Here is a 1,153,009-nt window from a genome sequence, read left to right on the forward strand (position 1 = left end):
TTTGTTGAAAGATAGCCACTCTTAGGTCTGTAATGAGTGACCAGAGAGATTGAAGTGTTCTCCAACTGGTTTTTGAATGTTATAATTCTTGACGTCTGATTTGTGTCCATTCATTCTTTTACGTAGAGACTGTCCAGTTTGACCAATGTACATGGCAGAGGGGCATTGCTGGCACATGATGGCATATATCACATTGATAGATGCGCAGGTGAACGAGCCTCTGATAGTGTGGCTGATGTGACTAGGCCCTATGATGGTGTCCCCTGAATAGATATGTGGACACAGTTGGCAACGGGCTTTGTTGCAAGGATAGGTTCCTGGGTTAGTGGTTCTGTTGTGTGGTGTGTGGTTGCTGGTGAGTATTTGCTTCAGGTTGGGGGTCTGTCTGTAAGCAAGGACTGGCCTGTCTCCCAAGATCTGTGAGAATGATGGGTCGTCCTTCAGGATAGGTTGTAGATCCTTGATGATGTGTTGGAGAGGTTTTAGTTGGGGGCTGAAGGTGATGGCTAGTGGCGTTCTGTTATTTTCTTTGTTGGGCCTGTCCTGTAATAGGTGACTTCTGGGTACTCTTCTGGCTCTGTCAATCTGTTTCTTCACTTCAGCAGGTGGGTATTGTAGTTGTAGGAATACATGATAGAGATCTTGTAGGTGTTTGTCTCTGTCTGAGCGGTTGGAGCAAATGCGGTTATATTGTAGAGCTTGGCTGTAGACAATGGATCGTGTGGTATGATCTGGATGAAAGCTAGAGGCATGTAGGTAGGAATAGCGGTCAGTAGGTTTCCGATATAGGGTGGTGTTTATGTGACCATCGCTTATTAGCACCGTAGTGTCCAGGAAGTGGATCTCTTGTGTGGACTGGTCCAGGCTGAGGTTGATGGTGGGATGGAAATTGTTGAAATCATGGTGGAATTCCTCAAGGGCTTCTTTTCCATGGGTCCAGATGATGAAGATGTCATCAATGTAGCGCAAGTATAGTAGGGGCATTAGGAGACGAGAGCTGAGGAAGCGTTGTTCTAAGTCAGCCATAAAAATGTTGGCATACTGTGGGGCCATGCAGGTACCCATCGCAGTGCCGCTGATTTGAAGGTATTTGCAGGCTCGTTCACCTGCGCATCTACCAATGTGATATATGCCATCATGTGTCAGCAATGCCCCTCTGCCATGTACAGTGGTCAAACTGGACAGTCTCTACGTAAAAGAATGAATGGACACAAATCAGACGTCAAGAATTATAACATTCAAAAACCAGTTGGAGAACACTTCAATCTCTCTGGTCACCCGATTACAGACCTAAGAGTGGCTATCCTTCAACAAAAAAGCTTCAGAAACAGACTCCAACGAGAGACTGCTGAATTGGAATTAATTTGCAAACTGGATACAATTAACTTAGGCTTGAATAGAGACTGGGAATGGATGAGTCATTACACAAAGTAAAACTATTTCCCCATGTTATTTCTCCCCCCCACCCCACCCCCTACTGTTCCTCAGATATTCTTGTTAACTGCTGGAAATAGCCTACCTTGCTTGTCACCATGAAAGGTTTTCCTCCTCCTCCCCCCCCCCGCTGCTGGTGATGGCTTATCTTAAGTGATCACTCTCCTTACATTGTGTATGATAAAACCCATTGTTTCATGTTCTCTGTGTGTGTGTATATCAATCTCCCCTCTGTATTTTCCACTAAATGCATCCGATGAAGTGAGCTGTAGCTCACGAAAGCTTATGCTCTAATAAATTTGTTAGTCCCTAAGGTGCCACAAGTACTCCTTTTCTTTTTGCGAATACAGACTAACACAGCTGCTACTCTGAAACCTGTCATTATGCAAGACTCTTAATATAGTGGATCATTCCATCCAACTCTGGACACTGATGAGAGAGAGAGATAGGGTGATGCAGCACAGGAGATGTACACTAGAATAGGTACAGGGAGTAGAAGGGATGTTATTAAAATATTTAACCAAATAGTCAAGAATGGTGTACATTTTATATGTACTAACACATTTATGATGTAGTAGGTACATGATTAACTGAGGTGGTTAAATTGTGGTGAACAAAACAGTAGCATAATATCTCGCGACTGTGGAGAAGAAATCACATTTCCAAGGAAATGTGGTCACGGTTAATAACCTAAAGGTGGGCCCGAGCTGCAAAGCTGTGAAGTTACAAAGCTATACATTCTGGATTTACAGATGTGCACACAAAGGTTCAGACCTGGGCAGAGGTTGGTTTGGTTTATAGACTATGACTGAAAAATTTGGATCCACCTCTAGTTTCAAGATTACACTCCAAAGTTAGGAGTGTTCAAAACTAAGTTTGGTTCCGGACCGTCCATGCTACTGTCATCCCCCAGTAGTAAGGCCAGCTTTATTGGTCACTTCTTGATTTTTAGAGTCAGTAATAACCAAAGTTCAAAGTTAACAATACCAATTAAGCAATAACAAACAGGTAACGTATCCTGTGTAGTTATGGAGCAGATGAAGTGGTTTTATAGCGCATAATACCTAGAATGCTTCACTTACTTCAAATACTTTGATTTGAAGATCTCATAGTGCTTACAAAGTTGGAGAAGCATTGCTGTCTCCATTTTACAAATGGGGAGGTGTAAATACTGTGAGGTTATGGTTCACAGAGGTTATTCTCAAAAAAGTGTCCATTAATTCTGGTTGTCTCTATTTTTGGGTGCCCAACTTAAAAAAAAAAAAGTAGATGTCTTAGGCTGGGTTTCCAAAAACAGGAGCACATATGTGTTAGGATATAGATATTCAGGCCTGTCTGTAAAGGCCTATACTCTAAGAATGTAGGTGTATTCTTATCACTTAGCTAGTTAAAGAGGTATAAAAGAAAGAATCAAAATCACTGTCTGCCGGTGTAAGGGCCTTCTCTTACTGTGACAGTCTGAGGCCCTGTTCTTAAGCTAAGGCCTTGGGCTAAGCAGCAGAGGCAGCCATAAGCTGGGAAGCAAACGGTCACCTCCTCACATCCCGAACTAGTCACACTGAAAGAAGGTGCTATTGTGCTGTTAGGAATACAGTCCTGTCCTTATAATGCCTATCACCTCCAGAGAAAGGGAAGTGCCTAGAAGATGTAAAAGGAAACTTAGGTTTATAGCATCCTGTCTGGCAAGAACTCACTTATCGATAGCTGGGATGTGAAATCCTCATGTCTGTGTTGTTCTATCATTGGAGTCCCCATTCCGTGTTGTTTGTCTGTGTAATCTCTGTCTGGTTCTGCGATTGTTTCTATCTGCTATATAATTAATTTTGCTGGGTGTAAACTAATTAAGGTGATGGGATATAATTGGTTTAATCATCGTGTTACAATATGTTAGGATTGATTAGCTAAATTTCAGTAAAATGATAGGTTAAGGTATAGCTAAGGAGAACTCAAGTTTTACTATATAGTCTGCAGTGAATCAGAAAGTGAGGGGAGGAAATGGGAGTGGGGGAAATTGGAATCATGTTTTGCTAAGGGGGCGGAATGGGAACAGGGACACAGGTAAGGCTTTGTGGTGTCAGAGCTGGGAAGGGGGACACTACGGAAGGAAACTGGAATCATGCTGGAAGTTCACCGCAACAAACATCGAATTGTTTGGCCTTTTGGACTTCGGATATTGTTGCTCTCTGTTCATGCGAGAAGGACCAGGGAAGTAAGCGGGTGAAGGAATAGGCCCCTAACAATATGGATAGACATTTTTGAAAATGTGGCTCTAAGTGACTTGCCCAAATAACCACAACAAGCTAGTGGCAGAGGTGGGCATAAAAACCAGATATCCCAACACCATATACTGTGCTCTATTGTAGATGTCACTTCCCCTAAAGCCAAATTATTTAAAATTACCTAATAATTGAAATAATCTTTTAGCATACAACATTTAGGGCTCACCCTATGCATTTCTTCCATGGCATATTGGAACAGCAAGAAATGAAGGACTGGATCTTAAGAATAGTCAGCTATTAAGATTTCTGGACAGCTTCAACATTCTAAATCAAGTTTTAATATAAATTGTGTTGTTCTGTGTAACTTAATTGCTGAAATTGGAACTAGAACTATTTATTTAATTCAACCAGGAGTACTTTTGGAACATGATACATATGTAATGGAATGGATCCCCTGAATTGTCTAGAATTGCTATAAAACAGAATTTCATGCATATGTAATGCGAAAACAGACTGATTCATGCATTTACTAGGCGTTATTGACATGGGTAAAAATAACATCATTAGCAACCAGTTAGAAAGCCTGTTTGTGTCCAGATTTCTCAAGAAGTTTGTAATTTATCTACTTATAAATATATTAATTTCATACAATGCCCTGTGGCTGCTTAAAAAAAAATGCTGATATTTTCTGAACTCTAGTAAAATAATGTGTGCTCAGTGACTGAGAATTAATGGGAAGAGAATTATAACAGGCAGGTGATTAGTGGCAGCAGCACTGGATCGAAAGTCAAAATTCCCATTAATTTCCAAGGGAGCAGGTTTGGACCCAAACGTCTGTTTTCCTTCTTCTAACAGTGACAGAAGAGGGTGTGCCCGCATGATACACAATATGTTTTTAAATTGTTAATTCGGTGGTCAGCATGTCTCCTGAGGCTCATTCGGTGTTTGGGGAAAAAAATTGATTCAATGAACAAGTTTGTTCCTTTCTGAATTATTCATGAGAGAATCTTCCACTGGTAAATGAGTAAAGCATGTTCGACATACATGACCTGACCAAATACCCGCTTGAGTGATTACACTTGGCCAGATCACTGAAAAACCTGCAGGTGGGGGCCAAAGCATGAACAAAAACTCAGCAAAGTTCTCTAGTACAGTGACTGGAACTGAAGAAAGGGGGTCAGGAAGGACCAAGGTTGCAGGCTTGGCGTGACACCAGGAATTCTGCAGACACACAGGCATCTTAGCATGTAACATGTTTACCCCGCCAATCTGTCAGGCAATTGTTCCCTTTAGCGGGAAGGACTTGGACTACACGAAGCAGGCAAGGGAGAAGAAAAACATCCCATTTATCAGAGGATGGAGCTGTCCTGCATTGTCACCTGCATCTCCTTACAACAGTGCCTGCTGGGAAACAGAGGGAGGCTGGTGCCCAGATACCCACCCCAGAGTGGCTGAACCACATGAGGTGCAGGGAAGCCAGGCCTGTCACTTAAGGGATATGCTTGAGAGGGGATGAAGGGGTCCAAAGTGTAGTTTGAAAATCACATGATCACTCTGACATACAAAGTACACCTTAATAAAACACTAAAAATAACAACTCAAATGGTTGTATCCTAGTGTCATGTATGTATGTATCCATGTATGCTGGACGTGCACAAGTCCATGGGGCCGGACGAATTGCATCCGAGAGTGCTGAGGGAATTGGCGGCTGTGATTGCAGAGCCCTTGGCCATTATCTTTGAAAACTCGTGGCGAACGGGGGAAGTCCCGGATGACTGGAAAAAGGCTAATGTAGTGCCCATCTTTAAAAAAGGGAAGAAGGAGGATCCTGGGAACTACAGGCCGGTCAGCCTCACCTCAGTCCCTGGAAAAATCATGGAGCAGGTCCTCAAAGAATCAATCCTGAAGCACTTAGAGGAGAGGAAAGTGATCAGGAACAGTCAGCATGGATTCACCAAGGGAAGGTCATGCCTGACTAATCTAATCGCCTTTTATGATGAGATTACTGGTTCTGTGGATGAAGGGAAAGCAGTGGATGTATTGTTTCTTGACTTTAGCAAAGCTTTTGACACGGTCTCCCACAGCATTCTTGTCAGCAAGTTAAGGAAGTATGGGCTGGATGAATGCACTATAAGGTGGGTAGAAAGCTGGCTAGATTGTCGGGCTCAACGGGTAGTGATCAATGGCTCCATGTCTAGTTGGCAGCCGGTGTCAAGTGGAGTGCCCCAGGGGTCGGTCCTGGGGCCCGTTTTGTTCAATATCTTCATAAATGATCTGGAGGATGGTGTGGATTGCACTCTCAGCAAATTTGCGGATGATACTAAACTGGGAGGAGTGGTAGATACGCTGGAGGGGAGGGATAGGATACAGAAGGACCTAGACAAATTGGAAGATTGGGCCAAAAGAAATCTAATGAGGTTCAATAAGGATAAGTGCAGGGTCCTGCACTTAGGATGGAAGAATCCAATGCACCGCTACAGACTAGGGACCGAATGGCTCGGCAGCAGTTCTGCGGAAAAGGACCTAGGGGTGACAGTGGACGAGAAGCTGGATATGAGTCAGCAGTGTGCCCTTGTTGCCAAGAAGGCCAATGGCATTTTGGGATGTATAAGTAGGGGCATAGCGAGCAGATCGAGGGACGTGATCGTTCCCCTCTATTCGACACTGGTGAGGCCTCATCTGGAGTACTGTGTCCAGTTTTGGGCCCCACACTACAAGAAGGATGTGGATAAATTGGAAAGAGTACAGCGAAGGGCAACAAAAATGATTAGGGGTCTAGAGCACATGACTTATGAGGAGAGGCTGAGGGAGCTGGGATTGTTTAGTCTGCAGAAGAGAAGAATGAGGGGGGATTTGATAGCTGCTTTCAACTACCTGAAAGGGGGTTTCAAAGAGGATGGCTCTAGACTGTTCTCAATGGTAGCAGATGACAGAACGAGGAGTAATGGTCTCAAGTTGCAATGGGGGAGGTTTAGATTGGATATTAGGAAAAACTTTTTCACTAAGAGGGTGGTGAAACACTGGAATGCGTTACCTAGGGAGGTGGTAGAATCTCCTTCCTTAGAGGTTTTTAAGGTCAGGCTTGACAAAGCCCTGGCTGGGATGATTTAACTGGGACTTGGTCCTGCTTTGAGCAGGGGGTTGGACTAGATGACCTTCTGGGGTCCCTTCCAACCCTGATATTCTATGATTCTATGATTCTATGTACTGGCATCCACTCTCATACACATTCATTTGGGGGAAACTTTAAAATATCTTCCATTATATACATTTGAGAGTATTTACTGTTATATTTCTACTTTACTTCTATTCTCTTTTGTGTGTTGAGTTCAATTGCAGTATTGCACCATATTTACCTTGAGGATGGCAAACAAACTGTTTTTTTTTCTGTAATCTGCAGTGATGGAAAGCTGTGGTTTAACTTTCCAGCATTAGGGGCTGCATACATAATAAGAAGTGCAGCCATGAAGTTCCTGAAGAAACTGAACTTATTTCCTTTGTACTCAGTGCTTATTTACAAATATCTCAATTGGTCTGTAATAAATATAGGTATGTTTTACTTAGGACTGCTATTATGTTCAGCTAAACTTTAGCTGAACAAAGGTGACTGTCCTCCTCCTGCTGTGACTGGCTACTCATGCTAGGTCTTATTCAAATATTTATTTGGTTTCCAGGGATTTAAAAAAAAAAAGAAAATAAAAGAAATGACAGAATGTGTACAACATTAATGTGAAAAGTTTAAGGTCTCTTAATTGGTATCTCTGGTTTCACAAGTAATATATATATGCATAATTAAATATCAGTTTGGTTATGCAAGTCAATATATATTTTAAAGGACAGCACATAGGTCTATATTGGTATTAAAAAGGTAGAGATTATATTACAGCAGTAATAACACTTGATGAGGTACTTAGCCAATCACTAAGAGTGTCGGTTAGTGGCCCATGAGTTGTACTTGGTCAGTCAGGGAATAAAAATTAGCGGAGTTGTACTTTTAATAATAAAAAGAAAAAACGTTTTCTGAGAGAGAAAGGAAATGAAAATCTTTATGTTCCCCTTCGGTCTTAAAAGCCATAGAAAGGAATGAATTAATCAGAAAGCCATCCCTTGGATCTATCCTCCTCCTCCTTCTCTTCCTTACCCCATGGGAACTCTGGCAGTTTGTGTTTGGGGGAGGGAGGTGGGGCATGAAGGACCATTATCTCCCAAGTGTGCAAAGGCTCAGAATATGCAGAAAGTACGGTCCATAACCACATGGCTCTTCAGTCCACCAGCTCTGCAGGAATGTCGCAGAGGGGACAGTAATGGCTACAGAGCACATCTTGCATAGGTACCTTTCTGCATACTCTATCCCCAACCATCTCCTCCCCTGTAGGATTAGGGTGCTCGGCACCATGCCACAAAGGGAATGTGTGGTGATCTGATCCTGTATATTTATTCAAAGAGTAATTCTTTAGTCTCATTTTCTCCACTGGCGTCACACTCCAATTAGTCACTGAGGGGGTTTCAGGTTGTTTCCATTCAACTGTTATGGATAATTGACTTCCAGCTGGATCTATGAGAATTGGACTGAGCCTGTAGGGATGATCCTGCTCCCATTGAAGTCAATGATAAAACTCCCATTAACTTCAGTCGTACTTAATTGGGCCTGAAAAGTATGTACATACTTTACAAGGTAAATTCATTGGCTAAACTCTTGGCTACAGAGAGTTTGCTTGGCATTAATTACAACACAACCAATGTCTGTACTCTTCTCATACTTTACAGTATGGATGCAATAGCGATTTTTAAAAGGTATACTTTTCCCCACAAGGTGCTCCATTTATTTTTCTGGTAATGATTTTTTCTCAACTGAGCATTTAATTAGAATCTGAAATCATTCGACAGTGGGCAGAGGATGATATTTAAATCCTTTGGTTTCCTGCAGTCATATACTATAATATATACAGCCTAGTATATTATATTCTACTCAGACAGCAGAGTGGAGTACAGGACGTCGTTGTTGAGAGCAGGCATAGTAAAGTGTGATGGGCCGGGCATATAGTGAGGCTCATTGACAATTGATGGACTGCAGCTGTCACTGAGAGGTACCCAACGGAACTGAAACGACCACTCAGACCACTCCAAAGAGATGGGAAGATTTTATTGTGAAAAGACATGGCCACACATGGAGAAGGAAGGAGAGGATATGAAAAGAATGGAAGATGTGTTGTGATTGGCACAATCTATACGAGGGCTGAAGGACCGATCATCGATCAAGGTGATACTATATTTGGCATGTAGCACATTCGAGCCATATCTAACTTTTTTTCTTGTTCGTTATTTAAAGATGAAGGAATATTGCTGGTTCGTAGCCTAAACATCCTAACTTAGAAGAATATGGATGGTAATTAGGCTGCAAGTAAAGACACCAGCAAGTGCACTGATCATACTCAGAGCCTCTCCTGACAAACAGCATCTCCCCTGGATGATGGGCAGTCAATCAAAAAGGAAAAATATTTAAAGGTGCTGCATGGCCTAGAGCAAATCTCCCTGAATGACAGTTCTGAAATTGAACTCTGCCAGATAGAGGAATTGGGGTTTATTTAGCCAGAGGGTTTGATGTAATGCTTGCAATGGTAACTGGGAGGTTGGGAAGACGGGGGGAAAAAGGATGGTAAGAGATCCCCTGAGTCCCTCTATAACAGCAATGGAGGTATGGGGACCACATCACTGACCCATGACAGAAACTCCATCTATTTCCCCCCCAGCCAATAATATCTCAGTCTGAAGGACACTTACCCACCTTTCCACCAACCCCACCTTTTATGTGCTGAATAGAACCCAACCTTCATAAGCAAAGACATTGTTGTCTGCAAGCAATTCTGTGCATATAGTTTTAAAGATAATAAATTTGACTTTCTGTGCAAGTAGGGTCTATGACCATCCTTTGTCAGATGTTTTGTCTGAAGCTCCAGCTGATAAAGGCCCAAATGCTCTTTGCCATGAGAAACAAGGAGAGGAGAGGGAAAAAAAGCAGATCTGGCTTGGGGAAGAGTGAAAGGGGTGTATATTGACTGCACGGCCTTCTTCCCCTTTTTGTCCAACCTAGTATGCCCCCACCAGTGGAACCTCTAGGGTTTGGATTCCCTGGAACCAGAGAATGCACTGTAAGGATATAAATCTAGAGCCACTGTGGAGCATATGATTCTGCCCTTTGGAAACACAGAGGTTTATGCAGCCATCTATGGTCAAAATTGGCATAAGCGATCACTTCTGAATGGAAGAATCCCCTTCAAATAGGAATCAGCCTCCATAATTACATAGCTCAGGAGACTTTGAGATCCTCTGTAGATTAGAGGAGGGATAGACAGCAGTTATGGCAGAAATTTCTGGTCAGTGGCAATACAGGACTTATGTCAATATACAAACAGAAATCTTGTTCAAAATATATTAAAGAAGAATTTAACTTAATTCAGTAAACTAATTCTTTCTACAGAGCAATGATAAATTGCACACACTTCTAAAACGTCAGGGGAAAACTATCTTTTGCACAGCTTGATTTTTGTTTAAAAATATATGCTGCTATCTAAACATTTGGGGCTTGATTGCACAGCCTTTTAACATGTTTAACACCCACTGAAGTAGAGTGCAGTTAAAGAGCAAGAGCAAGTTACTAAGATTTAGATATGATTAAGAAAAGCTGAATCTCTAACATTTACTATACCAAACTGTGGCACTGAATAGAATAGCTTCATAGTCCAAAATGATGACCACACTGTAAATTGCAAAGGATAGGAAACCAAAGCAGAGGAGCTTAAACTTTAACATTTTCAGATTTCCACTGTCTGTGTCACTTTGATATTTAAACAGAAAATAAAATGAAGCCACAAAGCAGAGGTTTGACATTTAAGCATACAATAGCAATATATTGTATTGCAGCTGTCATCAGAGATACATGAAAACAAAAAACACAGTGTTTCATCCACCCACACAAACTATAATCAATAGGATGCATCAAAGGGTTACATGAAAAAGGCTTTTTAAAATGGTTATGCATGATACAAAATGTAGAATTTTTCAGAATCACTGCTCTATAAGCTACAATGTATTAACAACAAGAAGCAGGAAGACTGCTATATGTACTTTGCACTCTGTAGTCTGACTTCCTTTATACACAATTGGCCAGATGCTCAGCTGGCGTAAATTTTTGTAGCTCTTAGTGACATCAATTGAGTTAAGATGGATTTACATAAATTGAGGATCCAGTCCCATATCATTTATATTTTTAGCATAACTTATCTGACAAACTGGCACTGCACTAAGAATAGACAAAAGAAATTCCAACCTGAACCTCTATCAGAACAATAATCCTGAATCTTTCTAAGTACTCAAATAAATACTTAATAAAAATCACTTGTGCTCCCAACTGGCCCTCCTGCCTTAATCAATAAGCCACAAAACCTCACCACTGGTTTCCTGCAGGCTCAGCGGTGTCTTTTGGATTGGTCCACTCTTTCATCTATTTTCCTGGCATCAGGGAGACACCATACATTCTGGGGTGCTTCTAGGTGTGCCTCAGAACAGATAAACTTTGAAGAAGTGTCCATTCCATCAGGTGTTGCCAGACCTGCTAAGACCCTGTGGAGGAACTAGTGGGATCTAAGAATACGTGTGTCAGGATCAAGAGGAATTGATTTAAATCAAAGTAATATAACTCACTGATTGAAAGCAGCAAGCAGGAAAGCTTGATTGTAATTGTGCGTTGCATTTGTGTCGTTTAGTTATTTTCCTAAAGAAATGTTGATTCTCATTGGATGGTAACCATTAAAACATGTTGATTTCCAACTAAATAATAGTCTTTACACTAAATGTGGTGCTTTCATTTATGTCTATACACATTTAAACAAATACAGAGTTTAACAGATAAAATGTAAGAAAGAATCTGAACAAATGTATTTATTATTCCAGGAAATGGTGAATGATACATTTTTTTATTGGTGTCAAGCTCCATTTGAATGGAAATTCAAATTCAGTTAAACTGTACAAAAATAGCATTTTTTTCATTTAATAATAACTACTTTATGTGCTGGAAATATAAGAAAAGTTTATTAAAAATGATCATAACATATTTTGCATTTAAAACCAACTGATTAATTAAACAAATTAAGTATTATCTGTAGCTAGTGAACTGAACTGATTATTTCTGGTCACTCTGACTTTCAGGATTTTAGAATCATAGTACTAGAAGGGACTTTGAGAGATCATCTCATCCAGTCTCCTGCACTCATTGCAGGACCAAGTATTATCCAGACCATCCCTGACAGATGTTTTTCTAACCTGTTTTTAAAAGTCTCCAACAATGGAGATTCCACAACCTCTCTAGGCAATTTATTCCAGTGCTTAACCACTCCGACAGTTAGGAAGCTTTTCCTAATGTCCAACCTAAACTGCCCTTGCTGCAATTTAAGCCCATTGCTTCTTGTCCTATCCTCAGAGGTTAGGAAGAACAATTTTTCTCCCTCCTCCTTGTAACAACCTTTTATGTACTTGAACACTGTTATCAGTCCCCTCTCAGTCTTCTCTTTTCCAGACTAAACAAACCCAATTTTTTCCAATCTTCCCTTCCCAGATCATGTTTTCTATACCTTTAATAATTTTTGTTGCTCTTCGCTGAACTTTCCCCAATTTCTCCACATCTTTCCTGAAATGTGGCACCTAGAACAGGACACAATACTCCAGTTGAAGCCTCATCAGCGTGGAGTAGACAGGAAGAATTACTTCTCATGTCTTGCTTACAAAACTCCTGCTAATACATCCAGAATGATGTTTGCTTTTATTTAATTTATTTATTTATTTATTGCAACAGTGTTACGCTGTTGATTCATATTTAGCTTGTAGTCCACTATGACCCCCAGATCCCTTTCCACAGTACTTCTTCCTAGGCAGTCATTTCCCATTTTGTAGAAAGTCCAGAGATGAGCAACAAATCCATGCTGACTGTTACTTATCATTTTAGAACTAGTAGCTCTCATCCTCTCACACCTAGTTTTGTAAGAGGAAAACAAACTATTATCAATAGCTTTTTAATTATCCTTAAACATCAATTATCCTGCTTTTTCAATCCCCAGTTGATTTTTAACTATGAATGAGATAGTCATTGAACTCAACTAATTGAATAAATTGAAATGAAGAAAATATTCTCTGCACCTACAGAGAAGGCTCCTGCCGTCAAAAGCAGTTTTAGCACTTCAGTCGACTCTGGTCCCAGGTATTTAGCCAGTGACTTCCATCAGTTCCGTGGTTTGACTTTCTTTAAACACTGGCAACAACTATGTTCTACTTGTATTTAAATTCAAAGAGTGTAGTAGATTATAATAAGTGTAGGCCTTAACATTGACAACCTATTTTAAAGTTAAAAAAATAAACCTGTGTTTAATTGAAACAGATTTTTTTTTAAAAAACATGGATTTTTTTTTAAATCCATCCTAGTCAGGTTGGAAAGTATGGGGGAAAAGTGTTCATTCCAGTCAAGGTGATCAGCAAGCAAAACAGGATGTGGGTTGGGAGAGGGGAAAAAAAAAAGAAGAGAGGATCTAGATGGGATATGGATTATGGAGAGAGAAGGAGTGGGTGCAGAGAGAAGTTAACTTCAAATGGTTTAGCTAAGCAGCCACTTTTTTTTTTTTTTTGGCCTTTGCATCTATAGTTATATGCCTCTTAAAATTGCCGAGAATGGGGAACACAGGGATTGGGCTGTAAATATCTAAAAAGTGGCAGAAAAACAGGAAACCAGTCCAAATTATTCTAGAATGCGGTGGTCAGTGTGTGGATGGGAGTTCCAAAGTGAAGGTAGGTTTCAGAGTAGCAGCCCTGTTATTCACAAAAAGAAAAGGAGTACTTGTGGCACCTTATGAAGTGAGCTGTAGCTCACGAAAGCTTATGCTCTAACAAAAGTGAAGGTACTTCATCCGGCTGGTAGATGCATGGAGGCGTTAATGTGAGGTAAATAAGAACTAACCCACATTTCTGTTAACTGTCTTTTCCCTCTGTGTCATCTGAAAGAATCTTAATTCTTGTGTTTGTGTGTTATTTAAGCAGCAATAAGGATATATATTAAAATGCAGCATTGCCCCTTCTTTGTGTTTTTTAGCATTATGAAAGTGTGGTTTACCTTTTTGTAACCTGTGAACATATTTATAAATAAATATTTTCTTTCACTTCTAATAAGAGTGTTGGTTTAGCTATTTTTTCTTTAGTAGGTTTCTCATGACACTATGATCTGTCTTAAAGAAATTTAATAGCATAAGGAGGAAAAACAAAGATGTAGGAGACTAGCCTCTAATCAGAAACAATCTCTACTGGTTGCTAGCTCTGTAAAATATAATGATGTTTACAAAACTAGTTTTGTACAGGGCATGGGTCTCTGACACTTGTGTAAGCAAAAGTGACTCTAAGTCAAAACTCTTCTCTCTCCCACCCTCATTAATTCTTGCCTACCATGTAAAGCTTCCCACAGTTTGGCATGAGGAGATACGGACTACATCATCTGTCTAATTCCCCTTGAATTTGCAACAGCAGAAGATGTGGAGGCTGCAGGTTTTGGAGCATCAGAAATAGCAGCAACGGCATAGATAAAAGAGAGATATGACCATGTCAGAGTCTATCATGCATCAGAATAGCATTTGTGTGCCACCTACAACTGGAAAACAACTCATTCTTGTAGAAGGCCAAAAAGTTCAACACTGTGGAGTCACACCATAACTAATCCATTCTACGGTTATGATTGAAATATTTTGAATTCTCATGCCCAGATTTAAAATGTGTACACATATGGGGCCAAATCTCTCTCACAGTCCAATGTATAGACACACAGCATGGATGTCCTTGAACAGAATATTGGTTATTAGGTGCACCTGTCCTTGTCACTGGAAAGATTTACATTCATATACACACATTCAGTGCTTTCTAGTCAAAAGAGCCAAGATAAAAACCTTCATTAAAATAAAATGAAATAATAATAATAAAAAAAACCCACCCACACATGGGTCTGGCACTAACTGACTTAATTATGGCTGGTGTTCAAGGCACCCTGTTAATGCATTCAGTAAAATGCTGTCTACAGAAATAAAAATTGGCAGGTGTACTGATTCATGTGGAAACAAGGGTTTTTTTTTTGTAAGATTCAGTCGGGAACCCTATCTTCATTTCAAGAAGAGATTTTACATACATAACACAGTCATAAGGGCAACAGCCATAAAAAGGTATGAAAATGGAATTAAGACCAAATGTTTTATGCTCTACTGAGGGTAAAGAAAAGACAACATGGGTTATGTTTAATAATCTGTGCTGGAATCTTCATGTGGCAAATCACTAAGTAACCAGATAAAGGGAGCAAGTAAAGTACATTGATTGCATCTCCATCAGTATTGTTGTTGCATCAGTTCTGGAAATGATTAATGAATTGCTCATATTTCTGTATTTTATATTATATTTTTGTCAAAATGAAATTATTGCTCAGGTTTGTGATTTGTATTAATTATCCAGCTAGACAAATGATCACTCTAACTCTTTTTTCTGTATTTGCATTGGTTGAATGTTCCCTCCCTCCTTGCATAACTGGATAGAAAGTGTATTGGAAGCTGCTATTCTTATTAGGTGCAGAAATGGAACTACTCAGGCTTCCCAAATCATGCCAAAAATATTACTTTTCATGAACAAAAGTTGTATTGTTTGCAATATTCACATATGTAAGGAAAAAAACTGATGACTTCATTAGATGCCTTGTTTAGCTGTCTTAAAAGTTTTGTATCCTCTGTGATGTTCCAAAATATGAAGGACCAAATTCATCCAGGGTGGACAGGTATCACACTCTGTCTGTGGATTATACTTACATGATGATGTAATATTTGTACACCGCTCACTTTTGATTTCTCCCTGTAGAGAATTGTTTTTCCATATCATCTCTATGCATAAGTACCATGAGCTAGACAGTAAAGCTCTTCATCTTGTAAAGCTCTTAATGCTTCAGAATCTGGATCTTGCACGTTCTCTTGATATGCTTCAGTGAATAACTGTTAACCAAATTCAACATGCTATCCTGTTGTCGTACAAGCAGGTGCCCGATGGTGATGCACAGAAAATACAATTGGTGTCAGTTGCTTGATCTAAGATAGCTGCCAACTCATCCTCACTTCCAGTCATGGTTCTACACTCCAGCCACGGCTATGTAGATGATAGCTCTTCCAGACCCATGATGCTCTCTGTATACTGTACCATCCATGCTTTTGTGCTTGTTCAAAAAGAAAGCAGTGTGACTTTCTGAATGTGTCCCGATGTTTAGGAAACATGTTTTTAAGTTAATGAGGCAGAGAATGCTATATTGGCTGCATGTCTGTTGCAATGGAACGCACAGGATGTGCCTTCTAGGAATTTACCCGAGGTGGAGTGACAGTCTATGAAAGTAGTATGGGTGGATGCTTTGGACTTGTTTCTGTACCCAGGGAAATCAATGTTAAGATTCTCATTGATTTCATTGGAAATGGGATTGGGCCCTTTTCTGAGAGTGGAAGCAAAGTCCCATGTTCCTCTGGTGAGCATACTGAACGGCTGTAGTATTTAGTTTCCCCTCCCAGAGGGCAAATACTATGTCAGGCTGTTTAACTGACTGCTGAAGCTATGTTTCAGAGTAGCAACTGTGTTAGTCTGTATTCGAAAAAGAAAAGGAGTACTTGTGGCACCTTAGAGACTAACAAATTTATTAGAGCATAAGCTTTCATGAGCTACAGCTCACTTCATCCGATGAAGTGAGCTGTAGCTCATGAAAGCTTATGCTCTAATAAATTTGTTAGTCTCTAAGGTGCCACAAGTACTCCTTTTCTTTTTGCTGAAGCTATGAAGCTTCCATTTCTCAAGAGTGCTAACAGGATAGAGCAACAACATGTGTGATTTTACTCAGGGACAAAGTAATCACTGATAATTCAGCTATAACGGTTATGCTGTTGTAAACCAGGGTGAATTGGTCTCCTAATTTATTCTAAATTCCATCATTAATGTTTGGAATTCAGTATTGCAATAATCAAATGTAGTATGTGCATGGGGAGTTCTCAGATTGGTACAGAAAAGGCATGATGGTTTGTGATGTGTGTTGATGAAAGATTATTGTGATATCAAGTCATTCATGTAACAGGAGTTCGATGTCCTAATCAGCTCACATCACAAAACTGCCAAGCAAAGTCTCCTAGCTATTTCCAAACAAAGATTAACACCGGTTGCTAGCAACATAAGAATGGCCATACTGGGTCAAACCAAAGGTCCATCTAGTCCAGTATCCTGTCTTACGACAGTGGCCAATGCCAGGTGCCCCAGAGGGAACAAATAGGTAATCATCATGTGATCCATTCCCTGACCCTCATCCCCAGCTTCTGGCAAACAGAGGCTAGGGACACCATCCCTGCCCATCGTGGCTAATAGCCACTGATGGACCTATCCTCCATTAATGTATTTAGTTCCTTTTTTGAACCCTGTTGTCGTCTTAGCCTTCACAACATCCTCAGGCAAAGAGTTCCACAGGTTGACTGTGTGTTGTGTGAAGAAATACTTCCTTGTGTTTGTTTTAAGCCTGCTGCCTATTAATTTCATGGTGACCCCTAGTTCTTGTGTTATGAGAGAGTAAATAACACTTCCCTATTTACTTTCTCCACACCAGTCATGATTTTATAGACCTCAATCATATCCCCCCTTAGTCATCTCTTTTCCAAACTGAAAAGTCCCAGACTTATTAATCTCTCCTCATATGGAAGCTGTTCCATACCCCAATCATTTTCGTTGCCCTTTTCTGAACCTTTTTCAATTCCAATACATCTTTTTTGACATGGGGCAACCACATCTGCATGCAGTATTCAAGGTGTGGGCATACCATGGATTTATATAGAGGCAATATGTTAAAGAATAACAAACAGACAGACACTGAACAAACTTTAAAATAAATATTGAATTTTTTTTTAAATTAACCTTTAGAATATCAGTTAATCTGCATACAGTGGGCCTGATTATCCTCTCAATTATCTTTTTTTCTAAATAGATTGCAAGTCCTGAGGGGACCACTGTGATCTAGTCTGACCTCTTGCAGAGAAGAGATCACAAGACTTTCCTGAACTAATTCCTGTTTGAACTAAAGTATATATTTTAGAAGAGCATTTTGTGACAAATATTGCAATGTGATGTATTATTTTGGGGGGCCATTACATTAAATTTTGAATGGTTTATGTTGGACTATGTCCTACTCCATAGGAGAGAGTCACCACAGCTTCTACAGGAACTAAAAACAGCAGGGGTGATTACCCCTGAGATTGTAAATTACTCCAGAAGTTCCACCTCCGGGGGGGGGGTGATAAATGAAGAGGGGAGCTCCGTTTTATGGACCCAGCCAGCCAGTTAGCTATGAAGTCCCTCTTGGTAGCTGCTTGCTTTACCTGTAAAGAGTTAAAAATTCCCCCAGGTTTTTTTTTAAAAAAAAGAGTGGACACCTAACCAAAAGAGCCAATGGGAGGGCTAGAACTTTTTAAAATGGGGGAAAACTTCTCTGTCATGTTCTCCGGGAAAGCCAGATATGATCAAAAAAATCATCAGATCATACTTAGAATAACTTATTTGGAACTCAGAAATGTGTAAATAGATTAGGAATGTTTAGAAAGACTCAATTAGGTGTATTTCTGTTTATTTCTTGGTTTGTGGACTCTTCTGTGTTAACCCATATGCTCAGGGTTTAGCTGATCGCCATATTTGGGGTCGGGAAGGAATTTTCCTCCAGGGCAGATTGAAGAGGCCCTGGAGGTTTTTCGCCTTCCTCTGTAGCATGGGGCATGGGTGACTTGAGGGAGGCTTCTCTGCTCCTTGAAGTCTTTAAACCATGATTTGAGGACTTCAATAGTTCAGACATAGGTGAGGTTTTTCGTAGGAGAGGGTGGGTGAGATTCTGTGGCCTGCGCTGTGCAGGAGGTCGGACTAGATGATCAGAATGGTCCCTTCTTGGTATCTATGAATCTATAAACCCCAGATGCTTTTGTTTGCTTGTAACCTTTAAGCTGAACCCCCAAGAAAGCTATTTTGGGTGCTTAATTTTTGGAATTGCTCCTCTAAAAATCTAGCAAAAGCCTAAATTCCAGATTATTTTCTTCCCTTTTGTTTTTAAATAAAATTTACCTTAAGAACAGAATTGGATTTTTGGTGTCCTAAGAGGTTTGTGCATATGTTGTTTAATTAGCTGGTGGCAACAGCTAATTTCCTTTGTTTCTTTCTCAGCTCTTCTCTGGAGGGGGCTGAAAGGGCTTGAGGGTACCCCACAGGGAGGAATTCCCAAGTGTTCCTTCCTGGGCTCTAGGGGGGTTTTAAAGCTGTAAACTTGGGAGTGTAATACAAGCCTGGAGTGGCAAGTATTAATTTTTAAAATCCTGGCAGCCCCCCAGCCCAACTTCTGTATTTGAAGTGCCAGAGTGGGGATTCAGCCTTGACAGGGTGGTTTGCATATATTGGGTTAGGCTGGGTTTTCCAGAGACTAAAAAACAAAGAAAGGGCTGTTGGTATAAAAAGATGAACTTGAACATACTCATGGTCTTCATTATGATCCATCAAACAGATGTGACCTTCTGTCCAAAGTGAGCCCCCACCTTGGGGCAGGGTTGGAAAGACTTTGGTCCATTAGGGCCCCATAAGACTGATGTGTGACTCCTGGTAAGTTTAGTGTTTATATCCATTTATTGTTTTTATAGGTTTTCCTCTGTAATGCTTTTAACTTAAGAATAAATGTGGTTGCTTAGAAAGCTGTACGGTAACTTGTAACTGCTTGTAACACACTATTCATTGTCCTTGGAGAGAAACCAAAACAAAGATGCTGGCCTTTAGACTGACTTGCTGGGAATATCACACTGTAAAGCAGGGAGCAGTGGAGCCTCAGAACCCTAGTCAGGAGGGAGGAGGGCAAGAGACAGGTGTCAAGAGGAGACCTGACATCTAATTGGGAACTCCTGGAGTAGACCACAGAGGGAAGGGGACACAGATGCAGCTACCCTGAAACTGTGACACATCCAATCTTGATTTAAAAAAAAAAAGGTTTCCATTGATGGAGTAAAAAGAAAAGGAGTACTTGTGGCACCTTAGAGACTAACAAATTTATTAGAGCATAAGCTTTCGTGAGCTACAGCTCACTTCATCGGATGCATTGATGGAGTATCCACCAAAACTCTTAGTGAGTTGTCTTGACTGTTTAAAATAAATAAAATAATAAAAAAAAACCCTGCACCTTTTTTCTTGTCTGAATTTGTCCAGCTTTAACTTCCAGCCCTTGGATCTTGTTTTACCTTTGTTTGCTAGATTGAAGAGTCCTTTATTTATCAAATGTCTGATCCCAATGTAGGTACTTATGAACTCTGATCAAATTCCTCCTTAACCTTCTCTTTGTTAAGCTAAACAAAGTGGGCTATTCAAGATTTTCACTATAAGGCATGAAAGAAAAGGAATACTTGTGGCACCTTAGAGACTAACAAATTTATTTGAGCATAAGCTTTCGTGAGCTACAGCTCACTTCATCGGATGCACTCGGTGGAAAATACAGTGGGGAGATTTATATACAAACACAGAGAACATGAAACAATGGGTTTTATCATACACAATGTAAGGAGAGTGATCACTTAAGATGAGCTATTCATGTTTTCTAATACTTTACTCACTCTTGTGGCTTTTCTCTGAACTCTCCAATTTTTCAACTTCCTTCTTGAATTATGGACACCAAAACTGCATCCAGTAGTGATCATGTCATGACAAATAAAAAGGTAAAATAAGCTCTCTACTCCCACTTATGATTCTGCTCTTTGTACCTTCAAGGATCACATTAACCCTTGACCACAGTGTCATGCTGGGAACTGAGTTAATTATCCACCATGACTCCGAGGTCTTTTTCAGAATCACTGCTTCCCAGGATGAAGTCCACCATCTTGTAAGCATGGTCTGCATTCTTTGTTTGTAGATTGATGACCTTACATCTGGCTGTATTAAAATGCATATTGTTTGCTCGCATCTAGCTTACCAAGTGATCCAGATCGCTCTGTATTAATGACTGGTCCTGTTCATTATATATCACTTCCCCAATCTTTGGTCAGCTTTTTCAAAACATTTGAATACAAGTTATCTGCACCTGCTGATTTTAAAAAGGTCTAACTTTTGTATCTACTGTTTAACATTCTCCGTTACTATTGTCATGCAAGGTACTTAGTCAAATGCATCACAATCCTTTTTTCCTAAATATGGAACAAATATTTTTCAAACTTTTGCCTTCTCTGTGTTATTATGGAGAATTCTACCATTTCCATCTCGTAACGAACCAATATCATTGTTAGCATTCCATTTGTTACTAGTATACTAAAAACCTCCTTCTGATTATTCTTAATTCTGTTGATCATAAATTTGTCCTTGTGTCATTTTGCTTCCCTTATCAATTTTCTACAATTCATAGCTTCTAATATATATTAATTGCTGTCAACTTTCCCCTTTACCCATTTTATACAGTTTTCTTATTTTATAGCTGCCTTCATTTCCCCTCTAAGCCAGGTTGTTTGTTTAACCAGTGTAGCCTTCTTTCTTGATTGTGGCTTTCGGGGCATCTAGTAACGTGTTCTTAATTATCATAAAGATTTTCTATTTAAATTGTTTGTTCCAGGTGATTTGGCTTTGTGAAACTAGCTCTTAGACCACCACATATATTACTGGATTGGATTTTTCTGTTTGCACACACAATGTGATGTCGTCGTGATCATTTTCAGTGCTGAGAACAGAAGGTCTGGATACTTCTAGCACTGTGAAATTCCTCCTGGTTCTCAATTTACCCATCTTCTTCTGTGTCCAGGGATGTAAAATGCCAGCTAGCTACACAAGTACAACTCCACTGGCTGCAGTGGAGTTACTCCTGATGCATACTAGTGGAAGTGAGAAGGGACTCGGGCACCATTTCTTCAATACTTTGGGGACTGGAAAGTTTCCGGGGGGGGTTGGAAATGGCCACTGTTGGAATGAGTTTTGCTGTGATTTTCAGGTGAGCGGCTGTTACAGTTAACAGGCTAACTGTACCTCTGACCCCTCCTGGTTTCTTCGAGTGCACTTGTTCAGGTCTGGGCCATCCCCTCTCCGTAGGCATGGAGTCACACAATTCTCCCACTGTCATACTCTTGGGGTCAACTGTGATCACTTCAGCAGGCCTGATTTATCTTCAGGGCCTGTGGTTTTGTTCCCTGGGGGAGCAATGACCGTGGTAACCGGTGATCAGACAGCCTTCTTAAAACACTTGTTTAGAACGACAGCATTTAAGGGAAAATAGATCTTTAAATAAAACACTAGTATATATGCATGTTTGTCTCTCCCTAAGGCTACCATACTCTAGATACTGGAGAAAACACAGCTTCTTTAAACTCTCTTCCCAGAGTTCCCTGGACAGGCTCAGGCACGCAGACACATCCTACCTACTTATCTCTTCCTGTCCTAAGAGGGTTCCCAGCCTGGCTGTCTCACTTTGGCTTGGAGCCGAGAAGTAGGCTATTGTCCTGTCAGTGCCCCTTCACATGGTTTCTTGGGAGGTTTGCTTGTGTACAGCTATTGTGTTTCTTTCTTGCTGGTCTTTCCCACAAACCCCTATTAGGCTAGATCAGTGGTTCTCAAATTTATTTGATCAGGCCTCCCTTCTTTGCATCTGTAGTCATTTACATCCTCCTCCTCACCCACCAAGTATATATACCACCACCAGGGCGGAGAGCAGTGGCTGCTGGCCAGCCGGCTCTGAAGGCAGCCCCTCACCAGCACAGAAGTGAGGGTGACAATATGAAAAGTGATCATCAATATCACTTTTCACAGCAGACCTAGCTCCCAATTACCACCCTTACTTCATCGCTGCTGCCGCCATTTTGGGACTGACAGCCAGAGCCCGGCCAACTCCAGGTGAGGGATTAGGAGTGGGGGAAAGGAGAGCCCGAGCAGCGGGGCTGCAGCTGTCTCCTTTATCCCTGCCTCACAGGTGTGCATGGACCTTCTGCATGAGCCCCAGCCACTCAGGGCTGACAGCCAGAGCTCTTGAAAAAACAAACAAACAAAAACAAAACACATCCACACACAGCTCGTGCCTCCCTCGACACATTCCCACGTGTCAGACTTGGGAGGCCCACCCCATAGTTTGAGAGCCCTGAGCTAGATCAGTATGTTCTACAGGAAAGTTTTATAATCCAATATACAGTAGTAAATTCACCTCCCTGACCAGATCACATACAGTGTTCAGAAGAGTATTAAATCTAAAAATACTGAGATGATCACAAAGCTGCTCCACCTCTGTCAGACATATTCTAGCTATTGGCTAAAGAACAGGTTAGAACTCCTGGGAGGTCAATCTTAACCCACTTGGATTCTCTCCTACCATAATCTACCTCCTACACAGTTTCCTCCTCAAAATGACAGTCTCTTCCAGATGGCTGTCAATTCCTGACCCAACCCCTAAAATAAGAATGAGTAGAGGGAGATTACACTGGTGACCGTGTAGGAGAGAGCCTGGAGTAGAACCTAATGCCCTGGGGAGGAAGACAGGATCAACTGTGAAGGGGATGAAGGTAGGCAGAAAGCAAGAAGCTTTCCTCTCATATGCAGTGGAATTCTTCTGATGCTCACTGGGGAGAGTGGGTCTTATGAGAGGCGAGGGTGGTGAAAGTGGAGGAGAGGGAATTGGCAGGAATGAGGAGGTAGATGGAGCTCCAGCTAGAGTGGAAGAGCGAGAGAAGGATATGGATGGGAACTGGATTTGTTCAACGTCAGTTTATCAGTAAAAGATCACTAAGAATTAGTAAACTAGTCTTCAGTATTCTAAGCATTGAAAGCACTACAGCAGCAGCACATAAAGAGACCTTCTGGGACCAAAAAAAAAAGCAATATTAATTTATGTGAGCAAAAGTAGCTGCATCTCTATGACCTTTAAAAATGTGCATATTTACTCACTGTTGCCAGCTGTCAGGATTTATAGTATACAGTGTTGTCCCAGAATATTAGAGACATGGTGGGTGAGGGAATATCTTTTACTGAACCAACTTTTCTTGGTGAGAGAGACAAGCTTACACAGAGCTTGGTCCAATAAAGGATATTACCTCACCCACCGGGTCTATGATTTATAGTGTTTTTTTGAATGTCCCAATTGCTGGAATCAAGAATTTCTAGGAGAATTGCAGCTTTCATTTAAAAAAAAAAAGTTGTTAACCCTCCTGGTCATGAAGAAAAGCTAGAAAGCAAGTACACCCTAAAAACCTCGGAAACCAAAAGGCAAATAAAAAGAACCTCACATTTATTACTTAAAAAATATCTTAAGCCAATCATGATTTTGGGGGTTCTGGCTCATGATTTTTGAATTCTTCCATTTGGCAACACTGTGTACCTTTTATTCCTTCAGGTGCTGCTTCACTCCACCAGCCCAGGATTGCATCCTCATCCATATTCTAGGCAGATCATTTCCTCTTCAAGGAAGAAATAAAAAAAATTTTTTCCTGCTGCAACACAAGAAGAAAGCAACAACACAGTCTGAATTCACACACTTCACACCCTGCAATTTCCAACCCTTACTTATAGAGAAGTCTTCTTAACCAAGAGGCCATGACACAGAGAATTAGTAAGGCATTACAAACACACTCTCACTACAGGTTTCAGAGTAGCAGCCGTGTTAGTCTGTATTCGCAAAAAGAAAAGGAGTACTTGTGGCACCTTAGAGACTAACAAATTTATTTGAGCATAAGCTTTCGTGAGCTACAGCTCACTTCATCAGATGAAGTGAGCTGTAGCTCACGAAAGCTTATGCTCAATAAATTTGTTAGTCTCTAAGGTGCCACAAGTACTCCTTTTCTTTTTACTCTCACTACAGTTAAAGAAAATATAGCACCATAACACACACTTCCACTACACAGAACGTCATGCGTCTCACACTTCCTGTCAAATCTCTCAACTGCTGTCTCACTACAATTTGGAGACACTGGCACTGCAAATCTGATCAGTTTCCTCAAACTTCTGCCTCTACAAATGAAAAGGACAGCCAACCACTGTGAGCATTCTGCTTGCAGCATCTTATGGCTCCCATGCAATATGTCCTCACTCTGATTAGATCCTGCATTTGCAGGACTGGATTTGATGATCTAATGCGTGTTTTCCATCTCTAACTCGTGTGAGCCTCTCTTTGTACGCTTAACTGCCTGAGATACTCTCACATCTGGCCAGCACAATCAGTACATCTCCTTTGAGTCTGACTGCTGGCAGGTCTCCTTCCTGAATCCTTTCAAAGAAAAATTAAGAATTTATTTTCCAGTTGTTGTGCACAAATGCAAATAACCTTTCTTGTTCAACCAGCCCTGAGCTCCCTATTGTGAGAATATGAGAATTTAGGGCCCATATGGGCTATTCCAAAACCCACCGAGGTCAATGGAAAGTCTTCCACTGATTCCAAAGAACCTGAGCTAAGGCATCTTAAGAGCATTAATATATAATATGCTATAACCTTAAGAATGTAGTACATAATATACTATGACCTCAAAATCTTTGCCCATATTTTTAATTAAACTACAGAGAAAAAGCATACCACAGAAACATAATTTGAACAACTAATTCCTTCAAGGATATGCCATGGTGCAACATCAGCTCCAGGACATCTGTTTCTGCTTCAAAAAGATCTTACATTCTCTAAAGGGATAATTAACACCAGTCTAAAAGGCTTACACATGGATAGTTTACTTTCCTTTCTACTCATTTTATTCTTTCACACACATCGTCATATTACCTGCATAGAAAGGCCATCAAAAATATCTCAAGTTAGTATAAAACATATTTAGAATTCAGAGCAACTCATGGGCCCTATTTTTGGGTCTGTCAGTGACTCACTGTGAGACCTTATACAAGTTACATAACTTGCCAAAAGTTACACAGAAAGTCTGTGGCAACGTGGCTCAGTTTACTTAAAATGGGTATAATACTGTACCTATCACAAAGTAACAATTATTGCACATCTATAAAGTCCTTGAGATGAAAAGTGCTATAAAAATTCAAAATATTATTTATTGCACATAATCTTACCATGAACTATTTGAGTAGTGACAACCACAAGCATTCAAAAACCATGAGTCAACTAGGGTGACCAGACAGCAAGTGTGAAAAATTGGGACAGAGGGTAGTGGGTAATAGGCACCTATGTAAGAAAAAGCCCCAAATATCTGGACTGTCCCTATAAAATCAGGACATCTGGTCACCCTAGAGTCAACACTAAAAATCTTAGGTTCACTTAAAAATCATGGGTTTCAGAGTAGCAGCCATGTTAGTCTGTATCCGCAAAAAGAAAAGGAGTATTTGTGGCACCTTAGAGACTAACAAATTTATTTCAGCATAAGCTTTTGTGAGCTAGTAAATTAGCTAGTCTCTAAGGTGCCACAAGTACTCCTTTTCTTTTTAAAAATGTTCTGTTTTTTTTTTTTAAATACATTCAGGGTTCTTTTTGCCTTCTGGTTCTTGAGCCATTAGGATACATATTATCAGACTTTGCTCTGAAACCATCAGGACTAAAAAACTAGTTTTTAAAATGAAAGCGGAGAGTCTCATGTAATCACATCACTTCACTGAGCTGGGATTTTAAGAAAAAAAATCTAGATTTTAGATGAGTTAGCAACATTGTATTTCCTCTTGACTAAAAATATAAATGATAAACAAAAGAAACAGTTTTCAGAGTAGCAGCCGTGTTAGTCTGTATTCGCAAAAAGAAAAGGAGTACTTGTGGCACCTTAGAGACTAACAAATTTATTAGAGCATAAGCTTTCGTGAGCTACAGCTCACTTCATCGGATGCATTTCAAACAGTGTTTTTCAATTCACCTCATACAAGTACCGTAGTGCAATCTCTGTATGGTGAAAGTGCAACTTACCAATGTAGGTTTTTTTATTACATAACTTCACTCAAAAACAAACCAACGTAAAACTTTAGAGCCGACAAGTCCACTCACTCCTACTTCTTGTTCAGCCAATTGCTCAGACAAACAAAATTTGTTTACATGTGCAGGAGACAGTGCTGCCTGCTTCTTGTTTACCATGTCATCTGAATGCGAGAACAGGTGTTCGCAGGGCCCTGTTGTAGCTGGCATTGCAAGATATTTATGTGCCAGACAAGATTCATTCATAAGTTCAACTTTCACGATGCAGAGGCTGCCCAACAGCACGTGTATTAAGTGAACTGAAAAATACTGTTTCTTTTGTTCTTACCGTGCAAATATTTAGAATAAAAAATACAAAAGTGAGCACGGTGCCTTTTGTATTCTGTGTTGAAATGGAACTCAGTATGTTCGAAAATATGGTAAACATCCCCACATATTGAAACAAACGGTCGTCCATTATTGTTTAACAGCGCGATTCATTAGTTTAATCGCTCGACAGCCCCAGTAGATAGACATCTGGGTGGTTAGCAGAGAAGGGGACAGCAGATGGTGCTCGACAGCGTGCACCGTGGCTCCTGGCGTTTCCAGGGCAGGCCAGCGGGCAGGCTGCAAGTGGCTTAGCGCTGCTCTCCCCAGCAGCTCGGGTCCCAGGGCAAGCCCGGTGCCCTGCGGGGCTGGGGGTCCTGCCTTATGCCCCGCCCCCAGAGAGGGGGACTTGAGGGCCGCATCTGTGCCGCAGGCCCAGCCCCGCGTGGGGGGGGGGGGGCTCACGGGAGGGGCCGTTCCGCCGCTTCTCCCTGCCGCCATATCGGAGCCGCCTTCTCTGTCCCGTGGGGGGGAAGCCTGGGCCAGAAGGCGGGACTTTGCCCCCGCTTTACACCGATTGGCCAGTTAGTCCCTCGGTACCGCCCTACTGAAGCGCCATTGGACCTTCCCCTTTCCGTCCCCGAGAAGGGGCGATTGCTATGGCGACCGGGACGCCTTCCCCCCCCCCCCCCCCCCGCGCGCTCCCCCGTGAAGCCCGGATAGAGCCAGGCGGAGAGAAGGGGCGAGCTGCTCTCGCGAGAGGTTCTCCGCGGGACCCTAGCAACGGCGAGAGCGGAGTGTAAACAACCGACCCGGAGAGGCGGCGATGGAGGGGGAGGCGGCGGGGGCCGGAGCCGAGGGGCCCTTCTGCCTGCAGCGTATCCTCTCCCCCCTGGCTGAGCAGCGCCGGGGATGGGGGGGGGGGACGCTCAGGGGGTGATTTGCTGAGGGTTCATTCCGGGGGCTCCTCCTTCGGGGGGGGGGCGAGAGGGGGGAGATTCTGCGGGTTCACCCCGGGAGGGGGAGCCGGGGATCTTCCCTCTGGGGGGCTTCACCCAGGGCAGGGGGGTTTCTGGGGGTTCACCCCGGGAGGGGGAGCCGGGGATCTTCCCTCTGGGGGGCTTCACCCAGGGCAGGGGGGTTTCTGGGGGTTCACCCCGGGAGGGGGAGCTGGGGATCTTCCCTCTCGGGGGCTTCTGGGGGTTCACCCTGGGAGGGGGAGCCAGGGATCTTCCCTCTCGGGGGCTTCTGGGGGTTCACCCTGGGAAGGGGAGCCGGGGATCTTCCCTCTGGGGGGCTTCACCCAGGGCAGAGGGGTTTCTGGGGGTTCACCCCAGGATGGGGAGCTGGGGATCTTCCCTCTGGGGGGCTTCTGTGGGTTCACCCCGGGAAGGGGAGCTGGGGATCTTCCCTCTGGGGGGCTTCACCCAGGGCAGGGGGGTTTCTGGGGGTTCACCCCGGGAGGGGGAGCCGGGGATCTTCCCTCTGGGGGGCTTCACCCAGGGCAGGGGGGTTTCTGGGGGTTCACCCCGGGAGGGGGAGCTGGGGATCTTCCCTCTCGGGGGCTTCTGGGGGTTCACCCTGGGAGGGGGAGCCAGGGATCTTCCCTCTCGGGGGCTTCTGGGGGTTCACCCTGGGAAGGGGAGCCGGGGATCTTCCCTCTGGGGGGCTTCACCCAGGGCAGAGGGGTTTCTGGGGGTTCACCCCAGGATGGGGAGCTGGGGATCTTCCCTCTGGGGGGCTTCTGTGGGTTCACCCCGGGAAGGGGAGCTGGGGATCTTCCCTCTGGGGGGCATCTGGGGGTTCACCCTGGGAGGGGGAGCCGGGGATCTTCCCTCTGGGGGGCTTCACGCAAGGGTTTCAGCTGGGGGGAGGTGTCTCACTCTGCGGGGAGGGCTGTTGGGCTCTAGCCTCTGCGGGTTTTTTTCAGCATTTGACTCAACTGAGAACAAGTCTCCATGAATACCAGGTATCCCCCACCCTGGTTTTGAGTCACGGGCAAGTTCAAGCAATGGGGAGGGGTGGGGAGTACTGGGGTCTCCTAGTTCTCTGCATGGGTCAGTGCCACTCCCTGCCACTGCTGTCACCTGAGCTCTGTCCAGGATTGAGGAAGGACCTTCGCTCTGGTTCATTCAGCCAGGCTGCTCAGTGGCACTTGCAATAAAGGCTTCATTTGATGCCCGTATAGTTGTATTTGCCAGGTACAGACCTGCCCAGTGGGAGCCAGGCCAAAAATCACGTAATTATGGTGGGGAAAAGTTGAGATTACCAATTTATTTTACCAACACTCTCCTACTTGCAGCTGGTTAATAGCAAACTTCCCTGGGAACCACGGCGGAATAAACGATAGGTTAGTGCAGAATTTAATTTTTTTATTTGAACGAAGACAGCTAAGTCTCCAGGCCTCATGATTAAGAAGAATACCTTCTCAGTGTGAACTGAGTGTAGCTTGATGCAGTGCCATCTTGCTGCATCTACAACCAGATGACTCCAGTGCCTCTGGTAAGAAAACAGAAAAGTGAAATTGTCCTGATTCTTGTTAGTTTCACCTAGGGGTTCTGAATAGTAACAGTGGGACTGTCCAGAGTCTTGTTCATTTCAGTGTGCTGTCAAGATCCACTGTTGTTGTTTAGAATCCCTGGATGAAACTAACAATTTCACTTTTCTGTTGCTACTTGGGAAAGCTGTGAGCAACAACTGAAGTCCTAGAGCTGTTGCCTCTTACTCCTTTTTGTACATGTCTCTCTCTAGAAAGCGTCTGGTAAGTTTTTCCAAGCCTTTTCCTTAAGGCGCTAAATACGTATCAGAAGGTAATCCACATTTCCTTGTTCCTCCACTTAGCAATATTTGAACCACTGACCTAGAGTGAAAGGCTCTAATTCTGTCATCAAGTGCCTGAATTATCCAATCATTCCCTAAAAATCTCTTTTTAAATTGAATAGTTTATACAAGTAAAATAGGAATTTTAGATTGCAGTGCAGCAATTTAGAAGGTTTATTTCTGAGTTATGACATTTAGAAACAATCTGTTTGAATCCTTTTCAGTTTTAAAAAGAGCAAAGACAAACTATAAATTAGTGGTTGCAGGTTTTTTGTTTTTCTGTAGTGTATATTTATTTAGAGGCTGGCAGTCAGGAGGTCTGAATTCTGTTCTCAACCTTGGTATTGACTGACTCGCTTTGTGACCCTATGTAAGCCACTTCTCTGTGATTCAGTTTCTGTTTCCTTAAAACAAAAATTCTTCAGGGCTCTGTGGCTGATAAGACAGTACAGAATAGTGTCTATATTATAAAAGACATTGAAAATAAAATGCATAGACAATGTTTGAATGAATGAGGAATTTTGTCTTTAAAAAAGATTGTGCATCTGAAATATGATTTTTCAAAAATCATTTCAAGATTTTTAACATGAGGTTTTATTCCACATGCATAGCACCTGCAACAACACACTAGTCTAGACCATAATGGCACATAAGGCCCATTGAGTCAGTAAAACACTTTAAAAAACAAACAGCAAACTTACCTTCTTGGAAGCACCTAAATCATCAAGATCATTTGCATTAGTTTGGAATGACTGGTGGATAGGACATTGTGACATTTCTATCCACATTGTAAAATATTCTACAACTGTAGAATAGAACAGTCAATATGGAGAAAAAAGGAATGAAGTGTTGCACATATGTAAAACAGTTTGACAAAATCTGTCTCTCTCATACAATTAAGCTTCCAGTGAGAGAAATGTTTTTAGGCAAATTGCTGGATACACAATATTGTATTTAAATTTTACCATATAAACATTCAAACCTCTATTTATTACTACAATATGACAGTATGAAAAGGCTGCTTAATTAATTGCAGTGACATTATCCTGCCTTTTATTATTAGATATTATATAAAATGGTACTTAGTACATTTTTCAGCTTCTGAATGCTTTGCAAACTTTAAATAAAGTACCATTCAGTTATGGTGCTAATTAATTAATGATTTCATAATCATAATTGTTATATACTCAACAAGGTAGGTAATTTATCATCCCCATTCAATGGATAAGGGACTTTAAGGGACATACATTTAATCTGATTTGCGCAAGGCCCCACAACACGATAATAGCAGGGCCAGGACTAGAACTCAAACATTTGTAAGTCCCAGTCCAGATGACTAGATCATACATGCCTCGAATGTTACTTTTATTATACCTTTTGCTATAATTAAACAGTTGCATTGTGATTTGTATTATAAACTTTTATTCATGCACCTGTGTAGCTTTCTGAAGAGTCCTTTGTGGCTGAAACTAGTCTCAGCTCTGTTGTTTATTTGTTTGTTTTAAAACTGGAACAAAATCCCTTCATGATCTTGAGTTACTGGAGAGAGGGGAGAAAAGTGTTCTCAGCATATTAAGACTTTTTTGACTTACCAATAGCTCAAAAGCATTTGTGGGGCAAGCCCTCTAAACCTCACATGTAAATTACTACATACTTTGCGGTGTATATAAGTGAGACAAATTTAAAAATTAATGCTATAAGAAATTTAAAATAACCCCTCTTCTTAAATGCTCATTTTAAATCAGCAAAAGATTTTTGTAGCTTCAGCTAATGACGCCTTGTCCTTTGGCAATAACACAGTTAACTTTTTCCTCTTTGCTTGCCTCTCTCTAAATATATAGACACATATATGGATAAAATTTAATATAGCCAAGGATTATTTTCCAAATAAACCATGGACTTTAGGAGGCACTATCAGATATACAAATACCTGATTCAAGCACATAATCACAGAGTAAGTACAAATACAGAAGTAGAACACATACGTTGGCCCCTCCTTTATAAAAAGTTGGGTCTTAGTATCCATGCTGTGCAAATAGTACCTCACTTTTTAAAGTCTCATTCACAAGATATCTGCCCCAGACATAAAGTATCATCATGGTCACTTTAGGTTCAATGAAAGGATGAAGAGTGAATTGATCATAGAGTGTCTAGCTTTAAAAAAAATGATTCTTAGACTACTTACCAAACTCAATCAACCAAAACTCCTGACCTCTAAAATCAATTCTTCTACTACCAGACTTCTCCTGCTTTTACTGCTCCCTACCAATCCCCAGAGCCATTTAAAAAAAAATCCAGTGGTTTCCCTGTTGTACATTTTGCTCCCAGTCCTTGCTCAATAGGTTAGCAGTAACTCTTCTCCCTCCCTGTCTCATCTTGTGAATACTAGAGCAGCTGCAGCCACTTAGCTCTTTCTGCCCCTCTAGCAAACAGTCAGTGGTCCCTGGACCACTTTGCTGTCCACTTCTCCCCTGCCCCCCTCCAGTTAAAGGATCAGAGAATCCAGGCACCACTAGTAGTTTCTTAAGAGCATGAAAAGAGCAAAGGTAGCTGATGATGTAAGGCCTCCAGCATTTGCCTTTGGGAGTGGGGAGCTGAGACTCAGGAGCCAGACAGCTGCTAAAGTCTTGGAAGGGTGGTCAGGGCTTCAGTTCTTCAGGACAGCTCTTCAAAGTCCTCTGCAAAGTGCAACTGTTCTCAGCTATGTTCTCCCTGTCCAACTCAATGGGCACATGGGCTGTTACTGGAACACTTTGCCAGAAGGAGATTGTAAAGCATTCATTGAAACACACACCTCTCAATCCTCCCATTAAAATCAGTTAATCCATTTTTTCCCTAATGTAACTAAAGGAGATGTAGTACTGTTAAACCAACATAACAGAAGCTTCAATGCTCAATTTACTGTTATTTTCCCCCAAAGCGTGGCTCCACAGATGTGCATTTGCCACATCGGATCTCTAAACCTGATAAAAAATGGTTAGTTTTCTAAAAGGATGAAATTCACCCAGAGGCATAATGACAGTGAAAGTCCCCTGGTGTAATATAGCCACTGTAACTGTGTACCTGAGAGTAGAGTTTGGCTTATTGTTTATATTAAGCACAGCAACTGGTGTCTAGCTATAGCAGAGCAAATAGGTGGTATTTTAATGTTGTGCAGTCCTGCAATGAAAAGTTTGAGTACTAAATTCTGTTCTTTAATGCAGAGACATGCCTTTCGCTGGGCATCCAAGAGCCAAAATTAGCCCTAAATATATGAAATTTGGCCTTACATAGATGAGGGGAGAGGCTGATAAGGACTGATTTATGAATAACTGTTTTTTTTCATGATCATATACAATTGTTTTAATTCTCATTGGAAAGCACCACATATGTCAGCTGTTTTAGACTTGACAAAACATACAGAAGTTACCATTACAGAAGACTCAGAAGATGATTATCAATATGAAGAGGTAATTTACTTAATAATATTGCCAATAATATTAAGAATACCTTTTTCTTTTATAGTGCCTTTCAAAAGTAGATCTCAAAACTTAGGAGATAGTCTTAAGAAAGATCTGTATTGTAGTAACCATCTCTTCTTTTATTTAAATGCACCAGTCACTATATCTTAGCACCAAAGAAGTAAATCCTATTTTATGAATCATACTTTAAAATATGCATGATATTAAGCATATATTTTCATTTAATAAAAAGAACTAGTAACATTTGATTTATGTCTTATTTCCATTTAAATAATTTTTAAAAGGTAACAGTAACTCAGTTTAGCTGATTTCAGTTTATTCATAGTGAACTAATTTCAGCTTATTCATTATTTAAATATGTTTATATTATTATATAATATAATATATATCTTTGCTTTCTTGGATATTGTTTTCAGTATATTAATGTCTTTGTCTTTGATATAAACAAAATCCTCTAACTAGAGCCTGTGCTCAATCTCTTTCTGAATAGCAGTTGTGTGAAGGACTGTAAACCCCACACTGGTGAACAAAGTGTTAGTAGGAGCTGGAGAGCTCAATTGGCCCATCTTCCTGGAGGGTGTGTCAGGGTTGATTTGTTATCAGACACAGCTGAGCAGGAGCTGTGTCTTCCCATAAAGCAGGGAAGTGAAAACTACAAGAGGGGGTGCATGTGCGAGGGTTAAAGTTTGCTTTATCTGGTAAAGGAATCATAGGGTAGCTATAGGAGAAGAACTATTTTTGTGCTTAGGATAGGAAAAGTAGGGTTGGTGTTCTATACCAGGATGCTGGGGAGAATCTAGTGGAATTAAAAGATCAAATCTGGAGGAACAGAAGCTGCTTTATTTAGGTTTGGTTTCTCTGGGATTTTCTGTGCTTTGTTGGTGAAGGCTGAGGGAAACCTGGGAATTCCTTTCTCTGAGGGAAGTGGGACTGTAAAGGAATCTAATTTGAGCAGAAAATGCTATGGTGGTAATTAAAATGTGTGGGATGTTGTTTATGTGAGACAGTGATACTTCTGAAAGGGTGAGACTTCTAAGGGACCTGCCTGGAGGATCAAGTTGTAAGGAGATGACACTACTGTAGGACTGAAGCAGTGGTTAGCAGAAGGTGCTAATGAGGAGAGACTCTTACCCTGGGCTGTGCCAGCAGTGAGTCTACTTTTTCCCCCAAAAATCTACCCTGTCAGACAGCAGGCTCTCACCCTAAGCCTGGTGAAATCCATGAAAATTTTTCCACTGAGCCTTGAATCAAGTGCCAAGAGAGAGACTTTCAACCCTGATCCCCAAAGAAATCAATGGGAGTTTTGTCACTGATTTAAATAGGGCAAGGATACCACTGAGTGTGTGGTGTCTTTTTTTTATTTTTATTTTTATTAAATTGTATGCTTCAGCACCAAGTAGAACAATAATCAGTTGTGTAATTATAACACCAAACTCCTAATAGGGCTACTAGCATAAGACTTATTATTTTTAACTGTGTGCTGTTAGGACTTAATTATCTTCTGGAAGAAAGTATAATACATTTAAAATAGACATTGATCTGACCCCATTTATATTTGGGTTTAGGTTCCAGCAGATGATGATGATTTTAGTCTCCTAGAAGGTGATGAAGATCTGGTAAAGGCTCTGCAGACAATACAGGAGCAGGCTGAAGATGCACAAATTATAGTAAGAGTTTTCAAAATACTGTTAAGAATCCATCAGTAATAAAAACTGATTTCTATTGGCTTAAAGTTTAGACATTGAACACTCTTAATTATTGAATACAAGTATAGATAGAGCATTTTATATTTCTCATGGCATAAATCTCTAGAACATTTTATATATGATGTCACTGTGAGAACAATGCTTAAATGAATTCATTTCCATCCACCCTGATATTCCTCTATTTAGTGTTTACTTGTCTTGTTATATATTTCATGCATTTCTCAATATTTTAAGGAAAATAGTAGACTTACACCACATTTTAATGAATTAAGGATCCTTTTCTCTAAATGGAATGAGTTAAAGAAAATATTTATGCCCTGATTAAACCAAGCCATTTACCCATATCTTTAAGTTCTACTGAAGCATGTGCTTTAATCACTATGTAACATGCACTTAAATGGTTTGCTAAATAGGAATAGACTTACTCACATGCTTTTTATTAAAAAACAAAAGTATATACCTAGCTGCTTGGTCAAATGAGAGCTGTGGTCAAATTATCACTCATTTAACAACTAGTATTTTAGACACTTTTACCTTTTTAGAATTTGATTTTTAAAACCGCAATAGACTACCATGTAGTGGTGTGGTGGGATTGTAAGTGTTATGTTCACAGCATACACCCACAAATTAATTTTAAAAACATAAATACTCTTGTTGGAAGGCTAGAATGTGACACTACTTTTTTCTTAGAATTCAGAATAACACCAAGAACCCCAAAATGCTGAGACACAAAGCAGGGGGCTCACTTAAAAGAGAAGCCCACCTCATCCCTCTCTATTGTAGGCTGGCTCTTAGCAAAACTTATCCTGCTGCTAGGACCAGTTCATGTTTCCCTACAAAACCAGCCAGCTATCCACCTTTAGGCGGGACTAGGAAAATCTTACTAGTCTAATCTTTTGACAGAGTACAACTGCCTGATCTTTCAGCTGTTATAAGTCTTTATTGAATTGTAAGACTGCTACACAGGAACACTTGATATATGATACACTTGAGGGTGTGTGCGAGCTGAAGCTTCCTGCAGCATTGATAGCAAAACGCTCATAGTTAGTCTCAAGTTCAATATGATTTCTTGTATTCTAGCTAAAAGGCTTCTCTTTGCTTCTGGACTTGGTATTGAGATATTTAATAGTTTTTTGGCAACAGTATGTCAATCATTTTCATTAGATGGTAGGGTCTGTAGGGTAAAGCAAACGTACTTTTAATCACACTTGTTTGCCTTAATGATTTCATAATGATTGCTGCATATTTTATGAGGAGTATCTGCTAGGTTGTTCAGTGCTCATTTACTGATAATCCAGGTGTTGAAGCAAGTGGTTTTGATTACTCAGCAAGTACTAGTCTTCTCTGATTGCCTACTGAATCAATATCCCCACACTGTGCTAAAAACCACATCTTCATGTGAAGCAAAACTGAGGCAATGAATATTGGTAGCCATGAGATTCCCTGGCACATTTTGCAAGTGGTAGTTCCTCTGTCTTGGCTGAATTCCACCATAAACTAATGTCCTGGCACACCTACACTTCCCCTGTAGCTTCAGTTCAATTGTTGTATATTTTACACCCAGTTCCATAATAAAAGAATTTCATCCACTATTTAAATGCAGACTTTAAGGAAATGCAGTATTTATGCAATTGTGGTGCATAGATCAAGTAGGTATTCAAAAGTACAGTAAGCATTATACAGCCCACACCCTGAATTTTGAAATCATGGTTATTTAGAGTTAGTGTCCATGGCTTTCATTTTCTCTGAGAACGTGGGCTGTAAAACTCAAGAAGAGAAGAAATTGTCTTTAATTTGAATAACTAGCACTTTCAGTAAACCAAGAGTACTATGTGCCAAACAGCTAGTATGTGTTAGCATCCACCATCTTGGGGGAAGGAAAATACTAGGGATGTGATTAAAGGTATGTTCCTGCTAGAGATAATGGGGCAGATTCTCCTCTTTTTGAGATTTCTGCTTGAGTACAGGGGAAATAGGGGCCAATTAGGGAGCTAGGTGTGGATCCTAACCTGCACAGTCCCAGTGCATGCTTGAGCTGCTCCATGTAGCTCAACTTATACCACTGGTGTAAGCTCTCAGGACCTGATGCCAATAGAAGATAGGGCATAGTGGAGCTCTGCTCTATCATGCTGCTTCACCTCTATTTTGGGAGTGGTTTGGTGGTTTGCATGCAGAGCTCCCCTGCCCAAGGGGGATTCCTTAGCTGCCATCCTTGTTTCAGTCCTAATTTGTCCTGTTCGTTACACTTTATTACGTTTGCTGTTGTCCTTGCCTTGAACAGTGTCTTAGACAGTATAAAGTAATGTGGTGGCTGATCCCAGAATATAATGGCTGTCAAAAGTAACTGAGGCTTTTTCCATATGGAAAAAGGGATCTTCAGCACTTCCCTGTTTTTCTTCCTTCCTTGCTTCCAGCTGAATAAATTTAGAAGGAATCTCTTCTAATGCATTATCTTGACAGTCTCTGTTCTACCACCTCCCATCTTGTTTGGAGTCTCTCTTAGCATTCCTTGGACAGAAAATTCCTGAGTACCAGCAGATGGTACCGTGACGGACCCTAGGTGTGAAGAAGTCCGAATGGTTTTTATTGGGCAGGGCTTTCTGTAAATCAATTCAACTCTCCATCGCTGTAGTGGATAGGATCAAGGGTCACCCGGTGTCCTCACTTTCACAAGGAGGGTGGTGAAGCACTGGAATGGGTTACCTAGCAAGATGGTATCTCCTTCCTTAGAACTTTTTAAGGTCAGGCTTGACAAAGCCCTGGCTGGGATGATTTAGTTGGGGATTGGCCCTGCTTTGAGCAGGAGGTTGGACTAAATGACCTCCTGAAGTCCCTTCCAACCCTGATATTTTGATCACCTCATGCATAACGACCTGTTACAACCTGGTGTGGGTTCTGCCAATTTTCAGAGGCCACTTGACAAGAGTGCAGGCATCTTCAGCGGCCTTCCTGGCGCACATCCCTACCCAGGACATCTGTAGAGCCTCAAGGTGGTCCTCTATGCACATGTTTACCTCTCATTATGCCATCACTCAGCAGGCCAGGGACTACACTGGGTTAGGCGGAGCTGTGTTGCAGTCCACATGTCCTTGAACTCCTAACCCCTTCCACAGGTACTGGAGTCACCTAATATGGAATGGACATGAGCAAGTAATCAAAGAAGAAAAGACAGTTACCCTTTTCTGTAACTGGTGTTCGTCCATGTGTTGCTCATGTCCATTCCATGACCTGCCCTCCTTCCCCATGGTCGCAGGTTCTGGCAAGAAGGAACTGAGGGTTGGGGGGAGCTGGCAGTGCCCCTTATGCAGTGCCATGAGGGCACCACTCCAGAGGGCGCCAGAGCTGGTCCGCTACAGATACTGCAGAGGGGAAAAACTTGCGGCATGGGTGCATGTGGTGAGCACACACTCCTAATATGGAATGGACGTGTGCAACACATCTCAAAGAACTCCCGTTACGGGAAAAGGTAATGGTCTTTTCACAGTGAACCCCCACTCACTAGTCTGAGATGAATGCTAATGAAAGATTGTGGAATCTTTGAAGATGACAACTTCAGGCATTAGCTTGTTAATGAACTTTTGAAACTATATTTGGGTACTGATGACCCTCTAAGTATTCTGTCAGTTTGTATGGAAAAACTGCCAGTGGGCTTGATCCTGTGAGAAGGGGTCTCCATGAAAGTGGGTGAAAATGCTGGGGGAAGAACTTGGAGTAAGCTTTCTTGTAAGAGATGAGAAAATGTCTTATTTTAGTCTCTCAAAACAAAATATGCCACTGCACATGTGCCCAATTTGTCCCCTGTAGATTTCTTTGTCTCCCTGCAGAAAAATGACTTTCTGACAGGGAAGCCCCAAGAGCAGTCATAAAGCCCTCCCCCACAGTATGTTTTGGGGCTCCAGGGCAGCTAGTGAAGAGGTAAATCACTGTGGGGTAGGAGGTGGGCCTGGGGAAGACCCGGCAGGTGCCTCGTACCCTGTACTAGGCTCAGCTGCTAGTCCCAGCTGGGTGGGCAAGGACAAGACTTCCTTTTCCCCTGCACAGTATCTGGGGCAGGCCAGGCCCAACCCACCCCAGTTTTCTCCCCCTGCAAACTCCATTTCCCCTCTGTTTCCTGCAATGATGGCTCCTCCACTGCAGCGTGAGGGATCCCTGTATAGGGAGCTGCTCCTCCACTCCCGGTGCATCCAGACCCCCTCATACCCAGACCCTCCTTCTGAGCCACAGTACCCTTTTTCTCCTTCTCCCAATGAGCCCCACTCCCCTTGCATCTGGACCACCCTCATGATCCACCCACTCCTGGATCCCCATCCTACTGAGCCTCCACCAGCTGCATCTGGACCCCCTGCTGAGCTCCATCTCCCCTACACCCACTCCTTCACTGCTGAACCCCAACTACCTTCACCTGGCCCCTCTTGCAGAGTCCTATTACTGTTGTACCCAACCCCCCAACAAGCCCCTGTGCATCCAGATTTCCTCCCACACTGAGCTGCCCAACCCAGATTGCCTCACACTGAACCCTCTCAACCCACACCTGGATCCCCCCACACTAAGCCCCTCCACACTTGGATCTTGCTTTCCTGAGCCGTCCTGACCACACCTGGTGCACCTGGCACATAGGGGCATGGCTTTGGGGTGTTTTTGGGGCACACCCAGTCCTTGTGCTGTTTCAGGGTTAGGTGCAGCCTCTCTGCTGAGTCCATGTCCTGGGAGGAGCTGCACAGTGATCTCCCACCTCTATGCAGCCCGTGTTCTGTGCTCCCCAATGCCATTCTGGAGCCTCCACATTTATTTGACAAACTTTGCAGCATTTTAAAATATTGTGCACAGAATTTGTCTTTTTGGTGCAGAATGCCCTCTGGAATAATAAATTATTCTTACTCTCTATCACTTGAATCTCTCTTCTTTGATGCATATATATATATATATATATATTTTTTAATCTACACATGCATACCTTAGAACACAGCTCTACCTTGTAAGCTGTCATGTAATTAAGCCTGCTGATGGGTGGGGGCAATTGTCCAGGGCTCTGAGTGATTTAAAAGGGCACAGAAGCCAATTTAAGTCACCCATGTAGGCCACAGGGTTCCTAGGCGCACATGGGAATGGTAAGAGTGGTGGTGAAGGAGTGCTCATGGACTGCTCTGCCCTGGAAGAGCACTCATTGACTATTCTGCCCTGGGGCCCGGAATTGCTGTTGGCGGGCCTGGGTACTGTTTGTGAACAGCAGGCTTGGTAATTATGTGAGTGTTCAGCGGAACAGGGGTTGGACATGACAGGGAATGCATGCAAGACTTGGGGATTGGTATGTGCTTGTTGCTAACCTATACAGAGAGTAAGGACTGGAAGGTAGTGTTTGTGTTGCTGGAGACTAATGGTTCCAGGGAGCTGATCCACAGTGAAGAATCATAGAAGATTAGGGTTGGAAGAGACCTCAGGAGGTCATCTAATTCAACCCCTTGCTCAAAGCAGGACCAAACCCAACTAAATCATCCCAGCCAGGGCTTTGTCAAGCCTGATCTTGATCATCTTCCTCTCCTCCAAGTGCTTCAAAATGGATTTGTTGAAGACCTGCTCCATGATTTTTCCAAGGACTGCTGTGAGGCTGATTGGTCTGTAGTTTCTCAGATTCTCCTTTTTCCGTTTTTTTAAAGATGGGCACTATATTTGCCTATTTCTAGTCGCCTGGGACCTCCCCCACTTGCCATAAGTTTTCAGAGATAAAGGCCAATGGCTCTGCAATCATATCAGCCAACTCCCTCAGCATTCTTGGATGCATTAGACATGGCCCCATGGACTTGTGCATGTCCAGCTTTTCTAAGTAGTCCTTAACCTGTTCTTTCACAACTGAGGGCTGCTCACCGCCTCCCTATGCTAGGCTGCCCAGTGCAGCAGTCTGGGAGCTGACCTTGTCTGTGAAGACCAAGGCAAAAAAAGCATTGAGTACTTCAGCTTTTTCCACATAATCTAGGTTGCCTTTCTCATTCATTAAAGGTCCCACACATTCCCTAACCTTCTTCTTGTTGCTAACATACCTGTAGAAACCTTTCTTGTTATCCTTCACATCCCTTGCTAGCTGCAACTCCAGTTGTGCTTTGGCATTCCTGATTATGCCCCTGCATGCTCAAGCAGTATTTTTATACTCCTCCTTAGTCATCTGTTCGAGTTTCCACTTATTGTAAGCTTTCTTTTTGTGTTTAAGCTCACCGTAGATTTCTATGTTAAGCCAAGCTGGTCGCTTGCCATATTTACTATTCTTTCTGCACATTTGGATGACTTGCTCCTGTGCCCTCAATAAGGCTTCTTTAAAATACAGCCAGCTCTCCTGGACTCCTTTCCCCCTTCATATTAGCCTCCCAGGTGATCCTGTCTAGCAGTCCTCTGAGGGAGTCAGTCTGCTTTTCTGTAGTCCAGGGTCTGTATTCTGCTGCTCTCCTTTCTTCCTCTTTTCAGGATCCTGAACTCTACCATCTCATGGTCACTGCTGCTCAGGTTGCCACCCACTTTTACTTCCCCTACCAATTCTTCCCTGTTTGTGAGCAGCAGGTCAAGAGGAGCTCAGCTCCTAGTTGGTTCCTCCAGCACTTGCACCAGGAAATTGTCCCCAACACTCTCCAAAAACTTCCTGGATTTACTGTGCACTGCTTTATTGCTCTCCCAGCAGATGTCAGGGTGATTGAAGTTCCCCATCAAAACCAGAGTCTGTGAACTGGAAATTTCTGTTAGTTGTCTGAAGAAAGCCTTGTCTACCTCTTCCCCCTGGTCTGGTGGTCTATAGCAGACACCCACCACGACATCACCCTTGTTGTTCTTACCTCTAAACTTAACCCAAAGACTCTCAACAGGCTTTTCTCCAGTTTCATACTGCAGCTCTGAGCAATCATACTGTTCTCTTGCATTCAGTGCAACTCCTCCACCTTTTCTCCCCTGCCTGTCCTTTCTTAACAGCTTATACCCATCAATGACAGTGCTCCAGTCATGTGAGTTACCCCTCTGTTGTTCCAATCACATCATAGTTTCTGGACTGTGCCAGGCCTTCCAATCTTGCCTGTTTGTTTCCCAGGCTTCTTGCGTTCATGTACAGGCACCTGAGATAACTAGCTGATTGCCCTACTTTCTCAGTATGAATCAGGAGGCCACCCCTGTTGCACTCTCCTCCTTGTTTCCTCCCGGTATCCCACTTACCTCCGGGCTTAGGTTTGCCGGCAGCTGGTGACCTAGTTTAAAGCCCTCCTCACTAGGTTAGTAAGCTTGCCTGTGAAGATGCTCTTCTCTCTCTTTGTTAGGTGGATTCCATATCTTCCTAGAAATCCTTCTTCCTGCAACAGCCCATGGTTGAAGAATCCATAGCCCTCTGACACTATCTGTGCAACCATGCATTTACCTCCACAATTCGATGGTCCCTACCTGGGCCTTTTCCTTCAATAGGGAGGATGGATGAAAACACGACTTGCGCCTCAAACTTCTTTATCCTTCCTCCCAGAGCCACGTACTCTGCAAAGACCCACTCAAGGTAATTCTTGGCAGTATCATTGATCTCCACATGGAGAAGTAGGAAGGGGGAGCAGTCCGAGGGCTTGATCAGTCTTCAGACACTGTTGCATCCTGAATTCTAGCTCCAGGCAAGCAGCACACTTCTTGAGCTTCCTGGCAGATGGATGACTCTGTTCCCCTTAGGAGGGAGTCTCCGACCATCATCACCCATTTCCTCCTCTTGGGAGTGGTGGTCATGGAATCGCCATCCTTAGGACAATGCATCCCATACCTCCTGATCAATGGGGTCTCCTGATCCCTTCCCTCCAATAACTCTTCCAAACCATTCTCTGCTGTAGTATCTGTGTAGAGAGCCTGAAAATGGTTTCTTACCTCTATCTGCATTGGGGGTACGTGGGTTCTCCTCTTCCTTCTGTCGGTCACATGCTGCCAATTTTCTTCCCCGTTCTGCACTCTTTGGTTCTTCAGCATGCTCTGCCTGCACAGCTAAGAGCAGGTGGTGGTGAGGTGCCTCGCCCTCCTAAGTAGCCTTTGGATGTGTCACAGTTGGGCATTTGCTTGAACTGAGCCAAAAGAACGGCAGGAGCATAGAAAGGAGACCATTATATGACAGCAGACTTATTCTATAAAGCCATGGCATTCTCACAACTAGAGTGATCTGTTTGGGATACATCTCTAGTAAGTCAAAATACTACTATTCTGGAGTGTGTGTGTGTGTGTGTTGACCCTAAGCATATACTTAATTTAAATGGGTAGTATTAATTGAATATAAAGATGCAGTTTGTATCATATGAGATTTAGGGGAGGTTGTATGGGGATTTTCCTCCTATTTCTATCCAGGCTGTGGACCAGTGGTGGGCAATTTGCAGCCCGTCAGGGTAATCTGCTAGTGGGCCGCGAGACAGTTCGTTTACGTTGACCGTCTGCAGGCACAGCCACCTGCAGCTCCTAGTTGCTGCGGTTCACCGTTCACGGCCAATGAGAGCTGCAGGAAGCAGCACGTGCTGGCTGCAGCTCCCATTGTCCAGGAATGCTGAACCGCAACCACTGGGAGCTGTGGGCGGCCATGCCTGTGGATGGTCAATATAAACTGTTTCCTGGCTCACTAGCGCATTACCCTAACTGGCTGCAGGTTGCTCACCACTACTTTAGACTATTAATTGCAGTACTAATTGATAAAAGATTGGGAGGGACAGGTACAGGTATGAGTATTACTTTACGGTACCTGTGGAATAGAGCAATCTCAGTTTAAAATCCTGCCTGTTTCAAACTTCTCTCTGTTTCTGAAAATAGCCCAAATGGGCAGCTGTACTGCAATTTTGTTGTAAAACTCATAAAATATTCTACGGGATCCTTTGCATCACAATTATAATCTTGTGGGGTTACTTTATTTAAAAAAAGATCTACACCTTCTAAGGCTAAAATTTTCACTCCAAAGTGCAAATGGCAAAGCTAAGTCTCTAGTTACTTGCCATGTACATATTTCTTTGTTTGTATCCAGAAAAGAGGCCATTTTGACATTCTACTTCATATCTATATGAATAACCTCTGCCCCAAACAACAATGAAACTGCTTTTTAGTAGTACCCTTCTGTGACTGGGTTCTTGGAATGGGCCACACTGAGAGTGCCGCACTGCACTCTCCGTGTGCACTGCACTGCAAGAAATAGAGAAGGCAGTCACCAAAAACTGGTGGTTTATTCTATAACTAGATTCATCAAGCCAGTAACAAAAGAGCTTCTGCAGTACCCCACTGATTAACTAGAAGCCAAATAGTTCCCTGTAGGCATTCCCCTTAGACCTGTTTATCTGGATGGGAGCAAATGTGGTGAGGTGTTAATGAAAACCTAATTCACCATATGTGAGATTCTTACTAATCCTTGAGAATCAGACACATGCCTTCAGGTCAATATATATATTTCAGATCTTATCCAAATATCACAATCCAGGCAATCCATAGTAAACTACTAAAGATTTATTAATAAATGAAGAGTTATAAATGGTTAATAGAGCATATACATACAAATGATTGCAAAGTCCCTATAAGGTTTGTAGAAGTGATGGAATAGATTGTTGGCTTGTAAAGTCTCTCTGGTAATTTCCAAAAGATTAGAAGGCCTTCAGTCTATAGTTCAGGATGCTCCTTTTAGTTGTAAATCCCCAGACTCGAGATTTTGAGCAGGAAAGAGGCAAAATAAAGATCTCTTGGGGGTCTTCTATATCCTCTGCCATGTGCCTGGAAACTTACTGGGTGACTGGGCAACAAAATGGCAGATGAAATTCAATGTTGATAAATGTAAAGTAATGCACATTGGAAAACAATCCCAACTATACATATAAAATGATGGGATCTAAATTTGCTGTTACCACTCAAGAAAGAGAGCTTGGAGTCATTGTGGATAGTTCTCTGAAACCATCTGCTCAATGTGCAGTAGCAGTCAAAAAAGCTAACAATGTTGGGAATAATTAGGAAAGGGGTAGATAATAAGACAAAAAATATTGCCTCTATATAAATCCATGGTATGCCTACATCTTGAATACTGTGTGCAGATGTGGTCACCCCATCTCAAAGAAGATATATTGGAATTGGAAAAGGTTCAGAAAAGGGCAACAAAAATGATTAAGGGTATGGAACTACTTCCCTGTGAGGAGCAATTAATAATATGGGGAATATTCAGCTTGGAAAAAGAGGTGACGAAGGGGGGATATGATAGAGGTCTATAAAATCATGACTGGTGTGGAGAAAGTAAAAAATGTTGTTTGCTACTTCTCATAACACACAAACTAGGGGTCACCAAATGAAATTAATAGGCAGCAGGTTTAAAACAAACAAAGTATTTCTTCACACAATGCTCAGTCAACCTGTGGAACTCTTTGCCAGAAGCTGTTGTGAAGGCCAAGACTATAACGGGTCAAAAAATAACTAGATAAATTCATGAGGGATAAGCCCATCAATGGCTGTTAGCCAGGATGGGGAGGTATGGTGTCCCTAGCCTTGTTTGCCAGAAGCTGGGAATGGATGACAGGGGATGGATCACTTGATGAGTACCTGTTCTGTTCGTTCCCTCTAAAGTATCTCGCATTGGCCACTGTCGGAGGACAGGATATGGGGCTAGATGGACCTTTGGTCTGACCCAGTGTGGTGGTGGTGGTGGTGATACTATCCCAAACAAAGCCCAGCCCATAGTCCCTGCATGTGGAAAATTACTGGCCCAAGATGGAGTCCAGGGTCACCTGAGCATATCACATGTTCTTACATGGTTTGCTGAATCACAGGGGTAGGTCATTGGTATCGTGCTGTCTGAGGCCTCTATAGGAAGAGCTACTAGTGATGAGTTTCTTCAATGGCTTCTTGTGAGAGCTGAGTGTCTTTGATGGGCCATCAATACATAGCTTTCTAGCCTTGATGTAAATCCTTCTGGTGGATATCAATCATTAAGAATACAACACAACTAACATTCATAACTTCAAATACAAACATGATATGTGGATTTAATCAGGATAATTATACTTGATTGTAAGTTTTCCATTGATGCCTTACATGATGCACAATTTCCATAAATCTTATATAAAGTGTAACAGTGATATAAATGGTCACCTTTCTTATACACAGCATCACACTTTCACGCAAATAGTTGAGATGTCTTGCATTGTTTTATTCCAATGACTATTGCATGGAGGGGTGGCCCTGGGATTGGATTATAGGCTAGGACTATGGTTCCCAAACTTGTTCTGCCGCTTGTGCAGGGAAAGCCTTGGGCGGGGCAGGCCGGGCCGGGCCAGTTTGTTTACCTGCCACGTCCACAGGTTCAGCTGATCGCTGCTCCCAGTGGCCACAGTTCGCTGCTCCAGGCCAATGGGAGCCGCTGGAAGCGGCATGGGCCGAGGGACGTACTGGTCACTGCTTCCAGCAGCTCCCATTGGCCTGGAGCAGCGAACCGCAGCCACTGGGAGCCACGATCGGCCGAACCTGTGGATGCGGCAGGTAAACAAACAAGCCTTGCCCGGCAGGGGCTTTCCCTACACAAGTGGCAGAACAAGTTTGGGACCCACTGGGCTAGGAAGTAATGGGTTCTTGTATCTTTTTCAGGGATTGTACATATTTACAATAACAAATACTAAATCTTTTTTAATTTCAGGCTCAGCGATCTGCTCTGACTTCTAAGCATTCAGTGTCTGAAACACCTGAAGTTGTGGATGACTTTCTTTGCAATTTCCTGGTCAGAATGGGGATGGCTAGAACCCTTGACTGCTTCCAAACTGAATGGTAAAACTTTTTTAAAATGTCCATCTAACTGTGAGGACTCTGGAATAAATGTAGACAATCCAGCCTCTTTGTGCTTCAAAAGTCAAATTTTACTTGAAGAAACCTACTTAGGATGAGAATGGAAACAATCATTTTAGGGCCAGATTTTTCAAGAGCTGACCCCCAGCAGCTCCCTTAGACATCTAAATGAAGTGACCACAAGTTCTCAGAACCCATAAGCTTCCATTGTTCTCACTTTTCAAAATCTGGGCACTTCTGAAAACCTAGCATATAGCAAGCATGAGAGGGGTAGCTTTGTTAGTCTGAATCTGTAAAAGCAGCATGCATGCATCCGACTAAGTGGGTATTCACCCACGAAAGCTTATGCTCCAATACGCCTGTTAGTCTATAAGGTGCCACAGGACTCCTAGCATATAGCAGTTTCCTTGTTTAAATATTTGGAGCATGTTCTATTGAATAGCTACTTCATTTCTTGAGGCAGAATGATCACAACTTTTATCATTTTAACTGGTTAGAAAATTGTGATGGCTACCCTTGTATGTTTTGTCTTTTTAGTTTAAGTCAAATAATGCTCAGAAGAGTGACCTTGTGATTACTTATCTCTGGTTTCTTTGTATTTTTAAGTGTCTCATAGAGGTTTTTTTTTTTTTTTGTTCCACAATTTGCAAGCAGAGGAATTGTATAGGAGTTCCAGAAGAGGATCAGATCCTAGTTTATGGGCTTGATCTTTCAAACCTTTGCTCACATGAATAGTTCTTCCTCACATGGACAAGACCTTTAACTTCATTGATACTACTTGTATAAGTAAGGATTTTCAGGTTCAAGTCCTAGGGAATTAAGACACTTCCTTTGTAATACATTTTTATGATACTAGCAAGTGGTTTTTAAACTGGTTTTAAATTGCTGATTTACACTGTTAATGAGGTGAGAGCAGATTAATGTTATCAAGTTCTTCTTTGAACTGGTACCTACCTCTTGCTAATGTACAGCTGATCCATGCTGTGATCAAGTCCTAATGGGATTTAAAATGAGAAAATAATGAGTTGAGAACTTCTCCCATTTACACCAAAAGAGCTTGACTAATTTATCAAATGATCCACTTAAATGTAATTGTCTGCCTAAGATCTAATGCTGTATTAAACTAGACAAAATTATTAGTGTTTATATTGCAACTTGAGACAATAGAGTACTTTTAAAATATCTTTCTGTCTAAATATATAAAAATGTTGTGTTCATATTGATTTATTTTAAAATGATAAATAAGTACTATTTTTCTTCATTGTAATGAATGGTGCTATATCGTATTGTACGTTATTTGTGCGAATCTCCATGTACACCGTAACATGTCTAATCTAACGATACTCCTGGGAATTTAAAACCATGGTTGAAAATACTTACGGAATATTGAAAAATATCCTAAACTTCTTGTGTGTTCTGTATTCTTCTGACTCCCCAAACTTTTTGTAATGCCTTTTTTACTTACTGATGGTATTGGATTGACTGGTCTGGAGAATGAAGCACAAGGACAGATCTTTGCATCCATTGATATGGGCTGCACAGTCCCAAAGAGTTTATTGCCAGCTACTGATCAGTTCTCATCTAGCTTTGACTACCTGTGGTCAGAAAACTCATAACTGGCAATCATTGATTTTTATTTGTTTGTTTGTTTGTTTTTTATTTTAAAGCACTCCTCAGTTTACAAAGACTCTGTTGTGTTTCAGCCTTTGGGTGAAAGATGGGCTGTCTCCAAGTACTTTGTGGGACAGGTAAATAATTGGCCAATCGTCTTTACTTAGTATGGACAAAAGCAAAGACTGGTTTGTGTGGCCATGCCAGACTGTAGGGGAGGGGGCCTGCAGAGCATGCCCTCTTTTGCGTAGGCTACAGGTATTATGGAGTAGCAGTGTGAGTGGAAAGCGGACTCGGTAGGGTTGTAATATCCTCTTTTGTGCAATGGTACCAGCACACTGGGGGAAAATTCGCTACACTGAGTATCGAACTAGTGCAGCATCATTCCTTCCTAGAGCAGCAGAGAACCCTGGAGGCAGATTACGACTGAGTCACAATCCCCCACCCCGGCTATTCAAGGGGCAGTGCAACCATGTGTTGCCCTTTATGCTGGCCAGACTATACATTAAAAATCTAGCCCTCTTGAAGGACAACAAAGGACAAAGATTTGCTTGCTTCATTGCGGGGCATTCAGAGGGGAACCCATTCTAGTCTTTAAGGCTATGTATTTTATCTAAATATCTGTGTTTGTAACCCTATGCATTTGTAGAGCACCTATAACTTTAATGTCAGAGTGCACTTTACATATATTAAATCAGAAGTAAACAATCTTTCCCTAGTAGTGAGTATATAGTAGTCAGTACATATTACATTTTCACTGTATTGTAAATATAAACTCATGCTACTGAGTGTTTAATGTAAGGCTGCTAAGGTGCGCTGCAGTTAATGGATATATGTCTTATCCAGTTGTACTGAAGCTCTGTGTGTAAGAGACAGGCACAGCATGGCACTGCAAGTCTCCACTAATTTGCCTTAGTGATAGGTTGGAGTGGCTTCTCTGAGGATAAAGAGGTAATTGAACTTCTATGCTCCGTTCTTTCTTGGCCTTGCTGCTGAAATTTCCAATAAGAATGGTAGTGACACAGCATGTCATCTTAAATATTCAAAGTGTTGAACATTTTGTCTGATATCCAAAGAAAACGTATCATGCTAATCAATCAATCCCCACATCCATTAGCTAACAACTGCAGAATCATCACACCACCCAATTCCTTCAAAACATTTGTGGGGACCTGAATCTGTTTATGGCTTGTATTGCAAGCTTATTGAATTTCATGATTTCAGGGTAGACACCAGTGGGCTTTAAATCATAACCTCACAGTTGGTGGTCTCTCTTCTTGAGAATCTCATGTCATAAGTAGTTGGGTTATTTTGAGTTAAACTATGGTGAAGAGCTTGAATAATGCCCTCCTGTACTATGTATGCTTGGTTCTAACCACACTTTAATTTGTTTCACAATTCCTTTCCAAATTTTAAAAGAAAAGAGCGAGAACGATCTAGCTATAAATACTCTGAATTTTCACCAGCCAAATTTAACAAGTGGCTAACCACACTTTCTGCTCTGGCAGCATGCTTTTCCCCCCTTTTCACTGAAAAAGTAATGAGATATGGGTTTTTAATGGTTGTCTTGGGGAAGAGCATGTTAATTTTAATGAAATACAATTAATTCTGAAAAATCTCTTTCAGGGTTCTTAGCTCTGCTAGAAGCTAACTTCAGCAATTATCCATGTCCTATGTATCTTCATATAGAAAGTTGATGGCTTTCATGCTAGGGCATTCTGTTGAAAAAATTTGTCTGACAAAAGGAATGAAAATAAGTGTGTGTGTGTGTGTGTGTGTGTGTGTGTGTGTGTGTGTGTGTGTGTATATATATATATATATATATATATATATATATATATATATATATATATATATATATATATATATAATTTAATCTCCAACTGGTGGTATTGATGGTTTTACCCCATGACATTCATAGGTTTCTAGCTGTGTAGCCAGCAGTTATGCAATGATCTGAGATATATAGGATTTCTTTTATCAAGTCTATCCCTAACACACAGCCTTGCAGAGCAGTACAGAAGGGTAAAGATTCTCCTCCTGTGTCTGGTGGTGGTGGTGCTGAACAGATTGCAGTTCTAGGTTCAGAGGGGGAAGGGCACCTAATACTTTCCCATCATGATCAAGAGGGCAGAAAAGGGAGAGGCCATGGCTGTACTACTCGCACCGTGTACCTGCCGGAAAATCTAACTGGGCATCAAAGGGTAGCATGGTGCACCTTGACTTTGACTTGGGGGCAACTCATGTGAAGGGCTTACCACACTGGGCCCAGATTTAATAATGACTGTTCATAGTGTGCCCTACTCGTACATTTAACTTTACCAGCTATTAGATTAAACAAGGTCTGTACTTTGGTGGTATGCAGCTTAGTTTCATTTGAGATTTTGAGTGAGTTTGTTTGAATATGAAACATGAAGTTGTGAAACACAAAGAATGGACTTGTGTCTAAGGTGCTGGACTGTGGCTCAGGAGATCTGGTATTTAATTCATGGTTTTGCCAGACACTTCCTTTGTGACTTAGATCTACAATTTCAAAAGCTACTATTAACTTTGGGTGCCCATCCTGAGACATCGAGGGCCTGAATTTTTTAGATGCACTGATGAGCCATGACTCCAGTAGCAGCACCTCTTGAAAATGAGGCCATTAGACCATAATCTCTGTATACATCACTCTTTCCTTGTTTAAAATGGACATAATGTTCCTTGAAATCCAATGAGAGTTGTGATTAAAAATGAAAGTACAGTATGGTCCTGATTGATTTTGGGTGGGAATTTTCAATAGCGTGTAAATGTCTTAAGAACACAAGTTCTATTAAATCACTTAGATACATTTGAAAATATCACTCTTGTTAGAGAATGTTGAGAAAATATACACGTCATAGATAATTTAGATGCAACCAAGATAATGAGACCAATTTTAATTGTTCTCTTCCTCTACCTCTACTCAAACTGAAAAAGGGAGCTCTGAGATTCATTTTTACCTTACCAAAAAGCAGGGAAAAATTAACCCAACTAATTTGGGTTTCTTAGAATGATTTCTAAATATTTCAACTCTTCCTCGGGCCATGAGAATGAAAAGTTAATACAACTAGATAGAAAGTGCATTGAGGAAAAAGACCAGTGTGTGGAGTAATCTGATATTACACTGCTTATTAACTGAAGGAAGAGAGAGGTTCATATTAAACATTCTTTCCTTTGGTACTCTGACTCCCTCCCCCACTGGATTAGAAAGTTACTCTGTGTGGTTATTGCCAAGATTTCTAGTGCTAAATGAAAAAATAATGAGGAAAAGGAAGCATTGCCTTGTGCTGCATGGCAAACTTAAGACCAGGACAAAATGGAGGTTTGAGAGCTAAAAGAAGCTGTTTAGTGCCATCTTAAAGTTCTTCCTGAAACATGGTTTTCACAACATAAAATGCAAGTATTACCAAACTAGAGTATCCAATGTTTTATTAGCATCAAATGACAAAGCCATACATGGTCTGAGATTGCTTTTGGCAAAAAGAGCCCTTGATTTTAATGAGCTTTACTTAAAAAACAATAAGAAAAGGATTACTTGTGGCACCTTAGAGACTAACAAATTTATTAGAGCATAAGCTTTCGTGAGCTACAGCTCACTTCATCGGATGCATCCGATGAAGTGAGCTGTAGCTCACGAAAGCTTATGCTCTAATAAATTTGTTAGTCTCTAAGGTGCCACAAGTAATCCTTTTCTTTTTGCGAATACAGACTAACACGGCTGCTACTCTGAAACCTGTTAAAAAACAATGACATGATATGGTCATAGTTCCTTTGTAGGATAACTTGGGTAGTGTGGTGAGCCTACCTGATATCAAAAGCTTATTTTGGATATGAAACCTAAAAGTGATGCTAGTGTTAATTTAGCTTTGGTTAAATACTATAACACAAATCCCATCGCTCTTCTGATGGTAAAAAGATGCACGAGTGACCGTCTCATTCCTAGCTATGCATGGCAGTGCCTACTCCCCTGAGGAACCATGGGTAACCCAGAAGTCACGGGTAAGCAATTGACCTTGGCAGAGCACATACACATGGAAACAATTTCTAATATTCACCTTCATCCTTTGAAACTTTCCAATGGGAGTAAACATACATATTTTTTACAATTGCTGAGATAGCTGATCTAGATGGTTTACGCCCCTTGTAGGATGGTCTGCAGAACTTCTAGCTTTCTCAAATGTGTTTTATTGATCTGAAAACCATAGCAATGTTGCAATTATTCATTTGAAAACTGCTGTTTGGGTCCAGTTCAGGTACTAGTGTACAGTGTATCCTACCTAGTTTTAATTTCTGCTGCTGTTGCCAGGCATAGTAATTGCATAAAACAGATTCATAAAAAGTATATTTGCCTTTTTCGTGAGGCAAAACATGCTGATATGATTTCCACTAGCAAGTTCAGCCCCAACACATCTTTGTATGGCAATCAGGTTTGGTGGACCCGAGGATTCTAGGATAGATCCTCAACTTGTGTAAATTGATACAGCTCCATTGAGCTGATGCTGAGCTGTTGTAATTTGGCACAGCTCCTTGGAGCATAGTTTCACTGACCTCAAAAGAACTATGGCAACTTACACCAGCTGAGGATCTGCTCCGCTGTCCCTGAGAATGGTGCCAGATTACCCAGTCATAACCAAGAAAGCAATGTACCATACTTCTATGCACTAGGGAGGAGTCTCTGGCTGTGGAACCTGAGAAACTTCTTTACAACCTCTACTGGTACAGAGACACCTTGGGTTAACTGGGGCCCATAGGATCTTGAGTTTGTGTATGGAGGTGTTGTTTTTTAAACGTCTTGGCAAATCTTGAAGTTCATACTCACTTGTAGCTCAAGTAGAACTCTGACAGAAGCAGACACGTATGAGATACTGTTCTCATGGATAGCATCATCTATCTTTTCATAGTGTCAGCAAGCCAAAGTGGAACTTGCCCTTCTGCTGAGTGATTCTATATTTCCGGTAACAACATACCCATGGGCTGAAATGCTAGAAAGAGTTTGAGGCTTAGGTTGGGTAAAGTTACAGACACTGTTGCAAGAATGACTGAGAGGCTGCATGAGTACTATGCAAATGTACGTGGCTATCTAAGAAGCACTGTTCACTGCCCAAGGTATTGCTTGGTCTGCAATTGTGGAGCACAGAACAGGCTATAGAGTTCTACATCACATAAGCTCGTAGGCTCAAGATTTGGCCTGCTAATAACAAAAATGTATAAATATTACATTGAGCAATGGGAAATATGTTTGTGATTAGCTGATTCCAAAATAATGAAGGAGAATAATGTAATACTGATATGAAAGAGTGCTATTAGTAAAATGAAGGACAAGATGTTATGGGAACATTTTTCCAGGTAAACTGAGTTCCATGCTTGGGACAATTGATAGGGTCATTCATCCACATGTTCCATAGCTTTGTTTGAGTCATAGAGGCCTTCAGAAAAACAAGCGTGTGTTAGAGACTACATGAACTAAAAAGACTGTGTGTATCTTTGGAAACTGCTACTTTTAAAGTGGTACAATTTGAGGTGAATATTTTTTCTTTAAGTTTTCTTTTGAAAGCATAGACCAGAAGAAAGGAAGGAAAAGAACAACTGTTGAGGTTAAGGCAGTATGCCACAAGTAAGATGTGTTTTAAATGTTATGGAAAAAATGCTAAAATGAAGGGGGCCAAAATAGGGCATAACATAATGAGTGGTAATATCACTATGTCTGAGTATAAATGAGAATTTTTTAACAAGGCTGCTTTGTGTGTTAGTGATTATAGTTAATGTAAACATGAACATGGGAAAGAAAACAGACGGGGGGGGGATAAAGGAACTTAAAGTAAAATGTCTACCCATTTATATTATTCTAGGTATGAACTGATGCAGAAAGGTGCAATTGAACGTAAAGATATTGGATTTGTCCCAGATGTGTACACCTACAATCAGCATTTGGAGATGGAGAACCGAAGATTAAAGAAGGAGTTGGAAAACTATAAACTGGCTGCCAGGTATGTTAGTTTTAATGGCATGCTGCCCCTTCTTTTTTAAACAGCAAATGCTTCAGATAAAATAAAATCAAACTCTTAATGGAATTAATACATTTCTATTTTCTCTGTGCCTCTGCACATTCTCACTTATGGATGAGGCACTGAAGGAAATTGCCAAATATCTCTCAGCTCTGTCTAGAGAGCTGAGTCTAAATTTCTTTTGTGTCAGTTTGTTTGGCTTTAGTTGATATTTAAAATCCAATAGTCTCAACAAAATACTCCACAGGATTATGAAAATGTAATATGTAGGGATAGATGAAAAATTACCATATAATGCTATGCATCAAAATACTACAAATTGTCATATTGCAACAAGTTGGCATGTAAAGGAGAAGAATAATTTCTTATTAAACGCCTGATCCTGTAGTCCTTTCAAATGTAAAACTTCTATTGTTTTTAGGGTTTTGTTTAGTAGGTATGTGTGTAAATATATGTTTACATTTTATTGACTGTATCTGTGCATATGGATCCACAGTAGTTGATTTTACAAGATACTCGTAATTTACATTCAGACTGTGTAATGGAGAGATGCAGCAGTGAACTACATTGCGGCCTTTTTTTGATAACTCTTTCCTGCATTTGTGTTCAATGTTGATTTGCACTGACCTCTAATGGGCTTTATTGGGAGATGAACTGTGAGTAAAACCATCCCTTTATTCTTCTGTGCAGACTCCCTGAACCTTGTGTGTGTGTGGGGGGGGGAGGGAACCAGGCAACCAGCTACTCCAATTTAAGTAGGTAGGAGAGGAATGACAAGCTGCAGTCAAAGAAAGAAAAGCAAAAACTTAGCCCTCTGAAATTTTTGTCTGTTTGATGGTATCTTCTAAAGATTTTTCTCTGTAGAAGAGAGCATGCTCCTCATTTGCACAGTATAATAATGAACTTCTGACTCATCAGGGTAGATCTTCAGCTGGTATAAATTGTCAGGTCCATTGACTTCAATGGATTACTGACACTGTACACCAGTTGAGGATCTATCCCTTACATCCCAAGTCCCAGTGCTGGGTGAAATATACTATACCATATATTTCACTTGGAAGATTTCTATGATCAGCCTTTTTTCCCATTGGTGATACAAAGCTTTATTTTTCAATGCTTCCAGCTGAGCATACTCGGTGAGTGCTGATTAGACGATAATACTCATTATACTCAGTGCATCAGACAGAAAGTTTTCATGGTGAGATGCATCGCTGTGAAATAGCTTCTAATTAAATTAGTTGCTTCTGAGCTTGCTGCTGTTGACAATCATCTTGCTGAAAAGGGACATTATTTGTGACACCACCAGTATGGGGGCCTAGTGTAAGAGACTGCAAACCAATTTTCTCCTGCTTTAATGTTGTTTAACTATCATAGGAAGACTGTTAGTGTCTAAAACTAAATGTAATTTTGTTGTTTTAATACAGTATGAAAATGATTGTACGGCAACTGTAGACACACTTATTAGATTCCTACCTGTTACTCAGACACATTTCACCATGGATTTTCAACATTTAAAAAGAAATTCTTGATCAGTTTCAATTCCTGTGCACAATAAATGATACATTTTTAATAGGCTGTCCAGTGTCTGAAAGCCTTTATCTGCCTACTGAAATAACTAGGAAAAACATTAAAAGAAATGCAGCACGTGTGCAGAAATGCCCCTTCCACTCCAACAATACCTCCGCAAACATTAATTAACATGCAAAAACTTTGTTAAATTGAAATTTAGGCTTATTAATAATTTTAGGGATTTTTTTTTAAATGAAGTGTTCTAGTTCTAAAATGTAAATATTTGAGTCATGGAAATCAAACTTAAAATTGCGTTTATTTTGAAGACTGTAGAAACGTAGAGATAAAAAAACCCAAACTATCTTCATTCTCCTCTTCTATCCCTTGTATTTTCCAGATACAATCCTAGGCTTGTATAAATGAGTATAGTTCCATTGAAGTCAAGTTCTGATTGGTTGGCAAGGCAGTTGCTTTGTCTTCTGCTGTAACACTTCTTTTGCTATAGCAAGGATATAGTCTCTAGCTGTATAGTGGACAAATAAGGAAATGTTGAAAACATGAAGTCTGTAACAATGTATTTGAATACATTGAGATTTATTTGTTGATTAAAATCCATCTATTTAACTAACACATACATGGAGGGTTTGATCTCAGCTAGGGTAAAGCAGCATAATTCCGTTGTTTTCAATGTTGATTTATCCTTGCTGAAGGTATTACCTTCTTTGTATATTAGTTACTATTCAATCAAGTCGTATATCATGGTTTCGAAGCCAGTTGGAATATTAAATCTTGGTTATCCTGGTGATCTCAGGTGCCTCAAATCAATTTAGGCTTTGGCCTTTGATTTCAGAGGTACCTTCCAGTCTTATAATCCTGTGTTTACCTGCAGCTGTAGATATTTTAAACCATTTGCCCTACTGTTTAAACAGAGGCTATGGACTGTGTGTGCATATCTCTAACAGTAATCACAATTAATGTGCCCTTCACCACAGAAAACCCCAACCACTATATGTATTGCAAAGAGTTATAAAATTTCTAGCACCTCATGTGGTGGGAATGCATTCAGTAGCTGTGATTGCTGGATGTGTAGATCTTTGATCTGTATATGCATTGTAGTAATAATAATAGTAATACTTACCAGTGAATACCAGAGCTTTAAGTCTGATTGTTTACATGGTTTACAAAAGTCAGTTAAACCAGCCTTATGGTGTCCATGTGAGGAAATCTATTATTCTTCTTTGACAGATCGGAATCTAATCTACTTGTGGCACAAGAGATTAGGGTCCTGACTTTCAAAACTGCATACAATTATATACCCTGTTTGCAGCTGAAGTCAGACTGTCAAAGTGTAAAACCTTCCTCAGAATTGATGATGATCATTTTAAAAAGAGAACCCTTGCTTGACTTCCTTCCCACTGCACCAAAAGCCCATACACATTTGCTTGCCTTTGCCAGAGAGAAAAACACCTTTTTTAATTTTTGTTTTATGTGCAGCACTTCATACAATGATGCGTGCTGCATACAGTGTGTAGGTAAAGGCAAGATGTTGGTGTAAGTGAGAATGCATGGTTTATGAAAGGTTCCTCTTTATATTACAAATGACTCAGAGTTTAGGGCTGGGATTTAGTTAGGTGCTAAATTCGATTGTAATTCAGTGGGAACTGGGTGACTAACTCGATTAGGCTCCTTTTTTTTCTCTAATTTTGTTTAGCTAACTGCTTGTGAAGGGAGCAAGACTAACAGCCCTTACACTAAAATCTCTGACATACTTGCCCACCAAAAGGGATAGAATTGGCAATGCCCCAGAGAGCGTGGGATCTAAACCACCTATGTACTTTGACCTGGAAGGACCATTTTCACAAAAATGGTCTTTGACAGCTAAGTCTTCAGTCTCTCATCTGAATAGCATTGTGATGGTGTTCTTTTTTGAGCAGACACAGGTCAGGAGAAAGTAGACTGAGGCCACCAACTTTTTCTCCTCATTTCAGTCACTAGCAGTTTGGGATGAATCAGTGATTTAGGGCTTGTCTACACTGCCCTGTGATTAGGACTACGGGGATGTAAATAGCAGTGGGTACTGAAGTGCTGCACTGTAACCACACCTGCAGGATCCACAAGGGGAAACTAAAAGGTTTCTACTTAACATATTCCTCTTCAAACAGGACTACACTAATGTGAATGAGGAACCTCATAGTTTGCACCTGCAGCATCCACATGGAGGAGTTGCAATGTAGCACACACTGCTATTCACACAACTGTAGTCTCAACTACTGGACAATGTAGACATAGACTCAGAGTTAAAAATTCTGTATCCCATTATCCATCTATCTCTTAGATCAGTCTCCCAAGTTCCTGTCTTCAAGAGATTGAATTACAAGTTTCACATTTCAGAATAGCAGCGGTGTTAGTCTGTATCCGCAAAAAGAACAGGAGTACTTGTGGCACCTTAGACTAACAAATTGATTTGAGCATAAGCTTTCATGGGCTAAAACCCACTTAATTGGATGCATGCAGTGGAAAATACAGTAGGAAGATATATGTACACAGAGAACATGAAACAATGGGTGTTATCATATACACTATAATGAGAGTGATCAGTTAAGGTGAACTATTACCAACCCTAATTTAATGGTGTCCAGTTTGCAAATTAATTCCAATTCAGCAGTCTCTCGTTGGAGTCCGTTTTGAAGTTTTTTTCATTGTAATGTTGCCATTTTTAGGTCTATAATAGTTTCACATTGTGGTTTCACGCAGCAAAGCTAAGGAGGCTCTGCAAAAAATACAGAAAGAACGTGATTTCCATCGAATGCATCATAAGCGAGTGGCCCAGGAAAAAAACAGGCTTATTAGTGATATTAAAAGGTAAGCAAACTGATCTGTTTTATTGTCATTTAACAGAAAGCTAAGTGACTTTGAGTTGTTACTTGGCAATGTTATGTCATGGCTGAATTTTAAATTGTTAGACCAAAGCAGTTCTGGTAATTGGTAGTTCTGCCCAGCCTTGAAAGCAGAGAAATGATAACCTAGGCCTCTAAAATTCAAATGTCTCCAGCGTTTCAGAAATTGGAGGGAACTTCCTGGGATGCAGAGAAAGGAGACATACATACCTACATAGACTATTTTTGGTACATAAAGCATGTAACGTTCCTTGACGGTCAATTCCTTTTTTTCATGGTGATTGAACAAGCTCATGTATTTGTTTCAACTTGAGCTAGATGCAACTAAATCGATCTCTTCTTTTTTTTTTTTAAATGTCATTAGTTCTTGTTCTTGACAGTTGTTGAGCTAATCTGTAGAATGTCATAATTTACTTCTTTGTTTCTTTTGGGCATTTTTGCTATACTAATGTATACAAAAAACTGCATAGTTGTAACTTTTATCATCTCTGCTTTCCATGTTGCCTTCCTTACTTTGAAAGAAAGGACTTCATTTTGACTAGCATGTGTTTTTTTTTTTTTTTTTTTTTTAAGCTGCATTTGTATTTTAGAGCAGGATCAGTAGGCCCTCTTGATAGGTAGAATGAAGGAGAAGGATTGGAAATATATAAAAGCAAATAACACTTTGCACCTAAACAGCATCATTAATGTGAACAGCTCAAAATGTTTCCCTAAGGCAGGTGATATTTATGATAGTCTGGACTGCAATCGTGATCAGTGAGGGGCTGGGTCACCTCTGAAAATGTAGGTGCCTCACTGTGCTTTGCTGTTGTGGCTTCCAACTTGGTCCAGCAACTCTTAGCTTGTCAGCAGCACGCCAGCCACCCTTTGGCTTCCAGCAGCCTTGGCTGCTACTTGCAGGATGACCCCCAACACACGCTCCTAGTCCGGAATTTCCCCCCAGAACATGTGTTCTGTGCTGTCCAGCTCTCTCCAGGACAATTCAAATATTTTAATCCATTGCCTCTGAAAGGGAACAATATATAACAATTTGCTACTTTAATTGGAGTTACCCAAATAATTCACAACACTGGATTGGTTTTGATTAAAGAATAAAACAAATTTATGTAACTACAAAGAGAGGTATTTAAATGAGTACAATTACAAGGCATTAAAGTCGGAATTGGTGACAAGCAATTAAGAGAAAATGCTTTCTTATTAACTAAATTTAATAAACCAGACTTGGTTCAAGGTAAAATTCTTACTACATACTCTCAGCAACAGGGCTGACCAAATTGCAGGGCAGGATCTCTTCCAAAGTCAAATGGCTGCTTCCTTCATCTTAGGTGAAAAAGAGATAGGTAGGGAGAGAAGCTTTAGGGTGTTCTTGCCCCTCACTTTTTATAGTCAATTCCCCCTATGAAATGCATTTTCCTGTGGGTTACCCCTAGATAAAATTCCTTCCTGCTGTGAGGATGGAGACTAGGAGTCTCATGGTGAAAAAGGATCCATGCTGTTTAAGTGTAGATCGATGTGTTACTGATCCCTTTCTTTGCCAAAAAATGTCCACTTAGCAGGTGATTGCCCATCAACTTGGACATCTGACTAGGGGCACCAGCTTGGTGGGTTTTTTTTTGCTCCCCTTTAAGAAACAGGTTTATCCACTCCCCAGATTTGTCTGGTAACCACATTTCAGTCATAATTTCAGATGATGTTAATAACTTTACATATAATGTTGCTACAAACATTTCACCATGATATTATTGACCAGTGAGTTATTAGTTTTCAAATGATACCTCACAAGGCATATTTTCTGCAAGTATCATTGCAGTAGTGTGAAGGGAGTGAATACAGGGTAGTATTTTGGTCACAATATTATCCCCATTTTACATATGGAGAAGCTGAGGCACAGAATGGGTTGAGTGAGTAATTCAAGACCAAACAATGTGTCAGTGGCAGATTTGGAAATTTCACACTGGTCTTGTGGCTCATAGCCCTGTGCTCTAACCGATAGACAACAAAATATCTGATAAAGCAGAAAGATGTTTTTAAAAGTAGTTTTAAGATATGAGTGGGAAACACATACTTTGGTGGAGCTTCAATATTGTCAAAGAATTTGTTGAAGAGATCTGTGAGCATCACATTGCATACCTTCTTGCAGGTGCTGTATTACAGCTGACTAAGTTTGTCCCATTGAGTTCCGTGTGAAGTGCCTTGGAGTGATCTATGATATCTTACCACTGTGTGAATAAAGTTCATGGGTTGAAGTCTTGGCCCTAGATTTTTTTAAATTTATTTTATCATTATTACCATATATGAACTTTCCATAGAAGTATTTAATCCTATTCATTATCTGTATTTGTTACCTTCAAAAGACCCATTAGTGTTTGGTCAATCTCTTATCGTTTTCTGTGTGTTAATTCTGTTCAAAGTCTAAACGAATGGTAACTATATATATATATATATATATATATATATATATATATATATATATATATATATATATATAATATATATATATATAAAAAAAAAAAAAATTATAAAATCTACTTGATGTTGATGTAAGGCTGTCTGTCACTGTATCCATTCAAAAGATTTCTAATACTTTACTTCTCCATGCCTCTAATCCTGGGGATCCATTATTTTCCAAAAATGAGCATCTGGCTGCTAGTGATAATTGTGGTGTTAATGTGTCCTTTTCAGAAGCAATAACCTCCTTTGGGCTGTGACCTAATAGAATAGGTTCTCTGGGTGGTCTAAATTTTAGTTACCTTGTAAATTCTATGTACCATTTTCCTCGCAGACACTATCTTTTTAAGGTATGTTTGCACTTACGGTAGTCTGTAGCATACTGATGCTGCATGCCCAGCTAGCATGGGTATAAATAGCAATATAGATGGTGAGACACTGCTTAGGTGATAGTGCCCTACCCACCTGAACCCTAGGGTATATCCCCTACATGGCTGTCTACTTGCCCAAACAGTGCCTGCCATGTCTCCACTGCTGTCTTTAGCAATGTCGTGTCCTGCTGCCTCCCACTTGCTGGAGCCTTTCTCTGCTGTAGTGAAAGACTCCAGCAGCAGGGAAAGGTTCTGGTCATGCCCCACTACTGGAGCCTTTCCATGCTTCCTCCCCCTCTGGAGCCTTTCCCAGTTGCATGTAGCTACACACTGCAGTGAGTATGGATGCTGCCTGCCTTTGATTGCAGTATGTAGCTATGTGAACCCTATGCACCACCCGAAGTGTAAACAGAGAAAGGTCCCTAATTCCTCCACATCATCTTCTGCAGGATTTATGATTTCCTTCTTTGTATATTTTCCTTATTTTAAATGGAGTGAAGTATTATTGGTAAGTATTTTGAAGTAATTTTCCTTAATGGTTAAACAAACAGATGAGCTCTATTGGCTTTCCTCTGGATATTTTCCCATTGTTATAAAGTGATATCTGGTTTTTTAGATCAGTTTTTCTACCAAGGTAGTCTTATCTTCTAGATCAGTCTATAACAAGTTGTTGTACCTTGGGAATCAGGCCCTTTGAGGTGGTCTTTTCATTAGTCTTTTTCTATCCTTGTTAAGTCTCCTGAAACTTCAGCTTTCTACTTGGGATTTGAATTGCTTTAGGTGCAAATAAACCCAAACTGTTATATGAATATTCCCTAGGAGTTCTTTAATATTAATTTCTATAATTTCATCATTACATAATAGCTGCTGCTCCCTGGAAATTTTGTGCTCCTCTGCCTTTGCTAGTATTACCTGCTATTCTTTGCTGTCCAAGGTTAGGTTACTGACCAATGCATCTATACCGCAAAACCAAAAAAAAGCAAAAAACGTGCCAGCAAATCTCAGAGCCCAGGTCCACTGACTCAGGCTTGTTGGGCTCACGTTATGGGACTAAATATTTCAGTGTAAATGTTGCCCCTTGGGCTGGAGCCTGGACTCTGAGACTCCTCCACCTTTGGATGGGTTTCAGAGTCCAGGGGAAGCCCAAATGGAAATGTCTACACTGCTATTTTTAGGCTTGTAGTGTGAGTCCCAGGAGCCCAAGTCAGTTAATCAGGGCTCTGAGATCCGCTGCTGCAGGGATCTGGGGTTTTTTGTTTGGGTTTTTTTTTTTTTTTTTTGCGTTGTAGATGTATCAATCAACAGTGATAATTCTTTAGAATCTCTTCCTTGAGTGGATCAATTTTAAAACAAGCTTTGGGCCAAATCCTGGGAATTGCAGATGTTAGTTAAGTACCTCTCAATACCCTTCATGGTTTTGGCTGGCTCACATTATATGCATTTTAACTTTATAGTCTATCTTACTGTAAGAAAAATCCCGGTTTTGTCTCTTTTTGCCAGCATTCTGGCAAAACACAATATACTTGAAGTTAATTGTTGTGTATTGAGCTGAACAATTTCTCCTGAAAAATAAAGCATTCTCATACTTTGATTCATGAGTTGATATGGGTGACTTAGCTTCTTGCTAATTTGATGAAGGGATCCAAGTATAGTTTCTACCGTAATTAATGCTACAAAATTTTATATTGTAGCTGATTTCTCTAAATTAGTAGCCTACTTGGTTGTCAAATCCTATCTGCATTTTTCTGTTCCTAATGAAATAACACCCATCTACAAGAAGGAAGCAAAGATTAAATTCGTTACATACATTAACCTTTATTAATGTATTTTGAAGATTAGGGGAGTTGCTGAAAACAGAAAACAAAACTGGATAGATTACTTCAAAAGGCTTTGGTGGCAGGATATACAGATCCTATTACTGAAAAACTGATACATACATATTTTTTTTCCTTGGCAGTCCAACGGGGTGGTTGCATGCTAAGTAACATTAGCTGTGTCTTGTGTTTTGACCTTTCTACATTTTATTCTTCTCTATAATACATGGGGGAAAAGCTGTTTAGATGGAAATTGCTGATTTAACTCAGTCATCCTTTAAAATACATTTTGGCTTTTATTGTTCATAGGCTGAAGGCACATTATGCATCATATGAGCCAATGCTGAAGCAGTTGACTGAAAAATACCAGACTATACTGAGACAGAAAATGCTAACCAGCTTGGAGAGAGACAGAGCAGTTGGTCAGGTAAAAACATGGTCAACTACACTAGGAGAAACATGGGCAGCTGATTCATATCTTTTTGTTTAAATAAGAGTAGGCTAGATTATTTCTGAGTTTCATGTGACTTACTTACAAATACTTTGTTCTTTTGAAGTTTTTATAGGAATCTTGATGCTTTAGTTTAACGTACCCAGACAGAATATTAAAGTTATATCTGCCTTCAAGTGCCCTGCTGATGTTGTGTAGCTGAAGAGACAACATTTCATAAGTGGTTTAAACTGGAAGTACTTACAATCAGCTCAGTATCAGTGAGACAAAATCACTAATATAGACTGGAATTTGTCCTCTCTATTAGGCCAACCTTAAGTTGAACAGGGCCTTTACTTGGGCGAAGGACGGTGTTAAACAAATTATCAACAGGAATGGGCGTACTGGAATCTTCTTTTTAATCATTCTTTCAGCTTTCATATCTGTGAATGAAACATCAGAGGAACTATGACCTAGTCAGATGACTTGCACTGAAACTTTATCAAAGTACTATAATTTTGATGATATATTAATCCTTAGAGCCCTGCAAATCTGTGGATATCTGCTTTATATCTGCAGACATCTGTGGATCATGCTTGTGGATTGTGGATCAGATATGGATACAAGTATTGTATCCACGCAGGGCTCTCGTAATCCTTATGGATACTGCACAGGAAACCATCCTTAAAGGTTATTAGCTGCCCCAATAGTTTTAATTAAATATTGTTAGTCAAAATATTGTCAGTCCTTAAAGACTTTTCAGTTTATCTCCAATAATTTCAGGTACTTCAAAACATACCTGTAGACATACAGTATCCATAAGCTTCTAAGATCTAAGCCTTCTAAGATCATTGCGAACCTCCAAATAATTTAGCTCAGACCCTAGAGAATTACACAGTGCATTTTTCTACTTGGGAATGATCTTAAAACTCCTGCTTTTTTGAAGTAGTAGGTACAAGAGACAGATATCTTTGTCTTCCAAATGGAGAGAAAAAGCTTGTGTTTTGCCCATCCCTGGCCCTTTTAGTTTCATCTGATCTATAGATTGGTGTAGATGATATCTTGCCCCTTTAGCACAGGGATGGGTTGAGGACAAATGTCTACATGAAGGAAAATATCCTAGAGGAAAAGAAGGGTTTCGGCCAGTACATTGACACCCAGAGGAAGGGATCAATCGTTTAAATGCATAATAAAAGATTTATCTTGCAAAATCATCCTCTGGTGCAATGAAAATGAAAGATCTTATACATGACCGATCAGTTTACCACCTACTAGGCTACTAGAATGACAGGCATTGCTGTGATTGTGATCAATTTTATTGTGACAATACTATGGGCCATATTGTCATCAGGTTAACTAACTTTTAATTCAATGAGAAATTATGATTACAAGTTGATGTCACAGTATGGCCCGTAACATTGTCTATATTTGTTTTAATAAATATGCAAAATTCCCATTGAAATTCTGGATAGATTATTTTATATATTTAATATTATGGATTAAATATTTTAAAAAGAGTTATATTCAAGCTATTTCTTGAAAAGGAATGGAGTGAGATGAGTAATTTAACATCTTTATATAGTTAAAACAGAGATCGCAAGTTAGATAAATCAGTAATTGCACATGGTATTTACTGCTTATTTATGCATGTGTGTTCTGTCTTCTGTACTGGTAGTTGTAAGGCACAAAAGCAATGTCCTCATAACTGTTCTTTATTTTTACTCTTTAGGTTACAGGTTTACAAGCTACATTACAAAATTTAGAATCTGGGCGTGCTGTTGAGATCCCTGTGACTAGAGGTAAAACGTTCTGTTAAATGTGCACATGCTCTATGAGGAAGGCATCTAGTGTAATTCAGAACCTTATATAATACAAAGTTTGTAATACAGTGGAACCTTGATTTTTACAAACACCTATCTTGTGAACAACAAGTTATACAAACCATTTGTCCAGGTGGGGAAAAAGATAATCACATAATAAAAGGATGTCATTGAAGAACAAGTCAACATCCCTTCACATTCCAGTGCTTTCAAGGCATTGAAAATTGCCTTGCAGTGATTTGAAGGACAAGAAGAAAGTGATGCAATGCATCATATTGCAACTTACTCATGATACCAACTGTAATTTTAAGAAGCTCAGTTTAGTTTTATGAACTCCTCAATCCCCAATTAGTTCATAAAATAGTGGTTCTACTGTACTTGCATTTAAAATGTGTTACTAGTTTTAGTGACAGCTACAAACTAAGGATTCAGTTTGATAGTTTTATCATGAATACTTATTCTCACATTTAGTTCTATTGAGGACTATGAAATTACACATCAGTAAGGATTACTTTGCATGAGTAAGCGTGGTGGGATCATGACCTAGAAACCTAATTTAGATCTGATTCTGCTTTCTGGTTCGTTATGTAGCACATAACCAGGAGAGCAGTCTCCTCTAACTCAGTGTAAGGTTGGCAGAATTTGATTTTTTGAGAGCTTTTAAAAATTCTGGTATTGTAGAGCTCAACTCATTTTAGCATATTGATCTTTGGCGGATGTCTTTAATAACATAGGGTATATAATACCTATATCTGTATCTAAAAGAAGTACTTATCCTGACATTTTGAAAAAGAAGAAATTAGTGTAAATATTCAGTGATTTTTTTTTTGTAGCATCCTGTGTGAAAAATGTCCTTTTATGTGCTTTATATCCCATGCTGTGCTTTTTTTAAATTACTTCAGGGGAAACAAGGTCTGGAAACTAATAGCCAAATCTTCAACTTTTTGGTTTTTTGAATTCCTGTATTTGAGTGAAGGGGACAGCAAGTATTTCCCTAAACTATTGAGATGACTTATTTAACTCTTAATGCAGATATTACAGCAGTCATCTTCTTCACTGCCCTAAATCCCTTCTCTTTTGGTCATGGTTTGGTTTGTGACTCTTGATTTAAAGGATGCATATTTTCACATTTCAGTTTGTCGCTGTGACACTGAACACCCCTGTATCCACACCCTACACACCATTGTAATAATCTTTGTAAAAATATGCTGTGTGAGGTATCATTAGAAAATAATAACTTACTGGTTAATATTGTGGTGAAATGTATGTAGCAATATTATAAGTGAAGTTATGAATTTCCCTGCAAGATACTAGCACACACTCAAAACCACACAGCCCTTCCGAGGTAAAAGTTTTTAAACAGGTCTATTATAAACATAGGGGGGTGCATTTACCTCAATTTACATGCAAGTAGTAAACAGGATACTAAAGGCAGTGGGGGAAGAGATAGCAGGAAGAGAACAATTTTTGGATTTCAGCAAACACAAAGGTGGGGGAGAAAAGCTCCTGGAGCTTTCTTCACCATTAGACTCCATGTTGCAACCTTTACTGCTTGAATGAGCTTTACCTTGAAGGGTAACCCTCAGAAGAATCCACTTCAAAGGTACACTGGACTATTAAAGAAAGGGGCAAAGAACCCCATGTTCTCTCTTTCACCTAAGACGACAAACATACCAACATTTTTAGACCTCTTGGAGAGATCCTGACCAAGGTCATTCACTGTCTTGCTAGAAGACTGTGGGTGAGAGAGGCCATCTTGAACAAAGCCTTGAACCAGAATTTGTTACATTACATTTTAGACTTTTAGATGCATGTTTTCACTTGCATTTGCTTGTAACCATTTCTAACTTATACTTGAATTTATTTAAAATCCTGTCTTTTTTGTTTTGTTATCTTTAATCTAAACCAATCCAGTATTGTGTTTTAAATGGAACTGTTTGGTAACACCGGTTAAAGTTGCAAACTGTTGACTCCTTACAGGGGGCAACAGATCTTAATATCTGAACTGTCCCCTAGAGGCCTGGACAGTGCAGAACACATGTTTTGGGAAAATCTGGGACTGGGAGTGTGTTGGAGTCACCTTGCAAGTCATAACAAAGGTTGGTGGAAGCCAGAGTGTGACTGGTGCTTTTTCTGACGGGCTGCTTGGGTCAGAGCTGCTGGGCAAGGGCTGCAGCTCTACACAGACACTCGGGGTGTGACCTGCATGCTGGTAGTCTGTGAGTGGTCCAGGTTAGGACCTAAACCAGCAAAGCATGTGAGGCATCCAGGGCTACAGGGGAGACGGTGACAACCAGTCACTGCTCAGGATTGCACCCCAGAATGACAGTTGCTTTCATCACATACGTTCATTTAGTGGTGGCGGGATGCCATTGCCTATAAGAGGTGCTGCTATTTGGCCTCTCAACACCACCCAGTGTTTCTACAAAATGCCTCTTTGTGGTAGTGGCTCATCTGAGAAGGCAAGGTATTTTTGTTTAGATGATTGGCTAATGAAGGTTGCTGTGCCTGAATACCTGTTAAGCCATATTGCAGTTACAATCCATCTATTCTTGGACCTCGGTCTTCTCAACAATCAAATCAATCAAGCAAAATCAAATCAATGCTTAACTCACAGAATTGTGTTCATAGGTTCCACACTGGGACTCAGTGGAAGAAAGAGCCTTTCTGCTGGAGGACAGATTTCTGATGTTGAGGCAGCTTATTCTCAATGCTGAGGAGTGTCTGACTTGAATAGTAATCTTTTTTTTTTTTTCCTTGCTCTCATGGTGGCCACTACCTATGTAACTCCTTTAGCCCAGTGAGACCTCTGCAGCACTGGATGTCTCAGGTTTGCTGTCCAAATCCAGAACAATTTGCACTTATGGGTCACCATACCTCCAAACATCTTTCTTTCACTGGAGTGGTAATTAATGAGAAAAAATGTCTTCAGAGGTGTCCAGTTTGATGCTCCGGCAGCATTGGTGATAACTTCAGATGCACCAAACAGTGGTTTGGGGGATGCACATCTGAATCATCGGGCACTTCGAGGACATTGGTTTCATCAGGAAAAGATTCTGCACATCAGTGTGTTGCAGTTGAGAGCCATTTGTTTAGTCCTCAATCGTTCTCTCCTCACATGCATGGAAGGATGGTGTAAGTAGTAATGGACAATACTACTTCAATGTACTATCATCAAGCAGGGTGTATTCACTTTCCTCCTCTTTATGCAGAAGCATAAGGTTATGGGATTGGTGCATCCTCCACTATGTGTTTTCAATGACCCTCTTTGCTGGGGGAGAGCAGTGTGACTGCAGACTGTCTCAGCAGAGACATGTCTCAGAAACATGAGTGGTCCTTGAAGGATTAATTGGTTTACCACATACTTGCCAGAAGGAGTCGACCAGACTTGGACCTGTTGGCAATAATGTGCAACAAGAAGTGTTGCCTCGTCTACTCCAGAGCCAGCAGGGACAGCAAGTCTTTGTCAGATGCTTTTCTACTGCAGTGGGGAAGGAGCCTGCAGTATGACTTTTATCCCCTTTCCATTGATCCAGAAAGTGGCAAGGACGGTACGTAAGGACATGGTGAGGATGATTATCATTGTCCCAGTCTGGTCACGCCAACGATGGTATACTGTGTCCTCTGACAGTCTGGCAGAGTCTCTGTGTGTCTTCCTCTGTCACTAGATCTGTTGTCTGAACAGGAAGAGAGGTTTCTTCATCCCAACCTAGACCTCCCACACTGCATCTGATGGCTTGGGTGATTTACTGTATCTAATCTGAATCAGTCTACCAGACAACATTACAAATCAAAATGGACCAGATTTGTGACTTGGATGACTGGGAAGGGCATCTTTTCTGCTTCAGCATCCACGCCTTATGCTCTAGAGAATATTCAATCTTTTTAAAATATGAAGTGGTTAAGGATTCATCTGGGAACCATTTCTGCTTATCATACCTTAATTTCTGGTATCATTGTGCTTAATACAATTAAGAGGTTTATGAAGGGCTTATTTAATATGTATAGTCATTTGAGTGATCCTGTCCCTCTTGGGATCTCAGTTTGGCTCTAGCCATGCTGATGAAACTACCCTTTGAATCTTTTGCTGAGTGTTCCTTGCGTTATTTATCTATTAAAATGGCTTTTATTGATATGCCATCTACCAGAAAGGTAAGTGTGCTAAATGCTCTTGTGACTGATCCACCATTCATCATTTTTCATAAACTTAAGTGGTTCTTTAGCCTGACCTCAGGTTTTTGCCAAAGGTGGGCTGCTGATTTTCATGTCAATCAGTTCATTGATTTGGTGGGTTTTGTTTTTCAAAACCACATTCTAATAAGGAAAGGAGTACTTGTGGCACCTTAGAGACTAACAAATTTATTAGAGCATAAGCTTTCGTGAGCTACAGCTCACTTGCTCACGAAAGCTTATGCTCAAATAAATTTGTTAGTCTTTAAGGTGCCACAAGTACTCCTTTTCTTTTTGCGAATACAGACTAACACCGCTGCTACTCTGAAACCATTCTAATAAGAGTGATTCAGCTTTGCTTTACTTTGGATGAAAGAAGAATCCTTGCTTGTTGTTGCACAGAACTGAAGGGTTTTATAAATCATCCAGATTGTTTTTGTTTTTATGCTAAAAATTGCAGGGAATATATGGTTTCTTCCCAGACCATTTCTAGGTGCACTAAATAATGTATTGTTGAATGTTTTATTCTTTGGCAGAGACTCCTCTTCCAGGGACAATATGTCCACATTTCATTAAAGCTGCGGCAACCTCTCTTGCTTGACTTAAGTCCCTGCTGTCGATATTGGAAGAGCTGTTACCTGGAATTCTGTTCACATTTTCAGTAAGCATTGTGCTTTGGACTTGGCCTCTAGGGCAGATGCTGCTTTTGGTAGAGTGGCACCTCAGTCTTTCTATTGAGTTAGGACTCTGTCCCCACCTCCAAGTTATTTTCAACACTGTCTGAGTCTTCAAGTGGCTCTACATATTCCCACTTAGGGTGAACAGGAAAAGGTTACTTGTAACTCAAGTTCTTCAAAATGGCTTTGCATAGTCCTACTCCCCACTCACCATCCTGTCTTTGTCAGAGTCTAATTGCTTTTTGTTCCCCGAGATTGCAATGGACGGAACTGAGGTGGTAAAAGGCACTCCACTCCTTATATAGCCTCGTTCTCAGGACATTCAGAAATCCTGAAGGGGATGGGGCTGGTGGTGAGAGAGTGCTCTAATGAATACTGCTGGGAAAAGGTTTTACCATAAGGCATCACAAGACAGCACACTACACAAGTGTGACTATGCAGAACCATTTTGAAGAACTCTGGTTACAAATAAGTAACCATTCTTTATTTTTAATTGTGTGAAATATTTTCTTAGGGCTAGATTCTGATACCTTTACTCACATGCAATAGTACCTTATTCCTCTTTAAGTCCACTTTAAAGCTTAAAGAACAAGGAGTACTTGTGGAGATCTTAAGTTACAAATAACAAGGAGATCTTAAGTTAGAAATAAATGTGTCAACCTTTCTGCCAGTGGCGGGGTTCTTGTTCATCTTTGTCACATTTCAGGCTAGGAAATGGAGTATAGGCTTGTTGTATGCCAGTTTGGGGGGGGTAGGTGCTGTTGCCTGAAGGCCTGGAGCATGGGTTCCTCTTCTGTGCTACGCTTTATATTATGAGTGCTCCATCTGTCTCTTTCATATTATACAAAGCTTTCATTTGTTAGGTGATTCAAAGAACCACTGTCCTGCTATTCACATCGCACTTATTTATTGCCCCAAAATCTTGAGCATTTGATAATACCAAAAAAGTGACAAGCAGGGGAGTACTTATAAATAAATTAAATCACTTTACATATCCAGTACAAATTATTAAACTCATCAGTCATCCACACGCCCGCACAAGCTCTGATTTACCTCATCCAACTGCTTCACATTGCAAATGCTACTTCATTTCACTCCCTTCTAGCGCCATTGGCTCTCATGCTTTTTATTGCTGTGTTGGTCTCACTCATGTCTCAATGGGCAGTGTGTTTTTATTCAGTCAGTCTGCACTGCATACTGAAAGATGGTAGCATACCCTGCAGCATGTCATCAAAAGCTTTTTCTGGCCATGATGTATTTGAAACCTTGAGAGGTGGACCTATGCACAGATGTAAACAGGACAAATGTTGGTGGCAGTTTTTTTCTGAATTAGATGATCGCTTATAGGGAGCCAGCATACTGAGTGGAGGACATATGTGTGATGTGCTCAGAGTAGCCTGTGGAGCTGAGGATGTCAATTGCTGCACTTTGTACTAGCTGTAGTTACTCCAGGGCTGATAGCTTCATGCCTCTATAAACTGAACTGGTATAGTACAAAAAGAAAAGGAGTACTTGTGGCACCTTAGACTAACAAATTTATTAGAGCATAAGCTTTCGTGAGCTACAGCTCACTTCATCGGATGCATAGTACAGTTTCCCATCACTTTCCTCTGTGTGTGCCCGTACAGTTAGATCTCAAACCTCTTTTTTTGTACATTTCCCTGGACTGCTGCTGCATCTCTTAGCAAGGACAGTAGTATCTCATGATCAACTGTGTGGTATGTTGCAGAAAGGCTCAAGAGAGAGAATGGTTCTCGGCCCTCTAGCCATTGATAGAAGGAAATTGTCCTTCAGTGCCACTAATGCGGTTTCCATTCCATATCCTGACCTGACCAGATTGGCTTTGGCTAGATGAACTAGAAAGTGGCTTTACTAGCTTCTCTATGACATACTGGATGTAGGTAGCTCAGTGCAAGGGGTTCTTCATTGTTGGTCAGACTACTGCATACCTCCTCTGTCTTCTTCAAATATGGAACACGCATAGTAGATTACAGAACTATTTTCTGAATTTGGCAGCGAGATCTGATGCCCAATTCAGGAAAATTGTCTGAGACTTACTATTTATCTATTTATTGGCAGTAACTCCCACTATGTTTTAAGTGCTTTCCAAATACTTTAAAAGGATGATTCCTGCTCTAAGGAACTAGTTCCTCACAGACCTACCTCCTGTCGTGGTTGTTACTGTTTAATCTCTTGCAAGTGTGTCTGCATTCATGTATGGTCCCAACAATCTGTGCTCTTCTATAGTGTTCTGACTTGGCGCTTATGGGGCCTAATCTAATGCCTATTGAAGCAAATAGAAGTCTTCCCACTGATTTCAATGGACACTGGATCAGGCCCAAGGTATCTGCATATTTCCCCAAGGTTGAATCTATACAGAAAATCATCCTACACCCCAATTACTGGTAAGTAACACTTCTTTGTTTGGGCCTTCCTTTTCTGTCCTCTTCTATTTTGCTTAAGGGTCGTACAAATGGTCATTTTCTCTACAAATCTGTGCTATCTTCAGGGCATGCTACAAAGCCCATGGTTTTTACCTTGATTTCTGCAGATGAATGGCCATTATAAGGATTGGTACTTGTGCAAGGTAAAATTTAGTCGCTCAAATGCTTTACAGGGTTGGGTTGAGGTTGATTTAATCTTTGGTCTATTTTCTCTACTTTGGGGTGAGAAACATCTGCTGATCAGTCTCCTATGTGATTGTTTTTAGTTGATGCCAAAGGTACTTAGAGCCATTTTTGTGAATTTTAAATCTAAATAACTATATGGGTTTGTATTGTAATACTTTGTACAATTGTCTTTGGCTGCATGACCTAGCATCTCAACCTTGCACATTATTTTCTGGTTGTAACTGAACAACATAAAATAAATATAGTGAAGAGAACTTAAATGTAAAATTGTGTGTGACTAACCTTAGCAACCATGTGCTTCAACTGAACTTTCTAAATGTGGGGGAAGAGCTGTTTGCCCTTTGCCTGTTTCACACTTGATATGTAAATGTCATTCTCTCCATTTATGGGCATGCAAGAGTTGATAGAATATAGCATGTAAGCAATTTTTTACACATTTTGAGGGAGTGATAGTTATATTCTACCATCTGCATCCAAACTCCTAAAATACTTATACATTTTGAAATTGTCATTCTCTGACATATCAAGTCAATTATATATTTAAATTTTGAGTTGCATGGATTTAAAATGAGTATCATAAATTAGAGACCAGATTGTGCCAATATGGGGTGGCTCCACATTGTTGGCAGTGCTGAGCTTCATCATCCCTGGGAAACTTGGGTGGTGTGCCTCGGGATGGGGAGGCATAATCTCTCAGGTCTCTAGTGAGCAGGAGGAGTGCACATCCCTTTGAATGGTGCAGCCTGCCCCAACCTCATGTGTGCTTAGCCAATTCCAGGTGAAAGTGGGATGGACGGAGCAAGACCCCTTCCTGCCTTACAGGGGCACACAGATAGAACATGTCCTGCATGCCCTGAGCACAGAGCTGCTATTTTGTCTGGTGGGGGGAATAATAGGGTGAAGTCTGCTTTCGATCTCATTCTTTCAACAACCACTTGAAGTCCAGATACAGTAGATGTAGTGATGTTTAGTTACTGCATCAAGTCTATTTTACCCAGTGTCCATTGCAAATCAATATCGCGCTCACACATCCTACTTAATGCTGTCGGACATGTACTCCATGATCAGCAAGATGTTATAAAGGAGTTGTAGATATACCCCTTTGCACATCATGATAAAAATGTGTTCCCCAGACTTCCATCAAAAATCTGAGTGATCAGTGATCTCTCTGATTATTTAGTTCAGTCATATTCATTTTGCTGAGTTACTTGCCTTTCAATTTTTTTAAAGCGATAGTGTATGTACAGTTGCTCTTTTGGGGAGTCAAGCGCTGGGAAACAAAATGTTGCTTGTGTGAGACTCTCTGAAACACAGCAGAGGTTGGAAACAGCATTCTCAACCTCCACACATCTTTCTAACTCAGAACATACATGCAGATTTGCTATGTGCGGCTACTGGGTTTTGGGAAGTAGCCAACAAGGTCGGTCCTTCACTCCTATACTAATTTTGCATATTGTGGATTTGTGTTATGCATGCTCCAAACATATACACATTTTCCCCTTCTCTGATGCCATGTGGAGCACTCATCTACAGTATGGAATGGACATACAGCATTTCTCTGTATGAACTCCCTATTGTTTTGGCCACCGGTGCAGCAAGAATGCTGAGGTTCTCTTAGCTTTGGCCCTAACATGCAACATAAGAAAGTTCAGAATTTGGCCTTTCTCTTTCAGAACTAGCTCCACAGATCATCCAACCTGATCTATATCTAAAAACTTGGGTCAATCTATTCACATCATTCAGGAGTGTGAAAAACTATAGACACTGCTAGGCCAGCTACTGCCTCTTGAGAGGGTGGATTTGCTACATTAACAGAAAAACACCTTCTCTTGCTATAGCAAGTGTCTGTGTTACAGTGCTATAGCAGTGTAGCTGAAGCTGTGCTGCTGTAGTGTTTGTAGCATAGAAATAGCTTCAGTGTTGTCCGCATCTGTCTGTAACTGGAGGGGACAGAATCAGAGCTGATGGATAGCTGCTGAGGGACTAGTCCCCACCTTCCAGAGAGTCCTCTGTGTTCTGTGTCCTCTAGCTACTGGCAGGGCAGTGGAATCCAGCACCTACTGCAAGAGAGAATTAAAATAAAACTGCAGAACTGATTTGTGTTCTGTCTGGAATTACCACAGCACCCACGCAAGTAACAGACTAGAAGGATGGTGGAGAAAGGTCCAACGTGGATACCAAGACAGCGTCCCTCGGTTGCCCTGGAATTTGCAGCTGTTAGTTATTTAACACTCTGCCTGTAACTCCATCAGATGTTTGCTCTTTTTTTTAACTATTAGGTATAACTATGATTCCCTCCTCCGGTTTCCTAAATAAATAAGTACAAGTTAGTAACTGGAAATCCTCTTAAAGGGCCAGTTGAGCAAAGCACTTTAGCACTCAACTAACTTCAAGTGTGTGCATGCCAACTGGAGTCCCTACTCACATGCTTCCTTTTAAGACTCCTCATATGCTAGAGTTTGGCTGTACTGGGACCAGGGCCCAAAAGGATACAATATTAGAGCCAGTTAAAAAAAAAAAAATTGAGAAGAGGGATGGCTATTTTGTGAACATTTTAATTAAAAATGTTCCTATGCTCAATATGAACTTTTTTAACCTGCCCTGTCCAAAATTTGAACTAGGAGCCTACGCAGAGAAGGGCTATTTGTTCACTGAATTATTTGCTTGTATTGCTGTAGTCATGGACGAGGATCCCATTGTGGTAGGTGTTGTACACAGAACAAAAAGACAGTTCCTGACCCCAAAGTTCTAAGTAATCATTACGTATATATTTGAACCCAGCACTGCTATTAGAATTGGTTCAGAAAACCATGCAATGAAATTGTTACCAGCTCAGTATATTTCTTTTATTTTCTGGAATCTGCAGCTGTTTATTACCCAATTATGAAGTCTAACTCAATGACTTTCTTCGTGGTTGAATTAACTCCCTTCTAAGCCTATTACCATGTTTCCTCCTTCCTTGATCTGATGTAACTGCTCTCGGGATGTCATGGAAAAGGAAATTTCAAAGGCACTAGTTATAATACTTATACCTTTTCCAAGCACAAGGCAGTCAGAATGGGAAACATGAGCTGTTACCATTTTATAGAGTGTAATCACAATCCTTTAGATTTTGGTCATTCTTTCAAGCAGTTACTGACTTTTTAAGCTCTTTAACTTTCATGGTTCTGTGGTGGTTTATAATATGTATATTTCACAAGCGCAAACAAACCCAATGTCCCATGAGCATCACAATTGCGAGTGGGTGATAGTTATTGAGTGAGGGGGAAATATTCCACATGAATGAAACAATTCTGCATTATATAGTACTTCAGGAAATGTTATTCATAGCATTTATTGCAGTAGTCTTCACTTTTAAAGAATTAATAGTGCTAGTCTGTTTTGTAAGACAGTTCTTTTCACCTTTTTGTAGCTTTTATTGGAGTTGATCATACAGAATGATCCTCATTTAATCAGATTTATGCATCCTGGGTTTTTTTTAGTTAGAATTTCACGACTGAATTGAACTTTACTTACAAAGAGCAGATTTTATTAATGTGTGTGTTTAATTTTGTTTCAGCCTAGTTATTTTATGTGTTTAGTGCCGTACAAATAAAATGTTTTGGTTCACAAGCAGTCCTGGGGGCGGGAAAAATAGGGTTGAACAAAACATTTTTTTAGATCCCAAATGAAATGTTTCGTATTGATTTTGAGCCTTTTAATCTTTTACATTGACAAAAAATGAAGGAAATTTTGAAATGGAATTTCTGAATGTTTTTTGTTTTGACATTTTAACTTTTGTGGGTTTTGTTTTTCACAAAGAATTTGGCAAAACATTTCAGTGTCATATCTGCCATTTTTTTTGCTCTCCTCTTCCTCCCCACCCCCCCAAAAAAATTCAGCTAAAAAATGTTGCCCAGTTCTACATGTGATGTTTTAAGGTTGGGATTTTCAAAAGAGACTTAAGAGCCCAAATCCCATGGAAATTCAGTGTTCGATTCTTACTCCTTCAGGGGTGCAGGATCCATCCCAATGCAATACCAACATGCACAGTATCCCATATGATTGCAATGCAAACTTTCTAAATATGAAGCGGATGTAAACCAATGTAATCCTATCTGCCTTAGTCTGTGGACAACCTGAAAGACTATGAACTTTCCCATTCATCTCAGTGAAGCAGTAACTGTGAAATCTGATAATTTAAATGTCAACATTAACTATTTTACTGCTGATTATTTTAGCAAAACATCAAGCAAATGTGTTTGTGTGTCAGGTTTGGGGAGCAATGGCAGACACTGGGATGGAATACAATGGGGACGCTTGTGCTGGAGTGAAAATTCAAACGCCCGCTCTATACGTTTTAAGTTACCTCTACATTTGGGGGAAAGGAAAGAGGAGGTGCATTCCTTCCTCCTCAGCTATTTCCTGGGTTCCAAAATAATTCCCCCACCTTCTTGGATGCCAAAAATTACAATTCTCCCCTATCTAGTTACCAAAACCCTGCAGCTTTTCTTTGACTACTAGTGTTGTTTTTCATATCTTCAATACCAGAATCTGCAGCACACTGAAATTCTGGGGCATTGTAATAAAAGTTAAGTGGATTCACACACAGAACTTGTATTAAAGGGGCTGAACGGAGTGGAAGAGTCATATGCATAATTTTAGAGTTATTGATGCGTGCAACCTTAGTTACTTGGATATCACTTTATTTCAAAGACCTATTTTGCATGAATTTCAGCTTTCAGTTCTGATTAGTTTTTCAGATTGAGATTACTGCTAGGTGAATGCAACTTTCTTTTTTTAAGAACAAGAGAAATAAATTCTAAGAGGATGAAATAGTGTGTTTTTGTGTTTGGTTTTTTTTATAGCCGGTCATAGGTGTGAAAGGGAGGATGGAAGACAGGGTCCTACCCAGAAAGCTGTTCAAGAAAACAGGGAGCAAAAATATCTGTATGCTGGTGTTGCTCCATATGATCCTGCCAAAGATCCAACAAAGCAGAAGGCCAAGAAGTATTCAAAGGTATGAAATGCTCATTGAATCTAAACTAATCTTCTGTGTTTTACTAAGTTAGTGGAAAGATAGTAAGTCAATGTAACTGAGAGCAGAGTCTGGCTCTCTATATTGTTCAGATAATGTATGTTGGGTAAACATCATCTAACCATTAAAGAGCTCTTGAGTTTGTATCTTTCTAGCTTGATTATCTGAACAGAATAGTTCAGATAATTGAATGGAGTTGTAAGAATATACAGGACTAGTGAGGTTGGATCAGAAGTCCTGCTTCGGGAGCCCAATCACTGGGTGGGTGACGGTGAGTGAGTGCACTAGGATGGGGAGTGCACAGAAGCTGCACTGGAAACTATACTGCAGTTCAAAACTCTAAGCAGAAGTTCTGACTGCAGTCTTACTTCTGTGTATCACATGCTCTTAGTAGGGATCTTGGCCCATGCTGTAGGGCTTATAAACTTTGCAAGAGTTTCAGCTCTGTTCATTTTGTGCCTTCAGGGGTCAGAAACACCAGAGTTGTTCCAGGTATCGACCTACAGAGAGGGGACAGGACCGGGTGGGGAGTGGAAAAATCTGATTGCTTGTTTCTGGTCAGCTAAGATGTCCAAGTTGGTGTCCAACAAGATATGCAGTTGCCCGAGTTTGCAGGCTGTGGTCTCCTCCCAAATAATTTAAAACAAAATTTTGTTGCTTATTTTGCTATGCTTGTCTAAGAGGATTTCTTCAGGTTTTCCTCGTTTTGCTTGGATTATTGTGCTGGGGTTTGTCATTTTTAGTCTCTTGATTTTTAATGTGTTTTAATTTTATGTGGAGAGTTTTTTGTCCTCACTTTAATATTAACTAAAATACTATGGTCACCACCAGTCTGAGACTGAGTCATAGCTGGGGGACCATATAATGATTTCCCCAAATTAAAGTAAAAATTCCAATACCTAAAACTATGTAAGGCTCTAAAATTGCTACAGCAGCCTACTCTTGCTTGGCTGGCAGCAACTGTTGGAACCTTTTTGGGAGAGAGAAGCTTTTGACTACCTGAATGTAGCTGGAAAGTCCAGCCCCAGTCTTGCCCCTCCCTATCTCCGCAGACTTCTGATTAAGCTTGCATAGCAGTGAATTCCTTACATGGTTCCATCTTAGTCTGCATAGACGTTGCTTCTGTGGTTGACATCAGCGAGGTCCCTCCACTCTGACTAGTGCTTAGTTTAATTTTCCGTTCCTTCCCTCCTCTTTCTACCCTTTCCTCTGGGTAACAGCCCAGTTCTATCAATCTATTCAATCCTTTTCCTCACTGTATATCTGAGGCAGGTCAGTTCTGGCCTGTTTCCCTTCCTGTTATCTGAATACTGCTGTGCCTCATGCCACACTCAGCCCAGGCCCCGTCTCCTTTGATGAACCTTTCCAGTGGTCAGGAAATGTAATCCTTTGACTTACAGGAAAGCACTTGTATTTATCTCTGGCTGCTGGGCAACTCTATTTTTCTCAGCCTGGCAGGTCAGAGATGCATGAACTCCACAGAGCACTGGGGTAAAGATTTAAATCCTGGCCCTACTTAAGTGAAAGGGACTTTTACTATTGACTTCAGTGGGGCCAACATTTCACCCTTGGAAATTTATAAGGTCTCTTCTTCTATTACATTACAATGCTAATTGACTGGATCTGTTAGGCTTCTCTGTTGCAATGGATTTTATAAGGTGAGTCCTATCCAGGTACCCTGAAGTCTTTTTTGGCTCCTGGAGCTAGTTTAGAAAACTAGAGAATAAGTCCAAAAATAGCCTACTAAATATTCTAGGAATAGTCAAGTGTACTACTCCTTGTTGAAGTGACAAAATAAGCCAAATTTGGCATTTTAGGAAAGAAAGTTAGATATTTTTTCCCAAGAGTGAAAAATCTGATTTTTAAAAAATCTCATCTTATGAATATATTGTTCCAAAACGTTTCCTTTGGTGGAAAAGCATGCATGAGAAACTATAAGTGCATTGGTTTATTTTTGGCCAAGTTGGAGATGGTGGGGGAAAGCCAAAATCTGCTTTAAAACAAAAAGGTGGTGATATCGGAGAGCCATTTATATCAGACTACCGTCTCTCCATAATAATTTGTCCTGTAATTCTCCTCCCCCATATCTACTGAAGTACAGCTCTACTTTGAGAAGTGATTCTAATAATTATACTTTTACTAAATTCCTTAGATGCCTCCTCCAAGTGGGAAAGATTAGACTATGATTGACTGCTTTATCCCTGTTAGATCGCCACTATAATAAGGATCAGACCAGTGGAGGTTGTCTCAGTTGCATTGTTTGCAGCAGAATAGCCTGGTAAAACATGCCAGATCTTAAACAGATTGGTCCCTCACTTCGTCATGGTCTGTTTGTGACATTGCAATTTATGCTGAAGATAATGTCACAGACAATGTGATGGGTCTGATACTTATTTACATTAAGACCCCTTTAAGTGCTCTGGTGGTATATAGGGAATTTAAGTGGAGGTAAATTAAAGTTACACTCACTGTAAAGCCCCTTTACTACTCTGGATGTGTAAAGGGGTCTTAGTGTAAATACAAATCAGGTTTCATAAATTCAAGAGAGGAGTAAGCAACAGGGATCAATACAAATTAATAATCCTGTCCTTTATAATGAAATAGGGAAAGACATAAAAGAAACCATGTGAAATATAAATAGAATTGACTGTAAAAAGAATGTTTTCCAGAGCTTTTCAGGAGGGCTCAGTGTTTAAAGCTTAGCAGATGTCAGAGACAGTGAACTGTTCATTTACAATTAGTAAGACATCTTATACTTTCAAGGATAGCCACCTGGATTACATTATTACCAGTTAAAAATGGAAAAAAACACCACTCAGGAAGTGTCTTTGGTACAAAAATTAGAAAATATTGTATTAAATTTACTGTTCAAACATGAATGAGCTCTCACAATTAAAGTGTGTTTAAATCTTTTGAGAACATTGCAGTCCAACCATCTGCTAAACAGTGATCTCTTGGTTTGATTTGCTCAGTGTCAACTAGCTGCAAATATGGCCAGTAGCTGAGTTATCAAGTTTTCTCCAAGGACAGTCAAACACTTCAGTATCCCAATGTCTTATAAAAACTGATGTTTAATTTAAAACCCAAGGTGTCTTTGTTATGAAACCTACAATAACAGTGAAAATGCAGCAAAGGATTTCTGTGCAGGGAATGGATTTTCCTGGTTCCAAAAGCTTTGTTTAAGACTTAATTGGGTCATAAAATAACAGGTGAGGAAACAATATCAAAATCTCTACTCTGTAGTTTTCCTATATCAATTGCATCAATACCTCATAGGTTAAGTATTTGAATCTAATTCTCCATAAGACATTTACTTTAATGAAAAAACTCTTACAGCTCAGACAACCTTTGAGAGTATGATTGTCTATATATATTTGGAGTAGATTTTATTTATTGATTTTTCTTTTTTTCTTATTTGTCTGATTTCAGATAGTGCACTTCATAGTTGAAGATTTTTTGTGTTTTTTTTTATTAGCCAAGCAGTTTCAGCTTGTATTCTTGTATGTATTCTGACAGTAATTTATCGTAAGATGTAATTTCATTTTCTAAAGTTTTTATTAGGTGCAAAACTTTATTGAAAGATGCATTGTAAAGATCTGGGGCTGAGATTTTCTACCACTGTGGAATAGAAGTTGAAAATGATGGCAAATGACATTTAAAAAATGCAATACTGATAGTAATAACAGCTTTTGTAATTATTAGGTATATGTCTCTTGATAAGATCATATGTGCGTGAATGTATGTAAGAAGTCTGAGTTGCTCCTTAGAACTGAAAAGCTCTTTGGAAAAGGTACAAAAAATAGAGTGGGGGAAAAAAAGAAGACCCTGATCCTGCAAACATTTATGTAAATAAATAACTCTCTAGGCCTAGATCTTTAGCTGATGTAAATTAGTACAGCTCCACTGACTTCAGTGGAGTTATGCCAGTTTCAACCAGCTTAGGATCTGGCCCCTTGGGTTCAATTCACATGCCTGTAGTTACCAATATGCATGTGTATTTGCAGGAGTGGGACATCAGACTTTTAAAACTGTTTGTGACTCATGTAGGTATTGCTACATAGTAACCTTATAATTCTTACCTTTACTGAAATATTTAAGGCATAATAAATCAGTGGAGCAAGAAAAAACCTTTCTTTATTGCAAAATAAAAAGTTTTTCCAAAGGAATTTACACAGCACCTGTGGTGTTCTTGTATACAAGAATTGTATTTCAACTATATCATGTTCCCCTTCGTCTCTGCTCTGAGATACCATTTAGTGGGCTTAAGAAGAATTCGTATCTCCCTTCTTACTCCTGCTTCCCACCAGGGGATGTTCATGCCACTCGCATCTCTCTCCTCAATAATGTCAAGCTGCTATTGCGTTTCTGCAAATGTAGGCATCGAGAGCCTGTTCTACCACCCACTGAAGTCAATAGATGTCTTTCCATTGATTTTAATGGGCTTTGAAGCTGGACTCAAGAGTCTGTCACCATCTTGGGGTTAGGAGGAGGAGATCCTTTGTGAGGTAAACCCTCTCTTTTACAACTCCAATTATAGTGATTTGGAGGGGTAGGGGAGAAACTTACCTTGTAGGAGGTTCCCCTGCATTTTCCTTGGAATGAATGCATGCAATATTCTGTTTGTAGTGGCTGCTGGTGGCCTCATTCTTAGGATATACAGTGGGCCTTTTCCATGTGAGAAATTAAAAACAAAAATATAAATAAGATTATTCTTTGAGTAGTGTCCCTCTGGGTGCTCCACTGTAGGTGTATGTGCGCCCGAGTGCCTCTAATCGGAGATTTTTGGTAGCAGTGTCTGAGCCCACACGTGTGTTCTCCCTCCCTCATGATTGGCTTCGAGGCTATCTAGCACTGCGCAAGTGGACCCCCCACCCCGTTCTTTCTCAATTGCCTTTGGCCTTGAGAGCGAGCAGTTGTCCCTTCCTTTTCTGTGTCATTTAGCATAAGTGGTGGTAGTTCTTGTTTCTTTTGTTCTCCTTAATAGTTATCATTTCCTTTTTACTCCATTGGGATTAAAGAAAAGGAAAAGAGAACTTCAATTTACATTACCTGCCGTGTGTGTGTGTGTGTGGGGGGGGGGGGGGGGAGGGGGAGGGGGATTCCCCCTCCCCCCCCAGGCATCTAGAAGACTTTGTTTTTTAACTTAAAAAACTTAAAGGAAAAGAGGAGGAGGAAGAGGAAAGAAGACATTGCTTCTGCATTCCTCACTGCTAGAGGATATTAGCCCCCTGCCCAGGGGCATGCCTGGCTCCAGGAGGTGCCTCTCCTGCAAGTAGTCGATTCCTGTAATGGCCAGACACTCTCCCTGTGTCTGGTGCCTGGGAGAGTCCCACAGAAGTGTTCCCCTGCCACAGCTAAAACTGCAGTCTCGCAGGAACTGGGAGCTCCTTTTGGAGAAGGCACTTCAGTCTGCAGGGGACTCTGGTGCTGACCACGGAGCCTTTAACTTCAAAGGGGATAGAGTTGTGGAAAAACGAGCAGACTCTCCCTGTAAAGGCTGGTAAAAAGGGCTCCAAATCATTGGCCAGCCAGGAGCGTTCCCCAGTATTGCCACCTCGGCACCAAAAAACATGGGCTTCAAGTCATTGGCCAGCCAGAGGGGCTCCCCAGTGCGGCCACCTTGGTACTGACAGCTCTGAAGCACTGTACCCAGAAGCGGGCCTCTGCTATGAGCTCTGCCACAGCGCCTGGAGAAGCCAGGGACTCGGGCTCTAAGGCAATGATACCACCCCCTAAGGAGAGAGACAATTACCGTACCGTCTCTAAAAGAGTAGCGCATACAACTTTTGGTAACAGGTGCAAGAAAACTCCCATCTAGGGAGTGCTCTGCACTTCCTCAACCGTTGGTACCAATGTAGCTCCTCTACAGTACCAAATGAGCCCACTGTATGAGCTCTGTGGAGACCTGATAGTTGGGGAACTGCAATACACATTACTTGGCACTGGGGCCCCAGTACCAAGCACATCCCAGCACCTAGAATCACTCTCGGCTCCGGGCCATGTACCACCAATACCCAGTCCGCACCACCCTACTCAGTGATGAGTCTGACGGGGGCCAGGAGAAGGTCATTTCCCCTGGCTGCTCATCGTGATCACAAATCAAGGGTCCTGATCAGGGTACAGGCCCCCCGAGGAAACCCCACCACCCATGCCACCCCCAATGGCTGTATTACAATCCTTGGGTGATGTACACATCCCACACATTGCAACCGTCCAGTGTCTCTCAGAGAGTCCACCAGGTGGTCTCCTTCAGCCTGGCAGTCGAGAGCCCTGAGCCAGGGGAGAAGGAAGCTTTTTCAGAACAGGAAGAAGGGCTCGAAGAGGAAGCTACCCCTCCAGCAAACTTCTCATCTCCACCAGATGATGAGACTGTAATGCCTCCCCTTCCCTCATCACTACGTGATGATTTTAAGAACTTTCTGGATCTTACCAAGAGGTTGTCAGATGAGCTGCAGGTTCTCCTACAGGAGGTGGCAGATACACATTCCAAGTTGGTGGATATTCTGCACACCATCTCCTCACCCAGAATTGCCCTTCCAATTAATGAGGCGATTCTAGATCCTACCAAAGTCATCTGGAAGATACAAGCCTTCATTGCACCAACCAGCAAGAGAGCAAAAAAACCCCCAAAACATTTCTTCCAAAGAGGCAGACTTCCTGTTTCAACATCCACAACCCAACTCCATCATAGTGGATGCAGTTAATGCAAGAAGCAAGCAACATAATGTCAAGTCGACCCCATACGATCGGGCTTGGCAGGATGGCATATTTGTTGGCAACATTACAGTTTAGAGTAGCAAATTATCAAGCTGTCATGGCCAAATATGATTTTATTAATTATGGGAAACTCAATGCGTTTCTGGAACATTTACTGGAAGCACAAAAGGAGCAGTTTCAAGCCATTCTCAGAGAGTCAGTTAGTAGCTAGACTGGTGCTAGAGACAGCACTGGACATAGCCAATACAGTGGTCTGCCCGGTCTCCATGACCGTGGTAATGTGGTGGGCTTCTTGGCTACACCTTTCTGGGTTGCCCGAAGAGCTGCAGAAGACTTCCAGTTTGAAGGGCCCAAACTCTTCATGGAGAAGATAGATTCTTCTCTCCACACCCTGAAGGATTCCCAGGCCACATTACACTCCCTAGAAATCGACACTGCGGGACAGAAGAGAAGATGTAGCCCTCTCTGTTACAGCACAGGTCACAGCCTCCTCAATATCCACCATCTCAGTGCTGTTACAAGTCGCAGAGTAAGAGGACCAGCGCTCAGAAATGGAAGCAGTCCACACCTTAATCCATGACCTCTGACCACCTCTTCTAAGCACATTTGACAGGTTGGTTGAGGGCCCGAACAGTTATACCTTGCAACATCAGCTGCCATCTAGACACCTGCCATGCCCCATCAGAAGTCGCCTGGCCCTCTTTCACAGCAGTTGGGAGAATATCACCTCTGATGGATGGGTCCTGGAGATTATTTAAAAGGGTTATGCCATTCAATTCATGACCCTCCCCCATTCCAACCCTCCTTCCCCATCCCCCTTCAGGGACCCTTCTCATGAGAACCTATTTCATCAGGAAATATATCACTTGTTATGCCTCGGGGCCATAGAAGCAGTCCCGGTGCATCTCAGGAGCAAGGGATTTTACTCATTTCCTGATCCCCAAGGCGAAGGGAGGTTGGAGGTCCATTCTAGATCTAAGGGCATTAAACAAATAAGCAAAGGTGTAGACATCCAAGATGATCACATTAGCGGCCATTATTCCAGCTCTAGCAAGGAGATTTAATTTCCGGCCTATAAAATGTCTACTTCCATATCTCGACAGAATCATCGTACAGGAGATTCCTATGGTTTGGGCAGGACCATTATCACTACAGAATGCTCCATCCAGGGTATTCTACAAGGTTCTCTCCATTGTAGTGGCGCACTAACCTCCAGTTCCTGGAGTTTGAGCCCCAACCTCAATGCAGTACAAGCAAGAGCGTTCCTCCCTCTACACAGACTCACTGCCCTGGGACAGATGCCTCCCTAATAGGCTGGAGAGCTCATCTACATAACCACAAGGTTCAGGGCAAGTGGTCTTCCACAGAAGTGACTCTCCATATCACTCTTTTGGAGCCAAGGGCTGTCAGGAATGCCTGTGCACGCTTTCTGCCTTTCATCAAGAAACCCACACGAAGGTCACGATGGACAAAATGCTCTGTATGTTTTACATAAATTACCAAGGGGGTGCCGTATCTCCCTCCCTCTGCACAGAAACTCTCAAACTTTTGAATTGGTGCATTATCACAATGTGCTCATCTCAGCTGTCTCTCTACCAGGGATACAGAATGTGACAGCTGACCATCTAAGTCGTCATTTTTCTCATGACCACGAATGGAAACTCAGTCAGAGGTGCTTTGAGAGAGATTCGCTCTTTGGGGGACCTTGACTACAGATCTCTCTGCTGCTTATCGGAACAAGAAATGTCCTTGTTGTTGCTCCAGGGCTGGTCTTGGGAAACATTCACTGGGAGATGTCCTCGTCCTCCCATGGGACAGCGACGACTTGTATGCCTTTTTTCTAGTTTCCTCTTTTTTCCAAGGTCCCGTTGAAAATTCAACAAGACAAAGCGAGAGTTATTCTGATTGTCCTTTCTGGCCAAGACAAGTCTAGTTCCCTTATCTGACACAGATGGCAATATGTCATCCGGTTCCTCTTCAGCCAATTTCCCTGCTCTCTCAAAACGGGCTGATCCTTCACCCCAACCTGTGGGTCCTCCACCTTCAGGCTTGGCTCCTTCTTAGTTCCAAGGCTTAGAGGCAGAATACTCTGAGCTGAAAGACGTGTTGGCCCACAGTCAGAAGTTGATCACTCGACACAATTACCTACAAAATGGAAATGATTCCAAGTTTGTTGTCATTCTAAACACATAACCCAACCTCATCTTCCCTCCTTCTGACTTTATATTACATTTTAGACCTCAAGAGGTCAAAACTCTCTCAGCTCCCTTAGGGTACATATCGTGGACAAAACGGCTTTCCACCGCCAGGTAGAGAGAGACTGTGTTTGCTCACCTGTGGATGCATAGATTTCTTGAGGGCATTGGGAATCTCTCTTCCCATGTTTGAGACCACCTGTTTCAGCCTGGGATCTTAACCTAATTCTCAGGGCTTTGACTAGACCTCCATTTGAGTCCATGGCAACTTGCTCTCTCACACCTGTCCATGACGACAGCATTTCTAATTGCCATTAGCTGAGCTAGCTGTATCGGAGAAATAGCAATCCTGATGGCACACCCACCAAGTACGGTCTTTTTTTAAAGACAAAGTAACTGAGGACGCATCCAAGTTTCTCCCTAAAGTTGCCTCTGCTTTACATATGCATTAACAGATCTATCTTCCTGTTTCCTCCCCCCCACACACACCCAAAACGACATTGTGATATCAGTGAGGCAATTTTCCATAAGCTAGATGTTAGAAGAGCACTAGCATTCTACTTGGACAGGACTAAGGACTTAAGGAAGTCCCCTAAACTCTTCCAAACAGCAGGTTGTGTCCTTAATAACAGTGATTAATGCAAGAGAGATCCCTTTGGATAGTGTTTGAGCTGATATTGCACAGCGTTGAGATCCAAACGCTGTGCAATATCAGCTCAAACACTATCCAAAGGGATCTCTCTTGCATTAATCACTGTTATTAAGGACACAACCTGCTGCCTCCATCCAGAGTCTATACGCACTCCATGAGGTCAATTTCTACTTAGGGACATATTTAAGGAATGTGACTGATGTCAGAAATCTACAGAGCAGCAACTTGGGCCTCTGCCTACACTTGCGCAGAACATTATGCGATCGCTGAGCAGCTCTACTTGTCTACTCTCTGCCACAGCAAGAACACTTCTGTCTCAAAAAGATAAAAGGTGGCCACTGGTGCCCTCTCTGTCAAACCAGGGGAGACTCCCTTGCACAGGGAAAAGCAGGAATCCTTCTGTTGTGGGTGAGCCACATGGAAAGGGTAAGTCCTTTGCTTTGGCACCTATAGCACTCTGCTTCATTCAATGTACACCCTAACGATAAACAACTAATTAGGCAAAGGCCTATGATTTAGTAGCCTATTGTCTAAGAAATAATATATGCTAAGGGAATGAGAAGCTGTATTGGAATGCACATATGAGGATGGCAGAGCTCGAATTGCATAACTATAATTCATTTCAGCATTGCCTGTCTTTTGAGGACTTAAATGTGCTGTCTTAATTTGTTTTTAATTGAAGTGGCTAATGCCTTTTTAAAAAATCCCTACAAAATCATTTGTATCATGCATATTGTTACTGGGCTCTGTGATGGAGTGTGGATCCCATACAGGCCCTGAAAGGGTTAATGAGGGCCTGAGAGGCCAATTTCATTATGTGGTGGGGTGGGGAAGGAGGAGGAGAAGAGTGCTAATCTTAATTAGAGAGGAAGCCCCTCAGGGGAGGAGCTGAATAGTGATGAAAGTTGAGTAGAAAAAGGGAGCTGCAGGTAGAAAGTAAAGAACTCTGCAGTCACTGTCTGGGACTAGGTTGTGAGGAGAGAACCCATGGAGAATTTGTCCTGAGATCCTCTCCCAAGGTTAGGGAGAGAGAGTGTGGCAAAAGTCCCGGGGAGTCTGGCAAGAGGCCGAGAGAGAGAGAGAGACCGCAGCCACTGGGTGTGGAGCGGGCTCTATTGGCAAGCCTCCAGAAAAGGGCTGGATTTGAACTTGCGAGGTGAGAGCTCTGAGAGGTGCTCAGTGGAGGAATAGAGCAGCAGAAGGGATAGGAGGTTTAAGTTTTTGTATACCTTTAGTTTAGGTTTTTTGTTAGAGGATTCAGAGGACAGCTTGAAGGGTATGTCTAGGAGTGAGCCTCCCAGACTGGGTAGACACACTTGCTCTAGCTTTACACATGCGAGCATGTTAAAAATAGCAGTGTGGACATTGTGGCTCTGGTGGAGACTCAGGCTAGCCAGCTGAGTTAAGGCCCACGGGGCTGGGTGGACTTGAGATCCTGAGCTGTCCACACTGTTGTTTTTCGTGCATTAGCTCAAGCAGAACTAGTGCAAATCTGTCTATTTGGGCTGGGAGGCTTGCTCCCAGTTAGTGTAGACGACTTGAGAATCCTGGTCCTTGGGAAGGGGGCGAAGGCACTGAGAAAAGGGTGTGAGGACCATGAGTCCCAGAGATGGGGCCGAAGACCATTTTCTAAGGACATTACCGTTTTATGTTGGACTTCGTTATCCCAGAAGGTGTGGATTAAATTGTGCCCTGGTCTGAAGGCCAAGTCATGTGAAGAGGCAGGCCACTTGATCATGTGAAGGGTAGTCATTGGCTGGGGGCACCAGATGAGGAGAGCGCTACTACATATGTCTAACCACAAGTAGGTGCTCAAGTGGTGAGTCCAACCCCCTTCATGGGGTCCAGTTATATACAGGCGTGCGCTCTCTCTTTCGCTCTGTCATTCACATACAGCCTCATAAGCAGGCTTGGCAGAATTCTATGTTTTAAAATAATTAGCTAAATAAACTTTCTACTGATAATATTTACATACTAACATGAAAAAGCAGCAAAGGAGATAATGTCAGCACAAATTTTTTCCAGTTTGAATGTTCTTTTAACACAGTTTCCTGAGATTTTTCTAAGGTTTTTGTTTCTTCATATTTATAATTTTTTATTAATTTTGCCAAATACAACAAATATATCAAAATACCAGATTCATCATGGTACACAAAGTAAATAAAGAGGATTAGGATAAATGGAGGGGAGGGAAAGTGACATATCTATCTTTATGGTTAACTACTTTAAGCTTGGACCTCTAAAAAGTCAGCAAAAATTGCTTTGAATTTTTTGGACATTCTCCTTCTGTGGAATGCCAGTCATTCGCTAGTTGCAAGGTCAACATTGAGCCAGGCATCAATATTTGGTGGAGATCGACTTTTCTATTTTTTCAGGATCAATTTTTTTAGTAACCAAAGCTGCACATTGGAACCATGCTGCCTTGTTACCGGGTAACTTCCATGTATCATGAATATAGTCAAGAATGAAGTTTAAGGGGGAGGGCTCCAATGTGTAGCCAGTTCTTGTCATCTTTAAAGGAAAGCAAAAAGACTAAAAATTGCAGGAATGTACTATTTAGTGCACCACGCAAGGTTTGGAGGAGAGAGCCCCCTTCCTGGGACCCTTAGGAGCCACAAAAAAAAAATCTGACAAAGGTTTGCCTCATTCACTTTGTGGCACAATATATGCACTGATGTTTGTATGCATGTCTTGATCTTTGATTATATATTTGAGGTTGGTGTAAGTCAATGATGAAAAATTATATGGCAGAGGAAAATTTTCCAAATCTATTCACTGCTCATTTCCAGACCTGTTAATGGCTGCATTATTTTGAAAGGTATAGAATTTTGGAAAGAAAATTAATTTTCAGAGGCGTTACATGAATTCCAATGAAACATAATGTCAACCTTAAGTTCTTTTCTTATTTAAGATTTTTGCAGAATAAATTTTAATCTACAGTGATGAATTTCATCACAATTCAGGTGTGTTATATAAACAGTTGGATAGCACAATGGGTCCTGATCTTGGCTGGTGTATCTAAGTGCCACTATAATACAAATAATGCCTGACTTTGGGATTCATACACAATTATATCGAAATGTTGAAAAGGAAAAATGTATTTGAATAGGAAGAATAATCACCATGATATATTTTTAAAATAATATTCTTCCAAAATGAACATTCTTAATACCTTTGTGTCAACTGTCAGAAATGGGCCATCTTGATTATCACTTGAAAATTTTTTTTTCCCCTGCTGATATTAGCTCCTCTTAATTAATTAGCCTCTTACAGTTGGTATGGGTACTTCCACCTTTTTATGTTCTCTGTAAGTATAAATATCTTCTTACTATATGTTCTATTCTATGCATGCGATGAAGTGGGCTGTAGCCCACGAAAGCTTATGCTCAAATAAATTTTAGTCTCTAAGGTGCCACAAGTACTCCTGTTCTTTTTGCTGATGCAGACTAACACGGCTGCTACTCTGAAACCATTCTTAATACAGATTCTGTAGCTGTTCTACATTAGTGTTCAGGGATATGGTTAAAAGGAAAGGATGCATGTTACAGTACTGTATACTTACCAAAATGAAAAATTAATGTAAATTGAATGAGACCATAGTTAGCAATACTAATTGTTTTTCTATTTTTCCATTTTAATGTAGTTCAGTTTTAATTATTCATGCATAATACTGGATCCCTTTCAATTTACAGAAATGTGATTGAAATATAAAATAAGCACTCAAAAGCCTAAAGTCTGGAGGAAGGGGCTCAGGTGCTCATTTAGTATAGTATTTATATTTGAAATTAGCAATTCTGTGTTGAATCATAGATTTTTTCACTCTTAAATCTTTTCCCTCAATATTTAAACAAAGCTTTTGCATATGCAAACATCTTCTTAAGAAAAAAGAAATTCATTTTTCATGAAGCCTAAATGTAAATGTTGAATCTCTCTAATATATCACAAGCATCCTGGACGTAAACATGGTATTAGCTCTGCTATTCATCCTATTCTGTCTTGTTTACACTGTATACTTGACTTCTGGGAGTAAAAAGTAAAGTCTTAATTGTTTTGGATAGAATATACTGGAGGTGTTAAATGAAAAAATGTTAAGGTTACACTCCAAATAGCTTATGAATTAATAACCAGATTATTCCCCTAACCATTGCAGCTATGATCCATTGAGATGTTGGCTATATCTTTTAAAAACAAGTAGTTTTTGCTTAAGCAGTTTTAAGTGTCTGTATAAATGTATACACACACTATTGGATATGGTTGTGATTGTATATAATCCCCATTTTTATCTGGAAGCAGTTAACTTGCAGTCAGAGTCTCAATTAGCCCTTCTCAAGGTGCATCTGTATTGACTGTTAGGGCTGGGTGTAGGATTTGAAAAAAGGAGGAAGCTTAGTGATTGGGAGGAGGAAGGGGAAAAGAACAGACCAGCTTCTCTAGGGGTGAGCTGGAAGCCCAACTAAAATAAACTGCAGTTTGCCTGAACCCCTGAATAAGGGGAGGAGTGTGCCAATCTCTGTACCATGGGGTTGATTTAGGCACAGAAGCTTGTTTACACTTCCATTTTGAGACCTTTCAGTTAGCCAGTTTTTAATCCATTCAATGTGTGCCATGTTGATTCTGTATTCTAGTTCCTTAATCAAAATGTCATGTGATACCTAGTCAGTGCCTTACAGAAGTCTAAATGTATTACATGAACACTACTATCTTTATCAGCCAAACATGACATCCGCCCCCAAAAAATCAGTTAGGTTGACATACCCGTGTTGTTTAGCATTCTATATTAATTGAGCCTGTATCAGCTGTTCCATTATTTGAATGGCAGGACTATACTGACTTGGGGTGTCCTCTTGATCCTTTTAAAATATTGGCACAACATTAACCTTCTTCCTATTCTCTGGAATTCCACCAGTGTTCGAAAACTTATTGAAAATCAATATTAATAATTTAGAGAGCTCCTTGGCTCAGCCAGTTTTTTAAAAATACTTGGATGCAAGTTGTCTTGATGTACTGATTTTAAAATGTCTATTTTTATTAGTTTTTTTAACATCCTTCTTAGTCACTGTGGGAGTAGAAAATATCATTGTATGATACCAATGCATCATCTGGCTTTTTCCCAAATACAGAACCAAAATAATTGATGGTGTCTCGGAAGAGGTTTGCTCCCCCAGACACTGCCTAGTAGTTGGGCGAGGGCATGACAGGTGGTCTTCTATCTTGGCGCCTCCAGTTGATAGCCCCTCAGGCCCTATAGCAGTCTGTGCCCTTCTGTGGCTTAGCCCTCCAGCTGGGCTACAAGTTGTGTCCACCCCTTCAGGGGTACGTAGAGGGTCCAGCGAAAGTTTAGTTCTGCTGTCCAGCAAGGGGCTTTAGGACTTTGGCCAGATGAAGCCTGGACTTGGGACTCTCTAGGATATGGGGTCTCTAGTCCTGAATATTTGGTATCAGAGAGAGTCATTTTGCCCCCAGCCACTATGCAGGGGAGCCTGGGCCAACCTTCTCTACTGGAGTCCAATCCAGGGCACAAAAGGTAGGTCTATGAGTCTTCAGCCCTGGAGTGCTATGCAGCTGCTTCTGTGGATCACTTCCTACTGGTCTCCCTATGCAAGAGAGAAGAGCAAAGGCTTGTAAACAAAAAAAAAATCAAAAAAGAAATCTTCAACCTTGCAAATGTCCAGAATGCTTTTCATTCAGAAGGTCAGGAAGACCACCAGTAGTTAGGGGCTCCAGCAGCAGGACCTCCCCCATGCTCCTTTTTTCAGAGCTTCAGCAAGTAGCCACTTTGCTCCCCTTTAAGCCCCTCCTCCAGTCTGTGCATGCATGGGAGGTATGGTGGCCCAAAGCAGATCCTTAACCCCTTCCTCTATAGTTTGAGGTTTATAAACCCCATCACTGTCTTTAAATCACCTGCAAAATGCATCACCTACTCCATCAGCAGATGATCTTATTTACACGGGGCCAGATGGTGGTAGCTTTACTCCAGTGAAATCATTGTATGTCACAAGTAGTCCCAGTGAAGTTAATGGGATTTTTTTTAAGCAGAAAGTGCCATGGGATTTTTAATACTCACTAGTGTTTTCATATCTCATCTAAAAAAAATCCTCCTGCTGCTGCTTTAGCAATTTTCCTCTTTCATTCAGTTTTATGCCCGTCTTGCATGCTCTAGCTTTTTATTCCCCCCTTCTTCCATAAAACAGTAAGGCCTTTCTACTCGTGCATTGCATTAAAAAAGAACCTCAAGCTTTGAAAGTCTCTTGGTATAGCATTTTGTTTATAAAAAATGCTAGCTAAAAATATAATGCTGCTTCAGGAAGGGGTGATATTTCATGTACGACAGATTCAATTTAAAATGTTTTTTTGTGTATAGTTTGTCATTTCTTTGTTTTTAAAATTTTCCTTTTTATCATGTAATACCAATGTCTGTGCAGTGCAGATAATGTACTGCATATTGTAAGTCATCTAAAGGAGATAAGCCAATCAAAATTGTGATTTATTGTGCATACAAGGATCTTGTATTTTTGAAGGAATGCCTCACTCAAACAATAGAAGGCAAACAAGCATTACAAATCCCACAAAATGTTTCTGCAGGACTCTTATACAAATCTTACTCTTGAAGTAATAGGGCAAAAATTGAGACTGTCTGTCTGCTGTGATTTAAAATCAGTTGTAAGGAATTTTCACAGGTTAACAAGCAAAAGAACAAATAAACAAAAAAAAAGGTGGGGGGGGAATCCCAGACCTACTGGATTTTTAAAAATATTGTCAGAGCACCATTCCTTACTTGTTTTCTCTCTTCATGTGTGTGACACCCTTCATAATAGGACTAAATCCATCCCACTTACATACTGGGAGACGTAAATAGCATGTACTGATACTAAGTAATGTAACTATCAGTTAGCAATAAAGCACATAGCTGCAACACCTCTTTATGTGTCAGCTATTTAAGGTGTGTCCTTGCATGCCCTTAGCATAAGAGAGGGGCTTAGCTTTTCTTCGTAGTTCTCGTGCTATAAGAATACACAGCAGAGTGATCTTACATAAGAGATTTCCAGGCTTGATTCTTGATGGTTCTCATTTTAAAAAAAAAGTAATGTTGTATAATATGGATACACCAGCTTGGAGACCGCACATAAACACATTTATAAAGGACTCAGTGGAGACTTAAAATGGTATATCTGTGTTGTGTTAAAATTCAAACGACAATTATGGAACAGTAGCCAAACTGTTTTTTTTTCCTTTTCTTTTCCAGTTGCAAATACAGTTAACACAGGGATGGGCAAGCATGGTTGCATGGCATGGAACTGTGATACCTGTTCTTGGCATGTGGGGTTTTGGGGGAGAGATTGAGGGAATAGATGGCTGGGGGAAGAAACTGCTAAGGAGCAGAGACACATAAAGGAGGTGCAGGGGACTGGGTGTGGTAAATGTTAATTAGTGTTATCTTTTAATTCACGGTAATGTAGTACCTAGTAACTCTCATCAAAGATCAGGGCCCCATTGTCCTAGGCACTTTGCAGACGTTATGTCTATCGAAGGACACAGTAAGACAAACTCTCCCTCATTTTAAACGTTGGCAAAAGAGAATGCACTTCAGATTCATAGCCAGTGGTACATAGGAGAATGATGTGGCAGCATTACATCCAGCTGTCTTTGAGCATCCTAATCTAATGGCTCATGTACCCATTTTGCAGCTGGGTGAACTGGTGGTGGCTTTTCAGTGTAAGAGTGTGCGAGACTCAAAGTCATGATCTTAAGCTTGTTAACCATATAAGCCAGATGAACTGGCTATGTTGATAGGAGAAGGGTTCAAAGTTTTCACTGTGGATTTACCTTCTCCCTTTCCATTCCCTTCCACTGTTCACAATCCTCATCTCACACCAGGTGTATATCTCCTGACTTCCTATCTGTTCCTATAGACTTGCTAATGGATGTTAGAGGGGAGCCCTGCTCTTATAGACCTCAGAAGAGAGATTGTGGACTTTATACAGAAACAGTTTTTAAACTGTTTTTAATTCAAAACCTTGAATTGACATTCAAAAATGTCATTAACAAGACTGGTTTCAGAGTAGCAGCCGTGTTAGTCTGTATTCGCAAAAAGAAAAGGAGTACTCGTGGCACCTTAGAGACTAACAAATTTATTTGAGCATAAGCTTTCGTGAGCTACAGCTCACTTCATCAGATGCATTTGGTGGATGATTTGGTGATGAAGTGAGCTGTAGCTCACAAAAGCTTATGCTCAAATAAATTTGTTAGTCTCTAAGGTGCCACAAGTACTCCTTGTTAACAAGACTGAAGATTAAACATGTTTCAGTGGAGTCCAACTGTTATCCATTCAATATTGCTTTTCAAATGTGCATCTTTAACACTTCTTCCCCCTTGCTTCCCCTCCCTCCCCCCCCTAAATTAACATGTCTGGCAATAAATAGTTAGCAATTTTCATCAGGAAGTCTTTTATGTAGGAGCTAGTTATATGGCAATGAAGACATCTCATATAGCAATTGCTCTTATATAGCAGTTTTCATCAGAAAATCTCTTTGTGGTGCCTAGGAGCCTGGACATGAGTACAAAAAATAAATATATTTTGCCAACTCCAAGCTTTTTTTCCTTAGTCTCTGTCCTCTAAACTAACTCCTGGAGGAATTCTGTGCCAAAAAATTAAATTCTTAGCACAATACTTGAAAATTCTGCAAATTTTATTTGTCAGAATAACAAGATATAATCATGCCAGTTTAAATTATTTTGGTAATTTATTTTAAAATTCCTGTCAACAAGTATGTCAGTCTATAACAATACAGACAAAAAGAAAAGATTTAGGAAATGTTTGTTTGACTCCTTACTAGGCATATTAATACAGAAAGTTGAGTAATTCATTTAAACTACAATACAGAAACTTATTTCCTGCACTTCTCAGACGCAGTGCAAAGGCTTGGGGGTAACAGAGGAGCTGAGGGAGAGAGAAGGAGCTTGGGAGTGAACCTGGAGGCTTGTTGGGTGTGGGTGTGAGAAGTATGGAATGGGTTTTTTGCAGGGGGAGGGAGTGTTAGGGAGTTGGTGAGCATCCCCTATGCCAGATCACGGCTGGCCCTTGGCTCTCCCATTCAGTCAGGCACAACTGCCCCCATCCCTGTGTGTCCCTGAACCCCATCCCCATGTGGCCCTACAACCCCTCTCCTATTTAGCCCCTGGCTCAATGCTGTCACCCCAGTAGCTCCTGAGCCCATGCCCCAGTTTGTCCCCCCACACTAGTCCTTCTGAACCACAGTCTGTAACCCCCCAGCAGCCCTGCATGCCCCACACTGTCTCTCTAGTGCTACCTCACCTGGCCCTGCTATGAGGAACACAGCCTCTCTGAATGATTGCCCTCTCTTCTGGTGCCACAGCAGCCTCTGTAGGGCAAAAGGTATAATTTCAGTGTTTCTCCAACAGAATCTATATGCTGCAGAGAAAAAAAACTCTGCAGGGGAATATGAATTCTGTGCATGCGCAGTGGTTCAGAATTCCCCCAGGAGGAACTAACTGTGTTGCTGTGTAGATCACTGTATTTTACTTTTTTTCCATTAGGGAGTATTCTTGCTTGAATCAAAGCTATGAAAAGTGCACTCGGATCTTACAAAGAAGGATACCATATAAACATTTGTAATGAAACTTTTGCGCCTCTCACTCAAGTTCTTCTGTCCATTAAGTCCATGCAGCTCCCTTTAGCCCTCTTTCTAGGTCTGACCATTTGATGTCCCTAATATAGTCCCTAATATAATTTCTAGGGATGTTACTCTCATTATGAAAACTGGTTTGCAACCACTTTTTACCATTTTGATAGTTCAGATTTTCCTTCTTAAAACACACCCAGATGTTTATATCCTGTTTTTCCCTGTCCTTCATAATACAAATGTTCTAACTAAATACCTTGTAGACCCATCTAGAATGTTTACGCTGCAGCTCCCAGCCCATGAAGACAGACTGGTGCTAACTCACAGTGAGGACACTGCAGCACTGGCAATGGCATGGGGTAGCCACCTGAGTCCAAGCACACCTGATCCCCTTGGTCCAACCTCAAGGAGCTCTAGCCTAAGCTGGTACCTGTGCCACCATTTTGAAGCAGTTGGAGAGGAAGGTGATCAGGAACAGTCAACATGGATTCACCAACGGCAAGTCATGCCTGACCAACCTGATTTGCCTCCTATGACAAGATAACTGGCTCTGTGGATATGGGGAAAGTGGTGGATGTGATATATCTTGACTTTAGCAAAGCTTTTGATATGGTCTCCCACAGTATTCTTGCCAGCAAGTTTAAAAAAGTACGGATTGGATGAATGGACTATAAAGTGAATAGAAAGCTGGCTAGATTATTGGGTTCAACAGGTAGCGATCAATGGTTTGATGTCTAGTTGGAAGCCGGTATCAAGCGGAGTGCCCCGGGGGTCTGTCCTGGAGATGGTTTTGTTCAACATTTTCATTAATAATCTGGATGATGGGATGGATTGCGCCCTCAGCAAGTTTGCAGATGACACTGAGCTGGGTGGAAGGTAGATACACTGGAGGATAGGGATAGGGTCCAGAGTGACCGAGACAAATTGGAGGATTGGGCTAAAAAAAAAAAATCTGATGAGGTTGAACAAGGACAAGTGCAGAGTCTTGCACTTAGGATGGAAGAATCCCACACTGCTACTGGTTGTGGACAGATTGGCTTAGCAGCAGTTCTGCAGAAAAGAACCTGGGATTACAGTGGAAAAGAAGCTGGATATGAGTCAACAGTGTACCTTTGTTGCCAAGAAGGTAAACGTCATCTTGGGCTGCATTAGTAGGAGTATTGCCAGCAGACTGAGGGAAGTGATTATTCCCCTCTATTTGGCACTGGTGAGGCCCCATCTGGAGTATTGTGTCCAGTTTTGGGTCCTACACTACAAGAAGGATGTGGAAAAATTGGAAAGAGTCCAGCGGAGGGCAACAAAAATGATTAGGGGGCTGGGGCACATGACTTAGGAGGAGAGGCTGAGGGAACTGGGCTTACTTAGTCTGCAGAAGAGAAGAGTGAGGGGGGGTTTGATAGAAGCCTTTAACTACCTGAATCGGGGAGTTCCAAAGAGGATAGAGCTAAGCTGTTCTCAGTGGTGGCAGATGACAGAATGAGGAGCAATGTTCTCAAGTTGCAGTGGGGGAGGTCTGGGTTGAATATTAGGAAAAACTATTTCAGTAGGAGGGTGGTGAAGCACTGGAATGGGTTACCTAGGGAGGTGGTGGTGGACTCTCCATCCTTAGATGTTTTTAAGGCCAGGCTTGACAAAGCCCTGGCTGGGATGATTTAGTTGGGGTTGGTTCTGCTTTGAGTAGGGAGTTGGACTAGATGACCTCCTGAGATCTCTTCTAACATCTAATCTTCTATGATCCACGCTATTTTTTTTATCATGCCAGCTCAAGCAGAGATAGCATGTCTGTGTACCTGTGCTGGGAAGCTCGCTCCTAGCTCCTGTGTGAATATACTGTAAGTCAGTGATTCTGTGTGTGGGGGCTCCATTTTAATGGAGTTGCCAGGGCTGGCGTGAGACCTGCTGAAGGCCAAGCCCCACCACCTGGGGCCAAAGCTCAAGCCCCGCTGCCTGGGGCTCAGGCTTCAGTCCTGGGTAGAGGGGCTCAGGCTACAGGGCCCCCAACTTGCCTGATGCTGAACCCTTTGGGCTTGGGCTTTGCATCCCCCCACCCCGCCTCCTGGGGTTGTTTAGTAATTTTTGTTGTCAGAAGGGGGTCATGGTGCAATGAAGTTTGAGAACCCCTGCTCTAAGTTAAACAATAAAAATTAAATCCTTAAAAAAAAAAAAATCTAAATCTATTGAGACTTCCTATATAGAAGGAGAATTATCCTTGTCTCTCTCATTTTCGTTCTCAGATCCTATTTCAGAGGATAAAAGGAGGGAGATCTCTTCATACAAAAAACATTAAAGTGGTGGCAAGATCACAAGCACATAGCATTATGTGAGTGCATATTACCGGTCAAGAATGTTAGATTTGAAAAAAATCCAAAATACTAATGGTAGAAATCTAGGAACTACAGAGTTAAGATAATACATTTCAAATGAGACACTCAAACTATGCACTGGCAGAACGCACATCTTCCCTTTGCATGCAGAATATTGAAATTGTGTGGTACATAACAATGTTTCATATATACATGTTTCCATTGCTAAGTTTGTATGCTAAACCTTGGAGGATGGTATTGGTTATACCCTTCCTTACTGCTTGTTACATTGATTGCCATTAAAAAGTCTACCTCTTAGCAATGGTTTAACATAGCTGTACATTTATTTTGAATAAGAAAAAAGGGTTATTTCCAGTTCCACTGTGTAGTAAATACTCATTTTTAATGTAATCTCCCTATATTTGAGATTTCTACAGATTAATGGAAGTAACCATTGAAAATGGGAAGTTGTATCCAACTTGTAAACTGGTCTGTTTAACATGAGTGCATTTACCATTCAGGAGACTCCATCACTCATTCTTTCTCCCCACTCTTTTCTTATTTATATGTATGAGTGTTCCCCAGCCAAGATGCACACACTCTTTGGAGGGAGTCTCCTAGGTATTTTATGATTCTGGCATGCCACCTACCCAGAATAGAATATATCCCCTCAAAAATCCAACTGAGCATCCACAATAATACATACTGTATAGGTACCATTGCATTATAATATAGTTTAATCAGCTGAAATAATGGTTCCATAGCCATAGAAAAAGAAACGAGAGAAAATCTAAATCTGGGCTAATGATTTTCTCTTGATTGAAACTCATCAGCACTATAAAACTCCTGTCAGACTTTTTCAGCAGTAGGAAAAGGACAAACATGCATTTGATTGTGAATATTGTGGGGGGAAAACGCACATGGTTTAACAGCAATTCTGGAAATATTCTTCTCCCCAGTGCAGGGAAGATTGATTCCTAATGCTTCTAAACAAAATATCATGGGTACTTCAGGCTCTCCACAGCAAAATGTAAAACACCTTTGATAGTAATAGTAAAATGAAGAATAGGCAAGCACATTTGTGGCACCCACACAATTAATTAGAATGAGAAATCCTGACACGAAAGAAGACAAAAACTCATAAATACAACCAATATGAAATAGGATGATATGCAAATGGTCTTAATACAAAAATGCAATGCAGCTTTTCTTGGTTTAATGTATTACACAATTAGTTATAGAGTAATAATGAAAGGAGAAAGAAAGTGAGAGGAAACGATAGGAAGAAAGAATTTCAGTTGAGATTTGATTATAAAATGGAGTGTGTGAAAAGCTGGAGAGTAGGATGACTTCTGTTCTGCATGGCAGGAGGTGCAAAGTATTGCATCTGTCATGATATGTGGTTGTAAAGCGACTGAGAAGAGGCCAGTGCTAGATGAATGAAAGGGAAAAAGAGGAGGGTAAAAACCGGGGAGGTCTGCAAGTGAGAGGAGAAAGCCTTTAGGAAGTTCTAAATAAATGGAGGGCAATTGATAACTTGATTTAGAAAGGAATGGGGAGCCAGTCTGAGAATAGGGGGGGTTGTGGATTTTATTTTGTGTGAATAAAAGTGAGCAATTACAAGTTCTACACCTGCTGGAGTAAGGAGAGCTGGGACTTTGAGTGGCCCTAGATAAAGGAACTGAAATAATCAAAGTCAGAAGAAATGAAATCATGATGCTCATTTCAGCAAATCGGTAGGGGTGGGTCCAGAAGGTAACTTCCTGACGGTGCCCAAGGTTAGCGGATAGTGGGAGGAAAAAGGAGACCTGGGCCAAGAAGAAGAGGTGAGCTGTGTTTGAGGGTTGCGCAAGAGCTGCTGCATTGGAGATATTTAGTTGAGGGAGAAGACGCATCAAGCTTTCTGCCTTAAGACAGAGGAGTCATTAAATCTGACTATCCATGTCATTTCTTAGATCCTGCCCATAACTGCGGTATCTGTGTGCCTCAAAAATATTGAAAGACACATACAGCTGTGTCCTCTGTGTAAATGTGTTAGCTAAGGTTAGAGGTAGTTTAAAGATCAGAATAAAGAATAGCAGAGAACGCAAGAACTTGCCAGCACTCGGTCCTGTTTGACTCCTTTGATTAGAGGTGTTGGAGTGGAGGAGAAACCATAGGCATAGATCCAACCACCAAATCCAAAAGGGATTTCCCAGAGGTGCCATTTCTCAAGCAGAAGAGTGACTCTCCATGGTCCTCCCTTCAGCTGTTTGATTCACTTGCTGGGACCAATGGGGCAGGGAAAAGCACCAGGAGCTGTAACAGGGTTGAGTAGAAGATCCACAGGAAGGAGGGGAAAGGTCCAAAACCACTCCCACCATCACTCCAGGAAGCTCCCTTTGTTGTTGGGGATGGAACAAATAATGCTAGCAGGCCCTTTGAAGGTGCCTACCGATTGATCTCCCTGCTTGCTGTTCCCACTATGTTCAACCCTGGAATAATCATACATGGGAAGCAACATCTACACAGAAACAGGGCAGTAGCAAATGACAGTGGTGATCTTTTCCCAGTCACTGGCAGATGTGCTATAGGTGGGTGAGAACACAAAGGGAGGAAGAGAGGGGCAGAGACTACAGGGATTATGAGTGATGAAGTAAAGTGTGACAGAACCATTAGGAACTTGCAGTTGGAGGGAGGGAGGAAGGCAGCATGTATTGTGTATGGGAAAGTGTAAGGAGAGAGTGTTATGATTTTAGAATTGGCTTTTTGAATGACAAAAGGAGCAGACCACCACCATCCCCCAAAATCAACATTGACTTTGCGCTTGGAGATGCATGAGGGTATTATTGCAACCTGGAATCACCACCAGAGGTAGAACAGTTAGGTAAGTACAGAAACATGACAGAACTAAAAATGTCTACATCCTGTATAGCTAGGTGTGTGACAAGGCAAGATACCATAGAGTGGTTCACAGCATTAAAGCCTCTACTAAAGTCAAGGAGGGGGTGCTATCAGGAGTAGAGAGTAGGTGGTCATTGCTTACAAAAAGAAAAACGTTTTCCATAATAAAGGGGTAGAGAAACCCCAATTTTAAATTGGTCATGGATATTGCTGTGTGGGTCGTTATGGAAGATAAGAGAGAAAGATACCTTCCCAAGTACTGCTGAAAGACGGTTAGAAATAGATTTGTGGCTAGAGTGTCCTAGTTAAAGGAGGATTCTGGAGAAGAGGATGAACCATGACAGATTTTAAAGAGATGGGAAAGCTATTGGAGAAAGTTATTGCCATGCATGAAAATGGAGGAAGCAAGAACAAGGGTACAACAACGAATGACAGCAGAAGTAAAGAAATCAAGAGAGGAGGGGTTATTTTCTTAAGACCTTGGATAATGTTGGCAGGATGTGAGGAGTTGCAAATGAATGGGAGAAAAAACTGATTGGGGAAGAGAGGAAGTTTATAAACTATAAATAGCGATTGGTGTGAGGTGTTGCAGAGTGGGTGATGTGCTTATGAATTAAGAGTTCTACAGTAGATAGCAATAAGGAAGCACAACCCTTTTCAGCTGGCTGGAGAAAGGCTGAGCTGGGAGGTAGAGAAGAATGTTAATGGATGGGAGCAGGAACAAGGATTATCAGGTCCTTTGTGGACATAGAAAGATATATTTGTTCAGAATCTGATGAGATTTCCAGGTCTGGCTGGGGACACACAGCATTGTTTTTTCAGGCACCAGCTTATGCACTCGAGGGGCTGTAGCTGGTTTGAAATTTAAATACTAAGAAGAACCTGAGATACAGAACACACAGTAGATTGGCTAAAAGTACACGTTATGTGAGCAGTTTTGTTTAGCCTGCGAGAAGTAAGAGCTACATTATTGGTTTGAAATATCCTGGAATTCTGTTATGTCACAGTTGGGGGACTTGAATATTCTAGAATTGGCCAAGTCTGGGAATTTGTTCATTTCCCTGGTTTTCTAGATAGACTTTGGTATGTGCAGAACAAAATTTAAAAGCCCAGGAAAGATCAAATATCTGACCCAGCTTCTGCCAAATCCTGACTGGAGAAAATGTGTACTTAGTTGTTTCTAAACAATATTAATAATTTTCTCATTTCTTTTTCTTATGCCACTTCTATTAGTTTCTTTCTTCTTTCATAATACCAAGTTTCAAGTACAGCTTTGTGTTGCATAGGTTGAAGGAACAAAAAGAGACTTTCTCTGGATACCTTTCTCCAGCCTCACTTTTGCATCTGGTTGGCTAAGCTCTCTATTTTCAACAGTAGTCACTCTGCAGCTCTCTAGCCTGCAACAAACTTCCAGGTTTTAACGGGTGATAGTTGGAGGCCCAGTTCTCACCAGAGAGGACCAGGTGGAAGCACTTCTATCCATTCATGGCTTGCAGCAGAAAGCATAGGAGTTTCCCACATACTCCTCAGGAGCTTTTAAGTACTTCATTGGAGCTAGAACACTGACAGTTAAAATATGCTTAGTCCACTGAATTTGCAGGGTTATTTCTGCTAGTGTTGGTGTCCATGTTCACATGCTACTTTAAATATCCGATCTGAAAGAAAAAAAACATTCCTTGCAGCAAAAGGGATTAATATTGGTCAGATTATTTGCGTTAGCAGAGTTCTCATTACTTTCCGGTGAAATTCTGTTTGGTTATGGTAACCAATCTAGGATGATTTTCCCGCTATTAAATGACAAAGATTTTCAGTTTACTTCTGTGAAATGTCTCAAGTTTTACAGACTGAATTTGGAAAGTTACATTGTTTCCACCAGTGCATGCATGCTTCATTTCTCATAGGGTATGTGCAAAGAATTCTGAGTGCAGAATTAAAGTGGGTATCTGCAGGGAACAGTGACTTGGCAGTCTCAGCGGATGAAGAATGAACGAGGTGACTGAACTTGCATTCTTTGTATGTGCAATTTTATTCCCCTGATGGAACTGTGCTGTTTTAGGATTGTAATCAAATAAGCACAGACTTTCAAGTTTTTTTCTAATAGCTGATTTTCCCAGTGCATTCATTTTACAAATGGGGCATCTAAGTGTATCTTTGAATTTCTCTTCTCAGCAAAATTTTCTTGATAAGTCATTGGAACATGATGTCCTGACTGTTAAGTACAAAATATACTGTGCTTTCATATTTATTGTGTTTTTATGGATTGTTTCAGTTTCTATTATTGGTAGCAATATTATGATAATACATAGCACCCCAAACCAAGATCAGGGCACATGTGCAAGGTACTGTAGATATATTTTAAGAGAGTCCCTTAATAACTTAAACTATAAATAGACAAGACAGACAAAGGGTGGGAGAAAAGCAGTAATATCCCCATTTTACAGATGGGGAACTGAGACGCAGGGAGGCTGAATTACTTGCCCAGGGACACAGAGTTGATTGGAAAATCTGGAATTTAATCCAACTCCCCTGAGTTCCAGAGCAATGCCTTAAGCTCAAGATCATCTTTCCTTCTTGATGTATATTTAGCACTGCCTATCTGTATACATGTTTGCTAGAAAAAACAGGAGGCTCTGTGAATTCAGTATGTTTTTTATCATTTTTAGTGCTATGTCTTTAAAACAGACAGTCAAGGAGTTAGAATAGCATTTCTTTTTGTGATAAGGATATGAAAATTGATTGGCATATATACACGCTGAAGAAGACTCAATCCATTTAAAGGAAGTTACCTCCAATATTATATTTTGAATGATCAGATTTTAAGATGGTGACCTGGACTCTCAAATTAGCATATTTTAATTGAACATTAAGAAGCAGTTCATAGTTGTTACCACCAGATGATTGGTCCTCTTCTTTCCCATCAAGGCACCTAGTCTATCTGATGCTATAGAACCACTGTGGCTCAGGGGTTCCCCATGCTCTTTGATGGTGCCCATGGGGTCAAGGAGGATCCCAGTTGAACAGTGGAAAGGTCTTTACATCAGAAAGTCTGAAGTTCAATTAGGCAAAAGAGGTTAGGGTGTCAGCAGGGTCCTGGGCCTGAAGATGCCACTGGTAGTCCTGTTGCCTCCCACGGATCGAACTCTTCCCTAGGAAAGTGGTGATCTTCCACCAGCCCATGTAGATCAGAGTTGCACTTAGCTACAGAAGATGAATATTGGGCTTATAAATCACTGGGATCATTTTGATCTATGAAAATTCCTGCAGCTTCTGATACCTCCTCCTTTTGTAAACTGTGAAGCTTTTGTCTGACCCTTTGACCCTCTTTTTAAAAAAAAAAAAAAATCCCCGTCTCACAAACATAAATGTGCTTTACCTATGTACTCTTTGGAGAAGGGACCTTTTTAGATACCATCTGGCATTTTTGGGGCACTATTGCAACATACAAATAACTGTAAGACACACAAATCTACATTCATTCAGTGTCTTAAAATAAATTATTATCCTATTAGTCAAAATACAACTGTTCTTTTAAAAAATGGATAAAAATAACATAAATAGAATACCTTGTAACTAGACTGCCAATAAATAGCCACACTCCTTTAGTGCTGAAAAGCCCAATAATGTGATAGATTTATACTCAGCTTTTCCCCTCTTCTTTTTTTTTTCTGATGGCATATATTTTAGGGCCTGATGCAAAGTCCAATGTGAGTCTTTGAACCAACTTCAGTGGCTTTAGATCAGTCGTGTAGTGTTTTGTGCTGCTTGCATGTCTTTTGGCAAGACGCACCATAGAGTTACAGAGATGACCACTCATTTTGCTGGGTGGTAGCATGCAGTGTGGTCCTCAACTAAGTGCTGCAGCTGCTGTCAGCCTCTTGAATGTCAGATCAGATTTCAGGCTCTACAGTGCAGATCTGATGATGGCACTGTGCAGCCCTGAGTGCATAGGTTTAGAAGCAGAATTTCTGAACTATTTTAAATGTTTGCCATGCATCAGAAATTAGAACTCAGCCCCAGGAGTGCCTTTATCTCCTCTTTGCAGTATGTTCATCTTCTGTAAGTCCAACAAGCAAGTTTCTCTCCTTCTCAAAATCAGTTTCATGTGCCTGGACAGATTCCCATGGTATATTAATGATAAATAATGTAAAACTCAATTAACCTACTCAGAGGATGTCATTGGATCATATATACAGATAAATGCTTTTTAATGTCTCTTGAGACATTTGTTCTAAACTTGTAATTGCTTGTTGATAAAAGCTGCCTCAGAATCAAGTGCTGCCATATCTGTGTGTTTATGTATCCCACAAATTGGTTGACATCTTGGTCCTGTTAAAGTCAATGGGAGTTTTGACATTGACTTCAACGGGGCCAGGATTCAACCCATTATGTCTATGAAACTTCATACGTAGTAGTTGTTCCCAGTGTGCATTGTATTTTGGCCCCCCTTTCATTCACTCCCATGAGCGCCTTTTACAAGCCACCAGTCTGTGCCTGTCCTTCTCTCCAGGCAGAACTTCCAGTGTAGCCCATTTTTAGACTGGTTCACCAGGTTACAGCACTTCTATTCCCAGAAGCATATTACCTCTTCAGGCCCAACTGAATTTGGACCCTGCTGCAGAATTCTGTCTGGGAGCTTATGATGAGTATGGAATTGCAGTGACTTAGGACCGCTTTCCAAAACAAGTATGATTGATTTATTGATTGACAAGGGTTAAAATAACAAAACCTGAAACACGTACTATCTTACCTAAACTATGATTTTTCTGGGAAAATTTTAGATAGTCACAGCATTGGGATGGGCGAGATAAAGGCTGCAGGAGTGCACTCTATCAGTCAGTGTCTCTCTCCCCTTAAAGTCACAGATTGTCTTGTGAATCATAGAATCATAGAATCATAGAATATCAGGGTTGGAAGGGACCCCAGAAGGTCATCTAGTCCAACCCCCTGCTCAAAGCAGGACCAAGTCCCAGTTAAATCATCCCAGCCAGGGCTTTGTCAAGCCTGACCTTAAAAACCTCTAAGGAAGGAGATTCTACCACCTCCCTAGGTAACGCATTCCAGTGTTTCACCACCCTCTTAGTGAAAAAGTTTTTCCTAATATCCAATCTAAACCTCCCCCATTGCAACTTGAGACCATTACTCCTCGTTCTGTCATCTGCTACCATTGAGAACAGTCTAGAGCCATCCTCTTTGAAACCCCCTTTCAGGTAGTTGAAAGCAGCTATCAAATCCCCCCTCATTCTTCTCTTCTGCAGACTAAACAATCCCAGCTCCCTCAGCCTCTCCTCATAAGTCATGTGCTCTAGACCCCTAATCATTTTCGTTGCCCTTCGTTGTACTCTTTCCAATTTATCCACATCCTTCCTGTAGTGTGGGGCCCAAAACTGGACACAGTACTCCAGATGAGGCCTCACCAGTGTCGAATAGAGGGGAACGATCACGTCCCTCGATCTGCTCGCTATGCCCCTACTTATACATCCCAAAATGCCATTGGCCTTCTTGGCAACAAGGGCACACTGCTGACTCATATCCACCTTCTCGTCCACTGTCACCCCTAGGTCCTTTTCCGCAGAACTGCTGCCGAGCCATTCGGTCCCTAGTCTGTAGCGGTGCATTGGATTCTTCCATCCTAAGTGCAGGACCCTGCACTTATCCTTATTGAACCTCATTAGATTTCTTTTGGCCCAATCCTCCAATTTGTCTAGGTCCTTCTGTATCCTATCCCTCCCCTCCAGCGTATCTACCACTCCTCCCAGTTTAGTATCCGCAAATTTGCTGAGAGTGCAATCCACACCATCCTCCAGATCATTTATGAAGATATTGAACAAAACGGGCCCCAGGACCGACCCCTGGGGCACTCCACTTGACACCGGCTGCCAACTAGACATGGAGCCATTGATCACTACCCGTTGAGCCCGACAATCTAGCCAGCGTTCTACCCACCTTATAGTGCATTCATCCAGCCCATACTTCCTTAACTTGCTGACAAGAATGCTGTGGGAGACCGTGTCAAAAGCTTTGCTAAAGTCAAGAAACAATACATCCACTGCTTTCCCTTCATCCACAGAACCAGTAATCTCATCATAAAAGGCGATTAGATTAGTCAGGCATGACCTTCCCTTGGTGAATCCATGCTGACTGTTCCTGATCACTTTCCTCTCCTCTAAGTGCTTCAGGATTGATTCTTTGAGGACCTGCTCCATGATTTTTCCAGGGACTGAGGTGAGGCTGACCGGCCTGTAGTTCCCAGGATCCTCCTTCTTCCCTTTTTTAAAGATGGGCACTACATTAGCCTTTTTCCAGTCATCCGGGACTTCCCCCGTTCGCCACGAGTTTTCAAAGATAATGGCCAAGGGCTCTGCAATCACAGCCGCCAATTCCTTCAGCACTCTCGGATGCAATTCGTCCGGCCCCATGGACTTGTGCACGTCCAGCTTTTCTAAATAGTCCCTAACCACCTCTATCTCTACAGAGGGCTGGCCATCTCTTCCCCATTTTGTGATGCCCAGCACAGCAGTCTGGGAGCTGACCTTGTTAGTGAAAACAGAAGCAAAAAAAGCATTGAGTACATTAGCTTTTTCCACATCCTCTGTCACTAGCTTGCCTCCCTCATTCAGTAAGGGGCCCACACTTTCCTTGGCTTTCTTCTTGTTGCCAACATACCTGAAGAAACCCTTCTTGTTACTCTTGACATCTCTTGCTAGCTGCAGCTCCAGGTGCGATTTGGCCCTCCTGATATCTTTCCTACATGCCCGAGCAATATTTTTATACTCTTCCCTGGTCATATGTCCAACCTTCCACTTCTTGTAAGCTTCTTTTTTATGTTTAAGATCCGCTAGGATTTCACCATTAAGCCAAGCTGGTCGCCTGCCATATTTACTATTCTTTCGACTCATCGGGATGGTTTGTCCCTGTAACCTCAACAGGGATTCCTTGAAATACAGCCAGCACTCCTGGACTCCCTTCCCTTTCATGTTAGTCCCCCAGGGGATCCTGGCCATCTGTTCCCTGAGGGAGTCAGTCTGCTTTCCTGAAGTCCAGGGTCCGTATCCTGCTGCTTACCTTTCTTCCCTGCGTCAGGATCCTGAACTCAACCAACTCATGGTCACTGCCTCCCAGATTCCCATCCACTTTTGCTTCCCCCACTAATTCTACCCGGTTTGTGAGCAGCAGGTCAAGAAAAGCGCTCCCCCTAGTTGGCTCCCCTAGCACTTGCACCAGGAAATTGTCCCCTACGCTTTCCAAAAACTTCCTGGATTGTCTATGCACCGCTGTATTGCTCTCCCAGCAGATATCAGGAAAATTAAAGTCACCCATGAGAATCAGGGCATGCGATCTAGTAGCTTCCGTGAGTTGCCGGAAGAAAGCCTCATCCACCTCATCCCCCTGGTCCGGTGGTCTATAGCAGACTCCCACCATGACATCACTCTTGTTGCACACACTTCTAAACTTAATCCAGAGACACTCAGGTTTTTCCACAGTTTCGTACCGGAGCTCTGAGCAGTCATACTGCTCCCTTACATACAGTGCTACTCCCCCACCTTTTCTGCCCTGCCTGTCCTTCCTGAACAGTTTATAACCATCCATGACTGTACTCCAGTCATGTGAGTTATCCCAAGTCTCTGTTATTCCAATCACGTCATAATTCCTTGACATCACCAGGACCTCCAGTTCTCCCTGCTTGTTTCCAAGGCTTTGTGCATTTGTATATAAGCACTTGAGATAACCTGTTGATCGCCCCTCATTCCCAGTATGAGGCAGGAGCCCTCCCCTCTCAGACATTCCTGCCTGTGCTTCCTCCCGGTATCCCGCTTTCCCACTTAACTCAGGGCTTTGGTCTCCTTCCCCCGGACTTCATTCTAAAGTCATTTTATTCAGACTTCTGTCTGAAGATCTCCTGGGATTTGGAGCAGAGCATCTGAACCTGAACAAACAAGTTCATATGTTTCTCCAGAGGTATTGGAGTTATTCTTCCCACATAGATTGTCGGTATTGTCCCTTTGAGCTCCAGGAAATTTAATTTTGCCTACAACCAGAGTTCGTGGGTTTCTGAGGATTTTAATATTGACTACCTTTTAGCCAGTCATACAATAACCACACAAACCCAGAGAGATATCTATACATATAGATTACACCCACAAAAATTAATAGAGATAATTCCCACATTCGTCAGTGTTCATATTGTATGGCTGCTATCAGATGATAGGTGACAATCATTTCAATGGAGGGGCCAAAATCTAACCCTTTTAAAAATAATGGGAAAGTGTTTTTTCAGTCTCCATTTCAAAATGGCAGAATAGTTTTTGCTCAAACTTTACAAAACAGATAAGACCTGAAAGATTAAATGTTTTATATGTAATATATACTCTGAGTGTGTATGTGTAACATTTGATCTATGCATGGCATAAATTTAAATAGCACTAGCTATTTAACTAGACAAACTTTAAATTAGGCAGGTTAATAGTCCCATAATGAAGAAAAGTTCCTTTGACAACGCCAGGGAAAACTTCTTTTGATTTGACTGACTATGGGGTTGTGAAAACTGTACTTTGAACATGCACAGGGGAAAAAAGAGAGGAGGTGTTGCCTTGTATCCAACATGTATACACTTGGATTGAGGTTGAGATGGAAATAGGAGACAGACATGTTGAAAGTCTCTGGGTAAGGATAAAGGGGTTAAACAAGAGTGATGTCATGGTAGGTGTGATGGTGCACCCCATAAAGCTCTATGGAAATATGCTTATGAATGTATATAGATTCATAGATACGAAGGTCAGAAGGGACCACTCTGATCATCTAGTCCGACCTCCTGCACAGCGCAGGCCACAGAATGTCACCCACCACTCATATGAAAAACCTCACCCATGTCTGAGCTATTGAAGTCCTCAAATCATGGTTCAAAACTTCAAGGAGCAGAGAAGCCTCCCTCCAGTCAACCATGCCCCATGCTACAGAGGAAGGCAAAAAAACCTCCAGGGCCTCTCCAATCTGCCCTGGAGGAAAACTCCCTCCCGACCCCAAATATGGCAATCAGCCAAACCCTGAGCACATGGGCAAGATTCACCAGCCAGATACCCAGGAAAGAATTTTCTATAGTAACTCAGATCCCATCCATCTAATATCCCATCTCAGGGGATTTGGCCTATTTACCCTGAATATTTAAAGATCAATTACTTACCAAAATCCCATTATCCCATCATACCATCTCCTCCATAAACTTATCAAGTAGAATCTTAAAACCAGATAGATCTTTTGCCCCCACTGCTTCCCTTGGAAGGTTATTCCAAAACTTCACTCCTCTGATGGTTAAAAACCTTCGTCTGATTTCAAGTCTAAACTTCCTGGTGGCCAGTTTATACCCATTTGTTCTTGTGTCCACATTGGTGCTGAGCTGAAATAATTCCTCTCCCTCTCCTGTATTATCCCTCTGATATATTTATAGAGAGCAATCATATCTTCCCTCAGCCTTCTTTTAGTTAGGCTAAACAAGCCAAGCTCCTTAAGTCTCCTTTCATAAGACAAGTTTTCCATTCCTCGGATCATCCTAGTAGCCCTTCTCTGTACCTGCTCCAGTTTGAATTCATCCTTTTTAAACATGGGAGACCAGAACTGCACACAGTATTCCAGGTGAGGTCTCACCAGTGCCTTGTATAACGGTACTAAAACCTCCTTATCCCTACTGGAAATGCCTCTCCTGATGCATCCCAAAACCGCATTAGCTTTTTTCACAGCCATATCACATTGGCAGCTCATAGTCATCCTATGATCAACCAATACTCCAAGGTCCTTCTCCTCTTCCGTTACTTCTAACTGATGCGTCCCCAACTTATAACTAAAATTCTTGTTATTAATCCCTAAATGCATAACCTTACACTTCTCACTATTAAATTTCATCCTATTACTATTACTCCAGTTTACAAGGTCATCCAGATCCTCCTGTATAATATCCCGATCCTTCTCCGAATTGGCAATACCTCCCAGCTTTGTATCATCTGCAAACTTTATTAGCACACTCCCACTTTTTGTGCCAAGGTCAGTAATAAAAAGATTGAATAAGATTGGTCCCAAAACCGATCCCTGAGGAACTCCACTGGTAACCTCCCTCCAACCTGACAGTTCGCCTTTCAGTAGGACCCGTTGCAGTCTCCCCTTTAACCAATTCCTTATCCACCTTTTGATGTTCATATTGATCCCCATCTTCTCCAATTTAACTAATAATTCCCCATGTGGCACGGTATCAAATGCCTTACTGAAATCTAGGTAAATTAGATCCACTGCATTTCCTTTATCTAAAAAATCTGTTACTTTTTCAAAAAAGGAGATTAGGTTGGTTTGGCACGATCTACCTTTTGTAAAACCATGTTGTATTTTGTCCCATTTACCATTGACTTCAATGCCCTTAACTAATTTCTCCTTCAAAATTTTTTCCAGGACCTTGCATACTACAGATGTCAAACTAACTGGTCTGTAGTTACCTGGATCACTTTTTTTTCCTTTCTTATATATGTGACATAACTGGAATATGACAGGTTTCAGAGTAGCAGCCGTGTTAGTCTGTATTCGCAAAAAGAAAAGGAGTACTTGTGGCACCTTAGAGACAAACACATTTATTAGAGCATAAGCTTTCGTGAGCTACAGCTCACTTCATCGGATGCATTTGGTGGAAAAAGCAGAGGAGAGATTTATATATATACATACACATACACACACACACACACACACACAGAGAGAACATGAAACAATGGGTTTATCATACACACTGTAAAGGAGAGTGATCACTTAAGATAAGCCATCAGCAGTGGGGGGGGGAAAGGAGGAAAACCTTTCATGGTGACAAGCAAGGTAGGCTAATTCCAGCAGTTAACAAGAATATCAGAGGAACAGTGGGGGGTGGGGTGGGAGGGAGAAATATCATGGGGAAATAGTTTTACTTTGTGTAATGACTCATCCATTCCCAGTCTCTATTCAAGCCTAAGTTAATTGTATCCAGTTTGCAAATTAATTCCAATTCAGCAGTCTCTCGTTGGAGTCTGTTTTTGAAGCTTTTTTGTTGAAGTATAGCCACTCTTAGGTCTGTGATCGAGTGACCAGAGAGATTGAAGTGTTCTCCAACTGGTTTTTGAATGTTATAATTCTTGACGTCTGATTTGTGTCCATTCATTCTTTTACGTAGAGACTGTCCAGTTTGGCCAATGTACATGGCAGAGGGGCATTGCTGGCACATGATGGCATATATCACATTGGTAGATGCACAGGTGAACGAGCCTCTGATGGTGTGGCTGATGTGATTAGGCCCTATGATGGTATCCCCTGAATAGATATGTGGACAGAGTTGGCAACGGGCTTTGTTGCAAGGATAGGTTCCTGGGTTAGTGGTTCTGTTGTGTGGTGTGTGGTTGCTGGTGAGTATTTGCTTCAGATTGGGGGGCTGTCTGTAAGCAAGGACTGGTCTGTTTCCCAAGATCTGTGAGAGGGATGGGTCGTCCTTCAGGATAGGTTGTAGATCCTTGATGATGTGTTGGAGAGGTTTTAGTTGGGGGCTGAAGGTGATGGCTAGTGGCGTTCTGTTGTTTTCTTTGTTGGGCCTGTCCTGTAGTAGGTGACTTCTGGGTACTCTTCTGGCTCAGTCAATCTGTTTCTTCACTTCAGCAGGTGGGTATTGTAGTTGTAGGAATGCATGATAGAGATCTTGTAGGTGTTTGTCTCTGTCTGAGGGGTTGGAGCAAATGCGGTTATATCGTAGCGCTTGGCTGTAGACAATGGATCGAGTGGTATGATCTGGATGAAAGCTAGAGGCATGTAGGTAGGAATAGCGGTCAGTAGGTTTCCGATATAGGGTGGTGTTTGTGACCATCACTTACTAGCACCGTAGTGTCCAGGAAGTGGATCTCTTGTGTGGACTGGTCCAGGCTGAGGTTGATGGTGGGATGGAAATTGTTGAAATCATGGTGGAATTCCTCAAGAGCTTCTTTTCCATGGGTCCAGATGATGAAGATGTCATCAATGTAGCGCAAATAGAGTAGGGGCATTACGGGACGAGAGCTGAGGAAGCGTTGTTCTAAGTCAGCCATAAAAATGTTGGCATACTGTGGGGCCATGCGGGTACCCATCGCAGTGCCGCTGATTTGAAGGTATACATTGTCCCCAAATGTGAAATAGTTATGGGTCAGGACAAAGTCACAAAGTTCAGCCACCAGGTTAGCCGTGACAGTATCGGGGATACTGTTCCTGACGGCTTGTAGTCCATCTTTGTGTGGAATGTTGGTGTAGAGGGCTTCTACATCCATAGTGGCTAGGATGGTGTTTTTAGGAAGATCACCAATGGACTGTCGTTTCCTCAGGAAGTCAGTGGTGTCTCGAAGATAGCTGGGAGTGCTGGTAACGAAGGGCCTGAGGAGGGAGTCTACATAGCCAGACAATCCTGCTGTCAGGGTGCCAATGCCTGAGATGATGGGGCGTCCAGGATTTCCAGGTTTATGGATCTTGGGTAGCAGATAGAATACCCCAGGTCGGGGCTCCAGGGGTGTGTCTGTGGGGATTTGTTCTTGTGCTTTTTCAGGGAGTTTCTTGAGCAAATGCTGTAGTTTCTTTTGGTAACTCTCAGTGGCATCAGAGGGTAATGGCTTGTAGAAAGTGGTGTTGGAGAGCTGCCTAGTAGCCTCTTCTTCATACTCCGACCTATTCATGATGACGACAGCACCTCCTTTGTCAGCCTTTTTGATTATGATGTCAGAGTTGTTTCTGAGGCTGTGGATGTCACTGTGTTCTACATGGCTGAGGTTATGGGGTAAGCGATGCTGCTTTTCCACTATTTCAGATCCTGCACGTCGGCGGAAGCAGTCTATGTAGAAATCCAGGCTGCTGTTTCCACCCTCAGGAGGAGTCCACCCAGAATCCTTCTTTTTGTAGTGTTGGCAGGAAGGTCTCTGTGGGTTAATATGTTGGTCAGAGGTGTGTTGGAAATATTCCTTGAGTCTGAGACGTCGCAAATAGGATTCTAGGTCACCACAGAACTGTATCATGTTCGTGGGGGTGGAGGGGCAAAAGGAGAGGCCCCGAGATAGGACAGATTCTTCTGCTGGGCTAAGAGTATAGTTGGATAGATTAACAATATTGCTGGGTGGGTTACGGGAACCATTGTTGTGGCTAAAATCCTATTTTCGACGTCTCAGACACACCCCTGGAGCCCCGACCTGGGGTATTCTATCTGCTACCCAAGATCCATAAACCTGGAAATCCTGGACGCCCCATCATCTCAGGCATTGGCACCCTGACAGCAGGATTGTCTGGCTATGTAGACTCCCTCCTCAGGCCCTTCGTTACCAGCATCCCAGCTATCTTCGAGACATCACTGACTTCCTGAGGAAACGACAGTCCATTGGTGATCTTCCTAAAAACACCATCCTAGCCACTATGGATGTAGAAGCCCTATACACCAACATTCCACACAAAGATGGACTACAAGCCGTCAGGAACAGTATCCACGATACTGTCACGGCTAACCTGGTGGCTGAACTTTGTGACTTTGTCCTGACCCATAACTATTTCACATTTGGGGACAATGTATACCTTCAAATCAGCGGCACTGCGATGGGTACCCGCATGGCCCCACAGTATGCCAACATTTTTATGGCTGACTTAGAACAACGCTTCCTCAGCTCTCGTCCCCTAATGCCCCTACTCTACTTGCGCTACATTGATGACATCTTCATCATCTGGACCCATGGAAAAGAAGCTCTTGAGAAATTCCACCATGATTTCAACAATTTCCATCCCACCATCAACCTCAGCCTGGACCAGTCCACACAAGAGATCCACTTTCTGGACACTACGGTGCTAATAAGCGATGGTCACATAAACACCACCCTATATCGGAAACCTACTGACCGCTATTCCTACCTACATGCCTCTAGCTTTCATCCAGATCACACCACACGATCCATTGTCTACAGCCAAGCGCTACGATATAACCGCATTTGCTCCAACCCCTCAGACAGAGACAAACACCTACAAGATCTCTATCATGCATTCCTACAACTACAATACCCACCTGCTGAAGTGAAGAAACAGATTGACAGAGCCAGAAGAGTACCCAGAAGTCACCTACTACAGGATAGGCCCAATAAAGAAAATAACAGAATGCCACTAGCCATCACCTTCAGCCCCCAACTAAAACCTCTCCAACGCATCATCAAGGATCTACAACCTATCCTGAAGGACGACCCATCACTCTCACAGATCTTGGGAGACAGGCCAGTCCTTGCTTACAGACAGCCCCCCAATCTGAAGCAAATACTCACCAGCAACCACACACCACACAACAGAACCACTAACCCAGGAACCTATCCTTGCAACAAAGCCCGTTGCCAACTCTGTCCACATATCTATTCAGGGGATATCATCATAGGGCCTAATCACATCAGCCACACTATCAGAGGCTCGTTCACCTGCGCATCTACCAATGTGATATATGCCATCATGTGCCAGCAATGCCCCTCTGCCATGTACATTGGCCAAACTGGACAGTCTCTACGTAAAAGAATGAATGGACACAAATCAGACGTCAAGAATTATAACATTCAAAAACCAGTTGGAGAACACTTCAATCTCTCTGGTCACTCGATCACAGACCTAAGAGTGGCTATACTTCAACAAAAAAGCTTCAAAAACAGACTCCAACGAGAGACTGCTGAATTGGAATTAATTTGCAAACAGGATACAATTAACTTAGGCTTGAATAGAGACTGGGAATGGATGAGTCATTACACAAAGTAAAACTATTTCCCCATGGTATTTCTCCCTCCCACCCCACCCCCCACTGTTCCTCTGATATTCTTGTTAACTGCTGGAATTAGCCTACTTTGCTTGTCACCATGAAAGGTTTTCCTCCTTTCCCCCCCCTGCTGCTGCTGATGGCTTATCTTAAGTGATCACTCTCCTTTAGTGTGTATGATAAACCCATTGTTTTATGTTCTGTGTGTGTGTGTGTGTGTGTGTGTGTGTGTGTGTGTAAATCTCTCCTCTGCTTTTTCCACCAAATGCATCCGATGAAGTGAGCTGTAGCTCACGAAAGCTTATGCTCTAATGAACTGGAATATGTTTTACGCTACATATGCCATGTAACATATCTCTGTAAAGGTTATAATCTACTGAATCTGTTCCTCCTATTTGTATGCTTGTATCATTTTTGTAGTTGAAGTTATGAATATTGGCTGTATATTTGCTTGATTTCTAGATAGCCTTAGTAAGAAGCATTTGGTCAGCTTCTTGAGCAAGGAATGTCCAAGTTAAGTGCCCAATCAAGAAGCACTTAACAGACGATAGAACTTGAAGACCCCAATCCACATCTGAGTTGTCCCAGGAATGTGGCTTGACTAGTAAAGAACTCAGTCTTGCAGGAACATGTGACTTGCCTATGTGACTCCGAAACTCCATTTTGTAGCTGGACTTTGCATAGGAGAGAGGAGCGGGTCTCCACCCGCAAGAGAGAGTCTATTTAGACCCCTCCATTTTGTCTTCAGCTGGCTAAGGAGATAGCCTCTCCACCCCCCAAGGATACCTAAAAGAAACTGGAACAAAAGACAGTAACTACAGGGGGTGTGAGTGATTGCTGGACCTGAACTAAAAGGAGATTAGTCTGTAAAAGGAACGTTACTGGAACTGGTGAGGTTTTGTCTGTATTCAGTTTTATTAGACATAGACTTGTGGGTTTTATTTTATTTTGCTTGGTAATTCACTTTGTTCTGTCTGTTACTATTTGAAACCACTCAAATCCTACTTTCTGTATTTAATAAAATCACTTTTAACTTATTAATTAACCCAGAGTATGTATTAATACTTTGGAGGGGGGGAGGAACAGCTGTGCATATCTCTCTATCAGTGTTATAGAGGGTGAACAATTTGAGTTTACCCGGTATAAACTTTATATAGGGTAAAATGGATTTATTTGGGGTTTGGGCCCCATTGGGAGTTGGACATCTGAGTGTCAAGGACAGGAACACTTCTGTAAGCTGCTTTCAGTTAAGCCTACAGCTGTTAGGGGACGTGGTTCAGACCTGGGTCTGGGTTTGCAGCAGGCTAGTGGGTCTTGCTCAAACAAGGCAGGGCACTGAAGTCCTAAGCTGACTGGGCAAGAAAGTGGGAGCAGAAGTAGTCTTGGCACATCAGGTAGCAGCTCCCAGCGGGTTTCTGTGATACAACCTTGTAGGTGTCTACTACAGATCACTTAACCAGGAAGAAGAGGTGGATGAAGCTATTTTTTAAACAACTAACAAAATCATCCAAAGCATAGGACTTGATGGTGATAAAAGACTTCAACTACTCAAACATCTTTTAGGAAAGATAACGCAGCAGGGCACAGATTAACCAACAATTTCCTGGGATGTATTAGTGACAATTTTTTTGTTTCAGAAGGTGGAGAAAGCTACTAGGGGAGAGGTTCTAGATTTGATTTTTACAAATAGGGAGCAACTGATTGAGAATTTGAAAGTGAAAGGCAGCTTGGATAAAAGTGATCATGAAATGGTAGAGTTTATGATGCTAAGAAATCGTAGGAGGGAAAACAGCACAATAAAGATAATGGATTTCAAGAAGACAGACTTTTGCAAACTCGGGGAGTTGGTAGGTAAGATCCCATGAGAAGCAAGTGTAAGGGGAAAAACCGTTCAAGAGAGTTGGCAATTTTTCAAAGAGACATTATTAAGAGCACAAGAGCAAACTATTTCACTGCATAGGAAAGACAAAGTATGGCAAGAGACCACCCTCGCTTAACCAGGAAATCTTCAATGATCTGAAACTCAAACGAGTCCTACAAAAAATTGGAAACTAGGTCAAATTAGAAAGGATGAATGTAAACAAGTATGGAGGGAAAAATTAGGCCAAGACACAAAATGAGATTAAACTAGCTAGAGAGATAAAGGGTAGCAAGAAAACATTTTGCAAATACATTAGAAGCAAGAAGAAGACCAAGAACAGTATAGGCCTCTTACTCAATGAGGGGGGGAAAGCAATAAAAAAAATGTGGAAATGGCAGAAGTGCTAAATGACTTTTTTGTTTCAATTTTCATCAGAAAGATTAGCAGTGTCTCAATGTCTAACATAGTAAATGCCAGTGAATATGAGGGAGGATCAGAGGCTAAAATAGAGACAGAACAAGTTAAAAATTGATTAGCCAAGTTAGATGTCTTGAAGTCACCAGGACCTGATGAAATACATCCTAGTACTCAAGGAGTTGACAGAGCAGATTATCTTCCAAAAGTCACGGAAAACTGAAAAGAATCCAGAGGACTGGAAAAGGGCAAATGTAGTGCCAATCAATAAAAAGGGAAATGAGGACAATCCGGGGAATTACAGACAAGTCAGTTTAACTTCAGTACCCGAAAGATAATGGAGCAAATATTTAAGCAATCAATTTGCAAACACCTATAAGATTATAAAGTGATAAGTAACAGTCAGTGTGGATTTTTTGAGAACAAATTATGTCAAATTTGACATAACATTCTTTGACAGGGTAACAAGTCTTGTGGATGGGGGAAAGCGGTAATGTGCTATATTTTGACTTTAAGACTTTTGATACTGTCTGATATGACCTTCTTGTAAACAAACTAGGGAAATACAGTCTAAACAGGGCTACTATTAGGTGGGTGTATTACTGGTTGGAAAACTGTTCCCAGAGAGTAGTTATCAGTGATTCACGGTCAAGCTGGAAGGGCATATCAAGTACGGTGCTGCAGAGGTCAGTTCTGGGTCTAGTTCTGTTCAATATCTTCATCAGTTATTTAGATAATGGGATAGAGAGTATACTTATAAAGTTTGTGGATGATACCAAGCTTGGAGGGGTTGCAAATGCTTTGGAAGATAGGATTAAAATGATCCAGATAAACTGGAAAAATGGTCTGAAGTAAATAGGATGAAATTCAATGAGGACAAATGCAAAGTACTCCTCTTAGGAAGGAACAATCAATTGCGCACACACAATATGGGAAATGACTGCCTAAGAAGGAGTACTGCAGAAAGGGATCTGGGGGTCATAGTGGATTACAAGCCAAATATGAGTCTACAGTGTAACACTGTTGCAAAAAAACCAAACAATTCTGGGATGAATTAGCAGAAGTATTGTCAGCAAGACACAAGACGCATTCTTCTGCTCTATTCCGCACCGAGTAGGCCTCAACCAGAGTATTGTCTAGTTCTGGTTACCACATTTCAGGAAAGATGTGATTTGAATTGGAGAGAGTCCAGATTAGAGCAAAAAATGATTAATCTAGAAAACACAACCTATGAGGGAAGATTGGAAAAAAAATTGGTTTGTTTAGTCTGGAGAAGAGAAGACTGAGAGGGGACATAGCAGTTTTCAAATACTTAGAGGTGTTAGGAGGAGGGAGAAAAATTGTTCTTGTTAATCTCTGAGGATAGGACAATGGGCTTAAATTGCAGCAAGAACAGTTTAGGTTGGACATTAAGAAAAACTTCATAATCAGGGTAATTAAGCACTGGAATAAGTTGCATGGGGAGGTTGTAGAATCTCTGACACTGGAGATTTTTAAGAGCAGGTTAGACAACCACGTGTCAGAAATGATTTAGATAATACTTAGTCCTGCCTTGAGTGCAGGGGACTGGACTAGAAGACCTCTCGAGGTCCCTTCTAGTCCTACAAGCCTATGATTCCATGATTTTGGGAATGGTTTGGTTTTACATTTTTCATCAATGGTTTAAGAAAAGGTTGTTTACATAGCTACTTTGGCTTCACACTGAACATGTGCATCTGCTTAGGTGCACAATGAAAAGGGTAGGGCTTCTCTTTGTGTTTCGTTATAATTTAATAACATAGTCCTATGATTCAGTCGCTGCTGATTTTTTTACACATTATGTCTGAATTCCCTTCAAACCTATATCTTGTATGAGGGTGAAATGTTTTGTGTTATGCAGGAGGTCAGGTTAGATCATCATCATGGTCTTTTCTGGTCTTAAAATCTAGAGCAAGCTATCTTCTTTTAAACATAAAGAGCAGCCAAATGCTGTAATGGAACAAACTTTTTAAAAGGTGTGGTACCTAGCTCTGAGATGGTCAGAGGTGGGGTGGTTTACACCTGTCCAACCCTTGTGATGTCAGGGCTTGTTCAGCCCTAGGCGCTGATTAGAGCGGTTTTGAGGGCTGCCTTAACTTGTACTCCAGCTGCTATTGCATCTAAGGAACTGGTGGGTATGTCTACACACTGCACACTAAGTCTAGGTTCTGATTCATGTTTGAGCCCAAGCCTGCTTCCGCCCACACACAAATCAGTCTAACTTCGTCAGCAAGCACTCAGGACCCAGGTCCTAGGACCCTGTTTTGGGGGGGTCAGTTAGAGCACGACTCCCTCTATGACTTGGGTCCAAGCCCTGTCATTTTGCAGTGTGGACGCAGGTGAAGCTGCAGATCTGAGTCAGAATGTCTGCACAGTGCAGTATGAACATGTTAGCATGTCTGTGGGACATGGGTCCAGGAGTTGTAAACCAAGGTTTACGATGCAGTGAGGACATTTAAGTGCAGGCTTGGAAACACTAAGTCCATATGCCTGGGTCCCACGGACTTAGGCTTAATGTGCAGTATAGACATACCCTATATGGCCCAGGGAATAGCTGGGGCACAAGGGGTGTCCTGGCTGCATTCCTTACACCCCTAACATAATCATGCTTGACACACCAATCAAATACTGCACCAGCTAGTTCTGCTGCCAGACAGGCACCCCTTTGTAACCTATGAGCTGAGCACCTAGGCATTCACCAGTGTTTAGGGTCACCATGAAACTACTGTATATTTGTAGTGAAAGTGTGAGGTTTGTGCCAATTTGTGTGTTTTATATATGGATGAACAGCCATGGCAGATTAGGTTCGGGTAACCCTTGTGATTTAGTTAGGATTTGAAAAATAAAAATCGGCAGAGGAAAAAGCTAGTGTGTATTAAAGAGTAGTTCTACTTTAAAAAGTGACTGTAGAAGATCAACTAGAATCGAGCTTCCTCTCAGAACTATGTTGGTTTTGAAGGGTGAAGAGTCATACAAAGCCATAAAAACTTTAACCCATTTCAGGAGGCATGATTCTGAATACACACAAACAGATCTATTGAGTTAAGTCAGTGCCACTTTTCAGAGTAAAACTTATATTAACTCACCATGCCATCTGTTCTAACCCCCATAAATAAATTATCTTCCTGTCTAGAGATCTTAGAATGGGATCAGAAATTGAATAATAACTTGCAGTTAGGATATCTTACAAAAACACATGGTATTGCAATTGTTTTAATTTTTGCCAGCTTGCTCCTAAATAATTCCATTCTTCAGCATTGTATACTTGAAGTTGACCGACTGCAAGTGGGACTGAAAGTTGAATTTTACACGTAAGCACCTAAGGAAATGAGCCAGGAATTGATTGATAAAGGATCAGAGATGGGCAATATAATTAATGCCAATCAACATGAGTTTATTGGAAATAGATTTTACTAAACTAACTTTATACATTTTGAATGAGATTACAAATTTGGATGATAAAGGTAATAGTATTAATGTAATGTACTTAGACCTGTGTAAGGCATTTGACTTGGTGCCGCACAATATTTTGATTAAGAAACTAAAATGATACAAAATCAACACGGCACACATGAAGGGATGAAAAGCTGGCAAACTGATTGGGTTCAAAATGGAACTACAAATGTGGACTCATCATTGAGTTCATTTCAACATGGAGTGGGCCCTGCAGAGATTGGTTATCAGCTCTGCTCTATTTAAAATGTTTATCAATGACTTGGAAGACCAACAGAAAATCATTCCTGACAAAATTTGCAGATGACACAAAGATTGTGGATCATAGGGCCTAATCACATCAGCCACACTATCAGAGGCTTGTTCACCTGCGCATCTACCAATGTGATATATGCCATCATGTGCCAGCAATGCCCCTCTGCCATGTACATTGGCCAAACTGGACAGTCTCTACGTAAAAGAATGAATGGACACAAATCAGACATCAAGAATTATAACATTCAAAAACCAGTTGGAGAACACTTCAGTCTCTCTGGTCACTCGATCACAGACCTAAGAGTGGCTATCCTTCAACAAAAAAGCTTCAAAAACAGACTCCAACGAGAGACTGCTGAATTGGAATTAATTTGCAAACTGGATACAATTAACTTAGGCTTGAATAGAGACTGGGAATGGATGAGTCATTACACAAAGTAAAACTATTTCCCCATGGTATTTCTCCCTCCCACCCCACCCCCCACTGTTCCTCTGATATTCTTGTTAACTGCTGGAATTAGCCTACCTTGCTTGTCACCATGAAAGGTTTTCCTCCTTTTCCCCCCCTGCTGCTGGTGATGGCTTATTTTAAGTGATCACTCTCCTTACAGTGTGTATGATAAACCCATTGTTTCATGTTCTCTGTGTGTGTATATAAATCTCTCCTCTGTTTTTTCCACCAAATGCATCCGATGAAGTGAGCTGTAGCTCACGAAAGCTTATGCTCTAATAAATTTGTTAGTCTCTAAGGTGCCACAAGTACTCCTTTTCTTTTTGCGAATACAGACTAACACGGCTGCTACTCTGAAACCAAAGATTGTGGAGAGGCAAATGATGAAGAGAACAGCTCACTGATACAGAGCTATCTGGATCGCATAGTAAACTGGGGGCAAGCAAACAGTATGCATTTTAATACAGGCACATGTAAAGTGATACATAGAATCAAATAATCATAGAAATGCAGTATTGGAAGGTACCTTAATAGGACATCTAGTCCACTTCCCTGCACTGAGGCAGGACTAAATATTATCTAAACCACCCTGGCAGCTGTTTGTCGAATCTGTTGTTAAAAACCTCCATTGACAGAGATTCCACAACCCCTTCCTAGGTAGTTTGTTCCAGTGTTAACTGCCCTTACAGTTAGGAAATTTTTCCTAATGTCTAACTGTCTCTTGCTTCTTGTCCTTTCCTCAGTGATAGCAGAACAATTTATCATCCTTCTCTTTATAATAACCTTTTAGATACTTGAAGCCTGTTATAATGTCCCCGCTCAATCTTCTCTTCTCTGGACGAAACAAACCTAGTTTTTGCAATCTTTTCTCATAGGTCGTTTTCTAGACCTTTAATCTTCTCCCCCTTTCCCCCTTGGACTTTCTCCAATTTGTCTACATCTTGCCTAAAATGTGGCACCCAGAACTGGAGACAGTTGAGACCTCATTAGTGCTCAGTAGAGTAGAAGAATTGCTTTTTGTGTCTTGCTTACAACATTCCTGGTAATGCATCCCAGAATGAGGTTTTGCTTTTATTTTTAATTTTATTTTATTTATTTATTTATTTATTTATTTTGCAACAGTGTTACACTGTTGACTCCATATTTAGCTTGTGATCCACTAGGACCCTCAGATCCATTTCTTCATGACTCCTTCCTAGGCAATCATTTCCGATTTTATATTTGTGCAATTGATTATTCCTTCCTAAGTGTAGTATTCTGCCGGGAACTCTGACCCTCCTCACTCTGCAAGTTGAGCCTCAGCTCCTCCCTCCCCCGGCTGAGGCCCTGAGCCCCAGGGCTAATGCCCTGAGGCAGTAAAGTATTTGCGCTGTGTGTGTGTGTGTGTGTGTGTGTCCGCTGCTGCCTGATTACTTCCATTTCCACAGGGTGTCCAGTTGACCAATAAGTCCATAACTTTGGTGTTTGTATCTTTGAGGTTCTACTGTGTGGTAAGTACAGTGGTAGACTTTGACAATTACATACCTTTGTGGGAAAACGGCAACAAAACACAGTACACCAGAATGGGAGACAAAAGTGAACTTGTCAAACACTTGAATGCAATGTAGTTTTAGTTATTACAGTCTTTGTGGGTCAAATTTTAAAAGGTAACCTCTTTTATTCACACGCACCCTTGTTCACAGAATCATAGCAATGTAGGGCTGGAAAGGAGCTTGAGAGGGCTTCTAGCCCAGGGGCGGATTAGCCACTGTCCCGACAGGGCCTGTGCCCAAGAGCCCCAGCCAACTGGGGGGCCCTGGGAAAAACTCTGCTGCTGGGTGGCGGAAGCCCAGAGCCCCAGCTGCCGACCGGGCGGGAGAAGTCCCCTTGCAGAAGCTGCAGGATGGGGGAAGCCCCCCGTCTTCATCAGAAGCTGAGGGATACGGGAAGGCCCCCCACCTTCTCTGCACCCATCCCCAGCAGAAGTCTGCACCCCCCCGCCCCCGTCCCTGGCAGAAGCTGTGGCCCAGGGCCCCAGGAAACCTTAATCCATCTCTGATCTAGCCCAGCCCACTCATGCTGAGGTAGGGCCAAGTATAGCTAGACAGAGGTTTGTCTAACTGGATCTTAAAGTTCCAGTGATGGGGATTCAACAATCTCCCTTGGAAGCCTAGTCCAGTACTTACCTTTTTTTTTGAAGCTGCCACAAAATGGGATCAGAGAACAATCTCTGGTCCTCCCTATTCAGCCAGATTCCTCCATCTCAAGCGGTTGAGTCTGTACTTCTATCTTCTCTTGAGGAATGTAGGATCCCATCCCAGCTGCTCTCTCTGCCTCCTGCGGGGTATAAGGCTCCTCACTCAGCTGCTTCAGTCTTCTTTTGTGAACTTTAAATTTGAAATGTTCCTTCATGCTATTCAAATCTACAAAGTATCGCGCGCAGTAGGGCTGCGCACTCCCAGGCATGTCGGGGTCCGGCTCCTGGTGCAGCAGCCTGGCCGTGTTGTCCGGCTGTAGGTCCCCGTGGATCTGGTCCAGGTCCCAGCACCGCCACTTCGCTTTCCACTGGCGGGCCAGGGAGCACGCCTTGTGCGAGCCCGTGGGACGGGAGCTCCGCGGCGCCATGGCGAGGACAGGGCGGGGAGACTATTCTTAGGCAGAAAGTTTTTTCTGATATCTAACCTAAATCTCCCTTGCTGCAGATTAAGCCCATTGCGTGGATATGGAGAGCAATTGATCAGCCTTTTAACAACAGCCCTTAATGTATTTGAAGATTATCAGGTCCCCCCCTTAGTGTTCTTTTCTCAAGACAAAACGTTCAGTTTTTTTTAACTTTCCCTCACAGGGCTGGTTTTCTAAACCTTTTATCATTTTTGTTGCTCTCTTCTGAACTCTCTCCAGTTTATCCACATCTTTTCTAGAGTATGGCATCCAGAATTGGACACAGTACTCCAGCATTGAGTAGAGTGGGACAACTACCTCCCATGTCTTACATACAGCTCTCTTGTTAATCTATCCCAGAATGATATTCGCTTTTTTTACAACTGCATCACATTGGTGACTCATATTCAGTTTGTGATCCATTCTAACCCCCAGATCCTTTTCAGCAGTACTACCACCTAGCCAGTTATTCCCCTTTTTCATATTTGTCTTTTCCTTCCTAAGTGTTATATTTTGTACTTGTCTTTATTTAATTTCATCCTTTTGATTTCAGACCAATTCAATTGTTTCCCAAGCTTACAAATGTGACGAGCTAGTTGTCTTTATATCTCACTACTTGGTATTTCAGCTGAGAGAATCAACAAGGGTGCTAATTAGTGCCAGCTGTGGTGTCTGCATGGACTCAGACCCTCTACTTCAGGGGAAAAATTAAAGCTTGTAGCTGCAGGAGCATACAGGAGTTTCTAATGCTGCTGAAGGCGCACAAATCTATTGAGTGATAGGCACCCTGCTTTTTAAGGATTGAAATAGCCAGTGAATCAATGGAAATAAAGTTCCTATGTCCACCTTAGGGATCTAGGACCCTCATTTTAGGTACCCAGGTTTGAAAATGTGGGCCTAAATTGCCTAGTCAGTTGACATATGTGGCTATCCCAAGGAAATGAAGTAAATAGGGCTAATAAGTTGTTCAAGGATACAGAGTTGTATATTCAAAGAATTAGACCCTTGCAACTCAACAAGAACCTGATGGAACATAACTGCAAGGGTTGGGGTCAGGTTGGATCTGGTCTGAAAACAACCCAACCCAAAGCCCTGGTTGGGATGATTTAGTTGGGGTTGGTCCTGCTTTGAGTAGGGGATTGGACTAGATGACCTCCTTAGGTCTCTTTCAACCCTAATCTTCTATGATTCTATGATTCTTGGGCTCGGTTTGGGTAGTACCTGTTCACCTCCTCCTAGCAGTCGGGTTGGCGCAGTGGCTGCATGACCCACTCCTGCCAGCTGCGACTGCCTCGTACTGCATATGCTGCAGAGTGAGAGTCTCTGTGACTTGTCAGCATACTCAATCTGCAGCATATACAGGGCAGCAAGGTGGTGGTGGCTGGCAGGAGTGGGGCACCAACCCCTCAAGCAGGAAGCAGCCAGAGATGGATTGTGGGCATGGGGACCAGAAATCCCCAACCAGGCTGAGCCCCAAGAATGAGGTGGTAGTGATGCTGACAAAGATTTGGGCTGGGTCTGAAAATGTCTTGACACATTCAGGATTGGGTCAGGTTTGGGTTGTTATGGTGTAGTCAGTTCAGGTTTGGCTTTAAAATTAGGTCTAAGCAGATGTCTGCACAGTAAAGAAAATTCATAATAATCTCTCATTTAATATATGTTAAAAATGATGAAATGTCTGGCTCATAACTGTAACATTTATAAAGTGCTCTACAAAGCTGAACTAGAAGTCTATTGTATAATCAAAATTGCCTATTTTAATATGCCTAATTGAATTGTATGGGCTATGCACCGTGTGTTGCAGTCATTTAAACTATCACTGAAGTCTGGTAGAACCCTAAGCAAAATTTAAATCTACAAAATTAAATTATTTTGCACAAGTTTGCATATTTTTACACCAATGTTTATTTTATAATCAATCATAAATATAGTCGCTTTCTCAAATGTAGGCCTTTTTTGAGGATGAGACAGGTAATGTCCTCAGGAGTAACATACCTTTCATTGAGACGTGCCAAAATTGTCTTGAAAATTTAGAAGTCAAAGTATAAAATGTACTTGCATCTGTTTTACCAAAATGACTGGTGATAGTATTTTTATTAATACTATTTACTTGCCTTTGGAAGTGGAATTTCGGAAGTCGGATTTAATTTGCAACCATATTCTCAGAATGTCTTTTCTGAGAAATCATTGACGTTTCCGCAACTGTGTAGCTCTAGTGTATATTTACATAGTGGGGGGAAAATGGATACAGTTTTGCATCTCAAAAGGGAGTGATTTGCTATATTCAGGGTAATTATATATTTGACGAATATGCTGGAGCATATTCTACCATAATAACAGTGATGTCATGGCAACAAGAATCAGTATCAACACACTGAAGATTACAAGTTATAAAATATTAGAGTGTTTATTTTCCCATCTCTGGTGGGGATTTATATACCTAACTCCTATTAATGTTAATGGAAGCTAGGTGTATAAAATCCAAAATCGAAGGGCATCAGTAGAAAAATAGGTTTCAGAGTAGCAGCCATGTTAGTCTGTATTCACAAAAAGAAAAGGAGTACTTGTGGCACCTTAGAGACTAACAAATTTATTAGAGCATAAGCTTTCGTGAGCTACAGCTCACTTCATCGGATGCATTTGGTGGAAAAATGCATCCGATGAAGTGAGCTGTAGCTCACGAAAGCTTATGCTCTAATAAATTTTAGTCTCTAAGGTGCCACAAGTACTCCTTTTCTTTTTAGTAGAAGAATAGACTCTGTGCACCCTATATTTATAATATGGAATGAAACAATTTTGCTATTCAAGGGATGAGAATTAAATGTGCATATTTACTTATCTGTCATGGCCAGGTTATGGGCAGCCAGACCCCATAGTCAGAGCCAGAGTCTCCAGTCATGAGACAGGAGTCGAGTCTGCTGGGCTAGGATAGTGGGAGGACAGAAGCAGGAGATAAACTGGAGATCAGGACCATGAGTTGGGAACCAGAGTCAGGCTGGGTCAGGATACCAGAAGAGCCCACTGAAGGTCAGGAATCACGGATCAGATGCCAGGAGACAAGCCAGGTCTGAATGCCAGGAAATCAGGCCAGGGGGCAATAGGCACACAATCTGGAGCAGGACGGAGCCCAGTTGTTCAGACAGCTTCTTGTTCCTGCTGTTGGCTTTTAAATAGGGCCAGCAGGACAAACAGCTAGGACTCCTTCATGCTGGGCCTGGTCTTTGCTGGTCCCAGGTAAGCAGTTGTCAATAGGCTGCCAGGGGGAGGGTTGGAGCATGGCTGCTTCCATGAACCCTGTGGGCCCACATTTGAGATCCAAGAGTCACAACAATATCCTTATTTCTAATACCAAGGAGTAATAAAACAATTGGGTAATCATTATGCAGTGTGGAGATTGTACCTGAATATAGTGAACTGAATTATTGACAAAAAGAAAAGGAGTACTTGTGGCACCTTAGAGACTAACAAATTTATTAGAGCATAAGCTTTCGTGAGCTACAGCTCACTGTAGCTCACAAAAGCTTATGCTCTAATAAATTTGTTAGTCTCTAAGGTGCCACAAGTACTCCTTTTTTTTGTGAATACAGACTAACACGGCTGCTACTCTGAAACCTGAATTATTGACAGCATCCTGTCTCTGACAGCATCCTGTCTCTGAGCTCACAGCTACTCAATGTATTGACCTAGAGGAGATTGCGAGATGTGCTATATTGCACAATGATATGGCATGATTTTCACAAAGATGGGGAAAAAGGTATGGGCAAAAAATACCTTTGATCGGGCAAGGTGTTTCTCATCCAAACCGATCTAACTCTTCCTAAAGAATTATTGAACATTTGGACTGAGGTTCAGGAAAGTACTTGACTTTTACTGACTCGTTCACAACTTTGATACTGTAGAAATTAAAAAGCAAGTCCTGCTGGCCTAACTTAGGTGAGTAGTCCCGTTGATTTCAGTAGAACTACGTGTGCAAGTGGGATGACAGTTAGCTCCAAAAGAGCTGTGAATATGTCCACTATGTAGGCTATTCCAGGAATAATTTTCTCTGCTGCATTACTGTCCTTCACACCTGAACAAAGACTACACAGAACGTGAAGTCTGAGAACCAAATTTTTCCTTACTCTAGTGCATGAATGGAAGAGGATGCAGGAGTCCCCCCCCCCACCTTGTACATCCCACAGAAGGAACAGGGAGAAGGACAGATAGCAGACCCTACGCTGAGCATAGTGTGAAGGGTATTCCGTCTGGGTGAAAACCATACCACTTGTGTGAATGCAGAGCAGTTGGGGAAATTAAATCCATTTCTCAAGTAAGGATTTGGGTTCATGGCTTCTGTGCTGGTCCCAGCCCTCACCGTCCAAGCACCTATACCAACCAATGAGCTGCAGTAGTGGTTACCGTCCCTCCATACATGTGGAGTGTGGGGTTTTGAGCTATTGTACTTGCATGTGTAACACCCACACCTCCTGGATGTGGTGGTCTGTCCCATCTAGTGGCACGGAGACCACTTAGAGAGAGAGATTAATGAGTTTGCTCTACAGCCTTAGCTGTATAGCTTTTAGCTCATGCAGGAGAGGCTCATGCATTTAGCTTCAGAGGTCCCAGGTTCGATCCTGATGACAGGGGTCTGTCAGCATTGCACATAGATGTGTGTCTGTGACCACTCCCATTGTGGTATTCTGCAAATGCCTATGTGGCTCCAGTTTGGGCAGCACATACACAGGCACCCTGGTGTAGCTGTTCTCCCAGTGGAAGCCCCACTTGGTTCTTTTATAGGGCTTACATAATGGATATTTTGGATAAATTTGTCTGTGTGCCTGCAGTGAGTCGTGGCATATAAATGAATTCAGAGTGGCACAAATGATGGATGATGCAGCCTGTACATTCGTGTGGTGCCAGGGAGATTGGGGAAGCATAATCTGTCTCAGAGCTCCACCTGGTTGGGTGCCACTTTCCATTACCCTTAATGCCGAGCCCCTTGGTGACTAACAGAATCTGTCCTTGAGTCATTATAAACATGTTACCTTGATGGTATATGATTTTGCGTTAGATCCTTTACATATATAGTTCATTTGTTTTGAATGTGCATAATTAATTGAGATGTGATTGACACAGATATTGGCCAGCATGTTTGCAGAGTTTAACAGCTGCATGAACTGTGCAAGAGTTGCCTCTGTTTCTGTAGGATTGTACAGTATGAATCATATCAAATATGCTCAAACATTCCTTAGTTTGATATTTACTTTGTCTGTATTAAGGGCACTAAAGGGTAGTCAAATAATGGTAATGATCTGAAAAAAGAGTACTAAACACCATTATGCACATTGTTGAATTGTTCACTTATTAGTATCAGAAATGTAATCTTTTTGATATATATGATGGTATCCAATTTTGTTCTTATTCCCTAAGTCCACTGATATACTAAACAATGCTAAATATAATTTTAACTACTGTAATAAAATAAATACACTACTAGTTAAAACCAGCAGCATTTCTTCTCAAACCTTATGCTCCTTTCTTTATAGTGAACAGTAAGTTCATTTTCCAGCCAGGAAAGTATCATTAAGCACCTGAGAAACAGCTGTAAACACAATACCTGTCTTCTTCACTGCATAGGCAACTGCTGTAAGAAGTTGCCTTGGCAGAACCTTAAAACTAACCTTGTAAGGAGCAATTTCAGATTTAAATTTACTCTTGGCACCAGTACTTAAATTGTGTCTGAACAGTTTGATGAACACAGTAGTCCTGTAGATGAAGTAAGAGCAGTTTTACAATGGCTTTTTAAATTAATCTAACTTTTACTATCTATTGCATATTATCTTTGGGGTTTTTTTAAAAAAAAAAAGAAAAATCAGGGTTATAAAGCGGAATAAGGGAGATTTATGTAGCCACAACCGTTGCGGGTGATTTTTATGAGTTTTATTAACAAGCTAAGCAAGATGTAGTGTGCAATAAAACTGAGCTCTCCTGGTATTGCTTTCAACTTTTTTCCTGATATTTCAGATATTTATAAAATAATTGTACTTATGATTAAAATAAACTTGTAACGTGTCGTACTATAATATACCGATGAACCCAGTGACATTTTGAAAAGCAAGTTTCTTGAATATTAGGGATCATACAAGATTACTACAGATTGGGAATGTATTAATGACATTCCATTTATTTTACATATATATATTTCTGAATTGCTCAGATTGTAGTTTCTTGCACACATGGCTAACAGAGAAGAATGGAAAATTGGTCTGGGTGGAAAGGACAAATAACAAAATGGAACAGTAGTGGGTTGTCATATTTTACACTCATATAATGTAGTGCTTGCAATATAATGCTTAGACATACAATAATTCAATGGTTTCCTGCTTAATAGTTGGTACATTTAGAATCAAACCATCTCCTCAGCACCAAAGCTAAGCCACCTGACTTTGTGTGGGTCAAGAGGGTGGGGACAGAATTTGAAGGACGTGGGGATAATATGAACTGACCTGAACCTTTCTTCAAATCTCAAGCCAATTTAAATCTATCTTAGTTAGTTAGTCAGTGTTTCATTATTTATGTGCTTCAGAACCTGCACCTTCTGGTTTTTGTGAAGACAAGAAGTGGAGGTGCAGGAGTAATAAGAGAGAGGTTGGAAATCTCTTGAGAGAGCTTGTTCCTTTCATTATTTATTTATTTATTTATTTATTTATTTATTTTGCCCACTTATGAAGTATCAGTAACTTTATAAAAAGCTTTCAAATGTTGAGGTACTGAACTGACTTGAGATCACCCATCATAAACAGAGATGTAATTAAGATGATTTTCACCCTTTCTTTGATGCACACATTTGGATTTTCAAAGAATTTCTTTATGTATATCCCCACTATTGGACTGAGTGGGTTCTTAGTGAGCTTAGAATAATCTTGAAAGCAGTTGGGGCTTAGATGCAATACTGACCTCTACAACATAGTTCTGCTGAGACACTAAGGCCCTAATCTAGCAAAACCCTTATGCTTAAAGTTAAGCATGCTTGTGAGTAGTCCCACTGACTTCAGAGGGACAGCTCTCCTCCTTAAAAATAAGCATGTGTGTAAGAGCTTTGATGGACTTGGGGTCTGTATTTGTGCTACTTTTATCTTGCCCACTAATTTTTCTCTTTTAAATGTATGCATGTATTTATATAACATTTTTTTTTCTTAGTTACTTTGTCTTTTATCTAGCTTTATATCATTGACTTCTTTGCTTCCTTTATTTTGGGGCGAATTTGCAAAAAGACAGGATATTTTGCTATTTTGTATGCCTTCCATGCACGTTTTAACATATCATGTAAAATGAGGCTGGGATCAGATGCTCTGCATCCTTTTATATTCTCCTTTTCATAGGTATCATCACAGATTGTATTCCACATTCTTTTATGTATTAAGGCCCCAATGAGCTCTATGCAGGTGGGTTTATGTGTCCACGCAGAGTCCCACTGAAAAGAATGGAGCTCCGCATATATACAGGGGTTGATCTGTCTGGAGCTGTTTGCACAGTTGGGGGCCTAAAAATGAAATTTTAATTCAATTTTTTTATTTGTTTATGTATAACTTGAGTAGACTGCTGTGAGATCACCTACTCAATGGACATAGCAAATCCATTTATAATCATGCAAATGTGACGTATATGGACTGTAGTGGCAGATTATTAATCTTAGAACAAAATTCAGGGCATACCCACAATGTATGTTTTTTTTAAAAATCATTGTCTCTCAACATAAAGAAAATCTGTTTCTACGGGACCATTGGAAGGCATATATATGCAAAGTAAGGGCCAACTTTGAATTTGAAAGAAATTGTAAGTTTCTTCTTCCAGTTGACATGCAGCAACTATTTTTTTTTAAGTAACTATTTTTTATAATGACAAATGTGGGTTTTTTCGCTCTTCTCAGTCTCAGAAACAATTGAGTTATTTTTGAGAATGAGGCCATTTTGAAACATTAAAAAGAATGTTTTCAAGCAGAGTTAAAATTTGTCAAATTTCAGCCTGGCAGGTGTTATAAACACCCGAAAATAACCATCTGTTTTGAATAAATATTAGGGCTGTTAATTGCAGTTAACTCATGTGATTAACTCAAAAAAAAAATTAATCATGATTAATCACACTTATATCACTAGAATACCATTTGAAATGTATTAAATATTTTTGGATATTTTTTTTACATTTTCAATATTGATTTCAACTACAACACAACACAAAGTGCACAGTGCTCACTTCATATTATTTTTTATTACAAATATATGCATTATAAAAATAAGAAAGAAATAGTATTTTTTAATTCATCTCATACAAGTACTGATCTGAAATCTCTTTATTGTGAAAGTGTAACTTACAAATGCAGATTTTTTTTGGTTACATAACTGCACTCAAAAACAAAACAGTGTAAAACTTTAGAGCCTACAAGTCCTCTCAGTCCTATTTCTTTTTCTGCCAATCGCTAAGACAAACAAGTTTGTTTACATTGACGGGAGATACTGCTGCATGCTGCTTATTTACAACGTCACCTGAAAATGAGAACAGGTTTTCGCCTGGCACTTTTGTAGCCGGCATTGCAAGGTATTTACATGCCAGATATGCCAACCATTTGTATGCCCTTTCATGGTTCGGCCACCATTCCAGAGGACATGCTTCCATGCTGATGATGCTCATTAAAAAAATGTGTCAATTAAATTTGTGACTGTACTCTTTTGGGGGAGACTTGTATGTCTTCTGCTCTGTTTTACCCACATTCTGCATATATTTCATGTTATAGCCATCTCAGATGATGACCCAGCACATGTTGGTTTTAAGAACACTTTCACAGCAGATTTGACAAAACTCAAAGAAGGTACCGATGTCAGATTTCTAAAAATAACTACAGCACTTGACCCAAGGTTTAAGAATCTGAAGTACCGTCCAAAAAAAAAAAAGTAAAGTCCAGCGATGAGGTGTAGAGCATGCTTTTAGAAGTCTTAAAGGAACAACACTCTGATGCAAAACTACGGAACCCAAACCACCAAAAAAAAAATCATCCTTCTGCTGGTGTCATCTGACTCAGATGATGAAAATGAACATGCATCAGTCCGCACTGCTTTGGATTTTTATCAAGCAGAACTAATCATCAGCATGGAAACATGGATATTGAAGCATGAAGAGATATATGAATCTTTAGCATATTTGGCATGTATATATCTTGCAACACCAGCTACAACAGTGACATGCGAACACATGTTCTCATTTTCAGGTGACATTGTAAACAAGAAGCAGATAGTATTATCTCTTCCTGCAAATTGTAACCAGCCTTGTTTGTCTGAGTGATTGGCTGACCAAGAAGTAGGACTGAATGGACTTGTAGGCTCTAAAGTTTTACCTTGTTTTATTTTTTTAATGCAGGTTTTTTACATAATTCTACATTTGTAAGTTCAACTTTCATGATAAAGAGATTGCACTACAGTACTTGTATGAGGTGAATTGAAAAATACAATTTTTTTACAGTGCAAATATTTGTAATAAAATAAAGTGAGCACTGTACACTTCATATTCTGTGTTGTAATTTAAATGAATAATTTGAAAATGTAGTAAATATCCAAAAATATTTAAAATAAATGACTATTATTGTTTAACAGCATCATTAATTGTGCAATTAATTGCGATTAATTTTTTTAATCACTTGGCAGCCCTAATAAACATACATAAGTAACTGTGTGCTTCATAAAAGGGACTCACCAGTCCCTTTTGAAAACATAAGTAATCATTTTTATATTTGTAGCGTTATTGTAGCCATATTGGTCCCAGGATATGAGAGAGGCAAGTAATCAATGTGTCACAGTTAGGGTTAAGATTTTATTTTGGTTATTTTTAGTAAAAGTCACAGACAGGTTGCAGGCAATAAACACGGAAGCCTGATTCCTGCTACTGGCGGGGGGACAGGACTGACAGCCCAAGCCTTAAAGTCCTGGAGGTCATGGAAAATCACAAAATCTGTGACCTTTGTGGCCCTAATCTAGCAATCTGGCCCGAATCTGTGACAGATTTGTAGGTTTAGTCACAGCCAAATACAAGGTGGGACAGATTGTTAAACATAAAGGGTTGATTAATGTTTCAGGAGACCACTTAAAATGAAGTGGGCAATTAACACCTCTGCGGTTGTAGGACAAAGGAGGGTTAGTAGGTTACGAATTGTGAAAAGTGGGAAAGGGAATAACCTCTGTTCTCATCCTCAAAAGAAACCTGCACCACACCTTCAAAAGCCAAGCCTGGGAACTTAAATTCATAACTCTGCTAAAAATCTAGACACTAAAAATCATGGACTCAGAGATGCTGGTTTTATGGCTCATTACAACAATTTGTAACCTACTAACCCTCCTTTGTCCTATGACTGCAGAATTGTTAAAATGAAGTGGGCAATTAAGTGGTCTCCTGTGACATTGTTAAACATAAGAGGTTAACACATCTGTCCCAGCTTGTATTTAGCTGTGGCACTGAATACTTTTTCCACAGCTGAAGAACAGCTTTGTGAAGCTTGAAATTTCTCTTCCACCAATAAAAGTTGGTCCAATAAAATATTACCTCGTCTACCTTGTCTCTGTCATTTTTATGTGGCATTTAGAAATAGAAAATGAAATATTACAATTCCCGTAATAGAAAATGAAATATAATTCCATGAATAGAAAATACATTTTTAACATGTTGCATCAAATTGACACTGCTAAAGATTACATATTTACTTCACTAAATTCATACTAGAGAAGGGCTGCACTGGTTTGTAAAGATCTAGGAATCTCCAAACTCCACTCGTGTGAGTGGATCAAATACAGGGACTATCTAACCTACTTTCCAAATTGCTAGAAGCTCCTGTCTTCAGTGAGGCGTCTTTGCTGCAAAAACAGTTTTTCTGGTGAAGATGTCACAATGTTACCGTAGTCAGTACTGATACTTTCAACTAGGGTTGCTTGTATATAGATAACTTTTATTTTAAAGGAAATTGTGTTCTCCAAAATATAAATGCACTTACAAAACATATAAACACCTTCCTAAAACAGTGATATGAAGAACGCTTTTTAAAAGAAGATGCACTTGTGTGTGTGTCTCTCTCTCTCTCTCTCTCTCTCTCTCTTTTTCCTGCAAGAAGTAAAAACTGATTTTAATGGAATGAATGTAAGGTTAAAATAGCTGATCTAAATGGTGCTTTTCCAATTGGAAAAATACATAGTGATTTTTCATTTTGGGTGACAGCCAAGAGAAGAATATTTTGTACAGTGAAAACAGGCAGCCAGACAAGTAAGCACTTTGTGAGGGTATTTGGACATATATGGTAGATAAATAATAAGAACTAAGCTTCACAATTCTCCCTTTCTTCCCCCCCATTCATTTGTTAACGTGTCTCATTATTTCCTTTTAAAATGAATAAACTGATGCATACAGAGGAGCAATCATTGCCTTTCACATGATATGCCTCTTGGGTTTTTTTTTTTTTGCTTCAGTTTTGACTAAAAAGATTAATGGTGATTAGATATTTAACACAATTAATATTAAGAACAAAGAGGAAGAAACGCAAGCCAAAATAGGGAAAGAACACATTTAAGAATATTTAGATAAGTTAAATGTATTCAAGTCAGCGGGGCTTGATGAAATTCATCTTGGGGTACTTAAAAAACTAGCTGAAGCAATCTTGGAACTGTTAGCAATTATCTTCCAGAACTCATGGTGGACAGGTGAGGTTCTAGAGGACTGGAGAAGGGCAAACATAGTACCTATTTTTAAAAAGGGAAACAAAGAGGACCTGGGGAATTATAGCCTAACTTTGATACCTAGAAATATACTTGAACAAATTATTAAACAGTTTGTAATCACCTAGAGGACAATAGGGTTATAAGGAACATTAATTTGTCAAAAACAAATCATGCCAAACTAACCTAATTTCTCCCTTTGACAGGGTTACTGGCTTGTGAATAGGGAGGAAGAAGTAGATGTGGTATATCTAGATGTTAGGAAGGTTTTTGACACAGTCCCATATGATATTCTCATAAAATAACCAGGGAAATTTGGTCTAGATGAAATTACTATAAGGTAGGTGCACAACTGGATGAAAGATCTTGCTCAAAGAGTAGGTATCAATGGCTTTCTATCAAACTGGGAGGGTGTATTTAATGGAGTTGCACGGGGATCAGTCCTGGGTTCAGTAATAGTCAATATTTTCATTAATAACTTGAATAATGGAATGGAGAATATGCTTATAAAATATGTAGCTGGCATCAAACTGGGAAGGGTTGCAAGCACTTTGGAGGACATCATTCTATTTCAGAATGACCTGGAAAAATTAGAGAATTGGTCTGAAATCAATAAGATGAAATTCAGTAAAGATAAGTGCAAAATACTATCCTTAGTAAGGCGAAATCAAAAGCATGACTACAAAATGGGGAATAACTGACTAGGTGGTAGAACTGCAGAAAAGGATCTGGGGGTCAGAGTGGATCACAAATTGAATATGAGTCAATAATGTGTTCCAGTTATGAAAAATATATCATTCATATATTAACAGGAGAATTGTACATAAGACATGGGAGGTAGTTGTCCCTCTCTGCTCAGCACTGGTGAGGCCTCAGCGGGAGTATTGTGTCCAATTCTGGGTGCCACAGTTTAAGAAAGAAGTGGATAAATTAGAGAGAGTTCAGAGGAGAGCAACAAAAATGACAAAAGGTTCAGAAAACCGGAAGCATGAGGAAGGTTAAAAAAAACTGGGCAGGTTTAGTCATCAGAAAAGAAGACTGAGGGGAGGACCTGATAACAGTCTTCAGCTATGTTAAGGATGGTTATGAAAAGGATGGTGATCAATTGTTCTCCATGTCCTCTGAAGGTAGGACAAGAAGTAATGGGCTTAATCTGCAGCAAGAGAGATTTAGGCTAGTTATTAGGAAAAGCTTTCTAACTAAGGCCTGGTCTACACTTGGGGCGGGGGGGGGGAGAATCGATCTAAGATACGCAACTTCAGCTACAAGAATAGCGTAGCTGAAGTTGACGAATCTTAGATTGACTTAGAATCACTTGTCCTCGCGGCCCGTGATCAACGGCTGCCGCTCCTCTGTCGACTCTGCTTCTGCCTCTTGCCCTGGTGGAGTTCCGGAGTCGACTGCAGAATGATCGATTTGTCACGTCTACACTAGACATGATAAATCGATCCCCCGATAGATCGATCACTACCTGCCGATCCGGTGGGTAGTGTAGACGTGGCCTAAGGATAGTTAAGTACTGAAATAGGCTTCCAAGGGGGGTTGTGGAATCCCCATCAGTGGAGATTTTTAAGCATAGGTTGGACAAATCCTTGTCATAGATGGTCTATTTCTTGGTCCTGCCTCAGCGCAGGGAGCTGGCCTTAGTGATCTCCCGAGGTCCCTTCCAGCCCTATGTTTCTATGATTCAATGACTGATCCGTGTTTAAAAGTTTGGAATTGGCAAGTCAGTGACTAACATCATTGCAGATGTAGAAAGATGTAATTTTCAAAGCAGAGCTACAAACTGATGTTGCAGAGCTGTCAAAATGATTTTTTGAAATAGAAATAGATTCCTGCTCCTCACCACAGGGATCTTTGTGTCACTGAGTTACTTTCTGGCTATCTCCCTCTTAATAATGCTCTCACGTTTTGCAAGCAAGGTAACAAGTTTGACTGCTGACATTTGCGTAGTGAAGTTGACTGCCTAGACTTCCATCTAAATTAGTTGGCAAAGCAGAATCCTAGCATTTTAGCCTCATAGATATAGACAAGGCTGAGATTAGACATGAATGCACTGATTTAGATGCACAATACTTTCTAATACTTCACATAGCTCTTACATCATGTCAAACCTTTCTTGAATGTTGGGACTGATTTAGATAAATTCCGCTCACACACCATTTATCTTCTGTAAGTTTTGGCAGTGGTGTTTGCCAGCCTATCTGCTCTCCCCTATTTCCACTGTGTACTCTGGTGTTCCCCACATAGTAGATCCCCAGAGTACACAGTGTATTTTGAAATCCCTGTGCTTATGTGCTTTGGAACTTCTGAGTCATATTGTGCACTCTGGGTTATTACTGATCTTAAGTGGAAGCCCTAGAACAAGTGTCAAGGTTCCTTCCCCACTCTGAACTCTAGGGTACAGATGTGGGGACCTGCGTGAAAGACCCCCTAAGCTTATTTTTACCAGCTTAGGTTAAAAACTTCCCCAAGGTACAAACTTTGGCTTGTCCTTGAACTGTATGCTGCCACCTCCAAGCGTGTTAAACAAAGACCGGGAAAGAGCCCATCTGGAGACATCTTTCCCCAAAATATCCCCCCAAGCCCTACACCCCCTTTCCTGGGGAAGGCTTGATAAAAATCCTCACCAATTTGTACAGGTGAACACAGACCCAAACCCTTGCATCTTAAGAACAATGAAAAAGCAATCAGGTTCTTAAAAGAAGAATTTTAATTAAAGAAAAGGTAAAAGAATCAGCTCTGTAAAATCAGGATGGTAAATACCTTACAGGGTAATCAGATTCAAACATAGAGAATCCCTCTAGGCAAAACCTTAAGTTATAAAAAGACACAAAAACCGGAATATACATTCCATCCAGCACAGCTTATTTTACCAGCCATTAAACAAAAGGAAATCTAACGCATTTCTAGCTAGATTACTTACTAACTAACAGAAGTTCTGAGACTGCATTCCTGATCATTTCCAGCAAAAGCATCACACAGACAGACGAACCCTTTGTCCCCCCCATCTCGATTTGAAAGTATCTTGTCTCCTCACTGGTCATTTTTGTCAGGTGTCAGCGAGGTTCTTTTAGCTTCTTAACCCTTTACAGGTGAAAGGGTTTTGCCTCTGGCCAGGAGGGATTTCATAGCACTGTAGACGGAAAGGTGGTTACCCTTCCCTTTATATTTATGATAAGTATTAATTCAAACCAGGCAGCAGCAAGACACAGCAGAAAAATTGGTGGACTTTGCATTCAGGCAGCTGCAGCTAATCTTACTGGGATGGTACTCAAACTTCCTATCTAAAATTACTCTGGAGTCTCACTCCTGAAAATTCTGTTAGTGTAAGGGAGGGCCCCATAATTTTTTTCTCAGAAAAATCCTGACTGAGGACCACAAAGTTGTCCTGAAGAGTGCTGCTGTTGGAGGTGGGAATGTCTCCCCACAGTAAAGATGCAGGACAGAGAAGGAAGAACCCCTTTAGGTACCTCAGCAGATTTGTAAATTGGGTTAATAAGCAGATAAGTATCTTAATATCTTGGTAGGAAGGATGGTCCTATGGGTAAGGCACTGTACTAGGACTCAGGAGATGTGAGTCCAATTTTTAGCTCTGCTATACCTTTCCTGGGTGACCTTGGGCAAATTACTTAGCCTCTTATGCCTCAGTTTCCCATTTGTAAAATTAGATGGGAAACTGAAAATATTTTTTCTGCCACTCTTTGTTTTGTCTATTAGACTGAAAGATCTTTGGGGCTGGGATTTTCTCTTTCCGTGTGTACGGTGCCTACCACAATAGGTTCCCAATCACAGTTGGGGTTTCTAAGTGCTTATGTAATACAAATAAATAATAATCAATATTGAACAGTGGGTAGAGCACTGAACTGGAAGTTGGGTGACCTGGATTATATTCCGGCACTCTCATAGACCTGCTGAGACACCTTGGACATTTTACTTCACTTCCTCATGCCTCAATTTCCCTATCTGTCAAATGGAGATAATGATACTTACTCCCCTTTGTAAGACGTTTAGAGATCTATGGTACCACTATATAAGAGCTTAGTACTAGTAATATCTGACATCATCCTGGTATTGCGATTGGCTGACACAATCCATTTCACTGTGTAATTTTAAATAACAAAGATACTGTGATTTGTAAATGACACTTTGGGCATATAGATGGGTCATTTGTTTTCAGTATCAGCAGAGACTAAGGCCATTGTGCTCAGAATGGCCAAGGTCATGGAGATTCTCTCATGGTCACTATTTGGAAGTCAGTGTTCTTCGCCTTTGATGATAAAGTAATAGGATGTTTACAGGCAGGAAATGCATTATTCTGTCTTGTAGATAGTGTGGAGAGAGAAGCATAAGGCCTTTAATGTGCAATGTAATACAAATGTCTAGCACACTGGATGCTAGAGCAAACAAAAATAATACATAATAATAAGTACACATTGCTTTGGAATCTTAACATTTCCATTTCTTTGACTTTTGTGAATATAAATTCTTATCGTTGATGTTGAAATAGTGTACATTTTTGCACTTAATGTTTGCATTTGCAAGAAATCCTGTGTGCTACATCTCAGCTGTGCTGCATTGAGGATTTCTTCCTGCTCTGAGAGTTAGTGTTTGAACACAGAATGAGGATTAGACAATGAAGAGCTCCTGTCTCTGCCAAAACTTGTTGGCAAGCACCTTCCAATCAGGGAGCACAGTTCAACTGTCACATTTTTGTTGAATGATACTCTCCGTATAAGGATTGTGTATTTATTTCACAATGTTAAATAACTATAATGACCTTGGGGTACAATCCTGATCTCAGTTGACTCCTATGACTTCAAAGGGAGCAAGTTTGGGTTCTTTTGCAGAACCAGGACTCAGAAGCTCCACACTGAGCTAGCCCATCATGTGAACTGAAGAGGAGAAGAAACATGAGGAAGGATGGATCAGTGGTTAGGGCACTAGCCTAGGACTGGGGAGACCTGGGTTCAATTTCCTTCTTTGCCATGGACTTCCGATGTCACCTTCAGCAATTCTTTATAGCCTTTCTGTCCCTCAGTACCCCATCTATAAAACGGGAGTAATCATACTTCCCTACCGCACAGAGATGTTGTGAGGATAAATATGTTAAAGATTATGAAGTGCTTTGATATCTACTGATGTTGGACCCTATTTAAGAGCTAAGTATTATTCTGTGTAAGTTAATAAACAAAACAAAAAGCTCAGTACTAAATGTTTACTGCACTAGGCAGAACCCAAAACTGGTTCCAGTTCTGAACTCCATGCAAAGTAATCACCTCAGTAGTAAATCTGATTGATTATATTAGAGGGCCAGATTTTCAGCTGATGTAAATTGGGGTAGCCCCACTGAAATTGTATTTCAATTGGACATCAGTGAGCTACAACTATTTACACCACCTGAGCCTTGGGGTGCGATGGGATCTTCATAGTTAAGGATGAATCTCATGTTCCAGAATAACGCAGGATTCACACTCTTAAGAAGTGAAGCATTTAAAGAGTTAAATTAATCACAGTAATGTACTCTGACTGAAGAGTTTGTGCCAGTTGATGCTGGCCTAAGCCATAGCAGAATCTCAGGACGGAAACAGTGCAGTGATGCTTAACTGCAATGGCAGCTACAATATCTCTTATGAGATAAGAAAGGGGACAGTGAAGGCCAATAAGCGAACAGAGCTTGCATAGAAGGGGACAAATTCTCACTCTTTAAAGAAACAGTTTAAAAATGTATTAAAGAGAGTAAAATACAATACTCTGTGAAAGTAGTATCTAAAGTTTCTTTAAAAAGTCTGAAGATATGTCACATGAAAAACTGTATAACAGACTTTGGACTTGTCTATGGGTGTGGACTGTGGGGCTGTGAATTGTAAAGTGCCCCAAAGAGTTGCACTATAAGTGCCCCATATGGATGTTGCTGGTGCAAACTGGTACCTAGTTGCTGTTAACACAGTCCCCTTTCAGACAGGACTATGCTAATGTGAGCTAGGTACCATATACACATGGGGTAGTTAGAAAGGAACTCTGATGTGCTCTGCAGTTCACACCTCCATAGTCTGCACTGTGGGACCATATAGACATCGCCTGAATCAAAGAGGAAATCCTGAAAATAAACTATGTTGTTAAAGTTTTGTCCATGTATTTCTCTGGAAAAACAGCTTAAGAGATACTGATAAATGACTGTTCTTCTTCAAGTGTTTGCTCACGTCGATTCCAATCAGGTGTGCATGCGCCACGTGCACGGTCATTGGAAGCTTTTTTCCCTTGGCACCACCTGTCGGGTCAGCTGGGGAACCCCCTGGAGTGGCGCCTTCATGGCGCACAATATATAACCCTGCCAACCCGACCCCTCTTCAGTTCCTTCTTACCGTCCGTGGCAGCCATTAGAACAGTGACTCGCTTGCTTTGCAAGTGTTCCCCTAGTGTAGTTACCTAGTCTAATTCTTCTTCTTCTTTTCTTGTTTTGTAGTTGTTAGTAGTTAGTATGGTTATGGTTATAGTTGTTAGTATAGGTGTTTCTGAGCGAGATATTTCCATGTCCCCTCACCCCTTCTTGGGCTCCGGGGCATGCCATGAGCCCAAGGCTTTAAGTCTTGCAGCACATGCCACAAGCCCATGCCAAATAGTGACCCCCACGACTCTTGCCTGAGGTGTCTTGGGGAGGAGCATGAGACCAAGCGCTGCAAAATCTGCAGGGCTTTTGAAGCTAGGACAAAAAAGTGGTGGGATTTCCCTTTGAAGCAGTTGCTCATGGAACCCGCATTTTGTCCAGCGGCTTCAGACCGCCAAGGCTCGGGCTGAGCGCGTCGGTGTGGCGTGCTCTGACATCGGTTTGCGACTCAGGACTGAGGAAGGATTCTGGGACGAGAGACCCTCGGCACCGGCGTTCCCCAGCACTGAACAGGGAGCAGCAGCTCAGCACCACTCTAATTCCCCGGTGCCTCACAGGTGACATAAAAAGTCTGAGAGAGGGCACTCTCCTCAGAGAGCTGCAGGACTGCCAGGGGACGCTTCACTGTACCCGAGGAAGGACCCAGCTCCCAGACAGCAAGAGTCGGTGCCGTCAACTCCGGCGCCGCAGAAGGCACAGTCAAGTCCGGCACACAGCGACTCTCCAGCAGGAAAGTGCCAGGTGGAGGTGTTGGAGCCACCCTCTGCCCCGGACCCTTTTGAAGCCTTAAGAGATCTCATAGAGATGACTGCGGCTCAGCCCCCAGTTATCAGGGACAAGCCTCTGGTATCATCGAGACCGGTGCCATCCAGAAGCAAACCTGCCATGATGCAGTGCTTCCAGTCACCGGACCGGCACCGTGTCCGGCACCATTCCGATCCCTATCGCTCTGACATCATCCCCTGGCACCGAGTCCAGCGGGAACATGCCTGGCACCAGGGACATGACGATCTATCTCTCCGGCACTGAGGATGGATTGGCACTGGTCCACAACACCCTTGCAAGACTGTCACTGACAAGCAGCACGGGAGCCCAGCAGCTGATCACTAGCACCGGACCCACAGCACCAGTTCCTGTCACCAGATTGCCGGCACCAATCCTTGGTGAATTTGTTGCAACACTGGTCCCCTGCCTCTCCCACACGACACTGGTGGCCGGCACATGGGGCTTTGGCACCGCTGTGGTCATTGCTCTCTGGCGCTTCAGAGTCTGATGTCGACTTGTATTATTTGAGGTGCAGTCAGCGCAGGTCGGGCAGGCGCCAAAGTGATGCGTGTGTGGCCTGGCAGCCACAATGGCAACCCCCTGTGCAAGGGCCCTTTTAGACCCCCTGGGCTTACCATCAGGCCCAGGGTACCCCTTCCAGGGACTCTAGATCTGTGACCTCACGATGCCACCGCTCCCAGTCACCTAGAGATAGACCTACCCCTTGGGGAACTGAAGCTGCCCTCTCCAGGCCTCCCTCTCAGACTGAAGAGGTGGGGCCAGAAGCAGCTCAGGACCTGTCACTAGTACACGAGACAGCCACCCCTGCTGAGCCAGTGGCGGAGCCTGGTACAGTCCAGGAGCAACCCAGGCAGCTTGAGAGCTAGGAGGACCCTGTACTACCACTGGCCACCTCATCTTCCTCACCCAATGAGGTGGTAGCAGGGGTGTCAGCTTCAGGGCCCCCACCTATTGACCACAGGGCACACCAAGACCTGCTCCATTGCATTGCCTGCAACATGGGCCTGTAGGCGGAGGAAGTGGTCGAGGCAGAAGATCCTATGGTAGACATTTTTGCCCCAGAAGGTCCTTCCCGGGTGGTGCAACTGCTAATAAAGACCATTCAAAACACCAATAAGACCCTGTGGCAGACTCCAGACTCCATTCTGCCCACTACCTGGGGTGTAGAGAGGAAGTACTTTGTTCCTTCAAAGGGCTACGAGTATCTCTTCTTGCACCCACACCCTTGCTCCCTGGTGGTCTCAGCAGTAAATAAAAATGAGCGTCGGGCAACAGGCACCAGCCCCCAAGTCTAAGGCGGCTAAATGCACGGACCTCTTCGTCAGGAAGGTCTATGCCACAGAGGGCCTCCAGCTGAGGATAGCCAACCAGCAGGCTATCCTCAGCAGGTACAACTTTAGTTCTTGGACTCCTATGTATAAGTAAAAAAGAAAAGGAGTACTTGTGGCACCTTAGAGACTAACAAATTTATTAGAGCATAAGCTTTCGTGAGCTACAGCTCACTTCATCGGATGCATTTGGTGGAAAATACCCAATGCATCCGATGAAGTGAGCTGTAGCTCACGAAAGCTTATGCTCAAATAAATGTGTTAGTCTCTAAGGTGCCACAAGTACTACTTTTCTTTTTTGTGAATACAGACTAACACAGATGCTACTCTGAAATATGTCTAAGTATAAAGAGTTGCTTCCGGCAGAGTCAAGGGCAGAATTTTCCGCCATAGTCGAGGAGGGGAAGGCAGTATCGGGACTTCCTTACAGGCCTCTCTTGACTTGTCTGATTCAGCTGGCTGTACCCTCTCCTTGGGGGTGGTGATGAGATGAATTTCCTGGCTCCAAGCATCCGGGTTACCTCCGGAAGTTCAACACACCTTGCAGGACTTTCCGTTTGAGGGTGCAGGGCTGTTCTTGGACCAGATTGACTCAAAGATGCACAGCCTGAAAGACTGTAGGTCAACAATGAAATCATTGGGGATGCACTCGCCAGCTACCGAGTGCAAGCATTTCAAGCCACAGCTGCAGCAGTAGCGGTGGCAGTTTCAGCCCCACCCAAGGCAGGACTTCTGCCACGATAGGGGCAGAAATAACAGGCGCAAGCCTTCAAACCCACCTTCAGGGCAGGGACAGGGCCTGACCAAGCCATCATTGGGCTCCAAACAAGGCTTCTGAAGGGCCCGAGGATGGTGTATCTGCTGTGATTCTGGATCCTTCCCAATGCTTCATGAATAGTCTGTCCCACTTCTACCATGCTTGGTCGCAAATAACGTCAGACCGCTGGGTGTTCTGCACAATAGAAAAGGGATATTCTCTCGAGTTCTGCTCCTCCTCTCTCTCCCACCCTACCTTCCCCGTCCCTTTTCACAGACCCTTCTCATGAGCAACTACTTATCCAGGAGGTTCAATCGCTCCTTGCCGTAAGGGCAGTGGAGGAGGTTCCTCAGGAGCTAAGAGGCAAGGGATTCTACTCCTGATACTTCCTTATCCCCAAGGCAAAGGGAGGTCTCAGACCCATTCTAGATCTGCGAGGACTCAACCAGTTCATGGTAGAGTTGAAATTCTGCATGGTCTCCCTGAGCAAGATCATACCTTCCCTGGATCCGGGAGACTGGTACGCCACCCTCGACAGGAAAGATGTGTGCTTTCAGATAGCCATTAGTCCAGCTCACAGACATTTCCTGAAGTTTGTGGTTGACCACAAACATGGTGCTCCCATTCCATCTATTGACGGCCTCCTGAGTGTTCACCAAGGGCATGTCTGTGGTTGCAGCCTTTCTCTGCAAGAGGCAGGTACAGGTGTATCCCTACCTTAACAAATGTCTGCTGTGGGGGCACTCCAGGGAGCTGGTGGAGTCTCAAGTCTGGTTCGTCAAGGCTACCTTTGAGAAACTAGGACTTTTTCTCAACATGAACAAGTTGATGCTGTCACTGACGCAAAGAATAGAATTCATCGGGGTGGTCCTGGACTTGGTACAGGTGAGAGCAATTCTGCTGGAGTCCCGATTCCAAGCAATGATAGATATCATCCAGACTCTCAGGCGATACCCCACCACAACTTCAAGGGGATGCCTGAGTCTCCTCGGCCACATGGCAGCCTGTACCTATGTGGTCAGGCATGCCTGACTGAGGTTCAGACCACTCCAAGCATGGCTCGTGTCAACCTGTCACCCAGGATGAGACAGCTTGGACTCGGTAGTGATAGTGCCAGAGCACAGAGTTCTAGAATCCCTCCGTTGGTGGCTAGACCCTTGCACGGTGTGCGAAGGAGTCTCGTTCAACACCCCTCAACACTCCATGACCCTAATAGTGGACGTGTCAGCTCTGGGTTGGGGGGCCCACCTAGGAGATCTGCAGACACAGGGTCTGTGGTTGCAGACTGAGCTCTCACTCCACATCAATATCAAGGAGCTCAGAACTGTGCAACTAGCCTGTCAGATCTTGCAGTCCAGAATGCAGGGCCAATGCGTAGCGGTGATGACCAACAATACCACCGCCCATGTTTTACATAAACAAGCAGGGAAGAGCCCACTCCTCCCCTCTTTGTTGGGAAGCCCTCCGACTTTGGGATTTTTTTATAGATCACCTCCAGGTGAATGGAGTGGGCTATCTCCCAGGAGTACAGCACAAGCTTGCAGACCACCTCAGCAGGTCGTTTCACAACCACGAGTGGTCCATCCATCCGGATATCATACATTCCATCTTCCTACGGTCTGGGTTTCCCCAGATAGATCTATTTGCCACCAGGAGCAACAGGAAGTGTCCAACATTCTGCTCTTTCCAAAAACAGTCCGGACTCCATCTTGGATGCGTTCATGCTAACCTGGGGAGACCACCTCATGTATGCCTTCCCACCGGTCCCACTTGTCCACAAGGTACTGCTCAAGCTCTGCAGAGGCAATTCTGCTGGCCCCAGTGTAGCCACACCAACATTGGTACACCACACTTCTGGAGCTGTCAGTGGACACCCCGATCGCACTGCCTCTCTACCCCAATCTGATCACACAGGACCATGGTCACCTCCTTCTACCAGACCTCCAGTCCTTCCATCTCATGGCTTGGAAGCTTCATGATTAGACCCAATGGAGCTCCAATGCTCGGAATCGGTGAGGGAGGTGCTGTTTGGTAGCAGGAAACCTTCCACCAGGGCCACTTACCTAACTAAGTGGAAAAAGTTCTCATGCTAGTGTGAGCAGCGTAACGCTCCTCCATTTCAGGCATCTATACCGCTCATCCTGGAGTATCTGCTGCATTTAAAGCAGCAGGGATTGGTAGGATCATCCATCAGGGTACACCTTGCTGCCATCTCAGCACTCCACCCAGGAGAGTTTGGGCACTCTGTATTCGCCAACCCCATGGTAGGGTGTTTCCTGAAGGGCTTGGAAAGACTATATCCACATTCATGACCACCTGTACCTGCTTGGCATTTCAATCTGGTCCTCTCCATACTAATGAGACCCCCATTCGAACCACTGGCAACATCCAATGAAGTGAGCTGTAGCTCATGAAAGCTTATGCTCAAATAAATTTGTTAGTGTCTAAGGTGCCACAAGTACTCCTTTTCTTTATGCTCCCTTCTGTATCTCTCGTGAAAGGTGGCATTCCTGGTTGCCATCACATCAGCCAGGAGGGTGTCCGAATTAAAGGCGCTAATCTCCAACTCCCCTTACATGGTCTTCCATATTCTTTCTGCCAGTCTTCTATCCTAAGCCTAATGCTAGTGCACAGGAGCAGAGGTTTCACACACTGGATGTCCGATGCATGCTAACATTCTATATAGAGCGCATGAAGCCTTTCAGGAAATCGAACCAACTGTTTGTGGTGGTGGCAGACTGGATGAAAGGGCTTCTGCTCTCTTCACAATGCATTTCTTCCTGGGTCAAGGACGCATCCGTACCGGGTACGAGGTGGCCAAGTTCCCAGCCTCAGCTATTACGGCCCACTTGACAAGAGCACAAACCTCGTCAGCTGCCTTCCTGGCCCAGGTGTCTATCCAGAAGATCTGCAGAGCAGCAACCTCATCTTCCATGCACACGTTTACTACTCACTATGCCATCACCCAGCATGCCAGAGAGGATGTAGCTTTCAGCAGAGTGGTTCTCCAATCAGTGATTCCTTAATTCCGACCCCACCTCTGGGGGAGAGCTTGGGAGTCACCTGATTGGAATCAATGTGAACAAGCATTTGAAGAAAAAACAGTTACTCACTTCTCGTAGTTACTTCTTGTAACTGTTGTTCTTCGAGATGTGTTGTTCACGTCCATTCCAATACCCACCCTCCTTCCCCTCTGTTGGAGTAGCTGGCAAGAAGGAATTGAAGGGGAGTCAGGTCAGCAGGGTCATATATTGAGCACCATGAAGGTGCCACTCCAGGGGGCTTGCGAGCTGACCCAATAGGAGCTGCTAAGGGGAAAAGTTTCCAACGACCATGCACGCAGTGCACACACACCTGATTGGAATGGACGTGAACAATACATCTCAAAGAACAACAGTTATGAGAAGGTGAGTAATTGTTTTTTCAGAAGTGCATCTGCAAAAGAAAAATAAAACTATTGAAATGTGTAGTACATGGATGCTGAGAAATTTTATAAAAACACAGACTGTAGAAGGAAGAGAATTTATAAATGTTTAAGGGCAAAATTGTAAGAGATTCTGACGATCTGCACCTTTCATTGGTCCCAGTCCTGCCTTGATTACAGTCAAGGGCAAAACTTTAAGGGTGAGGTTTTGCTCTTGTCTCAGTGAGCTGTGTGCTGCCAATCCCATTCCCCACCCCTAAATCTCTGCTTGGCCCAATAACATCTCCTGGCCATGTCTAGCCGGGAGAGCAGTCACAGCTTTTGTTATTAAAGCATTAGTAATAAAATCAATTACATATAATATTTCAGATAGTGATTAAGGTGTTATACTGTCTCTGGTGGTATTAAATGGACTTCTGTTGTTTAGGAGCTTCCTGCAAGGTATGAGTTGATAGACACTTTAGATCAATTTGTAGAGCTTGTCAAGTGCCTCTCTTGTGAGTTGAAAATGTCCTCCTCTTTGTGCATATTCAGTTCCTGAAGCAGCTTGGTCACTGTACTTTCCCCACAGTCAGTTGCATCCCTTTGTAAGATCTGTTTTATAAATAATTATCAGAGCTAGCTATTATTATTATGAACTTTTGAGCTGTAGATCTCAAAGCACTTTACAAAGGAGGTCATTTTATCAGTAGGAAAACTGAGGCACACAGAGGTGAAATTATTTGCCCCAAATCACCCAGCAGGCTAAGCCAACCCATATTACAGGATGAGCCGCACCTGTGAGGACTATAAATAGCCAAGTTTAAGTGGTGATGGGGTCCAGGTGGGGGAAAGAGCTGGAAGGAATAGTCATCAGGGCCCTGATTCAGTAGAGGTCAGCCGGAGCAGAAAAAGGAAGCGAAGAGCAGGGAGGCCTGGGAGATATGTTGACTAAAACAGGAGAAAAAGTCAAAATCTCTCCAAGCAGAGAGGCCTAGGAGAGATGCTGACTAACCAGGAAAGAGACTGGGAGACTCAAGAGGGAGTAAAGAGGTAGGAAGTGGCCCAGGGAAAACTGCATTGTCAGTAAAGTATCCAATCTAATTCAGGACCCTGGGCTGGAAACAAGAGTCAAGGGTGGGATTGTGTTCCCCTACCAGCCCCAAAGAGGAGTGGACAAGCCCTTCACAAGGGTAGTTGAACCCAGCAAAGGGGCAGCAGATTGAACTGAAGATGGGTTGAAGAAGAGCCCCAGAGATGGTAGAAGGCTTTTTGTTTCTGTTAAAGACAGTTTTGGATTTTGGTGTGGAAAATGGGGACCCTGAAAGGGGTGGACTAAAGGCTGTGATCTGGCTAGTTGGCTGGCTCAGTACATTACCATGTAGAGCAGGGATCTCAAACTCAAATCACCACAAGGGCCACATGAGGACTAGTACATTGGCCCGAGGGCCATATCACTGACACCTTTTCATATAAAGATACAAAAGCCCCCCTCCTCTGCCCCCAGCCCCGCCCCACTCCACCCCTTCCATGAGGCCCCACTCCTGCCCCGCCTCTTCCCACCCCTTCCCCGCCCCCATTCCAATCTCTTCCCCAAAGTCCCCACCCCAACTATGCCCCCTCCCTGCCCCTATTCCAACCCCTTCCCCAAATCCCCGCCCCTGCCCTGCCTCTTCTCTGCCTCCTCCCCTGAGCGCGTGGCTCCCCACTCATCCCCACTCCCTCCTGGAAAGCTCTAAGCACTGCCAAACAGCTGTTTGGTGGCAGGAAGCACCTGGAGGTAGGCAGAGGAGTGGGGATGCAGCGCACTGTGGGGGAGGGAGAGCGGCAGGTGAGGGGAGCTTGGCGGCCACTGGAAATAACTCGCGGGGGGGGAGCGGGGAGCTTGGCAGGCCGCAGCAAATAACTTGTGGCCCGCGGGCCATGTGTTTGAGACCCCGATGTAGAGAACCTGCCACAGCATCTGAGTGACTGTCAACAGTGGGCACAAGTACAGTGAGGAGCAGCTATGTCATTCTTGACCATGAGGGGATAGCAAGTGATGAGAGAACTTGTAACAAGAAACATGAATTATAAAAAGGTTTTAAAATGTGAATTAAAATGATGCCCTCTTAATATTCTGCAGTTTTGGAATTTAATTGCCCGATGCTTATTCCTTCGATTTAATCCTGACTGAGTTCAAGAACTAGTGCAAACACTAAAAAGAATGTCCATATCCCTGCTATAGGTGCATACTCAGATAATAACCTGTGGATCCTATTCCATTCTTAATCTTATTGGGTGATGGGAATTTTAAAGAACACTATACATTATTCTTCTGTATGATGCTTCTTTTCACCAGTGTATTTTGGGAATGTTCAGGGCCCCCGTGGCCTAATGTATAAGGCATTGGCTTCCTAAACCAGAGATTGTGAGTTCAAGTCCTGGGTGAAAAACTACTTTCTTTGGGGAGGGATAGCTCAGTGGTTTGAGCATTGGCCTGCTAAACCTAGGGTTGTGAGTTCAATCTCGGAGGGGGCCATTTAGGGATCTGGGGCAAAAATTGGGGATTGATCCTGCTTTGAATAGGGGGTTGGACCAGATGACCTCCTGAGGTCCCTTCCAACCCTGATATTCTATGATTCTATGAACGTTGCAAACATGTACGGTCAGCTAAATCTTTAGAATTCCTTTAAGGATACAAGGACCTTTTTTTAAGTCCTTAATGTATATTGAATAAGATTAGTACTCTCCTGAACTTCTTAATTGACAATCTGTTTTTAATAAAGCCCATGTAGCCAGGCTAATTAGAACAGGTAATGAATCTTCTAGCTGGTTGATTAATCTTTAGAAAACATTTAAGAGTCTACATTGATCAGATAAGTGAGGTTGTAAAACCATATGGATATAGAGACATATCAACTGTTTAGTAGGATTGTCCTGGATAAAGAAAAAAATACGCTTTTCTGAAGAGTAAATAGTAATCCTTTTTTATTTTTCTGGTAGTTGTTTAAAAAAACAAATTTATTACTAAAGATGGGCTTAGAGAAAATCCCTGGCTCAACACATCCTAACCCTTGGAATGTTTGAAATCTGTGTCAGGTTAAAATTTTGCTACTGGTCCCATCCTTATGATGATCAGACCTAAATCCTTAATCTCAACACTGTGGAACATTTGGGCATTTGAAATCCAGTCCTGGTTTTGCATTTGAGCCCATCTCTATACTACAATTCTGTACTGGTTGTCTAATACAATGCAGACTAGTCTAATCTAAGTTTTTATCATCCCTGTGGTATCTTTGCTTTATAACAAATTGCACATACAATCTAAAAGTCTGCCAAAAAGTTCGGTCTTGGATGCTGAAAGATAGGTATATATAACACTATATTTAAGGATCTGATTGAAAGCCCATTAAAATCGATGTTGGATTCTTTCCATTGATTTCAATGGGCTTTAGATCAGGACCTTAGGGCCAGATTTTTTAAAGTTATTTAGGTGCCTAAAGAAGCAGATAGGTGCCTAGTGGGAATTATAGAAGTGCCTGAGTAGATTAGGTGTCTGGAATTCCATTGATTTCAGTGGATTTAGGCACCTAACCCACTTAGACTCCTTGTGGGATTTTCAAAAGAAGCTATCTGCATCTTTAGGCACCAACAGATCTTTGTAAATCTGGCTCTTGGTGCCTAAAAAATAAATGACCTAATTTTCCCCAAAAATAAATGAACAGGAGTAAGTAAAAAGTGAACAGCATAAGTAGGACTGCTTTAGCCAGCATGCAAATTATAGTGCATATGCAGCTCTAAATTACACTGGAGACGATATTGGTTGAAGATTGGGGAAGGTGTAAAGGTGGTTTAAAGCCACATTGGTCTGAAAATGAGTTTGCTACAGAGCAGGACTGAATTAGGGTTGCCAGGTGTCCGGTTTTTGAAAAGGGACCCTGGGGGCTCCAGCTGACATTGCTGACTGGGCCATTAAAAGTCCAGTTGACAGTGCAGTGGGGCCTGGGGCTAAAGCAGGTTCCCTGCCTGCCCTGGCTCCATGCAGCTCCCGGAAGCAGCCGCGAGGTCCCTGTGGACCCATGGCACATGGGCAGTCAAGGAGGCTCTGCGTGATGCCCCCACACTGAGTGCCGGCTCTGCAGCTCCCATTGGCTGGGAACCGCGACCAATGGGAGCTGCAGAGATGGTGCCTGCGAGAGTGGGGGCCCTGCACAGAGTCTCCCTGGCCACCCATGAGCTTAGGGGCCGCAGAGACCTCACGGCCACTTCCTGGGAGCTACAGTAAGCACCACTGAGACCCCGCACCTCAACCCCTGCCCCAGCCCGGAGTCCCCTCCCATGCACAAACTCCCTTCCAGAGCTTGTACCTCACAGGCCTCCAACACTCCAGCCCTGAGCCCCTGCCTGCACCTCAAGCCCCTCATCCCCAGCCCCACCCCAGAGCTCACATCCCCAGCTTGGAGCCCCCTCTTGCACCCCAAACCCCTCATCCCCCTCCTGAGTCCACACCCCCAGCCCAAAGCCCTCACTCCCCTCCCGCATCCCAACCCCCTGCCCCAGCCCGGTGAAAGTGAGTGAGGATGGGGTAGAGCAAGCGAAGGAGGGAGGATGGATGGAGCGAGTGGGGGGTGGGCCCTCGGAGAAGGGACAGGGCCGGGGGGGGTGAGGCGAGGTGTATGGTTTTATGCGATTAGAAAGTTGGCAACCCTAGACTGAATCCAGGGTTTTTAAATTAGCAATGTCCTTAAACTTCTTCCTCTAGTGCTGGCCAAACAATCTAAAAAGATTTCTACTGGTTAAATAATAACATGTTGCATAACAAGTTGTACGCTGAAGTTCACCCTGTGCTTTATGAAACTATTATTTGTGGCATATAGAATTTTGGTTAAATTTTCTATTGTGTTGCTGTACTGCTGGCTTAACAAATTTCACTTTTCAGCAACATATATGCTGCCCCCAGCAGGTTCATAAATGGCAATTCGAATTAAAGCATGAGACCCATTTCTTTCTTTTATTTACATCCATACACCTGCATAAACTTCAGTAATGTTGGATGGGTATAAATGACAGCAGAAATCAGTCATCATTTTCCATTATATTTCACAGTATTTACAGTGTACGTTTGCATCGTACTTTGAAAATGTACTGCTGTGTTGAGCAGCGTAGATGCAGGCTTCAGATTTAGAGAAGGGTGGGGTTTGGGCTCCTTTTAACAACTAACATTGCTTCAGAAACATACTCCGTGGAACACGCGTTTAAAGAAACAAATAATTAGATCTTTGAGTATACTCAGGGTAATCATTTATAGACACCAATGCTGTAAACATACTTGTGCATAGCTTTAAGTACATGCATTAGTGTTTGCAGGATTGGAGGCTGACTGCAGTTTACGAGAAGCAATGGTGAAGAACCAATAATAAGCAATGGAAAAAACAGACAAAACTGTATACATGCAAAATTAAATTGATAAATAATTTGTTACACAAACTTGTGCCGTAATCCCAAGAATTAATACTTTTCTTTTTTCCTAGGATTCAGAATTTCCCATAGATACTCAAGTGAACCCTTATCTTTCTCGTGCCAAGGAATGCACCCGCCCATTGAAATCTGGAATATACAAGCTGAGCAGCACTTTAAAAGTCCATGATCTAGCAGTCAGCTGGTAGGAACCTTAACAATTTTTTCAGTTTATCATTGTATATCATTGAGTTTTATCTTTCAAAAGGTCATAGAGAACAATTTGCTGAAAGTGGTGAAGGAACTGTTCTTGTTAAGCTTCTGAAACAATTGTCAAAAGCACTGTGCAGGCCAAGTGGACTATGCAGAGTCCTTGCTAAGAGACCTACCCTCGTCTATAAAATGTACAGAACAGTTGCTCTGAGATTCCCATGTAATATATTTACTGCCATACTCTGATCTCTATTACTCTGGTGTAAATCTAGAATAAATTTGTTGAATCCAATGAGTTTCTCCAGATAGACGCTTTTAGTAATTGATGTAACTGAGAACAGAATCCGGCCATTAGAAAATATTAAATTCTGGTGTCTGTGTCCTATCCCCCTCTATAGTCCATTTTGTCATAGTGGATTTTCAAACCAGCTGAAAAGCATATGTGATGGGCCAACATTCTCAATATATCCATTAAAGATAGCTGGAAGTTTGGCAAACAGAATCTGTATGGTAGTTGAGTCTAACAGTATGTACCTCTAACGTTAACAGCCATTCTTTATAGACATTTAAAAAGTGTGTAAATTGGTCTTCATGAGAAATAAAACTAACAGAACTGGATTGCCAAGGAATAATAGATCAGTATGGTGATAATGTTCATCTGAGTTTGCATCATCTTTTTTTGCTCCATTCTTCATCTACTCTTGAGGAAAGACCTGTAATTTGGATCAAATTTGTAGTGATTTTGTGAGTTTTGTGTAAATGAGCAAGGATAAATGTGCTAAAATTCATGTCCACTTGTGAGCTAAGCTATGTTTTTAACCTAAGAGCCAGGTCCTCAGCTGGTGTAAGTTGACAAATTTGGTAGCACTGTTCTGCAAAAAGCACTCTGGCTGGGGTGTTGTGGGTGGACTCCTAAAGTCACATCCTTTTACCACCATAACAGGACTTTAAAGGAAGTGTTGGGGGAAGCTAAACGTTCTCCATTGTGGACAAAAATGGTTTCCTTTTGGTTGGCAGGTTTGTATTTAATAATATTTTGTAATGACAATCTTTTATGTGGAGATGATTGTAAACTCAGGTTCTAGTAGGCTGAATGATAAAAAATGAATGTTTTTGCAGTTGTTTGCAGCCCATTTCCTTGGGTCAAAATATCAAGTTTTAAATTTGCACACTTAAAGTGCTTGCTAGCTATTGGGCTGAGGAAGAGTAAACATGAAAGTCATCTTTGAAAATAGGTTACAGCTAGTAGCAAAGTTCAGAAATTTCTGACAAATTATCTAGGTGTGTTTCTTTGAAAATACATGGTTGAAACCCACCCAGATGCATTTCTTTTGCTATTTATAGATCTTTTGGAACAGTTTTGTACTGTGCACATTGCAGCCAGATTACAGGTTCGAGGCTACTAAAGTTATCAGCCTAAAGACACATTGTCTTTCCTCATTTAATTTCACAAAGTTCTTGTTAACTCCATGGAGTTTTCTCCAAAGTACATTTTTTCTTAGGTCTTGTATTTTGAGTAATGTGGATTCTCAAATGTCAGTTGAAGGCCTTCCCAAAAATCAGTGTTTGAAAAATTGGGGAAACACCCAATATAGTTTTACGAAGATCTGTCATATATGCAATACACAACAAGTAGAGCTGGTTTCAATGTTGGTAACAAAAGGAGGTTTGTGTTGGTCAAAATTGTTATCTGCGGTTCTTTCAACCCAAAACTCTTGTTAACTTTACGCTGTGCATGGTGGTGTCAGGAAATAAATCAAGGGAGACATGGCCGTCTGACCAATAGATGGTTGGCACAAACAGGGCAACACAAAAATGCTCTCACTTAAAGCTATACTTTACTTAGTCACAAGCACTTACACATGTCCACAACAGGTTAGTAAAACATCCCCAACCCTCAATAATTACCAAAGTTGGGTGTGCCTCTCGAGTGGCACAGCGGCAGTCTTCCAATGGCCAATCTTCCATCTGCCAGTGGGCACCACAAGATGTGTCCACAGGGAGAGTCCCCGAAGAGTCCAACTACCCCAAACTTTCTTCCCTTATTTATTCATTAGTATTACAATAACATGTCACTCAAAGAAAACTTGTTAAGCAAGCAATTTCAAAGGTCAAGCAAGAGGTTTCCTTCTGATCATCAATGAGCCAGATGTGTTTTTTCAGAGTTTGCATGCCTTGAGGCCCTGACAGACATATCCCTGAGGACATATATAGACAAGCTTCCTGTTTTCCTAAAATGCATATCTCAGCAATTTCAACAGAGATCTCATCAGGAAGGACACGGGGGTCAAGCTGCCCTTTCTGTGGCACACAAACCCCCTCCTCTCCTGACTCGGTCATGCTAAGGCTGCTACGTAGGCCCACTTATAGCCTGCTAGCTTGCCTACTTTTAGGAATAAGCAGTTGTGTTTCAGGCACTTTACTGGTCTGCCAAGATCTCCCTGTACGAAAATGTTCTTGTTTGTGAAACTGGAAACAGTTTTTCAAAAATCTGAATATGTTTCATGAATATCCATGAAAATCTTATTTGCTTTTAGTAGAAAGACTGCTAAACCATTTTGACAAATTTTCACAGTAGTTCTTTAAATTTCTGCCTGGCTTTTGATGGGCTTGGTTTAGTCATATGAATGATTTGCTGAATCTACCCCATAGGGTAGGTCATCAATCACTTGATGATTACCTGTTCTGTTAATTCCCTTTGAAGCACCTGGCATTGGCCACTGTCGGAAGATGGGATACTGGGTTAGATGGACCTTTGGTCTGACCCAATATGACTGTTCTTATGTTCTTATATTCTTAAGTTCTAATGTCAACATTTTGACTCATTTTCTCTGGTACAGCTGCATACTGCATGGGGTCTCTGTTCCAGTGAGGGAAAATAGCTGGGCATGACTGTGTGTCACTTCTTTCTGCAGTCTGCATAGGAGAGTTACTAATATTCCTTGCCCAGAAGTGTACAGCCAGGATTTTAGGAGGACATTGATCCTACCTCATGCCCCTCTGTGAATAGTGGAAGGGAAAGTGATCCATTTGCAAAAGTATTTAGAAGGTGTATTGCCCAATATTATGTAAAACATACATTTGTTTGTTGTAGCAGGCTAGTCTTCCCCTCAAAGGCCAGCCAGTTCTGTTCAGAAGCAGAGCCACTTCACAAATTGGTGTTTGGACCTTCTAGAGGGGATTATCAGATCCTGCTAGAAAGGAATGAGGTGACTGACTGATGAGCATTTGTTTCCTATGGAGGCTGGAAGGGTGGGTAGTGGGATTTACAGGAAACTGGTTGACTCCTGTGGTAGGCCATGGGGCAGGGAGGCTCTGAGAAGGGAGCCTTTGAGTCAGGGGGAAAGTAGCTGTTGGGCTTATGTTGAACTGTTTTATTTTGGGGGTTACTAAAGGTGGTCAGTGCAACCAATAAATGGTACCCTGAAGAAAGGGCCTGAACAGACTCTGGGCTTAGCATTAATACCACCTGGGTTGGGGAGACAACCGATCACCCTAACTATAGCTACATACACTCTTTAAAAACATATATTCCTGTTTACATGTAAGTGGGTGCTCCTACATCCTTTTAGCCCTACATTATACTCTGTAGTGTAAATAATAGGTTTAAACAGCTATGCCTACCACTGTTGCCATATGACTTTAGAGATAATAAAGGAAAGCAAATATAAAGGATTTAGTGAGATTATCAAGGTTTTCCTGATGGGATCAGTCAAAGATATTTTTTCCTCCAAGGATTAGCTCATCATTATATTTAATTATACTAGGTTTCCCCATTTATTATGAGTGGCTTCCAGAGATGATATTTTTAAAATCTCCTTGAAAATGCAGACAGTATTATAACATCCCCTCGTTCTAAAATTACACCTTAAGGCTCCAATCCTGCATTGAGATCTGCAAAGGGTCAGTGGTCTGCTGTGCTTTATACTTGTCTTCAGCTCTAGTTTTGAAGAATTAAAAGGTCAATGCTATAGTCTGGTCATCATCCAATTTACATGTGGTTTTCTTATTTTAAATGGAATCTACTTCAGACTCCTTGAGTGTTTAGGATGTGAAGACAGTGTTGCTCATTGTCAGTTGTAAGCCTCTTCCTTTAAGAGCCAAGCATTTTAGCTTCTAGGTAACAGTAAATGCTGTTTACAAAACCTCTGTGGAGCAGTGAGGACACCTTCTGGGTATATAGGGAAACCCAGACTTCTAACATGGATTTTTCAGGGTCTTTATCACCTAACATGCTATTCCTGTTTACAGAGTTCAAAACTGAGTAAATGGTATTTGAGCAACTACAAATTAGATAATCCAATCAGTATAATACGCAAGTTCCACACTTAAATAAGTACCTTAGAAGTACCTAAGGGTCTTCCATTTGCTGTAAACTTAAAATGGTATTGAACTTAAACTTTCCCTTCAGACATTCTTTCAGGGCTTCTACTGAAGGCCTTTGACATTGTTCTCATGAATGAGAGAGAATAATTTAGCTAACACTTTGCAGAATTGTACATTCCATGGCACCAGACAACCATTTGATATATGAGCCATCTACCCAATAGTCAGTCTCTTTAATATACAGAAACTCATTTTTAAAGTTCCCAAATCTTGTGAGTTTATACAGCTGTTTGAGAAATGAGTTAAGATTCTGTCAGATGATTAAGGACTGTCACCTAAGTAGAAATAGTGTGTGTACATTATATTCATAAAGTATTATCTAATCAGCAAAACCCCTCTAGTCCCCAGAAAATTTCTTTGATGCAATATGACTTGTTGAATCTTTACTGAAAAATATGTGTAAGAACTACAAAAGGGCCCAATGGTCTTTAGCGTGGGAACAACTGGCTTAGGGGAATGAAAACTTTGTGAATGCTCATTTACTTACTTTCCTTCTAATTCTCCTTTTGGGGGAATGCAGTTTTCTTCCAGCTCCAGTGGAAGTGGCAGTGGGTCCAGTCACAGAATCTGTGAGTCACCGCTCTTATCCAGTCTTCCTGGATAATCCACCTTCCTGGTGGAGGATGTGTGGGGTCTTTCCCTTGCATGAAGCAAAGGGAAGTGCTGTCCCTCAGGTCACATCTAGAGCTGACTGGGAATTTTTTGGCATGGGTTGTGGGGCTTTTTGATTGGAAAATAAGGATATGTCAAAACTGAAAATGTTAATGGAAATTCATTGGTTTTGACAAAACTTTCATTGGAATATTTCTCTGGTCCAGGATGGAATTTCTTCTCAAAACTAGAGTGATCCCAGAATAACCAAAAGCCCAGTAATTAGGGCACTCATCTGGGATGCGGGAGACCTGGTTTCTCTCTGCTCTGCCTGATTTTGGAGCAAGAACTTGAATATGGGTCTCCCATATCCAAGCTGAGTGTTGTAACTACCAGGCTGTGGAGTCACTCTCTCACACTCTGGCTGACTGAATATTTAATTATTTATATAAAGTGGAACAGCTCCAACAGGAGAGATTAACTTTATAACCTGGTGGTTCGGGCACTTGCCTGTTATGTGAGAGACCAGTTTTGAGTCCCTGCTCTGCCTGAATCAGAAGCTCCTTTTCCCATATGCCCGGCGAGGGCCTGCCCTAACCACTGGACAGCTGTAGGGTGGGTCTGTGGGTCTCTGTTTTTCCACCAAAAAACAAACAAAAAATAAAAAACCCAGAAAAGTCTCATTTTCATTTCACATCAGAACACAAACAAACTTCAATATCTCAATATTTTTGAAAATCGAATACAGGTTTTCCAGCTAGCCTTAGTCTGACCAAAGAAAGAGACTGTTTTGACCCTAATGTTCTCTCCTTACAATATGTCAGGGGCATATAATGCCTGCAGTGTGAGAATTTTAAAGCTTACTTTATTTCCTTTTCAAACAAATATTAAGTGAAGTGAAAGAGAAATATTTTTGCTTTGCATAACAAGCCAGCTCCACATAACATTACACTGATGATGCAATTTTCTGTAGTCTACTTCTGAAGAGTCTTGGTAAGGTTTAATACACTTTCATGCCTGTGCCATTTGCATTGTATTTCTTGCCTTTGGAGACTCAGAAACACTTTTTTTTTTTGGCCTAGGATTTAACATCTTGATACAGAGATGGCTGGATTATATACAAATATTAGCTCATATATGCCTTCGCACTCACATGTGCACACACATGTTCAAATTTAGCAAGAGTTTTTTGATACTTGACTGTCTATTCAGCGTTGTTCTATTTTATCTTCACTACTACCTTCAGACTCTTAAGTGCCTTTGTGGTGAGATCAGAGTGAGAAAAACCTATTTCAAAAAGTAGTACATGTTTTTCCACAATGAGTAAATGTCAAAGTTGGATGCTGTAGAAAGTAATTGTCGTATCCTGGGGTCCAAGACAACAATATGAGATATATATTTTTTTAACCTGTTTACAGATTAGACAGTCCTCCAACTCACTAAGTCTTTCTGCATCTAGCAGCATGAAAGGGATTTAAAAATTTCATTGTGAGATTTAGACTCAAGCCTGATCCTTATAATTGTATGAATAGATCAATATTTTAGTTTCAGGAGACATTTCAAATGTGTGTACCTGCCTGCAGCGATTTAGGAACATAGAATCTTATTGTACTCTCCTGTGGTAAAAGCTAGGAGATGAAGGGCTCAAGACGCAGTTCGCCTCATGGAATTTCCTTCCCACGCTCCCTTCAGAGGAGAGAAGTTTGGGGGAAATGGAAGAGTCAGAGATGGTGGCCTCCCAGCCTTACACATCTGCAGGAAATAATTTGCAGCTGCACAGATGTCTATTTGGCTCTCCAGGTTCTCTCTCTCATCAGTAGCACAAGTATTTTTTAGGAGTCATGCCACCATATGCTGACGGTGCCTTTACCCTACTCCCTCTGTGAGCAGACTGCATGGAGAAAAGGTTAACACTAGCAGCACTAACTGCGGCTGAATTTTAAGGTGGAAATGCTACTCTTTAAAGTAAGTACTCCCATTCTCTACCCCTCATATCCTGGCCAGCATCTCCTAACCTCCTAAAGTCCCACCACCTTCTGCTTATTTGAGGTGTCTTCTAGTGCAGGAGAAGTTTGCTGCACTGACTCAGCTTCCCCACATTGATGGGTTCAGGGGCTCCCCCACCTTTAATCCTTTTTACAGTTTACTCTTGTAATGGCTGAAATAGAGTCCCCTTATGGACCTTCTTGGCTGTACCTTAGAGCCCCCTTGAGGACCTTGACATGGCTGCAGATCTCCATGGGAAGAGAGGGGTGCAAGAAAGTCTCTGTCCCCTATGTCCACTGGGACTCTCCTATAGTCTTAATCCCTTCAGGGGTCAGGAGGGACTTAGCTCCAAAATGTTCTCCAGCAAAAAGTAATGTCAATTCACTATGGGGTCATCCCAACTCTCCTAAACTGTTTTAGTTGAGCATTGTTCTCTCTTTGCATTTTCAATCTTTTTTCATACAAAGTTTTGTGCTTGGTATTCAATGGTGCATGCAGAGGCTCACCCCCATCGTTCAGAAATAACTTTTTTAATATGGTGATCACTTTAATGTCAGCTGAACAAAAATAGACTGTTTAAATTGAGGATTGATTCCCCGCCCCCCGAAATGAATCTCAAATGCCATCTTTACAAATATGAAAGAAAAGTCTAATACAACTCGTGAGGCAAGTTTTGGAGAAAATACTGTTTCCAGATTTGAAAGGTAGAGCATAATAAAATCTGTTATATAGTATCTTCTTGAGCTACAGTTCTGTATTTTGAATAGTTTCTTCTATTCCAAAAACAAAACTTGATTCAAATGGGAAAATAGAGAAGAAATATTTAAATTCTGCCTTGATCTTACCCTTTTCACAGTCACTCTATTTTAAATCATCTGTGAAACCATTTTGAGGAGTTAATGCCGGGAAAGGCTGATTAGTCATTGTGCTTTCAGCAAGTTTTCTTTGTTTATTCACCCTATTAATTTTGTGCTCTTATCTGTCCTGTTCAGTTACTTTTTTAATGGTTAAAATAATTTAAAGTGTCAGTTTTTGCAATTTAAGAAATACAATGACCATGCCTTTATAAATGCTGTTTATTCCCCATCTGGGCTGTCATTTTTTTTTTCTGCCCTTGATGAAGAACTGTCAAATGTGATTTTCTTTAAAGAAGTGGAATTTTCATTCTCCTACCACCACCATTTTAAACAACTCAGAAATCCCAAACATAATAGAAGATTGATTTATCCCTTATATCTTTCTGAAGAAGGTCACTGGGCCAGAAGGAGATGGTGAGAATGACTCTCTAGCCTGGTAGTTAGGGAGCTTGTCTGGGAAGTGGGAGATACAAGTTCATGTTTCTGCTCCAGTTACTATTTAATTATTTATACACAGTGGAACAACTTCCACAGGAGAGACTGAGAGAGACCCAGTATAACGTCTGGGGTGAGACTAGGGCACTGTCCTGCAATGTGGGAGACTCAGTCCCTTCTCTATATCAGGCTGAGGGGGGACTGAACCAGTCTTCCCCATGTGGCAGATGACTGCCCTAACCATTGGACTAAAGCTTAAAAGGGAGACAGCAGCGCCATCACCTCCTCCAGCTGTTTTGTGAATGGTGCCTCACTCCTGAAAGGATTTCCTTCCCACCCCCCAAAATCCCCACATTTTTATGTGGGCTTTCTCTTTGCCAAAAAAATAATCACCCAGCTCTACCTGTGACAACTGCTTACATGGAAAAGTAGTATTAGGAAAGTGCCAAATATATGTTAGCTGTCATTTTAATAAGGACAAGAGCCAGCAATCCATGCATCATCAACAAGTGCTATGTGGAACACAATTTGTGAACCTCTGCTCTAGAAGATTTCTGGTTATCATAGGCCTGTAAGTCTTGGAATACCTTCTCTTCATGCCTGTGTAGACAACTTCTGACACTAGTGATTTCCCTCTAAGTGACATAATGAAGACCTCTAAGTTGACTGTTTGAATCAAGGTCAGTAGTGATTGCAAGTCACTTCTTTCATTATGTATATCAAATGAGGGGTAGGTCTCGTTGTTGTTGTTGTTCTGGTGTGCTTGCTTTCAAAAGCACCTTCTTGTGCTCTGCCCTGTTATGTGGTATGGCACAACCAATGTCATCAAATCTGCATCTGAACGTCTACCCAGCGAAGTCCCAGATTGAACAACAATGGAATAGTTTCACTGTATCTATTTAACGCTATCCATTTCATTAGACATGCACAAAGTGGAATTTATATCCAAGAGGATTTGCTTTGATTTCAGTTGCCATCACTTAAGTTGTCTGCTACTTGGCAGCAAATTTCTGGATGTTGAGATTCATAAGAAAATGAGATATTTCTTCGGAAAGGGCAAAGAGAGAACAGTGATGATTAAATGTGTATCTGAATCAGCATACATACAGCTTGCCAATAATGTAGGAAGGTTGTTCTTTGGGGAAGTCTAAAGTATTCTTGAATGAAATTTCATCAGAACCCAAAAATTTTCTAGATATGATATAGTAAAACTAGAGAAAATGGGAAACTAAAGAGGACACTAAATTAAAATAAATAAATCATACTTAAGATAAATAAGTGACTTACATAATAGACAGGTTTCAGAGTAGCAGCCGTGTTAGTCTGTATCTGCAAAAAGAACAGGAGTACTTGTGGCACCTTAGAGACTAACAAATTTATTAGAGCATAAGCTTTCATGAGCTACAGCTCACTTCATCGGATGCACAGAATGGAACATATAGTAAGATATATATATACATACAGATAAGTTGGAAGTTACCAGACAAACTGTGAGAGGCTAATTAGTTAAGATGAGCTATTATCAGCAGGAGAAAAAAACTTTTGTAGTGATAATCAGGATGGCCCATTTAGACAGCTGACATGAAGAAATGGGGAAATAGATTCAATATGTGTAATGAGCCAGCAACTCCCAGTCTCTATTCAAACCCAAGTTAATGGTATCTAGTTTGCATATTAATTCAAGCTCAGCAGTTTCTCCTTGGAGTCTGTTTTTGAAGCTTTTCTGTTGCAAAATTGCCACCCGTAGATCTTTTACTGAGTGGCCAGAGAGGTTGAAGTGTTCTCCTCCCGGTTTTTGAATGTTATGATTCCTGATGTCAGATTTGTGTCCATTTATTCTTTTGCGTAGAGACTGTCCGGTTTGGCCAATGTACATGGCAGAGGGGCATTGCTGGCACGTGATGGCATATATCACATTGGTAGATGTGCAGGTGAACGAGCCCCTGATGGCGTGGCTAATGTGATTAGGTCCTGTGATGGTGTCACTTGAATAAATATGTGGACAGAGTTGGCATCGGGCTTTGTTGCAAGGATAGGTTCCTGGGTTAGTGTTTTTGTTGTGTGGTGTGTGGTTGCTGGAGAATATTTGCTTCAGGTTGGGGGGCTGTCTGTAAGCAAGGACTGGTCTGTCTCCCAAGATCTGTGAGAGTGCGGGATCATTTTTCAGGATAGGTTGTAAATCTTTGATGATGTGCTGGAGAGGTTTTAGTTGGGGGCTGAAGGTGATGGCTAGTGGCGTTCTGTTATTTTCTTTGTTGGGCCTGTCCTGCAGTAGGTGACTTCTGGGTACTCTTCTGGCTCTGTCAATCTGTTTCTTCACTTCAGCAGATGGGTATTGTAGTTTTAAGAATGCTTGATAGAGATCTTGTAGGTGTTTGTCTCTGTCTGAGGGCTTGGAGCAAATGCGGTTGTATCTTAGAGCTTGGCTTCAAAAACAGACTCCAAGGACAAACTGCTGTGCTTGAATTAATATGCAAACTAGATACCATTAACTTGGGTTTGAACAGAGACTGGGAGTGGCTGCGTCATTACACATATTGAATCTATTTCCTTAAGTTAAGTATCCTCACACCTTCTTTTCAACTGTTTAAACGGGCCATCTTGATTATCACTACAAAAGTTTTTTTTTCTCCTGTTGATAATAGCTCATCTTAACTAATTAGCCTCTCACAGTTTATATGGTAACTTCCAACTTATCTCTATCTCTCTATCTCTCTATCTATCTATCTATCTATCTATGGATGTAGAAGCCCTCTACACCAACATTCCACACAAAGATGGACTACAAGCCGTCAGGAACAGTATCCCCAATAATGTCACGGCTAACCTGGTGGCTGAACTTTGTGACTTTGTCCTCACCCATAACTATTTCACATTTGGGGACAATGTATACCTTCAAATCAGCAGCACTGCGATGGGTACCCGCATGGCCCCACAGTATGCCAACATTTTATGGCTGACTTAGAACAACGCTTCCTCAGCTCTCGTCTCCTAATGCCCCTACTCCTCTTGCCCTACATTGATGATATCTTCATCATCTAGACCCATGGAAAAGAAGCCCTTGAGGTATTCCACCATGATTTCAACAATTTCCATCTCACCATCAACCTCAGCCTGGACCAGTCCACCCAAGAGATCCACTTCCTGGACACTACAGTGTTAATAAGCGATGGTCACATAAACACCACCCTATACCAGAAACTTACTGACTGCTATTCCTACCTACATGCCTCTAGCTTTCATCCAGATCACACCACACAATCCATTGTCTACAGCCAAGCTCTACAATATAACCGCATTTCCTCCAACCCCTCAGACAGAGACAAACACCTACAAGACCACTATCATGCATTCTTATAACTACAATACCCACCTGCTGAAGTGAATAAAAAGATTGACAGAGCCAGAAGAGTACCCAGAAGTCACCTACTACAGGACAGGCCCAACAAAGAAAACAACAGAACGCCACTAGCCATCACCTTCAGCCCCCAACTAAAACCTCTCCAATGCATCATCAAGGATCTACAACCTATCCTGAAGGACGACCCATCACTCTCACAGATGCTGGGAGACAGACCAGTCCTTGCTTACAGACAGCCCCCCAACCTGAAGCAAATACTCTAAGTAAATTCCTTGGAGTTTGACTTGGAATGTTGAAACTGCTATAATGCTGAAATAGTCCAACAGGTGAAATTCACTGTTGGACTATTCCCAGCACAATTCTCTGCCAGTTTCTCTGTCAGTGAATTGCCTTCTTAGTCTTTCGAAAAATATATCTCTCTGGAGATCTTCTAGCATTATAGTTTTAACTGTCCAAATACACCCATCAGGAAAGTAAGTGAAACAGAACACTCTAGATTTTTCTTCAGCATGGTTTATCATAGATTCATAGATTCATAGATACTAAGGTCAGAAGGGACCATTCTGATCATCTAGTCCGACTTCCTGTACAGCGCAGGCCACAGAATCTCACCCACCCACTCCTATGAAAAACCTCACCCATGTCTGAGCTATTGAAGTCCTTAAATCATGGTTCAAAGACTTCAAGGAGCAGAGAAGCGTCCCTCAAGTCAACCATGCCCCATGCTACAGAGGAAGGCGAAAAACCTCCAGGGCCTCTCCAATCTGCCCTGGAGGAAAATTCCTTCCCGACCCCAAATATGGCAATCAGCTAAACCCTGAGCATATGGGCAAGATTCACCAGCCAGATACCCAGGAAAGAATTTTCTATAGTAACTCAGATCCCATCCATCTAATATCCCATCTCAGGGGATTTGGCCTATTTACCCTGAATATTTAAAGATCAATTACTTACCAAAATCCCATTATCCCATCATACCATCTCCTCCATAAACGTATCAAGTAGAATCTTAAAACCAGATAGATCTTTTGCCCCCACTGCTTCCCTTGGAAGGTTATTCCAAAACTTCACTCCTCTGATGGTTAAAAACCTTCGTCTGATTTCAAGTCTAAACTTCCTGGTGGCCAGTTTGTACCCATTTGTTCTTGTGTCCACATTGGTGCTGAGGTTAAATAATTCCTCTCCCTCTCCTGTATTTATCCCTCTGATATATTTAGAGAGAGCAATCATATCTCCCCTCAACCTTCTTTTAGTTAGGCTAAACAAGCCAAGCTCCTTAAGTCTCCTTTCATAAGACAAGTTTTCCATTCCTCGGATCATCCTAGTAGCCCTTCTCTGTACCTGCTCCAGTTTGAATTCATCCTTTTTAAACATGGGAGACCAGAACTGCACACAGTATTCTAGGTGAGGTCTCACCAGTGCCTTGTATAACGGTACTAAAACCTCCTTATCCCTACTGGAAATGCCTCTCCTGATGCATCCCAAAACCGCATTAGCTTTTTTCACAGCCATATCACATTGGCAGTTCATAGTCATCCTATGATCAACCAATACTCCAAGGTCCTTCTCCTCTTCCGTTACTTCTAATTGATGCGTCCCCAATTTATAACTAAAATTCTTGTTATTAATCCCTAAATGCATAACCTTACACTTCTCACTATTAAATTTCATCCTATTACTATTACTCCAGTTTACAAGGTCATCCAGATCCTCCTGTATAATAGCCCGATCCTTTTCCAAATTGGCAATACCTCCCAGCTTTGTATCATCTGCAAACTTTATTAGCACACTCCCACTTTTTGTGCCAAGGTCAGTAATAAAAAGATTGAATAAGATTGGTCCCAAAACCGATCCCTGAGGAACTCCACTGGTAACCTCCCTCCAACCTGACAGTTCGCCTTTCAGTAGGACCCGTTGCAGTCTCCCCTTTAACCAATTCCTTATCCACCTTTTGATGTTCATATTGATCCCCATCTTCTCCAATTTAACTAATAATTCCCCATGTGGCACGGTATCAAATGCCTTACTGAAATCTAGGTAAATTAGATCCACTGCATTTCCTTTATCTAAAAGATCTGTTACTTTTTCAAAAAAGGAGATTAGGTTGGTTTGGCACGATCTACCTTTTGTAAAACCATGTTGTATTTTGTCCCATTTACCATTGACTTCAATGTCCTTAACTAATTTCTCCTTCAAAATTTTTTCCAGGACCTTGCATACTACAGATGTCAAACTAACTGGCCTGTAGTTACCCGGATCACTTTTTTTCCCTTTCTTAAAAATAGGAACTATATTAGCAATTCTCCAATCATTCGGTACTATTCCTGAGTTTACAGATTCATTAAAAATTCTTGCTAACGGGCTTGCAATTTCAGGTGCCAATTCCTTTAATATTCTTGGATGAAGATTATCTGGGCCCCCCGATTTAGTCCCATTAAGCTGTTTCAGTTTTGCTTCTACCTCCGATATGGTAATATCTACCTCTATATCTTCCTTCCCATTTGTCATGCTACCATTATCCCCAAGATCCTCTTTAGCCTTATTAAAGACTGAGGCAAAGTATTTGTTTAGATATTGGGCCATGCCTAGATTATCTTTAACTTCCACTCCATCCTCAGTGTTAAGCGGCCCCACTTCTTCCTTCTTAGTTTTCTTCTTATTTATATGGCTATAGAACCTTTTCCTATTGGTTTTAATTCCCTTTGCAAGGTCCAACTCTACTCGACTTTTTAGCCTGTCTCACTTTATCCCTACATGTTCTGACCTCAATTAGGTAGCTTTCCTTGCTGATCCCTCCCATCTTCCACTCCCTGTATGCTTTCTGCTTCTTCTTAATCACCTCTCTAAGATGCTTGCTCATCCAGCTTGGTCTACAACTCCTTCCTATGAATTTTTTCCCCTTTCTTGGGATACAGGCTTCTGATAGCTTCTGCAGTTTTGATTTAAAGTAATCCCAGGCCGCCTCTACCTTTAGATCCATAAGTTCTTCAGTCCAATCCACTTCCCTAACTAATTTCCTTAATTTTTGAAAGTCAGCCCTTTTGAAATCAAAAACCCTAGTTGCAGATTTATTTTTGTTAATCCTTCCATTTAGTTTGAACTGAATTAGCTCATGATCACTTGAGCCAAGATTGTCCCCTACAACCATTTCTTCTATGAGGTCCTCGCTACTCACCAAAATTAAATCTAAAATGGCATCCCCTCTAGTCGGTTCAGCAACTACTTGATGAAGGAATCCATCAGCTATCGCATCTATATAATATTATAGATATATTTAGCCTAGTTCATTAACTGAGGGATATGGATGTCCTTTTTAGCAATCCTATTTGTAGGAATGAATCATCGCACATACAGTTAAAAGCAGCAGAAGACATGGCACGATCAAAAGCAGAAGAAAGCACTGATGTCAACAGTAATATGAAGTCTCTGTTTGCGGCTGTTATTCTTTTTAATGAAAAAGTAATTTTGTCCTGCAGTACAGATGAGTTTCAGGGAACCATAGCTGATGCCAAACTGGGGGAAAAAAAATTGGCATGACTTGTACTTCTTTAAATGGTGAATTGTGTTTGCAGTATACCAGCAAGTATACCAGTACCAGCAAAAAGAAAAGGAGTACTTGTGGCACCTTAGAGACTAACAAATTTATTTGAGCATAAGCTTTTGTGAGCTACAGCTCACTTCATCGGATACATTCAGTCACATCTGATGAAGTGAGCTGTAGGTCACGAAAGCTTATGCTCAAATAAATGTGTTTGTGTCTAAGGTGCCACAAGTACTCCTTTTCTTTTTGCGAATACAGACTAACATGGCTGCTACTCTGAAACCTGGTCAATGACAGATCAAAAATGGATGACCCCTTAATTGTTTCCTCAACTTTTTGAATCAGAAAGTTGTCCCCTACACATGCCAGGAACTTGTAGGACATATGTTTTGTGGTAATTGTCTTCCAATAGATATCAGGGAAGTTAAAATCCCCCATTAATACTAGTTCATATATACTAGCTAATCTCGTTACCTGCTTGTAGAATGCCTCATTCACTTCCTCTTGATTTGGTGGTCTATAATAGACCCCCACCATCACATTGCTACTATTCTTTTACATTTTTATCTTCACCCAGAGACTTTTAGTATGTCGACTGCTCACTTCCTGTTGGACCTCGGAGCAAGTGTATATGTTCTTGACATACAGTACAACACCTCCTCCTTTTCCCCCTATATATCCTTCCAGAACAAGTTATTTCCCTCAGTTCTGGTACTCCACTCATGGGAGTTGCCATCTTATCATGAAGCCTCATGTATGAGAGCTGAAATGAAAAGATTTACAAAGTCTGCTACTTTTACCCTCTTGTAAATATTGTATAACAGGTTTTTGCAGCAAGGTAATGACTGCTTGCATTCAGACAGAATTTTAACAGGTCTTCAATCAGTTGCATCCCTATTTTGGAAATCCAAATTTATCTTGTACTGTTTGCCTCTTGTAGACACTTCCTGTTCACTAAAGCAAAAACAGTGCCCTTTTTCACTAAGATCCTGTTGAATGATGTTCAGGTTCAAGACTACCTTCATATTTCATCTATGGAATACCTGATGAGAAATATAACTACTACTACATGAATATTGTTTTAAAACTAATAAATTATACATATTTACCAGTATGTAGCTTATTTGTGTGTTCCCTTTATGCATTGCCTGTGCTGACAACGAAAACACGTGTGACAGCATAGCGCTCAATGCAGTGCTGAAAGCTCTTGTGGAACAGGGCATCAACACAAATTATATCAAACTACTAAAGGAAGTAAACTCTGACTGCACTGTGGATATAACTCTGTTATACACTCCCCTTCTTATTCCAGTCAAAAAAGGTGTGAAGCAAGGAGACATGGTTTCACCGAAACTCGTCACAGTCTGCCTTGAAATGGTAATGAGGCAGATGAATTGGAAGGGTGGAATCAGTGTCAATGGAGAGCAGTTAAACCGCCTCAAATTCACGGATGATATCACATTGATTGCCGAAAACACTATCAAACTACAGAAAATGCTGTGAGAATTCAACAAAAAAGCAGCCAAGATGGACTGAAAGTGAACTGCTCTAAAATGAAATGTATGCTGTCTTATGCCTTGCCAAAAGCCCAAATAATAGTCAAGGGAGAGCAAATAGAAGAAGTTGAGCAAATATGTCTATTTGTGCCAAGAAATTAATGTGCGCCACGATCAGGATGGCAAAGCCTCGCAAAGAAAGAAAGCTGGCTGGCGCACATTCAGTTCTATCAGGGATGTTCTCCAAGGAAAAATCAACAAGGCAACACGTGCCAACTTCTTCAACTCAACAGTACTGCCGGCAATGTTGTATGGCATTGAAACATGGGTGTTGACGAAGATAGAGGAGCAACAACTGTCTGTCACGGAGAGGGCGATGGAAAGAAGAATTCTGGGGATTTCAATCCGCGACCGACTCCCCAGTGAAATGATCAGACAGCAGAGTGGAGTGCAGGACATTATTGAAAGCGGGTATAGTAAAATGCGATGGGCTGGGCATATAGCTAGACTCACTGACAATCAGTGGACTACAGCTGTCACCGAGTGGTACCCATGGGAACTGAAACAACCATTCTACTGACCTCCAAAGAGATGGGAAGATTTTATTGTGAAAATGCATGGCCGCACATGGAGGAGGAAGGCCAGGATAAGAGAAGAATGGAAGACGTGTTGTGATCAGCACAACCAAATGAGGGCTGAAGATTTGATTGATCAAAGCGATGTAGCTTATGTGACAGGTATCTAAATCAATACTCAACCCCCTTACACTGTAACCAAAAGTAAGCTTTAGGTTAAGTTAGTAGTTAGGGCTAATAGAGGAGAAATTATGGAAATGCATAGTATGATGTAGTTTATTAGAGAAAAAGGTGGGTGATGTATTCTTTTATTGGACCAACTTCTGTTGGTGAAAGAAGCAATCTTTCAAGCAACACAGAGCTCTTCATGAGGTCTGGGAAAGGTACTCAAGAGTGTCACTGCTAAATTCAAGGTAGAATAGATTGCTTAGCATGAGTAGTTAACACACATTCTAAGGGACCATTCAAAGTGAAGTGGTCCATTAACACCACTGCAGTCAGAAGACAGAAAAGGTGGGGGGAGGGGTTAGATAGTTGTAATAAGCCATAAATCCAGTGTCTTTATTAAGACCATGATTTTTAGTATCTAGCAAAGTTATGATTTTAAGCTCCCTGGCTCATCTTTTGAAGGTGTTGTGCAGGTTTCCTTTGAAGATGAGGTTACATATGGAGTGATTGTTTTGTGAGAAGTGTTCGTCCACAGTCAATATGGCATTATTACTTTTTTTGCATGAGGTCATTCGAGAGCTGTAGTGACTGTCAGGTTCCACCCACCTAGTTGTTACTGGGGCACATAGAGTTCTGGATTAGGTACACCACATGTTGTGATAGGCATGTGTAGGATCCATAGATCTTGAAATATGCATTGCGGGGTACTGATCATTGTAGCAATGGTGATGTGTCTATGGATTTTGCATCTGTTATGGCAGGTTTTGATGCTGCTTTGAGTTGATGGGTCCTGGTCTGTGGGGAGCTTGCTTCTGATGAGGAATTTGGTGAGGCTGGGGGATTGTTTGAAGGCCAGAAGAGGGGGGGTTGGGAAAGATTTCTTTCAGGATATAGTCCCCATCGAGTACGGGTTATAATTGTTTAATGATACCTGTTATGTTGTGTATGAGACTTTGTATAATGTACAGCAGTGCATTTAATGCTTTCATATATCCAAAATACCTGAAAAGTGGTTAGTTTACTTAATCTTAAATTGTCCTTACTGCAAAAGCAACAAAAATTAAAGTTTCAGAGTAGCAGCCGTGTAAGTCTGTATCCGCAAAAAGAAAAGGAGTACTTGTGGAACCTTAGGGACTAACAAATTTATTGGAGCATAAGCTTTCGTGAGCTATGGCTCTCTTCAAAGTGAATATCATCACTTGACCAGAGGAAGCAGAGTACAATCTTCAACTGAGATCTCTCCCTATATTTTCTGATAGCACAGTATTCCAAATTAGAAATGGATTCCATATTTAGTCCCTCTCCATTACTTTCTATTTATTTTTTTAAGTTACAAATGGTAGCCATTTTCTTTTGTTTTTACTTACCTTAAAGTTCAAAACTTAGCTTGATAAGCATCATTTTCAGATTCAGCACATTCAAATTAATTGAATAATTTTTATAATTGAATAATAAATAAAAGAAAATAATTTTAGTAACTTTTTCCCAGAAATGTTTTGTTTCTTAGTATTTACTGATCTGGGAATTTGGCCTACACTATTACGACAAAGGCTCAGGGAGCAGAAAGCAAATAAAAAAACCTCCCTAAATATATTACTTATTTTTAAGCCAATCTTGCAATATTTGGGGCCTTGACTCATCATTTTTGAACACTTGAGTATAGCAGCACTATGACAGGCCCACCTCATAAGGCAACTTTTTTTGTTGTTTTTTGTTTTTTAAAGATTCATGTGGAATGTGCCCCTTTAAAGATTGATAGCAGAATAAATGGGTGTTGTATGAGAGTTGCAAAATCAAGTTGGAGCTCCCTTCCATTACTTTTCTTTTACATTGTTTCCTTAGTTGTTGTTATCTCAAATGTAAAAGGGAAGTCTATTCAATGCCATTTGACTCATATTATTATATTTATTCTTTTTATAAAATATCAGATTGCCAGGGACTAATTTTGTCTTAAAGGGAGTATCAGAATTTTTTGAAACTGTTCCTACAAGCAGCCTTATTATGAAGCACATATTGTACGCAGTGGTTACAATGTGGTTGACAATTTGATAAACCTTTGAAAATGCTGTTAAATGACACATGGCACTATTTGATCCAGATTACATCTCTGATTTATATATTCTAAAATTATAGAGGGACCAGTTTAAGTTTTCAGAAAGCAGCATGTATTTCATAATAGAGCACGTGGTTGTGTGACTAGTTTATTTTTATTTTTCCCAATAAGTAAGCTGGGGAGGGGATAAAAAACAAAACAAAACAAAAAGTGAAGGAGTAGGAAGGAAAGGAAGGAAGAAGGACAGGTGGGGGAAAGGAGAGTGACATCTCTTTCCATCCACTAGGAATTAATTAACGATTTCTAAAAAATCAGACCAAATCTTTTCAAATGTGTCTGTGGTTAACCTCTTGTCTGATTTGTCACCCACTCTGTAGCTGCCAGGGCAGCCAAGTTGCTGTGCCAGGTTTCTATCCCTGGAGGCAGCCTGCCCTTGCTGATAAGCTGTATGTCTCATTTCACTATAATCACTGCTCCAGGGAACCTAACTATCTGAATTATAGGGTTTCCAAGATGATGTGTTATTTCCCAAAACACAGTTCTGGGAAGTAATTTTTAAGGAGGTGTATGCATTATATTAATCTTCCTGCCTACTTCTAGCCAAAAGGATTGCATCCCGGGACAGTCCCAACACATATGAGCCAGTGTTTCTCTGGGAGATCAGCATCTCCATCAATAGTCAGTTTTTTCAAGGCCTATGCATTGTAACCTATGCTGGGACCAGTGTGCCAGAAATATAATTTTCTGCTGAATCAGCCTTAATCATAGGTCAACAGTAGAGGTCTTTTTAATGTTTTGCAAGGTGTGCCTCCTCTTGCCTTTGCTGTTTGACCTACTCCTAGCTATGGTTTAGCTATTGTTATCTGTACAAATCAATATATGCATCACATCGGGATAGGCCAAATGGAGCACATGGTCATGCTCTTATACTGACAACCCTCTTGTTCTTGTATCTATTCCTGAAGATTCTGTTCCTAACTTATTAAATCTAACTAATTTGGATATCTCACAGGATATTTAATCAATTGCTAAAAGTTTTACATTTTGGTTTGTGATTGTTTTATTAGGATTTTTGAAACAAATTATTTTGAAATATTTTAAAAACACATTGGCAATCATGCTCTTGTTTTCTATATTTCCATTCTGTGGCCTACATTAGGAAATTAACTGGCTTGGGAAGAAAATGTGTATCTTGGGAAGAAAATGAAATAGCCATGTGGTAGACATAATCTTATCTTATAAGAAATGTTTTCATCTGTTTGATTCCTTTTACAAAGAGTGAGATTTTTCAAAAATGCCTAAGACAGGTATCCAACTTGCATTGTTTTTCATTCATATCCAAGGTTAATATTAGGGTCGGATTTTCAAAACAGCTCCCATTTAGGCAGCCAAATAATGTCCACATTTTCAAAAGAGCTCAGTTCCCATGTAGGCACTTAAATAAAATGGCCAGAGTTTTAAAAAATGTTCAATACCCAACAAAACAATGGGAGCTACTGGACGCTGAGCACTTTTGAAAATCTTTCCATTTCACTTAGGTGCTTTATTGAGAGCCCAGCTCTTCTGACAATCTGCCCCCAGTTGAGAATGCTGAGTACTCTTGATCTTTTTTATTAGCTTTATATTTGAAACTAATGACATAGTTTAGGTTTTTTAAAAATCAACAATGAAGAATGAAGCAATTTACCAAGATGAACAAGTAACAAACTGATCCTGTCAAACCAGATAAAAGATCATCTTCATTTGCATTTTAAGCTAATTGATACTAACCAAAGACTACAGTAGTATTTGCAAAATTATCATCTCTGTTTTTGTTTGTTTCAAAACAAATGAGATCTATAAATTAAACTTTTAATCAAATCAAAATAGATGCACGCTCTTGTCCTAATCTGTCCCATTTATACATGTGTCGGCACTTGAGTTTGCAAAAGGAAAAAGTCACTCTGACCAGAGCCTGTGCAAAGTTACGATCATGGGTGGGTTGGCTGGTTGTAAGCATTCATACTCATGAAAGTTAATAGACTGCAATACTGAAAATTAAAGTTTTCTATGTATCTGTCACATGGTGGGGTGCAATTTAAACCAGTGAGGTGTTGTCACCACCTGCTCTGTAACCTGGGGTGTATCACAATGCTTTGCTGCTGTAGATCCCAATGTGGGTGTCTTACAAACAGCATGCACATCATAGTTTGAGTGTCTGTATATAGCTGCAGCCTGATACCAATACTGACCCCACCAGCCTGGGTTACTACCTGCAGAGAGACCCCAACATGCTCTCAGTCCTGAATCGTCCCCCAAAATGTGTGTTCTGCACAATTCAGCCCTCTCCTGGACAGTTCGGGTATTATGAGTCTGTTGCCCTGGTAAAGGGTCAGTATACAACAGTTTGCTGCTCTAAGTGGAGTTACCCAACATTTCAGTTTAAACATAACACTGGATTAGTTTGATTATAATACAAGTTTATTTAACTACAAAGAGAGATTTTAAGTGAGTACAAGTAAAGGGCATTGAAGTCAGAAATAGTTACCAGAGAAATAAAGATAAAATATTTTCTTGTACTAAAACTTAACAAACTTGACTTAGGTCAAGGTAAAAGCCTTACCACAGGCTCCCACCAACAGGGCTGACCAAATTTCAGATAAGGATCTCTCCCAAAGTCAAAATGGCTGGTTCCCTTGTCTTAGGTGAAAGAGAGAGAATACATGGGTGTTTTGCCCCTCACTTTTATAGTCCAATTACCCTATGAAGTTGATTTTTCTGAGGATTACCCCTAAAGCAAAGTTTACGCAAATGGTAAAGAAGGCAACATAGTCTGGGGGTGAAGGTCCACCCATGCTCTTTCTTCTCCCCTGTGTATGCTGAAATGCAGATTTGCCTTGTCTTTCTCATTGTGTCAAGGACCTTTATTTTTTAATATTTATATGTAAATTGAAGTAAACACACATTCCTTTGTTTAAGATAGACCTTTATAACAACTCTTGCCTAATCAGAGCTCTGTGGGTTTAAACATGTGCTACTAACATCAGTCATGGGTAATTCATAATTTATGTATAATGTTGCTACATACATTTCACCCTGATATTATTGATCAGTGAGTTATCAGTTTTCAAATGATACCTCACAAAGCATATTTTGTACTAAGATTATAGTAGTGTGTAGGATGCAAATACAGAGATGCATTTGGTCACAGCATCTCCAACCTATTTACAGTCTGAGCTGCTTCAGTGATGAAGTTTTGTGAATTCAGAACTATATATAAGGCATCAGGCTTTATTTAGGTATCAATAATTTTTTTGTTTGTTTGTTTGTTTTGTTTGCCCCTGTATAAAATGACATGTTTGAGCCAGGGACTAACCGAACATATTTCCCTTATGCAAGTTTATGACTCATAGTTAGCCAAACATCTGCAGCCAGCTTGCTCTGTCCTACTTTCACTATTTTGCTTTGTTGTTTTAAAACTGAATCTAAACATAGGGACAGTAAAATCCTTTCCACTTATTTGTGGTACTTAAAAGAGAAAACCTGTGATTTGGCACATTTACGAAAACATTTTGGATCCTTTCTGATGGTTTAGAAATAATTAAGTCAGTCCTTTCAGTCTTGTGTTGGAGGAATTAGATGTCAGGTTAGAGGTCCCGTCTAGTCTAAATGAGTCTGGGCTTCCATAACAAGAGGTAATCAAAAGGGGGATATTCTAGATCTGGAGAAAAGCATCTGATAACAAGGTGAGCTAGACGACTGAATAACGTTGCATGGTAGGGTGTGAGGGACAACATCACTACCAATGTTCAAGAGTAGATAGTGTACAGTACAATAATGAATGAGGGTGGATTAAATGGTCTAGTGGATCTGTTCCAGCCTTATCTTTTTATGGTTTCACATAGCTCTCAGTGAAAGCAGCTATAGAAATTATTTATTTTCAAAAGGGAAAATTTACAAAGCACAGATGAGCATCAGCTTTAAGGATAGTATACATAACAAATAATGCTAACGACCCATTAAGGGTGTAGTGTAGTGAGTTATGAAGAAAACTAATTAATACTGTTTCAGGGGAACACAGATAAGAGTTATTTAGTCAGATGCTTTTCAGCTCATTTAAATTAGTTAATGTTTCAGCACAGTATCCCCGGTAGGGACTCATTGCATTGACTCATTTGAATTGAATTGTAAATCTCATTTATATGGTTTTCGTTTTTCACCCTGCATTTCTTTTTAATTAAAAATTTTGCTGCTTGCAATCAATGGCTATGCTCACTGTTACATTTTTTGAAATATTTTTTGATAATATCACATTCACAAATTATGGTGGGAAAGTAACAGAAAAACAAACATCATAATACAAGCTGTCTAAACATCTGTAAATTAACCCATCACTACAATTTTAAGGTTGTCAGTAAAATTTTACAAGAATTAATGAGTGCTAACCATTTAAGGTCTTTCCTAAACGCTGCCATTGGCACATCTTTTTCTTTCTGACGACATTTGATGTTGTAATATATTCATAAGCATTTCTACAAAAGTGTCTGCAGACAGTAAACCTGCATGGAACTCAGACCTTTGTTCTCTGAGTTAAACTAAGTACTGTGGTTTCAGATAGTACAGGTATTTCAAATCTGAACTTAGATTTGCTCAAAAATGATACTGTGGTCAGCAAGGTAAGAGGAAAAGAACCAGGACAGGGTAGAATTATGGAATCTAGGTAAGAGAGGAGACTAACAAAGACAGAGTAATCAGCCTTTTGGAAACAAAACAAAAAAAAACAGCTCAAAAACATTGAGCAGTATGTGCTCGACAGTGTCAATTTAGTGATCTGATCAACTGTTGTAAGGGAAACAAAAACTCTGCACTGAAATCTTTGTATGTAAAGAACAAGAAATGATTAATCAACTTAAAATGTACATAAGATTTTAAAGCTATACATAAAGGCAAAACTGCAAACTAGTCCAAAACAAAGGAAAGATAGGAAGAATAATAAAAGGCCATTATAGCTCCATCTGGAGAAAATCAGAAAGTAATCATACAATTATACACAAAGTGGAAACTTGGACAAATTGCTAGGGAGAAATACAAAAGAACAGCACAAGCATGTAGGGACAAAATGAGTTATAGCTAGCCAGGGACATAAAAGACAATAAGAAGAGATTCTTTAAATGTGTTAAGAGCAAGGAAAAAACAAAATAAAGTGTAGGTCCTTTACTTAGTGAAGAAGGAGAGCTGATAACATCAAGACAGCTGCGGTGTTTAATGCCTATTTTGCTTCAGTCTTCACTAAAAAGGTTAATGGTGACCCGTTACTGAACACAATTAATATTAACAAGAGTGAAGGAATGCAGGCCAAAACAAGAAAAGATAAAAGGTTCAAGAATATTTCAATAAGTTAGATGTATTCAAGTCAGCAGGACCTAATGAAATTCATTCTAGGGTACTTAAGGGACTAGGTGAAGCATTGTCAGAAGAGCTAGCGATTTTCTTTGAGAACTCATGGAGGAGGGGTGAGGTTCCTGTTGAGTAGAAAAGGGCAGACAGTACATATCTTTAAAAAGTGGAACAAAGAGAAGCTGGAGAATTATAAACCAGTCAGCCTAACTTCAATACCTGGAAAGATACAGGCACAAATTTTAAACAATCAATTTGTAAGCACCTATAGGATAATAGGGTTAAAAGGAACAGCCAGCACAGAATTGTCAAGAACAAATCATACCAAACCAACCTAATTTCCTTCTTTGACAGGGTTACTGGCTTAGTCAGTAGGAGGGAACCAGTAGACGCAATATAGCTGATTTTAGTAATGGTTTTTATATAGTTCCACGTGAAATTCTCATGAGCAAATTAGGGAAATGTGGTCTAGATGAAATTATGTTAAGGTCGGTGTACAACTGAGAGTATTGAACTCAGACTAGTCATCAATGGTTCATTGTCAAACTGGGAGGGTGTCTCAAGTGGGGTCCTTCAGGTGCCAGGGACTGTTCAATATTTTCATTGATGTGGATAATGGAGTAGAGTATACTTATAAAATTTGCAGATGACACCATGCTGGGAGAGGTTGCAAGCACTTTGGAGGACAGGATTAGAATTCAAATCAACCCTTGATGGTCTGAAATTGACAAGATGAAATTCAATAAAGACTAGTGCAAAGTACTACACTTAGGAAGGAAGACTCAAAAGCACAAATACAAAATGAGAAATAACTGGGTATGTGGTAGTACTGCTGAAAAGGATATGGGGGTTAGAGTAGATCACGAATAGACTATGAGTCAACAGGGGGATACAGTTGTGAAAAAAGGCTAGTATCATTCTGGGGTGTATTAGCAGGAGTGATATGTAATACATGGGGAGGTAATTATCCCACTCTATTCCATACCCATGAGGCCTCAGCTTGAATACTGTGTCCAGTTCTGGATGCCATACTTTATGAAAGATATGGGCAAATCACTGGAAGTTTTTCAAAACAGAGTACACAAACACCTGGCAGGGATTAAGCTGGTCCTGCCTCAGTTCAGGGGGCTGGACTAGATGACCTCTCAAGGTCTCTTCCAGCCCTCCATTTCTATGACTCTATATAGTTTGTAACTTTGGTGATATTAAACTTTTTAAGAAATTATCTCAATTCATGTTTAAAGGAAAATATGGCACTGATTCGCAGAATCTCTGAAGTATTATTAGGAATTATGGATTACTGTCTGAAATGCTGCAAATGTCAACATATTTCAAACTCACCATATAGCTAAATTACTGAATACAAATTTATTGAGTTTATAGCATTGTCAAAATTGTAAATATTATACATCTGTGTTTTTATTTTAAATCTCTGGTGAAATTTACAACAAATGCAAGGGCACTTGCTTAATAACAGAATGTGATTGATATTTTTGTCTTTACTTTCTGTCTATACCTTGACAATTTGAGAAATCCACCCTATCATGTTTTGAGGGAACGGTAATCTGACATTTTGTAATTCTAAGTGTTTAGGGCTAAATTCGATGCTTTCTTGCACTGATGCTACCCCATCATACACAGTGATATGCAAGGCCACTGCCAAATATGGAGCATCTGGAGCAAATGACCTGGCTTTGGGGAGCAAATGGGATTGGTTGCCCTTCAAACAGAGTGGGACTGTGCTGCTCTGTGTCTGTGAAGAACTGCACAGTCTCTCACGGTACATCCCTTGTTGCAGCAGCTGTGGCAGGTGCTGCTGTAGCCTGCCCAAGGAAGTTACTGGGAGCAGAGCTGCTAGACCTGCAGTGTAACAACATCATCAGTAGTCGATGGGGCTCCTTGTGTAGTAAGATGCTGCCCGGGAGGAGTAAAGGGATCAAAATCTTGTCACTTGTTATTGAAACAAAAGTACTGCTTTGACTTTATATCCCTCCAAGAGATACAGCAGTGAATTCATGAGGTCCCTTATCCTGTTAAACAGAGAAAAAAAATCATAACCTGTGTCCAGACAAGTTAAATAGTGGCACTCCCACAACAGTGAGTGAAAGTAACATTGCATTATAGCCTTGTATTATAACAGATAGGCCATTGAATATTCTATATGCTATCTGAGGACCATGCGTTTTAAATATTACATTTGTGTGTTTATTGCATAATGATATTTCATGCATGTTTTTCATAGCTTTCCTCCATTCACCATTTATATATCTATATATTGATATAATTAACCATTTACATATCTATATAAAATATTTATATATGTATATAATCTTTACTCTGTGTTCCCCTGGAAAAATAATTTTTACAGATAGCCTTTATAATCATAGATCATAGAATTTAGGTATAAAGTATTTGGGAGCTTGATGGAATTGAACAGCATCTCAAGAGGATACATTAGTAGTGAATTAGAAATGGCTTTTACAATAAAGTCCCTCAGGGTTGCAAATACACAATTCATTGTGTATTTGCAAATGTGGTATCAGAATTTTTATATGGTAAGTGTACTGTTTTTGTATGAAAGAGATCAGTACTCTTTATTGTAAAGTAACAATATTATTTGTTTCACTTTTCAAACTGCCCAATCTGAAAATAATTTGCTTACGTACCCAGGGATAAATGATTGACATGATGATGAAAAGTTGTCTTCTGTGCGAGGATTTTCCGTGTTGCTAATATCAGAGCAACTGAATTAGTGCTAGCAATGGCAGGGATATTTTTGTAGACCTTACCTAATGTAGACAAGGCTTATGACATAGTTGTTGACGAAGTCCCAGCATGCTGCTTCATTTCAAATAGAGCTGGGTAGGAAATATTTTTTCTATCCACTGAGAATTTTTGAGATTTAAAAATAATAAATTCCCATTCCAAAGGAATGGGAAGCAAACGGGGTGCTAGTAAAATTCATGCAGCACTGATGCAAGGTGCAAGGCCACTGCCAAGCCTGGGGCATCAGGGGTGCATGTCCCGGTTTTTAGTTGGTGCTGGGATTGGTTGCCCTGCTAACAGAGGGGTTGGGCTGCTCTGTATTTGTGAAAAACAGCAGTCTCTCTGAATGTACATGCCCAACAGCAGCCCTGGAAGGTGCTTCTGCAACTGCCCAAGTCTGAAAGGTATTCTAAAAGATATGCTCTAGTTAAAGCACAGCTAATAGACTTGAAGGGGGAATTATTACATTTAAGTCCTATGGCCTGGCAGGTAAGATTAGACAATGACAATAATTCCTTTGGCCTTACAATCTATGAATCATGCTGCCCATGTGGGTTCCATGACCTGCCTTATTTTCCCACTACTACAGAGTCCTATGCCATCTGGATTCTGTATGGGCAAAGGAAATGAGCGACAGTTTGGCCTGTTCTGTCCTTAATGGGGTGGGGGAGGGGGCATACGGGGCATCCAGGATGCAGACTTGACCCCAGTGTACATTGCTGGCCAAAAGAATCTGAACGCATGCACGCTAGAAGTGGAATCCATGTACACAACACCTCTTGATGAACCACACTTAATGTAGGGTAAATAGCCATTGTTTGTTATACATTTTGCCATTTATTTTAGAAGTACAAGCTAAGGCTCAGAAGACACTGCTCTGATGATAAATTACCATACATTTTTTGTGTTAGTACCTTAGCAATATTTGTATAATCTTTCTTAGAAGTCCTATAGGAATTCTTGAAAGTTGAATCGTTTTTTGTTAATGAGGTGAGTGTACTTACAAAATGGTATGAGCAGTGTTTTAGTTTTTGTAAATTACTTGAATCTATTAATTAACATAGCCCTTTGAGAGCTCCTTGTGTGAATATTACTTGTGTTCCTCAAAGATAAACAGCCAAAAATGTTGCAAGTTTTCAACCCTTTTGAGACTAATGTTCTTCTAATTTATCCCAAATTTTACTAAACTAAACATTATCAGTTGATGGAGGAAAGATAAAAACTCACAGGAGATGTAGTAAAGATAATGCACATGCACCCATATTAATTCCTGTGTTCCCCATCTAGATAAAATATATTTTAAATCAAAGAATGTTTTGGTAACACAAAGATTTAGGAACAACAAAATGAAAGAGAAACAATTCAAAGTAAAACTTTAAGGGGAAAATTCACCCAAATGCAAAGGGAGAACATCTGCACACTATGTGTAGTGGTGGGGGGATGCCACATTGACATCAGATTGGCTGACAGAATGGGTGGCATTGGAGGCCAGCCTAAGAGGGGGCTTCTAGATGCCCAAGTATTTTCATAAACCTTTTCTTCCTGCCTTCACCAGCAGCAGTTTGTGAGGTCTTCATTGGCCTGGCCTCTTCGGAGCCCAGAACAGACCAAAATCTTTGCAAGGAAACTCTGGTTCTCATCCATTCAATAAGCTAGTTTTGCTGTTTTCTGCCACAAGTTCAGAAGTCTTAGGCTATGTCTACACTTAAAACACCACAGCACTTCATTGTAATCAGGGGTCTCAAACTCAATTTACCTTAGGGCCAGTGCCAGTCCTCAAATCCTCCCAGTGGGCCAATAATGTCACTGAAAATGGTGTTCAGAAAAGAAAATGTTTATATTGTATTGTTTATTTCGAATTTCTTAGAAATAATAAAACTGTCATAGAACATTATACAATTCTTCGCCTGCCAGAGAGTTTTTAGTGTTTGCCAGACACCTGGCAATGCTTCAGTTATGTTAATTTGTTGATGTTTAGCCTCAGTGACTGAGCAATTGAAACCTTCAGGATTGCAGCAAGGTGGGCAACAGATAGCTGTGTTCGGTATTTTGACTTGTTTATAGTCATTGTGGAAAAAAGTGACGCTGCCTCCATAGCTGACTCTGCCTGGCGACTAGTGATGGTATCTCTGTCCCTCTCCCCCAGACAATGGGAGCTGCAGGAGGAGGAGGGGAGGCAGTGCCTGCTGCAGACAGAGCTGGCGGCGTGGCTACATTCGTCTCTCCTCCGCAGCCGCAGTGAGGAGGTTCTCGGGCTACCGCTGGCCCATGGGCCGGGACTTTGAGACCCCTGGTATAGACACTCACTATATCGACTGGAGGAGTTCTCCCATCGCTGTACTTAATTCACCTCCCCAACAGGCAGTAGTTAAGTCAACAGAATAATTCTTCCTTTGACCAAGAGCTGTCTATGTGGGGGTTAGGTTGGCATAACTACATCTCAGGAGCATGGATTTTCCATGCCTCTGAGAGACGTAGCTATGCTGATATAAATTTTCAGTGTAAACCGGACCTCTGGATATGTCTATACTTAAAATGCTTTAGTGGCACAGCTGCAGCTGCACTGCGGTAGTGCTTCAGTGTAAACACTGCAATGGCAGGGGCTCTCCCAGCGCTATAGGTATCCACCTCCCCGAGAGGCAGTAGCTACGTTGATGGAAGAATTATTCTGTCAACCTAGCGCTATCTAAACTGGGGGTTAGGTCAGCATAGCAATGTCTCTGAGAGGTGTGGTTTTTTCACGTACGTTTTCAATGTAGAAATCTTCTTAATTTACTGCTGAATCCACTACTGAGCTACAGTTATAACATTTGGTAACTACTCCTCAGTAGGGTGTGGTGACAATGCTGAAACTTCATTCTCAGCATGCCCATAATCAAACATTAGCAGCTCCGTCTCCATGTGTATTGTGCAAATTAACCAAGGAACGTTGTTTCTTCTGTGGTTATTTTTCGCTGTTATCACTTTTAGGGTGAAATACTGACAAGCTCCGTAACTGTGATTGTTGTGGAAAACTCCTCTTTCTCTGATTCTTTTTGCTGCTCTCTTTCACTGTACATTACCTATACAGTGTCATTTTTTCTGACATGTATAGAATTCAGCTTCTCAGGCTGGGCACATTTACAAGGAGTGTTGGTTTCAGAGTAGCAGCCGTGTTAGTCTGTATTTGCAAAAAGAAAAGGAGGACTTGTAGCACCTTAGAGACTAACAAATTTATTTGAGCATAAGCTTTCGTGAGCTACAGCTCACTTCATCGGATCATTTTCACTACTTTCTTATTTATCCCCATAATCTTCTTTCTCAGTTTCCCACAGCCTCTGCTTTGTGCCTCATTTTGAGCTTTTTGGCAGAATCTCATTGCATTGAAATTTGCATCCTCATTTGCATCTCTTTGTTATTCAGTGAGGATAGCTCAAGTTTCCCAATGGAGTGTATGTCACAGTTTCATACACACTCTTCTGATCTTGAGTTAAGTCCAATGTCAACAGCAGATCATCTGCATCATCTCCCAATCATGCAGATGAAAACATTAATTTGTTCAGTACCCTCATGAACAAGTCCTGGTGTAGAATATCACTATTCCAATGGCCTATTCATTATGACAGTGCTGATTTAACAGCAAAATGAAGATCTCTGGAGAAACTATAGGACACATTAGCTCCATTACTCCCGAAAAAGAACTTACATTCCATTACAAACTCTTTATAAGATTTTTCCTAAAGATCATGTGCCTTTAAGAGAGCTCTTACTGCTCCTTTCAAGAAGGCCTCCTCCCTAACTGCTGCTGTGGGAATGGGCCCTTTTGCTGCAGGTGATCTGTTTGTGGCCTGCAGCCAGTTTGTAGATCCTCCTCTTAATAGACTTTACTTTCTCTGTGCCATCTGATTTTTCTGTTTGCCTTTCTGCTGTCTCTCCTCTTTCTCTTTCAGTGCCCTGTTGTGGGGGGATGATCCAGTGCTTGGGGAAAAGCAAAAAAAGTTCATTGCAGAGAAGTTTCACTTACTTGCCCTTCCTTCATCCCTATTCCTTTTCCTCACTGTTGGTGGGTTCAGGCTAGTTCTGACATCATGTCATGCTATGCTGAAGACAGGAGCAAGCAACGTAGATGTGCATGGTAGCAAGAGGCAAAGTGTTCTATTAGTGACTGTGATAGCCACCTGAGTTGTGGTTTTGTTAATGCTGCAGTACTCACTTTTTAGAGGGAGATTTTCAAAGACCACAAAGGGCATTTTAGAAGCCCCACTTCCATTGAAAGTCACCATTGGGTGCCTAAATGCTGGCGGAGAATTTTTTGATTAAATGTTTTGTTAGAAAAGGCTGGTTTGCATGAGTTTTGGCTAACTTTCCTTGGGTCCAGGATGGAATTCTGGGGAGAGAACCCTCACCTCAGAATAGCCAGTAGCCTGGAGGTAAGTTGGGAAGGGGGAGAGACCTCAATTCAGGTCCCTGCTCTGCTTGATTCAAAGAAAGGACTTGACCCTGGCTTTCCCACATGCCACTCGAGTACCTTATCCACTGGGCTATTGGCTATTCTGACTGGATTGGTTCCCCCTCTGGTGTGTGTTTTCATTAAAAATTTCGAAAGGTCTCATTTTTGTCCCACACCAGCATGAAACATTTCTAAACCTCAGATTTTTTTTTTTCTAAACCAAACTCTTGTTTTCTGGCCAGCCCTACTAACTGTCCATTGTGATATTGAAAATATCTCTGTTCTATGGCTTTCAGCGCATCTTGACGGATGATCTTTATTAAGCTGGGCATGCTATCTGAGTTGGAACAATGTTGATCTTGAGTTTGAATGCTGTCACAAAGGGTCTCCAAAGACACAAAGGGCATTTTAGAAGGCCCACTTCCATTGAAAGTCACCATTGGGTGCCTAAATGCTGGTGGGGAATTTTTTGATTAAATGTTTGGCATTTTGGTTTGCATGAGTTTTGGCTAACTTTCCTTGGGTCCAGTATGGAATTCTGGGGAGAGAACCCTCACCCATTTCACTTCACCTTAATCTTTATCATTGAATCTAGAATTGATTGATTGTCTGCTAAACCACACATATTACTTGACCTTTGAGCTAGATAAACATATAGTGCCAACAGGAAAACTCCAGATAGATTACTCTCCTCTTTGTCTTAAAGCAACAACATCCTGCTGACTCGAGCTGGTGTAACTTTGGATTTCTGTTCTGCGGGAAGTTCTGATATTTTGAAATTGGGACAAAAACAAAAATGATTTCCAAAAGAGAGGTTTTGAAAACAATTAATTTCAGTGCAATCAAAATGTTCTGATTTTGCCTTTTTATTTGATATAATAATTTACAATTGAAAATAAATTTCAAAATGAAAAATTGAAACATTCTGTCCCAATCTAAACGTTTTGTTTCAATTTTTTTCTCACCAAAATTTCACTGACATTTCCCATGGGAAAATTTGATTTTTGACTAGCTCTGCTGCTGGCTCCATCTCTCTTAATTCAGGGTTAGGGTTACGTCAGAGAAATGGAGATATATTAGCTCATTATTTGCCCAAATCAGTTTGTATATTCCTGATGTTCATGGAATCAGTTTCCGATGCCTTTACTCAGATTTTATTTCCTCCTCATTGACTTCAATGTGAATTTCCCTGCGTAAAAATAGGGTCACATAGTCTCTTTATCTGAATGCAGGTGAATCTGTGCCCCCATTAGGGAAAGAAATGCATGCTTGTGCCACACCCCATCCTCTGACCTAATGGAAGTCCCACTTTGGTGTTCCAGCTGTGTGGAGTTGTTGGAAGTTGATGCAGGAGCTGTCTGGGCTACTATGGATTCTTTCCTTTTCAGGCCCAGGAGAGAGAGAGATGCTGGATCATATTTTAAGTTGAGCTTTTGTCCCCTCTCTGTTTTATTGGGACATCTGAGGATAACCATGAAGGAATGTCTTCTTCTATGATCAACAGGAGCCAGTGGGAACAGCAGGCACAGCCAGAGGTCAGAAACATCTGCACAGAAGTTTCTTGTCTACTTTGGTTTTTAAAGAACCAGAAAGACCATGGATTAAGGGGGTGCAATCTGAACTCCATGCAGGTTGGAAACCACGCTTCCCATGCCCCATAGTAATATGAGCAAGAAATTCTGTGAATTTAAAACATTCCACTGCACTTATTATACCTGAATAAGGGAAAAAGAAGCTTTGATGAAGGATCTCAGGATTTGGCCAGGGACAGTAATAGTAATAAAATAAAATACTTAGTGTTTACATAGTGACTTGCATTTTGAAACAGACCATACAAACAGGAACTAATCCTCAAAACACTCCACTCAGATAGGTACTGGTATGTACTGGTCAGGAAGATCTGGCCTTGCTAAGAGAATGTAGGTTGGTTCTGTTCATGTAACTGAAGAGGAAAGCCAATCTAATGTAGCTTGGAGTGATGCATACAATTAAATGAGACTAAATGTGTGTGTAGGGTGCTTTTTGTTTTAGAATCCTTTTCTCTAATGCTTTTTTTCAGCTACTAAATAAAAAATACTTTGTTTTAAGAGGGCTATCGGTCAATCTCACTAGTCACAGGCTCCCAAAGGGAAGAAACACAGGCTTCTGAAATCAAGTCACACCTATAGGATGAAAAGTAGTTGGTTCACAAGAGATCCTGGGATAAGAATGAAATAATTATGAGATTATACTCTGAGACAGGTAAGGGGAAGAGGCCAAACACCTGAGTTGGATGCACTCGGAGAGACCAGAAGGGGAACAAAGGTGCAGCTAATCCCAGAACTATGGCAGGGATGAGATTCTCTTCCCCACCTATTTCTGACTATTTCCTCTGTATAACTAAGGTTTACTCTGTTTACTAGGATTTTGTGTGGGTGGGGATAGGGCAGAGAAGGGAATCACTGAAAAATACTTGTTTTAAAACAAGATGAGTTTAGATTGTTTGTGGGCATGAGAGATTTTTCATTATTATATTACAGTTTATGCAAAAAAACAAAAGCAAGAATGATGGAGAACTGCTGGTGTATTAGATTGCAGTGGATTAAAAAAAAGTCACTATAGAACATGTGTCTCCCTAGTAAGAGAGGAAATTTTTGTGATGGTCATAAAAGTTCTTTCATATGCATTTTTTCCAAAAAAACATGGTCTGTTACAAAGATTGGTGTCAGCGTGAAATATATTTTGCCTTATTTTCAATTTAAACATGCCTTTGTAGCACTTCAATAGTTTCTTCAAAGATGCATAATAATGGGTTCCCACTTCCTGGGTCCTTGTTCCTAGTGTGTTATTTTCAGGAATTCCCAGAGCTAAACTTCTGAAGTTGACTGTGTAGTCCCCTTAGTGACTCTTACAGTCAGTTCCGTCTTTGTTGTCCTCCACCAGTTTATATGCATTACTCATATTCCTTCCTGCGAGCAGATTGAGACTAAATATTTGAGGGTTTTGATTATGCCACTCTGGAACACCCGGTCGAAAAGGGACCTGGCAGCTCCAGTCGGCATCGCTGACTGAGCCACTAAAAGTCCAGCTGGCAATGCAGCAGGGCTAAGGCAGGCTCCCTGCCTGCCCTGGCTCTGTGTGGCTCCTGGAAATGGCCAGCATGTCTGGCTCCTAGGCGCATGGGCAGCCACGGGGGTTCCACGCGCTGCCCCCAGCCTGAGTGCTGGCTCTGCTGCTCCCATTGGCCAGGAACGGTGGCCAATGGGAGCTGGGAGGCACCTGTGGGCATGGGTAGCATGCAGCCAGGCTGGAGCCCACACCCCAACTCCCTGCCCCAGGTTGGAATCCCCGCCTGCACCCTAACTCCCTCCCAGAGCCCGCACCCAACCCCCTGCCCCAGCCCTGAGCCCCTCCCATACCCAAACTCCCTACCGAAACCCACACCCCCTCCTACACCCCAACAGCCTGCTCCAACTCTGAGCCCCCTACTGCACTCCAAACCCCTCATCCCTGGCCCTACCCCAGAGCCCTCACCCCATCCCTTATGCCCCAACCCCCACCCCATCCCTTAGGCCCTCCCGCACTCTGAACCCCTTGGTACAAGCGTGGAGCCCCGTCCTGCATCCCAAACCCCTCATTCCTGGCCCCACCCCCAAACCCACACCCCCTCCCACACCCTAATCCCCAGCATCAGCCCGGTGAAACTGAGTGAGGGTGGGGGAGAGGGAGGGGAGATGGAGTGAGTGAGTGGGGCAGGTTCTTGGAGAAGGGTTGGGGCCTCAGGGATGGGGTGGGGCAAGGGTGTTCAGTTTTGTATGGTTAGAAAGTTGTCAAACCTATGTTTATGGCCCAGTGTGTCTAAACAGCCTCCAGAACCATGAAGTGTTAGCTCAACCAGACAACGGTGGAATTCTCCTGAACAGGCTACTTTTGCCTCAGTTTTGTTGTGGTTGTGAGTCCTGAAGAGCCAGCATAGCAGGACAGGATAGAAGTGTTTGGTCCATTTCAGGTCATCAGGATTAGGGATACCTTTACATGTAGCTACAATTGCAGAGGGATACAGCAGTGGAGACCACTGGGAAAGCGGTTGAGTCATGCCCTGCAATGACTGCTATAGAGGGAAAGCCCATTGGGGGACATTCCCATTCCAAGGTGAAATTCCGTGGCCGTTACTCCTGAAAAGGAACTTAACCTAAAATAAGTGAAGTGGCATTGGGCCTAGTCTAAAAAATATTGAGTGTTGATGAAGATGTGAATTGGTTCTTGTGTTAGAACAATGCCCAATGCCCTTTGCACATCTCTGTATGTTCATGGACCATAGTAGCAGCTCTATTATCCAAAAAAGCAAACGGATATTCAACAACTGAAACCCCAAAAGATTTCTTAGATTAAATATATAACTACATATTTATTCAGTGCCTACTGCGGCGACATCTAACACAAATTGCTTGATTATTGTGATGTTTTGGGGTTCAACTCAGACCATGAGGGATTGTGTCACTCCCCTGCCCTGCAACTCTGGGTGCCTTAAATGCTATGCAGCTGTTATTTACAGCTCTGACACCAGGAAGCAGCCTTACAAGTATGCAAGTCACACCCTGGCCTCCACCGCCCAGTTACTTTTGCAGAGTCCCAGTCCTGAGTTTGTGTTGCCCTGTCTCAGCCTCAGCAAGTGAGAGATTTGCTATGGCTAAGCTGTGTGACAATTCCCTGACACACCAACTTGTTTGTGTTGCTAGCAAACTCTTGAGAAGTCTGCTAGTCTAAACAGTTAACCCCAACTCCTAAGCTCCCCAGAGACTGCTCCAGGCAGTGTCCAGCTTTCTCCTGGAACACTCACAGAAGTTGAGTTCGCTGCTCCTTTAAAGAGATAGTAACAGCAGCTTAACTGGGGTTTTGACAAACACTCTTATTTCAATTGCAGCATTAAATTAATGTAAAACAAGTTTATTTAACAAAAGGCCATAAGATTAAGTGATCCCAAATATAAAGAATACAGATAGAAAGGGTTACAAGCAAACAAAAGTAAAAATGTGCTTCTAAGACTAATATTTAATTTCAACAAATTACAATCTTTGCCTAATCAGGTTTCTTACCTAAACTCAGTTCGCAAAAGACATCAACCGCCTTGGCTGAAGGATCTGGTGTTCTGTGATTTCAGGAGCTCTGGGCCCTTTAATCCCACAAGTGATGGATACCAAAATGTTTATATCTCCCAAAGTTCATTGACTTGGTTACAAGAGGCAGGAAGCTTTCCTGCTGTTTTTCCCTCCTTGTTGACTTCCCATCACCCTGATGTTTATCTGTAAATGGGGATTCCATTGTTTTGATTCCACAATGCTTAATTTACAGGGAAGATGGGTAGATAGCTGCCTTCCCTCCAGTCTGGAAGAAAACTGTTTCTCCCTGTGTTGGTCACAGATTTTAAATCACATTATCAGTGAGTAGCCATAATTCCTCATGCAGTATTAATAACTCCTCACATAGTATTAATGCATACCTTTCACAATGATATTAATCACCAGAGTATCACAGGCTTTCATAAAATACTTTTTTGATACACTTCTATAATAAAATAATAGTGTATACAATCAGTTGATTCAATTCCTTATCACTTGAAGTTCAGACGGCCTGTCTTTACAGATCAGTAAACCTTGGAAATGTATTCTCTGATAAATTTTCTCTCTCCTTCAGGGATGTAGACACCATGCTTCCCCCCACCCCTGCTTGTTAGCGTGATAGCTTTGTATGCCATATTTGGAAATGTACCTTCATTGTCTCTGACAACCAGGCTGGTCAGACAATCAAATTTCTTTGTCTAAGGCAGATTGAGTTTACACATTGCTTGCCAAACACGTTTCAAGAACATAATTCTATCACATGCTTATAACTCTTTGGACACACCTGGTACATATACCATGCAAGAATATTAATGATGAGTGAATTATTAGTTTTCCAGTGATATATTAAATGCCACTCTTTGGTTATAGTATTATGACAACAGCATGTTAGGTGTACTGAGTATGTTAGGTCTGATAAGTTGCTGACAGAGCGGTGAGCCACTAATGGCCTTTTGAGTAACAATGATATTTAGTTGGAAATTTTAATCACTGTTGCAAACCTAGATCTAAGAATATGATATAAAGCAAATTAAAGGGGTTTTTATGAGTTATCAAATGGTAATCTATTTGGAGATAATTTAAGATGGTATCCTACTTATGAATTATTTGGCATTTTTTTGATTATCAGTATAACAGCATGAGTAGATTGGCATTGTGCCTTTTGAAAGATTACGGTTATACTTCCCCAGCTGATGGAAGACAGATTTGTAGTAGAAGAATTGGTGGTATGCTGTTTGCCATACTATACTTACACTGTTTGCCATAATTGCACAGTTGATCTATTACATAGTTTGCTTCTTCAGCTCTCTGCAATTTATAATTATGTCACAATCATAGCTTTTCAAATGGTTTAGAGTAATAGGATATCAGAGCTCAAAAATTTGAGGGCTAATTACCTTCATGGCTCCTCTGTGTACCTGTTAATGTTTTTATGGGGCTTTGAGGGAGAGTTTAGAAATTGGGGAAATAAAGAGCTAAATACTATAAATAGGGGAAAGCTGGATTCAGCTTGGAATTCAAAAACTGGATGACTGGTATAATGATTTACAATGAAGGGTAATTATGCCCTATCAGTCTGGTGACTGATGGGTAGAAGAAGTCAAGTGTGGGAAAACCTGCATGGCCACCAAGCTCTCTCATCGCTCTTTCTTATTTTTGAAACTAAATAAACAAAAGGGCAGATCAAATTTGTTGGTTTGGGGAAAGTTTACTTCAAACCAACACAGATTTTTAGACATAAGAAAAAATAATTAAGCAAAACACTTATTTAATTTCAAATAGCGTGAAGGGTTAGAATTGCACCCATAGAAGCAGAAACAACATTCCCCCCACCCCCCTGCCAACATATGATCACCACAATCCTGCAAGCCCATTCCACAAGAGCAGACTCCTGCACTCACTTGGAGGCCGTGTTAATGGAGCTGCTAGCAGATGCAGGGATTCACCTGAGCAGAACAGCAGGATCAGGGCCTATGGCTGGCAAATTACAGTGACATTCTTGATTCATAGCTGGCTGATGGTCATCTCTGCAGTGGGGCAAGCCATTTTAGCTGGGATGCTGCAGGGAGTTAGTGCTGTGACAGCTCCACTTCTTTATCCCCTATAGAGCCCCGAAGGGGCTGTCATCAATTCCCCTGGCAAGCTTTATGGGGAAAGGAGGACTTTGAAGCTCAAGAAACAAAGGAGAGCACAATCTATTTTTATCAAATCACAGATGAGTCATACATTTCACACTGTCTTCCTTCCTGATCTAAAAATAAACCAATAAACAAACATATTACTTAGTCAAATAACATCAGATGAGTCTATCAGTAAAATATCTTAATCCATCTGAGATCAAAACCATTGTTTTGTATTTGAGTCTGATTGTGTTGAACGGTGATCTGTGTACTGTGTATAGTTCTGTGTTAGAATGGATAGTGAATTGTTGTGTTGCTGAGGATCATGTCTGAGGAGTCTCTGAGTTGGAGCTGATTTGGCTGTTAGATTACAGGCTCTTTGGGACAGGGACTGTCTTTTGTTCTGTGTTTGTACAGAGCAGAGGTGGGCAAACTACGACCCGTGGGCCACATCCAGCTTGCGGGACCATCCGGCCCAGCCCTTTAGCTCCTGGTCCTGGAGGCTAGCCCCCGACTCCTCCCCTGCTGTTCCCCCTCCCCAGCACCCTCAGCTCACTGCGCTGCCGGCTCTGTGCTGCATGGTGGCGTGGCTGGCTCCAGCCAGGCGTACAGCTGCCTGTCCGGGTGCTCTGGGCGGCACGGCTGTAGCGCCACCAGCTGCCGGTGCTCCAGGCAGCGCGGGAAGGGGACAGGAAGCCGGGGGGTTGGATAGAGGGCAGGGGAGTTCAGGGTGGTGGTCAGGAGGTGGGAGTGTGGATAGGGGTCAAAGAAGTCAGAGGGTGGGGAACAGGGGGGTTGAATGGGGGCAGGGGTCCCTGGGGGGCATCAGGACTGAAAGGAGGGGTTGGATGGGGCGGTGGGGGGCAGTCAGGGGTGGATGGGGCAGGAGTCCCAGGGATGCCGTCAGGGGATGGGGTGGGGATCGGATAGGGGGCTGGGGCAGGGCCACGCTTGGCTGTTTGCAGAGACACAGTCTCCCCTAACTGGCCCTCCATACAATTCTGGAAACCCGATGTGGTCCTCAGGCCAAAAAGTTTGCCCGCCCCGGTACAGAGCCTTGTATCATGAGTAGGGCTCCTTGACATTACATTAGTACAAATAAATAATACTTCTGATGTTGGCTGAGCTGGGAAAATCCTTGTTTTAGTGATTATGTAGTCACGTTAAACTTTTACTCCCAATCGGGGAGATTGCAGATTATGTATTCCTTATGCCACCCGCTCCTAAACTGAATTTTGCACCCCTTGATAATCTTTACCTTATTCCCTGATAACCAGAAACTTCTATGCCTAAACTCTGTACCGTTTTCTTTTTACTTCAACATTATCTTAATAAAATTATTAAATCTGTTAAAAAAAAAAAGTAAAGCTGTTGAGCAGCCTTACCTCTAAAAGTTAGATTTACATTTTGTTTTCATACATGCTTCTCAACCTTCTCGAGGCGCCTGCAACTCTTCTCAACATTCTCAGGTCCTGAGCTATGGATTCTCTTACTGACTAGACTGACCGACGCTTTCAGCCTACAAGATAGACACACTTATCTACCAGCAATCAGTGAGGGCTTTTCCTGGGTCGAGAGTATCAGCTGTAATACTGTTCTTATTCCACTCTATTATGAACCCCATCAAGTATTTTACTCATTTTTATTGCATTTGCAAGTAATAGAGTAGTGTTATTGGAGCTCATTGGCTGAGAAATGAAAGCTCTTTTGTTATTTAGAACTGTGTATTCAAGGCATTTGAGATCTTTTTTGAATTAAATGGCACAAAAGGTGTTAAGAGTGGAGAAACCATCAGTTTCCAATCCTGAAAAAAGAAAAAGAAGAGAGAACTTGTGTGATAAATTTAACAAGTTAGATGAGTTAAACACGTTTCTTACTTTTACCCTTCACTATTTGTATGTAAAAAAGAAAAGGAGTACTCGTGGCACCTTAGAGACTAACAAATTTATTTGAGCATAAGCTTTCGTGAGCTACAGCTCACTTCATCAGATGCATTTGGTGGAAAATACAGTGGGGAGATTTATATACACACACAGAGAACATGAAACAATGGGTTTTATCATATTTTCCACCGAATGCATCCGATGAAGTGAGCTGTAGCTCACGAAAGCTAATGCTCAAATAAATTTGTTAGTCTCTAAGGTGCCACAAGTACTCCTTTTCTTGTTTGCGCATACAGACTAAAACGGCTGCTACTCTGAAACCTGTTATTTGTATGTAAATACTCTCTCAGGGGAAGGCTTCACAATAGGGTCTGTTCTCCTGCTTGTTATTAGAGATTGAATTGCTACAGGGAAGAATTGCAGCTAGCAAGGGATGTGAAGGGCAACAAGAAGGGTTTCTACAGGTATGTTAGCAACAAGAAGGTGATCAGGGAAAGTGTGGGAGCCTTACTGAATGGGGGAGGCAACCTAGTGACAGATGATGTGGAAAAAGCTGAAGTACTCAATGCTTTTTTTGCCTTGGTCTTAACAGACATGGTCAACTTTCAGATTGCTGCACTGGGCAGCACAGTATGGGGAGGAGGTGAGCAGTCCTCAGTGGTGAAAGAACAGGTTAAGGACTATTTAGAAAAGCTGGACATGCACAAGTCCATGGGGCCATGTCTAATGCATCCAAGAGTGCTGATGGAGTTGGCTGATGTGATTGCAGAGCTATTGGCCATTATCTTTGAAAACTCATGGTGATCGGGGGGAGGTTCTGGATGATTGGAAAAAGGCAAATATAGTGCCCATTTTTAAAAAAGGGAAGAAGGAGAATCCAGGGAACTACCTCACCTTAGTCCCTGGAAAAATCATGGAGCAGGTCCTCAAGGAATCCATTTTGAAGCACTTGGAGGAGAGGAAGGTGATCAGGGACAGTCAACATGGATTCACCAAGGGCAAATCATTCCAACCTGATTGCCTTCTATGATGAGATAAGTGACTCTGTGCATAGGGGGAAAGTCGTGGATGTAATATATCCTGACTTTAGCAAAGCTTTTGATATGATCTCCCACAGTATTCTTGCCAGCAAGTTTAAAAAAGTATGGATTGGATTAATGGACTATAAGGTGGATAGAAAGCTGGCTAGATCATCGGGCTCAACGGGAAGTGATGAATGGCTCCATGTTTAGTTGGCAGCCCGTATCAAGCGGAGTGCCCCAGGGGTCAGTCCTGGGGCCGGTTTTGTTCAACATCTTCATTAATGATCTGGATGATGGGATGGATTGCACCCTCAGCAAGTTCATAGATGACACTAAGCTGGGGGGAGAGGTAGATAAGCTGGAGGGTAGGGATAGGGTCCAGAGTGACCTAGACAAATTGGAGGATTGGGCCAAAAGAATCTGATGAGGTTGAACAAGGACAAGTGCAGAGTCTTGCACTTAGGATGGAAGAACCCCATGTACCGCTACAGGCTGGGGACTGACTGGCTAAGTGGCACTTCTTGCAGAAAAGGACTTGGGGATTACAGTGTATGAGAAGCTGGATATGAGTCAACAGTGTGTCCTTATTGCCAAGAAGATTAATGGCATATTGGGCTGCATTGGTAGGAGCATTGCCAGCAGATCCGAGAGAAGTGATTATTCCCCTTTATTCGGTACTGGTGAGGCCACATCTGGAATAATGCATCCAGTTTTGGGCCCCCGACTACAGAAAGGATGTGGACAAATTGGATAGTGGAGGGCAATGAAATTGATTAGGGGGCTGGGGCACATGACTTATGAGAAGAGGCTAAGGGACTTGGGCTTATATAGTCTGCAGAAGAGAAGAGTGAGAAGGGATTTGATAGCATACTTCAACTACCTGAAGGGAGGTTCCAAAGAGGATGGAGCTAGGCTGTTCTCAGTGGTGGCAGATGGCAGAACAAGGAGCAATGGTCTCAAGTTGCAGTGGGTGAGGTCTAGGTTGGATTTTAGGAAAAACTATTTCACTAGGAGGGTGGTGAAGCACTGGAATGGGTTACCTAGGGATGTGGTGGACTCTCCATCCTTAGATGTTTTTAAGGCCCAACTTGACAAAGCCCTGGTTGGGATGATTTAGTTGGGGTTGGTCCTGCTTTGAGTAGGGGGTTGGACTAGATGACCTCCCTAGTTCTCTTCTAACCCTAATCTTCTATGATTCTATGATTGAAGTACCCATAACAGAAAACTCTATGTAGCGTTTGATTTGGTCAAAAAATGGAGGCCCTTTTGGGCCTCTCGCTAAGGATTTCTCTAGATTGTGTGTGTGTGAATGCAGTATATATTGGCAGGACTGAACCATCTTTAATTTAGTTAGCGCAGGTACCAAAACACATAGCAGCATGGGTTTCATCACTGGCAGTACAAACCCACTTGGGGACCTTGGGGACTTGAGTGGCAGTTCACTCAGCTTCACTACCTGAGGTGGTTAGGAAAACCTTCCTCACAGATGGGTACACATGCTGGAATCACACCTCTGATTGCTGCGTAACATACTCTCAATCTCTAGGGCCCTCCTCATTATTTTGGGTGACTGGAATGCTCTACAAGAGCAGGATGCTTTTTAGGGACTGTAAAAGGCCCCTCAGAGGCAGTATAGCCGGTTTCTTTGGTACCAAAAATACAGCTAGGACATGCAGCACCAGCAATATCAGATTAAGTATGTTCCTTTATTTAAAAAAAACTTAAAACTTCCTTACCACTAGAGGGAAATACTGCTGAGTAACTGTGGCTATCAATTAGAGCTGAGTGAATAGCTGAATTTTTGTTTTGGGTTAGTGTTTTTGTTGTGTGGTGTGTTGTTGCTGGAGAGTATTTGCTTCAGGTTGGGGGGCTGTCTGTAAGCAAGGACTGGTCTGTCTCCCAAGATCTGTGAGAGACTAACTCAGGAACCTGTTCTTGCAACAAAGCTCGATGCCAACTCTGTCCACATATTTATTCAAGTGACACCATCATAGGACCTAATCACATTAGCCACGCCATCAGGGGCTCGTTCACCTGCACATCTACCAATGTGATATATACCATCATGTGCCAGCAATGCCCCTCACACAGTCTCAATGCAAAGGAATAAAGGGACATAAAACTGACATCAGGAATCATAACATTCAAAAACCAGAAGGAGAACACTTCAACCTCTCTGGCCACACAGTAAAAGATTTAAGGGTGGCAATTTTGCAACAGAAAAGCTTCAAAAACAGACCCCAATGAGAAACTGCTGAGTTTGAATTAATATGGAAACTAGATACCATTAACTTGGGTTTGAATAGAGACTGGGAGTGGCTGGGTCATTACACATATTGAATCTATTTTCCCATGTTAAGTATCCTCACACCTTCTTGTCAACTGTCTAAATGAGCCATCTTGATTATCACTACAAAAGTTTTTTTCTCCTGCTGATAATAGCTCATCTTAATTAATTAGTCTCTTACAGTTTGTGTGGCAACTTCCACCTTCTCTATATGTATATATATCTAGAGAGAGAGAGAGATCTCTTTTTACTATATGTTCCATTCTATGCATCCAATGAAGTGGGCTGTAGCCCACGAAAGCTTATGCTCTAATAAATTTGTTAGTCTCTAAGATGCCACAAGTACTCCTGTTCTTTATACATCTGGGGTTTCAATGAATAGTTCTAGGTATGATCTGATGGTTTCCATACCTGGCTCAAAGCTCTTACAGCATAGTCCCAGCTCTGTCGCTGCTGTGTCTCCTCTCCCCGGAAAACAACAGACAGACAAAGGGAAAGTTTTTTTCACAATTTTAAAAAGTTCTAGCCCTCCCATTGGCTCTTTTGATCAGATGCCCACTCCCTTCCTTTTACCTATGGGCTTTTTAAACCCTTTACAGGTAAAGCAAGTAGAGAACAGCTACTAACAGGGATTTTATAACTACTGGTTGGCTGGGTGTCCATAAAATGGAATTATTCCCCCCCCCCCCACACACACACACTTCATTTATGACATGGCTGAACCAAAAAAGCGCCCAAAAATTGTTTTGGGTTTACCCCAAATGGAATTTTGTGGCTTTCATTGCTGAAATGAGAAACCAATTTTCTTTTGCTTCTGATTCAGGGGGTATTTTACCCCATTTTAAAAATAAATCTAGCTAGATTTTGGAACAAAACATTTTGAAGGCAAATGTCAAAATGTTTTATTTAGAAAATGTCAACTCAAGATGTTATGACTTTTTCATTTTTTTTTTTTGGTTGGCTAAAATAATTTGCCATATTCCACCTGCATTCACAAATAGTTTGTCAACCTAAATTGCTTTTTTCAGTGAATAAACTATTTATCTGAAAGTTTTTGGCCAGCTGTCTTAAAAATGTTACCTTCCAAGTGTTGCCATCACTTGGGATTTTATGAGAAATCTCATGATATTTGCTGTCTTTCTTAAAACCCCAGCTCTTTGACTTATATGAATCAAAACTCTAAGTTTCTAGCCCTTGGGGTTGCAGAGAAAGGCTCCATGACGAGAAGGCAAATAAAAAGAACTCAATGTATTGGTTTTTTTAAAAAAATCATGATTTTTGAATGCTTGAAATTGCCCATATTGTTGACCAACTGTTTCTTTCTCCTGATTGACGGCTCTCCACTAGATTCAGAATTCAACTTGACTAAATTTAGTAATCTCTCACATTTCAGTGACATTTCTCAGCTTTTATTTTTCTGAACTATTGATTCCTTCACAAGTTTTGCCTTTCATCTTTTCCCATGAGTAAATCTGCCCTTTGGTGCTTCTTGGAAACTTTCTGTATAACTACATTTTTATATATATATTTTTATTTCAATTTTTGTTAGCCATTTTAGTTGCATTTTGTTTTGGAGATTGCAGGATTTGGTCCATATATCGATGTGTCCCTTAAAGGCCACTGTATTGAAACCTGAGGGCCATAGCACTACTAGAGATTAGTCTAGTTGTAGTTTAGAGTAACGGCTGGAACTGTACTTTTCTGAGTGCCTTGATTTATTGCCAAAAGACAATCCAGTGATTACAAGACACAAATGTCAGTCAGGGTTTTCCCTGGCTTAAATGGGAGTTTTACCTGAGAAAGGACTGCATATCATGCTATTTAGGCAAGTGTAGCCAAATGGATTTATTGGATACATGAAAGCTTCTAATTTTTAACTTTCATGTTTCCCATTTATTTTCTTACTGAAAGGCTTGCCAAAACAATTGACTAGTAAATAGTAAAATGATATAACCTATTTTTAGATGCCTATGAAAAGCCATTTAATTTTTCATCTATCCCATAAATGTTTCACTAACCTCATGCATCCAATTTAAAAAAAAATTATAATGAGCATATCAAACAGTTGTTGCTGGATATGGCACATTAAAATATAGAAAGTTGGCTGGATGCCTATCATAGTTAAGTACATTAAAAGGGAATTGGAATAAAATATTAATGTAAAAGTCATCAAATCCTTGTTGAAAATAAATGAAGATAAGATTTCAAAAGTGTCATACTTCTGACTAACCATTTAATTTAATTTAATTCACCCTAAAAGCAAACATTCTAAGAAGAATTATGGAATTGTCATTCTCTTCTTATTTTTCCCCTCCCATTATCTGCCTTTTATTTTTACACTCTGACATTTCTTGCATGTCATGTTTACCTTAGACAGCAGCAAATACACACAGTAAATTATTACAGCTTTCCCATTATCACAGTACAGGTCAATACACTATGAACTGTATGAAATAAGAATAATTAATGGAATTGCAAGCCTAAACCCCAGAGCAATCGTGATTTAGGGATATTTTTTTTTAAAAAAGGGGCATGAAAATAATGTTGCAGTTCTCTAAATTGGCAATGTCCTTGTTATTTTGATGTACAAGGCTACCAATACTTTATTTCTGTTGTTCCTAGGCAATGGGATCTATATGGAACTTGAGTAGGAGGTCTCACAGCACTTGGCAATGTGGCATTACCTTGGATTAGTTCTTTATAATTGTAATACTGTAGGCTAGTTGGTATATTTTAATACAAAAAACTGCACTGAGGGTAAAATCCTAGTGTTATGCTTTGCAGCAGAGGAGTGAAGTGATACTGGCCACACACTGAGCCATCTTACCAAAGCAGTACAGAAGGGCATGGGAAAAAAGCACATTAAGATACAACTTACTGCTGCTCCTGAAAGAGGCACAAAGGGCCCTATGCTGGGGGTTCTGCCTCCTACAGTACAGACATGCTGAAAATGGGGGCTGACTATGTTCTCAAAATGACAGACCGCATATTTGTGGGGCTCTGGAGAATGTACGGCTATGCTAGCTTGGGCTCTTCCCTCCCACCCCAAGTGCTTAAGAGTACACGATGGTATCACATCTTGTTGCTGTATGGGTGCACTTGATGACAGCATCCTTCTCTGTTCTGCATCACACCCATGCAACATGAGGCATTTAGCCCTACATTATTTTATTTAATCTTCAACTGAGAAAATCAACGAGCTTTGTGGTTCAGAATCTGGGCTGGATTTCTTTCCTTAACTCACAGCAGCGTTAAAAAGCAAAATGAAAGGGTATGTATTAAGGATGGTGTGTTTCTGTGGAGAATTTATAGTTATCCATACTCCTAATTCATAGAATTCATTTTACTTACCACATGTATTCCAGAATTAATATACTTTGTTTTTCACCAAAATTTTTAAAGTAAAACAAAAATTCTTTTTGTCAGATTCAGAAAGTATAGGACACTAACAAGCACCAATAACAATTCCTTACCTGTGCTCATTAACTCCATACTTTTTTTTTTTTTTTTTTTTTACCAGAAAAGTATGTCACTATGGCTGTTGTGCCATTAGATTTGTGATGAGACCCGTAAGAAGCCAGGTCGACTTGTATTCAGAAATTTCTTGAACATTTGCCTGATTGTGTTTTGCTTCCTGTGTTATATATGTACTAAAACTCTGTTCTACTGTCAAAAACTGATTATTGGCAATGCCTTCACAAACATTGGAAACAATTTGCCAGTTTAAGGGTTCACTCCAGTACCTTGTATGGGGAAACTAGAATTACCAAAAGGGACTGAAGCTGGGTTCTATAATACAGTGATCTACTGCATTTTTGGGGTGTATTTATTGAGCCCTAGCATGACTGAAACAATAACTTGGACACGTTGCACCCAAGTAGGGAGGCACTAACGTTAACATGTTCAGTAATGCAATATTCTACACATGTTCAAAAGGGTTGAACTTCAAGTTGCTGCAGGAATCATAACTTTGAATTTAAAATCTCAACAATTACTTGCATAAGGATAGGGGGGTTTTTGTGTGTGTGTGACTATCTGACTTCCTTACTACATGTGTCATATAATAATCCCCAAAACTAGCAGGAGCAATCTACAGAGTACAAATATTCATAATGAAAAATGTGGCATCATTTTGTCTACATTATGTAAATCTGGTATGAAACAAAACAAGATACACTACGTATTACAACATTTCACTTAGTAATCCTGCATGTAATTCTCTCAGAATATTTTCTGTTCTAGTATTTGGTCAGTGCAATATTCTTTTTTTCACCTGAGTTAGGTAGCTCAAATTCTTTCTTGACGATAGTTTTAATAAATGTAGTGCACCATAGCTAACTCATTCTTCAAGCTGCCAACCTTTGACAGTCTGCTGGTAGCAATGAGCCAGGGAAGAGAGATTTGTTCACTGTAAATGAGGCAAAGTGAAGAGCTGTGCTTAGTGAACACGTACTAAAAGTTTGCCTGTCATATCATGCAGCCTTCCTCCTTTTCACAACTACTAATGATTTTAGCAATGGCTTGATGAATGTTAAACTGAAGAGAAAAGGTGCATTGTGGACACAGTAGGCCCATTCCTTCCATGAAATGTCTCTTATATGTTCATTGGTAGAGATGGGAATACATAAAAGCCATAAAAATTGGCCTTTTGTGGGTCAAAATTAGCTGACCAAAACTTTGGCTAACGCAAAAGGTGAATGATGAAAGTGATCCAATCTGTCCTATACATTCGAAAGCTTCAGGGAGTAATAACCAAGCTCCATCTGCTAAGGTCACATAGAGGATGAAATTTGGTTTTTGAACATTTTACGTTATAAAAAATGCACTGACTGTAATTATATACAGTAAATGATAAAGCCATATACAGTAATTTGAAAGTCCTAGGGAATAAATGTTCTGACTAAAAAGGTTGTAATTAAGGAATAAAGAAGAGCACATGCTTCTAGAATGAAACATGCTTCTGAAATAGGCATATTAATCACTAATAACTCTGTAAAGGTCGTTACTGTGAGAGAAGGAACTATGTCACTAGTAAAGTGTCTCAAGATCGCTGAGCAAGAGCAAGGTCAACTGCACACTATGATTACTACTAGGAATAATATTGTTATGAACAGAATGTTAACAAAATCGTTTCTGGTTTGTTAAGATTGGTTTTGTTCATGTGACGTTAGGTTAGAGTTTGATATTGGGGGCAATAAAAAAGCACCCAATTTTTATCTCATGCTGTAGGTCTGGAAGAAATTTCAAGTGTTTGTCCAACCTGTTCTTAAAAACCTCCCAGGAAAGACATTCCACAATCTCCCTTGATAACCTGTTCCAGTGCTTAACTATCCTTATAGTTAGAAAGTTTTCCCTAATGCCCAACTTAAATCTTCCTTGCTACAAACTAAGCCAATTACTTCTTGTCCTACCCTCAGTGGACATGGAGAACAATTGATCACCATCTTCTTTATAATAACCTTTTACATGTTCAAAGACTGTTATCATGTCCCCCCAAGCCTCCTCTTCTCTCAACTAAACACGCCCAATTCTTCTAACCTTTCCTCATAGGTCATGTTTTTTTCTAAACCCCTTATCATTTTTGTTTCTCTCCACTGGACTACCTCCAAGATGTTCATATCTTTCTTAAAGTGTGGTTCTTCAAACTGGGCATACTACTCCAGCTGAGCCATCACATATGTTGAATAGATGAGAACAATTACCGCCTGTGATTTACATGTAATACTCCTTTTAATACATCCCAAATTACATTGCCTTTTTTTGCCACAGCATTCCACTATTGATTTATATTCAATATGTGATCCACTATAATCCCTGATCTTTCTCTGCAATACTGCTGCCTAGCCAGTTACTTCCCATTTCATATTTGAGATTTGATTTTTCCTTCCTAAGTTTAGTACTTTGAACTTGTCTTTTTTGAATTTCATCATATTGATTTCAGACCAACTCTGCAATTTGTCCAGATAATTCTGAATTCTAATCCTGTCCTCCAAAGTGCTTTGCAGCCCCTTTGGGTGCCATCTGCAAATTTTATAAGCCTTCTTTCCATTCCCTCATCCAAGTCATTAATGAAAATATTCAGTAGTACTGGACCCAGGACAGATCCCTGTGGGATTCCAGTTTGACAGCAAACCACTGGGGGTTTGTTTTATCAACCAGCTCTGTATTCACCTAATAGTAATTTCATCTAGACCTCATTTCTCTAGTTTGCTTCCGAGAATGTCATGTGAGACTGTGTCAAAAGCCTTACTAAAATCAAGGTATATAATATCTACTGCTCCCCCCTGCCCGATTTACGAGGCCAATAATCCTGTCAAAGAAGGAAATTAGATTGGTTTTTACATGAAACGTTCCTGTTTTAATCACCACACATGATTCTGTGTTTATCTGTATTGTACTGTACCTGATGATGAACAGAGACTGTAAATTTATTTTCTAGGCAGGAACCCTTTATTTATTTGTAATATTTATAAATATTTATTTGCAAATCAGCTTTTGTGCAGTGTGATGTAAGCTTACATTTTTATAAATGGTAATATCTGAATATTACTGTATAAATTTTATTAAATAATCACTTGGTGTTATAATGCTTGTATAATAAATTATCTGCTAATGTGGCACACCCTAGTTTATATTGCTCAATTGTATGTCCACCACACATGTGAATTAAAACTTTCACTGGAAAAACATACTGTATATCATCATAAAATTTTTGTGCAGTTGTAAAGAGTGAAATGACTTTTGGTTAAAATGTTCAGAAGCCATTTACTCCTCAGCTTCCTAAGCAGTGTGGGAAGGGTTTTATCATAGAAGCAATCATAGAATATGAGGATTAGAAGGGACCTCAGGAGGTCATCTAGTCCAACCCCCTGCTCAAAGCAGGAGCAATCCCCAATTTTTGCTCCAGATCCCTAAATGGCCCCCTCAAGGATTGAACACACAACCCTGGGTTTAGCAGGCCAATGCTCAAACCATTGAATTATCCCTCCCCTTATCTGTATGATCCCATAGACTTTAGTGGAAGTTGCCTGCCTATTGCCCAATGCACCATTTAAAAATGAAGACACTGTTTTTGTAGGGAGTTCTGTTTTCTTTGTGTGTCTTGTTGAAAGTCAAATCAGATTTGGCACGTATCATTTCTGCAACTTTTATTGCTTTCAAATGGCAGATGCGGGTGCTCAGCATCTCTCAGGATTTGGTCCTTAGTTTGTGTCATTGAATACATGAACCTACTGAAAACACTGAGTTACATGGTTGCTGTGCTGACATTTATCTGGGAGCTGAATTAGAAGTGTTATTCCTCTATATCCCATGAACTGTTACAATTAGCTTCTGATTTAGAACCTTCTGGATGTTTTGAAGTTTACCTTTCATGTTTAGCATTTTTAATGAAACGAGAATAATTTTCATGGATATAAACAGTGGATTTTTTTTCCAAAACATTTTTTATCAAACTCTGAACTTCTGTGTTTTTTCTCATTTTGTGAAGATAATAGAAGCAGCATAAAAGTGCAAGGAAAAACACCTTCATTTAGAATGGAAGTTGTTTAAGTTGGGCTTTATACATTGATGGAGCAGACATTCATTGACCCCATACAGGGGGCCCACACCGACACTAATGCACCATTTTAGCATTACACTAAGGTCCCAGTGACATCAGTGAGACTGCTCATTGCTTAATGTACTCTGCTAGGTCAGGGCCTAAAATCCTAATTCACTGTGCCTCTGTGGGTCACAACTGAGAATACCAAATTCAGGACAAGCTGCTTAGAAAAAGGGAAGACACACCCCAAAACTGGTGGTTTTTCTTTCACGAGATGTACCAAACCAGCAACAAAAGTAAACTTCCTCAAAAGTATCTCATCGTCCATTTACATTTTTTATAAAGTCTACCTTTATTCTCATCCAAGTTTTCTTATGAAAGTGGTCTTCTGTTTTCATGTGAACCAAGCAATATTCTTACTGACTTTCTTCCCAAAGCCTCACAGTAATAAGGGAGAGGAGTCACTGCACGCTCCAGATGTTAAGAGTGCTAGCATTTTATCTGGAATGGACTAAACCTTCCAGGTCTTCATCGCAATTGTTTGTTGCATTTGTGGACAGAATGAAGGGCACCTCGTTTTCCATGCAAAGGATTTCATCATGAATATCTGATTGTATTTGCCTTTGTTACTAGTTGGCTAACGTGAAGATGCTGAATAAAGTATTGGGTCATTTGACTGTATCCCAAGTGGCCTTTGCATCATTTCTGGCTCATGTGCCCATGTTAGACATTTGCAAAGTGGAAACCTGGTTATCATGTCACAAATTTTCCTCCTACTAAGCAATTTCCTAGCAATCTAGAGAAAATGCTAAATTTAGACGAGAGGTTCCTCCTGTCCCTGTTCATACAGTCTTCAAACCTACCTGCAGATGGGATGGCTTATGAGTTACCTACAATGAAACGGACATGTGCAATCACTGGAAGAAGAAAAAATAGTTGTTCTTCAAGATGAGTTGCATATGCCCATTCCACAACTGACCCTCCTTTCCCTCTCTATCGGAATCATCATTCTAGGAAGGTACTGAGTGGGTCTGATGCAGCTTCGCCCTTTATATCTGTGCAGTGTGCACATAACAGCAAAGTACACACAGATCAACCCAATGGGTACTGCTAAGGGTAAAAAGTCTCCAACAACTGTGCACTGGACTGCACACAGTCCTACAGTGGAATGGACATGTGCAACCCATCTTGAAGCACAACAGTTACAGAAAGGTTAGCATTTTATTCAGAATTTCACTATTATTTGTACTAGATGCTGAGGAAGTTTTGAATGGGGAGAAGATGGGCTGCTGAGGTGGAACGGAAAGCTAGATATGGAAAATACTAGCAACAATTCAGGGCAGAATTACCTAAGGAGTAACACATCCCAATTTCAGATTGTTAGTTTGTTCATAGAGGACAGCTTTACAAAGTAATACTAAAATTATGCTTCCTGTATGGCTAGATTAAAAGGACAGGAGCTCATCCATTTAGGTTTTGGTGGCGGTATCTAACCTCTTGTCTAGGCTACAGCCGGACTGATGCTTCATCAATCGATGCCCCGGGGATTGATTTAGTGGTCTAGTGAAGACCAGCTAAATCAGTGGTCGACCCCAGTACTCCACCAGAAATGAGAAGGGTAAGGTAATGAGAGAGTGTCTCCTGTAGACCCAGCACAGTGCAGACACTGCAGTAAATCAACCTAAGCTACGTCAACTCTAGCTACGTTATTCATGTAGCTGGAGTTGCGTATCTTAGGTCGACTTACTGTGGTAGTGTAGACATAGCATTAGTAATGGAAAATGCTTAAACCTTTATTCTTTTTGTGACTGAAATTTGAAAATATTATAGCGGTATATTGTGGAATGTGATTTAAAACACAAAATTTTTTTTCAATCTTTTTTATAACTCAATCTGTTTGAAGGGATTTTCTTCAGGTTTTCCAAACAATTCATATCTGAAATGAGCCAAATCGTAGAATGTTTGAGACAGAAGGGAAACTTTTTGTAAAGTGGTAAACACAGGAAAATTAGGATTATAATGTAATTCTGAATGTAAATTTAAGGTTATCATAGTTTGCACTTTTATAGTACACAAAGAAGATGCAAAAGATCTGAACTATCCCTATGAGCATTCTCTGATAGCAGTTTCAGATAGAAACATTTTTTCTTCGAGATATTTATTGAACAATCCAAGGGATAATAAATTGTTTACTTTGCAGAGCCAGATGCTCTTCCAAATGTCCCTCAAATGTATTAAGCCTTAGGTTAAAATGCAACCACTATTTATTCATACTTGAAAGACTTCTGTAGAGCAGTATTACCTTCTATTGGTATTGAATTTGCTTTTTTTCTGTGATATTTGTGTTCTTATACTTCTGCTATCAATATGTGCATCTCTTTCTTTCTGACATTCATAGTCTTACCCTTTTCCATTGCTTTCAGTGTTATGGTGACTAATTTATTGAAAGCATACACTAAATATAATAGCTATTAACCTGAAATATACATTGAAAACTGTAAAAACAAACAAAAACCCACCTATTGGCTATTTTCCCTCATGGTACATTATTTTACCTTATTCATATTAGGAAGAATTATTGACAATTTAATGTTTTCACCAAGAGGTGGCACTAGCATTTTCTCCAATTTTTTAGATAGGTAACTGAGTTTTTAGACTCTAAACAAGCATTGAATTGTTCTGATGATATCTTATTGTTATCAAGTTGAATGTATTTCCTTATCCTGGTTTCTTGCTTTGTATTTTTATGATGGATTACACAAGGAAAAGTGACAACATTTTTGAAGAAAGAGTTTTATTGTGGGGTTAATGTAGGATTTTGTAAAATGTATGAATCAAAATCTAAATATTGCCTCAGAAAAGGATACAATTACTTTGGGTTACTTAGCTTTAACAAAATATGTGGTACTCTTTAGTCACAGAAATTTCTAAAGCAATTTATTTCTATTTCCAAAGCAATATAACAGCTTTGGGACTGCAGGGATCACTTTTGAATTATAATCTACAAGTTTATTTCTATTTCTATTTCTCAAGCAATATAACAGCTTTGGGACTGCAGGGATCACTTCTGAATTATAATCTACAAGTTTTCCAAGTGAAATTTTCCAAGCACAGATTCATCTCATCTCCATTTGTAAGGTCAGCAAGTGAATGAACTCCTAGTACTGTAATGGTAACATAATTTAATGCGGATTCTCTCGACCAGAAACAGAATTATTGTTGAGTACATCAGCATGCTTAGTGGAAATGTGTTCTATTATTGTTTCCATGGTAGAGAAAACGGTAAGAGAAACATGAAGAATGGAAGGCAAGAAGTCAGCAGAATGTATTGCAACCCTCTAGAAAAATATATTATCCAGTTAGGAACTATTAATCTGTATCTATATCTGTCTAATGTAAACCCTAAGGATGAATTGAGAGGTGTGTCCTGACAAGTGACTTATGTACCAGTTACATCAAATATCAAAAATTTACATTATTTCCAGACTGGGTTTTAGGTTATCTTCTTCCTTATAAACGCTACATCAGAAAATACTTAGAAAATCAGTTCAATTAAGTATTGCATTAATGTCAGGTTTTTATTTATAATTTTCATAGTTAACTTTTGGGTGCTTGAATTTTGTGTTCTGGTGTAGGCAGGAGCAAGGAGGCCGATGCAGTTATGGTACAGGAAAGTGCTTTATTAGTAATAACCCAGAAATGCCACAATAGTCACCACTACTACTTGTATAGCGTTACAGGATAGTCTTTAAGACCATCCCAGCACAAATCTCATCTCAGTACATACATTCCAAATGAAATCAGGAAAACTATGTGAATACAATACACAATGAATTCTATTCCTAAGTGAGTGTGAACCATTTTGAAAGCCTTAGTTTGTCTAATTTTTCTGTCTATGATTACTATGCAAGAGGGGAAACTTCATGGATAATACAAAAGTTTTTTTTTAAAGCCTGTTAAGAGAGCCTTTTATTTTCACACACAGTCTCAATTATCGTTAGTATTATTATTAATTATTTTGCAAGTAACAGAAAATGTTTAGATTTCCTGCATTCTTGCTTTTAGATCATACTCTTTAAGGAACTCGGATATAAATAAAACATTATCCCACAATTATTATATGCAGACTTAAAAATTGCAAATATATCTAAAGTTTAAAAGTAGATTCGAAAATCAGAGTCACTTCTATGGCCCAATCACACAGTCCATATTCAAGCAAAACTATTGAAGTTACTAGGAGTTTTGCCTAAGTCTGTGTCGTAGTGCTCTTGTTTACTTGCCAGTACAGTTCAGAATAGTGGCTACTGCAGGGGACTGGGAGAAAGGACTTTACTAGTGATTACATGTTTGACCTTCTGCGAGTCAAGTAAACTCTCTCTGCCTCAGTTTATCATTACCTAAAGTGAGTATGAGGAATGGCTTGTAAAATGCCCTAATGTCATCAGCTGAAAGCTATTATATAAGTGCAAAGTTTTGGGACAGTTACATAGACGTCTTTGGAAATTTGGTTCTAAAGTGTTACTTATCAGTTTCACTGAATAGAGTGAATAAAGAGTAATTTCATTGGTTGACTGTGCTTTCTGACATCACTGAAATAGATATGATGCAATGATATAGGTTTTCAAAATGTGTGTGCAAATTGATAATGAACATATTTAAATGACTGCCATTAATATTGTCGTGAGGAGATTAAAGGCAGGATTGGGCTGGAGTCATCCATAGAATAATTAGCATAGCTTGTGGAAATGCTGAATATTCTGTGCCTGGTTGGCCCACTGCAGTCCATTTGCATCCTAGATACCCTGCCTTGTGCTGTCTGTAGTGTACGCTGGTAATAATGTGGGAGGCACAGAACACAGTATAGCAATGTAGCTTCACCAGTGACACATGAGCCACCTTTTCACTGTAACCGTGAGGTACAGAATCTGCCAGTGATGAATTGTGCATAACTCAGAGCAACTGCCCTGTCCTTCATGACGTTGCTGCTGCTGCACAATGCCAAGGTCCGTCTGTGTTACTTTGTTTATAAAGTTGTGCCTGTTAATGGTTAGAGAGGAGAGATGTGTGCTTTACTTCCTGCATTCTGGAATGAAAGTGCACATGAGCTAAGTTCGTGATTGTTGTACGAAAGTGCTGGCCCACTCTATTTGTTCATATGTGGTTTTTATGCATAGGTATGCCATTTTTACATTCTGTCTAGTGTGTGTATTTTGCCTTACAAAGCTTCATTTACTACATTTCACCACACAATAATAAGTTTGCTACATCCAGTAGCATTCCTTGTGCACACTTGGATGCCACTTGGATGTTTCTGAAAATCCCAAGGCCTGTGTTCTCCTCTGGACAGAGGGAAAATAATTTGTAGCAAAGGGGCAGTGTTATGGCTAAATTTCAGAGCTGTCTTCCAAAAATTAATATTGTATTGTACTTACCGTGGCCCAAAGAGACCACCTTTCTCTGCACTAAGAAAAGGAGGACTTGTGGCACCTTAAAGACTAACAAATATATTTGAGCATAAGCTTTCATGAGCATAATGCATCCAATAAAGTGAGCTGTAACTCACGAAAGCTTATGCTCAAATAAATTTGTTAGTCTCTAAGGTGCCACAAGTCCTCCTTTTCTTTTTGCGGATACAGACTAACACGGCTGCAACTCTGAAACCTTTCTCTGCACTGCGTGCCAATCTCACCACCTTTAAAATTCCCTTCCAAGGAACTGATTGACTTCAGTGGGGTTTGGATCAGTCCCCAAGTGTCTTTTTCTGAAGTCAGACTAGATTGTAAGGTTAGAATCCATTTATCCTGACTCCCAGTTAAGTGTCTGTTAGCCTACAGTTGCTCCCTACTGGGAGAGTGTTGTAATGCCTATTTTTCACAAAATCCAATAATTCACAATGCTTTACCCAATAATTGTTGAAATCTGGCAAGGCTCCATTGGAATTTTGTTTCAAAACAAAACAAAAAAACAAAACAAGCCCAGCAGCTTCTAGTCAGAAGTCTTCTTCCACAGGTACCTTTGTATAATATTCTGGTCCGTGGTTTTATTTCTTAGTTTTGCTATACTTTATCCTTATTTGCTGGTATAGCACTATACCAATAACAGTTTCAATCATTGTAAATAACTCCCATGCTGTTCTTTTCTATACACTGAGATACCACCCTGTGGGTCAAATTCTGATCTCAGCTGCCTAAGTGTAAATCAGGATTTTCAGAATCCGATTCTGCTTTGGCATGAGCAGGTATCATCATAATCAGTATTGCCAAAACCAGGCAGGGACACCAACATTATTTCTATTTAGTTTTATAAAATAGATAGCTGGAGATCTTGACTGAAATGAATTGCTCTTATTTCTACTTTTATTAAGTTGATTGCAGTTCATGTTACCAATTTTAAGCAGGAGCAGGCATGTCTGATTAGAGGAGAGGGCTTGTTGAGTGAATAGAAATTGTACAAAAAGTATTCAACCATGTGCTAAGCAGGCCATGCACTAAATTAAATTTCATAGCTTTTTTATTATAATTATGAGCAAATTACCATTCTTAGTAATTTTTGACAAAAGGATAATGACCTCAACTCAGTACAGAACATCTGGTCTAGCCTCTGTTGACTGAAAATCAATTAGAATCTTTAATTATTTTTGTGCAACATCTGAATAATGATCTGTGGAACAAAATTAAATGGTCTTTCATCCAGTAGAGTACAATGATACCTTCATAGCAATGACAAACATGTTATTAGAGTTGGATGGATTTATGTGTATGAATGTTGGAAAAGCTTGCTCCATGTTTGAAAAATATCCTAAGGGGTGCAATGCAACTGTGAAACCACTACATTCATATCCTTAAAGAACTCCTATCTAGGGAAATCCTTAGGTGACACGGAATGGCTGTAGCAACTCTGATATACCTGTCCTACTGGCTTCTAGTGTAGGTGATGTGGCTAGGGGATGGGTACCTGTCACAGGGTCTGCTCAGGTTTCCACTCTCTCGTGCCTATGCCCCGTGTTGGCTGGTTAAATAAAGAGACCCCACGCCTTCTTCGGTGCTTCACCCTTGTATCTTTATTTACAGTGCAACAGTGTTATCCCCCTTACAGCTATCCCCAGCCAGACCCTTCCCAGGGTCTGCTGGCCCATGAGGCTCCTTTCCTTGGGTGAGGAAACAGAGATGTAACCCTCCTATCCCCTCGCAGGCTAGCCTCTCGACTGAGCTTTCCCCAGGGCTTTTATAGCCCTCTCCTCTTCAGCCCAGCTGTCGCTACTTAACTCAACTCATAGCAGTGAGCCAGCTGGGCTTGCAGCTGGGCTCTCTGCTGACCGCCTGTGCCCCCCCACACCAGCCTCCCTACAAGAAATTAGGGCTTAGCCAGCATTTTAGCAGGGCATTCAAGGGGTTTACCCCTGCCCTGCCACAGTACCCCACAGTGATCTCTGGTATGACCCTCTGGGTTCTAACTTTTACCAGGGACTGGTCCTAGTTTCTGCCTGAAAGGGAGATAGATAGTCATTGGGAATATAGCAATCGAAGTCTGTTACAACTCTATATACACCCTATTATTCTGTCTTGTTAATATTAAACTAGCGTATAAAAATCACATTTTATATATCTTTCAAAATGAAATGAACTTTTACTGGTTCCCTGTACTTGAGAGATTCCCTATACTTAAACACAGGTTTCAGAGTAGCAGCCGTGTTAGTCTGTATTCGCAAAAAGAAAAGGAGTACTTGTGGCACCTTAGAGACTAACAAATTTATTAGAGCATAAGCTTTCGTGAGCTACAGAAATGCATCCGATGAAGTGAGCTGTAGCTCACGAAAGCTTATGCTCTAATAAATTTGTTAGTCTCTAAGGTGCCACAAGTACTCCTTTTCTTTTTGCCTATACTTAAAGTAGGTAATAGCACTGGAATCAGTACTATCATTAAAAGCAAGTAAATATTTGTTAAAAATTATTCAGGAAAATCCATCCAGAAATACTTTTCTGAAGTATTTATTTGGGCACTGTCCTTTATGTACAAATATAAGTGTTCCACAAATTGTCATCAAATTGTCACTCAATCTTCAAACCTACCAACATGTGACACCACTAATCAAAGGGTATGTCTGCACTGCAAATAAAAACACCCATGACTAGTCCATGTCAGCTGACTTGGTCTTGGTCTATAGGGCTGTTTAACTGTGGGATAGACATTAACGGCTGGGTTGGAGCCTGGGCTTTAGGGCCCTGAGCCCAAACATATCCACCTCAATTTAACACCCCTGTAGTTTGAGCCAGCAACTACACGTCAGCTGACATGGGGCAGCTGCAGGTATTTAATTGCAGTGTAGACATACCCAAAATGGCTGACAAATAAGTGTAGAAAGCCTATATTTGATTACGTTTCACTAAGGTTCCCAGATAGCAAGTATGAAAAATCGGGACAGAGCGTGGGGACATAATTGATAGATTACAATTTAAAAAAAACCTATTTAAAGGATGTCATCTCATTGTCTGAATGAAATAAACTAGATTTTAAAAACAAAACTGGAAAAACAATTTCGGTCTCATAGAATCATAGAATATCAGGGTTGGACGGGACCTCAGGAGGTCATCTAGTCCCACCCCCTGTTCAAAGCAGGACCAATCCCCAACTAAATAATCCCATCCAGGGCTTTGTCAAGCCTGACCTTAAAAACTTCTAAGGAAGGAGATTCCACCACTCCCTAGGTCTCATCCATACATGGACATCCTTCTTACCTTGATGGCAGGACTCGAACCTCGGACCTTCAGCACACAACCCAATCACTTCAGCTACAAGAAGTATTGTTAGTACACTAGAAGGGGATTTGACACGCAGTTTGCCCATGGGTTACACAACTAATTGAGAGTCTGTAGTGGAATATTGGAAATTTGGAATTCTGGGTCATATCCTTGGCTCCTTGTGGTGGGAGTATAGTGTGGTACTTATATATAGAATAACCAAAGTGCATCGATCTGGCTTATTTATTCTTCTGCATGGGGTTGCAGACATATATTCAAGTGTGTTAGCACCCAGTGCACCGACATCAGAGATTTTGCCCTTAGCAGTACCCATTGGAGAAGTGCACATGTTTTATGCCTCCTTATGACCCTCGCAACAGCACTATAAGGGTGGTACTTCCCTGCCCCCCCCGTTCCAATTTACTGCCAGACAATTTAGTTCAAGCTCGCCTTGTGTGAGACTTCTCCTTACAGTTTTTTCCTCTCTGAGTCATGCTGGTTTTGCTAAGTTTTTCTCTTTGTAAATAATTTTAATAGTTGCTAGTAGTAGTCTCCCTAGTCAAGTTTAGTTTTTAGTGTAGTTTTAATAATTAGTCTTGTAATGTTATGCCCGGCACTGGGGGTTATGGAGTGTTCTCCAGGCTTCAAACATTGTGTGCCGTGTGGGTTTCCATCCAAAGCAGTGACTCACAGAATCACTGCTTTCTCTGCTTAGGAAAGGGTCGCATTAAAGAAAGGTGTAGCATCTGCTGTTTTTTTAAAAAGAGAAAACAGATCACAAGAGAACTGTGTCTAAAGCAGCACTTTCTGGAGCAAGCTATGAGGCCCATGTCTGCACTGGGACTCTCCACAGCCTTCAGACAGATCGACTGATGGGGCATGGGGGCAAAAGGGGCAATTGCCCAGGGGCCCGGATGATTTAAAAGGACCCAGTGGCCCCCGGCCCTTTTAAATCACCCAGGCGGGCTGCATGGCTCCTAGACGCGTGCGGGGTGGTACTGGTGGTGGCGAAGGCAGCTGGGCAGGCATGTGGAAACCCTGGCCATGCCGGAAGAGCAGGCCCAGCAGCGCAGCTGGCAGCTCACTGGGCACCAGCAGCGCAGTCGGCAGCAGCTCACTGGGTACCAACCAGCACATGCACAGCACCACCCAAATGTCAGATGGGTCACGTCCGTGGCTTATGCATGCATGCATCAGCTGCCAGCTCCGCGCACATGTGGCAACGCCATGCTAGTCCAGCAGCAGCGTGGGGCCCAGCTCCAGCCCGCCCTGCATGGGCTTTCTAGGGGGCCCATTGACTGTTCTGCCCTGGGGCCCAGAATTGCTGTTGGTGGGCCTGCCTTTGGGTCTGATCACACTGTCCTCTTCCAACTCTGAAGTGGCGGTAGCGGCAAAGGGATTGCTCTACATCTCAGGAACTGCCTCGAAAGAAGACCCACAAGATGGACTGGTACCAAGGTTAGAGTCAGGCAGTCAATCCATGTCTCCTCAGTACTGGGGAGGGAGATGTCTGGTACCATACTGTTGACTTCGGATCTGTCTGAGGACAACTGTCAAATCTGGTATCTATGGCCATAGTTGCTTCACCAATGCTTTTGGTCCCTTCGACCCCACAGGCCTGTGTGCTAGCAACAGAGTAGCTCTGTTTATCCATGTCAACCTTGTCACTACCTCAGGAGTCAGTGAGACTATCAATAACGCCTGCTATTCCAGGTCCTTCAGCTTCTTCAGAAACAGGGCTGAGGTTAATGCCATCAACATCCTTGGTACCGGTGATAAAATGGGCACCATCTTTAAAGCACTGTCTGTGGATTCGGCATCAGTGCACTCTTCCTCTGTGGCACTGTCTATATTTTTCACCTTGGTGCCGAGGATCTCAGTACCCAGACTCCTCTCTGAGCCTGCACTGATTCCTTATCCTGCCAGGAAGCAAAAAAATACAATTTGGGCCTCTTGGCAACATGGCTAGTACCGACAATGCTCCTGTTTTTGGGACTAACTTTTCCCTTTTCTTCCTGGGCTATGGATAAGGCCAGGTGCACTTAGCCCCATCTATGTTGGCTCCACCATAACCACAGAGGATTCATCAGATTTTGACATGGAATTTTCTAGCGCTTCTCCATCATGGTGGAAGATATGTCACAGATTCTCTAAGTGCCCTGTGAGGAAACAACATCAGTATCAAGAGTTTTCACACTGTTAAAGTAAGGACAGTCTATCTTGGCCTCCGATATACTGGCCTCCTGTGTCATTCCTTTTTTCACAGTGGCCCTCCTGGGATTTCCCATTCATGTAGAGCTAGGACTCCACCCCAGCCCGGAAGCATATCTCCCTGCTGTCAGAGAGCCCCTGCTCAAAAATGTCCATCCTCCAGAACCCCAGCCCAAGCAGCAACCTCTCACTAGGGAGATAACCTTGGCTATGCTATCTCTCTTCCTGCCACCTCTGGAAGATCCAGGAGTCCCAGATTCCTCATCTCCCCTCCCAGAGGATTTTAAATTTTACAAGGACCTTTTTTGAAGGATTGCTTCAGCTCTGGGTATACAATCTGAACAAGTCCAGGAAAATACCCATAACTTACTGGACATTCTACCCTTACTTATTGGACCCTTACTCTGAGAAGGGTTGTCCTCCCAATAAATTTTGTATTATGAACTGCAAAGGCTTTATGGTTAATCCCTCTTTCACTTACCCTGACAGCTAAATGTATTGATAAGCATTATGTACCTGCTCAGGGGTTTGAACGTTTTTATTCACATCCCCTGCCTAACTCTTTAATAGTCAGAGCTGTCAATGAGAGGTCTCAGCAGCGGAGGTCCAAGCAACTCAGAAAGAAAGGGCTGAAAAGGCTGGATTTGTTGAGAAAGAAAATGTATTTGACTGCCTTGCTCCAGATGAGGACAGTGAACCAGCAAGCATTGTTAGCAAAATATGATTTCTATAGTTGATTATAGACGATGGTTAAGTTCTCTGCCAAGCTCCTGGAGGATGCAAGGGGCAAGTTCACATTTGTCACATTTGCTGAAAACTTCACTCCAGTCGGCACTTGATGTTGCAAATGCCTCTTGTAGGGCTGAGGCCTTTGCAATTATAATGAGAATGGCATTGTGGTTATGCAATTCTGGAATAGCTCTGGACATTCAACCATTGCTGCTTACCCTAGGGACTTTTAAGGAGGTTCCCACACAGTTTTGAAGTTGTTTTTTTATTTCTGCTTTATGATCCCCAAAACCAAAGGGGACCTGAGACACATTCTCGACCTCAATGCTCTCAAAATGTTTATCTAACAAGTGAGATTCTGTGTGGTTACTGAACAGGCTGATCTACACTTGTAGAAAGGTCATCAATTTGTAGATGTTATGCTATGTTTATTGTGTGCAGAGATCATAAAAATTTTCAATTCAAGTACTATTTAATTTCTAAAGGCAGCATATGGAGGAGCATATAGTCTACAAAGGAAACTGATCTCAAACTTTTACTGCATGTTCTTCATAGTTCACAACGCTGATGCAAAAAATAAAATAAATTATTTTGGCTACTTACTATTGTGTTTACAATGTCATACTCTTGGTGTCTATTTGCCTAGTTCAGCAGTTCTCAAACTGTGGGTCAGGACTCCAAAGTCGGCCGTGACCCCGTTTTAATGGGGTTGCCAGGGCTGGTGTTAGATTTGCTGGGGCTGGGGCAGGGCTCAGGCTTCAGCTTCAGCCTTGGGCAGTGGGGCTCAGGTTACAACTCCTCCTTCCCCCGCCCAGACCTGGGCTGAAGCCTCAAGCTTCAGCTTTGGTCCCCTTCCTGGCTTTGTCCACCTCCCCTTCCCCCCCCCCCCCGACCCCAGGCAGCGGGACCCAGGCTTCAATCCCCCTTCCCAGGGGCACATAGTAATTTTTGTTGTCAGAAGGGAGTTGTGATGCAATGAAGTTTGAGAAACCTTGGCCGAGTTAATGACAAGTTTTACTCAATCAATTGGTGAAAGGGGCCTTCAAAATACCGATATAGATGCAGTAAATGGTTAATTACTAGAGTTCTCATTATGGTGTAATTTCTTTAGCTATATAAAGCTTTCAGTCACTTTTGTAAATTTTAAAGATATTCCTAAATTATTCCTCCTTTGTTCTTTAATTACTTCCTATTTGATCAGTATTAATCATAATAAAAATAGAAGTCATTCAGTCTGACTCAGATAAAGTATCCTCCACATTTGCCATTAGTAAAACAAGCCTCCATAGTGATTATTTTTTCAGAAAACAGCTTAAGTATTCACTAAGTGACAAGTTGCTTTTCAGAACATTATTAGATGTATAAAATACTTAGAGAACATTTCCCATTAATTTGTATAATCAATTCCTAAGTCTACTTAATGCCTCCGACATTCATTGTTTTACAGGATGCGTCACTGTCTGTCATTCCTATTTTACTTTTAACAGCTAAATCTGAATGAAAACTATTAGAAAAATGCAGACAGGGCAATGATTTGATCCTTCATCACATAATGGTCACAAGAAGCTGAATTTGAAAATTCTTATTAAATCATTTAATTATTTCTCAGATTTTTGAGGATGGCTCCTGGCTTCTACCTAGAATAAGGAAATGGCCTGAGGTGATGGTTGAACAATATCCATATGTCTTCAGGTAGAAGAGAAATGCCAAATTTCAAGCATTTCCCACTGAGAACTTGGATAAGTCAGGCAAACCGGATTTGGCTTAGTGTTGAATCAAATTCTCCCCTCAGTCACATCCATGAAACTCCACTTACAGCAGTGGAGATGCATAGATGTAACTGGGGTCAAAAATTTGCATTTGTCTCCATATGTTTTGTCTCACTTCATAGTGTAATATTGTAATGTTAGAAGAGAAGTGATGATCACTTGTTCTATTATAAATGATTAAAAACAACATGTCCAATCACTTTTCTCTTCGCATGTGGAACTCCTGCTAGAATTGTATTTCTGAATACTAGCATGTCAGTTGAAGGAGGGTAACAGTCGGATTCCCATGTGCTCAGTAGTAAGCTAAAACTGCAGTTAAGGCCTCTAATTATGAAAATAAGTAATACAGTCTGTACAATAGCCCCTGTGTTGTTTATTTTGCTCTTAAATTCAATTGCACTGTTCCTAAATTTTCAGTTCATTATAATTCTTATACTGACTACAACTATACAGTTGGGTTTTCTGGGACCTAGTTCCACTGGCACAACACAGATGAGTAGCTCCTTCTCGAATGCAGATTAGGCAGGATAGCTATGAAAGAGAAGTTCTCCTTTAGGAAGACTTCATCTTGCCTAGATGTGCTCCCTTTCTGTGCTCTCTCACTGGGAAGAGGCAGCATAGTGCAGTTTGTCTCCTTTTAGGACTGTGCAACTTGCTTTTTCCTTCCAAGAAGCTTCAAATGTAAGGTTTTTCCATGGCTCTTATAATTTTACTTCACCTTGCTCTGAACCCCCTCTATTTCTATTATGCAGTGTTTGAGATGAGATAACCAGCAATGAGTACACTACTCCTTAGACTGGTGTACCAATGAAATATAAAATGACATTATAATATTTTCATTATTATTTCCCATCCTATTTCTTATGGTTCCAAATATTTTGTTTGCTTTTTTTCTCAATGCCATTGCATATTGAGAAGAAAACATTAAAAAATGGAAACTTTGATTCTGAAGTACAGTTCCACAATAAGGATTATATTCCACAGCAAATTCTACAGCTGAAGAATTGCAGAATACACGGGGCCCTGCATATAGTGAAGCTTGCTAAGTCAATACAGAATTGTTTGCTCTTCTGTTGTAGATGCCAATATATTGATAGGTTCGTGTGTGTGTGTGTGTATTTTTACACCCACACCCACACTTGAACCGATAGATAGATAGATAGATAGATAGATATTGAAAGTAAATCCAAAGCCCTGATGTAGGAGGGCTGTAGCACTAGGGAAAAATCAACTGATCAAAGAAGACAGACTCAGTTTTTGCTTGCTTTGGAGAATCTTTGGAAGTTGCTTTTATTTCCAGAACTGGATCTCATTGTCATGCTGTCACCATTATCCAGCATTACTCTGTTCAGTATCTATTTTCCCAGTTTTAAAAGGAGTAATTGTGATGTTGCAGGTAGAAATTGAATACAGTTACAGCAACACCAGACCTTGGTAACTTGTTTGAATATTTATTGTTTTTCCTTTCCCTTAGCACCACGGAACAGCAGTCTCTGTTGCTTGCTCTTGTATAAGTTTCATAAGCAGAGAATAAAAAAGTTCCTGTGAAGTCAGAGGAATACTGATATTGCTGAATAACAAGTTTTTAGAATGAGTGTGGCTTATAGGTTTATTTCATGCTATATAGATTAGCATGAAAAATGTCTTCTGTATCAGTACTGAGAAATAGTATAATAACCTTTTCTATTTTTTTTAAATCATTGAATGTCTGTCATGGTTTTATTAATCATATAATTAATCTCTGGTGTGTTTGGTTCACTACATATCAATATATGATCATATTCTCTTAACATAATTTCAAAGGTATAATGAAAGCTTCTGGTAGGCTTTATGTACAGGGCTTGTCATATTATTCTCACCTAGCATGGTCTTCCCAATGAAATAGAACACCTCATTCTTTCCTTTCAATTAAAGTAATATCTTCAGAGTTTTAGATTTAAAAAAAAGTCTCTTGGAACATCTGATGCATGCACTTTGCTTTTATGTACATACAGTAATTAATTACCATATAAAATTAATTACTGTATCTTTACTTTATTTCTGGGGCATCTTATCATGATACAGCAACAAGGGGCTTGTAATGAAATGATAGTGAATGTTCATGAATGATATTTTAATGTTATGAGAGTGAGCATGGCTTAAATAGTTAAAACATAGAACTGGGAATTGGGAATTCTGTTTCTAACGTTGGCGCTGATTTGCTGTGTGACCTTGGACACATCACTTAACCTTTCTGTGACTCAGCTTAACTCCTACGTCAGAGGAATCAATGCTCTTTTTTTACACTTTATTAACTCAAATATTCCCTTTCAAACAGACTTTTCACAAAAGGAAAGATAGTTATGCAAAGTTTGCAGCAAAGTCTAGCAGCATAAATGAGAAATACAAAATTTGAAAAATATTTTTTATTCATGAACTTTTTGGGTTCCAAAAAAACTGAAACAGAACCCTGTAGCTGAGCTAAACAAATGTAGGAGTAAAATACAGAAAATGCTAACTTTATGCGTATACAATGGAAGTGTGCCATCCTTCAAAAATACTAGAAAAATGTACAACCACCAGTGAATTGCTGGAATAGAATAAAAAATCTTGAAGACATTTCTGCTTCTACTTACAAAGAGAAATCTCTGCACACTTGTTTTTTTTTCTTGTGTCATACAAGAAAGGAAATCAGAAAGAGCCCTGACTGTACATGAATGGATTTCAGAAGTTTCACAGTGTGCCACCTATGAAGAACTGGTTTCTACAGTAGACTAAAAAACACCACAGCAGCTCTTTTTAAAAATGGAAACATTGGCTAGATGCAATGAGATAAGTAGACTATTCCTTTCATTAAATTATTTCATTAATTTATGACCCACCATCAGGATCCACTACTATAATCCCTGCATCTGTGTGGAGTCCCTCTGAAATAATTTCTGTAGTAACAAGATTTCTCTGGACTCTTTTAATGAGGAGCCATCTGCAGATTTATCATTACAGATGCTATAGCTTTGTTGGGCTAGTAGACTATGCAATATATTCATTCAACTTGGAATAGGAAAGCTACAGTTCTAAGAGAGTTAAAAATATGTTCTCCGGCCATTCAATAAATTAATTTGTAAGCATACTTATTTGCATAAGTTTGGCTTCCACAAATCATCTTCTGAAGTTCCAGAGCTGTCAGAGCAGAGTTGAGTTGTTGGTGTCGTCCATGACAATGAAACAGCGTCTAGCAAGATTAAAGGGGACAGCTTTTGGCAAATGTATGCCTGCATGTTTGTGCAAGTATAAGCAGTTTAGCTAATCACCTCCACAGCATATTATGGTATTTTATGAATGATTAATTTACTGAAATCTACGGTTCAGTTATGTTATATTATTTTAGAGATCACTTAGAGAATAGGTGCATTTTACTCATGTATCCCACTGCTCTGAGTCCATAGGCTCACTTAGCCAAATTACTTCAGAGATTCTTTTTAAAGAAAAGGGTAATTAATATTTAAATATTTAAATCCACCCTGGGAGTTACATTCCAAATGATTCAACAGCTAAGCTAGTCAATCACTGGCTTACTTGAATTTCCAAAGCTGTTCATCTTCTCTTGAGTCTTCTAACTCAAACCTATGCAGTAATATAATAGATTACACACTGGTCACCCTAAAAACCTTCTCATCTTTGTTTTGGCAACTAGTAATGTTGTTGTGGTATTTCCTGTATGCCCTAGCATTTGTATAAAGAATACTGCATTTATTTAGTTAGTTACAAAGGAAACTGAAAACTTTTTATGGGTGACCTCTGTAACAGACAACTTGCATGAAAAATACTCGTAGTAGTAGAGCCAACCTAGGGACCTACAAACTTGCAGCTGGAGAATTCTGATAGTGGGGACAGAGGTAAGTGAAAGAGTCAGGAATGAAAAGGGGAAAGAGTTCAGCAAATGATTACTATGATTTATGTATTGCAGTAGTGCCTAGCAGTCCTAGTCATGGACCAGAACCCTGTTGTACTAGGCACTGTACAAACACAGAACAAAGCGTCTGTCCCTGCCCCAAAGAGCTTATGGTGCCAGTCCTGTAACCTTAGAGGCCTTCAAAGGCACAAGAGGTCAACCACATGAATCTGATTGCAGCATGAAGGCCTAAACTTACATCACTGTAATTACTTCCACTGAGATATGTTTTTCGAATTGCGAAGATAAGGAATAGTCAGTATTTAAGTAGCAACTGAAATTCTGTGTATTCCGTGGCTGATATAAAAGGGGGAACTTCTGAGTGACTTGGGATAAATGTTATGTTTTAAGCTCCATCACTAACTTACAATGCAGTCTTCAGCTGTAATTTCTTCTCGCTGTGTTTCAGTCACACATCTGTAAAAAGGGAATAATAACAGTTACCTGCCTTAATAGATGTTGTGAACCTTTATTATTTCTCTGTAAAGTGCTTTGAGATCAGATGAGAGCACTTCACCAGTCCAAATTGGTGATTGTATTATTATTAATTATTATTATTCTGTTTATTATTAATTATTATTATTATGTATTACAGTTGTTTATTACTAAGTTCTGTTGGGCCTCATCCAACTTTAGGGTGACCAGGTGTATAGTTTTTGACCGGAACACCCGGTCGAAAAGGGACCCTGGTCGCTCCGGTCAGCACTGCTGACTGGGCCGTCAAAAGTCAACGGTGTTGTGGAGCTAAGGGAGGCTAGTCCCTACTTCTCCTGGGACACTGCGCTGAGCCCCGGAAATGGTCAGCAGGTCCAGTTCCTAGATGGGGGGTCCACGGGGCTCTGCGTGCCATGGAGCCTTCTGCCTCCCCCCGCCTAGGAGCCGGACCTGCTGGTCTCTTCCGGGGTGCAGCACAGTGCCCTAGGACAGGCAGGTGGGCTGCCTTAGCTCCACAGCACTGCTGACTGGGAGCCGCCCGAGGTAAGTCTGCACTCCAACCCCGAGCCCCAACTCCTAGCCCTGAGCCTTTCCAAACCCAGAGCCCCCTCCTGCACCCCAATCCCCTCATCCCTGGCCCCACCTCAGAACTCACACTCCCAGCCCAGAGCCTGTACCCCCTCATGCACCCCAACCCCCAGTGCTGAGCCCCCCAAACCCAGAGTCCCCTACTGCACCCCAAAGCCTGCACCCCCAGCCCAAAGTCCTCACCCCCACTGTGCTCCTGCCCAGAGCCCCCCACACACACCCTGAACCACTCATTCCTGGCCCCACACCAGAGCCCTCACCCCTCCCACACCCCAAACCCATTGCCTCAACCCACAGCCCTCTCCCACATTCCGAATCTCTCGGTCCCAGCCTGGCACCCCCTCATATACCCCCAGCCCCACCCCAGAGCCAGCACCCCCATCCCAGAGCCCTCACCCCTCCCACACCCAACCCCCCTGCTTCAACCCGCAGCCCCCTTCCACATTCCCTAAAACCCTTGGCCCCACCTCCCAGCCTGGAGCCCTTCCTACACTCCAAACCTCTCATCCCCAGCCCCACCCCAGAGCCCGCACCCCCAACCAGAGCCCTCACTCTCTCCCACACCCCAACTCCCTGTCCCAGCCTGGAGCCCCCTCCTACACCCTGAACCCTCATTTCTGGCCTCACCCTGGAGCCCACACCCCCATCTAAAGCCCTCACCCCTTTGTGCACTCCAACTCCTTGCCTCAGTGAAAATGAGTGAAGGTGGGGGAGACAAGCCACCGAGGGAGGGGGAATGTAATGAGTGGGGGGCAGGTCCTCAGGGAAGGGGTGGGGCTAGAGTGTTCAGTTTTGTGCAATTTGAAAGTTGGCAACCCTATCCGTCTTATATTTTTAACCCCTTCACTCTCCTACCCCTTGTGCTTAAAAAAGTTGAGCAATATGTATGTAGGATTTGTGAGTATGAATATTAGAGATTTTTCTAGCAAAGTCAGTTATTTAACCTAAAGGATACATAAAGGTGACAAGTTTTAGCTAACACTTTCCTTTTATGATGTTTCAAGTTTGCTGCATTTAATCATAAAAAAGATCATAAAGATAAAGAAACAAAATAGTTTCCTTGGACATTTGTTTTAAATAGCAAACTGTGTGCACTTTATGAAATAAAGTGTTTTGAAGTAAGTACCGCATTGAAATCATGAAAATGGCACACAAATGATTTAAAAGACCTTCATTTATTTCATTTCCCTTTTTATATTTTAATAGAGCTTTGATGTATCTTCCATTACTTATTATCAAAAAGATGACCTCCTCATAGAAATATAATGCTTTTTTAACAGGAAATTGAATATAGCCCATCAAAATGAAGACCTATGCTAACATTTATTAACTGTGCTATTTGGACAGTTGGAAAGCTTTTAGTGTTATTTTTGCAGCGCTGTGCTGCCCTCATCCAACATTCATGAAAATGCTGTACAATAAAATTCACAATTGTGAAAAGATGGCATTGTGGTAATGCTTAACATCCATTTCCCCTGTATTTCATTTGAATGGCTAAGAATACAGATTCACTGGTCACCAAATCTCTGTCAAAAATACTTTTATTATGGAAGAAAAAGTGAGTATAAAATGTAAGTTATATGACTGAATAGTAGATGTATAAGAGAACACCACCACTCATTCACACTTGACTGAGAAAACCCAATACATTCAAATGACTGAATTTGGAGAATTGACAAGGATGTGAATGAGCACAACAATAAAGCAAAATGCATGTTCTTCATTTAGAGCCAGATTATGACCCAGCTAATGCAGGAGCACAAGAATGTAATGGGGCACAAGGGGCCCCTGTATGCCTCTGGACTGGCTACACACATAACAGGTAGAAAGGCAGGCCTTCCCAAGTGAAAGCAACCTCTGAAGAACTGATAATTCCTCCTCCACGCCATGCAAGTGGATGGAAGGATGTGTACAAATAGGATGGGGAAAAGGCAGAGCCTTGGCTTCACATCCTCAATGCACTGGGCAACATAGTCATGGCAGAGCATCAGACAAATGACTGCACTGGATGTGGATCCAGCCCAGTTTACTCCCTCTCTGGAGCTGGGGCACCTGAACAGGATGGGCCATGTCCCCATCACTTTTTACCTGCCTTAAGGACAAGTGATGGGGGAGGGGCAGAGAGGAGCGAGCGGGGGAGGCACGACCCTTCGGGGAAGAGGTGGAGTAGGGAGTGGGGTCATGGTTTGCACATTGGTCCCCCCACCACACTTTTAAGGAGCTTCCGGCGCTCCTGCTCTGGAACAAAGGGGGAACCAGAAAGGAGATTCTGACATTCTCCTGAGATGCTCCAGGAACAGCATAACAATGAGCTGCACCTTATTCATACTCTAGCCTTTATTTAGATAGATATTTTAGTTTACATTATTTATAGTAGTTCATAATGTATTATTCTGAAAACCTGGTGATGCTTTAGACCTGTAATATGACCTCTTACTAGGCCATCCTGTTTATTCCAGCTTTGTTGAGAAGACAAGGAGGGTTTATATATTTTTTTTATTTATTTATTTGAGTGTGAATTATCCAGTGTGAAAATTAGTAAAAGTGTGTCTTAATGAGAGTCTGTAGTTCTTGATCACAAGAATGAAATACTTTATTTTGAGATACCCATAATGTTCTATCTCATTAGCTAGATTGACTATTTCAAGAAAATCCAGCAAATATGATGAAAAACAGAACAAAATGTACATCTAGTCAAATAACTTCTACCTGTGTGAGAAGGAAAGAAATTTTCATAATGTGCCATTTAGTCTAGTTGATATAGTAAATACATGTATTGCTATCAGTCAGCCTTTGCCTAAGCCAGGATGATGTCATCCTTGTTTCCAAACTAAATATAAGTGGATTTAAATAAAAATGGATTCTTGCACCCAAAATTTCAGTCAGTGTGATGGGATAGAAAACCACACCTTCTGTGGATTAACTGAAGGTATACATTAGACTGATTATTCTTTAGAGAGAGAGAGAGAGAGAGAGAGAGAGATTGTAATGCCCAGCACTTGCTTCAGGAAGGCTCAGTGTGCACCTGTTTGCCAGCTGCACTCTTGTACTAAATACCTTCTCCTGTGAAATCCAGCAGTTGACCTACAAATGGACCTGGGTCCCATGCATGTATGCTGCTGGAGGTTGAAGGGAGGGGATATGCTGATGCCCCAGCTAATCCAAACTACAACATCATATTTATTGAGCAGCACAGGTCAATGGGAGCAGATAATATCAGTGCTTCACTCCCTGCACGGTCTCCCAAGTCATGTACCAGATCCACTTCATGGTTCTGGTCTTAATGTTCAAAACCAGCAATAGGCTGGGCCTTTACTGTCTCAGGGACAGAATCTCCATTGGCCTCCCTGACAGTGAAGCCCACAGGAGAGTTCACAGGGGCTTGAGGCCCACAGTTGTAGTTTTCCCTTCCTCCAGAAATCAAGATATCCTTAGACCTTGCCATGTTCAAAATGAATTATATAACTCCTCTCTTTGCTACATCCTCCCTATAACAGCCACCATTACTGTATGCAGAAACTCCCTCACATGCCTTAACAGTGCAATACAAGTAAGGCTCGGTTAGCACAGTCTGACTGGATGTGGCTGCATTTAATTTTGCTGGTGCCCAGATATTAAGGTGTTAGATGGAACTGACCAGAAACTAGGATTCCTATTCTGAGAAATTCCAAAATGTCAAAAATGTTTTCATTCTTGAAAGGGGGAACAGGAATTCCAAATTTCATTTAGAAAAAGTCAAAATGACATCTCATTGTCATCTTTCCTACAAGTTTCTGAGGTTCCCTGTTGCCTGGAGCCCTGGAAGCAAGGGAGTCTGAGGCTCACAGGGCCTCCAGGCTGCTGAGAAGCCAGGAATTGGAAGTCCGGGGAGTCCCAGCTCTGGAACAGCCTGCCTGGCAGATCATCCCAGAGCTGGGAAGCCTGGAAACTCTGGGACCTCCAGCTCTGAGGCAGCCTGCTTGGTAGGCTGTCCCAGAACCAAGGACCCTGGGCACCCAGGCTGCTGAAGATCCAGGAGCCTGTGTGGGAGTCTGGTAAGGACATGGGTGGGCAAGCTGGCTGAAAATCAGACAGGTTTTGAAACCTGTCTGGGAGACAGGATCTATTGGAATGGAACCTCAACAGTGGAACACCTTCCCAGGAGAGATCTGAACAAGCCCACGCCTCATCATTTTCAGATCTAAACGCCAGACTCCTGCATCCTTTTGCCTAGGGCCTCACAAAGCAACAACATTTCCTTTTTGTACCAGCCTACAGTGAGAAAGTTGTGTGAAAATGTGGACAGACAGAAGAATTACCGATGAGGAGAAGGAAATAAACAAATAAAAAAACTTAAAAGGAAACACTAATAAAAACACCTCACACTGGGGAGCAATGAGAATATTGCCCTTTGAAGCACACTCATTGCTGCCTGTAAATGTTGTTTAGTGGTTGGGATCCACAATAGGTGCCTTAGAAATAGTGAATGAATGAATGAATAATAATGGCAAGATCCATATCTGACCAGAAATGCTTTTGGCCACCTTTTGGTTGGTCAAGAAATTGCATCCTTTCCTTTCAGATGTAGACCTTGCCACCATCAGCCATATCTCTGTTACCTCAGGACTGTTCTGATACATTCTACCTTAAGGCTGCCCTTAAAGGCCACTAAGAGGTCATTTTATTATGATCTCTCCAGTTGCAGCTTCACAGTTAAGGTTTTGTTAAGTTTTGCATTCAAAATAGTTATTATGACGCTTCAGCTAGTACAAAATGCACGTAAATGTCTTCGGAATAGGGCTGACCCAAGAGATCATGTTGTACTTCTGCTCCATACACTGACTGCCGAGTCATTTCTGGCTGAAAGTGAAGGTATGGTTATGTACAGAGCCCCCATAGGTGTCTAGGTCCTACTTATCTCAGGGGTCACCTCTCGCCCTGTCCCTGCCACATCAGCAATGGCTTTGTCAAGAACATTTTGGCTGGCTGTCCCACAGGTGAAGATTTCAGGAGCCCGGAGAAGTGGTTCTTAGTGATAAGACTTCTGCTTTTGAAATTTGCTCCTGCTGGACTTACCTTAGAGTCTGAGCCTGGGCAGCTTTATAGCATATTATAAGATTCAGCTTCTAGTTCAGGCGTCCCATTAAATGCAGTTCTGTCTTATAGCCCTCCTATGATGTTTCCCCATTCCCGATGTCATTGAAGAAGTTAGTTTGGTGCTGTGGAGTAGAGTCTTGGGTAAAAACCCTGGACCCATAGAAGTCAATGGCAAGACTTTCATTGACTTCAATATGGCCAGTGTTTCACCCATGATGGGTATGATCCTGAGTTTGGGGAAATGATTGGTGTACTTAAGACTTGACCTGTGTAAAGAGCCCCAGATACTATGGCGATGAGTGCACTTTAAATGTGTGTAATAATATAAGCGTATATAGTACATTTTACCATAGTTCTTAACTATACTAAGCCTATTCTGCATCAATCCTTTATTTCCACAAGTGGGTCACAAACTTCATTGTGCACATTGAACCCCACATTTGTTCTACTACTTGATGAAAAAGACTAATTAACATAATAGCATAGTTTAAAAAGTATATACTAATTGATGTAATTTAGCTTTTCCCATATTTTAAATTGATCTAACTTCAAAGAATTCATGTTAAGACCAATAACAAAATTAGAAATAAAAAGTGCTGGAGTAATAAAGGCAGGGTTTTCAGATGTGTATGCCATATTACAAAGAACTGTTTATATGGTACATGAAGCTCAGTGCAAAACTGTAATTAACTTTAGTAGGAGTTCAGGATGTCAAAGAATACAGAATCAGGTTCCACATTAACAAATGGGAACTTCATAGCACAGTTATAACAAACTAATCTGACAAATACTGTCTAAGCAATGCCTCCAAGCGGAGGGTTGTGCACATGCGATGTCATCATTCCATTTTACAGATTTTTGAGACCTGGTGTCCCAAACCGTGCAAAAACTCCTGTGGCTTTCATTAACTTACATACGTCCATCCCTGTGCTAGGAGTAAATAATGAACCCAATAAGAAAAAATAGATCATCATGTTAAAATCCTCCAAATTGTAGTTCATTAATGCATCCCAGCTGGCCAGCATAGTGCTTATATATCCGCTTTACACTGGTTCAAAGGACAAGTGGGACACCACTGTAATAGAGAAATTCCCATGCCTGAAAGAAAGACGGAAAAAGGTATGAAGTACTGGGCAAATGGGTATCATTTTATAAAGATTATAGACTCTGATGTATAGTAGTTTCCTCAAAATCAATCCTGCTAGCCTCTTTTACTCTTCATTTTATCTCGGTATTTCTGTAGTTCTCATCTGTGTGGCATCACACTAACATAACTGAATGTATTCATATTACACCCCTGTGAGATAGGAACATATATTGTATCGATTTTACAGATGGATACTGAGGCACAGAGATTTAAGTGACTTGCTCAAATTCACATGGGAATTCTGTGACCCACACTGTAAAATAGAACCGAGATCTCCTAAGTCCCAGTCCAGTGCCTTTGTCATAAGACCATCCTTCCTCTCATTATTAAATGGTGCTGTGTTATACTGAGTCTTTGCAAGATCTTATAAACTTTTCACCTTATTTTTATATGTCCCATTCATATTTTCCTATGTCATGTCTACATTCTCAGTGCAGGGGCCTGCCTGTGTTCTCTGTGAGGGACCTACCTACCTGATGCCGAGGCATGAATGGTAACAGGTTTTCTTCTGCGCATGTATTGATATAACGCAATGTATACTCCATGTAGCAATAAGTAGCTCCTGGAAAACTTACTTGATGATTAATGCAGAAGCCATAAGATCATTTATTTGTTGTTCCTATGGTTCTTTCTAAGAGTTTCTGAAATGAAAAATCAAGTAAGAAAAGTGCTAGTTGTGAAGTATGCATAGAGATTGTTTGGGAAAATTACATATTCAAAGGAAGACGTGTGATACACTGGCAAGGTGATTCAGGGATCTCCTCATGGAAGGGCGCTTGATGAATCAATTGCAGAACAAGTCTAATATCGCCATTTCTAAAGCTAATTTTCCAAACTGAGGGATGGTCAGAGGGGCTTGACCCACCTGTGAAGATGCTACATATTTTCCTTTTGCTTTTCTGGCACTTTGCCAGATGATACTCTCAATTATCACTTCAAAGTCCCTGTACCCAGGAATAGATGACTTTATGAATTGGTCCTTTTGCAGATGGGAGAGAAAAGGGTTTTATTAAATATTCACTGAGTATTTTCAGAAGAAAATCCATTATTTATACCCCTATGTTTCAACCCTGGCAAAAATAGAATCCAGGAAAAAGCACAAATTTCTCTTATTGGCAAATCTGGTCCCTATATTACAGAGTTGCAAAGGGTGAGGTAGTCCTAGACTGTGGTGTTAACAGGCCTTGCAGCAGGTCAATCAATCCTGAGAATGGGAGGGCATGGGTTCCAAGGGGTTTCACTCATCTTTGTAGCTGCAGGATCTGGAAATATGGGAACACAATTCTTTCATTGGTTCATCTCAAGATATTTGAGTCCAGACTCGTGCTGCTTGTGGGAAAGAAAATTGTTTATTAATAATTCATGAAGCTCTTTTTGCATAGAAAGTCCCTGATTTGTAGAGCTTCCTATACTGTTTGGGGAATAGAATCTGTATGCTAGGGAGATATTTTCCATGAAAGGGGAGAGTAGTTGAGTCCCTGTCAGAGATTGAGGCCTTACAGAAAACAGGGGAAGAGGCAAAATTAAGAAGTGTTGGACACAGAAGGATAAAGGAAGTAGTGGAAAAACTCTAGAATGAGCATCTTTTGTCAGTCAGAGACATAAGGTGCTGCATCTAGAGGAGCATCAGGAAAAGGAGTGGAATGAGTGAGTCCTGATTAATGGCTCAATTGTGGCCAGCTTTTGTTTGGCTGGAGTTGGGGGCTGAGAGGAGGAGAACCAGGGGGCTTCTCACATTTTCCTTTTCCTGTTTAAAGGCTGGCCAGAATGGCCTTCTCTGCACTAGGGGACTGCAAGTTTTGCTACCGAGACACGGACCATCAGAAGCACGCAGCCCAGGTGGAAGAGAGAAGGGACAGAGGAGGGTTGAAAGGAGGCCCACTATACACCTTATATATGTATTTTGTTAGACTGCACCTGGAATATTAAGTTCACTTTTGGGCAATTCATTACCAGAAAAGTATTGACAAATTGGGGAATGTTCAGAGAAGTGCAACAAAAATGATCAGGGAGCTTAGTTAATGATGTCTGTTGTAGATTTAGGAATCGTAATCCATGTATTGGTCACATCTAGACTGAATGATCCAAAGCTGACACTTTTGTTAGGCCTGTCAGGCTTTGTCATTTAAAAATGTCATCTCTTGAGTGGGTATAGCTGCTACAGGCACATTACACAAGGTCTCTGCCCTCTCCACTATCCTATTCTATTTCCAGCTCCCTGTACTAATCTTCAAGGGCCTTGGTGGTTTGGCACGAGACTATCTGACTGTCTCTCTATCCACAGTCTATCAAAACAATTTTGGTTCATTGGGGATAGAGCAGCTTTCACTTGCAAAGGTTAAACATTATGCACCAGGAGGTAGGCTCTTGATAGTTTATTGTGGAACTCTCTTGTCAGAAAAGATAATAGCCAAACCTGATCCAATAATTGTCACAGCCTAATGCAAATCCCACTTTGTCACAGAAGCCCACTGTTATGGTTCAGGTTCAGCTTTACTTTTGACCTCTCTTGGTGGGCATCTCTTTCATTTGCCTACATTTGCATTTCTCGTGTAGTATAATCCCATAATTCACTCCACTTTTAGAGTGGATCACCACCCCTGTTTACCAAAAATATTACCCTTTGGTCCCTGCTATTAATTTCTCCCTAGAAGCTGTGATCAGTTGAAAATGTGGTGATAGAGAGCAGCTTGTCACAACAAAGTATTATTTATTCATCCATAGGAATATGATAAGCAGAGAGAAAAGGGTTAAAACAACAAAAGCATATTGTCTTATCTAAACTCAGCATTTACTTCATGCAAGTAGGTAGGCCTGAATTAACCTTCGTACCTTCCTGTTCTGTAGTGTTCCTGACGTAGAATGTGCTTTTCTGCAGATCTTCTGTATCTCCTGCATGTTCAGAGGGTCAGCTTTTTAGCTGCTTTCAAGATCTTTATTTCAGAGTTCCTGCCTAAAAGCCCTTCAAGCTGGAATCTCTCCTCTTCCCTTCCTGTAGGACCAGGCAGATCCTAATTCCACATAAATTTCAAAGGAATTATCATCTTTATTGTTTTAGTACCAGCCACTGGGGCTGTCCATGGCCATTGATTTTTGGTTCCTGCAATGTTAACTAAGACTGATTTAACTTTTAGTTATCCCATAGCTAGCAATACAATAACCACTAAGCCCACAGAGTTGTATAATAACTTGAATAAAAGTAACACAGAAAACTCTCACATTCTTCATACCTACCCACAATAACAGGGGGAGGAAGAATGAAGGTGAAGAAGAGAAAAGAAAGGGAGGAGTATTGGGGAATCCAAGTTAAATAAACAGGTGAACCATAGGATGAAAAGAGCAGAGTCAATTTTGAGAATTCTATTTCAAGCGCCTGGAAATGGAAAGGACACAGATAAAATCAAAAGTCTAATAAAGGGCTACACAAATAAATGTTCTGTAGGAGAGACTGAAGCAACTGGATAAGTGCTAGTTAAAAGAGACATAAAAAGACATATAGAGGGACATAAAGCAATATAGTTAGACTGTAAGCCCTTGGGGGATTCTTTGATATTTGTTCAGGTTTATGAACATTGAGAGTACTCAATCAATAGTAATAATGATGCAAAAATCTTGAAGTAATGACAAAAAGGAGAAGTATCTGGTGGGGTCTAAGGCAGCAAGATAAGGAGTGAAATCCTGAATACAGAGAAAGGAAAATTCAAGTGAAGTTTTAGGAACTAGAAAGCCTACAAATGAAGTTAATTGGGCAATGAAATAATGTGCTAAGAAAAGTCATTGAAGTAGCATTGTTTTATTTTAATTAAGGGAAAATTTGATTTAATGTTAGTAGGATAGAGTAACTCATGTGCTTGTTTGCAAGGATAGGCTAGATGACCCAGAAAATAATTTCCAATCCCACTCTAACGCAGAACAGTGACTATATGAATCTGCTGTTGTGCTCAGCAAACCTGTAATACATGCATGCATCATTGTTTGTTAGCCCCATTCAGATTGTTTTTCTTTAAAATTAGGTTTGTTAATTAAACACCACATTACCAAAGCCAGGATGTGGCCATTCATCGCAACAAGGTATGTCTAAATGATCCGCATATGTAAATGTGTATGCTAGCGTATATGTTATTCAGAAGAGTGGAAAATATATGGGTAATTTACAGATAACTCTTCAGAAACATAATTTAGTTAAAATTTCAAGGCAGGAAAATGATGGATACGATATCCTACTGAAAGTGAGAGGTAAAAAAATCCATCAGTGCTGTCTCTAATAACCCTTCTTCCCATCTGCAGCCTTCTTAGGCACAACAACCCTGCAATTAATTGAAGCTCACTAGGAGATTGTAATGAAAAATCTAACATCATGTAGCTGCTTTCATTAATAATATCATTGTCTTTTGTCAAGTTTAATAGCAATTGGGTTTATCCAGCTGGAAAAAGTTAGACAAAGACAGATAGACAGGCAAGTCTGTTTACTGTCAATTAACTTAAGAAGAAATGCAGCCTTGCTTTTTAGATACATCAAACTTGACACTTTCTGCACTTTTTAGGTTTACTTAAGAAACTTTGGGGTGGAGGGGACTGTCAACAATTTGATTAATAGTAAGAAAAAAAGTAGTTGTAGAGGACAATAGTTGGAAGAGCTAAGAGCAGGGAGCCACTGCTTATTTCTTGTTATAAAGATAAATATCTTTATAGCAACCCAATAAAGTTATAAATAGCTGAAAAACAGACATCTGTATTAATCTTCAGTGAGAGATTTAGAAAAAATTAGAAAGTTTTCTTCTTTTTGATCTATCAATTTTGTGCAAAATACAGCCATGACAAAGCTTGGAAATAAATAATGCTAACTTTAGAAGATTTTTAATTTCACACCTTTGTAATATTATATAATCCAGAAATTCACCCTCAATATCCTAATCATGTATCCTTTGCTGATGCAAAATTCTCCATGAGGCTTCTGAATGAGTTATTGGTGGACTAGGAATGCAGGATAAAGCCCTAAATCACTAAACAGAAACAATTATTCATTATTATGCAGCAAGTAGGCATTTTGTTATTGAAAGGTTCTGGCTATCCTTATTTCCCTATGCTGAAATTGCACTTCAAGTTATCCTAGCATTAATTATTCAGTAATATGATACTGAAATGTGCTCTGTAATCACCCTTGTGTATTTCATCAATGTGCTTTCGTGCTTCATTAATTAGTAATTGGCTGGAAGTAAATGATCATCAGGTGTCAATCTTCACAAGATACATTGGTTTGCCATTCCCTGCCAGATTACAAAATGACTGTAAACTATTCCCATCATTTCTTTATTCTTCCATTCTGATTATAGCAAACTGATTAAGTCACATGATACCCGTGTGAAAAATGTGTATTGTAATCTCATAAGTAGCAATCACTTTATTGACAGCTACAGTGTGCTGGCTAATATAGTTGTGTTCATGGAAAGCAGGAGGAATCATTGCTCTTTTACTTCTGCTTAAAGTTGCAGATCTATCCTGCATAAATTAATTTGATTTATATTTAGATTTCTATAGCGTTTCTCTGTACATCTTGTGGCCCATGTAAACAATCTAAAAATGAACCAATACCTATTAGCCTATTTTAAAGGCAAAGGAAGAAAGGGCATTCTCCAGATAAATCATTCCCTCTCTTTCACACCATATTATTTTTCAGCTTTGAAGAAAACAAAAAGGTGGCCCTTACACGATGCCCTGAAGGGCCTCAAACTAAATTCCTCAACAAGAGAGGGAGCGAATCCAAGATTGGAATGGGGGCTCCCCATTGAGCACTGTTAGAAGCCCAGGCAGTGCTACTGCATGAACCAAAGGGAAAATATTTTGTTGGGAAGGGACACCCATACACAGGAAAGGAGCTGAGAAAGAAGACATGATAGCTAAGCATATATTTCTTCATATTAATAACTGTGGGTCAAATTCTGCTCTCTGCTAAAGTGATGTAAACCTAGAGTGACTCCACTGAAGTCAATGGATTGCTTTGGATTTACATTGTTTTAAGTGAAAGCACAATTTGGTTCCTTCTCTACAAAAATGGTCCAAATTCTTCATTTACATTCAAGTCCTAGCCTCCATATTGTCCCTTTGATGTTGATTTAGTGTCACAAAGGAGTAGCAAAGACTGCCCTAATCAGCCAGCAGGAGTCCCCAGCTGGCATACAAGTGGTGTAGCTGGCTCTAATCAACTCCTTCTCCCAACCCTAGTAGGGATATGTTGGGTGTATGTTAAGGAGAGATGCAGGATAGATATAGTATGCTGCACTCAGGAAATCCTTGGGGAATATTACAAACTGGCATAAATGAGAGCAGTCCTGAGGCTACTCTCATTTACACAACAAACTGGCTAGCACTTGGGATAGGGGTGTGCAAAGATAGCTTAAAAAGATACCTTTACCTTCCCTTTCTTCCTCTCTACTGAGCAGACCTCTGGTACTCCTGAGGAAAAGGGATTCTCTATCTAAATTTAATATTGCCAGTACACCTGGATAGAATTAATACCTTACTTAGGTACAGTAGGCAAGAAAATGCATGAAATCAGTATAACTAATCCACATATAAAGTTTTATACAGATAGCGAATGCCAATTGCACTCATTCCAAATTTTATTTTTATTTTTATTAGCATTTCTCTTGTCTAATAATTTATCTGCTTTCAAAAGCAGTGTCTGGACTAAGCAAAAAGTAGAATAACTAAAAAACACAGATCCTTGTCTCAGTGCAACTTTGACAACTGTTACTATATTATCTCTGAACAGAAGGATATTCTTAACTCAGAATTATGCAAATTATCTTAATCAAATATCACTGCAAAAGGGCAGAGTAGCAAACACAATAACAATATTTTATTCTTACAACTGAATAGTTTTCAAATATGTTGAAGTAACAGAATTAATCTTCATTAATGAACATGTCAAGTTGGATGGGACTGGGTAGGATGCAAAAGAGACTGCCACATGCCAGCTTCACTGGAGTATAAAATGCCGACTGCTCTGTATTGATACTTACTAGGAAGAATGCCAAACAAATGAGAATTTGAACCCTGTAGAGGTGTACAACTAAGATCAGGTGTCGAACAACTCACCAGTGTTATGAACTGCCCTTCCTCCAGAGCAATTCAGTCAAGTTTGAGAGAGATCGGGTTTTAACAATTTATTGAAAACTACAATAGGACCTAAATATATAACCCTATGCTATAATTACAGCAAGTAAAATCTCACTCCCTGCTGGGTGGTCTGGCGAGGCATACTGGCTGCAGTAGGATGAATCTGTTTCTCTGGCTGGAGTCTGTCACCACCCCTGCACCACCATCACACAGCACCATAAAAGCCACAGACCTTTAAACTGTTTTTCAATTCTATTTTTAGACACATGACATCATTCTACATCGTTCTGCTGTCAATTCTATTTTTAGACTTGCGATTGTTATTTATTTCACAGTGTTATGATCGGCTGAATCGTTGTTTACCATCTTTTCCCACCAATTCTATATTTTGCACTATGTGACCTGCAGCTTCCATCTAATGGTGGAGTGGCTCTTGCTTATTCAAAATGGAGGTCAGGGATACAAGATGGAGTCACTCAGGATCTCTCAAATCACCAGACTATAGTCATACTTGACAAAGATGTTTCTTATAAATTTCCTTTACTTATGTTTATTTATGCAATTATAGCGACTGCAGAATTTTTCAATTCCAACAGAACAATGTAGGAAGCTTTTGCTTTTGTTTGGGCATGGATTAATTTTTTAATATATAGAATGTTGCACTCAGTACATACAAGTTGAAGCACATTTTGAATTTATCATTTCAACATTAACCAATTTTTGTAAAATAATAAGGCCATATTCTGGTTTCTTATTAGATATGGAATATATCCCTAAATTATTGACTACTTAACACGGTACCCTTTGATTGTGATTTTTTTTTATTTTAAAAGCTAAATCTTTAAAATGAATGTCATCTGAATAGTGCTAATTTGGAGTAGTGAAGATGAAAATGTTGCAATGCCAGTTTGCTGTTTCATTTCTTCAGTGTTTACAATCAATTTCCTTGGGATGATTTAAGAAAAAAAATGTCAGAAAAAATAACAAATATATTGTTGCTGTTGTGCATAACCCACTCAGACTGCAGCTTTGCTGTTTGATACTGTAACATCATGCTGTGCATTTAGAAAGCCTTGCGATTGCAGAGGAATCAATATTACTAGAGGGATTTCATCATCTATGCCTATCCTGTGTATTTTAGTCTACTTTTTAGGTATCATATGTTTGGGCCAAGTTATACCTGAGTCTTGTGCAGTGGGGGAAGACCCTACTAAAGCTAGGACCATGAGATCTCAGGGAAGGATTTTTCATCTTGGGACTGTGTCTAAAAGGAATAATCTAGTCTTTAAATATTTGTGTCCTTTTGTACCCTATTGGCTTTCCTTCTGTATGACCCTTGCTGTTGGGAAAATCTTTGGAAATTTTTTTTCGTCTTTAGGCTAGATCTAATATACCCCACCATACACAAACACATGGGAATTTTTATGCTGCTTTCTCAAATTCAAGACCATATTCTCGGAAAGAAGCACACTTATCAAATTGTAAGCCAAGTCAAGAAAAAATCTGTTTCTTTGCTACAGAAGTGATTCTTTCCTGCTACCAACACTATTCAATCAGTTCTATTTCGAAGCAGAAAATGAGCTCCGTGGCAGTGTGAAATAATTGTTTTCATGAGTAATGGTGTACTATGGACAGCAAAAATTGGGTGCCACAAAACCAAATATTGAGAGTTGGTAACATTGCTAATTTCTGCTGCATCAGTGGTTTTAATTATGACTTGGAGGGAACTCTCTCTTTTGGGAAAAGTAATATGATTTCACTGCCAATTCAATTCTCTGTCTTTCCCTTATACTCTAACAGTGCTGTCATACCATGTCCCTTTTGTGATATTTAACTTCTGTTTTCTGTGAAAAAGACCTAATAGAAAATTCACATAACATAAGGTCTTGATTAAGACTAAAAGTCCCAGATGAAGCACGATTGTTTAATAGTTACACCAGCGAGACTTAAAAAGTTACTATGAAAATATGTGTTCATAAATCCTTTGGCCCAAATGTTCTTTCACAAACCCATAGACCAGGAAATGGTCCATTCAAAAGTCCACCATTTGCACAACCTGATATAGCATCCTCACTGTGGGAAAGCTTAGTGGCACCATACAAGGGCCTTAGTCTCTTAATCATGTAGCATGAAAGGAACCATGAGGCATCCATTGGATAACTATATTGAGCACCAGCTCCCTGTGCATTCTTCACAGGATACACTTTGCCTGACTTCACAGCTTTTTGAGTGGCCATATGCCCATTGTATCTCTCTCACACTCTCATGCGCACATGGATTGCATTGAGATGTGGAGGCTGAAGATTAGACACTAAAGATGAAAAAAGGAATGTTAATATCTGAAGTGGATTGAGGTATGTAATATGTCAGCTTGCTAGAGGAGTATTCTACCTACAGGGTTTGCTCATGGGTTTGTGGAGACCCCAGCTGTGCATTGTTTGCACAGTGGGCTTTCAACTGTCTCAGGAACGTTTTTGGGTGGGGTTGAGGGATTGTGGAGGGTGTTTGTCCACATCTTCCCTCCTTTTACACAATTAGAAGACATTAATATCCCTAGAAAGTGAGAAGCAGGAGCATTTGGCCCTTTGTTTTCTTTAAGTGCTAATCTCTTCATCTTCCAGATGTATTTTCAAAGTACTAAAGATCTGTAACAGCCCCACTGATGTGTTGGAAATTTCTGTCTATTATTGCAATTACCTTGATTCAGCCTATGGGATGTTGCCATTCACTGTTCATTCTTGACCAGGCAAAATAGCTGATATTTTGTTTCGCTGTTCATTTTCTTTACTCTTTCTCTTCTGATCTTCTTTCCGTTACCATCATACCTTCTATTTGCTCCATACTTCTGCATTTGGGATGAAACACACCCACATGGCTTCCACAGTGCAGGCAAAGTGGCTGCCTAGCAGAGGTGTGGAAGTCATGCAGTGGTATCTTTGCAATTCCTGCATACTGGCAAGCTGTGCTTTCTGCCAGCACCAAAAGGACAGGTGAAGCATCGAGGGTGGCCACTGACTGATAATCCCCACAAATGATAGCTGTGGGTTGGAGGCTGGGGCATGGGTTAGTGCTCTGCAGTCATGCAGCCTGCCTCAGGTCTAGCAGTGAGTTTCCTTTTCCCTCCAAGTCCTCTGCAGGAAGCTCTGATAAATCCCAATTATTCAGCTTTTATGTAAAAAGAAAAGGAGGACTTGTGGCACCTTAGAGACTAACAAATTTATTTGAGCATAAGCTTTCGTGAGCTACAGCTCACTTCATCCGATGCATTCAGTGGAAAATACAGTGGGGAGATTTATATACACAGAGAACATGAAACAATGGGTGTTACCATACACACTGTAAGGAGAGTGATCAGGTATGGTGAGCTATTACCAGCAGGAGAGCGGGGGGGGGAACCTTTTGTAGCAATAATCAAGGTGGGCCATTTCCAGCAGTTGGTAAGAATGTCTGAGGAACAGCGCGGGGGGGGGGGGGGGGGGGGGGGGATAAACATGGGGAAATCGTTTTACTTTCTGTAATGACCCATCCACTCCCAGTCTTTATTCAAGCCTAAGTTAATTGTATCCAGTTTGCAAATTAATTCCAATTAAGCAGTCTCTCGTTGGAGTCTGTTTTCTGTGGGCTTCCTGAATGTCATCTTTAAAGAACGGTTTGGTTTTCGAGTGAATACAGTCACTGGCTCTGCCACTCCCCACTGCTTCCACTCTGCTCTTCTGTTCCCAAGCAGTGCTGAATCAACACTGTTGGAGACTAGCCTCCCTGTCAGGGATTGGCATGAGATGCTGCTGCCTTCAGTGTTAGTTCCCTGCTGTGGAGCCGTCAAATTAATAGTAACAGTGGCAATAAGAAGAAAAGCCAGTAGGTCTTTCAAATTGGCACTGTAAGCAATTATGGTACAAAACAGTAGACCAGTGCTTAAATCAGTAGGGTTGGATATTATGGCTTTAGGAGAGACAGGACAGATCAAGCGTTCACTTTCCTGTTGTTAAACTCATGTATAAAATTACAGGTTGCTTCTTCACATCTGGTCTTTAAGCCAAATGCAACAAACACAAGCAAGACTGATATCTGGAAATTTAGCACTACCCATTAAATTCTGACCCCACCAATGTGCCATGTCTTGAATTAGTAATTTGGGTGTTGTAGGCCTTATTGACCCACTGCCATTCCATTAAACGTTTACACTCCATCTCTTTAAATTTAAATATAACAATGAATAGAGTGTGTGATTTTAAACTTTAATTATAAGTGGGGCTGGTAGCACCACATATTATTAAGGTTGCCAGACTTTTCCCATGGTAAGACCCAGTTTTCAGTTGCTTATAACTTTGCCCAGCTTTAATCATTTGGGCTGAAATTTTCCAGACTGGGTGTTTGCCACTGGCTGATATTTTTTTGTGGGAGAGGGAATTTCAGCCACAACAGTTTAGTGTATTGTTTTGCCTATGTTAAAAAAAATCTTGAGATCTTCACTTTGAAATGTTCTAGTGCCTGCATGCTTTGTTGGTGGGACTTGAAATTTGGCAGAGATTTTACAGAAGAGAAAAGAGCATCTTATGGGTAAGGCAGTTGAATGTTGTCCTGGAGAACTGGATTCCATCCCTGCCTCTGCAACAGAGCTATGTGATGCTGGGCAAGTCACTTAAACCAAATTTTTCACAGGTAGTCGCTAATTGTGTGTTCCTCATTTCTGGGCACCTGAACTGAGGCTCTGAGGTCCAATTTGTAGAAGACCAGAGCTCTCACAGCTGCAGCTGATGTCAATCAGACTTGTGGTTAAATATATAGAATCATAGAATATTAAGGTTGGAAGAGACCTCAGGAGGTCATCTACTCCAATCCCCTGCTCAAAGCAGGACCAAGTCCCACTAAATCATCCTAGCAAGGGCTTTGTCAAGGAAGGCCTTAAAAACCTTTAAGGATGGAGATTCCCTAGGTAACCCATTCCAGTGCTTCACCACCCTCCTAGTGAAATAGTGTTTCCTAATATACAACCTAGACCTCCCCCACTGCAACTTGAGACCATTGCTTCTTGTTTGATCATCTGCAACCACTGAGAACAGCTGAGCTCCATCCCCTTTGGAACCCCCCTTCAGGTAGTTGAAGGCTGCTATCAAATCTCCCCTCACTCTTCTCTTCTGTAGACTAAATAACCACAGTTCCCCCAGCCTCCTGATCATTTTGTTGCCCTCCGCTGGACTCGCTCCAATTTGTCCACATCCCTTCTGTAGTGGGGGACCAAAACTAAACGCAATACTCCAGGTGTGGCCTCACCAGTACTGAGTAGAGGGAAATAATCACTTCCCTCAATCTGCTATATAATGTAGGTACTCTTAGAACTCGGGTCCTAGACATCTCAGATTAGGCACCCAAAATAAATGGATCCTTCTAACCTTAAACTGACTGTGCTTCTGCTCCCCCCTGTAAGATGGAGGTACTACCCTCCTCTTCTCATTGGGGGTGGAGGGGGTGTTCTTAAAGATAGATTAATTTAATGTCTGTGAAGCGCTCAGATACTATAGTGATGAATGCCATAGAAAAACCCATGAGGAGGTTAATAATCCTCTCTTCAGAGCAGTGTAGTGTGCAACGAATAAGGCCTGGAGCCACACTGAACCATAAGGATAAAACAAAACATTGAAAAGCTGCTCACTTGTGAGCACAGTCCATCTTGGGCACTGAATGAGGCAGGGTCCTCCAGAATAAATAGTGATCATGTAATTACTTGATCATAATGCATGCACACAAGGGGGCCAAACTGATATTGGACAGGCAACAACATTTCTGTCATTTACTAATTTTGATTCCTGGATTTTGCAACCTTAATATTGTTTTTTGAAGGTAGTTATTCTATGTGTAATAGATAATAAAGTTGCCTTTTTATTTTAAAAAAAGCTTTAGCCTTCTAGATTAATAATCTCATTCTGACTTCAAATTTCATAGCACAGTGACTATGGTATTAGATCAAAGCAAAAAGCAGCATTGACTTAGTTTATTTTTTGACAAATGTTATCTTAATATCTTTTTATTTGAAATGTAAATATATGTAGGTAACATGATTCTCTACTATGGATTGTTCTTTTAATTTTTATTTTACTTTAATGTATTTTCTCCTGTGTTTGACAATTCATTTTAACATCAAGTACATATGCATCTGCTATTGACAAGCTGTTACAGCTGTTGGGGATGTTTAGATTCCTTGTAAGCTAACCAGTTGACAATTCCATTTTCTGCAATGTGTATAATATGAAAATATATTAGTGTCATCACTCAGATTGCTATAGCTAAGCCTTGTTGGTATGTCTATTACCTCATTTCAGAAATGTATAGCTTGCACAGTTAAATTTATTGTGCTGAAATTTGGCATGAAGGATCTGAGTCTGGGAGTAAATATTTTTTGTAACATCTGAATTAGCATTTGGCCTTTTTTTTGAGTTGATTAAAAAAAGAGACTTTTGAGTGCACTCTTTTGCTTGGATAACTTAAAGTACATTTTACAGACACTGTGGCATAGAATTTTGGGAAAAAATATAACTTTATTATCTTCAAGGAGTGAGATTCTCTTAAGCAGGGACCAAGATGTAGTGATAACCTATAGGCAGCATGTTTGCTGCTGGTGGGGACTAAGCATATTTTGTCACTTTTTAAATAATTGTTTATTAAGGGAATGAAACAGTACTAATGAATTTTGGCGGTAGGAGAAACATCCAGAGTCTTCCCTTAGAAAAGAAGGCTGTAGAAGGAGGAGAGGAAATTGACTCATTGGAATCCTTCAATTGAAGGAAAATTACATTAATCCATTAACACATTTTGGGAATGAAGGGGTCTCAACAAAAGTGGGCACAGGCCTGTCTGTACAGTACAAGTACAGGATTATTTATAAGTAGGATCAGATAGAGCTAGGTATATTATTTACCTCAATCTAGATGATGATTTTAAATTACAGTCTGTGAAAAAGTGCTTTCCCCAAATGCTGACTGTTAGGACATCTAACAAAGGGTTTGGAAGAAAGCCAATATGCTTTTTCTCTGCTGCATTAATTATTAGAAATACCCTATTTCTTCTCTTGTAATAAAATGGACTTATTGCATATGGCTCTCTGCCCCATCCTATTGGGGAGGCAGACAGGAACAGTTGGTATTATTGCTCTGCCTAGCAAGACACAAGGAAGCAAAGGAGTTGAGTGTCAGAATTCCCTTTGTAGGCTTCAGTCTGCCCCCTCCGTTTGTCTTTGTGTCCTCCATCTTGGGACCATGGGGATTTTTCTCTTTCTTCCTCATCCACTCGTTTTGTTTCTAGGGAAAAAACAGAAATAAAATCCCCCATCCAACTGGTGGGCTGCGAAACAGAAGGGAGAACATGGAAGGTGTGGTACTTTATTTCCTTTAGTGAGATCACCTTGCTGTCAACAAAAACTTTGAGAGCCATTTCCAGCCTTGCTCTCAGTGAAGATACTGAAGAGTCTATCTTTCATCCTTCCCTGAGGCCTACTTCTATAACAAAACATGGCATATTATGTCCGTCTATGGGAAGACGCACTGTTTGAATCAGGCAGAACAGGGACTTGAATATGGCTCTTCTACATCTGAGAAGAGTACCCTAACCACCTATCTACAGAGTACCTCTTTGTGACCAAAGAGCCCTGGACCCCGCAAAAGCTTCCCGATTCAAAATACTCAGGTTTCAGTGTAAAAATGGACATTTTGGCAAAATCATTCAAATGGTTGCATTTTCATTCCAATAAAAAAAACAAATTTTGAAACCTTGAAACTTGCCACAAAATAGAATTCTTGTATTCTGGACACATCTACTCACAACCTCACTGGATTCATTTTCTGTTTGGAGTTGCTTTTTGCCATCCATTATGAACAGATTCTTGTTTTGCAGGTCACAAGAACTATATATTGCTCCCAAGTACCTCAGTGATTAATAAAAATAGTGAGCCATAATGATAGCCTCTTTAAAATACAGCATACTACAATACAGTATACTACCAGAAGGAAATGTGATTTGTGTATGCATCAGTGGAAGAAATAGTATTTGATCAAGTACTTAGGAAAATGATAGATAATGCTTATGCATAAAAGAATACATAGAAGTTGCATGGGTCTGTCATTTCCCAACTTGGCAATGCTTGACTTAGCAACCTTAATAATCTTCTTTTAAGATCGGTGGTGTTAATGTAATTTTGTATTTCTTTTTAAAGGGAATAAACCCAAGTTTTTTTTATCATACACAACTATAACAATCCTCCCCCTCAACCTCAAATCAGCAGGGTTTGAACCATGGACTTTCAGAACAGTCCTCTATCACTTGAGCTAATGGAATAACTATTCTTTGGGTCAGGGTTTTTTGTTCTGTTTGTCCAGCACCATGCACAATGCAGTCCTAGTCCATGACTAGGGCTCCCAGGTGCTAATTTATTGCAAATAAGAATGATAATGCATTAGCCAGTGCAAGAATAGGCTGTTTTCTTTGGACCAGCTACTAGAGGATGATGTATACATGTATAACACACTGAAGCAGGGAGTTGTATATGCAGGAGTTGCCCCCTTTTACAGACAATACAGTCAAGCGCACAGATTTAGCTTTTGGTGGCTCTCTTTTCCTCCCTTTTCTTTCTAGTGGTGACCTCTCCCTGTGCAAAAGATGATGAAGTGTTAGATGGAGCATTACTTCTAAACTAGTCACCAGAGCTGCCTCGATGCAGAGGGCAGCACAAGAAGCACCTGCAAAAGGGTAGCAGAGCTGTTGTACTTCACATTCCCCAAAACACCCAAAGAATTCCAGTGTGGTCAGCCACAGTTCCTTGGAGGATGTTTACTGTCATGTGGCTCTCTTCACTCTCCATCTTATGCTGAGCTGATAGGTACAATCTAGCCCTATATTTTACTAATGAATTTCATTTACTATACTGCAACAGAGTATAGCATTAGCTCTTCAGATTTATTAAGATTAGTGAGACTTCTATAAAAAAACCAGTACAAAAATTAAGACTGCATTGTTTAGAAAGACTTTTCTGCTGCCAAAAACTATGGCAAGAATAGCTGTTTGGGATCTAAAGCTTGGCCCTAAAGTAAATGTAAGCAGAAGTAAACATTTACAACAGTGGAAACTTTAAAAAAAAAAACCCTTAAACTCTCTATATGCAATATTTAATCTAATTCAACAACATGATTCCTTATTGCAGAGATCTTACTCTGCCTGCAGGAAAAGTTGTGAATTGTTTCATCTGCAGCTTCAGATACAGAGAGAGGCAAACTTTGCCTCCTGTTACTTACTCTCAGACTGGTGTCTGGAGGTGGGGGAATCTCTAAACAGCAATTTTCTCCAAGACCCATCACATAATCTATAGTTCAGGATGGCCAAGTGTGATGAATTAGGATTGTACCAGTACAGCTTCACCCCTGCCCATACTGTTATGGCAAATCAGTATTTAAAGCATCTGAGTATGTCCCTAAAAATCCTTGATACAAATATACAGCTTAAGGGCAATGCTCTTACTCTGTGCTGTAGAATTATATTGTGCACTATATTCCTTTCACTCTGTGACAGGGTTAGGACTTAGCACTGCTGGCATCTCCCACTGGTTGCTCCAGGAATTAGCTCTGTCCAGTCATGGAGCATCTATTTCACATGGTGCCTTACCCCTCATCTGCTCTGCTGCTTTGGGGACCCTCATTGCTTCCCACTCAGCAGCATCCTCTTCAGGACACTGCCCTCCAGCATTGCCCACTGCTCTAATCTCACCCTCTTCCGGGGGTTTAGTGTGATCAGCAGTCCATAGTCTGCACCTGTTATAGTGGCCAGCTGCAGCCTCTAAGTCTATCCCCTTATCACAGGGCCCAGCCACAGCCCAGATCAGGCCATGCTCCTTTTCAGCCCAGTGTAGCTGAAGGGGAAGGGGGGAACCCAGGCCTACCCACTACTCTGGGTCCCAACCCAGGGATCCTCTAGCAGCAACCTCGCCACCCTCCTTCTCTCCCCTTGCCCTGCTATTCTCCCTGGACCACTTCCCCTTCGGCCCTATACACCTGCCTGGCCTAGGCCAGCAGCCTGGGGTTTTCCTTGGCCAGATCTCCCCAGCTCCTTCTTACCTTCCCCAGCACTGCTCTGTCCAAGGTGCTACCTTCCAGCTGAGGCACCAGTCCTCCTCCCCTGACTACTAGGGAGAGACTGCCTGCTCCCTTCCTGGGCAGCTTTTATATATGGCTGAGTCTGGCTCTGATTGGCTGTCTCTAATGCAGCCTCTGATTGGCCACCATCTGTACCACCTCCCTGGCCTGCTAAAGCCCCATCTAGGATAGGAGTGGGGCAGCCACCCCACTACACACTCACAGAGCTTCTATTGATGTCAATTTGATTTGGCATACTGTGGATGTTTGATTCCAGTGGTAATTGAAATTCCAAGGGTAAGTAGAATAATCAATGGGAAAGTTTCAGTAGTGGTGTGGCTAGTAGCTTTCCCTTGTATGCTAAAAGCACCATATTTGCAAAGTGGAATATCCAGATGGCACTGTTGCTGCAGGACAAGTGGTGTATGTGTCTGTCTGTATATTTACAGTAACGTTTTTGAGAAAAAGCTTTTAAGCAAAATTGTCTATTCCTGGTTTGTGTGACTAAACTGAATTAGTTCAGAGTTCCTACATAACTAGTTTTTGAAGTTATTGAAGGATGTGGTGGGTGGTTCAGATGTGTGCTGAACTATTTGAGCAATTGCTATAATTGTAGCTGGTGATCCAGGGTAATAACAGATACATGGATACTATTGATTATATATGCTTTGCTGAACTTCTCTTCACCTCAGTAAATCTGTATGATACATCCACCATCTGAATTCATTTCTGCATACTAAAAATTGTAATTTTCTGTGACTGACAGAAACCCTTGATTAAATCTTTTTTTTTTTTTGGCAAAGGAAAAACGAGAAAGCTTATATTGTTTTTGTTTCTCTGAAGACAGGGTACTTTATCAGTTTTTTTTTCATTCCTGCATTTTCTAACTGTATTTTATTGTACCCCAAGCAGCTATTAAATGAAAACATGTTACCACTAGGTTATATGTTAACAACATTACCAAATGCTTTACTGCACAGTTATCAGTACTGTGTACTCCCAACCCAGAGTTTTATAAATGTTTTTATGGGAATATTAGCTATCCTACCCTTCAGGATCCTAATAATTATATATATTCCCCACTCTTGTTTCCGCTACCATAATTTACCTCTTGGTTTATCTCTCTAATCTTTCCCCAACTTCCTTGTCTCAGTCTTTAGGAAGGTGAAGATTCCTAAATCTTTTTTCCTGAAAAATGCCCTTTGAGTGGATGAACACCTCTGTGTGAGTATACATAGAACTATCTGTGTGTGTGAAATATAGAGAACTGTCTAAAAGAAGACAATGCTGAGAACATGGTGGCAGATACTATCATGAGACATTAAAGCACATGGAATTTTCAATTAAGTAACATATAAACACCTTTAATCCTACACTTCCCAAGTTCTCAAGGGAAATAAATCACAAACTCTTCTCAGACCCCATTTGGAACACACAGAGAAAATAATGTATTCCAACTGAAAGTGAGTGGATGGTAGAAAATATGACTTAACATGCAAGTCTAGACTCATCTGTACCAATGGAGTTACAGCGGATACTTCCTATATAAGCAATTCTTGGGGGCTCATCTTATACATCTTTCTCATTGGTTTGTATCTCCACATGGAAATCTGACTTGGTTTTCATTGGAAGATAAAATCTGTTAGTGTTTCTGTGGTTTAAGTGACTTTTTGCATGATTTAATGTTTGGTACCAATTTCAAGTAGCTAAAAATGTTTTCAGCGCTACTATTAAAGAATTTGGATTACCCGCATTTAAACAATCTGACCTACATAATATTTTTCTTTTTCTTACTAACATAACTACTGTTGGTTTTTTTTTTTATTATTCCTAACAAGCAGGTCTTCTTCTGGTTAATCTTTAGTTATCTAAATCCTCCATCTCTAACTCTACATCTCCAACTCTACATCTGTCAGTGACATTTCTTATTTTAAGCCTTTTCTTCTCTCTTTTTTTCTACCCTTTTTTTCTTGAGTTCCACCACCTGCTACCATTATTTCACCAGCTCTTACTCCATTCCTGTCACTGAAGAATATTCTTGAATGTTTTCATATAAGTAAACATTGTTTGGCTCCCCCCTTTTAGGAGTCTTTTACTGTATACGATTGATTCTGAAAGTAGAATGTGAGTTTCAATACAAATCCTCACCTCTAATGATTTTATGCCCTTCAAGGCCCTGATGTAATCTCACCCAACTCTTTCCCTTTTTTAATGTTCATTTTTTTTTAGTTTGTTTTTTGGGTCTCATTAAAACTGAAGCTTGTGGACTTGGAATAAAAGTTCAGGTTAGTCCCTAACAGTTTCCAGAATCATGTCTTTTTAGAGGTAATTGTGAAACTGCGCAACTGACTTTGTCTCTTACCAGCCTTGCATTGAGGGAATGGAACATTAATCAAGGGTTGCTCATAATGAATTAGGTTTCCTCTTGTTCCATCTTGCAGGTACATCTTGATTCTGATGTTGTTTCTACTAACTGTTTTCCATATTGTCAATTGCTGCAGCTATGTCATGCCCTCTGTGGTCTCTCCTACTCTAGCTTCCAGCACAATGTCTCTGTCCTCCAAGATCAGCAACTTCTGTCATCACAGACAGAATCTTGGGACATAGGTACTTGACACTAATGTACTGAAACCAGGTTTTGTAGACAATTGACTTTCATCTTTGGCCTTGTCAGCTTTGTTTGTTTTGGGTACCATGTCATCATTGGCAGACAGAGGTCCTCTCCTGCTGCAATCCTGATACACTCCTCTTGATAAAATATGTTTTAATTTAGTAATTTTCTTGGGGTATACAATGGGGTCGTAATTCAGGACTAGAGCTTCTAGGTACTATAGTAATACAAATAAATAATAATTATAATATTAGCAACTTGCGCTCTGTTTTTTGGTGTATTGTGGTGTTAAGTGATTTTTAAGGAGTCAATGGAGATGGATTCTTATACTATTTCATGAGAGCTCAGGTTGCAGACAGCTATTTTACATCTAACTTCCCGCTGGTCCTGCACTGCTGATTTTTCTGTGCAAAATGAAGGAAAGGTCCAGTAGCCCACTGTTTATGACATGGGCTTTGGGTTCAGTACAGCTCTTGATCTCTGACCATTATTAAGCACCACAATTAATGTCCAGAAGTTCCTCCATGATTGTGATCTGGCCACATTGAGGAAACTTGCTCACGTTAATGAGTGAAGATATTTAATTGCTCTGTGGGCAGCTTCTGACTTCTCATAATTCTGTTAATCAATTCATGTCCATTGTTGATCTTTGGAATTCACATATGATTCAGAGAATCAGCTTCTTTTCCTGTGATATCCATCTCACATTTGTATTTTCATTATTCCTAGATTTGATTCACTCCGCCAGCACAAAATGGCCTCTTGGATGATACACATGTCCTGGTCACATTCTGTTCAGGCATATGTAAATCAGCAATAGTACTGGAAAAGCTTTATGGAGTATGACTAGCTGATAGTTGTTCCTGTATTGCATTCATCTCTGGAAAAGGAGGCAGAATTTTATCTCTCTGAAGATAGTAGATACCAAAAGTTTATTCAGCAAGAAAATCTGGTCAGTTATCTTCCATAATCTTCATAGCTGCCCTTAACACTGTAGTATCTGAGCACCTTCCAACAGTGTGTTAAACAATGTGACTAACATCTGTCATTTGTTTTTTCTCTCATCCTCTCCATAAGAGAAGTGTGTGTACAGTGGAGTGTTTTGGTTTGATTTTGAGGATTTTTTAAAAACATACAGGGTGCTATGTGTTTATACTGGAGAAAGCAAGGTCGAAGAGGTGTGCATTTCTCTTTGACCAGAAGGTGATGAGGTTTGTCGTGATCTTTAATTATTAGAGCAAGAAAGCTCTGTCTCCTGCTCACATGAGCATTATTTTTATGGTAGAAAATTCCATTTTGCCAGAGGAGTGGAATGGTTGACATATGTTTGTGTGTTGTTGGGTGATGTTTTGCCTTTTCTTCCACTGTTGTAAACCAATTTTTAAACTCAGACAGTAACTCCTCTTCTCTAGGATGTACATTAGCAGAGGGCTGCACACCAGCCCCTGAAGCGCCGTCATTTCCTCAGTGTTTATGTATTTGTAACTGGTTAAGAGAGGACTATATTATGTGTAACACTTTTTCCTGTATCTCAGCCTGCCGTGGTGCTGAAGCACAGGCCAAAGCTCAGTCTTGTCAGAAGGGTAAAGAAAAATTTTACACAGAACTAAACTGCTGAAAGTGCCATACAGTTTATATGCAATGAGCATTTGGACTACTCATTACACCTTTTCTTAAACAGCTAGTATGCAATGACTCCATTGATGTTTTCCCACACAAATTTCCCAACTTTATTGCTGTTACATATGTTTATCTGTGAAAAGGTGTACCTTAGCAGGAGCACACTCCCACATGTCCCTCTGATCGTCTCGCCCCTCTTTAGACTAAAGAAAATCAATAGCTGTAGTGCAAGCATGTGGATTACATACATGTGGGCTTCGCACAATAAGTTTTGACCTTGGCTCTTTTCAGCATTTGGTAGGACTAGGCATGATAAATGAGTATATTTTGACAAAGTCCGTTATTTTCAAAGGGTAGGAAAGTTGCATGCATCTACATTGCTGTGCTTATATTTTTATATTTTGGGTTTCTTCCTTTGTCTTTCCTGGGAAATTAAAAAGGCTTTAGTATTTGTGATATATTATATCTGCCTGACCTTCCTAGGCAGGCAAAATAACTTCTTTCCACTCTAGAAAGACATCTTTTCCTCTTTGCAAAAGACACTTTCTTTTTTGAACTTCAGCAGACACCCTTTTAGAAGAAAATAAAATGCTAAAGAAAAAACATGGCTAGAATAACTTTTGAACATGTTAGGAAAATAACTCAAGTAAAATAGAGACTGTGGTCTCTTTGTTAAAGCAAGAGACTGATAATCAGGGATATGCGCCTTGATTCTTGATTTTGAGGGTCTGTCTGCACCCTTGTAAGTAAAAAAAAAAAAAAAGTGGGTAAATGTGTGTGATGGGGTGCTCACCCTGCATCAGTCCTGAAGGGGTTAAGATGGCTCAGAGGGGGCAGTAATGGGTTGGGTCACAGAAACTCTCTCAAGACTGTCACTAGATGTGCTAGAATACCACTGAATAGCCCCCCCCCCCCGCCAGAGAAGGCTTCCCTCCACTCAGGTCTTGCGGAGCTAGACACTCCAGTCAGCTACAGCACAGACCAAGAGGTTGGGCCACGCCCCGCTGCAGTTCACAGAAACTAAGATCCATTCAGCTCAGGGGCTTCTCAGTTAACAGGGACTTTCCCAGCACCCAGTATTCAGTCTTTCTGGGAGCCTAAACCCCAGATACATAAATTTTACTCTGTATAAAGCTTATACAGGGTAAACTCATAAATTGTCCACCCTCTATAACATTGGTAGAGAGATATGCACAGCTGTTTGCTTCCCCAGGTATTACTTACTTACTCTGGGTTAATTAATAAGCAAAAGAGATTTTATGAAGTATAAAAAGTAGAATTTAAGTGGTTCCAAGTAATAACAGACAGACCAAAGTAAGTTACCAAGCAAAATAAAACAAAACATGCAAGTCTAAGCCTAATACATTAAAAAACTGATTACAGATAAAATCTCACCCTCAGAGATGTTCCAATAAGCTTCTTTCACAGATTGGACTCCTTCCTAGTCTGGGCCCAATCCTTTCCCCGGTACAGTTCTTGTTAGCTCCAGCCCAGTGGTAACTAGGGGATTTCTCATGACTGGAATCTCTTTTGTTCTGCACCACCTCCTTATATAGCTTTGGCACAAGGAGGGAATCTTTTGTCTCTCTGGGTCCCCACCACTCCTTCTAAATGGAAAAGCACCAGGTTTAAGATGGATTCCAGTACCAGGTGAAATGGTCACATGTCCTGTGAGACCCCAAGCCTTCATCCTTCCTGGCCTGACTCACAGGAAGGTTTGCAAGTAAACAGAGCCATTTATAACCAATTGTCCTAGTTGATGGGAGCCATCAAGGTTCCAAACCACCATTAATGGCCCAGACTTTGCATAATTACAATAGACCTCAGAGTTATATTTCATATTTCTAGTTTCAAATACAAGGATAATACATTTATACAAATAGGATGACCACACTCAGTAGAGTATAAGCTTTGTAATGATACCTTACAAGAGACTTTTTGCATGAAGCATATTCCAGTTACATTATATTCACACTCATTAGCATATTTCCATAAAATCATATGGAGTTCAACGTCCCAGGGGCCAATTAATCTTATAGGTTGCACTGTTATACCAATAAAATAAAAACCAGCAGGATCTTATTAAATGTAAAAAGGCAAAATACCACATTTATTGTGAATACAGAAAGAATCATAGTAAGCAGTTAGTTATAGCTATAACATTCCATTCAATCTCATATTTATTCATACATTCATTCACACACACACACATACACACGTACCTACGTACGTTCTGCAAGGTTGTTATCATAGTTACCAGCCTTAGAGTTGCTCATGCCAAGCCACTGGCCAGGTGGCCTGAACATGAGGAGGTAGCAGGGCCTCGTCAGATGCACATCTGATGCTCCTGGAAGTTGGTTTGCAGAATCAGACCCCAAAGTTCTCACTTTCTAGAGTCCATTTTTATAGGAATTTCTTCCTATGCCAGTCTATGGGAATTGCTTCATCGTGCTGTTGCTGAATCAATCAGCAGATGGCACATTCCTGATGGCTCCATGCTGCCAGATGTTATCTTATTCTTTGGTTTTCCCATTCTTGAGGCTGTTGGGTGGATTCCAGTCTGCCCTCCGGGGGTCCTCTGGTTATTTCCACTTGACGCCTTCTTCAGCCGATGGACACTGGATTCTTAGGCCAGCCCCTTCTTGATCATTCAGTTATTATGCACACCAAGCATCCATCCACATACATCCTCTATCTCTATTTTAATCACAATTGTTAACAAAGCGAGATGAATACAATAAAAAGGCGGGGAGTCTCTGGGTGCTGTTTCTATTGTTACAGAGTATTGCTTTGAATCCCTCTCTGTGTGAGTAGTTGTTGTTTCAAAGAATTGCTTTGAGAACAGACTCAGTCTTAGAATGTACTAACACAATTAGTAGCTTGCAAGTTTCACACAGAGAGGGAGAGAAACAATACCAAAAACCAAGAGACCTCTTAATTAGTAATACCCTGGAATTTAAACAATGGGGAATCAAACTCATCTGTGATTTTAATACAGAACTTCTTTAATAAGATCCTGCTGGTTTTTATTTTATTGGTATAACAACAGCACGTGGAGAAGAGTCAGGCGTGGTTCATAAGCACTAACTGAAGATGAAGCCCAGCTGGGCAGCAGCAGGCTGGGCTTGTATAAAGCCAGTAGTTTAGAAGACCAGTGGGGCTGCAGGGAGAAAGTCTGCAGTTGATCTCTGCGCAAGGAGCCGGAGCCGGAGCCGGAGCCGGAGCCGGAGCCGGAGCCGGAGCCGGAGCCGGAGCCGGAGCCGGAGCATGGGGGGCAGCAAAAGCCCTGGGCTCCTGTTGCTGACAGAAGGGGTGTACCCAGAGGAGTTGCAGGGAAGAAAGCCTGTGTAAGAAAAAATAGGAAGAAGTTCAGAGAAAGAACAGCAAGGGCTGAGACTGTGTAGACCTTGGCTGCTGCTGATAGGGTCACTAGGCTGGAACCTGAAGTAATTTGTGGGCCTGGGTTCCCCTACCAGCCCCTGGGGAAGTGACACCAGACTGGGAACTGTTACAGAGGACTATCAAGGTCAGTATATGGACAACTGGTCTAGAGGGACTTTTATACCTCAGAAGGGGAAGATTATGTAGTGACCTAGCTGGAGGTCTGAGTCATGAAGTGAGAGCACCCGGAGTCTGGGAGAGCAACAGATATTGTGGGGCAAGTGATGGAGGAAGGTGGGCTAGCCTGGATGAGAACTGATCCCCAGACCTAGCCACGAGGTACGCTCCCAGTGGTGAGAGAACCTTGTTACAAGAGTCATTTGGATCTCTGAGTCTGCCACATTTTTTCCCCCAGTGCAGTCTGAAGTGTAGCTGGACAGGGGGCATTGTCCAAGTAACGAGTCTGGAAGCCACACCCTGGATTCTCCAGTCCCCTGAAAAGTGAAGAGGCCTTAAATTATCCTGAGATAGCTGCTGGAGAATTTCTCCTGCACAGGTGAACTCTCTAATGGAGAAAAACTAGTGGAGGAGACTGTGCCAACCTCCCCACTCCCTGCCTACAAGAAAGGAAGGAACATATCTGGGATATTCTGGGCATATGGGTGGAAAGAGGAGATGGAATGGCAGAGAAGAGCTCTGCTATGCCCAATTCTCCAGAGCGATAAATTAGGGCTACACAGGAGGCAGCTTTATCTTGTGTCAGGGCTGGGTCAATGTGAATCAGGGAGTAACCAGCAGTGGTCCCCCTCTCCCTACCTCCAGCTTCCACTATGCTGTGCCTGTTTTCAGCAGTGAGACCGGATGAACCATCACAAACACTGACATGTTAACCCATATAGGAGAAATCCACATGTCTAATGTATCTCTATACTATATGCAAATTATTTTTATTGTACTTCTCCTCCAAAGATGCAAGTCCTTCTACCACCTCTGCTTGTTTTGTGCCCTTTTACATCAGGTTATCAAAGCCTCCTGGTTTGTTGATAGAAGCATTTTCTCTGATCTCAATACAATATCTGAAAAGACTCCAACCTCTTATGAAAATTATTAGAGTAGTTTCACTTTCCATTCCCTGTAATTTTTCTTTCACCTTTTTCTCAAAGTCAATGAATTCAAAGAAGTAATCAAAGGGGAAAAAAAATAACAGTTAGCTAAGACAAATTAAAACATGGAAGAGTGACCTCTAACTTGTTGAGAAACACTTAACTTAGTCCTAGGGGGTCATTAGTAGGTTACTAACATAAAAAACAATAGAACTCTCTCTTGCTTATTGTTAAGGTTACCTACCCCTTCCTCTCCAACATTTTATCCTTCAACTTACATAGCTATTGGGTTTTTGATTTCTTTTGAACCATCACGTCCCTGTTCCCTTGCCCACGTATCTGACATAATTCACAATTTTTGGTGACATGGTTAGTAGCATCCCAGGTTTTGCTGTTCTCTTATTTCCCCCTTTGTGTGTGTTCATTTTGTTTTGCCTTTTTAAAATCAAAAATGGACTTTCGCAATGCCAGCAACAGCTCTAGCCCATCTCTACTAACTTCTTCTCTCTCCCCCTTCAAAAACAGTTAACCTCTAAAAGACTGTCAAACAGGTTTTTTTTTCCTTCTAAAAACTCTCTCCAGCTATTACTTATTTGATACTTTACAATTCAAATGCCTTAACTATTTTCTTTTCTTTTCTGTATCTTTAATAACATCTTTTTTTAAAAAAAAAAAGATGGTGTTTTTGCCATGGTACTAAGAAATCTAACCCCAAACCTTGTTTAAAACTATTTTATGTTAAACAACTGGATTATGTTAATACCTTTGGACCATATATCCCACCAAAATTAATACAACCGGGACAAAGTATATTTATCTTTGTGTTTGCCATTAGGGATTATGGTATATCTGGTGCATTTGTACTTTGTGACGTGTAAATAAGAACGAAGAACAAAAGTTTCATGCTCTTCTTTTTGAAGACAATCATATACATTAAGTTGTTAAATGGAGTATTACCAAACTAGCGATGCCTTAAAACAATAGCAAAATGAAATTGTGAGTCTTTGAAAGAATGTAGAGGTTTAGACTGGTGTCCTGTGATATAGTTTAGCTGCACATAAAAGACAATGTTTGTTCTTTCACTACTCTTTCTTGTTCCTTCCAACTGAAGAGAACTGTGGATTAAAGATAGATCCTGGTAAAAAGTATGCTTGTCATTTTGTGCACTTCACTTACCCCATTAACTGTCACATTTTGTAAGCAAGGAAGGCTTCATAAATCAAGGGTAAATTTCCTTGTGGAAATAACTTTTTTCATAGGGGAACCTTTGTCTTTTGTCATTTAAGCACATCATAATATTACATTGTTTAATAAAAGTAGCAACATATGCAAGTACTGTAAATGAAGAGATGCAGTCTTGTTCTTTGGCAAGTTAAAGTGGTAACATTTATTTTCAGGTTACAGGGTGGTTATTTCTTCATAATAAGGTACACAGGTGTGAGAACACAATATAGTAATATAAAATGTGTAAATTTTTGTGCACAACTAGCAACTTCATAAAATTTTCAGCCATGCGTGCCCAGAATGACAATTTTCCCACACTCAAAAATCAAAACCAGGTTTTTTTTTATCATAGTTAGGGAAAAAGCCCTCACTCCTCACTGAGGACTCTGTGTGTATGCTGAAATTCAGAGTTTAGCTGTTTTTTGTAGTTTCATTTTTTTTTAAGAGTGGATGTATTTATAGTGGGGAAGTTTCTTCTTCTTCTTCTTCTTCTTCTTCTTCTTTTTTTTCATTCTCTAGTAAACCAAATAGCTTTTTCTCAGCCCTGTAAAAAATAAACTTAGAGCAGAGATCAAGGATGCAGATGCTCAACCCAAAAATTTATTTTTTGGGAAAATTATGATCAGCTGAAATAAAGAGGAATAATTGTAATGGTTTCTGCAAATTTAAACTATAGTGGTCACCACATTAAGAAACTGTTACCCAGGGATTTTCATACAGGAGCAAACCTAAAAAAGAACATTTACACACAAAAAAGTACTTAGCATATTTATCTTTCCCCTTTCTGCTATTTATTGAAGTTAATGTTTCCTTATTAAAATCTTTCTCCCTCCTAATTCATCTTTTCCTTTTGGTTGTTCCTGCAGTGAAGTCATTATCGTATATACTTAGTTCCCTTTGTAAATCGCTTTGAGATCTACTGGTATAAAGCACTGTATAAGGACTAGGTATTATTATTATTATTATAGTTAGGCACCATTGTCTGTGTCCGTGGAAATTTTTATAATGTCACTAATTTATCATTTATAATTTAAAGCCTCAAACCTGCAGTGAGAACTGCATTAAATTAACAAGCTTACAAAGTAAAGTAGTTAAATTAGCCCTGGCCTATACTACAGAGTTAGGTTGCCTTAAGAACATAAGGCAGCTTACATCAACCTAACTCTGTAAGCGTCTACACTAAAATGTAGCTCCCACCAATGTAAGTTGCCCACTACACTGATTTAATAACTCCACCTCTGTGAGAGGCGTAGTGCTTAGGTCAGTTTAGTTAGGTTGACGTAGTGTCAGTATAGACACTGTGTAGCTTACGTTGACTGTTGCTATTTTTCAGAAGCCTTCCCACAATGCCCCACACTGATAGGTAAATCCATGCAAGCACTCCTGGTGAGGATGCGCACCGCTGACACAAGGAGCAAAGTTCAGATATGCAAAATTACTGCAGTGGCTTTACATCGACTAAACTAGGTTGACTTAATTTTGTAGTGTAGATAAGCCCTTAGTGCTTGTGAAAGTTTCTGAGCTAGCTGCCCTGGGACCTGAAGTTCTCTTACCACAGACAAAGGGAGGACAGGCACTGGCAGTGCAAGCTTCCCCAGAGTGCCCCTCCAATGGCTTCAATACTGTTCTGGAAAGACTACCTTTTAAGATACAAATGTTCAGTCTTGATGTCCGCTAGTTTATAGCCTGGTTGTTGAGACTGGTAGTCTCAGCCTAGCTATTGACATTTCATGTTACATACAGTGGACTATAAACGAGACCACAGTTGGTAAGGATGTTCAGTCGCTTTCAGTCCTAGTTGGGTCTGAAACCTTGATCTAGAGGTGAAAGGCTCCATATCCCATTACCAATCCTGTGTGTTCTACTGTTAACATCTTTGATCCTGTCAGTGAAATATCAACTAACACAAAAGGCAGTGACTAACGCAATGTGACAACTATTATATTTGTGCTGAGCTAGTATTTAAATGACAAGCTGAATACTATTCTTGTCACTTTGAGGTATATTTTGTCTCATTCAAAATACCTGAGACCAAACTGAACTTTCCCCGTCCTAACTGTGGTATTTAAATTACTTCACAATGAAATGCCGTTACTTGCCGCATTTATGACTATAAGATGCTTAACATTTATGAATTTCTAAATTTATTTAGTAATTCAGTCATAGTTTTGCTGAATACAATTTACTAAATAGATGGTCTTTATATAGGAATTACTACTTTAGTAACTAGAAACTATTTACAATAATTTAAAACTTAAATTGCATAAGAGACTTTCAATGTTATAATTGGAACATTCTAAAATGAGGAATTCTCAGCATTCACATTTTCAGCATGGTAATATTTAGCTGTACAACAGCCATTTGCTAGGTTCAAGTTTTCTGAAATCCACTCCTAGTTTCGGTTGAACCTATAAACCCATTGACAAATGGACAGCATTTGAATACCTTTGAACACTACGCTGCATTTTATAATATTGAAGACATTTTAAAAATGTTTGTCATCATGTTGCAATAAATGACATGAACAATTAAAAAAAATCAGTCATTAGCATTAGTTATTAGATTGCCTAATATAGGGATTTTATTCTCTCTTTCTTTTTTTATTTAAAGTTTCATGTAACAGAAATTATCAGCTCAGACATCACAAGAGCAGCTGCAGCTTTAAAGCAAAGAAATAGCAGCACAGCTCTGAGAGAGAGATATATAAGAGATATAGGTCTACACAGTACAGATTTGTGTTATTTTGTTCTTTGATGCAGTATGTGAATGTCAAATCTGACCATAGGATAGTCAAGCACATGGGCTGTTGCACTACAGTTACAAGATGCTTGTTTTTTCCACAGAAGAACTTTCTGTGAATTGAAGAACCACATAGCACTTTCTTAGACCTTTTTGCAACCAAATGCTTTACTTTTCTTTAAGCATAGAAAGAAAATTCCAAGACATTTAAAGCAGGGCTGCTGCTCCCTGAAAAGCTATTGGAGCAGACCAGGAGTGAGAACATGTTTCCCCTGTTGATGTATACATCAGAACATCAACAGGATTATTGTCATTCCCCTCATCCAACTTTGTCTCGTAGATTTTAAGGCCAGAGGGAATTGTTAAGGTTAGCCGGTCTGACCTCCTGCATGATACAGACCATAATCTGTGGATGATCTCAAGCGTGTTTTATAGAAAGACGTGCTCTTGATTTAAAGACTTCAGGTGGCAGAGGAGTCACTTTTTTTATACTATGTTTCCCCCACTCCATTGTTGTGCCTAAGCAGAGAGATTTAAATAGCCTGTCTCATCAGCTTCCTTAAACTGCTTTAACAACTCCCTGATCATCTCTGTAGTTTTGTATCCAGACAAGTGCACGTTAGAACATATGTCGTATATTAATTCCCTGCCCAAATAAACAAGTTGTACTGAGAAAAGAAAGAAAGAGACACATTTCTTTTTGTTTTTACAGTTAAGCCTCTTAGGCAGTGTGCTGTTTATTTCAGTAACTCTCTACTGGGAATTGTCACTAACAGAGTCCATATTCTCTCTAGAAGACGGTGTAACATGAGGATTAGGTTGCAAATCCTCTAGGCAAGGTGAAATTATTTCTTCATGACTTGTAGTCAACAACAATGTTTTCAAGGTCTTAGTTATTGTCACACACTTAAAATGGTTCTACTAGTCAGAATGTTTTTACTCGTTTGAGAAATATTTCCTTTGTGTTTAATAGAGAACGCTAGTATAATCAATAAAAACTTTCTAACCAATAAAAACACAGTACTGATTTGTTTCTTAATCACTTATGCTGTAAGATTTAGTTTCATTTTTATTATATCCTTTATATACCTTTCTTTTTTTCCTCTTCCTTGTATAAGACTGAATGCTCAATCTGAATTTACTCTTTTTCTTTCATATTTTATTATTTTTCTATTTGCATTTTACTTCCTTTTTCCTTTGCCACTTATATTCTATGGGAAGAAAATCTGGTTCCAGGACAGTGTTCAAAAATAATTAGCAGAAATTTTCTGTAGTGTTCCTTGAGGAATGACACTTTAATATAAAATATTTGCTACAAAATGACTTAATGATATACCTATATGTTTAACTCTTTTTTTTTTTTTACGTTTCAAAAAAAAGCTCTCTTCTAACCTGTTTGTTTCAGGGTAGTGAATAACAGTGCTAGTATGCTTTGTAATATTTAAGAATGTCTGAAATTCCTGAATTCTCAGTTGAGAGCTATTGTTTAATAAGTCTTATTTTGGAATCTGTTTTCAGCAAACCATTTTCCTCAGCTTCAGTGGTTTTGCTAAAAGTGGTACCATTTCAAGCTACCGCTAGACACCTTGCATAGGCATCAGCAGTTAGGAGAGAGGTTAGATGTCTTTTTCTGCAAGTCAAAATGAATCTGTTGCCAGTCTTTGATCCCATTGACTTGGATGGGACGATACAGTGACAGGAACATTAACAGGGACCTTTGATCCCCCATATTGTACTATGCATTCAACAACATTGTGTCATGAGCCAAACTAGGCTACCAAAAATAGATTTTGCTAGGAGATAATCTGTTCCAGGGTGGTTTGCAGGCATTGTGGTAACATCATATGGAAACCTCACAGTATACAATTATTCAGCTATCACCTTGTCTTTTCAGGTTGCATATGAGTGGTGAGATGAAGTGTAGGCAGCATGTAAGGGAGAAGTTATAAACCCCATCAGCCTGAATCAGCAAAGTATAATACAGAAGGCCCTGGCCCAAGCAGTATAAATTAGGTGGCACAAAACAGAAAGATAAGGAATATGCAACACTTAGACATAAATAAACCCCATTTCCAAAATTTATGGAAAGCTAACTGTCCTGGGGTTTTATGTAGAAAAAAATTAAGATTTGTGTAATTTTCAAATTTCAAATAGGCCCAGTCCTTTTTAACATATTCATAAATTATCTTGAAAAAGGGGTAAACAGTAAGTTGGCAAAATTTGCAGATGATACAAAAATACTCAAGATAGTTAAGTCCCAAGCAGACTGCAAAGAGCTACAAAAGAATCTCTCAGAAGTGGGTGACTGGGCAACAAAATGGCAGATGAAATTCAATGTTGATAAATGCAAAGTAATGCACATTGGAAAATATCGTCCCAACTATACATATAAAATGATGGGGTCTAAATTAGCTGTTGCCACTTAAGAAAGAGAGCTTGGAGTCACTGTGGATAGTTCTCTGAAAACATCCACTCAGTGTGCAGTGCCAGTCAAATAGTGAACAGAATGTTGGGAATCATTAAGAAAAGGATAGATAACAAAACAGAAAATATCATATTGCCTCTATATAATTTTTGAATACTGTGTGCAGATGTGGTCACCCCATCTCAAAAAAAATACATTGGACTTGGAAAAGGTTCAGAAAAGGACAACAAAAATTATTAGGGGTATGTAACGGCTGCCGTATGAAGAGAGATGAATATGTCTGGGACCTTTCAGCTTGGAAAAGAGATGGCTAAGGGGAGATATGATTGAGGTTTATAAAATCATGACTGGTGTGGAGAAAGTAAATAAGGAAGTGTTATTTACTCCTTCTCATAACACAAGAACTAGGGGCCACCAGATGAAATTAATAGGCAACAGGTTTAAAACAAACAAAAGGAAGTATTTTTTCACACAGTGCACAGTCAGCCTGTGGAACTCCTTGCCAAAGGATGTTGTGAAGGCCAAGACTATAACAGGGTGAAAAAAAGAACTGGAGAAATTCATGGAGGATAGGTCCATCAATGGCTATTAGCCAGGATGAGCAGGGATTGTGTCCCTAACCTCTGTTTGCCAGAAGCTGGCAATGAGCGGCAGGGAATGGGTCACTTGATGATGACCTGTTCTGTTCATTCCCTCTGGGGCACCTGGCATTGGCTACTGTCCGAAGACAGGATACTGGGCTAGATGGACCTTTGGTCTGACCCAGTATGGCTGTTCTTGTATTCTTATGTTACAGAAATCAGGAGGAGATTCCAGATAAGGCAATTCTCTAGTAACTGGATACAACTGATTTCCTATGGGTACATGACTGCCCTGTTGCTCAAGTGAAAAGTCAGTTTGTCCATAAAATGCTCCTATTGTTAGGTTGTTCTGTCAAATGCAACATTAAGAGAACCAAAAGATTTCCAACTGCATCAACATTGCTTACACAATCACTAATCTTGATCTCAGTCTTAGATAATTTGAAATGCTTTACAACTTGCCATCTGAAAATGGCCTTCCTCTGTGATCAAAACTATATTATCACTCATGTAACAAAAGACTTCTATGAGAGGATTTCACTCATTAAAGATGATTCCTAAGTTCAGTGGCTTTCAACCTTTCCAGATGACTGTCCCCCTTTCAGGTGTCTGATTTGTCTTGTGTACCCCCGAGTTTCACTTTAATTAAAAACTACTTACTGACAAAATCAGACATAAAATACAGAAGTGTCACAGCACACTATGACTGAAAAACTGCTGACTTTCTTATGGTTATCATATGATTATAAAATAAATCAATTGGAATATAAATATTGTATTTACATGTCCGTGTATAACATGTGGACCAGTATAAACATTGTATGAAATTTTAGTTTGTACTAACTTCGCTAGTGCTTTTCATGGAGCCTGTTGTAAAGTTAGGTAAATAACTAGATGAGTTGATGTACCCCCGGAAGACCTCTGGGTACCCCCCAGGTGTACACATACCCCTGTTTGAGAACCACTGCCTAAGTTGTTTCTTTTACCTCTAAGAAATGGTCTCTAACCCATTTAGTTAGGGGAGGGGCAGGATAATTCTGTATTCACTGAACAGCCACTTTATTAGATGATATTCCAGCCGGAACCCCTCTCCCGCAAGAGTAACCCTAATAAATGAGCATACCCCAAAGTAACAGGCAAAGCTGGTAACACTGTAATAACATCAATGACACCATATGCACATGGGTATGTCAGAGAAGAGACTAGAAGGCCCCTGTACTGCACAAATCTGATGCATAAGAGAGCTGTCTACAGACTTATAAGAGACATACCAATAAGTCCTATAGTCAGGTTTCTGAATTCACTTCTAAGACACTTCTCTTCTCCCCCCAGCCATGCTTCCCATGATCCAGGTTTACAATCTTTCTGTAACAGTCATCCTCAGAGGGGATGTGGTTACCTTACTGCTTCCTCACTTTGCCGCTGTGGCAGCAAATTAAGAACAGCAACTAATGAACTGACATTAATGAACGAATAGACAGGACATGTGACCAGGCTAAACGTTATTTTCAATGTATTAGACAGAGAAGGTGGGTGAGGTAATATCTTTTATTGGACCAACTTCTGCTGGTGAGAGGCAAGTTTTCAAGCTTACAAAGAGCTCTTCTTCTTGTGACCTGAAGATGAAATTTGCGAAGCTTGTCTCTTTCACTAACAGAAGTTGGTCCAATGAGAGATATTACCTCACCCATCTTCTCTCTCTAATATCCTGAGATTAACACTGCTACAACACTGCAGTTTTCAATATAAACATTAATAGGTACTGTGGCAAAATGTACAAACCATGCACCAGGCAAAAAGAGGTTAGAGAACAGCTTTGGGCTCAGGCAGCCAGTCCTGAAGGCAAGACGAGCCCTAAAAGGGGGAAGCCCTGTTCAGTAGGGTCTAGCCTCTGCCCATTAACTCCCAGAAAGAAACACTGCAGACAATGGGTATAAACAATAGGAGATCTAGCTTTTTGTGGATGGTTCTCTCTTCTCTTTCTCCTCTTCTGGTACCAAGACAGCAACCTGTGCCTTGCAGCTCGTGGTAGCAATTCATATTTAAGGTTCCACTAAATCTCATTTCTAGTCATGTATAGTATAATGATGTGGTATTTATCATCAGTTACTCCATTACAACAAATCTTCCTTTCCCCTTCATTGCTGACTTCTGTAGCAACTTGTGCATGGGAATAAATGCACAGCACAGAAGTTTCTAAGCTTCATTAATATGATTTAAGCTTTTATTCAAAAATACTATATTCACTCTTTATCTTAATTTTTTTTATCCAAGTCATAAAAATTTATTTCTCTAAATATTTTCTTCAGTAAATTCTTTTTACTTCAGCCTTCACAGGAATTAACACAAACTAATAATAAGTACCACATATAATGTTCAGAAGTTACTGGCTGGTTTAGTTTCTCTAGTTAATGTTTAACTCCCTAGCTTAAGTAAGAAATAATTTACTATTTACTCACCAGGAAAAAAAATCAGGTTAACATAATTTATATATCTTTGAGTTCAATGTTTTTTTTTATTTCTTCCAACCCCCCTCAGCTTAGGAGTAGTAGTAAGCATTTGCATTACAATGGATCTGACTGATGAGATTATATTTTTCTTTTTCATTAAGTAGAATTTAATCTATTCTAACTCTGTCTGACTGATAATGTTAGAGCTCAAACGGTGGCTCCTGGAGTTGTTCTGAAAGACTAGCAGCATCCTGGTTAATATTCCCTGCTCTATAATTGATCTGAAAGTGTAAATTTGATAAGACAGCTAGCTGCATCTAGTTTTGCAGTGATAGGCACATACAGGAAAAACAGTAAATTGGCTATCAGACCAATAGTCTTGAAACTATTACAAAAGAGTCCATTTAAAAGCTAAGAGAATTCCATTTTATGGGCAGGGTAATTTCTTTCATCTTTTGAAAATCTTTTGCTTGCATATTATGTGTAGTTTCTCATCTTGGTCTTGATAGACAGTATTCCCAAGCCACGTCTTCTGGAGTCCACTTGGAGGATATCAGGGAATTTTGGATTAGCATCTCCCAAGACAGAGACGCTAACCACAGCACCTATGAAAATATCTTTGAATAACCCTTCACAAAATTGATTATAAAAGTCAGGTTTAGAAAACTATAACTGATCACAGAAGTAAGGGTTAGAAGGCTATACAGACAGAGAGAGAGAGCTGCGTTCTCACCACTTCATGAAGCTTGAATTGATTGGGGGTCCCAGGTGGTGGTGGTAGCTGAGGGTCCGAAGTGCTGGAGACAGGCAGAGCTCCCAGCATGATCAGTCAGGAGAAGATGAAATCCCAATGGAACTGATGCAGATTTTGGATCCAGACACCAGAACACTTACTTGAGCATAGGTAGGTTTTTTGTAGAGAAACAACAATGGTTCATGGGAGAACACTAGATTTGTTTATGTGTAAACAATGGAGTATACCAAAGTTGTTTTGTTCAGGCTAGACCATAGAAGCTAATCTTTCCTGGCTGTGGTCGGTGTTCTTTTGGGGGAGCTCACAATGCAATTAGGGAGCTTCACTATTTTGGATACCAATAAAGGATTTATTACTAGAATTGGTCGGATAACTAGTGAGCTGGGTGTATGCAGGCATGAGTTCATTAACATCTGGAGCAGAGATCTACCATCATGCAGTGCTTCCCTGCTTTTCTGGTCCCAGAGTTCTGTGCAATTCTTGCCTTGGAATCTCTGTTCTCCATTCTATATGCTAATTCTATATGCCTCCTGTCATAAATATAAAGGGAAGGGTAACTACCTTCCTATATACAGTACTATAAAATCCCTCCTGGCCAGAGGCACAAAATCCTTTACCTGTAAAGGGTTAAGAAGCTCAGGTAACCTGGCTGGCACCTGACCAAAAGGACCAATAAGGGGACAAGATACTTTCAAATCTAGAGGTGTCTGGGGGAAAGGTTTTGGTCTGTCTGTTCTGTGTGCTTTCCAGACACAGATCAAGGAAGCAAGCAATCCAACTCCATTAGAATTAGTAAGTACTAGCAAGGGAATTTGTTAGCTTATTTTTGTTTTGGCTTGTGACTTTCTCTATGCTGAGAGGAAGGTATATTCCTGGTTTTTCTTTTTGTAACTTTAAAGTTTGGCCCAGAGGGAAATCCTCTGTTTTTTTGAATCTGATTGCCCTGTAAGATTATCTTCCATTCTAATTTTACAGAGGTGCTTCTTTTACCTTTTTTCTTTCTAATAAAGTTCTGTTTTTTTAGACTCTAATTGGGGTTTTTTTTAGTGTCCTAAAAAAACTCCAAGGTTGGTCTTTGCTCATCTTGTTTATTCTCAAGCCTCCCCAGGAAAGGGGGTGTGGGGGCTTGGGAGGATATTAGGGGGGGAGTAGGAACTCCAAGTGGTCCTTTCCCTGAGTTTATCTAAAACACTTGGTGATGGCAGCATTACCTAATCCAAGGTACAAGGGATAATTTGTGCCTTGGGGAGTTTTTAATCTAAGCTGGTAGAAATAAGTTTAGGGGGTCTGTCATGTGGGTCCCCACATCTGTATCATAGAGTTCAGAGTGAGGAGGGAACCCTGACACCTCCTTGTTCCATCTTCGATGCAAATGAAGCTAGGGGCGTTTCCTTAATCCTGTCATTCTTATCCCAGGGGTTTAGGTGTCTCCCATTGCCTTTTCATTGCCTTTTGCAAGTCTTTCTTCTGATCAGTTTTGGCTCAAGAAGAGGCTTGGGAGGAAGGTCTTTTGTGAGTTAGACAAGCTGGGTACTACGCCCCGGTTCCCCAAGAACACAGAGCTACTAGGTAACAACAGTTAGGAGTAGTTGTTGGTATTAAGACAAAAGAGCTCAAATCAAAACTGGCCTGAATTTGGATATGACATCAGTGAAGGGAGGTGATTCAAATAGTGTACAGGACAACTTTAGAGGAATTACAGTCTCGGGCATGCTGTTCTGCATCTCAAATATATATGTTCAGTGGCCAGTTGTATTTAATCGCTATCCGTAAATTTCCATTTACAAGTGCAAAGTTCATTCAAATTCTAGAAATATTACCAGCTCTAGTGGTGGTCTCCATTTGAAATGTAGTTATATTACTGGAAATGGTAAATCTTTATACAGGCATAAAAGGGAAAGGGAAGTGCCCTATGTCAGTGGTTGCTCCTAAAACTATGACTTTCAATCAAGATGCTTCCCCCCTTATGGAATATATTGCTTTTGGTGGGAATTATGTTCTTATTGTCCTCTTGCACTGTACGGGCAGAACATTAGTTTTTTCACAATGAACTTCATTAAAGTAAGCCCACACACATATATGCCACAAAGCATAATCCAAAACTTGATGCAAATTACAACTGAATGGCCCAAGTGTAAATGCTTTCAGCTTTGTTAGCTGCTTCTCTTTGGGCTTGACAGAGATCAAGAACAAATATATTCATGGACACAGTCAAAGTGGGCACTCAATAACAAAGGCAGAGAGGGGTAGCGGAGGACTATATAAACCTTCTTTTATATGATCAGATGTAGATTTGAGACCAAACAGACATTATCCTTAATATTATTTAATTATTTGAATTTTATAGTTATTACAATTCTCAATTCTGATGGACAGTCACAAGCTAGTGCTGGCTGTAGTAGCATTGAAATTAATGTTAAGGGTACATATACACTTGAATTTTTCAGCATGGTTTAACATGGCTTAATTAACATGATTGTAAATTTCATTACAGAAATAATACCAATGCTTGTGTCCCAGTTGCAGCCTAGGGTTAAACATCACTATCAACAAACATTTGTGTCTTGTCAACACTAAAATTAAACATAATAGAATAAATGAGCATCAGACACACTCAAAGGAAAAAGAAAAGAGAGAACCTGCATAAGAGTCGTAAGCTAAACAATCAGAACACAGAGAAACACTTTCACAGCAGCCACAGCATTTCCTTTTAATTTAATGAAAAGAGTATGATCACAGGTAGAAAAGTGGCACAACCATGTTTCCTTGTCAGATGACCATGTTTGAAGTCCTGGGTACCCATGGACAAGCGAGCAGGATCCCCCACCCCCAGCTTATCCCATCTATTGTCATTAAATTGAAAACTGAAATTTTGTGGGCCTGCCTGAATCCCAGGTTTCTCTCTTCATGCCAGTCCAAAGACAGAAAAGACAGACAGAAAACCATATAAACTGAGTCTGAAAAACAATCCTGTCACTATACATCTGTGTCTTGGTATATGGTTGAAGCAATCAGCAGTCTGGTTAGAATTCAAACTAACGTGCTGTGAGAAGAAGAATGTTACACTTACATAGCTCCAATCATTCAAGGATTTCAGAATAGTTTACAATACATGAAGGTTGCAGTGCTCCTGTGAGGTATATTAGGTATTATTGTACCCACTTAGAGAAAGATAAATTGAGGCGCACAGCTCACACAGTGGAACAGAGGACTGTGCTCTTTACATTTGAGGGAAGTAACAGCTTCAGATCACTGCATCTCCTGTTGATGGTATTGCATCCGCTGTAATGTGAGGAGATGAATAAGATGGACCAGGGCCTAGGCACCACTCCTTATTCAGCTGAACAACTGGAGCCTGAGTTTAGGGGAAATGGTTTCTGATCTCATCTCCCCAGAACATAACATATTCTATTGCCCCCCAAGGGAAGGAGAGGAGTCCAGCTGGCTGAATAAAGCTGTTCAGCCATTCAGACCAGCATTTCCCACACTCTCTGAGGGTAATAAGGTTGACATCCACATTTCCACAGTTGCCGTGGCAGCAGGTGAAGCTTGGGTTGGGAAAAATGGAAAGAATACAGAGTCAGGAAGCCAGGAATAAACCAGGTTTCAGAGTAGCAGCCGTGTTAGTCTGTATTCGCAAAAAGAAAAGGAGTACTTGTGGCACCTTAGAGACTAACAAATTTATTTGAGCAGAAGCTTCCGTGAGCTACAGCTCACTTCATCGGAATAAACCAGAATGCAGGAGGCAACAAAAACCATAGGGAGATCATGACTAAATAATTTCAGGAAAGCGGGGGAGAGAGTGAGTGAACAAACAGTCAATTGTGTAAATTAAGGTAGGAATGGTTGTATTTGATGCAAATTAGATTGGTGGCTGAAAGAAAGTCAGATGTATAAATTAGACACTTCTCTCTAGAGAGTTCTGTTAGAGTTATGTGCAATAATGGCTAGAGATTATCTGAATAAATAAGACTGTGTATGCAGCTTAGTTATGATCTCGTGGGTGTTTCAATATCAGAAACTTTTAGAAAATATTCCACAAGGTCCATAGTAGCCTCTGTGACATTTCTGAGAAATGTCTATTGCAGAGAAAGTCCAGCCTGCTACCTTGATTTCCATTTGTAACTGTATAAAGCCTTGTGCCATTGTCGTACCAAATAGGTCTGATACCCATTTCAGAACAGCAATTTTACTGGGTAATTTCTTCTCAGACCCAACTCTTTTAGTAGGTGGTTGTTGTTTAATTCCCCTAAATGGGAATCTAATCTGTACTGCCAAATACTCAAGGGAGAAAGAAAGGCTTTATAACTGGTTGTTTAACTAGATTATTAGTGTAGATCCATGCCCCCCAGCTTCCATTCCCACTTGTTCAGAATCTTTTGGCCTGATTCTCCTTTCACAATTGTCTAAAGTGCGGATTCAGCAAAGCATTTAAGCACATGAATAATCCCATCTTTATTCATTGACACACTTAGCAATTGCTTAACTTTAAGCAGGACTGCTTACATCTTTGTGAATGTGCTTAAGTGCTTTGCTGAATCAGAGCCTTGGTCAGAATTAACTCTTTAGTAGAATTCTTTAGTAGAATTAAAGAAAATTAATTCAGATTCAGGCCCACTATTTCACATTTTGTTTTAATGGGGCAAACATTGTGTGGGGTTCATGCTGTGACTCATTCTACTTTTTGCTGAATATTTGGCTCCACCAGGAAGCATATACATGGCCCAACAGCTACTGATTTCCTGTGGGTTGAGAGCACTCAGAATTCATGCATGGTTACATTATGGATCTATATGAAAAATCAACCTGAATAACTATAGTTACTAGATATTAACTTTTCTCTATCGTGCTATTATGACATCATGCTGCCTGCATTGATTGAAGACTGTTAAAAAACAGGGCACAAACCCAGATTGGTTGAGAGTTCTATACCTAAGTTTCACAACCAATTATCAAGTGTAAACTCCTCAGGCACTGTAAGAGCCTTAATGTGGAGTTACAGACAGTCCCCTTGTGTAGTCTGATCTGTCTGGTCACCCAAGGGAGCCTACCTTTGTGATAGATAGGCCTTTACACCAAGAATCACAGCAGTATTCAGGATACTCTCAGTCCCAAAAGACCAGCCCATTACCCCAGGTCAATTGCACCTTACATCTCACACCAAGGACAACACTTGTAGACAATCCTATATTAATTAATCATATACAGATTTATTAAATAGGAAAAGGAAATAAGAGTTGTTTACAAGGTCAAGGCAGGTAAACATAGATACACAAATCTAAAGTTTCAAAAAGATAATAGAAGCTTCTATAATAAACAAGCTCCATATGTCCTTTTGAGCTAACTCAAGCTAAGCAGCTGGGGAGCCCTTGCTTCTGCCTGGAAACTTTGCCCTCCAGAGTCCATATGGCACAGACATACTGTTTCATAGAATCTTGGGGTTGGAAGGGACCTTAGGAGATCATCTAATCCAACCCCTGCAGGAAGCAGCGGCCAGTATGTCCCTTGGCCCGCGCCACTTCCCGCATCCCCCATTGGCCAGGCACAGTGAACCGCGGCCAGTGGGAGCCGCGATGGGCCGAACCTGCGGACGCAGCAGGTAAACAAACCGGCCCGGCCTGCCAGGGGCTTTCCCTGTACAGGCGGCGTACTATGTTTGGGAAATACTGCTATACATGGATGTGAAGAGGTTTTAAATATGATAAGAGAGGTGGAAGAACTTTGTTAGACCCACTGATGAGGGTTTTAATTAAGGGTTTTGTTTAAAATTTGAAGTATTTTCATACAGATTCTTTTTTAAATCACAAGAATTTTAGCTTATTTTACTGGAATGCTCATTTTATTGCCCAAAGCCTAGGAGACCATAAACATAGAAAAGATGATGGTGACAAGTTTACATGAACATATCGAAATGCGTCTTCTAATTGATTGAATTACATATTAATTTTCCCCATTAAATATGGAATATTCATCTTTAAGCCTAATTTGAGCTATTCATCATCCTTATAAAAGTAAAAGAACAATATACCCTCTTGCAAAGATCCATCAATCTTGTGTACTATGTATGGGCCACACACAAAGTGCCTGTTACAAAACATTTTCTCAAAAAGAAAAGGAATACTTGTGGCACCTTAGAGACTAACAAATTTATTAGAGCATAAGCTTTCGTGAGCTACAGCTCACTTCATCGAGCACCGTTCGAGCAGCTCCCTCCATTTAAACAGGGATGGGAGTGTGGTGAAATCACATGCCATAGCAGAGCAAATGCATCCGATGAAGTGAGCTGTAGCTCACGAAAGCTTATGCTCTAATAAATTTGTTAGTCTCTAAGGTGCCACAAGTACTCCTTTTCTTTTTGCGAATACAGACTAACACGGCTGCTACTCTGAAAACATTTTCTGTATGTTTGCCACAGGTTGTCTAGCACCCACAGCCGGCAGTCAAAACAAACAGTCATGTTAAAAAATGTAATCTAGTAAAGAAGTGGTGCAATTAACTAGTTGACTTCTAGAGAGCTCTTTCCTAAGCCTTTATTCACACAAAAGGCAATGAATTTGGTGCTTTCCTATATCCCTTTGCTATATAATATAAACATGCCATAAACAATCATTTCAGAGGTAGCTCAGAGGATCAGTTTGTTCTCATCTTCAGTGTATTGCCTGAGGGCAGACGTTAGGAGCTTTGGGAGGGGGATGTTTACAGAGTTAATCTCTACCAAACTGCAGCTGTTCTAGCTGTGTTTTGGTTACTGAGTTCAGTGCTGTGAATTTAATACACTTAACACTTGATTTAAAGGGGTAACTTTTTCTGGCCATATACTCATACTGTAATCCTTGGTAATAATGGACATCCAGTGAAGAACAGAGCTCTTTAACTTTCCCCAGCAACGGTCATTCTAGAAAGCTGATTCAAAATCCAGTAAAAAGAAAGAGTACTTGTGGCACCTTAGAGACTAACAAATTTATTTGAGCATAAGCTTTCGTGAGCTACAGCTCACTTCCTCGGATGCATTCAGTCACATCTGATGAAGTGAGCTGTAGGTCACGAAAGCTTATGCTCAAATAAATGTGTTAGTGTCTAAGGTGCCACAAGTACTCCTTTTCTTTTTGCGAATACAGACTAACATGGCTGCTACTCTGAAACCTGTCAAAATCCAGTGTGGTCCTTTGTAGGAAAAGATTGTGTGTCAATGTATTAAATTCACAATAATATAGAAAAGGTGGAAAATACATTTAGGAGTATATTCTTCTCTTGTGTGGGGCATCAGCTTGCTCAGCACCCACCACTAGTTACTGGAGTTGCATGACTACGGTGAGAATATACCAATTCAGTGGTTTTTATATTATTTATCCAGGTTCTTATGCTCCGCCTTTTTCTCTTTCCTACCCATTAAAGTCAGATTCTAAGTCACAACAGAATTTATTGCCATATTGATTAACCGCAAATTATTTGTGAGTTTGACACTAATTTGCTGAATAGTTTTATCTAAAATACGTATTTTGGGGATTTGGTGTCATGCTGCACACCACTAAAGAGAGTGTATAACACAGTGTTTAGACTATTATAACACAGTGTTTAGAGCACTCACTGGCAAGATGGGAGACCCCGATTCAATTCCCTGCTCTGCTTGATGTGGAGAAGAAATTTCCACATTGCAGGAAAGTGCCCTTACCATTAGGGTATGGAGTATTTTAGTACCAGTCTCTCCTTTTTGTAAATAATTAAATAGTCATTGGAGCCAGGATTTGGGTTTCCCACAGCCTAGGTAAGTGCCCTAGCTACTAAGTTAGAGGGTCATTCTGAAATCTCTTTCCCTAGCTCAATTACAATTCATTGTCATTATGAGTGACTATGAATTGCCACTAGGAATGTGGGAGACCCAAATTCAAATCCCTTCTGCTCATCAGGCAGAGGGGGGAATTGAACCAAAGTTTCCCACACTCCCTGTCATTGCTCTAACCACTGGGTTCAAGCTTATAAGGGAAGCCTCCACCATTGTCACCCAAATCTATCCCTTTACAAATGCCACAAATTGATTTTTTTTTATTTGCTGAATTTTTTTGCAGTTTTCAGATTAGGTTGGACCCAATTTTTTTTAAAAAAATTCAGAACTGCCATCAAACCAAACCATCAGTTATTTGCCCAGGTCTACAATAAGCTGTTCAGACATAAAAAAACAGAGACAAAGAAAATATTCTTTTGTTCACAGCCTGTCTTCATCCAGTTTCTTGTCACATTCAAACATCAGTACATACAATACCATAGGGACATAACTTTGAAAACATAAAAGAATCAAGTAGCTAGAAGATTCTCTCAGCAGCTCTTTTACCATATTGAGCAATATTTGTGAGCAGTAGAAGAACAGCTCCTCTACAAGACAAGGTCAGGTTTCAGAGTAGCAGCCATGTTAGTCTGTATTCACAAAAAGAAAAGGAGTACTTGTGGCACCTTAGAGACTAACAAATTTATTTGAGCATAAGCTTTCGTGAGCTACAGCTCACTTCATCGGATGCATTTCGATGCATCCAATGAAGTGAGCTGTAGCTCACGAAAGCTTATGCTCAAATAAATTTGTTAGTCTCTAAGGTAAGACAAGATCAGTTGCACATACTGACTGAAATGAAAATGCACAAGGACATTTCTAATCAGTAAAGGTTTAGAAGATCATGACTTAAATTTTCAAAAGTAACTAATGATTCTGGTGCCTAATTTAGGACTTCTAAAAGGCTGGGGGCAGTAAAACCATGCTGGAAGAGCTGCTGGTGCGGGCACCACATTCTGCTCCTTTTGCCACTGCGGTTCCTGGGAGAGCCCTGTGGTTCCATGGATATTGATTTCTATCCACGGATATCCGCATCCGTGGGTATAAATTTGTATCCACTCAGGGCTCTAGTCACAGAACATTTTTTGTGAGGAGGCGGAATTGGGGGGTCGATACCTTACCAGTAAGAGTTAAAATCTACTTGCATCACTGTTTTAAAGTCATAGATTTTAAAGCCAGAAGGGACCTACAGCCATCTAGTCTCACCTCCTGTATGACACAGGCCACAAACACCGACACAATACCCAGTTACGGAAATTAGACCGAAGTATTACAGTCCACAGGAGAATAGACTGTTATGTGCCACAGGCACAAATTAGGAGGAACCCAGATGCAACAATGCCCAAGGACCCCACAATGGCAGGGAAATGATTAAGTGAGACATACCCAGATAATTCTGGGAAGTGGCCCGCACCTACATTCTGCACAGGAAGGCAAAAAACTCCAAGGTCACTGGCAGTCAAACCTGGAGGAAAACTTCTTTCCAACCCCACATATGGCAATTAGTTGGACTGTGAGCATGTGAGCAAGAACTAGCCAGCCAAGCCCTGAGAGAGAGAATGCTCGGTGCCACTTCAGAGCCATGGCCCTCTTGGTCCAATATCCCATCTCCAGACATAGTCATCCTGGTAATAGCTCACCTTAACTGATCACTCTCGTTATAGTGTGTATGGTAACACCCATTGTTTCATGTTCTCTGTTTATATAAAATCTTCCTACTGTATTTTCCACTACATGCATCCGATGAAGTGTGTTTAGCCCACTAAAGCTTATGCTCAAATAAATTTGTTAGTCTCTAAGGTGTCACAAGTACTCCTGTTCTTTTTAATGGCTAGTGTATACCCAGTTGTTCTTGTGCCAACATTGCTCTTTAGCTTAAATAGCTCTTTACTCTCCCTGGTATTTTCCCTAAATGTATTTATAGAAAGCAATCATATGTCAGCATTCTTTTTGCTAGACTAAACAAGCCAAGCTCAACCAGTTTCCTCTCATAAGATAGACTCTCTATTTTCCTGATCATTTTAGTAGCTCTTCTCTGCACCTGTTCCAGTTTAAATTCATCTTTCTTGAATGTGGGTGACCAGAACTGTACACAGGATTCCATATTAAGTTGTAACAGTGCCCTGTACAATTGCATTAATATTTATCTATCTCTACTGGGAAATGCCTTAGAATCATAGAAGATTAGGATTGGAAGAGACCTCAGGAAGTCATCTAGTCCAACCCTCTGCTCAAAGCAGGACCAACCCCAACTAAATCATTTCAGGCAGGGCTTTGTCAAGCCAGGCCTTAAAAACCTGTAAGGATGGAGATTCCTTATACATCTTATGATCGCATTTGCCTTTTTCACAGCTGCATCACACAGGTGGCTCATAATCATCCTGTGATCAACCTACATACCCAATTCTCTCTTCTCCCTGTCACTTCCAACTAATGATCCTTGTAGCAGAAATTTTTTTTTATTTGATCCTAAGTACGTGACTTTACACTTTGTATTATTGAATTTCATCCTATTTCTGATTTCAGAGTAGCAGCCGTGTTAGTCTGTATTCGCAAAAAGAAAAGGAATACTTGTGGCACCTTAGAGACTAACAAATTTATTAGAGCATAAGCTTTCGTGAGCTACAGCTAATCAGATGCATCCGATGAAGTGAGCTGTAGCTCACGAAAGCTTATGCTCTAATAAATTTGTTAGTCTCTAAGGTGCCACAAGTACTCCTTTTCTTTTTGCATCCTATTTCTGTCATTCCATTCTTCAAGATCCTCCAGATCTTTCTATAAAATGTTCTGATTCTCCTCTGTATTGACAATGCCTCCCAACTCTGTATCTTCAGCAAATTTCATTAACATATACCTTCTTTTTTTGCCAAGGTTTTTAATAGAAATATTGAATAAGATTTGTTCCAAGACTGATCCTTGAGGAGTTCCACTGGTAACATCCCTCCACTTTGTTAACTGACCTTTCAGCACAAATCATTGCGTTGTCCCACTTAGCCAGTTCCTTATCCATCTTACAATTTGTGTACTGATCTCCATCTTCCCTAGTGTAACTAATAATTTCCTATGTGCTACCATGTTAAATGCTTTACTGAAGTTCAAATATATTAGATCTACTGTACTTCTCTTACTCAGTTATTTTCTCAAAGAAGGAAAACAGGTTAGTCTGGCATGATCTACCTTTAGTAAACCCATATTGCATTACATCTCCTTTTATGATTTACCTTCTTTTTTCCCCTTTCTTAAATATAGGTATGACGTTAGCTATAAAGTCATACCTTTATTTTCTCCAGTCATATGGTACTACCCTCAAATAGATGTGTTAAAATCCTTGCTACCAGACTAGTAATCTTATGTGCCATTTCTTTCAGTGTTCTGGAATGGAAGTTATCTGATTCCCCCAATTTAAGTGAATTAAGCTCTTTAAGTTTTTCTTCCATCTCAGGGGTAGTAGTTTCTATTTCTAGACATTCACTTCCATCAACCTTAATGACTTCATGCACATTTTTCATATTATCATCATCATTGAAAGCCAAGGGAAAGTATTAATTTAGTTTTTCCGCTATAGCTAGATTAACTTTAATCTCCTTCCCATCCACACTGCATACCGACCCAAACTCATCCTTTCTTAGTCTCTTTTTATTTGTATAACTAAAAAAACCTCTTGTAGTTTGTTTTAATATCCTTGGCAAGAACTAATGCAACTTGATTTGTAGCAATTCTCACTGTATTCCTACATTTTCTGACCTCCACAATGTCACTTTTTTTATCAACCCCTTTTTCTCTTCCTGATGGGCTTTCTGCTTGCTCTTAATAATCTTTTTGAGATGCTTATTCATCCAGCTGAGTCTGAAGCCTCTCCCTGCAAGTTATTTCCCTCTTGCTTGGGATGCAAATTTCGGATAGTAGTTTTATAGTTGATTTTTGTTATGATGAGGCAGCAAGCAGCCACATCTTCTTCCTGAAAATCATATGCAGATGGGAAATTATCAGGAATGGAATTAATTTGTGATTCTGTAATGGTTCCAGAATCCAGTTTAGCATGTAAAAAAGCAGATGAGGCAGTTTAGCACAGGGTTGGGAATTAGAGGATTGGTTCTAATTCCAGCTCTGCCATTCTCTCAGCTGTGCTGCCATAGCCTCCATAGGTAGACATGCCCTGAGTCATGTTTGGAACTTTACTACTATCCATAATCTCCCTATGGAAATCACAGCCCAGCCCACAGTTTCCATAAATCATTTTTAATATGTCATAACTAATGAGTGACTTTTTGATACAAGTAGGTTTTGCCTCCAATGCAAAGCTGTTGTCAGGTGCTGATTCAACAATCAATTTAAAATCACCATTTAAAATTCCGGTATCATCAGAGCTCTTCCACAGCTTGCTGTTTCTGGTAATTACTGTACAGCAGACTGACAATAGAAGGGGCAAGGAGGACTCATGACTTATGAGGAGAGGCTGAGGGAGCTGGGATTGTTTAGTCTGCAGAAGAGAAGAATGAGGGGGGATTTGATAGCTGCTTTCAACTACCTGAAAGGGGGTTTCAAAGAGGATGGCTCTAGACTGTTCTCAATGGTAGCAGATGACAGAACGAGGAGTAATGGTCTCAAGTTGCAATGGGGGAGGTTTAGATTGGATATTAGGAAAAACTTTTTCACTAAGAGGGTGGTGAAACACTGGAATGCGTTACCTAGGGAGGTGGTAGAATCTCCTTCCTTAGAGGTTTTTAAGGTCAGGCTTGACAAAGCCCTAGCTGGGATGATTTAACTGGGACTTGGTCCTGCTTTGAGCAAGGGGTTGGACTAGATGACCTTCTGGGGTCCCTTCCAACCCTGATATTCTATGATTCTATGACTCCTGTAACATTTATTCTTTCCTTGTGTGATGTGGGACTTTCCTCCCCCAAGTTTCAAACACTTTACCTAAGTTTACAAAGAGTTTATTTTGTGATTCCTTGTTGGCTAATTCTACCAGTGGACCAAGATGACAATAGTGCAAGGAGAGGAAGTCTTTTAATTATGAGGGGTCTGGTAAATAGATGTTGTACAAGTGCCTTTAAAGTATTAGTGAGAGGCAATATTGATTGAGGGGTGAAGAAACACAGTGTATAACAGAAGATCTTCACTGAGGACTGCAAGGAAAATAACCTGGGGTGGGAAGCACAAAGTAGCCACATTCACCAGTCCCCTGACTCGGAGCCTGGACACTTGTAGGAATAGCTGGAAATAAGAAGGAGGAGTCAGTATCATGCAATCCACCATCTCCAGACTCCAGGCACACCAACAATTGCTTTGCAATCAGCCAGTGGACACCACTCCTGTATACCGTTAATCTGAAACCAAAACCAGGTATGGATTTGGTTTTTCATTTGAAAAATATAACCAGGGTTTTTGAAAACCCAAATTACCCCCAGCTGTCCCATTTCTAAGAGAAAGATCCAAATGTTTCATAATAGATTATGTCAAAATATTCATGTATTTTGCAAGACACCATGGCCTTCATGTACAGAGGGTGTGGCTTTATTTGGATCCAAAAAGAAGCAAAGCTTAATGAACCTATGGTTTTCTGCACATAATACAAAGTATTATTCAAAAGGATTGGAATGGTTTGTGGTTTTAGTGTTGCATAAATATCAGGAGAAAATATATTTCAGAAATTTTATGAGAGGCGTTCATAACATGCAGACACTATGTAGTTTTTGAAGCTGCTATCACTATAGGGTGGTAAATCCTTTTGTAAACCAAGCCTTGGCATTTCAGCAATGGAGATTACTTTTTCATAAATTCAGAGTAATTTTATTTTCTAATTCATAGCAATGACTCACATTTTCCCCACCTGAAGGAACAGTTAATAACCCTCTCATTGTTCCAAGATACCCAGCAATGGAAATGATCACTTGTTTGTGCTTTATGTTTTTAGGAAACATTACATAGAGGAGACCTTATCAAATGGACATGACTACACGAACAATTGCACTCCAAAACAAGGCTTAGAAAATAGACCTTAATGAATCTGTCAGATTTTATGCTATTACCAATAATTCTTTTCAAATTGAATTTTATGTATTACTTAGTTTTCTTTAAGGATCATTGTTTTATTAGACTGTTAACATTAACAGTTAATACTAAATGTGGCCACAATGACATTTTGATGGTTTTTTCCAAGGAAAACAGGTTGAGATATATATATTAGCAGAGTTTTGTGGCTGATAATATGTAATCTTCTTCAAGGTGGCTCTTACATGGCTCCTGTATATTCCCATGTGTGAGATGTGCATCTTGGAACAGATGAGCATCAAGAGTCTTCTAGAAAAGCAGAGCTTATAGTAACTGCGTGAGAACCTCTTGTGGCACCAAACATTCTGAAATGAGTGAGGTGAAGATAAAAGGTCATGCACTGCCCAGCTGCTTCAGTGCCTTCTTTTCCATGACAAGCTGCAGATGAAGGCACCTTCACTCTGTGCCCAGAGAGCTTTCTCTTGGCTTGGACCAAACATTGATTTGTAGATTAGATATCTTTAGATTATCTAGGTGATGTGATAGAGTGTTAGAGTTCATGATTCTAAGGAATGGAAGGAAGGAGGGGAAACAGCACAATAAAGATAATGGATTTCAAGAAGGCAGATTTTGGCAAACTCAAGGAGGTGGTAAGTAAGATTCTGTGGGAAGCAAGTCCAAGGGGAAAAACAATTAAAGACAGTTGGCAGTTTTTCAATGAGACATTATTAAGGGCACAAGAGCAAACTATCCCACTGTGTAGGAAAGATAGGAGGCATGGCGAGAGACCACCTGGCTTAACCAGGAGGTCTTCAATGATCTGAAACTCCAAAAAGAGTCCTACAAAAAGTGGAAAATAGGATGAATATAAAAAAAAAACACAAGTATGTAGGGACAAAATTAAAAGCCCCTGGCAGAAAACAAGATTAAATTAGCTAGAGCCATAAAGTGTACTCAAGGAGCTGACTGAGGAGATATCGGAGCCATTAGTGATTATCTTTTAAAAGACATGGAAGATATTCCAGAGGACTGGAAAAGGGCAAATATAGTGCCAAACTTTGAAAAAGGGAATAAAGACAACCTGGGGAATTACAAATCAATCAGTTTACCTTCAGTACCTGGAAATATAATGGGGCAAATAATTAAGCAATCAATTTGCAAACACCTAGAAGATAATAAGGTGAGAAGTAACAGTGAGCATGGATTTGTCAAGAACAAATCGTGTCAAACCAACCCTATAGCATTTCTTGACAGGGTAACAAGTCTTGTGGATAGGAAGGAAGCAGTAGGTGTGGTATATTTTGACTTTTAATATGACTTTTGATACTTTCTTGTATGACCATCTCATAAACAAACTAGGGAAATACAGACTAGATGGAGCTTCTATAAGGGGTGCATAACTAGTTGGAAAACCATTCTCAGAGAGGAGTTATCAGTGGAAGGGCATATCATGTGGGGTCCTGCAGGGATCAGTTCTGGGTCCAGTTCTGTTTCTTGTCTTCCTCAGTGATTTAGATAATGGCGTAGAGAGTACACCTATAAAGTTTGTGTATGATACTGAGGTGGGAGGGGTTGCAAGTGCTTTGGAAGATAGGATTAAAATTCAAAATGATCTGGACAAACTGGAGAAATAATCTTAAGTAAACAGGATGAAATTCAATAAGGAGAAATGGAAAGTACTCTCTTAGAAACAAACAATCAGTTGTACCCATGCAAAATGGGAAATGACTGCCTAGGAAGGAGTACTGAAGAAAGGGATCTGAGGGTCATAGCAGATCACAAGCTAAACATGAGTCAACAGTGTAACACTGTTACAAAAAAAAAAAAAGGAAACATAATTCTGGGATGAATTAGCAGGAGGGTTGTAAGCAAGACACAAGAAGTAATTATTCCACTCTACTCCATGCTGATTAGGCCTCAACTGGAGTATTGTGTCTAGTTCTAGGCACCACATTTTGGGAAAAATGTGGATTAATTGGAGAGAGTTCAGAGAACAGCAACAAAAATGATTAAAGGTCTAGAAAACATGATCTGTAAGGGAAGATTGAAAAAATTGGGTTTGTTTAGTCTGGAGAAGAGAGGGGACGTGATAACAGTTTTCAAGTACAGAAAAAATTGTTACAAGGAGGAGGGAGAAAATGTGTTCTTATTAACTTTTGTTGATAGGACAAGAGGCAATCGGCTTAAATTGCAGCAAGGGCTGTTTAGGTTTGACATTAGGAAAAACTTCCTAATGGTCAGGGTAGTTAACCACAGACATAAATTGCTTAGGGAGGTTGTGGAATCTCCATCACTTGAGATTTTTTAAGAGCAGGTTAGACAAACACCTGTCAGGGGTAGTTTATATGTACAGCTGGTCAAAAAATTTTCAAGGGAACAATTTTCCATGATGCCCTGCATCATTAAGCATATAGGTAAAATGGGAGAAGGTCTTCACTACAGAGGAACTGGTGCCATCAGAGAAGTGTTAGAAGATCAGGGTGGCAGACTATATTTGGACAGATGGGAGTGTTGGTTGTGGCTCACTTCAGTCATTTATGGTGGTTGCACTTAGTTCATTCTCATTTTCAGAATGCTGCCAGTTCCCATAATATTCCCCATTTTAAGTAGCAGAATCTTTAAAAACTATTAATTCTTCATTCCTTAGTCAAACTCCCATTAGGGTCAGTGCATATTCAACATGAATTTTGCTTTAGAAAGGACTGCTGTATATGACACTAAATTGTGGAAGGGCTAATTCATGCTGAGAACTTCAGAATGCTGAAGATTTGAAACTGATTAGTGGCTCTTCACCTGACATCAGTGCTCCATTCATGACAAAACCCATTTTTAAACAAAAGAAAATGCACAGTAATCTCTATGTATGTTGCCATAAAGATCTTTTTAACAGAACATGGTGAAAAGATACAGCCTTCCAATGTGCTAATTTAATAATTTCAGTGCAAAAAATATATACTTACCATGTTTTGATTGGCCATCAAGTATGCAGAAACATCATTTATATGTTTAGATATTTCAACATCCATTTCTATGACTTCATGAGAGAAACTAGCAGTATTATCAGGGATCTCTATTAATCCCTAACATGTCTTTGAAATATAGTGAACTTTTTCTATTTTGAAAGCAAGATTTAGCTTTTCTTTCAGACATCTAACTTGTTCTTTTAGATTAATAATTTTTTAAAAAAGGGAAAAAAGATGTCATTTTAGTGCAGGTTAGATAAAGGTAAGTTGTTGCTATTTAGATGATGAGTATATCTGATTTGTGAATGTATGGCTTTCTGTTTAAATCACACACATTGCACCCTAAGAAACTGACCTGACGGGCAATTAACATGGAACTATCTGTAATTGTTACACTTTTCTATACAATACCTCTCCTTCAAAGTAGGAATTCCAGCTCCTCAACTGCATTTTTTTTAAACAAAAGGAGGTAGTTTTAGAAATATGGAATTAAGTAACAATTAGAGTAGTGAAGTTCTGGAACCACCTGCCAAGGGGAGCAGTGGGAGCAAAAAACCTAACTGGCTTCAAGACTGAGCTTGATAAGTTTATAGAGGGGATAATATGATGAGATTATCTACAATGGCATGTGGCCCATCTGTGCCTGCTGGAGAGGGGACACTAGATGGGGAGGGCTCTGCATTACTACAGTTAATTCTTTCCGAGGTGTCTGGCTGGTGGATTTTGCTGACATGCTCAGGGTCTAACAGATTGCCATACTTGGGGTTGGGAAGGAATTTGCTGCCAGGTTAGATTGGCAGAGACCCTGGGGGGTTTTACCTTTCTCTGCAGCATGGGGCCTGGATCACTTGCTGGTTTAAACTAGAGTAAATGCTGGATTCTCTGTAACTTTCTTTAAATAATGATTTGAGGACTTCAGTAAATCAGCCAGAGGTTATGGGTCTGTTACAGGAGTGGGTGCATGGTTTTCTGTTTGCGTCTGTGGCCTGCAACATGCTGGAATTCGTGCTAGAGGATCACAATGATCCCTTCTAGCCTTAAAGTCTATTAGTCTGAATTTATAAGTATATTAAGAATCATGTTCCTTACTTTTAATGCTTTTGTGGTATTCAGACACAGGAGTGCCTGTGTGCTGTAATAATAATGATTACCACCTACGAAAAGCCTTGTTAATTTAAAATTCATTTAATAAAGCAGCATCATTTTGGTAGTTAGAAGCATCACTGGCAAGAATTAGTCTATAATCAATCAATCTTTTCAACTAGTAAATTGAAGTTCTTTTAAATTCAAAAGTTTTATGCTAATCAAAGCATTGAGGGAGATGCAGAGTTCCAAGAATAGTTCTGGTTTCAAAGAACTCTTTTTGCATTTTTCGAAACTGTTAGATTGCTTTTAGAATCAGACAGGCTGAATAATTTTATACTATCCAGTACAAAAAAATCTCACTTGTAAGTACCTGATTATCTTGGATCAAGATTAAGGGTATGTCTACATAGCAAAAGCTCTGCACAGGTTAGCCTACCTGAGCTCACTTGAATCCAGCTAGCATGGATCTCAGTAACAGTGAAGACAGAACAGCACAGGCTTCAGCGTGGAAAATAGAAGCCCAGCAAGGGCTCTGCATATATGCACTCTGCTCGCTAGCCTGCTCTGTCTTCATTGCTGTTGTCGCTTCTGCCACAACTGCTATGCCTGTTTCTATTTTCTACGCTGTTGTAGGATGTACAATGCTTTCACTACTGACCTGCTAGCCAAGGGCATGGGTTACTGAGTGCCAGGTCATGTTCCACACACTGGTAGGCCTGTTCATTACGCATCTGAGGTCCTGTACTGCTCTGAGATCCCTGGCAGAATTTGACTAGGTGTGCAAGGAACTTGTTACTGCTTGGTACTACTCAGGAGTCTTGCCCGTGGAGATACTGTGTACCAGGAGGGAGGACTTAATAGTGGACACATGGAATGATTTCACATCGACAACCATAGACTGCCCCTCACCCCTATCAGTCATCTTGTGAATGCATGCCATTGGAGCACAGGCAAATGGGTGAGAGAATATGTGAATGGTGTGATGCAAGCCATCACCACTAAAAACAATTCATGAGTATACTGAATGATGGAAGAAAGTCTTGCAGTGCTAGGCAAGTGGCAAAGCGACAGGCATGGTGACCCTGATGGTCGTTGCAGCGCTGCATGTAGGCGACTCTCAACACCAATTAGCATAGCTTAGTGGAATGGTAGGACTTTATGTGACAACCCTGCCAGCAACTGACCTGAGAGAGGCACAGCACTTGTTGCAAGAGAACTGGTCAGGTATAGGGTTGACACTGCTGCACTCAGTGAAACCAGGGCCATGCTGATGAAGGGCAACTTGCAGAGGTCGGGAGGAGGTACATGTTGTTCTGGTGAGGTTACCCATCCACAGAGCCATGAAAATCAGGTGTTGGCTTTGCTTTTAGTGAATCCATTAGCTTCCTAGCTCAAAAGTCTACCTACAGGCATAAGTGATCGTTTTATGATTCTGTGGTTGCCACTGAAACATAAGTGGTATGTTACCATCATCAGTGCTTATGCTCCTACCATGACAAATACCAACAATAGTAAAGAAAAGTTCAGTAATGACTTAGACAAACTCATGGTGTCTACATCAGCATCAGATAAACTGCTTATCTTGGGGGACTTTAATGCAAGGGTTGGAAGTAATGCAGTAATCTGGCTGCATGCCATTGCACAATATGAGACCAGGAAAAAGCAGTGGAACTCTGCTACTTAGAGACTGTGTCCAGGGGCAATTCATGATCACAAATATCTTTTTCCATCTACCAAACAAAAAGAAAATGTCATGGATGCATCCAAGATCCAAATTGTGACATTTTATCCACTGCATCATTGTCTGGTGGGGAGATAGACAGGATGTACAGATCACTTCAGCCATGTATGGGGCAGACTGCTGGTCAGACCATCACATGATCCATTTCAAGCTAATTTTATTAATTTGACCAGTACATCACAACTCAAAATCTAAACCCAGTCAGACGGCTCAACATAAAGCGATTTACAAGATAAAGCTACACAAGCGCAGCTCTGTAATAACATTGCAGCAGCTTTGTCTGACCCTGCTGGCTTGATTACTAGTGCTAACGTAAAGAGTGGGTCAGTGACTTTTCACAACATTGTATACTGAGCTGCTCATGCCACCATGGGTACAGCAAATGATGTTATCAAGATGGGTTTTATGAAAATGATCCAGAAATTCAACAGGTACTCACTAAAAATCATGAGATGCATCATCTAATTCTTGTATCTCATGTCCTTGTACGCACAGTTATAACATACTGGCATCTGTCATGACATGCAATCTAAGCTTAGAGATATGTGGGATCAGTGGTGGGATGTAAAGGTAAATTAAATCCAGTGCTAGGCCAACTGTCAGGAGACCAAAGACCTATACAACTTTCAAAGCAGTTTATAGTCCTTCACATACCACTATAGTGCCTTTGAAGAGTGTGGATGCCCTAGCACTGATTATTGACAAAGGAGAAATCCTTCAGAGCTGATGACAGATTTTAGTGATCTTTTGAACACACTGTCCAACATTACAGACAAGGCACTAATAAGAGTAGCGGATCAGTCAACATGTAATGGCAACCTGGACACAGCCCCTTTACTTGACAAAGTCAGCATGGCAATCAGTACAATGAAGAACTACAAGGTTCGTCGATCTCATGGCATTCCTGGAGAAATATTCAAGTATGGAGGCAAGATCCTGGTAGGATGACTTCATGGACTATTTCTCTATATATGGAGTACTGAAGACGTCACAAGACTTCAGAGACACCACCATTGTCACCTTGTACAAGAGGAAAGGTGAAAAGTCTTCAGTATCTCATTACTCTCCATTGTTGGAATGGTACTGGCCAAGAGTACTCTTTGATCATCTGCTATACAACATCACTACTTATTGCCAAAGGGGTTGCAATGTGGTTTTAGGCCAACGTGAGAAATGGGAGACATGATATTTGTAGCCTGTCAGATGAAAGAGAAATGCAGAGAACAGCAACAGAACCTCTATATGGTCTTTATTTACCTGGATAAAGCATTTGATACCATAAGTAGATCTGGACTGTGGCAATTATCATGTAAGTTTGGTTGTTCTGTAAATTCACCAACATTCAGAGGCTATTGCATGACAGAATGCTCTGATGAGTCCGTGTAGATGGTGTTCTGTCTGATCCATTTCCTATCACTAATGATATTAAGCAGGGCTGTGTAATTGGTTCATTCTTGTTTAATCTCTTCTATGCAGCAATGCTCAATGCTGCTACAACAGATACGTTTCCGATTCTCTGGAAAATTATTTAACCTGAACAGGCTGTGATCTTCTACAGAGGTCTTCAAAGCAATTGTTCATTAGCTGCTGTGTGCCAATGACTGTGCTCTAGGGGCACTTACTCTAAAAGAGATAGAATTGATTATGGACAGATTTGCAGAGACTGCAGAAAGGCACAGGCTGACAATCAATCTGAAAAAGACAGAGGTCATGTCTAAACCTGCACCAGGAAAACCATACACAGAGTCACTAACAGCAACACATAGCTGAATGCTATTACAAACTTCTGCTATCTTGGGTAATATATTGTAAACTGATGTTTCATCAGATTTGTTTCAGTTGACTTGGTTTGATAAGTCACAATCGGGGCCAAATAAGACCTACACGCTATAGGGTCATATCTATAGGCCCCTCTTGTGATTTCCTCAAAGGACTGATTCCTACTTTGCTAGCTGTTTATGGGCCACCACCTTCTTGGGAGTACAGCTTAGCTCTTATCAGTCTTATGGAGACCCTCTTGAAGGTGTGTCATAGAGATCTAAATATAAAAGATAACCTCCTTTATTCCTAGAGTGTTGCATAAAGGTAATGTGGCTTTGTGCCCGCAGCCACCATTTTATACTAAAGCAATTACTCATTTTCAGGTGAACTACTCCATCAACTTGCCTTTATTTTTCTCTAAATGGCATACTTTATGTTGGGAGTACAGGCTATATAATTTAGATGAATAAAAAGGGCCTTTGGCTATGATTTAAATAAAAGTAACGCCATTTGCAAATTGTGTAGATTATTTGTACCATATGGAGGTAAATCCAAGGGAGCAGATAATTTCTGCTCTGATTGTCTAAGATGAGCAAGCTTTGCAAGTTGTTATGACTTTGCATTTGTTATAGTTCCAGGGTCTGAGAACACATTCCACAAGGCCAAAGCAGCCCTCCCCACTGTGTCGGTGGGGCCTTACTATCACTGTTGATAAGTAAAACTGCTACCTGAGTAGCAGTCAAAACTTTATGCATTTTAAATTTAGCAGCTAAATAGGATGCCCAGTTTGGAGAGCAGTGCTCAATTTTTATTTAGCTACATGCATCTCACATCCACATCCTTTGACAGTTAATGCTGCCATTTAATCACTCAGAAGTGAGGCTCATGCTCAGAGGAGAAAGAAAGATTATTTATCAGAAATACTGCTGTTCTTCAAGTAGATTGTATGCATCCATGCTCCTACCCTCCATCTCTAATTAATTGGAGCCTTTATTAGGGATTTTGATGAAAGGGGAGGAAGTTTGGGGCCCCAGCTTCTTATAAAGGGTCAATTTTATTAGCCCTTGCAGTGGGGTGGGTGGAGGTAAGGCAGAAGAGGGAAGGGATAGCTCAGAGGTTTGAGCATTAGCCTGCTAAACCCAGAGTTGTGAACTCAATCCTTGAGGCCATTTAGGGATCTGGGGCAAAAATTGGGGGTTGGTCCTTCTTTGAGCAGGGGGTTGGACTAGATGACTTCCTGAGGTCCCTTCCAACCCTATATTCTATGATTCTATTCTATGAGAAGAAACCCACCTCTCTGTATAGACTTTACAAGGGCCAGTCACCCTATCCATCCCTGTGTGAGCACAATCTAGCTCATAACCTTTCCCAGAATATTTGGTTTCATGAGAGAGCATCTGTGCATCCCACCCAAATCACTGCTTTTTAGAGGGTCTCAACCTGGATTCTGAGAATACATGCACAAACTGGAGATGCACCCAGTGAAGTGAGCTGTAGCTCCCGAAAGCTTATGCTCAAATAAATTTGTTAGTCTCTAAGGTGCCACAAGTACTCCTTTTCTTTTTTTGCAAATACAGACTAACACGGCTGCTACTCTGAAAACTGGAGATGTGTATCTATTCACAAAGGGCCCAGTTGTGCAATCCTTATGTTACCAAGCACTTATGTGAGTAGTCCCATTGACTTCAGTAGACCTGTTCATGTAAGTGCTCAAGTAGAAATAATGCTTGCAGTTGGACCCACAATCTACATAAAGAAACTCAGTTATTGGTAAGTAGCTGTTCTCTCATTCTTCTAGCTTTTAGGAGTTTTATAATTCAGATGCTGTTTATAATACCACTCAAAAATCTGCCGAATCTCAACATTTCTTCATTGAGTTTTTTGGTAATTTTTGTGCATATGATATTAGGGAACGATTAATTTTATGGTCTGGACCAGGTGTATTGTTTGAGCTTCCTGATTACACAGTGTATTACAGAAAGGGCAGAAAAGATTCCTAATGAAACTCTGCCAAAACACCTTAATCCTGACAAGCAGCTTCCCTATTACCCTTCCCAAGGGCCACTGCTATATACAGATTTCTAGTCACAAAGTATTGTCATGTTTTTTGTGTGGAGAATAAATGTCTGCGTAATGGATTAGGAAGAGATCACTGAACTCACTTTCATTTCTAACCCTACTGGAAGCTATGTAAAAGGCTAATGCACAAATAGCATCTCATTGCCCCATCTTCAGTTTAAGGAGGGATATATAAAAAGGACATATTTTGACAATTATATACATTATATATTTAATTTCCAATGGGCAGTCAAAATTAGAGCTAGCACTAGAGTGTTTATAGGAGTAATCTCTATCTGCACTGAGAGAAGTGTAAACAACATTTGCAAAGCAGAATAAAGAGCTTTCAGAAATGGTCATTATCTATATCAGTGTTGCTATTGAAATTGTTCACTCTATTTTTAAGATATCTGTGTTTTTGTCCATTTTTTCAATATGAACTTGTTTTCTTCATCGTTGCTGTCATTTTGTTTGTTTGTTTCCTAATGCTGCAGCAATATGTTATGCAAGTAGCATGGTAATAATTTATTTATTCTCAATGTCAGATACACCAGGCAGAGAAAAATCTATAGAAACTGCAAATTTGTGCTTTCTTTATTTTAAAAAAATAGTTCCTCTTCTCCAATCTTGGAGGCTAAAAATTGTACGCTCTCCCCTGGTCACCTACTCTTTTGTGGTGGGAGGGTATAGTTGTATATATAAGACAAAGCCTCTAATACTGGGACAGTTACGATAATATTGGGACACCTGGTCACCCTATACAGATATCAAATACATGACCTTAACTAACATCAATTAGATGAAGCCACATTGTCTGAACACGTTTATTATAGTTGTTATAATGAGTTGTTTGTTCCTGAAAGAATATGAGGTTGGAGATAAGGTCTTGTGTGTTTGAGTGTAGTGAAAAATAAGAGTTCTGGCAAAAACCCAACCAACCAACCATAAAACCAGCTATTTATATTTTGAATAGTTTATATTAAAAATTATCTAATGTTAAGCTTTTCTCTAATATGAAGCCCCGTGGTTAAATTTCAAGTATGTGAGGTTTTAGATTGTCGGTAGTCCTAATTTTGACATATTTTTACAGTAATTCTGTCTTCAACCTCATGATGGTGCTTGCATTCTCAAATGAACTTATATACTATACCATTGCCCTCTATTGTTCAGATTGGAAAGTTCCAATTCTTACGAATGCCAGAATCATCTGTAATCTTTCATACTTTGGTCAGTCTCAGCCTCACTGTAGATGAAACTCCTATTAAACTAATTCTATAAGCAGGCTTTGTGAGAGATCCTATCAAATTGCACTTTCAAAGAAAATAAATATTATTTAAATTCAGATATATTTAAATTTTGTTTTCAGAATTGGACAATATAGGGCATCACTTGGCAATCTTAAGAGAGATGCCCCCAGTTGACTGATTATGGCCACTCAGTATGTTGTAACACCATGTTGCCATGGACAGTTCTATCATTAATCTAAAATGCATGGACAATAAAACTCAAGAACTGAACAGAACTAATGCATAGGCAAACTTCATTGTGGCATTTACAGACTTTTCAGTTCTTGACTAAATAAAACTTTATTTTAATGTAGGTTCTTTTTAGCATAATTGACATAATGTAATTACATGTGTGTGCTTGCACCTATTTAGAAAGCAGCTGTTTCTCTGTACGTACCTCATGCTCTTGACAGTCTTTTTGCTTTCCACTGCCTGGTAGATGGTACTTAAATATTTGTGTGGAATCTTGTTTTGTAGAACGGGCGAAGGGGTAGGAGCCTACCAAACACAGTTGTCTTCAAACATATTTCTCATACTCTCTCTTCAGGCCAGCTTCACTGGAGGGCAAGTACATGCGCTAGTATGAATCCATGCAGTAGAAGGCAGTGGCCTATGTAAAATCAGTACATCACAGTGTTAGGAAACATGAACTAATAGTGTTTATGCTGTATATACCATGCACTAATTAAGGACTTCAGTTTCCAGTATTATCAGTTGTATTTTTGAACACTTAGTGCTAAATTCTTTATGAAAATAGGAATGAGATGAGCCACAGATTGCTCCACTGCAGTGGCGGATTTAGAGTTAGTGGGGCCCTGTGCGCAGCTTCTTTTTCGGGGGCCCCCTTCAGGACCCAGCCACGAAAAAGAACATTCTCTCTTATCTCCTCTCCCACCCCCGTTTTTCATTCATTCTTTTTTTCTTCATCCTCCTCCTATATTATAAATAATGGGAGGTAAATGAAAATAAAGTGATGTAGTGAGGAACCTTGATTGGGGCAGGGAGTTGGAGTGCAGGATGGGGTGCAGGGGGCAGGCTTTGGGAGGGAGTTTGTGTGCTGTGTGGGCTCTGGGCTGGGGCAGGGGTGTGGAAGGGGATGAGGGGTGTGGGTTCTGGGAGGAAGTTTGTGTGTGGGGTGCAGACTCTGGGCTGGGGCGCGGTGCATGCCTCGGGTGGCACAGCTCCCAAAGCCCAGGGGCTCCTAAGCGATGGGGCAGGGGGGGTCTCTGCATGCCACTGTCCGTAGGTACCACCTGCACAGCTCCCATGGGCTGCAGTTCCTGGCCAATGGGAGCTGTGGAGTCAGTGCTCAGGGCGGGATCAGCACACACAGAGAAACACCCCCCACCCTGGGATTGCTGGGATATGCTGGCAACTTCTGGGAGTGAAGCAGAGTGGCAGGAGGGAGGCAGAGCAGGCAGGGAGCGGCCTTAGCCCTGCTGCTGACATGTCTATGTGCACTCTTTGGGGGGAAGGGTGCTGCGGGTCTCTAGGTGCTTCCTGGGGGGCAGCATGTGGAGCTTCCTTCCAGGGGCGCGCAGAGACGTGCCAGAAGCCGGACACTTCCGGGAGTGGTGTGGGGCTACCGGCCATGGAATTCAGGCAGCTTGCCTGCCTGAGCCCGGCAGCGCTGCCAGCTGGGACTCTGGGGCAGGCTGTCAGATATTTGTCCTGCATTTTGGGGCCCCCCCGTCGTTGGGGGCCCCATGCCACCGCAGAGTTTGTTTCATGGTAAATCCGCTCCTCGCAAACATTTGTAACAACATAAGCTATCATGAGTGAGATAGTGCTATGTTAGCTTTTACAATTTTTTCATTAACTACCATAGAATATACTTCAACTGTAGCATGAATTGACAAGCAACTGTCCTCAAGTATGCCTTTAGAACTCCCTCTTTGGAAAACATTACATGGGTGAATGATATTCCGAGACATTTGGAACCAATGGAGACTTGAGGCTATCTTCACACAGGAAGCATCTTCAGAGTAGAATTTAGGCACTGCTATAACCAATCAAATGGAAAAGGCTGCAGCATGCCTATGGCAGCAGTATTCTTGACAAGATTTGAGAAAGGGGCTCTAACTTTTGCTTTGCTAATGTTCTCGGTTTAGATTTCATGCAGAAGATGTTCACGTCTCCACCTTTTTTCCGCTGATAGAAAACATTGTTTTTATTCATATGCTATTGCCTTTGGGGACACCAGCGCAAATGCTAAATTCTATTAAAAGTAATTCAAGGGTTCACCCATACGTTCAGTAATTATGATTGTGAGCATCCAAGGAAAACTAGTGTATAATGTCTTAATTAAAGCAAAGTAATATAATTTTAGTTACAGATTGGGTTATATTAAGTCTTTAGAATAGTGAGTTTTCCGTTTACTTTCAGGTAATTAATATTAGTATAGCTGTTTTGATAGTACATTGCATTATTAATATTTTGCCAGGAAGAGTAAGAAAATTCCAAGAAATTATTTTGTGTAAGTCTAATCAATTATGGTACTTTAAGATTGAAAAATTCCTGTTGTTTACTTTTGTAGACTATAGATACATACTTGCAAGTTACTTTCTTAATTACTTGTTCAAGAAAATGTGCTTGCATCAGTAAAACTGGAGGAAATTGTTTCTATATGTAACCCTTCTGCCAGGCCGAGTTGACAGCAGCAAGGGTTCAGAACATAGGGGTTCCCTTTCAACAATACAATGCAAAACTGGCTCAAGCCCCCACCCAGTGACTTGGGAAAATTACACACCCACCCCCAGGTGCCTCAAAGAGGCAATACTTCCCCTCTTACAAGCACAGAGTCTCGGTATAGCAAAAATCTTTAATAACTTCTTTAACTACCATTAAATTGGGAAAACACCACAACTAGGGTTCATAAACACAAACCAGAAGACCCACCTCCAAGCAGATAGGGCTGTGTCCTTTCCCTTTGGTTCTTGAGTCCAGCAACCCAAAAGTCACCACTCCCACAGTTTCTCTCCCGGGTTAGTGTGGGCCCTCCAGAGTTCAAAAGTTCATCGGCAGAGTTTACCTCCCAGCCTGGGTGGAGGGGGAGGTATGGGGCACCTTACATGCTCCGCTGCTCATGTCAACAACCAATTGCCATGCCTTTCCATAGAGTTCAGCTGCAGTCTTCACCACAAGCTGCTCCTCTCCACCAGCCCCCACACTTAGCTCTCAGGGATTTCAGCTCTTAGTAGGGGAGCCTCAGTGCTGGTGCACCACTAGCCCAGAGTCGGCCTAATGCTTAGACCTAGGAAACAGTAATTTCAGCTCTGCAACTTGTAACAAGACCCCAGAGGGAGTCAAAATTAGCTCTGTTATTACACCATGGAGAAAGGAGGATTGAGTGTGAAATACTACCAAGTAAAGTAAAGTACCTAAGTACCTACCTACCTAAATTCACTGGGTTTTTGATCCTGTTCCCTTGCCTACTTAGTTGAGAGTGAGTCCCTCTGTCACAAAATGCCAAGTACAGTTCTACTGTCCTTGATCCATATAACTAGGATAAAAACACTTTATTACTCCTGACCCAATAACAAAGAGACTGGGGATCCCACAGCAGCCAAAATGACTATTTGGGCAAGCAGTCCCATCATGCTAGGCAGGGTGGGTGTGCCCATGCAAACAAGATCAGCCCTGAAGTCCTCGTCCCCAGCGCACCACCAGATGTCAGGGTAGAGCCCATTCTGACTCTGCTTACATATAATATACTGTGTAACCCAGGTTTCATCTTTCCCTTAACTTCTGAAGTGGGTACACTACATTTTTACTAAAAAGAAAAGGAGTACTTGTGGCACCTTAGAGACTAACAAATTTATTTGAGCATAAGCTTTCATGAGCTGTTCATGAGCTCACTTCATCGGATGCATTCTGATGCATTTTTTGCGAATACAGACTAACACAGCTGCTACTCTGAAACATTTTTACTGTCATGTTTGTCTGAATCTTTATTTTTTTTTTTATCTACAGCAAGTTGCAGTTTACACACATAGTAGTGTGATGTCGGGTTCTGCTGTAGGACTGAGTCATTAAGCTTCATTTCATGGTACCACCGATGAGTTACTTACAAAGGATGAAATCCTGGTTCTATGGAAGTAAATGGGAATTTTGCCATTGACTTCAATGGGGGGGTGGATTTCACCCAAAGTATCTTCTAATTCAGTGGGATGCAACCTTACCAATAGACAATTTATAACAACAACATCTTAACTCATTATACAGCTATTTACTAATAGCAGACTAGTGACTAATATTTATATGTATAAGAGACAAGGAGGGTGAGGTAATACCTTTCATTGGACCAACTTCTGTTAGTGAGAGAAACAAGCTTTCGAGCCACACAGAGCTCTTATGTGGCTCAAAAGCTTCTCTCTTTCACCAACATAAGTTGGTCCAATAAATACTATCATCTCACCCACATTGTCTCTCTAATATCCTCTGTCCAATCCAGCTACAAAAACACTACACATACAGTTTGTATAGGCTTTCCCCTTTCCTTGTATGAAATAAAGATGACAAGATTTCCCAGCTTGTAATATTAAGAATGTGAGCACTATCAAGATGACCTAATCAGCATAGCAAAAACATTCATTTCTAATCCATTGGATGAATCCCTGAAATGCTGCTGCTATTCTCCTGAATATCAAGATTTAGGGTCAATTGTGAATTTAAGGCACAACCCTGAGTAAAAGCTAATGAACATTTTTACCATTTTACAGGGCCTCCAGATGAGATTTCTTTTAATCTAGATATTTGTCTGCTTAGATGTTTATAGGGTTCCAGTCACAGTAATATCTGAAAAGGAAAAATGCATCCGATGAAGTGAGCTGTAGCTCACGAAAGCTTATGCTCAAATAAATTTGTTAGTCTCTAAGGTGCCACAAGTACTCCTTTTCTTTTTGCGAATACAGACTAACACAGCTGCTACTCTGAAACCAGTAATATCTGAGTTATTTTGATTTTTAATTTTGGTCCCAACAATATTCTTCCCACTTGTTTTTAAAAATTAAATAAATATGAAGATCTTACAGATAAATGCACAGAACAGCAGGGGTAATGACAACAAAGCTTGGGAAAAAATGCTGTTACATTGTATCTGAAGGACACAGTTATGTACTTTTTGCTTTGTGGCGCAAGTAGCCTGTTCACAAATATCTACAAATAACATGATGGAATTGACATTGCATCTTTTTGTTGGTGATGCTATGACTTAAAAAGCAGAAACTGATTTATCACAGAAGTGCTGGGAATGATAGTTATCAGTAAGTGAATTACTGTGCAACATTTCTTGAAGTATCTTGCTACATTGCTAATTTGATTTGAAGCTCCATTTGTAGAGAGCACCTTAGATTTTCTGTTTTCTTACACTAGTTGACCCAATTTTATACTTTCTATTTGGCACATATATGCCATTCCTTTTTTTCATCTGACTATTTCATATTTCTTAAGCACCAAAAATGTTCATGATGCTGTACAAGAAACAGGATTAAGGCCCCAATTTGGCAGTCCTATTCAGCAAAGTACTTAAGCATGTGTTCAATTTTAAGCACATGCTTAAGTCTAATTGAAATCAAGTTAAGCATGTGCTTAAGCATTTTGCTGAATAGGAATAGACATAACCACATGCTCAAATTCTTGGCTGACTAGGGGTCCATGACTGTACTGCTCTCATTAATCTATATTGGGTTTGATTGTCATTCCACCTGAGTAAGGGACAGCCTGTGGCTGCACTGCCCCAGAAGCTGGACAGAGTCCAAATGCTGCCAGAGAGAGTCACAATTTTGGCCCTGATTCCCTTTGCTCCATGTGGAAGCAAGTTGTGCCAGCCCTTTTCACATCCTGTGCTCGTGTACCAGGATCAGAGATTGTGACAGAGCAGCTTCCTTTTAATAGCTAACTGACACGCCACATTCTGATTGGATAGCTGTTATATCAAAACATGGAAGGTCTTGCATAAAAAATGGCTGTTGGATTTTGGTTCTTTTATTTTAATTTCTTTAATTTCTAAGAAGGGTGGATTATTTCTAAGAAATAAATAGTTTCCTCCCAAGGCAAAAGTCATATTAAATGCTCTTTTTATCAGAACTGGCTAACAAGCTAGGAATTGAAAACCCTCTCCAGAGCCACAGCTATGTGACCTAAGGCAGACGTTACAGTGTCCCAGCTTTCTATGCTCAGCTTATTCTCTTCCTCCAAGAAGCAAGGATATGGCTAGACAGCTCTCTAATGGCTTAGCCATTAGAGACACTTGTATCCCTCTTTCTCGATTAACTTGCTTTCTGTCCAGTCTCTTACATGAAAAATGATACCTCTTGCATAACTCTTTCTCCTTTAGTTGAAGGAATTGTGAATTGCATTTCTCTGTATTTAGAACATCTTATTGTGGTTTTACTTATTACTTCTTATTTGTTTTATGGGTTTTCATTATTTCCTGGTTCTTCAGATTCAATCTCACTCCGTATGAAAAATTCTTTGTTAGAACCCAAGATTGCTGGTGCGTGGCCATACCCCTCACATAACAATGTGTGTGTTCTCTTTGATTCCTCTGACCTAATTCTTTTCAGGATGAAAGGTTAGCCAGTCAAGGGATTTTGCCCTGTCAGAACTCTGCATTTCAGAGATCCATTGATAGTCAGGAGAGGCAATTTCCCTACAACAGAGATTTTGCAGTGGAGGTCACTGAGGGAAGTCATCACATTATGCCCTGTTGCATATGAATGCTTCAAACTCTGATGGCCAGCAGTTGGAACACAGTGATTGGGATTGAGCTGTGCCCCTAGATAATGGCACCACCAATTCTTCAGGCTGACCTCTCTGCCTCATGGTATATGACCTGCTTGTGAGTTCTCTGTTCACAAGGAATTAAGTGCAGTAGTGTGCACTTGAGTGGCAGCTTGAATCAGACCCAGACACTGAGGCATTCTATCTGTTCAGTGCATTAGAGTCTCAGGTGCCTGGAGAGATCAGTGTGTGGTGTTTTGAATGAGCAAACACCACCACCATAATAAAAAAACAAATCAAAAAACCACTAACCTAGTCAGAAGACTACATTCACTTCTGCAAGCTCAGAGAGGTGCAAACTGTCCCTCCCAGAACTAGCTGGGGAATCTACCCTCCAGGGAAAGCAGCTTGTATTTCCAATGACACACTTCACTGAGGGAGGGTATCTTTCGATTCCTCCAATGTCTGCCTAGGTGCTCTGCTGGTGAAGGGTGAAGTGGTGATGTACTGAACCAGTGCAATCCTCTGAAATCTTCACTTTGCCTCCTTCCCTGCCAGCATAGCATCCCCACTTTAGGGCTATGCAGGCTGCCTACAGTTACTCTGGTGGAGGGGAGGTTGGAGTCATTGTCTTTTCCTGCACCTTCTGCTCAGCAGTCTCTCTGCCATCAGATACTTGTCCTCAGAAAAAGGCTGGAAAGCCAGTGTAATGAGCCAGCTGGGAAAACCTTGGCTCTGTGCCACTCCTTCCTTACCCTACCGAGGAGGGGGCATGGCAAAAGAATGGCTAGTGTGTTGTAGTTGGGCAAACCCCAGCTATATAACAGACTCCAGATGCTGCTATCAATGGCATACCTTAGGGCAGGTAGACAAAATCATATGGCTTCACATTCTGATCCCTCTCCTCCCTTTCTCTGTCATTAATGTATGAGCTAGAGATTTATTTATGCATTCATTTTAATGAAAACTCAAATTTTGCAGAAAATGGGGAATCAACAGCAGGATGCAAGAAGCAGCAGCAGCAGCTGCAACCTGGCAGGCTAGAGGGTTCTGCACTATAGAGTGAAATCCTGACTCCATAGAAGTCAATTGCAAAATCCCCCTTGGCTTCAATGGGGTCAGGATTTTCAGTCTTTAGATTTAGTTCTAAAAAAGATAATGCTTTTTATCTCTTCAGTTTGTGTATATAAATAAAATGAGAGAGGGGGTTGAAGAGTAGGTACAAATGCTTTCCTGCCATGAAAGGATTATGTGACATCAAAATTCCTAACCTTCCCTATCTTCCAAGAAAAATAAAATATTAACCAGAAGAAATGTATCAATAACTTGTTAAGCATATAGGCTAATACAATGCTTTAAATCAGTTAAACTTTTTTTAAAGATCATTAGTGCCATTTGTCATGATGGATTATGCATACTGTACCTGCTTTGTATAGTCCTTTCTCATTTTTGATTTTGTAAATTTGGTAGACCCTTAGTTTTCTTTTTTCATTGGAAATACGATGTCAGAATATTTTAAGTCTTAGGTGTGTGTGTGTGTGGTCTTACTTTTTACAAAATCCCTATTTCCTTAGCAAATGAATTCATACCAAAGGGAAAAAAATACATCTCACAGATTATGGTATTTTCTACCTAGAATATTAACAAGAAATTCATTGCTCTGCAAGAGCAGGGTTCAACCATATGCAGAACTCACTTATTTTTAGTAGGCTCCAAGATTCAGGACATGTGTATGGTAGGCTACCTTTTTCCCCCAGCTGGTACATAGAGAAGCAAGTGTGTGTAGGTGGGTGAAAATTCCTTCCTGAACCAGCAGAGGCAGTTGTACCTTAGACCGAATCCAACTGAGGATTGGGCTGATAATGTTTGCATGAGCATGTCTTCTGACTAATCCCATCACTTTCTTGTCTTCAGGCCCCACAATAGAGTGAATAGGGCTTTTAAGTGCCTTGCACTGATGTAACCTTGCCCGAAGGCAGATTTTCCTATATCCATGGAATACAATGGTGGACGCCATAGTAAACAGGGAGTAAATGTGCCTGACTGTAGATACATTTTCTTTGTAAACTGTAATAAAATGCTTTAACTGAAATTAACATTTAGGCCCTGACTCAGTGTTTTAGCACGTGCTTATATGGTTTGCTGAATCAGGGTCTTAATCATGGGAAAGAGTACAGGATTCTAGCTGACAATCACAATTAGGGTGACCAGATAGCAAGTGTGAAAAATCAGAACGGGGGAAGGGGGAGGGGCAATAGTCACTATGTAAGAAAGCCCCACATATCTAGACTGTCCCTATAAAATCAGGGCATCTGGTCACCCTAATCACAATATCTATTTCTATGACATTTGTGCTACAGTCATGCAGACACTATGCCTTATCTCCACAAGTGATTAATCGATTTCCTCACTTCATTTAACACATTCATGTGATGGTTACAAGAGCTCTAGGTATACAAAAAGCTATTAATCAGAATAATTAATAAGTTTCTGTATTAGATTTGCTGAGTTAAGGTCATCTTTAATTGATCATAGATGATGCACTACAGGTTATGGTGCTACAACTAAAATTCAGCTGTATAGTCTAGATGTATTTTAGAATACTTCATTGTTTCAGTGATTTATGAACTTGCCTTTTTAGTGTGTATGAGGAATTGGTTAAGGTGACCTTGAATGGCAAGGGCATTTTCATTTTTGTTGTTGGCTTTAATGCATGAGCAAAACAACCAAAAGTTTTTATTCCAAATCTGATTATAGTATAATGAAAAACTATAGCTATGTTATTAAATATCAGCATTGTATACAAGATTTAGACAGATATATTCTGCTTAGAGAGATTTAATTTTTTGAAATCCATTGAATGCTAATATCAAAAGCTTTGAGTCTGTTCCCAAATTTACATAACTAGTAAGACATAGTTTAGCCACCTGCATACACACAAGTTATGTGTGTGTGTATGCACATGCACATTCTCCAGCTGTGGTGTTTAAGCATACCCTGTTAGGTGTGGAAACCATTTTTTAAAAATCCTGCATATAGTTATATATAGGGTTAGAAAGATTAGATTGTGATCAGTAAATGGTAGTAAATGTTGATTTCACCATACACACACGAAAACATATTTCCATCTATAATCAAAATTTAGAGATAGGCAAAGCAAGAGAACTGATACTTGAGAAGCTATTATAGTTTAAGGATATTTAAATTATGTATTGATGTGATGTTGACAATTTTTATTTTAACAGTTGCAAAGTTTTCGCTTTTTGAATCTCAACATCTATTGTCATTAAGTAAATAGTGTCTTATCCCCCAAATTTCCAGCAATTGTGAAAATGTAAATTGATTAAAAAATTTAGAAAGGCTTAAAATTCATAATTTTTCACATGTGAACATTTAAATTGATGATTTTTTTAAGTTTTAAAATAAGCATCAATATTATCCATCAAAATAATCAATACATAAAAACTGAATTATTTCAAGCCTAGTTACATACCATGCACTCAGATCTACACTGCGTATCTAACCTGTGGTCTTGTAGCAAGGTGATGAGTCACCAGTGCAGCACTTCCTGCTGGTTGTCTCAGGAATTAGCTCTTTCCAACCTTCAGAGCATCCTCTGCAGGCCAGTGTCTTGCCTGCCACTGGCATCCATGTCCTCCCAGACCCCTGTGCCCTTTACCCTAGACTTCTGCCGAGCAGTACCCCCACACTCTGGGTCTCTTCTCCCTGCAGAACCCCCAGCCCTCTAAACCCACCTTGCCTCAGTTGCTACTGCCAGTCATCATCTAACCCCCGCTCCCTAGGGCAGACTGCAGTGTAATGACCACTCATCATCAGCAAGGGGGTTGGACCAGCTGCCTCTGCCTATCCCCAGGCTGCCCCTCTGCAGCCCCAGTACCTTTCTGGGCCTTTACCAAGGCCTGCAGGTTTACCAGGTTGGAGCTGCCTCACTCCTAGGCAGCTAGTCCTTCCCACTCCAGGGCTAGAGTGAGACTCCTCTAGCTTCTGGCCCACAGCCCTCTTATAAGGGCCAGCTGGGGCCTGATTGAGGTGGCCACAGCTGTGGCTTCTACACCAATCAGCCTAGCTTGGCTGTTTTAACTCCTTTTCCCCAGCTGCACCCCTCTCCAGGGCTGCTTTAACCCCTTTCAGGGCCGGAGCAGGGTGACCACCCTGCTACACACATATATCTAGAAAAGGTGGATAGGTGCATGAAGAGGGGTCATTTCTGGGATCACCATCTATTTATGCCACATCTCGCAACACAGTACTGGCTCCACATGTGGCATCTGTCGAAATTTCAATTGCCACTGTTCCCATGGATGCTTTACAACCACTTTCTGCATACATGTGCATGACTGCTGTCATATATGTGCAGTAAGCCTGCTATTTATTAATATACACCTGTTCATATTGCCACCTTTGTTGCAGACTGTAGTCTTAAGACTGAAAATGCTCTTTAAAATACCATTTCTAAAAAACAAAAGAAAAAACAAAAAAGCACCTAACAAAAGATATCCATATACACATTTAACTTTATTTTATTATATGTTTTCTTAGTCCAGTATTCAGTAGATTACTTCCTATTTCTCTTGAAACCCTTCTGAAAATAAGATGTTGAGGTTTCACAGGGGAAATAATGTATTGAAAAAATGGTTGAACATTGATTTAGTTTACTGTATTATCCCTCCATGCAAACAATGTTTTCTGTTTTTTTTGTTTTCATTCCTTTATACTTATGTTTTATTTTTGGCATTATATCTTCTTGGATTAATGTTTTCACTACTTTTTCTCTAAATATATTTTTAAATGCCCTTTTTAATCCACAGTAGCCAATAAATATTTTTATTATCCTACATTCCTGCTGGCTCGTCACTACCTGAACTGCATTTTATGAGTAAAATCCTTGGCCAGGGCTAAGTACCCTTTGAACCATTCCTAAAGGGGCAGCTGGGGATTCCTTTGATGTAGATGACTATCTGGTGGTATAAAGCCAGCTTTAAGTCACCCATTTCCCCTGCAACCAACCCATGTAGGGGGCATTCTGGCATGGGCTGTGAGAAGGGAGCATAGCTGCACTCAGGCAATCCTGGCACATTGGAATGGTCCTTGGCAGACTGTCCTAGCTTGGATAAATTAGAGCTTGCCTGTGACCGGGCTAACTTTGAGCATTGGGGGGGAAAGTACAAAAGTAGCTTAGCCACCTTTGTGTCTCTTGCCCCTTGGCTGTACCAAGCATGGGCTCAGTGCCGCTGGGTATGGGGCTGTGAGAAGCACCAGCAATGTTAACTTTCAGCTAATGGTAGCTTTTAGCTAATGTGAATGTAGCTTAGGAAAAGAATATTAGTTTCAATCAGATTTCCCTTTACAATCTGGGCAAATAACCAGGTGCACTCTCATTTTACTTGTTCCCATTTATACATTACTGATAGCTATCTATTGGAAAAATGTCAGGGGAATGGTAGCTTCAGACCCAGGTAGAGGAAATGTGAATGTCTAACTAAAACCTGTCTCTGCAGAAGTTTGAGTTTGTAATCTAATGACTAACAGGGAATTCCCTGGGTGTCAGACTGCTAATCTTTGACTGGCAGCTGAAAATAGAGTTCTGTCAGTGTTGCCTGTCAAAGTGTCAACTACCAAACCACAAGACACAGACTTTGAGAAGCTTTATTTGCCCTATCAATAAATACATTTTAGCAGCTGTTAATTAAATCTGATTCTGCCATGCTCATTAATCTGCCTCCTAGAGCGATCAATATATTCCTCTAGTCACTGTATCTAAGCATTTGTCCATGCCTAGAAATGAAGTGTATATTATTATTAATGCTGTGTCCAAAATGTGTTGTGTGCTTTACAAATCAAGTACAAGGCATACACCCTGCCCAAAGGAGTTTACAATGTCATTTTAGTCATGATACAATGAATCGGAGAAGCAAACAGTGGGAGCGGGGACAGGAAAAGGGAGGATGAGGGATACAATAATAGGACTACATGATTACTTAGTCGTTAAGTACATGACTTGTTAGTTCTGCTAGAATATATTTTTAACCATGATTTGGGGAAAGGGGATCCCGAGTCTCTACTGGAGCCAATGTATAGCAGAGAAATTCCAGCTTTAGGAAACGTAACTCTCCTGACTTCCTGCAAAAATCCAAAGTTGTTCTTTTCCTTTTGGAACCACAAGATCGACGTGCCTTACCAGTTAAATGAGGAAAAGCAACACACATCCTGAGGTGGCTGACTCCTTCAAGTCCCAGACTCCTAGCCCCCAGCACCATCTTGTTGTATAGAAAATGCAGGGAGAGGGGAAGGGAACTCCTTAAAATGAAAGATTCTGAATGTAAGGTTAAACTTAATGTTTTATATCCAGTCTCTGTATTCTGTGCAAGTAAAGGTCTCAGAAATGTTCACTGGTTTGGACTCAAGTTACTGGCTCAACAGTGAGCCATATAGAGGCTGAGATTAAGGCTTTAAAAGACTTTGTGGAAGAAACGCCTACATTTGTGAATCTACCCCCTTCAAAAATAATAAGAAAAAAAGACAAAACTTGAGAAAACTAAATGAGGGTTAAAATGTTTGAATTCTAGATTTTCTGGGTAATTTTGATGCTGTACATTATAGAAGAGTTTCTCTCTGATCTACTAAACTTAATATACTAGAGGAGATGTTTGAGGTTCCAATGCATGTACCTTGAGAAAGGCTCAATATAAGAAGCATCAGTATAGCCTGTCTATCTGATGTTTGTGACAAGTAGAGAATCCTGAAGGCAGCTTTAGCAATGGGAGATATCACTTACAAAGGCAAAAACATTGTATTGTTTTGTGACCGAAAACAGCACAAAGTTTGGCACAAAGTTTACATTCCTCAAAATAAGAAAAGGAGTACTTGTGGCACCTTAGAGACTAACAAATTTATTTAAGCATAAGCTTTCGTGAGCTGTAGCTTATGCTCACGAAAGCTTATGCTCAAATAAATTTGTTAGTCTCTAAGGTGCCACAAGTACTCCTTTTCTTTTTGCGAATACAGACTAACACGGCTGCTACTCTGAAACCTGTCACTCCTCAAAATGGCGTTTGAAAAAAACAGGAGGGAAACCATTATATTATTTTCTGCTAAACTCTGTGTTATTCATGGAGGGAAAGGTTGAATCTTTCAAGCTACTAATTCTGTTAACCCCCTATCGGAAAAAAATACTTAAAGCTAATAGAACAGATTGAAGTCAGTGAAACTACATTGATTGATAGCAACTGAGAATAAGTCTGATTTCTCCTTTGAGTGATTATCCTTATGCATATTCCACTTGTGCATGTGCACAAGTTGAAAATCTTTTGGCTAGAAGTGTTCTTTGTAGTCGCACAGGCCATAAATGGGCAGAGGAGGCCAACCGTCACTCACTTCCTCTCCCCATTTCATGCTCGCTGTCTATTCAACAAATTGCTGGCTCTTTTTCAACTTTGTGAAAATGGTATAGTTAGTTATTGTCTGTGGGTATTTTGTTTTCTGTTCCTGGTAAAAAAAGAAAAAATAAATTTATTCCTAAGAAAAACGATATCTTTCTAGTATTAGAATGGCTTCTTCTAAGTTGGCTGCATTTAAGTATTGTTCCTCATGGCTATGCCCATTAATGATGACATGTAAAATATTTACTTGGTTTTGGAGAATCACACATCTCCAAAAATTGTGCTGTTTGCAAGTTCTACTTCGCATTACCCACAAATCTAGAGAAGTTCGGCTCAGAGTTCAGTAATTCCCTCTCTGAATCCTGGGGTCTGGTTCACATCTCTCAACCTCCAAGATGCATATTGCACAGGAAGTACCAAAGTTTCATGTAGGCCACAAATATTTTCAGTATCAAGTTCTACCTTTGGCCTGTTGATTGAGGGATTTTACCAAGGTGCTAGTGGTCATTGCCCTTACCTGGATGAGTGGCTAGTTTGGGAAAGGACTCCTCATCAAGTGTCAGCTGCCATTTTTTACATTCTTTAACTGTTCCAAGACTTCATTCTCAAAGCAGCTTACAAAAATCTATACTGACTCCCATTCAGAGGCTCACGTTTATAGGGGCTGCCCTGAGCTCCACCAAGCTCATGGTTTATCTACCTCTGACAGGTTTGAGAACACGTCTGTCTTAATAGCCAAACTAGAGTCAAATCCAAGTACCACAGTGAGGATGTGTCTTGCTCTGCTTGTGCATGTGTCTTCATGCAACTTCATAATACTGCATGCTAGACTAGACCTTTGATGCAAGCAGGGCTGGTTAAGGTTGGTGTATTTCCCCACTAGACATCAATAGGACATGCTTCTCTGTGTACATCAACTAGTACTCTCCTTCCTAACATGGCAGAAAGAAAATGGTCTGCAAAGGAGAGTGCCCTTTGTACGTTCTCTCCTGTCCTAAACTATAGTGATGGACTCTTGATGGTCTGCAGACTCTGGGCCTGTGGACTACATGAGAAGCATGGTTGCACATCTGTCTGCTAGAACGTAGGGCCACGCTCAGAGTTTGCAAGTCCCATCTCACATCCAAGGTCAACCTGTCTGTTAATGATCCACACTCACCCTTAGCACATCCCTTGTATTAGTGCATAACATCGCTGATATTCTCAGCTTTAGCACTTCCTGCAGCCCGTCTGCCTCTCACCAGGTCTTCTGTGGCTCAGCTCTCTGGCCAAGTCACATAAAGTTCAGCCCCCTTCTGGGACACTCCAAATCAAAGCTGACAGACAGAAGGTCCTTCACCCTTCCTGGGCTCAACTTATCACTCTCACACTTACCAGAGTGCTGACTCCTCTAGGCTTTTTCTCTACTAGAAGTCCAAATACAATATAAAAGCATGCTCCACCCCTGCTGGGCTTTTCTTCTGTTCCCTGTTTCTTGTAGTCCGTATTTCAGGGCTCCCCCACAGGAGCCACTTTGGGTTTCTTCTATTCCATTTCCCTTTTGAAACACTGGCCCCAGGACTGCCTCTCTGGACACCTTGCCCCTAGCTCTACTCCTGTGGCTCAGCTGTCCAGCAGCAGCCTGTCCCAAACTGCTGGGAGTCTCCAAAAGCACCCACCAGCTCTCTTCCCTGAGCTAACAATCAGATGTCCCCTACTGCCTCCCTTCCCCAGGGATCTGACTGTCTTCCCTGGGAGCTCTCTCAGTTACCTTTAAGCCCTAGCTCAGGGCTCCTCCCCTACAGGAGCCTGCACTGCTTCCTGTGGAATCCCCCAAAGTGTAGTCACAGGTCTTCCCCAGGGACTGTAATCTCTTCCTTCCTCTCACCTGGGATCTCCCTTCCTATCTGAGCAGCCTCCTACTTACACTGTTCAGGCAGTCCTCTTATAGAACCCCACTGCTTCCATGCTAATTGTCTGATGAACCACCACCGGGAGCACCAACCTGCTCTCAGGTGTAGTTTATGGGGTCATCAGAGGCCATTTAGTCCCTGATTCTCCCTGAAGGGCCACTGGCCCCATGAGACATCCTTGCATCCTAGGAGAACAGGGCTCCCTCTGATCCAGGTTTGACAGACCAGCTATCCACATCAGGGGGCCAAATCCTAATTCCCCTGAAATCAACTACAAAACTATTGGCTTCAAAGGAAGCAAGATTTTGCTCCAAGCCTAGGCCTTTCTGATGTAAACATACAATTTAATAAGGAAATGTTACCTCAGCCCTGTGGTCAGCATAACAGGCAGCCTGCAAGGGATTGCAAATGAGTATAAATTTCAAGTGTTGACAAGTTGTAGGGGGTAGCATAAGAGACAGGAATTGCAACACTGTGACTATGTATTGCCAATAGAACAGACCTTGGGAAAATGCTGTCTGCATGAACCCTTTATTCTTTCAGTTTTGAGATGACATGAAACAGCGATAAGGAAAGAATACCAATTTCAGTTCTACTTGAGATTTAATGAGTGAAACAAATATTAAAGGGTTCTGTTCGCTACTGGAATGCTTCTGTTTCTAATAATATGAACATGTTTAATATGGGAACTGGCATCCCTTTATATTACATTTTTGTTAACTGCATTCCCAAATAATGCAATACAGACAATCCCAAGCTTTCTTCTGTTAAGCAGGTTTAATGCTAAAGAGTTACTTTCCTTTTTCTGAATAGTGAAGCATGTTCAATCTGCAAAATGAAATAAAAATGAAAAGTAGGAACACCATTCAATCTGCTTATCGCACTGTGCCCATTTTCTCCTGAATAACTACAAGGTGTCCATACTCAGATCCAACTGCATTCTGTAAAAGAGAGCTGTCACTCTATCTCCTTAAATGCTATTTTACCTTGAAAAGCTGTCCTTTGGTTCTCATATAAGTGAGTAAATCATACAAAGGAGGGAAACAATTGCTTTTTTTAAAGTAAAATATTTAAGAAGATAAATGGTCTTGTTTCCATTATGTGTTTTTGAATAAAGAAGACAGAAGTGAAAGCAAATCTTTCAAATCTTGATAACTTCATTAGGAAATACTCAGTAACTCATTTTTAAAATTTACAGTATTAGCTTTTAAGTTATTTATTTTCTTTGAAATGACATGTTTGTTTCCTCCTAAGTCACATACGTCACTCTTTGTAATTCATAGACTCATAGGACTGGAAGGGACCTCAAGAGGTCTTCTAGTCCAGTCCCCTGCACTCAAGGCAGGAATAAGTATTATGTAGACCATCCCTGACAGGTGTTTGTCTAACCTGCTCTTACAAATCTCCAATGACAGAGATTTCACAACCTCCCTAGGCAATTTATTCCAGTGCTTAACTACTCTGAGAGTTAGGAAGTTTTTCCTAATGTCCAACCTAAACCTCCATTGCTGCAATTTAAGCCCATTGCTTCTTGTCCTATCCTCAGAGATTAAATATAACAATTTTTCCTCCTTCTTGTAACAACCTTTTATGTACTGTTATTTTGTCCCCCATCAGTCTTCTCCAGACTAAACAAACCCAATTTTTTCAATCTTCCCTCATAGGTCATGCTTTCTAGACATTTAATCATTTTTGTTGTTCTTCTCTGGACTTTCTCCAATTTGTCCACATCTCTCCTGAAATGTGGTACCCAAAATTGGACACAATACTCCAGTTGAGGCCTAATCAGCATGGAGTAGAGTGGAGGAATTACTTCTTGTGTCTTGCTTACAACACTTCTGCTAATTCATCCCAGAGTGTTGTTTGCTTTTATTGCAACAGAGGTACACTATTGAATCATATTTAGCTTTGTGATCCACTATGACCCCCCAGATCCCTTTCTGCAATACTCCTTCCTAAGCAGTCATTTCCCATTTTGTATGTATGCAACTGATTGTTCTTTCCTAAGTGGAATACTTTCCATTTCTCCTTATTGAATTTCATCCTATTTACTTGAGATTATTTCTCCAGTATGTCCAGATCATTTTGAATTTAACCTTTTTATAGAGGGCACTATAGTTGCCCTTTTCCAATCTTTTGGAATCTCTCTCGTCTTCCATGACTTTTAAAAGATAATCACTAATGGCTCAGATATCTCCTCTTTATGGAGGAATGTGTTATTTTTCAAGAGACTGTAAGTGAGAAAAAAGAGTTTCTGTAAAACTTCTTTCAGGAATATCACCCCAAGGATCTTCCAATAGCTATCAGATTTTGAGCATCAGGATGTTCGTACATTTCATTTAAGATCATCCATTGCTTACCCCTCGATTTTGGGTGTTGTCACTTGCCATTTATTCTTCAAAATTCCTTCCTTTTCTTTTCATCTGCTGTATTACTCCTTACCTCACTACCAAAACCACCCTCTCTCTATTCACCACATTCTTCCTACCTCGTCATGGGTAAATTATCAATAGATGCTAAGGGATGGGTTTTATATAACCATAGAATTGATCATGGTGATTCTAATAATGACAGTGAAAAATAGAGGTGCACAAATGGACAGCATAGCTGGTTATTCCATGGTTGAAGTTCCCAGTTGCCTGGCCACACATTCCTATATGCCATATTATTATATACCATCTTCCATTGGTTCATTTTCTGCATCACTAGCTGCTAAGGAGTAAAACCACACAAGATTTGAGTGAAAGCCTCGAAGAGAACAGAACAAATCACTGAGAGCCAGATTTTCATAAGCACTCAGCTCCTAACTTTATTAATGGGAGTTGCTGGTGGCTGAGCTCTTTGGAAATCTGGCACATAAAGTTCTCCTGGAGAACGAGTGGTGGCTCGTGACCTTTTTGACAGGTGAGACGCATATCACGAAGTGTCACAAATTCCAATATACGTCATCCTCTTTCCAGTCTTGGTTGGGAGTCTCTGCTGTGCCTCTCCAGTGTCACAGCCTCCCTTCTTCACTCTGCTCCTGCCAAGATTCAGTGTCACTGGCCCTGTGGCTGTTCAGGGAGCCCTCTGCAGCTCTGCTGCCATAACCCTGCTGCCTCACTCACCACCCAGGAGTGTCAGAGCAGTGCCCGGGCATTTAAGAAGTGGGATGGCCTCCTTTGCAGCTGGGGGCTTGTCCTCCTCCTTGCAGTCTTGGCCAGTGGTCTCTGCTCCACCAGGCCAGAATGATTGAAAACTCCCCTCCATCTTGTGCTCTGGTGTCTTGGCCCTTTGCAGGTGGCCCCCTGCAGCCCCACTCTCAGAACCACCCTTAACTGCTGCAGTCCTGCTTTGGTCTCACCAAGCCCTGGGTGCCACAACAACACCCTCTTAAAATGACTCCTGGGGTGATAACTTACCATGGAAACAAGGCAGCTTCGTAAGGCACTCTTACCTACACCAAGATTTGAGCCTCACCCACATCACTACATTTTCTGGCATTGCCTTTCACTACAGAGACAGAGTGAGAAATGTGACAGACTTTAACCAAACCACAAGCACTTCTGGTGGACTTACATTACTTATTTCAAAAATCCATGGATCATAGAATACCAGGGTGGGAAGGTTTCAGAGTAGCAGCCGTGTTAGTCTGTATTCGCAAAAAGAAAAGGAGTACCCGTGGCACCTTAGAGACTAACAAATTTATTAGAGCATAAGCTTTCGTGAGCTACAGCTCACTTCATCGGATGCATTTGGTGGAAAAAGCAGAGGAGAGATTTATATACACACACACAGAGAACATGAAACAATGGGTTTATCATACACACTGTAAGGAGAGTGATCACTTAAGATAAGCCATCACCAGCAGCGGGGGGGGAAAGGAGGAAAACCTTCCATGGTGACAAGCAGGTAGGCTAATTCCAGCAGTTAACAAGAATATCAGAGGAACAGTGGGGGGTGGGGTGGGGGGGAGAAATACCATGGGGAAATAGTTTTACTTTGTGTAATGACTCATCCATTCCCAGTCTCTATTCAAGCCTAAGTTAATTGTATCCAGTTTGCAAATTAATTCCAATTCAGCAGTCTCTCGTTGGAGTCTGTTTTTGAAGCTTTTTTGTTGAAGTATAGCCACTCTTAGGTCTGTGATCGAGTGACCAGAGAGATTGAAGTGTTCTCCAACTGGTTTTTGAATGTTATAATTCTTGACGTCTGATTTGTGTCCATTCATTCTTTTACGTAGAGACTGTCCAGTTTGGCCAATGTACATGGCAGAGGGGCATTGCTGGCACATGATGGCATATATCACATTGGTAGATGCGCAGGTGAACGAGCCTCTGATAGTGTGGCTGATGTGATTAGGCCCTATGATGGTATCCCCTGAATAGATATGTGGACAGAGTTGGCAACGGGCTTTGTTGCAAGGATAGGTTCCTGGGTTAGTGGTTCTGTTGTGTGGTGTGTGGTTGCTGGTGAGTATTTGCTTCAGATTGGGGGGCTGTCTGTAAGCAAGGACTGGTCTGTCTCCCAAGATCTGTGAGAGTGATGGGTCGTCCTTCAGGATAGGTTGTAGATCCTTGATGATGCGTTGGAGAGGTTTTAGTTGGGGGCTGAAGGTGATGGCTAGTGGCGTTCTGTTGTTTTCTTTGTTGGGCCTGTCCTGTAGTAGGTGACTTCTGGGTACTCTTCTGGCTCTGTCAATCTGTTTCTTCACTTCAGCAGGTGGGTATTGTAGTTGTAGGAATGCATGATAGAGATCTTGTAGGTGTTTGTCTCTGTCTGAGGGGTTGGAGCAAATGCGGTTATATCGTAGCGCTTGGCTGTAGACAATGGATCGAGTGGTATGATCTGGATGAAAGCTAGAGGCATGTAGGTAGGAATAGCGGTCAGTAGGTTTCCGATATAGGGTGGTGTTTATGTGACCATCGCTTATTAGCACCATAGTGTCCAGGAAGTGGATCTCTTGTGTGGACTGGTCCAGGCTGAGGTTGATGGTGGGATGGAAATTGTTGAAATCATGGTGGAATTCCTCAAGAGCTTCTTTTCCATGGGTCCAGATGATGAAGATGTCATCAATGTAGCGCAAATAGAGTAGGGGCATTAGGGGACGAGAGCTGAGGAAGCGTTGTTCTAAGTCAGCCATAAAAATGTTGGCATACTGTGGGGCCATGCGGGTACCCATCGCAGTGCCGCTGATTTGAAGGTATACATTGTCACCAAATGTGAAATAGTTATGGGTCAGGACAAAGTCACAAAGTTCAGCCACCAGGTTAGCCGTGACAGTATCGGGGATACTGTTCCTAACGGCTTGTAGTCCATCTTTGTGTGGAATGTTGGTGTAGAGGCTTCTACATCCATAGTGGCTAGGATGGTGTTTTTAGGAAGATCACCAATGGACTGTAGTTTCCTCAGGAAGTCAGTGGTGTCTCGAAGATAGCTGGGAGTGCTGGTAACGAAGGGCCTGAGGAGGGAGTCTACATAGCCAGACAATCCTGCTGTCAGGGTGCCAATGCCTGAGATGATGGGGCGTCCAGGATTTCCAGGTTTATGGATCTTGGGTAGCAGATAGAATACCCCAGGTCGGGGCTCCAGGGGTGTGTCTCTGCGGATTTGTTCTTGTGCTTTTTCAGGGAGTTTCTTGAGCAAATGCTGTAGTTTCTTTTGGTAACTCTCAGTGGGATCAGAGGGTAATGGCTTGTAGAAAGTCGTGTTGGAGAGCTGCCTAGTAGCCTCTTGTTCATACTCTGACCTATTCATGATGACGACAGCACCTCCTTTGTCAGCCTTTTTGATTATGATGTCAGAGTTGTTTCTGAGGGTGGGAAGGGAGCTCAGGAGGTCATCTCGTCCAACCCCCTGCTCAAAGCAGGACCAATCCCCAATTTTTGCCCCAGATCCCTAAATGGCCCCCTCAAGGATTAAATGTACACGCTTAACAGTTCTTAAAAATCTGTATATATACAAAAAATGTAGCTTTTAGAAATTAGCTTCTCAATTCTTTGGTTGGGCTGTGCCTCATTTGCCTAGGCTGATGAGACACCACTGTGGAGAACTCAAAAAAAAAAAAAAAAAGAAAAAGAGAGAGAGAGAGAGAGAGAGAGAGAGAGAGAGAAATATGGGACTAAATGGTCGCTGTCTGAGACTAAGTAAAAGCAAATCAGTGCTTTTACAAGCAAAGTAAAGTAAAAGCAAATACACCATTTGTATAGGAGCATAAGCGCATGATAAGAATATCCACTCTACACACATAGCGCTGCCTCATCAACACAAGCTTATTATTTCCATCTAATCACTTTTCCTCTTTGGTTCCTTAGCAAGGTGTGGATTTTCCAGGGGGCATGTCAGATGCTTTTCTTTGGTGTTTCTGAGAGTCCTCATATTGAGAGGTGAATCTCTTGACATTTCAGTGTGCTGATGTGAGGAGCATAAATACATATTTTTCTGTGGTTTAACATAAGCCAGTTGGGATGTGGACTGTAACTCTGACAAGTTGCCAACCTGAATCTATGGGGTGATGGGAGATATATCCTCCAGGGAACGTCCATTTGAAGTTCTTCATTGCTAATGCCCGCTTTGTGACCTTTCTATGAGCAGATGTGTGTGGCTATAAATATGCATCTATCCCTCCATCTCCCACATGGCTCCACCTCTGCAGTAAATGTGTCACAACTGTTATTCATTTTCAGAGGTGGAATGCACTATGACTAGATATGGGGTGGAAGAATTCAGAACTAAGGTGGGTTGAGAGCAAAATTTTTCCATTTGGCGAAGCCACAACCTGGCATTTTTCAGAAGCCTATGCCTCATGTGAGTGAGTTGTATAGTATGCAGAAATTACTATTAAAGCATAGAACAGTGGTTTTCAACCTTTTCCATACTGAGACCTCCACCCATTTAGTAATATAAGAGAGGCAGGTTTGTTGGAACCCTCTGGCATCTCGTTGCAACCCCCAGTGATTTAGAACAATACAAAGATCCTCAAAAAGAGATATAAAGCAATTTCTGCCATGGATTAGCCAGGATAACTTTGCTTTTACAAAGCAAGAACGTAGGATTAGCCACACCAAATCAGACCAGTGGTCCAGCAAGCTCAGTGCCTGCCTCCAGCATTAGCTTCATTTATTTGCATAAGCACACAAAAGCTCAATCTCCATAATGCACTTCATCATGTAGAATTCTCTGCATTACGATGGAGTTAGCCCCAAGGAGGTCAGTTGATTCCCAAAGTGTTAGATTACATTGGCTGTAGCTCACATTATATAACTAACAAATATTAATGGTCATAAAATTATCCAACACTTTTAGAAAGCAGACACAAATACATTATTGCAGCTAACAACATAATTAGATAGCGACAGGAGGACTCCATCATGGGAAGCACTATTTTCTGTAATTGATTTTATCTTTATCAACTATCACTTTCATTGTCTTTCCTTGTTCTCATATTTTTGGGGAGAGGTAGAAAAGAGAGGGCTGTCCATTTATCCCAGGTGTTTTTAAGGGTATCAGTAAACTTGGTATCTAACATAATGTGTGTCATCAGAACCGCACTGAAGAGAGATCTAGCAGCCGATGAAGTGAGCTGTAGCTCACGAAAGCTTATGCTCTAATAAATTTGTTAGTCTCTAAGGTGCCACAAGTACTCCTTTTCTTTTAGCAGTACAAGTGTAACACTTGTGTTTCCTACCTGTAGTCAGGAGGAGGTAATCTTTTAGTACTAGGTCTGCCTATGTGCTGTATCCTGATCTGAAACCCCCTCAGATCAGGACATAGCACATCAGAGAGCAACTGAAACCATCAGAAATCTATGATTTTTTTAATGATTGATATGTTATTCAGATGATAGGTAGTTTACCAGTTGCATACCTGTGCATCGGTAATTTAATTTAGTTTGATTTAGCTGTTCTGTTCAGATTGGTTTATTTTCCAGGGAGATGTAGACTGGGCCAGGAGATGAGCCAGGGAGCCATGGGAGAATAAGGCACCTGAAATACAATTCCTATGCAGCACCAGGATGGCATTTCCAAATAAAATTTTTTGGTTTCAGATAAAATTTTCATCCTACAAGTGTTTGATTCTTGGCTGAAAATATTATTTTTCCACCAAAAAAATTACCATTGATTTTAGACCACAATTTTAAGCTGAGGACTGCAAGCCAGAAACTGCTGAGTTTTGATCCCAGCTCTGCTACTCAATGTATGGCCTTTGGCAAGTTTTCCTATTTAGATTAGAAACTCCTGGGGGCAGAGACCATTTTCTGCTTTGTGTTATTCTCAGGCTCAAATAAATGATGAGAATTTAACAAATAATTAAAACAACAATAATAATCTCTGTTTTAGTTCCTTATCTCTAAGATGAAGATAATACTTCCTTTCCTTAACAGAGGCATTGAAAAGATTAATGTTCATACAGCGCTTTGAAGATGTAAAGCACTAAGTGAGTGCCAAATATTATTGCTTCTTAGATTCTCATGAAAAAAAGAGGACATATTCATCAACTCCTCTTGCTACATGGTGATGAGACACCAGGCTCGATATCTTGCACATTGTCATTTATATCCTTGAAGTAACTATGACGGCTCAGAGCAGGTGAATAACTTGAGGTCCCACTCCTCCCCCACCCCCCGCCAAACTTCAAGGCCATTCAGCCTCCTGTTTGACAAGCATATTCATGCTTGATCTGAGCTGTAAACTGTCAGTTAGACAGGAGACCCTGTTTCCTGGGGTAATATTTTAATTGCTAAAAATTAAGCATAAGCACCTTCCAGTAAAGACAGAGTTCTTCACTGTAAGCCTGCATAGTTTCTCTAGTTAGCACACTAGTTCTGGGATCTGTGTTTGTACACCTTGCCGATTTTCATCAGGAGCATACAACTCTTACATGTGCATATGGGGTTAAAGGAAAGGGTCCATTTGTGATGAGAATAGGTCCCTATTTCCTGTTGCTTGTTTAATAGCTTTGTCCTTAGTTATGCAGGTCTGAACTACACTTACCTTAGAGTTTATTAGACAGCTTTATTGTTCTCCATAATGCTTTGGATGGCAGGCTGTTCTTCCTTCTTCCATGGATGATGCATTTTTCTTTTCAAGAAGTCCTCCTAGTAATTCCCCTTGGCAGGATGGCAAGGGAGCTTCAAATATTTTACCTGATCCTTTTCTTCCTTGTTTCAAGGATATTTTCCATGCATGGAATAGTACAGAAAATGTCACTATGATTAGCGGCATCTTGAAATAGACATAGTTACTGAAAGAAACTTCAACTCTGAATTTTGACAGGTGGATTTATAGGAAAGCTTCTTTACAAGCAATGCTTTTTTAAGGGATGTATCTTTGTATTGAGTGTTTTGTTTCATTATCAATAGCTGCACATTAACGTACACATGCACTTAGCCTACCACAGCTGTCTTAATACATTTTCCCCAGCCTTGTGGGTAGGATCCATACAACAACTTCTTTGTAATTTTATGTTGACTTCCAATGGTTTGGGAGGTTAACTTTAAAAATGGTTGGGTAGGGCACTGCTTCAGTCTCTTCTCCTTTTTAGGAAGACTCCCCAACTCCCCAACTCCTGGGGCTTTCCTGCTTGCTGTTTCCAAGAGTGCGAATGTGTAGTGACAAAAAAACTGGGTTACTTCCCTTAATTGGAGTTCTCTAATCATATTTGCCTCCACAGATCCACACTCTTCTACACTTGTCTGTGGATCACTTTGTGGCAGATTAATTAGTAAGTTTGGGAACCCACTAGTGGCTTGTTTTGACGTACTGGACCCCTAAAGTCTATGCTTTAAAGGTCCTTATGAGACAACACAAGCTCCAGGAGTGGAGGCAATATATTCAGAGAACAGTATTACACAGCAATAACCTAATTTACTCATTTCTAATGGTACAGAATGCATATAGTAAAGTGATTCTATATTGGATTTAGACATCCTTGATTTCTTGTGGTTTCTTCCCTGCCCCCCCTCTCCTGGAGGTGATTGAATTTATTATTCTGAGTGCTCTTATTTTTCCAGATACAAAAGAGGAAGTTTGTAAGAAGCAGCTTTAGTATGTCCAATAAAATAACATTAGCTTGTGTAAAATAATAAATACAAAGTTTAAGAAGAAATATACAGTGTTTACTTTTTTCAGAGTAGCAGTCGTGTTAGTCTGTATTCGCAAAAAGAAAAGGAGTACTTGTGGCACCTTAGAGACTAACAAATTTATTAGAGCATAAGCTTTCGTGAGCTACAGCTCACTTCATCGGATGCATTCCGATGAAGTGAGCTGTAGCTCACGAAAGCTTATGCTCTAATAAATTTGTTAGTCTCTAAGGTGCCACAAGTACTCCTTTTCTTTTTACAGTGTTTACTGTATGATGAAGCTTTCAAAAACAAGAAAGCTGTGTTAGTTCCAGGATATTAGAAAGACAAAGTGGGTGAGGTAATAGCTTTTATTGGACCTCAAAAGCTTGTCTCTCCTACCAAGAGAAGGTAGTCTCAATAATATGTATTACCTCACCTACCTCACCCATATACAATTTAAAAAATGAAATAATATTGTTACAGTTAATGTCACCCAATGAACATTTAAATTTGGACACAGCTTTACTGAATTACTGAGTAGAGTGGATCCCTTGTACAGAGCTCTGATATAGTAAAAATCAGTTCATAGTGAATCAGGTGGAAATCTTGTTTCAGTGTAGTGTGGTATTCAAACTTAATTCTTGGTTAGAGTGAACTTCCCATTTAGATCAGATCTTGCCACTTCCTCTGCAGGTGAGGCAAGCACCGCATGTTGTGGTACCAGTGTGGTTCTTCTGCAGAGGGGCAGGATTTGGGAAGGATATGCAAGGTCTGTGCACATGTATGTGATGCAGAGCCCAGCTCTGTTGGAGCTCCTCAAATGCTGCCAGTCCAGGGAAAAAGCATGGAATGGAAATTCCACCTCCTGGGGCCAGGGAGCGGGAGTCCTTCCTTTCCCACACACTCTCCCTGTAGAGATCACCAGTCATTCATGCTGAACTTTCTTAACAAAGTTTGTCCCCTCAAAAAGGTATCCTTTGAAGCACATTACTTCAATTAGAATATACTTCCATTCTAGTAAAATACAGGGCTTTCCCCATGACAATAAGAGCGTATCAAAATATTTTCCTTTGTAAAAAAAAAAAAAATTCTCAGTTTCCTCTTGTATAGTATCTTGTTGCCATAGACCAAAGGCAGAATGAGATAATCAAGCATGTGAGGTTTAGGCATGAGTTTGAGGAGGTTAAAGTAACAACCCTTGAAATAATAATCTGGTAACCAATTAAATTAAATAAACTCAAAAATTATGTGGGGGGAAAATGTCACAGAGCTAATGTTTAGAAAGATTTAAGTAGACATTAAAATATTAACAAATGTCAATAGAGATGATTACTGCAAATATCATAACTGTTTGTACTTTAGGGTCCAGGACCCTTGGTTTGGCTTTGCTGCACTTGGAATAGCCTCTGAGGTGCATGTTTCCACTCCCCTGATCTTGGGGCCAATTGGGGGCCAGGGTTCAGATCTTGCTGTAATTTAGAATACAGGGAGGGCTCTATATTATGTTGGCAATAACAGTCTGTCAGGCAGGCCCCACCTGGGAGGACAGAAGAAGAAGGTGTAGAGCTGATTTTACATCACCAGAAAATCACCCTATGCTAGGGATGTAGCTGACTCATTATGGCATCTTTCCAGCAGCCTGATCAGCGTAAAGCACATGGACTGGTGGGGAGGGAAGGTGCAAAGAACTGGTCCAACATTTACACATGTGTAAGCATAAATCAGGATAATCAATTTATTAAATGTGATTTGTAGACATATTGCATTTTTAAGACACAGTATTTAAAATCTGTCATTCTTTTTTTTTTTTGCAGGCTTGTATTTTAATTTTACCTTGGTACCCAGTACATCCATGTTGTGTAAATTAACTTAAATATGTATAAAATACAGAGATCTTTCATCATTACTCATTGTTACTCATTCCTTAGGCAAAACTCCTGTTAAAGTCAATGTGAATAAACTTGGGTCAGGTGTGAGAAAAACTAAGGTCCTCAGGATTTAGCCTGTCAGTATTTTTATTGTTTGTTAAGCAGAAAAACAAGACAGGGTGTAGATCACCTTATATTTATCTTTGCCTGTTGTGTTATTTGACATAAGGCCACAAAACAAAGTGCTGTCAAGACAAATAGGTGTAAATTAATGGGGCAGTTCTCACACCAGTCCTACTGTATTAATAAAAAGTTTAAATCTCGTTAGCATAAATTCCGAACTGTGAGTTTAACATTCAGAATTCCACATTCTGAGCAGTCAATTGTGGTGATTACTGTCATGTTTGGGATTATTGGCCAATCAGCTCACTCTATTTCAGTTGCTTATTTAATAATAAAGTATCAACACAGACAGAGACATTACTTAATATATTAAAGGCCTTGTCTACACTGGCAAGTTACTGTGCAGTAAAGCAGCTTTCCTAAGGTATACATGCTGCTAAGCCACTTAGTGCGCAGAAACTCCTCAATCTCAGGGTTGCAAAAAAACCACCTCGACAAGAATCGTAACCCTTAAAGCGCAGAAACTCCAACACTATGTTGGCAGTGTAAACACATTACAGCGCAGAAAGCAATCAATTGGCCTCCACAAGTGTCCCATAATCCCTCAAGTGCCCACTCTGCTCATTGTTTTGAACTCGGCTGCAACCCTCCCCTTTCAAAGCTCTGTTTCTGACAGCCCTTGGGTGCTGTGCTGATCTGCTCCGGGACACAAAGCAAACCATTAATGCGGAATGCTCATGCGGTTGAACACAGAGGCAGGTGTGTGTGTGTGTGTGTATGTGTGTGAGAGAGAGAGAGCTGGGGAGGGAGATAGGGGCTGATGTCGGGGTTTCTCTCTCTCCTGCCTCTCGACTGGCTGCTTCCTGCCGCTGTCTGAATTTACAAGACAGCATGCTGACACACTCCCTGTCCCACAAAAGAACACTGTCTCTACCCCCCACAATACACACACACACACTCCCTGTCACACACTCTTCCCCCTCCCCCCCCCCCGAGTTGAAAAGCAGCTGGCAACGTAATAGGATGTCCATGGAATGGAACAATGGGATTGGGAAACCTGCATCATGTGACACTGTGCGTGCCCCATGAGGCATTGCAAACCCAAAGCACCCTGCTGCCACTTGCACAGTGGGATAGCTACCACAATGGGTTCAACATCAGTAAAGTTAAGATAATGGTTATGTACCTTACAGAGGTGTTGAAAGAGTCCCTGAACTATGTTTTAAAGCACTTTGTGATCCTCAGTTTTTTGAGGTGCAAAGTAGAAACTAGGTTATCAGAGACCATGTCATTAATTTTTGCAGATTGATCCATTGAATCTTACCAGTGCTGCTCATATCTCATAACTAATGATAGAAGTTGTGCAAGACACTGCATTACTTCAAATTAATTTTGTCTCCTGTACATGTTTTTATAGTGTACCACTATGTAAACATATATAACAACATTTTGTTCATGGTTTGAAAAGTTCCAGAATACAATATCAACATTTTGTACAAATTACATACATCAAGTGGAGTAAATTTCACAATCAAGTTTTGCACAATAAGATTATGGATCAATTGTCTACCTGGCAAACATACTTGACAAAATTCTGCATTGACTTACTCTTTATGCAACCTAATTGACTTCAGTGAGGCTGCACAAGGTATAAATCCCACCAGAATTTGGTTAATTATTTCCAAAATATTTAAAATATCTGTGCAAAGACAGTATAGCCTAGGAGATTAGTAATGGATTTCAGAGATTTTCACTTATCATTGGTTGTAAGGTGACCCCACTCAGTATTGACCTGAAGTCGTTACCTTCTAATATCCTTTCAGTGCCCTATGCGGGGAAAAAATGTATCTTATCTAGAGCCTAGTAGGCAAGTCTTGAAATCACAAATAACATCAAACTCCTTTGGACCAAAATAGCCCAAATCTGCTGACTAGCAAGGCAAATCTTTTTTGGAGATCTGCTAAAAAAGTGGTTCTATAGGAGTTTTACATAAAGAGAGTGTGGAATTTAGTTTTTTTTTGTGCTGCCTTATTATATATTATGGGGTTGATGTTTTTATAGACTATATTTTTAATTATTTGTCAAAGGCACTCAGAGTGTTCAGATAGGTGCCTCTTGTTTAATAAATCAACTACAGTTGGCACGCTTCTTGATAATCTCTATAATATCAAGTTTGCAATTGGTTTATAGTGTCCCAAAATTTAGTAACTTGTTTTTATGAAATGAAAGCACGGGAGATGGTAGAAGAGGGACAATTCTTACAAATGAACTCCCTCGTCATTGGCACTGAATTATTTTCTCTTGAAGCATCAGACCCTTTCATTGTATGTTCACGTTGTCCCAGTTCCTTTTCTTCAAACAATTCTACCAGCTGTTTTTTTCTGGTAATGTCTAATGCCTATTCTGTGCACACAATATCTTCAAGTGACATGGTGAAATATATTTTAGAACACATTATTGGGTTCAGTTATGCCTAGACTTGGCTGAATTCAATTTTTTTTTTATAATTTTGATGGATACTATTGATGTTTATTTTAAAGCATTTTCCCATTATTATCAATTTATATTTTCACAGTTGTGCAAAATTATGAGTTTAAGCATTTTTATTTTTTATCAGTTTACATTTTCACAGTTTGGGGAAATGCTGGGGCAAATCAGACATTATTTAATGAGTAGACATTGAGATATAAAAGTTGCAATGCTTTATAAATGTTAAAGCACAAATTGTCAACACCACATGCCAAAATATACAAAAGAAATATTCTTAAATTAAACTCCAATAAGTTCTTAAACAGCATTTTACTTACTTTGCCTTTCTGTAAATATAGATTATTACCAATGAAAATATTTTTCCATTGGTGTGTGCACGTGACAGTGAAATCAACATTTACAAATACAAATCTAGTCCTTCCTAGTAATATTGGTTTTGTGCAGTGTTGGGAGGGGGCAGAATTATACCACTCCAATGGGAGTTTCAGGAGACAATGTGCAATATATACTCCTTTCCTGGCCAAGCCCTGTGCCTTCCCAGTCAGTGGTGACTACAAAATGTATAGATATTATATTTTTTATTAAGAGCTTGTTAGTCAAATTATTTTCATTTGTGCCTCAAGTACAAGAGAGAAATCTTCTGCAGTGGTATAAATCTTATTTTTTATAAACCTCATTATCAATAGTTACAGCCAATTATTTTGCAATGTGACATATACTGCAGATTGTGTCTCATGATATATACCTCAGTCAAGACCTTTTTGATGTGTGGGTAAGTTATGAAGAATATTTTGTGATTTATTAATTATTATATTGCTTGTGTAGTAACTGTTCTAGCAGAAGCATTTTGTTGTGTGGAATAGAGCTACTGGGGTTTAATGGGCTTCAGAATAGCTGTCGGTGTAGTGTGTGAGTATGCCGCAGCAAGTATTTTTTGAGGGGGAAAACACAGTGTAGGGAGCAAACTGAGTACAAGATAGGACAGTTTTTATTACATGAGGAATAATTATTACATGTGGAACTCTTTGTCAGAGGATGTTCTGAAAGCCAAGACTATAACAAAGTTCAAAAAAGAACTAGGTAAGTTCATGAAGGATAGATCCATCAATGGCTATTAGCCAGGATGGGCAGGGATGCAAAACTATGCTCTGAAGTATCCTAGCCTCTGTTTGCCAGAAGCTGGCGACACTGCATGAATCACTTGATGATTACCTGTTCTGTTAATTCCTCTGAAGCACCTGGTATTGGCCATACTGGGCTAGATGGACCATTTGTCTGACTCAGTATGATCATTCTTATGTTCTTATGATCCTCATATGTGGGGTCAGAAAGGAATTCTCCACAAGTCAGATTGATCTTGGGTTTTTTTTCACCTTTCTCTGCAGTATGGTGTTTGGGTCACTTGCTGGGATTATCTGAGTAGCTCACTTAATCAATTCCCTGCCCTTGTAGAGGCCCCGGGCATTGGTGCAACTAGATCCTTCCTGTTCTCTGCCATTGGCACAGAATAGTTTACTCTCCCATGGGTTGTAATACTTCAGTCTAATTTTGATTGTTGGGTTTGGTATGTGAGTGCTGGGTGGTATATTATAGATGCGGTCAGTTTAGAAGATCTGGTGATCCATTCTGGCTTTAAATTAAACTTTCTATGACTCTGATTCTAGGACGGGACAGTAGCCTGGCAAGCAGGCTTCTGAGGATCCAGATAGGAAAGCTCTAGAAAACCAAGCAAATTGCTGACCAAAATCTGCCTGGCATTGAAATTTCCACAGAACGTTTCACCTAACATCCCCACAGAACATTGTGATTTCAATAAATCAGCTAATTCTGTCCTTGCCCCGAAAAGCTCCATCAGAACTTCTCTACCGAGCTCTAATATTTGTATTCTTTTTAAACAATTCATTTTTTTCTTCTTCTTTTTAAACTGTGTAACACTTCATGGGCACAAGTGCATTCCAAGCAAACAATGACCATTCAGATCGCAAGCTGAGCCCACTGCTTATTATGCATAGCATAGCCATTTTACTCTTATCTCTTCCTTTTGTCTGTTATTCTATCTGTTATGTCCTGTCACAATTCTAGGCTGTAAGCTCTCTGGTGCAGGGTTTTCTTATTTACACGTTAACATAATGCCTAGGACAATGTAATGCCTAGAAAACTGACTGGGGTCTCAAAGGAGCTACCACAGTACAAGTAATAAATAATAAAGCAAATGTAGCAACTTGAATATTTTGCCTTCCAGTATGAGCAGAAATAAATGAAAGTTGCATTATTTGTCTGAGTAGCAGAATTTGGCTTTTACTTTTTACTCTTTGTTCTCTGTCTGTTAAGGAAATTATAGGCAACAGGAAACTTAGATTGAGTGTTATGTTGTCATTTCAAAATGTCATCTCATATCAAATCACAGAAGACTCTAAGTTAGTCTACAACTTGAGTAATCTAAAATTTATTTATTTCCATTATAACACTGAGCTTATTGACAGATAGACAGGTCCGATAACTCCACAAATAATGGTTTATAATGTGATTTTGTTTGTCAATACCTGCACCAGCACAAAAAATACACTAGTTTTAGCTTATGGAACCAATGGTGCTGGAAACTTCTGACACTTTAAATATTATTTACAGGTTAAAAACTCGAGTCAATATTTTAATATGTTGTTTATTGCTCTTTTGAGATTTTCTGAGTATGCCAAGACCAGAGGCGGCTGAAAGCCTGCATGAATCTATTTAGAAGTGATTTTTGGCTTGGAAATATGAAAGGACACTACTGACATTGTTTCCTACTCTTTAGTCTTTTTATGGCACCGAGCATTTTCTCCAAATGCCTTGCTGTTGCTAGGAATATGGAGGAATTGCAGAGGAGTTAATGCAGCCCCAGGGTACACTAATTTTCCATTGGGATTTCTGATGGGCATGGGGGGAGGAATATTGTGCATGTCCTAGCTCCACCCCATCCTCCCCCCTTCTGCATAAAGCTGCCTCCCGAGTAACAGATTCTTGCTAGATTCTTGCATTGAGACGACTCAATGGGAGCAGGACAATACTGTAGATGTGGCTGTTCCCCTTCTCTTCCTGCACAGAATGAACCCTCTACACTCCTCTTGGTGACTAATTGATCCAGTCCCTGGTATTTAGTGCAAATCACAAGATTCTCCAGAAGATGTAAACGCTTCTCCAACCTTGTGTTTATTAAGTAAATGTTCCAAATACGGACGTATCTCAAAATCACAACAATTTGTTATGATGAGTAGCATTAATAAGAGCAAGACAAATGATGTTGTGACAGTGTTTTGTTTCTTCTCCAGCAGAGGCAGAATGGATTGCTTTGCTTAAGCAAACTGCAAGTAATGAGAGAGTGATATTCAGCATATAAGATAGGATTGATACGTGTAATCATATATTAAAATGTTCTATTGATTACATGGAAAAAAAGTGAAATATAATTGAAATCACTTATACTCATTTATATGACAACGTGAAAAACACCTTTGTGGGAATTTTTTTCTATCTTTGTTTCAACCTTTCATTATTATTCAATACATTATATTTTGCATCTATATGCTCTTTAGTCTTAGTACACACTGAGTTTGAACATGCAAAGCAATGTGCCATCTGTATATTGCTGGCATTTGGGCCCATGATGGCTCTCAGCTTCCTCCAATGGCTTCATGAAGAAGTTAAAGATAGGCAAGAGAACCAAACTTTGTGAAATTCCCTCACTCTGGGTCTTTGTTGCACAATGAGGCCTTAGTAGGTTGATTGGTGGTGGGTACACACTGCTCCTTTTTGAAATGGCAATAAGGTGAAGATCACATCATGTTTCCTCTGCCTCTCTCTGCCATGCATCATCTTGACATGAACCCTGTGCAAAGCCAGAACCATCAATTCCTTCTGTAATGTGGTTCCTAGGTGTAAGGGCAGGATTTTCATGATACAGTAAATAAACGAGTAATGGCAATTAAACTATCAAAGTATATAGTGCCGAAAGTTTTATATTGGAAATTCTGGGGAATAGTCATGCAAATAAATTTTAAAAAAGCTTTTATGCATAACCTTAAATATCAGAAAAAAATGTCTTACTCTTTAATCTGTGATGGAATGACAGATCTCTGCCCTAGAAAGAGCAGGAAGGAGTTAATAGTCTGTCCTAGAGGCAGGGACTAAGGCTATCCTCACTATATGACTCCCATCTGCAATAACAAGCTTAGAGAGAGGAAACAGGCTTCAGAGCTGGCTTGCTCAGGAAAAGCAAGATTTTAGTTATGTAGCAGAGATGACATAGAGGGTGGGTTGAGAAGCAAAGCCTGGAGGTAAGGCTTTGATCATTCTTTATGGTCTTGTTCATTTGATAATAAAGTCAAAATAAAGGCATGAATTTTGAGCTTACACAGGATCTGTGTTTTAATATGGCTGGGCAAGTCACATGTTCACAGTCTGTATACAGCAGGGATGGGCAAACGTTTTGGCCTGAGGGCCACATCTGGGTATGGAAATTGTATGGTGGGCCATGAATGCTCACTAAATTAACAATTCAGAGATATTCAAATAAAGTCTATTTAATAAAGATATGTATTAGTGGAAATAAACATAAAACCTTACTTATTATTATAAATATACCATCATAACAACACATTACAATAATTAAACCAAACTTACCCCTTTTCCACGCCCTCTTTGATTAATGTGAACAATGCAGCTGGTCACTCTTCTTTACAATGGCATCAAAGTCCGGTGTCATTCTCATTGTGGAAATCCATGTTCATTCAAAGTTTGTATATAGTAAGGGATGTTACCAATGTGGGGCGGGAGGACTCCTGGGTGTGGTGCGTGGGGGTGGAAGGCTCTACAGGGGTGGTACCAGGAACTCCTAGGGGCCCTGCTGGCAGTGACACCAATGCGGCCATACCAGGCACCACCGCAGGTGGAGGCACCCTAGCTGAGACGGGTGTGGCCCCTGGGCAGTTTTGAGAGTCTCGAGGGGGGGCCATAGAAGACTGGAAGGGTCTGGGCCGTAGTGATTGGCTGATGAGGAATGAAGCGAATCTCTCGGAGGAGCAGTGCCTCAGCAATTTGTCGATGAAGGAGCTCGCGGTTCCTAATTGGACTCGATTAGGGGCGGTATCCTGCAATGCTGCTGGCCTTGATCATTGGTTAGTTTGGGCAGAGGCTGGCACAAGGAGGCTGGCGCTTCGGGGATTGGGCTCGTGCTGCTACGTAGGGGCAGGGCTCCGATCCCAGAAACAGTGCGGTGAAGTCTGGGTAAGTGGTGCCATTCGCCCCTACACAGTGTGGCTCTGCATGCGGGAAGATGATGCTCATCAAGGAATTGTTAGTCGGGGGCTGGGGAGCACCAGGTGGGCGAAGTGGGGCAAGCCCCAAACTCCACTCCCCAGCAGGAGCTCAAGGGATGGATTAAAAGGTCTGACGGGCCAGATGCGGCCCGTGGGCCATAGTTTGCCCACCCCTAGTATACAGTATATTCCAGAGCAATAGCTTCCAAAGTACACATTCCATATCACTCATGAATGACAAAGTTTTCTGCAACTTTGTGGTGAAAAAAAAAATCTCCCCTTTATTTAGCAAACTTTCCTGCAGATTTGTGTTGGTCCTCTAGTCATTTAGCAAACTTGAAGCAAAAATGAATATAGTTTACTAGAAAATCAATTGCATTGTATGGGAAGCACTAACATAGGGTTCTGCAGAAATAGGAAAAATTCCCATTGTCTTTCAACAATTTTTACATCGTCTCTGGTTTGGGGGTCGGGGGGTAGGGTAGGGGAGGAAGGTATTTTTGCACTGTCTCAAAAAATTCACATAATATTTCATGCAAAACAATATACATATTTTTCATAATGAAAGTCATATCAAAAAGGCTCTCCATCACCCTGTTTTTGTGGTGGAAAGTAGCTAAATATGTAGGAGAAATGAAATGGTGCCCTGAACAAGACTAGCATTTTGTCTGTTTCATCTATGTTCATGATTCAATCAACTGAAACTATACAGATTTATGCTAGCAAGATGTTTCATCTGTACACCTTCTCATATCTGATGATGAGGTTTAAATATTCGCTGTCAAAACACCCTGCTGATCTCTCTGCAGGTTCAGTTAATGGGGAAAAATATACAGATATATTGTACAAAAGCATTTTAGCTAGTGCAGTTCCATTTAGTCTTTAATTTGATGCATCTATGCATCATGAACACAACCGTTACAAAAAATACATAAATAGAAAGTCCAGAATTAATCTTCAGCTCCACTGAGCCTCACAATGGACTTTGTCTCCATGGAGCATTGAGGGTGGATTCAGACCTTGCGTATCACTTGCTGAGCTCTGCCCCTTTCCCCCCAACACCCGAAGAGCCACACAGTTTGGTCTGCCTCAACAGCAGCTGAAGAAGGCTCTGTACCTCCTCTGCAGAGCAGTTGTTTTCTCAACTTCTCTCTTCAAACATACTCTCATACTGGAAATTTAAGCTATCTGTTTTCCGTGGGTCACAAATACAATCATTTATCTGGTTGTAACTGATCCTCTCTGAACTTCTGGGTTCTTCTATCCTGTGTCCAACTCTGCTTCCTCTTAGTGAGCCCAGCAACGCACGCACCACCACAGAGGGAAGAGATCTAATACAAGTCTGAGGAACCCTCCTCAACTCAAGAAGGTATCCAGCCCCCCTCTCAACAGAAAATTTGAAACAAATCTAACAATCTACCCTTAGGCTAACTCAGGGTAACTCATTATCCAGGTTGTCCATTTCCCTCAGTCACTCAGACCAGGTTTCCCACAAAATCAAGAACAAAAGAAAATCTCTGTTAGATCTGTCTGTTCCAAAAATAAATTGCATGATTAGCCCCAGTTTTCAGGCTTCTCTCTCAAAAGTAAGTGTTCCTCCTCTGAGATGCCTCATCCTAATCCATTTTGCTTCCACCTCAGAGGAAGATATGTAGGGAGCCAATTTGCAATAATTTGTCCCTACACTCCCTTGAATTCTAGCCGTGGGAGATAGGTTTTCTCCCAGGTGAAGCTCATGAGCTCCAAAGAAAATAGTTCCTGAGCTCGGTGTGTGGGACAAAGTTAGGAGCAGTGCTATACAGCCAGAGGGAGTGAGTTGAGCTAGCCCCCTACAGAACTACTTCCTCTTAGTCACATTGTTACCCTAGGTTTTCAGAATCAAGGCAGTGGTAACCTGTTTCTCTCCCGGTGCTGTCAGGAATAAATCAATGGGGAAACAGCTCCTCCATCTGATAAATGATTGGTAAAAATAAGAGTGTTTTTATGTAAAACTACTTTTTGTTAGCTCTTAAGCACACACACACACACACACACTGTCTCAGTAGGTTCAGAGTGTAACGCTGACAGACCCGGGTTGTCAGTGGGTGGGATTGAACCTGGGGCCTCTGGAGCTTAGTGCATAAGCCTCTATTGCATGAGCTAAAAGCCCTATGGCTGTTAGCTAAGGCTGTAGAGCAGACTCATTAATCTATCTTTCTGAGTGGTCTCGGTGCCAATAGATAGCACACAGCATTAATCATTAATCTCTCTATATGTGGTCTCAGTCTCACTAGATGGGACAGAGCACTTCACACAGGAGGTGTGTGGGTTACAAGAGCATCCCAAACATTTATATTTATCCAAAGTCTGAGATGGTTTAGAGGAATCAGCAACCAGCCAACCTCAAGTCATGAAGAAGAAACATAGGAGGAATTTACACTGAGTGAAGAAATCTATAGCATTTAGGTGCCAGGCTACAGCCCAGCACCCAACTTCAATACCTGGGCTGGGTGCTGGGCAGATGTGTGGTGGGGAAAGGAATCCTCTCTTCCAAGCCATGAAGTGACTACAAAGCCACTCTGCAGAGTTTATTCCTGCTCAGTGACTATGGTAGCTTCTGCGGGGCTTTGCATGGCAGAGAGGTTTGCTAGATAGACTGGTTTGCTGCGATAGATTCTGCAGGGCTTTGCATAGGGAGAGGTTAGCTGGATCCCTGTAGAATTGTATCCTCAAGCCCAGCTCCTCCTTTGTCCTGCCCATGCACCACCCCCACTATGCTGCTATGCAGGAAGCTATTGCAGAGATATGCACCTTCTAATCCCACCCTTCACCTTGTGCAGCAGAACCACTCTAGTTCTGCTTGGGTTGTAGGAGATCCTCCATGGTCACAAAGGCAGATGCAGGATTTCTCCCTTACTGTAGATTGCATTAAAATTTTCTAACCCAGGCACAACATTTACTCACCTACACTTTCTGGGTGGGAACAGGGAAACAACTTGCTTGCCGAGATGAGTGCGTGAATGTAAATTATATAATACCTTGGAAAAAAAATAAACACACAACCATTAAGCTTTGCAAAATTCCAATGAGCTGATTTTATTTTGACAGTTTAATGTTACTTCTGTAGATCTACAGTGACATGCCTCCATTTTGACTTCATGCTGTCAGCTCTGTAGATTTATCCTGACACTATTGTATTTCATCTTGATACCATAAGCTTGATTTGACATTGCAATGCCACCTCCATAAATTCATATTGTCATTCTTAGCCCATTGTCTTGATATTTATCATAGTGAAAGACAGGAGCTACCGTGTTGATTGGGATCAATGCAAAGGAAAATTTTTGTGGGGTATCTAAGAGGTGTGCACAAGCAGGTGCTGGCAACTGATGAGGGAAAGGGGTTGTGCTATGTGACTGATAATCACTGGTAGATGTTTTAGGGACAGAATGACAACAGTGACACCCTAGTAAGAGGTGGTCCTTAAGAAGCATGTGCACTTAAGAGGTGGTCCTTAAGAAGACAGTCTGTTTTCAATTTCATTTTCACTTTCTCAGTCTCTAGCCAGAGCCTCCCTTGTGGGTAGGTGGTGGTGGTGGTGATGGTGGGTGTTCTAAAAAGTGAAATTAAATAGCTCGGACGTGTTCTGAAAACAGACATTCCCAATATTAAGGAACAAATGGTAACATACTGTATCCTTTGGGTTGTGGAACTCAGAGATGATCTGTTTTATTTCCCTTTGATATCATTGTCTTCATGGGCTCATATCAACAACTGAATTTCATTTTGACCTTGTAATACCTTTACAGAGAGACAAAGACACTATTTCCCCTTGTTTTGATATCTGAACAGATCTGCATTAACATTGTTCAGATAAGACCTTGAGCGACAAAGTCCTGTCTGCTCTGCATGCACATAAATATCTCATGGCACTATTTGTAGGAGTTTTTACTATAGCCCCTGGGTTAAAAAGTTCCTTTCCCCCCCTCTCGTTGCCAGAGTGCTGGTTGCTGCCCTCCGCTCCAGAGATAGCTGCTATTGAAAACTTCTCAGTGCAGCATAGCTGTTCTTCTGGTGAATTTGTATGTCCAATGCACTGCTAGTCCCAGAAAAGATTATATGGTGCTTGTTCATTTTCCCCATGGCTGTGGGAACTGTGCTGTGTTTCATAGACATAGGGCTGTCAAGTGATTAAAAAAATTAATCGCATGATTAAAAAAAGTAATTGCGATTAATCGTGCTGTTAAACAATAATAGAATACAATTTATTTAAATATTTTTGGATGTTTTCTACATTTTCAAATATATTTATTTCAATTACAACACAGAATATAAAGTGTACAATGCTCACTTTATTTTGTATTGCAAATATTTGCATTAAAAAAAAAGAAATAGTATTTTTCAATTCACCTAATACAAGTACTGTAGTGCAATCTCTTTATCATGAAAGTTGAACTTACAAATGTAGAATTATATACAAAAATCCTCCTGCATTCAAAAATAAAACAATGTAAAACTTTAGAGCCTACAAGTCCAATCAGTCCTACTTCTCGTTCAGCCAATCTCTCAGACAAACAAGTTTGTTTACATTTGCAGAAGATAATGCTGCCAGCTTCTTGTTTACAATGTCACCTGAAAGTGAGAACAGGAGTTTGTATGACACTGTTGTAGCCGACGTCGCAAAATATTTACATGTCAGATGCACTAAAGATTCATATTTCACTTCATGCTTCCACCACCATTCCAGGGGACATGCGTTCATGCTGATGATTGGTTCTGCTTGATAATCATCCAAAGCAGTATAGACTGACACATGTTAATTTTCATCATCACGAGTCAGATGCCACCAGCAGAAAGTTGATTTTCTTTTTTGGTGGTTTGGGTTCTATAATTTCTGAGTCAGAGTGTTGCTCTTTTAAGACTTCTGAAAGCATGCTCCACACCTCATCCCTCTCAGATTTTGGAAAGCGCTTCAGATTCTTAAACCTTGGATTGCGTGCTGTAGCTATCTTTAGAAATTTCACATTGGTATCTTCTTTGCATTTTGTCAGATTTGCAGTGAAAGTGTTCTTAAAATGAACATGTGCTGGATTGTCCTCTGAGACTGCCATAACATGAAATATATGGCAGAATGCGGGTAAAACAGAGCAGGAGACATACAATTCTTTCCCAAGGAGTTCGATCACAAATTTAATTAACACATTATTTTTGTAACAAGTGTGATCAGCATGGAAGCATGTCCTCTGGAATGATGGCTGAAGCATGACGAGGCATATGAATCGTTAGCACATCTGGCACATAAATATTTTGTGATGCCAGTGTGACGATGCACCCCATAAGGTTTTATGGAAATATGCTTATGAATGTGTATATATATATATATATATATATATATATATATATATATATATATATATATATATAACATAACCTTTACATAAGCCTTATGGGGTGCAACAGTACCATGTGAATGCCTGTTCTCACTTTCAGGTGACATTGTAATTAAGAAGTGAGCAGCATTATCTCCCATAAATGTAAACAAACTTATTTCTTTTAGCAATTGGCTGAACAAGAAGTAGGAGTGAGTGGACTTGTAGGCTTTAAAGTTTTACATTGGTTTGTTTTTGAGTGCAGTTATGTAAAAAACCCCCTACTTTGTAAATTGCACTTTCTTGATAAAGAGAGTGCACTGCAGTACTTGTATGAGGTGAATTGAAAAATACTATTTCTTTTGTTTATCATTTTTACAGTGCAAATATGTGTAATAAAAATAATATAAAGCGAGCACTGTACACTTTGTATTCCGTGTTGTAATTGAAATCAATATATTTGAAAATGTAAAAAACATCCAAAATATTTAATAAATTTCAGTTGGTATATTATTGTTTAACAGTGTGATTAATCATGATTCATTGTTTTGAGTTAATAGCGTGAGTTAACTGTGATTAATCGACAGCCCTACATAGAACTATTACTTGCTGCCAGAACTTTTTCGTATATAGTGGTCAGCATTACATGGTCAGCTTTCTCAACAATTTACCATAACTGTACTTGGCCTTTATACTTAAAGCAGATATCGTAGTAACTGGTTGTTAATGGTTAGAAAATGTTAACAACTTCTACTGTATCAAACAGATAACACTGGAGGGAAACAAAAAATTGTGGGAAGAAAAGGAGTGGTGGCTCTACTAATTTGAGGACCCATCCCAGAGTACATCCTCAAGAATTTGAGTCCTACTTAGGGATTCATCACCGCCCTACATTTTAGTAATGCAGCTAGCCATGTGAAGAAATAGGCAATTTAGTAATCAATAGGATTCTGATAGCTCAGTGAATGATTTACAATGGAGAAGGAAGAGATAAGAATAGAAATGCATGCTGTAATTAAGATGTACCAGCTGTAAATAATGGAAATTTACCATAAAATTCATGCACATGAGAAAAGTTAGAACTCTCTGTCATAAAGGATCAGTAGTCCCTGACCCCCCATTTGGATCCATGCAGGCAGATCCCCCTTCCCTTTTAAGTCATTGGGGCTCCAGAGAGGCACAGATCTATTTGCAATTATCCCTGTGTCAGGGCCACATCATGCCATCAATTTTTAAGCAGAACTCTCCATTAAAATCAATAATGGAGTCTGCTTAAAAATCACTGGCAGAATATGAGCTGTGGTTCCTAAATGTTTTAGTAACTTATTGTTAAATGGAGCTTTGATTTTTTTAACAAAACTATTCCCAAATCATTGAAATTAATAGAATTGAAAAGGACTTTTTATAAAAGAAGTGATCATTTTAAACTAGTATAATTTTAGTAAAGTATTAGATTTTATTACTTTTGTTGTCTCCTTGTGATTCCATCAGATGTGTTTGCTATGCCATAATGTTTGTGGGAAGAGGATGGATCTGTTGCTTATAAAATCAAATTCCATAATCTTTCCCTAAAGGAGGAAAATAAGTTGATTCAATATAGCTTTTTAATTGCTACAGAGAATTAAAAAACAACAGAAATGAAGTGACAGAATTATCCCTTCTCATAGTTACTTTACAGATTCTCCACCAATGTCTAATACAAAACAGATGCCAAAGGGCAATGTGATAGAATGATAAAACCGGCTGATTTTCCTCTCTGTGGAATGAGTTAAGCTACAGCATTTAATATTGTTATCTGGCTGTTGTAAAGAAGTCACAGTCACTTTTGAAAGAGGTAGTAATTGTCCTAAAGGAAAATAAAATAGAATTTCATGCCTGGCCATAGGGAGATCTCTTTCAGTCTGTGCCCGTGTTTGTGGTTAATAGATATTTGCTTTTCACCTTGCACATCATGATCAAAGGTGGGGAATCCTGCCATCCCTTGTATGAGCATGCAGGCTCAAACTGCACTGGAGATAACACAGTTCTATCACACTGGTTGCAGGTCACGAAGGGGCTGTGCAGAGACACTGTGCACCCCCTTCTATGCTGTGGAGAAACTTGTGATGTTAAAATTCATCTCTGGCACTAAAAAGGAGGGATTTGTGGGTGGGATGGGGACAGGGAGAGTGAGTCTTGCAAACGTAATTGACCAAAAACCCAGCTGGGGATGAGGAGACCATAGAGACTAGAGTTGCCAGGTGTCCGGTTTTCAACTGGAATGCCTGGTTGTAAAGGGACCCTGGCGGCTCCGGTCAGCACTGCTGACCGGGCCATTAAAAGTCTGGTCGGTGGCACAGCAGAGCTAAGGCAGGCTCCCTGCCTGCTGTGGCTCCATGTGGCTCCTGGAAGCAACGGCATGTCCCCCCTCCAGCTCCTAGGCTTAGGGGCAGCTAGGGGGCTCCGCACTGCCCCTGCCCCAAGTGCCATCTCTGCAGCTTCCATTGGCCGGGAACTGTGGCCAATGGGAGCTGTGGGGGTGGCACCTGTGGACAGAGCAACATGCAAAGCTACCTGGCCACACCTCTGCATAGGAGCCAGAGGAGGGACATGCTGCTGATTCCAGGAGCTGCCTGAGGTAAGTGCCTCTTGGAGCCTGCATCCCTGCCCCCCTCCTGTTCCCCAACCCCCGCCCCAGCCCTGATCCCTCTCCCACCCTCCAAACCCCTCAATCCCAGCACCGAAGCACTCTCCTGCAACCAAACCCCCTCATCCCTAACCCCACTCCAAAGCCTGCCCCCCTGCCAGAGCCCTGATCCCCTCCTCAAGCCCCAGCCTCCTGCCCCAGCCCTGATCCCCCTCCCGCCTTTGAACCCCTCGGTCCCAGCCTGGAGCCCCCTCCTATACCCCAAACCCCTCATCCCCAGCCCCACACCAGAGCCTGCACCCCCACATTGAGTCCTTACCCCCTCCACACCCCAACCCCTGAGCCAGCCCTGTGAAAATAAGCGAGTGAGTGAGGGTGGGGAGAGTGAGCGACGGGGGGGGATGGAGTGAGTGGGGGGACAGGGCTTCAGAGAAGGGGTGGGACCTCGGAGGAGGGGCAGGGCAAGGGTGTTTGGTTTTGTGCAAGTAGAAAGTTGGCAACCCTAATAGAGACTACAGACTGGACACTGAAGGGTTTGAGTTGGTGGGTTTCCCCTTCATCCTGTCTTCAGTGAATTCATCTTTGCACAGCTTGTTTACAAAGGATTTGAGCAACTGATGAGGGTTTTACCCATACACTTTGATCCCACAAAGGGCTCTGTCCTTGCTTCCGCACACAGTTCCACTTGAGATCTGTGACTCTGCCGGTAGGGGTTGGTGCTGACAGAACCATTGTGGGATTTGGTCGTCAGTAAGGAACTAGAAATTTAACAGCTCTTAAAGTACCATTAGTAAACAACATCTGTATATATTGGCAAAACGCCTTTTATATAGAACGTCTCCTCAAATTAACTTCACTTTTCTGGCCTAAATACAAACATCATAAAGCCTCCTTTGGGAGCATGGGAAAGTGAAGGGGGTGGGGCAAGGATGGAGGGAACAAAGGACTATTAGTGACCAAAAATGGAAAACTTGTTAAATATGTCTGCTGTGTCGATTCTCTGAGTTCCGGAACTGATATTTTTTGCATATCCACAGCCAAAGCCAGGATTTATTAACCTTCTAGACATGCCACAAAGACCATAGTTTTTTGGGGGCATTTTGGGAGGAGGCGGACTGTGAGAAGATAGAACTGTGGGACATTTTACAACGTTATTATTGATTGGTGTTTGTGAAAGCTGTGGGGGCAGTGACTTATGTTGCAGTTGCTACTTGGGTTTTTTGTTTTATTTTTGTTTTTTTTTAAGAATTAGGAGTTAACTTTTATGAAAGCTCTCAGATGGGCAGGTAGAGTGACTCCAAATTGAAATGAAGAAATAGTAAATGATTAAATGACTTCATCATAGAATCGTAGGGCTGGAAGGACCTGGAGAGGTCTTTTAGTCCAGTCCCCTGCACTCAAGGCAGGGCTAAGTATTAACTAGACCATTCCTGAGGGGTGTTTTTCTAAACTGCTCTTAAAAAAATCTCCAATGACAGCCTCCCTAAGCAATTTATTCCAGTGCTTAACCATCCTGACAATATGTTTTTCTTAATGTCTAAACTAAAGTGCCGTTAAGCCCATTGCTTTGTCCCATCCTCAGAGGTTAATGAGAACAATTTTTCTCCTTCCTCATTGTAACAACCTTCTATGTACTTGAAAACTGCTATCATGCCTCCCATCAGTCTTCTCTTCTCCAGACTAAACAAACCCTTTTTTTTCAATCTTCCCTCATAGGTCATTTAATCATTTTTGTTGCTCTTCTCTAGACTTTCTCCAATTTGTCCACATCTTTCCTAAAATGTGGCACCCATAACAGGACATAATACTTCCACTGAGGCCTAGTCAGCATGGAATAGAGCAGAAGAATTACTTCTTGTGTCTTGCTTACAACACTCCAGCTAATACATCCTTGAATGATGTTTGCTTTCTTTGCAACAGTGTTACACTATTGATTCATATTCATGACCCGCCGGATCCCTTTCTGCAGTACTTCTTTTTAGGCGGTCATGAGATGGTCATGCGAGACAGAATCTAAAGCCTTATTAAAGTCAAAATAACTACATCTACCGCTTCCCCCCACCCACAAGACTTGTTACCCAGTCAAAGAAAGCTATTAGTTTTTTTTTACATGATTTGTTCTTGATAAATCCATGCTGACTGTTACCTATCACCTTATTTTGTCTAGGTGTTTGCAAATTGAGTGCTTAATTATTTGCTCCATTATCTTCCTGGGTACTGAAGTTAAATTGACTGGTCTGTAATTCTCTGGGTTGTCCTTATTCCCTTTTTATAGATTGTCACTATATTTACCCTTTTCCAGTCCTCTGTAATCTCTCTTGTCTTCCATGACTTTTCGAAGATAATCGCTAATGGCTCAGATATCTCCTCTGTCAGCTCTTTGAGTATTCTAGGATATATTTCATCAGGCCCTGTTGAATTGAAGACATCTTACTTGTCTATGTAATTTTTAACTTGTTCTTTCCCTATTGTAGCCTCTGATCCTACCTCATTTTCACTGGCGTTCATTATGTTAGATGTCCAATTGTTGCTAAACCTTTTGAAGTAAACTGAAACAAAAAGTCATTTAGCACTTCTGCCATTTCCATATTTTTTGTTATTATTTTTACCTCTCATTGAGACAGGTCTACCGTGTCTTTGGTCTTCCTCTTGCTTCTAATGTATTTTTAGATTGTTTTCTTATTATCCTTAACGTCTCTAGCTAATTTAATTTTGTTTTGAACCTGGGCCTTTCCAAATTTGTCTCTACATACTTGTTATTTTTTTATATTCATCTTTTGTAATTTGACCTAGTTCCACTTTTATTAGGTCTCTTTTTTTGAGTTTCAGATGATTGAAGATCTCCTGGTTAAGCCAGGGTGGTCTCTTGCCATGCCTCCTATCTTTCCTATACAGTGGGATAGTTTGCTCTTGTGCCCTTAATAATGTCTCTTTGAAAAACTGCCAACTGTTTTTAATTGTTTTTCCCTTTAGACTTGCTTCCCATGGGATCTTACCTACTAACTCCATGAGTTTGCTCAATTCTGCCTCCTTGAAATCCATTATCTTTATTGTGCTGTTTTCCCTCCCACGATTCCTTAGAATCATGAACTCTATCATTTCATGATCACTTTCACTCAAGCTGCCTTCCACTTTCAAATTCTCAACCAGTTCCTCCCTATTTGACAAAAACAAATCTAGAACAATCTCTCTCCTAGTAGCTTTCTCCACCTTCTGAAATAAAACATTGTCTCCAATACATTCCAAGAATTTATTGGATGATCTGTGCCCTGCTGTGTTATTTTCCCAACAGATGTCTGAGTAGTTGAATTCCCATCACCACCAAATCCTGTGCTTTGGATTATGTTGTTAGTTGTTTTAAAAAAGCCCCATCCACCTCTTCTTCCTGGTTAGGTCTGTAGTTGTTCCCTAGCATGATATCGCCCTTGTTTTTTATCCCTTTTATCCTTATCCAGAGATTTTCAACAAGTCTGTCTCCTATTTCCATCTCAACCTCAGTTCAAGTGTATACTTTTTGATAAATAAGGCAACACCTCCTTGCCTGTGAGTAGTCCCATTTAGAGATGAGCACATAACAGATTTTGGTTTACTGGCCATTCCAAAAAATAAAAATAAAATATTGTTTCAAGTTGAACTGAAAACAAAGTTTTTCAACATCTCTGGTGAATCGAAAAGTTGAAAAAAATTGTTTTGACAAAATTGAAATGTTAAATTTTTATTTTGATGATTTTAAAATATTTTTGATTTTTTAAAAGTAAAATTAAAAGATATTTTGATCCAAAATCACTTCAGACCAAAAAAAACAAAAAACCAATTTTGTTTTCAGAATTATGGGGGAGGGATTTTTTTTAAACAAAATAATTCGACAAAGCCAATTCAAATTTTCAAAATATTTTTGACTCACTGAATCTGCATTTTTTTTTTCCAAAAAAACCTTTAGTCTGAAATCTTTTAGCTAGAGGTAGTCCAGTTGAAGTTAATAGGACTAATCAAACTGTGAAAAGTTTAAGAGAGTCATGGACCTTGATCCCACAAAGACTTAAGTGAGTTCGAAGTATTCAGATTCAGAAACAGGTTCTAGTTTTCTGAAGTCTTATGCAAAATGGGGTAAAAATCTGTTTTTTAAAAGTATCTCTGTACTTGCATGAGCCAGCCCTAAAAAGATAGTGTAGGAAGATCTCATAGTTATTGAGTGGCTAGTTGTTGGTCATCGCAAATTTTTTTTTCTTTCATGTTAAGAAAGTTGACTGTTTTAAAAAATGATGATGAAACTAATTATGAACTATACAGCAGTGAGTTTAATAATAACTGTGAGGCAAATCTTAGCAGTGTACTAAAGATAGGACACCTGCAAAAGCAATTTAATTAAAGCAAGACAGCTGGGATACGTGCAGGGCAGGTTGTGCTTAGCTAACTTGCTGGAATTCTTTGAAGACATTACTTCCATAATAGATGAAGGAAAAGGAGTTGATGTAGTACAGTTTTTTTTCAACAGCTTTTTGATTGAGATAGAGTCCTGTGAAAAGTGATAGTGGATAGAAAACTGGGTTATGAATATGAAGTGAATGATAGCTGTGAAAGGACACTTTTCAAGAAAAAGGAATACAAGGGAGGTACACCACATGTTGGCCTTAGTATACTTGTTAGAACAGACCCTTGCTAACTGTCCCACTTTATAACTATAACACAGTAAAAGTAATTCTCTCTTATTCTTGCTCAACAAAAAATTAACAGCAGGGTGCTGTACTGCGGTCTCAGAGTCCTGTTGATTTCATCATTATCTTCCTATACTATACTACATTTACTAGAGGATTATCCAGTATCAGCACTTTTGTAAAGCAAATGACAATTGTTAAATGAACAAGGCGGGCCAGATCCACCACTGTGCTCCAGTTGCTTTGTGTTGCTCCAGCAATGCAAACAACTGCAAACCCAGTTTAAATGGCCAGTGGGAGTTAAGTTTTATGGCTGCTTTGTGTCATGGGAGTAGAGCAAAGCAGCCAGGGCATATGGGTGGCCCAGTAGATTTTGTGATGAATTATCCTTGCTGTATTAGATGTGTATTTCATTCATTCATTCATTCATTCATTCATTCAAAAAACTCAATTATTCTCCTACTCTTTTCTGCCAATTAGCAAGATTCTACTGCATAACAAAATGATTTGGACAAAGCTATAGAAAACAAATGGCCAGATTCAGCTATACCAGTGTAAATGCAGAGTAGCTCCACAGAAGCCAGAGTTACTCTAAACTTACAACAGTAGAACAGAGATCAGAATCTGGCCCTAGACCTCCAAGGGTCAGACAGTCCAGACGTGCATGAGTGTACAAGAGAGGATGAGGGTGCAGGTAACCCCTAACCACAGGCTAGCTCTGCGGTTGCTGATTGAAAGCCACTGCTCTATATTAGTGACTGTGGTGGCACTAGCCTGCCTAATGAGGGCATGGAAAGGTGGAGGGGAAGGGCCAGCAGAGAAGAACAGAGCTGGATGGGTGCAATGGGGAGCATGTGCTTTACAATTATAAAGGAGGAGTGAGCTGTCTGTGGATTGAAATGTTAAAGGATAACAATGGCTATCTAAATCCACCCTCTCCAACAGCCAAACTGTTATACTTGTCATTCATTGATATGGTCTGTCAAAGAGTGAAAGCTTTAGCCCTTGTATCCCTAAGTAGTAAGATGCTGAGGGGACATGTGCTTTGCCTGATTTCTCACAGTCTCTGCCTCTGCAATAGCCCCATTCCCCTCCTCACTCTTCCTTCCTCTCTTGTATCCTTCCCAGCTCCTGAAAGAGCTTTACCTCTCTGCAACGTCTCCTTCCCCTCCCTCCCACTATTCAAGATGCACTAAAAATGCTCCCCAGAAGTGAGTGAAGCACCCCATGTTGTTTATTTCTGTCTCACTTAGGTCGGGGCTCCTTTAGAATGAAACTGGGTTGTGCTCCACTCCAGGCTGGTTTTGCCCTGGTTCAGGTTGCTGATGCTGCTCTCAGCTGACCACCTCTGCCTGCTTTCTATAGGGCAAGACCGAACACCAGAGGGACAATGTGGAGTTCCCACACAGGAGAAAGTGGAATGAGGCTGGAGCAGTCCTTACTCAACTGCTTCTATCCCCAGACACGGGCCTTTCCTTTTCCCTGCCACATTGTCCTGCCCCTACTTCCCCCTACTGGCCTGACCTGGTCATTTACAATAGCTCGGGACTCGCTGGGGTCCATAGTGTTACTAGTACTGAGACTTGTGGGCCTAAGTTAGAATGAATATACTGTGGAACATCATTGTCCCCATTTAGTCACAGGGAAACATAGACTAATCCAACACACAGCTCAGCAGCTCCGAGCACCTCAGGTATAAAACTCTGCCAAATGAAATCAGTGCCATGCTCTTGAATTGCTGAGGTTTAGTTACTGAAAGAAAGGGATTCAAATTAAACTACAGTCAGTCAGAAACCAACTTATCCAGAAAAGTGCCTTTAAAAAAATCCAGCAGTATTTCTGAGCAAGCTCTGAACTACTATGTTTACTAAAAACTAACAGAATACAGTAAGCATCAATATGATCAAGTTAATATGCCGGTAAGCAGACAATGCAATCTGATTGACTCAAGTGCATAAGTGATTTATAAATATTGTTGTAGAAGCTTGCTTGTGATAGCTGACATGCAAGCTATCAGTTTCATGTCTTATTCAAAAGACAATGACAGGAGTCAAAATGCCACCCAGCAAGCAGGGATAGTGGCACAGTTTTATCTCTTCAAGTATTAGTATGAATCTTTTTCTTTTGATAAGCAGAAATACAACTTTTTCATTGAACTGCCCCTAAGTGGACACAGTGATCTGTATATTTTTCTATTGTATACTCATGAGTGATCAGTCATCTGAAAATCAACTTTCTTTCTTTCTTTCTTTCTTTCTTTCTTTCTTTCTTTCTTTCTTTCTTTCTTTCTTTCTTTCTTTCTTTCTTCTCTATATTAATGCATTTATGAAAGGACTGAGCTGCCTAGTAATGGGCCAGATTATGATAACCCCTAGTCACATTGAGTAATACCTTATTCTACAAGTAGACCTGTAAATTTTTATAGGACTACTCATGGAGTAAAGGCACTGCTCAACTTGAATCGGGGTGGCACAGTCTGGCCTAATGTGATGAAAGGGTTTTTGAATAAGATTTTTACAAAAGTTATCCAAGTGAATGTGTTAAAGGACTGTAAGATTGGGGCTTTTATGTTTGCAGTATTACATTCCTTTTAAAAAGTTCATTAGATGAGCTACCACAATAAATCTTGTTTAAACAACAAGAAAACAGACTCCAGGATGTGGAAAGCCACTGTGTATGGAACAAAGGAACTTTGTCTCTTGAAGAATACTTTTGTAACTAACAGTGGGCCTGATAGCAGGGAAGGAAGGATGATTTTCTGCTCTGGATGTGGAAAGATGGTTAGAGCACAGGAAAGGAAGTCAGGAGATACAGAAACCGATTCCTGCCTATTGTAAATTGGTATCACTCCATTGATAAAAGGGTGGGAGCTGGATGAAAGTGTGCCGTGTTTAAGGAAACAAAGTTGTGGTTAGATAAAGAGAACTCTGTTTCCTTAAACACGGCACACTTTCACCCAGCTCCCACCCTTTTATCTAGCTTCTCCATAACATCTAACCCACCAGCCTCCTTCTGTGCCGTTCCCTCCTACCATCCCTTTCCACTCTTACCACCATTGATTCTGCAGATAACAACATCAACTCCATCATTGATGTATCTCTCTAATGCACCATCCATCCCACTAAACCCCATGTAACTGTGCACCCACCTCCTGAACTCTTGTTCTCATGCCACTGCACATCTCTGGTGAAAATTAAAGAACTGCATAGCTTTCCTTCACTGCTAATTTATTCTTTCCTTCCACACCGCTGCCTTCTTCCTTGCAAACCAGCTCTATCTGTCAAGTCAAACACCTACAAGTCCTCTCCCCTCTTTTTTCTCTCCTGCCCACCGCTTAGGACCTCACTGACTTCTTCAAAGAGATTTCCTCCTGGCCCTTCCTAACACCATGTCCTTCTTTTTTCTTGTTATTAACTGAGGTATCTTATCTATACTCCACCTACATGCCCTCCATATGTCCCTTTCACTGCCTCCCTTCCCGGATACTGACTACTCTTGGTCCCCACCTTAAACCACTCCACCTCTCCGGACTCCTTCCCCTCTAAGTACAATAACCCACTTCCTGAAAAACACTGACCCTCAAACTCAGCTGTCTCTCCAATTATTCTCTCATCTCCAAATTAATTTTTGCAGTTTAAAACCATTGCTTTGGCTTCCTCTCCTTGAATTCACTCCTGGGTGCACTCTAGTCTGGCTTCTGCCCTCTCCTAGCTAGTTAAACTGCTCCCACTATCCTTCAGTGACCTTTTCTTTGTCAAAGGTGAGGGCCTTCACTTCTCATTCATTTTCCTGGACCTCTCTGCTGCTTTTAATAGCACTGCTCATTCAGTTCTCCTTGATGTCCTTTAATCCTTGGCACAGGCCTCTTATTCTTCTACTGCCACCTCTCCCGCCATTCTTTCAGCATCTCTTTTGAAGGTTTATCATACAATCATAGAATATTAGGGTTGGAAGGGACCTCGTCTAGTCCAACTCTCTGCTCAAAGCAGGACCAATCCCCAATTTTTGCCCCAGATCCCTAAATGGCCCCCTCAAGGATTGAACTCACAACCCTGGGTTTAGGAGGCCAATGCTCAAACCACTGAGCTATCCCTCCCCCTCTTATCTTTGGCTGTTTATGGCAGCCCCTGAGGTCTCCTTGGCCTTACCTTTTCCTCCCTCTACATCTCATCGCTGGGTGACCTCATCTTCTCATACACATTCAAGTGTTATCTCCATGCTGATGTCCAAAAACCTATCAAATCATGACCTGCTTACCTCTGTCCAGAAATGCATTTCAGCCGGTCTCTGCAACATTTCTGCCTCAATGGCTTCCTGACAACTTAACATAGAGAAAGCAGAGGTCCTTATCTGTCCCCTTAAACCCTCTACACTTCCCCTCATCAATATTTTCTGCAGTCAGTTAATATTTGTGCTGTCTAAAAGTATACAACCATAAATCCCCTTTTCTCTGGCTTTGTTGACACCACCACCACCCTTCCGGTCACCTACATTTGCAACCCTGATTTCATCTTTGACTCTTTCATTTTTATCTCCACTGAGGCGCTCTCAAATTTTTACTGTTTTCTACAATATTTCTAAAATCCATCCATATTGCCACAATGCTAGCTCGCTCATGCTCTCATAATTTACCTTTTTCATTATTTCAATCTTCTCCCCTCCAAATTTCCCTTGCTTGTTCTCATTCCCTTTGCACTAATCCATCCTAAATGCTGCTGCCAAGATCATATTTATTTTGCACACACAGTTCATGTCACCTTCCTTCATGAATCTCTGCATTTGTTTCCCACCTGCTTCAATGAACGATGTAAGCATATCTTCATTTGCAAAGCTGTGCAGGAAGTGTTCTCTGCCTCCATTTCCTCCTAAGTGTCATCCAAAGGTCTCCTGACTGTTTCCTTTGTCTGCTTTTCTTACTCCATGCTCCCTTCAAGTTGCCCTGGGCCCTGGCACATTCCGTTGATGTGTATCAATCACTCTCCATCTACTCCTTCAAATTTCACTTCTTAATTCTCACCTATTCCATGAGGCTTACTTGCAGTTGCTTCCATGCATAGCCCTTTGTTTTGTTACCTGTGCTGTACTTGTTTTTTTTTTGTATGCTCATTGTCCAGCAGCTTAATTTTCACTTGCTATTTTTCACCTGTCGTGAAGCTCTGTATACCATTAATGCATTACTGATATATCAGTAATAATCCTCTCATTAGTAGCATTCTAAGGCAAAATGGTTGTTTTCTCCCCCAAAATATGCTTTGCTGGGTTTTCGGCATAGTTATGAGGATACAAAAACTATTGCTTCAAACTGTCTAGAATTAAACAACCAATTAAAATAGCTGTGATCTGTGTATAGAAAGCAATATGTTATTTAGCAACAGGAAATATCTCCCATTGAAGAGAATCCAGGTATCATTTCTTTTGTAAACTCTTTTAAGACTGCCAGCCAAGAGGAAGTTAGCCTCCAGGTGACTCCAGCAAATATAATATAAAACATACAAGAACACGTTGTTCTATATTCACACATTTAGGGATTATGAGCAATGGCATTTTAGGTTAATTCCAAAATTTTAGAGTAAACTGGGTTATCATCAATAATTGGTTTCATTTTAACATCTTAACATTGTATTCCTTGGACACTCTTCGGAGCATGGCGAGGATATTTACTTTTGCATACAGAAGCCACGATAGTGAATACGTAGAAGATAGATTTTACTTTCAACTATCAGACCAGAATGGCAGCATCACCTTTCACAATAACAATCATCCGCTATAATTTGTAAAGCAACAATAATCAGCTAGCTATTTTTGTTATCAATCCATTATAGGCTGTTGTGCTTTTTAACATTTCTGTTAAATCACAAGACCATATTAAGGAAATTAATTTTGATCCTCGTGAACCCTTTCTGTCAGACAGAATATTCATATCATGGTAAATGATCTCAGTCCCTTTGTAACAACGAACTTATGCTCAAGATTCATCATTTTTGTGGAATTATTTTCAGAATCCACTGTCTGTAGGATGTCAGGTTTCAGAGTAGCAGCCGGATTAGTCTGTATTCGCAAAAAGAAAATGCATCCGATGAAGTGAGCTGTAGCTCACGAAAGCTTATGCTCAAATAAATTTTTTAGTCTCTAAGGTGCCACAAGTACTCCTTGTCTATAGGATGTGTATTTGATGTATTACGAAAGGCCATTTTTGGTCTTCTAGCTAGGTGTTTCTTTCAGATGATGCATTTCACGTTTGTAAGGAGAAAGAAAGAGTTCAGAATTTGGCAAAGCATCACACTTACAATTACATTTGAAAACAAAGCAGATTTGAATGACAGTACTAGTAGCTATAGTCACTTTTAACAGAACAAGTAAAAGTACATTTGTATTAACTATAACAGACTTGAGTTAGCAGTGCTACTACTTTAAATTCAGAGGAACAAAGGAAAACAGAAATTCAAATTCTAGTTCTGGGACCAGATTCTCAGGGGGGAATAAATTGTCATAGATCTATTGAAGTCAATGGAGCTACACCAATTTACAGTTGCTGATATTCTGGTCCCTGGACTTTTTCCACATTTGAGTAGTGATTTAAGTCCCAGATTCTGATACATTTATTCATGTTGGGCAGCACATATTCCATAAGATTTCAATGGTCTAGGTCTTTATTGGTTACTGTATATTGAGCCAAGTGTGCTTTGCCTTGTTCATGGGAGCAGTCCCATTGATTTCCCTGGGAATAAAGGAGTCACTGATCTCTATTAACTTCAACGGAGCTATGACAATATATAGCAACTGAGGATGTCCCCCAAACGAGCAAAATTTTAACTCTTTAAGTCATGCTTTAGAGACTCTTTCATCACTCCAAAGATGGGCCTGGGAAAATAAATTACTAATCCATCATAGTTTCCACCTTAAAGTTTTAACAAGTCCCATTAATTTGATCCTGTTAGAGGAAATAAGAGTCTGCCAAGCCTTTTAAAGATTATTAGGACACTTAAAAAATTAGAATTGTATAAAGTTTCACATTACAAAGTTAATTGGACTCCACCAATTCCAAAGAAAATGTTGCCATTTAAAAGAAAATTGGCCAGGGTTAATAGGATTAATTTCCCTATTGGACAGAAAGTTTGGTTATCCTGAAAGTGGGGAAATTAGTCTATGATTCCCATTTAAACTTTTACATACTTCAGACTTTAGAGCAAGTTTTTGGCTTCATTCAGCAATAAGAAGGCTTTCTCCTGATCCATTCTTTCCATATCAGCAGATACCAGTGAGGAAATTAATATGCAGTATTAGAGCTGTGAGTGCTTGCAAAAATCTACTTGGCAGACAAGGTCTCTTTTTCTTGAAGGAACAAAGAAACTCTAAGCTCTCTATGATTGAAAGTTTCCCTTGCTCATCTCCTACATTAATTTTTCTGCTAGTGTTAGCAGATACAATATTCATCTTCTGGAGGATGTACCCATACTAGAATGACTTTATTTCATATATTCCTTTTAGGGCCAGATGCTCATGTTAGTAGTCAAGGGAAATATTTGTGTGAATAGAGTTTTGTGGAACTGGGCCCTCAATTATCTTCCCTAATGGCCAAAGTGTTAATCTGTAGGATATAATAGCGATGAGAAAACCTCAAAAGATTCAGAGGTTTGGTTCAAATATAGGGGTCCTATAAAGGAAGCCAGCCAGTCAGGCAGTGGCACAGACAGAGGCAGTGGCACAGGAGCTAGAAAACAGAGTTGCAAACAGGGGAGTTTGAGTGGGAGTTCTGTTGGAGGAGTTTGTATTGTGGTGCTTGTTTGGGGTTTGTTTTTGCTGTGGGGGGTGGTCTTTTGGTGTGGTTTGTGTTTCCCAGATTAACAGGATTTAGGTGGGAAGGTGATGACAGATACGGAGGCAGCTGTGGGAGTGACTCCTGTAGTGGAAGACACAATGAGGATGACTGGATGTGGAAGCTGTGGTATGTATATGATCCTGGAGGGGGGAACCGGTAAGAGTTTTTTCTGCATGAAATGTCGTCTGATAGCGCTGATGGAGGAAAAGATCCGAGGTCTGGAGATGCAGGTGGAAAGTCTGGTTGAGTTTAGGAAGGGGTTTGAGCAGATGATGGAGCAAAGACATGAGGTATCTGAAGGGAAAAGCTCAGACTTAGAGATGGAAGCAGGGCTGGGGAATTTTGAGGGGAGACTGGGTGAGGAAAGTGGTCAGTGGAAGCATGTGACTAAAAGAACCAGGCAGAGGAAAAGACGGGCTAGTGAAGGAGAAATAGAGCTTAGGAACGGGTTTGCAGAGTTGGAAAATGAAGGGGCTCAGCAGGTAGTCACTGAAGGTGGAAGGGCAAGGAAGAAGAGAAGAGAGGCTAGTCCTATAGGAAAAGGGGAAGAGTCAAGAGAGACTACACCAAATATGAGCCCTAGGAGGATATAGGATGGGTTGAAAAAGATTATAAGGGAAAATAGGAATGGAAAGAACTTGCAGCCAGAGGGAACAGGGGAGAGACTGGAGAATAGCACCGTCACCAGGAAAAGGCAGGTCTATGTGATCAGGGACTCTTTATTGAGAAGAATAGACAGGCCTGTAACTAGAGCTGATCCAGAGAATAGAAGGGTGTGCTGTCTTCCAGGTGCTAAGATACGGGATGTAGATCTGAGGTTGAAAAGGATCCTAAAGGGAGCGGGAAAGAATCCCCTAATTATCCTTCATGTGGAAACAAATGATACGGCTAGATTCTCGCTGGAAAGTATTAAGGGAGACTGCTAGGCTGGGGAAGACGCTTAAGGAAATCAAGGCTCAGGTGATCTTTAGTGGGATTCTGCCTGTTCCTAGAGAAGAGCAACAAAGGTGTGAGAAGATTATGACTGTCAACAGATGGCTTAGGCAGTGGTGCTATAAGGAGGGCTTTGGGATGTATGGCCACTGGGAGGCATTCATGGACAGAGGACAGTTTTCTCGGGATGGACTTCATCTGAGTAGGGAAGGAAATAGTCTTCTAGGATCGAGGCTGGCACAACTGATAAAGAGAGCTTTTAAACTAGGAATTTGGGGGAAATGGTTGGGAGATGTCCAGATAATCTCCACGCCAGATTTTAGCACTGAGAGGGAAGAAGATGAAGTAAGAAAGGATACAGCCGTGGGTAGGAGAATGTATATAAGGAGCGAGGGCAGTGTGGATACCAGTCTAATAGGTTATACTGGCTGTAGAATGACTGTGCCTATAGGGTACAAAATGTGAATGAGGCTAAACAACAAAAATGAAGATGTTTGTACACCAATGCGAGGAGCCTAGGTAACAAAATGGAGGAATTAGAGCTACTGGAAGTGAAACCAGATGTTATAGGGATAACAGAAACATGGTGGAATAGTAGTCATGACTGGACTATAGGTATTGAAGGGTATGTGCTGTTTAGGAAAGACAGAAGTAAAGGTGGTGGAGTTGCATTGTATATCAATGAGGTAGAATGTAAAGAAATAAGAAGCGATGCAATGGATAAGACAGAGTCCGTCTGGGCAAAAATTACATTGGGGAAGATAACTAGTAGAGCCTCTCCTACGATAGTGCTTGGGGTGTGCTATAGACCTCCGGGATCTAATTTGGATATGGATAGAGCCCTTTTTAATGTCTTTAATAAAGTAAATACTAATGGAAACTGCGTGATCATGGGAGTCTTTAACTTCCCAGATATAGACTGGAGGACCAATGCTAGTAATAATAATAGGGCTCAGATTTTCCTAGATGCGATAGCTGATGGATTCTTTCATCAAGTAGTTGCTGAACCGACTAGAGGGAATGCCACTTTAGATTTGGTTTTGGTGAGCAGCGAGGACTTCATAGAAGAAATGGTTGCAGGGGATAATCTTGGTTCAAGTGATCATGAGCTAATTCAGTTCAAACTGAATGGAAGGATTAACAAAAATAAATCTGCAGCTAGGGTTTTTGATTTCAAAAGGACTGACTTTCAAAAATTAAGAAAATTAGTTAGGGAAGTGGATTGGACTGAAGAACTTATGGATCTAAAGGTAGAGGAGGCCTGGGATTACTTTAAATCAAAGCTGCAGAAGCTATTGGAAGCCTGTATCCCAAGAAAGGGGAAAAAATTCATAGGCAGGAGTTGTAGACCGAGCTGGATGAGCAAGCCTCTTAGAGAGATGATTAAGAAGAAGCAGAAAGCATACAGGGAGTGGAAGATGGGAGGGATCAGCAAGGAAAGCTACCTTATTGAGGTCAGAACATGTAGGGATAAAGTGAGACAGGTTAAAAGTCGAGTAGAGTTGGACCTTGCAAAGGGAATTAAAACCAATAGTAAAAGGTTCTATAGCCATATAAATAAGAAGAAAATTAAGAAAGAAGAAGTAGGGCCGCTAAACACTGAGGATGGAGTGGAGTTTAAAGATAATCTAGGCATGGCCCAATATCTAAACAAATACTTTGCCTCAGTCTTTTTTTTTAGTCTCTAAGGTGCCACAAGTACTCCTTGTCTATAGGATGTGTATTTGATGTATTACGAAAGGCCATTTTTGGTCTTCTAGCTAGGTGTTTCTTTCAGATGATGCATTTCACGTTGGTAAGGAGAAAGAAAGAGTTCAGAATTTGGCAAAGCATCACACTTACAATTACATTTGAAAACAAAGCAGATTTGAAGGCCAGTTAGTTTGACATCTGTAGTATGCAAGGTCCTGGAAAAAATTTTGAAGGAGAAATTAGTTCAGGACATTTAAGTCAATGGTAAATGGGACAAAATACAACATGGTTTAACAAAAGGTAGATTGTACCAAACCAACCTGATTTCCTTCTTTGAGAAAGTAACAGATTTTTTAGACAAAGGAAACGCAGTGGATCTAATTTACCTAGATTTCAGTAAGGCATTTGATACCGTGCCACATGGGGAATTATTAGTTAAATTGGAAAAGATGGGGATCAATATGAACATCAAAAGGTGGATAAGGAATTGGTTAACGGGGAGACTACAACGGGTCCTATTGAAAGGCGAACTGTCAGGCTGGAGGGAGGTCACCAGTGGAGTTCCTCAGGGATCAGTTTTGGGATCAATCTTATTTGATCTTTTTATTACTGACCTTGGCACAAAAAGTGGAAGTGTGCTAATAAAGTTTGCAGATGATACAAAGCTGGGAGGTATTGCCAATTCAGAGAAGGATCGGGATATTATACAGGAGGATCTGGATGACCTTGTAACCTGGAGTAATAGTAATAGGATGAAGTTTAATAGTGAGAAGTGTAAGGTTATGCATTTAGGGATTAATAACAAGAATTTTAGTTATAAGTTGGGGACGCATCAATTAGAAGTAACGGAAGAGGAGAAGGACCTTGGAGTATTCGTTGATCATAGGATGACTATGAACTGCCAATGTGATATGGCTGTGAAAAAAGCTAATGCGGTTTTGGGATGCATCAGGAGAGGTATTTCCAGTAGGGATAAGGAGGTTTTAGTACCATTATACAAGGCACTAGTGAGACCTCACCTGGAATACTGTGTGCAGTTCTGGTCTCCCATGTTTAAAAAGGATGAATTCAAACTGGAGCAGGTACAGAGAAGGGCTACTAGGATGATCCGAGGAATGGAAAACTTGTCTTATGAAAAGAGACTTAAGGAGCTTGGCTTGTTTAGCCTAACTAAAAGAAGGTTGAGGGGAGATATGATTGCTCTCTCTAAATATATCAGAGAGATAAATGCAGGAGAGGGAGAGGAATTATTTAAGCTCAGCACCAATGTGGACACAAGAACAAATGGGTATAAACTGGCCACCAGGAAGTTTAGACTTGAAATTAGACGAAGGTTTCTAACCATCAGAGGAGTGAAGTTTTGGAATAGCCTTCCAAGGGAAGGGGGCAAAAGATCTATCTGGCTTTAAGATTCTACTCGATAAGTTTATGGAGGAGATGGTATGATAATGTGATTTTTGGTAATTAATTGATCTTTAAATATTCATGGTAAATAGGCCTAATCCCCTGAGATGGGATATTAGATGGATGGGATCTGAGTTACCCAGGAAAGAATTTTCTGTAGTATCTGGCTGGTGAATCTTGCCCATATGCTCAGGGTTTAGCTGATCGCCATATTTGGGGTCGGGAAGGAATTTTCCTCCAGGGTAGATTGGAAGAGGTCCTGGAGGTTTTTTGCCTTCCTCTGTAGCATGGGGCATGGGTCACTTGAGGGAGGATTCTCTGCTCCTTGAAGTCTTTAAACCACAATTTGAGGACTTCAATAGCTCAGACATAGGTGAGGTTTTTTGTAGGAGTGGGTGGGTGAGATTCTGTGGTCTGCATTGTGCAGGAGGTCTGACTAGATGATCAGAATGGTCCCTTCTGACCTTAGTATCTATGAAAATATTAGCAGCTTAACCAAAGTGTCCAAACTTATCATGACCACTCTTGGTAGGTCAAGATTTCCACTAATTCCTGTTTGTTATGCTTCAGATAATACAAGAAAAAAGTATTTGCATAATATTTCAGTAGCCTCACATACAGGTAAAACTAAGAAGTTACAGAAAGAAGTGTAAATAAAGTTTTATGTTTGGGGGGGAATGAAGCTCAGAAAATGCTCAGGGTGGATTTGGTTTGGTTCCTACTATATCCAAAACTGCTTGCCTATCCCATGTATTTACAAGGAATTTTTATCAGCCTTCACTCTTGATTTCTCTCTGCTCCAAGGCTGCCATATATCTGAGTTTTTAAAAATGTGATTTTCCCTCATTCTCTGCTTCAACAATATATGCTGTGGGGTCCAATTATCCATTCCAGTGGACCACTTTAGGCTGCTCTAGTGGTGTAAAGGGGCTGACAGAACTTACCTCTGAAATTCCCCTGGCATAAAAGGGTTCTGCACTTGGTGCTGAAGTAGTGGAGTGCCTCTCTCCTTTCTGACCTTGAAATGGAGGTGTGCTAGGGAGGGGAGGACACATGCCTGGGATTCACTTGGATTGTTGGAGTGCAGCATGATCTGCCCATGTTCTGTCCATTCCCTCCCCAACCATAGGATGCCCAGACCAGGGAGGATAGCAGTATATTCTACAGTGTCAGAGAATATGCAAAATGGATATGTTTTGGGAGGAAAGATCAAGATTAGGTGACACCATTAGAAAAACCTTTGTGTCAAGCCTACTCCTGCACTTTCACTTTTGCTAGAAGCAGTGCAGTGCTACCTATTGGGGTAAGAAATTTACTAATGAAATCAGCCTAAGAATGGCTGCAGGTAAAGAATTAGACAAAAATGTGAATAACACATCACAGTCTGTAAGAAAAATGTAATATTTGTTTAAAGTAGTAACATCTCTTCTAGAAAATAAAGTGAGATTTAAAAAGGTAGAAGAAGAGAGATACCAAAAACTCGTTTGCAACAACAATAACTACCTCTTCTGTGTTTTCACCTTCTACTAGGGCTAATAAGACTGTCAAATTGATGTAAAGCTCTTCCTACTTGCTAAATTATAGAACCTACTTCTACATTAGCATAATATGTGCTGAAAATGAAATAGTATCCGATTTCAGAGCCTCTGGATTTCTTTTATTACTTACAGGTGATTTTCTTGTACAACTTAGTTATAATTTTCATTCTTTACTTTTTTAAGAAAAACTATATCCAGTTAGTTATATATCCAGTAAAACTGAATGAGGTTTTAGAGAAAGAAATGGAGGACAATTTTTTTTTTCCTGATGTCTGTTGAAGCCTAAGGAAATCACTTCCAGATGAAAGGATGTCACTGTGAAGTTTGAGGTATAATCTGGTTTTGAAGGAAGGGTGAAAAGTACAAGAGCCCTGCAAAATGGAAACAATCCCCTCTTCAAAAGTCCTGTTCCTGCAAACCATTATTGATGCAAGTAGGTCCATTGACTTCCTGTGAAAAAGGGTTTGAGACACTGAATGCATCCGATGAAGTGAGCTGTAGCTCATGAAAGCTTATGCTCAAATAAATTTGTTAGTCTCTAAGGTGCCACAAGTACTCCTTTGCTTTTTGCGAATACAGACTAACACGGCTACTACTCTGAAACCTTAATAAATAATGTAAACATTTTTTCCAGTTGAGTAAAGAGATACAGAATCTCTTTTTTCTTTATCTGGCCTTAAAAAGAGAAGGTATTTTGTAGATAACCTTAAGAAGCACTTTGTTATTTTTTATATTTTTTATATAGTTTTGTTATTTATTACCTGAAATACTCTGGCAGACTAGAAGCATAGGCTAAATAACCCAGAGAGTATGTCATCTGTGTTTGAACTCAATATTCTTTTAATAAAACTTCTCATGTAACTATTACTGTAACATTTATCTCATTTCACTTTTGGAGGATCAAGATTTGATGGGCATGGTTTTCTTTTAATTAATTCAGGTGAAAATTGTAGCATAGTTGGGAGCTTTGACTAGCTCTTGCATTGGTAACGTTAATTAGATTAAAACTTAAAGTAAGGATGTATATTAAAATCCTTACTGTATTCAGCACTGAAATGCCACTTTGCATAATTCAAACTAAATGACTGCTGAGTCTGACCATATACATTTTAATCTGAATTAATCATTTCAATACTCATGTTCTGGTGATGAAACAGATCATTTTTTAAGGAAGAGACACAATGTGATGAACTTTGGCTGACTAAATATTGTGTTTAAAACAAATATAAGGAAGTACTTCTCTACACAGTGCATAGTCAACCTGTGGAACTTCTTGCTAGGAGACGTTGAAAAGGCCAAAAGTATAACTGGGTTGAAAAAAAAAAGAATTAGATAAATTCATGGAGGATAGGTCCATCGACGGTTATTAGCTAAGATTGTCATGGACGCAATCCCATGTTCTGCATTTTAGTAACCTCCGACTGCCAGAAACTGGAACTGGACAACTGGGGATGGATCACTCAATAATTGCCCTGTTCTGTTCATTCCTTCTGAAGCATCTGGCCTTGGCCGCTACTGAAAAACAGGATACTGGGCTAGTTACACCATGAATCTGACCCAGTATGGCCATTCTTATGAATCCATAAATAATGCTATACAGTATTGCCAATGGCACTCCATCTGGAAGGAGGCTATGTCCCTTTGGGATTGACCTTGATGATGATGAGTATTGCCAGTGCTAAGCATTCAAAAATTATGTCAGTACTCCAAAAAAACCTTGGGTTCATTTTATTTGTCTTCTGTTTTTTGAGTCTTTTAGAGTCATGTTTTCAAGCTTTTCTCTATACCAGGATGAGGGCTACGAATTTGTGTTTTAAAAAAGAGGCTATAAGCTGGTGCTGTAACTAATGATGATTGATGGCTTTGACTCCTGATAAAATCATGAGAGTCGGCAACAGTGGATATGGGCCACAATCACCAGTACATTCGGGGTTCTGGTTGCATCACACAGTTGTGGCAAAGCAGCATAAGCACAGCTCCACCAGCTGACAGATGTATTGTATCATTAGAGCAGCACAAAGCACTTAGAGTATAGAAGTGAATCTGTCCCCAAAATATGGTGCTTGTGTATATCTGTAGGTGTATATCAAGGACTTTCATTTTTATGTACAAAATGCCGGGGTTTTTTTATAACTTCATTCCTGCTCTCATTTTCCCCCAGTGTTTCTTCTCACTTAGGCTTGATCAGATTACTGTTGCTAAAACCGTACTATTTGTTTGGTTTGCCGGGAATGAAAATAGATTTTCTTTTTTTATTTGAAGCCATTTCCCATAAATTTCATAAATGAACAGTGTGCTTGAACATGTGGCCAGTGGCTTTGTTCCTTGAAGAATGAATTTCTCACCAGTGTAACATGCTCATTCTTATAGGATTTTGTTGCGGAAATTTAGATTTGATAGTGTGGAAAAATCTGCACCAAATAACAGTTTGCTAGGATAAATTTTATACAGGTTTTTGAAAGAATCCTATTTGGTTAGTGAAGTGAATTCAAATCACACACTGTATTGAAATACTTTGGCTATTTTCATACATAGGAAATAATAAATTAGAAAGAAATTACTATGAAAAGTTGATATTCTAAAACCAGGAGAACGGTGCTTAAGGGTCTTTGTCATAGCGGTAAACCCTAAAATTGCATGTACTTTATTATCACAGAATCATAGAAATGTAGGGCTGTCAGGGACTTCAAGAGGTCATCAAGTCCAGCTCCATGCACTGAGGAAGGACCATCCCTGGCAGGTGTTTGTCCAACCTGTTCTTAAAAACCTCCAGTGATGAGGATTCCACAACTCAACTATCCTTATAGTTAGAAAGATTTTCCTTATCTAACCTAAATCATCCTTGCTGCAGATTAGCCCATTACTTCTTGTCCTACCTTCACTGGGCATGGAGAACAATTGATCACTGTCCTCTTTATAACAGCCCTTAACATATTTGAACACTGTTGTCACGTCCCCCCCTCAGTCGTCTTTTCTCAAGACTAAACATGCCCAGTGTTTTTAACCATTCCTCATAGGTCAGGTTTTCTAAACCTTTTATCATTTTTCTTGCTCTTCTCTGGACTCTTGCCAATTTCTCTGCATCTTTCCTAAAGTGTGGTGCCCAGAACTGGACATAGTACTGTAGCTGAGGCCTCCCCAGTGCCAAGTACAGCGGGCCATTACCTCCTGTGATTGACATACTACATTCCTATTAATACACCCCACAATGATATTAGCCATTTTCACAACTGCATCACATTGTTGATTCATAATTCTATTTGTGATCCACTATAATCCCCAGATCCTTTCCAGGCCTAATGCCACCTAGCCCATTATTCACAATTTTGTAGTTGTGCATTTGATTTTTCCTTCCTAAGAGAAGCACTTTGCAGCTAACTTTATTGAATTTCATCTTATTTATTTCAGGCCAAGATACATAGAGGACCTGATTCTCATTTACACTAAGGCCCCTGGTAATATAAAAGAGATCTTAAAATCAGTGTAAATGTAACATGTCCACTCTAAAAGCCCCTTTACACTGCCAGAGGTGTAAAGGGTTCTTGGTGTAAATGAGAATCATATCCAGAGCATTTAAGGAGCAACACAGTAACTAATGAAAAGTATTATCTGGGTAGATGAAGCTAAAGATCATCAAGTTACACAAATGGCCTCTAAAAAATGCCAATTGCCTTAGAAACTAAATAACATTACCTCTGTATGTGCAGGTTTCAGAGTAGCAGCGGTGTTAGTCTGTATCCGCAAAAAGAAAAGGAGTACTTGTGGCACCTTCGAGACTAACAAATTTATTTGAGCATAAGCTTTTGCGAGCTACAGCTCACTTCATTGGATGCATTGCAGTATTCCCTAGGCTCATCCTACAGTAATCCTAAAGAACACTACGATTACCATTACCTATCTTTATATTGGACGAGATTTTAAAAAGAGCTCTACTCACGCTGTGAATGTCACATTTGTAGTGCTGACCACTTCTGAAAGTCTGGTGCTTATTAAAGTAAATAAAAGGGGGCTGAACTCTTAAAATCTGGCCCAGTTTGTAGGTGCTGAGTACTTGAAAAATTGTCCCTGTGCTCTTGTATATATTTGGTCCTTACGGACAAATTGGCAAGATTGTAAAGGCAACCACTGCACTGTGTACATAGTAAACTGTGGGCAGATTAGGAAAAAAAATAATAGTCTATTCAGATAGACAACACTTGAGAGAGCAGTATTCAGTGTTATAGGGTAGCTTGCACAGTCTGCATGCTCTTCCTGCAGCAGATTTACCCAAAGGAGTCAATGCTTTTTTACAAACACAGATAGCATAAAGAGTTTTCTGCCCAGTAGCCTAAAACTGCTAGGAATCACTTTCTGGTTCAGAGCATAGTTTAAGGTTCCTTAGTGGAACAGGGTATCTTTGAACAACCTATCTTGTTAATTTCTCATTTAATTCGTCAAAGCAAAGAAAGGATGTCTTTATTTCTCTTCATAAATCAAATACAAATTATGGCTTGTGATTGCATGAAATTGTGCTTCAGAGAGTTCCAGGTGTCCCATCTGTTTTTGATGGTGACTACATTGTCACTGGTAGTATAGAAATAGCTTTCAGTTTGTAGCACCTGTACTGTGTTTCAGGGATCTCACTCATGAAAATTGGATAAAGAAATTTTGAGAAGAGAGATGGGGGGGAGCTTAAAGATTTTTCCATGTTAACATCACATCAAGATCCTGAAATACTGCAGCCATGTTAACATTCACCATTAATTTTATCATAGTGTGTCCATTAGCTATTTTTATATATTCAAAGGGTAAATCGCTATTTGAATATAGAGATACAGTAAATTGGAAACTCCTAATTTAAGTGATATTTGATACACTCCTTTCTTCCAGCAATTGGATCAGAATTATTCTGGCCTTCACAGAATTGGTAAAATATACATAGATTACCTTCCAATCCTAATCTATTTTAACAGTACTTCTATCATATTAGGAAGCCCATTGAGTAGCAACTACAAACCACAGTATGTGTTTTTGCTGCTGGTCATTATTGCATGGACTCAGTAAGTACTATTGTACCATGTGATGACTTGTCTCTCCCCTTAAAGCACACTACAGATTGCTGTCACAACCTCGATAGTACACTGCCTGAAGTACAGTTCTTTTTCGATTCTTTCTAAAGCACAGTGTTACCTGTCTCCAACTGGTGGGTGACTTGGAGGGGGCAAGCAGAGCTAGAAGACTGAAATGCTGGCCGAAGTGCTGTTAGACTGTTAGACCAATGCTCCATTCACAGAATATGGATGTTTGCATAACAGCATGGTAAACCTTTTTTTGTATGTGTGCTTTAAAATGATGATCCCCCAGAGTTCTGTTCTTTACCAAATGACAACATTCCTCAATGAATCTCTCTGTCCAAGGAACTGGAAAAATTATGGGAATCCTTGATCTGGTGGACAGAGAAGTTTTGGCAAGTGGACAACTGTCCTGACTTCAGATGCTATCCTTTGAGGATGTGGCATAGTGAAGGGGAGACATCATCCACAGAAATTGCTCAGAGGAACAGAAAGAAAACAGTATACATTTGCTGGAGCTGAGCACACCAAGAAAAGCAGAAATTGGAAGAAGCAACAGGCAATAGTAGTGACAGACAATATAACCTGTCTCCCAACTGAACTGGCAACAAGGAACAAAGGGACCAAAGCTTCAGTGGAAGCCTCTCCACACAGTTAACAGAAAAAATGAACATTGTGTCCGTCAAGTGCATCGATATAAAAAGAACATCAACCTAATGGCAGACTGGCTAGGCAGAAGGACCTTGCAGCCCTGGGAATATCTCTGACCCAGAAAGCATTTGAATGGGTTGCAAGATCACTTGGCACTCTAGGCCTCCATAAAAAATTTCAAAGGCCTGTTGTACTTTTCAGGGAGCCCAATAAATGAACTCTGCAGTCAACGTTCTTCTGCTGCAACTATGGTCACAACGTCCTGTATATGTTTTCATCCAGTATCCCTTCAGCCCAGAGAAGTACATAATAGAAGGTCAGAATGAGTCAAATTCCATACTTATTACACCATACTGGACACAGAGACTATGGAGGTTTTTTTGAAACCCATACTGATGTTAACATATTGACGCCTCCAGATGAAACCAGAGTATCTCAGCCATAGTCCAGCACCACCAGCACCCACAGCCATTGAATATGGATGCCTGATTGCTTAAAAGGAAGTTAAGACAAAGGGAGAACTGTCAGAAACTTTAGTCAACAATTTTATTTTTTTCAAACAGCCATCCATGTATAAATCATAATCCAGATCACTGAACTAATTCAGGCACTAGTTTATATGGACCCAGACATCTTCCTAATACCTTAAGATATCAGAGATTCTTGAATGTATGAAAGGTGGTCTTAGGGAAGACCCGCAGGAAAGCCCAAAAATTGGGAGGCACAAAGGTGTCTTAAAGTCAGCTTTGCTTCCTGAGTCCACCATTTAGGCTGCACCTCCTGAGAAGCGCAGTTCAGAATCAAGGCCACTGATCCAACCCATCTTTATCGAAGCATCTATATTCCTGTAAATGGCTGGAGTATTTTGTTTCAAAGTTATTACTCATATCCCTAAGGCAGAATTTTAATTATGTTAATATTCTATTGCTGAATGTTGAAATGGTTTTGCTTGGAAGTTAACTTGAACTAATACACATCTTAGCACCTGCTGTGGGAAGTATAAATTCTGGAGAAGCAGTTGATTGGTAGCTCCCTTCAACATTTTGCTCTAGCTGTGAGTAAAGAGAACCTTATCAATTTGTAAAGAATCCAGAATCCTAAAGAAAAAAAATCAGGCAGCTAAGAAATCCATTTTTTCTGTCTTCTTTTCTTTGTGTTACTGATTGACTACTCTGCAATGAGTGTAGCTGGAGGTGTGATCAGTCTTTGAAAACTAGTGCCCATGGATGAGGAACAAAAACGATCCTACAATGACAACATAAGTTAATTTTGAAGTTACTGCAAGATCTCCTATTGATATTTTTTTTGTTCAGATCTCGTGACATGTTGCTGTGCCTAACTGCTTTGTTTAGGAAAATATGACTCACTAATAAAGCATCATAGCATTTTCTCTTGAATTCAGTCTTAATGGTTTTCACCCAGATACTGTGATGGAAATTCAGCTAACTGGCCGTATTTATTTCTCTTTTATATTAAGAACATGTACTGATAATGGGATAGAACCTCTGCAGGAAGTTGTAAAGTATGTATGAAATTACAAAATCTCTGCCCTGTCCGCTGAATATGAGTGTTTGTGGTCTCTTATGTACTGTGCAGCTTATTGCACTATTGATTTGGGACATCATTAACGCAAAGACCAAAAATCAGAGAAGAAAAGAAATCTCAACTTTTTCTTTCTGTCCCTCTTCTCCCACCCCCACCCCGGCTTGGCTTTTTCCTGCACATATATCTAGCTGTCTATTTAGTGCATTCAAGAGTCTTCCCACCAGTTAAATTACTTAAAAATAAACCCTATTTTATCATATTATATTTTAAATTCTCTAAGCAGTTTTCAAAATTATACATTTCCTCCATGCGGTGCTATAAGTAGTATGTTAGCTGTCTCCAAAGTCTAAAACAAACTGAAGTGGCTTCTGACAATGCCAGAGAAAGAACATATTGCAGAGAAAGTTATAAAGGCAAAGTATGAGACCCTTACACAAGCTCCCCCAATATTACTCTGGTTTAGACAGGTGGAACAAGCTACCTAATTGATGATTACCACCAGGTAAATTGTGTCCAATTACTAAATACCAGCTCTTTCTCTATGTAGTTACATAGTGCAACGTTCAGACACTTAAATTTGCACATGGGCTAATTCCTTTTCTGTCTTGCTGCATTTTCATTGTCTTTTCAGAAGTACAGACTTATTCAACCATGAATTTACTTCTGCACAATCAAAGCTCTCAGAAATAATCATGGGGGGGGGGGGATTGGGAAGCCACCTCCCAGAATAACCTAGTGTGCATGAAAAAACCCTCTTGTGTTTTTAAGTATTCATGACTTAGGTTTGTGAGAATTCGCAGAACAGAAGAGAAAGAAAGAAAACATTTCCTTTATGAATACATGTAATAAAAGACTTTGCAAATCAGCAAAAATATACCCATATCAATGTACTTTGCCACCATCTGCCTGGGAATTTAAGTTGGAAAATACCAATAGTCTAACTTGTGTCATTTGAATATTTCACTAGGTGCCTGAGAAGAAGTCTGCTTTTTTTATTAGTTCTGAATGGATCCTCTTATACTGCACTTGCTGGTCATTAAAGCTCTGATTCTCTTGACCCAAGGGAGTACAGCTGTTTGAGCTTTTGCTCAAATTCTTCAGATGCGAGTAGTGTGTTACCACTCCTGGATTGCTGCTCCCAGCCTGTAACTCTGATAGCACCCCCATAGATCAAATTCCTGATCTCACTTCCTTGTGATCTCACTTATAGTATAATATACCAACCCAACAGCCATGAGTTCATGTTCTGTGCTGCCATTTGAGGGGCTGTAGTTACGGCTTTTTGCTATTCTTGTCTCTGTATTTCTGAACCTTGTATTTGGCTGATCAGCTAAGTTTTTGCTTTTATCTGTGTTGCCTTTCCTTTGGCAACATTCAAGCTTTATTCTTTCAAAAACATTGAATAACCTTTTAAAAAAAATTTTTCAGGAGCAGGGGAGGAACATGAGAGAAATTCTCAGTTTCTTGTACCTGTTTAGTGTCAAGGTTTATTTTTTCACAAATATCACAAAGGATCCCATTGGTTTTCAGTAGTGTCTGAAGTATGTCCAAGAGATGGCATTCGTCTTTTGTGCACAATCACATTCAGTGTTTGTGCTGTCTTGAAGTGAACCAAGTTGCATGTGACTGCAGTAGTCACTCAGGGATGCCTTATTTGAACTTTCAGCTCCTGGGGAAAGCATAACAGGCTTTGACTTGATTCTCTCAGAGCAGAATAGAAACTTTGAGGAAGAAACTTTGGGCACCATGCCCACTGGGAGTCCAATTCAGCTCTTTTTTGTCTTAATAAATCCATTATCACAGTCTTCTGAAATTGTCAAGAAAATGTACGTGCAGAAGGAAAAATCTACTGGGTCACTCTCAGTAAAACGCAAGCCATAAACTTCTCCATCCATGTGCATGCATTTGTGCACACATGCATTTGGACTCTGACTCAACACACACCATCTCTTGGACTCATTCTCAAAGAGTGGAGGATCATGCAAGGCTACCTTCCTGGCATTTCAACATCATCAAATCAATTTCCTAGCTCCCATGTGATGTGTTAGAGTGTAGGGGCTGTGCTATAATGAGATGTCTTCCCACAAGGCTTTTTTAGGGCTCAGCTCCGAAGGTCAAATTGAAGCCTCCCTGAAGCACACGTCAATTGCCATGTAATGAGTTAAGCATACCATGCCTCATTATGCTTTCTCATCTGTCTTGTACTCTGAGTCTCTCACTCATTCCAAGCTCCTCAGTCCCAATCATTTTAGGAGAAACCCTAGTCTGCTAGGCAATAGCTGACTTCTGTACAGCCTGATAAATGACTTCCCCCTTAGGCCGACAGCCACATGTCTGCTTTAGGCACCAAATGCCAGCCACCACTGCCTGCTTCTTTGTGTTTTCTCCCATGTTGCCCTACACACTTGGGAGGTGCTCCCTGTGCACATGCGCAAAGCTACCTTCAAATCCTTTCTCAAAACTCTCCCTTGCCATGATGCCTACACAAAAGTTGATATTGGTAAGGCTGATAGTGTGCAGAAACTATAGCGTGTCATGCTGACCAGTATTGTTTTATTGTTTACTTGTACTTCTCCATCTGTCTATATCCATCTGTTATTTATTGTCTTATACTTACATTGTAAGCTGTTTGGGGCATGGAGGACCATCTTTTTGTTCTGTGTTTGTTCAGTAGGGTCTTGGTCCCATAACTCAAACTCTTTGGTAATACAAATAATAATAATACTCTCTCTGTCCTTTCTCTCTCTGCCCATCTGCACTTTACTTATTCTTGATTAATTATGTTAGATGATTAGCCATCCCATTCTGTATTTTAAAATGAGCACCTAGAGTTGTAATAAATATATTCTTAGATATAAGACAGCAATGCCTGTGAGTTATAACAGACTGTCAACCTGTTTCTCAATCAACCCTAAGTCATAAGGCTGAAAATGTAACAAGGTGAAATCATCTCCTTAGTAAATTACATAACAGGGACTCTCCCATAAAACACATTTTCAAAGGAATGAGTTGCTTACAATAAAAGGGAACCACAAGAAAACACTTCTTATATTTTTCCATCTCTATCTTCTTTTCCTATTTTCTTTTTCCCCTCTGATGTTCTCTTCTGTCTGTCTCTCCTATTTGTGCTAATGTTCTTTTTCCAGCTCTATAGAACCAAATCTTTAAATATAGCTTTGTGATTTGTAAAACCATACTATGGTTGCTAGAATTAGTACTAGAAGAGAGAAAACAAATCCCCAAAGGTAGAATAAAGTAAGTGCATTTTTGTACTGAAATGGAAGATTCTGTCTAAGATGGGATTTGAAGCTGATAATAATCTGATGCCTAATGATTTGCCAATTGCATCACATACTTGACACTATATAAAATTCTAGAAGCAAGGATAGGCTGATGCAACTAACAACAAGATTAAAGAAGTTAGCAGACCTGAAATAGTTCAGAAAATGGTAACCTAAAATAACAGCCTGCAAAAGAGAGAAATTTGAATGGTAATTTAGAGGAGCAAATTTCAAAGAAATTCTGTGATGTGAAAGAGATGAGAAGGGCTATTTAACACTTAATCAAAAAGGTTGTTGACCCAGAAAAGAAACCATAGCTGCTGCTCCAATTTGAGATTTTAAAAGAATATCAGTGGAGGTCAGCACATAAAAGGTTTTCTTTAGACTCTCTAAAGAGCTTTGTCACAGATTTTTTTTTGTCTCACTGAGAGTGTGTGATGGTCTACATTAATGTTCTAATACTAAAGAAAGAACTAGAGCAGTAACAGTCCATTTCCTGAAACGGACTGAAAAAGCCAGAATGCCATACATAACTACTAGGCAATGTTGTTGTAGCCATGTTGGTCCCAGGATATTAGAGAGACAAGGTGGGGGTAATATCTTTTATTAGACTAATGTCTGTTGGTGAGAGAGACAAGCTTTCAAACTTACCACAGAGCTCGTCTTCAGGTCCTGTAAGCTTGAAAGCTTGTCTCACTCACCAACAGACATTGGTCCAATAAAAAATATTATCTCACCCACGTTGTCTCAACAAATAAGGAAATTTACATGCAAAGATTTTCTATCCCAAAAGCGTCTTTGCACTAAAGAAGCTGGCAGAAACTGAGCCTCATTATGGAAAGCCTGAAATGATTAGGGCTCTGAGTATTAATATTGTACCATGCAGCACACCAGGAGACTGACTAGCTCTTCAGTGCTAAAAGAGGTCAAATGGATACTTTCCCTGGCTCATTCCAATTAGTGCCATTCTGATCTATCAGGGGAAATTCCTAACTAGGTAACGTGGAGATGTCTTTATGTTGAGAGAAATTCAATGATATTCTGGCACAAAAAATTGGGGCGGGGGGAAATGGAGTAAAACATAAATTCTCTCCTTTTAATAACTGTTTGCAAGAAAGATACACAGAAATGTTGAAAAAAGTGAGGAAGGGTATGAGTGTCTGTAACACGCAAGGTTCATAGGCATATGCTGTGTACATGCACACAATTGTTAGGACAAACTTCACATAGATCTTTATTGGTTTGATAAACTAAATGTCAGAAATAATGGCTTGTAAAGGCTCCCATAAGAGCTACATTCTCCATCCTCTTCTAAAAAGTTTTATTTCTTTCATTAAAAGGATTTGAGCAAGTTCATTTTGCTGAAATGTGGGGCTATTTCTATGCCCTGCAGTATTGGAGAAGACATTCCTTAAACAAAAGGAAAGCTGTGAAAACACCTTTTAATGGCATAAAATAGTATTGGGCTTTTATAATCCAACCAAAAGAGACTCAATTTTTGCATGTGCCTTCAATGTGAAAACCAAGGACTGATCTCAGAGCACAGTATTGCTCCAAGTGGAGTAATTTTATTCCCTATGTACTGTGATAGTGTAAGATTCAGGTGAGCACTGACAACTGCAGCATGTAGGCATATTATTACTTGGCTTAATGTTGATGAATGTTGCCAGAGTCCGGTAGTGCTTGTTGACTTCCCTGGTTCCGTATCAGAAGGGCAGGAAATGGAGACTTCTACTCTCCTGTCTCAAAACTGCTTTCCTAATTTTGGGAGCCAACTCCGAATCTTCTTTCTTACATGGAGAAATTGGTGGTAGCATGTAGAACAGCACACTTCATTGCAAATAATCATCTGCTAATGGCGATGGTTGCCCTCTAAAGCTCAGTACGTACTCCTCCACTGGCTAATAGCACTTAGTTTTGAAAAATTGAAGATAACAGGGAGCAGGGTTGCAGATAAGAGACAAATTGGAAATCGGGAATGTTTAATTTAGCTTTCGATCAATGCAAAGTCAATGAGAGTGGAGTCTAGTGTAGGGTCTGCTGTTTGATGATTATCATGTCATTACCAGAATGGATTGCCTAAGCTTTCTGCTTTTTATATGAGAAGGGCAGGTTAGGGCAAAGAGGCAAAGTTAGTTTTCACATTAATTTCCATATACATTGCAGTACAGACAGAACCAGAGTCTGACCTTCAATACTAAGTTATTGCTATTGGTATTATTTAACATTTATATTGCAGTGGTGTGTAGAGGCCTCAGTCAGGTCAGGGCTGTGTTGTTAGTTACTGTGCAACTATAAAGTCAATTAATAATCTCTGCCCCAAAATGTTTATTAAAATGGTAACGGAATTTGGCTAATTTAAATTTCTCAACCACAAACTTTTCAAAATCTGAACTGTCTTCCTTTTTTTTTAAAAAAAAAATGTACATTGACATGCATGTGGAAAGCTGATACTTCCCTAGGAGATTTAAAACACAACAACAGCAAAACAAGCATGTTTTGGAATCCAGACATTTTGATTCTACCTGGAAAATGGTGAGAGTTCAGCAGAATGCTAATTATGAAGCTCTCTGAACAGTCTCACCATTTTTTGTGAGAACGCATGCTCTGATTCTTTGGGGATGGGTTATATTCTCTGTAGCAGAGCAGAATAACTTGCATTTGCAATCTTGCTTTTGCTCATTTGCTTAGTTTACATTGTTCTTAATTTCCATTTTCTTGTTTATGGGCTTCCTCTAGTCAAGTACTGCTAAAATATTGGTTGAAAACCAGACTAAGGTAAACAGGTAACATTGTTGTAGATTAGGATTAGGATTGAAAGCATTATTCTAATTTCCACAGAGAAATATGTATTTCTTTACATGTGATGGCCTTTAAAAGACAAATGATCTTCCCTCATCCCAAATCTTTACCTTAAACCAGATGACTTTTTCTTCTTATTCAGTTCTTTATGCTTGCTGTATATTCAGCCCACACTGTCCCATTGTTCATTTGACCTACCAGCCCCTACCCCTGAAAGCATAGACACAGACAGCAGTTGATTCAGACAAAAAAGCCTTGTTCCACTGCAGGGTGGAGCCAACAATGATGGGCTGATCAGAGGTGTAGATAGGCCGATGTACTTCACAAGTCATCTCTTAAAGGTACAGCTGTGCCCAAAATTGTATGCATGCATTGACTGCAATAGGACAGCTCTAAAATAAATGTAGCCATTATTTTAATATGTCAGAAGATAATGGTCAGGAAGGGTGGGCCCCACCTCTAAACACGCCTGGTCAGAAGGCATGAGGGAAACCTCTAGAAAGGGGTGTATGTGTAAGTAACACGTCTGGAAAGGTGTGTGTTTGTGAATTTTAATCTTGATTGGCTAATGGGCACAATGCCAGTGCCCCATTCAAACTATTCTGATAAGGACTTTGTATGTGGAGGACCTGACTATTCCACTACTTTGTCAACTATAGATAGATAGATAGATAGTTGTTATAGTAAACATTCATTTTCTTTTTTGTATGTAATTATATTTGTTTTTTAATGTACATTAATAGACTGTGCAATCTGTACATAGACACTAGGGAAAAAGAAAAAATCTCTAGTAGTTAAATATGGGTTGTGTTTTCCTGCATTCCTGCTGAGTATTTTTCTAATTTTTATCATTTCAAAAATGTTCTCTCTAGGCCTGAGAATGACTTAGATAAATAAATATGAGGAATTAAAAATAGGAACATCTATGACAATGTTAATAAGGTCAATAATATCATTGATTATGGCATGACCTAGGGAGTAACTTTGTATTATGCTGCCATACACTGAAATCTCATTGGACAGTGGGGAGATTGGATCTGATTTTTTAGGTAGTTGACAAAATAGGCTTCCCTGTGTGGTTCAGTTTATTTTAAAGATAGAAATTCTTCACCCTCTTGTATTGTTTAGTAAGCACTCTGGAGTCAGGAGAGAAGATATTAACTGTACAAGCACTCAGGTTATTTGGACTACTGTGGCTTCTGGAAACATTCTTGTCACATTAGGCAGGTTCAGAGGCTTGCTACAGATATCATAGAATATCAGGGTTAGAGGGGACCTCAGGAGGTCATCTAGTCCAACCCCCTGATACTTGATACTACCTTTATATGCATACTTAGAGCTTCCTTGAAGGGTGCATGGATATTAAGGAGCATACGGCAGAGCTGTTCGTTGTCCTTTCTGCTGTTTGTTCTGTACGATTAATAATTAAACAAAAATTGACAGCTCTTCAGGACAACCTCATGATTTGTTGATTTGGGCCCAAATTTTTAATAGCAATGAGCAATTTTGGTGGCTGAAAAGAAGACACCTTCCAGGGGCCTGATTTTCAGAGGATGGGTGATCCTCACCCTCTGAAAATCAGGCCCCTTCAAGATGGGTGCCTAAAAATGGAGGCAACTAAAATACTAATAAGCTTTGAAAATATACGCCTAGGGAAGTACATGTTGCTCAAAGCGCCTGACAGATAAATAACTCTTATATAAAAGGCAGTAATCCTGGTTTATAATAGGCTGAAGATAGTCTTCAGATGAGTACAGATTATTTTCAATATTGTTCTTCTCTGAAGAGAGATTAGGAGCAATATTAAGCAATGATTTTGCATATGTAAATGAGTGCTACCTGCTTGCCTGCTTCTGAGTTCAGTGAAAACTGTTACTTGTTACCAGCCAATTAAATAGTTTATTAACCTCTTGGCATCCCAATTAATTTAGCAGAAGTAAATAAGTTTTTTTTCCCCCTGGCCTTCTATATAAATATCTGCTTATTGTTAATATGTGTATTAGTGTTTGTATTAAAATACTGGCTTATTCTATTTAATTAAACCAAGACAGTTCAGGTGTAAAATTTAAAATTAATTCCTCGGTCTCCCAATATGCAGATTACATTTGTCTGTTGTCTTGTAATATTCAACACATCCTAATTCTATTACTGAACACTTATGTGTTAGGATCAGCTATTTGATAACTAAATTAGCTTTAAGTAAAACTGAAATGCTGCCTGTATTGTGGAGGAAAGAGATTACATTAAAAAAAATCCTTTTTGAATGGGCAGACAACACTATAAATACTTGAGTCGCCAGGCTCTATTGTTCCTGGTGTACCTCCATTGTTACACTAGGATGAATTGGGACTTTGATTTCTCCATCTTTTCATTTTTTGTGTGCTTGTAGCTACTCCTGTCTCCAGAAAGAGCTTCCTCAAATGTCTTCAATTTCTCTTCTCCTCTCATTAGCAGTCAGAATATGTAAAATCTAAATAAATCTCCTTCCAAGGCTTCACTTTGACATTCTCTCTTTCACCCTGTGGACGTACAAGGAAGGGTTGTCTGATACATTGTTTACTTGCAAAATTAATTTGGAACAACAAGATCTCAACAATTAGTTTAATCTAGCTAGTATGGCTAGATTTCAAAAATATTTCTGGACAGCAAGGTTGAGAAATACAGTCATCTTAACTTCCTCTCTCTCCAAAGAGGGGAAAAATGGTCATCTCGTCCTGAACCGTTCATGCTGGGGAGATACATAACACCTTTCACCCCAAGAACCTGAAAGAGTTTTACAATAGTGGTAGAGTGGTGTTCTCCCCATTTTAGAGATGGAGAAACTGGAACACACAGGACATGATTCACAGTCCAACTGTAGCAGCCACATTGGCCTCCTAGAGAATTCACCAGGTGCAAGAAGCACTATGCGGGAGCAAGGATGAGTTTGGTCCCCAGACTTTAAGTGAGTTGCTCAAGGTTGCACAGAGTCTGAAGTGACAGAAATAGCAATCACAACCATGGGCCAAATTCTGCTCTGAATGTAATATCAGAATAACTTCATTAGCTTAGTCCAGAATAATTGACAGCAGAATTTGGCCATATACATCTTGATGCCCCACCCCCTGCTGTAACCACTACAACTATATTTCAGAAGCATTTTGTCTTTCTGCTACTTTTTACATTGCATCTCCATTGCTGGAAGTTTGGAACTCTGGTATCCCACTCTGTATGATTGTCAGGGTTCCTTCCCCACTCTGAACTCTAGGATACAGGTGGGAGACCTGCAGGAAAGACCCCCTAAGCTTATTCTTACGAGCTTAGGTTAAAAACTTCCCCAAGGTACAAACTTCACCTTGTCCTTGAACAGTATGCTGCCACCACCAAGCGTTTTAAACAAACAGGTAAAGAGCCTACTTGAAGATGTCTTCCCCCAAAATATCCCCCCCCCAAGCCCTACACACCCCTTTCCTGGGAAGGCTTGAGAATAATATCCTAACCAATTGGTTACAAAATCATCAAAAGACCCAAACCCCTGGATCTTGGAACAATGGAAAAAATCAGTCAGGTTCTTAAAAGAAGGATTTTATTAACAAAAAAAAAAAAAGGTAAAAATCACCTCTGTAAAATCAGGATGGAAAATACTTTACAGGGTATTCAGATTCAAAACACAGAGGATCCCCCTCTGGGCAAAACCTTAAAGTTACAGAAAACAGGAATAAACCTCCCTCTTAATACAGGGAAAATTCACATAAAACAAAAGAAACTAATCCACCTTGCCTGGCTTACCTATATTGGTTGCAATATTGGAGACTTGGATTAGGATGGGTTGGAGAAGATGGATTTCTGTCTGGCCTCTCTCAGTCCCAAGAAAGAACAACCACATAAACAAAGAGCACAAACAAAAGCCTTTTCCCACCCCGCCCCCCAAGATTTGAAAGTATCTTGTCCCCTTATTGGTCCTTTGGGTCAGGTGCCAGCCTGAGCTGAGCTTCTCAACCCTTTACAGGTAACAGGATTTTGCTTCTGACCAGGAGGGATTTTATAGCACTGTATACAGAAAGGTGGTTACCCTTCCCTTTATATTTAAGACAACAATCGTCCGTTAATCTCTGTGGATTAACAGTCCTTTTGATCCACCCAGGATACGACATCACCCACACCAGATGTTTTTCTGCCATCATCTTTCAGAATTCTTCTAAAACTCCATAATTTGAAGGGTTGTAATTTCTTTATTATCGATTGTTTGAATATCCATGTTTCATAGCTATAATTTAACACTGACTAAATGTTACACAGTAATGCATGCTCTTTTCCTAGCCAGTCTCGCAGACACAAGTCACAAAAACCTGAACATCAAAAGTTCTGTTTTGTCTTTTCATGTTTAACACATGATGTTCCTGATTTAACATTTCCTAAACAGGTATTCCTTCTACACAGAAAGCTGATTCAAAATGACAGATGCCTAAGTGCTTCTATGCTAATTCAGCACCAGAACTACTGACACAAGTCTTTATTAGCAGTCAGAGTAGAAAATATTACTTCAAAACTAAGTAGCATTTTACCCAAGAGGTCATCTTTCCAGGTTATTGATGAAGAATTATGGAAAGTTTGTCCCGCCACTTCCTCTCCCATATTTCTTTTGTGGATATAATACAAGATAGTAATTTACTCCCAAGTCATTGAGGCACCTTCAATGAACATACCATTTTAATGGAATCTCTCTCTGCCTCAGTTTCCTGCCTGTGAAATGGAACACAGCATACATACTTACCTCCATTTTAATTCTTTGAATATTCAATATAATAAATGTACTTTAATCAGATAATTGCTTTGAATTGAGGCCTCTAATCACAGAACAGTTGCAGTGAAGGCAGTGAAAGTGAAAGCTTCCTCCTGCCATTCTACCCGTTAGCCTTCAACCCTGTTCTGGAGGGATTATCTCTGAGATGACAAAGCAGTTCACTGTGCTGAAACTGCCAGTACCATTGCCCATTACTATGATAGCTTTTATGATGACACTAAGAGCTACAGTCCAGCCATCAACTTATTTCATATATGTCAGTAGTCATTATACGATAGTGTTTCAGTTAAGGAACGCACACGTAATTTATTGACCACAGAAAGAGCAGAATTTAGCCTTTGACGTGGGGTCTGAACTGATGATCCAGAGTGGAATGGTGGATTCAGCAGCCTTGCCTCTGCTTTGAGATCGTTCCATGTAGTGGTCTGGAACAGGTCGAGCACTCACCGCTGCGGCACCTCCTGTTGGTCATCCAGGAACTAGCTCAATTCCAGCACTTGGAGCATCTTCTGCTCGCTGGTTTCTTTCCTGCCTCAGGCCCCCATGTTCCTCCCAGACCCCGGTGCCTCTTTCCTTGGGGTGCTGCTCCACAGCAGTACCCTCCTCACTCTGGGTCTCTCCTCACAGGGGAACCCCATCCCCCATCCTCACCTTGCCTCAGTGGCTACTGCCAGTTGTCATCTAGCCCCATTCTCTGGGGCAGGCTGCAGTTTGTAATGACCACTCATCACTGACAAGGGGATAGGACCATCTGCCTCTGCCTATCCCTAGGCTACACCTCTTCAGCCCCGGTACCTCTTTAGGCCTTAAACAAGGCCTCAGCCTGGGGAGTTGCCAGGGTGGAGCTCCCCAGCTCCTCTTGCCTTTCCCCTGCCCTGTCCCAGGTACCCTGTGCTTCCCCTGCAGCTAAGTCCTTCCCACTCCAAGGCTGGAGAGAGACTCTGACCCAGCTCCTCCCTTAGCCCTTCTTATCAGGCCTGCATGTGGCCTGATTACGTGTGGCCCCAGCTGTGGCCGCTTCCCCAATCAGCCTACCTTTTCTCCCAGGAGAGGGGTAACTGCCGCACTACATGCTCCTTGAGATAAAATTATTTCACTTGTTGTTCTATTTGAGTAGTTTTTAAAGATCACATTTTCTCATCTATTTAAACCACTGTTATTAACCAGCTGATAATTATATCTAACAAGATGTTTAAAAGTCAAAGGGGGAAAAAAGATCTAATTTTAACTTGACTGACTCTACCAATATTAAAATTCACTAAAAATTCTTTATCTCTTTGTTGCCTGTAAAATATGTTGGACTGAGAATTAAATATTCCAATAGAATAAATAGATCACCAGTTTTGTAGCATTTAGCTGTCTTTGACATCACCACCCTTTTCAATTAGCAGGTGTGTGTGTTGAGCTACAATATAGGTCCCAATATTTGTCTTGTTAATCAGATATTCAGGAATCATTTGGAACCTTTCCCTTTTTTGTAATCATTCAGATTCCTGAATCTTATGGGGTTGTCTGCAGTAACAGGAGACCAGACTTGAAGACCCAAGAGGTCCCTGCCAGTCCATTGTCATATTTCCTATGTTCTTAAGACCCACAGATTGTTGAAAAGAGGATGGTCAATAGCTTTAAAAAATCTTTATTTCTCATCTGGGTTTCTTGGTATAAGCTGTCTTCTTTCCATCTTCCTTTTGAGACTCCAAGCTCCTTGCGTCAAAAGCCGTTTTTATTTTATGTCTTGTGCAGCGCAGAGCACATAGTCAGCACTTAATAAATAGTGAAGTAGAAATAGACAATATTAGACAAAACAAAAATTAGAGATGGAAGTTAGTCCATGGCTCCTGCTAATGTTGGATTTCTCTCTGGGGAACATTTTCTAGTTCCTTGTCTAATTTAGTTTTCAGGGACCCAAATGATGGGCCTTTCTCTACTGAAAGGCTATTCCACAGTCATTAAGACATTTTTCCTGATGTTCAACCTAAATTTGTCTTTGCTTATATCTTACTTCACACCTCACTTGCATAATTCCTCTCCCACCTTGATAGCTCTCTTTCTTGGTATCTTGTACATGATTATCACCTTTCGTCTTAGATGTTCTTTGCCAAAGTGGCCAATGCACCTTCACAGGTGCAGGTATCTCCAACACTCTAATTTACACCAGCACAACCACTTTCTTTCCGGCTTCCCTATTTATCATCCATATCTACCCTACTTCTAGTATAATCAAAATGCTTCTAACAAAATTATCCTCCTCTTCTTTGAGTAGTGTCCCCATGGGTGGTGCACTTCAGGTGCCCATGCGCCTCTTGATCCTTTGATCAGAGATTTTTTGTTAGCAGCATCCAGTCAACCCAGGCACGTGACCTATGCATACCTATGTCACACAACAAGCCTATGTAGGGCTGTGTGGGTGAACTGCCCTCAGTTCCTTTTCAAATGTCTCAACCAGAGATAGAGTCTTAGTGTGTCCACCTTGAGGCTGACTCATCTAATCTCTTATAGAGGTAACTAGAGGGTTTTGTTTAGAACTAGTTAATTTTGTTAGTAGATATAGGTAGTGAGAGATTAACTTATTTCCTCTCCCTTTCCTACCTCAGTGCATGCCTGGCTCGCAAGGGTTTCAATGCTGCCTCTTTTGTCAGAAGTCTACACCTGTTAGAGAGAGCTCCTCCAAGTTTGTCTGTTGCTTGTGGGAGTCCCATATCTGCCAGAAGTGCAACTTATGCCTGGTCCTCAAATCCAGGGAAAGGAAGAACAGGGAGATTAAACTGAGGGTGCTGATGATGGTGCACTTCCTTCAATCCATGTCTGAATCAGGTCAGAAGACATCCCCCTGTACCTTTGTTTCCAGACAGATCCAGTGCCCCTTCAACCTCAGTGCAGGTTCCCCTAAGACAGAGAAGGCTGTAGAAAGCCTTGTAGAAGAGGAGCTCAGACTCTCATCATAAGGAGCCAGCTCCTAAAAGGCCCTGGTCCCTTGCTAGCTCCATGGTCTCAGAAGCCTAGAAGTCTCGGCTTGGACTGTACAAGCAAAAACTCCTCTGGTACTGGCAGAGCCAGAAGGTCCTTGCTCTCTAAAGAGAAACATGGCTCCAACAGCTACAGTTCTGTCTACGAGAGACAAAGAGGGCAAGGATAAGCTATCCAAACTGCTATTACCTGGCACAGCTGCACCATCGCTACCTACCAACTCAGCACTTTCAGTATGGGGCAAACCACAGCACCAAACACTATCGGCACTTGCGTCAGGGTACAGTCCAAAGGCACTGTCTTCTTCAGCTACCATGTCAGTACCAATCCCCTACTCAATGGCAGATTCTACAGAGAAGTACTATCTTCCACTGGCCCCTGCTCTTTTCCAAGTATTGGGACTCTAGCTGAACATAATAACATCCACATTAACTCCTGTACAGAAAATGCAGTTCATAGGGGCATACTTGGATTTGCTGATAGCCAGTGCCTATCTTCACACAACAGATTAATAACTTTGTCAGGTCTGGTCAGGGAAATTCAGGGGTGCCCTCAACCTACAATAAGGAACTGTCTATCTCACCTGGGACAGATGGCCGCTTGCAACTTTGTGACCAATCATGCAGGGCTACACTACCTCTGCTTCCAGGTAAACAACCTAATCCCTGGGCAGAGATACTTTGGACAAGCAGGTCATGCTTCCCCTCCAGGTGAGGAGCTCTCTAGACTGGTGGAAGAATCATCTCAACATCTGTGCAGGCATTCCTTTCATTGTCCCGTTCCAACAGTAACCATGACAACAGATACATCACTGTTGGCATGGGAGCTTACCTAAATGCCCTCACAACTCAGGATTGATGGAAACCTCAGAAAACCAGTCTCTACACCAACCTGTTAGAACTCAGGGCAGTCAGGAATGCCTTCCTCCATTTACTAAACCTCATCAGGGACAAATCACTCAGGATCATGACAGACAATGTGACCTTCATGCTCGAAATCAACAAACAAGGAGAAGCAAGATCCCTCTCAATATGTGCGCCAAAGCTATGACCTTTTAAATAGCTATCACATTGGCCCATAGCAGTGGTTTTCAAACTGGGGTATGTAAGCTCTCATCGGGGGTACACGAGAAAAAATCCTGTAATAGCGGACAATATGTTTTATTTAGTAAGATTTGGCAATCTAATCATAGGTATATTACGACAGGGTATGTGTTTGACTACATTATTTGGAAAGGGATATACAGCCTAAAAAATTTGAAAACCACTGGCCAATAGGGGTGGGGAAATTGGGGCCTTGATGGCAGATCTCCCTTTTATGGTGTTTTAAAAGGACAGAGAGTCTTTATGCCCAAACCTCAAATTCTTACCTAAGGTACTATCAGAATTTCATCTTAATCAGTACATTTATCTACCAGTATTATTTCCAAAACCACATAGCTCTCTGCAGGAGACCTGTTTTAATACCTTAGATGTTAGAAAGATATTGCCCTTCTACCTAGATAAAGTCACCTAGACTGTTTGTTTCTATCACAGATAGTTCTAAACGGTCCACGATGTCTGCTTGGAGACTGTGTCAAGGTAGATATTTGGGTGTATTGTCACTTGCTATGATACAGTTGGAGTCCATTTTCCACCCCCCCCCCAACCCCGGGTGGTAGCACATTCTACCAGATAGCAAACAACATCCACAATATGACTCAAAAATGTTCCAGTATCTGAGATATGTAGGGCTACAGTATATACACTTTCTAAGCTCTATGCCTCGATCCATGCCAACAGATCATGTGCTGCACTTGATAATGTGATGTTGTTATCAGTTCTGGATTCAGTTACAAAGTTCCCTCCTCTTCTGGGAATACTGCTTGGGAGTCACCTGAACCTCAGCACCCACAGGGACACTACTTGAAAAAGAAGAAGAAGATGAAGAGGTTCACCTTGTGCGGTAACTGTGGTTCTTCGAGATGTGTGTCGCTATGAGTGCTCCATTACTTACTCTCCATTCCTTTTGCTTCGCGCTGTTTTCTGTGGGACATTCAGATGGAGAAGGAACTAGGGCAGTTTATAGCCATGGTGTACGGCATGAGGATGCATAAACGCATGCCTTGGCTATATGGACACTATAAACAAAAAAATCTCCAATCAATAACTTGAGAAGCGCATGCACGCCTGAAGTGGATTACTCATAGGGACACGCATCTTAAAGAACTGCAGGTACTGAAAAAGCTGAGTAACGTGTTCTTCTGCCACTTCTGTGGCCATATCACCCTCCCTGAATTTCTTCACAGGCTTCTATTCACCTTCTGTTTAAGCATCTTGGGCTCACCTTGAAAACTCTTTCCACTCTACTGTTTCTTTCTCCCTAGATGCTCATTGTTTCCTTTTCCCAACCCTATGCTCTGTCTTTTCATATCTTTAGTCTATATTTGTAACAGCCTCCCACTTCCTCTCCGTTACTAGTATGAAAGTAGCATAACGTTAGTGTATTCAGTGAATTATTCCTTGGGAGGAATCACGTGACTAGAGTTATTTATATGGGTAAATATGTGCAGAATCAGATTCTTAAATAATTAGGTTTTATCTCAAAAGTCAAAAATAAAAGAACAGAAATCCCTGATCTCCAAAGGAAAGAGAATCCAGGTGAAATCCTGACTCCAGTGAAGTCAAAGTGAGTTTTGCCATTGACTTCCATGGGGGCAATATTTACCCTCTGTTTTTATTACTAATGATTTGGTAAGGCTGTTACAGACTTCTGACCAAAGATTATTTTCGAAGTTGGGCATGGGGATTCTATAATACTATAAAAACTGATTGCTGAAAGTCATGGGATATTACCTGTTGTTAAACCAAAGCTCCAGGTTACATAGTTTAGTAGATTCCAGTTAGTACACAACAGTCCTAATATATTATAAATATCGCTGACACATTTCCATACTATTTTCTATATATCTTCTGGTAGAATTTGTATTTTGTAATATAATTTCTATTTTTTCTTTTATCTCTATAATGAATATGTATGACAGGACCTTCTAACATTTTTCTGAGCTGCAATTTTGACATATCCAGAAAAAACTCATAGCATTCAGATGTGTGTTAGTGAAAATAAAAAACAGTTTAGCATTCATGATCTGTAATTTTATTTCAGAAAGACACAATAGCAATTTTACACACATTTATTAAACACAAGACTTCAGAATATGCATTTTCCTTTTCAAAGATACAAAAGCTACATAGAATACAAAGCAGTTTTCCACATTAAGGTCACAGAATCGGGTACCTTGCTATTTTAAAACTGAAAAAAAATATAACATCACTTTATACAATAGTATAAAAGGCAGAAACCTAACACAAAGAAAGTGAATGTAACTGTAAGTAGGTCAGTGGTTTTATTCTTATTGAATTATCACAATTTGTTTAAAATGTGGATGCTGACTGGTCTCTCAATAGTTTAGTTGTGGTTTGTATCTGATACTCATTCTCTTTATCTTAAAATGCTTGGATTAACTATGTATTAACCATATTTCCCACACACACTAAAGAAACGAGAATTCAAGTAATTTTGTTTTTAAGGTAGCAAGATAATTTCCTGTTTTTTAAAAGCAATAAAGCCATTGGCTTTTGCTTTGGAATTTGAACTGGTCAATTAGTAACTGTTTTGTACAAAATTGTCTCTGATCCTTACAGTAGATCTTGACTCTGTTATCCTGCCGTTGGCATATGTTTGCCAGTTGGAAAAACAGAATGTTGGAATTCAGATCTCCCATGCAGATCTAAATTTTGCCCTTTGATATTATTACTGTACAGTACAAAGGATTGATCCTATTATCATGTACTCACATGAGTAATTTTACTCACATGATGGTCCATTGACTCACCACTGTGACTTAAAAGCAAGACTCCAGCAGACTTCCAAGAGAGAATTCTACAAGTGAGGACCTTGGGACCAATAAAGCTCGATCTTAGTCAAATGATAGGAGGTGCTGGGACATAACTGATTCCCTTGCTCCTGTCCAAAGAGGCAAACAGCCAGTTCTGTTCTGTAAATCCAATTAGGAGTGTATTACAGTAGTCTTGCTGCTGGGAGTAAGGCAGGACTACGCAAGATGAATTTAGAGAAACAGGCTGGTTTTTCAGATGAGATGGAGATACCACTTTGATGCATGATGGACGGGCATACTGACAGAGCACACAGGAGTCAAGTCCATATTTCACACCTGTGTCATTAGTGAAGCTCTGAATAATACGAATATACACAAGCCTCCAGTTGAGAGTGAAATGTTGTAATTTAAGCATCCTGCTCTCAGTGCTGCTGTGAGTCAGAAGTTTTAGCCACTGAGAGTACGCTTACTCTGACGTGACTCATTCAGGAAAACACAATTTTACTTGCAGAAAACCTCTCTGATCAACATAACTGCATGCCCTTGGAGGAAATCAATAAACGTTTGTGTTTCTGATATGTAATGGTCTTATGAAATCCTGAGGCTGTGATTCCAATCTCGCAGGCACTCATTTTATACCAAACTAACTCTGTTTAGTTCAATGGAGTTATTTTTGGCCTACAGGGAGATGAGAATCAGGTCCTTGGTAGTGGTTCATTTCAAGACTGGTGGGATACTTATAACTAAGAGCTTCTATATTACAGCTGTACATCAGTGCTATTTTTCACTAGAACAATAATGTTCCCCTTTTTCATTTATCTTGCCTGAATGACAATAGGCATATTTTTAGTTTGAAATTGCAACTTCCTTTACTGCTGCTTTGCAAGAGTGCTAAATGCATAGAGGGTGAGAGCCCCACGTCCACTGGCTTGTTTACACCACATAAAAGTGCTGAAGTGGAATAACAAGCTCCTGAAAGTCTCAGTTCCATTGGAGGGAAGGTCTCCCTCCTTCAGATATTGTGCTACACAGTACGGTTGCCTCCCGAGGACCTCCTCAGAAGTCCTGGAATAGGGGAAGTGCTAGGGATCAGAGTGGCATGTTAGTCAGTGTGCTGTGAAGAGTTTGGGCAGTGCCAGGGCTTCTTAGAGGCATGGTAAAGAATCTCACCGTGAATCTACGAAACACTTTGGAATCAATCAGAATGAAAGGGACAATATCTATGTAAAATATTGGGCAGGGTTGTAGCTTGGTGGAACCATACTGCCACGTAGAGATCTCTGGGAGGAATTCTGCCTACCAGATCTCCAGAGAGCAGAGAGGACAAGCATACACTATGGCTTCATTTTAAAACTTCCTTATGTTTTCCCAAGAGTCTACTGGTTTGTGGGAGATTCCCTGAACATGCAATGGGAAATACTACTGGAATCAGTAATTAAAAACAACAAAACAAAACAAAACAAAAAACCTGCTGTAAGTGTGAGTATTATACTTTGGGCCAGCAAAACTGTGTCTGCAATTTTCCACACAGAGAAAGAACTGGAAGCACAATTCGAAGAAATTCCTCTAAGTTAGTCACTTGTATTAAAAAAATAAAGTAAAAAGATTTGAAAAAGAACAACAACAAAAAATACAGTATAGTCTTAGAATACCTGTGTTCCATTATTTTATTTTAACCAACTAGCAGGAACTATTCCTATAGAAGGGGAAGATGTCAAAATAGAAAAAAAAGTTAAATATAAATGTTAAATGTACAAAAATACATAACCATATCATATCACAATAGGCAAGTCATTTAAAAATATGATTCATTCATCCATTAATGCATACCTTGGGTGGCTGAAAATATAAAACTATACCAGGGATGTGTTAATGCACCACTAAATCATATCCTATCATGGTTAATTATGGCATTAAAATACATTTGGGCTTTCTCATTTGCTGTCAGTGATAGTCTGACCTATGTCTTGTTAGTTACCATTTCTCTCCTCGCTGTGCCATTGACGACTCCCTCAAAGTCCTATTTCTATCCTCTTCCTGATCCTGTCTCTGGGTCTTCTATTATTGTTCCCATTCTGGGTGGACTTTCCTATCCCAGTGTACCAAGCCCTGTACCCATTTCTTCCACAACACTAATTTATGTCAGTCAAATATTTTCACTACCCCAACATTTCTTTAGAAGGATGAAAAGTGAGGAAGAAACAAATTAAAAGCTAGCCCCTTCTTTTGGGCCTTTCCACACATCTCTGATTGGTGTCTTTCAAATTGGAAGCTGCTCTGGACAGGAACTGTCTTCATTTGTGACTTGTACAGGACCAAGCCCAGCTCAACACTTAATTTATTAATAACTAACAATGTCTAAGGCATAGTAAGTGATCAGTTCCAATTGTGTTCCTTATTTTTGTATGTTTCTTTTATGAGTGCCAAAGACAGAACAGGCAATTTAGCAAGCTTATGGCATTGCTCATATGGGTAAATTCATTTGGTTTGTCCTTGTGCCTTACTTCTACCTAATAATTACTATACTAGCACAGGAACATGCTATTTGTCATGTCTTATTGCTTAAATATTTTTCAGATATCTTTTTGTTTACAGGTAATACTAAGAGACAAATTATAGGGAATTTCCATTAACATACTCTGAAATTAACTTGTTTGCTACTGACCTAGAGGAAGAAATTAATGACAATTGAACATATTAAGCTCTGAAATATGCTTTCATTAAATAGAGTGTTTCAGTTATTTATTTATTTATTCAATGTATGGGGCACCTATCCACGACTCCTGGCAGCGTAGAACAGTTACAGAATACAAATTGCTGTAAGTTAAACATCCTATGGCCTATTTATATCTCTGAAAAATTCTAGTTTTCAAATTAACAGGTAACTGATAGTGCTGTCTAACTGGTCTCCCTCTCTAGAGATATCTGTATTCAGTCCGACAACAGAATTCCCTGAACACTGGCCAGAAGACACCTGTTCTAATTTGTGTGAAATATGAGGATGCTCTGTATTCAGACCTCTCTAGGATACCAGATTTAGTGTGACATACCAGTTTTCTTGCCCTCTAGGACTCCTCTGCCACTGTTCTGCATGGCTACGGTGTCTTTTGCATTTCACAAGAGTCAGGCAGCCATCTTCCTCATCTTCAGCCTTCATCCCTGCAAGTCCTACACAGACATATCGATTCCATCTAACCAGTATAGGAAGCTTGTGCATCAGGATCTCCTTGCAGCACCTCCTGTCAAGCATTGCTATATCAAGAGAGAGCCCGAATGCTCCTTTTTATGGGCCAGATGAATCTTGCAGAAATATCACTCCTTGAGTGGAAAATCACCACTTGCATCTCTCATAATGGGCTGAAGAGATGGGGCCTATGTGTTGGGGAAGAGATATGAAGATACCATAATGACTGGCTGATCATAAGTGTAGAAGATATAAAATGAACTGGTGAGGGGAAATGGTTTAAGAGAGAGGGGAGGAGGAAAGAACTGGATGGTTGGAAGAAAAATAAACTGTGTGTGTGTGAGAGAGAAAGAGATGATAGTAGTGGTAAATTTTTCCAAAGCATTCTTTCAACTCCTTTCTTCCATCCAGGAAAGGATATGTCTCTTTCTATATCTTATCCATCCTATTTGCATTGGCCAGAGAGAAACACAAAATGCACTCCTCCCTTTTAATTTTTATATCACTAAGGTGTTGGTCTTGTTTGGCTCTAGCTATTCCCCAAAAAGCAAAGTTTCTATGCAGAGTGACTTCCAGACTTGCATACTCAGAGAGTGTAAAGGTGTGGGTAAAGTTATCAAATGATGAAAAATGAATTAGTATCCCACATAAATATCCACATAGTCCTAAATTCTGTTTTTTCTATTTTTTGCTGGATTTTGAACAATTATGCCAATACACACACATTTCAAAATTAGTAGTATCTCTTGGTTCAAAATTGTGGGGCTCTGATGACACACAGAGTCACCTACAAAGTTAATCTTTCCACCCTTAGGCATCTATAAACAGGGGTGGGGCTAATAGAAGAGGTGGATTTGAGCTTTTGGGTTGCCTTATCTGCTGGTGGCATATTGAGCTGTACTGCAGCACTTTAGTTATGGTTGGATTTTGATTTTCTTGTATATTTAAATTGCATCAAGAGTGCTTAGAGGTTCGGTATTTTTAATATGCATATAAATTTAAATATATCAATAACAATGCTTTATTGGCATGACCAGCTGTACAAGTATTGCCCAAGTGTAGAAGAGATTGAACTTTGAGGTATCTGTCAGAGGCCAATACAATTTGGGATGGGGTGTGCACTGTGTGAAGTTTTTATTCTTTTGTCCTACTGTGTGTGTCTATTTCTGATCAGGTTATTCTGCAGTGTGAAGCTCAGTCTTAAGAACCAGTTTTTTCCTCATTTCTTTCTGATGAAATATCTTTGGCCATTTCTGACTACTTGAAAAAATGTCCTTGTTGTGCTCCTGTCTATTTCAGATTTTGGACTAGAAAGTGTTTCTCTCTTAGTCTCTTCTGTTAGATTAGTTGTACATATACTTCTCTCTGGTTTTGAAATGTGCTTTGTTTCTCTATCTGTAGTATAGAGTTACTTCTTCTGTAGCATGTGTGAGTGGCGGGGGAGAGGAAATGAGTGTTCGATACCGTAGAACCTCAGAGTTATGAACACCTCGGGGATGGAGGTTGTTTGTTACTCGGAAATGTTCATAACTCAGAACAAAACATTATGGTTGTTCTCTCAAAAGTTTACAACTGAACATTGACTTAACATAGCTTTGAAACTTTACTATGCAGAAGAAAAATGCTGCTTTTAACCATCTTAATTTAAATGAATCAAGCCCAGAAACAGTTTCCTTACCTTGTCACATCTTTTTTTAAACTTTCCCTTGTTTTTTTTAGCAGTTTATTTTTAACTGTAATTATTATATTACATTTGCTTTTTTTGTTTGTTCTGGTTTTTGCTGCTGCCTGCTTGCATACTTCCGGTTCAAATTAGGTATGTGGTTGACAGGTCAGTTGATAACTCTGGTATTCATAACTCTGAGATTCTACTGTACTTTGTTCATTTGTCATCCTTTTTTGCATGGTAGTCACTCTCATGTATTTGTATACTTGGAGGTTGAAAGGTTGTCTGCATGTGTTTTCAGTATTTATTCCGTGCTCAACGAGTAAGGATGGGAAAACTTGGAAAAGATGGACAGCCTGTAAAATACAATGACAGGTGAAAATGACAGCATCTGTTTATTCTGATAAATAGATTTCTTTGTGCTGAACCTCTTCACACAAAAAGGGATATAAAAAAGCTAAGATTATCCCTCGGTAATCTGAAAACAGACAACATCAGAGGCTTAAGTGGCAAAAATGGATTAGTGGTGCTTTTGTTATCTCTTGGAATCGAGCCATAGAAGTAGGAACCCAAGATATTTTACTTCTAATTTCTTCCTTTGCATGTCTGAGAGGCAAGCAAAATGAGTTTGGAACTCAGTGGGAGTTATAGCTTTCTCTCTCTCCTTGGAGACAGATTCAGGAATCCTGCAGGGGGGAAAAACATGAAAGTCAGTGGAGAAGAGTTACTGAACTATAGACATTAAGGACTATATTTTAACAGGAATGCATGGAATTGTATGTATGTAAAATTGAATATCAATGCTGCATCTTTAATTAGTTCCTTTTTAACCTTTCTTCTTCTCCTGGCCAAGATATAGTGTTACAGAGGCAGCAGCTGTGAACTGCAGTGGTAAGCAAAACGTGTAGTCATCTGGCTCCCTTCCTGATTTTTGATAGATATTTGGGATTCTTTTCAGGTCTTCTTTTTAAGGACCGAATTTTTCTGTCCAGTGATCTAAACTCGTATAAATGTGGAGAAACTTCATTGATGGAATTTGGCCCTGTGTATGCATTGGAGTGATGCCTTCACAAGACCTCTTCAGGTCCCAACATTCTTTTCCCTGATAATATCTTCCTTACACCTTGCATTGTGGGAAGTGATTTGATCTTGACTGGAGATCACTGACACAGCAGAACCACTTAATCCTTTCCCAGTCGGATCAACACTTGCTAATAGAGTGAGATTTTTCAGACAAACATTGCCCTCTAATTAAAAACCACTTCCTTGTTGTACACCCAACATGTATTTGGAGTGTCTGTACACTGCAGCACATGGATATTGGTGAATTTGCAGCTCAAAATGAGTAGTGCTTTGGCTCCAAAGGGCAAGGATCCTATTTACCTACCACACTGAGAGGTTTGTTTAACTGCTGCTTCTGCTTCTCCTGCCTGTGTTCATTACATCCCTTATGTATCTTTATCCTCCCTTTGTGGCTGTCTCTGTGCAGTGCAGATTGTAAGAATCAGTGATGTTGATGGAACCCTGGTACAGATCAGGCTGGTTTATCTGCTGCTTCTGAAGATTTACTTTCCCTTGGGGAGGATTTAAGGGGGAAAAGCTAAGCAAATTCCAAACACCACCCTTCCAATCTGCTGTGCAAACAAATGTTTGCAGGTGCAAGCCTTTGATCTGATATCAGTCTATGGGAGAAACTCCAACTTAGCCTAAGCATCAAACAAAACGGCCAAAATGTTCACTATTTTCTCATGCTAACTGCACCAGACCTGATATTTACAGTCCCATTATAAAGCATACTCCGTTATATACAAACCACTGAAATGCAGCCATGTCTGAGGTGCTGGGCAGCAGATAATTTAGGAAAGGGAAGTTTTAGGTAAGGTCTCCTGGACAGCTCTCTGTGCTTACAAGTAGTGCCACAGAATCTACTATCTGTGTGAGGGAGAGAATTCCTTGGATTTCTCAGATCTCTTAACCAATCTTCCCCCCCGGGGACGGGCTCGTCCATATAGGAGAACTAGGTGGTCGCCTAGGGTGCCAAGTTAAATGGGCGCCAAATTCAAGGGAAAAAAAATCAAATTAAAAAAAAAGATGAAAAAAATATAAATAAAATAACAAAGATGTCATTATTTCATTTCCCATGTGCGTACGGAGGGAATGTGAATTATTATTCATTTTTCTACATTTCTGAGAATGTATTCATATGTCAAATATTTTATTTACTGCAAAAACAAATAATATTTTAGCAAAAAAAATTTTCAATTTGCGACATAGGGTCAAGATGACCCACTCCGCAATTTTGATATGCAATAACTCAGACACAATGAAACACATCCACCAGCAGCAAGAGCTGCAATGCTAGTGACACCTAACTCGAATATACATCAAGGTTGCATAGCCGGAAATTCATATAGAGTGGAGATACCGCGAGTTGATACATGTCAAACGGTCATTTTAACACGTCACAGGTAGAATAGAGTGAATACTGTGAAAAATTGTGTTTCTTGGTGCCAAAAAATAAGGTCTTTCAGCATTATAAATCCAAAATGTGAGTATCTTTAAGCATTATTAAACCTTAGCATTATTCTCAGGCTGTATAATTATAAACTTTTCTTTGTTATAACTGGTTTCCATGTAATAAACAAGGTCCATAAAAGAAAAGTAACAGAATTAACAGTTAATAGACTATGAAAGTGATGATGGCACACTCCAAGTGGGTAACCGTGAGGAAGGGGATTACTTTCCAAACAACCGGTGTCGGGTTATAACTTTGAAAAAAGTTGTTAAAGCAGGATAGCGTAATAGATGATTTGGGATTTGTAACTATCAAAATTATAATGAACATTTTAATGCAATTTTATTTGAAATCGGACTGAAATATCATCTAGCTGTCACATACAAATCTATTTTGAAAATTTTGTGTCTCTATTTTATCTGATCTCAGAAACCATTGATTGGACAGACGGACGGACGTACAAACCAAATACTTAAGCCTCTGTTTAAAAAAAAACCACTTAAAAAACATTAAAAGGAAAAAAGAGACAAAATGTTTCCCAGTTTACCAAAAACCTCAGCCTAGATCTGCCCTTGAGGTTTGGGGGTGCGGGACACCGATTGCATGGTTCGCCAAGGGCAACAGGTACTGGCAGCTAGTCTAGGCTATCCCTGCTCCTTCTTAATATTAAACTTGATGTAGTCTCCTTATCAATTTTGAAAGGACAATTGGCTGAATCATCCTTGCTGGGATTTCATCTGGTTCCAGGGGCCTTGTTATTCTAGATCAGGGGTCTCAACCATGCGGTTCTTTTGTGTGGCCCACCCCGGCCCCTCTGCCTACCTCCAGGCCAGGGATGGGCAAACTACAGCCCGCGAACCCCATGCCGCTCCCTGAAGTGGCCAGAACCATGTTCCTACGGCCCCTGGGGCGAGGAGGGGAAGGTAGATGGCTCCATGTGTTGCTCTTGCTTCCAGGCATTGCCCCCCCCACAGCTCCCATTGGCTGGGAACAGGGAACCGCAGCCAATGGGAGCTTCGGGGGTGGTACCTGGAGGAGTGGCAAGAGCAGCACACAGAGCCCTGTGCCCCACCTCCCGGGCAGCTTCCTGGAGTGGAGCAGAGTGGAGCGGGGCCAGGGCAGGTGGCAGCCTGCCCTGGCCCTGGTGTGCGCTGCTGCCACCCCGGAGCCGCTCTAGGTAAGCAGCACCGGTCCAGAACCTGCACCCCAAGCTCCTCCTGCATCCTGCACCCCAACTCCCTCCCCTGAGCCCCCTGCTGAACACTGCACCCCGACCCCCTGCCGCACCCCTCACCCCTCCTGCACTCCACACCCCAACTCCCTGCCTGGGGGCAGGGAGGGGACAGAGTTGGTGTGGGGACTTCGGGGAAGGGGTTGTAATGGGGGCAGGGAAGAGGTGCAAAGAGGCGGGGCAGGGGCAGGGGCGGAGCCTCATGGAAGGGGTGGAGTGGGGGCGGGGGCAGCGACAGGGTGTGTGTCAGTGATGTGGCCCTCGGGCCAATGCACTAATCCTCATGTGGCCCTTGTGGTCATTTGAGTGTGAGACCCCTGTTCTACGTGTAATAATTCTATCACTACTTTCATTCTAAACTAAAGTCCTAGATCTCTGCTGAGCAAAGATGCCCCTTCACATCTGATTGTATACTTCTGGGGCCTTTCTCATTCCAGCCATTCTGCAGGTACATTGACTTCAATGAGAGTTGTGCATAAAAAACTATCAGGATGATTGGACCATTTTATTTTTGAAATAAACACAAACTATGTTCAGAATGGGCCCAACAATCCCATCTTTGTCATTAGCCAAATTAGTGATTAAACACATTTGCATTAGCTCAGAATAGCCCATCCCAACATCCTATGCTGTTTTTTGTTTGTCTGAATGATTGTTTTTGAACGAAAATGATTCTTGCTTTACCTAGTATCTGGAAAACTGCTGATTTTTCAATTAGCAATGACTAATAAGGTGCTGGTTTTGCATGCTGCTGATTCAAAAGAGAAGGAGAGAACTGTCTATCTCTAAAGGCAAATGTAGATGTAAACTTTTGCAAATTCTAAAAACTATAACAAGCCACTAAACAGAAGGGACCAAAGTAAGATTTTTTTTTTTAGTCAAAATTTGTTTTAAAAGAAAAAAGAAGATATATTAAAAATGTGGAGTAAAACATTTTCCTTGCCCAGCAGTTGTTTTAAGAATATGGTATGTGACATGCAACCCACAATGTCACATACCAAAGAAATTTCAATGGATGATTATACTCTAATCCTATGGGGGAAATTGCATTTTTTCTTATGCGCTAGCTTTTCAAAACATCTCTGTTGAAATTCTTTTTTTGATTTGCTGCTAACAGCTGTAGAAAGAAAGAACAGGCTCTTCCCTGCAAACAAAAGTAAGAAAATGAAATTTAAAATTGTACTGTCCCTAAGGGGAAAGGTATCTGTGCAGTGGGATATGTCTTAGCGTGGTATGCAGTTTTACAATAATATAATAACTCCCTTCAGGTTCTCAGGAGCTTCCAAACTAAATCACTACTTCGATGGGGAAAAAAGTCTAGTCTTCAGCTGTCTCTGATTATAGACTTGGGGAAAATATAGATAATAGTATGTGTATGTATAAGAGAAAGATTCATTCTCAGGTAGGCTATTGTGGCAAAAGGGACACAAGTTATCCTGGAGGATGCCTATCAAAATTATACTTATGGCCAACAACATGAGAATCAATTATATGAATAAAATGAAATTTGGGATTTAAAAGCTGGGCAATGGGGGGCAGTTTAAGAAGTACTGTTGTCCTGATTTAAACCGCTCTGTTGCGCAGATGATGCAGGCACACGTACAGGTTTTGGATCAGCTGTACAATAATATTTATTCTTAAGTATTCATGGACTAAGTGTTCACTGTTTAAGGCACAGAGCACTCAAGCCGCAATCCATCAAAGCACATAAGCACATGCGTGTTCCCAGTGACATCAAAATAGGTTATCTTGGTTTGCTAGTGACCTGGTCTTCAGAGGACTACTCATTTTTAATATGAAGCACATGCTTAAGTGCTTTGCCTTGTAGGATCAAACCCTAACTGAACATTTCATATGGACTCTGTCAGTCCTCCATTCTCATTTCCCATTTATTCATCCCTGTCATTCAAAAGTTGCCCTCATATTGATGCTCTTTGAAATGGTACATTCAGTCCAAGTTCTCTGAGTATATCCAGTAGTAGGTATTACTTAAAATAGATTTTCTATAAATCATAATGTTGCAACTATAAGTGCAGATATTTCACAGGCTCATGCAACCGTTGCGGTTTCCCATTGCAATATTGCCTATCATGCACCTCTGAGCAGCATCATTTGTAGGGAGAGAAAATAAATACAGTGTGTGTGCATATAGAGCCAAATCCTGAAGTACTGATTCAGGCCAAATTCCCATGAACTTTAATGGCAATTTATTTTCCTAAATAAGAGTCTCCACAAAGCCCATTGAAATACATGAAAATATTCTTATTAATTTCATTAGGCTATGGATCAGGCTGTAAGGACTTAAGGGCAAACACATGGAAGAGGATATATATACACTAGATGCACTGTAAAATAACATTTTAGTATGTAGATGTAAGCAGAGTCAAAATGAGCTCTACCCTGACATCTGGTGGTGAGCTGTGGAAAAAGACTTCGGGGCGGATCTCGTTTGCATGGGCACACCCACTTTGCCTAGGATGATGGACTGCTTGCCCAAATAGTCACTTTGGCTGCTGTGGGATCCCCAGTCTCTTTGGTATTGGGGCAGGAGTAATAAAGTGTTGTTATCCTGGTGATATGAATCAAGGACAGTAGAACTATACTTGGCATTTTATGACGGAGGGACTCGCCCTCAACTTAGTAGCACTCTCTAGGCAAGGGACATGGGTTCCAAAGCCCAGTAAACTGAAGAGGGTTGGGGATAGGTATGTGTATTTGGCTTTCTGAGGGCTTTAAACACCACTTTGACCCTGCCTCTCTCCACTGTATAAAAACAGAGCTAATTTTGAGTCAGTCAGGAGTCTTGTTAGGTGCTGCAGAGCTGAAATAACTGATTTCTAGGTCTAAGTGTTAGACCTACTTTGGGCTAGTGGTTCTGAGTGTGCCCTGCTAACAGCTGAAATCTCTGAGAGCTGTGTAAAGGGGTGGGGGCTGAAGAGAAGTTGGTGAGTGGCTAGCAGGATGGCTAGTGGAGAGGCTTGGATAGCGGAGAAGAGTGGATAGCAGGATGGCTGGTGGAGGGGTGCAGCTGGTGGTGAAGACTGTGGCATAACCCCATGGAGAGGCATGGCAATTGGTCGTCAATCTGACCAGTGGAGCATGTAAAGATACCCCCCCCATACCTTCCCCAACTTCCACCCAGGCTGGGAGGTAAACTCTGCAGATGAACTTCTGAACTCTGGGGGCTGCACTGACCAAGAACAGAAACTGTGGAAGGGGTGACTTTTGGGTTGCTGGACTTAAGACCCTGAGGGGGAAAGGACAAACTTACTTGGGGGGTGGATCTTTTGCTCATGGTTTGTGTTATGAATCCTGTTTGTGGTGTTTCCCCAACCTAATGCCGCATTGTTTCCCTACTTTATTAAAAGGCTTTTGCTACACTCAGACTCTGTGCTTGTGAGAGGGGAAGTATTGCCTCTTAGAGGCACCCGGGGGGTGGTATGTAATTGTCCCAGGTCACTGGGTTGGGGCTTGAGCCGGTTTTGCATTGTGTTATTGAAACAGAACCCCTAAATACTGAACCCAGCCCTTGTTGCTGCCAACTCTGATGGGCAGAAGGGTCACATAAAGAATTTGTCAATTCGAATGACTTAGGAGCCATGCACAAAAAGTTGATGCTGGGATTCCTACTTATATTAATGAGGTCCCTGCATCTAAAGCCCCATGCACCAGTTTTGAAATTGTACCCCTCACTGTCCACTTATGTACTGCAATGAGACTGAGTATAAATGAATTTATTGGAACTATTCTGGAAAAAAATGGGAATGGCTGCTGCATATTAAGGAGACTGAGGGTAGCAGATGTCTCATTTCTATACAGGCGTAGTTTGGTGCTCTGTGGTATTGAATGTTAACACACTGACTTATTTTCTCAAGTCAAACAATAATGTTGCAAAACTCCACTCCACTGTCAGTAATTCTTTACTGCAATACTTTTGTTTCTGCCTTGCTGGCTACATGGTTTTGGAGGAGCCTGCAAACATTGTTTGCACATTATTTGTTACATCCTGATATATTTAATAAACTAACATCATGTACATAATACTGAACTAAACGGCTATAGGAAAGAAAAGTATTGTGTGTCACTTTCACACAATAGGCTGAGCCTTGACATCTGTGCAGCTCATTCACTAACTGTAACTCCACTTTACAGCTCTGAGCCTCTACTGTAGGTGATTTCATATGCACGGTTGCTATTTAAAGAGAGAGGGGGGTTAATTCTCATCTCAGATTTTCATATCCCTATTGCTTCCTGCAATGTAGAGGAAGCTGTTCTTGGACAGTTGCCCTTTATAAGACTGGGAACAGAGCTACATAGTCTATTTGTCATAGAAAAAAGATATCATTAACATGGTAATTGTAGAAATGTGCAATGCAGAGTTTAAAGACTAATGTTGGCAAAATTTTTACTCCACATGGTGGGAAGACTAATGGGGCACATCTTATATTAGTTTAGTTTTACAAATAGAGGCACCAGTAGTAAAATTCATTTTAGACCCTTATTCTACTTAATTGCTAGTCCATTTATTTGTCTGGTGGATGTTCCTGTTCCTTTATTTTTCTTGGAAGAGATCTCTTCCTTAATTACATGAAAGAAACAATAATTGTATTTAAATTTAAGTAAAGGGAGCCTGAAAATTCTTCCAACTGAAAGAGATTAATGTAATATTAATATTTTACATGTCATTAACTAACCTTTGTACATTCCTGGATATCTAATGACAAATTAAATTCTTATATTCCTGTGTTTATGACATAATGGTGTGTATATTTTAAGGCATTCATAAATTAATATAATTTCTATTGTTTACTGATGGGAACCAGCATTTTTTCTCTTAGTCCATTGGGTACCCATTCAATGAAGATGATATTACACAGATATTAATTGTATAAAAAAGTATTGGTCAGAAAATGCATACATACTGTAATTACAATCCAGGCTCATATTTTAGCATACTTAGGCGAGAACTGTTTTTACATAAATGTACATGGGTCATTAGTAGTGCTAAAAAATATTTCTGTATGTTGGATTTAGAGTAGCCTGGGATCATCCTGCATACTGTATGATTGCTCCATCTGGAAAATATCAAACTCTGGCACTACAGTACATTCTGCTGCAGAGTCCACAGGCTAGTCACTGGTTATATTCTAACGCCTTGCCATTACATCACCCAAGCATTCTCTAGAATATATGAGCATCTTATTGCAACAGTTATCATCCTGTCTGACCTCCTGTATAACACAGGCCATAGAACTCCCCAAAAATAATTCCTAAAGCAGATCTTTTAGGGAAAAATCCAATCTTGATTTAAAAATTATCAGTCTTAGAGAATCCACCAAGACCTTTGGTGAATTGTTCCAATGGTGAATTACTCTCACTGTTTCCAGTGTTAATTTGCCTAGCTTCAACTTCTAGCCATTGGATCATGTTATACTGAAGAGACCAATATTAAAAATTTGTTCCACATGTAGGTTCTTACAGACCGTAATCAAGTCACCTCTTAACCTTCTCTTTGTTTAGCTAAATAGATTGAGCTCCTTAAGTGTATCACCATAAGGTATATGGTGTATCACCGTTTTCTAATGCTTTAGTCATTCTCATGGCTCTTCTCTGAACTTTCTCCAATTTATCAACATCCTTCATGAATTGTGAGCAACAGAAGTGAACACAATATTCCAGCAATTGTCACATCATTGCCAGATACAAAGAGAAAATAACCGCTTATTATTGCTTCTTGAGATTTCCATTTTTAGGCATCCAAGGATCACATTCACCCTTTTAGCCATAGAATTGCACTGGGAGCTCATGTTCAGACCCCCAAATCTTTTTCAGAGTCACTGATTCCCATGATAGAGTCCCCCACCATTTAACATTCTTTGTCCCTAGATGTATACATAGAATCATAGAAGATTAGGGTTGGAAGAGACCTCAGGAGGTCATCTAGTCCATCCCCCTGCTCAAAGCAGGACTAACCCCAACTAAATCGTCCCAGCCAGGGCTTTGTCAAGCCGGACCTTAAAAACCTCTAAGGATGGAGAGTCCACTACCTCCCTAGGTAACCCATTCCAGTGCTTCACCACCCTTCTAGTGAAATATTTTTTCCCTAATATCCAACCTAGACGTCCCCCACTGCAACTTGAGAAGATTGCTTCTTGTTCTGTCATCTGCCACCACTGAGAAAAGCCTAACTCCATCCTCTTTGGAACCCCCCTTCAGGTAGTTGAAGGCTGCTACCAAGTTCCCCCCTCACTGTTCTCTTCTGCAGACTAAATAAGCCCAGTTCCCTCAGCCTCTCCTTGTAAGTCATGTGCCCCAGCCCCGTAATCATTTCTGTTGCCCTCTGTTGGACTCTTTTCAATTTTTCCACAACCTTTTTGTACTGGGGGAGCCAAAACTGGATGCAGTACTCCAGATGTGGCCTCACCAGTGCCGAATAGAGGGGAATAATCACTTCCCTTGATCTGCTGGAAATGCTTCTACTAATGCAGCTCAATATGCCATTAGCCTTCTTGGCAACAAGGGCACATTGTTGACTCATATCCAGCTTCTCTTCCACTGTAATCCCCAGGTCCTTTTCTGCAGAAATACCGCTTAGCCAGTCGGTCCCCAGCCTGTAGCAGTGCATGGGGTTCTTCTGTCCTAAGTGCAGGACTCTGCACTTGTCCTTGTTGAACCTCATCAGGTTCTTTTAACCCAATCTTCCAATTTGTCTAGGTCACTCTGGACCCTATCCCTACCTTCCAGCATATCTACCTCTCCACTCAGCGTAGTGTCATCTGCAAACTTGCTGAGGGTGCAGTCCATCCCATCATCCAGATCATTAATGAAGATGTTGAACAAAACTGTCCCCAGGACAGACTCATAGGGCACTCCGCTTGATACCTGCTGCCAACTAGATATTGAACCGTTGATCCCTACCCGTTGAGCCTGATGATCTAGCCAGCTTTCTATCCATCTTATAGTCCATTCATCCAATCCATACTTTTTTTAACTTGCTAGCAAGAATACTGTGGAATCTACCGTTAGCTGTATTAAAATGCATATTGTTTGCCTGTCTCCAGCTTACTAAGTGATCCAGATCACCTGTATCAGTGACCTGTCCTCTTCATTATTTACCATTATCCCAATTTTTGTGTCATCTGCAAACTTTATCAGTGATAATTTTATGTTTTCTTCCAGGTCATTAATAAAAATGTTAAACAGTGTAGGGCCAAGAACCAATCCCTGCAGAACACCACTAGAAACACACCAATTTAATGATGGTTCCCCTTTTCCATTACATTTTGAGACCTATCAGTTAGCCAGTTTTTAATCCATTTAATGTGTGCCAGATTAATTTCATATTTTTCTAGGTTTTTAATCAAAATGTCATTCAATACCAAGTCAAATGCCTTACAGAAGTTTAAGTATATTACATCAACACTATTTCCTTTATCAATCAAATTTATAATCTTATCAAAAAATCAAGTTAGTGTGACAGGATCTATTTTCCATAAATAGACATTGATTGGAATTAATTATATTACTCTCCTTTAATTCTTTATTTTATTGCCTACGATCGATGTCAAACTGACAGACCTATAGTTGTCTGCGTTATCCCATTTACCCTTTTTAAATGTTGGCATAACATTAGCATTCTTCCAGTCTTCTGGAACGTCCCAGGTGTTCTAAGACTTATTGAAAATCAACACTAATGTTCTAGCAGGCTCCTCTGCCAGTTCTTTTAACACCCTAGGATGCAAGTTTATCTGGACCTGCTGATTTAAAAAAGTCTAACTTTAGTAGCTGCTGTTTAACATCCTCTTGAGGTGGAAAAGAAAGTGTGTTATCATATGATATGACTACATCATCTGTTTTCCCAAAGGCAGAACAGAAATATTTACTGAACACTTCTGCCTTTTCTGCATTATTATTGGTAATTCTACTATTTCCATCTAGTAATGGACAAATACTGTTGTTAGGATTCTTTTTGTTTCCATTATACTTTAAACTCCCTTTTGTCCTTAATTCTGCTCGTCATAGATTTCTCCTTGTGTCCCATTGCTTTCCTTATCAATTTTCTATAATTACTAGCTTCAGATTTATATTAATTACTATCAACTTCCTCTTTCTTTCATTTGTTTATATAGGTGCCCTCACATCCCATCAAACCAGTTTTTTTTAACCAATACAGCTTTTTTCCTAGTTTGTGGGAGTGTGGCTTTTTGGACATCTAAGAAAGTGTTCTTAATCAATTCCTAATTATTGTTCACATTTTTCTGATTACATACTTTCTCCCACCTAATCTGGCCCATAATTGTTTTCAGCTTTGTGAAATTAAAGTACCAAGTGTGTATCTATGCATGTGTGTATGTCTATCTAATCTATCTATATCTATATATCTATCTATAGATATATCCATTGGTCTGGACTTTATTTTGTTTGCATATTATAAATGTAATCAAGTCATGATCTCTTGTACCTAGGTTATCATTAACTTTTATTTCTTTGATCAGTTCCTCTTTATTTGTCAACACAAGGTCTAGTATAGTATTCCCCCCACGTTGCATGCAACACTTTTTGAGTTAGGAAATAGTCATTTACAATATTTATAAATTCCAAGCATATTTTACTACTAGCAGTATGAGGTCTCCAAAATATGTTGCTCAAATTGAAATCCCCCACAATCATGCAGCTTTTTTTGGTACACATTATAATGTGGCAAGGCACCTTCTTGGTCTCACCAGCCTCAGCTGTTTTTAGCCTTGGCAAGATGGGCTAGGATAAAACAGTCCCTCTTGGCTGCACAGAGCAGTCCGTTCCTTCTCTCCGCCAGTCTTTTGGGCTTGTTTTTTCTCCCTTATGGGGGGGAATGCTGCCTCCCCTCCAGGTGAGGCTCACTGTCTTGCTGCTCCTAACCTACTGGCAATATGACTGACTGACTCACTCTTTCTTTCTTTCTTTCTTTCTCAATAGGGGAGGGTTTAAAAAGGTCTCAGGTTGCCCTTAGTTGGAATCTGCTGATCCTAATTGACCTCAGGTAATTCCCTCCCAGCTGATCCTAATTGATCTCTCGTAACCCTCTTCTCAGGTGAACCTGATTGACCTGTAGTCACCCCTCCTCAGTTAATAGGGAGGAGGGCCATTTAACCTTCTGGGACTGTTTTCTACCCATTCCTTGCAGCTGTATGTCCTGAGTTTATCACAATAGATAGATGCGTAAGGAGCTGGTCATCTTGTTCCCTAGAGTGATTTGGTGGCTAGAGCAGACAACAACTAATAGCCCATTTAGTGCTTTATCTGTTAGGACATTGATTCATAAGCATTCAAGACCATTTTCTTTTCACTTATCAGTGACTCAAACTGGTAATGCCATTTTTGACATAGACTGCCACTCCCCCTTCCCTTTTGCTTACTCAGTCTTTCCTAAATAGGTTATAAGCATTGATTTTAACATCCCACTAGGTTTCAGCAATACCAATTGGATCAAATGTGTGCTAATGAATGAGCAATTACAATTCCTCCTCTTTGTTAACCAGGCTCCTAGCATTGATGTATAGGATTGATGTCTTTCTAAAATCTCTCCAAAGCATCATCAAGGATCTACAACCTATCCTGAAGGTGACCCATCACTCTCACAGATCTTGGGAGACAGGCCAGTCCTTGCTTACAGACAGCCCCCCAACCTGAAGCAGATACTCACCAGCAACCACACACCACACAACAGAACCACTAACCCAGGAACCTATCCTTGCAACAAAGCCCGTTGCCAACTCTGTCCACATATCTATTCAGGGGATACCATCATAGGGCCTAATCACATCAGCCACACTATCAGAGACTCGTTCACCTGTGCATCTACCAATGTGATATATGCCATCATGTGCCAGCAATGTCCCTCTGCCATGTACATTGGTCAAACTGGACAATCTTTACGTAAAAGAATAAATGGACACAAATCAGACGTCAAGAATTATAACATTCAAAAACCAGTCGGAGAACACTTCAATCTCTCCGGTCACATGATTACAGACCTCAGAGTGGCTATCCTTCAACAAAAAAACTTCAAAAACAGACTCCAGTGAGCGACTGCTGAATTGGAATTAATTTGCAAATTGGATACAATTAATTTAGGCTTGAATAGAGACTGGGAATAGATGAGTCATTACATAAAGTAAAACTATTTCCCCATGTTATTTCTCCCCCCACTCCACCCCCCACTGTTCCTCAGACGTTCTTGTTAATCTCTGGAAATAGCCCACCTTGATTATCACCACAAAAGGTTTTCCTCCTTCCCCCGACCCCTCCCTGCTCCTGCTGGTAATAGCTCATCTTAAGTGATCACTCTCCTTACAGTGTGTATGATAAAACCCATTGTTTCATGTTCTCTGTGTGTGTATATAAATCTCCCCACTGTATTTTCCACCGAATGCATCCAATGAAGTGAGCTGTAGCTCACGAAAGCTTATGCTCAAATAAATTTGTTAGTCTCTAAGGTGCCACAAGTACTCCTTTTCTTTTTTAGACAGTTAAAGAATTTCTTCTCTTCATGTCCTTTTTTCCTTGATTAATTTTCTTCTCAACATCTCAATTTTGTACTGAGTGCTCATATCTTCTCTCCCTTTACTCTCCCCTCTTTTTATTATTTTAGTGCCTACCTGACTACTCTAGCCAGCCTGTTCCCATGAAGATTGGTCCCCCTTATACTGATGTGGAGGCCATCTAAACTATATAGCTCCCTCTTCCCAAAGAAGGTGGACCAATGTTCCACAAAATCAAAACCCTGAACCACTTACCTAGCCACCAGTTCACTTCCAGAATCTTCTGCCTTCTGTCTTCCTTTGCTCTTGGGTCAGGAAGGATCTCAGAGAACATCACTTGGATATTCTTCTTCAGCACTCTTCCAAGTTCCCTGAAGTCATCTGCTATCTGTGAGATATCCCCCAACACAGTGTCATTACTGCCTATATGAATCATCACCAATGGATCCTTTCCTGTTGACTTCAAATGCCGATCTAATCTTAGTGACATCTCATATCTTGGCTCTGGAAAAGCAGTACACCATCCTTTTGTCTGCCTGTCCCTTGCAGAATGTTCTTTTGATCCTTCGGAGTATCGAATCCCCAACAAGGATCATCTGTCTTTTCTTGGACAGCTGGAGAACTCTTTGTAGACTAACTTGATTTTCTTATGGTTGGGCCAAGCTACCATCCACAGGCATGACCCATACATCTCTCCATACCCTTGGACCAGCTTGATCTTGAGACGATCTTGATCTTGATCCTTAGTTTCCACCTGAGGACCAGATATCAACTGGAACATTCTGCCCATCCTCATCTATTTCCAGCCTTGTAGGATGCTGCCAGGACCCTCTCTCTGATGGTTATGAACAGCCAGGCCTCCTCTCTGATGTCCTCTCCCTGAGTAATTGGTGGCCAGTTACGTTCTTTCTTGAACCTGGGTACTGATCTTAGGATCATGCAGACAACCTCTCCCCTCATTCATAATCCTATAGCATCTCTGTGACTTCGACAGCAGTTGCTTGTATAGCAAAAGTAAAATACATTCGGAAAGTATTTAGTGTATTCTTAGCTGTCTTTTAATGCAGTTTAGCACCTTGGAACAAGATGAGAGCCAGTGTGATGGGCCTCATCCAGTGCCCATTGAACTAAACAGGAGTCTTTTGGCTGACTTCAGTTGCCATTGGATCATGCCACTTTTGGCCCTCTAGCTCTCCACAGACCACCAGTGATCTACAGAGCAAAATTTAGGAAGCTGTTTTTGAATCTGTCCTTACTAGTTTAGTTATGGCATTTGTGTGGAATTTCAGACAGAAAGTGGTGAAGCTGAGGTAAAATTTGAGACTTTTCTATTACTTTTTAAAGAATTGAATATACAATAACAAACACATATATCAAACCATAGGCCTTCCTCAGACAAGGTATAAACTGATTTTGAGATTATTTTAATCACCATGGTGACCTAGAGTCTTATAACAGTATGAAAGACAACTTATTTTTCCTTCTTTTCTGCTCAAGAAAGAGGCTTCTCTGTTGCTAAAATATATTGTAAAAGTTCATATTCCTAACATGTTCATTAATGGGCACTGAGGAAAGCAGCGGTGGCCTTTCAGGCTGATGCTTATCCTTCATTATAGCTCAGTTTGAAGTGAATAGAAAGCAGTTTGGAAGCAAGATAGACGTTAGCCCTTCAGGTAAATATTGTATAACATTGCAGTTGTTGAAAATAAGTAATCTCTTTAGTCATGTGTAGGATTTTACCCTTCCAGCACAGTATACAGAAACACTGTCTGGCAGGAATGTTACTTTCAGATGTTTACCGCAGTATCAAGTAGAATGGTTCCCAAAGGCTTAGGAAATCTTGTTGAAATTGTGTGGTATTTTGAAACCAAGTTAGTTAATAGGCTGAGGTACAGGTGAAAACTTGTGATTCAGTGGTTAGTACTGTTGTGAGATTTTTAATCACAGTAAACATCAGGAAGCCTTTGATCTAAGAGGAGACATCTTTGATGGAGCTATGCCAGTGTGACCAGTAAAATGTCAGGGTTTTTTTATTTTCCCCTCAAATCTTAAGTGAAAAAGTGACATGTTCTTTTATCTCAAAAAAGAGCATGTTAATTACAAAAACTAGCTTACCATCAAGTTTTTAGGGTATGGAATTTGAACTCAAAGAAAATGTGTATATAATCAAGCACCTTTAAATTACATCAGGCGCCAGGATCATACACTGTACTTAGGGTTGCCAACTTTCTAATTGCATGAAACCGAACACCCCTGCCCCTCCCCTGAGGCCACACCCTTGCCCCTCTCCTCCGAGGTCCTGCCCCCCACTGATGCTTTCCGCCCTCCCTCCATTGCTTGTTCTCTTGAACCCTCATTCACTTTTACAAGGCTGGGGCAAGAGGTTGGGGTGTGGGATGGGGTGAGGACTCCAGCTAGGGTTATGGGCTGCAGGGTGGGGCCAGAAATGAGGCATTCAGGAGGAAGGAGGGGGCTCCAGGCTGGGATAGGGGGGTAGGATGCAAGAGGAAGTGTGGTTTGGGCTCTGGGAGGGGGCTCAGAGCAGGGGCAGGGGGTTAGGGTGTGGGAGGGGGTGTGAGGTGCAGGCTCCGGGATGGAGTTTGGGTGCAGGAAGGGATTTTGACATGAGACAGGGGGTTGGGGTGTGGGAGGGGGTTTGTGGTATGGGCTCCAGCCAGGCAGCGCTTATCTCAGGTGGCTCCCACTTGGTGGCGCAGCGGGGCTAAGGGAGGCTCCCTCCCTGCCCCAGCTCTGTGCGGATTCCAGGAGCGGCCGACATATCTGACTCTTAGGCACAGGGGCCAGGTGGTATGGTGCACTGCCAGTGCTTGCAGGCACTACCTACGCAGCTCCCATTTGCCCCCAGCTCCCAGCCAATGGGAGCTGCAGAGCTGGCACTAGGGGTGGGGCCAATGCACAGAGCCTTCCTGGCTGGCTGCCCTTGTGCCCAGGAACTGGACATGCCAGCCATTTCTAGGAGCAATATGGAGCCAGGGCAGGCAGGGAGCCCATCTTAGACCCGCTGTGCTGCCAGCCAGACTTTTAACAGTCAGCAGTGCTGACAGGAGTGGCCAGGGTCCCTTTTTGACCAGGTGTTCTGGTCAAAAACCAGATGCCTGGCAACTCTAACTGTACTGAGTTTTAGCTACAGTTGAAATTCAACTTCCATTCTAATTCCCTATTCTTTTCAGTTGCTCAGAACTTACTCAGACAAAGTCCTTTTAGGCTGATGTTTTCCATATTCGGTCATAGCCTGATGGTGAATATTTGACTGAAAGCTGTTCAGCTGTTTTAAAATTATTGGAGTGTAAAAATAAATCACTACTTTCCCCATATGTTCTGATTAGAAATTTTGTAATAGCTGAATTAGAAACTTCAGACTCAGTTTGTTGGAATCTGTAGATTTTAATGACCCTTTAAAAAAAGTATTAAGAAAATTGTTTCAGTAGTTTTAAAATTAGAGGCTAAAATTCTGGCCCCCGTGAAGTCCATAGTAAAACTCCCATGCATTATAAGGATTTGTAGACTCCATAGACAAAAGGAATTTCTCTAAGGATTTTATAAAGTCAGTTAAGGCTACTGTTAGAGATGCTGAGTCCAGGAGCATGTAGAGATTATGAGCCCAGCAAGAGATATAGCCATTGATCTGGGAAGCCTTTAGTGTAAGGCTAGGATGAAGGAACTAACAAGCTCTCTTGGCAATGTCAGAAGGGTTGATAGTAAACTCTACAAACAGAGTGCTGGAGGTTTGGGGATTTTTGCATTTAATTTCCCTGTAAAAAAACAAAACCAAAACAAATAAAGAAAACACCCTCAAATCAATCCCCAAACAAAAATGCAAAGAACTAAACCAATAAACAAAATTACCTATTGAAACATTAAAGTTGAAATGTCACGCATATGAAAGTCAGGAAATTCAGACATTAAAGTTTATCCATATAGTGTCCATATTGCATGTGTGGAGTATTTTCAGTTCCTGATGTTCCTGTCAAAAGTAAATGTTAAGATATAATTGTTTACTGTTAATACATACCTCAAAAAATAGGATATGAAAGTTGACTGAGTTAAAGTAGTGGAAGCAGCTTTAACTTCTGTAATTTACAAACTTTTGACTGTTTGATATTTAATCCTTAAGATTGCATTTATGCTATTTTAATTTTTTTATATTTAAAAATATATATTCATCTTGAAGGAGTGTCCCTGTGGGTGCTCCACTTTAGGTGAATCTGGGTTCCTGCACCTGTGATCGGAGAATTTAAGTAGTAGTGCTTGGTTGGGTTGCACATGCACTGTCCCTATCTCATGCCCCCTTTGGCATTTACATAGCGCTATGTGACCCAACGGCTTCCCCACCCCTTGTTACTTTACCACCGTTGGCTTGAGACAAAGCAATCGGCAGCACTTCTGAGTTTTATCTTTAGTCTATCTTTAGAGTACTGGTTTTAGAACCCAGCTATTTAGTTAGTTAATATTTAACTACCCTATCTCTTCCCCATTTAAAAAAATAAAATAACATTTTTGTCCCTTCCATTAGGAATTTAACAATCAGTTATAAGTATACCCTTTAGTGTAGTATAGTTACCATCCCTCATGGGAGAAATCCTATTCAAAGAGGCATGCCTGGCTCCCTGGGTTTTAAATGTTGCCTTACTAGTTATCAATCCCAGTTTCTGACAGACATTCGCATTGTGTCCAATGCCTCAGCGAGACACACATCCCATTAAAGAGCTCACACTGCCATAATCTGAAGGCCCACTCCAGGAAAGTGAGGGACCTACAGCTAAAACTCCTCATGATGAAGTCTCTGCATCTGGCATCTGATCCGGGGTGACAGACCCCTCCTGAGCACTGGTCTCCAATTGTGGCATCTGACAGAGGTTCCCCTCCACCCTCTCAGAGGAAGGAGCACTCTTCCACAAAGGCAGCAAAAAACAGGCTCCAAACTCCTCTCCTCAGGAACTGTCAAGAAGACGTGTTCCCCGACCCATCAGATCCCATCAGTACAGATGCCACAGAGACCATCTACCTCTGAGGCAGTGGAATCATCCGGTACTGTGGGTACCATGCAAGCCAAAAACCCTAAGCAGGCAGGCTCAGACAAAGGCATAAAATGGAAACCCTGCCTTGATACCACCAGAATTACTCAAACATGCAGCACCAAGCAACTTGGCAGCACTACAGTCTGTGGCACCACCTCCTGCCTCCACGGTGCAAAGCGCACAACCCTTGATACCAACAACTGCAGTAAAGCCATCAGTACCACTGACAACATCCATCTCTGTACCAATGCTCCCAGTAGCACAGCAATTTCACCGGTATAAAGACCTTCTAGTCTCATCAGCACCTTGGTACTGTTACTCCTGCATGCTCAGTACCACGTCAACTTGCAACACCACCCAGATCAGCTCCTCCTTTATCCAGCACGGAGGATAATGATGATGAAGGGGAAATCTATTCCTCCTGTCATTCCTCACCTATCCAGACAACCACTATACCAGGTCCACTAGACCAACATGAGTCCCGCCCCAGACCTGAAACTCATGGATGGTACAGAAACTATTGATGCCACCACCAATGCCATTCCCACCACAGTTGCCCTACTGGGACCATGGAGAGTGTACTGTCAACACTACCCTAAGCCTCCCAGTCCACATAGAGAGAGGTCGAGGCATTCTCCATCACCTTCAGTACCTGAACCCTCTGAGCCCCAGGAAGAGGCAATTGAGGAACTGGAAGAGACTTCAGACCAGGAAGTCACCCAAGCTGCCAATTTTTCATCCTGCTGTCCAGATGAAGCCATCATTTCACCACCAGCCATGACGGGATGACTTTAAACAATTCCAAAAAACATTTAAAAGGATTGCAGATTCATCGAAGATGCTGCTGGATGAAGTTGTGGTATGCCAAAATAAGTTTTTGGATATCCTCCAGACTTCGATCCCTTCCAAGATTTCCCTCCCAGTAACTGAGGCTGTCATGGACTCAGCCAAGACCATCTGGCAGACCCCGGCAACAATTCCATCCTACTGCAAAAGAGCGGATAAAAAATACTACGTGCCTTCCAAGGGAACAGAATTTTATTCTCACATCCTACACAAAACTCTCTGGTGGCAGAGGCCATGAAGAGCGGGTCATATAACAGCACTACAGATCCACCCCATTAATGATATGGAGGATGGCATGGATTGCACCCTCAGCAAGTTTGCAGATGACACTAAAGTGGAAGGAGTGGTAGATACACTGGAGGGTAGGGATAGGATACAGAGGGACCTAGACAAATTAGAGGCTTGGGCCAAAAGAAATCTGATGAGGTTCAACAAAGACAAATGCAGAGTCCTGCACTTAGGACGGAAGAATTCCATGCACTGCTACAGACTAGGGACCGAGTGGCTAGGCAGCAGTTCTGCAGAAAAGGACCTAGGAGTTACAGTGGACGAGAAGCTGGATATGAGTCAACAGTGTGCCCTTGTTGCCAAGAAGGTGAATGGCATTTTGGTCTGTATAAGTAGAAGCATTGCCAGCAGATTGAGGGACGTGATCATTCCCATCTATTCATCATTGCTGAGGCCTCATCTGGAGTACTGTGTCCAGTTTTGGGCCCCACACTACAAAAAGGATGTGGAAAATTTGGAAGGAGTCCAGCGGAGGGCAACAAAAATGATTAGGGGGCTGGAGCACATAACTTATGAGGAGAGGCTGAGGGAAATGGGCTTATTTAGTCTGCAGAAAAGAAGAATGAGGGGGGATTTGATAGCTGCTTTCAACTACCTGAAAGGGGATTCCAAAGAAGATGGATCTAGACTGTTCTCATTGGTACCAGATGACAGAACAAGGAGTAATGGTCTCAAGTTGCAGTGGGGGAGGTTTAGGTTGGATATTAGGAAAAACTATTTCAGTAGGAGGGTGGTGAAGCACTGGAATGGGTTACCTAAGGAGGTGGTGGAATCTCCTTCTTTAGAGGTTTTTAAGGTCCAGCTTGAGAAAGCCCTGGCTGGGATGATTTAGTTGGGGATTGGTCCTGCTTTGAGCAGGGGGTTGGACTAGATGACCTCCTGAGGTCCCTTCCCACCCTGATATTCTATGATTCTATGATTCTATATGAAAGGGACTGGAAGAGATTGAATCTTTTTGGACATAAAGCTTACTCCTCAGCAACCCTTCAGTTCAGGATCCCAAACTATGAAGCGTTAAGGCCAAATGCAATCACTCCTATTACTCAAAAATCTGAGGACAAAAAGGAACATTTTAAAGTAATTATATCCAAGGGCTAACTCCTAGCTTTCACAGCTTTACAAGCCTCACTGGACTTTGCAGACATGCTGGTATGTTCCATTGCCATGGCCACAATCATGCATTGAGCTTCCTGGCTCCACCTCTTGGGGTTTCCCAAAAATGTACAATTTAGTATCAAGGATCTCCCATTTGAAGGCCCCAAGCTGTTCACAAACAAAACCAGTCCATTCACAGGTTGAAAGACTCCAAGGTGACTCTGAGATCCTTAGGCATATACACGCTGTGATGGGTTCAGTCACAGAGACGCCCTTGGGACTGTTACCTGACGTGCTGAAACTACCTCTGAGCCTGCTTTCCCTGTCAGCTTTGGACCACAGAACCCTGCCTTATTGAGCTAGACAGGTTAGCCTGCTGCAAACACAGACCCAGGTATGAACCACGTCCCCCAAAGCTGCAGACTTTAACTGAACACCACTCAGCAAGTGCTCCTGTTTCCAGCATCCAGACACCCAGCTCCCAATGGGATTTCAAAACTGTCACTAGATGTGCTGGGATACCACTGAGAACCAACTCCCCTGCTAGACACTCCAGCCGGCTACAGCACAGACCAAGAGGTTGGGCCATGCCCCCCTGCAGTTCACAAAAACTAAGATTCACTTAGCCTAGGGGTTTTTCAGTTTACAGGGACTTTCCCAGTGCCCAGTATTCAGTCTTTCTGGGAGCCTAAACCCCAAATACGTAAGTTTTACTCTGTATAAAGCTTATACAGGGTAAACTCATAAATTGTACACCCTCTATAACACTGATCAAGAGATATGCACAGCTGTTTGCTCTCCCAGGTATTAATTACTTACTCTGGGTTAATTAATAAACACAAGTGATTTTATTAACTATAACAAGTAAGAATTAAGTGGTTCCAAGTAATAACAGACAGACCAAAGTAAGTTACCAAGCAAAATAAAACAAAACATGCAAATCTAAGCCTAATACATTAAGAAACTGTTTACAGCTAAAATCTCACCCTCAGAGATGTTCCAATAAGCTTATTTCACAGACTAGACTCCATCCTAGTTTGGGCCCAATCCTTTCCCCGGTACAGTTCTTGTTAGCTCCAGCTCAGGTGGTAACTAGGGGATTTCTCATGACTGGAACCTCCTTTGTTCTTTTCCACCCCTTTATAGCTTTGACACAAGGCGGGAATCTTTTGGCTCTCTGGGTCCCTACCCCTCCTTCTAAATGAAAAAGCACCAGTTTAAGATGGATTCCAGTACCAGGTGACTTGGTCACATGTCCTGTGAGAGTCCAAGCTTTCATTCTTCCAAGCCTGACTCACAGGAAGGCTTGAAAGTAAACAGAGCCATCTACAGTCAATTGTCATAGTTGATGGGAGCCATCAAGATTCTAAACCACCATTAATGGTCCACACTTTGCATAAGTATGATAGGACCTCAGAGTTATATTTTATATTCCTAGTTTCCGATACAAGAATGATACATTCATACAAATAGGATGAACACACTCAGTAGATTATAAACATTGTAATGATACCTTACAAAAGACCTTGTATATTCCATATTCCAGTTACATTATATTCACATGCATTAGCATATTTTCATAACATCATATGGAGTGCAACGTCACACATGCCTACACACAAAAAAAGCCAGGGGAAGTATTACTTGATGTGAAGAGCAAGATCCGCACTCTACAGCCAACCTCGGAGGCTTTGGACTTATGGTTTTATCATCTGCCATGGCTGCAACTGGAAAGCCCCTCCTTTCCACTGAGTAGATGACTATAGAGCAGTACCCAAGTGGAGCACCCACAGGGACAACCATCTTGAAGAACCTCAGTTACTGCACTGGTTGAGTAACCTTCGCATTTGCAGTTTAAAATATAAATCCATCAATAGTTGTGAGGAACTTGGTTCATTGCATGAGGATCCTGTGAATGCTCAGACATAGGTGAGGTTTTTCATAGGAGTGGGTGGGTGAGATTCTGTGGCCTGCGTTGTGCAGGAGGTCGGACTAGATGATCAGAATGGTCCCTTCTGACCTTAGTATCTATGAATCTATGAATGCACGGACCCACACACCTACATATCCAAGACATTATGGGACCTGTGCACTGAATGAGGTAGGAGTCCTGTGGAAAAAAGTGGTATGTGGTCAAGGAATTAAAGACTTTATCATAACAGGTAGGCACATGGGGGTCATGGACTGTCTGTATAGACCCTGCTGGTGAACTGTTAATGCTCATTAGCAGGGGCCATACTGACAGTTAGTGCATGGCAGAGTAGTGTGGGGCAGATTTACACCCCAGGTTGCCACAACTACATGTTAGTGTAGACAAGACCTATGTTACAGTAGTTTAGATTTTCTGAAGCTCACAACTGAATTTGGCCCTGAAAATCCAATTGACCATATGTAAAGTGAGACATGAACAGGAGAACATGGAACCTCATAACATTATAATAAATCATTAAAATATGAAATAACAGAAATATATATGGTTATTGTGGTTAAGATATAGTTATTTTCCATTTTGGTATAACTTTAAGATATATCCTGTAGTTGTAGGTAATTCAACAGCACAGATCACCTTCCTCTAAGACTTTGAGTGATCAGCCAGAAACCAAAGAATGATTTACAATCTCAACTGTAAAATGCTCAGAGATCTTCAGACAAGGAGACTGATGGATATATTCTGAACAGAATAGCATGCGTCTGGCATGAGTAGCTTAGGTAACATTGGTCTATTCCATTGTGACTGTGTGGAAATGGGGGATATTTGAAGAAGGATATATACAGATGGTTTCTGACATTTTTGTGTTGAATTATCTTTTTTTTCAAATTGTATTCCAGGAGTGATTTATAGTAAGTATATAGACATAATAGTACATAGCACAGTTCTTAACTTGGCAAAATCCTTATGTGGGACAAAACGTCCAATAAAATGGAAGAGGAATCTTGAATTAAAGTGTAATTAACTCTGATAAATAAAATTTCCTACATCCTTAAAATATCAGATTTGGAAGGGACCTCAGGAGGTCATGTAATCTAACCCCCTGCTCAAAGCAGGACCAATCTCCAAATTTTTTTTGGCCCCAGATCCCTAAATGGCCCCCTCAAGGATTGAACTCACAACCCTGGGTTTAAGCAGGCCAATGCTCAAACCATTGAGCTATCCCTTCCACAATGACTTAGCATTTTTCATGCAACCAACAACGAATAGAAGGGAGATAAATTGATGTTGAAAAGAAAGGTGCAATCCTTTGTAAGGCAATATAGTTGTGAAGAATGCTCCTTGGATTAATTCTGAATTAGAGATACCCTTACTAACAATTCAGGTATCAGAGCAGAATGGCTCAACTTTACTCTTTTTTTTTATAGTCTGATATTTCAATTATTCATGGGGACCCTCTCATACAACTAGAACAAGATATATTTTACATTAAAGGATTTAGGAATAGTCAGTGAACTTAGTGACCCTGAATGTCCCATAGTGGTTTACCATGCTTGATAAATGGCAGGGCTTTTGTGGATAGATGAGTTTTTGTTTATTTGTTTTGGGGAGGACGATTATCCTTTATTATCAATATTCACAAAATCCATCTCTCATATTTATGGAAATACTAGTGGTATTTAATATTTCATTATTCCCAGCTTCAGTTATGGCCCCAAATAGAGAAATCTCTTATTTATTCATATTCCTTTGTCCTCTCTTGCTGTGTATGTTACAGAATAAAAGGCATCCTGAGGGCCATTTCTGATTTCCCTAAACAACTGTAAATCTGGGTTTTTGAGTATTCTGGGTGTTTTCGAGTACTTTGAAGGCTTTTTGTTTCTTTTCTCTTTCTCCCTTTGTGATGCCTACAACCAGCAAAAATAAATATCTAATGTTAAAAACTCACTTTCCAAATACTGTAAAACAAATGCAATAAAATCACAAGGCCTGAAGGAGTTTCCCCAAATAATGGCCAATCACGTAGTCCTTCATGTGATTGTCCAAAAGAATTCCACTCTTGGTGTGCATGCACTCCATATATGAGAGATTGGTTTCCTTTGGCCAGCAGTGTCTGTTGGGGCTGCACCTGTGTCCTCGATGTCCTCCTGCCCCCTACCCAAGGGCATAAAGGATGGAGGGAGCCCAGTCGTCCCTCAGTTTCTTCCTACTGCATGTGGCTGTCAGATGGTACTCCGGCAGTATCTGCCTTCTTCTCTGTGACCCTATTGCAGTTAGTGGTAATGATTAGTAATCATAGTTGTTAACTTTTTATTTTGCCCATTGGCTTTAAAAAGAAAGAAAATTTAGTCATAGAAAGTTGGAGCTCCACAGCACCCCAGGGTTTGAATTGTCTGCATGAAAGTTAAATCTCCAGGTTTTAAGATATGCCTCTTCTGTGATATTTCTAAGCCACTCAATGATAGCACTCAATGATTTTATTTAGGTGAAGGGTTCTTTTTATTTAGGTGAAGGGCAAGCCATGATTCCACCCCAAACTCTGGGGTTGAGACATCTAAGACTCTAGTGGTCAAATTTGATCCAATATTGACTTTTTCAAGAAGGGTTAGGAAGGAGCATCACTCCACAGGTGACACAAGACATAGATCTCCTTCTCTGAGAACCTCTGAACGAAGACTTGAGTCAATATGTGTTAGACTCATCTCAAGCCCCTCAGCTGAAAGGCAACCAATGGCCTAAGGTGGGTCACTTTGGTGCCTCAGTTTGGGCTACAAAGAGTATTTGCAGTAAGTCTTTGTGGCACCTTAGAGACTAACAAATTTATTAGAGCATAAGCTTTCGTGAGCTACAGCATCCGATGAAGTGAGCTGTAGCTCACGAAAGCTTATGCTCTAATAAATTTGTTAGTCTCTAAGGTGCCACAAGTACTCCTTTTCTTTTTGCGAATACAGACTAACACGGCTGCTACTCTGAAACCTGCAGTAAGTCTGCAGACCACAGATTCCTCTAACACAGACACTTTAGCACTGTTATTGGTACCCAGCACCTCAGTACCATCCATTTCAGTGCTTGTGGTATATTCAGCACTGAATGACCTGTCTGTGGGCTTGGTGCCATAGTCCTAGTTCCTGGTTCATGCAATATCAGCAGTGCTAACAAGGCTTTCAGTCACCAGAATCACAAAGCTGTTGAGACATTGGTACTTTCTACTTCCCCAGCCGAGGGAGAAGGGGGTAGGAGTATTCTAGCTCACCAGAAAGAGTAGCCTGAGCACTCGAGGTGTATTCCTCTCTATTTTCTCCATTGGAAAATAGTAGAGAAGGGGAAGGCATGGGTCTCACAGGAACAGGGACTCTGGTATCCTGCTTTGTGGCAACCAGTCCAATATCTGTATGCTTATCAGTCATGGCCCTATTGGGCATCCTGGAGTATACAGCTGTATGCCAACAAGACAACTTTCTGTCCCCTTTTTGGGGTTAGAACCCCTTCCCTGAAGAGTAAGGTGGATCAACAGTTATTAGGTTTGATGCAGAAGAAAGATGATCCCTGCCTCAAAGAGCTTTCAGTGTAAGTGATGATCTTACAATAAGTAGGTAGCATCAGTAAATCCTTAGAGAGTCATAGGGACATCCATGCAATTCGCATATGGTCAGATTGTACCAAGGACAAGAATATTCACTGTTCCTGTGCTAAATGAAGTGTAGGGACTACTACTTCTAAGGGCCCCCCATGGTGTACATTGCCCCAAAATGGTGGAGAGGAGATAGGTCCATTGCTCCACTCTCCCCTGCATATTGGTGCATGGGGCACTGAGGAAAACAGGCTGTACCTTTGCAAGGTCTGGGGATTGATGCAGTCTGCTCACCTGCCTACATCACTTCTGCACCAGAGAATTCTGATCCTGTGAGGCAATCTCTACCCAAGTTTCCCTAGGGAAGATGCAGCTGCACTTTGTCCTCTGCTCAGGGCTGTGTCTAATGGGCACAATCTAACCCTCACCTGGGAGCCCTCCAAAGGGTGCAAAGCAGCTTCTTTACTTTCTGTGAAGGTCCCATGTCTCCTGCACTGTCAGTTTAGTCCAAGGTGGTGGAGATACAAAGGAAATTTTGACTGTTGTTACTCAGATAACTATCAGTAGAACTAAGGGGCTACAGGAAAATCATGTGCCAGATGTTAAGATTACAATCATAGCTTATTTACATGGGGAATATAAATTACATGTTGGTAAATCCATGTGAGCAGGTATAGCCTTCACACCAAGGGCAAAGGGTAAGGTGTCTCAGAAAGTAGAAGTAACAAGAGGGTATAAGTTGTACCTCTGGCTTTAACTTGTACCTTCCTGTTTGTTCCTTCTGCCCTGCTCTCCTTTGGACGTACAAATCAGCCCTGCTTACAGCACACCGATCTGCTGATATGTAATTTACATCATCATTAATGTCACCTGTGAATTTATCTCATAGCCTTATGAAGAGGAACAGTTTTCAATAGTGACTCCGCCTACTCTCTGTTCTCTACGAGGGCTATCAGGAATATATATATATATATATATATATATATATATATATATGATCCTTGAGTTATACCAAAATACTTGCCTTGCACTTACTCTCACACAGACTTTTCTGGGCTTGTTCGAATAACTGCTAGCCTAAATTTGGATTAAATTTGGTATAGTTTAAAAATATATATCTGTTTAAATAATAGCAGTCACAGCTTTGTCACAGTCTAAACTATGAAGGTTAAATAAAAACGTAAGTGTCCACAGGTGCTGCAAGCACAAAGGAAATATAATGGTTTTCTCTAAAGTAAACTGGTAGTCTGTCAACTTCCTGACATCTCAACTGAAGGCAGGTCTAAGAAAGAAAAAAAACTCTGCTGAGCATACTTACACAGCTACATTGGAACATGCATAATATCTGAATTAAAAGCAAAGAAAAATTTGGCAATCAGTAATAAGCAAAAGCTATATAAGCAAAAGCGAAGAATGTTTCAGTGAAGACTTTCTAAAAAGTGTAAAATAATGCTTAAAATAATGACACATTTATTATTTATAAGTATTTAGACAAAAGAGTTATGTTGCTGAGGTTCACAATAGATTGGAATGCAACAATGGAAATAATTTGCATATTACCTGTGGGATCTGTGGGGAGACTTCCTGCTCCCACCAAATCAAGCAAGAATCCAGTCCTGCAAAGACTTACGCAGTCACTTAACTTTCTGCACTGTGGAGTCAATGGAACTACTCTCAGTGCATAAAGTTAACCATGTGCATAAATCTTTGTAGAATCAGGGCCTACAGCATATTTAACATAAGCATCATACCTTTGAATAGGGCATTTTCTCAGATTTGATTATATATTGGACCAGCTTTTGCTATTAAGAAGAAAAATATTTAAAGAAATCTAGATTTCTGTTCATAATCAAATCAAATACAGTAAAACCTAGCTACTTCACATTAGTACTTGGGGGGTCCATTGCAATTTACTGAATTTTGCTAATTTTCAGGTACGTGAACAAACAAAAAACCTATAAAAGTTTTGTTCATATAATTTTAGCTTATTTTCAATTAATGATAATATTTCATAATGTACTCTAATGTATAGAATATTTTGTATAACCATGTAGTGTTGATAACAAAACTGCATTGCAATGTAGCACTCCGCTATTCCATTTTGTCGAGTGTGGTGCCATATTTGCATGAGTTATAATGTAGATGGATTAACAAAATGCAGATTAGTGAAGTGCAGCTTCATGAGTGTGCATACAAATTGTGAATCCATGAGTAGTATGCAGCTGAGACTAAAGATTTTGCATGCAGGATATAGGTGAGGGCTGGGTTGGATATCTCCATAGGCTAATTGCTCAGCCTTTCATCTCTGCAGAAGTGGATTGAAAGCCTTTGGAAGATTAGGATAGTTGATGAATTGTGGTCTACAAAGGATTGCTGGATGGTCTGCGGAGAGGGCTGTAGGTATGTTGGTGCCCTACAGAGAACCATCTTTTTGCACCTTTTCTTCTTCCCCATTTCTAACTCACAAGGATAAAAAAAAGGGCCAACAGTATCAATAGAATATATATTTTTTGAAAACCTCATAATTGAGATCCACCCTGAAACATAGGCCAGCATATAGGAATATGAAATAATCTGATTTGTTTATCTGAACGTTGTGGGCTTTACCTATGCCCTAGTCTATTGTTTATTTTCTGGTTGATGGGTTTTGCTTTACTTTTTGTTTTATTTTTATTTTGCTTTCACTCCATATTTTTCCCCTCCTCCCCCCCCCCCCCCGCCCATTTCTAACAAGAGGGCAGACTTTGAGGCCCTGAGTAGGAATGCAGGGATTTTGGGGCTAAATAATCCTAGGCTCAGGTTCTAAACCCCTGCGTTAGAAGTCAGGGTAATAATTACTGCTGAGGTAAGCTGGCAGGTAGAACCAATTAGCTCCAACCAAGACATAACGGAGGTGGAATGAGCTGCCTGTAGTAGAGAGAAGTAGTTTAAGAGAGGAACATCAGTTTAAGGGGCTGTTAAGGGGGTGGTTTTTCTGATGGTTTGTTTTTGAATGATCAATAAGGCTAAATCTCAGAGGGGGGTGAATGTGGACAATAACTTCTCCTCTGTAGCAGTTGGGGGGTAAGGACTTTCTCTTTTGCTTCTCGTCCATCTCAATTGCTGAAGAAGCAAGCAGGGGGATTTTCATTGTCACATGGGCTCCTCTTTCACCTTTACCTCACCCAGCCTTGTGTGCTTCCGGGAGGAAGTAAAAGGAGCTCACGGCCCAACCTTTGCATTTTCAGCAGCCTCAGACTGTTATGTGTCATGGTTCTTCTCAATAGCTTTTCCAATGAAAGCACATCAGTCTGCTCCCTCTGCTTGTTTCCGCTTCTGACTGTCCCTGTTTGTACTTTGAGTAGTAAATGCACATACAGGAGTTCCTGGGGGTGATCTTATATATATGGGCATCTGCCTAGTTAGACTATGTCTAATTTTGCAACTGGGGTGCAAAAAGCTACTTCCATCAGAGAAGGGAGACATGCAATCCAAACAAAGCTATTCTATCTACTAGAAACTATAGTAATTGGTTAGATTTGTTAGAGCTCACTGCTTGTTAGTAATGACCTCAGAGACTTGGGAATAGACCAAAACTTCCTCTCTGCAACACTAAAATCATGGTTTTTAAGATGCAGCACAGCAAAGTTCTTACACACACGCACAAGTGAATAGTTCCACTGACTTTAACAGGACTGCCAGTGTTCCTAGTACTTAAGAATGCACTGTACTTAATCTTTTTGCTGGTTTTGGCCCTTACTGACTTTGTCTTCTGGCCATCCCTAGAAATTCCTAGCAAGCATAAGATGTAGCCATAAAGGCCCCCAACAAGTTCCCCGGGTTTAATCAGATAATTTCAAAGAGGGCTTAGTTACCATCTTGTGAATAAACAAGGTGATTTGTTTTGCTGAGTGAGCTGTTTAGAAGGGCTTATAATTAAAGGACTTACTATAGTTTGACCAATATGTGGCAAATATTTTTCAGGCAGATATGCTAACTATATTTCTTTGTTTGGTAGCACAAACTTTCCAGAATCCAGTTGCCAAACTGAAGTACTATTTTCCTAGTATAATCTTATTATCATAGGTGGAGCTGTTAGGTGAAGCTAATGTTGCCTAACAATTTTCATTATAAGACCCTGATTTCAGCTGTTCATGATTTCACCAGGATGTAACTGTTCAGGCTGAAATTAACATTTCTGTGGTGGGAAGAACACCTCAACAGCCCACCACTGTTTAATTTCAGAAAGGGGAGCTATGCAAAAACGAGTAGGTTAGTTAAACTGAAATTAAAAGGTACAGTGACTAAAGTGAAATCCCTGCAAACTGCATGGACACTTTTCAAAGACACCATAATAGAGGCCCAACTTAAATGTATACCCCAAATTTAAAAACACAGTAAAAGAACTAAAAAAGAGCCACTGTGGCTTAACAACCATGTATAAGAAGCAGTGAGAGATAAAAAGGCATCTTTTAAAAAATGGAAGTCAAATCCTAGTGAGGTAAATAGAAAGCAGCATAAACACTGCCAAATTAAGTGTAAAAATGTAATGATAAAAGCCAGAAAGAACAGCTAGCCAAAAACTCAAAAGGTAATAACAAAATGTTTTTTAAGTACATCAGAAGCAGGAAGCCTGCTAAACAACCAGTAGGGCCCCAGGACGATGGAGATACAAAAGGAGCACTTACAGACAATAAAGTCATCACAGAGAAACTAAATGAATTCTTTGCTTCAGTCTTCACGGTTGAGGATGTTAGGGAGACCTGAGCCATCTTTTGTAGGTGACAAATCTGAGGAATTGTCACAGATTGAAGTGTCACTAAGGAGGTTTTGGGATTAATTGAGAAACTTAACAGTAACAAGTCACTGGGATCAGATGGCATTCTCCCAAGAGTTCTGAAAGAACTCAAATGTAAAATTGCGGAACTATTAACTATGGTTTGTAACCTATCCTTTAAACCAGCTTCTGTACCCAATGACTGGAAGATAGCTAATGTAATGCCAATATTTAAAAAGGGCTCTAGAGGTAATCCTGGCAATTACAGACTGACGTCAGTACCGGGAAATTAGTTCAAACAATAGTAAAGAATAAAATTGTCAGACACATAGAAGAATATAAATTGTTGGGCAAAAGTCAACATGGTTTCTGTAAAGGGAAATCATGTCTTACTAATCTATTACAGTTATTTGAAGGGGTCAACAAACATGTGGACAAGGGGACCCAGTGGACACCAAATGCATCCGATGAAGTGAGCTGTAGCTCACGAAAGCTTATGCTCTAATAAATTTGTTAGTCTCTAAGGTGCCACAAGTACTCCTTTTCTTTTTGCGAATACAGACTAACACGGCTGCTACTCTGAAACCAGTGGACATAGTGTACTTAGATTTCCAGAAAGCCTTTGACAAAGTCCCTCACCAAAGGCCCTTATGTAAATTAAGTTGTCATGGGATAAGAGGGAAGATCCTTTCATGGATTGAGGACTGGTTAAAAGACAGGGAACAAAGGGTAGGAATAAATGGTAAATTTTCAGAATGGAGAGGGGTGTTCCCCAAGGGTCAATCCTCGGACCAATCCTATTCAGCTTATTCATAAATGATCTGGAGAAAGGGATAAACAGTGAGGTGGCAAAGTTTGCAGATGATACTAAACTGTTCAAGATAGTTAAGACCAAAGCAGACTGTGAAGAACTTCAAAAAGATCTCACAAAACTAAGCAATTGGGCAACAAAATGGCAAATGAAATTTCATGTGGATAAATGTAAAGTAATGTATATTGGAAAAAATAACCCCAACTATAAATACAATATGATGAGGGCTAATTTAGTTACAACTAATCAGGAAAGAGATCTTGGAGTCATCATGGATAGTTCTCTGAAGACATCCACACAGTGTGCAGCGGTAGTGAAAAAAGCAAACAGGATGTAAGGAATCATTAAAAAAGGGATAGAGAATAAGACGGAGAATATCTTATTGCCCTTATATAAATCCATGGTATGCCCACATCTTGAATACTGCGTACAGATTTGGTCTCATCTCAAAAAAGATATACTGGCATTAGTAAAGGTTCAGAGAAGGGCAACTAAAATGATTAGGGATTTGGAATGGGTCCCATATGAGGAGAGATTAAAGAGACTGGACTTTTCAGCTTGGAAAAGAGGAGACTAAGGGGGGATATGATAGAGGTCTATAAAATCATGAATGGTGTGGAGAAAGTGAATAAGGAAAAGTTATTTACTTGTTCCCATAATATAAGAAAGAGGGACCACCAAATGAAATTAATGGGTAGCAGGTTTAAAACAAATAAAAGGAAGTTGTTCTTCACACAGCGAACAGTCAACCTGTGGAACTCCTTGCCTGTGGAGGCTGTGAAGGCTAGGACTATAAGAGGATTTAAAAGAGAACTGGATAAATTCATGGAGGTTAAGTCCATTAATGGCTATTAACCAGGATGGGTAAGGAATGATGTCCCTATCCTCTGTTTGTCAGAGGGTGGAGATGGATGGCAGAAGAGAGATCACTTGATCATTACCTGTTAGGTTCACTCCCTCTGGGGCAGCTGGCATTGGCCACTGTCAGCAGACGGGATACTGGGCTGGATGGACGTTCTAATGTTCTTATGTCCAGTTATCTAACTCAGGCTGATTTTTTTTAAGTTTCTGAGAATGAGATTATGGGAAAATATACTGTTTTTACTCATGTTAAATTCTTTCAGTTGTTTCATTGAGAAACTCTAGTGTCTCCATGCTTTGGACCAGGGACTTAAAATTTGTCAGAAGGGTTGCCCTGGTGTCAAGGATCCTGTCCTTGTGAAAATCCATTCATATTCAGGTAAATCATGAACTTCTGAAAATTACAGTTTGCACATGCTCAGTAGAGGGTTATTAGAGTTCGGCAGCTAAATTCCATCTGCAACAATCATGCTCCCTCCTCATACAGCTCCTGTTTATCAATTGGTCTGCACATGTGCTATCCCCACGGAATGACTGAGCATGCACCATCCTGGGGGCATCAGAGGCTGAGCAGCACTTTCCCTGCAATTTCTCCTCCCAGATGCCAGGGTCCACTGAGATATAAGGCATCAGAGCTGAGTAGAGAAACTTTCTCCCATACTGGCACATAGGTGGAGCTAGAGCAAAAGCCTGTCTCAAATGTAGAGGGGTGGAGGAGAAGAGAGGGGTTACAGGAGGAAGAACTGTGATGGGGGCGTTGAGAGGAACATAGAAACTAGGAGTGATGGGGATAGGGATAGAAGAGTTTATAACCACTAGAGAATAATTCCTTCCAGAACCTGGATCCAGGATTCCTGAATCTTAATATTTCTTTGTGGTCAGCAAATAGCTGTGACACCTCACTGGCAAAAGATGTATTCCCTATCCATCTAGTGAGTGTTCTACAGAGAATGACTACTCACCACTTCTCTCAGTGACTCCATTACTCAAATGATAGAGGACTGGGCTGTGGATCTAAAAGTCCCTGTCCTACTGATGTCCCATATGGGAACACAATGTGGCCCCACATGATGGACTTTCTGACTTCAGTTTATTTGTAAAAACTTAGGAAATAGCATCCCAAGAAACCTATATTAAAAATGTTGATGTAGCCAAGCACTCAAATGTTAGGAAATGCCTGTATTAAGCTTGCCTATGCCACCTTAATTCAGCTCCTTTGTTTGTATGCACTGTAATACCGTCTTCAATTACATGATCACCTACTATTTTCTCTCAGAAGCCCTGCCTCTTTCAGTAAACAGGCTGGACTGGATCTGGGGATGAATCAGTTTTATCATTTGTCATAAATGAGGCTGTTCTCTGTAGGGATTCCTGCCTCATTTGTGGCAGAAATTGGCAGTACATAGTGAGAGAGGCAGGGGATTTCAGGAAGACAGAGGATGGTCTCATGGCTAATGCAGTTGAATGTCATCCTGGAGAATTGGATTTTATCCCTAACTCTGCAACAGGGTTCTCATGTGGTGCTGGGCAAGTTACTTAAACCAAACTTTTCATAATTGGCCACTATTTTGTATTGCTTGTTTTCTGAGTGCCCAACTTGAGGCACCGTGGCCCAGATCTGAAGAAGTGTCGAACACTCTCTGCTCCTGTTGAAGTCAGTGAGAGCTGTGCTTTGAACATATCAAGTGCTATAAAAATGTAAGTTCACTGAAAAATCAGGCCGTAGGTGTCTCATAAAGCCACCAAAAATTAATAAGCAACTTTTGTCTTTAATCCTTCTGTGTCTCAGTTTCCTCTGTTTGTGCAATGGGGACAAAATATACTTTGGAGAGGTATAGTGAAGATAAATTCATTAATATTTTTACAACATTAACTATCTCTTCACTGACTTCCATCCATCCTGGGCACTGAATGAGGCCAGGGTTCTGTGAATATAATAGTTTGTGATCAGAATATGCACAAAGGGGGCCAAATTAAGGTTGCTCAGGCAACCTTAATTCTGGCATTTCCTAACTGTTGAGTGCTTGACATCACAACCTTAAAAATGTTATTTTAATGTAGCTTTTTATGTAGTATATATTTTACATTGAAATTGCCTTCTGCCTACACCTTAAGATACTGTATGTTTGTTTGCTGTTTAGTCAAGGTACATTAATACAATACATGAATGTTTTTAAAGCAAATTACTGCAAGCACTACATATCTGCCACTGCAAGTGATGAAGATATTTAAATGATTTCTGTTGTTGAAATGGGTATATAAATATACCTGTTTCGACAACTTGACAGCAGCAAATGTCTGAGAGTTCTCCTATTGCTAGCTATGTCCCTTCCTCCCACCACATGCACACATAAACACAAAAAGAGGAGGAGAAAATGAATGTTCATATAACACACGTCCTGTTATTAATTTTCACCCCAATCCACCCAGAGTCTTCTGTGCTGGAAATAATTAGACGGTGTGTACAAAGATGAACCAAGATCCAATTCAATGCCAGGTTGCCAAAAATGAAGACAAGGGCACTCATTGGTGTATGGCACTCTTTTTTTGGATGAATGTGCTTCCCATTTTGAGAAGCAGCTCAGTGGTGGTGATGTCACCTAGCCTCCTGTTAATTAAATGGTGTTAGCTTTATGCCTGTACAATTCCATTGTGGTGGACACTGCCATGTCGTCTTCCGAGGGTGAGAAGGCCCTCGTGGACCCCTCTATCTTTGATCTCCATGGACTCCCCTTTATGACTGGTGTTATTCTGAACCCTCCTTTGTAGTCCTGGGCCTCCTTCCTGGTTGCCTCACCCCCATTTTTGCAATAATACTACTTTCCTTGCAAGGCCTCAGACACAGTCATGTTATCACAGATTTTCCTGTGTTCTGGGAGACTCCTATATCAGTGAGAATTCTGGGTTGAGGCAGGTTGACCCATACCAATTACGCCTCTCCTTTGCCTTGTAATAGGCTGGAGATCTTTCTTTTCTTGTGACATTTCCTTCTACTCCCTCCACAGCTGCAGACCAAATTCTGACCGATCTAATTTATGTAATTATTCTATATTCATCACTGTAGAATGTGAATAATATCATTTCCTCTCTCTCCTCCCCCAGTAAATGGGAGGGCAAAATCCTCCTCTTTGTCCAAGAGCGCCAAGATCTCCTCCTCCTTTGATTCAGAATCCTTGTCCAAATAAGTGTCTAATTGTTAAATCCCTGGAAACTGAAGATATTTCTGTACTATGAGTTAGTGCTTTGAGATAGGAGAGCATATGTGGGTATTTCTTGATGGAAAGCTAACTGGAAAAAGTGAGTTTTTATGATAGATTTGAAGAAGTGTTACATTCTTAGCCTACTAGAGGAGAGAATGCTGGTCTGTGAAACTGTGGAATAATTATTAATAGATTATTTATGTGTAGAAGAAAGAGGCTATCGGAACAAGAGATTTTTCTGGTGTAACATTTATGTACTTCTTATGAGTCAAACTCTCTTCTATTTGGCTACTAGGTATCCATTCTCTCCATTCTGATCCCACCTTAAAACACTTCTTCTGTGCAACCTACCATTAGATCAACTCTAATGTTGAGATATTTATGTTATCTCTCTCATCTCTCTAAAAAAAATAGTTTCTCATCCCTCATTGCATTTTGATTTTGAACTATATTGTTGGTCTATTTAAGCCATTTGTTCCGTGAGTCTATGTCCTTCTTGGACATAGGACCAAGCACAGTGTTGATGTTCAGTAAGTAATAAATCACTATACTGATTTAAGTCAAACAGTTAAGCCAAAATAAAAAGAATTTGGTAATCTTCATTGTCACAGGTTCACATTTTCTTTTGTAGGTGCACAATGTCCAAACCAAAAATAAACTGTGTTGGAAGGAATTTTCAGTTAAGAGTTATAATAGATGCATAATGTCTTAGCCATTTTGTTCTCATTACTTCATTACACAAAAGGAAAACCTGTAGAACAACCAGAGAGTAGAACTGAAATGAATTTACTTAACTTAGTCTAGTAGTCGTTGAAGTATTAACAATAAACCAGAGCTACTGTTGTGTAATTCAAATTTCAGTAATGTGCTGAGGAGATCTTAAGCTCATGGACATAGTACACTCGCACAGAGTCTGATCTCCTGTAACCCATCTCTCTTGAGAAGGCCCTACAGGCTAATGTGTCAGGAGGGTATTATTTCTGGAATAGTGTTAGTGACTCACATAGCTTTTGTTGGTTCATAATGTATATTTTTAAATTATGTATTGCACTCATTTAGGGGATCAATTCAGGAAAGCACTTAAGCACGTGTTTATTGAATAGGGGCCTTAAGAGTTTGAACCTGGTATTGATTCCACTGAAATCAATTGGAGTTTTGCTATTTACTTGAATAGAAGCAGGATCAGGCCTGTAGTAGATAAAGGATTTGTGTATCTTATAACTTTTGGGAGCATAAATATTGCACACACCATCCAAAATCATAGTAATGTAGACCTTGTTATTGCTAAAGTCAAATCATGTTGCTTTAGATTTCATATAATAAGATTAAATTGAATCAAATTCTTGTATGTCTTTCTTTTCTTCTGTAGTTTGGCTTTGCATCCTCGAAAAGACATTGTGGTAACTGCAAGTGATGACCACCTCTGGAAGATGTGGGCCTTTCCTAATGGGAACATCATTATGACAGGCGAAGGCCACACTGATTGGCTTTCTGGCTGCTGCTTCCATCCAAGGTTAGTACAAACAGTACCCTCAACCAGCGCTAATCCCTTCTGGGGAACCGCTTGTTTGCCTTTTCGTCCCTCGGTGGCTTGCTTTGATGACTTTCTATTCTCCATGTAACCCTGTGCTCTCTGCTGAATTTCCAAACATGTAAATAAACGTTCCTTTGGCTTTCACTGTGTTGACTTAAGATTGATTGCTCTGGATATTTTGTACGCCCCAAACTTGGTGCACATGCCGGTGCATCGAACAAATAGTACTGAGCTTTTTAAGTCTAGCTGTGTTCATTCTCTATGTGTCTCTGCACCATGACAAACATTACGTGTTCTTTAGTTGTATAGGACAGTTGACTTCCTTGTATTAATAATTTTTGTGGATCTTTTTTAAAATATTTAAATTTCCCAAAGGAATAGGTGTGTGGGCTTCCCCCAACCCCTTTATAGAAAGTCAAATGATTTTGCAGACAAAGTAATGTTCAGAACAGGAAACAGTCATAAACTACTGAATAGTCCAAAAATATTTAGAGTTAATGGTTATTCTGTAGAAAAATGTAATTTAATTGTACTCTGGAAAACTTAGCTTTTCATCTCCTGAGATTGGAGATGAATGCAGTAAAATGATTTCGCAAAATGATTTATGTTGTAAACCATGGCTTGCAGTTGTAGTTAGAGCTCTTTGTATTTTACATAGTGAATATCTGTTTGACTCCGCAGCCCAAATTTTAACTTAAAGCCTTATTAAGCCTCCAATCTGCATTTTTTTTTCATTGCGAGGCACTATCTTTGCTGTTCTTCAGAAGTAATTTAAAAAAATCTTTTTAATTTCAAAGCTTCTGTTGGCTTCTCATATGTTAATTGAATCTTAAAAAAAATGTAGCAGGAATGCATCCCAATTTGTGAGAGAACTTAAGTATGTGCTTAATTTTCAGCTTGTACCATTTTTTTCAGTGGGACTTGCATATGTGCTTGTGTGCTTTCCTGAAATGGGATATTATTGAGTAAGATGGAAAGTTGCAGACTTGATCCTGCATTTCCTTATGTACCCAAAATTTCCCTTTCCTTAACTGGGAGTTTCAGGTGCACAAGTATTGTAGGTTCGGACCCTAAATATGGTGCCTTTGTTTCAGAATACCCTCCTAATACTTAGAGGCAGTACGGTGTATCAAAGGGGCATCGCTCTGATATTTGAATGAATTAAAAATGTATGTGGGGGAGGCAAGGGAATGGAGGAAGAATGGGAAGTTGGGTCTTCCATTTCCCTAAATACTACAGAAGACTTTTTTTTTTCTTCAATGAATGGCAGCTCAGGTTGCATTGAACATAGGAACCTGCAGTACATTCCATATCAAACTTATAGATAAACAGAACACTGCCATCCTCTCACCTCTTATGAACATAAAACTTCTCCCTGAGAACAGAAAATACAATTAGAAGAGCATGCTATCACTTATAAGGCTGCTGGGCATACTAATCAGATTTTGATAATGAGTTGTTACCATGACACCGATGACTCAGATTCAAAAAAGAAAAAAAAATCTCATTAGTCTTTGACCAGCAGACATTCCTTTCAATAGGCCTCCGAGTTTCTCATTCAATTATTGAAATTTAAAATGAGCGAGGTACATCATTATTCACTTGCAATATGAATTTAGTCTGGTTGAATGCTATATAAAGAGTAAAAGAAATGCTGCTGTTAATGGATGAAATAAATATAATGGGACAGAATACATTTAATCAGTCTTTTTTTTCAGTTTAGGGCTTCTACACATCAGATGTGTTAGATGTGAATTAACAAGATGTAAGTGGAAAGTTCTTGTACATGGTGTCACGATTAAAATGTAGAGATTCATTAGTTTAATTTTTATTTGCATGAATAAATGGTTTATTCACAGAGGGGGTTGAGAGGAAGGGTATTCCTGTAGGTAGGCTACTCAGTGGGGATTCAAAGACCAGGGTTCAATTCCCTATTCATCCACTAACTTCCTGTGTGACTTTAGGCATGTAATTTAATTGCTCTTTGCTTTGGTTCCCCACCTGTAACATGGGGATAATACCTACTTTCTCCACCCTTGTCTGTCTTGTCTATTAAGATTTTAAAGTCTTCAGTAAAGGCACTGTCTCTTATAATAATATTAGACAATGCCTAGCACAATGGGGCCTAACCTGGCTGGTTCTATAATACAAATGAATAATAATCTATCTTTATAAGAGATTAAAAACAAAGCTCTTTTACATTTTTAAAGGCTCAATTCTGTTAAAACTTAGGTTTCCTTTTCATAAGAGGGATTCATAACTAGGATTTCACACTTCATAGTACTTCTTTCCTGACTGTGGATGTTTACAGTCTTAGCAAACATTTTTATAGTTACAGAGAAAACACTTAAAAACCTTATAACATGGGACATAGATGTTATAAGTAAGATTAATACATGCAGCATCCTATAAGTATTTCATAAAGACAAACCACATTCTTATAACTCTAAAATTGATCCACCAAATGCCCAGGAAAGACATACATTCCAGAGAAACAGGGCTGTTCAGCCGCTTCCATAATCACCTAGTCATCTTCAAAGCAGCAGTTTTGATGGGTCAAGGGTTTGAATCCTCCCGCAGAGCTGGTTTTACAGCGGCGTCCATTTGCTCACATCCTCTACCTTTGGAAACTACCTTTCCCATTTCCAACAAGCTTGGAGGCAGATTGTTACAGACGAGTGGGTCATAAAGGCTGTAGCATTGGGCTATAACATCCATTTTATGTCCCTCTCTCCCGTCCACCCCTTTTCCCCGTCTTTCTTCAGAGACCCCTCTCTTGAGCTTTTATTGAGACTAAAAGTGAATTCTCTCCTTTGACTAGGAGCAATAAAGTCAGACCCATCTCTTTACAAGGGCAAAGGGTTTTACTCACAGTATTTGTTTGTCTGAGGAATGGTGGAGGATGAAGACTGATTTTGGAGCTAAGACTTGTAAACAAGTATGTAAAGTCTCAAAAGTTCTGGATGGTGACTCTGTCAGCTATAATTCCTTCACTGGAGAAAGGACATTGATTTTTGTCCCTTTACCTACCAGATGCCTATTTTTCATATAATGGTACACCCAATGCATAGGCAATACCTACGATTCATTATAGGCCAGGATCATTTCCAACAGGCAGTTCTTCCCTTCAGCCTTTTTTTGGCCCCCAACAGAGTTCTTAAAAGTCTTGATGGTGGTGGCTGCTTACCTGCAATGAGAAGTGGTCCTAATCTTCCCATACATCGATGACTGGCTACTCAAGAGCCATTTCTATGAAGCAGTGATATCTTCCATCCAGATGGCTCTGGCTCTGTTCCAGGAGTTGGGTCTGCAGCTGAATGTAGAAAAATCCACATTAACCCTGGTACAGCAAATACAGTTTTTGGGTCATCTTTGCAGTCATTGGCAGCCAGGGCCTACCTTCCCTTAGACAGATTCATACATTGTAATTCTTCTTTGGGCAATTGAGCGGAGACCTTGAACCACAATAAGGAACTGTCTTCAGCTCCTGGGACACATGGAAGCTTGCACCTTCATGACTGATCAGGCCTTCTCTTCTTCCAGGGTTGCCTCAGGACGACTTATTCTCTAGCCAGACCCACCTTGGACAGACAGATGACTTTTCCTTTACAAGTGACAAACTCCATAGACAGGTAGAAAGATCAATTCAACATCTGTGAAGATGTCCCTTTCTGTTGCCCAGCTCCACCATTAACTTTATCAACAGATGCATCACTTTGGGGATGGGAATCTCACCTCAATGCCCTCACAACTCAGGAAGATGGACAACTCAAGAAACCAGTCTCCACATCAATCTGTTGAACTCAGGGCTGTCAGGAATTCCTGCCTCCATTACCTACCCCTCATTGGGGCAAATCAATCAGGATCATGCCATACAAACTATTCTGCATGTTCTATGTCAACAAGCAGTGGGGAGCAAGATTCCCCACCCTGTGCACCGAAGCCATGAAACTATGGAACTGATGCATAGCTCATCAGATTGAAATTTCAGCATTCTACCTCCCAGTTATTCAGAACATCACAACCAATTTTCTCAGCAGATGCATTTCCCAGAACTAGGAACGGAAGCTAAACTCACAAATTCTCCACAGTATATTTTAAAGGTGGGGACTCCCAGAGGTGGATCTCTTTGCCACCACCAGGAACAAATAGTGTCCTCTGTTCTACTCAGGAGGAAATCTAGGCCACCACTCTTTGGGAGATGCCTTTCTCCTACCTTGGATGAAGGGTCCACTCTATGCTTTCCTCCAACACTGCTAATACTAAGGGTGATGAACAAGATTGGACAGGACAGAGTTATCCCTAATAGTACCAATCTGGTGGAGACACTTGCATGCTCCACCTTTGTGTCCAACAGCCATTCAAGCTTCTGACTTTTCCTCATCCTCCCGCTCAGGTCAGGTGCTTCACCCCAATCTAGGGGTTCTCCTTGGGGCCTGGATCCTCAGTGTTCTCAGAGTTAAAATCTTCCTGCTCTATGGAAGTGCAGTTGCTGTTACTGAACAGTAAGAAATGAGTCAACACAAATTACTTACCTGCAGAAATAGAAGAGATTCTTCCTTTGGTGAGATTGCCACTGTCTGGTGCCTGCATCTGTGTCACTCTCAGTCATCCCACATTACCTGTTAGATCAAAATAAATCAGGGTTATCAGTTAGTTCGATTAAGACCCACTTGTCTACAGTATCACCCTTTCATCCTCCAGCAGAAGGGTTCTCCATATTTCCTCACCCTGTGTCATCAAGATTCATTAATGATTTGCGGTATCTCTGCTTCCAGATTAGGGACCCACTCCCACTTGGGACCTCAATTAGTACTTAAATACCTCATGAGACCTCCATTCATACCAATGGAAACCTGCTCTCAGCTCCACTTATCTGTGAAGACTGCCTTTTTAGTAGTTATCGTATTGGCCCACGGGGTTTGGGAAATTGATGGCAGATCTCCCCTTTATTGTGTTCTGCAAGAATAAGGTTTCCTTATGGTGACACCTCAAATTCTTACTTACGATACTATCAGAATTTCATCTTAACCAATCCATTCACCTACTATTCTTCCCCAAACTGCATAGCTCTCTGCAGGAGACCTGTTTCCATGCCTTAGACATTAGAAGGGCATTGGTCAAACAGGTAGAACCAAACAGAATTTCAGAAGTCACCAAGACTGTTTATTTCCATCACAGGTATATCCAAGAAGTCTCTTCTCAGAGACTGTTGAGGTGGATATCTGGGTGTATTATCACTTGTTATTATGCAGCAGTCATTCTTCCCTCCTCTCCCCGAAAGGGTGATAGCATGTTCTACCAGATCATAACCACATCCACAGCATTACTTAAGAACTCACCAGTGTCTGAGATATGTAGGGCCATCACATAGGCTTCAGTATATATATTTTCTAAACATTATGTTTTGATCCATGCTACCAGATCTGATGCAGCACTTGATTCTGCAGTACTATCTTCAGTTCTAGACTCAGCTCTGAAGCTCCCTCATCCCTCTGGGGATTCTGCTTGGAAGTCACCTGAAGACTTCCCAATGGGGATGCTACCTGAAGAAAAAGAGGTTACTCACCTTGTGTAGTAACTGCAGTTCTTAGAGATGTGTCCGCCTACAGGTGCTCCACTACCCACTCTCCTTCCCCTCTGCTTTAGACTGTTTTCTATGGGATGTTCAGGTGGAGAAGAAACTAAGGGTGGTTTGCCCATGCATCCCTATATAACCTTGGTTTCCAGCACAAGGAGGCATAGGGAGCCATGTGCAGGCCAAAAGGACACTGCTAATGGAAAATCTCCAATCAAGGCACATGCATACCTGAAGGGGAACACTCATAGGAATATGAATCTTAAAGAACCACAGTTATTGCACAAGGTGAGTAACCTTTTCCTCTAGATCTTTACACAGTTGTACTAGGAAAACTACAAACATTTTTTTAAAAGCCTTTGGTCTATTGCTATTGTATTATTTCTGTATGTCAACATGTCATTGGCTTGCTTAATTCTTTTCTGAAATTTGTATTTTTTCTATGAAATTTCATTTTAGGGCTGAGCATAAGGATTTTTCTACTAACCACAATTTATAGTTGGCCATTAGTTGCCTGGGACAGTAATGGCGAGATTGTCTTTCACAAAAGCCCTTCAAAACAAAGCCAAAAAATCCACTATGAAATTTAAGAGTCGTAGAGAATTTGCCCCAAGGGCCAGATTCAATAAAAGCTTCATCTGGTGTCTCAGCAACGCCATGCAAGCTCTAAACTGTAATTGAAATTAATAGAACACTTTCCTTTGTATTCACCTAAAATCCCATTCAGCATCAGAATACTATGGGAAAAATTATGGGGCTTAAAAATATTTACTAACCATATTGCTGAGTTCCTATGGCAATTTTATATTTTATGGCAGACACTGAGAATGCTTGCTTAGTATTATTCCCTACAGAAATCTTGGAAATTGCTGCCTTTCAACTTACAGCTAATGTAACCTTGAACAGAATCTGTTCTGACCTTTAAATTGTCTTTCATAAAGCAAAGTTGCACAGTCCTCTGGTACAGATTTTCACCCGTCTTAAATATCTGGAAAGGGAAAGAAATGGAACAGTCTCTACACAAGTGAAAAAACAGAACATAGCTTATTGATAGAGCAGTGTGGGGAAAAAATAATCATTCCGAGTTGACCAGAAACAACAAAAAAATCATTTTTTTCACTGACCCAACCAAAAAAAAAAAGAAGAAAAATTTGTTTTGGATTGAATAAAATGTTTCAATTTTTTCATCATTTTTTTCAACTGGCAAAATTCGGCAAATTTGGAAAATATTTTCGTTGACCTGCATCTTCAGGTTTTGGTGAAAAAAATTTATGACCAAAAATTTTCATCCAGCTCTACTTATTGACCAAAACTTGGATGCAAAATAGAATTGAATTTTCTTTCCAGTACTAATCTAAATCAAACTACTATTTGACTTTGAAGCCAGCTTGACTGAAGCTGTATTCTTATTAACTGGGTAATAATTTCACTGATAACAATCTCATATTTAAAATAATTTCCTTGGAAAATGAGATATAATGACAAACCTATTTTGATCACCACATCATTTCATGTGCACAATAAATATCCATATATGATAACAACCATACTGACTGACAAACTAGGGGCTTCCAGAACTAAAACCATGAATCACTGCAGCTTGAGCTAAATAGCCAGACTTCATAGGTGGGGAGCTGTAGCAGATTCAGATCCTCTGTGGATCATGACAAGGGTGATGTGTGTATTTGCAAGATAAACATTTGCATAGACCCAGCCTTTCCCTCCCCATACTGGGAAGTGCTCTTGAACACAGTTGCTAAGTGGGAGGGCACTGTGATTGGATCTCATACTACTACAGACTTAGTGCTCAGTTCTGCTCCTAGATCTGCTCCGAGGATCTTGATCCTGACTGTGATCTCACCATCTACATGGAACTCTCAGGACAATACATAGCGGGAGAACAGAGTGTCTGTGTTGTGATCCCCTGTGCAAATCTGAGAGTAGAGTTTGGCCTTGTGCTTTTTTTAAAAAAATGAAAGGAAAACTTCAGTCAGGTCAATCATCGGCAGAGCACTGCAGCTGGAGGGAAGGAAGAAAGAGATGCTTTGTTTTTGAAGTTCAGGTGACAAGTGGTCAAACTGCAAAGGGAATCACTCTGTCTTCTTCTGCTTCACTTTGAAGGTGAAAGAGCTTCTTTCAGGATTCGTTTTTTATTTAAATCACTTAAGGCTAAATGCTGGCTCATCCTGTGGTTGTATGCGAGGGGTGTTGAGAGAAGGGGCACTTCCTTCCACAGCCATCCACAGAGGTCTCATGCAGAACACCGACATTAGAAATCACATCTGATGTCTCTGGATGTCCCCACAGTTTGGGGTTGTAGGCAAGGTCCCATGTCCCTCCACCCCTGATAGCAGCCTCCAAAATGAGCTGATGGAACTCATGCTGCACCTTTGACCAGCACATGCAAGGAAGGCCATGTAGTCCCCTAGCACTCTCTGAAGCACTCTGCCTAAATCCTCCCCAGAACATCTCTCTTCAGCTCCACGCTCCTCACTGGAGCAGTGAGGAATGGGTACAACTGGGTTATAAGCTTGTGTGCATTCAGCTCTAGATTTAGCTGTTTAGAAACTGACCCAGATTCACCACAGGATCTAGTCTGGCAGAGACCCCTGATGATGGGGAAAAAAACTGCAGCTTCTTCTCTACCTGTGGGATCCTAGGGAGTCAGCACAGCTTCCGGAGAGTGACCCCAATCATGGTGACCAGAGAATGTGTGGATTCAGTCTATCACTTTAGCTTCAACAAGAGAGGCTCCTTAAAACTTAGAGCTGCTCTCCTTTTATCCCTGGTGTACACCAAAAGAGAGCGTGAGTCATTGCATCAGCGTCTGCTCTCCCTATGGGTGAAATTCTCCCTGTGGCACAGAAGTCCAGACTGGTGCAGGGAGACGTAATTTCCATCTACCTACAGCCCCTTTGGAGTATCTCATGTATGTCTACATTGCAGTTAGGAGTGTGATTGCCACTCATGTGGACACACTCAAGCTAGCTTTAATTGAGCTAGCTTGGGTAACAGATCAGTGAAGCTGCTGCAGCATGGGCTTCAGTGTGGCTCTGCAAGACTGCCTGGAACCCTGGGTAATTATTCGGGTGGCTAGCCCATGATGAAGCCTGTGCTGCCATAGCTTTGCTGCTCCAATACCCAAGCTAGCTAGATTAAAGCTAGCTCAGAGATGTCTACAGAAGCTGCAGTTACACCCCATGATTGCAATGCAGACATCACATCAGCCACTGTACTTAAAACTGAAAGTGGCTTTACAGTCGGCAGTGTTAATGAGCAGCGTGGGGTTCATGGTGGGGAAAAGGAGCTGTTTTAAAATTCTCCCCAGTGCCCTTCTACACTTTTAACAGCACTTTACAGTTCTAAAGCCAATTTGCTTTCTCACATTCTGTTGCAAGATATAAATGTTGTGTAGTAAAGCTCTATGAGGAGTCGGACTTGGCTTAACCTAGAGCACTGAACATCTCTCAACTGAGCTTTAGCAGTATGAAGTGAAAGGGGAAAGGGACTGATGGGCCACAAACTGCTCAGGAAGAGGCTCCAGTGTTCCCAAAACATGTAGACTAGGAGGAGGAGGAAGGACACCTTAAGGTTAGGCAAAAATCATTTACAAATAATTGTATTCAAAAATAGTGGAGGAATATTGTTGTACTAGTTTAACTTATCCTTTTGCTTTAAAAACTGTTTTAAAAAAGAGGTTTTTGTAAAATAATAAAATAACCGAAAGAACCATACTTCAGGGCATGTATATTTTATTGGTCTATTAATACTAGCCTTGGGTGGTTAAAACTGCAAACCACACAAGGTTCCCGAGGTGTATGTTAATGGACCAATAAAACTCACCATGGAGTGTCTTAATGCTATATTATTTACTCTCCACATATGCTAGCATAATGTTCAATGACATTAATATAGTATTGAATATTAATAAAGTACCTTCTTTTCGGAACATATTTTTTAGACTTTCTCATGTAAAACAGGGATTGAGCCTATGAAACAACATGAACTTCTTACTTCAGATCCTCTGAATCTGAGTAGTAATTTGGATTCATTCTCAAACCTTTGTGCTGCAAATCATGGGCTCATGAACTGGTAGTATTCTGTTGAACTGGGACAGAAGAATTGCCAATATCTTCTTATTATTTCTACTATCTCAGCATCACATTTATGAATTCTAAACAAATAATATCAATATTATTAATATTATATGATGAGCACTAACAATGTACTCGGCAGTATAGACAATAGCATTTGAAGAGAGACATTTTATATATGAAAATGCCCTATTTTCTCACTGAACTTGAGTAATCCACATATGTATTTGTCAAGCCATTTGGTGTTCATAAAAATGTACATCACTAACAATTATTGAGAAAAGTTAAAAATCAAAATGTCTATATCTGCACATTTATTATGGCAAGAACACACCACAAGTACTTCATAACCAAGTTCTTGGGTCTCCTTCCAGTATACCTTCCAGAGCGCTACCAGGTGAAAGGCTTTGTAAGCTTTTTGAATCAGGAACCGCCATTTTCTGTTTGTTTGTACAGCACCTAGAACAATAGGGCCTAACCTGGTAGACTCTAAGCTTTTTCGCATTATAATGTTTAAAAATATTTTTTTGAATCTTTTTCTTTTGAGCACCTCAGAACATCCAAGTTTCTCACTAACTATGGGCCAAATAGCCTGCTAGGTAAAGCGACTGTGTTTGAGTGTAAAAACTGAGCTTCCTACTGAGCCTGAAGTCTGAAGAAAATGGTAATTCATGGATGGCTAACAGATTAAAATAAAACAAAAAATCTCTATCTACTCGTGTGCAAAATCTTATTTTCTGGGAAGACAAACAATTTTATTTCAGTGTGAGTCATTTGGCAAGATTTATCACTAACTTTTTTCTGAAGCCACCTCCGAGTGCTTCAATTTGAGCATTCTCAAGAGAATTCTCCTTTTATTTTTTTATTTTTTTTGTAAGTGTTGGTGAAAAAAAATCATGGCTATCTTCCTGTCAAAGGAAGGGGCGATCATCTGTCTCCTGGGTAGTTCATGGAATTTATAGCTATAATGTCATCTCTGAGGAGCTGTATAGCCTTTCTCTAGCTAGTCTTATGGTCCAAAGTTCTATGTTCATGTGTAATCTGGTCTAAATGGTTCCCCCAAGATGAATTGGAGGCATTGATATATATCTTCAGAGAAGTGGCAAAAAAGCAAAAAGAAAAGGAGTACTTGTGGCACCTTAGAGACTAACAAATTTATTTGAGCATAAGCTTTCGTGAGCTACAGCTCACTTCATCGGATGCATTCAGTGGAAAATACAGTGGGGAGATTTATATACACAGAGAACATGAAACAATGGGTGTTACCATACACACTGTAAGGAGAGTGTTCACTTAAGATGAGCTATTACCAGCAGGAGAGCGGGGAGGAGGGGAAGAAAACCTTTTGTAGTGATAATCAAGGTGGGCCATTTCCAGCAGTTGACAAGAACGTCTGAGGAACAGTGGGGGGGAGGGAATAAACATGAGGAAATAGCTTTACTTTATGTAATGACCCATCCACTCCCAGTCTCTATTCAAGCCTAAGTTAATTTATCCAGTTTGCAAACTAATTCAAATTCAGCAGTCTCTCGTTGGAGTCTGTTTTTGAAGTTTTTTTGAATAGCCACTCTTAGGGCTGTAATCGAGTGACCAGAGAGATTAAAGTGTTCTCCGACTAGTTTTTAATGTTATAATTCTTGATGTCAGAAAGTTGGAAGAGGACATTTGGGAGAAATGCTCAACAGAAGAAGGCTAACAGGTTGTATGAAGGAGACAAAGAACTTTGCTGAGGCTGTGTAACCATGGTCAATCATGAGAATTAGCCAAGAGCAAAAAGGTTTAAAACAGAGCCTACTCTGATATGTGGAGTCACCCTCATTAATCTTAGAACCTGTGATTTAAATATATGATTTCCTCATGGTCTAAATCTACTAAATCTTAGCTAACTCTATTGCTAACTACACTGGGAATTTACAAGGAAAGCTGAAAGAGAGAAAGGGTTGTTAAGAAGAAATGAGTGGCTACAAATGTTAGGGAAGGTAAAAGTGACAAAAGAGTTGTTGGCCATTGTTGTGACGTCAGGATCAAGGATGAAAAGAAGTGATTAAATATAGTCAAAGTCGGTTTTTCTTAAAGCACAGGATATTAGAAACAAAGAAGAATGAGAGAAATAAAAAGAAAAGAGGAAGCATAAAATCAGTAGCAAAGAGTGGAGAACATGTGAAAGTAGACATTAATGTATTGCAATTTTATATTTAAAATAGTATGATCATTTCCCATAGTCAGCCACAGAAAAATTGAAAAGGAAACCTGAGTTGGTGGAAGAAGGACCAAGGATTATGAATACCATCTGTAAATTATTATTATTTATTATTTTTGTCAACATAGTGCCTCGCAGTCCTAATCATGGACCAGGAGCATATTGTGCTAGGTGCAGTACAAATAGAGAACAAAAAAGACAGTCCTGAACCAAAGAGTTTATGATCTAAATAAAAGGCAAGGGCAAACAGATGGATACAGACATATGGATGGGGATTACAAGGAAACAATTAAACAATATTGGTCAGCATGATAGGGTGTGGCTTAACCATTGTCAAATTTTTGAGGACAAGGATGCAGCTGATTTGATTATCAAGGCGCATTAAAAACAGAGATCAATGCTCACCCCTCCATTCCCCATGTCTCAAACTGTAGACTCCCTATAGATTGTACCAGCTAGCAGGGATCTAATACTGGTATATGCAGCCACATCAAACCATTATCAAGCGATAATGCCCTCATACATCAGTGTTTGGTGAGAAACGGCGACTGGGCGCACAGAGAGTCAAACACTCTATCAATCTGATTCCAAAATATTCAGGCTGTTTTCTATTTGGTTGCATATAACAACTATTTTTTCCGTAATAATAAGCATAACTAGTGAGTAGTGAAACAAAAACAAAGGAAAGTAATTTGATGAAAAATTGACAGTGACTAAGGTTCTTTAGTCAGGGTGTCAATATTATTGAAAAAGCTACACTGACAGCAAATATGTTCCTCCCTAACACTTCAATAATTTCTAATATCAGTCTTATATGGCGTGTTTCACTGGCGAATACAGCAAGCAACTGATGAATTATCCTGCTGTTGTATCTTTTCTCTTGTTTAATAGGTGGACTTAATCTTAGAATATTCAGTGTTGTTGAGGCTGTAGTCCCAGGATACTGGAGAGACCAGGTAGGGGAGGTAATATCTTTTGTTGGACCAATAAAATATTACCTCACTCACCTCATCTCTTTAAGCATAGAGTATCATTTGCACTGAGAGTATTCTCTGAAGCTAGAAAGGTTTGCAGGTCAAGCAGACACTCAAAATCCTGACTCCAGGATCTGCTACATGCCTTTATAAAGTAATGTTTCTTAGCTCGGGTTAAACAAAACAGCATTCATCTGTATTTGATGGTCTTGTTAATTTCAGCGGAGACCTTGGCATGCTGTTTTAGAGGTCTTGGAAAATTCTGTTGATATGGAGACAAGCAGAGGCGTTTATAAATCGTAGAGAATAAATAAATCTTAGAGAATATTATTGGGTTTTATCTAGACAATAGAACATGCTGCTTTGAAAGGCTCCACTTAGCATCGACCAGGTCAAAAATCATGCCTAAAGTAGTGCCATATTTTTTTTTAATGTCAACCTACTCAGGTCAAAAGTTTTGACTCATCAAAATGTTTATCCCTGTGGAGGATGGAAGAGGCTGAGAATTTAAGTAGCCCCGTGACCTAGTTTCAGTATCATCCACACTCTTGGGTTTTGCTATGGAAAAGCTTCTCTCTGCCAACCACTGCTGAAAGTGCAAAGTACTGCTAGGGACACCAGGGTCAGAGAGCAAGGGGCTGAAAGAAAAGGGAGAATTATGATAACAAGTAAGGGCCAGATTGTGTGTGGCCAATGCACATCTAGGTAGGGGTCAGCAAGAACCCTCCCCATTCCTCATTTCCTACTACCACAGGGGAGGGGGGTTCCTAATAGAAATTCCAGTGCCCTAGGGTGGTGTTGGCTCTGTTCCCTCCTCTCAGGCAAACAAGGCCAGCCTCAGGGGTGGGCCACCCAGGGGACCGCCCAGGGGCGCCATAGTCAAGGTGATGCTGCGCAGAGGTGTGTGCTGCCAGGGTAGAGTCAGAAACAGCTCCCAGCTAGCAGGGGAACACTGCATAGGGGGAGGAGAGGCACCCAGATTTCTCTCTGCTTCCTCCCAGCAGATAGGGTTGCCAACTTTATACTCACACAAAACCAAACACCCTTCCTCCGCCCCTCCTCCAAGGCCTTCTGACCTCCACCCTGGGCTGGCTCAGGGGGTTCGAGTGTGCAAGGGAGTGTGGGCTCTGGAGTGGGGCTAGGGATGAGGGGTTTGAGGTGTGGGAGGGGGCTCCGGGCTGGGGCAGGAGGGTGAGGTGCGGGTGGGGGGTGAGGGCTCTGGCTGGGGCTGCAGGCTCTGGGGTGGAGCTGGAGATGAGGGGTTTGGGATGTAGGAGGGTGTTTTGGGCTGAGACCAAGGGGTTTGGAGGGTGGGAGGGGGATCAGGGCTGGAGCAGGAGGTTAGGACATGGGGGATGGAGGGTTGCAGGCTCCGGGCGGCAATTACCTCAGGCAGCTCCCTGAAGGAGTGGCATGCCCCCCGCCCCCGGCTCCTACGTCTAGGCGTAGCCAGGCAGCTCTGCGTGCTGCCCCATCTGCAGGCATCTCCCCCACAGCTCCCATTGGCCAGGAACTGCAGAGCTGGCGCTTGGGGCGGAAGCAGTGTGTGGAACCCCCTGGCTGCCCCTACACATAGGAGCCAGATGGGGAACATATCACTGCTTCCATGAGCCATGCAGAGCCAAGGCAGGCAGGGAGGTTGCCTTATCCCCGCTGCACCGCCAATCAGACTTTTAATGGCCCTGTCAGTGGTGCTGACTGGAGCTGCCAGGCTCCCTTTTCAACCAGGCATTCCGGTCAAAAACTGGACACCTGGCAACCCTACCAGTGGAGGAACATTGGTGGTGGTGTGGGGGCAATGCACAGATAGGGAGGGAGTGCAGGGGTTAGGGGCAAAGGCGGGGAGCCTAGGGAGCCCATGCGGGCCAGGAGCAAATGGGGGGCATCCATGAGTGCCAGTGCCCACAGGAGCCAGGGGCACCAAAATACAAGTTCACCCAGGGCACCATTTTCCTAAAGTCGGCCCTGCTGACAATGGGAGGAGTGGCCAATCTCTGCAGTTGGAGTGCAGAGAGCTCAGGGACTGCTGCTGTAAATGGTCCCTACATAACCGCTCACAGTGTGGGGAGAAGAAAAGGAGACTAACAAATTTATTTGAGCATAAGCTTTCGTGAGCTACAGCTCACTTCATCGGAGAGTTTCTGGCTGGAGCGTCCATGCTAAGTAGTGCAGCTCCACACCCCTGCCCACACAGGGAAAAAGCTACAACCTCATTCTGAAGTATTAATGTAAGAGAGATGTATGGCTCATATTCACAGCAGGGTCTGTTAAATAGCAGCGGGATTGGATCATTCGGTTTTTTGGCTTTAGGTAAGATGGAGGCATTAAAACCTGATTCAGATTTCACTGCAGAAACACATACCTTATTTATCCCTGTTAAAAATATTATTGATATGGAAACACAATAGGTCTAATATATTCATTAGGACTCTTAAGTTTGTATTTTTACTGTAAAGCCAAATTGATTTCATTCATTTATGGAAGGCTTTGATAGACGCAGAACTCAACAAAGCCTTCTTTTATCAGACTAGATATTAAATATAACAGTAACTTGAACCTTTTTTGGGAGATGGCATGATTACTTTTGAGCCACATAACAGGCTTTGCAAAAACACATTAGACTTGGCAAACTAGATACATGTCAAGAGGCTTTTGAAAATGGTCATAGCACCGAACGTATCCTCCCAAAAAGCTATTTTTTCTCCAAGAAAAAATTGTTTTCAAAAGCCTTTCAGACTGAATGTTTTTTAGCTGCAGAGAGGTGTAACCTACGCACCCATTGACACTGCATTCTGGGTATAACAAAACCTGTATTTGGAATGTAACATTGTTTATTTTGTCCATTTTCAAAATTCAAGAATAAATAATTGGTAAATGCACAGTGCGCAGAAAATCTAACCAGTGCTTATTGTACAACAAGATATAGAAAGAAACAAACTTCATGTAACAGAATCTTTCTTCAGATCAAGAAACCCCACTCCTTTTACTTCACAAACCTGTCTTGAGTGGGTGGATGTTAAATTCCCTTTGGGATTCTCAATCTCATTAATTTTTATCAATAAAACGGCCTTTTCCTGGACAAAGGAATAAATCACATATAAATGAAATATGACAGATTACACCAGAAGCTGAGCTTTTACTTAGACTAATCCAATATCTTTGGCCAAATGTCTCAATGTCAAAAGCTTTATAAGTATTCTGCAGGATCAGCCTGGCAAAGAGAAATCAATAACTAGGTAATGGATTTGATTAAAAAGTTTATTTTTTTCCTCTTTCCAGCCATCCCCACAAGCCAAATGTTCCTACCCATACTAATCTGCTGCTGATATACATAGCTGTTGGTTAGCCACTCTGCTTTTCCTGTGTGTGTGTGTGCTCTTATACATATGTGTATTTCACATGCGTGTGTTCTTTGACACATCTCGGATATCAATTAAAGTATCTGGGTCCATTTTTGAAAATGGCATATGTACAGCTAAATGGCCTAATTTAATTTTTAAATTTAATTTAATTTAAAAATCTAATTTTTCTTTAGATTGATTCACCCTAAAATGCACCATTGCAGACTACAGTATGTCAGTGGTTGTTTTTACTATAACAGGCTATACGTAGGTTTCAGAGTAGCAGCCGTGTTAGTCTGTATTCGCAAAAAGAAAAGGAGGACTTGTGGCACCTTAGAGACTAACAAATTTATTTGAGCATAAGCTTTTGTGAGCTATAGCTTACTTCATCGGATATACATAGTGAATGACCTCAGAGTCAAAAAATCATGGAAATGTATGGCTGGAAGGGAACTTGACCTCTAGTTAGTACTGGCCTCTTAAAAAGTAGGTTAATATCTATATAATAAGTTTCCAGGATTGTCACTCTGAAGTCTAGAATGTCTGTTGAGTGAGTGTGAGGTGACTGAAACAGCTACAAGCGTGGGGGGCAGTTCTACTGTTTAGAATATCACAGGTTGAATCATCCCTGGATTTTGCAATCTGTTATTCAGTTTTGAGCCATTTTGACTTTACAAATTACTCCTGCTTGTGGTGTACAGCTACAATAAAAGCACATCTACACTACAGGCGTAGGCATAAAACTTCCTATGTCAATGAAAGGGGGTTTTCTATCTATGTAGGTAAAGGTGAGCAGCAGTAGCTAAGCTGAAGAAAGTTTTCTTCCATTGATCCAGCAGCATCTACATCAGGAGTTAGGTTCGCATAACTACGTTTCTCCGGGGTATGAATTTTTCACATCCCGAGCAACGTAGATAGGTCACTTTAAATTTTAAGCATAGACCAGGCTAAGGCATGTATGCATGACAAGTGTCCAACGCCATTTTAATATCAGGGACAACTCAATCAATCATCAACCTTACTCTAAACCTAATTTGCGTACAACAGTTTCATTGGTTGTATGAGGGAGACTGCACAGATGGTTGAGAGCTGGCCCAACAATTCTTCACAACTATCCACAAAACCACCATGCACAATAAACCTAAATATCACTCAGAAGCCTAGGATGTCTCTTGAGTCAGTGTGAACCAATGGAGCATTATTGAGAGCTCTTTTTGTTTAGAATATCCTCAGGTTCAATCATCATTGGGATATGCAGTCTGCTACCATTAAATGTTTAAGTTCTCAGCCATTTTTGGCTTGCTTTTTTTTTAAACAAGGTCTTTAGGAATTAGACTCTGATCCCCTGCCTGGGGCTGAAGCTCTGGAGCTTCAGCTTTGCCCCTCCTGCCCAGAGAGGTGAGGCTCAAGCTTTGCCCCCCTGCACATCCCTCACCTGGGGCTCAGACAGGCTCAGGCTTCGGTCCCCCTGCTGGGGTCGTGAAGTAATTTTTGTTGTCGGAACAGGGTCATGGTGCAATGAAGTTTGAGAACCCCTGCACTAGCTAGATCAAAGCTAGCTCGGGTATATCTACACATGCTGCAGTCAAACCTCCGATTGCGGTGTTCAAAAAGTCTGGTGTAAACAAGACAGCTCATACTTTAAAACATGCCCCATTTGTTTAGTTAACGCCTAGGGAGCAGCTTATTATCAATGGTCTGCTTTATCAAAAACAGATTCCTCTTAAACAATACTCACTGCCTTTGTTGGTGAACATGCCCTAAATCAGCGGTTCTGAAACTGTGGGCCGTGACCCCAAATGGGGTTGCACCATCAGCATATGGGGTCACGGCGATCCCTAGTGTTCGAAGGATGTTATTTAGCTCTGCATGGCCTGACCTCACATGTACGGTGCCTACAAAGTCACAATGCATGAAGGACACCATTCTGCTTTGCAAAATGCCATCCTGCACAGCATGACCTCACATGTGCAAGGTCATGGTGTGAGGAGGACACCATTTTGCTCTTCAAAATAGTGTTCTCCAGGCTGTCCAGGCATTTGGGAGGAAATATTTCATTAAAATGGGGTTGTGCCAACCAAAAATTTGGGACATCCTGTCCTAAGTATACACCCTAGCCTAGACCCATGAGTAACATGAGAAAGACAGACCTGGCGCTGAAAATAAAAAGCGCCATACAACTTTATTTTTATCTTTTAAACAAATCCCTTAGTTATAAAATTGTCCTTGGAAAACTGCTTAAAATAGAAATACTTTTCAGGACAAAATACAAATTGCAATAGATTTTTCTTAGATTAGGAAACTTAAAAGTCTATCATTATATTGATTTTCAAAGCAAACAATCAGCAGTTCCATACTATAATTACTGAATGGGCTTCACTTTTCATCAGGAAGGACAATTCTTTAATGCAAAAATGATCTTTGGTTTCTATGCCCCAGTTGGTGAAATTATTGACCACCCTAAATTAGAGTGATTCACTGATATGATCTTCACTGCAATAATTTAGCAAACTGCAAGAGAGATGAATGCTGATGACTGTTCAGGAAAGTCAAAGGCAGAAAACTAGCTGACCGGGAATAAGCAATCACTCTTTTGAACAATTCAAATGTACATGTCAAATATTTCCAAGAAGGAATTGTATTAAAATAAAATGCTGCCCTTTGAAACTTCTGTGAAGTTAGCTACTTGGGTGACTTTGCATATTTATTTTCAGAAAGTTGTAATTGAAACCTATTGAAATTTGTGTGTGGACACTAATACATTCTGGTACTTGGTAAGTGCCCTTTGCATATTAAAAAGATTGTACTGCCGTTTGTCTTTATCTGAAATGTGTCAGAAACAGTTTGTGGATTGGCTTGTTAAGTGTGTTGTGTTGGGCAACATACTCATGATTGAGATAAGAGGAAATTTTGGTTCATTTGGAGCTGGAAAAAAGAGTTATTTGGTATCTGGATATATTAATTTAAATAAGAAAAAATGGCTTCCAATAATGTTTAAGTTGAGGTAGAAACTGAAAAAAATCAATACATTTGGGTTTGAGGAGGAGAAGAATGTTATAAATTTGGGATGAGGTGTTGGTCTTAATTTGAATTTCCTACATTTTTGCTGCTTTTTTCTGTATTCTACTAAGCAACTGGAATTCTAATAACTGAAATATATGGTAGGTTTCTTTAGACATCAGTATATTTGCAGTTTGCTGAATGTGTTAGTTCCCTTTTGTGTGTCTGTGGGAGTTAACTGGAGATCCCATTAATTCCTGCAGAAAAGACATACACCCTGTGAAATTTAATTCACACATGCCAGAGAATGGTACACTAAGCACATTCCAATTGGCAATGAAACTCCCAAGATAGTTATTTTGATATTTACCTCACGGAGTGGAAGAGCTTTTCCTGCAGTCTGGATGTGATGGAAGTAAAGTCTAATCTAGAGGAGACTGTTTTATTTAATCTAAAAATTGTAATGTACAAAAAGAGGAGAGGATAGTGTCCAAGGGGGACTACTGTTATGTTCACAGCATCCCACAGAGAAGTTAGATAAAAAATCAGATGCACTTACTGGAAGTTTGCAACGTAACACTATTTTCATGCTTAGAATCCAAGATGATAACATAGTAACCAAAGCAGAAAAAAAAAAAGCTGGCTGTTCCCTAAGACATCACTCACTCGACCTTGTTCTAGGTTCTTTCCAGAGTGACTCTGTTGGACTCTTTTCCTTAAAACCCCTGAGCATGCAAACAGCACCAGAAAACCCCTTACAATTTAAAGTGACAGTTTATAGTTCCAACAGAGTTTTTAGATACACCACAACCACCTTCAAAATATCCTTCAGTCCTATGAGCTATCTAGAATTATGACTTAGCCCCTGGAAATGTATACATTTAAAAGGAGGGTAGTATGGTAGAATGAAACTCTAGTGTATTTTACTCACTAGCGGAAAATAGCTATCAAATTTTGTGACTAGCTGAGGATTACGGTTCACTTGCAAAGCACTGAACATTTACATTATCATCACTATGTATTTACCTATTTTTTAAGAAGTCTATTTCTGATTTGTCAGCATATCAACTTAATTCTATTCCATTTAGGAAATACACATTGGATAAAATGCCTTCTTTTTACCCAGTAGATTTTAAGTGACTGTATGATCGCTCGAGCAACACCTGTGTAAGTCTTATCAAATAAATTGCTTGGCATTTTTTTTCAAATTTTAATATTTCTGGCATTTTCTTCAGTTGAGGGAAAGTGAATAGATCACATGATGAAATAAATTGTTCCTTGGGAAAGTCCTAGAAGGTGCTGAAAAACTGTATGTAACATTAGTAGACGTGTTATATATGCTGTCATGTGCCAGCAATGCTCCTCTGCCATATATTGGCCAAACCGGACCGTCCCTACGTAAAAGAATAAATGGACATCAGGAATGGTAACATACAAAAGCCAGTAGGAGAACACTTCAATCTTCCTGGACATTCTATAACAGATTTGAAAGTAGCTATACTTGAACAAAAAACTTCAGAACCAGACTTCAAAGAGAAACTGCAGAACTAAAATTCATTTGCAAATTTAACACCATTAATTTGGGCTTGAATGGGGGCTGGGAGTGGCTGTCTCATTACAAAAGCAGCTTTGCTCTCCTGGAATTGACACCTCCTCATCTATTATTGGGAGTGGACTACATGCACACTGATTGAATTGGCCCTGTCAACACTGGTTCTCCACTTGAGAGGTAACTCCCTTCTCTTCATGTGTCAATATATTTATGTCTGCATCTGTAATTTTCACTCCATGCATCTGAAGAAGTGGGGTTTTTATCCACGAAAGCTTATGCTCAAATAAATCTGTTAGTCTTGAAGGGGCAACAAGCACTCTTTGTTGTTCCTCTGAAGGCATTTGTGGTCCATCTGAGATATGGGAGTGTGCTAGCCCTACCCAGTGCAGGATTGTGGTCTTAAATACTATTTTAAGCCTTTCTTTAAATGTAAATATATTCAGTTCCATTTGTTACTTTTCAAAATGAGAAATATTCTTAAAAGGTCATAACTTGTGTACCAAGTTCTGTCTGTGTGGATATGTGACCTAAAAATAGACTTTAGTCATATGGGACTGCCCCATCAAGTTTAACCATAGCGATGTGCAGACACTGTGATTACCTTCATATGCTCTAAGGAGTAGGTGTCAGGTTTAATATTGCCTATTAAAGTTTTTTAAGTTACTCAAATTCACTTGAGAAATATGATCTGAACTTTTAAACTCCTGGGAATTAAGAGTAGCGTATTTGATCAGATTTGTGAGATCCTGTGTAGAACCTGAACAGAATTTACTTAAGAAAATATCTAAAGGGGTAACAATCTATGTACAATAACAGTATGGTAGAAAAAAGCAGATGATACATTTCTGTATAATATGGAAAGCTTCAGAATTCTGAAGTCCATTCATCGAGCTAACAGACAAAAGATCTATATTTTCATATCTTCAAATAGGTTCATATTATTATTTATTTTCATACACGGTCTCAGGGCTTGTGTACACATACAGCAGTGCAGCTGTGCCACTGTAGTGCTTAGTGAAGATGCTGCCTACGCTCTCCCATTGACGTAGTTAACCCCCCTCCTCAAGAGGCGGTAGCTATGTCAACGAGATCTGCAGTGGTGTCTACACCAGCAGTTTGGTTGGTATAACTGTGTTGCTCAAAGGTGTGGATTTTCCACATCCCTGAAAGTCATAGTTGTACCAACAGGTTTCAGAGTAGCAGCCGTGTTTGTCTGTATTCGCAAAAAGAAAAGGAGTACTTGTGGCACCTTAGAGACTAACAAATTTATTAGAGCATAAGCTTTCGTGAGCTACAGCTCACTTCATCGGATGCATTTTACCAACATAAGTCTATCATGTAGACGAAGCCTCAATGTGCTGGATGCTTCTTAACCATGGCAGCGGTCTTCTCAAACTGTGGGTTGGGACCCCAAAGTGGGTCGCGGCCCTGTTTTAATGGGGTTGCCAGGGTTGGTATTAGACTTGCTGGGGCACAGGTCTGAAGCCAAAGTCTGAGCCCCACTGCCTGGGCTGAAGCCGAAGCCCAAGGACTTCAGCTCTGGGTGGCAGGGGTTTAATGCCCCCCTGCCCAGTGCTTAAGCTCTCAAACTTCATCTTTGCCCCTCCCAGGGTGGCTGGGCTTCAGCTTTGACCCTCCTGCCCAGGCGATGGGGCTTGGCCTTTGGTCCCCCTTCCTAGGTCGTGTAGTAATTTTTGTTGTCAGAAGGGAGTTGCGATGCACTAAAGTTTGAGAAATGCTGCCATAGAAGACAGCCCAGTCCCAAGTGAGTATGTCCTTTTACCAGAGATTAGCCAGAAACAGAACTTGAATTTGAACCCATTCAAATATCATAGGGAGTACAGATTAGAATTGCAGATCTGCATCCATCCCTGCAATCCTCCCCTTCTGGTCCCAATCTATTTTACCTTAGGGTTCTATTATTGGTGTGCATCACCATAGAATTTGGGTGCCTTCACTTAATATTAATAGCAGAAGAAGTGTTCATGCTATCTATCATTCTTGTAAATTTCATGTGAATTATAGTGTTGTATAATCTGGGGCATCCCCAGAAGTTTTACACATGGTACATCCCAGAGCTCCCCACTGCCCCTCTTTACTGCAATTCCCTGTACTTGTAGCAGGTCTTGAGGCTGTCGCTGAGCAAGTCCTGAGGACAGAGCAGAGGGGACATGGGCTGCTGGAAGTACGGTGAGGCTGGGCAGGCCCCTGTGGGGAGGGTTGGGGCAGGAGCTGGCTCCATGATAGCATCAAGAAGATGCAGTTATGGCCTCCCCACTGCCCACTCAGCTCTAGTGGCCCCTCCATTATGACAGCAGTACCAAAACTATGAGTGGCATTATGACCTGATGCATGGGGGTCTCAGCGCTGCTCAGATTTGACCCCACTGTCATGATCGAGGACCGCGGGGCCAAACCTGCATAGTCAGTGGGGCACCCAGCAGTGATCCTCCTCACTGCTGCCATAGGGTTAGTTCCTGCAGTGGGGCTCCCTTAGAGTGGGAGGCCCCCAATGATGATGACTTGGTGCCCGTGCCAGTGGTATGCATTGTGTGTAACGTGCGTACAGCATTGGGTGCTACTGTGTAAAATTATGACTGAAGATGATGGAAGTCTTGCAAAATCACCTGATCTCGGGAGACTTACATTTTCGTCTTGCGAGGGAATCAAACTTAAACTCTAATCATGATTTGTCTTCATACCCAAGCACTGAACAGACAATTTGATATCCTGTAACATCCCACACCCTAGAAGACGTTCTGCCTTGGGAACCATCTGGGGTTACTCTAACATGGTCTGACATAGCTCTTGGCTGAATCCATAAGGGAGAAGGGCCTCTAAAAGAGACCCTGTCTTAAATCCTTGCCTCCTTTGGTGCTTCTGTGATGGCTACTAACGTGCAGAGAATTGTCTTATTGGAATTTGTATGAGTGCTCTCTGTCAGGGTTATATTTGTTCCAGGAGGGGATTGTAGAAGTCTGCACCCTGCTCTTGGAGTCCTTGGGTGTTTGTGTTCTAAGTAACTTAATGTCATCTAATTCCTCAGTTTCCAGTGGTTGTATGACAGCTGCTGCGTGGGGCTCAATAAAATAAGTCAGATTTGCATATGTTACATCTGATTTGGAGATGAAATAAGGATGTTTCTCTTATTCAAAATAAAGGCTGCTGTTATTTTTGTCTGGGTTGATTATTATTTCATTCTACACTGGGTGGAAATTATGGAGAATGTTGAAAGGTTGCTGCTTCCTCATTTGGGTTGCTAACAGTGTATTTGCTCTGTTCCCATGTTATCATTTAATATGATGTTCAGTTCTGATCAATTTTTGTTCTCGAGATTTGAGCAGTTCTTTTAATTTAATCTTTTTGTGTGGTATTTCTGTTTGTGCAATTATCTTGAGGCATTACATTTTCTTTGTCCATTACTGTTTTCTTTTATGAATCAAAGGCAATTATTTTGTTCCTGAGGACAGCTTTTAGGGTTTCCTGTGGGGTCACTGGTGATGTATGCATGTTATGTGAAATGGTTGAAATATGCATATCCTAAAAGGGGGCTGTTAAGATGATATTATTTAGTATTACTGCTGACCAGAGGACAGCAACTTTTCAGGTTTTGAAATGGAACAAAACCAAAACCTTTCCAACATTTTCTGGAAAATGGAATTGCCAAAATGTCAAGTTTCAGGTGAAACTTTAGCTTTCAGCGAGGAGTATGTGTGGCCTGAGGTTAGGCCACTGCCCTGGGATGTGAGAGATTCAGTTTCAAGTACCTGCTCTGCCTGATCCAGAGTGATCTAGGATGAAAATCTCTGCTCTGAGTCAGGCAGAGTAGGGTCTTGAACTGTGGTCTTCCACATTCAAGGCTAGTTCCCTAATCATCAGGCTGTGGAGTGTGCATGCCTCTTATTAAATTACGCCAAAAGTGTTCTGACAAGTTCTATCTAGTATATGCTATAATGATTAGTGACGTATGGTCAATGTTTGGTGATGCTCTATAGTTAGCTGGAAGCATAAACTTTGGAGAAGAATAGTGTGAACCATAAGCACTTTTAGCAAAACCCTTGACACCACATCATTTAATGAAGCATCTCTAAAGCCCTATGAAGAGCTTCTGGATTAAAGAAAAATCACTTCCTGGAACAGGGTTCGTACATATGATTAGGATAACACTTTTACAGAGCACTTTCTTAATCTGCATCATTAACCAGGTGGGCTTCATATTAGGATAAAAGTGGATTTAAAGAAGCAATTCCAGACTGTACCGGAAGGATGAATTGCATACTCTACACAGGCAAAATATGGATACAAAACAGATACAAGAAAGTGAGAAATTTTCAAAGAACTTAGAACCAATTTTATATAAAAAGTAGAAACTAATTTTTAATGAAAGTTTATGCCAATTAGAAGTATTAAAACTGCCTTTAGAAAGAGTTGGGTATCTCTGAACATGGACACACTGTAGTGCAAACCGGACTGACAATTTCCTGCAATGTGCTGAATGAATTTTATTCAATTAAGTTAAGCCTTATGGAGTTAGTTTGAATATCGTTGGGGTCTACTGTATTAAAAATGCAATTGTATATGTGTTGTTGTGCACTTGTATGTATTATGTATATATGTCCTTCTCTAGGAGACTGACTAATCCATGTCTGGAAGGTATTAGGAACATCAAAGGGCTTTTTGGAACAATACATGTAAAGTGGATTTCCTAGGAATACCTGGGGATACAGGGAATGAGTGACCCACTTCAAATCTACTCTTTTGAAGCTACAGCCTGGGGAGGAAAACCCTTCTTTAAGATGCATTCCTCTCAGAAATGAATTAACCTTCTTCATAACAGGCCATGGCTTGTATATTATTCTGGACTTATTATTCATCTAATTACCTGCTTCTGGAAACTCCAGAAGACCTCTGAACTGTATAAAGGGCGAACTAAACATGTTATAAGTGTGCTTGTTCTGAGCTGAAGTTGTGATCAACTTGCGAATACGTGGATGGGGTTCTGAAAAGACTGCCTCCTGCTAGAGCCCATATTAAAGTTGAGATGATGTCTGGTAAACTTATTAGCATGCATGTCGTTTCTTATTATTTTGAATAGATTTTCTTTTTAGTGCTTTTACTTTAAGAATAAAATAGGCTTGCATAGAAAGTGCTGTGTGGTAATTTATAATCACTCTTATTCTCAAATAAATTTGGTAGTCTCTAATGTGCCACAAGTACTCCTTTTCTTTTTGCAAATACAGACTAACACAGCTGCTACTCTGAAATCTGTTATCTCTCTGAAAGCAAAGCAAACAGATCTGCTTGGCAGTCTGTCTCTGCTGGGAATATCACAGTGAAGTTAGGGTTCTGTGCAGTCTGAGAATACCCCAGGCAGAAGGGTCTGAGACAGCAGTTTCCACCCAAGAAAGGAAATGGCTAGAGAGCTGGAAGCTTGAGAGTGGGCCTTCTAGCTGGTCCACTGAGAGGCAATGCAGGTGTAGTTGCTCCGAACTGTGACAGATATTAAAATTGTATCCTTTATTAATGTATGTAATAGATTTATTAATCTGTCCACATATTTTATATTTGCATATCATACATTAATCTATTTTATACTTAACAAAATGCAACCAAAATCAATAATATGAAATGCATCCTGGTAAGAAAAATGCTGAGACAGTAGAACTACTACTATTTTCAAGAAACTGGAACATCTGATACTTTGCGTATCACAAAGAATGAACCAAAGTATTTTTGTGGTAAACTTAGTGTGTGAGATCTCACAATCAAGATCGAATTGTAAATATAATGGTGTAATGAAATCAATTACACTGTGTAAAATGGGTTTCTTTCCTTTTTTGATTATATATTTCTAGAACTGTTCCATTTTGGATTTAGAAATCATAGCATTGCCATCTGTAAAGAGCCAAAACCCCCAAAATAAATTTTGGGCCATTTTTTACTCTGTTACGGACCCTCTCCATGCTCCAAAGGGAGAAAGGGGCTGTAACCCCACAAAAAACAGCCCACCACTGAAGGGGAATCTCTGGACAGCGTGGAGCTGGGAGAATGGATCTCAGGGCTTGTTCCTGCAAGGAGTCAGTGGCGGATTAGCAAATGGGGCCCGGGCCCAGGGGCCTGGCCAATTGGGAGCCCCCGGAAAAACTTGCTCAGACCCGGAGGCCCCACAAAACCCTAATTCGCCCCTGCAAGGAGCTGAGCACTCTGATCCTAGCAAATCACTTAATCATGTACTTAATGTTAAGTACCTGAGTTTTCCTATTGACTTCAGTGGGACTATATACATGCTTAAAGTTAATCATGTGCTATTGTATTATGTTACAGGAAATAAATGGGCCAAAGGTGTTAACATAACCCGGTCACTGTCCAACACAGTGTTAAACAAGTTCTGGGGTTTGGTAAACAGAGACTGTGGCCTGTTTAGCACCATAGCACACACCATTTAAAAATCCTTTTAGTCCTTTATAAAAATACAGAAAAGAAGGAAACCAGTTAAAGCATTTGAAATGTAAAGTATTAAATAAGGCTTTCATTTTAACAACCTCCCTTCTTCCCTTTCCCTTTAACTAGTGAGAGTCTTAAGAGGACAAAAACCTTTTTTTGACAGTCTGTTAGCTAGTATTGGATGTGGCAATAATTGTTCTTTTGGGTAAAAGCAAAGATGTTAGTTGAGATGACCATGGGCTGGTTTTGTTACTGCTGTTGTCAAAGTCAGATCCTGTTTCGTTTCAGATGGTGGTTGGGATTCAGGTGGAGCTGGTAGGGGTGCCGATGTCATCTGGGTCCCTCTCTGTTTAGCTTGGTCTGGTCAGGACATCTCTCAGGATCAGGATGATGAAGGCCTGGGGTCACATGAAATGGTGGGGGTGGCGGCCATAATGGTAAAGCTTGCTCTTTGCTTCTCCCCACAATGTCTGTCTTTAAGTACCCACAAAGGGAATGTCGAGTGGAATAGCCCATCCCTTCATTATTTTGTTCACCAGTTAGGTCTAATATCCAGTTTTGGCTTATTAACTTCCAGTCCATCATCTTCTGTTTTTAACAAGCATGATTTCAAAATAGTCCTTGAATTATATCAACATGGCCTTTTTTTTTGGACTAATTTAATCTCTCTGTCTGGTTCTTTTGCTCCTGTTTATAACATTCTTTATTGAAAGCAACTCAGTCTTACTTTCTATTAGCATGTATTAATTATAGGCTCTTGTATATTTTATAAATGTTTATATCCTTTTTACAGTTGAGGTCACAGTTAGGATAAATTTCTCGCCCAATTGTCACAACAGTGCTTAATTTCTTGCTGATTGGACCAAGTACTCAGCACCTTGAAAGATTTAGCCCATAGAGTGGGGGAATTCTTAGAAGTGTACAGTGTTGAGCCAATTCTGCTTCACTAAGTGGGGATTTAGGCCAATTCTGAGTAGTTTTAGAAAATCCCAAATGGAAGGTGTGTGGGCTACACAAAATTTCAAACACTTGTTTACTAGGTCTTCTAGAGATGCCACCTCGCGCCATATGCACAACTAATGTGTGAAACCTCATGTTCTTTTACCATTAAAAAAAATGGTGATGAACCTCTAAAGGTCAGGATATAGTATTTTTTGTTTTTTGTTTTAGTCGTACTGATAGTTTGCTCGTTTCTTGGTTATTTTTGTTTAGCATTCTATGACTATTAAATGGCTGACTTCAGGTAGAACCATCATTCAAAGGACATTTTAGGCTTAAAAAGAAATGAATGAAGTCTTGGTGCTTCTCCATATGTCTTTTAAACAATATAAAGGTAAGGAAATAAAAAAGGAACAACCAACAGATTAATTTTAAAGCCGGCTGCCAATAGAAGCAAGTGAACAATCTTAATTTGCCATCTGCAGCTGTTTAGCCGTGAAAAGCAACATCTCTTTTCACCAGATTAAGATGTGGGATTGTTTAGTTCATCTGTGCAGGATTAGAAGATTTTTAGATTAAGTGATAACATAAAATGTAGTTTTCATTTAAAATTTTCTAAACATAAATGAGAACAAAAGGGAAGCTCTCTGTTGTGCCACTTTTTAATCATATGGGGATGGCTCCCATAATATTTTTTTCTTCTAATATATTTTAGGCTGAACCTATAGAATGGATCCTTTTGTCTTCAAACATATTTTTCCAGTCCTATATTTTGTTCCAATTCATCCTATAACTCCAGCATATGCTGGATTAGGAAGCCGTCCAGATATGTGGACTGAAAAACACCATTGTGTACAGAACAGATCCCTGATTCCACTTCTTTGTCGCATACATGTTTTCTAGATAAGCCATGTGGAAAATATACGCTAAGGCCCTGATCCTGCAGCTTGTTCCTCATGGACTCAGGGATCTACCCATGTGAATAGAGTTGCAGGATTCGGGCTTAAGTGATCACATTAAGTGCCTGCTATAATAAAGGTTTCTTTTCTGACCCCTTGCTTTCAAATGCTTATACATTTCAGAAATGTTCTCTTTTTAGGTTAAAATATTCCAAACTTAGCCTCTGCCTGAAAAGAAGATGCCTTTAATGAAAAGTTTGACCAAAGCCAGTGCAGTTATTTTTCAGCATGATGGGGATGGGTGGAAAAGTATACTCTAGAACACTTCTGGAATGAAAAGAGGTCTCACTGAGTAGAAGTCCCATTGAGTGTTCTGGTAAAAAGTAGTTTTGGCCGGACATATTGAAAATTATCCTCTGTACATATGCAGTACAGTTAATTTCTTATATAGGCTCCCAAACCATAACTTTATCCATTTGAGTAGTCTCATTGGTCCAGATCCTTAACCCTGATACTGCAAAGTGCCACAAACTTCCTTAACTGCATGGCTGAGGGGATCCCCTGTGGCAGAGAGCAGATATAGTCCCATAAATTACTTTCATAAACTAGTTTGTGTAGCATATATAGAATAGTATACACAGTACTAGAAAATTCTTCGTGTGTCTAGTTTATAGGTGAACGTGTATGACGTTGTCATGCCTTAAGTAATAGTATATAATAATGTAATTAAATACTGTATCCTAATGCCTATGCTAAAGGGGAAGAGTTAAAGTTATGTGCATTGGATCTTAATACTGCAGGACTGTGGATATCATGCTGCTGATGCACGACACAAGAGAAATGTTAGAAAGGGCAGAAAAATATGCCAAGAACTCTGTCATATTATTATATTATAAAGAAATTGGGGTGGGGGGGGGATGCTCACACCTTGTCAGGAGAATTAGCCCAGATAACAATAGGATCAGGGTTGTGTTCTCTACACAATGCAGTTTGTCAGTTCATATATCTGGACATCTTTCTTAACACTTTTTTTCTTCTAACCCTCAACAAAGTTTGAGATCATGGAGTCATTTAGAGGGTGGAAAAGAATACACACTAGAGGGGATTTATGTTGACATTAAAATTACTCAGCTGTTACGTAACACGTTTCATCAGTAGATCTTAAAGTTCTTTACAAAGGAGGTCAATATTACTATCCCTATTTAACTAACAGGGAATCTGAAGCACAGCGAGGTGAAGTGATTTGCCCAAGGACACCCAGCAGGCCAGCAGGAGAACTGAGAAGAGAACCTAGGTCTCTGCAGTCCTAGTCCAGTGCTGTGTTCCCTAGTCCCTTTAATGGCATTGTGTATGAACCCCACCATAACGCACTGTTTAAAGCAAACTGGATTATGAACCTTGATTGTTAGCATGCATGGCTTTATGTGATTAAATGTATTAATTTAAGTAGAAATACAATAGGGCATAGGAAGGAAGCAGTTTTTGATTGAAATTATTTGGAAAAACAGTATTGAAATGGAATAAAGTTTATTACTTCTGAATACAAGAGAACCAGTTCTGTCACTCTTACTCACAATGACTAGCTTAACAAAGAGATGGTTAAGGGATGACTTGATCACAGTATATAAGTACCTGCATGGGGAACAGAAATTTGATAATAGAGGGCTCTTCTATGTAGCAGACAAAGGTATAATAAGTTACAATGGCTGGAAGTTGAAGCTAGACAAAATTCAGACTGGAAATAAAGCATAATTTTTTAACAGTAAGGGTAATTAGCCATTGGAACAATTTACCAAGGGTTGTGGTAGGTTCTGTATCCCTGACAATTTTTAAATCAAGATTGGATGTTTTTCTAAAAGATCTGCTCTAATTCAAACAGGAATTAATTCAGGGAAGTTTTATGGCCTGTGTTATACAGGAGATTAGACTACATGATCACAGTGATCCCTTCTGTCTTTATAATCTATGAATTTATCTGATTACTCCCAATGAAATTAATGGGGGAGAACTTGCTTGAGTGTTACTCAACGTAAGAATGGAAGAATTGGGCTTGTGAGCACATACATAGTCGCTAAAGTGTTCTGTTCGAACAAAATAGCATTCATTACGTCTAACTGCATTTCCACATCATCACAATGTGTCCGATTAGAGAATTTCCAAATGTTATTCTCAATTTACTGCCCTTTGTGTTAAGAAACTTTAAGTCAAAACTGGTGTTTTGCATCATTTGTTGATTTACCTCAAATGTTTGTAATAGACACAGATAAACTAAACCATCCCAAAATGTAATCTGACATGAAGAGATATTTCTATTCCCAGCTACTCAGCTGCAGATGGCAAATGAAGATAGTTTACTTGCAACCACTATGGCAGGTTTTCAATTTTTTAATTTTTTTTTTTTGGCTTTTCCATTTTTATTCCCTACCCCAGATGCTTCCAAAACCTCTTAAAAGGCAAATTAGAGTGTATTAAGTACGCATTCCTCTACTGGGTACCTAAATTATTTAAAATTCTCATTTAATTATTCTTTAATTGCGTGAATTTGGAAGTAAGCTACTTATATTTCTAAGAGCACTAGGCTGGAAAGAACTATATCACTCAGGATATTTGTACTGGGACTCAGAGCTGCTCATTGCCAATGGACTTGTTTGAATCTAGCCCAGGCCACAGCCTACAGTCTTTCTTGACAGGTTTCAGAGTAGCAGCCGTGTTAGTCTATATTCGCAAAAAGAAAAGGAGTACTTGTGGCACCTTAGAGACTAACAAATTTATTAGAGCATAAGCTTTCGTGAGCTACAGCTCACTTCATCCAATGAAGTGAGCTGTAGCTCACGAAAGCTTATGCTCTAATAAATTTGTTAGTCTCTAAGGTGCCACAAGTACTCCTTTTCTTTTTACAGTCTTTCTGTCTCCCTTCTATTGTGGTCTCGGTGCATATCTGACACAACTCCCTGTACTTGGGGTTTCAGAACAAACAAGCCAAGAACATAAGAGATGTTCAGAACTGTTTGTCCTGGATCCCTTTGGTGAAGAAACCATTGGGCTCAGAGAAATGCTTATGAGAGAGATCAGAAAAGAGCAGTGCAAATGCTGGAGAGACCGGCTTGAACCAACAAACCTGTGCCATTTTTGTAATAGGGCCACCATTTGCAATCTGAACCCTGATGGACAACAGTGAAAAGTGGATACCTGCAATCTCTCCCAACCAAGTTGCACACCAGCTCATCCTGAATGATAAACCAGTCCACAAAGCAAAACATAGTATTAAACATAATAAACAGTAACTTTGCTCACTTCTCATAAACACCAAAGTCCACAATGAGCATTGAGGAGCTCACAATAGCCATGAAAACCCTGAATTGTGGAAAGGCAGCTGGTCTCAAATGTATATCTAATGATCTATTATTACACTTCGGAACAAGAGCACAGAAGTGGCTGCTTCTTTAATTCTCGCACAGAGACAATGCAGATACCCAAGGAGGTGGAAACAAGCTAAAGTGGTTGCAGTACTCAAACCCCCTAAACATCTTAACTTTGCAAAGAGTTACTGACCAATATCATTACTCTACTCAACCTGTAATCTATGTGAGTGGATAATAAGTAGAATAGCCCCAATAATGGAAGGGCAGGTGACTGATGATCAAACCAAATTCTGCCCAGGACAGTCATGCTGTGGTGAAGTTGCAAACCTAACTCAATACATAGAAGATAACTTTGAAACCTGCAAAATTACAGGGGCTATATTTGTTGATCTGTCAGCTGCTTACATCTCTGTGAACCATTGTGTACTTCTGGTGAAACTGGCAAGAATTTTTAGAAATAGCAAGATGGTCCAGGTCATCTCCTCCTCGCTCAAGAATCAATATTTGTTTGTCAAGATGGATGGTCAGAAAAGTTGATGGCATACTCAATGGACTAGATTGCTCCAAAGTTCCATGCTATCATCTTTGCTGTTTAATGTCTGCACAAATGACCAACCAGAATTCCCTGGCATGTGAAGATTAATTTATATAGATCTTTGCATTGCTACCCAGTTGGAGAGATTTGAGGACATTGAGCATTTTCTAATTGACTCCTTGAGTGTACGTGGAGAATACTACTGCACATAGTTCCTGAATGCCAACCCTAGACAACACAAGTGTGTGTCTTCCATCTGAAACACCACCAAGCAAAAACTCCAGATATCATGGAATGGTCCACTCCTTGAGCATTATGAATATCCAGTGTACTCAGATGTCATATTGGACATATCAAACATTCAAAGAGCACATCAAGAAGCTGAAAAACGAAAGTGAACTCCAGGAACTGTGTACTCCAGAAACAGGCCAACATAAAAGGGGTAGGATCAACAGAGACCTTGAAACAAACTTCCATGGTGTTGTTATACTTCCTCACTGGGATTCCACCACCATACTTTTCAGAGTAGCAGCCGTGTTAGTCTGTATTCTCAAAAAGAAAAGGAGTACTTGTGGCACCTTAGAGACTAACAAATTTATTAGAGCATAAGCTTTCGTGAGCTACAGCTCACTTCATCGGATGCATTTGGTGGAAAAAACAGAGTAGAGATTTATATACACACACACAGAGAACATGAAACAATGGGTTTATCATACACACTGTAAGGAGAGTGATCACTTAAGATAAGCCATCACCAACAGCAGGGGGGGGAAGGAGGAAAACCTTTCATGGTGACAAGCAGGTAGGCTAATTCCAGCAGTTAACAAGAATATCAGAGGAACAGTGGGGGGTGGGGTGGGAGGGAGAAATACCATGGGGAAATAGTTTTACTTTGTGTAATGACTCATCCATTCCCAGTCTCTATTCAAGCCTAAGTTAATTGTATCCAGTTTGCAAATTAATTCCAATTCAGCAGTCTCTCGTTGGAGTCTGTTTTTGAAGCTTTTTTGTTGAAGGATAGCCACTCTTAGGTCTGTGATCGAGTGACCAGAGAGATTGAAGTGTTCTCCAACTGGTTTTTGAATGTTATAATTCTTGACGTCTGATTTGTGTCCATTCATTCTTTTACGTAGAGACTGTCCAGTTTGGCCAATGTACATGGCAGAGGGGCATTGCTGGCACATGATGGCATATATCACATTGGTAGATGCGCAGGTGAACGAGCCTCTGATAGTGTGGCTGATGTGATTAGGCCCTATGATGGTATCCCCTGAATAGATATGTGGACAGAGTTGGCAACGGGCTTTGTTGCAAGGATAGGTTCCTGGGTTAGTGGTTCTGTTGTGTGGTGTGTGGTTGCTGGTGAGTATTTGCTTCAGATTGGGGGGCTGTCTGTAAGCAAGGACTGGTCTATCTCCCAAGATCTGAGAGAGCGATGGCTCGTCCTTCAGGATAGGTTGTAGATCCTTGATGATGCGTTGGAGGGGTTTTAGTTGGGGGCTGAAGGTGATGGCTAGTGGCGTTCTGTTGTTTTCTTTGTTGGGCCTGTCCTGTAGTAGGTGACTTCTGGGTACTCTTCTGGCTCTGTCAATCTGTTTCTTCACTTCAGCAGGTGGGTACTGTAGTTGTAGGAATGCATGATAGAGATCTTGTAGGTGTTTGTCTCTGTCTGAGGGGTTGGAGCAAATGCGGTTATATCGTAGCGCTTGGCTGTAGACAATGGATCGAGTGGTATGATCTGGATGAAAGCTAGAGGCATGTAGGTAGGAATAGCGGTCAGTAGGTTTCCGATATAGGGTGGTGTTTATGTGACCATCGCTTATTAGCACCGTAGTGTCCAGGAAGTGGATCTCTTGTGTGGACTGGTCCAGGCTGAGGTTGATGGTGGGATGGAAATTGTTGAAATCATGGTGGAATTCCTCAAGAGCTTCTTTTCCATGGGTCCAGATGATGAAGATGTCATCAATGTAGCGCAAGTAGAGTAGGGGCATTAGGGAACGAGAGCTGAGGAAGCGTTGTTCTAAGTCAGCCATAAAAATGTTGGCATACTGTGGGGCCATGCGGGTACCCATCGCAGTGCCGCTGATTTGAAGGTATACATTGTCACCAAATGTGGAGGCAGCTGGATGCCTTCACTAAAAAGGGGAGACAAAAACAGGTGCATGATCTGAGACACCCGGTGTATATGGATACATACTACTAACCAAGAGTCTAAAGTCCAGAAAGGGCTTTGCTTTTAAAAATCCATTACCCCAAAATACTACTGTGGAAGGCTACAGAGTAACAAAATGGCAGGAAAGGCCAATGATCTTGGAGAGCTTGGTTCCTTCAGAACAACTCCGTCCACACAGCAACCTTGAATGAAACACTGTGTAATCTAAATTGAGCGAGACCTGGGATAGCAAAGACTGGTGATAATATAACCAAGTAGAGGCTCAGGAATACCCCAAATGTGAATGTGGAGAGCCTAGCCAAACACTTGAACACTGACAACTGCAGTGCCCTCTGTCAACATCTTGTATGCCTGAGGCACTATTTGAGATAAGTGGTAACACAAGATCTTGGCTGCTGTTTTGGGAGCAATAAGTTGATGTTATGATGACCTACAGTATGTAAAATGCACTAGCACTTGCAGTCTAGTTCCTTATAGACATTAAAAAAACACGTGCAGAGACCAAAGACTGAATTTGTATGCAGACTGAACTGTCCTTACTCCTAAAGATATTGGGTGTGCCTTTGCATCATGACTGAATCAAACTGGTAGTGGCATTGCTGGGAAAGCTTGCTCTGTGAAGTTGAGGATTTCTTTCTTTAGTTTGATGAGCCAGCCTCTTCCACCAGTATTCTGATCACTTGAAAATGAAAACAAAAATATTTAAACATGTGGAGAACCAAATAAACATAGCACAGGTGAGATTTGGTCAATAAACTTATTTATAGCCCTCCCATCCTCCCAAAAGCTCATTTGTGCTATATTTTCAAATCTTACTGGCAGTAGGAACATGTTCTTTTTACATTATAGTGGCCATGTAACTATACCCAACTAGTCTTCATTTCTGAAACACCTTGAATCATGAGAGGGTCTGACTGAATGAGCAGACGCTATGTTGTTTTCAAGTACAACTGTCCTTTAATGTAGCCAAAGTCCTTTCACAGAGTGCTTGTCTCCCATAGAACTGGTGAGAGGTCGGTCCCAAAGAGAACATTCCCCTTCCATTGCCACAGCTTTCCTACGACACCACACCCACTTGTCAACCAGCTAGTGGAGGAGAGGAAACTAATTACAATGTCATTGAACAATAGACAAACACAAACATATTATGAAAGAATCTAACTACTATGAAGAATGGGATGAAAAATACCTATAATTTGGACTAGGCTTATTATGCATTACTAGTTTGGAAAGAATTTCTAAAGGCTTCCAGATGGCAGTTTTTGTGTCACCTCCTTGTTAAAAGAAGCAGTAATTGCTGACTTGGTTGAGCCAGAAATACAGTGAGAACAGTTTTTTAGTGGTATTTTGGTGCAAAGGCTATATTAACAAAAATAGATAACTGAACTCTTCCATCCTTCCTCCTTCCCTCAATAAACAAACAAAAAAGCGGATTTGTGTTTCATCTGAATGTGTTCATCATTCTTTTGGGCTTTTCAATACAACATGGGCAACTAAGTGTTTGGAAGTAACTGAGAAGCGACATCAACAGGTTAATGGAAGCAATGTCTGTCATGATCTTTTTAGCCAAACGCAGTGAACTCTGAAACTTCAGCTTTTTGAAAGACAGAAATTCATATTTTTCTTTTCTTTTTTTTCCTTTTTGTAACTGATTTTAAGGGTATTTAGCAAAGTCAGAGTGCACTCAGTAGGGGCCAAACCCTGCCAATCCCAGCATAGCATTGGAGAGCAGGAAAACAGACGAGTGTGCTTTGAGCACAGGGTTCCTGCTGGCTAGGACTGGATTCCTCAGGGCGGGCCAGAGCCCTGCACTTTGGAGTGATCTGTTGCTCCTGTGAGGAGAAGGAGTGTGCCTGCAATCGACCAGCAAGTGCTTGCTCCTGCGTTTGCTGGACCTGACATTTCTTAATTGGTTTATAAAATGCCAGTTTAGGATTGAGTTTGAACCCTTTTAATTTATTTCATTCTTGTCTCAGATTTGATGATAAATGAGGAAAAGAAAGACCTTTTCATATGTTTGTGATTTCTGACTCCTTCTGTGGTATCAGCTACCTGGATAAATGACACACCGTGTAGGTTAATAAAATGGGTTCTTTCCTAGGCTCCTGTTTTGTTTTTAAAGGAGTGTCGTTCTACAGTTATAGCATGAGAGATGTGTATTGTAGACTCATAGAATAAGTGAGGGAGAGGGAAGACTGAAAGAAATTGGGAGTGCATTGTATGCATCAAAATAGGGGATTTTAATTTTAAAAATCTATTATAAATAATCTGATTTACAAAGCAGCAATATTCAATAAATACACCACCACATTTCAGCCTCAGTCTTAAGTATAAAAGAATTTCTGCTAGAAACTAAGCCATACATGATATCTAAGTGGTATTGGTATCTAACCCTGGTAGCCAATCTGGGACTGATAGCAGGAAATATCTCCAATGGCTGGTGATGGGACATTAGATGGGGAGGGCTCTGAGTTACTACAGAGAATTCTTTCCCAGATGTCTGGCTGGTGGGTCTTACCCATGTGCTCAGCGGCTAACTGATAGCCATATCTGGGATCAGGAAGGAATTTTCCCTCAAGTCAGATTGGCAGAGACCGTGGTGGGGTTTTGCCTTCTTCTGCAGCATGGGGCACATGCAGGTTTAAGCTAGTGTAAATCGTGGATTCTCTGTAACTTGAAGTCTTTAAATGATTATTTTGTTTCAGTAACTCAGCCAGAGATTAGAGTTCTATTACAAGAGTGGGTGGGTGGTGTTCTGTGGCCTGCAATGTTCAGGAGGTCAGACTAGACCTTTCTGAATTTAAAGTCTATGAGTCTAATCTAGACTGAGTTCTTAGGAGCTGCAGAAAAGTTAAATAGGCCATTGACTCGGCCCCTTTTGTATTTCAACCAATCAGCCTCCTCCACCATTTTATGCTGTAGAATGTTTTTCCTTTAATTTAAAATGTTATTCCACCTTTTCCCCTCTAAGTAGGAGTAATAAGGGCCCATCAACAACAACATATGTAAAGAAGCACAACAAATCAAAATGAGAACCAAGAAACCGCTAAACTAAGGATTGGCCATCTTCAGTGGGAAGCTGCAGTGCCCACATTCTCGGCACCAGACGGTGCAGTATGAGGGGATAAACAGCAGCACCCACAAGCCGCATCACATGAGCTAAAACAGAGTCCATCAGCAAATACCAACTCTCCTGAGTTGTGTCCTGGTCTCTGTCTTTTGTAATGAGGTCTGAAAGAAGGAAGAAACCAGCTGTGCAGTATGCACCCTACTATTGTTTGTTTTTCTTCCCTACCTTTCCCCTGGGGCTTTCCATACAGTTTCAGTGAAGGATTTTAATGCATCTAAAATAGGGTTTTTGGTATTAACCTAAGGGGTAAAGTTATTAAATGTTTTTCTCCTACTCAGTGGTAGCCTGCTCTGTCACATGGAGTAGTACAGCAATTCTGTAAATCCAGATTTAGAATAGTTGCATGCTTGTAAAGTAATAATAATAAACAGAAATGTTATTTTTGTACTTTAGGATTGATTTTATTGCATGATTATTTGTGCTATTATTTCTCAAGTATGATAAAAATAGATAGTTTAAAATGTCTTAGACTGTATTTCAGAATGGTTTACGTTGGTGATTGTCTTTATTTTACAAAGTTAACTTAACTGAAATTTACCTCACTCTCTTCCTGGAAACTCCATGCCTCCAGCTGACATTCTACTGTTAAACTCTAGTCAGGTGCCGCCCCCCCCCCCATTGCTATTATCCCTCTTAGAGTTATGAAACAAAACTTTAAGGAAGAGTCACCCAAGCTCTTCCTTTGGTCCTGTCTCTCCTTGTTTGGAGACCCCATAATTATCACCCTGACCTATGAATCTGTGCTCATCTACTATATAGTAGACTGTAAGGTCCTCAGGGTAGGAACCTTGTCTTGTTTTATGTCTGCAGAGCACTATGAATGCCCATGGCACCTGCAAGTAGCATAGATGTCATTACGTTTATGTATGTCATAAAATCTGAAACTGAATATCTTAGAATGGGCACACCCCTTCATTAATATGGGGACAATCTGTGCTCTAGGATTTAGCTACTTCCTAAATTTTACTAGCATCTCCTCAGGAGTGAGAGCATCAACCAAATTGCTTTTATTCACCTTCCAACATCTCAGGGACACTATCATCTTGATATGATGAAAATGAGACTGAGCTAATGGCCATGCAAGCAAAATAGTCCTCTTCTCCCACAAAGGGGCCTTCAATGTTACGTGGAATAAGGAGTGGTGACAGGAATAAACCTTGCAGAACCCTACACAAGAACGTTTGGGACAGAAACTCAATTGCCCAATGTCACTGTGAGGGATCCCTCCCCTCAGCCCTTGCGTCATGACCAAGACCTCCTGGCCAATAGTATGAAAGGCTGTTCAGAGATCTACTGATACTGACCCTTTTCCATCCAGCAAGGAAACTGCTATGCATGGAGGCTGAAAGGGATCAGGGATGACATAATTCACTTCTCCCAAACTTTTTCAAAAACTTTACCTAAAAGGCAATTTAAGAGACAGGCCAACAACTGGCAGGATCACCAGCATCAAGAGGTGGATTCATAAGTAGAGGCCTAAAGGCAGCTGTTTTGAGAGAAACTGTGTGTATTCCCCACTTGTGAAGATGTCTGCTCTGGATATGTAGGGACAAGGCATTGGTTGCAGATCACATGGCTGGCTGTGGGCCAGTCAGCTGGCACAGGAATGGTGCTGGGACAAGCTAAAAAGGTAAATTTAAACTGAGTTAATGTTAAAAATGTAAAAGCAAAGACATGCAACAAATGGAAACCTTTTGAAAAAATATATCGTCAAAACATTTTAAACTATCAATTTTTACTATCACACTGGGGAAATAATTGTGTAAAAACCATTCTGTTCATTATTATTGTTATGTATAAATATATAATTATTCTAAATCAGGCTGAAATTCATTCTAACCTTGGAGCTAGAAGATCAGCCTAGGGAGTAGGCTGCGGGCATAGCCACAGGCAGGCTAAAAGAGTAGCCCAGGTCCCATGGAAGAAACCTTAACCAGCATATTGACACCTGGCTACACAACAGAGAACCTCACCACTCCATGCTCACACTGTACCCAAGAATCAACATCTTTGCAAGGAGCAGGAGGTGCCATCTTTGAGGAATGAGGGGCTGTTGGACTCTTGGTTGCGTAAAATATTATTACTAGTGTTTTGCAGCATGGGGACCTGCTACTGCTGCAGGTTTATGCATTACTTCCTCTCGAGGCCTTTGAATGGTCCTTTTCAATAATTATGTTGTTTCCCCATGAGTATAGCATTCATTTCTGAGGTTAATTCCTACTTCCTCAAAATTTGTGGAAGGAAGCCACGAATTTTAAGCCCAGTGGGTGGCAAGTGTGGTTCTCCACCGACAGACATGAGTGTTGGAATTGGGGGACATCTTAATGAATCAAAATGTCCCCAGTCCAGTTGTCACCCTACTCTACAATAAGGAGATGTTAATGACAGTGCTGTCAACTATTACAATTTTATTGCAGGTCTTCAGGGGTTTTCTTAAGGCCTCAGCTCCTGGAAACAAATGATTGCATTGAATCTCAGGTCTCTCTCTTTTTTTTTTTTTTTTAAAGTAAGCTTCTAGCCTCATTGTTACAGAGAAAAACTTGAAAATGTGACCCAAGTGCACCCTAATGATTCAGAAACCAGAATACAAAGAAAAATAACCATGTTATTTATTTTAAAGCCTCATAATTTTGGGAGGGGGGTAGACTGGTATTGATTCATGTTTTTTGATTGCTTGGGGTTGGCAATGCTATAACAATCTCAACCAACAGTGAACCCAATATGCTCCTGCTTGATTTGACCAGATATGAGGAGAGTGCACCTCAACATGCATTTTGTAAGAGCTCTCCCAGCAACTCCAGAACTTTGTTAAAGCTACGCTGTCTGAAACTCAACCAGAGGAGATTTGCTGTTGCTTTTCCCTGAAGAATAAATCGCCTCACAATGAGCATAGCATAGTGCCTCCTTCTGAACACTGCATGTACCTATCAGGAAATGCAGAGGCCCGAGGAAGTATGTTAAAGAGACATGAGGACATGCTCTGAGTTCAGGAATTCTCTTAGTAGGATGATTTGAATTCATTTTCATTCATTTTTTCAATGATGCAATAGCTAAATAAAATAATTTCACTGAAACCTGAGGCTGCTTCTTCACGAATATGTCATTTTGGCAATGAGACACTGTTTGGTGTACATAGTTGAGAAAGGTGGCATCTCCAATTTGCCACCACCCATACCTTTCCGTTTGAATGCATTGTATCTGTAAGCAGAATATAAAATGTCTATAAACTCCTTCTATGAGACTGCTGCATTTGATTGCACCTCTTAGTAAAGATAGCTACTGTTTTTAACTACATATACCACTCAGGACAAGTTCTGCTGACCAGAGCTTTCATACACTACAGCTGATGAAAATAAAGCTCTCTTTTAAGGTTTCAGATTGAGAATGAGGTTATAAAAAGAAGGAAAGAAATGTGCTTATTTGAGTTTTATACAAGTGTGAAACAAACAAATAAAGCATGTATTACCAACTCATTTATTTTGCACTTGTACAGCCCCAAATGATTAATAGAAACCCACAAAAATGCAGAGTGTACAATTCTAATGCATAATTGTTTCTTTCCGATATACTTCCCCTCCAGATCATTGCTGAGAGAATGAGATTGTGACATGCAAAATGGCCATCCCTTCTCCTTCCACTGCTGCCTAATGAATGGCTCATTATTGGGTGATGGATCATGATAGTATCTCCAGTGATATTATGACAGATTAGATAAATTATCCAATTGTCACTCTTCCCATGTTTCTTGTTTTCTTCTCCTCTCTGATGGGATGAAAGCAAAGGAGTACTTGTGGCACCTTAGAGACTAACAAATTTATTTTTTATACAAGTACTCCTTTTCTTTTTTGCAAATACAAACTAACACGGCTGCTACTCTGAAATCTGATGGGATGGTTACATCAGAGGTAAAGAAGTAAAGCATTCCCAACTCTTGCCCTTCTGCTGTTTTCTTTCGTCCTTTCCTCATCCTCTATCGATTCTATAGTCCTCCTGGTTTAAAATGCCACAGAATAATGTACATGTTCTGCTTTGATTTAAAACGGAGATGTTACATCCATCTTCAGAAAAAATTGGTGTCATGTTGCTCTCAGTGAAAAGGGTTTCTGCCCTTCTAAAAGGAAACATGAAGACTTCCATTTCATTTGAGAAACACCGATACTGAAATTTTCCGCACTGCAGCTGCACTATCCACCAAAAGGAACGTCACTAACCCCACCCCCCGTCAAAATGGGACTAAATGAGAAAAATAAATATTTATATATAAAAAGAGACTTGACTAGATTGTAAAAAGAAAAGGAGTACTTGTGGCACCTTAGAGACTAACACATTTATTTGAGCATAAGCTTTCATGAGCTACAGCTCACTTCATCGGATGCATTTGGTGGAAAATACAGTGGGGAGATTTATATACACACACAGAGAACATGAAACAATGGGTTTTATCATACACACTGTAAGGAGAGTGATCAGTTAAAATGAGCCATCACCAGCAGCAGGGGGGGGGAAAGGAGGAAAACCTTTCATGGTGACAAGCAAGGTAGGCTATTTCCAGCAGTTAACAAGAACATCTGAGGAACAGTGGGGGGGGTGGGGTGGGGGGGAGAAATAACATGGGCAAATAGTTTTACTTTGTGTAATGACTCATCCATTCCCAGTCTCTATTCAAGCCTAAATTAATTGTATCCAGTTTGCAAATTAATTCCAATTCAGCAGTCTCTCGTTGGTGTCTGTTTTTGAAGTTTTTTTGTTGAAGGATAGCCACCCTCAGGTCTGTAATCAAGTGACGGGAGAGATTGAAGTGTTCTCCAACTGGTTTTTGAATGTTATAATTCTTGACATCTGATTTGTGTCCATTTATTCTTTTATGTAGAGACTGTCCAGTTTGACCAATGTACATGGCAGAGGGGCATTGCTGCACATGATGGCATATATCACATTAGTAGATGCGCAGGTGAACGAGCCTCTGATAGTGTGGCTGATGTGATTAGGCCCTATGATGGTGTCCCCTGACTAGATAGGTGGACAGAGTTGGCAACGGGCTTTGTTGCAAGGATAGGTTCCTGGGTTAGTGGTTCTGTTGTGTGGTGTGTGGTTGCTGGTGAGTATTTGCTTCAGATTGGGGGGCTGTCTGTAAGCAAGGACTGACCTGTCTCCCAAGATCTGTGAGAGTGATGGGTCGTCCTTCAGGATAGGTTGTAGATCCTTGATGATGCGTTGGAGAGGTTTTAGTTGGGGGCTGAAGGTGATGGCTAGTGGCGTTCTGTTATTTTCTTTGTTGGGCCTGTCCTGTAGTAGGTGACTTCTGGGTACTCTTCTGGCTCTGTCAATCTGTTTCTTCACTTCAGCAGGTGGGTATTGTAGTTGTAAGAATGCATGATAGAGATCTTGTAGGTGTTTGTCTCTGTCTGAGGGGTTGGAGCAAACGCAGTTATATCGTAGAGCTTGGCTGTAGACAATGGATCGTGTGGTGTGATCTGGATGAAAGCTAGAGGCATGTAGGTAGGAATAGCGGTCAGTAGGTTTCCGATATAGGGTGGTGTTTGGTGGCTATCCTTCAACAAAAAAACTTCAAAAACAGACTCCAACGAGAGACTGCTGAATTGGAATTAATTTGCAAACTGGATACAATTAATTTAGGCTTGGATAGAGACTAGGAATGGATGAGTCATTACACAAAGTAAAACTATTTCCCCATGTTATTTCTCCCCCCCACCCCACCTCCCACTGTTCCTCAGATGTTCTTGTTAACTGCTGGAAATAGACTACCTTGCTTGTCACCATGAAAGGTTTTCCTCCTTTCCCCCCCCCCCCCGCTGCTGGTGATGGCTCATCTTAACTGATCACTCTCCTTACAGTGTGTATGATAAAACCCATTGTTTCATGTTCTCTGTGTGTGTATATAAATCTCCCTACTGTATTTTCCACCAAATGCATCCGATGAAGTGAGCTGTAGCTCACGAAAGCTTATGCTCAAATAAATTTGTTAGTCTCTAAGATGCCACGAGTACTCCTTTTCTTTTTGCGAATACAGACTAACACGGCTGCTACTCTGAAACCTGACTAGATTGCATAATTCTTATATCTATTTAAAACAGCTAAAGGTGGTGGTGAGAGAAATGCATAGGAAAAGCAGGCAGTTCATGTTAAATAAAATGTTGTAGCTTCAGCATCCTAATCTGTCTTGGTGTGGGATCTTGCCGCTGTAGCACTAATGGAAAAGTATAATGTTTAGATGGTTCCTAAGTGGGTTGAAGTCAATGGAGCTGCCCCAATTTACACCCATCTGGGGATCTGGTCTGTTATGTTACATTAGAAATATGAAACAGATTAAAGCCTATACTTTTTATTATTTTGATTTTACCTACATTTATTTAATGTTAGATTATTTGAGGTAATATATTAGAACGTGCTTTCTTGATATAAGAATGGTAAGGATAGTAATTTACTAATCTCTGGATTTACATATAATTTGATTTGGTTAAAGGAAGAATATTTCTTATCTGTAATAAATCATGCCTCTCTCATCTACTAGAGTTTTTGTTTGAAATTTGGAGATAAGAACATTATTCATATTAGTCTAGATTAGAGAATACTGTGAGAAAATTCACAAAGAGCTAACAAAGCTAGATGAATTGCCACTATAGTAGCTGATGAAATTCATGGTTGACAAAATTATCAGTGAATGTGTACTTCTGGGCAAACTGCAGTTAAAGCTGAAGTAACATCCCTAGATTTTATAACATCACTCTTACAGCTGATTAAAAATTCTGAAAGCATCTCTATTTAGAATTAGAAATGGATATTTTTTACAAAACTGAATATAAAAATCAATTATACAATCAGTACAGTGGCCCATATGGTTTTTTAAAACTTTGATTTTAAATTTCATTCATTTAATGTTATTGAGTTTTCACTGTGCCTCAGATTTTTATATGGAAAATATTTAACTGCATCATACAGGTTGACAGCTGAAGGTTTTGACATCTGGACAGGGACTTTTAATAGTTGGGGGAGTCATGATACGCAGTTTGAGATCTTGGGATAATCCTATTAAACTGTTGTTTCTGCTCAGAAATGATCAGCAGTGAAATACTGGCATTTATGTTGCCTTGTTTACAGTTGAGAGTTAATACCTCCTGGAGATGAATAGGCAGGTTTTTGTTTTTGTTTTTTTTTCTGAACCATTGTTGCAGGTTGACTGCAGACTCAGGAAACACACTCCCTCATTCTCTCTCTCTCTCTCTCTCCTGGCTGCAGAATCACAAGTGCCTATCATCCTAATTGTAGGGGTGTAAGAATCAGTCAGTGAGTATTAGTAGTGCTGTTTTCTAGGAAATATGATGGAGCTGAAGGGATAATGGATTTGTAATGTAGGGAGTGTGTTTTGTCTGTGGTGTGCATCTATAGAACTTTTTGGAATGCAGGAATGGGAGAAGCAGATGTTAGGGGTGAACCAGACTTGGGAATAGGTGGGAACAACAGAATGGTGGGGGAAAGGAATCAAGTGTGGAGACCAGCAGTCAAAGGTAAGTACATGCAGCTGGTAATGGCCAGGCAATCAATTCATAGGGTCTTGGGGGCACTATTTAGCTCATTCCACAAGGCAATAGTGGGGTCCCTGCTATGTGGAATGGGAATTCTGGTCTTTGATCACAAATCTGAAAGCATTTGTATCCTCTATCTTTTAATTTAGAGCAGAATGTGGGGTAAAGGTTTATGAAGATTTAGCAAGAGTTCATACTCTATTTCTATCTGCAGAGGCTGAAACTGATAATTCAAAAGCTCTCTGTGCTCTAATAACTTTTTTAAATGTAGTTTTAAAAAGGAAATGTAACCTTTGAAACAATGCAGGGAATTACAGCTTTAATGAAATCTGTATTGGAGATAAAATGTAAAGCACTACTCTTAATAAAGTGTATTTTATTCCTAATAAACCTTTGGTCCTTCTAAAATCCTGAACAGGAAAAAAAAAAACCCTTAGATCAGTGTAGGACTGTTATAGCTGAGAGTCATTCTGTTTCAGAGACTGAGAAAAAAATAAGGCTTAATTTGTAATAGTTGGCATGCAGAATTGTGCACGCACATTTCCATGTGTTTGGGCTAACAGCAAAATTTGGGATTGTGTCCTGTAGCTATACTGGCTATATATCCCTTATGTCTATGCATGGATGATAATTTATTAATACAGTTTACAGTACATGAATAAAAACACCTGGAAACATAGAATTAGACAATAAGACCACCAACATCTGCCTACCTATTTTGCAGTTGTGGGAAATTAGCCAGGTGGAACACACCTACCTTCACCTGAGTTAGTGCTTCCGGTGGAGATGAAAAACTCCAAGGCCTCTGACCAAATGCCCAGGTGAAGATTCTTTCTCATTCTCAAATCTGAGGATCAGTAAATCCCCGTGTTTATAGGGTCTTACACAAAGTGCATTGGCTTCAATGGAAGACTTTCCATTGACTTCAGAGTGCTTTGGGTCAGGCCCATAAGCACGAATCCTATATTAAGGATCTTACTTCATGTATAACCTAAATTACTTTTTTTATGTCCAAGTATATTTCTTCTTCAGGCTTAATAAGGTTCTGCTAGTAATCCATGAAATGTAAATATTGTTTACCCCATGAAAGGGGTAGAGGGAGAGAAAGCCCTCAATCTAATTAACCAAAACTCTTTTTCTCCTGTGAATAAATCTTACACTTGTAGAATCCCTAATGGGAATTACTGCTGATAATTGGGGCAGTGTTAGCTTAGCATTAATGTGGCATTTATAATATATTTTTTGCATTGAATAGTTACTATATATTCCAGTAAAAATATAAATAATACATCATAGGTTTATATGCCTGTGTGTATATTATAGACTGAAAAACATTTGCGATAGGTATAATATGATGTCAAGTTATTAAGATATTAAAATCAAGCAAGTATAAAGATAAATATTATATCAAACAAATGTAGAGTGGTCACACTTTTAAAAAGTTGTCATTAGCTCTAGCGAACAAAACGTTATCTCAGTATCTGTAAATGTAATGAATGCTGCACTTTGGTAAGACAAATTTGGAAAAATGTTAAGCCTGACAACCGCATGTATAATATGTTTGTAATCAGGACATTTTGATTTAGGAGCCTAACTTCAGGTTTTTAAAATTTGGTGCATGTATTTTCATGATCACTTATTTAAGTGCTGTCCAAGTTTGCCAGTGTCATGACTTCAAAATGTATTTTCAGTAAGAAAATGCTGTTGGGTGCAACAACAGACATTCCCAACAACACTGCACAGCATGTGTGTCAACTGTGGGCTTTAAGTATGCTGCCAGGTGTTTTGGGGATGGCATGAATAGGGGGCAAATCCTCAGTTGGTGTAACCCCATTGACTTTCATGCAGCTACACTTGATTTACACCAGGTGAGGATCTGACCCTTAATGTTGCAGGAGGTGTGGTATTGGGTACCTTTATTTTACACTGTCCTTGTACTTACTCATCACTACCAGAAGCTATCCTTCATGGGACTCTTCCTTTCACATGCAGTATTTTTGACTGATGCACTCTGCCTTCCTGCTTGTTATGGAAGAAAAACTAGACTCTATTTGACCTACCCCAGAATGCCAATGGGGATCCATTTAGACTACTTTCCTATGTATACCAGTTTTCTGGGCAGCTTACATCAGATGTCTAACTTATATCCCCAAGAGAGACAGAATTGGGCCAAAGAACTTGTGTTTCATGTTGCTTTTTCGGGACTGTGTATTTAAAAGTTTGTAAGTAAATTAAAGCCTCATTATGAATCACAATGACCATAAATGTGGCAATCATTCTGAATCAATCATATTTTCCATCATGTTCATTTTATGGCTGTTCCCAAATTTGTTTTAAAATTATTTTTGAATAAAAAAAACTTGAACGTTCTTAGCCCAAGAATATATATTTGTAGTAAATTCCCTCCCATCACCCAAAATGTGGTCTTTATAAATGAATAAAAGGAATAATAGCTCATTACTGTGTTGCTTTTATACGTCCCTTGAACTCAGAGTTAGCTTGAATTATTAAAATGGCAAATGATTCATTAATAATAACACATTTGCTTGTAGCAATTTGGCAAAATTAGGGTCTCATCCTGCAACCCTTACTCATACTAGATGCTTTTATTCTTGGAAATATTTGAGAACGGGTAGCAGAATTGGGCCCTATGGTTTTAAAACTGCAGGGAGATGCAACTTTGAAAAGTTTCTCCTTGACATGAGGTGTAATTGGTTTTACAGTGATTTTTGATAGAAATAGCAGGCTGAACCACGTCTGTTAAAAACGGCCTAAAACTATACTTAGGGTACATCTGCACAGCAAAAAGAGACCTGCAGTAATGAGTTTGAGTGCCTGAGTCTACTGATTTGGGCTTGCAGAGCTCACACTATGGAGATAAAAATAACAGTATAAACATTAGGGCTCAGGCTGGAGCCCAGGCTCTGAAATGTAGTGAGGGGTCAAATCTCAGAACCCTATCACCAGCCTTAGCCCGAACATCTACACTGTTATTTTTTAGCCCGTAGCATGAGCCTGAGTCAATTGACCTGGGCTCTGAGGCTCGCTTCTGTGTTTTGTTTTGTTTTTTGTTTGGTTGTTTGTTTTGCAGTGTGCCCTTTGGCAATATTTCATAATGCCAAACAAGCCTTAATATCTATCCAATAAATGAGACAAATGTTTCAAGCTGTCTCAGTACATACGTTTATACAACAATCTGTCAGACATCTATTGGAAAAGAAAAGGTGGGAGGAAGTAATAGATGTAAGAAAGACCATTCCGTTACAAGGCACAGAAGACTGAATATCTCAGTTTGTCTGAGTGATGTCCTGCTGTGATCCTTGAGGTCAGTACTGCAGCTGGTCACAGTCCTCACATTTTCATGTCAGAGGGGCTGATGGAAGGATGTTCTCAACAGAGAGTCCTCCACTCTGGACAACACATCCTCCACAAGTCTAACAAACCCAGTGTTTGCTGAATCTTTAAGACAAGATCCACCCACACAGTAGTTTAGTTTCCTGAGAGCTCTAAGACTTTGGTCTAATTCCAGTTGTTGGGGTTAGTGTGTGGGTGTGACTGGAAGTAAGTGATACACAGGAGGTCAACGTAGATGATCTGATGGTCCCTTCTGGCCTTAAACTCTGACTCTGTGTTTCCACAGCTGTTTTCTCAGTGGGTGAGATGTCAGAAATAGTAGTTCAGACATTTGAATTAAAGTCATTTGTGGTACTAGATTTTGTATGTGATCTCACGGCATTCTTTTCTTTGATGCATTTATAAATAAAATAGAAGGCCAGATCGTTGGTTGATGTAAATTGGGGAAGCTCTGTTACTTTCAGTAGACCTATGCCTATTTACATCAGCTCGAGATCTGACAAAAAATCTGACTGGAGTTCTATTTTCACACATTTATGTAATATATAATGAAGCTACTGTATGTTAGCTACTGTAATGCGACCTTACTGAGAGAGGTGAGAGAATTATAATGTTTAAATAATAATGTATTGGTTAAAAACTAGTATGGATTTTGAAAAACCTCTTTTACCCTTTTATGAAAGCAATTGTTTCAGTTTAAGTTATTTTATTGCTGATCACCTTAAAAATAAATTAGAAAAAGTAAGTGGTATTTTTGAAATCTATGTTTACTTTCCACTGAAATACAATTATTTTAAGTATTGTTTTCTTTTCTCTCAATTTGACTTCATTAATACACACTAAATTGCCAGTTTCATCTGCATCTGTATCAGAAAGCAGTGTAAAGACAGGACTTTGAGATTTTTTAGCACATTTTTTCTACACTTTATTCAAAATGTAACTCTAGGTACCCATCCTGTATTCCTATAGAGGAAAAAGACGGTTTGCAGAAGGCCTCAAAGTAATCTTCCCCTCCATCTTTTCTAATGACCCCTCTCTCTTCCTTTTTCTTGCTAACAGTGGCACCAAACTGGTCACTTCAAGTGGAGACACAACAGTACGGATATGGAACTTCACAAAGGGTGAATGTATTCTGACTTTAGAAGGACACAGCCGTGCAGTCTGGGACTGCTCGTGGCATTCCTGTGGAGATTTTGTGGCTTCTGCTTCCATGGACAACACCAGCAAAATATGGGACATTAACAGGTGTGTACTTATTGAAAATCATTGTGTAACTGATTGAGAACTATAATTAACAGCAAAATTTGGTATGTGTTAGGTCACCTGTAGAGATATATATTTAGGCCCCATTCCAGTAAAGCACATGGTTGGCTTTCAGCATGAGTAGTCCCACTGATAACAACATTACATTAAGAACGTATGTGCTTTGTTAGATCAGGGCTTTAATGAGCTGAGAGGTGGGAAGCAGGTAATTTAGAGTATTTCAGAACAGGATTGTTTTATTTTGCATCTGAATTTCCTTGGTGTTTTTTCAAGATCAGTGCTTTGTGAGCCAGAAACTTAAATGTGTGTTTTCTAGGCTTTGTTTCTGGTGCATGACTACACAACACTTTTTAAACTAAGAGTAGACCAGTTAAACAATATTTCACTTATTTTAGTTGTATTGTAAGTGTGATTTCTGACTGATTAAAGGATACATGCCAAACCCACAAAAAAAAGGAGAAATTGGGCTTGTTTTGGCTTAATTGGCTTGTGAGTTGCTTGTTGGCTAGTTTTTGGCTTGTAGCTTGTTCTTGTTTTGCTTCTTTTTTTCGATGGACTCCCAGCAAGCAGGTGTAAGGGGGGGAGAGAGTTGGGGTGCACAGTAGGCCCAACACAGTCCCAGACTGCAAGCCGGGGGGATCTAGTCATAGAGTGTTGGGGTTCTTTGGGATTGGCTTGTTTTGGCCTTGTTTTGAAATGGGATTAGCTTGATTTTTGGCTTATTGTGAAAGTTGGGATGCTTATTTACTGTGTGAAAACAACTGGCAACTGTGCCTATATCCTTAAATTCCTTCTTTGGTCAAATTAGAGCCCACTTTATAGAAGACACTTCTAGAAATACTTGTGTGTTTCTGCCTACAGTTCAGCTAATAATTCTTCCACTTTAATGAGATGGCATTATATATTTCTTAATTTGCATGTATGACTCCTTGTCCCAATCTAATCTCCCTCACCCCCCAGATCCAGCTTCTGTCCCTTCTGCATTTGAACCAGGCCATTTTCTCTTCCATGCTTCCTGGCTCCCGCCGGGGGTCATTGAGAGCACAGGAGAGACAGTCTTCTGCTTTATTTTCAGTTTCTAAACTAGACCTGGCCTGCTGCAGTCCAGAGCTACAATTGCAGGAAAAGTCCTACTTAGTCTTGGGCTGGAGCATGCTCAGTGCTGATGAAGTCTTCAGAGTTTTGTACCTTACCTGGAAAAGATCTAGCAAGTCTCTACAGAGCATCTGTGAACTGCAGTTTTTCAAAGCCTTAACTTTTGTCCAAATTTGGGCAGATTTTCACAGGACAGCAAAAAGCACATCCCTGGCACAACGGCACCTCTCCTGCAAAATTCAAGTCTCTGCGCCAAAGCATAGGGGCTCTAGATCACTTCAAAGAAAGTTTGCCAGAATTTATCATGAACAAAACACTGTATTTTTCACGAGCCTTGTCCTTGGGAATGGATGCACCATTATGACTGAAATAAATAAATAAATTTTGCAACACACACCCAGCTTGTGAAATTTAAGCCCAAACAATTAAAATTTAGCAAATTTATATGCAACTGAAAAACAGGTTTTTTACAATGGGAAGTGTCAGGCAACCTTAATAAGAGGCAGTTCTACCAGCCTAACTATAGCAGCAGTCTTTCTGACAAGAATTAGTGGTCGGCATTAGGTTGAAACTTCTCATGTCTTCATGTATTGATCACTTGTGTAGTTGCCTCTCTTCCTAACTTCTTGTAACTTGATTATCTTTCAGCATAATGTAAAACATGTTTGTGACCTCTAATGAATAGTGCTAAGAATAGCTTTAATTGTATGTCTGAATGGTTTTAAATTTGCTGAGGGGTGGTTATGCTTTAGACATCTTAAAATATCTCCACCAAGGAAGGTTTTGTTGTCACAGAAATTAACACAAAGCTTCGCCACCAACCCTAGCCTCCCACTCACACTAATTTGCAGCTAGCCTTTCTACCTTCTCTGTACAGTCTGATGTACATTTGGCATTTGGCAATGGGTGAGACTCAGTTACTCATACAACCACAAGTAAGCAGCACAGTGACAATGTGAAAGACTATCACGACATAATGGTTAAAATCTTAAGTAATGAGAAAGTGTAAATGCTTAGCTAGAGTAGGAGGTGGTACAAGAATGTGGCACAATATACCCGGTCAGACTTAGGAGACTCAATGGTTATTAAATTAGGAAGCTTACGTGGAAACGTGACTGGTTGATTTCTCTGTGTTATAACAGTAGCCGGCATTCTTGCATATTTACTTTAATTTGATCATATCGAGTCCAAAAGACACTAATAGAATCTGCCCAGCTACTCTACTGAAGTTAGATCTCTTTGCGCGATGTCCTGTGGAAAAGATTTTCTGTATATACAGTATGTACAAACTGGGTATAGAAGACATTTGGAAACACTGCTCCCCACAAATAGACAAGTATTTACTATTCCCTACTGAAGATATAAAAAGAGAATATTTTTTCTTGTCTCATAAAATGCCTCAAGCTGAAAGGCACTGAAAATTAGATTGTGTTTGAAAATGTTGACCTTAAAATTTTGCACACTGGTCCATGACACATGAGTCAGGATTCTCTGTGCATAATTTATCTATTCTGTCATAAAAGACAACAGGACTTGAATTCAGTGTACATTTTATCATATTAATAATAATGTTATTATGAATGTATTTGTATTGCAGAAGCAGTTATAGGCCCCAGTCAGCACTTGGACCCCTACTATGCTCGGCAGAGCACACAGATGTAATGAAAACACCCTCCCTTCCAAAAAGACCTGACAGATCACATGAAGTGCTTTTTAAAACGTGCATTGCTTCACCTGTGGCTGTAGGTACAAACAAGCTACTCCCTATGTAAACTTAATGGGCCCTTTGTACCATAGGGAGAAAACTGTCTTACTGGCAGCTGGAGATTCACCTTCTGTAGAGGCTGCTGTTGGGGATCAGCTAAACCCCTAGCTACAGTCAGGGGAAGGTAAAGGTGATACCACTTACCAAGATTCACCTATTGCCCCTACAACTCTGGCTGAGGTCAGTGTACTCCATATTCAAGTACCACATGAAAAAGAGGATCACAGTCTACTTCAAGTGCTGAGGGAGATGAGCTAGGGGTGAGACTCCAGATGGTATGAAAGGGAGGAGTGCATTCTCTGCCCCCTCTCTGACAGTGACACTCATCACATACCATCAGGAACAGCATAGGGAGCCCATAACACTGGTTTGCATGGCATTCCTATCTGTTCTATGGAACTCCACAGTGTGGATCTTGTCAGACAATGCATTACATAAACAAGCACCCCTCTGCCAGGAAGCCATCAAGCTGGTGCCATCACCACAGGATAATCCCACTGAACAGTTCTGGTTGAAATTTCCCTCCCAAAATAGAGCCTGAGGCAGACAGCTGCCATGAAAAAATTCATCCCAAGCGCATAAAGATACCAGCCCTGCCTATAGCAACAGAGACATAGTTGTTTGGCTGCTTGGGTTCTTTCCTCTTACATTTTCATACATTTCAATGCTTCGTGTTTGAAATAGAACAGATTTATCTGAACACAGATTCCAAATGAGTACTGCCGTAGAGTAAACATGTAAAGTAAAGTAGCCCCTTTCCTGTCTCCACTCTATGCTGGTATAGTCAGAGCTGAACCCAACCAATGGAAGGAATCCCATGGTGCTGATAGTTTAGTGTGGACCCTCTGACACCTTTCAGATTTTACTCTGTAAGTGGGTTTGGCTGTATTAGACAAACTTCAGTTGTAAGCCATCAAATGGCTCAAAATAAAACCTTTTCTGATGTGCACTCCCCAGTGAAAATTACCCAAGCACTGAGCCAGGTGATGCTGAGTTCAGTAAACATCAAAGAGAAGTCTGCTGTCTGTTCCTGAGTGCTGCTTCCCATTACCAGAGCCTCCTACTCACTAATCTGACAGTGTGGCCACTTTCCATTTTCCCTTTATTTTAAAAAAAATCTATATTGCATGCTGTTTACTGCTCCCAATTCAACCTTCCTAAAAGAAAGTACAGCTTGTGTTACTCCCAGCAACCAGCCACTTTCACTTCCCCACAACTGAGCTGCTGCTTCTTCAGCTGCTCCTTGTCAGCAGATTGATGTAAAGATTTTGTTTTACTATTGGACAGATCATAGAATCATAAAAAATTAGGGTTGGAAGGGACCTCAGGAGGTCATCTAGTCCAACCCCCTGCTCAAAGCAGGACCAGTCCCCAATTTTTGCCCCAGATCCCTAAATGGCCCCCTCAAGGATTGAACTCACAACCCTGGGTTTAGCAGGCCAATGCTCAAACATCCAGAGCACAGTATGCTCCACATGTACCCTTTTACAGAATGTGAAAAGTAGGCCAGTCCCCCCTGAGGAAAAGGGGATCTGATAACAGCAAGCCATGATGAGATCTAATATAGGAGATCCAACCTACGGCTCCAATCCTGTAAAACAATCAGATGGAGTTGACCCCAATTCCACATTGACTGCTCACAGGTGAAGGGTCATTCTCTACATAATGGTACTATATAAATCCATGATACTCCCACTCCTTGAATACTGCATGCAGTTCTGGTCATCCCATTTCAAAACAGACATATTAGAATTTGAAAGAGTATAGAGAAAGGCAACAAAAATGATTAGGGGTACGGAACAGCTTCTATATGAAGAGATTAAAAAGACAGCACTGTTCATCTTGGAGGAGATGCAACTGAGGGGGGTCTATGATAAACCTCTATAAAATCATGAATGCTGTGAAGAAAGTGAAATAAGGAAGTGTTATTTTTATCCCTTCACATAACATAAGAATCAGAAGTCACCCAATGAAATGAATAGGCAGCAGTTTTAAAACAAAGGAAGTACTTCTTTACAAAACACACAGTCAACCTCTGGAACTCACTGCTAGGGGATGTTGTGAAGGCCAAAAGTATAACTGGATTCAAAAATAATTAGATACGTTCATGGAGGATAGGTCCATCAAGGGCTATTAGCCAAGGTGGTCAGGGATGCAGCCCCCTAAGACTCTGCCAAAACCTGGGATGGGATAACAGGGGATGGATCATTTGATAATTGCCTTGTGTTCATTGCCTCCAAAGCATCTGGCACTGGCTACTGTCAGAAGACAGGGTACTAGGGTAGATGGACCATTGGTCTGACCTAGTATAGCCATTTTTATGTTCTTACAGATGGTGTTGTAAGCTAGGGGCCTAAAGGAAGGGAAAAAGAAAAGTTAGATATTAAACCATATTATCTTTTTTAAAAGTACAGTGATCACTGTATTTAAAAGCATCTGCTGTTGCTAAATTGATATGTATTTTCCTGTTTTCTTCATTATGAACCAATTTCCATAGCAAAAGTTATGTCTAAAAAGAGAATAAAATATAGTACAGTGCCTTTTTTGTAGAAATATAACAGCTATACTGTACTGCATGAATATGTAATAGTCAGTCTATTCTCTCAGAGGGAATTCAGCTGTCTTAGCCACAAGGCCATCCTTTCTCTACCTGCAGTCCCTTGCTTCATTCAATACCTTTCAACTTCTTGCAATAAACAAGTCAGAAGTCCTTCAGATAAAAGCTTCGTTCACTACACAACCCCGATTTATTCTCAAAGCGTTGTCTACTCTGTGCACTGAATGAGGTAGGGGACTTATGTGGGAAAATGTGAGCATATATTTAAAACTATAATTCAAAAGGACAAGTATGTGGGGTTTTTTTGTTGTTTTTTGTTTTGTTTTTAGAATGCTTGACTTTTCAATCTTGGCATTATTTTGACTTAGGTTTTTAAAACGTAATTTCCTATGTTTATTTTTTTAATTTAGGCAAATGCTACTCTCCTAGCTCTACTTCTCAATTTAAAGGGGGAACGGTTTTAAACATTTGCAAAACAATGCATTTCCCCCCAGCCTTATTCTCAGAAACAGTTGAACTATTTTTACTGAAATATGCCAGAAAAATTCAACCTGATGCTAACGCCCAGCATGGGAAATTTCAGCCTGAATTATTAACGTTTCGCAAAATTTTTTTTAAATGAAAAAGGGTCTCATAATGAACAGTTAGGCAACCCTAACTATAGACATTGTAAAGAGCTCTGCCTATAGTATTAGTATTGTGGTTATGCCTAAAGGTGCCAATCGGGGTCAGGAGCCCATTATGAATGGAATGAAAATCCAAAAGAATTTACAGTCTAGGAGTATGATGAGAAAACAGTGTATGCAACAAAAAGATCAGATGGGGGAGGGATTATTATGATTACTGTAGTAATCAATGGTAAATCATTCAATTTAATCCACTGCTAAATTATTGCTAGTATTAATAAACTCATATTTTTATCAATGAGTTTTTTTCACTGCCAACATACTTAGATGGGTGTCCTAGATAAATTATAACACTCTGGAAAAACATCACATTGAAAAATACTACAGGCGTAAGACAGAAATCAAGGTTGTTAACCAGAGGCGATGCGGGGAGGGAGTATGCGGGTCACATTCTCTTCCCACCATTTCTTGGGGTGCCTCTGGTGGTGAGGCCCAGTAGCAAGGAGGCTGCGCTCCTCTTGGCAGCAGCACTCTCCATATCCCTGCAGCGTGGGGAGGGAGGAAGCAGAAGGGTGGCTGGCTGTCAGCTTAGCTCCTCTCCCCACTACATGGGGCCACTTTGCCTTTCTGGTTGCTGGAGTCCATCCACCAAGGTGAGTTAGGGAATGAAGGCAGAGGTAACTTGTGGGACTCCAGCAGCAGGGAAGGTGAAGCAGCCCCATGTGGTGGGGGAGGAGCTCAGCTAGCAGCCATCCGCCCTGCTGCTTCCTCCCTCCCCGCACTGCATGGACACACTGAGAGTGCTGCTGCCAGGGGAGTGCTGCCTCCTCACTGCTGGGCATCCACGAGAAATTGAGGGGAGAGGAGGCACGTGACCCCTCAGAACCTCATTTGTGCCTCCCCCAGCCACAGCTACGTGTCACCTCTGCTGCGAACTGTCACCTTTCCAAAGAAGATACATTATAAATAAGCAACATGCAGAAAATCTCTCCTTGATGATGATTCTGCTTAGTACCTATATAGCATTTCCATCAGTAGATCTCAAAGCGCTTTACAAAGGATGTAAGCAGCATTATCCCCATTTTTACTGATAGGAAAACTGAGGCACAGTGAGGAGAAATAGCTTGCCCAAAGTCACCTGGCAGGCTAGTGGCACAGCAAGGCAGAGAACTCAGAGCTCCTGAGTTCCAGTCCAGTGCTTGATCTACTAGGCCACATTTTGTAGTAATGAAAGATAATCTTTGTTCCACTCTAGAAATAAACTCAGATTTCATAAAGCAATTCCCGGAACTCCTTCACAATAAATATATAATTTCTGCAAATGCCTAAGGCAATTTCTTTCCTGGGTAATAAATTTGGTATCAGGAGTCTTTTTTGCATCTTTTCTATCAGTTAACTCACAAACATTACTTCCGTAAGCATTTGAAATAAGATCAGTATTGGGCTCTCCATCACTGGTTGGAATTAACTCAGAATTTGCAACAAAGCAGTTCCAAAAATATAATGCATGTATGATAATACATTAAAACACACACAACTTAGGTAGAGTATTACGTAAAGAATTTTGCAAGAAGAGAAGATATAATAATTGTCAGTGATACCAAAGTTGGGAAACTGCTAAATGCTTGTTTTTCTATTATTACTGTTAGGATGGGAAACTGGTTCTGAAATGTCTGGTCTTTGCAATGGAAATTATTCACAAGCACTTTTCTTTTCTGTAGCTTGTAAGTGTCTGCCATATATCAAGCCATAAATGGCATTCCTACAATCAGGATACTGCAAGGTAGTTTTGTCGTCAACAATGTTCTTCTCTTTGAGTGCCTATTTGCCCTTGATTTAAAGATCTGTTTTGAGTAAAAAATGCAGCATCTTTCCCTCCCGCCAAGAGACATGCAAGTGCTATAAAAGAACTGCTATCGATATTACCCACCGTTGCCTGCCAGTATTAACTGTTCTGCAGAAATGTTGGTGGTGGTTTTGAAGAGCTTTGAGGTCTAGCTATGTACTGAAGGAAATGACAATAAGCTATGTAATGATTTAGTATCTATAGGTAAATAGAGATACCTAATCTTCCTGCTTGGATGGAAGTACTGATGTATTTAGATATACCCAACCTTCCCAGGCCATACTCCTCTCTGTAGTAAACATAGAAAGTAGTTTGTAGGGAGGAGGGGTAGAGGAGATGCTAATCATTATTTTGTATAACCCTCTTATTATTCACCAGTGTAACTAAGATTGAAAATATATAGCTGCCCATGTTAATAGCTCAGCAAACAATTCAGGATTGTTTTCCCTGACCATAAATCCAGGGCTGTCAAAGTCATTATGGCAAGATTAATTGTGGTTATCTGACTATAAATCTCTTCAGAGATTCAGGGCCTTATCTCTGAAATGCAAATCAAGTTTAGCTTAAAGTACCTACTGTAAACACAGACTGACAGTTATTTCGCGGAGCATGCATATGCTGTATACAGTATATAAAATGGAAAAACTATGTTATACCTTTAATTTGAGAAATTATTTGTTCTGACTAAGAACATTTAAAATAAAGGGGCCAAATTCTCTTCTAATTTTACACTGAAATTTAATTGAGCCAATTCTCCATTCTTGCTCGGGCACTTTTACACTATTCCAGTGCCATAAGGATAGTGGAACCCACCTTCAGAGAAGAACGGCTTTATAGTACCCCCTTGCAATCTTCCAAGGGAATAAAAGTATCAAAATCAGGACCATAGTTACTTGCTATTGACTATTCCCCAACCATTATTTGTCATTTTGTAATTCAATATCCCCCTGCTTTTATATACTAGGTATTTTTCCAATCCTTTGGACCTTCTCCAGTGTAATTAGATTTATTAAAAATCAATATTATTGGTTCAAAGTGCTCTTTGGCAATTCTTTTATTACTCTCGGGTGCAAGTTTTCCAGGCCTGCTAATTTGAAAACATTTAACTTTAATAATTGCTGTTTAGTCATTGATAGAAGATAAAGAATAGTCCTCTCTAATCATTGATAGAATATATAAAGTATCTCATTATCACTGTAATATAGGAATACAATTCATCTTTCTAAATACAGAGCAGAATATTTATTGAATGCCTTTTCTACATTATGACTGGCAATTTTACTATCCTTATTTAATATCGGAGCCATACCATTGCTAAGAATTTATTTGTTACTAATATATTTTCAGAATTCCTTCTTATTGACCTTAACTCTATTGGCAATCGATTTTTTCACTGATACCCTTAGCTTCTGTTATGTACTGTCTGCATTTCCTAACTGCTGAACTGCAATTGTAATTCTATTCAAAGGAAGTGTTATGAATTCAGGGGATTTGTATGTAAGAATAAATGTAAAAGAAATAAAAATATGTTAGGGTATGGAATTACACAGTTAGTGCTCCCTTAATCACCATAACATGCCCCTGTAATGACACCGGGTGATAGCTGTACAATTATGATTTACTCATCATAACAGTGTTTGCAGAGCCACGGGAGATTAAACTGTGATTTTAAAAGATACAGTACATTGTTTTGATAATTTTTCTATAGTGTCTCCATGGGACAGAGTTAAGGTTGTTTTGATTACCTAATTCACTAGTTAAACTGGGATTGCAGCCGCTTTGCATCACCAGAGCACCACAAAGCAACCAGTGTGCAATCTGCCTCCTTTACCTTCATGTTCTGCTCTACTGTCTTCCTTCTGTATTGCACTGGTTCTACTCACTTGCCCTCCTTGGTGAATAGAATGGATGTAGTGGGTAATTTTTAAATGAAATATTTAGGATTAATGTTATTTTTCTTAATTGAAAGTTTTTCTGTCATCAGAGGCTAATGGATAAAATCTTCTCCTTCAGAGAAACTCGTGAAGAATTGCCAACTTTCAAAGTGGCTGCCATCTCTAAGTGTTCTGAACAGGACGGTGGCTATAGTCAGCCCTGGGTTAACATGCCGTCTTTTAAAATGGCTGCCATTTTCCATTGTTCTCAGTGAGAATGAGGCCATAAAATATCCTGTTTTAAAATGCCCATCCCCTCTTCTTGTTCCCTGTAGGAGTGAGCCCTGCTGCCATCAGGAAGATGGTGGTCCCCTGTGTTGTCTGGAAGTAGAGACGAGCACTGTGAGGGGCTGGTGAAGGATGAATGGTGATGACCGTGGGGTTTTTTAAAGATAGTGTGTGGCCTCGGTCCCATTGAGAATATTAACAGATACCAGCCATTCTGAAAGAGGGCAATTCTTTGTGGAATTCAACTCATGTTTTTTATACTGGTACCAAGGGACAAACCAAGAATGGGATTCCATTGTGCTGTACAAACAAAGAGTGGACGACAGTCGCTGTCCCAAAAGGCTTACCATCTACATAGACAAGATAGACTCTTAAGCTGCCATTGAAGAAGAAAATTTCAGTTATAAAGAATAATGAGAGAAGCTATCATTAATCCTGGAAATAAATCTTTAAAAAAATCTTAAAATCTATATACAAGTTTCCAGAGGTTTAACTACATGGGAAGTTTGTAGAGTCTTTGTTGTTCGGTTATTGAAATAATTCAAGACAAAACGACAGGACACTCAATGTTAAATTTCTTAAAGAACCCATTTTAAAATTAATTTTAACTGATAAATGCAATTAATGGATTTATTTGTAAATTCAAAGGAAAAAGCATTCTTTGCCCAAAGAGTAAGTGTAGTAATTTTGGGGGAAGATATACATAACGAATAAGATGAAACTATACTTTTAACACGGCTGCTACTCTGAAACCTATACTTTAAGTGTAAAACTCAACTCATTCTTAACTACAGAGCTGTGAGCAACACCTCCATAGTTTTTACTTATTTATATGTAATTGGAGTAGGACAAAATATTTTTAAAAACAGAACTTAGTTACTAAGAAATATCTTAATAAAATAAAAATAGCATAATATTTCACATCTCTTTCAAAGCAACATACAAACGGCACTTCATGAATCCTCACAAGAACTTTGTAAGGTAGATGTATACTGTTTATTATTTATTATTATAGTACCTAGGAGCTCCAGTCACTTATGGGGAAACTGGGACATAGAAAGGTTAAGCGATTTGCCCAAGGTCACACAGTGAGTTAGCGGTAAAGCCATGGTTAGAAACACTATTTTTTCACCCTTTGGTAACATAAAAAATGTCCAAATGGATTCTCTTCAAATTTCTGAAAGAAAGAAAGAAAGAAAGAAAGAAAGACTGTTTGGGAAGGAATGAAGTTAGAATTACTACTGCAATAATAATAGTGATTTAAAAAAAACACTGGACACTGGATATTATTCTAACAGACATTAAGATAGTACAATGTAAAGAAATAGTTTTAAGCTAAACTTTTCTGTACTTTGGTCTAGCAATGATCAGACAGCAGTTACTTATAGGAATAAGAAGCATCAGAAGTTATATTAGCTACAATTAGAATTACAAGGGCTATCAATCCTTATGCTTCAGGGCATAAACTAATCACCAGCTGGGATCAAGAAGAAATGCCCCTCCATGGCACAGTATTACATTATAAAGCACATAATGAGAGTTTTACAACTTCCATTAAAACATCCATATTGGTCTCTGTCAAAGGCAAGTCTAGATGGTTCATTGTTCTCTCCTATTATGGAATGTATTCTCACTGGAGCTACCTGTGTGGGTGTAGCTTGTATTAGAGTGGCATATACTGATTTTTAGTGAAGAAAGAGGTGTGATTTGTTCATTTGCAGGAGTATTTTTGGAGTGTGTTCTTTTCAAACTGCTAAAAACTTTTAGAAAAATAAGGGTATATCACCCCGTTGGACTCTGGTAATAGGCTTGAAATGTACAGCCATTTTATTTTTTGGATTAATTAAGGAATATAATTATGATTTTGATCAAGTTTCTGCATAATTTAAAAATAAGATACTGCTAAATAGGAATAGTTTTCCTCAAGTCCTTAGTTTCCTTCTTTATAAATTTGGTTTTTATTCTGTTATCTGAACTGTACACTCAGCTAGGTACATATGATTTCCACTAAAATTAGAAACCAGCTGTCAGTGGTAATTTAACTTACCCTGGTATGTATATTTTTTGTTCACATTCTTTTGTTTCCTTTTAAACTTTTATTATTAGCATCTGATACCTTTGAAGATGGCTTTGTTAAATCATTTAGTGAGTCTGATTCATCAGTATGTTCCAGTTGCTCTGCATCAACCCCAAGGTGACTGCAAAAATACCCTAAACAAGGCTTAACTGGCTGCCAGGAGGATTTCAGCCTTGGATCACTGGCAGCCAACACTAAATAGAGCAATGTTCAGACTTAAAGCCACTTTTGACTGCCCCTCCTCCAACTTGTACCAAACACACTCTGTCTGGTCTGGAGAACCGAGCCCACTTTTTAGAATAGTTTTAAAACATCCGTGTTTATTATCTAAACACCACTGTTGCAAATAGAATATTTTGTCTCATTTACAATGTTTAGAAATTTTAACTCTGGGTCTTGTAAAATATTGTACATAGTTCCACAGAAAGCTTCCATAGCCCTATATAAAATATGCATAATGCCATAAACAGCACTTTGGACAGGCAGTTCATTTTAGCTGAAAGCACAGTCTTTCACCAAATGACTGGATTCCTTATCCAATCACATGTTTTGCATATCCAACTCCTTACTTGCGACCTTTTCTTTCTCCACCCCCATTTCGTGGAAACGTTGTCCCACAGCATCCCAAACAAAACAAGAATTAATTTTATTGTCGGAGATTCACACAGTAGTGAAAGCTGTCAGATAATTTTCAACTAATCACTAAAGACAACGAACAGTTCATTAAGATGAAGTATTTCAATCATCACCTCTATATTCTTTCAGTTCCAGTTAGTGCAAATTTTATATGCACCATATGTGGTACATCTTAAAGAGATGTGTTACCCAAAAGCACATACGTTGCATCAAAATTGCAAATAGCTTATAACTCTAGTCAGATGACAAGAACTGGCACATTCTTTATTATTCATAAGCAGTAGTACATGGAAAAGCAAAACCGCCTGAATCCTAAACTGCTGTTAACTGTTAATGTATTCTAGTTTGAAATTAGATGAGCTGGTCATTTGATAGGAAAGGGAAAGATTGTTGCAATGAATGCCTTTATACATATCAATTGCTCTCATTTGGATTCTAGTTCTTTTGGCTTCAGGCAGTCTTCAGCGATGTATTTTTTTAAAGAGTTCAGAAAGAGTAGGCTTTGCATAAAATCTTGTGTTGTCAAATGATTTTTCCACCCCGAATGGCAGAAGTCTTGTCTTTTACCATATGAGTATCCTATTAAAGCAGCCCATGTTCATCTTTGATAAGCATCACTGCAATGTGAACATGAGTCACATAGAAACCCTTAAACAATGACTTCTTCTGTATAAAAAAGTCTCCAGGGTGCTTTATTGAAGTTGGCAGACACTGAATTGTCTTTGTACCTTCATTAAATGTGAATAAATATAATTCAGTACAACAACTCTTTCTCTCCTCAAATGCAGTTTTCTGATACCTTTGGGTTGAATTCTGTACCAAAGTTTAAATGACCCCAAATGCGTACGCTCAAGTGCTGCTATTTCTGTGTCATTCCATTCTGACTGGCAGCAGCCCTTCTTCACAGATCTTTCCTTCTAGAGCTGTGAATGATCCACACAGAAGAAGAGTGGATGAAGAGACCACTGTCAGGTCAGAGGATGTATATGCTGAAGTATATACACCCATTGCCCCTTCCAGAGCCAACTCTTAGACCCGTCACGAGAACATCTTTCTCCATGAGGTTTTGGGGGTAGCTAGAATTGGGCAGACAGCTGCTTCTCTCTGCTTCCCCCTGTGGTGAGCAGGTTTTGTCATGGGTACTTAGGCACAATTTCATAAAAGAATTTGGCCCCAGGGCAACCAAATTTTTCTACCTGCTTGAAAGCATTTACCAATCTGAGGCCCATTTCAGATACATCCATTTATGAAACACCAGAGCAACAAAGCATTCGGACTGGTAGAAACCTTTAAGTGTCACCATTGTATATGTGTTGGAATGTCCAGATAATTCTGAAACATTGTACTTCCTTTGCCTTTCAATTTTTTTTCACTCATGTCTGTACCATCTAGACAGAGACTCTATTCTAGCTGTTAGCTTCTAGCGTAATGTCACTGACGGTCAGCTATTCAATGTGTGGTAAATAGTCATGGCCCTTTCTTGGCTGCAGAGGAGAGTAACTCCAGCCAGGGTGGGGAGAGCAGAGGCTACTTGCTCAGTACTTCCCACAGTCAACAAGTGACAGGGGAACCCTACACAGCAGCCAGAGTAGCTGGCCTAATGCGGGGAAGGAATTGATATGCAGTAGGGGTGTCTGTGAGGCACAAGTCCTCCTGGGGCTTCTCCTAGGGCACTGCTACTTATGGCTTAGTTTAAAGGAACAATCTAACCCTATATGTTCCGTGGCATGCAAAAATGGAGGCATAACACTTGACCACTTCTTTATTATTTTTGCTTTAGTGCTGAGTGTTTTATTAGAGTCTAGTTATCTGTGTCACAGACTGGAAATGGATGTGCTGAAAAATGAAGTTCAGAAGTGTCATCTTAGAATAGCAGATCTCTGTGCAGAAGAAATCAGACTGGGACCAGCATGAGAGAAAGAGATTTGCAGCTGCACCATCTGAAAGGGAAGAACGAGCTTTGTTTCCAAGTGGCACAAAACCCCTTTATCCATCTTCTCTGTACATTTTATTTAACATTGTATTAATTAATAATGAAACTCATTGTTATATTTTCAGTGTGAGGGGTGTCAAATATGTTACTGGTATAATTCTGTGGAAAATACTCAGTTGGTACAGTTTTAGTAGCAAGCTGATTCAAATACTGCAGAGTCTGCATGTAACTTGGCATGCAGTAAGAATCAATGGAGAACTGACAAAGTGGTTTGAAGTAAAACTTGAGTCTAACGGCAGTACATACTCTTACTTTATGCTCTGTTCCTCAAAAGCATCATATCCAATTCCCTTAGTAATATTGATGGAGGCTGCAAGATATTGGGGCAAATTATTAATTGCCTTGACTTTGCCAACAATTTCATAATGATAATGCCTATGGAGGAATACAACCAAGAAGCAGCAATTAACCTGTACACAACAGCCGGAGAATGAGGATTAAAACCGAGTGAATAAAAGACCAAATTAATGGTAACATCAAAAATCAAGAAACAGGCTAAACTAGTCATTAGCAGTGTAGACATCAAACATGTAGACGGTTTCTACTAGTACAGTTTCCATCACAACACATGACAACTGCTCTGAAGATGACATTGAGAACTGAATGGCTACTGCCAGCACAATGTTTGTGTGTCTGAATAAAAAAGTTTTGGAACCTTAAACCAGTGTCCATGACAGCTAAAACCAGATTATATACAACGTTCATTGTTCACTTTACAGTTGTGAAACACGGGTACTGACAAAGCTTCTGGAGCAAAAGCGGCAACCATTTGAAATGAGGTGTGACAAAGCTTGATTACACTAAGAAATGATGGCATCTGTGGAAGACTGAAAAGGCAATGTGTGATTATAATCATCAAAAGGCACCAACTACCGTGGTTTGGCCATGTTTCTAGAATGACCCTATATTGACTGCGTAATTTGCTTTCTGTGGAAGAGTACATGGTAAGAGAGGCCATGGATGTCCATGGTCTAACATGATATACATGATATATCCAGGCAACCCACCCAAAAGGCTCAAATGGTAGCTCACAACAGATGTGGTTGGAATTAGCTCATAATATCAGTTCTTCCCAGCCTTGGTGTTGGAAAAGGGAGATGATGATGAATTCAAACTTGGAATATCATGTATGTCTATGTATGGAAGTTATCAAGGTTCTGTGAGCAGCCATGGTATTTGCATTCACACATTGGACCTATGCATTACAGCTGATAGAGACTTTTTTGATTAATTTTTTTGGGCTGAAAAATGCCTATTTGTCAAAACTGAAACTATTTATAGGATAGGGTTGGTTTTGACAAATTTCCCAGGACAGGAATACCATTTCCTTCCCAGCTTTACCACACATTTTGAAAACTTAATTCGATATAATCAAAGAAGCCCAATTGCCATTCTGCCAACAGAGTTCAGGATGAGTGCACTCAGTGTATATCATACTCCCCTTCATGCCAGGATAACTGAAAATGGTGAAATGGAATTAAAATGATCTATTGCAAATCAACCCCAAACCCACCGCCCATCTGAGAAGTCTTGACATTTTCAACTCACAGGGTAACACCTTTGGAAAGATCTAAGCACCTGAAAATAAGGCCTAAAATAAAAGTACCTTCTCAGCCATAGCTATAGCGTAAGTAGTGGAACATAAAAGGGCCAGACTGTGAATCCCTTACGCATAGTCATGAGCAGTCACACGAGTCTGTATGGTTGCTCACCGCTAGGAATAAGCGCTTCACAATCTGGCCCATACTAATTAGAACTAAGCATTTAGGGTCAAATTCTAATGCTCTTTATCATGGTAGGTAGCACCTTATCCCATGAGTGGTCCCACTGGCTTCAGTAGGATTACTCACAGAGTAAGGTGCTACTTCGAGGGAGTGAGCGTATCAGAATGTAGCCCTGTTTCCTGATTTTAGGAGCTAAATATTATTAATTTGGATAGTATGGGTTATAGGTTTGCCAATTAATCTGATCAGAAGATAATTAGGTTCTTGTCCCAGAATCAGGCTACATAGAGTTTGCAAGGACCCTCAGGGATATGATAAGGATGCTCACACGGAGATAAATATAGCCTTAAAGACTTTTATTGAGATAAATGGATAGTACTCAAATAGTAATCAAATGGTAAAAATAATCAGTTAAAATGCAATAATATTGTTCTAGAGATGCATGTGATATTATATACTATAAAGCTTTTGATTAATATACTCACACCCTTCCTTGATAACCTGGTGGTAAGAGACAAAGGATCAGCCTTGCCTCTGGCATGCCAAGAGAGTTCAGGTCCAGGTTCCTCAGTTCTTGAGTGGGAGGTGCAGAGCTTAGGAGAAGCTAAAGAGCTAAGAGCTATCCAAGCTACTGTAGAGTTTTACTTAACTAACTGACTTAAAACTTACAATTAAGAACTAATAGACTAACAAACAAAGAAGCCTTGAAGCTTAGAAACCCTGAAGCTTAGAAACTTAGAAGCTTCAGAAATCAGAAACCTCCTTGGCATGGTGGGTCACCCCTCTTATAGAGCTTGGGTACTTGAGCCCTCCTTCTATGTCCAAACTTAGTTTACTCGCCCACAAAAAGTTAGGTTACACTTACTCCATGGGCTGGTATGTTTGTACGTATTGATGACATATACATACATATTAATGACATTAGATCATTCTCACATTTGTTATTTTTGCCCTACCCAGTTTTTTTGGTTCTTTCCTTGTGGTGTATCTGTTAAGTTTACAAAGGGTATGAAATTAGGAAGCCCTCTATTCCAACCTGCTTCTACATATCCTTTATCTATCTATGTTAAAGATATGGACCTTCTGCTTTAGCTCATCACCACTATCTAGGTGAAAGGTCCCAAACATACATGTGCTAACTCTGCCTTAGGTCAACATACAGGATGTGGCCTGTAGATCCCTTGCATTACAGCCAACATATACTCTAATATAAACCTATAAACCGATTATAACTTATTATAATAAAACAAATAATCAAAACCATCAGAAACTAGGAAACCTATAAGAAAAGATATATAGGCAAGCAAGCAGGCTAGCCCTGTAGGCTACAGCCTTTAGTTTTACTTTCACATTTGGAGCTAGATTGTGGCTCTGCCACAAACCTTGTCTATGGGGCACAGCACAAACCAGATTAGACATTAATGCAAGGGGAAAGCAATCTGTGAAAGCCCTATGCCTAGTTCCTTTCATTCCCTGTCCTTGCCCACCTCTTTACCCAAGAGGGAGAGTAACTGCTTTTTAAAGAATTCCCTGTGCCCTGCAATAGTGGTAGAGCATGCAGGGGGCAAGAACATGGTTTACATTCCCTTAGTCATTGGTGCATGTGTGTGTAATGGCTCACAATCAAGCCCCTATTGTCAGTCAGATCAGATACAGGGATCTGGGGCCATTAAACTGCAAAATATGAATATATTTGAAGTTGTACTGTACCTGACCTGTGAAGTTATACCTATCATCTGCATAATACAGTACTATATTTGATGTTAGCAGTTAAACTAATATGTTAGGTTTTTCTGCTTAGAGGATGGGTTTTAGAGATATAATTGTTTCTTTCATTTTTATGGTAATAGCATAGATATGAAGTAACAGCATTTTGAAAGTTTAGATGAAAATAATAGCTTGAGCATGTGGTGTATAAAATTAACAGCTAGTGCTCTGGGGTGACTGTGTGAACTTTTTGCAAAATTCTTATTAGGTTATCAATCACTTTTTGACATTACTTTGATTACATATTCAGCACCTACAATAATGATACAAACTAAGATTACATTCTGCAATTTAGGATTTACACAATCTATTGATGGAAATAGCTTACACTTATATTATACAAGATGACACTGGCTGGGATGATTTAGTTGGGGATTGGTCCTGCTTTGAGCAGGGAGTTGGACTAGATGACCTCCTGAGGTCCCTTCCAACCCTGATATTCTATGATTCTATGACATTTTACTGAGAGTATTATACAGTGACACATCTTCCAAATGTACAGTGCCAGCCCTTAAAATCTTAGCAGTCGCTGACCTGTTAACCTTATTATAATCTTAGATTTCATGTACTCCATGCTGGCTTTTGGGGCCAATAGTGAGGCTCTGATTGTAGAAACATTCATGTACATGCTTATAAATTTACAACTGAGAGTTTTCTCCATTAGAGCTGAGCAAGGGAATAATTGAGTTTTCAGTTTCTTGGAAGTAAAAAAAAAAATCAACCGAAACGGAAACCAAAAAAACCTCAATAAAAATATTGTTTCTGGTCAAAAAAATGTTTGGTTTGGTTTTCAGCCATTTTGAAAAATAAAGGCCAAACATAAATAAATAAAAGTGAAGGTCTAGAGTCACAAAATGGCTAGAGGAGAAAGAGGTAGTACTGGTAATGACACCTGCCGTATAACTTTGGCCCAGCAGGAAGGGCACATTCTCTTGCACTTTGGGAGACCTAAGTTCAAATCCCTTCTCCACATCAAGTAGAGGGGGCCACTGAACGCTGTCGCTCTCATCGCACAACTGTCACCTCATTCTCTGTCACTGCCTCCTCTTGTTGTTTTCTGAATGGCACCTAATTTGCAAAGAAACAAAAAATGTCTGAAACAATTTGGTGAATTCGTCAATAGTTTCAGGTTAACCAACACTGTATTTTTCAGTGAATAAACTATTCGTCTGAAAAATTTAACCAAACTCTAGTCCCAGTTAAGCCCCTGGAACCATTAATATGGTACAGTTAAGCACTTGTGTGTGCAGGATCGGGTCTAAAGTGTGCATACAACAATCAGTGCACAATAATCAGAGAGGCCAATTATTTGAGGTTTGCTCTCTACTCATGTTAAAGCCAATAGATGTTGCAAGTGCTCAGCTCTCTCAGGATCTGGTCATATGTCTATAAAGGTATTGACATTTACTGTACGGTAATGGCCAGCTGACTTTCAAACAGATTCAGATATGCTATTCTTAATCTGTTTTGATCGTCTGCCTATTGTGAAAATCTTTGGGCCTTGCTTATGTCATTAATATTCAAAGTCTAGGTAATTTTCTCATAGTATAATGAAATGTATTCTCTTTGTTTTAATGTACAGCCTCAGACACAATTGAAAGTACAGTTCCACTCTTAACAGTAACTGTAAAAAGAGCACTGTGGGGTTGTATATTTGTCTCAATTAATTCTGTATTAAATTTGCTCAGTTTACAAGTAAAAATGATTTTTCTAGCTGCCTGAACTGCAAATTCAACCTGCGATCTACAAGTCAAGCTCTGTTCTTTCATCTCATTGATTAGCACTTGTAACTAAGATTTTGCAGACCACATGCTGCCCTGAATAATATTTGTGCCACCCATTTTGTCTTCAAATTACTGCTTTAGTAACACCTATATAATCCCACTGAAAATGTTGTGGTTTGTCCAGGTGTAAAAAAAGGCACAATTTAGCCTGAAGAATTTTTCTGATCTGTAGTCATGTGTGAAAAGGAAATATTCCATGTTGACTTCAGATCTGTGGTTGAGTTTGTAGGGCTACTTGTTGAAAAGAACCTTATTTTGTAAAAAGAGCAAATTTTAAATGGGATTATTGAGACACAATGAACGTGGAACCTCACAATGCCATTTTTCAGAGAAGTACAGAGGTAAAATCCAGAATCCAGTTTAAGTTTCATTTAAATTTCATTCAAATTTCATTCAATGACACTGAAAACAAGGGTAACTCTGGACATTTGCTTGTAAAAAGTAAACCTTAGGACACTTAGAGACAATATATGGAAGAGGGCAGCTCTTAAAGATAAAAAGAAAGCATTGGTCATTGTCTGTGTTCATTATTAAACAGCATATACTTATTGGCAGCTATATTTAAGATTCCCATAGACAAGATTGCTCTGTTTTCTGTGGTTTATAATTCTGAAAATATAAACCATTCATGTCAATTGAAACCATTTCTTCAAGAGGAAGTTTTTTGGGAAAATTTCATCTAAAATAGTTCACAATTTCTGAGAATGTGGTTAGGGGAAATTATACGCTTAACTTTGTAAATAAAAATCTTATAGCTGTTTCACACATGCTCAGGAGAGACTTGTTAGAGTTTGGAACTAAATTATCTGAAAATTGTGTCTGCACTGGGCATACTCCATCCCCTCACAGCTCCCATGTCTGACCTGATTGTGAATGCACCATTCCCACCACATGACTGAACATGCTTCATCCAAGGGCTGCAGGGACAAAGCAGGACTTTCTCTACAATAGCTCTTTTTGAAGCCACCATGATGCCAGGCACAAGAACTGAGAGCAAGGAGACTTTCTCTTCTGTGTTCTCAGTGCTCCTCCTGATTATAAACAGGTAGCATAGAGGAGGAGCTGATTGACTGGAATGTAAAAGGATGAGGAATTGGGAATAGGGGGGAGGAAGAAACACAGGGCAGGGGCACAGGGAAAAGAGCTTGGGAATTAGGAGCAGGAAGTGGGGGCAAAGGCATGAGCAGAGGGGGCAGATGATGGCATATGGGTGACAGGAACAAGAGGAGAAAGATGGGCAGGAGCAGAGGGAAGGGGAGAGGACATGAGCCATGGATGTGGGAAGGATAGCAGCAGAGGTTCTGTGGGAGAAAAGTATGCGAGCACATAATTAAAGACTATACCATAAACATATGCACAAGGGAGGGAGGAAATTAAAATTGCACAGATAACCTTAATTTAAGCATCTCCTAACTTTCGAGTACTTGACTTAGGAACCTTACCTCACTTTTGGCACCTTAGAGACTAACAAATTTATTACAGCATAAGCTTTCGTGAGCTACAGCTTACTTCATCGGATGCATTTGGTGGAAAAGTTTTTTGGTTATGTACCTGAGTGCATAATAGCTAGGGCAACAATTACACAATCCCTTCCAGTTGGAAATTGCCTCTTTAAAATCAGGAGTATCCTTTGTTTAGTCACACCCTGGCACATCTGCCTTTTGAAAGGTTGATCCCTTCAAGAGCTAAATCACAGATTAGAATAAGAGATGACCTCTGGAATTTAACCTCTTATTTGCTGTGTTTTCAGTGGTTTCTCCCTATAAAACAAGACAGAGGCAATGCAGTAATTTGTTTCAATGGTTATGAAAAATAAATTGACTGAAAATGATATCACCCATAGATTAGACCAGGAGGCAAGGCTTTTTATTCCTCACTCTAGCAGCTGCTTATTAGAGAACCAGAATGATATTGTATTTGTTGTGGTGCTGTGTCTAAGTGCACAGCAAATCCATTATTCATATCTTCGCAAGCTCATAAAGCCATTGAAATAGTGCAGCATGCCTCCTTAAGACCGCCACCCACTCAAAATCCATTTCATTTGGACAAATAATGAAACTCCCGCTCTGAAGAAAACCAATTTGAAAACACACTGAAATTCATTTTACTCACTTTAATATTTATGTGCTTATATTTATTGTGTTTCAGCCATTTTGTACTGTTTTCAAAAGTATTTGCTAATTTCATAGATTGAAAGCAATGTCAGTCAATTTTAAAACGAGAAAGAAAATCAAGTCAAAAGAGGACCAGGGTACTAATGATGTGTATAACGGCTCTATACCAAGCAGATCAAACTGAACCATTAATAAGCTGTATAGCTATTGTTGGGGGAACCCCAACAATATACATATCTTCATGTTAACTTACAATAGCACAGCATTGGTTCCAAACTCTGTATGTTAGTACTGCATAATATTGACACAGATTGGAACTTAGCATTTTAGCCTATAACCTTCCCCTATAAGGATGAATAGACTCTGCCTTAGAGGTGCTATGGTGATATGAATGAAAAGGGCATCTCTTCCAAAGAAAGAAGAAGTGCCACTAACACTCAGCGGCAGCCGCATAGCTTGGATTTGACATGCTGCAGTATTTTTATCTGACTGTGCCTTTGATTCAGTCATTTTCTTGTATGTATCAATAGGAATAATTGAATGATCTCCAATGGAATTATGTTAATACCTTGTGCGTGGTTTTCGGTGGGTTGCGCATTTGGATGAGGAGTTCAGTGAATGCAAATTACTGTACAGTTTCTTAGGTGCATATTGAGAAATCTGAATTACTCAGATTGCACACTAATCTTCTTGTCTATGTGGGGGTGGGGTGATATGAAAATTTCCACGCCATCCTGTTGTATCAAGAATCTAGGAATCTGGGGGAATGAAATAGCAGATTAGGTCTGTCTTTCCCCCACACATAACCAATAACTTCCCTTCCTCACTATTGTGCAGGGCCAGCCTATGGATTGTTGGGAAGGTTAGTGAGCTGATTTTTCAGGAATACGTCCTTTTGTGTAAAAAAATCGTGTGTGGGGGGGGCGTGGGGGTTGTCTTTGTTCCTTTCCCTGGCGTTGGACTATATAACTGAAGTCCAGCTGCTTGTTCCTGTCCATAGGGATAAAACAGTTAACATTTCACAAGGGAGAAGGATAGAATCTTGCATTTAATACAAGTGAGTTGAGGCAGTACTTCATGGAGCCCAAGGTCAACTTTAACAGAGGCCTCAGGAGAGCTCCCTCCAACTCATCAGTGGGGAGAGCCTTTTCCTCTTCAACTATAAATTCTGCTAAATCATGCCAAATTCTTGTAAGAAAGATGTTGCAAATATATTTTTCAACTGGGCCAGACACCCACAATTTAATACAGACTAAGGGCTGGATTTTCAAAAGTTCCTAAGGGAGTTCTTGAAAGCCAATAGGAGTTAGGTACCTATGAACTATTGAAAATCCCGCTAGGTGTTTATCTGCATGTTTAGTATCCTAAATACTTTTTACAATCTGGCCCCTAACTAGAGCTCGTTGGGAGTTTTTCAACAAAACTTTTTAATTTTTAGACTGAAAACTTGCAATTTGTCAAAACTGAAAATATTTGCAAAACGCTGTTGGGTTCAAGACCCAACTTGAAAAACTTTTGTTGAAGAAGTACTGAAATTGCTAAAATGCCCTGTTTTGAGAGAAAAGGCAAATTCATGGAGAAACTGACCAACATGGACTTTGTCAGCCATTTAGCCAGAGGGGTGAAATTATAGGGAACTTGCTAAGATTTATTCTGGTTTGGGAATCTGTTTGGGCTGACAGATGTATGCTGTTTTACAGTTTTCTTCTTGGATCCAATAACTGATGGAAACATTTTGTAAATCTAAAAATAAATACCAGCTCATAGAAGAGAACAGGAGCTATAACAGAAGCATCCATTCAACCAGCTTTATAGTGATTCAGTCTGCTGGAAATAAAGTATAGGAAAGATTGAACATTAAATCTAGAAAGTGAACTTTCCTGGATATTTTATTTGAAAAACTAAAACACAAAACTGTGCCTGCAGCAGTGTGTCTGGACAAGGCAGGCCTAAAGTAAGCTTAAGGATACTAAAAAAAAAAAAAAAAAAAAAAAAAAAAAGTCACTTGGGAAGCCATCTGATCCCTCAAAGTACAAGTCAAGGAAGCTTTCCTCTTTATGCTGTTGCCTTGTAGCAACCAGCAACAATATCAACTTGGATGGATTAAGAGGAAAACCTGGGTTTAGTCATCCAAGACAAATCAGAAAAAAGCAAAAGTTTTACCTATATAAAGGGCGTGCTAGAGACCAGAACAAAAAGCAGCTTCAGTACAAGCCTCCTAAGAAATGCTTATCAAAATGTGACATCAATTCAGTGCTGATTTCAGCTGATACGTTATTTGAAGATAAGCCCACTGTCCTCAGGGAAAAAAGGAAAGGAGGACTTGTGGCACCTTAGAGACTAACAAATTTGAGCATAAGCTTTCGTGAGCTACAGCTCACTTCATCGGATGCAACTGTAGCTCACGTCAGCTTATGCTCAAATAAATTTGTTAGTCTCCAAGGTGCCACAAGTACTCCTTTTCTTTTTGCGAATACAGACTTACACGGCTGCTACTCTGAAACCTGTCCTCAGGGAGTGAGGCATATAATTTATTCTTTTGCTACAGAGCTGCTGGGCAGAAAACATGGTCGTACTAGTACTGCAGTGTTTCACGATGGTTTAATTACATGTTTTGCATCTATTTGTGGTTATTTTTAACTACTTAAGTGGCACCCCCAGTTTCCTTGATGGGGGGATAGGAGAGGGTTGCTTCATAAAATAAAGCCAAGATTTTCAAAAGTGGCTAGTTATTTCAGGTACCTCCGTCATTGAAGAGGTGTGATTTTCAGAAAGTGCTCAACCCCGACCCTCTGAAAATCAGACCCCTTTCAGGTATGGGCCCCCAAAATGACTAGTCATTGTGAAAATCTTTTGCCTATTATTAATAATATGTTTCCATTCATAATACACAATGACGCACAAATAAGGTATCCACTTTAGCAAACATTTTTGGCCTGGTTGTGAGAAGTGCTGAGTACTGGCAGATGCTGATGACTTAAGCTGGAGGTGGGAATGCTCAACTCCTCTGACAGTCAAGCTCTTTCTCTATGGATATTTTAAAGCAAGCTGAGCAAATACAGAGGCCAGCTTAGTCGATATTTTTAAAGAAAGTGAAATATCCATCTAAATCTGGTGTGAAAAATGTGTAGTATGTTCTAAGCCTTTTTATCTCATGGGGTATTGTCATTGAACAAGCTAAGGCATTTTTGAAGTATTTCTTCTCTCCTCCCCCACCAAAAATAAATGACAGTCCTGGAAACGTAAGTCCTATCATCTGTTCTACATCAGAATAGATACAAGTTGCTATACAACAGCCCAGGCTTTCCCAGTCTGCCTTGCCAATGTGCCTCAGGAATAGGTGTGAAAAACTAGCTGTCTCCCTTCATTATGATCATTCACTCTGTTGGCTTTCTGTTGACACTATCAATACAGGTGCTAATTACTGTGGTTGTTTTCCGTCTGGCTCCTATGAGGGGCTGTGCACTATGACCCAGATCCAACAAAGCACTTAAGCACATACTTAACTTTAAATCCTTGATTAGTCCCCCAATCCGCATGCATGAAGTTCAGCACCCCCATAAGGATCTTGTCTATAAGCAGATTTTGCACTGGTTCAGCTATATAGATTTAGAAATCAGCCTAGCTCACCAACATGGATGCAATTACAACAATACAAAGCTGCTTTTACTGCATTCAAACTAGGGATTCTGCCAATTTAGTTTCAGAGTAGCAGCCGTGTTAGTCTGTATTCACAAAAAGAAAAGAAGTACTTGTGGCACCTTAGAGACTAACAAATTTATTTGAGCATAAGCTTTCGTGAGCTACAGCTCACTTCATCGGATGCATTCAGTGGAAAATACAGTGGGGAGATTTATATATACACACAGAGAACATGAAATAATGGGTATTACCATACATACTGTAAGGAAAATGATCACTTAAGATGAGCTATTACCAGCAGGTAGGGAGGGTGGGGGGAAGGAAGAAAACCTTTTGTGGTGATAATCAAGGTGGGCCATTTCCAGCAGTTGACAAGAACGTCTGAGGAACAGTGGAGGTGGGGGTGGGGAATAACATGGGGAAATAGTTTTATGTTGTGTAATGACCCATCCACTCCCAGTCTCTATTCAAGCCTAAGTTAATTGTATCCAGTTTGCAAATTAATTCCAATTCAGCAGTCTTTCGTTGGAGTCTGGTTTTGAAGGTTTTTTTGTTGAAGGATAGCCACTCTCAGGTCTGTAATCGAGTGACCAGAGAGATTGAAGTGTTCTGCAACTGGTTTTTGAATGCTATAATTCCTGGACACTATGGTGCTAATAAGCGATGGTCACATAAACGCTACCCTATACTGGAAACCTACTGACCACTATTCCTACCTACAGGCCTCTAGCTTTCACCCAGATCACACCACATGATCCATTATCTACAGCCAAGCTCTACGATACCAGCAGGTAGGGAGGGTGGAGCAAATGCGGTTGTAATAGCTCATCTTAAGTGATCACTCTCCTTACAGTGTGTATGGTAATACCCACTGTTTCATGTTCTCTGTGTGTGTGTATATAAATCTCCCCACTGTATTTTCCACTGAATGCATCCGATGAAGTGAGCTGTAGCTCACAAAAGCTTATGCTCAAATAAATTTGTTAGTCTCTAAGGTGCCACAAGTACTCCTTTTCTTTTTGCCAATTTAGTTATATCAGAATAAAATCACACTCTGAATCGAAAGAATTAAATCAGTATCGAAACTATGTGTAGACTAGCCCTAAGTCTCTGCAAGACTGGAGCTTTAATTTTGTTCTTTTATTTTAACAGACCTTTTATCTTTTCTCCTTTTAAAACCAGAAAAGCCTTTATCTGAAACCAAAAATAATCTAAATAATAATACTTACCACTTTACATAGCGCTCTACATGTTCAAAGCAGTGTAAAATAATTATCTGACTAATCCTTCATTAGGATAATTAGCAAAAGCCTAATTATTAATTTTTCAAATCATTACAGAACAGGTGACAAAGATTATAATCATATACTGTTAGGCTTCTTTACACTCTCCTGTTAAAGCCTAATTAGAGTAATGCCAGGATATATACTTTAGTCACATGAAACAAGTCAAATAATAGTATCTATCAGAAATTATTTTCAGTATTTACCAAAATAAGTCCTGATTCTGAGGACTATTTAAAACACATCATATGGAAAATAAAGAATTTCACATTTTTTTCAATCTTCTTTTTCTAGGTGTCTCCAGTAGGTACTAGTAGAAGTCTTTTGTGTTAGAAAACACAACAGCCACTACCATAGTGCAGTCTAGACAGAAACAAGCTCAGCAATCAGAAGAGTGGAATGTAGGGGTCCTCATTGCATCTTAGGATAGCCAGAACCATCAGGGAGCCAAGTGCATGTGCAACACCATAGCAACCAGTGTTTTTTCACTGATGCCTCTTGGTAGATTGAGCAGTCTTCTTACTGGGTGTCCACCCAATGCTGGAAATTTCCACAAACCAAATCAGTTATATAGTTTCCACTAATATACATATAATGGCACCCCTCTAAAAGTCTGTTATTATATTTTTCTCCCCACAAAATTACTTGTGTACACTAAGAAATATTGACAGGTTTCAGAGTAGCAGCCGTGTTAGTCTGTATTCGCAAAGACACACCCCTGGAGGCCCGACCTGGGGTATTCTATCTGCTACCCAAGATCCATAAACCTGGAAATCCTGGACGCCCCATCATCTCAGGCATTGGCACCCTGACAGCAGGATTGTCTGGCTATCTAGACTCCCTCCTCAGACCCTTCGTTACCAGCACTCCCAGCTATCTTCGAGACACCACTGACTTCCTGAGGAAACTACAGTCCATTGGTGATCTTCCTAAAAACACCATCCTGGCCACTATGGATGTAGAAGCCTCTACACCAACATTCCACACAAAGATGGACTACAAGCCGTCAGGAACAGTATCCCCGATACTGTCACGGCTAACCTGGTGGCTGAACTTTGTGACTTTGTCCTCACCCATAACTATTTCACATTTGGGGACAATGTATACCTTCAAATCAGCGGCACTGCGATGGGTACCCGCATGGCCCCACAGTATGCCAACATTTTTATGGCTGACTTAGAACAACGCTTCCTCAGCTCTCGTCCCCTAATGCCCCTACTCTATTTGCACTACATTGATGACATCTTCATCATCTGGACCCATGGAAAAGAAGCTCTTGAGGAATTCCACCATGATTTCAACAATTTCCATCCCACCATCAACCTCAGCCTGGACCAGTCCACACAAGAGATCCACTTCCTGGACACTACGGTGCTAATAAGCAATGGTCACATAAACACCACCCTATATCGGAAACCTACTGACCGCTATTCCTACCTACATGCCTCTAGCTTTCATCCAGATCATACCACTCGATCCATTGTCTACAGCCAAGCGCTACGATATAACCGCATTTGCTCCAACCCCTCAGACAGAGACAAACACCTACAAGATCTCTATCATGCATTCCTACAACTACAATACCCACCTGCTGAAGTGAAGAAACAGATTAACAGAGCCAGAAGAGTACCCAGAAGTCACCTACTACAGGACAGGCCCAACAAAGAAAATAACAGAACGTCACTAGCCATCACCTTCAGCCCCCAACTAAAACCTCTCCAACGCATCATCAAGGATCTACAACCTATCCTGAAGGACGACCCATCACTCTCACAGATCTTGGGAGACAGGTCAGTCCTTGCTTACAGACAGCCCCCCAATCTGAAGCAAATACTCACCAGCAACCACACACCACACAACAGAACCACTAACCCAGGAACCTATTCTTGCAACAAAGCCCGTTGCCAACTCTGTCCACATATCTATTCAGGGGATACCATCATAGGGCCTAATCACATCAGCCACACTATCAGAGGCTCGTTCACCTGCGCATCTACCAATGCCATCATGTGCCAGCAATGCCCCTCTGCCATGTACATTGGCCAAACTGGACAGTCTCTACGTAAAAGAATGAATGGACACAAATCAGACGTCAAGAATTATAACATTCAAAAACCAGTTGGAGAACACTTCAATCTCTCTGGTCACTCGATCACAGACCTAAGAGTGGCTATACTTCAACAAAAAAGCTTCAAAAACAGATTCCAACGAGAGACTGCTGAATTGGAATTAATTTGCAAACTGGATACAATTAACTTAGGCTTGAATAGAGACTGGGAATGGATGAGTCATTACACAAAGTAAAACTATTTCCCCATGGTATTTCTCCCTCCCACCCCACCCCCCACTGTTCCTCTGATATTCTTGTTAACTGCTGGCATTAGCCTACCTTGCTTGTCACCATGAAAGGTTTTCCCCTTTCCCCCCTCCCCCCGCTGCTGGTGATGGTTTATCTTAAGTGATCACTCTCCTTACAGTGTGTATGATAAACCCATTGTTTCATGTTCTCTCTGTGTGTGTGTGTGTGTATATAAATCTCTCCTCTGCTTTTTCCACCAAATGCATCCGATGAAGTGAGCTGTAGCTCACGAAAGCTTATGCTCGAATAAATTTGTTAGTCTCTAAGGTGCCACGGGTACTCCTTTTCTTTTTACTAAGAAATATTGTGTGCCTTCTCTTTTAATTCTTGCAATAATATAATTCCTGTCTTAAAATTGTAATCAGCTGAGAAACAAGCTTTTCAGTCTTGGAGGTAAGGCATAGGCTTTTGGTGCTTCTATCCTCCATCACTTATAGAATCCTTGTTTCCAGAGCTGGGAGTATTTTTATGTTCTCCAGTCTCATCTCAGAATATTGTTCTGACTAGAGAGTTGCTTTCTCCCAATTAATTGTAAGTTTGAAATCTGCTGAAGACAGGGCATTTGGTGAACATATCTGCAGATATTTGTTTTCAATTTGAATCCTTCCTGAACCATCAGATATCACTAAGGGACACAAACAAGGCGCTACCATCCCTATCTATCCTGGGCCGCTCTTTGTGTGTTCTCTATGCCATTTAGTCCCATAAGTTTTCCCTCTCTGAGTAATGTTCAATGGAGGCATTTTTTCAAATTACAGAAATGCAACAAGATAACTTTTAGACCAGGAAAAACATACCAGGAACAAAGATCCCGGCAGGTCCAAGACTAACCTAAACCTAACTAAATTTCCAAGACTAACCTCCAGCATCACAATTAGATTATTTTCCTGTTCTTTTTGAATGTTTCTGTTGAGCAGTGCGTTAAACTCAAATTACAGGTTTCAGAGTAGCAGCCGTGTTAGTCTGTATCCGCAAAAAAGAAAAGGAGTACTTGTGGCACCTTAGAGACTAACACATTTATTTGAGCCTAAGCTTTCATGAGCTATGTCCGATGAAGTGAGCTGTAGCTCATGAAAGCTTATGCTCAAATAAATGTGTTAGTCTCTACGGTGCCACAAGTACTCCTTTTCTTTAAACTCAAATGTTGCTCATGGCCTGAGCTGCTCTCTACAGGTAGGTATGGGCCCCCATATGGAGAATGGGATACTATGTGGTCAGAAGGATTTGCCTGCATAGTGTTCATTGCAAGGGCAGAGCCAAAATAGCATTTTGCATTCCTTCTTCTAGTACTGTGATAGCTGTTAGCCAACAGCTAACATATTGCCAGAACTGCTATGACTCCATTGGTTATGTTGGCACCAGATTAAATTGTTGCATAAACAAATAGCTTGCTCTTGCTTCCATTCAAATCAATGGGAGTTTTGCCATTGACTTCACTGTGATCCAGGGTAGGGCCAATTATGTTTTTTGTCATGGCAAGACTCTTTATAACTTGGTGTCAATGAATAGCTGTCATGTTAAATTCAGCTCCATTCAAAATACAGGAAAAGTATGTTTGCCAAGTTTCTGAGAAGAAAACTGCCTATCAGCATAAATTAAAATGCTGCAGCAAGACCAAAATGTAAGCGGTTAAAATTGACTGTTATCTTTTTAACGAAAGGAGAAGCAGTTTGAACTTTGAGAATGGAGATGTCAGTTAAATTATGAGACTCATCAATTTTCATTTTTCTCAAGGAGGTATAACAGAAGAATATAATGATAGTTTATTGCTGACTTGTGAAGTTGCTGAGTCAGAGGAAGTGTGTTTATTTATATACCTAGAAAATATTAATAAAACACCATACCATCTTGTGGGTATTTTCCCCTTGTTGTTTCTAGCAGTTAAGCCTTGGCTTTGATATTAGCAGGCTAAAGAGGAAGGGATGTGGGGAAGAGTGGAGAATTTTTAACGTATCAGTCAAGTCTGTACTGCTTCAGGGGTCGGTTTCTTTTTACATGCACAGTTTGTTGTGTACTGGACTGAGGGTTTGGACTGCCAATCTCCTATGGTGATAAACTAAGGCCCAGTCCAGCTCCCCCTGAAAGCAATGTCAAAACTTGCATTACCTTCAGTGGGAGCAGGATTGGGTTGCTGCTCTGATGTAGCCAATCTCCAGCCACTGCTTGGCTTACTTCCATGAGTAGTCACACTGAGCTCAATGGGATTGCTGATGTGAATAATGGGAGATTTGGCACTTAATCTTAATTTTATCCACCAGTATGGTTTAAAAGTGTACAGTGAGAAAATTTAGCCTTTGAATCAGGCAACATAATTGCAGTTGTGAGGCTTAATGACTTTAGGCTAGACTCTGCAAATTGATCCGTGCAGGTAGACCCCCCTGAACCAGCACTGAAGTCAGGGGACTGCCCACACAGATCCATTTGCACAGTGCCACTGATGTTTGTCCAGGATTTTGTAGATGAAAATACTCTAAATTCCGAGTATTATTAATATCTGTTATTTATACAACCTGTATAAATAAACCCCTATCTGATCTTCATTCTATTTCTAAGTGCATGTAAATTTACATTAGGGAAGAGAATTTCTGTATGTTTACAAAAATAATAATAAGCACCTATGACTCCAGCACTTTTCTTCTTCAAAATACTGTACAAACATTAATTACACAGAGACTGTAAACTGAGTTTTCAGAATTAGAGGATAACTTCATTTTATTGAAGGGAGGTAATGAAAGAATATCTGGTATTGAGCTGAATGGCTCATATTGGCAGTATCATACACATCTGTACCTTGTCTAAGACAAATATGCTTTAGAGGGGATATGTCCCCACTCATCAATGTCTTATGAAACCCTGGTTATGTTAGTGAAATAATGGGTCAAGAAAAAAAATCATTGTTATAAGTGATGGTAGGCACTTTTTACTGAAATACTAGTAGTTTTATATTCTTGACATGAATAATCGGATGTGTCATATGTGAAGCTACCTAGAAATAAAATAGAGGTAATAAAATAGAAAGACGTGATAGGATGTATTTATAACATCATAAAACAAACTGGCATTTTAATGTCTCAAGCCAGCCCATTTGCTATACTTCTTTTTTGATCTTGGCCCAAAAGGTTCTGTGCCTGAGTTAAACATGTTTTGGAGATAAAGTCACATAGTGGGTAACTGATAGGGTATGTTTCTGTTGATAGTATTCTCCTTTTAACTGGTCCCATTCTATCAGCTTAACAGGGTTGAGATTGGTGTGTGATTTTACAAAACTTTCACAGAACTATTCTGTGTAGATTATTTGTTAATCACTTTATGGTGCAAATTTCCCACATGTTTTTAGTTGATAGCAAAGGCAGTTCAGATGGTAGGATGTTATATGATAGATATGAAGAAGGAGTTTAGTGTTATTTTCCATTTTATGATTTGAGAAAACAATTGATAAGAAAGATGCTGCTGTTTGAGGCATACTGTTTTAGCACGTTACTTAAGTGCCTTTTTTGAATCAAGGCCTAATATGCCATTGGAATAAGATAAGTTGCACTTTGTATTATTACATGATTAAAGTTGTGTTGGTGCTTCATTATCTTTTTTTTTCAATTGTTATCTTGAAAGGCCCCATTTTAAGATTAATTATTCCATTTTTTTATCATTTCTTTAATTTAAAAATCTGGTGCAGTTGATTCTGTTTTTAAAAGGGACACACCTTCAGTTGCCAGCCTGTGTGGATTAATTAGCGTGAGCATAACCATCAGCTGATCCCTTTACACCTAATACCCTACAGCTAGGGTTATTGCTATTTTCAAAAAGAGACCATGGGAACTTTCTGCTCTGAGCAGCAAATCCAGAATGGTGGCTGCACGTAGGTGTAGTGTAATTATCTGGCATGCACAGTCTATGGCTCAGTAGACTTTTAAACTGACAACCCTGAGTCTGTAAGGTGATAGCTGACAAAGTAGCAAGGTGTTGGAGATGGTTTGTCCTCTTTAGTTTAAGTGGACAAAGAGCTAATAAAGTACCTCCAGCTGCCTGCTTAGCAATTTTTACTAAGTGGAATTTGAACACTACCACAATTGCCAAGCCCAAATATTCAATAATCATGAGTCAGGACCTCCCAGCAAATCAACGTTTTTTAAAAAATTAATAAATTTGGGATTATTTCCTTTTGCTTTATGTTCTTTAAGGTACACTGGGGTCATATTTGCATTCTGTTCTCTGCTAACATGAGGGCTAAAAATGTACTTTAAAAAAATGAAAGCTGAGATACTCATGTATTCATATGACTCCAGTGGCTCGGGCTTTAAGGAAATTGTCAGGTTGGTACAAATACCTAACCTACTAGGAATAGGTGGTTTCCTCTATTTTCTGAGCTACTCAAAAATTTCTGAACCACCTAAGCCCACCTATAATGAGTGTTTGTTTTACAAAGAAAGGATTCTGTTCTTTGTTTCATCAGGCTGTCTCTGGAGTAACTCGTTTTAAAACACTGGAGTTTCTCTGGATTTACTCCCATGTCAAAAGTGTAGAATCTGGCCCATTGTGTACAAAATGTGCTAGAATCACTGGTGGTATATTGCTGGTATATTGCTTCTGACTAAGTTTTCCTTTGCCACAGTAAAACATCTAGATAAAAGTTTTCCCTTCCAACTAGAAGGGAGCTTGTATGCAAGAAATGCAGTCTCATTTAAATTATATCTCAGCTGGAAAGGAAGATGAGTTTTTTCTATATAGCAGTCAGAGATTCTCAGAAATATCAGTCAGTCAGTTACTAGAGTGGTAAATTAAATCTGGAGCATGAGAGAGAGAGCTCTCTCATCACTACACATTGGTATGGAGGTTGCAGAGAGAAAGAGAGAGAGCTGTATCAAGCCTAAGTGTTTATGTGCTTGATGGAAATGTACAACTCATTTCCTTCCCTTCCATTGCTGTTATTGTCCATCACTTTAGTCCATTTTCACCTTGTTCAGGGATTCTGAATGGGACCTTCCTGCTATGGCACCTAATTAATCTCTCACAAGTCTGTTCTTGCAGCCAGTCTGCCTGGGATGCCCCTATTTTAGGCCTTATGAACTCAAGGACAATACTCTTCCTCCCCCTCTCCACCTCTCTGTTATGCTGTCCCATTCCACTAACAGATAAGATGTAGTTTTCAGCTACTTTTTTGGGAAGAGTGTGATATAAATCCTCTTATTATTCTACTGTACAGAAGTATATCTCCCAAAGTGGTTTTGTGCACGCTCGCTCTCTCTCTCTCTCCTTTCTTCTTCTAATGGAACATAATGTTACATTAAGATATAAACTGGCCAAAATTTTCAAAAGTTCCAGATGGGCATTCAACATCACCAGTCAACACCTTACATGGCTCTAAGAGAAAGTGCTGAGTACCCATCATCTGAAAATCAGTTCCCCTTCAGGCATATCAGATTGGGCACCCGAAAATCACTAGTCACTTTTGAAAACGGAGATGTACATATGCCCACATGCATGTATGTATATCTGTCCTGATGGTTAAAGCAGTGTGACCATGGGGAATATAAAATATAATAATATATATCAAACAATCATGAACATCAGACAAACTGTGCAGTAATCTCTAAAAGCCAGGAAGCTACATGTATGATATAAACAGATTCTTTAACTTGGATCTTTGTTACAAAATAACACATACTATACTATAAATACTATAAAAATATATAGTATTATGTAATATCTATATTAGAATAATATGTACAATATATAGTGTATTTGAAATGAATTTCCTGGGTAAAATTTCCATTTTGGAAGCAGCTACACACACACACCTACACCCTTCTTCAAAGACAATATTGATCTTCAGATGTGAAGTAACATACATTTTAGTCTGGAAAATGGAAAGGAGTCTTAAGTAAGTCTGGGAACTCGCTTTTCTCTGGCAGATCAGTGCGAGACTCTGGCAAGCCTCTTTAAGCTCTAGTGGTCTGCATCTGATCTCCAATGTTTTTAGTACAAAAAAACCCTGCAACAGCTCTATGAGTCTTCTGGCATCATGCAGGAATGGGAAAAAAAACACAACATCTTTAATTCCCTCTGCTAACAGCCTCCTAAAGAGAAAACTGTAAGAAATTTGGTCTTTTCCAGTTGAGCCCCCACAGTAATCTAATTTGCCAGCCCAATGTATTCAGTGGCCAGCTCAGAACTGGTGTGTTTTTAGCTATCAGACCAAATATGCAATGAATAAAATACTGAACTAACACTGCAAATTACAATGGGCAGTGGTGGGTTGCTGCTTTCTGTTTGTTTGTTTATCTGCCCCTCTTTATTTGAGGCACTAGGAGGACATACAGGACAGAATTGATCTCATTACTAATTGTAAAATTCTGTGTGGGGTTTTGGCAGTGTAAGTTAATCCTTTTAAAATCTTACATAGTAACAAAAAGTTGGAAACTGGCTTGACAAGTAAGTAAGGATGCAACAACTCGATGTGGGCAAAAAGGAATTGTGCTTTGGGGTTTTCATAAGCTCATTATCCTCCCCATCCAAACTGTTCCAGAAGCAAGGGTGAATTCTGGAAACCCCAAAATTCCAGAGCAGAGAAGAGCTGGTTAAATGTTTTTGGTTTGGCCTCATCTATGCTTACAATTCTAATATCCCCTTCCCATGCCATTCTCCTGACCATCACCAATCCAAATGTCAATCATTGATAAAGCAAAGTAAATAAAAAAATAAAATAAAATCAGTATTTTGAACAGGCCTTGCACTTCTGAACTGAGACACTTATTTCACAGAATCATAGAAATTTAGGGCTGGAAGGGACCTCAAGAGATCATTGAGTCCTGTCCCCTGTGCTGAGGCAGGACTAAGTAAACCTAGACTATCACTGACAGGTGTTTGTCCAACCTGTTCTTAAAAACTTTCAGTGATGGAGATTCCACAACCTCCCTTGGAAGCCTGTTCCAGAGCCAGCTATCCTGATAGCCAGAAAGTTTTTCCTAATATCTAACCTAAAATCTCTTTTGCTGCAGATTAAGTTCATTACCAGTTGTCCTTCCTTTAGTGGACATGGAGAACAATTGATCATAGTCCTTGTGGCAAATTGCTGGCACTACTTTGATGGGTCTCACACTTTCTCTTCTTGGGGAGGGCTCAGGGCACTATTTCTCATCCCCGAACTGGGGTATTAACTGCCCCACTAGTGTCCTAGAGGAGGGGAGTGGAGAGAGGGACCTGGGCCTGCCCTCTACTCCAGGTCCCAGCCCAGGGGCCCTAGGGATAGCAGTAAACTGGGCTACTTCCCTCTCCTGCCCTTCAGCTTGTAGGGCTTCCTGCCCTCTTTCTGCACAAACCAGATGTTCCTTTACCTAGGGTCTTGCCCACCACAGCACTTCTCCAAACTCTCCTCTGCTTCCCTCCAAACTGCTCTCTGCTCCAACACCAACCCACTCTGCTTCAACTCCTTCCCTTGTCTGATTGAAGTGGGGGGGCGGGGGGGCATTAATCAGGTGACTGGCTTCAGGTGCTCTAATTGGCTTCAGCTGCTTTAATTAATCTATAGCAAACTTTCTTCCCTCTACAGCGAATAAGGCTCCCTTCTAACACTCTCCTGCTGCCCTCTGGCCATGCTGTATCACAATCCTCTTTACAACAGCCATTAACATATTTGATGATGGTTATCAGTTTCCCCTCAGTCTTCTTTTCTCAAGACTCAACATGTTTTTTAACATTTTGTCATTGTCTAGCCATAGTTTGTATAAATGCTCTCTGGAGTATTAGTAAGGTAGTAACTTATTTCACTGTCTTTTGATAGGTTTCAGAGTAGCAGCCGTGTTAGTCTGTATTACTTGTGGCACCTTAGAGACTAACAAATTTATTAGAGCATAAGCTTTCGTGAGCTACAGCTCACTTCATATGTCTTTTGATATTTATTCTTTCTCTCCTATGCAGTGGGTACTGCTCAATCTTTCAAAAGTTCAAATAACTCTACAGAAAGCATAGGGAACCTTTTGATGATGGTTGTTTTAGCCTGTGCAATAAACTTTCCCCTGTGTACTAACTTCTCTGAAAATAGTAACTGAGACAATTAACTCCATTTGAAATCTGATTCTCTTTTCCTGCCATTGTCTTCTAGACTGCTGATTCTCTTTAATGGCAAGAGTTATATTTCTGTCATTGTTTTCTTTTATAGTGAGAGATGCAGATACACACTGCGTGGACATAAGGATTCGGTCAATAGTATAGAGTTTCTTCCATTCTCCAACACCATTCTCACCAGCTCTGCAGACAAGACCCTATCTCTCTGGGATGCCAGAACAGTGAGTAATATGTGGTTTTGAACTCTTTCCGAATATATGGAAGTTAGTGGCACTGTGCAAATACAATGGTTGATTAATGAAAAGAAGAGTGAAAGCTGGTGCAGAAAATCAACAAGTGTGTTGTCAGGGGACTTGGTAGTAGTATACAGAGCCTTTCATCTTCAGATATTATATACTGACCAAAAAGTTATCACCATGTAACAGCTCTTTGAGGGACCTCTGAAATGTGTTTTTCATCTAAGTACATTTGCTGATACGCAGATATCAACATCACAGGAAAAATGGTCACTGTTAGCGTTAATTGTTGTCCTTATTGGCATTCTTAGTAGAAAGGCTGAGGGATGAATCCCAGCCTTATAACTGCCCCTGCAGAATGGAGTTGAGAACAATGGTAAGACTGTGTGTGGAAGACTGCCCTGCTACAGCGATGGTATATTTATTCTGCAAATAGAACAGTTGTCAGTGAGCTCTGTATGGTACCTTTCATAAGCATTAAAATTGACTTTAAATTATTTATAAAGAAAATGGCAGTGAAAAATGGTTGGGGGGTGAGGAGGAATAGGAGGACATAGGGGTAAGGCCAGTAGAGGTAAGGTCTAGTTTTCTTTTAGGAAGGAGCCTTCATAAATCCCAATGTGACCTCTTGGTTATGGCATTTCTCTCAAGAAAGGGAATATCTCCACTGGGGTACTGGCTGAAAATATACATCTCTCCATCATTGTCCCTGCCCACTTTTCCTAGGTGAATAAATGCCTGGAATGATAGGCATTCACACAGTAGTATACATTACAGAATGATGCATGATGCTTGGTACATACAACCTCTTGATCTCTGTTGCTTTCAATCAACACACAATTTAAATGTCTAATCTAATTGATAAAGAATGTAATAAAAAAGTTCACTTAGGATAAAATAAGAGGGACAGATCTCCATCTCCCATGGTAATACCGAAAGGATTAGACCAAAAAGCAGAGAGAACATTCATCACCATGGTATTCCTCCTACACTGTGGGAATTCTCAACTAGCCTGTTGAACTGGTGTCAAGGTTCTTTCCCCACTCTGAACTCTAGGATACAGATGTGAGGACCTGCATGAAAACCTCCTAAGCTTACTTTTACCAGCTTAGGTTAAAACTTCCCCAAGGTACAAACTGTTTTACCCTCTGCCCTTGGACTTCCACTGCCACCACCAAACGCCTGGGTTTATTTTTGAGAAAGCATTGTTTGGAAACGTCTTTCCCCCAAAATCCTCCTCAAAACCTTGCACGCCCCTGCCTGGGGAAGGCTTGATAAAAATCCTCACCAATTTCCATAGGTGACCACAGACCCAAACCCTTGGCTCTTAAGAACAATGAAAGAAAGCATTCAATTTCTTACAAGAAGAATTTTAATATAAGAAAAGGTAAAAAGAATCACCTCTGTAAAATCAGGATGGTAAATACCTTACAGGGTAATTAGATTCAAAACATAGACAATCCCTCTAGGCAAAACCTTAAGTTACAAGAAAGACACAAAGACAAGAATATTCATTCTATTCAGCATAGTCTAATTTCTCAGCCATTTAAAGAAATCGTAATCTAACGCATATCTAGCTAGATTACTTACTAAGTTCTAAGACTCCATTCCTGTTCTGTCCCCAGCAAAAGCATCACAGATAGACCCTTTGTTTCTCCCTCCCTCCAGCTTTGAAAGTATCTTGTCTCCTCATTGGTCATTGTGGTCAGGTGCCAGCGAGGTTATCTTAGCTTCTTAACCCTTTACAGGTGAAAGGATTTTTCCTCTGGCCAGGAGGGATTTTAAAGGTGTTTACCCTTCCCTTTATATTTATGACAACTGGTATTATGGCCCCTTTGCACTACTCTAGCAGCATAAAGCAACCAAAATATCAAATATACACAGAATATGGAAGATCATGTTGGTATGAAAAGTAATTATAAAAGTAATGTGGGGGAGAACTATGTGAAGGAGGGAGAAAAAGTCATTGCTGTAATAGTTATGCAAATGTTAGATGTGAGAGAGAAGTTCTCGTGAAGGGGACAGTGGAATACTCTGAAGTTAATTAGGCACTTTCTATTTATGGATCATAGAAACAGGATAGAAGTCATTTAATAAGAATCATGAACATTAAACACAACAAGTTAAAATGAAGTCAATCAAACTCATTGTTCTTAGATATGGAAATTAGTTTCTGAGGAAGTTTGGCAGAAGAATGAAGAATTCAAAAAGAGAGTGAATATTGAAATACAAAAATAAAGTTAAAACTTAACTTTAAAAAAAAAGAACTTTGTTTATATTAAAATATTTTTTTACCATAACTTAATGCCTAACACATTATCACCGAAATCTCACCAATATTGCTTTTTTCACTAACAAAATGAGAATCAGGACATTTATTTATTCATGAACAAAATGGAAATAAGGACAACCTAGGAAATTACAGACCACACAGCTTAACTTCAGTGCCCAGAAAGTTAATGGAGCAAATAATTAAGCAATCAATTTACAGACACCTAGAAGATAAGAAGGTGATAAGTAACAGTCAGCATGGATTTGTCAAGAACAAATCGTGTCAAACCAACCTAATGGCTTTCTTTGACAAGGTAACAAGCCTTGTGGGTGGGGGGAAGCAGTAGATGTGGTATATCTTGACTTTAGTAAGGCTTTTGATACTTTCCCACATGACTGTCTCATAAACAAACTAAGGAAATATTATCTAGATGGAGCTACTATAGGATGGGTGCATAACTGATTAGAAAACCATTCCCAGAGAGTAGTTATCAGTAGTTCAGAGTCAAGATGGAAGGGCATAACAAGTGCGGTCCCACAGGGATCAGTTCTGGATCCAGTTCTGTTCAATATCGTCAAGATTTAGCTAATAGCATAGAAAGTACACATATAAAGATTGCTGACAATATGTAGCTGGGAGGGATTGCAAGTGCTTGGGAGGATAGGACTGTAATTTAAAATGATCTGGACAAACTGGAGAAATGGTCTAAAGTAAATAGGATGAAATTCAATAAGGACAAATGCAAAGTACTCCATTTAGGAAGGAACAATCAGTTGCACACATACAAAATGGGAAATGACTGCCTAGGATGGAGTACTGCAGAAAGGGATCTGGGGGTCAGAGTGGATCACAAGCTAAATATGAGGCAAAAGTGTAACACTGTTGTAAAGAAAGCAAACATTCTTGGCTGCATTAGTAGGAGTGTTGTGAACAAGACACAAGAAGTAATTCTTCCATTCTACTCCGCACTGACTAGACCTCAACTGGAGTATTGTGTTCTGGGCACCACATTTTAGGAAAGATGGAGACAAACTGGAGAATGTCCAGAGAAGAGTAGCAAAAATTATTAAAGGTCTAGAAAACATGACCTATGACAGAAAATTGAAAAAAAACCTGGGTTTGTTTAGTCGGGAGAAGAGAAGACTGAGGGGGGACATGATAACAGTTTTCAAGTACATAAAAGGTTGTTATAAAGAAGAGGGAGGGAACTTGTTCTCATTTACCTGTGAGGACAGGACAAGAAGCAATGGGCTTAAATTGCAACAAGAGCAGTTTAGTTTGGACATTAGGAAAAACTTCCTAACTGTCAGGGTGCTTAAGCACTGGAATAAATTGCCCAGGGAGGTTGTGGAATCTCTGTCATTGGAGATTTTTAAGAGCAGGTTGGACAAACACCTGTCAGGAATGGTCTAGATAATACTTAGTCCTGCCTTCAGTGCAGAGGACTGGACTAAAAGACCTCTTGAGGTCTGTTCCAGTTCTATGAGTCTATAAAAATTAGTCAGTTTCTGATACAATGCTTACCATGGTTTGCCTTTTACTAAATTTGGAATTAAACCTTTTTCAGTATTCATTCACCTGCACTGGTTTTCAAGAATGGATAGCTTTCTACGGTAGAAAAGGTCTTTGTCCAAAACATAGTATCTCTTTAAAATTGTTTTCATGTTTATTCTACTTGGGATATCTTGCAAATCTCAGATAAATTGCTCATATTTGGATAGCACTTAAGTGACTCATTCATCATGAACACCTTGTTTCTTTCACAAATACTGAATGATCAGGTTATACTAATGGTCTCTTCCAGAAACACGAAAGTTTAGTCACATTAGTCAGACTGGAACAATGCATTTCCCCACCTCTCTGGGATCAATTAATATTAAGGCATACATCTAAAGATGTTCTTTAATGAAACATGAAAATTATACACTGGTTTATTTTCCTATTAGTTGGGTTTAAAGCTTCTATTCACATTATTAATCACATCCTGCTCTTAAATCATTAGCCTAAGTCAACTCTCTATTATTAAACATAATGGATGCAAAGAACAGCACATCAATTCTGTCTAAGTCAAATGGACACATCAGCTTTGAATTTTGGAGGAGAATGGAAAATAAATCTTTATAATCACAAAGCTGAACCTATAAAACATCTTGCAGAGTTTGGAAATGAATTAAATTTGCTTGTTTTTTTTTTTGATAGTATGCATGGTTTGTTTCAACAGATTGAAGAAATATCCATGATGCTTTCATTAAATAAGTAGTATGTTGTTTTCAGGGAAATAAGATTATGAAAGGGTAAATAAGATTTAGATGATCATGGAACTTTCCAAATGTTTTGGAAAGAAACACAACCTGTTGTTAAATTTGAATTGAAAGCATCCTAACACTGGGCCAGATTCCCACTAGATTACATGTGTGGGCACAATTCAGTGTTGGAATTTCTTGGCAGTGAAGCTGAAGATTTTCATGCCAAGCAAAGCTGCTGAAATTTTTTCTTTTTTTGCCAGTTTCATAGAAATACAAGCATTCTGGCTTTTCAGCAGAATATTTTTATGCTGTCACATCAGAGTAAACATCTTCTCTTAGTGGGAATTGCAATGTGTATCCAATGTTAAATGTACGGAACATGAGAGACTCACAATCCCATAAAGCACAGTTCAGCTGCATGGTTAATTCTGTCCAAGATAAGATGGCTGCCATTCATCTGTATTTCTCACATTCTGGTGAGTAATTTCCAGTGCTAGTCAAATTTGTTTGAAGAAAATTAAAACAAATCCAAATATTCAGTCATCTCAGCCTGCATGTACACTGAGTTTTCAAAAAATTGGATAAAAACAAAACAAACAAAAAATCAGAACATGTATTTGTCTATATGTGTGAAGTCATATTTGATTTAGTACTGTCTGAGGCAAAACAATTGTCATATTCTGTAGCTAGCAATTTCACATTCTGTAACAGGTATACTTGTTTCAGAGTAGCAGCCGTGTTAGTCTGTATTCGCAAAAAGAAAAGGAGTACCCGTTGCACCTTAGAGACTAACAAATTTATTAGAGCATAAGCTTTCGTGAGCTACAGCTCACTTCATCGGATGCATTTGGTGGAAAAAGCAGAGGAGAGATTTATATACACACACACAGAGAACATGAAACAATGGGTTTATCATACACACTGTAAGGAGAGTGATCACTTAAGATAAGCCATCACCAGCAGCAGGGGGGGAAAGGAGGAAAACCTTTCATGGTGACAAGCAAGGTAGGCTAATTCCAGCAGTTAACAAGAATATCAGAGGAACAGTGGGGGGGGGGAGGGAGAAATACCATGGGGAAATAGTTTTACTTTGTGTAATGACTCATCCATTCCCAGTCTCTATTCAAGCCTAAGTTAATTGTATCCAGTTTGCAAATTAATTCCAATTCAGCAGTCTATACTTGTGGCACCTTAGAGACTAACAAATTTATTAGAGCATAAGCTTTCGTGAGCTACAGCTCACTTCATCGGATGCATACCTGGCAGCCTCCAGCCTCTCTAGCAATTCATTAATCTACAGCATGGGATAGGTGTCGAACTAGAATATTGCATTCATTTTTTGAAAGTGTGTGCAGAACCCTGTTGTGCCATCCTGTTTGGGCGAGAGCTCTTGGACTTCACCACTCATTGTGTGACTCCTCAAAAACTCTCATGGCCAAAATGTTCTGTAGGTCTTGTCACACAGTTTTCTGGGTAATGGTTGTAGACTTTCTGGCCAGATTCAGTCTCTATACAGTGGAACACTTGGTGCATCTGGCCTGCTGTTGCCAAAAACACAGAGGGGGATGTATTGATGAGTTTGTGTGTCTGTTGTTCCTGGTCGGGTTATAAGCCTTCCTCAATTGATACGGTCCCTGACTGGGGAACCATCATGGCACAGGGGCTGAGTTTGGTCTCAGAGGATAATGGAGTGATGAAGACCTCCTCTCATTCTTTCCACACTTTCCCTAAGTTGACATGATATATTTGGGTGGCTCTCCTCTTCCCAGCTGGCAAACTTTGTAGTCTACAGTCCTGACTATTCTTGCTATTTCAAAGGGCCCTTGCCAAGGGCCAACAGCTTGGATTCAGAGTTAGGTAGCAGAAATAACAATCAGTTCCCTGGTTGGAACTCTAGGATACAGGCCCCCTTGGTATTCTTCTTCTCCTGTACATTGCACCTTCAGCAATTTCTCCAGATCTTCCCACCTGGAGTATGGGAGTGGGTGGTACAATATTGACAGGAGACACTGTGACTGTAGAAAGCAGTGATGTTGACTGAGAACTATATACTGACCTCCAAAATAGGACCCACCAGCTGACTCATGACCAGGAGAAGCACGAGAGGAATCTGGCTGCTCACCCCAAAGAGAGGCACTCCACCCCAAGGAGGAACTCCGTATGAGATTGTAGGGCTAAATCTCTTCCTCAGCATCCTGGCTCACAGAAAGAGGAAAGTGTGCAGGGACAACATGCTTCCCTCTCTTCCATGGGCATATCTCTTTCTCTACAGTGGTTAGAATGATTTATGCTGCTGATGGCACCATGCTATACATAATAGGGCAGGACAGCCCACAAGCATGTGCTGAAGGGCCATGTTTCATTCACTTTCAGAGACAAAGAAAAAGGAAGAAATCAGAAAGTGATGAGAACTAAAGGGGGGAGGGAAGAAGGGTGAACAGGGGTTGTCTAAAACCCTTCTTCTAATGTTTAAAAATTAGTAATAGGGTGGCCGTGGAGTCAGATCTTCTTACTCCTGTATTCTTTGTCTGTTCTGCAAGATCTGGCCTGCTGGCTTTTAGCTCCTGATGGCTGAAAGGACCCATCAATGAAAATAGAGGGAAGAAGATAAACACAAGAAACCCGCTCTGCCTGCTTTTGCCCAAACACCTCTTGGTTTATAGAAAAAAGACAGGGACAAAGCCCATTGATTTTATAAGAATAGTGTTTTCTCAGATTAAGGTGGATTGTCCCTTATAAATTTATGCTGTGTTTTTCCTATTCTTCCTCTAGTTAGGCAGTTGAAAAAAAGCAGAAACCCGCTCTGCCTGCTTTTGCCCAAACACCTCTTGGTTTATAGAAAAAAGACAGGGACAAAGCCCATTGAAAATATAGAAGTTAGCTGGTTATTGAATATTTGTTAATATCCAGCAGACATAAACCAACTCTGATAGTTTTAATTTTCAATTACAAAGATCTCCCAGACAAGTTCTGTGGTTGAACCAGTGTCTGAGAAAATCAGTATTTTGTCCTGCTGATAGAAGAACTCCAAATTTTATAATAAAGAAATACATTTTGAACATATGGACCCCAGGATCATAGTCCCTCAGTTTCCAGACCAGATGGGTTAGCAAGGATGTATGTTATTTAGCCATATTACTGAAAACTTGCCTTCATGTAGTTTCCTGTTACCTAATCCAGACAACAGCACTACTGTAAATTTCAAAGGGAGGCTGCTTCCTTGCTGTGAGGGGGCACTGAGAAGAGGACATCAACTTGGGGTACATTGACATATCTCTGCAGAATGGTTGGAATATCTTTAGACTGGACTTGGTACATTCCACAGTCTGTTGCATGTGCCAATTTATGCCCTTCCTTTCATCATATTTTCTCCTCTGAGAGAAAAGGCTTGCAGTGAGACTGAGATCCGGTGGGTCCCACCAGACCACTGCCATAATAGCAGGAGTGGGATAAAATGTACTTAGTTGTGGGTGGGATTGGATGGGCAAAAAAACCAGAGTGCAGTAATTTTCAGGAAAACTCTAACATCTCTTATCAGTTTGTCATAAATAGAATTTCAGCAATGTAAAACAAGTTTGTTTATTTTTAAATAAAGGTTTAAATACTTAAATCATGTGAGGAATAGAAAGAGATTTGATTTAACAGGAGTTAAAGTATTTTTACATAGTTTAAGCAAGATTTGTTTTATTCTTTTAGTGGTAAAAATGTCTGAATTCTGTTTATAATATATTAACCAGTCTTTTTTTGTTTTGTTTTTTAATAGCATGGAGGAATCTGTCTCATTTGTGGGATCTAAGGTTTTTGAGGTAGGGAGCAGGGTAAAAAATGCAAGAAACAATGTGAGAATCAGGGGGGATGGGTATTGTGGGATGGGACGGGAGCGGGATTAAAAAATAGAGCTCTAATTCAGGCATATAGAGGTTTTCAGGCATTTAGAGGTTTTCATTTGCTGAGCAAATTAAACAGCCTGCTTGAAAAACACAGTCTGCAAAATGCATATAGCAGTAAACTTGCAACAAGCAACATACAAGTTTTACACAGAGTCAAATTTAGATCAGAGTTGCTGGTGCATGAAAATCAAATATACCATATTGTTGGTTTTCTTAGTGCTACTTCCTAGTTTTTCCAGGTTACCACATTCAGTGAACAGGAACGACACACTGTTCTGGAGAAAATAAAACCACGTGCAGCAGAAAATACAGATACAAAAGGGCAAGGGTCGTACAAGGAAAGACCATGTAGAACAACAAAACAATTATAAATACATAGAATGCTGGGTGGTGTTATAACTTTATTTTTGGTATAATGTTAGTGCTTGGGAAAGGTGCTGGATTCATAGCCCTGGAGAGTGAATTAATTTGTATACAGAACATGTGCAGCATGGTTTGCAACAAAACAAGATCCCCCTGTACTGCCTCACTAATGTGCCACAAACATTATGGGATGTGTGTCTATGTGTATAAGCTTTTGAGCTGTCTGCTGAGATTGCTAATTAGTGCCAATTATGATGATGTAATGTTTTTATGGTATGGACATCTGTCCCGTCACACTGGAACTGGACTGATTCACCCTTGCATTTCACACAGCTACATAACAAGTGCTAGATGGTAATGTATTCAAGTCACTGGGGACCTACATTGGGTCCTAATCCTTCAATCCCCACAGCTCATTGACCTCAGTGTTTCTTCATATGGGCGAAGATGTCCAGCGATGTGGTTCTCAGTGCAAGATTGATTCATTGGATTGCAGCAGGTACCGATCATGAAAGCCTTGACAACACAACTCTGAAAATTATGGGAGATGTCTGCAACCCTGGGATAAACAGGGTTCTGGCTGAACAGAAGAGCCATATATTTTTGAAAAAGCTACAATCCATGTGTACTTTGGAACATAGTGAAGAAGGGTTGAAGGCTGGTCATTCAGCTATAAAAATCGTGAGAGGCACAAAAGAGTCTGAATTAACTGAGACTTTTAGTTGACTGAATCTTGGTTAAATTGGGTTGAAGCATGTATCCTAATTACTAATCCTACTTCTGGGGAAATTCTGCACCAAAAAAATAAAAATTCTGTGCACAATATTGCATATTTTATTTGTCAAAATAACACAATATAATCATGCCAGTTTCAATTATTTTGATAATTTATTTCGAAATACCTGTCAGCAAGTATGTCTGTAACAATACAGGCAACAAAAAAGATTCAGGAAATATTTTTAGATCAATAGATTCCTTACTAGGCATATTAATACAGAACTTTGAGTAATGATTAATTTAAAACTACAATACATGTAGAAAAATGTATTTCCCCCATCCCTCAGAATCAGTGCAAAGGCTTGGGGGAGTTGGGTAATGAAGGAGCTGAGGGAGAGGGAAAAACTGCTGGGAAGGAGCCTGGGTATGAACTTGGCGGGTTGTTTGGTGTGGGTATGAGAAGTATGGAACTGGAGGTTGTTTGGGGAGGGAAGGGATTGTTAGGGAACCTCCCTCATGCAGATCCTGTCAGACCCCTAGCCTCTCTTATTCATTCAGGCAAATCTGGCCCTGTCCCTACGTGTCCTTCCACCTGCACTCAGCCACACCTCTTCCACCATCCATCCCTGCACCTTCTGGCCTGCCCTCATGTGGCCCTGCACACCCTCCCCCCATTCCCATGTGGCCCTGCACCCCTACTCAGCCACTCCCTCCCACATGTGGCTCTGCATCCCTCCCCCCATCCCCAGGTGTCCCTGCACCCCCACTCCCATTCGTCCCCCACTAGTCCTTCTGAACTCCAGTCTGTGACCCCTCCAGCAGCCTCATGTGCCCCAGACTGTCTGTTCCCTGTATATCCTGTGCCTCTTGACCTTGCCCCACAGGCAGGGTGCTGTGAGGAACCCAGATTCTTCTCTTTCCTGTCCGCAGCTGATTGCTCCCACTCAGGAGCAGCTGCCCTCTGTTCTGGAGCCACAGCAGCCCCTGATGGGTGAAAGGCATAATTGCAGCACCTCTCTGGCATAATGTATTTTCTGCAGAGAAAAAAAAATCTGTGTGGGAGATGAATTCTACGCATGCATGGTGGCACAGAATTCCCCCAGGAGTATAATCCCTAAACCATCCACCCCCTTTCTCTTGTTGTCAATGGGACACAGAGATTATCTTTTAGACTCCTCATTTTGAAATACTGATTTTGATAAAACATTTTAAATAGTTGTAATACTAACTGAGAATCTCCTACTGGTCATGTTTACCTTTGTGTATTGGGAGCTTCAGGATACTATTTCCTGTGTGCTGGGATGCTGTCCTCTCTGCAAATTTATTACTACCCTCTACATTCATTTGACTTGTTGAAGTTGACGTTCATAGGCCAAATTCAGTAAAGCTGGCACATAGACCTTAAAGTACAGCTGCCTGAGCCAGCTAAACCTAGAGCAACCAAAAGGTGACTAACCATTAGAGAAGGCAAATCAAGTGGCACTGGTGGACCTGCATCTGTGTGAATTACATCATGAGATATGCCTGAGCCAGAAAATTAAGATGCAGATTAGGATCTAAATAATTCCTCCAAATATTGAGGATATTTGAAGTTGTCAGTTTGATTTTGGCCCATCTGACTCATGAGGATTGTACTCAAGATCTGAGTGGATGTACATTTTCTAAGAAAACAGGTTATTTTTAAAATCTGTGACAGTTTATGTACATTATTCAAGTCTGACCTCTCTAAAACCTGGTCAAAAATAGAAGTTTCAGTTTTGAAGACCAAGACTTCCATAAAAGGTTTATCCTCTTAATATCATTGAAGCTTTCTGCTAAAAATAGGGTCCAATTCATAGTATGAAGAGTTAACTAGTAACAAATATATTTTATTTTTTATTTTGTTCTTCCCTTGTAAATAATAGAGCTTGTGTTTTTAATCCCTGGCTTGGATGTACAAGGGAACTTCTGAGTCACAATGAAATACGGAATAAATAACAAGCTGCTGTGAATTATTAGGTTATAATTCTATGAAGAAGTTCTGGTAGTGTCATAAACCACAAAAGTGAAGCTTTATGTTTGTATAGTCATAAGAATGACTGGCCTGAGTCAGCTGACCCAGGCCAGCTGTAGGTTCTTTATCCTTGTGCAGATGTACCCAAGGAGGAGAGTGGATCGAGGGCTAGGGCAGAAGGCATGGTGGAAGAATGGATTTGGGCAGAGCTGAGGAAGGAGGAGAATGAGTTGTGGATTGTCTCTCACTAGTTATCAAGTCTGTTGATAAGGTATTTTCCAGGTTGCCTGCACCTGCTCCTCTGGTCCTGTATGTTACTTTATATTTGTGGATTTTAGTCTTGCATCATTGCCCTGCTCAGGATCTGACCTGTGCCTTCCAACATTTTCTCTCCTTTCTCCTTCAACTTTCCTAGGCTGCGACTTCCCATTTACCCCCATGCTTGCCCACATATTTCCTTGGGAGCATGACTACGTGTCTACCTATTTCCCATCTAGCAAGCCATTCACTGCTGACCCTCCCCTGCTTCAAGTGCCTATGGCTTTGCTGTTGCCTCCTCCATCTCAAGGTTCCTAGTGCAGCCTCCTTCTCACCTGTTCACCAGACAAAAGCTGTGTCTCCCTCCCTACTTTCCCTGCTACCTGTAAACTGGCGTGGCCGTCCTTCCACATCCACTCTAAGGAGGCCAGCCTCCTTGCAGTATGGTCTGCTAGAGTAGTCTCCAAGTGAAGAAAAATGGTGGGGGGAATTAGTGGTTCTCAGTTGGCCCTGGCCTTCAAGTGGGGCATGGCCATAAACAGTCTGGGCTCTGGCCTGCAACCAGGCAAAGCAGAAGAAGTTTATTTGCCCAGCATTTAAGCAGGGCAGGGTAGGAAACAGTCAAGGCTCGGGACTAAGAGTCAGGCAGAGTGATAGCACCAGCCCAGTTGAGGGGCTCTGGCAGGGCCAGAGCACCCAGCAGAGTCTATGGAGCTCCGGCAGGAGTGTCCAAGGAGCACAGCATCCTGGTCTAAGGAGGGGGAGTACTGCTACCTCAGTGGTGGGGTTGCAGCGGGGACTCGGGCCCACCCAACTCTACCTCGTCCCAGCCCAGGGCCCTAACAGTGGCGGAGTGGTCCGCCACTGGGTCAGTGGGGATCTGCCCGCAACACATTGATTTTGTATCAGGCCAGCTCTCAACCAGACTGTTATCTGGTTTCGCTGGGCTGCTTCCTATTCTCCCCCTCAGGCATACTTGCATCCAGGGGTCATCTTCAGTCTCCCAGGGTACGCCGCCAAGGTTAGCAGTAGCAGCTCCTTAGCGCTGGGAATGGCAGAACTCTCAGGAAGCTCACACAAGCCCTCGGGGCAGCTGCGGTTCTCCTTGGCTTCCTGCTCCAGCAGCAGAGAAGATGTGTCTGTCTCCTTTGGCAGCTCCTCCTTAACTGAATTGTTGGGCAGGCCTTTTATACTTCCTCTTCCTGCCCCTCTCCTCTGCTTCCAGCGTTCAGGGCATGGTCCTCCTAGCTTCGCCCATCAGGTAGCTTGTGGCATTCCCTCTGCGTCCACCTCTGAAGGAGGCCATTCCTCCTCACTACATACCACATTGACTGTTCCCTACCATTCTAGTGCCTCCTACTTCACTTCCTCTTTTTCATATATTACTAATAACAGAACAATTTTCCCTGCATCTCTGGTAGCTACTTTGGGGCCAGTCGTTTCAGCCATTGAGAGTGGCTGAATCTTGTAAATCTTGGCTGTGACAACTCACCTATAACTATGGAGGACGGTTGGTCATAGTTCAGGCATGAAGCACTGTAAATCACAGTTCGTATCTGTGTGTGAAGCCTCCCTTTGTTGTAGCACAGTTTGTATCTGTGTGTGAAGCCTCCCTTTGATGTTATGTTGTAGGGTTGCATGTGGAATAGAAGTCATAGAGGGAAATGTGGGAGAAAATGGATATGTTACCAAAAGAATCAGATCTTATCAATTAAAAAGCCATTGTATTAGTTTTACATTTACTGCAGGTCATCAGAAAATATTAAAGGTAATTACAGAGCTTTTTAAAAAGGTATAATTTAAGTGTGTTAAGCTACAGTCAGGAGACACGTCTGGTTGCAGAAGTCAGTACGTTTTTATGCTCTTGTGGCTTCTGACATGCAGTATCTCTGGTAAGTATTACTGGAATGTGTAATGTCAAGTTGTGCTGATATGTCACTGATTATTTGGAAATAGAATGAGAAAAGCAAGCAGTATTCCTGTCTGGGCAGCAAATGGATTGACCTGAAGTTGAACTTTTTACCTACTGGCAGTGTATATCTGTAATGTGTGTACATGATATATAGCAATCCCCATGAGATTAATTTTTATGTCACCAATGTCACTTTCAAGCAAAATGGGAGCAAAGTTCTTTCAAAGGCCTTGGAAAAGATCTGACTGAAAAATAACATTTTCATTGTCTTCTTGGCCCTGAAATTCTAATTAAATTATTGATTATGAAGTAGGCTGCTTTCTTAATAGTTTTTAATTTAGCAATTAAAGCAATGTTAAGTGATTAAAGATGGGAGGAATTGCAAATGCAATCTCTGAAAGGTTGTTTAATTTAATCACTTTATTGGAAGAAGCAAGGGAAAAAAAATTAATCATCAATTAGTAATTTCGTGTGTGTGTGTAAGTTTAAATATACCCATCACATTGCCACTAGGTGCAGGTATATCAGTTAATGAAAAAAGTACAACATTTATTATTTGTACTGTGGTAGTATCTAGAAGCCCTAATCAGGGATCAGGGTCCTATTCTGTTACGCACCATACACACACAGAACAAAAAGGCAGTCCCTGCTTTTGAACAGCTTACCTCTAATTATGAGACAAAAGGCAACAGGTAGACACAATGAACAGGCAGGGGAAGCCCAAGGTAATAATGAAATGATTATACATAGCTTAATAAGCAGACCTCTCAGCACTCTCACTGCCTAACTATTGGAGAGTTTATTTGTGGACAGTATTGCAAGATGAGTTTTTAGGAGAGATTTGAAGACGGATGATGAGGTATTTACATTTCAGATGTTTATACGGAGCTCCTCCCACATGAGGGGCCACATGGGAGAATGCATGAAGGTGCTTGCTGGAAAATTTTCCAAATGGGCAATCCAGGTTGGTATTACTTGCAGAGCGGAGGTGGGAGCTGACATATCACTGTTGTTTAAGAGATAGTAGGTAGAGCGGGGATAAACAGGCAAGACAAAAACTTCCCTGCATTCAGCAATAAAACATACATCCCTCCAAAAAGTAACAAATGTCTGATTAGAGGAGGCCTGTTTGTCATTTACATGAAGTCTCTTTGCACTGCTTTGGTAGTATAAAGGGGCCTTAGTGTAAATGAGAATCATGGGCACAGACTGTACTCCCTCCCCTGAAGTTCTTCACAGTCAGGTTCTGTTAGGCCAAGAAGGAAAATGAATTTGAGTCCAGGACACACTGTACCACAGGTTTTTTAAATCTAATGACTTCTAGTTTATGTACCTCAGCTCTTCTCAACTTTTGTAGTGATTCATGGCCCGCCTTTGGTAGTTGGGATTCAAACCATTTAGGCCATGTCTATGCTGCATCCGAGACCAAGCATCCCAGCCTGGGTCCACAGACTTGTGCTAACATGACTCATGCAAGTGCTCTAAAGATAGTTGTGTAGATGTTACTCTGATGTTGCGGCTTAGGCTAGACTCTCAAGTCCAGCCCCTCAAGCACACTCTACACACCCCACAGGTTTCAGAGCTGAAGTTCCAGCCTGAGCTGCTATGTCTACACAGCTATTGTAGTGTGAGCCCCACTAGTAGAAGTCTGTGGACCCAGGCTGGGAGACTTGCTCCCAGATGCAGTGTACACATGCCCTTATAGCTCAATAGCGACATCTTAATGGCACATGGAAACAAATAGGAAGCCAGTGAAATTTTTGGAACACTGGTGTAATGTTTCCTCAATCTGCGACAGTTTGGCAAGCAGGCTGCCGTATTCTGTATCAGATGTACCTCTGGGAGATCCTGAAGTGTATTCCAGTAGTCCAGTCTAGAGGTGACAAAAGCATGGATAAAGAAAAGGAATACTTGTGGAACCTTAGAGACTAACAAATTTAGTCTCTAAAAGCATGGATGACAATGCACATCAGGGAGAAATGGTTGCACTTGCTGGTTTTAGTTTATGTAAAAAGAGTCTTCTGGTATTCCAGGAGTAATTGAGGATCCAGACATAGCCCATCAGTATGATCTTTATGGACATATGGTGGTCAAACCCCTTCAGAATGGGTAGATACTATCCCCACTGTATTTAGTTGATGCTTTCCCTAGATAACGAGCATCACCCATTTCTTATCTGGATAACCTCAACTAGTTTGCTTGTATCCAAATCTCACTCTTGACAAGGCATTGAGAAAAGAGACACCTCACTGTTAAGGTATGAGGAAAGATATGTAGATCTACATATCTTCTGTGTGCTGATGGCTCTGCAACTCAGACCACCTCACTACCTTCCCCAGTGGCTTCATAGATCCATTGAACAAACAGGTCACCATGAAAGGTTTTCCTCCTTTCCCCCACCCTGCTGCTGGTGATGGCTCGTCTTAAGTGATCACTCTCCTTACAGTGTGTATGATAAAACCCATTGTTTCATGTTCTCTGTGTGTGTATATAAATCTCCCCTCTGTATTTTCCACCAAATGCATCCGATGAAGTGAGCTGTAGCTCACGAAAGCTTATGCTCAAATAAATTTGTTAGTCTCTGAGGTGCCACAAGTACTCCTTTTCTTTTTGCGAATACAGACGAACACGGCTGCTACTCTGAAACAGGTTACAGAAGGGAGCCATGCACGAAAGATTTTTGTGGTGGACTACCCTAGAGATGGTTCACTCCCTTGCACCGCATCTCCTTTGCCAAATAATGTGCAGGGAGAGGACTAAGAAATAGCCCTACTTCCTCCCCTTCCTTTTTGGAGTGATATGCTCCAAGGGAGCAATGCCTGTGCTCCACTGAGCACACATACTGCAATTGTACTTGCATGCTCCTCCAGTTTGGACCAATGACAGTCTCACCCATAGTGAATACAGCTATTAAGTTTTGTCTTTAGCACATCCAAAGTTTGTACTGTACCTCTAACTCAAAACCTGGACCATTATCTGACTAATCATATATTTTCCCCCATCCCAGCCAAACCTTTACCAAGCTCTTCAATTTTCAGTTTTTTAGTCATTAACTAGACCCCTGAACTTCATCAGGAAGTCTGAGGGAGATGATGGCTGTAGCATGACTGAATTCTCAGAGAACCATAAAAAAGGAACATTATAAATCATTTTCCTTTCTAATAACAATAATGTTGAAAAGTAAATAATCTATTCTCAGGGAACAGCTTTCAGGTTGGGTAAATGCTGAATCAAAATGTTGGTGTTTACCGAAACTGGAAACCATTTATTACATCATGTATAATATTACTCACTTCTAACCATTTTTGCTTAAGTAACAAATTATTTTCACTCCAATTTCTCATACCTTTAGTATGTGGCTTTTTAGACTTTTTGTTCACAGATCATTGACGGAATAGGAGTAGAAACACTGTGTTGTTGGAAGCAACTTGAACTGCAAAACAGGCAAATGTTTTCTATCTCAAGCCGTAATAGCTTCATAGAAGGAGTCACGCTAACTGGAGAGGTTCATAACTATGAGTGTCTACCTAAGAGTCAACACCCCAGACTGATAGTATGGTCTATAATTAGATTTCACTAACCCAGTAATAAATGTGAAATCCCAAAGTACTACAATCATCTTTTTACGGAGTCACAGACATTCCCCTGGTCACTCCAGTCTATCTTGCCCCCCAAGCAAGCTGGACTTGGTGAGAAGTGGTCACTTACACCAAAAAAAAATCACAAAATATTCAGATTGCTCCCAGTCCCAAGAGACCAGTTACTTACCCCAGATCAATTTGTACCTTTGATCTCACACTGAAAACAAAGCCTGTAGCCAAATCTGTAACAAACTAAAGGCTTATTCAGTAGGAAAAAGAAATGAGAGTTATTTACAGGTTAAAGCAAGCAAGCATAGATACATAAATACGTTTGTCTTTGATACAAAAGGTGACAGAGTTATAGTAGTCTGTCAATGCAAAGTGTCTTTTGAGACTAACCCATGTCAAGTAGCATGGGGATCTCTATGCTTAAGTTTAGGAAGCTTTGCATTTCAGAATCCAGACAGAATCGGAGAAAGTCAGTTTCTCCTTGTCAGACATTTATATCCCCTCCACTCCAGAGAATACACTGACGGGATGGCTTCAAGTGTCAGTTTCTCCTTCCTGGAGGGAGAAAACTCTCAATATTACTTTATGCCATGTGCTATAGAGTTATAAGTGAGATCAATATATGCAGCATCCTACAAGCATTTTATAGAGTCTAAACACATTCTTATCTACATAATGTCTAATATCTGTTTTGATAATGCTAACCCACAGATAAACAAGACTGGTTTCCAGGTATGCATATGTCTATGTTTATGTCACGGAGGTCCTGGAAGTCACAGAATCTGTGACTTCCAGAGATCTCCATGGTTTCAGAGTAGCAGCCGTGTTAGTCTGTATTCGCAAAAAGAAAAGGAGTACCGGTGGCACCTTAGAGACTAACAAATTTATTAGAGCATAAGCTTTCGTGAGCTACAAGTGAGCTGTAGCTCACGAAAGCTTATGCTCTAATAAATTTGTTAGTCTCTAAGGTGCCACCGGTACTCCTTTTCTTTTTAGAGATCTCCATGACATTCTCTGCTTCGCATCTGGGCCAGCAGGACCCTGGCAGGGTTTCAGCGACAGGTGGCCCCCTGAAAGGTTCCAGCGACAGGTGACAGACTCCTGAGGGGGCCCTCCTCAGGGTTCCAGCAAGGGGCAACAGCCTCGCATGGGGGGGGGAAGACGGAGGGGGACGCTTCAGGTGAATAGCTGGTGGTGTCCTGTTTTCTCTTTGGGAAATATGGTCACCCTGCAGCTGCCGTGGGCAGAAGGGGTCCCCCCTGCAGCTTTCAGCTGCCACGTGCAGAAGGGAAATGACGCAGCTCCCAGCCACCACAGTGGCGGGGGAAACCATGGAGCCACAGCTGCAAAAGTCAGAGACAGGTGACGGCTTCTGTGAATTTTTGTTTATTGTCCGTGACCTGTCCATGACTTTCACTAAAAATAACCATGACAAAATTTTAGCCTTAGCTGTGCATTTCTAAGTATCCAGGGAGGCTTGGGGATTTGGCATGAGCTGGCTGGCACCTGATCTACCAGCATCACACTAGAGCTGGCTGAGCATTTTCATTTTTTTTTTTGACACTTGAAACTTTCCATGGAAGACGCCCGTTTTCTGAGCAGCTCTGTCCCATTGCACTAATTATTAAGAACTTCTGAAAACATGAGTTTGAAAGAGGATTAGGTCACTATTATTTATTTCTTATTTGTACTACAGCAATGCCCACAGTGTTTGTTCACACTAGGCATTATCCACACAGATAGGAAAACAGTCTCTTCCCCAGCTTATAATTTAAGGCTCCATTCCTGCAATTTATTCCTTCTGTGCCGAGGAACCCTCTTGCCATCCCTGGGGCTCCACACAGGTGCATTGAGTCAATTGCAGGATCAGAGATTAAGAAGACAAGAAACATCTGAAGGGTGGGGCAGAGGATTAAATCTACAAGCAAAAATTACCCCTATTTCCCCTTGAACTAGTCAGTTTGTTGACTGGTTTTGTGTAGGTCTCATGAGACAAGCTAGACTTAAGGAGGGATTTGAAGGAGTGGGCTGTGGCCTCTTGGATCTTCTTCAGAGACAGTGTCCCATGCATGATTTTGGTGAATAGTGAGCAATTGCAGTGGCAATCCAAACTTATTGAGTTCTGGCCCTTGATCCAAACCAGCATTTTGCAAATGCAAATGTGGTACACACAGAATTGTCATTGTAGCAGAGACTCGGAGCCAGCACTGTGCTCTAACACACTCAAGCTCAGGGCATAGAGAAGAGTTCATCAAACTTTGTGGTTTAAACACAGATTTCTCCCACCCGTGGTTATTAGATAACCACAGATCCCATTTTAATCAGTATGATGCAACATTGTTAAATATAAACACTGTTTTCAGAAGCAGCCTGGCCTAATATATAGGTCACTGGATTGGGATTTGAGAGGCCTGGCTTCCATTCCTGGCTCTGCCACTGGCTTGTGTCTGGAGTAGGGTTGCCAACTTTCTGATTGTAGAAAACCGAACACCCTTGCCCTGCCTCTGCCTTGTCCCTTCCCTGAGGCCCCGCCCCTTCTCCAAGGCTATGCCCCCCACTCACTCCATCCCCCCTCCCTCCATCACTCGCTCTCCCCCACCCTTGCTCACTCGCTCATTTTCATCGGGCTGGAGCAGGGGGTTGGAGTGCAGGAGGGGGTGAGGGCTCCAGCTGGGGATGAGGGCTCTGGGGTGGGGCCTGGGATGAGGGGTTTGGAGTGTAGGAGAAGGCCCAGGCTGGGAGTGGGGCTGAGGGGTCTGGAGTGTGGGAGGGAACTCCAGGCTGGGGCAGGTGGTTGGGGTGTGAGAGGGGTTGCGGGCTCTGGGCAGCGCTTACCTCAGATGGCTCCCGGAAGCGGCGACATCTTCCTCTGGCTCCTAGGTGCAGGGGCAGGTGCTATGGGCAAGAGGCAGAGCAGGGGCTGGAGCAGCATGCAGCTGCATAGGGCACCAGGAAATTTGGTACCCCAAATTTCCTGGTGCCCTACGCAGCTGCATACTTTGCATATGGGTAAGGATGGCTCTGATGGCCTAATTAATACATGTAAACTTCTCTTTTAGAAGTCATACTTCTTCTCCACTCACTCTCTCTTCCATTCCTCCAGTATGAGGCCTGGAAAGTGTGAAATTGGTGCAAATGCCAAACTGGACTGGCTGGTAAGCATGGAATGGGCAGGACAAAGCATACAAGGTAGCATTACTCCTGCTTCATGCAGTGGCATGCTACCGGTTTCAGGAGAGGTGTGGGGAGTAACAGGGAGCAGTTGTTCTATACAACATTATCCTCTTTGAGGCCAGCAGATATTCCATTAGAAAACCCATTGGGAGTCCATAGTGCTCTGAGCAAATCTGACACCTGCTCCACAGCTTCCCTAGCAGAGGAGGTAGTGTGTAGTTGGGCCACCCATGGTAACTTGGTTTCTGAGCAGGTTACAAGGGGGAGAGCTGTCTGTGCAGATGCCTTGTATGTCCCAAGATCCTGGGGCAACTAACAGTGGCCACCGCAATTATATTCTGTAAGTACATGATGTGATTGAGAGAGCAACAGTATCTTTCCAAGTTTGACTTTCCAGCCACCAATAGGATTGTACTCTAAACAGTGATATTAACATGTTAACGTATACTGCATACATGTTCTGGGGCCCTCTAGTTAATTGCCTAGATAACTAACATCATCACTTGCTCCAGGACTCCTTCATTTGGCTGTAACCTTTCCTGAGGTGGGGGTGATGCATTAGAATCACTTGCAGAATTTTCTGTGTCTTTTATCCTGTTCTGGGAGGCAATGATAGGCTTCTTAGTTTTCATGGCACAATCAGACATCTCTCTCTCACACACACACATACACACACACACTCACCCTCCACCCCCAAGCCAATCTCTGTATCTTTCCTGAACATATCTTACTCCCAGACATGCATACACACACAATCCAATGTAGCACTCAATTGTGAGTGCACTAATCCCTTCATCATTGCTACCTGAAGCTGCATTGTCATCTCTCACTTCTGCATCAGTTTGAAACCTGGTGGTTTCAATTCAGCACAGCAATCTCAGAGCTCCACTTCATAGTGCCTAGTAGGTGATTGCAGATTTAGGATGGAAGAATAAGTTTTAACAGGAGAATTGCAGTATGGGGCTTGATCTCTCAAGTTCAGAACTCTGGCAGTAGCTTGCTGCAGCACTACTTAAAATTAATTGTTTCAGAACTTGAAGTGTAGTGGCACAAAACACAGAAGGAATGAGACATTGCCAGAAAGGTGCCACTGCTTAATCCACTGAGATCTGACGGTTCCTGAATTGTTTAGAGCAGCTTTCAGATACAAAAAGGATCTACTGGTAAACACTGGTTTCAGATTTATGGTTTATTCAGCATTTAATTTTCTCCAAAAATATATGGATATGTATCACATTTTTATTTCCCTCTCTTGTGGCCCGAGCCCAGGATTTCTGCTTGCAAGGGCATTTTAGGCTAGTGTTTTGCTAATGATAGTGCTTTACATGCCAATCTCTCACTCAGCTGATTGTTCTGTTTTGTTGTTTTGTTTTGCCCTGAAAATGTTTTGTAGAGAAGAAATAATCTTTCAAAGAGAACAGACATTTATCACACACAGATTAGAAACATTGGGACAAAACTGATATGCAAGGAGCACAATTTAACAATCTGACAAAGCCTGTGCACATGATCTTCCACTATTGGTGACTAGAATAAATATCTGGACCCTGATTTTCTGTTCTGGCCAAGCTACGTTCAGAACAGGAATGGGTGTTCAGGGTATGCATGCAGAGGTGATTTATAACACCTTTGGCCCTCCCTGTATTCTTAGCCTGGCTCAGGGCGTACTGCTCATGTAAGGTTACTTCAATTTAGGCTTAGCAGCAATGATTCCAAGATGCTGTTTTGGTAGCCATGAATATTTAGAGGGGGAAACAGTGTTCAGCACTGGAATAAGGGAATGTGTGTAGGCCTAGGCACACCCTTCTGCCCCCCACACCCACGTAATCCCACTACCAGTGCCATGGGCCTATCCATACACAGTTGGAGTGGCAGAGGAACCCCACATCTCTCCTAACAGGCAAGGACAGTACAATGGGGACTCTTGCCCCGCCCCCCAAAAATAGCAGCATTTCCTTCTGATAGGGTTGCCAGGTATACACCCAGTTAAAAAGGGACCCTGGCAGCTCTGGTCAGCATCACCGACTGGGTGATTAAAAGTGTGGTCGGCGATGCTGCAGGGCTAAGGCAGGCTGGTCCCTACCTGTCCTGGCCCTGCACTGCGCCCCGAAAGCGGCCAGCAGGTCTGGATCCTAGGTATGGGGGCCATGGGGCTCTGCGTGCTGTCCCCGCTCTGAGCACCAGCTCCACACTCCCATTGGCTAGGAACCTTGGCCCCATCCCTCAGCCTGGAGCTCCCTCGTCCAGCCCAAACCCCTCATCCCCAGAGCCTGCACCTCTAGCTGGAGCCCTTACCCCCTCCTACATCCCAACTCTCTGTCCCAACCCAGAGCCCCCTCCTGCACGCTGAACCCCTCATTTCTGGCCCCACCCTGGAGCCCACCACCCCAGTTATAGCCCTCACCCCTTCCCGCCCCAGCTCAGTGAAAGTGAGTGGGGATGGGGGAGAGTGAGTCACCGAGGGAGGGGGAATGTAGTGAGCAGGGGCAGGGCCATGGGGTAGGAGTGGGGTAGGGGGCAGGGCCTCAGGGAAGAGGTAGGACAAGGGTGTTCAGTTTTGTGCGATTAGAAAGTTGGCAACCCTACCTTCTCACTGGGGAGGCAGGGGTGCCAGCAGAGGAATCCCTAGCACTTACCTCAGCTGCTGACATGTATCAGAGTGCATGTGTGGGTGGCAGGGCCTATCACTTTCTTCTTTTCCTGCCATTCACTGAATCCTTTTCTGGGCTGGTGTTGATGGACTTCCTAGAGCAGTGGCTTTGGGCGTTAACTCCTCATGGAACTGCATGAGGCATTCACCCCCTCAGAGACAATATTTCAGGGTGACTGCAGATGCAGGCAGGTGTCCCAAGTGCAACCAATGCGGAGACATGTTTTTAAACTTTGCTTCATCATCCCGATGGCTACAGGTTTGTTTTTTAAATGAAAACTGAGAATCTGACATAATCACATGACTCCAGAAGTCAGGGTATTAGGCCCTGGCCTATAGTGTCTGTGTCTTAATCAGGCCCTGGCAGCATCAGAGAATCGAAGGCCAGAAGGACCGCCAGGTCATCTAGTTTAACCTCCTGCACATCACAGACCACTAAACCCCACTGAGCCTTGGTCTACACTAGGAGTTGAGGTTGAATTTAGAAGCACTAAATCGATTTATCCCTGCACCCGTCCACCCAATGAAGCCCTTTTTTTCAACTTAAAGGGCTCTTAAAATCGATTTCCTTAATCCACACCCCGACAAGGGGATTAGCACTAAAATCGGCTTTGCCGGGTCGAATTTGGGGTACTGTGGGGTATTGGCCTCTGGGAGCTATCCCAGAGTGCTCCATTGTGACCGCTCTGGACAGCACTCTCAACTCAGATGCACTGGCCAGGTAGACAGGAAAACGCCCGCAAACTTTTGAATTTCAATTTCCTGTTTGGCCAGCGTGGCAAGCTGCAGGTGACCATGCAGAGCTCATCAGCAGAGGTGACCATGATGGAGTCCCAGAATCTCAAAAGAGCTCCAGCATGGACCGAACGGGAGGAACGGGATCTGATCGCTGTATGGGGAGAGGAATCGGTGCTATCAGAACTCCATTCCAGTTTTTGAAATACCAAAACATTTGTGAAAATCTCCCAGGGCACGAAGGACAGAGACCATAACAGGGACCTGAAGCAGTGCCACGTGAAACTTAAGGAGCTGAGGCAAGCCTACCAGAAAACCAGAGAGCCAAACGGCCGCTCCGGGTCAGAGCCCAAAACATGCTGCTTCTATGATGAGCTGCATGCCATTTTAGGGGGTTCAGCCACCTCTACCCCAGCCGTGTTGTTTAACTCCTTCAATGGAGATGAAGGTTTTGGGGACAAGGAAGATGATGATGATGAGGTTGTAGATAGCTCACAGCAAGCAAGCAGAGAAACCGGTTTTCCCGACAGCCAGGAACTTTTTCTCACCCTGGACCTGGAGCCAGTACCACCCGAACCCACCCAAGGCTGCCTCCCGGACCCGCCAGGCAGAGAAGGGACCTCTGGTGAGTGTACCTTTTAAGATACTATATATAGTTTAAAAGCAAGCAAGTTTAATGATTAATTTGCCCTGGCATTCGCAGCTCTCCTGGATGTACTCCCAAAGCCTTTGCAAAAGGTTTTTGGGGAGGGCAGCCTTATTCTGTCCACCATGGTAGGACACTTTACCAGTGCTAGGCCAGTAGCATGTATTCAGGAATCACTGTAGAACAAAGCATTGCAGTGTATGTTTTCTGGCATTCAAACAACATCCGTTCTTTATCTCTCTCTGTTATCCTCAGGAGAGTGATATCATTCATGGTCACCTGGTTGAAATAGGGTGCCTTTCTTAAGGGGACATTCAGAGGTGCCCATTCCTGCTGGGCTGTTTGCCTGTAGCTGAACAGAAATGTTCCCTGCTGTTAGCCACGGGGAGCGGGGAGGGATGAGGGGCTAACCACGTGGTGGGGGGAGGCAAAATGCGACCTTGGAACGAAAGCACATGTGCTATGTATGTAATGTTAGCAGCAAGGTTTACCGTGAAAGAGTGTATCCATTGTTCTATAAAATGTGTCTTTTTAAATACCACTGTCCCTTTTTTTCTCTCCACCAGCTGCATGTGTTTCAAGGATCACAGGATCTTCTCCTTCCCAGAGGCTAGTGAAGATTAGAAGGTGAAAAAAACGCACTCGCGATGAAATGTTCTCTGAGCTCATGCTGTCCTCCCACACTGACAGAGCACAGACGAATGCGTGGAGGCAGACAATGTCAGAGTGCAGGAAAGCACAAAATGACTCAGAGGAGAGGTGGCACGCTGAAGAGAGTAAGTGGCGGGCTGAAGAGAGGGCTGAAGCTGAAAGATGGCAGCAGTGTGATGAGAGGAGGCAGGATTCAATGCTGAGGCTGCTGGAGGATCAAACTAATATGCTCCAGCATATGGTTGAGCTGCAGGAAAGGCAGCTGGAGCACAGACTGCCACTACAGCCCATGTAACCAACTGCCCTCCTTCCCAAGTTCCATAGCCTCCTCACCCAGACGCCCAAGAACGCGGAAGAGGGGCCTCCAGCCAACCAGCCACTCCACCCCAGAGGATTGCCCAAGCAACAGAAGGCTGGAATTCAATAAGTTTTAAAGTTTTAAACTTTTAAAGTGCTGTGTGGCCTTGTCCTTCCCTCCTCCACCAGCCCTCCTGGTGCTTCTCTCCTCCAACACCCCTCCTGGGCTACCTTGGTAGTTATCCCCCTATTGTGTGATGAATTAATAAAGAATGCATGAATGTGAAGCAACAATGACTTTATTGCCTCTGCAAGCGGTGATCAAAGGGAGGAGGGGAGGGTGGTTAGCTTACAGGGAAGTAGAGTGAACCAAGGGGTGGGGGGCTTCATCAAGGAGAAACAAACAGATCTTTCACACCGTAGCCTGGCCAGTCATGAAACTGGTTTTCAAAGCTTCTCTGATGCGCACCGTACCCTCCTGTGCTCTTCTAACCGCCCTGGTATCTGGCTGTGCATAACCAGCAGCCAGGCGATTTGCCTTAACCTCCCACCAGCCATAAACGTCTCCCCCTTACTGTCACAGATATTATGGAGCGCACAGCAAGCAGTAATAACAGTGGGAATATTGGTTTCGCTGAGCCAGCGCGCTTTTAAACGTCCAAATGCACATTCTACCACCATTCTGCACTTGCTCAGCCTGTAGTTGAACAGCTCCTGACTACTGTCCAGGCTGCCTGTGTATGGCTTCATGAGCCATGGCATTAAGGGGTAGGCTGGGTCCCCAAGGATAACTATAGACATTTCAACATCCTCAACGGTTATTTTCTGGTCTGGGAAGAAAGTCCCTTCCTGCAGCTTTTGAAACAGACCAGAGTTCCTGAAGATGCGAGCGTCATGTACCTTTCCCGGCCATCCCACGTTGATGTTGGTGAAATGTCCCTTGTGATCCACAAGTGCTTGCAGCACTATTGAAAAGTACCCCTTGCGGTTTATGTACTTGTCGGCTTGGTGCTCCGGTGCCAAGATAAGGATATGAATTCCGTCTATGGCCCCACCACAGTTAGGGAATCCCATTGCAGCAAAGCCATTCACTATGACCTGCACATTTCCCAGGGTCACTACCCTTGATATCAGCAGATCTTTGATTGCGTTGGCTACTTGCATCACAGCAGCCCCCACAGTAGATTTGCCCACTCCAAATTCCGACTGACCGGTAGCTGTCTGGCATTGCAAGCTTCCATAGGGCTATTGCCACTCGCTTCTCAACTGTGAAGGCTGCTCTCATCTTGGTATTCTTGCGCCTCAGGGCAGGGAAAAGCAAGTCACAAAGTTCCATGAAAGTGCCCTTACGCATGCGAAAGTGCCCAGCCTTTGCAGCCACTGGGAATCGTCCCAGACCTGGACCACTGTGTGCTTGTCTGTGCTTGTTTCCCGAGCCAAGAATCGGCATTCCACCACATGAACCTGCCTCATTAGCACCATGATGCCCACATTGCTAGGGCCCGTGCTTTGAGAGAAGTCTGTGTCCATGTTCTCATCACTCTCATCACCGCGCTGACGTCACCTACTTGCCCGGTTTCACTTTGCCAGGTTCTGGTGCTGCATATACTGCTGGATAATACGTGTGGTGTTTAATGTGCTCCTAGTTGCCAAAGTGATCTGAGCAGACTCCATGCTTGCTGTGGTATGGCGTCTGCACAGAAAAAAGGCACGGAACAATTGTCTGCCGTTGCTCTGATGGAGGGAGAGGCGACTGACGACATGGCTTATGGGGTTGGCTTACAGGGAATTAAAATCAACAAAGGGGATGGCTTTGCGAGAAACAGAATGGTCTCCTCAAGGATAGAGCTGAAAACCTCAAGGATAGAACTCAAAACTGGGTTTAGCAGGCCGTTGATTTCACACAGGGAGGGAGGAGAAAATGAATACAAAACAAATCTGGTCTGTTTCTTGTTTTGAGCCATTTCATCTATTTTTATACATCTTGCTGGCAGCAGACTGTGCAGTACGACCACTAGCCATTGTCATCTCCTGGGTGCTTGGCAGAAGATGGTGCAGTATGACTGCTGGCCATTGTCTTCTGCTGGCTGCAGATTAAAAAACAGTGCACTGCCGGTAGGACTGAATCGCCATGAAACAAAACTTAAAAGGGAAATGACTTGGCTGAATCACTCCCATGTTTGCCCAGGTGCCCCTGACCTCATCGAGGTCGGTTAAAAGAGCACCCTGGACTACGTCGATGATGGCTACCAATCATACTACACAATCATGCTGCCAAAAGGCAATAAACTGCTGCTGTATAGCAATGCAGTACTGCGTCTGCCAGCACCCAGGAGACATACGGCGATGGTTAGCTGAGCGGGCTCCATGCTTGCCGTGGTATGGCATCTGCACAGGTAACTCAAGAAAAAAGGTGCAAAATGATTGTCTGCCCTTGCTTTCATGGAGGGAGGGAAGGGGGGCCTGATGATATGTACCCAGAACCACCCACGACAATGTTATAGCCCCATCAGGCACTGGGATTTCTACCCAGAATTCAGATGGGCGGCGGAGACTGCAGGAACTGTGGGATAGCTACCCACAGTGCAACGCTCCGGAAGTCAATGGTTGCCTTGGTACAGTGACACACTCTGCCGACTACATGCACTTAGAGCATTTGTGTAGGGACACACACAACCGACTGTATAAAAAGCTTTCTACAAAACCGACTTCTATAAATTCGACCTAATTTTGTAGTGTAGACATACCCTTAGTTACTCTTGTATTGAGCCCAATGAACTGGATTAGAATAAAATATTACAGCTCTCAGGAGATTTAACAGACAAAGAACAGGAGGCACCAAGATGCTGCAACCATACCTCTCCCTAAGTGGTCATCACCCCAGTGTGACCCGCCTTTGAGGGGTGAGAGCAGGAGTAGCATAGAGCTGCCATAGTTGGCTCTGCTGAAACATCGGGGAAGCTCTAATTAGGCTTGTTCCCCAGTAAGCAGAACCACTGCCTCTACAGCTTCGTTACGCTGAATAGTGTAAGAGGCTATGGAGCAAGATAGAACTGGGCTGCTAGACTTAAGTAAATGACTAGATTTAGGGCCTGATGATCCAATTGTTTCCGTTAACACACTTATTGATTTCAGTAATGTAAATTGTAATCAAAGTTACTTGAAGTCAGGGTGAGTTTTGACTGTGTAGGGATGACAAGGATCAGACATTGTGAGAGAAAAACACCAGGCTGTTTTATACTGAAAAGGTAATAAAGAATAATTTTGTTTCTTTTCCAGATTTGATCCCTTCCTAGTATCCCTGTTCCTCTCCAGATTTGCTTTCCTTTGGATTTTGCAGTGTATTCCCTGCTCAGTTCCCTTTTAATCCTGATATTGACAATTAACATTTTGTCAGTTCCTCCCTGAAGAAAGCAGAGCCTCTAAACACAGGTTCCCCAACATGCCTACAGCCATAAATATGTCGCACACTGATGGAGTTCACAGATGGATTAAATTGGCCATACTCAGGAAGAACGCTGCCTTTCAGAGGCTGACTGAGGACCCTCTGCAGTTGATCAATCTTAATGGCACACATACATGCCTCTATCATGCAGGTGTTTTAAGACCTGATGTCTTATATACAAACAGCTTTAGATCTTGAGGATTATATCATGCAAGAACAATAGTCCTGCTTTATACAGTACAACATGAATATGCCTCGGAGACTGACTGTATTTCTATTCTTCGGGCTTTTCTTTTGAATCTGGAAATCATGGGGTCCGTTAGTCTAAAGGATAAAAAAAGCATATTCTTGTATACATTTTTTTTCTTCGGAATTTAGAATTTCCAGCAATGCAAGACTGTTTTTTGGTAGAAATGAGTAAGAATGGATAATGAAAATATTCTTATCAATTAAGGTATGCTTGTGCACACAGTTTTTCTGGGTATATTTTATTCTGCCTCTGGAACAAAATTCATTTGCAATAATATATTATTTTATCGTTAGTCCTATAGTGATAGAGACATTATCATTGGATGCTGGATAATGAGAAAAATTGAAAAGGGTAAGTAGCACTGATCCAAAATGGGTTGCTTTTGTGAATATAGCTCACCATTGTCTGCTATTTGATTTAGATGTACAACATTTAAAAAGATCAACTGTACAAAACAATCTAACCAAATGAACTGGTTTACATTACTCATTACCCCCATTTATCAGTACTAAACGGACGAATATTCCTAATTAGCTTGGTATTCCTCATCACACACAAGGAAATGGATAATAAGAGTTTTGTTTTTTTAAATTGCCTATTTTCACATTTTTATTCCATTTTTAACCTGCCAAAAAGAAACAAATGTCTTGGTGGGGCTCTGGGGAGGATAACAAAAGTAATTACTTTTCTCTTTCTTTATCTTCCTCTTAATTAGCTTTTAATCTATGTTGTTACGCAGGGAGCAGCCCTTAATACTAAATGTGTCTAAAATGGAGAAGATAGTGATTTAAATGATTTAGATAAACATCTGCCTAACATAGAGGCATAACATTTACAAAATTAGGAAAAGAATGGCTGGCTGCCAGCATTTACTGACAGCAAAATCAAGATTTTGCTTTCTTTTTCTAGGAGTCTTTATCCTTCTGTATATGAGATCATTCGGAATGAGCTAGGCCTCATATCCAGTAGTTTGGGTCACATGTTGGTTTTCATAAAGGAAGTTCTCTGTATGTCACAAAGCAGTTAGAGGTATTCTCAGGAATAAAGTTCAATATTTTGATCAGTTTTTGAGTAGAGATCTTTTTCTTAATCTGAGAAAAGAATGAGAAGATAGACAGTATTCTTTGAGCTTCTGCATACTGTACTGTATAATTTTAATCCATATTGGTTGTTAAAGAATTCTGTTTCGATAAATTGATCTGTTTTTAGCAATTTAGAACAATCTTATAAAGTAATGTGCTGTAAAAATGGTATTCAAACAATTGCCAGTCATTTATTTTCAGCAATTTTCAGCTGTAAAAAATGGCACAATGACAAAAAGTTTAAACTAAAACAAAACTTTTCTCTTAGATTTCTAATAGCCAGCTCAATCGATGCAATTGTGTTTGCATACATTTCCCCCTGTAAAATAAAGAATAGGAAAGTGGCTCTAGGCTGATACCCCTAAATTCAACTATCAATTAATATTATCACATATTGTAAACTAATGCATGTAGAGCAAGGATATGCAAGCATAGCTCTTGTATTGAGCATATGAATTAAGTGCATATAGGATTGTCTTCCACTACTTTGACCTCAGGATGCTGTTGTATAAGCAAGGATACCAACATGGAAGGGTTATTTAGAGGTGAAAAATCCCCCCAACCCCATCTTATTGAGTTTGGGAGAGGTTTTGGGAGGGAGGGGATAAAGTTACAGAACGTTCATTTCCTTAGCCAAATCTCAGCTTCGTCATGTGTAGCCCAGGCTCTGCATAGATTATACGGGGTTCACAGATCACAATACATAATTGTTTTCCCACCGAATATCTGCAGTATGCTGCTCCGTGACTCCCCTTGCTGTCACTGTGCTGGGATGAAGGCACTACTAAACTGCTCTGCTAACTGAGCTTAAATATAAGCACAGCAGGGGAGCTGAATTCAACTACCTGGTTCCTCATGCCACAAATAGTGGGGCTAATCAAAGGAACCATTGGAGATAGCAGTTTACTGAATGATCCATATTGAATTAAGCACGGTTAAAATGGTGAGTCTGGTGGTGGCCTGTGTGAGTTTGTTACAGTGACTTTGTATCTCAGAACAGGAGCAAAGTAACATCATTCATCTTGCAGGTGGAAGATACTGATTTTTGAAAGGGCATTTGAGCCCCTCGCACAGCCACTGATATCTAGAGTGGAGATGTGTGAACTGTTTGGTCTGTTCTTGACCAGAAGTGGAATTCCTGAAATAGCACAAAAAGAGACGACTCTCGTGCTATTTGTGACTTGGCCAAAATCAGGCAGAACTGTGAATCTCATGAGAAATCTTGCTGGATTCTAGTGAGATTTCCAAACTTTGGTTAAGCACCTGTATTCAGGGGTTTCTGAATAGAATATAACATCTGAATCATCTGAGATATCCTTGGCCTGGATACAGCAGGAACAGCCATGCTACAAATACAATAGATAGACTGGATTTGATAAAAGCAGATCACTAATACGATGTGTCTCCTTCCCCACAAAAGGGAGTGCTTGAAGGCTGCCTGCTAATGTATGTGTGGCAGGAATGGAGGATCATAAAGCAACGGATAAAAAAACCTGAATCTGGCCTACTCAAAATAGCACTGGTTTCTTTCATCTTGTTGAGATCATGTGAAGGATACTGCCATAAAACAGAAGGATGTAGTAGTATTAGTGCAGGATTTTTCATAAAACAAAACTAAGAAGTCTCATTCTGCTAACAGAGTGTATTAGGGCCAGATTTTTAAAGGCATTCAGACACCCAAAGATGCAGATAGGCGCCTAATGGAATTTTCAAACGGTGTTTAAATCTCACTAGGTACTTTTCTGCATCTTTAAGGAGCAGATTTTTAAAGATATTTAAATGCCTAGTCTATTAATTCTATATGGGTAGGCCTTCATTGACTCATAGGCCAATAGAGCCTGTGCTCTCACAGTAATCAGGAGTAACTCCATTGAAATCATTGAAATTTTTCTAGATTAGAGTTTGTGGTCTTATTTGATTGCCAGTTAACTCAAATTAACTAACAAGATTTTAATTGCTACTGTAGACACTACAGATGTTTGTTCCAGGACACAAAGGCTGAGAGTACAGGTGTTTGTCTTTCTCATGGACCTGCAAAAGAGGACACAGGAAGAAAAGGAAGTGGCCACCTTTAAAAGACCTGGGCCCTTGGTGCTGTATGCCCAGGCAGGTGAAGAGAGAGGAAACAGTACTAAGGCTGAGTATAAGCTGTGAAAAGGCCAACAGCAGTATAGTCCTCAGTAGCAGAGAGCGCCTGTGGAAATGCAGTGTAAGGGCAAGCCCTAGGCTAAACTCCACTGGAATGTTTTGGACTGTCTAGGCCGGCATTTACAGTTGTGTTAGTTATTTCAAGTTCATTGGCAATTCCATCGTTATCCTCTCTCATGATTTATATTGCAGTCTTGCACAATTTGGTGTTGTACTAAAAAGCTAAAAAAAACTTGCTAGCCCTCATGGTTGTGGAAAAAGCTTGGCAATGTGACCAGAGTGCACCCAAAAGACTTAAAAACTAGAAAGTAAATAAAAATGACCCCCAAATTATGTTTTAAAATATATCCGTTTTGGGGAGAGGGGGCACCATGGTTTTGGAACATGTGATGTTGACAATAGTCTAGACAAATCCCCATTGTGAAACTGGTGTAAGTGAAATCAGAATTGGGTATAGACTTTCAGCACTGCTGTGTCCTGGAAGCTCTGAAGTGAAACCCCACCGGTTCTTGCTGTACAGAGAATAGCATTGTAGGAAGAGGGAGTGAAGACACTGAAAGGAGGCAGCTGGATGGTCAAGAAGCTTCAAATGGACCTTATATACTATTCTATGTAGGTTTTTATACACACTCAGAAGCATAGTATCCGAGCACTGTTGTGCAGAGCATTAAGCAGCGTAACTGACATCTTCCTCTCCCTTAGTGTTATACTCCCAATTTTTAGAGGTCTGAGTGGGAGAGAGGGAAGGGAGAAGAAAAGAGATTGTGGAATGGAAAGACCTGATAGTTGTCCAAAATGTTTCACTTTAATCTCAGGTGAATATGGATGGTGGGGAGAACAGTGAATTAGCAGATTGAAGAGGTAAAAAAAAACTTGGTAAAGGGATAACATCAAGTATAAAAGAGAAATACAAATTCAAGAATGAAAGTAAAAATGGCAAAGTTAAGCAAAATAGCAGGTGAGTGAGGAAAAGGGGAAGTGAAAGAGGTGAAGGGAAAAAGAAGACAAAAATTGGAACATGATTTTTATTTTCTGTTTGCTACTAAGAAACCGAATAAAAGGCTCGGTAATAATGATTGATTCATAATCTCTAGGGTCATCACCCTAACCCCCAATGCCACTGGAGGCCATCTTCAGACAAACCGTTGAAAAGTCTGAGTGAAGCAAAGAAGTTTTGCCTGGCAGAAAGAGGAACTGGTAATCAATTTCCTTCCTGTCAGGCAAGGCTGCTTTGCTCCATTTACATTCACTCTTCAATATCCTATCCACAGAAAGCTTCCAGATAGTACCCAGGGAGGGAACGCACTGATACCTGGGATTACAAAGCAGTCACTTTGATTTGTCGCCAGAGCCTGAAGCTGAACCCTGATGACACACAGTGCAATTCTTTTGTTCAATAGTTTAGTTGTTTCTGAAGGCGTATGAAGAGCCCTACAATTATTCTTTCACGACGCATTGTTATCCTGTAGCCATTGGTGTGATGCATAGTGGGAGAGAATTCACACTGAGGGTGCTGAAAATAATAATTGTGCTCATGGCCCTCTTCCACTGCACAGGATTTTGTGGTTGTTCAGGAGCAGAGGATCAGTGAGATTCACTTCAGAAGGGCAGAGGGTCTCATTTGGGAGGCTGCACTCTCCCATGTACACTAGGACATAGACGTCACGTGTGTCTCCAAGGAGTGCAAGTCCTGTGCAGACAGAATGCTGAGAACAAAGGTGTGTGCCCTGGGCATGGAGGTACAAACAGAAAGCAGTGGGCGGAAATCCTTTGAAAAAAATCCCAGACCCTTGCTGCTGTGAGTCAAATAGAAGAGGGGGGGAGATACTAGGTGTGATGTATAAGCTGGGCAAAGGCCTAGCAGCAGCATAGTCCTCAGGGATAGGGGGAGTCTGTGAAAAAGCAGCATAAAGAGAAAAAGGAAAACAAATCTTAAAATACTGGGAGTATGGGAGAGTATGGGAGTATGGGAGAGAATTTGGTGTCTCCTCCCCCAGCTTGCTGGCACCTGTGAAAAAGGAAAAAGACCATCAAAGGTGAGTTTTCCCCTCTGGGTGGAAGCAGAGGACAGACAACAACTTGCTGCAGCTGGTGGAATATTTGGGGTGTTCATCAATACAGCTATTCAAATCTGCTCAGTTTGACTGGTAGCGTTTTAGGGGCATGAGGACCTGGGCAAATGACTGGTTGGATCCAAGGTCCTGTGTTAACTTAACCTAGCTATGGAGTCGATCACACCTTTTAACACGTTAATCAGAAATCGTGGCCCGGCACCAGAGTAGGCTGGAATGGGGAAAAGGAGGCCAGTGCTGTTAGCATATATATTTTTAACAGTCCTCAGCACAGGGCAAAGGCTATCTCAGAGCTTTTACTGGGATACAAAAGGGCTAAATAAAAATGGAAAAGAGAAATTATTAAAACTGTCCCTTGATAACTAAATGGTTGATCATAAATTGGAGTGTCTATGCAAATGAAGTAAATAATTAAAAACTCCAAGAACAGCATTGACTAGGTGGTTGATGGCTGGCAATTATAAAAGCTGAATTTTTAATATGCATACATCTAAGGAGGCAGTAAAAATTAGCTGCCAGACTAATGGACTTGCCTTTCTTTCAAGGCAGAATTTTAATGAGAGCATTATTTATAGCAGAGCCCAAGAACGAGTGTACTCTTGCTTAGTCTCTCTTTTTTGTGTGTGTTCCCTGACACCTTATTCATTAAACTATGATCTTCTTTAGAGAAGAAAAATACTTTACAAAGTGAGGAGCAAAGGTCACCTTGACCTCTGTAATTAGTCATGGTTAATATATTGTAAAGAGAGTCCCTTCTTTGAACAAATAATGTTTATAAAAGCCAGTTTGCAATATGTACTTATTTCATGCTGCTTCCCAGGTCATTGGCGTGCAAAGTTAGCTGAAGTGAAAATGAAGATAATAGGGTTCTTTATAGTACAATACTCCTTGTGCCACTGTGTCCTGTATAGTAGGTGGCATTACATCCTTGGGGACTATACTGCCATTTGATGCGTCAGGGGTGGTCTAAGCATGGCAGTAGGAGACACAAACTCCTGAATTCTAATTCCAGCTTAGATATTGGGCCTGATCCAACATTGCCCTTGTTCTGCTTTACACCAGGTAGCCCCACACAAAGATGCCACAGGGAAGGATTACCCTGGGGACCCCTATGCCCAGATGCAAAGCCACATCATCAGTTCTGCACCACCTTCACAGCAGCCTGTAGTGCAGGTGGCAGACACCAAGTGATTCAACCACCAGCAAAACTGCGTTGTTCATTAAAGCAGGGGCACAAGCCTAACAGAGCCTAACAAATGCATTTTCCCCATTTGAAGTTTTGCCTCATTCCCTGATTGAATGGTAAGAGAGGACCATTCTCATTTTTATTGGATGGTTTCAAATTTTTCTCAGAAGCTTAGTTCACTACCTGATTGATCCAGTCCAGCATCTCCAAGAAAAGGACCCAAGCTGGACTAACCAGCACAAATGAGAAAAAATGGTCCGTCTCCTTCAGCACATCACTTCCCAAGAACTGAGGATTCCCAGAAGATTGTGGTCCTGGACTGGTCACCTGGGAATGCTCCTGATGACATCAAGTACCTAGCTTAGATAGGCACATTTAACTGTCCCTTTGTATTTTCTAGCAATTTGGGTTGCCCACTAGTGCACTAGGAAAAGGCTAGTCATGTCCATCCTTCAATCCACCTGTGTTTGCGGTTTCAGCTCCTACTGATGGCTGAGCAAAGACCTGGTGATAAGTAACACTCAGACTTTCTTTTGAGTGATGACCCAAATCAGTCAGACTGACTACTTCTTGAAACAGGGTACCTAATTAGTAGGGAAATATATAAGTTTGTGTGTGCGCTGTAAAAATTGTCACACAGTTGCAGTGTGTGTCCTTGTCCTGTAACAAGTTGCAATCAAAATTTTTGTAAAGTAGATTTGACACTGAACAAGTCACCAAGGCTAACTAAGACTGTGAAACACTCTACATATGTCTACCATAGTTAATAGTTTCATACTGACCTTCAAATTGTAGGTGTGTACAGACATAAAACGAGATCAAGGGTGTGAGCCTCTTGAGCTGCACTCAGTCTGTATAGTTATTATAAATGTAGGAGTTACATTAGGTAGTTAGATCGTTAATCAGATCCCAGGATAATATAGTTGGCTGGGAAGTGGGTGTAAAGGGTTGGCTAGTGTAGATCCGTTGGGAAGGAGACCATGGTGAATTGGCATGTAAACAGTTGACCAAATTGTCTTATGCTTTAGTTTTGTATTTTTTCCTCTGTTGTGCTACCAACACCAGACTTGATAACCAGTTGGCACAAGTAAGGCCCTATTCTGAGGGTCTCTTAGTTAAAAATCTAAACGAAGTCACCTTTTCAGGATAGTGATTAAGTATAAGTGTTATTTTCTATTGTGGTTGTATTATTTATTCTGAAAACCTGGATGGCTACCATATTTATCAACTTTCTAGTTTGTTAGAAAAATCATAGTCCAGTACTATGTTTGCCTTCTTGTATCCTCTAGTCTCTGTTGCTGTTGTTAAGTATAATTCATAAAACTCTATAAAATTTAATTAAACTCTTGGGTCCTTTTTCTTTAGTTAAGCAATCAAAATACAAAGAACCCTAAGAAAGGTGGTACAGGTAATCAGCTAACTAGTTTTCTTGACTAAGGTCTGTCTTAGGCCATATCCTTCTTATAATGACAGGTTTCAGAGTGGTAAGCACGTTAGTCTGTATCAGCAAAAACAACGAGGAGTTCTTGTGGCACTTTAGAGATTAACAAATTTATTTGGGCATAAGCTTTGGTGGGCTAGAACCCCCTTGGATGGGTCATTACAAAAACTGATTTTACCATACTAATTTCCCCCTACTGTTACTCACACCTTCTTGTCAACTGTTTGAAATGGGCCACCCTCATTACCACTACAAAAGTGATTTTTCCTCCCTTGGTATTCTACTGTTAATTGAATTGGCTCATTAGATTGACCCCCCCTAACTTGGTAAGGCAATGCCCATCTTTTCATATACTATGTAGATATATATATTTGCTACTGTATTTTCCACTCCATGCATCTGATGAAGTGGGTTCTAGCCCATGAAAGCTTATGCCCAAATAAATGTGTTAGTCTCTAAGGTGCCACAGGGACTCCTCCTTATAATGTTAACATGTTCATGGTTTTGATTCATGGGCTCATTCTCCCTATTTGCACAATTGCACTCTGAGGACAATAAAGGACTTGGAGGCAGTTATTAACAGTATGTAACATTCCAAACAAAACCAAACACCCTTGCCAAGCCCCTTCTCCAAGGTCCCACCCCGCTCACTCCACCCCCTCTCCATCTCTCGCTCTCCCCCACCCACCATCACTAACTCATTTGCACCGGGCTGGGGAGGGTTCCTTTTTGACCGGGTGTTCTGGCTGAAAACCAGACACATGGCAACCCTACAGGAGATACAGGCTGGGTTTGAGATATTGAGTCCAAGAGCTAAGCAGGATTCAAAAAAGACCTGGTCAATAGTAAGGGGTTATAAAAAAAAATGGTGTGGAAGAGATATGAATTCTTGTGCTTCCAAGCATAAGTCAACCTGAAAGAATGGGGTCTAGGAAGAAACTTACTAAGGGCAAGTTATTCCAATCTGCTTGTTCTATAACTTGTAATTTCCTGTCTCTGATGATTCAGAGGGTACTATACTATCTGGGTGTGATCTGATATAGCAATTCCTGTGTTCTGGGAGATTTCCACTGGTCTCACAGGCGAGTGGTCTCAGAGTCCATGTTAAAACATGTCATTTGGGGATATAATAGTTCAGAAACCTGGTACTAGAATGTGGTGCCTTTCATGTCTACGTCAACGGTTCAAATCCGGGCAAGGTCATCAGTGACCAAAAGCTGTTACTATCTGATGTTTTGTGGCCTACATGAAATGCATTGCTGGTCTCATCCTCTTTTAGGAAAAATGTCCATATTACAAATACAGTCTCCATAACTGGCTTTTCCACAGAGTGGCTAAAGAGTGAATAATTTAAAAAAATACTCCTTTTTCCCCAGAGGTGGTCCCTACAAGTCAGGGTTGGACAGCATCTAGTAGCTGTAGCTGTGCTATGCCTCTCCAATGGATAGAAAGAAAACGTCTTCACTTAGAAAGTAGGTAGAGTTTACCTTCCAGCTTCTCCTATTGGCTGAGGAGCTTGGGTTTGCATTGATTATGTGAAAATGCACTCAGTTTGCTTTTTGTTTGACAGGGAATTTTACTGACATTCAGGGTCTACACTGCAGTTTGGGGCAGCATGTGTAGGCATGCCTGAGCTAGATTTTATGGAGCTAGCTCTCTAGCTTATTCCTTCACTCTCCCCCTTCCCTGGTCGTTCTCGCATGAACAGAGAACAACAATACCCAAAGTCCGAAGGTGCAAACAATTCAATGTTTATTGGGGTGAACTTCCAGCAAGCTTAAATCCAAGTTCCTTTTTCCTTATTTTTGAATCCCAACTTACTTCCTGTTTGACCCTAATTTATATAGTAATATGCTTAGCTATACCTTAACGAATCATTCTACTGAAATTTACCTAACCAATCCTAATATATTGTAACATGATTAGCTAACCAATTATATCCCACCACCTTAATTAGTTTACACCTAGCAAAATTAATTATACAGCAGACAGAAACAATCACAGAACCAGACAGAGACCATGCAAATAAACAATAGCAAAGTGGGAACTATAATGACAAAACAATACAGAAGTGAGGATTTCACAACTACCTCTATAAAGACATAAGGGTTTCCCAGCTGTGTCTATTGATAAGTGAGTTCTTACCAGACCGAAAACTATCAAAATAAATTTCCGTTTACATCTTCTAGGCTCTTCCCTTTCTCTGGAGGTGATAGATCGGATCACCTTGCTAACAGCCCCAGATTGACTAGGTTGGGATGTGAGGAGGTCGCTTCCCAGCTTATGGCTGCCCCTGCTGCTTAGCCAAAGGCATTGGCCTAAGAACAGGGCCTCAGACTGTCACAGTGAGAGAAGACCCTTACACAGATTCTTTCTTTTATACCTCTATAGCTGGCTAAATGATAAACATATACCTAAATTCTTAAAGTATAGGCCTTTTCAGGCAGGCCTGAATGTCTATATCCTAACAGCTCACTAAAAATAGTAGTGTAGCTGTGGCAGCATGGGCTAACTTGTATGTTAGAGTCCTGGGTGGGCATTGTACTTCAGAGGCTAGCCCATACCACCGCAGATACACTGCTATTTTTAGCAAGCTAGCTCAGGTAGGCTTACACATGCTTCACTGTTACCTCCCAGTTGTTGTGTAAAAATAACCTTAGTGGGATTTGGGCTTCCTAGGTCTCTAGGCACCTTTGAAAATCCCAGCCATATATTCTCATGCATAAAGGCCAGAAAGTGCCAAAGTCTCTAATTACAAACAATAACTTACAATAGAAAATGAAACTGTAATAGGAGCACCCATCCGGCACAAGGTTGTTCCAAATGCTTGCAACCTTTCAGGAGGCAGGAATTCCCTCAGGGATTGCTCCAACACAGGGAAATGTCCCGGTGCTCTCTTAGTATGTCCAGAATCCTGGTGTCATTGCAAAGAACAGCCAGTTGGAGACTGGCACAAATCCAAGATGCCTAAAAAGAATTCTCCCTCCATCAGTCGCAAAGAGGCTCCACAACCCCTCCAGCCATGGCTCATTAGTCCCAGATTAAAGCACTTTCTTCCCTTTGGGTAGGAACTGATCCTTAGATGTGATGCAGGCTCATGGGGACCATGCACTCATGCTGCTCTTTTGGCCTGTCCTCTAAAGGCAGATCTTAGATTCCATTTAGGCTTGATATGCCCCTATGTGCCCTCTCCAGCAGCCTTTAAAGTCCCTTCTCAAATGCCATCCTCATTATCCAGTTGGAAATAGCTGGCAGCTGGATTTCCTTCTAGCAGTCTAGCCAGTCTGTCTACCAGCTCTGTGGTAGGCAGAAAGGCCAGCTTCTTTTGTCTGCTCATTGCCTAGCCCCTCATGACTGTGGGGGCAGCACCAGCTTTCTCAGCACTGCTTCTGATCTGTGGAATGGGGCTGTACATGACTATTTGTCTGTGAAATCTTGTTTTTTTATGCTCTAATCTCTTTATCTCAAAAAGCAGGAATCTACAGTGGTTGCCTGTGTTTTTTCTATATGATTTTATTTTCTCAGAACATTTAAAAGTGTCTAGTATGGTATCACAGAAGAATCAAAGGTGGAAAATCTCCACTTTTGCCCTCTGAGCTATCCAAGGCCACCCATTTACAATACAAGAAAAGAAAATAGAGACATCGATTTTAGAATGGGGCAGGTGGCAAACAGAAGCATTTCACATTTTCCCCACAGCATAAAACCCCTATGCCCTCAAAACAAGTCAATACTGAACAATGGTGAATGTTTCTCTGGATTGTGAAGTCTTAAGAGTTCACTCTGGAGGCAGGAGGATAGTGGAGTGGGGAGGGGGAAAAAGGAAGATGATTTTTACAAGCACTCAGCTCTGGCTCTTCCTACCTTTTTCTCGGAACAAATTCAGGTGGGATTTTAGGCTTTAATTTTCATTCTTAAGGTATCAAAATACAGACATTTGTTTCCCACCTTGCTGCTTTTTATTCCCCACCAGCCTGTTCTCCCTTCATGTGGATGAAGACTGTTGTGTTCTTCATAGTCTTGTTTGCTTCATGTTTAATTTCTTAGGGCCTTGCCATAATGCCTTGGCTTCTCTAATTAATTCTCAACTTAGGGGGCTTCCATTTCCAGTGGGTGGAGGGGGCTGACCGTGCCCTGATATCAACTTCTAATTGATAATACGCTGTGTTAGAAACCAATCCGTTCAATCACTGTGCTGAAGAAGGGCAGGTTTTCATCAAAAGAAGCTCCCAGAGGGATCACATACTTTGAAGGAAATGTATTAATTAAAGCACTCCGAAAAATAGTGGGTGAAGAAGTGCTTAACATTTCAGCTAGCTTTTATGCTACATTGAGCATTTTTTTTACCTTTATCTCCAAATGGTAAACAGAAATGCAGTTTTGAAAGCTTTAGTACATACTGGTGGCACAACTTGATCATTTCCTCTGCTGTTCCCCTTCGAAAGAACAACAGAAATAGGATGCAGTTATCATACCCACAGCTGAAGCTGTTCAGAGCCCAGGCAGACTAACATTAATAAATGAGGATAATTAGCCTTGATTTGCATATTAAAATAGTCTTAATTAAACACAAATTCTGTAAACGTTTTAAAGGCTGTAATCGATCTTTTGCAGGCTTTCTTGGTTATTTATATGATCTAATAAAGACTAGAGGCTTTGTTAATGAGACCTCTATTTCCTAACTTGTATGTGTCAATGAGATTATTGCACTAACAATTATGGAGCTGGCTGCCTTTAATAACTTGCAAAACCCTAAGGCTGAAATTCTTTTGTCCGCAGACTACATAAAATGATAGATCTACTATAATGTGAGTTTGCTGTGTGTATTTTCTGTTTTCCATTACATACTGTAAGGAACTGTCCAGCAATCCTCACTCAGGCAGAACTCCCACTGAGTCCCTGGGAGCTTTGCCTGAATAAGGACTGCAGGATCAGGCCAATATTGTCATTTTGCAATATTAAAATAATGCAACTAATATTTTATACAGTGTACGACAGAAGCAGAATAGATTTGGTCAGAGACTCCCATCCAAATGTCCAAAAAAGTCAGATTTCAAAAATAAACTTTTCTTTCCATGTATATACAATGACATATGGTTGTTTCAAATTGCAGTACATCCATGCACAGTAGGAAATGTTTAGTGTGCGGCAACAGGGTCCACATGGATACTTAGTGTGCAGCATGCTGGAACGCTGTAGATATTCACCCCAGCTTGCAGCTTGGCAAGTGCTCATGCAGACATGCTCTCCAATTAACGTGAAGTCATGCTGCAATTTCACTACTGAACTGTGAAAATGCTTCAAGGAGTGTTACTCTTCTCAGTGTTTGTTTGCTATACTAGCATCTTGGGAACGCTGCTGTCGAATAGGTGGTGTTTGTGGGCCCATCAGTGCTTATTCTCTTCAGGTGCTAAATGGGTTTTGGAGAACTCATTTTTGTCTTGACAACTTTGTCTGTAACAGGCAAGAAATCTTTCAGGAGAAAGTGCTTCAGGTCAGCTTTTATTTTTTGACGTCTCATTTTATTAATGGCCTCTTATCCCGTTATTTGTTGAACGTTAATCAAAAGCAACTGGCATTGATATTTTCTTTGCCATGGGATGTGCCCATGTGACGGGGTAGACTAGGGCCAGTGACCCCTGCTGGAGGCCTCACGGTCCTGCCACACCCCCTCCCTGCTCAGAGAGGAGCAGAAGAGAAGTCCTCCAGGTAACCTAGAGTGGTTGTTTCAATGAAACAGCCAATGAGAGAGGTTGCAGGGAGTAGCCTGTCAGTGCCCAGCAGGGCCATATAAAAGGTGCTGCAGAATAGAGCAGCAGTTAGTTTCTGTCTGGAGCTGGAAGGGAGAGGGCTGGATTGCTGGCTGAAAGAGCAGCAGACCACAGAAACCTCAGTGTGAGCAGGGACCAGGGGAGCAAAGAGAGCTCCTGACTGGCTGCTGGGACTGGAGTTGCTGACAGGGAGTGGGTAGGGCTGATATGTATCCGGTTTTCAGCTCCTAGGCGGGGGGGCCACAGGGACTGCACACTGCCCCCACCCCAAGCACCAGCTCTGTATTCCCATTGGCCATGGGGAGGGGGGTCTGCGGGTGAGAGCAGCATGCGCCATGGAACCTCTTGCCCATCCCCCCTCCCCCCCCGCCTAGGATCCAGACTTGATGGCCACTTCTGGATCGCAGAGCAATGCCCCAGGACAGGCAGGCTGCCTGCCTTGGCTCCGCAGCACCGCCGACCGGGAGCCACCTGAGTAAGCCCACATCCCAACCCCCTGCCCAGCCCTGAGCCCCCTTGTGCACCCAAAATCCCTCATCCCAGCCCCACCCCAGCTGGAGTCCTCACCCTCTCCTGCACCCCAAGCCCCTGCTCCAGCCCAGTGAAAGTGAGTGAGCGTGGGGGAGAACGAGCCACTGAGGGAGGGGGAATGTAAGAGTGGGGGAGGAGCCTCAGGGAAGGGGGTGGGGCTAGGGTGTTCAGTTTTTGAAATAGAAAGTTGGCAACACTAGTGCTGTTCCATTACAGCCTGTGTAAGATTTTCTGGTTTTGAAGACTGCAGGGGTAATTACATAGTCTATACTCCTGTGAATTCAGTCATCAAACGCAATGCCTGGATACAAAAAATGAAACAGAAATTCCCTTTCCATTTACGTCAGAACTATTCTTTACAGGGAAATATGAACAAAGCTGAAGTCAATTACATATATTTTTAAGTAACCACAAAATATAAAAATTAGAAATTATTTTCCTGCAGTGTGATCAGAGAGCTATATGAGTTATATAATGTGGAAGGGACTCTCAAAATCACTCAGTGCTGGCCTAATTCTCTTCCCACTGACGTGAACTGTGGGCAATCTAATGAGAGCAGAGTTCGGCCAGCAGTGAGCCATATTGAAAATCCTAAGGCTGCAATTTAGCATGATACTTAAGCATGTGCTTTTATCTTTAAGCATGTGATTAGTCCAATTGATTTCATGTGCTTAAAAAGTTTAAAGCATGTGTTTAAGTACCTTCCTGGGTCTGAGCCTACATGATTTGGGATAGCTACTGCAATATGTAATACAACACTGAAATCCATGTGAGTTTTGTAAAAACAAGGATTGCAGGATGAGGTCCTATGATTAAAACTGATAGGAATTTTGCCTTTAACTTCAATGGGCCCAGGATCTGACTCATTCCATAATTCAGTATCTAAACCAAAAACATTTACTACACATATATTGCAATGTATGGTAATCATGATCATGAGGATGCTGCCTTTTTAAGTGATAACTGTATCCTGGGATGAACAAATTCAGAGGCCGTAGGCCTATGAATTTATTAACTGAGGATGTGGTTCTGACTAAATTTAATGGGAAGCACCATCCTGTCACTGTTATACTGACATTTAATAGAAATATTCAAATTTTAAATAAAAGCTAAGAAAAAATTTCCAGCCTCCCACAAAGAATCTGTCAAACCTGATCAAATGATTAGAGTGGGTTAAAATTGACTGAGTTTCAAAACATTGACAACATTTGAAATTCAGCATTTTGAAATTTGACAGACTTTAGGAATATTTGATGAACCTTTCACAACTCCTCAGACAGAAAGCCCTGGGTGAGCAAGTGGTTTACTTTCCATTCCCATTCAGTGCTGTGTTTCTCTACCGAGACTGCTAATTTGGGTGCCAATTGGGATTATGGCTATCTGCCCAGTAGGATAATGGACTGAGATCACACATTATTTGCTCATAAACTAAGGAACAGCAATTAGATGGTGAAGGAGCTGAACATATACATTTGAAAATCTATAGCACAATCAACCCACCTTGTAGATTAATGAAGACAATAAAGGATACAGAACAAACAAGGTGGGTAAGATCATATATTTTATTGGACCAACATTGCACAGAACAAACACTAAGACACAAGAGTATAAAATGCCAATCACAAATTATTACTGAAAGCTTTAATAAAAATTGCAGGGTTGTTTATAGTTGGAAATACTGCTTCTTGTTTGCTTCTTTTTTTAATCTTCCTTCTTTTGGTTTATTTCTCCATGATCTGCCATGTTAAACTTAGATGGGGTATGTTCCACATGTAACAGGTTTGACAATAGAATGCAGAGTGTAAATGCAGTATTGTTACTAATGAGTTTTTAAAAATAAAAATGGGATTTTAAAAAAGAAAATAGCTGTCAGATGGATAATAGCTTTGCTACCACTGACCTGATTTGGATTCTCACTGGCATTTTGAAAACGGAAGAGGCTCATTAACCATTCGCTATCCTTGAGCCATCCTTCGTTATCTGTTTATTTTTTTAATAAACACTCTTCCATAGGTTGCTTGCAATGTTTTCTAAGTTGTTTGTTCTAGTTAAACAACTTAGTTTTGTTTATTCAAGATAGACAAATAAGTACTGTTTTGGTGCGAATTAGATAACGGTTTGGCGTTTGGGTCTGAGTCTGAACCAAGGCTATGGTTCTTGTTTGAATGTGCCTAAATGTTGTGAGCGCTTTTCAAGATATTTTAACTGAAATAAAATGGAAAACTTAAAGAGATTTTGCAATATTCGTGCCAGACTGAGTTGTAGATTTTATGTATTTTATTTATTGAGAGTCCTAGGTAGAGAAGACATAGAGTGTACAGCTTTAAAAATACAATCACTGGACACAGGGAAGCAGTTTACAACCACAGAAGGTATGGAGAAATGGTGGACATCTTATGAGATCAGGTCTTTTTGTTAGATTTCCACAAACTTGGGCTGCATTTGAACCACATCCAAAAAAATAAGACTCTTTCTATATTTGGTTTCACACAGAATCAAGATTTTAAAGGCAGGTAACTTGAATATCAATCTCCTGCTCTTGAAATCTGGGGAGGAAAGAGAATTGGCAGATTTTCCAGTTTGGACTCATCTCTATTTCTTATATTTAATTCAAGTCCACTCATGTATTACTTGTATTGACATCCACCTTCATGTCATCTCATTTACAAGGCCAACATAAATTCTTTTGAATGTTCCTTTCTGCTTTCACTGTGATCACTACTTCCCTTATTAGGCACCATTAGCAAATTCAGTTAATCTGATCTTTTTTGTAGTGCTCCTTCCTAGGCTAAGATAATTGAGGGTCAGAAGACTGAACATGAGAGAGACCTATTATATCCTTATCACTTGAATATAACTCGAAAACTCTTGTATGCTTGTCAGAGTTTTGGAATCATGAGTTCATTTAATGTGACCTTTAGCTACAATACAAATAAACTACCCTGTTCTGTGAGAGAGAAGGGTCTCATCCCACTCATGCAGTGAGCAGAGCTGAGGGACACACTCGCCCTGATTAGCAGAGTGGTACTGGCCATCTTTATTGACCATTGTTCTCCAGAACCTCTGTAGGGTGGACCACTAAAATTACAGGGGGAGGAATGCAATCATCTAAATTGGGTGCTAGGATTAATGCAATGACAATCTGATATGTTCATGTAGATCTCAGAATCCATTTGAAGAAGGAATTGGTTCTATTTCTAGTGTTGTCTGCGGATATCATCCAGGTGAATAAATGCTTTGTATAATCCTTAGGTCCTTCCAGCTACAGCTCCTCATATATCCTTCCCAAGGACATTGATATTCCATAAATATCTTGGATGTCTTTTAAGAGGCGGTCCATCCAACCTTACACTCTCCCTCTCCCAAGCCACATGGCCATCTCTAGTCCCCCCTCCTCCTCCAGGGGGGAGGGGGAACCATGTGCTCACTTTCTTCATCTTGCAGCTTGCTAGGTACAGACTACCCTTCACTGGTATTCAGTAGGAGGAGGAGCAGGCAATGGCTGACTCCTCCCCCCGTAGGGTTCTGTAGTTGCTGGAGACATTTCAATTGCCAGTACTGCTAAAATGAGAGCACAGATGAAGGCATCCCATAATCCTGAGTGTTGTAGACAGAAAATTGTTCTGGTTCCTTAGCAACTGTGTACTATTTGGGACAACTAGTGGTTTCCAGCTTCTGCACTATGATTTAAAGAATGTCTATGACCCTTCACTAACTTTAACACCATTGGCTGCCGGCATGTGTCCCTGACCCTTCTTCCTTCTGGAGGTTTTCCTCTCCACAGAGACACTCATGTATTGTTTAAAGACACTAGCGCCGTTGAAACTACATGATAGTGGATGTGGTCACCTGGTGCACCCTGGATTAGGGGAACAACCTGGAATGAAAAGCAAGTTGGAGGCAGAGGAGATCAGTCCACCAGTCCCTTTGAGGACAACAAAAGCATAATGTTGGCAGAGGGCTGGCAGTCAGAGGTCCCCTAAAGAGCAATAGAAAACAGTGCTAGCCTCAGAGGCAGGATTATGTGGAATTTAGACCTGCATGGTTTGATTTATCAGCATCTCCATCCTGAAGAGCTAATTAACACACCTCGGTGTTTCATGGGATCTTTGTGATCACGAATGCTCAGAGCTTCAGTTTCATATCTTACCTTGAAGATGGCACCTCTGTTATTACACGGTCCTCTACCATTCAATGGGACTGATTCAGTGTAAACAAAAAAACACAAATTAAACTATAGCCCTTTTAGCTGCAAGGGTAAACTAACAAACATGAACCAAGTATAGACTAATACAAGTACTGCCTGAGGCTGAGTCTCCAGATATTCTTGAACAATAACTGTGAGAGGGATGCAAACTGTTCCTATTAATTAGAAAGGTGGTTAACTCTGAAGAATAATGTTGATTTAAAAGTCAATATTATCCACTATTTCTCTACTGATAAAGCCAAATAAGTAAGGGAAGGCTGATCTTAATATGAAAAGCTATTGTGAGAGGAGTCTCATGATGATCTCACCTTTTGGTATCTCGTGTAGGTGGTATATGGGAGAGTACCACTACTATTTTTTCCAGTTGGACCCTAATGGGCTGGTTGAAAAGGCGTGTCTAGAAAAAATGAGCCATAGGTTTAAAAAATGAATCCCACCCTACCCCCTCAAGATATTTGGAAATAGTTTATCCTCTGGTGTGGTCTTGATCAATTGAGTTCAACACTCATTGTAGCAAAGTTGACTGACCTATAGATATTGGATAAACAAGGTAAAAACTTCTATTCAACAAGTACTGAATTCCGTTGACTTGTCCTACACTGCCCGAGGGAAGGTTGTACAGTTCTTGACACTCTTTGTCAAAAAGTGGTAGACTTCCTACGGTGGAGAAGACCTCAGGGTCAAATTGTCAGCAGTCTGTTTTTCAATTACATCTATTTTTAAAACCTTCTCTGGGGAAGATAGTTGTTTAAACAATGCACCGAAACTCTGTAAATGTTTAGTAAATAGGTCACAAAACCATATTTTTCCATTCCTCTGGTTTGTTGAAACTTTTTTCTGTTGAGTTGGAAGCTGATGAATCCTTCAGGAGTTCATAGAAGAGGGTATCCTACATGGTCACGTCTATTCAAATACTGCCTCTGGTTAAGGGTTTTAGCAGACTGCAGTATTAGAAATCCAAGTGTGGGGAGAAGACAAAAAGATAATTCACTTTCATCTCAAGAACAAAGTCAAACAGAAAGGCTTTTTCAACTTTCTTAATTCATGAAACATTTATCATGGAGTCAGATTATATTACAGAGGCATGAATGGGGTCTGTCAGCATTTCTATTACCCTTGTTTTCAGGGTTTGCCAGGAGAGCCTCCAAGGTTCACTTTGAACTGACTTAGCATTCAAGGTCTTGGCCTGGAAGCACATTTTTCTTCCCAATTAAGAAAAATAAGTTTGAACATTTATATCTTGGAAGAATATTTAATCCAAAAGCTACATTAATGCTACGTTAAGGGGAAGTTCAAATGCACAAAGGTGAGGAAAGTCAGAAATAAGTACTCCCAAAGCAAGGTTACCTTCGTTCCTTCCATATTTGTACTGATCTGTTGCCAGTGGTGCTGTATATGTCGGTTCAAAGATGTGCCCAGAGGTGCTGGATCTGCGGATGCTGAGGATGCAGCAGCACCCCCAGCTTAAAGTGGTTTCCATCATATACAAGGTTTACATTTTGGTTCAATGGCTTTCAGCACCGTCATTATAAAAATTGCTCCAATGCCACTGGGTTTGCCATAATATTTATGTGCAATGTGACAGAATTAATATGATGGGAATCTTATTTTTGTTGTGCTTACGTTCCCAACCTTGGCGGTTCACTAACAGATTTTTTTTTCCTGTTGAAGGGAAGACTGGTCTTGTGTTTGAAACATGGGCGTGAAAGCTGAGAAATGTAGGTTGTGTTGGAGGGAGGGTGTAAAATGGGGAAACAGTCACAAGTCCACCCAATTTAGACTTACTCAATTCTCGCCTTTGTTTATACAATTTCAGACAGAATTAGTGGTACTTATAGTGTCTGAACATATATTTATGCCAGAAAATAATATCAGACAAAACAGAATAGGTGTAGGGCCCAGATTTCCTAATTCTGGGGCACTGGGAAAGTTAGCTTGTATTTCATGCTGGTTATTGCCTCCTCTGATCTCTTTGTCTGATCCTTCAGTCCTGTTCCTTCAGTTCCTGGTCCATTGTTTCTCTGATTTGGACCCTGTTCACTTCTTTTATACATTTTCACATTCCATATTTCTTTTCTCCAATCAGCTTCTATCACAGCCACCCTTTAATTCTTTATGTAACCTGGACATTTTAATTTACCCAACTCCTGCATTTTTCTGCTGTTTTTCTGCAGTTTTTATATCCTGGGTTTTCTCAGTAAAACATCTCTTCTTGTTACAGGTTTGTATGTTTCTTCCTCAAAACTTCCAGAACACCATTATCTTTGTTCCATCAGCAATAACATCATTTTAAGCAGATTGGCAATTCTGTGTAAAAGAAGAACTGGCAAAACTACACTTATGCCTGCAAAAACTGAGCCTAAGTGTTACCTCACTTAAACTCACCCACTATCCATTATTACAAATTATGAGTTTCAGAGTAGCAGCCGTGTTAGTCTGTATTCGCAAAAAGAAAAGGAGTACTTGTGGCACCTTAGAGACTAACAAATTTATTAGAGCATAAGCTTTCGTGAGCTACAGCTCACTTCATCGGATGCATTTCGAAATGCATCCGATGAAGTGAGCTGTAGCTCACGAAAGCTTATGCTCTAATAAATTTATTAGTCTCTAAGGTGCCACAAGTACTCCTTTTCTTTTTACAAATTATGAATATCAGTCTATCAAAACTTTTACCATTACCATTTAACAATTATTCATTTTGATATTTCAATATCATATTTGATATTATATATCATTATATCCCTTCTGTCTCTTTGTGGGGGAGGAGTTACAGAAAAAACAATAATTCTTTAGTGTCAACATTTCTTATCTTCTTTAAACATAGGTTTTCAAAGGATTTTTTCATTCAAAATCCAGTATTGTTTGTGAAACATTACAAAAAATAAAATCCCTTCATTTGAAATTTTCCAGTGAATGCATTTTGAGGGGTGTCTCAGTTTCAGGGCCTTGGTGTATAGTTGCTTGTGATGGTATTCCAATAGTTGTTTCCTGACACTGCCACAAACTTCCCATGTGACCTGAGACAGGTCACTTAATCACTCTGTACCTTAGTTACTCCAGCTGTACAATGGAGATAATACTACTATTTACCTACCTCACAGGGCATCATTTGTAAAGTCCATCCTCTGATGAACAGTGTTACGTAAGTGCAAGGCATTATTTATTTTAATTAATAAACATGTTTTGTTTTAGAGTAGAAAAGTTAGGACTTCCTATTTGGACGTGTAAGGCATATGGTTATTTGAAGAAAGGATGTGTTCATTGGCCCATGAGTATTTACTTTAAGGTGCACCCAGGGATCATAGCATTCTTTCCAAGTCACAAAGACCCGTGAAAATACCAATGAGTGTTTTGCTGTGTAAACACTTTTCTGAGTGCACTCACCAGTCCCTGTAGGTGCATTTCTTGAAGGCTCTAGAACTCCCAGGAAGGCCAAGAAGTCCTGCATATTTGAATCTCTGACCATGTAAACAGGTGTAGATATGCTCAGATGTGTATATCTAAAAGGATTAAATCAGTAAAGAAAAAGATGTACTGCACTTACATAGCACATTATATTGAATCAATTATAACATTTCTCAACCAAACTTTACAGCCTGTAAAGGATGTGCTCTTTGTGGAAGTCTATCACCCGTGGTATGACATTCTCAGTCCCAAAAGAGTTCAAATTATCAAGGCCTTCAAAATGGTTAAGCAGCACCGTAAAACATGCAGCACAATATTGTTTTCACACTCACATAAATCAAAAATGGCTCAATGGATTTTGTTAAACCAGCAATTAAATACATATCAGGGAAACCCAATTGCTGTGGTAAGCAGTTAATGGTCTAACTTAATTCCATAGATGAAAAGAAATGAAGAGCTGGGCTGAAATCTCTATCCTTAACCTGTCCTGTTTTGCCTTGATATGCATCACTCAATAGCAAGGAGAAATTAGAACAGAATTTCACCCATGGCACTGAATTCCCTGGCTTTTTGCATGGTGTAAATTAGACCTATGAAATTATTTGAACTCAGGTTCCTTTTTTCAGTGTTCCATGAGGATTGCTTCAAGGTTACCTATTTTAGCTTCTCTGCTCCAAGAAAATGGCAAATGCTTTCTGAAGCTACCTTTTCTTTTGTGCTATGCTGAGGTTTAAAAATAGAAGCATCATCAGGGTCTTTTAAGATCATTCAGATGACTCTAATCCCAGACAGGCAATTAACAGCTATGTTTAGTGAAAGCAAACAGTTTGATAAGCACCAAGGGATGTTTTTTCTGTGTTATTTATAAACACTGGTTCAAATATAAGTTTAAAGCTTTGAAATGAAAAAGAATATTTATATCCATTTTTATCAACAAATGCTTCACTTTTAATACTTGTTTTCTTTCAGTGAATGCTGCTGCTGTGGTGTTTTCTTTGATTGTTAGTTTCATGGCAAAGCTACAAAAAAAAGAATGTAGTGCACATAAAAGGAAGTGGCTAGCAGCTAGTAATTCAAAGAGAGTGGAGGAAAACCCAGTTTTACGAATTTAAATTTCAAAGATATCAAAAGACTGGTGACTCTGTTTAACAATGAATACGGTATTCTTCATAATTTAGTGCCCCATGAGGCTCCTGGGCTTTGAACCCAAGGATATTAATACATTCCTTAGAGGGGAACTGGATAAATTTGTGGCTCTTTTAAAACTATGGAATTCTATAATAAACAGTTTGCTCTTTTATTTTTCTCTCGCTGGAGAGACATAGTTTGATGGTCATTGGACTTGTGACAATAATGTCTCAGGAACTTCAGACCCAAATCAGAGAATCTTCCAAAATATTGATGTGGGGATAAGATCTTGTCTTTTTAACAGATCTGTTCTTTTTATGTGAGATCTGTCCTCATTATGTGAGGAAAGTAGTGTTCCAGAGTTTGCCTCTAACACTCTTGTAAATGGAGAGGCTTGGTCAAATATCAGGCACCCTCATTGCTTTCTTGGTGGCAAGACATACTGCCAGTAAGCCAGGCACAATGTTTGCATCTGCTCTGCCACCCCAGCCCTCAACTAGAGAAGATATGTAGGGTGGGATCCATGATAGTACTTAGGCACCTAAACCTCTAATATAGGCAGGCACCTCAGTCTCAGATTGAGGTGCCCAAATTCCAGTTTTGGTTCCATTGCAACTCACAAAGCTCTTGTCGAACCCTATAGGCACCTAAACTCACTTGATGTCTAAGTTTTCAGAGTAAAAGTTCCCTCAGTGCTTAAGTTTCTGCCTCTGGGCACTGCTGCCTCACTGTAAGCACCCAGACACTTATCTCCCATCTAGGCCCCAAAGCAATTCACAAACCATGGAAAGACTAGATATGTTCAGCAACCTAAGTTGTGTGCGGGGCCTGATCCGATAGGCAGACTTTGAGCATGCCTATTGTATCCAGTCCCATTTAAAGTATGACTAGAGGAGGCAGTGGTGGTGTTAGCCTTTTAGCCTCGTGGTTAGAGCACTCACCTGGGATGTGGATGATGCAGGTTCAATTCCTATTTCTGCCAGATGGGGAGAATGGATTTGAACAGGAGTCTCCCAGTGTCAGGAGAGTGCTGTAACCATGAGCTATGGGATATTCTTGGGCCTTTAATAATTACATCCCATACTGTATGGACCAGATTATGCTAATTGCAAAGGGACCCTGCCCTGAAGACACTTCAGAGCCACACTACCTTAGAGGGAGCTCCACAAAAGCCTGTTCTGCAGTACCTTTGCCTAATTCATTCCACTGGGCTCCTCCTCTTAACTCAGTGGGAAATTCACCCCAGGACATAGGGCATTCAAAATACTTCTTAATTGGGACTTACACCTCTTGTGCAGGCCATCTGCATGGGGTGAATTTCACACTGAATGAGACCAGGGTCCTGAGGATATACTAATATACAATCAAATAATTAAAGACCAAAGCAGAATGTGTATGCAAGGGGGAGGCAGTGTTAAGGTTGTGTGTGCATCATTAATTCACTTTTGGGTGCTCAATTTTGCAAACTTAACATTTTCTTACCATCTTTCTGATCCTGAAAATACTTATTACCTCTTGACCTCAATGGGGCTGCTCACTGTAGTAAGCACTATGTTCATTAGTAAGGGTTTTCAGGTGCAGTCATAGAGTTTTTATGTATGGAGTTAGAGTACAAATCTTACCACTACTGGGGGTGCTAAAGGGAACAATAAAATGTAAACTCTGAAATATTAGATTAAATATATTAGATTTATTTGCAATTATTATTAGCAATTAAATTTGATCTGCTGATACACTACATATTATGATGAATCTAGTGGCGTTGTTGTAATTACTTTTCAGGGACACTATTTAGAAACACCTTACAAGACTATTCGTTCATTGGTGATAAAGATTGGGATCTGTCTAGAAGGAAAGTCAAGAAGTGCTCATTTGGGGGGATTGTGTCCACATGTTTCTTGTCTTTTCCTGCTGAATTTCTGTGCTTGGGGAAAGATGGATTTTTAAAAAACAGAATGCAAGTCACTGCCCTTCATCCTACCAAACAACACATTAATTTAAAGGGGCCAAAGTATATTTTCCATGACTATACTGATGCAAAAAATGCTTTGACATGTAGCTTGACAGTGCCACTAGAGAACAAACTAGATTTTGTATTCTCGGAATTCTTCTTCGCCAGACTTTTCATGAATATTCGGTTACACTCTTCCCATCTCCTATTATGTTATTATCTTTATCAAATTTAATTTATCTCTCACTATCTACCCTGGGATTGTGTGTAATAATGTTTCTCTGCTAAGAGAGAATTCATAATTGGGTAATGAATATTTAAATTTTCTTTTTTATCAGGGTTTATGGGTGATGGTTTGATTATTTATAACCCTTTTAAATATATAGGGCCAAATTTTTTGTTGCTGTGTGTCCACTGAAGACAATGGAGTTATACAAGTAGAGCATTAGGCCCATTTTGTGAATCTTTTTCTTCCTATAACTGAAGTTTAGATAATGGAATTTTGTAATGGTTTGTTTTTCTTTTTATTATTGCTCTAGTTGTATTGCAAAATTTCCATGAGAATAGTACCTTGTTCCAGCAGAGTGCTTTCAACAGTAAATATCCAAACAGGCAAATATCATTATCCCCATTTTACAGGTAGGGAAACTGAGGCACAGAGCAGTGAAGTGATTTGCCCATGGTCACGCAGCAGAGCCTAGAATAGTACCTAGGTCTCTTGAGTCCCAAATGAAGTTCCAAGTCTACTGGGCAACTGCTGTATTATATGGGTTTTTGTGTGCGGTCCTTGTCACAGGGGGCTGGGCCCAATAAGGGGAGATTGGCCTCAGCCTCACCTGCAACATGCTTAGCTCACCTTCCCAGGTGGGGAGGATGAGTAATAATGAGGTCATGTGACTAACTCAGGCCAGGCCTAGGGACAAAAGGGAGAGGCAGAGGTTGAGTAGGAGCTTGTAACACTCCAGTTAGATAAAGCTAGGAGTGTCAGGCAGGATAGAAGTCTGTGAAGCTGCAGCTGGCCTGAAGAAGCAGCAGCAGCAGCAGCAGCAGCAGTAGTAGTAGTTGGTGAGTGCCATGTGGGGAAAAACCAGGCCCTGCAGGGGCTGTTGGGATTATAACCCAGCTCCAGGAAGGACTGAGGACTGGTTGAGTCATGGAACCAGTGACCAGCAGGGTTAAGATGGCATGAAGTACTGTGTTGTGTATATGTCTGCAGCAAGGGAGTAAGATAACTATAAACTTAATAGAAATTCCATATTATGCATAAAAGTACTTTTTTTCTTTGCAAATTAGCCTAGAGACTAGGCTAGAGACTAACCTTGCTGTGAAAGTTTGTCTTATGAATTTCAACAATTTTTGAGTTATCCATGCCCCAAAGAGTACATTAAAATCTTTCATCGGTGGAAAACCTGTAATTTTTCACTCTCTCATACATGAATGGTTAAACAGACTTTAAAATTTTCCCCAAATAACAGCATTGGATTGAGCATAATGATTGTAAATTTAGCGAAAATAAGAATTTCAGATAAAGTGAGCATAAAAATAGAGGGGGTATTACACTGTGTAACCTCAGTACCAGTTCTTGCTGTTGGTCACATTTACATAAACAAATATTGATTGGTTCCAATGCCAGTAGCTGTAAAATATTGCCCAAAGTGCAGAGTGGTTTCTTAGCATGTGATACGTTGCCCAAAGGCTTTGGCTATTTTTAATGGAAGACATTTTAATGTTATTTCCCCTTGGGTCAGTTTGTACTTATTTTTATTAAGATGGGGAATTCTTTTCTTCCCATGGCCCAGCTTACCAACAGGGAAGGCCCTTGACAAGAACATCCCTCCAAGGTAGGGGAGAGCTCTGGTAAATGCTGCCAGTATAGAAGAGCCAGGTTTCAGAGGAAGGGAGTAGTTTGTTGAGGTTTAGGTGCTTAAGTACTATCATGGATCCCACCTTACATACCTTCTCTTGTTGAGGGTGTGTGGAATTGGGGGCAGGTTAGATCTCTCTGGGAGGGATCAGGCTAGCATAGTGAAGGCAAACTTGGAGCCTTTTATGCCAGTCCTCCATCCCCTGAAGACCCAGGTCATCTGTTCCCAGGACAAGGCATTGCAGGTTGTTCACTGCTAACTTGTTTGCCAGTAGGCTGCTTCCCATATCTGGAGAGCATAGGTTGACTAGCTCCTTTCTCCCATCTTGGCCATCTCTTTCCCAGGCAGGAGATATTGTAGTTTGGATGCCTGCTGTCCACAGAGAGCACATCTCAGAAATCTGAGATGACATCTGACCTATACTATGGGCCTCCCTAGGTCAACTACAGCCTACTGGGGAGGGCAATAGAAGAAAATGAATTTTGATTTCACTGCTTTTGGGTTCTTAAGACAGACATTAAAGGTGTGTATGTAATTGCCACCGTGTCTCAGTGGATCACAGCTGAGAATACTAGATTCAGGACAAAATGCTGAGAAATCAGACCAATTTACCCCAAACTGGTAGTTATTCTATTATTAGATTATACCATACCAAGCCAGTAACAAAGGTAAACTTCTGTCTCAACACACTTGTTAACAGGAATTCAAAGATGTGGTCTCCTTGGGCATTCCAGCCCTTGTCTCACCACCCAGACACTGGACTCTATGAGGAGTGGTTATTGAAAACCCCAATTTCATCACATATAGAGTTCTTTAATCCCAAGAGCTCAGCCATGGAGCCAGATCCATATATAACTCAGATGTTACCCAATAATCATGCTGCTGCCAATCCTTTAGTAACTAAACTCTAAAGGTTTATTAATAAAAGAAAAGAAGAGTTAATGATTAATAAATCGTATACATACAAATAACTGCAAAGTCCTTATATCCGGTTTGTAGTAGTGACGGTATAGACTATTAGTTTGTAAAGTCTCGCTGGTAACTTCCAAAGATTGGAAGGTCCTCAATCCATAGTTTGAAATACTCCTTTTTGTTGTAAATCCACAGTCCAGAGAATCAGGGCAGGAAACAGGCAAAATGGAAATATCTCAGAGGTCTTTTTTACCCTTTGCCACATGCCTGGAATTTTACTGCTCAAAGCCCAGTTTGTGGAAGTTACTGGCACAAGATGGAGTCCAGGATCACATGAGCATATTGGATGTCCTTACATGGCTTGATGACTCCCAGGGGGTGGTCATTGGCCCCTTGGAGGCTGAGGCATCTGCAGGAAGAGCTATGAGTTTCTTCTATGGCCCATGTGAGAGCTAAGTGTCTTTGATGGACCATCAACACAAAGCTGTCTAGCCTTGATGTAAATCTTACCTGGTGGGTGTTACCCAGGAATAGTACATGTATAAAATATAAGTCCATAGCCAATATTCATAACTTTAGATACAGAGATGAAACATGGATTTAACTAGGATAATCATATTTGATTGTAACTTTTCCATTGATCACTTGGATGATGTACTTTGTACAAGATTTATTGCAATTGTATAACAGTGGCAATATACATGATATAAATGGTTTCAGAGTAGCAGCCGTGTTAGTCTGTATTCATCGGATGCATCCGATGAAGTGAGCTGTAGCTCATGAAAGCTTATGCTCAAATAAATTTGTTAGTCTCCAAGGTGCCACAAGTACTCCTTTTCTTTTTTTCATGATATAAATGGTCATATTTCAGTCATACAGCATCACAGTAATATATATAAAATGACTACATTTTATTAAATCATTATTGAAGCATTCATTGAAAGCTGGCACTCTGCTTTCCAAAGGACTATAATTGTATGTGTCTAGTTCATTAAAAGTCTTTTGTAAGAGAGCCATTAGCTGACAATATTTTAATGCATCTTTTCTACTAAGCACAATTCTAGATGCAGATGTGCATCATCACATATCTTTAAAAAATCTGCTCCTTGTCATGAATGCAGAAGTGGCTGATTTTTAGCACGTTGAGTGACATGCATCTTTGTATATGACAGTAAAATCAAGCTCGGTATTTATAAGGAAATACTGTAATTTACATAACTATAAATCATTTAATTGTTCTTTTTTTTTTTTTTGGTTGATTTCCTAGGGCCTCTGTGCTCAGACTTTCTATGGTCACCTGCATTCCTGTAATCATGCTACATTCAACATGAAGGTAAGTTCTGTGCACGAAGGATAGGTTTCTCATTGTCACCATGTTATAAAGCCAGAAGTTACCATTGTGATCTCTAATTTGCCCTCCTTTATAACACAGGCTATACACCTTCCCTGAAATAATTCCTGTTTGAATTAGAGAGTATCTTTTAGAAAACCATCCCATCTTGATCTTAAAATCTCCATATACCTCTTTTGTAAACAGTCTTCATGAACAGATATTTCTCCCTCATGAAATTGCTTATCTTGTAGGAATGTCTCACGATCCTGTGACAGTTTGTGAGGGCACACATACTGATTATAGTATGTAAAGTTCCCGCTATATGTACAATAATGCTTCATCCCTATGACAAAGCTTAGTTTATTTCGTGCTATCTCTGAGCCATTCCCCATCAATGTGACTCAAGTTTGTCACCATCATTTCACTTCATATCCCACCGCTTCTCTAGCAAGTTCCATGTTTCTTCTGAGATTCTTCCTTTCACTCTTTTTGGTCTTTCTTTCTTGGCTAATTTCATGCATTGCCTCAATTTATCAGTGAAGTTTTTATAATCCTCATCGCAGTTATCTAAAGACTCCAGTCTTCCTTGAAAATGTTCACTTTCAAATTGCCTCATGGAATATTTTTGGCCACTCTCTGATTTGCCATCTGTAGCGCTTTCTTCTCCACCATTTTGTTGAAGTTGAGCCGTGCTCTGAGCAAGCGAGGGTCACTACTGGCGTTAAATGATGGCACTACTGAGATGTTTTGTACAATGCACCACTTATCAATCAGAATATAGTCAATCTTGTTCTTGTTTTTCACATTGGGTGTGATCTATGTCCACCTCCTCTTGGCCTTTTTCTTAAACCAGGTGTTACCAATGAACATTTCTTTCATCTCCACCAGAGTTGCCAGTCATTCTCCTCATGGATTCCATTCGCTAATGCCATACCTTCCAATGAAACTTTCACTTTCTTTCCCTCTTCCAACTTTGGTGTTGAAATCTCCCATTGCGATCGTATATGTGGATTTTTGAGCAAGGGTTTCCTCGAGCTCCTGATAGAATTCTTCCACATCATCATCTTTGCTTGTGCTTATGGGAGAATAGATCTGAATAATCCTGAGGGTGCTCTTCTTATTCAGTTGGAGGTGTAGCACCCCGATGCATGATGACTTAAACTTTCAGGAGATGATTTTTGAAGAACATTCCATGTTGGTGATGAAGCCAATTCCTCCAATGGTTCCTGGGCTTTTTCTTTTTCCCAACATGAAGGTACTTTCATCTCTCCATTTCACTTCCATCTCCTTTCTTCATCATGTTTCACAGAGACCAAGGATGTTGCAGTCTGTTGCCTTCTCCTCCATTAGATGGTTTATCAAATTGTTTCTCATCAGTGTCCTTCAGTTATAGGTGCACACTGAGAGGGCAATCCTTTTTCTGGACCCTGAAATTCTTAACAGCCTCTTGTCAACTGAACTCCCCACCACTGTCGTAGAACAGATCGAGGAGCACACAAGGAGTTGGGGCCTGTTTATTTGTGGTGTTTTAGCCATTTCTTCATCCACCCGCTGGCTATGCTGTCAGTGGTGCATTTACCTCCTCAACTTAGCTAGCACCCAACCTCAAGAAGGACAACTGTCCTCTCCCTGGGTTGGTAGTCTGACACTTTAATAGCATAGTTGAACCTACTGAAGAATACACTCCATTATCCTCACTGTCAGAAAAGCCAGGGTCACTGCTGTGCCACTTTGAGGCATTGAGATAGGAGTTTGCAGCAGGCAACATGTGCCAGCTTCTTCAACTCAACAGTACTTCCAGCACTATTGTACAGGAGAGAAACATGGGTGCAGCTGTCTGTCATGGAGAGGGTGGTTGAAAGAAGAATCCTGGGAATTTCAATCCATGATTGAGTCCCCAATGAAGTGATCAGACAGCAGAGTGGAGTGCAGGACATTGTTGTTGAGAGCAGGCGTAGTAAAATGCGATGGGCTGGGCATATAGTGAGGCTTACTGACAATTGATGGACTGCAGCTGTCACTGAGTGGTACCCACGGGAACTGAAACGACCACTTGGCCGACCTCCAAAGAGATGGGAAGATTTTATTGTGAAAAGATATGGCCACACATGGAGAAGGAAGGCCAGGTGACGAGAAGAATGGAAGACGTGTTGTGATTGGCACAGTCTATACGAGAGCTGAAGGACCAATCAATCAAGGCGAATATTTTATTTGCTTTTCCATAACTACATCACAGCTAATTTATCATCTAAAATGTTCAAGATGGCTTTTTCTCATGCAGGGCTAGGCCCTTTCATTATTTACAAAAATATCTATGTAAATGAGGATATAGTTTTGCACATTTCTCTAGAGATTACAGTGCAGACTCAGACTCTCTTCAAAGGCTCTGAGTGAATGGCCCCAAAACACACAAGACTCACCAGAATAACAGCTTCCACATAGCTCAGTTAACTAGGGGTGCTGACGTGCCCCATCCAAGGGAGACCCAAGGGAAACTCAGATGAAGTGAGCTGTAGATCACGAACGCTTATGTCCAAGGGAAATTGCATTTGGAGGTAAAATCCCTTCTCTAGGTATTATTGGGGACAGACACTTTGCATAATGTAGCCTATGCACCCTTCCATGATTGGCTATATCCACTGGCGCAGAATACGGAGGCAGGTTCGTGGATGCAGCTTTTCCTTGTCAGTGCACGTAAAAGGCAAAATGGGACAGTTTTAAAGCACAATCACTTCGGTGTCTGTTCTGCAAAATAGTATTATTGTTCTGAGTTTTGAAAAATCAGACCCGATGTGTATATTTGTGTTCAGCAATTATAGGAAAACAGTACAATTGCAAAATGTAAATTTCACTCAGACAACTTGAGTTGGCATTGAACTTAAGTATCTTCTCTGTTTTTGTAATACACCTGCATCAAACTGTAAAAATTTGATAAACTGCGACATTTAAAACAAGTTCTCATACAGCACTTTCCAACTTGACAGGCATTTATGTTCTTTGTACCTCATTATCATACAGTAACTCTGTTTACCTCTGTGGAATTACTTCAGATTCACTGTAACTTAGAACAAAGTTTGAACCTTGGTGTGTGTGTGTATAGAAATGCTTGTGTATAAACAGAGGAATGAGTCACCATTCATTAGTGCTTGTTTATAACTGATATTCTTTGCACTAGATTAGGGGAAAAAATCACAGTAACTAAATTTCCTTAAAACAAATAGTATTTCTGAAATTATTAATGCCCAAAAGGCTTCATAAAACATACTTCAATAGCAGCACCCAGCTTTCCCTCCCCACACAGAAATGCAACCAGCATTTCTGGTCAGTCTTCCATTGATTTACTGAAGGACAAATAATGTCAGACAGTTCTTATATTAAAACGAAATTTCAATTTTGTTTACCTCTTCAGCAGTCCAGCTTGATGTCAGCTACCATTTAGCTAGGCCAATAATATTGATATTTGATGTCAGTTCTTATTCATTACTGCACCCAAATGATACAAAAGCCAAATCTTTTAGATGTTTCCATAGATGGCCAAATAAAGCCAGGGCTGTCAGACTACAGCTGACAGACGGAAACTAGAAAAGAACAGAATACAAAATCAAACGTGGATCTGCTGCTGCTGCTGTTTATGTATTCAGGGTGTTCAGTTCTTTGCATAAGCTCAAAGCCAGTCACTTATAAAGGTTACCTAGTAATATCAAATGTGTAATGTAACATGCAGAAGGGCTAATAGGCTCTTTTCCAAGTTTATTGCTGTCTTCATGCATAAGAAATATAATTACACAACTGGGTTACTTTCTAAATGCAGATATTAGTATTATTAGTTGAAAGTTATTAGAAGTAAAAAAAAAAATCAAACTGAGAAGTGTCCTTATCAAGGCAAAGGGAGAAAGAAATTGCTATTCTCTCACAGTGGGGCAGAAAGGAAAGTATGCACCAAAACAGAATTGTTCCTCATATAGTTTTTCATTCATTTTGCTGTAGGTAGAGAGATTCAATCAGATGCAGATGTAACTGTAGGAAGACCCTCCATCACAAGTAGGATTGATTCCAACTCCAGTGGCTAGGGAGCTCATCTGTGTCCCCATTCCTTTTAGGGGTTCTCTGGGATTCTGTCTCTGCCACACAGACTACTCACCACCCCTTTCCACATCTCATGCCATCAATACTCCGTATAGAATCCCACAGGTAGTTGTTGCCTATCTGAATCATCAAGGTGCAGTCAGAAAAGACGTTCTGAAGCCATCTTAGGAGGATCCTCGTATTCATGTCTGAAGCATATATCCAGATAAAACTAAATATTCATATAACTCAGAAATCAGATTCTCAAATTATGAGATTAGACTAGAAAAATTCTTTGCTGACTCTTCCAAATATCAGAAGCTCCTCAACTTATTCACCACAGTAACCATCACAATCGGCTCTCTTATTCCAGATACTGTAACACAATGTCTTGGAGAGGGATTCTGCCTTCTTTCTGTGGAGAAGTCCTAGATATATGCCTTTTGTCTTGTCCTGATGATACTCTGAATGTCAGGAAGCCCAAGTTCATCCCTGCAAATTCTTATTGTCTTGTATTAGCCTTGTAAACCATAATTCTCTTGCCTTCTAGAGAGGCAAGATGGTCTTAAAATAAAAGCACTTGAATGGGACTCAGGAGATGTGGGTCCCATCCTTAGCTATGCCACAACTTCCTATGTGACATTGAGTTCTCCACTCTGTGTTCTACTTCCTTGTCTCAGAGGTGTTGTGAAAATAAACTTAGCAATGCTTGTAATACAGTTATGGTTCAGCTCAATAGTAGGGTGTCTTAACTCCCCCTGACTGACCTCAGCCTCTGGCTACCCAGTAAATTGTTAATACCAACCTATGAGCAACCCCCAAATATGAGTTGGGATTTTCATCAGGGCCTAAGGAAATCTGGCACTAAGATCCATTGAGCTGCCCACTATGGTGATGTAGGCCATTGAAATACTTACATGGAAAGATCATCCCTCACTTTTTTATGACAGATTATGTTAATCCAGACACCTTCTTTGCTGAGCATTGATTTAGTACACAACCCCCCTTCAGCTCCGTCTTTTCCTGTAAAACAGAAAACTGTAGTTCTTCCAGTTGATAGTTAAGCTTATATTTTCATCAAAGAAATATGATCCTGGAAATTGAGTCTATTTTGGATGAAAATATAAGTATAACTATCAACTAGAAGAACTATATTTTTATTTCTTAATGTGGAAAGGCAGAGCTGAAGGCTTTGAATCTTTTCTCTTTATCCTTTGCACAAAGTTTTGGCATTTTTTTCTCAAGATTCAATCTACAGAAGTCAGTTCTCTCAAGTTACTTTAGGAATCTTGGATTTAACAAGACTTCCACTCTCCCACAAATTACTAGTTTATTGAAGGCTTTCACCAGACTTAGTCCTATCAAGACTGATATCTCTAAATGGAATCTTACAAAAATACCTATAGGTCAAGGCAACCTCGTCAATCTCACCCTCCTTTATTGTTTTAGCCATTAAATTCTCTTTTGCTATTACTTCAGCCAGTAGAGTAGGTGAACTGGAAGTTCCTTGAACTTAATCTCCCATTCTTCCAAGATAAGATCACATCCTCTATGCTTTTCCTTCATCCATCACCAAGCTAAAAACTTTCCATTTGAACCAAGAAATTTCTCTGTTCTTTTGTTGTCACATTACAGCAACTCTCACGGTGTTCACAGGAGCATCCGGTACCCTTGATAAACAATATTGTTTCTTTGCAAAATGTCTCTCTTTCTTCCCAATGGTAAACCCAGTAAAGATCTCCAAACTTGCTAGAAAGTCTTTGTCCCACTAAGAAATGGCAAAGAAGCTGACTGTACCATCCATCAGCCCTAAAAACCCTCCTCCTTCAGCTATCTCTACTCTCCCAGCTCTCTCTCTCTCTTTCTCACATGGAAGCCTCCAGGAAAGAAAGGAACATAGCTTCTCATAATGAGATTTGTAGAGCCACCTGTTGGGCTTCAATCCTCCCCTTCACTAAACATTGCAAGATTGATGCCTGCTTTTCTGCAGATATTGCCTTCTGGCATCAGGTCCTAAAAGCTGCTATGTTTTTCTAACCTGTTTAATACCTTAATTCTCTTCCTTGAATAATGAACTGTTTGATGTATCCCAGTAGTGTTCCATATTCTTGGATCAGCGAGTACACAACAAGTGAGAATGGAATAATCCCTTGTCTGTATATTGGTTATCTTGGAGTAAATGCACATATCATTGGGGGGGCTGTCTCCATCCTTGCTGTGAATTTTAACTTGTTTAATTTTAACTTTTCTCTGTGGTGTCCAGTGTTATGCATAGTTTCTTTGGATCCCCAGGGATCATATACCAGATGCATGCCTCCTAAACAGGTTAAATGGTGCCAACATAAAAATTCCTTAAAAGATGCCTTTTTGTCAAGGATTTATAGATGCTAGTAGTTTTCCATGTGCTGCTGGAATGGTGAATGCTCTTGCTCTGAGAAGAGTAATATAAATTTATTTACAGCTTGCACAGGAATGCCCCATGTTCATTATTTCAATTTCCAATATATTTAATAAAATATTGGCATCTTATTAAATGAAAAACAGAATTGATCAAACTTTTCATATAAATAAGTTTTGTTTAATAGAATTCTTGTTTTTGATGGAAAACAGGGTTTCTGCAAAATCAATTTTTTTCACAGAAATTCGAGAGACAAGGTGGGTGAGGTAATATAGTTTATTGGACCAACTTCTGTTAGTAATAAAGACAAGCTTTCAAGCTACAAAGAACTCTTCTTCAGGTCTGGGAAAAGTACTCAGGATGTCACACCTAAATACAAAGTGGAGCAGATTGTTTAGCAAAAACAATGAGGAGTCCTTGTGGCACCTTAGAGACTAACAAATGTATTTGGGTATAAGCTTTCATGGACTAAAACCTACTTCATCGGATGTATGGAGTGGAAAATACAGTAGGGAGGTATATGTACACACCATATGAAAAGTCTGGAGTTACCAAGTGAGGGGTTAACACACATGCTAAGAGACCATTCAAGGAGAAGTGGTCTGTTAACACTTCTGCAGTCATTGGACAAAAAAAGGGGAGTTAGTGGGTTACAGATTGTTGTAATAAGACATAAATCCAATGTCTTTATTAAGACAATAGTACTCTTACTGAAGGAATGTTAGGACTCATAGAAACCTTCCTCAAACCACTCGCCACACAAAGAGCCAGCTTCTTCCAGGACCTCCTCCAAAATAGGACAATAGCCATGGGTACTAGGATGGCTCCCCAGTATGCCAATCTCTTCATGGGCGACCTTTAGGAAGAATTTCTGGACAACGGCACCATGAACTCATGATAAATGAGTTCCCATGCACTGTAGAGATTATCCCTAAACTCATTCAGGATGGTTCTGAGTCTCCTTCACTGACAAATTGGTCCAACAAAAGTTATTATCTCACCCACCTTGTCTTTCTATTGTCCTGGGATTCACACAGCTATAACAACACAGTAAAATGTTGACTTCGCAGGATTTTTTAAAAAAAATATATTTCCATCTAGAAAATGCAAAAATTTAGGGGTCAGCATTATTCTTTGTCCATGTGGCATACCAGAGGTACAAGTCCAGACCAGTGAGTAGCTGTGTCACCCCTGCCCTCTCACCTGGGGTGTCCTTTCCAATGCCTTGCTGCTGTAGTGTCCAACCTTAACTGCTCACAAACAGCCTCCAGCATGTAGATCACTTCTAACTTTGGGTATGTGCTGCAGCCAGCCAGCCACACCTTGGCTTTTACCAAGCCTTAAAGATTATCACCGGGTTACCCCAACACACACCCAGACCCAGATTTCCCCCAGAAACATATGTTCTGTACTGTCCAGCCCTCTCCTGGATAGTACAAATATATGGAGTCTGTTATTCCTTTAAAGGAATAATATCCACACAACTTGTTACCCCAAAAGGAGTTACCCAAACTCTTCAACTAGAATACACTGCATTAAATAAAACACGTTTATTAACTACAAAGAGAGATTTTAAGTTACTACAAATAATGAGGCATCAAAATCAGAAATGACTGCAAGAAAAATAAAGCTAAAATGCTTACTGATGCCCAGCTTAACAAACTGTATCCGATTCAGAGCAAAATTCATCACATGCTTTCAGCAGTCTTACTGCCCAAAATCTTTAGGTCAGGACCCCTCATCCAGAGTCCAACATCTGCTTCCTTTGTCTCTTCAGCTGCAGCGACTATGATGGGCAGGGGAAGAGAGGGGGTGTTTTCCCCTTCTTTTTATAGTTCTTCCCCCCCCCCCACCCCTTTGAGAAGCATTTCCGTCTGGGAGCAAGGTAACAGGCAGTTTATATTGAAGGTAACACCATGCTGTTCCTTTGCTAAAATGTAGATTTTTTTTTTTTTTTTTTTTTTTTTTTTTTTTTTGCTCACACCTCCTTTTCTGCCAAAGAATGGTCACTTAGCAGGTAATAGTCCATCAGCCTTATTTGCTCCTGGCTGAGGTGTCAGTTTACCCTTTGTCTCTGAGGAACTGGTTTGGCCACTCCCCAGATTTACCTGCAAAACTGGTCATGATTTCAGCTTATATTTATAACTTCACATAGAACTTCACTTTCATTTTGTCATGATGTTATTGATCAGCAAATTATGAGTTTTTAAATGGTACATCACAAGGCATAGCTTGTACAAGCATCATTACAGTAGTGTATAGGGTGTGAACCCAGGAGTATATTCCATCACAGTGCACATAAACTACCATTATGTCTCATGGAAGCAGTTCTTTGAGTGCCTCATACCTCCATTCTACCCTAGGGGCCAGACCCCCATGGGTGAGCTGCATTGGTATGTTGCGGAGATGCAGTTTGCCAATGAGCGCCAGGGAAACTGGGGCATGAGGTACCAAAATACAACTCCCATGCAACACCACAGTGGCTCAGGCAGATGCAGATTAATGCCAAACCAATGCAAAACAGAACATTTCAAAACTGAAAAAACTCAGAACCTTTTATTCATGAAAAAAATATTTTTGACTTTGTTTTATTTTTTCCTGAAAAAAGTCAAAATAGAATTGCCTGCTGGATGGTGATTGTTTTTGAATCAGTTCCAATGTTTAATAAGACTGACTGTACATTTGATGCCTAATCTAGTGTAACTGCCCTTGACTTAATACAATTCTGTATGGCTAAGGAATTGCACATACCTTAGGCCAGTTTGAGCGTTTAAGAGATCCTGGGGAGAAACAGATAATCACATCATAAATCATACTTCTCATATATTTGAACTTCGTATTTGCAAAAAAATAAACAAACTGTCATACCAATTTATGCCTAAATATAATTACAAGGAAAAGAGATTCTCATTTAATGTGCTTTCGTTTGCTCAATTGTGTGTTCTTTAGTGAATGTGGCCCTTTGTATGTATAATCCAAGAAGCAAGTGCTGTTTAACATGCAAAACTCAAGCAGTGCAGAAGACTTTGCCCTTCCTTCTGAGAGGAGAATTAATTTGTATATCCCAAGCAGAAACTCTAGGAATAAGGATTTTTAAAAAACTACCGCTCCTGGCGAAACATGCTAGGATTTGCTGTGGCAGATTTACATAATAGGCCCCGGCCCAAACTAATTCATTTTTCATTTCAGTAGCTGGTTTTTAAACTCAGTGTCACTAAACACACTCCTCATAGATTCATAGATACTAAGGTCAGAAAGGACCATTCTGATCATCTAGTCCGACCTCCTGCACAGCGCAGGCCACAGAATCTCACCCACCCACTCCTATGAAAAACCTCACCCATGTCTGAGCTATTGAAGTCCTTAAATCATGGTTCAAAGACTTCAAGGAGCAGAGAAGCCTCCCTCAAGTCAACCATGCCCCATGCTACAGAGGAAGGTGAAAAACCTCCAGGGCCTCTCCAATCTGCCCTCGAGGAAAATTCCTTCCCGACCCCAAATATGGCAATCAGCTAAACCCTGAGCATATGGGCAAGATTCACCAGCCAGATACCCAGGAAAGAATTTTCTATAGTAACTCGGATCCCATCCATCTAATATCCCATCTCAGGGGATTTGGCCTATTTACCCTGAATATTTAAAGATCAATTACTTACCAAAATCCCATTATCCCATCATACCATCGCCTCCATAAACGTATCAAGTAGAATCTTAAAACCAGATAGATCTTTTGCCCCCACTGCTTCCCTTGGAAGGTTATTCCAAAACTTCACTCCTCTGATGGTTAAAAACCTTCGTCTGATTTCAAGTCTAAACTTCCTGGTGGCCAGTTTATACCCATTTCTTCTTGTATCCACATTGATGCTGAGGTTAAATAATTCCTCTCCCTCTCCTGTATTTATCCCTCTGATATATTTAGAGAGCAATCATATCTCCCCTCAACCTTCTTTTAGTTAGGCTAAACAAGCCAAGCTCCTTAAGTCTCCTTTCATAAGACAAGTTTTCCATTCCTCGGATCATCCTAGTAGCCCTTCTCTGTACCTGCTCCAGTTTGAATTCATCCTTTTTAAACATGGGAGACCAGAACTGCACACAGTATTCTAGGTGAGGTCTCACCAGTGCCTTGTATAATGGTACTAAAACCTCCTTATCCCTACTGGAAATGCCTCTCCTGATGCATCCCAAAACCGCATTAGCTTTTTTCACAGCCATATCACATTGGCAGCTCATAGTCATCCTATGATCAACCAATACTCCAAGGTCCTTCTCCTCTTCCGTTACTTCTAATTGATGCGTCCCCAATTTATAACTAAAATTCTTGTAATTAATCCCTAAATGCATAACCTTACACTTCTCACTATTAAATTTCATCCTATTACTATTACTCCAGTTTACAAGGTCATCCAGATCCTCCTGTATAATAGCCCGATCCTTCTCCAAATTGGCAATACCTCCCAGCTTTGTATCATCTGCAAACTTTATTAGCACACTCCCACTTTTTGTGCCAAGGTCAGTAATAAAAAGATTGAATAAGATTGGTCCCAAAACCGATCCCTGAGGAACTCCACTGGTAACCTCCCTCCAACCTGACAGTTCGCCTTTCAGTAGGACCCGTTGCAGTCTCCCCTTTAACCAATTCCTTATCCACCTTTTGATGTTCATATTGATCCCCATCTTCTCCAATTTAACTAATAATTCCACATGTGGCACGGTATCAAATGCCTTTCTGAAATCTAGGTAAATTAGATCCACTGCATTTCCTTTATCTAAAAGATCTGTTACTTTTTCAAAAAAGGAGATTAGGTTGGTTTGGCACGATCTACCTTTTGTAAAACCATGTTGTATTTTGTCCCATTTACCATTGACTTCAATGTCCTTAACTAATTTCTCCTTCAAAATTTTTTCCAGGACCTTGCATACTACAGATGTCAAACTAACTGGCCTGTAGTTACCCGGATCACTTTTTTTTCCCTTTCTTAAAAATAGGAACTATATTAGCAATTCTCCAATCATTCAGTACTATTCCTGAGTTTACAGATTCATTAAAAATTCTTGCTAACGGGCTTGCAATTTCAGGTGCCAATTCCTTTAATATTCTTGGATGAAGATTATCTGGGCCCCCCGATTTAGTCCCATTAAGCTGTTTCAGTTTTGCTTCTACCTCCGATATGGTAATATCTACCTCTACATCCTCCTTCCCATTTGTCATGCTACCATTATCCCCAAGATCCTCTTTAGCCTTATTAAAGACTGAGGCAAAGTATTTGTTTAGATATTGGGCCATGCCTAGATTATCTTTAACTTCCACTCCATCCTCAGTGTTAAGCGGCCCCACTTCTTCCTTCTTAGTTTTCTTCTTATTTATATGGCTATAGAACTTTTTACTATTGGTTTTAATTCCCTTTGCAAGGTCCAACTCTACTCGACTTTTAGCCTGTCTCACTTTATCCCTACATGTTCTGACCTCAATTAGGTAGCTTTCCTTGCTGATCCCTCCCATCTTCCACTCCCTGTATGCTTTCTGCTTCTTCATAATCACCTCTCTAAGATGCTTGCTCATCCAGCTTGGTCTACAACTCCTTCCTATGAATTTTTTCCCCTTTCTTGGGATACAGGCTTCTGATAGCTTCTGCAGTTTTGATTTAAAGTAATCCCAGGCCGCCTCTACCTTTAGATCCATAAGTTCTTCAGTCCAATCCACTTCCCTAACTAATTTCCTTAATTTTTGAAAGTCAGCCCTTTTGAAATCAAAAACCCTAGTTGCAGATTTATTTTTGTTAATCCTTCCATTTAGTTTGAACTGAATTAACTCATGATCACTTGAGCTAAGATTGTCCCCTACAACCATTTCTTCTATGAGGTCCTCGCTACTCACCAAAATTAAATCTAAAATGGCATCCCCTCTAGTCGGTTCAGCAACTACTTGATGAAGGAATCCATCAGCTATCGCATCTAGGAAAATCTGAGCCCTATTATTACTAGCACTGGTCCTCCAGTCTATATCTGGGAAGTTAAAGTCTCCCATGATCATGCAGTTTCCATTAGTATTTACTTTATTAAAGACATTAAAAAGGGCTCTATCCATATCCAAATTAGATCCCGGAGATCTATAGCACACCCCAAGCACTATCGTAGGAGAGGCTTTACTAGTTTTCTTCCCCAATGTAATTTTTGCCCAGACGGACTCTGTCTTATCCATTGCATCGCTTCTTATTTCTTTACATTCTACCTCATAGAATCATAGAATATCAGGGTTGGAAGGGACCCCAGAAGGTCATCTAGTCCAACCCCCTGCTCAAAGCAGGACCAAGTCCCAGTTAAATCATCCTAGCCAGGGCTTTGTCAAGCCTGACCTTAAAAACCTCTAAGGAAGGAGATTCTACCACCTCCCTAGGTAACGCATTCCAGTGTTTCACCACCCTCTTAGTGAAAAAGTTTTTCCTAATATCCAATCTAAACCTCCCCCATTGCAACTTGAAAATGTCTGTCATCATTGTATGTCATCATTGATATACAATGCTACTCCACCCCCTTTACCTTTGTTTCTGTCTTTCCTAAAGAGCACATACCCTTCAATACCTGTAGTCCAGTCATGACTACTATTCCACCATGTTTCTGTTATCCCTATAATATCGGGTTTCACTTCCTGCACCAGTAGCTCTAGTTCCTCCATTTTGTTACCTAGACTCCTCGCATTGGTGTACAAACATCTTAATTTTTGCTGTTTGGACTCGCTCACATTTTGTACCCTATTAGGCACAGTCATTCTACAGCCAGTATAACCTATTAGACTAGTATCCACACCGCCCTTGCTCCTTATATACATTCTCCTACCCACGGCTGTATCCTTTCTTACTTCTTCTTCTTCCCTCTCAATGCTAAAATCTGGCGTGGAGATTTTCTGGACATCTCCCATCCATCTTCCCCCAATTCCTAGTTTAAAGCTCTCTTTATCAGTTGTGCCAGCCTCGATCCTAGAAGTCTATTTCCTTCCCTACTCAGATGAAGACCATCCCGAGAGAACTGACCTCTGTCCTTGAATGCCTCCCAGTGGCCATACATCCCAAAGCCCTCCTTATAGCACCACTGCCTAAGCCATCTGTTGACAGTCATAATCTTGTCAGACCTTTGTTGCCCTTCTCTAGGAACAGGAAGGATCCCGCTAAAGATCACCTGAGCCTCAATTTCCTTAAATGTCTTCCCCAGCCTAGCAGTCTCCCTTAATACTTTCCAGCGAGAATCTAGCCGTATCATTTGTTCCCACATGAAGGATAATTAGGGGATTCTTTCCCGCTCCCTTTAGGATCCTTTTCAACCTCAGGTCTACATCCCGTATCTTAGCACCTGGAAGACAGCACACCCTTCTATTCTCAGGATCAGCTCTAGTTACAGGCCTGTCTATTCTTCTCAATAAAGAGTCCCCGATCACATAGACCTGCCTTTTCCTGGTGACAGTGCTATTCTCCAGTCTCTCCCTTGTTTCCTCTGGCTGCAAGTTGTTTCCATTCCTATTTTCCCTTACAATCTTCTTCAACCCATCCTGTACCTCCTGGGGCTCATATTTGGTGTAGTCTCCCTTGACTCTTCCCCTTTTTCTATAGGACTAGCCTCTCTTCTCTTCTTCCTTACCCTTCCACCTTCAACAAGTACCTGCTGAGCCCCTTCTTCATTTTCCAACTCTGCAAACCTGTTCCTAAGCTCTATTTCTCCTTCACTAGCCCGTCTTTTTCTCTGCCTGGTTCTTTGAGTCACATGTTTCCACTGACCACTTTCCTCACCCAGTCTCTCCTCAAAATTCCCCAGCCCTGCTTCCATCTGTGAGTCTGAGCTTTTCCCTTCAGATACCTCATATCTTTGTTCATCATCTGCTCAAACCCCTTCCTAAACTCAACCAGACTTTCCACCTGCATCTCCAAACCTCGGATCTTTTCCTCCATCAGCTCTATCAGACGACATTTCATGCAGAAAAAACTCTTACCAGGTCCCCCCTCCAGGATCATGTACATACCACAGCTTCCACATCCAGTCATCCTCAATGTGTCTTTCACTATAGGAGTCACAAAGGCAGCTGTGGGAGTATCTGTCATCTCCTTCCCACCTAAATCCTGTTAATCTAGGAAACACAAGCCACACCAAAAAGACCCCACACCCCCCAACAAAAGCAAACCCCAAACAAGCACCACAATACAAACTCCCCTTTCAAACTCCCACTCAAACTCCCCTGTTTAGAGCTCTGTTTGCTAGCTCCTGTGCCGCGGCAGCTGTCTGTAAAAACTTAATATAACAAGGAGTCCGGAGGCACTTTAAAGACTAACAGATTTATTTGGGCATAAGTTTCTGTGGGTAAAAAACCCACTTCTTCAGATGCATCGAGTGAAAATTACAGGTACAAGCATAAACATATATTGGCACATGAAAAGAAGGGAGTTACCGTACAAGTGGAGAACCAATGTTGAAGGCCAATTCAGTCAGGGTGAATGTGGTGTACTCCCAATAATTAAAGGATAAATGGACACAGATCAGACATCAGGAATGGCAACATACAAAAGCCAGCAGGAGAACACTTCAATCTCCCTGGACACTCAATAACAGATTTAAAAGTAGCAATTCTTCAACAAAAAATCTTCAAAAACAGACTTCAAAGAGAAACTGCAGATCTACAATTCATTTGCAAACTTAACATCAATTTGGGATTGAATAGGGACTGGGAGTGGCTGGCTCACTACAAAAGCAATTTTCCCTCTCTTGGTATTGACGCCTACTCATCAATTGTTGGGAGTGGACCACATCCACCCTGATTGAATTGGCCTGGTCAACACTGATTCTCTACTTGTAAGGTAACTCCCTTCTCTCATGTTCCAATATATATTTGTGTCTGTCATTTTTACTCCATGCATCTGAAGTGGGTTTTTCCCCATGAAAGCTTATGTCCAAATACATCTGTTAATCTTTAAGGTGCCACCGGACTCTTTGTTGGTTTTTTTGGATACAGACTAACACGGCTACCCCTCTGATACTTAAAACTTAATATATATACTAAGAGCCGTATATTTCATTGATACATCCATGAGACAGGTTCCTTACCACTGACATATGCAAATTTACATGCACTTATGCACCTGCATGGATGCTATATTGTTGTTCACTTACATTTTCTAAGGCTACGTCTACACTACAGTTTATGTTGGCATAACTTATGTTGTTCAGGAGTATGAATAAACCACCCCCCTGAGTGACATAAGTTACACTGACATAAGCACTCATGTGATTCTCCCACCAACATAGCTTCTGCCATTCATGGAGGTGGCTTTATGTCTCAGAGTAGTATGAGCTCAGGCTTCATCTTCAGCCCCGGATGGCAGGGCTTAGGGCCACACGCTTCAGTCCTATGCAGAGGGGCTTTGGCTTCTGCCCTGGGCCCCAGGGAGTCTAACCCTGGCCTTGCTTGGTGAAACCTGCTCGTGGCCCCCCAGGGGACCTCAGACCAGTGGTTGAGAACCACTGCCCCAGGGTACAATCTGGACGGCTGGACACTATGTTCCTTTAACTCTCCAGCTCAGGGTGCCTTTTACACAGCTTTACTATTGAAATGCAGCATCTCCATGCTCTGCTCAGACACCTCCATTAGCATGTAAAGTCACTCCCAGCTAAGTTACATGAATTTTCTCCCAGCCACTCATGAACTACATATACGGTGACACCTGCAAATTCTTGGTCCCAGCCTTGCACCCCAAAAATGTGCATCTTGTGCTGTACAGTGCACTACTGAACAATGCAAGCTCATTACTAGTCCTTCATTTCATCAAAGGAAATGATCATCCACCAGCATTTGTTAACCTGAGCAGAGATTCCCCAAACACTTCAACTGAAACACCCTGGTTTAGATAAAACAAAAAACAAAACAAAAAAGTTTTAACTAGAGAAGGATAGATTGTAAGTGATTATAAGTGATAAGGCATCTAATCAGAGTTGGTAAGAAAAGAAATAAAAAGATAAACACAGACGCTAATTCCTAAACTTTACCAAGCTAAATAAGATTTGAAAGCAAAAATGTTTCTCTTCCCCAAACACTTTCAGCAGTCCATACTAACTGGAAAATTTTCCAGCTAAGACCATTCCCCCCAGTTCAATGATGCTCCTGTTGTCTTTCAAGCAATCTTGCTGCTGTGAGTACAGATGGGGGAGGATTGGTGATCAGGAGTTCACTGACCCTCCTATTTCTACTCTGACCCTTTGTACTAGAAAAATCTTTGCTGGGTCATGGGATCAGGCAGTTTCATGGCGTATGTGAACTGCCAACTGTCCTTCAGGTGAATTATAAATTTCTTGTTTACAACTCCCCTGCTGATGAATATCCCATTAACCAGGTAATGGCCTTTTAGCACCTGGCTGATGTGCCAGTGTATCTCTGTTTTTGAGAAAATGATCTGAGGATGTTACCCAGAACTATAGCATATTTCAGTAACAAATATATGGCAAAATCTCATAATTTCACATGCAGTATTGATACACACATTTGAACAGGATAATATTCAGCAGATTATGAGTTTTCAAATGTTACCTCACAAGGCATAGTTTGTGCACAATATATCGTAATCAGGTTGCAGAGATGAACATGGTGTACAGGATGTCATATGGGGTACAGGGTATCAGTCATTTAGATTGTCTAAATACCATATTTTGCAGGTAAACATCTAAATATCACCTGGAAATAATTGTGTGTGCAATGAAGTACCTAAATTTAATAAAAAGAAAAGGAGTACTTGTGGCACCTTAGAGACTAACAAATTTATTAGAGCATAAGCTTTCGTGAGCTACAGCTCGGAATGAAGTGAGCTTTAGCTCACGAAAGCTTAAGCTCTAATAAATTTTTTAGTCTCTAAGGTGCCACAAGTACTCCTTTTCTTTTTGCGAATACAGACTAACACGGCTGCTACTCTGAAACCTAAATTTAATAGCAGGCACAAAAACAGAGGTACATTAAGGATCAATGAAGATTATGTCCTTAAAGGATTAGATTATCACTTATACCTTGTGAAGAAGTCCTTGAATTGATGGGATGAAGTTTCTTTAGTTTGATCATCCCCTGTATTCCAAAATATTTTGAAATTGGGAGGGTAAATTTTGTATTATTGTTATTACTACTACTGCTACAGTAAAAGCTGTGTTTTCTGGCACTTTATGAACCAGAAAACTCTAGAAACTGGTGTTTCAGGGTGCTAGATCAGGGCGGTGCTCATCTCGGCAGCTCCCCGCAAGTGGTGACTTGTCCCTGCTTCTCCTAGGCAGAGGTGCAGCCAGGTGGCTTTGCGCACTGCCTCTGCCTCCAGGCTCTGGCCATGCCTCCATCTAGGAGCAGCAGGGACACATTGCTGCTTGCAGGGAGCCGCCCAAGGTGAGCATCGCCCGGATCCGGAACCCCAAAACCCCTCCCGCTTCCCAATCCCCTGCCCCAAGCCCTCTCCCTCACTCAAACTCCCTTCCAAAGCCCATGCTCTGCACCTCCCCACCACACCCAGCCCTGAGTCTGGAATTTTTGCCGAACTGGCAACCCCCATTCCCACAACATGCTGGATAAACATGGCTTTTACTGAACCTAGAACTGATAGAGCAATTATTTTCCTGGTGAAGAATTCTGATGAAAATGAACATATTTTTAATTTTGTTGAAAATTTTCTTTGATTTTCTTTTTGTCAAACTGACCACCTGTAAATCGAAAATATTTGTTTTCAGCAACTGAAAAAGTTGTTTGATTTTTAAATGAAAATGCATATGTATATAAATATGGACAATGAATAATTTTCAAGCAAAATTCTATGCGTCAAAAAAAAATTGGTAGACAAATTTCAGCCAGCTTTATTTTATATTGTGTGACAGTATTATGTTTAAGTAAGTGCTGCTTGTTTGTTTTTAATGGAAAGCGTTTTCTGATTTATTAAAGCTAAGCATTAGTATAGATAACTGCTTATTTAAAATGAACATTTGCTATGTTACCACTATCTCTGAATTTGTGGAATCATATATTACAAACACATCAGTAACCAAAATAAAGTTATGGTGATGATGTTATTCCAGTGAATACAAAACTGATTCGCAATGACTGCCCACTTATTTTTAAGTATGTAATCCTTTACTTTAATGGTATGTAGAAGCTGAATTACAATAGAACTCTTGAGGAGAAACACATGACATCTATTGTAATACGCTGAGTTCATTATGATCAGAAGTGATCATAGAGGGAATACTTAATGTGGTAACATTGTCACCTAACTTTAGTTTAGGCATGGTATCTTTCAAAATATTCTGAAAAGCAAGTAATAGGAATTAGCATTCACCTCCTCCTGCTGCACAACTCCTGGAATTCAAAGACACTGCTTTGATGGATAAAAAGAAAAACAGAATTGATCATCTTAATCCCCTCTACAAAAAAGAAGAAGCAGCAGCTTTCTTTGCTGTACTGTTTCAATTGTAGTGTCAACTATGGCTAGCAGTAACTCTGCAGGGAGTTCACGGATCTTCAGTTTTTTATGTAAATTTATGCAAAGGACTTCTGCAAGCCTAGCGTATGCTGTTCTCAAACACCTCAAGGAACTTCTTAATACTTGATGTGGCAAAGGGAAGAGTGATTTCCTCTCTTTCACACAGCAAGAGGGGAGCCTGTGAAGTGCATGTAAACAAAGGAAGAGAACAATGATCCGTCATTATTTGAAAGTTAGAAGTACTTGAAAATCTGCTGAAACAAAAGCTCTTCCTTTTTCTTTGATTATTATTTACAGTGATCCCTATAACCCACGGTAATAAAAAGTGTTCGTTAGCTTCCACCCGCTCCCACATCGTAAAATTAGTAAGGCAGAAATAATACCGTCATGGCATTTTCATCATTCATATATCACATCTTTTTACTGAGTCCTACAATACTAAGGAAATAAAGCTAGTAGCAAGAAATATTGATCGAAATATGACTCAGCTTTTCAGTCCCTTTTCTTTGTATGATATAAACACACCCACCACTTTTCCTACCAACATGATGCCATCTCAACCCCATCAATATTTTATTCTGGTAGGCACATTGATTGCTAATACCAGAACACTCTTCTCACAATTGATCACTAGGTATAAACATTTCAATAGGATACTTTTTACCCTGCTGTAAGCAGATTGTGTGTCTACCCCTGCTCTAACCCCCTTTGTGGGTCTGTCTTTATTGCCTATCCAAAGAATAGTAATGAAATTTAAACCTTGGTCTAAGCTGCTCCCCAAGCTTGTCTGTTTCTTGGGTTTTCCTGCAGAATCTCTTCTGTCCAATTACTCAGTTCCTTTTGCCCCTCAGACACTCCAACCCCCCTTATATTAAATTGAAGCTAAGAAGATCCACCTCCCAACATGAGCCAGCAGTGATTACTTTGCATCTTGATAGCAAGTTCCAGCATCTAAATTTTGATGGAGGCACCCTGCATTTTTATGAATGGCCCTTCAAACCAGCACACCATTCAGTGTGGCTCTTTTCACACCCCCGTTGTGGGAGAATGTGAGAAAAAAAGAGCACATTGCTGTATAATCCTCCTAATGGGTTTGTAATAAAGTGCAGTTAATTTATCCATGGTCTTTATGGACCTCAGCTGCCAGGAGCTTGAAGGGAAATCAGCCAGCAAAATAACAGAGGTAGGAACAAGAATGATCTCCACTATTTACTAGCACAAAACATCAGCCAGCTCACTGGCAGAAGATCCTCTTTGAGCGGGGGATAAAGATGCTGATAACAGTAAGTGGGATCTTGGGATAGATTCCTGTCTGGATTTTGACATAGTTCTGTGTCTTGGATTCCACTGTGATTGTGAATAGTAATGACAAAGTGATGGGCACTCTATAAAGTATTTGTCAAACAGTGACAATGAGCATAATGCTGTAGAGAACATAGAATGAAAGCCATCCCTGTCCTAAAGAGCATCTACAGTGAGTGGGATTACTGCTATGAACCATACTCTCAATGAAGAGAGTAGAATAATTAACCACATTAGATATATCACAAATAACCAGGTAAGTGGCTTACACTGGACCCTGTCACTTGCCAAACTTTAGCTCTAATAGATAGCCAAGCAGGCCAAAAGTAGGGGTTGTGCACTGACAGACCTCTGCTGGCAATCCTAGAGAGTTCTTCTCCCAGAACTACCACAGTAATAGTCTCACGGATGATTTTGTCTGCCATGATGGGAAGAAAATTCCCTGGATGACATTACCTCTATGGGAAGAAGTATCCTCTCAGTAATTGCCTTAGTACATTCAGGTCTTTAAAGAGTGTCACGGACATGCCAAGAGACAGTGGTGGCATCCTTTTGCTGGAATCCTAGATTTTTGTAACAGTTAGTTGCCTGATAAGACAAATGGTATTACCCTACTGTGATCATCATTAAGAAGTTGAACTGTAAAAGGAAAAAGCTAGTTTAAAGGTGGATAGAAGAAAATTTGCAGTAAGTGGCTGTAAATAATCTTTAATCCACACTCCTGACTAAAATAATGTATTCAAAATAGAGCCACTTCTTTTTTGAAGTGGTAATCAATATAGCGCTGAATCCTTGCTACAGTAAATAATTCTCAGTCATTCCTAGAAAAAATTATTTTCATTGGAAGAAAGATGATTTAATCTTGATACCTGAAAAGTGGTCTGAGATCAATTAGCCATAATTCTAATAATGGATTATGGATGCATTTCTCTTCTTGCATATGATACTTTACAAGTTTAATGAGAAATTAAAAGCTCTGTCCCCTGCTTCTGCTGCAGCAGATCTTCTGGCCTCGCACCACCCCTGCTCACTGCTGTGCAGGAAGCCAGATTTCACACCACACAGAGAAAGTACCAGTATTATCTCCCTGCTCTATCTGTTATTTATTTGTTGTATTACAATAGTGTCTGCAGTTACTAACAATTATGAGGCCTTGACTGTGGTAGGTATACAAACACATAGTAGGAGACACTCCCTGCTTCAAAGAGCTTGCAATATAGACAGTACAGACAAAGCATTTAAGAATGAAGCATTATCTCCATTTTACAGATAGAAAACTGAGAGCCAGTGACTTGCAAAAAGTCACAACAAAAGTCTGTTAGAATTTACCAGGAATGTGTTAGTGGACAACTCCTACTTTTGGATCTTCTGCATCTCAATCAGGTGTCTGTATCATAAGACTGTCTTTCCTCCCCTGTTATGCAGCAGAACCTTACTGCTTCAAGTTCTAGAGTACATCTATGATGTCGTATGAGGGGGTTGGATCTGCTCCCTCATGCAGATGTGACCACTAAATTCTCTGAACATTGTAGTGACCAGACTCTCGGTTGTTTATTCTATAAACACTTTGTCATTCCAGGCATCAGTCAGATGCTCAGTAGTAGAAGATGGGATGGGGGAGACCTCAAAAAAAACTTCATACTCATGAGCGAGTCTTAGGGTTTGACCATGTTTCCATTGAAGTCAATGGAAGTCTTAACGATATAATCAAAATCATTCATTAATAATGAAATATTCTTTTCATGTACATAATTTTAATTTTTAAAACAAAAGACCGAATTCAGACCTGGTGTAAGATAGTGCAACACCAATGACTGGAAATGTGTTGTACTTGTTTTCCCCAGATCTGAATTCAATACAAAAGTCTAATTTTCTTACAAGATAAAAAACATAATGAAAAATACATTAGATGTTTTTTCATACTATATCCTTTAAAAAGATCTGCAGAATGTCACAAAGCAATTAATAAGTCTCCTTCAGAGTTAAGACTTTCAAGGGAAAGCTCCCCAAAGGAGTTTATTACAATCAGAATTAGATAAAGCCATTTGATTATGTTTTAGGCACTACTGATTTACTGTGCATATATTTAGAGGTTTGTTACTAATGGAAAGCCACATGTGTTCATATTTTTTGTCATTAATAAGATCTAATAACATACAAGACTTTATACAAGGTAGTCGGTAACATTAGTACCACTGTTACTAAGATTTTTCACAAATGTACTGTAGCAATAATTCTAAAAGGAAAAACATAATTAGCTCAAACTTAAAGTAACATAGATCAATTAATATTTGCAAATGGCTGGTGACAGTGGTAGACTCACTTTTGTTATTAAATTAACTATTTATATTCTGTAAGAGCCACCTGAGATTGGCAACCCATTGTGCTGAGGACTGTATGTTCTATGCATAGTAAGAGGTGTTCCCTACTCCAAAGACCTTAGTTTAAACAGGCAAGAAAGACAAAGAGTTGGGGAACAGAAGTGTTTTATTCCCATTTGTAAAATGGGGAACTCAAGTTCTAGGAGACTAAATGACTTGCAAAAGTCACACAGAGAATCTGTGGCAGCACCAAGAATTCAATCCTGATCTCCTGAGTTCTTGTTTAGTGCCTCAGAGTTGACCCTTAATCACAAGACCATCCGCCTTGTTTAATTACCATAGAACAAAAACCTAATTGAGATGTACAATAGTTTATGAAATATGAGAAGCAAGTTTCCAACATCTGTCTTATCAGCTTTGTGAATCATCCAGACATAATGGATCTGTTTGACCAGATGAAATAACAGAGTTGATGCCTCCTCAGTTGAAGTGCAAAATAAAGCACGACAAAGAGAATGGAGCACAATTTTTGCCTTGATGTACCGGAGTTCCAACTTTTCTCCTTAGATTGCATTTCATTCTTCCCCCGCATGCAAGAAAACCATGTTCCACTGCTTTGACACTCTGGCATGTTGTTGAGTTAAATATATCATAAAGAGACTTTTTAATGTGGCAAGAAAAAGAAAACCGAGCAAGGCAGAGGGTTCATCCATGAATAACTAAAATAATAACAATAATAGGGATGAAGATGCCAAAAGCTCACATGAGAATTAAACCAGATTCCTTTTTAAAGTTTTTGAAAAAGATTCATTGCCAGAGGCAGAATGCTTTAGTTTAACATGCCCTGCCAGTCACTTACTACTTTCTTCAAAATCCATCCTTAAAACACAACTCCATTCCTTTGCTAATATCTTATTCACTCTCATTGAAAAGTCCAACTCATTTGATTTAGGAAAGGGGTAAATAGAGATTACACTATGCTAATGAGTAGATAGAAAGGAATAGGTTTCAGAGTAGCAGCCATATTAGTCTGTATTCGCAAAAAGAAAAGGAGTACTTGTGGCACCTTGGAGACTAACAAATTTATTAGAGCATAAGCTTTCATGAGCTACAGCAAGGTACAAACTATTTTAGCTTTTGCCCCTGGACTTTATTGCTGCCACCAGAAGCATCTAACAAATATATAACAGGAAAAGAGCCCGCTTGGAAACGTCTTTCCCCCCCCAAATCCTCCCAAACCCTACAGCCCCTTTCCTGGGGAAGGCTTGATAAAAATCCTCACCAATTTTCATAGGTGAACACAGACTCAAACCCTTGGATCTTTAGAACAACGAAAAAGCAATATGTTTCTTAAAAGAATAATTTTAATTGAAGAAAAAGTAAAAGAATCACCTCTGCAAAATCAGGATGGTAAATACCTTACAGGGTAATCAGATTCAAAACATAGAGAATCCCTCTAGGCAAAACCTTAAGTTACAAAAAGACACAAAAACAGGAATATACATTCCATTCAGCACAACTTATTTTATCAGCCATATAAAGAAAACAGAATCTAACCCATATCTAACTAGATTGCTTACTAACCCTTTACAGGAGTTCTGACCTGCATTCCTGCTCTGGTCCCGGTAAAAGCAACACACAGACAGAGTGAACCCTTTGTTCCCCACTCCAGCTTTGAAAGTATCTTGTCTCCTCATTGGTCATTTTGGTCAGGTGTCAGCGAGGTTATCATAGCTTCTTAACCCTTTACAGGTGAAAGGGTTTTTTCTTCTGGCCAGGAGGGATTTAAAGGTGGTTAGCCTTCCCTTTATATTTCTGACATACCCCCCAAATCATAGATAGGGTGAAACACTGGCTGTGATTTCTTCCTGGAGCTCTAGGAGAAAACAGAGTTAATAAGACGCATGCACCTCTAAATATACTACCAAGTATATAAAGACTAACAATATTTTCCACATCTCAAGGACTATTGTAACCAGTTGATTCTGGGAAACTTTCACGGGAAAGTGCATCAGCCACTTTGTTAGAAGCTCCTGAGATGTGTTGTATGTCAAAATCAAAATCTTGGAGAGCTAAACTCCACAGATGAAGTGAGCTGTAGCTCACGAAAGCTTATGCTCAAATAAATTTGTTAGTCTCTAAGGTGCCACAAGTACTCCTGTTCTTTTTTAGAAAGAAATAGTAAGCTCATTACAGCTTTGTAGGTATTCATGAGAAGTTTGCCAAGAACATTTGATGCAATAGAAATTATTTGATCCTGATTCTTAGATTGTAGGGTCCTGGTACAGCATCTAGCACTGTGGGATTCTGGTTCATGACTAAGGCTCCTATCTGCTACTGCAATACGAACAGTAAATAATAACAATAGTAACGATCCTTATAGATAACACTTGAAGCTATCCATTTTGATATGGCCACAAATTACTTCATGGGTGAGAACTTAAGGCAGGAGTGATGCAGGTCATCTTCTAGATGTACTTGTATTAAGTGCAAGCTAAGGGCTTGCTGATGAGTTATTCCACTCTGCCATTGTGCTGGCCAGTGCAGCTAAACAAGCTTATGGGAGGAGTAAACTGCAGCAGGTATAAGCCATATTATTTTCCCCCAGAACAGTACAGCTGTACACTGTCCCTGCTCACAAATTACCACTAAGACTGTAAACACTTTGGGGCAGGGACTGTCGTTTACTATATGTGTGTACAGTGCCTAGCACAATGAGACACTAGCCTGGTTGAGCCCTCTTGATGCTATTGTAATACAGATGTTAAATTATAATAATAAAGAAAGGAGAAGTCTCATCGTACAGACCCATTGATGCACGCATTGATGATATCGAAAGGAAGGACTGGAGCTACAGAATGCCTTCCAAGATTATTTGGGTTTGGGTTAGATGGGTTCCTCTTAACTAGAAGGGGTGCTGATTGCTTTGTTCAAATCTGACAATACTTATTAGACAAGTTTTAAACTAGGTAGCAATTAATAAGCATTCATGTAATTCAGTGATTTGGAGTAGACTTCAAATATACAAAGCAAGGCTGAAGATGGAGCTGTTCTGAAACAAAAGATTAAGACCAATGTGTGTATTAAACCACTAAATCATCTGTACAGGAATGTCAGAAGCACAAGCAACATGCAAAAAGGTCTAGAAATCATATTAAATTATAGAGATTATGATATACTGGATATAATAGAAACTAATAATTCTCGTAAGTGGAATGACCATATTGATGGGTATAACCTACAGAAAAAGGGAAGAGGAATGGAGGTGTGGTGGTCTATTCCTAATGCCAATGTTTGAAGCAGCCTACATCCCAGGGGATCTATGCAGTACCGCTTCTCCTTGTAAGTGAGGTAGAGGAGGATCAATTTAAAGGAGAAGTCCCTTATAGCAATCCATGTCCCATCCCTTCTCACATTTTGGATGCTACCATGTGATAGTCTCATTTGGAGGTCTTACAACTCTCCAGTCAATAAAGTTGTGGATGTTCAGCACCTCTGAAAATCAGGTCTTGGGTGTCTCAAGTTGGACACCCAAAGTGAGTGTCCACTTTTGCAAACTTGGGCCAATGCCTTTATGAAAGTCTGTGGTGGCTGCCCTCAGAGCTAATTCCAGTCTCAATATTGTTTTTCCATTGAAAATTAGCTTCATTGAGACTTAATTCAGAATAAATCTGCAATTTGAGAATAGTCATTACTGCACCTGAGAAAAGTATTAGTAATATTTTTCATGACTGACTCACCTTTGCAATTTATATAAACTGAACTTTGTGAAAGGAACCATATGTAACTACAGAGAATTAGATGAGTACATATTGGACCAGATTTTTAACAGTACTCAGTACTCAGCATGGAAAGATTGTTTGTTTGTAAATCTGGCTAATAAACTCTTATGAAAGCCTGCCCTCAACTATTGGTACTGAGTAGAGCTGTACAGAGGACAATAGTTACAATTTGTGACAACTTTTGAGGTTTCAAAATTTGTTTTCATTTTGCATTTGAAAGAAGGTTCCAAATACAAGTCCCTGCTCTACTAGATTCTGAGCACAATTTTTCATCCCAGATCATGCCAAATCAGCTTGCACCTGGGTCTCCCATATCCCAGGCCAGTATCCCAATCATCCAGGTATCGACAGTCTTTACTGGAGACCCAAAAATATTCCCAGTTGAAGTTTCATGGAAACTGCTAAGTCTTTGCAAAATGTTGGCCCTTTGACAAAACAGCATATTTTGCTAAATGTTCCAACCTGCTGTAGCGCTGAGTAGTTTGGAAAATCTAACCTATGGTGATTGGAGTAATTTTTCAAAACCTCATAATCAGAAAATTGACGTGTTGTCCCTCATTGCTTTCTGAGAAATGTAGATGATGACTGACCATTGTTCGTTTTGCATTATTTTGTTTCCAATATTTCTTTGTAATATGCCAGAAATAAGTTTTGAAATATTACATCCCCTGCAAATGAACCTAAACATTTCATTGTAGTTATACCTTAATACTGGTTTGCAAGTCATTACCTTCTCTTTTGGAAGGAAATGGATGTCTTCAAATCTAAATGTCTCTATTTGCTTGATGACCCCATGCTTTTTCTTGCATGCATTATCGCCAGGAAAAAAAGGAAAATTAGGGTTATTAGCCTTAGACACAGAATCTGACCCTTTTTAAAGTTGTAATAATCTGGAGCCTGATCCTCGATTCCTGTAATCCCACTGAAGTCAACAAGCTGCATTCTGTTCTGCCAGACTAATATACATCAGAAGTAGCTACACTGACTTAGGTTGTATTACCTCAGATATACATCTGAACTGATTTCAGAATTTGGACTCCCTATATTCTAAAATTCCACAGAATCACAAAATCAAAGATATGTAGGGCTGGAAGGGACTTTAAGAGGTCATGTAGTCCAGCCTCCTGAACTGAGGCAGGACCAAATACACCTAGAAGACCATCCCTGACAGGTGTGTGTCTAACCTGTTCTTAAAAATCTCCAGTGAGGGGGATTCCACAACCTCCCTTGGAAGCCAATTCCAGAGCTTAACTATCCTTACAGCTAGAATGTTTTCCTAATATCTAACCTAAATCTTCCTTGCTGCAGATTAAGCCCATTATTTCTTTTCTACATTCAATGGCCATGCAGAATAGTTGATCAGCATCCTCTGAGTAATAGCCTTTAATATATTTGAAGACTGTTATCAGGTGTCCCCTTGTTCTTTTCTCAAGACTAAACATGTCCTGATTTTTTAATCCTTTCCTTATAGGTCAGGTTTTCTAAAACTTTTATCATTTTTTTTAGTGCTTCTCTTTCCTAAAGTGTGGACATAGTACTCCAGCTGAGGCCTCACCAGTACCAAGTAGAGCAGCACAATTACCTTCCATATCTTACATACAACACTCCTGTTATTATACCCCAGAAAAATATTAGCAGTTTCTTGCAACTGCATCACATAGTTGATTCATACTCAAATTATGATCCACTATAGCTCCCAGATCCTTTTTAGGAGCAGTACTACCTCCTGGCCAGTTATTCCCCATATTGTAGTTGTGCATTTTATTTTTTCTTCTTACATGAAGTACTTTGCACTTCTCTTTATTGAATTTCATCTTGTTGATTTCAGATCCATTCTCTAACTTGTCAAAGTTGTTTGGAATTCCAGTCCTGTCTTCCAAAGTGCTAGCAATCCCTCCCAGCTTGGTTTTATCCATAAATTTTAATAGCATACTCTCTACTCCATTATCCAAGTCCATTAATGAAAATATCACCCCACTAGATAAGTGTCCCCAGTTTGACAGTGAACCATTGATAACTACTCTTCGGGAAAGGTCTTTCAACAAGTTTTGCACTGAATTTATAGTAATTTAATCTAGAGCACATTTCCAAACTTTATGAGACTCTCATATGGGTTTGTGTCCAAAGGCCTACCAAAATGCAGATACATTACATCTTACATTTCCCTCCCACTCCATCCACTACACCAGTTATCCTGTCACACAAGGTAATTAGATTGGTCTGGCATGATTTTTTTTTTTTGACAAATCCATGTTGGTTACTGCTTTATAACCCTATTATCTTCTAGGTGTTTACAAACTGATTGTTTAATAATTTGTTCCAGGATCTCTCCAGGTATCAAAGTTAGGCTGACTGGTCTATAATTCCCCAGCTCCTCTTTGTTCCCCTTTTTAAAGATAGGTGCTATGTTTGTCCTTCTCCAGTGCTCTGGGACCTCACTTGTCCTCCATAATAAACATAATTGTTAATTATTCTGATATAAATTCAGGTAGTTCCTTAAGGTACCCTAGGATGAATTTCATCAAGCCCCACCAACTTGAATACGTCTAACTTATCTAAATATTCTTTAACCTGTTCTTTTTCTACTGTGGCTTCCATTCCTTCCTCCTTGTTGTTAATATTGATTGTGTTAAGAATCTAATCACGATTTATTTAGTGAAGACTGAAGCAAAATAGGAATTAAACAACTCAGCCTTCTTCATATTGTCTGTTACTACACTGGCTTCCCCAATAAGTAGAGACCCTACACTATCCTTCTTCTTTCTCTTGTTCCTAATATATTTATAGAATCTCTTTTTTGTCCCTTGCAAGGGACAAAACTCATTTTGTGCATTAGCCTTTCTGATTTTGTCCCTACATGCTCTCATCCTTAGCAATTTGTCTATGTTTCTGCTTTTTATTTTCATGTAATTAAAAAGCTCCTGACAGAGCTATATTAGCCTATTGCTATTCTTCCACTCTTCACTTTGCTTCAGGTTGGTTTGCTGTTGCTCCTTTAATATTGTCTCTTTGAGAAACTGCCAACTCTTCCGAATGCAGTGCACAACACTTTCCAAAGAAAAGCCTGGGAGCTTAAATTCATAACTTTGCTAGACACTTAAAATCACAGACCGAACAGAGAGCTTGGATTTATGGCTTACAGCAATCGGGAACCCACTAACCCTCCTTTTTGTTCTTTGACTATAGGGATGTTAACAGGCCACTTCACCTTGAATTGTCCCCTAGAATATGTGGTAACTACTTATGCTAAAATATCTGGTCCACTTCGCATTTAACTGTGACACTCAGTGTACATTTTTCAGAACCGAAGAGCTCTGTGCAGCTCGAAAGCTTGTCTCTGTCACCAAAAGAAATTGGTCCAATAAAAGATCTTACCTCACCCATCTTAGTTCTTAGATTTTCTTCCCATGGGATCTTACCATCCAGTTCTCTGAGTTTGTAAAAAGTCTGCTTTTTCAAAGTCCATTGTCTATATTCTTCTGTTCTCACTCCTTCCTTTCCTTTATCGAAAAATAAATCATTTTATGATCACTTTCACCCCCCTTCAGATTCCCAACCAATTGTGTCCCATTAGTCAGAATCAAGTCTAAAATGGCTGTTCCCCTAGATGATACTTCTACTTTCTGAAACAATACATTCTAAGAACTTACTGGACATTTTGTGTTTTGCAGTATTACTTTTCCAACAGATGTCTGAATAGTTAGTCTCCGATTCCTACCAGGTCTTGTGTTTTGGATTTTTCTGCTATTTGTCTAGAAATGCCTCGTCTACCTCATCCTCCTGATTTGGTGGCCTATAGTAGACTCCTATCATGACATCGTCCCCGTTTTTCCCCCCCATTTATCTTCACCCAGAGACTTCCAACTGGTCTGCCTCCCACCTCCTTCTGGACTTGAGAACAAGTGTGTGTCTTCTTGATGTATGCTGCAGCATCTCTTTGCTTTTTCCCCACCTGTCCTTCTGGAACAAACTGTACTCCTCTGTACCAGTATTCCAGTCATGATATTTATCCCACCAAGTCACTGTAATGCTAATTAAGTCATAATTTAACTTATGTAATAATACTTCCAGTACTACTTCATGCAGCCATATATTCCAGATAAGTGTGTGTGCCCAGCCTACTGAAGCCAGAGAACTTCACCTAGCAGGACCTATAGGGGTTGCGCTTGCACCCTATGCCCCAAGCCCCTCCCCTGGCTATCTAAGGGCAACACCACCCAACCTTCTCCCCTTTAGTGCCTTCTCACTGCCTACGGCTACATTCAGAGCTTTGTGTGTTGTTTTCACCTCTCATTTTCAATCTCAGTTTGTGGAGAGTTTTTCCTCTAGATAATAATTAGTAATACCTCAGGTTTAGTTTAGGGTTAGTATAGTGTTAGAGTAGTTGTCCGCCATGTGTGATGACCTCACCAGGGTTCAAGCATTGTCCATCATGTAGCAGGGGACAAAGGGGGAATCCCCAATCGTAATCCTTGCATAAGATGTTTGTTATGTCCCAGTGAGGGTCACATTATGGAATGGTGCTTTTTCTGTTCAAAGAGGGTCAGATGGAAAGAGATTTACTGCTGAAGCAGCACCTTCTGGAACAGGTTATGAGGCCTATTTTGGGATTAAGGCCCTCATCTTATAGGCAGTCATCTTCAGAACCAGCTAGTGATGCCACTCTATGTTTGAACTCTGGGGTTTTTCCCCAAGAGGAAGAGGACTCATACTCCCTCCTATGATATTGTGAGAAAGAGGTCCCATGAGACTAATTGGGACCACTTCAGGGTTCAGGGAGACTCTTCCTCATCATGTAAGAGATGTGCTGACAATCACCTTTTTCCAGCCACCCTGGGATGGAGCAGGTCCGTCAGCTCCTCGATACCAAACAGAGATCAGCGGGGGCCCATAGCGTTGACTCCAGTTCTGGCCATGCCGTGCTCTGTTAAATTCAGTACAGCTGATGTTGGCACCAGCACCGACTGTCTCCACACTGCTGGTGTATCATATAATACATCAGACCTGCTTTGCCTCTTAGTCCCTGACTCTCCACTAGTTCAGGAGTTTTCTGGTGCTGTAGCTGCTACTGCTTCATCCTCAGTTGTGCCTTTGGCCCCTTTTGGCTGTATCATAGAGCTGCTGGGTTTGTCAGTACTTCAGATTCCATACAGCAGCCAGAGTCCTCCCTGTAGAGAAGCCTTTTCTCCTTCCTCCGGTGTTGCTGTAGTCATCTGTAGTTGGCTAGCATTATGTAGTCTTTGACTGTATTGATAAGACATTTAAAGGACAAAACAGACATTTCTTTAGACTGTACAAAACCCATTTTTAATGCTTTCCTTTCTGGTGCTTTGGCAGCTGCTAGTTAACAGATTATACTAGGTAAGCCTTATCAATGGCATTCACTGATTTGGGAGGGGTTTTCTTTGCGCCCTCCCAGTTCTTTTGCCATTGTTTTTTGTGTGGATTTATTATTAATATTGAAGAGGATGAGAGGCCTGATCTTGCTACCCTCACTCACATGAATAGTCCATACATAGGCATGTTAATCAACCACTGAAGGTGAGATTGTCCTGACGTAGGACTGGTGCATAGCAGTGGAGAAGAAGGTTCCCTCTCCTGCAAACACTTATGCCCATGCTTAACTTTAAGTGGATTAGTAGTCCTATAGAAGTTACATGTTTGGAAGATCAGGGCCAAGGAGTTTCCCTTTGCACCCCCTTAAGGGATAATCACAACCACAGTTCCTGGTGTACAAGTTTTCCCATATGGGGTGGGAAATAAGCAGGATCTTTTTCCTCCCTGTCCCTCTGTGCTGGCTATGAATCTAGCCCATTGAGGAGAGAAGTCCAAGGATGATACAGCATTCACATTCTTCCTGAGGCACAGTACCTCACAGAACTCCCTCTGGGGCAATACAGCTCCATCTTGTTTCCTACCGTGGGATGCTAAATGCCACAACATAAACCAGAGTGTCAGTGGGACTAGTTGCATGGGTAAAGACTGGTTAAGAAGAGTCCAGGAGCCAGGGTTCCAGGATCAGGCCCAACACTGTAAAATGAAATTACTGTTTGATGAGGAGCTAACATGAGAAAAAGTTATACCCCCCCTCGGAGTTTTGACACTGATTAAATGCATTCCCCTTCTACATACTTCAAGTAACCTCCACTCCACCCCACCCCGGCCATGTTTCCAGAATTCTTCTGATATTCCTCTGAAAAACCCTTGCATAATGACAGGTTTCAGAGTAACAGCTATGTTAGTCTGTATTCACAAAAAGAAAAAGAGTACTTGTGGCACCTTAGAGACTAACAAATTTATTTGAACATAAGCTTTTGTGAGCTACAGCTCATTTCATCGGATGCATTCGGTGGAAAATACAGTGGGGAGATTTATATACACACACAGAGAACATGAAACAATGGGTTTTATCATACACACTGTAAGGAGAGTGATCACTTAAGATGAGCTATTACCAGCGGGGGGGTGGGGGGGATGCTAACATTTTTCTGGCTGACTTAGAACAACGCTTCCTGAGCTTTCGTCCCCTAATGCCCCTACTCTACTTGCACTACATTGATGACATCTTCATCATCTGGACCCATGGAAAAGAAGCCCTTGAGGAATTCTACCAGGATTTCAACAATTTCCATCCCACCATCAACCTCAGCCTGGACCAGTCCACACAAGAGATCCACTTCCTGAACACTACGGTGCTAATAAGCGATGGTCACATAAACACCACCCTATATTGGAAACCTACTGACCGCTATTCCTACCTACATGCCTCTAGCTTTCATCCAGATCATACCGTACGATCCATTGTCTACAGCCAAGCTCTACGATATAACCGCATTTGCTCCAACCCCTCAGACAGAGACAAACACCTACAAGATCTCTATCATGCATTCCTACAACTACAATACCCACCTGCTGAAGTGAAGAAACAAATTGACAGAGCCAGAAGAGTACCCAGAAGTCACCTACTACAGGACAGGCCCAACAAAGAAAATAACAGAACGCCACTAGCCATCACCTTCAGCCCCCAACTAAAACCTCTCCAACACATCATCAAGGATCTACAACCTATCCTGAAGGACGACCCATCACTCTCACAGATCTTGGGAGACAGGCCAGTCCTTCTTACAGACAGCTCCCCAACCTGAAGCAAATACTCAACAGCAACCACACACCATACAACAGAACCACTAACCCAGGAACCTATCCTTGCAACAAAGCCCGTTGCCAACTCTGTCCACATATCTATTCAGGGGACACCATCATAGGGCCTAATCACATCAGCCACACTATCAGAGGCTTGTTCACCTGCACATCTATCAATGTGATATATGCCATCTTGTGCCAGCAATGCCCCTCTGCCATGTACATTGGTCAAACTGGACAGTCTCTACGTAAAAGAATAAATGGACACAAATCAGACGTCAAGAATTATAACATTCAAAAACCAGTCGGAGAACACTTCAATCTCTCTGGTCAATCGATTACAGATCTGAGAGTGGCTATCCTTCTACAAAAAAACTTCAAAAACAGACTCCAATGAGAGACTGCTGAATTGGAATTTATTTGCAAACTGGATACAATTAACTTAGGCTTGAATAGAGACTGGGAGTGGATGGGTCATTACACAAAGTAAAACTATTTTCCCATGTTATTTCTTCCCCCCACCCCACCCCCCACTGTTCCTCAAACGTTCTTGTTAATTGCTGGAAATGGCCCACCTTGATTATTACCATAAAAGGTTTTCCTCCTTCCCCCCCCCCCCCCGGCTCCTGCTGGTAATAGCTCATCTTAAGTGATCACTCTCCTTACAGTGTGTATGATAAAACCCATTGTTTCATGTTCTCTGTGTGTGTATATAAATCTCCCCACTGTATTTTCCACCGAATGCATCCGATGAAGTGAGCTGTAGCTCACGAAAGCTTATGCTCAAATAAAATTCTAAGTCTCTAAGGTGCCACAAGTACTCCTTTTCTTTTTGAAAAACCCTATTCTGTATAGATGTGATAAAATGTGCGGACGCTCCCTTGCAAGAGGTACCTAGCCCTACCATATAACCCTTTAGCCCCCAGGCATTGCCTCATGAGCTGAATCAGTAAAACACATTGGGCCTCAGTGTACTGAAGAAAAAGGAGAAATGGATTATTTTTATAGCTGATGAAAAATCAGAGAATTCTATAGACATGCGTTGCCCCCTCTTGATACAGCTTTTATGTTGTTTCAAATTTATCTTAGTTGTACATTGTACTGGGTAAAATACCTGAAACGATATGATGGTCAAATCATGATTTCCCTCAGGAAGAGCTCTGGCCAGAGACTTTGGTGATGTGTGTTTTGTTGGTTGGTTCACAACCTTATTAAACTGGAAACCCTAATAGGGGGATTTTTATTTTCATGTATTTATTTATTTTCGTTAGGCCTTCTATGACCCAAAAACCCATTAATGCCAGCTAGCAAGAAGGTTATAAAATATCCTGATTCAGGTATGTACATTCTGGTTCACTAAAGAATGTCATGTGATGCCTTAAATGAAAGCCAGTTTACATTGCTCTGTGATATCATTGTGAAATGTATGTACAGATATTGTGAAACACTTATGTTCTGAAATATGTTTTTAGACTCAGTATCACGGTAGAGAATGAAACAGGCTTTTGTCAGATAAAAGATGTTTATTCACCTTTCTCTCTGTCACATGTAAATTAAGCATGTAAGCTAACACAGTGGATGACCATTTATATAGGAAGTTATCAAAGAGATGTAGTCAGCAGAAAAGAACACACAGAAAAACAAGTGAATGGTGAGTGGGCTATACTGTGAGTACAGATAATTAACTTTGGGGATATTCCCTCATGCTGAACCTAGGAAGTAAATGGGCAGTGCACTTACATTTATGAAAACAGGATTTCTACCTACCTTGACAGAAGAAGCTGCAAAAGGCTTTGGGTGAGATAAATTTCATTAGACAGGAGACTAATCTAATAGTTAAATTTAGTCTCTAAATTTAGCATGTTATTATTTTGTTTTACATGTAACCTTTTATTTCCAATGTCCTTCCCCACTATCCCTTGAATCTTCAATCGTTGGTAGTAAACTTCTGTTTGCCTTCACTATAAATATATCTAAGTGCTGTGATATTAAGCAAAGGGCTGATCCTCAGATGAATCATGCAATCTGGTGTGTACACTGTTTCCTTGGGGACAGCGGACGTGGTAATTCTGTGAGTAGCTAGTGTCAGGGGCTGGGTATCACCGTGAAATGCTTCAAAAGGAGTCATGGGCTGGGGTATATCTATTAACCTGCAAGGCAAAATACATAAGAACATAAGAATGGCCATACTAGGTCAGACCAAAGGTCCATCCAGCCCAGTATCCTGTCTGCCAACAGTGGCCAATGCCAGGTGCCCCAGAGGGAGTGAATATAACAGGTAACAATCAAGCGATCTCGCTCCTGCCATCCATCTCCACCCTCTGACAAGCAGAGGCTAGGGACACCATTTCTTACCCATCCTGGCTAATAGCCATTAATGGACTTAACCTCCATCAATTTATCTGTTTCTCTTGTAAACCATCTTATAGTCCTAGCCTTCACAACCTCCTCAGGCAAGGAGTTCCACAGGTTGACTGTGCGCTGTGGTAAGAAGAACTTCCTTTTATTTGTTTTAAACCTGCTGTCTATTAATTTCATTTGGTGGCCCCTAGTTCTTATGGGAACAAGTAAATAACTTTTCCTTATTCACTTTCTCCACACCACTCATGATTTTATAGACCTCTATCATATCCCCCCTTAGTATCCTCTTTTCCAAGCTAAAAAGTCCTAGCCTCTTTAATCTCTCATCATATGGGACCCGTTCCAAATCCCTAATCATTTTAGTTGCCCTTCTCTGAACCTTTTCTAATGCCAGTATATCTTTTTTGAGATGAGGAGACCAAATCTGTACACAGTATTCAAGATGTGGGAGTACCATAGATTTATATAAGGGCAAGAAAATATTCTCCATCTTATTCTCTATCCCTTTTAAAATGATTCTTAACATCCTGTTTGCTTTTTTGACTGCCGTTGCACACTGCGTGGATGTCTTCAGAGAAGTATCCACGATGACTCCAAGATCTCTTTCCTGATTAGTTGTAGCTAAATTAGCCTCCATCATATTGTATGTATAGTTGCGGTTATTTTGTCCAATGTGCATTATTTTACATTTATCCACATAAAATTTCATTTGCCATTTTGTTGCCCAATTGCTTAGTTTTGTGAGATCTTTTTGAAGTTCTTCACAGTCTGCTTTGGTCTTAACTAACTTGAGCAGTTTAGTATCATCTGCAAACTTTGCCACCTCACTGTTTACCCCTTTCTCCAGATCATTTATGAATAAATTGAATAGGATTGGTCCTAGGACTGGCCCGTGGGGAGCACCACTAGTTACCACTCTCCATTCTGAAAATTTACCATTTATTCCTACCCTTTGTTCCCTGTCTTTTAACCAGTTCTCAATCCATGAAAGGATCTTCCCTCTTATCCCATGACAACTTAATTTACATAAGAGCCTTTGGTGAGGGACCTTGACAAAGGCTTTCTGGAAATATAAGTACACTATGTCCACTGGATCCCCCTTGTCCATATGTTTGTTGACCCCTTCAAAGAACTCTAATAAATTAGTTAGACATGATTTCCCTTTATAGAAATCATGCAGACTTTTGTTCAACAATTTATGTTCTTCTATGCGTCTGACAATTTTATTCTCTACTATTGTTTCAACTAGTTTGCCTGGTACTGATTTTAGACTTACCGGTCTGTAATTGCCAGGATCACCTCTAGAGCCTTTTTAAAATATTGGGGTTACATTACCTATCTTCCGATCATTGAGTACAGAAGTTGATTTAAAGGACAGGTTATAAACCATAATTATTAATTCCGCAATTTCACATTTGATTTCTTTCAGAACTCTTGGGTGAATGCCATCTGGTCCCAGTGACTTGTTACTGTTAAGATTCTCAATTAATTCCAAAACCTCTTCTAATGACAGCTTGCAGGGATTTCACTCTAGTCACTGTACCTTTTAATTTCTGTTTAACTAACCTCCTCATTTTTGCATAGTTCCCCTTTCTGAAACTAAATGCCACAGTGTTGGGCTGCTGAAGTGTTCTTCCCACCACAGGAATGTTAAATGTTGTTATATTATGGTCCCTATTTTCAAGCGGTCCTGTTATAGTTACCTCTTGAACCAGATCCTGCACTCCACTCAGGACTAGATCGAGACTTGCCTCTCTCCTTGTGGGTTCCTGTACCAGCTGCTCGAAGAAGCAGTCATTTAAAGCATCGAGAAATTTTGTCTCTGCATTTCATCCTGAGGTGACATGTACCCAGTCAATATGGGGATAATTGAAATCCCCCACTATTATTGAGTTCTTTATTTTGATAGCCTCTCTAATCTCCCTTAGCATTTGATAGTCACTATCACTGGCCAGGTCAGGTGGTAGATAATAGATCCCTACTGTTATAGTCTTATTAGAGTATGGAATTACTATCCATAGAGATTCTATGGAACATGTGGATTCATTTAAGATTTTAACTGTTTCTGTGATGACAATTATATCGATATCCTCCTTTAACACAAGGCCCTGTAGTTTACCCATCTTATTATTTAGACTTCTAGCATTTGTGTACAAGCACTTTATAAACTTGTCACTGTTCATTTATCTGCCCTTTTCTGATATGTCAGATTCTTTTTTATGTGAATGTTTCTCATCTGATCTGGCCCATATGTTATCCTCATCCATCCTCTCCTCCTGACTAAAACCTAGAGAATCTCTATCAATAGACTCTCCTCTAAGAGAAGTCTCTGTCCGATCCATGTGCTCCTCTGCAGAAATCGACTTTCCCCCATCTTAGTTTAAAAACTGCTCTGCAACCTTTTTAATGTTAAGTGGGGGCTGGAATAGCCCAGAGGAGAGTGTTTGGATGGCTAACAGGCTGGTGTTTCCAGGGAGATGACACCCAGTTAAGTACAAGCATGTCTCCCTGATCCTGGCAGCAGGGGATAACAAGGTGACTCAGTCCCCAAGAACTGTCATACCTCCTATGAACTTTTTCTTCTGGTGTTTAAACCCTTTCACAATAGGGTTTTATTAAACCTGTACAGTTATTTAGAAATGGCTAATATAGGGATACAGTTCTGCTCACATGTGGCTCACACTGAAGAAAATGAGTTTTATTTGGTTAAGGTCTACAGAGTGAGAGATCTTAATAATATACCTTACAGAAAGGTTTCATGTTTTGTCCTAATGCCATCAAAAGGCTCTATATGGATGCTATCATACATGTGCCTTTTGAAACATCCTCTTTGCTCTTTGCTATTTCCGTCAGTGAATATTATAAGTGTGGCTATTCTGTGAACTATTTGTCACAGCAAAGCCACTGATTTTTTCCGAGCTCAGTAACCTCACGGACAAAAATAGCTCCTCTTTAAATTCCTCCAGTAGCACCATCTGCAATGGAGGTCTAGTGCAGTTATGATTATGATATATTGCATTGAAAGATTAAGTATTATATGGATTGAGTTTTAATGAGAATACTGTACTAATTATATTTATATTGTATGTGTATATATATTTATATTTTAATGACTAGTTTTATTAGCAGTCAGTAACCACATAAGCTTTCTCTGCATTGTAAAATTAACATAACCCTTAATAAAAATAACTAAAAAAATCAAAGTGTTAGGGCTGCTTAACTTCAAATGTAGCTAACATTTAAATATAATTTTGCATATAAAATTGATCTGCAATTAATATGAAGTCAACCTGACAATTTTATGAACTTTTTCCCCCCTTAGGTATGTTTTTTAGAGATTTTTTTTTAAAATGTCATTCACTTTCTCTGTTTTCCCAAAGGCAAAACAACATGCAAAATGAACGCATTTAAAGATACAATTTCAGTTACAAATTCACAGTTACCAGGCTAACTGCATCTTTCCTGGACTCTATAAGCTGCCCCCCATTTAGGTCTCAAGCCTCTAGCCGTCGCCTGTCTCTTAGGATGGAATCAGGCAGGTCATCCACTCTCAGACCAGGCCCTGAGTGGAAGTCCCCTGTGTATTGATCATGGTTACCTCAGCAGATCTGACTTTTGTCCAGGCCCTGAAATCCTGTTCCCGCCAGGGCAATGGCAATGGTCATCAGTGATCAAAGAGCCAGCTTTAAGTCAAGTATTATTTATTTAGAACAAAATCCTTTAAGAGAAAACAGATCTTAAAAACATGGAAACAGCATCTGGACATGTCTAGTTTATTAGGTGTTGAACCATTTTCCCCAGGGGAACTCCTGGACAAACTGCCATTAGGCTTCTCCACAGAGGCTTTCTGTCTGTCAGCTTGTTAGAGCCTCCCTGCCAGGGCTCATTGACAGCTCCATGGACAGCTCCTGGCAAATCACCCCGCTTCCCCCAAATCATGTCACCTTTTCACCATTTATAGCCCTTTGATCTGGTAACTGCCAGCTTTGGCAAGACAAGGTTTGCAATTGGTTGGAGACAGGATCCTTGAAACTAACAGCTTGCCCCACTGTCTTTCAAGTATGTGCTTGGGTGGTCTTATCTGAGAAGCCATTCTCTCATCTTCATGCACAGACCCCATTGAATCTGGGCATTATAGGTGCCTAATAAACATTTAACTATCTCAGTATTCTTAGCATTATTACACATCAGCTCCATGTCTGCCACAGTGCTCTCTTCCTCTCTGAAGCACAGATAATAATTTATTCATTTTTTTAATACTTGGCAGGGTGACACCATTGTTTCCTGTGACTCCTACGGTGTGATGAAGTTCTGGGATGTTCGGAGGGTAACACCAATGGTATCTATAGATGCGGGCCCCCATCCTGGCAATCAGGTGGTCTTTGACCCATCCGGTAGGATCCTTTCTTAAAATGACTATCAAAAGAAGTGTTTTGCTCTGAAAGCATTTTGTAATTGAGTTTAAAATTCTGAGGCCGGATCCCCAACCGGCGTAAATTGGCTTTAGTGATGCCTGTTTATGCCAACTAATGATGTGACACATACAATTTGACAAATAAGTATTAATGCTCAGTTGTTACGTAAAACCAAACATTTACAATGATGCAAAAAAATAATTACATAAAGGTAAGAAATGCTCACTGTCTGAGGAAAACAGAGGGGTTTATTTCTCCTCCTTTTCTACTGCTTCTTCATACGTTTATACAACAGTTGTGTTTCATAACCACCAATGATAAATCCTATTTTTCTTCCTGCAGAGCCCCATCATATTGAAATAAGTGATCTATTATGTACAGAGAATTGAAATGCATGTATAGTGCAACACTTTTTGCATCATCAGCCATATATTACAATATGTCACTAGCATTGTGACTGACTGCTCCTTTGAATTTTTAAGAGTGCCATTGTACAAAATGAACAAAAATAGCTTTGTTTTACCTAGGACATTAATCATCACTTTCAAGGGACAAATAATCAGTTGTATCACAGTACAAACTTAGATCCCAATTCTGGAAAACACTCCTGTTCAGAGCAACACTTAAACATGTACTCAACTTTAAGCATGCACTTAAGTGCTGTTGAGGCCAGACACAAGCATTTAAATCAAATATGAGAGACGTGAGAGAGTAGCACTTTACTAATAATAATACTACAGTCATAATGGTAAAAAAACTACAGAATATAGAATATTATTTGACTGAGTTGCTGTTACTAGAAAATGTTTCATGGAACACTGTAGCATTTTATAAGGAATTTTTCAGATCTCTATATTCAATTCCTAAAGAATGTATTGTCATTTTCAGAAACTATGTTGACATTATACACTTTCTACTACTTCCACAAGTCTGAATTCAGCTGTGTTCTATATAAGAATATAGAGTTTAGAAAAATAGCTCACATTCTGCATGATGTGGATTTGAAAGAGTTTTGCTTTTTCATATCTGGAATGTAATGTAGGGGCATTTGTAAAGGAGTCACATCCCTGAAAAATGCAATAGCAGTATTTTGAGCCAGATGGGAAGTTTCCAGTAGAAAGCATATCAGCTTCAGATAGTCTGAATGGGCAAAATTTCCCATCATTTGGATAAAATCCAAAATTTTCTCTGCAGGAGTAACCACAACAGAGATGCCAAGTTGGGAAGAATGACCACAATGAAGCATAATTTAAAAGAACGCAGTCATAAGCAATAATATCTGACTACAATAGAATATTACAGTATTTGTATCTCTGTTATTTGTATTCTGGTAGTGCTTAGATGTCCTAATTAGGATTACAGTCCCTTTTTATTAGGCATTGTACAGAATGAAAAGGCAGTCCCTGCCCCAAATTGCTTAAAATCTAATTATGTGTCTTGTTCCCATCACCGAGATAGCTGCATATAAAAATTTACATAAATAAAGTAATCCATTCCTTGTAAAACAACGTGATTATACTTAATGGAAGATTTTTGTTTGATTTTCTTTTGCTACCAGTTTAAGATTGTTACTGTGGGAAATCTATTGTAAAGATATTTTGGTCTGAAGATGGGAAGATCCTTTGTCAATATGACAGCTGCTGAAAGGGAGTTCTCCAGTGCAGGGCTGCTACCAAGAAAGCCTGGTTTCTTTGTAACATTGTTGGGAGATACCAGATGGTGCTGCTGAAGGTGCTCTTTACTAGTTCTATTTATCTGAATGTTACTGTTGGCAGAAGTGCTTATTGGCGCTGTGATGCAGTTCTTTTCAGAAGCTGAGAATATGACCAGTAAAGTGATATTCATTTTCTCTCTGAGCTTCATTCAAAGTCCAATTAAGTTAATGGAAAGACCCTACTTGCCTAAAGTGGGCTTTGGATAGACCCCACATCTGCCTAAGTCTTTCTCTGATTAAATATCAACAGTAAAGTCTATTCTCTCTCTGCCTGAGCTTTTCTCTCACTAGATCACTTTCTTAGGTGTAGATCTTGTCTTCAGTTTAAACCTATGCAAACAAAATGTTACACCCATCTGCTTGGAAGTCTCATTCTAAATATAGTTCCAGGAGTTTTTGTGTTTGTGCATGGGGAGGAGGGAAGTTAGAGAAACTACAAAGCTAGCTTATGGTATGGAAAATGACAGTCCTTGAGATAGCTAGGGCACAGCCCATTGTGAGACTTGATCATCAGGCTCAAGCTTAATGTCAGACCTACAAAGACGTGAGTACCCCATTGGCTCATAGTTAAGCATGTGAGTGACTCTCTGCAGTATCGTGGCCTAACATTTCTGTGACTTATCCTTTATTATTAAAAACAGATCTGTCCTTTAGTAAGTAAGTTTACCACCATCTCCAAGCGTTTATATCTGTTCTCCAGCACATATTGACTAGTACACCTAACATTCACAAACCATGCACATGTCAAATCCCCTCCTTTCCTCATCAGCAACCCACCAACCTTGCAGCATATGTTGCTCTTGGGTGTTTTTCACAGTTGCCATTCAGCAAATCCACCTGAAAAGATGATGAACAGCAACAGTTAGTGTAGGGAGTGAGAACTACAGATGCTGCAGGACATTCTCTTTGAACCCTAAAGTGCACACACTACTCTCGTGTTGTGTAAGGAAAGACATTTGGGATATGGCTGAGATGCAGAAACCAGCGACTAGTACCAGGAAAATGTAGCAGTTTACTATACCTGGCAGATACAGTGGGATGGGACAGTGTTTGTCCGTTTACACCCAGTTTGGGGAAAAGGAGCAAAATTCTTCTTTATGCAAAAGGAGTATGGTGGCTATATGATTTCTGCTGCAAGGTTTGCTGAGTTTTCTAAATATATGAGAAGACTCACTGTCTATCTGTATTACATACAAAAACACTGTTAAAAGAACATTAAGGTTGCCAAGGCAAGCACTCAATAGTTAGGAATGTTGGGAATCATTAGGAAAGGGATAGATAATAAGACAAAAAATATCATGTTGCCTCTATATAAATCCATGGGACACCCACACCTTGAATACTGCATGCAGATGTGGTCGCCCCATCTCAAAAAAGATATATTGGATTTGGAAAAGGTTCAGAAAAGGGCAACAAAAATGAGTAGGGGTATAGAACGGCTTCCGTATGAGGAGAGATTAATAAGATTGGGACTTTTCAGCTTGGAAAAGAGGTGACTAAGGGGGGATATGATAGAGGTCTATAGAATCATGAGTGGTATAGAGAAAGTAAATAAGGAAGTGTTATTTACTCCTTCTCATAATACAAGAACAAAGGGCCTCCAAATGAAATTAATAGGTAGCAGATTTAAAACAAACACAAGAAAGTATTTTTTCATGCAACACACTATCAACCTCTGGAACTCCTTGCCAGAGGGTGTTGTGCAGGCCAATACTATAACGGGGTTCAAAAGGGAGCTAGATAGATTCATGGAAGATAGGTCCATCAATGGCTATTAGCCAGGATGGGCAGGAATGGTGTCCCAAGCCTCCATTTGCCAGAAGCTGGGATTGGGTTACAGGGCATGGATCACTTGATGATAACCTGTCAGTTCATTCCCTTTGGGGCACCTGCCTTTGGCCACTGTCAGAGGACAGGATACTGGGCTTGATGAACCCTTTGGTCTGACCCAGTATGGCTGTTCTTAGGAAATGCCTGTATTAAGGTTGCCTGTCCAACATTAATTTGGGCCCTTTGTGCATAAGATGCAATCTTTAATTACATGGTCACATGCTATTTTTTTCACAGGATCCCTGCCCCATTTAGTGCCCAGGATGAACTCCTTGAGTGGGTTGCTATTCAATATTTCTTTTTATTCTCAGGATTCACTTTGTGGACCCAGGCATTATTTACCACACACCATCCAAACCTTTAATTAAATACAGAGTCATCCCTTATGGGCTTTTTTGTGCTGCTGTCATCATAGTATGTTAGATCTTTACAGGCATTCATGAAATTATCTTCACTCCACTTCTGTGAGGTGAGGTTGTATTATTATCCCCATTTTGCATGTGGGGGATAGAGGCACAGGAATTAAAGCCAATATTGTCAAAGCTGTCAACTGAGTTCAGGTGCCCACATTGAGATGCCTAGGAGGTGATTTTTCGGAGTACCTCACATTTCATAGCCATGTGTGTATTGGACTGCAGCTCCTATTGACCTCAGTTGCAGTTGTGAAAGCTCAGCATGGCTGCAAATGAGGTGAGAATCCAGAGGCAGTGAAAGGTTGATCCTGTGAGTGAGGAAATTGAGTGCTGTCTTAGAGAGCAGGGTTCTGTGCCTGCCTCTGCCAAAGTTCCTAGGTGAATGTGGTGCTGAGCAAGTTACATAAACCAACATTTTCATAGGTAACCACTGTATGTTCCTCATTTTCTGGGTATCCAACTTGAGACACGTAGGGTCTGATTGCAGAACACTCACAGTGGCAACTTCTTCCATCTGGTCCTGTCCTCTAGTTCCCAGCTCCTGTTCCTATTCTGCCCCCCTCCCTTTGCCTTTCCTTGCTCCTGCTCCCCTTATCCAGCATCTCCACCCCGCACCAGCCTCCTGTTACTCAGCCCTCTGCATTTCAGCCAGGAAGCTTCCTCCTCCATATTGTCAGGGTGCCATAGCAGCCCACAACCGCTGGGAGGAGTAATTATAAGGAAAGTCCTGCTCATCCCTGGGCTGAGCATGCCTAGTCACTCTGTGGAGATTGCACATTGGGCAGCACATAGAACTGTGAGGTGATGAAGCATGCTCTGTGCAGATGGACTCTTCAGAGAATTTAGCTGCCAAACCCTAAAAAGTCTGTTCTGAGCATGTACAGCTTGAGATTGTCCAGAGGTTATAACTTGGCCAAATTAAGACGAATTTTCATTAGGATAGCAAAAGACACATCTCTGGCATCAGGGTGACTCACCTGCCAAATCTCAAGTCCCTGCTCCAAAGCATAGAGGCCCTAGAGCTTCACAACAAATGGTTGTGAGAATTTTTTTTTCAAAATGGGCTAAACAACATCGTTTCCCCCAATCTAATCCTGAAAAACAGCTGAACCATTTCATCTGACATTTTCCCCCTAGAATCAGCCTTAGGCAGACTCTCAAAAGGGAAAATTTCAGCCTGAACCATGTCAAGTTGGAAAAGTTATAAGCAACTGAAACCAGGGTCTTATAATGGGAAGTGTTAGAAAACTTTAACTGCACAGGTCACTCTCTCTGCTGCTTAGAATATTGTATTAGCAGGTTTAAAGTAAATATTGTTATAATTCCAACCTTCTGGTCCTCATATACTGCATGAGCTCAAGTCAAACAACAAAAAGGATTTGTCTGGAGTCATTTTTAATTGAGTAAAAAGGTGCCCAAGCAAAATTGAATACATAGTCATTTTATGTAATCTGTAAGGTTGATTTCATAAATGGGATAATCCTTTAATAGAAGTTTCAGTTAATTTGGTCTGCATTTGATTTGCCAAAACACCCAGGGCAAACAGCACATTATTAGCAAAAGACTATAGGCTGCTCAGGTGCACTAGAAATAACGACTAGCCTTGTTTTATCTAAAACTGAATGTCAAACAAACATTTCAATGCAATTTATACACTTTGAGCTCAGAGGTTCCATCTCCCTTTTATTTTAGGTGGAAAATAAAAGCCTGTGTAGCTTGTTTTTATTTGACTGAACAATGTGCAAATTTAAGAAAAGGACCAAGTATTTTATTCTGGGAAAATCAGACTTACAGAGTATGGCTTTCTAGCACGTGCAGGGTGATGAAATAGCTATAATCTTCAGCTCTACAGTGTTCATTTTGGAGTCACTCTTTTCTTCACTCTTTTCCTACTGACCTTTTAGAGGGTGAGTACTAAGAGCTACTTTGGGATTTAGGCTGTATACCAGCATAAGGGAATAAGAACCCTCTTTACATTTTCTATAGACAGGCTAACCTGGCTTTGGGCTATTGACTCACTCATTCCCTCTAATAGATGGGAGGGTAGGGGTGAACCTTGGTTCTACACCAGACCCGTCACTGGCCAGAATAGATGAGCCATCTCCTGGTGGAGGAGTTAGTAATTAACTGCTCGTCTAGATCAGTGGTAAATTACAACCAGGAGCAAGGAGAAAGCAGTGGAGGAACTGTGATTAGAGCTGGGGGGACATTTTAGCCCAAAGAAAATGTAGAGTGAAAAATAGCCACCTTCTGAAAACAGACTTTTCGTAAAACATTTTTGACATCTGTTTTTTGTTTTTCATGAATGTTTCCACAACATTGTTGTTCATATTTTTCTGCTGAAATCATGTTTGAAATTGTGATGGAACACGATTTTGATCATTGCTGTTAAAACTTTGGAAAATGCACAGAAATGTTCACAACAAATGAAAAATGTGTCCACTTTGAAATTTGTGAAAAGGAAACAGTTCCACACTTTCATAAATTCCATACAAAATTTTTTTTCTTTATTTCAGCCACTGTAACTGTGACTCGGGGGTAGGAGGGGGTCTGTGAGGCACACTGCTTCTGGGGGCTATTCCTGGACTGGCACCGTCTATGCACTATCCATTACCTGAAGGCATAACCTAATCCACAGAAATCTGATAACTGGAGAAGGGTGTAACAGAAATAATCCTTTTGCTAAAAAGAGGAGAAATAGGTTAGTAGAATAAATTCAGATCTGGCTAAATTACTATGTACTGTGCTTTAAAAAAAAAAAGAAACCAAGCAAATAATTACTTCTACTTAATATTTTGTAGTGAAATGTATTTTAAGGTCTGATCCTGCAATGGGAAGCGCACCAAAATTATTTCATTTCCTCGATTTCAGCTGGCGTTTTGGGTCCAGATCTTTGCTAGCGATGGGTGCCAGTGGCAGTGATAACAGTGATATTCTAACACGGCTGCTACTCTGAAACCAGTGATATTCTTCTTCTTCTTGGTCACTTTGCACCTATCAGAAGGCATAAAATGGAATCTAGTCCTAACTGGCCAACTGAAGACTCTCCCAGCCAGGGAGAGCTCTCACTTGGTCTAATGCAGCTCTCCTGCATTAACTGCCTGGTCATGGGGGCGGGGCAGAATGCACCTCCACTCCACCAATGCTCAGCCTTTGAGGACCACCACCAGCTGGCATAAACTGGAGTAGTCTAGAATTCAGGTGCAGGAGAGAATCTGGGCCCCATTTTTCCTGGTGTTTTTACATTGCATTTTATTTAGTATCTCTTACTTATGGTTAAAGTAGAACTTGACAAAAAAGAGGTTCCCTCATGCAGCATTTACGAAGTTAGGCTTTGTCGCAGCAATGATATTCTGAATCTGTGGGGTTTTTTTCCCATGCCTTTAAATTCTGTATTGAAAGGCAGGTGATTTTTATACATATTTTAATTTATTTATTACAAACATCCTATTGGCCTGCATCTTTTTATCTAAAAGGCAGATTATATAACAACACTAATAAATCTATAGGGTACCTTTTCCCTCATCATTCAATGCCTAAGCTTCAAATTAATTTAGGGTAAAATAAGGAGAATATGGAAACATAGCTTGTTCTACCTGACTCATCCTTTGGAATTGCACTGGCATTTTTCTGAATTTGGTGTAAAAATTCAGACAAACCAAAAATCCCTACTTCTAGTTGTTGTTCACTCTCGGGTTTCTGTCTTACAGGCAGTGTTATAGCTCCACCTACCAGGAATAAAGGAGGGGAACCAACCATGTATATAACAGCTCATATATCCACTTCCCTCCAGTTCTTTTGCCTTCTTCAGCCTGGGATAATTGGAGTTTGTGTCACTAGTCCCTGTTTCAGCTCCTTTTCTCCATAATTCTGCTTCTGTTTTTCCTTCCAGGCCTGTTTAGCAAAGGAATAAGGAAAGAAGGCAAAACAAAAGATGGAATCTGAATCTGAGGAGGGATCCAAGATGAATCCAGCAGAGATAGGATCTCTGCCTCAGAGTCCTTGGATGCTCTCTCCAGTGGGGAGCAATCCAGACAGTCAGCTAGTTCAGTAGGTCTTTCAAAGGGTCTGAGTCATTTTGCAGCCTGTGCGGATGTGATTCCTGGCCCATCTTTGGCCACTTAAGTCCTTAACATTAGCCTAGTGGCAATCTATCCACTACCTCCAGGAATCTTTCTTCCCAGCTTAGTCTTCCTTTTGCCTAGTGGTTCCCCGAACTCCACTTTCAATTGGCCTCTCTTTCCTATCCCAAATCTTCTCATTACCAGCTGTACAGATGCCAGCGTTTTGAGTTGAAGTGTCTGTGTGGATCCATTCTTGGATCAAGGAGAACAGTCTTTCTTTGGCCAACAGAGACTGAGCATAAACCTCTTATAACCTCAGGCTATCTTCTTAGCCCTACAAACTTGAGACTCCTCAATGTTCCACAAGCATGTATGACAGTAGAGCAGCCAATAGTCAACAGTCACAGACATAAACAGAGTAGAGGAGACAAGGAGTGCTCTTTTCCTTTTGGGAGTATGTCATCTGCATGCCTGGTTGGTATCCTAACATGTATCTCTTCAGGAGATCACTCTATAGCTCAACCATTTATTGACTCAGACATCACTAATGAAGACAATGGAGGCTTAATATTTTTCAGACTCTATGTCTCCAGATGGCAACACCAATAATGGCCTGGTTCACCTCAACTCTATCATCCAAACTCCCTTGTGTTTGCACCGAATCTGTCATGATCAGATCCCTGCTCATAGGTGTTTTTGCAAAACATTGGGACAAACAGCTACTGCTGTCACAAGCCAGTGTTCTCAGGAAAATAACAAAGAATAATTCAGAGGTATTGTTGTTTGTCTCCTCATGCTCAGACAGCTTTGCTTTTTGGAACTGTGGAAGGTCTTGTGTCCTCTGCACTTGTTGGTCTAAGGCCCTAACCTCTTTCCTTGTCCTGACCGGGCTGTATGCCTGCATCTCAGGATGCCTCTCTTGGTCTTAGTCTTACAAGCAACACATTAATATAAACACTCCTCCTCCTCCTCGAGGCATTGCTGACCATATCTACTGGCTGTCCTTGACTGACTCAGTGGTTAGGATAGGAATACAGGAATGTAAAACAAGGCAAAATTGCTCAATGATCATTTCTTTTGTTGTAGTCCTCTTTTCTTCCATCAGGCATCCTTCTCCCGTGACACCTGCATTGTATCTGATTTCTCTCTCTCAGAATCTTCCTTTGCCTCTGAAATTCTCTAACTGGAAAGAAGTGGGTGGACCAGGGCCTTCATATATAGGATCTGATTGACAGGTATTTTGCCTCCTTGTGTCCTTGTAGGTGAAGCCATATAACACTGTCTATTCGTGACTGACTCTGCCTTCAAAAGGGAAGGAATTGCTAGTGAGTAATTTTCCTTTGTTTACCAAGGGGAGTTACACTGTACAATACTTATGCCATGACATGAACATTTTTCAATGTGACCAGAGTCCATGCTATTTAAAAGAATAGAAAGGAAGGAGAAGAGGTTTTTAATATGTATAACTACATTTTCACTATCTACACATGATTTAAAATGTATGAAATATTTGTATCTTGGAAAGGAGAGGGGGAATTGTTTGGAAATTCAGTGCTTTATATTTTTGCCTGAAATGCGGGATTGTATTTTGTATATTTGTGTCTGTTTTCTTTGCTGAGCTAATGGGGTGAGGACTGTGTACTACTGCAGGCAATTGCTTTGAGCTCTTAGCACTTTGAAGAGATTAGCCCCATTGATATTCTCTTCATCTTTGCTAGGGAGGAGTGCTTCCTTCCCCTGAGTGCAGGAAGAAGGACAGCTGTTTAATAGAGCCAGCTTTTGTCAGGTAGATACACTGTAGATTAAATTTTCTCTTCTCACATGCCTGCATATCTCCAACACTAAATCTAACTTCTGGATGCAAGTGTGGTACCTCATTAGAGCAATATACTGATTTGTTAGTTTTGTTGAGTACCCCAGGTTGAATGCGGAGGTAGCTGACTGGTTAAACATTATTCTTTAAGGAAGAGCAGGACTCTCGGCTGTACTGGCATTAAGCCCATAACTTGGTGATGGGTGAATCGTTTGTTCTGAGAGTGTGTGCCAGAAATGTCCACATGATTTTTGAAATCCCTGTGTTAAACTAACACAAGCTGAAAGTAATTGGAGGTTTGCACTTCCCAAGTGGAACATAACTGATCAAAATGTTGATTCTCCAGAAGCTAACGACAAACCAGATTATTTAATTTTTCAGTATTTTTTTTAAATCTCCCTTAAACTAGACACAAGTATTTTTAAATATAAATCTATTCAACATCTCAAATGTTTTCTTATAACACTGGCTGCTCTTGTGACTTTATTAAGTCCATGTGTTCTTGAATTTATATTAATTCTAGTTCACAAAGGTACAATTATTATATTTCCATTTTGAATGTGTTTTCAAGTATTTAATAAAAACTCCTTTCTTTTATTCTGGAAGCCTCACTGCACAGTTCCGTCTAAAGTCTGGCTTAGATACAAGACTTCATCTCCTGATTAGCTTATTCCTACAGACAATCAGACACTAAAGATCCCTTGAAGGTCATCCTATCCTTTCTTCCATGAAAGCTTCACTTAAAAGATCAACAGCTTAGTCAGTTCTTGTGCTTTGAGTAAGGCTTGCTCTATTATACTTTAATAAAGGGATAAATATTGCCTTTATTTATATAATATAATAAAAATCAGGGATTTATAAAATAAAGTATCAAATGAATCAGATTTTATATATATATATATATATATATATATATATATATATATATATATATGTGTGTGTATGTATGCACATGAGTATAATTTTTTTTAAATGTAGTGAAAATAATAGGACAGGTATAACAGGCATTCAGGGGCAAGAGGATGCCTCAGGAGATTAGTAATGGGGTATAGAGATTGTCACCTCTTGGTCAGTAGTTAAAATCTGGCTCAGTTCAATAGTGATGAAAAGTCTGACAGCTTTTTGATGACCAGTCCAAAAAGAGCTGGTAGGCTTCATGAAAAGTTATCCATACCTCATTTAGTAACCTAATAACTGGCACTAATTGACACCTCCATTGTTGATCTCAGTGGAAAGGGAGGGGTGGCATCTCTAGTTTGGGGATGAAGCATATTCAAAGGGTGGAGGGAAGAGAGAGCACAGCACAGCTGCCTATGTTAGTTCTGCTAGTTGTCATTCTCCAGTGCTTTGAGTCTGGCACCTTTCATAAGTATGTAATCTTCTTTAAAATGAAATACAATAAAAAGTGCAGTCATAAACTTATATTGACAAATTATCAAGGGAGTTAAAAGGCCTAATCAGGGACAAAAAGTGGTCCATGATGTTATGCAAAATAAATGGATTAATAATACAATCTCCATACATATGCTTTATGAGGGCTTGTTATATCTCACAGACCTATCTCTGTGTCTTCCATGCTCTTGAGGGCTTATCTTGGTTTCCCCAGAAAGAAGAGAGTGAATGGGCCTTCTGAATAGGAAACAATGCAGGGTTTAGGAGTGACTGACATCTCCCACCTCCCAGCCTAGGGATAGGACATGGGGTGGCCATACAGCCATTCCATCTCCACTAGTACTTACCACCGACTGTCATATTCTCCTCTGGATGGAAGCATCCTTGTTTGGTATAAAGGAACAAGGGCCAGAAGGACTGAAATGTGCTTCAATAAGAGCATCTGTCATAATGCATGTTTTCAGGCTTCCATGCCTGCAAAGCAGTCTATTCCAGCATCCCAAGACTTCTATATTTGAGTTCCCCTCAAGCCTAAACAGGAAGGTAGTGGCACAGAGACCCAAAATCTCTGATTCCTACAGACAGCAGCTTAGCATCATAACCCCCGTGGTCTGTGAAATGATCTTATTTCAGGATCCTCTCAAACTCCCAGACCGAAAGCACTTGAGGCACTTGGCCTGGAACCTGAAAGGACTTGCTTTCTAGAGAATGAATATTGAGGAGAGCTCATGGACTTCTTGCTCAGATATATTAATTGTCCACAAATCTTGGCATTTCAAGGGCTTCTGAGATCTTGGTGCTTTTCAAAGGACAAGAATCCCATTTTTTTTCTCAACCAGGAATATATTGCAGTTTCTTCTAGATGGACTCTGGCTGGGTTTGAGTCATTGCAGTTTCTTCTAGATGGACTCAGACTGGGTTTGAGTCCTAGCTTTCTAAAGGTCGCAGTCTCAGTGGTAAGAGCCTTGTAGCATGTTCCTTCCGTTCCTGGCCTGTTTTTGAAGCAACGTCACACATCCAAAAACTTTAAAGTTGTGTCTCTGCAGAGATGCCATTGGGAGACTAGTACAATGATTTGAAGTTTCAGGTAATCTCTAAATCTTCTTTTTTTTAATATATGGAGGTGTGTTCTGGATATTTCCCATTATTATTTTTCCTGTTAGCAATTACATTGGACTGGAGAGCTAGCAAGTTTGGGGGTTATATCCATCTGAAATCCTTATATGCATTTTTTCCCCAGATGAGGTGATTCTCGGGCCTGAACCAGAATTTTCTGTCTCTCAAAATTATTGTTTTCACTATTTGCTTTCCTTGAATTTTAAGACCTTCCATTACAAAGTGAATAAATTGGACACTTTACATAGGTTTGGGACATTCAAATTTGTTTTATATATAACTAGTGCTTGAAGAAAATTGGATTCAATTTTAGGATAAGATCATTGACCTAAGAAGGGGATGTGAAATGTTCATATCCACTATTTCCAGACTGATAAATTTAGAAGAACCGCACAGTGCTTCATGGAAGCAATTTTTTGCTATTTGGCTACCTGGCCTTCAGTGCATGCTTTTAACTATTACATTAAAACAGATGTGTTGTCTGAGTTTTGGACAAAGGGTTCCGCAGTTTTTTCCTTGATTTTCCTTTATTAAAATGCTTCATATAGTGAGGGAAGAAAAAATCAAAACTAAACAAAAAAACAACAAAAAGAATAGAAGCAACTCCCTCAAAATCCCTAAACCCTCAAATAGGAGCTGGTTTTCCCCATCTTAATTCAGTTTTCTTGATGTTATATATTTCTCTCCCATTTGTAGAAAATTGTTTTACTGCTGGCTGCTTCCCAGTTGTAACAGATCTTGGAGTACCAACAACCCTCTGGGAGAAAGATAAAGTGTACTTACCTACATGTATTTTTTCCTTCTCTGAAATGAGCACCTGGTTCTCCTTGAGACCCCACCCAAGGCATCATCTAACTTGCATTAAATTCCAGTTGAAGAGAAATATCTCAGTCAATCCTTTTTTCCCCTTATGGACTATTCCTGCAGAGAGATGGAGAAATGTTGGGATGCCCTCATAGATTCATAGATTCATAGATACTAAGGTCAGAAGGGACCATTCTGATCATCTAGTCCGACCTCCTGCACAGCGCAGGCCACAGCCACCCACTCAGCCACCCACTCCTATGAAAAACCTCACCCATGTCTGAGCTATTAAAGTCCTTAAATCATGGTTTAAAGACTTCAAGGAGCAGAGAAGCCCCCCTCAAGTCAACCATGCCCCATGCTACAGAGGAAGGCGAAAAACCTCCAGGGCCTCTCCAATCTGCCCTGGAGGAAAATTCTTTCCCGACCCCAAATATGGCAATCAGCTAAACCCTGAGCATATGGGCAAGATTCACCAGCCAGATACTACAGAAAATTCTTTCCTGGGTAACTCAGATCCCATCCATCTAATATCCCATCTCAGGGGATTTGGCCTATTTACCCTGAATATTTAAAGATCAATTACTTACCAAAATCCCATTATCCCATCATACCATCTCCTCCATAAACTTATCAAGTAGAATCTTAAAACCAGATAGATCTTTTGCCCCCACTGCTTCCCTTGGAAGGCTATTCCAAAACTTCACTCCTCTGATGGTTAAAAACCTTCATCTGATTTCAAGTCTAAACTTCCTGGTGGCCAGTTTATACCCATTTTTCTTGTGTCCACATTGGTGCTGAGCTTAAATAATTCCTCTCCTTCTCCTGTATTTATCCCTCTGATATATGTATAGAGAGCAATCATATCTCCCTTCAACCTTCTTTTAGTTAGGCTAAACAAGCCAAGCTCATGTTGATATCTTACTTACCCATAAGTCTCTTCATTTCCATTTAATGTATAATAGATGAATAAGTAGGTAAAAGATAAATTATCCTTCCTGAAGATGACTAATCTTTCCTAATGTTTATTAATTGGAATTTATAGTTTTTCTTCTCAGCTTGGGCAGTTGGGTGAGTTCCATAGCCAATCAGTTCTGTGAACAGCTCCACCTGCTGACATTGTGATATGACTAGAGAGGGATTTAAAAAAAAATAGAAGAGAGCCTCTGTGCTGGAAAATGAGGAGGTTATTGTGATTAAAATGGTAAATTTTCAAAATGGAGAGGGGTAACTAGTGGTGTTCCCCAAGGGTCAGTCCTAGGATCAATTCTATTCAACCTATTTATTACTGATCTGGAGAAAGGGGTAAATAGTAAGGTAGCAAAGTTTGCAGATGATATTAAACTGCTCAAGATAGTTAAGACCAAAGCAGACTGTGAAGAACTTCAAAAAGATCTCACAAAACTAAGCGATTGGACGACAAAATGGCAAATGAAATTTCATGTGGATAAATGTAAAGTAATGCACATTGGAAAAAATAACCCCAACTATACTATACATACAATATGATGGAGGCTAATTTAGCTACAACTAATTAGGAGAAAGATCTTGGAGTCATTGTGGATAGTTCTCTGAAGATGTCCACGCAGTGTGCAGCGGCAGTCAAAAAAGCAAATGGGATGTTAAGAATCATTAAAAAAGGGATAGAGAATAAGACAGAGAATATCTTATTGCTCTTATATAAATCCATGGTAAGCCCACATCTTGAATACTGCGTACAGATGTGGTCCCCTTATCTCAAAAAAAGATATACTGGCATTAGTAAAGGTTCAGAAAAGGGCAACTAAAATGATTAGGGATTTGGAACAGGTCCCATATGAGGAGAGATTAAAGAGCCTAGAACTTTTCAGCTTGGAAAAGAGGAGACTAAGGGGGGATATGATAGAGGTCTATAAAATCATGAGTGGTGTGGAGAAAGTGAATAAGGAAAAGTTATTTACTTGTTCCCATAATATAAGAACGAGGGACCACCAAATGAAATTAATGGGTAGCAGGTTTAAAACAAATAAAAGGAAGTTGTTCTTCGCACAGCGAACAGTCAACCTGTGGAACTCCTTGCCTGTGGAGGTTGTGAAGGCTAGGACTATAAGAGGGTTTAAAAGAGAACTGGATAAATTAATGGAGATTAAATCCATTAATGGCTATTAGCCTGGATGGGTAAGGAATGGTGTCCCTAGCCTCTGTTTGTCAGAGGGCGGAGATCGATGGCAGGAGAGAGATCACTAGATCGTTACCTGTTAGGTTCACTCCCTCTGGGGCACTTGGCATTGGCCACTGTCAGTAGACAAGTTACTGGGCTGGATGGACCTTTGGTCTGACCTAGTTTGGCCATTCTTATGTTCTTATTTCTTATTCAGGTGCCCACTTCAAAGTAGGAGAACTATGGGTGTCACGAGGGGACTGGCCCCATTAAGAGAGAGCAAGTCCAGTCCACCTGTGCCTCGTTAGTTGCCTTCTAGCAGTGGGAGAGAACACACCCGACCTACATAAAGGGTCACGCGGCAATGGGGAGGGAGGATGGGGCAGCTGGGAATGAACAGTAGAGGAGAGCTAGAATAAGCTCAAGGCCAGAAGAGCAGCGGAGTTAAGTTTGCTTGCTGACCTCTGCAAGCCAAGAGAGAAGAGGAGGTCCAGGGAAACAGTCCCTTTGGAGTGTATTTCAGACAAGGGACAGGGAGCTGGGACCAGCCCAGGAAGAACTAAGAGATGGGAAAGCTCAGGGCCAGGAGTCCAGTGGAGGGAAGTTTGCTCTCTGACCTCTTTGAGCCTTTGGAGAAGGAAGGTCCAAGGGAATAATTCAGCTCTAATAATTCCCCAAGGGGAAAACTAAGGAAGGACTCAGACCTGAAGCCCAGGCTGGGCAGACCTAGGTTACTTTGCATTTTTTTTTTGTGATCAGACCAGGCAGAAACTGTTTATTTTGTACTTTTTCATTTGGGCTTTGAGTTCAGTTTGGGGACACCAGAGAGATGCATGGGAACCTGACACTCTGAAGAAGGAAGTGGAGGAAGAGCCTGGCTTTCATGTTATAGTGGTGGACTATTTGACTCTGGGGGTTTATTTTGAAGAATTTATGTTAATAAATTTGCCTGCTGCCAGGGCACTATTGAATCTAAGACCAAGATGGAGTTTATGAGGAACCTTATAATAAGGAAACTGAGGTCAGGGCACCTGTGGGGCTACCTCTAGCCATGAAGGGCTGCTCCAGGAGGACCTGCCTTGATACAATGGGTAGGTAAGTAATTTTACTTTTGGTTTGCTGACTGCAGTATTATTTTTTACTAATGTATATACATGAGCTCAGAGGCAAGGAGATGGGAGTACTTTTAAATTCTAGAAATTTATGATTTAACTGTCCAAAGACTGGAAGTCCCCAAGTTCATAGACGCAAGAACCAAAGTCCAGATGGAAAGCCCTGACTGATTTGACTATGCCTTTGGGGGAGGCCATTCTGCTCTAACATAAATGCTGGCCCCTGCGTGATCTGAGGGTGAGCTGGCGCCTCAGACCCTAAGCAGTGACAGTTGAGTAGTTTAAGGGGACTAAGCACAGGACTCAGAATGAGAGACTCCTGCATTCGAAACATCACTGTGGCCCAGGCGGAGTTGCTCTGACCTTTTGTTTGCCTTAGATTCCCCCACAGTACAATGGAGATAGAGCTCAGAAAATAATTCTAAATATCTTCTTTTAATTTTCTCTGTTTTTCTACTTATTACCTGGCTCACCTCGAGGATCTTTTCTCTCCTTGGAAGGATCTTCCTTCTGGTGTCAAAGAACAAAAATCTAGTGCCAAACAACCATCCTCCCCTAGGCAATGTGGTTCTCATACGTAGCAAGAAGGTCATCCACACCAATGCTGCCAGGTATGAGGGCCTGCACAAGCCATCCCCCTCCCACTCAGTTTTTGCACTTGCTCCAAGGTCCATAGGCTGTGGAGCTGGGGGGACTATGGCCTGACCACTTTTAAAGAGTGGTTTCATCCTCAATCAGTGTAGCAGCTGCTGAGCCATCCAGAGCATTACTCCAACTGCATAATCACAGTGCCACTGAAATTTGACTTGGCTGTCTCTCCGTACGGACAAAGGGTGACCAGGCCAAATTTCAGTAAGTGGCATTATGGTCACATGACCAACACAATATGGCCCCTCTTACCCTCCATCCAGATAGAGGCGTGGCCAGGCCAAATGGTGCTGCAGCCTGGCACATGGAGAGTCTGTTCCTATATATAGGAAGTCCACTGAGGTAAGAGATAAGGGAGACTCCCTGACCGAAGGAGATCTGGTATACCTGTTGGGGGGGCACTAACTGGGACTGGAATGGAGTCCCTGCTGGGTGGGGGAGGGACTGGAATTTCCCTCCCCACCAAAATCTGAATTGGCACCACTGCACCACACCCACCTGCTCAGACCCCTCCCAGCATGTTGCTTTTGCACTTCCCGAAGTGTTGGCGCTGCTTGGGAAGTTGAGTGGCCCTCCATGCCTTGTGCTGTGGGGGCTCCCCAGGATGCAGTATGAAGAATGTGTCCAGAGGCCAATCTGTCCTGTGGTTCTATAGGACATCTGTCTTTGGGTGTTGACTCCCCTGCATGCCTGGCCACACTCCAGACGCATAACCAGACTTCCAGGTGCCCAATGTACTGTCATTACCTGATGCTTCTCCTTGCAGAGGAGGTACTTTCTGATGCCAGGGACCAACCAGCATAATCCAGAACTAATTCTGGCCCATTGTATTTGACCAGTCCTTTACTATTTCTTTTGTATGTGTCTGGCTAGAAATCATTCATTCACAGATTTTAAACCCTTCTAAAATAGAGAAAATTTCAAACTTTTGGAACAAGGGGCACTTAACCCTCACATGACTTCATCTTAAAGACCCAGCTGATAACTGACTAATTGGAAAATATGTCACTATTTCCCTCAACAGATTTATCTGTTCTTATATTGTAAGGTGATCTGATTTATTATTATTATTAGATGTGAGTCTGAGATGCAAAGTTTAGCTGTGAGTTAAGCTGCTCCCTATCCCTAAAATACAGCATTATTTGAATTCAGGGTTTGGTGCGGCCTATTGTACAGAGTCATCCTGCTGTGAAACTTAAATTCCAGTCTGGATTTTGACTTACCTTTCTTTCCCCCATCACCTTGACCAAGTGAGCAGTAGTTCATGCCCTAAGGTTTTGTTTCTGGCTCCTCTGTAGCTTTTGTTTCCTCAGGGTATTCCATGCTGGAGTTGTCAATTTCAAACACTCTGCCAGTAAATTAATATCTCAAAGATAGGTCTTAGTAAACAAAGGCACACAAAGGAAAACAAACCTGTGCATTGCCCTTTTAGAAAAAAAGGAAACAAAAAGTTTGTAACTGGAATTTTTGTCTGTGACTCCTACTATCTATATCCCCTTTCCTTCACCTGAATAAATCTGCCAGCCTCAGCCTATATCCTCCTTGAAATGTCCCAGGTAACACAGTAGGCTTTGTATAGTGGTGATTTATTTATTTTTATTATTATTTTAGCTGTAGCTACAAGCCTACCCTTTAAGTAGCTAGATAAAATCATTGAAGCCTTTACCGAAAACTTTCATGGTGCAGAATAGTAATGCTTTTTCACGCATAGTTATTTCACAAGGGATGCATTTACAGATCACTAAGATAACATATGAGAGGGGTATGTTAGGTCATAGTCCTTGATCCCACTTCCTTTTTAATGTTGTCACATCTCCTTGTCACAATTAGAGCTGTGGAGATAGGGAAATGTAAGTATCTCTAGACACTGCAGTACCTACTGGCTCGCGGTAGTCGGAAATCTGTTGATTTATTCTCCAAAGCCTAGCTTGTACCTGGTCCTTGCTAGGGTACAGGGGACTGGAAGCATCCAAGGATCCTTCCCTTGGCCTTGACTTCCCTGCATAAAATCCAAGCTACATCTTCGGTGACCAGGCTTGAAGGGACTCAGCAACTGCACATCAAAAAGGCAAGCTACCCAAGGGGAGGGGAAAGTGGTGTTCTGTCACATGAGTCAGTGTGCATATTATGGCATCTGGCCACAAGAACTCTGAATATAGATTACTGTCCAAAACTAGTCCCAGAAAATTACTTTTAAAGGGGTTTCAGTTAACTGCAGGTGTCTTTTTTTCTTTTCAGTAGTTGAAGAATGCATTTTAAGAAAAGCTTTCCCCCCCCCCCCGAGTTTTACCTGTGCAAAAATGGAGGAAACCTTTCATTTTTGCTGTTTCTGGTTTTAATTGTATATTGCACACACTGTACCTCTACATCTGAACAGGTATACCCAAAGGATATAAAAGATATACATGCTGCGTGGAAGAAAAATGGTTCTTATTAAGGTTTTGTCAAGGATAGCATCTAATTGCTTCAATGAGTGCACAAGTTTTAGCTCAGCTTCCCCATGCTGCGTTCATTTATTACTGCAAATATGTATTCTTAGGGCTTGATCCAAAGACCGCTGAAATCACTGGAAAGACTCCTATTGACCTCAACAGACTTTGGATCAGGCCCCAATAAAAATGATTTCTACTATGAAACCTCCATTATTATGAATAACTTTCTGAGCCACACTGAAAATCTCAGTGGCAGTACAAAATATGACCATTTGATCAGTCTATGTCTTCCTGAATTTTCTTTTTAAGTGTGCATTTTAATGTCACAATATATATTTCCAACTGCTTCTGATAATGATACATATCGTTTTGAGAATCACTTTCCAATTTTTTTAATTGGGACCATAACTAAACAGAACTGAGCATCACTAAGTCACCCTCACCAGAGTATTAAAATGTCTAAATTTGCCTAGACATTAATATAAAAGCTCTTTATATTAATTTTTTTCTTTAAAAAATTACTACCCTTTTGTACGTAAAGGGGGAGAACTCCTAATTCTTCCCTCTACAAGGGGTCAGTGGTCCACTTTAGACTTAATGGGCCCTGGGTTCTTTGTTCTTGGTGTCTACACCCAGATACATAAACTAACAGAAAACCCATATGACTTCTAGGACATTACAGTTCATAATTACAGGAAATCAAGGACCAACAGATTATCAGGCTGAACAAACATTTTATTCCTGGAAAGGATAAGGGTAAATTAAAAGAAGGGGAAAGAGAACAGGCAAAGGAAACAAGGATATCAAAAAAGCAACCAACCAATCCTTCAGAAATAAACTCTTCTTCCCTCAAAAGCTCACAATAAAGTAAAAATAAAGACGATGCCCCCTAAAGTCTCCCCACAGGCCTTAGCTAGTTGGCAGAGTTGGAGTTTGGAGAAAGGGAAGTGTTAGGTATTGGTTGACTTCTGGGGTAAGAGAGGCATACCAGATACACAGGTAGTCTGTTTCAGTTTAAATCACCTCAGCCTGTGCGCTGCTCTCTGAGCGCTCCTGGGAGCTGCTTTTCTTCAACCCTACCCCAGACTAGAAAAGGTGGCTACATTTGCTACACGTTTTATAATAGTTCATTTTTATTGTTAAGTTATACTTTAAAATACATTTCATTTCTTTTCCTATTAGAAAAATCCTTTTGTTCTAATAATTTTTGAAGGTCCCATTTGTGTTTTGTCTTCTCCTTTAAGAATTACAGGTTACAGTGACAGAGAGGTGAATCTCGCAGTAATGCTATGGAGGGCGGGGGGGGGTCATCAAAAATGGCAAAAGCAGGGGCATTTAATAAGTGAAGTCACAATAGTTGCATTTCTATAAAATAAAGAATAGATACTGTGCGTATGGTTGCACAGATAATAATATTGCCCTGGTACAGTGCACTTTTGCGATACAAGGAATTTCACTATGAAAACACGGTGTGGTGTGGGTTTTTTTGTTTTTTGTTTTGTTTTGTTTGATGCCCTGCCTAGGACTGGATAACAAGCTCTTTTCACAAGAAACTATCCAATTATGTGAGCAGAGCTGCTTGCTGAATACAGACACCGCAGAACGATCATTAAGGCTTCGCTTGTGCCATCATAAAAAGCAAGAACAGTGGGCCCTATCCTGCTCCCGCACCCACTGAAGTTAATAGCATGACTGTTGGCTTTCCTGGGGGCCCAGTGGGGCCCATTGCTTCTGCTGTCTGCACAGACAGGGTTTTCTATGCTAGCCTCTAATGGCTCTATATCTGTCTGATTCCTCATAATCATGGAGAAGACATGTGAACCTCACCTCTGCACCATCCCAACCATTCATCATGGAGAGAAAACAATGACGGAGAATGTCATTCTCTGGCTAACAGGAGGAATTCCTCCCAGGATTGCCCTTATAATGTATGCACCTTGTAACATAATGAAATGCAGTTTAAAGTTTTATGTTTTGACTCTTTGGGTCTAATATAACCTGGATACCTTTGCTTTCATAGATGTTACACAATTTTACAAAACAAACCACCCAGCACAGTCAATATTGGTTTTTGTAGGCAAAACAAATACTTTCCAAGGAACTGTTGTGAACAGATGGACTCACATTCATTAAACAGAGAGTTCCCTAAGAAAGTGGTTTGTTTTGCATAAACTGTATTGTTTTCATTGAGGGTTATGCGGCCATTTGGTCTCATTATTTTTCATATTTGGCCATCGTATTATGAATGTATGAAATGGGCAAAATGTCAGTAATGATTAAGCAGTGTGGTGCTGAAAGCTCTGGTGGATGTGAACTGTCATATATTAAAGAAACCAGTTACTTGTGGAACTGCTGTTTCTACTTGCACAAGCCCATCTGCTTACAACTATTTCTGTTCTCCACGGAGCAATATACACCTTATGTGAAAAATTCCCATGAGAGGTCATAAATCTCTTACCACACAAAAATGTTGTTCTCCTGCTTATTTTTCCCTCTTTCTTTTCTAAGAAACTATACAATTATTATTATCCATATACTGTTTCTTAGAGGATAAGCCACTTTAGCACATAAAGTTAAATGAGTTTTATATTTTGTCATGAATAATAGCCCCTGCAAAACATTGACATCTCTCTTTGACCACAGTAGCTTTTTTTCTCTCTCTTGTTCTCAGCATGAATCCTTTAGGCAACCATTTCTCAAACCTAGGATACTGATTCTTTCGTATCTAATTTAAACCATGTGGGAAGGTTGCACAGTATCTGATCAGCAACTGCATAAAAGCTTTACTTTGTTAAGGTTTATTTTAGAAAAAGGAATAAATGGGGTCAAAAACTTGTGGTAATCTTCAAGCCCCTGTCTTAGCATTTCTATGCATTTAGGGCTAGTATTTTGCCACTTATGAAGAACAGGCATGTATATACTCTGATTTAGAATACTCTGAGTATATCATCAGAAGTATCTCACAAGCAGAATTACCAGGAATAACATCAGACATACCCGTATGGGCTTTTTAGACCTCTTTATTGAATCTTGAGGGTCCAAGTGGATGTATATGCCCTCAAAGATAAGACAGGGAGGTCAGCTTTTAAGAATCACTTGTTTTTTTTTTCTTTTAAGTTGGTGGCAAATTTCTTTCTAACTCTATTGAACCTCTGTAGATTATATTAAAATTCTTAGAATACGGCATTCTGTAGGAGTTCCAACTTCTAATTTAATTATCTCAGTGTTAAGCTCTTGATGTAAACTTTAGAGACAGAGTTAGTGAAGAATAAGATAAGGGCAACTCAAAAAAGGAACAATTTCAATTAGTCCTTTCAAAGAAATGCTAACTTGATTTGGAGAATTGAATTGCAGATTTAGAATGTTTTGGTTTTTTCCCTGCCAAATTCACTGGAACTCCAAACCCCTTAATTTCTGATCAGTTGTAAAACTAAATTTCTGACCACCTAGAGAGACAAGATGGGTGAGATAATATCTTTTTTTGGACCAACTTCTGATTGGTGAGAGAGACACTTTCGAAATTAACAAAACTCTTTTTCAGGTCTGAATGTTCTTCAAGCCCAGACCTGCAGAAGAACTCTGTGTAGCTTGAAAGCTTGTCTCTTTCACCAACAGAAGTAGGTCCAGTAAAAGATATTATCTCACCTATCTTGTCTTTAGTATCATGGGACCAACAATCAGCTACAACAACACTGACATCTTGTAGTAATTAAAGATCTCACAACGCTTTGATATAGTAAATTTGCTAACCCTGATGTCCTGGTCATCTTCTAACTTGTGTAGTTACATTATGCCTGCATAAAATCCCCCTTGTAGGATACAGTTTTCTTCACAATGGCTTAGGACAGGAAGTGCAGTGTTGTTATGTTCTGTCTATATTTCACTCATCGGTGTTTCTATTTTAGCGACAAGTGACGTTACAGATCCCAATCCTGCATTACTAGCCAACCCTTATGCTTGCCAGAGACCCATTAATTTCAGTGGGGCTCCACGTGGGTGCAGGAGTCCACCCACACAGACACAGTTGTAGAATTGAGCCATATATAGCAGAATATTGAACTACCTGGTTAATTAATGCTTGTGCAGAATTTGAAACTTATAGGAACAACTCTATCAAAGTCCAATGGGAGTGTTTCCTGTGACTGCAATGGGAATGTAATCAAGCTCATAAAGCAAACCGTAATAAACACTTCGCTCTGAAGTGCTACATATTGCTATTATTTGTCTTAATAGTCTTTATTTACCATTCTGTGACATATTATTTACTGATTTTGTTTTGAAATTTGGTCCTCCCCCCATCCCCATGTTGCCTCCCTGCTGAGTGGCTGTTGCATCTCATCTGGCAGACACAGACAAGACGCCTGCCTTTTCCCTATTGACACAAGGGAAAGTTTGGGCTCTTTTATTAATTCCAGTGGGGCCACCTTTGAAAGCTGCTGCCCCTAATGTCTGAGATTTTCAGTGCCCTGTTTGACCTCCTGTTGACCAGGAAGACATATATAGGGCTTCTGTATGACTTCTGAAGAAAGACCCTTTATTTAATAGCTTATCTTTATTGTCAACAGTGGCTAGCTGGGATCTGTGACTAGCTGCTCCCATTTCTTCATTTATTAGCCATATTATAAGTTTTCTTTTGGTTGGACATATGATGGGAAGGGCTGAAGGGAAAAGGAGGGACCTGAGTGAGTAAATAGATCATTCTAGGGTTTCCCTGGTTAGGACTGGACTCAGCCTGCTGACAGAGGGGGTGAGCAGGAATGGTATCCCCCTTGACCATGGACATGTACTGTCTAAGGAGTCAGGTGCCAGAGGATGGGCTCAGAGTGAGGTCTGTTTTAAGCTGAGCTATGTTTTATGGATAAGAAAAGGGGACTGGGTGAGGGCCTTCTGCAGACATTCCTGTGGGTTTGGATTGGGGAACAGTTGCAGAATTCCTTCTGAAACTTGCCCTGTAATACATTATTTATGTTTCCAGTTGTAATGGCTGCAGTCCAACAAGGTCCATAGGGTTAACATGAAGTCTTAGAGGATGGAACCTGGCTGTTGGTGGCTAGGGCTCAGTGGACCAACATGATGACTGATTCCAAGATTGAGAAGTCTGGCTTTTTATCCACCATTTTCATAACAGCATGGGGGATCAGGCAGGAAGGGATCAGATGTTTAGGTGTAAGTCAGGTTGTAGATACTTGTCTCTTCTCTCTTGACATGCCTGGGATATCCTCTCTGAAGCAGAGACGGCAGTGGACAGTGAGTCCAAACTTCAGCTCATACTGATTAATGCAATGTTAGCTGCTACTAAAACCATCACCTGATGGTTTTATTGTGGATGAGGTGCCTGACTTTTTGTGCACGATGCAGCTGTCCCTTTGCTGTCACAGATTTCTTCATCTGTGTTCTTGATTCAACTTAAGGCTAGAAAGCTAGAACAGGGAATAGTGGTGCTTTGACATCTCAGATGTAAGTGGTGCACAATATTCACTTGAATGTCTTCAAATGATATCTGAGACCTGGGATAAAATGAATTTAGAAATCCTGATGGGGTACAGGCTACTTTATTGTTCTCTCAGTTTTCACCTAATCAGCGTTGCTATCCATATTGGTGCTAGAGTTGCCAAGATGCATTGTTATGTGAAGATGCTTAAGCTGCCTCTTAACTCATTCTGTCGAGTTCCGCTTCCATTGTTGCATTTGGGTATGTAGTGATACTTCTGGTAAGTAATTTCCCCCTATTTTTGTTTGCTCATGCCAATTATTTGTCTCTTAGGTACATTTTGTGCAGAGATATTTTGTCTTCCTAGAGATCTGGATATAATTTTCTTTACATGCTTAGGCATAGCAAAAGAAAGACTTTGCCCATCCCATCCAGTGAATCTAGCAGTCCAAGGCAAGGACTAATGAAGAGTTTTTAATTAGGAATAGATCACAGTTGAGGAAATTACCTGAATGTAATTGGATTCTCTGTAGAGAGAGTGCCTTGGGCACTTTTCAAGACTTTGTGGTAGCGGCTATGGGAGAAATATCATCTACAATTTCCAGTCAGCAGATAAAGGTTTCAGCCCTTCGAGCAATCCCAATCCCATGTTTAATCAATTTGGATGCAGAAGGGAAAAAACAAACACCTGTACAACTTTAGAATCACTAGCAACTAAGGCCCTAGTACAGATGGATCAGATGTTGGATTTGATTTATTCCTCTGTATCTGATCTAGAGACACAAGTAAAAGATCTTCAAAAGGTCACATCATGTCTATTTCAAAAAGAAAGCCAAGCAGCAAGTAAATTCACTTCTTTCTAGGCCCCGACCAATTATTTGATTTGCAATAATATTTCTTTGCCGAAGAATGGAGAGCATAGAAATATGTCATTCTGCATTTTGTAAACTTTTCTTCTGTGTTGCCTGGGGAAGTTAATAATGAAAGTGTTTCATATTAGGCTGTTTTACAGTATATTTACTACTGATATTATGCAGAAATGAGGACAGTTTTCTACCTATTGCTAAAGCATTTTTTATTCCTGTGCAAGAATGCTCGCAAGAATTCACTTCTCAGAAATACCAGGATGTCATAAATATAAAGGGAAGGGTAACCACCTTTCTGTATACAGTGCTATAAAATCCCTCCTGGCCAGAGGTAAAACCCTTTCACCTGTAAAGGGTTAAGAAGCTAAGATAACCTCGCTGGTACCTGACCAAAATGACCAATGAGGAGACAAGATACTTTCAAATCAGGAGTGGGGAAAAACAAAGGGTTCGTCTGTCTGTGTGATGCTTTTGCCGGGAACAGATCAGGAATGCAGCCTTACAACTGTTAGTTAGTAAGTAATCTAGCTAGAAATGCGTTAGATTTCCTTTTGTTTAATGGCTGGTAAAATAAGCTGTGCTGGGTGGAATGTATATTCCTGTTTTTGTGTCTTTTTGTAACTTAAGGTTTTACCTCGAGGGATTCTCTAAGTTTTGAATCTGATTATCCTGTAAGGTATTTACCATCCTGATTTTGCAGAGGTGATACTTTTACCTTTTCTTTAATTAAAATTCTTCTTTTAAGAACCTGATTGCTTTTTCATTGTTCTTAAGATGCAAGGGTTTGGGTCTGTGTTCACCTGTACAAATTGGTGAGGATTCTTGTCAAGCCTTTTCCAGGAAAGGAGGTGTAGGGCTTGGGGGGATATTTTGGGGGAAGACATCTCCAAATGGGCTCTTTCCCTGGTCTTTGTGTAAGATGCTTGGTGGTGGCAGCATACAGTTCAAGGACAAGGCAAAGTTTGTACCTTGGGGAAGTTTTTAACCTAAGTTGGTAAGAATAAGAATAAGAATAAGAATAAGGGGTCTTTCATGCAGGTCCCCACATCTGTACCCTAGAGTTCAGAGTGGGGAAGGAACCTTGACACAGGAGATGGAAGATCTTTACTGATTCTACTTCTGCTATAGGTAATAATATTTTATTGAGATACTTTTATTTTCTTGATATTGTGAATGTAGTATCCTTTGTATAGCCAGAGAGAAAAAACAGGTGTGTGTGATTGGGAGGGAGGAAGGGCAGATAGGGCGGCTTTGGGTGTGAAGCTTTAATCATTCTACATGTTACCTGTGCAGGTATTTATTATTAGTAGAAAATGTCTTTTTGCTTTTCAACAGCAGGTTGAAATAAGACATGATGAGATTGAATTCTTATATTCTAGATATTGACAAAATTAGAAAAGTGCACGTGTGTGCACACGGATATCTATATCTACCTCAGAGCTGTTTGGAATGTTGTTTGTTTATCCTGCAAAAAAATGATGAAAATATAAATGTTTTCATTTTGTCATTTTTTTTCTTCCACATTTTCAAGGGTTTTGTCAACCATAAACCAAAAAAGTTGGATTTAAAAATAAAATATTTTGATTTTCAGCAATTGGAGACTTGTGGGCCCTATTGGATTGCAGAACAAGGAATTTTAGAAAGAGTTGTACTGGATTAAATCCATATGTCATCTTGTCCAGTATCTTGTTTACAAAATTGATCATACCAGATATTTCAAAGGCAGGCATAAGAAACCCCATTATGAGCAATTAAGCAACAACTTGCCCATTAAGCAAGTTTCATCCTAACCACATCTGCTCATGGTTGGCTGAGGCACTGAAGCATGACAGTATTTATAATTGGTTTATATAAATTTAAAAAATTGGGTTTTTTGGTATATATCTTCTTGTGTTTTTTTTAATCTACCTGTTTTTAGGAAGAAATAAAGTATTGAATGTCATAATGTGAATAACCGCTAATTAAATGAATCTGAAGGTCTTTTCTGTATTTGAATAAAAGATATTATGACACTTGAACCATATACAGCATCTTCATATAAATGCATGCTCTATTCAGATATAATTAACATTTCACCAGTCTCCAGCAATCAGACAGCTTTAATTCACAAGCTTTCCTTACCCATATATTTACACATTTATGGTCCTGAATTCTAATTGTAATAGTCTTTCACCTTTACTTCTTTCAACTCTCATTATTCAAAGATGAAAGTCTATTAAACAGTGTGACTAAAACCCAAATTCTTAGGCAAAATACTGGCAATTATTAGCAAATTCAGAACAAGGGAAGAGTATTTATTATGGAAGTAACTATTATCAGGAAGCTACAGGAGAAACCCACTCAGCTTTAAATCAATATTTCTCATCCCTTTGAGCTAGAGTACATCAGATTATACCAGTGTGACTGGTGTTGGGAGAATTAACAATCTTCCATGCTTTCTAGTCTGCATCAGTGAAGAATTTAAGCATGAGTAACCCCATTGACTTCACTAAAACTACATACTTGCTTAAAGTTAAGCATGTGCTTTGTGGATCAAAGCTAAAGCGCTCTGCAACTTCTCAGATCAAGCCCTCTGGCAAAATTTTTGACTAGGAAAAAAACAAATATCTTTATGGTGAAGTGATTTATCTTAATAAATAAGACCATTTTCTTTATTATTAATATAAATGTTCTCATACAGAACTGAGAGCTTCCTCCAGATAACATCTAGCTTAGTGTTATATGCAGTACTTTACAAAATGATTCTCCTGATTCATTCAAGCTTTTGACTGTAGAATGACAGGCTCATGGCTTCTGTTCTTGTTAGATTAACATCAGAAGGCAGAATTTGCATCTGGACACTAGGCCTTTAGTCATCAAATCAGCAAATGGAGCTAATGTGAAATAATAATGGGAGATCTTTCTCCCAAGTACTGAGGACTAAAATACATTTTACATAGTATGCAGCTCACGAGAGAAAAATCACAAAAGCCATTAAAAACTGAATATATCTTATTCGTCATGTCAGTGGAGGTTATCATTATCTGTTCCATGGCATTTATGATTTTCAGGCTGTAAACATTCCTGTTGTCCATCGAACTAAGAATGTTTTGATACTGCTTTTAAATGCCAGTCATGGAAATAATGTTCCAATTTTTTTTCCTTTTTAGAAGGCCACGCTTCAAAATATTTGTAGTGTTCCATAGAGGTCCTTCTACTGTGAGAAAGTCTAAATGTATAAAGATGCAGCATATGAATAGCACAGCAAAGGTAGCTTAAAGAAAGCTGCTGTGATTTATTTATTTATTTTTGCTTTGATATAATTTTTTTATCTATTAGGCTTGCATACACTGTAGTCCATTCTTTCATTGGCTGGGTGATGTCTTTGCTTGATAGAACAGTGAGTAAAAGATGCAAACACTTTGAGAGTGAACTTAAAATGTTTTCACTTGTAAGTCTTAATGATAAATTGTGAATCTTCAAACAAAACATTTTAAGATCTGGAATCAGTAGCTGTATCTAGGTAACAGGTTTCAGAGTGGTAGCCGTGTTAGTCTGTATCAGCAAAAACAACAAGGAGTCCTTGTGGTACCTTAGAGACTAACTCAGTTATTTGGGTATAAACATTCATGGGCTAAATAAATGTGTTAGTCTCTAAGGTGCCACAAGGACTCCTCGTTGTGTTTGTATCTAGATAAATTTTAAGTTACAACTAAATACATTTTTGTTTGAAAATTAGTTTCTCCTGCACTTGCCTCCCAGGACATGAGTCCAGGATTCCATGCTGTCCCGCAACAACCCATGAAAACACAACTACTTAAAAACCAGAGGATCCCACCAGTTGATGTATGAATGCTTCACTGGACAACCTTAACTTTCCCATCTCTACTGATAGGAGTTTTTTTTAATGGACTGCTAAGTAATTTTGGAGCTGCTACACTGTGGAAAACTCAGAATCCTGTTTACCTTTAAGCTTTAGTCTGATTACAATCGGCTGATAAATGCTGAACAGAATATTGGGTAACAACAATAGTGTAGTGTATGGAGACAAGACACCATGACCATCATGAAAGATGATAATTTGGAGGGAATATATTAGGAAAATGAGCCAGCAACCTTCTTGCTGCATGTTAGATTAAATAATGCCTCCAAAATGTATACACACTGGATAAGAAGGTGATTAAAAATCTAAGGCAGAGCAGGAGTGTTTGATATTGGCTTTTAACCTAGCATGTGGATCTAAAAGCCAAAATGAGTAACAGTTATACACTGCTATGGCTGTGGGATACATTGGTAACAGAAGAATGGTGTAACTGTCAATACTGAGTTTTGGAGTATTATTCAAAGAGACTCAGAAACAATTAATCTGACTTCACTCAACAGGGTTTCTGGGAACAAATAAATGGTATTTAAAAATTCATACTCAGAGTTTCAGACTTGTTTTTGCTACTGTAAATGCATATTCATTGTTTGCTCATTTTTATATCTGTAAAAACATATATATAGGCAAATAAACTTTATAATTGGAAGATATTGAAAGTACAATCAGTCCTAAAAGTTCATTTTGAACTTATTCTCATAATTTTAGAGTTAAAATGATTCCATTGGCCTGTAGGGTTGCCAACCCTCCAGGATTGGCCTGGTGTCTCCTGGAATCGGCATCCATCTCCTGGTGACCATTGAAAGTAATCCAGGAGATTTTAATAGGATATTTTAAGAAAATGACAGTATGTCATGTTGGGGGGAAAATATCTCCCGGAATAGCTTCAGTCAGACTTGGCAACCCTATTAGCATGTTCAGGGGTTAAATTGTTACAGACTTGCTCTTTCAGTTCTTATGGCCAGCTTGAATTTGACTCTTTTGATAAAGTGCAAAACTTCTCATCATTCAAGGAGATAGAATCATAGACTATCAGGGTTGGAAGGGACCCCAGAAGGTCATCTAGTCCAACCCCCTGCTCAAAGCAGGACCAAGTCCCAGTTAAATCATCCTAGCCAGGGCTTTGTCAAGCCTGACCTTAAAAACCTCTAAGGAAGGAGATTCTACCACCTCCCTAGGTAACGCATTCCAGTGTTTCACCACCCTCTTAGTGAAAAAGTTTTTCCTAATATCCAATCTAAACCTCCCCCATTGCAACTTGAGACCATTACTCCTCGTTCTGTCATCTGCTACCATTGAGAACAGTCTAGAGCCATCCTCTTTGAAACCCCCTTTCAGGTAGTTGAAAGCAGCTATCAAATCCCCCCTCATTCTTCTCTTCTGCAGACTAAACAATCCCAGCTCCCTCAGCCTCTCCTCATAAGTCATGTGCTCTAGACCCCTAATCATTTTTGTTGCCCTTCGCTGTACTCTTTCCAATTTATCCACATCCTTCTTGTAGTGTGGGGCCCAAAACTGGACACAGTACTCCAGATGAGGCCTCACCAGTGTCGAATAGAGGGGAACGATCACGTCCCTCGATCTGCTCGCTATGCCCCTACTTATACATCCCAAAATGCCATTGGCCTTCTTGGCAACAAGGGCACACTGCTGACTCATATCCAGCTTCTCGTCCACTGTCACCCCTAGGTCCTTTTCCGCAGAACTGCTGCCGAGCCATTCGGTCCCTAGTCTGTAGCGGTGCATTGGATTCTTCCATCCTAAGTGCAGGACCCTGCACTTATCCTTATTGAACCTCATTAGATTTCTTTTGGCCCAATCTTCCAATTTGTCTAGGTCCTTCTGTATCCTATCCCTCCCCTCCAGCGTATCTACCACTCCTCCCAGTTTAGTATCATCCGCAAATTTGCTGAGAGTGCAATCCACACCATCCTCCAGATCATTTATGAAGATATTGAACAAAACGGGCCCCAGGACCGACCCCTGGGGCACTCCACTTGACACCGGCTGCCAACTAGACATGGAGCCATTGATCACTACCCGTTGAGCCCGACAATCTAGCCAGCTTTCTACCCACCTTATAGTGCATTCATCCAGCCCATACTTCCTTAACTTGCTGACAAGAATGCTGTGGGAGACCGTGTCAAAAGCTTTGCTAAAGTCAAGAAACAATACATCCACTGCTTTCCCTTCATCCACAGAACCATCTAACCATGTAAGATCTTTGCTTACAGTCAAGGATACCAACCATAGAGAATTAAATCTAACCAGAATAAATCATTGGGATGTTGGTTTAAGCAGCTCTAACATTTGAAGTGAACCTTAGAAACAATTTTTTGTCATGTCTAATCAAATTGACTGCTGTTCGTCATGATCCCATCTGTACTGTGGAGGGCTGGCATAAACATTATGGGGTTAATAAGGTGACCCTTTTGAAAGCATCCAGACTTAGCTAGCTCATTTTATTTAACAGTTGTTTGTGTGTCCATGCATGTGGTAGGGTTCATGGGTGGAGTGAATCTTCAGGTACAACCTGGCCTCTACTGTAAGACAAGTGGATCCCCACTGTTTGTGCATAGTTGTCAGCATTTAGAGTATTGCAAGGGGGAAATATCCAACTAAGCTGATGGTGTGGGGCATGCTAGGCCCTCAGCTACTAGAGGGGTTTATATGCATTCTGAGGATTCATAGCACATGTATAACACTTCACAAACATTAACCAAATAATCATGAAAATGGTTTCTGAGGAAGGCAAGTATTAGTCTCATTTTACAGATGGTGAAACTGAGGCAGAGTGGTTAATAACTTTACCAAGGCCATAGAGGGAGTCCATCAGGTGGCAAAGTAGGAGTCTGGAGTTTATCCCAATAGACCTCTTATGCCACTGAGCTGCACTTCATTGTGACCATAGCAAACCATAGTGGCTATGAAGGGGATATGTCTGCCCTAGCTTTTTCTCCCCCTGCCCCAGTGACAGGCCCTTAGCTCTGGCTGGGAATTCCAGCTGGTGTTCCCCCTACAGACTCCCCTTCGTGCTGCCTGTCAGGGGATGCTGCTTCCTTAATAAGGGGGGAAACAGGGCTCATCATCCCAAGCTCTTCTGTCCTTCTTGCAGGAGAGGAGGGGAGTCAATGGGGCAGAATGGCTGGAGCTGCTGCTCTTTTCACAGGATGGGTCTGGGAGCAAGGAGTAGAGGAGGTGGGAAGCTGAAATCCTAGGAGAAGTGTGAAACCAGCAAAATCTATATAGAAGCCTTGCAAATAAGGGGGAGGGGAGTGTAGAATGAATTGATTTTTGTGAAGGAGAATGATTTTGAGGCATCAAATTGATTGTTCTGAGACAGGAGAAATAATTGACAGTGGGAGATGAATTAATTGATTTTGGAGGAAAGATTTTGCATGCATACCTGTAGCACAAGAAAATAAAGCACTCGTCCACACACAGGTAGATGTTTATCCATTCTGTGTATGCAAATACATGCTTTCTGTATGCAATTGATCTGTGAGTTAAATTTTGCAAAAAAAAAAAGAATTCAGGCATCTACATCTGAAAAATTGACCCTATAGATACAAATCTGTATAAGCACCAATTCACTGAATCTTGTGCTCTAATCATAATTCTAATTCAGAACTATTATGATGGAGAACTATATATATTCCCAAACAGAAATTGTGTTAAAATGGAAATAAGGTTGAAAATATGTATCAGTAACTTTGGGGGAAAAAAATATTACTGGGATCTTGTAATTATGTCAAAAATAAACATTCCAAACACATGAAATTCAGAGCTATGTTTACATATAAAAGAACTATAAAAATATTAATGTATGGAAATGCAAACAACCTTAACTCCACCCTGTAGTTACATCATGCCATAGGTGTACAATTATGATTAATGAATTCCTGTGTTTATGGCCCCAGATCAGTTTAATAATTTTTTAAAAAAATATAATTTTCCTCAAATGATGCCACTCCAATGAAGCAAAACACCCTAAACCTGGGTGATTAAACGAGGTTTACAGCTGTTTTACTTCACTGGAGGGGCCCAAAAGAGCTGGAGCATGCCAGTGAAGCTGGCTTCTGACTTTTTTTGTATACATTATTTTGCTACCTCTAATCTGGGGACAGATCCTTCTTACCTTACTCAAGCCAGTTGGTCCAATTTAAGTGAATATGACTGTTTACATAAGTAAAGTGATCAGGAATTGTAGGGAATCTTAAATATAAAAGATTATTTATCACGCTTTAAATCTGGGAATAAGCAAAAGAAAATAAATGGGTATAAAGACTTAGGCCAATATTTTTTTAAAAAAATGGGAGCCTAAAGTTTGTTATGGGATTTTCAAACTCACCTGACTGTCTTATTTCAGAGTAGCAGCCGTGTTAGTCTGTATTCGCAAAAAGAAAAGGAGTACTTGTGGCACCTTAGAGACTAACAAATTTATTAGACCATAAGCTTTCGTGAGCTACAGCTCACTTCATCGGATGCATCCGATGAAGTGAGCTGTAGCTCACGAAAGCTTATGCTCTAATAAATTTGTTAGTCTCTAAGGTGCCACAAGTACTCCTTTTCTTTTTGCTGACTGTCTTAGGAGCACAACTCTCTTTCAACTTCAATGGGATGTTGCTGCTTAGTAAAGCTGGGCAGGCTTTTTTCAGTGATTAGTAAATCACATTACAGAAAAATACATTTGGGGGCACCAAAATCATTTCCAAAAATTTGGTGATTGTTTTTTGGGCAGGGGGAGAAAGGAAAAATGTCTTTTGGGAAATGTTGAAAGTTTTTGCTTTGATATTTTCTAAAAGAATCATTTTGACTGTTTATTTCAAAACATCATTTTTGAAACAAATTGTCAGTTCTGAACCAAAAAGATCAATTATTCACTCAGCTCTACTCCTTGTTCACTCAATGTACATCCACACTGCAAAAGAAAAACACACAGCACCGAGTCTCCAAGCCTGGGTCAATTGATTTGGGCTAGTGAGGCTCGGGTTGTGGGGCTAAAAATAATTGTGTAGACATTCCTGCACATGCTGGAGCCTGGGCCCCAAGACCCACCCCTTTGCTGGATTTCAGAGCCCGGCTCCAGCCTGAGTGGGAACATCTACATAGCTATTTTTAGCCCTGCAACCCCAAGTCAGTAGACTTGGGTTCTGAAATTCGACACTGCAGGTTTTTCTTTGCAGTGCTGACATACCTTTAGTGTCCAAAATCCATACTTAGACACCAAGTAAGTGACCTCATAGGCTGCTGGTTGTTCATCATTTTAGACAAAATTAGAAACCTAACTTTAGGTACCTAGCTTTGAAAATCTTGGCCTTAAATTCTTGGCCTTGGAATTTAATAAGTGTTCAATGTAGTAGAGAGAGAGAGCCTGGAGCACTGGGCCTGGTGCAAGGTCTGAGGCCTGAACCAGAGGCTGTGAACCAAAGTCAGGCCATTAAAGTCAGATATTAAAGCAGATGCTTACAGGTTCACTGTTCAGTATGTGAACTTGGCAGAATTGTTGATAGTATGCTAGGCACTAGATATTTATGTAAATATATTCCAACTAGTACAGCAACATTCCAATGTAATACAAGATAAGATGGTCTGACAAACTAATGAATAGGGATATTTTGTCCAAGATATCAGGAACAAGGGGAGGTAACAAACAGATGTCATTAAACACATAAGGAGGTACGTAAATTGTTTAATCCAGTTGTTTGTTTCAGTCTGTAAGTCTTGTCTTAACTCTTTGTGTGGCCTAGTGAACAGCAAAAACTTCCGCTGCTGACTGAGTAACTTCTTGCCACTGGGCACGTATGTTATTGTACCTGTAACTATGGAGCCAGGGCAGTAGGACTGTGCCTTGAGGGCAATAAACTTGTCCAAGTGACTTTGTCACTGAACTGTGCCAGTGGTCTTTTATGAGTAACATAAGGGTCTGCTGAATAAGCAGGCTGCATTATCTGCTGTTAGTACCAACACTGAAACTCCAAGCACTGAGCAGCCTAAACAGAGTTACTGAGGCAATGACATTCCAGCCTTCAACACTTAATAACACTCAGCATTGGCCTAACTTGATTTCAAAGTGGGTGAGTATCTTTTGAAAATCCCATCTTTGAGCAGCCTAGGTGTACCTAGTGTTCTGCTGACAACCAAGAAATGGTGAATTGTAGCACAAGAATTGTGGCCCTGGATCTGTATGGAATGGAAGATGATGAACTTCTAATCTCCAGAATTCAGTAATAAACATTGAATGGGATTTTCAAAGAAATTAGACACCAAACTCCCACTTAAATTTAAAAAAAATCCTGACGCCTAACTCCAGTAGGGTCTTTTGAAAATCCTAGGCTAAATAATTTAATTTATTTTATAATGACTACAAGAAGGCTAATGACGTATTATGAACTTCGCTTGAGTCTAAAATCTATTGGATGGAATTTGGGCCCATTGAAGTAAGTGGGAGTTTGGCCATCGACTTCTTTGGGACCAGGATTCCACCCTTTGTCTTTGTTAACACTGAAGAATGCCCCAGAACGGGAGATTTCCACATATTTTAATATGAAACTCAGCAAACTTTCCTGGCTGAAAACTGAATGAGAATGGAAGACTAACACTTCTGAAATCACAAGTGCAAGACATCAATTGATTTAATGGGCAATAAGAGGTAAAGCTTCGATTGTGGAACTTTAGAAATCCAATTATTTCTATTAATATGCTCACATTAAACAGTCATATTTTAGTTCTGTCCCATTCCTCACTTGTCTTGCTGTCTGTTATCAATATCAAGCCTTTAAAATCTCCTGTTTGCATTTTAATTGGCCCTGGGAATAAACAGGAAAAGAATAATGGAAATAAGTGGCAAAATTAATGTAATGCATTTGAGAAACTGGAGGCATATAACAGACTCTTCTAGCTACTCTGTGTCCCTGTTTCAGATACCTATTTGTCTGAGATGTCAGATTCCTCTCTACCCAATCATTGTTTTAAAAGCCACTTTAAGTCTAAATACATTTTGTGCATGTTTCTGGTGTTAATGTCGCAGACGGGGTTTACAGTTATATCTACTAAGCCTTTCTGTATTCCAAGCCATCTTGTTAAAGCTAGGAATTTAATTCTTGTAAACACCAAGGAACGGGACTTCAGAAGAGAGGAATCTGCAGGCTGAGTTCAGTACAAGCTGTGTTAAGCAGATTTCATTGGCTTGCAGGACACCACTCCTTTGTGCCTGAGAATTAAATCCTTCAGGGTCATTCCGTTCTGGCTTCCTTTGAAAAAAAGCAACAGTCCTAGTGCTACATTCTAATAGATGCGGAGAGGATTGGTTGTTTTTTTTAAATAATTTCAACCTCAATTCAGAGGGAATTTAACTGGTGATATATGGAGCATCTTTCTGGGGTGCTCTGAGGCAGTGAAATGTTTTCTTTCTTTCTTTTCCCTCTTTACTTTTCTCTTTCACCAGCTGTTTCTTTTTACCTACAGCTGGACAAAGACCCAATGCCTGACCAGAGCTAGAGCTCCATTACCAAACAAAACAAAAAAGTTTGAAAGACCAAGTTGAGCCTGGGGTCAGCAGGAGCAAATCCATTGAAGCAAGTGGTTGGCAAATACTTATGATGCTAAATTTGGCTCAGCTTTTTTAAATGCTTGTCTTCTCTCTTAGCATTAGCCATTGTGATGACTCACAGCTAGCATGAGTTTGGTTCTTATGTCAAAGACCTTAGACCAGTGGTTCCCAAACTTGTTCCGCTGCTTGTGCAGGGAAAGCCCCTGCCAGGCCGGCCGGTTTGTTTACCTGCCGCATCCGCAGGTTCGGCCGATCATGGCTCCCAGTGACCGCGGTTCGCTGCTCCAGGCCAATGGGAGCTGCTTGAAGCGGCGAGGGGCAAGGGACATGCTGGCCGCTGCTTCCAGCAGCTCCCATTGGCTTGGAACAGCGAACCATGGCCAGTGGGAGCTGCAAACGACTGAACCTGAGGACATGGCAGGTAAACAAACCAGCCTGGCCCAGCAGGGGCTTTCCCTGCACAAGCGGTGGAACAATTTTGGGAACCACTGCCATAGACCTTCATATAAAATCATAGATTAGAGGCTGAGCTGCTATCTCTATAAGCTGTTTTGATTAAATGCAGTATAACCAAGTAGCCAGAGTGGATAGTAATCTTAGGAGTTTCAGTTAACTATAAAAGCATTGGTAGATTGTTATTCAGGGATCCTGTAAATGAGGCTTTCTGTGCTTTTCTTTCCTGTAGACATAAAATCCAATGCAAATCAACAGAGCAAATAAAAAGAAAACACCTAAGCTTAGCTAGTACTGATAGATAAAGCTGCAGCCTGTTTTGATAAATTCCAGTTATTACAATTAGTTGAGATTACTTAGTTATTTTCCTGGCACTGCATCTCAGAAGTCCAACTACCTTCTGGCAACTTAAGTGCTGGTTTCTGTTTTATTCAGAAGATAACCCTAGTGTGGCCTACAGTATTACTAGACTAAACTATTAATTTCTGGAGATTCTAATGGAAAGAGTGGGAAGCTACAGGAGTCAAAGAACTCATTTGAAAACCAGAATGTTGTCAGTCTTCAATTTGGAATGAGCAAAGAATAAAAATCAGGGTTTTTTTTTTCCTGTCACCCTCGGTTCTTAAAGCAGTGATAGGGCTTTTTCCAGTTAGAGGTATAGGAATAGGTTATTTTATAATGCAGAAGGATGAGGAGTGTGTGTGTGTGTGTGTGTGTGTGTGTGTGTGTGTGTACATGTGTACATACATGTGTGTGAATATGAACCCTTTATATCAGTTCACATTGACAGTGCACTGAAAAGTGGGCATCCGTTCCATATGATTAGGGCCCTACCAAATTCACAGTCCATTTTGTTCAATTTCACAGTCATAGGATTTTAAAAACAATAAATATAATGATTTCAGCTATTTAAATCTGAAATTTCATGGTGTTGTAATTGTAGGGGTCCTGACACAAAAAGGAGTTGTGTGTGGGGGAGGTCGGAAGGTTATTATAGTGGGGGTTGCAGTACTGCTATTCTTACTTCTGCTCTGTTGCTGCTGGAGGCAGTGCTGCCTTCAGAGCTGAGCAGCTGGAGAGCGGTGGCTGCTGGCCAGGATCCCAGCTCTGAAGGCAGAGTCGCCGCCAGCAGCAGGGCAGAAGTAAGGACGGCATGGTATGGGATTGCCACCCTTACTTCTGCGCTGCTGGCTGCAGAGCTGGGCCCTCAGTCAGCAGCTGCCACTCTCTGGCTGCCCAGCTGTGAAGGCAGCAGCACAGAAGTAAGGTGGCAATACCATATCATGCCAACCTTACTTCTGTGCTGCTGCTGGCAGGGTGCTGCCTTCAGAGCTGGGCTCCTGGCCAACAGCCACCGCTCTCTGGCCACCCAGCTCTGAAGGCAGCATAGAAGTAAGGGTGGCAATACTGCAATCCCCCTAAATTAACCCTGTGACATCTCCCCCCAGCTCCCTTTTGGGTCAAGACCCCCAATTTGAGTAATGTGGTCTCCCCCATGAAATCTATATAGTATAGGATAAAAGCGCACAAAAGAACAGATTTCAAGGGGGGAGACCAGATTTCACAGTTTGTGATGTGTTTTTCATTGCCATGAATTTGGTAGGGCCTTACATATGATGTTCTCAAGATGCCTCAATTTTGAAAGCACCAGGAACAGAGCACAAACCTTCATTAAGCTCAGAAATAGCCAAGCCTGGTTTTATTCTAAGACTGTTTCATCAGGCAAGGGTAGGTCATATCAACTCACTGAACAGAGTGCGTAGGGAGTTATTAACTTATCCAACTTCTGTGGTGGTTGTTTCTGTTACAAGAGCCACTCATGGGACAGTTTTCAGTCTGGTTACATTGAGAAACCAAGAAAAGTGAATCTAAGCCTAGCAATGGTTGACAAGTGAATACAGGATTCTCATAAGGAGAAACATTTGTATTATATTAATGCAATGTCTTGTGGAAGGAAATCCAGGCACACACTAGCACAGAATTAATGCTCGTTCATTACCACAGTTCCAGCAACCTGCTGCATGCTCCATTAGAGACCTCCAGCTCTGCTGGGCTACTCCGATTAGAATACTAGAGTACCCTTAGAGGGACTAAGCAGTTACATTTGCAAAAGTTTAGGTACTTTTGAAATCACTTTTCTTGCAGCCCATAAAGGTTTTGATGTACAATGGGCCAAAGTCTACCTTCACACATACTAATGTTAGAGATGCAAGTGAGAGCAGAATGTACTCAAATGCCTTTATCTAGATACCAAAAGACACCATGTTTTATATGGCACTCCTTGAAACAGCAGTCCTGTAAACCAGGAGGTCTACTTGCATCCATTTTTAATTGCTTAGAGTTGTGAGGTCACTCTTGGAAACAACCATGATGATATGCTGTGGAGAGTAGCATTTTAGTGGTCATCAGTAAAATGTCAATGTTTAAGAAACTTTGCTAGCATAACTCCATTGAATTGAGTTGAGGCTAGTACAGAATTTGGCGTAATATTTGCAAACAGCTACCACACCTTAAAACTAAAATACCACAGTATTTCCATATTTTTAGGATACAAAACACTGTAATGTGTCACGGATCCATTAATTTTTTTTTAAGGCCAGAAGGAATCATTGTGATCGGCTAGTCTGACCTCCTGCATAACACAGGCCATAGGTCTTCGCTTAATTCCTTCTTCAAATCAAATAACCATGGTGGAGCTAGAGCACATCTTTTAGAAAAACATTGAATCGTCAATCACATTGTGTAATCTACTACTGGAAGGTGCTCAGTTACTACGGTGATGACTGATGTAAGAACCTGAATAGCACATAGAATGTCAGAGACTGTGGTGTCATAGCTATTGGGGAATGTGGACTTTTTAATGAGGATAATTTTGTATAATGAAAGGTTGATGTTTGCCTGGGTTTTTCCACAACACCTGAATTTATTACTTACATCTGTAATCTTGAAAATTCACTGTGGATATGGAGAATATGTCTATAACCTCAGTTTAGTTGGCAATCTGCAAAATTCCAGATTTCTAAAGGTTAAACCAGAATGTCCTTCCTTTCAACATGCCATGAATTTGAGAACCCACTTTAAGACTCTTTACATGGCCTAACTATTGTGAATATAAAAGCTATTCCTTGAGACAGATTGTTATTTACAGTGTTTTTTCTATTATACTGGATAAATTATTAACCGGAAAATAATTGAATATTGAATATGCCCTGGCAAGGAAATAATCTTTCACCAACTCTGTCAAATAAGATGCTTCAAGTGTGCATTCTAATTAGCAGTGTGGGTCTGCTAGATTAATGTAACAAGCAGTTTAGATTCATGATCTATACTTCACTTCTTTTCCAATCATTATCTGTTTGTGGCACATGTTTGGCTTTGGTTAGTAAACTTTCTCTGTCTTTTTTTTTTAAACTTTTTTTGACAGAGTGCAATATGAGTTTATGTCATATAAGTCATAAGTCAGTCTGAGTAGCAGAGTAAGAGAGTTTACTTGTTGGTATTAGAATGTATTCAGATTGGAGTTGGGCAAACCAAGCAACAATGTTTGCAGTCTTCCAAATAATTTACCATGTTTAGCATATTAATCTATGGTGCAATAAACTACCTATCTTAAATGGACATCAACATCACTAATCTATTTCAAGGGGAAAATCTGATTTTATATAAATTATGAAAAATAATCACATCAGAATATTAACAGATCATCAAATGGCTTAATATATACTGATGTATATTCATTCCATGATATATGGAATGTTATGAACACTGGAAATATATCTTTGATTTACTAGTTGTAAAGTATTTGTATTGTTGCAGTCCCTTCAGCTGAGTCAAATATATAAGTGCAATGAATTTCATTTGAAAATAAATTATATTATTCCTATCAAATGAAATTACGTTCTTTATTACTAAGGATTAACTTCAAGACATTGGACCTTTTTCTTTTAGGTCATCACTGTATTTCTGTTTCGATCCTTTCCCCCTCGTATTTAGTTCTGTTCAGTTACAGTGTGAATGGACAGCAAGACAAGTAGCGAAACAGACAAAAAAGACACCAGAAAAAAGGCATCAAAGAGATAAATAAAAAAAAGGCAAGAAACTCAGACTTATCAGTAGCTGAACAGTAACTGTAAAGAGAGTTCTTTCCAACTGTTTCTGTTATGTTGGCCCTAGTCTTTAATGTATGTCTGTGCCCAGCAGAGTTTAAATATTCTTTAAATTAGTCTAGCATCAGAGTCAACTCAGGGTCAGAACTCTGAGAACTCTTTAAAGCCTCAAAGTTATTTCTGTAGTCTATTAAAAGGTCCAGAATAAGCCTATTCTGAGCTGGTTAAATTGCTGTACTTTTTTACCCACAAAGATAAGATATAAGTTAGTTGGCTAAAAGTGGGAGGAAGTAGAGTATTAAAGATCTTAAACTGGCTCTATCTATCATGGCAGAGCCTGGTCCAGACATTTGGAACACCCTTGCATAAACTGTGATGTGCAATTCATTTGGCCTACTTGTTCCTCCCAATTCTCTGAAAAGCAAAATAAAAAGAATATCCAACCTTTTCTGAAAATACAGCCCATTCCCTGTCAGAGTTTTGAGCCACCAGCAATTGTCACGACTCATTATTGAGTGATTTGTCCTCGTACTGGGCTATTTGCTTACTTTCCAACAGTTATGAGAGGCTTGCAGATAAAAGGAAAGAAATAAGCATGCTGAAGCAAATGAAGAAGAAAGTGAAGAAAATATTGGCATTTTCTAAGATTTAGAGCATATTAACAGCAAATCTGAAGTTTTAATATAAACCTGGCTTTAAGTTAAGAAAAGCAACAGAAATCAATTTCTAAAAAATAATGTGTGACTTCCAATTTATGACTAAAGTACTAAATAGTCATAAAACACTGACACATCAGCAGATTTCCATCTCTTGGTCGTAAATACAGATGTGTTCCTTTAAACCTTCTGGTAACCCTTTTGCATTATTTAAGCCAAAGTGTATTTTAAAGCCCCAAACTATTCTTTCTAAACAATAATTGTATGAGCTTTCCTGCTTTTTACCTTAATAGAAAGGAAATCGTGTTAGATGCTGAAAAGCTGTTTCCATTCCATTCTCCTCTGTGATGGCGTCAATTGATAATTTTCCATTCACGTGTTGTCATGGGGATCCATTTATTAACACAGATAGATACTTTCTTTTTTCTTCAAGATAACCTTTGCACATTCCATCTTCTGGGATTCACTCCCTGGCACAACTGAGCTTCAGGAACCTGACAGAAAAGCCATACCCTTCACAGCAATGAATATTCATCTGCGAGGTTATGTGAAGCTATGGAGCCCCCAGCTGCCTAAGTCCTTTCTTTCCATGGCTAGCTCCTTGTGTTAAAGACCTTTTATCTGAGTCCACAGAGCCTTTTCTTGGCTTTACACTAAATTGTTTATTGTTTGTTAGAGTTGTCACAGTTTAGAGTTTTTTAAATATGTTTTTAAGCAATTTAAGGTAGTTTTTGTGCCTTTGTACAGGTTCCACATCCATCTCCAGCTCCATTCTGAGACATCAAATCTGATCCAGATCCTAAATACCCTGGGGAAAAGGCTGGGTTTAAGCACTGTATTTTCATGCACCCTCTGTCTTCCCAGACTTTTGATGCATATACCAACTGCCTGATGTGCCTTGGAAAAGGCTATTCCCCACATTGCTGTTCAGTGTGTTGATTCTTTATGCCTTGGTCCCAGAAAGATATGCACACTCAGTTCCAGGTCTTCTCTGTGCTAGAAGCCTTTGGGCCAAAACCTCAGATCTCCCCATGGGTCGAGACCCTGTTCTCATGTAGGGACAGAGTTAGCCTTTGTTGGTTTTGAATTCCCCTGAAATGGGGAAAAAAGGTTTCAATGCTGGGACTTTCTGCAATAAGAGGAACATTTGGAATCCAGTTCCAAGGCTGCTCTGGCAATGAGAGGACTGGCTCCATGATTTGATTCTGGAGCTACCAGGGATCATCTCTGATGCCAGGGACTCTAGCAGCATCTGTTTCTAGGAAGAAATGAGCTGTTGTAAGTTCCTCTATGCTGGAGTGGGACTCAGTTCTGGAAAGTCTCTCTCAAAGTGGAGTACTGTCAGTGTCAATTTTTCCTGGGATCTGACATCTCATTTGGGCCCAACATTTGTGAAAACCTAAGTTCTGCTCTTTTCTACCCTAAGGCATAAGTTTAAGAGGAATCAGAGCACAGAGTGTCTTCCCCTATTGGGATAAGTGATGCAGTTGCAAAGGAAGAAGAAACATCAAGACTGAAGATCTCTTTTCCTGCTTCCTTGGTTCTAAAGGAACCAGGGATACTTAAACCTAAGACTCAGTCTGGCTTTCTATTGTTTGAGGAAGGTGCAGGTTCATCAGTATGGGTACATCATCTTATGCGTGGTACTGGTTTCTCTCTAGGAGAATCCAGGAGAGATCCTTCTTCAAATTGGGAGAGGTACCAGGAACTCCTGATTTAGAGTCTGTGCTCTGGAAGCTGTCGGGTTTGGATTTGGCCTCACCCAGGAAGGGCTTGGAGGCTCAGTGGGACAGTTCTTGAGACAAGGGAGCTGAGCCTTTGGTGGGTTCATGTTTCCCCTTGGGCTCTACTAGAAAGGACCTCTCAGGCTCCCTGGGACACTTTGATGCAGACTTCTCTTCCTTGTCTTCCTTCTGTTAACCCCATGGCTGATATTTCTATATTGGCAGCGAGCACCCTCAACTTTTGGTGGTCAGGAGACCACCAAAGCTCAGAAGCCCAATCCTTTAATTCACTCTTCTGCCTCCTCTAAAAAAGCTGAAATAAAGTAGTCACCTCCCTCATTCTCACATCCAGTCATGGAATCTATTGACATCTATATCTGATATTCGCTTTGAGAGAGCAGTCCTGTAAACTTTGTTTAATCAGCCTGCCCCAGCTGTTGGGTGCTGCTGCTACCTAGACTTCCACAAAGGAGAATAAGCAGAAGCCACCTTGAAGAAGAAAGAGAGAGGTTTCTTACCAGTCACAGTAGTTCTTGCAGTGTTACCCCTGCATGTTCATGCTACTTGTCTACCTTCCCCTTTTCCTCAGAGTTCTGTTCTGTACAATGGGGTTTAACAGAAGGAAAGGGGGTCGGTAGCGAGCCACATGGCTTATAGGATCAATCCTGAATGTTGATTGCTATGAAGGGCTCTGCTTTTCTAGAGGGTCCCTGAAGTGCTGCAGTATAGAGGTGAGGGATACGAGGAATGGTGTGGTCCTCCCAAAGAACCACTAGTAAGTGGCCTTTCTTTCATCCACTCAGCTGTATTTCAAGTATACTATTGAAAATAAGCTTCTGCTCATAGTAGTACAGTTCCTTTTATATCCTACAGGGTTGTACTAATGTTTTCCTTGACATTCTGCATAATAATGAGCTGAGGGAAAACCCCTCACTAGCAATATGTAACTATGGATTACATATTCCCCTCAACAATAAACTAGAGCATAATGTGGTTGCTTTACCATCTAACAGAAGATATTCTGTTAGGCATTGAACATTTTTGCTGTGAGAATGTTCTGTTCACCATGAAGAGTTGGAATCTTTTTCATAAAGAATTTGAGAATCAAAAGCTGAATATAACTTGAACTAAAGAATGTGATCACTGATATTATTAAAACATCTTCTACAATAGGGCAGATGAAGATTAAGTATTTCAGTGATCATATTCTTTAGTTCAAATTATATTCAACTTTTGACTCTCAAATATTTTGTGAAATTCACGTATCAAAGCATCAACAGGCTTTCATAATGACAGGAGAAGTTAGGAAGAGCCTCCAGCAGCTAACTGGTAGAGGGATAGATATTTGCTATGATTTCCTGCTTCCTATATTTACTTCTCTTTTTAAAAAATGTTCAAATTTGTATTTTCAGACTACAAAACAATGTTTAAAGCTTCCATTTTAACCTGACATTCCTTATGGAAGCAACTACACAATAAAAATGTTGATTAAGGTACTTTTGATTTTATTACAAGTAATATGAAAATTAAATGCAGCCCACAACATTCAAATGGTCGATGGTAGCGAAATGATGATTTTTATGCCTATACAGTACATACTGTGCCAAGTATTATGTTGCAATATAGGGCCCAATCCTGCTCTTACTGGACATAATGATGGCTTTATCCTTGACTTTAATGGGGGCTAGAAAGATAATTTTTGTTCAAGCTATATTCCAGGCTTACTCTAAAATGTAGATTTATGCTTTTATTTTATTTTTATTTCATTTTATTTTGCATTTTTGTTCCAGGACTTCAGAGCACCATTTATCAATTAACTCTTTTTTATGTATTTATTGTTGGGATGGCGCAGGGGAGCCAATCCTTTAAAACTATGCATTTGTTTACTTTCTAAGAAGCAGTTTCCAAAGAAGATAAATGAAGATGTATTGGCTCCAATCCTGGGACTGCAGTCAAAGAGAGCACTGCACAGCACAGGGAGGGTAGGGTGTAAAGATGGTTTTAAGTTTTCTGTACCTTCAAGGCCACTATGCACCAGCAAGGCCCCTGATACAAGTTAGAGCAACCTTAAGACTGCTCTAGCTTCTGCAAGCTCCCAAGGGGCCACTGTGGCAACCAGGGATTGCTGTGGTATAAGAAAGCCCAAGCCAGGCACACTACACTGGTTGAAGGAAGGGAGTTGGTGTGGGAGGTTTCAAATTTCATATATATTCAAGATTTCCATTATATATGTTCTTTTGTTTGTTTTTAATTATAAATTACATTAGCAGATAAGAAACAAGGTATAATTACTACAGATACAAATATGAATGTTTATCACATGGATTCCCACAATATTTTCTATTCTGTTTTAGTATGTCCTTAACTTTTGTAAATTTACTTATCAGGATGTTGCTACTTCTCGATCCATGCTTGTATCTTGTGGGAATTGTTGTAGGATAGCTACACTAATGGCAAAACAGGTACTTATATCTGAATTTGTATTATAATTGGTATTCCAGCAGTGCATAGATATGAAATCCAAGCCCTGTATATACATATGCTATGAGATTTTTTCCTTCCCTGAAGAACTTACAATCAAAATAAGCAAGGCAGATAAAGGGTGGGATGGGAAACATAGGCACAGAGAGATAAGTGATTTGTCTAAAGTCCTACAACATGTCAAGGCATAGTCAGGACTAGAACCCAGATTCCTAAATGGGAGGCTAATGGCTGATCCCCTGGACCATACTGTCTAATAGTAATCTTAGAAGGTGGCAGCGTTTCTGGTTTCTTGTGGAAATTATCTGTTCAGACAAACTTAAAATAGAAAAAGGGAACTCTTAGGGCTGGATTTCCATCAATAACACTCTATTTTTCCATTTTTTTGTTCTCCATAGTGCCCTATTTTTAGAAATAGCACATAGTGGCTGCACACATTATAGCAGCTGGTCTTTTAGAATTCACACAGTATAACTTTTTATAGGTCGCTCAAACTCAGCAAGCAACAGCAGGGAGAGTGAAATGTTCTCCTGCATTATGTTTCCTGCAGCACCCTTTTACAACAATAAGACAGATTGTTGTCATGTAAATTCCTCCAATCTGCATCGTAACCTGCTGCATTACAGGAAGATGTTTCCAATGATCCTCACATTAGATAGTGCATTTACTTTATCAAATGAAGATTCTTCCTCAAACTGTATAACAAGTAAGATATCCAAGCCTGAAAGACTCTACTGAGATTGTGTAACTATCCAGGAAACTGGGAACTGCAACAGGAGTGTAAGCCAGATTGTGAGTGGTCCCTGTGCAAGAGAGGTGGACTCAAGACCAAGCCACCTCATGGGACAGGTCATAATTGCAATACCTTTGCTCTCCTGAGTGCAGGGACTATTCTCTGCTAAAACTCTTGAGGCACAACTCACCCCAAGCAGGAGTGATGTTTGGGAGACCTGCAGGGCAATGTGGGTAACTGAGGAATTGGGGCTCCCAGACCTCTTGTTATGGTGCCCCCTACTCAGGCTGTGCTGTAAACCACCGTAGAGCTGAACTGTAGCTAGTGTTGCATTATGGGAAGCAGAAGGTTCTGTGCTTGCACATCTTTTGCTGAGGAAAAGAAAGAAGAGCTAATATTTTTATGAAAAAAAGAAAAGGAGTACTTGTGGAACCTTAGAGACTAACAAATTTATCTGAGCATAAGCTTTCGTGAGCTACAGCTCACTTCATCAGATGCAAGATGCATCTGATGAAGTGAGCTGTAGCTCACGATAGCTTATGCTCAGATAAATTTGTTAGTCTCTAAAGTGCCACAAGTACTCCTTTTCTTTTTTGCGAATACAGACTAACACGGCTGCTACTCTGAAACCTAATATTTTTATGGTCAGCACTAAGAATCAGTATGTGCCTGGCTTTTGTGCGTATGGAAATGGGACAAAAGAGGGCAAGGAAACTCTCCTCTCTCTTTGCAAAGAGGTCGTGGAGCACAGTTGCACTAGTGAATGGTACTAGTTGCCTAACAGGGAGGTGATCCCATCGCCTCCACATTGGTCAGTATTTTCTGGCTGAGTGCATCCTACAACCCAGGAAGGGGTGAAGAAGAGAGCACATGCCCCTGATTATAATGCTTTCTAGAGCTCCTGCTTGATTGGTACAGCTAATAAGCACAGCCCTCCTGCCTTAAATTAGCAATAGGGAGGATTGCAGGAGCCATACAGCTGTCTGCAATGAGCGTGCTTTAGAAAGTGAGGCACAGAAATGAAAGGAGTAACTTCCAAAATGCAGCAAGAAACTAGTTGAGTTGATCTCAATAAGCAGATGAAATGGTTTTTTGTCCCACCCTTCTGTGCTAGGCAGTCTATTGAATGATTTCAGAAATACCACTGAAAGGATCATCTGAGTTTCTCACAATAACGACTAAATATGTTCATCAGGGTAACCCTAATGGGGCCAATCCTGATCGCACTGAAATCAATGTTAAGATGCCCACTGAGTTCTATGATGCAGCACTGGGCCCACTATACTGACTCTTTCTTCCCCCCACCCTCTAATGACAATAAAGAATTTCAACTTTGTTTCTTGATCGAAGGTTCTGTCACTGAAGAGAAATCATGACACACTTGTACGGTTCTACATGTTCTAATTCAAAGACTTATTGCACATGAATAATTTTGACATTTTACCCCATAAGACCACAACATGGTTTGGTATTTCATTATCCTAGGTCAGTGGCTCTCAGCCTTTCCAGACTTCTGTACTCCTTTCAGGAGTCTGATTTGTCTTGTGTACCTCATGTTTCACTGCACTAAAAAACTACTTGCTTAGTTCAGTACTCAAAATGAGACATAAAAACAAGGGTCCCAGCACACGATTACTGAAAAATTGTTCACTTTCTCATTTTTACCATAGAATTATAAAATAAATCAATTGGAATATAAATATTGACTTGCGTTTCAGTGTATAGTATATAGAGCAGTATAATCAAGTCATTGTCTGTGTGAAATTTTAGTTTGTACCGACTTCACTGGTGCTTTTTATGTAGCCTGTTGTACAACTAGGCAAATATCTAGATGAGTTGATGTATCCCCTGGAAGACCTTGGATCCCTCCAGAGGCATGTGTACCCGGGGTTGAGAACCACTGTCCTTGATATACTTTTCAATCTTTTCCTTTAATAGCTTTTATCCTTGTTAGCCAGCAGGCTGTGGAATAACACAGTGATTGTTTGAAAGTGCATTCCGTAATGGAGCTCTTCTCGCTGTGGGAGAGCTCTTGAGTCCTTTCCAGCCAAACTAAAATCTGGAGAATGTGCTAGTAGTTGGCCTGCCGGGTTTGTTATTCACAGACATAACTATTGTGCATGGCACAGAAAATGTGGTACCATAAGAAGCTGTTACTTTAACATTGTTAAATACCTGCTGAGTAAAGGCATTGCTCAGCCCTTTAAAGATTTACCTTCTTTGAATACTGCTTTGCTCTTTAAGGCTTCTGTTTTATTAAAGTAGGATTTAGAGTGTCTTAGTGTAATTCGGGGGATATCCTTTCATAAGCCAGAAAATCAACTAGGTCAGCACAATTTGTAATAATGCTTGTTCCCAAACAATCACTGGTAAGTGTTTACAAATCTGCTCTTTCCCCTAACTTGAGATCAAATAATTTCTATGTACAAGCTAAGAAAAAAATATCACACCAGACATGCTTCATTATAATTGCTATTATTGGGTGTCTTTGTATTTTGATTCTAGGCACCTTAGAAATACCAGTTGCTGGGGATATGTCTACACTGCAGTCACAGGGTGTGGTTGCAGCTCACGTCAATCTTTGTCAATCGAGCTATCTTTAATCTAGCTGCCCTGAGGACTGGAGCAGTGAAACTGTGGCAAGATGGGCTTCAGTGTACAAGTCCACCCAGAATCCTGTGTTATTACTTGGGTGGCTAGCCCTCCCTGAAGCCTGGGCTGTCACAGCCTCACTGTGCCTTAGGGGGAGATTTGTAACTTTTTCTGGTGACATAGTGCAACCTGGTCAGCGGATTAGAATGTGTAGTAGTGCCACTTCTACAGGAGGATATTGAAGAGAAGGACCAAGATCACAATCAGTCACTTCTGGAAATGTACACTTCGGGGTTTGGTTGTATTTTTTAAAATCATAAGAGTCCCTTCTTCAGATAAAATTGGGTCCCTGGGAGAGCTACCTCAAAACAAAACAAAAACCAAAAAAAACTCCCAGCAAAGATATTCAGAATTAAGTACGGAATTTGAGGGTAGATTCAGGTATTGCAGGAATCTCCAAAGAGAGGGTGATCCGTTATGTCATAAGTGACGCAATAGCAAACCACAGCAAGTTACATATGAGCTGGCTTAGATTTTTAACGCCGACTGTCCTGGCTTTTAATTAGCCTTATTGGTCTGTAGCTTCAAATCCAGGCCTGATGAAGCCAATGGAGTTGCACTTGCTTTACTTCTGGGCTGACTTTGGCCAATGATGCAGAACAATTAGTAGCATGGCATAAGGATGGGTCATTGGTTTTATTTTTCTACATAACGTCAAATGTACAAAAATAAAAGCTGCCATTTCTAAGGTCAATGTTTGCATTTTTAAATTAAAGAAAGGTTTGTTATTGATCCTACAGAGTTAGAGTTCAACCGGTTATTGCAGGTGTTATACTACTGTAGACCTTGTCTAAACTAGGATTCGGATGGGGTTAGCTAATACATATTAACAGTCCAGTATAGACAAGTCAGAGTGTCTTTGATATGTGTCAGGCTGGTCAGGTTAAAGCCTACCTAGGTTCAACTCAATTGACTTAACACATGTTAAAAGCACATTGCCTTTTCTATGCTAGGTGGTTTACTCATTAACTAACGTGAGTTAGCTAATATCTTCCAAATCTTAGTCAAGACTAGTCCTAAGGGTCACAGGCAACTCCTGAAAAGGAAAACCTGGAAGGAATTAGGATACCCAGTTTCAGCATTAAGCTACTTTGTAATCATCTCAATGGGAGAGGAACAGAGATTTCCGCTGTCCAGAATTGGCAGGAAGTTCCATCCCCCAAGTTCACAGGTGTTCCCAAATCCATGCAGCTCTTGAGACATTTACAAAGGATAAGGGCCTCTGGGTAGAAGAGCCTTCCATGAACTCACTAACTTCTTGACAGCAGAGATCCATGAGCTGTTGGATTTCCACCTAGTACCTGATGGAGGCTGCACCTAAAGCCTTTCTAGGGGATGGAGAGTTTTCACCCATGGAACAGCATTTTCTGCTTATTCCTCCAGATATAACTTCCAGGCAGGTTTCCAATTGGATATTTGCTTAGACCTGCTCGGAGCCATGGAGATCAGTTATTTCCTAGTATCATCTTCTCCTCGTCCTCTAGAGCTGTGGAGTCCATGTGCATAAAAATAGAAGAACCTGGGACAGAATGTTGTTGAACTGCTTTTGTAATCACTCTGTTGCTTTGAAACTCAATTTGCCGTATACTTTATTACTTTGCCTACAAGGCCTACATTTTGCACTAGCATGTTGCATCAGCGTAGTCTAATTCTTTTAAAGAGATAACATGGGATTTGTTTAAAAATTCAACTTACATGATTCTGCAGCAATGGGCAGAGAGGACCAAATTAAATGTCAAAATTGTATTTATCTAGTTCATCAGTTTAATATACTGTGATGGTCAAGGGACCTACGTTTTGCTGCTACTGTTTTTGCAATTCACTAAATCAAAGAATGGTATTTACAATAAAATCTTATTTTATTTATAGTTCCCTTGTCAGGAAAGTACTTAAAACTCTGTTTTTATTTTCTCTCTACAAGGAGAGCAGAGTGCAGTGTTATTGACCGACTGTAGTAGGTGGTTCCATATTCATGATTTAAAAAAAAATCATTTTAAATTCCAGAGATCTTCCCAGCATCCTTGTTTGTTTCTGACAGCATAAACTGCAGCATTGTTCTGCCTCATGTTACCTGCTATATATCACGTATCACTTTTTCTTTTTAAAAAACTAACTGTCAAAAGTAAACAAATGTTGCACTTCTACTGTAGGAACCCAAGTCATTTCACATTTTCTTTATCATGTTTTATCATATTGTTTTAAATGTATGTGCCAGTGACCTTGAAAGAAAACCACTTCTTTGCACACAGAATTGTTGATAAAGCTAGTATATTTCTTGTTATTTACATTTTCTCTTTAAAAGATAATGCCGAATCTGACCTTGAATAATTTAAAATATTTCTACAGTGGCTGATATCATGGTACAGATTTATATTTTATTTCTATAGTTTATACCTCAAGAAAACCTTGTAACAAAAGATTAGCATCCCCATCTTAAAAATATATTTTTTCTTTCATCTGCTCATTTATTTTCTGTCTAATTTTTTATTGACGTCCAAATCTTGCTTAAGTTCAGCAGCAATTTTGAATCAATAAGGCAAGCAGGATTTAGCCCAAATAGGACATTGAACTAAGTTGTACTGTATAAAAATGTCCTTACAGTTGTTGCATGGGTTAGAGAAGTCAAGGAACAGTATTAGCTACCCAAAAAGCATCCAGAATGAGTGCTCACCTGAACATAGGGGGCAGGCAAGTGCATTCAGGGAGCATTGCATTTACGCACAGCTGAAGCAGATGCAGACCCAAGAAAAGGTGGGCAGGGGCATGAGAAAAGTAGGCTTGATCCCAGGTGTCAGTTCATCCTCCTTCACCTAATTTTGCACCTGAGTCCCGATCAAAAGCCCATTGGAGTCTGCCATTGACTACAACAGGCATGGGATTAGACAAAACCAATAGAGCTGCATGATTAGGGGAAGCCTCAAATACAGCATGATGGATTTAGTGGGTTACGTGGACCCAGTTCCTCCCTTTCAACCCCAGCAAGTATCACATGTCTCCTGTACATTGGTGAGATGGTTCTCACTACAGGTGCCTACTCAAATGTTATTCCCAGTGCTAGCTTATTCTTTTGCTTTTCAAAATATACCATATCTCTGTTCTTTGGCAGAACCGTTTCAATGCCTTTAGAATAAGGGCCCCACAGAGCAGTTGCTGACAATCACAGCACTATTCATGTCCATGCTCTGCTGCTCCTATAAAATCCTCTTTAAAAACGTGGTTTTGTAATAGGATTGTGCACTGAGGCTCATATGATACTGTCAGACCCACATTGTGAAGCTGCAGAATTTGGCAGTCTTTATAGATCAGACAGCTGCCTTCACACCTACATGAAATCAGCTGTGTTACTTCCATCTTGTTAAAATGATAGCTGTTCATAGCCACATATTTGGCCCTGCTTGTCTGAAGAGACTCTGAAAGGGCCACGGTTTGTTTTTCCTGCATAAAAGCAGTTCCAGTGTCAGCATGCTGCATTTACTGCATGGGTTTAGGAGAATGCCCCTCCCACCCCTTAAAGAACCAAGGATAAAGATACCAAATACTCACCCGCACCAACAACCTCCCAAAAGTCCTTCTTCAGTAATACAGAACATTTCCCCGCCCTCCCAATTGCTGGTTTCCCCTGACCTCTTGTAGACTCCCAGGCACTGAGTTGTTGTATGGCCTCAGACAAGTCACATAACCTATGTGTCCTTCAATATCCCCCTCTGTGATGCTAATACACAGCTTTGTAAATCACTTTGAGATGCACAGAAGAAAAGTGCTAGATTATATTATTTGTTGTTTTAAACCTTTCATTTGGCTTTTAAGACTGGTGTCCCCTGGAATCAACCAGTGACTCCAGAAAAACAGTACAACAGCCATTATAAGGTCTTTATTAATAATGTAACAGTTAAAAAAATCATAGGTAAATAGTTCAGATATAGATTCACAGTCCTATAATCTCACATTTACACTCTTGTAATAGTCTTGTGGTTCTATATGGTCTACCTGCCTCATCCATTACCCATTTACAATCCATTGAGAACACAACAGCACATTTCATTTATTTCTTTGCCATATAACTCCTACATCAGGCCCTTATTCAAACACCTATTGTGGCTATCCATTATCCTGCAAAAAACAAACAAACCATCTTTATTATTTGTATTTAAGTTTCCTCATTCCTTGGCTCCATCGAATCTGTGTAAGATGATTAATGTTTATTTCCCTGTGCAAAGCCATATTTTCCAGGTCAGATAATTCCCTTGTTGTACCATGTATGCCCTCTGCAATTTCCTGGTATAGCATTTTCTCTCATTTAACTCCAAGTGTGTGAAGTCAGATTATACTCTCAAAATGCATAAGGTCAAATGTTAAAAATTCCTTCTGTCTCGTTACTTTAGATGAGACGTTCCAAGTATTTCTGTGCTCTGCTGTATATAATCTTGTACATCACCCTGTGAAGGCTACTTTTGATAAATTAGTAAATAATAACCGACTGTTGGCACAGCACACAGCAAATTGCAGAGTCAAGCAGTAGAGGTTCACTTATGGTTCACTTGTGATCTGCAGGAGCTGAGATGGACAACTCATACGTGATGCTCTCACTTTCCTGGGCAAAAGGTTGCCATGCATCAGCCCATCTTCTCACTCCTATCATTCCAGCCAGCTGTATTAAAAGGAGAACATCAGCCCTGTCAGATGTACTTACTCCGCATCTGTGAAATGACTAATTTGGAAAACTGGCAGTTTAGAAGGAGAGTCATGAAAACCTCATGTCCTTGGCTAGAATGGCAAAAGAGTAAATGCCATTGCCCATGAAGAAGTGAAAGTAACATGCAGTCTTTAAGTGTTAAAATGCCACCTGCTCTGGAGGAGTTTTCCTGCTAGGTGAACTCCATTGAAAAACATGGAGTTCCTGTAAAAAAAAATATTCACTTTGTGTTGGGCAGACAGCATTTTAAAGGGACACAGTCAACTTAAACATCACACTACTGAACGTTTCTCCCCTACTATGCTTAGAGGTAATTGCCAAGATAATTTAGAGAGAGTAAAGAAAAACCTTGTTTCCCTGTTTGCAGTGTGTTTACTTTGTGCATCGAACAATGCTGTGTGCATAGCCAGCTTCATTGTTTCCGCTGTGTAGCCCATCAGGTATTAATTTGGAGGGGGTGGTCATTTCAAAACAGTAAAATTGTAAAGCCACAAATTTGGGCTGGTGAGTACCTTCAACTACTTTGAATTCATGTTTGTTTATGTCTACTAGATTTAAAGTTAATAGTGTCCATTCAAGGCTCCATGACTGAATCATGAGTGATACCCAGTGTTAGAGGGATAAAAAAATATTCTAATGCCTTGGGCCTCACCAGTGCACTTTGAAAAACCCTGAAACTCGTTATTTACTAGCAGAGTCTCCATAGCATGACAACAGGCCTGCATTTCTCTGATTTTAAAAACCTTCGGATTACTAGAAGAAATTATCACTAACTCTGCCTCACCATCAGATTGCTAGACATAATACACAATCATTCTGGGTGAAATTCACTGCACCCTCACGGAATTTAGATGGGTGTTAGGTGGTGCGTAGATCCTGTGTGTTCACAAAGGTGAATTCCAAGCAGGCTATGATCCTACTCACCGTGAGTAAGGGTAGTAGAATCAGGACTTAACTTGGCGTTCAGACAAAACATATTGGTCCTTATTCTTCATTGTCCTGTAGTATGTATAGTCATTTACCCCGCTGCAAACTGAGTATAGCATACTCCCATTCTGCTTTGGGAGCCTATTACAACCACTTTACACTGATATAAATGACCCTCTGTTGCCCTTCATCAAGCATAATTAGATCCATTGAATTTTAATGAAAAACAAGCACAAGTCTATAGTTGTTGAATTTTCTATCATAGGCATGTATAGGTCATGTCCCCGGCACTCAAAGAACTAGAATGTTCAATAGACCAGGGAAAAACTGACTTCCCTGTCTCAAATATTGCAGAGAATGTATGGTGATAAATGTGTTTTAATTACTGTAAATATAGTAACAGGACCAGATAAAGCATTATTTTAAACTGACACCACAAAAAACTAATGACTTACGATTGCCATATTTCTCATGCCTCCCTGGCAGGCTGACTCAGTGAAATATACAAAAAAAGAATTTGGCCATCAAACAGCCACTTCAGGCATATTCTGTTTAAGAAAAGCTAGCAATTTAAGGTTCATGATCAGTTTCATGCATCAAACACCACAGTAACTTACACTGACTTCTAAAAAGAAAAGGAGTACTTGTGGCACCTAAGGTCTCTAAGGTGCCACAAGTACTCCTTTTCTTTTTGCGAATACAGACTAACACGGCTGCTACTCTGAAAACTGACTTCTAAATTACCACTAGCAACAAGTAGTTAATGTGACAAAAGAGGGTATTTGAGATATTCTGGATACAGATGTTCTAAAATTCCAGACTCTCTCAGTATTTGGGGAAAAAATCGCTCTAAAATAGGGTATAGCCCTATTTAAACCGTGATCCTGCATGGTGGTGCAGTGAGTGGACCCCTTGCCTGCAAGAGGCCCACTGATTTAATTCTGACTCTGTGTGGAGAAGGGGTCCCAGTATGATATAGATCTTTGGAGCTTCAATGGGCACAGTGGTCCACCATATTAAAGAACTAAAACTACTAGCTGTCACATCGCATAAGCCTGCAGGCAACAGCTAAAAAAACCAGCAACTTACTTCTATGCTAGGTTCAGTCTGTATATTTCACTACCATATAAAGGCATGTAGACCACCCAGAATTTTCAATAGAAAAGCACAAATGCCAAGCAAGCCAAAATTAAGGACAACAGTATCCTTTCTGAATCTCTATTGCATGTGGTACACTTGTTTCACATATAAAATATGCAATAGGTGTCATTAGGAATCACAGGCATAAAATGAGTGCAGGCTTTAAAACAGAGAGCCACACTATTGAATGTAGAGGGGGATTTTGTCCTAAATTAACATTTCTTAACTGCAGTTTTCAGCACAGATTGCTTAGAATTAGTAGTACAGCCACATTAGTGAAAACTGGGGACTGCTTTCACAGCTAACCTAAATTACTCTCCACACCAAAATGCTGAATAACGTAACATGATTTTATCTGAAATCTCTCATTCCTCCTATTAATTCCAGTTGAAATATGATTGAGCCCCTAGTTGGGATTTGTCATCAGTTATGTCAGAAATGAAATAGCGAGCAGTTTTCAATCTTCAGTCACATTTTATGGTCACTGGGCTAGTTTCTGCTGTCTTTGGCCATCCAACTCTATTGAAGTCAATGGCCTTACCTATAATGGCTCTGTGGGGTAAACTTGTAGTATTGACTTTAAATCCAATGAGGTTGCATAATAGAATGAACTCAAATTGAATTATTTTGGATTTACCCGGGTGTAACTGAGAGCAGTGTTGAGCACCCTGACACTTAACAAATAGCTGCATTGATTTTGCCCCCTGTCTTGACAAATTTACATGATTGAGTAAACAAACCAGGTAGCACTTCATTCAGCATTGTGTATGTACATACTACCTAAGGGCTGCTCTAACGTACACTAATAATATAAGGTCACTAAAAGACCTTTCACCACTGGACATCCAATGTAACAAAGCAGAGCTCCACTGATTCCACAGAAATGTTTTCCTTACTTCAGGGATGTACAGGATAGATGGCTCAGGGGCCAGATCAATCAGCTTTAGAGAGTTTCCCCTCACTGGGGGCATTCTCCATTGGCCTCTTCTGGCCAGAATTGAGTTACTTTATGGTGTCTGAATCATACAAAGTTGCCAGGATAGAACCAAGAATCTGGTCTATAAAATATTCACTGTCCTCAAGAATATATATAGGCAACTGGTTTCCTGAGAAATCTGATTAACTGTAAGTGGCAAATAAGATAAAAAGCTTTTGAAACAAAAATTTTGATCAATTAATTGTCATTTAAACACCTTATATAATTATAATCCTCTCCTTTTTATTTCACTTCACCATTTTTTTGGTATCACATTGCATATGTCATCCCAAATTGCTGTTGCCATATATTATAATGATTTTATTATTTGAATATATGCCCTCTCAAATATACCCCACTGGCTTCTAGGTTCTTCCTCGTCCTAGATTAATCTCATTTCAGTGTATTACCTTGTACCTTGAAATCCCATACCTATCAAAAAATTCTACTATGCCAAAAACATGAGCTCAAAGAGGTTTAGGAAGGGGGGAAATAAGAGCTTTAGTAGCTATTTTTAAATTCTTTATGGGTATAGTTTTAATGACTGTGCAGTCTATCCAAAACCAACTAACACATAAAAATCATTTACTGGAATGGGGAAAAAGAACACCTTCAAAATACTTGAAAAAAGAACATAAACAACCTTCTTCAATGTCACCAAGAAATGAGGCATAAAGAAAATTTTAGTAGCTTGTTTTCAGATGAAAATAAGTTGACAGAAAATTGTTCCCTCAATGCCCACCATCAGACACATTCAGTGTACTTAACAGCCCGGATCAGAAATCCATATGAAAATCAGAACTTTAATCTACTATTAATTAACTTCCAAACACAACTAAGTAGTTTGAATTGGCACTGTGGTTTCAAGTTTACTTACTAGAGCGTAACTAATGAATAGAATTGTCATGATCACCGGCACTGGGTGATTTCTGAAATGCTTAATTGTACACAAAAAATGCAGTGAAAGATGACCATGCATCTAATTTCTAGTTTATGCTCTCTGTTTATTGGCAAATATCATTAAGCTATTAAAATCCACACTATGGAAAACTTTTGTCCCAATGGAGGAAAGAGTAAATGAAGAAGTAATTTATCACAACTGTTGTAGTCCTGACTTGGAAAAGTAACTTCTGAGAAAATTTGCAATTTGTTTTTTAGGGGGAAAAAAGTTTATTTGAAAGTTAAAGAAGTTTGTTCCATCATATGGTAAATAGTTTGTACATTTAGTGTATAAAATATCACCAGGCAGCTGCTTAGGCTAGTATTCAGATTTTCACAGGCCATGTCTGACTTCTGGGAAACACCTACTCTTGCCATTAAAAGGACCTGGTCTTATATTACATATTGAACTTGAATGAACCCTGCAGTGCCTGGTCCATAAGGGTTAAAGGGTTGTTTAGCAGGCTTGGCAATAGGCCAGCCCCTGCAGTTTGCTTGTAAGTAGAAGTCCTACAGAACCCAAACCACTAAGAACCCGTGTCCCTGGAATCCTCCTAACCATTGCTGTCTGTTTGTGTGGATTGGGGTTGCCTGATCTGTTTGGCCCATTGTGACAGTTCTCAGGGTACCCAAGACTGTGTGTCACCTCGTTACCCACCTCAGCAAGAGGAAGACTCGCTTAACTGGGTGTCAATTGCCTGATACCATTAGCCCGTTAGCCACAGAAGCACTCTCCTCTGGGCTAGGCCAGCCCTTACTTTGCCTTTCAGGTTACCAGTAGGTGCACACCAATCCCTGAACCTCTTTGAATTGTTCCCCTGTAGAGTCCAGCCCCTTATCCACTGAATGCTCACAGAAATATTAGGCTTGCTGTCCCCAAGGGAACAGTGTACACACCAGCCTCTATGATTCAACTCAAGATCAGCTCCTTGCGTCACACCACAGCACTGATTTATATTGAAAGCAAGGTTTATTTTCAAAGATTCAAGATTCAAGAGAAAGTGAGTAAAGATAATACAAACAAAACGGTTACAGATAAAACAAAATCATAACATGATGTCTAGAGACTAAACTTAATTTAGCAGGCTAACCTCCTATGTAAAGAAGTTTATCTCATCCCAAGTATCCTTTGCAGTGTTTTAACCAAGCCATTTTCATGAATATAACATGCTGTCCATTTGCTGCCTAGCTGCAGGATAAAGGGGTGTATTTTTGCATTCTACTTGTATCCCCAACATTTATTGTCTGCCCTCAGGGACAGTAAAACCCTCCCTTTGCTTGTTCTTTCTGAGTCCTGCTTCTTCCCAGTTGATTTCAACATTGCCCTGTTGACTTTGTAGGTAAATGAGGCTTGCATTGTGTTGGCTTACAATGCTTAATTTATATGCTGAGCAAGAGAGAGGTAAATACACATGTTTTGTCTGGCACAAAACCTGTTTGTTGACTCTACCTTGATACAGACTTTAAGAACATTTTTTGGCATACATATGAAATTCTTTGCATAATATCTGTGCAAACATTTCACAATGATATTACTGACCAATGTGACCCTGGCTTTCATTTAAGACCTGACATGATACTCTTTGCTGAACCAGAATGTATAAACCAGGATCAGGATATTCGTATAATCCCCTTGCCAGCTGGCACCGAGGGGCTCATGGGTCACACCCCTACCCAGGTCTTACTCACAGACTCCTTTTTCTCTTTTTGGGGGGAGGGGTCAGGTAAGACAAGTGCCACATGCTCTTCGGGGGGCGGGAGCAACTTTTCCTCATCTTTTATAGATCATTAAAAGGGAAACATTGCTGCTGACCACTTCTTACCCTGATTAGCAAAGGGCAGTAGCACCCCGAATATCTACTCTGTATTGTGTGATCTGTGTCTTTCTGCTCTTTGGAGGTAGCAGATAGTAGAGAATGGGGAGTTTTCTCCTACTCCACTGCTGCCTGTTGGGTTGAGGAGGAGTCATGCCAGCTCGTGATCTCTCTGAAAATGAGGTGGATTGGAGAAGGCAGTGGTGCTAGCTGGTGATCCCAGGGGAAAACTGTGAAAACAGCCGCCCCATGGCTCTGAATGACTCAGGGAGGTCCAGTGCTTAAAGGCTTGTTCTAAAGCACAAAGAGGTCAATGGAAAGACTCCCAGCACCTTCAGGTCAGGTTTTTTGAGGGGCCAAGGGGACAGACAGCAACAGAGACTCGGGAGGGCCGGCCATGGGGCCTGAACATGGTGTCAAGGGAGAGGTGCTATGGGAGACTAGACCAAATCTGCCACAAATTCACAGACCCAGGGTTAATGTTTGTCAGTTTGGCTACAAACCAAACCCACCCTGATGTGGGGTGGGGTTTGGGTTTAGATTAAATGTTTGTACAGTCTTTCATGCCTGTTCATTATTTACAAATTCATAACCATCCCACAGAGCTAACCCCACTAACTTAATCCTTCTGTAAAGCATACATGTGATTGGAGACATGCCATATGTAATCAATCCATAGTGAAATCAATGTGACCCAATGTTATGCTACATATGAGAAGTGAAACATATGGTAAATTAGGACATTTCTTATGAGAATATGGGACCAGCATGCATTTCTTTGAAATTAATATCACCTTTATCATATACTAACAGGAAATGGAAAGGAACAGAATTGTAAGTACACACTGGTTTAAATAACAGATTAATACAGAAAGCTAATCCAAAATAAACTATGTTTTGGATTTCAGTTCAGGCACTCATGCCTGTATAATTTTATACAAGCTTGCTGATTCATCTCCTGTGAAATTATCATTGCATATAGTATCATTCCATTTCATTAATATAATGTGAAAGGTATGGTATTCAATTTATTTATTTAAAATTATATTTGGACTACTTGTTCTTCCGTTATAATTGAGTGAGGTTAGGTCCTTGGGTTGGAAAAGAGGAAACTGTAATAAGTTAGGATTCATAGATCTGTGAAATTGACAATGCTGGAGTTGTGCAATTTTTGATACATAAGTCATCTTCAGTATCTAATTTCCCAGATTTAGGACTGTTTTGAAGGACAATAATTTCAAATAGATATGAGCGATTCAAAATTGCTAAACAAAACTGCTGTCAATATTCTTCTGGACTTCAGTTAGAGAAACAACGCTCTGAGCTAAATTCCATCGGATTGTACAGGTTTGCTCACCAGAAAAAGCCCCATGAGCTACAGTGGAACAAATTGCAAAAGATGCTCATCCCAAATCAGTATGTTCAAGAGAGACATGAAAAGACTGCCACACGCCAGGCATCCATGACTAAGATGTTGGGGAGCATCAGGCCTTAGCCATAGATAACTGAACATAATTTGTTTGTATATACATACATACACGAGTGAACACCCAGACAAAGCAATGGTCCCTATGTATTGTCCCCCATGCAAATTATTCCAACTCTTAGTCGGAACAGAATATGAAAGAGATCTGTACATGGGACTGACCTCTGCTAGAATGCACACACATCGAGGACCCTTTGGAGCATATATACAATGGGTGCTCTAAAACTCTTGACATTTACTGCTTGCGATTTAAAATCGCTTTAGCATTTGCAATGTTCCCCATTCTAAGCATAAGGAATAGTTGTAAATGACATAGGTAAGGTAAATACTGTATTGTGGTAAATGTCAAGATTTTAATGGCACCTGCAGATGTACCCTTTGAGAAGGGAGCCACTTACATCAGTTCTACTGCATTAAAATCTATATATGGGGGAATCTCCAAATGTGGAGTTACTTCACTCATGTGGGTAACGTGGCTATAAACCCACCTAGCCACTTATGAAATGAAAAAAAAAATCAGGCTGAAGAAAAATGCCCTACATCCTTCAGCTGGTTTCACAGGATTTTTTTTAGAAGGGAGGGGAAACAAAACTATTCCTCTGAAGATTAGGATAGTAAAAATATGATTTCTTTTCACCAAAACAAATATCTTTTTGAGCTGTGCTTTCCTTAAATGGCCTCTCACACTTCATTATGTTGATAGGCCATATTGTGCTCCCGTGAAAAGACAGAAGTTAGGTTTTAAACTTTGCCATCTCAAAGGAAAGTTGCCTTGTTCTGAATGTATTTTTTTTATTTACTCATGGTTAGTGCTGGTATAAGAGACAGCTGCTTATATATTTGCATCATTTAGCCAGATCCAAAATCTTTTGAAGTCAGTGGAAAGACTCCCATTGACTTCAATGGGCTTTGGATCCAGACCAATTACAAAGTAACTTACTCTATAAGTAGTCATGGAATGGAATTATTCGTAGGTGTCAGAATAGCAGCTGTGTTAGTCTGTATTCGCAAAAAGAAAAGGAGTACGTCTCTAAGGTGCCACAAGTACTCCTTTTCTGTATTTGTAGGTGAAGACGCTACAGAGGGGAAGGATTGCCCAGTGGTTTGGACATTAGCCTAAGACTTGGGAGACCCTGGTTCAAATCCTTGCTCTGCTGCAGACTGAGTGACACTGGGTAAGTTAGGCCTGGTCTACACTGGGGGGCGGAATCTACGCAACGTCAGCTATGTGAATAGCGTAGCTGAAGTCAGCGTACTTAGATCTACTCACGGTGGTGTCTTCACTGTGGTGAGTCAACTGCTGCCGCTCCCCCGTCAACTCCATCTGCGCCTCTCACAGCGGTGGAGCAAGGAGTTGACGGGAGAGCGCTCGGGGAGGTTGATTTATTGCGTCTAGACTAAACGTGATAAATCGACCCCTACTGGATCTATCGCTGCCCGCCGATCCGGCGGGTGGTATAGATGTACCCTCAGTTAGCCCCTCTGTGTATCTTTGTAAAATGGGGATACTAGAACTTCCCTACCTTGTAAGGGCACATACATTAAAGACTGTGAGGTGCTCAGATATCCTAGTGATAGGGCGAGATAAATACCAGTATAGACTGGAGCCAGTGGAACTGTTTATAAATTAAGGATATCAGAATCTGGCCTATTGTGTTCAGTGGGACTATGCTTGCCATAAAGTGCTATTCATTACAGGTATTGGAATCTGTCCCCACATATATAAAACATATTTCAAAAGCCACATATCAGGAGCATTTCTGTTTTATTTATTTATTTTGTGCATGGCATTACTGGCCTTGACCACAAAGTGTGAATTTAAACATATGTGAAACAAAATAAACGGCCATTAAGCTAGGAATCATAATGTGACTGTTTGAAATATTATACCAAACATTGCATTTACTTTGTGAGTTAAGTAGAACTTTTGGACAGGCTGTGACTGATGAAAGACTCCTAATAGATCTATGGGGAAAGAGCACAATACAAAATGAATCTCAGCAATGACAAAACTAAACCAAACCAAACCATAAGAACAGATTAAATTTTAACAGGAGAAAATTCAGATTGGTTGTAGGGATTTTCCTATGCCCTGTTTTTCCAGAATGCAAAGAAAGCATTGTTTATGCTAATTTGTGAGCTTTAAAGGCATAGGAGAGAGACTATTGGAACAGTATTTGTCTAAATATGCCAAATATTGAGGCACCTATTGTTATTTATATTAGAGAAGCACTTAGGGGCTCCAACCAGCATTGGGAGCTATTATGATAGGCACTTTACACACACAAAAAGTCCCTGTCCCCAGAAGCTTACCATCAGAATAGAAAAGATAGACAAATAGTGTGTATGTGGGGACAGGGGGAAGGGAAACCAAATCCACCTCAATTTTTGGTGTCTTCAGGATTCTCGATCAGACATTCTTAACATAGCCTCTCAGTATATGTGAATGTATGCATTAATCACAACCAAATATGTAACCGTCCCATGGAGCTGCATACACTATAGTGTTCTTTGTGTAAAACATACATGGGATTTCCAGTGTGTCATATTTAATCTCAATATTCACTCCACAGTTATTTAGAGAGGCACCCCTAGATTCCCACATGAATAACCAGAATATACTCCCTACACAGGTTACATCTTGAGTAGGAAAATAGCTTGTGTTTAAAAACATGTTAGTTAAAATGTTTGAAACTCTGGTGCAGACTCTGCTAAAAGTATATTGACTGGTGGGGTTGATCGTGACCAGCTAATGTTTTAAAAGTTTCTTTACCTTGTCTATTCTACTGTTTAAAAACATGTTAGTTAAAAAGTGCTAACTAGTATATCTTTAAATACAAGCTATTTTCCAAGTCTAGACATGGCTATATATATGTGTGTGTGTGTATACATAATTATAAAACTTCACTTCTCAACTCCTTTTCCCATTTACATGAGATCAGAGCTGCCGATGATTCTTCACCACTCATTCCAGTCTATGACCCGGGTTCATAGGTCTTGGAGTTCCATTCCTTTTCTCTTCAAACTTCTCTTGACAGATTATTTCCATCATATCCTTGGTCTTCCATGTCCTCTCTTGCTGTCTTCTTCCTCCCATGCTTTTTTCCCCTGCTCATTCTTCTTCCATTTTTATCACTTATCCAGCCCACCTCAAATTTGCATTCTCTACAGTGTGTGTCACTGAGAGTGCCAAGTGCATCTTCCTCCTAATTCCTCCTAATTCCCTTTTCTCTGTGTGGGAGCAATCAGGCCAGGAAATGGGTACACTGCATAACGGTCCAACACCTGGAGTACTTAGACGTGTTCCTGCCAGCAGTGCTACTAGCTTCTTTCCTGATCTCTTCCACAATCTCATCTCAGTCCATTAAGTCATTGGGAGTTTTGCTGGTTAAACAAGAACCTTGAGGTTTGGTACAATAACTGATGTGCATGCAATTCTTGTTATGATTGGTTTATGAAGCAAAATTTTAATAACACTGTTCATTTACAGGATATAGCACTTTTCCAAGCATATTGCAATTATTAAATAAGCCTCAACATACATCTGTAAGGTAAGTATTGTCCTATCTGTTGTACAGACAAGGAAGTGGTGTCACAGAGAGGTTAAGTGACTTGCTAAAGGTCACATAATGGGTTGGTGGCAAAGCTGAACCTGACTTTCTGTCCTTTACTATAAGCAGTAGACAACTTTACACTCCCTTTATAATCATTAAGATCCCAGATTTTCATTATTCCCCTCGTTTCTCCAATACTACTTTTAAAATTCAGTTTAGCCTTTTTTCTTCTTTCAAAAATCTATTAAATAAGAGTTTCTGCAGGTGATAACCAGATTACAAAGGGCATTTGTTTCACAACACATTTCTTAATTTCAGATTCTGGTTCCAAATGTTACCAACTTGAAAGGTTTGGGTACATTGATGATCTGTCAAACCATGGCAGAATTCTGAAAGATGAGGCTAAAGTATGTGTAAGCAGGAGACAGGGAGTATGTATATGGAAAACCAAACAGAATAATATTGTGTGGGGGGAAAAGTAATTTGCGCAAGATCCTCAGCTGGTGTAAATCAGCATAGCTCCAATGCTCTTAATGAAGCTATGTCAGTTTACACCAGCTCAAGGTCTGGCTATTTGGAGTTTTTTGTTTCCTCCTAGGCTTCAAAATCCTCTACTGTCTGCCTCTCACACTGCCATCTCTCTGGCTTCATTTCTTTCTACATTTCCTCCAGAACTATTTTCTCTACCTTCTCTCTCCACAGTCTGCAACAGATCCTTCTCCCAAGCATCCCCTACCATCTGGATCAGCTGTTCCGTTTCTTTATTTCCTAATTGACTCCCTATCTCTTTACAATACAGCTCTCTCCTTTGGCCTGTAACTCCAAACCCTTCCCAGTAACCCAACCACTTCTGACTCTCTTATTTCAGTCCCTACTAGACCTATCTCTTTTGTTATGCTTTCCTCCCTTTCCTTCTAGCCATCCATTCTTTTCAATCTCAACTTGATCCCTGACCCCCAGTTGAATTCTATTTTCCTTCAAGTCTCTACTCTACTTTTCCTCTAGGAATTCTCCATTTTTTCCTCTCCCTCAGCTTTCTGGGTCTCCTAAACTGTTCTCTTTCCTTCTCCTTCAATCTCTCACCTTGATGTCTTCATCCTCTCTCAGCAAATTCTCATTCTCACCAAGCCTTTCAAATTTAAGAATTTTATTAAGATGATGTTAAAATTAAAAAAAGGGTACAGCATTTAAGTGTAGAAGTTTCTGGTTGTCAGGGAATAAGGTTACTAATTTTGATCATACCTCTTTTATCCCACACTCCCTAGCATATTCTCTTACTGCTGTTGATTGTGCTGCCTTCCTGGACCGACACCACTTCCTGAGGAGAAGGAGCTCTCCTGTAATGATTGGTTTTAGAGTAGCAGCCATGTTAGTCCGTATCCGCAAAAAGAACAGGAGTATTTGTGGCACCTTAGAGACTAACAAATTTATTATAACATAAGCTTTCGTGGGCTACAGCCCACTTCATCAGATGCATAGAATGGAACATATAGTAAGAAGATATATATATATATATACATACAGATAAATTGGAAGTTGCCATATGAACTGTGAGAGGCTAATTAGTTAAGATGAGCTATTATCAGCAGGAGAAAAAACTTTTGTAGTGATAATCAAAATAGCCCATTGTAGACAGTTGGCAAGAAGGTATGAAGATACTTAACTTAGGGAAATAGATTCAATGATTGGTGGCAGTGATGTGCCTTAGCTATCTTGTTGGAGCACAAAACTGTCACGGTTTTAGAGGAGCTACATCAATTGAGCATGGATTTGTTCAAAGGGCTCATTGAATGGATTTTTCCTATGGCTAGCTAGTAGCACAACTTGCTTCAGCTACAGACTGATTCAGAACAATAGTTAGCACGTTTCTAACAGCTGCCTCAGTTGAATGCCATGTCTCATTCGATCTGAAATTTGAAGGACCTGCATGAATCAACTAACAACGACTGAAGTGAACGTGAATAGTGTTGCATTATGACAAGTTAAACACGGGGATAGTGTAAAGGATGTAAACAAAACCTCTAGAGCGTGAGATATTTTACACAGCATTCATCCTGCTGAGTTTAATCAAATGGCAACCAAACAGAAGTGCATCTGCAAAACTTAACAGGAAATGTTGGGCCTGACTTATCCCTGTGCTGACACAGGTTCTGGTGTTAGGACAGGAAAGAGGGGCTGCAATGGCCACTAAGACTGCTGACTCAGGCAAAGGCTGCCTTAATTTGTGCCCTTTCTTCGCTGATCCCTAGGGGATGTTTCAGGGACAGAGGATTACCTCTTCCTACCTCTCAATCCACCCCTTTCCTCCTCCAGATTGCCCCTGCCCCACCCCAGCATGCTCCCTGAGCTGCTGTGCAGGTGGAACAGAGCCGGCTCTGTGCTTAAGTCTAGGGCTCCCCTGTGCTTTGCATGCCATTAAAGGGCCATACTCCTATTCTACAACCCTTTGCCACCCCATAGCTGACCCAAAGGGGCCCTAGGGAAACAACATATCAGGATCTTCTGAGTATACTGGCAAAGATCTACTTGAGTACATGCAGATGTTTGCTAAACCATAGGCAGAGTGGGAATTTGGATACCTGCCCCTCCAGGAAGCACCTCATTCAATCATAATCTCCAAAAGTTGAAGTAGTGCTTCTGCTAATGATAATTCAGTTATAGCCAGCCAGCCCTTTCTTAAAGAACTAGTGATTTCTTATGCTAACAGCCATAACATTTCAGTATAATGAGAAACCAGGACATGTGAGAAAACTCTTGAGGAGATACTGAGAGGAGGTCTTTGGAGACCAACCTTTAGCAAAGTGTCTTTGTCTTGCTGTTGGAAGTGCTATTGGAGGAGTTAATTGATTGTTAGCATGTTGTTCTAGCTCAATAAATACAGTCTCTTAATGTGGGTCTGCACCTCAGAGTTGCTGATCATACACACAATCCCCACTAAAGTCAATGGGAACTCTCGGGGCTCAGTACCTCTCAAAATTAAGCACCAAGATTGTTACTGCTCCATTGTGATCTGCATCCTCCTGGTTTGATTGTTGACTCATGCTTGCTGATTTAGTAGTTTTGTGAGGGCACAGGTATGGTTACCCTATACATTCAAGAATTATATATTTGCATTTCATCTCTCTAAATTAGCATAATTCCCCTAACTATCCTCTTCAGCAAATTTGTAATTGCTGACTATTTATGTCTTTACCTGCTTATTGCAGCTTGCAATGTTTGCAATAAATTTGGCTTATGGGGGGGGTAGTTACATCATTTTAGTTCTGAGTAATTTAAAGAAGCATATGTCTTAAAATCAGCAATGCGTTTACTGACTTCTTTTGCATAGATGGTGAAGTCTGGTTTATTTTACTGCATTACATTACTAAGTAACCTTGGGTTGTTATTCTTCAAGGTCTCAGTGTGTTGAGCTATTAACAGCTATGAATGTATCTAAACTTCATTAAGGCTGCATAACTACAAACTAAGGGGTAATCGAAGATCCTTCAGGCTTAACACAAGCATATGGACAACTACTAGTTTAGAAATCTTTTAATGTTAAATTTTTAGGCCAAGTTCCCCTAGAATATTATCCCTAGATGGTCTTCAATGTATACAAAGCTAATAGAAAAATCTGTGAGAATAAGTAACTAAAAGTTATAGTACTTTGCAAGGAAGAGGGATCACATGAATATTTAATCTAATTGTGTATATATAAAATGAGTGCAGTAGATAAAAAATATGGGTGATGTTTAATTCATAGTTCTATGCATTTTTTAAGAAAATGTAAGTAGATAAAATCTTGAGCTTAGTTAAAACAGGAAGAAAAACATTCAGAATAGTTTACTCTCTATTTAATATTGAAACACATATGACAACGCCTGAAAATTGCAATTCCCTAATGGGAAGGACTTAAGAATCTGTAAAAAGAAAAGGAGTACTTGTGGCACCTTAGAGACTAACAAATTTATTAGAGCATAAGCTTTCGTGAGCTACAGCTCACTTCATCGGATGCATCCGATGAAGTGAGCTGTAGCTCACGAAAGCTTATGCTCTAATAAATTTGTTAGTCTCTGAGGTGCCACAAGTACTCCTTTTCTTTTTGCGAATACAGACTAACACAGCTGCTACTCTGAAACCTGTCATTAAGAATCTGTGAAATCCAACAATGAAATCATAAGAGTTCTGAGTTACAGTGCACATAGCAAGCATTTCATGGAACCTGCAGAATTTCTGGGCATACAGTATACTGAATTTTTTAGTCGTGGCCACTATACATGCAATGAATTATTTGAGTAACCTTTTTATACTTTACTTGTAAGGTTGTGAAGACAAATAAAATTGAGAGTATCCGATGAAGTGAGCTGTAGCTCTCGAAAGCTTATGCTCAAATAAATTTGTTAGTCTCTAAGGTGCCACAAGTACTCCTTTTTTTTTGGTAGTGACTCAAAGACAAAAGAACATTTATGCATTTTGTCTCTCTCTCAGCATGTGCACAAACACACACATATTTATATCAGATAATGATTGAACTTAATGGGGATTCTGGGGTATTACCTTGATAATATAATACTAGGCATTCATTTTGGTTTTGTACAGATGTAAGCATTCTAACCTGAAGTATATAAAGATCATTTTAAGAAGTATTGTATGTATTGTAGTGTGTCATCCAACTCTAGGAAAATTATTTGTCTTCTCTGACCCACTGTGGAACAATTTTGGGAAAGAGCTACAAGTTATAACAAGTATCAGGACCCAGATTCTCAGCTCTACTCAGTGGAAGGGAAAAGCAGTAACAGCCAGCTGCAGTTACTCTAGAGTACACCAGCTAGTGGTAGCCCTCAAGGGATTTTCAGGCAGCTGGGAATGGCTGGAGTGCAACAACACTCTAAGTATGCCCATTCCTACTCCTGGCATGGCCTCTCTTGTAAGCCAGCTGTGTTGGCTATACATCAGTTGGAGAAGTCCCTATACCTGAGAAATCCTCAGCTAGAGAGAGCTGACAAGCTTCCTTCCCTTTGATGTTGCTGGAGCATGACAAAGAGGTCAAAAGATCTACCTTTTATTGTTTATATTTATGTTACAGTAGCACCCCAATGCCTCCAGTAAAAATGGGGGTTCCATTGTGCTAAATCATGCTCCTTCCCCCTCCCCAAGAGTTTACAGCTATGCTTAAGTGATTAATCTATTTCAATCCTTGCTGCTTTCAATTAGAAGCTTGCCTCTTGATGTCATTAAACAGAGAAGAAGCCGGATCTAGGGTCTATATGTGATGTACCGCATTTTATTCTCTGCATCTGTTCAATCGGTATTCTCTGTTTATCTCCAAACATGTATATTAGTACCCATTGTATAAGTGATTTTTGTGATGTAGAGGCTTGTTCACTTGGAATTGGATTGAGATCACCAACCGGTTTCACATATTTCACCAGTGTACTTCACTACTGACCTGAGCAAGATTTAAGCCACTGACTATCAGCTTGGTCCAAAAGCCACTGAAGTCAACAGAAGTCTATGCACTGCCTACAATGGGCTTTGGACTAGGTCCCTATAGAAGAAAGACTCTGTAATCAAGTACCAAGCCCCTTAACCATCCAGACCTCCCTTCACCCATCACATAAGTTGAACCGGTTATCTGTATGGGTTCATCTGTTGTTATAAAAATGCACATAATGTGATGATTGTATGTGAATTACATGCAGGGCTTCCTATTGCAATTACATAAATGTTCTCCTTGAAATAATCCCTGTCAGTTAGTGCCTATAACTTAGTAGTTTAGGAATGTTTTGAGGGTTGTTTTTCAAGTTTACCTATGGTGTGTTTTTTACATGCTACATATGGTTATGATTGTTCCTAAACATATATTTTATATGTATTAAGAAGTGATTTTAAACACTCCCCTTATAAAGGGATTTTATATTTTATATGCTAATGACTTTTATGGTATGGAGCATGTGACCAATAACTGAGAGGATGTAGGAATAAAATTAGATTTTTTTATGCTTCCCTGAAGAACTAGGGATGCAGGAAATGTCAGGTTGCTAGTAAACGTGTCTGTGCTTTGCATGAGGATTTTCATCAACCTTTTCATGTCAATTGCTATCACTCTTTTAGCCTCGTAAATGCGCACATCTGAAACGCATGCTTTTTGGCTAATGTGATTTGCCAACTACCCTGAGCATATACAGCTCTATATAGGGAGTTTTACCTGAAACCAATTTGTATAACTCTAGAAAATAAGAGTTTACGTGTGAAATATAGACAAACCTTTCAGAGTAGCAGCCGTGTTAGTCTGTATTTGCAAAAAGAAAAGGACAAGTACTCCTTTTCTTTAGACAAACCTTTGTCATTACAGTTTGGCTAGGAGTTGCAGTTGTAGCTGACCAGTAGTACTTCAGGTAAATCACTTAGCCGTATCACTCCACATTTCACGCATTATATTTCAGCTTTTCATTTTCGGCCTGATTTGGTTGTTCAAACTGACACACATTCGGAAAAAATTATGGTAGTGACAGGGTCAACCTTACATCTCACATAGAGCTGTACAGTTCATAATGTGCTAGACTGGAACTTTACTGTCTGTCCTTCATAAAGTAGTTGTACTGGCCCAGGAATAGATTGGAGGATGAATTGTGACTCAGAGTCCCCGTGGCTTCCCTTTTTCATGAGGGACAAGATGGATGAGGTAATGTCTTTTATTCAACCAAGTTCTGTTGGTGAAACATCCAAGGTTTCAAGATGCACAGAGTTCTTCTTTATGGAGCCGCTCACTTCTCCTACGCACTGGGCTGCTACTCTGGCTGGCAAGTAGGAGGGAATGAAGCTAGAGCTAGAATCACCATATGTGGTGCCCTTGCTCCCCGAATGGCTCAGTAAGGGATGTGACAATCTAGCCTAATGTTTGTACAGATGAGTGAACAATTTGCAATGAATACTTTATTTGACACATGTAGTTTCCTTTTCCACTCACAGGATGTCCATGAGCCAATCACAGTTTCCTCCAATTAATTATTCTGATTTTCATATCTTTTACTGCATGGATTCATGATGAATACTCTACAGTCAACATATCTTGCTTACCTCTGATCAGTCAGATGAGTCACATGCTATTGTTTCTGGTGCCTTAGTTGGCTGAGCAAGCACAAGCGCTTCTGGCGTGAATATTTGTTCCTGTGAACTTAAAACTTTGAAAGTCGCTTTCCTACAATACTTTGACTCATAAATCTGTGGTAGCTTGAACATTCATAGAAAGCAAACACAAACTTTCATATTAATTCACCTTGGTGAATTAGTTTAAAATTCATAGAGCATTCTCAGAAAACAGTTTGCATTATTCACCCAGCTGTAACAAAATCCTAGACCTTCACGTTTGCTAGGTATTACTCATATCGCATATGAGCTTGAGAATGTTTTTTCCTTTGTTGCACCAAAGGAGACATTTATATAACAACTTTAAGAACATCAGATATGGTTCCAGAGAATGTAAAGAACACATACCAATTGTTAAAATAGATCAAAGATTCCGACACCTGTTGGTTTGCTCTCTTTCATCTTGATAAATTATGGAATACATCAAGTGGCAGCATAACTGCTATTCTTAATCAAGAGAGCAAGCTTTACCTTGGACAGAAAGGTTAGCCAAAGGAAGACAAAAATGATCATAGAAGCTGGTAGATGAAAAATTGATAGAATATGTTGAGTTGAGCCTATTGCAGACTCAGTATGATGTGCATAGATATTAGCACTCAGTACTGTTATATTTTTGTGTATGGAGAAGCAGACGTGAACCATTCACAACAGAATAATATCTTACATGAATGGTAATGCGGCATTATTAATGATCCCATTACTCAACATTCTTCTGACTACAGATTGATCTGATTTTGAGGTTTCTTGAATTCATGTTATGCTTATTTTTCTTTATCTTATTAACTTACAGGATTATTATAATTATATTTTGCAATATTTCTCCTGCAAGCATAGCAGGTTTGTTTTGGGGGCTTTTTTAATGTTTTTTTAATTAGTCAAATAAACACTAGCCAATTAAGCTCAAATTGAAAAAAGCTTTATTCCAAACTAGTAATGCATTAGAACAACATTGGCAGTTTTTTATACTGCTCTAACATTTGCATTTAATGAGGAAAATGCTTTAAGTGCACACCTACCAATGTGGCACTGAGGATGAAAATATTTGAGTAAGCTCTGCTCACATTTGCGATCATTCCAATATTGGCCTTTTTGTATAAGCAGCCATTTAAATTACCATAAAAATAAAAATGTGATACCTAAAGTAGTTAGCAGAGTAGACACACACACACAAAGAACCAGTGGGAAGAAAAGAAATTCAGTAAAATAAAATTAATTGAAAGTGTGGCATGAACTTACTTCCCAAAGTTCCCAATGATGCAAAGTCATTAAAAACACTGGTTAATCTGAATGATTCCTGTTGATTTAAGAGCTTTGGAGCCCTCCAGTAAGCTATGCAGTTCATATGGTATTTTAAAATGAAGTGTCACACATGTTTTCATGCCTAATGTTAACGATTAAAGACATGTAGCTAAAGACAATTGCTGTGGGAGACATAGAAATATCAGTTTCATGCAAACTTGACTCTTCTGGGGGTGAAATGACTTATAAACAAATAGGGCCAGATTCTCAGTTGGTGTAAACTGGTAAATTGATCTCAGCTGAGCCATGCTGATTTTTACCAGCTGAGTATCTGGCCCTATTTGTTTAAATATCATCTTGTCCCTGGAAAGTCAAATGTATTTTACTTCAATGGAGCCACGCTGATTTATATTAGCTGAGGATCTAGTCTGTAATGTTTTGAGCATAATGAGGAAAAAAGGCTTTCATAAATGTGGGACATACAGCAGTCAGCAATGCAAACATCAGTGTAAAGCCCCATATCAGTTATTAGGCTTGACATAAGAAACAAATATATGATCTATATACACACACGGGGTAAATCAGCTAGTGTAGATCAGAGTAACTCTATTCGAGTCAATAGAGCAATGGTGATTTACGCCAGCTGAAGTTCATGCCCATACATTCTGGTCTTATTTATGAAAAATCAAAGCTGATAAGGAATGCTCAGACATACTAAATTTGCAGATCCTAGTAGAGCAACAGGAGCAGTGACTGATGGGGTCAAATCTTGAGCTGGTGCTCCTCTTGCACTTGGTTTCCCAATGGGGATGGGAGATTTCAGTTATCCCTATATTGACTGGGTACATGTCACCTCAGGACAAAATGCAGAGACAAAATTTCTCGATACTTTAAATGACTGCTTCTTGGAGCAGCTGGTACAGGAACCCACAAGGGGAGAGGCAACTCTCGATCTAGTCCTGAGTGAAGCGCAGGATCTGGTCCTAGAGGTAACTATAACAGGACTGCTTGGAAATAGTGACCTGTAGCGAGGCTGAGACTCATCGGTGTGGCGCCTCCTGCTGGTCGTCCAGGAAATTAGCTCTCCAGCTGGCCCCATGTCCCTTCCAGACCCCGCTGCCCTTTTCCTCAGGGTTCTGCCCCGCAGTACCCACACTCTGGGTCTCCCCTCCCAGGGGAATCCCCAACCCTCTAAACCCACCTTTCCTCAGTGGCTCCTGTCAGTCATCAGCTAGCCCCCACTCACTGGGGCAGACTGCAGTGTAACGACCACTCATCATTGGCAAGGGGTTAGGACCTGCTGCCTTTGCCTATCCCCAGGCTGCCCCTTTGCAGCCCCAGTACCTTTCTGGGCCTTTACCAAGGCCTGCAGCCTGGGGGTATACCAGGCTGGAGTTCCCCAGCTCCCTTTGCCCTTCCCCAGCTCTGCTCTGCTCTGCTCTGCTCTGCTTAAGGTACCTCACTCTCAGGCAGCTAGCCCTTCCCAATCCAGGGCTAGAGTGAGATTCCTTCAGCTCCTGGCCCCCAGCCCTCTTATAAGGGCCAGCTGGGCCCTGATTGAGCTGGCCACACCTATGGTCATCTACTCACTCAGCTTTTCCCAGTCGCAGCCCTCTCGGGCTGCTTTTAACCCCTTCAGGGCCGGAGCAGGGTGACCACCCTGCTAATGACCATAATATAATAACATTTAACATTTCTGTAGTGGGAAGAACACCTCAGCAGCCCAACACTGTAGCATTTAATTTCAGAAAGGGGAACTATGCAAAAATAAGGAGGTTAATTAAACAGAAATTAAAAGGTACAGTGACTAGAGTGAAATGCCTGCAAGCTGCATGGGCACTTTTCAAAGACACCATAATAAAGACCCAACTTAAAAGTACACCCCAAATTAAAAAACACAGTAAAAGAACTAAAACAGAGCCACCATGGCTTAACAAGCACGTAACAGAAGCAAGTTTCAGAGTAGCGGCCGTGTTAGCCTGTATCTGCAAAAAGAAAAGGAGTACTTGTGTCACCTTAGAGACGAACAAATTTATTTGAGCAAAAGCTTTCCAAAGCTTATGCTCAAATAAATTTGTTCGTCTCTAAGGTACCACAAATACTCCTTTTCTTTTTGTAAAGAAGCAGTGAGAGATAAAAAGGCATCTTTTAAAAAGTGGAAGTCAAATCCTAGTGAGGTAAATAGAAAGGAGCATAAACACTGCCAAATTAAGTGTAAAAACGTAATAAGAAAAGCCAAAAAGGAGTTTGAAGAACAGCTAGCCAAAAATTCAAAAGATAATAACCAAAGGTTTTTTAAGTACATCAGAAGCAGGAAGCCTGCTAAACAACCAGTGGGGGCCCGGGACGGTTGACATACAAAAGGAGCACATAAAGACGATAAAGTCATTGCAGAGAAACTAAATGAATTCTTTGCTTCAGTCTTCATGGCTGAGCATGTTAGGGAGATTCCCAAACCTGAGCCATCCTTTGTAGGTGACAAATCTGAGGAATTGTCACAGATTGAAGTGTCATTAGAGGAGGTTTTGGAATTAATTGATAAACTTAACAGTAATAAGTCACTGGGACCAGATAGCATTCACCCAAGAGTTCTGAAAGAACTCAAATGTGAAATTGCAGAACTATTAACTATGGTTTGTAACCTGTCCTTTAAATCAGCTTCTGTACCCAATGATCGGAAGTTAGCTAATGTAATGCCAATATTTAAAAAGGGATTTAGAGGTGATCCCAACAATTACAGACTGACATCAGTACCGGGAAATTAGTTGAAACAATAGTAAAGAATAAAATTGTCAGACACATAGAAGAATATAAATTGTTGGGCAAAAGTCAACATGGTTTCTGTAAAGGGAAATCATGTCTTACTAATCTATTACAGTTATTTGAAGGGGTCAACAAACATGTGGACAAGGGGGACCCAGTGGACATAGTGTACTTAGATTTCCAGAAAGCCTTTGTCAAGGTCCCTCACCAAAGGCTCTTATGTAAAATAAGTTGTCATGGGATAAGAGGGAAGATCCTTTCATGGATTGAGAACTGGTTAAAAGACAGGGAACAAAGGGTAGGAATAAATGGTAAATTTTCAGAATGGAGAGTGGTAACTAGTGGTGCTCCCCAAGGGTCAGTCCTAGGACCAATCCTATTCAATTTATTCATAAATGATCTGGAGAAAGGGGTAAACAGTGAGGTGGCAAAGTTTGCAGATGATACTAAACGGCTCAAGATAGTTAAGACGAAAGCAGACTGTGAAGAACTTCAAAAAGATCTCACAAAACTAAGTGATTGGGCAACAAAATGGCAAATGAAATTTAATGTGGATAAATGTAAAGTGAAAGGGAGTACTTGTGCCACCTTAGAGACTAACAAATTTATTTGAGCATAAGCTTTCATGAGCTACAGCTCACTTCATCGGATGTAAAGTAATGCGCATTGGAAAAAATAACCCCAACTAAACATGTAATGTGTTGGGAGCTAATTTAGTTACAACTAATCAGGAAAGAGATCTTGGAGTCATCGTGGATAGTTCTATGAAGACATCCACGCAGTGTGCAGCGGCAGTCAAAAAGGCAAACAGGATATTAGGAATCATCAAAAAAGGGATAGAGAATAAAACAGAAAATATCTTATTTCCCTTATATAAATCCATGGTTTGCCCACATCTTGAATACTGCGTACAGATGTGGTCTCCTTATGTCAAAAAACATACTGGCATTAGAAAAGGTTCAGAGAAGGGCAACTAAAATGATTAGGGGTTTGCAATGGGTCCCATATGAGGAGAGATTAAAGAGGCTAGGACTTTTCATCTTGGAAAAAAGGAGATTAAGGGGGGATATGATAGAGGTCTATAAAATCACGAGTGGTGTGGAGAAAGTAATAAGGAAAAGTTCTTCATACAGTGCACAGTCAACCTGTGGAACTCCTTGCCTGAGGAGGTTGTGAAGGCTAGGACAATAAGAGGGTTTAAAAGAGAACTAGATAAATTCATGGAGGTTAAGTCCATTAATGGCTATTAGCCAGGATGGGTAAAGAATGGTGTCCCTAGCCTCTATTTGTCAGAAGGTGGAGATAGATGGCAGGAGAGAGATCACTTGATCATTACCTGTTAGGTTCACTCCCTCTGAGCCACCTGGCATTGGGCACTGTCAGCAGGCAGGATACTGGCCTGGTTGGACCTTTGATCTGACCCAGTATGGCCATTCTTATGTTCTTATGACACCTGACATGGTGCTTTCCCAGGGTCAGGGATTGAAAGCAAGAGTAAAAGCTATGAGTAGCAAAATAATAACCCTGGGCCATGATTTTCAACTGCTGCAAATCAGCATCACGCTAATGAGATTGAGGAAGTGATGCCAATTTATATCAGTTGAGAATCTGTCCCTTTTTTATTATTTGTTGTCAGAAAATGGGTTGTTTTTAATAAGGAGTAGCCTATGTTCATGACTCCAATGATAAATTCCTGGCTGAAGCCATTTTTCACTAATCTTCTTTAGCTTCCTAAATATGCAATATTTTAATGATTAATATCTCTGGATTGTCTTCCTTTTGTAAAAGTGATTTTCGCTGGATTGATTAACAATCAGGAGGCAACAGTTTTTGAAGGCACATCTGTTCTTAATCACAAACTAATTTTTATGGATACAATATCTTCCTTTTCCAGGCAACCCTTCAAGAACATAGACTTGAAATTTACCCCTTCCTCTCTTGATTGTTATTCACTATCAGCACCTCTCTTCTGCAACTCATTCTTGCCAGCTGCAGAAAGCTAATTTCTGCCTGCATATGCACAAGAAGCTTCCGTGGTAGTATATGGGCTTCATGTGTGAATCCAAGGGCAGGATTTAGACCATGATATCTTTGAACTTTGTGTTTCTGAGCTTCTTCATTACAAGTATCCCTTGGTCTCGACATCAGAATAAAATAGACTCAGACCTCAATTGTGTCGAGTGAGTTGTAAAATTTCAAACCCAGAAAGTCTGATGGTCATTGAATTTCTCCAGATCTTTTCCCCCTTCATCCCTATTTATCTAGTTATTCTCTCCTTGAGAATATGTGTTATTTTAAGTCCAGATAGCTACAGTAAGTATACCTACTTCTCTCTTTCTCTCTCTCTCTCTCTGACTGATGATGGCTTCTCTGTCTCTGAGTCAAAAATCTGCAACCATTTCTTTCATTCTGTGTATCCTTTCTGATTCAATGAGGGAAAAATAGAAAATGGAACTGCAGGTAGAGAAGGGAGGTGGCTAGCAATTGCAGCCTCCACATTCAGAGACAAAGCATTTGAGTATTTCACGGTGGAAATGATTTTCACAATAATCAGGCTGAACAGTCAAGTAAAAAGGAAAAACTCAAGCTTTCTACGTTGGTCTTGTGAAATAAGGTATGATTCATATCAGGAGCTCTGGAAGGGAAATGAGCATGATTAATGAAGCAAATCATACATTTTAATGTGTATGATAAAACTGTTATTTCAAGTTGAAAATGATATCTTTAGCAATTCAAAATATTGTTAGGTGCATCTTTTAAATCTACTTTTTCTTTTCATTGCCCATAGACTCTGCCTTCCTGGCATCTGTTGCTAAGACATTAAAAAATCACCTCTTTTCCCCACTTTCCTCCATCCCTATGCATTTGTCTTTTAATCTTTTATGCATGTACCAGCCTAGAATTTCTATTCCCTGACACCCCAACAAAACTTGCAGAGTTTTATTTATTGATGCATTTATTTTTGTGTATCTTGAGGTTGGTTTCTATACAAAAATAACCACACAGTGAGCCAAATTCTGCTGTCAGCTACATCGTTGCAACTTCACTGAAGTCATGAGGGTTTATACTGGCGTAACCGAGGGTAAAATTTGGTCCAAGACATTAAAGCCAGCAATCCCTCAAAAAAAGTTTGGTGGCAAATGAATCTCGGTAAGTTTTTAGCAGCCTTCAGTGACTGAAAACAAGTTAAACAAATTAATATAGTGCTCTAAAATGGTAAACCTAGGCAAATTTAAAGGATATGTGTATAGGACATGTTCCAATGTCCACTGAAATCAATGGATGGAATCCCACTGACTTACTTCAACTTTGGAAGAGGCTTGTAAAGCTCATAGTGTATTCTGGTAAGGCAATAACTAATAGTCTTTCTATTCAATCTTCTATGTCCTCCAGAGGTCTATAAGCTATACCAAATGCCTATTCCACATTAAACTGCCTTAATGCAGCTGGATATGAGAGATTTCTTCCTGACTCCTGTTGAGGGTCAGTTTATGCTCCATAATATTGGGATTCATAACTTTTGTAGTGTTTTATCTAGTATAATGCAATTGCAGATGATTTTCCTCTGACATCTATATCCAATCCTTTTAAAAAGAAATCTCACTAAGCTGTTTGTTTCAATGATGTCCTGTGTCAGTGACAGGTTTCAGAGTAGCAGCCGTGTTAGTCTGTATTCTCAAAAAGAAAAGGAGTACTTGTGGCACCTTAGAGACTAACAAATTTATTAGAGCATAAGCTTTCGTGAGCTACAGCTCACTTCATCACACGGCTGCTACTCTGAAACCTGTCAAAGCAGGATTGAAAATATAGAAGGCAATCATTTACCCAGAGATGAATCGCTTACCCAGAAATGAATCTTGCATTCATTACTTTGTATACTTCCATCATATACATATATTCCAAATTATTGTTAATCATCTGGCATTTTAAATCTCTTTTGGGATAGGAGTTCCCATACCCCATGCCTAAAATCATTTTCATTGATCTTCTCTGGAGCATTTGTGTTCTACTGCGATCTTTTTCAGGTGAGTGACCAAACCTGAATGTAAAAAAGAAAAGGATTCAGAGTAGCAGCCGTGTTAGTCTGTATTCGCAAAAAAAAAAAAGGAGTACTTGTGGCACCTTAGAGACTAACAAATTTATTTGAGCATAAGCTTTCGTGGGCTACAGCTCACTTGATCAAATGCATTCGGTGGAAAATACAGTGGGGAGATTTATATACACACACAGAGAACATGAAACAATGGGTTTTATCATACACACTGTAAGGAGATTTCAGAGTAGCAGCCGTGTTAGTCTGTATTCGCAAAAAGAAAAGGAGTACTTGTGGCACCTTAGAGACTAACAAATTTATTAGAGCATAAGCTTTCGTGAGCTACAACTCACTTCAGCATCCGATGAAGTGAGTTGTAGCTCACGAAAGCTTATGCTCTAATAAATTTGTTAGTCTCTAAGGTGCCACAAGTACTCCTTTTCTTCTTACTGTAAGGAGAGTGATCACTTAAGGTGAGCTATTACCAGCAGGAAGGAGGGGGGGAAGGACGAAAACCTTTTGTGGTGATAATCAAGGTGGGCCATTTCCAGCAGTTAACAAGAACATCTGAGGAACAGTGGGGGGTGGAGGGGAGAAATAACATGGGGAAATAGTTTTACTTTGTGTAATGACTCATCCATTCCCAGTTTCGATTCAAGCCTAAGTTAATTGTATCCAGTTTGCAAATTAATTCCCATTCAGCAGTCTCTCATTGGAGTCTGTTTTTGAAGTTTTTTTGTTGAAGGATAGCCTCTCTCAGGTCTGTAATTGTGTGACTGGAGAGATTGAAGTGTTCTCCGACTGGTTTTTGAATGTTATAATTCTTGACGTCTGATTTGTGTCCATTTATTCTTTTACGTAGAGACCGTCCAGTTTGGCCAATGTACATGGCAGAGGGGCATTGCTGGCACATGAAGGCATATATCACATTGGTAGATGCGCAGGTGAATGAGCCTCTGATAGTGTGGCTGATGTGATTAGGCCCTATGATGGTGTCCCCTGAATAGATATGTGGACAGAGTTGGTAACGGGCTTTGTTGCAAGGATAGGTTCCTGGGTTAGTGGTTCTGTTGTGTGGTGTGTGGTTGCTGGTGAGTATTTGCTTCAGGTTGGGGGTCTGTCTGTAAGCAAGGACTGGCCTGTCTCCCAAGATCTGTGAGAGTGATGGGTCGTCCTTCAGGATAGGTTGTAGATCCTTGATGATGCGTTGGAGAGGTTTTAGTTGGGGGCTGAAGGTGATGGCTAGTGGTGTTCTGTTATTTTCTTTGTTGGGCCTGTCCTGTAGTAAGTGACTTCTGGGTACTCTTCTGACTCTGTCAATCTTTTTCTTCACTTCAGCAGGTGAGTATTGTAGTTGTAAGAATGCATGATAGAGATCTTGTAGGTGTTTGTCTCTGTCTGAGGGGTTGGAGCAAATGCGGTTATATCGTAGCGCTTGGCCGTAGACAATGGATCGAGTGGTATGATCTGGATGAAAGCTAGAGGCATGTAGGTAGGAATAGCGGTCAGTAGGTTTCCGATATAGGGTGGTGTTTATGTGACCATCGCTTATTAGCACCGTAGTGTCCAGGAAGTGGATCTCTTGCGTGGACTGGTCCAGGCTGAGGTTGATGGTGGGATGGAAATTGTTGAAATTATGGTGGAATTCCTCCAGGGCTTCTTTTCCATGGGTCCAGATGATGAAGATGTCATCAATGTAGTGCAAGTAGAGTTGGGGCATTAGGGGACGAGAGCTGAGGAAGCATTGTTCTAAGTCAGCCAAAATGTTGGCATACTGTGAGGCCATGCGGGTACCCATCTTGGTGCCGCTGATTTGAAGGTATACATTGTCCCCAAATGTGAAATAGTTATGGGTGAGGACAAAGTCACAAAGTTCAGCCACCAGGTTAGCCGTGACATTATTGGGGATACTGTTCCTGACGGCTTGTAGTCCATCTTTGTGTGGAATGTTGGTGTAGAGGGCTTCTGCATCCAGAGTGACAGGTTTCAGAGTAGCAGCCATGTTAGTCTGTATTCACAAAAAGAAAAGGAGTACTTGTGGCACCTTAGAGACTAACAAATTTATTTGAACATAAGCTTTCGTGAGTTACAGCTCACTTCATTGGATGCATTTGGTGGAAAATACAGAGGGGAGTTTGATATACACACACAGAGAACATGAAACAATGGGTTTATCATACATACTGTATAAGGAGAGTGATCACTTAAGATAAGCCATCACCAGCAGCGGGGGGGGGAGGAGGAAAACTTTTCATGGTGACAAGCAAGGTAGGCTATTTCCAGCAGTTAACAAGAATATCTGAGGAACAGTGGGGGGTGGGGTGGGAGGGGAGAAATAACATGGGGAAATAGTTTTACTTTGTGTAATGACTCATCCATTCACCACACAACAGAACCACTAACCCAGGAACCTATCCTTGCAACAAAGCCCGTTACCAACTCTGTCCACATATCTATTCAGGGGACACCATCATAGGGCCTAATTACATCAGCCACACTATCAGAGGCTCGTTCACCTGCGCATCTACCAATGTGATATATGCCATCATGTGCCAGCAATGCCCCTCTGCCATGTACATTGGTCAAACTGGACAGTCTCTCCGTAAAAGAATAAATGGACACAAATCAGACGTCAAGAATTATAACATTCAAAAACCAGTTGGAGAACACTTCAATCTCTCTGGTCACTCGATTACAGACGTGAGAGTGGCTATTCTTCAACAGAAAAACTTCAAAAACAGACTCCAATGAGAGACTGCTGAATTGGAATTAATTTGCAAACTTGATACAATTAACTTAGGCTTGAATAGAGACTGGGAATGGATGAGTCATTACACAAAGTAAAACTATTTCCCCATGTTATTTCTCCCCCCCCACCCCCCCACTATTCCTCAGATATTCTTGTTAACTGCTGGAAATGGCCTACCTTGCTTGTCACCATGAAAGGTTTTCCTCCTTCCCCCCCCCCCCGCTCTGGTGATGGCTTATCTTAAGTGATCACTCTCCTTACAGTGTGTATGATAAACCCATTGTTTCATGTTCTCTGTGTGTGTATATCAATCTCCCCTCTGTATTTTCCACCAAATGCATCCGATGAAGTGAGCTGTAGCTCACGAAAGCTTATGCTTAAATAAATTTGTTAGTCTCTAAGGTGCCACAAGTACTTCTCTTCTTTTTACATCCATAGTGGCTAGGATGGTATTTTTAGGAAGATCACCGATGGATTGTAGTTTTCTCAAGAAGTCAGTGGTGTCTCGAAGATAGCTGGGTGTGCTGGTAACATAGGGCCTGAGGAGGGAGTCTACATAGCCAGATAGGGTATCAGGGTGTCAATGCCTGGGATGATGGATATGCACATATATGTTCATGGCTCGTAAACTTGTATTTCTCTGTATCATGCAGTTTTGACTTCTGTGTGTTGAACCAAGGAATTTAGTGAGTTGTCTACAATGGCTCCTAGATCTTTCCCTGAGAGGTTGCAACTAATTTAAAACTCATTGGTTTGTGTGTGAGTAGTTTAGTTTAAATAAATCATCATTAAGTCTTGGTATTCAACAGCGCTGATGGGACTTTATGTTGACAGCCAGAGCAGATAAGCTTTTCATTTTTTTGAATTATTTTACTGGTAGTATGAGAGCCATATTCCACCTTGCAGCTGCATGAGGAACTCTTTTTGACACCAACTTCTGTTGTGAATGGTACTCAAAGCTAGGATGGCCAATGCTCACTGTTGCATAGATGCATGTATTAGGAAGAAATCTTTACCAGAGAAACATTTCATATCATGTTGTAAGTAACTTTCAGCCAAACTCTGATACCTTTATTCCATTAATAGTCTTATTGACTTCAGGAAGGTTATTTGTGGAGGAAAGTACTATTCAACATGAGTAAGGTAATTGGAACCTGAACCTTTGATATTAAATATATTTCTGTTTTGGATAATTTTAACTGGAATTGTTTTAAATTTAAATCCAATGTACATTTAGTTTAAATTATGTTTTATAAATGGAAGTTCCAATTCTCTTGATCAGAAATGTAGGATGAGCCAAAAATTCTTGCTTTCCCTGAGTTAATTCAGATTTGATTTGGAATCATAATTTATTTTCCTCTGATTTGTATGCTGATTTGAATTACATAGGATGTCTTCTGTTACTCTCTAACATTCCTACTGGGAATGATAGGTATCTACTCCAAGTAATGGGAAGCTCTATCTGTTATCAGATAGATAAACCTGTGCAACTTATCCAAATTCAAAATGTTGACTAAGACCCTTTTATCCATAAATGAATATTTCTGAATTATGTTGTTCTGATTCTTTGATTAAAGCTGCACTTCTTTGCATGTATTGTTGGGATGTCATCTTTACATTTATTTCCGTAAAATTGTGCTATACCAGATTTGGCTGTTACATTCATTCTGACCATTTTATGCATTGGTTTGGAGATCAGTCATTCAAAACTGAGTCTGTTACTGGTTATGAAATAAGTCTTTTCTGTGATTCCATATGGAGAGAAAGCACAGTACTGAAGCTGTATCATCATGTTTAGAGATGACTCCAATTTTACATCTATGACTGCATTTTGTAACTTCTGAACTACAGTGCTTCCTCAAAAATTACAAGATTAATGCCACTATATCAAAGTAAGAAAAAAAGTTTCCCCTCTGACTATATTTTTTATTTTCAAAGACTCTTTTTAAAAATTCAGTAATTAGTGCATACCAGCTACTTATATTCCAGCTGGGATATCAACCAATGCATCCCATGGTGTATCAGCATAGTTTGTGCAACCAGGACTATCTATAAAGCTCTGGATACTGAATGTACATAATATTGCAGCAATTTTCCTAGATCTTTAGAAGACTTAACGAATCACTTGAAATGTATGGCAAAGGTAAGGACTTCAGGCTCCTGGTGTTCTTTCTATTCTATCTTCTGTGTTTGGAAGACAGAAATGAAGATCTGTCATGGCACTCATATTGTATGCCTGAGTCCTGAACTTTTCTCTCTTATCCATCATTCTCTCAGTGGAAGAATGAGAGGAGACCGCAGGGATCAGGAGATACACTTGGCCACTTCCTGCACCACCTTTAACTTTGATCCCCTCACCTTCTTGTGGTCACGTGCAGGGGTTCTTTGAAAGCTACCATCCCTTCCAAGGCACTACACCCTGAAGCATCATTGAAAGCACCAATGCACCACTTCCTCTCCTGCCCAGTAGGAGGTTTCCACAGACTTCTCTCTTCCTCTTACTACAGCCACTAACCTGGTGTGGTGGAGAGGATGTAGAGAGATGGTGATTGGGAGAGGAGAGACACCATTTGGGGATGAGATCAGGTGAAGGGTGGCAGTGTGGACCAGTTGGGGCTACAAAGAGGGGATAAGGCAGGTAAAAGACTAGTTGAAGAGAAATAGGATGGGGGGGACAAGGAGAAGGGAGCTGTGCAGGGCAGGGAAGAGCAAGTGGAGAGGTGAGAGACCAGAGTGAAAGGAATGGAGCAAGAGAGGATATGGGCTGGGAGAATTAAACAACACATTCTGATCACTGCATCATTTTGTTATCTCAAACATATCTAGACTATTTGCAATGCTTTACTTATGGTGGGTTTCTTTTGTTACTCCCCTTTTAACATTTGTAATGTATCTGGGTGTAGTCAACCCATGTCATTCTGACTCCACAAGAACAGCGATATATTCTTACGTAGAATCTCATGTTAGGATTGGAAAAGACCTCTTGAGTTATCCAGTCCAACCCTATTCATAAAATAGCAACTTCCTCTACAGCAATCCCAATAGGATTTTAGCAGATGAAGACTTCTAATGGGGCTGAGTCAGCTTCTTCTCTAGGCAGTTAAGTTCTAGACCCTCCCTCCAGCACTGCTTTAAAATGTTTTTTTACTGTTGAATCCTGACACTAGGGCTAACTTGAGCAAACCTAGTTTTGATCATCATCTCCCAAACATTTTATCCAGTTCTGTGAACAGTGAACCTCCTACATTAGACACACACCCCCTCTCACCATCACCGTCTTTAGACAAAGCAGGCTTTGCCAGCACTTCAGTGCTTTAGCAGGTCAGTCAGGTTTTATAGCAGTCTCTAATTTGCACTCCCACAAACTGTGGTAATCTTTTCCTGAATCCAACCAGCATTCAGAAAGGTATGAAATATTTCCCTTCCCTTAAAAACATCAATGCAACTATTCTAGACTGAGTCTTAAAATCAATGTCTGCGTGCTTTAGTGTAGCCAAAGATCTGGGCCCAAATTCATGCTGATATTAGTAGGTGAGGGGTGAATATATCAGACCCAATAAAAAATGGCTTTAGAGTAGTATGATTTGATCTCTTTAGGTGAATGACCACTGTAAATATTATTAAATTTGAATTATACTGTATTTTCAAATTTCATTTTAAACGGGGGGGTTTGCCTCCTTTTTTGACCATTTTCCCTCATTTTAATGGTCTCGGAACACAGCAAAAATCAATGTGGTGTGTGTAAATGTATGTATTGTAAAATAAATCATTATCTGATTTGTTCAACAGTTTATTGGTAGAATGGCTGCAACCCTAAGCACAGATTAGCTTTAGGTGATGGTGGTGCTGCATTTAGAATTCTTTGTGTTTTAAAGTTAGGCCCATGCTCTAGGGCATTGTAGAATCTGGCCCTTACATCCCTGTCCCTCCTTGTGGCTGAGCAATACTTCTCACAATTGGAGTAGGGAGTGCAAAGGTATCTTTAAAGCTTTTGTGAAAAGACACGACCTAGAATCATCATTGCAGGGCAGTAGATTCCTGTGTTGAAAGTAGGGCTGTTGATTATTGGCAGTTAACTCACACGATTAACTCAAAAAAGTTAATTGCGATTAATCGCAGTTTTAATCACACTGTTAAACAACAGAATCCCAATTGCGATTTATTAAATATTTTGGATGCTTTTCTACATTTTCAAATATATTGCTTCAGTTACAACATAGAATACAAAGTGTACAGTGCTCACTTTATATTATTATTTTTATTACAAATATTTGCACTGTAAAAATGATCAACAAAAGAAATAGTATTTTTCAATTCACCTCATATAAGTATTGCAGTGTAATTTTTTTATCGTGAAAGTGCAACTTATAAATGCAGATTTCTTTTGTTTCATAACTGCACTCAAATCAAAACAGTGTAAAACTTTAGAACCTACACGTCCACTCAGTTCTACTTCTTGTTCAGCCAACCGCTGAAAAGTTTGTTTACATTTATGGGAGATAATGCTGCCCGTTTCATATTTACAATGTCTCCTGAAAATGAGAACAAGCATTCACATGGCACTTTTGTACCCAGTATTGCAAGGTATTTACATGCCAGATATGCTAAATATTCGTATTCCCTTTCATGCTTCAGCCACCATTCCAGTGGACATGCTTCCATACTGATGATGCTCATTCTGCCATATATTTCATATTATAGCAGTCTCAGATGATGACCCACCACATGTTGTTCATTTTAAGAACACTTTCACTGCAATTTGACAAAACGCAAAGGAGGTACCAATGTGAGATTTCTCAGGATATCTTATCACTCAACCCAAGGTTTAAGAATCTGAAGGGCCTTCCAAAATCTGAGAGGGACGAGATGTGGAGCATGCTTTCAGATGACTTAAAAGAGCAACACTCCGTTGCAGAAACTACAGAACCCAAACCACCAAAAAAGAAAATCAGTCTTCTGCTGGTGGCATCTGACTCAGATGATGGAAATGAACATGCATTGGTCTGCACTGTTTTGAATCGTTATCAAGCAGAACCCATCATCAGCATGGATGCATGTCCTCTGGAATGGTAGTTGAAGCATGAAGGGACATATGAATCTTTAGCGCATCTGACACGTAAATATCTTGTGACGCCGGCTATGACAGTGCCATGCGGATGTCTGTTCTCACTTTCAGGTGACATTGTAAACAAGAAGCAGGCAGCATTATCTCCTGCAAATGTAAACAAACTTGTTTGTCTTAGCAGTTGGCTGAACAAGAAGTAGGACTGACTGGACTTGTAAATTCTAAAGTTTTACATTGTTTTATTTTTGAATGCAGTTATTTTTTGTACATAATTCTATATTTGTAAGTTCAACTTTCATGATAAAGAGATTGCACTACAGTACTTGTATGAGGTGAATTGAAAAATACAATTTCTTTTGTTTTTTACAGTGCAAATATTTGTAATAAAAATAAATATAAAGAGAGCACTGTATATTTTGTATTCTGTGTTGTAATTGAAATCAACATATTTTAAAATGTTGAAAACATCCCAAAATAATTAAATAAGCGGTATATTCTATTATTGTTTAACAGCACAATTAATCGCATGATTAATCTTGATAAATTTTTTTAATCGCACGATTAATCACGATTAATTTTTTTAATCACTTCACAGCCCTAGTTAAAAGCCGTTGTTTTTGTTAAATTGACTTAATTCAAAATAATAAACGTTCTCAGATAAAATAAAGGACCTTTGAAAAATACCTTCCTTTTGAATTTGTGAATAACTAGAAGAAGAATACAGGTTTCAAGTAAAACAAACATGGCCTCATCCAACAAGCCCTTTGAAGTCAGTGGTAAGGTTTCCATTGACTACAATGGCATTTGGATCAGACAGGACCAGGAAGTGGGAAAGATAAAATCCAGAGCAATTAGAATTTCAAAAACACCTGTTACATCTTCCAGCATCTACTCCAGCATCCCCTTTCAAGGGCAAGATTTTTGCCTCTAGTATATACATCTATATACTGAATATATATTAAGGCAAATTCATGACACTGTATCTTTTAGCATCCAATTCCAGGATTTAGCTGTGTGCTATATTGTTTTTTATTAAAGCAGACAGTTTGGTGATATATCTAGCATTGTTTGGAATACAAGCAGTCCCCGGTAGTGTTCTTTCTCTGCACACCGTCGTTTTTTTAGGATATTTATTGAAATGGTTGGTGAGGTGCAGGAAGCCAGACAAAATATTCCCCTTGCCTTTTCTGAGTCTACATCGTAATGTAGAATTAATAAGGGATTCCTGAAGAATATTAATCATACTTTCCCCAAGCCAGGAGGGAACAATTTAAGAGTGGGAAAGTGAATATAAAGGTTCAATTCCTAGACCACGGTCAAAGGCTGAAGAAAAGGGCCTTTCTTAACAGAATCCCTTTCTCTCATGCTGTGGCACCCTAGTGCAACCCATGAACGGTGGTACAGGCCATTGAACTCCCTCCACACTCAATGGATCTTGTTGTGGTGGAACCCCTGGCCCTGCCCTCAAACCTCCTCCATGGGGATGTCTGCACAGCAGCCGCTGGGAGGTGTGATTTCCAGGTCAGATAGACACACACACACTAGCTCCTAGGGCTCTGTCTGAAGTCCTTGGTACAACTTGGGTGGCCAGCCTGAGCTGCTGCGCATGAGGCCATTGCCACACTGCTATTTTTAGCATGCTAGCTTGGGCACAGCTAGTGTGTGTATCCCTGCCTGAGGTGGGAATTTCCCTTCCCAACTGCAGTCTAGGACATATCCAAGGAGCACTGCTCTGCTGGACCAAGGAGGTGCAGAATAGGCTGGGTGGGAAGCAATTTCCCAATCCTGTGAAAATGTCTGCAATTTTGAAAATGGTTCTTATCCAAAATCAGGACAAAAGTTCAAAATCTGGAAAATTGTCATGAACCAACAAACTGCAAATGTTCTGGTCTGGGTCAATTGAAAGGCATGTGGTAAGAGTTGTCCCTAAAAAAGATGGTTAATGGAAAATTATAATGATCTGTCTGTCAACTATAGAAAAATTAATTTGTTCAAAGTCTTCTGAATTATTATGCAGCAGATAAATGCATTCATAGGACTCTTCTAATTGGACAGAATGTTAAAATGAAATAGAACATTATAAAGAAGAGTACAGGATTTTGTTGGCATCTTTTAATCAAGATAAACATATTGCATCAGGGAGAGCTATAAATTTGTGGCAAACTCACTTTTGAAGATCAATAGTAAATAAAGACTAAATCCTATCCTTACAGCCAAAAGCAGAAATGGCTGAATAATGGGGGAAAAAGTTATTCATAAGTAATTATTCAATGGAAAATTCCCCAAGTTTTACTCAATTTTGGGCCTTATGATCTCACTTACACATGTGTTAAGGTTCAGGAATAACTCCACTGAAGTAATGATGTACAATTGGTATAAAGTGAGATCTGAATCAGCCCCCTTATTTGTAGTGAATTTTTCAATCATCTCTACCCAAAGGATGTGCAATGTGGGTAGCAACACATAGCCAGCTACACATCTAGTATCACAGTGGACTGCTATTGCCTAGCAAGATGTTTTATGTTGAGTTGGCAAACCATGCTTGGGGCACTTACTAATTCTCTCAGGGAAGTAGTGTGCTTAATCAGCTGCTGATAGGGCGTGCTTGCTACTGAGGCAGTTTATGTGTCAGTGGGATTTTGAGTCAGCCATTTCTCCTTTCCAGCTATTCATGCCCCATTATCCCTCCTCTTAGTGCCCCATCAGAGTAGATACAGTAGATATCAGCCCAGTCTGTTGCACTTGGAAGCACGCCGTCTGCCCATTCACATGACTTTGCTTGCCCGCTGGATTGCAACTTAGTCCCTGAGTAGAGGCCCATGAAGAATTTCATCGATCCAGCCAGGAGAGGTGGCTTGTCAGGAGACATGACTACTCCAAAAGCTCCCGCACACAGAGCAATGAGTACACATGCTGCTCCATCCCTTCTGGTGGTGTGGTCTGCTCCTCTAACACACCAAGCAAGACCCATGGGCCAAGGCAGGGAGGAAGGGTCTGGCACTGCCCTCTCCCTTCCTGCCCTGATTTTCATCCCCAGCTATGCATGGAGGAGAAGAATGCCTACATTCCTCCAGATTTGGGCCTTACCATTGTTTCTGCCCTCTCTGTGGGGTGTACTTTGGTGTTGGGAAAGGCTCCTTGCACCCATCTATATCCTTTTCTAGGGTGGGGCAGGGTGGCCCTAAGTGTTCGAATACTGCTTCTGAACCTTGAGTGCTGGATATGTATTCTCTTATTTCAGATCTTGCCAGCCAATGGAAGAATGACTGGGCAAGATGATAGCACTCATAAAAATCTACAATATCTAAATGCAAGCTGTGATATAAATAGTGTAGAAAACAAAGGAATTCCTTGATTAAAACAGTGGTCTTTTGAACCCACTTGCGGGCTGCTCCTTATTGTATTAAATCAAGAATTTTTTTTTCCCACAGGAAGGTTAAGTAGCAGGTGTAGAACTTAATGAACAGCAGCAGCTTGGGTCTAGTGGTGTGGTAAATAGATTGCGATATTCATTTTCAATTAAAGTTCTTTTGCAACGATCAATGAAGCACATTCTCATAAATTGAATCACAGTAAACTAATAAACAAATTTCTCTCAGCCTGTTGATTGCAAATTATTATTTCCTTAACATGTTAGATCACATCATGGTATTAATTATATGATGCATGGGCAACAAAGGAGCAATTACTTATTTACCAGTATTTTTATTTTTATTTTTTTACCTTGAAGTTAATTTTACAGAAAGGGAAGGGAACATTAAGCATTAATAAAAGTGTTTTATGTAAACATTACTAATATTGAACTTTTGCCTGTGATCCATAAACTTTTTGACAAAGTTATTAAAGAATATCCAGCAGTAGTTGTCTTACTGATTAGAAGGTGGTGCAGTAACCTTTAAACTCAATTGGCATACAAGACACATTCACATCACTAGCAGCAGTGTTATGGCTAATAGTGGGGGAGACTTATTTATGCATCCTTAAACACACTGCTGTAGTTACTTTAGAAAATTATGTTAATTTAGCAATCTTAAATATCACCGGTATAGTCTCACTGTATGGTAATAGTGTGATGTTTTTATTGAAATCCCACTGTCATTATATATGTGTGCATTTCCCAGCAGAATGGGGCCTTGATCACTGATTTGGGGCCTCCAAGAGATAATACATTACAGATTATACTATTAAAAGTCATAAAAACAACGCTTGTTGTCCAGTAAGAGCATCATAGCATTTTGCTGGCATCCCATTATCATCCCATTATCATTATCTGTGTGTACGATGTAGGCATAACGGGACCCTGATCCCTGACTGGGACTTCTAGCTGCAATCATCATACAAATTATAATAGTAAAATAATAAAACTTCCACCATATTTTTTTGAAATTTTTTTCAGGGTCTTTTTATTTTATTTTATTCATTGAGGATCCAGTTAAGCAAAGCATTTAAGCATGTGTTTTAGTTCATCTCTAATCAACAAAACATTTAGGCCCACGCTTAAGTATTTTGCTGAATGGGGCTGGTCTGCTGAATCAAGGTCTTAATACTAAATGCATGAATTTTTTGTAGGTGACAGACTCCTAGCACTGATGTTTCACTGTTCTGTAACAGCATTTTTTCCTGTAAGGAGTTGAAAGAATACACTTAAAAATAGGTTGATGTTTTATTCAAGTTTGATATATTTTCCACTGTATTCTGAACTTGAACTGTATCTCTGGACCTAACTGTGTCTCTGGATCAGTTCATTGCTAGCACTGAAGCTCCTGTCAGGCAGGGACTGAAACGCTTCCCCAAAACTAAATCCTATCTGTTGTTCCAAAAGTTATCAAGTTGAAAGACACATGTTTCCGAAAAGACAGTCATATACACTAGCCCATTGTGGGATCCATCTCCAGTGGATGTTGTCATTTTATTTTTCACCCAAAATATGACTTGTAAATTTTCTAATCAGACAAAGCTTTTTCAGACTTGAAATATAGACACTGTAAACTTTTAGAGTAGCAGCCGTGTTAGTCTGTATTCGCAAAAAGAAAAGGAGTACTTGTGGCACCTTAGAGACTACCAAATTTATTAGAGCATAAGCTTTCATGAGCTACAGCCCGCTTCATCGGATGCATTTGGTGGAAAAAACAGAGGGGAGTGAAGAAACAGATTGACAGAGCCAGAAGAGTACCCAGAAGTCACCTACTACAGGATAGGCCCAATAAAGAAAATAACAGAATGCCACTAGCCATCACCTTCAGCCCCCAACTAAAACCTCTCCAACGCATCATCAAGGATCTACAACCTATCCTGAAGGACGACCCATCACTCTCACAGATCTTGGGAGACAGGCCAGTCCTTGCTTACAGACAGCCCCCCAATCTGAAGCAAATACTCACCAGCAACCACACACCACACAACAGAACCACTAACCCAGGAACCTATCCTTGCAACAAAGCCCGTTGCCAACTCTGTCCACATATCTATTCAGGGGATACCATCATAGGGCCTAATCACATCAGCCACACTATCAGAGGCTCGTTCACCTGCGCATCTACCAATGTGATATATGCCATCATGTGCCAGCAATGCCCCTCTGCCATGTACATTGGCCAAACTGGACAGTCTCTACGTAAAAGAATGAATGGACACAAATCAGACATCAAGAATTATAACATTCAAAAACCAGTTGGAGAACACTTCAATCTCTCTGGTCACTCGATTACAGACCTAAGAGTGGCTATTCTTCAACAAAAAAGCTTCAAAAACAGACTCCAACGAGAGACTGCTGAATTGGAATTAATTTGCAAACAGGATACAATTAACTTAGGCTTGAATAGAGACTGGGAATGGATGAGTCATTACACAAAGTAAAACTATTTCCCCATGGTATTTCTCCCTCCCACCCCACCCCCCACTGTTCCTCTGATATTCTTGTTAACTGCTGGAATTAGCCTACCTGCTTGTCACCATGAAAGGTTTTCCTCCTTCCCCCCCCCCGCCGCCGCTGCTGGTGATCACTCTCCTTACAGTGTGTATGATAAACCCATTGTTTCATGTTCTCTGTGTGTGTATATAAATCTCCCCTCTGTTTTTTCCACCAAATGCATCAGATGAAGTGAGCTGTAGCTCACGAAAGCTTATGCTCTAATAAATTTGTTAGTCTCTAAGGTGCCACAAGTACTCCTTTTCTTTTTGTAAACTTTTAGGCTATCTAAAATCCCGGCACCCAGGGAAAAGATTCAGCTCATATATAAATTAAAATGAAAGACTCACCTTTTGGAATTACTTTGGAAGTGACTGGTGACTTTATGCAGCTTAACTCATGTGTCTTTTCTGTACAGCTCTTATCCTTACATTCTCTGGGTTTGCGTAAATGGTGCTCCAAAATACACAGTGAAATACAATCAGTCATTTTCTTGTTCTTTGGCTCTCTGGCAGAAAAAGCTTGCATTCTCTGGTGATCACATGTTTTTCAGTTTCCCACAATGAACTTTGTTTGAAAGTTACTGTGAAACTTAATTGTCTGTCTCTAATATGGAATTAGGACTAAGGTCATGTCTACAGTTACAAGCTTATAGCAGCACCAATACAGCTGTGCCACTGTAAGGGCACTCGTGGAGCCATGTTATGCCAATGGGAGAGAGCTCTCCCGTCGACATAATAAAACCAGCTCAACAAGCAGCGGTAGCTCTGTGGGTGGGAGAGTGTCTCCCGCTGACATAGCACTATGCACATGAGTGCTTATGCTGGCAAAACTTATGTCACTCAGGAGTGTGTTTTTTTTCACATCCCTGCATGACAAAAGTTTTGCCAACATAAGTGCTAGTGTAGACATGTCCTAACACAGTGAGGAAAAGAATATAAATTATTTTACAACTAAATCTGAATTGGATTTGCAGACATCCATAGGAAGTGCTAGACAGGATCAGACCCGTAGTCCATCCAGTCCAGTACCCACAGCGGCCAGCACCAATTGTCTCAAAGGATGGCACCAGAAAATCTTTGTAGAGAGTAAAGCTTCTTCCTACCCCACATTAGTCAGAGGTTGGCTTATGCCCTGAATTAGGTGGCTGTATATCCCTTCCAGAACTCTTGGTTGTTTTTAATCTTTAAACTCTGGATATTTTTGTTATCTATGTAAACACCCAATCCTTTCAGTGATATCTTGTGGCAATGTGTTCCACATACATGTATGCTGGGTAGCAGCCATGTGATGTAATTTGGTGGAATTAACTTACATTGGTGCATACAGCATTTCTATAGATACCATTCACAGTGCTTTGTGTTCCTTCCAATGTCTTTCTACGGAGGTCACCTCCCTATGCTGTTCTTAGTTTGTTGTCCTTATATAGCTCCCATTACCACAGTATCTGAGCATCTCACAATCTTTAATGTATTGCTGCTCACAACATGCATATGAGTTAGAGAAATAGTTGTTATCCCCATTTTAAAGATGGGGAACTGAAGCATAGAGAAGCTAAGTGACTTGCCCAAAGTCACACAAGAAGCTTGTGGTGAAGCAGAGACTGAAATCACTAGGCACCCTAATCACTAGGCCATCCTTTCTTGAATATGTCCAGATTTCATGTCTTAGATTTGAAAGCTTTTTAAATTTTAGAGGCAGAATGGAAGAAAACTGCTGAAGGGACATAATCATCTCTAAAGGGAAAATAATTAAACTGAAACCCAACAGGTTTAAAAAATAAGTGATGGTCTGACTTAGTGTTCACAGAAGTGATGGCCTAGCCTGACTGTCTGGAACAACACACAGCACAGGCATGAGAGGTAAATGTTTCTACACAGCCCTGTCAGTGCAGCTGAGTGGTGACCTGAAATGCACTCAATATCGCAGTCCAGGGTGGAGAACTCCAATTGTCCCAGATTGTGTGGTGGTTTTGTGAGGTGAGCACATCTCATTTTGAACAGGAGGGAATTTGCGGGAACATAGTTATGTGACCACAAGTGAGCTTTTATATTGCATGTGACTGACTGGATTCTATATTCTTCTATTAATTAAAGTCAGACAGTAGGCCCACAGAGAGTGGGGTCAGACTGTTACTTTTTATGTGTGTGTGCAATATACATTTTCCTTGTGGTCATAATTTCCCCAACTGCACAAGCAAATAGGAGTTTCCTTGTGCAAATCAGAGGGCTGATCCAGTGCTGATAAAGCTCCCCTTGACATCAGTTGTACTTGATCAACCTCCAAAGATAAAATCCTGTCCCCATTGAAATCCATGACAAAATGCCCATGGATTTTAATAAGGCTCGGATTTCACCCCAAATATTAGGAAAGCAGCTACTTTTTTTTCTGCATATCCAAATTCCTATTTAACAATGTTAATATAGTAATTCTGCCGACACGCAAATAAGATTTGGTAGCATCTTGCATTTGATTTTTTTTAGTAACTGATTTTTTTAGTGCTGAAAATAAAAAACACAAATGCTTATTACTGATATTGTTGATTATTAATTGATAGTGATATTAATGCTATTTTATTTGTATTTGTTACATTTGTTATTTGTAACTATTGTAAGCCTTAAAGTGCGGCATTATTAATCCCGTATAAGCCAGCAGTCGCCATAGTAATGCAGACAGCAGGTATGTAGCTAAGAGATACATGGGATCTAGCTGAGAGTGGCACTATATTCTTCAGATGTCTTATTAAGATCTTTATCCATGGAGCAGCAATTTCCTTCATTTACTCCCTAGATCTCCCAAACCTCTTGCCTTACAGGTCTCTATTCTTAATCACATTCTCACATTCTTAATTTTTGCACCTTCTATCAGGGCCCAGAAATCAGAGTGGTGGCTGATCCACAGATGGCTAAAATGGTGAGAGAAAGAAGAGGAAGGGGAGGGGCCTTGCCCTATAATAGTAATAATTTCCAACTTTCAATTTGCCTTCCAATGGGAGCGGTTGAGGCAAAAAACCTAACTTGTTTCAAGATTGAGCTGGAAAAGTTTATGGCGGGGATGCTTTGATGAGACTGCCTACAAAGGCATGGGGCCCATCTGCGATTACTGGTAGCAAAAATCCCCAGCGGATGGTGATGCGAAACTAGATGGGGGACTGCCATATTTGCGATCAGGAAGGAATTTCCTGCCAGGTCAGATTGGCAGAGACTCTGGGGGGGTTTCAAATTCCTCCACAGCCTGTAGCATGGGTCAATTGTTGATTGAAAACTAGAGTAAATGATAGATTCTCTATAACTTTAAGTCTTTAAATCATGATTTCAGGACTTCAGTCACTCAGCTAGAGGTAATGGGTCTATTACAGAAGGGGGTTGGTGAGGTTCTGTGGCCTGCAATGTGCCATAGATGATCATTGTGACAGGTTCCCCCCGGGATGCCACCCAGAACTGGGGTACCACTGAGCCCGCCTGTCCCACCAGCCTGGGCTCCCTTTACACTGTACTGCTGTGACAAGCTCTTAAGCCCTTTCCAGCACACACACAGATAGGTTTCAGAGTAGCAGCCGTGTTAGTCTGTATTCACAAAAAGAAAAGGAGGACTTGTGGCATCTTAGAAACTAACAAATTTATTTGAGCATAAGCTTTCATGAGCTACAGCTCACTTCATTGGATGCATTTGGTGGAAAATACAGTGGGGAGATTTATATACACACACAGAGAACAGGGGGGATTTTATCATACACAGTGTAAGGAGAGTGATCACTTAAGATGAGCTATTACCAGCAGCGGGGGGGAGGGGAGAAGGAAAACCTTTCATGGTGACAAGCAAGGTAGTCTATTTCCAGCAGTTAACTAGAACATCTGAGGAACAGTGCGGGGTGGGGGGGGAGAAATAACATGGGGAAATAGTTTTACTTTGTGTAATGAGTCATCCATTCCCAGTCTCAGTTCAAGCCTAAATTAATTGTATCCAGTTTGCAAATTAATTCCAATTCAGCAGTCTCTCGTTGGATTCTGTTTTTGACATTTTTTTGTTGAAGGATAGCCACCCTCAGGTCTGTAATCGAGTGACCTGAGAGATTGAAGTGTTCTCCAATTGGTTTTTGAATGTTATAATTCTTGATGTCTGATTTGTGTCCATTTATTCTTTTATGTAGAGACTGTCCAGTTTGACCAATGTACACAGATAGGGACACACCCAGCTGCAGTTACATACAGACGCTGTGATCAGCTCTGCATGGGAAGGCTCCAGCTAAGGAACTGGAGTGTAAACCCAAAATTATACCGTCTTGTGCTGCACAGGGAATTGTACAGCATAAGCTCATGAAATTCGCCCCCTTCCTCAATGTGGTGAGGAAATATACAACAGCTTTCTGCCCCAAGTTATGACTGCCACACACACTGGTTTTAGACAAAGCAAAAATAAGTTTAATTACAATTAACTACAAAACATAGATTTTAAGTGATTATAAGGGATAACAAACAAATCACCTAGTAAATAAACAAAAACACAATCTAAGCTTAAAATACTAAAGAGATTGATATGAATAGCAGATCATCACTCTAAATGATGATGCAAGCAGGCTGCAGATTCTTAAGGGGAAAACTGCACTGGCTTTCAGGTTAGAAACCCCAGGTGTTCCATTCACAGGCTAAAAATCCCTTTAGCCTGGGTCCAGCACTTCCCCCAGTTCAGTCTTTTTTCTTCAGGTGTTTCCAGGAGTCTCTTTGGGTGGGGAATCAGTGAAGAGCCACAGTGAGGTCACTCCCCTGCCTTACATAGCTTTTGCATGTGGCGGGAACCCTTTGTCTCTAAGCTTAGTTCCCACACCAGCCAGTGGAAAATTACTGCTATCCCAAGATGGAGACCAGTACCAAGTGACCTGGTCACATGTCCCTAGAGTGTTACAGCAGACATAACTTGAAGGCTGTCTGTAGCATCCTCAGGAGGTAAGCTTCTTCTTAGGCCTATTGTTTTCTCCTAATGGCTCATTAACCTGAATGGGCCCTTCCCAGCCAGCCATCTTGACTGAGAGCCTTTTGTCTAGTGGGCTTCCCCAAGTGTAAACACATTTGTAATACAGATACATAGTCAATATTCCTAACTTCAGAAACAAAAATTATACAGACATACAAATAGGATAATCATATTCAGTAAATCATAACCTTTTCAATGATACCTCACATGACCTATCTTGCATAAAACACATAATAGTTATTCCATAATCATATCATAATAATATCTCTATGAAGAATATGGGGTGCAGTATCACCGTCACAATGGTCCTTTCTGGCATTAAAGTCTCCGAGTCTATGAGAATCTGCCAACTCCACCTCCCTTTCAGATCCTGCTTGAAATCCATTTCTTCCAGGAATCTTTCCTTCCTTCCATCCCTCTCTCCCTGAAGTGCAGTCTTTTCTAGGGTTAGCTTGTCTTGTGTGTTTTCAGACAAGGAGTGTGTCATTTTCTATTATTCCAAAGCCTAATGTAAAATTATGGCACAACAAAAATGTTTTTACTGTTGTTAATTTAAACTAAGATTTCTCAGTCTGCTTATATTAAACTGTGGGATATTGAAATTAGAATTGCTCCATCTGAGGCTTATCCAAATATTTAATCCTAGCTCCTCTCCTGGTGAACTTGAGTGATTCCAGTTTACAGTGAATTTGAAGACTTCTATCACTGGGTAATAATGTGGTAAAGAGGAGATCAAATTTCATGCCGGAAGCAATTACCTTCATTGATACAAATTTGAGAAAATTAGTTCAAGACATAATGATACTGACAAGAAAGTCATAACTGAGTCAGGAACCTCCTTGAACAGCTAAGTTTATGAGTTTAGAAGAAATAATCCAAAGACAATAACACCTCCCTCCCCAAAACAGAATCTGTTTTAGCAAAGCTAAAACAAGGAATAAAAATATTAGAATTGTGGTTTTGACAGAGAGTCTAGGATGAGAAGATCAGGAAAGATTCTTTTCAAAGTTATTTATTGCACCTGTGTTGTTCCTGCTCCTTTCTTGTGCCATTAAAAAAATTAAATAAAAGTGACTTTCAAAAGCCTTATGGCCTCAAAAATCATTCTGAACCTTTATCTTATAACTCTGTTAGGTGTTTCTCTGTCAAGAAAACTGGAGGTCATAAAACAAGGATATTTCTCCTGCTTACACGCTCATATCCTGGTATACACAATGGAATGCTTAGGGCCATCAGCAAAGCCAAAGGCATTTTTTTATTCATTAGTCCAGGATTGTGTCTTATTCTGACTATGTACTTGCATTACTAAAGAAAAGGCAAGAATGTCTGACATTAAAAGGAGATGGAAGTACATGACAAGGGGTCTGATTTATTATTGCTCCATACACAGCTGAGAGTCAGTTATGGGGAACACATGCTTTGCCATCTTCAGCTAATATGATGATTATTTTTGGTGCAACATGTGAAACGCAGATTAGCAGGAAAGCTATTACCTAAAACTTCTGATTTATAATCTAGTGTATGAATGTTTCTATGACTCTCCATGCCAAGGTGGAACTTTCTTTTTGTATTTTTTCACATTGGCCTGTCTGTACCATCCTTGTCTGTATTGGTATTCTCTCTATGTCCAATAGCTGCTGGGACAGAACAGCTTAGCATGGTTCTTTTTCAATTTTTTATTCCTTAAGCCTCGATAATGCCAACATATGGTGACCTCACAAAAGCACATACCTGCACTCTGCAAAGTATACTGTTGTAAAAGCCTGTTTATAAAGGAGGCAAGTTTGTTTTTTGGCAATGTGAGATGGAGCTCTGAAACATTATCGTCATAACCAAAAAGCATGTCACAGTTAAAACTCTTATAATTATAAAACAATTACAATGGCACTACATAAGCAAAATGTCTTCAGAAATACCTAGGTTTGCCATTGTCTTTTGTCCTCCAGATGCTTTTGAACCTCAGATGCTTTATCTGTTTCTAGCACTGGAACATAGTGAATCATCGCCTGTGCCAGTCTTTCTGAAACTTCCTGGTACAGACGTAATTTTCTTGGGCTGCAGGAGAAGTCCTGGAGGATGGTGGATTCCGATCACACATTTATTAGGACCTTGCTGTGCTCAGCTGACAAGGTGGCTGCTCTCTCAGCATGTTTCATGTTCGTGTATACTGGGTGAAAAGAGTGCAGTATTGTGAAATGGTCAGCATAGTTTGCTACCGTGAAGATTGTGGAACAGGAACCTTTATAGAATTGGGTAATGGTCAGAGCATTGTGAGCATAGGGCTGGGAGACTATTGGACACAGGACATGCCCCTTACCCCCATCCACACTACAAACTGGCATAGATAAGCCCATGCTACAGCCCAAGGTGTGTTCATACCAACAAACCTCAGGTGTGCTAGCATTCTTGCCCCATACTTGCCTAGAAACTCCAGTTTCTGAGGTTTAAATGTAAATGATAAGGAGGTACTGGCACAACCACGTGCTTGGACCTGTGTTCAGTCACCAGTGTAAACATAGTCTACATTAAGTGGCATACCTTGAAATGAGGTATAGCTGAGACAGGTATTACTCTCAACAAGGTTTACTGCTCTCCATATCTGAACAGATGTAGAAACTTTCTATGCTTCCTACCATGTGCTAAAACTTCTTATTTGTCTTTGTGATGGCCACATGGTTGTCCTCTTGTTTGGGTAATGGTTGAAGGGGCCTTTGTTCTCTCTTCACTTCTGTTTTGTGAGTGAATGTGTTTCCCCCTGCCCCATAACTATTATCAAATTGGTTTTAAAACCAATCAACTGTTTGCCTTCAGCTTCTTCTGCAATACCTAGTATTCTTAGGTTTGAACATCATAACTTGTTTTCCAAGTCTTTGGTTTTATTATCAAAACACATAGTCTTGTCTGAATAAACGGGAAAATCGTTACACTCGTCTGCAAAGGAGATTCTCTGCTCAGTCTCCGCGATGATCGCAGTAATTTTTCTAATTTCGAATCTAAGGACATCTGGCCTGGACAGTAGATTTCCAGCATGGATTCCTACAAGCAGCAGCTCAGGTCTGGCAAGTTCTCTGTTGTCCTCAGACCTACAGCAGTCCTTCCCATTGGTGAGTTAGCTGAAGTAACGGTCCTGGTTGCTTTGTAAGATTTGAGTAGAAAAGAGGAAGTTGGAACTGGAGCTCTGTTAAAGTGTGTCTTTCAGACCATGGGAGCCTTCTTGTTTTGTTCTTTTTGGAATGGCACAGTTTAAGGCATATTCAAACATCTAAAATACTAGCATTCTTACAATATAGACTGTTTAGGCTCTAGGACTTGGCTCTCAAAGCATTCATGTTTCCATGATAAGGACCATTAGCAGAAGTAATTAAGAGAGTCTTGTTAGGATCCCAAACTAATATTTTCTGCTTTCTGAAGAATGTGCAGTTAACCAAATTACCTATTCCTTTGCTTTGCCCTGAAGGGTAAATCTTGGGTCTCAGCTTTGTGTGAACCTCCTTTTGAGCAATTTTTCATTCTGTATCTGTACTTCATTTGTCGAGTGATGTCCTTGTGGGTGCTCCACCTGGGGTTTTTCCCTCCCCCTCCCCCATGCCTCTAGTCGCAGAATTTCGACAGCAGTACCCAGTGGGCCGCACATGCGCTCTCCCCATCTTCCTCTTATAGAGGCAGTTAACTAGCGCTGTGCGGCCACCCCTCCAGTTCCTTCTCAACCACTCTTGGTCCGAGTTGGAGCTCCAGCAGTGCTTCCACATGACTTACCTCAGAAATAGAATTAAGATTAGCTGTAGAATAGTAGTTAGAATAGTTAATTAAGACTTGTTTCCTTTCTTTCTATGCCTGTTTCTTTCTCCCTGTTTCAAAACAAATTATTGTATATTATTTTATCCCTCTCTGGGATAATTCCGCTCAAGAATGCCTGGATCTCCAAGCTTTAAACGTTGCCTTTCCTGCCAAGAGGAAATTCCAATTTCAGGTGGATATTCCCTGTGTGTCTGTTGCTTGGGGGAAACACAGGTGTGATGGGTTGGACACCCCTTTCGGGGTGCCACGAGATGTGCTGGGGTCCCACTGAGCCCGCCTATCCCACCAACCTGGGTTTCCCTTACTCTGTGCTGCTGTGACAGGCTCTCAAGCCCCTTTCCAGCACACACACGAGTAGGGACACAAACCGTACTGTAGAATCACACAGAGTCTGCAATCAGCTCTCTGTGGGAGGACTCAGCAAGGAGAATGGCCAGTACTCCTGTGTACACACCCTCTGGAGAGTAAACCCAGAATTATATTATCTTGCACTGTATAGAGATCTACATAGTATAAGCTCATAAAAATTGCCCCCTCCTTCAGTGTGGAAGAAGATATTCACAGCTCTTCTCCCCGCCCCTGCCCCCCCCCCACAGTTATGAATTGCACAAACTGGGTTTTGGAATAAACAAAAAATAAGTTTATTAACTACAAAAGGTAAATTTGAAGTGATTATAAGAGATAGCAAACAGAACAAAACAGATTACTGAGCAAATAAAATAAATGCATACTAAGCTTAATACACTAAAGAAACAGGTTACAAATAGTAATTTCTCACCCTAAATGTTGTCTTAGGCAGGCTGCAGAGTTTCTTCAGCTCAGAGTTCCAGTAATTTCTCTTCACAGGTTTGACCCCTGTCTCAGCCTGGACTCAGCCCTTGCCTTTCCCCAGCTTAGTTCCTTTGTTTCTTCAGGTATTTTCATCAATCTTCCTTCTTGAGAGGGTAGGCAGTGGAGAAGAGCCTTGATTAACTCCCTTCCCAGCCTTAAACAGGATTTACATAAGGCGGTAATCCTTTGTTTCCAGTGGAAAAATATCAGCAGTGTCCAAGGTGGTACGCCGTACCAGGTGACATTATCACCTGACCTTGCAGTGTTGAAGCAACCATGAGACAAGCTTTATATGTAACGTCCACAGGAAGGAACTCCAGGAAGATGAGAGATCAACATCTTCAAAGACCCATTGTCTTTCCTAATGGCCCATCCAGGCTGATTGTGTACTGTCTGGTGGGCGTTCCCCAAGTATACACACAGTTGTAATTGTTACATAGTCAATATTCATAACTTCAGATAAAGAGATGATACAGGAATACAAATTTTATAATTGCATTCAGTAAATCATAACCTTTCCAATGATACTGCACATGACCCATCTTGCATAAAACATATCTTAGTTATGCCATATTCATATTATAAGCATATTTCTATAAAGAATGTGGGGCATAACATCACAACAGGTACCCCAAAAGTGCACACACTGCCACAATCTTAAGGCCCGCACCAGGAAAGCCAGGGCACTTAAGCTGAAACTCATACTTATGGAAAAACAAAAGGAGTACTTGTGGCACCTAAGAGACTAACAAATTTATTTGAGCATAAGCTTTCGTGAGCTACAGCTCACTTCATTGGATACATCCGATGAAGTGAGCTGTGAGCTGTAGCTCACGAAAGCTTATGCTCAAATAAATTTGTTAGTCTCTAAGGTGCCACAAGTACTCTTTTTGTTTTTGCGAATACAGACTAACACAGCTGCTACTCTGAAACCTATACTTATGGAAAAATCTCTACACACAGCCTCGGACCCGGGACCACAAACTTCTCCTGGCCACCGATCGCCTAACTTGACTTCTGACAGACCTCCCTTGTCAAAGCCACATGGGAGGGACATGTCTCCTAAAAGGCAGCTCCTAAACATGTCAGCCCTAGATCAATACTGTGTTGAACATGAACTCTCTGGGAAAAGCCTTCTTCAATCTTGTGTGTTGGAAGAAAGTCATTGAATTTGTGTGATCCCTGTTCTTGTATCTCTGCAAAAAGAGGAAAGCTAATTAAATGAATGATAGACATGAAGTAATCAAACATCCTGGATTTTATCATCCAGCCACCTAACTTTATCTGATAGAGTCACAGGTGATGCAAGTTACACATCAGTCAGTGAGTATATCCGTAAAGGGTAAGGTGGTAGGAGGGAAAGTAACTGACAAGAGGGCATAAGAGAAAGCAGTTCACATCCCTCAGGTCCTGATCCAGCAAAACACATAAGCACGTGCTTAACTTTAAGCATGTGGGTAGTTTCACTGAAGTCAACAAGACTACTTATGCTCAAAATTAAACACGGGGCTTAAATGCTTTGCTGGATTGGGGCCACAGCCCTCTGCTTTATCTTACATCTTCTTACTGGAGCTGTGTGATTATAGTTGAAGGGTGATTGTTTTGTTTTGTTGGTGGAAGAAGTTATTTAGGCATTGCAGATGCAGAACTATGTTCCTGTGTATCACATCGCCCTCTGTGCAGCAGTGCATTTTAACCGTAACTATGTACGAGTCCACCTGTAAGCAACAGATGAGACAGGAATTTTATTTGTTACTTATTAAAAAAAGAGGAGAGTCTGCAATGTTGTAATGTGCACTTCAATGCTGAAAATGTGCTTGTCTATTTAAAATAGACATTAGGCTAATTAGCATAATCCCTCCCTCTTTCTGAAAGAAGCAAAAATATAGCACTTTGGTACTGTGGCAAACCTATCCCACACTTGTCAATATTACATTAGAAATTATGTTGTCCAGAGTGCTATAATCCTTAGAGCTAAAATAAAGTAGAAGAAATGAATCAGTTTGGCATAAGAGTTGCCTGTTCTTCTGCAAAACACAAGCAGCAAAGGGGAAAGAGAAATATCCTTCTGTATTCTCATATACTAAAGAATTATCAGTCATCTTCTGCACAGGTGTCCAGTGCTGGGAAATTCAAGCTGAGCCAAATTCCAGTAAGAAATCATTTCAGAAGTGGGCAGAGTTAGAGATTTTTAATATCCCAGGGGTTCCCTGTAAACATCACTCTCCATATTAAGTTTGGCCTCAAATCTGATTGGCTGTTTTTTATGGAAAAACAGAGTATAACAAACCTGTGTTTCCTTCACTGGTTTAACATTTAAAATCAGAATGTTACAAGCTTTGAGGAATTTCAAACAAAACTTCCCTTATAATGACAGCTTCAACTTGACTTTGCTTTACAAGAATTTACAATCAAAAGAGTTTTCAGGTTTTCTGAAATAATTCAGTCCCCTTTACAGGTTTAAATCCAAGAGAGAAATTTTTCATTGTTCTTGAAAGGACCTCTTTTGACACTGTCAATCTAGCTGATTTAATATTCATCCAGGGTTGGGGGTTTTTTTGTTTCGTTTTCTTTTTTTAACCAAGGCTTGGATACATTTATATTTTTAAACACATACCTTTTCTTTCTTTGTTTCTGTGAATAGTTGCAATCAAGGTTAACCTTATATCTTGTTACCACAGTCCACTATTGTAACTACAGCTGGTTGATAATTTGTTGACCAAACAATGTTCCGTCGAAAAATGCTCTTTCATCAAAATCAAAATATTTCGCAGGAACATGTCGATTTTGATAAAATTTTGGATGGAGAAAATTCAGAATGATTCAAATCAATATAAAGTGTTTTGCTTTGATCTTCTGGTTTGTCTCAACTATAATATAATATCTGATTGGAATTTCAGTTTGGGGGGTGGGACTGAAATTTTGTTCTGATTCAGAACCAACACAAATTTCAAAATGTCAGAATTTCCTGCAGGAGGGGCATTCCATTTTCTGGCTAGCTCTAATGTAGCTTCTAAAAGGGGATCCAAATAATTAATCTTGTGTATCCGGTAAGATGGATATGTAAGGAATATTTATTTCATTCCATTTTGATGCAGGCTACTGTTTAGTGTAGCTATACTGGGATTCTGCTTAAACTCATTTCTAAAGATATTTTTTATGTCTGAATCAGGCAGTGATGCTGTGTATAAAACAGAATGAGCTGAATAATAGTTTGGACAGGTACATATCCTCTGCTTTTTCCTTATTTATGCATGTAATATTCATCCTTTTGTAAGGTGAATCAGGAAGCCAAAATGAAACCTGAATTAAGCCTAGAAATATGTAGAAAACACAGGAATTGTCATAACAGATCAGACCAATGGTCCATCTAGTCCAGCATCCTGTCTCAGACAGTAGCCAGGACCAGATGCTTTAGAGAGAGGTGCAAAACCCCTATAATAGACAATTTAGCAATAACATGCCCATTGGGGAAGTTTCTGGCTAACCTCAAGCATGTAGTGACTGGCTTATGTCCTGAAAACTAAGGGCTGAGATCCCTTACAAATTTCCATCCCAGCTATCATAACAACTGGTAGAATTCTTTGAAATGCTACAGTTCTTCACACCAGTGAACATGTATATTTCCTGGTATCTTCCATTTCCACCTCTTTTCCCATTGTTTCTGACTTTCTTATCCTCCAGGTGCCTGTCCATCATTTGTTTCTTACTATCTCTCCATGTAGTGATTCTGTCACCATCCAAAAAGTGGATTTCTGTATTGGAGCTTCCTCCAGATGCTTTTGAAGGATTGACAAACCCCTCTAGTCCCAAAACAGAAAGGCATTCTCATCCATCCCTGGTGCTGTATATCCTGTCAGTATCTGCTGCCAAGATACTAGAGAACATAAATCTGTTGGTAATGACAGCCCTTTCACAGCCTCCACAGTCTGTGATTATCAGAAGCCCAGCTTTGGAAAGGAGCCTCTCCTTCATTAGAGACAAACAGGTTGCATTTTCCAACATTAAGCAGCCTAAAATAAATTTTAAAATAAGTGAGGGCATTGGAAATTACAAACTTTGTCTTTGAAAGAGAGTTGAGACCATGATTCTGTGTCCCCCCTAGATCTCAAGTGTATAGTGCCCATTAGCACAAGATGATTCTTTGCATAACTGTGGGTGAAAGTGCATATATAAGACCAAGCCAAATTCATGAAAGGTCTTGTCATTATTTCACACACAGAAGTTAATGGGAGCTTTGCATGTAAAATGTCTGTGAGATTGGAATACTAAGCAAACCTCCTTTTAAATGTTGCTTTTTTCTTCTTTTTTTTTTTTTAAGTATTATATGGAAGGCTTGTAAGCCAGGGAAAGGTTACTTGATATAAATGCATAAAAAAAGTGTGCTGATTTGCTTTGCTTACTTTCTGCTCTTCTCCTTTATTTCTGGTGCTTTTAAAGAATGCTTACAGGAAAAGGGTTTCATTTGCATCACAGTTCACGATCTTCCTCTACCGACACCAAATCTTCAGCTCTTTTTTCCATGGCTTTGAGGGGCCAGATGTCATCTTTCAGCACCCAGATGCGAAGGTGACATTGGGCCTGATTCTTCACTCTATTAGATGGGGTTTACATCATTGTGACTCTATTGCGGTCAATGCAGTTGCACTGATCTACAATCAGAGTAACAGTGGCGAATCAGCCCCATGAATTCTACCCCTGGACATAAGCACAGGATTGGCTAGCATCATGTACCTACCACTGATGTAGTTTCTCCCTTAAGAATGTCATGCTGGGTCTGGTAGTTCCAGGGTGGTCCATGCCAGGGAGGTGTGGAGGCCCAAAACGTGGCCCATGATTAATTACAGCACATGAGCATTTCAGCCGACACCATAACTTCCTTGACTATTTGTTCTTCATGTCTTATTTTTCCCATTTTTTTTTATTTCCAGCTTTGCACATTACCTGACACAGGCTCCAATCTTAGGATGCTTTTCTTTCTTCTGGTTAACTTTGCTGCTTAACCGTGATGGTTCTACCCTTCTCTCTTATTACTTTTTCTCCTTTTACTCAGAGGTAAAGAAACCAGGAGCATGTCTAATATTGTGTTCTTAAAAATCCTGCAGGCTGATTCTGTGGGGGATTTTTCCATTCTTTTGTTACTTTACTCTTTAGCCTGTGTTTAACCATTCTCCTCATATTAATATATCTCCTTTGAAAGCACATCGTTTCTGTGTTACCCTAGCAGAGTCACCTTCCATTATGGCATCAAATCTATATATGATATATATATATCTAAATATGACCTTTTGGTTCCTCTAAAATGGTATTTTAACTTAAAACATTCTAGGCCAGTGGGAGTTTTACATAAATAAAGGCAGCAATATTTGGCCCTTTTTAAAAATTCAGTATAAGATACTGGTATTGTAGGGTTGGATTTGCCTGTTTTGCCCTGTAATTTGCTCACTCATGACAAAATGAAACATCATTAATTGCTGGTGGAATTTCAACTGCCATTTGGATTGTGTTGCAGGCTTTTGTTCTTTTATTATCAGGATCCACGTTAAATCGTCTGGCATACAACTTTGTATTGCACCATGTCCTTTAAGGAAAGCATTAACAGGAATCCAGTTACACTTAATGTACTCTTCAAGTCCAGCAGCCACCCATAAGCTCCCCGCCCGGCTCCCAGCCCCTCCTGTCCACTGGCAGCCCCACTGATCAGCACCACCCCCTCCTTCCCCGCACCTCCCAATCAGCTGTTTCGTGGCATGCAGGAGGCTCCAGGGGTGAGGGGGAGGAGCGAGGGCATGGCAGGCTATGGGGAGGGGTCGGGAAGGGGTGGAGTGGGAGCAGGGCCTGTGGCAGAGCCAGGGGTTGAGCAGTGAGCACCCCCCAGCACATTGGAAAGTTGGTGCCTGTAGCTCCAGCCCTGGAGCCAGTGCCTATACAAGGAGCCGCATGTGGCTCCGGAGCCATAGGTTGGCCACCCCTGCTACAGACTTTTGTTCAAGCAGTGGCAGCTCATGATTTTAAATCTAGAGATCACAGGCACAGCCCCCACAGATGACCAGAGCAGGGGCATTGTTTATTAATATTGCCTTAAAATAGATTAAATACAAATATTGAGTTATTATGTTTCATCGTCATATTGATCCAAGATGACTGAAGCATAGACGATAGTTATTATATTATGTTATAGTAAGTCAGTATTAAAATGATGGGAAAGCAACCACCATCTTAAATCTTTTTTTATCAGTGGATATATGTTCTTAATGCCTTTTCTGTTCTGGTTCTTACCTCACCATTATTTCCTTTTATTTCTCAGTAATTATTCATGATTAAAATAATATGACATGCAAATTTACTAGTAGAGTTACATACAGGAATTGATTATGGTAACTGTTACAGCTATGATTATATGATTACCTCTCAGCCTCCGCATTGATTTTCTTTCCCCTTCCAGGGTCAAGTGCATCCTAATATAGACATTATTTTCAGCATCTTTTTTTTTAATTAATTGTAACTTCCCTAACTTTTCTTCAAATATAAACTAGCATAATGTGGTACAACAAAAGGTACATTTCCACTGCAGTCTACAATGGTTAACTGTATGACTCCTTGTAATATTAATAATTTATTCATAAGGTAAATTAAAAATTTACCGTATAGTGATTACTTGTCATTTTAGCATGTTTGTGGGTTTGTATTCAGAGTATCAACTTGAGAAAGGAGTTCTTGGCCAATTTCATCCCATCTTTAAAAGCTCTAACTTTTCTATAGAGGTAGGAGATTTGATATTCACCTCATTTTATTCCAAAAGAAGTATTTCCAATGCAAGTTTTAAGAATTACCCGAAGCAGATACAAATCCACTTATCATAAAATTCAATCATTCTGCGATGTAATGCCTATTCTACAAGAATTCTACAAGAGTCCAATTTTTAAGAATGAATAGAACCTCTTTAGTATAGACTAGTTTTCACAATGTAAGAGTTATCACTTTTTCCATACCATTTTGTACTTTTCAACAGCTCTCTATTGATCGATGAATTAAAACCATTCAGCTCTGAGATTTGCTTGTTTGTTATAAAAGCTTGCCACTGTCCGTATTGTTGGGAGACAGTAAATTACAGTATTGCAAAACTTGCCAGTTCAAAGCTAAACTAAAAGGAAAGGGGAAAGTTTCCTTACATTGCATATACTGGAGCTATAACTAACCTGTTAGTTCAGTCACCTTAGCTGACCTGTCAGTAAAAGCCAGTCTTTTGCATCCTTTTCTCTTCCATCTTCATTCTGCATGCAGAAATGCACAGCAGGGTTGCCAAACACTGTTTCAGCTTGGTTGATTTGTTTCAGAAAAGACAAGAAATTTAATGCTTAGTATTTTTAGTGATCATTTTCTTTCCAAATAATTTTTCAAGTTGGTTCCTTTTAAAAGATGTGGATGTGGAAATAAGCAACACAGGGACTGACCCCTTCCCTGATCAAACAACTTCTTCCTCCTGACAGAAAGAAGCACTTTCTGCATAACAAATATGCAGCACCATAATCTGCCTCAGATAACCCTTAGCCCTGCAAGATTTCTATCTTAGTTATAGAAAATTCTTCCCAACTAACAGGCCAAGGAGTAAAGAATAAGTGAGGTATTACACCTGCTCTCTCATTACTAATGTAGACACCCTAGCACCAATATACCCCCTCCTGCTCACACAGATCTCTATCTATGCTTTTCAATGGACCTCTGACAGAAAAAGCAAGAAGGAAGAAAACGTAAATGGTATTGATGAAGAGTGCGGTCTGATACAGTCAGACACGAGAATTCCTTGAAACTTATGCCACCACTGTGAAGGATGCCAAAAGATCCTTCTTCTCTGCTACACCAGCAGCAAGAGATTTACCGACTGTACATTTCTTCATAAACTAAGACTATATCCAGTCAACACCAGAAGCAGTGCCTCTCAGTGCAAGAAATTATCTTATTTTTTACACAGCACGTGACCCATATCAAGAACAGCCTCAAAAGAGCACCAAGAACTAGCGATTCCTTCCCCAGGCTACTTCCCTCTTCTGCCCTTCAGCTTGTGAGGCTTCCTGCCCTCCCTCTGCACAAACTAGGTGTCCCTTTACCTAGGGTCTTGGTCTTCTTAGCCCACCACAGCACTTCTCCAAACTCTCCTCTGCTTCCCTCCAAACTGCTCTCTGCTCCAACACCAACCCACTCTGCTTCAACTCCTCCAAACTGCTCTCTGCTCCAACACCAACCCACTCTGCTTCAACTCCTCCAAACTGCTCTCTGCTCCAACACCAATCCACTCTGCTTCAACTCCTCCAAACTGCTCTCTGCTCCAACACCAATCCATTCTGCTTCAACTCCTCCAAACTGCTCTCTGCTCCAACACCAATCCATTCTGCTTCAACTCCTCCAAACTGCTCTCTGCTCCAACACCAATCCATTCTGCTTCAACTCCTCCAAACTGCTCTCTGCTCCAACACCAATCCATTCTGCTTCAACTCCTCCTCTTGTCTGATTGAAGCAGGGGCAGTTTTATCATGTGACTGGCTTCAGGTGCTTTAATTGGCTTAGATGCTTTAATTAATTTATAGCAAACTTTCTTCCCGCCACAGGGAATAAAGCTCCCTTCTAACACTCTCCTGTTGCCCTCTGGCCATGGTGTATCACAACATATACACACATGTGCACGCACGCACGCGCACACACACACACAAACCAACCTAGCCAGAAGAGATATTAATAGTAATGTTTATCACTGCTGGTGCACAACTTATTGATCTGAATCTGAACCTACTGTAATTGCTCCATTTCCTTTTTTCTTGTTCCTTGTTCTTTTCCCAAGTTTACTTTAACTTTTCCTTCACTTAATTCACATTTCTTTGATCTTCCTTTCCCCCCATTCTTTCATGTATATCCCTTTCTTTCCTCTTGCTCTTCTATCTTTGTGTCTTTTTCCATACTCTTATAGTTTTGATCTTATTTATATCTCTTTGCTTTTCTCTGATTTTTGACTTTACAGTGATGGCAACCATTCTTTTCACAAAGATCAAACAATTAATATAATCACACCTCTGTTTGACCCTAAAGAGATGGCCCTCTCACGGTGTGGGGCTGTCTTTCTTGTTAAATGGTATGGGCAACTTTCATTTGGTGACAAAAAACAGCTAAACAGTAATGAAGTACAAACATTTCCTGACATCTTGCTAAAAGCCTACATCCAATACAGAAGCTGCCATTTTGATTGATTTGCTGTTAGCATCCAAATGGGAGGTAGGTAGCTGTCCAAGTGTTAAGAATCTTTACCAGAAGCACAGATGACAGAATTAAGACAAGCCCTGAGGAATATCTTTTTGAAATTTAATAACACTATTCCACATTTCAGTAGCAAATTTAATGCCACACACAGGCTGGTGTTTTGAAACCATGTATATTTTTTTTTTAAAAAAGGAACTAGTTTACCAAAATCTATTAAGAATGTGATTTGCACACTATTTCATTTTAGAAAATCACACTGATGTCTAATGCATGTTTTCCTGCTCTTCATATCTTTTGAAGTGTATTAATTTTCCCTGCTGGGGAAAATGTCGTTCAAAAAGATGGAGGGGGAAAAAAAGCTGACATCCTTATTATGCTGTCATATAAAGACTACTACTTCAGACACTTCAAGACCTGTGTCTCTGAAAGAATGACAGGCTAATATGTTCTATTCTTAAATTCTAAGTATCCTTTGATAGCATACCAAGCAATTTATCTTTAAAAATAAAAAAGCGAAAGAAGGTCTGCTGATGTGTAGATGTTGAAAGTCATTGGAAGAGAGCTGAGTCAAATGGAAATTTCTCACAACTTTTGAAAATATAAATGCAAAATTTTGGCACACTAGCATGTAAATGCATACATCTCCACAGTGTAAGAGTAGGTATAATAACCTGCATGCTATGAATTTAATTTCCATCACAAGAGTTTGATACAGGAATATCATATGGGATTGCAGTCTTTCCAGTAGAAATAATGACTTCCGGCACCATGACCCATTGTGGCATGAAATACGTTCATGTTAGTAGATGTTTCCCATTCCCACTGGATACAAGATTGAATCATGAAAAAAATAAATCAAGTACTGAACATATATTTATTCTCCATGAGGCCTCAGACACCGAGGAATTTTGAACTTCACTGTTTTACAATAGTGGAAGCAGACAGCAATCACATTCTGGATTCGACAATGCTGGCATTTTGCCTGTGATGTTATTATTTTAAAACCCAGCCATTAAAACCCAGTTTTCTAGATGTAAATATGAAATAAAAGATAGAGGGCATCCATCTGCAAAACAGTATAAAGAGCAAAAGCTTTGTATAGTGTTGAGGAATTTGCCTAAGCAATTCAGATGTCAGCAACCCACTTATCTATTACTACAAAATTAATAACTCCTATTTGACAACATTCAGACTGGGCCCAGGCTGAGCAAACAGTTTGGTTTAGTTTTCTATCATCTATGCACTTTATGATCCTCAGATCTGAGCAGTATTAATGAAAACTGGTCTTTCAAATTAAAGAAACTTAAGCGCAATTTGTTCAGCTTAATGCATTCATGATTTTTTTATTGTAGTTTTGATTTTTCCTGAATAAAAAGGCTAAGAAGAGAAGGGAGAGAATTTGCCTGTAGGATGGAGAAGTGGTAGTAAGATCCCATGGGCAGACTGAGCTATAGCTCATCCCAGGATACCAGCCCACTTGACTAGAAAGACATATTTCTAATCTTCATGTATTCTGTTCATATTTTTACCCCTTCTGCTTCTACCAGTGACTGACATCAACCAGACAAATGCAACTTTCCTTCAATTCCAGAGATCCTATTAAAGTCAATGGGAGTTAATTGTATCCTCTGGAGAAAAATAGGCCTCCAAGAATAGCAGTGATTGAATCTTATCTTGGACCTTTCTTCCTTCAGGGTAATTTATTCCAGCATCATATATGACTTCTACCAGTTCCTTCATGTTTTCTGCATCAATTTACCTGTCATCTCCAAACTTTTATATTAGACTGGCAATTGACTGTGGATGCTGGCAGAACTTACTGTCCACATAACACTGCAAGCTGCCTAACATTATCCCCTCAGATTGCTTCTTCCCTACCTCCAGCTGTAACCACCCTTATTAGATGCCAAAAGCCCATTATCCACATTTCCCTGAGCAGTTACTCCATGCCTCAAACCTATCTGAAATCTTATGCTCAAATAAATTTGTTAGTCTCTAAGGTGCCACAAGTACTCCTTTTCTTTTTGCGAATACAGACTAACATGGCTGCTACTCTGAAATCTCCCTCAGTTGTAATCCAGATGTAATTTTACTTACAACCACATCCCTTACTGTTACTTTGTCTCTCACCGTTCGATCCAGTGTGCTAAATGGCACACTTGCTATGTAACTCATTATAACCTGTGCTCCCCCTCTGTGCATTCTCCTACGAAATACACCACCAACCATCTATCATTAATGAGCTGTTCATATTTATCTTTCTCAGGAGACATTATTGACTCTACTCTTCAGCTGCATAGTCATTCTCCCCGAGCCCTAATTTCCAAACAATGTTACACACTCACTCTCTGATATCAACAGTCTAATAGCCAGAAATATAACACAGCACTCAATCATCAGCAATGCATTCACTTCTCTTCTCTCCACGTACATTATTTATCCTGTCCGGTCCCTTGTTTCCCTGCTGTCACTCAACACTTAGCCCATTTTAGCCCTGACTCTCTTCCCTTTAATTTCTTCTTTACTCTATTACTGCCTCTATTCTGTCCTCTCACAGCTTATGGTGACCTATTGCTAACTTGATTTATTTGTATTATCTCCTATGCCTTTGTCTGAGGACAATCACTCAGCTCTTGCCCTAAAACCAGTTTAAACCAGTCAGCACCTCTTAATTTACCCTTTATACCTGTTAATTATCAATCAGTTCAGAAAAAACCTGATCTGATAAATTTAAAACAGTTTCAAGTTCCTGTACCCACCTTCTTATTCAGAAGTCTCTACAATCTAGAGTTTAAAAAGCAACTCATTGATATTTACTCAACAAATTTCCACTCAGACCCGACTTCTTTTATGTATTGGTTCATTTAAAACTCAGACCAAGATTTTCAACAGTGTACAGTGATTTGGGTGATTTCTGAGGGCCCAGCTGAAACACTTTCTAAGGGGCTCCATTTTCAGAGGGCATGTGCACAGCACTCTTTAAAAATCAGGGCCTGTTAAAGTGTCTCTGGTTGGAGTCCATAACTTGAGGTACCCGAATCACTAGTCACATTTGAAACTCTTTACCTGACCAGTTCTGTACTTACATCCCACACTTGTAGCACCACAAGCAGAATATCACTTATAGTTAGAGGTCCTAGAAGCTGCCTCCACCAAAAACTATAGTAGAACCAGGCAACTTCTATCCCCCTTTAGGCAAGATAAGACAATCATATATGTTTGGTGTAGAAAACTAAAGTTTGAGAGAAGTTATAAAGTAAAACATGTATAGGAAAGAGAGTCATCAAGCCATTCAGGTCCATGACCTGCTTCTGGTCCTAAGTAACTAGCATACCTGTGATTGAAGATCCCAAAATGGCGACATGGTTGGAAAAGAAAGGGAAGACTATAGCCCTGTGTGTCAGTATTGCTGTTAATTTTCTGTTGTGAAGTTAGTGGATCAGAAGCACATTTTCTCACCATAATACAGTCCATGTACTTATTACTAGAGTAAATGTGATTTTATACATCTTCAGCTAACCTAGATCTAAATGCTAATTTCAGTGCTGAGGAACAAGTGGATTTGTAACACTGTCTGAAGGACTTTGGGTCCATAAAGCAATGAGTGGATTAGGCTCATCCATATGTAGGCTTTTAATCTCTGTCAGATATAATGTGGGTATTATCATTTCATAACTAATCCCAGCACAATTCAATGCACATTAATAACACAGTACATTAGAGATACTCTTCATGTTGTTTAACTATTTCCGGACTTCACATATGGGAGACAAAAGTGAATGGAAACTGCTGATGCAGAACATAGGAGGTGACTTGAGCAGTCTGTAAGGGGTGTATGTCTCCCAGAGCAGTGAAAGGCATGTCACACCCTGAGCTTTCTTCTGAGGCATTCTGCTGCCAAGGTGGAATGTCGCAGCTGAAAACTTGGCTTGTGATGTTGCATTCATATCACTAAACGTCGTGCTGGGAGAATTCCAAAAGGGCATTTACTGTCACAAGAGAGAGGTAGGGTTGAGCGTTTTGAGCACCAGACTGGGAATCAAGGTCTTCATGCTGAATCTGCCTTCAACTCTCTCTGTGGCTTTGCGCAAAACACTCAATTTCACTGCCCCATTGAATGTCTACATTTTTAAACTTTGGGGCTCCAAATCTTCCAGGGAGTAAGAGAAGATGCAGTTTTCTACAGAATGTAATCTTTAGCATCTAGACCCACAGCAACCCATCTACTTGGTCTCTCAGGTGGCTGGGGAGGGATAACTCAGTGATTTGAGCATTGGCCTGCTAAACCCAGGGTTGTGAGTTCAATCCTTGAGGGGGCCATTTAGGGATCTGGAGCAAAAATTGGGGATTGGTCCTGCTTTGAGCAGGGGGTTGGACTAGATGACCTCCTGAGGTCCCTTCCAACGCTGATATTCTATTATTCTAATTTAGAGAATTCTGTAACCTCAGACTTAAAGCTAACTCCTCTTAGAACTCATGAAAAGTGTCAGTGAATCTATAAGTGAGCTCCATAGACCATTGTGGGTCCACAGAGTATGTGGTGGCATTCTTCAAGAAGCTGGCTGGTCACATGGGGCTGGCTTCTCCTTTCTACTCGCCAGCTGCTAAATGGCATTTAAAGACAGCTAAAAATACATCACTTTCCTAATATTCCTATACTTGCCATATTTCTTAATCTGCTACTCCATATAACTAATTCCTATAGTGATATTTCATAATTGCAAATGGGAAGAGGGTTGTAGTTTGCATAACAGTGCATGCAGGGGTGGTGTCCACAAGACAGTTTGTTTGAACACAGCCCTCTATTAATCCTAACTTCTCCCTTGTGACTTTCATCATGACTGTATTTTGAAGTTCAATTAAATTGCATTAAATAATTAAATGGAATAACTGATTTTCCCCCCACTGTTCTCTGCCCCTTGCATGTGGAGGCATTGTCATAAATGCTGGATGTATTACGTCTCTGTGATAAGCAACTGATTCTTATATAATGCTGTTTTGTCATAATTGCTTTTTAAGAGTGGATGGGAGGCTCATTTTTAGGTTAAACTGTATTTATACCAGGAGCAGAAATCTGGTTAATTATATCCAAATCAGTAGACTGTGATGGTGAAATCATTTTCTTATACTGATTATTATTATTTAAGCACCAAAGATTTAATAAGCAGTTCTCCAAAAGTTTATTGTGCTGTGGGAAGTGAACAGCAGAGAACAAAACCTTTCACCACTCAAGGAACCAGACAACAGCACAGTGATTCTCACTCACTCAAATTGTACCCTTTTGCATTTCGTGGTCACAACCAGTGAGAATGCTGCTAAAATTCAGAAGCAGCAGCTTTGTTTCTGGACTCATGCAACTGATCCTTTATTAAAGTCCTGTTCTTCCATTGAGTGATTACTCAGACAAAATTTGCAGGGTTCGATTCTTCTCTATCTAAAAGGTGATGTGATGGTTTAGATGTGAGAAAAATGTGTTCACATGGGAGTGGAGGGGTTGTAAGACAGCACTCCCCCATCTCTTCAGTTTCCCCCTGCATTACTACTGCATTCTAGGCTCTCTATTCAGAATACCACCAGCTCAAGCATTCATACTTGCAGCAAGTTTCACTGGAAGCTTTGGTCTCTTAACAGCCATCAGAGAATCATTATGTAGTGTTAAAAATAAATTGCATCTGTATGACATGCTGGAGCAGAATGAACTCTGCTGAACAAAATCTTCCCTACAGTGGACGTTTCAGAGCATTAGTTTAAACTGATTGCATTGAAATCTCTTTGAGTTTTTGAAGAAGATGTAGACAAGTTGTCTATCGAGTCTTGGAACTTCTCAAAGTAGAACTCCAGAGAGCTAACAAAAAACATTCTTTTTCTTTCTGTCTTTCATCAGATATGTGGTGAAATATCTCAGCTCTCCCAAACTGTGCTGCCTTCTTTACTGCACGCTCTCCTCTCTTTGAGCTTTCATAGTGCTGCGTTCTTCTGGGTCTCCTCTTATCCATCTAACCATCCCCCGTTGTCTCTCAAAGTCTTCCCATTTCTGCTCTTCTTCAACACTCCGTCCTAGTTGTCTTTTCATGGGGCTGGCTACTCCTTTCTACTCGCCAGCTGCTCAATGGCATTTAAACACAGCTAAAATACATCACTTTCCTAATATTCCTATACTTGCCATATTTCTTAATCTGCTACTCCATATAACCAATTCCTATAGTGATATTTCATAATTGCAAATGGGAAGGGCGTTGTAGTTTGCATAACAGTGCATGCAGGGATGGTGTCCACAAGACAGTTTGTTTGACCACAGCCCTCTATTAATCCTAATTTCTCCCTTGTGACATTCATCATGACTGTATTTTGAAGTTCAATTAAATTGCATTAAATAATTAAATGGAGTAACTCCCCTAGGTGATCTCTTCCATTCTTAAGTGGAAGACTGAGTGGAGGAAGTTGTATGTGATGCAGACAAATGGGGTACTGAGAAACAGAAGGGGAAGAGGGTGATGTGGAAAGAGATGGGTGGATCAGTAATACAGAGCTATGCAGGGCTCTGGACAATGAGACGTTTGAATTGGATTTGGTGGGGGTGGGCAGTGGAGGAGAGTGACATGATAAGATCAGGCAAAGAAAAGTATCTTAGTAGCAGCATTTTGTACTGGGAAAAGGAGGATGGGAGGACTGTAGGTGTCTGGGAGGAAGAGGGGGTCTCAGTAATGAGAACAGGAAGTGATGAGCTAAAGATGTCATGAAGGGAGCCACAATAAGATTTAGACACAGCCTGGATGCATGCGGGGAAGGAGTGGAGAGAACCGAAGGTGGTGCTCAGACCCTGAGCTAGAAGGAAGATAGTGATGTGTTCATAAGTTATAAGAACGGGAAGTGGAGAGGGCTTGGGAGCAAAGGTAAACAGTACAGTTCAAGTGTAAGTTGACAAGAGGTCAAGGAGATATCAGAAAATATTGAATTGAATGGAGTTTGCATGGTGAGTTTTCATAACAAATATTTCATCTGACCTGTGCTTTAAATATTCTCTCCTTGAGTTTGCAAGCAGCAGTAAGAACAAAGAAACAAAATCTTCAGTGCAGGCCTTTTAGATGCACTCTCATGCACCTGCTACTGCATTCAGATCTGAGGATAGGCTCTTGACCTTAGTCTGTAAGCAGCAGAATTTGTGACCATTCTGGATACAGTTTCAGGTCCATGTGAAAGGCATTTTTTCAATTGCAGAGCAACAATTTGGAAGAAAGGTTCTCTTGTTGAAATTCCATTTCACATGTCCCTCTGTGGTTGCTTTAGCTTTGTTTAAAGTTGTTGTGACATCAAAACTAACTCCATAGACCTAACATTAACACCGTCTAAGGAAAATCAGACCTGGAACTATACCAAAGTTCTGGCTCCAAATACCTGTGAACTTTGGGAAAGTTTGAATCGGAACATTGAGCCTGGCTTCTTCTGTTATAATGGGCAAAACCAGAACACCAGATCTGAACACTCCAGAACTTTGGGTGAGTCCAGGTCTGGATTTGGACCCAAACTTTGTAGCTCTGGGCTCTCTTAAAAGAAAGAATTGAAGTTAATGAAGCTATGTGGATTTGCCTTACTGTGGACTTGGCCCTATGACAGTGGGACCCAAGGCTCATTTATAATGGGAAGAAAAGGAGACACAGCAAAAGTGTTGTTTGATGGAAATTTCATATTGTTTAATGTCTAATCTATTTCAAGATAATTCAGTGCTGAATTAAACGTTGAACATTAGTTGTTTTTAGGAACATCTTGTTGCCTGAGAAATGTTTTTCATATCATCTTATGAATAGAATTCACAGGGAAAAAATTAAATATATCAGAGCACAAGTCTCATCTGCTTTAAACCAGCAGCTTTTTCAATACGATGGTCACTGTGCGCACCACCTACTTGAATCGTTGTCTTCCTCTACGTGAAACATATGCTTCCCAGCAATTCTGTAATAACATCATTGCCTCTTGTTTGCCAGAGAAGAATTTATGAGGCCTTTTATGCAAAGAAGGGGAAAGCACACAGGATGTCTGTTTCTTTTGCTGGGCATGTGTAATAACCATGCTCTTCGCACACAGCCTTGGCTTTTCTTGGAATGACAGTGTGTATATTACCCATATCTGTGTGTGTTCTTCCTGTAACACAGCAGTGAGATAAAGAAGTGACTCAGGCTTTCATTTTAATGTTATGAAAATTGGAGAATGTAATTGCTCCAGTTCCAGAAAGCGGTGGCTCTGGCGGTGCTCACAATTAACAGACTATTTGTGGACTGATCCGTTGTTAGTTCAAAATAGTAGACAGGGCAGGGTTGTTTGTGGTGGTGGTGGTGTTTGTTTATATTTGGGTTGCTTTATTTTCTTTAAAAAGTTTAAAATTTGCATTGGATAGGGGGTTTATAAAATAGTCAGGACTAACTGCAAACTTTTCTGTTAGAAATGATTCCCACGTACCTAATTAGGATATGTTGGGCCTAATGTTCATAGGAATGTACCCCTGACCTGATATTTTTTGGGTAAAATATAATCTATCTGCTAAGCATGTGTATAGAAATCAAAATGGAAGCGATTGAAGCTATAACAGAAGAACCAAAATACATGTTTTACAAATAGGCCTGCTAAATGTCTTCATTAAGTGTTAAGGGTTTAAAGTGAGGCCCAGTAGAAGTTGGCAGTTGGTATAAGCTAGTAAGAGAATTATGTGTTTGACCTAATGTTATAAAACTTTGCAATGTGTCTCTTGTGATAGTTTAGCAATGCATTGTGTGATAAAGAGGTAACCCAAAAATGAACACACAATAGCCTCATAGATAGGGTGACCAGATAGAAACTGTGAAAAAAGGGACAGGGGGTGGGAGGTCATAGGCGCCTATATAAGAAAAAGTCCCAAAAAACGGGACTGTCCCTTTAAAAATGGGACATCTGGTCACCCTATTTATAGGGAACTTTTGCAATAAAGTAACTATGGAGCTAACTGCATTGACATATCAAAATTATTGGGACGTTAATTGACACAAATGAGGGTGATAATGGTCGGAAGTTTAACTATGGTTAGCCAGAATATCACACATGGGCAGGGTCCGAAACCTTATCAGATATGGTCCCAGACATGCATGGGTGGAATAAGAAAAGGTGAATAAAAGATGTGGTTATCCAACCTGTTAGGACATGGGGATGACATGGGACAGCCAGGTAGGAAGCCTAGGTCAGCACCTTCTTCTTGGGGTAATCTCCACTTATATTTTTTTCCATCTTTGTTTCTAAAGGTCTCCAGAAGGTTGTAAGTATGCACAATGTAAGATTGTAAGTTTGAACAGTGCAGGAAGCCACTTTACTGTACTTAACTTATTTTTATACTTATGTATATTGATTTTTCCAAGATTTCAGTTACATTTGTCTGTGTTATTGTAACAAGGAGCGCGCTGGGCCCCTCTGGTTTCTGCCCTTGTTGCCCTCTCCAATCAGTCAGGAATGCCTCAGCTTGATGCAACACAAGAGTTTCATAATAGATTCATAATACTAAGGTCAGAAGGGACCATTCTGATCATCTAGTCCGACCTCCTGCACAGCGCAGGCCACAGAATCTCACCCACCCACTCCTATGAAAAACCTCACCCATGTCTGAGCTATTGAAGTCCTTAAATCATGGTTCAAAGACTTCAAGGAGCAGAGAAGCCTCCCTCAAGTCAACCATGCCCCATGCTACAGAGGAAGGCGAAAAACCTCCAGGGCCTCTTCCAATCTGCCCTGGAGGAAAATTCCTTCCCGACCCCAAATATGGCAATCAGCTAAACCCTGAGCATATGGGCAAGATTCACCAGCCAGATACCCAGGAAAGAATTTTCTATAGTAACTCAGATCCCAACTCAGAGTTCTTTATTTACCGTTGTTTTCCTGCCACCACTTTCCATCTATGTACAGGTTTCGCAGCCAACTTTCCAAGTGCAGGCCTGGCCAGCAACAGACCGGAGGGCTCCCACCTCCCTCTGAGCCTGGCCTTTCTCTTCCCCCCTTCTTCCGGCTTCCTGTCAGCCTTTATAGCCCTGGCTAATGAGACTGGCAGGTGCTGCCCGTTACCAGGCAGACGCAGGGCTGTCCAACCAGCCCCAATCCATTCCCCTTTGATTGGGGCTGGAGTGGCAGAGGCTGAATAATTGCTTCTCACCCAGCACCCTGTCAGACACATCCCCCCTTAAGCAACCGCTAGGTTTGGCCTAGCCCGGCCTCTTCTCCCTGTACCAGGGGAGTTACTCCAGGGGAGTCCTTCTCCTCCCACTGGGTGATCTCTGGAAACATCGTTCATCCCCCACCCACACAATGTACACTGGGGAGAGGGATGGCCCCACAAATCCATTGCCACCCATAGATCTTCACACCAGTCACAGCCTTGGGTTTGTTCTCCCGGATGCTCCCCTTTTTTCCCTGGTGGGGGATCAGGTTTAGTCTGGCCTTCCTCCAGGACACCTAGGGCCTCAGGTTCTGCTACCCTGCCGAGTGGGGCCCTGGCCTCTATTCTGAGGCACTCCTTGGCCTCTGCTCCTTTTCCTTCCCTATTTGCGCTCTCTTGTGTAGGGTTTTTCCCTTGTTTTCCCTGGGGACCTTGGTCCTCCCCCTCACCGGTGTCCACTAGTGTAGGGGGTTCTCCTCCCTTCTGTGGGATCCCTCCCTTTTTCCTGCTGATGGATTTCCTCCCACTGTCTCCTTTCCCTTTTGGGAGGGGGGGGGCCCAGTCTGTCCCCAGTACTACTTGGTACAGTAACCCCCTCCACTACCCCAACCTGTTTCCAGGCAAATCTACCCTGTGCTTCCAGGGGCACCTGTGCCATGGGGCAGTGCTTCCAATCCCCGGGGATACACTCGAGCTTTATCCTTGCCCCGGGGATAAGCCAATGTGGCTTTACCAGCCCCCTCTAGATAAGCGAGCAGTTCAAGGCCGTGTCCACCAGGCCCCTCTGGGGCTTCCTTCCCACTCGCACCGGAATGGTGGCTAATCCTCGCCCATTCCCCTGCCCTCCAACATTAGTCCAGCCGCAAAACTCGGCTAGGCCACAGTCCATCTCCAGGCAGTTCCCCTTTTTATATCCTGGTACACGAGCTGTCCAGGGTGACTGGGGGCTCCTCTGGTCTCCTAGTTCGTCTCCGGAACCTTCCCAGGGGCAGTTTCTCAGGGGTTTTTTCCCCCACTCAGGTCCGACCCTCCTTTCGGGGGAAGTCCGCCTCCGTGCACTCCTCCATTAACTTAATGGCTGCCTCCACTGTGCCTGGCTGATGTCGCCTGACCCAGACTCGCATGCTCTCTGGGAGGCCCCGTAAAAACTGATCGAGGATCACCCGGTCCATGATTTCCCCCACTGTTTGGGTATCCAGCCGCAACCAATGCGTGGCCCAGTCTGTCAGCTTCCACCAGGCTGACCGAAATTTCTGCCAGTATTTCTCTGCCAACAGCCCTATGTGGGTTAGGACAGCTGCCTTCAGCGCTTTATAGTCCTTGGCCTGGTCCTTGGCCAGATGGAGAGCTTGAGCCTCGCTGGCCAGATGGAGAGCCAGTTGTAGGGCCCAGGTTGCCCTATCCCATCCGGTGACCATGGCTACCCATTCCAAGGTACAAAGGAAGGCATCTGGGTCATCGGCAGGCCCATCTTACATAGGCCTAACGCTGATGCGCGGGTGCCCTCACCTCCCGGGGGTCTTTGTAGGAGCTGCTGCTGCACATTGGCCTGCTCCTTTGTAAAGTCCCAGAGAATTTTCTGCTGCTCCACCTGCCAGGCAAGTAAGGCCTGCCTCTCAAGCTGGTGGGAGTGCTGGAAGGCTTGCAGTGTCTTCTGCATCTCCTCCTGTTGCTTTGCTAGCTACTGCAGGGTTCCCTCCATCTCCGGGCCACCAAACTCTTGTGCTGGCTTCAGATCCCGGTCAAGCCCCCACATATACTCTGTCTCACGCTGGACCCCTCTAGTTTCAGCCCCTGTTGCCCTCTCCAGTCAGTCAGGAACGCCTCAGCTTGATGCAATACCAGAGTTCTTTATTTACAGTTGTTTTCCCACCACCACTTTCCATCTATGTACAGGTTTCACAGCCAACTTTGCCAAATGCAGGCCTGGCCAGCAACAGACCAGAAGGCTCCCACCTTGCTCTGTGCCTGGCCTTTCTCTTCCCCCCCCCCCCCCCCCCCCCCCGTTCTTCCGGCTTCCTTCCAGCCTTTATAGCCGTGGCTAAGGAGGCTGGCAGGTGCTGCCCGTTACCAGGCAGACACAGGGCTGTCCAACCAGCCCCAATCCATTCTCCTTTGATTGGGGCTGGAGTGGCAGGGGCTGACTAAGTGCTTCTCACTCAGCACCCTATCACAGTTATCAAAAGCTTATAAAGTTTCTGTGTGTGATTTATCAATTTCATCTTCTTAATTAATTCAAAGCAACCACCTGAAAAAGAACTTGTGTGTTACAAGTTCATGTTGCACCCCAATAACTAATTTGAGAATTGTTATAATTGATCTGGCTATACCTTGATATTACTGCACTTCAGTAAGGAAAAATATTACTTCAGTATTTGTAATAATACTCATTCAGGTCTGAAACCTAAATATGCAGCATCTTGTAGAGCACACAAAAATACACAGTGCCTGCTTCAAAGCACTTAAATTCAACTCAGATACAATATATGGGGTAACAGTTCAGGTGTGGAAGGTTTCATGAAACATAAGAACATAAAAATGACCACAGTGGGTCAGATCATAGTGGCCCAGTATCCTGTCTTCCAACAGCAGCCAGATGCTTCAGAGAGAATGAACAGAACAGCGCAATTACTGAGTGATTCATCACCTGTTGTCCATCCTAGCATCTGGTAGTCACAGGCTTAGGGAAACCCAGAGAATGGAGTTGCATCTTGGCTAATAGCCACTGATGGACCTATCCTCCATGGAAGAAGTGGGTCCTACTTACTCCCCCTGGAACAGCTGGGTTAGAAATGGGTAGTGCTTTGAATGCATCCCTCCTCATTGACCAGAAGAGCTGAGCCTGCACAGGGGGTGTGGCTATGTGCTGTTGATTAGCATGGTGCAAGGAGGAACCAGGGAAGGAAATGTGGCTTAGAGAGGTTTCTCTGAGTCCAGTGCCTTCCAGGGCTACTCTTGGGTTGGTGCACTACCTGTGGCTCATGACTGTGCCTAATCTACCTTGGTTTAAGATAGAGAAGACTGTTACCCAACTGAGTTTCACCCGTGGGTATCATAAATTCAATAAAGAGTTACAAAAAACAACAGGGAAAGCAACAGATCACAGAAGAAAATTTTAGAAAAAATAATGTATAGTTCATAAAATACAAAGGATTCATTTTATAAATATAGTTCCATGGGCAAGTGAGCTAGCTAACCCATAAGATAGATTTATGCTAGTAGCATTTTACAGCATGGAATTCCAAGGGTATAAAAGTCAGAATTTCATAGTATAAGGCTAATGATTAAAGTATGTGTGATGGTAGTCACAGTAACAGCACTGAACAAGTAAGCACCTGTCTTTCTCTTAGGTGTTCTGACAGCCTGATATTAAAGAGCTGCAAGTGTCAGAAGATATAGGAAATCAACTGTACTCTTTGACAGATTTTACAGAGTAGTGTTTGCACTGTCAAGACAGTGAATATGACAAACCTGAAAAATGACAGTAGTAGGAATGTTTAGGTAAAAGAACAAGCCACATCTCCTTCCCTGGTTCCTCCTTGCGCCACTGTTGACAATAACATGCTTATGTTAAAGGCAGAGCCTCTGTTTTAAGTTTTTCACTAGAAAAGATTTTATTAAACCCAATTTCTAAATCTGTGTTCTTTCACTATCACGGTAAAACACATTTTAGTTGTTTACAGGGCAAAACATTTAGGTGCCAATCATTTCATAATAATCTACATGAAAGAAACCTCTTAAACCAATTATTATGATTTATTTATACTACAGTAGCACCTCAGGGTTTCAGTGCAGTTTGGGGCTCCATTGTGCTAGATACTGAACAAACAGAATAAGATACTGTTCCTGCCCTGAATAACTTTCAATCGAAAGGGACAAAACTTCTGAGAAAGGGAGCATTATTATCCCCATTTTACAGGTGAGGAATAAGTTATTTGCCAAGGGACACACAAGAAGTCTGTAGCAGAACCAGGCATTGAACCAAGGTCTTCTGTATTTCAATCCCATTCTTAAACACAAGATCAACCTGATGAATAACGATCTCCGTCTTTATTCATTTACTTCTGGTCTTGCAAACTAACTTAATAGCCAAAATGGAATTGTTTCATCAGCTAATTTGATGCAAATGGAAGATGAATACTAGAAGCATTAGAGCTCAAAACATGTGTTTATCAGCAGCTTCCTCTATAATCCAGCCCGAGGAGAACACAAGTGTTTTATTCTATGCGCATACTCCAGGGTAAAAATGTTTGGGAGCGAAGGTTGCAATTTGTGAGGTGAAGCAAAATGGTTATTTTTTCCAAACTCCTTTTCACCTGAGGTCATTTATATGCATCTGATTACAATGAGTTTAAATTCTTATAAGACTAAAATTGAGCTTGACATCCATGCCTGCAGAACAACTGACAACAACTCTCGACCACCTGATTCCATTTTAATCTCACTCATCCTTCATCATAAATGAAGGCCACATCTGAAATGTCATTAGGCTCAGTGCACTCTATAAGTCTGTTCTAGGAGCCAAGAGAATTGTATTAGAGAGGGTGGTGTTAATTACAACCAGTTAGAAGTACAGTAGAGACAAGAAGTGCATTACCTCAGTGTTAGAGCTACAGAACTCATGCAAAGGATGCAATCTGTTTCAGTATCAAATATATTTAAATCATGGACTGTTGCTATGGCTTCATGACTGCACCCTGCCATGAAGATCCAGGTTCAGTAGTGGACACTGGCTAATGGGGGCCAGATTTTTAAAGGTGTTTAGGCATCCAGTGGTATTTTCAAAAGTGCCCACGTCTCTAATTCCCATGATTTCAATGGAAATATGTTAGTTAGATGCCTAAGTCTTTTTGAAAATCCACTAGGCACCTGTCTGCATCTTAAAGTGCCTAAATCCCATTAAAAATCTGGCCCTTCATTCTTTAAGCTAATGATAAGGTTGAATAGATGACACATAAGGGGATCCATGGGGAAAATAAGTCATTACTTACATCCTGGTCTGATCTTGTACTCCTCTTGCATATCCATATTATCACTTGAGAAAGAAAGGAGGATCAAAGAGGCTTGTATTGAATGACTGCAGGCATCCAAAAAGAGAGAGAGGAGTAGAATATTAATAAAAAAGGGTTATTTTATATACTACCAGTGCTTCTGAAAATTGTGTTTCTATTAGACAGAGACAGGTTTTTGAATATCTTGCTGTCTTTCTGTTGTTTATAAAATGCAACAGAAATATTGCATTGTGAAATGACAGAAAATCTATGTCTATATATTGAGATATTTAACCCCTTTCTTAGGCCAGTAAAAAAAGATAGAATTCTTGCAACTGGAATAATATGAATGCCCTGATCTTTTAGCTGGACATCATACTGACCTCTAATAGTGTAGGCCATTTTGCATCCCAATTCTAAAGAAGTGCAGTGTAAATTCCAATTTGTAACATGCACTTTGCTATCACTTACATTATTCTAGGTTTCCCAGAACACTGAGAAAGGTAAGGTAAAATGTTGTAGTTAACATATTTCACATCAGGGTTTGTTTCTCCCAGACTGTTGTAGGAAAGTTTCTTGAACTATCAAAGAAGTAACTAACATATTTTGGAGAAGGTATTGCTCAATGTCCAGTATTTATTCATTTAAATTGAAATTTCATTCGTGCAATTTTAATAGAAGAATAAAAATTGTTATTAAAAGTGATGGTTTAACTTGAACCCTAACTGTAATTTGGATACTTTCCACTTGATCAGAAATGATTGTGGAAAATGTCCCTGCGAATGGAGTTTCATCTTAGGAGCTCATTTAGATAATTTTATGATGATTAATTCATTTGTGAAGATCAGCAGATTATACTGATCATTACTCATTTCTGCAGTTACCTTTCACTCTTGCAGAATTTTAACATTTGACATTTTCCTGTCATCTACTTGCCCTGCGGGCTATAGCAGCAATGTTATTAACATCACATTCTCTAAAGTTCCTCAGACCACAATTATTGATCGAGTCCTTACTCTGACATGTCTTCATACTGCTTCCCATTGACTCAGCATCATAATATCATTAATATTCTGACAAATGTGCTATCGTTACCAATGCATATTGGGCCAGTCCGATGTTTAGATTCACAGATTATAAAGCCAGAGGGGACCACTGTGATCATCTAGTCTGACCCATATAACACAGGCCAGAGAACTTCCCTGAATTGATTCCTGTTAGAACTAGAACATATTTTTTTAGAAAAACATCCAATCTTGATTTAAATATTTCCAGTGATGGAGAATTTACCAGTACCCTTGGTAAGTTGTTCCAATGGTTCATTAACTTCACTATTAAATTGGAGCCATTGGATCGTGTTATACCTTTATCTGCCAGACTGGCCCTTTATTATCAAATTTCTATTCCACTATGTAGGTACTTCCAGACTGTTCACGTCATCCCTTAGCCTTCTCTTTGTTAAGCTAAATAGATTGAGCTCCTTCAGTCTATCACTTTAAGGCATGTTTCCCAATCCTTAGTCATTCTCATGGCTCTTCAGTGATCCCTCTCCAATTTATCAACATCATTCTTGAATGATGGACACCAGAACTGGTCACAGTACTCCAGTGGCAATTGCCAAATATAGAGATAACACTACAGTGGCTACAACAGCCAATTTCAAATGTCTGGCTATCAGTCCTCCAGGTCTGCGCATGACAAACCTGCTGACCTTTCTGTCCAAGAAAAATATTTCACTCCAAGTGTGCAGAAATTGTATCAGTCATGCCTGTCAATATGCAAAGAAACTAGGATCTTCCTGAGTTGGCCAAAGCAAAAGCAGGCACTCTCCCACACTTCTTCTCTGTTGAGATTCCCATCACAAAAATAAAAAGCCTCCTTACTTCTCAGTGCACCCGAACCCAGCAACTTTATATATATACATACATCACCATAACATTTTGAGAAATCAAATGAACAGATTGAATTAGTTTATACCAGTGGACATTGTACAGGTGAAATACCACTTAGTTGACATACAATTCTAACTAATCACTACCAAAAAACTAAAAACTATTCATTTCTCTGATGATCCATTTCTTGTTCTATTTCAATGGCTTCTGTAGCTTACATCTCCAAATTCACCTTGTTAAAGTGCTTTGATAGGTTAGACACCTACCTGCTATTCAAAATCGATGGAAATTGGGTGCCCAACTCCCTTAGGTCCCTTTGAATATCCCAACCCTTGATCTGTTATTTTTTTCAGCTTAAGGATAACTCCTGTGTGTGATTACTACCAGAACAGCTGGGCCTAAGAGATAACATCGGAGACCGAGGCAGTGTGTAGTCATTAATGGATCCTATTCCACCCTATTTTCTCAATAGTGCACTTTTTATCTTTTCCATGAGAATACCCTCTTTGTACTACAGCAGTTGAAGAGTACCAGATATTCCACCCCAAACACTTACACAAACTAAACATAAATGGTTATAAATCCTCACCTATGTTTGCTCTTTTCAATTACCTGCTGTTAGGAAATTCTAAGCAGAGTTAATGAACTTTTCACTGTTTACCAGAATGCCATCTGCCGTGTACTTAATCTTATATTCTGGTAAACTCAGTTGCACAGGTGAACATACATGCACATATATAAATATATAAAATTGATATTTAGACAAAGCTATTCCTACTAGATGTAAATACAATTTGTTTTTCTTCCAGGTAGATAGAAAAGATAATGAAATACTGCCATTCGTAGATAAAAGATAGAACTGGTTGTTTGTAGAAAGTGAGCCATGAACTCATCCTTCTAGATCTAGTGCTGAATGGTGAATGTGTCTCCACAATTTCACTTGAAAAGTGACATCTAAAAACTGTCCTCCAACATATTCCACTTTTCTTTTCTTTTCTTTTCTTTTCTTAAGAAGCAGCCAATTTGAAAACAATAAATACCACCGAAAGGCCAAATAAAATCTAATTTAAACAAATTCATGTTCCGCTGAAAAATAACTGTACACTAATTGTCCAAAAAGAAAAGGAATACTTGTGGCACCTTAGAGACTAACAAATTTATTTGAGCATAAGCTTTCGTGAGCTACAGCTCACTTCTAATTGTCCAGGATCTTGTAAAATCTTTTATAAGTCTTTTTGGATAAAGGATTTTCTCCTATCAGATACCTGCTTTCTCTGCTTAGAGTAACCTTCCAGTGATATATTTTACCAAAAAGCAATTTGTCATGTTTTGAGAACTGTTCAAGTTTTGGAAAGAATGCCTCTCCATCTCAGTCAAGTTTTCTTTATAGAAGCATAATCAGAGCTAAACAGTGTGTTCCATTTAAATTTGCCAAATGCCAACCACATCCCTTACTCTCCAAAAACTAAATGCTTATGGATATATCCTATAGTAAGCCCATCTGTTGCTAGGGACAACCCTCCATGCAAAGGGACTGAACTATAACCAGCTGATGTGGAATCTATGTCCCCAATTCTGATGCAGCACCATCACTCTGTCCTGATGACCCATCACCGCGACAAGGTGGATCATTCAATGCTTCACTAAAAGCCCCCTACCCATTTCTAAATTTCTATTGAGGAATTTGCCTAAAAGTATTTTTTTCTCTGGCATTAATTCCTGTTACAGTTCTCTTCCTTGAATAGTTGAGTTTAGTAAATCTGGGTCCTGCCTTTATATACCCTCAGTCAACCATAAAAAGCTAAATTTCCCCTTACAAGGCTCCAACAGTTTCAGTCCTATTAAAGAACCAAATAAAAGTGGAGCTGTCCTTATTAAGAAGCCCCTACCTACCACAACTCATGTGCTTAAAGTTAGGCCTTAAGTACCTTCCTGATCCTGGACTCGGTGTATTTCTATTTTCTTTCTGTTGATTGTCTCCTTCTCCCTTTATGCGCTTTGCAGTTGGTTTATCTGAAAACAATAAAAAATACAGAAACACAATAAAATTTCTCTATTTGCAAAGTAAGGCCCTGATCCTGCAAACACTTACGCATGTGAGTAATCACTTTGAATTCAATGGGACATTTTGCATGAATAAGATGACTCAGCAGTTTAAGTGCTTGTAGATCATTGTAATTTTTCCTAATGCACATTCCCAGATCTCTAGCATCTTTGACTTAGCTATTTCTGAGAGAAAAATCAGTGATTTCTTAACAGGAACTAACTGTAAGTTCAGTAACAACTCATTAAAAACCATTCCCTGTGTCAGCAAATTATTGAAATCCTTTCTTTCTTTCCCAATTATCTTGGACTGGGTTACTCTAATAGTTTGTAAATTATTCCATATGAGTTAGCACCTTCTTGAGAACATTCTTCTTCATTCTCTCTTGTGAAAAACTTAACTAAAAGTTCTGTGTGGGTGAGGGGAAGGGGTATGTGCTATTACTAGCAAGAGAAGATTGTTTCAAAGGATTTATTCGTGTACCGCTAGAGTTTAGGAATTATAGCAATGTCAAAGAAGTGCATTCCTAAGCAAAACATAGTTTATGTCTGGAAGACAAGAAATAATTACTGTATTTGTTGAAAGCTGTTTATAGAACAAAAACGTATATAAAACATCTTTCGTATGGTGCAAATCAGTTGCTTGGTAAATAACATTCTGCGTGGTTTGACAGTAATGAACAATTTTATCTACAGCCACTACATTCACACTTTGCAACAGCTGTTAAACATTGTATCTAGTCTGACTGAGGCTAGCCCTTCATTTGCCTGTAAAGTCACAGGTGTGTTTGGATGCCTTCCCTACCATTAATTCCTACTCCCCAAAAGTTCCCAAAAATAAGTGCTTGTGCGATTTCACACTAAATTTAAACTTTGTGGGCCAGATCCTCAGCTGATGTAAGTTGGCTTCAATCAGCTCCTCAGATTCACAGCAGGTAGGGATCTGTAAATTTAGAGCCAAGTCCTTTTCTCCTACCATAATGCCTACAAGGCATTTGGCAATGGGTAGGCAGTCTGACCACAGATTATTATATTTACAGTTGTCCCATTTTACCTTGTACTCCCCGATCCATTGGCCACCTGTTGTTTCTAGTTTTTGAGTTGGGTTGCAAACTGCGTAAGGGACCATCTTTTTTTACAGTGCCTAGCACAATGGGGACCCAATCTGTGATTGCGTCCTATAGGCACTATTGTAATATAGGATATAATAATAATGATGTAAATTGTTGTAGCTCCATTGGCTTCAGTGAAATTTCAGCTATTTACACCAGCAAGGAATTTAGCCTCTCCCTTTTCTCCCCTTTTTTTACCAAATGCTTTTGACAAAAGGAATGCTTTACAAAGGGGACAGACTGTGAAAACATATTTGGCACAATGTGTACTTTAAAAGATAAGCTGCAAGTAAGGTTTCAAAGCAACTTCTCTTACAATACATTATATTGACTAACAATCATGTGCTAAAAATAAGCTAAATTATATTTCACCTCTCTTTGAATGGTGTTGCAAAGTCCTGAGTAATGACACTGCTTGAACCATTAATGTAAATCCTTAAAATATAAGTAATTTCTTGATACTTTTCACTTTGAGGCATCTTTCTGGAAAAACAACAGATGCCTCTCCACATACATAGAAGAAATCAATGGAGGTAATCAATAATTCCCTCCACAGGTAATAAATGCTGAGAAGCATTTCTGTCTATCTATATCGATCCCGGAGAATTGTTTTGAATTGGTTCTGATGTGTATAAAAATCATTTTCATATTGATCAAAGTTTTGCTTTCTTTCTATGACATGTTATTTCATCTATGCTACACACAATAGTTTCCTCCTTGTTGTAATAGTTTCAGGCTTCTTCCCTATGCAGCTATGATAAACAAAATAGCTAAAATTCATGCAAAACACATGTAATTTGAATGAAATATGAAATGACTGGGTTTGTTTCTTTGAAGAATTCTTTGCTTACAGTTTTAAGCAGAGCTGGTGGTGTTAAAATGGGAAACCTGTTGCTCTTGGTTTGTTTTCAGTGAGAAACATAATTATTTTTGTTACCTTCTTCTTTCATTAGAAGCAATGATCCAAGTCTGGTATTCTTCATTTTCATGAATAGTCAATATAAGTATTGACTACTTATATGAATAAAGGTTGAGGAAGAGTTTTACATGATTTTTTATGCATTTCTTGTTCCGTTCCACAAACAAGCCAAACAGTTAATACTGGGTCTACACAAATAATTGAATTAAAGACAGAATAATGGTATTTATATTCGGGTTTATCAGCACTAATGTCTCAATCTAATAGGAAACATTAAGTAGTTGGTTGGTTGATTGATTTATGTGTGGCATTTAGCATTCATGCTACCAAAATTCTGTAGAGGCACTAGGAAGCTTGGTCCTGCTAAAACAGAAATATTCACAGTATTCAATAATTAAATTAGATGTATAATTTCTACATTCATTTGCCTGAAGAAAAATCCAGTGCTTCAACATAAGTATTATCTTATGATTCCAATCAACCAGCCCTTCATTTGTCTTTGGTTTGACATGGACATTTAGCCATAATAGTCTAAGCCTATAGCAGGATTTAGTAGGGAAGTAGAAAGCAAATTAGGTTAGATCTGTTGGAGTGTTTTCTATGGTAGGCTCAGTTTCTGTTTGATACATTAACTGCAAAACAGCCTTTGGGATTGTGACTTGTTCCTTTAATAACAAAAAATCTAAGGCTTCGGTCAACATGATTTATCAAATGTCAAAGCCAAATATCAGTAAAACAGTCTGCTTTCTAGGCTATTCCATTGCAAAAAATGACATTGTTTATGGATACTTGGATACGTCGCATCGTAAAGCATGGCCTAATATTGTTTTGGCAGAGCTTTATGCTGAATTCATTTTACAAAGACAGCTGGTAATCATTGCTGTGATTTCTATTAGGATCTCCTGGAATATGAATTGTCAATTTTTTTGTCCTTTGACAAGTACAGGTCTTGTTCCCTCTACCCTAGGTAATTTGGCTTTATCAGCCCAGCAAATTAATCTTGTCTAGTTTTGTGTTCTGAAGAAATCTGTCATGCAGTAACAAATTAAATTAAACTGCTTCAACACTATTTTAGATGTAGCCAACAATTCATATCATGAGATAGATTTCATACTGTATTTACATAAAGTGGTTTCATTATTGTTATTATTATTTACTTAGCATCATTGGTGTTTATGGCTCTTTATAGTCAAGGAAATAAAAATACAGATCCCTGCTTCCATAGAACTTAAAATCATATTTAGTTAAACATATGATATCCTTGACTTTGGACTCATATTGGCTTTTTCCCAGTGCATAAACTTCACTGGAGTTAATCTTCATTTGTATCAGTGTACAAAAGATCAGAAGTTGGTCTCTTAGTATCACATGTGTATAAAATGTCTCTAGTTCCAAAATCTTGCACATATTCCTTAAGTTATAAGGCCAGATCCTCAGCTGGTATAAACCAGCATAATTCCATCAATGGCCATACACCAAATGAGGTCTGGCCCATAAAATAAAAAGTTATAACATTTTTTGAGGTACTAACTGATTGATATTGCACCTCTATTCTCAAGAGAGAACACCCAGGGGTATGTTTTGTATGTGCAGTCTTTCTAAAAGGGCAATGTTGATTAGAGGGTCAGGGGAGAATTGCAATGATCTTCAAGATTTTATCATGTTTCAGGTATATATCTAGCCAAAACGTCAGGATTATGCTTGTAATTAATCAGTGTCTAAAATAAAGATCTTGGCTAATCTGTAAATGGCAGCATGACAAGCTACCATGCAGGAGCTTAGAACTGGAATCCAATAACAGCTCTTTGCTTGTAGTACACTGGAATTTGGAAACAGTGTGGAGATAGCTAATTCAGCTGCTGAGGCCATATGCTCTGTTCCCTTATTCTGCATTTGGATGGAAAAGATCAGAAGGCCCTAATCACTCAGAAAAAGTCAAGGAAGAACAGAGAAGAAATGTGATCATACAGTCATAGCCTCCCACACATTATATATCTGCTGCAAGCCCTTATATGGCCTGTACAAGGGGAATTAAGCTCTATGCCGCTGGCCAGTAGTGAGGGAAGCAACAGATACAACAGATACCAAACACATATGCAACAGGGAATGTTATGAATATATCCCACCATTATGATCTCTGGTGGCTTCTGGCATTTTTTTCCACTGTAAAGTAAGGAGCAAGTATAACTAACATGGTCATAAGAACAGGCCCATCTCCTGTGGCCTTCTGTCTGCACAGTGAATTACATTGGTGCTAATACCAGTCAGCTAAACAACAAAAATTACCCCTATTCCAGTCACAGGCAGGAACAGTGTCGCTGCATTAGCAGTAACAGTGGAGTGAGTGCTAGAGTAGACGGCGTTCAGACCCCAGAGGTCTCAAAGTATTTTGCAGTGCCCCTTTTGGAGCCATATTACTCCTAGCACATCCCCAGTGCCAGTACTCTACTGTCATTGACTGTCTAGCTGCCCGTCCCTACCCTCCATCAGTTCATGAGTATTACTGCTGATGAAGGCAAAAATAAGTGTGCACGGTCCTGCTTTGAGCAATGACTGCAAAAACGTCAGCCTGAGTTTCCATGCTTATTGTGTCTGTGACTCCTGATCTAATGTGCTCAGTTGCTTTCTTCTTTGCTAGCCCTGCTTCCTGACATTGGGATCTCAAAATCAAGCGGGTCCTTTCCTTCTTATGCATCATCACCTGTAATAAGGATCCAGAGGAACAAATTATGACACTCCTGTGACCAATTATTGGCAACAGGGTTGCACAGCCTCAATTCTGTTGATGATGCATAAGCAGGAATAGAATCCAGCTCATTCTCTAAACTGTGTTGTCTCAGCAGGGCTAACAGGAGTAAAACAGTACAGTCTTATTTTTGTCATTAATGTCAGCAGAAATGATTCTGAGTATGCAGAGGTATCAGATCTGCTGAGTAGAAAGATACCATGTTTACATAGGCACTTCCAGAGTACTTTGTGATGCAAATTACCTTGTAGCTTACACTGCTCTGAGAGAGTAACATGCCACCTTGAGTGAGTTGGCATGTCTATATTAGAAACATTAGTTCCTGTATTCCAACAATGGTCAACAGCAATTTAGCTGCATCCGTGCTAAACTGACAGTGTAGATAGGGCCCCATGAAGACCTGCTTAGTCATTCCTCTTGCCTCACAGACTGAGAAGGAGGCAGGGGTTCAGGGCTGGTCATGGGACAGCCAGAGGCAGTGGTGCACCTTTGCTAGCTGTGTGCCCAGTGCTGTGCACGAGCCAGTAGCAGTGTGGCTCCAACAAAGGCCTTGCAAATGGTTTGAACTCACTTCCATGGCATTACGTGTTGATCTCAATCTTGATGCTTTACAGCTTTAACACAGTGGGCCGGATACTCAGCTGATGTGAATCAGTATAGTTCTATGGACTTCAGTACAGCTATGGGGATTTACACTAGCTGAGGATTTGGCCCATAGACTCTATAGAACTACATGGTATGGCATATTTTTTTCTTCCCATGAGTGCTGCATCAAAGTGTCTTTGTTAACATACAGATAAATGTGCTTCGTAAAAACACCAATAGTAAATAGATTTTAAAATGATAATCATGTAATAGTTTTTGTGTGGTTTGCTGATTGGAAAACATTTTGATCAGCAATAAAATGCAATTTGTTTTCTCTTCGAAACAACAAAATCTCATTTTGGCAGGAAGGAGGGAGTACATTTACTTTATAATCAGCAAATCGTAATGAGCAGGTAGATCAGTGTTGACATAAAGGGTAATGGAAATGAGACATTCCCATTATGTGCCCCTCTGTCCCCCATTTGCTGTTTCACTCACTCACACATTCACTCATACACCCTTCTGCTCCAGAGCAAATAAGTTGCTTTGTTCGTAGTCCACAATAGCAATGCCATAAATTGGCTAGCATTGAAGGTGGGTGAAAAGAACCATTCACCACCAACACTTACATACCCCCAAACATTTTTCCCAGAGAGTACTAGCTATCAGACACATACTTCTTTGATCACTACCGCACCATCTAGCTAATTGTTACTATATTTTACTATCATTTTCAGATATTCACATGCCCCAACCAAATAACATAAATATCTGTTTCTTTCAGGCATATGATTTAGCTGGCAAAGGTTATAAAGATGCACTGTTAGGGCATGTCCTACTCCCCTTGTACAGTAGTCAGCGAGAATTTTAACTTTAAATTTATTGTTTCAAATATCAATTTGGATGGATTTTACTTTCCGAACATTAACTGGGACTGTCCAAATCCTCTCTCTTTTGAATATATGCATTTGTTACTGTTTTAAAAAGATGAAACGTGACTGTAACTCCCTACCCAGCTGTTTCAACTTTAAGACTCTGAGCTAAAAGTCATTTGTTTGCCTCTTAGGGAAAACCTCCCAGTAATTGCCTATAGAGTCTGGTTGCAAGTGAAATCCATATGTAATGCTTCTGTCAGCAAAGACTTGCTAAAAGAGAGTTTATAATAAATATTCCCATCTGGTGCTTTGGACACCCTAATCCATCCTACAGATCTTTGCTGTGTCAGGCTTTGTTTTAGATGAAGAAGCCCGGTAGTTATAAAGGTTTGCAAATAAGGCATATTTATCATGGTTAGCTCTACTTCCATACTTCCACCTCTTGTACAAATAGCCATGACCACTCCAGGCATAACCTGTGATTATATGTTCTCAATGCATTTTTTGAGATTATTTTGCTGGAATGTTTCACTTGATAAATGGAGAAAATGGCATTTGTTTACCTCATACGCTGTCAAATGAAGCCATCCTATTGTGGTGAGCATAACAAGAGACATCATTGTCGTGAATTATTCTGAAAGAATAGACGATATACTTCCAGGATAAAATTTACATCAGATTCTGATACACAAAGCCTTGTGGCTTCATTATCATTAAAATTAGATTTTCTTTTGGGCCAGATTCTTCCCACACATTTGTGTTTGCTCCTAAGTCCTGATCAGCTATTCATGGAGTAAGTGTGGCAACATTTGGATCTGTTTTCCCTATTCTTCCTCAAAAACTTTTGCTTCAATACCGCATTGACTTTGTCAAGGTCACCATTAATTCAGTTTCTAAGGGTGATATGTCTTTGCTTTCAGGGGGAAAAAAAGTTGCGATACATAAAAAAGGGCCATAATCATTCAGAGGGTATATTGAACCTGCCACTAATAGCTAAAGGTGTTTGACCCAAATCATGACTTGAAATACAATGATGGCTTTGTTGAGCAGACCATATCTGCCTTGAAATGAATGTATTGATTTTGTTGTTGTTGGGTATTGTTAATGTTGTGTGTGTACTGACATATGTGAAGATCCTGATTATTGCAGTTAATTTCGAAGCAGAGAGTTTCTCTCATCTGATGGCTGACAAAACAAGGGGTGATTCAAATGTATCACTTACCAGCTGTTAGCCATGCTTTTCATTTCAACTGCAAAATAATAAACTTATAAATACATACTGGGCTTGTTTAGACTGATAAAATATAGAGGCTGCTTGTTTTAAAAATAAGTACAAGGAAGTTTGGACCCTTTAAGCCCCCCCTTCTTCCACCTGCCCCTCATTTAACTGCTGTATCCACTTCTATATTAACTGCTTAATTAGGCTGGGAGTTTTCACTGGAACCTAAGGGACTTATGTGCTCAACTCCTGCTAAAGTCCAATGGAATTTAGATGCCTAAACGCATCTAGGCACCTTTATTTATTATGCTGGGAATATCAACATTAATGTCTGCTGGATTCTGGTTCATTTGGGCGATATGGCACCTTAATCCAGGAGTGCTGACTGATTTGAGTGAAGCTACCTGTGCACTAAAGTGCTTCTCAGCGAGAGTATCAGAAGCTGGCCCTAAATCATTGAACCAAAATTAAAATAGAATAGCTGCCTTCCCAATGAGCAGTAAGTCCAGGTCCTCAGCTTCACTTAATCACTCTGAAATCTCCTCTGTTATTATTGAAGGATGTGCCTTTCCTCTAAAGGAGTGAGATGAGCCGGACAGGGTGGCCTGCTAGATGTGGGTGCATTTCAAGCGGGAGTCCACAGCATCAGACTTCACAGCTGGAGCCTTTGCTCCCCCAGGTCGCCTTCTGGAAGGCTGATGGCTTTGCTCTGAATTCCAGGTCACGTCGTGGCCCTGGCCAGCAACGACGGCACGGTGAAGACTCTGGAGCTCAAGTCGGGGCAGCTTTCCAGCTTGGTGGGCCACGAGGAAGAGGTGCAGAGTGTTGTCTTTGATCACAAGGCAGAGCACCTGCTTTCGGGGGGCTCGGATGGAACCGTTCGACTCTGGAGCTGAGTGAGCCCCCTCGGATGTCATCTCAGGTGGGGGGGGGGGGGGGAAGATGCTTGGACACCGTGCCAGCAGCGATCCACTAGCTGAATGCCTTCGCCCTCGTTGTTGGCTGAGCTGTAATTGCGTGAAATGAATCTAACTCTGCCTTTGATCCAAATAAAATCCCGAATGTCTCTCTGTGCCGAAGTGTGTCTTTCTGATCACAGGGAGCAACCTCTCCCCTGGGTGCTGCTGGAGAAGTAGCTTTACCATGACGCCTAATGCCCGCCCAGACGAATTGCAAGGAGGCCGGGTTTGACTGTAACGCAGCGAGAGCCACAAGAGCTCGGCTACACCCCCCCCCCCGCTGCCTACCTCCCCCACCGCCCCCCCCCCCATTCTAGCCTGCGATCCGCTCTGAAGTTTGAATAATGCAGCAACGTGGGGCTCCCCCCCCCTTTCCTGCAGCGACCGGGTTGATCGCCGGCAGGGCGAGGGGAGTTGGCGAGGGGCGCCTGGCCGCTCATCTCTGCCTCCTCCTCCGGTAGCGGCAGGGAGCTGAAATCTTAGCCCTGCGGGGTGCCCGGGGGAGCGCCCCCCGGCTCCGGATTGGGCAGATCGGGACCGGGGCGGGGAGCTGCCCCCCGGCCAGGCCGATCTCCTGCCGCGGGCGTGTGCTCTGGGCTCCGGCCCCCGCGGAAATGGGCCGTCCCGGGACGGGCTCTTAGTTTCCGCGCCCGGCTCAGGATGCGGAGCGCTGGCCGCGGTGCTGACCGGAGCCCGGCGGCGGCGGCGGGCAGCGGGCGCCCGGCCCCGCGGCTGCGGGGCTGAAGCCCGCCCGGGGGAAAGTTGCTCCCGTTGGCCCAGCGGGGGCCGCCGCCCGGAGAGCCGGTGGAAGCGGCGTCGGGGGATGGGGCCGGCTGCCTGCCAGCCGGGGCCGGCTCGGAGCTCCCCCCACCGGCGGCGCCTGCCGCGCCCGGGCTCCTGCGCCTAAGCCAGCCCCGCCGCGGAACGACGCCCGCCGGAGAGCCGCGGCGGCACGGGGCGAGCGGGACGCGATGCCGGAGACCGGCCGGCTGCGACGGAGCCTCGCCCCCGGCGCTGCCGCTTGCTTTGAGGGCTGAGCACCGGGGCCAAAGCTTCACTCCCCTGCCCTGGGGGCTGCCCGCCGCGGCGGCGAGATGGGAGCGGGAGGGAAAGGGATTGCCGGGGACCCGGCGCTGAAAATGTAATCCAGAGGAGCGGCTTTGACTAGGAGACTGCTGACCTCTTGGTCCTGTGGACCCCCCCGCGCCCCGCCCGGCAGCTGTGCCCCCCGAGCCTGCTAGGTGAGTAGACCCCAGCCTCTGCGGCAGGTCTGCGTTTGCTCCCCGGGTTAGCCGGTCACGAGAAAGGATGAAAAAGTTGAACGGGGAAAGTAATTCGCAGCTGAGCCGGGTTAGTTCACTTGGTGAAAGCCCTTCCCTAGAAGGGAGCTGCGGTCGGGTCCCCCCCCCCCCCGTGCGTTAGCCTGGGTCTAAAGATGAGCACAGGCTCCACCAAACCGGCGTTGATTTATATGTTTCAGAGGAGCCGCCGTGTTAGTCCGTATTCGCAAAAAGAAAAGGAGGACTTGGGGCACCTTAGAGACGAACACATTTATTAGAGCATCAGCTTTCGGGAGCTACAGCTCACTTCATCGGATGCATTTGGTGGAAAAATGTTTCATGTTCTCTGTGTGTGTGTATCAATCTCCCCTCTGTTTTTTCCACCAAATGCATCCGATGAAGTGAGCTGTAGCTCCCGAAAGCTTATGCTCTAATAAATGTGTTAGTCTCTAAGGTGCCACAAGTACTCATTGATTTATATGTAATCCTTTAGTGCCTGACCATCAAACGGGGACAGGTTTATTGGGTTGGTCGGATCCTTTCACATTACCTCAAATATCAATTACTTTCCTGATGGCTGTGTTGCTTCCCCCCCCCCTTAAATCTCCATTTCCCTGAGCTTAGAAAATTGATGCCTACCTGTGGCTTCTAGGTGGGCAAAACTCTTGACTCTCCAGGTCTATGATGCAGACTTATCTGTGTGCCTCACACTCCCCCCCCACACACCCCCCAACAGCATCTTATAACAGTTCTTGCTGAAGGTACTACAGGACCTTACCCTTGTGATAAAAACAGATCTAGAACTTCACTTAAGAGCATATCTTTTGATTTTGACAAAGCTTGTGTAATATCCGGTGTCTCCCTCTGTAGTAGCTTTAGAAAAATTGCCTTTCTTAAGCCGGATCCTTTAGCTTCTCTTGTGAGGTTCTAGCTTTCTCCGGATTCATTCTTTTTGACAGATTTTTGAAATATAGCCATTTAACATGAATACTCACCAAAAATTGGAGTATACAGGAAATGTTTCTTTTGAGGGAAGAGGAAATAGATATCCATATAAATATGTGTGCATTTCTATAGATGTGTGTGTGTGTGTGTAAATACACATACCTATATTCATGTATTTGTGTGTATGCTATTAGCAGAAATTGCAAGCCTCACTATTAATAAACATAAAGCTAATCTTTTTTCAGTTCATAAAAAGTTTCCTACAAATACTTTTGACTATAGGACAGCCATTCCCTGCCCAGTTATCTGAAAACAGGTGAGAGATTATTTTCCTGCTGCCGTTACATGGGCATGTGAATGGCATTTACAAAAGAGTTGAGACTGCCTGCATTGGTGACAGTGATGTGACACTCAACACGGACAATAATGTAACAGGAAAATATGTGCTGAGTCTTTCTTTTGTGCCTAATTCTTCCTGGGCCAGGGCCAGGCTTTCCTCCCTTTTCAGATCAGTCAGTCATCACCTTGGCCATTTAAGTCTTACTCTCCATTGTCAAATGGTATGGGTGTTGTATGTAGCTGTGATGGCATATTAAGTTTTAGAATGGAGGCTGTCACTAACCTAATGAGATAAATATATTACGATAATTCTGTGCGCTTGCCAGACATTTTTAAATACTGTTATATAAACTCCTAGCTGGAAATTAATACAAATCTGAATACTGCTTCCCAGAAAAAAGTCAGTGTCTAGAAATACTGAATAAGGACATTGGACTATAGCAAAAAAACCTCCAGACTTGACAGATGTTCTCAGCCCAATCTCTTTACCTTCCTCTGAAAAAATGCCACATTTAAAACACTGTTGCATTCCATCTCTCTAAGTCTAAATACAATACAGGAGTGTCTTTCATAATTGAAGCTCAAATCTGACCAGAACTCATACTATTATTGTTTTACCTTTTTTCTTTTTTTCTGCTAAGGCTTCTCCTGATTCTTTATTCTCTTGATTTAAGAAACTGAGCTCTGTATTGTAGCAGAGAAGAGGTAGTGGTTACAGCAAAAGGAAAGGAACAGTTCTGATCCTGCGTTCAGTCTCAGTGAATTACCCACTCACTGTGCGATTGTAGGCAATCATTCCACTTCCCGGTGTGTCAGATGACCCAATTGTACAACTAGGTAAAAGCAAACATTAGTCACCAGTGTAAATCAGCATTTGAGTGGAGATATCATATGGGCCCGTGTATGCATGGACATGTACGTGTGTATCTCTCTCTCTCTATATATATATATGCAATTAATAGCTTTAATGTACATATTTAGTATGCTTTGTTCTCCTTCAGAATAATTGAGGATAAGAGACTTGTTTCAAATGAAACAATGTTTAACATCTGTATGTTTTGAAAGCACTGTATATCCAGATACAGGTTGAAAGCACGGTCTTCATACATCTGGTTTTGTTAATATTTCAAGTTATTCTCATTTTAAATATTTGTTTTCAGACCACCCCTCTGGTGTCCCTATGGAAGCAGCTGTTTCTATCTGAGACTGGGACCATATGCAGAAGTTGAGGAGGGGGATGGCTTGTCCTATTCATGAAGCCTGCATACTTCTGTTGCTAATACTTGGGTTGGTCACCCCAGCTGCCATCAATCATGAAGACTACCCTGCTGATGAAGGCGACCAGACCTCAAGTAATGACAATCTGATCTTTGATGACTATCGAGGGAAAGGCTGTGTGGATGACAGTGGCTTTGTATACAAACTGGGAGAACGTTTTTTCCCAGGGCATTCCAACTGTCCTTGTGTCTGTACTGAGGATGGACCTATTTGTGATCAACCAGAATGCCCTAAAATCCACCCAAAGTGTACTAAAGTGGAACACAATGGATGCTGCCCAGAGTGCAAAGAAGTGAAAAACTTTTGTGAATATCATGGGAAAAATTACAAAATCTTGGAGGAATTTAAGGTATGAGCCATCTTAGTATTTATTCAATACTAGCATGTTATATGAACTTTAGTGGTCGGACTTTCAAAGGCACTCGGTATTGGCCTATCTCTGCTCCCACTGAAGTTAATGGTAAAACTCCCATTGATTCCAATGGGAGCAGAGTTAATCCAATGCTGAGCTCTTTTCAAAAATCCCACCCCAAATTTGTACAACAAAAAATGCCGGTTTAGTGCTCAGAGAATTAATATTCACAAGAACATCAAAGTATGTAACTGTCGTTAGCATTTGGACTTGCTATGTCTGGTTAAATAGTGATTATCAAGTTCACTAGTAGCTAAATTTCCATGCAGGTGACTTATAATGGGGACTTATAATAATGGGAAGTATATGGTCAATAATTGATCATAACTGTCAAGTTCCTATTGGGAGAATTGGGTTGAAAGTATTCAGTGGTACTTTTGAAAGAACCCTTAAATGTAAGACCAAAACATACTTTCAAAAAATCTTTACCATTAACACAACATATATTTGTGATTTTAATAAATTAGATTACAGGTTTTTCATTAAGCTAAGGAAAATTCCATATTTCTGTTGCAGTAGCATCTATACCCAACACATGAATTTATAGTCCTAGAACATGTGGCCTCCAGATTCATAGCTCAATAATGAAGACTTGCTTTGAAGCGCAACCTTTGACTCTTCATGGGTATAAGCCTTATACCTCTATATACTTGCCAGTTTCTTTTCTTCTCTGGCAATGAAAATACTTTCACCTCACTCTTTGTATTTTCCAGCATTTCAGTAACACAAGATAGAACTTCTTTATTTCCAGATAGCATCTTCTCTTGCTGTTGTTTCCTGTAGTAAATAGTATTTTGTTTAGTTTTACTTTCATGGGGGATTTCCCATCTACCCATAAATAGCATTAGTCAGAATTGGGCTTGTCTTCACTATTGGGTAAGTCAAACTAAGTTACACTACTCCGGCTACGTTCTCCGGTCGACTTCTCTTACTCGTCTCGGAGAGCTGGGCAACCAGGGAGTGCCCTGCCGTTCATTTAATGGGTCTTCATTAGACCTGTTAAATTGATCCCTGCTGCATTGATTGCAGCATCGTTGATCTCCCTGTAGTGAAGTCCAGCCCCTGGAAGTAGCCTAATAGCTTCATAAGGTGCCATAGTGCATTAGACACTGTGACAAAGCTCCTCCTCTACCTTGGTGGGTCTTGCACTTATTGGCAGATTTGCTCACCTCGGAGATTCACGGCAACCCTCAGTTTGGCCGTTTTTATGAATCTACAGTCCAGGTCAACTCCTCCTGTGTCTGATCAGGAGTTGGGAGGTTTGGGGGGAATCTGGGCCCACCCTCTACTCCGGGTTCCACCCCAGGGCCCTGTGGAATGCAGCTGTCTAGAGAGCCTCCCGGAACAGCTGTGCAACAGCTACTACTCCCTGGGCTACTTCCCCATGGCCTCCTCCCAACACCTTCTTTATCCTCCCCATAGGATCTTCCTCCTGGTATCTGATAATGCTTGTACTCCTCAGTGCTCCAACAGTCCGCATTCTCACTCTCAGCTCCTAGCACCTCTTGGTCCCAGCTCCTCACACACGCACCACAAACTGAAGTGAGCTCCTTTTTAAACCCAGGTACCCTGATTAGCCTGCCTTAATTGATTCTGGCAGCTTCTTGATTGGCTGCAGGTGTTCTAATCAGCCTGTCTGCCTTAATTGTTTCCAGAAAGTTCCCGATTGTTCTGGAATCTTCCCTGTTACCTTACTCAGGGAAAAGGGACCTACTTAACCTGGGGCTAATATATCTGCCTTCTATCACTCTCCTGTAGCCGTCTGGCCTGACCCTATCACAACAAGTATCCTTGAAAGACTCATGAACAGTGTGTCCTTTGCTTTGCAGAAGAATACGACATGAGACTGTTGATGGTGTGACCTGTAAAAACATATTGGAATGTTGATAGCCTAAGAAAAATTAGTCCAACTTACTATCACAGGCATCATTCTCTGACCCTTGAAAATGAGATGTTACCATCTTTGAGTGACGCCTTCAAAAATAAGTGGCCTAGTATAATTCCTGGGTCAGGGTTGAGTACACATGCTAAAATAATGTAAAACCTTTTTAGGAGAGATGCTAGAGCATAAGGGATGCCAAGTGGATCTTTATGTCACAAATCCTGTGCAAGAAAAAAAAAGTTGTCACAGAACTAATGGTCACATTTTACCTTTATACTCAGAGAAACAATCAATGAGTAGGTTTCAGAGTAGCAGCCGTGTTAGTCTGTATTCGCAAAAAGAAAAGGAGTACTTGTGGCACCTTGGAGACTAATAAATTTGTTAGTCTCTAAGGTGCCACAAGTACTCCTTTTCTTTTAATGAATGAGTACTTTACCACTGATAACACTAGGTGTACGTTTTCAATGTTATGCACTGAGATCGAGCCGCAAAACTTCAGTTAAAATGAATAAGATATATTTGATTCTCTGTTTATTGTGCTGAAACTTAACCCCCACCTGAACTTCATGCTAAATTTTTAGCTGGAGACTGATCAGTAGACAGAGGAGTTCCAAGATCATAATAACCACCCAACAACTAAGGAAATGCCTATCCGATTGTGGAATGCCCCGCATCAAACAACCCTCAATGCAGGACTTCAGTGGAGACACTCCTGATTCAATTTAGATCACAATCAAGCCTCCTCTTGCTCGTAGCTGGGTTCCTGTGTAGAGCGGAGTGATTTTTTTCCTGCAAATAGCAAATTCACAAAAAGATGCACTTTCAGGGGCACTGAAACTTCACAATGTCAGACACCGAACTGAAAAATCAATTATTCACTCATTTCTGCTCCTGAGAAAGTGAGAGGGGATATACTGTGGAGATAGAGTGGCCCTTACAAGAAGCTTGCTTATGGTGAAACTCCAACTATACTGAAATAGCAAAGTCCTGTTATTCCTCAAAGTATTTCTATGGAGTTAAACTCTGTTTACAGTGCAGTACAATTCCATAGATATGGGAAATCCAATTTTTTCACAACCTGTTGCTCTTAGTGAGTACAAAGGCATTTGACTAGTTTTGAAGGTAAAAGAGAGGTACCTGGTGCGAATTGCTTTGTTACTAAGACTCACATTTTCTAAAATCTGACTTCTGTGTTGTGGGCACAATTAGTGCCTATAATTTTTATGCACCCATAATAAACTATGCACAAATATGAACATGTGGACAGCCAGCCACCTCATTTGTACCAGCTAGTCACTAGCTGTCCAAATATTGATATTTGCATGCCTAAAAGAAAGGCTAAGCTGAAATTCAGATGCAAATCTAGCTTCAAAAGTAGTTTGTATACTTGTGCAGGGGAAAAGGGAAGCAGGACCAGGTCATGGCTTTTGGGAGGAGAAAGTCTTAACTCAGCTTACCTCACTACTGCAGGAACAAACCCTCCTCTCCCAGTCTGAGTTCCCAACATGGCCTTCCTTGGACTTCTGCATTAGTCCCAAAAGGCAGAGTTCCCCACCACTTCCAGTGGGATTCAGAGAAGAGGGCAGAGCTCTATCCCTTCTACCTTTCTCATTCCCTCATTTTTCATTCTCTTCTCATCTCCTTAGCCACTTCCTGACAGCTGCTGCCTCTAGAGCCTTCTTCCACTCTTTACCCTGCTCCCAAGGTCAAACGTTAGAATGACCAGCTGAGGTTGGTCTTTCCTTTCTCTCCCTCCATCCATGCAGTCAGAAGGTGGCAGTAGCAAAGGGTAGAGACATTCTTCATGTGATGAGATAATATAGGGTTCACCCTATTGTGTGATCATGTTCCCCCACACCCATGTGGTCAGATAACCTTCTTTCTTCCCCACACATCAGCCGTGGCTTCAGTTTCAATTACAAATATCCAAGATCTGTGCCATTCAGTGCCAACCTAGAAAACTCTTTTAACAGATCAAGAGCTCTCCCATTTCTCACTGGATGGGGTGCAGGGGGAAACCCAACTACAACAAGGAAATAGCCTCAGGTTGTCATAAATGCACTTAGTGCTTTAAATTAGCATTTCCACATACGCACTTTTGTAGATTTAATGAGACAATGTGTCAGATGACTCTTGGTGTTAATTAGGCAAATATGAAGGAGTCATGAGAAAATTAGACTGCAGCTTTTCTGTGTGCTTGGTGATTTTTTAATTCTAATACATAATTTACAGAATAAAAGGAGTCATAACTCCCCCCCATTTAAAATACTTTTTTATAGCATGACTATGATACATTTATAACCATAGGTAGGAGCATTCTTGAAATTATTAAGTTTTTACTTTGACGAATCCATTGTGTGTCCATAACAGCTTCTGTGCATCCCATGATTCTTTCACCACTCAGGATAGGAAGACACAGACTGATCATCAGAGTGCTCCTCTCTACGTGTATATATCAACACGTAAAAATACTGTTAAGGATCATTCAATGCTGGGGGATAAATGATCCATCCACTCTATACCATCAGCTAATATGGTGCAATAATCAGTTAGTACTAAGGCGAGGCAACCACGAGGAAGAGAAGTGAGTAGGTCTTGCTTCTTTCCTTCCACTTCCATATCAATGGAGGATCTGCTCCAGGGACACTGGGGCCCAGAGACCTACTGTCCTACTATGTGATCCCCCTCCTTCCCACACAGATATTACTCACACAGACTCCAATGGCAGGGCCTTCCCACCTTGTATTCATGTTTCCTATGGCACCAGCTCACCAACAATGCTCTGAACCTAGGAGCTCCTCAGAGGGTTGGCAAGCCTGCCTACCCAGCATAGTGGCTTGCTTCTCCAGACTCATATGGACTAGAACTCCAGGGGTTTGGGGCAGCTCTCCCCACTCCTCAGTACAGACACTCCTTGTGTGCTGCAGGGTGAGCTACCCCAGTCTCATGTTCCAACTCAGCCAGTCTCCATCAACCACAGGATCTCAGGCTCTACCAGCTATTGACTGACTCTTACATCTACCTGCTTTGTTTAACATGTTCTTACTGCTACCCTTTCCCTGCCTTGCCATACTATCTCCGCTCATCCTCCTGATCCTTATCTATCCATCTTCTTCTGATACCTGTCCCCAGCTCAGCATTTCTTATCTCCTTGTTCCTCTCCTATGTTCTCTGCCACTCCCATGTAACTTCACCCACTCTCATATCCCTCACCACTTCCTTTAGTCTCATTGTCTCAAACCCATCCCCCAAAAGAATCCCTAAGTAGCCAGTAAACATTCATAATTTGTACTGAGCCGAGAATCATAGGATTGTAGCACTGGAAGGGACCTCGAGAGGTCATCTAGTCCAATCCCTTGCACTCAAAGCAGGACTAAGTATTATCTAGACTAAGCATGACCAAGGGTGAAAAAAAGAGAGTGAAAATAATCCATTACCACTGTGAGATCTTCCATACCATCAGGATATGCACATGACTGAATTAACACAGGATGTGAAATCCTGGCATCACTGAAATTAATGGCCAAATTCCCACTAATGTTAATGGAACCAGGATTTCACACATGGTGTTTTACTGTCAACCTCATCCTCCCACCTCAACTTCCCCTATCTCTTCTTAAATTCACTTGTGTCATGTCTGAAATTTGGCCCTGATCCTCTAGTTGACCACCCATCCTCTATGCATGGATATACTGCTGTGTTCTGTTGGCTTGGGTTTAACACAGCAGGTCAGAGCTCCTGTCTTCTGGTGCAGTCCCTTGTCCAGTGGAGTCACAATCCTGATTGGGACCTTTTGGGTGGTAATCCAAATACTAAGTAGTAATAACTCTATTAAGTATGGCTTTGTAAAACATTAATTATTAATTTATTTGGGGAACATTTACTTGGGAATAGTAACATCTGTTCCATTGTTAATTCTTTTTAAAAATGTTTTGTTAATGCAAATGTACTCATAATATTTTGGAAGATAGGTAGTACCTTTTATCAAAGTGTGTCAGTGCACAGCATACATTATTCAGGTATCCTCATAACACCCCTGGGGACTTGACAAGTATTAATGTCTTTTTGTTCTGTGTTTGTACAGTGCCTAACACCATAGGGTCCTGGTCTATAATTATGTACTATGCACTCTGATGATGATGGTAATAGTAATAATAATTAATTATGTTCATTCTATCTTGGGGTAAGATGAGGCACAGAGAGTTAAGTGATTTTTTTCCTACAGTGTCTGCCAGAAACAGAATTCAAATGTAATGACACCAAGATCCCTTCTCTAACCATTAGCAAATACAATAAGTACAGCCTTATTAAATGTTAATTAAATGCACATTTTGGAACCTTAGCAGACTGTTACCAATTGTATGATATTGTTATACCAAGATGAATCCCAAAACTGATATACAAACTGCCTGTCACTAGTACTATAGTTTGTTTAATCAATATCTGCATTGTATTTAAAATTCTTAGGTCAGACTTCTCAGATCTGTTAACTGCCGTGGGGATTTCTATTGCACATTCCAAGATCCGTCACTGCACAAATTTCCCATTGATTTCAAAGGGATTTCTACACTCATTTCACGTGCAGGCTATGTGATAGAAATGTGCAGTGTGGATGAGAGAGGAAAATATTTGCGGCATGTTTAATTTGAAAAGCAATGATCATTCCTCCTCAAACTCAGCCTTTCCCAAGTAAATCTAATAGTCCAGTTGCCGCTTTGACGAGCATTCTATATTTTAAAGTGGCACAAGAGAACAGAAATATGACATCTTAAATCCAAGAAGCTTCATTAGTCTGGTAACGAATTTTCCATACAGAGTTTGCCTCCTCCTTTCATAGCATGAAGTGTCAGTTTCATGTTGAACCTTGGAAAGCACTCAAATCAAAGGAGGCTAATAATAGCAAGAGCAAACATTATTAAAACCTTTTGGCAGTGTGCTGACCAGTGATTCAAGTCACTAGTAATTTTCAGATACCTGTTTGTAAATTACAAGAAACTGATTACTAACAAGGTCAGCAAAGGGCCTCAATCTTAATAATTTTTTTCCTTCTTAGATGCATTCAGCAGTGATTTTGCATTACAACTTGAACAAATGAGACCTTTTTCTTATATGTTCAGCAATTTCACGTGCTGCTAGAAAATCATAGTACAAAAGACATTTCAATAATGTGCCTATCCTTTAATAAAAGGAGCCATGAACAATGCTAGCTTGCAAGATAGTACACAGCCACTGAAATCAGATAGAGGAAACAGAATGTCAGACAAATGGAAAGGTATGATTTATTGTCTCCCTCCTGGCAAAATTACAGTGACAGTGTCTATGCAAAGGCATCTGAAATTACTGACTTACTGTATTTCTGTCATAGTTTATACAAAAAATACATAATAAAGTAAAATGGCATGTCATATTCTGAACTATAATAATACCTACTTTAAAAGTGTGCTATGTTTTTAGGCACTGACGGTGTATAAATATAATGTATATTACATTATACACTAGTACAGTATTGTAATATAATTTGATGTTTCTGTTACCAAATCTAATAGTAAATGGGGTGTATGCTGTTCTCAGTTAGATGGGTGTAAATCTGGAATAATTCCAGTCACTTCATGTTGTTGTTATTTATTTGTATTACAGTAGCATCTAGAGGCCCCGGCTGAGTTCAGGCCCCTGTTGTGCCAGGCACCGTGTATACACATAGTAAAAGACAGCTCCTGCCCCAAAGAGTTCACCATATAAATAGATATGACTGAAAAAGGAAACATTATCATCCCTATTGACAAATGGGGAGCTGAGGTGCAGATACCCATGGAGGGAAGTTTTTAAAGGTGTAGATGGGACTTAGGTGGCCAAGTCCCATGGGTTTTAAATGGGAGTTGAGCCTACCTGGTCTATGTAAATTTCCCCAGCTGACTTGCCTAAGGTCACAGAGACAGTCTGTGGCAGCACTAGGAATCAAACCCATATCCCCTGAGTCCCAGTCCAGTGCCTTAACCAAAAGCCCATCCTTCCTCCTTGTGGCAGAACAGAGGAGGATTTGGTCTGTAACCTTATGCCCAGGTGTTTGGGTTTTTCCCCACTAAATAAGACCCAGGAATGAACATGTGGCCATCACTAGTATCACTAAAAGCTGCATTTTCAGAAGTGTTCATTCATTTTGTATGCCTCGACTAGTGGGTGCCCAACTCGAGACTCCGCTCCATTAAATAAGCCACTGGGTCTGCTTCCAAACCTGGGGGAGCCCTGGGGGACTGCTGGAAGACAAGGTATCTGCTCAGAGAAGACTTGTGCCACTATGTAACCCACACACCTTCTGGGTGTGGTGTTCTGTCCCATCTAGGGGCATTGAGACCACTTAGACCAGGGGTGGGCAAACTTTTTGGCCCAAGGGCCACATCGGGATTGCGCAACTGTATGGAGGGCTGGGTAGGGAAGGCTATGCCTCCCCAAACAGCCTGGCCCCCACCCCCTAGCCAACCCCTCCCGCTTCCCACCCCCCTCAGAACCCCCAACCCATCCAACCCCCCCAATCCTTGACCCCTGACAACCCCCCTCCCAGGACCCCCACCCCTAACCACCCCCCTGGGACCCCACCCCCATCCAACCCCCTCCTCCGCTCCCTATCCCCTGACTGACATGACCCCTATCCACACCCCACCCCTAACTGCCCCCAGGGACCCTACCCCCTATCCAACTCCCCCTGCTCCCTGTCCCCTAACAGCCCCCCCTGAACCTCTGCCCCATCCAATCGCCCCCTGCTCCCTGACCCCTGACTGCCCTGGGGACCCCTGCCCTTATCCCACCCCCCCACCCCTGCTCCCTGCCCCCTTGCCATGCCGGAGCCAGCCAGGCTACCATGCTGCCCGACAGGAGCAGCAGGCCGGAGCACTGTGGGGGAGGGGGGACAGCAGGGGAGGGGCCGGGAGCTACCCTCCCCAGCCGGGAGCTCAGGGGCTGAGCAGGATGGTCCCGTAGGCCATAGTTTGCCCACCTCTGATTTAGACAGATAAAATGAGTCTGCTCTACAGCCTTAACTAACAACCAGTTGGCTTTTAGCTCATGCGGTAGAGGCTCATGCACTAATCTCTAGAAGTCCCCGGTTCGATCCCGCCCGCTGATGACTGGGGTCTGTCGGCATTACACCTGCACTGGCTCTGGCCCTAGCAACACCCTCATCTCCACAGGAACCACACTGCTAGGGATATATCCAGGGAAGAACACCTAGCATGCAGCTGTTCCCAGGCGTTCCAGAGGAAAGGCTACATGGAAAAGCTAACCTAGCCATAGGCTGTATTATCATTCCTGATGAAGGGCAGGATCAGATGGGGTATCGTCCATGTGTCCCCTCAGCCCCACCCCAGAGCCCACACCCCCCGCCGGAGCCCTCACCCCCAACCCTCTCCCCCACTAAGTGCCTTCCATGAAGCCTAGCGGTGGGGGAGTCCATGGCACAAAGAGCTGATCCCCTCTCCAGGAGCGGAGGTTCCCCTTCGCTGCCTAGATCTGGCTCTTTATCTTTAATCATTTTTTTCATGAGTCTTATAAAAACATTTCAGTTCCTTTGACCATAAGGCTGAAATCTCATTATTCATGAAGAGAGTTGTAAATATACAGCTTTACATACTGTATGTCATCGGGACCGATCCTGCCATCAGTCTGTGAGTACAGCTCCTACTGAAGTAGATGGGGGGAGGGATAGCTCAATGGTTTGAGCACTAGCCTGCTAAACCCTGGGTTGTGAGTTCAATCCTTGAGGGGGCCATTTAGGGATCTCAGGAAAAAATTGGGGATTGGCCCTGCTTTGAGCAGGGGGTTGGACTAGATGATCTCCTAAGGTCCCTTCCACCTCTGATAATCTATGAAATGAAAATGTAGCACAAAAATTCATGGAAGGTTTTCGGTACTGTAATAGAGTGCTCTGAAAAGCATAGGCATGTGTGTTGATGGAGTGTTGATAGCTGCAAGTGCTTTACACAGAATTACATTAATTAAAAAGTAATGCCCGAGTAGATAATTAGCCTAGTGATTGTTTTTAAACCAAAAATTGAATAAATCATTCAATGACAGCTTTCAGTGCGGTTGGTTAAAATAGAGACCATGTCAAGCTTTGATTCTGATTTCATAAGTCAGGGATAACTCTGTTGGAGCCTAAGGAGTTACGTCAGTGTAAAACCCATGTGAGTGAGAGGAGAATTGGGCCCCAAAACAGCTGCATAGAATTATAATGAAGGCAAGAACCACACAGCCAGGATCTCTGTCCTCTATTTTAGCAGGGGAACCTTGCTAACCGTAATTTAATCCAGGGCTAATTCAGGGATGTTCGGTAAATACCAGTCCATTTCTTAAACACAGGCAAACAATTCCAAAATCCTTTCGGAGAAAAAGACCTTTCCTTACCTTCCAATCGTGATCAGAGGTAATATCATCCCCTGGGGGCAGAAAAGACTTTCTCTGACATCCTTATGTGACTCCCTAAGGGATTTCAAACAATAGCAGTTGGAATTAGATCCCTCCCTCCCCTCCCAACCTGTTATTAATTACTGTTATCGCTGAGCCAGATTGCCCCCAAGAACTTCATGTGGCTCTCCTACCATCATGGCACTGTGCCCCCTTCACCTCAGGTGTCTGCAGGGAGGCTGGGGAGACTCCAGCCTGCCCTCTGCATCCTCACAGTCAGAATGATCAGAGAGAAACTATCTAGAGGATCCTCATGGAGCTTTCCTCCCTGACAGCCCTTCGCAGAGCAGAAAGATGGTGCCTTACTAGGGTGATGAATGTTGTTTAGATTGTAAAATCTTTGGATATGGGCTGACTTTTAGTCTGGGTTGGTACAGTACCTACTGCAATGGGGCCCCGATCCTAAATTCACCATGACCCAAAAAGTGAGGCTCACTAACAAAGGGGGAAACCTCACATAATTATGTGGGGGCAGGGAGGTATATGCCCTCCTCCTCCATGGCTGCATTGCTTTTTCTCCACCCCCTCGCCTCGCTGCTCATAGGTGAGTTGGCTGGAGTGAGTTTTCAGGAGGGATTTGAATGAGCACAGGGAGTAGTTACCAGTGTTCCCTCTAATTTTTCCCACCCATGTGCGGAATGAATTTTGTTATGTGCACCTATATGGAGGTGAAAAGAAAAGGAGTACTTGTGGCATCTTAGAGACTAACAAATTTATTTGAGCATAAGCTTTCGTGAGCTATAGCTCACTTCATCGGATGCATTCACACGTCACCTCCTTATTGGTGCACATAACAAAATGCAGGTGGTGGGGGTGGGGCAGAGGGGTTTGGAGTGTGGGAGGGGACTCAGGACTGGGGTGGCGGGTTGGGGTGCAAGGGTATGAGGTCTTCAGCTGGGGGTGTGGGTTCTGGGGTGGGGCCAGGGATGAGAGGCTCAGGGTTGGGGCAGAGGGTTGGGGTTGGGGGGTGAGGGCTCCGGCAGGGGGATGAGGGGTTTGGGGTGCAGGCTGCTTAGGGACTATGGTGGGGAGAGAGGATTCCCCCGCCCCAGCTCTCTCTCCCCACACAGCAGCACTTGGGCTGGGTTTGTGGGGGAGAGGTGCCTCTCCCTGCAGCGACAAGTCCAGGGCTGGGTTGGGGCTGGGAGAAGGGCAACCTGGCCATGGTAGGTCCCAGCCATGGTAGGTCCAGGCTGGGTTGGGGCTGTGGAATAGGCATCCCTCCCCCTCCCCTTCCCCCGGACACAGTAGGTCTGGGCCGGGGCTGGGTTCGGGCCAGGGGAGGGGCACCCTTTCCCTGGCAGTTCGTGACCGGGTGAGTTCCCTGAATGCCTGCACAGAACTTCATAGGCTGCTGTGTGGCCATGCATCTTACAGGAAACATAGGCAGTTACCTATTCCTGAAATAATCTATGTTAAAATCAAGGAGACTTTCCCCATAAGAATTTTATTCCAGTATAAAATTGAGCCTCGCCACTCTCCGCTCTACCTTTTCCTAAATGTATTTGTTGGCATTTTATATAATGTGTACAAACACTAACTAACTGATCCTCTCTACCTCCCTCCCTGTCTTGTCAGCAGCATTAACCAGCATTTTAACAAAGGAGAAATTAAGACATAGAGGTTAAGTGACTTGCACAAGGCCACAGAGTCCATCAGTGTCAGGGCTTCTTGTCCTAGTCCTGAGCGCAAACCACTAATCCATTGCTTCCCTAACTTGAGTGTTTCTGCGTATTACAACACAAGGATGGATCCTGCAGCTCCTTTGAAATCTGTAACAGATGAGGGCACTGAGCACCTTGCAGAATTGGACCCATATTATTTTGGCCTAAAAGATACTCTGTACAGAGGGACCATTGACTTCTATGGTTTGGAATTAAATCCCCTACTTATTCATCCTAAAACTCTGTTTTGTTTTGTTTTTTGTTCTTTTTTTTTTTTGACAGCAACTAACACTGAGTGTCAGATTCTGATCTCAGTTACACTGCTGTAAATCGGGACGTCAATGGAGTTATTCTGGATTTACACTGGTGTAATAATCTGGTCCTGTGCCCTGAATTTCTGGTTATTACTCTTGCCCTGGGTCCTTTTCCTCCTGTGTTTCCTTGATTAAGGAAACATTCAGAATTTATATTTGCCATCTCAGTGGTTCTTCCTGGGTGCCTGATTTTACATAGTCTGACACCAAGTTCCATCACGCCAATCTTTTACCCATTGCCATGGGCTGTTTAAATACTCTTGAACAACATTGCCATCCTTTTTAGTGTCATCAGCTTCTCCTGCCTTCAAGTCATCTGCATCTCCTGCTATTTAGCCCTTCATCCAAACCAGTTACTAGCAAGTTAAATAGGAGAAATCTCAACTTGGAGCCTTGTGGGATCCTTCTCACTACGTCATTCCAAGAACACTTACTTCCATTTAAAAGACCCTAGGCCTGTTTTCTTCTCTCACTCTCACCTGTGTAAATAGGAATTAATTCCATTGTTGCCTGGGAGCCAGATTCTCTGCTGGTGTAAACTGGCGCATCTGCATTGATTTCAGTTAGCCCAATGAAGTTATGCTGGTTAAAATCTGGTGTTAAGTCCGAGCTGCCCCTATGGACACCACGTGATGCTGAGCTGGGACAGGGATTGCCTGAGGGAGTTCTCATGCATCCCACTCCCTCTGCTTCAAAATTCATCTACCAATCTGACAGAAAACCAACTCGAAGTCAAAGGAAAAACCTTTGGGAGTGAAACTGATAGAAGAAAGAGGAAAAACAGCCTTCCCAGGAACAGCAGCAGGAAAGGACACCTCAGCCCACCGCACCGGTGACCCAAACGACAGCATCTACCCCACTTCCACTGATGGAGCATCAGTAGACGGGAGAACCCAATTCACCCTCCCTCACCCCCTCTACCAGTAACATAGCAGCAGCAAGACTGAATGAAATCTTAGAAAACTAAGAAGGAAGAAGTGGGGCCGCTTAACACTGAGGATGGAGCGGAGGTTAAAGATAATCTAGGCATGGCCCAATATCTAAACAAATACTTTGCCTCAGTCTTTAATAAGGCTAAAGAGGATCTTGGGGATAATGGTAACATGACAAATGGGAAGGAGGATATAGAGGTAGATATTACCATATCGGAGGTAGAAGCGAAACTGAAACAGCTTAATGGGACTAAATCGGGGGGCCCAGATAATCTTCATCCAAGAATATTAAAGGAATTGGCACCTGAAATTGCAAGCCCATTAGCAAGAATTTTTAATGCATCTGTAAACTCAGGAATAGTACCGAATGATTGGAGAATTGCTAATATAGTTCCTATTTTTAAGAAAGGAAAAAAAAGTGATCCGGGTAACTACAGGCCAGTTAGTTTGACATTTGTAGTATGCAAGGTCCTGGAAAAAATTTTGAAGGAGAAATTAGTTAAGGACATTGAAGTCAATGGTAAATGGGACAAAATACAACATGGTTTTACAAAAGGTAGATCGTGCCAAACCAACCTAATCTCCTTTTTTGAAAAAGTAACAGATCTTTTAGATAAAGGAAATGCAGTGGATCTAATTTACCTAGATTTCAGTAAGGCGTTTGATACCGTGCCACATGGGGAATTATTGGTTAAATTGGAGAAGATGGGGATCAATATGAACATCAAAAGGTGGATAAGGAATTGGTTAAAGGGGAGACTGCAACGGGTCCTACTGAAAGGCGAACTGTCAGGTTGGAGGGAGGTTACCAGTGGAGTTCCTCAGGGATCGGTTTTGGGACCAATCGTATTTAATCTTTTTATTACTGACCTTGGCACAAGAAGTGGGAGTGTGCTAATAAAGTTTGCAGATGATACAAAGCTGGGAGGTATTGCCAATTCGGAGAAGGATTGGGATATTATACAGGAGGATCTGGATGACCTTGTAAACTGGAGTAATAGTAATAAGATGAAATTTAATAGTGAGAAGTGTAAGGTTATGCATTTAGGGATTAATAACAAGAATTTTAGTTATAAGTTGGGGACGCATCAATTAGAAGTAACGGAAGAGGAGAAGGACCTTGGAGTATTGGTTGATCATAGGATGACTATGAGCTGCCAATGTGATATGGCTGTGAAAAAAGCTAATGCGGTTTTGGGATGCATCAGGAGAGGCATTTCCTGTAGGGATAAGGAGGTTTTAGTACCGTTATACAAGGCACTGGTGAGACCTCACCTAGAATACTGTGTGCAGTTCTGGTCTCCCATGTTTAAAAAGGATGAATTCAAACTGGAGCAGGTACAGAGAAGGGCTACTAGGATGATCCGAGGAATGGAAAACTTGTCTTATGAAAGGAGACTTAAGGAGCTTGGCTTGTTTAGCCTAACTAAAAGAAGGTTGAGGGGAGATATGATTGCTCTCTATAAATATATCAGAGGGATAAATATAGGAGAGGGAGAGGAATTATTTAAGCTCAGCACCAATGTGGACACAAGAACAAATGGGTATAAACTGGCCACCAGGAAGTTTAGACTTGAAATCAGACGAAGGTTTTTAACCATCAGAGGAGTGAAGTTTTGGAATAACCTTCCAAGGGAAGCAGTGGGGGCAAAAGATCTATCTGGTTTTAAGATTCTACTCGATAAGTTTATGGAGGAGATGGTATGATGGGATAATGGGATTTTGGTAAGTAATTGATCTTTAAATATTCAGGGTAAATAGGCCAAATCCCCTGAGATGGGATATTAGATCTTATGGGATCTTAAGGGATGGGATCTTATTTACTATAGAAAATTCTTTCCTGGGTATCTGGCTGGTGAATCTTGCCCATGTGCTCAGGGTTTAGCTGATTGCCATATTTGGGGTCGGGAAGGAATTTTCCTCCAGGGCAGATTGGAGAGGCCCTGGAGGTTTTTTTGCCTTCCTCTGTAGCATGGGGCATGGTTGACTGGAGGGAGGCTTCTCTGCTCCTTGAAGTTTTGAACCATGATTTAAGGACTTCAATAGCTCAGACATGGGTGAGGTTTTTCATAGGAGTGGGTGGGTGACGTTCTGTGGCCTGCGCTGTGCAGGAAGTCGGAATAGATGATCAGAATGGTCCCTTCTGACCTTAGTATCTATGAATCTATGAATCTATGAGTGGGCTTTCCCGAGAGATGGAGGATCCAACCTGCCTCCCCCCTTTCACCAGGCTGGCAAGCACAGTAGTGGCATCAGGGCAGTTCAGCCATACCATGTGCCCCCGGCTGAGGGAGCAGGACATTGAGAGGAGGTAAGTAGGTCCATCTTCCCAGCCCGCTCTCTGCCATCAGCAGCAGGGGCTAGTTTTAATCCCTTTCTCGTTCTCTCTTGCTCTCTCCAGAAACACCCTTTCTGTTCACTTTGGTGGGCTTGGGATCAGGCCCTGAAAGGTGTGTGTGTGTGTAGAGCTGTAAACATGGATTCATCCCCCCCTACCAGCTGGTGCACTGTCAGCAGCACCAAGGAAAAGGCAAGTCAGCAGCTCCCAGCCTCAGCCCTGGCTCAGCCAGCATCCCTTTACTTTGGAGATAAAGGGGAGGAAACAGCCAAGCTAAGCCAGCACACACTGACCAGGATCAGCAATGAACTATTGCCACCAATGTATCCCATGATTCTTAATCACAGGGGAATCCTGAGTCGAATGTAAGTGAACAAGAGGACGGTATTCAGGAATAACGAGTCCCATCAACAACAAACTTATTTAAAGCCAATACACAAGGCAGTGAGGGCCACAGAGAAAGAATGGACAAAACTTCGTCTGCCCTAGGCTGAGCTGCTCTAAATTCGTCCCACTGGTAACAGTCCACAAGGGGCCATTATACCATGTGGGGAATCACTGGAATACACCAGCTGTCAGGGCTCATCTTTCTCACTCATATAAGCCAAAAGGGACCAGTGTGATGGCCTGGAGCTGGCTACATTCCAGCCAGGGACGCCCCCATAACACTGGAATCTTCAGCTGCCCAGATCCGGGAGCATCATGATCCCTTTGCGTAGTCAGAATGGCACAAAGGAGTCTCAGGTCCAAATTCCTAGAATTTCTGGCCCTAGAATTTCAGAGGAGAGGGACAAACCAGTCACAGATAAGACTGGACCAAACTTCTGGCAGGTGCCAAGAAAAAAACGAAACCAAGAGGTGGAGTTTTGTTTTGCCACTGTGACCCAGAAGACCCAGAGAGCCATTCACACCACAGGAATGTGTAAAAAGAAAAGGAGGACTTGTGGCACCTTAGAGACTAACAAATTTATTTCAGCATAAGCTTTCGTGAGCTACAGCTCACTTCATTAGATGCATGTAGTGAAAAATACAGTGGGGAGATTTTATATACACAGAGAACATGAAACAATGGGTGTTTCCATACAGACTGTAACAAGAGTAATCAGGAAAGGTGAGCTATTACCAGCAGGAGAGCTGGGGCGGGGGGGGGGGGGGGGAATTTGCATGTGGTTGGCCTTCCTCAAGAGGCAGCAGGGCTAAGTCTAAAAGAAGAGCGAAAAATCTGGTGGAGATGCTGTTCTCTGCACAATCTCAAAGCACCGCACCCACACCACAGTGAGCCCACAGAATTTCCACTGCCATCTCCGCCCCCACTGAGGAGCATCCCCTGGAATGTTATTTTCAAAGTGCTGAAAATACAGGGACAGGAGGCCTTGCAACAAGCTTGACTCCAAAAGCTTACTTCAACTCAGCTGAAGGGCTGCGTTCTGGACAGCTCCCATGGAAGGGCACACAGGAGGGAGCTTGAGGGAACAAGGATTCTCTCCCTTTTGTGGCCCTGCATAGGGATCAGCCATAAATTCAGATCCTCAGCTGTTGTAAATCAGCGGCTCTGATTGCAATGCAGTTACATTGATTTACAGTCACTGAGAATCTGACCCACAGTAAGTCTGGGGAAGTGCAGACCCTGAGGTCTCCTGGGCTTTTGACAGCAGATAGCTACCTTATGGGGGGGGGCTGAGGGTGGAATTGTGACCCTCTCTACCAACCAGCATATTGGTGTTATGCTACTGTCAAGTCCATGATATAGTCTCTTTAGCCTAGCAACATCGAGGGCCTGCTTCTGCCACTCTTACCCATAGTCAGTAGTGTTTTACTGCACAATTAGTCCCTAATCAGGGTAACGCAATGAGAGCAGCAGAATCAGACCCAGCGAAAACACAAGAAACAAGAATCAGAATTCCAAACAGGCATTGGATTCACCCAGACTTCCAAAGAAGGCTTCCCTGTAAGGATGCTTCACCAGAAGGACCACGTGCAACAATAGAGGGTATTGCAGAACGCAATGTGGATCGGAAAGCAGATACATGGGATAAATTACACATTTTCTTGGTGTCCTAAACTGACAGCAAGCCATATCCTGATCCCTGTGTTAGTCCCAGCGGTAACCTTTAGAAAGGAGACTTACTTCATGTGTGGTGGGCGTGTCCAAAACAAAAAAAGCTATCAGAATAGAAGCATACAAATTACAAACCAAAGTAATACAAACCGCTAGTCCCTCCAGCCATAGGGCTCTGTAAGTACAGCTGTTGTCAGGACTAAAATGATGTAGACACGTGTGTCTATATAAAGTTTTGCTCTTAGAAGAGAAGTGCGGAGTCATGTTGATAGGGGACGCTCCACCGCTTCTGTCAATGAAATAACAGACTCTGGATATGCAGGCTTTTGGGAGAGACCAAGGTTGGATCCTCTCACAAAATCCGCTAATTGAAGGATGACGACCCAGACCAAAAACCAGTTCCAGGAGCCTTAGGCTATGGCTACACTACAGAGCTTACAGTGGCGCAGCTGCAGCTATTACGCCGGAGCACTGCTAATGCAGATGTTCTAAGCTGGTAGGAGAGAGTTCTCCCGTCGACTTAATTACTCCAGCTCCTGCGAGCGGCGGCAGCTGTGGCAGCAGGAGAAGCTCTCCCACCGACAGCAGTGTCCACACTGGCTCTTAGGTCTGTGTAACTTACGTCACGGGCAGTGGCTTATTCACACCCTGGAGCAACATAACTTACACCGACGTAAGCTGTAGTGTGTACATATCCTTAGAAATAGGTCAGCTGGCCCAACACATGGAAAATACAGCAAACCTAGCAAAGCTAATCATTATATGACCCTCCTGTTACATCAAATATAGGACCTGGTTAGCTCTTATGGTACAACCCTTGTGTGCTGCTCCCCCAGCCATTAAGCCAGCTTTACCTGCTAGCCTGGAATTCTTGCAGCATATGGAGAATCCCCAGTTGTGGGGATGCAGTCCACTGTTTATAAGAGGGGCATAGTTAGGGGAAGGGAAGGTGTGTCCCCCATAGGGGCAATCCTTGGGTGGCAGGGAGCTGCCATAACAGCTCTATGTCTCTCCTTAACAATAGCACTCAGTGCCATGGGGGGGTGGCCAAAATGCTTCTATGTTATGGCTTTTCCTAGCTGCTAAAACAGCTCCTTGTGACTGCGGGCAGCTAGACATAAGTTAGAGCAGCCATTAGGCTGCTCTAACTTTTGTTTAGAGCTTCTGCATCTGGAAGCGACAAAGGTGGAATCAGGTTATCTTTGCTTCCTAGTCAGGTGCTGCACTGAGTACATCTCAACTGGATTTGAGTGTCAGGGTTATCATTTCTAGAGAGTGTTTTACTTATTTTAAATAACTTGTGTGTTTATTCCCTTGTTCTTTCGGTTGAATAAATAATTCTTCACTGGTTGCTACCTTTCAGTGGTTACCATGATAACCCTTGTATATATTGCCTGGTTTTCAGAGATGCTAAGCACCCTGTTGACTTGGACTTATGGGTGGTCAGTGTTTTTGAAATCTGTCTACTGTTTGCATCAGTCTCTAAAGTAGATTGAGTGCTTCTGAATATTGTGACGCATGACACTACAGAGGGTCAGTCAATATTTATTTAATTATTCATTGCAAATAAATTATCTAACCATTTTAGCACTATTTTCTATTGACAACTCATTTGGGAACCAGTCCTCTTTTCTGTGATTGTATTTACTATGTGTAAATTTTCACCAGCTACTTTATTTGAACACATTTCAGCCTATGGAGGAGGGTGTGAACCTTTGTGATTCCTGTTGTGTGAATGGCCATCTAAGTCACACAATATTGTAGCTGCTCTGATTGGATGTTTGAAACTTTTAAAATGAAAATAAACCAATGACAAATAATGAATAGTGACTAATGAATATTCACATGCAAATAGCCGTGTTTGTATGAAGAATAGCCATTCCCCAAACACTGAGGTGAACAAAAAAACCATTGGTTATGAATAACCAATAAAAAAGGGCACAAGCATGACCAAACTGAAGTTAGTCAGAATTCAAATGGATGTTTCCAATGAATGGGATAATTCTAATACCCTTATTCACACTGAATATCTTCTACTATTGAAGTCAATGGGGCTAATTATGTATTGTAATAAGTTGCGGCTCAGAATCTTGCAATATTAAGCCACTTCTAGTTATAAATAAATAACCTACTATTCCATCCTTTCTGATTGATTCTGCTATCTTGTGTAGGGTGGATGTCAAGCTAATCTGTCTATCCTCAATAGTTTAACACCTGCTAAGTTTCTTAGGAGAAGGCACTCCTTCAGCTTTCTTGCAATCCCCTGCTATTCTGCCTGAGATCAGAGGCAATTTAAATAGCAATGAAAATTATTCCAATTTCAGCTCCTGCAGTCGTCTCTGATGAATGCCATCCTGTGTCGATGGTCTCTTTTTATATTCATCTCTTCCCGTTTATATCCTACTATCTTAGCTGTAATGTGGAAGCTGTTGTGGCTCAGATCTTATTCATCTTCCTCCCTATAAATTCACCACCTGAAACTGTAGCTACAAAAATTATCTCCATCAGAACTGCCATTGTCCTTAGCATCATTAATATTTACATCTATGCTCCAGGTATCAGTGCACAATTTGACAGACTTCACCTTACCTTTTTCTGCACTTCCTTCTGCTACCTCTGCATAAAGCATGATTCCATCAGTAGATTCTGCACAGAGGAGATTTGACGGCAATTATCTATACGAGAGCTGTACCAGTGGCTCACAGACAATGAGAGAGCAGTGAAACGGAATTATTGGCAGCAATGAAAGCTTTGGTGACATGCCACATCTTGCCTCTGCTTCGTGGGAACCTCCTGGGTGGCAGCAGCATCCCTGATGGAGAGCAGGTCTTTTGAAACCAAGTCAAAATGAGTCCAAACCTAAGAACCACGTGCCCCCGAACCTTGGTAACATTGGGAACTGAGTCCAGAATTTACAGCTTGCATCCATTTTGAGATCTGACTCTCTCCCAAGCGGTCCATGGCATTTGAAACTGAAAAGGCTAGTAGAAACTGATATAATCACACAAACTATATGTTAGAGGAATTTCATAGAGTTACAGAGTCATAGATTTTGTGGCCAGAGGGAACCACCAGACCATCTAGTTTGACCTCCTATAAGGGGACTCGCTGGGGCTCATCCCTCTGCGGGGTGGTGGGGCATCACACCGCCTCGCTAAACCCTCTCTGCTGGGTTGGGGAATACCCAGTCTATGGCCCAGACCTTCAGGTAGGGCCCCACAAGCAATACAATATAAGCCTGGGCCCTGGGTCAGGGTGAAGCCAGCAAACAAACAGTCAGAAGCTCAGGCCCTCTGGCAGGGACTGAGCAAATCGTTCAATAGCAAACCTCAGGCGCCTGGCTTTGAGCGACCAGGGAGAGGGGAAGACGGCCACCCGCGAGTTGGGTGACAGGGGGAGACACAGGCCCTTCCGTTCCATTGCGTCCCAGCCCGGGGCCCTAACACGGCAGAAGACATCAGCTCTGGCAGTGCTGCAGCCAGACTAGGGTCGGCTGCCCCCAGGCTACTTCTGGACTCCCCCTCGTAGGGTATCTGGGTCAGGGTGGTGTCCTCGGAGGGTTCCAGCACCATGGGTTCCTCCGAGTAGCTGGCGAGGGGTAGGCTTGGCAGCTCCTCAGGGTAGCTGGCGAAGGGTAGGCTTGGCAGCTCCTCCATGCACCCGTCGGCATTAGGCATTGGCTGGCCCAGCCAGTCCTCGGGTCAGCCGCGGATTGCTAGGGTCTTCCAAGCCGAAGCCAGGCCACAGGCATCTAGCCTCTCTGATGGCTGCAGCCTGAGTGAGCTCTGGGTTTGGGCTTTTATACTTCCTGTCCTGCGCCTTGACCTCTGGGGGGCGGGTGCAGGTTCCACTGGCTCTGCCCACTTTGGTGTCTTGGGAGGTTCTTCCCTCTGCGGGGCGGTGGGGCACCACACCACCTCACTACACCTTCCGTATATCACAGACCACCAACAACACCCAGCACCACCACACTAAACCCAACAATGGAAATGAGACCCAAGCATGACATCCCACAGGAGACTAAATTATTGTGTGCCAAAGGCAGAGAACAGGAGGCACTGAGGTGCACCAGTGCCTGGGGCCACTGCAATGGCAGGGAATTGATTAAGTGAGATGTACCCTGTCTTAGGCGCTGACTTCCTCTCTACCGGGGGGGTGCTCAACCCCCACTCCATCCTTTCTCCAAACCCCCACCCCGCCCTGCCTTGTCCCACCCCGCACTCCATGCCCACCCCCTCCTCCAAGCATGCCCTATCCCCATTCCTACCAGTGCCTCCTGCATGCTGTAGAACAGCTGTTCCACGGCATGCAGGAGGCACTGGCAGGGAAGGGAAGGAGTTGATCAGCAGGGACGCTGGGAGTAGGAAGGGGAGCTGACTCCCGGTGGGTGCCCACAGAGTCAGCACCTAGGAATCCTGGTAAGAGTACTGCACTCAGTGCTGCAGAGGAAGGCAAAAGAAACCCAAGGTCACTGCCAATCTGACATGGGGGGAAAGCTCCACATATGGTGATCAGTTAGACCCTGAGTAAGTGAGCAAGAACCAGCCAACCAAGCACATGGGTGCTGGAACTAGGGGTACTGCCGCAGCGCCTGGATTGAAGTGGCTTCCATTGTATACAGGTTTCAGAGTAGCAGCCGTGTTAGTCTGTATCCACAAAAAGAAAAGGAGGACTTGTGGCACCTTAGAGACTAACAAATTTATTTAAGCATTGTATACAGGGTTTACAGTTTAGTTCAAAGGCTCTCAGCACCCTTACTGTAAAAATTGTTCCAGCACCTCTGGCCAAGCACATGACAGAAGGAATGCCCTGACCCATCCCATACAGTGCCCCATCTCCAGCCAGGGCCATCTTTGATGTTTCAGAAGAAGACAACCAACCTTTACAAAATACATTTTCCATTTTTCAATTAAGTTTTTAAAGGAAAAAATATAGCAACTCAATATCTGTCAATATTCAGATACATTATTGAGAATATGTTTATTTTTTCCAATCTAGACTTAAAACATACATATATTTCTGCATTCTCTTTGTGGATAAAGAAGGGCAGGGTAGGTAATTTGTCCTGACTAAAGTTGTTATCCTAAAAACAGTGGAATTTACTCTGAAGTTGTGAAAGGTGTGGATGTACTCTTGGCTTCAGTGGGAATTGTGGGTCTTCAAAATAGGCCCCTCTGTGTTCATTTCTCTATTTGTTCCAAACCATGTGGAATTTTCATCAACCAATCAGATTCCTCCTTTTATCCAGCCCTTTCCATGAACTTGCATGCATGTATTTCATTGTAAGATGCATCGTGGGCCTGATCTTAGATCCATTGGTGTCATTGCCTTCAACTGAGCTGGAATAAACCGTAGATGGTTTAACTACAAGACAACTCTAACTTGGATTAGATGATAAAAATAACCTGATATGCAACCTGATAACCTTCCTACCAGCCCCCTTGAAAATATTTGTGAACTATCTTTTGTAAAGTTTGCACTGCTCTACAATCGTTTACTACTAAGTATTTGTGGTGGACAAGGAACTGCTATGAAACAATCTGAGAATATTGAGATGTAATGCTTTTCTGAACACTGTATGTGACCTGGTCAGTGAGGGGAAGTTATTGTATATTGGGTTGTAAGACTTTCCCCCTATGAATGTTTTGATTTGATTGAATTTTGATTTTGATTGAATAGGGAGCTGTGGGAGAAACAAGCAAGGAAGCAAAACAATGAATCCAGATTAGCAATCTGTAAACAAACCCTTAGGGGACCATTACAGGACAATGGGAGAAGCCCTTAGTTTATTTTAAAAAAAAAGGAGTACTTGTGGCACCTTAGAGACTAACAAATTTATTTGAGCATAAGCTTTCGTGAGCTACAGCTCACTTCATCAGATGCATTCGGTGGAAAATACAGTGGGGAGATTTATATACACACACAGAGAACATGAAACAATGGGTTTTATCATACACGCATCCGATGAAGTGAGCTGTAGCTCACGAAAGCTTATGCTCTAATAAATTTGTTAGTCTCTAAGGTGCCACAAGTACTCCTTTTCTTTTTGCAAATACAGACTAACACGGCTGCTACTCTGAAAGCTGTAAGGAGAGTGATCACTTAAGATGAGCTATTACCAGCAGGAAGGAGGGGGGGAAGGAGGAAAACCTTTTGTGGTGATAATCAAGGTGAGCCATTTCCAGCAGTTAACAAGAACGTCTGAGGAACAGTGGGGGGTAAGGTGGGGGGAGAAATAACATGGGGAAATAGTTTACTTTATGTAATGACCCATCCACTCCCAGTCTCAATTCAAGCCTAAGTTAATTGTATCCAGTTTGCAAATTAATTCCAATTCAGCAGTCTCTCGTTGGAGTCTGTTTTTGAAGTTTTTTTGTTGAAGAATAGCCACTCTCAGGTCTGTAATCATGTGACCGGAGAGATTGGAGTGTTCTCCGACTGGTTTTTGAATGTTATAATTCTTGACATCTGATTTGTGTCCATTTATTCTTTTACGTAGAGACTGTTCAGTTTGACAGGTTCACTGGCAACCACACACCACACAACAGAACCACTAACCCAGGAACCTATCCTTGCAACAAAGCCCGTTGCCAACTGTGTCCACATATCTATTCAGGGGACACCATCATAGGACCTAATCACATCAGCCACACTATCAGAGGCTCGTTCACCTGCGCATCTACCAATGTGATATATGCCATCATGTGCCAGCAATTCCCCTCTGCCATGTACATTGGTCAAACTTTTTTGCGAATACAGACTAACACGGCTGCTGCTCTGAAACCTGCCCTTAGCTTTGAGGATCTTGTATCTTGTCTCCAATGAAGATGCAAGCCTTGTTTTGCCAGGGTGGGAGCCCAGAGATCAAAATAATGACAAACAATTAAAAAACCTTTCTCAGGAAAGGAGTGGCGGAGAGGGGTGGAGGTGAATAGTCAGGGATTTCTGAGGACCGGTTGACAAAGAGGAAGGCTCTGGAGAGGAGTCTGATTCTAAAAAAGCTGGTGTTTCTCCACGTCCAAGGGAATGTAAGCCTTAGGAAGAGGCAGGCCTGCATATAGACTGGTTTATTCTTTTCAAGATTTGTTGTCTCTGAAATGCTTTTGTGCTAAATCAATTATATGTGGCTTTAAGAGAGCTGTTGGGTTACCAGTTACCACTGTCATTGCCCTGCAGGGAAATGAACTGCAGGTACTGAACCCAGCTCAAGCCTGCTGTGGTAACCACAATTGATCTCAGGGGACTGCAGCCCACAGCCTGGTCTGAGACAGGGAGAATCAAATGATTCCATCATGACAGACGGGTCATGGCTAGAGGCCCAAGACTTGAGGGGCTGCTCTCAGAGAGACCAGGCAGAGCCAGAGCTGCAGTTAGCCTCCTAGTTAATTGTGACAGTATTAACGGGGGCGGGGAGAGATAGAGAAAATCTCTCTGAAGGACAGAACAAACAGGTAAAGAAAAAATATCATTCATCACCTTGAAAATTCTTCAGTGGTCTTAGATAACTGCCTATCTACCACTCTAACCATGGTTGCTTAGAAGTACCTAAAATTGATTGAGAAATAGACACAGAGCTCCTCATCTAAGGCAACTGAAGAACTTTTAAGGGAGGCCACTATATAATATTTATTTTACAGATATTTGCTCCATGCTTTAGTAAGAATTTTTAATACCTAATGATAGACAATTGAAGAGCAAACCTACATGGTAAAGACAAGTATTCAGCATAGTTTTGGGGAATAGACAGATAGCTTAGGCAGCTAGTCAGTGACCAAAGAGGTAAAGGTGATATCTAGATTAGATTCACTCTAGAATTCAGGGTCCAGGCCAGTCTAGGGCTAGAGTTTGGGTTCAGATTGAACAATGCCAAGCTCTTGCAAATGCTTCTGGTGAGGTTTAGACAAAAATGTCCAAAGTCTTTTGAGATCAGTTATTCTCACAGGTTTTGCAAAAAGAAAAGGAGGACTTGTGGCACCTTAGAGACTAACAAATTTATTTGAGCATAAGCTTTTGTGAGCTACAGCTCACTTCATCGGATGCAACACGAAACACGTGTAGCTCACGAAAGCTTATGCTCAAATAAATGTGTTAGTCTCTAAGGCGCCACAAGTACTCCTTTTCTTTTTGTGAATACAGACTAACACGGCTGCTACTCTGAAACCTCTCACAGGTTTGCCACCGTCTTTGGCTGCATCCAGACTAGATCTGGGAAACATGCCCAACCGATACCCAAATGTAAAGCGTTGAACTGGGATATTGGGATTTGAATCCCAACAGGTTTTCATATTCTCCTGCAAAATAAATAATTTATCATCATCATCATCATCATCTTGGGGAAGGATCATTATTTTTTCCTGTTGAATCCTTATGTCTCCTTTCTCTTTGTTGTCTTCTTGGTATGGTTTATAACATCTGTCAGATTTATCCTTATCTCCTCCCTTGAACATAAAATGCTTATTTCGCTGTGTGTATTCTCTATCCCCATTTTTAATTTTCTTCTCTAAAAAGTGGCTGTAGATGTCCCCCACTTGCCAAGACAAGAGACTGACATCTTCGAGCCCAACCACTGTGCTGGAGGGATCCACTTCTAGGAAGAAGATGGTAGTTGAACTATGATTTTTCGATGTATGGCCTCTTTGCTGAGACTGCCCACAGGGGAGCTAAAACATTGTCAGTACTGATGGTGAGAAAGGCACCGGCCTTGGATCCACCAACTTGGTTCTAAAGGCCTCTGAACAATAGTCAGATGATGGCCACATTTGCGCCATATCACCTTGGCTAGAGTTGGAATCAGTGCCCTAGAAAATGAAAGCACTACATTATTTCACCAGCTCCCCTGAGCTTTGATGGAAATGACAACATGAAAATCTATACCGACATCGCTCACCAGGGTTCTTATTTAGTATACCTGGATGTTAATAGGAGTTCCTGCAAAAGGGGCAGTGAATTTGACCCTGATCCATCATATTGTTCAGAATTTCTGTTGAAAAATATTATCAAAGTGATATTGCCATAAGCATGTGCATATGTATTATATACATATGGACATGAATCATGGTCCTCCTTTTGGTTGGATTGTTAATGAGATGAGTCCTAACACACACGCACATGGATTGGTTCTTGAAAAGTCTTGTTAAAAAAATGCTTTCCTAAAGACCTCTGATAAGACATTGTTCTTGTTCAGAAGGATAGTGTCAAGAATCTTGCCTAAAATCTTGTACCATACATAACCCTTTAATCATCTGAATTCATTGATCTCCTCAGAGTTTTTAGTAAAGTATCAGCTCTAAAAGATTCTGGTTAGTCTATTTTCTCTGTCTAAAAGTAAGAGTCATGACTGAACGCTCTTTTTGTATGTCAGGCATTAGCAAACATTCCCATCACTGGTTTTCAATAAGAACAGGAGAACATCCCCTTTGAATTTCACCGGTTGCAAATTTACAAACTGTTATCATGGTGCCATGCTCTGTGAGTGACACACCTTTAAATCCCAACCCTGATACTGCTGAAAACTGTCATGGCACACTATGGAGAGCGCTCACCAGGTATGATATTTGCATAGGAATAAAAAACAAACAAAGCAGCAGCATCTGGAAGAGAACTTCAGTAGGGTCAGTAGAAGAGTAGTTGATGCCTGGAGGAAAATAAGAACAGATGGGCTGGATAGAGAAGTCAGAAAAAGACCTGGAGGTGCCTCATATGAATCCCAATTCCTGCACTAATTCCCAGCTTCAGTTTCAGTGCCTTTCCTCCCAACACTTGACTCATCTCTCTGTACAGAAGAGCAGTTCATTCATGAGATAAATAACAGACTCCTCAGTCAGTTAGTTTCCTGTAGGCATCCCAGAAGAAGTGTGTCTCTAGGAGGAATTTAAGGCTCTGAGCCAAAGCCCATTCATGTCAGAAAAAAGAATCCTCTTGATTTCACTGTGCTTTGGATCAGATCCTACACAAGATGGGAGCAGCTTTGCAGATCAACTCCGGAAGGGTGTTCCCTGTATAAGGTGAGATGTTGAAGAAAGCATTAAGGCATTTGTAGTCAGCAAGCTTGGCATCATTGGTGAGGCGAGGGGATGTGTGGGTGCTGCAATAAGAGACTAGTGAGTATAAAGGGGCAAGGTTAAGCATGGGTGTGAAGGCAAGAACAAGTAGGTTGAACTTGATGTGGTGGGAAATAGGAAGCTGGTAGAGAAATTCAAAGAGGGGGTGACATACATCAAATATTCTCTTTTCTTCTGCAAAATGTTCATCCTCTGAAAAGCTGAAGAGTTCTTTCCATTTTATAACTGGGTAAAGGTCTCCCATCCCAACAGCTGCTTCCAGTGTCAAATAACATCACATTTTATTACAGTGTCATTTTCAGGTAACGCTAACAACACGGAAGCAAAAGATATACATGTCATGTCTCATTTACTCAGTGCAGAGTCATTTAGGGGCATCTCCTACATTTGCTGATACGCTTCAATCTGAGGCATATGCAGTTGAATAGCTTGCAGTGCTAGCAGCTCAGCATCATAGAAACCAATGTAACTTTGTGGCAGGGAGACATTCTCAAGGATGTGTAAATGAAGGTCTCAATATAGCAGAAGATCTAGCTGTACTATTCCATATAACTATTGGTTAAATTGGGGAAAAACAAGACAGCAATTTTCTTATTGATCCCTGGGCTAGTAGTTTGGGTTTCTTCTGTGTTGTTTTTATTGTTATTAAATAGACTTGAATAAGAAAAGCAGGTAAAAGGAATTGAGCTTCCTGGTACTGCAGATAGAAATCAAAGCAGAGTGGAATGAGGGCAGAGAATTAGATAGAGGATTTCCACCTCCACAGACTGCTTCCCTAACTCAGGATGTGCTGATTTTATCTAATTTGCCAGAGCCACTAGTAATGAGAGTTGATGGGGATTACAGGTTGCAGACGTTCAGACAAAGCGAGGGATGCTTTAATTAGTCCATTTTAGGGTGGAAATGAATTTCCTGGGCACAAATGATTTGATTCAAGACATATGGAGCCCCTTATAGGTGAACAGAAAAGCTTTTTACCTGCCAAGACCAGAACTCAGGGTGTTCTGTATGTCTTGTACAAATTGGTGAGAGAGACGTCACCATGATCTGAAACATTTCATCAGCATTCTGCTCTCATTTAATTTGGAGGAATTCTGTTGTATTCAATGGCATTATTGCAGCTTTCTCCTTATGTGATGGAAAGAAGAGTTTGCACCAGTACCCTCCACCCATTAGTTTAGCTGTTAATGAGGGGATCAGCTGTTTCAGAAGAGGCCCGAATTCAGTGTCTGACAGGTAATCGAATAAAATGATTTTCTAGTGATTTGGCTTTCACATGTGCTTAATTTAGTCATTTTTATTTGTCTTCCCCACCCCTAGTCCCACTCCCTCTCTCCAGTCTATCTAAGGGCATAGCTGGATGGAGCATTAATGTGTGACATGAGGGGGGGAGTAACATCAGCACTCTAGCGTGTAGCACACGAGCTGGTTGTGTGGCCCCTGCTCCCGCTCACTGGAAGTTCCCTAGTGTGCTATGCTGTTTCAAACTAGAGTAGATCAAAGTTCACGATGGATTTTCGAGTGTGCAGCAGCATGGCCCACACAAACACTTGGTGCACGGCATGCTCGATTGCTGGAGATTTCACACACCAGCCTGCCACGCACTAATTCTTCAGTTGCCCTCCTTTTCTGTATGTGTGTGTGTGTCTGTCTCACCTGCATGCACACACTTGTTGTTTTAGAGACCTGAAACAGTGACTTTTCTATTTTTTAAAATATTTCTTCAACTCCCCATTAAAAGGTAAGACAAGTGAGATGAAGACAACTCTCTACCATGTTCAAGGCACACCCTTTAGACTGGTTTCAGAGTAGCAGCCGTGTTAGACTGTATTCGCAAAAAGAAAAGGAGGACTTGTGGCACCTTAGAGACTAACAAATTTATTTGAGCATAAGCTTTCGTGAGCTTCAGCTCACTTTAGACTGGCAGTCCTAAAATGTAACCAGTTCAGTTGGTTCCCAAGTAACTCACTGACTTCAGTGGTATTACTCAGAGCTTCATCTTGGGCATATGCTTAAATACCTTCTTGAGGGTGGGGCTAGAAAATTAAATTATTATTATTATTTATTATTTATATTGTGGTGGTGCTTTGGGGGGCCCATTCAGGGCTCCCGTGTGCTAGGCTCTGTGCAAACACAGAACAAAAATACAATCCCTGCCCCACAAGAAAAGCAACAGAAATTCTTCTTGATTCCGAAAAACATATCCACTCTTCTAAACTGAGGCTGCAACACTGTGAAGTTTCCAGCTTTTGAGCCAGCTGATCTGGCAGCAACACACTCAGGGCATTAGCTGGTTTGAGACTGTGAGTTTACACATGACATGAATGTGCATTTGAACATCATGCAGTCCCTGCCCCCTTCCCGAGAGCAGCCATGGAGCTGAGGTTTACTAGATTCTGCTCTTAACACCAGACTTACTCACAAGAAGACAACAGATGAGCAATGGAACACGATCTGTGACATGCATTCATGTGCCTTCAAACAAAAGCCAAACTGGTGACTTGCTTTAGACCCACTGACCTGTTCTGGGTCCTTTTCATAATAGAGAGGTAAGTGTGACAATGGACAAAGTACAAGCATGGTCCTTAAAATATATAATTATGAGCATTCTCTTTAGCACTTTTTAAAAATATTTCAGACTTTACTATTTTGTCCTACAGGCTAATTTGTGTTGCACATGATGAATGAATGCAGTGAAGTTGTATTAAATGCAGATGTTTTGTCTTATGGCAACGTATAAATGTTACAAATGTTTGAGCTGCAGGAGGAAATGGGCTAATTTTAGATTTGTTCCTAGCCCTCTCCATGTGAATGGTGTCGTTGTGAGCCCAGCAATGAAGTTCACTGTGTTGTAGCAGACTGCGCAGTTCCTGAATGTGTCAACCCAGTCTATGAACCAGAACAGTGTTGTCCTGTCTGCAAAAATGGTAAGAATGCTCTGTATTAAAACTTTAAAGAAGAGATAACAGCAAAATTCTATAAAGGTTTTTTGATTACCTACACGCAGCCCAGAAACTACCTTGCCTGGCAAAGGTCGATGTTTGTTCCTTCTCATTGTGTGTGTGCTTTCGTTATCAACTTCCATCAATGCAACTCAAGGACACTCTTACTCACATGAGTCATCTCATTGAAGTCAATGGGATTGTTCACCCGAGCAAGGATGTGTCCTAAAACTAGTGAGGATCAGTCAAGGTGAGAATTTTAGCTCTCCAGGGGCTAATTCCTGCTTACCTTGCTCCCACACTTAGTCCCACTTGAAGTCAGTTGGACTATTTGCATGAGTAAGGGGAGCAGCATTTGGCTCTAGATTGAGATGACAGGGGTCAATATTTGTCTAAGGTCAATAGGCTGCTCTTGCTCTCATTGAAGTCAGTAGCAAAACTCCCATTGGTTTTGGTGAAAGCGGGGTTCAGCCCTCAATGATTTAAGTTATTATTTGCTACTGGTCAGCGTTTTTGGTGCAAGCATTTATTTTCCATTTACAGATACCCAGTTCACTACTTGTGCCATAATATCACCATAACAACAGCACAGAAAGCGGGGAGCCTGTGTCAGGATACAAAGCATCTTTAACCACTGCGGTAACATGACTGTCATTATGACTTCATTCAGTGAGTTATGCCTATGGGCATTTTTAGGGTGTCATTACACCATCTAGTCAGAATCAGCCACTCAGATCTTTGTTTTGTAAAGCCCACTTTGTAGCTGTATGCGTTCACTGGAGAATGGAAGGGAACAGAACCTTAACCGTAGGCTAAGGGTAATTCAGGTCCTTTCTATGGTATTATTTGTCTGCATTCATTTCTGCTGGTACTTACCTAAATAGCATCTACAGTGGCAATCAGTCTATCCTTGGCACATCTCACCCCTTGAGACATTCTCTTTAGTCATGCATTGGGATAAATCCAGAGGTGAGTCTAAGCAGGTGTAACTTACACTTTCTTCCAGCCCACTTCATATGTGAGTTATACCAGCTTATACTCAGTAAATCATAGGCTCAGTAATACTCTCAAACTCCGTGCTGTTCATGTCCATGTCTTCTTATCAATGTGTAACTTCCACTCCCTACACATCTCTAGAGTTGTCTGAAATGTTTTCATTGTGGCTTTTGGTCAAAAATGAAAATGTTTGCACAAAAACGTCGATGTCAATAAAATGTTCTAGTCTTTTGTCACATCTCCCCCTCTAACCAACCTCCCCTCCCCGCCAAAACTAAAAACAAAATATTTTCAGTAAAATGTTTTGGTAGATTTTTTTTCACCAAAAACTGAAAAATTTTACCAGAAATGGAATTTGGAAATGCAAAACTTTTTACCAAAACCCATTTTTTGACCTTGGGCAAATCACTTCATCTCCTTGTACTTCAGCTTCCCACTGTGTGGAATGGGGATAATGACCCTGACCTCCTTTGCAAAGTACGTTGAGATGTACTGATGAAAAGTGCTTTGTTAGAGCTAGGTATGATTATTATACTCACCCCCAAGCCATTTAAGATCAAGAGCCCAGGTCTGTTAAGGACGGTGGGTTTCTGAGGCAAGGGAGGATGGTGGGGAAGAAATATGGGAGATTAAGGCTCACCAGTTATCTGTCTGTCTATGTCACCTCTTCATTATTATAGGAAACATGATGAGCAGTCCTGTTTGGCATTATTGTTTCTATTGGGCATCTGGATAGTTGGCCTCTCATCTTGGGGGACTGTATCCTGGGACCCAGGGACTCTGAAAAGGTTTGGAGATTGGGATGGATAATCAGCTGAAAACGAGCTCCCCATGCAATGCTGTGGCCAAAAGGGCTAATGTAATCCTTGGATGCATAAACAGGGGAATCTCAAGTATAAGCAGAGAACTTATTTTACCCTGTGTTTGGCACTGGAGCGATGGCTGCTGAAATCCTGTGTCCAGTTCTGGTGCCCACCATTCAAGACAGAGGTTGATAAATTGGGGAGGGTTCCAAGAAAGGCCTTAAGAATGATTAAAGAATTAGAAAACATGCCTTACAGTGACTGACTCTAGGAGCTCAATCTATTTAGCTTAACAAAACGGTTCAAGGGTGACATGATTCCAGTCCATAACTACCTACATGCGGAATAAATATTTAATAGTGGGTTCTTCAGTTTAGCAGAGAAAGGTGTAATATGTAATTAACCATAGAAGCAGTTTACCAAGGGTCAAGGTGGATTCTCCATCGCTAACCATTTTTAAATCATGACTGGATGTTTTTTCTAAGAGATCTGCTCTAGGAATAATTTTGGGGAAGTTCTATGATCTGTGATCTACAGGAGGTCAGGTTAGATAATCACAATGGTCCCTTCTGACCTTGGAATCTATTACTCTATGAAATCCTCGGTACCTTGATTGCAGAAGTGTAGAAAGATATCGAATGTGTCACCTCACCCTCCGAAGCTCTCTGACAAATGCTAAAAGGAGGTTTTGCATCACTTTCCGGAAGAAGCCAGCTACCCATGTTCAGACCAAGCTTTTATTTCTGAAAAGTCCACTGCACACAGTCAATTAAAGATAAGTTTCACAAATGCGCTCATGGATATTTCTGTTTGACAATCTCACTTAACAGAGTGATACAATTTTTTTCCCCACCCAACAGCTTTTGTTTTCCATTAAAGAAAACTATTTCAGTGGAAAGATATGTTGTGATTAAAATATTTCAGCTCAGTCTTACTGCTTGTCTGGTTATTGTTCTATAAAGGCAAATGAAGGAGATTTGGGAATATGATTAAATCTGCAGAGCAGTGTGCAATGCACATTCTCATTTGAAAAGTTATTCCTTATGAATTTAGCTCGAAAGGCCATTATTGTTGGTTAAGATAGAGCCCCATGTCCTTTGCTGTGCTTTCTTTTGTAAGCAGTGTAGCTTGCTTGTATGGGTAACTGTTGCTGTCATTAACTAGAGAATAATTTCCTTTTGATACATTGAGAATGATTTTCATGCCTGTCTTAATTATGTGTTGCCAAGGGCAGAAGTGCTGTGCAGAAGTAAGGTTAATGCAGAAATGTGTTGACTCTACCATACCTGACCTGAAGATTCATAAGTAGCCAATATCAATTCCTTTCCCCTGCATTCTGAACAAGCGGGTCTGGAGATTTACTCCTAATTGTCAAAAGAAATAGAACTGTTATCCTGTGCTTTGAAAAATTCAGTGGAGTGACTGCAAAGCTTGTTGTATTAGGCAGCTTAATTGAGTTGCACATACAGTAGGTAGAGTTAATTGCAAGGCTAAAATTTGGGAGGAAACATTCCTTCTTTCATGTCCAAATTGTCACAGTACATTTTAAGGGTGATGGCTCCAGGTACTGTACAGGGTTTTTGACTAATGATGGAAGGTTACTGGATTCAAGTTCTCCAGGAGTGACAGAATACAAAATTATTGCCCCAAGTTGTTCTTTATGGTCATTTAGACTTTTCCAGATAAAAGTCTGTCAACTATTGTGAACTTTTGTCTCCAAATGATCTTAAACTTGCCTGTTATTATTTAAATCAAGCTTGTGACTGCCATGGTCTGTGATGTCCCTCCTGCCCCATGGGCTTTACTTTATCTCAACAAGAAAACTATCCACTCATTTCACACTAAAGCAAGAGCAGCAGCCTATATAAGCAAATTCCCACTAAGATGTCCCCTGAGCTTTTTTGCCTATGTCTTTCTGCACATGAGAGTGTGTTGTTATTTCTCATCTTGTATTTTGTCACGTGCTCTTGGACCCTTCCATCTCCAACATCCAGCATGAGACTCTACCCACCTTTTTCACCACTACTTGTTGCTAATTATGGGTCAGAATTGCAGCTAGTGTCATTCAGGAGACGAACCCTTGGGTACGACTGAGCATCTGGCCGATTGTCTCCCAATCAGCCAGTCATACTGTCAAATTGGTCTGTCCCCTTGTTTGCTTCTTGTCACCTAACACAACTTCCATTGTTACTCTCACCAAAGGCCTGTCTTGAAGTTGGCGAGTGGAGCTTGGATTTGTGAGTGAGGGACCCAGTCTCAGAGCCAGAGCTCATTATCAGTGGATGGACATACTTTAAAGCTCTTTCTTAAGGATAATTGGGAGGTTGCTCTTTATGATGCCTTGAATCCTCTTGAATACACTCTGGCACCAAGTGCATTCATTTTTTTCTTTTTTTAAGTTTATGATCTTCCAATTCTTTTAATCTGATTTAAGCTGCTGTCCAAGTTAAATGAGTTCTTATCGCCTTTGGATCATGGGGAAAAATGCACAAGATGAGAGAAACTTCCCCATGCACAGAATTGTTTGCCTAGGACCAAGTCCTTAGGACTTGAGGATTTGGCTCTTACGTTTTAACGTTAAACAAGGAGAACAGCTCAGCTATAGACCATAGTCCTCTGGGAAGACAAGATAGGTTGTTTTTTTCCTATGCTGTTTTGAGTTAGCTACAGTGTGATCTTTACCCACTGCTCTAAATTGGCTCTGCTTGATACAGTTCCATGTCAGGTTTGCATCCCATTCACTGCTCTGTGAAAGAAAAATCCAGATGCATTTTAAAATTAAAAGAATCTAGACTGGTTTGGGAAGTGTAGTTGTGAGTGAAAACAAGGAAAAGGCAAAATAAGATTATGCAGTAAATTCCCAGAGGTCTCTATTCTCATGAATTATGGGCACTATTTAAAAATTCTTTCCCAAAATAATGTTGACATTAGCAAGAATTCATCACTGGGGCTTTTGTGGCATGCCTATGTCACAGAAATTAATTTAAAAATCCAATAAATGCAGCCCTAGACTAGTTAACATTTTTCTTCACTAATGTGTAAAATTCTTTTCAGAGCAAAAACTTTCTCACCCACTTACATGCACATTAATGCGGTTGCTAAAATATTAGACTGTGCCCTGGCATTTTTATTTTCAGGAGAGATGAGCAAAATAAGCCTTATACATTTCTGATTTGGGCTCTGGCTTTCACTTTAATTTAATTTTTGTTGCCACTAACCCTCAAGAAGGTAATTAGTTACACACAACAAAACAGATGAAACCTAACACATCTACAATGAAATACTTTCTGGCAACTGTACTTATTCATTAGCTGCATAGACTACGGGTGAGATTCATGGTAAAATACTGGATAGGATAAAGATGTTTCATAGACAATCTGTCACCTGAGTCTGTAATTAAAGTTTTAAATTATCACAGTTCATACAGATTTTAAAATACAAAGTCTGATCCTTTCCTCTGTACGAGGAAGAGTCCCATTGATTTCAGCTGGAGTTTTACCTGGGCAAAGAGGCCAGGATCCGGCACAGTTATTATGTACATTTATTTTAATAGACTATAAATATTAAAAATTTCCTCATCTTTGAGGGCATGGGCACAAATTAATGTAAATAATTTATTTCCTTGCATAGAAATCCACATTTCACCTAAGCTTCTTTCTTAATTTACTTAGAATATAAACTCATTACTCATTATTTTGGAGTTTGTGTTAATTTATCATAGAACCATAGAAGATTAGGGTTGGAAGAGACCTCAGGAGGCCATCTAATCCAACACCCTGCTCAAAGCAGGACCAACCCCAACTAAATCATCCCAGCCAGGGCTTTGTCAAGCCTGAAAAGCCTCTAAGAAAGGAGATTCCACCACCTTCCTAGGTAACCCATCCCAGTGCTTCACCACCCTCCTAGTGAAATAGTTTTTCCTAATATCCAACCTAGACCTCCTGCACTGCAATTTGAGACCATTGCTCCTTATTCTGTCATCTGCTGTCACTGAGAACAGCCAAGCTCCATCCTCTTTGGAACCGCCCTTCAGGTAGTTGAAGGCTGCTATCAAATGCCCCCTCACTCTTCTCTTCTGCAGACTAAATAAGCCCAGTTCCCTCAGCCTCTCCTCATAAATCATGTGCCCCAGCCCCCTAATCATTTTTGTTGCCCTTTGCTGGACTCTCTCTAATTTGTCCACATCCTTTCTGTAGTGGGGGGCCCAAATCTGGACACACTACTCCAGATGAGACCTCACCAGTGCTGAATAGAGGAGAATAATCACTTCCCTCAATCTGCTGGCAATTCTCCTACCAATGCAACCCAATATGCAGTTAGACTTCTTGGCAACAAGGGCACACTGTTGATTCATATCCAGCTTCTCATCCACTGTAATCCACAGGTCCTTTTCTGCAGAACTGCCGCTTAACCAGTCGGCCCCCCAGCCTGTAGCAATGCATGGGATTCTTCCGTCCTAAGTGCAGGACTGTGCACTTATCCTTGTTGAACCTCATCAGATTTCTTTTGGCTCAATCCTCTAATTTGTTTAGGTTACTCTGCACCCTATCCCTACCCTCCATTGTATCTACCTCTCCCCCTAGCTTAGTGCCATCTTCAAACTTGCTGAGGGTGCAATCCATCCTATCAGCCAGACCATTAATGAAGATGTTGAACTAAACCAGGCCCAGGACCTCTAATTTTCCCTCTAATTTTTGACATCTATGTGCGGAATGTATTTTGTTATGTGCACCAATATGGAGGTGACATGTGACACATATCATTCATATTGGTGTACATAACAAAATGCATGTAGTGGGGTGGGGCCAAGGGGTTCGGAGTGTGGGAGAGGGCTCAGGGCTGGGGCAGAGGGTTGGGGTACGAGGCTGAAGGGTTTGGGATGCAGGCTGCCCAGGCTGCAGTGGGGAAAGAGGACTCCGCCCAGCCCTCTCTCACTGCAGCAGCTCAGGGCTGGGGGAGAGGTGCCTCTCCCCGGCAGCAGCAAGTCTGGGTCCTGTGCCTGTAACCACTAGTCTGTTGCTGCAGGGCTTGGAAGGTTGAAAAGATGTTATTTCCCATGGTAGAAGCCTGCACATGATTTCTTTTAATTTGGGGAAGATGGTGTGCCTACAGCAACTACAGGAACATGACAAGTTGGAGGTCTGGGGCCCAGTGGCAGGGAAAGTCCGAGACAACTGGAGATCTCCATTTGCTGCAGTCTTCCTCCACTTTCAGATGAAGATCCGAGGACTCTTTTTTGCCTGATCTAACATTGAGGACTTGGGGGATTGAACGGAGCTTTGCCTGGGACCTCCCCTCAGACCTGTTTGCCTTGGGAGACCCTACCAGGAACATGAAGCTCCTGACAACTTAGCTCTGAGGATCATTGGAACACGCTTGCCCCTTCATCACACCAAGGTGACAGCCCCCAAAGAGGTGAACTGAATTAATGTACATTAGGAATAGATACCTTTGGAAATTAGGTTGCTTTAGAGCTCAGCATACAATTTCTGGGGTAAAGGAAGCAAAATAGCATTCGGAGGCCTGGTGGAAGATCACACCTCTTACAGAACTATTAGTAGCCCTTTTTCTTCTTCTTAACCCCTTTCTTCTAGCATAAACATCTTGAAGACACTAAATATTTGGTCAGGTTATGGGCACACAGAAAGAGATGCCATTTAAAAGGCTAGGTAGTAGGTGGCAAATTAATTTTTCACTGGGGCTGTGGCAAGACTAAAGGGAACAGATAGAGAATGTCCTTTACTTATTGGTATCCCTTGACTCTTCTATGGTGTTTGAGTCCAAGGTGCTACCTGGGATGGTATAATCTTCAGTCACTCTGGAAGCCTATTTGCATACACTTAAAGCCATAGAAGAAAACAACCATTTATGTGTATGCCAGCCATAACTATTGTTAGCAATGAATGGGTAAAACCCAGAAGAAAGACTGGGCCAGATCTTCATCTGGTGTGAATTGCAGTCAATGGAGCCGCTTTAATTTACAACAGCTAAGGATTTGACCTATTGATCTGCTTTAACCAAAAATGTGTGGACTAGTTTGGTAGGAAAAGAACTGATCCAGAAAAGAGAGACTGAGTATTTGGGAAATCTGCAGTATATGCTAGGATTCCTTGCTGTGATAAGAAATACAGGTTGAGAAAAGCCCCTGGGACAACTTTGTTGAAACTTTGTGTAAAAGCTTGGGAATCACTGTTAATCCTTTACACTGAGAAGAGTCTTCAGATTCCACCATCTCCCTATCTCCAGGGCAGTGTTTCTGGACCGTGTACCTCAAGCTCAGGGCTTGGGAGCATAGGTACACTGACAGAACAGGAGCAGTTCAGAAGGTACTAAAATGAAAGCAGGCATGTCATTATTATTCCCAGGGCAATCAAATCATCACTGTAATTTAGAAGAGTATGAATGATGTTTGTATCCAATTATGCTACTGCAAACCATTTGGCTGCCTTAGAGACCTAGGACAGATCCTCAACTGGTGTAAATCAGTGCAGCCCCATTGAAGCTAATGATCCTACACTGATTTACACTAGCTAAGGATCTAACCATTGAATCTAATGTCTATGACTGAGAGGCAAACTATGAAAGATGTTCTATTGGTAAAGTTTTCTGAAAGAATTACAGAAGGGTTTACTTTGCTCCTCCACAGGGTTTGGATTATTAGTCATAGCTGTATGAAAAGAGCTGCCAAGGCTGGTTTCATGTATTTCTAATTTAATGAATATTTAATGCCTCTTATTGGTGCCTACTTATATGTAGAACAGAGAACGTGTAAAAGGGATTGACATGTCGAATAATTGATGTCTGAGGTGCTCCCTTTACATGAAATAGGGAGTTTCTAGCACAAAGAGAATAGAATAAAAATATGAATTAAAGATTAGAGCTAAGTGAGTTTGGGAGAAATTAGAATGAAAAACGCACTCAGAAGTTTTCTCTCCATGTTTCCCCTGCCCCCAACCTTCCATCCACTCTGATTCCCTGGTACAGTCACTAATTTCAGACCTGGGGCTTTTGTCTTGTTCTCACTCGTCCACCCACACACCATTTAGAATTAGATCATTCCAGTAATCTTGTTCTGGACATTATCATATGTTTAAGCAGCGTGCTTGGTTCTTAAGCTTGCAGAACCCCACTGGCTCGTTTAGTGGGCTTTGAAACATGTTTTTAAGGTGCGTCTTTCATCCCAAAGCCTGACATGCTCACCGAGGAAAAGCATAGTCTCCCAGGCAGAGCAGAAAGCTTGTGAACTTTGTGGAACTGGTTTGCCAGAGGGACCCGCAATTTCTAACAGCACTTCTTCCTGCCCTGAGAAAAGATTGGCAAGTAAGTTGTGGAGGTGATGCTCCTTTGCTGCAGGTGAATGAATGTGGTTAACTTTGTGCTAAATATATGTGCAAATATATGCAAGTGACAATTTTCCTCTTCATTTTTTTCTTTCCATCAGCTCTTAACATGCCAAGCGATTTGCACTTTTTGCTGCAGGAATTTAATTAAGTGAAAGAGACGCCTCCTCAGCATTCTGTTCCAAAACTGACACCTTGACACCGACCACTTATTGCAGCGCTGAGAGGCTGAAAACATGAAAATAAAGCACACAATGAAATTGGGGTGGGAAAGAGAGACAGTTCCAGCATGGCAACACGGGGAATTCCACACCATTGCTGCTCAAAGGCATGCCAGTTGCAATTCATCATCGTCATTGATTTCGCTCTAGAGCGTTGGCCCAACCCCTGGCCCTTTTGGTTAGCTCACATCATCCTCTGCTCCCTGTGGGTGTTTTCATCTTCTCCGTTCTCCAATAAGTGGTCGGTGTCAAGGTGTCATTTTTGGAACAGAATGCTGAGGTGCCTCTCTTTCACGTAATTGAGTTCCTGCAGCAAAAAGTGCAATCAGATGGGCACGCTAAGGGCTGATTTAAAAAAAAATCAGAGGAAAACCTTTTACAAGGTTGTAGTGAATTCCTCCACGCTTGTGCTAAGCAAAGCTGGGCAAGATTCAGATGCCTGGCCTTGGCCATCCTAATGTGCGTATAAAAACGTGGGGTAAAGAAGAGGGAAATGTTTTCATTTGGGCTTCCCATGGAGGAGTGTACAGGTCCCCAGGAGCCTGCAGACTCTTCCTGCAGGCTTCACCAAGTCCTTGCTTGGGAAAAGCTCTTACTGAAGTCATAGGGAATGGTAACTTTTATTATATGACCATGGTAGCCTGGTATATTGAGGACTGTGTTGGAATTGCAAGCTATCACTTTAAGAGTTGTGAGTGTGTGTGGTGGGGCAGGGGGGGATTGCTGGTCCCATTTGCAGGCGAGGGGGCTCTGTAGGAAAGCCAGCAATTTTAGGTCTCAGCAGTCAGTCAGCAGCTAGCCAACAGAGAGTAAGGCAAGGTGAGTTTTAACTCTGTTTTAGGATGCAGCCTGCTTTGGTTCTCTCTGGTTATAGCTACACTGCAGTTAGGAGTGTGCTTTTTATCTAACTAGCCCAATCCTGCGAGATGTAGGGCCTCCTCCTCTTCCATTACACCAGGTGGGAACTGAGGGTACTTGCAGGATTGGGCATCTGGCAGGATTGGATCCTCAGAATATATTTGGGAAAAGACTTTTTATTATGCGCCATGGCAACTGTGCTTTAATTACATCTTGCCCAATTAAAACACATGAAAAATGACAGGAGATGTAAGTTTCAGAATTCCTGTTTAATATCGCCTCTGTATTTCTGAATCTCATTAGCCAAAGTCACGGCATTTACCAGGTTTCTAGTTTCTCACTTGTGATGCAGAACAAAGCAATGACCCTCCTTCCCCCTCTCATCTCTTAGCATAAAAAAAAAAGACTCAGAAACTGGGAGCAAGCAATCCCCCTGATTGATTCCTCATTCTGTAGCCGAGCAGAGTGGAGCAAATCTATTGCAGTCAATTTGCAGTGTTTCAGTTCAGGAGGAACACAATGGATCTTTTAAATTAATGGGTTTGATTATACAGATCCTTACCCTGCAAGCCCTGGCTGCTAGTTCTCAGAGGGCCCAATCCTGCAAAATGAGACTCTCACAGGTAGCCGTTCTGCATTGGAGCACCTCTTTGAAGTCAATGGGACCCTCCCAGGAGTAAGGATTGTTGGCGGGAGTAAGGTCTGCAGGATCTGATGCCTCATTGTTAATCCCCAGTAAGTGAGAAATAGAATGCATGCTGACAGTGGGGCAAAATACCAATTTCAGTACAGCATAGTAATTGCAGATATACTCATTGGGTTACAGATCAGGTCATCAGATGCCAAAAATTAATGAAAGAATTTAGTTTGCCTTTATTTGACACATTGCCGTTGATTTGCATAGGGCTCTTGTGCCTGATAACACTGCAAACGAAGATTCGAGAGAGAATTTTTGGTTACTTTTCAAGCAGTGTCACACAAACAAGAAATGCATTACAGGAAATGATGAGCAGTAATTATAAAGGAGTAGGGAAACCTGTGATTAAAACCAGAAACCTATCGGTTATACTGTCAATTACCTTTATTCACTACATGCAGCACAGAAGCCACCTTTTACAACTGTGTTTTTTCTGAGCTGGTGTATACTAGCATAGCTCCATTCACTCCAGTGCAAATACACCAGTTTATACCACCTGAGGACCCAGCCCTGTGTCTGATTTTATAATAGCTTTGAAATTAAATAGTAAAAGCTGAATTTCCAGGGCCGGGTCCTCAGCTGGTGGAAATCAGCATAGTCAGCCAATTGATATCAGCTGCAGAGTGGGTCCCTAGTGGTTAGCTCCCCTACTATTCAGATAGGTGGGACCAAGGGGCTGCCTCTCCAGACCAGAGGAACGCTGTATTGATTAATACACTGAAAGGCTGCAAGACAGAATTTCAGCACGACACCCAAAGGCTTTTCCCTTTATGCTGTGCAGAAGCCAGATCCACTGCAGGGCTAAAAATAAGCTGTTCTTTTTTTCCTGCTGGAGCTGTCTGACATGTCCAGTCTTAATACTACCAGCGAATAGCAGGGGGAGGTGAAGCAGTAGCCCTGTGTGGTGGAGATAAGAAAGGATAAGACAGGTGGGAAAATGGGAATACCCTACCATTTCATGACCTACATAATGCAGCGCCCGATGGCATCAACAGAAATTGCATTTTAATGTCAAAAGCTCTTGGTTTTGCAACCCATTCTGGAGAGGGAATTCACAGGAGTCTGGAAATGCAACCTTATAACAGCAAAGCTCAATTTATTGATTTTGGTTTAAAGTGCGATGGCTATTTAGCAAAAAGAAAAGGAGTACTTGTGGCACCTTAGAGACTAACAAATTTATTAGAGCATAAGCTTTCGTGAGCTACAGCTCACTTCACTTTGATGTTCCACTCAGAACTTCACAGTGGCAGCAGGGATACAACTCAGAGCATCCTGTTTTGAAAGCCCAGGACCTTACTACCTGAGTGAAAGTGGATGCTGCTTAGGCCTGGTCTACACTAGCCGCGATAAATTGACCCCCGCTGGATCGATCGCTGCCCGCCGATCCGGCAGGTAGGATAGATGTACCCTTAGACTAATAAGACCAGTTGCAAACAGAGAAGCAGCTCTAATGCCATCCCATAGAGGGTAGTGGTACATCCACATAGGTACTTGCTGTAGGGCCTGGTTTCTCAACCTGCCGGTCCCAAACAGCTCCAGAGGGGTTGCAATCTAACCTCCCATTCTTTAAGGCTAGATGGGGGGGAGGGGGCACCTGAAATGGTGGGCAAGGAGTCCAGCAACATTTTCTGCTGTGACCTGGTATCACGCCGTGGAAAAGGTTGAGTTCCCACTGCTCTAGTGCAACAGCATCCTCACAACAGAGCAATGACCTTTTAAAACCAGGCAGCGCCTCTTTAGGAATCTGCACACTGAATATTAACTAAATCCCTGAAGTTCCCAATGACAGATGGTGCTGCCCAAACCCAGCCGTTCTCTGTTACGCACAGTAGCAGGTATCTGAATGCGTGTAGGTCCTGTTATTTGCACTTAGTGTGATCTCAGAAATGTTGCCTGCTCCTTTCCCTTCTACCCCAGTGCCAGGCTCACATTTGATCAAACAAAAGCTCCACTTCTAAATTCAGGTTAAATAAATCATCAGTGTGTTGTGAAGCCAAAAATGAGATTGGAGGAGACAGCTGGTAATTGGAAGCACTAACAATAACCAGGCTTGGCAAGTCCAAGTGTGATGCTATTCGACTTCCAGATATGCAACAGCAGACTGGATCAGACATTGCATTCAGCAAACAGGCAGTCGTCTCTCAACCTCCAAATTGCCTTATTTAAAACAATAGCACTTAAAGGCATTGCACCTTTTGCATGGAGGATGCTGAAGTTTAGAGTAATAGTGATGCACTGCAGCCTAAGTCTTATTTACATTTACATCTCTGGCAGCATAAAGGGGACTGAGCACAAATGAGAATCAGGCCCACTGTATATTTTCAAGGACAGCTCCTTAGGTTTGAGCCCTGGCTAAATGTATTCCTATATAACCATGGGCTAGATCCTCAGGTGGTGTAAATCAGTGTGTCTCCCCGGCACACTGGCTTCCACTGTTTAAGGCTATGTGGATTGTCCTGGGACATAGTTACTGAATGGCACAGTTACACAGGAGAGCTTACAGCAAACCGGCAGTATGTGTATGTGCTGATTTGACTGCAGCTTTGTATTTTAGCCAATAATTGTTTTAATTGGGGAAGGTGACACTGGGGAATACATGGCAAAGTTAGAATAGCACCGTGTTGATCTACTGCAGTGTTTCTCAGCTGATGGGTTTCAATCCGCAAAGGGGTCACAAAAGGCTATTAGGGAGGATTCGCAATATTCTAATATTCAAATTCTAAAGCAAAGAAAAGAAAGTATCCAGCATCTCTTTGGGGGTGGCCAAAGCCTTCAAAGTTTGTGAGGTCAACTTTATTAGTAACTGTACTAGTAGCTCCGCCCCTTTCATGGGCATGGAGGCAATTGTCTCTGACTAGCTTGCTCCATGACCCCCTGCGCACCTTTACCCATCAAGGTCAAGTATTCTGTGTCAACCTCTTGAAACACTTAGTGTACATCTACATTGCAATAAAAGACCTGTGGCAGGGCTATGGTTGTCCGGGTCAGCTGACTCAGGCTCGCCTGACTCGGGCTAGAGCCCCGGCGCTGAGATCCTACGAAGGAGGGTGTTCTCAGACTCCAGGCTCAAGCCTGAACCCAAAAGTCTACACTGCAATGTATAGCCCTGCAGCCAAAGCCCTGCAAGCCCAAGTCATCTGAGCTGGGCTCTGAGGCTCGGTGCCAAGGGATTTCTATCGCAGTGGTAGCATACCCACAGAGAGAGAAATTATACAGGCTTGTCATTGTCATAATGAATGTCAGGGGTTGGGGAGCCGTGAAATGTTCAACTTTGAATAAGGGGTCACCAACCAGCAAATGTTGGGAAACATTGATCTATTGGAGCTTGATGACACCTTAGGGCTAAAAAGATCTCCATGCCATTCCATTCCAATACAATGGTAGTGAACAGTTGACTAAACCCAAGAAGGTCTGTCTGCATTGAGTTCCATCCGGGGCCCCATTCACTCAGGGGCTGCACCTTGTCCAGTCATTTACACTGGCCATGGAGATTGTGCAGAGTGGGTGGAGAATGTTACCAAATCAGAAAGGTACCATTTTGCACATATATAAATGGATCCATAAGGGGTAAGGCTACAATATATCTGGCCCCTTATCCTTTGTAGGCAGCTTCTTGCAACATGAGCTACTTGGACTTGATGAATGACCCTAGGCTTCATGTTCCCAGGCCATATCAATCACTTGTCCAACATGTCATATTTTGCAGTTGTGCATTTCACCCAGAAGTCCCTGGTTTTCATACTTTCCCCAGATTAAAACTGCAAGAGCAATTGAGGATTTATGTCCCACATTCTGCTGGAGAGTTTTTTTGGGGCAGAAAAAAAAAACAAAACAAAAAATATCTGCAACATCAATAGGAGTGACTTTGTCATTGATACTTTAGCTTTTAAATGTAGCCAAGTGTGTCTTGTATTGTGGACCATGTTTTACTTCTTATTAGAGCTTCTGATAGAATCTCACTGGCATACAGCCCTCTGACAATGGCTCTATGCAACTCAAAAGATGCCATTGGACTCTTTGTTTGAGTGTATTTCTAGCTAAAAGATTAGCATTTAACTGCAGAGAAAGGATTTTATAAAGCGTAAGGTGTTTGCTCATCAGCATAGGTGACGGTTTCATGTCACAAGGAGGAAGATGGCAAAATGAGATTCTAGATTAGAAAGCTTGACATTGAAGCTAGTCCAGTATAGCCCCCATGATCATTAGAATGAATTGCACAGCCCGGCAGGGATAGACAACACTCCACAGAAGTATTTAGTCTCGCTGCCTGATTGCTCACTTGTGATACAGTGGTTAACAATCCCGTTCTGTAACATATGTAGCTGACACTTTGAGAACCTGCCATTTATTAAGAAGTTCAATCAGGCTGCCCAGCAGCAAAAGTCAGCTTCCAACCGGCTAGGCAAGAGTGGCCAATAGCAAATAAAAGCCCATGGCACAGTTTTATCACCCAGCTCTGGTCAGATCCTTTTAATTAAGGCAGAACAAAATAGAGTTCAAAAGGGCTTGTTACCAGCAGAAGAGTGACATGACCACAAAGAAGAATCACCCTTGATATAAATAAGAACTGAAAATAAATACAGTATATAGAGGCGGCTCTATGGTTTTGGTGTCCTAGTATGAAGAGACTTTGTTTAATTGTTATTCCCCCACCACGACCATCACCATCACCACGATGCTTCAATCAGCACGTTGGGTTCCAAAAATAAGTCTGCTTGCCAGCATGGCCAACTGCAAGATCTCAAGGAAGGCTTTCCTTAAAGTGATAGCATGACATGTCTTTCAAAAGAAATGTTTCACTGGTTCAGATGGCAGCAATCCTTCTTTAGACAGAGATGGTTTTGGTAACAACTCTGTGGATTCTGATCTTTGGTGCAATCACTGGCAAGGAATAAAGAGGAGAAGCAAAAAGAAAAGAAACCAAATAACCAGCGCAACTTCTGGGGCTGGCAAGTTTTCATCTTCCAAGGTCAATGCTGATTTCATTTGGAAAGTGTTCTGCTCTTTTTTGCAGTTTTGGCTAGAGCAGCCACCCTAACCATATGTACAATGGCCATCTGGAAACCTGTTCCTCACTTTAGTGAGCATTACATCAATTTGCCTTGAGACTGTGTTTACTCCCTGGCACTGCTGTTTCTTTTCAGCAGCTGCATGCACTGCTTCCTACTCTAGTTTACTCCAGATTCTACTAATATCCAAAACAAAAAGTGGTAACATCTATAATTCTCCATGGGGGAGGCAGCCACGTACTGAGGACAGAATAATATACAATAAATAATAAATAAATCAATACATTTGTTAGTCTCTAAGGTGCCACAAGTACTCCTTTTCTTTTTTGCGAATACAGACTAACATGGCTGCTACTCTGAAACCTGAGGACGGAATGCTTCCCCCAGTGTTTCTTGATAATGTGTACCCTTCTTTCTTTTTGCAGCCATGTAGTTGTTGAGTTCTGCTTTTGTTACATGCATTCAAGACTACAAGACCCTGTTTCTTTCTCCAGCTTAGGAAATGCTCAGAGGTATAATCAGGTCCTTCCACAGTATTTAATTAGCCATAATTAAAGGCATCTACACAAAGCACAGGCTTTTCAACGCCTATTCTTGTGTTCCACTGCTAATGAATTAAGTAATTAATTGGCATTGAAAAAATACAATAGGAAACATCAATCTTTTAAAGTGACACATTTTTTAACCATTTTGTTAAAGCACTAACTTGGTATCTAAGAAACACAAGATAATTTGTTATAAGGGGAGTGAAACTCCTCACAGCTTGAGTGGATATTGTTGTTTGCAATGGCATGGTCATTTCAGAATAGCGATGGAGTCAGTAGGGGCTTTACCACAAGCCCTGTGCAAGGGGTATCTTGATGTTGCAGGAGCAGCCAAAGATGTAGATTGTTCCCACCTCACACCCCAGGCCAGTACCTAGTGCAGTGTACATACTGATGCATCTGTACTGAATTGCACATCGGGGCGGTGGGGGGGGGGGGAAGCCAAGGCCATTTTTGGAGTCCTGTCCCCCCACCTATGCTGGGTGGGCAATGTAGTGGGCCCATGGAAGGCCCACTACACACTGACACCAGAACCATGGGGGCCACGAGGCCATGCCCCTCCCCACACATTTTTTTAACAAAAGAAACACAAGAGCAGAATTCATGTCCCACACAGATTTTTTCCCCTGCAAAATAATAGCTTCTTCTGCGGAGGTGCTGCAAATACACCTTTCACCCACCAGGGGCTTTTGCACCACTGCCCGTGGTTTGGGTAGGAAGTCCAAAGAAACAAGGGGACGTGTTCACCCCCTTACTTCCCTGCACAGCCACAATCTGGCTTCATGACACTTCTTTCCTCACCACTGACAAAGCATCAAAAGTTTGGCTAAATATCAAGCTGGTCCAGGGACTGGGGCGCTGTCCTTAGATTCAGAAGAATTGGTTTCAATTCCCTGCTCTGCAAAAGATTTCCTTAGGCAAGTCACATAGGCCCAGCTCCTCAAAGGTATTTAGACTTAGACATTGAGTTCAATGTACATTAGGTGCCTAAATAACTTTGAGGATCTGGGCCTTGGTCTCTCTGTGCCTCAGTTCCCCATCTGTACAATGGGGATAATAGTACTGCCCTGCCTCACAGGAGTGTGGGTGAGGATAAAGGTGCTCTAATACTGAGGTAATGGAGGCCGTACAAATGCCACAAAAATATTTGAATTGGTTAATGTGGTTGAGCCAAGAATAAGTTCTCAAGCAAGAAAAAGATCTTGAAGGATTCTAATAATAATCTGAAATCTATAAAAGAAACATCATAGGGGGAGCCTGATTCTCCACTGCATTGCAACTTGCGTAATCATTCATTACTATGCAAACCAGGTATAAAACTCCACCAGCTCAGAATGGGATCACTTGTCTCCCATTCTGCTCAAGTCCAGATGCCTACACATCGACGAATCAGCCCTTTTGCACTTCGTGGTGCCCAAAAGGACTGGCACACATCATTATGCCCAGTTCCCAGTTGGTGATTTAATTCAACGCAGCGACTCCCCCTAGAAAGTGGCATATGCTCAGTTTATTTGATCAGCAACCTGACTCGCTGCGCGGCATTCCAATCCAGCAATATACGAAGGTCATAAATCTCATTAATTGCATTTAAATGACAAGGCCTTGTGGTGGAAAAAATAAGTTGCATTCTTACCGAAGTCTGTTTGCTACATTCGCCAGCCTGAGGCAAAATAGACCCTGAACCTATTCACTTGGGGTACCTGACCATTTGCGTCCCATTGATGTCACTAGGCATCTTTCCACTGATCTCAAAGGGCTTTGGCTCAGGACCTTGGAGTAAAACCCACCACCAGCCTGACTAAAAGGACTTGGCACGGGGAGGGCAGGCAGGGGGGGAGTCCTGTTGTGGTTGTGGCGTGTGGGTTCTTCCACCTTCAGACCACAAAGTGCCACATCCAGGCCACTGTTGCAACCCTACTGTGTTAGTATCATCAGCCCATGTGCACCCTTCCATGACATGTTTGGCCTCTTGGATAGGGTAGCCAGGGTGTCATCATTCCTGGCCTGACCCTTCCGTCTCTCCAAATTGCACAAGAGGTGCAGACGTCTGCATTGGCTCACAGCATCCTGCCTCCCTCTCATTCCACAGTGGAAATGAGTCAATTCTAGAGTGGTCAGAGCTCAGGGAGCCAGCTGAATGACGGGTGATAGGCAGGCAGAGTAAAGAGTGGCACTCATTCATTTCAAGCTAGTGTGTGTTTCTCTGAAGTGGCCTGCACTCCAGAAGACATGTGTTAATCAGCACACATTGTGCTCTTTTGTATTCCCATGCAGTACATGTTATTTGTGATCCCCAAGCTCCTGCTATCTGTACTGACGAGAGAAGCGCCTCAGCTGCGAAATGTTGCAGATAGATTCAGATGCGGAGCAGAACTTTTCCAGAGTTTGGTAGATGTTTGGAACTGGAGTTCGTCATCTCTAAGAATTGCCCTAAAACTCTGGACTGTCTAACATTTTAACTAACATAGTGATGCGTATTCTGAAGCATGTAAATATTGAGGAAATCCATGTACTTCTCATAGTAGAAGGGTTATTATGTATTTATTTCCTTGAATTTGTTTTCCCTCCTAGGACATCACTGTCAGAAATTTAGAGTCCCAACATAAATTAAGAAAGTACATTTCTTTCGTTCTGTTTATTCACTTCCTTGCTACTTCTCCACAGTCAGTCATTTATAACGGGTCTCCTCAAACACACTTAGGCACCTAACTCCCATTTATTTTACTAAAATCAATGTGTGAGGCAGCTAAACATCTTTGAGGATCTGAGCCCCAGTCATTAGTGCAAATCAGTGAGAGTCTACTGTCCTGGGAGACCTGCAGAGGTAGGAGGGAACTTGCTTTATTTAGGCGCCATTCAAAGCCCTTCAGTGGGCACCTTTCCACTAACTTCAGTGGGCTTTGACTCAGACACTAAGGCCCCGATTCTGCGAAGTGATGTGTGTGAGCAGACCTCTGCACACGAGTTGCATTGGCGCCAACAGGGCTCTCTGGGGGAGCAGGGCTTCAAGTGCATGCATTGAAAGACCGTGGAGAAAAGAGTTAAATTGCAGTTGGCAGTTATATTTACATATCACTCATATCTTGCCCCGTCTAGATTTGTGGCCCGGCTTTCCTAAACTGTGGGTTTTGTGCACAGCAACACTTATCGTTAGAGCTATGTGGGAATTGCCACATTTCCGAAAAATGTGTTTTCATTCCAAACTGAAAAATGAAACCAGAGAATTTCTAAAATTTCCCATGAAACAAAAGTTTTGAAAAAATTGAGTTTGGGGTCAATTGAAACATTTTGTTTCAATTCCAACTTTTTAATGCTATATTATGGTGTAATTTATAATGTAAGCTAAAACACATTTTCAAATAAAAAGTCATTTTGAAAGGAAAAATTGAAATGCTGCCATAAGGCTTAAATGGTATGCTCCATTCAACTTATCCAAACGGTTAGTTAATTTTCACCCAGCTCTACTTATCACTCTTGTGTTTAGAGTTCCAAATGGAAAGGGGGCTCTTTCATTCCTTCACGTAAGTCTGCACACTTTATGGGCAATTACTTAATGTTCATGTTATACCGATAATCAATCACTGCTCTGACTTTTGTACCAGTGCTGTTTCATATAGCAATAGTATGTTAATTAGCTGTAGTTCCATTAACAAGTAAGGTTTGCAGGGGTTCCTTTCGTATACACTCTGGAATGCAGAGTTCGCTCACATAAATATGTTTGAATTCTGCTGGTGGCACTATTTTTTAAAATTAATTTTATTTATTTTTGGTGTTTTAGAAGAACTGTCTTGTTCCAAAATTGGCATAATCACAGTTTCCGCCTCATTTATAACCAATATAAAAAAAATTGCAAAACCCATCATACACAGCTGTAGCAGTGGAGTTAGATTCAATTTTGGCTTTCTGCTGACTTGACTTGCAGCCAATACTCTTACATACATCATCTATGATTGCATTTAAAGGAGGAAACAGAGCTTTAATTCTTCTACTGAATTTATAATTATTTTGTTAAAAGATATAAAAGTGTTAAAACAGACATTAAAATCATTAAATTTTCAACTAAGGCATTACTATGATGCTCAGGAGTTGGCTAAAACTGGAAAGAACCAGAAAATTCAGAGTTAGTGCTTTAACTCTGTTATTAACCTGCTCCTTTATGTGTAATATTGCTCTTGTGAGCAAAATCCCACCCCCTCTAGAAATCAGTGGGAATTTGCCATTGACTTCAATGGGTGAGGTTTTCACTTTGTATTTTTACAGACATGGAACTGCTATTGACTTCAGTCAGAGCTACATTTGTATAAGAATGGCAGGCCCTGCCTTGTAATAGCAGTGAATGGTTTCCAAGAGCCTTAGTGCTGCAATATTACGGTGAATTGATACCACAATAATGAGCATGGTATAAAAACCCCAGCAGACAACTAGGTGAATCAGCTATTATACATGTGAACTATTGTCTTTTTGGACTTCATTTAAAACAGCAATATTAGAAACCCAGGGACAGATCCTCAGCTGGTGGTGTTTTGACTTTGGTGTAATAAATGAGCCCAGAGTTCTCTGTTTAAGACATCTCTTTTTTAGCTTTCTCCTTAGCTGACAATTTATACAAGCTGAGGATCTGACCACAGCTGGGGATCTGGTATATAACCACCAATGGGACATCAACACTGATATGAGGCATTATAAAACAGGGCCAGATTTTGTTCCCTTTATTCATTCTGAGTAGTACCTTGCTGTCAGGGCCGGCTCCAGGCACCAGCGTTCCTAGCAGGTGCTTGGGGCAGCAGTTCCTCTGGCTGCGACGGCAATTTGGTGGCAACTCCTCTGTCCCTCTGGCCACAGTGGCAATTCAGCGACAGCGGAGGCAAATCGATGGCAGCTTCTCCCTTTTGCCGTCTGCAGCAGCAGGTTTTTTCGCTGCTTGGAGTGGCAAAAACTGTAGAGCCGGCCCTGCTTGCTGTGCAAGGAATGCCACTGAAAGCTAAATATGAGTCAACAGTGTAACACTGTTGCAAAAAAAGCAAACATAATTCTGGGATGGATTAGTAGGACTGTTGTAAGCATGTCACAAGTAGTAATTCCTCTACTCTACTCTGCACTGATAAGGCATCAACTGGAATATTGTGTCCACTTCTGGGTACCATATCTCAGGAAAGGTGTGGACAAATTGGAGAAAGTCCCCAGGAGAGCAAGAAAAATGATTAAAGGTCTGGAAAACATGACCTATGAGGGAAAATTGAAAAAAAAAAAAAGGGTTTGTTTAGTCTGGAGAAGAGACAACTGAGAGGGGACATGATAACAGTTTTCAAGTACATTAAAGGTTGTTACGAAGAAGAGGAGGAAAAATTATTCTCGTTAACCTCTGAGGCTAGGACAAGAAGCAATAGGCTTAAATTGCAGCAAGGGTGGTTTAGGTTGGACTTCAGGAAAAACTTCCTATCGGGGTACTTAAACACTTGAACAAATTGCCGATGAAGTGAGCTGTAGCTCACGAAAGCTTATGCTCAAATAAATTTGTTAGTCTCTAAGGTGCCACAAGTACTCCTGTTCTTTTTAGGGAGGTTGTGTAGCTTTTCACAAGCAGGTTAGATAAACACCTCTCAGGGATGGTCTAGATAATACTTAGTCTTGTCTTGAGTGCAGGGGACTGAACTAGAAGACCTCTCAAGGTTCCTTCCAGCCCTTCAGGTCTATGAGTCTATCCAGAATGACAAAGGGTAGCAGAATCTGGCCCATAATGAATAATAATAGATTGACACAGTGTTGTATATTAAGGATATATGGCCTTATCTGGCATAATATTACTCAGACAAGTAATCCTTACTCACATACAATTCCATTGACACTAATGGGAATACTAGCATAAATCAGGATTCCACACATGTATATGTGTTTGAAGGAGTAGAACCAAGAGTTTAATCTTTTTATTTATATTTCCTTTCTTTGGCTATAAATGTTACTCTTAATGTTGTTCATTTTGCCTCACTTTGTATTGTTACTATTAACTTTATTAGTTTATTTCTAATTATTTTGCTTTACGTGAAGTCAAAAAGAAAAAAAAATCTCTGCCATATTTGATCAGCACCGTCCATGCTATTAGAATTCATTTGGGGCTAGAGCTATTTAGACAAGTTTTTAAAGCATATTATTTACAATAATAATGTAATGTAAAGTTATAATGGCCCAGAAGTAGCTGTTATTGCCTGCAGTTAAAACCTATCAATAATTCTTAAAATGAATATTCTTCACCTAAAATGTCATGCCGTCTGCAAAGGGATCTTATTACATACTCTTACTTATGTGTCCAGGCACATTTTGAAATACACATGGTTTAACCAATAGACTGCTGTATGGTATGTGAGAGTGATAGTTTGCCTTGTAAATATATCTTTTTAAGTGTGCATAGTAACAATCTGATTTAAAAAGTAATGCTGCTACCCTACATGCAAATTAGCTGCTTTTCAAATGGAAGTATCTTGGCTACTTGTATATTTCTTAATAAAGATTAACATTTTAAAGCTGTCTAAGGTGCACCCTATTCCCATTAAAATGAATAGGAAGTTGGTATGCAAATCCCCTAGGGGACTTTGGAGATGTCAGCCTGCATTTTATATAAAAACAATAGATTGATTCATCTCCCATTTGGGCCCTGATCCTGAGAAGCGCTGGGCACTTGGGCCCAGATCTTCAAAGGTATTTAGGTGCCTTACTCCCATCGCCCAGATCGTCAAAGGTAATGAATTGTCTAAATCCCATTTTAACTAGTGGGAATTCAGTGCCTCTGTACCTTTGCACATCTGGGCCTTGATCTCCCACAGCTTTGATGTGAGTTGTTAGAGCTCAGCACTGTAATGCCATGATTAAGTGAAGTATATTGTTCAGCCACTAGAAGTATACAGCTTAAGTAAGGGAATATTAATATGTTATTATTTATTTGTATTGAAGTAATGCTTAGGAGCTGCAGATATGGACCAGGAGCCCTCTCTGCTTGGTGCTGTACAAACAGAAAAAAAAGACAGCCCCTGCCCCGAAGATTTTACAGTCTGTGTAGTGTTGCTATTCTATTAATACTGCTCCTTACTTATCTAGCACCTTTCAACTGAGGATCTGAGTGTGAAAACCCTGATTAACCCTCACGACCCTAGTGAGAGGTGAGAAAGCGTGAGAGGATGGTCTGGGGCTTTGTGGGATTATGTACAATGGGGAGGGTTCTTCCTCCTTTTCAGAGACGTCTCTGTAGTTCACAAGGGCCAGATCCCTGAAAGAAACTCAGGGCCGCAATGCAATGCCCCACATAGGTACCCTGCTGCCCCGTGGAATCCTCAGCCCCAAGGTAGGCCCCAGGCTCCCTTTACAAAGCCTGGAGAGAGCACAGTGACTTTGCAATAGCCAGCATGCAGAGCAGGGAGCTGCCTGAGCTAGCCAATAGAACATGCTGAGGAGAGGGGTGGGAATTAGCCCCCCCCCCAAAAGGGGCTAATTCTGGGCTGGAGGAAGGTGCCTGTCTACACTCAGAATTCATAGCTGGGAACTGACCTTTTGTTGAAAAAAACCAAGCAGGAGGAGAAGGCAGAGTGGTGATGCCTCCCTGATAGCTCAGTGATTAGAGCACTCACCTGGGCAGGGGGAGATTCCCAAATTCAAGCCCTGGTGCAAATCTCCTGCATCCCCCAGGTAAGTGTTCTAAGGCCTGAGCTGGAGGGGGGCTCCTCCTCAGGTATGTTTTTGGGCCCCAATCCAACAGGATGCTCTAAAGCAGCCTGTGAGACCCTACCAGATTAGACCCCACAGATGAGGTAGGTGTGTGAGGATCCTGTGAGGGTGTAGGCACTGAGCAGCTTCCCTATGTCAGGATTTTGGCAGCTTTGCATGTGGCCAGCGGCAGAAAGTTAGGCAGGTAGGAAGAAAGGAAGTTTACTGGAGGAAACTTGGGTACCTAGGGAATTTTGGCATCTACAGGGTTAGGCAGAAGCTGATCAGGAGTTTTGAGGATCTAATTTTTGGACTTAGGCACCTAAATCCCGTTGTGGATCTAGGCCCCAAATTCTTATGGTGCATGAGTACAGATGAGTGAATATGAAAGATTGTCCTATCTCCCCTGCCCCTTGGTTTTGTGTCTATTTTTTTCTTCACCATTTTTCTGCTCTAGCTCCTGGTCCTGCTTTCTTTTGGGAGTCAACTGAGTCCAGAGAGTGCCAGCACCTGGGAATCAGTTGGATTGCTGGAACAATTAGCCCAGAAAACACAGGGACTAATAGGCCAAGTGAGGCTTGTTAAGGAAGGCAGAATCTGGGGCCAATACAGACAGGAGAAGAACCAGATAAAAACAGCTCTCCTGGGTTTAAATGCTGGAAGCTGCAGGTAGTCTGAATCTGAATGCTGGGGCTGGTCACTGGAGGACTGCAGGCTGAAACCCCTGGCTGGCAAACCTGAATTTTGATTTTGGGGGCTAGATCCACAAAGGGGGCTTACTCAGTGGTGCAGTGCCTAGGATTTAGGTATGCTGCTGTTTAATGGAATCCACAGCCCAGAGTTAGGTGCTCAGGTTCAGATCCAATGAAAAGTTAGGCACCTAAAAATGGGATTCACAGAAGTCAGCAGCCTGAGCTGGAGTTTTCTAAACTAGCCATAGGAAAAGCTGAGGAGAGGGATGTGGCTTAAGGCCCCCTGCCCCTCAAAAGGACTTAGGTACCTAACTCTGAGATTGGGGGGGGGATGCTTCCCTCTGCTTGGGACTCCCAGCTGTGAAGGTTCTCCTGGAGTTAAATGCTTAAATCAGATCAGCTCTTTCTTGCCAAATGAACCTGTGATGGTGATTTTGTGGTCTTCCCCCTGCCACTATATCTCGGTGGCTCGAGCCTTCAGCCAGGGTGTGGAAAACCTGGGTTCAAATCCCCACTCTCCTCCTCAGCTGGGTTTTGTGTGAGGCAGCCAGTTTCTGGGAGTCTACCAGACTGGGTCCTGCAGGCAAATTAGGTGGAGGGGTGTCTTGTTTGTGGATCCCACCAGGTCTGAGGCATCAAACAGCATGGGGGTTTTGCGTATGCTCACTTTGCATATGTACTTGGGTGTCTAGGGAATTTAGGCAGCAGCAGAGAAGGGGTTTTGAGGATCTAAACTTTGGATTGGGTACCTAAAGTGACAGGTAGGCACCTAAATCCCATTGGGGATCTAGCTCCAAGTGTTTGTGTTTGGAATGTTTTGTGCACATCCTTTGCAAGCTTGGGGAAGGAGGAAGAAAGAAGGAGGAGCACCTGTGGTTATTGCTTTCGTAAAACCTCATGTTGTTCCTGTGACAGACGCTCTGCACCTTGGTTGTACACAGTGGGCAGATGTAGGGCAGCCATCACCTCTGCTTTACAAACTCATTGCAATCAGTTTGTTTGCAAATACTTTGCCTCATCCAAAACCCACTTAAGCGAGTGTAAATCTTTTCATTGCTTTCAATGGACTTTGGATCAGGCCCTAGAAGAAAAAGAAGCTAACGTCACTGAAAAATTCATTTAGTGCAAATATTCACTTCAGCTCTAAGTGCTCCCAAACTCTGGCAACATTGTTATTTCAGACTTGTGCTCTTAACCAGAGCGTGTGAAATGCACCGGTAGGGGTAGCTATGTCTTCTTTGATATGGCCAGATCAGTTTAATTGTATTGCATAATCTGCAGTGGTCTTTGACCATTAAAAAGATTCATTCCCAGTGTTTGGGTTTTTTCATAGTTTATGATCATTTCTCCTCTTCCTCCCCATAATGAGACGGCTGGAGTCTCCGGAGTGGAGTTATAACAAAGCAACAGCAACTCGGCAGAATCAGTTGGGTCCTGTGGGGTCCAGCATCACAGCCCTTCTGAACGTTCTGCTTCTGCAGTTTCTTCCAGCTCTAGCTGGAGAAGCAGGAGCAAATGTGAAAATGAGAATAATTGCAGACGCTTCTTAGAGAGGCTTTACTACACTGCAGTGTTTCCTGCTCTGAGGAGAGGAAACTCCAGAGATGCCAGGGTCAATTTTATTCCCATGGCACAGTAAATGTTGGGTTTTTTTTTCCCCAGTGAGGATTTTGGTGGTGCGTTTTGCCACCCATCCTACCATGAAATCATGATGCAGTATTGCTGACTCACCATCATTACCATGACAGCATGGTGTAATATTATCAATTCAATTGTATTGAAAACACCAAGGTGACCTCACTGTGGACTCACTCGATTAGGAACTGAATTGGGGAGAGGAAACCTCTTTTCCCCCCCCACCCCCCAGATAAAGTTTCCAGTGAATAACCATGAGCCTGATTGGCTCCCACAGAAGCGGATGAGAGTCTCTCCACTGGGAGCTGGGTAGGGTGACCAGACAGCAAGTATGAAAAATCGGGACAGGAGGTGGGTGGTAATAGGTACCTATATAACATAAAGCCCCAAAAATCGGGACTGTCCCGATAAAATCAAGATATCTGGTCATCCTAGAGCTGAGTCAGGCCCAAAGGGAATGCAGAAAACTATCGTCACAGAGTATTGCATTTGGGATAAATATATTTGTAGCATCAGGGATAATGAAGGAATGAGGTGGGACCACGCTGTATAAAAATCCAACCAACTTTAGCCCTAACACAGCCATGCCTGCCTCTTCTAGAGCTTGTGACAGGCTGCACTACCCAACCCAAGAACACTTTGGGTATCCGTACACTGCAGTGCTTCCCAGCCTGAGTAGAAGATGCACTAGGTCTGCTTGACTTAGCATGCTAAAAGTAGATGGGTAACATGGATGGTGGCTTGGGCTAGTAGCCTGGGGTCCGGGCGGGTTTGTACTCAACTAGCTTGCCCATGCTGTTGTGGCTGTACCGCTATTTTTAGTGCACTAGCTCAAGCAGTTCCAACACATATCTGGCTACCAGTACTGGGAAGCACGCTCTCAACTGCAGTGTAGACATATCCTTTGGGTCCATTTTTATTCTCCTAGCCTTCTCAAACCATGCACCTCTGCCATCTAGCTAATGAGGATGGGAGTCCCATTACTGTATTTTTTTCAGGTTTGCCTTGTCGTGAAAGGCTCTCTTTAAATTGACACCTTGAACCACTTGCTTGTTGAGATTTACAGGACCCGTTTGATTAAGAGGCCAACCTTGCCTGTACAATTCCCCTGGACATTGGTGGGCATCACATGAGCTTGAGCCTGACATGCCAAGCCATATCTAATACTAAAGGCCAAAACTGGTGTTGGATTCCCATTGGTAGCCCATGGGACGTCTGTGGTCAAGATGTGGTCTTGCTCCAATTAAACAAAAATCAGAACTTTTTTCTTGGTTTAAAGCTGAAAATTGTCTACCCTATAGTGGGACTTGTTGGAGCCAAGCAGGGTGGATGAGTCACACTGGGGTAAAGCAGGGATGTGTGCATTTACATCAATTAAATCTCAATAACCAGTCAAGAGGATAATATGAATGTGAGGCCTGATCCAACAAGGATCTGAGTATCTCCAAGAAGCTGAGTTGAGAGTATTCGGCTTCTTGTAGGATTGTCTCTTAGGATCCAGACATGAATTCCTGCTTCATGCTCAGAACAAAACAAAGGAAATCACACAACTCCAAGCTGGGCCTTAAACTCATCTGTGAGATCCAGCAAATCTAGTTCAGAGGGTCGTGCTGCTCCCATTAGCTCTCTGAGTCAAGCCCCATTACAGCTCATAACAGAGGAGGAATGCTGGTCGTGAAGGTGAGCAAAATATTTGCAGTGAAATTCAAAATGTGAGAATGAAACAGAACATAAATAAAGTCAGAATTGCTTGCACTTTCTTTAAAGATCAGCATCAGCTTTGAATGGGGTTGTTTCCACGGCCAAATATTGCAGTTTTGCGTGTTCTTGCGACTGAATTACCATTTCTGTGAAATTTTAGGAAAATGCACACATTTCGGGGCATGAACGTGGGCAAAATGAATTTGCAGGAGATTTCTCTTGCTTTTTTGTTGAGCTGTTTCTGCAAATTTGCACAGCCTTAGACCCCTAGTCAGGAAAGTATTCCTGTTCAAGATTGAACATAAGGACATGCTTTAAATTAAGCACGTGCTTAAATATTGTCTTGGACAGGGATGGATTTAAGCACATGATTTAGTGCTTTCCTGAATTGTGGCCCTAATTAATAGCGTGCATGTATAGGCAACTTTCTTCCTGCCTTTCTCTACAGCAGTGGTGGACAACGCCGTAACGCTTGCAAGCAAACAGTGGCAAATATGTCCCTCTTTGAGTTATATGTGGTGCTGCGGAGCCATGGAGAAGCTTGTGTAGGTGCCATTAGTTGGTAGGCAAAAGGTTCTGCTAGAGTGAAAGGCCACCCTGCAATGAAGAGGAAGGTTTCCAGAGTTCACACAACTCTAGTTTGCATAAGACTTCACCGTTTTTTTTTTAATGGAAACTCCAGTGCATGGTTACCAAGAAGAGTGTATTTACTACCAATCAGGAACATAATAAGGGACACTAATTAGAACTGAGCTATCTGGAGGCACAACTATGCTGGAAATGATCATACAGTAATTCACCTGTGGGAAACATCCGAATACATGAGCAGCTTCATTTGGACTTGAATGGATGGCATGCCTTTGCCATGTTACCTCAGACATGATACTCAGGAATTGCCTGGGGAAAGGAACTTGGAGATGCAATTTTCAGCTGATCTCTTTTAAATGCTAAAAGTAGCAGCCTTTATTTAACTTCCTTTTGGAGTAGTAATCTGCATTCTGTGTGCACATCTCAAATCAAAATTTCCATTGGTAGAAGCCGTCCTTCCTAAGCAGAGTGCTTTCAAATTGCATCTATAGATCTTCTTTGTACCAAAACATTTCTGGTTCAGTATCTAGTGGTGCCTGCATTTACGTCTCCTCATCAAATTAAGTAACTGTGCCATCAATAAAAAGGAGTAATGCAGTGTATTCCCTTAGGATGCCTTCCCGTCCCTGATTTGTTTGGGGACTATTGCGCTTGATTAAGAATGATAACAAGCTACTGGTAATCTAAGTTTGATGCAAAGCAGCTAAGATTAAATCAATCTGTGTCAGTGGAAGGCAGATCATCATTTAGGAAATGCAAGCTTATCCCCTATGTTTATTAGACTGAAATGCAGTGGACTCTTGAGGCTGCCTGGCAAATCACCGTTGACGTGCCTTGGTCTAGCGTCTGTTTCAGAAACTTCTCTTCATCAGAATATCTCTGTGAAAGCCACGTAGCAGAGGAATAACCAATGAAAACTGATGCCATTCAGAGCTAGGCTTCATACATGTATGTGTTAATAATTACAAAGATAGGGAAGATGGGATTTGAGATAATAACAGTGTTCTAGCAAAATAAAAGCAATACCCTTGCAGTTTGGTTAATAGACATCGGCTTCTGACTTTGGCTCATCACCCTCCATAGAATCTACAACCTCAGAACCTTCTAATTAATTTGCTGTTCTTATACTAGCCATACAGGCACCAGAACATTGGCTCCATTGTGGGTTGCTTTGGTGTAACTGAGAGCAGAATTTGGCTTATTGAGCCTGATTCTCATAAATATGGCCATACTGGGTCAGACCAATGGTCCATCTAGCCCAATATCCTGTCTTCTGACAGGCCAGTGCCAGATGCTTCAGAAGGAAAGAACAGAGCAGGGCATTTATCAAATGATCCATCCCGTCATCCAGTCCCAGCTTCTGGCAGCCATAGGTTTAGGGACATCTGAGGTCATGGGGTTGTGTCCTTGACAGTCTTGGCTAATAGCCATTGACTTATCCTCCATAAACTTACCTAATTCTTTTTTTGAACCCAGTTATACTTTTGGCCTTCACAACATCCCCTGGCAATGAGTTCCATAGGTTGACTGTGTGTTATGTGAAGAAGTACTTCCTTTTGTTTGTTTTAAACCTGTGGCCTATTAATTTCATTGCGTGACCTCTGGTTCTTGTATTATGTGAAGGGGTAAATCACACTTCCTGATTCACTTTCTCCTCACCATTCATGATTTTATAGACTTCTGTCATATCCTCCCCCACCCTTAGTCCTCTTTTTTCTGAGACCATGTCTACACTCCCACTTATGTTGCTCAGGAGTGTGAATATTCAGTGGTGCCACTGTAAGCTCTTTAGTGTAGACATAGGCCAAGATGAATAATCCTGGTATTTTTAACCTCCCCTCATGTGGAAACTGTTCCATGTCCCTAATCATTTTGTTGCCTTTCTCTGTACTTTCTCCAATTCTAATACACCTTTTTGAGATGGGACAGCCAGAGCTGCACCCAGTATTCAAGGTGTGGGAGTACCATGGATTTATATCGTGGCATTATGATATTTTCTAGCTTATCTACCCTTTACTAATGATTCCTAACATTCTGTTCCCTTTGTTTTTTTTTATGGCTGCTGCACATTGAGCAGATGTTTTCAGAGAACTATCCATGATGACTCCAAGATCTTTCAATGGTAACAGCTAATATAAAGCCAATCATTTCGTATATACAGTTGGGATTGCTTTTCAAAGTGCATTACTTTACCCATTTATCAACACTGCATTTCATCTGCCATTTTGTTGCCCAGTGACCCAATTTTGTGAGATCCCTTTGTGACTCTTCACAGTCAGTTTTGGACTTAATACAAATGTACAAACTTTGCCATCTCACTGTTTACCCACTTTTCCAGATCATTTATTGAACAGCACTTTTCCCAGTATAGATCCTTGGGGAACTCTCTGCTATTTACCCCTCCCCACTATGAAAGCTGACTATTTATTTCTACCCTTTGTTTCCTATCTTTTAACCAACTACTGATCCATGACAGAACCTTCCCTCTTATCCCATGATTTTAAAGCTCCTTTCACTGCCTGAGTAGTACAAAGAGGCCTTAGAGTACATGAGAATCAGGACCATTGCATTTGTTAACTGTCCTCAAATACAAGGTTGTGATGTTGCTTTGTTGGACCTGATCCAGTTCCCGATTAAGTCAATGGAAAGACTCCCTTAGATTTGAATGGGAACTGGATTGAGCTTCCTCTTAATGATTTACTCCTTAATTTGAGTAAACAACTTGGATTTCAAATAGATAAGGAAACTGCAAATAATTCTTTTACTTAGAGATAGTAATTTTTATGTAGCAGCTTCTTCAGTTGCCCTGCAAAATTAATGAGAGCTAGAAAACCTCACTGGAGAAGATGGAAAACAATTTAAGATTAGTTTGTGGAGATTTATTTAGTTCCACTTACGCCAATATCCTCAATTAGTTTCTTACCTGGAACACTGGGCCCGTTGAAGTCAAGGAAAAGTTCAAAGCCCTTTGAAGTCAAGGGAAAGATCTCTACTGATTTCAGTGAGCTTTAGATTAGGCCTATTTGGTTGTGTCCAGAAAGGAACATAACAAAGATAAAACTAAAGGCCTGATTGCCCACTCTTCTGCACCTGCTGGTCATGTACAGGGGCACAAAATGGATATAAAACAGTCAGACGTTTGACCCCGAACTTGCACTGATCACACAAAGTGTGGGGCAATGGTGTAGCAGGCCTTAAATCTTCATGATGGATTGGATGGGGCAGGAGATTGGTAATGGGATGCTAAGTCTTTCACCTCCTGGTCAGAAGGATGAATGTGATCCAAACTAGGAGTAGCTAAAATCCATTACTGTGTGATGGCCTATTCAACACCTGTTGGAAATCTCAGTTGTTAGGGAAGAGGGGGTCACATAATAAAAACCATCATCGTGTTTGTCTTTAGTTAGCATCTTTTATAAACACTTTCAGCAGAGAGGCCAAGGATCGAATGGGTATAGAAACTGAGCTTCTATGGGGCTTCCGGCAAGTCAGGAAATGTTGACTTGGCTTCCAAAACTTGTCTGTGCTCTTCCTGTTCCATGAATAAAGAGAGAATTGGGACTTGAGGTGGTTGGGAAATTATTCCTTCCCTTTCCTTCCTTCCTTCAAAAAAAAAATATAGTCCTCAAAATTGTTTGGGTTCTTGTCAAAACAGCAACAATTTCAGTTGCTTGAAACAGTCTTGGAGTTTGGGGATTCTTTTTTATTTTATTTTTTTTTTTGAGAAATCTTGACATTTCCACAGAAATGGAAAAATTTTTGCAACCATTTTAATTTTATCATTATTTTGTTATTTGCAGAAAAAATCTTTCAGTAAGAAACTTTCAACCAACTCTGTGCAAGCCTATAGGACTGTCAATCTCTCATCATTCAAGTTCTCCGAATTCCCAAAATTTAAAAAAAATCATTTTGGGCTCACCCAAAAACAAATTTATTCAAAATTTTGGCGAATAGTAAAAAAAAAAAGTACATTTTAGGTTGAATTAAGCATTTTGTTTGAACCAAAATGATTTTTTTAATATTTCAAGCTTCTTTTTCATTTAAAAATAAAATTAAAGGAACTTTGAAACAAAAAAAATCATTTTGAATTAAAAAATTGAAACATTTCAAAAATCACAAAATGAAATGTTTAAACGTTCAGGTTTTGTTTGTTTGTTTATGTTTTTAGGTTTTTTGGATTGAAACAATTTATTGAAATTGATGTGAATTGGTGAAATAGTTCAGTTCACCCATATCTGCATTTTTTTTGCTGAAAAAGAACTTTTGGTCTAAAAATCTCACCCAGCTCTATTCAAGAGCTCTGTTTTATCTTTTAAAAACCACTAATCATGGAACAAAGATTTAGATGGAGGCAATACCATTATTTCTAGCTGGATGAGGAACAACTGTGTCTCCTGATTGGTGACTTTCCCACAACAGTGGAAGGTTTTCATTCAGGAGGAAGTGTTTTTTGCCTCAATATTCTAATGCAAAGACTCTAGAGGAAAAAACTTGGAAGGATTTGTAATGATTTAATCCATGCTGTCAGAGAGATAGAAGTATCCTTTTTCTCACGGCGATGCTTGCCAAAAAGCCCAGCTTTGCTTCACTTCCCAGTTTTCACACCCATACCATTCTCAACACAAAAGGCTCTCACTTTCTTGGATCCCAGATGGCACGTCTGCATTCCTACCAGGGACTTCTATTGGTAGAAGCTAGACGTGAAGAGCAAGACTGCAATCAATCAGGTCTGCGTCTCGGGGTCTGTAACAGAGGATTTATTGTTTACACTAGCAAGCAGGATTCACCTGCCTACACTGAAAATATTTACATACAACACACACAGCTTACAAGCTGTGGTGTTTTGAGGACTAGCATTTGTGGTGGCAGATGGGTTGGCAAAGATTTTGCCTACCGTGTCAGAGATTTACACCAACCGCAACACCCTGCTCCCTGCTATAGGGGTTTGGGGGGTGGGGGGTTAATTGGAAGCATTAAGACTGATGCAGTTTAGTGGATTTTAAACTTGACTTTTAGTCGCTTTTTACAGCTCCGCCTCACCCTGAATAACTGCCGCATACAGACCGTTGATAAGAATGCTGCATATTTCGAATAGACGCTGCATATTTAGCCTCTGAGGAGCTGCCACAGTTCAGAGAGGGTTCTGCTGGCCTGGGGAAGCTATTCTGTGGTTGGCAGGGAGAGGAAGGGAATGGGCACCTGAGTGCCACTGGCCTGGAAGGCAGGAGGCCTGTGTTCTCTTCCAACCTCGGTCACTGAACTTGGGTAAGTCCCCGTTTTCCTTTCTATGTGTAGAGAAGGGACTGTCTCTTGTTCTGTGTACATACAGATTGGGGCCCTGATCTCGGTTAGTATCTCCTGGTATTACCCTTGTACGCATAATAATATAGGGATAATTGAAATCTCCCATTATTATTGGGGGGTTTTTCTTCTTGTTTCTCTCTGATCTCCCTAAACATTTTACTATCACAGTGATCATCCTATTGCTATACGCTTATCGTTCAAGCATGGAATTCTATCCATAGAGATTCAATTGTAGAGCTTGATTCATTTAAGAGTTTTATTTTATTTGACTCTAGGCTTCCTTTCACACAGAGTGCCACTCCCACACCAGCACAAGCTACTATGTCATTCCTGTCTATTTTGTACCCTGGTATTACTGTGTCCCATTGATTAGCATCAGAGAAACTTGGTGGAGTGATGCCTATTATAGGAACATCCTCAGTTAATACCAGGCACTGTAGTTCTCCAATGTTAGTATTTAGATATCTAGCATTTGTATACAAGCACTTAAAAGATCAGTCAGTATTTAGTTGTCTGCCTTCATGTGATGTAATTGAATCGGACTCTTTCATTTCACAGTTTCTCTTTTGTTCCTACCTGTACTTCATCAAGTTCTATTCTCTCCTGTTTACTAGGATCTAGAGTATCCCCTTTAATAAATCCTCCCCTACGGGATGCCTCTGTCTGAACCGTGTGTTCCTCTGAACCTGTCAGCTTTCCCCCAGCCCTTAGTTTACGACCTTTTTAATTTTATATGCCAGCAATCTGGGTATTTTGGTTTAGATAGAGCCCATCCTGCCTGTATAGGCACCTCCTTTCTCAAAAGGCTACCCAGTTCCTAATAAATCTAAATCCCTCCTCCAAACACCATCATCACATCCATGCATTGAGACCCAGCAGTTCTGCCTGTCCAACTGGCCCAGTGTGTGGCATTTGAAGCATTTCAGAGAATGCTACCACGGAGGGCCTGGACTTTAATCTCTAATCCAGCAGCCTAAATTTTCTCTCCAGAACCTCTCGCCTGCCTTTCCCTGTCATTGGTACCTACATATACCATGACCACCAGCTTCTCCCCAGCACTTCACATAAGCCAGTCTAGATGTCTCAAGAGATCCATAAACTTCACACCCTGCAGGCAATTCACCATGCAATTCTCCCAATCATTGCAAACCCAGCTGTCTATATTTCTAATTGAATTCCCCATTACTATTACCTGTCTCTTTCCAATAACTGGGCTCCTGTCTCTCAGAGGTGTCCTCAGTGTGAGAGGATAGCATGACATTTGGAAGGAGGTTCTCAACTATGAGATCATTTCTCTCCACTCTGCTTTGATGTTCTCCTTCCCTGAGACTTTGATCCTCCTCAACATCACAGAGGTTGTTGGACTTGGGGGTGGGACTGCCCTACTGTGTCTCCGAAAGTTTTGTTTATGTACCTTTCTGTCTCCCTTCGCTCCTCCAGTTCAGCCGCTCTGATCTCCAGAGCCCGTACTTGGCCTCTGTGAGCCATGAGCTCCTTGCACTGAATACACACACATGCCATCCACCCACAAAGCAGGGTGCATTCAGTGCAATACTCTGCATTTCCCCACTCTGCTGCTGGACTTCTGCAAGATTCAAAACAATGTAGGCAGGGTGTTTTTGTTTTTGTTTTGGGGCTGTGGGGTTTTTTTTGCGTGGGAGGGGGAGTAGGGGAAGTAGAAGTGGTTATTGGCTTAAATTTTGAGTGTGATCGTTAGGTGTCCCTGGCTCTCTCTCTCCCTCACAAAACTCATCTGTTCGCTAGCTCCTCTGGTCGCTTAGGAGCCGGCTTTTTAAACCCCTGTTCTCCCTCAGTTAGCCCCGCCCCCTTGCCACAGGATCCTAGAGGAATGAGGGATCAAAGGACGGCAGGTTAGAGCCTCAATAGGAAATTCTTAGCCTTGCCTAGCAGGCCGCTAGGCTCAGCTCACAGCCCGCCCCCGCCTCCCCCCAAAACAGACCACACTGTAACCTTCCATCAAGCAGGCATAGGGCAGGCATGCAAGCACTCAGGCTCACAGACAACAAACTCACCCCAAAGGTCACCTGGAGAAGTCCCTCCCAAAACTCCCCTATTTGCTGCTCCTGTTCGCTAGCTAATGATAAAGGGCCTCCCATTTCCAACAGCGGTCCGCCTTTATAAATCCCTTAGTGCTACATTAGCACTCATGTTTTGGAGTGCCCTTTACTGAGAATTTCTGGTATGAGATGGGTCAGTGGACCAGTTTGATACTGGATGCTCAATTAGAGCCATCCCCCTTAGGCTCCCTTCTTGGAGATATTCCAGATACCTGCAGGTTACCTGGTAACAAAGCAGCATAGGGCCAACGTGCAGCTTTGGTCACTAAAAAATTAATCCTGACAAAATGTAAAAGTCCATCCTTGCTAAATATTGATGCCTGGCTTGCAGTTAACAAACACCTGGCATTCTGCAGCAGGGGAATCCCTGAACAATTCAAATCAATTAGGGCTGACTTTTTAGAGGTCTTAGATTAATGTAGATCCTGAAGATAGATATGTTGCTTCCCCTCCTCTCCCTTTAACTTACCCCTCTTTACTTTGTGCATGATGATGAATCTGGTATTTTGGTATATTTGTTGTATTTGGAAAAAATAATAAACATGATAAATATAACACAGTATTGTTACTGGCCTAATAAAAGCAATACTCTAGTATTGTTACTATCCAATATATTACAGGAGTTGCTGCTGCGGGTTTTTTTGGACCAGCACAGTAGAATCCTGGAGCATTATTTTTAAATCTACCCCTGTAGACAGGCAAACCTCATCTTAATCAGCTGACTTTTGAATTCCTCATTTTGGCCCTGAAGAAGAGTTTAAGTTTTGGTATCTTGGGGGGAAGCCAAACCTCCCTCATTGTTTTGACAAGTTAATCAAGGACACAAGTTGAGATCTTTTCTTACAGTCTGAACTGGCTATAAATAGTTGTTTGGAGTGCTGTATAAATAGCGTTGAGAGAAAGGAATTAACATCTGAAAAGCTTGTGCAAGATCAGCGTATCTAAACGGCATTATCATACAGAAATGGGGTCCATTAGGAACCAGATTCAAAAAAGAACTTGATAAATTCATGGAGGATAGGTCCATCAATGGCTATTAGCTACGATGGGCAGGGATGGTGTCCCTAGCTTCTGTTTGCCAGAAGCTGGGAATGGGTGACGGGGGATGGATCACTTGATGATGACCTGTTCTGTTCGTTCCCTCTGGGGCACCTGGCATTGGCCACTGTTGGAAGACAGGATACTGGGCTAGATGGACCTTTGATCTGACCCAGTATGGCCGTTATTATGTTCTGATTCTGATATCCAGTCACACTGAGTAATAACTCACTCTGTGAGTAGTGCCGTTGGCATCCAGGGACCTGTTTGTGCCATAACATCCTATTCAGTGTGAGTCAAGGCATCAGAACCTGGCTCATGATACATCCAGGTGGGCAGAGCAGGGAATTTGAAATGTCTCTAGCCTGTAAGGTATGTGAAATATCTGATCCATGTGATTAGACAATTCCTCCTGAAACAACAAAAAACCTCAAACAGGCTGAACACATAGTTCCTGTCTTCTTTGACAATGGATGGCAGGGGGAAAGCTTTGGAGAAAATAGCTGTGGGTGAGGGTGTACGCCAAAAACAATGATAGCAATAGAAAAGAACAAAAAATGGAAATTCAGTGAGAATATACACCGACCCAATTGCTTTGCTCTTTATTTTATAGCATGCTTTGGCTGGATTCTGGTGCATTTAATAGCATTGATTGATTCGATAGCCAAGCTTTGTGATGCATGAGTATTGAGGTTGGACAGCAACAGAGTGAGCTGGGATATGTTGATTGGCACTTGTTATAGCACTTGCAATAACTTGCCACCTCGAGTTCAAGAATAGGCAGGGAAGCTCTGTTATAGCCTCCTTTCATTGAGAGACCTCAAAGGAGCTCCCACGCCATGTGACTTGTCCAGCTGTGCGGCATGGCTGGACAATTTTACCGAATCAGAATAGTGCAGTGATTTAGCACAAGTGTAAATATAAATGGCTAAGCCAAGTGCAAGGCCTTGGGAATCAGGCACAAGGTATTTAAAAATATCACAGCGTTGTGAGGCCTGGTTATAATCACTCCACAAGTGGATAAACTGAGGCATCCAGGATTTGGAATTTGTCCATTGTCTTGCAAGGTCCACTGGTTTTCTCAAGCATTTGGTTTAGGGGGATGGTTGAGTTGTGCGTTATGAAATGTTGACACAAGTGTTTGGAGTGGTAAATAAATAACCTCTTTTATACATTGCGAAAACAAAATAATACATACAAGACTATAGTGGCAGAATCCAGAATAGATTCGGGCTTAGTCCTACTTCCAGTTCTTCCCTCTACCCCCTGGATATGCTCCTACATGGGCCACAGTCATTACTTCAGGCACCCTCGTGAGAAATTAAGCAGACTTGCTGTGAATGCATAAATATTAATAGAGCTGGGGGAATAATTTGTAATGAATAATTTATTTTACAAATGTCACCTCTTTCTTGTTTTGTGGATTGGCTGCAAGCAGCTTGATTTCCCTCCCCCATTTATTTTTGTGTATAATTCTTGCTCTGTAGCTTGTGTGTGGTCAGTTCTTTGTGAATTATCAGTGTTGGGAATATGAGTTGTTTGGATTGGACATGCCGGCCAGATGCTATTGTTTTGGTTCCCCGATTGGATGGTCACAACTCGGAACCAAGGTTTTTGGTGTGAATATTCGTGGCTAGTAAATCAGCATTCGCTTTCTGAGAAGGTTCTGCCATACTTGCCAGAAACTCTTTCCATTTCAGCAAACATTTCTGCTAGAATATTCATGGACCGCAAACTCTGACAGCAAATTCATTAAGACATTTGAATGAACATTCATAGAAATGTTTGCAGTATTTACCCAGCTCTGAATATTATGGAGTCAAGGGGAAGATTATTACCTCTAGCAAAAAAATAAGCCAACACCCTCTCGTGGTTACACAATGTAACTTCCGCTCCTTGGTAATGTGCCACATTGTTTGGGAGACAGAGGAAATATGTCTAAATGTACTTACTGTATGTCAGGTAATTGGCAAGAATTAACCAACATGAGATAGATAAGAAAGTTTCTGTTCTCCTCTTCCTAAAACAATATATATCCCTTGGATTAACCAATTATCTGAATTATTTTGGAGATGTTAGCCATACTGGGGGGGCCCATCCAGCTGGGTGAAATTTAAGGCCATATTGTGATATCTTTACTTACCAGAAAAGTACTTTATTTACTGGAACCTTATTCCATGAGTAGTTCGACTGAAGCCAAGGGGACTTCTCATAGTGCAGGGTACTATTCAGTGTGTCACCATCTGCCCTACGTAATTCCTGCTCACTCATAGTGTTTAATCTTTTATTGCAGCATTCGTTCACAAGTACGTGGCTCAGCTCTGCATGGATGTAGGCCCTCCGGCAAAGCCATTGATTTCAATTGGCTTGCATGAGATGAAACGGAGAGCAGAATGTAGCCCCCAGTGCTTAGGAATCGCTGTGGCATTTGGCACTGAACTGCTAAAATGTACAAAACGTCGGCATGATGCCATATGCTCAGCGTCGGAAAGAAAATTAAACCACATGCTCCCTGCTACTTGTTTGCTTTAAGTCAATCCTTGCAGAATGCTATTGAATTCTAATGTTTTATTCCACATCTCAATAATGCCGTAGCAGGGAGTAGGACAAAGTCATAATTTACTCTAAAAGTGGCTCAACAGCAGTTGGGTTGGATGCTTCTCTGGCATTTGTTTTCAACACAGGTGCTCAGCCAGGATCATAAAGAGAAAGCATAAGGCTTGGATTATGGCACATTCAAAATGTTAGTTTAGCAATCAAACAAAAAATCATGTCTGTTTTTTAACTCATTTCAGTCGGTGTTAAACCAGGAGCATAAAACTCTGTCTGCCTGAGTGCCCCATGTCATTAGCATTTATTAATCTAAGTTATTGGTAATGGGGAAGATCCACAGCTGGTATAAACCTGGCAATTGACACCAGCTGAGGGTCTGACCCAATAAGTTTTGGGCCTCTGATTGCTCCCGCTTCCCCCCAAACCCCTTCTCTGTAGGTTTAAATGCCTCGCTAAGAGCTGGTTACAATGGGCCCTTATGCATGAGCACTGGGGGAGAAACCATCTGCCCGTCACATAGAACATAAGCACATAGGAATCGCCCAGCTGGGTCAGACCCAAGGTCCATCCAGTCCAGATTCCTGTCTCTGTCAGTGACCAGCGCTGGCTGCTTCCGAGCAAGGTTCAAGAAACAGACAGTAATGGAATAACTTGCTGTCCCCCCCCAAAGGTCTCATCCTAATTTCTAAAATTGGAGCAGTCGCTTGACTCCTCTGAGTGTGGAGTCTATCGGTGCACCCCCCCAGAAGGGGAACATATCACTCCCGAGAGAGCAGGGCAGGCAGAGAAGAGCCCAGCACCTTTGGTGCAAGCAGCCCACATTCCTGAAGCTCGGCACAGTGTTTGCAGCCCCATTGCCACCTGTAGGATCCAGGGAGGGTTCGTCCCTCCGAGTTCCCACTGCCTTGCCCATAGCGATGTAGGACCCGATCCTTGCTGCTGAGGGGAGTGATTAGTATTACGCCCGAATGGTAGCAAGGGGTTGCTGGCACCAGCCTGTAGGTTGTGACTCTTTGCGCCCTCGTCCAGCGTTCTGTTTCAGTTGCCTTCTGACGGAAGATCTTTAAGAAGTATTGTTGGGAAATGCTCTATTGTTGTTGCTTGTGCTTTTTATTGCTAGGTTTGCTATAGTTCAGTGTTTGTCTTAGAGCCTCAGCTTAACAGTGGTGGCCAGATCTGGTCCTCAGCGGTATACGTTCATGTGTAGTGGTAGCACTTATCGGAGCACTGGGGTGAGGATAAAGGGTGCACAACGTGAAAGTATTGGAGCTAGATTAGGTCTGCCACTGATCAAAATACTTTATTTTTGCCATGTAATCCGCTCATTGATTTGCAGGTTGACATTCCTCCTGGGACTATCACAAATCCACCTACTGCTCCCTAGTGTGAGATTCTGCCTTTGTATGGCTGGATTAGCTGTCAGATGTGTAAAAGCAAAGGTAGCTAGAAAGCTCCCCAGTGACTACCTGGCTTCCAGTTCTGGAGAAAGCCACTTATTGCAGGCAGGCTCTCGTTGGAACAGTGCGCTTTGCTGCTGATTGGACCCTCATTTGGACACATTACATCACATCGGAGGAGATCTGCCCCTTTTGAAGCATGGCAGTGTTCCTGTTAGATGCAGAGGCAGTTGTCAGGTCCTTAATGGATCAATAAGTCGCAGAGCTTGGTAGGATTATTACTATTTAATTCACATTTCTATTGCAGTAGTGTCTTGAGGTCTTACCCAGGTGGGACTGCTATTGTGTAAGGCTGGTCCAAGCACATCGTATGCCTGACATATGGCGCACCTGCCTTGTCTCTCCTTTCCAGTGGGTGAATTGTGTTCCCAGTTCCTTTCCCCCACCTGTCCTCTCCCCTCTCTCTCATTCAGAGTCTGACCACCTCGCACTGTCCTCCGATCTGTTTCCCTGCATGAGCTGCTACTCCCCTGCCATTCCCCATGGCTGCTGCAATCTCTATACAGAGGGACCAAGGGGTGGAATGGTCCAGCAGTTTGCTTGACGGTCTGGAAGCCAGCCAGCCCTCCTAGCCCAAGGGAGACGAGCACAACCCAGCTGTAGCCAACCCTGACTCACAGGCAGAATGAAACTAACCATTCGTCAATGTCACTGCAAAGTCCTGCTCTGTGGAGAGCACAGCGGGAGGGGAGCAGATGGGCAGGGAGAAGAGGGACCAAGGGGTGGGAGGAGAGGGAAGGGGCAGCAGAGGAGCATGGAAGCAACAGAAGGTATGTGGGGGAGTGGGAAAATAGACCAGACTAAAGGGAGAGGGGTAAGAGGCAACTGATCCAGGGGGCTCCCCTAGCTTGCGAGCAGCCTAGATGGTCTACACACACCCAGTCTGCTCCTCTCGGGTCGCTCCCCGCATCAGCTCTCCCTGCTTTGCTCCTGGAAATGTGGGACCCAGGCGGGAAGCCGAGCCAGGTGTTGCTGTGTGGAACCAGAGAGCCGTGCTCTGGCTCTGGCCCTGTATACCATCACCAGGGCCAGAGCTGGGCAGCTCTCTTCCACCAGCAGCAGGGTGGTGGGATGGGGAATGAGGCAGACAGGCAGGACGGTGTGGAAGGAGGAAGCAAAGCAGGAGACCTAATCCAGCCCTCCCTCTGGCCTTGCAGAATCCCCCTCCAGCACTGAATGCATCTCTCCTTCCAGCCTGGTTCTGCAGCTTGGCAGCTCTTTGACGGTGTCATGTGGCCCTGCTGCGTTAGTGCCACGGATGCAGCCAAAATCCATTGCAGGAAGGCCCAGAATTCCCAACCTGGGCTCCGTTAGAGACAGACAAGCAGGGTCAGCGGCTGCAGTTTGTGCTAGCGGCTGATGGGTAGAGGATTCCCTCAGCCTGTCAAACCCCTTGGCGCTGAAATATCCCAGCTCCCTCCCCTTCCCCGACACAGCTTGGCTGCATTCCTCCTCACGCATTCAGAAGAGTTAATTAGAGCCTGGTGCTATAAATCTTACATCCTTAAGTGCCAGGCAATCCCCCCATCTCTCATGTGTGTGGGAGTTGTGGCAGTATTGAATTTTCAAATAAAATGATTAACAGGCAGCATTAGGGCAGTAATCGAGAAAACGTTCTTCCCCCTTCTTTGCCATCCTCAGCTCCAGAGGAAGCTTTTTGCTTAAATTTTAATGAAAAGGGCTTTTCTCTGTGCTCCAGGGGGCAGATAACCCTTGCCCTGACCTGGTGACTGTTTTGGAATCTGTTTGTTGTCAGGAGTCTGGCAGGCAAACAGACGGTTGTTCTGAAGAGGTACAGGTGCTCAGTTCAGCTTTAAATGCAGCTAGCTGCAATTATTGGCATTTCAAGTGTGTTTGACCTGGGACTTTAAACAGAAGCGAATGAGTCTACCTGATGGAAAAGTCTGTTCTAGGTGTCATAACACAACAACATATCTCAGATTTCATGAAGCAGAGAATTAAAATCCATCGTGAACACCACAGAGAGCAGTTTGGTTCAGCCGTACGCGGAAGTCTGTAAGCCTACTGGGTGAAGAAACAATTACTTCAACAGGCTGGTGAAGAAATATAGACATTGGCTTTATAATCTGCCCTGTTTGTGTTGCGGCAAAACTCATTTGCTAGAGCTTTCAAAAAGGCCTAGTCCAAAAATGGTTCTCAGAATCTATCCTGCAGAGGTCCCATGTGAATGAAAAAGTGATCTTTTCATGAATACCAAACGTACTCATTTAGGATCAGATTTATTAGCATGTGAATCACTGGAGTTGAAATTGATAAAATACATTTCAAGCGGTGTTCTAAATAATGCTTTCAACATTCAGCGTTGGATGAGTGACATTCATGTACTAGGGAGGAGACGTTTTGGGAAGTAGTTTTTTGCCACAATCTTGCCATTGTACTTTTATGTACCGTGCTGTTGTTCATGATACGTGTTATTGTTACCTTGAGTGGCTTGCCAGAATTTGAGATCTTGTCGGTATTTCCAGTTGGGTGGAGAAAGTGCACCATACTCTGTCCTTAATCTTGTTTGGGTACAAAGTCTTGTTTCCCTGAACACAGGAGGAACCAAAAAGAAGAAATTGTTTCTTTGCTTACAGCCCCAACTTTCTTTTAGCCAGCTTCTCCACACTGCACATCTTCTGACCCTTCTCAGGCTGTCTCCCTGCTTCCCTCATGTACACAGTTCAGATTTCTGGGTGGGCTCCTCCTCTTCTCTCAGGTGGAAGCTGTCTCTTACAGCTGTTTTCAATAAGGGGTGGAGAGGACACTCCACAGTTTAAAAGAGGTTTAACCCAACCTACAGCAGTATGTTACATACAATGTCTGCTGATACGGAGTGAGTGAGTGATTGATTGATTGATTGATTTATTAAGCAAAATTGCAGACCAAAGTCTGTGCTCACAAGGGTGTAAATCAGAGGTGACACTGCTGGAGTCCATAATCTGTGTGAGTGAGAAGAGAGCCAGCTCTCTTGCAATTAAGACGCTGTGGGTGTGGGTGTAGGGGAGAGAGAGAGAGCGCGCAATTTGGTCTTGCTTCTGGAGAGCAAAGCCTTTATTTTATAAAGAATGAAAATGAAAGTCGTGAGAACAGCAGAATGCAAATTGCATTTAGCATTGTCTAGACAGCGCAGAGTCATTGTGGTCGTTAAAACGGAATCCAGATGTTGTCATTTTCTTTTGTTGAAGTCTTTTCTGGTTTAGCAGGAAGGAGGGGGAGAGAGAGACCTACCTACATCAATTATAACACTGCTCCAGGTCAGGTATGGAGATTAAACCCAGAACCTCTGGATCTTAAAAGCATGAGTGTCTGGAACTAAAGTTTTGTTAGATGCATGGCGGCAGCAGACTCATAAATGTTTTACATGTTCCAGCCACTAGATGGGGACAAAAAGCTATACGGCCTGAACACATGCACAGCCATAGAAATGCTGTGTGCTTCAGAGCGGAGTAGTGGAAATGCTCAATTAAGGCATCCAAACAATATTAACTCTTTTCTGTAGTGACACCATGAGTGGGGGACTCTAATGCATTTTAATGTTTGTAATCCAAGATTAATCATAATCCTATGGGTATGGCATGGCATCCCTAGGGAGCAGAGTTTAGCTTATTTGGGTGCCCTAACTGCATGTTACCGTCACATGTCTGGATTTCTTTTAAGTTTAACCTTGGCTCTGAATTTTCTGGGGTGGTCACACTTAGTTTGGGAATATTTTCAACATCTATGTACCATATTTTAGCGTAAATTGCTGATATGCACTCTCAGCCTTCACTCCGACTTATTAGGGCCTGATCCAAAGTCCTCTGAATTCAATGGAAAGATGACAAGTAATTCCAATGGTCTCTGATCATTAATATATCCCACAAGCACCAGTGTCCTCCAACCTGTGCTAGTATCTGCTGGGGTCCCACTGCCGCTGCCTCAATTTCAGCTTGCTCCCTTTTCTAGATGTTCATCTTGGCCGGAATCACACTGTGCATGGATTTGGCCCTGCCCACACCTTCTTGCAGCCGGGCCAGGCCTGCTCTTTTCAAACAGGCCTGAGATCACATGAAGCCCCTTCCTTGCTGTTGTGGGTCTTTCTGGAGGACTGGTTGTACCCTTTGGTCAACCAGGGCCCACGCAGCCGATGCTTGACTCCGCCTTATGGAGTTACTCCGAGGCAATATGTTTCTCACGCTTCTCTGCCTTGTTTCTTAAAGCTGCAGCACACAGAGTAGCAGTACAGGCAAAGCACTCCTTTAAAAGGACTAGTGAGGAGATCCTGGATGGCCATTTAAAGGTCAAAGTTGTTTGCTACAATGTTAGCACCACATGGTAACGACATGGTTATTTTTATTATCCATTATTTGTGTGTTTGCCCAGAGGGTCCAGCTAAGATTGGGAATGCAGTGAGCAGGACGCTGAACAAACACATAGTAAGAGACACCAAATACACAGGATAGGAATGATTATTCCCATTTTGCAGATGGGGACCTGAGGGAAATGGCTTGCCCAAAGTCAGTGACAGAGCCAAGAACTGAATGCAGATCTCCTGAATCCTAGCCCTGTGCCTTAGCCACAAGAGCTTCCTTCCTCTCCCAACATGGAGCATGGTACTTCTGAGCACCTTGGCTATACCTTAGCCCACCACAGTCTGCCAGCAGTTGGAGATCAGAGACAAATGCACTAACCTACATAGGCAAGACTCCATGGGTGCTCCAGGGCTGGAGCACCCATGGGGAAAAATTAGTGGGTACTCCTCACCCATTGGCAGCCAAGCTCCCCCAGCCCCACCTCGCCTCCTCCTTCCCCCTCCCCAGCATACTGTGTCCCCACTCCTCACCCTCCCTCCCAGCGCTTCCCACCGCCCCACTGCCTAACAGCTGTTTGGTGGCACTTAGGACTTTCTGGGAGGGAAGGGGAGAAGCAGGGACACGGTGTGCTCAGGGAGGTGGTGGAGAAGAGGTGGGGTGGGGCCAGGGGCGGCAGGGGGTCGAGAACCCACCGGGAAAACGGGAAGTCGGCACCTATGCTAACCTATAGATTACAAGGAAGTGGTTCCTATTAGTATGAAAGTGGATAGTAGCAGATACAGGGTGTATATAATAGCTCCAAATGCTAGCGTGAAAGTCATCAGAGGTGTCTCGCTCATATGCTTTTATTGTGACTCTATTAGCGTGGACAGTAGAAGCCGAGACAAAGCTGATCTAAATTTATAGCAGCACTTATTAAAGGGAGAGATGACTTAAATGTGAATAATAGCCAAGAAACACCAATTATTCTGCTTGACAACTATCTAAATTACTTCTGGGTAGTTAAGAGCAGCAATGTCAAACTTGTGGCCTGTGGTCTCTGAGAAGTTTACTGTAAAGTCATGGTACTAATAAAGTTAATGGTGGGGGGGGGAAGTTTTCTGATGCTGCAAAATGCAAACATCTTTGGTATGGCGCCAGACCACCCCATTTCCAGTCTTGCCTGTGATGGGCACGGACCAGTGAGTCCCACCAACCTACATACTGCATTTCACCTCCTTCCCATTAAATGGATTGACCCTCTGATTTAAACTCATCTATAACTTAGAGTGCCTAGATGTTTTGCTTTGCCAATAATAGCTCCAGTTTTCAGGCGAGACTTCTGGGCAAATGTTAAACTAAATGTGTGAAGTTCACCACCCTCCCTTTGTGTAATGGAATGCCACAAATGTTATCCCTGCAAATATTTTTTTTGGGGGGGTGGGGATGAAGAAAGTTTTGAATTGTATTTCTGCCTATGTAGTAAGGTTAAAGTACAGGGCCTAACTGGGAGTCACTTGGAAGGTTATTTTATTGAATTCATATGTATGGAGATATTTCTGTTGTCCATTGTCCATGGAATGGAGGTAACCTTTCAAGTAGATGACTACTGCAGTATATGCAGTGTTTATATGCTTAGGTTTCTTCCGTTTTGGGACAGATTACCAGTTCCAGCAATAGTTCCAATTTTTAAGTCTCGGGAATGTCATGCAAATGACTAATCTTTCAAAACGCAAGAAACTTGAAGATCATTTCCAGTGTGTGCTTGGGTCTGTCTGTGTACATGTATGCTTGAAAACTTCCTTTGGTTTCCAAAGGTTTGGCTGAGAAAGGCAGGTGGTCCAGTGGATGGGATACTGTTCGCGGAGTCAGGAAGCCTGGATGTTTGGACCTGACTCTGCCACCGATTTACTGTGTGACCTTGGACAAGTCATTTGCCCTCCCATCCATCATCTGGCTTGCACCCTTGTTTGGACAGGGCCTGTTTCTTACTAATGTGTGTGACTAGCACACAGCACAGTGGAGCCCCAATAAAGCGGCTAAGTGCTACTATACTACAAATAATGTCAATTTGGGAGTCATATTGAATGGGAAACAGCTACTGATGATGACAACTTGAGAACAATGACTATATTAACATTTCCACATGCACCGAGCCAATGGCATGAAATAAACTTTCAATGGACTCTTAACATTGGTACGGTAGGTAGAATTGAGTGCAGTTTTGAAATTCTGTCCCGTGAGAAATTCTGACACTTAAACATTTGATTTTTGTCCTGATACAAGAAATGTAGCTCTCGTGGGAGCCTGAACCACAGAGAATCAGTGCCAGAACTGTAACTCCTGTAAAGCAATGGACCGCAATAAGAAAATGCAGTTTAATATTTTGTTGAATTGATTCAAAAGAAAACATTTTGGGTCATTTCTGATAATGAAATATTCTAATTTGGATTGAAACAACCCAAAATAAAATATTTCACTTTAGTTTTCCCTGATGGAAAATCGATTTTTTGGGCAAAATCCGTATTTCAGATTAAAAATAATTATTATTTTGCAGAAACTACATTTTTGCATTAGAAAATCCCTCCATGGCCAGTGCCTAACCCGCTCCACCTGTTAGTTAATATGAAAAGAGCCTGGAATGCAAGTGAGCCTCCCCATTTCACAGTCACTTATATACACGTTTGCAGATATGCTTCTTTTTTTTTCTTGAAATGTAGATTTAAAATGCACTACTAGATAGATAGATAAAAACACATTGGAAAGAGCTGCTTTCCCTTAAAACAGTGCTAAGTCTAGTTTAGAGCTCTGGTCTACAACTAGCCTGTGATTCATGTTCCAATATTATTTCAAATTCGCTCCTGGTAGTAGGAAAACAGATGCAAAAAACTGGAACTAGAGCATAGTTGATGTTACACTTGGCCATAGTTTTGGGCAATACCAAGTACACGTGACAATCAGATTTCCCAGATCAGTTTGGTTTAGCTAATTTAACCTCTACAATCAGCTCTCCTGGTGATTGGGATAATGCAACCAACAGTCCTCAAAAAGGCTAAACCTCGCATCTCTGGCTTTTCAGAATTGATTTTATTGAGACCTGAAGCTCAGTATTACACTCACACATGCACGATGCTAGTGAGTATATGGGAAAGAAGCATTGCATGTACATAACCAGCTGGGCCATGTTTTATTTGTTGGGTCTTTATCAGCATGAGAAAACAAAAATTCTGCTGACTTCAGAAGCGACTTGGGTTTGAAATTGTCTAATAAATTTTTTTTTTAAAGTCAAGATCAGTAGATTAAAGGAATCTCCTTTATAAAATAAAATCTATAACCAACCTTGTTTGGGAGACAAATCAAGTATTGGTGCTGTGAATTATTCATTGTTATCAGGGAACCAGCTCAGGATCCCAGGGACTGAATTTAAGGAGCTGCAGGGAGTTATAGCAGCCACATGTGCAGCGGGTATAAATTGGCAGAGCTCCAGTCACTTCACTGGAGCACTACCAATTTACACCAGCGGAAGATTTAGTCCCAATGTTTTCCTGTGGTCTTGCAGCCGGGAAGGGGGCACTGCATTACCAATCAGCTGCTCAGGGGAAGCCTTTGACCATGACAAAGTATCCAATAACGGGAGGGGCATGAAGGAAGCTAAATGTTTGAAGCTTTGTTTTATGCTTGGAAACCAATTCAGCACTCTCCTGCCTTCTACTAAAACATTATTTAACTGCACAATGGGCAAAATGCTCGCCCCATTGAAGTGAATGAGGGTTTTGCCTATTGATTTCAAGGGGACCAGGATTTCCTGCCTGGTGCTAATGACTATGGTGATGTTGAGCTGCCTGGTGATTTGAAGGGGTGGGGAGGGGTTGTACTTTGGGATGACTTCATCAGACTTCCTGCTCGTAAACGATTCTCATGTGGTCTAACTCTCAAATCCACCATGTGTCCTACCCCTCTCTTCCCCCCCCCCCAGCTCATACACCCCCAGCCCCAATTTTAATTTATTTATTTATTTTGTATGTGTGTTTCCAGGTCCAAACTGCTTTGCAGGAACCACCATAATTCCGGCTGGCATTGAAGTGAAAGTGGATGAGTGTAACATCTGTCACTGTCACAACGGGGACTGGTGGAAGCCTGCTCAGTGTTCAAAACGCGAATGCCACGGCAAGCAGACTCTGTAGAGGCAAAATCCAGACCAATGACAAGTCTATTAAAAAAACAAACATAACGGCTTCTACACTGCACATGTTAAACCTCCTGCCAAATGCAATAGGGTCACCAGCAAAACCTTTTAGGGTTAACAAAAGTGAATATTTTGCTAACAGGAAAGTTCTCACACACCGTATACAGAATATAGATCCAGTAGCTAAATATCTAATCTGCTTTTGCTTGATGGGGACTCAATAGCTGAGGTTTTGGAAGGGAAAATACCTGCACAGGTTCCTCCGCTCATAATGCCTCCACCCTGCCAATTAACTTGTAGCTTTTCTATCACTTCCTACAATGTGAATTGCGTTTTTGCTGTTGTGATTTTTTTTTAAACATCTTCCTAAACTTTCTCACAGCCAGGGTCTTCTGGGTAATAAGATTATGGGTAAAACAAGAATGAACATTTTTCTAAATGTCTCATGATGCTAAAAATAGAGATGGGAGGTGGATGGCTGGATAGATGGAATAAATCAAACTGGACTGTAAACTGCAGAAAGGATCGGCCATGCACTAGGAACACTCTGTCTGTGTTATGCTTTCTCCACTGAGTGGGGTCAATCAAGTTGAAGAAATCTACACAATAATCACGACTGATACATTAAAGCTGTCAATCAAATCACTAAATGATGCCGGATAACAGCAGTAGGTGGACACAACTCCCTTGATAGCGATGAAGATGATGGGGAAAACACGAATCAAAATAATTTGGAAAATGACAAACACTAGATTTGCAGCCGAGGTTGAAACTGTGCCCCATTTGTTACCAGCATTGATCAAGCTCTTTGTTTTGGACTGTTTGTAATCACTTTGGATACACATACATTCCTGGTGTACTTGTGCTGCCTTACACCAGCAATTAGTTTGGCCCTTTGTGGATTCTGCTAGCATAAACTGTTGGGTCAATGTGCACAGACCCACTATGAATATGATCAGCATTGACCCTAGCCCTCTGATTTGATTTCAACATGCAGCTACGTCTGCATGTACCTTGTCACTGTGCCATCACCACTCTGCATCAAACCCTAGTCTCACTGAAGTCAGTGGCGAAATTTCAGTTGACCTCAGTGAGACCAAGATTTGGCCCACTGTTTCTTGTTCAAGTGCGGATCTGAATAAATCTCTGACCAGCCCCCAGTGAGATTTCTGCAGCTATTTGCTGGAGATTTTTTGTTATGAATTCAAATATTGGATGGGATTTAAAAAAAATTAAAATCACAAAACTGCCCTGGAGCACCAGCAGAAATAGTGACAATGGACAACTGGTTGTTCACAGAGCAAGCTAAACCTATGCCCTCACTAACATACATGGTATGAGCTGTTGCCTAGTGCGTTCTCCTGTCCTATGGACAGTGGACAAGATATTTTTCCTGAGAACACTCTTAGTGAGCCCCTCATTTTCTCACCATTCCCCAAGGCCTGTGCCCACATGGCCAAGGAACCCATCTGTAACATCCCCACTCCTAGGAGGTGAGCATGCTCCTTGCACCGCTGACACTCCTAGACCCTAGCAGCCCAAGAGCAAATGATCACGTTTAAAGGATCCCTACATGGAGCACATGCTGGGACTCTTCCCATTGACTCCAGTGGAAACTGGCCAAGGCTCAGACTGGTGTGATGTGCTATCAGTGAGCTAGGCCCGCAAAGGCATATTTCCCTGGATTTACAGCAGCACTTGTCATACAAAGCCAGATTATTAACCTCCTCTCCATGCTGAGTCATACTTTCCTCCTGGTGTAGCTCAATTGAAGCCAGTGGGCCCAATCACAAAGCAAGGTGCTACTCAGCATGAGACCAAGGATCAGAATGTCTCCTACAGACATTACATGTCTTCCCTCCTAAAAGCAGCTAGTTCTAGCAAGAGCCATTCCTCAAATGAACGTGGTGAGGGCCCTCCAACACCTTGAGTAAACTGGCTTCCTTGCAATACAAATAGCTTTGCCATCCTGCAGACCACCAACAGCCCTTTCTGCAGAGCACCAATCTGCACCAAGGTTGGAACTTTACTGTGGCAGCCATTCATAAATAATATTCGATCTTGAATCATTCATGAGCATCCCTGTGTGATTTATTCATGCCCACACAAAGTAGAGGCATTCCAGGCTTTCTATGCATGGAGAGACATGGTTTCCTTTGCACCAAGATAGCCTAGTGCCAGCTTTGACATTCACATTCGTGGGAATAAAAAATAAATGATGTGGCTGGGGTGAAAACATAAAGAAAACCTTTAGTAGAGCCATGATGTATCCATTATTAAGGAGCTACCACTTCCTTCTTAGGGGAATAGAATGAGAACATGCAACTGGGACACCAAGATGTAATAATTCTGCATCAAAGGATAAGCACACCAAGAGCTCTATCAAGGACTTACTAGGGCAAAGGGTGCATACACTGAGAAGCCATCTTCAAAAAGCAGCTGTCAACACTGCTGGAGGAGGGCAGCTCCGTGGTCTTTGTTAGCAGCCAGAGAGAGTCTTTTCCTCACTGCAAGCTAGTTACTTTCAGGCTTTGTAGCCCTGACACCTGTTTGTTTATCTTCCGGAAGATGTAACCCAATACTGTGACAGACCTGCTCAAAGCAGTGATACCACTTTACAGTTCTATTATAACCAGATCACGGCTTTTGAACCATTGTTTGCTTTTTTATTTATGAATTTTTTGTTAAGACTTTGGGCCCCAAAACTGCTCTTGTTAGAGTCAATGACAAACTCTTAGGGACAGCTCCTCGGCGGCTTTAAATTGGCACAGTTCCTCTGAAATCAATGGAACCATGTTGATGTAAACCAGCTGAGGATCTGGCCCACTTCGGCATCAATGGTAGGAGGCTCAGATCCTTTGTTTGCAACCAGCCTATTCTTATTTCCTCCCCATTTGAGTTTTAGTGGGGCCAGATTCGCAGCTGCCAGAATTCAGCATAGCGCTGTTGATGTCAGCTACGATTTACACCCGCTGAGAATGTGGCCCATGTACACTGCTACTGTTAAATAAGGGACCATCATATTTACTTGTAAGCGGCTAGCGGGCAATGACTTGCCAGTTTCAAAACGCTCTAAACAACAGGGTGCCTGGAAAACGAATGGGGCAAAAACGCCAAACTTGACTGTAAAAATATGGGGTTTGAGCAACAATATTTGATGTGTAAAAATATATTATTAAAAATTATTTTGTTAAATATAAAGTCTGTTAACCTGCAAAAAAAAATGTTTTTTGGTGTATTTTACTCAGCCACTCATCCTGCAAGTCAGCTCATCTCTCTCCTCCAGTTCCAAATGAAACAGGACAGCACGGGCTTTGGGATCTCCGGGGGGCGGGGGTTTGCTTGAGTAAAGACTGTGCAGAAGAGACTGCAGGAGCTCACCTAGTGGCTGTAAATAGCTGAGGAGTGCCTGGATTCTGGCAGAGTAGGTTAAACCACCAGATCCTCAGCTGGTGTAAACTGGCTTAGCTCCACTGATGTGACTGGAGTGACGTTGATTTATATCAGCTGCGGCACTTTCCTGCAGCCTTTTCTTGAACATTCGTTTATTTGTTGCAAGATGGCTCCTGAACTTGTATTAGCTTTCGTGCCTTTTCAACTCTAGCCTATACACTTATATCCCCAGGTACGACAAAGTTAGTTTCTGGATCAGTGAATTGAAAGCCCAGTAATTCAAACAATAGGATGGCGAGTTACACAAGACACTAGATTTACTCCACAGGTCTTGTACTGTGATAGGAAGTGTTTGACTAGTCCCAAAATGGTAATCGTCCTTTGCACTTCTTTAGCAATTACCAGCCAAGGATCTTGGAGCCCCTTAACAGACATGAATAAAATAGTCAGCTCTTAAAATGCTTTACAAAGGAGGTCAATAGCATGATCTTTGTTTTATTGATGGGAAACTGAGGCACAGAGGGGGTCACATGACTGCCCAAGGTCACACTGAAAGGTTATGGTAGTGCTGTGAACACCACTGTCCTGACGCCTGGTCCTTTCCTTTAACCCCACTGCTATCACTCCCCTCGTGGTACCACTTTAAACCTGATGCATCTAATCAGAGTAATAATTTGTTTTCAGTTCAGTTCAGTTCACAAAATCAATTTGGTACCTACAGAAGGAGATGCACCATTATTTACCCTAATTAGTAGTTACGCTAATTAATTACAGATGAATGAATGTAGTTAATGTTTGTACAGTGCTTGGAACATGTACAGCACTACACATGCAAAATATTATTAATTAAACTAAACATATCTATATCCCAGCCCATGCTGGTTAATTGTTTCCTAAAGGCCAGACTCTCACACTAGTACTTGCATTGAGTCATCCCTTCTTCTGTGAGTAGTGCTATTGATTTCAGTGGGACACCTCTCAGAGTTAAGGGCTGCTGGGTGTGAAAAAGGGCTGAAGGAACTGACCCTGTCTCTCTTCCCCAGCCAGTTTAGAAGTGGATTGATAAACAATACAGGGACTATTAACTTGGATTTTGGAAAATCATTTGGCAGAGAGACCAGGTATTAGGAAAAAATGGTGTCGCACTTTTAAAAGAGGAAATTAACAAGCTGCTTAACTTAGTAGTCAAGCCGTGCTCATAGGTTATGAAAAAATGGATATTGCTGCAGGGAGATACAGTGAAACCCGGCCATGCTTCTGATCACTTCCAAGAGGCAGTCACCCTCAGGACCTGCCAATGAGCTACTCTCCTGTATTAGGCTCCTGGCTGAGCTTCTCAAAGGTATGTACAAGGTTAAATACCTTTGAAGATATGGGCCCCTGTGAAAAGCAGGCCTGTGGGCAGCATATTGCTGCTAACACATAGCTCACTTCAGAGGCTGCAGATGTATCCTCTAGTGCCTGCTCAATAGCCACCCAAACCAAAAACTGCCCAGCTGCAGCATGGAAAGGCCATCAATGAACCAGCAAGGAGCTGAGAAAGGCACCGAGAAAGTGCCCAAGGGGAAGTTTTGGGTCTGGGAGGCAGAATAAAGTAATACAAGGCTGGTGAGAGAGGGAAATAGCGGGGGAGGTAACCTAGGACCAGGGACAGACAGGACATGTTAAGCAGCAGAGATAATTTGTGCCATGAGTGGGAGAGAGTGCTCAGAGAGAGAGTGCTCAGTGACTGAAGTCATTTCAAAAGAGATAAAATCGTGAGGTAAGCTAATTGAGAATATGCAGTTTGTATGCAAGACAGTTTTATTGTACTAGGATTTACCCAGCAACTGACTTTGAAGCAATGGACAAAGCCAACATCCACAGAGCTGTTCCGGTTTGGTAGCATGGAAACAAAGAGCTAGCTTAAAGCCCAGTGCAGCTGATAGTGTTATCACAGGTGGCACCAGTTGTTGGTGTTACAGCAAGTCTTCTGAGTTAGCATACTTAGTGTGAGAGGTTTCAGAGTGGTAGCCGTGTTAGTAGCAGCAAAAACAAGGAGGAGTCCTTGCGGCACCTTAGAGACTAACACATTTATTTGAGCATAAGCTTAGTGTGAGAGCAAGTTTTGCCTCTCGGGAAGGGGTGATGTCTTATTAGTTTGGGATTATGCAGGATTTGGGATACACAGGTAAGAGGAAGGTATGGGAGGAGCAAGAGAGTTTGCATTATACCTTTGTTCTGATTAGAATCAATATTTGCAACAGGGTTGCTCCATGGGATCCAGGCATTGTTGTTGGACTGAGATGCCTGGAAGGCGGGATTGCCTGCATGCTATTTGACCAACCCATTCCAGGACTGGTGGAGAGTATAAAGAAAGCAAGTTACACCTAGTGTGTACCCGGACCCCCACATCTCTGAGTTCTCCTCCTGAGGGAAGCTGACCTGCAAGGCCCTGGACATCTGTCACTGCTCAGCAGAGAGGTAACACTGGTTTCAGATTAGGATACTGGGATCAGAAAAACAGATGATAATATCCTGGGTGAAATTAGGGCTTTTGTTCCACAGAAGGGAATTTAAAGGATTACATATTGGACTGGCTAGGAAGAGCCTTTTACATAGGCTGGACTTGAGCAGCATTTACACTGAGGCCCGTTTCATTGTGTAAAGGACCACAAGCGTAAATAAGAACCAGCCCTTCACTTATTCATTTCTGAAGTGATTATATCCATGCTAGCTAGGCACTGACATAACAAAATAAGGCCTAATTCTGTCAGAAGGATGGAATTTGCCATCCATTCCTCATTTTATGTTGTTTGTGGGTAATTTTTCCCCTTGTTGGATTATTCCTGTTGTTCTACAGTGCCAGGGTGTTCTTCTGCCATTGTTATTGTGGGAAGGGCTGTGCCAAGAGCTTGTTCCTACATCTAAAGACTTTGGGCTTGTGCCCATCTGTAGTGACAGGAAGATCCATGGTCCACGGACTTTACATATATAAAAATACATGGTGCTCTGAGTTGTGGGTTATTTCTTCAGTTTAAAAACAAACAAAAGGCAAATGGTGCAGTCTAAGAAGTAGGTTCTTGGGCCCTCCCATCTCATTTGGGTCTAGCGTGTGTCTTGCATTACAGTCCGTCATAAGCTAGTATGACCTCCCTTTACACACTGGCACTGGAGTAAGCCTATGACATAGTGTCATTTACCCCACCCTGAGATGGAGTAAGGAGCAAGGTGTGGGTGGGCAGAACCTTGGCTCTGTCCTTCCAATGCACGGCCCAAAACAGCAGAGTCATCCTTGGGCTCTTGGAATTACTACTGGTCTGAGTCCAGGCGCAGGGGAGGAGTTGTACTGTAGCAGGGTATCTTTGAGTCCTATTGCAGCCTAAGGCAACATCTTTTGCTCAGGGCTGTGTCTAAAGGCACCATCTAGCCCTTTGTGTGCAGAGTTGTGAGTTATTCCTGTTATTCAATGGACGTGGGCATTTGCTGTAGCGATACAAATTCTTTGTGTCACACAATATGGAGTATGTATCACCACATAGACTAAAAATCCTTCTAATGTGTCTTGTGGTTCAGGCTCATCTCACTTAAAGGGCATGCCTAATAACATGGCTCAATGACTATTTAGTTGACACATACTTAGGCAGTCATCTGTTACATTCAGCCCTGCTCGCTGGCATTAACTGGCACCATGGACTACCACCACTTCACCTTGGCATTGCTTACGAGTTTCTATGAAAAGGGACTGTCACACAATTGGTTTCTTGCTTGGATCCTCCAAAGCCCAAATATCGCCAACGTTGAGTAAGAAAGATATTGACTTGCTGTTAGGACTCAACAGCTTTTACCTACCTCCCCTTTCAAACTGTCCCATGTTGGCAGATATGGGAGTCCAAAGACAGGGTCATGCTCAGTAAACGGGAGCCCTATCTATTATGAAATACAGGTGAACAGAATGACTGCTTGCATTCTCACACTGCAGGTCACAGCTGGTAGCTACGAGGAAGGTTTGCACCAATGTAGAACTCTGTCACATGTGAAGAACCTCACCACCACAATGAGACATTGGCCCAGACCCTCAAAAGGTATTTAGGTGCCTAACTCCCACTGACTTGTCAGCAAGGGTGATGCAGTCACTGGTAGCCTTTAAGGCTTGGATTCAAAGAGGACCTAAGGGAGTTACATGCTTAATTCCCATGGCAAGCCAGTGGGAATTGTGTGCTTAATTCCCTTACACTCATTTGAAAATCCCAGGCTAAGTGTCTGCTCCCATATGTAGCTGCATAGTGAGGTGGCCATGGGCCCGCCTCTTGCCCACCCCCTTTTGAGTGAACAGGGAGCAGTGCTTGAGCCAGCTCTTGCGTACACACTGGGGAGGATCTGGTCACAAGCTGTCCTTAGCTGACTAGCCACAAAACTCTTCATCACTAGTCGGTAGGTGTTTTGCATAGCATTGTAAAGTAGTCTATCTGCTGCTCTTTTCTCTGAGCAGTATCAATACGATAGAAGCACGTCACAAAAGGATACACCTGCAGTCATCTCAGCAAAGCAGAGCGGGACCAGCTCATGTTAACATCCCTGGCCAGCTAAACATTTGAACAGCCATGGAAAAGGAACGCATTCCAGTATCTTCAGAGTAGGCAGTGCAGCCTAATGGATAGGCTAGTCATAATGCCTGGGTTCTGGGCCCAACGCTGCTAATGAACTACTGAGACAAAGTGAGTGGACCAACTTCTGTTGGTGAGTGAGAGACAAGCTTTATTACCTCTTGCACCTTGTCACTCTAATATCCTGGGTCCTACCTGGCTACAACAACACTGCATAATGACCTACTGAGTCACCTTGGGCAAGTCACTGTGGCATGCCTCGGTGTTCCCACCCATCCATTGTCTGGCTCAGCTGCCTAGGCCCCAGTTCAGGAACACACTTGAGCACATGATTAAAATTAAGCACATGTTTACAGTACAGTCTTGAGTAGGGATGCTCTCCTGAATGGGGGCCCAAATTGCAAGCTCTTTAGGGCAGGGACTGTATCTCAGCACCTTGATCTGGGTCCTGATCTGGGTTAGATGCTAGCGTAATACAAATAGGGGGAGATTTTCAGAAGCACCTAAGGGATTTAGGAGCACAAGCCCCATTGACACCTCCCCCATAATAAATGCTAATAATAATGTAGTGCACAGTGAATTTTATTAACAATTTTCCAGGACAGGAAGTGTTAAACTGTGACTTTTACCTTCTAGTGAGCTGTCTAGTCTCTCCATTTGTATATTTCCAAAGATAAGCACACACATCTCAATGTATTTATTTATTTTAATATTTTGTGGTTCTCTTCCCCTTTTAATTAATCACAGCACTGGGCCAGGCAGACCCATTAACTACTCTTAGGCCTTTCAGAGATACAGTTGCAGATGCAATTTAATTTCTTGACCCATGATCGATAGCAATTAATAGCATCTCTTTAATCTTGTTGAAAGATTCGTGTGGGGCTTCCAGGATCTGCCATCTCAAGAGCAAGGTGTCTGATACATACGTTATTAGATCCAGGAGCACAGCCTGTACTATCAGCCTGTTCTTTCTCCTCCTCTAAAGCTGACACTCATGGCTCAATTTCGTAATGCCTGGTTTTCAGTGAGGGTTCTGCACCTGCAATTGTGCTCAGAGGATGCGAAGGTAAATCCTTGCTATGAGCTGTGTATGTCCATAAACCCAAGGAAGAGAGGTATCTCTAATGTGAATGCAGGGACGTTCCAGTGGGGAGGTCCAGGGAGCTGGACAGGTGTGCATTTAGGAGCTGGCATAGTCAGCAGATGCTGCTCAGATCAATCTAACAGCTATGGAGTGGCTGGATTGTAGCCCTGTGATCCAGCACTCCCGAGGGGCAATACAGGAACTCGAGTGTCACTCTCAGAATCGCAGTCTTGTCTCTGCTTCCCCCTTGCTCCAGAGGGGCAGCACTTGCCTGCCCTCTTATTGGCACAGATTACTGTCCTTTCTGAACGGGCTCCAGTGTGCAGGCTAATGGAGACAGAGCTCTGCCACCCCTCACCCACTTGTGCCAAGCCCTCCTCTCGGCCCTGTGGTTCCAGGGCTGTGACCAGCCCCAAGCAGTGGGGCCAGGGGGTTCAGACATCTCCCTCCTCTGCATGGCAGAGCACCTAGGCTCATGGATAAAAGATGGCAGCCAGCCAGGTTCAGAACAGGCAGCAGGGGATCAACTCCTCTTTGTGCCAGTTATAGCGTCGGTCTCATAACTGCCCTGAAGCAGTGCAGGAGTTGAGGGGAAACGCCAGGGGAACTGAGGGGATGGAGCAAGCGCTGAGGGGATGGAGGGGAAGCTTGGGGGCATTGAGGGAACACAGGGGGAGTGCAGAGGGGAGAGAGGTAGGAAGGAGCTGAGTGGATAGAGAAGGGAGCACAGGGTGAGCGGAGGGGATAGAGGGAAGTGGGGGGGAGTTGGTGGAGAGCATAGGACATTGCTTGGGAAAATGAAAAGAGAGACGAAGGTGATAAAAATGGAGCTGAAGACAGAGAAAGGAGAGATTAGCAAAGGGAGTTGGGGTGTGTGAGACAGAGAGAGAGACTGAGGCAGGGTGTGAGAGGGTATGTGGGAGACGAGTAGGATTTTTACAGAAAAAAATGATTTTTTCATAAGGTTGATAAGTAAAGAAAATGAGTCTGAGGGAAAACATGACCACCGTAAAATTGCAGCAAAATCACACAGGGACCTAGGTGACAGAAAGAGAGAAGGGGAAACTCCACAGGGAGCTGGTAAGTTATTGCTTTTTAAATTTAAATACTGTTTGCTTTATTAAAATTTTTCAAGCTGCAACGGGCTCTGGTTTCCTGTCCCCCGTACTGGTGTGTGCATACATCTTCTCTCGCCTCTTTAATGAGAGCACCTCACATCTCCTTCAGTCCCAGGAGCTTTGCCTCACAGTATTGTCTGTTTTCAGAACCTTATAAATATGTGGTTATCCCGAATAAGAGCTTATTTTCCCCACACTCCTGTGGAAATCGATCTCTGCTTTGTATCACCTGCAAAGCATGATGAGGCATATTTCATCCTCATGTAACAGCATTAGAGAGGCACTTATTGAAACAGACTAAGACTGGAACAAATTGGAGTTGCAACTCCCTCCCTCCGTCCCTCAGCCACCACCAACCGCTGTCAGCACCCAGACTGCTGATTATCAATGCCCCTGAGTCAGCAGCGTGTAATTGCTTCAGTGGCACATAATGACTTGAGTTCCATTTTACTTGACCTTCTTGAGGATCAAGCTGTCAGCCCAATCAGCAGGGAGGCCAGAGCCACTGCAGTGAAAGCTATTCAGCGATGCGTCTGAAAAACATCATAAAGCAACATGCATGCGCACAAAGAGCAAAGTCTCACTATGACTGTCCCGTCCATCCACCAGATAGCATGAAAGACTATCATTCTGTTTACTGCTTGTTAAAGGGAAAAGACAAAAATACATACAATCAAGGAGAGACCAGGTGGGGGGAGGTAATATCTTTTATTGGACCAGCTTCTGTTGGTGAGAGAGAGACAAGCTTTTGAGCTCACCAACAGAAGGTAGTCCAATCAAAAATATTACTTCACCCACCTTGTCTCTCTAATATCCTGAGACCGATGTGGCTACAACAATCCTACATACTACAGTCATAATCAGTTAAACCAGCCTGCCCTTGCAATGCACTGAAGGCTAGCTAACAGCCCTCCCCAATAAAAAAACAACCAAGGAGATACAGTATATTACCATTCTGATGTCATGATGCTAAGTGCCTATACTTTCTTGTTTAAAAGCTACAGCATATTCATCCATTTATTAGATTAGATAGATAGATGATAAAAATCCTAAAAGAGTCTAGTCTGGGCCTCAGAAAACCCTGAGGGTAGGTGTTCGGTGCTTGCCAAAAATCAGGCTCCTTTAAAGGCATCCAAAAATTGCGGCATCAATAAAAAAAATGTAGTTCATGCCCTGTCTGCCACCACTGCTTATCAGTATCTTATAGATAGCAGTGAGTGGCACAGTAGTTGCTGGAGTCAGCATATACTCACTCTTGCCATCTCTACTTACTCCCCAGTGGATTCCTGAAGTGTTAATAACACGAGGTGGCCCGCAGTTCATGAGAGACTCATTTTGGGGCTTCTCTTTCATAGGTCAGTTCATCCACAGCCTGCTGATCCCTGCCTATACACAGTCAGATGGGTTAGCAGACAAGACAGAACCAATATCAAACATGTCAATCAAGGGGAAAGTGTGGAGGTTCCCAAGTTGTGGTGCGCATGCCACTGGTCGGACATGAACCTTGTTGGAAGTGGGACACTAAAAACTCTTTATTAAAAAAAAAAAACCCACACTCCCTCCAGTTGTCACACACACACATTGCAGGACACTAGAAAAGGCCCACGAACCACAAGGCATTCTCCCAATGGCTTTCAGCCGTAACAGCTGCTGACCATGCTGGCAGAGCGGTTTTACTTAGTGGTGTGTTCTGCACAGTGGCTGTACAGACGGATGCTGTATGCTCTTCAGGCATGCAGCTGGGTGGCTTTCTGCTAGGCCCTGCCTTACTCAGTTCAAGCTACTGAGGTGAATGGGCCAAACACCCCCAGCTCTCCTCTCATCCAGAACAGGGGTGGTTCAGAGCACTTGTAAAACCTGCAGCCACATGGAGCCCTGAGTTCAGAGAGTCCCCACACAGGAAGCTTCTGCAGGGGATGCATGGGGAAGAATTCCCTCCCGTCGCTGCAAGAAAGTTGAGGGGTGGTGATGGTCGCTCAGGTGCATAAAAAGCTTGGGCTAAAGAGAGTGACTTAGAGCCTCCTCCTACCAGAGGGAGTGGTTCACCCAGCACTGCAGACAGCCCTGCTTGGAGGGAGCCCGAGCTTCTGAGGCGTAACATGCTGCCTGACACCCAGTCAAGTCTTTCCCACCTCCACCCTTCCCTAAGCCCCCCGCCCTGAAATACATGCACATCCCCTACCAGGTTTCAGAGTAGCAGCCGTGTTAGTCTGTATTCGCAAAAAGAAAAGGAGGACTTGTGGCACCTTAGAGACTAACAAATTTATTAGAGCATAAGCTTTCGTGAGCTACAGCTCACTTCATCCCTTACCAGAGACTCCTGCCTTTTACATACACACACCCACTCCACCAGAACCTCCCCTCGCCCTGTCATACACGTGTTCCTGTCTCATTAACTCCACATTTTGTTTTCCCCAAGAGCTATTCAAAACGCTTCATATTTTCCTTGATTGAAATTTGATAAAAGGGAAGCCAAGTGAACTGTGGCTCATCAGTGTTCAACAAAGAGCCAGTTCTGAATGAGCAGGAGCTGTGCACTTTCGTTAGACACGTTTAAAAGCGGCAGAATGTAGTTCATTGACACGCACCCAAATGTGTCAATGTCATTGTGTGACAACTGTTCCTGGTAATTTGTGTATCACGAAAGCCAAGTAATAGTAATGGCTGCTTCACTGTGTTTCTTTTTGATGCACTGTCTAAATACCTGAGCAGTTTTATGTTATAATGGAACATTTTAGCCTTCCTGAGGCATTTATTTACTATTTGTAGCTGAAAGCCTATGCTATCGCATGTGTCCGGCAGTTGGGCCAAGTGACCACCATCTGGGCACGCTCCCTCATACAATCAATTAAATTGTTGTATGCAAATTCCCTGTAGACTAAGGGTGCTGATTGGTTGAGTTCTTGCTGCTATCACAAGGGTCTGGCATCGATATATGCCTTGCTGTAGCTTTATGTGGCACAGGTGTAGTTTGTAAAGTCAAATGGCTGAGAACTTAAAAATTGGAAGATAACAGATTGTGAGTCCCAGTTATGATTGAACCCAGTGATAAACAAAAAGAGCTCTGAACCATATTTGTTGCTGTTTCCGTTGCTTCACGACGACTCAACAGATAGTTATGTTATCCTATGGAGGCCTAAAATAAATGTGCATAAAAGAAGAAATTTGTATATGTTATTTCTAACATCAATTCTTTAAAGAAAGTGGTATGTGAATCAATAAAATTTGGGACCCTCTATACAGTGATTAGAATATTGCCGCGCATCTCATGGTGCTTTATTAGGCTCACCAGGCTACAGACTTATGGGTCTTATAGAAAACAAAAATTAGTGTCATGCTCTAACAAGCGTCTGGACCCAAAGTCCTGAATTTCAAAAGCCTCTATAGAGTAGGAAAGTAGAACAGGAAAAATATTGACAGGTTTCAAAGTAGCAGCCGTGTTAGTCTGTATTCGCAAAAAGAAAAGGAGTACTTGTGGCACCTTAGAGACTAACAAATTTATTAGAGCATAAACTTTCGTGAGCTACAGTTCACTTCATGTAGCTCAAGAAAGCTTATGCTCTAATAAATTTGTTAGTCTCTAAGGTGCCAGGAAAAATATTGTGAGTGCCAAACTTATACCTTCAATGCACATATGAGAGACTTCGTTTTCAAGCAAAAAGGGATAGCAACATATATGGTTGTGATGATAGTAGCTATGCTGTCTGCACGGAGGTCATATGTAGGTTTGGAAAGATTAGATTTTTTATTGGCAAATGTCAGTAAACATCACTTTCCCCATACACACACAAACCGATGACAAAATATTTCCATTGCTAATGATCAAAATTCACAGCTAAGCAAAGTAAGAAAACTGCTTGAGAACTTATAAGAGTTTGATTTATGGCTATTTTCTTTGTATATTTTGGCATGTGATGGTGACAATTTCTGTTTTGACGGTTATAAAACTTTAACTTTTGGAATCGCAGTGTCTCCTGTCATTAAATAATTATTGTCTGATACCCCACAGCTGTGAACATTTAAATCACTACAGATTGACATAATGGCCATAATATTGCACAAATATGAACATTTAAATTGGTAAAAATAAAAAAGGCCTAAAAAAAAAAACTATTCTCCATAGAAAGTATTAAAAAAATTGAATTCTGCCCAATATAGTCATATGACATTATCACTCCTGAGGAACAGCAAACATCTAAACAAAACCAAAGAGGACATTGGCTGCCTGTTTCTTGAGGACATAAAGAATGCTGCTGACAATGTTTGTGGGCTGACTGAAGTAATGTGTGCCCAGCCAGTGACCGACAATGATAAACACCAAGGAACTGTAAATACAGGGTCCACATAATGGAACCACTTCAGACCAGGCTACTGCAGATGGGACTGGTTTACAAAAACTGATCTGCATGTGACCATGACGCTATCCAGGGTCAGCGATAGTTACTGACAAATGGTCAACAAAAAACAGGGAAAATCCTATCTGCCATGAAATTCATGTCATCTACCCTGACACCTCCCCACCCCCTCCCAACACACCCACCTCACATGATTCTATGTGGGTCATTTATTTTTGCACTAGTCATTTTTGGTGGTTGGTTTGTTGATTTTGTTTTAATTGCATGTGACTTTTCTTAAAAGAAAGGTGGTGGAAACAAGAGGACTTTAGCCACTGGATTCATGGCACATTTTCCTAACACAGTATAAACTCTGCTAACCCTGATGCTTGTAAGGTGATGAGGGCTGCATTCCTGTCCCATGTGTCACACCACGATTACAATGAGAAGCATGTGCTTAATTGCTTTTATAATACACCTTTGATCCTCTCCCCTTCACGCTGCTCACTGACCCTTCTCTGCTAGGGTCTCTGAGACGTTTCAAACAGCTTCCATTTAAATATCTCAACCTGCCATCAAACTGTCTCAGGGGTGGGGGGGCAGGGGTCTGGCCTTTAAATTTGTTTCAGTAATATAGCCCAGTATTGCAATAATAATAGCTCAATTATAACAAATGTTTAGTTAATTAAAAGCACTTCAGCTATGTGGAATCTGGTATTTAAAAGGCTACTATCAAGGGATTTTTCATAATTTTAAAAAATGTTACATCCTCCTTCTCTGCTTATGCCCACCCCCCATGAAAGCATGAATGGTATCTGATTGATATTGATGCCACCCATTCCTTAGTTGTGCTGACACATAGTATTATTTCAGGGTTGTCCAGGACTGGGCTTCCTGGCAGTGACTTATGTGTGCTTTGAAAAGCAGCCTTGTCACAGAATTATACAGAGTTAGCAAACGGGTGGGGGGAGGGGGGAACAATGTAGGTCAACTCTGGGGCTTGACAGTGTCCCTATAAAGAACATGTACAATATAACGCTTAAATAGTTTGAATAAAAAAGTTGCAATGGTTCACCTAAGAGATACTAGGCTATAGCATTAAAGCAGTATGATAGAACTGGATTATATTAATAATCACCAGTGTGAGGTTCCCATTAAGAACATAGGAAATTCCAAAGTGCATGTCCTATATAGTCATCACTAGCTGATTCAGAAGGTGCAAGACACATGGTAGTAGGTAGGTTCATGATACTTTGACCACTAGGAAGTTTTTTCCTAAGCCTTATTGATTAGAGCTTTATAGCCTTTCCAAAGCAAAATAATAATACTGTTTTTAAGAGTGGCCATTCATTAATTAATAATTAATGACTTGGTCTTAATAATGTGTTATTATTACTATGGAGATGGCTTGATGGATTCAAACACCATCTGCTCGCTTCATAATAACAATCCTGCTGGAGTCCCTGGATGTCAACTCTGTTCCTGTATTGCCACTGCATTATTTTTTACCACTGAAGCTTTTTGAGACAAAGAACTTCCCAGGAGAATTTCTCATCGGTTGCACACAAAAAAAAAAGATCTGAAATGGAGTCGGCACAGAGTCGTAGCAGGCTAATAGAATAGTTTCTGTCTTGTCTGCCAACAAAGATGGATACATGTATTTTGAAGGAGGGACCAATATAAATATGTGAGCAACAAATAATTTTCTCCCATATGTGGTGAGATGCTCGTTTTTCAGTCCATTAAGTTCAATTTAATGTATATAGCACATGTTCAGAATCAATGGGATTGTGACGGTTTCATTTTTAATTTTACTTAGATGAAATTCAACATGCTCCTTGCTAGTGCTGTTATTTATGTAGCAAAGACAACAGGCCCCACAGGAAGCATGAGGCCAAGGTTAGAGCACTTCTAAGTCAAGATGCTATAATACCCAAAGATCCAATTTTCCATTGTATTGCATCTTTGGTATTTTATTGGCATGAGAGGAATTTGAGAGCAAAAAGGGTGCACTGGGACCTATTTCAGTTGCAGATGTATAATTCTTGTCTTTAAATTTCCCCTAACTTCCACTGGATTCGAGATTACTGAGCTGGACTATTAAAGTCCTGTAGCCGTTTGCTAATTTTATAGCTAGCCAGATAACGCAGTGCATGATTGATTTCCTTCCCTCCCCTTTTCCTTTACAAACATTGAAAAGGAAGCACGTTTACTATCAGGGTGTGAAAACCCACAGAGTATCTCAGCCCCACCGCATCACTAATCCATCCTGAAACAAGCTATTTGTACTGGTAATGTTGACAACAATATATTGAAGGAGGGCTGGATGTCTTGATAAGAAGGTAACAACATTTACAAACGGGTTTTATATCCAGTGTTCGGCCAGCATCGTTCACAAGGAAAATGATAGTCTCTGATTCAGACAAAAATGGCATTAGTGTCGTGCCATCTTAGCTATAAACCAAGGTTTTGCAAAGTGGAAAGGGAAGGAGCTCAGCATCACCTTAATGGGACTGTAGGTGGAATGGCCATTCATGGATGATGGGGGGGGTTCATAGAGACCATTACAGAGGGCATAATGTGGGTCAACCAGGGACAAGTCAAGGTAACCAGGTTGATATGGAACCCAAACTTTCTACCCCACACAAGTCAGGCAGACAGCTGTGACCAGTGCTCCAACCTACAGGCTAGAGAAGAGGCTGTAGGCGGAGGGGTGGCAAAAAAGGGTGTATGCTCAGAACTTTCTGAACCTCAGGCCTCTCTATGGCGTCTTACATTGGACACCCCAAAATGGAGGTATCCAAAGTCCCTAGTTGCTTTTGAAAATCTTGGCTTTAATAGTTGGCTTGAGTTTTGATGGCTCTTCTTGCTAGAGCAACAGGAAATCTCTCATACTAGGTTCCCCCCGCAGACATAGGAAAGGGCTCAAACAAGTTGAGACAAGTGAACATTAAGGTGGCTTACTGGGAAATAGATACTGTCTGAGGTTAGTAGATGTAGTCTCCTAACATGAGCCACACTGAGCAAGCCAAATTGGGCCATTGTAAAATGGCTGAGCTGCGGAGCTGGCGAAGCATTAGGACAGGCACACGAACACTCGCCTGTGTCCCGTTGGGTTGCTCCTGAGGTGAGGCAGTACTTCGGGGCGACATGTTACACTTGAGTGAGTGTGGTGGCAATAGCACCTGCTGAGCGCTCACTGGCTGAACCTGCCAGAGTTGAGCAACTCTGGGAACCAGGCCCAGAGTGTCACAAACTGAGCTCCCAACCACTGAGCCATCCCATGGCAGTAGCCACAATTGAAAATGTGACCCTTTATGTCCCGGTGATGATCAGATGCATGTGCCCATTGCTGAGAGTCATCCAGATTATGTGCCCAGTGCTGATTATGTGCAGATTAGTTGCATCAAATTATGTGCCCAGTGCTGAGAGTCACCCAGCCTGTTCTAGGTTGTTTTGTAAATGTGCACTATGCCTGCATCCCATGGTGGGGTAGTATTTCCTTGCACAGCTATGGCAGGGCCAGAGCCTGAAAGCCAATGGGACTTAGGTTCCTAAGTGCCTATCACTTTTGAAAATGTCACTTACCCATCTAAGTCACTAGAACTCAAAGGAAACTAGGTGTCTAAATACCTTTAAAAAGCTAGGCCATACTGACTTCAACTCTGATCCTGCAAGCTCTGGGGCTGGTGCTGGGCATTCTGGCGCAATCCAGCAAAGCACCAAAGCACCCACTTAACTTTAAACGCATGAGTAATCCCATTTAAACTAATAGGGCTACTTGCACGCTTAAAGCTGGTCACAGACTTAAGTGCTTCACTGGAACAGGCCAGAACATTCAGCATTCAGGATCGAGCTCTTGCTTAATTTTATGCATTGCAATGGGATGATTGACACTCTAAAAGTTAAACAGATGCTTATTGTCAGCCTATTTAGTACACATTGGTTCCTTGCCCACTAGAACAAACAAATATGATTTGTTTAAATCTTCTTATGCAAGAGAAAATTATTGAATGCATTGCTGGAGGTATAGAGAACATATTCCTTTGTGAACTCAATTCTTTCACCTGGAATTAAATGTGTAAGAGTTTCACTGCATGTATAGTCTTGGCATCAATTATTACACAACAGGCATTTATCAGGGTCAGATTACCCATTTTCGTTATTTGATACATTTTCTGTTGTGTAACAGGATTTATCGGAATTGAAGTGTGCAGCAGGTTCATTTGTTACAGGTTTTATTACTCACCTGTTCATTTAAGCAGGTTTCACTGTATAACTGGGGCTCTTTAGTACTCTGTGTCACATTTTTCGAGCTGGAATAAAAACGGGCATTGGACTATAATACATCGGCACAACTTTTCCATCTCTATGAAGCCCAAGGACATCAGAAGGAGGAAATTACTTTCACTCTCGAGCCAATGCATTCAGTGGGATCAATGGTCAGCAATTCTGGGGCTCTGCTGTAGCAGAAGCTGGAGCTGTCACAGCCTTTCTCTTATCATTAAAAGCTGTTAAAGGCTCTGTTATGAAGAATCTAACGCTTGGGAGCTTGGTTCAGGGAGAGAAAAGAAATTGAGCATTTTAGAAAACAAGAAAGTATTAAAATGTTTTTTCATATGGCTACAGGGCTGGGGAACAGACATAATGGCATGAAAGTTAATGAGGCACACAGTTACCTCAGATGAAATCAGATTTTTAGTGCCAGATCTGGCATTGATTTCAATGGGGGCAAGCTTGGACTCTTAAACTCAATACAAGCAATGCTAAGAATCTTCACATGAAGATTCTTGTTTCTACAGGTCATATGTTAATATCCCATTGTCTACAATTGAATTACTTTCAAGCAGAAATGTTACAGTATCCCAATGCTTAATTTCTTATATACATTGGTGACAAATAACATATGTCAAGCAGAGACACAAACCTCAAAAAAAACATGTGTCCTGATCAAAATGCTAGGGTGCAGATGTAAACCTAGGGATTTTCTGTAGACTATTGTTATTCTGGTGCATCATGTATATCAAAATGATTAGGCCTGAAAATTCAATATTGGTATGATAGATCACGTCAAAATATGGACAGAGTTAGGTTATTATTAAATTAGTATGTGGCCTCTGAAAATTCCCAAAGAGCAGCAGCTGGTATAAAAAAAATCACATTTCTATTGATGCACCATATTATGCTTTGGATTATTATTATTTTTATTAACAGATTTTTCATCCTTCCTCTGCTATGGAAAGCCCATGAGATAAGGTGGATACATAATAGCAAAACAAAAGCCTTATTATCTGGGCTAATGCAAATCATTTACAAGAACACGAGGCATTAATAAAGTTTAAGGATTAGCTATTTGCAGGGAATTGTGTTTCATATAACTGATAGGAAACGCTCACTTTGGGGAGGAAAATGCAGTGTTACACAAAAGTGATTTGCAAGCAAAATGGTCCGGCCATATATTATAAAACTAATAAAAGTAACAAATATGCAATCATGTAATACAGGGTTTTTTTTTTTTTTTTTACAATCTTGGTCACAAATCACTTGTGCTTCATTTCTCATGGTTCATGGTGCATATATTATAAACCATCTCACAACAACATTATATCTTTATATTAGTTGTTTTTTTGTGGCAGGTAGTTTATTCAGATTGTTTATTTTCTACAAATAACAAGTCATATATTTTCCCTTCTCTGCAGTCTTTTTGATTAATAAATCACAGACACTTCACTTTTCAACTGCTAAATAGTAATTTTTTTTAGAATCTCCGGATCTCAAAGCATTTTACAAATGTGGACAACCGTTTTTATTCCATTTTATAGATGAGGATACTGAGGAACAAAACGCCGGCTTTTCAAGTGCTGAGCATGCACAATTTGGGGCCAGTGTTTCCAAAGAGCACAGTCTCCAACAACTCCCAGGGAGACATGACCAGATTTTCAAAAGAGCTGAACACCTTTTCTGAAAATCTGACTACTGATTTGGGCACCAAAATAGGAGCTGAGCTCTTTTGAAAATCTGGCTGAGCAAGGCTAACTGCCAAAGATCACAACAGCACACTTGTAGCAGAGCAGGGGTATAGCACATCTTCTGACTCATCATCTGGTGGAGCAGGATACGGTTGCTTCTTTTGTTCAAAGAGTATAAGCAACAAGGCGAACCACTCTGAGAGCAGTGCCTTTTAGGAACAATTCTCTTTGATACATCCTAGTCATCCTTGCTTTTCCTCCCCCCATCCCCAGGGAAAGAATGTGATTCAGTATGAGATCAGAGCAGCAGGAAACAGGACTCCTGGGTTCCATTCCAAGTTCTGATACTAACTGATACCGTGTGATCATGGGCAAGTTACAGTAACCTCCCTGCTGCTGTCAACTAGCCACCTTACCAAACTTACAGAGCTTAGTTAATGTTTGTAAGATCCTTGGCTGAGAAGAGGTCAGAGAAGTGTATAGTATTATGATTTCTATTGTGTGAACTCAGGTGAGCTATGGAATGTGCTGTGAAGGTTGGATTCAAACAGTTAAGAGACTCATTGTTTTGGGGTATTTGGGGGGAAGGGGAGAATAGGGTGTTGACATCTAAGATTCCCCCATTTCCTTGTTTACTTAACTTCATGGGCCATCAAAGGCCCCATTTCCCAGCAACCTTCAGTCGAGCCATTGGTCCTTCTCAGTCTGAACAAGGGATTCATGACTGCTGCTGTCTTCAGAGCACTTCTTGTTCCTGCTGACTTTTAGGGAGCAAAGGACTTGGCAAATGTCCTGCTCCCCACCCGCCGTTGCTACTACGAGACTCCTGAGCCAGAAGTAGGAGCGTGGCTTTGATTCACATCTTGTCCGGGATATCAATACTGTCTCTGTTCACAACCACCAGCAAATTGTACAAGGAAAGTTATCCTGATATTATTTCCAGTCACTTTGTGGGCAGCTCTAGAGCAGCCAAGGCTGGGGGCACAGAAAGGAAAAGATCAGGCTGGGCAACACTGTCCTCACCTGCAAACACGGTGGAGGAAAAGTTTCAGAAGACAAGAGGCCATCCCTTCCTCTCCTTCTCCTCATCACGAGATGGGGAGAGGAGTGAGCTGGAATAGCTCAGCCCTCTTCAGGGTGGGAGGGAAGGGTTGGACTGCGAGAAACCTCCATTTCTTCTCTCTGATACAGGATCTAACCCTGGTTGTCGGGGGTGAAGCCATCTTCCTTAGGAGAAGGCATCTTACTTGAGAGCAACACCTGTTTTGGGCTAGGAGGTATCATGGATAGGGAAAGCCCCCATGAAATGTCCCTGCTGTCTCCCCCAGAGAGAGGAGTAGATGGTAGGCAGAAGACATCTGCACACCATGTGAAAGCATACACTCTGTGTAAATACTCTTTTCCTCCTCCTTGGGTGAAAGTACATATACTAGGGTGAATATTCCAAGGGATATATTACTACTTCCTATTTATATAGCACTTTTCTGGCCCATCCTTGTACCCTGGTACCCACTGAAACCAACAGAAGCTTTGGGTGCTCAGCACGTCGGAAAATCAAGTGTAGCTGGACATCTAAAAAGGGAGACTCCCAAAACCAAAGGCCCTTTTGATAAAAACCTAAGTGACTTAGCCAAAGTCACACAGGAACTCTATGAAATAGCCAAGACCCACCCAGAGGCCCTCTGTCTAGTTCTGGTCTCTAACACATAGACTGTGCCACCTTCCGATATGCATGTATGAGAACAACAGAGAAAACATAGGAACACAAAGGAGATCTGCTTATTCAGGCCAGAAAGGGCTATAGCCACCTGCTCACAAAACATCCCCTCGAGCAAAGCCTGGCAGCCACATCCCACCCCAAGTGGGTCATTTTTTAAATGAAATGTCACTACAATAACAGACATTAAATGTCCCCTTAAGGCATTCTGTTCAACATTTATAATCACTTAATAAACACAAGAAAAATTGCACGGTACAGCCCTACATAATCTATGTGCAATGGTCCTCGGTGACAACGTGTAAGTGACCAAATCCCTTTTCAGATATAATGATATTTTGCGCTAGTAGGCTAGTGATATATTTCACATGGCAAAAAAAGAAAAAAAGCACTCATGCATAAAATTAATACAGTAAGCGCCAAAGACATAAAGCTTTCACACAGTGATTTATTTGGAAGGGAGAATGACTAACTCGTAATTCAAGTTCTCCCAGTGCCGTTAGCCTCTGTAGATTCTTGGGGCACCTATGTTTTCTGTGCCAGACTTGGGAGGTTTCTGAAGTGTATGAATATCAAGCAACTAGTTATGGAGCCCACTTGGGTCATGTCATTGAAGACAGAGAAGAAGCCAACAGTGGGGTCATTGTAAAGAGTCAAATTCTTCCATTTCAAGAGCTTCAATTTCAAGGTTTCAAGAGCTGCCTGAGAAAACTGCGACAAATAAGCTATTCAGGAAAGGTTGCCTTTATTATTCCATTTGAAAACAGGTCACCAAATTATCAAATGTATTCAGTCTTTGAAATTATTTGGGAATTTTTTCCTGGTGAAATTCAAGCAAAACAAGGACCATGCCCCACTTAAATACCACTTGCCCAAGCTTCTTAGGGGATTCATCTGGCAAAACTTCATTGAGAACGTCTGCAATGTGCCCAGAACTTTGCGCTGTGTTGCCTGGTTTTAATGTTTGTTATCTGATTGGATGACTCATGTAACTAACCAACACGGCGCAAAAGGCAAACTGTGATTGGTGGAACTGAAAAGCTGTTTGGGGCATGGACTGTCTTGTGTTCTATGTTTGAAAGGGGCCGAGAGCAGTGGGGTCCGGGCCCATTATTAAAGCTCCTTGGTGCTATGTTACTACAATTCATATAATTGATCGTCTTGCCTCTCTTCTCATGAAAGGTTTCATAGCTGAATCCTGTTGTGAAACTTCTTAGGATTAGGACGGCATAAAATATTGTTTGTCTTTTTTCTGATACTCTGCGGTATTACCATGAATCATTAACACTAAGCTGCAACAGTCAAAATAAAGGAACAGAATACATTGTGAGGTAGTCAGACCACGTAAAAAGAGACAATCCCTGCCCTAAGAAGAAAAGGAGTACTTGTGGCACCTTAGAGACTAACACATTTATTTGAGCATAAGCTTTCGTGAGCTACAGCTCACTTCGTCGGACGCATACAGTGGAAAATACAGTGGGGAGATTTTATATACACAGAGAACATGAAACAATGGGTGTTACCATACACACTGTAACAAGAGTGATCAGGAAAGCTGAGCTATTACCAGCAGGAGAGCGGACCGGGGGGGCGGAGAGGGAACCAACCTTTTGTAGTGATAATAGTTTTATTTTGTGTAATGACACATCCATTCCCAGTCTTTATTCAAGCCTAAATCCAGTTTGCAAATTAATTCTAATTCAGTAGTCTCTCATTGGAGCCTGTTTTTCAAGTTTTTTGGTTGAAGAATTACCACTTTTAGGTCTGTAATTGAGTGACCAAAGAGATTGAAGTGTTCTCCGACTGTTTTTTGAATGTTATAATTCTTGACGTCTGATTTGTGTCCATTTATTCTTTTAAATAGAGACTGTCCAGTTTGGCCAACGTACATGGCACAGGGGCATTGCTGACACATGATGGCATATATCACATTGGTAGATGTACAGGTGAATGAGCCTCTGATAGTGTGGCTGATGTGATTAAGCCCTATGATGGTGTCCCCTGAATAGATACGTGGACAGAGTTGGCAACGGGCTTTGTTGCAAGGATAGGTTCCTGGATTAGTGTTTTTGTTGTGTGTGTGTGGTTGGTTGCTGGTGAGTATTTGCTTCAGGACACAAATCAGATGTCAAGAATTATAACATTCAAAAACCAGTCGGAGAACACTTCAATCTCTTTGGTCACTCGATTACAGACCTAAAAGTGGTAATTCTTTAACAAAAAAACTTCAAAAACAGACTCCAATAAGAGACTACTGAATTGGAATTAATTTGTAAACTGGATACCATTAATTTAGGCTTGAATAAAGACTGGGAGTGGATGTGTCATTACACAAAGTAAAACTATTTCCCCCTGTTTATTCCCCCCCACCACCACCACCACTGTTCTTGTCAACTGCTGGAAATGGCCCACCTTGATTATCACTACAAAAGGTTCCCCTCCTCCCCGCTCTCCCGCTGGTAATAGCTCACCTTTCTTGATCACTCTTGTTACAGTCTGTATGGTAACACCCATTGTTTCATGTTCTCTGTATATATAAAATCTCCCCACTGTATTTTTCACTGTATGCATCCAATGAAGTGAGCTGTAGCTCACAAAAGATAATGCTCAAATACATTTGTAAGTCTCTAAGGTGCCACAAGTCCTCCTTTTCTTTTTGCGGATACAGACGAACATGGCTGCTACTCTGAATTCCTGCCCTGTAGCGTTTACTAACAGAGAAAGTCTAGCAGGAGAAACAGAGGCAAAGGGACATGCCCAAGGTCACACAAGAGGGCAACGAAAGAGTTGGGAATAGAACTCAAGGCACGTGACATGTCCTGCTCACTATATCCTAGCTAGTCACATCGGGCAAAATTTACCCCCCACTACAGAGGACCAGTGCTAGGGTTTTGCATCACGTAAGTCCCACTCAAGACATATTTTGAAGCCTTAAATGGGATTTAAGCAGTGCATACACTTTGTGCTGGCCTCTGCACTGTGAGAATTTTACTCATAGTCTGCTCCTGGTCCCACTGAAGTCATCAGTAAAATTTCCATTGACCTAATAGTGCAAGACCAGGGTGTTATTCACAAAAATCAGTCATTTGCAGGGTGTCTCCTAGTCATTAGTGAGGTTCACCCATAGGCTACATGACTGGGAGAGGACAAAAGAGAAATGTCTTTTGTTTCTTTCATGGAACGCACTACCAATATAATGCATGTGTCACACTACACTGTGAACACTATAATGAGAATGGGTACCTCTGGTTCCATGTCTCCATTTTCATAACAACATTTGTCATGAAGTTTGGCTTCATTTTATGCCATTTTCCATTCTTATTTACGATTATTTTTTTGGTCATAAGAATGGTGTGTTAGAATGCTAATATCTCCTACTGACAGGTTTCAGAGTAGCAGCCGTGTTAGTCCATATTCGCAAAAAGAAAAGGAGTACTTGTGGCACCTTAGAGACTAACAAAATTATTAGAGCATAAGCTTTCGTGAGCTACAGCTCACTTCATCGGATGCATTTGGTGGAAAATGCATCCGATGAAATGAGCTGTAGCTCACGAAAGCTTATGCTCTAATAAATTTGTTAGTCTCTAAGGTGCCACAAGTACTCCTTTTCTTTTTGCGAATGTCTCCTACTGTTACTGCACATTGGGTGTATTATGGAGGTATGTGGCCTTGACCTTTCCAATATTCTGTGGGCAGCTCTTAGGGATCAGAAATCAAAACCAAACATGACCTTCTTCTAAAGGAAAATGCAAGGTTACTCCTCTCTGCCCCATCCCTAATAGTGGGAAAGGCACTTTGAGGGTCAATCTGTAAAATTATCAAGCTGAAGGAAATATGAACAGGATGGGAGACAATCTGGAGGAGTAGATGAGAAGGATAAAAGACAAGGGAAGGATAAATATGACATACAAAAGAAGGAGCATTGGACAGGATAGGCGGAGAGTATAGAGTTCTCTTTCAATGTCTTGTAGCATATATGAATGACACTGGGGTTGTTTTTCAAACGTTTGATCTTACCCACCACATCTATCCTATGTTATATTAAATAATATACCCACAAAATGTGCAGGAACTAAATAAATGCCATATAAATTAACACAATCATTTCATGAGCAAACCATTCCAGATAGGTGGTGTTGCTCAAATCTGGGCATTGCCATCTGATGACATACAACTGGGAGCAATTTATTCCTCCATCACCAGCACATAGAAGAGGACACTAGATGAAACAGATGCTTCATACCCAACTGTGCAGCGGTACAAAGTGCTTCTATGCTTCTTCTCTGAAAGCTGCTGCTGTGGGGATGAAATACAAGAACATGCTGTGGGATTCACCAGGTCATAAGCCACGAGTCTTTCAAGCAGAAAATAATCATCGTTACAGTATAATAATGTCCAAAAGCTAAAAATCAAACTTTAGCTCTCCAGTCAGGAATACTGTCAGGTTATTGACTTTTGGATACCTAACATAAGGGAGGATGCCACAAGTACTCTAAAGTGCCACAAGGACTCCTCATTCTTTCTGCTGATACAGACTAACACAGCTACCACCCTGAATGTTATCAAAGGATTTTTGTTGGTAAACTGCTCCAAAGATCATTGTAAGATTACGCGCAATTGAAAAATATAGATTGAGGAATCATTAAGGTAGAATTAAAGTGCTAAGGAATTTTTGACTTGAACACGCAATCCCTAATATGGCAAGGCACTTAAGCATGTGTTTAGTGTTAAGCAACATTGGCAGCAGGGACATTGTATTCAACACCTTCCAGAATCAAGCCTTAAGCACTGATAAAGTTATATAGTGCTATTCTAGCTTAATTAGCCTGGAGATGCTAATATTCCTGACCTTTCACAGTTCTAGGAGTTGGATTAGGGCACATCTAAGATTTGGTGAATCATAAATACAAAGCCCCAGACAGAGCCACTGATGAGAGAAAACAACTTCTCATGAAATTTACTAAAACACCACATCAAATTACGCACAGTTCTGGTGCATTGTCTTGAAGGCTTGGTGGTTGTGGCCATTCGCTTAACAGGGTTTAAGTCCATTGTATCAGTGGTTCTCAGCCAGGGATATGCATACCCCCCCCGGGGGATACATCAGCTCGTCTAGATATTTGCCTAGTTTTACAACAGGCTACGTAAATAGCACTAGTGAAGTGAGTACAGACTAAAATTTCATGCAATTACTTGTTTATACTGCTCTGTATACTGAAATGTACAATATTAATATTCCAATTTATTTATTTTACAATTATATGGTAAAAATAAGAAAGTAAGCAATTTTTTGGTAATAGTGTGCTGTGACACTTTTATATTTGTATATCTGATTTTGTAAGCAAGTAGTTTTTAAACTAGGTGAAACTTGGGGGTATGCAAGACCAATCAGACTCCTGAAAGGGGTATAGTAGTCTGTGAGCCACAGTATAATATCATTTTGCCTGACCTTCCGTACAACATAGACCATAGAATGGGGCAGGACAAGCTATGTTATTTCTTCTTAGGTTGTCTTCTGTTCAACATACTGGGAATGTAACTGGGGTACACTTAAATGTGTGAAATCACAGCTTCTTATGTAATCCAGGACCTATGTGAGCTAGAAAGCCATTCCCAGTGGGATCTGTGCCAGGGAGACAAAATCTCAAAGATCTACACAACAGAATTTTTTATTGTTGAGACTAGTGTCTCAGAAAGCAGAGACCACATTACCTAAGGTGCAGTGAATGAATCAAGCTTCATCAACAATATTTAATCAGAGCAACATTAATAGCATAAATGCGTCTCAGATACAGGATTTCAAGTGCTTCATGCCCTTTTAAGTCCTTATGAATTTACAGAAATTGGTTGTCTTGTACTAACAAATAAAAAAAACAAATGGATGTACATTAACCTTTTGGTAGTAGATTTCCTGATACTAGCTACTAATGCAAAAATCCATTAGTCGGCATTGTCTGGAAATCAGGACATGCAGGATCATAATGTCGAGAATTAGCCTGCAAAAGTCTGATGCAGAAGTGGTGCCCCAAGGCAAGGTGTTTTGAAGAGAAAGTGGAATAAAGAAAATCTACACAGGTTTAGTTTAGCACAGCGTTACCGTATGGAAGCCCTTTAAAAGGCCCTCAGAACTGAGGATTTTGAAAAAGATTCTCTCTTATTAAGTACCCCACAAATAATATGACTGTCCAGCCCACATAAGTGGCCATATAGTTGCATTTTCTCTTGCATTTTCCTAAGTTTTTGAGTGCTTGACTTTTCAACTTTATTGTTCATTTAACTTAGGGTTTTTTAATATAATACTTTAACTTTGCAAAGGAGTCTTGCAGTGAACTAGTTAGACATGTATATTTTCCCCCCACTATTAGAAACTGTATAGGATTCCCTTCAGTGAAGAACAATCACTTCATGAAGGTCCTGCGTCAACTCTCTCTCATCACTTTCACATCAATCTATTTATAATTCAGTTTTTTAACATGCTAAGTTTAATATCAGCTAAGGTGTGTGCATGTGTGAGAGAAGCAGAGTGCCCATCATCGACTTTTAAGTTTGTAAATATGGATCACATCCTATGGGCTCATTATATATCCTGCTTTCCGTACAGTGCTCAGATGCATTTCACTTAAGAGATCAAATATTTAAAAAGATTTATCGCCCTGCAGGACTGAAAGGAAATTGGGATTTAGCCTCATAAGTAATGATAGTTTTAGGAAGATTGTTGGCAAACGAGGACAAAATATAGCTTAATTGGCCATCTGGAATCCATTTGGAATATCGCAGTATGAACTCTGTGAATCTAATTCTTCATAATACCACACACCAAGGGCGACAGTCTGAGCACAGGACTGGGGAAGAGGGGCCAAGGACTGAACAGGAGAAAAGATGGTGCAGTTAGGCTCTTGGCTTGGACTCAGGAGATCCAGGTTCAATTTCCAGCTCTGCCACAGCCTGCTGGTGTAACCTTGAGCATTTCACTGACTCTCTCTGTGCCTCAGAGCCTTGGCTGTAACATCAGAACAGTGCTGCCTGTGTCTTGTCTAGTCACACAGTGAAATCTTCAGGTCTTCTACCGTGGGCATGTACAACCCTTTGCACAGTTAGAGCTGGGCAGGAATTCCCCACAAGAATGTTTGAGATTTTGAAAATGTTTCCTCTTCTGACCTGGGATGCAATCTCTGCCTCTTTGTGAACTAAAAATATGCCCCCCCCCCCCGGCCCTGATTTTTTGGCTCATAATAATTTCAAACAGTTTCCATTTTTGACCTTTTTATTTTTTAAATATGTTTGTTATAAATTAATTTCATTGCGGAAGGAAAAAGTTGGTTGGAACTGAAAAACGGGAAAATGTCCAAAGACCCCCGTTTCAACACTCTGCACTTCCATTTTTCTCCCCCCCATAGAGGAACTTTGTCAAAACCAACCCTTTCCTGCAAACAGCTTTGGATTCCACAAATCTGCATTTTCCAACAGCAAAAAAAAGAGAGGTTTAGTCAAAAAATTCTCCAACAGTTCTAAATACAACAGACCCTTGCACTTTCTGGCTGCTGGGGCTGCAGCCAGACCACTAATAGGATTTAAGCCACCTTTGCAGCTTCTTTTGTGCAGTACCAGTCACGAGGGTACTGAGATGTTAGTAAACATGATAATAATCATTTGAAATGGACTCTCTGTCTGCTTCCTGAGGTTCAGCCACTTAAACATGGAGGCGCTCTCTTTCCTTCTCTCCTTCTTCTGCTCTCTCTTGCACCTCGCTCTTCTATTCACTCACCGCCACCAGCGAAGGTGCCCCTTGAGACTGAAAAGCTCATTGCTCCCCCAAGGTTACTGCTCCACTCCAAGCAGCAGATCCTGAAGCCTGTACTTAGTGCGAGTACGATGGGTATGTTACCTGAGTAAGCACTAGGGAAGACCTGCAAATCTTAGGGAATATGCCTTGTGAATGACATGTGGCATGACCTTCAATACCTGATAAGCTGGGAGTTGTTTGAAACTGACAATTTATTATATGCAGAGATTCTGGGCTATATTTATTTTCAGAACAGTTAATCCAGGCACAACCTGCTCCTGGGGCGGGATGACAGCACAACTCAGCAGCGGCTTTAGTTGCCCTGCCACAGGTGCGCATCAACAAATGGCTCCGTGAAGGGATGCAGGCTGATACTGTTATACGGAAAGCTTGCCATAACCATCTCTTTCAGAAAGGTGCTTTGAGAACCAAGTTGCTTCATGGTTCTAACATCAGCGGCACTAATGAGGCTCCGTGCTGACACAATTGGTGCCCTGAGCCAAACTGATGAGGAAATAAAAGCAAGAATAATGGGATTTTCATGGGCTCGCAAACACGTAATTTGGTGGATTACGACAATAATGGATACAATTTGCAAAATGCAAATAGCTTTCAGTCAAATACGGCTCCCTCTCCTCTCGTCACCTCCCACGAAGGCTGCTGAGGATGGGTTAGAGCTCTCAGCGTGAATCGAGTTCCATGTTTAACGCTTATGGGTCTTCTAGCTGAGGCCATAAAGTCGAGGCCCCTTCTGCTTGTGTGGGGGCATTAAAGCTTGGATCAGACGATATTTCAGAAGAGCAGGGGTTTGCACTAGTGTAATTGACCAGAATTTCTCTATCCCCCTTCCCACTGTGCACTGGATGGCTGCCACCCCAGATGCAGGTCAGTGGCATTATACAATCACTAAGGCCACTTCACACCCCTCTGGCAGTGAAAAGGGCCAGTTCAGACCCACGTTAAAAGCCCTTTTATTGCCACTGGAGTGTAAAGCAGCCTTAGTATAAATGAGAGCTCAAGCTAGACCTGCATATGTTCTATACAGTACATCTGACCTACTATCATGTTTGCTGATACACTCCGACTGCATAGCAAGGCAGCCATAAATCCATCTTAACTGGTTGGTCAGGCCAGCTACACATCGGGTTTGCCTTGCCAGTGTGGTGCAAAGCAGTCAGAACATGACCCATATGCCAGGAGGTCTGCTCAGATCCCCATTGACTTCACTGGTGCCCCACGAAAGTACAAGAGTGAAGCACAATGCAAGGCCAGGGCCACTGTTTGCAGCATATTTTGGGATCCTTCGGGATGAAAGAAGGTATGCAAATGAAAGCATATTATGGGACAAGGACTTAAGCATGTGGTGCCTCTTTCAATCCCCTCCCCATGGTAAGTGTGACACAATTGCACCATGGAAGCACTTGTGTCTCAGACACATGCTCTGGTAATGCTCCTGCCTCTGGCTGGATGCTCCCCAGTCTGTGGGGTTTGGAGCCCACCTCACAGGGCCCCATGTGCCTTTTAAGTCTCCTGAGTCAGAACGCAGTCCAGGCACTGTCCCCGCCTGGGATCTCTAGACACACTCTTGGGGTGTTGCTCCTCTGTCTAGCAGCCCTGCCTGAGAAGTGAAACCACAAGTCCAACTGTCTAGTCCCTAATGCGAACCGCTCAGGCTCCCTCATAACTGAAGTGCACCCTCTCTCAAAACTCCAGCCATGTGTGTGCTCCAGGTTACAGCATCACTCTTTAGGGCATGTGACAGGGAAAGTAACAGACATTTTGCATGGATCAGCTCCTTCCTTTTTAGTTCATACTTAAAACCACTGGCTCCACCTGCAAGACTTTCCTTTTCTTCTATTAAAGTTGTCTGCAACCAATTATTTACACAAAGAAATAAATCCTTTCCTAATAAATCATATACAATAATAGAAATAAACGGTAACTTACTATAACGGTGGGTCTTCAAGATGTGATGCAGATGGGTAATCCACGTAGGTGTGCATGCACCCAGTCCACCAGAGTTGGAGAATTTTTCCTAGTAATATCCGTAGAGGGGCCACGCTGATGCCTTATGGCCATAGCCCCTCCCCTGGCTACATGAGGCAGCTCCCCTGCACTGCCCTTCAGTTCTTTTTCACTGAATGCCCTGAGACTATACTCCAATGCAGAGGGGACAGAGGATGGGTTGCGCAACACGTCTGCATCAAGTAACCGTTTCTTCTTCTTCTAGTGGATGCAGCCATGTATAGCACTTAGGTGACTCACAAGCAGCGCCCACAGGAGGCAGGGCTCAGAGTCTGTCTATACAAGGATTGCAGGATTGCCCACCCAATGCTTGCATCCACTCTGGTTGATGTGGTAGTAGCATAATGGTTCATGAACGTATGCATCAATGACCATGTGGCAGTCCTCAGATGTCCCATATTGAGATGTCACTGAGGAACTATTGACATTGCTTGAGCTCGCACCCACTGAAGAGGTGCCGTCAAAGCTAGTTTGTGGGCAGTCTTGATACAAGATGATATCCACATAGAGATCATTGGTGAAGACCACTTGCCCTTTCATACAATCTGCATACGAGACAAACAGATGAGGAGAAGCACCAAATGGTTTAGTCCTGTCCAGCTAGAAGGCTAGACATCACTTGACGTCTAAAGTGTGGAGATGTTGCTCCTCTGGAGATGAACGCAGCTTAGGAAAGAACACAGGCAAATATACCACCTAGCTCAAATGAAACCATGAGACCACCTTAGACAAAAAGTTGGGTGCAGCTATAAAGTTACTTTTTCTTTAGAGAAGTGTGTGTAGGGAAGCCGTGCCATCAAAGCCTGCAGCTCACAGACCCGCCTTGCAGATGTTATTCCCACCAGGCATGCACGTTTCTCACACAAAAGCGGGAAGGGACAAGATACCAGAGGCTCGAACAGCGGTTCCATTAAGGCCGCCAGGACCACGTTAAGGTCTCACACTGGAATGGCTCTTGGATTGGTGGATGGAGGTGAAGAAGGTCTATGAGAAATCTTGCATTGGAAAAGACTGATCTTCCAAGAGTGAGGGTGAAATGCTGAAATTGCCACTAGATGCACTCTCAGTGAGCTGAGCGCAAGGCCTGCAGACTGAGGATGTAGCAAGTATTCCAAGATGTACTGGGTAGACACCATCATCAATTGAACTCTGCAGACGAACGACCACGCTGAAAACCACTTCCACTGAGCTGTACAGGTCATTCTGGGAGAGGGCTTTCTACTACTAAGTAGAACCTGTTGGACAGCTGTCAAGCAATGCCCTTCCTCCTCACTCAACCACAAAGCACCCACACTGGGAGATGCAAGGACCTGAGCACGGGATGCAAGGTATGACCGTGATTCTGTGAGAGTAGGTTAGGATGGAGAAGAAAGGGTATGAGAGGCTGAACTGACAGCATGAGAAGGTCAGAGAACTAACTCTGCCTTCACCATCCCTGGGGAATGAGGATGAGCTTGGCCGCATCCGTTTTCAGCTGGAGGCTGACCTGTGGAATGATCAGGCTTGGGGGGGAAATGTGCAGGAACTCCACGTGCCAGCGCAGATGGAAGGCATCAGAGAGGGAGCCTGAACTAAGGCCCTCTCAAGAGCAGAACAGATGGCATTTCCTGTTGTCCCTTGTAGCAAATGGGTCAATCGTCAGAATGCTCCAAGCTGTAAAGATAGCCCACAGGGCACTTCCCTAAGTGGGAATGGTTACAGGGACCTACTTTAATCTGTATGCCAGCATTAACACCACACCAATCCATATACTGTCCGGAGGAGGCAGAAGAGCCACGGAGTGGTCACAATTGGTCTTATACAACCACTTCCTCGATGGGGAATGGCTCCACTGTCTCTTTGGTGAGGTGCCAGGTCCAGAGTGCAAAACAGTAGCACTCTCAGAACCTGAGGGCGACCTCCGGTCTAATGTAGGCCTCTGTGCCGAAGCAGGACACATGGTCTGTAGGAGCAGGTGCTGCTCTAGGAGAAGGTCTCTAGCCACCTGAGTCTGTTTCATGACTGATATGCACATCGAACATTACTCTTTGACACGAGCCTTGCCCAAGCAGAGCAAGCGCCGCATGTGGGGAATGCTGGGAATCACTTCCCCCCCACAGACACAAAGGACAATGCTTAAACCCTGGTGAGGGCATCCCTAGGGAAATACACAACTAACTCTAAATCTAACACACACTAGGGCACTAACTATATACAACTAGAAAAAAATCACTGAGATGGAGGATTGTGAGATTAAATCACACAGAGCTCTGACTCCAGCCACAGGCAGTAAGAAGGAACTGAGTGGGGTCAGGGCAGCACTGCCTCATACAGCCAGGGGAGGGACGATAGCCATGAAGCATGAACACCACCCCTCTACGACTACTGCTATGCAAGATTATCCTTCTCCGGTGTGCTGGGCACGCACACACCTAAGTGGAATACATGGCTGCATCTACTAGAAGAAGAATCAGGGATTGCAATCCCCTTATTTTCATGTAAAACACAAAGTTTGACTTGGAAAACACCTTCGACACCTGAGTAATGTATTGGGGGTTGGGGGAAATGAAACAATCATCAGTTAAACATCAACATACCGGGTCTGTTCTCACGTGGTGCTCCCATCTATTTCAATGGGAGATGAGAATACTAAGGACCTTGAAATATCACTCCTAATATTTATGACCAAAAGAATCAAAATTCCAAAAGAACACCTTCAAAGGGGCAATCCAACACTCTTTGTTGTCAATCTAAGCCTGTTTGCTTCACTGAGCACTGGATTGCTCCCTAAGGGCTGATTTTTCAAGTGCTCAGTACCCATAACACTGGGGCAACTTTTCCAAAGAGTTTAAGGTCCCAATGAGGCACAAAAAAAAGTGGCCAGATCTTCCAAAGAGCCCAGAATATTGGGTGCTGATCTCTTTGGAAAATCTGGCCATAAATAGTGCAACAGGTGTTGCTGAGCACTTCTGAAAATCTGGCCCTTAATTAGGGGTCTAAATTGGTGCTAAACTCTTTGGAAAATTGGGTCTATGTCCAAGAGCCTGAATGGGGTTTATTTGGTCAGGAAGTTTCCTGTGTTTCTCACTGTGCTAGTTAAGATATCTTTCACCAATCAATTTCTCTAAAAATGCCATGTCTGGAAATGGTCTTCCATGGCAGGCCATCATTTGAAAACAATGGCTCGGTGTGATTTCATGCCTGAATGGTTTTACTGCTTTGTGTTTGACAAGTGTGTTAAAAGCAAAGAATTGGGAATCTGATGGCTTGGGGGTGGGGGGACCCTCCTAGCCTTTAATTGTAGCCTCCTCGCTACAGTTAAATTAAATTAACACTTGTGTTAATGACAGTTTCTCTATTAAACCTTCTGCCTATGGCCATAAAAGAATTGTTCAGGGTTGGTGGAGTTTAAAACACAATCTGGAAACTGTTCAATGGGAGCTCTGGATGGCTTAAACACAATATATCTTTGTTGCCCAATCAATGGTACTTGAATTGATTACCTTCCTCACTAACAGCAGCCAATAGTCACAGCTTCTGGAGCCAGACCCTGATCCAAAAGAATTCAATGGAAATACTCCCACTCATGTCAAGGGGCTTTGCCTTCAGGCCATGGGATGTGCCTCTAAAGGGGTGTGTCCCGTGGTGACAGGAGTCACAGCTGGAACTCCTGCTTTTGGTGCCTCACTCAGTGCGTGACCTTGGGCAAGTCTGTCTGGTTTACTGATCTGCAGCCCAGCACGATGCTGCTCTTAGCTGCCAAACCGTCCCTCCAACGGTGCCTGGCTCCCGGCTGCCAATCTCTCCACCTCCTCTGGCACCACTACAATGCAGTTAGGTGTTATCAGCAGCATGAAAAATTCACATTGCTGCCACAGCACAAAATAAATGAGGGAAAAATAACTCCAAACCAGAGGCCTTGGTATTGAATTGAATATTAATGTAGATAACACAATCTCCTATTATGCTATCCATATTAATATTTCATTCTGGAAAAGACCTTTGGATTTTATTTCACGCTGAAACAGAAATTAAAATTTTGCTACAGAATTTAATCCAGAGTGGCCCAACTTCAGTGTGGCACACTGATTTCTGGAAGAACTAAATGGAGTCAAAAACACTCTCTGAAAGCAAACACAATAGAATGGAAAGCGTTTAATTATGGGACAACTGTATAGTGGTCAGAGCACTGGGCTGGGAACCAGGAGACCTAGGTTGTGTTCCTGGCTCTGCTACATGACCTTTATGCTTCTCTTCCTATCTCTTTGTCTGTCTTGTCTATTTAGCTGTGTAGTGCGTTGGCGGTCATCCCTCCCCCTCCAGCTCAGCGGGAGGCCACTCCACCTCACTACAAGCTGGTTAATTCTTTGGGTCAGAGAGTGTTTATTCTTTGGGTCATAGCGTTTATTCAGTGTTTAGCACAAGGGGGCCCTGCTCTTGGTTGAGCACGTTAGAATACTACTATAATAAGTGATAACTATCCAACGTAAGAATTGAGGAAGCAGCATACATGTCGATGAAGTGATATCAGACGTGCACCTTTCAGCTGTGATCTGACATCTAGGCCAGGCTGAACTCCCTAAACTTGCACCTAACTAGCTTAGGAGGGTTAATTTACCACAGCTGCTAAGCATGCATGGGCCATGCTTCTGACTTCAATGGTTGCAAAACGTTATAATCCATATTGCATAACATTGCAATGCATAGCAGTCAAGCCCATTATCTATCACTGCTTTGGCAACTGACTTCAGTGAAGACATTGGTGTCTTGCTCTGTCTTTCATAGTAGGATCTGACATTTCACCGCTACTTCATCAGATTACACCTCCTGCTGAGAATTAGGTTGAGCTGCACCCAAAGGAATAACTAGAAGGTAGGAGATTTTTCAAAATTGTTATATACAGCACATTCTCCTGCTTTAAGGGTTATTTAACACTAGTTAAACAACTGTTAAATTAACCAAGTAGCTGCAGAAATGTAGAAGTTCCAGTACTACTGCTGTTAAAATCACTGAGACCCCAAAGATACATTGCCTATATCCGACCCAACATCACCTGGCTGTCAAGGAGTTGTCCAATTATAGTTTTTAAAGTGATATTTAAGACCTGAAACTTCCTGTCTCAGAAAATTCACTCCTCTTCCATGATTACATACAGGGATGCAAATCCCTTTTCTGTTCAGCTGCAATTTTTCTTTAAAGTCTGGTGAATGGTGAGAAGAGCGAGATGGGACAAATGGGACATGGGTGTTTTGCAGTTATTCTGCTTTAGTAAATTCCACGTGAGATTTTTTCCATTTCCAAGTCCAAACAAGACCTCCACTAGCACTGGTTGACAGCTTTTTGAAAATCAAGCTGTGTTGGTGCTTGCTTCATACATCATCCCCAACCATGAAGATTTGGGAATCAGAATTTAGCTGGCAATTTTGTTGATTCATCAGATATGATAGAATTCAGTTTGCTCTTCAACAGTGCTGGCAGTAATAAACTGATCTTTTTCCCCCTCAGGAAAGTAAGCCACTATGAATCAGAAGCACTGGAAGCAGAAACGTGCAGCAAGTAGTGAGATGACATTTTTACTCATATTTTCTTGTCAATAAACACACTCTAAGACTTAGTTTTACAATATCTGTGGCTTCATATAGACCTTTAGTCCTCTGCTCCAAGCAGGCTGTTTGCAGCAGTCTCACCAGAGCCTCTTTGGTTACCTTGCAGTGACACTTCTGATCAAAAAAGGCTTTGACCCTTTTCAGGGAAGGTTGGCTTTCTTGTTAAGACACTGGACTGGGATTGAGGAAATGTAGCTCCAATTCTTGGCTGTGACACAGACTTCCTTTAGTCACTTGGTCTCACAGTGCGTTAATTTTCCATCTGTAAAAGGGGGCTGCTACTCCTCCTCCCTTCATTACCACTGTCCATTTAGATCGCAAGACCAGGAACTGTTTCTTCCCTTGTGTTCGGATAGCACCTAGCACAGCTGGATTCCCATCTCAGCTGAGCCATGGTAATACAAACAGCAGGGAGTGCCAGGTTATTGTGCTCTAGTGCAAGTGTTAGCAGACTTGTGCTACCCAGGCACACATAGGAGCAAGCACTACTCACTGAGAAGTTGGCAGTCTCATGACGCTTCTGGGCCTGCCCCTTCTCTAGAGCATGTCCGGAAAAACGGGTAGCGAATGGGCATGCCTGGGGAGATACAGAGTTGTGTGATCTTCAGTCACCACATGAAGCCTTCAGCCGTGGGCCCCTCTTTAGGCCAGCTTTTGCTGATTAAGCACTTGTAAAGGCCTCATTACCATTACAGGAGTAACCAGTAGACATTAATGATTTTATCCTCAACAGCCCAGCGAGGCAGTATTCTCTCCATTTCGCAGATGGGGAAATTCATCTCAAACAGACTGAGTGACCTCCCCAAGGTCACACAGCAAGTCTGTGGCAGAGACAGGTGTTGAACTTCTCTCTCAGTCCAGTACCTTAATCACAAGACCAACCTTCCTTCTCCTCCTCATTTTGTTGTTTATAAATACAAACCCTCCTCACATCAGCTGTGCAGGCAAAAGCCCCAAATGATCATCCTTGGCATACCCCAAGACCAAAAACCCATGTCCAGCTGAGACGGCTACATAGTTTCCAACAGAAGTATTTGTTTACTGTGATCTGTAAGTAAAGTTAAACACTACCCCCATTACTACCTAGACTACCCAATGTCTGAGTCAAACAGGAAAATCTGGTCTAAAACCATCCCCATCAAACAGACAGGTAGATAAAATCCAGCAAGGCTTATTGCAATAAATACATCAGGCTTCCCAAAGTCTAGGGCATTATCTAGGCTATGTGTACACGAAGCTATCTGCTGCAGTGAGAAGCAGGCTGTGCCCATCCTGCAGTGTGTAGCTACATGTACCCAGGGAAAGCTATGGCGGGGAGAGACAGCAGGGAAAAGCTTCAGTAGCTCCCTGCTGCCAGCTCCTTTAATTGCAATGGGGAAAGGCTCGGCCTTTCCCAGCTGCCTCTTCCCACCCAAGCTTTCCCCCACTGGGAGATTCTTTTTCTGTGGCAGGGAAATGCTCCAGCAGCAGGGAAGCAGCAGGACACTACAATGCTGAAAATGGTGGTGTAGATTGGGAGCAGAGAGCTGTATAGGGCACGTACTTCCATACATACCCACACTGTTCAAGTGGGTCTTTAGCCGGGCCTCACAAGCTACACTGTTATTAGTAGCTGCGAGGGGAAGGTTGGGGCTGCACAGGTATGTACACTATACGCTGCCAAAAGTGGCGTGTAGTGTAGACACAGCCCAAGGACATTAATAGTTTCAGATAAATCAGAATGCCGACCAGCCAACGTAAAGTCTTAAACTTCCTCTCATTCACAGGCAGTAAGTCCCATAACATTTACATTACTAATCTACACATTTTAATAAGGGAATATTGTTGGGCAAAAATCCCACCCACTATCAAACCAGGAAAGTGGACTTTAACCTTAACACAAAGAATTTCTCTGCTACAATGTATATCAATGGCACACCTGTTTACAATGGATTAGTAAGAGTTGTGGATTGCAATCAAGATTCGGAACCAGGAAGCTCAAACTTTTAAAACTGGCCCCAAATGCTTCAAAAGGGGTTTTAGGCGTGCCCTTGTTTGGCCTTTTACAGAAGTAAAGCTAGAGAATCCTAACTTTTGTGAAATCTGAACATCTGCATCTTTGATTCTTTGTCTACATCAAATAAATAATTCCCTTTGTAGCAGTAACCTCACCAGGTCATCCTATGGAATCAAATAACCAAAGCACTTGGAAATCAAATGAAATTAATGTGAGGGTACAACTTTTTTGAAATAAGCAGCAAGTCAAAAAATTTAACAATGTAAATGTAAACTGTACTAAGTACTAGACTTGAAACACTCGAAGTGAATACTGCTATATTGGTTCTCTTAGCGGATTTTAAAAAATTCTTGTGTAGTGTCAAATATATTTATTTATTTTTTACAGAATTATTCCATCTTCTAGCCCTAAAACTGGCCCTGATCCTGCAATTATTCCTATAGGCAGATTCTGGTACCTACACAGAGCCCCCTTGAAATCAACAAGGGTCTGACTGCAGAGAAAATCTTGCAAGATCTGGGCCCAAGTTTATGACTTTTGTACGTTTTGCTGATAAGACTAGATAATACTCAGTCTGATGTTATATGGTTCTTGCAGCACTTCATAGAAACTCGTCTTGGAAATGTGATATAGTTCAGAAAAACACAAAAGTCCACTTGTGAGCAAACCAGATAAACTTAGGAGGATGTGGCTTTTTTTCTGTCCCCTGACATTGAGTTGTGGCAACTTTATAGTTTCTAATCTCACTTCTATTCAGTCCTTAATTCCCATGTGTGTGATTTAGAATTTGCAGCTCCCCTACCCCTCCCCAAATGGTGGATTCTCCACTTAAAATTCTGAGGAGAATGATTAGATTAGTAAATTCTTAAAGGGTTAAACTCCCTGTTGGTGTAAAGCTGTGCTCCATGACAGCAGCAATGAATGAGTCTTATTGTTATGAAGTATACCATAGTATATTACTTACATTTGATATTTCGCTGTTAACTACAGGTGTCAAAATAAACAAACGGATACATGTTCACCTCTGTAGTGTTTACTCACGTCATTTGCTTATTCACAGAAATCAGCAGTTTGCAACACTTATTCTGTTAATCAGTGAAATTTGTGCGCACGCTTGCACACACAAAGCCAAGTGCATGAGACCTGCTTTTAGTATATGGTGACAGTCCACAGGCTACCCAGGATAAATAAGAGATCTACATCCTGGGGACTTCAGCTCCTAAAGTCACTTTGGCGCTTTTGAAAATTTTACCCATTGTACTATCTATGAAGAAAGCAACGCTTCACGAAGAGTTCCATGGAGAATAATAGAAATGGCCTACAATCCCCAGTGACAATGGCTATAGAAAAGAAATCATTTGTCCTTCCCCCAGAAGAGAGCGAGTCTCTCACAGACAGAATCTTTGTTGCGCTCAGCTGCTGTGTCAGGAATTTATGCAAATAATTCTGAAATTCTTGTTATGTACAAGCTTCATATTTATTCTGCAGCTAAACTTACGTAATAAATTATTTTAAAGTCATTGGCACCGTAAGTTTTATTACAAGCAATACAAAATGCGAACACGAAGGCTTAATCCCATCACACAGCCATCATCATCACATAGCAATCATTACAATCACACGGCTCCAAGTCACGATATTATACCATATGCAACCTACAGGATGAAAGCCTCACAAGCCATTCGAATACATTGAAAAAAAGCAAGATTATAGACATTAACATAAACTCTGGTCAATTATGAAAGCAATAAAGGATTTAATAAAAATCAGTGATTAGAACGAAATATGTAAAATGTCAAATTTCACGCAAATGCAATCAGGATAAATTTTTAATAAAAACTCTATTTTCTAAAAGGCATGATTTTATGCTTGTGGGTGCCACAGTTTTCCCATTAAAGAGACTATGATAGCAGTGATATGTGTAATACAAATACCATTTGTAGGCATGGATAAAACAATTCTGACGATATCTGTAATCTGACTCTTTAAATCTGACTTTTTTTTAAAAAATCACATCTTAAATGAGATGCTATTTTGCTAGGATTTTTTTAAATTATATATTTACAGGTATGAAAGTGGAATGAGTTTTGATAATGACTCATATGCTGTTGCGAAACATTAAGAGTAGGTTAAGTCAAGATTTTTAAATATAGGGGTGGGATTTTTCAAAAGTGCCCAAGTGACTTAAGACCACAAATCCTATTGAATGTCTAATGGGACTTGTCCTAAGTAACTTAGGTGGTTTTGCAAATACCACTTAGGAGTCTGAAGTTAGACTCCTAAATCTGTATTCATTTTCAAAAGTGCTGAGCACACAGCTACCTCAGATCTCAGTGAAATTAGGCACATGCTGAAGTATGGTTTTAGGCATTTAACTTTAGGATCCTATTTTTTAATTCTTGGCTTTAAAGGGAAATCTGACTATGTGATACTTACAGTAGAAGGCTGTTAATTTACACATCACACAAGAAATGGTGATTTCATCCACTTTGAATGGAAGGTTTGAACAATGAAGGGTGTTATAAAGGTTTCATGTTACAAAGACTTCATTATAAATTACAAAATACTATATGGAACATATATTAGTATGCTGAAATATAACAATTGAAAATTAGCTGTGTCAAATTAACAAACTACATTTTTGATGCATTATCCTTATTTTTCATTGCTTGCTCATTTATTCACAAAATTCAGCAATGCATAGTGAGTCTCCCAGTCATTAATGGGTTCTACTGTGGTTTTAAGTGTGAATAATGAAGAGCAGTTTTAGCTTTTGATTCTAGACTGCCTAGCAGTGTGTTCCAACTGCTCAAGAGGCTCGGAGGTCATTTGAGAAACTTGTTCATGCTGCTGGGATATTCACTTTGTAACAGGTAACAGCTGAAATGACATCACACAGTCTATAAGCCAGCTGGAGGGGGCCATCCAGACTTTGCCTTGGCGAATTTTATCTGGGTTGTATTTAGAAGACACATCATAGATAACGTATTGTGTGCAGAAACTCTGGTCAGAACCAGGTTCGGCATGGTATGCCACTGTGTTGATGGTCTGTGTCACGTCACTATCTGGCTTTGGCTGCCTAATGAGGATTTGTCCTCCTGCTGCTTTAACCAGCTCTATGAGATCATTCTTCTGGTGGTGGTTGAAAGTTCCCCAAAAATAGAAGTAACAACCATCAAACAACTTAGGCAGCTAAGAAAAAAGAAAACAAGAAATAGAATAAGTGCAGGGATCCACAGCTCTGCATATGATGGGGAAGTCAAAGGAACAAGCATTAGCTCAATAGGTGCATCAGAAAATATAGGCTAAGTTGTGCAACAAGTTACCATTCCAGTTTCTAGAAACCTCAATATATATTTCCAACCAATCAAAGCTAGTCTCTGAAAGGCATTTACTAAGACTGTAAGCTCCTTGGGGCAAGAAACACCTTTGTGCTCTGTTAATACAGTGCCTACCACAATAGGGCCCTGGTCTTGGTTAGGGTTGCTAGGTGCTACAACAATACAAGTGATAAAATCACATCACGCTATCGGTCCTTTTAAATCAGGAGATGTTAGTTAAAAAAAAATAGGATGGACCTAGACTGAATGAAAAATAATTACAATATTTTTCCTTCCTTTTAGATGGGAGTGTTTCCAAGTAGCAACTGAAACTGGACTGGAGAATCCTAGTGGAAACTTCAGCCTTTGTTTTTCATGCAACTTCTTGCATAATGACACAGACTTCCCTATGAAGCTTTGGCAAGGTTTTTGGGAATACAAGTCAGATATCCATTAACAGTTTGTGACAATCATTAACAATAAATTCAATAACCACTCACAAAAACACCTGAGTAAGTGCACACTGAAGTATTAAATCTCTTATCCACACATGTGACAGAGGGCAGTGGTATAAAAGATCACTTAAAAAAAATAGCTACCAGCTGTTCTTGGTTGAGTCTGCCTCTTCGTGGGCCACCACAGATTTCATACTTCTCCTCTTGTTCATGAATTCTTCTTTGCAAACATGCCTTCACCCCTGGAATTAGGACACATGTCAAGGCAACAGAGCATAGCATTGTTATTGCAACTCACAGGAATACTTCATATATTCAGGCCGCATTTCAACAAAGAACTACATGTGTGCTTAATTTTACATACTGTGAATAGTTACATTGAAGTCAAAGGGATTATTCCTATCATATCAAGTTAAACATATGTGGGAATCCTTGCAACATCAAAGACTAAGAGATTCCACTTCAGCCAATTTCTAAGAATCTCTTTGAAGTGAATTTATAGAAGTGCTTCTGAAAGATGCTAGTTTGACGCCCCTGGAAAATGAAATCCTACTCCTAGATGGAATAGGTACTGCAGTAGTATACTGTAGGTGAGTGGCGTCAAACATTCCATCCACAGCATACACTGGGCCTGCTTGATATATTTAAGTGACTCTGCTGGACACTCATGCTGCAGAATCTAAGCTTTCATTTAAATTAGGGGGGGAAACCCCCCAATCATCATGCATAGTTCTCACGATTGCACAGATAACCTTCCAAATACAAATCAGACAGACAAAATTGCATCAGGTCTTCAAGCTGCCTGAAACAATGACAGACGAGTATGAACTCCATCTCCTACTACTTCCATTGGGCATGAACTCCGAAATGTCATTAACAGACATTTTAAAATGTCAGAACTAACTACTGCTTTGCTGATCATTTGGCCCCTTAAATAACCTTATTTTGGAAACCAACCAACAGCTATCAGATGATAGCAAGTGCCTGACCTGGGCTGGATATAAGCTAATAAGAAGCTGACTCTGTATTGCATTACTAATATAAGGAATCACATTTCATTCCCATTTTAATGAAAATGAACAGGAACAGGTCATTTGTAGTTGATGTTTGAAATCAAGAAACATCCAAATACCTTAACTTCGGCTTTTCCCTTTCAGATTCACCAATTTATTTGCTTTTGAGTAGAGTTTTAAAGGTGCACAAGTGTGAATGCTACGTGAATACACGTCTGTGAAGCTGCTTTTGAAAGAAGATCAATAAAACCTGTTAACAGCCATCAAAAGGTGCATTGGCTCAGTAGTACTCACAATATTGATACTCCACTATAGCCACCCATCCTAAAATCTGAAACCAATAAAACCAATACTCAACCAGGACAACAAAAAACCCAGCCCTACTTACAGTTTTTAGCCCCCAAAGGAAGAAGAGCCCGAGATTCCATGAAGTCTATGAAGGACAGTGCTATGGTGATGGGTGGCACTACTGAACCTTAAGAGAGAGAGATCTTCCAGCTCGTGCCAACCCCAGGGAGCCTGAAAGCCCAACTGTGCTCCAACAGGCCACTGATCAGTTTGATTTTAATTTCCATTCTGATTTTTGAATTTTAAAACAAGTTATAAATAAAAAAAAAACTCACCAAGCTATTTGCTTACATGAAAGCAAATGATAATTGGATGAGGCAAGTTGTGCTTATATATGTGATTGCAAATAGGGCCTCCCGTATATGGGGAGGTCAAAAATTCTACAGGCCTAGTCTAGATGCCACAACACTACGTTTTCTACATTTTTTTTCTCTCATCTATGCATGCCAGCCTGAATCTGTGCGTGTTCTGCTCAATTCCTTTGTGGGAAATTAACATGAACCTGTACAAAATTTAAAAAGGGTACCAAAAAGACACTTATTTTCTGGAAAAGGAAGAAATCACATATTTACTGGACATCCAGAGCAGCAAATATTGACAAAATATTTCAAAGGTTTTCATAACTCAAGCACTAACCATAGTTTTAAAACGACTTCCACAACCCTTACATTGATACCACTGCACATGGACAGAAGGAAATCCCAATAGGATTTCACCTTAAGGTTGGGTTTTTTCCCCCTCCTCTCAAGAATGCATGGATGTTAATGTGTATTACTTATAATTAAAAGGAGAAATGTACTACCTGATCTAGCTTTGAAAACAGGACTGGTCCCTGCATTATGTACAGATCACCACAAATGTACTTTTCTAGTAAAAAAAGTATATTAAAAGTTCCTATATTTAAAATGCATATTAAAATATATGCCTCAATTTTCAGAGGTGCTCCACACCCACAACTCCAATAAAGTAAATGAAAGTTGCATGTGCACAGCACCTCTGAAAAAACAGACTATTAATGTTTAAGTATCAGTTTATATTTTTCAAAAAGAGTGGCTTTGGTCAGGAAAACAGAATGACAACTGCACATTTTCTGTTTGGGTTACCAACAAATCTGGGCTATTTGCTAGCAGTGCAGAGCCAGTCTACCTTTTGGGAGAACAGGCTTTATGCTATTCTGCTTCATGCATCAGTCAATCTGCCAGCAAAGTTCAAATTCCAGGATCCTTGCTAAGGAAGGTGTGACTTTACAAGGCTAGATTAATCACAACTTGATTTTGAAATGACAACTTGAGCTTGTAGTACTGGCATTGGTAAACAAAGCAAATTTGATGAGAGAACAGAGGAAGCAGAATGAATATGGAACATTATGTTATCTTTTTACAGAGTTACTTCCCTGAGGATAACTGAACTTTAAATCGTGAAAGTGACTAACTCTGGTAAAAGGCATCTATTTTAGCAGAAAATGCAAAGTACATTAAATCTTCTCTGCATACATATGTCTCCCCATTTCAGGCAGGCAACTCCACTGATAAATCCTTTCAGTAAAATTTAATTGCAGTCATTGTAATGGTTTAATTTTTAACTGCCATGAGAACATTTAACCAAGATAGTGATGAGGATACTGATGTTAACTATCTCATTTTCACTAAGCTCTAACATTCAGTTAGAAACGTTACAGGAATTAGTGCTAAGTATTTTTTTTTAAAAGTAACACACACACACACACACACACACACACACACACCCCACTAATAAATGTTTGTCTGAAGACTTTTCATCTCATTCATTTTAACCTCCACTTTATCAGAATCACACAATGTAACTGTACACTTACAGATATGGAAAGAAGTCTTGGGCATAAGTTATTGGTGCACAGATGAAAATCTTTCAAATGCAGACATTTTAAGTGAGTTGACTTCACTAGGGTTATATACCACTTCTTGGAGTGATATTTGTGATAATATGACTGTAGGCTTCCACTACTTGAGAAAGTCTATCCTATAACGATGCTGAAGCAGAACTTGTTTTAAGTCATTGGTCTTGTAATATTCGACAACTCACGGCTAGACAGTTTTACAGAACCACGTGTGCTTAGATGCTTTTTGAACAGCTGTCATTAAGTCTCTTCTCTAATCCCCTGTACCTTGCTCCTGTCTGTGTATGGGAAGCAATGTGAAAATTACTAGAATCCTCAGCAATACGGGAATGTCAGTTGCTGCTTCAAACTTCTAAATCCTAGATGTTATTTTACTGTCAAATAACGTAATTAATAGGTGGTAAGGAAACAGTACAGCTTGGAAGAGAACAGACAATACACACAGGATAACAACAGAGACAAGAATGCATAAAGAAAAGGAGTACCCGTGGCACCTTAGAGACTAACAAATTTATTAGAGCATAAGCTTTCGTGAGCTACAGCTCACTTCATCGGATGCAACCGATGAAGTGAGCTGTAGCTCACGAAAGCTTATGCTCTAATAAATTTGTTAGTCTCTAAGGTGCCATGGGTACGCCTTTTCTTTTTGCGAATACAGACTAACACGGCTGCTACTCTGAAACCTGTCAAGAATGCATAAAGAAGTGAAGGAAATATTAAAGTTGCCATACTAGATCAGAGAAGTGGTTTATTTGTTTTAGTATCCTGTCTGGCAGTTGTAAGGACCAGATGCTACAGAGGAAAGTGCAAGAAATCCTAATACAAATAATTATGGAATAATTTGCCCATAGGGGAAGTTTCTTCCAAACCCTATGAGAATAAAAAAATTGTAAACCCTTTTGCTTTAGCATATAAGCCAAACACTAACTGTGGACATTCTCCTCCGTAAGTATCTCTAAAGCTACTTACTTCTTGACTAACAAATTTATTTGAGCATAAGCTTTCGTGAGCTACTGCTCACTTAATGCATCCGATGAAGTGAGCTGTAGCATTTATTTATGCTCAAATAAATCTGTTAGTCTCTAAGGTGCCACAAGTACTCCTTTTCTTTTTTGCGAATACAGACTAACACAGCTGCTACTCTGAAACTACTTCAATTGAATATCCTCAGATTCTAATATGAGAAAAGTTAACAAACCCCAAAATACTTTTCCATATTGTTAATTATGTTTACTTGTATCAGACCCCCTCTTATTGGAGTGTTCTGTAAGTCTCAATCTTTTTCTTCTCAGACAGAAGTCTTCCCATGTTTCTAGACCACTGTTTCGGCTATATCATTTTTTAACTAGGATGATTAGAACTGAACACATTACTCTAGGGAAGGCTGCACCTCTGAGAGCATTATAACAACAACTGTTTTGTGATAGCACCTAGAAGCACCAATTATAGAACAGAGCCCCACTGTGGTACACACAGTTCAAATTACATAGAAAGATGATTCCTACTCTTAAAGAACCTACCATTTCAGTACAGGAGACAGGGTACTTGGATTCTAAACTTTTTTGGGCAGGACTGTCTGTTTTATGTACAGTGCCTAGCATAGTGGCATCCTATATACCAGTAAAAAAAACAGGAGTACTTGTGGCACCTTAGAGACTAACATATTTATTTGAGCATAAGCTTTCACGGGCTACAGCCCACTGCTGTTCTTTTTGCGGATACAGACTAACACGGCTGCTACTCTGAAACCTATATACCAGTGGTTCTCAATCCAGGGTACACGTATCCCTGGGTGTATGCAGAGGTCTTCCAAGGGGTATGTCAACTCATCTAGGTATTTGCCTAGTTCTACAACAGGCTACATAAAAAACATTAGCGAAGTCAGTACAAATTAAAATTTCATACGACTTGTTTATATTGCTCTATATACTAAATTATATGGTAATGTAACATGCGTATATACACAGTATTAGACAGGTATTTTATGTCTTTACTGATGTGTACAAGCACGTTAATGAGGTTGAAGTTGTCATGGGGCGTATATGGTTGTGATGTCAAAATGGACAGTTTTAAAACGAGGAGCTGAAAGCGGCAACTGTGAAAACTGTAATTCACTGCCCTCCCAGCATGACAAAGCACACAAGTGAAACACAGGCTCAAATATCACACTGAAATGTAAGTGCAATATTTATATTCCAATTAAATTATTTTATAATTATATGGCAAAAATGAGAAAGTCAGCAATTTTTTAGTAATAGTGTGTTGTGACACTTATATTTTTGTGAACAAGTAGTTTAAGCGAAGTGATACTTGGGGTATGCAAGATAAATCAGACTCCTGAAAGGGGTACAGTAGTCTGGAAAGGTTGATAACCACTGCTATATACTACAGTAATACAAATAGACTGGAAAGCCAAGATGACAACGAGACAATACCATTATATAGCTGAACTTGCTGTCTGCTGTATGATAACCACTTTATTCAGCCAGTTATACAGAAATATGTACGAGTGCCAGAATAACATGGTAGTTTCCTTTTTAATAACCCCTCTACCAGATTCAGCCAGTCATCCTGATTAAGAGGAGACCAAATGAAATAAAATACTATACTGAATAAATAATTGAGTTATATTTATATACGTAGAGAAGGATTTTCAAAAGTTCTCAGTGGTGGCCCAACTCTGCTCCTATTGAAGTCGCGTGTAAAACTCCCTTTGAATCTAGTGGGAGCTAAGTTGGGCCAATGCAGAGTACTTTTGAAAATACCATATGATCTGTGATTTCACAATTTCCTTATTGAAAGACCAGAGCTGAGAATTTGATCCTGAGACACTGGCTGAATGAGTCATCACAAACCAGAATTTAGCTATAGTCCCAATTAAAAAGCAATCATCATCACAATCCATCATTAAAGTGCTACTTCACTTCCCTAGAACAGATCCTAATAAGATGTCCATCCCCGAATTGATAAGCCTGGGAAAACAAAGACAAATCCATAACAGACGACTGAATTTTAAAAGATGATCTCTCTTTCAAACTTTCATAAGGTGGTGGTGGTAGTAGGCAAGCATTAGGGGGATAGACTATATTCTCTCCTTGTGAAAACTATAGATTCTGCATGAGGCACACAACAGTGCCCTCTTTCATTTTGATTTTTCCTCCCCAAACTGGCTCTACTATATATAGGTTTTTTAATAAACCTAAACAGTTTTCATAATGTTTACATACCCCTATTAACTTCTAATATATACCTTCTGAACAGATTTAAAATAAGCCAATGCTTACAATGGACTGACCTGCTAGAGAGTAGAATTTGTTCACTCAATCAGCAGCAATCAGGATTCCTTTATACAAAATCTTGATCCGTTCTGCATTTCTACCATCAATGAAAGTTAAGGCCTTGCCAATTCTGGGGTGGGCATGTATATTCATTTAACAGGTTCTTTTCAATCTGTGCTGGGGAACATCCTGATGACTGTAACTGCTGTGACTAAAGTTTGTTGGATCAGCTACTCAAAAGAGTAAGAATACCTCCCACTTCAAAGGGATTGGAATCATACTCTAGGGGTACAGTAACCCACACCAGGGTGTCCATTCCTTAGTAAACCATGTTGAGTATCTGTCTGATGAAGGATCAAGTTGAAGCATGATTGCTCTTATAAAAAAAAGTTAATTGTTCATCTTAGAGATAACCAGGGTTTAAAGATATAAATCCATACCATTCAAAAAGTAATCCTTTTAAACCCTCCTTATTTCAACTTTAAGCTCTCTGTGGCACAGACTCTTTTGTTTGTGTGCACACAGCATCTAGCAAATGGGGCCCTGAGTAGGTGTCCAGGCACTACTGCATTATAAACATTAAATATTAGAAGTTGTAAGCTTGTGTGTTAATGTCCCCACATTTGGGAAAGGAGGGGACAGACTTCTTTCATACAGGTGCTGCTGCTCACACTGTTCCTCTTGTTTACCCTGAATCATTTCTGCCTCTAGTCTTCCCACAAATTCCCAATGCACCATCTGCCTGAATGCTCGCACTAATTTACCTTTATTACTACCTTTCATGTTCATGTAGCTCCCAGATCATGGAAATTAAGAAACTGCAATTTGTAAATTTTACAAGGTGAGGACACAATCCTCCAACCCTTACTCACATGAACAAGGCTATTGATTTTAGTGAAGCTATTTGCATTAGCCAGGGCTATTTACATGAGAATGGTTTTATTCATCCACTGTTACAGTGGCATAAGACCTAAATTACTGCACTGACCTTAATGGTGTTATGCAGGATTTACACTAGGTACAATTAAGCACAGATTTTGTTCCTAAATCTTTTAGGATACTACCATCCTAAAAAACTTTCTAAAAAGTTAAGTGATGTTTTATCTTTACTGCTGCTATTGCACAGCTAAATTAGTATCAAACAGCCCAGGGTCTAGTTGTGGCAGCAATGGCAAAATGTTCACTTACCTGTATATTGGGACACTGGAAATGGAAATATAGGGGTCTCCATGCAGATAGAGCAGAAACTGATTAGGTGAATTGATTGGGAAAAGAAAGTAGGAATTCTGGACCAAAAGCAGCCTTTGCAGTTAACAGAATCTGACAAAGCGGTTGGCCTATGCCTTAAGCATAGCAGTCTTACTAGTATCCAGAGCACCTTGGAAGAAACACGAGATCAGATTTCAAACTGAAAAACATAAAAAGGTTTCTGAAACCATTTTTCATAATTAAAAACTCCTTAAAATTACATATTTTTGTGAAGCAAGGTAGAGATTGGAGTGGTATAGTTAAAGCTACATATTCCTGATGTGTGCATTGACATGAAAGTGTTTCTTGAATGCATTTTTCTGACTTCATAGTAGCTATTATAACAAGAACATGCATCAGGATTGTCATCTATTTAAATGGGGAATGAAAAATAGTCAAGCTTTTTTTTTATTTATTTATTTTTAGGAAAAAGGGAGAAAAGAGTGAATCCAGAGATATTAAAGAATTTTGCTGTTTTTAATCAAATTCTGATTTCGGAAAAAACAGAGATGAAATTCAGTAATACTTGAAACTTAATCTCAACATACTTACTGGAGGATGAGGATATGCTACTTTCTGTCTCTATTAAGGTCCCAGAAATAATGAACGCAATAAAATAATGAAAGCAATGAAAGATTGGCTAAGGGCAAGGTGACAATGGTGTCTCAATTAATTTTTATGCTGCTCTGAAAATGGAGATATTGCCAATAGCGTGTTAAGTACATATAAAATGTATAGACAATAAGCAACTGGCAATAGGTACTATGAAATCTTTCCTCTCTGAAGATACTTCTTGCACAGTATTACCCCTCTTACATCATCAGCCTCCAGTCAGAGCCAAAAGGGAATTCAAATGGTTGTTGAGGTTTCTGGGCCATCTATAGTAGTAGCAGGCCTTGTCCCTAGTCCAAATAAGAGTAGTGCACTTTCACTAGAAAGTTCCAAATTCAGCTGGTTAGTAAGCAAATATATAGGGAGATTACACATAATTCTAAAATAAATATACAATCTCCAATACTGCATGATGATATAGAATGATTCAGGCAGCTGAGAAAGGAGATTGCTTTTATTACACAAAGATATGAAAAGCTGCTGTAATGGAGGCGTTCATACAGAAAAATATACATTTTTATTAAAATATTTTTCGCAAATAATAAAGCAGGTATCTTTTTTGTGACATGAACAAACTCTTCAGGCCATAATGTAAATTTCCTTTAAAGAACATACTTGGGAAACAATTTTAACATGTGCCACAATGGGAATATTTTCACAAGTGAAATACTGGATCTTTCTATTAACTCAGTGAGTTTTGAAGTGGACCCCAAGTTTGAAGTCCTGGCTTAAAAATTTAAGCAAAACAAACATTTCTTATGTCTAATTTATTTGTAATGGCTTTGATACAGATACAGTGTCAAGAGAAATACACCAGAGTAAGGACATACTTTTAAAAAGTTTATTTTTATGTCTCATCTAAGTGGATGTAACCAATTACTAAAACAGAAGCCCTGAAAGCAATGATAAATAAGGAGAAAGTATGAAAAGCAGAGCAAAGTAAAATCCTTTTTCCTAATAAATGTTTCATCAGAAGGCATCCAATTATTTGTTATAACAATCTTTAATTTGTAAATGACTCTGAAGAAGACCAACAACAAACTGGTGGGAGCGATGGAATGGTGTTGTTAATTATAGGCACTTAACTGCATCAGACCCCGTGAGTTATTACTAACATTTCCCGGTAGGGAGGAGAAGCACTTGCTTTTAAAAAGTATGTTGCTTACTAAGCTATAAGCATTAGCATCCAGAAGTATAATCATCAGTACTTTACCACCACATTAAATAAAACGCAACAGAAAACAAAGAAGTGTATTAAAATGTTTATGGAAAAAAGATTTCTGTACAGACTGCGTTTACTTTTTTTTGTTACGTTTCTAAAGTTAAAACACAACCAAGTTCTCTCACAAACGTTCAATCTCACCTCTGCAAGAAAAATCCAACTTCTCCCTAGAGCTCAATAGAAGGAAAAGATAATCCTGTACTGGTGACATCATTATGTATTAATTTCTATATTGTTTGACCAGAAAATGCTGAGATGGAGAAGAGGAGGATACTTAACCTGGAAAATTAACAAACCTCCTGAACGACCTGTATGTAGCTTTGATAAAGTCAAGATCTGCCACGGAAACGTTAGATTTAAATATTCTCAGTGAAACAGAATTCTAATTACTGAAGAAACTCCATATGAACTCTGCAAACCCAGGCCTGGCTCCTAACCCCTCAGAAATTTGTTACCTCCAGCCACATAGAGGTTTTATCTTCCTGCCCATGTGTAACCTCTAAGCAGCCAGACATCTACAGTACCATAATTGTCCCACAAATCCCCACTACTTTTCAGCAGCCAAACTATCTGAAGCTAGTCCTGGATACTCAAATCAACCTGTTGGTTTGGGCATATCAACATTTATCACGTCAGAGGGAGTCAATGAAAAACTATTCATACTTGTAACAGATTGCAGTATCAAGACTCCTTGAAGATTTTTCTTTTTGAATTAGCTATAGATACAGGGGATGAACATAATCTGTTTTAAATAAGTGATATCAAAAGTATCCAAGGGAACATTTAACCAATGTGCCATTTGAAAAGAACAGAGAAGAAATCAAGTGGATGTTAGGAAGTTACATGGACATTAGAAGCAGATGGCCCAAGTTTTCCAAAGTGACTAGTGATTTTGGCTGCCCAACTTGGGACACCTTAAAGGACATCATTTTAGAAAAAAATCAGTCCCCTTTAAGCTGGGCACCCAAACTCAGTAGTCCACTTGAAAAATTTAGGCTGCTAAGTTATTTGAAGAGTCCCTATTGAGTAAAGATGAGTTTTCATATCCAATGTTTGATCATCCAAGACACTCCTGAAACCACTTGAAGAAAGCTCTCTATGGATTCTCAATTGATAGACAAACCGCACACGAGTTAATTATAAAGGACTGGGGGGAGGGAAGGGAGGAGAAGAGGGGTTCCTTCCCCAGAGAAGTCAAGCAGAACAAGAAGGGTTTTCACAATATAAAAATTAGAAGGGGAATTAATAAAGTCAGATGTATACTATATAGGTATTTGTTCATCTGCCCTTTCATTGAAGTTACTATTTTGTTAGATGGACTATATAAGTCCTTGAATGCAGAGGTGTTTTGGATAGTATAACTACTGCTTTATATATTGCTAACAAGCACTGATCCCGTACCCCTAAAGCACCAAAATTTTCCATTGACTTCCGTGGGAGCTATGCAAAGCATAAGGAATACAAGGATGGGGCCATAAGCTTGACTGGTTTTTGCTGGTAACTAGTCATCCTGTCATTTCTCCTGATCAGGCAATCTTGTACTACTATAGCAAATCAGCCCTTCTCGACAGCCATTTAAAATGTTTAAACACATACATCGGATCATTTACCATGAGCATTCCAGCACTATTGCTAATATGCTGAGCAATAAACAAATTCATCCCCTCCTTACATTTGGGGGATGACTATTTCACTGGTATCTGATTAACAATGATGCATTACACATTTTCCGCAGATGGAGTAATTACATGTAATCACAATTAATTACATTAATTCTTGTCACTCAAAATTTAAAATGCCCCATAGTTTAGGTTAAGCCAATGTCCATATTTGAAACAAGTTTCTGAAACAGGAATGGAAAGTTCTCAGACAATATTAATCCTCAGGTCAAACTATACATTTGTTTGAAAAATAAACATTCCACCTATTCAAATACTTACACTCAAATTTCAGGACCCAACATCCAGCCAGAATGGCCAGCATGCCTTTGATAGTACTTCGCATTGGATCATCAGCGATAACGATGTGAGTCACTAGAATAAAAGTTACACATGTAAGAAAGCCGACAAACCTAAAATAACCAGATCTATAAGACTTGTTGCAAATCAGTCACCCACAATTTACGAACTCTTTCCTCACCATTTATGAGCAGCCATTCTTCCCCAAACTCAAAATCTGTTTTCATTCACTGCAATTAAACTCTTCTTTTTATAAACTTGTGCAAGTGGGTGTTATAACTGAAAACCCATAATATTTTTATCTGCTGTGAAAAGTCACCTTTTAGTTGTTGTAAGTGTAGCCTTGTAGTTTATAAGAGAAGAAAGCATTACTGATCTATAAACCTACTTCTCCTCCAAAGGTATAATTGCAATAGGATTCTCACTACTGGATGTTAGTACCTTAATGCAAAACTGGTGGAATTGCCTCAGCTCAAGATTTTCAGGTTCTACATGCAACAGTAGTTCGGTGGAGCATGAGCCAGGCCCCTTCTAAGCATTTCCATTACACATGATCAGCTTAGCCACAGCCTGAGAATCTTCCAGTCAGTTCTATACTGCTTAGGTAGAAAAGCTCTCAAGAGGAATAAGACAAATCGATAAAAGGGATCAAGAGAATGCTTCAAAAAAAGAAAAATCCAACAAATGTAACTATTCATCATCAACTTAGTAAAGATGAACTTGAAACTCTGAGGATAGATGGCAGGTAAAATAACTTGTCACAATACTATCTTCAGAGAAGAGTTACAGATCAGTAAGTTTCCTTTCTCTAAAGATACTACCTGTGTAGGATTCTCACTCCAAAAGTGTAATAAAGCTCAAGAGATGTCTCAAGTAAAGTAAAAGTGCAACAGATAGCAACTCTAGGGCCAGAACCAAAACTGTTATGAATGTTTTCTCTTCTTTTAAATGAGGAAGGAGAATAACATCAGCTGCCTGGAGTTAGAGACTTTAACAACAGCATGTTGAAATGCTGGCTTCTTCTTTAGCCCTTCTCACCTTCTGGAGAGGCCCTGCCTAAGATGAGCTAAAGCATTGCACCAGTGACTCCAAGCAGAGGAGCCCCAATTGCAGCCTCAGCTTTGAAGGTGGTGGTTTCAAGCACTTTGACGAGGCCATCCCACTAATGATGGGCTTAGGAGAGGGGAGCTGGGTTTGCACGAACGCAGGTAGCACCAAAGCAAACAAGACAAAAACGGAGTCCTAAGCCAGCAGGTTTACCAGGCTGGCTTCATGCAGATTGATAGGCGTTTCCGGGGTGTTGAGGCAGACCTGAAGTATTTTCCCATGTTTTCTTAGTACTCAGGGTGACATCTGGCAAAATGTGATATTGTGGTAAAGTCCAGGGAAGATAACCATATTTGCTACCTTATGTACTGTAGACATGGCCCTGCAATACTAACAAAGGTGAAGTACCTTTGCTATATCCCTTTCTTCCTCCATGTTAGATGTCATGTAACAGAAATGACGCAAAAACAAAAGAAAAAAAACAGAAGATGAAAAGATGCAGCAAAGTGCCAGAAACGCAAGGAGCTGAGGAATCAGAGCAAGAGCAGAGCTCTCCAGGGTCCAGCATGGGAGCACCAAGACAGGTGCTGAAGCATGGCAAAAATTAGAGCTGTAGCGTTGAGGCATCAGAACTACAGGAGCAATAACAGGGTGCTAAGCATCCATAACACCAGCACAAATGCAGAGGCTGGCACCGATGTGTTACCCAAAAATTGCTGCCAAAGTGCAAAGTAAGTGGCAAAACACCAGCCACACTGGTGCTGAAATGCAACAGAAAAACAAAAAACCCAAAGACAAAAAACTAGGCAACAAGCACCCAAGGCAAACAGCTTCACAAACAGAAATGTTGCTCATGGTTCTACCTAGAAGGGAAGGACCGTTATGGGAGAAGGATATCAGATGTATGAAGATATGGATGGAAACGGCCAAACTGGTGACTGGCAGACACACAGAGGTCCTACAGGCCTTCACCAGCTGTGGTCCAGAAGAACTGAGTGGAAGGTTCCAAGAGCAGTAGGTAAGCTAAGGAGGGCTATACTAACACCTCAATGGCATGGTACCCTGCTAGCAATGTAATTGGGGCAAAATATAAGCATTTAGTGAATTCTGCCTATCTTGCACTAGGAAGCTGGGAACTCAGAGTTAGTATCGTGATGGTTGGTTCCTTTTAAAGGATAAGTTTCTAGCCAACTCATTTTTGTTGCCAGCAAGCTCACATCTTCTCTTGTGCCAGAGGCTTCTCTCTCTTCAGAAAGAGTACCCATAGGCTGTGGGCTAATAGATGTGAAACTTTATATTGCTTCAGTCCTATTAGAAGCATAAATACTATATCATTCTTGGAACCTGAAGTTTTATTTCAATCTACAAAACATTATGCAGTTAACATCTTGATAGCTAAAATGTATAACTTGTACAAAGTGAGCATTAAAACATACCTAAGAGACATTCCAACGTGGGCTTACTTACCTGTGCTGTTAAACTCAACACATTTTCTAGCCTTCAGAACTGCTGCGAGTTTGCTCAGTGATTTTTGTTGCTCTGAATTGAGGCTGCTTCCCAGTAAAACAACAGGCCCTTCTCTAGGGTGGCCTGGGCTTGCTTGCTGTGTGATGACAAGAAGAAAAAAATGCTAAAGTCCTTCCTAAACTGAACTTAAAGAAAACAACTAATCTATTTGACAGACTATTAAATAAAGAATAAGTCTTTGAAATGAATAATTCATGGCATCTTACAGGACACATACATAAATCTATATGTAACAAACTAGCTCTAGAGGGAATGCTATGGCATTGTAGATACTTTCGTTAATTTATGTAACATACCAAAGCAATTTTCAATTAACTAAAAGTTCGGTCTTGGGGACCTTTTGAATCAGTAGCAGCTTTCAGCAAACGGGCTGTAGTACATGCCTAACTTCCATAGGTCAGAGTAATGTGACAAGAAACTCACCACATAGTCCCTACTAATAGCAATTACTGAGTATAAAGCTACGGAAGAAAAACAACACACTCAGAAATTTTAAATCAACATTTTAAATAAACTGGGGCATGAAAGGATAAAGATTTTAAAATTACCCTTAATGTATAGTGCCTAGCACAACATAGCTTTTTTTTTTTCCCCATTGGGTCCTCTGGGTGCTACCATAATATTTTTTTATATATACACACACAAGACATACAAACACGGACACACAAAACATATGAATAAATGTTTGTACATTAGCTTACAAATGGTATAAAAATTTTACTGTAATGAGGCACTAAGAGTTGAAACTGTTCTACAAAGACACAATATCAAAGACAGCCACAAAGTCAGTTTGTCCAAAGAGGCACCACCCTTCCCCCCAACCCCAAAGGTCTTGCAGGGCATTCTAAACAATGAAGAGTAAATATTTTTATTACATTTTATGGGTACATAGAGAAATACATATGTAAGGTCTAATTTTCATTTACCCTAAAGCCTCTATACATTCCTCTAGCAGGGAAAAAGGGCGTGTGTGTAAATAAGACCAGCACCCACACACAGTCCTACATTTGTGACTGTTAAGGCACACAGTGAGGCCAATTTGTTTTCTCCAGCTGTGAGAAACTGAGAGGCCTCTGGCAGAAGACAATAAAGATGTGTAATAACCCAGCAGTTGAAAACATCTTAATTATTGGGTGATGGGAGATACTGGAATAGCCTATTATACTTTTAAAGTGTGTAAAAGCATTTAGAGCAAAGAACAGGTGTGTCTTTTTGCTGGATGTGTGTATACAACAACAAACAACAGAGGAAGACAACACACGATGTGGAATAAAGGTTGTCAGTATTTGGGAACCAGATGACCCCACAGTCTTGCATATAAAATCTTCATACCCCATTCTCTATATATCATTTTTGTTACAGAAATCTTCTTGGGAATGTTGGAGAGTTTTACAAGTTTGACTGGGACTATTTTTCCCAGCCCATTTCTAACCTGTCTGTAAAGCCAGATGCCCTAGTTACCCTAGGTCCAAAGTGTTCAGGGCTCACAAGATGGATTTGATTTTTAGAAACACTTACTTCCCCGCATTGACTAAATGAATATGATTCATTCTTCATTGGTAGCATTAGCACAGACTTCATCTTTTCAGTTTCTGCGTAGGCCACAGGGCGCAGACCGAATATATTACTGGTAAAACAAGCACAGATGGTTTAAGTAAATAAAATGTGTGACGTGATTCTTAACTAACTGGATGCATTATCTGGATAGTTTTTCCATCTTCTTACTAATATGCAATTTCTGCTAAAACACACAGAAAAGATTCAAGAATTGCATCAAAGGCAGATGGATTCAGAATCACAAGCTGCTACATTCAACATGAAAAGTAAGAGAGTTTACAACCAAATGATAGGTTAAATAAACCACAGCCCTTGTTAAATGTTTTGCTGCTCACCCATTGATATCTATCACAACAGCCAGCATTTGGCTTTGTAACACTTAATTGCAATCACGTCACCAGGGAAGAAAAAGCATGTTGATTCCAAATAGAAAGTTCCAACAGATTATTACAAGTTAAATACAAACAAATATACAGGTAAAACAGGCATACAAGGTCTTCACTTGAATCCACCAACATCGTGTCATGCTGCTGATATAGAAAAAAATATGCTAGCAAGTATAAAAAAAATACACAGTTAGGTACAAAAATCCATATTAGCTACTACAGACTATAAAAGACATACTGAAAGTCTCTATATAGTAGGTTAGAGATACTAATCAAGCCCAGACCAAGGATTTATTGTAAATGCTATTTTCTCCTCATTCAATATTCCATTAGCAAATAATCCAGCTACCAGAATTCAAACAGAACAGTGTCATATTTTGATCTATATGATGTACTACAAGAGGCCTGTTAATGAGACCACAACTGTGACAGAAAACACCCATGTGCATAAGGCTCCCACAGCTAGCCAAGATTGCTTTCTATTATAGGCATCAACTCAAATTTTGGTCTCTCTCTTATTTGGTTTGCTATTGTATGTCACAGGTGACAAATCTGCCAACACAGAGAGAAATTAGCGTGATTACTCATGCTACGGGGCATGCAGGAAACCTCCTACTCCCCACATAATTCACCAGCTATAATTTGGATAGTTGTACCTGTAGTGAACCATGGGCATGTCTGAGCGTGGCCATGACATCTGTCTCCTCCCCACACCACCTTATAGCTGCAGGACAGTAGTTAGAGGAGAAAAAGCCTGCAGCTGCAGAACAGGTACAATAACTGGTGTTGGCAAGCCTGGTCTCACTAGCACTCCCCAGGGGCATTGTACCTGCTTTGTCCTTTGTAGGAACAATGTCTACTACAGCTGTTCCTCTTCCTTCCACCTTACATGGCCCTAGATCTTAAAAGGAAATGTAAGAGCTCACGATGGGAATGAAGTGACTCAGTTATGCCATGTTACAGAGTAAAGGGTAATAGAAAAAGCAGAGCTAAAGAGGTCCAAAAACTGCTGTGTCACTATAGCACTATCTTTTCAGGACAGCCATATGCTGCCATATAAAGCCTGTATCTAGGAGGAAATCTGATTTTAGTCCATATGTGGAAGTACCTCAGCATAGTTACATGATTTGGCATAAACAGAAAGATCCTTGTATTATTAATCTTAACCAAGAAAAAACAATGAAATCAAAGCTGTATGATCATTCTAACCTAAATGCACTACTACTTTTTTCATTGCTCTTTAGTATACGCAACTTAACAGAGAGAATCTCTGGTCAAAGATTCTGGACGGGTTTTTGCTAAGACACCCTAATTTCACAATATTGCCAGCCCCTAGCTCTCCTGTATTTCTAATGTGCTGGGAGTTGGCGTATTACAAATGCTACAGATTAAAAGATAACTGGTCACACCTCAGTCCAGTCCTGGAAATTGCAGCCCATTAAACACTACCATGCTGTTCCTGCTTTGTCATGCATCATCAGGGTAGGCTTTGGCCTCTCTTTAAATTAAGGCCATATTTAAATCAAGCTGCTGTAAGATGGTTCCTTCAAAAAGGTCCAAAAGAGAAATAAATATTAGCATATGCATTAAAATCATCATCTTTACACCAGATGGCTGAACCTAGCTTTTAAAAATGTTAAATTTCATATCACTTTGTATGCTTTTTTTATTTCATAGAGTGATAGTGATGTCATTAATTGTTGCAAAAGAATCCCAAGGGCTTCAACTCTTGACAACTAAGTGAAAGAACAACTATATGCCTTATTACACAGTGTGTTAATTTGCACTGTTTCAGTCTTCATATTGTATTTAATTGGGGTTTAATGACAATTAGGAATTTTTTGTCTCAAAGAGCATTTTAAGTTCGCCTTTTACCAGTGCATTCATTGCCTAAGCTTGATATTGCTAGATGACAAAAAATAAGGGATGTTCACGTACTGTTAAAGTCAAACAATTAAAGTACAATAATGTTAGAAAATGCAAGACCTCAGGTTTTCACAACTGGGCCATGTTACACATGCTGAATATTTTGTGATATATATTTTTATTTTAATTGTGCAACTGTAACATTGAATAAACATAGGGTATAGATTTTGCTAAATGTGCCAAAGCCTGTGGCCCCTGTAATGGCAGGAAATAATTGGGTGAGATATACCCAGATGATCGGAGCATGCAAACCACACCTTATCTACAGAAGGTGGTATGCCCCACCCCCAGCAAGGTCCCTGCCAATCATGTGAGCAAGACGTACCAGCTGGGCATCTAGAAAGGATTCTCTGTATTACCTCACAGGTGGTCCACCCAGCCTGGTGTCCCATCTCTAGTTTAGATCAATGTGATGCTTCAGAGGAAAGTATCGTGGGTTTTCTTTCCATAAGATCTTTATGCCCCAGGATTGCAATGAGAGCGCGCATTAAGTTGATTATCTATGATGAGCCCTAAATCCCACTAAGTCACTGCTTTCCAAGACAATCTCTCATCCTGTAGATCAATGGTTCTCAACCCTTCCACACTACTGTACCCCTTTCAAGAGTTTGATTTGTCTTGTGTACCCCCAAGTTTCAACTTGCTTAAAAACTAGTTGCTTACAATATTAGACATAAAAATACAAAACTGTCACTGAACACTATTACTGAAAAACTGCTTACACTTTCACTTTTACCATGTAATTATAAAATAAATCAATTGAAATATAAATATTCTACTTACATGTCAGTGTATAGTATATAAAGTAGTAAAACAAGTCATTGTATGAAATTTTACTTTGTACTGACTTCGCTAGCGCTTTCCATGTAGCTTGTTGTAAAACTAGGCAAATATCTAGATGAGTTGATGTATCCTTTGGAAGAACCACTACTGTAGATAACCTGTGTTCTTAATTCCCAGATCTATTACCTTGATTAGACTGATTAGAACACATTGGTGGGATTGTGATTATTTAGCCAAGTGATTCAGATTGCTCTACAACAGTAACCTGTCCCACCAATCTGTATTCCATCTACAAACTTCACCAGCAAACATTTTATATCATTGTCTAGATCACTAATAAAAATATTTAACAGAGTTGGACCAAGCATTGGATCGGACCAAGAGCTGATTCTAGGAGGACCCTGCTGGAAACAGCCCTGCTCAGTGACATCTCTCTAACTACATTTTGAGATCTGTCTGTGATCCAGGTTTTAATCCATCTAATGTGTGTTCTGTTAATTCTATATAATGCACTTTAAAAAAAATCAAATGTCATGTGGTCGTAAGTCAAAGCCCGGGAGAAATCCAAGTTTACTATATCAACACAGTTGTCTTTATCAACTAGACTTGTAAAACAAACCCGTTGTCTTTTTTTTAACAGGATTATAAGAGCTACCTTCTATTAAACCATTAATTATATTCATTGACAAAAAACAATTAACTGAGTTAATGTTGCCCAATGGCATCTTGTGCCAGTCCACTTTTCTCTCCACTAGGCCCAACATGGTTGTGTGAAATCATAAATACCCACCTCTATACACTTTGCTATAACAGAGTAGGGATAATGGTCATGCTTTGAAACTTTTGCATGTATAGTTGCTAACAGGGACAGCGAGAGAAATCAAGAACTTGACAGTTTCATTACATGGCAGATATAGTAACTAAGCACATGAGCAAAGACGCGTCTCTCCTTTTCCACTCCCCCCTCTCCCACAACATACAGGCTCCCCTACCACCATTCCCAGCTCACCCTTCCATTCCTGACCCATTAATCCATAGCACTTTAGAAGCTGTTAGAACATAACAAGTCTGGCACACCCGGCTGCTGCATACACATCAGGCAGATTAATGGAGGCTCGCCAGCCTCCTTGATTTTTGTAGCCTGAGTTGTACATGGAGCCCCGCACACCTCTTACTCTTCCCCAACCCAACAGACTCCCTATGCTCCTGCTTTGGCCGAGGCTCCTCTGCCACACTCTTGGCCCACTCAGTCCACCTTCCCTCCAGGCCACTCCAGCCCCCCCACTCCACACAGGGATGGTGTGTACCTTAACTTTGTATTTCCTGGTACTCAGGTTTAAATCTGTATTACCTTCAGGGCCTCCCAAGATCTTGGCCCACACATATGGGGAGCAAGAAGAGGATCTCAAACCAACCGCACAGGGGCAGAGCCCCCAGATCCTAGCACAGACAGAGGAAGGAATGGGATCTTGACAGGGCCCCACACCCCTAATACCCTCTACTCAACCTGCCACCAACTCCTAGTGTCCCATCCCTTGACATGTGCCCCACAACCCCTCTCCTATGCAATCCACTCTTCTCCCCTTCCCCGAGCAAGTATTTGCATGTGTAATTTATTTTCTTTTTGAATATACTTTGAATAATTTCTGAATTTTCTGCTATATTCAGATCACATTTCCCTGCCCACTTCCCCCCAAAACAAAAGCCGTTTTTGACAAAGGCAGATTGGAGCAACATGCATACATTTCATTTTCAGATTTCTGGGTGGGTTCTGAACATATAATACCCGGGTGTTGCTACGGTTCAATGGCTACAGCATGGCCCCTTGAGCCACCCAGGTCATGTGAAAATGGGCTGGGTAGCAACCTCTTGCATACTTTGCCTACATGTGTGCAGTGTAATCCGTTTGGTGCATAAACCTTAGGTTCAAACCTAACACTTTGTTGAACATTATCTTCAATGTTGCCTTCCCAAGAGGGCAATCGTTGTCATGCACTAACTGGGGCAAGTGTCGAGTGATTGAGACACCTTAGGCAAAATCAGAGCCATGGTTTGCCCCCCAGGTATGAACAGAAAAAAGTAAAAAGAAAAGGAGGACTTGTGGCACCTTAGAGACTAACAAATTTCTCTAAGGTGCCACAAGTCCTTCTTTTCTTTTGGCGGATACAGACTAACACGGCTGCTACTCTGAAAAAAGTGTAAGTAGAATCAACTTGAGAAAAACCTGAGAAAAGCTTTTGGGGGGGGACCTTTCGCTCAAATAACTCCAAATTTAGATCACCCTCACCAAGGCACACCACATTTCAAGATAATCCATGTAAGCATGCCAAGTTTAGAGTACATAGAAGAGTCTCCTTTTAAACAAAGGGCTCCTCAACCTTAACTTTAGCCTCTTATTCGTTGTTGATAGAATGCTGAAGTTAGTGGCTTCATCTTTTTTAGGTAAAATAGATGTACTACTCTTGCTAATCCAGAGTCCAGAAGTGCTCCAATAAATACCTCTTTTTGAATGAGGGTGAAATTAGACTTTTCAAGGTTAATTTAGGTCTACAAGAGCCAGATGTATCCTTTGAGGCAAAAAGGATATCCGCTATTTATCTAAGTACTGACGGATGGTGAACACACTTAAGGCTAAAGAGAGCCTAAATCTAATATTGGAAGGATCACTGTGCTGGAGAACAGAGACCCTCGAAGGCACCTCAAGCCTGATGCTTAAATCAATACGGAGAGTGATACTGCATATGATACTGCAGCTGACTCCCTCAGGACCTTCCGTGCTGGATTTTGTGGGACCACAAAGTCAAAGAGCTCCTCAACAGCAGCTGATGACCCTTAGCACTGGAGTTTGTTTGATGGGGCGACACTACTGAACTCCAGGGCATTGGGAGTCCACTGGCTACTGCCAGTCTAATGGGATCTTAATGTAAAATTCCAAGGATGTTTGTTACTGAGGGATAAGGGTTACATGGCCGACCACAACAGGTAGAGCTTGACATTGGCCTCAAGCTAAATAAGTGCACTTGGAAAAGTGCACTTGGTGCAGAGAGCAGTGTTCAGCCTCAGGGTAGGGCACAACAGGGATTGAGAATATTTTTCCGTCATGGAGTTGGAGGCTTAGAAGGATTCAATTTTTTTTAAAAATCGGTAAATGTTGATTTCACTGTACACAACAAACCAACAAAAAAAATTTCCATTGATAATAACTGAAGTTTACAGATAGGCAAATGAAGAAAAATGCTGCTTGAGAACTCCTTTGAGTTTGAGTTAAGCATATTTACTTCATATATTCTGACATGTGGTGCTGACAATGTATATTTTAAGAGCAATAAAGCTTTAACTTTCTGAATCTCAACATCTATTGTCATTAAATAATTATTTTGTCTGATCCCTATTATTTCCCACAACTGTGAAAACTTTAAACCAATAAAAACAGAAAAAAGTGCTTTAAAACAAACATTGATAATATCCACTGAAATTAAAAAAAAATATCCAAAACAAATTTTGCCAAGCCTACAGATACAGTTCCAGCATATGGGGTAACAGTAACAATAGAGCAAAGCATAAGTGAGGGGAAAGGACAACCTCCTAGTCAGGAAATAAGGAATCAGAGAGAAGGAAAGAATATATGATAAGGCAGATATGTATGCAGAATTAAGGAGAGCTTCAAAAGCATTGAGAAGGCTGATTTTTCATTTGTCGTCTCCAATTTAGGCAGTCAAATGCTAAATTTTTGTATCCACATGTGTATCCACCATAAATAATACATGTTCTAAATGCCTCATTTTAAACACCTCTAGCCATGATATTTTTATTCAGCAGGCCAATGTAAATCATTTTTTCCCCTGGTTTCCAAACCTTCTTGGAAAAAGAAAGATCAGCTCTCAGTGCTACATTTTTACCATCTACCCCATGTGGAAAATTCCTAATTATACAATCATAGAACATCAGGATTGGAAGGGACCTCAGGATGTCATCTAGTCCAATCCCCTGCTCAAAGCAGGACCAATCCCCAACTAAATCATCCCAGCCAGGGCTTTGTCAAGCCTGACCTTAAAAACTTGAAAGGAAGGAGATTCCACCACCTCCCTAGGTAACACATTCCAGTGCTTCACCACCCTCCTAGTGAAAAAGTTTTTCCTAATATCCAATCTAAACCTCCCCCACTGCAACTTGAGACCATTACTCCTCGTTCTGTCATTTACTACCATTGAGAACAGTCTAGATACATCCTCTTTGGAACCCACTTTCAGGTAGTTGAAAGCAGCTATCAAATCCCCCCTCATTCTTCTCTTCCGCAGACTAAACAATCCCAGTTCCCTCAGCCTCTCCTCATAAGTCATGTGTTTCAGTCCCCTAATCATTTTTGTTGCCCTCTGCTGGATGTTTTCCAATTTTTCCACATCCTTCTTGTAGTGTGGGGCCCAAAACTGGACACAGTACTCCAGATGAGGCCTCACCAATGTCGAATAGAGGGGAACGATCACATCCCTCGGTCTGCTGGCAATGTCCCTACTTATACAGCCCAAAATGCCATTGGCCTTCTTGGCAACAATGGCACACTGTTGACTCATATCCAGCTTCTCGTCCAATGTAACCCCTAGGTCCTTTTCTGCAGAACTGCTACCTAAATCATTCGGTCCCTAGTCTGTAGCGGTGCATGGGATTCTTCCGTCCTAAGTGGAGGACTCTGCACTTGTCCTTGTTGAATCTCATCAGATTTCTTTTGGCCCAATCCTCTAATTTGTCTAGGGCCCTCTGTATCCCTATCCCTACCCTCCAGCGTATCTACCACTCCTCCCAGTTTAGTGTCATCTGCAAACTTGCTGAGGGTGCAATCCACGCCATCCTCCAGATCGTTAATGAAGATATTGAACAAAACCGGCCCCAGGACCGACCCTTGGGGCACTCCACTTGATACCGGCTGCCAACTAGACATGGAGCCATTGATCACTACCCGTTGAGCCCGACAATCTAGCCAGCTTTCTATCCACCTTATAGTCCATTCATCCAGCCCATAGTACTTTAACTTGCTGGCAAGAATACTGTGGGACTGTGTCAAAAGCTTTGCTAAAGTCAAGGAACAACACATTCACTGCTTTCCCCTCATCCACAGAGCCAGTTATCTCATCATAGAAGCAATTAGATTAGTCAGGCATGACTTGCCCTTGGTGAATCCATGCAGATTGTTCCTGATCACTTTCCTCTCCTCTAAGTGCTTCAGAATTGATTCCTTGAGGACCTGCTCCATGATTTTTCCAGGGACTGAGGTGAGGCTGACTGGCCTATAGTTCCCAGGATCCTCCTCCTTCCCTTTTTTAAAGATGGGCACTACATTAGCCTTTTTCCAGTCATCCAGGACCTCCCCCGATCACCATGAGTTTTCAAAGATAAATGACCAATGACTCTGCAATCACATCCGCCAATTCCTTTAGCACTCTCTGATGCAGCGCATCCGGCCCCATGGACTTGTGCTCATCCAGCTTTTTTAAAATAGTCCCGAACTACTTCTTTCTCCACAGAGGGCTGGTCACATCCTCCCCATGCTGTGCTGCCCAGTGCAGTAGTCTGGGAGCTGACCTTGTTCGTAAAGACAGAGGCAAAAAAAGCACAGAGTACATTAGCTTTTTCCACATCCTCTGTCACTAGGTTGCCTCCCTCATTCAGTAAGGGGCCCACACTTTCCTTGACTTTCTTTTTATTGTTAACATACCTGAAGAAACCCTTCTTGTTACTCTTAACGTCTCTTGCTAGCTGCAACTCCAGGTGTGATTTGGCCTTCCTGATTTCACTTCTGCATGCCCGAGCAGTATGTTTATAGTCTTCCCTGGTCATTTGTCCAATCTTCCACTTCTTGTAAGCTTCTTTTTTGTGTTCAAGATCAGCAAGGATTTCACTGTTAAGCCAAGCTAGTCGCCTGCCATATTTACTATTCTTTCCACACATTGGAACGGTTTGTCCCTGTAACCTTAATAAGGATTCTTTAAAATACAGCCAGCTCTCCTGAACTCCTTTCCCCCTCATGTTATTCTCCCAGGGGATCCTGCTCATCAGTTCCCTGAGGAAGTCAAAGTCTGCTTTTCTGAAGTCCAGGGTCCGTATTCTGCTGCTCTCCTTTCTTCCTTTTGTCAGAATCCTGAATTTAACCATCTCATGGTCACTGCCTCCCAAGTTCCCATCCACTTTTGCTTCCCCTACTAATTCTTACCGGTTTGTGAGCAGCAGGTCAAGAAGAGCTCTGCCCCTAGTTGGTTCCTCCAGCACTTGCACCAGGAAATTGTCCCCTACACTTTCCAAAAACTTCCTGGATTGTCTGTGCACCGCTGTATTGCTCTCTCAGCAGATATCAGGGTGATGGAAGTCTCCCATGAGAACCAGGGCCTGTGATCTAGTAACTTCCATGAGTTGCCGGAAGAAAGTCTTGTCCACCTCGTCCCCCTGGTCCGGTGGTCTATAGCAGACTCCCACCATGACATCACCCTTGTTGTTCACACTTCTAAACTTAATCCAGATACTCTCAGGTTTTTCTGCAGTTTCATACCGGAGCTCTGAGCAGTCATACTGCTCTCTTACATACAATGCAACTCCCCCACCTTTTCTGCCCTGCCTGTCCTTCCTGAACAGTTTATATCCATCCATGACAGTACTCCAGTCATGTGAGTTATCCCACCAGGTCTCTGTTATTCCAATCACATCATAATTCCTTGACTGTGCCAGGACTTCCAATTCTCCCTGCTTGTTTCCCAGGCTTCTTGCATTTCTGTATAGACACTTGAGATAACTTGCTGTTTGTTCTGTTTTCTTAGTATGAGGCAGGAGCCCTCCCCTCTTGCACTTTCCTGCTCGTGCTTCCTCCCGGTATCCCACGTCCCCACTTACCTCAGGGCTTTGGTCTCCTTCCCCCTAGTTTAAAGCCCTCCTCACTAGGTTAACCAGCCTGCTTGCGAAGATGCTCTTCCCTCTCTTCGTTAAATGGAGCCCATCTCTGCCTAGCACTCCTACTTCTTGGAGCACCATCCCATGGTCAAAGAATCCAAAGCCTTCTCTCCAACACCACCTGCGTAGCCATTCGTTGACTTCCACGATTCGACCGTCTCTACCCAGGCCTTTTCCTTCCATGGGGAGGATGGACGAGAACACCACTTGCACCTCAAACTCCTTTATCCTTCTTCCCAGAGCCATGTAGTCTGCAATGATTCGCTCAAGGTCATTCTTGACAGTATCATTGGTGCCCACGTGGAGAAGCAGGAAGGGGGTAGCGATCCGAGGGCTTGATGAGTCTCGGCAGTCTCTCCGTCACATCATGAATCCTAGCTCCTGGCAAGCAGCAGACTTCTCGGTTTTCCCGGTCAGGGCGGCAGATAGATGACTCAGTCCCCCTGAGGAGAGTGTCCCCGATCACCACCAAACACCTTCACTTGTGAGTAACTCATTCACTATTCATACTTACGCTATATAGTGAACGGTAAGAACCCTCTTCTTACACTATGGCATTGGCTGTGTAGACTTTGAATCTGGGAGTTCACAAACAAACAGGTCTGTTTATTCCCCCTGGGAGTAGGTGGATGGGGAATGGGTAGAGCCTTGGCTCTGCTCCCCAATGCATCAGCCAGCACTAACTAAGCTGGGTTGGGACTGAGAAGAGTTATGATTTGCTGCTGGTACAGGGCAACAAGCAAATTAATACATACCTCCAGCAGCACTCAAGGAAGGGGAAAGCAAGGAAGGAATTGTGTCTGAGGAGCATCTGAGGCACAATATGATCCGGGATGCTCATGGGGTGGAGCAGTATATGCCCATGCCTTGCTCACATCTGCACCTAGAGGCACATCTACCTCTAAATAAAATATTCCCATTTACCTGGGATTGTTCAGACTCAAACTTGCACCCACTGGATGAAGGCTAAAACACACCTAAAAGAAATAAGGCAATGAGACAATTTTTACCAATGCTAAACTTATTGTGCATGAGGAACTGGCAAGATAGCCCATTTGAGTGAAAGCATTTATGAACAACTGTGAAATTGCAAATGCAATAGATCTAATTTTTCAAGTCACTTGGCTTGCTGTGAAGCAAGGAAAAAAAAGACAGAACTCAAGAGAACAAACACATGAAAACATAAATGTGTAGGAGATTAACTTAAAAAAATTAACTAGACCAGCCAGGCAATTAATAGGTCCACTGGTCCATATAATATTTTCCATTTGCAGTTCGTATCTTTCTTAGTCAGAAAAAAATTAAACAGCAAAGAAAATGCTCTAACTGCTTAATCTTGCAGATTTTCAAAACAGTATTGCCAAGGAAAATTGAAATCCTATGATTTGTCTTCTGGGAAATGAAAACAATTCTGATCTGTGTTCTCATCCTACAAAATATGTACACACACTCCCTTTTATAGTAAAGCTATTTCCTATACTTAAATCATAGAGATAAAAATCTGACAGTATTTTTGAGGTGAGATGTACTAGATGTGAAGTTTACTTATACGGTATATCAGATGTCTGTTTAAAGGTGTTTGAAAAGTAAAATTTTAAAAATTCACAAAAACTCATAGAGAGAGAGAGAGAGAGTAGTATATGGACAGCTGAAATATTAATTCTTGGCATGACCACAGACTTCCTGTGTGACTTTTGGCAAGTCTTTGCCTCAGTTCTCCATCTGTCAAATGGGGATAAAAGGACTTCCTTCCTCTTTTACAATCTAAACAGACAGGGCAGACAAAGCATAAGATTTCAGGTCTTACCATGTATATCTACAGAATTTAACCAATGGGTCTCATCTCAGTTGGGAACTCAAAGCACTAGCATAAATTAGATACTAAATACCTAAAAAGCAGTATTAAACTAGGTTACTATATTTTATAGTACACTTTTTACAAAGTTTCATATAAAACTATTTCAAAACTAGCATTCTAAGGTTATGTCTACACTTCGAGCAGGAGAAGATATACCTGCACTAGCTCTGTTCAAGCTAGTGAGCTAAACAGCGTTGTCATAGTATCGCAAGCAGTGGCAGGAGCTAGCCATCCCAAGTATGTGCCTGCCCAAGATGCCAGGTACAAATCACTTGTGCCCCAATGGCTACACTCTATTCTTACTGTGCTAGCTCGATCAAAGCTAGTGCAGGTATGTCTTCTCAAGCTCCAGCTCTCAAATGTAGAAATACCCTAAATTCAACTCAGGCATCACTTTTATTCTAACACACTAACACCCCAAATTACTAAAACACACTGTTAAAAAGGAAATATTGGGTTTACATAATTCTGCACTCAAAATAAAAGTGTTTGACTGCAAAAGCCACATTTTGCTTAATGATGAATATATTTATATGGGGGGCCTAAATACGGTTTGAACACATTTAACATGTGGACAAAATTTAGTGGGCTAAGAGATACAGGAAAACTGATGATTATTCAGGCTTTTATGTGGCTCTAAAAGGTTAATCAGCTAATTAAGAACCACTTATATCCCATGTCAAAGAGTGCTCTCTTTAATAGGAAGTTTTAAGCTTCTCAAGAGCCTGGGGAGATGGGAATGAACAAAAACTAGTAGAAAACTGGAATATTAGTCAGATGAACTGAGAGGAAGAAAACAGCCACGCAGTTTGAGTACAGGCTAAGACCACAAACTTCTTCCATTTAAAGTTGTGCATCCTTCTAGACTCTTAAGCAGCTAGTAAAACTTCAGATCTTGCTCAAAACTCAGTACTAAATCTCTACCCTTTCAAAAACCTGGCTTATAGTGACAGAAATCCCATGGCAGATGTGTACATAAATAGTGTGAAAGATAATGGGATTATCAACTCAGTGTTAAGAAACCATCCTGCCTTGATCAATAAGGAGCTTTGAACCTCTATATTACCAGCTTGGTCACAAATATTGCTACAAAGGCAATTAGAAAAGTCAGAATTTATGTGATGTCATGCTTTCACTGAAAATAAATTGAAGCAAGGGATGCCGGAAAGAAAACTGAAGAGCTGTGAGGCAGAGGGAACTGCAGGAGTCTCATTGTGGGGAGTAAGAGCAAGCGTTATAAGAGAAGTATCTCTACGACTTAGAAGTTTTGTTTGAACTTTAATGTCAGCTTTTCTCTGTGCCTCAGTTTCCACATCTGTAAAATAGCAATAACAATAATTGCCTCTTTGTAAAGTGTTTTGGGATTTACGGATGAAAAATACCTAGCTTACACTGTGCTATTACACTGAAGACTTACTCCTGACATCATAGAAGGGGTGGCATTCTTCTATACATTACAACATGGGAGTAACTTCATCTACTGGAGTAAGAGGACAAATTGCTTTTACCAAATGGGAAGAAAAGATCTTTGATGTAATTCTGAAACTACTACCGTTGTGTGTTACACAATAGCATCTCAGCAACAGATATAGAAGGACTATACAAGATCAGGAAAATTAAATCTTTTTTGTGGCACTTACCAAGTGGCATAACACTAAACACTTGCCATGGCACTTGCAGGTCCATTTGCAAGAGATGAAACACAAAGAATGCTAAATTTGTACCCAGAAGATTTTAATAAAGTTTGAATAAATCACAGTAGAAATTACCCCATGAGAATTATCTAGCATTATCATTATTCTTAGACATCACTCACTTTACAGAAGCCTTTGGTAAGGTACATTTAAAAATTCTTGCTAGGTACCTATCTGTAAAACCACTTAAACTATAAATGAATTTTGTATACCCTGGAAATTCTGAAGTCATAGTGCCTCCCCGTTATTAACATTGCCCATTTAAAAATTCAAACAAAGCCCTTTTCTGTACCACTAAGGGCAGTATGCTGATACAACCTGTAGCCAGTCTCATAAAAAATATTTGATTTTAGAGGGGATGTAGTCTTGGATACCCCATATCACACTGTTTCAGATATCGTTGTTGCTACAATAAATATTAGAATATTGATTATATCCACACTAGACTATGTCTTGTCAGTTCACATTTTGAATGGAACTGGACTTCAATCTATTTTTTTTATTTGAAATGAGTAGGAGACTTTTTGACCAAAGATGGTCATATATTTGTCAGTATGGCTAACTTTAAAAAAAAAAAAAAAAGAAAAGAAAGAAAGGAGAGAGGAGTACTTGTGGCACCTTAGAGACTAACAAATTTATTTGAGCATAAGCTTTGAGTCCACTGAATTAATCCGATGAAGTAAGCTGTAGCTCACGAAAGCTTATGCTCAAATAAATTTGTTAGTCTCTAAGGTGCCACAAGTACTTGCTTTTCTTTTTGCGAATACAGACTAACACGGCTGCTACTCTCAAACCTGTCAGACTGTATACAGTAGCTGCTGATACAAATAGCAATGCTACTGTCATTGTAGCATGACATGAACAACCCAGCATCTCATTCAACTGATGTGATGACAATGAGAAAGATAAATCCATGAATAAATATTGTGTGTTTGAGTCAGTATCAATCACTTTATAACTCCAGATGTTTGCTACATGCATATCAAAGCAAACTCATCAGAAATATACATAGCTAAAATGGAAGTACTTTTTTAAAATATCAGTAATAATTTCCATTATGCACTCAGATTTTTTTTAAATGCTAATTTTTTTTATTTATTTATTTTTTTAAAAAAAGCCCAAACTTTGTGATTTGTTCCAAACTTCATAAAGAAAAGTTTAGGACAATCCTGAATCATAAGCAAAAAAGATAACATCCAAGTTAGAAAGGGGCATTGTGTAATTAAACACAAAAAAAACCCTCCCATTGAATAAACCATATATATTGTATTAAGAGCTTTGGTTCAAATTTACTCAATGTTACATCCTGGACTTTCACCAGCAACATCAATTTGGAAATAAAGACGTCAATTACAAAACAACATTGCACAGCTACTCACACTGCATCCTGGGAGGCTCCATGTGAGAGCAACAGCTCAACAATGCTCATATGCCCATTCTTGGCAGCATCATGAAGCGGTGAGTCATTCTGATACCCAGTAGTGTTCACCAATGCCCGGTGCTGTAGCAATAGCTCCACCACCTTCTTGTGCCCGTGATTACAAGCCTCGTGCTAGCCGGTGATGTTGACAAGAAGCACACAGGAAAAAAAAAAAAAAAAAGACAAAATTCTAATGAAATTACAGAATGTTTTTTTAATAATGAATATTTGTCACCATGAGTTAATGCATTCACTTTCATAGCATCTCTCAGACTGGCAGCATGATATGGAGACACCATTCAATTTTGACAATGCAATGGCTATCATGAGTAATTATCTTTTCAAACATGGCATTGATAAAGAGCAGAGAGGAACTGAACATAGACCACCTGGTGTGCAAAGAAGACTATAACAGAATGCCTTCCAAGTTATCGACTAGGGTCAAACATGCTCTTTGGGAGAAAAAGACAGCAGATGAAAAGGGATTAGCACTGACTACCTATAATTTTTTAATGAAATTCAAGCATGCAATAATACAAAAATATACCCAAGATATACCTGTTGGTAACCAAAGTTCAAATTCCACTATTTAATGTGCACCCAAAATGGTGGGAACTACAGATCTAATGGCAATAAGAGTTTACAAGACGTACAAAAAACTCTGCTTGCACTCTAACCTGGAAAGAGATCATTTTGCACACTTAAGAAATCATAGGTGAATATGATGGTAAAAGTGATAGAGAACACTGACACTTAATGAGAGGTGGGATGATTCTAAAGGAAGAGCACTCTCACACTGCCATAAGGAAGACTATTTCTCATAATTGTTTTCTTTATGACAGGTTTCAGAGTGGTAGCCGTGTTAGTCTGTATCAGCAGAAAGAACAAGGAGTACTTGTGACAACTTAGAGACTAACAAGTTTATTTGAGCATAAGCTTTCACAGGCTAAAGCCCACTTCATCAGATGCATGCAGTGGAAAATACAGTTGGAAGATATAGAGACCGCGTGCGCGCGCACACACACACACACACACACACACACACACACACAGAGAGAGAGAACATGAAAAAATGAGGGTTGCCATACCAACTCTTAATGAGACCAATCGATTAAGGTGGGCTATTATCAGCAGGAGAAAAAAAAAAAAAACTTTTGTAGTGATAATCAGGATGGCCCAGTTGACGAGAAGGTGTGAGTAACAGTAAGGAGAAGATTAGCATGGGGAAATAGTTTTTTTAGTGTAATGACTCATCCACTCCAGGCTTTATTCAAGCATAATTTGATGGTGTCCAGTTTGCAGATTAATTCCAGTTCTGCTCTTTCTTGTTGGAGTCGGTTTCTGAAGTTTTTTTTGTTGAATAATTGCGACTTTTAGGTCTGTAATGCTCAAATAAATGTGTTAGTCTCTAAGGTGCCATAAGTACTCATTCTTTCGGTCTTCTTTATGTTTGGATACAATAAAGATAGGGGCGGGAAAGAACAAACTGTAAAAAATGGAAGTGTGGAGGAAAGGACAACAGACAGAAATGAAAATATCAGAAGAATGTTGATACTCACCAATGGCGTCCATCCAGCATGGTCTTTAACATTGGGGTCTGCTCCATTTTTCAGTAAGTGTTCAACGGCTGATACATCACCCTAAAAGGGGGGAAAATCATTGCTAAACATCTTAGGAAGGATAGATAGAACAAAGAGAAAAATAAATAGGAGAGAACAATAATAAGATGCATCATTTTGATTGCAATTAAATCAAGACTTTCATTTAGACAATGTCAACCTGACAAACTTTTACTCTTTGTTTTTGAAAATAACACAGTTTATTAGTATAGTGTAGTCAAACACCTAAAAGCTTTATTTAAGTCAGGAGCAGACTGAATAAGGCACATCTGACGCACTATAAATAATTCAGAATACATAACTGGACAAGTGTGTGCAGACTGCAATCTATTGGCTAAGACTGACTGCAAAGATTAAGACCAGGTACATGTCCTTCAAACCAAAAATTTTGTCAAACTAATCTAAATGACTAGCTAGAAATATGCACAAGTGAAACCAATTTGTGTGCCTGACTTAGAAACATCCAACTTGCATAACTAAAATACTGAAAGAAAAAGCAAAGAGAAAGTATTTCTATTTAATCTTTCAATTATTATGCATGTTAAAACTGCCAGCACCCTTATATCATTGGCAGTTATGCTACCATCATAATTTCATTTCCATTCTGGCAGAACTCGACAAGATATTCAAGCTTTGCTTAGGCACAGAGGTGGAAGCAATACAGGAAGGAAAGGGGAATGCCTGAGAAAGAAATTATGGGGAGTAGAAGGAGGAACCTCAAAAAACAACACCTACAATTGACCAGAATACACATAAAATTGGTTAAAGTTGGGTGACTTAACAGCTCCCAAACTCCCTCCTTATTAGAATTCTGAACCTGTGCTTAGAGCATTGCTTAGAGCATGAACAAGGCTCCTTCACCCCTGTCTATAATGCTGTTCATTGGAATGGCTACTTTGTTGTGCTTCTATCGCTTAATATTTTTATGAGAATACATTATTGCCCTATCACTCAACCCCAACTTGGGGGCCAGTTGATTGCGGTTCTTCTGGACCCTATCTTTTCACTTATCCAGCTTGATGGCCCTACCAGGAGTTAAAACTCCCACCAACATAGCTCTCGGTCACTGGAACACATAAGGCTTCCCACGTGTCAAGGTACAGTCCCCAGGGAAGTCTTCTTAAAACTGTCCTTGGCAAAATTTGTACTGCCAGCTACAAACCCTAAGATGGGAGGGAGGGAGGGAGGGAGGGAAGCAAGCAAGCAAGAAAGAAAGAAAGAACGAACGAAAGAAAGAACGAACGGGGGGTGGGGACCTATAGAAGAGAAACAAGGTAGGGAAAAACCATAAGAGAGAAGTAAGAACTCCATGTACCAAGAAACCTAAGGCTACACGGATGGCAAAGAAAGGAGAGAAAAATAATTGGAAGTGGAAGACAGAACTGCAAACTTAGAGAGAGACAATATGGAATAAAACAAAATCTCCTGCCCCATGGCGAAAGCTGAAAGAAGGAAGGGCTTCAAGTGCAGATCTATTGAAAACAGAGTAAGGGAACCCAAAAAGGTTAAAAACCAGCAGCTCTCTCTCTCTCTCTCTCTCTCTCTCTCAACAAAAAGCTGTGGAAGAAGTTAATACCTGAATCACAATGCAATAGCTGTAATTCTCATGCCATCAGGTATATTAACTAAAAGAGATCCTGAACATTATCCCACTACATAACTTAGAATTCACCTCTTTTTTTAGGAACAACGAATATGAGGCCCAAAATTGAGCACAGTAATAAACCAAATGAAAGAAAGCATCAAACCTGTTCTATGATATCAAGGATCATTTCCGAGACAATGTAGAATAGCATTAATCCTCATTCTTTACAACCAAAGAAAACTCTTTCAAGACAATGAACTCTGATCAGCAGAAAAATAACCAGCAACTGATAAAAGAAATATTAACTCAACATTCACATAAAATGCTGAAAAGCTCTGGCTTTATATCAGTCAACTGAATTTATATAACAAAGAGATATGTTCCATGCATTATAATCACAACCTCAGCAAAATGTTACATTTTAAGCAATTAAAGAATATACTATTTTAGTTAGAATATTTTTTGGTCGCAAGGAAAGAGACAAGTGGAAACCATGTACAAAGAGAAAATCTTAACAGGCACTGGACACAGCGATCAGTGCAACAGAGCTTTTCCCATGGATAAAAAGAATTACCTATGGTAAGTGATATCTGAGCTTCTCTTTTAAAATTATTAAGTTTTCAAACATGTATAACAGTGGTTGATATTTTTGCAGCGTTCCCTTAGACCCGTTACAAATAATTTGAATCTGCTTTGGGCATTAGGTACATTAACTGCTCAGAATATTAACATTCATATTACAAATCCATAAAATGCTAGTTTAATTTTTATTACAGTAAAATTTTTCTGCTGTGGACAACTAGAAGTACTGTCAACATATACAGAATGAAAAAGGGTTAGAGTAAAACTAGAAAACTATATTTCTCAGTTTACAATGGAGTTGAGTGGGATTTTTTTTTTCCTGGAAATGAGAAAAAAATCCATTTTTGTTACCAAGGCTGAACTTCTCTTTTTAACCACTTACAATTCACAATAAAAGTGGAGGGAATGGGAGAGGAGCTTTCATTTTGATTACACATATGCACAATGACTGAACAGCTACTGTCAATCAGGATTAGAAGTGATGCATTAAGGAAGCTGTTTATGGCCTACAGACTGACAGAGGAAATACAGCCAGAAATTAAAGAAATTAAATTTACATCCACAGGGCATGTTAGTAGACTCATGGAAGTTATGTCTTCTGCACCCTGAACTTTTAAGAGGTTCTGAAAATGCATTCAACTACTTCACAGTGAATACTCGTTGAAAAAAGAAACATGCAAGGAAAAAATAGGGGGGACAGATCTTCAACTGGCAATACTAGGGATTCAATCTTGATAGGTTCCAAGCTCCCAACAGTGCTCCAATAATACATTTAACAACATAATTAACTTTAAGCATTGACCTCAATGGATAATTCACGTTTAAAAGGTAAGCAAGTGCCTTAAGCATTTTGCTGGGTCGGGGCCAGAGTGCTCAACACCTGGCAGAATTGAGCTCCAATTGAGGATTTGATTCTATATATGGTCCATCTCCATTTGGAAGGAATCAGGAAGATGAGTAATAATTTAATATTCTTTGACAGTTTTCACCGGCTGTAAAGAAAACACAACAGGAGTCTCCATCTATATATATTTTTTGTTTCAAGAGTACCATCTAGTACTCATTTAACTAAAAAGCACAGAAAACTTGCTTTGGCTTTTATTTTAAAAGTAAGTTAAATTCCTCATGATCAGATACAAAATTATTTGCTTGATTCTACATGTTTCTGTGACACTACGATAAGTCATCAATCCATCTATCACACAATATTTGCACTGAGGTATGATACTACTAAAATATTTTGTGCCTGTTTGAGCTTACAGTAGCAAGGGCTTGTTATGTTAAGGTTAATGGAAAAAATGGGCCCAAAGAGTCAAAGTGTTAACATGACCCTGTCATTACATAACACTAAACATTGAAACATGATTTGGGGCTTCAAGTATAGCCATCTCAGCCTGTTTTGTCCCATAGCACTATCCTTAATAACCTTTTATTAAAGGTACAGAAAAAAGAAAGCATCTGAATTGTAAAGTACTAAGTAAGAATTTCATTTTAACAATATTTCTTATTCCTTTTAGTTATATACAGTTTTTTTAAGAAGGAAAACATTGTACGACACACTTTTAAATAGTATTAATTATGGTAATAACTGGGGATGGTTATCTGGGGAAGAGAGAAAAAAGTTAGTTGAGATGGGCTTTAGCTGATGTTGAAATCCGATCCTGCTTCCTTTCGACAAAAAAAAGGACAAATAGCCACAAAAGGGTATAGAAAAGAATCACAAAGATAGAAAATGGAGTTTCTGTGGTGTTCACACTTATCTGTAACCCTGGCTGTGGAGAAACATGTGCAGCACACAGTCTTACCAGCCATTCTGAGATCTGGCAAACTTGTATCAGCATCTCAACATCAGGCTGTTTAAGACATTACTTAGAGCTGCCTTTCTGGTTGCAGGCTCACAGCAGTGTTGTAAATCTCTTTCTTGGGTGGCTTAGCCAGAGTTATTAAACAAAAGGCAAAAGAGAGATCAGAAAAGAAAAAAAGATGGACAAGGAAGGAACATGGCATGCGGGGGCTGACAGCAGAAACCCAAATCTCATGTTCTGGGTGATGCTCAGGATTTTGCCACCTCCACAAGCTTTGGCTATGTCATCTGGGTCCATCTCTCTGGCCCTGCCTGGTCAGTTTAGGACATTTCTCAGGAGCAGGACAGTAGATGTCCAATGGTGTCATGATGGATTCTTGGGTCCCAACAGATGATGGGGTAACAGCAATGATGGTAAAGTTCACTTGTTACAGTCTACCCATTTCTCAGCATTAGATCCCCCAGAAGTCTTTCAAAAAGATCTGGGGGTTAACGGACAGAATAGCCCATCCCCTCTTTTGTCCACCAATTAGACTTTGTTTCCAACCCACCAATTTTGGGCCATTAATTTCTGACTCCATTCTCCTTTGTTTACTAGTTATGATCTTAATAATCTTTGGGTGACACAAGTAGACTTTTTAGTCTGTATTAATTCAGTCAGTCTCTCTCACTTTTGCTGACTTTGAGTAATTTTATGTAACTCACTGAGCTGGACTTCTCTGACCTTGGTCAATTTAGAATATAGGCCTCTGCCCAACAAATTTATTGGAAAGACTTGGGATTCTCCTACTTGGGAGGATACCGCCTGATGTTCATATGTTTGAGACGGGAAAAGAGGTTAGCTAGCTAAAGCTGATATTGTAAATTAATGAGGTGGGGGGGTTAGTGTTAAAGAGTGAATAGCACCCCAAAGAAATAACTAGCTTATGTGCAGGAAGAAAACCATCACAGGGTGTGCGGGCACCATTATCTGCCGGAGACAGACCAAGGGAAGGCCATTTTAAGCTGTTATCAAGATTGTGAATAGCAGCAATGAAAAATTACACGGCTCCGGTTAGCCTTCACTATGCTGCAGGTTGGAAAAGCTCCAAGCAGCACAGCAGCATGAAAGGCACTGGAGCCACCTATCTGAAAATCTAGAAGACAGCATTGCATTGGTTTACGAGGAGAAGAATATTTTCAAAGCCATCACCCCCAGCTCCCCTCCTCCCCTTTTTTAATGAAAACTTTAGATTCTGCAGATGCTGATGGCACTTCCCCAGAAAAGCTTCCCATTTGGCATGGGCAAGTGGATTTTTTCAAGTCCTAATATCAATTGTATCAAATGCTAGTGCTGACAGATGGTTAAGAAAAGCAGCCAGCATCCCTTTAACTATTTTATAAAATTTCCCCCCCTTTTCTACTTCTATTAAAAATATTTTGCAGCTTCCTTATAATAACCAGTGAGTTACAGTTAATGGCGATATTAAGTGCCAGGGTGGAAAAAATAAAGTACAATGAGAATTGGAGTATCATGTGAAGAAGACTGAAGCTGAGACCAGGGAATAAGTCCACAGAATTCTACTCCCTCTCTATTTTCTAAAGCTCCACGTGATTTTACTATATTGCAAGTCAAACAAAAGAACCCAATACCTTGATCTAATGACTGAACTACTTGATTGTTAAACAACCCAATTCCCCCCCCCCCCACCAGCTCTTATTGCTTTCCCACATCTTATTTATAACTTGTATTAAGTGGAGAAATAGGATGACAAGGAATTAGAGAACTTATAGTAATTGTGAATGCTCTGACTGAAACTTTAAAAAAAAATAATCACCTCTGATTTCCTTAAAATTAATTTCCTCACCAGCAGATCATTTAGTGAGAAATGAGCATGGTGGTTCAGCACATATATTTGTAATATAAAACATCAAAGAAGAGTTAAGCTCCCATCTCATAACTAAAACAAGTCACAGAGACTGAGCACTGTAAAAAGCAATATTTGTAGAACACTGGAAACAATTTTACATTCAGCACTAATATTTGGGAAAGATTGCTGTGATCATGGTCAATTCTTTTATTTCTAAATTCAATATTTTAAGTAGTTATGAGGCTTTTATATTTGTCTGAAATACATTTAAGCCATCAGGTGTGAATTTCATTTGAAAAAACCTGGAAATTATTGTCTACAATAGTCTGCTTAGTATTACTACAGCACTTAGATTTAAAAGGACATAATCAACTTTAAATCTTTACAGGATTCTCTAATTCCAGGCCAAATTTAAAACCCTGTGGTAATTATAAGCCAAGAGGTGCAAGTTCCCGTGTTTTAATCACCACATATGAAGGGCAGTAGTTCTCTGATCTAATGTTTGGTAATAAAAGAATTTAGATAATTAAGATGTGGGAGGATTGTGATGGAGTGGGGCTTTCCCCAACCGTTTAGATAATTTTAAAAGTATAAAAGACCACATTTTGCACTTTAACTACTTGGAAATTTTACCTTTAATGAGTATGGAGAGTAATAAAAAACATGATTTCAGTTCACTAGGCAAATAGCTACATTCATTCTAATTTATGAATGCAGTTCAGCATGAAGCTCATCCACTCTATAACCTTTTTTCAGAACCATTTTGCTTTTAGTATGTTTATTATTAGTAGAAGTAGTAAAATGGGAAACAGCCACACACTCTTCCAGCTTCGATTGATTTGGAATAGCAAAATACACTTAATTTTAATGCCTGATAATGTTGTTAATTATCTCTTTTAAAAGACAAAAAAAGAGAAACTCAATTAACTTTCATTAAGTGCAATGTATTAGGGCCTACACGCTAATGAAAATAACATGGATTTTATAATTAATGAAGTCCCAGAGAATTTAGTTTTAATTCTGATTTTTTTTTTTAATAAGACTCTTTCCATTACAGTGACAATTTGACAAACATGGGTGAATGAAGAAATCAGGAAAACAATGTTAGAAAGACTGAGAAAAACTCATTCTGCTTGTGGAACTAAAATCGCTGACTGGGCTACCTTACATGTATTATAGTCTAAAATTCTCTAATTTAGCCTAATTTACCTGAGAAGTCAATTCCCATTTTTGTTTGTGTTATGTTCACTGTACACACCCACACCCACAAAAAAAACACTTGCTGAAAGGTTGCAAGATAACACTACTTTACTTCTTTGAATCCAGAACCATAAAACACAAGAATCAAAACACACATATACGAAGCAGGCTGTGCCCTAAAACAGAGAAGCATAATTCAGCCCACCTGGCTCTTTACAGATCGACTGCTGAAGACCCAGATCACATGCTTCCCTATGTGCACTCTTGCCTTCAACCAAGACTCGAAAACCCCTTAAAACTTAAAGCATAGCTTGTAATTTTAAGAGTTTTAGATACACCACAGCTTGCATTACAGGGGTTCCTAGAGCACTGCATTAGCAGCAGTATGCACACTTAATACAGGATATTCCTGCCCTCAAGATTTTACAGTCTAAATACATGAGACAAGTGTGGAAGAAAAAGTATTATCTTAATTTTACAGAAGGGAAAGTGAAGCACAGAGAGATAAAAGGTATGTTTACATTACAATTAAAAACCAGGCTGGCCTGTGCCAGCTGAATTGGACTCGCAGGGCTCGGGCTATCTAACTGCAGTGTAGATCTCTGAGCACAGGAGGAAGTGTGGGCTTTAGGACCCCACGAGGTGGGGGAGTCCCAGTGCTCAAGGTCCAACCTGAATGTCTACATTGCAATTAATCAGTCCCTTAGCCAAAGCCCCCCCAAGCCCAATTCTGCTGGCATGGGACAGCCGTAGGTTTCCAATTGCAGTGCAGACATACTCTAAACTAGTCATTTTGGGTCACACAAGAAATCTGTGATAGACCTGGGAATTGAACCCAGATCTTCTCAGTTGAGTTGCATGTCTTCAGCACAAGATCATTCTCCCTTTTATCAGCTGTTGAACTTAAAGGCAGTCACATTCTATTTTAGGGCAACGGAGAAGCCCCATCTAATTAAACCAATAATTAGTAATACTGGGTGGTTTTTTTAATGCAAATAAAGAAAATTGAGAAAAATTGTACCAGTACTAATGAGGAACAGCAGCAGATTTCCATTTTTAGCTCACTGACTATAAACATCAAGAAAACTGTACCTTGATAATTGCACCTTATTGGCTTCTCTTAGTTTACTATGAATCTCACAATAAAGCTGCTCTTTTCCCATCTCAAAAATACATTGAACATACTGCAATCTTGAAGGAAAAGTGTGGGAAAGCTGTTAAGATAAAATGGTCCTAAAATTGGACCATCAATCCTGACAGCACCCCTTTAAAAAATCCTCCTGGAAATATACAGGGATAGTTTGAAAGCAGCATTTTAATAATAAAAGATGAGTATGCTGAATTTGTGAACTGAGGTAATAGCAGGACCATCCTTAGAGCTCTCAAGTCACTAACTACAGTATATAATTTTCTCTACCATGACTAATTAAGTATAAATGATTTCAAACAGAGGATTTGTACTCATAACCCATAGGTTCTACTTCCATTTAATCAAATGGAAGAATTGTTTCTAAGCAGCAGGTGAAAATTGCTATAATGCCTCCATGAAAGGAAGAAAACAGTTATTTATCAAGAAAATTCTTTGACTCTACAAATAAAAATGTTGTGTATCAATGTCAGGATGTTTACAGGTATATCAATTCTAGAGGTACAGGCATTTTATTGATGAGACTATTTCTTCTATGTAAGATTTAGTATAAAATATATTTAAAGTGCTAATGCACAAAGCACAAGTTCTTTGAAATGACCTCAGATAACATTACCAAATTTTCCATATCTGATACTTCTCTGTCTGATCCCCCTGAAAGAGAACTTGAGGAGCTGTACAACAGAAAACAAAAAACACCCTCTTAAGAGGACACGAACTTAAAAAGGTCATTTATGTCAAACTGTTTTAGCTGCTATTATAACACCTATGATTACTATAGCCAAAAAGAGAATGAAAAAAATATCCCTCCTCTTCTTGTTTATTTAGTGAATTTGACAACAATGACTACCCAGGGGGAAACATTTAACTAAGTACAGACAGTTTTTCCTGTTTGTGTTGGTCTTTCACACAGCAACAAGGGAGAGGAAAAATCCATTTAAAGAAATAGGAGCATGCCACTGTAACACCGCAGAAGCTGACAGAGGGACTCTATGACTGTAAAAAGTCAGGAAAATTGGCAGGTTTGATCACAGATGAATGAGCACTGTGTAACTGCAAAGCATCATTAAAAAAATGAAATTGCATCCAGGAATCCTAACTCTCAGTCTCCTGCTATAACCATCAGATCATCCCCATTCCTCCCAGAGACAGGAACACAGTACAAAAATCCTGATATGCAGCAATCTACCTCTGTCTATCAAACAGTTATGACTGAATTTTTGCTTTCAATTTTGTTTAAGAAAACCATAAAAAGTCCATCTAAAAAGTGATATTGGAAGATTATTATTAGTGCTGTAAAGTCAAGATCTCAAAACCTAGGCAATACCAGTATTCAGGTAGTCTCATGCAACATTAATTATAGTTAAATAATCTAGCTCCAGTGTTGATGTGCTCTTTGAACAGCCAACCAATTAATTGTTAAGGCCACCTAGCAGGGTAGACTTGAAATATCCAAAATAAACCCAATGACAACGTCAATCACACATTCAACTTTTTGGCCTATACAATATCTTTCCAACAAAGCCTAGACAAATATCACTTTCTGGAAGTCATTGCAGACCATTCTAGCAGATGTTGGAGTACACATTGAAATCTCCAAGGGTAATACCTACAAGAACCACACCTTTGACGTCAATTTGGAGAACCCACAGTATTTCTACACTGGAAAAAAAGGAGGGGGGGGGCAGGGGGGAGAACATACCGCAGAGAGTGTCAGAGCCAGGGCAAACTGAATTAGCCTTGCAGGACTTACGCTGTGGGCCTGAAAACAGCAGTGTAGATGTCTCCGCTTGGGCTGGAGCCCGGGCTCTGAAACCTGGCAAAGGGGATGGGTCTCAGGGTATGCCTACACTGCAATTAAACACCTGCAGCTGGCCCATGCCAGCTGACTCAAGCTACAGGGCTGTTTAACTATGCTGTAGACATTCAGGCTCGGGCTGGAGCCCGGGCTCTGGGACCTTGCAAGAGGGAACGGTTCCAGACCTTGGGCTCCAGCCTGAGCCTGAATGTCTATACTGCAATTAAACAGGCTCTTGCCCAAGCTGGATTGAGCTGACATGGGCCAGCCATGGGTGTTTAATTGCAGTGTAGACATACTCTTAGAGCCCGGGCTCCAACTTGTGTGGGAACATCTACACTGCTCTTTGTAGCTCCATACCACAAGGCTGAGTCAGTTGACCTCCAGCTCCAAGACTCACTGCCATAAGGCTTTTTTTTGGTTTGTTTTTGCAGTGTTGACATACCTTCATTACACTTGGTGATCTATACAACAGCAAAACCATAAAAATTGGCCCTGCCCCAGAAAAACATGAGATATGGAACTAATGTTTCAATTTTAAAGTGACAGTCTGAAAAACATTTGCACTTGTCTTAAAGTGACCATTGAATCATTGTCTCACACCAGAAGAATAAGAAAGTCCTACCTTGATTGAAGCAACATGGAGCAAGGTCTCTCCTCTGTGATTCCTTTTGGTAGTTCTGTTATTACTAGGAGACTTCTTCAAGAGGGAAGGACTGCGTGTGGTTTCCATTTGATTATGAGTATTTGAAATGAATGGGGTAGAGGGAGTTTTTGAAAGTGAAGGGCTATTTATTTCTTGAAAAATTGCAGAGCTTCTTGTCTTTGATACAGTGCCACCAGTAAGTTTAAATGCAGGAGAGGAGATATGAACTGGAGTTCCATGTTTAATAGTTGGAGAGATTTTAATAGTGCTCATGGCAGTTACCGCAGGATTGCAAACACCTTGGTTGACTGAGTGTGTATCAGCACTCTGGTCACTTCTTCTCAGTCTTTTAGAATGACATACAGTGGGGGATATGGATTGCTGCCTTCTGCGCTTTAAAGGAGTAATTTCATTTTCTGATGGCAGAGGTTTCTCTGTATTAAAACCATTCACTGTGTTAACTTGTGCAGAGCTATCTTTATCCTCTGTGGGTTTTACTCGTATGGCCATTTCCAAGTGGGACTCACTTCCATCCTTACGGTCGGTTTCCATTACAGACTCCTGTCCTATTGTCTCTTCCATATTATTTGGTTCGGGACTGCATAAAACTAATGGCTGGCTGCAAAAGGTCACAGACTTTTCTTTAAATTCATCTTGGGTCTCCCCTTCAGTTCCACTGCCCTTTTTCTGCTTTTCCTTCTCTATACCCCATACTTGGTTGATGTGTGCTAGACTCTTTTTCTTCAGCTTTTTCTTCGATCTGTGTGGTGGTGGTTCCTTGGTCATCTTGGAAGGCTTCTCTTGAGGAGGAGAAGGAAGGAAGTCAAAAGTAGAAGATGGGCCCTGGTGAATGCTACCACCATTAGTCACCAGCTGATTCTGCTTCTGAAGGGAACTATTGTTTAGCACACATCTGATCTTCCTACTGCGTGGGCTGAACCACATTTTTATCTGCCTCTTCTTATTTCTTGTTTCATGATCAGGACCTACTGATGCGAACAAGTCTTCTACAGAATCTGGTAGGAGACAGGGATTTTTAAAAATGAGCTTTAAGGCCAAGATCATCTGTTTACCATTCTGGAAATATAACTGTAAATCAAAATTCTGAATATTAAAAATGGAAACCTGTTATGAGATTGTAATAAACGTATTACTTCTATTTTACTGCATTAAATTTCCAGCCATAATTTTGTCTTCTCCACATCTTCTATTTTTAGAATTAGTAGCAGTACTCACGCTAACTCAAGCAGTAGTAAGTTTATGGATACCAGACAGGCATGCTACTTTCCTACTCTCCAACAGAAAGGAATTTGAGATAATTTCACTTTTAACAAAATTCACATGAAAAATTGCAAAGACAGATCTGACCTAAAACTCTGCAGTATAGTAGTAAAACACCAAAACAAGTATTTCCAATAATCTTCAAAAATGATATTTCAAGATAGAAGGCTTTCCTAACCTTAGCTAAATTACCCTACTTATCCCTCCAATTAAGTGTAGTTAAATATCTGGAGATTCAGTTTAAAAAAAAAAGAGAAACATACGGCATTAGGCTGAGATTTACTTCAAAAACAATACAACCTCAGGCTAGCTGATCATTTAAATATCCAGTAATAGCTACAGTATATAGGCAACTACAGCATTATAGATTCCCCACTTACTTTAAGGAATGGGTTTGATGGAAAGTTAAAATTGAGACAAATCCTGTAACTAGTTAGCCTTTATAAAGATCTCAGATCCAATTTTGTTTTAACAATTGTATATAAAAAAGGAATGGCTTGATTGCAAACAGATGCACAATATAAAATGCAGATATTTACTTTCATCTTGTCTTCACTGTTTACACAACTAGCAGAATCTACTCTAAAATATTTACCTTGATATAACTATCATTCATCTCTATGGACTAGAGTAGTGCTACTCAAAGTGGTGGTCTGCGGACCGATGCCGGTCCGCGAGCCATCGGCTGCCCATCTGCGCACACACTGGGAAAAAAAATTTCCAGTCCCCCACATCAGATAGCTTGAGAAGCACTGGACTAGAGAACAAGAGTTAAATAAATTTGCAAGAGTCCATGTGTGTAGAGATTTTGTACCAGCCCAGATTAGTTTTACACATATAGCACAATAAGACAAGTCCTAGAGATATCGTGATGACAGGCACTATCTTTCAGTAGTACAAATTCTAAAGCAATATTAATACAATTAAACATTTGCACAGCAAGTTATGCATCAGATGTACAACTTGTGTGGATTACAGAGATTCTCAAACTGATCTGTGGACTACTGACAGTAAACAGAGGGCTGGCTGGTCACATGGAAGTCGGACTCCTCAATTTTAGATTAGTTGCATTAAAAGAATGCTGAAAATACACTGAATACTTTCCTAGTATTTTTTTTTATAAGCAATTGCTTTAGTTGCTATATGGATGTTGCATGATTAATAGGAGGAGATACATTCAAAAGACTATTAAAAGTGGTCTATACTCTGAGAAAATTTGAGTACTCCCAGATTTCCAGACACCTACTAGCCACAGGCCAATATAAAAGATGAGCCATAGAAATGTAGCCACCTACCTAGCTTTTAGGAAGGGGATTACTAGACTCTTACAAGGTATTGTGCCTGGATCCTCTCCAGAAGCTTCATCTTTCAGAAAAACCATTGCTTAGTAGTATCAGCTACAGGTGAATCTTTCCACCTGGCTATTGGAAAAAAGCAACAACACTCACTCTCCTACCTATTTAGGGACTCTCACATGCCGGGAGAAGAGACAATTAGGACAAGTGCCAACTCTACTCCTTTTTAGGGGGCAAGAGATAGCTCAGTGGTTTGAGTATTGGCCTGCTAAACCCAGGGTTGTGAGCTCAATCCTTGAGGGGGTCATTTAGGGATCTGGGGCAAAAATTGGGGATTGTTCCTGCTTTGAGCAGGGGGTTGGACTAGATGACCTCCTGAGGTCCCTTCCAACCCTGATATTCTGTGATCCATCTACAGCTGCAGAGGATTTCAGAGTTCTGGGAGAAAGAGGAGACACACCTGAGACACTGAACCCTCAACTCCTCCTTTCTGTAACCCCATCCCAGATTAACATGTGTTCAGTAGGGGAGGAAGACAATGGATTTCCTTCTATTCTATCTGCAGAAGGACATTCACATGGATCTATGTTATAATTTAAGAGTTGTATATTAGCTACAAAAACGAAGTTCTCACAGTCATTTATACAGAAGCCATTACAATAAGTAAGAACACTCAATTAAGCCTCCGTCAGAAAAAGTTGCAAGTAGATTTTGATCCAAAGGAATCATATGCTGCTTCCAAGATAGAAACAAAAAGTTTACACAATTTGCACCTTAATGTAAAAGAAGAAAGTTAGTTGTATGTGTTTAAAAGTTAATTCTTAATTCCACTTATATAAATCTCACCCCAAAATTTAAAAATTATCTATTTAATAGGACAGATCAACACAGCAGAATTTGCTAATTCTGGATTACCTAAAGCATTTACAATGTAAAAAAAAAAAAAACAACAACACTGTACCTGTATTAAAACCAGCCTATAATAACTCCAGCAAATTTGGTCTTGATTACCTATATGCTAAACACAATATTCATATACAAGATAAATTAACAGAATCATCTCTATTCACAAAGTCTGGTTTATTTTCACATAATAAAACCAAGTTTCTTAATGCTGACATTTAACAGAAGTCAATTCTGTGGATTGTAAAATGATTCAGACCAGACAAAAATATTATGAGGTACAGAGAAACTTATCGCTAAATAACTCCATATTCAAGTTTTTTCTGTAATGCAATAATAAACTGTAGAGGAAAAAGAAGCAATTAGAAAATGTGTCTTAGCTATCATTAATCTACATCAAAGGAATATAATGATGCACATTGTGTGTCTTTCAAATTATTCTCTATTATGGGTTTCAGAACAGAAGTTGAGAAATCTCTTTGACAAACTAGTCCCTTATTAAAAATCAAAGGGAAGTGCTTTGGTACCATCTGTGCAACATTAGTGCCTTCACTGAAGAATGATTATTTTGAAAGTTAAGTATTCAGCACTGGGGGGGGGGGGGAGGAGAGAGAGAGAGAGAGAGAGAGAAATTCCAGCTATTCAAATACTCATCTTTAGCTATTATGAAAAATGTCACAGCACACACAAAATGCAATGTAATCTGTTACGGAAGGCATCCGATACGTTTACCACCACATCAAAATATCAGAAACTAAATTGTGATCTATAAAGGATAATCAAAGTTAATCTCTTTTGCTGCCCACCAGCATCAACGTGTGCTTAACAGGATCTGACCAACACCTGTAAAGTCTGGTTTTATATATAAAAGGGAAAGAATTTAAAAAAACCTCAATGTAACTATTAGTCTAAGGTATATTGTGTTTTGAAGAATAAGATAAAATTATCTATAAATGGTTGTCAAGAAAATTTATGACAATCTCTTCTCTTTAAAGTACATTGAACTGAAAAAATCTACTGAAGTATTTAGAAGCTAATTCTGAAAAGTATTACTGTAAATCAGGCTTCTTTATCTCTAGTATACCATACATTATGTCCATGATTCAACAAGTTCTTCCTAATTACCCACCTTAATTACACTAATTATATACTTTCTAGTAAATGCAGGTAATAAGGTTCACTTGAAAAGGGGATTGTCAAAAATGGTGAAACAAAAAAGTCTTGCATGGGGGATGACAGAGCTATTAATGATAATAATTCAGAGGAGCAGTTTATCTCCTCCTTCCCAGTGGAGAAGAGGACTTTTGTATTTTGGGAAAGGGAGAAGAGTATTGAAAGTCAAATAAAAGTCATTATTAGCAACTGCAGCGACATACACAATACTTCAGGTGAAGGGGTTAGTAGTGAAACATTTTTGTAGTTCTAGGAGACGTCTTCAAAAAATTCAATTCTTCATAATATACAGAGAGTACATGTACAAATCTAGAGAACATCAAGTCAAGAATGCAGTTAAGGTGCAGTTCTACTAGACATATGGCATGCTTTCATGCACAGATAGAAAAGATGGAAATTGGTAGGCAGGCACAGTAGTTGATTTTCTATTATATGTTACATTTTGTGCCCTATATGGGTATAATCAAGCCCTTACTATGTCGCAATTACTTGTATTCAAGATTTCATAAAATACTTTAATTGTTTAAGGAGCAGCATCATAGATTCAATGCTGGCTAAACAAGATAGATTCTTAAGGTATTCTAATTTTGAATTAAATTACATGTGAATTAAAAATTTAACTGTCCCATTAACACATTTAATAACTGTATTGCCACCTGCAGGCTATTTCTTATAACACAATTCCAATATTAACTAATTTTTCTTTTAAGATGTGTAGATTCAAGTCTAGACAATGTAGATCTTACTTTACAACTGCAGATTTGTTCTCCATATTTGTGGTATAAAAAAGGTGGTTAAAGAGAGGCACTTTTTTGAGAGAAAGAGAGAGCCGAGCACAAATCCAACAAATGAAAGTCCTCCATTTAGGTGTACATACTACCAGGCACTTATACTCAAGGGCAACAAAAGTCTGCAGAGATCTGATTACTTTGCTTTCTTGTATGTTGCTTAAGACTGGCTCCAAATGCAGGATCCCAAGTGTAAATATTAAAAGATGGTCTCCCTCCAACAGAAGTTGGTCCAAAAAAAAATTTATTTATATATATTTTTACCTCACCCACTTTGTCTCTCTAATATCCTGGGACTGACACAGCTACAGTTACACTGCATACAAAGGCTGGTCTTATCATTTAACACACTGGACTGGAAGTCAGTCATGGGTCCTACCCCTAGTTCTGCCTCAGATCTCAGGCCGCTTAATAACTAAAATGAGGGTTAAAAAAAAAAAAACCCCTTTCTCCCAATCCCCCCATCTTGTCTATTTAGACTGGAGACTCTTCAGAGCAAGGGTTATCAGACTAGGTGCCTTTATAGCAACAAGGACAATAGGGCCCTGATGACCCAGTTTTTCACTTGAGGCTCCCACAGCTGGAGTCCAGAACAGACACTTTTTTCTGTGTGTCCTGCAGGCTCTCTCAAAAACAGCTGGTCCCCCAACACACTTAAGTACTTTCCTGGATTGGCATCCATGTGCAATAGTTGAGTCTGATACGCCTTCCAGCATAACCACCTTCCTGCCCTCCACTCACAAAGACTGGCCCAAAACTCATCTTTGTCCATGCTGGTGTTACCAAATCTCTGCCTGCAAAGACAGCTTGCTCCTGATTTCCACCCATCCTCAATTACATGGAGAAGGCCCCTTCCAAAATTACTCCACATACACATGTGGAAGCAGAATGCTGACTTGCTCAATTTGCCTTGCTACATGCACAAAAAATGCAAAAGGCAAAACCACAAAAATAGAAATTTGTCCATTTCTTATTGCCACAGGACAAAAATGTGGCTGAAAGTAAGCCTCGGCATGAAGGGTTACTTTTTTTGTGGCTTTACTATAATTGTTATTTGTATTGTCTTTAGTAATCCATCTGGAACCATGCAAAAATACATTGATCTGTATTGTGCAAATTACCATCATAAACAGAAAGGTCTGATCCTGCAAAGACATACTTAACACTTGTGAGGTAGTTCCACTAGACGCACATCTACAGGCAGTGACTAATTTCCAAGCGTGAGCAGGAGTGGCAAAACAACTTAGATTACCACAATTTGTAAATCTTCAATTCCTGCAGCCTTCTATCATTCATCATTAGACGTAGCATAATAATGCTTTTAGTTTCATTTGATCAAGCCTAGTCACCTAGTTATGTCATCCATAGCATCTATGACAATACACTATCAACATCCCTCAAGAACTGTTTTTTCCTTAAGTCAGGAATGAGAGATTAATAAAAGGTCACTAATACTTAATAAGGGAGGAATCCTCCAAAAATGGAAAAATCAACCACCACATCATTTTAAATTTTAGCACTCTCCTGCTGCAGTAGTACTGAAAAATTGCTTGTAAAAATACTGTAGTGGTTTAAAAAAAAAAAAAAAGATTAGACACAATAAAGCTCAGGTTTCTCAAAGCTGAATACATTTACCTTTAAAATAATGTCAAGAAAATATTTCATCTGTTACTCTGGTTTCCACTGCACTGCATAATCCTTATTTTAAAATACATTTTATTCCATTCTTCTTGTAATTAAAGCCACCATATAGGGAAACTTCACTTCAGACCAAAAGAACCTCATGCATGGTTTTCTCCATTCACTTTGACATTTGGAGTACCATTAAAGTTCACTCGATAACCACAAAAGGTTGCTTCTCAGCTTTGACTATTATTCTTCAACACTATATAAAAGTGCCTTAAGCCAATCACTTCAAAAGTCCTCCTTTCCCATTATACTCTTAAAGTGTGTACTCTTATACCACACTTAAATATTTTCCCTAACCCTATTAAACTGTCATCCACATTTTCTATCTTATTCATAGCTTTTGATTACCCAGAGATTTCAGCAGCATAAGAAAAATCTTTATTACTGTTGGACATCCTTTAGCCTCGCTGCTTCAGTGATATCACAATCCAATGTTTGGATGTCAGAAAAGGACTACCATAGAAGTGATTGTGATGTGAACCTTTTGAGGGAATCTGGTTGATAAAGGAGAATCTTCTATTTAGATTAATATTGGAAATAAGCAATGAGGGGAAAAAGTACCTCATTTGTATTTGACAGCTAAATGAGTGTTTTCTAAAATGTGATAACTACTCAAGAGACTCACCTACAATCATTTTGCCTCAATCTTCCCTTCTTTGTCATTCAGCCAAAAGTTTGGTAAGGAAATAATGGAAGGGAAATCCCAGATCAGCAACTCTGCAGTTTTGTAGCAGTCACTACCACAATGGTCAGAAATGACAGATTTTCACAACAGAAAATAGGTACAGTTGTGTCACTCTGGTTCTGACAATCCAAGAGAATTGAGACTTGCCTGCCTCCCTCCCCATCATGAAGCAGAAAGCATAAGATTTCACATGTATAACAACCTAATCTGAAAACTACTGGACACATTACATATAGGACGGCAACAACATGAGGACGGTGAGTGAAAAGAACCCTGAACCCACAATGAGATCACCTTGTATAGGGCTCACTGAAGAATTAAGCCTTAGAACATTACATGCTCTCACAAATGTAGAGAATAGGATATGACAATGCTTGCCATTTTCCTACTTGTAATTCACTGCGTCATATGACTTGGGAATGTTACATATCTTTAACTCTAAATTTAGCACACAGATTCTAATGAATTGTGGACTAATGCAATTCTAGACTTTTTCCCTTTCTTTAATAAGGATCTATGTAGATTTGATGAAGGAGATAAACCCAGCAACTGTTCCATTCAAATGCAGATTTTCCAAATATGATTTGATACAACCCTTCAGAATCTTTAAAAAAAAAGACAATTTTCTTGTCCTTTAAAAGCATATGAAATTGACCCAAGTTTGAATAGGGAGCACAATGTGGGGAGACCAGATCTTGTCTCACCTGTGAAGTCCTTGCCCAGTAGATGACGCAGTTTGCTGCACAGCTGGATCATGTTGTCTAGCTGCCTATTTATTTGCACATCTTGTACCCAGGCTGGAGTGTGACACACTGGGCATTCTGTGCCAACACAGTCCCCCACACAAGCTCTGAAAGTCAAGCATGTATAAACACAAGTCATTCAACGCAAGTAAACTGGCATATTCTCTTCAGCATCCAGCTATGTTAATAGTTGATAGGCAAGTCTTTTTTTATTTTAATACCAAAAAGCTGACCATGCAAAAAGTACAAGAATTACTTACAATTCACTTACCACTGCAGAAAAGGAAATCAAATATTTGACCTGGCAAATTACGAGCCAGAATTAAGCAAGCCAAGTCCAAAAGTCTTATCATGAAGCTGTGTCATCAAAACTGTTTAATAATCTTTTGAATCTCACACTCACCCATGTTAATCAAAATTTAAAATATTCCAAAGCCTCACTTCCACACATTGTCTCTGTTAACAGGGCGTTACATTTCTGAATAGCTTAACTCTAGATTCATCTGTCCCCTCAACTAAACAGTGCTGTTTTTCAACAGCATTCCTTTTTACAAGTGTGATAGCAAATCCAATCTATAGTAAGCTATCACTTTCACCTGTCTTTTATTAAAACTATCTTGGTATTGTTAAGTTACACACCTCTCAACATTTCTAAGTAAGAAATCCCTTAGGAATCCATAGGTGTCAGAATTATTTTATAACTTTATTTTTTTCAGAGCATTTATTTCTGAACAGCTCAAGGAGAAACAAGTTTGCTTGGTAAAGGTCACTTAAACCCAAACTTGTAGCTTCCAAGTACTACTTTTCCATCCTCCTCCACAGAATTATATTCACTCATTTGATTACTATAGCAAAAAGACTTTTGGGTCCACCATACAAGTTATCAGGTGGGATTCTCAAAAGCACCTCTCTCATGTTTATGGGATTAGTGTTCTCTAGATTCGTACCCTGACTTGCCATGCACTAAGTCTCCATAGACCTGACCTATGGGAGCAATTAGGCCAACAGTGTGGGGTTTTTAAAGTCTCTCCAAAACCACCACACTAAAGTATACTTCTCTCTGTTAATTTTTTTTTAGTTTTTTTTCAAAGACACAAATGACAGTTAGGTGCCTGACATCTGTATCTTTGAAACTCTTCCCCCATGAACTTTACATTGTTGAGAGAACAAGTGATCTTGCAGTTAAAGCACTGGATTGAGACTAAGGAGATTTCAGTTCAACTTCTGGCTCAGATAAACTCCTTGTGTGACATTGGGCAAGTCACTTATGGGCATGTTTTCAGAAGAGCTTGGCACCCCGCTGATTTTGTTCTTAGTGGGAGCTGCCAGGTGCCGAGTATTTTGGAAGTTAAACTTATCTCTCTTTGCCTCAGAAACTATTATCCCATGTTACAGATGGGGATCTTTCTTCCACTCTGTATCTGACTTATGTATTTATTTAGGTTCTAAACTATTCAGGGCAGGAGCTGTCAACCTGTTAACTGTACATTCCCATATATATTCCATTATCTTGATGCAGGACATCCATTCACTGTAGTTAACCTACTGCATCCGATGAAGTGAGCTGTAGCTCACGAAAGCTTATGCTCTAATAAATTTGTTAGTCTCTAAGGTGCCACAAGTACTCCTTTTCTTTTTGAAATTACTTTGGATCAGATCATACTACAGAGATGGATTTCAAATAATAAATGTCACAGCCCATGGAAAAATCTCCAACATGTGACCCAATTACTGCAGGTCACTTGTATAAAGATAAATGTGTGAAAGCAACATTGTCACCTGTTTCCCCCCCACACACACCTTTTAATATATTAATAGTTTTCTCTAATGGGTTGTGGACCAGAATAACCTCATGTCAGACTTTGACCTGACCTCTTGCTGGTTTGTTTGGAAACAAACTACAGTTGAATAGCCTAAACCACCATATAAAAGTTCAATAAAACAAACAGCCACCATGCAGGAATAAGCCACCACAGGAAATGGATTAGAAATAATGATCAGAAGGTACAGATGAATAATAAACTAGTTCACCACTGAATAATAAAGGACCATGATACAGTTGTTTGTATTATACTGGTAATAAAAACTATTTGCTTTTTAGCAGCAAGACCTGAAGAGGAAAAAAGCAGCCCTTATCAAAAGCTACGGTGTCCGTTGGTTACTCCTCCTGACCCTCAACTCAGATTAGAGCATCTTTTGATGTTCTGAAAGCTTTTCAAAAAAAAAAAAAAAAAAAATCTTACTTCAATAATAATATCCAAATATCTTGGAAGATTTGTTCTCCAAATTAGAGTGGGGTTATCGAAAACTAAATTACTACGTTTTAGATGTCTGACAACCAGCCAATTAACTCAATGAAAGATTCCTAATACTATTTCCCAATGATCCATATTACCACCTCTCAAAACTGCTTTTATTAAAACAATGATATAGCCTACACATAGTAAAGTCTCTTGAAGATTATTTTGCAGAGCATCAAATACTGTGTGGTAAGATGGTTTAAATGGAACATGGCAAAGGGGTTCCAACAGAACCTGAGAGACAGTGATTTAAGAGGGATGTGAGATTCCACAGAAGTTGTAGACAATGTCTGGAAGAGAAACAGTGGCTGTGGTGGAAGTAGGTCACTTTGCGACCTTTTCAACAGATTTAAACGGAGAAAGATATTGCCAGAAGCTCCATGGAAAGTGTGCAATTGCTGCCCTTTAACTTACTAGCCCTGAAGAATCAGAAAATGCCTCGTTACCATTTCCCCATCAAGGCCCTTACGGCTTATGGCTACACTGCGATAAAAGACCGGCAGCACAGACACGGCTGGCCCAGGTCAGCGGGGCTATAAAATTGCAGAGTAGATGTTCAGGCCTCATGTGTATGCAGCTTTCTACTGCAGATCAAATGTCTGCTGGTAAGCAATTCAACTGTGCTCAAAATGGCTTGACATTAGCGTTTGAGGATCTGAGCGCTCTGAAACTTTATTCATTTCTTAAATGGCGTGATCAGTGAGGAGGTACTCTTGCAGTTCCAGCATTTGTCAAGGAAATGTTAGCTAACACTCAAAAGGTGTTTGAGTCTGAAGACACTGAGTCCTAACATAGGTTTCAGAGTAGCAGCCGTGTTAGTCTGTATTCGCAAAAAGAAAAGGAGTACTTGTGGCACCTTAGAGACTAACAAATTTATTAGAGCATAAGCTTTCGTGAGCTACAGCTCACTTCATCGGATGCATTTGGTGGAAAAAACAGAGGAGAGATTTATATACACACACACACACACACACACACAGAGAGAACATGAAACAATGGGTTTATCATACACACTGTAAGGAGAGTGATCACTTAAGATAAACCATCACCAGCAGCGGGGGGGGGGGAAAGGGGAAAACCTTTCATGGTGACAAGCAAGGTAGGCTAATTCCAGCAGTTAACAAGAATATCAGAGGAACAGTGGGGGGTGGGGTGGGAGGGAGAAATACCATGGGGAAATAGTTTTACTTTGTGTAATGACTCATCCATTCCCAGTCTCTATTCAAGCCTAAGTTAATTGTATCCAGTTTGCAAATTAATTCCAATTCAGCAGTCTCTCGTTGGAGTCTGTTTTTGAAGCTTTTTTGTTGAAGTATAGCCACTCTTAGGTCTGTAATCGAGTGACCAGAGAGATTGAAGTGTTCTCCAACTGGTTTTTGAATGTTATAATTCTTGACGTCTGATTTGTGTCCATTCATTCTTTTACGTAGAGACTGTCCAGTTTGGCCAATGTACATGGCAGAGGGGCATTGCTGGCACATGATGGCATATATCACATTGGTAGATGCGCAGGTGAACGAGCCTCTGATAGTGTGGCTGATGTGATTAGGCCCTATGACGGTATCCCCTGAATAGATATGTGGACAGAGTTGGCAACGGGCTTTGTTGCAAGGATAGGTTCCTGGGTTAGTGGTTCTGTTGTGTGGTGTGTGGTTGCTGGTGAGTATTTGCTTCAGGTGGGGGGCTGTCTGTAAGCAAGGACTGGCCTGTCTCCCAAGATCTGTGAGTGATGGGTCGTCCTTCAGGATAGGTTGTAGATCCTTGATGATGCATTGGAGAGGTTTTAGTTGGGGGCTGAAGGTGATGGCTAGTGGCGTTCTGTTGTTTTCTTTGTTGGGCCTGTCCTGTAGTAGGTGACTTCTGGGTACTCTTCTGGCTCTGTCAATCTGTTTCTTCACTTCAGCAGGTGGGTATTGTAGTTGTAGGAATGCATGATAGAGATCTTGTAGGTGTTTGTCTCTGTCTGAGGGGTTGGAGCAAATGCGGTTATATCGTAGCGCTTGGCTGTAGACAATGGATCGAGTGGTATGATCTGGATGAAAGCTAGAGGCATGTAGGTAGGAATAGCGGTCAGTAGGTTTCCGATATAGGGTGGTGTTTATGTGACCATCGCTTATTAGCACCGTAGTGTCCAGGAAGTGGATCTCTTGTGTGGACTGGTCCAGGCTGAGGTTGATGGTGGGATGGAAATTGTTGAAATCATGGTGGAATTCCTCAAGAGCTTCTTTTCCATGGGTCCAGATGATGAAGATGTCATCAATGTAGCGCAAGTAGAGTAGGGGCATTAGGGGACGAGAGCTGAGGAAGCGTTTTTCTAAGTCAGCCATAAAAATGTTGGCATACTGTGGGGCCATGCGGGTACCCATCGCAGTGCCGCTGATTTGAAGGTATACATTGTCACCAATTGTGAAATAGTTATGGGTCAGGACAAAATCACAAAGTTCAGCCACCAAGTTAGCCGTGACAGTATCGGGGATACTGTTCCTGACGGCTCGTAGTCCCTTACAGTGTGTATGATAAACCCATTGTTTCATGTTCTGTGTGTGTGTGTGTGTGTATATAAATCTCTCCTCTGTTTTTTCCACCAAATGCATCCGATGAAGTGAGCTGTAGCTCACGAAAGCTTATGCTCTAATAAATTTGTTAGTCTCTAAGGTGCCACAAGTACTCCTTTTCTTTTTGAGTCCTAACATATTATTAAAAAGAGACTCATACTGCTGTAACTCAGCATATGCTACAACTGATGTAGCAGTGCTGTATGACGAGAGCAAGAAAAAGAGACCCACAGAGACCTGAATTGCTTGCACCTCAAACCAGCCATCAAAAAGGACAAGTCATTGGCCAAACTCCTGTCATGTGATGACAGTTTTGATGAGCATGTCAAAGGGGCATCTTATCAAACAAAGATTTGGATGTCTATGCAACATAAGTACACCAGATATTGGATCACCATTGCAAGATGGATGGAAAAATGTGGATAATGAACTATTTCCTGTATTCTTCAAGGGCCCAGTGACATCTAAGCTTCTATAAGACCTTATTTATGTCTCTACCAGCATGCATCACTGCATAATCAACTGTGTCTGTAGTCAGAACAATCTTCTCTGAACAAAATTGTGTATGTGCCAAGGCAACGAAGACTGTGGCAACTCCCATGCTCTTGACCGAGACCATAATGATGAACAAAATGATAATGAAGTTGACCAGAAATATCATCAACACTATTACATTTCAATGATACCTGTGCACATTTATTATTAGATTTTGTTTTATCCTTTGAATCATTGTTGTGATGCTTTGAGGTCACAAAATCCAATACTGAGTCTTTAAACCAATGGAAGTGAATGTAAATATTTGAACCCGTTGATGGTGCCATTGTTTATACCAATTTCTATGGTAACAACACCGTGTGACAGCCTCACATCATACCTCATCTTAAAATAGACATAAGCTTTCAAATGATGTATAATGTGCCTGTGTGAAAAGAGGATACATTAAGTAGATCAAATTGGTGGTGTCTGCCACTCTCCTACCTACACTGAAACAGGGAGAGCCCCACATAAGGCAGAATATATTGACCATGTAACCTTTATGGGCACAGTGTCTACTGTATTAACAAGAGGTTACGGTGATATGCAAATTAACTGGCATCAAGTAAACTGTTAAGCTAAGGACTTACATATCTTCCCATTTCTAACCTGATCCTGCATGCTCCATGGGAATTTCTGAACAGTGAAAACAGAAAGCGTTCTCCTCCCTTTCCGGCTAGTTTGTATACATTAAATCCTCTGTGTTTGCTTTGGTATGCCAATAAAACCTATGAATACTTCTGCCTGTCCAATATGTACATTGTTCTCTCAGATGAGGGTACTACAGCATGGACAAACTATTGAATCTTTCCAGACTAAGTCCTGTAACTGAAAGGCTCCCCTTGGTATTCTCAGCATTACAATTCAAATATAAAGAAGATAATTTTAGCCTTACAGTTCAGAGAATTTGCCTCTTACAAATACAACTCAATGAGCTATGAACTAAAACCCTAAATATGTAGGCACTGATCCTGCTAAAACCTCCATGCAGACAGACCTCTGCACCCACCTGGACCCCTACTAAAGCCACAAGGGGCTCTGCACGGGCAGACCTTTGTGGGACTAAGGCCTTAATTCAAGATTTGAGATTTCTTGTGAAGACCCAATCAGGCAGAGCCTGATTTTTATTTTTTTTTTTTTAAAAAAACATTTACACATCTAATTTTCCCCGTTGTATTCCCCAGGCTCTTCCTTTCCCATAGAACAGACTATAAGAATAAGGACAGCATGAATTTCAAATATTACTCTCTTTTAAAACTGTTTAGCTTTTTCTTTTGACCTCACTGTTTCCAAACCAGGAAAACTTAAACACATGTAGAACAGTCCCACTGATGTCAACTGAACTACTCAGATATGTAAAGTTAAGGGTATTATACATAACTGTTTGCAGGACTAGGGTCCTTTTCTTTATAGCTGTTTCATTTTAAGTAAATATGGTACTTACAGACAGAAGACATGCTCACATTTTCCCAAGCACACAGGTTCCTTAAGGATGTTTATGCTATTCAAAGAGGAAGAAAAGCATTAACGATTAAAAAGAAGTCTTAGCTCCTAGAACACCAAAGAACCAATTAGTTTGAAGGCATCTGTATTTGTGCCTGCAGTTAAAACATCATTGCTAGCAGGACTCTAGCATGGTTTTTCTGATGAGTTTGAGATATTCTGTTTGAGGACAGTGTTATAATCACGCTACTGAATAAGTAGAAAGTAGCATACAGTATAGCTAGCATGGTTCTCTGATAAAATGTCTCCTTCCATAATAATCAGGGAAATCATTAAAGAACCCTACTAGCAACACGTTTTTAAGCCCACTGACAGCTAGCATGGTTCTGATTCCAATGTAGATGGATTTACTGCACAACCAGCTTCCTTAGGCTCTGTCCAGACAGCAGCACACCAAGCCGCCAACAGCAGTTTTCCGAAACAAGTAAACACAGTTCTGTTTCACTACATTAGCACTGCTCACTGTTAATCTCTCTAGAGTGTATAAACCCATTACCACAGTAGCCAAGTATTGGGAAAATCAAGGGCATGTTTACAGCAGTTTTCCAACACAATCATTATAGGGTATCAACTCCCACTGAGGTGGAGGTCCTTTTGGGAGCGGTCACACCACCTAAGGATGGCAATGCAATTACATCAAAATTACACAGAACCCTCCTCTAGAACAGGGTATCAGTTTCCGATGGTTTAATGTGTCTGGTCTGGAGGTCAAAAGTGCTCTTTAACAGGAAGCTCTAAGGGTGCCTGAGGAAGGGGGGTTATTCACTATATTTATTGTTAGTGTTCAAGAACAGAACAGTGTATAATTCCTGTCTCCCAAAGTTCCTACACATTAACAATACTAGGCCTCAGGCCTGCCATGGGACGGGCTAGCCGGACTCTCATGGCGCCCCAGTGGGACTCTGAAGGGAAGCCAGGAGTGTCAGGTAATGTGGGGTCACACCAGCATGAGCTCTTATCACCGGTATACTGGGGACAGAGTGGGCCCCGGGGAGAGGGGAATGGGCCCTCAGCTTCAGCCACGTCAGTGCCAGGATAATCAAGGAGGGAGCATGATAAAGGGTGATCTGGAGAATTCCTGGAAGACTGTTGGTGGGGAGGGGGGGGTAACTTCTATGGACTGATCCCCCCACCAGAGGACAGAAGGGGACACAGGGGTGGGTCAGTCTCTCCGCGGGGGAGGGGGGTGTTTCCAGGGGGCCCCAAGGGGGCGGGTCAGTCTCTCCGCGGAGGGGGGAGTGTTTCGGGGGGGTCCGGGGGGGGCGGGTCAGTCTCTCCGCGGAGGGGGGAGTGTTTTGGGGGAACCCCGGGGGGGCGGGTCAGTCTCTCCGCGGGGGGGTGTTTCGGGGGGACCCCGGGGGGGGCGGGTCAGTCTCTCCGCGGGGGGGGGTGTTTCCGGGGGGCCCCAAGGGGCGGGTCAGTCTCTCCGTGGAGGGGGGGTGTTTCGGGGGGCCCCCGGGGGGGCGGGTCAGTCTCTCCGCGGAGGGGGGAGTGTTTTGGGGGAACCCCGGGGGGGCGGGACAGTCTCTCCGCGGGGGGGTGTTTCGGGGGGACCCCGGGGGGGCGGGACAGTCTCTCCGCGGGGGGGGTGTTTCCGGGGGGCCCCAAGGGGCGGGTCAGTCTCTCCACGGAGGGGGGGGTGTTTCGGGGGGCCCCGGGGGGGCGGGTCAGTCTCTCCGCAGAGGGGGGAGTGTTTTGGGGGAACCCCGGGGGGGCGGGTCAGTCTCTCCGCGGAGGGGGGAGTGTTTCGGGGGAACCCCGGGGGGCGGGTCAGTCTCTCCGCGGAGGGGGGAGTGTTTCGGGGAGGTCCCGGGGGGGCGGGTCAGTCTCTCCGCGGAGGGGGGAGTGTTTTGGGGGAACCCCGGGGGGGCAGGTCAGTCTCTCCGCGGGGGGGTGTTTCCGGGAGGCCCCGGGGGGGCGGGTCAGTCTCTCCGCGGAGGGGGGAGTGTTTTGGGGGAACCCCGGGGGGGCGGGTCAGTCTCTCCGCGGAGGGGGGAGTGTTTCGGGGGGACCCCGGGGGGCGGGTCAGTCTCTCCGCGGAGGGGGGAGTGTTTCGGGGGGACCCCGGGGGGGCGGGTCAGTCTCTCCGCGGGGGGGGTGTTTCGGGGGGGCCCCAAGGGGCGGGTCAGTCTCTCCGCGGAGGGGGGGTGTTTCGGGGGGCCCCGGTGGGGCGGGTCAGTCTCTCCGCGGAGGGGGGAGTGTTTTGGGGGAACCCCGGGGGGGCGGGTCAGTCTCTCCGCGGGGGGGTGTTTCGGGGGGACCCCGGGGGGGCGGGTCAGTCTCTCCGCGGGGGGGTGTTTCCGGGGGGACCCCGGGGGGGCGGGTCAGTCTCTCCGCGGGGGGGGTGTTTCCGGGGGGCCCCAAGGGGCGGGTCAGTCTCTCCGCGGAGGGGGGAGTGTTTTGGGGGAACCCCGGGGGGGCGGGTCAGTCTCTCTGCGGGGGGGTGTTTCGGGGGGGACCCCGGGGGGGCGGGTCAGTCTCTCCGCGGGGGGGGTGTTTCCGGGGGGCCCCAAGGGGCGAGTCAGTCTCTCCGCGGAGGGAGGGTGTTTCGGGGGGGCCCGGGGGGGCGGGTCAGTCTCTCCGCGGGGGGAAGGGCGGGGTCCTGCCGGGGGCGGAATCTGTCCGCGGGGGAAGGGCGGGTCAGACTCTGCCAGGATCGCGGTGACTCCCGCGGGCCCCGGGGCAGGCGCGGTTACCAGCGGGAGCAGCGCAGCCGCCTCTCCAGCTGCCGCAGGGCGGCCCGGGTGCTGTCCCAGGAGCCGGCGGGCCGCTCCATGCCGCGCGGCGCGGCCGCGGCCCTCCCTGCCGGAGCCGGCTGGTTCCCGGAGCGAGCCCCCAGCGCAGCCCGCATCCTCCCGCCACCACGGCACCGGCCGCCGCTCAAACCAAGCGCCGGCTCCCGCCCGCAGCACGGCGCATGCGCGAGTCGGCCCGGGGGGCGGGGGGCCGACCGGGCGCGCGCGCGGACTGCGAGGAGCCCGAAGCCCCGCCCCAGAGCCGCTGCCGCGAGAACTGGGGACGGCGGGAGGGAGCAGCCGGGAGAGCGACTGCTTGGCTGGAGCCCTCTTCCTGGGGGCGGGGCCTAGACACAAGCCCCGCCCACTCCCATCCCGGGGGCGGGGCCGAGACACCCCACCCCACCCCCTCCATCCCCATCGCCCTGGGGGGGTCAGAGCCTAGACACCCCACCCCACCCCCTCCATCCCCATCGCCCTGGGGGGGTCAGAGCCTAGACACCCCACTCCACCCCCTCCGCTCCCATCGCCCTGGGGGGGGCAGAGCCTAGACACCCCACCCCACCCCCTCCATCCCCATCGCCCTGGGGGGGTCAGAGCCTAGACACCCCACCCCACCCCCTCCATCCCCATCGCCCGGGGGGGTCAGAGCCTAGACACCCCACCCCACCCCCTCCATCCCCATCGCCCTGGGGGGGTCAGGGCCGAGACACCCCACCCCACCCCCTCCGCTCCCATCGCCCTGGGGGGGTCAGAGCCTAGACACCCCACCCCCTCCGCTCCCATCGCCCTGGGGGGGTCAGAGCCTTGACACCCCACCCCACCCCCTCCGCTCCCATCGCCCTGGGGGGGTCAGAGCCTAGACACCCCACCCCACCCCCTCCATCCCCATCGCCCTGGGGGGGTCAGAGCCTAGACACCCCACCCCACCCCCTCCATCCCCATCGCCCGGGGGGGTCAGAGCCTAGACACCCCACCCCACCCCCTCCATCCCCATCGCCCTGGGGGGGTCAGGGCCGAGACACCCCACCCCACCCCCTCCGCTCCCATCGCCCTGGGGGGGTCAGAGCCTAGACACCCCACCCCCTCCGCTCCCATCGCCCTGGGGGGGTCAGAGCCTTGACACCCCACCCCACCCCCTCCGCTCCCATCGCCCTGGGGGGGTCAGAGCCTAGACACCCCACCCCACCCCCTCCATCCCCATCGCCCTGGGGGGGTCAGAGCCTAGACACCCCACCCCACCCCCTCCGCTCCCATCGCCCGGGGGGTCAGAGCCTAGACACCCCACCCCACCCCCTCCCATCGCCCGGGGGGGGCAGAGCCTAGACACCCCACCCCACCCCCTCCGCTCCCATCGCCCTGGGGGGGGCAGAGCCTAGACACCCCACCCACCCCCTCCCATCGCCCTGGGGGGGCAGAGCCTAGACACCCCACTCCATTCCCATCGCCCTGGGGGTGTCGGAGCCAAGACACCTCCCTCCCCTCCCATCACCCTGAGGGGGAAGGTCAGGGCCCAGACTCCCCCCTCCACTCCCATCACCTTAGGGGGCAGAGCTGAGACACCCCCATTCTCCCCCCTGCCCTGGGGGATGAGAGGTTTTCTCTCTGTTGTTGTGGCCATCAGCATTGCAGGGCCACACATAACAAAAGCCCTGGGGCTCAGTTGATGGGCAGGAGCAGCTGGGCCAAGGCTCTCCACCCAGCTCCATAGCCCTGGCAGCAGAGCTGACCACAGCTGCAGTGGGTCCATCATTATGGGTCATCCCTGCCCTGTGGGAACTCAGTGGGAAAAGTGACACGATCTCCTTTGTGATCTCTGCTGGGAAGGGGGCAACGTACAGCCCACAACTCCCTTGCCCCCCCCACCCCCCCGGCTGCACTGCTCCTCATCCAGGGCCCATCACTTGTGAAGATCTCCAGCCCCATCAACTCCACTAGGTTCAAAGAAAGGAGGGATGGTGCCAGCCTTTTCTGCATATGGGAGGTCTCTAACTGCAAATCTGAGAGCATGATCTCCCAGCAACATTAGTCCAACCAGTCCATTTGGCAAGCACTGCACATTTTAGTAAATGTTTGCAGGATTTGGCCATTTAAACCAACTGCAAGTGTCGCAGCAGCTGAAAAAAAAGTCACTGTCTACAGCTTCAAAACTACACAATTTACTCAGTTAAAGAATTGCAGCACAGGGTACAGAAATATACATGAGGCAGGGCTGGCATTTTCCATGCAAGAAAAAGCAATATTAATAGCGTACTCAAATGTACAGTGCAATGGTCTATGCATTCTCAGCTCAGTACTGCAAAGAGATACTACCTAGTTCTATTGATTTCAGTGCAGTTGAAATCAATGGGACTGGTTTCTCACGGCAGTGTTTGCAGGATCAGACACTTTATTTGTTTTTGCAGAGTTGCTGGAAAGTGATTCGCCACAGGAACAAGTCTGTATGTTTCCTGAAGAAAACAGAACTAGCTTTTTATGGATTTCCTTAGGCTATTTGTTCAATTTTTTATACATTAAAATATTAAGGCCTTCCCACGTCTCTGTATTTCTCATTCCCTTTCATCTCTTTAATTGTGTTCATTTAAAAAGTAAAATAAAACTAATTAATTTGAGGGAAAAAGTCATTGAAGCCTTTGTTTTGAAGAGAGCAAAAAACATACAAGGAAAGCCACAAAGAGGGTTCCATTACATTTCATCTAGACTGGCAATATTAACTGTTGCCCTGAGAGGACCAAGAATTACAGTCTCAAGGAACGACTATTGCTAATAAGCAGGGCTGGCTCCAGGCACCAGCTCCAAGCAGGTGCTTGGGGCGGCAGTTCGAAAGGGGCGGCAGTTCCTCCAGCCACGGCGGCAGGTTTTTTCCCTGCTTGGGGTGGCAAAAACTGTAGAGCCGGCTCTGCTAATAAGCATTGTTTCTAGTGGCAAGTTGTTGCTAAGCATTGTCTCTACTGGCAAGTTTTCTACTCCTTGTAAAGGGAACTGTTCTGATTCTGTTCCCCATCAAGTTCAGTTCTGGATAGATAGGCTTGGAAGGATTCGATATGGATTGGTGAATGTGGATTTCACCATACACACATAAACTGATGAAAAAAGTATTTCCATTGAAATTTATATATCAGCACAGTAAGAAAAATGCTGCTTGAGAACTTACTAGAGTTTAAGGGTATTTGTATATTTTGATGTGATCTTAATCTGTTTTAACAGTTAAAAAGCTTTAACTTTTTGAATCTCAGAACAACTTTTCTGAACCCCCTATTGCCTTACACTCACCTTAATTTCCTGCAACTGTGAACATTTAAATAGATAAAAACCATAAAACTTGTTGAAACCCATAAATCTGCAAAACTGTGGAAATTTAAATGCATGAAAAAAATTTAAAATGCATAAAAAATACATAGCAATAGTATCTGTTAGAATTATAAAATAATAATAATTGAATTCCACCAAGTTTATGTAAAGGGTATAATCAAGCCAGGTGACCTTAATGGAACTACTTACAGTAGCAAGCACAATGCTTGGTAGAAAGTTATTTTTGTATTGTTATTATTATTTTAGTAATTAAATATTTTATAGCATCACATGGTCTTTTCTAGCATATTAGAAGACAAAATGTTTGTCAAATGTGTAGCCTTTGGGAGTGTTCTTATAAAACCGTTCAAATTGTGAGCCTAAACCATTAGGCAATGTCTTTTTAAGCTGGAAAAACATTCATAATGAGATTTATCTACCTGTCAGTCAGATGGATCAAGGGCAATAGAACATGAGAAGCCACACTCAGCTGTCAAAAGAGAGAGAGAAAAGGAGTACACAGTTAATTTTCTGCCGGTTCGTCTCGATTGTGATTAACCTTGGTTGTATATTTCATTTGGCCCATTGATCACTTGCAGCCAAGTCCTCTGCTGGTTTATATTGGCACCACTCCATTGCAAGCAATGGAGCTACTTTTTATATCAGTTATGGATCTGGCCCAATGCATTCCTCCTCCTATTTGAAGTGTTGCAAATTTGTCCAATTCCATGCCAGAACCCCGTCAATCTGCAGGCGATGTAGCAGTTTTTAACTTCTTGTTCTCCGTTGGAATAGGCGGGAGGCGGGAGGAATTTTTAGGCTCGGCTAAGGGAAATAGAAAAGATTAATCCTTTGCTGAGTAATGCCATTTTGTAATTCACTTGCCTCTTGCTTTGATAAGGATACATACAACTGTCTGTGCAAACCTATTTCAAACCTCAATAATTCTCTCACTTAGAATACTCGGTGCTCTCTGTAGGCAAATGTTTAATCTGATAAATGGATCTGCATTGCCACATACTCCATTCTGTAGGACACTTTAATTAGATTTTACATGCATATTAGGGGATATTTCATTATACATGTCAATGTACAAATTCTTATGAAAAATTAAAACTGAGCTCTCTCTATTTATTTTCTTGACCCTGTCCTTCTAATTGAAGGCATCACAGCAACCTTTTCTTATTGGGATACTGAATCTGTTTTCAATGATCTGAAGGTGTATTGAGTATCAATAGGCAGCTGAATTTAGCCTCAACATTTCTCTCCTTTTGAACTGCATACTACAGCTACAATGATGTCAGGGAATAGCAATGAAAGCAAGTCCTATCATGGTATTGCCCCATTACTTCTGCATAGAGAATCAGCAAGCGCAGAACAAGAATTAGAAGAGGAAGCTCCATGAGGGCCCATTTCTTATGTTTTCTCCTTATGTAACAACCCCTAAAACTGGTTTTAAACTTGGACTTTCCATTATCAAAACACAGACTCTGCCATTTAAGCTAATGGGTGATCTCATTGGCTGGGAGCAGTAGTAGGCTGGTACCCTGTGTGTAGACTAGCCACTGCAGGGGAATGCAACGCACATATGATACACATATACAGAGAGTTATACGGACACTGAAAAGGAAATCAAAACAAGTTGGCAAATCAGAGAGATGAGTTTTAAATCTTCCTCAGTAGGATGACACCAAGATTTTGTGGGGCCCTAACAGCACAATCATGAAATTCCACCCTGTGAAACTGCACTTGCTTTGCCCACGCCAAAGGTTTGTTACCTAGCTATCTGAGGAAAGTTATAAAACGTTTAAAATGTGGAGTTCATAATGGAAATGCCAACACATTAAATACTGAAATGATGGCATGATTGGGCTCTGCTGTAATCATTAAACTGGTACCATTCTCCAGCCTGGAAGACTCTGCAGACGCAGTCAAAGCACGAAAGGTTGTGGAGAGAGATGGGGTGAAGGTAGCAAGCCGAGGCCAGTGGTCTTTGAGTTGCTGTGTATGTAAACAAGCAAAATGTGCATTGTCACGACACGGCAATATTAAGATCTTCACACAGTGGCCTTAAAGGTTTCTGTGTCTCTTCTATTTCCTGATCATTTATCAAATTCAGTCCGACACAGATATTTCACTGGTCATTGTTTTTTGTTCACTAACTCTTCAGAGTTCAACCCATTCCACTGCTTTTATTGCTTGCTATTTTTAAAGGATATCTCTGTAGAAGCCCCTTCCCTCCCTCTTTTCTGCACAGTGTAATTACTGAAGCACATAAAGCAGTTATAGCAGGAATTTATCACTTTCAGGTAGAAATACTCCCAGCCAAATCAAAGATAGAGTAGGAATGCCAGAAGCAATTTATAACAGGCTTACTGACATTTCATGTCGAGAAACTCTCCTAGTGAATACTCATCAGGTCATAAATCTCTGAGCAAATGTGATTAAAGCAAGCAAGTTATTCTTTGGGGGGGGGACTTCATAATAAAAGAATTCTGTGATGCAGAGCAGCAAAATTTGGTTGACAAAAATCATGGAAAACAGCTGTCAGTAAAATGTACAAACAGCTTGTTTTAAATTTCAGTGGTGTTTCAGCAGCTGCTTGGGCACGAATAAAATGTTCATTTGGCACACGGACCCTGGCACCCATTCCGTTTTCCTTTGTACTTTAAAATTTTTCAATCAGCTCCATCAGAACTCAGGCAGTAATTTCAATTCGTAGCAAGGGAGCAGTTGACGGCCCATGGCTGTGAAGACAAAGTTTGTGACTGTAGTGTTTCAGCACCCAAAATCTTTATGTTCTCATACACTACTTTATCATATGGCACTCCCCATAATGGCCACGACTCAAGGAAAGTATTTAAGCACTAACTTTAAGCACATGAGTAGTCCTTTACTAGCATATGCTTAAGTACCTTCCAGAATAGGGGCCATAAAATAACTATAAAATGGCGTTTATTGCCATAAACCCTTTATTTTACTGACAGTCTCTCCAGTGGTTGAGATATATTACAACACTTAATTGTTAGGGAACAAGTTTTTCTGGGACTTTTAACTGTTGCTTGATGGAGAATTTCTGTTGACTATTAAGTCTGGGTTTAACATTTATCTTAATGAGTTTGCTTGGGGTTTTTTTTCCCCATACCCTCAAAAGTAGCTTCTTCAATTTTCAGGTTTAATATGGAGAAATTAGGCTTTTGGTAGAAGGAGTGGCTAGCTTGTGGGACAACACAGGGAAAAACACAAGTATGATCCCTAAGAAGAGGGATATGGTCCTCTCTTCAATCGAATTCTCCCCTTTTATTCTCCACATAACATGAAAAGCTAGTTTTCAGGACAATTTTAGAGATATCCAAAATCTGTATATACTTGGGCTTAGGGCTAAGTAAGGGGTGAAATGCAAGGTATGCAATGTTACCAACCATAGTTAGAGATTGGATAACTGCACTGTGTCCCCTCAATCCAGCAAAACACTTAAGCACATGCTTAAAGTTAAGCATATGCTTAAGTGCTTTTCTTACCAAGGCCTGCATGTTGTGTCTTAGAGCTAATGGTGTGGCAAAAAAAATTCCTATTCAATTCAGATTCCTATACCTTGCCTATCATTTTGGTATCAGAGCACTTTCTCCAGTGTTGCCCTTGGGGCAGATCTTTCTGTGGTATTTAACAAAGATTTGTAGCAGAACCCTTTTTATTCACTCTCTCCCTTACTCAAGCAAAGATGAGTTTTGTTTCAGCAGCTAATTTAAGAAGGTGCAAGACTGAACACAGGCGCCAGCTGTGTATTCCTGCTAAATGACAAAAATGTGGACACCTGTAGATGTGGCTAAGGTGTTACGGGCAAAGAATCAAGCAGTAGCTCCTCAGTTTTGGGGGATATTTTGTGCTTTTGGGAGGGCCCTCCACAACCATTTGCATAAATAATCGTCTTCAAATCAACCAATTAGAGCACCATTTTCAGTGTGCTGCTCCACTTAGGGTAGGATTCTCAGCCTCACACAGGATCTGGAGTCTAGAAATCTCTTAGCATCATCAAAGTCTAAGAAAATGTCCTTATTGGCATCCAAAATAATTTGAAATTTGGTAGGGTAAAATATCACCCTCCATGAATTTCAACCTTAGAAAATTCAGGCTTCAATAAATAAAATTTATGCCTCCTAATCTAAGTTGCCCTAGATAAATAAGGGAGCATAACAATGCATCTTTCTGAAAAGGTAATCATTGTTTTTGTATTTGAGATAACACTTGTTCCTTATCCCCCCAGGGAGGAAAGAAACAATGAAGATGCATTGAGAATCTGATATAAAAACAGGTTTCAGAGTAGCAGCCGTGTTAGTCTGTATTCGCAAAAAGAAAAGCAGTACTAGTCTCTAAGGTGCCACAAGTACTGCTTTTCTTGATATAAAAACAATGACCCATCTTTTGCAAGTGTAATTGGCATCAGCAAAATCTGCATTGGCTATTAAAATGCAGGTGCAGCACACAGAGCTAAAGATGCAGATGCTCTGATTTGCACCTGCATCTCATTCTGCATGTGCAAAAATACAGGCCCCCCCTTTGTTGCCACTGGCAGTATGGTAGTCACATCTGTGAGCTAGGTTCCAGCTGTGAAAAGTGTGGTTAGATCTCTGTAATAGCCTATATTTCTGGGGCTTGGGAAACACGCCCCACTGTGTTAATAATATTGAGCAGTATCCCATTAGTAACTGCCTGTAATTACAAGTGGTGCAATTTAAATGGTGTGTTAACTTTGTGCTGGCCATCACCTCATGGCTGAATTTCACCCGCAGTGAATAAATGATCTAGTCATACCAAGAGTGGAAGCAAAAACAAAAGTGTGCACCTTGAAAGAAGAGATGTTTAGATCCCTTGCATAGTCAAGGCAACAGGCTGGCAACCAGCATAGTTTTCTCTCACAAGGCATTTCTGGCAGTGAGTGACTTCCCTGAACAGCTATACCACAACATCAATCTTATTTGCATGATTTGATTGGGAAAAGTTGGAAGCCAGGGATTAGGGAGCAGCTTCTTGAATACAGAGTATGTGATGAATGCTCTTGTTCTAGAGCAGATTACTATTATTATCTAGCTCTTCTGAAGCACTCGCCCAAGGTCACCCAGTGGCAGAGCCAGAAATAGACCGCCCCCGCCCCCCAAGCACTCTCCTGAGTCCCAGTCCAGTGCGCTACCCACTAGGCTATAAAGATGCAGAAGAGGACAGCATGTCTGGAAGGCAGGAGATTTTCTTCAGGGATGAGTCATGGCTGAGCTTCTTCTTCTGAGAGAGAAGATGATGAGGATGAGGCCAGTGATGCAAGAGGCCAGTTGCTGCAGAGAAGCAGGAAGGTCACGTCATGGAATGGCCTCGAGCAGGAGGCACTAGCGGGCAGGGAGGGGGAGCTCACTGCTATATGCGGCGGCCGCCATCTTACTGCAGGAAGAGTATCCCAAAAGAAGAAGCACATACAGGTGATGGAGAGGAGGTACTGCTAGTGGAATGAAAGAGGCCCCAGGGGCTAGTAAGGAAGAATGCTGCCCATTACTGGGATGCTGTCTGTACTGCTCCAAGCGGTGGCAAGATCAGCAAAAATTATAACACCCAGTATGCAGCAAAAAAGGACAAAAATCATGGATGTGTGAAGCCAGATTTCTCCCCTGCCTGGGGATATCTCATCAAGCAGTGACACAGTAATGAACAGACTCAGGGAAAAAACCAAAACACAAGTGAGGCCTCAGCATGGGCAGGGCAGGAGAAATACCGCCATCAGTGAGACAGAACAGCAGCAACACCCACGGAGGCCCCATTCTAGCCAGTGCAAGTTTGAGCAGCCCTCTGGGCTTGCCCTCAGGATCAAGGCAGTGGAAGAGTGGCAGCAAGTCCCCTATTTCCCCTGCCCAGGTGAATCTAGCAGAATGCAGGCACACTGGAGGAGCAAGCCATAACTCTAAGTGATATATAACCACAGGGCAAGGATCACTGGAGAGCAGCATGCTCTGGCTATACCTCACAGCTTGTCCTTCTGTCAAAACTAGCACTCACATGCCCTCAGATGGCCAAGATGCCAGTGGGGTCAGCATTGGAAGTTGAAGAACAGGCAATGAAATCTCTGTGCCATGTGGGGGTCCCCTATGCAAGGGCAATGCCTTGTTAGCGCAGCTCCCCATCCCTTTTCTCCCTGCTTCTCAAAGGGGATGGAGCCGGGGTAAGGATCTGCCTCCTTAAAACTCAAAAACCCACGTAAGAATCCGGAATTAAAGTACTGTTCTATTTGCTGACTCAGTCACTAAATATGAGCAGTCACCAAGCTGATCCCTTGCTTCATGCTCCTTTTTCTTATGATTTATGCACCACGTGCTCAATACACAAAAACTGGAGTCCAGCTGATCAGGTAATAAGGATTAGAACATTGCTAAAGGCCTTCCTGAGAGAATGAGCCTTTAACAAGTAATCCCAATTTGAAACATTAAGCACAGGCTACAAACAACATATGATCCATAGAGCTCTTTTGTGAACTTGGCATTTACATTAGAAAAATATGTGATGCCAATATATACTGTATAGAACAATAAAAGAGCTAAGTACCTCATCTTCCCTTCCACTAGTTGAAATATGCTCAGAGTCCTTCCCGATAAATCATTACATATGTACATAGCCCCCATTGTGCAGAAACATTATTTGCAGATTTACAAACATTTACAACTAAGATAGACGTAAGACAAACCACTGCCCCAGGCAGCTAAGCGCTAACAAATATTTTTATTCAGGAAATTTATAAAAGACGTGAGTGATACATTATCCCCAATTTTGTAAGGTTAAGGCATTGCAGACACTGAAAATATAAGAACCACCTGTCTCTACAGTGAATTATTGCAGACAGTTGGCGAGTCAGAAGCAAAATGCAGCAGACAACAGTGGAGTGAAAAATAAACAGATCACTAAATTTGGTTTATGCAGTATTTAAAATACAGGCAAAGGAATTCTGGCCTATATGAGGCCCACGTATTTTAAAATCAATTTGTTATGTGACAGAAAGCCAGTAAAATAGTTTCCGTAGTGGTGTGATATAGTGAGATAGTCAAGTTCCATACATGCATGAATCAAGTATTCCATATCCTGCCGAGACAACAATGCTCTTAGCCTTGCTAAATTGATAATGTGATTTCTTAACAATGTGGTTCATCAAACAAAAGCTCAGGGTGAAGTATGGTGGCAAGGTTCCCAGCTGACAGGGAAGGGAAAATCATATTCTACCTTGTGCTAAAACAGAGTGCTGCCCATGTGGTAATGCCCATTTTATGTAAATACACCAGTACTTGATATTTTATTCATTAAGCAAAGTTCTCCAGCTGATTTTCAGTATAGCTACAATTATTATTTTATTCATCATGTAACAGCACCGGGCACAGTAAAAATGACAGTGATAAATAAAGACAACTGCCCTTACGTTTGACAAGTCAGGTTGCTTTCCTCACACTGAAAGACTATGAACCAGTGAGAGTTTTTCCCTTTTAAATCAGATACCAAGCAGGTTTTTAAATAACTCCTCTTCCCTCTCAAAAACACCATGTCAAAGGTGGAACTGGGTCCTGCAGCAGTTCTAAAGATGCGCCACAGAAATGCTCAGAATGGTTGATATGGTGCATCTTTATAACCATTCCAGGGCCCATTTCCACCTCTGAAAAATCATGTAAAGATTCCCACTCGGCCCTATGTGATTGTATTAGATGAGCTACACAGATCATAGTTCCAGGGGAGAGTGCAAGTGCTGTGGGTTGAGGGAGTCAGTAGATGAAAGAGGGCAGGGAGCAGGTAAAGTTATGGCCCCATCTGCCCATGCACCAGAGAAGGGAAGCTGCACCCAAAGGCTGTTGTAACTACTCCTCACAAAGTGGAGCCCTAGGAGGATTGTGTATCAGAGGCACAATGCTTCCTGGTGACCTGCCTACTGACCAGTAAAGACCTTGGGACTATAAAGATAAAAGCTAGCTTTCAGGGTTTGTGTGAAAGCTCACGAGACCGCCAATGACAGGAAAGAGAAATCTGCTCCCGCTAAGTGACAGTGCTTCAGTTCTCCTTAAACGGTGTGGTAAAATTCTACTATAAGAACAATGCAATGGCTATGGCCTATCTCCCATTCATTAATGCTGATCAGTAATTGTGGGAGAGAACCCACAGAAGAGCTGGGTGTTGTGAAAGCTTTAGAACTTCCCTAAGAAATTAGTATTTAGATTTTCCTTGAAACTACATCTTGTAGTGTGTCAGTGTGCATGTCGGGGGCAGTTCATGTTATATTTTCTTTTGTTGTAGCTTTACATAGGAAATCTCTCCTCTTGCCCCTCCTATTTCCACAGAAAGAAGAAAAAACCAGCACTGAACCAAAAGATGAATCTCATAAATATCTCAAAGATCTTAAATTAGTTTGGGATTCTCTGATCTGTACAGAGTGGTTTCAATGAGTGATTGAACCCGTGGTTGCAGATGCAAATAATCTGTTATTTTAGTCACTTTTTAACTTGCTATTTTTCTATTTCGGTTTCAGAGAGTGCACGCGGACAAAATCCTTTGTAGATGTGCCCTTTGGATTTAGCGATTCATACAGTGAAAGCAGAACTGATGAACCACGAGCTTCTTTGCTGCTGACTTTAATTAAAAATGCCATGTCTAACTCCAGCAGATGTTCCTGTTGTTGAGAGTAGACTAATAATTTGATGCTGACTCTGCTGCTTAGACGAAGAGGGTAAGAGACTTTTTTTAATTTCCTTTTGGGATCAAATCCCTCAATATTCAAAATTTTCTGTTCTAGTGGGCCTGAACCAATTATGAGTCAAATCATCTTAAGTTTCTACACTAGCCTGAAAGGCATGACATTACTAAGATGCTTGTGAAAATACTAGCGTAATGTCTGGGAGCTCTTAGGGCTTTGGCTGTGGGTTGAAATTAGTCCACGCATAGGAGGCCTGGTGTACAAACTAAACCCATTAGAGGGCTATAATTCTGATGTTTAGGAGAAAGGGGAGTTCCATTCTGTTGTTTTACACTCATAGACCTTAAGGCCAGAAGGGAACATTATGGTCATCTAGTCTGACCTCCTGCACATTGCAGGTCACAGACCCTGCCTCTCCCCCTGTAACAGACTTCTGTTCTTCTGGCTGAGTTACTGAAGTCCTCAAATCATGATTTAAAGACTCCAAGTTACAGAGAATCCACCATTTATGCTAGTTTAAACCTATAAGTGATCCTATGCCTCATGCTGCAGAGGAAGGCAAAAAAACTCCCAAGGTCTCTGGCAATTTGGGAAAATATGGCAGTCAGTGGGACCCTGAGCATTTCAGCTGGACACCTGGGAAAGAATTCTCCGTAGTAATTCAGAGCCCTCCCTACCTAGTGTCCCATTACGAGCCATTAGGGATATTTGCTACTAGCAGTCGCAGATCAGCTACATGCCATAGTAGACAATCTTATCATATCATCCCCTTCATAAACTTATCAGGCTCACTCTTGAAGCCCGTTAGGTGCTCCCCTTGGAAGGCTGTTCCAGAACTTCACTCCTCTGTTGGTTAGAAACCTTTGTCTAAATTCAAGCCTAAACTTGCTGATGGCCAGTTTATATCCATTTGTTCTTGTGTCAATAGTGGTCCTTAACTTAAATAACTCCTCTCCCTCCCTTGTATTTATCCCTCTCACATATTTATAGAGAGCAATCATATCTGCCCTCAGCCTTCATTTGGTTGGTTTGGTTTTGGTTAGCCTCCCTAAACAAGCCAAGCTCTTTGAGTCACCTCTCATAAGGTAGGTTTTCCATTCCTCGAATCAACCTAGTCGCCCTTCTCTGTGTCTGTTCTGGTTTGAATTCATCTTTCTTAAACATAGGAGACCAGAATTGCACGCAGTATTCCAGATCAGGTCTCACCAGTGCCTTGTACAGCAATACTAATACTTCCCTATCTGTACTGGAAATATCTCCCCTGATGCATGCTAGGACCACATTAGCCTTTTTCCATGACTCTATCACATTGGTGGCTCATAGTCATTCTGTGATCAACCAATCAACCCAGTTCTTTCTCCTCCTCTGTCACTTCCAACTGATAAGTCCCCAGCTTGTAGCAAAAAATTCTTGTTGTTAGTCCTTAAATGAATGACCTTTCACTGTGCACTGTTAAATTTTCATCCCATGTCTATTACTCCAGTTTTCAAGGTTGTCCAGATCTACTTGTATGATAGACTGGTCCTTCTCCATATTGGCAATACTTCCCAACTTTGTGTCAGCTGCAAATTGTATTAGCACACTCCCAATTTTTGTGCCAAGGTCATTAATAAAAATGTTAAATAAGATTGGTCCCAAGATTGATCCCTAAGGAACTCCACTAGTAACCAGCTGGGATCTCCCCACACCCAAAGGTTCTACAAGAAGGTTTTCAACACGTTCTAGGCATCAATAATAAAGCTGGTAGGAACTTTCTGACAGAATGTTTTTTTAAAGGAAAATGGCTTTTAAATGGTCTGGAAATCTTCACCAGTAATTTTCTTTTTTCATGGACAATTTTTTTGGGGGAGGGGGTTCGAAAAACAAACAAAAAGTGTTTTTAGAATTTAGTTTTTCAATAAAAACCCCCAAAACATTTCAAGGGGAAAAAATTGTGAGGAAAAAAATAATTTGCTAACCAATTGTAGTCCACAAGAACACCACAAGTAATCTCAACAGAGTCTAGCCAAGGAGGGGCACATGGACCTATGAATCAGCCCCTGGAAAGGCAATGTGATATGGCACTGGAGTAGCATCTAGGAGGTATGTGCTCTGTTCCTGACTCTGCCACTGACCTATTATGTGACGTTGGCCAAGTCACTTCCCTTCTGTTTCCTCTCCCATCATTTGTCCTGTCCATTTAGATCATACTCTCCTTGGAGCAGGGATAGTCTCTTACTATATGTTTATACAGCACCCAGCACAATGGGAGCCTGCTCTTAGCACTATCATAATTCAAGTAATAAATAACTATAATAGTGTTTTGTCCTGTGTTTGTACAATGACTAGCACAATTGGGTCCCAATCTATGACTGGACTGCTCGGAGCTATGATAATTCAAATAAATAATAATCATGCTCTGCACATTGTAAGCTTTTTAAAAACTCTAAATACATTAAATTTCCTCTTAGACAGATAGGATGCCTTGGTGAAGGTTTAATTGCCTTTTTTCCAGTATGCCTTCTTTTGAACATGTACTGCAGTATGCCCCTTTCAAGATCCAGCCTTTTCAATTTGCCTTTTTGATTGCCATATGTGCTGTAAGCAGGTCAATGATCCTTATACTGTCAATCAGAGATCAGTACCTTCAGATTCATCAAGGTAAAACGATGGTGAGCACAGCTGCGGGGTTGATTCCAAAGATAAATGTGGCGTTACATGTTAATAAGAAACCTTCTCTCCTTTTTGTTGCTATAATTTGAACAACTTGGGCTACATTAACTGGAGCAGGGAAAATCTGTCCAGAAAGAATTAAAGAAATTAGGAATACAGGGGGATGCAAATTCTGATTGCCAACATGTGTTTGCTCTTAAGAAAAGCAAAAATCCTTTCGGGGTTGGATGAGGCCAGAAGTTCATCCAAAGGCTTCAATCCTAGGGCAGAGTTTCACTCTGTGGACCAAATCTTCAGTCAGCCCAGCTCTTTTGGATATTTTGGTCAGAATCTTTCTGAGCCGGGTCAAAAGGAAGAAACATAAAACAAGAGGGATGAAAGCGTGCATTCCTGAAGCATATAAAGCATGTGGGAATTAATGATCCTTTCGTTCATATTAGAATGACCCCCCTAAGGTTTGCGCTGCCTTTTTCAACAGATGAAAGAGGAAGTATTGCTGTTGGAAGTCTGTGCTTCAGTACCTTGGAGCAGCATTGACTCATCCACAAAGCACTGTCTTTTGGCAGTGCCATCTCACACAGATGCAGCCTTCAGGATAAGGTCACAAGCAATAGTATTGTAACCATTGAATTTTATTGCTTCCCAAAGGTCCTGATTAGTACAAAGGAATGTACTAGAAAGGAACATTTATTCTTGCTCGTAATTTCCCCATGCACTGAATTATCCTCCGCAAAAGCAGCATGGCCCTCCTTTCTGCACAGGTGCTTCTAAAATTCCTGTTTGCTACTTGAATTATGATAGGGAATGTATGGGACTTGAGAACCGATCCACAGACTTCAATGGGGACCAGCAGGCTCTGGCAACCCATTGATTAAAGGAGTCTCTCACCGCTACATAAACACCGAACACATGACTAATCCACAAATGTGGTATGTTAAGTAAATGAAATCCCTTTTATAATGGGCGATAAACATTTAGAAAGTGTCAGCCCCTGCCTTTGCTCCCAGGCCTGAAGCAATGACTATGACAGCTGAGGCAGCAAATTTAAAACTGATCAGAGAAAATGATTTTTCACACAACAGACAGTTAGGCTGTGGGACTCGTTGCCACGTGTGAGCTTAGCAGGATTTACAAGAAGGAGTAACCATTTGTATGGAAAATGAGAGCACCCAGAGTCTGGATTGAAAAGAAATCTTAGAAGGGATTTAAATCCTTCATGCTTCTGGACATAAGCCAGCCTCTAATGCACATGTGTTAGAAAGAAGTGTCCCTGAACGCAGGTTAACCCATAAGAACCTATTGCAGGGTTTCTTTGGCTGAAGCAGCTGGGGTTGGCCAGTCAGAGACAGGATACTGGACTGGATGGCCCACTAGTCTGATCCAGTTTGGCAATTCCTACGTTCTGATTGCAGACATTACAGAGCAGCATTGAGAGGGAGATAAATGAAGTCCTACTTATTAAAGTGGGTCTCTTCTTAGAGGTGAATCAGCCAGGGATGAAAGTAACTTAAAGGACATACCGGTACACCAGAGTCCTGAGTAGGGGGCATGGTCTCAACCGGAAGAGGCGGGGCCTCAACCAGAAACAGCAGGGCCTTTAAATACCCGGCCCTTTAAATCACCCCCGGAGCTACCAGCTGCAGAAGCAGCTGGAGCCCCGGGGCTCCCCGCAGTGGCTGGAGCCCTATGCCCTTTAAATCAATGCCAGCGCCCTGCTGCCACCACCCCAGGGCTCCAGCAGCAGGGCTCAGGAGGCAATTTAAAGGGCCTGGGGCTCCGGCTGCTGCACGGAGCCCTGGGCCCTTTAATCACCAGCCTGGGGAAGCCAGTCTGGTCTGGCATGGTGTACTGGCTCTTCCCAGTAAGCCGGACCGCACCAGACCGGCTTACTTTCACCTCTGGAATCAGCCCTTATGACACCGTCTCATCCACTGAGCCAATTTGGTGGGGCGCGATCCAGGGACTCATTGCTGCTGCTTGGGGTTGCCATGCCCCAGAGAAAGCGGAGGGAGTATTATAAGGCTGCTGGCAACCATTAGCTATTTCTAGGCTTGCTTCATGAGCTGCCCTGGGGAGAAGAAAAGCTAGGTAGAGGATGGGCTCAACATTTCAGAATTTGCTCTCAAAGTATGAATGTAATATTTAGCGTTTATCATACCCTCACTTTTTAAACCACATCTGTGTATCCATATGGCCCCCCTCCCCCGGTATCTGAGCACCTCAAACTTTAATAATTTAGACTCCTAGCACCCATTTGCAATAGGGATATATACTCCTGTACAACTGACATTTACTAATGGACTTACCTAAACTCACACAAAACACCAGTGGCACAGCCAGGCATTAAATCCAGCCCTTCCAGGTTAAGCCTTAACCCCAAGACCATCATTCCCTACGTCTGTGAGTAGGTCTGGAAAATTGTAATACCAACACTTTCATGTTGCTAAAACTTTTTTCCTGAGTCAGTTGCTAGCAAGAGAACACTAAGAAAAAAAAATCCCTACATATTTACGGGTAAGAATGGTTTTCTTTCCTACAGATTTACATACTAAATCCAAATTAATACCAAAGCAAATGCTCATGATTTATGTTGTTTCAGTAAATAACAGCAAACACAGACTGCTTTGCTTATTATTAATGATCCTTATCTACAGTATATTCAGTTCAGTTCTGCAGTTCTACCATTACAAATTTAAAAGGAAAGTCAAGCTTTCCTTTTTCCTGTATTTTTAGGCAACACTATAAATCCTTGGTGAGAAAGTCTCCGATGACTGAATTCTAATTTATACACTGACTTAGCTCTAATATAGCTAACAGAGGAATACAAATGTACCCAGCAATTTGGTTTTCATTTTGTTTGTCCCCTTTTGTCGGAGAATTCTAACTTTCTAATTGGAAGGCTCTGTTATGCCATTAAGGTCCAGGCTTGATAGTAACGTCTATGTTCATCACCCACCACAACATATGTAATGTAGGACAATGCCAATTATAGCACTATGAGACACCATGCCTCACAGAGGCATCGTCACTTCCAGTGCTCCCCTTTGGTTGCTCTGAATTACTTAATGAGCTGGTCTCTGACTGGTCCAGCATCAAGGGGGTGGGGGTGTAAAAAGTTTGCTTATAGCTACCTTTCCCCACAGCTCTCCTCTGCTACATTGAGTCCAAATTGGTGCAGCTGTCAGTCTTGTCCCAGAAGGCAAACAAGCTCCAGATGAGAGGAAAGATGATCCAGTTGTTAGGGTATTACTAGCTGAAGCTGGGTGGAGAAAGATGGAGGCTACGTGGAGCATTTCGGTTCCATTCTGATTAGTAACAAAAGTCTCCAATTTTGAAATTCTCTGTGAAAGGGAATGGAGTCCTGGCTCTGGAGTAGTCCACTAGGCAAGCTGCCCTGAGATCACAGACTCTGGAAGTCCTAGGGTTCCCAGCACCAGGGCAGTCTTCATGGTGGGGCTGCTCTGAAGCCATGGACTCTGGAAATCCTGGGGTTTGTGGCACTGGGGCAGTTCGTATGGCAGTCTGCCCCAGAGCTATGGACCCTGGAAGCCAGGGCTCCCCAGCAACCTGCCTGGGTTCCATCAGAATTTCAATGCAATCAAAACGTCTTCGCAAAACATGTCAATTTTGCTGAATCAGCAAATGCAGACAAAACAATGTTTTGTCTGAATTTTTCTGACCGGCTCTAATGCTAACCTAGGGCAATAGGAGATCTTGCCTAAATTTCCTGCTCTGACATAGGTTGCTTGTATGACCCTGGGCAAGTCCCCATGGGCTTGTCTACATGAACATGGAGGTCATGGCAAGCTGGGGTTTGAATCTACCCCTCACTAGCCAGCTGTGGACTAACTGTGTGGTCCCTGCCAATGCGCAGTAATAGTTTGTTAATGCACTTTGATCTAGCCCCATCTCAAAGAGGACTAGATCAAAGCACATTAACCTATTGTTAATAAGTGTCAGCAGGGCCCTCACAGACAGTTAGTGTACAGCAGGCTGAGGGGTGGAGGGAGATTCATACCCCAGCTTGCTGCAAACTAATTGTTCATGTAGACAAGACCTTACTCTTTGTGCCTTAGTTTCCCACATGTAAAATGGGGGTATAGTATTTCCGTACCTTACATGACTGAGAATAAATACATTAAAGTTTCTGAGGCTCAGATGCTGTGGTAATGGGGGCCACATAAGTATCTAAGATAGGTACTAGGCCTACATGAAAACCAAAATTTACCCATCATGACCTCCTTCCTTCCTCAGGTGCTACTCCAACATACCTGAGGCACTGGCCCAAACTATTGACTGGGTTAAAGGTGAAGGTAGGCACCCACCATCCTGCCACACCAGTGATTGAAATGTGCTGCCATTTTGTTCTTTTACTGCATGAGTCAGTATCTTGACTGTCAGAATAGAGCAAGTAGTGATAGCCAGTGCTACTGAAACATCATACAGGTTATACTTGAGGAGGAAAACAAACCTGCCCAAGTGTTGGAGTTGGACTCCATGCATCTGAAGAAGTGGGGTTTTTACCCATAAAAGCTTATGCCCAAATAAATCTGTTAGTCTTTAAGGTGCCACCGGACTCCTCGTTGTTTTCCTTATCAGAAGGACATTATTCATAACTCCAAAAAACCAAAGAGGAGTATGGTACAGCTGGCTAGGAGATAAATAAGACTGCCTGGAAAGGAAGAACGGTAAATACATAACCTATATTGCTGTCATAGGTGCCGACTTCTTCTGGCGCCGTTGGGTGCTTGACCCCCTCTTCCCCCGGCCCCACCTTGACTCCACCCCTATCCCTCCCCCTCCTACCCCCATTCCAACCCCTTCTCCAAAGTCCCCGCCCCAACTCCACCCCCTCCCTGCCCCCATTCCAACTCCTTCCCCAAATCCCCGCCCCAGCCCCGCTTCGTCCCCATCTCCTCCCCCGAGCATGCCACGTTCCTGCTCCTCCCTCCTCCCTCCCTATCACTACTTACTCTACTCTGACAGTCAAGATACAGTCCCTCCCGGAGCTTGCTACAGCTGTTTGGCGGCGACAAGCGCTGGGAGGTAGGCGGAGGAGCGGGGACGCGGCGTGCTCAGGAGAGGAGGTGGAGGCGGAGGTGAGGTGGGGCAGGGAGCTTGGCTGCCGGTGGGTGGAGAGCACCCAGTAATTTTCCCCCGTGGGTGCTCCAGCTCGGAGCACCCCCGGAGTCGGTGCCTATGATTGCAGTGGCATGGCATTGAAGTTAATGCTGTAACTATGATGCCTCAAAATTGAAATGAAATCCCTGGAGAAAGCAAATGTTCTGTGGAACACAAGCTATACATACAGGTTGCATTTTTTGTTTTCTTAATGATTCAGAAAGGTCACCTGCTAGTTCAAGAGCTTCCGGACTTCCACTTCACTGTTTCTTCCGTTGTGACTCAGCTGCTGCACTAAAGTGCATGAATTGGTAGGAAGGCACAAAAATTTAGCTTCCATTATTAGTCATGTTACCCTGGCAGAGGTAGGTCCCAAATATAACCGGAGCTCTGTTGTGCTAGGCACTGTGCAAACATACACAGTAAGAGACAGTCCCTGCTTCAAAGAGCTCAGAATCTAAGTAAACAAAGAGGTGAGGAGGAAGGGAATATCGTCACTCTGAGGAGCTGAGACATAGAGGGACCAGCCAAAAGTCACTAAGGAATTTTGGCCAAGTTGGGAATTGAACACACTCCTGCACCCGCTCTTTCACACTAGGCTATCCTGCCTCTCTTCAGATAGGTACTCGATCGCATTTTGGGCGAAAATCTGATATTCCGCTGCAGGCAAATAATTTTCCAGTGCCTTTTTGAAGCTGCATAGTTAGGAGGAGCCACAGCGCTCTGTCCATGGTACTTGCCGTGAAGGCAACTCAGCTCCCTTTTTCCCTCCTTAGTCTCCTGGCCTGTTCTGATGCTGACCTAGCTCAGGTCAAGAGAGGGTTTATGAATAGGTTACAGTCCTTTCCAGCTGGTCTGAATTAGTCAAATTCAACTTCCTCTGTGGCTTGTTTTTTAGTTTGTGCTCTGTGTAGGGATAGCAAGCCAAATAACACCACCAGCTACAAACATGTCTATTGCTTACTTCTTCAATAGCTTTAGTTAGTGACCAGTGGCTGAGATTTTCAGAGCTGACTAGCAGATTAGCCCCCACATGCCTGTTAATTTCCATAGGAACTGTGAGGCTAAGTCCCCATGTCAGCTCTGAAAATTTTAACTAATTGCCCCCTTTCACTGGCACATGCACTCACATGTGTTTCTTACAAGTCCTTCCAGTAAACCACATTAAGTTTTCCTCTGCAGGGCCAGCTCTAGGTTTTGTGTGTCATAGAATATCAGGGTTGGAAGGGACCACAGGAGATCATCTAGTCTAACCCCTTGCTGAAAGCAGGACCAATCCCCAATTTTTGCCCCAGATCCCTATATGGCCCCCTCAAGGATTGAACTCACAGGCCTGGGTTTAGCAGACCAATGCTCAAACACCTGAGCTATCCCTCCCCCGCAAACTAAATGCAAACTACATGTATCAGGCAGACTTCTGCAACTCCAGTAGCACCATCGCAAGGGAGAAAGTTAAGCAGCTGCAGGCAGAATTGGGTATGTTTCACCATGTCAGAAGAGTTTTGTCAGCTGTAGTGGGAGGATCAGGTTATCAGTCATCATTAAGGCTGCACCTACATTATAGAGCCTCTTCCAACATAGCCTCCTGTTTTAGATGCAGTGTACAAAGACAGAAAGAGGTTTTCTGCCAGTATAGTAAAACCACCTCCACCTAACGTCACTTAAAAGGTTAATGGTGACCAGATACTCAACACAATATTAACAACAAGGGGGACTGAACACAAGACAGAACAGGGAAAGAAGAGGTAAAAAAATATTTCTATAAGTTAGATGTATTCAAGTTGGCACAGCCTGGTGAAATTCATCCTAGGGTACTAGCTGAAGCAATCTCAGAACCTTTAGCAATTATCTTTAAGAACTCCTGGAGGATAGGGGAGGTCCCAGAGGACTGGGGAAGGATAAACATAGTATCTATCTTTAAAAAGGTGAACAAAGAGGACCTGAGGAATTACAGACCAGTCAGCCTAACTTTGATACCTGGACAAATATTGGAACACATTATTGAACAATCAATTTGAAAGCACTTAGAGGAGTTATAAGAAATAGCCAGCTTGGAATTGTCAAGAACAAATCATGCCAAACCAACTTAATTTCCTTTTCTGACAAGGTTACTGATCGGGTGGAAGGAGTAGACATGATGTATCTTCATTTTAGTAAGGCTTTTGACACAGTATCACATGACATTCTCATCAGGAAACTAGGGCAATGCAGTCTAGTGAAATTACTCTAAGGTGGATGCACAATTGGTTGAAAGACCATACTCAAAGAGTAGTTATCAATGGTTTGCTGTCAGACTGGGAGGGCTATCTCGTGGGATCCCACAGGGGTCAGTCCTGGATCTCGTATTATTCAATATTTTCATTAATGACTTGGATAATGGAGTGGAGAGTATGCTTATAAAATATACATATGCACCAAGCTGGAAGCAGTTGCAAGCATTTTGGAGGACAGAATTCCAATTCCAAACAACCTTGATAAACTGGAGAATTGATCTGAATTCAACAAGATGAAATTCAATAAAGTTAAGTGCAAAGTACTATACTTAGGAAAGAAAAATCAAATACACAACTGCAAAATGGGGAATAACTGGTCAGGTAGTAGTACTGCAGAAAAGAGCTGGGGGTTAGAGAGGATCACAAATTGAATATGAGTCAACAGTGAGATTCAGTTGCAAAAAAACCTAATATTCCGGTATGTATTAAGCGGAGTGTCACATGTAAAACACAGGAGATAATTGTGCTATTCTGCTTAGAACTGGTGAGGCCCCAGCTGGAGTAAAAGTGTCCAATTCTGGGACCCACACTTTAGGAAAGATGTGGACAAGTTGGAGAGAGTCCAGAGGAAAGCAACAAAAATGAGAAAAGGTTTAGAAAACCTGACCTGTGAGGAAAGGTTACATAAACTGGGCATGTTTAGTCTTGAGAAAATAAGACTGAATAATACATTAAGGGCTGTTATAGAGAGGACTGTGATCAATTGTTCTCCATGCCCACTGGTGGTAGCATAAGAATTAATGGGTTTAATCTTCAGCAAGGGAGATTTAGGTTAGACATTAGGAAAAGCTTTCTAACTATGAGGGCAGTTATGCTCTGGAATAGGCTTCCAAGGGAGGTTATGGAACCCCCCTCTTTGGAATTTTTTTAAGAACTGGTTGGACAAACACCTGTCAGGGACAGTCTAGGTTTATTTGGTCCTGTCTCCGCACAGCGGGGCTGGACTTGATGACCAGTCAAGGACCCTTCCAGCCCAACATTTCTATGATTCTGTGATGTTCACTATACTGACTTAAACATTCTTCTGTCAATATAGCTGCATCTACACTGGGGGTTTCATTGGAGTAGCTATGTGGGTTAGGGTGTGGTTATTTCACATCCCTGAGCCACATAGCTATGCCAATATACATTTTAATTGTAGCCCAAGCCACAGTGGTTGAATAGGATTTAGGCAGCTGGCACGGGACTTGGATGCTTGGAGGGGGATGCTTGGGAGCTGATGGCGTTGTCCAAGTTCATCTTTCAAGATGGAGGGGAAAGGCAAAAACTGGAGGCAAAAATAGGCATGGTCTGGGATGGGACCCAGCAAAGCAAAGGCCAAAAAGGTCTGGGTTATGTGTGGCTTTACGCTTGGGATGGGATTTGCAAAAGCATTCAGCATCGGTCTAACTTAGCTTCCATTGAAGGCAATGGGAGTTTCATCACAGCCAACACTGAACACCTCTGAAAATTTCATCTGTAGTATATGGCAAGAGTTTATCCTGATTCATCAATTTATAGCTCTTAGGGCTGGAAGGACACTCTGATCATCTAGCCTGACTTTGTGCATAACACAGACCATAACATTTCACCCAGGGGTTCCAGTATCAAGCCCATAACTTTTGACTGAGCTACTGCATGGCTTTTAGAATGACATCCAGTCTTGATTTGAAGACTCCAAGTGATGGAGAACCACTACAGCCCTATGCCGGGTTGTTTTTTTTTAATCCATCAGGCTGAAGGCTGGTCTAGAATTACCCCAGGTAGGGTGTAATATATTTTGTGTTAGAAAATTATCATCTCTAATTTTTAGACCCCTCCCCAAGAAGTTTTACTGTTTCTCTGCTCCTGTGAGTCACAGCTGAAGCCTTGTTAGTACTGCCCCAGTAATTAATCCTTTCTGTACACCATCAGGTACATGATGTTGGTTTGGCATTTGGGATTTCTGTAATTGTTTCAATATGGACACTGTTTCCTGCTAATGCTTCTAGGAAATGACTTATGACACAAACAGATGTATGTCCTAACCCTTTTTTCCCTTACACACCACCTGTCACTGGGTTTTCTGTGGATTGCCTGTATACCCAGCTGGGGTATAAATTGGCTGATAATTTGTTACATGTTAAAATGTGTGGAGGCTGGGATTTTTATCAGTAAATGTTGGTAAACATTGATTTCACAGTAAATACACATACTGACAAAAATATTCCCATCGATAATAATTGAAATTTACAGAGAGGCAAAGAAAGAAAAAATCTTGCTTGAGAACTTATTACAGATTGATTTAAGGATATTTACTTTTGTATATTTTGACAATCTGCATTTTACTGGTTATAAAGCTTTAACTTGTTGAATCTCAGTGTCTACTGTCATTAATAATTGTAGTCTGATTTCTCCTGGTATCTGACCCCCCCCCTCCCCAATTTCCCACAACTGCGAAAATGTAAATAGATAAAAATAGAATAAAATGCTTAAAAATAAACTTTGATATGTTCTGTTGAAATTACGAAAGCACTACAATTGAATTTTGCCAAGCCTAAATATATGGAGTAAAGTTTTCAAAAGTGCTCAAGTGACTTAGTCTCCTGTGTGCATAAGGTCCATCTCCTCAAAGATAGTTGGGCACCTAGCTCCCATAGGCACTAGCTGGGTTGAAATTTTTGGCATGCACTTTTTTTTTTAAATGAAGGAAATGGTGTTTTTCCCCAAAATGAAACTTTTAGCAAAAAAATTATCTACTTTATCAAAAATTTCCCTGTTGCATGAAATGTTCTGTCATTTTTAACTGAGAATTTCCAGGATTGTTTTTAAAATGTTTTTTGTACAATTCCCCCCCCCACCCCTTTTCTTAATGAAAATTGAGGGTTGGGTTAGCAAAAATTGTAAAAACATTTTTGGTAAAACATATGAGAAAATGTCAGCAAAAAATGGAAAATGGGTCCATTTGGAACCCTGCAAAACAGAAACAACTTTGATATTTTGAATAGTTTTGGGTCACCTTTCCCCCATTTTTCAGCTAGCTCCAATAGTCACATGCACTCAGTCTCACACACAGACAGTTCAATCCTGCTCCAGTCAATGGCAAAACTCCCACTGATTTCAATAGGGCAGGATTGGGCCTGAACAGTAAAAATGATACACAGACATGACTATAGAGCGGTTCAGTTATATTTCAGTTCTTTAGCTTAACACACAAGGCCCAATTTTCAGATGTGGATATCTGAATAGGGGCCAGATCCTCAGCTGGTGTAAACTAGTAGAACTCTGTTGAATTCAATAGTCCCAAAGAATGGCCCAATAAGTTCTGAAAATCCTAGTCAAAAACCCCATCCATGAAGAAGTAGACTGTCCCATTGAAAATGACAAAGAAAACTAGTGATTGATAACCAGCATGCAAACCTTTGCCACTGGTGCCATCCACTGAAGTGTAGCAACTCAAACTCTTCAACTTTCATAATGTACCTTACAGATACTGATTATGCTCTGGAAGACAGGAACTTCCTAGCCCCATTGATATCCTTGGAACTCTCATCCTTCAGAAACAGCTGTAACTTCCCATGGTAAATTTGCTTTCCAGCCAACACCTATTTTGGGAACATTCCTGCTGAAATAATATAAAATGTTGTCTTCCTGATGTGGGGTTATTGAGCTGGGTGTAGACACACTGAAAGAAAAACGCCTTTTTCACATGAATCTGAAAATTCAGTCACCATCTCGAGCTGAGCCAAATACTGTCTAGTAGACAGGACGTTGGGCTGGATATCCAGAGACCCCGGGTGCTGCTCTGGCTGGGCAGCCATGCATAAATCACTTCACCTCTCTGTTTCCCTTCCCATCTTTTGTTTGGTTTGCCTATTTGGATAGCATGTTCCTTGGGGCAGGGATTGTCTCTTATTGTCTATTTGTACAGTGCCAGGCACAATGTGAGTCAAGCCCTCAGGCATTATCATAATAATAATAGCAGCATTTGTTGAAAAGCAATTGTACCCCTGCTACTCACAAAAGAATGTAAGCTTTCAGGGATAACTGGGTGAATTTCTATGGCCTGTGTTATGCAGGCAGTCAGACTAGGTGCTTGACTAGTCCCTTCTGGCCTGCAAAGAGATGAATGCGTGAATTCTTTGCTGGTGAACACAAGAATGGGACTCTACAAATTGCTTACGACACTAAGGGCCAGACCCTATGCTGGTGCAAATGGAGTTACAGCTGTTATACTATGATGAGGATCTGGCCCATAATACTTAACAGGGGGTGGCCACTTTAAAAGGCAATTAGTCCAGCCCACTGGTGCCTCATTAACAGCCCTGTTGGGGCTTGACAGAGGGCAGCTGGTCTCTATAATGTGTCAAAGAGGAACAGGAATGACCGTGGCAGAGAGCTCGGGGGTCCAGGCAGGACAGACACCTGGGTGGAAGCAGCTGCAGGAATAAAGGGAGTGTTGGAGTGATCATCCAGCAACAGGAAGGAGAGCTGGGGGCTCCTGTGAAAAGGAAAGGGGAAAATCTGAACTGCAGACCAGCTTTGGGAAGGAGGGTTTCCCCAGCCTTAAAAGGCTGCATAAGCTTGAGATGCTGAAAATGGCCCAAGACCCCAAATAAATCAGCTCCTTCCTTTTTAACCTTCCAGTCTCCTCTGTCAAGTGACAACCTGGTCAGCTTCCCAAGGTGACCAGAAACCTATGTTAGGTGACTTGGTTGCCAGGACAACCTCGTCTCCCCTGACAAACCAATTCTCCTGGGTAGGAGCTATTTTATTGCCTATATTACATTGCGTTTCAAGTGGGCAAGCCCTTAAGTCAATGACCCGCTTTTGATCTTGTTTTGCCACCAGCCTGTTGGAATTTCACTCCAACATGGAGGCAAACAGACAATAGAGAAGGCAAGAGGCTGCACATTCAAAATGGGGGGTGCCGCTTGGTAAAGATACATACAGAGAGTTGATAAACTTGCACAGAATTCAGAGATGGAACGGACGGATTCCCCACTTCGCCACAGGTTGTTGGTTTTTACTTTCTTTTTGAAGGTTAACGGATAGGGAAAAAATCACTTGCAGACTCAAATCCCCAGCTCCTGTCATTCAGGTCACACACCCCCAGTCATAGAAGCCCACATCTGTCAGCGAAACTCTCCCTTCTCTCCCATGGCCTATCAGCTGTCCTGTCACTTTGATGCACATCATGCATTGCCGTGCTAGACAGGAAGTCATCTTTTGAGCTGCACTGTACATGGGCCGTTTTATTCCTCCCACCCAGTCCCTTTGAGAGAGTTTAATACTGCCTCACACAATGATCAAGATATTGATGGGATTTTACATTACCTTCTGACTGCATTTATGAGACATGAGCAAGTTCTCAGCCTACATCCAGCGGGTGAAGTAAGCCACAGCCAAGTGCCAGATTATCCATGCTTTACCCACGGGCAGCTCCCCCCCACGGACTACAAGCCATTAACATTTAGGTAGGTTTCAGAGTAGCAGCCATGTTAGTCTGTATTTGCAAAAGAAAAGAAGGACTTGTGGCACCTTAGAGACTAACACATTTATTTGAGCATAAGCTTTCGTGAGCTACAGCTCACTTCATCAGATGCATTGATTTAGGTAGACATTCCTAGCCCAGGCTGAAGTGTGGGTCTTTCAGGCTGGATGATCATTTCTCTCACTCTCCCCTCCCCACCCCTCCAGGGCATCTCTGCTTCCTCTCGCTTAATTGTCAGTTGAATCCTAGCATAGCTGCCTCAGACATTCACAGCCTCTCACCGTTTATTTACTGTACTCAGTTTGTCACAACTTGTAGTTACCAGTTCTAAGCATCATGGAGAGAGAGGCTGAGATTTTCAAAGGAGACTGTGTTAGGTACCCAAATCCCACTGAAATGTAACCAGATTTTGGTGCCCAACTCCCTAAGGGCTTATCAACCCAGGAGAAGTTAGTCTGGAATAAGGTAACTTTAAAGCACCATAGCTAGTCTAGAATAATTCCTTGTGGGATACTACTATTCCTTAATAACCATGTCCACACAAGGAGCTATTGAAGAATAGCTGATTGCACAGTAGCTATTTTGGATAATTTCCCCATGTAGACAAGCTCTTACTAGGCTTCTTTGAAAACTTCAGCCTAAAGCATCTGTGTCTTCATTAGAAATCATAAGGCACAGGAATGAAATGCAGCTGTTGCACCTTATAAAAACTTGCTGCATATTAAAGACCCAGGGGCTAGATTGTCCCCTCCATGTCTGTGAGCAAAGGGGACCCAGACCCAGTGATTCCAGGCTAAGGGTGCGAAAGGTGAAGGGGCTGCTGGCTCTGCAGCAACACCCTCCACTTCTGCAGTGGCAGTCCCTCTACCAGAGCAACATGATTGAGTGAATCAGAAGGAGGCAGGCCAGAGCTGGGGGTGGGTCAGATGCTATCTTGAGGGGGCGCAGTGAGGAAGTCACATGGATGACCCTGGCTTCTGGTGGGCTTCCCAAGATGCCTGCAGTTCTGAGGCAACTTCAGGTTTAAGAGGCCAGCCCACAGTGCATGTTACAGTTACAGGGATATTAAGGGGATGGAAAATCCCTGTGTGAAACATGCAGCATTTCCTGTTCATGCCCGCCCTCTCCATCCTCACTGGGTGGGTGATTCCCACTTAGGGAACGATCAGATTCTATATATTTCTGCAGATTTAGGAGAACAGGAATAAGGATGATATTCTCCACTGGTCAGGGGGACCAGCAGACAGCCTACACACCACACAATAGGGTGGGATCTATGCTGTATACTGCCCTATGGTTTAATCCGACTCCCTCTGACTTATGTCTTTCCATTGACTTGAGTGGGAGTGAGATCAGGCCCCCTATTGCTCAGGGGTACACCTTAAGTGCCTATCCCAAGCTCACTAAAACCAGTGGAAAGACTCCCGAAGGGTATATCTACACTGCAATTATACACCCGTAGCTGGCCTGTGCCAGCTGACTCAGGCTAAGGGTCTGTTTAATTGTGGTATAGATATTTAGGATTGGGCTGGAGCCCAGGCTCTAGGACCCTGCAAGGTGGGAAGGTCCCTGGAGCCTGAGCCTGAGCCTGAACATCTCCACCACAATTAAGCAGTCTTGCAGCCCAAGCCCTGCGAGCCAAGTCAGCTGACATGGGCCAAGCGTTCGTATCTAACTGCAGTTAAATGTCAGTGGCCTTGAGATGAATACCATTCATCCAGGATCATATTTAGAGTGTGTATTGTACTTTAGTAGTGGATAGGCTGATCCAGCCTCTCTCATTCATGAAGTTGTGTATGCAAACCTCATAAGTAGCAAAGACAACCGAAAGTTAAGGAACTCGCTCTTCCATACTAACATTGTTCTCACTGGTTCAGTGCCGTCTTCCCCATTGCCACATGCTCCTCAAACAAGTACATTAACTACAAGTTATATGCTCCTCAAACAAGTACATTAACTTGCTATTAAGCAATTCTTATTAAAAAACCATTGTAGGCTAATGATTCCAATGGATTTAGCGTTCTGTCCTTTCTCAGATCATCACCCCCTCTTTCTTTTAAATACTATGTTCGTGTTTTGTTACATGACAAGATCACAGCTATTGTCCAGTAAAAGCAAAAACAAAAAAAACCCCATCCTATGTTCAATTGCCTTCCAATGATCTTTTTTTTGTGTGCAGCCCATTTACAAAATCTATTGCGTCTATTAAGTGCAGACGTGTAAAGTTTTCTCTGTTCATAAAAAAATCCTAAAGTCAGCTCGTCAGCTGGTGTAAATCAGCATAATGATTTCAGTTGCACTACGCTGAATTACACCATCTGAGGACTTGTCCTGTAATTTTTTTAGCCTGCGTTAAGCAAAAATGTGACTCGAACAATTTTTACATTTCCTATCTAATCCACATTTTTATACGTTTTAATACTAAGAATCAGTTGAAGTCAACTTTTTTATTAATTTAATAAAAATGTTATTGCAAATTATTATGTAATTAAACCTCAAGCTGGGCCAAATCCTCTGATGGTGTAAATTGGTCTGGATTACTTGACTTTAGTGGAGCTGGGGATCTGGCAGCAGGCTAAACAACCTCTAGACTGAGACTTTTCAAAATGGGGGCATAAAATAAGGCTTCTAAATCCTTCTTTAGGTGCCTAAATAAATAAATCTGAAGCTCCTCTGAATTCAAAGGTTCAGAGGTTGCTCAGTACTTTGAAAAACCCAGCCACTTCTTTAGGGGCCTACATAGGGACATAAGTCATTTAACTTTAGGCACCCATTTTTGAAAATCTTGGTGACAGTATTATCTGCTAAGGCTCTGAGCTTGCAAACAGTTTATCCCAGGAAGAATCTTATTCACATAAGTAATCCCATTAATGCCAGTTGCATTATTCACATGAATAAAATTACACACCCATGTGTTTGCAGGCCTGGCGTCTGAGTTGGGAACTTGTTGCTACATGCTTGAGCCTGCCAATGAGTAATTTACACACATGAAGTCCCAATGACACATCAGTCCAACTACTCATGTGAGTAAAATTAGTCACATGCTGAAATGACACAAAAGCTAGTTTTCTTACGCAAGCAAATAAGCAAATAAACAACAACAAAAAACCCCACTAGAGTTTAATTTTATACTCTAACTAGAGGCAAGTCAGAGATGTTGATTGGATGGTTCCCTTTGGCTGATGTTTTCCTTGCTGGCATGAACTTCACTTTGCAAATTTTACCACCCAGATGCCATCTATTTCACCCATTGCTGAAATCAGCCTTACTCAGATAAAGGCCTTGCATTTGGATCCAGGAAGATGGAAGACTCAGTAGCAGAATCCAATGTCTCTGCTAAAAGCAGAAGCTTCGTCTGCAAAGTCTGAGCCTGGAGTTGTGTCACAAAATAAACAGCTCCCCAAAGTGTTTAATTTAACTGAGACGGGAAAGAGATTTGAGCAAGTGTCTCTAACTCCACATTGCCAATTATGAAATTGATTTGAATCAGTCTCACAACTCCACATAACTAATTATAAAATTCCTACTTGACTCCCTGGCCCCGGACTATTTTAGCCGTTACATAGTGTATGACTGTTTTTCACTTTCCTCGGTAATTTTCAGGAGCCTTCTCAAATTAAGCCCAGTTGAGGATCATGCAGTTCTAATTAGCATGTATAAGCCACATGCTCCATCCAACAGGGACTTGTCTTTACTCCCTGAAAAATCGGCTGGCATTATGAAGGCTGAAAAGATAATGTGTGAGTGAACAGAGGTCAAAGGCCTGCTCTCGGAGTTCATCTCACACCTGCAGAGAGCTGATGAGCCATGGTACTCAGGCAGCTCCTTCTCTCTCAGAGACAAAACAAAAGGGCATAACGGGGGCCAGCTTTTCAGAAGAGCTTAGCTTCCATTCAGGCACCAGAATCAGAGCTCGGCCTCTCGGATGAACATTGGGTGCTGAACGCTTCTGGAAATTTGGCCACAAGTGTCGCCCCAGGAGCTGCCGGCTGCCCTTATGTAGGTGCCTCAATGGGAGAGGGGCTTTTTTGAAAACCCGCCTATAATCATGGGTGCAAAGCAGGGAGTGCATAAGACAGAGCTGGGGCTTGAAGTCTGCCACATCAGATGAGTGCCTTAGCCACCAGGTTGTAGAGGCTTTCTCACACTCCTCTGTTGGAGCTGTTGCACTTTTCAGGTAGGGTACTCACCCAGACAGGGGGAGACACAGGCTCAAGTTCCTTCTCTGATTCTTAGCAGTGTCTTTAACCCAGTCTCCCACTGCCCAGGTAAGATCCCTAACCACTGGGCTGTTGGCTATTCTGGTTGCTCGCTCCTTTGGACCAGACAGTCCACCCTCGATCTGAGAAGACTTCCCAACAAAATTTTTTGTCAAGACCAATATATTTCTGCAAAAAGTTTCCATTTTGACAAGCTGCCATTTTCCAGTGAAAACACATTTCATCGAAACATTCCCAACCAGCTCAGGTGCTGAGTCCTTGACAATCTACCACCAGGCTCTTCTGAAAATCTAGCCCTCTCAAGAGGATATTTATAAAGGAAAAGTGGGAGCTAGGAGTTTAAATGGAGACAGAATGAGAGAAAATGTACCTGCAAATAAGCAGAGTGATTCCTCAGATCAAGTCACCTGTTATTTTCCAACACTGTCAGTGTTGACTGATCCACTCACCTCATCATAAACTAGCCACTAGTTTGCATGAAAATAGACTCATGCTGACCGATAAACGGTTGAAGTGTGTAGGATTCCATTGCAATGTAAGTCACACATTGATTGCTCACTGTCCCATTTTGATGAGTCCATTTGTGTCAATTAAAGAGAGGGTTTTATGCCCATAATTGGCAATGTAAAGATCATTTAAAGCACCAAAATATAATAGTCCATTTTATCCTGATATTGCCTGGGAAAAATTCAGGCTTGTCGGGTGATTTTAAAGTCAGAATTTTTATCAGTTGGCATCTCAGTTTCTCTCTTATTCCCAAACAAATGTGAGACCAGAGTATGCCCTCCCATCAGTGTAGAGAAAAGAAATCTCTATGGTGGATTTGAACAGATCCTCTGATGGAGTCTCCCATATCATTCCGTTGAGAGGAAGGTTGGAGTTTTCCTCCACCAGAGAAAGTCATGGGTAGATCCAGAGGGATCTGTGGGAGTCAAGGACAGCTGTGTTTGTAGCTTGGGGGCTCTGCAGGAAGCCGCAGAAAAACTAACACAGCTCTGGGCTGTATCTGTTACGTTCTGTATGATCTATTTGCCAAACAGTTCAAACCACCTCTCCACGGTTTACCAATAAACTACTTGAAGTGTGTAACTTTTGCTTGTTTGGACTGATACCTACAGACTTGACTGAGGTAACAGACATTTTACTTTTACCACCAAGTTCTAAGTATATATCATACCCCTGGCCCATCAGGTACAATGGCTAGAATTGGATAGAAACTCAAAGTGCTGCCTTTAAAAAAAACCCACTAAAACTTGCTGAAGTATTCTAAAGAATCATTTCCCTTTTTTTTGATCTGTACAATTTAAAGGAACACAAGTATCTCTGTATCGCAACCTCTCACAGTTAAATATAAAGTACATCTGGACACAGCATTGAAGATCCATCTTCCAGGGGCAGCACACAAAGCAACTGACATAGTAAAATAATACTCTGATTGGAATTCCAGATAGGATTTAAGACATGCTCTGAATCCTTTGCAGAGAAAGCAAGACCTCCATCAAAGACAAGCCTAATTTCATCCAGGATCTGTATAATACATGCCATGAAAACGAGAAAAGGCAGCGTTTTACAGGGCAGGAGCAACAGTAATAAATAAAAGTTACAGTGAATGCTTTGGCAGCATTTTCAGTTACTTCTAAGTTAAGGGTGTTAAGCGCATTCTGTAGAGAGGACTGAATTCCTGTTTTAATTATGATCAGTGGGTTGGGTTCTAAATTTAGGGCCAGCTGCTCCCATTGAAACACAGCAGAACTCCCAGTGATGTCAGCAGGAAGTTTGCACAAAGATCAAGGGTAGACAATGACCTTTCTGGAGCAACTAAACTACATGATGCTGAAGCCCACAATATGATCCTGAACACACTAGTTATTAACAATACCTGCCCCTGTGTGACTTTTGCAACAAGCCTCAAAATCAAACTTGAAGTAGGGAAACTCATTCCCTAAAGATCAAAGCAAAATATATCACAGGCCTCATCAAAAGTTTCCCTTGGCCCAAAATGAGTTTGAACACCCTGCCTGCCCCCCCCCATTTGAATTTTGTACGTGACCTTGAAACCAAGCGAGGTTCATGTCATTTCAGGTTTTGCAATAGAAGCTTCACACAGCTTTATTGGGGATCCCCTTTCTTACAACAGCACCAGTACTTCAGTTGAAAGCTCGTTGGGGGCAGGGACCACCTTTTGGCTCTGTGTTTGTATAGCACCTAGCAGAATGGGGTCTGGTCCATGGCTGGGGCTCCTCAATGCTATGGAAATACAAATAAATAATACAGGTAAAATATTTTCTGACCTCATTTGAACACCAACTACTCTTGGAAAATAGCAGTGAGATCCAATGCTGGGGTTTTTAACCTGTTGTTCTGCTGAAAGGTGCTAATGGCTGTCAATCCGCAGGATCTTAGATCCAATCACAAGCCTCATTAAAACCAATGACGTAACAGTAGCTGCAGACAACTGGGAGATAACCCAAAGTAATAGGTGGCATGGCAGAGCCAAACTAAGCTGTGGGAGGGAGGAGTTTCTCTGTTTGCAAATGCAGGGGGTAGGATATCATTAGCAGGCTGTGTGTGGTGAAGGCAAAAGCCAGAAGGATTTGTGGGCATGACCCCAAGAGGAAGCAGAGAGACAGGGCTGCTTGTGCACAGAGCTCGCTGGAGAGGCAGACTTGGGGATGTCTGAACAAGGAAACAGCCTGCTCCTGTTTGTTTCTACCATACTCAGATCAACAGGACTTTGTGTAAGGTTTTTTTGGGGGGAAGGGAAATAAATAAGACTATACCTGACTCAGCACTGATTTCTCACCCTCGCGGAAACAACCCTGCCAGGCCCCGAATACTGCTGAACGACCCAGGCCAAAGGGGAAGACAGAGCAATTGGCAGTGTGAAGTGCAGCACCCCAGCTGGGAAGCACTGTCCTCCAGGAGGTGTCGTCCCTGTGTGGTGAGGGATAAATCTGGAGGAGTTCTGCAGGGATTGGGTGATTGGTTGCTCTGGGAGAGGCCGGGTTAATGTGTTTCAGTTGGTGGCAGAGAGGTGGTGTTTAAACTGGACTGGGCAATATTGCTAGGTATAATGCTTCCTGTGGTCAGGCTGTTGGGTTTGCTGAGTTGTGGAGTATGGGTAGGGGAAAATTGCCGGGACCGGGAGATTTGTATTAGGGGTCATGTAGAGTTGGTGCAAACTACATAAACAAACAAAAACAACAGGAAGCGTGGATTTTAAATAACTGTATTAATACTGACATAATCCACACACAGAGAAAAGCTTTACATAGCTATCTAAGATGGACCCCATTGCTGGAGTATCACCACCTTTAATGTATCTAGACTCACAACACCTCTGGGGGGAGGGAAGTGTTGTGATGCCTGCCATTTGACTGAGATTTCAAGTGTCTTGCCCAAGGTCACAAGAAAGTCTGGGGCAAAGCAGGAAATTGAACCCCGGGTTTCCTGAGAGCCCAGCTAGCGTCCGAACAACTGTCCCGTCCTTCTTCTCACTTATGTCCCTGACTCCAGAGCAGCTGCTCTACTCTATCCCCCACTGTTCTTCTTGGTGACAGCCAATGGTGAAGAGCTTCCAGTGTATTTGAACAGCAAGTATCAGGAGATGTCACCAACTTCACAATATAGATATAAAATAAAACTAGAACAAGAACTGTAAGATTGGGGCAAGACTAATCTGATATGCCAGTTTTACATGTTTACCAGGTTGCTAATAACAAAATAAGTAAAAAACCCATTGTTTAGAAAAATATGATTTTTTTAACACCGCAATATCCCTTTAACAGATGGCGCTTATGTTGGTATCTTGGCTACTTGTATCCGAGCAATCTGAGCCTACATCTGTACTCGCATCTGCATTGTCAGCCCCAGTCTGATCTTTGGCAAAGTTGATGAAAACCTAAAAGTTTAAAGGAAAATATTGGTTATGTGACAAAACCTAAAAAAATAAGTCAAGAAATGGACAAAAAAGCCTTTTTTTCCTATGGACCATAGCCCTAGGAGGGAGGGATTCTGTGGTTGGGATGGGATTTCCAAACGGAGTCTGAGAAACCTAGGTCCCAAATGGGATTGGGGAACTTACATGTCTTGGGCTGCTTTGCAAAGCCCAGCTTTAATGCATATTTTATATATACACATGTATACCTATACACACATCTACCTATATATTTATATGATGTACACACGCAATCCTATACATATACATACACACACATATACATTATATACACACACCCTTCCATTATACACACACACCCTCTTACACACATCTACACACACAATTCACTCTCAGAATTGTATCTAGGATTGCAGGGTAATAGTTTTGCTTCCAGATCCATTCACTTTGCACTACTCTGCTGGCTCAAAGGGGCTGGACAGCTGCCCTATCGGATCAGTTCAGGATTCACCTGTCACAGGGGAATCGCCAGGTGGCATAAAAACTAGATAGCTCCACCACAACACACCACAGGGACTAAAAATGGGTCATCTTGGGGGCATGACTGCAGAGCCTAGTGCTCCAGCTATCCCCTGCCAATGGGATGGTCCTAGCAGGCATAACTCAAGGTAGCCCTTAAACTTGGGTTCCTCCTACAATATTGTATACTGGTGAAAAAAGTTTTGAAGTGGAAATAAAGGGAATGTAACTATGGCACCACATTAAAAATAATCATAAACAAAATGAGTATTACAACAGAATCTAGATGCCCCAACTGAGATTGGGGCCTCATTATATAACTATATAGAGGCAGATCCTCAGCTGGCATAGGTTGATGTAGCTTCACTGAAGTTCATGAAGCTATGGCAACCTACATCAGTTGAAGATCTAGGTCATACTAAGAAAAGAGCAGCCATAAAGAGCTGGCAGTCTAAATAGACAAGCAAAAGCTGGGAGAAAGGAATATTATCATTTTACTGATAGGGTATCAAGCACAGAGAGTGAATGAATAACTTCTGAAGTCAATGGCAGGGCCAGGTGCTGAAGCCACAGCTCCTGACTGCCCATCTGGGTCCCTAACCCCAAGACCACTCTTGACTTCTGAAAAATGTGGGTTAAAATTCTGCCTTCATTTACACTTATGTAGTCCCACTGAAATCAACAGTACTGAACCAGCATGACTGAGGGCAGACTAAGTCCTTTGTGCCACATTTTCATGTGTGTCACACACAACTTTGCTTGTGCATTTTACCAGCACTACCATATGCATCTGGAGACAGAAGTGCAAGAAAATGCACATACAGGTGTGTGCACTCAAAAAGCGAGCGGAATGAAACCCCTTTCAATATGTGGTCCAATGTGTCTGGTAATCAGTTCGTGTCTGAAACATATACTGAATTTCTTACCTCCTCTAGAGTGGTTTGACTCACTGAGAAGTGCCTGATTTTGAAGGCTATTTTGTTGGTTTCCAGAAGATCAAATATGTTTGCTACTCCTCCTGCGGAGATGGGCACGTGATATTCCACCATGTTGAGATGCCGGTCCTGTGGGATCAAGAGCAGTGTAACAAAGTCAAGGTGCTGCAACCTGTAAAAGGTCCCAGCAGGTCATACAGCTGCTTGGGTGCAGTATAAAAAGGTAGGGGAAGCTGACTCAAAACGGAATTAAGGGGGAGGATGTGTCTTCTCCCTTTCTGACTCACTCAAGTGAGAAAAGCCTATGGGCAATGACTGCCTAGTGCAGCAGTTCTCAAACTTCATTACACCGCAACTCCATTCTGACAAAAAAAAATTACTACATGAACCCCAGTGCCCTGGGTTACTCAGAATAGTTAGTATTTTAAATAAAAAATGCTTCAGCCCCCGACTGCTGCCTCTGAAGCTGGGGGCTAGGGTTTCAGTCCCACCACCAACCCCAGACTCCGGGCTGGGTCTTTCTGCCTTGGTGACCCAATCCAAATGGGGTCTCAACCCAGTTTGGGGTCATGACGCACACTTTGAGGACTGCTGGCCTCATGTGTTTCCAGTGAGTTGCTTTATGTTTGTGGTACTCTTTGGTGGCCAATAAACAAGCCCTGAGGAACAGGGGTCTGGAGCTTTATTTCCCTTTCCTGGCCAGTAAAGATACTCCCCAGCTAACGTGCTAGTTAGTCCATTCTGTAATGTCAGCTAGCTTCAGTGAAGACTGAGAAAACTGGAGAAGAAATTTCTTGCATGGGAAATATTGATGTGCAACAAATATCAGGTATTTTCTGGAATCTATGTGAGGATCCAACTAAAACTTCTGTTATCTTAGGCTTTTGGGGAAGACTAAAATGCATGACAGACTAGGGTCTTTAGGGAAGATGTGGTATTTCCAATTTGTGGTTTGGATGGATGACTTTGAAAGTTGGGGTTACATTAGAGGGTTGGCTGGTCCTGCTTCAACACTGTGTTACTCCACCTTGATGCCAATGTAATTCTATTACCAGAGGCACTGAGTAATCCCAGCTCCCACTGAAAACAAGTGGAGCTAGACAACTACAGCCTTCTGTAGCAGTGACATCAGTGGGATTACTCAAGTGATTAAGGAGTTACCAGATTAGACTCCTCTCTTGCATGCTCACTGTCACCATTTGGCTGTGTTTTTAAAGCCACCTAGGAAATCCGGATGCTCTAATTCCATTCAAATTAATTGGACCTTGGTGTCCAAACCCTTTTGGCAGCTCTGTAAATCTGAGCCTTGCCTCTGCTTTGGAAGAGGGAGTTGAGTGTACAATTCCCTTATGCTTTGAGAGCATAATGCTCTGGGCAGCTATTGCTGAGTCAAAGCTGTGGTCAGAAGAAGCTTACAAGATATCCACTGTGAATATAACAGGTTTGATATGGGATTCCATTCTCAGTTCCCCCAGCATCTGGTCTGATCTATCCTGCTTACCTTCAGGCATGTATCTGGAAAGTGGGACTGCATTAACTCCGTCAGAGCCTCCGTGCTGACCTCGCTGCTCATCAAGTGCATCTTCACGGTGAATCCTCTTCCAAACCTAGACAGAAAATCAGAATGCACGCTACACAGCAGGTACGGAACAGACACATGAGAGTCAAGTAGCCTTGCTCGAAGCTCTCGTGAAACAAATCCAGACCCCGAGTAACTCCAGGGAGGTCAACAGCATCATGCTAGGAATAAATCTGGATCAGCAATCCAGTCAGGTGATCATTAATAAGCTGTGAAGTTCATCACTATCATATGTTTTTAATTTCCATATTAAAGTCGACCAAGTTATTGTGTCATCTGTGTAGAGGAACATGTCTCTCAAACACTGAACAAAAGCTTCATGGAGGCAGAACATGCATTACTGAGAGAGCTGGTCAACAATTTCTTAACAAAATGTTTTTTTGTTGGCAAGTGTTGATTTGTAGAAAGCTCTCAGGTCCTGGGTGGGTGGGAGAGGGAGAGAGAACTCCCAACCAACCCCAGAAAAGCCAAATGGCTAGAGCACTCACTTGGGATAGGGTGACCCTGGATCAAGTCCCTGATCTGCCTGTTGTGGAATAGGCCCTTGAACTTGGTCCCCCTCACTACAGCTGAGTGTTGGCTAGGCTGGGGTGGGACTCTCTCACTCTCAGACATGATGAAAAGCCTCGGGTTTGTTCAGCTGCAGAATGAAACCCAATGCCAACACCCCAACATTCGTCACAAAACAGAACTCTTGTTTGCCAGCCAGCCCCCTGCCATTATTTATCACAGATTCTCAGAAACAAAAGACAGAAAGGCTTTCAGTGACGTCCATGGTTTGTTCACTACTTGCTAATGCCCCGAGTACACACAGCTAGATCCTCAGCTGACGTAAATCAGCATCCTTCAGTGGAGCTCCACTGCTTTTCATTAGCTGGGCATCTGGCTCTAAATGCAAAACAGTGAAAGGATAGTAGATACATTTTACTGACCTGGTCTTAATATGCTGCAAAGAGCCAAGGCACTGGAAACGTCCATTCACCATAATAGCCAGCCTGGTACAGAGAGCTTCACATTCTTCCATGCTGAAAAGCAAACAAAGAAACTCTGTTCCAGGAGTGGCCAAACTGTGACTTGTGAGCCTCATCTTTTATAGTTAAAGTGCGGCTCGCAGAGCACTCCCGCTTCCCCCTTTCTCAACCTACCACACGGGGGGGGGGGAGGGCGGGGGGAAGAGCTCAGGACCTCTGCCTTGCAACAGGGTGGTGGAGTAGGGGCTTCTGCCCTGTAGGGAAGGGGAGTCTCGGGGCTTCAGCCTGGCAGGGTGCACCTCCCATGGCTTGGGGCCTCAGCAGGAGTGGAGCTGAAGCCCCAAGCCCTGGCAGGTGCTTCCCACGGGGCAGAAGCCCCAATCCCCTGCAGGCATGCCTGGACTCTCAAACTTCTGAAGATTGTCGTATGTGGCTCAGAGGATCGGTAAGTTTGGCCACCCATGCTCTATACAGTCACTGAATGGGAATAAAAGAAACTCTAATGGCCAGAACGGTTTCCCATGAGCTACTCAGGAGATTAACCTGTAACTCATCATCTTAATCACCTCACCTCAAATCTCTATCTGACTTCTATTCCACTAGAATAGGAAGGACCCAGGACCTCAAAGATATTTAAGGGAGCTAAATGCCTAAATACCTTTGAGGATCTGGGCCAAGGATCCATTCAGTGCAAAGCAATCACACATTTCCAGGAAGTGTTCAGCACTTCCTGGACGATCTTCCTGGATTTTCTTATTACATGTTATTGCAGGTGGATGTTACTAAAGATGGGCTCAAGCAACATAATGCAGATCCAGATACATTTTTCTGCTGCTGTGATTCAGGATTAGGATTCAGTCCATTATACAGACTTGGAAAACTTGGAACTGGAAGTGTGTTTAAATTTCAGTGCCCCAAAGTTCCAAGTACCGAGGGAACTTTGGGGGCACTGAAATTTGGCGGGCCGAGGGACGTACTGGCCGCCGCTTCCAGAAGCTCCCATTGGCCTGGAGCAGCAAACTGCGGCCACTGGGAGCCGCGATCGGCCGAACCTGCGGATGTGGCAGGTAAACAAACCGGCCCGGCAGGGGCTTTCCCTGCGCAAGCGGTGAGTTTGGGAACCACTGGTCTAGGGTGTTCCAAAGTACAGTTTTACTTTGGGCTTAATAAAGCATAAAGGCAGACAGTAAACTCTACCTGTGGGAAGTGAGTATCACTGAACATTGGTTCTGAACTTCCTCAGTGATGATTTTCCAAAGGTATCGTTTAGCATTAGGATCCATTCCAGAGCTTGGTTCATCCTTTAAAAAACAACAACAAAAAACAGATTGTAAGTTTAAATAGTAAAGAAAATGTCATTTCTCTTCCTCTCCATATCTGCTCTTTGTTTAGAATTGTCATTACAGACACTACAACTACCAATACAACCGCTTAGCTCTTCTATGGAGCTTTTGGTCCGTATTATTTATATGTATGATGGTAGTGCCTAGGATGAGACCCCCTGGTGCTAGGCATTGTACAAACACATGCTAAGAGGAAGTCTCTTCTCCAAATAGCTTACAAACTAAATAGATACAGAGGGGAAGTGACTTGCCCAAGTTCACATAGCAGGTTTGTGGCAGAGCCCTCTACACAGCTAAGGACCTTATCTGAACATTAAACTAATTTAGAAACACTCTGGCTACCTAGAGGATTTGGAAACACATTTCCCATTAATTTCAAAATTTCAATTAATTTGAAAATCTCAGCCTTACTTTTCCTAGAGCAAAACTGACTCTGATAAACATCCCTCTGTGTAGATGTTCTATTTCACACTTCTATAAATAACAACTTATTAATAAATGTGATCCAAACATGAGGTAATACCAGGCTGGCACTTTGTCTCCACACCTATCTGTCTTTTGGGTAACATCTACTTCATTTACGGACAAAACAAGTTTTCTGTCTTCAGGATTCCATAGACAATAAGCTACAGATGAGTAACAGTATGTTGTGCCCCACCTCATTCATCATCAGCAAAATTACCAGCCAGCTTCCTATTGTAAGATTGTTATTGTTGGTGACAATGTATTATTCGAAGCAGAAAGAAAACAGCTTGTTATTCAAAAAGCAGCTTGTGCTTAGACAACCTTCTCTTCTCCCTTTTTATTGAGATTTTATATGTAAAAAGAGAAACTAAAGTTAGAAGGAATTATATAAATTTAGGGGTGGCGCTTCAATGGGTGTAAATCAGAGCTGTGCCCATCTGGCCCAATGTTTGGAAAACTTATCACTAAGCATTGCAGAATTTACAACGCAGCAGTGGCAGGTGGTCTGGTACTTTGTGGTGTTGGTTTCTGCAGTTTAAAAGACAGTTTAAAAGACACCTGTGGTGTGACTGAGTGAATGTGCTCTGAATGGCGTCCAAAAGATCATCTTCTCTTGGTTTCCCCCCCTTCTCTGTTATGTTTATTTATGCTGAAACATTTTTCTGATCCTCTCACACTTCCTTTTCTTTTCTCTGAGTCCAAAGAGTGCTGACATGTGGGAATAAGGCTGGTTGCTTTAACAACAATTAGGCAGAAAAGACTGGGGCTAATTGCCCTGATTTAATCCTGAAAGGCCAGGTGACGCTTGCTGAGGAAAGCAGAGAATGAGGCCAATAGGAGTAAGAGAAGGGCCAGAGAAAAGCAATTGCTTAGGTGGTATGGGGGGTAATTTAAACATTGGCCACTTCTGGATGCTGAGTGAACTAAATCTGGTGTGCTAGGGCTATGCCCTGGAGAACTGCAAGCTGAAAAGCCTGACTGGGAAATCTGAACTACGACTTTGGGTGTGCATGTATGGAATGTTTTGTGTGGGTCCTTTCCCGGCTGTCTTAAAACTTGTGGGTAACCCTCGAGAGAGAAACCCCTGAGACTCATACATCAAAGCCAGACCCACTGCTTGAGGCATCTCTTTGACACCAGCAAATGGCAGTTTGCACAAAGAGAACATTTGTAGTTATGATGCTACTTCAGAGCAAAACTCCAGTATAATGTAAGAAGAAAAGGTTAAGCTACATTTAGGTGAAACATTCTAATATCCTCCATGTGGCAAGAGATATATGCTTTCTAGATTGTATCTTAAAGGAACACTACTGTTCTGGTTCTGTTTTTCACCCCATGGCAGTTTGGGGCCACTGGTACAGACTATCTGCTCCTTTCATCCCCTTTTTGCTATTCCATGGAGGGCATGATCTCATCTTAAATCTGATATGGACATTGTAGATAGACAATAAGTATGGAATAGTGTGATGGCATTTTCAGTTCCTTTCCTTTTAAGAGCAATAGGTAGACACAATATAGTATCCGTGAAGGAGCACTCATGCAGAGCCTCTGGATTTCTCTCTACTGCTGCTCGTCTGAAGTAGGGGCATTTCAGACATGTACAGTCAGAAGGATAATGATCTCTGTATACAGCATTGGTTAGACCATGCTTGGCATACTTCATACAGTGTCCACATTTTGAAAAGGCTATTGGAAAATTGCAGAGGGGGTAGAGAAGAGCCATAAAATTTGAAGACAGGAACAAAGAATACCCTAGAGTGGGAGACTTAAAATGCTCCATCTGTTTAGCTTACCAAAAAGAAGATTGAGAGGTGACTTGATTAAAATATGTAAGTACCCTCCTGAGGAGACTATAGTGGGAACTAAAGTGCTGTTTAAACTAGCTGAGAAAGACATAGCAAGAACTAATGGCTGGAAGGTAAAAACCAGATAAATTCAAATGAAAAATAAGGCACAGATTTGTCAGTAAGGCTGATTAACCATTGGAACAAGCTACCAAGGGAAGCGGTGGATTTTTCATCTCTTGATGTCTTCAAATGAAGACTTGATGCCTTTCCGGAAGAAATGCTTAAATCAAATATAACTTATTAGGCTCAGTACAAGGGGAACGGGGTGAAATCCCATGACCTGTGTTATACATGTTGACCTGTGACTCCTGACCAGATCCTATAGAGGTTATAAGGCAAGCTTGATATATATGTATAAAATATTACATGTAATAAAATTGCTTTTATTAGTTATGAGTGACCTAGGGTTATAAGATTTAGCAACCAGTGCATTACAATACACAAATGCACAGCAAAGAACAAATTAAAGGAATGCTAATGAACTTCTAGGGGATTTTTAGTATGTGTAATCATGAGGTTAACTTCTTGAATATATTGGAAACATTAGGAAAAGTATTGATGCAAAAAGCCATGTCAACAATCATAACAGCAATTATGGTTTCCCAGACACCCATAAATGGGCCGAAGGCCAGAAAATGATCTAACCATGCTCATGGGACATGTGTGGGTGTTCAGGAGAAGAAGGTCTGAGATATAAAATAAGGTGTAAATCCAACCTTTAATTGGGATCATCAGAATGAGACAGTTAGCGACAGCCAAAACCGTCATCACCACTTATTTTTCTTTCCATCTTCATGTCTAATGGCCTCCATAAGGTTGCAAGTAAGCACAATGCATTAAACCACTTTGCTGTACTTATGCATATTGATTTTTCTATCATTTCAGTTATATATGTCTCTACTAACTAAAGTCCAAAGTTTGTGTGTGTGCTTCACCAATCTCCAACTCAGCAACATTTCTTACATGGCTGCTGAGTAAAAGAACCTGTGATGAGTGACTGATGCAATTTGCACTTTAAACTTATCCAAGGCTACAGAAGGGAGGTCAGAATAGATGATAAAATGGTTCCTTCTGGCCTTAAAAACTATGCATTTTTTTCATCACAAAATTTCTGATTTCTTACCAGCAGTAGAATTGATGGATTACCAATGAGGGCCAGAGCAGTTGATAACTTTCTATTAGTGCCATAGCTGCACATCGAGGTGACTCTGTCTTTGTACGGCATCAGATTAAGTCTATGAAGAAGCTGATGTACAATCTGTGGGTACAAATAATAATAATAATAATAAAAACTTGGTTTACATTGAGAATTAGTCCAACCATAGAATAACTGGAACAAATATGTATTTGCCAACAATTCAGGAACCAATCCTCAACAGGTGCAAATCAGTGTAGCTCTAATGTTCAACAGAGCTACACTGATTTACATCAGTAGGGATCTAGCCCTCAGTCTCTGGTGGTTCAGATACTATAATTAAATGTCCTTTGAAATAGCATATTGCTGCCAGGTTGGGTTTCACTCCACAAAGTCTTTTAAGTGTGGAGACTTGCTTTGAAATACCTGTTAAAATACATAGGAGTTCAACGATTTCACAAAGACCCCTTGGGATCAATACATCAGGACACAACCTTTACTAATCCCTTTTACAAATTCCGGCTTTACTTGTTCATTTAGGACTTGATCTAGTAAACACTTACTACTGAAGTCAATGGGAGTATTTGCACAAATGTCTATGTAGGGAGAGTTTTAACAGCACGGCCCAGTTCTAAGTCAATTCCATACCATGACCCTGTGTTACAAAACAGTCAAGTTCTGTGACCATCCCACAACCATCTAGCCACAAAGCAATGAAGTCCCAGGTTGGAAATTCATGATTGTCACCCTCATTGTTTATTATTACACATAATGGCTTTGATCAAGACCACTGAAGTCAATGCAAAGACTCTCACTGACTTGACGGGGTCCCATGGGAACTCTTCAGTCAAATGGGTCTACTCACTCCTTTAATCTGTTTCTCTGGGGTGCCGTGTAGCCGAGCATAGTAGTACATGTGCTCTTCCACTGTCAGCAAGTCATCCAAGGCATCTTCTTGAGGGCAGTAGCCGAAGAGCGACCAGTGGGTGTCATCAATGTCACTCAGGGATCTGGATCAGAAAAGGTGAAAGGTCATTTTATAAACACTTCATAAGTCTCCTGTATATTCTCTTAAACAGGAAGGAAACATATCCCTCACTGGGGCAGGAATGCTTTTAGTTCATGATAGCAAGGCCTGTGCAGATTTGACATTCTTAGCTCCTAAAAGGAAGGATTGTAGGGTGTCTCACACTGAGTGGTACCTCACACTGCTTGTATGTCCATTGGTTTTGATGAGCCAGTTTCCAGTGGCCTTACTCATGTTTAAAGCTAAGATTTAGACATGGGTATTTTTAGTAAAAGTCACGGACCGGTCACGGGCAATAAACAAAAATTCACCTGTCCGTGACTTTTACTATAAATACTCATGATGATTAAATCTCTGTGCTGTGGGGCCCCTGTTCCAGCAGTGGAGGCTGACTGCCCTACAGTGGCCTGCTGCTCCAAGGCCCCCAGACGCCGCTCTCCTGACAGCCTCCAGGGCCGCTGCTCTGGCCCTCCCCAGGACTGTTGCTTGGGTGATCCCCGGGGCCAACTGCTGTCCCGGGGACTGCCTGAGCAGGTAGTCCTGGGACCACTCCAGCAGCGTCCAGTGTGACTGGCCCCTGGGCAGCCCTGCAGCTGCGGAAGTTACGGGGGTCGTGGAAAGTCACAGAATCCGTGACTCCCATGACCTCTGTGACAGACTCACAACCTTACTCATGTCTAGTAGCACTTTACTCCATCATCAGACCCACTGATTTCAGTGGGACCAGTTGTAGAGCGTGATATTATTCAACAAGAGTAAGGGTGACAGAATCAGGCTCTTAATGACTGAGGGCCAGATTCTGATCTCACAGTGGTGTAAATCTGGAGAAACTCCATTGACACCAACAGAGTTGCACCAGCATAAAAATTTGTCAGTGAAATGAGACTCAAGACCCGAGGAAGTAAATATAATATTTTTAAATGGCTGAATTTTCTGCTCTTTATTAAGTCTAACTCTTTTTAATTTGCTTTGTTGATTCATCCGAACCAGGGCAAATGACAAATTGTTTTCCAGACAGCCTTGTTGATACATCACTTTCGGATAGCTAATCCTCCATACCCAGTTTGATCCCGTACTCTCAATCTTCCACTGGTAGCCCCGATGTCTCCTGTTAGCATTTTAAAGATAGTTGTCTTTCCGGCACCGTTCACACCAAGCAGCCCGAAGCACTGGTTTATGAGACAGAAAGAGAGACATTTAGCATGCTGCATTTAACGCTAACGTATTGCTATACAGCAAGTGCTCAATGCGACTTGACACTTCTCCTCCCCGGGCCCTTGAGCAAGATGAATTATGGAAAAGCCTCAGGCAGTCAAAGTGCATATAAATATTATAATGGTGGTTGTTTATTGGGCAGTGTATTGCAGTGTGTATTAGGCTCCTCTGTTTAATATAGTAGGAAATAAAAGATGCATCTATAATATTAGCATTCCTTTTATTGCAAAGTGCATTTTCATATGTAGGCCGTGTGAAGGATCAAATCCTGATAATTTTACCCTTGCAATCCCATGCTGCTGCAGCTTCACTGTTATTGGTACTTGCATTGGCCAGATTAAAGCTAGCTCAATATGTCCACATGTGCTTCAGATCATACCTCCTACAGCAGTGTAGACAGACCCTTAGTAAGACATAGTCACTGTACAGACACTTAGTACCATTCTTAGGCCCTGGTCCTGCAGACACAGACAGATGGGAGAGGAAGCAAAGTATAGAGGGAGAGAGAGTCAAATACACAAATGGCAGTTAGGAGTCTAATTCCCACTGACTTTCCATGGGATTTAGGGTGTATCTGCCATTTATGCCTTTGAAAATCTCCCCCACTGAGATCAGAGGCTAGATTTTTAAAAAGTGTCAGCTCCCATTTTCCCAGCATGCTAAGCCCTTCTGAAAATCTGGCTGTTGGTGTCAAACTGGGATCTCAGCAATTCTGAAAATCTGGCTTTGCCCAAGATCACCCAGCAAGCTAGTGGCAGAGACAGGAACGGAACCCAGGTCTCCTTGTCCCATATATTGGACCACACTGCCTCTCCAGCTGCCCATCCCACTTTCCAAGCCCAATGCAGTCTGAATAAAGAGTCATGACTACATTTCTAATGGTAACTGTAAATCCATGACAGACAAACAACCAATGATCAAGACCCCACTGTGCTAGACGCTGTATAAACACACAGTAAAAAGACAGTCCTGCTGGAGTTCATTCTCTACATTATCATAGTTTCCCTCCCACCTTTCCTTTGTCTTGTCTATTTAAACTTTCTGAGGCAAGGACCATCTCTTGCTTTATGTCCATGCTATACCTAGCACAAGGGGGTTCTGATTTCAGTTGGGTTCTCTGGGCTCTACTATAATACAAATAATCAATGATACTCAATAGATGGAGGTGACGAATACCAGAGGGAAGAAAGGAAGGATGAAGTACCAGTAAAACAAGTTACTGTCCAATAAGTAGTTGCTGTCAGATGGTCTCCCTGAGTCTTAAGCAGGGATTGGGAAGACAATGAGGAAGTGGCTTGGAGGACATTTTCTATAGGAGAGGCTGCTACTGCCATAGCCTGCTTGCTTACCTCTCCTGCTGGGATTCCAATGCTGACATTTTTGACTGCCATGATTCTTCTGAGAGGAAGATGGTAGATCTTGGTGAGGCTCTGGAGCTGTACCACGTCGATGTCTTCTCGGCCAGACTCAACCCGCTCCCTCTCAGCCTGAACATCTTTGTCTTCATCAGCTACCTCCAGCAGAAGCGGTGGCCTGCCATGCACTTTGTCGAACAGGAATCTGAAGGAGTAGGAGACAGGTGATTTTACATTCCAGATCTGCGTGTGCAGAGGACTTAGTGTCTTTTCAGTAAAATTGAAATGAGATCCTATTATATACTCTCACTATATTAATTTAAAACTCTCTGCTATTGTTATTCCATGTATGAAGCATAAAAACAAATATTATTTCTTTATGAAGCTTTTCCTTGTATTCAATAAATGCATTGCTTTTGGTGTCAGTCCTACATCATGGCAGCTTTCAGTTTTGGTGACAGTTTTTACCATTTGAATTTGGGGGGCAGATCATGCATGAACTGAATCCAAATCAGCTTGGGCTCAAGGTGCCACTGTATGAATTGAAGGGGCTCTGGATCTGCTGGCCCCAGAGCCACACTTCCTATCAACCCATCAGCATCCCATGGCACTGGAGACCTGAAATGGCAGCCCTTTGAGTTGCCTTTCCAATACAGAATGGATAGAGTCAGCCAGGGCTGTTCTTTGAAATTGAACTCACTGGCCTACGCAGGTATTACAACAACGAATACCTCTCCCCTCCCGGGTACTGGAATTGTCCAGCACATGCAGAAGTAGCGCAGGATAAGCAATTACTCCCAGTGCCCATAGAGAGGGAGGTGCAACAAAAAATTAAGATGCACACATTTCCATTAGTCATCACTATAACCACAGGTAGATATGGGAACTGCCAGCAGAGAGAGCTTATGCTGGGTTTGCAAAGCGTTGTGTAAGTTTATGGAGCTATGCAAAATAATTATAATTGATAATGATGACAGTGTCAACGACGAAAGCACTGAGCTCTGTTTTAATCTACATCCATTGTAGGAATACCGAGGTTACTTACTCTAATATACTAGACCAGACTTTCTGAATCATCCCATCATGCATTAAGAGCCGAATTGCAAAGAATATAGTGCCCTGGATAAACATGCCAAGCAGCTTGGAGCTTATTCTGTCCATCTCAAAGGTTCTGTCAGGGTAATCCACGCCATAGGCTTTTAAGAAGCCCATCAGCGCCTGGTGCTGAGACAATTCAATCAAGCTATATCCAAAGCAGAATTGTGGAGAGATCAGGAAAACGTGCCTCAAGATTTCAGAGAGATCATGCAAGCCCTGAAAGAAGAGAAACACCAATGATCATTGTGACTTTATTCTTGGGACGGCATTGGGACTGACGCCTGTTTGGGCTGATTTTTTTTTTAATTAAGGAATTGTCCTTGTAATAAACAAAAAAAAACCAAACCTTACATTTTAGCCAGGGCGAATTCTCTAAGACACACGAGAAGTAGATCTATTCAAGAGCAGTGCTCCACTTTAGGGAAATGTTAGTGCCTTCGAGGCACTTTTCCCTTTGCATGGACAGGAAATCATTGCAGAGAGCACTTGTTTCACAGTTAGTTGATAGAAAGTTCATCTGCTGAAGTAGCCCTTGGGGCACTGAGATTTAGTACTCAGCCTCAGTAATTTGCACTAGAGAAACTTAACTCCCAATATAACCATCTTTCTCAAAAAAGTGGGCCCGCATTCATTCCCTGATCTCTCCCACATGAATCTGGTTTCCCCTTCCCAGATGTCCACTCCCATCTGCCTCTCTCTCCACTCCTAGTTCCTAACCACTGGGGGGAGGGATTGGGATAAATTAAATGGAGAAGAAAGAGTCTCACTTGCCCCATGTTTGGACCTTAGGGAACCTCACCAGATCTCTAGAGTAATGTTCCCTACTTGACCTGCCTCAAAACCTTGAAAAACAATGGAAGTCCATGGGTATAATCCAAAACCCATTGAGATCAATGGAAAGACTCCCACTGACTTCAGTAGCCTTTGACTCAGGTCCCAACATGTGTTAGACTTGGAAACCAATCAGTTTTCTAAGAGTTAACACAGGGCTTCTCTACATGGTGCATTAGTAGTACTGTTTAAAACGGGTGCATACACTAGGAAATTTTCAGTGCATGCCAGCAGCAGGGTCCACCCAGGCCAGTTAATGCGCAACACACTAGTGTGCACTAGAATTTACACTACTTTAGTGAAGACTAATTCATCATGTAGACAAGCCCAAAGTGTTAGTGAGCTCTTACCTGATCAGTAGCCTTTTCTTGTGAAAGTAGAAACACAACTGAATGAGTAATGATGGTATTAATGCTAAAGGACAAGTTGATGCTGACATAAACTATGAAGGCCATTCCTGTTTCCTTGAAGATCCCAGCCAGCAAGTACATCCATGAAAACGTTGCATATCTGTAGATCACCGACAGCGGAGAGAATATAAAAGTAATTTAAAGAGTGGTGAAAACTGGCAACAAAATAATTCAGCCCAAGCACTTCTGCCTCACTTGCTATACACAGGTGGGTATAGTCATAATGATGCCTATTTCTCATATAGCGCCTTTCATCAGCAGATCTCTTCACCACCTTTTAACCTCACAACACTGCTCTGAGGCAGGGGAGAATTATTATCCCCATTTTACAGATGAGACACAGTGACTCACCCAAGGTCACAGAGGAAGTCTATGGTGGACCAGGAACTTGAATTGTGGCCTTCCATTGCCTTGGTCAGTGCCCTAACCACCAGACCATCCTTCCTTCCACATTTTGGCTGCACTTGCACTTTAGTGTCTCAGGAAGTTGAAAGAGAGAAAAAAACCCAAAGATTTCTGGTGGAATTTGGGGGAAACATTGATGAGACATATTCATGGCAAATGAAAACTGTGCAACCATACTAGCCGAGGTCAAGATCTTGAAGACCTTGTAGTCCTGACCCAGTTCAAATTAAAAATGAAAACTCTGAGGAAAGACTCATAGCCATTCAAGGTTCTTATCTTCCCAAGTCTGTCTGCTTAATTCTAACTCTGGCAGAGAAATACTTCCTGAGAACCAGACTGGTAGTCAGGAATGGCTGAGTTACATCGAGAGCTGGTTGAAGAAAGGTTTTTGTGAATTTTGTCCTGATATTTTTTTGGCTGAAATTAAAAAAATGTAAATAAGCTTGCTGAGAAAAAAATGGGGCAAAATTTATCTAAATTTCCCTGATTTTTTTTTAAATTTGGGAATGTCACTGATATTTTGACATTTGAATAGTTTCAATCAGCTATAGTTACAATCCAGGCTGTTTCTGTGACCTTGAGCATATCAGTTTTTGGAGTTAGTTGCGAACATTTAGAGCTGCTATTCAGGTAAAGTTTGTGTAAACAGGAAATAAGGACAACTATGCATCATCCACCACAACCATGGTGTCTTGGGTCTTTGTAATCTCTACAGTTTAAGCTGTCACCTTTGGTCCACCTCTGTCTAAAATGGGGATAACAATTCTTGCCACATCTCTCCCAAGCCTTCTGAAGGCTAACTAGTTAATGTTTATCAAATGCTATCTATATTACGGGGTCAGTTCAGCCACTCCTATTCTGCCAAGAGAAAGGATTCCCAGTAGCTGTGATGGGAGAGTCGCACAGCTTTGGTCAGGACTCCAAACCCTAAGCAAATCCCCCTCCACCCCACCATAGAGTCATATTCAAATAACTGAGCACTTACCCAAACATCATCATCAAAAGAAATACAGCCACTAGGTTATTATCATTGAAGAAAGCAGGTATTTGGAAAGCTGAAATAACTCCTATTGAGAGGGCAACCGGGACCATAAAAAGAACCTGTGAAATAATATTAAAGAGTGTATTGTAGTCAGAATAATTAATACTCTAATAGAGCTACATGCAGCTTGTACAGGGGAGGGAATGACACCAGGTGTCAATTTTGCTCTAGAGGTCCACTAAGCTGTCCATCAATGGGAGAGGAGACTAAATCCTGTTTGGCCCTCTGGAGCATCCCAGTTTTGAACCCTAGGAAGTGTGAGCATGAATGGCCTAGTTGTGCATGAGAAATGTCCCGTGCCTTTCCTATTATAGAGTCACATTCTGCTGTTTACAATACTTTGTCAAGCCAGGGATCCACACAGTAGATGCCTCAAGTGGTTCGTGGTTTCCCCGACTTTGGGATTTCAGAGAATTTGCTGGTAGGCGTTCACTGAGAAATATCCAGTTGCTGAGAGCTCTGGATTAGTTTCAGCCTGCTGAATAGTGATTGCAATTAGAACGCCGGGGCTATTTCGATCAGCTCATTTAAAAATGCAGCACCAACTTGAGAGCCCGGAGCATGAAAGCAGAGGTAGGCCAGAGTCACAGTCACAGGTGCACAAGAACAAATCCGCACAGACACACCCCTAGAACCTCGACCTGGGGTATTCTATCTGCTACCCAAGATCCATAAACCTAGAAATCCTGGACGCCCCATCATCTCAGGCATTGGCACCCTGACAGCAGGATTGTCTGGCTATGTAGACTCCCTCCTCAGGCCCTTCGTTACCAGCACTCCCAGCTATCTTTGAGACACCACTGACTTCCTGAGGAAACTACAATCCATTGGTGATCTTCCTAAAAACACCATCCTAGCCACTATGGATGTAGAAGCCTCTACACCAACATTCCACACAAAGATGGACTACAAGCCGTCAGGAACAGTATCCCCGATACTGTCACGGCTAACCTGGTGGCTGAACTTTGTGACTTTGTCCTCACCCATAACTATTTCACATTTGGGGACAATGTATACCTTCAAATCAGCGGCACTGCGATGGGTACCCGCATGGCCCCACAGTATGCCAACATTTTTATGGCTGACTTAGAACAACGCTTCCTCAGCTCTCGTCCCCTAATGCCCCTACTCTACTTGCGCTACATTGATGACATCTTCATCATCTGGACCCATGGAAAAGAAGCCCTTAAGGAATTCCACCATGATTTCAACAATTTCCATCCCACCATCAACCTCAGCCTGGACCAGTCCACACAAGAGATCCACTTCCTGGACATTACGGTGCTAATAAGCGATGGTCACATAAACACCACCCTATATCGGAAACCTACTGACCGCTATTCCTACCTACATGCCTCTAACTTTCATCCAGATCATACCACTCGATCCATTGTCTACAGCCAAGCTCTACAATATAACCGCATTTGCTCCAACCCCTCAGACAGAGACAAACACCTACAAGATCTCTATCATGAATTCCTACAACTGCAGTACCCACCTGCTGACGTGAAGAAACAGATTGACAGAGCCAGAAGAGTACCCAGAAGTCACCTACTACAGGACAGGCCCAACAAAGAAAATAACAGAACGCCACTAGCCATCACCTTCAGCCCCCAACTAAAACCTCTCCAACACATCATCAAGGATCTACAACTTATCCTGAAGAACGACCCATCACTCTCACAGATCTTGGGAGACAGGCCAGTCCTTGCTTACAGACAGCCCCCCAATCTGAAGCAAATACTCACCAGCAACCACACACCACACAACAGAACCACTAACCCAGGAACCTATCCTTGCAACAAAGCCCGTTGCCAACTCTGTCCACATATCTATTCAGGGGATACCGTCATAGGGCCTAATCACATCAGCCACACGATCAGAGGCTCGTTCACCTGCGCATCTACCAATGTGATATATGCCATCATGTGCCAGCAATGCCCCTCTGTCATGTACATTGGCCAAACTGGACAGTCTCTACGTAAAAGAATGAATGGACACAAATCAGACGTCAAGAATTATAACATTCAAAAACCAGTTGGAGAACACTTCAATCTCTCCGGTCACTCGATTACAGACCTAAGAGTGGCTATACTTCAACAAAAAAGCTTCAAAAACAGACTCCAACGAGAGACTGCTGAATTGGAATTAATTTGCAAACTGGATACAATTAACTTAGGCTTGAATAGAGACTGGGAATGGATGAGTCATTACACAAAGTAAAACTATTTCCCTATGTTATTTCTCCCCACCCACCCCACCCCCCACTGTTCCACAGATATTCTTGTTAACTGCTGGAATTAGCCTACCTTGTTGTCACCATGAAAGGTTTTCCTCCTTCCCCCCCCCCCCCCCCCCCGCTGCTGGTGATGGCTTATCTTAAGTGATCACTCTCCTTACAGTGTGTATGATAAACCCATTGTTTCATGTTCTCTGTGTGTGTATATAAATCTCCCCTCTGTTTTTTCCACCAAATGCGTCCGATGAAGTGAGCTGTAGCTCACAAAAGCTTATGCTCTAATAAATTTGTTAGTCTCTAAGGTGCCACAAGTACTCCTTTTCTTTTTGCGAATACAGACTAACACGGCTGCTACTCTGAAAGGTGTATGACCAGTGACTCAGCGCCAATTCTTCAAACCTGGCTGCATTTATGGTGTGTTCAAATCCCTCGTTTGCACTCACAACCAGGAGCTGCTTGTTCCATTGCCCAACTCCATGAGCAGGCTTAGGCAGGTAGTTCTGAACATTTGGCTCTAGAGGGCCTGTTGTTATTATTCCTATTCCAGTGGTGCCCAGCAGCCCTAGTCATGGGCCAGGACCCCCTTGTGCTAGGTGCTGTACAAACACAGAACCAAAAGGTTCTCCGCCCCCAGAGGATCATGTGGAGTTAATCAAATCTTAAAGCCTTGCCTCTCCTGGGATTTAGCCAGCAGTGTAGCTGCATTGCAGACTGCTAGTATAGGTACATTGACATCAGCACAGCGCAATTTGCACTGATGCAGCTTGCAAGCCAAGGTAAGCTGCCCCTGCACAATTCAAACTGCACTGCTGCAAAGAGTGTCTATGCTAAGAGCCAGGTCATAGGTGCTTCATATGCCCCCCCCCACCATGGTACCTGAGTGCCCCACAGTCATTAATGTACCCTTACCATACCCCTGTAAGGCAAGGCAGTGCTATTATTGCTGTTGTGCAGAGGGGAAACTGAGGCACAGAGTGTTTGACTACACAGCAGCTGGGTGGGAATCTCCCAGGCGAGGTAGACAGGGCTCAAGATAATGTGCTAAAAATGGCTGTGAGCAGGCACATTGCAGCTCCAGCAGACACTCAGGCTGGCCACCAAGCTCAAGCCCTCCCAGCCTTGAGCTTGGATGGTTAGCCTAAGCAGCAACATCCACACTACTATTTTTAGCACTCTAGCTCCATGCTGTCTGTCCAGTTGCCGTGTAGACATACCCAGATAGGCTAAACAACTTGCGCCAGGCCACACAATCTGTGGCAGAGAAGGGAGCTGAAGCCAGGTTTCCAAAGTCTCTAGCTAGCACCCTAACTACCAGGGTAACTATGCCAGTAGCTAAACAAAACCCAAAAAACCCCTCGCCCAGTGGCCCCTGGCCTAAAAACGCTGCTGCACAGTTTCTACCACAAGCTGTGTGAACCTGACTGAGGGACCTGTCCAAGTTAGTGTGTGTGGTGTGGGAGGGAGATGGGGCGGGGGGGAAAGCGGAAGCTGCACAAAAAGGGTAACATTTACAATGGATGCCAGAATTCTGACATCCTGATGACCAAAACAAGAATCAGTTAAATTGCAAGCCAAACAAACTTGTGGGGGAAAATCCTGAACAATATAAAAGAGAAAGCAAATTCATGCTGTCATATAAACATCAACTCAGATGAGCTGGGGGATCATCTACTGGGTGAAAAGGTTCTGGTTCATTGCCACTCCCCTGAGGTTATCTTCAGCACTGTCAGTCGTCTTGATTTTGTCGTGAGCCTTGCAATGCTTGCTGGTCTTCTTAAAACCCCAGCTTCTGGAATCAGGTGAGAATCTCACCTTTTTTTTTTTAAGTAAGTTCCTAGTTCCTTGTGGTTGAGGAGAAAACCTTGAAAATGTGACCTCTGAGCACTATAATGGCTCACAAACCATAAGACAAAGGGGACTATGGAATCCTAAAAGGGACTTTTTCAAAAGACGTAAAAAAGCGTGGGATCCTTTTGAGGCAAATAAGTCCAGATATATACAGCACATCACCCCTAACCTGACTAACAGTAACAGAAGGTAACTTTTCTTTGATGTCAGGAGTTTGAAAACCTTTATATATTATATTACTTAACCCACCAGTTGGCTTTTTCCGATCTCGCAAATCTCTGCCAAGAGATGTTTACAAATGTAGGATCTTGTATTCTGAAGGTTCCAAAAGTGTCTGCCATCTGCAGTAGAGTTCCGAAGATGGGTCATATCCTGCAGCCCTTCCTCATGGGAGTAGGAGCTGCAGGATCAGGTCCATGAGCCTTACCCAGATGTATAAATCCTGGATGACAACAAGAATTCCACCTCTGCAATCTAACTTCAAAGGCAATTTGGCATCTCCATGTGAAAAACTAACCCAAGTTTTGGTCTTTGCCATGTTGATCTCCTATAAATCTGCTGAGTTTTATACATACCCCAGTGTTATGGTTCACAATTAATAATCGGTGATGCTTTTGAGAACAAGACCTAGCTCTTTCGGTAGTGATGATATTAATAAGTCTAGGAAACGAACAGAAGTGGGGATTTTTCACTCTAGAATCCTGTTCTCTGTGCATAAAAGTTAAGTAATTTACCAGGTCGTAGATGAAGTTAGTCACCCAATAGCTTGTCACGCCGATGCCTGAAATATGCTGCAGTTGCTTAGCTTTGGTTTGATGTTCTTTCACCACATAAAGCACAAAGCTTGCTGTTGTGATGGAGTAGCCAATCAGGACAGACATTGAGACTAGGATATCAAGCAAGCTGCTGAGCCTGAGGAGAAAAGGGGAAGAAAGACAGAGTCAATGTTTGATCTCCCTGATTTAGAAGACAATATTCATAGCTTAAAAAAATCAAGGGCCTGATCCTGCCAACATTCCCTACTGGTTGTAGAGACCGCTCAGGGTAGCACACTCTATGGCTGGCAGAAAGGCTTTGCAGGGTGGGGGACTCTGACAGCAGATTGTTTGGAAAGGCAGAAAGAAAATATGTTATTGTCATTGCTGTGGCCGTGCTCCAAAACTGATGCTGTTTCTATAATGTCCCTACATTTATCAGGCCTTCTGGGAAGAAACTCAAAGGGAAATCAGTAGCGCTATAGATACGGGAGAGACAGTTTGCTTTTGTGAAAAGAGCAATTTGATCATTCAGAAAAAGTTATTGATCAGTTTAGATGTTTCATGATTTCCAGGCAGCTGTTTTGCTCCTATTGCCACTAAATGAATCAGAGCAGCAGGTATCAGCCAAATTAAACCGCTTACATGACTTGTTCTTTACTCTGTCCACCGGGATAGGGATGACTCACAATGGAAATACCTACAAAAAGAAGAGAAGCAGCTTGTAACATGTATGACGAAGTTCCTCATTAGGCCTGGAGGCTGGAAGTAATGCCAGCTACTGGTTATGGGAGGGCATCTGCCGGGGGGGGAGGGGGGAGTCGGGTTCTGCTCTCTGCCATTGATTCATGGTGTGATCTTGGGCAGAATTTTCACAATTGCCATCAACTATTTTGAGTGGCTCTTGCAGGTGCTAATTTGCAGGAGTGTTCAGTGCCTACAACTGCAGTCAATGGGAGCTGTGGATGCTCAGCAGCCCTGAAAAATCAAGTCCTGCCGTCTGAATTCAGCAAGGAAGCCAAGCATACGCCTTTAGCCAGATGACTCGTCCCTTTGACTTCAATAGGGCTACTCACCTACTTAAAGTTAGGCACGTACTTAAATACCTTGCTGAATTAGGGCCCATGAGCTTTAAGTTGGGTGGCCCAATGCTGAAGCACATAGAGGCCACATTTTAAAATCCTGGCCCTAATGTCTGTGTGCCTTGGTTTCCACATCTGTAGAAGGTGGATAGCACTCACCCACCTTTTATCCCTGGAAAGAACACCATCCTATGTTGGTACAAAGACTTATTTAATATGTCCGTTTCCAGTGACCCCATTCAGACTTGAGGTCCTCAGCTGAGAATTGCCTGACCCAGTGATTTCCAAGAGTGCTCAATCAAGCCTAGGGTCCTTTTTATCTGCAAAACCCTTGATACCATTAACTAAGCCTCAGTAACCTCTAGTGTGGTACTGTACACTGTAAGTCAGCATTATCCCCATTTCAAAGCATGGGAAGATAAGGGCAGAGAGATCGAGTGACACACCAAAGCCACCAGAGGAGTTGATATCAGAGTCAGGATTTTAACTCACCTGTTACAAGTCAGGTGCTCACTAGATCACTTGAACAGCCCTCTCCCTATTAGTACCACTATCACTAAGTATGTACTGAAGTGATAGGCAGCTCTTGTGATTCTAGGACATACTTTTGCTCATTTTTGATGAGCTGCCCCATATCTGATAAGTATTATCTTGGATAACCCAGTGTGGAATCATCTTTCACATTCTCCACTGGGTCTCCAGCCTTTCAGCAGACACGGGAATAAGCTTCAGATAACACTGTTTGCAGTTAGGAAGGCAATCAGTATATTTTCTGATGAGAAAGTTTAAACTGAACAGTTCTGTCACGTGAAGCGAAAAAAAAGCACCTGGACCAAAAGAAACAGCCATCCTACAGATATTGGCCTGACAATTGGTTTTAGCCCTGTGAGAAACGCAGGTCTTTCCCAATCAGATTCACAAAATCAGGTCTGTGACAATCAAATGGCAGTGGGTGGCAGGAATTCTCTTACCATTATATGGCATTCAGAGATCTGCCAAAATGTTTGGTTTACACACTTCCCTTCCAAAGCCAGCATCTAGCCCTCAGTATGGGTTATATCACATATGAATGGCTTTTTCTCTGTTTAGAAGCAATGAGAATCTATTTATCTACTGCACTGAGATAAAAAATATTCCAGCAGTGCAAGGACAATCATAAATGGATTAGAACCCACCACCTTACCAAAGTCTATGGCCATTATTCTCACTTATTCTAAGACTCCTTTTACACTAGCAGAGTGCTGTAAAGGTGCTTTGGGATCAATCAGAAAAGGCCCTGTATTACTGCAGACCTATATTCTCCATATAGAACAGCCTACAGGTTAATAGCCTGTTTTGAGAGAAGAATGTCCAGTTCCTCTGGGAGAAAAACATTTGTCACATGCTAAATTAGCCACTAGGGGGAGCCCCGTGAATAGATTAGAAACACTGATGCTGGGAATGAAAAGTTAATTGACATGTTTTAATAAGAGCTGTAGAGTTCGTGGAAAGGTTATTTCTTTGGCCAAATCATGCTCAGATTCATGCCAGAGGTAGTCACTTTTTTTTTTAATTTGTATGAAGGAGAAAAATTATAAAGAGTTCTCCTTTCTCTTTCTCCATAACATGTACATTTACTTGTTTTCATGATTACTGATTTTGAGTGAACATATTTGTCCAAAATCCACAAAAGAATCAGCTTGATGAAACACTTGTGATTGCCACAGTAATGTCTTCAGAGGCCTGATCCAGTCATAATAAGACACCAGGCCTGATTCTCCACTGCTTTGCACCCCGAGTTGTCATTTACACCTGTGCACAGTAAGAGCAAAGCTGATGCAAAACATTTCCATCCTATCTGGCAGCATTTAACACTCAAGTTGTAGTGGTGTCAATGGCCATGCAGGCGGGGAATTGGCAGGCCATTCTTTCCATGTTTCTTTCTTAGGCCGTGCAGTGGTGGAAGCTGCTCTTGGTTTCCAAGGAGAAGAGGACTCAACATAGCTGCAGAATGTCGCTTTATACATTCTACAGCCTCCCTGCTCTAGGATGGGAGCTGTGCCCTTGATGAGCCATCTGTAGCATCAGCCCCTGGCAAATACTATTTTGTGGGGATGGATTTTGATTGGTCTCGTTACAGCTTCTTTTCTATAGACTTCTGCAGCATAATACAATAAAAAGAGGGATGCCACTGAACCCCAGTGGATCAGTTCCAATTTCCAGTGAAGTTCTATGAAAGAGGGGACCAGCTTCCATGACTTTTTGGACCTGGAAGAGGCTAAGCTAATATTTTCAAACTTTAAATGCCTGAAATTATGCAACTAAATCCATATTTAGGCACTGAAGTGGCCTGATTCTCAGAGTGTGCTGGAAAAAACCCCACAGTTGCCGTTAAATTCAAAAGGAGCTGAGAGTACTCAATGCCCCTGAAAATCAGGCACCTTCCAATTCAGTGCCTAAATTTATAATGCTGTATAAAGATGTTGGCCTCCATTTTATGTGCTCTATTCAGTCTGTATCATTGAAACACATGGAATGGTGCAATTTGGTCTGTAGTTCATTTTAAGGAAAACAAAAGCGGTGTCATTCGAGAGCAATATTTTTCTTGAGGGATTCAATGTGAGTCTCCAGTTGCTAATAATGATGTACAAACAACTAGAATATGTTTTCCTTCTGTAAAAAAAAAAAGGTGATCCAGTCTGACTAATCTGTTAATGTAGCAGAATAAAGCCATTTTTCCTTCACTGCAGCTTAGGCTAGAAGTCAAAATTTCCATTTCAATACTTCTTTGGGGCGGGAGGGAGGGGTGTGGAGAAAAGGAAGCCCAGTATACATAAGTCGAAAGCTATTATGATTTGCTTGGTGACAGGGCAAAAAGCTCCTTTTATGTGTTTCTTTTTTTAAATATATGAAGTTTAAGTCAAACCTCAAAAGCAGGATTGGCACTTCTTTCAAGTTGCTGAAATGACTGTGCTTTTATCTGGCCACTTCAATGGTTCTTAAACTGTCATTTATTTGTCACAGCAACAAATGGCTTTCCGCCGCCAGTAAACTACTGCAGAGAAGGGTCTCTTCAGTTGTATTTCAGACCAGTTTATACAAGTCCTGTTAAGCTTTACTCATCAGTTCATTTATTTTTCCTGTACTGAGTACAGGTTCCTTAGAGGGACCTGGGAATTATCAATCTGGTCATTTGTTATCATTCATTTGTTTCCAAGGACACCCAGAACTTGCTAGATGCAGTGAAAACTTTAGAGCTGTTCAAAAATATTCCAACAGAACATATTTCCATCAAAAATGTCATTTTGTCAAACTTGAAACTTTCCATGGGAATGTGTCAACCTCGTTGAAATTTTGTTTCAGCGGGAAAAAAGTCTGAAACAAAGGTCAAATTTACCAGACGGGAAGGTTTCAATTTTTTTCATTTCAAAGCGACTTTTTGTTTGAAACTTTATTTCATATGATAAATTTTAACATAATTTAAAATAAAAAAGTCAAAATCAGAACAAAGTATTTCAATTGACCTGATATTAATTTTTTTTTCAAAAATTGTGTTGGAAAAGTTCATCTCACAGGAAATTTTTTTGTTTGTTTCATTATAATCCAGAATGAAATGTTAGAATTTCCCCGGAACGGGCATTCTGAGGTTTGACCTGCTCTAACAAACATAAAAGGCCATCTCCAGAAAGCTTGGGGACAGATTAGGAAAAAATGGCTCTCCGAGCAGAAGAGTGGTTTGAGAAATATGCTTCAACTGTCCTCCATTTTGAAGGACGTCACTCATTTTAGTCCCCAAGTTACCTGTTTTCCACATATATGCGGCATGCCCTTACTTTTAGTGTTGAAAATTATTTAAACCAGAAATAAAGCATGGTGACGCTGGGGTGGCAGATATTTGTTCATGTTAAAGGGAAAGATCCTGCAGCACTTTGGGTTTCCTTCTCAAATAAGTTTTGCATCCCTCATTTAGGGTCTCACCCCATGTCCCATGCTGGGGCCTTGGCATGTTGAAAGGTACGTTTGTGGGGGACCCTCTGACTGTGTTTGCCCATTCCCACTCATGGCACAGACCACTCTATTTTGGATAAGGCTTGATCAGAAGGCACTACTGGTGGAATACTCAGCTCAGTTTGAGTAGCTCACTGATGATTGGGTAGGGGAATCTTCCCCAGCATACCACCACACTCCTCTCCATGGCCAGGATTCACCCCTTGACAACTAAATTGGTCAGGGACATTCCTGCTGGGGAGATGGCCTGTGACTCTGTGCCATACTGCAGCAGCAGAGAGGAGCTGGAGCCCATCTGTATTTTAGAAAGAGGGCTGCCAGCTGGCCCCTTCCCACTTGGGGATTTGCTCCCACACTGAGTGTGAAATAGCTGGGCTCCGCTGACCCGAGAGGGCGGTGTTGCAGGTATGGTGGAGGTTGCTGTGGGGCCGGGGAGTTGGTTTTGCTTGGCGAGAAGATGAGTGCTAAGGGAGTTTGCCATGTGAACGCTGGCTAGTGATTAATATGTGGTGATGGGGAAAGAAACCTGTGCAGATGTTTTGCCTTTCTGTTTAGGATTATATTAGATTGTAAGCCCCTTGGGGACGAGGCCATCTTTTTGTGCTGCGTTTGTACAGCACCTAGTACAATGGAGCCCTAGTCTCTGGCTCCTATGCGCTGTGTTAACACACATAATACATTGTTATAATAGTAATCATGTTTTTAATTATTGTCAAGGAGGCCTAGAGCTTCAAACAGGCCTTCCTTCTCTGTTGGATTTACCTTTCAATTCATCCATAAATAAAGAGCTTTATGTTGACAAGCCAAATGACTTTCCGGCCAGTTTCCCCTGAGTGTGATCCTTTAGCAGGAACACAAGCTGTCTGACATGAGAGAGGCCAGGAGAGACTAGAATGTGGCAGAATGGCTGGTGTTTGCTGAAGCAAGTCACTTGATAGATGAGTTCTGAACTCTTGTCAGGCCCCATAATCGAATATAAGACTTTCTACTCTCTCACTCTATAGATGACCGGCAGTATTGACACTAGGCATATTTTACTGGAATAGCAATACGGTTATGCTTTATTGGCAAAGTGCTCCTACTGTGGATATAGCTATCTCAACAAATCAGCACTTTGACCAAAGTAGTAAAGCCCCACCCCATGAGTGGAACAAGCTATACACTGGTAAAAACACCTCTTTGTTAACAATGAGAGCAATACAGAGTATGCTAGTAAAAGTCTGTAGTGTAGACCTGGCCATAGGCAAACACACACACGCACAAACCAGTATGCCTGAATTACACATGTAATGAGGATGGAACAAATAGTGCAGTAGAGTATGAAGGTTTATCAGCATGAATTTGGGACACTGCATGGCATCAGTAAGGCAAAGCTAAGCAGGTCATTCCAAATGAACGCTGATAAACCTTTATGCTCCACTTCACCACCCTGCATTCGGTGTATACCACATGTTGCAGACAAATGACTTCAAGGGTGTGTGAGAATATGTTTGTATCCCTCCCCACAACGTATACACCTGTAAAATAAAATGCTTTAATTACCACAAGTCCAACAATGGACAGCTCAGAGGGAGAAAAACATTAAATCTAACACTCCACTGGAAGCAACCTAAAGTAGCCTTTCTTTGCATAGAAATGTCACATCTTTACAGTCAGCTATCTCGATGATGAGGTGGAAGTCAATACTAGGCAGAAGTCCTTGTTGCTTGTGGGAGAAGGAAAGCCTATTTTTAAGGTTTTACCTTGTCCCCTCTCCTGTTTCTAGAAACAGACATGTGAAATATTGACACTCTTTAAAGGAAAGTGAATTGAATCAACATTAGCAGACATGGCCCCATTGAAGTCAATGGACGTTTCACCACTGACTTTAGTCGGGCCAGGATTTCATCCAGGGGATAAATTTCCTTCTAGTTTAAATGGGCACAGCTCCATTTTACACCAGGAGTGAATCTGGCCCACCCACTATTGTCTTCTGTCTGCAGGTAGAGAACTGGGCCCCCCTCACATGGGGCAGCATGAGCTGTGTCAAGGATTGGTTAGCACCTACCATATTTGGAAGACTCGTTTTTTGGCATGTTCGCTCGAAGAATGAAGTTGTTGAGGCTGTTGAGGTAGGCTGGAAGGCTGTGATACCCCTCTGGATTATACCACACCTGTACCCCATTGGGAAACAAAAACAATAGGCAGAAAATCATTACCAAGAACATTGAATTATAACATTCAAAAACCAGTTGGAGAACACTTCAATCTCTCCGGTCACTCGATTACAGACCTGAGGGTGGCTATCCTTCAACAAAAAAAACTTCAAAAAAAGACTCCAACGAGAGACTGCTGAATTGGAATTAATTTGCAAATTGGATACAATTAACTTAGGCTTGAATAGAGACTGGGAATGGATGAGTCATTACACAAAGTAAAACTATTTCCCCATGTTATCTCTGCCCCCCACCCCACCCCCCACTGTTCCTCAGATGTTCTTGTTAACTGCTGGAATTAGCCTACCTTGCTTGTCACCATGAAAGGTTTTCCTCCTTCCCCCCCCCCCCCCCGCTACTGGTGATGGCTCATCTTAAGTGATCACTCTCCTTACAGTGTGTATGATAAAACCCATTGTTTCATGTTCTCTGTCTGTGTATATAAATCTCCCCACTGTATTTTCCACCAAATGCATCCGATGAACTGAGCTGTAGCTCATGAAAGCTTATGCTCAAATAAATTTGTTAGTCTCTAAGGTACCACAAGCACTCCTTTTCTTTTTGCGAATACAGACTTACACGGCTGCTACTCTGAAACCATTACCAAGAACATTGGTTTCTTCTATTTGGACAAATGAATGCATCCGTAACTCATACTTAAAAACAGTAGCAGTAAAAACATTTGCTGAAGCTGGGCCATCTACAAATTAAGGGTCAGTGACCCAAGCATGCAAGATTCTGAGTGCGTTAGCCCGGATCCTACAATGTGCCTAACCCTGTGACTAGCCCCTTCGACTTCTATAAGATCTAGTTCAGTTGCCTTCAGATAGATAAGAAAGATGCGTCCGCTGCTAATGGTTTGTGTTAATGGTGCCTGGGGCATTAAGTGTACTGACACTTTGCTTTTCCACAATAGGTGCTTTTGCTTTTCAGCAATGTCAGTGGCTGGTATTTTCAAAGAGGCCTATTTAAGTGAAGTGCCGACTGGGCACCTAATTGTTCCAGGGTAGAAAACACTGGGAAAATGGCACCTTGTTATTTAACAGCTATGCCCCCTGGGATAAATTCTGCTTTCACTTACACTGGCATAAATCCAGAGGAATTGAAGGGAGAACAGAATATGGAATACACACTTTGTGTATTACATGTTCTATCTGCTTATGTTAGCGACACATGTATGTTTTTTACTTCCATTAGCCCTGCAGAGCCAATGCTGCTATGGGAAAAGGGAGCTGGCTTGTGCACTATCACCAGAACTGTTAACAAGGGCCCAGATCCCGAAGTGAGCTCTGTACAGACCCACAACAACTTCAGGTGTTCATCTATGGAGGGCTCGGTGTAGGATGGCTGCCAACATTCCAACTGCAGAGTCTTTTACCTAGAGATGGTGCCCCTTTCTACTCCTAAAACCCTACAAAAAAACAGCCAAACATAAAAAACCCACCACCTTTACCCCTAGCAGAGTTTTCACCCTGAAAATGAGACATGCCAGAGACTCCATGAAGTCCACTAAGGACTTTGCTCTTGATTTTACATGGAAGGTGCCCAGACATCCTGGAGATGGGCAGTAAGATCAGTGCACATCTCAACTGCACTTGATCTACAGCTGAATTGGGGCTTTTGGGGTTGTTGAATGACCCAGCCTGGCTTGTCTCATCTTACATTTAGATTGTAAACTCTTTGGGAGTCTTTGCCCAGGCCAATGAGATTCCAATACCTGACTGGGGTCTTAAAGTGTTACCACAAGACGAATAACAACAAACAGCACTAACTCTCAGATTGCCAGCTCCGGCTGATTGACTGGCAGTTAAATAAAAGCACCTTTTTACCAGCAAGCAGAGCAGGTTTCCTCTGAAAGTTACTGAGACAATAAACAATGTAACCGCACAATTCCATTTTGTATGAAGCCACATCTCAAAGCAGAACTGTGCTTGAAGGAACACTGCCCTGGCTATGAGGATGTACATGATTTTACCAGATCTTGACAGTTCTCATACTGTGCCTCTTTTATTTCAGAGTCCAATATGGATTTTTTATGCCGATTTATACTTGTTACAATGTTTTTGCAGAGATGAGAAAGTGCAATGGGTAAATCCAAGTGCACTAAAGAAATAAACCGGCTGCAGTGAGGGTCCATCCCGTTCCCTCAAAGGGCAGATGGTGTTGTTAGCGTGGCTTTGCCACTCATCAGTAGGTAGGAAAGAATACAACTAGTAATACCCATAATGACTAAGAGAGGGAAGATGGAGAAAAGAGAAGACAGGGACAAGCAAAATAAGGGAAGGAAACAGATATTTTTTAGTTCGTTGGCCCAAGCAAGCTGCCGATTTCGGGATGGATTGACCACCTGCATACAAACCAGAAAAGATTACTGTATTTTCTGAAATAGCCCAATATTCAGTTGGTCTTCTCTATCTTGCTACATTGAAAAACAAGCATCCCTATGACTAAGTACAAATGACTCTGCACTGCCACCCAGATTGTGCCCCCTTTACTCACACTGGTGAGCAGTTACTCACCCAGTGAGGAGTCTATGGGCCTATTCACATGAGCTCCCTGATGGACTTAAGAGAGACACATCTGGCACTCTGTTAGGTAATATTCTAGGAGGCAGGGCATTTGTTATCTGTAGCAATACTTGAGTTAAAAGAACGAACACAGTTGCATTCGTAATGCCAGACCTCTAGCACAGTAGCTAGAGCAGTTCAAGTGAAGGCCAAACAAGGCTTTTTAATATGAGACGTGGAAAGATTGCATAGGAGTTTGATTGATGCCCAGGGTAGAGCTGAGGGGAGAAGTGTGTACACTGGGCAAAGCCCAGGGACTGCTTCTGTTACTGGAAGGAGAAACCCCAACTCGCCCTCATAACAGATGGTGGGTGAACAGTCTAGAACTGAATCCCTATGCCTGACCAGCACTGCTAGATGGCAAGATATAATGGCTTAGGCAGCACTGAAAGACCCTTCTAGAGGGCACTCTCGCTGTCATTCTGGATCCCCTTGGGTGCACCTTCTGTGCTGCTCCCCTGGCGGAGAGGATGCAGAGTGAGGGAAAGGGGTGGAGGTGGGAGGAGAGGACAGGAGTCCTGGCGAGGCCAGGCTAGGTGAGCCATTACTAGAGCAAAGCAGCAACGGCTGGGGAGAGTGAGAGCTTGTGAAAGTGAAGAGCTGGGCTCTGGGTGGTGCAGGTCCTGGATGCAGCAAGAGTAACAGAGTTAGGGGGAGCTCAGGGGTACAGTGTCCCTCACTTCACCAGTGGAGATGAATCCAGTATTTCAATTTCTTTTTCCCTCCTTAATTCTCTATGTATTTCCTTAGTGTTAATGGTAATCTAGAAGAGTTCTGTGCTTACTCAGTAATGCTCCTAAAACACACAAGGACATTAATCTTGCTTCACCTTCATTTAGCAATGGACGTTTCAGGTGCCTGTCCACTCGGCACTGCCTTTACAGCTGCATTGCAGCAGGAGTCATTCATTACCTTAGTTAGCGTTCTGTTTGCAGGCACTGGGCGTATATCAAACTTGAGGTCAGTAGTCAAAGGCAACCCAAAGCTCCAGCCGCCATATCTGCATGATAAACAATACAGCAAAATGCATTACTGTCATTGGAAAGAGGCCAGGCTAGATCCTCGGCCGGTGTGAAGCAGCATTAGTTCCGCGGAAGTCACTGGAGGTGCGACAATTTCTCATGGGGCCTCCAGGCACTACACAACGAATGATCATCACAGGGGCCACCCTGGATTCACACAGGTGCAGGTGAGAACAGGATTTGGGCTTGTGTTTGTAGTGTGGCCCAGTTAACATGGCTGCAGGAGTCTTTACTTTTGAAAAGCAAGTAAACAGATAACAATTCAGCTAAGTCCTGATCTGTGTCGACGGACACGATTCTGAAATGTATTTTGGTTCCTGCAGAGTCAAGCTATCTTTCTACCCTCTTTAGTGGTACAATTCCACATTTGTGGAAGATTTGCATGGAAGATGAACAGTTCCCTTTCAGTCAGTACGGAGAGTACTTTCCCTTGACTTATTTAACTGTACATTTATTTTTGCACCTTAGCATTTTACACACACAAACCCAGCTTGTGCTATACAGCACCAGCTAGCATAAGGCCTGGTTTTGCTGGTTTATGCATGTACTTAATCTTAACTTCAGTGGACTGAAGCACGCATTTTAAAGTGAAGCACCCACTTAGATACTGTGTGCACCCAAACTCTGATTCAACAATCTCTGTACAAGGCTTGCTTAACTGGGTATTCTGCCAGATTTCTTTCCTTAAGTTTCTAGATTGGATAAAGGCTTTTCTTCAAAATCTATCAGAGTAAAGGGGGGTGGGGGGTTGCCCATTACAGCTGCACCTTTCAGTAGTTTTGCATACGCTGTACGATATAACTTAGCAGAGTGCTCAGTGCAAACAACAGGGAGTCCCACCACACATTAAAGTAACCACCTTGTGCTTATCCCAATAAGCAACGTGAGAAATGAATATAAATACGCTGCTTTCCTAAAGGAGAATCAAACACGTAAGAAGCCACTGACCGGTGATACACAGGACAAAGAGAAAGAGAAGAAATAGTTGTATGCTCGACCTTTTCTGGAGGAAATCTTTGGCAGTTGCTAGAAGGTACGTTTCCACATCATGCCCAGTAAGATTATAAATCATCCGAGAGGAAAAAGTTCTTTTGTGAGGTGGGGAGAAGTCAATCTTTGGACAAGTCTGAAAACAAGTTTTAAAAATTGTTCCTTTAATTAAAAACATCACAAAGCAAAGTTTACATTTTCCCCTCCAAGGGTCAATTCTTCACAAAGACAGGAGTCCGGTGCTCTGTAGTGTTGGGACATACATTCTGATTAGTGCCCCAATTCAGCAAAACCCTTACACATGTGCCTTAGTTTAAGCACAGGCTTAAGTCCACCCCTATTCAGCTAAGCTCATGCTGAAGTGCCGTTGAAATCAATGAGATCTGGACATGTGCTTAAATCTAAGTATATTCTTACATGTTTTCCTGAATTGAGGCCTAGCACAGTTATCAGGACCTCAGAATTACTGTGGTTCAGACAAGTATCCACACCATTTGGGTGTTTATCTGTAGGGCCCCCATCTCCAAGCATCTCCCCCTGCAATGGGTTCTCCGTCCCTTGTTGTCACCCATATTCTGTAGATACCCATGCCATGCAAATAAACAAATAATAGGTAATAATAATGATAATGTATAAGACAAGGCCCAGTAAAAATGGCTGGATCCAAACTTCTGCACAAAGTTTACATTCTTGATGGCAAATGCCAATAATAGGGTACTTTCATCTAAGGAGAATATTCTAATGAATGCAATTATCTAACAAATGCAGATGACAATAAACTGGGAGGAGAGGTAGATACGCTGGAGGGTAGGGATAGGATACAGAGGGACCTAGACAAACTAGAGGATTGGGCCAAAAGAAATCTGATGACGTTCAACAAGGACAAGTGCAGAGTCCAGCACTTAGGACGGAAGAATCCCATGCACCGCTACAGACTAGGGACCAAATGGCTAGGCAGTAGCTCTGCAGAAAAGGACCTAGGGGTTACATTGGATGAGAAGCTGGATATGAGTCAACAGTGTGCCCTTGTTGCCAAGAAGGCCAATGGCATTTTGGGCTGTATAAGTAGGGGCATTGCCAGCAGACCGAGGGACGTGGTCGTTCCCCTCTATTCGACATTGGTGAGGCCTCATCTGGAGGCCTGTGTCCCGTTTTGGGCCCCACACTACAAGAAGGATGTGGAAAAATTGGAAAACTTCCAGCAGAGGGCAACAAAAATTATTAGGGGACTGAAACACATGACTTATGAGGAGAGGCTGAGGGAACTGGGATTGTTTAGTCTGCAGAAGAGAAGAATGAGGGGGGATTTGATAGCTGCTTTCAACTACCTGAAAGGGGGCTCCAAAGAGGATGGATCTAGACTGTTCTCAGTGGTACCAGACGACAGAACGAGGAGTAATGGTCTCAACTTGCAGTGGGGGAGGTTTAGGTTGGATATTAGGAAAAACTTTTTCACTAGGAGGGTGGTGAAACACTGGAATGCATTACCTAGGGAGGTGGTGGAATCTCCTTCCTTTGAGGTTTTTAAGGTCAGGCTTGACAAAGTCCTGGCTGGGATGATTTAGTTGGGTATTGGTCCTGCTTTGAGCAGGGGGTTGGACTAGATGACATCCTGAGGTCCCTTCCAAACCTGATATTCTATGATTCTATGATTCTATCCTCTTGAATACACGCTCACCTCTGTTAAATGGGTCCATCATGCAACACTGAAGAATATCTTTAAAACCTTTTCCACAGGAGGTAGGTAAATTCAGAAGCCAGCCCAAACAGTGTGTGACTGTCCTTCAGAGCATGGTATTTAATCCCCCTGCTCTGGCCAAAATTTTCTAAGTGAATTCAGTGCTTGTCAAGGGTGCTAAATTGACATCCCTGGAGAATGAAGTCTTCTGTTCACCTACAGATCAGATCCAAAACATGGAAGCAGCGATTCCTTCCCCATCATCACCACTCCTCAACAATGTGCCTCTACCCTGATCTAGAGCAATGTTTCTAGACCTCAGGTATCAGATCCTGAGTTAGTGTAAACTGACATAGCTACTCCAGTTGGCACTAATTGAGGATCTGGCCCAACAGGTTAGTTCACCCTCTGTGTCTAGTCAGCCCATGACTTCTCTGGTTAGACTAGCTACAAGGGTGCCATTTAATGCCAGCTATGATGGTAGTATCACGTGTCGGCAGCATGGTCCAGTGCCCAGGGCACTGTACTGAGACTCAGAAGGCCTGGGTTCCTTCACATCCCTGTGCCTCCGATTTGTGGAGTTTAAAGCCAGAAAGGATCATATCACCTCGTCAGACCTATTTCTCCTCCATCCTTTGTCCATTTAGGTCCCGTTCCTGCAAACACATTGAAATCATTGGGGCTACTTGCGGTAGGAGAGCTAAACACACGCATAAATGTTTGCCGGAGTGGGGCCTTGGGCAGAAAACTCACTGGGACAGCCTCTCACTACGTTTGTGCATCATGCCCAGCACAAGGAGACTCTCATCCCAGTTAGGGCCTCTAGGAGCTACTTACTGTAACACAAGCTAGGATGAATCTGAAGCAGTGACCTGGCGGTAATGAGTCCCCAGTCACAATGCCAGGCCTGTGAGCCATCCCACAAGATAGTTTCTCCAGCATACTAGGTACCTCTTAAGTGTTTTAAATTTACTCTCCCCATTAAGGTTTAACTTTACCTGGCTGCTGGCTGTGCAGTTGCATGCAGAATATCTAGTACTCTGGTTTCCATGGAATACCCACTGGCCAAGCATGCTGTCGTTCAAACACACCCTGAAAATGAGCACACATTACCCTGAGGTTTTCTGTATACCGGCAAGCCAGTGACATGTAATTGCATGATGGCAGAGTTCTAGTGAATGGAATGAAGATGACAGAGCACATGTAGCACATTGCAGAGACTGATTTTTTCATTGGGCCAGGGTGCTTCTCAGGAAGAGCTGAGCATCCTTCAGCTCCTGCTGACTTCACTGGGGGCTCAGGTTGCTCAGCTGTGCTGATGAGTTGGCCTTGTTCCTTCGTGGTTCTTGCTAGATCTGTTTCTAGTGATTGCGCTGTGAGACTTCTAAGAAAGAGCCTGGTGAGGCTGCTTCAAATCCCATAGAAAGCAGCCTAAGAAGCTAACATGAAGAGGACAAAATTATCTTACAAAAGAAACATAAACCCACTCTCAGGGGTGTTGCATTAATTGGATAGTCCTCTGATGGCTGACAAATTGTGTCTAGGCAGCCCAAATATTTCTCTGCACGGCACACAATGTACGAAGTCACTCAGGAATTCTCAGCAGTTACTGCACCGATCCTCTGAAGATTTAGCAGTAAAATCCCAGGTAACCTCACCCTCTGCCCACTCAGCCAAAAGATACGAGAACTTTCAAGCTTGGATGTTTACCCGGCTCCGGGGCTAGACTGTGATAGGCTCCCTCATGTTGAGTAGTACCCAAGATGTTCATTCTGGTCTATATTTACTACAGGGTAACCCTTACCACCTCTGATGAGAACTTACTCATGTGAGTAAATTCAGTGAAGTCAGTGGACTACTCATGTAAGCGCTCACCATAGTGCGTGTGGGCTGCACAATCTAGTCCTCCGAGTTTAGCACAGTTTGATTTTCTTTGTAAATTTAAGGAATTTTAAAATCAGATTGCTTCAAAAGGTGAGTGTATCTTTGGGAACTCTGGCAAGAGACGAAGCCTTTTTTATGTGACTCCAGGGTATGAAAACTTTGCAGCTGATCAAAGGATGTTATTAATACCCGACAGCTATTAATTTTATGTCATTTCCTTTTTGCAGATTAGGAATTTAAAAAGAAGGAGACAAAGAACTACTTACGAATTGCTTTCATTCAAGCATGTGTTATCTGTTCCAGGGAAAGAAAGCATCGAAGCAACTAAAGCATCTGTGGTCTCATTAAAGTTCCTAAGATTTAACAAAGAATAAGAGAAGTGTTCAAGATACTTTCAGTATGGACCCAGTAGTAAAAACCCATCCACTGCATGAAATAAGGATTGGAAATAAATTACTTTAGGCCCTGGTGCTGCAAAGTACTTAAGCACATGTGTAACTTTAAGGATAAGAGTAGTTCCACTGGCTTCCACAGGACTGCTCATATGCTTAAAGTTACATACATGCTTCAGCGTTTTGCTGAATTCAGGCCTGAGGGGGCTCGCTATGGCGTATACGATTATGGCAGTTCTGAATTTCGTTCCAAATGAGAGCCATCTACTGTGATTTCAGGTAATTAGAACAGTAGTTAGAACAGGTACATGTCAACATTCTCACCTCCATCAATTCCCCCCGTCTTCTGTGAAGCCAAAAAACTCTAGTCCACTCAAAAAAGAGCCTCCTTCCAAATCCATCCATTTGACAGTGTTTGCCTTAAACCACCCACTCTGTTAGCAGGAATAGGTCATGCTGGGAATGGAGGACGTGAGTTCTGCTGACTCACTGAGGCAGGTAGCTCTGCCTCCCCACCCCACCCAAATAGCAGTTGGCTAGAAGAAGAGGACATGAGTAGTGCTAAAGTAAGAACTCTAAGAGCAACAAAGCAGCAGGGAGAAGGCTTGAGCTGAATTTGATATTCCTAACTTAAGGACCAGGTCTACTGGAGACAGCCAGGAAACTTCATTATTGAATTAGAATGCTGCATATTACATTAATTTGGGTAATTGAGGTTTTGGAGAAGTCGAGGGCTAGTTTTAAGCATAATTAAGTCTTTATGCTTAGGAAGACCACCAGGCTTCAATAGGGAAGGGCTTACATACTGAAATCAAACCTCAGGGGTGGGGTGGGAGAGGAGACATGACTAACCTTTGGGTAACTGAAAGGTTTGGTTAAGTGAAGCCCAGATAATGGAGCCTCTGCTTTTTTATGAAGATGGGAAGAGAGAGGCAGATGGGCCCACAACATGAGTTGGGAGCTAGAATTCAGTCCCAGACCTATAATCTTGTAGCCTGGAGCTGAAGGCCCAAGGGTTAGGAATAGGTACACCCCCTCTTCTTATTACAAAAAGGAAGGGAAATATATCCCTTTGGGCAAGATGGCTGGGTTTAGCAAAACTGTTCTCCCAGGCAGACCGGCTAGGAATATGGTTTCATTATTACATGGTTTTCTGTAAAAAGAAAAGGAGTACTGGTGGCACCTTAGAGACTAACAAATTTATTAGAGCATAAGCTTTCGTGAGCTACAGCTCACTTCATCGGACGCATCCGATGAAGTGAGCTGTAGCTCACGAAAGCTTATGCTCTAATAAATTTGTTAGTCTCTAAGGTGCCACCAGTACTCCTTTTCTTTTTGCGAATACAGACTAACACGGCTGCTACTCTGAAACCTATGGTTTTCTGTGTAACACTTTTCCACTGGATTTGCTTAGTCACTCTCCTGACAGCACAATCAGCCATTTTATAAACAATCAGTAAAACTGGTTTAATAATAATAAAAAAAAGAGAGATTTACCCAAAGAAATCTGCTTGCCCTGAGGAACCATACAGGGAGGGAGAAAGGTGGAGTTCTGGGAATTCAGCCACCTCAGTTCTCAATGTGTTGAGGCCCATGGCTACTGTCACAAAGATCACAGGTAGGATGCCCTGAGTCAAAAAGCCTTTCAAGTTCCGTCTGGTGTGGTGGAACCTCTTAATGAAAATGGCTGTTGTCTTCTTGAGCAGCAGTGGCAAACCGGTCACCTTTTTTGATCTGACCAGGGCTTGGTCTGTGCATAATAAAGAGAACCCACTTAGCACTCGTCATTGTCAAAACACTTCACAGTTATGAATCAACCCCCCAACACCTCTGTGAGGTACGTAAATATTACTGTTCCCATTACAGATGGAGAGAATTGGAGCTGGGAGGCTAAATGATTTACCCAAGGCCAGAGCTGGGATTAGAACTCAGGCATTCCTAGATCGGGTCACTACATCACACCTCTCTCTCACAGACTCCTGCCTGTGTGCAAGAGGGAGTGAGCCTTTTACCTGTTTTAAATACTTATCTGCTGCCCCCTCTCTTTCTGTGCTATCTGCTCACCACACTATCTTTAATGTATTTATCCTCACAGCGCTCTTGTGAGGTAGGGAAGTGCTATTAGCCCCATTTTACAGTCAGAAAATTGGGGCACAGTGTGACTAAGGCCAAGGTCCTCAAAAGTATTTATGCACCTAACTTCTGTTCAAATGAGGATTTGGGCCGATGTAACTTGCCCAAGGTCACAGAGGAAGGCAATGCCACAGCACAGAACTGAACTCAGGTCTCCCAATTCACAGGGGAGTGCACTAACCACTGAATCATCCTTCCTCATTCCTTACCCCAGCGGCAAAACACAAATAGCTTACATGTATAACTGTAACTGGCATAGGAAACTTACAGCTGTTCATATTTGCAAGTTTGATGTTTTCATCATTTAATAAATAGCTTCTTAGACATACAAATCAATAATAAAACTTATCTGAAAATTGCAAATGAAGAAAAGGAAAAAGACATAGGAACTGCCATGTACACTAATGGATAATTGCACAGAATACATAAAAAATGGAGACAAATTCTTGTACCAGATATTCTTCTCTATTTGGTCCAGCAGAGTTTTCTTTGTCACGAATGAAATATTACCACGTATATAATACAGGACCAAGCAAATAATGTTCAGTGCTCTCCTCTGGAAGGGACATAAAATCATAGAAATGCAGGGCTGGAATAGAGTTTATACTTAATCCTAATCATCTAGTTCAGCCCTTTGCACTGCGGTAAGATTAAGGGCTTGTCTACACTTACATTTTATAGTGCTCTAACTTGCTGGCTCAGGAGTGTGAAAAAACACCCCCCTGAGCGCAGCAAGTCTGAGCGCTTTAAAGCGCTAGTGTAGACAGGCTGGGAGTGTAATCCCCTCATGGAGGTGGATTACGAGGAGCGCTGGGAGAGCTCTCTCCCAGCGCCTGCGCATGACCACACTTGCACTTCAAAGCGCAGCCACGGGAGCGTTCCTGCGGCAGCGCTTTGAAGTTTCCATTGTGTAGACATACCCTAAGTATACCTAAACCAGGTATTTGTCTAATCTCTTCTTAAAAACCTCCAGAATTCCACAGCCCCCTTACGTAACCTATTCCAGCGTATAACTATCCTTATAGTTAGAAAGCTTTTCCTAACAACTGGCATTCCGCAGAAGGGGCATAAGAATATAAGAACGGCCATACTGGGTCAGACCAATGGTTCATCTAGCTCAGTATCCTGTCTTCTGACAGTGGCCGATGCCAGGTGCCCCAGAGGCAATGAACAGAACAGGTACTCATCAAGTGATCTATCTCCTGTTACCCATTCCCAGCTTCTGGCATGGCCAAAATAATTTGGGCTGACTTTTTAGAGGTCTATGATGAATGTAGACCCTGAAGATAGATATGTTGCTTCCCCTCCCTTTAATCTACCCTCTTTACTTACTTTGTGTATTAGGATGAAGCTGGTATTTTGGTATATTTGTTGTATTTGGAAAAATTAATAAAAAATTATAAATCCAAAAAAAAAAAGTTTTTTCTAATACCTAGCCTGTATCTCCTCAATTACTTCTCTATCTTACAGGGTCCATTTACAAGCAAAAAGATAGGTTTCTAATCTGCCAGCATGGTTATGACAGAAAGAAACTGAAACCAGCTCACTCTCCCCTAGCTGCGTTCGTGCTACAAAAAATTAAAGGTCTTTCCAGGTAGTTTCTTTGAGGCTGGTCTAATTTTTATAAATAATCATCTGCATCTGTTATAGTGATTATACTCAGAGGCACATTTGCACCTTTACCAAGAGCTGTATTTGACTGGATTAAATAATAATAATAATACCCAGCTCTCATCTAGCACTTTTCATCAATGGAGCTCAAAGCATTTTTCAAAGGAGGTCAGTTTCATTGTTCCCATTTACATATGACATAGGGTGGTGATGTAACTTACCCACAGTCACCCAGCAGCCCAAGGACCAAACCAGGAACAGAACCTGGTTGTCTTGAGCCCCAATCCTGTGTTCTAAGGAGGGACTTATTTATCAGAAGGTGGGTAAAAAAATACATTGAGAACTTCTTTTGTGATTCAGACAATTAGAAACCAATATTATTATAAAACTATTATGTACTGTACTTGTATTGGACAGATGATGATTGGTTGGCTGAAGTTTGGTCTGTATTTAACCAAAGAAAGGAGACAGTGTGTTCACTGCTCAGCCTAGCTGCCGTTAATTACAGTTGGTATAAATTGGGAATAAAATCGCGTTAAATGAGTACCATCTCTTCCAGTGACGCTATCCGTGCTCAGAGACATCTCCTTGCTGTCCATTAGTCCACTGGCCTGTTGGGACAATCCAGGATCATGCTGTTTGTCTTTCTCCAGGTCTTTAGTCAGGTTAAGAAATACCTACAGGACAAGAAAACAAAAGAGAAGAATATTCCAAGTTACAATCATTCCCTAGCATAACAACAAAACAGAACAACCATTCAGCTTGTCTTCTTATCATCCAGTTGTGCCCCTGGCCTTCATGAGACATTGTGAGATTCAGAGACACCCCTCTGAATTAAAGTCCCCTCCCTGCTGTCCTCCTTGCTCTGGGTGAGGTGTAAATTTGCCCCTTTTGATGGAGTGGCTTCCTCTCCACTGTGCACCCCATCAGCTACTTTGGCTAGTGAGTGAGTCTCCACCCATCCGGGTTCCCTCTCTGCCTGTTCACTTGCAGTGGGGAGTACTGAGCAAGAAGCCTTTGCTCACCCCACTGAGAGGGCCTTCCTTCACTGCGGAGTTATCCCGAGTTATCTACACTCAAGTGACTTCTCTTGAGTAGCCTAGCTCGAGTGAGAGGCCATGCTGTGAAATAACACTCGAGTTGCTGTGTCTGCACTTGTGCTGCACTGACTTATGTGTGGCACTCCGACTTCTGGGGACACATCCCATGATTCTTAGTGCTGCTGTTACACTTTTTCCCAGTCAATTACAGAAGAACTTGTCTGGGCAGATCGGGGGAATTGTGGAAAGGCATTGGAAGACTAGCAGCACTCGAGTGGCAATAGGCTGTATCTGCATGGCAGAATGGTTGTGTTGTCAACTGAAAAGTTGCATTCACTCAGGTTTTACCCTATATCCGCTTCAGTCTTTACTAGGCAAAAATGGTGTGTTCTTGACTTGAGGTGAAATCGTAGTGAAGACTAGGCAATTTGTGACTTTCACACAAGTCAGCAAGTCGCATTAAGGATTACTGGGAAACCTAGTTTTTAACTTGACCTGCTAACCCATGTGAAAACCACAAATTGCTTTGTCCTTGCTAGGATTTTACCTCAAGTTAATTAACTTAAGAACACACTTTTTTGCCTACTGAAGACACAGCCTCTTGGTCCAGCCAAGTTAAAAGCACTCAAGTTAGGGGGTTTTGTGGGGATGGGCAACACCCATGTTAAGTCAAGTTAACTTTGCAGTGAAGACAAGTCCAGGAGATCTGTTCAAGGGGGTGATGGTGGTCTTTTGCACCCTTACTGCACTGCTAGGAAAGGGCTGTGATAACCTAACCCTTAATTTTTAAAATTTCTTTATGTTTAGCTGAATGCCTGTGTTTGCTGGGAGTTAATGATTCAGTCGTGGGAAATAAATCTTCTTCACAAGAAATATCAGCAGATTCTCAACACTAGCCTCACAGTGAATTTGGCTAAGATAGAGAAAACACACTTTCTGGGGATTAGAGTCCAACAGGTCAGACTGGGCACCTGGACCAATGCCTCTCCAGCAGCCCCCATCAGTTTCTGAAGAATTTACTCTTTCATCTGAAAACATTTATGTTAGTGAACTAAAGCTTCTGAATGGGAAATGATGCAGCACTGTTTCTGTGATTCTGCAGACAGACAGACGGAGACAGTTATTCTGAGTGGCCTATATGGTGTTCACCCTGAAGCATAATGGACAACATACAAAACGTAAATATTATGAACTCTCTCACTCCGATTGTTTCAGCCGAAACACCCTGATTCATTGGGATTGACAAAAGAAGTTAAGTAGCACAGCACCACTCCCGTTCCCCCACCCCCATCATCTCTTTTTCCTGGGAAGATACTGAAAAACACTGAGCAAGGTGGGAATTTTTGGTGAGCCAGAACATTCTCATTGTTGGACTTTAAAAAAAATAGAACTACAACAAAACACAAAACCCGGTGGGGGGAAAGGGGGACCTTTCTAACCTGCCAAAAACCAACAACACACCATTCCTACCCAGTCGTGTCACTGGTTGACCCCAAAGCAGAATTATAGACCTTTGTGAAAGTTAATCACTGACTCTCCATATCATTTAATTAAAACTAAAAGATTTTAAACTCATACCTCTTCCACGGTGCTGTCTGAAATGCCATAGCAGCCAATGTGGAGATCACTCAAGCCAGTATCTAGAGCCCTCAGGAGAGATTGATACGCTCCAGAGACTCTGGAGTTGAATGGTGGAAGCACATACACAAGCTCTCCACCAACATCTTCCTTGAGATAAGCTTCTGGGAGGTGTGACTGGATCAGGGAGGTCACTGTTGAGGTGTCGTACTCCTCTGCCAGGTTCTGGTTTGGACACTAGGAAAAGAAGATATTTCTTGATGATCAAATATCAGTCAGTGGTGCCAGCCTCCGAACCCATGACTTTGTCTGCAAGTGTTATGTGAACCATCTTCAAGACACGAGATTCCAATTTTATCAAAGACAGATGAAATGGTCTTACAACTGAAGCATTGGACTGGGTCGCAGGAGATCTGGGTTCAAGGCCTAGCTCTGCCATAGACTTGGGTGACCTTGGGTAAGTCACTTAGAGTATGTCTCCACTTCAGCTGAGAGTGAGCCGCCCAGCCTGGGTAGACAGACAAGCACGAGCATGCTGAAAATAGCTGTGTGTATGATAGGTTTCAGAGGGGTAGTCATGTTAGTCTGTAACAGCAAAAACAATGAGGAGTCCTTGTGGCACCTTAGAGACTAACTAATTTATCTGGGCATAAGCTTTTATGAGCTAGAACCCACTTCATCAGATGCATGGATTGAAAAAACGTAGGCAGGTATAAATATACAGCACATGAAAAGATGGGAGTTGCCTTACCAAATGGGGGGTCAGTGCTAACGAGGCCAATTCAATTAGGGTGGATGTGGTCCATTCTCAACAGTTGACAAGAAGGGGTGAATATCAACAGAGGGAAAATTACTTTTTGTAGATCTAATGAGGCCAATTCAATCATGGTGGATGTGGCCCATTCCCTTCTTGTCAACTGTTGGGAATGGGCCACATCCATCCTAATTGAATTGGCCTCATTAGCACTGAGCGCCAACTGGTAAGGCAACTCCCATCTTTTCATGTGCTATATATTTATACCTGCCAACATTTTTTCACTCCATGCATCTGATGAAGTGGGTTCTAGCCCACAAAAGCTTATCTTAGAATATCAGGGTTGGAAGGGACCTCAGGAGGTCATCTAGTCCAACTCCCTGCTCAAAGCAGGACCAAGCCACAATTTTTTTTGCCCCATATCCCTAAATGGCCCCCTCAAGGATTGAACTCACAACCCTAGCAGGCCAATGCTCAAACCACTGAGCTATCCCTCCCCTGAAATAAATTTGTTAGTCTCTAAGGTGCCACAAGGACTCCTTGTTGTTTTTGTGTGTACGAAGCAGCTCCAGCAGAGACTCAGGCTAGCCACCTGAGCTCTAACTCACCTGGCCCCTTGGGTCTCTGCCAAAGCTGCAATGTTCACACAGCTATTTTCAGCATGCTCATGCTAGTCTGTGTACCCAGGCTGGGTGGCTTGCTCCCAGCTGTAGTGTAGACATACCCTTAGACCCAGATCTTCAAAAGTAGGTAGGCACTTAATTCCATTGATTTAAATTGGAGTTCTGCACCTATATCCCTCTGAGGAGCTGAGCCTTAGGCCTTCTGTGTCTCATTTACCCACCTGTAAAATGGAGCTAATATTACTCACTTTGTCTCTCTTATTTATTTAGACTGTGAGCTCTGTGGGGCATGGAGTGGCTCTCACTAAGTGTTTGCAAAGTACCCTACCTGGCAGGGCTTCTGATGATACCATAATATCAAAAGCAGATTTCTTCCTCTGTGAAGTGGCATAACACTCAGCTCCAGGTAAGACATTTCCCATGGACTCTCCCAACTGCTGAATTTACATTCGACAGGCAGCTTTGCCTTTAACCTCCCATGATATCCTATTCCTCTTTTAGAATGGAGGACATCTGTGTTTCAGCTTTCAGGGGGGCAAAGAGGGTGGGTCAATGGCTTAGTTAGAGAACTCTCTGCTCTAAGGCAAACTCAAGGCTGCTGCCCCTTGTTAGTCTCTTCCTCCCTGAGCTGGCCCAGCATTCAGCCCCTGGGCCATGGGGGGTTTAGCTGGTCCAGTATCATTTATAAATAGCAGTAGGATGGCAGCCAGCTCTCTCTGTGGATGGTATGGCTTACTCTGATAAACCATCATAGACCTCAACACGGGGCAGAGTGTGGAGTGAGGAGGATGGAGACTGAAGGTTTCATTGTCAGAAGGAACACAGAAGCTCTATAAGACTTTACTCCTGGGGGAATTCTGTGCCACTGCACATGTGCAAAATTTATGTCCCGTACAGATTTCTTTGCTTCCCCACAGAAAAATGACTTTCTGACAGGGAAGCAAAGCAAAGCCACAAGAGCAGTCATGCAACCCTCCCCAGCAGTATGTTTTGGGGGCCTAGGGCAGCCAGCAGAGAGGTAAATCACTGTGGGGCTGGAGGAGGGACTGACGAAGACCTGGCTGGTGGCTCCTACCCTGCGGGCTCAGCTGCTAGTCCCGGCAGGACTGGGGAGGATGGGACTTCCTCTTCCCTTGCACAGCATGTGGGGCTGGGTCAGATCTACCACCAGATTTCTCCCCCAGCTGAAGGAAGCTCTGCAAACTCCCTCCTTCCCTCCCCCGCTTCTTGCACCCATCACTCCTCCACTGCAGGGGGAGAGATTCCTGTACAGGGAGCTGCTCCCACATTCGCCGAACCCCTATGCATCCAGACCCCCTCATACCCAGACCCGCCTGCCAAGCCTCACCCCCACACTCAAACCCCCCCCAATAAAGCCCACTCCCCCTGCACCTGGACCACCCAGACAAGCCACCTGCACACAGATCCCCACCCTACCGAGCCTGAACCAGCTGCACCTGGATCCCCCATTGAGCCCCCCACACCATACCCCCCCTGCTGAGCTCTATCCCACCCGCACCCAGACCCCCCTCCACTGAGCCCCAACCACCTTCACCTAGACACCCCTGCAGAGTCCCATTACCATTGCATCCAGAACCCCCACCAAGTCCCTGTGCATGCAGATCCCCCCTGCACCTGGATCCCCCACTGAGCCACCCATACCCAGATTGCCCCACACAGAACCGTCTCAACCCCCACCTGGATCCCCCCACACTAAGCCCCTCCACACTTGGATCCTGCCTTGCTGAGCTTGCCTGGTGCACCTGGCACAGAGGGGCAGGGCCCTGGGATATTTCTGGGGTAACCCCAGTCCTTGCGCTGTGTCAGGGTTGGGTACAGCCTTACCGCTGAGTTCATGTCCCGGGGGCATTGCACAGTGATCTCCCACCTCTGTGCATCCAGTGGCCTGTAATACCCAATGCCATGCTGGAGTCTCCACATTTATTTGACAAATAAAATTTGCAAAATTTTAAAATATTGTGTGCAGAATTTTTAATTTTTGGCACAGAATGCCCTCAGGAGTAATAAGAGCAGCTACTTGGTAATCAGAAGTGGAGATGCCATGGCCACGGAAATCCCCCACCCCCTGGGGAATTTCTCTATTTTCTGGTTACATCCCACTATTTTGTTTCTTGTCCCCTAGCACACCAGAGTAAAACCTTGTGCATAAAGGCTCCCTTTCAGAAAAGCACTTCAAGCACGTACCTAACTTTAAGCAAGTGCTTAAGCCCCATTGGCCTAGGCTGAGATTTTCAAAGGTATCGAGAAGGATCAGGCCCACAACTCCTATTGATTTTGAATGTGGGACCTTCATCTGCTTCATCTCCTTCAAGTTTACTTTATGGATAAGCATGAGTGCAAGCTAAGAAAGCTGAGAAATACTGGGCCAAGATTCCCAGAGGCTTTCCCTGCTTTAGACAGCAAGGAGGAGAGAAGATTCACCTTTCCCCTAAATTCCCCTTTGACTCAGCTTCCTGTTCCTTTTGTACCCCACCTGAGCAGCCATGTGACTGGAAGGCATCCATAAATAGGATGACCAGAGAGCAACTGTGGAAAAACGGAATGGGGGCGGGGGGGTAATAGGCGCCTATATAAGAAGGAGTCCCAAAAAACGGGACTGTCCCTTTAAAAACAGGTTTCAGAGTAGCAGCCATGTTAGTCTGTATTTGCAAAAAGAAAAGGAGTACTTGTGGCACCTTAGAGACTAACAAATTTATTTGAGCATAAGCTTTCGGGAGCTACAGCTCACTTCATCGGATGCAAAAACAGGACATCTGGTCACCCTACCCATAAACCCTTTATCTTTTCCCAGTGTGGTTAAGTGCTGAATCAGGACTCAAGGTTTCATTTTGATTCACTCCACCACTTATGGCATGTCTGGGGAAACTCAGACTGGCCACTAGAGCTATTCCAGAATAATTCCCCAAGTGGGAACTCTTCTGAAATAAAAGTGACTTTATTCTGGACTAATATCATTTTTAATCTGGAATAAAGGGTCCATACATGAGAATTATTCTGGAATAGCTATTCTGGTCAATTTCCACCATGTAGATAAGACCTTCTACCAACCTTTCTACAGTGTGCTTGATTTTTATGGGATGCCGTTATTTGCCTCTCTCTTCTCGATCCTGTTTACAATGGAACTCAGGCCCCTTGAAGGTATTTCAAATTGGGCAACCAAAACCACTAGTTATTTCCGAAAATTTCAGCCTAAACCTCTTCAGTTCCTAACACAGTAACAAACCTTCTTCTTAGTGAGAGTCAGGTGGTATCCATTACCGAACGTTTCTTTGAGGTAGAATGGAGACCCACAGCATTTGAGTCCTCCATGTTCCAGGAACGCAATTCGATCACTCAAAACTTCCGCTTCATCCAAGTGATGGGTAGAGAGAATAATTGTTCGGCCTGGAAAATGCACATGAAAACAAAGCAAAGACACACGATAGACTAAATGGAGATTTTGAAATATGTGGTACAGGCAAAAGACACAGTCAAATGAGGGCTACAGATAGTGCATCGAATATCATATGTACATGTCTAGAATGAATAGTGGAGTTGATTAAGAGGCAAAATTAGGAAGAAACTGAAAGCTCCCCCAAGCACTATGGCAGAGTTAATTTTTCAAAGTGAATTTAGCGGAAGATAACAGGAGCCCATCAAGGGTCTGAAAAGACCCTATTCCCCATAAAGCCCAGCTCTTTGTGGTCTCCATATCTCATAGTCCATGGAGGTTTTTGGAGAGGCAGAAAAAGGTGGTACCAAAGGATCTTCCACCAGCTATAGATCCAGAGGTGCTTGGGCTGTGGAGCTTCATCCATCCCTGTGGCTGGAGAAATGCCCCGGGAGAAGTCCTGCTGCTACTTTATAGGCCAGGGAGAAGGATTCTGTCCTGGTTGAACCATTCAGCCCTCAGACCAGTTACTTGGGTGCTAGTACAAGATCGGGCATGAATCATGTGGATTGTCAGTCAGGCCCCATTCATGAAGTTGTTAAATTAATTAAGACTTCGAGAAAACTGCTCCCTCATTGATGAATGTATTATAATTCTTCTGGAAATATTTTTCAAGGACTGGGGACTTGGTCCAAAACCCACTGAAGACTCTAATTCACTTAAATGAGCTTTGGATCAAAGCCTGGATGAGGGACACAATTGCTTGGCCAAGCCTGCCCGTACCCATTCTTGAACATCCAACCATTTTCCAACCAACCCTAATCCCGCCATTAGCATCAAGGGCAACTTTTATTTGCCAGTGCCCCCATTTCTAACTGTGGCTACTACTGCTGGATTTTCATGTGTAAGAATCTTGGGTAATGTTTTCAAAAGCAACAAAGGACCCTAAGTCCCATTTTCAAAAGTGATGTAGCCACTTAGGAGCTTAAATCAGTTGGGTGCATTTAAAAAATGCTACCCCGAGTATCTTTGCAGTACCTTTTTTATTTTTCGATATAATCTCCCAAATACTCCTCCGAGAGCATGGGTCCACACCAGTGGTTGGTTCATCCAAGATCACGACCCTTGATCCACCAAGGAGAGCTATCGATATAGACAGCTTTCTTTTCATCCCTCCCGACAGGGAGCCAGTTAGTTTGTGACGATGGTTGTACAAGCCAGTATCCTTCAGAGTCCTTCAAAACACAAAAAAGCCCCCAAAGGCTGCAGTTCAGTTATTTAGCAAAAGGAAGGGAATCTGAATGCATCCAGCAACATTAATGCAAATGAAAAACTGCTCAGGCATGGACTGCTATGCAGAATTGTCATAATGCAGCATGATAGTTCAACATGTAGCTCAGACACAGGGCTTTTTTTTTTAGGATGCTTCAAAAATTCCATCTGAAATGTCAAGGTTAAGGGCAGGATCCTGCGGCTAGAGAACACAAAGTGCCAGATTCACTGGTAGGTTCCTGGTCTTTGCACTGTTTCGTGACACAAAGCAGCTCTAATCCCATTTTAGCTGGCTCGTTGGAGCTCTGTCTCTGGAGTGGTGCAAAGTACCTGGAACCATACTGGGGAATCTCATCAAGAAGAATATCTACAGTTGATTGTAAGTTCCTTGGGACAGGGACCATGTTTTCCTAGCTCCAAAGATTTTAGGCCAAAAGGGATACTATAATAACCTAGCCTGACCTCCTGCTTAACACCGGCTGTAGAATTTTACCCAGTGATTCCTGCATTGAGTCCAACCGCTTGTGGTGACTCTTACAGCCACACTCTGCATTAACATGCGAGAACACTGTAGATGACACATGCTGAGGGAGTGTGACATCCCCATTATCAGACCTTTTCACTGCCTCATCCAGCTCCTGCTCACTCCAGTGCGGGACTTTGATGTAGCCATAGAGCAGCAAATGTTCCTTGGCAGTGAGGTAACTAAATAGCACGTTGTGCTGCATACAGACACCCATGTTCTTCCTGATGAGGTCCTGATCGGTCCTGATATCTTTGCCATAAACAAATATCGTGCCTGATGATGCAGGAAACAGCCCTGTCAAAATAGATCTGGGAGAAAAAAGAAAATGGTGTAAACAAATGCAGAGATTCTGTTCCCCAGGGGCTCGCTGAGCGCCTAGCAGAATTCCCCTAGCAGGACTCCTAATATAACTCTCCTTGATTTGGTGCAAGGCAGCCACATTCCAGCTGCCAAAGGGAAGTCCCAGACACCTCTGGGGGCCTACAGCATGAGGAAAGACTGGACTGACCTGACCTGTGCAGCCAGGTAAAGAGAAATAGGTATCCACACTTCACCTTTTTATCCCTCCTCCATTGCCATTCACAAAGACTCTACGTCATGGCAACTCTCCTTTCAGCCAATGAGGACAAGACAGCTCCCTTCGGAGCCTGTCAACTCTGTGTCTTTGTCACCGAGATTTCTGGGGAGCCCATAAAAGGGTTATTCTATACCAGCAACACACTCAGGGTCTGATGACCCAGAGTCAAGGGGCCAAAGCTCAGGTTCTGAACTCAGATCCTCTTTGTGGAAGCACATTGCTCTGCCATCAGGCCACTGGGCTTACCCCACACTTAGATAAATATGAACCCCGAGCTGATGTTTAGTTACTGAAAAACCATATTGTGAAGATTACTCTAAATTTTAGAGAGTTTTAGCTGCACTATCTAGTGACCTCCAAATTGCTGGTAACCACATTGGCTTTGAAAGTGAGAGTTCACTGCCATTCTTAGCAAGAAAAAGAGCAAATCGTAGACTTCCAGACAATATACCTACAGTGAGCACCTCATGTAGTTCAGGTCTCCATCCAGTACGTTAGTTCAGGCAAATAATTACCTACCCAGCAATACCCAATGGAACTGAGGCAAGTACTTTCTCCCCAGAATGACTACTTATACAATTCAGAGACTTCCTGTAGGGTTAAAAGGAGGAGCTATTTCTCAAGCTGCCCCTTGGTCTTCCCAGCTGCTGCTAAGCCTTGAGCAAGAGCTCTTCATTCCCTTGGGACTCCAAACCCTCCCTTAATTGCATTTAAAAAAGGAAAAGAAAGGAATCTGTGGCCCCCGCTCACCACCGTCAGAATTTGCCCCAGCTGTCAAGTTCCAGGAAGTCACTATGATTATTCTCACACCATCTCTCTCTGTGATCTCCTTGGCGGATACAGAATGAATTTGTAATCCAGAGTCATAAGGTGTGTCTGCCTTTGTGGGTTCAGTCCTCCTAGGGATATCTTTACTTATCAGCTTAATGTACTGTCCGAGTAATGCCTACATGTTCGTCATTCCTGGGCCTTTCAGTTGTTGCACGGTTTGTTATGCTGCGCCTATCACTCTAATGGTGGGCTGCTGTGGAAGGGAGGAAGGAGGGCCTTGGGTTAAGTCTGCAGCATAGGACTCCAGAGAGGTGGGCTTACAATGGAGAACTCTGGGTTTCATACTCTCTACCGAAGGCACCAGTGTGACTGATGGAGCTGCTCCTGGAACAGTCAGACTCCAGCCTAGTGCAGCACAGGGGGCATGTTTGGGGAGCTAGATGGATGTCAATTGTGGGGTGGAGTTCCATTGTGCTACATGGCTCTTGTTGTGATGTAGGGTTCCTTAGGCTGCTCTAACCCCTGCTGCTTTTACGCATGCCTGGATTCTGCACAGACCAGCTCACAGCGCCGGAGGTGTAAACAGCTCCTGGGGGGCACATGATCCCACCCTAGTGCTGAGCACAGCTTGGATGCAGGGGAAATCCAGTCCTACGGGTCTGTTTTAAGATTCATTATTTTAAAAATCCTAATAATGAAAACATGCAAACCTGGCAGAACTGAAAGGCCAAAATAGATTAACCCATTGCTCTTCCCAGCCCAGCAGACTCATTTGCTTTTCATTTAAATACACAGCCATTAAGCTTTTTCCCATACTGCTGCAGCCTGGGATATGAGCCAATCAACCGCTGCTTTTGGGAGCAAGTTGCCATGAGCACCAAAGTGCCATTGAACTTGCAGCCACCGCTGTGCTATATAATATTATAGGAATTCCATTAGATTAGGAAGCACCCAGTGACTATTATGGCTTTTAATTCTGTTTCCTCAATATCAGGAGAGATCACTTTCCCCTGTTAAAATGCTCTAAACCAGTACGGTCAGACTCCAAAGTAAAAGGACACCCATATCTATAACAGAGGGGATGGACAAAGGGCAAGGTACATCATGTAAGATAATTACAAAAAGACCAAATCAAAGAAGACATTTAATCCAGACCTTATAACAGTGAGAACTCCCATTTGCTCTTTCATTCATCCCCACTAGCAACATAGACCCATTTGATGCAGCATCTAATAACCACACTTCAAAAGAGACATACATTGTCGTTGTTTTTCCAGCTCCATTGTGCCCCAGCAAGGAGGTGATGTTTTCTTCATAGAAGTTCAGGCTGAGGTTCTCAACGGCAGCTTTGGAGCCATAGGTCTTTGTTATTCCATGAAGAGAGACTCCCACGGTGAGGTTGGGGGGTTCAGGCTCGAGGTTAGGAGGAAGGGCACTTTTGACATCTAAAAAAAGAGTCAGAAGAGATAACTTATGACTTTATATATGAGGCTATGGATCTTTTTATTGAGAAAAGGTATAGGGCTTTTTATAAAGAACAATAAAGAGAAGTATATTCTTGTCAGCTGAAAACTTGGGAACATTTCCTGGCATTTGCATCATTTTTTAACTTTCCAATATTTCTCCCTCTAACTTCCTACAGCTTAAAACTTCCATTATTGTATGTGGTGCTGTAGCTGTGTTGGTCCTATCACCCCACACTGGAACCCATACAGGGGGTATCATTGAACAATTACAACCCCTACTCGATGGGGACCACATCTTAAAAGACATCTTTCCTGAAGCCCCTCTTCTGGCCTTCAAACAACCTTCAACCTCTCCAGACTCATCATCAGAAGCAAGCTTCCCAGAGACCAGGACACAGCAACTCAAAGCAGCACCAGACCCTGCCAGAACAACAGATGCGAAACCTGCAGACATAGCTCCACTGCTATGATGATCAATACCCTCCTGCAACACACCTTTCAAGGTCCATGGGTCCTACACATGCCTATCACCACATATGATGTACCTCATCCAGTGCAATAAATGCTCCACTACCAACTATGTGGGTGAAACCAGACAATCACTGCACTCTCCAAGGAACTCTCACAGGAAAACGATAAAAGACAAAAACACCCTGTCACCTGGGCTGAACATTTCTCACAAAACGATCACTCCATATTGGACCTCTCAGTCCTCGTCCTCAAAGGAAACCTGCCCAGCACCTTCAAAGGACGAGCCTGGGAGCTTACATTCATTACTCTGCTAGACACTAAAAATCATGGGCTGAACAGAGACCCTAGTGGATTTATGGCTTATTACAGCAATCTACAATCCACACAATCTCCCCACCTCCCCACAAGCTGCATCACACCCTTCCCTTTCCTCCCTATGACTGGAGGGTTGTCAATGCGCCGTTTCACCTTGAGTGGCCCCTGGAAATGTGTGTTAACTACTTATGTTAAATAATCTGTTCCATCTTGTGTTTAGCTGTGACACTCGGAGTACATTTCCCAGACCCGAAGAAGAGCTCTATGAAGCTCGAAAGCTTGTCTCTCTCACCACCAGAAGGTGTTCCAATTAAAGATCTTACCTACCCCACCTTGTCTCTCTACAGCTTATAACAACACATACCAGTAAAAATTAATCAGTTTATAAGTGGCCCCATGCCCATGCCACCTAACACAAATAATGCTCAATAAATACACAATTGTTTGAGGAGGGAGGGTGTGTCAAGTGGCAGGGTACTTAACTGGGAGTCAAGACACCTGGGGCGGCACATTTGTATAATTTTTGGTGGTGCCCAGAATAGATCTAAGTACCCCGCCCACACACACACACACACACACCCCTGCCTTGTAAGCCTATATATATATTTTTTAATTATGTAAAAATGAGAGGGCTCTGGGTGGTGCTGGTGATGAGGGGTTTGGGATGTGGGAGGGATTCAGGCAGAGGGTTGGGGTGCAGCGTGCAAGGGTGAGGGCTCTGGCTGGGCCTGGGGATGAGGGGGTTGGGGTGTGGGAGGGGCTCAGGGCTGGGGCAGAGGGTTAGGGTGTGGCAGGATGAGGGCTCTGGTTGGGGGTGCGGGCTCTGGGGTGGGGCAAGGCAGGGGAAGAGGAGTTTGGGGTGCAGGCAGGCTGCCCCAGGGCTGGAGTCAGAGAGGAGGACTCCCCCAAGCGAGCTCCAGGGGAAGGACCCCCTCTCCCCTTCCCCGAGCAGCACACTCACCTCTCACCATTGTCACTGCACGTGCTCCTAGGGCCCTCTCAGGTCCAGGAAGCCTCCTTGCCTTCCCTGTGGTGGGTGCCAGGTGGGGGGGCTGCCATCACATGTGTGCCTCCTCCCCGGCTGCTGCCCCTTACTGTAGCCTCACTGGGGGTGAGGGGTGGGGCTGCCCCTTGCCCAGCGTTGGGCAGGAGCAGTGACTGCGGGCGGGGGGGGACGACCCCTGTGCTGGTGGAGGATCCCAATGGAAAAGGGAAGGGTCCGAGGTGGAAGGACAGGGTCGGGTCAGCCTGCCCTGGCACTAGCAGGGGGTCACTAGGACCCTGCGGCGGCAGTTGATGCCAGGAGCCAGCAGAGCAGAGCACAGGGTGGAGCTGCACGGGGCAATCACCAGCTTGAGACAGGGATGGTCCGGGGAGGCGCCCGGGGCAGCAAGTGGGGTCCAGGAGACACTTGGAGGAGATGCGTGGGGGCAGCAGGTGGGGCTGCGAGAGAGACCTGGCCCCAAACATTGGTGGAGCTGGGCCCCTGGGCCCTGAATATTGCTGGAGCCCGGGCACCATAGGCCCATATAACTCACTGCCCCTGCCAGGGCTCTATTCATGGTTTAATGACTGACCTGTGCATGACTTTGCTCAAGACACTTCCACTTGCTGTGTCTCTGCTTCTCTCCCCCCTCTCCACCCCCTTTGTCTGTCTTGTCAGTTTGAAGGGTGAGCTCCTTAGGACAAGGACTGTCTCTCATTAGGCTTTGCTGGAGGTGGGGGAGAAATCGTGGTTGGGGCCTCTAGGCACTTTTTTGTAAAAATTAATTATTATCATTAGTAGTAATAATGATGCTAATTTAACTGTCTGCATTGTACTCTCATTATGTTAGCTGCTGCTATTCCTGTTCATATTATAAAAAGCCATTATTTGAAATAATAAGCACTTTATGAACACGAGAAGCATTATATAAGAACGAAGCATTTAACCCATCTTCACTAATCAATCAGTTTGTTCAACACCCCTATCAGGAAGGTAAGGAAGGGTTACAGCGTTAACCACATTTTACAAACAAGGAAACTGAGACTCTCTCTAAACTAGCACTTTCATTGGTAAAACTTTTGTCGGTCAGGGGTGTGAAAAAAACACCCCTAGGCAACGTAATTTTCACCGACAGGAGCACCGGTGTGCACAGAGCTGTGTCGGTGGGAGACGCTTTCCCACCGATATAGCTACTGCCGCCCATTGGGGGTGATTTAATTCAATTACATATTAAATTAATGAAGCTCTCTCCCATTGGCATAGAGCGGCTACATGGGAAACCATACAGTGGCGCAGCTGCAGCGATAGAGCTGTGCTGTTGTAAGGTTTCCAGTGTAGACACAGCCTCACAAAGAGGTGAAGTGACTTGCCCTAGGCCCCAGAGGGAGTAAGAGCGAGGACTAAAACTCAGCAAATCCTGGCTCTGTGCTCAGATGCTTCTGAAGAAGACAAACTAAAGAAATTTATGTTACAAACTCATTAAAAAGAAACAGACATGGAATTATGTCCTGCCACCCTTAATCCCTTGTCACTTGTCTGAGATAACGCCTTAGGTCCTGATCCTGAAAACACTTGCTACAAAGCATAGTGAGAAGAGTCCTACTGGTTTTCATATGATTTCTCAAGGCAGTAAAGACTATGGCTTGATAGCAGTTGTGGGATTGGATCCATCACTCACTGAAGTCAATGTAAGGTTTTTTTTATTAGGCCTGTAGTTAACTAAATAATATTAGCACAGCTTTGCAGAAATGAAGGTATTCCCTAAAACAAGCATAGGGCATGGTAAAAATACCAAGCAAACCATGACAGGTTTCAGAGTAGCAGCCGTGTTAGTCTGTATTCGCAAAAAGAAAAGGAGTACTTGTGGCACTTTAGAGACTAACAAATTTATTTGAGCGTAAGCTTTCGTGAGCTGTAGCTGTAGCTCACGAAAGCTTACGCTCAAATAAATTTGTTAGTCTCTAAGGTGCCACAAGTACTCCTTTTCTTCAAGCAAACCATATTTATGTATCTTAGGTAAACCTAGCAAGCTTTTAAGTACACACATCCCTTTAGTCAAAGGCAAACCTCCATTTGCATAGGTAACTGCACGCCTCTAAGATTGCATGTGCCAGTGTCAAGTTTGCACATAGACATGGCAGAGCGGGTGTACTGAACCAGATCATTCTGGTTTTAGATAAGGAAAGGTTTCAGAGATATCCCTTACATTTAACAACTGGGCTACCACTGCAACCAGCAATCTCTCTAGTACAGGAATGGACTTGTTAAGTGTGTCCACTACACATGACATGGCGCCACCGTTGTAAACTTCGCTTCATATAGCTCTTGCCTGGATTACCGTCATTAACAATTTGAGTACGCACGTACACATCTTACTGGCGAATGCAGCCTTGTTTCTTAGAAAGAGTTTGGTGAAGAGGAGACTGCATCTTTTCTCATTCCATAATGGTCTGTCACCGTAGCTTTCGGCCCAGTAGGATGGAAGCAATGGGAAATACCATGGGGCAGCCATGCCATATTTTCCTGCAACCATAAACAAAGGGAAAAAGAAGGAAAGAAACAAATTAAAATATTTGCTCGTTGGCATCTTACAGAAAGTACTAGCTGCGACTGCGCACTGATGAATAGCACAGATAAAGTCTGAAGGAATTTATCCTCGCCTTGATGCCCACGTGTACGAGTGGTAACTCCTGTATAGGATTTTTCTCTGCTTGCATAGTAGGAAGTATTGTGTAATATATTATCCTGAGTAATTTCATAGTCAGATGGAAGGAGCACTTTACTTTTCTGCCCAGGCCCACTGTAGGTGTCTGTACACTGATAGACCATTTCACCAGCCAGAGAAGGGAAACAAACACCACACCCAAGTCCTTTAAAGCCCCTTGCCTCAGGGCATGAGTTATTGTGTGAAATGAAAGGAGAAGTAGGACACAAAATAAAACACTGACAAACATAAGTGCCGACTTCTGCTCCCACTGGTGGTTGCTTGATCCCCCTCTGCCCCCACCCCCACCCCCATTCCAACCCCTTCCCCAAAGTCCCTGCCCCAACTCTGCCCCCTCCCTGCCCCATTCCGACTCCTTCCCCAAATCCCTGCCCCGGCCCCACCTCTTCCCCGCCTCCTCCCCTGAGCGCACCATGTTCCCGCTCCTCCCCTCCCTCCCCACCCTCAGAGCAGCCAAACAGCTGTTTGGCAGCGGCCGGGGGAAGCGCTGGGAGGTAGGTCAAGGAGTGGGGACGTGGCATGCTCAAGGGAGGAGGAGGGGGGGAGGGGAACTTGGCTGCCAGTGGGTGCAGAGCACCCATTCATTTTTCCCCTCCCCCCCTCCTCCTCCCTTGAGCATGCCACGTCCCCGCTCCTTGACCTACCTCCTAGCACTTCCCCTGGCCGCTGCCAAACAGCTGTTTGGCTGCTCTGAGGGTGGGGAGGGAGGGGAGGAGCGGGAACATGGTGCGCTCAGGGGAAGAGGCGGGGAAGAGGTGGGGCCGGGGCAGGGATTTGGGGAAGGAGGGATTTGTCGGCTCCTATGCTGACAAATGCTGGCTACATCCCCAAAGGCTTTTCCCTGGCTTCCATCAGCCAGGGGAAAAGAATACGGAGCCTTTCCCAGCCCAGCTTCCTATATAGCCCACCTAGCCATGTGACCGGCAGGGACCCCCTAACCCTTTCTAGGCTGCTGCGTCACCCTGTCACAGTTTCATTACTCCTCTCAGATACCCAGTCACAACTGGAACCCAGGGACTCCCCCTCAGATATTACTGTGTGTCACATAGAATTAAAAAGCAAATCACCCCTCCTTGATCTACAAATGGAGGGCGCTGCCGAGTACAGGTCTACCCACTCCCATGAATTCTGCAATCTGCCAGGGCTGATTTATAATGTTCAAGGGAGACCCTGTGGCAGTCACCTGTAATACTTGGCATTCTTACCTGGGAAAACATTCCTAATGTACCAACCCAGAATGAAATAGATGAAAGAGTCTATCAGAATTAGCCAGCACATCCAGCCAAAAGAAGTATTGTCGCCAGACATGGGTGAGCTATACATATTGTCCCATTGCAGGCCTGAAGTAAAGATATAGAGAATATATTGTGAAATATGTTGATGAAGTATCACAGTCATGAAGGAGCAAAACTTAGTTTCATATGTCCCCTACTTACCTATGCCCTGTTCCTCATAACGAGCAATGTACTGACTTGCATAACTGAATGCAGTTGGGGACAATAGGCTCTGTGGGACAAATTGGAAAACAAAATTACTGAAGAATTCACAAAAAACCCTTCATTGGGTCTGATCCAGTGGCCAGAGATGTGGCTGCAAATCTTTCCCCTGACTTCCATGAGCACTGGATCAAACATGTTATTGGTACAATTTGCAATGGTGGTCTCTAAAAGTGCCCCTATAATTTTGCATACGCAGTTGCTTCTTTGTGCAAAAACATGCATTTGTACACAAAAATCAGATAGTTCGATATCTTACAGGTTTCAGAGTAGCAGCCGTGTTAGTCTGTATTCGCAAAAAGAAAAGTAGTACTTGTGGCACCTTAGAGACTAACACATTTATTTGAGCATAAGCTTTCGTGAGCTACAGCTCACTTCATCGGATGCATTGGGTATTTTCCACCAAATGCATCCGATGAAGTGAGCTGTAGCTCACGAAAGCTTATGCTCTAATAAATTTGTTAGTCTCTAAGGTGCCACAAGTACTCCTTTTCTTTTTTCGATATCTTACGCAAGCAGTATTCACAAATAGAGGATTTTGGCCGATACCAAATTTTGAAAAATTGCAACTTTGCAACTTAATCAGTCAATCAGAATTACTTGAAGCACAGGGCCAAATTAATCCACTGAATTCTGTGGACTTATGTTTGCTTATGCAAGCAATGAATTTGGCTTTTGGAACCTAAACATCTATGATTCCAGAGAAAATTTTGTCTCCAGTCAGAGGTTTTTACTTATGAGACTAATGCCTTGACTTTATACAGTCCAGGCAATGAGAAAGGTACTCCCGTATGCCAAAATGACACTAAGGCCCAGATCCTCAGAGGTATTTAGGCTCCCAATTTGGATTGAAATCAGTGGACATTAGGAGCCTAAATGCATTTGAAGATTTGTGTGTAACTGCTTTACATTGTGGGATCCCAACGGAGTGCAGGATCTTAGGTTTCCATTGCAGGACAGAGATGGGTTAGTCAGTGAAATGTTTTGCCCCTCCTGCTAAGTCCTTTTATTCCATATCTCAGTTCAGAAAGGAACTGATATGTGATCATCCTGTTTTTTTCTCTTTTGGAGCAAGCATTACATTATAATTCTTGAGTTCTGTTTTCATTGCTATGTAAAGGGGAATTTGAGGTTTGTGTAATTAAAGAATTGCCAGCGCCAGGTGTAATGAAGTCAGCAACTTTCCCTTAAAGCTCTTCCAGAACCCCTCATTTCTATCCATAACAGCCTTGCTATTCTAGCTGTGGGTAGCTCTTGATCAGAACCTGGAGAATTCTACCTTGCGTCACATTGTGCGATGGCTTGGTGATGACAATAAACAGAGTCTAGAATGAAGCCACTCAGCTCACATTCATTTGTGACCCTTGGGAGCACCAGAAGCAAATGTCTGCTGCCAAACACTCCCGCCCCTTTATTTTAATGAGAAAAAAAAACTTACCAGCAGACTCTTCACTGAAAAGCTCAAATGATTCTCAATTACCAGCAGCACAATGAAGGGAGAAAAGGTGAGGCTGTAAATAAGGCTGCCAACCAAGGCGGCGATGTTGGTGTTGTTGAAGAAGACACTGATGAGGTAACACATGGCTATGATGGAGAGGCTGTAGTCCATGAGGTACAGGAACAGAATCACCACATTGATTTTGGGCAGGATGTTGCCAACTTTCAGTATAATGATGAGAAACACGACTGTGATTAGAAGGAAGGTAGCACTTTCAATGAACCAGGCAATGAAATGGCTGCTGGAGTTGACACCCATCATCTTCATGTACTAGGGAAAAGAAGGCAGAAAAGGGACAGCTGTTTATTAAGAGATATTTCTGATTATATACTTGTCACTGAATACTTCTCTCTCTTCTCACACTCTGGATAGTGCATGAAATTAGAGCATGCCCTCTCTGATTTTGGCATATGCTCTACTTATAAACCAGTGTAGCCTAGCAAATTTGCATCTTCGGACTATCCTGTGTTTGCAGAACAGTCCAGTACAAGAGTGACATGTGCCAGAAGGTATACATGGCCCCCAAAATCCAACGCAAATACTAACATTAGCCTCTCGTATAAGCCTATAGTATTCATTGCTTTTCTAAAACATTTTGAGTATATTTTAAAAGACTATTGAGTGGTTTTACTGCAAAGGCTCTTTTAAAATCTCAACCAATGAGCTCATTGTAAAAGAAAAAGTCAATTTCCTTATTTCCCTCTTACCTAACACTAGAAATCCAGAGCCTCCTGGTGTAAACAGACAATGCTGCAACAAAGGCTCACTCATTTACATCAGCTGTGAATTTGGCCCTCTCGGCTTTAGTAGCCTAAAGCTGCAAGAGAAACCACATTCACAGCTCTTTTCTATAACTGATGCGATTGGTTACATTTCTAACAAGCCTGCCGCTACTCTGGTTCCTGTGGAAAATGGCATGAAGCTGCGATCAATTAGATCAATCAATTAATTGGTTTGGGGTTGTTTTAAGAAAAAACCTCATTAAATTTCCTTCAATTTTTGTAAGTGTCCATTAGTTTAAGACATTTTTTGGTTATCCAGCAGCTGTTTCCATGGGAATGGTAACAGGAACAGATCTGTCTGAGTTCTTAGGTTTGCAAAAGCCCTTTGGCTCTCAGGGCTGTAGTATATGTTCACTTTGAAAATCCAATTAAATTATGGCAGGGAAAAGAACTTCACTTTGCTTTCAGTGTTATTATTTTCCCTCTGGTAGGCGCAATGAGCGAAGAGCTCTCTTTCGCTGGAGATGACGTAAAATACAACTCCTGGGGCGTTGTACTGGCTGGGGGCCTGCCCCAATTTCAGCCTCTCCTTTAGATACCCAGGGAACATTATGTCTACTGAGTTTGCAAAGCCCTCCTGATCACATGGGGTATGGGTCCAATCAGGGACACAAGAGACAAGCCATGAGACTTATGTGATTAGATTGTTCTGAGCGACCTTTCGGGAAAAGTCAAGATAACAAAAGCTTTGCAAGACAGTTTACACAAACAGAGCAATATTTCCAACACACCTCGGAACAACATACTAACCTACAGAGACCTTCCGACCAACACTACAAAAAGAAGGATTCTGGGTGGACTCCTCCTGAAGGTTGAAACAACAGACTGGACTTCTACATAGAGTGCTTCCGCCGACGTGCACGGGCTGAAATTGTGGAAAAGCAGCAGCACTTGCCCCATAACCTCAGCTGTGCAGAACACGATGCCATCCACAGCTTCAAAAACAACTCTGACATCATAATCAAAAAGACTGACAAAGGAGGTGCTGTCGTCATCATGAATAGGTTGGAATATGAACAAGAGGCTACTAGGCAGCTCTCCAACACCACTTTACCAAAAAGAGTTACCAAAAGAAACTACAGCATTTGTTAAGAAACTCCCTGAAAAAGCACAAGAACAAATCTGCACAGACACACCCCTGGAACCCCGACCTGGGGTATTCTATCTGCTACCCAAGATCCATAAACCTGGAAATCCTGGACGCCCCATCATCTCAGGCATTGGCACCCTGACAGCAGGATTTTCTGGCTATGTAGACTCCCTCCTCAGGCCCTACGCTACCAGCACTCCCAGCTGTCTTCGAGACACCACTGACTTCCTGAGGAAACTACAGTCCATCAGTGATCTTCCTGAAAACACCATCCTGGCCACTATGGATGTAGAAGCCCTCTACACCAACATCCACACAAAGATGGACTACAAGCGGTCAGGAACAGTATCCCTGATAATGTCATGGCTAACCTGATGGCTGAACTTTGTGACTTTGTCCTCACCCATAACTATTTCACATTTGGGGACAATGTAAAACCTTCAAATCAGTGGCACTGCTATGAGTACCTGCATGGCCCCACAGTATGCCAACGTCTTTATGGCTGACTTAGAACAACGCTTCCTCAGCTCTCGTCCCCTAATGCCCCTACTCTACTTGCGCTACATTGATGACATCTTCATCATCTGGACCCATGGAAAAGAAGCCCTTGAGGAATTCCACCATGATTTCAACAATTTCCATCCCACCATCAACCTCGGCCTGGACCAGTCCACACATGAGATCCACTTCCTGGACACTACGGTGCTAATACGCGATGGTCACATAAACACCACCCTATATCGGAAACCTACTGACCGCTATTCCTACCTACATGCCTCCAGCTTTCATCCAGATCACACCACACGATCCATTGTCTACAGCCAAGCTCTACGATACAATCGCATTTGCTCCAACCCTTCAGACAGAGACAAACACCTACAAGATCTCTATCAAGCATTCTTACAACTACAATACCCACCTGCTGAAGTGAAGAAACAGATTGACAGAGCCAGAAGAGTACCCAGAACCCACCTACTACAGGACAGGCCCAACAAAGAAAATAACAGAACGCCACTAGCCATCATCTTCAGCCCCCAACTAAAACCTCTCCAATGCATCATCAAGGATCTACAACCTATCCTGAAGGACGACCCATCACTCACAGATCTTGGGAGACAGGCCAGTCCTTGCTTACAGACAGCCCCCCACCTGAAGCAAATACTCACCAGCAACCACACACCACACAACAGAACCACTAACCCAGGAACCTATCCTTGCAACAAAGCCCGATTGCCAACTCTGTCCACATACCTATTCAGGGGACACCATCATAGGGCCTAATCACATCAGCCACACTATCAGAGGCTCGTTCACCTGCGCATCTACCAATGTGATATATGCCATCATGTGCCAGCAATGCCCCTCTGCCATGTACATTGGTCAAACTGGACAGTCTTTACGTAAAAGAATAAATGGACACAAATCAGACGTCAAGAATTATAACATTCAAAAACCAGTCGGAGAACACTTCAATCTCTCTGGTCACTCGATTACAGGCCTAAGAGTGGCTCTTCTTCAACAAAAAAAACTTCAAAAACAGACTCCAACGAGAGACTGCTGAATTGGAATTAATTTGCAAACTGGATACAATTAACTTAGGCTTGAATAGAGACTGGGAATGGATGGGTCATTACATAAAGTAAAACTATTTCACCATGTTCCCCCTCCCCCCCTTCCTCAGATGTTCTTGTTAACTGCTGGAAATGGCCCACCTTGATTATCACCAGGAAAAGTTTTCTTCCTCCCCACCCCCACCCCTGCTGGTAATAGTTCATCTTAAGTGATCACTCTCCTATAAATCTCTCCTCTGTTTTTTCCACCAAATGCATCCGATGAAGTGAGCTGTAGCTCACGAAATCTTATGCTCTAATAAATTTGTTAGTCTCTAAGGTGCCACAAGTACTGCTTTTCTTTTTGCGAATACAGACTAACACGGCTGCTACTCTGAAACCTCTCCTTACAGTGTGTGTGATAAAACCCATTGTTTCATGTTCTCTGTGTTTGTATATAAATCTCCCCACTGTATTTTCCACTGAATGCATCCGATGAAGTGAGCTGTAGCTCACGAAAGCTTATGCTCAAATAAATTTGTTAGTCTCTAAGGTGCCACAAGTACTCCTTTTCTTTTTTAGGTTAAACTTGAACCGGGCTGTATATAAGTTGATTTTAGGTTGAACATTTCATATAGCTGTCCCCCATTCCTCACTGAATAAAATCACTAACAACACATCGACAGCTTGTCATCCCCACCCACCCAAAAGGAAACACTCAGCAGAGGAGTTGGTTTATTTGCTGAAACTCTAGTCAGCCCCCCGCTCTCATTTTAACAAAGAAAGTAAGTGATTTCCCTTCAACTACAATTCATTCATTTCATTGACTCCATACATTTACATGTTTAGCATGTGAATTTTATACATTGAAAATGGGGCTTTTAAAACTTATGCTGCTCCAGTCAATGTCACATTATCTTCTAGATAGAAAATCTAGTCATAATTTCATTACTGTACCTCATATAGCCTTAGATCTTTCTCTTGAACAAGTTTTTTCACAAAAGCAGCTATAAACAATGACCAAGCAGCCATCAGAGCAAATGGAAGAGAGTAGGTCACACTGCTTAAGAACCTATAAAAGACAAATGCAGGATTTAGCTGAATAGAAAATGTGCTGGATTCGGGATTTATGATGAATATACTTTTCAAACAAATACTCTTTGCAGAGGAAAATCATGCTCATATTTTTAAATGTAGAGTATAATTAATATTAGAATAAGGATATTTTGTACTTACATAGGATCTTCCACCCAAGAACTTCCAAACAGTTTAAAAATATTAATGAATTAACCCTTTTTACCCTGCTACCATGTAAGTATTATTAGTCTGATTTTAACAGCTGGGAAAACTGCAGCACAGAGAAATTAAGGCCAACATTTTCAAAGCTGTGTGCCTAAAGTTAGGCACCTAAATCCAAAGTGCTGGGAATTCATGACTCCGAATAAAGTTAGTCAATACAGTCAACAGATAATTACCATTTCTGAAAATCGGGCTGCTTATTTCCCTGCCTACATATGGATTCAGGTGCCTAACTTGACACCCACATTTGCAAACTGTGGCCTAAGTGTCTTCCCCAGTGTCAGACTGTGACAGAACTGGTATTAGAATCCAAATTTCATGATCCTCATCCCTATGCTTTAGCCAGCAGACTTTCTTCCACTCAAAAGGAAGTAGTGGTGGTAGTAAATTGAGCCTACTGTATTTGAAAACAAGATTGGTACCTGATTGATTTTCCACAGTAGATTAACTTTAATGAACATATAGCATGTTCCCTTTCTGATTAAAAAAGCCAATACTATTTCTGCAAAAAGTCACAAATGAAACTATTTCAAGCAAAATTAAAATTTAATTTTGTTCTGAATTGTTTTAGTTGAAAACTCAAAGATGTCATAAAAATCAACCCATGTTCATGAAATGTTTTGATTTAGATAAAACTTCATTTTTCAACTAAAAAGAACGTCAACCAGGTCTCCAAATTTCAGCAGTTTCCAAATATTACGGTACAATGACATATGAGATTGCCACAATTTTGCCTGTAAAATGGTAACTAAATGATATCAGTTGATGAATGTTGATTTTAAAGAAGCTTCTATTGCAGCGTCATTCCACAGCTCCTGGGTATTTTAATAATTGAATGAAATGGCATCTCCTGAACTTTCCAGGTGGGGGAAAGAGAATTGTGAAGGTGAGTTGTTTTCTTGGCAGCAAGAGTACGAGAAAAGCAGCTTACAGCTCAATAATAAGTGCTCTAGGAAATAGTTCATCATAGTACACAATGATTTAACAATAATAATCTGTATTTTTGCTGTAAATAATTGACATATTGTCTGAACTATTCCTGACCACTTCACGGTCACAATAAGATGGCAGACCATTTGCATGTAAATTATCCTATTGTAACCTACATTAGGAGAAAGAAAAGGAGTACTTGTGGCACCTTAGAGACTAACAAATTTATTAGAGCATAAGCTTTCGTGAAAGCTTATGCTCTAATAAATTTGTTAGTCTCTAAGGTGCCACAAGTACTCCTTTTCTTTTTGCGAATACAGACTAACATGGCTGCTACTCTGAAACCTACATTAGGAGAATATAGCTCGCTCTCTCTGTCTCTCAGCTGATCAGCCTATAAGGTTAACAAGTGTCCTACAGGATGCAGCTAGCTTTTTAGCTCAGGTGGCATAACCTCATGCTTTGAGTATGAAATGTCCTGCATTAAGAGCGGCCATACTGGGTCAGACCCAAGGTCCATCTAGCCCAGTATCCTGTCTTCTGACAGTGGCCAGTGCCAGGTGCCTGAGAGGGAATGAACAGAACAGGTCATCATCAAGGGATCCATCCCCTGTCGCTCATCCCCAGCATCTGGCAAGCAGAGACCAGGGACACCGTCCCTGCCCAACCCTGTTCAACCCTTTCGGTCTGTCCAAGTGGAGTCAGTTATACTGCCCTCTGTAGAATGAACGTCCAAGCCAACAGGGCAATTTGTTGAACATCCCTCACTGCTGTAAAATACTTTGAAAATGGCTTTTCACGTATGCGTTTATCCGGCTTGGATGCCGCCTCTGGTCCCTGTAATAATTCAGAGACGTCACAGTCCCAAGATCCCATTTCTTATCGTAACTGTCGCACTCAGGGGCCAGATCCTCAGCTGGTGTAAAGTGGCATGTCTGTATTGAAGTCAGCTGAGTTATGCTGGATTTACACCCACTGAGATCTGGCTCAAGGTGAGCAGAATCCAAAACTCCTCACTACTGTGCCAGTCTGTTTATCAAGACTCACTCTGGTTCATACACCATTCACACTGCACCACTCGGTATAACAGGCAGTTAACCCTGACTGCTCAGTGCATTGGAATCTCATCTGTCTCCCCTCAACATTGTTGAGAGGAGGGTTACAGCCTCATCTCCTCTATAGCTCTTGAGAGAGGCATATGTAGCAGAACTGTACACTATGAACTGTGTCTAAACTGGAATTGCTGGAACAAAAAATAAAAACTGCGACTTGAAGTAATATCAAGTAACTTAAAGCTCATATTTAGGCTCATAAACTTAGGGACTTTTTTTTTTGCTCAACATATAAGTTTCCCAGCTCTAAGGTACTATCTGCTACTAAGCTACTATCTGGATTTATACACCTAATGAAATAGGCCAAGAGTCCTGAAGTCTAATTCCAGCTCCACCAGTGACTCGCTATGCCTCAATTTCCCTGTCTATAAAATGGGGGTAGTAATTTTCACCTACAGTAGTACCTATGGGAATTATGACGATTCACATATTTATAGTACTATGATGAGACAAAGCACTCTGGGTGAAATCCTCACCCCACTAGAGTCATTGGGAATTTTGCCATTGAATTCAGTAGGGCCAGAGTCTTATCCTGGATCCTTTAAAACAATAAAATAATATTTCTTTAAATCTTCATAAAGATTTTCCTTTTCTATTATGATTTTCTTTTCATGGGAGCATGGCTTTGAGGAAACCGGTAAGTCCCAGCCATTGTAATTATCCTGCTAATGTATAACATGTTCTGCAAGTCATTGTCATTGATGAGAAGTAATGGGCTTAATCCGCAGCAAGGGAGATTTAGGTTAGATATTAGGAAAAAAGGTCTAGCTATAAAGGTAGTTAAGCTCTGAAACCGGCTTCCAAGGGAGGTTGTGAAAACCCCATCACTGGAGGATTTTACGAACACTGTAGATAAACCCCTCTCAGTGATGGTCTAGGTTTACTTGGTCCTGCCTCAGTGCAGGGGTATGGATTTGCTGACTTCCTGAGGGCTCATGGACTTACATGTCCTTATTGTAGCAGGGGTAGGGAGTGGCCTGGATTTGAACAGCTATTTCCTCTGGACTCTTCCCAGTCTGCAACTCAATGATTGCTCTCTCGATACTGTCCTGGATATAGATAAAGGCTCGGCTGTAGATCTGGCTCTGCGAGGCTGAATTATGTGGGCCCACGGTCCAGATCCTCTCCCTGATCCTATTTGTCGTTTGGGAAATCCTGCTGCTCATTCGGATGGTATAATTGACCAGTGGAGGAAGGGAGAGACTGTCGGGAGTTGCTCTCCTCTGTCTGTTACTGCTTGATGGTAGATTGAAAATGACACCTTGAGAAAACAAAGTGAAATTTATTTTTCAGTCAACAATGGTTGTAGTAGGATAGTGCCACGTATAAGTATTAAATCTGAACTCCTCATTTTTATAACCCTTTTGCATATTAAAACCCAACAGTCTTTTAACTGAAGAGCCTACTGCTCAGATAGCTATGCAATTTGTTGTCACTATCAAGCATGTCAAAGCAGAGTTAGCTGTTGTTGCTCACACTGTATTTATGCTGACATTTCCAAAACCATCTGGTGATTTTGGGTGCCAAGATCCCACCCTCTGAAAAGCAGATCCTTTTAAATTGTTCCTACATCAGCACTCAGTATTGGAGGTACCCAAAATCACTAGTCACTTTTGGAAAACCTTGATCTTAGATCTAACCCGACTAGGAAAACTATAAATATTCCATACACAGATTATCAAATCTCATGTATGATAGAGGTACAGGAAATCAGTTTTAATAACTACTGATATATCACATTATTAAGGTTAGCAGAGTTTCTGTTGATAAGGGAGATGTTTTTAATGGTGGATGAATTATGGGATATTAAAAAAGAACAGTTTATTGGACTTTCAAGAAAGTCCTGAGCTCACATTCCGATTCCTTTAAAAATTAAACCAAGGACACACATAAGATCCTCTCTTTTTCCCTACTTGATATGATAGCCGAATGTTAATGGGCCAAATTCATCCATCTTTTATGAATGTAGTTCTCATCTGCCAATATATGTCTCCTACAATAATGGGCTACTATTTGGTTTCATTAAAGCATTTTAAGAACACTATGATCTGCTAAAGAAAGGTGTGGTCTCTTCATATTACTTACTTTACATATCCCTTTCCCTCTACAGGCCTATCTGGAGGACAGCTCTGTATCCTGGAGATTCACCAGGGGTTCCTAAGGTGCTCAACAGAAGACCCTACTGGCACCTTGCCAGGATACCAAGGGCTACCTACACCTAGTCTGCATGAAAAGGAGCAGATTGTAGCCCACTTTCATCTGTGATAAGGAAGCATGGCCATGTAATATGTCATGGCTGATTGGCTGAAGATTGCAGGTTGAGCATTGTTTGCTGGGACCTTTTGTCTTCCTAATATAGAACTCTGTGTATAGCACTTGACTCATGAACTGCACTTTGGCTACTGCACATGATAACAGGGTAAAAAGGGTTAATTCATTAATTACATTGGCATTTCTGTAACTGAACACGGCACTTACTTCCAAAAAGTTCATTCCTCAAAAAAAGCTCTTTAGCTACCATTTCCAGCTCCCCTCTGTTTTTTGCCACCTGAATGCGATCAAACGACACACAGGAGGATACATTTACTGCCAGGGTAGATAATGTGTTCAGCTGATTGATGATGTCAGCGTTGTTCTGCAATTCCAACCTTATATCATCTGGGGTGAAGAGGAAGGGAATGAAGCAAAAGAACCATCACTTCATTATGCTGTTAATGCTAATAACGATGGAAAAAACAATCACACTAAACATTAATTGTAAAATATTATTCTGCATTTATCAGTGCAATGAATGCATGTGGTTGACCCAATTTTTAGGTTAATCATTTTTAACACGCTCATCAGTTTGTCTTTAGGAGAATGCCAACTATGGAATGTAACAGCCATTTCAAACCAGAGGTTACTGCTAATCTGGTTTTTTAAACTGTGTATGATGTTCTCCATTCATTCCACGTCCAATGATTTTCAGTGTAATCGCCATGTCTGCTGATTTGTTTTAGCTCAGTGGCGAACACAATCTATTTTATCCAAGCCTGTCAAGTAAGAGGTAGATCTGCCATGGTGCTGTGGGTATTAGACCTGTTAATGCAGCCAATAAAAGTACTGCTGTCTTCTGGCTGTTGTACATGGTGACTTCATAATGCAGTGTAACTAATGTGGAACAGCGGCCACAAGTATAATGGTTTTGCTGCAGTTAGGACAGGTGATTGCACTCAATAGGTGACTATTTACACTCAATTCATTCTACACAGCATGCTGATATGGGTTGCAATGAGCTAGACTCACTCCTGATCTACATCAGCTTCCACTCGCATAAACAAGAGCTGTGTTGGAGTCATTGTGGATAGTTCTTTGAAAACATTCACTCAATGTGCAGTGGCAGTCAAAAAAACAAACAGAATGTTGGGAATCATTAAGAAAGGGATAGAAAATAAGACATAAAATATCATACTGCCTCTATATAAATCCATGGTACGCCCATATCTTGAATACTGCGTGCAGATGTGGTCGCTCCATCTCAAAAAAGATATACTGAAATTGGAAAAGGTTCAGAAAAGGGCAGCAAAAATGATTAGGGGTATGGAACGGCTTCTGCATGAGGAGAGATTAGTAAGACTGGTACTTTTCAGCCTGAAAAAGAGACGACTGGGCCGGGGGGGGGGGAATATGATAGAGATCTATAAAATCATGACTGGTGTGGAGAAAGTAAATAAGAAAGTGTTATTTACTCCTTCTCAGAACACAAGAATCAGCGGTCACCAAATAAAATTAATAGGCAGCGGGTTTAAAAAGGAAGATTTTTTTCACAGAATACACAGTCAACTTGTGGAACTCCTTGCCAGAGGATGTTGTGAAAGCCAAGACTATAACTGGCTCAAAAAAAAAGTAGATAAGTTCATGGAGGTCCATCAATGGCTATTAGCCAGGATGGGCAGGTATGGTGTCCCTAGCCTCTGTTTGCCAGAAGCTGGGAATGGGCAACAGGATGTACCACTTGATGATGACCTGTTCTGTTCATCTCCTCTGGGGTACCTGGCATTGGCCACTGTCAGAAGACAGGATGATGGGCTAGATGAACCTTTGGTCTGACCCAGTATCATTGATCTGATGTTCTTAAAGTGGCTGCTACATTACTCCACTGAGGGAGTAGGAAGGAGAGGGGGACTTGAGAGAGACCTGAAAACTTTAAAGCAAAACTCCAGTTCTGATGTGAGTGAATGATTAAAATCACTTCCCATCAGGCTTCCAATTCACTATTTGGGTGAATAATTATGTCTGAACAGTGTCCTCTGGTGGCCAGAGGGGATTAATACAATTTACTGCAGAAATTCTCTTGCAATGTCTATTTGACTAACATTCAGGATTGGAGTCATTTAAACTAGGTCCTATGATTTTTAAGACTATTTTTCATAGATTTTGAGGCTGGAAGGGATTATTATTATAATGGCATGCTAAACCATATTACACTATTCAGCCATTAGGTGGCACCATGTTCATTTAAAGCAGTGGTCTCCAACCGTTTTATGCACAAAATGACATTTTGAACCTAAGATCAACCCAGGATCTACCTCACCCCTTCCCCGAGGCCCTGCTCCCTCCATGCCTTCCTCCCATCTTCACTCACTTTCACCGGGCTGGGGCAGGGGGTTGGGGTGTGGGAGGGGGTGAGGGGTCTGCGAGGGAGATCTGGGCTGGGCATGGGGGGGGCCGTGGTGCAGGCTCCAGGCGGGAGGCGCTTACCACAGGCGGCTCCCAGCCAGCAGAACAGCAGGGCTCAGGCAGGCTGCCTGCCTGCTGTGGACCCACACCACTCCCAGAAGCAGCCGGCTGCTGGCATATCTCTGCATGCTGCCCCTGAAGGGAGGGTGGCAGCAGGTCTCCATGCACTGCCCGCACCTGCAAGCACCACCCCCGCAGTTCCCATTGGTCGGTTTCCGGCTAATGGGAGCTGAGAGGATGGTGCTAGGGGCGAGGTGCCCCCTCACCTTCTCCTTCCCCCAGGGGCCGCAGAGACATGCCAGCAGCCAGCCGCTTCCAGGAGTGGCGTGGGGCCATGGAAGGCAGGCCTGAGCCCCTGCACCCACTGGACTTTTAGCAGCCTGGAGATTGCGATCAACTGGCCGAGGCTCCGGGATCAACAGGTTGGTGACCATTGATTTAAAGGAACCTCAGCCATACCTGGCAGAGCATTAAAGGATCTTACGATGAACACGTCACTTGTGTATAAGCAGGCTCTGTTGCCAGTCCATATCTGGTACTGGAACATGACCATTATCATCATCTAGTCTGACCTCCTACGTAGCCCAGGTCATAGAACCTCATCCAGTAAACTCTGAATCAAGCCCATAACTTCGGTCTGAGCTCTAGCTTATCTTTTAGAAAGACATCCAGTCTTGATTTAAAGATGTCAAGTGATGGAGAATCCATCATGTCCCTGGGCAAGTCATTCCAATGTTAATTACCCTCACTGTTAAAAATGTGCACCCTATTTCTTGTCTGAATTTGTCTAGCTTCAGCTTCCAACCATTGGAGCTTTTAAAGCCTTTTTCTGATCAATTAAAGAGTCATCTGGTATCAGAATTCTATTCTCCAAGTAGGTACCTGCATGACCTTCTCATAAACCAACTAGGGAAATACAGCCTAGATGGAGCTACTATAAGGTGGGAGTGTAACTGGTTGGAAAACCACTCCCAGAGAGTAATCAGTCGTTCACAGTCAATCTGGAAGGGCATATCAAGTGGGGTCCCACAGGGATCAGTTCTGAGTCCAGTTCTGTTCAAGATCTTCATCAATGATTTAGATAATAACATAGAGAGGACACTTATAAAGTTTGTGGACGATACCAAGCTGAGAGGGGTTGCAAGTGCTTTGGAGGACAGAATTAAAATTCAAAATGATCTGGACAAACTGGAGAAATGGTCTGAAGTACATAGGATGAAATTCATAAGGACAAATGCAAAGTACTCCATTTAGGAAGGAACAATCAGTTGCACACATACAAAATGGGAAATGACTGCCTAGGAAGGAGTACTGCGAATAGGGATCTGGGGGTTACAGTGGATCACAAGCTAAATATGAATCAACAGTGTAACACTGTTACAAAAAAAGTGAACGCCATTCTGGGATGTATCAGCAGGAGTATTGTAAGCAAGACATGAGAAGTAATTCTTCTTCTCTACTCCGTGCTGATAAGGCCTTAGCTGGAGTATTGTGTCCAGTTCTGAGTGCCACATTTCAGGAAAGATGTGGACAAATTGGAGAAAGTCCAGAGAAGAGCAACAAAAATTATTAAAGGTCTAGAAAACGTGACCTATGAGGGAAGATTGAAAAAACTGGATTTATTTAGTCTGGAGAAGAGAAGACTGAGAGGGGATGTGATAATAGTTTTCAAGTACATAAAAGGTTGTTACAAGGAGGAGGGAGAAAAATTGTTCTCGTTACCTTCTGAGGATAGGACAAGCAGTGGCCTTCAATTGCAGCAAGGGAGGTTTAGGTTGGACATTAGGAAAAACTTCCTCACTGTTAGGGTGGTTAAGCCCTGGAATAAATTATCTAGGGAGGTTGTGGAATCTCCATCATTGGAGGTTTTTAACAAACACATGCCAAGGATGGTCTTGTTTTTATATAGTCCTGCCTCGAGTGCTGGGGACTGGACTAGATGACCTCTCAAGGTCCCTTCCAGTCCTATACTTCTATGGTTCTATGATTCCTCTTTTACAATTATTTTTGACATCTATTATTTAACTAGGTTTTAATCCATTTAATATGGAAAACAGTAATTTTGTATAGTGTTAATTTTTTTTATCAGAATGTCATGCAGGACTAAGTCAAATGACTTACAGAAATCTATTATCTCAGCACAGTTACCTTTCTCGACCAAACTAGTGATCAGTTTATGATGAGATACATTTGTTTGACAAGCTCATTTTTCATAAAACGATGTTGATTGGCATTAATTATGCTACTGCCCTTTAATTCTTTACTGATGATATCCCATATCAGCCTTTCTGAAATTTTTCCTGGGATCACTATCAGGCTAACTGGCCTGATCTGCATCATCCTGTTTACCTTTTTTAAAAATATTGGTTTGACATTAGCTTCTTTAAAAACAACAACAACATAGTAACAAGTTACATTTCAGGGATCCCACAGCTAAAAGACTGGCTTATGCATCTGATAATGTGTTTTGTGTTACACACTGGATGCCACATAAGACATATTTATGGAGAGGATGAGTGGCATTGGGCTAAGGTACAAGACTGGATCTCAGGAGACTGCACTTCAAGGCAAAATCTGCCACAGAATTCCTGTGTGCCCTTGGCTAAATCACTTAAGCTCTCTATGCCTCAGTTTCCCATCTGTAAAACAAGGATCATAATGCTCCCTTTCTCCCCCCATCTGTCTTATCCATCCATAATGTGGGCATTCAAACCACACTGCTCAGGACATATGCTGATATTTTAAGAGGATGAAGGAGGAATCTTTCCAGCCCCACAAAGCATGAAGCATTGCAAATATACACTATGGATGAGCTTGATTGGCACTAATGCATCAGCTACTGGCCAGCAGGAATCGCTACACCAATGGTCTAAGGCAGTGAGGCAGTTGAGATGTTCCGAGCACTGTTATATAAATAGGAGGTGTATGAATAGCAACTTACCCAGTTCATTTATTTCGCTCAGCAGTTCGACAGCATCCAGCTTCACCATGAGTTTGATAAAAACTTGCACAAATGGATTCTGCAGAGTATTCTATCAAATGAGAGTGAGAGAGAGAGAGTGACATTCATCCTGTTTGGAGCCCCTCCATGTTACTTATGCCCTTCTTGAGTCTCCTCTCTTCACTTGATTTCAGTTAGGGTGAGAAAACTTTAGCCAATGACGGTGTCTTACAGCTCTCTAAGGGCCTGATCTAATGGAAAACAATCACATTGATTTCACTGGGCATCAGACTGGTTCTGGAAAGTACTTAGGCCTGAATCCTTCGTGACACGGAGATGTTAAAATATGTGCAAATGTAATTTCTACCAACTTTTGGTGTATCTACAGTTTTGGAGCCGCAGGAGCAAGCTTCCCAGCCCAGGTCAGCAGGTGTGGTTTACCCTAGTGCTCTAAAAATAGCTATATAGCCAGTGCTTTGACATTGTAGCTTGGATTCTTCAGCCCACCCCTCTCCCTGGGCTTCAGAGCCCAAGGTCCAGCCCTGTCTATACAGCTATTTTTAGAACCCTAGAATGAGCCATGCTAGCCTGTGTCTGTCGACCCTCCTGGGAGGCTTGAACCTGCGGGCTCCAGAATTCTGTGTAGACATATCCTGTAAGGGTGCTGTACACTGTCAGAGCACAGTGCAGAGCGGCCTGCGTGTAAATGAGCTTCAGGCCTTCAGGTTTTAGCTTAGCTGAATCTCTAATAGCTCATTCCACAAATGAGTCCGCTCAGTGGAGAACGTTTCACCGCTGACTCTCACACCCTCAGTCCTGGATTTTCCAGGAGTCTAGCTATGCCACAATGTACACTGTGGTGAATTTCTCCCACTGAGACCAGTTAATAATTATTCTGTGTTCCCAAGATATTCTTTCTATAACAGGCTATGTTCTGTTTGTTAACCAAAAAGAGGCCTATCATTGCTGCTAAGGTAACGTATGTAACTCAAAGTAACCTCAAAGTGCCTCCAAGTAACTTAAGCATGGAGAGTGAGTAGAAAGAGAAGGCACGTTACAGCTTTCCAGATCTGAGCAGTGACTTGTTCTTCATGGAGAGAGTCTGAAGTTTTACCTTGATATTTAAATATTTTTCCTCATTGAGCTACAAAGGTAGAATGGCATTCGTTCATCCACTAGGCTCTCGGCACTTTTCTAATGAGGAGAACTAGGTATTATCCCAGCTTTTCTGCTTCCTGAGGAGAACCACTTCTTTGGTATCTCAGGCTGGGGTGAGTCCTGTAATGAGTCACCCAGCTTTGATTGCTATGTCAAGCAGAAGGCAATTGCATTTACAAACCTAAGAGAATTCTCCCCTTTGTATGGCCAACCATCAGTCCTCGGTGTGTTGGAAGTTTTAGAGGAAGTACTGTAAGCATTTCAAAAGGAGGGTTTAGCTCTGAAAAGTTCCCCTTTAAAAATCTCTTGGTGTTTGTATTGTTGGTGGACGTCAATGGAGCTATGACAATTTATATCAGATAGGATCTGCCCCCATCCTTCTGTTTACTTGAGCAACAAAGGAGCCCTGTTAGCTGTAAGATAATAATACCTTGACAACTGGAATTGTTTCGTTTAATGTAGTCAGTGAATTCATGATCAACGGTGACTTGTCCAGCCATTCCTGGGACTTTTGCATTAGATCAGCCATCTGCTTCAGGGTTGCATTAGACTTAAAAAAACAAATCAAAACAAACACATAAAATAAATCCATTTGACCTTTTTACAAAAAGCTAAATTAATATTCCCATGGTCCTTTCACATGACCTTGAGCAAGTTTTTCCTTCTTTAGGCCCCGATTCAGCAGTCCATCCCTGTTCTGCTGAATGCTTAAGCACATGCTGAACTTTAACATGTCTTTAACTTCAACACATGCCTCAGTCACATGTAGGTGCTTAATGTTTAGCCTATGTTTCAGGGTTTTGCTGAACAGAACTGGACTTCAGAGCTAAAGCTTACATGCTTTGCTGGATTGGGGCCTTAAGTATTATGACAAAGGTCTGGTCTAAACTACAGACCTATATCATTATAACTACGTCGCGCAGAGGTTTGAAAAGTCCACACTCCTGAGCGATGTAGTTTATAGCAACCTAACCCTCTGCACAGACAGTGCTATGTTGGCGGGAGAAGCTTAAAGCATTTTAAGTGTAGACTTGCTCTATGTTTAAGAATAAAAGTCCAGTTCTGTTAATCAAGAATCAACCATTTTCCTCCCTGAAAACTCCTTCATTAGCTATTAAAGGTTATTGACCTCAGCTCCTTATATAGTTAGCACAGAGCAGTAATTTGGTGCAGTCACAAAACTCTCTATATTTTCCTGTTGGGTTACAGAGCACGCTGTGATGAAGGACCAAAGTCAGTCCCAGTGAAGGGAGAGCAACTGCCATTGACATTAAGGCTATAAGGTGGATAGAAAGCTGGCTAGATTGTCAGCTCAGCGGGTAGTGATCAATGGCTTCATGTCTAGTTGGCAGCTGGTATCAAGTGGAGTGCCCCAAGGATTGGTCCTCAGGCAGGTTTTGTTCAATATCTTCTTTAATGATCTGGAGGATGGCGTAGATTGCATCCTCAGCAAGTTTGCAGATGACACTAAACTGGGAGGAGAGGTAGATACGCTGGAGGGTAGGGATAGGATACAGAGGGACCTAGACAAATTAGAGAATTGGGCCAAAAGAAATCTGATGACGTTCAACAAGGACAAGTGCAGAGTCCTCCACTTAGGACGGAAGAATCCCATGCACCGCTACAGACTAGGGACCGAATGGCTAGGCAGTAGCTCTGCAGAAAAGGACCTAGGGGTTACAGTGGACAAGAAGCTGGATATGAGTCAACAGTGTGCCGTTGCTGCCAAGAAGACCAATGGCATTTTGGGCTGTATAAGTAGGGGCATTGCCAGCAGATCGAGGGACGTGGTCGTTCCCCTCTATTCGACATTGGTGAGGCCTCATCTGGAGTACTGTGTCCAGTTTTGGGCCCCACACTACAAGAAGGATGTGAAAAAATTGGAAAACATCCAGTAAGGGCAACAAAAATGATTAGGGGACTGGAACACATGACTTATGAGGAGAGGCTGAGGGAACTGGGATTGTTTAGTCTGCGGAAGAGAAGAATGAGGGGGGATTTGATAGCTGCTTTCAACTACCTGAAAGGGGGTTCCAAAGAGGATGGATCTAGACTGTTCTCAGTGGTACCAGATGACATAACGAGGAGTAATGGTCTCAAGTTACAGTGGGGGAGGTTTAGGTTGGATATTAGGAAAAAAATTTTCACTAGGATGGTGGTGAAACACTGGAATGCGTTACACCTAGGGAGGTGGTGGAATCTCCTTCCTTAGAAGTTTTTAAGGTCAAGCTTGACAAAGCCCCGGCTGGGATGATTTAGTTGGTGATTGGTCCAGCTTTGAGCAGGATGTTGGACTAGATGACCTCCTGAGGTCCCTTCCAACCCTCATATTCTATGATTCTATGATTAATGGAAGATATTGCTGATTATTCCAGGACTGATTTGGGTCTAAGGCCTTTTGCAGAGAAATGCTTCCAAACCCCGTAATGCCCCTTATATTTCTAGTGCTGCTTGGATTTTTCATGCAAAGGAAACTATTGACCACATTCACAAAGTGGTAGATTACAAATTGTCACTGCCTTTTTGACAATTTTATGTTTCAATTGACCTGTAGACCACAGGAATCACCGGAATGTATCAGACCTGGGGTCCATTCAGTCCCACATTCTGTCTCTGACTGTGGCCACCATCAACTGCTTCAGATGAAGGGGCAAGAAATTGGGCAGTAGATCGTTATGGGATAACTTGAGCACAGGGAAATATTTTTCCTACCCCCATGCATTAGAGGTTGGTTTATGCCTTGAAGAGTGAGTGTCTCCATCACTTCCAAAACTCTTGGGGTTAAATCCTGGCCCCATGGAAGTCAGTGATGTCATTGATTTCAATGGACACAGGGTTTCACCATGATTTATTTTTTACATTCTTTCTATTATAATTCTGGATATTCTTGTTATCTGTCTAAATGTCCAGTCCTTTTTGTAATCTTGCTAATCTCTTGGCCTCAGTGACAGCTAGTCTCAAAGAGCCCCAGAGGCTGTGCATTGTGTGAAATCGCGCTTCCCATTCCTCAGTTTTAAATTTGCTGCCTTTCACTTTCATTTGCATTTTCATTTCTTGGAGATCAGGATTCTCTCTGCAGCGCCTTCCCACAAACAGAAATACAAAGCTATGGCATACTGGAAACAAGGTCTGAAGGGTTTGCAAGCTTATCTAACCTCATTATTTTTAGGGATAACCCAATCAGCGATGTGTCCAAAGCAAACCCCCAGCTCTGAATACTCACCAAATTGTGATCTAGCTTCCATAATTTCAGTTGGTCCCAACCAACACCCCACGATCAGTACCTCATTCCCATTTTGAATTTAAATGCATTAAACAATTCTTTGCTGATAACTGATCTACATTCTTCTTTCGTCTCAAAGAATCTTCGAAGCCTTAGATTACCTCCAGTTTGAGACCACATCAGCTATGTTCTACAGTAATGCGTCAAGATTCATTTTTCTCCCAGGAGGGGTTATCAACCAAGTCTAATACTTCCAGCGCAGGCAGAAAACAGAATTCTGCTGCTTCTCCAAAAAGCCAGCCTGTGCTGGAGACTCAACAAGAAGCTCTCTCGTTGGGATTTGTTTGACCAGAGCCCTTCTCGGTATTCACAACATCATACCTTTTCCATGATCGCTCGAGTTTCTGGAGTGTCTGGTGTATACAGAATCTTCCCAAACAGCATAGGTTTGAGGAAAGACCATATTAAAGCTCCAGTAGAGGTACTAACCAAATCCAGATAAAACGATAAGCAGAAAGGTGCTGCAAGGCAAAAAAAAAAAAAGCACAAATAAAGTAGACGCACAAAAATCCCCAAGAGTATTTTTGTTGCCGTGTCCGATTAATGTCTGCATAACCCTCTCTGCACTGACTGACGTAATACCTCTTGACAGAGCTAATTCACCCCAAGGTCTCCTGTTGCTGAAATCAAGACAACAAGATTCTCATTGTTCTAGCAGAGCTTTTTTTGCTTTAAGGTTAAATGGACTTTTGTGAACTAGGAGGAGCTAATAATGTTAGTGCAGCTGGAAAAACAACACATTAGGATGAAAGTACTAACCTGTCAAGTCCTAAAACCAGCCTACCATGGGAACTGGGAGATGATTAAGCCGCTGCCCTACTCCTCTTAGAAGCCTGAGTTTTCCTTTTTAAGCTTTACGAAAATAAGTCACCCATAAGCATAGCGAGGCAGATCCTCTGCGGGTGTAAATCAGCACAGCTCCATTGAACAGAGGTATGCAGATTTGCACCAATTGAGGGTTTGGCCCAGAACAGCTGATTGCTGGATCTAATCAGAAATGCTTGGGTCAGCTCCCAAATGTTTCTGTCCCACTGTTCAAACAAACATACAGCTCTTTTTTGTTACGTAAAATGGAAGAGACATTTTAGAGGAGCAAGATCTATGTTGAGAAAAGGGACTTCATGAGTTCCCGTAGAGTTGTGGAAAGCAGCTGTGTCCCCCAGCCACATCGACTCCCACCTGGCTTCGGGAGCCCGATTCCGACAGATGGGCTACTGCAGGCTTGGGGGAAGAGAGGGACAATGCCATGAAGGCTGCATTCCCCACTTCTCCACCAGGATCTGCCAGCTCCAAGTCGTCTCCACTTGCAGAAGTGGCAGGGATACCCTGACCCAAGCTGTCATATCATGCAGCATCTTGCACAAAATAACACAACACATTCCATAAAAATTGCTATATCAGGAAACATTACAGTTCCATGATCAATCAATCAGTGCTCCACAAAGAATTGATACAATAATCAGCTGGTGGAAGTCGGCATAGCACCATTGATTTCCATGCAGCTTTGCCAGTTTAACCCAACTGAGGATTTGGTCTGAAGCATTTGTGTGCCGCTAAACCTGTAGGGGCTAGAGCTGTTCAAAACCTTTTTTTAAAAAATTGCAAAAAATTTCAAGATTTTTTTCTGATTGTTTCTCATGGTTAGAAACAAATCCACAAAAAGAACATTTACTTTACCAAAACTCAGAGTTTTCAATAACCAAAAAATTGTCACCCCATTTAGCTAGTGGCATCAGAAAGATGCAAGGGAAAAAGTAATGAAAAATTTTAAGTATGTCAACACTGGTTTTCACAAAATTTTCATTAAAAAAAAAGCAATTGTTCAATGAAAAGTTTTGTCTGAAAAATTTCAACCAGCTCGGGGGGTGGGTGAAAGGGAGTGATTCTCATGATGAATCAAAGAAGCTCCACTGAAGTTAACTGAGTTATGCCAGTTTATAATTAGTGCAAAAGAGAACAGAATCTAGCCCACACCTTTTTAAGCTGACCTTCTATTTAAGTCTAACTACATTCTCTGAGAAAGCGAAAAGTTTCAGTGTTTTCTCTTGTGGCGCGCCTTTTGCCGCAAACTCACTGGGATCCTGGGGAATGCCATATTTCCTCATTATTTTCTGTACATTTTCATCCTGGGTAGAAGAACTAGGTCTTTTTGGATCTCCAAAATTAGGCAGCAAAGATTCAAAAAACAAGGGTGTGATTTCCTCATTGCAGAGAGCTTTCGAAATGGATTTAAATGATCCATGAGTTATTGTTATGTTGGTTGTTTTAAACAATGCCTACAGGACAAAAAACAAAAGCAAAAAGACAAACCTACATGTTTAAAGCACCTTATCTCAGTGGGAGAAGTAAACCACATTTATGCAGGCTTTTGGATGAGAGTTTATCTGCATACAAAACAAGGGACTTTACTTGGAAAACCTGAAACTATCTGGCTTGGTCCTTTGCATGCTTATTTATAAATATGAATGAAAAGCATAAATATCAAAGGATAATTTGTGCTGATATGTGTTAGCAGTTCGCAAATTTATAGAAAGGAGTTGAGAACCCAATCATGAGACATGCTGGAAGTCTCCTGTAAGGTGCAGCGCATCCTCAACTCTCATTAATTTCAAGGTGGTTTATTCCCTGGAGTATGTAGAGCAAGATTTACTCCCATAATGCATAAGATGCATAATGACAGGACAAGAGATGAGCTGCAGAAGGATGGTTACCCAGCCCTAGGGATAGCGTAATGTACCATGACCAGCCAGTTGGCTGATAAGTGTAATCACCATGATAAGTGTAATTATAGCCTGAGCCAAAGCTCACTGAAGTTGATGGGAGACTTTCCATTGTCTTCTGTTGGCTTTGGATCAGGCCCATGGGTAGCGGGTGAATCCCTGTTTTGGGGAGGCTAGCCCACCAGCCCTGCCTCTTCTGCCCAAGGCCCTGCCCCCCCACTCTGGAGCCCCAACTCCCCACTCTTCCGGAAAAGAAGAAGCCCCTGCCTGACCACCACAGCTACATCAGACGAGCTGCCGTCCCTCCTGACTCCCCCCTCCAAGCACTAGGCTGCTCCACCAGCCTCCCTGTGTGCCAGCCTAGCCTCAGAGCCAAGCCAAGCCACCGGCTCCCTTGCCCCAACCCCCACCTCTGCCAGAGTCAGGCTGGCACCAGTGCTGGGCCTAGCCGCTGACCTCCCACAGCGCTGGGCCACCCCCCACTCCACCTCCAGAGTCGGGCCAGGCCAAGCTGCCGGCCACCCAAGCGTTAGCTCCTCCCACTCCTGAAGGCTCCGCTGAGCTACCAGCCCCAGCACCCGGCTGAGCCAAGCCGCCAACCCCCCTGAGCGCCAGGCCTGCCCCAGTGCCAGGCCGAGCCTCCTCAGTCCACTAGCTGCTGGCTCTCCACGTCCCTCCCTCCTCACTCCCCCATCCCAAGGAGGAGGGATGCAGTGAGCAGCGGGGACCTGGGGGTGGGGTGTGGAATGGAGGAAGCAGTGGGGGTCTCAGGGAAGCGGCCCCGATCAGGCCCTTGCTGTGTCACTCTCAAGCATAGGTGCTGGAACTAGGGGTGCTGCCGCATCCCCTTGCTTGAAGTGGTTTCTATCATATCGAGAGTTTACTGTTTGGTTCAAGGCCTTCCAGCACTCATGCCCCATACGAATTGTTCCAGCACCCCTGCTCTCATGCAGTGTTTACTATCCTATTGCTGGGTCTTTTCAATGTGGCTGCAGGTCTCCTTTAATCTCCTTCTTAGTTACCCCACTTCAACATAGCTGTAAGTCTTCTGTGTTTTCATTCCTCCCCTTGCTCATACTGACCATGTGACTGCTACCTATGTCATTCCAAACAAGAACATTCTAGGTACCCTGACAGAGACTTGCTGACCTCTGGCTACTTCCCTGGATGTACTTAAGAGATTCTACGGGCAACACTGTGTAACTACTCTAAAGGTATTTTAGCTCAGGACCATTCCCACGCAAATACACACCTTGGAGAGGGGCACATTTCTAGACTGCCGTAGTTTTTTGAATGAATTAATAGCTTCTAACAGCGGACGCATGCCAGATGCCACCTGGTTCCTGAAATGTTCCATCTCTTTGAGGAGGCCTAACATCTTGTCCATTGATTTCTGCAGTTCTTTGGGGAAAAACATCTAGAAGACAGAGGAAGGAAGAAAATAACTGTCAGCATATACACACCTATCTAGTACTAATTCTTTGGGGTTAGAGGTGGGATTTACAAAAGTGGTTAAGTGCCTTAGGAGCACAAATCCCATAGGAAATCAATGGGACTTGTACTCCCAAGTCACTTACCCACTTGTTGAAAATTCCACCCTGGAACTTTAGGTATAGCTCTAAAGAACCTGGCTCTAAACAGTTAAAATGTGGGAAAGTTTGTTTTGAGGAGGGCTGGAATACAGTAGAAGTCCTTCAGCACCATTGATGCAAAAACCAGGGGCCACCCAATGAAATGACGAGGCAGCAGATTTAATTCAAACAAGAGGAAGTTATTTCTCATACAGCGCACAATTAACCTGTAGAACTCATTGCCATGGGGTGTTGTGATGGCCAAAAGTAATACAGGTTCAAAAAGGAACTAGATGCATTCATGGAGCTTAGATTCACCCGTGGCTATTAGCCAAGATGGACAGGGATGCAACCCCATGCTCAGGACAACCTTGACTGCCAGAAGGGGAGGATCTCTCCAAAATTGCCCTGTTCTGTACACTCCCTCTGAAGCTCAGGTGCTGGCCACTATTGGAGACAGGATACTAGACTAGATGGACCATTGGTCTGACCCAGTATGGCTGTTCTTACGTCCTTGTGTCAATCACTACAGCGCCAAGTTCACTGGCATTCTCATTTGATTGCATTGTTCAGAAGGACAATTATTTCAGCATTGTTAAAGGTATATCGAAAACATACTTGTTGATGAATCATACCTATTTTAGCATATGCTTTTCACCAACCGTAGTTACACATATTGAATATTTGATTGGACATAACAGCAATTGCAACATTATTATGAATTGGGCAAATAAATATCACAGAACCTTTTACAGTTTTGGATTTAGTGGCATAGCTAATTGGTATAGTGAGCCTTAGCCCAGTGTCTTGTATCCATTGGAACCTGGGTTCACATCCTGACCTAGGCTAGGATGGTTGGATGGTGTACCAGGCAAGAGTAGCTTGTGAGCCAGGTCCTAAGTTGCTGTAAATCAGTGTAGCCCCAATGGTTATAACTGAGGCATGCCAATTTCAACCAGCTGGCACTATAATGGACAGTTGTCTTAATGTATATGTCAGCATAGGTGCAATATAACATTATTTGTTATTTCATATACAAGACCAGATCGTCAGCTGGTGGGAAGCAGCCTAGCTCCATACCAGTACAGGTATACCAAATGAGAATCTTAGCCACAGTAGCTAATATAAGCCACAAAAGTGCTCTAAAAATGCAACACAAACCTTGTACAGAAAATTGTAAATGTCTAAGTGATGTAAGAATATGACCCCCAGCATGTAAGACTGGCGGGTCCTTTCTGGGAGTGACAGGTTGCAGAACTCCTTTACTACTGCGTCTAGCTTTGGGTCGATGGAATGGACGTCACATGACTCCAGCTGGAGAATCTGAGAAATGAGCTGTATTTGCACAAAAAGCAGGAGATTTGTACATTATTAGGTTACTCCAACATGCATAGGTTAAACTACCACTTCTAAACTTTTCCCCAACATCATCTTCCAATGCTGTAGACTAAGAAACATACTTTCTCCTCCCTATTATTCCTGCATGAAGAATCAAAGCAGAATGGTAGTGCTTTAACACATTTTGCACAGGCTGAAATGACCCGACAGTTTAACCTTCCCAGTGATTGACAAAGCTGGGGGTGGGGAAAAGTGAGCTGTTTGAGACTGAATCGAGACAAGATGATGGTGAGGCTCTGAGGCAGGGCTAGGGGAAGTCTTTGGAGCCGAATCATTGAGGATAGTGTGTTCATCCTTAGTTGAGATTCATTGTCTGCAAGGATATTTTGGATCCCAGAGGTAGCTCTTATAATTATTGGTGGCATCAGTGACCAGAAATGCCCTTTTCCATCTGCATTGCGACAGTTTCTCTGCAGTGTGGACCTCACCAAAAATATCCACGCATTTGTGACCACTGAACTGGATTACAGCAATGTGCAATGCACTAGCTAAATATTTCAGCAATCACCCAGTATGTGACTACCCACCCACTACTGGTATCAGTCAAAGAACATACTGGTCTTGGTCTCCAGAGGATGCTCTGGCTTACAAAGTTCTTTCAGTTACAACTCAGGGTGTCTATTTTGATCTATAAAGCACTATAGAGTTTGTGTCCCTTAAACATCATGTATCTCCCTCTGCGTTCCCACAGGAGCAGAGATTTGCTGAGCTGCTTTCATTAATAGTCCCTGGATTTAATTATTTGAGTGCCCAATTTAAAGGGACCTTCAGCTAGAATTAGGATAAACTTACCTGAGTTGTGTTTTCTGGGAGAGGCATTTCCATCAGGGCTTTGATACTTGCTGTGGACATTCCTGCTTCATTCCTGAGCTCCTCTTTGAGCTGGTCGACATTTTTAAACATACCCATTAGCATTTCTTTAAAATAAAAAAACAAAAAATGATATAATCGTTTTCTCCATACTTACAGAACTATTATATATCTATGCACAGAGCACCTATGTTAAGACAGCGGAAAAGAAACATTTTTGCCCAGACTGAAGATGTTGTGCATGTTGGCTGAGAGGAGCACTACCATGTGCTCAAACATGTCTGAATTTGGATGGACCATTTGTCAATCTATAAGCCTCTGGCAGACCTAGGGATTGTTGGAGCCATAGCTTTTGGGGCCTGCACCGAGCACAGTTTGCCTGTACATACATTTCGGACCTCTGACGGCTTGAGCCAGCAACTTTGATTCAATAGGAGTTTTGTAACTGACTTCAATAGGCCTACGGCCTGTCCTAGAAAAGAAGCCAATGGACATATCACATGCTTACTTCTGTCACCATATAGCTTTCATAAGACAATCTGTGAAATCTGCCTCAGAAAGGCCAACAGCAATGAGTAAATTAGCGACCATTCTTATAAACCAGGGTTTTAAAGTAAACAGGTAAAACTACCTTGCTTTTGAGAAACTGTTGCATTCTCAGTGGTATTCATCATGGAACTCATTATAGCCATATACCGCGGGATATCTTGAAAATAATCAATTTGCGGTATATTTTCTTGAATCCTTAAATTTTAAAAAATGGGCAATATTAAAAGAAAATAAAGGGTCCACATTAATAATTTCAGGAAGAAACACTGATGTAGAAGAGCTTAGAGAAGTCCTTACCAATTCATTTGTGACTGGATTTTGGTGGGATCCCCAATCAGTATATCTCGAAGTTCTCGAAAGACCCTGTTGTGATGAACTACATCTGTCACAAGGTGACTGCTTAACTCAAAGCTGTGAAGGAGCTTCTCATGAAATTGACTTTGTTCACACAATGCTTCAAAGCTAACAGTAGGGAGCTGACAGATACGCTGCAGTGATTTATAGCTCTTGTAGTCACAAAGAAGTTTTATCATGCTTCGGAGGCGAGATGTCTTTAAATTAAAAAAAAGAGAGATGCAAGTTAAAGAAAAGGATGATCAAAAGTGGGCTTTAGACTAAAAGGATATAGACATTGCTTTGCTTTTATTCAGGATTCAGCTTTCGAGCCCATTAGTTCAAAAGGTCTTAAAATGAACTGAAATTCACAGTGACTGTTCCCAGCCCTGGAGAGGCAGAAAGATCCAGGGACCTGACCTGGAATTCTCAGCTCCTAATTCTGCTGCTGCCTTATGTGACCTTGAGCAGGTTACTTCTCTTCCTGCCTCTGGCTTCCCCTCCCACCCTTTATCTGTCTTGTCTATTTTGATTGTAAAGTCCCTTAGGGGAGGGATTATCTTTTACTGTGTGTTTGTACAGTGCCTAGCTCATTGGGGTTTATAGGTGCTGTTGTAATAGAAGCAATTAACAACAGTGTTGCATCATGATGTCCATTACACCACTTTTGTGATTTTGCACAGTGTATTTGACTTCTCTTTTTATTGAAAAAGATAAAAGTTAAGCATTGTAAACAATTCCAAGTGTGCACTCTGTGACCCCTTCAATATTATTTAGGTGCTTAAACATAAATATAGGACACTAACTTCGGGTAGTTATGGTGAAAGCCCCACACCTGGTCTGGTTCCTTGATACTGTTTTAAAGAGCTAGAGTGGCATAAAGGAACCCTGGTTGCAGCCACGGAGGAGTCCCCTATTGTAGGCATAGTGGTAGACAGCTACTCTAGCCCTCTCTCCTCTTGGTCTGCAAGTTCTGAGTCAATCCACTCTGAAAAATAAACCAAACCCCCATAACCCTGTGGCAGCAGGTTTCAGAGCCAGGGTCAACTGATTCGGGCTCGTTTGGCTAGCAGCACAAGGCTCAAAATAGCAGCATAGACATTCCCCCTCAGGCTGGAGCTCAGGCTCTGAAACCCCTGTTTCTGCTGTGCCCTTCCAGAGTGGTCTGGGGAAAAACTGGCTATTTTTATTTTCAAGAAAGACATATCAGCGCAATAAAAGATGATACCCTGGCATTGCATCATGTGCCAGCAATGCCCCTCTGCCATGTACATTGGTCAAACTGGACAGTCTCTACATAAAAGAATGAATGGACACAAATCAGACGTCAAGAATTATAACATTCAAAAACCAGTTGGAGAACACTTCAATCTCTCTGGTCACTCGATTACAGACCTAAGAGTGGCTATCCTTCAACAAAAAAGCTTCAAAAACAGACTCCAACGAGAGACTGCTGAATTGGAATTAATTTGCAAACTGGATACAATTAACTTAGGCTTGAATAGAGACTGGGAATGGATGAGTCATTACACAAAGTAAAACTATTTCCCCATGTTATTTCTCCCCCCCACCCCACCCCCCACTGTTCCTCAGATATTCTTGTTAACTGCTGGAAATAGCCTACCTTGCTTGTCACCATGAAAGGTTTTCCTCCATCCCCCCTCCCGCCCCCCCCCGCTGCTGGTGATGGCTTATCTTAAGTGATCACTCTCCTTACAGTGTGTATGATAAACCCATTGTTTCATGTTCTCTGTGTGTGTATATCAATCTCCCCTCTGTTTTTTCCACCAAATGTATCCGATGAAGTGAGCTGTAGCTCACGAAAGCTTATGGTCTAATAAATTTGTTAGTCTCTAAGGTGCCACAAGTACTGCTTTTCTTTTTGCGAATACAGACTAACACGGCTGCTACTCTGAAACTCTGAAACCCTGGGACAGGATCTCCAGCAATGAAAACTCTTATTTGTTAATTATTTATTATTAGTAGTATATTATTGTTCCAGTTGTGCCGAGAGACCCCAATCAGCAGAAGGACTTGCCTTGCTAGGTACTGTATAAACATATTTAGAGAGGGTCCCTACCCGGAAGAGCTTACAATCTAATGAGACAAGCAATCATAGACAGGAATATGCCAGCAGAATGTCAAAGGTGCACGTCTTGTTAGTTACAGGGAAGATTTTCCAGTGGCAGTTAGAGATGCCTAACTCTCATTGACTTTCAGTGGGACTTAAGTGCTGAATTGTCATTTGTGCCTTTGAAAAATCTCCCCTTACATGATTTTTCAAATGCACCTGTGGGAGTTGGGACCACAAGTCTCATGGGAATGGTGCCCCTAACTTCACTAAGCACTTATGAAAGTCTCATGAGTGGCTTGAGCCTTAAAAATATGGATAAACCTTCCATCCATCCAACAAGGAAATGAACTGCTAGTCACAAATCACACAGCACTGATTGCCTCTTCCAGAGGAGTGATGAAAACCACTGTAGTTTGGAGTCAGTCCGGGCAGACTCTGAGCACCTCCCTTTGCTCCCAAACATGTATGGGCATTTGCACTGACTATGTGGGAAAGAGTGTTCTCTGACCTGGGTAATGGTAACCCCAAAGCACAGGTAGCAGCAGTAAGATCCAGCTCCAGTTCTAGGTTACGTCAGGTGTTTTTAAAACTGTTTTCCATATGCTGGTTTCCTGAATACTTCATTGCACACTGATGTAGTATCAGGGCGGGGTTCCTCTGAGTCAGCATTTTAAGCAGACTTACTTTTAACTGTAGGATCTCTGGAATAGATGCATGTTTCTCATAGATGCCATTTTGAGTGAAAGGAGCTTCTTTTAGCTGAGCGTGGTTCAGAAGACGTGTTATGTTTTCTGCAAGGGAAAATAAGTTACTTTAGATCTTACAGGTTTCAGAGTAGCAGCCGTGTTAGTCTGTATTCGCAAAAAGAAAAGGAGTACTTGTGGCACCTTAGAGACTAACAAATTTATTAGAGCATAAGCTTTCGTGAGCTACAGCTCACTTCATCGGATGCATTTTGTAATGGAAAACTGAGCTTCGTCTTCAGGGGCCTGCTTTCCACAGGTGCTGAGTGCACACAGTTCCCATTGAGTTCAAATGGTGCTTAGCACCTCTGCAGTCATGCTCTCAGGCCTGGATTTTACCCCTATGATCCAGCTTGTGAGAACCTCGCCCCCACTTGGGCCCCTTTACGACATGGCATTAAAGGGACAGAGTGATATAAAGGGGCTCTAAGACCCCTGTTGCAGCCAGAGAGTTCCCCCAGGACAGGCATGGCAGGAGACAGCCATAAAGCTACCTCCCAAGAAGCCCTCACATAGCAGCATTGCCCAGGAGCAGGGCAGGAACCGAGCGTCACAGTCTGGTCCTTGCTTCCTTCTTGTTCTGGGGGAAGTAATCTGCATCAGCCCTTTTACTAAAATCCTTAAGGAGTCTGCCAAGATTTTTCAGAGATCACCTTCAAGATAATGCCCTCCCTCCTCCCCGCCTGCTTCTGAAACCCACCCCATAATGGAAACAACACTCATGAAAACATACAAGACCTAGTGAGTCGGTAACACCTCGTATGTGAGGCAAATAAGCAACTCCGGTGCTGCTGTAAGTATGTACTGAGCCTGCCCATATGAAACACTATTATACCAATGGAAACTTAGCTCTCAGAATAATGGCCTGCCGCTTTAAAGGATTGTAGAAGCTGCAGCAGTACACAACAGAGGAGGAAATACCAGACGATTTTACTAAGGATTCACTATTTAGGAGTCAGCAGCATACATTTTACTAGCCATGCAACCACAAAGGGAAGAGTGTTCCATGCTTTTATGATTACTGGAGTGGACAAATTACACTGATCACATGACACATCTAAGGACCAAAAAAATAAAAATACACAAGACGAATCAAAAGGGACCTCATTTTCAGAGGTGCTGAGCTCTCACGGCTCCAATGGACTTTCAAGGACACTGCAAACACGCAGCACCATTTCTTCATGTCATTACATGTAGCATTTTAAAAAGATAGGCTTAAGACATTACCAGATAACTCCTACAGAGTTAATGAAATAATTATTACCTGTCAACTCATTGTCTTGACTTCCACTCATATTCATTAAACAGATCAAGTATGGCTTGTAAATGTTATCGGCTGACACCTGTAAGATGGCGTTTTCCAATTCTAAAAACAGAAACCTGAAAAATAAGACTGGAATAAGTCCTTTTCGGCTTAAAAGAAACAAGGAGCATTACTGATTAACCTGTCAGCAGCATTAGGGCTAGATCTTCAGATGGTGTAAATCAGCATCACTTCATTGAAGTCAATTGATTTACATAATCTGAGGATCTAGTCTGTGATATTTAATCACTGAAGATGCTCCTGATTTTTATGGCATTGATCTCTTTTGCCATTATCTCACAAACAACAGGAGAAGTCCTCTGTGGAAATTCACTCTGAGACAATGAGCAAAAGGAAATGTATATTAAATGGTCATTCATTTGAATGAAAGTGACTGATCTTAAAGGCACAGTGGGGAAAACTGAGAAGGAGGTGGAAGTCATTTAACTAGGGGGAAGAGGCTAAGGAGTTTAGTTTTCCTAGGGTGAGATTTTTCAAAAGCATTTAACATTAGTCAGGCTGTTCTCCCTCTATAGCCAATGGGTAAAACTCCCATTGACTTCAATGGGAACACAGATAGGCCAACACTGAGCATTTTTGAAAATCTCCCAGTGTTTGTATGGTTTAGTGACTATGAAATCTTCCTCACCCCCATGTTCTCAATGTCTGTGTGGATTGGAACCATAAATAAGGGTGATAGGTCTCAGACACAGAATCAGAGAAATGGAGGGTTGGAAGGAATCTCAAGAGGCCAGCTAGTCCAGCCCCCTGCACAGAGGAAGGGTCAAATAACCCTTGAGCAACCCGATAGGTGTTTGTCCAACCTGTTCTTAAAAACCACCAATGACAGGGATTCCACAAGTTCCATATTCCAGAGCTTAACTACCCTTATAACTGGAACGTTTTTCTTAATATCGGACTTAAATCTCCCTTGCTGCAGATTTAGCTGATTATTTCTTGGTGTACCTTCAGTGGACTTGAAGAAAAATAGATCCCCACCCTCTTTATAACAGCCCTTAACATACTTGAAGACTGTTACCAGATCCGCCCCTTGGTCTTCTTTTTCAACGCTAAACTTGCCCAATTTTTTAAACCTTTCCTTAGAGGTCAGGGTTTCTAAACCTTTTATCATTTTTGTAGATTTCCACTGGATTCTTTCCAGTTTCTCCATAGCTTTCCTAAAGTGTGCCACCCTGAAATGGATACCGTGCTGCAGCTGAGACAGTAGAGCGGGACAGTTACCTCACATTTTTTACGTACAACACTCCTGTTAATACACCCAAAATGATGTTAGCCTTTTTTGCAACTGTATCACATTGCTGGCTCACATTCAATTATTTACCTACTGCAACCCCCACATCCTTTTCAGCTGCACGACTGCCTAGCCAGTTATTCCCCATTTTGTAGATATGCATTTGATTTTTCCTTCCTAACTGCAGTACTTTGCACCTATTTTTATTGAATTTCATCTTGTTGATTTCAGACAAATTCTCCAATTTGTCAAGGTTGTTTTGAATTCTAATCCTCTCTTCCAAAGCACTAGCAATCCTTCCAAACCTGTGGTCATCCACAAATTTTACAAGCATACTTTCCACTCCATTATCCAAGTCATGAATGAAAATATTGAATAGTACTGAACCCAGAACAGCCCCCTGAGGGACTACATTGGACACATTCCCCAAGTTTGATAGCAAACCATTGATAACTTCTCTTTGTGTCCAGTCTTTCTGACAATTTTGCACCCACCTTGTAGCAATTTAATCTAGACTATGCTTCCCTAGTTTTCTTATGAGAATGTCATGTGGAACGGTGACAAAAGCCTTACTAAAATCAAGATATATTGTGTTTACTATCCACTAGGGACAAAGAAGCAAATTAGGTTGGTCTGACATAATCTGTTCTTGCAAATCTCTGTAGGCTATTATTTACAACCCTATTATCCTCTTTGGGCTTACAGACAGTTTAATACAATTTGTTCCAGTATCTTTCCAGCTATCAAAGTTAGGCTGAGTGGTTTATAATTCCCCAGGTCCTCTTTGGTCCCATTTTTAAAGATAGGTACTAAGTTTATCCTTCTCCAGTCCTCTGGGACCTCACCTGTCCTCCAGGAGTTCTCAAAGATAATTACTAATCATTCTGAGATTGCTTCAGCCAGTATTTTAAGTATCCTTGGGTAATTTCATCAGCCTCAGCCAACTTGAATACACCTAACTTATCTAAATATTATTTAACCTGTTCCTCCCCTATTTTGGCTTGCGGCCCTTCCCCCTTGTTAATATTAATTATGTTGAATATCTGGTCACAATTTACCCCTTTAGTGAAGACTGAAGCAAAACAGGCATATTAAACTCTATAGTCTTCTTTATGTCATCCATTATTAGCTATCCTTCCCTACTAAGTAGGAGACCTACATTTTTCTTCGTATGTCTCTTGCTCCTAATGTATTTATAGAACCTTTTCCTATTGCATTTTATGTCCCTAGCTAGGTGTAGCTCATGTAACCTCAGTGTAATGTTGCTCCTTTAATAGACAAATAAAATAAACTGGAAGCCAGAGGTCACTGTAGATTCTACAAGAAATTGAGACAGTTCGAAATTGGAAATAAATTAACTTACTGTGCGACCAAATTGTTAGGAGACAGGGTTTGTTCTCCTTCATTCCAAGTCAGGCTCTTATTGAGAAGGGTTTTTGCCATAACACTGAAAGGATGAGCAACACTGTCCAATACAGTATTGAAATCAGCTCTGTTAGGAGCAGACTCTGGGTTGAGGTCCATCTTCAATAAGATTGGCAGATCAGAAGAGTTCAGTTTCTTAAGAACATAATGAGCAGCTTCTATTATTCCTGGAGATAATTCGCTGTCAGCCAGATCCCTCTTCATCACTTCCAGCAGCTTCACATACCCCACCGCTTTGGTCAGGTTCCATTTGGTGCTTAGCAAGTTGTCAACTGCTTCCCAGACTCTGGAGAAATTATTCCATTCAGAGAGGCTGGAGGCACTTTGGACCATCTGTAGCAGTTCATACACGCTGGAGTTCCGCTGGACATCAGCCTGGTCATCACTGAAGAGAATGAACAAGTTCTTCCAAGCCACTGAGCTGCTAGAGAAATTTTGTGAATTCATATCCGTCTCGTTCAAAATAAAAGCAATCAAACTGCTTAAAGGATGAGAATTAAATACTCTATCCATACTCTGAAAAGCTGATGGTAGGCACGTTGTATTACTCTGGGGAAGTTCCTTAGAGATGGCTGTCAGGGTTTGATACTTTCCTTCTATCCAAGGATTCTTAAAGTGAAAGACAGTATTTAAATTTGAAAGAAAACTAGAAGAAAACTGTAATGACTGGATGATACACGACAGCTCCCTTGAAAAATATTTACTATTGTTTTTGAAGATGCTAGCAAATTCTGGAGTCTGCTCTAGGTTTCTTAGTGCAAGCTGAAACAATTCAGTAAATGATTTATTTTCCATTGTTCTGGTCTGAATGTCCATGGAAGTAAATAGGAATTTGCAATGGCTTCCTGGTAAGGACTCGCGTAGTGTGGCATTTTTAAACAGCATCTGAAGTGTTATGTAAAAAATGTCATGGACAGAGCAGTTCTGTGGCTTTTCGTTGTCATTGTTACCTTCCTCCAGGAAGGGATTCAAAGTTAAATGCAAGAGATCCAACACTTTTGCTTCTAATGAAATATTGTGCTGTAAGGAAGTCTTGTTAAATTCCTTTTGAAATAGCAAGTGTGAAAAATTATAGACAGCATCAATTTTTTCTTTATTGGATGCTTTGCCCAATCTGGTGTCAGAAAGGATTTTCATTCCCACACTCAATATGTCAAGCAATCTCTGGATGGAGTTATTGTCAAAATTCATCCACTGATCAATAGTTTCCAATTCACTGATATTAAACTTTTGTTGCAAGTCATTTATAATGAATATACTCCTTTGTACTGCTTGCAAATATTTTGAGACATTTGCTTCTCCGCCATATTCTTGGGATGCAAGTTGTATCAACTGCTTCAATTTGTTACTAAAATGGAGACCTGAGCCATTTTTCACTGTATGGAAATGTTTTTGCAATGCATCTAAAAGTGACTTGTAGGCAATCACATCGGTGCTGCTCCATTTCATGGACCGCAATATTTCAGCAATGTGCCAGTAACTGTTGAGCTCATTCCATTGAGCTCCATCAGTGGAATTTTGGATATGCTGCATTAGTTTAGGCAGGGAAGAGATCAATAGGTAATGCTGAGTTATATTCACCTTTGCCATGGTAGCAAGGAGTTTTTGGAGGGATAAAAGCTCTTTATTTAAAATAAGTTTATACCAAATTACTCCAGTTAAGTTTAAAAAACGTTGCGTTTCCTCTGAATAGGGATTAGTATAGAAAAGTCTTTCAGTGGGGATCTCATTTGATAAGGCAGATCTTTTAAACATCCTCTCCAAGTCAGGTTTGTTGTTTCTGGCAGAAGTTGAGTTGAGGAAGCGTTTTAACAAACTAAGTATACCTTTCGAATCTCTGTGTTTCATTCCCAAACTAGAGTTATGAAGGAATTGATGTGCTTTTGCTTTTCTGGGAGCTAATCCAATGTCAACAACATTGAGAGCTTTTTTAAGTATTTCCAATAGTTTCACACTGGAATCCACTTCTGTCAGGTTCCATTTGGTGATCATCAGATTGCCAATGCTCTTATAGACTCTTGAGAAATGTCTCAATTCAGGTTGGTTGGAGGCATTTTGGACCATCTGTACCAATTCATATATACTGGCATTCCACTGGGGAACAGTTGGCAGTAGACTGGCAGTAGACAAAGGCAACCTATTCCAGTCCAATGAACTGCCAGAGAAATTTTGTGACTTCAAGTCTGTTTCATTCAAAATAATAGGAATAAAAATGTTTAAAGGATAAGATTTAACTACACTATCCATATTCTGAAAGGCTGGTATTAGGCACGTTGCATTACTCTGGGGAAGCTCCTTAGAGATGGCTGTCAGAGTCTGATACTTTTCTTCTATCCAAAGATTCTTAAAGTTAGAGACAGTATTTAAATTTGAAAGAAAACTAAAAGAAAATTGTAATGACTGGATGATACATGACAGCTCCCTTGAAAAATATTCATTATTGTTTTTGAAGATGCTAGCAAATTCCGGAGTCTGCTCTAGGTTTCTTACTGCAAGCTGAAACAATTCAGTAAATGTTTGATTTTCCATTGTTCTAGTCTGAATATCCATGGAAGTAAACAGGAATTTGCAATAGCTTCCTGGTAATGACTCACTTAGTGTGATATTTTTAAGCAACATCTGAAGAATTACGTGAAGAATGTCTTGGACAGAGCAATTCTGTGGCTTTTCATTACGATTGTTATTTTCCATGAGAAAGGGACTCAAGACTAAATACAAGAGATCCAACACTTTTGTTTCCAGTGAAGTATTGTGCTGTAAGAAAGTCTTGTTAAATTCTTTTTGAAGTAGCAGATTCGAGAAATTATAGACAGCATCAATTTTTTCTTTGTCGGATGCTTCACCCAATCTGTTGTCATAAAGGATTTTCATTCCTACCCTCAATATTTCCAACAATCTACCAGTGTTTTTATTGTTAACATTAAAGACTAGATCAATAGTTTCTAATATATTAATATTAAACTTTTGCTGCAAATCTTTTAATACATACAGGGTTTTTTGTATGGCTTCTATGGTCATTGAGATATTGGCCACTCTGGAGGCTTCTCCACCATACTCTTGAAACGCGTGGGTAGCAAATTCTGTTAGTTGTTCCAATTCTTTATTGAAAAGAACATCTGAACCATTATTCAATGTATATAAATGGTTATGCAATATATCTAAAAACTGCCCATATGCAATAATGTCAGTGTTGTTCCATTTCGTGGACCTTAGTTTTTCAACAGTACGCCAACTGGCATTCAGCTCCTTCCACAGATCTTCATCAGTGGAATTTTGGATTATCTGCATAAGTTCAAACACGTTTCTCAATAGATAGTACTGACTCATCATATTCACATTCATCACTTTAGCAAAGATTTTCTGGAAAATAAAGTACTGCTCCTGAAAGACTTCATTGATAGTAGGTTTAAGAAAAGAATCTGAAAACAAAGATGGGATTTCTTGCATTGCAGAGAGAGAGTTTTTAATGTCTTCAGGGAATGATGAAATCCTATGAGATCTCTTCATTTTGATGATATCCCATGTCTTCACTGTATTAAAATTAGTCTTATTTAAAAATGCTAGATCCCAAATCATTGTAGCTAATTTAAAAGCACTTTGAATTTCTTTCCAATGGGCTGCTGTATTGAAAATAGAAGTCCCATTAAAGTCTTTCTGAAGTAGAAGAGATGTGAAGTTATAGACTTCATCAATTGTTTCTTTACTTAATGGTTTCCTTAATTTATAGTCATAGGAGATATTCATTCCCAACTTCAGAATTTCATACAATCGCTGAATGGTTTCATTCTCAACATCTGTGAATGGATTTAAGTTTTCTGATTTGTTTCTATTAAAATTTTGTTGGAAGCCCTTTAAAAGATATAGGGACTTTTGTATGGTTTCTAAATCCTTTGAGAAAATAGCTCTTCTGAAGTCTTCTCCATCAAACTCCGGTAATTTGATTTTTCTAAAAGAAAGAAAAGTGTTTTAGAAAATATGAAATCAGTTTAAGTGAAAACATAAACGCAGATTCAATGATATTTTGTCATTGTCCATGGTTCAGAAAATCCTTTTTTACCTCCAAACTTCTTCCATCTGAGATACCAAACTTCGGTTGTCTTTCCAGTTAATGGAGAGATTGCAAATATCAGCCACTGTTGAGCTGTTATTTTTGCCTACAATGGAAGCATAAAGAAGATGCATATGTTAGTTTGGAAACTGAACTGAAAATTATGGTTATATTTGCAAACTTGGATGTCTAAAGTTAGGCACTTAAATCTATATTTAAGCAGCTAAATAAGTGTCCTGGTTTCCCTATCTATGTTTTCCCCATCTGAGGAACACCTTGGGATCATGAACATCTGGCTGCTAGCAGAGGTACTCCATTAGCACTACTGGAATCTTGCTGCTAGTAACACAACTTGACGTTGCCTGCTTGTTCAGCTTCCTGTGCTCATCTTCAAGGCCCTTCACAATTCCCTCAATTGTCTGTTCTTATCTCTGTTTGCACCACCTCCCATATCCTCTGCTCTGCAATCATTGCCACCTTGAGCCTCTTCCCCTGTCTGTTTCTCCCACCATTCGACTTCATGCTTTTTTCCAGACCACACCTTAGGCATGGAATTCCACCCTGTACTAATCTCACAACCTCCTTATCAATGCCAACGTCTACCATCCATGAATCATACTGAACAAGACAACAGAAAATTGATTAGGTCTAGGTAAAGGAGCACATGGAGAATAGCATATTTTGTATATGTATATATAAAATATGGTTTTTTTCCCCTCCTGACCACTCATGTAATCCCACTTGACTATACCCTACAAGTTTCAAAGGCTATGCCTTCACTGCCAATAAGCGTGTTTTTAACGCAAGACAGCTACCTTGAGATAGCTGTCTCACTGTAAAGTCCGACTAGAGACAAGGCACTGCAGTTTTCACCTCTACATAGTTACATGAGTACAATACCAGACTCTCCACCTGGGGTTGACCGCGCCTAGTTACACTGAGGTAAAAACTACAGCACTTTGTCTCCACTAAGATATTACACTGAGAAAGCCAATTCATGTTAATTATCACACAGTAAATACATATCTTTTTTGGTAGCAGCAGATTAATTGAGGAAGAGTTTTAAGTTTCCATTGGCGATGAGACATTTTATTTATTTATTTAGATTTGTTAAAAGTTGAAGGGACAATTCATTAAGCCAAGTCCTGAATGGCACAGGACTGGTCCGGTTGCCTACAAGCTCACAGTATGTTTCTCCTTGGTACTGCAGTTTTTCAACAAAGATACAGCTAATTTGAAGGATCTTACCTTGTTCTGAACAGTTCTGGGAATACAAAAAATGCAAAGCCCTCTTGTGGATAGGTTTGATTCCATCATTACTCATGACTGGAGGAGAAACCTGTTGAGATGCCATCAGAGCACTAAGAGGGAAAAACAATGATAACGAATTGTAGTTCTAGTTTTACAGGGAGAAAAAAAAGACTGGGGGAAATAGCTGGAGTGCGGCATACCATTCTTAAAATACATGACAAAAAAGACGCTGCCCTTACGTTTAATTTGTTTGATCCTGCACAAAATGCTAACAAAGGGCTTTGAAGGAAACCCACAGCAGTATAATAGCAGAAATGTGTAACACCTTACATTCATTACATTCACTCCTATCAAGAAGCTCAAGCAAAACCTATACGCTACTTAAATTCTCAAAATAGGGCATAAGCAGGACGAAAGTGACATGCAGTCCTGGTGGTGCACTGTGCCAGGTGAATTTTATCCTGAAAGAAACTAAGAAATAGAGCAGGTAAGTATCAAGATAAAGTGGGAATCTGCAGAAGACAAGATAAATGGATGGGAAACGTGTGGCCATTTCCGAGAATTCATTTTTTCTCTAAAACATTCAGACCGAAGGGAAACAAGAGCTCTTTTAGAAAAGAAAAAGCTGTCACTTAGGTTGATTGTATTACAGTGGTATTCATTAAAATAGCTATTCAATATTCAAAGTCTTATGGATCTGATTCAAAGACCATTAGAGAGACAAGGTGGGTGAGGTAATATATTTTATTGGACCAATTTCTGTTGGTGAGAGAGACAAGCTTTCAAGCTTATGCAGGCCTGAAAAACCTGAAGAACCTGACCTGAAGAAGAACTCTGCATAAACTCAAATGCTTGTCTCTCTCATCAACAGAAGTTGGGCCAGTAAAAGATATTATCTCACTCACCTTGTCTCTCTAATAACCTGGGACCAACACGGCTACAACAACATGGCATATATCAAAGACTATTGAAATCTTTGGGACTCTTTCCATTGACTTCAATGGGCACTGGATCAGGCCCTCTATGTTCTGCATGTATAAAATTTATGGTAGGTGCAGAGTCATTGTGCAATTCAGCATTGCATGTGGAGTTACAACTGCTGCCCTGTTTACATACTGCAAGAGATACGCAAACAGCATAGTAGAGCTGATTTGTACTGTGTGGATGAACACATACTGCCTTGCAAGAATGGCCCCAGAGCAAGGACGAAGTATGCTGCCTTTTGCATCTCCATATTTATTGTAATGTTCTTGGATAGTTTTTCTCCCCTCATTGTTAACCTGAATATTTTCATTCTGCCCAGGTGCACATTAGAAAGAGTAAGCAGCAAGAGCCTCAAAAGGGGAAGGAGCTGCTGGGGCATGCATAAAAATTGCACCTGTGCCAAAAGCATCAAGAAAGGAATCATGAGGGAACTAGATGCTATGGTTTCCCAAAAGTGAGCAAAAATTATGTAAAGGAGCGGGTAGTAGAAATAGAAACTGGTGTTGCTGTTTGTCTTTTATTTTGACATTGAATAGTTTTGCAAGAACTTTTGTGGTCTTGAAGGTAGCTGAAGAGTCCAATTATTAATTTCCTGGCTGGACAGGAAAGTTTAAAAACCAGGAATGTTTACTAGGTGTGTCCATAATAAGGGTTGCCAACCCCCCCCCCCAGGATTGTCCTGGAGTCTTCAGGAATAAAAGATTAATCTTTAATGAATTATTATGTCATGTGATGAACCCTCCAGGAATATGTCCAATCAAAATTGGCAACCCTATCCATAATTCTCATTTTCTTTGCTTGCAAAACCTCAGTTTCTCCTGCAGCGTAATAAAATTTGCTCCAAAACTTTCTGCACAAGATGTTACTTGACTGCTCTGCTCTGGTGCAGCAGCTCCCCATATGTTAATGTCAACGTCACAATGGGTGGAGGTTCTTTGTGTGCTTCTTGATCATTCACCTATAAAAAGATCACTGTGCAATATTTTCTTGAGAATCTGATCTTTCATGTAGAGGACATGCCCAATCTGGCTAAGACGTACTTTCATAATCATAATTTCAAATTGTATTTGTGCAAGTTCTTTGCAGAAACCCTTTATTGTTGCATTTATCATGCCATTTTCTAGGTATACCAGCTCCAAGGTGCCATGGAAAAAATTCTGCACGGCTCTTTGATGTACAGGTGATAACATGTCCCTGTGAGATGGAATAGCATAGTGAATGTTATGTCTTCTTGCGTGATATAGTCATGGTTACGGATCTGTAAGCAGCAATCTAATGAATGTGGACACTCACAGGTAGCTCCTTGATTAAGAAGAGTAGCATTGACAAAACTCCTTCAAAGGAAATCTGTTATCACATTGAGAGTGGCTCCACTGAGGGTCGGGATACTAGATCTTACATGTGCTTCCCCAAGTGCAGGTTAGGACATTATCTCAGTTTTCTCCAGACAAACGGCACATCGATTGTTTTTAGTTTCCTCTGCTTCTTGCTAATGATGAGCAAGAGTGAGTCCCCCAAGATCACAATTAACTCCATAAAAAAGTTCACAACCAACCCTCTTGGCAACTTCTGTAAGGATCTTCAAACTGTTCAAGTTAAGGAGCTTACTAGGTGTTTGATATTAAATACAGCTTGCCAGCATCATCTCCATCAATCATTGCTGGAAAGAGACTTGACAAAGAGACACTTGGTTTGATTCCATTGGATATTATAAAGTGGACCAGAGACAATCATCTCTGCAGATACACCATCCAGCTTTCAGTCACACAGCCAATGGATGAGTTGCACAAATTTCTCCTGATACCCCAATTTGGGGCACAATCCTGAAGTCCTTTTGATTTCGATGGGAGTTTTGTCTGAGTAAGAATTGGGAAAGGACTTCAGGACTGAGCCCACTAAGGAAAGTTTTCACAATCCTAGTTGAAGATAGTGTCAAAGGTTTCAATCAGGGCAATAAAGCCTATGTCTGAGTCTCTGTTTTGTCCCCTCCATTTTCTCTGTAACTGTTGAGCAACAAATATCATGCCTAAGGTACTTCTTCCTACCTAGAGCTATAGTTTCAAAGCCACAAAACTCTAAAAGCCAGATTCACCTCTCTGGTCTGGCTGCTTGATGCCAATGTAGCAATGCGAAGTAACCATAAACCTAATTTAAGATTTCTTCTAAGCCAAATTCATAGAGTGGTACAAAGCCGCTAGCATATACCAGCGCATCTGGCCCTGAGATCTTCTGGAAGGAGCTGGTTAGCTAATATCATCATCAAAAATCTATCACGGAGCACTGAAGAAAGGATTTGTCTTCATCTGACATTTTGGACAGTCAGTTACCTAGCGTTTCAAGTTCCACATGGTGATGATAGCTGCATACTGACTATGCCTCAGAACAGGTTTATAGCCAGCTGACACTGGGTAAAATTTGCAAAAGTACTTGAGTGACACAGGAGTCACTTTCACAAGTGCTTTAGCAACATCTGGTATGTCTACACCACCCATAGGAGCAAGCCCTCCAACCAAGGTTGACAGACTTGGGCTAGCAGGGCTTGTGCTAGTGCTCTAAAATTAGCCGTGTAGACAGCACTTTGAAGTTGCAGGTCAGGGTGGGCTTCAGAGCACGAGCTCCAGCCCAAGCTGGAATATCTGCAGTGATGTTTTTAGTACACTAGCGTGATCCCCACGGACATAAGTCTGTTAACCACAGGCTGAAAGGCTCGCTTCTGTGGGTTGTGTACCCACAGGGCCTCAAGTCTCACTGAAAGTCAGTGTTTTACCCACCATCCTTCGAGACCTTCAGACATATAGTAAGATAGCCCTGCACCAACAAAACTCAGTTTTTGTTGCTTTGAGTTGCCACATCACGACTACCTGTTCAATAACAAGCATAACCACCATACCGTGAGCGCCCTTCCCATCCTTGCTGTTGTCCCACCTGCTTGTGTTTTGAAGAAAAGCAAATATATCCTTCATCTTCAGACTGCCTTGGACCACATCTGGGGCCATCAAGAGGAAATGCCACAGAGAGGTTTCATTCTGCACTTGTGAGATGAGTGACAGGAACGAGACGGTTTCTTTGACAAATGTCATCTGGTACTGAGGGTCCTGCTGCAACTTAAACCATAAAACAAGATAAATTTATTTAAGGGGTAAAGAAGAATTTAATATTTGTTAACTAGCTGCACCACATAACCAAAATATTCACATTGCGCATTCAACGGGTACAGCTATCTGGAATTCGTACCAGAGCATTTTAAACTCTGGTAACCCCAGGAGACTTTTGGAAGGCCTTTATCTGTTGTATGAAAATTAAAATTGGAAAATATTTTTTAATGTAATACAATTGTGGGCTGAGTACACTATTTATTCTGAGCGAGATTGTATTCTTACAATCCAGCCTCAGCAAGGGATAACACACAACTGCAATAACCCAAGAGCATGAGAAGGAACCAAATTGGGGTCACCTGGAGCCACAATTCAATCTCTGCTCTGTGGGGAAGTAAGATGCCCCGCCCTTTTTCTAGCACAGTTTACGACCTTGTCTAAGAAAGTTTAGTTGTGCTGCCTGGTGCTTTATGGGGTTCTGCTCATTCCACACACTTGACAAGCCACTCCTCACCAACCTGTGCGGGCGGGGAGGGTAGCAGTCCATTGGCAACTGATTTCCCTCCACTTAGGGTCTGGCAATGGAGGTACACTGTGTAGGCAAGGAGGTTCCACACGCCTCCTTATTCCCCTGGGCAGGCATTCAGCAGATCTCATGTCTGGGTGATTCTGCACATTGTGCCTACAGTTGTGTCAATGGATCATATTCCTCCCAAGTGTAACTCTGCTGAAATGAATGGGTTTACACCATGGATGAATTTGGCCCGCCTATCTAAATTCCATTTCAAGCGATTGTTTAAGCTGTTACAGGTCTTGGGATGAGCCCAGCTCTAGCTAGTCTTTCCGCGGTGAGTCACTGATGAGCACGGCGTGGTGGAATAACTTGTTCTCCTTCATAAAATCCCCTCCACAGATTCCCTTGTGGACCCAGAACAACAAGGTTCTACAGCAGAGATCATAAAGCAATGGACGTAGGGAAGCTGACAGGTGATAAAACTAGAACCAAGGGAAGGAGTGAGAAAATAACATGGGCCCAATTCTCTGATGGTGCAAACAGGGAGAAAGCCATGTAAGTCAATGAAGCAGCATCTTTACATCAGCAGACCATTTGGCTCTAAATGGTAGAGTGCTGTGACCAGGATTCCTTTATTAGACGCATCTCAGTGCTGGAGTATGAATGCGTCAAAGCATAAGATCCCTGCAGTCTAACTAGTTTTAAAGACTTTGCATCTGTGCAGCACGAGCTGTGATTCCATCGGGCGATTCGTTCGGAGAACCCTGCTCATGGGTGTCACCTAGTCTAGCTTTCTGTATGAGACTGAGAATGAGAACGCAAGACAAGTGAAAACCAGCCCTTGTCCTGATAAATAGGGAGCATACACCTTATTTAAGATATAATTGTTCTGAGTGATAAATTATATGGCCATTTGAAAGATATGCTCTTTCAGAAATTATTGGGATTGCCACAGGAAGTACTGGGTGAAATTATATGGTTCCTGTGAAAGAGGTCAGGTTAGATGGTCATGATGATCTCTCTGGCCTTAAAAATCTACTTTTCTCAGCAGATCCCTATATTTACTAAAGCAGGCAGACTAATAACAGGAGGAAACAAACCATCTTTATTATGGGATTTTCAAAACGTCAATGGAAGTAAGTTAGGTGCCTAAGTCTCATTGCTTTTCAATGGGCATCGAGTGCTTCATTCCAGTAGATGCTTTGAAAAATGTGACCCATAAGCAATTACATTATCCTTGCTCCTAAGAAATTAGAATGCAAATTAATTAGGTCAGGCACCGTCTTTTGGGTGTGTGTTTGTACAGCACCTTGTACATGGGATCTTAGTACATTAGGAGGGCTCCCAGGCACTACGTCAATACAACAATCAGAATAATAATAGCCATTCTTAATATTCTCAATGGAGACAAGAGGAGGTGGCTATTCACCTGAGATATCTGACTTCTGAATGCTTGGAAAAATGACTCTAAAAGAGACGAGTTGGTAAAACAAAACGTCCTGTGAACGTTTGCTCCCATGCTTTCCCAGGAGAGATCAGAAGAGGCTATATATGGTGACAGGATCTCACAGATAACAATCTTGATGTTTGCTGCAGATGAATCCTGTGTCTGTGCCTAAAACGAAAATTTAACATTAGTGGTGATAAAAACAGGGTTTTCCTGACAGTGACTTTAATCAAAGCAGTAAGGAATTGTGACTGGTGACAATTAAACAATTTAGCCCTGATCCCACAAACATTTATGCACATATTTTAATTTTATACATGTGAATGGTGCCACTGACTTCTCTGAGTCTATTCACACACTTATAGTTAAGCACGTGGGTAAGTGTTTGCATGATTGGGGCCATAACATAAAAACATTAATATATTCAATATAGTTTATAATTTATCAATTAAAGGTAGACAAAGTCCAGAGAATAGTGTTGTACATTAACAGACAAAAAGCTCACATCCCTAAACAATTATTATCACAGACAGATATTGGGGCATCTCTGAAACCACCATGTGGTAGCTGTTGGCAAATGCTGACTATGATCGCAATGACTATGACATGGTATTTTAGTTGAATGTGAAAGAGGATATACATTTTGCCTCATGGAGTGCCCTTGCTTTGAATAAAATAGAAAAATCCTGTGCTTGAATATCAGGGGTATGGTCTGTTGGTATTTGGTAATCTGAGAAGTGGCAAAGTAATTTGGATGTCTAACATAATACTTGCTGGTTATGTTTAGAGGAAAACTAAATTGACCATAGTCACTTAACAACCCATCCTCCGCAACTATCTTCCCTTTCCTAAAATAAAATACATGTTCAAAGGATGGGGGCAGTTTGTCAGCTGGCGTCGCGATCGTCATAACTCCACTGAAATCAATTCACACCAGCAAGGAGTCGGCCCCATTCCGCTTAAAACTCTGTTATTTAAACAAAAACAAATTCATTCCACGTCACTGTACCATGGGTGCAAAAATTACCTTTTCCAAACTTAGAATTTTGTTGAGCATGTTTATTCTGGAACTCAAGTTGGACGGTGATGAAATATCCTCCAAGGTGCTTTTCAGGTTAGCTATTGAATCCGATAATGCTGTAATAATGAGAATTTTCAAACACTATACTTAATGTAATGTCCTGACACAAATAAGCCCATAACTCTTAACCTCTTGAGTAAACCACCTCATGCAATAGCACAACTAGCAACGCTACATCTTTGCTTGTGTGATTAGTAATAGTGCAGGGTGGAAAACAGTTTTCCCATTGCACAAAAATTGTAGAGGTTTTAAAACATTTCTCCTCCCAGATTGGGACAAAAAGTAATAATCTTGACATTGGTTATGAACCGAATTTTTTTTTTAAATCAGGTTTGCTCACTCTCAAAACATTTCATTTTGATCATTTCAGAATGTTTTGTTTTGATTTTGACCATTACACATCATTTTTACAACAATTAACTCAAATTTTAAAACAAAAATTAATTTCAAACTAAAAAAGCTGAACTTTTTTTCAAAAATGTCGAAACAAAACATGTCAACAGTCTCATTCCTTTTTTTTCCCCCAAAAAAATTTTCAACTTGAAAAACTGGTCGAAACCAACCCATTTCTATAAAAAGTTCTGGTTTGAACATTGACATTTTCTCATGAAAACTATTTCCCAAAAAGCTCTAGTCACTACTCCATCTTCAAGGACGTATGTCAATATCAAATATTTAAGGGATTTATCTGATCTAATGAAATCCTAAAGGTCACATTTTCCTTTTGTAACCTTTTAAAACTCATCCATTTGAATGTTTCATTGGGTCTTCACATTCACTTTCATGCTGGGTCTTCAGTCTTGCAGCCATCACACTTGGTAGAGTCATCTTACAAGGTCTTACAGGGTAATGAAGGTCAGGCTGGGCCTGTGGTTGGATGGGACATCTCTAAGGAACACCAAAGCACTGCAAGAAGTGATCTCAGTGATTCACCGGGTGGCACTGTCTATTATCCTACTTGAGGTACACTGCACATCCTCAACTGTAAATGTAAATCAGCTTGGCTGCACTGAAGTCAACATTCTAAGAACTATTTGTATTAGAGCTATTGATTAATCGCAGTTAATCATGCAATTAACTCAAAAAATTAATCGTGATTAAAAAAATTAACTGCGATTAATCACAGTTTTAATCATGCTGTTAAACAGTAGAATACCAATTAAAATTTATTAAACATTTTGTATGTTTTTCTACATTTTCATATATATTGTATTCTGCGTTGTAATTGAAATCAAAATGTATATTATTTTTATTACAAATATTTTCACTGTACAAATGATAAACAAAAGAAATAATATTTTTCAATTCACCTCATACAAGGACTGTAGTGCAATCTCTTTTTTGTGAAAGTGAAACTTACAAATGTAGATTTTTTTTGGTTAGATAACTGTACTCAAAAGCAAAACAATGTAAAACTTCAGAGCCTACAAGTCCACTCAATCCTACTTCTTTAGCCAATTGCTAAGACAAACAAGTTTGTTTACATTTACAGGAGATAATGCTGCCCTGTTCTTATTTACAATGTCACCAGAAGTGAGAACAGGCATTTGTATGGCACTTTTGTAGCCATCATTGCAAGGTATTTACGTGCCAAATATGCTAAATACTGGTATGCACTTTCATGCTTTGGCCACCATTCCAGAGGACATGCTTCCATGCTGATGATGCTCATTAAAAAAAATGTGTTAATTAAATTTGTGACTGAACTCTTTTGGGGGAGAATTGTATGTCCCCTGCTTGGTTTTACCCACATACTGCCATATATTTCATGTTATATCAGCCTTGGATGATGATCCAGCAAATATTGTTCATTTTAAGAACACTTTTACTGCAGATCTGACAAAACGCAAAGGAGGTACCAACGTGAGATTTCTAAAGATAGCTACAGCACTCAACCCAAGATTTAAGGATCTGAAGTACCTTCCAATATCTGGGAGGGATGAGGTGTGGTTTTAAAAGAGCAACACTCCAATGTGGAAACTACAGAACCTGAACCACCAGAAAAGAAAATCAACCTTCTGCTGGTGGCATCTGACTCAGATAATGAAAATGAACATGCGTCGGTCCACACTGCTTTGGATTGTTATCGAGCAGAACCCATCATCAGCATGGACACATGTCCCCTGGAATGGTGGTAGAAGCATGAAGGGACATATGAATCTTTAGTGCATCTGGCACGTAAATATCTTGTGATGCCGGCTACAACAGGGCCATGAGAATTCCTGTTCTCACTTTCAGATGGCATTGTAAACAAGAAGCAGACAGCATTATCTTCTGCAAATGTAAACAAACTTGTTTGTCTGAGCAATTGGCTGAACAAGAAGTAGGACTGAGTGGACTTGTAGGGTCTAAAGTTTTACATTGTTTTCTTTTTGAATGCAGTTATTTTTTATACATAATTCTACATTTGAAAGTTCAACTTTCATGATAAAGAGATTGCACTACACTACTTCTATAAGGTGAATTGAAAAATACTATTTCTTTTGGTTTTTTACAGTGCAAATACTTGTAATCAAAAAATAAATATAAAGTGAGAACTGTACACTTTGTATTCTGTGTCATAATTGAAATCAATATATTTAAAAATGTAGAAAACATGCAAAATATTTAAATAAATGGTATTCTGTTATTAACAGTGCGATTAATCACAATTAATTTTTTTACTCGCTTGACAGCCCTAATTTGTATACATTCACGTGTTTGCAACTATATAGTTCAATAAAATCAATGCAGTTATGCCAGTTTATATCTGACCTGTAATCTTTTGATTTAGATGTAAAACTTAAGCCTTCCTGACCACCTCTGGTCATTATGAATACGTAATAGATATTACAGAATGTGAATTGTGAATTCAAATTGAATTGAGAGCTCCTTGGAACAGAGATGTCCATCTTGAATGTTTGGGAAACTCATAGCACATACTGTATAATAATAATTATGACTATTTATACTTGAAACCTAAGATATACAGTACTCCTTCAGTGAAAGAGAAACTTGTGACCAATGAAAACATCTCAAAGATTAAATATTCACATTGCCACAAATGAGCTACAGGGAAATGATTATTCACAGAAATTATCCGCTGAAGAATTTTGAATAAGAAATTTGCAAAAATCATAGTCAGTTTGTGAATGAGTTCTGAACAGGGAAAAAGGCAATATTAGTTACATGCATTTTTATTTATGAAATATTTGGATGGCCCTAGTGGGCATCAAAGATCTCATGGCATTCCTTAGAAGAAAACCCTACTGTTCTGGCCATATTCCAACACCAGATTCAGCTCTAGGAGGGCCTAACCTCTGATCCCTATGGGGTTAAGAAATTTTTGAAAATTTTGTAAAGACATTTATTTGTGATTATTCCCACGAGTTTAAAATAATAGCACTACTACACTCAAGCGGCCATAGAGAACATATCAATCATTTCAACAGCACTCTTCTAGGAATTGCATCTCTGTCAGGAGAGCTTTAAAAGATGAACCTTTAAAAGATTAGACCTTTCCATGCAGCACACTGAGAGCTCTCTAAACACTAACAGAATTGAATAATATACCTCGTGAAGTGTTCCTGCTTTTTGGAACCTCAACACTCTGTGGTGATGGATGGATGGCCTTCCCCAGGTTAGATGACCTTTTCTGCTTTCTGCTATAAAGAAAGAGATAAGACCTGTAACTCCACATACGATTGCTTAAAACTGAACTTACGCTAAACTAGAGATGGTCTCAGGTTAAAGCTGGAGCTGACTTTCAGGGCTGGCTGGATGAGGGGTTTTGGTTCATGCTACACTGAAGTTTGCGCTGAAGTTCTGGTTCAGTACCATTGACTCCAGTGGCAGGCCCAGATACTGAATAAAAAGAGAAGGCCAAATTCACCCCTTATGTAGCCCCACTGACTACATTTGAGTTACATCTGGCATTAATTTGGTCCAATGTCTATCTAATTTCCTGTATTTGAATGAAGGGCTAAACATAATCACGCCAGATTCTGTCCTTTGCCCAAGGGACAAAGCTCGGCACAAGACTGGAATGGGACACCAAGGAGTTGATTGTGTTTCCCTGATTTTACAGTTGCCCAGGCTCTACTGCAAGTTAAAGCAACCAAGGGGCTAGTCTAAATTAAGACAACAGGCTGTACTCACTAAGGCACTGTACTCCTCTTGAGAATCATCATAGGGTACCAGAGCTCTACCTCCATCCTGTGAATCATCTCCTAAACTGGAGGTGGGAGTGAGGAGAGAAGGGTGTTGGCATGGGAAACAGTTTCACTTCACTGAGGGAAATCTCAGCTGGCTAGCAGCAGCCAGATGACATTCAATTGTTCCGGAAGTGAGATGGAACTGAAGTTGAGAAACTGGCTTATTTACTGTGTTTGGAGCAATAGAAATGAACAGTTCAGAGGTAAGTTAGCAAAATGACAAGTTTAACCAAGCTCCATAATAGGAGACAAATTCTTAGTTTTCTCAATGTGACTCCCCTAAAATCCTCCACAAAAATGTCTGGTGGCAACACATCCAGCCAGTGAAACAACAAGATAGAAGTGTTACATAATCAAAACAAATTCCCATTGGCTGATCCTATCCTAGAGACATGACTGAAATCAGACGAAGGTTTTTAACCATCAGAGGAGTGAAGTTTTGGAATAGCCTTCCAAGGGAAGCAGTGGGGGCAAAAGATCTATCTGGGCTTAAGATTCTACTCGATAAGTTTATGGAGGAGATGGTATGATGGGATAATGGGATTTTGGTAAGTAATTGATCTTTAAATATTCAGGGTAAATAGGCCAAATCCCCTGAGATGGGATATTAGATGGATGGGATCTGAGTTACTATAGAAAATTCTTTCCTGGGTATCTGGCTGGTGAATCTTGCCCATATGCTCAGGGTTTAGCTGATTGCCATATTTGGGGTCGGGAAGGAATTTTCCTCCAGGGCAGATTGGAAGAGGCCCTGGAGGTTTTTCGCCTTCCTCTGTAGCATGGGGCATGGTTGACTTGAGGGAGGCTTCTCTGCTCCTTGAAGTCTTTGAACCATGATTTAAGGACTTCAATAGCTCAGACATGGGTGAGGTTTTTCATAGGAGTGGGTGGGTGAGATTCTGTGGCCTGTGCTGTGCAGGAGGTCGGACTAGATGATCAGAATGGTCCCTTCTGACCTTAGTATCTATGAATCTATGACCTCCGGGTGTTGTTTTGCTCTAGGTAACCCTTTTGCTGATATCACATACCCTACAGTTTTCAGTTAGGCTTTCACAGCCTGTAAAATTGGATAAATTAAGCATCTAATCAATGAGCATGCAGAAGTGCATACACAAAAATGTGAGCACACACAAATACATTTGTTTTATATTGTACAAAGCAATGTATAAACATTACCAGTGACAGGGAAGCTGATTAACAATCCAAATGACTGGGGGGAGGAGGGAGGAGTGCTACTATTTGGCAAAAATATTTTGGTTTTCAGTTGCCAAATTATTATTATTATTTTTTAAATCAGTTTTTGAGTTTTCAGATTTTTTCTCCACATTTGTCAAAATTTTCTGCTGGGAAAATAAAACCTTATCTAGCCCTCTTTACACAAAACAATAAAAGACAAATTAGTAGGAATGGCAACAATTGAAACAACTTTGGGCCTGAGAGTTATAATTTCTTGATCCCTAATTAACCACCTTCTTTAAGAAGCACAAAGAAAATGATGACTGCCAAAACAGCGAGGGCAGCCTGGTCTACTGGATCGATCAGTGGGCCGGGAATCAAGAGACCAGGCCTCTATTCGTTGCTCTGCTACTCATCTGCTAGGGGACCTCAGGCAAGTCCAGCCCTTGGTCTATTTAGCAGAGCTGTGAGGAGAAAGGGAATTCAGTTTCATGCAGGATTTCAATATTTTCAGATTTGGTTTCATTCCCATTTGGAAAGAAACCCCAAAATTTTGAAATTCTAGGTGAAAGGGAATGGAGCTCCGCTTCTGGGGCAGTTCCCCTGGTGGTCTGCCCCAGAGCTCCCCTGGGAATTGCAGATCCCAAGACTTCCTGGGTCTTGGCTCCCTATCGGACAACTTGATAAATGCACAAAGAGTTGGGAGCCCTGAGAACCCCACTCTACAGCTGCCCGCCAGGAAAACTGCAGAGGATTTGAGAAGTCAAAGAGCTTCAGCGCTCGGGTTCCTAGTGCTTCCAGGTTCTTAGTTGTCAAAGAGCTGGGCAGGTGAGAAAATGAGGCAGGTTTCAGAAACCTGGCAGGCAGGATTCCATCAGAGCCCTGCCTAGGTTCCATCACAACTTCAACAAAATCAACCCGTCTCTATGAAATGTTCCATCAGAGCTTTTCTGACCAGCTCTACTACCTAGGTAGCAAACTTTTTAGTGCAAGAACTGTCACTTAGGGTACGTCTGCAGTGCTCTGCCCATTTCCCAAAACAGGAGTGCAAGCGCAAGCAGGACAAGTTCTTCAAATGGGTCCTCATCCATATTGCTGGCTCTGGCTGCCGGGAGCGTGCAGACCCAAAAGATGGCTCAGCTGGATATGTTGACAGGCTGAGATGGTTTCTGGCCAGTGCCACGGAATGGACAGTCAAGTTTTCCCACAGTGCACCACGAACAAAGGGCTACAGCTGGGGAGTGCACTAAGAAACCTGGGATAGGCTGGTCCGGCTCTGGCCTGTGAAGGGCAGTGGGGATGTGTGATCACGGGTGTGAGATCAGGGTTCAGAAATTCTAATCTCAGAGTCACTATCAGTGTGAACACTCAAGCGCAGGCTTAGAAGCACCAAGCCTGATGACTTGAGTCCCACAGACCCAGGCTTACCCTGCAGTATAGACACACCCTTACAGTGTGTTCGTATAATGCTGAGCAAAATGGTTCCCAGCTCTTGGTTGGGGCCTCTAGACACTAGTTCAGTAGACATGATAGTAGTCACTCTAACACAAGGTTCCCAGTGTCACCCCAGAGGTACTGGGCCAGATCATCATGTGTGTAAGTCAGCAAAGTTCTGCTGATTTCAATGGAATGAAGGATCATCTACACCAGCTGAGTATCTGGCCCACCCACCTCGGGTGATAGATCATCGTTCCGAGCTAGGAGAATTGATTTACCAAGAGCATCTTTTAGAGCTCAAAGTAGGGCAAGGGTTCTCAATCTTTTCTTTCTGAAGCCCCCTCAACATGCTATAAAAACTCCATGGCTCAGCTGTGCCTCAACAACTGGTTTTCTGCATATAAAAGCCAGGACTGGCATTAGGGGGTAGGAAGCAGGGCAATTGTCCAGGGCCCCACGTCACAGGGGGCACCACAAAGTTAAGTTGCTCAGGCTTCGGCTTCATCTCCGGGTGATGGGGCTTGGGGCCCTCGGCTGCAGTCCTGCACGGCAGGGCTTTGGCTTTCTGCCCTGGCCCCTAGCGAGTCTAATGCCAGCCATGCTTGGTGGATCCCCTGAAACCTGCCCGTGGCCTAGCAGGGGGCCCCAGTTGAGAACTGCTGCTTTAGGGAATATTGACAAAAGATGAGTGCACAGAGGTCCTGCTCGTAAAATCTTAACCCATGCAGTGGGGATCTACGCCACCCCTGTATTTCTCTGGCAACCTTACTTCAGCTCTCGTGTGTGTGCATTGAGTGTTGGAAGATTTTCTTGTCGTGGAAAGCATCAGGGAATTATAATGTTGGTGCCAGCTCCTTCTATAATTATTTTAATAGAAACATTTTTAAAGTGCCCAGTGGGCAATTTGCCCATTCTTACACAGGTTTCTAAAGCATTGTAGTGCCTAGAACTGGTCTACCACTCACTGAGAGCAATGCACAGCAATTGTATGCATGCCTGTCCCCATACGTCACTGAATGGCTGGCTCCATAACCCAATAACAACAAAGCAGTTTCATATTCCCTTACCGTCTGAGAGGGGAGTTGCCAGGAAGTCTTGGTAACAGATCTTCTGGTGTGTATGGTGTGTCCTTGCACTTGGCATCTGAATCACAGAGCACGGTTTGTAGGAATGGGAAAAAACCAGCACTGGGGAGGTTCCGAGGAGCTAGATAACCTGGAAAAAAAAATTTTTTTAAATCTAATTCCTGTGACATGGTGTTTTCTTCATTTGAATCTATAATGTTTTTCTAAGTTCAGGAGCTTTGGCTTGATTCTCATTTGGTACTTGTGAAGGACATTTCTGCCTCCGTTAAGGCTCCTTTAGCCTGCCACAACCATGACAAGGGGCCTTAGTGTAAATGGGAACCAGTGTTCCTTATTTTTACTAAGGTTTTTGTCAATACACACACAATACAAGCTTTTGAGAAATAGGAAAAAAGATGAATATATAAAAGATAAGAAAAGCCATAGAACTGTGATGGCTAGTTCCTGTTTTTGAAAGGCAGGACTTAGCTTCAGCATAAGGGCTAAACATCCATACTCACAGGGTGGATCTTCAGGGTTTGGGACACCTGCTTTGCAGGACCACTGGCTTCTGTATCCAGTCGCCAGTGAAGTAATGACTTCATTGTGGCTTTTGCTACAAGTTTTATAGATAGGGCAGTGCAGGAGCAGATCTGGAACCAGATGGCTTCCCCTAGTGTGCTGGCTCGTCTGTGCTGATCTAGGCACAAAGGGGGATGGAGCTACCAATGCCTGTCCATTGGCCTCAACATGTTTGGGAAAGGCAGTATCAGCCTCACAGTGGCTGCATTCCCCCCCCTCTCCCACATCCTGTGTTCAGTGATCCATGATCCATATAGCCAGCCCAGGGGAGTGAGTGGGAGCCTTTATGTCCCCTTCCTCCCTTGTGCAAGCCCATAGCCAGGGCCAGAATTGAGCTTAAGGATATTGCAACAAAACACCCGTGGCTGGCCCGAGTCAGCCGGCTCAGGCTCACAGGGCTCGAGCTGTGGGGCTGTAAATCTGTCGTGTAGATGTTTGGGGTTGGGCTGGGTCCTGGGACCCCGTGAGGCAGAAAGGCCCCAGAGCCAGGCTTCAGCCCAAGCCTGAACATCTACACTGACATTTATAGCCCCATAGGCCCAAGCCTGCTGACCCAGGCCAGCCTCGGGTGTTTTACTGCAGTGTAGTCATATCCAAAGACTCAGATCCTCAATGGCATTTAACGGAGTCTACGTGATTAGAGAGGCCAGCATTTTAAATACAGTTTGCCCTGCCCTGCCCTTTGCCAGCCAACACGGCTCATTAAAAACCCTTATTTTCAGTGATGGCACCTCTAGTAAATCCTGAAGCTCTTTCATTTAATCACAGCATATAAGAAGAGATGCACAAGTAATAAAAAACATCTGGCAAAGAAGGCTGCTCTTATTTCTTATACAGAAATGAGTCAGCCACCTGGAAACTCTGTGTGGCCTGTAGTGGCAATTGATTAGCTTGCCCTTTAACCTCAACAGACGACCAGTCACACCTTTTCCTGATCTGCTCACCACTTTCTCTCCATCTCTTTTATGGGCCTCAGCATTAGACCTATTAAGTGTATTAGCAGTCAGCAATGCCTGCAAAGCTGAAACGACAGCCTGAAAGGTTCCAATGGTAACATCAGTGTTAGCAACATAGCAAACACTTGGAACATACAGCTTTGAGTCAATGGGATAAATACATTTAAATCCAGGGAATCTAAAGAGAACATTTTCCTTGAATTCCAGGACCCAGGTTTTCATCTGCAAGGGTAACCCTCTGGGCAGTGTGTGTTACAGGACCCTGCTGTGACAATCCACAGAGGATACATTGTGCTGCCCCGACCTATAGAGCCTGTGCCCTTTAGCTCAAGCTGTAGTGGCTCGTGCATTTAGTTCTACAGGTTCCCAGGTCAATCCACAGCGTTTCAGCCATGATGGTGACTGGCACACCAGCACCCAGAGAGGCTGGTGCCTTCATATCAATGTGCCAAAGGCACCAGCTGTGGGCTGTATTCCACCCACTTTATGCCATTGCTGGTGGCTACGACAAACAGATCCTTGTTGCAACTGCCCTGGATCCAGCCGCTTGTTTTTCCTGATGTGTGCCATTGCTGATCTGGTCCCTTAAAGGCACAGTCCAGTACCCCTGTACCTTGGTGTAGAAATGGGGAGAGGACAGCAAAGGTGCCTTGAAGCTGTTTTTGCGCCTCCTTGACTTGCAGCCCCTCCCCAGGTAAGTTACAGCAGCCACAAGGCTAGGGGTAACTAAGGACTGTACTGCGGCCCAGAACAGCTGGAATGTGATGTGTAGTTGCCATGTCTACTCATTCCCCCAGCTCGCCTCTAGCAGGTCTTCTATGCTGGAGCTGCAAGGGTCGGTAACAGAGAGCTGTCCTTGCAGCTCTCTGCCACCCAGAGAACCCCTGGCACTGGGGGCATTCCCTGCCATCTTTACAGTCTCTTTATGCCAGTGGAGCGTGTTACTGGGCAAGCAGGACAAGTTCTTCAAATGGTGCCTCATCTATCTCTGACCACTCCTGGTCTCTCTGAGAGCACCCCTCTAGCTGTCATCTTTCTCAGGATGGAATCATGCCATTCTCCCATTCTTAGACCAGGCCACCATCCCCTGTGATTAACCGCAATTCCCAGCAGACCTGGCTTCTGTTCAGTACCCACAGTCCATTTCCTTCTGGGGCAATGACCATGGTAACCAATGGCCTTCTTAAGGGCAAGTATTATTTATTTGAGACAAAAGCATTTCAGAGAAAACAGATCTTAAAACAACAAACAAACTATATGTGGGGAGCAGGGAACCGAGATGGGGCAGCCAGGGCAGGAGTTGTAACTCACAGAACCCCTTGCTTTGTGGAGGAAACAATGTAAAGCAGCGGCATCCCTTTATTGTCACTGAAAGCGTGCGGCAACACGTCCAAGAAAACGCCTGCCCTAATCTTTCCCCCGCTGCGATGAGGGCAGTTTACAGCAGCATCTTCGTGTCCAAGTGGATTCACCCATCCTGACAATGTGGTTCAGAAGCCAGAGTCTGATCTTTTTAATAAGACATCCAATGACACTCTGCCTTTGCTAGCAAAGAAACGCAGCGCATTCACACCCCTCTCAGGCAGAACCATGTTCCCTCTCTAAAACTGCTTTAGGCTTCTTAATTCTTTACTAACTCTTAAAGAAAAGTACATATATCCCAACCAAACAAAACTCACAGCACAATGAGATGCAGACCTACGCCTGGATCCATCTGGGTAGGCGTCCACACCCACGGAGAGACATAGTAGGCCACATCTGCAGCTGCTGTAAATCAGCATAGCTCAATTATAGAGCTGATTGGGCACTGGAATGCCAGTTCCCCAGGAAATTCCAACATTTTGACAGTTGTTTGAGTTCCAAATTGGAACAAAAAGTCAAAAAATTTGAAATGCCCTGCAGAATGGAAATTCCAAAAGAAAAAATTGATTTGGAACCATCAAAAGGTTTCATTTTGATTGAATGAAAACACTTTGCTTTGATTATGCTGAAACATTATCGATTAAATTATCAATTATATATAAAACATTAAAATTAATATTTGAATAGGATATAAAAGTTTAATCAAAATATCTTGAAACAACAAAGTCTAAAAATAAACTTTTCTACCATATCAAAATGAAATGTTTTAACGTTATTAAAATGGTTCATTTTGACACTTTTCCACGTTAAAGTCTGTTAAAATCAATATGTTCCCATGAAATGTTTCGGTTTTGACAAAACTGCATTTTCTGAGGAAAACTGTTCCATCGAAAATTTTTCAACCCTTCTACTAGACTAAAGCGACTAAAGTTACACGGATTTGCACCAGATTTGGTCTGCTGATTTCATTGGAGCTTCCCATGAGCACAGGAGTCCTCTTGCAGGCTTGGGGCCCAGAGGAATACAACCATGATCCCTGAGATGCAAACATGACATGCTTAACAATATTCATGCGAGAATGTTCATTGAAGTCTATGAGACTGCTCATCTGAGGGAAGGTAAGCAAGCACTTAAGTGTTTGTAGGATCAGGGCCATCATTACCAACACCAGGCAAAGGAAATCAAACTTACATATCTTGCATTTTCTACTTTAAGCTTCCAGAGGTTTGTCTCTTTTACTTATTAATTTTTGTACAGGAAAAACCAGCACAGGAGCATGAGATAATGGTAAATGCTAATGACAAACATAGAGCCAGAGGCTCAGTTGGTTGTAAACCCACAGAGAGAGGCTGATTTACACCAGCTGAGGATCTGGCATGTAATCTATTGATCAATACACTTTTCTACCTTTTCCTTATTCTCTTTGATTGGCCATTCTCCAACCCTGGTTAAAATGCAGTCTTGGCATAAGAATATGCAACTCCTATTTGGCAGTTATGCCAATTTATACCAGGACTGAATCTGCTCTGCTGCCTTACTCATTGGCTTCCTCCTACTGCTGTCCTTAATTAATTTCATCTTACGTGTCTACATACATATTTCTGACTTTTAGTGCTTCACTTTTCCACTTCACGGTCTCTGTATTCATCTGCTACCTTGCAGCATCTGCCAACGTTTATATTCTGTACTACAAGATGGATGGAGTCTAAATGGTTACTTCTCAGGCCTTAAAAATGTTTGCTCCTAGCCATTTAAGAATATTTCCCCCCTAGTCATTCTTTATTTGTTTCAGGCAACTTTTATGACCTTCCGCCCTCTCTCCCTCCCTCACAAAACTACCACTTTCTTGGGGTAAGAAACTTCTCTTACTCTCAACTTTGCCATATCAGGCCATCATATTATAAACCTTATCAAGTCCTCCCATGCTCCATATATAAAACACATGGACTCCACAGAATACTCAGCCTGTCAAATAGTGCATTAAACGTATTTGTGGATAAATTTGTTCATTAAAAAGCACTGTGTTTAATCTGAATGGTGTTTTGTCATTCGGAACTCATTAGATGTCTATTGTCATTTATAAAGTAGTTACTAAAATTTTACAAAATGTGTAGTAAAAATATTTACATGAAAATTGACCTTGTTGGACTTTTCCACACAAAATGTTTAAATCTGCTGTGCATGCCATCTTCTCCCTTCCCCCAGACACCATTTCCTCTCTCACTCTGTGTTCCCATCCCCATCACGTCCCTCCCTTATGCTGGCAAGGAACTGTGACTTTATTTCCTGGCCCAATCATATGGCCATGGTCAGGAAGATAAAGATCAAGACCCCTGTCTCATGATACATGACTCCAGTGGCTAATGTTACACCCTTTGTGAAAAACATCAACTCCGTGCCTCCAGCCCAGTGCTGCTTGGTGAAGCTCCAGAATTTGTTGTTCCCAGCTTCAGATAAACCACACCCCAATCTGACATTAAGTCAGTTCATAACTTGGCGGTTACATTCACATCAGCCATTATTTGCTGTTGTAGCCTCTCTAAGCTCTCTCAGTGTTTCATATGCACTGTCACTGGTTGGGTCAGGTTGCTGGTAATACACACTCCACCATATTTTCACAAGCACAGATTCTACCTCATGTTCCTCCATTGAGAAATATTCATTTGATACAGGCTAGGGCTACTTCTAGATATATAGTTGCACTCTTGGCTCTGCACCCTAAACCACCTCTTCTATTTAGTTTATAATCAGGAATTGGGGTAACCCATTTAATAATTCTCATCTCGCCCTCTTCTCAAATTACCAATTATATTCAAGTCTTATTGAGAATTTGTGCCAGGGCATGTCATGAGGTGATAAAAGGGGGCTAGGAAGTGAGGAGAGGTTAGAAACCACTAACCTAATACCGGTGGTTCCAGCGAGTCCATTTTTGCTTATTTGCCTTCTCATGGACTATATAAGAATATGTTAGCGTTTAATTCAGACTGCTGCATTATGTGCTTCATCTTAAACTACTGAATTATTCCTCCTTGTTCAACTTCTTCCTTCCCCCTGCCAGGACTGTGGTTACTGTCTGATTGCTTTTTAATGGATATATAGTTCCAGTGGTACTTCTGCCATCTTCCTTAGAAGATTTCATTGTGTGACCTGAAAGCTGCTCAGAACTTCCTAGTCTTTCCCCAAGTCCATGTTTATTTCTTTAATTGGTGACTAAAACTTAATTGTGAAGAATAATTTGACAAAACTCTGTACAGAATGCAACTATTAACCTCCGAGCCTGGCATCCGACTGTTTATTAGACTGCAATTGGCAAAGCTAAAGAAAAAATTGAAGTTTTGTTCAAATATTTGCCCATCCATGTGGATGCTTCTCCCAACCTTATCCAGGGAATCCTGACATGTTGGATCTACAGAAACAAGATTAATCTGCTTCCAGCTGGGCTGGACATTGTACAAGAACAGCTTCTCTAATTTTATTTTGGCACTTCCACATCCAGCTGAAACCCAGAAATGCAGAACAGTGGGAGAAGTGAAATATAATGAAAGAAAAGTAGAATATCCAAAAAAAGATTTGGTGTGAGGTTTTCAATGGTAGTTGAATGGCATCAAAATCCTTATTTTATCTGAATCTATACACCCATTTCTAGTATCAACTAGGTAGCATCAACTGATCCAGATGAGTCAAGATCTGAACCTTCCCAAATTAAAGGCAATTATTCAGCTAAAAGCACCAGTATGAATATGAGGTTTCAATTTACTCCATTATAAGCACGAGGGCCAGACACTAAATAAGATCCAGAATTTCCTAAAGTTTGGGGTTTTCAGATCCAGGGCCTTGGAGCAGGCCTCTCACAGGCTGAATGAGAAAATACTGAAGTGCACAAAAATGGAAAGAAAGTTAAATGAACTCCTTCAATCCTTAGAAAATATCTGAATATCACTCTGGATAGAAGACTGAGGTTGTTCCTATTTTACCAAATCTCATTTGCTTATCCCTCCTTTATTTACCAGTACATTGAGTGATGAGGCATTACCCCCATACTATCAACATGGGGTAAATAGTCTTGTTAAAATATTGACCAGTTCTGCCCTAGCAACAACTATGTGGCCTTTAAGGACAACTGACATGAGAGCCATTGGCATCTCTCCAAAATGTAGCTCTTACACCAAATATACATATTAAAAAAATCAAACAACTTCAGAATTATCTGCTGAATGACCCAATAACTGACTGGTCCATCCCTAGCTTTATGAATCTGGTAATAAGATATTACCCATGAATACAGGGAAAAGGATCTCATTAAAAATGTTTACCAGCTGGTCTCTGCTGCCAGCAGTTTAGTGTATTGTGACATATTGACAACAAAGTTGTTGGCATCTCTCCAGAAGTCAAGACTGAACTTGGCCCAGGAGAAACAAGCAGGCGTCACCTACTGATAAAAGTTTTACCATTGACTTCAATGGGAGCAGAGTGAGGTCGGTGCCGACTGCTTTTAGAAATCCCATTCTAACTAAGGCTTTTCCCCTTCATTTTCACAGCCACGATATCAGTGCCATCCATGGCCAGCTGGCTCCCACTTGGTTTTCTGCCTAAGCACAGTCTGCTGGTAGCCTCATACCAACCATTCGTTGTGGTGATTTCAATCCAGTGCCTAATGGGCAGGTCTCCACATAGCAACAGTCACCGTCACCACCAATACTAACTGGCAGTCTGTCCCACAGAGAGGCCAGGGCTCAGCTCTATCGGCCGTCCCTGCATGACAGTTTTGTATCAGCCAAGAGAGAAGGAAACCTCAATGAGCCCTGAACTAACTCTCTAAAAATGTGATGGGGTTGCCATATTCTTTAGTGGGAGAATGAGCTAGAATAGTCTGAAAACTCAAAACAAGTTTTCTAAACTATAGATTCCAATTCTCAGGTTCGGTTGAACTGTGCTTGGCAAGGGAACCAGGGCAGGGAGCAAAGGAGGCCTTAAAGAAGCAATCTAGCCAGCTGATCCTGAGGCAGACTATCCTTTGGTGCAATTTATAGCCACCTGGGCTGCTTAGGTAGCAGTTATTGACTTGTCTGCATGCTGTCCTTCAGGATGCTTGTGATCTGGTTTGCCCTGGCACAAAGGTTCTTCCCTCCTGTGTCACAAGAAGTTTTTTTAAAGTATCGTTTGTTAAAAGAAAAACTTCAAAATGATCAAAAATGTAACCTTTTATCAAAGCTTTCCAATAGAGAAGAGAACATGCAGCACTGCAGCTCCTGACAGCAAGGCCCCGACCCAGGAAAGCATTCAAGCATGTGCTTAATTTTAAACACGTTTAGTCCTATTGCCTTCAGTGGGATTACTCATGAGCTTAACGTTAAACACAGGATCATGCCCTTAGTGTCTGGAAATGCATCTTACAAGCTAATTTAGGGATCATGAGTGAAATCCTGACTCATTGAAATCAGCAGCAAAACTTCCATTGACTTCAGTGGGGCAGGATTTCACCCCATGAATGATGCTGAATTGGAAGTGCAGGTTTCCCCTGTACCACCCATGAAGTCAATGGGAGTTGACGATGCTCAGCACCTTGCAGGATCCATTCTATTCGTGTTCAGATATGATTCATAGATTCATAGATACTAAGGTCAGAAGGGACCATTCTGATCATCTAGTCCGACCTCCTGCACAGCGCAGGCCACAGAATCTCACCCACCCACTCCTATGAAAAACCTCACCCATGTCTGAGCTATTGAAGTCCTTAAATCATGGTTCAAAGACTTCAAGGAGCAGAGAAGCCTCCCTCCAGTCAACCATGCCCCATGCTACAGAGGAAGGCGAAAAAACCTCCAGGGCCTCTCCAATCTGCCCTGGAGGAAAATTCCTTCCCGACCCCAAATATGGCAATCAGCTAAACCCTGAGCATATGGGCAAGATTCACCAGCCAGATACCCAGGAAAGAATTTTCTATAGTAACTCAGATCCCATCCATCTAATATCCCATCTCAGGGGATTTGGCCTATTTACCCTGAATATTTAAAGATCAATTACTTACCAAAATCCCATTATCCCATCATACCATCTCCTCCATAAACTTATCAAGTAGAATCTTAAAACCAGATCGATCTTTTGCCCCCACTGCTTCCCTTGGAAGGTTATTCCAAAACTTCACTCCTCTGATGGTTAAAAACCTTTGTCTGATTTCAAGTCTAAACTTCCTGGTGGCCAGTTTATACCCATTTGTTCTTGTGTACACATTGGTGCTGAGCTTAAATAATTCCTCTCCCTCTCCTGTATTTATCCCTCTGATATATTTATAGAGAGCAATCATATCTCCCCTCAACCTTCTCTTAGTTAGGCTAAACAAGCCAAGCTCCTTAAGTCTCCTTTCATAAGACAAGTTTTCCATTCCTCGAATCATCCTAGTAGCCCTTCTCTGTACCTGCTCCAGTTTGATCATCCTCTCTGTAGTACCTGAGTGCTTTCCAGATGCGCCTTTGTGACTCGCATCTGTCACCTGGGGTTCTTTCTTTCTCTCTTCCTAGCCCCAGAGTGAAACTATTCAGGGCTTTTTAAATGTCTATTATTTAAAAAATGTAATATATGTATCTGTCTGCTTCTGTTACACAAGTAGGACCCTATGTAAATCCTGGCTCACGTGCCACAGGCAAATTGTACAACCTCTACTTTTAAACAGAGGTGTGGCATTTTCCAGTATTAATCTGAATAATCATTATCTCATGCCTTATTATCTCCCTCTTGAGTTACTAACTGAGAGCCCAATCCTGCAAGCAGTACTCCCCTCTGAGGCCAATGGGAGTTCCACACTCGGTGGGCTTTCAGGGTCCACCCAACCAGTTCTTGCTCATGGGTAGCACAGCCCTCCTGCTTTGTACATTACAATAAAATGTGTCTGGCCAGAGCTTAGACTCAAGACTGGCTTTCAGCACAAGGATCATCTTTCTCTCTGCACTAGACCCTACCCCCGAGATTACAAGTGTCAAAACCAGGGATATGCTGGATGATGGAAAGTGGGCAAAGACTTCATGGGCAGGGAGGAGAGCATTCTTCATGGAGGGCCCCCAGATGAGGAACCCTTTCAGGGCAGAAATGAGGTACACTCCTGTCACATTAAGAGCACACAGTGCATGGTTCTGCTCTGTGCACAGATCTTTCCTTGGCGAAGCAGGCTGTGAATCAACCCAGTGACATCTCCTTTGTAAACTGTGTCGAGCACGATTCCTCAGAAAGTCCATGTCACTGGAAGAGCGGAGCTTATGGTCTAACTGGAGAGCGATGTACTTGCACTTGGCATTACAGTGATGGCTGCATTGTAATTGGGCAGCTAAGTAAGAATATCAAACAGTTGTTTGAATCTGGTTGTTGTTTTCAAGACATCATGCACTGAATAGAAGATGGGGATCAGTCTCCTAGGGAGAGCATATACTGAGAATAGAAAGATGTGAGGGGGCAACTGAAAGGAAAGGAAAGGAGTAGAATAAAAAGATGGAGGAGAGGGATAGGAAGGTGTAGGGCAAGTGCCAGTCAGGGTTAGTAGTTTAATTTATGTTCCTCGGCAGACTGAGTGGCTTGAGCCCTTAGGGATAGATTCTATCTTGTATATGTTCCCATGACCTGTAAAACCATCTGGATTGCCTGGGTGGCGCTGCGTGATGTTTTTTCCATAGTTACTGTACCAACTAGTTAATTTTTCCACTCCAAGAGTGAATATTTTACTAGGCATAGCAAATAATGTACCTGACCCATTTCAGCTCTTTTTCTGTTCCTGAATTATCTGTGAACAACATATTATTATTACAATGTGTACTGTTGTTGCAGCTAGAGGCATCAGTCTGTGCTATGCACTGTACAGATATGCAATAAAAAGATACTCCCTACCCCAAAAACCTCACAATCTATTTATTCATTATTGAACATTAGTCACTGAATTATTCCAGATTTGTCGATTGCATATGAGCCTGTCCTATGGAGAATTTAATATTAAGATTTGAGCTGTGTTAGTCTTGACTGGACATAGTTGCAGATCTCATGGTACTTTTATGTTCTTAAACTGAGGTTTTCCGTGAGAATCTTTAAGCATACAAAAGTCGGTGTCTGAGAAACTCATTCTATCTCTCTGCAGCTTATTCTCTTTCCTGACTGTGCTAGTTACAAGTAATAATCTGTCCATCACTATGAGATTGTAAACAATTCCTTACCTATGCTTAGTGACTGCATCCTTAAAAATATGCATTACAACTGGTCAGGAAGCACGGAGTGCTGTAGCCCTGCCCCTGACACTTCTCTCCTATTCCCTGTCCTACTCCCACCATGCACCCTACATCACGACTTGCAAGGGGGTCCTTAGTAGGCAGACTTATGGCTGTTTCTGTGGTGGCTGCACCAGGGAAATCCTGCTTTGGCCAGATACAGGGCTTTTAGGGCCCTTTACAGTGCTACAGTCCTTTTCCATGCTGTAACAGGGCCACAGTAGGGAGGAGGATTTCACCCCATATTTTCAAGTGTTCCTCTGCAACTACAAAAGCTAAAAACCTACTTTTTTTACAAAAATGAAAGCTGAGCATGTGGTCACATGACTCCCAGAGGTGAGGCTTTACAACAAAAGAGCAAATATTGCTCATCATATGATAAAATCCCAAGAGTTGGCAACACTGGTTATGTGCAAACCAAATGGAATACATTTAAGACCAGATCTTCAGCTGGCATAAAGAATCAGATCTCTTTCACCCATTTACACCAGCTAAGGGTATGGGCCCAGATCCATAGAAGTATTTAGGCTCCTAACTTCTGATTACAGTGGAAGTTAGAAGCCTAAATACCCTTATGGATCTCAGCACGGGCTGTTAGCTTTGTACTTACTTTCTTTGCTGAATAGAATATCAGAGCTGGAAGGGACCTCAGGAGGTCATCTAGTCCAACCCCCTGCTCAAAGCAGGACCAATCCCCACTTTTTGCCCCAGATCCCTACATGGCCCCCTCAAGGATTGAACTCACAACCCTGGGTTTAGCAGGCCGATTGTCTCATACTGCCCTCTCTCACTTCGTTTATCTAGGGGGTTATATTGCCCCCCATTACAATAGTATCTGAGCAAATCTCAGTGGGGAATATGTGTAAACCCACTTTCTAACTATGAAGGTAATATGAAAGACCTGTAAATAAAAATAACTTCAGAAAAGCAGACATTTTGTATGCAGCATTCTGTACCTAAGGAAATTTCAGCTGGAAACTATTAAGTACTATTAACTACTAAGAATTGTACATGTAAAGGAACCAAATACTTAGTAATACGTCCATCACTGAAATGGGAACTAAATCCCAAAGATATAGAAATGTTCCAGTTACTTACAGTTTGGTTGTGGTTCTGGAGGGAATTTGATTCGGACAATAGCCAGGATTATAAAAACAATCAAAGGCCAGGAAATTAAGGTGAACGACCAAAGCTATAAAACAGTAATAAAGGCATATTTGTTATATTGGTTGTATTGGTGAGCACCAGAACTTGGTTAGAAAGTACAAGTACCAATATGTATGTATCATAAATAGTATGCTGTAAATAGTGGTTGTCTTGTTTTGAGAGGCAATGTCACTTTGGGCTTGTCTTCACTAGGAGCTAAATTGGCGCTGCTGCAATCGATGCAGCGGAATCGATTTAGCAGGTCTAGTGAAGACACACTCAATCGATGGAGAGCACTCTTCCATCGATTTCTGTACTCCACCTCAACGAGAAGCCGAAGCAATGTCAGTGGGAGAGCGTCTCCCGTCAACATAGCATAGTGTGGACCCCGCGGTAAGTAGATCTAAGCTACGTCGAATGTACTACTAATGTAACTCAAATTGCATAGCTTAGATTAACCAGCAGCTGTAGTGAAGACAAGCCCTTAGTAGCTAGAACAGGGATACGGAAAAGTAGGGTTCTACTCCCATCTCTGCTGCTGGGTGAGCTTGGGCAAATCACTTCGCTGCTCTGAGCCTCCCCATTTGTAAAGTGGAGATGAGGATAGTGACCTCCAAGTGCTTTGACATCTAATGATGATAAAAACTGGGTATTACTATTATATGTACACTATTAAAAACCATGTAGTATTTATAAGGGCAATAGAATTGCAAAATGACCTTAAGGTGATTCACTTGGAAATACCGAAACACAGGAAGGTTCATCTCTTAGATGGAGATAATGTTATACACCTTGAGATAGTGCTAGATAATAGTAATGGCAGGAGTGTTAAAGTTCCTGGGATGGTGGTTATTATGCCAGAAGTCAAAGCATGAGAGGATTGTTTTACTGTCAGTTGTGCTCAAAGCCGACCCATTTTAAACATATTTTTCAACAATATTCATAATTTTTAAAAAAAGATATTATCCACACAGTTTTCTAAAAGGTGATGAAATGTTCTCTTTACTGAAAACCCAGAGTTAGGCCCATTGCCTAGGAGCCTGATTCATCTCTGAGATAAACCATCAGAGGGAGGATGGATCAGAGGAACTCCAGCAAGGCCAATGGGGCTCATGTGGACTTGTGCCCGTGTAACTGACAACAGAGCTGATTTCTAGGAGTGGGACAGAGAGTCTTTGCATTGTCCAATGGGGGAACAACTCCACCAAACCAGATACAGGAAAATGTTCCTTCCCATTCAGCGGCTATTTGCACAGTTTCAGCTTTCAGCAACATTTGAGCCTTTACAGACAACTGATTTACATGCCTTTTTATCTCTGTGCTATTTAGAACATCAACATGTCACTGAAAATAGTACCTTTATCATTCTTTTATATTATTACCCACTTTCTCCTCCTCCCTTGCAATCAAATCTCTGATGCATGTTGTTTAATTAAGAATACCTTGTGCATGTACACACACACACACAGTATTCCTAATGTAAACTCCTGCAACATAATTGCAGGCCAGGGTGTTAGGAGCAGCACTAGAATCAATGATAGACGAATAAACACTGCTGCTTATGAGGAGGCTAGGAAGATCTGCAGGGCTGCTGAGTGCACTATGGGAGGAAATGCATTCTGAGTTTCTCTCTAAAGACAAGTCCTTGTTCCTTAGAGTTTGGGCCAAAATGGCCCCATGTTCACCATCCTCGAGAAGTCTCCCCTTAACAGCGCTCTTTTGACAGAATTAGATTTAGCTGCAGACATAAGAACATCCATATTGGGTCAGACCAAAAGTCCATCTAGCCCAGTATCCTGTCTTCCGACAGTGGCCAATGCCAAGTTTCCCAGAAGGAAAGAACAGAACCGGCAACCATCAAGTGATCCATCTGCTATCGCTCATTCCCAGCTTCTGACAAACAGAGGCTAGAGACACCATCCCTGCCCATCCTGGCTAATAGCCATTGATGGACCTATCCTCCATGAATGTATCTAGTTCTTTTTTGAACCCTGTTATAATCTTGGCCTTCACAACATCCTCTGGCAAAGAGTTCCACAGGTTTAATGTGCATTGTGTGAAGAAATACTTCCCCTTGTTTATTTTAAACTTGCTGCCTATTAATTTCATTTGGTGACCCCTAGCTCTTGTGTTCTGAGAACACTTCCGTATTCACTTTCTCCACACCTGTCATGATTTTAGAGACCTCAATCATATCCTCCCTTAGGTGTCTCTTTTCCAAGCTGAAAAGCCCCAAGCTTATTAATCTCATCTCATATGGAAGCTGTTCCAGACCCCTAATCATTTTGTTGCCCTTTTCTGTACCTTGCACTCTGCCCACCTGGAGCTAGCGGCAGGATCAGTTCAGACAGTGAAAATACCAGATATGGCCATGTTATGATATAGCCATGTTCCTGCATCAGGTCCTGCCAGCATGGACCTCTGGACCCCTGTAGAGCCCCATTGACTTCCGTGGAACTCCACCTGTGTGTCCAGGGTCCATACTGGTGGATCCCGATGCAGGATCAGAGCCTTTGACTTCAGCTGATGCAAAAATACAAGTTTTCACTTCCAGCCCCTCCTCCTCTCTCTACACCTGTCACTTGCTCCCAAAGGCTTTAAAAACTACCGAACTCCCCTTCCCTCCATTCCATTGCCTCATTCTTTCTCCTAACCCCTCCAGCAGCTTCATTTTCATACTCACAGGCTGCCTTTTGACGCTCAGCCAGTTTTTCCACAGCAGGATCCGCAAGTGCTGAAAGAGTGAAGCCATCCTTGGGAGAGCCCAAGCAAAAGCAGACAAGCCGCTTCCTCTCTCTCCCCTCAGACTCAGAAAGCAAAAATTTATGCTCTGACCCAACCAGATTTGCTGCGTCCAGCATACAAGCCCCTTCCTCCTCCCCACAGCATAGCTTCGGAGCAGCTACCTCAGCCACTCGTAGCTGCTGTATTCTCAGTAAATCTAGCTCCCTTCTCCCCTGCAATAGCTCCTAGCAAATGCAACAGGTTATTCTTCTAATGGTGAGGAGACAGACGCAGCAGCCTGTAGTGGCTTGTGTTAATTATAATATCCAGTCTCTCTTAACTGTGCTTTGTTCAGTCCCTGAGTGATAAAATGGGTGGCATTCCAAGATGTGTCTGCTGAAGTTGCTACATGCCTCAATGAAACTACCTATCTGCCCACACATAGCACCTGAGGAAGAGGTGTCATAAAAAATTCATGAGTAGGCTGCTTCCCAGGCCCGTATGACAGATCATATTTCTCTGCCCTCCTTTAATACACACACGATGACTGGGAGTCAAAAACAGCAGCCGCAATATGTGCATTCTCTGCTTAGCTAAAGTCAAATTAGCTGTATATACATGGGGGTTTTCTATTGAATCTAAACTTAATGGAAATTATGATAAGAATGTTAAGGATGGAAAAATACATCCATTGCCTGTAAAATTCAACCACCATGGACTGATCCAAAGGCCCAGATTTCTAACTTGGGCTTCCTTCCTGTAGGTTCAATCATGCAATCTTCACTCAGGCCAAACTCTCATTGAACTCCATGTGACAGATGCAATGTAATGGGAATTTTGCTGCAGGATTGAGCCTTTTGTGAGGTTAATTCAGATCATGGTGTTATTTAAACATCATTTTTTTGTTGGTGAATTTTCCTGCTCGTAGCTAGCTATCTAGGAAAATTAGACAGATAGCTAGATAGATAGAAAAGTACACTAGACAGCACAGTGGAAAGCATCACCTCATACAACACATCTAGCATGTATGAACAACTATGAATTGTGGAACCGATATGTAAGTCACTACTTGATGAGCTAATGGAATAGCTCAACAGCTCAGCCAGGTGGGAGGATCTGAGCAGCTCTGATTCTATGAAAAAGAGGGCAACTGCACACACATATACATGGGTACCTTGCCTGGTAAGGCTGAGTTCATTCTCAAATAGCTACGACTCAATCCCATAGTCAGGAGTTGGGAGAACAGCAGTGCAGTTAAACAGTGAGTGGGATTTATCTATTATAGTCTAAGGCCACTACTAAAGAAAAGTTGAGAGTAAAATCTTTGACCTGAAATCATTCTTACTATAAAATCTTGAGGATTTTCAGATAAAATGGGACACACACATACCCTCTCACTCAATCAAAACCATAACCTAATCAGGGAGGTTTGGAAATAAAGTTGAGCCATAATCAAAATCAGTTATCTGAATTCTCTTAAAGTGTGGGGCTTGGGATACCATGGGAGCTGGATTTGAAATACTCCTTGTTTTAGTTCTGCAAAGTCTATATGTCAAGCAAGTCTATGTAAACCAAGACCACATCCAATTTTGCTCATCTCCACGTTTACATATAAGTCACTACGATTGTTAGCGACCTGAATAAATTTGGATTTGGGAATAGGACCCATCTATCTATTGACATTTTTATACTACACCGATCACCACATGAGCTGGATACCTCACACAGTGTTCATAAACATGAAAGTCCCTTCTTACCAAAACCACAGGCTTCTAGCTCTTGAATTAAAAGATAGTCTTCCATATCTGTTACATTAGAAGTATGAGAGAGTTTGTCTCTTTTAGTGGTGGAAGACACAAAATTTCAAATTTCCAAGAGTTCAAAAGCTTGTTTCTTTCACTAGTTCAATAAAAGATATTACCTAATCCACCTTGTCTCTCTCATATCCTGGGACCAACATGGCTAAAAGAATACTGCAAGCACATTAAAGTATGACATCTATCTATCTTTCTAGTCAGCCACTAATCAGCTGTACAGTTCCAAACTGATACACACTCAGAGCTATGATGCAGTATTGTGGGAACTTCTAAGCAGTCAGGAAGTTTCATAAATTCACAGATTCTAAGGCTGGAAAGGACCACTGTGAGCATCTAGTCTGTTCTCCTGTATAGCACAGGCCAGAGAACTGCCCCAAAATAATTCTTTGAGCAGATCTTTTAGAAAAACATCCAATCTTGATTTAAAAATTGTCATTGATGGAGAATCCACCATGACCCTTGGTAAATTGTTCCAATGGTTAATTATTTCCACTGTCACTCATCATGGTGATGAGTGCTGTAGAAATGCATGGGTAAATAAGTAGATTAGACTGGATTTAGCTCCAGGAGTGGGTTGTTTCCTTGCTAAGAGAGAAATGAATTGACACAGGATATTTAATCCTAATCTGTATTGCTTTAAAATGTGTACACTTCTGGTGATAAATATTAGATATACCACCTTATAAAAGCACATCTTATAATGCACAAGGCCAGAAATCCAGCAAGCAACACTGTGTCAACTTCCAGTTAGATGGTTTGTGTGTCTAGTTGCTGTAAGATTCTGCTTGTTTATTCCTTGTTATATACAGGTGTCATTCGGTATCACTCATGCCCCCACTTCCCCTCAGCTGGTCTTGGTGCCAATCAAAACTACCTCCAGGCTGCGGCTAATCTGGACCTGCCCCTTCCCAAGAGGAAGCCAATTTTCAGCCAAATCTTTCCACTTCAAAGAGGACTCTTCCCTGAGATAATGAGTACTACAGACTCCATATCAGGTGCGACAATGCGATAACAATTGTCTAAATTCCAGCCTTTACTGTATTTAAGCATGGAGTGCTCTCCCCGGTCAGTAGAGCACTACGCTGATCACAGCTTTATTCCACACTATGGCTATACTAAGTAGAAATAATAATATCTGCAGCATCCATACGCCAAGAGACATCTCCTAACTCAACTGACTGCGCCCTTGGAAAATCAATGGTTTTTTTTTTTCATTTCCCCTCCTAAAAACGGTTGTGTTGTGTCACTAGTGCAGGATGCTGGTTACATCTCCGAAAAACAAAACCAAAAAAATACCTGCCAGCCACGCTCAGAGCCTGAGGCTCTGAGATTTGCTGCCCCAGGGTTGTTTTCCCCCCACAGTGCAGATGTGCCCCTTTATTCTACTCCTCATGGAGCTGCAAGAATGGTTCCCATATGAGGGTCAACAAGAAAACCAGCTTGCTTCCCTAGGGAAGGCTCTATTTAAATGTAAAATTATTACTCTTCATAAGCTTAGCCTTCACCATGCACTGTGCTTATGTCTATCAGCATTCTCTAACCAGTCAGCAGGCCAGAGTACATATTTAGATGACAGTCACATTTGGAGGGGAGAGCCTACATTTTAGATCCTCCATAGAGCTGGGTGAAAATTTTCTCCTGAAACTTTTTTTTGTTGAAAAATGATTTTTGACAAGATGAGAAGTTTTGCAGAAAGTAACAGCTTTCCTTGAAAACTGTCAACCTCTTACTGAAAAACTCCAACCCAGAAAGTCTTCAGCCAAAAACTGAAAAAAATTATTAAATTTTTGGTCAATTTTTTCGTGGTATTCCATAGCTTGGGGGTTTTTTTCCCCAACAGTTTTTGGATATTTTTTGCAGTTTTGGGTACTTTTCCTCTTTTAAAAAAAAATCATAATTTTCCATGGGAGACAAAAAAACATTTTCCAACCAGCTCCACTGATTTACCAAATATGGTTATAAACCCACTATGATTATGAGGCTCCCTATTCCCCCATCCCACCCTAAGAGTCAGAAGTCTAACCCTGCCTCTGTCACAACACTCCCATCTAATCTCAGGGAAGTAGTTTACTCCATCTGTACCTCCATTTCCCCATTTATAAATCGGGAGTAGTAACACCTACATCGCAGTCCTGTGTTGCTTAACTAATTAATGCTTGTGAAGAGAGCTGAGGTTCTGGGGTGGAAGATGCTATGTAAGTGCAAAGTATTATTATTCCTCTCCTTCAGGGGTTGATTGGGCTGCCACTGTACATTCCCCAGCCCAGCTAGGACATGTCCTCTGCATTGCGATGTCACTGGATTACCAGGCCAATCTTGAGATCCTGTGTATAATATCTCATTTCTCTGCTGTTCAGGGTTGAACAAAACACCTTCACTGCAGGGATTAGAGCCTGGTCATAGGTGTGATTAGAAATAGCCTGATTGCCCTTGATCAGTGTCTGAATGCATTAGCAGCTCCCCAGTGTTTTCTTTGCCCTGAAAGGAAAGTGGTCTGTGAACTGACAAAAAGTCTGACCCAGTTTTCCATCACGTTGAGTCATAGCCTAGCATTTTGCAGTGTTCCATTTAATCCTCTTGCAGAAGAATATTCAAAACAACAGGCCAGATGCTCAGGTGGTTAACACCCGCTGAGGATCTAAATTCCTGGAGGTCCAAGCACAAAGCTCTGTGGTGACCTTAACAAAACAATAAATGAAACTGGATTTGATCAGACAAGGCAACATTGTCAAACACGGCCTAAAATGAGAACATAACCTACAACCGCCTACGTCCAACTCTACACATATAATACGTAATGCAATACATACCAACACCATCGTGGCTGTGGCCTCTATGAATTTTGGCATATATAAATGGGGAGAGAACCCCAGTTACTCAGTGGAGAAGTTAAACACAGTTTGCAGTGTTGTTGTAGGTCGCAGGATATGACAGAGACCAGGTAGGTGAGGTAATAGCTTTTATTGAACCAACTTCTGTTGGTGGAAGGTACAAGCTTTCGAGCTATACAGAGCTCTTCTTCAGGTCTGGGGAAGGAAGCAGAGTTAAACATCATGGAATAAGCTGCAGGATTTTTAGTTTCTTTCTTTTCCTCTAACAATAATCACAATACAATCTTGACTGCCTGTTCCAAGGCAACGTGCATGCAATTTTGGTTATTATTTCTCTCCTCAAATCTCTTTCAGCAGGAGTCACCCCCTACCTAACTCAGACAGTCTTACCAAGCTCTTCTGGGCTAGCTGGCAAAATGCAAGGGATGGGATAGGGCAACAGAAAGGACAAATCAGCCTTGCCCATGAGTTATTAGCCTATGAGTTATTAGCATCGCTTAATGAGCTGGTTTAATTGTCACTGAGACACCCACATTTCACCCTTGCTGAAATAAAAGGGAACTTTATAATAATGTCATGGAACAGGAGGTGAATTTAACATGCAAAGCCTGCCTTGATCCTCATTTCCTGTCCCCCACCTTTTATTTTATCATTGGGCCAATGGGTCTTTTCTCCTCTCACTAGAAAATTTGGGAACTCACGTGGGGTGAAAAAGATATTTCTGCCACACTTGAGCCAGCTTTGTGACTTGCAAAGCCAAGATGACAATTAAAAAGGCCCTCCCCTCTCCTTACTTTGGAGCCGGTCCTAATGGCCAGAAACAACTGGAAGAGGTAGCAGAGCAACTACAAGCTACTGGCGTTGAAATAGCAAAGATGGAGCTGTTGCCTGCAGAAATGATGCATCTTCCCTGCATAGGTTTGGAATGCTGTGAGGAGGAGTGTGTGCGTTCAGGAAATGTGAAGGAGATACTCCAAAGACTTTAAGGGACCACAGCCCAGAAGAGCTCACAATGTAAACAGACAGGGCAAAGGATGGGAAGGGGAAACAGAGGCTCAAATAGCTTAAAGAACATACCTCTCACAGAGCAATTAGGAAGAGGATGAAAAGTCCCCATTAGAGCTGGCAAATAACTGATTCTTTTTGGTTCTCTGCTCAAACTGAAAAATTGTGGAACACATTTATTTTGGGTCAACCTGAAATGAAAATTTTGTGATGACATGAAAAAGTTAAAAAAAAAAAAAAAAAAGTGTTTCGGGGCAAACAAAATGTTTGGTTTGAACTGAGATGAAACATTTTGTTTCCCTCTTTGAGATTTTTTTTAACCTTTTAAAATTAAATAAAAACAAAATTCAAAACCAAATGTCATTTCAAATACAAAAATCCAAATGAAAATGTCAAAATGAAACATTTAGATTTTGGGAGATCTTTTTTCCCTGACCAAAACAATTTGATGAATTCAACACAAATTCATGAAATGTTTTGGGCAATGGAAATCCACATTTTTCACACACACACACAAAACATTTTGTCCAAAAGATGTTACCCAGCCAGCTCTAGTCCCCACTTCCCAAATCTGTGCACAGTTGCCCACTACTCTATGCTGTGAGTAGAAAAGTGTCATTTGTGTCTGTGTCAACAGCATTTTCTAACGCTGGGAATACAACTCTAATTTTAACTATGTGAATGAGACTCCAGCATGGCGAACTTCTTCTTGTCTGATTGCCATTTACAAATCTGATTCCATTACTCTCTTGAGTTGAATAAATTCCAGAAATAGGTACATTTGCTCTGGGGGGCAAGGTAGAAAGGGAATGGAGTTATAGCTTCACCATTCAGCGCTTTGCCAAGGTCTTATGAGGCAAAAGTTTAATTGCTCCCTTTTGATATTCACTCAAACACTTATTTAAAAAGAACATTGTGATTGGTATAATAATTGTCTCAAGCAAATTTATATCCCTCATTCCTTTTTGAACTGAGTCCTCAAACACTCCCTGTGGGAGGTACCCTTCAACAAGAGGGTAACTTGTTGAAGAGCAGAAGAGAATGACATTTCTGCCATTCTGGGTTCAGGTGCAAACTGCTGATTCTGATCACAGGAGTGAAAAGCAGAATCTGTTCCTGTGAACGTGGAGATGCGCAAGGAGTGGGGAAAGCAAGTTGCAAACACATTTGTGAGTTCTGAAGCATGATTCAGTATAATCCAGGTGTGCACTTCTTTTAGTTATTACTATTATTTATATTATGTAGCACCTAGGAGCCCCAATCATGGACCAGGACCCCATTGTTCAAGGTGCTGTATAAACCCAGAACAAAACGATAGTTCCTCATCCAAACAGTTGTTTATCTTAGTTTGCTTTCCCACAAACATTCACGCATCTGGATTTTGTTTGGGAAGTTTTTATTCATGCAAATACAGGTGTCTGTGCATAAACTAGTGAATGCAAATGAGCATCTTCATGTTCCATATACTTGCCTACTTGTCCTAAATAATGTAGCTTTATGTGTTTGGGACTGAGAGCACTGGAAAGGACTGAGAAACTAAGGGTCCCTAGGATTCCCAGGGAGTGTGTACTCAGGTTGCTAACCTATGCTGCCACATCTACACTACTAGTGTTGCCTGTGCTAACTAGATTAAATCTAGCACTGGTTGCCTACCTGAGCTACAATCACACCGCCACTTGCATGGTAGGCATACCCTAGAGAGCTAGCAAGCCCAAATAGGAGAGAATGAAACAAACTACTGAGTGGTCTTCACTGGTGTTCATGCTAAAGGCCGAGCATGTTCTTCAGTTCTTTGTTGGAGCAGCAGCAGAGTGCTCAGCACCTTGCAGGACTGAGCCAACACTACACGTGTCATAGTACGAGAGAATGTAGTAAGGTGTCCGTTGCATGGTAGTGACCCTAACTATCCCTTAATTCACAGCATGCACGCGATTGTAATATTCTTTCTACAAAACATGCCTTGTGAGGTATCGTTGGAAATTTAATAACTCAGTGATGGTTAATATCCTGGCATGATGCATGTATGTAGTGTGTATTAAGAGTTATGGATACATGCTGGAATGAGGACTAAAATGTGTGTAAGCCAGGTATGTCAGAGGGCATTGGTAAACAGATCTGCCCTAGACAAAGGAATGTGTATTTGGTTCTCTGACTAGTTGTCAGGCAGAGACAATGAAGGTCCAATAACTATCAGGCAAACAAAGCAATCAAGCTAACAAGTGGGGGAGGAGACAGCATGGCATCTATGCCAAGCAGGAAAGAGACATTGGGTCTCAGTTTTAATCTTCAAAGAATACATTGCAAAGATTTACTGGTCTATAAAGATGCAGGGTGGGGGTGGAACCACACGTGATAAGCAATTGAATTAACTGACTGTATACAATACTACTGTATTATAGAAGTGTAGAGAGTGAAGTCTTTTCTGAAAGCTACTGACACCATGGTGATTAATATCATGGTACAATGCCTATATTAGCACTATATGAGGAAATATGGATACTTGATATATATTTGACCTTTGGAAAATATAAGTAAAGACAAGCTATCTTTGGTACCTATCACTAGACAGACAGGGTCAGAGTTCTTGGAAGCTAAGAAAGATGGGTCTTTGGCCAAGGAGGGGTTGAAGTTTCTGAAAACTGAATATAGGTGAGAAACCTGCTTAGGCAAAGATCTTTCACCTAGGAAGACAAGGGAAGCCAGCACCTTGTACTTCTGTGAAAGGACCTGCCTGAGAGAAAGTCCACCATGGCTGGGAAGAAGAATGACTGGTGAGAAAAACCATCTTCAGCAAAACTGGTACCTTGCTAGATTAAGTTCTAGACTTTTAGATACTTGTTTTCATTTTGATTTGCTTGCAACCACCTTTGCTTTTATTCTTTACTTGGCATCACTTAACCTATGTACAATTGTTAACAAATTTGTTTTATTTTCACTATAAACCAACTCAGTGCTGTGTTTAAATAAAAAAGGTATATTTACTCTCCCCTGCCACACACTTAAATTAATAAGCTTTGGTGGGCTTTTGTGCCTGTAGAGGAACAAACAAAACTTATTTCTGAACTGTTCAGGAAAGGGCTGAACATTACAGAGCACATGGTTTTAGGAAAATTCAGGACTGGGAGTGTGTTGGGGTCACCCTACTAGTAGTAACCCAGGCTGGTCGAAACCAGCAAGTGTGACTGGTGTGTGGATGACAGGCTGCTGGGGTCAGAGTTGCTGGACCAGGGTTGTAGCTATAAACAGACACTCAGGTGATGGCATGCATGCTTGCTGCTGACTGTGAACATCCCAGGCAGGGAGTTACAGCAGTGAAGCATGTGAGGCAACCAGGGTTACAGGGGAGGGGTGACTCAGTCTCTCACTGATCTGGATTCCACCCCAAACCCTGTGACAGTGGTCAACTACTGAAACAAGGGAATCAGTGTCTGGAGACAACCGCTCTGTAGAACCACCTCTTTACACTATCCAGGGGCTGTACTTATGACCCAAAGGCCTCATAGTCACCCTTGAGGATCACATCAAAGGGGTGATGTCAGCCCTGCCACCATCATCAGGGAGATAGGAAGCAGAGTGCAGCAGAGAGAAAGGGACCAAGGAAGGGGATCCAGTGTCATGAGAATAGCCACAGATACTACCCAATATGAATGTGAGAAAAGGAATTGCAATAGTGGCTGGTTATTATGGACTAGTGAGGCCAAGCCCCACCTCTAATGGGTGTGTACATCACTGGTGCGAAGAGACAAGGTTTTTTATATGATCTCTGGTATATTTTCCCCAGTTCCAATGCAGTGAGTCCAGATGCTACTTCAGCTCTCTGAGCCCCTTTGCAGCACGGCCTCTGCAGGGAGGTTGCCCAGACAGAGCAGTTCCGAGAGCCAGTTTGATAGGGAATTGAAACATCCAGAAGCAGTAAGGAGGAAACGGCACTGTAAGCAAGGAAAAACTCTTGAGTCACAAATATATACACATGCATGGCAACACCAAATGGGCCTACTTGTCTGCTTAAAATTAAGCACAAGCTTAAATACGTGAATGAATCAGGGCCATAATCTTTGAGAAGCTCTCAGGCCTGGTGAATGATGTTCTACCAGATGTGCAAAGGCACTAAACTGGCTGGTGCGACCCTTAGCTTTCCCTTGCAGAAAGAAGGTAGAACAGTCCTGCAAATGCAAAGACTTCAGCCAGCAGGCAAGGGAAGCGGCACTGAAAGAGCTGCCCACCACCTACCATGGAAAAACTTGTAGTGCTGCTGTATGCATGCAGGGACTAAACCATGAAGAAGCTTAAGACGCAGAAGGTGAGCAGTGGTTAGGTGCCAGCAGGGGCCTGGAGGAGGAGAAGGGTGAGCTCTGAAGGCAGTCATTGGAGCATAATCAGATTAGCTACCATTCCAAAAAAACATACCGAATGCAGAATGATTTGAAAGATATCTGCAGGGGTTCGTTGTGTAATGGTCTGATTGGCAAACAGGCCACATTCTAGAGTCCTAATTTATATTCCATTGTTGAGATTGTCACTTGGATTTCAAAGTGGTAGCTGTGTTAGTCTGTATCAGCAAAAAGAATGAGGAGTACTTGTGGCACCTTAGCGACTAAAATTTATTTGAGCATAAGCTTTCATGGGCTAAATGCAGTGGAAAATACAATAGGAAGATTGTATATATAGTGACAAAGTTCCTCCTCTACCTTGATGGGTCCTACGCTTATTGGCGGATTTTGCTCACCTCAGAGATTCATGGCAGCCCTCCGTTTGGCCACTTTGATGGCTCAGATCTGCCATTCACTCAAATAACCTCATCATTGGCCAGCATGGGGAAAAAAGAATAAAAACAATCCCCGCAGTTTCTGCCGATCCACCATGTGGGTCAGGGACCAGCTCAGAGACCTTCACCTCTGGTGGAAGCTCCTGTGTTGGGAGGTTTGGGGGGAACCCGGGCCCACCCTCTACCCCAGGTTGCAGCCCAGGGCCCTGTGGACTGCAGCTGTCTAGAGTGCCTCCTGGAACAGCTGTGCAATAGCTACAACTCCCTGGGCTACTTCCCTTGGCCTCCTCCCAGCACCCTCTTTGTCCTCACCGCAGGACCTTCCTCCTGATGTCTGTTAACGCTTGTACTCCTCAGTCCTCCAGCAGCACATCCTCTCACTCCCAGCTCCTTACGCACACACACACACCTCACTAACTAGAGGGACAGCCTTTTTAAACCAAGTGTCCTGATCAGCCTAAATTAATTCTAGCAGCTTCCCAATTGGCTACAAGTGTCCTAATTAGCCTGCCTGCCTGCCTTAATTAGCTCTAGAAAGTTCCTGAGTGTTCTAGAATAGTCCCTGTTAAGTTACCCAGGGAAAAGCGACCTGCTTAACCTGGAACTAATGTATCTACCTTTGACCACTCTCTTGTAGCCATCTGGCCTGACCCTGTCACAATACACACACACACACAACATGAAAAAATGGGGGTTGCCATACCAACTCTAACGAGACTAATCGATTAAGGTGGGCTATTATCAGCAGGAGAAAAAAAAAACTTTTGTAGTGATAATCAGGATGGCCCATTTCAAATAGTTGACAAGAAGGTGTGAGTAACAATAGGGAAGAAGATTAGCATGGGGAAATAGTTTTTAGTTTGTGTAATGACTCATCCACTCCCAGTCTTTATTCAAGCCTAATTTAATGGTGTCCAGTTTGCAAATTAATTCCAGTTCTGCAGTTTCTCATTGGAATCTGTCTTTGAAGTTTTTTTTGTTGAATAATTGCGACTGACTTTTAGGTCTGTAATTGAGTGTCCAGGGAGGTTGACATGTTCTCCAAGGGGTTTTTGAATGTTATAATTCTTGATGTCTGATTTGTGTCCATTTATTCTTTTGCATAGAGACTGTCCGGTTTGGCCAATGCACATCATTCTTTTCACTTGGATTTGACACAGTCTTCAATCAGATTTCAGCATTATACAATAGCAGACATCTTATGTGCACAATAAAAATCTCTCTGCATTCTTACATTCTTTGCAAAAAGCATTAACCCTCTGACTGCTGCATAATCTACCAGTGACTTAGGGAAAGATTCAGGTAGGGCTCAACATCACAAGGTGCTGAGCGCTCTGGGTCAACTCACATTCTTAAAGTTAAGCACATGCTTAAGTGCTGTGCTGGCTTGGGGCAGGATTGCCTGCAGGACTGAGCTCAAAAGGTATCCCATGTGCCAGACAGCACAGCACCAAGATCATTTCTACCACAGCAGAGAGGATGGAGCAGAGCATAGCAATGAAACAGTTAATTCATTAGTATTAAATGCCCTTGCAGCAATGAGGAAAATCAAAGTTAAGGGACCTGCAACCACCTTCAATCTGCTGTCTTTCTCCTATGCAGGGTAGGTTTCTGCAGGAGTATTTGATCTCTCTGGGCAATTTGTTGGGCAACCCAAGGCACTCCTTCCCCTTAGAGAATGAATAAAGGGGCCTGATGCGCCACTCCAAGCTTCTTGTGAGCAGACAGCAAGTGTCTGGCAATGTAAGTCTCCCCTATGGGAATCAGAGGCTGAGATTTTCCCTACAGTGACTAGTGACTTTGTGGCCTCAGGTGTCCAACTGAGACAGCTGCAAGGGACCTAATTATCTGAGGACAGGTGCTCAGCACTTTCTGAAGTAAGGCCCCTTAAAATGTCTCGCCTTAGGCACCCATGAACGGAGGCCACCAAAATCACCAGTCACTTTGGAACAGCTTGGTCCACAATGGTAGCACACTGTCACTGGATCAGGTGTCTTCCTATGTTTTGGGGGCAAAATAATGGGTTCCTTTTAATTCTCTCTCTTAAAAGGAAGTTGTAAGAGTTCCCCCATGAAGCATCCATCACACAGGAGAGAAAAGGGAGCTGTAGCATTGGCTGTGGAATCAAGCTCTTGGATATCTGCTCTTTTTTAGAGTGATTCCAATCAACTCTGCATTAGAGAAGAAGCCCTTGGTCTGAGGGAGAGTTTTAGGCTAACGCTTTCAAACCCGAGTGCCTAAACGTGGCCATCTAAAACAAAGTGGCCACATGTTCAAACGTGCTGACTATCCAAGCTTCCATTTCAGGCACCAAGGATTGAAAAATCTGGGGTGGGATTTTCATGTGTGCTCATTATTGGCTATTCCTCTGAAGTTAATGGTAACTCCAATCCAGGCAGAGTGACACCAAAGCTGAGCACTTATGAAAAGTCACCCTTCAAAGCTTCAGAGGCTTATTCCAGCAGGGCCAGGCAAAATAAATAATACACTTGATTGCTTGGCTTTAGTGCACAGACAGTCACCAGTTTTGGCTGGTCAGCTCTTTATCACTGGATGTCAGCTCCCAAGTCAAATCCACCTTCACCCATGTTCGCTCTTCAACAAGCCACAGCTACTTCTATGACTAGCAGCTACAGCTGTCTATTTGCAAGGAATGTAATCCCTTTATCTACCCCCTGTAATGGAGCCCCTCACCCCTGGAGCACTTCCAGGATGCCCAGCACAGCACCACCTTTGCAGCTCTGCCTCACTTTCCCCAAACAGCACCCTTCAGTGCTCTAGTTTAGTCACGTCCAATGGAAGAACATCACACAAATAGGCTTCCCCATCAGCATCTCTATCTGAAGGGTCTAAGTTAACCTTAGTCTATCAACCCCAGTTGCAGACAAGGTGGTCCCTTACCAGTGAGGCCTTCATGACCCAGAACCCTTCTCTGGAGTTAGGGGCCTCTTGGCACTAGCTAAAGAAGAGCCAAGTTTCTCCATGGAAGCCAAGCCACAAGGACCTTTCCTCAGGACAGCATCTAATTCCTCTAATCTAGGGCATCTGCTGTTGCCAGGTGAAATCTTTCATCAGAGTCAGGTTTCTCTAAAACATACCATCTATAGTCCCTTCCTTCCAGGAATTCCCCTACTGAGAAGCATTCTTCCTTTGCTGGGGAGTCCTACTCAGGGGCTTCCTCCTGAGAAGCCCTCTCTTTAGGAGCTTTCTCTTTCTGTGCTCTGGGGACTGTTCCTCTCCCTAGAAGGCTTGGTTCTAATGAGGACCCCCTGGGAGCAGTTTTCTTTTATCTTACCCAGGTGCTTTCCTGCCTAATTACCTACTCCCAGTAACACATGGAGTTAACTAGGCCCAGGTGACCCTGAAGTTGCCTCATTCCCCCAGCCTTGTAGATCCTGTCAGAGGTAGGCTGGGCCCCTGACTGCTTCAGAGAACTAACTGTGGACTTGGGTGAGAGGAGCAAGATGTTTGCTGAGTCAGGGTGGGCTGCATCTGCTCGGCAGCTCCAGGGAGGACACCCAGGGGATTTGCAAGGAAGGCCTCAATCCCTCCTGCTAGGCTCTCATTTAGGAGCAGGGGAGAAAAATGAAGAAGAGGAGGAAGGAGAAGGGAGGAGGACAGAAGGAGGCATTGCAGAAGCTTAAGAGTATAAAGCAGAGGGTATGGAGAGTAGTTTGGGCCAATCCAGAAGGGCTGGGACAGGAGAGAAGGGGCCTCTCTCCCAAGTCTGGGGGTGGGGAGAAGGGATTCTCTAGGGAGCCTGCCCCACCAGGAGGGGACTTCTGAGAGCAGGGAGCAGATTAGGGGACAGGGGAAAATGTTGAGAGTTCAAGAGGGCAGGCAGTTTGGAAAGGTTGGGGGGAAAGACCCAGGAAAAGGCAAAGAGCTGGACAGTAGTAAAAGCCACAGGCAGGCATCATTGAACATGGTGGTGTAGGAAAAACAACAGAACCAGGCAAAGCTAGGGAGTGTGGAAGGAGGAGAGGGGCATGAACTGGGCCACTCTCTCTGTCAGCCCTGATGGTGGAGTTTGAGTCACAAGGTCTGGCAGGAGCTGCTCAGGTGGATGACGGAGGAAGCAGCAGGCATGGCAGTGGAAAAGCAGAGGCCTGGCGTGCTGGTGCCCAGTGACTCACCGGTGACTTGGGAGAGCCTGCTCTGTGGCTGGTGGTGAAGGCAATCACTACTCGCACAGAGCTTGGATTGAGGGCTGCACTGAAGAGAGAGATGGGCATGGATATGGAGCAGAGGTAAGTGAGCAGGTTGAGACAAACCGGGGTGGCTAAAGAAGTGGAGGAGGAGGAAGGAGTGGGGATTTGAGAAGGTGGATCAACTGGACAAACAGGTTAATCTCCCTGACTGGGGAAGGAGAGTCTCCCAAGCGAAAGGGGAGGATTACTAGAAAATTGAGGACTCGGGAAGACAGAGCTAACACAGGCAATTCTCCTGCTCTGGCTCTGTGGGATAGTGGGACTGCTGCAGAGGTCAGTGTGGTATGGACACATCAGCAGCAGAGCAAGGAACTGCCTCGGTCTGCTCAGGAACTGAGGCCCCTAGCCCAGGAAAGGACAAGGACAAGTAAGGGGTTGTAATCAGACCCTGCGTTTGCCGCTACCAAGCGGGGTGCTGTGGGGTCAGTGGTATCTAAAGCAAAGGCCTGGAAGTGATTGGGAGGAAGGGTCGGTGGCCAACAGTTAGGGCAGGAGGCTGAGTTTAAAAGGTGGGTTGGGGGGGAAGGGAAGTGGGAGTACAGGGACAACTAAATGGAGATGTACACGGAGGTACACAGTCCATTTGCAATACATCTCCCTAACAACACCAGTGCCAGAAAGCAATCTCTTAATAGAGAATCCGATATTGAAAGGCAGGGGGTTGTGCCTTCAGACATCATAGCAGCCATTCAATTGCCAGGGTCGAGAAAGGTCAACCTCTGCTTTCGTAACAGCTCTCTGATGGAAAGTTTTTGGAAGCACTATTTTTGGGCACCCTAGCTTGGACAGGGGGACGGAGGCAAGAGCGTTATTCTTGGAAGATGTTGCTCCTTATCTTTTCATGTCTCGGACTGTTGTTTTTGGAGGCAACATTAACTCTCATGTTGAGGTACAGAAGAGTGGGCAGTGAGGCGGATTGGAAGGGCATCAACGTATCAGGGGAGCAGATGTTAGGCAATTCTGTATGTTTGTGCAAAAAGCTGAACTGAAAGATTTTTTTGGGGGTGGGGGAAGAGGATTTGGATGGCTCAACCCAGAGGTGGGAGGGGTGGTGGATACACATGTTTTTAGAGGAGCAAGGAGGACTAGAACTGATAGACTGTATATACAGAAGAGAGTAAAATGTGTAGGATTTAGGACCATTGCATTGGAGGTTTCAGATCATTTCTTGGTGCAGGTCACTTGGCATTTGGATACAGTCATTCACTTTGAGAAGGGAATTTGGAAGTTGAATCCAAGGCTCATGGAAGTAGAGTGGCAGCGACTGGGTGGAGCAGGGGGAAGAGGACTGGGTTTTCATTTCCTTGCTCAGTTTAGGAATTCAGAGACCGTAACTGAGGCATACCCCTCTTTGGTGAGCCGGTGGGTAAATAGGAAAGAGGAAATGAAGAGGTTTTTCAGGAGTCTTGCCAACAACAGGCAGATTCAGAAAATGGAGAGATACTGACTGTTTGGCACAAGCGAGGCAGGAAGGCAGGGGGAGGAGGCATTGGGTAGAGAAATGGTGGAGTTAAAAGAAGGGTTGTGTTATAACATCAAGGGAGGCTGCAGAGTCTCAGAGCAGTCACGCTTTATGGGAAGGATCCCCTCACAGACCCAGCTTTGACCACACCCTCTTCCTGGTCAGCACAGATGGGTTGACAAGTGAATTGCACTAGATTTTCCCAGAGGTTTTCACCCGGATGTTGATCACCAGGTTTAATCAGGCATTGAGTAGGTAGGAGTTGGAGAGATCATTTAACGAGGGCTCGTTGATCCTGCTGACCAAAGGGGGAGACGGGTGGTTGTTAGAAAACTGGAAAACCTCTCCCCCTCTTGAATAAAGATTATAAAATCTTAGCAAAGGTGCTCCTGAAGAGGCTTGGTAAGGTGGCTCCAACCCCGATCCACTAGCCCAGGCCAGTGCAGGCAAGAGCAGGCTGCTAGCAGACTTGGTGTGTAATCTTCGGCAGGTGTTTGAGGCAGGGGCAGCAGGAGTGTGGTGAGGGTACGTGTAATCCCTGGACCAAAACAAGGCCTTTGATCAAGTGTGGCATGAGTATCTGTGTGATGTACTACAGCACTATGGGATCCCCAGTCCTGTACTGCTGCAGATACCATACAAGGGAGTGATCATCTACCCTTTGGTTAGTTTGGCTGGCTTGGGCAGAAGGCAATCTCACTGAGGTCTGGGGTGTTCTTTAAGCACATGTGGTTCTCTGTGGATCCCACTGTTAGACTCTTAGCATCAGATGGTGGAGTTGGGGGTGAGGGGGTAGAAGGCCAGGGCCATGTCCATGTCAATGTCAGTTTCCCTCAGGTTGTAGCTTTTGTGGATGATATCAGTCATGGTCATGAACCATGAGGAGAATGACAGACTGGGGACTTACCTCCAATGGTCTGAGCAACTGTCAGGGGCCATTTTAATTTGACAGAGTAAGGCATTATGGTTGGGGGATGAGTGGGACGGGGTGGCAATGATCCAGCATTCCCTCCTTTGGAAAGGCTGTAGAATAGACAGCAGGAAGGTGGGGGGCAGAGTTCTGCTTGGAAGGAGCAACTGCGAGACAGAATTGGGAAAGAGCCCTGGAGCTGGGGGAGTGGGTGATGGAACGATGGAGGAGCTGGCTTGGACCCTCCATAGTCCACAGCAGGGGTGGCCAACCTGAGCCTGAGAAGGAGCCAGAATTTACCAATATACATTGCCAAAGAGACACAGTAATATGTCAGTAGCCCCACACCAGGTTGCCCCCGCCCCGCTCCCAGCACCTCCCTCCCACTGGCAGCTCCGCCGATCAGCACCTCCCGATCAGCTGTTTCGTGGCCTGCAGGAGGCTTGGGTGGGGGGTAGGGAGAGTAACGAGGGCATGACCGGCTCAGGGGAAGGAACAGGAAGGGGTGGAGTGGGGGCAAGGCCCATGGCAGAGCTGGGGGTTGAGCAGTGAGCACCCCCCCGGCACCTTGGAAAGTTGGCCCCTGTAGCTCCAGCCCTGGAGTCGGCGCCTATGCAAGGAGCCGCATGTTAACTTCTGAAGAGCTGCATGTGGCTCTGGAGCCACATGTTGGCCACCCCTGGTCTACAGAGTGTGAATGATGCATTAGTTCCTGCTTCTGCTCTTCCTTCACTTGCTCAGAGTGTGCATGCCAACCTCAGCCCAGTGAATGGGGAATGTGATGAGATTGTTTTGCCTCTTGTTGCGGGGATGGAAGATGTATCCATTCATTAAGAGGTCTTTGATTGTTGAGAGGTGGAACATGGAGACTTGGAGATGAGACACCCAGAGGTGTTTTTTTTAGGACCTTGAATTTGCATTTTTATCTGCAAAGGATGCAGCAGGTTCTGAGTAACCAACAGGGTCTTACCCAGAGTATGATTCTAGTCTGGGTTCAGTGCCATCAGCAGGGGGCCTGGTGGGCACCATTGGAGGACTGGTTGGAAGGGAAGCTTGTGAAGCGATAGCAAGGATGGAGAAGTCAGGTGAGGAGGCAGAACCAGCTCCCGAAAAGCCTTTTTGGAGTGTTCCAGTTCTTACCGAAATGTGGGATATGCTGGGATGAGGGGAAGGGAGGACACACCAGGTGGGGGCTGTATCAGAAGGTGTTGGAGCCCTGACAGTTGGCTGTTTGCCCAGATGATACGGTCATTTCAGGGGCTTTGAGACTTCTATAGTCCTGGAGGGTCCCCGTTAAATACAAAGAGATGGCCTGAGGCTTTGCCACAGTAAAGTCTCTGTGTTGTAAAACCTTGCAAAAATGAGACTAGGTGTGTCCCAGGCAACAGCTGTGTTCAGGGATGGTCCAGGTGATACTTGGAGGGCTGGTGAAAACTGTGCTTCCAAAATGAAAATCATCATCTTCCTTGTGTAAATCCCAGCAAATGGGGTCCACTCTAAGACTCCTCTCCCTCCAAAGTGCTCAGTTTAATGCTGTATCCTCTATCACAGCACATGTGAACATATCTTCCTTTATGACATCCCAACACTACTTCTTGGGTTGGCCTCTGTCTTTTTCCTTCAGCCTTGATCTGTTGGACTGTCTTACCTACACCATTATCAGGACCAAATCATCAGAGCCTGCACTCCCCCATGTTTTCATGTAGGGGTCCTACTTTGAGCATGTCTCTAACATGCATATTCCTCACATGGTCTTTCTTGCTGACACCCCTTATCACGTGCTGACACGTTAGTACCATACATTAAAATGGGATGGACCACTGGTTATAGACTTTTCCTTTTAATCTTACTGGTATCTTCCAATCACATATTACACCATTTATCTCTCCCCATTTGTGCCAGGCACTTCTTATCCTAACTCTAATTTTGTCCTCGGTTTCCCCATTTCCCCAGATTCTGGAACCCAGACACTTGAAACTTTGCATTTTTGGTATTGTCTGCCTATCTAGTTTCAGGGCTAATTCTTCAGTGTCACATTATTCAAATTACATACCATATACTCTATTTTTTTCTCTACTGATTTTGAGACCATTTCTCTCTCCAATGCGTCTCTCCATTTATCAAGATCCTCTCCTGGACTATCTTTCTCCTCATTGCATAGAATGATACTTCCCAAATAAAAGTGGCAGTAAGCAATCAAAAAACTGAACTGCATTTAATTAAAAAACATACAGACAGACTACAAGGGTAAAGAAATTCATAGTTTCATCTACTCTAAAGCCAGAGGGGACCACTGTGTAACACAAGCCATAGAACTTCCCCAAAATAATTCCTGTTTGAATTAGAGCATATATCTTTCAGGGAAACACCCAATCTTTATTTAAAAGTTGCCAGTCATGGAGATTTCGCCACAACCTTTAGTACATGGCTTAAGTGGCAAAAGCCAGATTTGCTTGTGAGAAATATGGAGGTGTTTCCAACATTACCCAAAGGTCTTCATCGCTATCAGGCGTGTGGTGTCATGCCTACAATAAAAGCCTCTTATAAAAGTGTGTTCCCCTCACAAAAACACACATATATAAAATATATCCATCAACATAGGGGTGGAGGACAAAGATCTGATAGTGTTGATTCAGAGATAGAGTTCTTTATGAAGTCTTTTAACAAATGTGCTAGGCAAGGCTCTGCAAAAGATTGGTTTGGGGCATTGGAAATAAATGAATAAAGAGTGTATTCCACAACAGATACTTGGAGCTAAGTGTAATGTAATCACAGAAAGTGTATTTGGTACAAAATAATTAGGGATGACCCACTGTTAAACAGAAACTTAACCTTGCTTCATATACTGGGCACAAAATCAGTCCAGGTAGCACAAACATCTACATAAGGGCAGAAACCCCTCAACAGAGCTTGAGATAGTGGTTTAGGAAGTCCGATATATGTGGCCGGGTAGCCGAGGGGTGTGAGTTGCAGATTCATAAATTCCAAGGTCAGAAGGGACCATTGTGATCATCTTGTCTGACCTCCAGTATACCACAGGCCGCAAAAGAATTCCTAGAGCAGATCTTTTAGAAAACGTCCACTCTTGATTTAAAAATGGCCACCACAACCCTTGGCAAATTGTTCCAATAGTTAATTACTCTCACTGTCAAAACTTGCGCCTTATTGATGATCAAACGGGTCAGTAAGTGTAACTTGCCTCCAGAAAAGTATTTTTAAAGAAATTGATTAGGTATTCAATGGACGTGATAGAATACAACACATTTCTATTGATCCCAGTGTGCCTCCAAAAATATATACATCAGGCAAATAAAATTACCAGCCAAAGTAAAAAATTGTTTTTTTCTCTAACAACCTTTTAAAATGAAAAGAACTTTACTGTCTTGTTACCATGGTCCAGTGAATTAGAAGCCAACTCCATTCAGCAGGATGTTGATATAACAAAGAGTAATTTAATGGCATCTGTAACCAGCCACACTGGTATTTCTGTTACAGTGCTGCTACAGTCAAATTACTGGAAAAGCCCATATAGCTTAATCAAGCACAGAAGCAGCGAGGAAAAGCGATCAAAAGATTAAGTTACCGTACGTCCAAGCTGCTAGAATAGAAAAATTACCACAAAGCTCATTTCTTGATCCCAAGGGTCCCGCACTAAGGGTCTCGCACAAGTAAAAGCAGAATTGAATGGATGGTAAAATTAGATGTTATTGAGCTAATACAGAAACCATCTAACTAGGTTAAGAGTGTGGTTACTGTAATAAAGCCAAACAAAATATGAATTTGTGTAGATCAAAGTGGATACATTAAATATATATGGACCACTTCACTGGATAATAAAAAATCTTTTTATCTTCTAGTTTGCTTGGAGGTGGAACTTTCTAGAGGTTATTTCCTAGAGTGAAGGACTGGGATATATGGAAAAAACTCCCAGATATGAAAATAATTACCAAAAGAACTAGTGAATGTGATATTGCTCATGAAGCCATTTGACCCTCTAATAGATAAACCGTATTAAAAAAAAGTGATCTGTCAAAATGTGGTGCAGATATGTAGAGAGACAAGGTGGGTCTCTTTATTATCTTTTATTGGACCAACTTCTGGTGGTGAGAGAGACGAGCTTTCCAGCTTACACAGAGCTCTTCTTCAGGTCTGGGAAACTAACTCAGGAGCATCATTGCTAAATACAAGGTGGAACAGATTGTTCGGCATAACTAGTTAACACATTTCAAGGGACTATTCAAGGTGAAGTAGCCCGTTAATACCCCTCCAGTTATAGGGAAGAAGAGCGTTGGGGGAGATGCAGCTGGAGAGGGCTGTTAGTAGGTTACAGATTGTTTAAATAACCCACATAGCTACAACAACACTGCATGCAGATATGTGGCATTTACAAGTTGTTGTTGGAATGATTTCTTAGCTGTCCGTCAGCATGGTAGCTGGGTGCTATTACAAAATTAGCTATCGAAACACACACCCTTATTTGCAAACTGTAATGGACTGTACTGATGACTAAGTGCAAATTGCACAAGTTTAAGCTGTATGACAACTTTCCAAAGTTTGAGCTCACCCACTGCAAGAGGATGTGTGTATGCAGATCATTTCACAAAGGCCTTTAGGCACTGTAGGTGGATGGGGACCATGAATATAAATGCTTGTGGTTGGAAGGTTTGCTCCCATTCACAGGGTGTTTCAAGCGGGTCTCTAAGCTATAGATAAGCAATGTTAATGTCATCCACTATTCATCAAGTGGTATGCATCTCCCCTCTTTAATTCATCTACAGAGGAGAGCTGCCTGCTACCGCTCCATCATGCTAGAATCCATCTTCTGACTCAGGTCATAGTCTGTGGTGTGGTGTGAAGGGAAAGTTTCAAAGTGGGAGTTACAAGGGTAAATGTCAGGTTTCAGAGTGACAGCCGTGTTGGTCTGTATCCGCAAAAAGAAAAGGAGCACTTGTGGCACCTTGAAGACTAACAAATTTATTTGAGCATAAGCTTTTGTGAACTACAGCTCACTTCATCAGATGCATGCAGTGGAAAATACAGTGGGGAGATTTTATATACACAGAGAACATGAAACAATAAGTGTTACCATACACACTGTAACAACAGTGATCAGGTAAGGTGAGCTATTACCAGCAGGAGAGGGGGGAAAAAAACAAACAAACAAAAAAAACCTTTTGTAGTGATAATCAAGTTGGGCCATTTCCAGCAGTTGACAAGAACTTGTGAGGAACAGTAGGTGGGGAAAATAAACATGGGGAAATAGTTTTACTTTGTGTAATGACACATCCACTCCCAGTCTTTATTCAAGCCTAATTTAATGGTGTCCAGTTTGCAAATTAATTCCAATGCAGCAGTCTCTCGTAGGAGTCTGTTTTTGAAGTTTTTTTGTTGTTGTTGAAGAATTGTGACTTTTAGGTCAGTAATTGAGTGACCAGAGAGATTGAAGTGTTCTCCGACTGGTTTTTGAATGTTATAATTCTTGACGTCTGATTTGTGTCCATTTATTCTTTTACGTAGAGACTGTCCGGTTTGGCCAATGTACATGGCAGAGGGGCATTGCTGACACATGATGGCATATATCGCATTGGTAGATGTGCAGGTGAACGAGCCTCTGATATTGTGGCTGATGTGATTAGGCCTTATGATGGTGTCCCCAGAATGGATATGTGGACACAGTTGGCAATGGGCTTTGTTGCAAGGATAGGTTCCTGGGTTAGTGTTTTTGTTGTGTGCCTCAAGAACCGAACGCAAGCCTGCATGCACACCAATCCTCCAACTAACACTCTCTCTGCTCTCCCCTCTCCATCAAATTCTAGTCTAGTTAACAAGAACCAACCGCAAGCGTGCATCCCACGCAAGATCCAAACCATCACCTGACCTGGGTCTGGGGCCCAGCCCCCAGGATCAGAAGAACTCCCTCTTCCACACAATGAAACAAGATCTTCAGAACCCATCACCACATGCCTGACGTGTGTCTGGACAGAGGCCTGAGGCCAGGCACCCCAAGGGAACCGCACCAACTGGATCCCTGAGCAACCAGCGAGGCACCACAGAAACTGCCCTGTGACGGTCCGGCAAATGTGGGGGTCAGTTTAGTGGTACAGGAAAGAGTGCCTAGTCTGGTGAAATCAGATAAAATACTTCCCCAGGGACTAACCGATCCTTCCCAGAGAGAAGCATGTTCACCCCCGAAGGGTTGGAAACACAGTGTGTTGGGAGAAGGCAGTATGGCGTAATGGAGAGAAGAGCAGGACTTGGGGCATGCCTACACTGCACCTGGGAGGTGTGACCGCAGCATATGTAGATATGCCCAAGGAGCTCTGAGTCACAATAGCAGCATGGATGTGACAGCAGGAGCGGCAGTGCAGGTTAGCCTCCCGAATGCAGTCCTAGCCAGGATCCTGGGTACCGACTCTAGTGGCTAGCCCTGCCTGTTCCCCATGCTGCCATGACTATACTGCTATGGTTACTTGAGCTAGCTAGATCAGTCTGTCTACATGTGCTGCAATCACACCCCGCAGTTGCAGTGTAGACATGCCCTTGGAGTCAGCAAGTGACCCAGATTCTGTTCTAGCCTTGTCTCTGACTAGCTGCAATGACCTGAGAAAATCACTGATTATTAGCATGGATAAAATTCACCCCTCAGCAGAGGGCCCAGCTCGAGACCAATGTCCCAGATTTTTGCCACACACAGGCCTTGCTCTTGCCACTTTTTTTGTTTTATATTAAGCCAAACATTCAAAGTCTGTGTCATGATCCACAAGCAATCGGAGGCTCTTCTGGTGTCGGAATCGATGCAAGAGGAGAGTTCATCCAGGATATTGGGTCCCTTGGCACAAGTTAGCTGAGGCCAAATGTTCTAAGGCTAATACCTGTGTAATCTTCTTGATCTTTGGCAAGATTACTCTGTGGATTAAAGGCGAGACTGTGATTAGGACTATGCATTTGTGCAGGGGAGTAAGAACCCCAGTTGAGCACCTCTGTGAGACACCTGGATTTTGCATCTGAGCATGCGGGGGGGGGGGGGCGGGATGAGCACAGGGCACTCGCTGTGTCCTCTACTCTCCAAGGGCAGGTAGCCAGGGAGTGGCAGGACCCTGGATTTCAACTCCCTCGCCTCCCCAGTGTACCAGCCAGGGTGACTGAATCATGTATGGGGGGTGTTTTGCTCCTGGTAGTGGCCAACGGCAAATTACAGTCCAGTCCCCCTTCCCAGTACAAAGGGGAAGCTGGAAGGCATAGTGCTCTGAGGAACAATGACTCCTGGATAGAACCTTTTTTTCAATAGAAAATTGGGGTTTTGACACAGTAAATTTTTTTGTGAAATCATCTGCTTTCTCCGGAAAATTTTGACTTTTTTTGTTGTCAAAAATGGAATGCCCCCAAACCAAATATTTCTATTTGGAAATACTGCCACAATGCTTCATGGGAACTGTAGTTCAATTGCCTGATATCTCCATTCTCCGCTATGAGCTGGGCTCGCTAGCTGGACTACCTTTCCCATTGTGCACCATTGCCAGTGCCTCTGCTCTCCAAGAGGGGGGAGACTATGGTGCATCATGGGAGATGTTGTCCAGCAAGGAACACAGACCCCAACCTCTAGAGGAGAATGAGAGTTTAAGGTACACAGACTACAACTCAGATAAGGCACTAGTGTGGCATTTCCAAGTCAAAATATTTTGGTTTTCAAATTTCCACTGAAAATCAAAATTTCAATGAAAAAAAGTAAATGAAAATGAATTTAATTGAAAATTTTTGTGGCAGCCCTCCAGGAGCTGCTTCTGGGGAGATGCAGTTTTATGTACCACTCCTTGCTCAGAGTTGTGCCTAAAGAATAATTTATCCTTTAAATGGCACTGTCTACGGATGAATTCCAATTGTGGGGCCTGGTGCTGAAAACACTTAAGAACATGAGCAACATGACTAGTGCTATGAAAGTCAATGGAACAATCTGTGGGAGTGAAGTTACTCACATGTTTAACTGGTTTCAGGATGGGGCCCTCACGCCTGTGCTTTCATAGCATGCCCGTGTGCTATGTGCAAGCTTATTACAAAATAGACAGTAAAATCAGCAACTTCAGTTTGTGCTGCCCTGAGACTGATGAGATACTTAAAGTGAAGATATTTCAGGGGAAACAGAGATCACAATTTTTTTATGCCCCAGATCTGGGAAATGGCTTCTTCCCAGAAGTTATTGCATAACCAGAGCATACAGTATGGAGATATTTCTTCTCTACAGTCATCTGACACCGAGTGGAGGTACTTCTTACGAAAGAAGGCCATTGCACAGACATGAGATATACAGTATGAAGAAATCTAGATGTACATGAGTGTTATAAATAATATGAAACAGATGAAACCTATTTGAATGCAGCATACCAACCACCTCCCATATAATTAAGGTTTAGTTCTTCCAAATTTAAGAACCCCTGATATTAAGATGTAGTTGGCAAATTACAGAAATAGGCTTCCATAAGGACTGTCTTATCCAGCGTATCTTTTCTAGAGCAGTAACTGTTAGTTTGTCTTAATCTTGCACTAAGCTCAGTTAAATCATGATGGATCTGGAAATATGGAAAAAATGCTCTGGGGTGGGATATTCCCAGTGGCTCTCTTCTGTTTGAATAGTTTCAAAACACTCTGTGGATTCAAGTCCCCTAACAAGAACTAGTTATTTGGAGACCAGTGTAAGGGCTGGTGATTCTACCAGGGTAAAACTGGAGTAACACAGTGACGAACCAAGCCTTAAATTTCTGGAGTGAGACCCTTGTCCACACTATGGCCCCTATACATCATGTAAAAGGGTTGGAGCAGCATAAAACATCTTTAAAAGCTGTAGTTCCAACTAGGGAAGGTTCCTTGTAAAACCACAGAATCTAGCTTCCTTTACTTTTAAAACTTTCAAAAGTCTCTGGCACCTTTCTCTTACTCTGGACTGTAGTGTAACTCATACAAGACCTTGAAAGCCAGAGGTCACCTGACCACATGATGTGCATTGGGCTGCTTGGGCCAGCTTGTATTCTTGTCTTCATTCCTTTTCCCGGGAGCAGGAGTGTTGCTCGTTTCTATTCCATACAGGAAAACCAACAGATATCAAAAAAAATAAACAAATCAAAAAGAAAATCAGTTCTAAGACCAGCTTCTGTCTAGTGCAAGGAAACTTAGTTTTAAAAGGCTTAATTCTTACTACATGCATAATTTAACTGAATTCATCCTGGGTTACGGAATTGTATTTTTGTATGTAATATGTTTGCTGTTCAAAAATATCTTCAAAGGCAATTATCTATGACGGGGAGTGTGTCACAGAACATCACCACCTTCAAATGATTGCATAAATCAGCCTACAGCTTTGTACCTAAATGATCTATCTGGCCTAGTGATCTTCAGCATGGCACACCTTGTATTTTATTGCTGAACTAACAGATTTCTTTTTGTGTTTTTCTAAACAGGCATGGCTAGTGAGTAGTATGTGGATTTAAAGTACCTACATTGCAATGCCCACTGTGAATGAAGTAAAATATTGCATTCAGCAACTGCTTTAAAAAAATGCAATCCTACCCTTAAGCTTTTCCTTTGTAGATTCAAGCTGTTTCATGAGTACCTGCAGATGCCACACAAGTTCATTATTACTGGGAGGGAGCTGCAGCTATCTTGCCGTCAGCTGAGTCCGCTAGTCTATCATAGATAGAGAGATCAGATATAGGAGAGTGGGATTAGGGCAAGCCTTGTAAAAGCAGCATCCTATTCATCCTATTTCCATTGTCCTGGACTCTGTTGTCCATTATCAAAATCAATATGGATTACAAAGAAAATACTGATGGTGACATCTCATTCCAACTGCTCAGCGGAGGTGCCTGTGGAAGACATTATGGGAAAAAAACAAAGAAGAGTATCAGAGCTGTCTATGGGACTGTTCTATGCCTGTAGAAATTATTCCATCGGACAGAATACCCGGAAAACCAGGAGGACCTGGGATTCTGAGAGGGAGTGGAAAAAGTGATTTTGAGTGTCCAGTTTTAAAGCCCTGTTAAGTGCATTACTGTTCCATTTAAGAAAAATAACTCTTATGTGAATTGCCAGATTAGTAGAGAGCCTCAGGAATATTCTAGCAGCTAAAGAAGGGTGAATATCGAAAACAAAACAGCTCCAAATATGCATCTGAATTTTTAACCAAGTTTATTTTGCACTTCTTGAAGTGTTCCCTGTTGGCAAACGCTCTTCCAATGAGTGCACTGGCAGAAAAGCTCACTGAAAAAGGGAACGTCAAGCGACTAGTGTACAATATTCTGATAAAACAAATTCTGAATTTGCACTGTTGCCCATTCTCGCAATATTTGATGTTCTTGTTAAAGCCCCAACTCCTGGAGTCATTTAATTAAGTGAGAACCTCAGCTTCCATTAAAAGAAAAAGTAAGTTTCTAGCCCTAATGGTTGCAGTTTGGAAAAATTTGAAAATGTGAACCCTAAAGTCTCAAATACCAGAAAGCAAATAAAAATATATTTTTAAAATCTTATGATATTTAGGCCAATCTCATGGTTTTGGTGGCCTGATTTTTGAGTGCTTGGAGCTGGAAATACTAAACTCATGATCACCAGCATTTGCAATGGAAACTTGTTTCTAAGAGTTACCCATATGCAATAGGGAGCAGAAACATACCATGTGGTCTATGTGCACAATGCTAACTATCTAACACTTGTAATGAACTGCTCTCAAAGAAGTTGCCAACCCAGAACTACTTGTAGGAATAATTTAACCAATAATTTTGAACAAAGTAAATTTGCAAATCATGGTCTAATCATTAGGCTTAGCAGAATTTGATTTTTATTTTTATAATTTTAACGGATCATACCAATGTTTATTTTAAGCATTTTTTCTATTTTTATCTATTTAAATTTTCATAGCTCTGGGAAATTTGGGGGGGAGGCAGGGGCCAGACAATTATTTAATTACATTAGATGATGAGATTCAAAAAGTAAAAGCCCTACAACTGCTGAAACACCAATTGTCAGCATCACATCAAATTACACAAAGTACATATCCTTAAAACAAACTCCAAGAAGTTCTAAAGCAGCATTTTTCTTACTTTGCCTATTTGTACATTTCAATTATTGATGGAAATATTTGGTTTCAGTTTGTGCATGTGCGGTGAAGTCAACATTGACTGACATTTACCAATAAAAATCGAATCCTTCCAAGCCTACTTATAATGGTCTACTCATGATGACAAAAACAGGCATAATGAACCAACAAATGATTTATGTATGACTCACCCAGCCCTCTACAAGTGTCAATGCAAAATCTGATTCCGTACCAGCTCTTGTAGGAAGCCCACTTTCTTCATGGCCTCTTTGTATCAGGTTATGTTTTTAACCAATTAAGCTTTTACCCTGATGACTGTGACTACTGTTCTTCACTATGGTGCTTGCTGCTTTTCCACTCAGCTGTAGCTTGCCAACCAAAGGGCAGATACTTTTCAGTGATTCTTTGTGTTAGGCCATTCTCCTTCAGTGAGAACTGGCTGGGCAGAGCCCCATTGTCAGATCAGAAGCAAGTGTGTAAAGCATTCTGGGAGCCTTCAGAGTGAAAGGTGACCTAAGTCACAATAGGCTTTGCAGCATGGAAGAATATTAAGGGAACAGAGGAAGTGAGGGGACACCAGTTGTTGGTGCATGGTGCTGTGAGACAGCATGCAGGCCAGATACTTCACACAATTCAGATTATCAACCAGGGGAAAGGAATACAATCCAGAATACGGAATGAACAAATTAAAGAATTTTTCAATAAGTTAGATGTATTCAAGTCAGCAGGGCCTAACAAACGTCATCCTCGGGTATTTAAGAAACTAGCTGAAGCACTGTCAGAAGAGCTAGCGATTTTCTTTGAGAACTCATGGAGGAGGGATGAGGTTCCTGTTGACTAGAGAAGGGCAAACACAGTACCTATCTTTAAAAAGTGGAACAAAGAGAACCTAGAGGATTATAAACCAGCCAGCCTAATTTCAATACCTGTTAAACTACTAGAACAAATAAACAAACAATCAATTTGTAAACACCTAGAGCAGTGGTTCCCAAACTTGTTCCGCCGCTTGTCCCTCGGCCCGCGCCGCTTCCAGCAGCTCACATTGGCCTGGAGCAGCAAACCGCGGCCACTCGGAGCCGCAATCGGCCGAACCTGCGGACGCGGCAGGTAAACAAACCGGCCCGGCCCGCCAGGGGCTTTCCCTGCCCAAGCGGCGGAACAAGTTTGGGAACCACTGACCTAGAGGAAGGTAGGATAATAAGTAATGGCCAACATGGAGTTGTTAAGAACAAATTATGACAAACCAACCTAATTTCCTTCTCTGACAGGGTTATTGGCCTACTGAATTGGGAGAAGCATTAGACGTGATATATCTTGATTTTAGTAAGGCTTCTGACACAGTCCCACATGACATTCTCATCAGCAAACTAGAGAAACGTGGTCTAGATGAAAATACTATAAGGTAGGTATGTAAATGGTTGAGAAACCATACTCAAAGATCAGTGGGGTAGTCGTGTTAGTCTGTATCCACAAAAACAACGAAGAGTCCGGTGGCACCTTAAAGACTAACAGATTTATTTGGGCATAAGCTTTCATGGGAAAAACCCACTTCTTCAGATGCATGGAGTGAAAATTACAGATACAGGCATAGATATATTGGCACATGAAGAGAAGGGAGTTACCTTACAAGTGGAGAACAGTGTTGACAAGGCCAATTCAGTCAGGATGGATGTGGTCCACTCCCAATAATTGATGAGGAGATCACTACAAAAGCAATTTTCCCTCTCTTGGTATTGACACCTCCTCATCAATTAAGGTAAGAAGCTGGTAATAGCTTCAGGAGTTGAAAACACTGGGATCCAGTCTTAGCTCAGGTTTCAGAGTAGCAGCCGTGTTAGTCTGTATTCGCAAAAAGAAAAGGAGTACCCGTGGCACTCGTGAGCTGTAGCTCACGAAAGCTTATGCTCTAATAAATTTGTTAGTCTCTAAGGTGCCACGGGTACTCCTTTTCTTTTTGAGTCTTAGCTCAGATGCTGCCTTTGATGGGCTGCCTTGATATGCATTTGATACTTGATCACAGTTTAGCGGCTCTGCCATGGATGTGAAAGACAAATAAGTCCTTTATGTCTCCTTTATGCTTGAGAGGAGCGTGGGCTCCAAGTTGTAATGTTGTCAGTCAGCTGGAAATGGCACTATATTAGCTGTTCCCGTAGTGCTCTTCCCCTCCCCCTCCGCACTCCACAATTATCTGCAAAGAAGTGAGAGGGCCCAATGGTTTTGTCAGGAAAGGGGTTAAACCTGTTATCCAACATGGGTGGATTAGCAGATGTTTCTCTCCAGGAATGCTGATGAGACTCCTCTATATTCCTTGTGGAACAAAGATCATTGGAGCACCCACACACAGTCAGCGCCTATGAGGAGGATGTGTTTGACTCTTTGTTTTACAGTCTTGTGCAAAGACACATTAGTTCCATCCACAGGTGCAGACAAGTCTGGCTCTGACCTGTCTTTCAGGCTGTTGATGGCTGGGATATGAATCTGATGGAGCTACTCCTAATAGTTATTAAGAATTATAAAAGTTACTGGGAAACATCCCAAATTGCCATCATCCCCTTTAATATCTTCCCATGCAGAATGTATTATTGTGGGATGGTGTAAAAAATAGGTAGAGAAACAGAATTAAATTATTTTCACTGGATTTAAACTAACCAGTATCTGCAAACTGCAAGAACAAATTCTCAAATTTTAGACAGGTTTCATAGTAGCAGCCGTGTTAGTCTGTATTCGCAAAAAGAAAAGGAGTACTTGTGGCACCTTAGAGACTAACAAATTTATTAGAGCATAAGCTTTCATGAGCTACAGCTCACTTCATCAGATGCATCCGATGAAGTGAGCTGTAGCTCACGAAAGCTTATGCTCTAATAAATTTTTTAGTCTCTAAGGTGCCACAGGTACTCCTCAAATTTTAGAGCATTTTTACCGAATAAAGCCTTTTCCTTTCAAGCAATACAGTTTTCCTTTCATTTGACTCAACAATCATAATTTAAAATTAATTTTAAAAAAGAAATTTGCAATGCAGCATTTCATGTTTTTAATTGCCTAACTGGGAAATCAATGCACTTATCTAATTAGCTGGTAGCGGTATCAGATTTTCCTTAATTTCTGAGAACTCTAAGGACTGGATCCAACATCTCAGTGAGTCAGTGGGTGTTTTGTCATTGACTCTAAGTGGAACAACATCAGGCCCTACATTAAATAATACAGATGGACAGAACATAGTTCCTTAATAAAAACAACAACAACCATCATCTTTCACTTTGCGGATGTGGATTGTGCATCAGTATGACCATGTAACTCCCCTCTTTGAATCCTTCATACACTATCACATTGGCTTAAAGCAGGGATCTCAAACTGAAATTACCACAAGGGCCACATGAGGACTAGTACATTAGCCCGAGGGCCGCATCATTGACACCTTTTCATATAAAGATACAAAAGCTTGCCCCTGCCCCCGTTCCACCCCTTCCATAAGGCCCCGCCCCTGCCCCACCTTTTCCCACTGCTTCCCTGCCCCCATTCCAACCCCTTCCCCAAAGTCCCCACCCCACCTCCACCCCCTCCCTGCCCCTATTTCAACCCCTTCCCCAAATCCCTGCCCCACTTCTTCTCCGCCTCCTCCCCTGAGCGTGCACTCCCCGCTCCTCCCCCTCCCTCCTGGAAAGCGCTAAGCGCCACCAAACAGCTGTTTGGTGGCAGGAAGCGCCTGGAGGTAGGCAGAGGAGCGGGGATGTGGTGCGCTACGGGGGGGGAGACGGGTGAGGGGAGCTTGGCGGGGACAGGAAATAATTCTGGGGGAGGTGGGAGGGGCAGGGAGCTTAGCAGGCCACAGCAAATAACTCCGCGGGTTGCATGTTTGAGACCCCTGGTTTAAAGCATAGTTTCACCAGCTCCAAAGCGCTATCAGACCTGTGATAAATTGTATAGTCAATTGCCTGACCACATTTTGGTTCAATATGAAATATATCCAAGAGACCAAATAACCAACCTCAGATAGTAATAATATAGTACAGGAAAATGGTTCTACGTGATACCAGTCTCCGGGATGCCATCTTGTGCAGCGTTGCTACGTTCACCTTACATAGATGGTGTGCTCCCAGAGTTACACTTCTTAAGTCATCTTTTTATAACCTACATGTTTAGAAGTAAAAGGTACCGGGTACATCATCAGAAATTAGATTTAACCAATCAACTTTCTACCTTGTTTTTCTGAACATTCTAGGTACCAGTGGACGTGAAGGCACCTCCTAGGTTTGTACTAGGGTAAAAGTACACTTTATAAGAACATAAGAAGGGACATACTGGGTCAGACCAATGGGCCATCTACTCAAGTATCCTGTCTTCCAACCGTGGCCAGTGCCAGATGCTTCTGAGGGAGTGAACAGAACAGGGCAATTTATCAAGTGATCCATCCCCTGTTGTCCCGTCCCAGCCTCTAGCAGTCAGAGGTTTAGGAACACCCAGAGCATAGGGTTGCGGCACTGATCATCTTGACAAAGACATTCATATGTCTTGTCCTTTTCTTTTGGGACATTCCAAGACATTCATATGTCTTGTCCTTTTCTTTTGGGACATTCCAATACAGGCCTGTGAGAATAACTCCCTACCTGCTGCCATAGTAAAATACTCGTATATCCTGGTCCTGACTTTCCTATCTACTTAAGCCAAAGCTTACTTCAGCTAATGCAAGGTGTTATAGGATACTTAGCATAAGGGAATAGGATTATAGGAAATGTATAGGCCAATTTAGGCTATACAACTGCTATAATATTTGTGCTTAATGCATACTAATACACATATGGTGCAGATATTACACATTATTAATATTATTATATATATGCTAGCCAGCATATATTGGTCAACAGGCCCCAGCTTGTCGCCTTGATGATTGTAATAGTCAAGGAGACACCTTTGCCAAATTAATAGAGATGGTGAGAGCCTTTATAAGTGATTTAAAGAGTTTTAATAAACTGTGTAAGTGGCAATACATAATTAACACAGCCAAAACTATACACCTTGTAACACAAGCAAAGCCTTAAGTGCAATTTCTATCCAAGTGTGGGAAATCCGTATTTCATACCTCACCGTGGATAAGGTTATTCAAGTCTTGTTTTACCTTGTACATGTTGTTGCTAAGTTGAATAACATCTGTGTCTTTTCTGTCTAGTACTGTTTTTAAATTTAAAATGAGTCAATTAATATGCATGTTAAAACCTGAGAGGTAAGTTTCAACTTCATTCTGACGGTGGAGCTCACTTTGGATGACAAATTTATTTTGAAAAGCTGGGATAGGCCTTATTACAGTGCATCCCACAGTGCTACGCATATGAGGAGTAGAACAGAAATTTGCAGTAGTGACCTTACAAGTGAGGCTTCCATATATAAATTCCTTGCAAGTACCGTATATATTCGATCATAAGCCAGTTCGTTTATAAGCTGATCCCCCCCCCAAGATGGATAAGTAAAAATGGAAAATTTTTATGACCCATTCATAAACTGACCCTATAATTCAGGGGTCGGCAAACTTTGGCTCCCGGACCATCAGGATAAGCCGCTGGCGGGTCGAGACGGTTTGTTTACTTCGAGCATCCGGAGGCACAGAGGTAAACCTAAGTAAACAAAATGTCCCGGCCCACCAGCAGCTTACCCTGATGGGCCGGAGCAACAACTGGTGGGGAAATTTTGGGGAGTGGGAAGAAGCAGGGGGTCACTCCTGTGACCATGCCCCACATGACCCCACCCCTAACGCGGGACCTCCCCACATGACCCCTCCCCATGTAGCCCCTCCCCACCCCACACTCTCCCCATCCTATCCCTTCCCACCTTACCTGGGGCAGGCCAGGGGAGGATGTCTCTGGCCCAGCTGGAGCTGCACTGGCAGGCCAGGTAGTGCAGCCGCATCCTGCCAGCCCCGGAGCTGCAGCTGCTTTGGAGGCTGTAGGGGAGAGCAGCATGGCGAGAAGTGGAGAGACTCTGGCCCCAACTCTTCCCTTCTGGCTCTGCTGCCTGAGCTGCCTCTCCTTGCCCCCTCTTTTTTGGGGAGGGGGCTATGTCCCTCCTTTCCCCCCTCTATAACCGTTCATAAGCCGACCCCCTTCTCTGGGGCTTCCCTTTTTTACTAAAAAAATTCAGCTTATGAACGAGTATATATGGTAGTTACTACACAGTACTGTCCATCCACATTATATGTCTCCCTTATTGCTTACTTGCCCTTGTTGTGTTGCTTCCCAGCCTTCTCTGCCTATATGCCAGCTTCTCCCACCATCACCTCTGTGCCTTCTTAGACACAGTCCCATGTGCATGGTAAGACTTCCCTGAGCTCATCCCAAAAGCCCCTGCCCTCTGACAAGCTCACTTTCTCCACACTGTCTACAGGGAATCTTCTCGTCTTCAAGAGCTGGCTCAAATATTTTGAATATTTCTTTATTTTGCTTAACCAGCTATAAGAATAGTTGAATTTCCTGCATTTATTGAACAATTTTATTGACTTAGGCAAATTACATCCATCATTCCCAGTTCTCTTCCCCATAACCTCAGCCTACCTGTCTCTTCTCTTGTCTGCCTGCCTTAAACTGTGAGCCACTCTGGAAAGGGACCATCTGTGATGGGTTTGGAGCTGCTCGGTAATAATTTATGAATAAGGTAGGTTGATTGGTTACTGGGACGGTTACTGTTTGAATATATTGATTTAGTTTAATGGGGATGGTCAGGAAACACAAGCAGAAAAGGAGCAAACATTTTAGAGTTGTTAAAAGCCAAAGACTAGACAGGAACACAAAAGATCAAAATAACTATAGTGGCCTTTGAAAGGACTCTGTCTCAAGCAGTGGAGGGGAGGGGAGTTGTTGAAGGAACCAGACTGAGACAGATGACATCTGCTGGAGCTGTCTGAAGAAGTTAGGCTGGCTGAGGTTACCATGAAGGGATGGTAAGTAAGACTTTAGGTAAAACAGACATGCATGCAGACTGGTTTTTTTTAAAAAAAAAGTTTTAAAGCTTTGTTTCTACTATTAATATAAACAATACTCTGGTTTTAAGAATGCTGTTTGGTTACTCAATTCACCATTGATCTAAGACTACCAAAGGAAAGAAGTCAGGATAAGAATGACTAAGCCCTGGTCTATATTACAAATTTATGTCAGTGTAACTATGGTCCTCGGGGTGTGGAAATCAACAGTCCTGGCATACCGACTAAACTCCTAGTGTAGACAGCACTATGTTGACAGGAGGGCTTCTCCCATCAACATAGCTACTGCTTCTTGCGGAGGTGGAGTACCTACACTGACAGGAGAAGCTCTCCCTTCAGCGTAGATACTATCTTCACTGCAGTGCTGTACGTGTAGACAAGCCCTAATACACAGGATACTGTAGCCCAGGGCCCAGTCTTGGAGTGGGAGAACTGCACATTTAGAAAGCTCCTAGCATATAGTGGGCGCTATCATAAACAAATAATAATGAGGCCTCAAACCAAACCAAAACCTGACTGACAAGACTTTCGCAAAACCCTTTTGTTTTTTTCCATTTCTAATCATGAGCATTGCATCACCTTACCTTATATTTATCTGCGTAATACCTGTACTACCATCTCGCTGGGCAAGGACTGCAGAGGAAACAATGACGTACATAATGAAAAACGCAATTGAAAGAACAGCCCAAACCAACAAACTGGTAGCGCCCCATCCAAATTCCATCCCAGCCTACGGAATCGGGAAGAGGCGGAAAGTCAGAATCGTTAGGTGGAAGTGACAAAAATAAAACGTAAAATATCAAATGCGAAGGAGTGAGGGGTTAAGAGGGGATTTCAAGTGAAAATGAGACAAGCAATAAGCAGAGTTGGGGCATGAGGTTTAGGGACAGCCCTCTGCATCTGAACTCTGATCAGGTTCTGAAAAACTGAAGGAAGGAAGAGGGTGAGGAGTGCTGAGGGAAGAACGGTATGTGTCAGTTTGAGACGTTGAACGAAGTGAAAATTAAGGTACAAACCTGAAAGCAACACCACAGGGGAGGTAAGTCAGTGAGTTGGAAGGCAGATCACAAAGTTAGGTGTGCTGCATAATTCAGAGCAAGCCGGCGCATGGAATTGGGTAGACTAGCACGGATAGCGCTGCGAAAGCTGAGGGCAGAATACTAATGTTTTAGCACTGTCAAGAATAAGAAGCTTGAGGATGTAGGCAATGTTCGAGAGATGTATGCATGGGAGCAGTGGTATTGCCATGCTTCAAAAATCATAAGTTGGGCCTTGAAAATCATGTGATGGGTTTTCAAATAATGTTACAGTCTTTGTATTTGTCTACTGGTTTTTGAACCTTTTGGGGTTATGCTTTCAAACTTCTTTTTGCAGCCATAAGGGCTAGAAATATACTCTTCTAAAAAGAAAACCTAAGATTCTCATGTATTCATATGACTCTAAAAGCTGAGACTTTAAGGAAAAAAAACACACCAAATATCACGAGATTTGCAGTAGAACCACAAGATTTGGCAATACTGGGAGTAGATTAAAAACAAGAGTTGCTGATCAAAAATGACAGCTAGATTTCTGGCAGTGGAGACAGGAAAATTGATCATGCTGTTATTTGGAAAAGCAAGGAGAGGATTGGAGAGAGTGGGCAGAGAGAAGATAATTTCTACTCTATCCCATAGCTGCTGTATCAGATGACATCAGGCATTCTGTTGCGTCACTGGAATCCTGTTTAGTTCAGTCTCCTTTCAGCCTTGTAACAACGTGAATTTCAGGGTTGTGAGTCAGTCTAAATGCCAGCGGGTCAGAAAACTGGTCTAGCGGAGTTTGTAAACTGTTGAAGCCACTGACATCTCTTTCAGTATCTGGTAATTTCATAGGCAATTGCTTAGACAACTACTCCTGACAGCGAAAACTCAAGAAAGAGCAGGGTGCATGCACATGCTGCTGAGTGACAGCAGGTAGAGCAGGTTCTTCCTCTTTTATTGCAGGTTAGATTTTTTCCTTATCACCTCCCATTGCTGCTACTGGTTTTGTAGGTTGCTGCTGCCACTTCTTGTCTGATAGTTTCCCTTGGGTATTCCCCTTTGTTCTGGGAACTAGAGGCAAAGCATGGCCAGTATTGCTTGCTTCCATGATCTGCCTATATTATCATACCCTTACGGACTGTCTGACTAAACGTGACTCCCCATCATACAGATATGGGGTTGATGGAGGTGCTCTATGAATTGATCCAAAGCTCACTGAAGTTAACAGGAGTCTTTCCATTGATTTCAATGGGCTGTAGATGAGACTTTGTTTGCAAATGCAGCACACAGGAACTATACATGTGAGTGTTTTAGTAAGAAAAGGATAGGCTTCCCTGGAAATGCTCTGCAAATCTCTGCAGAGAACAGAAGCACTTATCTGTCTGTAAGAAGATGGGCAATTGGCATAGTTTTGTTGTTGTTTTTTTTTAATGAGATTGAGCCCTGTTTAGGAAAATATGGATAAAACAGAGAGGGTGTTGGGTGACGCTCTGGAAAAATGAGGAGAAAATCTAAACTATGAATACAACAAAAAATGCAGAAAGTTAAACTTATCCCTTCTGTAACACCAGTAATCTCACTACAAAAGCAATTTTCCCTCTCTTGGTATTGACACCTCCTCATCAGTTATTGGGAGTGGACAACATCCACCCTGACTGAATTGACCTTGTCAACACTGGTTCTCCACTTGGAGGGTAACTCCCTTCTCTTCATGTGCCAATATATCTATGTCTGTATCTGTAATTTTCACTCCATGCATCTGAAGAAGTGGGGTTTTTTACCCACGAAAGCTTATGCCCAAATAAATCTGTTAGTCTTTAAGGTGCCACTGGACTCCTCGTTGTTTTTGTAGATACAGACTAACGCGACTACCCCTCTGATACTTGACAGTAATTTCAGTGCACTTACAACCAGGGTAGAATTTAGCCCAGGATTCAAACAGGAACTCTGTGCCTAATCTGGAAATAGAACCCAGGACTCCTAACTTCCAGCTGTGTCTATTATCATTGTTCCTGTATAAAGGTGGCTCCTAGCTCCCAGATCCCGTTGTGCTAGGCACTGTACAATACTATAAAAAAGGCAGTCCCTGTCGTGAAGGGCTTATTATCTAAATTTAAGACTATAGGCAATAAGTGGTCACTAACCACCTAATCCTGTGCATCCAATAGTTTTTGATGGTGCTTGGCTGTAGGATTTTAGCACTTTAGGAATAGCCTTGGAATAGAGAAACTCCCCAGGTTACCTTTAAAAGATGCTTATTGGACCTATTGTGATTAATCTGTTCTTAGTTGGGTTAAGGCCTGTTTTTTTCAATGTCTTCTTTAATTGTGTTTTTCTGTACCAGTGTGCTCAGCCTGGGTCAACTAACTTTGGTTGGAAGCAAATCATCATTTTGCAGATTCTGCCAAAGTTTACCTTGCTTTTAAGCATTGGGTGAAAAAATCCTGCTATCATCAGACTCCCTAGCTAAACGCTACATACCATCAATAAAAATGTACAGGATTCTGTCCTTAGAATGTCAGATTTTAACCCCATTAAACTCAATGAAAATATAGCCACATTCTTCCCTTTGATAAACCCACTCCGCTCTAGCATGTCATTGGACATTTCTCCAAGGGCACAATTTTGTGCCTCATATCCAACAACTTTCTTCATTTCTTCAATGCAACAAAAACGGAGAAGAAAATAATCAATACTACAATACACTGAATAACCTGGGTGAAATTCTATGGCCTGTGGTATATAGGAGGTCAGACTAGATGGCCACAATGATCTCTTCTGGTCTGAACCTTTATGGGTGAATTTTTGGCTCCAGTGAAGTCAATGGAAGGTTTGCCATTAATTTCAAAGGGGCTAGGATTTTAACCCTTGAATGTATTAAGTTCATTCTGGAAAAGAAATGTGGCTCATCAGACCATTGTTTGGCCTCACTTTACTTCCTGTTCCCTACTGCTGCTTATGGCTCTCTGGTCCTAGGAAATATCAGTCACCGTGACAAGGGGACAGTCCTTCCATCCTCTCTGCCCATAGGTGGGGCACATCATTGCTCATGGAGACTACTCCAGCTTCTGTCGAGTAGTTCCATAGCTGTTCTGTGATGCAGGTTGCAGGAAGATAGTTGTGGTCTGGTTATTCAGCCATGGCCATTTGCTCCATTTTGAAGGAAAACAAGAGATAATGGCTCTTATTTTTAAACCCCGCTTAGCGCTTTCCTTTTTGTGCTTACAATTTGCATTCAGAATTACAGCAGCAATTTTTTGCACTGGGTGAAGGCTCTACAGAGAGAGGATGTTAAAACAGTAAAGGTTGAATCCTAACAAGTCATTTGTAATGTAATTGTTTGTAATTATTTGTCTTTAAAAAGAAAAAAAATGCCCCACAAATTATAGCCAGCTTTATCGTTAGCATCAAATGACTTCAGAACAAGAACCCTCCCGCCCACTGCACACAAATTGGTGTATAGCCATGATTCCTGCTCATGGAATTTAAAATAAAATAAAAGAGTGTGTAGGAAGGTAACGCGAAAGCCAAGCTAACAAATCACCCTGGAGGGATTTGAGCTACAATTCTTCTACTTCACTAATCTGTGGGAAGCAACAAACAAGTTAGGACACAGCACGGGTGCTGATGAGAACCATAAGCATCAAAACTCTGCAGCTTGGAAATAATTTGCACCTGCCTCAGCTCCATTCAATGAGGGGCGGTGTTTGAGGTCTCCATACTTAGTGGTCAAATATAATTACAAAACTGCCTTTTTGTTTGTTTTTGAGCTCCCAAAAAAGAATTCTAGGCAAGGTGCTTTTTCTTTGTTGCAAAACTAAAGGTGGTGGAATCAAATTACTTTCAACTGTGCCTTTTTCAATTTGGCCATTTAAACAACCTTCCCTTTTCTAATGGGGCTGTTTTTTATAACTAACCTGCTGGTGCTTTAGATGACTGAATTGTTGTTTTTCAAATGCAATTTTTTAGACCATTTTTGGGTGAGGGGGGAAGAACACAAGTTTGGTTCAGTACATCTGCCTTGCCCCATTCTCCCCACCACTACTACCTCTTTAGGGGATCGGATGGTGCACTAGAACAATTGAAAATAGAAGTGGCTTTCTTCTTGTAAGCAGACCCAGAAATCAAACTGACCTAAAAGCACCAAAGATGAATGTGTCATAAAAAATATCAGTTAGCAGTATGCCCACAGGTGCCACTGTTGCTTAGCACATGCTCTTGTTCTTTACATGCTTTGTCTGTCTTGTGAGAATCATCGAAGATTAGGGTTGGAAGAGACTTCAGGAGGTCAGTAGCAGTTCCTCCAACAGCGAGTGTAGGTGTTACCTAGTCTGTACTGTTTTCTACAAAAGTGTGTGCTTATATTCCAAACAGCTCTGCACTTTGGATGCTCAGCTCCTCTGCGCTTATTTTGGTGCATAAACAGAAGCTGAACTAGGGAAAATCTGGTCTCAGCTCTGGGTGCTGAGTGCTTTTGAAAATTCTGGCCTAAATTGCTTTAGAAGAGCAACACTCAGCTGTTGACAAGCTAGTCACCATAGTTATATTTGTGATCCTGCTGCCAGACGTGCCAAGGACAGCCAGCAGAATGGTCAGCCTATGCTGATGAATGAAAGAGGAGTTGAGTCACTATCAACTGCTGAGGATAAAATGAATGTAGAATCATAAGAACTGCTTGCGCAGGGATAGACAATGGATAGAGGAACTGTAAAATAATTATAGCTCTCGGGTCTCTCTAGTTACTATGGACTACACTTAGCTAGTCTTTTCCACAGCATAGCTGCTAAATAAACCTCTGTTAATTAGCTACCGAAGGCTGGTGGCCTGTTTAGTGTGGAGCAGCTTTTGAACAACATACAGTCAAGAAATGCTTAGCTTAACTCTAGCTATAACCCAACAGGCGATGCTTCATCCTGCAGTAGTAATGAGCCTTTCTGAAGTCACCATAAATCTGAGAGGCAGTTGATCCCATAGAAAGGATGCTGGATTGAGCATCAGGAAAGCTGCGTTCTAAAATCTTCTGAACTCCTGTGTGATGCTGGGTAAATCACGTCACTTCTCTGTGCCTCTAACTTGTCTATTTAAGCCGTACCCCTTTAACCATTTAAGCATATGTACATTCACTATTGTCAGTCATTCCCTAATCATAGAAATGTAGGACTGGAAGGGATCCCGATAGGTCATCTCATACAGCCCCCTGCACTGAGGCAGGACCAAGTACACCTCCTAGACCATCCCTGACAGGTGTTTGTCTAACCTGTTCTTAAAAACCTCCAACAATGGGGATTCCACAGCCTCCCTTACAAGCTCATTCCAGAGTTTAACTGCCCTTACAATTAGAAAGCTTTTCCTAATATCTAACCTAAATCTCCCTTGCTGCAGATTAAGCCCATTAGTATTTGTCCTACCTTCAACGGACCTGGAGAATAACTGAACAGTCATCTTTATAACATCCCTTAACATATTTGATCACTGCTATCAGGTCCACTCAGTATTCTTTTCTCAAGACTAAACATACCCAGTTTTTAAGTCTTTCCTCATAGTTCAGGTTTTCTAAACCTATCATCATTTTTGTTGCTCTCCTCTGGGCTCTCTCCAGCTTGTCCACATCCTTCCTAAAGTGTGATGCTCAAAACTGGACACAGCACTCCAGCTGAGGCCTCACCAGTGCTGAGTAGAGCGGGACAATTACCTCCCATGTCTTACAAATATGTCCTATTAATACACCGCAGAATGATATTCGCCTCTTTTGTAACTGCATCACATTGTTGGCTCATATTCTGTTTTTTACCCACTCTATCCCCCAGATCCTTTTGAGCAATTCTACTGCCTAGCCAGTTATTCTTCATTTTGTAGTTGTGCATTTGATTTTTCCTTCCTAAGAGTAGCACTTTGCACTTTTCTTTATTGCAGTTCATCATGTTGCTTTCAGACCAATTTTCCAAGTTATGAAGGTCATTTTGAATTCTAATCCTGTCCTCCAAATGTTAGTGACCCCTCCCAGTTTAGAGTCATCCTCAAGCTTTATCAGTATACTCTCCACTCCATTATCCGAGTCATTAATGAAAACATTGATTAGTACCAGACCCCTATGGGACCCCACTAGATATATCCTCCCAGTTGAACAACGAACCATTGAGACCTACTCTTTGAGTGAGTAGTGAGTGATCTTTCAATCAATTTTGCACACACTTTATAGTAATTTAATCTAGACCATATTTCCCTAATTAGCACGTGAGAATGTCATGTGGGACCTTTTCAAAAGCCTTCCTAAATTCAAGAAACATAACATCTATAGCTTCACCCCCAGCCACAAGGCCAATAACCCTGTCTAAGAAGGAAAGTAGGTTGGTTTGACATGATTTGCTCTTGACAAATGTTTGTTGGCTCTTCCTTATGACCCTACTATCCTCTAGGTGGATAGTAACGTTAAGCACATGCATAAGTGTTTGCAGATTTGGTGTCTTACATTGTAAAATATTTGGGGCAGTGACCATTTTTTGTGTGTGTGGCTAGCACAATGGGCCCTTATAGCAGAATGAGGACATTAGGTGCTACTGTAATGCAAATAATAGCAATCACCTTTTAAAATTTAGTTCTCTTCCTGAATTGTATGTTGGATTCTCATTTTCTGATATTTTAAATGACCATTAGTATGAAAAACAGTTCATATGGAACAGATGATGTGTATTGGCTCTTAAATTATACAAAATATCTATGTCTGGATGCTATTAGAACTGTGATTTTTTAGTGGAGTCATATAAAGAGAATAAAGGAAGACAAATGATTTTGCGAACATAATTGACTCAAAAGGTACATTCTTTGAATTGCTTTTGATTTGCATGAACAATTAGCAAAACAATTAGTTATTGAGAAGGACCTAAAAAAAAAATTAGGCCACCCAGAGGTCCTTTTAACATATCAAAATTAATAAGTGATTAAATCAACATCTTTTTTTCCCATAATCCTGTTACTGTTCTGCATGTAAAAACTGAGCATTACAATAGTGATTTGAAGCCAAGGTAGATAAGGAGCATTGCCATTAGTTTCTACCCTCTCCAGAGAGGGAAATCTGGGGTATCGCCTTGACAACTGCAAACACTGGAACTGTGTTCTTTGTATATTCCTATTCAGTGTTGACCTGCTTTTCACTTTTCATAGATTCATAGATACTAAGGTCAGAAGGGACCATTCTGATCATCTAGTCCGGCCACAGAATCTCACCCACCCACTCCTACAAAAAACCTCACCTATGTCTGAGCTATTGAAGTCCTTAAATCATGGTTTAAAGACTTCAAGGAGCAGAGAAGCCTCCCTCAAGTCAACCATGCCCCATACTTTTCTTCATTAAAGCAGCAGAATGCAAAGTTATTAAGTCTGATTTGTCTGTGCACAGATGTAGATCTTGGTACGAACAAAGTAACACATTTTATATGATATCTGTGATCCTATTATTGTTTATCTTACTCTAGTCTCTCCTTATAATTTTCAGTACAATTCTATTGCATTCTTGGACCAAATGAGCCCCCAGTGGTGGCTCAAAGCACAAGGCAAAACTGTAGTGAGCTCCTTTTTTCCTGCTGAAGAGGTGGGAGTGTGGGGTACTTCAGATGTCCCTAAGCTTGTGATCATCACCAAAAAATGTATTAGCAGCAATTAGTAATAATTATTCATTTTAAAAAGCAAATTAAATCCCAGGTAGGCTTTGCTCTTATTTCTTTTTCTATTTTTTTTAAATGTCTGTCATGAATTGCAGCATATACATGTCACATATAAACCCACACAGATGACTAAAGCACAACTAAACTGTCAGCTCAATAAAATCAACTAAAATGTCAATTTCCAAGAAGCATCCTGAACCACAGAACAAACTCAGCCCCGGCTCCAGCTACCCTATCAGGCAAACCGTAAAATGACAGAGACCTTGCAATGTGCCCTGAAAGATAACAAACTGTTGGATCAGCTGGGAAAGCAAATTCCATCATTTACTTTGACAGTGTCCCTTTAACTATTTGTTTGGATGCTGTGTCTCCTCTGCGCTTTTGTGTGTGTCCATATGATGACATAAGAATGGCTGTATGATCAAACACTTGTTCTGTAATAGTACAATTTACCCTATTTCTCAAACAACATACACAGTCTCTCTCTTTACAGTTTCTCAGATAGTGCTCTATAATATCCTACAATTTATTTTACATCGTTGGATAACTGTGTCGCAGTTCAGGGCAACTGCAACTGTATTTTCCTCTTATCCTCCAGTTAAGGGCCCTCAGCCTTAGGCTTCTGACTCCCGGCTCCCAGCCATCACTTCTCTTGGGCAGAAACATGCATCTCTCTCCCTCCTGACCAAGCTAAACAATTCCCTATCTATACAGTGAATTCACAAGCAAATCCAACTACCTAAGGAGGCCTGCTTTGTTTTTCCCCTGAGAGGCTACCAACAGTATAATTACCCACAGTTAATTTACCATAATGCTCTTTTTCAGCAAGCATATTTATTCTAAGGGTAAAAGCACTATAGAGAAAACACTGAAATCAATCAAAGAATCTATATGCATTCTAAAAAGCTTACCAAAAATCACCCCAATTCCAACAAGGGCTCTGGCAGGTCAACCTTCAAACCCCACCAAGAAATCTTTCTGTGGTCACAAGTTTGTAATTGCCTTAGCTCAGAGCATCCACCACATAAATCTGAGAATTACTCTTTTAACCATTTGGAGCCTCTGATCTTGTGCTCATGTACCAGGTGACAGTGGGGTTCTCCTCAGGGTGCAGCTTCAAAAGTATGGGTCCAGAAAGAAGACCTTGCCTTCCCTTCTTCCCCAGTATTTCCTAAGAATGTCATTTAATTTGTGTGTCTAGCACATTGCTTCAAAGAGTTTGTTGGAGCTCATAAAACTTTATAGGGTCTATATTAGCCATGTCTCCTCCTTAAAGAAGTTACATACAACCCCACAATAATACATAAACATTTGCGTTTTTAATAACGTGAACTCCTAAAATACTTAATTCAGTCTGGTTTAATTTAATTCAATAAGGTTTGTCCTGGATTATTGCAGGAAATTCCCATATCTGTCACAAGCCGTGCATAACACCTCACAGGTTTTCATTTTTCATACATTAATTGTCCCAAAGGCCCAGCACAACTTTCTAAATTTGTACTCTTTATGGAAGTTTTATTCTCTCTCAGGTGTAAATTATAATAATGATGGCACTCGTACTATTTCACAGTATTTTTCATTTGGCCACAGATACCCTTTGGAACAGATTATTACTGTAACTCACAAGCTGCTTCTAAGAGTAATACATGCACAAAGTTTACTCTATTTACTATTTCTCATTTATCTCTCACTTATGTAAACAGAATGAACCTAAGAGTTCAAAAAGAAAAGGAAAAGCTTTGCTCACGAAAGCTTATGCTCTAATAAATTTGTTAGTCTCTAAGGTGCCACAAGTACTCCTTTTCTTTTTGCGAATACAGACTAACACGGCTGCTACTCTGAAACCTAAGAGTTCAAATTATCAAGAGATAAGGCCCCTCAAATTTGGGGTTGTTTTTATTTGCCTTCCAGTGTCGGTGCCTTTAGGCTGTTCTCGCTTCATGTTCTCCAGCTTTTCTTAGCAACCATGATGCCTAGAAACTTGCTTTTTTTAAAAAATGAAAAGCTGAAATTTTCATGCAGTCTCTTGATCCTAGCAGCTCAGGTTTTAAAAATACATTTCAACTATTGTGGGACTTGTGATAAAATCATGGGTTGGCAATATTGTGTCTAAGTATAACTACATGGGGAACAAATATATAATAACGGGCTCTTCAATCTAAAAAGGTATAACATGATCCAATGGCTGGAAGTTGAAGCTAGACAAATTCAGACAGGAAATAAGGCATACATTTTTAACAGTGAGGGTAATTAACCATTGGAGCAATTTACCAAGGGTTGTGGTGGATTCTCCATCACCACTGACAATTTTAATATCAAGATTCGGATACTTTTCTAAAATATTGTCTCTAGCAATTATTTTGGGGCAGTCCTATGGCCTGTGTTTTATACAGAAGCTCAGACTGGATGATTGCAATGGTTCATTCTGATCTTGGACTCTGTGAACTTGTGTGTTTTTTTTTTTAATATGACTGTCCTCAAACTGCCTTCATAAAGTGCAAATATTACTTTTCAATATATTGTATGTGCTTTCTGCACACTGTCAAACTGTGTCTTTAATTTCAGAAAAGAATTGGTATACACAGCACCGTTCACTACAGGTTTGAAAATTCTGTATTTGTAATTCTACAGGAAAGCTGAAAACTGGTTTTTTTCCACCATAAACATTTGGCCTGACCCTCTTTTGCCCTCTAACTTGTGCAGTCAATCACATTATTGCAAAATGTCTGCTATATGGATGTCAAATGCTACCAAACCAGAAGAGACTTTGCACTGCTGTAAATGACTGACTGCATAAAGTACGGGCAATGGAGAATCAAGCCCTGTGTGTTTCACAGTGCTATGGAGATAACCGTATTAAATAGGTATTATATATTTACAGTCAACTTGGGCTTGTGAGGCTCAGGTGGCAGGGCTGTTTCATTGATGTGAAGACTTCTGGGCTTGGGCTGGAGCCCAAGCTTTGTGACACTCCCACCTCACAGAGTCCGAGAACCCAAGCCCGGAAGTCTACACAGCCTGCACCCCGAGCCTCACGACCCCGAGTCACCTAGCACAGGCCAGTTGTGAGTGTAGTGGGTGAATCCCCGAGTGCTCGGTCGGCGCATGAGGCTCTCTATCCTTCAGACCCCCCTGCACATACTCCAGGATGTGGGGACAGCCTTGTCGCCCACCTCTTGGGTTTTATTTGAGAGGGTCCTGCGAGAGGCTGCTCTCCGCTCACCCTTCACCTCAGGCCCTCCAGACCTTTTAATCAGGCCCCTGTCCCACGAGCCCCCGGTTCCCTCTGCTCCATAATCCAAGCAGGCTGCGTACCCTGCAGCCAGTTCACTTCCGAACCGTGCTAAGGGAACAACTTTACACGCTTGTGCTCCACACATTTCACTTCCTCACCCTCGTGTCCTGCCCCGGTACCAAGTTGCGGGACTTTCTACCACCTGTAGAGGGTGAGGAACCTAAGTGGGCCAGCCTCTATTCCACCCTGGTCCTGCAGCCTGCTGGGGATATTGGTTGGCGGCTCCTTCATAGAGCCATGAGTACAGGCGTGTACATGGCAAAGTTCACCCCCATCCCTGATGCCTGCCCCTTTTTCAGCATGAGGGAGACCCTAGCTCATGCTTATCTAGAATGTGACAGGTTTCAGCCCATATTCCAGCTCCTCCCCCTATTCCAGAACCTCCTGGGTGCACTTTTCCCCACACCTCTTCATATATTCACACCCTGTCCATGGCCCCACAAAGTTGCGAGTCCTCGTCAACCTCCTCCTAGCCCTAGCCAAAGTGGCCATCTACTGCACGAGGGGGTGTTCGGTGACTGTGGGGCCTATTTCCATTCCTCCCTGGTCTCACGCATCCGGCCAGAGTTCCTCTGGGCAGGGTAAGCTTTGAGGAGCAGTTTGGGGTTCTCTGCTCGGTGTCCCCTGCTGGATCCCTAGTTCTGAACCTGTGACCTCCACTCCCTGCCCTGCTATTCCTTAGTTGTTCCCTGAATTCAGTTGGGTCTCGGGTTCAGCGGTTCCCCCCATAAGGCTGGGAGAGGGGCCTTTAGAAGCGGGTGGGTGCCTCCCGGAATTTCCAACAAGGCCAGCTGCGGGTGTCGAGTTGCTGCGTAGATTGTTACCAAGTGAGTCCATATTATAATTTAACTGCAAATCCGTATATAGTTTCCCCATCTGTAAAATGGGGATAATGATACTGACTTCGTGTTTGAAAAGTACTTTGAGATCTGCTGATGAAAAATGCAATATAAGAGCTTGGTATTATTATCTAGGATAGCACCAGCACACGCTAATTTTCACTGTTGCTCTGCTCTTGCACTTTAGCTATATTTAAGCTGTCAACTTAATTTTTTTAAGTTTTTTTTTCCCATCTGTTTTCAGTTAGCATGCCCAGAATTTTATATTCTAAGGTTACGCTTCAGACTGATTTCAGAGTAGCAGCCGTGTTAGTCCGTATTCGCAAAAAGAAAAGGAGGACTTGGGGCCCCTTAGAAACTAACAAATTTATTAGAGCATAAGCTTTCGTGAGCTACAGCTCACTTCATCGGATGCATTTGGTGGAAAAAGTGAGCTGTAGCTCACGAGAGCTTATGCTCTAATAAATTTGTTAGTCTCTAAGGTGCCCCAAGTCCTCCTGTTCTTTTTGCTTCAGCCTGAGGTGGTCTGCAAGGAACCAAAGCTCTCTGGCTTCCCCTATAGGACAAAACGGGGAAATGCATCATTTTTCTCACAGGTTTAATTTTTCAGTGGCTCTCTACCTTTCCAGACTATGGGACCCCTTTCAGGGGTCTGATTTGTCTTGCATATCCCCAAGTTTCATCTCATTTAAAAAAAAAAAAACCTACTTGCTTACAAAAACCAAACATAAAAATAAAGGGGGCCCAGCACCCTATTACTGAAAAATTGCTTCCTTTCTCATTGTTTCCATAGAATTATAAAATAAATCCATTGGAATATAAATAGTGTACTTACATTTCAGCGTATAGTACCTAGAGCTGTATAAGTCATTGCATGAAATTTTACTTTGTACTGACTTGGCTGGTGCTTTTTATGTAGCCTGTTGTTAAACTAGGCACATATCTGCCTGAGTGGATGCACCCCCCCGACCTCTGTGTACCCACAAGAGTACACGTAGCCCGGGCTGAGACGCACACCTGGCTCCTGCTCCTTGGTACATTGCAGGCGTGGGGAAGGGATGCTTGTTGTGAGACGAAACTTGCAACGATCATTTTACTCCAGCAGCAGGGTTGGCACAAATTGGGCTATTTGAGGCCCGGCCCCTTTGCTTGAAATTCAAAATATTTTTGCCACTT

At 41.4% G+C, this 1,153,009-nt stretch overlaps 5 protein-coding genes and 2 long non-coding RNA genes across 13 annotated transcripts; 2 read left to right on the forward strand and 5 right to left on the reverse strand.

Moving 5' to 3' along the window:
* The first annotated feature begins 27,591 nt into the window (after positions 1-27,591).
* SPAG16 (sperm associated antigen 16) lies at positions 27,592-751,053 on the forward strand. Of its 5 annotated transcripts, XM_043505700.1 has the most exons (17): positions 27,653-27,791; positions 33,136-33,182; positions 34,760-34,861; positions 46,533-46,660; positions 48,346-48,426; positions 54,160-54,297; positions 58,579-58,686; positions 63,664-63,781; positions 65,514-65,583; positions 77,929-78,080; positions 156,256-156,386; positions 423,512-423,655; positions 473,854-474,039; positions 511,643-511,769; positions 569,840-569,905; positions 610,024-610,150; positions 750,696-751,053. In XM_043505700.1, exons 1-17 carry the CDS (start codon positions 27,740-27,742, stop codon positions 750,869-750,871), a joined length of 1,953 nt encoding a protein of 650 aa, XP_043361635.1. In that variant the 5' UTR covers positions 27,653-27,739; the 3' UTR covers positions 750,872-751,053. The 5 variants fall into 5 exon arrangements, with proteins under 5 accessions (XP_043361636.1, XP_043361635.1, XP_038278475.1 ...); XM_043505701.1 differs by lacking the exon at positions 33,136-33,182 and having other exon boundaries at positions 27,592-27,712; XM_038422547.2 differs by lacking the exon at positions 48,346-48,426 and having other exon boundaries at positions 750,696-751,052.
* On the reverse strand, positions 125,928-126,333 carry LOC119863733 (zinc finger protein 593-like). The gene has a single exon (XM_038422555.2). It carries the CDS (start codon positions 126,316-126,318, stop codon positions 125,938-125,940), a length of 381 nt encoding a protein of 126 aa, XP_038278483.1. The 5' UTR covers positions 126,319-126,333; the 3' UTR covers positions 125,928-125,937.
* On the reverse strand, positions 246,345-250,269 carry LOC119863734. Its single transcript, XR_005295721.2, has 2 exons — positions 250,209-250,269; positions 246,345-247,406 (listed from the first exon to the last, which is right to left on the reverse strand). It is a non-coding gene; the product is annotated as an uncharacterized LOC119863734 (long non-coding RNA).
* On the reverse strand, positions 288,697-304,540 carry LOC119863735. The gene is made up of 3 exons (XR_005295722.2): positions 304,447-304,540; positions 294,223-294,435; positions 288,697-290,343 (listed from the first exon to the last, which is right to left on the reverse strand). It is a non-coding gene; the product is annotated as an uncharacterized LOC119863735 (long non-coding RNA).
* A 214-nt stretch (positions 751,054-751,267) lies between the features above and the next one.
* Positions 751,268-879,182, forward strand: VWC2L (von Willebrand factor C domain containing 2 like). Of its 2 annotated transcripts, none has more exons than XM_043505703.1 (4): positions 751,268-752,175; positions 754,659-755,125; positions 785,693-785,822; positions 878,718-879,182. In XM_043505703.1, exons 2-4 carry the CDS (start codon positions 754,715-754,717, stop codon positions 878,735-878,737), a joined length of 561 nt encoding a protein of 186 aa, XP_043361638.1. In that variant the 5' UTR covers positions 751,268-752,175; positions 754,659-754,714; the 3' UTR covers positions 878,738-879,182. The 2 variants fall into 2 exon arrangements, with proteins under 2 accessions (XP_043361638.1, XP_038278479.1); XM_038422551.2 differs by lacking the exon at positions 878,718-879,182 and adding an exon at positions 835,354-837,046.
* BARD1 (BRCA1 associated RING domain 1) lies at positions 876,550-940,255 on the reverse strand. Of its 2 annotated transcripts, XM_038422419.2 has the most exons (11): positions 939,932-940,255; positions 937,177-937,233; positions 930,305-930,450; positions 921,766-922,802; positions 911,115-911,195; positions 909,515-909,687; positions 894,517-894,625; positions 892,939-893,074; positions 890,407-890,499; positions 879,014-879,111; positions 876,550-878,286 (listed from the first exon to the last, which is right to left on the reverse strand). In XM_038422419.2, exons 1-11 carry the CDS (start codon positions 940,084-940,086, stop codon positions 877,954-877,956), a joined length of 2,418 nt encoding a protein of 805 aa, XP_038278347.1. In that variant the 5' UTR covers positions 940,087-940,255; the 3' UTR covers positions 876,550-877,953. The 2 variants fall into 2 exon arrangements, with proteins under 2 accessions (XP_038278347.1, XP_043361637.1); XM_043505702.1 differs by lacking the exon at positions 930,305-930,450 and having other exon boundaries at positions 939,932-940,076.
* Positions 940,256-974,708: 34,453 nt separating this feature from the next.
* On the reverse strand, positions 974,709-1,104,002 carry ABCA12 (ATP binding cassette subfamily A member 12). Its single transcript, XM_038421754.2, has 51 exons — positions 1,103,934-1,104,002; positions 1,101,203-1,101,296; positions 1,088,965-1,089,112; positions 1,084,644-1,084,735; positions 1,081,038-1,081,147; positions 1,080,133-1,080,178; positions 1,068,610-1,070,854; positions 1,065,956-1,066,071; positions 1,064,633-1,064,739; positions 1,061,839-1,062,092; positions 1,061,624-1,061,736; positions 1,060,975-1,061,099; positions 1,059,946-1,060,119; positions 1,058,466-1,058,630; positions 1,056,568-1,056,769; positions 1,054,815-1,054,954; positions 1,051,641-1,051,760; positions 1,050,053-1,050,143; positions 1,044,871-1,045,050; positions 1,043,338-1,043,653; positions 1,040,009-1,040,123; positions 1,035,570-1,035,899; positions 1,034,072-1,034,141; positions 1,033,841-1,033,975; positions 1,032,278-1,032,433; positions 1,027,932-1,028,118; positions 1,025,415-1,025,633; positions 1,024,566-1,024,762; positions 1,023,381-1,023,541; positions 1,018,760-1,018,996; positions 1,016,689-1,016,818; positions 1,013,895-1,014,147; positions 1,012,272-1,012,358; positions 1,011,120-1,011,213; positions 1,008,452-1,008,579; positions 1,007,344-1,007,431; positions 1,003,717-1,003,822; positions 997,246-997,300; positions 996,580-996,757; positions 991,702-991,817; positions 990,252-990,411; positions 989,018-989,286; positions 987,967-988,177; positions 986,462-986,571; positions 985,241-985,385; positions 984,364-984,498; positions 980,783-980,886; positions 979,547-979,639; positions 978,537-978,642; positions 977,027-977,164; positions 974,709-975,584 (listed from the first exon to the last, which is right to left on the reverse strand). Exons 1-51 carry the CDS (start codon positions 1,104,000-1,104,002, stop codon positions 975,465-975,467), a joined length of 9,540 nt encoding a protein of 3,179 aa, XP_038277682.2. The 3' UTR covers positions 974,709-975,464.
* Between the last annotated feature and the right edge of the window lie 49,007 nt (positions 1,104,003-1,153,009).

This window comes from Dermochelys coriacea, chromosome 11 (assembly GCF_009764565.3).
Source record: "Dermochelys coriacea isolate rDerCor1 chromosome 11, rDerCor1.pri.v4, whole genome shotgun sequence".
Taxonomy (NCBI): Eukaryota; Metazoa; Chordata; order Testudines; family Dermochelyidae; genus Dermochelys; species Dermochelys coriacea.

Bases quoted from the DNA above. Each gene is read 5' to 3' on its own strand.
- SPAG16 (XM_043505699.1), top strand. From the start codon at position 33,057: ATGATCATATACAATTGTTTTAATTCTCATTGGAAAGCACCACATATG. The intron at 34,862-46,532 runs GTAAGAGTTTTC...TTTTAATTTCAG, and splicing joins CTGAAGATGCACAAATTATA to GCTCAGCGATCTGCTCTGAC. The intron at 65,584-77,928 runs GTAAAACGTTCT...TTTTTTTTATAG, and splicing joins TGAGATCCCTGTGACTAGAG to CCGGTCATAGGTGTGAAAGG.
- BARD1 (XM_038422419.2), bottom strand. From the start codon at position 940,086: ATGCGGGCTGCGCTGGGGGCTCGCTCCGGGAACCAGCCGGCTCCGGCA. The intron at 930,451-937,176 runs GTAAGTACCATA...CTTGACTTTCAG, and splicing joins TGTGAGCATGTCTTCTGTCT to AGCTTGTGTGGGGGACTGTG. The intron at 894,626-909,514 runs GTGAGTAGCTGT...TTGTTTTACCAG, and splicing joins GGAGCCTCCCAGGATGCAGT to TAATATATTCGGTCTGCGCC.
- VWC2L (XM_038422551.2), top strand. From the start codon at position 754,715: ATGCAGAAGTTGAGGAGGGGGATGGCTTGTCCTATTCATGAAGCCTGC. The intron at 755,126-785,692 runs GTATGAGCCATC...ATTTGTTCCTAG, and splicing joins AAATCTTGGAGGAATTTAAG to CCCTCTCCATGTGAATGGTG. The intron at 785,823-835,353 runs GTAAGAATGCTC...GTGTGTTTCCAG, and splicing joins TTGTCCTGTCTGCAAAAATG to GTCCAAACTGCTTTGCAGGA.
- LOC119863733 (XM_038422555.2), bottom strand. From the start codon at position 126,318: ATGGCGCCGCGGAGCTCCCGTCCCACGGGCTCGCACAAGGCGTGCTCC.
- ABCA12 (XM_038421754.2), bottom strand. From the start codon at position 1,104,002: ATGGCTTCACTCTTTCAGCACTTGCGGATCCTGCTGTGGAAAAACTGG. The intron at 1,080,179-1,081,037 runs GTAATTTTTGCA...TTTTCGTTTTAG, and splicing joins AAATTCTAAGTTTGGAAAAG to GCACAGACACAGGATTCATC. The intron at 984,499-985,240 runs GTGAGTAGACCC...TTGTACCCACAG, and splicing joins CAGAGAAACAGATTAAAGGA to ATTGTACATCAGCTTCTTCA.